This window comes from Patagioenas fasciata, chromosome 3 (genome assembly GCF_037038585.1).
Source record: "Patagioenas fasciata isolate bPatFas1 chromosome 3, bPatFas1.hap1, whole genome shotgun sequence".
NCBI classification, from domain to species: domain Eukaryota; kingdom Metazoa; phylum Chordata; class Aves; order Columbiformes; family Columbidae; genus Patagioenas; species Patagioenas fasciata.
In genome coordinates, this window is record NC_092522.1 from 65,279,583 (window position 1) to 66,433,015 (window position 1,153,433).

The 1,153,433-nt window shown below is 39.1% G+C and overlaps 13 protein-coding genes across 62 annotated transcripts; 8 read left to right on the forward strand and 5 right to left on the reverse strand.

The window, feature by feature from the left end:
- Positions 1-13,962: 13,962 nt before the first annotated feature.
- On the forward strand, positions 13,963-37,362 carry IL20RA (interleukin 20 receptor subunit alpha). 3 transcript variants are annotated; one of them, XM_065835074.2, is made up of 7 exons: positions 13,963-14,106; positions 27,243-27,372; positions 29,248-29,426; positions 30,105-30,280; positions 31,230-31,374; positions 31,931-32,070; positions 34,192-37,362. In XM_065835074.2, exons 1-7 carry the CDS (start codon positions 14,010-14,012, stop codon positions 35,128-35,130), a joined length of 1,806 nt encoding a protein of 601 aa, XP_065691146.2. In that variant the 5' UTR covers positions 13,963-14,009; the 3' UTR covers positions 35,131-37,362. The 3 variants fall into 3 exon arrangements, with proteins under 3 accessions (XP_065691146.2, XP_065691147.2, XP_071662600.1); XM_065835075.2 differs by having other exon boundaries at positions 32,009-32,070; XM_071806499.1 differs by having other exon boundaries at positions 13,996-14,106; positions 27,243-27,358.
- A 29,420-nt stretch (positions 37,363-66,782) lies between these two features.
- Positions 66,783-71,778, reverse strand: SLC35D3 (solute carrier family 35 member D3). Its single transcript, XM_065835919.2, has 2 exons — positions 71,295-71,778; positions 66,783-70,149 (listed from the first exon to the last, which is right to left on the reverse strand). Exons 1-2 carry the CDS (start codon positions 71,728-71,730, stop codon positions 69,320-69,322), a joined length of 1,266 nt encoding a protein of 421 aa, XP_065691991.2. The 5' UTR covers positions 71,731-71,778; the 3' UTR covers positions 66,783-69,319.
- A 4,972-nt stretch (positions 71,779-76,750) lies between these two features.
- On the reverse strand, positions 76,751-123,727 carry PEX7 (peroxisomal biogenesis factor 7). Of its 5 annotated transcripts, none has more exons than XR_010651189.2 (11): positions 123,547-123,725; positions 122,132-122,189; positions 120,486-120,636; positions 117,050-117,127; positions 116,618-116,726; positions 106,596-106,702; positions 106,088-106,201; positions 103,222-103,277; positions 92,321-92,420; positions 87,083-87,230; positions 76,751-79,047 (listed from the first exon to the last, which is right to left on the reverse strand). XR_010651189.2 is itself a non-coding variant. In XM_071806508.1 (10 exons), exons 1-9 carry the CDS (start codon positions 123,677-123,679, stop codon positions 103,223-103,225), a joined length of 915 nt encoding a protein of 304 aa, XP_071662609.1. In that variant the 5' UTR covers positions 123,680-123,727; the 3' UTR covers positions 76,751-79,047; position 103,222. The 5 variants fall into 5 exon arrangements, 3 of the variants coding, with proteins under 3 accessions (XP_071662609.1, XP_065691635.2, XP_065691636.1); XR_011738371.1 differs by lacking the exon at positions 87,083-87,230 and adding an exon at positions 103,415-103,524 and having other exon boundaries at positions 79,021-79,047; positions 123,547-123,727; XM_071806508.1 differs by lacking the exons at positions 87,083-87,230; positions 92,321-92,420 and adding an exon at positions 103,415-103,524 and having other exon boundaries at positions 123,547-123,727.
- Positions 123,728-129,899: 6,172 nt separating this feature from the next.
- On the forward strand, positions 129,900-240,892 carry MAP3K5 (mitogen-activated protein kinase kinase kinase 5). Its single transcript, XM_065834522.2, is given in 32 exon segments — positions 129,900-129,978; positions 129,981-130,165; positions 130,167-130,911; positions 163,213-163,352; positions 166,112-166,135; positions 175,582-175,775; positions 176,044-176,212; positions 177,195-177,301; positions 180,816-180,986; positions 185,412-185,524; positions 191,670-191,829; positions 194,308-194,458; positions 197,433-197,540; positions 206,729-206,778; positions 210,591-210,686; positions 211,421-211,502; positions 213,432-213,565; positions 218,932-219,059; positions 219,857-219,993; positions 220,634-220,739; positions 221,712-221,869; positions 222,351-222,528; positions 223,322-223,342; positions 224,443-224,620; positions 224,721-224,889; positions 227,822-228,007; positions 231,642-231,747; positions 234,194-234,437; positions 237,234-237,346; positions 238,236-238,348; positions 239,226-239,302; positions 240,160-240,892. Coding segments are annotated over 32 exon segments (4,668 nt in total). The 5' UTR covers positions 129,900-129,914; the 3' UTR covers positions 240,221-240,892.
- A 2,719-nt stretch (positions 240,893-243,611) lies between these two features.
- MAP7 (microtubule associated protein 7) lies at positions 243,612-362,578 on the forward strand. 8 transcript variants are annotated; one of them, XM_071806503.1, is made up of 19 exons: positions 243,612-243,757; positions 309,430-309,498; positions 314,841-314,918; positions 326,526-326,689; positions 327,469-327,580; positions 328,503-328,589; positions 331,010-331,120; positions 336,506-336,619; positions 340,082-340,230; positions 342,603-342,718; positions 343,130-343,410; positions 346,829-347,012; positions 349,531-349,726; positions 351,246-351,347; positions 351,636-351,686; positions 351,778-351,835; positions 352,945-353,083; positions 359,862-360,088; positions 360,769-362,578. In XM_071806503.1, exons 1-19 carry the CDS (start codon positions 243,712-243,714, stop codon positions 360,777-360,779), a joined length of 2,295 nt encoding a protein of 764 aa, XP_071662604.1. In that variant the 5' UTR covers positions 243,612-243,711; the 3' UTR covers positions 360,780-362,578. The 8 variants fall into 8 exon arrangements, with proteins under 8 accessions (XP_071662604.1, XP_071662608.1, XP_071662602.1 ...); XM_071806501.1 differs by lacking the exon at positions 243,612-243,757 and adding an exon at positions 257,914-258,441 and having other exon boundaries at positions 346,832-347,012; XM_071806500.1 differs by lacking the exon at positions 243,612-243,757 and adding an exon at positions 257,917-258,441.
- A 1,607-nt stretch (positions 362,579-364,185) lies between these two features.
- Positions 364,186-395,581, reverse strand: LOC136100150 (uncharacterized). 2 transcript variants are annotated; one of them, XM_065834991.2, is made up of 14 exons: positions 390,156-395,581; positions 386,911-387,030; positions 385,845-385,964; positions 384,644-384,763; positions 379,576-379,698; positions 378,473-378,555; positions 377,111-377,236; positions 376,219-376,264; positions 374,950-375,080; positions 370,697-370,825; positions 369,265-369,379; positions 368,234-368,368; positions 366,883-367,008; positions 364,186-365,660 (listed from the first exon to the last, which is right to left on the reverse strand). In XM_065834991.2, the coding sequence occupies exons 1-14, from the start codon at positions 390,379-390,381 to the stop codon at positions 365,539-365,541; spliced, it is 1,722 nt and encodes a 573-aa protein (XP_065691063.2). In that variant the 5' UTR covers positions 390,382-395,581; the 3' UTR covers positions 364,186-365,538. The 2 variants fall into 2 exon arrangements, with proteins under 2 accessions (XP_065691063.2, XP_065691062.2); XM_065834990.2 differs by having other exon boundaries at positions 374,950-375,083.
- A 90-nt stretch (positions 395,582-395,671) lies between these two features.
- Positions 395,672-422,138, forward strand: BCLAF1 (BCL2 associated transcription factor 1). Of its 15 annotated transcripts, none has more exons than XM_071806509.1 (15): positions 396,170-396,314; positions 401,885-402,079; positions 403,105-403,178; positions 404,286-404,373; positions 405,220-405,343; positions 406,200-407,105; positions 408,571-409,242; positions 409,359-409,528; positions 412,260-412,365; positions 413,297-413,381; positions 414,090-414,265; positions 415,418-415,598; positions 419,139-419,285; positions 421,414-421,623; positions 421,768-422,138. In XM_071806509.1, exons 5-15 carry the CDS (start codon positions 405,240-405,242, stop codon positions 421,771-421,773), a joined length of 2,763 nt encoding a protein of 920 aa, XP_071662610.1. In that variant the 5' UTR covers positions 396,170-396,314; positions 401,885-402,079; positions 403,105-403,178; positions 404,286-404,373; positions 405,220-405,239; the 3' UTR covers positions 421,774-422,138. The 15 variants fall into 15 exon arrangements, with proteins under 15 accessions (XP_065689298.1, XP_065689302.1, XP_065689293.1 ...); XM_065833223.2 differs by lacking the exon at positions 396,170-396,314 and adding an exon at positions 396,931-397,548; XM_065833226.2 differs by lacking the exons at positions 396,170-396,314; positions 401,885-402,079 and adding an exon at positions 395,672-395,858.
- Positions 422,139-425,912: 3,774 nt separating this feature from the next.
- Positions 425,913-449,102, forward strand: MTFR2 (mitochondrial fission regulator 2). 5 transcript variants are annotated; one of them, XR_010651202.2, is made up of 9 exons: positions 425,913-426,206; positions 426,820-426,951; positions 427,519-427,623; positions 427,855-427,979; positions 429,927-430,144; positions 431,281-431,581; positions 433,388-433,571; positions 435,255-435,382; positions 435,618-436,594. XR_010651202.2 is itself a non-coding variant. In XM_071806516.1 (9 exons), exons 1-8 carry the CDS (start codon positions 426,144-426,146, stop codon positions 435,714-435,716), a joined length of 1,227 nt encoding a protein of 408 aa, XP_071662617.1. In that variant the 5' UTR covers positions 425,914-426,143; the 3' UTR covers positions 435,717-435,751; positions 449,010-449,102. The 5 variants fall into 5 exon arrangements, 4 of the variants coding, with proteins under 4 accessions (XP_071662617.1, XP_071662616.1, XP_065691827.1 ...); XM_071806516.1 differs by lacking the exon at positions 435,255-435,382 and adding an exon at positions 449,010-449,102 and having other exon boundaries at positions 425,914-426,206; positions 435,618-435,751; XM_071806515.1 differs by lacking the exon at positions 435,255-435,382 and adding an exon at positions 445,728-445,756 and having other exon boundaries at positions 425,914-426,206; positions 435,618-435,751.
- On the reverse strand, positions 444,661-674,721 carry PDE7B (phosphodiesterase 7B). Of its 4 annotated transcripts, XM_071806514.1 has the most exons (15): positions 674,628-674,721; positions 673,137-673,186; positions 635,625-635,716; positions 568,253-568,313; positions 484,105-484,188; positions 470,218-470,369; positions 468,903-468,966; positions 467,205-467,300; positions 465,401-465,501; positions 463,823-463,954; positions 457,488-457,579; positions 456,328-456,472; positions 454,252-454,348; positions 450,111-450,191; positions 444,661-449,552 (listed from the first exon to the last, which is right to left on the reverse strand). In XM_071806514.1, exons 4-15 carry the CDS (start codon positions 568,257-568,259, stop codon positions 449,335-449,337), a joined length of 1,269 nt encoding a protein of 422 aa, XP_071662615.1. In that variant the 5' UTR covers positions 568,260-568,313; positions 635,625-635,716; positions 673,137-673,186; positions 674,628-674,721; the 3' UTR covers positions 444,661-449,334. The 4 variants fall into 4 exon arrangements, with proteins under 4 accessions (XP_071662615.1, XP_065689933.1, XP_071662614.1 ...); XM_065833861.2 differs by lacking the exons at positions 635,625-635,716; positions 673,137-673,186; positions 674,628-674,721 and adding exons at positions 628,461-628,575; positions 628,709-628,831; XM_071806513.1 differs by lacking the exons at positions 635,625-635,716; positions 673,137-673,186; positions 674,628-674,721 and adding an exon at positions 628,461-628,831.
- Positions 674,722-785,054: 110,333 nt separating this feature from the next.
- On the forward strand, positions 785,055-876,881 carry AHI1 (Abelson helper integration site 1). Of its 6 annotated transcripts, none has more exons than XM_071806520.1 (26): positions 785,055-785,293; positions 790,823-790,894; positions 791,729-791,850; positions 798,651-799,258; positions 799,820-799,977; positions 801,083-801,296; positions 801,998-802,190; positions 802,854-802,949; positions 804,478-804,663; positions 806,528-806,680; positions 808,809-808,941; positions 809,916-810,039; positions 812,482-812,711; positions 814,132-814,235; positions 814,847-814,965; positions 817,982-818,112; positions 819,449-819,589; positions 821,526-821,728; positions 829,128-829,245; positions 852,789-852,847; positions 856,144-856,179; positions 857,233-857,298; positions 859,454-859,616; positions 861,114-861,211; positions 871,197-871,276; positions 875,680-876,881. In XM_071806520.1, exons 2-26 carry the CDS (start codon positions 790,885-790,887, stop codon positions 875,909-875,911), a joined length of 3,777 nt encoding a protein of 1,258 aa, XP_071662621.1. In that variant the 5' UTR covers positions 785,055-785,293; positions 790,823-790,884; the 3' UTR covers positions 875,912-876,881. The 6 variants fall into 6 exon arrangements, with proteins under 6 accessions (XP_071662621.1, XP_065691657.2, XP_065691658.2 ...); XM_065835585.2 differs by having other exon boundaries at positions 785,056-785,293; positions 861,111-861,211; positions 875,680-876,880; XM_071806518.1 differs by lacking the exon at positions 785,055-785,293 and adding an exon at positions 785,308-785,443 and having other exon boundaries at positions 861,111-861,211; positions 875,680-876,880.
- A 26,945-nt stretch (positions 876,882-903,826) lies between these two features.
- Positions 903,827-932,768, reverse strand: MYB (MYB proto-oncogene, transcription factor). Of its 9 annotated transcripts, none has more exons than XM_065835736.2 (16): positions 932,523-932,768; positions 928,523-928,640; positions 926,875-926,946; positions 926,117-926,209; positions 925,497-925,717; positions 923,725-923,959; positions 922,821-922,901; positions 922,318-922,422; positions 920,738-920,995; positions 919,327-919,692; positions 917,595-917,737; positions 917,080-917,194; positions 916,868-916,993; positions 916,078-916,188; positions 915,330-915,437; positions 903,827-905,292 (listed from the first exon to the last, which is right to left on the reverse strand). In XM_065835736.2, the coding sequence occupies exons 1-16, from the start codon at positions 932,543-932,545 to the stop codon at positions 905,176-905,178; spliced, it is 2,292 nt and encodes a 763-aa protein (XP_065691808.2). In that variant the 5' UTR covers positions 932,546-932,768; the 3' UTR covers positions 903,827-905,175. The 9 variants fall into 9 exon arrangements, with proteins under 9 accessions (XP_065691808.2, XP_065691805.1, XP_065691804.2 ...); XM_065835733.2 differs by lacking the exon at positions 932,523-932,768 and adding an exon at positions 932,093-932,514 and having other exon boundaries at positions 919,327-919,482; XM_065835732.2 differs by lacking the exon at positions 932,523-932,768 and adding an exon at positions 932,093-932,215.
- A 46,505-nt stretch (positions 932,769-979,273) lies between these two features.
- Positions 979,274-1,040,932, forward strand: HBS1L (HBS1 like translational GTPase). 2 transcript variants are annotated; one of them, XM_065833912.2, is made up of 18 exons: positions 979,285-979,436; positions 982,821-982,886; positions 984,871-985,008; positions 987,329-987,523; positions 1,014,564-1,014,672; positions 1,022,291-1,022,547; positions 1,023,020-1,023,185; positions 1,025,440-1,025,557; positions 1,028,179-1,028,325; positions 1,028,999-1,029,073; positions 1,029,827-1,029,944; positions 1,030,131-1,030,199; positions 1,033,516-1,033,620; positions 1,035,609-1,035,699; positions 1,037,269-1,037,377; positions 1,037,994-1,038,094; positions 1,039,062-1,039,206; positions 1,040,257-1,040,932. In XM_065833912.2, exons 1-18 carry the CDS (start codon positions 979,394-979,396, stop codon positions 1,040,266-1,040,268), a joined length of 2,064 nt encoding a protein of 687 aa, XP_065689984.1. In that variant the 5' UTR covers positions 979,285-979,393; the 3' UTR covers positions 1,040,269-1,040,932. The 2 variants fall into 2 exon arrangements, with proteins under 2 accessions (XP_065689985.2, XP_065689984.1); XM_065833913.2 differs by lacking the exons at positions 1,014,564-1,014,672; positions 1,022,291-1,022,547; positions 1,023,020-1,023,185; ... (9 more) ...; positions 1,039,062-1,039,206; positions 1,040,257-1,040,932 and adding an exon at positions 988,185-992,887 and having other exon boundaries at positions 979,274-979,436.
- Positions 1,040,933-1,041,895: 963 nt separating this feature from the next.
- Positions 1,041,896-1,052,629, forward strand: ALDH8A1 (aldehyde dehydrogenase 8 family member A1). Its single transcript, XM_065834407.2, has 7 exons — positions 1,041,896-1,042,151; positions 1,046,062-1,046,209; positions 1,046,563-1,046,718; positions 1,048,109-1,048,258; positions 1,048,894-1,049,150; positions 1,049,983-1,050,144; positions 1,051,582-1,052,629. The coding sequence occupies exons 1-7, from the start codon at positions 1,042,014-1,042,016 to the stop codon at positions 1,052,032-1,052,034; spliced, it is 1,464 nt and encodes a 487-aa protein (XP_065690479.1). The 5' UTR covers positions 1,041,896-1,042,013; the 3' UTR covers positions 1,052,035-1,052,629.
- Positions 1,052,630-1,153,433: the final 100,804 nt, after the last annotated feature.

Below are 1,153,433 nucleotides of genomic sequence, written 5' to 3' on the forward strand. Positions count from 1 at the left end.
TTAAAAAGAGAAACCTGTACCTAATATATGCCCGGAGATTTTATACAGAGTTCTGTGAACACATACACAATTCAGACAGCCAAGTAGCTGACTAGACACTTGATCATTTCTGAAGCAGGTAGTCTCAGCAGTCCAGTCAGGCTCCAGTTTTGGTCCTTCTGTAAATTCCCCACCTTGCCATGTGATTTGCTGGAAGAGGTGTCACCATCGCTGGGAACAAGTATATGTCTGTTCTCAGTTCCTTTGAAATCAGCCTGTCACTCTGACCTCTTGTACTATTGCTGCTTGCTGGTAAGATGCAGTAAGAAAGGAGGAAGTACAAAATATCCCAGCAATGAGACCTCCATGAGATTGTGAATGTGAGGTGTAAGTCATCTTAGACTGACATGCTTGCTACCTTTATCATTACTTGAGAAAACATCACAGCATCAACCACGCAGAAAGCTGCTCAGGTATTTTTTTGTGTTTTAGCATGGTCCCACCGGTATAATGCAATGGGACTATAATTTCCCTCTGTAGGCAGATGGCAAGATGACACAGAAAGCATTGTTGCAATCAGTGTGGGGTGTCACTAAGACATGAATTAAAGATTCTGGACCATAAAGTCTAGAATTTTATTGGATGAACTACATTACAGACATGCTTTCAATCTGGCCTCACCAAAATTACCAGAAATTAAGATCATGCTTAGCTGATGGGTATTTTTGGGGTTGATCTGATTATGTGTCACCAATCTAGCTTTGCCTATGTTTAGCTGATTTCTCTTTTGAGAAGCCCCGTCAAGCTGAGTTCTCTGACATATGTTTTCAAGTGTTGAAACACATTCTTATGAGGTAAATTCACATCAAATGGAGTTGATGTTGTACCACTGAGCCGTCTCTTTCAGACCAAACATTACACTGAGGACTTGAAGTTTCATTTAATTTTAACAGGGCTCCGCTAAAAATATACAAGTTGGCAGGATGTAGTTACCTAAATTAGGGCAGAAAATACATTTTAGGTACTGAGCACATCACACCTGGCCTCCAGTTGCCAGTGCAAAAGAGACTTCAGGTCTCCCTATAGCACATAAGTCTCCCTATACCTGTTCTTGCAGATGTCTTGGATACCCAAGGACATGGTAAACTAAGTATCTAATATTATCAGCTACCAAAGTGATGCATATTAATACTTCTGTCCTCTTAGGTGGTCATGTATTTCTCTCCTGCAAGTTCTTAGCTGAGGTACTGTGAATTGCACATGTGAAACACACATCCTTGTTCAAATAAACTGCAGTCAACAGGAGTGCAGGTTCTCCATCAGTGTTTAAATGTTCACCCTTACACTGACTTCAGATTACCTAGTTTGGATGCTGTTAGCAGGGTAGTAATGAAAATGCTCAAAAAAGCTAACCACATGGGTATTGCAGTGCATGCAGAGCTCTGTATTCCCATAGTCACGTTGCTTTAGGTATCTCAGATACCTCAGATATAGGTCTATATGCCATCACAAGATAGCATAACCCTGGTCACAGTGGGTGCATAGCTCTGGTTGTGCAGTGTGGAGTAAGCCACTGCACTGTGTCATGTCCCAGACTATGCTTCTCAGGCCTGTGTCCTTCACACTGCTGTCCCACTGTGACTGCAGTGCCACCAGGCCTCGCAGACAACCCCTTCTCGTGACTTCAGGCCAGGAAAACTCTCCCCTTCCCTGCACAAACCACCCCTCCTATGTATGTATGTTTGTATGCTTGCTCAAAGCAGCCATGGTAGGCCAGTGCAAAATCCATGATACCAGACTTAAAAGGTTAATGATCTATCCATTATGCTAAATCCCATGCAGCAGCACTAATTCTTCCTATTCAGTCATCCTTTTCCCAAGAGCTCAGGACAATACAAGAGACATGGAAGGCTAGCTGATTTATTGCTTTCATGCAAAAGGTCAGACTAAGGAAGACCAGCCACCAGAGTCTGTTGCCCTATAAGCTTAGTATCTGCCAAGCCATTGGTTAGCTTGTCTTCAAAATATCCTTTAACACAGAGAAGCTGCTATAAAAATAACACTTGGAGACTTTCAGTAACTTGTACTTCACTTATCTGCTTTTCCCCGAAGCAAATGAGAAATTAGATTTTATTACATTCCAGCATCACATATTAACTCTGAAATGAAAGCTAAGACTTTCTCATTGACAATATCAGCTACGCACACATCATATCTTCATGAGGGTGGAATTGATAAAGGTTATCACAGAAGATAACTCTACAGTAAGAGTGTAGCCAAGGTTTCTGTTACTGAGTCAGAATACTCAATGTGAACAGAAAAAAATAGTAACTATTTTTTCTTTGAAATGAACAGGAATATCTCTCACTTTTCAGCTCAAAACTAGAATTTAGAACACATACATCTGCATACACACACCAGTACAAAAATGTGCTCTTATATATGGCATTTTTGTCTATGTATGCATGTGACGTAGATATGTATTTATTATATATGGGCATATATATTCTCTGCAAGCTGAAAGACACAAAAGACCCTAAGCCACCACTTCTGAGCTTCTCTCTGTAGGAGAGTTACCTTCTGACAGCAAGATAAATGAAGGGGCAGCTGTGTTCATTCTCTAGCGCTCATGCTTGTTTAGTACCCTGATTAATGATGAGTGCTATACTTAGCCTAATTTATCTCTTGCAAGCCTTTAAATGCTGTTCAGAACCCAATGTAAAGTTTATGTGCAGATGCACCCACACAATAAAACGATTCCGTGTTGAAAATGGCTTTAGTTTAATTTCAAAGTGAGTCCTCAAGGACATCGCTGCTAGGGATGCAGAATCTCAGTCTGCCTTGTCTTCAGGCTCACATTACAGGTTCATTGCCAGTCCTCAAGAGTTACAACACTGCAGTAAAAAAGCCACAGTAGAAATGGTGAGAAAAGGGGTGATATTCAGGTGCTACTTAGGTAATTTTTTGAGTTCATTTGGACATTTCAGAAAGAGAGGGAAAGAAGCAGGAGTACTGTCAGAGAAAAAACCTTACATAGAAGCCCAACCTGACAATACGTATCTGTCTGAGCAAGATAAGAGATTCTAACCTTTGCTCTAAGACTCTTGCCTGAGAAAGTGATTCCATCCCATAAAAAAAGTCCACGTGGAGGAAATGTCACGGCAGGAGCCTTCTAAAGAAGAAGCAAATGATGGAGTCGCACTGTGTCCTTAATAAATGTTTTAAACAACATTTTCACTTTTAGCTAAATAAATATTTTGTGAGGTGAAAGTAATTGGTAAAATGGCATGATGGGGGATCATCAGGAGAAGTCTCAACAGCTCTCTATGGACTGGACCTTGCCATTGAGATAGAGCCGTGTGAGTGAACTCCACATGAACTGAGCACTGAACAGCTGCAGAAGCTTAGAAATCACCTGTGGTGGCAGAGTGGGTAACAGTAAAAATCACTTTGTTACAAAGTCAAATGCACACATTAGGGCAGATGTGAACTCAACAACAGCATTCACTGGCTTTCAGCAAGTCCAGCAGAAACCAGGAATAACTCTCAAACTGGTGTGTCAGCTCTTAAGAGCAGCAGGTTTATTGCTCACAAACCGTAGGACTCTCTAAGTGGAAAAGCAAAAATGAAATAAACAAATGAAAGGATATTTCTTCACATAATAACAGCAAAGAAGAGAAGCCAACTTAGACCACAAATCCATTCTTTACATTTAGGTAATTCTTTCTTTTTGGTGAGATTAATGTTGCCACCTGTTTGGCAGGACACTACTGAAACCCACAAAAGGCTTGCAAATCCTCATCAACTGGCTAACTGGACACCAGTTTTGAGACTGATCTTACTCAGAGTTGCAACTTCAACTTTTATCACCTATTTTGCTTAGTATTTCATATTAAATTTAAGTTGATGCTTTTTGAGTACAACTTCCTTAAAGAACACCGCTCTAGAGCGATGAATACAGATATTATTCTATTATTTTTTTAATTAGAGCTGGTATAGCAAACATAAACATAGTTTATCTTGGAAGTCTTTAAGTTTTATGTAGTAAATGTAATTTCAGCACTTATTTTTCTAAAGCTAAAATGCTCTCCTGTGTTTTGTATCACATTGATGTTGATAAATGTAATTCAGAAGTTGCAGTTTCCTGCAGAGTGAATTGTCGACATTTTAAAAGTCAGATTTAATGGAATTTACACTGACTTAAGTACTCCTGTTACCAAGCATTTGTGTGATCATATCAATTTCTTTACCGTTGTATGGAGATAAAGTAGCAACAGTGCTTGTTTCCTGCAGAAGTCAACAGTCTGAATTACAGCTAGTGCCTTCAAAAATACACCATTACGGCATCTTCATAGGATTTTTTTTTTCTTTCAATTTCCAACAGCAACCCAATACTTGTAAAAACTGGATCTCGAGGGTTAGCAGTCTGATACTGGAGTTAAGCAAAGAAGATAGAACGAGCAAGCTATGGGATTTGCTTATTTTCTGAATACCTATAATGGAGCAAAAATTCTGTTTAGGTTATTGCTGTTACTACTATAAACGCAAACTCATCTTCTGGCCTCTGAGAAACAAGGTTGTGATTCATATGCCTAATTTCTAATTGGTAGAGTCTTCAAATTCTTGCAGTGTTAAACTTCTCCATGTGCATATATTCACTGTGTTTCTGCTTCTGTGAGCCTTAAAATCACATTTCCATGCATTTCAAAGGACTTGCATGCATCATAGCAACAATTATTGCACACAGTGCCAGTAGAATACAGACTATTAGTTAATCTATTAATTTATTCTAATTCCCTTTCTGTCCACAGTAAGATGCCTATGATCTTTCCCAATACCTTTGCAAATTAGCAGCTGCCTTCAAGAAGTAGGGTGTCATATCCTGTTCCTAAGAAACATGGTCATGGGTGTGACTGTCCTGAGACACTCATCTGTGGGCTTCACAAGGGATTTCACCAGATGAAAGATAGCAAATCACTTTTACAGTGAAGAAAAATAATCATGAAAGAAAAATCCAATAAAGTATTTTATTAAAACTCTAGGACAATTAACACTCATCTAGGTACTTTAAATGTGCTACCCTCCATTGCCTTCAGACACAGCAAATGCAGGCAGTAATTTGAGAAAGTCTACACTGCAGGAGAGGTGGCCATCAGGGTACTTGGCTTCGCATTACTCTTAAGAGAAATCAGCAAACACCATGTTGTTTCCTGGGTTTTTTTTTAGATCTTCCAGATGATGTTGAGACACCTCAGAGTCTCCTCGGTTCCTTTTTGCTGCAGCAATGCAGGAAAGTCTCCTCCTGGTAACCCTGTTCCAGCCAAGGACAATACTCCAACATCGTTGGTAATATTTCCTTTTTAGTGCTCTCTTCATAAATGAGCTACTCCAGTTTCCTCTGCAGATGTTCATTAGCACTTACTTCCAACTACAGCTGTCCATGGGTGAGCCAGTCCTCCCACTTGGTGACCGAGGAACAGTGTAGACTCAGGAAAACAAGTCAGTCTGACTCATACAGGATGGTAAGACCTTCGAAGCTGTTCAGTTGAGTCCTTGCCTTTGCTGACTTGTGACACCCAGGCACATGTATCTTACTGAAAACTACTGGGAATGTGTGCTTGGGAGGAACTCATGCAACAAAATGTGTTCATACCAAACCTGCGAGGCTGGACCATGCCAAGGCAGGAGGCTGGATCAAATTCTTTCAACCAACACTTCCGACTCTGTGATACTTAGTGGTGAGTTCAATTAAACATGGAAATGGTGGTAATAACTGCCTTTGCCACCTGACCCTGGAAGGACGGCAACCACGAAGACATGGGGGAACTTAAATTCCTCTACCCAGGAAGGAATGTCTGTGCAACATGTGTATGTTTCAGTGGTCAATGCTTTGTCAACTATCACCCCAGAGAGTCTGGCTGCACCATACCCACAGTGCAGAGCCTCCCTGGAGATGTGCAGCTCACATCTAACCCTGAGGGAGGCCAGATTCAGTGCATGTGTGGGGCAGAGGGGATGGAGGGAACTGGGGGAAGCCCACCCTCCTGAACTGCTCTCTGTGGTACAGAAGCCCTCAACATTGCAGTGTCAGGAATATTCTGCCTCTGCTAAGTCTCAGGAACCTTCAAGCTTTTACCACAAATCAGCAAATACCACTGACTCAAGTAAATCGCTGTGCAACAGCCAGCCATGGCAGCTCCTATATCACACAGCATCCAGCTGCTCTTTAATGCCAACAACCTCATTTCAGGTGTGTGTTGCATCTCAAAGCAGCTGATGGGAATTACCTTGTCATATCAGCCATGCATGCTCCTGCTCTACTAGAATCACTTTTCCTAATGTTTAGGACAAAACTCTGCCTTCAGGCATCTCTCTAGTGCTCTTCTGCCTTAACAAAACTCTGCTACAGTGACACTGCTCCCCCTTACATACTTGCCATCTTCCCTTCAATACAAGGGAAGCCATTCATTATTTATATGGAACTAAGCCTTCTTCATTCATTTGAATAACTGTTTCAACTGTCTCTTATAATTTATTAAGCATTTGCAATGTTTTTCTTTTTCTTTTTCTTTGTTATATTATCCTAACACATCAGTATCACTTTGAATAGGATGGTTTCCACTCTGTTCCTAGGGGGAGGTAACAGAGCGACATAACGTCTATGTTGATTATGTTATGGTGAAACCTTTAAACACATGTTTTTTTATTCATAGCTTCTTGATTATGCCCATATTTTTGCAGATGTAATTCTTAGATGGCAGTGCTGCCTGGGCTAACCAGGCCAAGTAACTGAGCCTTGCTCTGAAAGATGATGCTTGCAGCAAGCACACTTGCAGTACAATTCTAGATGTGCCTTGCCTACTTGTGTGATGGCCATTCAATCTACACATACACAGTAAATCCTGCTCTGCATGTGGTGGCTCCAATCTTATTGCACACTTGATTAAGAGTCCTGGCAATGCAAATTATTCAGGTTCAGGCTCCTCTGATTCTTAAGACATGTCTGACTCTGGGCACTTACATGTGGCTTTCTAGCTGCCTGAGCAAGGACACTAATCACAACAAAGTCTTCCAAAGTGAATTGGAGGCCTCTTTTTCAGGAAGACACCTAGAATTGATGGTGTTGTGGAAACATAAACACTTTAACAGGTGACTGAAAATCAGGCTTTTCAAACCTCAGGCATGTTAGCCATCCAAATACGGTGATGTCCCAAACAGCCTTAAAAAACCCACAGCTGCTTAAAAATAATTTGTGAACTTAGGCTAAGCCCACAAACACATTTGTCTGACCTAAGCGCAGCTGAGATTGCATCATTCTTCTGATCTCAGGTCAGGAATGATGCATATAGCAGCAGGGGACACAGCTGAGACACCTGTCTGCAGTTTCTAGGCCAAGTGCCACAATATGAAGGACAAGTTATACTCTGAGGTTTGAGGCAGGAATACATTTCCCTCCTATTTCAGGTCTTTCCTAGGCTCATTTCTGTTCTACAAGACTGTATCTCAAGGTTATAAATGTTTCTGATAAACAAGAATTCTGGTTTGCAGGACAGGTATGCTTCTTAGCATACCATGAGCCTGGCCTTCTGGAGGTTCATGAGGGATTATTTGGGAGGCACGCAGGATTTCTCTTGCTATGTCTCACTGCACCACTTAATTATCTGACAAATTCATAAAGAGAAGGAGATGAAAGAAATTAAATAGTTTAATGAGCTCAGTGAGACCTACACATACAAATGATTCACTGAATCATTATTTTCCTCTCCTAACTCCTCCCCAAGAGACAGCAGAGTGATGTACAATTCATGGTCAATCCATTCAGGCAGTGCTTGATCACACTTGGGTGCAACCTTCTGACATTCTGCGCGTTGTTTTCTGAGGCCAGGAGAAACTTAGTCTCTTCAGGAAGGATCTCAGTTGCTTTCTTCTCGAAGGAGGTATTAATTGATTTCCACCAGGAGAGGAACTTAACTCAGAGGCACACTTCATATTGCACACCATTGGGCACAAACATTTCTCAGAGCAATTTGTGCTCCAGTGACTGTCCTGGGTCAAAGTCTACCAGAGATAGTCCTGATATTATTATTACTTCTCTGTCTAGGTTAGATTTTTCCACTTCAGTGAATTCACTTTGAATTTGGTTTTACAAAACAGAGGAGTGCTTTTGGCTGTGGTCAGTATTTGGGTGTGCTGTTTGGACTATGCAAATCAGGAGTTGTACATACGTTGTTCAAAACAGCCCTGCAGCTGTAACTTTGGAGAGTGGAAGAATGATTTTCACTTCCCTTATTAAAATGTTTTAACTTTACAGGTTTGGTAATACCAGTAGAAGGAGTCAAATCAAGACCACATGCCATATCTTCCTACATGTAACACCTGATGTAATATGGTGGTGAATCATAATTAGTATTCTCAGTTGAATTAGAGACAGGGAACAACTCTGTAAGGGTATCAACAAGTATAGTTACTGGAAGGCTTACCGTGCTTTCCTGCTCTGTTAGTCCTTATTGAAAAGCAGTTTACTTTTATAGGGATTATTGACAGAAAGGTAGATTCAGTTGTCTGAGGCATTTTGCTGGGAGAAGACCACTTACTTTGGAATTTCCTCGTTAAAAAATCCAGAGCAGAGTGTGTGTATAGCTATCTCTGCACTGACCTGCAACAGTCAAGAGAGTTTCCTGGGGAGGACTTGCTTCAATTCAGCCATGATGTGGAGGAGATGATGGTCAGCTGCAGGTGGGACCATCCCATCTGGCACAGGTAGCACTGTCATTCTGGCTGCTGTGGAAGCGGGGAGGGGTGGACAAGAAGGTATATCTCCATTTCCACCTTTGTCACTTAAGGGAGACTATATGCAAAGCATTCACACACACTCTGGATCTTGGATGTTAGAGCTTTTTCCTTGGTCAAGTTTGTATTTTTTTTAGCAACAGCTTGGAAGAGGCAAGAGGCAAAACATTAACAGTTTAATGATCCTCAGGGTTTAAAATATTTACTAATCTCATTCACCTGAGCCTGTGATTTAGAGAGTGCTCTGTACAGCTGTATTTCTAATTACAGCTCTGTATATGAAAGATTTTTGATTGATGCTGGTTTGTTTTACTCATGAGCTTAAAAATACTTGATCAGTCACTCAATCTACTCAGAGCAAGGGAGGATGTAACAAGTAATTTTTAAGGTGTTTCAATTCACTGAGCAACAGCAGCACTTTCTGAGATGTTTCTTTCTCCAAAGTTCTGGAGAAGACTACTTAAATGGGATCTGTTGATCTCTTACCCAAGTGCTTAGTGAAATATAAACAGTTCATGCACTTGATCCTGTGACCAAAAATAACTGTGCTGTCTTGCATACCTTGGAAGTAATGAACTTTTATACAAACCTTTTATAGTAAATGACAAAAATATGTTAGGAAACAAGATTATGAAGTATCTCTTTCACAAGAGGTACTTAATGGGGGAAGATGAATAACCGTTGTTACACTGAAACCAGTAGCATGAGGAATAACCTATAAACTCTGTTTGGAGTCATCACTCAAAACTCCCTCCAGTAACACTCAGAAAAAAATTTTTTTGCCCTCCCCAGCTTTCTCTTTGAAAGCTCGGGCAAATTCACAAATCAAGGAAGGAAAAAAATGCTATTGAACTTATTGTTGCCTAAGTATATATTCCTTTCATTGTCAAATATGACTGAATTTCACAATCAGAAAGGAAGAATCATAAATGCATGAGTTCTGTTTCTATTTTCCTTCAGATACTTTCTTCTTATGATTTTTTTTAAAGAGCATGATGGAGGGCAGAAAAGCTAGCAGTCAGGTAGTCTTCTCATTGACAGGGACAGTATCAGAGGCACTTATCAGCAAAGCAATAAAAACCAGGGCCTGGCAAAAGATACACTTGGCCATTTGTCTTCTGTTGAGCTGAAGGGGAAGACCATTTCCTCTCGATTACACCAGAAAAGCCTGGCTGGCAGAATAGAAATTTACAGCACAGTACTGATGAGTATGCAAAGGAGGTTGCAAACATAAACCAAAAGCATCTCAATCTAACCCTTAATCAATTACTGGCATTCAGGACATACAAGACACACAGGTCTGTTGCTATAAGGAGTACAAAACACAAACGATGTGTTTTTCAGTTCTATGTATAGATTTCAAAACATCAGTCTGATAGTATCTTTTCACACACTCTAAGTCACACTTAGGAAAACTAAGCTGCTACTGTCCTATTGAATTAATGCAAAGGCAAAAATTTCCTGAAATGTTTTCTGAGTAACAGTGTAAGTTTGTCTTTTCCATGTATAATGTAAAAATTGGCCAGGACAACCTTGCTGCTTGTTTAATTACAGCCATTTAAATATTTCCATAGAAAGATCAGTTTTGCAAAGCTGTATTGAATTGCAGCCACTTCTCTGAACTTTCCATTTCCCTCCTAACAATCACATTTTCCTTTGTGTTTACATTCCACAATGTCTGATGTTATCTGCATCAAAATTAGTTTTTTATTTACACTCCTGAGTTAAACTGTTTACAGAGTAAAGTGTAGGCTGCCATTTGCTGAGGCAATTGCTCTGTTTATTGGTGGGAGTAAAATTATCTAAGAAGGTTTTGTCTTCACTGTTCAGCAGGCACAGATTTAGGAGGAATGCGTCGGCAGCTTCATGTTCTAAACTAAAACCAAATTCTATTTTGTCCAAACAGGTTTTTATATTGCTTATGGACAATAAACATGATCTGTAGTAATATACGTGCAGCCCATCTACCTCGCTTTTTGTCCATCAACACACACAATAATAGTTATCACCCAAATGTAGTCAATATGTCACCATCATCTGACATGAACGCAAAACCAGACTCTGCAAGCCTCACTCAGGCAGACCTCCTATGGAAGCCAACAGCAACTTAGGCTGAGAAAAGAATATAGGATTACAGATAGTGTTGAAGCTGGAAGTTGTGTGCATTCATACATACAGGCATACATATGCACCATTACATAAAATAAACATATTTTGTAGAAACATCAGTCATATCAGAATGAGAGGGAGATTGCTGAAAAGCACAACTATGACTTGATTTTGGTTGCATCTCTCATGATCAAGGAAAGAGGGAGAAAGAAAAGGACACTTGCAGTCCCAGACTGATGGCATTGAAGCTGATTGACACCCTCAACCCTGTCATGTTCAGCATCTCCTCCCTCCTGCTGGGCTCTGGGGGTTAAGAAAGCTCAGGTTTAAGAAGCAAAGAAACACCCCAAGCCTGCCAGAAAGTTCCTTGGAGAAGTAAGCTGCTCCTTAACACCCATCACACAGCATCTTATCAGCAAAGATTAAAATCTCTTTCCCAGGTTTGTTTGACAAAGGCAGGAGCTAATCCAAGCATCATCTCATAGCCCCAATAACTAAAAAGGAGTATAAATCAACATATCAAGGACTGGATTTTTTTGGCAAAATTAACTGGTACATAGCCCTAAATGGACTTCTGACTTTTTCTGTTGTGTAAATAACTTCATGTCTTGAACTATTCTTTTTTAACAATGAACAAATTATTCGACCAACTCAGTCACTTTGGGTAGAAGCTAATTTTGCTCTTAGCCACCCTCTTCTACAATTGATATGGAGTAAATCCACAGAATTTAAGGTCTAATCCAAATTTGCTGTGACGTAAATGTAAGAGACACTGTCCTGCTAAAATTAGTTAGATTCTCCTATCAAAAAGTTGTTACATATATCCTTTATCTTAGAAAAAAAAGTTGAGTTGCAGAAGAAAAAGAGCAAATTACAGTGAAAACAAAGCTCCACTGCCATGGGTGATAGAGGCAGCCAGAGGTGACAGCAGAGTATAGGCAGTGCCAAACTCTGGCAGGGAGCAAAGATACATGATTTGGTCGGTTTTGTATTTTTGTCTTTTTCCCTTTAAAACAAAAAAGAGAGAGAGACACTGGAACTGAGGGGTTAATTTCACTCCTTGTAACACCGATAGACTTCAACCATGTGTGACAAGGTTTCCACTCTAGAAGCCAGGCTGGCCTTTCTCAGGCTTTAAGCGAAGTCAGCTGGGACATTTCCAACAACAAGGGTAGAGGAACAAAAAAACACCAGAAGGCCTCTGTCCCCCACTTCTGCTTAAAATGTCAGTGATGTTTATCTACAAGTGATCAAGAAGCTTCAACAGAACGTGGAAAAAATTCTGGTTAGAAAAAACTGTGTGACCTTTCATCAAAGCAGCTTTTTGGTCTTTGTGAAAAGTCCGGCCAAATTCATTGGGACACATTGTCCATTTGAGCACCTGAACTTGCTATAGGTCTTTTCATTGCTGCCTGTATACTTAAGTCCAAGAGCAAGCAGGTTTACTTGCCTTGTGACCATGGCTTTGAACTTTGAGAAGCTATGTTTTGTCTGTGAAGACAGAACTGAGGCTAGAAACCTCACTTTTCTCACCACACACCTGCAGAGTAGGCCTTGTATCTGGACAAGGCCACCAAGTGCCCCGTTTTTAACACAGTTGGCAGTACGTGTAAAACTGCAGGAGCTGCAGGGAGGAGGCATGGAGCAACAGAGACAGCTAATTGGTACAGAAACTGGTGTGGAACACGTGGAAATGGTGACTGGGGAGAGTGGTCCATCAGGAGCTTCACTATAGTAACAGGCATCATACATTTACCATATGCAGTTTTTAGTTTCTAACCTTCTGCAAATTAGAATTAGACAAACAAACAAGACATTAATTTCCAGATGCAGTCTCTCATTTTATTAGTCAACACAACCCATGCTATCACTTCAAAGCAGATTGATACATAGCAGTTGAGTGTCAGCTCTTGTTTGCTTGATCTTTCTTTTATACAGAAAAGCCTAAGAGGAGAATGCCAGGGACATAAACACCAATGAAACACAAACAGCAATGAAACACTGAGAAACCAAAAACTGGCAAAAAGGTGTCAAGACAGATAAGACAGAAGGGAATAAAAGAACTGGGAGGACAACGAATCAGGTCAGTTGGCAGGAAAAGTGCTGGCAGGGGTCCATCTGAGGGAAGGAGATGCGCCCATGTCACAGCACTTTCAACCGCTAGAGCCTCCCCAAGTATTCAGTCTATAGCACCCCACAAGCGCAGCATGCTCCCTTTAAGGTTCCCTCAGCTCCTTCTTCTCTCACTGACAGTTGCACTGAGCAGCTGCACATAAAGACAGCGAAAGCTCTGTTCACAGCATAAAATGTGTTATTTCTCACAATCCCAGAGATGCTGAGGTGAGAACGTACTTCTGCAGACCTTCTGGTCCCACCAGGGTCAGATGGAGCAGGGCAGTCAGCTCTGTGATCGGTTGGATTTTGAGTATCTCCAAGGATGAAGACTCCATAGCCTCTTCCCATGTTCAAACACATCAATGCAAAGTAATGGGAAAAAATCAGACATCATTGGTTTGAACTGGAACACAAGAGGTTCCACTTAAATTTGAGAAGAAACTGCTTCTCAATAAGGGTAACAGAGCACTGGAACAGGCTGGCCAGGGGAGTTGTGGAGTCTCCTACTCTGGAGACATTCAAAACCCACCTGGACACCTTCCTGTGTAGCCTCATCTAAGTATTCCTGCTCTGGCAGGGAGATTGGACTAGATGACCTTTTGAGGTCCCTTCCAGTCCCTAACGTTCTGTGATTCTATGATTCTGTGGACACCCAAAGATGTAGCATATTGACCGCCAGCTTCCTCTGGAAAAACAAAAAAAAAAAAAAAAAAGGATATAAAGGGGAGTTACTCATCAGTGAAAGCACTGAGGGGTGCAGCGGAAGACGTCCCTCGCCTTGAAGAAGGCACCACTTGCACAAGCGGGACGCGCAGCCCGACGCGCAGCCCCCCGCCTGCCTCCCGCCTGCCTCCGCGGGAGCACCCTCACTCCCGCCCCCGCGCAACGCAGCGCTGCCCGCCCGGCTCCTCCTCTCCTGCCCTGCCCGCCCCGCCCGCCGGCGCTCGGCTCCTTCCACCTGCGCGGCGGCGGCGCTGGGCAGCCGAGGCGCCCCCGGGCCGGGAGATGTGAGCCCTATGAACGCCGGCCGGCCGCGGCGGGGGGCGGCCTGGCTGCTGGTCCTGCCGCTGATCCTGCTGCCGATCCTGCTGCCGTCCCCCGCGGCGCACGCAGGTAGGTGGCGGCGCTGCTCCGTCCCACCACCCGCCCTAGGCCCGCGGGGGGATGCACATCACTCCCCGGGCTGGGGGTGGGAGCTGGGATCCCCCGCGCCGCGAGTCCCCGGGGCCGTCTCCGCGCTCGGTTATCCTGGCACGCCGGCCCCGCTGTGCCGCTCCGTGCCGCCCCGCTCCCTCTGCTTGCGGGCGGCCCAGGAGGCGGCTTCGGCCAAGGCTGGGGCGCTGCGTTGCCGTTCGTGTGAGACAGCGGTGCCTTTATTTAATACTCGTGTTTCTGACCTCAGATACTTCACTGGAAGAAGAGGACTGGTATTTCCACAATGTTGCTTCACCTTTTTCTTTTCTCCGTAGTTATGCTGGGATTAGGTTTTACAAGCTGTATGCTAATTTACTTTCAGCTGTAAATTGATTGCATACTGTTGAGATAGTCCTTGTAATATGCATCGGGTTAACTCCCCATATATCTTTGGTGTTTGTAACTTCCTTTGTGTTTGCCAGTGACAAAACCCAGCAGTCCTACCTGAGCAGTGAAGAGCCAGATTAAAACAAAAGGCAGAATGGCTTTTTGGTAGAGAAATTCAGCTCGTGCGGGTGTCCTGAGTGACTCTGCTTCCCTTCTCCCATCTGGAGACTAGAGCACTCCTTCGGTGACAGCCACCCATCCAAACACAAGGAGACAGAGGGAATAGCAAAGGTTACAGCTGACGTGGGCTGTGGGGACAGCTCTAACAACAGTCTTTGGCATGAGTAATGATGCTATTGAGTAGGAATGAGCTTGTAAACTAGCTGTTGAATGTGTGTGCATGGTGGTTCCCCTGCTACTGTTAAAAGCATCAGGCACTATTTCTTTTTCTATATTCCTCGAGTATAAAACTGGGCAAGGCATTGCGGAGATAATCAGGTCTTCTGAAAAACCGATTCTGTGCTATTGTTCTCTGCTGCAAGCGTTGCCTCCAAAACTAAATACCTAAGGATAGACTGCTCCCATTTAAATCCACACCAAAACTTACAGATCCTGTGAGAGCTGGATGGCAGTAAGCATTGTTCTTCATAACCTGAATGCTCTTGAGCAGTGCGAAGTACTGTGTCTCCCTTAACTCTTCTGGCAAACTGCTCCATTATGCATCAGTGATTTTTAGTGGCTTTCAGAGATACCAAGGCCAGCTTCTTTTTAGGTAACTGACCACATTGTTTTCATTTTATTCAAGTCATCAATGCAAGTGTTTTGGAAAATCTGTATAACTGGCATTGAGTTACCCTTAAAACAAAACTTTAAAATTTGATTAATACTGATTTTGCTTCCAAAGAAGGTTTGGAAAAATATCAAGGGAGTTATGTTGTTTTTGACTAGTGGTTTTAGCTGGATGTGATTTCAGGGTTTTTTTGACAGAAATACCCACATGGAAGGGAGAGCTGACCCTTTCACTAAAGGCTTAGAGCTTCCATTTTCACCTCTTCAGTGTTAGACAGTAAAGGTTGTTTTAATTTAGCCTATCAGTATTTTGCTAATAAGGGAAAAAAAAAAAAAAAAAAGAGAGATGCAGAAGTGTTATAGCAAGTCCTGCTCTTTCTCCAAAGTGAAATGATAGGTAAAGGAGTCTCTTTCGGGTGCTTTCTTTCAAGAGAAGCAGCATGGGTGCCAGCTGCAAGCAGATGCGGTCCTATAAATACTGCAGTTGTCCTGGGTGCTTGATTTTGTGCTGAAGTAGGAACAGACTGCACAGGAGCCCAAGTGCCATGGAAAGCAGTTCTACAGCAGGACTTCGTTCTCGAACTCTTGCATCTTACGGGATCTGTCCCATTCAGTTCTCTTATGGAGTTCTTTTCTGAACTCTGAATTTACAGTTGAACCTTTGGAAAACACCTATTGTTTTCACTGTGGTGTGTTAGTAGTACAATCTTATTCTTACAGGCTATCTAAGCATTACCTGGTTTTGCACAGGACAAATTTTTACTCGACATAGCACTTGAGGGGGATTTTTGTAAACCGGTATTCCACTCACTGTACTCTAAAACAAATGAAAAATCATGGAAAATGCGAGATGGAAAAGAAAATGGGGAAAATGGAAAATTCATTGTTTAATTGACAGGGTCAAGGAATGTAGCATGCTGTTCTTCGCCACATAAGCGTAGTAATTTTTTGCACGCAACTCATAAGAATAGGAAGGAACACCCTGAATTTTGGAAGCAGTAGAATCTTTATCTATTAGTTTACCAAGCCCCATCTTAAATCCTTCTCCATACTCCTAGAGGAGATTTCCGTAATGTCATATTCTGAAATTAGAGCAACCTTTAAATTTTTAGCTCATAGACTCCCATCTCCGTCCTGTAGATCTACACAGAAAAATTTAAAAAACAAACAAACAAAAAAAAGGCAACAACAAAAAAACAAACACCAAAAAAAACCAACCCAGATACTACAATATATACTTATTATGAGGAGGGGAAAATGAGCCTGAATGCTGTACTGCAAAAATAAAAGCCTTTTGATATATTGAAGGTGTACTTAATATTTTTGTTCAGATAAGGCATATGATTTTGAAGCAAATCTCTCAATTATTTCACTAACTGTGCTTTTGTCTGTATTGTGATGCACTCTTGGAACTGGATTTCTTCTCAAGTATGTGCTCCATCAGCATATCTAATACAAGTAGAGCTAGTCCAATGTTAAAAAAACAGTAATGTGCGTAGTATAGACAAAGTTTTCTCAATACCAACGTTTTCATGTAACAGATCTGTTCATGTTGGGTTTTATTATTCAGTAATGTAGACATAGCCTTAGGTCCCACTGGAGTTGGTATGTGGCTGTACCAACTATGTATTTTTATGATGGGACTTTGAAATCTTCCCCTTTTAATGTTTCCTAGCAGTTGCATGAGTTTCTTGGTCTGCATTGACACATCTGATTTATTTTACTTGTCTTTCATCTTCCACTTTATCATATTTTTTTACTAATAAATAGATCTACACTCTGAGAAGCAGCTTCAGGCATCCCTTTAAGCAAATGTCAACATGTTTTCTTTCACAGTTACTAGAGTGCTGAAAGGTGCAAAACATCCCTTTTGCTCAAGATGTTGCCCTGGGAAATACAGAATAAATGGATAAAAGGGGTCATGGATTTGCAGTTATGCTATTGAGATGGAGTTCAGGGACCACATTGATGCCCAGACATATTTTATCATGTTAAAGCCATCCAGAAGGCAGGCAAGATTCCAGTGCTAATAATCTACATCCTTTCCTTCTTGCATACCCACAGTTAATCCTTGAGAAGGCTCCCTGATGTCAGTACACATGCAGCACTTTAAAAACTTTAAGTCCTGTGTGGATGCTTATCCTGGATTTGAGAGAAGAGTTTGAGAGACTGGCATTTGCAATTCACTCCCCCCAAAATACAGAACAGCAGAAGCAACTTGGTTCAGCTTATTGTGATAGAAACAAAGCCTGAACAACCACTTCTATTTCTCCATGAATAGTCTTTGAGCACCAGTCATAATTCGTGAAGAACAGAAGTGAAACGCTTAGCTCCAAGTTTAACAGTGCTGAGATTTTTAGATATTGACACAAGATGATTTAAGGTACATTTTGGATCTGAAAAGAGGCTGATCTGTTAACACAGACAGTAAATATTAGGTAAAGTATTAAATAACATACTGAAACATGAGGTTATTTCATACATAAGGCCTGCACACATAATAAATAGGCTAATTGCCCTGTGGATATACTCTGTAATGTCCACGTCCTGGAGAAGTTAATAAATTGCACTTGAAGTTGTGGCTGTATGTTACCCAAACACAGTAAGAACTCACAGAAAATTGTCTTCTTTGATTAGCTTAATGATTCAAAGAAAAAAAATGTTCATGCAAAGGTAGAGAAACGGGGAAAGATATGGTAAAATACAATAATTTTTGAACCCTCAGAAACCTTGATTATTTTGTGCATGTAGTATTTTGTGTTACCCAGTATACGTCTATATACTCAATAGGATTGAACTGCATTTGTGGTGGTGATAATTTGTGTGTTTACTGGAGGGGGCATTAAGCTTCAGTAATAAGAGTGGAAGTATAGGGGAGGGCTGATCTTGTGTTTTTATGTGTTATTTCCTGTCTCTCTCCCAGCATGAAGGAGAGAAGAATAAATTCAACAGTAGTAAATAAAAAGGGATGTTGGCATAAGGAGAAATACGGTATATGAAGGAGGAGTGTCATGTTCATATAATCAAAAGCCTCACCCTTTTCATCTCCACCTTCCAATTTCATGTCAGGCTGCTTTGGACGATGCTGTGATCTGTGTCCTGATGTTTGGCATTGCTTGTGATTTCCATGACGTAACAGATTCTTATTGCTTGTTAATTAGGAATGGAAATGGTTGAGGGAGGTAGTTCATTCTGTAGAGGAACTTCAAACACTACTGGGATTTGTGATTAAACTCTCAAACTCAGATGTGCTTTGCAGTTCGCCATGTGAACATCCAGATTCATCATTCTAACTGTTGACCTTATCCTTCTGTGACTGTTGTTCTCTAGTGGCCTTTATAGTCTTAATTCCAAGAGAAGCAAGTGGTTAGGATTACTCAAGTCATTTGTGCATGTGTGGTTCCAGTTTATGTTTGTTTTTATAGTTGTGGCTTGTACAGATTGATTTCTGCTGGTTGATTTCTCTCCAAGTGTTGGCTATCTACAACTACAGGATTAATACCTAAGAGAGAGAAAAATCACTCTTTATGAACCAAACAAGAACTCCCATATTTTAAGCTTAGCTTTGTAAGGGCCTAAATTCTGGAAGCCAGGCCCATCTCTAGGCAAAAATGAGGTTTCATTAGAGAGCTGAGTTTAAAAGATACACAGATCTGTTTGTGCTTTATACTTGGCGTACCAGCAACTTGCAGGTTTTTATCCACTGTTCCTCCTATCTTGAAAAAAGTACAGTAGGAAATGGAAACAAGTTTTAGGACAGGAGGTATGGGATAGTTTATATATGAAGGGATTAAATAAACTATATCTCTTTCTCATGGAAAACAGATTATTTTTGCTGTCTGTCTGGCTACTGCCAGAGTATTTTAAGGTCAATAAAGGAACAGGAGGAATACTGGAGTTCCTTCTTCTCTTCTTTATACCCTAGCACTTTGATTTAAATTTCACCTGATAGCTCAGCTATTTTTCAACCTTCTATTTTCCACTCCGATTTCTGCAATGGGAACAGGAATGTGTCCAATGGGAAGCAAGAGAAGAAGAATGTTACTTCAGGAAGTGCAAGGATGCTCTATGCTGACACCAAGGTTTATGTGTTTGAGCTTGATCACATTCTGTGCACAAAAACACACACAAGTGGGTTTTACAGCTCTTAGATGAAAGGGGTTAATTTATTTCATACTGGTTTCTTAAAGGCTAGGGGAAGCACTTGAGCCAGTGTTAATTGTTGCATTTACTTTGCATAAGACTTCAATTCTCTTGGCTTTCCTTGTCTTTTCCAAAAATACATCAATATCCTGCTCTTGTGGGGCTGTGTAGTCAAAATAGTGAAGTACAGGAAGCTCAGAAGCACTTAAAACTGCCAGAGACACATGTAATTGCTGACAGGGCTTTCCCCCACTTTAAGAAGGTAGTAGACAGATGCAGGAATAGACCTGTTCAGCTCTTTGAGTATAAATCAACTTGCAACAGCTCAAACATGACCATGAGCTGCCTTCTTCATCAGCCCAGGTCAGGTTCCTGAGCTCATCACAGTGTGCTGGCTGTTCCCTGAAAGGTCTGTGACACCACACTGTCCTTTGCATCCAGCTGTGTATGTTACACATAACACCACTTACATTTAACACCATTTCTGAGGCAATCTTTCAGAACTTATGTGTAAAATATGTAGATGATTATGCTGAATAACTTCCTCTGTACAGCAAAATCACTTTGAATCTATAGATGAGTAAATGAGCATGAAAATCATGACTAGTGGTTTTAACAAAAAATGCTTGTTGAGTACAGGAAAGACAGTAAAAATAGTACTACACCTATAATTAGATATTGACTTGTTCATATCTGAAATTACTGTGGGACACTCTGAGCAGTCATATAGTGCCTCAAAATATACCAGCCTGCACCTGACAGGAGACCAACAGAAATGTACCCCAGGAAACCTTCATCTCTTGTGAGTTCTCTACAGGTAGTTGCTTCCCAAAGGCACTTATGTCCTTCATCATCTGTGGGGAGAAGTGTAAATGTGGGACACAAGAGGGAAAAAATAATTCTGTGAGTACTTTGAGTAGCACAGATACCCAATGGGCTCCTTCACATCTGCTGGGGTATCACTGGCCCGTCTCCAGCACCATGAAAGAGATCAAACCTAGAGCCATGCTGGCTGTTCCACAGGGTGAACCTGAAATTGCCTCTCACTGTTTGCAAGTACTGGCGGGGGACTGGAGATGGGCTGTTAATGGTTGTTCAGACAGGGGTGACTGTGTGACCCCATCAGAGTGATTGCCTGTAAGGGATGAGGTATTCCAAGTTTGCTGGGGGTGCTGGTCCTTCCTCTCAGATCTTGGATGCAGAAGGTGGTGTTTGATTTACATCTTTTCAGGATTGCCTTTCCCCCAGAAATGAAGACAAGTACTCATCCTCCGTTGACACCACACTCAATCTTCTGTTAAAGGGGAAATTCAGATTCGGAAGAGGGGTTTTCACTAATTAAATTAATTTGGACTCCAACAAAAGCAAAATCCCTTCTCTAGGTAAGCCATCAGTAGGTCAGAGAGCAAACAGCAACACCTTTTAGGCAATAAATATAGTGCTGTCAGTTCTAACTGGACTGTTGTTGCCTAATAGATATTAACCAGCACTAAACGGTGAAAGCCAAAATTAATTTTTTTCTCAGTTTATGTGTGGAAAAAAAATAGATATTTCATGTAAAGATGGATTAAGTGTGTTCCAAAATGTGGTGTATCAGAATTTGTATGATAACTGTCACACAGCGTATTTTTTACAATATTTCAAGTAGAAAGCTTACTTAACCTTTAGGTATTTTGAAAAACAAGTTTAAAATGTCAGAGGTGTTCTAATTAAGTTTTCATTTTTTCTTGACTGTTGGGTTATGATTGATCTAAACAGCAATAAATTGGTAATGCTAAACACGTTCTAAGGAGAAAAGAAAATCCTCAAAATTAAATGCTGGACAGTCGGGCTATTTTTAATACTTTATATAACTTCAAAACTTCTATTTTAAAAAGCAGTTATTGTCTCACGAAATTCTGTCAACAGTGGGCTTTGAAAATTAATTTGGTTCTTTTTGACAGAAAATGTTTTTGCATTCTAAACTTAACAAAGCCACATTAAATTTAATAATTTAAAAAAAAAAAAAAAAAAAAAAAAAACACTAAAACACAAAACTCTTCTGATGGGTTATGACTCCAAAAGCCTTGAAGGGGTTGTAAGTCATTTTAGAGAAGCACATCTTGAATTTCACTCACCTTGTTTCAGGCCAGTATTGATCACTCAGCATTAATAAAAAATATACCTACAATAACTTTCTCCTGTTGGAGTGTATCAAGGAGAGGATTTTGTAGCAGGGTGTGGTTATGTAGTACAAGCTCTGCTCTTGCACTTGCAAACCTTCAACACATTGGAAGAAAACTCAGTTTATTTTGTTTCTGTCATTCAAGTTAGCAAAAAGGAATGGACGTTAGCTGCCACAGCCATCTCCTAGCAAGTCTTCAATGAACTGGGAAGATTTTCTCGTCCTTTCTGAAGTTGGGTCTTTATGAACTGAGTCTAAAATGTTCTCTGTAGGGGTGTTTCTATAAGTTAGGACATGGTTTGGATGGATTAATGCAAGACTTCACACGGAGGGGGAGAGCATGTCAGGGCAAGCCACAGCTTCAGTTCCTTTTCTGCATCCCTCCCATTCTTCAAGCCATATTTCTACCCATGCTTTTTCCCCAGATGACCTCCAGGGGTTCCCCTCTTTCCAATAGTAGCCTGCTTATTTCTTCACAAACAAACCTCACATGCCCCAGTCTCATCCTTCTCTCACATTTCCCCAGCGCTTCTCTCACGCTTTTCTGTCTCCTCCACTGCCTGGTTTAAATTGAGTCATACGACTCTGTGCCAGTCCATTACTTTCTCTCCCCTGTGCCCCTTCTGAAGTGATGGGTTCCAGTTCTGGGAGGGCAAGAGTACACTTTGTGGTTTGCTCTCAAGCTCTGCTATGACTAGAACAGGAAATAACCTCTGTGCTCCTCCCCACATTCCCACCAGCGCTGCTTGAGTCACAGGGTTTCGCTAACCCGGCTTCGTACCCAGCGGTCTCAGAACTCCAGCAACCCACCAGGAGAAAGGCAGCTCAGGTGTAATGACTCCTCCTCCTCGTTATCCAGCCCATTGAGTTCTAGTCTAAAAGAATCAGCACAGAGAAAAATTTCAAGCCCACTCAGTTTTTAAAAAGTTAACTCATTTATTACAGTTGTTGCTAAGATGACTAGTAGCAGGTAATGACATTTACCAATGCGTATTCCTGGCTTTGCTGGGTTTCCCTTCCTCTCTGTAACTTCTGATCTCCAATTTTGGCTCGGTTCCCCTGTTTACTGCTTGGTGTAGTCCCTCACATTCCTGTATGGCAGTGCCAGCTTGCTTCAGGCTGCAGATGTGCCACAAAAGGCAGGCCCAACCCTCTGCTAGCAAGCACCACTGAACACGATACTCAGTAGACATTTGTTCTGACTACGACTATTTTTATGTTACGCTTAGACATGTGTTTGAGGGAATAGTTTTTTACTGAGAACAAGGTAACCATTGAAACAGATGAGCTAGAGGAGGAAAAGAGAGCTAAAATTCCTTTAAAAAGTAGGAGCAGCAACACAGAACAAGCAAGCAAGATTTTGCCCGACTTTGGTGGAAGTCACTCAAAGCTGAACAGAAAGGCTAAAGAAAGGGCAGTGGCTTACAGCACTGCCAGAATCAAATGTTTGGTGTCCTACATTGCTCCCAAATTGCTTGATGCTTCACTGGTGGGTCTAAGCTCCCAGTGGGAAAAGGTGAAGTGGGGAGTCAGCCTGTTTGAGAGGCTGCCCTCTCACCAAGGTGTGTGAATGTGGGTTAGATCCATGGCCTTGAAGTGGCACCTGCAAATGGTGAGGCACAGGGAGTGCCTGCAGCATTGCCTGTAGATTCGGTGCACAGCACAAAGGAGCTGCTTCCATCAGAGGTGCTCCCAAGGGCTGCTTTCAAGTAAGAAAATACAACAATAATTGAAGCCAAAGTCTCTGTCAGAAAAGGAGTTCCTTGCTTAAATTCTGAGAAGATTGTAGGACAGGAGTCCTTGGCTTTTACTGCTGTGGCTATGGGGAAAAGTTGTGTTGCAGTAAGGATCACCTTAATGCTTTCCACACCACTCGCTGTGTTAAATTATAAGAGAAACCCTGTGACCTTCTCTGTTGTTTTATTGTATTGGATAATTTGGTGCTTGCAACCTTGTAGCCATGCCACAGTAAAATCCAGCAGATGATTGCTCTTCTTGAGAGCAGTACAAAAGGAGTCATTTCTGTACCAAAAGGTCACCTTTCAGTGGGTTCTCTGCCTTCTTCCTACCCCAGAACTTTAGCCAATATACAGGAAAAAAACAAAAATCTATGGTTTTATATATTTACGTATTTTCATGCTTTGCAGCTGCTAGGTCATGCAACTCAAATGAAAAGTTAACAAATCCATAGCAAGAGGGCACAGGTAGTTGCAGCTGTGTTTGTTCTGCAGTATTGACATTAAACACAGCTCTTTGTCATTGGCATAGGCAGTGGTGCCTCCTAGCAGATAAAAAATAGATACGCTGCACAAATAGTTGTAACATGGAAATTATGTGTGTTTATATTTGTATTTGTGTGTGTGTATTTATGTGGGTAGAGAGAGAGAGAGAGATAGATAGATAGGGCTATAACTAAAACAAAGCTTTGAACAGTACTGACTTGAGCAAGGCACATACCTGGCAGGGAGCCCTACATGATTAAAACTGGCCAGGCTTTTAAACCCAGCAGACACTTTCACAAAGAGAAAATGAGGCACCTGCCGTGCCATCTTTTACTCCTGTGAATAATCTCACTGACGTCAGTGGGGTTTTTGGCTCACGCGTGAAGGTGTTTTCAGGCTAAGTCACATCTATTTTCAAGAGTCTGGCAACAGCTTAGTCTAAGCTCAGAACTGGGCTCTTCCTTGTGGTGCTGAAGTTTGCAAGCCTGTATTATTCCTTTCTTTCCAGTCCAGGTGTGCAGAGTCATGAAGATTTAAAGAATGATATTACTCAAGGTTTGATTTACAGCATTTCCAAAGACAGTAATAACAGCTTTAGGTTTTTCCATGCAATAAATAAATAAAGTGACTTAGTTATACTGGGAAGTGATGACAGCCACTGCAGACTATCGATGAGACAGACTAAACCTAGCAAAACAACATGTATGACTGATTTCTGTTCTCACGTAGGCCAGAACAAACTGAAAATACTCCATGTGACACCCATGCCATTAATCCCTGTTAAAAGAAATAAAATCAGAATATAACTGAATGTGTTGTGTTTTAAGACAAGATACTGAAATAAGCAGCTGATGCACATATTTGAGTCCTCTTCTGACTGGTAACCATGGAATATCCAAACTCTATGTATGATGTGTTTTCTACGTGTGCCTCCTGATACTATTGAGCATCAAATAAACATGAAGGAGTTTATTCTTAACTCTTCCTGAAGAAATAGAGGGGTATGGCAGTTTTATTCATGCTTTACACATGCAGAACTGAAGAATAAAACACTTGCATGATTTGTTGTAAGGGCAAACAGAAGCCTTTACTAGCAAGACCAGAAATAGAAACCAAATCTCTGCTTTTACAGCAAATGGAAAGTTAACAGTCTCAGTCCCTCTGCCTACCAAATCACACAGAGCAGGGGACAGGTGGGAATGCACCGGCAGTGTTGTACTGCTTTAGATTTTGTAAAGATACACGCTGTGGGTTCTGCATGCTGAGATTGGCTCAACTGCTACAGTCAGTGTTTCTGTTTTGAAACTTCACTTACCACAGCAAAAACCACACTGCAAGGAGGGAAATTTAAAAAAAAAAAAAAAAAATCAACAAAAAGCACCTTTACATGCTACTAATTTAAAAATATTTTAATGTGATAGACGAATGCACGACTCTTGCTACTTCAAAATGTGCTCGAGGAATATAGATGTTTTTATGTGAGGATGGACAAATGTCAAAAGGTACAGGCAAACAAAAACTATCTACAAAAACAGTGGAAGTGATTTCCCTTGCCTGTGATGAGCTGGCTGCCTCCAGACAGTTCAATTTGGTGACTATAGATTAGCCATATAAACAATACACATTTCAAAAATGTTAAAGAATAAGGGTGTGAAAAGTGAGCTGTTAGGGAAGTTTTTAGCTGTCCTGTACCTGATTCAGCAGTACCCCTGCCAAATTTATTACTACACAGTGTGAAGCCAGATTTGTCGGATAGTATAAGAAAACATATCAAAATGGGGCTGGAAGTGATCTTAAGAGATCACCCAGCTTGTCCCCCTGCCCCTAGGCAGAATCAACTAAATTAGTGTCATTTCTGGCAGATGTTTCTCTAATCTGCCCTTCAAAACACTTGGCAGACCTCCCAGCTGACCCATTCTCATATGTTGCTCCTCTTCCCATTAAGGGGTTACTCCCAGTGCTCCTCTTTTTGCAGAAACTGAACTCCCTTCTTTTTCCTCTTAGTTCAGGGTGGACATGTAGGATAGATTATCCTTCTCATGTGAATACTTAGAGTGTTTCCTGCCACTCCTTCCCAGACAAGGTGCATCTCTGCAAAGTTTAATTGCTGAGGAAGCAAAGATGAAAGCTGGTGGGCTTGACCACCATCTCCACTGGAGGTAGAGAGATGCACCTGGCTTTTACTGTCAACTAGGAGTCAGCAAGTTAATGGTGGAAAATGGTTGTGACTTTTGCTTAGAAAAGCAACTGTATGTTACATATACAGGAGGACGAATACTATTACTCTAGTAATAAAGAAATATGCTACAAAAACCCTTTAAGGTCTGCTTTAGAAGTAACAAAGGTCAAGGACCTTTTAGAGAGGTTCCTTCTGTTTGTGTTAATATGTGTTATTTCCCCCTTTGTCTCTTTTTCTTATCTTAAGAACTAGAATTTCATCCCTGGAGGAAGAGCGTAAAGGGTTTTGAAAAGTCCTGAAAAACCACAGATTCACTTTTTCTCTTCCCCATTATGCTCCTGTGGCCACTCTCAAGGAGAAGCTCCTTCCCAGGAGCTGCAGCTTCAGGTTGCTCCCATGGGCGCAGGTCTCATGGCAGGAGGTGCTGGCACTGAGTCACAACTTGGAGCTTGGGATGCTACCCCTGGGCCCACAGGCCTCCACTTCACAAGTAATTTAGCAAAGTGAGCATCTCCATTTGATTTATGAGATGAGGAATGTGTGTTAGGAAGAAATGAAATTGGGTTCTGAAGAGCCCCAGGCTTGCTGGTTTGTTCGTTTTGAAAGCTGGTGCAATGAACAGCAATTTAGATGAGGGTCCTAACAGTAGATGTTCACTTTTAACTTTCTGGAGAATCACCATGGATGGTCAAATGACACTGGGGCTATTGTGATTAACCAGTCTGATCCTCCAGTGGGAAGTCACACGTCTGTTGGTAAAGCTGTGTTTGCAGTAGACTCTGTGTGTCTTTTAAAAATACCTGGTTTGATTTTTAAAAGTCCACTCAGCTACCACAAGAATTCTACTGAAGCATCAAGGATATTTTTACAATTTCCAATGTTAAATTGTTCTGATACTCAAATGCTTTTATGACATTCATGCCTTTTCTAGGCCGAACTTTTCCAGCTTTAGCTTCCAGTCCCTGAATATGTCCATGCCAATGCCTGTCATAAATGGCAAAGCTATTTTTGCTAGAGAAAAAACCCATAGAGATGGACTGCACTGGCTAGGGACACTTTCAAAAGAGACTGAATTTCCATGTCTAACAACTTTGTGCTTTCAATTATAAGAAAGGTAGTATATAGAATTGTATGCCTTACTCAAAAATATGTACCTGTTTTGTTTAAAGTGGAAGCATATGTATTAGCAGATTCTTAGTGTATATTGTTCCTTTCTCATTTTCTTTCTCAGGAGAGTTGTATTGTTCTTTGCCTAACCCTAGGAATGTCCATTTTGAATCTATAAACATGAAAAATGTCCTTCACTGGTCAGCACCAGAAGGCACAGGAGATGGAGTACTCTACAAGGTGAAGTATGCAGTGTAAGTTGGTTTGTCTATTTTAACCCCGCTGACTTTTATTTTGGCAATTAAAATAATAATTAAAAAAATCACAATCAAGATAGGGCTGCTGAAAAGTAAAGAAAGGAGAATTAAAATGTGCATCAGATTTAAGCAATATAGTTTTCAACTTTTACTTCTGGTACTGCTTACTTCAGATTCGGTTTAAAAAAAATTATAAGGATAATTTCTTCCTATTAAAGAAGTGTAGAATGCAACATGGAAGCTTTCAGGGGCATTCCTGAGAAATGAGACAGCAGGACTGTGCTGTGGATTGACATCTATACAAATTAGTCTTCTGTACACGTTTAAATGGATCTGGAGATGTAGTATTTAATAGAATATTAACACCACCCAGTGTTTTGTTGGTCTTTTCTAACAGACGCAAGTCCCACAGTTTTCTTCTGTTCCCTCAAGTCTCTCTAGTCTAGGAGAAAATCCACTGAATTTAAGAAGTATTGTAGAAAACCGAGTAATGTGATTAGAATCAGGCCTTTCTGTTTTCAAGGTTTGCACCCTTGCAGGATATCAAGGAATCTGAGCAAGGACCAGAATCCATTTCCCTTATTCCCACTGAGAGAGCACTGGGTCATTCTGCAGGACAGTGATAGAAGTTTAGCTTATAAACAGGCGTAGCACTGGAGTAATGGATGACATAATGCTCCCAGTTTTTACCTCTAATATGGACAATTCCCTCAGTCTAGTAATGTTTTCATGGCACTAAAACAACTTTAGACCTCCAGGAGTTCCCTGTAACACGTACTGGCTACTAAAAAAAGGAAGGAACTGTTTCTACAGTCAGAGACTGCAACCTCTTTTGTCCAGATCTTGCTTGCTGTACTAACAGAGGAATGACACCATCCACCTCCTAGAAAAGGGAAGTGTGCTCAGTAATTATGGAATGAACAGTAATTGTATAGAAGGTAAAATGCTTAGGAAGCACAAGCTGTGCTGACTCTGCAGGGTCAGTTGGCCCACAGAAGAGTCTGTAGTCACAGGTACGGCCACCCCTCACACTGAAGATGAAAATACTCATATGTGCTCCTGTCTACCTAGGAGAGCAAGGTCTTCAGCTCGGTGGAAAATGCTGGTGAGCAATACTCTCCTCCAGTCACACAGAAGCTGCCACATGCCCTCACTAATTAGCAGCCAAAGGGGAATTATTTTCAGCATAATGTGCATTTGAGGAGCAGGAGCTTCTCAGCAAATCCAGGCAGGAATTTTCCAAGGAAACTTTGATTTCTTCTACTAATGTGTAAGAGTTGGTCAGTACTGAGACATTGTTGGTGACATGTATATGACCCTCTTTCAGCTAGGAGGGCTTTGAAGTTCATTGTGTTCCAATGGAGTCTTTCTTTTAAACAAGGAAAAGAAGTAACAGCCAGCAATGAGTAGTCTCCTGTCCACTCACCTTGGAGACCCTGAACATTATCTGTCTCCCTGCACCAAGATGAGCAACTGACTATTCTGACAGAACTCTTTGTCTCTAACGAAATAGTCATCCTGTCTTTGTTATTCTGTGTTTAGAGTTTAAACTGAAGCTGTGGAGGCTGGAGTTGAGAGATCTCTGGTCTATGTAAGCAAAACTCAACTTAGATTGATATCAGTAACATCCCAGTTAGTTCCATATGACCTCTTCTGGATAGAGCCTACTCTGATTTATTTTTCATTAAAAACTTGTGGAAATACATTATTTTATCTCAGCTGAAGTTGGGAATACCTTGAAATTGCAGATTCCTGCAAAACAAGTAAACTGTTTTATCAGCCGTAATACCAATTTTTGTGCTATATTATCACGTTACTAATATCATGGCAATAGCATTTTAACAGCTCCTTTCTCTTTCTTTTTCAAAATAGATATGGTGTTGGCAAATGGATTAGAAAGCCAGAATGCAGGAATATCAACAGAACATGGTGTGACCTCTCCAGTGAGACATCTGACTATGAAGAACAATACTACGCGAGCGTGAAAGCCTTTCTAAATGGGATGTGCTCCGACTGGATGGAGACCACAAGATTCAACCCTCTTACAGACAGTAAGGAAAGCAAATCACACAGCCAGATGTTCGATGGCCTCGATTAATACTATCTGCTCAGATTTCATGCACATAATATTTTATTTTTAACATGAGGTTATATAGAGCAATTAGATTTTTTTTTTGCAGTTGTTTCACATTTATGCTTTTGGCAGAAGTAGTTGAAATAATCATTATACAATTTGGATGTGTGTTATATATACGGATACTCTTTTATGCTATGGTAAAGCTTTACTCAAGGCAAATAGAAGTTGTGGCACATCCACAGTATAAAGAACTCTGATATTGAAAAGGCTCTATTGAAGCAAGCAGTAATCATACTCTGGAACACAATATCTCTTATCTGTGCCAGATAACCTGAGAACATACTGGTAATTTAGCTTGTTTTAGCAAATTGAGTTTCAAGGTTGTTTATCCTGTAAAGTCAAAGGAATTTCTAGGAAAAATTCCAAATCTGTGTCCACCTTCTTACACTGTAAAATTAGTTATCTTATAAAACGTTAGTTAGTTATCTGATTGAACAATTGATTTACATTGGTAGAAAATTATTTTAAGTCCTACTTAGACCCCCCCAAAACATAACAAAAATTTAATATCATCCATTTTAATAAACTGTATGGCCAAATCATTGTGCCTCTGCTGCATTTGACTGCTTTTTGTACATGTTCATTTTTCCAGCCAAAATTGGTCCACCCACACTAAGTGTATCTTCCACTGAGAAATCTATTTCAATCATTCTGACTGCTCCTGAGAAATGGAAGGGAAGTCCTGAGGGAGAATCCATCTCTCTGCTTCAAGTGTATCCTGGCCTGCAATACAACGTGTCTGTCTTCAACAAAAAAACAAAGAAGCGGGTAAGCTTTGATGAGTCTGAAGAACTGCACTAGTTATATCTGTCCTCTCTGCTCACTGAAATGTGATTTGTCCATAGCGGCATGGATCGAAACAGAATTCATAGACTAATAGGAACTGTAGGATCATTCAGGTTGGAGGGAAGCTCAGGAGGTCTCTACTTCGAAGTCCTGTTCAAAGCAGGATCAGCTCTGAGCTCAGACCAGGTCACTCAGAGTTTGTCCAGTTGTATCCTGAAAACCTTCAAGGATAGAGCCTGCACAACCTGTTCCATTGCCTGATTTTCCTCTTAGGAAAAAACTTGTTTCTTTATATCCAATCTCAACCTCTCTTTTTGAACTTAGGTCAGCTGTCTCTCATCCTCCCATTATCCAGCACTGTGAAGAGTCTGGTTTCATCTTCTTGATGATCTCCCTGGGTCATCCTGGAGGCTTTTATTAGGTCCCCCTGAAGCCAGGCCTTCTTCCCCAAGTGGAACAAACTCCAGGTCCTCATCCTTCCCTCTCAGGGCAAGTGCTCCAGCCCCAGCCATCGGGTGATCTTCAACTAAACTCACTCCAGTTTGTCAGTATTTTCTGTTCTTTAATAGAACATCCCAATTTGAAAGATTTTGTGGAAATGTACCTTGTGCCTTTTATTGGCATAGGCGTCAGGACAGGGTGGGAGTGACACTTTTGCTCCATTGCAACATCAGCATGAGAATGTGGACTAGTGCTAGTACACAGTCCTACTTCATATAAATCATGAAATTGTTCAGTAGTGGTAGAAGAATGATAAAATATTCAAAGAGGACTTAAGATAATTGTATCTGGAAGAAAAGGGTGCAGTTGGCAGTTCTTAAAGTATCATTATTCTTTCCAGAAAATTTGTGTGCTTGTAACATGTTTTGTATATACCTTCCCATAAGTGAGGAGTTAAAGGGGAAAAAAGTTCCTTTTTTTTGTCTTCCAGTGGTTCTTCTCCATCAGCAACAACACCTTGGTTGTGCCTTGGTTAGAGCCTGAAACAGCTTATTGTGTCAGTGCACAGATATATGTTACCACACCACTTCTGCGCAGTGGGTTCTCTGAAGAATATTGCATTGCTACTTTGAAAGGTATGTGTAAGCTGGCAAATTACAAAAGGAAGATCCAAGTTACAAAAAATCATGGTGACTGAGTTTGTAATTTCTTAATGTATCCATTCTGAGAGTGAAAAACTAGCACTGTTTCTCCCCTCTCTGTGCATCTGTACTGATGAAAAAAATCTTTGCCTTTAATAACGTAGCTGGGGTCTGCTGACTGGAAGGTACGACAGTACCTGAGAATAAAAGGATCTATATTCTTTGAGTCTTAGTGAGTGAAGAATATTTTTTCTCCTTGAATGAGGTCTGAGAGCAGCAGAGCTGCATCAATTTCATGGGTCAGAAGTCAGAAACAGGAGAACCTGAGGGAGGGACTGTTACTTATTGTTTAGAATTTAATTTATAATTTAGGTAGTAATAAAGAATTATCCTGTAGCTCAAATGTAATTTTTAAAAAATTTCTACATATTCTCTGTTTATCTAAAACATTTATATCTCATATCCAAAAAACAATGTGGTGAATGCACATGACTACCTGAATACATTAAAAAGTTGCTCAGTACAATGAAAACTTTTGTTTTGTTAACAGATAAAACAGCAGATGAGACTGTAACAATCATATTTGGATATGTTCTGCCTATCATGCTTGCCGTCCTTTTTATTTCAGTGACATGCTATTGTGTGCACAGGTATATTCACATCAGCAAACAGGAACATCCAACAAATCTGGTAAGTGTTCTCTGTTGCAGTAGGTCACTGCCAACCTTGGCACTCACAGGACAGCTATGCATTTTCCAGGGCTCTGAGTTGACTGGGAGGAAACCATAGCTAGTTACAAATAAAAGCTCTAGTTGCCACTCAGATCAAGGGAAAAAATCACATTGGGGGTTATTAAATGCAAAAAAAAAAAAAAAAAAGTAATAACTCATGTTAGCAACTGTGTCTAAAAAGATGCCCAGATCTGAAAAGATGACCAGCGCTAACGAGGATCAGAACAGAGCTGTTGGTTTGGGAAGAGTCATTGCCATAAGCAAGGTTTGAGGTGCACTGAGGCAAATTCTGTTAGGAAGTCAGCACTCCCTAAACTGACCTAAGAAGAAGCAAAATAGAGATTCAGTGAATTAATTGGCTGAAATCAGAAACAAGAAGAGAAGATAATTAAGCAGTGCAGAAACTCCATTATGTTTTCTGGGACTATTACCGGGTATTACCACATCTTACCATTTAATTGTTATTGTGAAGGGTTTAGCACACACGCATCATACGGATAATTTAATCAGATTTCAAGAATACTTTACAATAATGCACCATTTTGTAACAACCCAAAACGTACCAAAAAGCACATTTTATTATTTATACAATCCGAATACACTTTCTGTGTAAAAGTGTTCGCAAGTTTCTTAGAGCTGCAAATTTTTCTACTTTTTAGGAAAAAAACAAACAAACAAACAAACCACAAAAAAAACACCACCAAAGTCTAAGAAACGCTGGGTTTCCAGCTCATGAGCCCAGCAGAGCTTTCTCACAATTACCTCTAAACAAGTTGCTCAAGCATAAACATGCAATTACAAAAATGAATTAACACTTAGATGTTAATGCAATCTGCATGACACCATAGGATGGGAGATATAAGTGAGCTGGTTTCAACATGCTGCTCTTTCTGAAGGAATCTAGAGCAGCACAGAGGTGACAGGAGAAATGTTCACAAAGGTACTGTGGGTTCAGAAGGAGCAGAGCAGCTCCTGCTGTAGTCTGTTCAGATGTGCAAGGAGTCACCTGCACCTGATGAGGCACCAGCTTTATCACAGCATCCAAGAATGTAAAGTGAAAAATTGCCACTTGATACCAGACTAAAGTCCAACTCCAGGAGGTTCTTTCTCTCCAATAAATGTATAGTTTGTATGTTGGGTTTGTTGGGTTTTTTTAATGACCACCTTGAAGCTTCAATTTTCTTTCTCTACCTCTGGATTCAGTTGATGTTAAGGTAACAAATTACTATAGACCTGGTATTTTAATGATGCTCTCTGGCTTTTCCAACCTACAAACTGTTCACTGTGGGTCAGGTGGAGGTGGAATAAGCAGTTTGTTTTGACCTGGGGGACCTTTCAGACTACCTGGTGCATGGATTAGTGCTCTTATTCTTGCATTCGAGCTTGAAAGCACTGAAGTGCAGATTCTGGTCATTGTTTTTCCATTGCACTTTCCTTTAGTGACTGCTCATACAATATTTATTCCTGTTAGAAATATTACTCATTTCAGAAAGATTCCTATTGTTTAACTAGATGATTTATCACAGAGTCACAAAAGCAGCCTGTGACAGACTGCACAATGCAGGCTCCATACACTGCACCTTCTGTATAGCTTCCTCTCTGAAAGGAACCCTGATATTATTAAATTCTCTGTAAGCTATGCCTTAACATGGTACCTGACTCTGTGCTTGTGGGATGTGGTTTTGAGTGTACTTCCTCATCACTGCCTAAAAGAAGTGGAATAGACGCCGTAATCTGTGACCCGATGACAACTTGAATATTTTCTCCAGAGTCACTTGAGTTTGTACTGCTGGAAACAAAACCTGAATTTAACAATATTTTTCTAACCATTACTTTGACAAGGGGAAGATGAGAAAATGGATATTGGAGCTGGTCACTTCGGATAGAATTAAAAAAATCAAAACAATCAAACATATTAACACTCCTGTAGGTTTATATGATGAACTTACTACTTCTCTAAATTGAAATAACCTCCTATTAAGGTCTAGTCCAGCCTTCTATTTAAAAATATGACAGCATAAGAAGCACCAAGATGGTATTTTTATCATACTTCACTCAAAATATTTTTTTTTCTTTCCAGGTGTGGCACTACACTGACACATGCAAGGAAAAGGTTTTCATACCATGTGAAAAAATAGTGATCAACCTTATCACTGTTAACATGGATGAGTACAAACCATCTCAGGAATGCAATCCTTTATCAGAAAGGAAAAGTCCCCAGTATTACACTGTTTATAATGGCACTGAAGGAAAGGATTTGCCTTCAAAAGAAGTGCTAGAAACAAAACACTTGCTTGACATTTTACCTGAAGAGAATTCACGTGAAAAGGATATTTTATCAGAAGGGGACCAAAATGGGAAGCAGCCATCTTATAGCCAGCCTGGAACAAAGAATACTTTGAGACAGAAAAATGCAGAGGCTGTAGAATATGAACATCATGTAAGAGCTGAAGACTTCAGTCCTGATCAGAAACTAGAAGACCTCGGTTTGAAAGAGAGCTCCTCTCCCCCCAGGGGACTTCTAGATGAGCCACAGATTGTTTTGGGGGACTTGATTAATATGAAAACAGGACAGCCATATTGTCCCCAACTAGAGTTGCGGGCAACAGACTCTTGTATGGGACAGGAAACAGAGGAACCTAGTTGGAAGGTGGTTGATGCAGCAGATGAATTGCTGGATGAGACCCAAATCAACTTGGTGGACTTGGATACCGAAAAATTGGGGCAGACATCCTATCCTCAGCTGCAAAAAACAGAGCAGGGCCTCATGGACAAAGAGGGTGGACAGACGATATTAGTAGACTGGGATCCTCACACTGGAAGACTGTATATTCCTACCTTGTCCAGTGTTGAAAATCAGGCGTGTGAAGGAGTATTCAAGTGTGATGATCGTGACAAAGAGGGAATTTTGTCCAGACTGTATGAGAAAGAAGTATCTGATGAATCATCAGAGGACCAAGAAATGTATCTCCTACAATTCAAGGAACAATGGGAACTGCATGTAGAAATGGGAGACTGAACGGTAGTTTTCTAGAATGTTCTAAAATGCAAAATCTTGTTTCCTTTGCCGAAGAGAGTGATGGACTCAGTAAAGCAAACACATCTTAATGTATTGAAGCTTTCAGAACCATTTCAGTTGCACAACTTATTAATGATGTGTTATTTATAACAGTTTTTAGGCATGATATAAGTGATTTCATCTCCCATCAGAAACCCCTCAGGTTATGAGATTATCTACTTTTAAAAAATATATATATATTTTTACAAAGGATGCTGTTAGGGTTTTCTCATTGTAATTTCTACCAAAACAAATGATCAGCATTGATAAGGTTGATAAGGTTGATCGGCTATGTTTAGCAAATAAAAAGCAAAAATACAACATTTTGATGAGCTATTTTGACACAATGCAGTCCTTTATAGGTCTTACTCCTGCTTCATGTAATGGTTTGAGCTGACTTTTGTGGAAGTTAAGGGCATGCCAGTATATATTGTTTCCGTTTTATAAACATTCTTCTACTTAATGAAGTTCTTATGTATTTCTCTTGAAAGTCTCGTGTGAGGTGCCGGGTACTGGCCACACTATGTTGCACAGACACTCAACCAGCAGCACTTCTTTTAGCAGATGTGCCTACAGGCTCGACAGACGTAAGGGAGAAGCAAACAAGCATTAGTTGCATTTTGAACTGGGGGAAAAGGTGACACAGGGATTTGGTGAAACGCCTATAATCTTCCTGGACAGACTGTGTCTCATTCAGCCTTAGACACTCACAGTACAGCCTCTGTGTGACTCACGTCCTGCAAGTGACTTCAGTGGCAGGCTGACGTGACTTGCTCACATGGAGACATCTGCCCCAGACACACCACTGCTTCTTCAGACATGTCTCACTTGCCACGGCAGGTACCCAGAAAGTGTACCTGTGGGCTTTCTCCTATTACCGGATGTTCTGACTGGGACTTCCAATGCAAGTTTGCTTTTTCTCCATGTAATGTGATATTTATTTAGGATAGTAAAATTACAGGATATTCTAGAAATTATTTACTAGGGCAGATGATATTTTTCTTTTCAGAGTGTATCATCTGCCACTTTTGTTCATAATGGAACTTCTTTTTCAACACACACAAAAAATAACAGTAATTATTTGTTTTGTTTTGAAGAAGAGAAAAAAAAAGAAGAGAAAATAATTTTCTATGGTGCTTAAAACTTGTAGCCTCCAAGCTAGGTACACGGTTAGGTATATTTTTGAAGGAAGGCATTTACCAATATCTTTTCTCTCAGGTAATGTTTTTGTTGCATGATGTTGCATGACATTGGCATTTTCTGCAACTATTCATTCTCTGGAATATTTCAATTGTAGTCATAGACTTTAAAACTAGGAATGACAGTAAAATATTTCATGCTGATGACTCCTTACCTGATGTAAGAAAATGTCCTGAACTGCTTTTATAATGAAGATATAGATAATGCAGCAATGTTATACCTAAATACTTATATCAATGCGTTTGTGCATTGGGAGATTCACAGGGGAGGATTATAGCTCAGTGTCAAAGAAGAAAATAGTTGATGTGAAAGGGTCAAAATTTCTTGAACTACCAGCCTCATTTAAGCCATCCAATATCTTTCCCAATATTTCCGGAAGATTTCTTAACTAAGCTCTTTGTGCATAATCTCCTAATTATTGTGATGTGAGGGCTCTGACTCCTAGGTAGGAAACAATTATTTACTTTTTTCTGTAGTCTGTTGAATTTTATCCAGTCAGTGCCACCCTAAGACTAATAACTTGTGTTTAGTGTATATTTTCCATACGGAAGGATGAGGATGCTCCAGTTACTTCAATAGTTTGGTGCAGCTGCCAATCAACCTTCCTCAAAGAAGAAGGTATCCCTTATTTTTTGTTTCTATTTCCCCTGGCCTTAATTGCTGGTGTCTGCTGCTTCTTTTTGTATTAGATAAAGACACTTTGCCCCAGCAGTTACTACATTAAAGTCACTGCTGATTAAAATTGGAAAACTTGGTAACTAAACCATAGAATGTCATTTCATTCAGTTTGTTAGTTGTTGTAGTCTCCTTTCTCTGCATCTTATCCCCCCTTTTTTTAACTTTTCAGTTACAGTTAAGTTGTATACCATTTCTTTCCTCTCTGGTACTTGAAAAGGCATCACCTTTCTAGTTAAAATTACTTGTGATCAGGGCACAAGATACTGAGATTCTTGCAATCTCAGATGCACTTTCATGATAAATCTGTGCATTGGAATAGTGGTTAATTTTTTTTTTTTTTTTTACCAAAATATTTGTAATAGAAGTTTGAAGTACTTTCAATGTCTAATCCTTTTGGTCTGAATTTACATTAAATTCGGAACTGGTACTAGATTATGCAAACAGTCCTTCTTCAAATTTATAAGATATACTTTCAAAATGTTCTCAGGATAAGCACAGGGAAAAAAAAAAAAAGGCAAGGGGAAAAACTGAGTAAATGAAGCTAAGAACTTTGTTTTATATGCAAAATAATTTTTCAGGTTAGCTAGTCAAGTTCTGGAATTGATGAGGCAGAAAAAAGTGGTGCCAGTTTCAATCAATATAAAACCACTAAATTGTTGATGGTGTTTTTAATATCCTCAGAGTTACTCAGATTTGCCTTAAAATAAATATTCTAATTATGTCGAACAAGTGAGACATGTTACCTTCAGCAAGCCAAACAATCAGCAAGGAGCAAAATACTTCCATATAAGATTGTTGTTCTACCTGCAAGATTTCAGACTAGAGGCACTATTAATTACAAAGAAAATCCAAACAATAAGAGAACTGGCATGTTCCTGGTCTTTGTTAGACTTCATTAAACTTTAGTTAACCACATTTAATAGACTTAATGCAGCCAAAACCAAGGGAATATATCCAGCGGCAAAGACTACAAACCGTATTCAAACACAAAGCTACCTGTAGCCTTGAAATCCATGATTTTGAAAATTGTGTGGGATATTAATAGAACCAGGTAGCGGTATATTGAAGACATATGGCTGGATATTTATTTACTAAAATGGCAATGAAAATATAATTTCCTCTGTGTCTGCAGGGCTGATGTCACCATTACTGGAAAAATAGCATCCAGATTACAAAATAAGCCAAGCCATGACGAGAGAAGGCAAATACTACTATAAAAGGCTAAGGTAATGCTCTTTTGAGCTTGAAAAACAGGAAGCTTAGCTATCAAAATGAGATCTAATGGTGATGAAACTGGTAGCTAGGTGGGGGCACACACAGTTTTTGGAAAGGAACTATAATTTCTAAGTGTGGTTTTGCTGCCTACAACTTAGAGAGAATGACAGAGTTCTTGAAGGAGAGACGGAAAGAGGCAGCTGAGTGCAGGATACCTGTGGTCTGACTTACAGTGGCCCTGGAAAAACTATTGTACAATGAGAATGAGCAGATGGAAAAGTCCAAATACAGCAGGCAAAAATGCAACACAAGCTGTGTGCCTGGCACGGTAAGGACTGCAGCCAGAATGCCTGCTCAGTGAATGAGGTTAACCAGGTAAGGAATACGTGATGACTGCCTAATACATGATGCAGGATAACCTGTAACACAAAGCACAGGGAAATTATCAAATCATTTAAAGGAAGACTAGATTATACAGCCATTAGATGCAAGCAGCTGGATTCCCTGGACTTCATGGGGCTCTCTGATCACCTCACCAGAGGACCACTAAAGGAGCATGGGTGGCTGGAGAAGGCTGGGATGAGGATGTTCTCTGCAAAAGTGGGATCAGAAAGAGTTCTTGGAGGGGCCCACTGTGGGTAGAGGGTAAGCGGGTGCATTTTGGAGGTGTCAGCAGTACATTAGCACCTGTGATGGTCCAGTAACTTGCAACACACTGGTAGTACAGTCGTTAGAAGGAGAGGTGGGCTCTGGAAAGAATAGCTAACACTGCTAATTGGATAGCACAGATTTTCCTATGGATATCAAGGTATGTCCAGCAAAAACTCTGAAAAACGTTCTCAGGGGCTGGAAAATGCACAATATGAAAACATCCTGATCAAGGAAATATTTCAGATTACACTATTAATAAATGACTGCACAGAAACATGCTCAGTTTCTACTGATTTCAAATTAAATTTTAAATTAACCTTATGCTTTAGCACTTCCCTAAAGAGAAATGAATTTCTGAATTTGAAACTGACAAGATCTATCAAAGTTTCTCAAAAGAGAAAAGTTATGACTTCCATAAGGTCTAACCTGCAAATACAGGCTTAACCAGATTAAATGACTGGAATGTAAAGCAAGCAAAACTTAAAACAGAATGGCAGCATGGTTCAAATATTTTAAAACAAGGATAACTGACTGTTTACAAAGGGCTGTGAAAATGTTCCGGTGTCTGTAGGTCTTTCAAACAGTAATGCTAACAGATGGGTGACATTTCTTGCCCAGAATATGCTGAATGGTATAATGATGCTCAGATGCTGTCAAGTCGTAAAATTGATTCATTATTTTTCCCCCCTTAAATAAGAAATGTTGGCTCATCTCTACAGTGAAGTTAAAAAACTGTTATTCCAAGCACCATGTTTTTTAACAATTACAGCTTCTATGGCTGACATGATTTATTCTTGCAAAGTCAAAAGATTTAAAAGCCATCATCTCCCATTGCCCATTCAAACTACCAATGTTCTCCATAAAAGGAAGATGTAGTAAGTCAAGATTTTTTGCTTTGTTTTTGCATATAGGTTTCAAGCTTCATCAGCCCAGGATCACATAACAGTAAGTGTAAGAAGTCATTTTCATGTTTAGTGTCACCTAGAAACCACAAAGATTTTTGGTAATTTGTACCAGCAGTAACACTAAGCTGGTCTCCTTAATTTCTCACTGTCTTTTCCCCTTCTGGTACTAAAAAAAAAAAAAAAGGAGAATAAAAAGTACAGACTTCTGTTTTCTAAAACCTCCAGAATCGATTTAGCTGAGACAGATTTTCCTGGACTAAGAAGTTAGATTTTAAGAAGAGGACTTGCTCCTTAGCACCACATAGCTGTGAAAACCCTCACTCGCTGAGAGAAGCCACATTCCAGTAGCGCTGCTTCAGCTTTCAGCTTTTGCATCCATTCTGCTGGGTGGACAATATCCTGAATTACAGCAATCGTTTTCAATCACACTGTTCCTGCTCTGGATGCACGTTGCTGGCCACTGCTCTTTACAACACTGTAAGGTTTCTGCAGGCTGAAAAACCTGCAGAAAGGGAACAGCCCTATTTCTGTATCACTTGCAAGATAGCCTCCTACATCTCACTAGTTACCTTACTAGTTACCTTGTCATAGTTACAAGGAGTTATTCATCCAAGTAGAAAGCTCGCACTGCTCCTCATCTCTGACAGCAGTTTCAGTAAATGCTGCCTACAAGCATCCAAAGTTGCTGTAGTGACTCCCGTTGTGCCAAACCCCATTCTCATCCCACAGTAACTTGCCGAGGTACTGGCTTTAGCAGCAGCAGCCTGTGCTGTAAATGTGCATCATCAGCTCTGCCTTCTAAAACCTGGCACTAACAAACATCATCTCCCAGCTGTCCAAAGTAAGTCAGCATGCTGCCAGCAGCGTTGCCCAGCATCAGGGCAGAAAATTGCTTTGGGTTTAAAAATTCTCAATGATCATGTCACTGGAAGCTGGGAGAAGAGGAAAATGTTTAGCAGGGAACTCTAAAAAATACCTGAACTCTTTCAGTGTTACAGAAAGAGACCCAAAGGTTTAAGTATTTATGATCATTATGTATTAGGAAAGTTAGTACTTCAATACATCATTTGTGTATTTTAATTTTGACCTTGTTTTTTATTTCTGTTCATATTTCAGGCCCTCCAAGCATGTTACAGTTATTAAATACAAAGAAAGAGCAGTTAGTTACTATCCCAGTTTTACAGACAGGGAAGCTGATACGTGGAAAGGCTAAAATGGCTTGAAAACTATCATAAAGTAAGTGTGGGGTGTAGGGTGGAAGAGAACAATCACACATCTCCCTCTCCCCTTGCCAAGCATTAACCACCAAGGTCACAGTTCCTCTCACCAATATGTCACCATAGTGCAGGTTACTCTGATTTGCTGGATGTATAAAGCTAAACACATACACAGTTTGGTTTGAATTAAATGAAAATTTACTATGTGAACTCACTGTGGAGTCCAGAAATGACCAACAAAATGATCTAAGATCTGGCAAACCCGACCTCCAAAGCAAAGTCAGCCAAACTGATCCAGGAGTGCTGCTCTCTAGGCAAGACACAGTCAGAATCCATGCCATGCATCCACCTTAGTGTGGCATTGATCTCTGGTGTGCTGAGAGGGGTGAGCTCCCCACTGCCTCATTAATGCTGACATTAATGGCATTTTGCTGGATGTAGTCTGTATGCTTGTCTATTTCGTAACACTGCTTTCTTCCAAGAAGGACAGTAGACCAGTGAAGTAGATAGCCTTGGATGAGGGGGCAGGCCTTTACAATTTAAAAAAATGAAGGAGAGAAATGCCAGTCAGGGGTGATTTAAATACAGTTGACCTTGCCAGGCAGCAGGATAAGAATCAAATTAACTGCTCCTGTTTTCTATCAGTGAGCGTTGCCATCCGATGCTACTCTATAACAAGCTACATCAACCTGAACAGCAAAGCAAAATTGCACTCATCAGTCAAGCTATCAGTGGGACTGCTTGTACACCTCTCCTTTGCTCTTGGCCTTAGATGAGGCTTGGGTTGAGGGAAGTGGTAGTACTCTTGCAAACCCCTTGTCTGTGCTGAGCTGTGGTCCTCTCCACTAGTGTTCAGGTTTCTGTCATGCCCCTCACTACCTGTAACAGCTTCCAGCCTTCTGCTCTTTTGAGCCCTGAATAACCATTTCATACTTAGCCCAGTGCTCCTCCTGAATGAGCTCTGCTGTGCAAGCTCTCAAGAGATAAAACCTTTTTCACCAGTACTCTAATTGTTGGAAAATGTTGGGGGGATTAATGTATTTATAAGTTGGCTTAGTTATTCTCGGTACAAAATGAACAGTTAGAATATTCCTGTACATCTATTTCTCATCCTGGCTCCAGGAAAACTATGTTTCTTAGACTGCCGGAGCAGGAACACCTAGATGAGGTTACACAGAAATGTGTCCAGGTGGGTTTTGAATGTTCGGCAGGGGGATTGGACTAGATGATCTTTTGAGGTCCCTTCCCATCCCTAACATTCTGTGATTCTGTGATTCATTACATCTACAAAAAGATCCTCAGTACTCAGCTTGTGCAATGCAACGTAGACACTGTATACTGTTCTCCCACTGGATTTAAAAATACATCATGCTCTATTTGTCTCCCACTAAAATGACTTACACAAACACCCCAAAATAATTGTCCTTCTAGACTGAATGTGCCTGTGTTCTCCCGTGTGGTCAGAAAGACATTTTACTCTTTAATCAGTTACCACACTTTATATGCATCCTAACAGAAAGCAAAACTTTGTTTTTACAATTAAATAGGTCCTAAGGATAGATCTTAAAAACTCCTGAGGTGACCTTTTCCCTGTTGTGCAAGATTGCATAACTCACAGACTGATGGGATCAGATGTTTGCTATTTACCTAGCTCCATAAAGACATGATACAAATTTTAGTAAACTTTACAGAGTTTTCATGGTAAATTATAAATTTTTTTCACCACCACCCCCTCTATATTTAGCTGTTGGAGAACATGGGTAACAGTCTGTTCTGCTGTTCAATGCTATTCGCTTTCATCCTCCCACATCCTGTTTTCCTGGGCCTCACATTTTTAAGCTGTAGCCAAGAAGCAGCCTGAGAGTAGGACAGCAGTTTTCAGTCAGAAAGGGATAGTCAGCAATTGTTCAGGGATAATGAGCAAAATTAATTTCAGACAGTGCAGTTGGTTGCGGTAAAGATGGTGCGTGTTGCCAAAGAGCAGAGGGAAATAGTAAAAGCTGTTGTTTTCTGTTCTGCAGAATCAGGAATTTAATCATGATGGAGAGGAGCAGAGAAGCCCTGTGCCTGCCCCACGGCAATGACAGGAGAATTCTACCCTCTTTTTGGCAGGAACTTGTTGCCATCTGGAAACAGGAGTGCCTACATCCCAGTGCTGACCTACTGGGATTCTCAATAGGCAGTAATGCAAGCATTTGACAAAAGGCTCCCAATTAATTATAGCTACAAGTTTAGCCTCTGCCTCAAGTTTCTGTAAGGATTACAGGCACAGGCACTTCTAGGGAACAATAGGAGTAGTGATGGGAAATCTGACTTCTGCTTCTTTCTCTCATCTCCTGCTTGCGAAGAGACTTTATTCCAGTTGCCGAGGAAGGGCCTGCAGCAATGTCACCTGCTACAATGTCACCTCCAGCAGTGCCACCCGCTCCGCTGAGCCTCTGGAACCAGCAATGAGCTGGTCTGTATCCTGTTCTCCTACCAAGGAAGCAGAGGTTTGTCAGCAAACTGATCCCTTGGTTTTCAAAATACGAATGTGAGCACAAACCTAAAAATCCCAAACATCTTTGAACATGCCCTCCAAATGATCTGCTGTGTTCATCATTTGATGGGTAGTCCACTATACCTTTGGCATACCTTAAGCCACTAGGTTAAACGTTGGTTTACTTGCATTTGTGTCCTTCCTGTGTTTGCAACATCCTTAACTTCTCTTTGCCATCACAAATAGTTCATCGCAATCTTTTGGGACAATTGTACTTCTAGTCTATCAAAAGCACGGGTGTCAGAACTACCCGGCCTCCTGGCTCTTGTCAAAACAGTCCTGGATCTCTGTAAACACATTCCAGTCCAACACACCAGGTGCGGTGAGGCAATCATCTTTTGCCCAATTAGTAAACATGATTTGCATGGCAAAGAGAAAAGACTCTTGCTTCCATTATGTCAATTAATAATTTCTCATAAACAGATCTCTCAGGAGGGACCAGTTCTACCTCATTTACACCAATATCTTTAATAGAAACCTTTCCGTAATCAACAAAAGTTTGATCTAAGCCTGCTTCTAAAGAGAAATCAAAAGCTTTTATTTTTGAAAATGCAGGGTAGGATTGTGGAGTTAAAAAATACTCCTGTTTTCCAAGATTCTATCAACACTATTAACAAAAAGAAGCTGACCCAAGATTAAGTGACACAGAGCAGCCAACCCACAACCTCCCTCTAGAGCAGAATGGCTGGGTGACATCACAGTTGGCCTTAGGTCTGAATATTATATGTTCTATTTTTCCTATTCTTCTGGCAGCGGAACATCATTACAGCAGCCTATGTTTCACCTTGTTGTTTGTGCCATGCTAAATTCCCTCAAGTCTGTCAAGGTTAACACCAGTTTTCTCTTCCTACTTAACCCCAAAGGAAATGTCAGCAAAATTGTGACATTTTAGTGCTTCTCTGAGATTCAGTGTGCATCCTGGCCAAGCGAGTGATCAGAACATTAAGAAGCTATTGCCAAATTGCCAACTTCCTTCTTCACACCACCTGAAAAAGGAAAGAGAGAGATCCTTTGCTTCTGCCAGGGCTGAAGAGTCTGAAAAGCATCATGGTCAGCACCTGAGATCCTCAGTGATTACATTGGGTACTGGACACTCCTGACACTGGAGCATTTGGAAGAGAAAACTCCACCTTCTCCCATGAAAGGGGGCTCAGTCCTATGTGTAATGGCAGATGCAATTAAGACAGAAAATGGGAACCAAAGATTTTGTTCTGGAGGCCTGGAACACTCTCTAACATGGGCTAATTTCCTGACAATTCTGTGACATTCAGGAATGCAGAATCACCCATTGCTAGGTGTCTTCTTAATACCTGTGATTGTTTTGAAGTCCACCCTGTAAAAGCAACACCATCCCACCTATAATCTGTAGTTTCTGCAGTGATCAGGTCATGTTACTACTGACTCCCTTAAAAATGAGTGGTTTAAGTGCCCAACAGAGATGAAACATGTGTCTTCAAGGCTCCTGACTGATCCAAAGCCAAATATGCCAGTAAATGGCAATAATAAAAAAACATAATGTGGATGGACCAGTTGTGGCTTGTTTTCCCTAGCTTTTTACTGTTATGTTTTTCATTAGTAAGAAGGCAGATCTGTTCCTCGTAACTTCATTAGCATTTATCAGAAAGCTATCTGTCATAGTGAGGCCATCAGCGTTCCCGGGAATTATATATAAAGACCAAAACAAGGAACCTCATTGAGACTAGGTTTGTAAATTTTCTTATCTTCTAACTTCTGGTAACTGTGACATGGGGCAGATGGCTAGATTTCTTTCAGTCTGATTCGATTACTACTTGTTTTTGTCTCTTCTGCAAGGGACTACATGAGACTCCACACTGAGTTAGCTGCGAAGGACCTCGTCCTAACAGTCTCACCATGGTAATCTACTCCACAATCCAGTTCCCTCTCCAGTGCTCCTAGTGAAGAAACATAAAAAGACAGTGTAGATGGTTGAAATTCAGTTAAACTAAGCATCTAAACTAGGTAGTTTGAATTTTATCTCTAGGAAACAGAAATCTCATAGCAGCAAGCATGGTAGAAATACCAACATGGACATGTAGCTTCAGTTGGGGATGGAAAACTGTTAGCAGTTCAGGTCCAAGACAGAGATTTAGCATTTAATGCTCAGACTTGCAACCTACTTCACTAGGACTTCAGGAAAACCAAATTGTCTCTTCCTGTTTTACATTTCTGTCTCTATAATTCTGTGTTTACTATTTAGAAAGCTCGTCAAACCTCTCTCAACTTTGGTCTGCTTGTGCAGTACATGCAGGGACTTAGCTTCTGCCTCGGGCAGTTTTCATTCAGCTGAAGCAGAACTGAAGGAAACAGAAGCATTTTGGCTTCCAAAATACATTGCAACTCCTTGTAATACCAGGGAATGCAGGGGAAATCCTTTGATTCATTCTCTAAACCATGAAAAGTGCTTGACAGAAATGTGTCATGTTACTGAATGGGGAAGCCAAGGCAGCACCTGAGAGCCTGGCTAAAGGCCTGTGAATGCCCCAAGGTGAGATGTCCTACCTTCGCAAATCCTTGCCCTCATTTTCCCAGAGGGAGGGATGGTGTCTATGTCCTTTGTATGTTAAAGAAACCAAAGCTGCTTCATTCTTCCCAGGCAGTGGGAAGCCCTCCCAGAGAAGTTGCCCATCAAATGAAAACCTCTGCACAAATGGAATAGGAAATTAAAATAACCACATGGATAGATTAAATGGATAGACTAAATCAACTGCAGTTCTTTTGACATTTTTAAGCTATTGCCAGCAGTGCAGGAGGACGTAGAGAGCCAGACACCCATCAGTCACAGAGTTTCAAGGAGAACACATGACTGGGAATTTGGTGCCACTGACATGCTGAACCCCACTGTTCACCCCCTTTTTTTCTCAGCTACTTCGTCCCTGTGTTGTCTAGGTTGTAAGAGCTTTGGAGCACAGTTCAGACCCATCTCATCTTGTGCACCTCCAGCCTAATTGCTGGGGGTCATTGTGAAACAGAGAAGGCCTTGACAGTGTTTAGCAAGAACTAAAACATCCCTGTGTTATCAACATTGATTTGGTCACAAATGCAAAACACAGGACCATACCAGCTGCTATGAAGAAAATTAACTCCATCCCAGCCAAAACCAGTACAGACCTGCTAGAAACTCTTCCAGGGAAAAACACCGAACAACACAGCTCAAAGCATGATTGCAGATCCAGGACAAACATCTCACCTTCTTGACCTACACCCTCTCTTCAGGACTAGCTAACGCAGCATCTTGCTATAACAGTACAGTTAATGGTCCTAATCACCAAACAGTTGTGCAACTGTATCTCTGAAATGCATTTTTCTTTGTATAAGGTGTATAAATTCAAAACTAGCAGGACTACATGTGCACTTCCAGATCAGCTAACACCAAGAGACTGAAAGAAGAGCTTCTCTGCACACAGGTTTTTATACTTTTCTTTATTCTGCTACTCAGTCTACAAGGACTCAGCCACAAACCTTGATCACTGTGTAAAGGTAAATCACGTCACCTGGGACTTCTTAAAGAGGTCTTTTTATGAGGAAGTTTGGTAAGTGTGACACAGCACATAGAGAGGTACAAATCAAGGGTCTGGAAAGTTTCAGGACTTGGTCACTGCCGTATTAGCAGTTTTATAGGAAAGTCTGAAAACCTCTGAAGAACAAATCTGATGTATGCCTGGACTCAAACATCTTCAAGACCTGGCATACGCAACCACACAGATTACCTGCAAAACTGTTTCCCTCTCCTTTTTGGTCCCTAGGTGAGAAACTGCCTCCAGGTTTGTCAGCACCTTCCCCACACACAGACATTCAAGGGAAGATTTAAACCAGCACAACTGGTAGCTGGACTTACCTGTCTAAACACACAAGTAAATAAATGGTCCTTGTGATGCACACCCCTGCAAGCCAGACTGTTGACAAGCTTTTAGGTGGGGCAACAGCTTTTTCCATTGCAGTACTTTGTGTGACCCAGTTATTTTGAAGTGGGTTAGCACACTGAAACCCATGGAGCTACTGGAGCCCATTTGTCCCCTCTGCACCTCAGCTGTGGCATTAGAAATGCCTCTCAGGTGGCTCCTGCGGTGCTGCAATTGTAGAGCTCCTGCAGATTGTGGGGAAACAATCAGGGTTTTCCTTTGTGTTATTTTTTAAAAAGACATCTACAAAGCTTTGTGTAGATGAGGTTCTTAGGGACATGGTTTTGTGACAGGTTAACAGCTGGAGTCGATAATCTTTAGTGTCTCTTCCAACCTACATGATTCTATGATTCTGTTCTTTGATTCAATGTATTTTTTGCTTAAGTACTTTTTGCCTATTTGAACAACATTATCCTTGATCAAATTTTGGAAAGTTATGGTGATATTTAGCATTTACCCCGAATTCATTTATATTTAGCTTGCTTAGGATGCCCAAGCAGAGACATCCCCAGCCTCCAGTGTCTGTCTGAAATTTTTGCCATGAACATTTTTGCTTCAAGACAGTCTTTAACTTTGAACTTAAACCGGTAACTTTCCTTATTCCATTACATTTTTAAGACACAAGGCTTTTGAAAAAGACCATTCCACCCAGAAACACGGGTTTCCTCGCCTCCCCCGGAGCACATCCCTCCATCACCCCTCAGAGACCGGCTACCGGCGTGCGGCACACCCGGCCCCGCCCCGCCTGGCCCCGCCCCGCCTGGCCCCGCCCCCGAGGCCGCGCGGCGGGGCCCGGCCGTCCCTGGTGCCACCTGGCGGCGGCGGTGAGACCGGTACCTGCCCTTCCGTACACATGGAGTGGGGGGGCGGGGAACAAAACAAAACAAAAAGGACCCACATTTTCTTCCCCCAGCTCCTCAGATGTGTGTTTCTTGTGTATTTTTTTTTGGAACTTCAGCACTTTAAAAGTTCTTAAAGACATGCGGGAAAGAAACGCACCTGCAGCGTGTGCACTGGGTGAATTGCAGGACTCGCCACATCCTGCAGTTGCTTTATTCTCCTGAAGTTCTGCTAGTGTCAGTGTCCCCATCTGTATCCAGCAAGGACGTCAGAGGAATGATTTCCCATGACGCAAACACAACTGTCTTTGAGGTGAAATACAGCCATTACCTTACATACTGAACTACACCTGGTTCAGTAAAGAAAGGTAACTACTAGGGCAGGATGGAATGCACCCCTCTTACCAGGTAGGTTCTAGCAATTACCTGACCTGGTTTGGAGCGAATCCTCTGGGGTTAAGTTTCCTTAAATTCTGGAACTCGCTCTAAAGACTATCTGTTCTCTTTAGCTTGGAGGAGACTGAGGGGTGACCTCATTAATGCTTATAAATATGTAAAGGGTGAGTGTCACGAGCATGGAGCCAGGCTCTTCTCAGTGACAACCAGTGATAGGACAAGGGGCAATGGGTACAAACTGGAACACAGGATGTTCCACTAAAATATGAGAAGAAACTTCTTCTCAGTGAGGGTAACAGAGCACTGGAACAGGCTGCCCAGGGGGGTTGTGGAGTCTCCTACTCTGGAGACATTCAAAACCCACCTGAACACATTCCTGTGTAACCTCATCTAGATGTTCCTGCTTCGGCAGGGGGATTGCACTAGATGATCTTTCAAGGTCCCTTCCAATCCCTAACATTCTGTGATTGTGTGATTCACCTTAGAGAAACACACATTGCTTAGATCTCCTGCTAATCTGGTGAAAGCAGCTCAAATATCTGCTCAGAAAGTAGACAGGTCAACCTAGCTCTGCTGTGTATCCTCCAAGCAAAATATAGTCTGCACTTGGCAGATATTCTAATTGCACAAGTGTGCCTACGTTTGAAATAGCCTCATGGGGGTTATTTTTTCATTTTATTATTCTCAGAGAGGAATTTGTGACAAATGCCCTCACATCAGCAGGATTTTGGAAAAGGAAGTAGATTGAATGCAGCTTTTACCAGCCACCATCTCTGCCCTACATCACACACAACAATCATCAACATCCTGGCTGAAGAACACACAGAAAGCCAACTCACAGAAAATAACACATATTGAAGCTCTTTTTATTTGTCTGTCTAGAAGCTGCCCACCAGGTTCTTCTCTGTTTTGAGGTTGTTGCTGGCTTCCTATTTCTGGATAGCAGAAATGTAGTCTGAGATTTTTTGTAATTCCATATGCAGTGAGTGCTCACTATTTCCTCTTTTTTTTTTTTTTTTTTTTTTTTGGATTTGTATTTCTCAGTTTCCTGACAAACAGAGCAAAGCAAGATCCAGTGAAGATCTTAAATGCAGGAACCTGCCCTAGAGTGTTCTACAAACCCTGATTTGGTGCCCAGATTTGCTATTTTAGGAACAATGACAGTTAGGGGTCTCAGTGTGCCAGAGCAATCAGTGTTCAAGGCAGAGATCCCATCTTAAGTCACCAAGCCAAGTCATCAAACAGGAATGTGCAAGGGGAAATCCCATGCCTTTGTGGGATGTCGTCACCTTGTGCTAAGTGTAAAGAAAGGAAGCTCCTACACTCAGTATCCTGAGCTGTGAAATAATATTATGCCTCCTGAAAATAGGTATTAAAAGCAAGAAGGGCTCAGTTTCATCTTAAGCAAGATCACCAGGTGGGAATGGTCTCACCAGTATATTTGAAAGGTTGGATCATTCACCCAGGAACTGGGTCACAGAATTTAATGTCTTCCTCTGCCCAAGGAGGAATCCAAATCCATGCCAATTGGAATGTCCCACATGCTGGGAACTTTTGAGTCTATATAGCAATTCAAGGAGGAAGACTTTCCATCTCTCTTGAAGAACACAAGAGGAAGCAACTGCGTAATTTCTTCTTAGCAGTGAGAAGTAATCTTTTCTTGTCTCTGCTCTCAGTACTGGTTATTTATTTTATTCATAAATGTAAATGCCAGCTACAGTGGAAAGAATGGTGCCTCCTGTGGATGCTCTGTAGAACAGAGCAGGCAGCACATGATTTGCAAGGAAACCAGACTTGTCACTATGTATTGAGGCATTCTCAGAACAGGAAAACTGAGAAAACGCTTAGGGAGATTAAGGAACAAAAAAAAATTATTTCTGGATCCCAGCCAGGCTGAGACATAATTGAAGTATATGTCCTGTCAAGACTCAGGCATTGCCAAACCTTAACCTATCATTTTCACTATTTCAGTACCTCAGTTCCACACACACCATACCTCCAGCCATTGAAAAATATTTTCAACATTTTTTTTTTTCTTTCAACAAAATAATAGGAACCATAGAAGACAAAGACATTCCACAGAAAAAGTTGTCTCAGGGAAGAGAAGTATTCATAGCAACCATGTGAGAAAAACCACCATACTATTACAGTTTGAGAAAGCAGAAGGGCTTGAACCAAGCACATAAATCTGGGGATAATCCAAAGATAGTAGCAAACCTTTATTTCAGCTGTTACCACTGAAGATGATGTAGAACATGATGAGTAGGAGGACATAGCCAAAAGGGTTCAGGGGAATGGATATGCTAAGCTATAAATTGCTATCCATGATTTGGAAAGAGAGAATGCAATCACAGAGAGAAAAAATAGACTAAAAATGAGAACAAAGTTTCTCATTATTGGAGAGTTAAAGCTCTGGAAAGGCCTTTCAATAGCAGAAAGTGCCCAAACCTGGCTTTTTTTAAGAGCTTCATAAATTAGCGAAAGTGATTATATTAAAGACTGGACCAAAATGGCCCTAGATATCCTTAGCAATTATAGGTTCATGTTTATGGACCAGGGAACAGAGACTCAGCAAAGTCTCTGAGAGGCTAATCACCATCACCCTTCTGTGTGATCAAAAAAGCTGTTAGGGTAGAATCAGATTTCAGCCAGATCAAATAATAGTGCAGACAAAGCCAAATTTTTGTTCCAATTCTTCGAATTTTACATTACATATGGGTGAAGTTCCCATTCTTGGCTGTGGTCTATAATTAATATGTTCCATTCAAATTCTGGACCATCTCCTTGTGTCCTTCATGATCGCATGTAGGCACGAGTCCCTGAAATGAGCGGGAACATTTTGTTACCATCGTACTCAAAAATGGATGCTGCCAGCTATCCTCCATGTCCTGCCACCATGAGGAGACTGTGATACCAGAGCAGGAGGCTGTGAAGCCAAGAAAGCAGTAACACCTCACATGCAGTGATGGGAAGGTTGCCCCTTCTACAAGGAGTGCTTCCCCCTTTTGCTAGAGCACAAAAGTGCCTTCAAGGCCTGGAAACAGTGTTCACATTGCACTCGTGCTTGGGCATGTAGCCACAGTACAGACTTCTTGGTTTCTGGGCTGGTGCATCAGGAAAAAAAAAAGCAAATACTGGTCCTTGCATAATTTTCCCTATGGAGTTTCTAGAAAATGTGGGCTCTGTTTCTGGAAGGACAAGTGTGCTGGAAGATAAAGCTGATACTGCCCAGGTTCCCTGGAACACTTTTAGATCACTGTAAACAACCTGATCTTTCTCCGAATCAATGGCTCAAGATTCACAAATTTTTAGAAGTTATGAACACCATAGGTAGAATGAGGATGTGGACCTAGTAGCAATTCTGTAGAGATAATAATATCAGTAATTCATATTTTGCTTTGAGTTTACTTTCTTTTTAAAATCTAGCCAAATAAAAGCAGCCCATTTTTTTCAGAGAAACCAAAATAATCAAGAGATCTGTCAAGACTTCTCAACTGGTTTTCTCTTTGAAGATAAATAGCGTGCTTTTATGTTCATACACAGAATCTTCTGCTGTGTAACTTCAGCCCATTGGAGACACTGGCAGTCTCTGAAAAAACAACCAAAGGGGTAGGAGACCAGCTTTAATCATTTGTAGATAATACACTGTGCAATATAGAAAGACTGGGGAGAATAATTCTACATAGGAAGTCAAAAGTACTGTATTCCTTACAATTACCCATCTTCAAAGGAAGGAAAGGCTTGATGGCATAAAAAAATAATAGTGGTACTGTAGTTATACCATATTTGCTGCATCCTGTGTAAATTAGTTTCATTCAAGTATGAGCTGTGTTGGTGTCCTTCTATTTTACATTATGCCTCTGAATGTTTTTCTGTAGTGCCTTTTGAGAAGAACTTGAGGTTTTAGACAAATTGAATATTGTTCTCTTTCATGTAGATCATCCGGATCCAGTCAAAGACAGTTTTTTATAGCCCTTCTAAAATTTCATTTTATTTTTAGAGTGAAGAACTTTTTTTCGTTTGTCGGAGCCAATTCTTTTGCAGAGACACATTGTTTGAGAAATCGCAAGTGACTTCACATAAACACTGAGGAAGGATCAGAGACTGGAAAAGCTGCAGAAGCTGCAGAAAATCTGAGGCTGGAGCATAGCACTAACGTGATGAAATGTATTAGAGCAAATATCAGATTAGGTGGAAGAGCTACTTGCTGTTCAACATATTTCAAGCCTTTGCTACACCTGTTACTTTGTGAAGTGATGAGGGGAGCCAGGAGCTGCATTTGCTGCACAACATGGTAATGACAGCACGATTTGAAGAAAATAATTTGCTTTGCTCAGCTGTGACAGAGCAATGCTGCCTCTACTGCTCTCCTGGGCACAGGGCAACCACCTCCTGCCTCTCACAAAATGTACCCCCTCCCATGAGGGCTCTAGCTCCAGATTTCAAACTCCCAAACCCTCCAGTTCTAAAGACAGGGAAATAGTAGGGTAAAGCCTGAGCCCACTGAGGCTTTTTCCCTCTCTCATGGACAGCCCCAGACAGATGACTGCATAGGGAGTCTCTGGGGAAAACAAATGTTTTTCCCCATTCTTTTACAACTTTATGACAGTCGGTACCCCATCACTCTCCATTTACAGCATATGGCGGTAACATCCATTTTCACTTGCTTCCGGAGGTTATGTTGTTCCCTTCGGTAGAAGCAGTTGTCTGTGATAAGGACAGCAGGTACACTGTCACAAATGTCTGGGTAGCTATTGCTATAGCATGCTCTCTGTTATTAGGCATAGTATAATAGATAGAGCCTGAGTCGGGCAGCCCAGAAGCGGTGCGGCTCTATTCACATGGTGCTACACCCATGTAAATCAGTCCAAGTAATCCCACCTTGTCACAGAGAGCTACCTCAGATGTCTCTGCACCTGAGGCAATCCCTACTTTAGGTAATCTTCCCAGGCACAATAGGAGTAATTGAGATTAACTCACTAACACTAATCCCCAGAGCAGGGCAACCCAGGAGTGTCACAACCCATTTTACAGAGGAGGAACAAGAACTTCAAAGCTGAGCAGAAGGCTTTGAGAACTGCAGTGCCCAGTTTCGAGTGCTCCATGTTGCCTGGTGGAGTCTTCTGCCCCAGCAGGCCTGTGGGTGGCTCAGGGCAGGGGTGGGTGCCAAAATGTGGGAGTTAGAGACTCCTGCCAGCCTGCACATGCCAACATAGGTAATGCTAAACAGGACAGTGCATTTGAAGATCACAGTTGACACGGTATTTCAGTTCTTCCATTTACCTGGTGCCCATGGTAATTTGTCCCTAGCTTGAAGTCTGCCATTTGGTAATTTTTGAATAGCTAATGAGGACTAACCTGTGTCCTGGAGCTGCTCGCTCTTCGTTATGTTACCACAGAAATATCATCTCCAAAACCTAGTGAGCAGAGACCCTCCAAACCACAAGGGATTCATAGTATAGAAGTATAGCATAGACTAATACTAGTGAAACACATTAACCATCTTTTGTGACAGTAGGAAATTCAGCAGGAATTTTTCAAATAACCATTCATTACTGGTCTGTTTGGTCCTATTGAAGTCATCTGTGAAACTCTATTAACCAAACAAGAAGCATGTACTAAAAGCTGTTTATCACTCACACTCCATTTATCTTCTAAAATAAGTGATGCTTATACATGCCCAAGTCTATGTGGTCAGTAACTCAACAGGCAGGAGTATTTCTCTGAAGCAGCAGTGTTAAAAAAAAAAAAAAAAAACCACAAAACAAAATTTAGCCTGTCTTACGTAGGTTTACAGTCAGAGGTAGAATTTTTTTCTTCTACCAAAGAGTGAAAAGTGTTGTCAAAGGTAGCAGCAATAATTTCTACCTGCAATATATATACTCAGCTCACTGCTACAGAACACCAGACAGTAGGATCCCAAGTGACAGCTCAGCTGAGCTTTTCACTGCAAACAATACCCTGTGGGCTCAGAGGACTTCTCTGTGTAGAGGAAAAGAGCATGTGGGCAGCTGCTCTACAGAAGGACTCACTGCACCTTCTTTATCTCACTTCTACACCTGTGAGCTGTCTTCGTTAGTTCATCTTCCCTGCCTCAGACACAAGCTATTGTGAATTGTTAAGCATTATTGCATAATGTGTTTTACTAATAAGAGGTTAACCACAGATGGAAACCCATATTAGATGAGGCAATGCTATCTATCTGCCTTGACAGGTTTGTGAACTGTGAGCAATTTTATTATGCACTTGATGCAGTTTTATCTTCTAGTAGCACATACAATTGCAGTGGATCACTCAACATTTTATTTTGATTGCAGAGTCTTTGGGCAGAGACTATTTCTTGTACAAGCAGAGTCTGACACAATAGGGACTTGATTTTGTCTGTGACATCCAGGTACTTCTGGGATTCAAATTCTAAATATTATCAGTCCACAAGACCAAATTATTCCTGAGTCCTTCCACTGCTTAAAGTTGGTATAAGCCATTTGGTGTTGTGTCAATTGCTTTACAAAATTGAGCCTTTGTGCATTCACTGCAAAAGCACAAGGGCAAAAAAAAAAGCTACGTGGCCAAGGAGAAACACACACACACACATATATGTCCAGGTGTTTACAGAAATACTCCTCAGCTGCTGCCTGTCTCCTAAGTCCATATTCGTTTAATTTTCTGCCACTGGCCAAATGCAAAACCACTTCCAAAACCACCAACCACCTACAACACTTTGGTCCTACTACCAGTTTCCACCTCTATATCCAACCATTGCCAGTAAGACCGAGACCAAGTCCTCCCATCACTTCATTCTTTGGTGAGCACTGTAGTTGAGTATCTCATTTGGGCAAACATGGAGAGAGAAGGAACTGAACCAGCTGAGATCCTTGGCTTCAGGAAAGGACCAGAACGAAAGAGTCCCAGTGGGAACAGGTACCTACTCAGCTGCTGAAGCAACCTACAGTCCTGCACCAAAAGAGCATGTGTTATGTTCTTAGATGGGCTCTGGTCTCCCTGCTGCAGCAGTTAGAAAATTACCATGGTGACTGTTTCAGCTCTCTTGGAGGGACGGGACACAACTGCTGAGCTCTGAATTGGCTGGTACAGAGGATACAGGGTTCAGCTCCTGAGACCAAGCCTTAGGTTGACTGCTCCCCACCCTGATTTTTACAGCCCTCTTGGCTACATCTAGCCCAGGAAAGCTATGGGTCCCCAGTTCACAAGCACAACATAGAACTGTGTCAATAGTGATCAAAACTTGCATTTTACTACTCCCATCCATCATCTCATCTACTCAGCATATATACACACCTTTTCCCCCAGGAGGGGCTGGTCATTTTAATGTTAGGCCGGAGAGCTCCACAGAAGGAAGAGCAATTAAAATCAGGTTTTGCCATCTGTGACCATATATCTTTGTACTACTGTTTGTTTTGTGCCTTTGGAAACTACAGCCCTGCATACATTCAACTTTTAGTGCTTTAATGGGTCTTCCAGCCATGTGAATCAAATTGTCATTGAATCCAGTCATTTCAAATTAGATCAAGTGTTAGTCTTCAAATTAAAATGTTAAATATAAAAATCAATGGAAGCATTTTACTATTGCACTCTTGGGATTGTTTAAGAGATGCAGTTACAGATTTCAGACAGCCATGGTTGACTGCAGAGACCAGGAGTATCTTTCAATCTAGAGCCATGCCTCTGCTGACCTTCTGCACACACACGGCGGTTGCTCATCTGGGTGACATACTCCTGGGCTGGGCACACACACAGAGAGCATAATTTTGAAGCCTGACCATTCATCTGCAGCCCATGGCACATACACATTTTCTGCTTCTGGGTCAGCAAACAGGCCTCACCAGCGGGGAGATTTCTGAAAACAAAGTACTTGTAGATTGGTACCAGGATGGGTGTGCCTTACTGGAGACCAAACCATCCTTGAATCATCAAGTGTAGGCTCGTCACTAGGGAAAACCAGAGCAGAAGGACAATTAAGGAAGTTTTTATTTTCTACAGCCTTAAACCTGGCTAGACCAAGGTTTTTCTCTGTTGACTTCAGGCCTTCATAAGTCTGAGCATCAGAATATTGGAGGTGTCTGGCTCGGGGCTGTACTGTAATTAAAAGCTCATGTGTGTAAAATTTACTATAGGATTTTGCTGTTTTGAAGCTGCCCTCTTCTGTCACACATGAGATCTAGCTACATCCATCATGCAAATCATGATCATAAGCAACTTTTGAGTATTCTTTGTGCTACAATGTACCCTGAAGCCCTAGCACATCTCCTCCATTCTGGAATGCAAAGAACTGGTGCCTGCAATGGATGTGGGAGCAGAAAACAAATGGTGGATACAACAAAGGAAAGCGTATAAGATTGTTACCTCCTACAGCTGCAAGCCACTGCTCAGTGTTGCACAACAAGCCATCAGCCCAATTCCAGTTAAGTGTTTCATAGACATGATGAATGGCAGTAGTAAAATGGAAGTCTTGATCACTATTGACACAGTTCTATCTTATGCTTGTGAACTGGGGACTGTCTAGCACTTCCTTGAGGGGCATGGAGCAGGTACCTCATTCACGTACAGGGTATTGTATTAGGAGCACAGTGTAAATGAGCACTGCCCATCATAATTATAAATGTTATGTGTCTATTTGTTATTACTATGGTGTTCAATTGCAGAGGAGTATTCCAGCCAGGCATTCACTCAAATGCAGTCAGTGCTGGTGAACTTTTTCACCAGAATTCTATGGCCTCTGAGAGGGTCTTTCTTTACTTCTAATGATGCTGAGTCGCTATTTTGGCACCACAGAGGATAAAAACCAAGCCAGAGTGTGCTACAAAGAAATTAGCAGCAGGTAAGCACAGTTGTTAAAGTAAGGATCAGGGGCAGAAGGGAGGAAGTAATTTGCTGAAGTGCGGGTTTTCTAAGACCTTTGAAGATGGAGAATACTTTGAAGAAAACTTTGCAGGTTTTCTTCCTAGAGAAGATGTTTGAGGCCCATACTGGGTCAAACCAAAGGTCCACCTTCCCTGGTGTCCTATCCTCAGTAGCACCATAAGCAGGTGTTTGGGATGAGAACAGGAGGCTGTGCATGATACATCTTCTGAATACTCTCCCAGACTCAACATATTCCCTTCTTAAAGGATTTCCTGATCTATGTGTGATTTTCTATATTTGTGAACCTACTGCGGAGTTCTTTTCCATATACCTATGTCATAAAGTTTTAGCTTCAACCACATCCTTTAGCACCAAGTACCACCAGTCTACTGCCTTCTGTGTGAATGGCATTTCTATCTGTTTTAAACCCAGAGCTACAGCACAGTCCCCACATTATATCAGCTAAATTTACTTGAAAAAAAAAGCCACAATGAAAATTATAGTTATACCTGAGGGCAATGAGACCCAAAGAAAACTCAGAGCCAAATGTGGACAAGGTCAGTCTGCCCTTGATTGCACCAAATAGTCATATAACATGGACACAATCACTCTGCACCATTTGCAGTGTAGATATGTCCAGAATGGCCAATGGTGCAAGACAGGCCCAAGACTTGACAGTGTGAAATGCAGAACAGTAAAAAATAGAAGAATCTATCTTTTAGCTAAACTAAAGATTAATCATTTCAGATCTTCAACTGACAGTCATTTTAATTTGAGATGCTCCTACTTAACGCAAATGAATTCCAGTTAATGTCAATATAAATGCTCTGCCTTTAGGCTGTTAGCTTTCCCATGTCCCATTCTTTACTTTGAAGGTATCAAACCACCAAACCAAAATCAATTCAACCAGTTCTGTACCACTGGACTTTCTTAGCAGGGATCAGACAAGTTAAAAAAACAGCCCTTGAAGTCAGTCCATGGATTGTAATTCATGATTTAGTGTTTTTAGCCCCTTTTTATTTCAGACAGAATTAACAGCTATGTGCAGTCACCCGAGAGACCATTTATAACTGAAGCAAATGCTATTGTACAAAACCATGCTACCCATGGTCTTCAGAGCTCGCTGGTTGCTAATACAGAACTGCCTTACTGATACAAGGTCCAATAGGAATAATGGATTTCAGTAATTCCTGTAAACACAAACATTTCTAGAATTACAGAAATGTAACCAACATCTTCCACCTGCCAATGCAGAACAGCTCTGAATCCTTTTACCCCTGTGAGTTTTATTTGGTGTTGATCACTATATAGGAGTGGTAACAGAGAGAATGGTTATTAATAAATGTGTAGTTAGACTGCGTGTTACGTAATGTGGAAAGATGAGCAGTTCGGGCTTGGTTGCAACTCAGGACCTAATGCTCACGTTGCTTCTACCACTATCTAACACTACCCAGGAATTCACAGGGTATATCTAGCACCATGGAGATACATCAGAATGTCTAGGCATAGCTGCAGTACAAATAGGGAAGCTAATTTTAGTGCATAAGCAATTCCTTATCTTAGTAAATATTTAATAAAAATAAATTAAGAAATTGTGGCTTTTTTTAAGTTACAGTTTTTCTCTCCCCACCAAACAGTGAAGGTTTTGTTCCCCCAACCTCATACACTGTTTATTCAGGACCTGCTACAAGGAAGCCTGTGACTAGAGATGGGGAGCCTGTCAGTGGGCAATTAGAAGGAGGAGAAGGGCAGTTACCTCTGCCATTGATGGAGGAAGTTTTTAGCCTCCATTTTGTGCATCAGACACCCCTGCCCCTGAATTTTGTCAAATATAGCAGATTCACAACTTGTAGACTGCATTTGAACTCAAGAGGTAGGCATCTCCCAGCACAGAGTTTGTAGCCAGCCAGGCACAGGGAGTTAATGACAAAATGACAGCAAACTGTGTAGCACCAAGAGAAAACATAGTAAAAAGGTCTCTATTTAAGATCACTAAATGCAGGGAGACAGTGATTCCCACAAGACACTGCTCCACAACATGGGAAATTGCAACAAGGCAAAAATCCTGAGCAACACCCCAGCAGCCCCTCAGGACTTTTTTTCACTTCTCTCTGCTACCACAGCAAAGAACTCTGCAGCTTTATGTGCATCGTTTCTTGACCGGGAGAGTTACTTACAGCTCATGGGGGACCTATTTGTCCTGAACCAACTTCTTCCCAATCAATTTCACTGGCATTATGGGGCTGTGTCAATGTAGCGGAAGAGAACAGGCTCTTTACTTTTTTTTTTTTTTTTTTTGAAGCACATTGATCTCACCAAATCTACAAAATTAACCCACAGTACAAATCAATGAATGAAATCCCCAAATACTCATGCCTCCTCTTGCAAAAGCCAGTGACAGAACAATTTCAGAGGGACTGCAATTCTGTTTAGAGTTGAAAAGAGCTCAGCAATGAAAGACCTGGCTATAGTCCTAGCTTAATGGACTTTATGTAAACGTACATGCCAGCCGTGGAACACAGCAGCTCCTGTCACAACTGGTGTAAGAAAAATGCCACGTTTGGTGGATCATCTAACCTTTATCTCACATATCAGACAGACTAAAAGTGAATAGAACAGTTCACCCAAACCTTCGGTAATCTCTAAGAATGCAATTTAGCAGAATCAAAGATGATTAAATTAGCCTGAAGGCTGTGGTGTTCCCTCCCGCCCCTCCCCTCCACCCCCCACCCCTCTAAATCCACACTTCTGACTTCTTTTTTTTTTTTTTTTTTTTTTTTCCTGGCAATACTGCAACACAAATGTCAGTTTAGACATTGTCACAAAAATATACGGGTGGGGAGAGATTTGTCCCTGAAAGCAAGAGGGCAGCAAACAGGACCACTGACCTGAAATGGTTGTGAAGTTTAACATTTTGGCTGGATACACAAAGGCATCCTTGAACAGAAAGAGGCAGCAAGTGCATTTATTTCCACCCTCCCAGGCCCCTGCGTGCCATGGATGGGGGCTGCTCCAGCCAGCTGTAGGCTCCTAAAAGTGCTGGGTTGTGCTGGGATGCTGATAGCTCAGAGCCAGGTAGCTCCTGTTGAGGCACCCCATGAGCTCCCTGCACCCGCATTTGGATCAGACAGTGACGCTGGATTTAAAATAATCCAAATTATCTACGTCTGTCTCATTAGTACTCAAATGTTTACTCGTTATTCTGACTGATAATGCAGAGCAACAGCAATATAAGTCTTTGGAAATGTGTCTGTGGGACCCTAGGTTTTTTCTTGGCTTTCCTTCTTTTTTGATAGCTTATAATACTCTTATATTGTTACTCAAGCTTAGCATTTTAGTTAAAATGAGAGCTGTTTTCCACGTGAATCTGCAAAACTGATCTTGTGTATCTCTGCTGGCACTGACACACGAGTCAGACTTCATGTGCCCTAGTGCTGGAACTGCACTTACCTAAATTAGATATCCCATTGCAGCAGAGTGCACCAAAAGCAGGGGCTTATCAGTGCCACCTGCACCCTGGGAATCAGCTGGCTATTCCTTATCTTGCAGGAGATTGAGTTTGTGGCATTTTTTATTCTAAGGTTCAGTTGCAAAGATGCCAAATTTGTTTGTCAAGTCAGCTAAAGGATAATGCTAAATCCCTGACGTTCTCAAGTGGGTTTCAAGGTTTGCTGTAGCAAAGCCGCTTTACGGAGCTAATTCTTTATTACAGTCCTTACCTTTACATCTTCGTTCTCCTAGCCACTTTGAAGGCAATGAAAATAAGGCAGCCACCAACCTAATCCATTCCATATACTGAATTATTTTGCAAGCTCAGACAGTACTGTATTGCCTGCAGGAAGGTCCTTCTTAAAGAAATCTTTTCTTCTGGAAAAACTATTAGCAGATTTGCATTTTTCCTTTCAGAAATATAGAGGGAGCTGTGACTGGGGAAAAAAATAGTAATAAAGGAACCATTTCTGCTCTGGTAATAGCTTGCCTGGATTGCATAGGTAAAATTTATACCGTTCCCCTCCTTTGCTGTGATGCCACTGAGCAGCCAAGCTGACCTGTTACCCTGCATGGGGAAGAATCTGGGAGAGCTGCCACCTGCCAGCTCCCTCTGGGGTGTTTCAGGAAAGGGGCAAAGCTCTGACCCCACAAGAGAACACTCACCCATGCAACATTAGTGGCAAGAGCTGCCCCCCAAAGTCTCTGCAGTTACAGTTGTGCTCGTTCGAGGGTGCCGGCACAGCCCCAGTGGCTGGTGGCCCTGTCTAGATGGCACAGCTGTGTCAGCCCCTCAGTGGCACACAGTGAGTTGGCAAAATCCCCCTTTCTCCTGTGGGAAGTGCTTTTACCGTCGGTTCTCCTGACATAGCTATGTCAGTAGATAGATTTTGGGGGAGAGGGTGTTTCTTTAACTTCGCACTGCTGGAACTGTAAGCATTAGCTGCTCAAGCACAGATGTCTGCTTGGTGAGGTAGAGAAGTAATCCCAAAACTCACTTCTCTCCTCCAGTTGGGGAGGTGAAACATCAGACACTACTGAGCCCCTAATGTAGTAAAATGCTTTCATTTAGGTTCACATCCTACTGACTGAGGGCTACCTCAAGGCACAAATTAAACATATGTGTCGATGTTTTTAGGTACAAAGGCTGGAACAACTAAATAAGAGCATCCGTGACAGCAACCAGAAAGGCGTTGCAGTGACTGCTCTATATTGCCACCCAGGAATCTGCATTCACACAGCAGCCCAAGTCCTCAAAGGTCACCCATTTACATGTCAGCATGCTGGATCTATACAATGCACCAAGAGGAGACCCACCAAGAAATAATCTCCAGTTTCAACCCGTGCTTTAAATGCAGGGATGCAGTGAAGCCTCCATGGCTCTGAAAGCCTTGCTCACTGTTCTTGTTCATGAGTACGAATCAGTATACATCAGTAATGAAGCTCAATCACTGAACAGTGTGTCCTTGTCTTTGTCCAGGAGAGTGGGATCTAATGCTTTTTGTCTGCTGGCTGCTGCTTTGATTTCCCTGAATAGGACTCAGAGGGTGCATGCCAGATCCAGGACCACATTGTGTTGTACCTGGCCAGCCAGGACAGGCAGAGGTGAAGTTTGCAGGAAGGGAATAAAAAAAGAGAATAAAAAAAGAATCGTGCCAAATCAAGACCAAAATTTCCAAGTTCTGAGGAAAGGCATTGAAGTAGGTAAAGCTGGGGAGAGTCTAAAGCTTGGATATAAATAACCCATAGTCCTCCTGCAAAATCTTCTGTCAAAAAGCCTGTTCCAGCTGTCATTTTCGTCTTAAAGGAAAACATCTGAAAGGAAAATGCGATAAACCAGAGGGAACAAATTTCTTGTGATAAATACACATGAAACCAAGACTGCTCTTTGGTAGCTAGCTATCACTTAGTATCTTTCCTGAATTGTAGCATTGAATACTTGGAGCAGCTGATTCTATAAAAGATCTTTATGAGTGTACAAGTATATTCAGTCACTGTTAAGTTGATGCTCCGAATGGGAAAAAAAACCCAAAACTGTGCTGGTTGTGTTAGGTGACAGAGCTGGATAAAGCATGATTAGCCCTGGTTTGATCAAACTACTGCAACATTCACATGGTTCAGGAGAGTTCAGTAGCCAGAAGGCATCACAGAATACAACCAGATATTACAGACCATTCTGCTCATGCTTAACTGTTATTAATAAATAATAATAATCATAATCATAATAATAAGTAATAATAATTACACATGCCCCCAAACAAAAACAAAAACAACTCAGTTGAGCAACTTTGAAAGCTCAATCCTGTCTCGGGCCTTGAAATGTGTTGCTGGCTTGGCAGTGATGATTCTTTGGAGAAGAGATCTTCACAAAGACCTGCACCTCAAGTTTCCTAAATAAAGCAATTTCTTCCATGATGCCAGGCAAACGCATCCCAGTCTCTTTTGGTTTAGAAAACTTTGTAAATCCCAGGGCCAAAATTGTGCGACTGTGCACTGTCAGTTTTGGTGTGTTGTGTGTGCATCAGTCTTTTGGTGTTAAATGAATATTCAGACCCAGGGGCCTGTCAGTCACTACGTTTGAGGAAATGCAATCTTTTTCCTGTAGAAGTGTGATAAGGACATACTTAGCTGCTTTTTGTATGTTTGTGGTAATGTGTGTTGATGAATCTTTTCTGTGCCACTAAATGTTCACTCACTCAAGATGCTGCGTTGACAGAGGAACCTCTCTCCCCTTCAGAGCCCGGGTTGACTAGTGATGTGATAAGGAAAAGGAAAAAAAACATATTTTACATTTTAACCAAGCGTACATGGTTTGGAATTGAACAGACCATAATTACAGATTTGCAGAGATACTCTGAAGATCAAAAATTCACTTAAGCCAATTCAAGATGCAAGGAGTTAATGGTGATATACACAGCACCCTGTAGCCATTTTTATTTATTGATGATACTCAATATTTACAGCAGCTGGTAAACCTGACTGGCTTACTATCATGATCAGTTTCAGTTCATTATTCTCTCTCATTTGACCTGCTCCAGTGTCAGGTAAGAATCAGGCTATGACCTTAGGAGTTATCACTCTTTTTCAGAGAAATCCTGAATTGTGTTAAAGAATTGTTGAAATCTGTCTTGTTTTGTCAGGAACAAAATCAATAGCACCTAATAAAAAATAAATGGTGTAATTTAGAGAACAAAACTGGCATTGTTTTTATTTGATAAAGGACAAACTTATCAATAAAATTAATGTGTCCAGAGCAGAATTCCGTACATCTGTCCAGTAAGAAAAAAAATCACAGGGCCACAAAGAGCAGATCCATCCATCTTCCTCCCATCTGGTCGTTTGTTCTGCCCTCTCCTTCATGTGTGTCACTCTTCCAGGGCCCCAAATTCAAGTGCATTCACTGCAGATTCACTGCACTGTTTAGCCCTGTGTTTCTGATGCTGTCACTGCTTCTTTCCCTGTAAGAACAGTGACAAACTAAAATTTGGTGGAGGGTCTGGCTTCCATCTCCTCAGGGATGTAGGTATAGGAGAGGGATATGAACTGAAATATTTTGTTCTGCAAACTCTCACATTTTCTCCAGCTGTCCTGATCTGTAACTCTCATATTTTCCACATCCATCCAATCCCAATGGCATGTACCTCTTCAAGCAGTGTTTTCATGTTCTCTGCTCTTATACCGCTCTTACACAGTCAGCTCTTATACAGTCTCTCTCCTATTCAAATACAATGCTCAGCGTTAAAGTGTGACTGGCTTTCCTAGTCTCCATGTATAATAAAAATGAGCCTGGTTCAACAGCAATAATGATAGCAACTCCTTTCCAGGTTTATGGCTTTATTAGTCAAAATTCCCTTACTGCAAAGAAATCTCCTTCTGGTTTTACACGTATAATGAATATCCACACCAGTGTGCATGAGCAGGAGATTTCGGCACTGACTACTTGGCAGCGTGAGGGCTTTCACTCCTGCGTCCATGCTGCACACAGCCCAGCTCTGCAGGATGCTGGTACCCAGCCCTGGCCCAGCTCCACAAGAAGCTGGTACGCAGCCACAGCTGAGCTATGTAGGGAGCTGGGAAGCAGGGAGCTGGTGCAGAAACATGCACAAAGGTAGCAAGGAGCAATCTGGACATACAAGATCCCGCTGGTCCACCCCCTCCTAGAAAAAAGAAAAATTAAAACAATAAGGCAGAAGCCTCTATGGCAAGTCCTCTGCCATTGGCAGACATTTTCAGGCTGGACACAGGAAACAAGATTTGGGATATACAGCAGGAATAAAAGAAGAGAAAGGAGGGCATGTGCACACTCATCAGTTCCCAACAGGCACGAGGTTTGAAGTGAAAAGCTTCCTGCTGACCTCCAACAAGCTACTGAAGCATGAATATAGCAGCTAATAGAGAGGCAGAGTTGATTGCCTGCCCTGCCCTTAAAGGTTTAATGTTAAAAAGTAAAACAAACAAACAACAAAACACAGAAGAAACCTCAAAGCAGTACGTGAAATTATACCAGGCACAGACAGAGTGGACAAGGAGACAGGAATCGGTGGTGTTAGACCCTAACCACGACAAGCAGCAAAATATTCAGCTGTTAATTTAGAGCCTGGAGCTGAAGGGCTTGCACCTTTTTGCCTACTGAAGCGTTTGCCTGCAGCAAACAGACATAATCGAATTACAGAAGGCTGTTAAGCACTGGCAATAAACTATCCCTGGACATACACAGGGCTGTGGAGTGTTGCTTAATAAACTGTAAAATTTCTCTCGCTCTCACCTGTTCCTTTTTGTAGGTTGCTGTTCATTTTCCTTCTGGAAGCAATGGTAAATGCAGGATCAGTTTGACAGTGATATATGCACATTTTTTACTTATCTTTAGAAATTTTAACTGCCCCTGCCTCCAAATAACCTGACCTCTCTTAAATTTATTTGAGAAAACAATATACTATAGAAAAGACAGCCAGGTTGGCTTTCATTTTCCTGTTGCAGGTGTATTTGTGTGCGTGCGTGTGAATATGTGTATGTATACAGTAGTGCTAGAGCAGGTGTTACTCGATGATGTGTTGACACTAAAATTAATGTTTATTCTCAAAGCAGTCATTATGCATCAGGTTCATTCATTATTCTGGAACAAGTACAGTTTCTTTCTGTAAACGGTCCTTCAGGCACGTTTGTGTGGAGCTCTAAGATGAATTCTGCAATAATCACCAGCCCGTGTCTGGCACAACCCAGATTCAGCCACAGGCACACTACATACCTTTTATCCAAGGCAAACAGGTAAAAATTAATGCTTAAGTCAACTCCTAGGGTTGCTACGTGAAATAGCTGGGAATACAAACACTTAACATTGTAAAATAAAATCAAAATTAAGTCCTTTAATAATGCAATGATTTTATAAAATATTATTAACACGCATCATCTTATTTTTATTTATTCTAAAGTTACAGCAGTTATACTAGTGACACTATATCGCCTTAAATATGTAATCGAAGAAATCACTGCTAAGAACCACAGAAACTTCAGACCATACAGAGGACTCAGCCACTTCAGATTCTTGTGTTCCTTTGTCTGCCCTCAGTCCCTCTGTCCACGATAGTATTTATAGTGTGCGGTCACATGTTGAGGAAACTTGGATGGTAAAAAGGCACAAGAATAACTATAAATGAACGAAAAATGAGCACCCCGGAGTGGCAACAATAAGAAAACCAGAAGGCTTTTGGAAAGCAGCGCAATTTTATTCCCACCTCTCATTCTGCAGTCTTCCGCTGATGTTATAAAAATACCTCAGTACGAGGCAGTATTTTTATTTTATTGTGTGACAGTCTCTGTTACTGAAAAAGTGGTTTGCATTTGCCAATGCCCATTTTAGTTCAGGGAATTTACAGGTATAAACAGAATACAATATAATCACATTTCAACTACACATGCAAACGTACAACAGTCAAAACTCTTCAAATTTCTGCAAGTTTCTAATAATACTTCAACAACAGCAAGCAGCAAAACATTTAACTCTCCCAGGGAAAAGTCCTGCAACAGGATTGCAGGGGAGAGCTTTCTAAAGCAGGTGCCAAACATGGAGCGTGCACTACGGGATCTAAGGCTCACATCCAGGTGGTAGAAAGATCCACATTTGTTGTGGACAGAAAACACTGAGCACAGTGAGGACAGATCAGAAGTGTGGGCTTCTCTTCAGCCATCTGTACAATTACAATACAGTTCAATATCATAATGAGTTCAGCAATACAGCAATTGTAAGTCATAGGCACAAACTTCTTCACTCACTCTGGGATGCACTTGAAAAATTAATCAAACCCCTATTGTATTAGCCTATAAACAATAAATAGTGTTTTTACTGAAAAAGATACCATATGGAGCCTGAAGAAAAAGTAAACATAATTTGGCATACAGCCAGTATCTCTCGACTCTTAAACACAAGCTATACATAAGGTGTGATGTACAGGTCTCCATGCCCCATCTCTCAGCTCCGCAGTTACAGGCTTTTAGCCTGAATGTCTTTATAGTCATCTCTTTCAAAATTCGTGGGTGATGCCAGGTCGCTCAACTTCTGCACTCACTCAAAAGCCAGACTGTTGCACCCCATGTTTCTGCCTGCATTTATTGACAAGAATCTAAAGCTCCCCCAGAGATCAGTTTTGCAAATATTCCCTGCTGGGTAAATGGCTCATTTCGAATTTCAGCGCTGAACACGCTGTGAGGCTTAATGCTGCCTGCTTGGCTGGAGAAGGCATTGGGCTAGGCACTGCTTAAGCAGGGTTGTGGGAATAAATGATTTTCAGTTCAGTGGCTTAATAAATAATAACAACAACAATAACAACTACAACAAACTTGGTTCATTTTTTCAAGAGATAATAACAACTTATTTCAGCCTGTGGTGAAGATGGACAGGACAGGGCACCCTTTTGGGATGAAGACGACTCAGAGTCAAATCTCCTCTCTGCTTGGTTCTGAGCAAAGGTTCCACCAAAGGACTCTGCCTCCCAAAAGGGTAACCCCAGTCTAAGAAATACTCAGATGCTTATTTCCCCAGTGCGTGTGGTACAAAATACTGGCATGTTCAGCAGAGGCCCTGCCAGAGCACACCACAGCTCCTGCCCACCCGCCTGCACTTTCTTCCACTGGACACCACAGCCCAAGGACAGCGCAGGCTGATACACACAAAGCCACATCCCAACATGCAGTCAGGATACAGTAAAACTGTCCTGCGAAAGCAATTCTGGGAACCCCAGCAGAGGTACTGCCCCCAGTTCTCCTATCAGCCTGTACTTCTGAGAGAGGAAGATGGAGAGGACACTCAGGTTCCAGGCCAGGCTCTGATTCACCCGAGTTTAGGGTACGAGGGGATAGCACAAGGCACACTGCACTGTCTCCCTATGTTTTTATAGCCCTCCAGATCAAATTGATACATCAACATCTCCAATTAATTTTATTGGGTCAAAATAATGTTTCCAATATTACATGTAGTTAAAGGTCATAAAAGAACACCCTTCCTTTGCTGACCACAGCTTCTCAAAAGTTCAGATCAGGTTCTGCTCTCACGTACACCATCTCAAGACAAAAATATTTCTATTGAAGACACAAACCACTCAATGTAAACCAGGTCCAAGGCCCAGCTTGGCAACAGAATCAGGGAGAGTTTCAATTCTTTAGTTAAGAGGGTTATTTTACACTAATATAATTGAAGTGACACAACCTCTAGCTCTGTTGCAGTTGCATTGACACAGAGGAGCACACAAAAGTACAGCTAATAGGAGCTTATATATTGAAGAAATATATTTATATTGAGTACTTCTAATTGGATGGATACAGATACGGAAGCACACTGACAGAGCCTCCGAACACTGTTAAAATCACAAGGCTCCAGATGCAAGCTAAGCTACAGTCCACCGCTGTGTCACTGGCACTGCCAACTAACTTAATGGTACTGGTATTCCCCATGGCCCAGGCTGCTGGGCAAGTGCCCTGTCACTTGCCGTTACCCAGCTCTCTCTATATCCACAGCAGAGGACTCAGCATCTCTACCTGTGGCGGGTCTAAGCTGATGTACTGAAAGCAGCTGAAAGCAAGCCCAAAGCATGAGTGAACTCTGACCTTCCACTTTTTGACAATGAGGTAAAGTTATCCTACATGATTTGGATTTGTTGGCATTGATGTGGAAATGTATGCTCTGGCCTTCCTCCTGTACAGAGAACCAGGTGTCTGTCCTCAAGTAACAGGTTTTCAAACCTGCTTTTTAAGGGTTTGGTACCTCTTCATTTTCTATCAAATAATCCTTCTTTATATAATTAGCACCCCTCACCAACCTCCATACTCCAAGATAGGCATCCTTCAGTGAGCTCCTGTTCACTTCTTGTGTGCTGGTGCCTTTTCCACAGGTCACTGATCCCTTGGTAGGTTTCTCAAAGCCGTCCTTCTCTTCCTCTCTGCTCCGGCTGTCCCCCATGACTGATCCTTCCACTGCTGCTTCCTCAGCCCCTTTCTCCTGGGAAACTGTCTCCATTGCAAACAGTGCTTGGTCCCCAGCCTGCCTCTTCCCCTCCTCTTCTCTAGTGTCTTTCTCCAGGTCCTCATAATTGCTCTGCTGTCTCGTCTCAATGTACTTGGCCACGCAGTAAATGATAGACCCCAAGGTGTTGACCACAACACCGGCTATAAATAACTTTGTGGGCTCCACATCATTGAATGCCACCATGCCCACTGTTATGGTTGCTATGCTCTTCACCACCCCTACGAAGCTGGTGGTCACAGCTGAGTTAATGTAAGTGCAGTGAAGGGTGGTAAAGTTCATGGCGCAGCTAATCAGGACACACGCGATAAAGATGCATACCATGGCAGGGTCCTTCCAGCCCGGGAATGACCAGACGTTGATGGAATCCATGCTGGCAAAGGAGCAGATGATGAGAAAAGGGGTGGCTGAAACAGCGATGGCGTACTGAGCTGTCAGGGGTCCATATTCACTATCTATACTGGTCTTCTGAATGAGCACCAGGTAGGCAGCGTGTATCAGCACAGCCAGCACGCCCGTCACATAGCCCATAGCATCCCCAGTCAGGTCACCAGCTCCTGTGAGGAAAGTCACAGAAAGAAACAAGCATGGCTTTTGCACATGAGGCAGAAAGAGAGCAGTGCTTTGGGCTAGGGGGATATATATGAAATACGCACCAGTGCCCCTTCCATAACTCCTAAGATTTGTCGTGTTTTTCCCAAGGCTAGACAAATTTAACCTCCCAACAGATAGATATTTTTTTTGTGCATGTGCACTGCAAACCTATTGAACGTCATCCACCCTCCCCCTGAATCCTGCAGCCAAAATCAGATTGCATTCTCCCTTTTGTGAAGACACTATGGGAAATTTGCAGGTGAAATCGCACATACACACAGCAATGCTGGGCATCCTTTTGCCAGTGTGTGCACAGATCAGCTCTGGCTGGTCAGACTGCCTGCCCTCCAGCTCCCTGGCCCTCCTTCTGCCTTCCTGTTCACGCCAGCAAGGCCAAGCTGTGTGGGGCTCTCACAGTGTGCCCCCAGGGAGATTAAGCTACTTGTCACGTGTGTGTGCCCTGTTCCTAGGGGCAATCCCTAACCCAAGAGTGTTGCCAGGCCATGCATAGCCAGCTTTGCCTCCCATGCCACCTACACATCAGTTGGAAATCAACACAAGAAGGCCCCTGGTCCCACAAGGTTGCAACTGACCACAAGGGTTGCACCTACTCTTGTAAGACTGCACTTAAAACCCACAGCGCTGCAGTTGCCCCCAGAAGACTACATCTGCCTCTGTAAGGTTGCACCCACCCCCTGTAAGACCATATCTCCCTCTATAGGGTTGCACCTTCACTAACAGGATTGCAGTAAGGTTGCACCTACTCCCATAGTTTTACACCGAACCCCTAAAGGGCTGCACGGACCCCCAAAAGGATGCACCTATCTCCATAAGATTGCACTGAGCCCTGTAAGATTGTTTCTGTCACAGCGCAAGGTTGCACCTGCCCCCGTAAGGCTGCGTCTACCACAGCGGGGTAGACGCTGCTCACCCAGGGTTGCACGGCCCCCATATCGTCGCACCTCCGTCCCGTCCCGAAGCGCAACCAGCGCGGCGGCGGCTGCTGGTGCCGAGGCGGCGCTGCCGTCGGGGGGCCCCGCAGCCGCCCGCCCACCCCGTCCCGTCCCGCCGCGTCTCGTCCCGCCGGCGCGGTGGCTTTCGCACTCACCGGCCAGCGCCGCGCCGCAAGTGGTGATGAGGACGGCGACAAGGACGCCGGGCGAGGGCATGCCGTCGCGGAGCACCAGGGCGCCGGTGAGGAGGGTGACGAGGGGCAAGCAGCGCTTGAAGACGACGTACATGGGGAGGCTGAGGCCGCGCAGCGACCAGAGGGTGAGGGTGGACTGCAGCGTGGCCAGGGCGGCCACGGCGGCGAAGGGGCGCGCCAGGCGGAGCCCGAAGGGCGGCAGCGCTGCCAACCCCCGCCGCCGCAGCGCCTCCAGCCCCAGCGCCGCGGCCGCGCTGCTCAGGCACTGCAGTAGTGTCAGGAAGGCGAAGTGGTAGCGGGCCAGCAGGAACTTCAGGAGGATGTTCAGCGAGCCCGAGCACAGCCCGTGCGCCACCGCCACCGCGACGCCCCGCGCCCGGCCCCGCCACCGGCCCATCCTCCCCGCGCACGGCCCCGCCGCCGGGGCCCGCGGCACTGCCGCCCGCCCGGCCACCCGCCGCGGCGGCGGCGGGGGGAGACGAGGACGGGCGGAGGCAGGGGGCGGGCGGAGGGAGGACGCGCTCCCAGCAGGGCGGCCGCTGTCCCCAACGTGTTCCCCCCGCGCCGCCCCCGACGTGTCCCCCCTCCTCCCCGCACCCCCGCCCCTCCTGTCCCCTCCCCGCCGCCGCCCCCGGTGTGGCCCCCCGCCATCTCCAATGTGTCTCCGCAGCCGCTTTCGGTGTCCCCCAGCTTCGCCCTGCGGTATCCCCCGGGGCACGCCCTGGCTCAGCGGGGATGGGAAGGCCCCCCCCGCCGGCCGCAAACCCTCCCAAGCCCGTCCGAGCGCAGGAGGGGCGGGCGGTGGCAGCGCGCACGGCTGCGCTCTCAGCCGGGGATATGAGCGCGGGGCGCCCACAACATCGCGGTGGAGCGCGACCGACCCTAAAATAACGTGAGAGACCGGTAGGAGACCCCACGTCTGCCAGAACTGGGAGGTCAGTGCGAGCCGCGCCCCCACGCGTGCTTGAGCAGGGCAGCACCGCTTTTCGCTCCCCAGAAGCGCACGTCCACCCAGGAAAGAGCACCCATCGAGCCTACCGGCACATCCCGCCTGCAGTCCCCCGCTGCAGCTTCCTCGCTTTGGGGTCCCGGCCGCACCCGGTCGCTCTCCGGCTGGCCAAAGGGAGCCACTTCTCGGGCGGCGAACGGCGAAGAAACGCGAGCCGCTGCTAAGGAAGCAGGGAGAAACTGTTTCTATCAGGGAGACTTTTCCTTGAAAAGTCACTGAAAATTGCTAACCACACAGAGCCTTCGAAAGTGATGTTTTAAAGCCTGGTAACGTTTAAATAAACTAATCCCTTGTCTCGTCTTGCCAGATTAAGGTTTTAACAGGAGACCGCAATAGATCACCTCGACTCTACAGAAAAGCAAAAGCAGTTTTCTCGGACATCCAGTCCTCTACCAGTCTCCTGCAATGACAGGCAACATCAGGGAATTAAAACTATACTTGTTTTACAAACTGCCTTATAATCTTGAGCCTTCTTTTAACATCATATGCGTTAGTTCTCTCTTATTAGCAGTAAGACTGCCTTTCACCCATCAATATGAGATTAGCAAAGTTAGTCTTTATTTTAAAGCCTCCCCCTCCACAAGAATGGTATTAGAAAGAACCAGCCTGGGGGAAAATGGCACACTTGACACCCAAAGCTTGTTTTTGAAAGACTTACCATATTAATAAAAAGAGTGGACCACATCCTGACAAGGTTTGCCAGTTCTGTTGGGCTTGCACAGAATTTAGCACAAGCACAGCATTGTATTTCAGCAGTAGCAAAAAGGCACAACTGTTTTCTGCAAGATTTCTGTGGAAAAATGTTACATTTCAGTATTAGTTCAATTCATAGACCTCACTAGACACACCCAGCTGGAAACTCTTGCATAGCTTGGCTTTCGGGTGAGACCTGCAGCAATCACAGAAAAGGGCTGTTGATGCCAACAGCTCTCCACAACAGTAGAGCAGGCGTTAGGACTGCCAGGCAAGTAAGCGTGCATGGAATGACCATGCTAGAATGAAGGAGTGGCAGGAAAAACACGCTGGAAACTGCAGTGTTGGGCTCTTCATCCAAACCAAGAGGAGCTGTGTGTGCCCAGGCTTACTGCTGGGTGCAGTAAGGGGCTCTTGGTGGCCACAGGGATCAGTTAAACCAAAGAGGATGCGTTATAAATTTCATGGGTTACAACTAGCAGTAGAGCTGGTACAGGCAGAGAAAGGAGGCAGGACAAAGTTTATAAAAAGAAGTGGGATGTACACATGAAGGCATGAGTGTTCGAAGATGGGAATTGGTAATGAGGGAAAGGCAACCAAAGGTACTGTTGAAACTAAACAACAGAGGTAAACCACAAGAGAAATAATATTCTCGAAGTAAAAACTAAAGGAACTTATTTTTTTCAGCCTTTGGCATAAACAGCTGTATGGAGACAGAAGTGGTTTGGAAATCTAACCTGCAGTCTGCTTCCAGAAGCTGGGGCTGAGTACGAGTCCACCTTGCACTTCAGTGCCATGAGCCTGCTTGTGTGGGGGCCAGCAGCCACTGCTGGCTCTGCCTGTGCTTGGTGCAGACATAGCAGTGCTGTCTTCTACTTTTTGACGTATTCGTGGATAAATATTCTTTCTCACCAGAGGCTGTCTCCAGCTTGCCTGCCTTTTATTTTTCAGTCTTCCATTTACTCATATTTTGTCAAGCTGCTGTTCTCACTCGCTCTTTCTTGCCTGGTGTTTTCTCACCTTCCTTTCCCCATTCCTATCACAAAGCCTGACATCAATGCAAGGACAAGACTAACATTGTAAGGACCACTGTAATACTCAGCCAACTCAAAACTGCAGCCTCTCTTTTCATCCTTCACCTCCATCTTTATAGAACCTATGGGATGATTCTCCTGATATCTGTCATTTAAAACTGGTTTTTTCCCTTTTGAGTTTAGGTCTTCCCTAATTATAAAACAGTTTATTTTCCATTTTGTTCTCTCTCTGGTTCTTACCAAAGTAGTCATATTTTCATCTTATTTTTACATGCAAATCTTTAGTTTTAATATTTGAATACTTACATTTCTATTGATTAAAAACTCCACTGATTGAAATTTTAAAACACTGAAAAAAACAAACAAACAAAAGAAAACAAAGAAACTCACAACCACCAGGACTGTGTCTATGTCTCCTTTTAAAAGGTGAAAGTAATACCTGTCTGAATTTCTCAGGTTACCTCAGTCATAAAAGCCATGGATTCAATCAAGATACTTGGATGTTTATTCTTTGCTAACTCAGGGTGATAAGAAAGCATGCACTGAAACCCAGAAGTTTTCAGGGAAAATGACACATCAGTTGTGGTCACCTCCCTGGTGTTATGGGACACTCCACCTTGGGGGCTTTCATCCACTTCAGCAGCTGCACTGCAGCATAAAATGTAAACTCACAGCTAAGTGGCCTGAAATATTAGGCATATGAAGGTTGAAACTCTCATTTAAACTTACTGGAGATGAAGTCTGGCTTCAAAACCCACTGAAGAACCATGCCAATGCATTTATACCAGCCTCCATTTGGACTCATCTCAAGCCCACACAGAACACCATTTAAAGGAATGTGTGCATCACCGGGACAGTGTTTGTATGTGGGAGAAAAAAAATCCCCTTCTGACAAATAGGTGCAGATGGAAAAAAAATCTAATTCTGCTTTCTGGAAATACTGTAGTAACTGTGACTCCACCTAAGCATAAGCTTTGGAAGAGACAATTTTGTTCCCACACCAGTGAAATTATCACTGAGGAAGTGAGTCCCTGACATTGTAGAGGACCAGGCTACAACTCTGCACTGGGGGCTGAATGGTTCCCTGATTGAAACAGAAAAGGATGAACAGAAGGATAAACATTTGAATAGACTATTTCAGTTGGAAGGGACCTACAATGATCATCCAGTCCCACTGCCTGACCAATTCAGGCATGACCAGAAGTTACAGCATGTTATTAAGAGCATTGTTCAAATGCCTCTTAAACACTGACAGGCTTGGGGCATTGACCACATCTCTAGGAAGCCTGTTCCAGTGTTTGACCACCCTCTCAGTAAATAAATGCTTCCTAATGTCCAGTGCAGCTTTGAGCCATTCCCACCCACCCTGTCACTGGATTCTGGGGAGATAACTCCCCTCTCAGCCTCCTTTTCTCCAAACTAGACAAGCCCAAAGTCCTTAACCAGTCCCCACAGACATGACTTCCAGCCCTGTCACCAGCTTTGTTGCCCTCCTCTGGAAGGACCTTCACATCCTTCTTAAACTGTGGTGCCCAGAACTGCACACAGATGAGGTCACACCAGTGCTGAAGTGGAGGAACTCCAGCGTCCATGTCCCAAGTCCATAGGCCATCTCTCTGAACTCACCCATGTTGCAAGGCCAGCTTCTCTTGCAACATCTCTCATGGTGTTCCTGATTTTAGTCTAGCCTATACACAGCAAGGAGGGGGAGGGGGGGTGAAAGTGCTGACCCTTCCCAAACCACCTGTTTCTCAACATGGATTCAGGCCACAGTCAGCACTAGTCTTCCACTGCCTGTCCACACTCAGAAGGGATGAGTTCTCCTGCACTTCACTGGGAAGGAATTGAATAAAGCAACCGAGAGAGAGACATAATTTGAGCGAACGCTGCAGTGATGGTACTTCCCTTACACCAGCTGTTGTGTTCATAGACAGCAGTGGGTCCTGAGTCCATAAGCTGACTCTGTTACAAAACTGTGACCTAGTAGTGGGGCACAGATCATAGTAATCCAAAACTTTGTGGTTCTGTAGAACAATGAAATTATGATGATGTCTCACCTCTAATCCTTTGATGCAAATTATGCTGAGTTCTGCCTTTCATCTAGGTACAGCAAATTGGTGCCAATTTCCTTAGGGCATCATTTTTAAAAATGGTTTATTGGATGAAAATGGTAAAGATAGATATATATAATGTTTAATGGACAGTTTGCTTTAATTAGGGTCTAATGCAACCATAAGGTATACAGGGAAAGTGTTCTGCAGAGTTGTATCCATTCCCCATCAAATGACGCTGAGCACATCCACAACTGAGCAGTACTGAAAGGCTTAGTACACCCATGCCTACACAGCAAAATTTGAGACCAGCATTGTACTTGGCTAGAAGAAAGAGTTCACTTCATCACTGGCACGTAGTCTGCACAACCACACAAAAAGAATAATTTAAAATAGCTTTCCTTTATCAATATGCAGACCTGACATGACATACAGCTAGGCGAAATTGCATGTAAGTATGGTCTCTAAAAGCAGAGAGGAAAAATGCAACTGTCATCCATCATCCACATAAGACACAGACCATGAGTACAATACACTCTACTTACAAAATACTCTCAGTATCTTTCACTGCCTTTACTTTTTGATCAACGTTTCTTAATCGGGGAAGTGAATAAAAGAGTGTAGCCAAGACACTGTGTGCAATTAATTTAATAGCACTGTAGAACAGCAAATCCACTCCTTTAGAACATGATGAATCAATATGTTTCTTGAACCAAGGAGAAACCTATGGGCTCCCATAAAACTAAATCTTCCACAGGAGCAAGTTTAAAAGTAGAACACATTACATTTTTAAGACTGTTGTTGTTAAAAGTCTGTCTCAACAAACAAACAAAAAAAATCACAAGTTAGTACTGTGGTCATAAAATAAAATGTAGTTCTTTAAAACAATTACAGCAAACATTCCCTGAGAATTAAGAATCAGCAACAACTATTGCCGGATTGTTTTTTTCTGTTACAATGCAGAAATGTTACAGCACATTCTCTCCATTCAAAGATCACAAAGGAAGATTAAAGGCCAGAGTTTTTATTTACTATGTGCATCTCGTAGATGCGCTCATTTTTCAAGAGAATTAAAGCCAGACACAGCAATCCTCAGCACTGAAGCTAACCAGGACATAATGGGAGAACAGGCAGTTAAGAAAAGGTTTAATTCATGTGTTGAGTATACGTGGTCAGAATTCCTTCTTTTTTTTTCCAGTGTGAGGTTTTCTAAATGTGCCCTTCCAACTGATAGGCTATGGCAGCATTTTGGAACATACCCTTTCCTTCCCCCCAGAAATACATACATAAAGTACATACCCACCACCAAAATGTTCCACTCCCTCAGACAAGTAACTTGTAGTCTAAGCAGAAAAGGGAGATAAAGCAGAAGAGTGGAGTAACTATTAAAGTTGAAATAATCAATTTTAACGCCTGAAATTAGATGTTATGGCTTATGGTATTGCTGAAAGCTGTATGCAGAAAATCTACTTTTGGTTATCAATTCAGCTCAAGAAAATGGCTTTCTGGGGTCAGTTTGCACCGACCCAGAAAACTATACGATCCTATCAGAATCCAAATTCTCATGTTGTAGAAGCGGGTTTCTTTCTATCTTGCCCTAACACCAAATTGATATATGTGTATCTCCCTGTGGCTACCCACTAGTTCCCTGGCTCTTTCTCAAAGATAGCACAATCATTCTTTCCTTGAAATCTGCAGATCTTAGCTCTGCTGAATTCTCTCTTTCATTTCTTCAAAGCATCCAGCAGATCTGGCAATGTCTGCTATTGCTTGATATATGAGTGGTGCAACCCAGAAGGGTACGGCATTCATTAACAGGAGACAATGAAAACCTGACCAAGGATCTGCAAAGACCTGATCTGCAAAGAGCCACAGGCATGTTGGGCATATTCTTTTAAGTATAATACCTTGGCCATACTGGATCTGCTATGTTTATGTCACACAGCTAACCTGCATGTTCAACTCGTCCAGACATCAGCTCTCACTTTGGCCAGACTGTCAGAGGTCCAGAAACACTGAATATACGGCAACGTTCCTCTTCTATCTCTTAGAAAAATTTTCTAAGTGAAAACAGAAGACAAGTCTAATAGAAGAGGTGGTTGTTCTATCTCTAAATCTTGAAGATAGTGATCCAATTAGTGTTGTATATGTTTCATTTTTTCCTAAGGGTCTTCTCTATCATCAGAGTATCTTTCTGCATGACTTCATCAACTGTTTTACTCAAGGAGATACAACAGAAAAATGCGTGAAAATAATCTTTATCATATTTGTGAAGTGGCAATTAAAAAGGTCAAACGAATCAGCTGGCAATAAACTATGACATTTACTGTCTATCAAGAGTATTCATCATATTGCACAAGAAATTAATGCAACATGAGTCACAGCAAAACATATAAATATTAATGCATCCAAGTGATACAGACCTCAGTTGACATTATAGTACTTTACAGTGAAAAGCCACTTGTTTCTTTTCTACAGTGACATTATCTCCAAATACACAACCAGTTACTTTTATTCTTCACAAGGACCAAGAAGATTCAGGCCTCTGCTCTCATATTTACCAGATGGATCACAAAATTGTATTGGTAATTTTACTCTAAAGACACCAGCTCATATCTGCTACAGCCACTCTTTGGCCATTCGGCAGCTGTTGAATGTTTTGCTGGCTCAAGTACTACCTGTCCAGCAAACCCAGCCCTAATATCTCCACATTGTTAAAGTGCACAACACTCCATTCAAGAGAGTTTTACTTAAAAAAAGACACTAAGATTAGTGACACAGTTGACACTTCAGTGCAAGTCTGGGTGTGGGGGAAGAGAGAAAGGTTCCTGGTCTGTCAGATCTTCTTCACTTTTTCTCTAGACAGGAACTGCCAGACATGACGGAGTATAAATCTTGATTAGTTCATCCCAAGCACAATCCACCACCTACAAAGCAAACAAAATCTGTTTAGATGCCTCATAAGGGTCATTTTTATAAAAAACAGAAGGAACTTAGAAGAAATTAATGCATGTTGTAGAGTTAATGCTCGTTGGTACTCTGATTTACAATGCCTCAAAATTATGTAATAATGCAGTTGGTTTTGTTTTACAAAACTTTGTCATAATTTTGCTGAGATACATGAAAATTAACCATCTCCTATTTTTCATACTCCCTGTGAGGAAAGCAGGGAAAACTCTGTTTCAACTGATTGTTCCAAATAGGCTAAAGAATGTAACTGAGAATGAACCGACGGACACACAAAAGTCCAGATCTTGTGGTGTTTCTTCTCTTTGCAGAGTCTCAGGACCCTTTTACCATGATATCTAAACACTTCATGACCAAATCTGAACAACTTTCTTACACTTGCAGGTATAGCAAGTTGTTACAGATGTTTTCCTAATGGAGAGCTGAAGAATGGGAAAACAAAGAAGCTGACAAATATGACGCAGGAAGTTTCTTGAAGAATTAATCCAGAACTTCAGTCTCACACTAATAAGCAGTGATACCAGTCTTTTGTTGTGAAAAGAGGTGTCTGTTTGCTGAGCACTGAGAACTGGAGGTGGTGCTGTTGCTTCAAGCACTACCTACATACCACTAGCCTGATGAGAAGTGATGCCCTTGTGCCCCTGTCACCTTATAACCCACAGCGAATGATTCTAATAGAACTGAAACTTTTCCAAGTTACAAGTCCCAAGATCTTGAACCTAAAATCACAAAACCAGAAGGTTAACCTAATTCTATACCATTAAAAGGTTTTAATAACAAGATTCCACAGAAGAATGCTAGAGAATGCTTTAGGTTTGAAAATTACTCGATAATGCACTTTACAGTCTGTAACAAAGTGAAAGGGTTAACCACACTGTCCATTACTCACATAGATGAACTGTAATATATATTCACAAAATATAGTGGGAGAGAAGAACTAAGTCAAAGTGAAGAAGAGTAGAGCTAAAGAGAAAAAGCTGATGAGCCCCACAAATATATGCCAGAAAATCTGACTGAATCTGTCTTGCATTATCTCTACAATGTCCTTTCCAGTTGGGATCACAAAGGATACAGTATTGGATCCTCTGCACAAGCAGCTTCCTTCTGCTGCAGACTGCAATTCCTGTTCTCTTCTAGAGCCAGAATGAACAGCTGCACACTAAAAATTTGGAAATCCAACTTCAATATTTTATTTCAGACTATAATTAGCCCATTTTGTGTTTACTATACCGCACTATTATTCATCTTTATTGCTTCCTTAGCTGGTTCTACTTAGTTATTTGGAGTGCTTGCCATATACATCTAAATGGATAAAAAAAATCTCTTGACAACGTCTCTGTCTATTCATACCACATAATAGAGCTTTGTGTATTATAATGTTCTGCTGCATTGCAGTCCCTCAAATCATACCAAAAAGAAAATTTGAGTTCTCCACTAAATGTCATGTAGAAACTGGCAATCACATAAAACACAGGTTTGGGTTTTTTTAATATTCTACACAGCTCTGGATCAATATCTGTATTTCTATAGGCAACAATTCCTACTTTCATAAAGAAACAGAGATAACATTTGGAAAATATCCCATGGGAATTCCCACCTGTTATCAATGTAATTAGCATCCTTGAGGTAGCCTCTGAACAAATACAGTTACAGAACCATTTAATCTAGCAACACTAAAAATAAACAGGGGATATTAAAAGGAAGTTTGAAAAGGATCACTTGTGGTAATTTGCCCAACTCATTGACTTAATGATAGCACATGAAAGATGAAAACATAACCAGCAAACAAAAGGAAAACAAAAGCTACTGCAAATAACAGCGTATCAAGTTCTCTTGTGCAGCAGGAAGTCTATAATGGAATACTGATAACAGAAACCTTGATGAAAATACACATGCAAAGAACAGCAAACAGATATGTATGGGAAACTGGGACACTGCAGCATGGAACAGCATTACAAAATGTAACAGCATTTCCATTTCTCCATAATTCTTTCTCCAAAATACAGCCAAGACTGTAAGAGAAAGGGGACAAGTGTAAGCTAACAGTGTGACAGCCGGCATTGACTAATGGACAGCTGCTCCATGCCCCTTTGCAGTATCTCATAGATTATTGCTGACTCAAACACAAATTACTAAAATGAACCCCAGGATAAGGAGAAGTGCCTGTTCATGCAGCTACTGCTTCAGTTTCCAAAACGTCTCCTCCTTTTATTTTGCCTTTTTCTTATGACCCACCTTATACAATGCTCTGATGACCATTGCCTGCCTTTCCCCAGAAGAGTGGAACATAGGATATTGAATGTAAGTGCTTTAAAAGTATTTAAAAATGTCAGTTCTCATGTGACACATGAACATTTTTAATACATGCTTTAAAGCACTTTAGTCAACTTTTTAATAAAATAAATACTACTTATTTTAAATATTAAAATAGCAGCAGAAATTCCATTGGGATGAGTGCTGATCCAGCACACCACAGTAAATAAACACGGCATTTAAAAAGTTCCTAGAGTTTATATTTTCATCAATGAGATGATGTAACTAACAGCAGAGAAAATCCTTCTGCAATAGCATGAAAAAGAAAGGAGAATTTAAAACAGACTCACACATTATTTATATACATGATAGAAGTCCTTGCCATTAGGAACACCAAGGTATGAAGGTTTATCTTTCTGTGAAAATGTCACCTGTCCTTGGGACAAATTTTACTCTCAGATTGAAACAAATCTCACTGATTTCAGTATTTAGCGGGTGGATGATCTACATTTTTGTTTGTTTGTTTTTAAGCTGACATGCAAACAAAGTAGAAGACAGTTTACTGCAACTGCAAAGAACTGTATAAATTACAATATCCTCATACTATTGAATATTTTGTACGCTCATATGCCATGCAATTTGCATTATCATTTATGAATACTAAATTGGTCTTGTGACTATGGAATAAAAATCTACTATAGTAAATTTTAACTATCATAAATTTCAGGGAAAAGCAGAATAACTAGAGCTTAATTGTAAACCAATAATATTCTACCTTACACTGACTAGTAAATTATATCAAGAAATAATGCAAATAGAAAAAGCATTCTAAACCTGGCAATTTTAACTAAAGCTATATAGGACAAAGGCAGTCTAACAAAATGACATTTACTCCTTGTCTCTAATGCTTTTATTTCAGTAGCAAAGTTGCGGTACCAGTATATATGTGAGGGGTACTGCACTATTACTACTGCAGAATAATCACCATGCCAGGTCATCTGCCAGTAGAGATTTAAGCAAGTCTATATGAAGCACATACAGTGATCTACATTTTATTTCCCTTCAAGTAAAGCCAAAAAGCAAGCAAACAGAAAACTGAAGAGATCGGAGGAAGCTGATTGCTTGATTAGAAAATCATAGTTTAACTCAAATGAAACAGCTATCCTGTATTTTATCGAAGTGCTTATCCTTTTCCCAGAGTATAACAATGTTTCCCACCAGCTGATTTAATATTGACAACCATTCATTTATCAAAGCCATTTCTTCACTAACCGATTTGCCCCTCTGACAGGCCCTCTGTTCCTTATTCATCACAATCATCCTCCTCTGCAATAGACTTAGACCTTTTCCAGCACCCGAGGCCAATCCATTCAGGCGACTGCAATTACCTGAATGACATTCTGCCTCTTTACTGTTCAGAAGTAAGAAAACAAGAGAAATCTCCCAAGTTAGTAGCTAGCTTTTTTTCAATATTTGAAGGCATAATAAATCCCCAAGCCCTAACTAAGATTAAATAAATTCAAAAGAACAACTAAAAACTTTGAGTTCAGTAACACCTTTATGAAGGGTTTTAATAAAAGAAATTACAGCAATTCTAGATTAGTATTTTTGGAAGCATCTTGCTGCCATTCGGCTTCCAGAGTGCTTATAATCAATTATAGGATAATAAACAAAAGTGAGACTGACTCATTTCTCTTCTCAGCTTTTCTCCATCCCACCCTGTTTTCAAATCAAACTTGTAAGATCTGTATTTTTTTTCCTGTAGAAGAGACAGCAGAAGAAGTATTCAGTTCTCTGCTTTCATTAATGCTGTGTTTCCTTTCCTCTTTTAGTTTCTTATCTTCTGTGTCTTTTCATACAGAATTTAATCGTCTATTTATATCATTATTACAGATTTTTGAAGAGTCCTGAGCATCCTTTGTAAACATGTGGGATGGAGATTAAGCAGAGATAAAGCAAGCTTCTAAGTTTGCTATTCATCAAATTACTTTTGTGGGTGATCACTGAAACAGGTTGATTCAGTGCATAATGGATCACATATGAATTTAAATGCATTCAATACCTATTTTGTCCTAGAAAATCCAAACCACTAGTGCAGCCTTTTGTTTGGTCAACAGTTGCTGGGGTGAACTGCACATGATGTTTACCTTTACCCTAGGGTGAAAGTGATGGAAGTTTGTAAATTAAAACCTTTTCAGTGTTCACTAACCCTGATCATTTTTTAATTTACTTTTGAGAAAACACATATTGAATTAATTATTATTTCCAGTAAAGACAGAACTAAAAAAACCCTGGACCAGAAGTTCTTTTAAAGATCTAGGTTCAAAATACAGTCACACCATGTATTTCTAGATGCAAGTCTCCTGAGCGTGCATTTCCTCAGTAAAACGTAAAGGAAACTGAGATGAGTTGCATGTTAGAGAGAAATCCTTGGAATCTCCACAGAATTTGTAGCAGTTCCTCCGTACTCTACAGACAAGGGGAAAGACATTCCCTGTTCCTTCAAGAACTGTTTTTAATCAGTGAAGTCCATCATAAGTTCTGTAGAAGATACACTGCAACTGCAAAATGCCCTTCTGTGGTGATACTGACCTTGGTGACCCCAAATGCAGCCAATTTACATACAATGAAACTGTGTTTCCTAATGACCCATCCAATCCTCAAACTCAGAGTTAAGCTAAGCTTCTTCCTTTGGGGATATAGTCAAAGGTAATTGTAAGACAAACCATGTTTTCAGCAACAGCTGCAAAATCCCATCATCTTCCATTGAGGTTTCACTAGTGCAATTCCCTGGGACTTCTCGAACAGATTTATTGATCATGCAGAAAAGAAACAAAATCTGATTGTGCTGAATGAAAGATGAGGCTCACAGAAGTAGAAAGCATTTGTAAGGCACTGATCAAATACAATGCACAAGCAACACAATTATTGAGAAACTGCTGCCTCCTATCTCTTCCCAGTACTTCAGAATCAAAAATCAAAGTGCATTTTCCTTTCCATACACTGACACTGCAGCTTTTACAGAACTGTGATGCCTGACAGCAACCTTTCCAAGCATCTTAAGATGAGACTTCTGCTGACAGTGACAAAGAGTGACAATTACTCATGAATGGCTAGCTCTGACTTATGCAGTGAAAATTTAATTTTAACGATTTGGAAAAAAACATACAATAAGCACCAATAAGAAATATCACCTCCCTTTCCCAACCCAACTCTGTAAAGTAGTTCAAATTGATTCAACATTTACAGCTGGTTATATTTGATATTTTCATGCAAAAATCCACTCTGAAATTAAGTAAAAGAACAGATGCTATAGGATCTTTTAATCTCAAAGGATCAATAACTGCATAACTTTAGTAGCATCCTGGAGAAGGACCATAAGGAGAAGATTAAAGTAAAGATAGTGATATAATTATAGCAGTGTGATAGCCACAACAGCTGGGTGGAAGATATCAGTTCACTGGCAATTAAGTGTAAAAGATAAGAGCAAGCGATCGCAAGAAAAAAAGCAGAGAAAGTCTCTGTTTTTCTGTACATTTCCACAAGATGTAACTCCACTTTTAAATGAAACAGTCAATATTTCTGGGCCTGTCTGAGCACAATTAATCTAAATGAACAGTAAAATACAGAGCAAAACAGCCTCACTAAAGACATCTTCTGCATTTATATTTGGCTGTGCTGGTAAAGCCAACTCCAGCAGCCCCTCTCCTGCCCGTTCTGCTTGCTGTGGTGGCACAGCTAATGCAGCACATCACACAAGCTGCACAAAGAAAACAGGCAGCAGAACAAACCTGTACACCAAAACTTGACAGATGATCAAACATTTCCCCATAAAACCATAAGAATGTAGGATTAGATTTCAGTTACCTTCAGAGGATACAGCTCAAGTGTATATAGTTTGGCTATGACCTCCCTCCAACTAAGAAGAAATTACAGCTTTTAAAATCTTAGTGATACTGATGCTATAAAATAGTCATTATATCATCAGTAGAGCACTGCTTCATGCAACCAACAGGCCAATGCTACAAAGTAGGCATCTCTGCTGAGTTCTAACTGCCTCTGACCGGGTAGAAGGAAGGAGCAGGCTGTGGTACAGCACAACATGCTGGTGATACCCTGCAGCTTTAGGGAGAAGCTGGATCACAAGGACAGTGTAACACAGAGCACAAGCCCAGTTTCTTGGGTACTGCACTGGTATTATCACTGTCTTGCTATTATTTAGTATCATGTGTGTGTATTGCCATAACGCCCATCACCATCTCCAAATGCAAAACAGAAGAATTGTGTCCAGGTCCTTTCTTGCATCAACACATCCTAGATCTCCAGGTGCTTGGAAGAATTAAGAGAAGTCAAATTTATGTTATCTACTCCGGGGGGATATTTACACAAAGTGGTACAGCCACACAGAGGGCTAAGAGGAAACACATTTGCCTCTCAAACCATGTTGACACAAACCGTTATGCAGATGGCTGGCTGCCCATTTGCGGTATAATTACCACCCAAACACATACAACCAGAGGAAAAGAAAATAATGAGTGATCACTATTTGTGTTGTACAGAAGTTATTCTGAAACCCAGACTTTAGCACACATTCTGATAACAGATGAGTTTGGACTAGAGAACAAACATTTGGCTAATCCTCGTTTGGTGTAGAACAATTTTAATTTCTAAAGGGACTACCTCAGTATTGTATATTGTTGAGTTCTGTTCTGATTTGGCACGTCTCTGATGTTGAATGCGCCCTTCAAGTATAAAGTGTTCTAAGCCACTACACCACTTGATAACATTTCAACTGAAAATCACATATCCTTGCAATTTAGGAATGTCATTGTTCATAGTGTAAAAGTACAGAGAAATAGCGGGAATAGGAGAGGAATCTTTCTAAATACTTAATCCCGTTGTCAGCAGCAAGACAGAAAGCCTGGCTCAATGGAAAGCATTAATTTATACTTTCCACTGGCTGCTTTGCAGAATTCAGAATAGACATAAAGTGCAGGCTGAGAAAGGTTTTCAGACAGAATTCAGAGCTTGTTTTTCTTACATTTGTGTTAAGCAATATACAGCTTTATAACTACAACAGAAAGGGTTAAAGTACTTTTTGTTCATGTTTTAAAGAAATCTACGGTACACATGTATTTTCTGTTTTTTATATACCTATTAAAATAATTTCAAAATCAAGACAAGAAGTACTGACTGTTCACAGTATCTGTACTTTTTATCTGTGTCATTGATGGATTGCCTAAAAGACATTTAAAATTAACTCATGACTGCTGTATCACATTCAAACCACATCAGGAGAAAAAGGCTGCTTTTAAAAGCTGCACAAATAACGCCAAAAGAAGTTAGGCTCATGCTTACGTGCTATAGGTAAGCACAGCAAAATCCCAGTAGGAGCTAGGGTTAAAGGAGTATTATATTTTAATCTGGCAGAACATTCACAGATCACATACAGGGAAAGGAGAGAAATAAGAAATCTGGTGAGCTACAGAGTACAATTCCAATACATGGCCTAGCATTATCAGCCCCTAGCGAGGAGTAGTATATAGATGATTATAATTTTCATATTCTCTCTGTATGTACTAGATAGTTGTAGGATATATATATAAAGGAGCAAGGTTTAATTGTTTTCCTTATCCCAAACTTTGGAAAGGACTACCATGTCTGGTTTAAAAAACCGCATACTCTTAATACTGCTGACAAGGTACATGGATTTGTTCAGTTCTTAATACCGCACACCCTTACCGATTTAATAGATTTTTGGTGCTCAGGGTCTTGTCACTGTTCTTGTGCCTGGTGAAGCTGCTTTGGCTGAAAGTTGGAAGTATTTTCTCCTAGACAACCTGCCTTGCAAGTTCTCACATCAGCACTTGCAGTTCAACAGAGAAATATCCTGAATAACATGAGAACCATTTCTGTTAATGCTTTGCACTGTAAAATGCACATTTTTCTATGCACCTGAAAGTTTGTTAGTTGCCTGAAATGGCTATGAACCTGACCACCAATATTATGGTGGAAAAAAACCCAAGCCAAACAGCAGTGATTTTATTAAAATGCAAAGCTTTCAACAAACAGTTTATGTAGAGTCAGATAGCCCCAAACAGATATCAGAATCTTAATTAAGGACAGAGGAGTTTTCTGTTTCATCTAGCTAATACTTACCTTGACAACTGGGACCCATTCCTTATGACCAGATCTCTCTCCCACAGGTTGCCTCCCCTTAGGAGGACACTGTACAAGAACCAGCCTGCCTGCACGTACCCACTCTCTGCCTGTGCATTCTGTTCAAAGCTCGATCGGTTCCACAGGAATGTCTTGTAATTCCTCCATCAGATACTTAATCACAGTATCTGTTTTGAACACTTTTTCAAAAGTACAGACTGTTTTTTTCATTACATGTAAAATATACTTCAAAAATGCTGAAGTTCATTCGGCACAGCCAAGGAAAACACCTTCTGGCTAGACAACAAAAATATAATTAAGAACGAAAGCAAAGGTTACTGACCAGAATGGTACTTAATTTGACTAGAAATTAATAGCTTGTCCATTATGAATAAAATACCCTGTATCCATGGAGGAGAGATGCAGTTCAAATCTCAAGTCATAACTCCTTATAAAGCACAGAGTGAAAATCACAAATCATATTAAGTTGGTGCAAAAGGAATTGCAGTTTTTGCATTTTTTTAAATTTGCTGTTTGATACTGGAATACATTCTTATAATAAATAAATGTGGTTATGTTATACATCATTTTAATGCACTTTTCTCATCTTCTTTTTTTTGTTACTGACTTATTACTTGCTGTTTATTTTATATTTATTTTAGACTATGGAAATTATGTTAGATAAAAAGCAAATCTGAGCAATTTTCTTATTCAAGTTCAAAATGGTTCGTAAAGCAGCAGAGACAACTCGCAACATCAATCACATATTTGGCCCAGGAACTGCTAATGAACATACAGAGCAGTGGTGGTTCCAGAAGTTGCGCAGAAACGAGGCTTGAAGATAGGGAGCGTAGTGGTCGCCCATCCAAAGTTGACAACGACCAATACAGAGCAATCATCAAAGCTGATCCTCTTAAAACTACACCAGAAGTTGCCAAAGAACCCAATGTTGACCATTGTACAGTCGTTCAGCATTTGAAGCAAATTGGAAAGGTGAAAAAGCTCGATATGTGGGCGCCTCCTGAGGTCACTGAAAATTTAAAAAATATCACCCTTTTGAAGTGTCATCTTCTCCACTTCTATGCAAGAACAATGAACTGTTTCTTGATTGGATTGTGACATGCAACAAGAAGTGGTTTTTATACAACTGGTGATGACCAGCTCAGTGGTTGGACTGAGAAGAACGTGCAAAGCACTTCCCAGAGCCAAACCTGCACCAAAAAAAGGTCATGGTCACTGTTTGGTGGTCTGCTGCCAGTCTGATCTGCTACAGCTTTCTGAATCCCAGCAAGACCATGACATCTGAGAAGGATGCTCAGCAAATCGATGACATGCACTGAAAACTGCACCGCCGGCAGCCAGCATTGGTCAAAAAAAGGGAACACTTCTTCTCCACGACAACGCCCAACCACACGTCATACAACCAATGCTTCAAAAGTTGAATCATTTGGGCTACGAAGTTTTGCTTCCTCGGCCACATTCACCTGACCTCTTGCCAACCAACCGCCAGCTCAAGTATCTCAAAAACTTTTTGCAGCAAAAATGCTTCCACAACCAGCAGGATACAGAAAATGCTTTCCAAGAGTTCACTGAATCTTGAAGCCTGGATTTTTATGCTACAGGAATAAACAAACTTATTTCTCATTGTCAAAAAAATGGCAAATGATTGTAATGGTTCCTGTTTTGATTAATAAAGATGTGTTTGAGCCTAGTTATAAATCAAAATTCATGGTCCAAAATTGCAGTTACTTTTGTATCAACCTAATACAAATGCACAAAGAACAACAATGAATGAGGCTCATTATCAGGTCTTGATAAAGAGCGGACAAAAAGGCAACCTACATATTCGGAACAAAAGCACAAAACTGAAGCAAATAATCTTTGTTGGATAGATGTAGAAGCCAGGGAAAGGCTGCAAGTGCTCATACTGGAAGCAACTATTCTGTGTTATTTCTTTATCTTCTAGTTATAGTTTAATTCTATCACATGTTTTTAAACTTATTTTAAAAACCAGAATGTTTACAGTTTGCATTGCTGTGATATCCAACCCTCACAATACATTAAATCAACTCAACAGGAAAAAACATAGGTATATTAAAGCTGTTGTAGATACCAAACTTCTGTCTGGAAGGCCCATTGACATGCAGTGTATATGGATATGTATCCCAGATTTAAGGTAGCAGCAACTCCAAGTTTGACAGATAAATCACACAAAAATAAGTCATATCTAGCCATATAGTCAGAAACATCATCCACTGACACCCATTCTGTAGCACACAGAGCTCTTTGCAACAGGTTTATAATCAAGATGTAATCACATCCTCAATATGAAATGAAGAAAAATCTTCTCACCCCATTCAGATCCATGGCAAAACCCTCACCACCTTCATAGTAAGCTGAAGTGGGCTCAGAACATGCACTGATGTAGCACTGTAAGGCACTGCTGTACTACACTACGCATGCTGCTCCCTCTGGACCAAATTTAGCCAGAATCATATCTATGCACCCACTTGGGATGAAGTTTAATTCCCAGTGACTGGCCTTTAAACTGTTCTTGTCCTGCCATGGTGAAAACTAACCTGAAACTTGAGAATTCTTTTCAGCTTTACAAATTCCATGTGGTTCACAGCATGGCCTCGTGAACAGTTACCGCAGAACCTCTGAGGCAACAGAATTAAGGGAACAAGCGACCGGCAGGAAACTCAAGTTAGCATTTGGCAAGAATAGTTCCACATGCATTAAGCTAAGCATTTTGCCAAACTTACAACTTTCTCCTGTGTCCTTTTATCAGTGCAAGAAATATGATGGTTTTACTTGACTTGTCCAATTAAAATTTCACTGTAAAGGTTACAAGTAATTTTTTATCTGGGGTAAAAAATTAATTTCACTGAAGTACAAAGGAATCTAGATGCAAATAATATCTGTGGCACATTAAATAATATATTAGTTACAGTTAACTCAGTGACAGTAATTTCTGTGTGAAAACCATACGTTTTCATGTTTTAAAGCAAATAATTAGCTTTAGTTTTTCCTGCCTTTCTTGTCTGAAAACACAGTTTATACTACAAACAACAATCATCTGTTTACAAAACAGAAACAACTGTAGCAACAGAAGCAGAGGAGGATCCTACCACAACCAGTAAATAAACAAGTGCCCTTGATAAAATGGGTTCCACCCTTTCACATCAATAGCTGAGGGTTTTAGAATTCTGACTACATATTAAGCCTCTTAGAATGATCATGGAATGGTTTTGGTTGGGAGGGACCTTAAAGATAATCTAGTTCCAAGCCCCCTGCCATGGGCAGGGACACCTTCCACGAGAGCAGGTTGCTCAAAGCCCCATTCAGTCTGGCCTTGAACACTGCCAGGGATGGGGCATCCACAGCTTCTCTGGGCAGCCTGTTCCAGTGTCTCACCATCCTCACGGCAAAGAATTTCTTCCTTATATCTAACCTAAATCTACCCTCTTTCAGTTTAAAGTCATTACCCCTTGTCCTATCGCAACAGGCCCTTGTAAAAAGTCCATCTCCAGCTTTCTTGTAGCCCTCTTTAGGTCCTAGAAGGCTGCTATAAGGTCTCCTTGGAGCCTTCTCTTCTCCAGGTTGAACAACCTTAATTCTCTCAGCCTGTCTTCAGAGGAGAGGTGCTCCAGCCCTCTGATCATCTTCATGACCCTTCTCTGTACTCACCCCAACAGGTCCATGTCCTTCTTATGTCAGGGGCCCTATAGCTGGACACAGTACTCCAGGTAAGGTCTCATGAGAGCAGAGCAGAAGGGGAGAGTCACCTCCCTTGACCTGCTGGTCCCATGTTTTTTGATGCAGCCCAGGACACAATTGGCTTTTGGGGCAGTCAGTGCAAATTGGCAGACCATGTTGAGCTTCTCATCAACCAACATCCCCAAGTCCTTCTCCTCAGGGCTGCTCTCAATCCATTCTCTGCCCAGCCTATATTTGTGCTTGGGATTGTCCCGAGCCATGTGCAGGACCTTGCATTTGGCCTTGCTGAACTTCATGAGGTTCACATGGTCCTACCACTCAAGCCTGTCAAGGTCCCTCTGGATGGCATCTCTTCCATCCAGCATGTCAACCGCACCACACAGCTTGGTGTTGTCAGCAAACATGCTGAGGGCGCACTCTACTCCCACTGTCCATGTCACTGACAAAGATGTTAAACAGCATCAGTTCCAATACTGAACCCTGAGAAATGCCACTCGTCACTGGTCTTCGCTTGGACATCAAGCCATTGACTGCAACTCTTTGAATGCGACCATCCAGCCAATTCCTTATCCACCAAGTGGTCCATTTGTCGAATCCATGTCTCTCCAGTTTAGAGACAAGGACGTTGTGCAGGACAGTGTCAAATGCTTTGCCGAAGTCTACTCGTACTCTTTTAGTACTCCAAATATTATGACAAACCAGGTCTAGGTATCACCTGTGACACTACCAATGCTTAACTTGACACTCTAAGTAGAAGGAAGAATGAATGCTCTGTATCTCAGCTTGGCATTCTAGGCCCTTCTCTATTACTCTTCCTTCTGAAACAAAACTATCTCATTTTCCCTGAGCTCACTGTGGCTTTCAGCTATTTGATTTTGCAGTTCTGTCTGTCCTGCCCTCCTCCCCTGCCCAATGCAAGTAACTGCTTTATAAATAAAAACGGATCTGAAGTGAGGTTTATTTAATAAGCATTCAGCTAGATCCACTTCCAGAAGCTTTCTGCAGTCTGGTGGCTCTTATTCAGCATCTGAGTCCTGCAGTCCAGTCATGACCACACTGGCTATAATAGGCAAGTGAAAAGTAATTCATGCCAGCTCTCACCTGGCCACGGTTGTGAAGACTTAAATCCAGTCCACATGTAAATTCAGTATGATGCTCGACTGTTTCCATCAAAGGGTTAGGCTTGGAAAAGTCCCAGAATCTATAGAGAGAGGGAGGGAGGGAAGAAGGGGGAGAGAGAGGGGAGAAAAAAAAAAAAAAAAAAAAAAAAAAATCAAACAAACCACAATTAAAGTAATTGAAAGGCCATTTCAAAAATATAATGCAAGATATTGACAAATCTGTTGCTGCCAGGGTATTTAAAAAAGCAAACTCATCCACTTAGGAAACATAACAAATCGTATCATATTCCTGCAAAGCCATCTGCTGATTTGCATAAGTTAAACCCCACTGGGCAAAACCAGCTTTGTCTCCTGTTGCAGAAACTGAGATCAAAGTTGGCACCGAAGAGCAGCCGTTGGGACATTATTAGAACAGAATGAAACAGAGGATAGAATACTCTTGTTATATTTTTTGATGACTGGGGAATATTACCCCTGAAAAAGATTAGCACAATTTAGGAGTTTTATCAGTTCTTGTTATTGTTCACTATGGGGTCTTTCTTTATTGAAAATTACACATTCATTTAGAGATACTTGTTGTTCCCAGTCTCAAGTTTGAGACTATGTTCCTGTAAAACAGAATTTAATATTATAATTTAATAATAAATTTGTACTACAAAAATCAGTTGCATTATACAGTTAATTCCACTAATTCATATTTCAAAAAAAATTTTTTCTTTCCAGGCTTTGTTGCTATAAACACTTAGAAAACAGATTTCTGAAGCTTCTACTTCTCCCAGCTACTCCCGTTAGGTGCAATGTCCATCAAGGCAGTTAACAGCATGGACAGGAGAAGTATAAAAGATGGGATGAAATACAGGTACAAGAAATCTCAGCCATGAAAGAAAAGATTCAGGAATAGGACTTTCAGACAGAATCATAAAATGTCCTGAGTTGGAAGGAACCCACAAGGAACATTGAGTCCAACTCCTGTCCCTGCATATGACAGCTCCACAGTTCACACCATGTGTCTGAAGGTCTTGTCCAGTCTCTTCTTGAACACTGTCAGGCTTGGGGCTGTGACACCTCCCTGGGGAGCCTGTTCCAGTGCTCCACCACCCTCTGAGGGAAGAACTTTTTCCTAATGTCCAACCTAAACCTCCCCTGGCACATCTTCCTGACATTCTCTTGGGTTCTGTCATTGGTCACTAAAGAGCAGAGTTCAGCGTCTGCTGCTCCTCCTCCTCCCCCGGTGAGTAATGCGATGAAGTCTCCTCTCAGTCTCCTCCAGGCTGAATGAACCAAGTGACTTTAGATGCTCCTCATGCAGTGTCCCCTCCAAACCCTTCACCAACTTTGTAGCCCTCTTCTGGACACTAATAATAACATACTGATAAGATGGCACAACAGAAAGATTTGGTTTCCGTTTTTTGGGTTGTGTATACTGCTTAGAAAAGCCCATAGGCTGCAAAGCACAGCACATTTTACGGGCTGCCAGCTGTAATCCAATTTTCTACAGCTCAAATTTTCTCACAGTGGTCACTCATATGCTTTATTTCTTCTGTAACAACCTCGGAGCCTTGCTCCTACTGGGAAAAGTGACAATACTTCATAAAAACAGTTCATTATCAGAATAACTACACTGAAAGCACTGTATATTCAAACCAGTTCAGGTAAAATAGCAAACACTGGAGCCAGCAGGATCAGTTTGCTTAATGTGTAGATGTTATGTCCTTCATCAATGAGCAGAGTGTTATCAGTATAATGGCTATGCCACAGCAACAACCCTCTTCACTTTTTCCTAGTATCCAAGATCTAAGATAACTTATTTTGCAGGAGAGAAGGGCAAAAGGCCATCTCAGCATTTTCATCCTCCCACATTTGTTCATAAGAAGGTAAGGAAACAAATCTTGTTTCTAAGTTACAGCGATAGCCTTCCTTACCACATTAGCTCTCTACTAAATCCTGAAAGACAGAAGCTCATAACTGAAAACTAAGACTAAAGAAGACAACTTCAGATCTACAAGAACAGAAACTTAGAAAAGATGTTCCAATCAATTTTAAAAATAGGGCATTTTGCTGTTTGTTGTATGGAGTCACATTTGCAAAAATTCAGCAGCAGTGTACAGTTCAAGAATACTGCAACATAATTCAAGTTCCACAAACTGTCTGGGACCTTCATTTTTTGATATATAAATAATTACTAGTGAAAGTCAACAAAATGTACAGTCTCAGGACTGGGAACCATTGATCATAAGTTAACGATGGCACTCATAACAATTCCACAGTCCACACTACCTACAGCTCAGCTTCCAAGACTAGCACGGTGACAATATTTTGCTCTGAGTGAACTGCTGCTGCATTCCGAAGACTAAAAGCATAGTGCAGGTTTTCCAAGCCAACTTTTACCCCAGCAGGATGGCTGTACAACAAAATAAAAATCACATTCACAGCACAAACAAGTGTGCTTGCACTATTTTAGCTATGGTTGTATCTATGCAGTTGGCAGCATGAACTTCAACAGTGGGCCAGACAATCACATGTTTTTAGGGTCCAACACAGGTACAGTCAGAAATGTGCCGCTTCATCAGAACTGACATTTTAAACCATATTATGTAAATTAAAACTAGCACACACAAATGCAGTCACATCTGCACTGGCCCTGCAACCTATATGAGTGCATTTTCTTAAACCTTTTTTTCACTGAAACTGCTGAAAGTATACCTTTTCCCTCATTTCTTGATAGTTTCTTATTTGTTTTACAGATTCTTCACATGCAATTCATAAGCTGCACATACATTGCAAATTGACTGCTTACTCTAAACAAGCCATGATGTTAAAAGGAAAAGCCTGTCATCCTATGGATTTTGTCCCACCCATGGCAATATCACATATATCTGTCTTACCACATACATCTCCTGTGTTCCCCTACCAAAACACTTTTATCAACTCCAATATAGTTTCTCCTATCTTGTCCTCCTCCCCACTCTGCCCTTACTGCCTGCCTCTGCACCTTCACCACTGGTTGGGCAGAAGAAAGCAGCCAGTATCATTTCAGGTTCCAGTCTCTGTACAAGTCAGCACAATGCACGTGCTATGGCAGCCTGCTCCTGCAGGCTGAGGAGCTTGCTGATTAGCAGCCAGATTAGACAGGTGGTGAATTCATGCTACATCTTTTAGCTTCCTTAAGGCAATACTTTGGATTTCCCTCTCTTATATGCTCACGAGTTCCCATTAAATTTGTACAAGCCTAGTAAATTTAGGCTACAACTTCTGTGTTAAATCTAATTAAGTTTTCAATAGGTTCTAAAGTTGCTTCAGGGAATTATTCAGGGAAAATGCACAGTTGGAAGCTCAAAGAACACAACTCCTCAAGCCCATTTCCTTCTAGGGAACAAAAACAACAAAAAGATAAATATGTGTGCATGAAAGCTTTACTACTACTCTTAGGTTTCAAATAGAAGATGTCTTCATACGTTGTCTTTTTAGGTGGGTGTGAATCAGCTATTTAGAGGCTGCTTTCCATAAAAGCCCACTCAATGACTAATTCCACCATGCACATCAGGCAAAGGTCACAGTAGCATATGGATGTATATAACCAAGAAGTTTTTAAGAGCAACCCAGAACTCAGTTTACTACACACGTATCATGTAATTCATCTTTCTGCTCCCATTCTCTAAGCCCTGTGCAAAGATAGCTACCTGCAAAAGTTCTTTCTGCAAACTGGAAAAACTTCTGTCTGAGCAGAACTTTGTGTCAAGCTACTTTTGGATACAGGCCAATAAGGGCAATGTTGTTACTTCAGGCATTAACTGGGGACATCTAACTATTTCCACAATAATATCCTTAAGAGATTATTTCATTACAGTTCCAGTAAAGTATCAACATCATGAATCAGCTCAGGTATAGAAGAAAGCCTTTATTTGAAATATTATCTTCCATAAGCAACAAAGAGGAAGAATTGCTTAGAGCCAAATCAAATGGAAGAGGATCCAAAAAAGTAATCCTGAAATAGGTTTTAGTTTTGAGTTTGCTCCAGTAGCATAGTTCCTCTTTAAGGACCTAACTTACAAGCTTTATTTCAAAGTAATTCTTGCTGAAATGCTAACTTTAGTTTACTTCTCACGAACTGTATGGGAAAACAAAGCACACCACTTACACTTTTATAACCCTACTCTAGTAGAACTGCACACACACCACTGTTTTTCCTTATTAAATATGTGAGTTGATGACGATAAAATATCATACAAACATCTCACCTATGAGGTAAAATGGCAGATTGCGAGTTACATTTGTTCCAGTTCTTCTGCCAGAATGTAACAGAGTAATGTTTAAAAACAAGTAGTGATTAGTTTTCATAATATCTCTTCTGCTTTTGAAGATCTTTACATTTGCAAAATTTATTAGTAACTTTAATACTTTCCTCCAAACAATGATTTGAGAATCATCATGGGCTTAAAGCCAACCTGAGAACATATTTCTACCACTATTCTGTTGAGGTATGAGCCAAAGATCCCAGCACAGAAACACAGTGTCCTGAAAAATAGGGCATGTTCACAAAATGAAGATACTTTTTGCCACCAGAAAGTTCAATCTGATCTAAAAAATGCACGTAAGAAGCTCCATTTAGGCAAGCACAAGACTTCTCTAGTACTTTTAGCTTAAAACAAGGTGCAGCCAAATAGGCAGCATCATGTGCTACTCCCTTCTTGAAAGATGAAGACATGAGCATGTACATGGTTGGTGTACAAGAGTAACAACTTCATTGCTGCTGATACACTGAAATTTAAGCAGAATTATGAGACTGAATTTATCCAGTTGACTCTTTGTTTCCTCATTTCTCCCCAAACATGAATTAACTAAAAAGAGGATGCAAACCCCTAACTTGGAGACATATATGGTCTCATAAGAGTTTCTAAATGTTCCCTATCTCTTAGTACCAGAATTCTAGACTGGAGCTTCAGTTCACTTCGACACATGCCCCACTCTTCATCAAGCACTGGGAAAGGTCAGTTGGCTAAAAATGATAAGTCAGATGGCTGAGAAATACAGAACTGGTTGACAAGAACACATAGATAATAATGTAGGTATATATGATCTCTCTCAATAGTTCTGTTTTCTCATCTGCCCACAAAAAAACCCCTAATTTTGCCTTTCAGACACACAAAATACATTTTTTAAACGGAGATTTAAATGTATTTGTATGACAAACTGAGAAATAGACAGCTTCACAACCAAAAAGTAAAAAGTGTTATGTAGAAGAAAAAAATATGTACTTTCCATAAGAAAAACTATTCAGATGTTGCCACAGTTCAAGTATAAATACTTGAAAGTTTTAATTACAAATATTTAACACTTACACAGACCTGTTTCTTAAGATAACTAAAAAAGAAAAAAACAAATATCCCTTTGCTCTATTGTTAAACAATATTATAGTGCTATTCATTGCACCAGAAAATTTCCTTTCATAGATAAAAAATACGAATCAGTTTATGAGGTTGGATCATTTGATGAGTAGCTCATGTGACCAACACTTCCCTAGTTTTAAGAGAAAATCCATCTCATAATACTTATTTTAAAAAAAAAAAAATCTAGCACATGCAGGCAGGAAAATACCAGTGACTTTAAAAAGCACAAGAACCTGGGCATTCATTTATACGTCAAAATATTTACTGAAATTGTAATTCTTGTTTTAATCCAAAAAGTAAACATGTAAGAGAACAGATATGCTTCACACTGGTGTATGAGTGAATCTGACTAACTATACAGTTGCAATGAAGTTAAACAGTAAGTGAAAAGTACAGTCACTTTTTAATTTTGTTAAGTTTCATCAGATGTAATGCCCAAAGCTCTGACTACGACTAGAAACTGCTATCAAGGACTTTTTATAATGACACAGGAGCTATCATCAACCCAGACATTCAAACTAACAGGTTCTTCTATTGCAGAGTTTTCAGTCTCACACTGGAAACCACCAGTGACAAGCATTTTGATCAGTAGGAAGACATTTTCCATTTGGGGGTGGAGGGGAAAAAAATAAAACAGCAAATGAGCGTACACCCATCTTTTCACCTTGAAGAAAAAGAAACAAAAAAAGACAACAAGGATGATTAAATGAAATGAAAGCTTGTTTCTTTTATGAGCAGCATTATTCCAGAAGTTCTCAAGACTTCTTTGTGACCCAAGTTACTGAACTTGTACACAGTGATGCAGAGCTGGAGATATTCGTTTACCTTAAAACATCTTGCAGAGATTATGTCCAATACAGTAAACCTTTCAACAAAAAACAGCTTTTTGCCTCAGAGGCAAGCCTCTGTGCATTTATTTCCAGATCTGGCCTGATACCAGCTTAATGAAGTTCTATAATTTATCAGATCTTCTGTTTAGATTTTGGTGAGCACTGTCATGCCTAATGCACCAAGATTTTATTTTTTTATATACTGAAGAGAGTCCAAAAATATAAAACAGTGATTCCAGTAAGAGATGACACTGTCCTTCTTTCAAACTGAATTTTGATAGAGATAAGGTTTAAGAACATTCATGCTGACCTAAAAAAGTCCTGGAAACTTGACAGTACTTTGTGCATTTCCTGGCATTTTAATGATTCGTTTGTGTTAAAACTCCTCTTTAATTGACTTACATTTTTCCAGAACTATTCTGAAAACGAAGGAAATCACATAGGAAAGATTTGTCTCAAGGAAGTATTTATAAGATAGGTTAAATCCAAATCATTATACTCAAGTATGAAAAAGCTCAAGTTCCAATCTACCACCTCTTTTTCTTAGCCCCCAGTATCAAGTTGGCATGTGAATCAGCTTTCTTTTCAGTAGCTTAACTATATAGCACACACATGGAGCCATCATAATATTTTCAAAAGATGAAGCTAAACATTGTTAACTTTGCTTTCGAGCTATTAGTTTTTGCTTTTTGACAGTCAGTTGTGATTAGATGCCAAATTAGCTGTGTTACCTGAAACAAACTAAAACCCTGCAGTTTGGGTATCTTATCCACTATTTGCATTTGTTTGGTTAAACTACAAAGCTTCAGTAACACTTAAGATTACAAAGCTTAAACAGTAAGCTATGCTGTATCCAGTTTATCTACTATATGTTAATGCTTACAGACAATTCTGAGCTTCAAATAGAAATGTTAAAAAAAAGAACAAAATGTTCTATGAATTACTGTCAAATGTGGTTAAAAAGTCACAGGTCTTGTGTAGATTCAGCAAGATCTGAAATTAATACCATGTACTGGAATCCCTACTTCTCTTCCACTTTTGTATATTTGTCATGTATTTTGTTCTTAAATGGAAATGTGTGCATACAGTCATGTCTACACGCACACACGTATGCATACACGTGTGTGCAGGCATGTCAGCATGTGTGCATGTATGTGCATGTAGAGTGTATGGTGCATCCAGTCATACTCTGAACATTCCTAAGTGAATTCTACTTCTGACTGTGAGCTACATTCCTTCCTGTAAATGACAGTACAGCATATGTAGTAGAAGTACAACACAGTCACAGTATTATATTCTTTAAAAGAGATGTTCCCAAAGTGTTGTGGTAACAAGCTTCCCCAATTATACAGAATATTTTGCCTGTGTCACCTTTTCCAATTACTTTCATCCAGTTTTCTCTGTTGCCTGTTCACTCATACCAAACACAGTAACTAACAGTTTTAGAAAACTGCTAGAAATCTGTATTTCATCTCTTCAACCCCACCCTTTGTCCCTGGTCCCAACAAGTAATTGTTTGGACACAAAAAATTATGTCCAGAGTGGTACTTTGTGAAAAGGTTGCATTTACAGACACCCTGGTATATGAGCTAGGAGCTCTCCTCATCTTTGCTGACAGTTTCCACACACGAAAATGTCAGAGCTGAAATTACACTAGATTTTGGTACTGTGTAAAGCACATTAGTGCCAAACCTGAAGGATATATAGTTGGTGTCAAAAGTTGTGAGCATGACAACAAAATCAAGTCACTTCAATGCATCAGCATGATGATTATTAGTCTTATTGCTCAGACAAGACTACTGGAATAAACCAATTACCACTTTTTATTTTAGACTAAAAAGTTTTTCGAGAAACGATATGCTGCCAACCAGCTGGCACTGCATCAGTAAAGGATGTTAAGATCCCATAAATAAGCTTCCTCAGACCACTGTGCTGTATTCTGTGAGAAGTGCATTTTAAATATAAATATAACTAAGTGCTTCATGTAGACAGAATGCTGGTACAGCAGTCTAGAAAGTTATATACATATGGACATCTCAGCACTTACACTGTCAGACTCCTGGCACCAACCACAGAACAGTGGATATCACTGGCAAGGCACCACTCCTTTATACAGTAAGTAAAAGAATAACAATTAACATAAACTTAGGTTCTCAAGCACTTAAGTCCTTTACTGAAATAATGACATGCCTCTGGGAGACTGGACTATTATGCAAGTTTACCATCCAGTTCTAATCTACAAGAGAAAGGCACAAGTTCTGAAAGGATCAAGCCCATGCAGGGACTGAAAATTTAAGGGGTGACTGGACTGCTGAACTTCCAGTTTTACCATTATCACCACCTCAGCCCCCTAGCCTCTCTTTTCTGATGAGCCTTTATCCATTGCAGCACGACAGTCTTGTGACTGGTCCCACCACTTCTTTGTAATCCCCAAGAGGCCACAGCTCTGCCGCTACACATGGACTTCTAAATTCCCCATTTGTCTCCTCTGCTGTCTATAGGTGTCAGGCTGCTTTTGCAGAGAAAGTGCAAAAGCCTCTGGGATTATGCTGTTCCCCACACTCTTCTCCTGATCCTCACATTTTCACCACTCTTCAGGTTATGGTCACTCTGCCCTGATATCTGCAGTTTAAAAAACTCCTCACTGAGTTAGCGAGCCTGTTGGCAAAGATGCTCTTGCCCTACTTTGTCAGATGGATCCTATGCTTGCCTCGCAGTACACAAATGCTTCAAGGAGGTTTTAAGAGACCAAGCCCTCCTTGTGACACAAGCTGTGAAGCCAAGTGTTGACTTGTTGGAGATGTCTTTTCCTCCCTGAACCTTTCTCCTTCACTGACAAGATCAAGGAAAACATCACCTGGGCTCCCAATCCCATGTAGCCACTATTGATATATTTGTGGTCACCTCTTACAGTGACATGAGAACCCATATAGGCAAGTGGGAAAAGGCAGTGTTTTGAATCTGGACAAATCCTAGCAGTCTCTCCACAGCCTCCCAAACCTCAACCGAATGGACCTTCTATGACAACAAGCTGGGCTGGCAGGCAGATGCTTCAAGAGGGAATGCAACAGGAGGTAGTCTCCAGTGAGGATGCACATTTCTGTTTTGGTGCAGACACTTGATTCAGGCTCAGCTGGCTTTGATACCTCCCCAGACTGAGCTTGTTCTTGCTCACCCATTTCCCATTTCCAGAGCTCTAAATCTGTTCCCTAGCTCCAGCTTGTGTTGCTAGAAGTCAGAAGTCTCCAGTCTTCCCCATCATGGGAATCTTCATCCTTATCCTCTACTTCTTGAGGCATAGTCTCTAGCTATCCCTCCTTCCTTGCATTGTGGGATTTGAGCTCTCACCTCTGAAGGATACCTGGGAAGACTCTGTCAACCTTGCATTCACTATCTGTGATGATACGGTACCTCAAACAGAGCGCATCTCCTGCGGGTAAGGTCACCATCACCTCCAGCCCCAGGAAGAGGAACCAGGCACTCCCTGCAGCCTAGGACCTGGAAGGTAACATCCTCTCTAGTGCTCCTGAGGTTGAGGACTCACATGTCCCAAGGACAACTGCTCCAGCAACTGTCTCCCCGTGGAATGTTACCACTGTCACTGTACAGTCTCAAGCAGTCCTACAGTATCCATAGCAGAGCTTCAGAGCCCCTTTGCATCCCTGCATGTTTCTGTTTGCTGCACTCTGAGAGCTGCAACTAAGAGGCTGGATGAAAACAGAGTATTTCAGTTGTAACACTCTTCCAGTAATATTTCTGAAAAGGTAAAAAATTCCTAAAATGCTTAACACACTAACTTCATGACGCAACTTTGTATGAAGTTATGGCACAAACCTATACAGATTTATGGTTGAGAAACACGTATAGGCACTGGGAGTTAGCAATGTTTCCCTTAGGAAACAGAAACTTTCTGTGTCTGGTGTCAGACCACTTCGGACACAGCCAGAAGTGACATAAATTGGGACGATTCAGGTGAGTGGGATAACTTTGCAGTCACTTGTAGTAGCTACTATATCCATGTTATAAAATTAAAATGCAGATCAAAGAACGTGACTGAAATAACCAGGAATGTACTTTGTGTGGATTAACTTCTGACACTCTGTATCTTAGAGAAGTCCTAACACAAGTCAAACTTTCTTAGCATTTTTAATCAGCTTTAAATCAGCTGTATTATAAAATCCTCAGTAGTATCAGACATATTGGGCAGTAAGGGGAACCTGCAGAAGTAATATCTAAATAACTTCAGCATACAGACTGTGGAACAATATTAAAGCTTCCTCAGATACTGACAGGACAAAAGCTTTTATTCATGAAAAACGTAGATAAAAATAAGTCACAGAAACATATGAAGTCACCCACCTACATTCAAGAGGTTACTACTTATTTATCAGACTCTATCACAGCTGGACACATCTATGTTAAGTGGAATGATGTGAAAAGGATTACAGAAAACATCTGTCAGAGCAGAAATAACTCAGAAGAGTGACTGACCTAGCCTTTAAGTGAAGAACCCATACTTTTTTAACATTGCTTAAGAAGAGAGAAAATATCTGATAGCAACATCAACTGCATGTCAGTATGTCCACTCTAGAACTATTTTCTATTGCAAGTCACATGAAAATAGATTATCTTTCTATTTTGATTCAATTAAAAAAATACTGTACCTCACAGTAAAATCATAGGAGCAAGAGGCCAATAAGGTTGCATGGAATGGTGAGAACTGCAAGAAAACAAAACAGAACAACTTTAAAAGTAAAAATCCTATGAACATATATAGACTTACTATAAGTAGAAAGTTACCAAAGTTCAAATATTTAAACCGTCTTGGCAAATACCACATCATGTACTCTCACATACCTCTCCTTTGCATATGTATGGATATACAGCCTCCCCACTGTCTGCTTAAAGTCACTTTGTGAACTGATCTCAGAGGCTGGTGCAAATAAAGTTCTGCTGCTGGTCAACTCCTAATAATAATTTCAAGGCATTGTAAGAAAACAGAGAGCATGATAGGCCAAAATTGGAAATTTCAATGAGATGGTGTAAGAACATAAAAAATAACCCACCTGTTCAGGCCAACAGTCTTTGAACCCAGTAGTCTATGTTAACATGGCATCTTCCGTATTTCAGTTTGTACCAATCTCCCTTGTGCTCTCACTAGATATCCCTGAGAAGAGTCAGGCTTTGCATTCTCTGTTTCCCCCCAGTCATTCATACACAGTGATAAGACCTTTCCTAAGCCTTGTTTTCTCCACACTAACCAAATCCCAACTGTCTCAGCCTCTTCTGGTGTTAGTAACAGAATCAGTTTTACAAAATGCTCCTGAAAGGATGAATCAGTTTTGTAAACTGTCCCTGAAAGGATGTTCAAGCATATCGTGTTTTATCTAGTAAGGGATTCGAGTATAATCTTATCTTATCAACCTAGCTTTTATCTTAGCCCAAATATGCCTAGAATGAGAAGAAGTATATACATTATCTCTAGAAATTGAACAAGTCAGCAGTTATGCAACTATAGAGTAGTACGCATGTGCAGCACCCAAAGGTGAAAAGGACAGAAGCGATGAAGACTACTTACTTCATCCTGAAGACCCCCTGAAAGACCACCAGAGGACACTGCGCATGATCAAAATAATTCCAGGATGTTGCAATCAATGTTGCAATCAATGCTGAGTAACTGTTATATATCTTAATGAATATATGAATACGTATGTGAATGGACTGTATAAATACTGTGTCACTTAAACCGACCGGCAGAGCCAGCTTTGGATGCGAACCCCTGGTTTCCCAGCGCTGAAATAAAAGCACTGCATATAACTACGCCCGTGGTTATGTGTCCTGATTGCTAACACTGATAGGACAGAGACACCAGTCTCTTAATTTTCTTTGCGCCCCTTTGCTGTATTTACTCCAGTATGTCCATGTCTCCCTTCTACTGGCAAGCCCAGAACTAGATCCAGTATTCCACATGTGGTCTCACTGGTACAGGGAGGAGCAGGGAAGGATCATTCCCCTCAATCTGGTAGCAATACTCTTCCTAATGTAGCCCAGGATGATAGAAAGTAGAGAAATTAGAGGTGTTATCTATGTTTAGCTCTTCTAATACCTGTTTATTGACCAGCTGCTATCCAGAACCTGATGACACTGCCTGTCTATGTCACCTTTTGTGCATGGTGCTAATTCAAGAAGTCTGCTATCCAAATGTGTAAAATCAACACTTCTATTTGTTTGTAAATCCATCTTCTATTATTTTCATCAAGTGTTCTTAAGTTCTATTATCACAGGTTAAGGTGAACAACGATTCTGCATTCCGTTTCTTCATTTTATCATGAAGACAATGTGCTATGAATCCCTTAGCGGCAAAGTTGTTTTTAAAATATCTCACTAACTGTCAGAGAGTAAGAATATGACAGTTTGTATCGATTGATACTGTACTGATGCATCTTAATGGCTGTCAAATTGGAGTTGCAAAATTATCTAGTTTTAAAAAAAAAAAAAAAAAAAAAAAAAAAGCAAAAACCACAATCTCAAGCACCACTGCTGTATGTTCTTCTGATATGAAGAACATTTCATGGAGCCAGATTACAGCATGGTCATGCAGGAATTAAACTAGAAAAAATAAGACCAGACAGCCACCACCAGTAGGGACAGCAGGCAAGAGCAGCTGAGATAAGGAAGCGCAGGAGATTCTGAGGCTGTCTGGCCACAAACAGGATTTGTGATATGGAACCACTCCCTGAGTTGCACCCTTTTCTGACAAATTAAAACCTAAGTGTAGTAACTTTTAAAGTTGTTAGAAACAGATCAAAAATTCCAAGAGCATGTAAAGTAAAATACTGACTAGGATTAATTTTTTTCTGCCAGCTCAGACTTCCTAGAAAATATTAATAAACATACCTGTTCCTGAAAGGCTTCAAAAGGAGCAGGTATTCTTTCACTAATATATAAAAATAATAAGTGCTAATATGAAAAAAATGTCATCATGCATCTAGAACGTGGTGCATCCTACTGGTGGGTAATCTAGTAGTACACAGATCCAGTATAGTCATCTGTAGCCTTTTACACATAAAGTTTCTAAATCTCTTTGTGATTATGTATTTTTGCATATACAAAGAAAATGTTAATACATTCAATGAGTTCTATAACTTGCCTTATGTGAATACCAATCCTTTGTATAGAAAGTAAAAGGCACAGCAGCATTTAAAAAATGGATAAGGGAAGGTATTTTCTCTATCTAAAACTTCCCATATAACTTAGCTGAGGTAAACCTAACCCTCTTTCAAGCTCTTGAACACTCATGGAAATATATTGACTCTGAAGATGTCATTTACTGTGAAATTCCAACAATCTGCTAAATACCAAAATGTTTCACAGTGCTAAACTGAAAGTTTCCAAGAACAGTCACCGTAGCATCTAAAATATTCAACAATTGTTTTTTTCCTAGTTATTAGACAATATAAAATATTACTACTTTCAAAAAAGATGCATAACAATTCAGTGGTGGTCAAAGGCAAATAAAATAGAACTTACTTTTACTCTTCTGATAGCATAGGTATGACCAAGTAAGACAAATACTGGTTGCCGGACATTCCGCAAGTCCCAGCCTTTCAAGCTACAGTCAACTGCACCAGTTACCAGCAAGTTCTGATAATTTGATAAAACAAACATCAAGACAATTAAATTGCAAAGATGTATATGTTGGCTACAAAAGTTAGATAAATCAAACAATAGAGATGAATAACTATCAATGAGGTCTCCAGTGTGTAAATTAAATAGAGAAATACAAACTGTTTCTCCACTATGGACTATTCTATTCACTATACATAAGTATAAGCAAAACTTCTGATCTACTTGGGCCTTCTATCTGTTAGAACAATGCCCTTCTGAAGATGTAGTAGCGAATGAGAGCAAAGCAACTAGACATTTTTTTATAAAGAGAAGATGCATTAAGGTTGCAGTAAAAACAAAACAAAACAAAGCAAAACACTATTTAATGAGTGCTTCAATTAGGAAAACTGTTGGATGAATAGGTTTATACCTCATCATATTTGCACCAGTCACAGCTCAAGATCTCAGCCTGGTGGGCCGGTATCACAAGTTTAACTCCTGGGGCTTTCACATCCCAAACTCGTAAAGTTTGGTCACCTGAAATAAAAAGACATTAATTCAAAATTGTTGAATCACTTATGCGATACAGTTAATCCACTAGTACTTAGTAGACAGTGGTGTATTAGCTGCATGAAACACAAACCATTATATGAGGGCACTCATGCCGAATAAAGCAGGGACATTACAGACACGGGTCAGATTGATGCACAAAAGGAATCAACTTAGAATTGCTCTTTCATTAGAAAAAAACCCTTCATTTTATTACTAACATTTTCATTATTTTTTAACTCTGATGTGATTAAAAGGAGATGGGGTAAAATACTTAAATAACATTTAATTAAAGTAGGAGCTTAGGGTCCATTTGGAAACGGATTTAGAAGACCAGAATCATGAAAAAATGTTTTCTGCAAGCCAGGTGAGAAAAAGTACCTAGATATATGCTTCTGGCATGCAGAAAAGTGAACAGTATTTAAAATGCAACTTATCTCCTGATTCTTTCAATGAAAGGAAAATACAAGATGCATTACCTGTAGCCACTATGTGCAAAACCTGCAGAGGCATTCTCATTTATTGGGATATTAGAAAAAAATAATTCTGCTGTAACTGTTCCACATATTAAAAGCGATGTCTGCTTTAACCTTGGAGCACAAACACACACTCGGAGCTCTTCAGAAAGCCATGAAGGGGATCCCCCTTTACTTAATAGCTGTGAATCACCCGAGCCTCTCTCTTCACCTCCAGCCACAAATTGTCTGCTACTGTTAAAGATATTTGGCATTTGTTGCATACCCTTCTTACAAACTCAGTTCTGAATAACTTACAAAGACATGGAAAACTGCATCAACTGACAAGACCACCACGCTGCTTAATTTTTTTAATCATGATTCTCTCATTAACCCTGAATACTTAGTTTTGTATCAGCAAACATGGATTCTCCAGCTCATTTGTTTACAGGGAGAATGATTATGCCTGTGTTCATTCAACTGCATCCAAACACCCATGATTTCTACAGAAAGAACGTATCAATACTACCTTGCTACTGAACAAATTACTAATGTTTCTTTACCAGAAACACTTCTGGAAATACCCAAATTGGCTGTCATCAATAATTATGATTTTTGTGCTGTTTAGATACAAGCATTTTGATGGTTTTAGTGCCCAGTTGGTCACTGGCCTTAAAACATACAGCTGCGCACACAAAATAATAGCTCTTTTCAAAAACCTGTCTATAGTTCAAACAAAACCATCCCTAGAGACATAAAACCAACATTCCTGAAACTACTGGGCCACACAGACTTCGCAAAAAGACAGGAAACATTTGGGAATTTTGAGTACAAAAGTGAAGCTAAAGAGAGCTCGGTTCCATTACTTGCCACAAGACTGGCCTCGTGGCTGTGGTACCACAGAGATGGCGGGAGGCTTTGCTCTCATGGCTGGTTGCTTTTCCCTGGGACTCCATAATTATGAGAGACCCCATACTCTCCGTGGCTAAAATCCCACCCTGTGAGGTGGGAACGACACATCATTTCTCACGGTTTTCACTCCCCTCACCTATTTTAACACTGTCAAGAACAAGACTGCTGCTCAGTGTATGCACAGCACTCCTGCTAATGACACCTCGCAGGCAGCTGAAGCCCCAGACATCTCTCCAGAGCTTCTAAAAACAGGGAAACATATGGAGAGGAGGAAACATGACCAGCAGGGTCTTGGCAAAAAAATAAAGGTAGTAATGCCCATCCACCCACCATTAGCCTTGCTAATCTGCTTGCCTGCAGAAGACAGATTTCAGTTTGAGTCTTTAAGTCTTTCAGAGATACTATAATGGGCTTCTTAAAAAGCTTTTCTTTTAATTTCATCAGATAACATAGAATTGAAAGGGAAACACATAATTCACTACAGACAGGATCATTTTTTCCCAAGCAAATAAATATAGAAATCCAGGTGAACTAGAATGAACTGCGAGAGATGGGGCACAGTAGCATTATGAGGGCCAAAAACATTTGGTAGAGCTACTCAGCCAATAACAATTTTGACACTAAATATACAATAGCCTCAATTATTTATTTTTTAATAGAAAATGCTGATGCACAAGAAAGATAATTATTTTCCTTTTTTTTTTTATTTCTTTGAAAATGCTAGACTTAGCTGTTGTTAATTCTGGCTGGCACCATTTGTGAAACGTTTTTAATGGAGTAACACAACATGCAAGTGAACCTTTCTGTGAATACACAGATTGAATTAAAGCCAAAGGTAAATCCATTTTTTCCATTTAGGCTCTAAGTGGAAGAATTAGATTAATTAACTAAAAAAAACCCCCCAAAACAAAACAAAAACAAAACAAACCAATCAACCAAAAAAAAAAACAAACAAAAAAACTGACAGTGCCATCCTGACCCCTTACACATCCTAAAAAACTTTTTTTTTACCTTAAACATCTTTGCATGACCTCACAATGCATATATGTATATATTTTTTTAACATTTCATTTAGAAAAGATTGCTGTTAAAAATTTTGGAATTTCCACAATTCCATTATTCCTTCAAATCCGCATTACAAAGGATGTATTTCTCCCATAAGGTAAGACAGAAGTAGGATAATAATAATAATAGAAAGAATAAATAAAGCACACCTAGTATAATCATATTCACCACCAGCCACTTCCAGTTGGTATCCCAAAGTAAGCAACCACTAAAGTTGCCAACATTTCCCCACAAAATATTTCTATTTTTGTAAGAAGCAATTTCTCTATGGCAACAGATTTTTGCTGCTCTGTTAGATAATTATGATTTCAGATTAGTTTGTATATTGTATTTTGCTTTCTTTCATTTTAATGAATATTTGTGAAATCTTGGACGAATCAATAGAACTACACAATACATACTCATCTATTCAAAATTTTTGAAAGAGATGCTGATCTACAAGTACATCACCCCCACACATGGGATAAAGACTGCTAATGTGAATGACAATGCACAATAGTGAAAAGACACAGTTTAAGATATAAATTTCATGTAGGTTTTATACTGACTTTTTACTCACAGATGTATTTTACTCAAATGCATAAATCATGATCTCCTAAATTCTGTAACAACAACCAGCTAAGCGATCATTGCCAGACAGAGCAGAGGTACAACGTTAACTATAAAAAGCAACTAGGTATTTGGGAGATCAATAAGAACCCAAGAAACCTGAAACACTATCTGAAGGCAAAAAGGATTCTAACCAGCATAGATACTATGTTTCTCAAGAACCAAAGTTTAAAGTTTTACTTAAAAAAATGAACCTGATTCTTTTTTTTAAGTTCTAAAGCATGAGATCTGATCTTCTGACAATGTCCTCTCATCAAGAGGAAAACCAAAACCCAATCTTTAATTTATTGTAGGAAAATAATTCAGCATAAAAGACACAAGCACTGGCATATATGGTGTAACATCAAAGAAATCTCATTTAAAGTAAGTACTTGAAATGCCACTGAATGATTACAAGTTAACATTAATTGCTTACTTGTATGTATTTTTTAAATACTAAATCAGACTAAATTAGCCAGAATCAAACAGAAAATTCTGTGGGAGATTAAAGAACAGAACCCAAATCTCATGTTTCTCAAAACCAATCTTTTTAGGTGTGTTAAAATGATCAGGCTGTCCATTTCTATCATAGATAGTATAAGCAAACCTAGAACAGGATTAATAAAGCTCATGAGATCCCACACAGTGTCAGAAATAGTGACACAAACAGCAGCTTTATTTAAATCATCCAACAGAACTCTACTGAATACACAAAATATGTAGCACAACCTAGATATCAAGTAAATATAATTACCCGTGGAAACGTTTTATACTTTCCAACCAGTAATTTCTCAGTCTGATACAAAATGCTGTAAAGCTAAAAATCAAAAGAGCTTTTCATTATTTCAGAGAAGACCTCAACAGTCTTTTTCTGAAAAGAGTAATTAAAAAAAAAAAAAAAAAATCAGTGAAAACTTTTATTTCAATGTTTTCCAATATGATTAAACATAAATCTTGGGACAAATTTTATATTTCAAAATTGACCTAACTTGTGACTTAGTATTAAACCATTCTTCAGCAAATGGCAGTATTGGCTAGGTACCTATCTCTAACTCAAATGACCCAAAACATAGTAATTCACTGCAAAAGAAGTGCTACCCTTTTTTTTCAACATTGAAACATTATTTTACAAGATTCTAATATAAAATACCATAACCTGAAAGTCCTTTATATTCTAGCATGTCCTGCGTACAACACTTTGCTATGGTTAGCACGTACTATAAATTGAAGGCCAAACTAATTTCCTGAGAAATATTTCAGCTTGCACATTAGAGGCTGATTTAGTAAAGCTTACTGAGCACAAGACTCAGATGAATTTAATACTGTGCTGGTATGTCTTGAAGCAATGGATTGCAAATGAAAACAACCACCTTACTCCACCACACAGATTAGACACAAGAAAGCAAGCAATAAATTTTATTTGAATAGCTTCTAGCACAAACAGCAAACATAAACTGCAACAAAAGACAGTAACTCCAGAATCAGTTTGCACTCTAGATGCTCAGTTTGTACATCAAGGTACCATGCAGTAGATAGAAGCTTCTTATTCTTTAATCTATCGAGGATTTGGATTCCAAAAATGACCAAGTTTTGCAAAGCTTTGAACCTTGTTCATGATGGCATTTTTTCTAGTACATTCAACAAGCAAATAACTAGGAAAGAACTCATAATAAGCAAAGAGTGGACCCACACCAAACTAATGCAATATAAGCCTCCAGTAAAGTGTTTTCGATCTCAAGACAAACCACTGTCATAGCAGAACAGAAGATAATTTCCTTCAGTTTTTTAGGAACCTGAACAAACACAGGTATCTTGAGCAGCTGCGCTCAAGGCTATCGGTTTCCAGTTAATTCAGCAACCACCCTCTTAGTAGATGTACACCTTTCCCAACTCATTTCATGCAAAAGAATTTGTTAATTTCTAATTTTCTTTCACAATTTGGATCCCAAACACAGGAAGGCATGCCAAGACTACATGCCAGCCTTATTTATGAAACCACAGCTTGATAACCTGTTACCTACACACATTTGTCACTAAGAGACCAGTAGGTAAAAAGACAAACTTTTAAAAAGGCAACTCACTATGTCAGGGCTGGCAATAAAACAGAATAAACAATGTTTTTTTAATTTTAACCTTAATGTCTAGCTATGAATGCAAGGGCTTATGAAGTGCAGAGGCTGGATTTACAAGTTCATTTGTAAACTAGCAAAGCTACAGTTCCACAATGCTTTTGTCAACACAAGTTTACCAGAAATGATCATACTGTCTTGTGGTATGAGAAAACTTTTTGCCTGGGGCTCTCAGTCTGAAAAATAAGTCTTAGAGCAAAGAGTACCATTAATCTATCTAAATGCCAATGAATACAGCCATTATCTTGCAGATTTAAGAAACACCTTCACAGAATCACAGAATTGGCTAGGTTGGAAAAGACCTCAGAGATCATCAAGTCCAACCCTTGGTCCAACTTCAGCCCATTTACTAGATCATGGCACTAAGAGCCATGTCCAATCTCAGTTTAAAAACCTCCAGGGACGGTGAGTCCACCACCTCCCTGGGCAGGCCATTCCAATGCCTGATCACTCTCTCCGTAAAGAACTTCTCCCTAATATCCAGCCTAAACTTCCCCTGGCAGAGTTTAAGCCCATGTCCCCTTGTCCTATTGCTAACTGCCTTCTTCCATTATTCATGATTTGCTTAAGATGTTATGAAAAATATGTATCTGCTGTGATCAGTAAACTTGAGGAATTTAGCAATGATTTAAAAATGAATGCAGCATTAAAACTGAGGTCCCATTAGCTAAAATAAAAGCTAGCACTTATTCTAAATCTGGGCTTTCTTTAATCGAAAACAATCATATTTTCATTTGCCAGTGTCATATCTGTATCAAAGGATACACCAGTTATGCAGATGAGGGTACAATGGTACTCATTAATTACTTCCCACTGTTAAATTTAAAGGGTAATAAAACCAGTTGATACTATAAACTATGCTTTCTTTATAAACCACAGGACCAAACAAGGCCTATTGCTCTGCAGTTACAGAGAATCATTTAGCAGAAGTGATTTATGTTTGACTATACACTAATGTCTGCATCTGGTACTTTATGTGCTTCTCACCAATTTGCTCTCTGTTTTATTTAAAAAAAAAGAGACCTTCTGGGCAAATGACACAATGACTCATTAAACCCTTTTAGCCGTGAAGATGCTGTTAAACATTTGTGGCACTTCTTTAACGACATTTTCCACATCACTGTTTTTTCAGTGTGAGGCAGACATTTACCAGGGCTCTGGTTTTGTGCTGCACATACACCTGAACATTCTGCTTATCTTATCAGCTCAGAAATTGCTACTGACATCACAACAGCAGTTATTTACATATACAGAATTAACAGTTTGTTCTGTTGCTATTAACTCCCAATTTCAAAAAAAAAAAAAAAAGTAATTTACTTGCTTTTTGAGAGTACAAATGATTGGACATGAAGACAACTGCATTGTAAAGTACCTCATGCATCGCTGTAAATGCTAAATGCCAGTGTATCACGTGCTGAATAAAAGCTACTTTAACTGAAGCTTCAGACATATTTGTCTTCTATAATTCAATGACATTTTATTGTACACTGTAAACATAGTTTTCTTGTATGTATTCAGATCAGAGACTTAATGAAGCAAAATAATGAAGCAAATTCTTTTTCAATTGCTTTATATTACAGTCTTAGGTTTCTCATTTTTTCACTCATAATTGTGAAAAGGTCATATTCCAAACCCAAAGATTTAACCTTATTAGCTTCAAGCAAAAGTTGTCTAGGTACATAACAGTCCTTCTGAGCAGCTATTTTACTGTGGCTGGCAGCTGCGTTTGGTTTTCTGTTTTCAGTGCTCACAAATTAGTTATGCGGAAATTAAGCTTCTGCTGGCATCAATGTAGATTCAAATGAAGGCAGAAAAAGGGCAGGGGTGAGGCATGCAAAAGATTCCGAAACCTCCTTTCCTCTTGTTTTCTTTCTTTTTTTGTTTTTTTAAAGTGCATTGCCTTACTTAAATTTAGTCAAATCGGAAGCATTTCAAGACCAACATTTTTTCCAAATAATGGTTAACAACACACCTAACTTACTTTACTAATACCTGCAAAACTGAAGATGCTGCAACATGAAAGTTCATTACTGGTCTGCAGTGTTAAGACTTTATGGTATTAAGATGTAAGTCCGTGTTTGTGAGTAGGTAAGTGTGAGGGAGGATGAGAGAAAGGGGACAAAGAGGGTCAGGAAAAAGAAAGAATACACACATGCTACAATCCTAAAGCAGCACAGTCTCCATCAAAAGGGGAAAGTTTCAATACCCTTCAACAAGCCATTCTTTTAAAAAGTTAAAAAAAAACAAACAAGGGAGCTGAAAGGAGGTACAAAAAGTTTCCCTCCAGGCACATTTTCAGATATTACTTTTCAGATGACACAAAGCTGCAAAAGGAGACCACAAAGCTTCAGGTCAAACCTTGCAGCCAGTGTATCAAAGAAGGGAACAGCTGTAAATTTGACACAGTACTATCACACTGAGATTGCAATTTTTCTCCAGCTCCAACTTTAGTTCAATAGAAGATCAGTCACTAGTGAAATTAAGCTGACTCATAATTTCCTGTCATCCTTATAAAATGTATTGATTGTAGCAAGTTTCAAATGAGGAAGTCTAGCCTCCTGAACAGTTCCACTCGACTTTCATCACATATCTTGACTGACAGAGCAGAATGCCATTAAACAGCGAAGATAAACTGATGCGCCTTTCTTACAATAATAGCATTTATACCCACAGCTAGAGGGTCATGAGTACTTCTCCTACCTACAGTCCTGCTGACCAAAGAAAAACTCCCAATATGCATTTTCTGTAGTGAAGTAATCTTATCAAATCACTGGAAAATTCCAACATAAACTAAAACCAAAAGCAAATTAAAATTAAAAGCAAACAAAAAAACGTTTTCTACATCAACATGTCATGATTTCTATGCAAGATCTTTGGTTTGAAGTTATTTCATTTAGAAGCACACCAGATGTTTTATTTTGGAAACTGTAAGAAAGTTCACCATCATTTTGAGGACTTCATTTTCTCTTACCTAATAATTTTACACCTACCATTACACTATAAGATTTTAATTTCACACCTGAGTAGTACTTATGGAAGAAAGATACTGTGTCTTTTGTGTGTTGTTTTTCTGATAAAATACTATGGAGTCATTGATCAGTGAAAACTGACTGCAGTTAGCTTCTGGCTCCAGCAGTGTATGTTAGTGCCTTTCAAGAGTCAAAGCAAAATTCACAAAATAATAGGAACTCTTCAGTGTTTTAGTCAAAACTTGCAACAGCTGCACTCACTGAGCTACTCAAAGAACAGACCGACTGTATGTAGCTGAACTCAATTTAAGTACTACCACACACAGCATCTAACAATCAGCGTTTCCCAAAATTGTTCAAGTGGCAATATGTAAGAAGAGAGTTTGGCTTCATAGCCTAGAGAATCAAATTTGAAATAACTAGCTGGATCAGTAAAGCCTTGTTGTTAATCTAGAATGTCAGCAATTTTGTATGAGTAAGACTACTGTGGAAGGGAGGCTTCTGAGGACTTCAAAGAGACCATAACATTGCCTTGAACTTGCAAAAAACCACTAAGCACTGTTTTCCCCACTTACCTTTGGCCAAATGGCATTTTGTAGTATATAGCTGCATTTCAGTAGAACTGTTCATACAGCATACAGGGCTCAGCCCTGTAAGTTTCTGCGCATCCTATTAGACAGGTACCTCACTAAGCATTACCTCAATGAATCTTCAAATAAGTTGAAAATATCTGTGCACCAGCATCTGGCTTCCAAGCACTACTATGTCAGAACAAATACATGTAACTTGTTAGTCATTCTAGTTCAGCTCTGCAAGCAGAGTCAGATGGAAACAGCCAGACTGAAATTTTATGAAAGCCATGTATGCTTTTTCAAACTTTTCAGGGAACAGGGAAGACCAGCATTGGTGCGCACTCGCTGTCTCTCTTTAACTTCACTAACAGGAAAACACATTTACACTTGCTTACCTTTTTGATATGAGTTAAACAATTTCTATTTAAATCAGTATAAAGTCAAACTGACTTGAAATCAGAGAAATTTAAGCCTTTGTAGTTAATCTACCAATATTTGTCCACACGCAGTGTCTTACTGCCCCTCTGTTTCCCAAGCAAACTCTGGCTCACAGCACCCCTTACCCAGTTGTTCAGCAGTCAGGCTCCAGGTCTCACCCCAGAGCTCTCCTTGTGCCTGTGGGGCAGGAGCAGTGTTGGGAAAGCACTGCCACCTCACCATACCATCTCTTTGCCTCTAGGTACACCCAACTCAATCATTATTGTATTGACCAGCAAGATTCTTAGCACTGGCCAAAGTAGAAAAGTAAAATTGATGATTACCTTTCCCATAGAAGAAGGCACAGAGATCTCCAGCAGTACCTAGAACAGTTCAATGGAAGCTGGCTATGTTTCTCACAGAACTAACAGTCTACTGACACCGGAGATAATTTGCATAAAAATGTAAGCCAGAACACAAAATAAAGCACATAACATGATTCAGTGGTCAATAACATGAGTGAGATGAATGGAAGCGAGCTACATAAAACAACAGAAAAAATTGCCACAAGTTCGCTGAAGTGACTGCTAGAAAACTGCTGATCCCTGTTTAAATGTCCAAAAGGATGATTTACAGATCGTACCAACCTACGAATCCAGCTGCAGCAATACATTTATCTGTCCTTCATCCATTTTTATATATGACACACACTACCACCTGCTGGACAAAGTGCTGAACTAATCCAGTAACTTAAAAGGGTTTTTTGTTGTGACTACCCCTTTACCAGCATGTTTACCTGAGGCAGATGCAAAACAACCTGGGATATGTGGAGACCATATAGTGCTGTAAATGACCCCTTCGTGGCCTTTAAAAGTGCATAATGACTTCCCCACAGCTGGATCCCACTGAATAAAGTAAAAAGAAAACTGTTCAGGTACACATTCAATAAGAAAGGAAAGGGTTTCACACATAAAAGAGCTTTATACATACAGAAAGGACTAAATGAACTTCTTTTTGCCATATATCAAAAAAACTGATATACATATATCAGTTATGTATATATAAACTGATATCAACAAAGGGATAAAGCAACATCTCAGTTAAAACAGAATTTCAGCCTCAGTATAAAAATAAAGAGGAAAAGTGAATCAATGCTGCTTCTTAACACAAAGAACTATCAGATCCAAAACAAAGTACATTTATCACCTTCAACAGAAAATCAACATACCAGCTTGGCTGTTTGATCCCATGAACCAGATACCACTAGTTGCTCGCCTCTAGTTTGGCTCCAGTCAACACTATATGCCTACAAATGATATAACAGTCTAGTTTAGAAAGAGAATTAGAATACAAGTTTGAGACTCTAGTTAAGCAAATCTTCACAAAATAGAGTTGGATTTGCAGATCGTATAATAATCAGCTGAAAAAACATGCCAGTCAAGCACCAAAAAGCTGCCAACAATGCCATTTACCTGAAGAAAAATTAAATTTAACATCTCAGTCTGGCATTGAAGTCATATACAGGCTTAGAAAAGTATCCAAAAAGAGCAAAGATGAGCCCAAACAGAGGAGAAAGAAACAGAAGTTGTAACAAAATCCACATAGACCCACCATCACTAGAAGTTTCTGCCACTGCAAAAAGCCATAATTCAGTCTGATTTCTTATCTCTGATCCAATTTCCTTCAAATATCTACAGATATCTACATTTGCTAAAAATGTAAATGCCATCTCTCTTCAGAACTGACTATGGAGTTGACTTTGAGGTTTTAGCTGACTAACAATAAATCCTTTTTAATGATATCTAAACTTTTTAATGATATCTAATTCTCATAAGAAATACATGCCATAAAATACTCTTGATTTTCATCTTTTCCAGGTTCTATGACATTCTTTTCTTACCATTCATATCCTCAAACAAGTAAAATAAAATTAAAAACTCGATTTCCCTCATGACTAATCATTTCAGCTATTAAGAAATTGCATTTCACTGTGTAGTTGAAGAAAGCTCCCTCTTCTCTGATAGTCTAATTCTAATGTTGGTCCCCACCGTGACAGAGGATACCTTAACTCCACCCTTCCCTAGAGTTAGGTTATGGTTGGAGTTGACGATCCTGAGGGTCTCTTCCAACTGAAGTGATTCTATGTTTCTACGATTCAATCTTCAAATGTAGCATATCTCTACCTACATGGATGGTGCATTCTATTCTATCCAGTTTTATGTCACATCAAAATGGCTCAATAAGCTGCAGTGGGACATGAACAATTTCAGTGCTAAGGTGGATAAATATTAGCTGAAGACATCCCAGGTCTCCAAAGTGGCTCCCAAGCTTCTGAGAAACATTTGCCTCTGTGTGATGGTCTGTGTTCAACCCTTAAGTTGCTGCTGTTTGGAAGCGCTCCTTAAACATATCACTACCTAGAGTGCCTCTTCCACACAACAGCCCTATGAAGTTAGCTTAGTTGAAGTGTTTGGCTCTCAAATTCATGTTCAAAATTTTCCTGAAATAAATACGTCTCTGAGAAACAAGCACCTGTATCGCACAATTTATCCAGCCCCACATCTTTGGGCTGTATCAGATCTCTTGGACTGATAAGGTAAAGCGCACTCATGGCTCACAGCTCACTCCCAAGCTAGCACGTCAGCCCACTGAAGCCGTGTTGTGACGTGAGATGAGGACTGCCCAGCACTCTGCAGCTGCATCAGAGGCAACGGGACCTGGGAAAATTCTCCTTCGGGCAAGAATTACAAACAGAACAGACAGCAGGCTCAGAAACATGATTATAAACAGCAAGTGCTATTTTCCACTTGGCACGTGACAGATCCAGGTAATGGGAAGAGAATGATGAGAAGGTATCAAGGACCAAGTATGGTTCAATTTTATTCTTCCTTCCTTCTCATACTACCATCCAACATAAATCTACAGACACTTCAACAGAAGCTGTGTCAAGCAACTGGGAAAGACTAATAACATCGCATAAACCTTAGTTGTTAATCTTTTAGTGTTTTATTTTCAACCACAAAACATATTAATACTAGTTTATGCCTAAACAGCAGCAAGAAATGCCTCAGGCAAGATGAACAGATGATGAAAAAAGATGTAAAAACATTAAAATAGTTCAAAATAAATGTTCAGGCTCACTTTATGAGACAAATTTAATTCAAGCATTCTATTGTCTCACATTCCTGTGAGACTTCATCAAGAACAAAGTAAATTAGACTAATTTATTAATGAGATTCAGCAGTTGGTTAGTGTTGGAATAAAACTCATTGTCCTTTGACAATAAAGATGGCCTTTAAAATTAAAAATGCACTTTTTTTTGGAGGAGGAACAATAATCTCATTTAGAAAACAAGAAAAAGATCCCTGTCAATCTTGCATTAGAAATATTAAAAAATGCAGTGACAAAATTGTCATTAGGAATGTCAGACAGGGATTAAGGATTAGGAAGTCAGTCAATCATTTTAAAGAGCACTGTCTGCCAACATCTACCACAAACCATTAGGTATATTCCCTCTGAGATCTATTCTCTTAATGCACATTTATAAAGAATCAATAGAAATCTTTTGTATCTCACAATAAGCACTCAATCCATGTTTCCTATACTGTCTTTCTAACTCACGGTTGAATGCATCCACCTGCGAAACTAGGACTTGGATACAGTAATGTTTACTTCACTAGCAACAGATGGTGTAGCAGAACCAAAATAAACTTATGGACAGAATTTCCATGAGAAAATGAGAAACAACAACAACAACAAGGTATTCTTTGCCTACATTTTTCTAATAGTACCACCAGCCTTTGAACACTGTAGTAAAATCCTGATCACAAATACAGACTCACGTCTCAAAATTCTTTATTGATGCAGTATCTGCATTAAACTAAAGTAGCAAAATCACAAAGAAATAGGGTACCGAATACAGTCATGGAACTGCAGTCACTCAGCTTTTAGCTTTATGCTACATATCTGAAAAAATCTTAAGGTCTTTGTGAAGATAAATATACTAAAGCATAAATGTCCTTAAAATATGCAAATACATTTATGAACATTAATATAATATTTTTCATTATCCATATTGCACTACATAAAGAAACTGAGATGTTAAGAAAATAAAATGCAATGGTATCAAACCAAGGCTAAAAAAGATACATGTTGTCCCAATATTTTACTACTTTTATTTGAGTAGGATCTCTCAGATTCTAAAACAGAAAAAGATAAGCAGTTCCCAGGTACAACAAAAGTCCTAAGGATCCGCATATGTGTATCACTCTATACGCCCAAGGATAACACTGTATTATACATCAGCTGTCTGACTTAGATCTACCTAATAATGCTCTCTGAAAAAAATCACAGAATGACTACAGTACTTTCACAGAACAGAGTGATTACTTAGCCTATAAGAAATCACAGACACTATTTCCAAACATATTAGATTTACGTAATTAAGTGATACCTAATACAGTGTAGGAATGTACATACGAATATGTACAACAGGTAATTCACTTTATATTCAAAATAATGTTAAATTATAAATTTAAACCATGGGCACAAACAGATAAAAAATAGACAGCAAAAGCTACTTTTGATTATAAGCCCACAAATAAATCTTTTAATAATTCAAACATTAATATGTCCATTAAATTCTTCAAGTTTGCCTGATTTACCTCCTGAGTGTGCTCTTTATAGACTTGTAGTGGACCTTTGGTTTTAGCTGTATCCCAGATTTGCAGAGATCCATCTCCACTGGAAGTGATCAACACATGTTCATTGTTCTCACTCCAGGTCACATCAAACAGGCCATCATTCCAGTCAAAACTAAATCAGAACAATAAAGATATTCGTCTGTGAGAAAACAAGACATAAAAGTCTGAACTAGCTACACGCAAAGACAGTATTTCATTAAATCACCCTTTTTACCATTCTAAACAGCATTTTTATGTGTTTGAGTTTCCAGTAAATCTCCTTACAAGTTACTTACTTGTTATAATATCAGCTTTTACAACTGTATGTCAGAATAGGTTGATTAAGCTAAAGGATAAATGAGCCAAGCACCTTCCACATACAGAAAATGAAATCTGATTTCAGTCTTAACCTTGCCAAACAAACAGAGACAGAGGTACCGCATGTACCAGTCTGATCTACCAGTTCTCCAAGATGTTGCTACAGAGGTACAACTGTGACAACTATGCTAAACAAAGAAATAAAACTGTGTGTTGAGAGAGCTCTATCCAATTTGCAACACCATTAAGAAGCTGAGTCATAACGAAAAACCAACAGAAAGATAGTCATGAACATACTAAAGATCACTACACTCCCTTAAAAGGGCTTTCAACACACCAACAATTCATTATATGGGATCTGATACCATATATTAGTTGCTCTGCAACAACTATCAATGACTGTGCTGTTATCTGCTGGTAAATAAGAATTTATTTGCCACCTTTTCACCGAAGGCTCAGCTAAGCTAAAACTAAACTAAACTTCATGGCACCCTGCAGTAATGACAAAGGAAAGGTAGGCACACAGAACGTTTTGATTTAGAAAATGACACAGCTTATGGCTCAGGAAGTTACAGGATTTTGCACCACAAATTAAGTGGTGTTACTAGAAATACGGAAATGAATAGTACTAAACCAGAGCATTTAGCAGAACTAGCAGTGCTGAACAGCTTCAAACAGTCTAGCTTTATAATTATGAAATAAAAACAGTCTCCCTGAATATGACTATTTGTTAAACATTTCTATTTCTGGCTTCTTAATCTAAACAACTACTGTTTAAAAGCTTTCTTAAAAAACAAAAAATTTAGGTCAATGATGGTCAATTATTAAACCCCCTCCTTACTAACCTTTTTGCTCCCACTTGGAATATAAATCAAAATCCTCTCAAACCCTTAAAATACTGGATCTCTGAAGAAGGAGCTCCATGACTTTATGGGGCTTCCTGCTCTATTTTCAGTACAAGTCAATCATAAGTGCATAAGTTTATGTGGCAACACACTGCTCCTAAAAAGGTAAAACTTCTCATTTCATGCTAGGGCAGAGAGGGGTTTTTTTTTCATTTACATTGTCAGTTTTCTATAAAATGGTTTACACTACAGAAAGGGCACAATCCAGATTACCTCCTATAAACTTACTTCCTGTAAACCTATCATTTGTAAGTAAACTCAAATACAAGCATTCAGCAGATACCATAGCATAGAAACAATAGTTTTTTTCACTAACAATAAACCAAAATATTTGGGTTGTGTCTTGTTCTCACAGATATGTAATTAGTTTTTCTCTTGCAAAGATAAAACACAAACCTATGTTACCTTCTGAGCAGAACAATCCCAGCTTCATTTTGTTCCAGCACTGCCAGAGTTCCACAACCTAAACCAATAAACAAAACCAAAACATCACAACTAGTTCCCTCGAGCCAAAAGAAACTACTATGGTTCTGAGGCAGCTTCAGTGCGCAAATATAATCTGAACTTTGAGAAGCCAATTAGCTGCATAAATAAACACCTTACTGTCTCACGTTCTCTAAAACTGTAATTAATTTACAGAAGATCGGTTGTTTTGCTCTCTTTCTCTCTTGGTTGTTTTTGTTTGTTTGGTTTTGTTTTTGTTTGTTTGTTTTTCACTTCTTTTTGGTTTTGTTTTGTTACTCCAATATATTTATAGGTGAGATTAGAAAAGAAACAACTTGTTTATAATGCATAAAAGTGTGGTTTCCCCTGGGCCTTATGTTACAGACCAGCATGGGGCTCCTTTTTATCTTTTGCTAACACAGCAGACATAGCGCCTTTTTTTCCCTCTGAAACTAGTAATACAAACACAGCTCACCAGATGTAAAACAAATACTTAAGTTCTGAGAAAACACACATGGATAACTGCTCTTCCATAAAACCATTTCAGCTGGAAGAGACCCTCAGGATCATCAAGCCCAATCATAACCTAACTAACTCCAGCACTAAACCATGTCCCTAAGAAACTCATCTAAATGCCTTTTAAACACCTCCAGGGATAGTGACTCCACCACTTCCATGGACAACCTGTTCCAATGCCTGACAACCCTTTCCATGAAGAATTATGTCCTAATATCAAATCTGAACCTGCCCTGGCACAACTTGAGGCCATTTCCTCTTGTCCTATCACTTGCTACTTGGGAGAAGAGACCAACACCCTCCATACTACAACCTCCTTTCAGGTAGCTGTAGACAGCGATAAGCCTCCTTTTCTCCAGGCTAAACAGCCCCGGTTCCCATCAGACTTGTGCTCCAGACCCCTCACCAGTTTCCCACATAACTGGGCTTTCGTCAAAGTAATTCCACATTGAGAAACTTTATTTAAACTGAATGCTTTCAGTAGCAACGCTCCCTCTGTTAATGAAGAAGGCCCCAACGCTGAGACAGTTCTGCCTCTACCGTGGTTAATGTCTTAAGGTGAAAAGATCAGCACACGTTTCATTCACGCTGTGTATGCCTCCACCACTACGTTGACTCTCGACCCTATAAAATTAACACTCCTCTGACAGGGCCTGGGGCGGTCGAGTGGAGGCCCCGGGCTCGGCAGCTGCTCCGGCACACACCCCCGTCCGGCCACGAGGAACAGGCGCTGTACAAAGCAAAACTGTCGCAGCGAAAAGGGAAATCCCCGGACGGTTTTACAGACACCGACTGCCGCTCCAGACACTCGCATCTCTACCCACCCCCTCCGCCCCCCGCCGCGGAGGCCCCGCCCGCACCTGCGATGCCGTAGTACTGTGAGGCAGCGCAGGCCACGCGCCCTGGCCAGTAGGGCGAGAACTCCACCGCGTAGCCGTGCAGCCCGGGCAGCCGCAGGACACCGGCACCGGCACCGCCGCCCGCCGTGCCCATGGCCGCAGCCCGGGCCCCAGCCCAGGCGCGGAGAAGCCGCCGCGTCCCCGCCGCGCGCACGGCCCCGCCGGAAGCGCCCCGCCCGGTGGGCGGTGCTGAAGCTGCGGCGCTGCCGCCATCTTTGGTGATGGCAGGGGCGGCACGGTACGCTGTCGGCTGTGCGGGCTGCGCCGGCGGGCGCGGCTGGAGAAGGTGTCGCTGCTGCTTCCGAGGGTCCCTGGGCTCCAGGGGAAGTGCTGCTAGAGCTGAGGGGTTAGCCCGCTCGGCCTCGCTGTGTCAGACGCCTCCAGCGGCTGCCGGGTCCCGCTCTGACCGACTGTGCCTGAGGCCTCTGTGGCTTATCCCTGCGGCGCCGCCGTGTCCTCTGACCTCTTCATAGCAAAGCCGTAAGCTTAGGGGGGCCTGCTGAGAAATATATTACTCGCTACTGTCAGGCTTTTATACGTAGCCCAGTGTGATTTGTAACTAAAGGTCATCTGGGCCAAACCAGGCCTCTGACCACTTGCTGCCTGTTTCTCATGATAAACAATTCTGCAAAATAACCTTCGGGTGAAAAGGAGATGACTCCAAACTTGAAAGTCAGTCTGTTATTTTATATGCCATTTAACTTGTATATCAGCTCATCCTCTGTGCACCAGTTTGAATACATTAGGTGTTTCAATCGTATATGTATGTTACCTGTCACTTTTCTTTCTAAAAAGGCCTTCTAAGCTATTTCATTTTCTAATTTCTTCAATAGATCTGCATATTTTATAATTCCTTTTGTTTTTTTTTTTTTTTTTGTGATGCAATTATGCTTTATGGAAGTCTTTTAATGAACAAACTCATTTTCTTACACCTGTGACAACTTCTGTGTAAGTCAGTGGGAATTTTGCCTTTGAAAGGAAGTGGGGGTTGAGGCTTAGAAAATATTTCAGTAGAGCTGCAACTGCAGCTTTTGTTATATTTTAGCCTGTGTGTATTATACAGGACTATAACATCCAGATTCAGAGATTATTCCAGTTGGACACAGTCTGCCTTAATGAGCTATAATGACCCATCTATGTATGAAGAGACAAAAGCGGAAAAGTATTATTTTACGTGTTAGGAAAGTACAGCAGAGGGAAATTAGATTATTTAATCAAGGTTACCTCATGGAGCTTGGAGTATAGTTATGTACCCTTGCCACTCAGCCTTTTATTTAAAATTAAACCTTGACTACAAAAATCTATTGTAAAGCCATACAAATGCCTAATTGCTTAAACTGTCACTCAGATGCAGATCACTGAACCACGTAGTTCTACTAACGCCTTGATCTCATGGTAAAAGTAAAAAGAAATATATTTATCAAACAGCCTCCAGGATTTTAGAATAAAATCAATCCCAAATCAGTGCAAGTGAAACTCAGTTTGATTTATCCTTTGGATTATCACAGCAGCTCCCAAAGCCTCATAACTGGCAATTTATAGACTTAATTTATTGACAGACATCATATAAGATTTTTTTAACCCTGGAGCAAAGGAATACCTTGCTGAATTGGCTGTTCCAGGCCACATTCCACCAATTTTAGCCTCTGTGGAATCTGTGTAAATCATTGTGTCTTCTCAAAATGCAAGTTACACCGCAATTTTCTGAGCAAATGTTTTTTTAAATAGTTGCCCTTTGTGGCTGGAATGTCAATAACAACACTTGAAAAGATACACAGTGGCTGCAGTGGTGCAGTGAGTAAATTTGGACACAGCCCTTTGTGAGGTAGTGTTTGGCATAAAGTTCTTGAGCTTCATGGTGTAAAGTTCAGTTACACTATAAACAATTTATCCTGGATATATCCAAGTACTGGAAAGGTTTCGTCAAGTGCATTTTCAAATCTAGTTGATCTATTGTAATGAGTGAAATTCTGCAAACAGCTTATACAAAGAGGAAGCAGTTCTTATCAGTGGCCCAGCTTTTTTTTTAAAAGACAGATTAAAAGAATTTTGTAGACATAAAGATCAAGAAGTGGATAAAAGGTTACAAGGAAGTCCTGAGAGAAGGACTAGTTCACAAAACTTGTTTTGTTTTTTGGTTTTTTATCCACGTTAAAGCTTTTAAGTTCAGGTTTTGAAGATACTTAGAAGTTGGAAGCAAAATAATACAGCGAGTGAAGGTATTTGCGCTGAAGAGTTCAAGGCAGAATAACAACTAAAGAAATGAAAGCTATTTGAAAAGCAAAGAGACATGGGCAAAATAAAAAAAAAAGATACCTGACCCAGACATGACTGTATTTCCTCCTCAGCTCCTGCGCAGCTGAGTAAATTCAAGAAACGTGAAGGACCAGCAATCACAGTAGCATTTTATAGGCAGCTCTTGAAACCGAATGGTGCACCGGGCAGCTCTTTCCACGGGCGGACACCGGCTAGCCGTGTCCCGCGGGCGGCGGTAGGTGGCACCAATCTTCCACGGAAAGCCCTTCAGGGAAAAAAATCCCCCAACTGCACCGAGGTTGTTTTTTTCCAACATCATTTCAATGAATAAAAAACCAAAACCAAACGAACAGCCAACAAACCCCACAAAAACACAAACAAACACCACCAAAACAAAAACAACAACAAAACCCACAAACAAAACCAGAATGTTGTTTAGTATGTAACTTTTGGCTATATTGCTGTTGCAGTCATTTTTCTGAGCTCAGCTCACGATCTTACCCCCCGTTAGCATTAGAACAGGTAGCTGAGATGCTTACAGCAGTATCTCTGCATCTGGTTCACCTTCTTTTCAGCCCACTGAGCTCTGTTCTGTTACAAACATGTTTCTCATTTCCTCAGCATGCTGGCTGACAGCTAACTTAGGTGTGAACTGTGCCGGTAAACATCACTGCTGTATATACCAATCCTGAAAAAAAAACTTTCTGGTCAGCAGAAACAGTTATCAGGACGGCTTCAGTCCAAGTATTTAAAGAAGATATGAAAAAAAGTTTTTCTACCAGAGAAAACAGATTGTGACCTATTCCCTCCCATGCAAGTACAGGCAGCTTAAAATACTGCAGATACTCAGGGACCACAGTAAACATTTTTTCTGTCTTGTACTTATTGAGCCATTCATTAAGCTTCATGCTATCAAGGTTTTCTTCTACAGCAGTGAATGTCTGTTGACTTACAGAAACATAGAGATGTTCCCAGCTGAAATTCCTGCACAGTTATACAGCTGTATGAGTTGAGCTTTAAGAAAAGCATTTAGTGTCCCAAGGTTCCTGATAAGATAGCAAAACTGGCTACACTGAAAATAGACAAATGAAAGTAACCCAGGGGGTTGCAGGCATGAACGCAAAAGGAGAAGGCTCCTCATACGGGGGAATGAAGATTGTGGAAGATGGAAGGAAGACAAAGTTAGCACAGAGACTTTCCTGGAAGTTTAAAAGAACAAAAGAAGCAAGAGGAAGGGTTGGAGCAGAGCAGAGTGAGAGTTGTGGGGGAAAAGAGTGTGAAGGAAGAACACTGCACATTCTTCACCATCCTCCAGGGACAGTCCTGACTGATGAAATATCCATCCCCAATAATGTATCCACATCGCTCCATTGGTTTTTGCTGACTGCCATTTATGTGCACCATGCTGTCATTTGGTAAGTGGATTCCTCATTACATGATCAGCTGCATCCCTACACAATGGCCACTGGTCTCTATTTACCTACCCCTTTGTTCTTAAATATTGCTTTCAATGTTCCGTGTAATCATAGATTTACCTTATCTTAAAGACTGGCAGCTGTCTACCTCATCAGAAAATATTGCCCTCTCTCGATTGAACACAAGGCTACTTCTGATTGTCTACAGTGATGTATTTACTTTAACTTTTTAGGACAGTTTTTAGAAACAAGTTTTTTATTTCAGTTTAATAATTTCTCCTGCTTGTGAGAGTTCTGGTCTAAAGCTTACAGAAATTGCATTAGTTTATGTGCTTTCAATACCTTATTCGTATTTTTGTATCTGAAAATTTAATTACCTTTTTTTTTCTTTTTCACCCATAATTGAAGCATACTGGGCTTTAGTCCTGCAAACTTCTTTGTCCTGCTTATCAATAAAGTGGTTATGGTACATCACCAATCTCTCATTCCTGTATGTTATCCTGTAGTTAAATAAGAGGCCCTTTAAGTATGGATGAAATTTAGCATCCATTTTAAACCAAATATTTGTAATGATGTATTTTAGTCCATTCTATCAATTTCACCAGCACTATGGTAAACAAAATGCAAAATGCAGATTAGTCTGGAATCATTTTTCTGCCTCTACTGAACAATGATGGCCATAATACATGAAAAATATGATTTGGACAGAGTTACATTTAATATACATGTTTTAAATTTAATCTCTATAAATCAGGATACATTGGAACTGCCTTTTTTTGGTCTTGCATCTTGTTTACACTAGTTTGAGTGGCTAAATCAAGCCTGTGGCATCTGTCATATGCTGTTTGTCACTTATCAAAAATTGCATTTATATTCGCAATTAATAAAGTTGGCAAATTCTTGGATGTTAAAACTACAACGATGGCTAAACGTAGAGGGCAATGATGTATAGCTGTAAAAACGTATAATGAAGAGAGGGTCATTATTTAAACAAATTTACAGCTAACTGCTTGTTAGAAGTTTTTGTTGTTAAAAAAACCCAGCCAGAACAGGGTGATACTGAATCGTGATTATATGCAAACCATCTGGTGCTAAAGATGTTATTGTACAGCACTTGAGAAACAAGTGAACAAGGTAAGCATACTTCTGATAAAAAATGGGGTGTTACTGTGGTTTAAAAAAAATCCGTGAAATTATGATGTCCTAATCAAATATTGGGACACAAGAGCTCCTGAATGTCTGATCACTCACTTCAAAGAGTTAACAGATTAAAATACATGTTTTCAGTTTTAAAAATGTGAGTAATTTTTGTTTGTTATTCCAGATTCAACAGCATTTCGATTTTTTTTTTTTTTCTGGTTTAGGGCCCAACCTCATTCCCAGCCAAATCAACAGAAAAACTAACTTGAATTTGGAATAGATGCAGTGTTAATAGTGAACAAGCCCTACAAGACAGTAATGCTAAGTGGAATAGCATGCTGCTTCCGTCTCCTTTCAGTTGGAGACTTCCTTTTGCACTTGACAAACACGGGCTGTTCTCGAGAACAACACAGACATATTGTTCTTGCTTCCTGTAAGGTGATGTAACTGCAATGCTGAATGGATTAACACCAATTCTACATTTTGTGGAAAACGACATTATTTAGAAAAACACTGATTGCCATTCAGACAAGAAACAATAACTTACTGTATTGGGCAGATTAGCAAATATTAACTTTTCCCTGTAAATCAGTCTTTAGTTTGCTTGTCATCTTCCCACCCCGTTTACCCATTTCTTATCAGCAGAAGCAAATGCCAGTCATATCTCGTCGAAAAAGGGGACTGCTCAACACAAAAGCAAACAGAGCTACTGAAGGCACTGCAGTGACTAATTTTTCTAATGATTCCAGAATTGATCCTCTGTCTACAGAAGCCATGGAAAACAATGATACAAGAGCAGCCTTTGTGCCCAACAAATTGATTCATCTTAAGATCGATTTTAGCAGTATGGTCCTATTGATATGTCATATAAACATAACTGTAAATACGTACTTTCCCCCCCTCCTTTTCTCCTCTATTTAATAGAAACATACTATTTTAAAAAATCCAGTTTCACAGTATTTCTGTTCAAAAACAAACTGCACAAATCTCAACCTCATTTCCTTTTCAAATCCATTTTGAATTCCCTAGTGATTCCTGCTTCCCCTACAAATAATCTGAAAGTTTGGGATTTTCACCCTTCATGTTATGTATGATTTCACGTTAGGTTATGTATTATTTCACATTAAAGGACCTTTCCCTCAACTGGGCAGCCTATCATACAGAGTTAGCACGACTTTGGGGTATATGCTAGTTATTCCAACTAGTTTCCTTTGCCACGAATAAGTATTTTCTTAATTATCAAGCATTTGCGTGTTCTCTACAGGTAAATTACAGGTGAATGTAAGAAATTACATATTTAATCAACATACAGGGGCAGTTTTACAGTTTCCGGGCACAGCACTTGGAAAGCATGAGGCCGATGCTGCTGAAGTCAGCCACAAACCCTTCAGTGAAGTTGAAGCCGTTTGGGAACACAGAGAGAGGTTTAAACAGGAATTATAATAGAGGACAAGGATTAATGGATATTAAATCCTGCCACTGCTCTCAACTCAGTGCAGACGCCCAAAGCACTTACTCATGCAGTCCCCGTGGGGACGCGGCGTGGCTCACCCACCCCGAGAGCCCACACTCGGGACACGCAGCACCGGAGTGGGGGACGGGTGGTTGTTTCTGAGGCGGGGCTGGAGGGAGGTGCCCGGCGCTGGGGCCGCCCCAGCCCGCGCCGCCAGTGGCCTCGCAGCTGTCGCTCGGCTAAAGCGGGGGCGCCGGAGAGCGATCCGACAAGTGGTTTCTCCCCGCGGCCGAGTGATTCCGCCTGGGGAGCGGAGCCAGCCGCAGGAAGAGCGAGGTGCCAGGGACCAGCAGGAGAAGGAAGCCGAGCTGCCGGGGGTCGGCTCAGCGGGCAGTCCCTGCAGGTGCGGGGGAGAAGGGAGCGGCGCGCCATGGTGCCGGCGGCAGACACTGAAGGAGGCTGTTGTGCTCGTCTCCCCGCCTCCGGCAGCCTTCGCTAGCGCCCGAGGGGGAGCCCCTCGCTTCAGCCCGGCCGCTTCTCCCTTGCAGCAGCTCAGCGGGACCGTTCCGGGGCAGGCGGCGCAGCATGGCATCCGCCTAACCCTGGCCAGCGCAGCAGAGCCAGGGACGCGCCGCGGCGGCTGCTCCTCCGCCGGGATGAGTGACAGCAGCGAGGGGATGATCAGCTTGCCGGTGCCCAGCTCTCCCGGCGGCGGCCCCCCCTTCGAGGAGGTGCTCGGCAGGAGGGCGCAAGGGGCCGAAGGTAGCGCCCGCAGCCTCCTGCCCGACTTGGCCGCGCCGCCGACCGGTACCCTCTGGGCTGAGGACGGCGCTGCCGCCACTGGCCTGGGCATCGCGGCGCGGGCCAAGGGTGGCGGCAGGCGGACAGCGGTCACCTACGTGATCAACGAGGCGAGCCAGGGGCCGCTGCTGGCGGCGGAGAGCGGCGCCCTGCAGAGCCTGCGGGAGGCGTGCGAGGTGGTGGGAGCCGCGCTGGAGACCCTGCACTTCGGCAAGCTGGACTTCGGCGAGACGGCGGTGCTGGACCGCTTCTACAACGCAGGTGAGAGCGACATACCGGGGCTAGATCGCCGCCGCGGGAGCGGCTCGGCCCGGGCTCGCCCTCACCTCCCTGTCCCGGCCCGCTCTGGGTTCACCGCGGGGCGGCGGGAGCAGGCGCGGATCCCCCCGCCCCGCTGCGGGATCAGCTCCGGCCGCAGAGCCCTCCGGGGGCCGAGCCCCGGGGTGCCCCTGCTGCCTCCGGGCTTCAGTGACACCCTTCGGGCAGCCGCGGCGGTTACCTAGAGAGGGAAAAGTGCGTCCAAGCCTGTTTTTGTGCCCCCTGCTGAAGTGTGTTGTAGAAGAAACTTCCTGTCATCAGGCGTGTGAATCGGCGCTTGTGATTTGTACCTGTGTGTTAAACGTGATCTGGCTGTTTTCTCCCAGCCTCCCAACAAAGTGGAGGGATGCAAGTTTTTACTGATGTGCTGCGCTCTGGCTGGAACGGGCAGGAGCTGCGAGGCCCCGGGAGCTTTGAAAGCAGATTTGGCACCAGCTCTGTAGCTTGACAATTTCTTTGTGCTGACACAGTATCTGGAACGCTACGTGTGTTTGTGCTTGGAAGTTAGTGCTTCTGATATTGGTTGCATAAAACATGATGGATGGGCTTGAACAAAGAGTCACGCGTGCTGATCCGGTTAGTTGGCATGACTGCCTTGAGCTGCATCCTCTCACCCCAGTTTGCCAGCTTTCCCAGCAATGAGATTGTAACACCCTTGTTTGAAGGTGTAGTGACCCGAGGTTGTAATGTATGATTGACCTGGCCCCATTTTTAAAAGTAATAACACAAAACTGCCTCTTGTCTTTTTTATTTTATTGACAGATGTATGATGTGAATGTAGAATGAGAAAGTCTACTTACTAGATTTGTGAAGACTTCACACAGCTAAAGTTATAATACTGAATTATTATCGTTTTGCTTTAAAAAAATCAGAAGCAGGAAATTGACCTACAATTTTCAGCTTATAGTGTGGCATGGTTTTTGTCTATGTGAAATACATGAAAAAAAAGTTTTGGCTGATATTGTAGTTTTGTTTTCTCTTGGGGAGAGGCGAAGAAAGAAAAAACCCCAATCTGCTGGAACTGTAGCCAGTTTACAGAAAAGATCCTTCAGCACGGACATGTGTATGCATGTCATGTCTTTGAAACCGCAAGTTTTTTTCTCAGGGACTACTGCTTTCAGTTCAGTGAGGTGGGTTATTCTAAAATGTGCAGTCATAGCTTATTCCTTGTGCCTCTTGCAGAGCTGTGGTGTTAGAAGAGTCAGAGGAGCTATCCTCACAGGTGGAGATAGGAAGGCCATAGAGCTTCATTATAGATTCTGTACTTTCCATATACAGAGAGACTTCAGATTGCGAACACCCCAACATCTTTCCAGGACAGGTGAAACCTAAGAGTCTGTTTTGATTTGGTTGTAGAAGCTGTTGTGTAGTGAGGCTCATGGAGCTGAATTGTCCACAATGTTTTTGACTCTTACGTTGGTTAATTTTTAGCTTCTGAGCTGTGCAATAGGTGGGTCTGGGTAGTTCACGGAGGCTTTTCTTGTAATGGGAGACTTGACTTGAAGTGGGCCCCATTTAATTTTGGCAGTAGGCATCTGGCATATAGTGCTACATAACTGCACACTTATGTAATATAATTTATTTTTTTGTTCAGTAGCTTTTGAACAAACTGCGTAAATGTGAAAGCATTACTTTTTTTTTTTTTTTCCCCAGTACTGTTTGGCTGTGGGAATTCATTCAAAGTGTTGCAAAACAGGCAAAACACTTTGCCATTCAGCTTTAGCAGCAGAGCCCATAAACATGTAAAGAACCAGGAGAGAAATATCCAGCTCCTGGACTGAGGAGAGCAGGACATAGAAGTTTGTGACTGCTCCACATATACTCTGTGCTGTCTAAGCTGACGTGTCATAAACCAGCTGTGATCCCAAAGCTATTTCGTGCTGCTGACTCAAAGGCTGGACTTAGGTCTGGAAAGATCTGAGTTTTCCTACTTGTTTCTTTATTCCTGTTGCATTTTATACACACTCTGTGTATATTTTTAATAACTAGTTCTACAGGAATTTTAAGCTGGTGAAAAAAAATGTTTCCCAGGTTAGGAACAGAACAGCATTAAAAAGTAGAAACTGAAGGGTGGAAATGGGGATGGGGAGCAGTGTAGGGAACAGAATGAAAACAATCATGGAGGGTGTAACTATAGCACAGATTTTCTTTTTAACTGCTTTAACACAGTGGTGTGGAGGAGCATTTGTAGGTCACTTGAACTCTTTCCCACTTCTCCTTGTCCTCTCTTTTGCTGTGTGCTTTCAGTGATCAAAGATGGTATTAGTAATATTGATAAAGAATGTCTGCACACTACATTATTTAAATAATATAGTATATTAATGTAGTACAGCATGACCGAATGTCAAATAAGAATTTAGCAGTAAAAGTACTTTCAAATTAAGAAATGGTTAATTTGTCTTATTCAAGGTATCAAGTCTTACTGGACTAAGTGTAAAGGGCAACTAAGTTACAAGGAGTGATGTAATTTCATGAAGGTTTGGAACATCAAGCTTATAACTGTGTTTGAATGAAATAAACCAATAAACATCTTATGCCTGTAAATCAACTGCAATTGGGGAGGGGGAGAAGAGCTATAGTATAAGGTATCTGTCTCTCATCAAGCCTTCCCTTTTTAATATCTTGTTTCTGCTTTGTATGACATAGTCTGGACTCTTGGTGATCTCTGATGTAGGTTCACTCTGTGCCTTTCACTGCTTCAAAGAGAGCCATCAAGGAGTATTAAATAGATTCTAATCTCAGATGTAAATACTCATCATCCGCTCTAAATGTAGATTAGCCTACTAATAATCTTCTCCCAGCTTCAGTCAACTGATGGTCCTTAAATGCTGAGACATAATTAGAAATGCGTATGATTAGTGAGTAGGTCTCAGCTATGTGTAATTGAACCGTTCATGCTTCAAATATCAAGAATGAACCTATTTTAACATTTCTGCTTGCGTGGTTTAAATTCTGCTTGATTTCAGCAAAAGAACATGCTTATTGAGGAAACAGGTGACAAATTAGCCCTAGAAATTGGTGAAAAAGAGTCTGGCAAAAATAGAGATTTCAAAATTTATCACATATCTTCCACTTAAATAATAGATAGGTGAGGAGAGGAAATCTAGTCTAATTTCTTGCAAAACTTGATGTATCTGGGTTTGATCAGTTGTCTCAAGATCTTTTCTCCCCCCTCATGAAAAGGGTATTTGGAGTTTGGTGTTGTTTGTGGGTTTTTTTGTTTGCTTTTGCAGTTGTATTAGGTGACCTGCAATTCACCTGCAGCAGCTTAAATTCAGCTAAATTTTTACACAGTTCAGGAATATTTAAAGTGTCAGGCAATTAGACATCCCAAAACATAGCAGGGAAACCTTTCTACGATGCAGTAGATAGTCATGGTGTTTCCAAAGTTGTTATAACCATTGATATTTGTAATTAAATGATATTTTCTCTGCATTGTAATGACCAGATCTGCATATGCTCTTGATTTTTTTTTTTTTTTTTTTTTTTTTTTTTTTTTTTATTGCTCAGTTCCTTTTGAAACTGAGCCATGAATGAGTTTAGAGTACATAAGAGTTTGTTTGGCTTGGGTAAGCATTAATTTTTTTTTCAGCAATTGAAATTAAGGTGATTTGCTTTCTGTGCAGATCTTTACACAGTCATTTTATATTGCACATACACATTGAGAACTAGCTGAGCAGAGTAGTTTAGAAAACAAAATGGGAAAAGCACCATCAAAGGAAAAAAGTAGCATGAATCAGTAACCTGGGTTGGCTCTTCATGGGAGAGAGGTGCTCTAAGTTCTTCACACTGGCTTTGAAGGATTAGGCAGGGTTTTGCTGATGAAATAAATGTCTCACCTGATTGAAATCTGTAAATTACTTTTAAATTGTTTTTATTTTAAAGGAGAGGGTAAGTTGGGGTGAGCAGTTGATTAGCAAGACAAGTGGTGTACAAGTGTCAAAACAAGGATAATAAAGGGAGGGGTTTGGAATGGCTTTTAGAGTACACTACTGTAAAGAGAAAAGCTGTGCTCTTTCTTCTTGAAGAGGTTAGCAATCTTGTATCATGAAGGAAATACACCATAAGGAGAGAGAGAAACTATCAGAAATTTGCCTTATTCTGGAGTACCTTGCATCCTCTTTTAGAGAAACTTGCGTTGACTTACAGTGCATGGATAGAGGGATCATTTGTTTAATATTTTCAGATGTGTGTTCCTTGTGCTTGTCTGCCTTGCAAGATTAAGCTACAGACCATCCTTACCTTGTGAATATGTGTTGTGGGTTTTTTTTGTTTTGTTCTTTTTTTTGTTTGTTTGTTTGTTTTGTAAGAAGTCATCAGAAGCACAGTATCAAACATTTTGACTTTTGCGTGGTCTCAGAGCAACTGATGGAAAATCAGATCACACAGTCAGTGACTGAGAAGGATCTGGGTTTTCTAATCTGTACTGTCACTTGTTTTAGGATGATTCTCAGGCTAAACAGCTTGACTGATGTGCTTGTCATACAAATATCTCCTTGTAACTTTAAGGTTGTCTTTCATTGGGGAGTTTCCTTTTCTTCAGCTTCTTCTGCTCAAGCTTCATGAATCAATGGCCCTTATAATAATATTTTGTACTAACACTGTTGTGGGGGGCTATTGAGGTAATTCCCTGGAACAGCAACGGTTGAGTAAAATAGAGTTAAACAAATAACAGATAATAAAATAGATTTAGTCTCTTACCTTTGTTTCTGCAATTCAGCATAATTGTTTTTAGAATTCATGTAGGCTTGGGGTAGAAATTGTTATAGTCAGCTTACTGGGCTTAGAAACATATTGTGCAATGTGTTTGGAGAGAATCTTGGCACACAAAGTGACAAAGTCTTCAGAGAGCCAGTACAGCCACTTCTGTGAAAGTGAACTTTGCTTGGAAGATGATCTACACCTAAATTTTTCTGCAGACTTTACAGAACATTTCTAGATTGTGCACTTATAGACATTTACAGGCACACAAATGCAATAAAGCAGTACCAGGGCTCAACTGCGTTCTTGCAGTTTCTTCCCATTTTTCTCTAAATAATCTAAATTCTGTGATGCTATTTTCTTTTTTAAGTGATTTATGCCTTTATATAAGTTTCCTGTAAGTTCTGTGATTGACACACTAATGCAGACTCGGCTCTTAAACCCAGAAGAGGTGATGTTCTTTTCGGAACTGATGTTTTTGATTCTAGCAGTTGGCGTAAATGTTTTCCATGTCAAAAAGCGACGTGCTACTTATCATATTAGCTGTTTGTAGGAGCAGAAACCCGCCACCAGGGAGATAGTGACTGCAGGCTTTTTTCCACATTGTTTCTCAGAATGATTAGGGGTTTGTTGTTTTTTGTTTTTTTTTTTTTCCCTTTTTTTTTTTTTTCCCTGTAGTTCCTGATTATTATTTTTTCATTTCACTAAGCTTTTTGTCAGACTCTTAAATTACTGCACATACTTAATGTGATTATGCAGCACCTGCATCCATCACTTACTTTACTTTTTTGACAACCACACCCTCCCATTCCTCAGGGTGCTGCTGAATCACTACTACTGTTTCTATAGCATCATGACTGGAGAATCCCCGTTCTACATAGCAGAAGACATTATCCTGATGCATTATTCTTGCCCAATTTCAGGGTCAAGGGTAACTACCACTGGCAGTGGAACTCATGTTGAAAGAATCTTGCATTTCAGCAGCACTATGTTGCAAGTGATGAGTTGGAGCAAGAAATGCTGAGTAATTTAATAATGCAGATGGTGTGCAGAATGGAGCTGATGATTATAGGCATACTCTCAAGATATACATGTCAGGGATGTGAGGTATTATAATATGACTACAGAATCTTTGTGTCTTGTGTCTGAATGCCTATATTGTAACACTTAGGTGGGGTGGGTTATATAGCTTCTTTTGACTCTGGATATTGATTTTCGACTCTATTAAAAGGCAGTGTTAGAAACCTAAAACAAATGCATGGCACATCTTCAACATAAAAGACTATTTCATTCCGAAGCACCTGAATGTAATCTACAACAGAAATTACTATAATGAGTTCGAAAAAACAAACAAACAAACAAAACCAAAAAAACCAAAAAAACCCCACAGCCTGTCCTGATAGAAAGTTTCTTTTGTCTGTTCATAGTTAGTGCTGGTGGAGGACTTCTGAATTTATGAGAAAATTATGGGATTTGAAATAATATATTTATAAATACTTGAATTGCTGGACCAACTGTAAATTTTATAACCAGATTCAAATATTGGTACTGTATGCATAATTTCCATCAGACTCCCTTGTCAATAGGTGCTTAAAAGACCAGTATTCCATCAGTTTCTGTATGAAGTAGGAGGAGCACAGCAGATGCATGGAGGGAATGTATAGAGTGGATGTGTGTGGCTGTGACACCTGGGTTCTGTTTCAAACTTTGTCACTGAACTATCATAGCAATTGTAGCCCTGGTGTGCAGCAAGAGCTTCCTTGGGCCTCTTCCCTAACCACAACACTTGTAGAGCATCTAGCATGGGTGGGGCCCTGGGCACAGAAGCCCTGATGCCAGCATGCATTTCCAGCCATTTCTATAATGTAAATAATATTAAGAGTATGCTCTTGCAGTACTCGTTTACTAAATCTCACAGTGATTATCAGTGAGACACCTGGATAGATGGTCCACATCCAGGCTTTTGTTGGATTATTGGAAGTTACAGGCTTTTGAAATGCTACCTTGTATGTTAAGTGCATCAGAGTGTTAGAGCTAGTTTTCAAATACTATGTGCTGCATAATATTTCAAGTGGTGGGGGAGAAATGCAGGTTGTGAAATTATTAGGGTCCCTTAAAATACAGTTAAAGATATAAAACTCATTGTGAGGCATCTTTATGAGCAGACATCATGAAAGTATATTCCCCAGAGGAGAGAAGACTGACTGGACCTAGATAAATACTTTTTGAGAATAATGCAGAAGAAAGTCTGTGACTGGATTTTCTGCAGTTTGCATTTCTGTAGCTCTGAACAGGATGTGTCATACAGAAATGACTACTGAATTTACCACAGCCATGTTAAGAATTTTACTTCTCTTTTCAATCACTTTATGCAGTAAAGCAGCACAATACAAGAAGCTGTATATGTAGCAAAGCTGAAAGGATCAAGTGAAGAATAGAAAAGGCCCCATCAGTAAATTTTCCTGGTTTGATCTTAAATAAAATTAAGCAAGTGAAAGTGTCAGTTTTAGGGCAGTTAATTTTCTCTTGTCTCTGAATGGAGCTGAGTTTTAAGTGTATTCAGTAGTGCTGGTCATTTAAATCTTCCTTTTTTCCCCCAGCGCTTTGGAACAACAGTTGCTATTTAGCACTGCTGTATTTGCATGCATAGGGAATCTGCAGGTTGTTCTTGCAAGTTATACACGCATCAATGAAAAAAACATTGTGGCTTAACAATGGTAGGGATTTTGCACATTCGTAGTTAATAAAATGGAAGTTATTGCTGGGATTCTCATCTTTCATCATAGACTCCCTGCTTTAGATTGTCCCTGAATGTCCCCTGTGGTCTCCTACTGCCTATGTTGTATGGCTTCTTGGGAGCTTTATATTCAGTGATACAGACACAGAAGTACAGTATTTGTTAGAATGAGACAGACACACGAAGCCATCAGTGAAGTCGTCCTGTACAGCAGAATGTGTGTGTGACAGATGATAGCAGAATCTGTTTTGACAATTGGGGAATTTCCTGGTAATCACTGATGGGTAGATCTCTGTAAGAAGTTTGTAATTATTTGTATTCCAAGAGAAAATGAACCTCAGGCTGAGCTTGACACACAAGTACAGGCTGCCGCTTTTTAGTGTATGTTACTTTTTTCCCTCTGAGACCAAATTTATTCCTTAATTGGAGCAGATATACTTCTTTCAGTTTTGAAGAGCTGCTGATCATCTAAGGACAGTGTGCGAGAGCTGAATTCTCTAAGTCATGTCTGCCTTTATTCATAACCTTTGGGATGCATTTAGATGTGCCATGGGGCTTAAAGATTTCCCACAGACTGACTCATTTGAAGTCAGTGGGAATCGACAGCCTTTCAAATCCCACAAGAAATGCATGTTTTGATTTAGGAACTAGATACCCTTGTAAAAACTTGGCTCTGCATTTCTCCCTTACTGTAATGAAATAAATGAGTTGCTCTGGGACTTGTCTGCTGATGGCATCAGTGGATGTCTCTTGCAGAGAGTGTGCTTGGGGTGAGTAAGCAGCTGGTGCTTTCAGTGATGAAGACACATTTTCAGTGACATCTTCACAGAAGAGTTGTCCGCAGATCTTGTGGAGAGCTATATCTAATCTTGCCCCAATGCCTGTCTGATACAGGTATAGTGCTGCTTTCAGTACAATTTTTCTGGCTTACTAGGGACTGTAAACTGAAACTTGCAGTCTGTGAAGTGTGAAGATGCAGGGTAAATAATTCTCAAGAGTTGAAAGTCCTCCAGCACTTTTCTGTGGATCTATAGGCTTCCAACAGAAGTGTGTTCTGCAATGTGCGAGAGTGCGCAAGTTTGTTGTCTGACAGCAGCACAAAAAGTAAAGAAGGAAGACTCCGTGATGTACCAAAAGGAAAGGAACACTTGTACTGCTGTAGGTATTCACTTATGGTTCTGACCTGGGGCCCCTCGTGCTTGGGATAAATTTATCCAGTTATGTTGACACAGTAGCAAAGTGCTTCATTTAACTCCACCATAGAGGCACACCCATAAAATTAAAAGCTTCTACTTCCATTGCTCCACCTTTGATACGATTTTTATAGATACACACACTTTTAAAAGCATGACAGTACTGTTTTCACTCCTCTAGTGAAATATGTCTGAGAGGAAGTATGCTAGATGTACACCATAATTTTGTGTTTTATTGGTTTATTACTGCCTCTCAATGCAGTATCTAAGATAAGGTTCCTGGAGGACAGCTGAGAAACCTTATGGGTGATTCATATGCAAGTGGATTGCCTTCGATCTGGCTGTGTGTGTGTGTGCCACTGGTTCTGCTTCCACATGCTGGCAATAATGTGGCATGCTGGTGAAAGCCAGGTTTTTGGTTGCGTGCTGCATCCTGTCTGTGCTTGCTCCTTGCAGCTTGTGCCATCAGTGGAAGTGCCATGTGGTGTCTGTGGAGAAGGGCAGAAGCTATTTGTCTCCCAAATGTAACCTCGTCTTCCAGATCATGGTTGGAAATGATAAATTTTTGCCAGGCCGTTGGTGTGAAGGGGAATCCTTCCACATCTCCTTGGGAGCGGAATTTGGTCAAATCAGAACATAATCAGTGTGCCTGGGTTAAGTGCAATTGCAAAAGCCTCAGTGACACTGTACCAATCACTTTCACTAGAAAAGAAGTGTTTGTTACCTGTGTAAATAAACTGAAGTCCTGTTTGTTTATGTTCTCCGTTTCCTTTAGGTCAGTTTCAATTTTTGTTTTCTTCAGAGCAGAACTCCACTGGTGGTACTTACAATAACAAATATAATTCTATGATACTTGGAGTCCTTTAACGTGGAGTCTCTTATGAGGGTTTTTAGTGACCTTTCAAATCACACACACTGCTGTGCAGAAACTATTTTGTTCGCCTGTGATGATGGAACTTTTTTCAAGAGGTTAAGATCCCTGTTCAATTCATTCAATACTTTGTATATTATTTACAAGACTGGGAAGCCCTTTACCTTCCACAGCTGTTTGAGTGTATGTTACTTAGGAGAAGAACAGAACTTCTTAAAGATTTGTTTATTTTTTTATTTTGAGACTGGGTAACTCAAAACCTTGGTGGTTCTCATTTCATTTATTTCTCCTGGAGTTTTTTATTCCTCTTATGTCTTTAAGGGTTGTCACTGGACTTTGGAATTTTCCTGATTTTTATTAACCAGGAGTAACAAATCTAGGTATAGTCGATGTTGTGCATAGGAAGTGTAGGACAGACTGCAGGGCACACCAGAAAAAAATGGCACTTCCAAAATATCCTGTACTGTTACAGCATTGCTGTACAAAGCAAGATTATTTTTTTGAGAGGATGCTCGCTCTGATCTAGGGGTAGGAGAGGACTGGCTTTTTATTTCTTCTTCTGCTTGCTCGCACAGATGAATGGCAGCACATGAGTACCCTGACTAACTAAAGCCATAGAAGGCCATCTCTGGTGGTGAAGTCTGAACTTCACGTGGCATTGCGGAGTCCAGGTCTGTAGCTGGAGAAAATGTCCTTCCTCGGCCTCTCGGTATGAGGGAGGAAGCCCACTGGTCTGGACTAGGGGTGGATGGTGTACACTGGGTTCTGGACAAGCCTTCTCCAAGGCTGGATCTGATATGGGCAGCACTGTCGAGGGTTGAGACCTGTGAGGTGAGGCAGCCCAGCCCAGCAGTTTTAGCAACCTTTTTCTGGACTGGTCTTGGGATGTATGGCAGAACTCTCTATTTGCCCCAGGGTTTTCAAGTTTCTCAGGGGCTGGATTTAGCTGCCACTCAAAGAACTTGTATTGAAGCTTTGCTTGGATGCACTTATTTCTTTAGGGCTTAATAACAACAGAAGTTTGTGGAGGTCATTAAATGTGAAGCAATTTTAACATGGTTTGAATACCTCAACACACTTGGGTATACTTCACAATTTTGAGGAAAATGGAGGAAGTTTTAGAAGTATGCATTCTAAAAGTGTTCCACAAAAGAAGCAAGGAAATAAGGATTCTTGCCAGTAATTCTATTACCAGAACCCATGATCTCTCTTTTCCAGCTGATGCAAGAAGGCCAAAATGCAATAAAAGCACTAGGAAAATGGACTAATCTAAAGCAAGAGTTTCTAGCACAAACCTTGCCAGATGGGTGTGTAACTGGAAGACTTCCAGTCCTTTTTGTTGCTTAACTGCTTGTGTTTTGGTCTGTTTTCTGCAGTGTCCCAGAAGCTGTTTCGAATGATCTGTGTGTTGACAACCTGGTATTTTGTCCATGTTTCTTCTCTGTTTGAGTACTTTAATAGTAGATCCAATCGAAAAATTTCCTGGTAGTCAGACTTCCCAAGCCTTGGTGGATTTCAGTTTATGCTGTGTCTGGTTGCGAGCTGGCAGGTGCTTGTCTTCAGGCTTTAATTCAGTTCATAAGAAATTATTTATTCTTTATCTATTATGAATTGAAGCTATTGATTTAGAGCTACTGCCGTAGTAATTTCTAGCTGTACTTTGCAATAGAACTGTCTCAGACTAAAAGGCATAGCTGACATGGCATATTTTCAAATAATCTTGAATGCTGATAAATAAATAAAAATAAGGTGACAGTCACTGCAGTATGCATATCAATATCAGGAAAGAGAACTATCCTTCTGCTAAGAGTATACTGCTTCCTCCCTCTATCTGCATTGCTAAGTGGGTAAAGAAGATAGTAAAATCCATTTTTGTACGCACTTACTCTCAATAAGTAGGACTGCTGGAAGAATTGAGTGTATTGTATCCCTTTGAGGTGCTGTCCCATGGCAGCTTAAGTGGATGAAAAACTGGACTAACACACTTCTCCCTGGTGCTGCTTTCAGCGTTCAGAGAGTTACATGATGAGGTAGGTCAGGGAGCTGACCTGATTGCTAACTCATCCCTTCATTGCTTTCAGGTTAGCTTTCTGTTGAATAAGTTCTCTGAGCTGAGCATGAATTCCTGAGATCAGACTCAAAGCAGGACTGCAGCAACCTGTGTTGAAATTGCCCGAAGGTGTGGTTTCATGTTATTCCTGATCCTGTCTCATTGCGAGCTGCCTCATTTCCTTTCCTCTTCCGGGAAGGGTGGCTAAGGAGTAGATTTTATGTTAGCTGTGCCAGATGTTTGTGCTCTTAGACTGATGTTTTTTAGAAACTTTCATCTCATCAACTGGAAAGTTGGAAGATTCTGCCACTCAAACTGAAATTTGGGACTGCATCTCTGCTATCAAATGAGAATACGCATGATTGCCAAAGCTTGGCTGTCTGTGCTGTTGTTGTTACTTCCGGCAGAACTTAGAGGGTTCATAAGAAAGATTGGGGTGAACATTTTAACAGGTCTTGTTGTGATAGAACAAGAGATAATGGTTTTAAACTCAGAGAGGGGAGATTTAGACTAGGTGTAACAAAGAAATTTTTTACAGTGAGGCCAATAAAACATAGGCACAGGTTGCCATGAGAGGTGGTAGATGCCCCATCCCTGGAGACATTCAAGGCCAGGCTGGATGGGGCTCTGAGGAACTTGATCTAGTTGAAGATGTCCCTGCTCATGGCAGGGGTTGGGGGGTGGGGGCCCTTTAAAGGTCCCTTCCAACACAAACTATTATTCTATGCTTTTGGCCTGGGCCGACTAATACAGCCTTGGTAGCATTCTCAGTGGCCAGACTTAAGGCAGCAATCTGAGGCTAGGTCAATTTATGATAGATGTAAGCCATTCCATGCTACTTGGTCCTCATGCAGAAGTGGGTTTTGAAGCGTGTTTAATCAATCAGCATTGCTTTGCTGGTTTCCTAGTTTGTGTAACAAGTTTGCTCCTTTGAAGAGACTTAACGAATGAGGATATGTAGAGTTGCAGTGCCGTATCTGTTCAGGGAGGTGGGCTAAAGATACTGTGCCTGTGGATGTGCCAGTCTAGCAGCTTTCTTGGCTTCCAAATTCATAGTCTTTCCTGAAGCACTTAAATTGAAGGAAGGGCAGTGGGTAACTGTTGCAAGTCTTAGGCCTCAGTAGTCCTCAAGCAAATAATCTGCTGAATGTGCTGTCTGTTGAAAAGGAATCTTTCCAAAAAGCACGTTATAGAATTAGGTTGCAAATAGAGCATTTGTGTGTCTCTTCCAGCGTGGATCGTCAGTTCCTTTGTATCTGCATGTAACGTGTAAAAAGTCATGACTGAATATGGTGCAGAAATTTTATTTTATGTTTTAATGCATTTGGGCTTTCAGTCCTACTCTAAGACATAAATGAGAGCACCTCTTAGTTCCTGTTTTGATAAATGTGTTTTCCAGTAATTAATTTCAGTATAATAAAAGTGCTTTGCGTTAGTGCAGTTACACTGAAAAGCCTTCGGTGTGGAAAATGAAGAAGATTGATTATGAAAAAAACTAATGAAGTTTCAGGTCCTTAATTTGGACTCAAGCTGTTGTAAATGATTTGTTCAATGCTGGCAAAATTGGTTTCTAAGTTTTGTGGTTTAGAGTGCTGGCCTCTCTATCTGGCTATTTCTGGACAAATCTCAGTATTCCATAAAGTGAAAGAGTAATTACTCTGCTCAAAGTGAATGTGGGAGTAGGTGGTAGTTGCTGTCACTTCTTTTTTTTACAGTGTCTGTAATATTTCTAAATCCTAAATGAGTCTCTTTTCTACTCTTCAGGAGCCGAAGAAGAGGCTGCAGTATGAGAATTCAAGTGTTAATACTGTACAAATACAAACTGAGATGCATTTTGTACCAGCTGTGCCAATTATTTAGTTTGTGTAAAGCTGAATATCTATTTTGCTGGCAATTATTTGGAGACTCACATCTGTGTAGCTTTCCTATTCACATCAGTAATTGTTGTAGGAAAAAATAATTCTATTTTTAGTATAAATGACTATTATATCTCCACTTCATCAGTTCAGCTTGAATGGAGCTTGAAGCCTACATTGAATCTTGCACTTAGATCTTGCATGCTGAGATATTTTAGTTAATTGGTACCAGGCCACTCAGAATACTAATTGAATTCCAGAAATTATTTGGAATGAAAACATTTCAACCCGTACACAGAATACAGAAGGAAAAGAAATATAAGATTAAATAAATAACCTGTTAAATATTCAAATGGTCGTTCCTACCATTTGGCTCTACTTATCTATGCCAGTCATCAAACTTTCTCTTGGACCACTGATTTAGCCAGTTGGAATTAATGTGAATTCATAATAGTATCATTTCCTTGGTTCAATTGTGGTGGGTTTTTGCTGTCTGCTGTGATTCAATAAATCTAGGTGATAGATGAGTTTGTAGTCTGTTTTCTCAAAATGTTTGACCATGCTTCTATACTTTTGGTCCTTATTCTCACTCAAATATGATGCTATGCAAGACACTTAAAATGCATAACATTATTTGTAGCTATGGTGCTAGTTCTATTTCAAAAACTGCTACTAGAACAATATTTTTTTCTAAACATGGAATTCAACACTGCCAGGCTTACTGAATGTCCATGCATAAACACTTCAGAATCAAATTCAGCACTTGCAGTGCTTCAGGTGCTCTGTCTCAAAGTTGCTTCTAGCAGCTACAAGGCTGGCCATTTCTGGTTGTGGGTCATATTTCAAGTTATGGATTTCTTCTATAGATCCTTTATGGAGGGAATGCATAGCAAGCTCATCACTTTAAGGACAGTGAAACCAGAGCAGTAGAGTATAAGGTGACTTGCCTGAGATTTGGCAGTGGGCTGTAGCAAGAGCTGAGGAGAGAACTTGTGTTTCCAGAGTTTGTGAGCTGCTGGCTATATCAGGTGTGCTGCTCATGTGATTATTGGTGATTTAAATATGGCTCATTTCTGTTAAGATGACAGGAACACCTATGATCCTTAAAATCAGAAGAAAAGTTTTAAAAACTCTGACAGAATGGTTGGATATTAGATTGTACTGCAGTAATTCTACGTCAGTGTTGTGGAAAATAAAAGCGGCTTTTGGTACTGGAATCATGTGCAAAGATGATTTGCCTCTGGAAGTAAAGTTCGAGCATTTATGTATTCATAGAGAGAGTGAAAAAAGCAACACTAAGTCAAGGCTGTTCTTTTTGCATAAAGCTGAATTGAATGGGAATGAAATCATAACTATTGTAGGGCACCTGGAGTTACCATTGACAAAGACAAATGCGGATCTGCTTATCAGACCCGTTTAATCTCATTTTGCAGCAATTAGCAGCCATCATGTCAAGCGTTAAGAATTTAACTGGGATGAGTCATATCCGTTTTCTGTGGTGGAGGCAACAGTGCAGTTCCTTGTGAGACTGGGCAGGTGGTGTGGTGGGGTCAGCACTAGTAATTTTAGGTGTATAGTATAGTATTTTCTTGTGTATAGTATAGTATTTTCTTATGTATAGTAATTTCTTGCGTTCACACACAGTTATTTTGGTAGAGCAAGTAGTATGAAGTTTTGTCCTCCTCAATATGAATAAGGCATTTATCTCCTCCTCTTCCCCCTTACTGATACTCTCGCTCTTGAACCTTGACAGGCTTGAAACATGAGGGGTATGTGATCTGTGCTCTGCTTGGGTAAACCAAAACCATATCTCAAATTCTGAAATTAAGTTCAAACTCGATCTATGTAAAAGGGAGATGAACTTAGGCTGAACCAGGCAGCCTGCATGAATCTGTGTCTGTTTGAACTTAAAGATATTCTGCTTCTAATTAAGCTGCTGTGCCATCAGTTCCAAACACCCAGTGATTGTGCATGGTGTGCCTAAAGAAGCTGGATCAGAATCACAACTTACAGGAAGAACTAGGATACTTCAGCTTTGAGTAGGTCTTCTAAATTAATTTAAACTTTCTAAGCCTAACATTCTCAAAATTTCAGGTTTTCCAGTTTTCTTAGGTGAAGGTTACATTTTATCCAAAACTGTTGTGATTATTGTGCTCAGGAACCAGCAAGAGATGATGTTTACAAAAGGGCAGCCATTCAAAACTTTATTGTAGCTAGCAAGAATACTTGCACTGTAATCGAACTTGTACATCTGCAACTGTGTACAAGACTGCAACTTTGCTTCTTTTGCTGGAGATAAACTCGTCCTTGTTAGCTTCTAACAAGGCTCTTTCAGTTTTTAAAAGGATTCGAGGCTTTTGTGTCACAGGGCAAGATTACTCAAGCCTATGCTGTGGAGCGCTTTGCAAAGCGAACTGCTGATTCCAGCTAGTTCTTTTTGTGAGTAGTTGTGATACAAGTAATAGAGCCATGTGCCGCATTAGTGACATTTGTAAGGTTCTGATGGAGGGTTGGTTTTATAATTTCTGAATAGTCCAAACTATAGTTTGATCTTTAGATATGAGCTTTTATTTTCTGTGTGAAGCAGATACTTTCGTGCAGTAGTTTTGGTGGAGCCCAGAGGTTTTTTTCAAATTAAGTTTAATCAGTTCTGCAGTGTTTACTCTGCACTTTCTCTGTGTTGACTGAAGTAAATTGATTTGTGCGGCTGAGTGCAGCTGGTGGTGCAAAGGATTCAGAATTTTTTTACCTGCTAAATTGCAGGGAGGGCTGCACGCAAAACTCGTGCTCGTGATTTACAGGTTGATAAGGTCTGACTCAACCCTGGGAGGATTGTTCTACCTGTTTTCAAGTCGTGTTTGACTTGTGAGGCCTTAGTACTAGTGTTAAGTGGTCACTTAACTGTGAATCTGTACCTTGCCTTTGAAATAAAGTGTTGGTGGTTTCTCTTTAACTTTTTTTCTTTTTAAAAGAGCAACCTGGAAATGGATAAAGTATGTGAGTTATGGGAGCAGGTATGTCTGTCTGTTTTTCCAAGGACTTATTTGAAATGGGACATAAGTAGGCTTTGTAAGGTGCGGATGACTAGGAAAAAAATAGAAATAAACTTTTGAATTCAAACAGTGACTATTGAGGACATTGCATGTAGACAATAAATCATATGTATTAGACGTGGTGAATTTAATGTTGTGCCTGTAGAGAAAGAATATGCTTTACTCCCTGGAAACCTGTGAGGAATGAAGCAATTGATAAACTAGTGTTTTATGGGTTTGTTGTGGTTCACTAGTCAGATTTTAAAAGCAAATAAATAGACAGAGACAGGAAAGGGCTAAATGCTGTTGACCATGCTTATTTTCTAATCACTTAGGATGCTTAACAGAGGTTAGAACTGTTGCTACTAAATTTCTGACAACCTCACAGGAGCAATAAATAAAAATACCAGGAGTTACTAGTAAATAAAAAAAAAAAAAAACCACAACCCACAAACTAGAAAAGTCGCTTGGTGTATAAATCTGCGATTTGTCATCTTTATTAATGCATGCATCTCTGCTCATCTCTTTTAAAAAATGGATTTGTAGCTTGGTAGAAGACAGTGGAAAACAGGATTAGCAGATGCATTCATGGAATCCCTGGGAAAGTAATGGAACAGCTTATCCTTGGTGCCATCTCAAGGCACATCAGGGATAAGAGGGTCATTAGGGGCAGTCAGCATGGCTTTACCAAGGGTAAGTCATGCTTGACCAACCTCATAGCCTTTTATGAGAATGTAACAAGGTGGATGGATGATGGCAGAGTGGTGGATGTGGTCTACCTTGACTTCAGTAAAGCCTTTGACACAGTCCCTCACAGCATCCTCACAGCTAAATTGAGGAGGTGTGGTCTCGACAATAGAGTAGTGAGGTGGGTTGCAAACTGGCTTAAAGAGAGAAGCCAGAGAGTGGTGGTCAATGGTGCGGAGTCCAGTTGGAGGCCAGTATCTAGTGGAGTGCCTCAGGGGTCAGTACTGGGGCCAATATTATTCAATATATTCATTAATGATTTAGACGAGGGAATTGAGTGTACTATCAGCAAGTTTGCTGATGACACTAAGCTGGGAGGAGTGGCTGACACGCCAGAAGGCTGTGCCGCCATCCAGCGGGACCTGGACAGGCTGGAGAGTTGGGCGGGGGATAATCTGATGGAATTTAACAAGGGAAAGTGTAGAGTCCTGCATCTGGGCAGGAACAATCCCAAGTTCCAGTATAGGTTGGGGCATGACCTATTAGAGAGCAGTGTAGGGGAAAGGGACCTGGGGGTCCTGGTGGACAACAGGATGACCATGAGCCAGCACTGTGCCCTTGTGGCCAGGAAGGCTAATGGCATCCTTGGGTGTATTACAAGGGGGGTGGTCAGTAGATCGAGAGAGGTCCTCCTTCCCCTCTACTCTGCCCTGGTGAGACCCCATCTGGAATATTGTGTCCAGTTCTGGGCCCCTCAGTTCAAGAAGGACAGGGAACTGCTGGAGAGGGTCCAGCGTAGGGCAACAAAGATGATTAAGGGAGTGGAGCATCTCCCTTATGAAGAAAGGCTGAGGGAGCTGGGGCTCTTTAGTTTGGAGAAGAGGAGACTGAGGGGTGACCTTATTAATGTTTATAAATATATAAAGGGTGAGTGCCACGAGGATGGAGTCAGGCTCTTCTCAGTGGCAAACAATGATAGGACAAGGGGCAATGGGATCAAGCTGGAACACAAGAGGTTCCACTTAAATTTGAGAAAGAACTTCTTCTCAGTGAGGGTAACAGAGCACTGGAACAGGCTACCCAGGGAGGTTGTGGAGTCTCCTTCCCTGGAGAGATTCAAAGCCCGCCTGGACACATTCCTGTGCGACCTCACCTAGGCGTTCCTGCTCCAGCAGGGGGATTGGACTAGATGATCTTTTGAGGTCCCTTCCAATCCCAAACATACTGTGATACTGTGATACTGTGAATTGGTTCCATGCAGACGGAGACTGAATCAATATGGTCTCTTCAGAAGGAAAACAAAGGGAAAGGTGATATAATTTAAAGTCAGGAATGGGAAGGAAAGAATGATTAAGGAACAATTACTTATTTTTAAATTTTGGCTGCTTAACTCTTATCTGCTAACAACTTCAAAGGAAGCATTTTTCCATGCAAGGACATAGTTAAATAGTCTTCTAAAGGATGAAAATTCATGGGGGGTGGGTTTACTGAGACACCTGTTATGTATAGTGGACACATTAAATTACTTGGGAGCTTTTCAGCGTGTTGAATTTCCCAAAGCTTTAAGGATGTACCAGGCAGCTCTGCAGTTGCTGTTTGTTTTCCCTAATAACTGCTGTTGGCAGTGGCAGAGATAAGATGCTGGACTAGATGGTCTTTTTGATCTGACTTAATGCAACTACCCTTGAGACCAAACTGACAGAGTTCATTGACAGATGTAAATTTTCTGACTAATTTGCTAGACAAATGAAATTGTAAATGTTTTCCAGAAGTAGATGCAAATGATGATGAAGGCTGACCTATTTAATGCCAGGTGAGGGCAAATAACCAGCTAATACAACCTGATTCACAGAAGCACATTGTTTTATGCTGGGTGCGGAACTAGCATCTGAAGTAACAGGAAAACTGGTGTAAGTGTAGTGCCAGTTTGGCTCTGGGATATGTTTTCTGTGCACGGTTGTTCTGCCGCCTGGCTGACCTTAGCTTCATCACAGCAGAGCTCCAGGAGCTCTCCTGTCAGGATGTTTTTCTCTGATAATAGCTCTGTGTCTTTGATTTGTGGGTCACTTTCAGAGTGAAGCCAGGGAATTCGGTGTTTAAGCGCATGTTTTTTTGAAGCATGAATTCCATAAACCTACAATTGAGACTTGTAGACCAGAATCAGGAGGATGGGGCTAGGATCCACTGAGGAGTGTATCTGATAGGACCTCCCCAGGATGTGCTGTGACCTTGTAGGTGCTTGAGGCAACCTGGGTTCTGGTGAAATGAAGCACATTTTAACTTGATTTCCTTTTGGTGACTAGGCTCTGTAATGGTGTGAATATCCCTAGGGATGCTTTAGCACATGCACTTTCCACAGTCCGGTTTTTCACAACTGTGTTTTTGTGGTTAGTGGTGCCTCTAGATATGTTGGAGTTGGATAAAAGCACTGAAAAAGGGTTTCTGATGTAGCTGTTGTTAGTAAAGGATATGAACTACTCATGGCTCTTTAAATGGCAATAGATCTCTGGATGTTTTGTCCCAGGAAAATTTTCTGCCATTTGGAAGGGAGTTGTTTGTTTTTAAAAGTTCTTATCAGTAACTTAATGCCTTTCTCCTTCAGTAACTGCCTTTGACTTAAGTGGAAGAAAGTTTGGTTAATATGGAGTGTTTCTGAAGGCAGCATACTTCGTTACAGGTCCTAGAGTGTAGCTGTCTGGTAACTCAGACGCATGAGGAATGTGTTGTGGAAGGTGCTTCTAGGAACTTCTTTTGGTTGGGGTGTGTGAAGGGGGTATTATGCAACCCTTAATTTGTGCAAAACCACTGACAGTACATCAGAGATATGTAGAACGTGCTGGAGTATAAGGAGCACTTTCTATAGGACATCCTGTTTTACTGTGGTGCAGTTTGTAATTTGTTTCAGCACAGAAAGCAGTGTGGTTGAGCATGGTCTGAGCAAATTTTGTCTTTTCATTTCACAGAAATTTTAAAGGGGGGTTCTCTACCTTTTTTAATCCATCCGATCTGGAGAAGAGCATTTTTTTCCTAAAGAATAAATGAAAGGAGGTCTCAGACTGCTGGAAGTGTTTGTTGTTTGCTTCTTTACTGTAAATATAAATTTATAGATTTCATGAAAGCTCCTCATATATAGTAGAATGTACTAGCTCAGACCTGTGTAGACAGACTGTTTGGAATACCTGCAATGTATATGTTGGTGTAAAAGCATTCCTGTTTTATTTAAGCATCATTCAATGGTTATGGATGCATTTTAAACATGAAGAAAACTGACGAAAGTTAGTGTGCTAATTCTGTGCAGTCAGAAGCAGCAGTGCAGTATGGATTTGTTAAATGAGAGTAATGTGACTTGCAAATACAAACAAGGTAATGCAAATCCTAGAAGAATGTCGGGTTGGTGGGGAGTCCATGGAGTAGCTAATTGACCTTGAACTCCGGGGTTGGATCAGGTATTTATGCCCACAACCCACTATGAGGAATCCAATCTGGTATGGGAAATCTCCAGGAGCAAGGCATCTTCCACCTCCCCGAAACCCTGCATGGACAGAGTTGCTTCTAAGGATAGAACAGATTGAGAAAAAACAGTCTAAATCTCCTTTACTTTGGACGAGGATGTATTTGAACAGAAGTTTAAAAAACCCTTCGATGTTATTCTATGTTTTAATTTATTTTTTTATTTAGTCCTATTGTTCTTTTAATGTCCACAAACACAGGGGGGAAGATTTATTATGCTTCTGCTTGGCAGCAGCTTTTTATGCAATGGAGAGTTAGTGTATGATATGTCCAGCAATACTTTTTTTTCTCATAGTTGAAATAACTCTAGCTGTCTTCAATAATTCCTCCTTAATCATGTGTAAGTGGGTTTTTTTGCAGTAGCCTACAATGCTGGCTCATTTGTTCTGTGGGTGCTGGTAAGTGCAAAAAATGTGTGGAGGGCTTGTTTTTGATTTTTCTTTTTCTTTCCTGTATGCTGCCTAGACAGTTTTGCATTTTATTTCAGCATTCCCAAGCATAGGACATAATAAATAAAGCATAGGGGATAATAAATACATTTACGGAATGTTGTCAGTCTCAGTTCAGAACAAGATCCCCTCCTGTCCTTGAGGGTGCTTTCCAAAGGGGTGCCATGGACAAATTCTAGCTCTATTGACATACGAGTCAGGAATGCCAGTATGACTTTACACAGTTTGCTGCAGTTTGACAGCAAATCATGGGTGAATACTCTCATGTTATAACAAAAAATTGTGTGGTTTTTATAGAACTTGGAGCTCATATTAATATTCAAGAGCAAACTGCAAGAAGTAGGAGTGAGCCGTTTAAATTCCTCAGTCCTGGATCCAGCCTTAAGTTTAAGCAACACAGCATGTTGCCAGCTGAATAGTTATGATCAGGTACTTTAGATGAGACTTCTCAAATGAGTTTTTTAACAGAATATGAAATCTTAGAATTACTTTGCAGCAGAGCAACTAGGAATATACTTGTTTCTGGATCAAGCCTAATGAGTAAAGATTTGTGCACTTCTTAAAATATAATTGTGTTTTCTATCAGAAACATGACATGTGAAACTCTTAAGCTCTTGGGCATTTAGTTTTCTCAGTGTCTTTCTGTTCTTGGGAAAACATTGGACACAGCAGTGAAAATACAGCAATGCGTAGACTTTCATGGAGAAGAACCAGAGATGGTAGATGTATTTTGTACCTTTTGGTTATGGTAAGACTTGGGGACTAAAATTCTCGGATACTGTATTACTTATGAGAGGTATTTTCTTCTTAGAATAGAAATATTTTCTTGGCTAGGTGAAGGCATCTAACCAATGTGTTTGTTTACACCTCTTAGAATACTTGTGCTTCAAAATTTTCAAAAGCCTGGAAAGATTCCTATTTTGTCTAGGCATTCCAGCTGCTGTTCATCATATGCTTGAAATAATGTGTATTTATTTTTCAGTGAGTGCTTGCTGTTCATGAATCTCCAATGTTTAAACCATTTTTGGTATCACGGGATTGGGAGATGTTAACTCCCATGACTTGAAAATAATGTCATAAGAAATAATTCAACATCTTCAGATTAGAAACAATTCAGTGTGGTTTTTTTTTTTTTTTTAGCAGTTTAATGGGCATGGCTCTGGTCTTTTTCAGAAGGTTCTATGCACTCTGCCTTAGCCTTTTGTTTGGCTTGATGCAGATCACCTTTCTACTCAAACCTATGTAAAAATGAGCAAACTTCTTAACAAGAGATTGAATGGAGTAACTAAAAAGAGGAAGAGCTTTCAGATAGCTTGAAGACATCTTATGAAACATTGCTTCCAGAAAATGCATGCTACTTATTAAAAGAAGTTTTAAAGTAACACACAGAAGGTGGCATTGCCAAGAGGATGAAGGAATGGAGAGCTTTTGTCCAGATGAAGAAACAAGTTATAAAAACTCCATGAACTATGTCAAAATAAATGTACGCCTTAGTAAGGCAGCTTCCAGAAGAGTTTGAGCAATACTTACTGAAGACTGACTACAAAAAAAGCATTCACAAATGCTTCACCAACAGGGAACTAGGTAGGGATCCTGTGCAGTCAAGATGGAAAAGGAGGACTTGAAGATGCAGCTTTCCTGCCAAGATCTTAAGAAAGATTTTTTTCAAAGGGATATGGCTGAAGACCTGCCTCAGATTGAAATTGCCAGTACAAGAGGTTTTAAAATGAACCGTAACAACTCACAGGAACTATGTGATGATGGCTCAAAAGTTGTCAAGGAGCTCTGACTGAGATGAGCTGTTAATCATGGCATGTGACTTCTGACTTTAGTTGATGTTGGTGGCATGGCGAGATGGCAATGTAATACTAATAGGACAAACAGCCTGAAAATATAAATAATGCATTGCATAGACACATGGATAAAATCTGACAGTAGGGAAGAGCTGACATGGCTTTTTTGTAGAGGGAAATCACCCTTTGTTTTGTGAGCCTGTACTTAAGGGTGATCCATTTAAGACAGTGTATTGGGATGTCAAAAAGCTTTTGATGGGACACCGTACTGAAGACTCTGTAGAGACAAAATTACTAGAGGTTACATCTTTACTCCCTCAGATGAACGAGTTCTTAAAAGAACAGAACAGAAGATTGGTTTTGTAATGAAGCAAAGTTGCCAATGGAAAAATGTGCTGGTGAAAGGATTGCTCTGTATTTTCTTTTTGAATTGGGCTTTTCAGACAATTCATGGATCTGGAAACTTCCTGCTGGTGAACAGTGTGATGGCAATGTTTGCTGATGTGCAGGCTAATCAAAATTATAAATAACGGGCTGTAAAGAATTGCAGAAACTCATATGGTACCAGGTAAATGGGCAGATAAAGGATAGCTGAAGTTCAGTGATAGTGAATGCAAAGTAACATATGAAGAAAAGCAGCTCTAATTAACCACACAATATGAACTGCTAATTTAGTTGTTACTATTCAGGCTTCTAGTTAGCTCAAGAGTTTTCTGGAAATATCTCTGGATTGTTGATTGAGAAAGGTCAGTCTTTATTTGCTCCATTCTTTAGTGTCTGCAACACTGATTGCTGGCTTCTGGTGGAGAGGAGATACTGAGCTAAACAGATGTTTGATCTGATCCCAGTAGCTGCTGTGATTAAACCCAGAGCTGGTTTTTGAAGCTTGGAGGTGGATCTGACATTTTTGTCACAGAGAGCTGCTCAAAAAAACCCAAATATATAACCATGTTACAAACAAAAATGGGCAGATTGTATTTGAATAAAAATTAGAATACTTCTTAAATGAGAAATCTTCAGGTCAGTAAGGAAGAAATAAACAGAAATAAAATGAACTTTTGATCAGCTTTCCTCCTGCCCATCGTATTCTTGAGGTGGATTGTTGTTTCTTGCCTTGATTTTAATGAACTCTGCACCTTTGGAGCTGTGGCAAACTCTCTACAGTTCCTTTAGATTTCAGGGCATCTTCCCATCACCTCCGAGGCCTGGATCTTTGCTTTTTGTAAGACTCTCTTCTCTGAGCTCTACTTTTGGCACACCTGTGGTCCCACAAGTACTTTCTCCTTGGGTAGTTAATATAAACCAAAACAGTCACACAGATACCACCACATCGATAATTTGTTTGGGGTGTTTTATCTGCTTAAGTTCTTGTCTAGGCCAAAGGAGTTCTTGGTCTTCATTGGAAAAAAAAAAAAAAAGAATCTGCAGTGATGTAGATCCTCTGGACAAAACTTCTAAATGTAGAAGAACTGAGTTACTACAGTTTGCCTTGTTTTCATTGACTTCTGCTGTTGTGTTTGCAGGTTGGTTGAACATTTGGTACAGGTCATAACACTTACTAGCCCTGCAATGTGCTCAAGCCTTCAGCTGAGCCTCATTAATTACCTCTTTGAGCTCAGAATATTTCTTCTGATTGCAAAGTTTGGAGTTGAGAGAGTATTTAGTATTTGGTGTTCCTGGCACAAAGGAGTCTGTTTCACTGGGGCTGATACAGATGCAGTGAGCCTGAATGCACTGAGGTTATTTTAAAATAAATGGCTCTTTGTTTGCTTGTCATTTTTTATTCTTTCCTAATCCAGAGTTCCTCCCACATGCATCAAGCTGACACTGGGTTTTTTTCAGTTGTTGGGGGTTGGAATCATGTGATAACATCACAGTGCTTTGTCTTGGGCCAACAGCGTGGATTTTTTGAATCTCAAGCTTTCTTCTCTTTTTTTCCTCCCCATCAGCAGAAAGCCTTTCTATATTGTCCCAGATGTCTTCAGATCATTAATACAGTAGTTTAGATTTTGCCATGTAGTTTGCTGTGTTAATTCCTACACGCTCCTCTTTCATGCTTATCATCTACATATTTTCTTCCCCCTCTCATTCCTTTCTTACCATCTGTATGAGCTTTCTTTGTGTTACCACTTACTTGCCAGCTTCTGCTGTTTTATTTCAGTCAGTACCCTCTGCTTTGCTCCCATCAGCCTTGGACTACAGAAGTGAGAGGTTCTTTTCCCTTCATATCCTTGAAGTGCCGTGCAGTCAACAAGCCCAGGGTTTCACTCAGAGACTCTTGGTTTAGAATACGGTGGTTGTAAACAAACCAGTCAGTTGTTTTTTCCACCTTGTCTGGGTGGTTCTGCTTGGTGAAGTCTTGCACTTGTGTTTATGAGAATGATCTGAGCCAATTAGCTACAAAAGTTGGCAAGAATCTATTCATATGGGTTTTTTGAAGACGCACCTTGCTGCATTGTGGGAGAGGGCAAGTTTTGCATTGCTCCATTGTGACAGCAGAGTGAACTCTACAGATCAGAATATCTCCAGAATATCAGAATATGCCCCAGAATACCATGATTTATGGGTTATAAACTTCCTTGTGATTTCTGGTTTAAATGCATACAGGCACAGCTTTTATTTGCTGTTGTGCCACGTTATCATCCCTTTAGCTTAAACAGTTCTTATTTCTTACCTTATCTATCAAGAAATCAGCAACTATCAATATTTTAAAAAGATGAAAGGTTGCTTTTTAAGTGAATAGCTAAGTTATTGAGCAGATTCCCACAGATCTAAATTAAGTCACATGTAGAACCTGTTCATGTGTGTATAGATGCTTAATTTGTATCTGTAATGAGGTGGACTGGGGTGTGTGTGTTCGCTTGTTTGTTAATTTATTTTCCGTGTTATGCCTCAAGGAACTCTTCTTCCTGTGATGTTATATTTGGGGTTCCTGAACAAGTGGATGTTGCATCCATGTCTGCACAGAGGATACCATTTCTTTACTCACTGGAACAATATGTGATTCTGTCTTAAGCAGAAGCAGGGAGGTATTCAGCTGCATCCCTGCAGATATTGTGGTGTCTGGTGCTTTCTTTGTGTAGGACCTAGTGACCATGTGGTGGAAAGTGATATCATCTGACTGATCCTGTGCACTTAACCCTGCCTAAGCCAGCAGATAGCATGGTTAATACCCACTGAGACAACTGAGTAAGTCTAGGTCTGATACAAACACGTTGGGGAGGGCCAAGAGCACCTCTAACACTAACAACTAGCCGTTCAAAGGGTTCATCTGGAATCATACCTTTTGCTTATGAGTTTAGGTGTAGAAGCTCACTTGGAAATTAAAGAACAGTTTGGCACAATTTTAGCTATTCAGGGAGCAGTGAGCTCAATACTGACGTGGGTGCAGTATGGCACTGTTGTATTTAAAGGTAACTTGTTGATTTTTTGGGTATTAGGTACTCTAATTATTTATATCTCTACTTTGTGCCACACAGCATCCAGAAAGGGGTACCCACCAGACTGCTGGGCTTGTGTAGCATCTGCTGGGAAAGTGTGCTCAGAAATTTCCCTTTGAGTAGATTGCAGGACTGGCCCTGGTTTGTACTTCAGTGATGCAGTAGCTCTGCTTCCATTTCATAAAAATGAGGCTGCTTGAGCCAAGATTACTATAAGGATACTGAGCCACAATGCTTTACGCTAGATAAGAACTAGCATATGTCTGTTACATGTCTCTGTCTTAGTGCACTTGAGCATGCTTTGTACATCAGTTGGAGCATCTGTGAATATTGTGCTTTTCCTCTAATATATGGCATATTTAACTGGCCTGTACAGTCATTACATGCTTTACCTTACACAAATCCAAGCCTCAGGCACCTTTATAAGGTTCTTTTTCTGGCTAGCTTCTCCCACCAGACCAGCTCAGCTGGATGGGCTTCCTGGGAGGTCCAACCATTCACCTGTGTTTAGATGTGCTCATCCCAGTGGCTCCCATCAGGAAATATCCAATTCCAGTGATGCTGACAAGTCAGTGATGCTGTGGTTTGCACAACTGAACCAGAAATACCAACCTGTACTGACATGGTGCTGGGATTTCCAAACCACATTTCTTACCTCATGCAGGCAGTCTCTGGATGAAGAGAAAGATATCGGTGCCAAACACAGAGAGCCATGAAGAAGGTGAAGTAGATAAGGATGTTGCTTGCTTGGTTCTGAAAGCATACCCAATAGTACGTGTCATCATGACTTGTCAAAACCACTGTTATGATGCTGAATGGAGAGCTGCTACTGCAGTATGAAAAACGTTTAGTGTTCAGACTTATGTTGAATAAATTTTGTCACAAGCCCTCTTCTTTCTGTATCTTTGTCAGAAGAATATCTTACTTTGTCTTTTAATCCCCAAGTGGAAAAGAATCCTAAATTTTGGACTGTCTCAGATGTTGCTGTTATCAGCTTCCCTTTTGCCCTGATAATTTGTGGAACAATGAATGTAAGGCAATGGCCATGTGTTTCATACCAATTAATTAGATTATAGTAGTAAACATAAACATTCATTAGCTTTATAGTTGCTCTCTTTGCATTCATCATTTTTCCTGGCAGCACTGTAGTAAGCAAGTAGTGTCAAAAAATAGGGTGTATGTGTGTGATATCTCAGAGTATTTGTTCAAACATTCTTTGCCCTGTCATATTTTAAACAATGAATACGTGATGAACTTTGACCATTGCATTTAATTTATTGCCTTCTTGGTGACTAAAGGCATTGTCAATAACCAAGAGCAAAGGGCATTAAATCCACTAACGGACACTTGCCTCTCTTGACCATATTATTGTGAATAATCTTAAGTTTTTACTAATTAACCTTTCCTAAAAAAATCAGAGATTTTTATATGTTAAATTCTCGCTCTTTGTAGAGATAGCTTAGAAAGAGCTAACCGGATTTACGCTGCAGGTAATAATTATTGCTAACATAATTGTAATATATGTCAGGCTTCACAGATGTGTCCTTTTCCACTGCTTCTCAGGAAAGAAGGGTCAAGTCAGCTGTCTCCAATCCCATCACGTGAATCTGGTTTCCTGGGATAATAAGAAGCCAATTCCCAGTGTAGTGGTATTTTGTTCTCTTGAGTGTGTAACGGTGTGTTTCAAACTCTTGCTGATACAGATGTTAGTTAACCTGATAACATAGAGGTTGACTGCTCTGTGTTTGTCGCTATGTCAGCAGCTTAGTGTGGGATTGTCCAAGCTAGTCTGTAGGTGTAGGCAGCTTCATTACGGGTGGATTGGCTGCAGTCGGCAGACAGGTAGAGCTTGGAGTGCTTTGCTCAACTGCCTGCTGCTGCATTTGTGGTTTTTCTCTTGCCAAGGCCAGAGCTAAGCTCTAATCTCACGCTTAGGTTACACTACTGTCACATCCTTGTAGGCATGCCAATTGTTTAAGGAGGTGGGAGAGAAGGTTATGGCTAGGCATACTCTATTGTTTGTAAAGTAGCAAGACACCATTTACTGTAAGATCTATTATGAGACTTTTACCCATAATGTGAAAGATGGCTAGCAAAGACGATACTAACCCTGGTTTCTTTAAATAAGATTAGTGATCTGTAACCAGGTCTGCTGTCAGGAGGTAGAGAAAGGGGAATTTAATCTTGTGCCTAAGACCAGAATAAGGGATAAAATGTATTCTTTCGTGCAACCTGTGGGGTTGCAAGACTTGCAGTTCTTGCCTTACCTGTCTCTTGCTCGTGTTCTATGCAGTCAACCTCCATCCTCACCCTGCTCATTGGGCTGCTGGAGCCTGAACAGACTTTCTTTGCCGCAATACAGAAGATGTAAAAGAGCATTTGGAGTGAATTGTCAATCCATGGTCTTCAGAGTGCTTCATCTTGAGGGTTTAGGTGTTGATAGGACTCTACTCTGATTCATATTCTTGGTTAGTTATTGTTTTACTTACCTTGAAAGCAAAATTGCCAATATTTTAAGTGGGTTTTATTCGGTGTAACTGCAGAGATAGTTCTTCCACCTTTATTGAAATACCATTTTGCCACTTGTGAATTTGTATTTTTCCAGTGAAGGGAAAGTGTATCTTTCATTGCAGCAGCCTGTTAGATTAATTTCATCTGGGGGAAATGAGAGTGAGAGCCTGATAAATGGGATTCTGACGGTTTATGTACTGAAGACTGAGCAGTTCTTTTGGGCTTGGCTAAATCCTGGCTTTTCTGAGCTAGTGAATTTTTATGAATGTATAATTGAGTTAGATTTGTCTTGGAAGCCATCAGTCTTACTCAGCTTTGCTAAACTTGTAATCATATTTATGTAACTGAATATAGTATTTAGCCCTTTATAGTGTGCTTGACAGTACATTTCAGGTGCTTTATAGGAATCATTACCACAATTTTTTTAATTTTTTTTTTTTTTTTTAATGAGCTTCCACTTGGTGCTTTGTATTTGGCTTCTGACCGGTGCTCCATACACTGATCCCTCCTTAGGTCATAGGAGTTTCTCTCCCGATGTTGTGAAAGAAGCCAGTCGGAAATGGGTCTGTCAGAAGAGTTGGTTTAGGGTGTACGTTGTTTCGGTTTTATTTATTGGATAGCCACTTGATCCCAAAAGTGCACATATTTTTTGTGGCTTGTTGGAATTGCAGGTAAGAATTGGGCTGTTCCCCTCAAACTGTGATACCAGACCTGAGGGCTAACTTGGACTTCAGAAATCTGGTCTCTCTGTCATGAATGACAACTTCATCTTAAAATACCTAACTGCTAGAGCAAGAAGGAAAACTTTGAAGTTGAACCTATTCTAAGGAAGATACTGTGTTATCAAATGAGATTATCCAGACCTGGATTTCACAGAGGTCTTTATATATAAAGGAAAGAGATCCTCTTAGTTACATAAGAAATATATGTATCACAACAGAGTTTATACCAGTATCTTAGTGTAATTTTTTTACAAATGTTTCCTTATTCTTGTGGTACTTCCCTCCTCTGTTGAAGTAACTTGAGGCTTTTGATATGTGTGTGGGTTTTTTAACTTTTTAATTGCTGTGGTAAGGATAGAACAAGACCCAAGAACATTTCTTGCAGTGCGGCCCACGATCAGATTTGTTCTCGCAATTGTGTTAAACAGTTTTGGCCAGCTGATTTTGACAGTGGTGAGTGTATATATATATATGCACACATATATACATGTACATCTTTTAAGAGTAGTTGTTCTTCATGGTTCTGAGAACTTGCCATTTTAATATAAGATATCTCAAGTATTTTCTGTATTCTGAGTTTGATCAGACTCTATCACTTTTTTTTCCTTTTTTAAGTAGTATTTCTCTTTTAACCTTAGTTTTGCATCCCTGGTGAGAGCACGTTATCTTGCAAGGTTTGAGAATTAGTCATGGCAAGTTGTGCAAATCTTCTTCCTGCTCCATGTGACAGAAATGTACTGTAGACTTACAGTTGCTCAAGATCAGACATATATGAATAACAGTAGTTAAAAATAGAGCTTGTATTTTGGCAATGTCCTAAAAAAAAAAAAAAACCAAAAAACAAACCAAAAAAAGCAGCACCCCCCACACACAAAAAAAAACCCAAGCCCTAATCTCATCTGAGCAAAATATAGTAGCAATATTGTTATTTTTGTTTGGCTTTTGTGGTGTCTCAGTTTCCTAAAATTAAAGAAAGTCAGTGTCTGTATGGTCATAGCAATGCACTACCTTTTTCAGTTCAATAAAATATATCTGATGAAATGCATACTTCAAATATTTGATATGAAATCGGGCTGAGGGAGATTCTTAAAATAGAAGCTATGAAACTTTTAGAAAACATAATTCAATATTTGACTTTTGAGGGAAAAAAATCCTTTTTTATTACTGTGTTACTCACCTTTTATACTGTTTCTTGAAGAACCTAAGCTTGCATATGCACATGCTGTCTATTCATGCCCTGTGTGTATCTATCCTTTCTTCAGCTTTTTAATAATTTCTAAGCCTGTAGGCCAGTTGCAGTAACGTACAGCTAAAGAGTAGATGCCTCAAAGATGTTACTTTTCAACAAGTTGGAGAGACATCATTGCTGCCTTCCCAGTTGACAGCATGACCACAAGGCTTATCTTTTATTGAATAGCTTCATAACAGTTTTGATGGTCTAAGGAAATAGACAAGGCAAAAGTTGTGGTTAGAGGTAGAAGCGCTTATTAAATCCATTAGGGTAGAGAAACTTGATGGTACATAAAGCTTTTTGCCTGCTGAGCGTGTCTTGCTACCTATCCTTTCTGTCATAAAAGCATCTGCAGGGAGGGGAAAGCAGGGAGACACACTGGAAACCAGGCTGCTTTTTTGTTTTGCTCTTCACAGAACTGCATTTCTCTGAATTCTGTTTTACTTTTTCCTGAAAGAAAAGGAACAAAAAATTTAATTGGTTTTAGAGACAGAAGAGTGTTTGCAGGAGAGGTGGAGTTGAGTCAATTTTTTTGTTTTGTTCTCTTGATCCCACAAGCCTTTTGCAGTAGAAATATGCTGCCTGTTATAATAACCTTAAGTACTTTTGCTGACACTTTGCAGTTGCCTCTTGTTTTACTTTGGTGTGAATCTGGGCAAGTGAAACAAATGTTTTAAGATAAATTATAGGCTACATTCCTTGTTCTGTAAGCATTTGTGAATGTGTTTAGTTTTAGTCATGCAAGTAAAAGTTGTGATGAACACAATTCTCTGCACAACAAAGTTCTTACTGATATGGGGGTTTCTGTGGCTTTACATATTCATTCCCTCTTTCCTTCTATTCTGCTGTACCTTGTCCTTTTCTCTCTCCCTCTCTAGTCTTCCTATATGAATCAAAATAGATCTGGATGGTAATTTATATTGCAAGTTTACAGCTGTTTTCTTCCAAAATTTTCATACAGAATGTGTACAGTATGTTCTGCAGTGATGTAAATGTATTGCATGAAATTTTATTGCAACTTGCACAGAGGGTGAAAATACACATTCAGTCAAATTTTTTTCTTTTTTTTTTTTTTTTCTGCAAGGTCATCAATCATCATGTGTAAATTAAGCAGAGATTTTATTCTCCAAGGCACCAAATTAACTTTTTGCCGTTTCTTGCTTAGTGATGTTTTTACCTGAGGAAGTCAAGGTCTCACTTGAAAAAAAAAAAAAAAAGAGAAAAAGTTAGGGGGAGGAAGGAAAAAAGAAAGAGGAAAAAAAACCCAACCACCACCACATCCTGCTGACTATATTCAAAATTCAAACATAACAGCTAAAATGGGGAAATCCCTCTAGATCACTTATTTCCTACTTAAAATCGGGTCGTCTTATCAAAGCAAATTGTGTGAAGAGGCATGGTGTAGAAGTATTTGGCTGCCAGAAACATGTGGCATTGACAATTTATCATTTCTTTCTGCAGATATCGCTGTTGTAGAGATGAGTGATGCCTTCCGTCAGCCTTCCCTGTTCTACCACCTGGGAGTCAGGGAGAGCTTCAGCATGGCCAACAACATCATCCTCTACTGTGATACCAATGCAGAGTCTCTGCAGTCACTGAAGGTAGCTTTGAATGGAAAAATGGGGTGTTTGGTTGTGTGGGGGAAGAAGTCACAGTTGGTCCAGCTCTTGAAATGGGTTGTCTGTTTGCGTAGGAAACACAGATGCCACTGGTGTTTCACAAAAGAAAAGCAAAAGTGTTCTGAGGCCTGGGAAACATAGCCACAGTGAGATGCTGCAAAACTCAAGTTTCTTTTCTCTCAAGAGAAAGATTTAGATTATTTTATCACAGTCTGTAAATACCTAAGTGTTAAATAGCTCTTTCTGGAAACAGAAGTTTGACAAATTTCAGATAAGAAATGAAATACGTGGCTTTGTCATTTTTGAGAGTTACTGGTATTTGGGGTAAATTGTTATAGTAGTAACAAGTGGATGAGAATAGTATTGTGTAGGGGGCAGCAGAATAAGTTTTAGTCCCTGTGTAAAGCAGCAGTTCTCTGGCTAAACCTGATGGGGCCCCAGATGGTCTCTGTTATGCCTTGCTGAGTTACAGCTGTAGCAGAGCTGATAAAAACAAAACTTATACCTCCTCCTCAGGGTCACAGTTCACAGTATGGGAGTTTGGTTTAAGGCAAGATGATGGTTGAAGATAACCTATGGGGCTGTGAATTGTGTCAGCCAAGGAGTTGATACTTGCTTCCTCTTGCTAACTCTGCTGAAGGTTTAACTTCCCTGCGGATGGGGGAGGGCAGACAATGTGGATGGCAGTCTTTTCAGTTACTTCCCCTCCCTCAGGTTCATGGGCTCCGATCAGGACGTGTTTTATGCTATTGCACTTCCATTCTAGGCGTTGCTGAAAAGAAGCATTTTAGTAAGCAGCTTGGTGAATCAGACTGCAGTCTGGGAGCTGCTACCTCTCATGAAGTGCTTGCTTCCAATGCTGCTGGCTAGTGAGTGTAGGATATTTGGTTTTGAGTCTGTCCCATTATTTGCAGCTCGGCCCTCTTTTGGAAGGAGCATACCTTGATGAACTCAGTTTCTTCCCTTAGGATTTTTTTCAACAAACTGGAGTGGTTGCAGTCCAGTTATTTCCTTTCTTTTTGCAACACAGAGTATATAGAAGAAAGCCCTAAAAATAAAACTGCAAATGACAAAGTACCTCTGTGTGGATTGAATTCAATTATGCAAGTACAATGACCTACAGTATAAGCAGAGCAGAATTTCATTGTGCTGGTTAAGGAGCCAGATATCCAGCTCCCACTGGCTATAGTTTGGAGTAAGGCACCAAGCTTCCTTGGACACGTGGGAGAACTTTTTACCAGTTTAGGAGGTGGACTTTGCAGGATTCCCACTGATGTCAGTGAAAGCCCAGTTCTGCACAGGGAGACTTGGATGTCCCAGTTACTGCCAGTGCAGTACTCACCAAAAACCTCTCTTTGGTTTTCTTTAGCTTTGAGCTGGGCCCATGTTTCTGCTTTAGGTTGTTTGCAGACAAGTTGTCAGAGTGACTGCCTGAAAAAAGTAGTTGTGGGCATGCCTGAGCATCTTTTGAGGCCGTGTTTGTTCCTGTATTTGTTAGAGTCAGCAGATAGAGTAGAAGCAACGCAAGAGCGTGTGTGCAGTTTTAGTCTTGTGTAGAAGGTGATGAGTTCAAAGTCTGGAAACGATCATGGAAATGCACAAAACACGAAGCTGTAGAACATGATTTAACTGGGGTACCAAGCAATATAGGTGAACTTTTGCTGGTGGAATATTCTTCTGTGTGAACATTCAGGCCCGATTGGACAGGGCTCACAGCAAACTGATCTAGTGAGAGATGTCCCTGCCCATGCTGGGGAGTTTGAGTAGGTAACCTTTAAAGGTCCCTTCCACTCCAAACCATCCTATGGTTCTATATATGTACATGTATAGGTTTGTCTATTTGTGCATACAAATATATTTATATCCCACACTTAGAAAGCTAGCAAGAGTCTTATTTGAAACATGCCCCCTCAACAGGGGCAAGAGCAGTTTTATGGAAGCCTGACTTGGGCAATGTGGAAAATATGAGGTGACTTGGGTTGATACTCTGTTTTTCATGCTGTGGTATAGGTGAAGCTGTTCAGCAGTCCCAGTAGCAGAGGTGTAGCATAGCTGTTTGATAAATCTGGCAGGATTATTGGTTGCTGGGATCAAAATTTGCTGACAAATCTCCCTGAAAGTGAGTTTGCTGTCCAAAAGTGGTTCGCACTCAGCCTGTACCACCCAGATTAGTGTGCAAGAACCAGCTCTCTCTGTCCGTGTGTGCCCTGGCTTCTTCTCTGCAAATTTACATTTAAAATAAGAAGCTAAATTCTTTGCATTAGATACTAGAGCAATGTGAATTTCAGTCAGGTTTGGAATATTTTAAAACCTCATAGAGATACTGCATTTACTATTCTCCACAGTTTTTTTCTGCTGGCAGCAAAATGTTACTATATTTAACTTTTCAAATATGAGTAGATGTGTATTAATAGTCAGTTTTTGGACAGCATAACTTTTAGAACGTTTACATAGGGAAGAATATGTACGTGTATATACATGTATGTGTATAAACACGCGCACACTGCAAATGTTCGTCTCCATATATAGGATGTACATATTTACTTGGTTCCATAGTTGTTTTGTCTCTCCTGGGACAGTACTTGATTTATATTGATTTGACAGGCATAGGAAACATCTAACAACTAGCCTTTCCTGTCCTGTGTCTGTAGACATGAACATTAGCAAGTCATACTGATAAGCTATCTTTCTTAGTAGTTGTTTAATGATACATTTTTTTCTTTTTTTTTTTTTTATTCCAGGAAATTATTTGCCAGAAGAATAATGTAAGTATGATTTCTCTGTGCCAGTTGAATTCTAGGCATTGCAAATTTCTGTTCTGTTTAATGTTGTTTATCTTATGTTTTCCACTTGAATCATTTCACACTGTCATGCCATATTTTATGGAGTTACATGGAGAATTCTGGAAATCTTAGCAGCAAATCTGTGTATATCACTTTGTTGCTAGATACCAGGCTTGCTTCTTACCTTACCTCCATCTATCAGTGATATTTTCCTGCTGCCTTTACATATCTGCCATATTTTTTTCACATGCCGTTTAAATCTGTCATCTTTTTTTCTGTTGCCTTTTTCTGTACAGTGTTCTTCAGTGTTTTTAAGAAATACTCTATTGAAAAGGAGAGTTATTTGGAAACTGGTGCTTGTTTTAGAAACCCATGAATACACCTATGAAAATATATATATTTATAAAGAGACCATGTGTGTGTGTATTTCTGGAAGTTGAGTCCTGAAGCCTGTTAGTCCAAGTGGAGTGCAGATCCCAGCAGTCTGTCAGTGACTGTCAGTCATTTAACTGCAGGTTTCTGTAGCTCGGGTTCCCTTTGGTTTCTGAGGTTGGCCTTGTGAATCCGCTTTTTCCCTACCACATTCAAGGGGGGCAGACCTGTGACGGTGAGAACACTACTGTCTCACTGTGGTTAGTTCTGGAGCAGCGGGGCCAGTCCTGTCAGAATATATTATCTGGCACGTTGAGTTGTTCTTGGCTTTGCTTTCGAGACTTACTGGTAGCCGTATATGCTAAAATATAATTTTATAGCGGTTAGTCAGTGGTGTGCAGGTATGTTGAGGTGCTATTTGTATGCCATACAATTCCATATATTTGAATAAACTTTTTTAAGAGGCATATGAAGCATTTAATTTTGGAAATTGGTCAGGTTTTATTTCCCACAGTGTTGAAACTGCCATAAAAACTGCATTATTCCTGGATTAACTAGTGCCTTCTGCCAGTATGAAACACCATTTGAAAAGGATGCAGTTAGAAACTCTATCAGCTATAGTAGATAAAGGTGACTTAAACACCAGTGCAGGCATTGTTCCTAATGCTACATTTTAAGTTATGTTTTTTTTTAATTAAAAAAAGAGGCAAAGAGGGTTCCATAAAGAGTTTCTGTATAGCTCTTAACCATAAACTGCTTTTCAGAGACCCTCAGAATGCTGTGAGTGATGTTAGACTAAAAATCTATCACCTTTCTGTAATGAAAGTAGGGTAAATGATCAGTTACGGTTTTACGAACAGTAAGAGAGAACAGTAAGGCCTTTCTTGTAAATGCATTCTGTATTTTTGTTCTGGTGGCCCTGGATCTAGGGAAAATGGTGAGTGACTGATCTAGTGTCCCTGGAAGGACAGGGCTAATACCTCCATTAGCAGGAAACCAGCAGGTGACAACTTGTATGGTAGAATAAAGGGGAGATGTTATCTTGTCCTATTTTTAAATGACAGTCTCTGAAGCTCAAGGAGAGGTAGGGTAACTTTGCTGTCATCTGTTTGAGACAGGATTGTTCTGTTTTCCATTTAAATTTGGATAGGTGGCTGTGAAACTGTCATTTATCACTTTTAGAAATGTTTCAACGTGTGCCACAAAACAAATGTGTTCCTTGAGAGTCTCGGATGTTTCCAAGCACACCCACATAACATCTTTTCTGGGAGGAAGTATTTTCCCAGGGACTGGAATAGGGAAGTCAGTAAAACTGGCCTAGAAACTGCCACAGATTTTTTTCTTCTTATTTTTTTTGTCGTGTTGTGACCCAAACTGCCAGGAAGGAGACTTTTTGTAATGTTAGTGCATACCTAAGTATTCCTACTTCATGAAAATCATGTTACTTTGTAAATCATATGACTTTTGGATAAACTGGTAGGACAGAGGTACTGTTCTTGAGAGGCTGTGACTCTGATGGCCACCCTTACCAAAAATAGCCAAACAAATGATTATGTGAGGTTGCAAATATGAAAAAATGGAGTTCATATATAAATAAACCAGGAGTTTAGTCCTGCTGTTCTCTAACATGTTTTTTAATAGCATGCAGAAATCGGCTGTAACAGGACAATGGTATCCTTGGCACCAGGGGATTAAAAAGGCTGTAAAACAAGTGCGTGTGTGTGTATCTATCTATCTATCTATCTATCTATATATATATCTGTCTAACTGGAGCACCTTGTGTTTTCTTTGCCTGAACCTTGTATTCCTAAAACTGGTGGGGAGAAAAAGAAAATCCATTACCAACTGTTATTTGTTCTGACTGGATTTTTGTACTTCCTATCAATAGTCGATATGATGTTGCATAGCTAGGATAAACTGCCTGGACCCTAACAGGGCAGAGCAGTATAAGATAACATAGGCTCATTTCCTGTTGTATGTGGTTTTATAGCTATTTAGTTGGACCTTTTCCAAATGTTGCAATAACACCGAAAACATGTAATACATTTTTACAGGGAGTGATACTTCAACAAGAGGCAGTTTGATATTTGAAAGCTCAAGTTTAGTTTTTGCTGTTATATGATTTTTGAGGTCAACCAAGCAGCAGAGGCATTCTAGAAATTACTAGTAAAGAGTTTCAGTCACAAGGAGATGTTGGTATAAAGGTTACAGTGCATGGCTGTACTTTGCTTGTTTTAGTTCACCAGTTTTTATTTCATCCTACTTCTCCCTAGTTTGAATCTTATCAACTTTGGAGAAAAGCTGAAGGTCAGGTTCAAAATAGCCAGTTGTGCGGGGTTTTTTTGTCTTGTGTTTTTGGTGTCATGGTTTGTTTTTAATTTCACTTCTTGCTGAATCTGAGGAACTTTAATGTGCATGCATTATATATATGATTTGTAAACAGCTGCAGTAATTAACACCTTGAAACAGTGCTCACTATTCAGTTCAGGCTGCTTGCTTGCCCCAGGTCCGAGCTACTCAGGGGGTCAGATCCTGGTAGGGCTGTTGGTCTGGTTGGAAGGATCATCCAGGGGCAACAGGGACTGTTCTGCTGGGCAGCTGACTCACAGACAACAGAGATTAAGCAACAGGGTTAACGTTATATGGCTGAGGACTCTTTTTAGTGTTTTGCTTTTCTGACACTTGGGGGGACCAGAGATGGTAACTTTTGCTGGTTTTCCCCAGCCCTTCCTTACGACCTCCTGTTTGGGGTGTAGCCTGGCATTTGGTGCAGCACTCTTTCAGGTATCTGCAAGCTTGGAGCCTCTGTATAGGTACTACTAGATGACTGTAGATCCTACAAGATGTTTTCAGCTATTGGTCTCTTTCGCTGTGGAAACAGGGGTAAACATTTTTAATACTCCTCACCCAGCTGATGGATTCACTGGAACAGGCTACCCAGGGGCATTGTGGAGTCTCCTACTCTGCAGACATTCAAAACCCACCTGGACACCTTCCTGTGTAACCTCATCTAGGTGTTCCTGCTCCGGCAGGGGGCTTGGACTAGGTGATCTTTCAAGGTCCCTTCCAATCCCTAACATTCTGTGATTCTGTATGTAAAAATGCTACAAAGTAAACTTCAGTAAATATTTTGTTGATAATGACAGCTGTGGTATTTCTTGTTATTTATGATACATCACTATCTCTTGCTTATTCTTTCATTTTTTGAATTCTTTGACTTAAATATTTGGCACATACTTTCACTGGAAAAAGTTCGAACATTTTTTTTTTTCCTGTGTGAATATGATGAAAGGTCCATATAGAGTGTATACTGATCTGTAACAAGCATTCAGGATGTGGCATGGCTGCAACAGAATGTTATTGCTGAGCATACAAAGAAAGAATGTATTACTGAAGAAAATGTGAAGTATTTTAAAGAGTAGACTCAGTTTCTGTGCTTCAGTTCATTTGAGGTATGAGGCTTACTTGTGTTCCTTTTCAAATCAGTATAAAGGCTGTCATTCATGTGAGTGGGATTTGAAGTAAACACAAAACATCAAAACATCAGCACATGTTGATTTACTGTCTATTTGAGGGATGGAGGAAATAGATTTAATAACGTGGTTTAGGACTTTGTCATCTGCTACATGCAACACCATGTGCAGTCAAAGAATTATGTTTAAGAAAAATCTCATCATAAGAATTTAAATAAAAGGAAATATTTCTCAGAAGAACTATTGGGAGAAATGTAAAAAAAGCTGATCTTAATTAGAGGAGAGTCATCAGGAAGAACAGTTCCTACTGTGAGATTTACTGGTTATTTTTATTACCTCACCTGATTTTATTTCTTTAAAAAAACCCAAAAGTTACATTGGTGGATGCTGACTTGAAGCTCAGGCAAGTAGGTGGCATTCTGTCAGGTTCTCCCATCCATGTTTTGCGTGTCGCTTCATGTCTTTGAATGCAGCTTTCTTCTGTTTGTGGATACTGACAGTTAAATAATTCCAACTGAGCAGTGTTAGTAAAGAGCTTTAGGGAACTGAGAGGGTTGCACACCTTTGCTTAGGATTTTGCAGATTTTTCTCCCCGCTTTTGAAGCAAAATTCAAGATCTTAGAATTAATTGGGCAGAACTCAAATGTTCATTTGTGTAGCACCATGTCTTCTTTATTGTACAACTTTCTGAGAAAAATCTTCTGTACTATGTCAGATGTATTTGTGGGAGAGAGAATAGTGTTTACCTTATTGCATAATGTTGTTTCTAATAAGATGACGTCTCCAAACTGAATTTCCAGAAGGCAACCACTTTCAAAAGTGACAGCTGTGTGTTAGAGAGGGGTATTGAAAGAGTTTTTATATGCTTTTTGTGATCATTAAAATATAACTATGTGCTATGTATTTTTATTATTTCAAATACAAGTAGGTGCTATATTTTATTTTCATATGCTGAGAAAGGATATCAAACAAGGAGGATATCAAACTTAATGTTCCAGTGACCAATAGGTCTAGCTAGTAGCAGCATAGTCTTAAATTCTCTGACTGTAGAGGCATTAAGACAATCTTGTGGTTGTATTTAAATGGAAAATACGCACACTCTGGAATTTTTAAATTTTGCACAGTAAGTTAGAAAGGGAGATTAGTAAAATATAAACCAATTAAAACATTTGCAAAACTGAACTACAGATTTTTATCACTTTGTGGTAAGCACTTAATGCCTGTGTAGCTGTTTCCAGCCGGTATTTCTGCCTTCTGATTTGTCTGACTGATTTGATGAAATGGGCTGCAACACAGATAATCTTTCAGAACATGGCCTGATGTCACCAGATACTGAGTGTGCTGGCCCAAAACCTTCAAAGATACATACATTCATATCTCCTTGATATAACTAGTTCAACTGATCTGAGAGCTCAGGCCAAGTTTACCTTATCTAATGTCCTGAGTTCTTGTACATTAGGCTGAACCATAGTAACAATCTGCGTGCACACTCATGACCTGTCCCGGCCCCTGGTGTGCTCAGTAATGCCTTTGAGCTTTCATCTCAGGTGACCTGCAATCACATTGGAACTTTCATTAGTGTAATTTGAACTTTGAACCTTAAATAATGAGGGCTTTATAAAGAAAGAGGGCTGGAGAACGAAACAAATAGCACACTGGTGTTGTGTTCGGTGTTGAAACCCCGGAGGGGTGGGGCGGGGGGCGCTGGTGTAGTAATAGTTGGGGTTTGTTTGTTTTTTAAAGGGTATAGATGTAACTGAGAATATTGCAATTGGGTTTAAGGTGTTACTCCTTCAAAAATTGCCCATTTTTCTTGAATGGCTTGATTCTGTTAGACTGTACATGGTGCAACGAGTCAGAGGAGAGAAAAACAATGATTTTTGTCTTGGGTGCTCAACAAACTTAGAATATAGAGTGAAGTTAATTAGGGTTAGGAAAGAATATCAGAGTTTGAGAGATCACAGTTGGGATGGAGTGTTACAGAGCGGATTTTAATAGGATAAGCGGAATGTTTTTAAACATCGAAGTGGAATAATGTGCAGTAAGTCGAAATGTAATGTATGAGCAGATAGGAACTGTGTGGCTGTAAAACCACCTGATCCCAGTTAATGTAACTTTAGATTTTGATGAAGAAAGGTGAGAAAGGAAGTGGCTGAGACAGGTTGCATTGTCTGGGAATGAGGAAAGAAGCAAGTCCATGTGCTCTGCTTCAGGGCAGAAGGTGTAGAGCTGTGTGGCACTGGAGCAGCTTCTCAGCTGCTGCCCCCAAGCCTGGTCCCCTCTGGCTCCCATCCCACTCATTGCCCAAATGCACTTCAGGGTTGGGCTCTTTGTAGTTAGAATTTGTGATGGTGACAAAGTATGTTTCTCCATAGCGAAAGACTGTAGATTTTGTTATACAAGAGCAGGCTTGCCGTCACTGTTCTCTATCTTCAGCTACCGCCTTCAGTAAATAATATGTAACTTTTGAGTCCTTTTTTTTTTTTCATTTTGTCAATAGAGTTCTTGCTTGTCTGCCTTTGTCTGATTCAGCTGTAAAATATCTAATGTACTCTTTAGCTAGGAAAGAGAAATTGAGGTCAATGTTTCTTATTTTTCTTTACTGCATGTGGGATTTTTCTATTTTTTTAAGCTTATGTCCTAAGGAAATGAAACTTAAGAGCTTGTACTGCTTTTTCGTCCTCCACCCTCTTTCTGTATCTGCCTGTTTTGTCTGTCTCATGAATTTCAGCCAAATTTGAGAGGTTTGGAGATACAGAGCTCCCCATAAAACATAACTGTCTAGGTGAAGCTAACAACCAAACTAATGACCTGGCTGAGTGAAAGGCCACTGTGTTCCCACGCTGTTTGCTGCTGAGCATCCAGGTGATGTGGTACCTTGAGACAACTCTCTGAGAATCCTGGGGGCCTTCTGAACAACAATAAATTCATTTTCTTTTCTTCCCATGGGCCTCTTCCAGAGCACTGGAACAGGCTGCCCAGAGAGGTTGTTGAGTGCCATTTGGAGACATTCAAAACCCACCTGGACACATTCCTGTGTGAACTGCTCTGGTGAACCTGTTTTAGCAGGTGGGTTGGAATAGATGATCTCCAGAGGTCCCTTCCAACCCCAACCATTCTGCGATTCTGTAGTGATTTCTCCCATCTTTCACTGTCAAGTTCTTCCTTTTCCACTGCTTCCAAAGTCTACTGGGTCTCTGTGTGTTCTATAACAGTCTATAGCTATAATATAACCAGCTTTTTTCTCTCCTCAAGTAGCAGGAGGAATGAAGGCAAACTAATTTTTGTTGGCTCTCTTGTTCCAATAAAATAGATATCTGCTTCCTACAAAGGATGCACGGGGGGGGATTAGTTTAAAGGAGCTCTTGCTCAGCAATGGAGTCAGGCACTTGGCCTCTGCAGGAAGAGTAGTTTTCCTGCTGGTAGGATTATTTCTGAAGACTCCAGTACTACCTCTGTAGGTGGCCTGACTATTATGCCAGGATAAACTTTGGGTTCTGTGGATTTCAAAAGCTGGAAACATCCTTTTTTTAGAGTTCATTTTTAATTAAGACCTGAGCTTTGGAAACAGTGTGCCAGAGGTCTGAGAAGGCCTTCCTGCAAGCAGTCTTCAATTCTATTTTTAAGGCACTGAATAAACATTGGAAAGTAAAATGCCTGCCCCAGGATATCTGTAGCTACTTCACCCTTTCTCTTGGCTCTGACTTCTCAAACTTTTCCTTTATTTAGAAAAAGGAAAATCAGGGAATAGTCTGGCTATGCTTAATAGTGACTCCTGTGCTAGTCACTGTCCACCCTGTGGGCTGAAACCAGTTCCAGCAAATTAGTCATTTCCTTTCTGCTTTTGACTGTGGGGCTTATTAGGTTTTAACAGGATCAAAGTTTCATCCATTCACACTTGAGTGTGTGATCACCCTGCATGTTAGCATATTCTTGATCAGAAGTGTTCACTCAGTTCTCCATTGTAAAGGTGAGCAGTTTGGGATCTAGCATCACACTTCTTAACTTCTTGTTAAAAATATTGTCATACACTTCCCAGTTCTCAAGTTTCCTTTGAAATTGCTACACTGATGCACAGAAAAAAAATTGTCCTAGCTATTCAGCTAGTTCACAGTTGTTGAGGAACGAAAACTAAATTCATCCTTGTTCAAGTCTGTGCATGCAATAATCTCCAACCAGGTTCTGGGTTAGCTGAGCTCAGTGGACCTCATGTAAATGCCAGCATCAATTACTTTTAAATTTTGTAGGGTTTCTCTATAACCCTCAGAACTGGGGGTGGGATTGCCTTTGTAGCATGGTTGTGTAGTTTCATAAAACAATAGGTGTAATAAAAAATGTATTTCCTGTACTCTTTGTAGTCAACCTCTGATCTGTACACAAACGTGTTTACTGATACATCTGTACACATAGATTTATACAGACTAGAGTACCTCAATGCTTCCATGTTTTTAAAATCTAATAATGCATGTTAAAATGCATGTTTTAAGCACATGGCTGGTATTGTGCATTTGAAAACTATTCAGTCACTGCTCTCTCAGTGCTCAACAGAGGACTCTGAAGTGATGTCCTCATTGCTCTCCAGAAGTCAATACAGCAGAAGCAGCTGACCAGAGAGTGATTAACCTTGGAAGTAATTTAGGGGTACCAAAATGGTGGGTCTCAATAATTGCTTCCTTAAGACTTTTCTTGCCAGGCTGCTGGCCACTTTGTAGTGGAATCTGAGCTTTGAGAGCCAAATGGCAGAACTCCTCCTGATTCTGATGGTATGCTGTCTCATAGTTAAGACTCTTGAGAACCACAAATATTCTGTAAGTTTTCTGTGTATGTAAATCTGTACTAGCAGGCACCGGACATCTTGCCTCCCTCTTTCCTGGAAGATAAACTTAAATGATTATTTTTGCAAAGTATCTGTGATACATTGATATACAGAAATCAATACAGTTTGGTAATGCTGAATATATATACACACACATAAATGAATATTCTGAAATACATCTAGCTTTAAGTCTGACTGGCCAGGAAGGTTTGCTACATAGCAGGGAATTTGTCTTTGTTATGTTGAACTGTTTGAGTCATTTTGCAGTTCATATGAGGATTAGTTTTCTCTACAGTTTTGCTGTTGTGAGGCAACTAGCTTGTGTTACTGTTTTCAACATCTGTGAACCTAACTATACTAAATTGCAGAGTACTTGGGCTTTTCTGAACATCAGTCACCTTGAAAAGAGTGTACAGCAGCTTCACTTGAGTCCACCTGCAGTGTCAGGGTGCCAAGGGTGTGCCCTCAGAATTGTTTTGCTGTTGAGCCGATGACTATTTTAAGGTCAACGTGGTGCTTCTAAGAAGACTCCTCTTACAGGAAGCAGTTCAGAAATCTGAAAGAATACGTTTCAGGTGTATATGACACTTCAGATGAAAATTGAGTTTATGTAATCCTAGGCTTCATAGGTAAATGGTGGTCTTGCTGAAGTAAGCAGCAGATCTTCCTTTAACAAGTGAACTTCTGCAGGCAGTATGTGAAGTTGTTTCATGCTTAAGCTTTTCAAAGCATAACTGTCCTACATATTGCACTGTGTTTCTCTACAGATGTGCACTGGTAACTACACGTTTGTTCCTTACATGATAACTCCACATAACAAGGTGTACTGTTGTGACAGCAGTTTTATGAAGGGACTAACAGAGCTGATGCAGCCCAGTTTTGAGTCACTGCTTGGACCTATATGCTTACCTCTGGTGGATCGATTTATTCAGCTCTTGAAGGTGGCACAGGCCAGTTCAAGGTGAGTTGTCTTTTTGGATCTCTGTGTAAAATTCATACGTTCCTGCTGGTGATATAAATATCAGATTCTTGTGTCAGGGTGATATGATGTTTTGCCTTCTGCTGAGACAAATGGATAATGAATAATTTAGCTTGACCAAATCTTCTCTCCATTGACACTGCTCTCTCAATAAATGTTCCACTTATATATTGTGGGAGAGCTGCAGGGCCAGAAAAACAAATGCAAGGGAGCTGTCCCCAGTTGCTGATGTGAAGTTGTTGCTCTCCAGCCAGTATTTCCGGGAATCCATTCTGAACGACATCAGGAAAGCCCGAACCCTCTACACAGGCAAAGAGCTTGCGGCCGAGCTGGCGAGGATCCGACAGCGAGTAGATAATGTTGAAGTCTTGTCTGCTGACATTGTAATAAACTTGCTGCTGTCCTACAGAGACATCCAGGTATGAATCCTCTGCTCAAAGATCATCTAAAATGTAGAAAATTGAATTGCATTCTTGGTGAAATTCTTAGTGCATCTTGCACAGATTTACTAACAGACTATATGGAGAATACATGCTAGTAAAATTATTTTATTGTATCTTCGCTGATGCTTTTTACTTTACTTTGTAGTTACACTGTTTGTAGTTTGCCTTTATGTAGCAGAAAAGTGTTGTGTACTTTTCAGGTGCTGTTATAAAATAACATATAACTCTTCTCCATCTCAGCATTACTATGTGATGAACAGCCTGTAGTATGTCCTGCTTAAAGACTATGGTAGCGTTCTGCTATTGATATGTATACACATTCTTATTATGTGTGAGCCTTGTCACCATGGTTGTGATATTTCTCATGGCAGCAAAACATATTTATATGCATTTTGGCTTCTCTGAGTGGTGCTAGTGCTTGCTTACTTTGTTCTACGTAGCTTCAACTGTTGCTCCTTAAACATTTTGAAGATATTTTCTGTGTGTTTTTTGCTTGTGTTTGTGTGTTGTTTTTTGTTTGTTTTTAATAGGTCAGCAACTAAGCCACTTTAAAAACTGTGGCATTGAAAGATTCTTTCATTTTGTTTTTGTAGCTCATGCCTACTTCGAAGTTTTGGGAGGCCTTAATACAGATGTAACTAACATTTTAATGTCTGTCCAGTATGAACTCTGATATGTGTTTAGCCCCTGAAGCTAACTTTAGTCATTAAATATATGTACTAAAATTTCCACAGGTTTACACTGAAGCAGTACAGGAGACAAAACTGTATTTCCAGATTAAATACTGTGCATGTTCATGTTTCTGATGAGTACCAGGCCATTTACTGTTGGAACTGAAATCTGTTAAACTTAAAATACTTCTTGGTGTGAAATACTAGGTGCTTAGTTCAAAGATAAGTTTATATAGGCATACCTCAGTACAGCCACCTAAAACTTCATTATTCCCTTCTTTTGGAAGGATTATGATTCCATTGTGAAACTGGTGAAAACTTTAGAAAAACTACCTACTTTTGACTTGGCTTCCCACCACCACGTGAGGTTTCATTATGCATTTGCACTGAACAGGTAAGAATCCACCCTTCCTTCTGCTGTTGAACAGTAAATCATAACTGAAAACTTCACACAGAGTTGGTGACCATGGATGAAGTTCCCTGCTGGAGTCTTCATACGCAGGTCTAGGACTTTTAGTGATGCAGTGTTGGGGACTCTGAGCTTCATGATCAATTTAAGCTTTCTTTAACTTCCACACTGTCAAATTCCATTCTTCTTCCTTTAAGCAAGAGTGTTTGGTTTGTCTTTTCATAGGTCTGCATCATTTTTTCATTTCAGTACCTCATTTGGAGGTACAAAGACCTAGCACTATTTTACCTTTGTAAATTACAGTTTCAATATTGCTGTTTGGGTGGCAGTGCTGCAGCATTTGTGCTAACTGAAGACATCCTCATTCAAGCCTGAGTTCTGACACTGTAAGGAGACAAGAGGAGAATGTTCATCAAATGTCAGTCAGTAGACTTTATTATATTAATAAATATATTTTCATGTTCTCTGATAACATGTACAAAATGTGGCACATGCAGCAACACACACTAATTTATTGGGTTAAATGAGAGCCAAGCCCAGATTTTTTTTTTTTTTCCTGGAATACTGGCAATTGGGCAAGGCATTAAAAGGTGAGTTTTCTCAGAGGAAATGGCAGAGGTTTTCTGTTCCCTTGCTGTTATCACAATGACTGTTTTTCTATTGACGTTAGAGGAGTAGACCATGTGTCAGCAGGTGTTAAAACTCTCAAATATAGAAAATGTCTACAGAACTTTCTGTTTCTCTCATGGATTTGGATACTGTAATTCAGGTTCACAGAGGAGGCAGAAACTGCATATCATGTCAAATTGATGTAAAAAATATGTCACAAGTAATTAATTGAAAAATAACCATCTGTTTTTTAAAACAAATAAACCAAACAAAAAATCAAAATGAGCTATCTGCCATTGTTTTGCCTGAATAATGTCCAGGTCCTTTCTTGCTCTTTTGTGCCGGATAGATGAAGGTATAAATACAGTGCTCTTTTTGTTCCTGTTTTGCATATGTGGACCTTTGCAAATGTAATAATCTAGCATGTATCTGCCACTTCTACACAGCCTTCACTAAAGTCACTAGGTGTATCTTGGAGTTTTAACAAGTTATTTAGACCCCAAGGTCACCGTTTTCTAAAACAAAGTTGCCTTTAAAAACAGGACTTGCCTAGTTCACTGGGGCACTAGGAAAAAACTTGCAAAACCACAGTATAAACTTTTCAGGTAGATTCTTACACTATGTTGGTTCTGTTGGGACTTCCTGTAGACTGAAAGACCTGTTTTTTTTATAGATATGGCTGTAAGATGTAACCTTTGAGGATACTGGTATACCAGTACCTCCAAAGGAGTTCAGATCAGATTTTCCGCTCCCTCCCTTCTCAAGAGTGTGAATGTAACTGAAATCTGTGACAGCCATGAAAATGTTCATGCTTTGGCATATGCCAAGAAGGCATTACTTGGGCTAACTGTAGCTTTCACCTTTTGGGGAATATAGAGGATGTTTCCTGAGTTGAGATAGGTCTGGAAAACTCTGTGCAGCTGAATGTTTGCTGTGGAAGAGGCTGTCCTGCTGCTTCTAATCCAGGTCACTAGTGTGGAAGGATAGAGCAGCTCAATTAGTCAGGATTAGTCTGACCTAGATTGAGTGTGTGAGGACATTGCTGATAGAAGGAAGGAAAAGTAGGGACCTCTGTCTCTGGAGATCAGCAAAGTGTAAAAGACTCATATTACAAAACATTGCTGTGTCTTACTGGTTTTGTTGTCATTAAGTTCAGCTAGCTGTTGGTTTGATCTGGATTAGTGACAGTCAATACAAGATGTGGAAGAATTACCCACCTGAAACTCCATTCTGAAAATCGCCCTTCTGTAATGCAAGTCCACTCTAAAAAGTTAAGATGATGCAGACTTCCCATTGTTGCTTTATTTGAGTGGTCAATATGAGAAGAGAAAACAAAAGGCAGCAAACCTTCAACAACTGGGATCAGTTGGCGCGGGAACCAAAATAGCACAGGTCTGAAGGACTCTGTTGTTTGATCTACCAGAAACACTGGATTTCTCTCCCTGGGACTGGGAGCACTTGTCCATCTTAAATAAGTACCCCAGCCTTGCTGTGCCATTGTAGAAGTTTTGGGGGAGCCTACTGCAGCTCTGTAGGCTGAGTTGATTTTTCTGAATGTGTTAAAATTTGATTGGTCTGAAGGTTGGCAAGAGAGGGCACTTAGTTTCGTTTATCTTTCTCATTAGGCTGAGACATCAATAGAGGTTGGCCCAGACTTGCAGAGCCTTTTTTTTTTCCCTCAGGAAAGCAGTTTATACTGTCTGCTCACACAACTACCTTTGCTCTGTTTTCTTAACTATTTTTTGTTTTGATGCAAGTGCTTGTTCTTCCTCTGTTACTTGCTCTGCTTGATGTAAACCTTCTCTTCCACATCACTTCCTTCTGGAGCTGCATACATGATCTCAGAGCTCACAAGCTCGGGTATCTCTTAGAGTACACAGACTCTGATCTCAAAGGTTTGACATTGATACTGTCTGTGCAGATGCATCAAAACTTTGATATGTTCTTTTAGAGAGAAGAAAAAAAGTCCACTACTAAACCTCTGATCAAGTAGTATCTGTTTTAAGGTGGCTGTGGCTTTTGATGTGTTGTTTTTCTTTCTGAGGTAGCCTTCTCTTGCAAGCTTCTTCAGTGCAAAGCTTGCAAGACAGATAAAACCCCCACTTTTATGTATTCCCCCCCATTTCAAGTTGTAGCCACTCAAATATTACAAGCAATTTTTCCAAAAGGAGATATTACTTTCCCCAAACCACTGAAGAGTAGATTTTTTTCTGAAAAAGGAGTCATTTGCTTGTTCAGTACACAAATAAGTAAAAAATCCTAATCTCTTGATACTGAATGATGTATGTATCCAAAGTGTGAGTCACCAGGAAGTGTCTAATGCTTGCAGTTATGTGGTTTATTTGTCTGAAGTACTTCTGTTAATACTACCTTATTGGCTTCACATCTTAATCTTCCGTATCATGGGAATTCAGTCTGGTTTGTGCTTTTTATTTCTTTTTGCTTCACATTTGAAATGTGTATATATAAAAAAAACCCCACAAACACAAAATGGAATCTTTATTTCCTTTAACAAATGAATTACTGTGAAAGAAATATTACATATGAAACCTAGGTTCATATATTTTCATTGTGCCAGAAAGTAATACATGATCTTTCTAAAAATTACTCTTGAGACTCTTATTGCTGTTGTCAGTGCTTTGCTCTGGCTGAGGCTTCCTGAGAGAGGGAGGAAAACAACAGAACATGTTTGGGGGCTTTCATAAAGGTGTCCCATGATATTAAGAAGAGAGAGAAAAAGGAAGTAAGTTGGGGAAAATTCTACGTATAATGTAGTCCATTGTGTACATTCTACATGGATGAAGTCAATCGTATATATCCAAACATGGTCATCTTGTTAACTTTATTGTTGTTGGTTTTTATTTTAACAAGAATTTTTTTTTTTTAATAGGCGAAATCTGCCTGGAGACAGACAGAAAGCTCTAGAAATTATGATTCCTCTAGTAGAACAGGAAGACCAAGTAGCTTCAGATATGTACTGCCTGGTTGGTCGAATTTACAAGGACATGTTTTTGGAATCTGGGTTCTTAGATACAGAAAGCAGGGACAAAGGGACATTCTGGTGAGTACTGTTTTCTGTGACCTCTGTCCTTTTGTTAGCTTTGGGAAAATACTCCTTGAAGAAGATGATATTTCAACTGGTTTTTGTTCCAAATTTTTGGTTTTCCCAAGGGATCCGCTGAATCTTCTAATATTCACGTATTTGTTAAGAATGAGAGATTTATGTTCTTCACAAATCTGGATCTGCAAAGTTCTTGAAGTGCCTCAGATTTGAAAGTTTAGGTAGCTCTCAGCAGTTTTTCTCCTCTATATTATTCTTACTATACCTTACAATAGGATTCTTAGGAATCTAGGCCAAACAATAATCAGTGTGTATTACTGATATATCTCTAATCTGGTAGATATTAGGTAGCTAGGCTTAAAGGTGCTGAGATTTAACTCTGCACTGATGTTTAGGATGTACCATTCTATCTCTTATTTGGCTTCCATGCTCACAAGCAATATCAGTGTTCCAAACTTATAATGGCAGAAGTTTTATCACCCCATCACCATATAATACATGCACATTACAGTGGACTGCAATACTGTTGATAGTTGAAGAAGCACACAATAGTCTAGACAAATTCTTATCTTAAAACATGATACTTGCCTCTATAATTCTATTGCTTTTGAAATGCACTAAAACACTCTTATGTGGAATAGCTTAAAAAAATAGTTTTTGTCTCTTCTGGCTTTTAATTTCCAAAAGCAATGTACTTGAAATGAAGGCACTGGACACCATCCTAGACTTCTGTCAGGATTATCTGCTGTTCTCCGTTATGACTCAGATGAGGGTACAGACAATCTCTGTTTATGTATCCTGCACATCAAATCCTAGTTCTGGTCTTGTGCTCATCAGCTGCCTGTTGAAGTAATTGCTTAGAATAGAAAGCTTTCTTCTCTCTTCTTCATTTATCACTTGTTTTCAGTAAACTTAAGATTAGAACTCTTTCGTAAAAAGTATGGTCACTTACCATTTATGGCCTCAGAATCCAAGTGCAGTTCGTAATTGTTGGTCATGCTTTACAGTTTTGCAATGCTTACTGGATTTTTTAGAAGATGTTGAAATAAGAGGAATGTAGCATATTGTCATGGTTCAGCCTTCATAATTTTGGATTAAAGAAAAATTTTGTTTCCTCTAAGGCAAGACCCATAACAAACTTTCAAGATGATGTTTTAAAAAAAGTCATGAACTTAAAAATTTAATGGTTTTCTTTTTATATGTCTTGAGTACAAATACTAGGCATTATCACAGGCTAAATAGAATAAATAGAAATTACTTTTGCTGTTGCTTTTTACTTATTCATAGTTCCTTACAAACAGATAAACTTTGAGATTTTCAAAGTGAGTTGAACTAAGAATGATATGTTTAATAGTGGTGGTTACTTCTAGGACATGTTTAACACACGAGATTCATTGTAGCAATCTGGATATTCATACCTTTGAATGGGGGGAAGTGATTGCAGTCAGACAGACTAGCTTGGGAGGGGACAGCAGCTGACAGCTCATGCAGGGGGGTGGGATGCTGACCAGCCACCCCAAGATCATCCCAGAAGTCTCTGGCAAGTGACACTCCATACAGGTTGCTTCGTGCTCCTGCTGCCCTAGAACAGGGTCGTCTCTGTTGACTCAAGCTGGAGTTCAGCTGGATGCTGTACCGCATGGGATGGTTGCTTTTGTTTTGTGCTTGATGCTGGATATTGATTTGAATTCTAGTGTTAGTCGTACAGCAGGGTTGACGTGGCTGAAGAGCTGAGTCATAACTCAGTGAAAGGCTCTTGGGAAGGGGCAGACCTACCCTAGTGCTGCTGCAGGCCACCTTGGGCGAAGGTGTATGCAGGTACTTTGATCTATTCCCTCTGTTTCCCCCTCATAAAGGAAGGGGGAAGGAAATAGGCAGTCAATATGCTTTCCTGACAATTAGAAAGCAGAATAAAATACATCATTTCATATAAATGAGATAAGAAATGAAAGATTAATTATTAACTGTCACTTTCTTGTTGCATACTGGCAGTGTAAATCAGACTTACACAAGCCATCAAACCTTTATTCAAATATTTTTACTGCTACCTCCCTAATTCAGTGTGTTCACTGCAACATTTTCTCAAATGTCAGCTTTCGATTTCTTGATGGCATTTATAATTGCGTCAGCTAAACCAGCCTCTATAGGCAGACTTTTAAACTTTTGTGCCTTTCTGTAGTATTGTGTGGGTTCCTCCAAGTCCTATTTGGGGCATGACAATGTACAGCAATTGTACCGGTTGAGTTCAAATTGATTCAATCAGTAAAAGTGTCTTGTGAGTTGCTTGGGAAGCCAAGCAATTTAATTTATTCAAAATTAATTATTATAGGGAATTTTTTGCTGTAAATTTTTGCTGTAGGAGTTACGGAGATGTAAGGCTGTTTCCCCAATTACTTCTGCAAGCAGTAACTGTTTTGCAAACTTATGCTCATCTCCACCTCCTTTGCCTGTATGATTAACATTGTTTACAGCACAAATGTGCCTGCCTGTTGATTCGCATGAGAGACACTTATTTTAGTCTTTAAATTTTGAAGTTTTCTATGTATCTGTCCAAGGACTAGAGAAATTTTGATAGTCATGCCAGAAACCGGGCATTTTTGGGCAAATTAAAAAAAGTGAAAATACAGAGTCTCCTATATTGGAACAAACATGCTTATCTTCATGGGTTTTTTATTTCCCCTGTTGGTCTTTTATCTCTCCTTTTCCTGATACTGCATGAGGGTTACACCATGAATTTCTCTAGGGGAAAAAATAAGAGACTACAGCTCCCAGCATCATGATGTCTCCAAACAGATTTACGCTGGCTGAGAGGTCTCTTCTAGCTATATATAGAATAGCTATAGAATATAGCTTAGAATCAGTGAGGGTGTTGTCCTATTTGGTTGGTGGCATTTTATGGGGTTTCGATTTTTTTTTTTTTTTTTTTTTTCTTTGTGAGTGGTTTGTTTGGTTTTTTTTTTTTTTTTTTTTAAGTGAGCAAAAAATGTTTTTCAGGTATTTTCCTGTTTTGTTGTAACTCACAGTAGAAGAGGAAAGGCAGACAATGGAAGAAAACAAGAAAATGAGGCTGCTTTGCTCATGTTTTTTTGTTGTTTTTCTTTTTGTTTGTTTGGGGTTTTTTGTTTTTGTTTTTGTTTTTTTTTTTTCTGTTAGAGAACTAGACTCTAGTCTAATGAGGCAGGCAACTGGACTATAGAAAGAGTACGTATGTAACAGACCTAAGAGGAGCCTGTCTTGCAGATATAGAAAGTAGAGCTTATGTTAAAGAATACAAAGTCCTGAATAATTAGAGCAGGGAAAACAATGAAGAAAATTAGAAGAATTTTTAAAACAGCCATATTTTTGGCCTGCTAGGATTAAAAGGCCTTAGCTTTACTTACACATCAAAGCGTGGTTTGGAATCCAAATGCTTAGTTTTTGCATAGATGATTTTTCTTTCCCTCCTTGTGTATTAATCTCACAACCTGCTGCACTTTAAGATAATCCACTTGTTTGTATTTTTCCCATTCTTTTGAAAGTAATTTAAAACTCGGTTGCTTTTCCTGTACCTGAGTTGTGTTGACTGAATCTCTTGTGCTCCTTAACTCACAGAGTCTTGTTTGTGTCTTCCAGAGGCATGTGTGTATGTGTGTATACATGTGTGCAACCAAGCATGTTCTTATTCCATAGAGTAAGTTTAAAGTGCTGTAGATCTGCTGTTGCTGTTGTCACCACCAACAAGCATCAGGATAGTGTGTGCTCTGTTTGTGTGGAGCTCCTCAGCTTCTTCTAAGATAAGATTTAGGCTAGGTCAATACTGTGGCTGTTCCTCTTGCTTGCTTAGTTCCTCTTGAGGAGAATAAAATCTTGTATAGTCCTTTTTATGTGTGTATAGACTTATAAGAAAATGTCAATGAGACAGCCAGTAGGGAATAAAATTTTAGGTAGCTGAAATTGTAGCTAAATGCAAAGTATGTTCTTGTATCACTTGCTTTTCTGCTTATGCATTTTGAAATGCTTGTATGTCACTGTAGCAGATCCACAAGTGAATCTAAGATTTCAAGTCAGTGAAAATTAATGTATTTAAGAGTACATTAGTGAGCTTATTAATAGCTATAACTGTAAAACACGTCTCTTACAAGCTTGTGATGGTGGTGTTTTGTTTGTGGTTTTTTTTCATCTAATAAGATACTATAACTTTGCTGGAATGGATAAGTAGGGTCTGTGCTTGTTGTGTGGGGGGAAAGGAAATGGGAGGAGGATGTATAAACAACGGACCTCTAAAAATAACCACTAAGCATGTGTGGAAAACAGTAAAATATTTTTCCTTCCATGGATTCTTGCTGTGTAAACAGAAGATAAGCACTTAAAGTACCTAAAAGTATAATTATGTGCCTATTAGATCGCATTATTTAGAAAGTAAACTTGTACACTTATTTTTTCTAGGTTCAAGAAGGCGTTTGAGTCGGAGCCAACTTTACAGTCAGGAATTAATTATGCAGTACTCCTCCTGGCAGCTGGACATTGCTTTGATACTTCTTTTGAACTGCGGAAAGTTGGTAATTATAGCTTGCAAATTCACAGGGAAATCACATTCTAGTTAAAGTGTGACACCACCTGCTATCACAGTAAAATCTGATGGTTGCATACGAGTGCTTTGATAGCAAGCATGTGAATATTTAAGATGGTCTCCTCTCCCACCACTGATCCCACCTGATTGCAGATGAGTGCTGTCATGAAGACCTGGTTCCAGTTTCAAGGTCTTAACTGGTTACCAGAGCTTAGTGAAAGCCAACAGCCCTTCTTTGCAATGGCATCATTTGTATGAAACAGGAACACCTGAAGGCGGAATCCAGTTCCAGCTAGCATTCCTTATAACAAATAAACCAACCCCCTTGTAGAACTGTAGGAAATATGGACAGGAAGTCCATCCTAACAGTGGGGAAAATGCGCTTGACTTGAGCTTGGGATTGGCTGAGAGAAGAATGTTTCAGCTGCTGTCTTTGACATTTTTTGAATGTTGTATTCATAGAATCATTGAATCACAGAATGGTTTGGGCTGGAAGGGACCTTTAAAGATTGTGTAGGCCAACCCCCCTGCTTTGAGCAGGGACATCTTCAACTAGATCAGGTTGCTCAACCTGGACGTGAACACTTCCAATTATGGGGCATTCACAACTTCTCTGGGCAACCCAGTCCAGTATATCACCACCCTACCTGTAAAAACTGTACTTTTAAGAAGGAAGAACTAAGGGATCCATTTTGTTCATGATTTTGCTGGATTTGAGGAGAATGCTAAACCAAGATTAGTCACTAGTACTTTCAGGGAATGTATGGGAGAAAGGACTGAATTTTGTAATATGTGCTAACATATCGTTTGCAATTGGCATTCTTCTCCATTAATTCATATGTTTCTTGACTCATTGTACAGTGTTTTTATCCTTCTGTTTGCTGAGGAGGTTGTCAAATGAGAAAGAAACCATGTTCTTCACACCACAGCATGTATCTGTAACCAGCCGCTGCTCTAGTTTAGAAATTAGATGTGCACTGTATGTCTTGAAGTAATTTTCTAGATAGAGACGTTTCTTGAGTGTGAAGCTCAGAGTGAGATGGTTACTTTCACATGGATAAAGGAAATGGAATTGAAATTGTCTGGTATGAATGAAAGTGTTCGTTTGGATGTGATAGGCTGCTTAAAGTTGTCCCAACTACTGTATTTGCCCTTCTGTGAGTGGATGAGATTTTGTTTTTTGGGTTGTATAGAAGACCTTCCTCTCCTACACTGAAATTGAAGTTCTTGTGCCGTTGTAGGAGGTAAAAATGTCTTGCTTACTACTTAGCTGGCCTAATTTTAAAGTTTAGCAAACCTGGGCTATGTTTATTGTGTGGTTTAATTTGAGTCCTTGTGTTTTAAAGAAACTCCTGAATTGCACACCGGCTACAGCCAACTAGATTTGGATGAATCAATTGTACTGCTGAAATCTGGGTGTTATTTGTAGGGATCAGGTGTCTGGTATCATCTTGAGTCAGTCTAGTGTTGGTTTTCCCTATTGTTTGTATGGAGAAGGTTAAAGAAATTAAGGTGCCTTATTATTTAAGGTTCCATCCATGGCTGATGAATGATTTAGTGGAGAAATATCCAGCAGCTGTTTGGTGGGAAGTTTCTTTTGTGAGCTGTTGGTGTGCCTCCCTCTTATGTAAACGTTTACCTGGTGTCTGCTGAAAACCTTTGATATAGCAGCCCCTCCTGTTATATGTTAGTGTTTATCTTCCTTATTTTGTTATCGAAATATTGTCAAAATATTGCCTCAGACTGACTTAGGTACTTTGAAACAAGTTTTCAAATAGATAAATAATATGGACTCTGTGTGTCATTGGCCCTTGGTTTCTTGTTGACAACACTGTAGTCACTGCAGATACTATGAGGTTTCTCGTCCAGCTTGGGTTGTGCGAGATTCTGAGGATAGCTTAACATTTTCTTTGTCTTGTGCTAATGTTAGTGTTTTAAACAAAACTAAGTAAAACCACAGAGATTGTATGGGAAAAAGTTTTGATTTTTCTTCTGTCTCAAGAATCTCTTACGTGTGTGTCATTCTTTTGATGTCACCTCTTTTTTAGATCTGTATATATGAGACTATTTGTTAGCAGTAGTTAGATTTGCCTGGCAGTGCTTTCGGCGTTATCTGTAGCACATAGAAATTAGAGGAAGTCTGGCTTCTGGTGGGAGATGAGGAGAGAGACCAGAGCCAGCTGGTCAAATTCAGTCCAGGTTTTATGGAAATAATATTGGTAGATTGGGAAAGGCTAAGGAAGGATATGGTCCGTAACAGCACTTCAGAGGGTCAATGAGGCTTGAATAAAAAGATGCATATCTGATTACATTGGCAAAAATGTAATAACTCAAGTAAAACTGATAAGTTCAGTATCCAAGAGAATTTTTACCAACCTGTATCGGATCAGAAAATTTACCTTGCAAAATTTTCTACCTCTACTTGTCAGACAATAGTTCACAACTACATGCTCATATGAAGCATTGATGAAAATCCTTCTATTTTTCTGAATAGCATTGCTTTCTTAACTCTACAAAAATTGGAGAACTTTGAGACCAAAACAAAAATACAGTGCTTTGCATTGACAGTAGTGTTCTCTGCAGGCTGTGCAACTTTGACACACAAACCATCCTATAATATGAATTGTTCTATCAATATTTGAGCAAGGAAAACAGTTCATTTATAAAGCCTTCATGGTAATATTTAACTGGTAACGTCTACTTACTGTATTTTGGCTTATTTTTGTCACAAGCTGTGAGTATATTCTTTGCATTATAAAAACAGTGGCTTTTCTGGCATTAATGGTTCCTCTATTTTGGCTTATTTTTAAGGCAAAATATTTTTGATAAAATATACTGGAATTCACCTGCTCTTTTTTTTTTTTTTTTCTCCCCTGTGAATGCCAAATTTGTCATGGAAGGAGAGAATGTCTTGTGTTTACCTGGATTTTCTTATACTCTCAAAACTTTTAAAGATGGTGAAATTAAAATAAACTAGAGAAGAGAAATTATTTAAGGACACCACAAACTCAGGGTGAAATTCATGAAGGTATTCACTTTGCATGTTTGCACAGAAAGGTTTTTTTCTTCCCTCACCCCCTGAAAAAGACCAAAACCCACTGGAAAACAAAATAAAACAAAAATATCCACCTCTGTAAATTAGAGTTACAGTCTTTAGAACCTGTGGCTAATGTCTCCACACTACAAGTACGTTTTTCCAACTTGCCTTTCAGGGATAAGTAAGTTGTAGATGAGCTTTGTAGAGGAAGGTCAGCAAACTAGGATGACTTATAGCACTGGGTACCTCATCTTTCTTAGAAAAAAAATTGGCGAGAGGCTGTTATTGTTACTGTAGGGTCCCGGGGGAGATTATTTTTTTTCTGTTTACAGTGTTATGTGGGTAGTGTGTAGGCTTTGGTTTCTAGAACCCAACTGAAGTTGAACACATTTAACATAAATTTCCTCTTCCTATCCTACATGGACAAGAATAGGTGTACATCCTCAAGTGGTCTCTTGGCAATGTACTTGTATCTAGCACCCTGGCTTAAAGCCCTGCAGAGCTGAAATTTTAGGTTGGTGCAAAAGTAATTGCAGTTTCATACTGTGAATTTTGAATCATTATAACTAGACTCAAACACATCTTTATTAACTAAAATAGGAACCGTTACAATCAACAGAGTTTTACCAATGAGAGATAAGTTTTGTTATTCTTGTAGCGTAAAAATCCCTGCTTTGGGATTCAACGAACTCTTGGAAAGCATTTTCTGCATCCTGCTGGTTCTGAAAGCATTTTCCCTGCAAAAAGTTGTCAAGATACTTGAAGTGGCGGTTGGTTGGTGAGAGGTCAGGTGAATGTGGCGGATGCGTCAAAGCTTCACAGCCCATTTTGTTCCACTTTTGAAGTGGGGGTTGTGCAATGTGCAATCAGGCATTGTCATGGAGAAGAATTAGGCTTTTTCTGTTGATGGATGCCGCTACAGGTGTTGTGGTTTTTGGTGTATCCCATTGATTTGCTGAGCATACTTCTCAGGTGTCATGGTTTCACGGGAATTCAGAAAGCTGTAGTGGATCACACCAGCAACAGATCATCAAATAGTGATCGTGACCTTTGTTTGGTGCAAGTTTGGCTCTGGGATTTGCTTTGGAGGTTCTTCTCAGTACAGCTGCTGAGCTGGTCATCACTGGTTGTCGTATAAAATCCACTTTTTGTTGCACGTCGCAATCTGATCAAGAAATGGTTCATTGTTGTTGCATAGAAGAAAAGATGGCACTTCAAAAAGCCAATTGTTTTAGTTTCTGGTCAGCTCATGAGGCGCCTGCCTATCAAGCTTTTTCACCTTTCCAATTTGCTTCAAATGCCAAATGACTGTAGAATGGTCAACATGGAGTTCTTTGGCAACCTCTGGTATAGTTTTAAGAGGATCAGCTTTGCTGATTGCTCTCCATTGGTCATTGTCGACTTTGGATGGCTGGCCACAGTGCTACTCACCTTCAAGGCTCTTGTCTCTTTTGCAAAACTTCTGGAACCACCACTGCACTTTACGTTCATTAGCAGTTCCTGGGTCAAATGTGTGGTTGATGTTGCGAGTTGTCTCTGCTGCTTTATGACCCATTTTGAACTCGAAAAAGAAAATCACTCATATTGGCTTTTTGTCCGACATAATTTCCATAGTCTAAAATAAATATAAACAGCAAGTAATAAGTCAGTAGCAAAAAAAAGTGCATTAAAATGATGTATAACATAACCGCATTTATTTATTATAAGAATGTATTCCAGTATCAAACAGCAAATTCCAAAAATACAAAAACTGCTATTACTTTTGCACCAACCTAATACATAGAGATGGTCACTACACTATGTTGTGGAATTATGGAGGTGATGTACATTACATCATGTCTCAGGTAGATCTGAGATATTTTGTGAAATCTATTGCATTTTTTTCTCTTCAGGAATAACTGAACAAACTTCTTTCACAAGAACTGAACAAATAATGTTTTTATATGATTTAAGTGTTTTGTTCTCTATGTTACTCAAGCCTGACAGTTTCTTGTTAGCAAGAGAACACAAAGTGTGCAATATAGATGTGAGAGAGGCTATAGACCACTTGAATACAATTTATCATTTTAAAAACAATTGTCTGTTAACATAATGTGAACAACATGAGAAAACAAGATGAATTCTATAGACTGAAATGTAGCTAATGTAAAGATATCCGTTTTGATAAGAGTTATTGCTGCTTTTCAGTCTGCTACATGCATAAGGAAAGTTAAGGAAAAAATGAAGATCAACAGTTACATTGAAATTCTTGTGAATACTCAGCCCTAACATCAAGGACAACCGAAGATGATGTGGGAGGGAAACTGTCATAGTGGAGTAGTGTAGGGAAAAGTGAATGAAAGGCTCTGGTGGTGAAGAGGCTAGTCTTGTAAGCTGCAGATTGTCTTATTTGAGGGGGATAGTATAGCCTATCTCACGTTAGTTCGTATTAGCTGCTACATATTCATAGCTAAAAATCATCCTGAAGGCCACAGGGAAACTTGTAGTTCTCGGAAAACTTAGCAAGTCAAAATAAAACCTGAGGCTCTCCATAATCTTGAGTTGCTGAGGGACTTATGAATATTAATAGATGTCTTTCATTGGGGTAGGACTTGCGGCAATTAAAAGAACATCACTGCTGGAAGAAGCCCAGTGGATCATCTGTTCCTTCTGCATGGGACCTTGTCTATAAAGGTAAGTTTGGGGCTTGGGGCTTGTAAGTCAAAAAAACAAAGCAGAAAAAAACATAATAGGTGCCTCATTCAGCATCTGTTAAGTTTTTACAGCTGTGTTGTGTAGCCTAAGGCCCCAATTTACCTTTACAGATGAGGTCCATGCAAGAACATAGGTAGTATGACTGTGGCCTTGTCCTGACAGTGATGTCTGAAAGTTCCTTTCTTGAGAAATCCCTTAGGAAGAGGGGGAGGGGAAAAAAATCTCTGCTACTGCTTAGGGTGTTTGGAAGGCATATCACATTAACTGGTAAGTATGATTTTGGTCTTACTTCATTGAAATGGAGAGGCTACAGTAATTTAAGCAATAGATTTCAAGTCAGGGAAATTGTTATTTTAAAACTGCATTGATACATTCCTATGACCTGTTATTCTTTTTACTACAGGAGTAAAGATCAGCAGCCTGCTTGGTAAAAAGGGGAGCCTGGAGAAACTGCAGAGCTATTGGGAAGTGGGATCTTTCTTGGGGGCCAGTATGTTGGCTAATGACCACATAAGAGTGATCCAGGCTTCAGAAAAGCTGTTTAAGCTAAAGGCACCAGCATGGTAAGGTGATAAATGAGATCACATATATTACTACGTATTAAAACATTGGACCCCTTCAGCTTTCACTTTCAGCATTGTATTTAACTGAAAGGAGATTGTTTGTTTTGTTGTTTTGGGTCTTTTTAACAGATTTTGCTGTTTGTATTGTTTCACTGAACTTTTACTCAGACAAGGAATTCTTTTCCCCTTTTCCCCTTATTTGGGAATTCATTTGATATGGGTCTTTAGTTTGATACTTGAGCAGGGCAGATTCACCATTAGCTCCAGGCTCTTCTGAGGGCAAGGTGGAAAGGAGGGGTTGTTTTTGGGCACTGTCCTTCAGTGATTACATTGCTGAAGAGAAGTGGTAGTGGCATTAGCCTGGAGAAAAGGAGGCTGAGGGGAGACCTTATCGCTCTGAAAGGAGGTTGTAGCGTGGAGGGTGTTGGTCTCTTCTCCCAAGTAGCAAGTGATAGGACAAGAGGAAATGGCCTCAAGTTGCACCAGGGGAGGTTTAGATTGGCTATTACAATAGGAAGAAAATATTCACAAAAAGGGTTGTCAGGCGTTGGAACAGGCTGCCCAGGGAAGTGGTGGAGTCACCATCCTTGGTGGTGCTTAAAAGATGCATAGATTAAGTTCTTAGAGACATGGTTTAGAGGTGGTCTTGGCAGTGTTAGGTTAATGATTGGACTTTATGATCTTAAAGGTCTTTACCAACCAAGGTGATTCTATGTGGGTATAACCATAACTGTCTGAAAGTTTTTGGGAATGCAGACAGCTTGGCTAGAGAGGCATGGATGTAACTTGGAATGCTATGGTAGTTATTGCACATACCAGCTGTTTTAGGAACTTGAACATGAATGGGCTTAGTGGTGCAAGTTGAATTTCATTATGATTGAGAAGAATGTACATTAAAGTCCAGTTACCAGAAAGGTTGTAAATATAGGGTTAAAGGCAGCCCTGTAGACTCAACACCTGTTATGCAAAGACTGGGAGATGTGGACTCTGACAGTGGCCTCCCAACACCTGTTCTGCTTTGGATATAGCCAGCAAGTAACCCACTTGTCAAGGGCTGGGATCCTGTTAGCTGGGGAGAATGAAGATTTCTTTCTGACTGAAAAAGTTGTCACTCTGCCAACTGAGAGAGTCACAGTCTATGTATTTTTGTCCTTTTATAAAGGCTAGAAAGGGTCTCAAAAAGCTGATCAGAGGAGAATGTATGTATGTATGTATATGTGCTAATATATGGAAATGCTCAACTTCTATATTGATGTAAGATAGGAAACTGTCAAAATTAAGAACTTCAGTTTTCTTACCAAATATTTTATAACTGCTGTTTACAGGGTATTTATCTACAAGGTTTTCCATTTTTACTATGTGCGTGTTTTACAGAGAAGCTGGATAGCACTCTCTGGAAGTCTACTTATGGAGTTTTCAGGAGTTTATGAATGCCTGGTTCTCAGGATTTTATGTACTGGTGCATTTGGGATTTAAGTCTGTGGACTTTGAAAATAGAGCACACTCATTTGTGCTTTGGGAAGGATTTCTCCAGTGAGCAAGTTCTTCCTAGTCTGTTACCTGCTGTTCAGCAGAGCCCGCTTGATGCCAAACAGGATAGATACAGTACCTTAAGCCAGATATCCCCATGGTCTAAGAAGGATGTTTGGAAAATGCACAGCTATGGAACTGTTCCCAAAAGGCTCTGAGTGTACATTATACCTTCTTGTCATAAGCCTGGAAATAAAGTTTCCATGAATAGTCGTAATAGCACAATAAAGTGATAGCTGTGATAAGTCCTCTTTAAGAATGTGTTACATATCTCATTACTGTGGTTTTCATGAAATTTGTGTAAGATTATTTTTGACTTTTTTTTGATGTCAACAGAAAGCACTGTTATGAGGAGCTCCATAAATCAGCACCAGAAAGAACAGCAGAGAGGGATGAGCTGCATTTAGGGGAGACATTCAGCACCACTGTTGTCCTTTTCCTGGCAATGCCAACAGGCTGCTTAGCGTAGCTGTTATCGTATTTGTAGGGTAATCAATTGCAGAACTGTTATGTTTTAGAAATCTCTGTATCTGCATTGGCAATTGTTTAACAACGGAGAAGGCAGAACAGTGTAGAAAGCTAAACTAGTGGACTTTTCACCTGGGTTTTTGAGGTTGGTCACTACTGAAACAAGGTTGATGTAGGCTCAGTTTGGTCCAGAGGTAGAGGATTTAGCTATTTCATGAAGCTTTCATGGTTTAGGATAGGAGACAATATATGGGAGCAGGAATATATTCAGAAAGGAGTGTCGCAGAATTCATTTGTATTTCAGATAACTAATATAGCAGTTCTAAATGGGGAATTGCTACTAAAAGCAATCCTAGAGAACCAAATTTTACCTGCTGCTGTTGTGTTGCAACGGTGAATTCTTCCATTGTGATTAAAGATAGAGACGTTATTTTCAAGCTGTATTAAATTTACTGGTTTTGTGTGCTTGGATGATCACAGGTACCTGAAGTCTATTGTAGAGACTATTTTGATATATCAGCATTTTAAGAAGCTGACTCCAGAACACACGGCCAAACAGGAACTTGTGGATTTCTGGATGGACTTCCTTGTTGAAGCCACAAAGACAGATGTGTCTGTAGTTCGATTCCCAGTAAGTGATTGGTTTTTTTGGTGGTGTTTTGTTTTGTTTAATAAATGGTGGCATCAAGGAAATAAGCATGAAACATTGCTTGTTTTTAGGTTGCCAGACAATAAACTGCTTGTCCAGAGAGGAGTTTATTGGGCCTGCATATTAGATTGGTTTTAAATGATTGCATGTGGCTACAATGGGATTGCACAGCGTGTTCCATATGAAAGTAATGATGAAAAAAGTCAAGATAGAACTCTGCTATTTAGTGTTTGCTACTGATAGGTATCCTTGTAAAGCGAACATTTGCAGTATATTCCAGGTGGCACTGTATTAACTACATTGTGTTTTGAAGAAAAGATATTGAATTTAGTCTCTTGCTAGCTCAGCAGACTTTGCATATTCTACTGCCAATCAAGCCTGCACTCTGTTAGAGGGTAAAAATCAGCCTAAGCAGTCAGAAATCTGTTGTTCTAGCTACTAGACAGTATATTTCAACAACATTGCACTATAAGTATGTACACACTTCTGATTTCTTCCACAAATACTGTGCTGATTTTTTTTTGAGATATTCTGGTGTTGCACAATGTCCTAAAAGTATACTGAAAAAAGATCTTTGTTCCCTGTACATATTAGCTGTATATATGGAACATATATATGTGTGTACAGGAAATAATGTCTGGGGTATTCCTTTTATTCCTTTTAGCTGACCACTAGCAAATACAGCTACTTTTTTTTTTTCTTTTCTTAAATAGAAGTTGTCATTGCCTCCCAGATCCATGAAGTGCATACTGGTTGTTTGGTACAGTTCTTTTGGTTTCCATGTGTAGATGGGTTAATAATCCATAAGGAAGATTCTAGTGTTGAACAGCAACAGCTTGAGGCAGTAAAGTAAAAGTAACATGAGCCTCTCTAGGGTGTCTGGTTCCCCTTCTCCAAGGACAAGAGGTGTAAAGTTCTGCAGGGAAGCAAAAAATATTTTGAATGCTCTGGGGTTTTTTTATAAAAGACAAGGCCATATTATTTTCAGTGGGTTGGTTGTTGTTGGTTTTTTGTTTGTTTGGGTTGTTTTTGGTTTTTTTTGTTCTTGATGAAATGGTGCAATAAGATCCTTCAAATGGGCTCTAAGTTATAAAATTGTCCAAGTCAAATGGTTTGGATTTTTATTGATGAGACTGATTAAAAGTGATCATTGTGATAACATGAGCCAAAAGTTTGACTGTGTTGTATAGGAAACTACTATGTTGTTGCATAGAGACATACATGATCTCTCATACTACAAAAATTCTATTTGTGCATATTCAGAAGGAAAATCATACCCTGGAACAAGTCCACAAAATGAAACATAGTAACTTTGTTTATCCTCCCTTCTCTCAGATTCTTGCAAATAATTTATCCTAAAAGAAATTTCTTGCAGATTTCCTGGTTTTGAATTGTTCTTGGAGCTTGAGCTTAAGGACTTCACTGTCCATCGGCACTTGCTTGGCTGTCAGTTGCTCTCTTACGTGGTAGCATCAGTGTCATCTTTCTCTTTTTGGCATTAGAGGAAGAAATGACACAATGTGTGAATAACTTGCCATAGGCTGAAGACCCCAATTTGTGAAGTGGTCTAAACCAGATTTTAGACATTTTAAGTGTCTGGAGATGCCAACTGACACATTGAAATCCCACTGGTCATAATCTACAGGGTTAAATGGCTAGGTACTTTTCAGAACTTGGCTTTGCACTTTTTCCAGGGTATCTGTGTGTTTGTTGGCTCTGTAGGAGGTGACGTGGCTTAGATTTGACTCTAAGCCTGTGACTCTTTCAAAGACTGTCTGCTTAGGTGTTTATGTAATATTTAAAATACATGTACACCAAGTTGCCCCAGTCAGTCATAATTTCCTACAGCAATTCTTTGAACTCCAAAAATTTTCAAATGAGATGTTCTGTATCTTGGAGATTTTGGAGGTGGTATATGATTGGAATTTTTATTAGGACAGGGAAGTGCAAAAAAAGTGAGATTATCAGCTTGTTTACCATCTATAACTTAGTCCCATTTTATAAACATCAACTCATCTCTGAGAGTCAGAAATCTTCCTATCCATTCTGCAGTGGAAGAGAGTAGCTTTTTCTCAAATTAATAAGAGTACTTGACGTTCTGAAGAATGAGAATACCTTCAACACAGACAATATAGATTTGGTGGTTTAGATATCAGATCTTAACCACTGAAAATGTAAAATAAATAAGTATGATCAGAAACAACATTTTTTCAAATAGGCAAACTTTGACTTTTTTCTTTAGAGCATTTCTTTTTCTTTAAATCATTTCTGGAAGCTTTAAAAATGTTCTGCCAGAACAACTTCAAGATTTTAAAGTGTCTGGGTGGCTGGCTTCATTTGCTAAGTGCTTGTGTTAGACTAATCTTGCTGCATTGCATCTTATCTCCTTTACATGATGTTGCTTTGTTTAGTCTCACTTATTCCAGGAAATTTTCAAGAATCTTCAGCTGTCAGCCTCTTGCAGTGGTGTGCTTGTTCCTTTTGAGCAAATAATTTTATCTGGTGGCTACAGTTCACAGTGGTCTAAGTCAAAAGCAGTTCAGTCTAGCTCTAGGTTGATGTGTTTTTCTGATTTACCCAAATGCGCTTCTACCAAAAGATGATAGAGCTATACCATGAATCATGTCCACATGGGAGAAGGATGTTCTTGATTGGCATTGCAAGAGAATGAATTGTGACAGAAATATTTGAAAATATGATAGTTGTCAGAGAAATAATTTGGAAAATTATGAGTGACAGAATAGCCTTACATAAAAAGCTAAATGAAAATTTGCTTTTTTTTTAATCTTAACTTTCTGTGAGCTATGCTAAACTAGCCCAGTACCTACAATTTTACCTTGCATTCTGTTTATGCTGTTTTTTTTTCTGTTATAGTATGACTACAGAAATAGTTTAACGCATTTAATACTTTTTGAAGTTCTACATATTTTGTACTAACCTTTTTCTTCTCTACAAGGTTTTGATATTAGAACCAACAAAAATCTATCAGCCCTCATATCTCTCCATCAACAGTGAAGCTGAGGAGAAGACTGTATCTATCTGGCACGTGCTTCCTGATGACAAGGTATGCCATGATGTTGTCTGTAGTAACTTTTTTCACAATTTAAAAGTATGCATGGTACAGAAGGCATATAACATGTAGACACTTGCATCTAATGATAGATTCTGCAAAGGAGAAGTGTTTTAGTAATGCACAGGAAGATGCTGTGGACATATGTTGCCATGCTTTCTTTTTTTTTTTTAATAGAAAAAAAAATGCAATTTTAAGTTTGTCCTGTTGTTCAATTATTTTTGTCTCCATTTTTTTAAAATAACTTGCATCTTCTTTCAGACTGTTTTAAACCAGTGTAGAACATACAAGAAGTCTGTTGCTTAAGACTTTTAAAGTAATTTACCACGTACTGTCATCATACAAATAATGTGGCATGAAGTTACTTATACAAACAGAATTATCTTCTTCCTGTACTTGCAGTATTGCTTGTCAGCTGTGGTAAATACTCCTTTAATATTAAGTAATAGAGGTTGGTGTCTTAAAATAAGAGCAGAATCAATGAAAAGTCAAAGCAGCATTTGGGAGAAGAATAGGTAGATTCTCAGGAGGTCTAGAGACTGGAAAAGCTGGGGGATCCATATGTCAAGATGTGAGATAGCCAGACCTCTTTGGAAAGGAGCTTAGAAAATCTGGAGATGCAAGGGGAGACGAAAACCTGGAATGTCTATTGCATTCTGGGATGCTTGAGAAACAAATTCTTAGTAAGAGGACAGGTGTCACGGAGGCACCCCGAGGCTAATTTAAGGGACAACAGGGTCCAAAACAACTTTTATTAAACCGGTGAGAAACAGGGTTTTAGCACTCCAAAAGTGACTTAAATATAGGTTCGGGTATCAGTTGAGGAAAATTATTAAGGGGCAGCAACTAATACAACAGGCGATCCACAGAGTGCGTGCACGTGGCTTCACCCAAAACAATGCCGGAACCGCCCCCGAGTCCCAGAGGAGTACACACTTGCCTGAACACAGTGCGGGATTATTCTTAAAGAGATATAGGTAAAGCGTACGCTCGCGATTCCGCGAGGGTAAATTTATAATACACTTGCAATTCTGCGAGGGTTAATTTACTTACACGTGCGAATGTGCACGGAATACTACACGTGCTTATGTGGAAGCACGGGAGGAAAATACACTCGTGATTCTGCGAGGATGAATGTATAATATACTTGCAATTGTGTGAGGAAATAAAGTTACACTCGCGATTGTGCGAGGAAATAATTTAAAGTATGCGTGCAAATGTGCACGGAATATAAAGTTACACTCGCGATTGTGCGAGGAAATAATTTTATACGTGCTTGTATTAAGCACGGGAAGTTACACGTGCATATGTGCACGGAAAGGATAAATATACTCGCAATCCTGCGAGGGGTTTTACTCACACACGTGGCGGCAAGGCAAGCGGGGTCTCCATCCCGGGGAGGGGGGTCTCGGCGGCAGCATCTTGCTCGTAGCTCCGAGAGACCGGGGACAATGGGCTCAGTCTTGACGAGAGTCCCGTTTTTATACTGGCTGATCAGACCTGACTGTAGGCAATCTAGAAGCTTCTCTGCACCCCCACACCGTGTGTGGGGTGCCCCTGAAGCCTCCAAACATCCCCCACATTGGTCACAGGTGCCCAGCGGCTCACTGGCGCCTGGGCAATCCCTTCTCCTAATGGCCCTGGCCAGGGTGCTCTGGGCCAAACAAAAGAAGCTGTTAGCTTCAAGTAGCAGAGAGAGGGAGATGTGCCTACTCCCTCCATACTTAAGGAGGCGGGGGGGTGAGAGGGGGGTTTGCATTCTGCCACAACAGGGAAGAAGGTATCGCAGAACCTCAGAGGAGGATGGGAGCATGGAAACGTGGGGGGAGTTTATGAAGAGTGAATGGAGGCTGAGTCAGCTGGAGGCACAATGCTGGAGATGGTGCAGTTTGTAAGAACTAGCACTGTTTGTTCCTCCCTGGCAGCATTTTGTTTGCCTGCGGTATAGGACAGTGAAGATCTATTTTTCAGGTAATCCACCCCTCAACCTTCATACTTGTAGTCTGTTAAAGGAACAACATTTTTGCATGCAGAATAAGTGTGGCCATACTGGTTAGAATTTTTCTTGTGCATTCATGAGAAAATGTAAATGGGCAGTGGCTGAAATAGCATATTTAGAGCACAAGCTGAAATGTTTGCCTAGACCAATGAATTTCTGTTTATTTGTGGTTTATTCTGACAGATGTTTTTCCAAATAGGCTCAGCATCAGAGAATAATATAAAAAATAAATTTATGCAATTCTTGAACAAGGTTGATGTAGGCTCACAATCTGGCTGTAGTCAGGAATATGCATTCTCCAAAAACCTACAACGCCCAAGAAGGTCTGTGTCTCCTTTTTATTAGTAGGTGGAGACATTGCTGCAATTTTGTTGATCACATCCGTTGGGATCTGACGACTGCCATCTTGCCATTTTATTCCTAAAAACTGGATCTCTTGTGCAGGTCCCTTGACCTTGCTTCGTTTTATGGCAAAACCAGCATCCGAAAGAATCTGAATTATTCTCTCACCTTTCTCGAAGACTTCTTTTGCTGTGTCGCTCCATACGATGATGTCATCAATATAGTGCAAGTGTTCTGGAGCTTTACCTTGCTCCAGCGTGGTCTGGATCAGTCCATGGCAGATGGTAGGACTGTGTTTCCGCCCTTGGGGCAAGCGATTCCACATGTACTGGATGCCCCTCCAGGTGAAAGCAAACTGCGGCCTGCACTCTGCTGCTACAGGAATAGAGAAAAATCCATTAGCAATGTCAGTTGTAGCATACCACTTGGCTGCCTTTGACTCCAGTTCAAATTGCAGTTCTAGCATATCAGGCACAGCAGCACTCAGCAGTGGTGTAACTTCATTCAGGCCACGATAGTCTACAGTTAGTCTCCACTCGTCACTAGACTTACGCACTGGCCAGACTGGGCTGTTAAAAGGTGAGCAAGTCTTACTGATCACACCCTGGCTTTCCAATTGATGAATCAGCTTCTGGATAGGAATCAAAGAGTCTCAATTGGTGTGATATTGCCGGCGATGCACCATCGTGGTAGCAATTGGCACCTGCTGATCGTCAACCATCAGCAGTCCTACAACAGAAGGATCATCTGAAAGACCAGGCAAATCAGACAGCTGTTCAATTTTCTCAGTGTCTACAGCTGCTACACCAAATGCCCACCTATACCCTTTTGGGTCCTTAAAATACCCTCTCCTGAAGTAGTCTATGCCAAGGATGCACGGAGCATCTGGACCAGTCACAGTGGGATGCTTTTGCCAGTTTTTTCCAGTTAGGCTCATTTCAGCCTCTACAACAGTCAGTTCCTGGGATCCCCCAGTCACTCCAACAATATTGATGGATTGCGTTCCTTTATAATTAGAAGGAATTATTGTGCACTGAGCACCAGTGTCCACTAAAGCTTTGTACTCCTGCGGGTGTGTTGTACCAGGCCATCGTATTTGTACAGTCCAATAAACTCTGTTATCCCTTTCCTCCACCTGGTTGGAGGCAGGGCACCTCTAATTCCTGTTTTGCACAGTCTCTGGGTGTGAATTAGAGGTTCCTTCAAGAGCATCAGAATCTCTTCTGCTCCTTTTGTAAACTGGAGCAGCCACCTTCCTAGGAGTTTTTCTTTTTATCTCACGTACTCGTTCCTGAAGTTCTGAGGTAGGTCTTCCATGCCACTTATTCATGTTTTCTCCCTGCTCATGTAGGAAGAACCACAGTGAACCTCTTTTTGTGGGCTGCCCCTGTCCTCTCTCTTGAGCTTGGAAACGCCTTCTCCTAATAGCCGAAACATACGTTCGTACAGGTCGTGAATGGTACGAGCCTTCTCTGAGCTCTTTGATTTCTTGCAGCAGCTTTTCAAACCGGTCATCAGATTTTTCACACAGTTTCTCCACAGCAGAGACACAAGCCCGTAGAGAAACAGCAAGGCTGTCCTCAAAGTTCCGGAGCTGCTCAATCACTTCATTAATTTCTTGTACACCTCTAGCTGACCAAACCATTCCTGCCGATGACTTAGCATATGCAGGTGGTGTACTTTGTACAAATCTGCGCCACATAGATTGTGTACAATTGATTCTGTCTGGGTCTGTCCCCTCTTGGTTGTCTGATCCAAAATAGATGATCTCTCGCACAGCTAGTTCTCTCAGGAACTGGATACCTCTCTCCATAGTATTCCATTTCCCTAACTTGGATATACAATCTTCCTTGTAGGGAAATCTTACTTTCATAGCTGCCAGGAGTCGCGTCCAGAGAGTAGTAGCATTAGACTCTCTTGAAATTCCCCTATCAATGGTGGAATCTTTTGACAGAGATGCCAGCTGCCTGGCTTCACCACCTTCTAATTCAATTGTTTCTGCCCCATTGTCCCAGCACCGGAGCAGCCAGGTTAAAATATTCTCGCCTTCACGACGACTAAAGTCTTTTTGTAGATCTCTCAGCTCACCTGGAGAAAAGGACCGAGTGGTGGTCACTTCATCTCCTCCCTGTCCTGATGATGCATCTTGGGTTCATGTTGGCCCTGTGCCATCACCTGCTGCCTGAGTAGTCTTTCTAGTGACTTTCTTACAACCGGCAACTGATGCTGATATGGGTTGACCATCATCTGATTCATTTCCAGAGTCTGAATGACTGTCACAGTGATTGCTGTGGTTACAGCAGCAACAGTGCCCAGTGTGTGAAGATGGGGGGGCTGCCTTGTTAGCCTTTGAGGCTGGAGAAGTAACGTTATCTGCAGCGACCTTGGCAGAGGAGCTCTGCGGAGGAGCTGTAGCTTCAGCCTGTGAAGCTGTGGTTGGGGGGGCAGTGGCTGCAGCAGCAGCTTTGGCTGTTTTGCCTTTTCTCGAGCGGCTAGGAGTGCTTTTTGCTAAAGCTTCCGAAGGCGCACCACAAATCTCAGGACTAAAAAGAGACACAAACCTCCTATTGAACCTCATTTCTCTTAACAGTAACACAAACTGACACACATTCAGCAAACCAGATAACACCATCACAGTTCTATCAAAGCTCCAAGGATATTCAGAGTTCTCTAAAACATTTGCAGACTGTCCTAGCGAAAAAACAAAAGTATGGTTAGTCAGCCTTTCTAAAGATTTGCTTGACCAGTTAGCAAATACAGAGCCATTCTGCTCTTTAATCTCTCCCGGAGGCTTTTCAAGGTAAAGCAAAATCGAGTAGAAATTCATTAACGGCTGCAATATAATGAAATAAACCAGTGCCAAACCACACAATATCATCATGACCGCTGTCCAGTTTCTTGTTGTTATATAACAAATACTTCGACTCAGAAAGAAACACCAACACGGATATGGGATCAGTGAGCACAATGTAGAAAATAACTGATACAAACAGACACGCAAGTCTCACAACTCTAAGAGTTGGCACAGTGCCAAGAAAATTGAAAGGTACATCAGAGCAGTAGAAAAGCCAAAAATCTCCAAATTTACCCCTTTCTCTGGCCCCACGTTGGGCGCAAATTATCTGTCGAGGGTTAAGATTGCGGGGTGACAATCAAACCCTGGCAGATGTATTGTTAACCTCCTCTCCCCCCCACTTCCCCCTTTAGCCCCTCCCTCTCCCCCCTTCCCACTCAGGACAGGCGATCGGGAGGGAAAGAAGGACAGAGAGAAGAGAGTTGGAAAAGTTAAAGATGTTTTACTAATGCTACTAATAAGAATAGAGAAAATAATACAAAATATACAAAACCAATCTTGAAAGTCTCAGCAACTGCAGAGCCAGCACCCAAAGTCCTGGATTAGACTCTGCAGCCAACCGGAGCTGGATTCAGTCTGTCACTAGGCCTCAGTTCGCAGGGACGACCAGCAAGGTCCTCTCCTAATGTCGACCATAAGCAGAAGGGAAGGAAAAAGGGACGAAATCCTCGTGATCTCCCACTTTTATATGACGTATTCACGTGAGTGGCGTGTTATACACCGTTGGTCAGTCTCTCGGTCACCGGTTTCTCGTTGCCCCTCTCGCGAGATGTTCATCCGTGCTTATCAATAAGTTTGCATTCCATTGCTAGGTTTACCAAAACATGTGTCTGGTTCTCCAGGAAAATGCAGCTAATATGAAGGCTTTAGCTGACAAGCAAAATTCACTAAAAGAGAAACTTGTTTTTTAAGAAAACCAGAACAAAAACCAAAATTTGTCAGTACTACGAAGTAGACCTTGCTATTGTAAAATCTGTTCTGAAAGTATTGTTATATTCAGAATTTATTCTATTTAGAAACTACTTGTACGTGCTTTTTTTTGTTTTGTAGGCATTTTTGTGTGTGTTTGTAGTTCACCCCCTAAATGATACTTTCCAGTCTGTTAAGTGGCTTGTGTATATTATAAGAAGGAACATAGGACTAGAAGGAATTTTCTGGACTATTGAGTCCTGTTCACCTCTGTCACAGACATTCTTGCAATATAATCATTTGCATAAAGTGATCAGGCTCTGTCTGAATACTAGTCAGTATTAAATACTGTTATCTATTAGTGCACAGCAAAGAGGAAGAGTCTTGCTTTGATCCTTACTAGTCTGAAAACAGGCATTTTAGGGGTTGATTAACAAGCAGAGATCATGTATCCTGACTACAAGGACAGGCTAGACAGCTGGGTTTGGAAACTGCTTCAACTATCCAGTTTCGGTCTACCAACCGTAGGTCTGTCGGAGGTTTACCAGCTCAGACTTCAGATTTCAGTTCATTTTGGCTCATAAATTAATTATTCTACTTGTTTTCCAAAATTCAATCAGTGCTCTAAGAATAAGAATGAGAGTTATGAAGTGTATGAACTTAGTTTCATGCACAAATAATATGAATTTCCATTTAAAGTCCTAACTGGAACTCAGTTGGAACCTGCAACAAGCAGATTTGTAATAAATTGGCAAATGACAGTCAATACCAGGAAAAAGTTGGCCTCTTCCTTTTCTGTGGCTTTTTTAGCAGTACATCTTAATATTTATGCCTTCAATAATACCAAGTTTAGCATAAACAAATGCCTATAAAAATCAGGTAGTATTATGTTTTGTAGAATGCATGTTACTTTTGCCTTGCAGTTCCCTGATTTTTGCAGCCCTTTCCGCATGGGGTTACAGGAATGCAACAGTGTTGTTTGCAAGTTTGAAATAGAACAGCCTGTCTCTGTTTCATGTTGGCTTCTGGACCCGTTTTGAGTTTTCTTTTGGGTGATTGGTGGTTTGTGGTTTTTTTTGCATAACCAAAGAACAGATGCTGAATTTGGATAGCATGCCTGATATGTTTACTCCAATGTATTCAAAACTTGGCAAGATCCTGAGGGACGTAACTGTTATATTATTTCGTTGTCAGAGAACATCATGTGGTATATAAAAGATGTATGAATCTGTAAGAGATTAGTTCCACATAGGTGACAGGTAAAACCCAAAATACTTAGGCTTCTTGTTGTGCTGCTTGAGTATTTCTGCCTGTCAGGACATATATTTTAACTTACTTATATTTTATATTATTCCCAATAGTGGGAATTGGAGAAGTACCAATAGCTAAGCTCTGAAGAAAGTTTTCAAGCATGGAGAATTGGAAAGTGGCAGAATTTGTATATGGAGGGAGGCGTAAAAGACAGTGCAGATACACCTTCCTTATTAGCAGAGGGATTGAGTTGGGGATATTTCTTCATGCAAGAGAGCCAGGCAACTCTAGTTTCACATACACTTCACACTAGCGTTAGTTGGTACCTCCAAGATGCAATCCCACATTGTCTTAATATCAGGCTGTTCTCCTGTCCATGTTTCCCAGTGGAGAAACCCTTCCCCCCATTTAGCTTTGAATAGATACTGGAGTTACTGCTTTTTTGTTCACAATTATAAGAGTGTGAAGCTTGTGCTTCAAGAGAGATGTTTACTTGTATTTTTGGTATGTTGTGTTAGGCATTTTGTATTAGCATCACAGTCTTTCCTGTGATTTGAACAGGAAGGAAAGAATTATGGAGGAGGAGAAAATTGATGTAAGAAGCCTTAAAGCAAGCTGTTTTAGCTGGGAGAATAATTTCCTCTGTTATTTGCTGCACATTGTGCAACTATCTTGGCAGTGTATCCATTCTGACTTCTGTGTATTTCACTATTCATTAAATGTTTTATAAGCTGCACATTTTCATGTCTTTTGGAGTACATTTGATTATGGTTGTATTTGACACTATGCCCTTATGCTATAAATTACGTCTCAGCAAGAACTGTGCCTTTTACTTGCACAGGTCACTAAAATGCCAAATAAAATTCAGCTCTAGAAAGCAGAGTTTCTTCAAATATGTTGCTCATTGTGGTGGGATCCCAAGGTTGCCAGGACTTTGGGGTGGCGTAGTTCCACCTTCTCCTGTAAGAATGTTTTTGTGAGAAGATACAAAAGACTTCTGTTTCCTATAGTGAAGTTTTATTATGATAGAATATAAACATAGAGTAATATGACTGTCTAGAGAGAGAACTCAGTTCTGCTGAATGTGACATGTAAATTTTAAAGATCTGAAAATAAGTGAGGTCTGGCCCTTTGTGTTTTCATAGAGCAGCTTATTTCTTTCTTTCCAGCAGGTCTTGGGGGTTTCAGTACTTTCTTAACTGCTGTCATCTGGATTCTGAGGATAATAATCTCCTTTCTGTCTCTTTGGACACTTGGCCTTCAGATTTGCTTCTTCCCTGGGCAATTCCTCTTACTTTCCAAGAATTTCCTGCTTTGCTCTCCAGAGTCAGACTTCCTGCTCAGAGCTCTCTCTGCTTGGTCTTCCCACACACCAGGGCACTAAGTGTGCAGAGCAGCCTCATGTTATTTTCAGAGGTGGAATTTTCTCCCCCCACTTTCCAGTGGGTCATGTATGACCCCCAAGTTCAGGACCCAGACCAGGCTCTACTGGCAGCCCTTCTAATCTGCTGTTTTGTGTGCTTTCTAAATAGCATATCATGTTTGCGGAGTAAGTAGTGAAGAAACAAACAACAGAAAACTTCAGTCTAGAGCTTCTGTTGCTTTGGGGTGAAAAAAAAAAAAAAGAAAAAAAAAAAACAGAACAAAACACAAACAACTCACAGCACCATTGAAAAAAAACCCAAACCTGTTAAAAGGTGATAGGCTGTTTATAATTCAAGTTTTTCTCTTTTCATCTCTTGAATTTCAGACTAGAAGATATGCTTGTTGGTGCTTTGTTCATAAAAAGGAATGTTTTATTTATTTATTTTCTTCTCTGTGTTGCAGAAAGGTATCCATGAATGGAACTTCAGTGCTGCTTCTATTAGGGGAGTAAGGTAAGACTTTTTGTTTTCGTTTTTTGAAATGAGAAGAGTAATTGAATAAGTATAGTATTAAGCTGATGCTGTGGACCTTGGTAGAGTAACAGGCACAGAACTGGAGCATAGTATTGCAGGTACTTTCACGAGTGTCCTGCTCTACATGAAGCCCCAGGAGTCTTATTCCTGATTCAGAAGAGACCACTTGCATTATGTAGAAGCTTGCAAATATAGCTCATTAATTTAAAGAACTAATATTTTCAAAAAGTTGGTAGTCACTTTATGCTCATTGAGATTGAATTAAAATAACTGCCAAAGTGTTGTGCCATTTTACCTGAATTCTGTCTCAGTCAGGAGCTGCTTGGTGCACAGAAGTAATATGTGGATGCAGAGCAGGAGGATATGAGGAACTGGAAGGATTGGGGTGTCTTGCAGTATCCTAATTGCTTACCTGTTGTAGGGTTTTGACGTGAGTGCGTATGTTTGGGTTTAACTTTGCTTCTGTCTGTTCATGTGTAGAGCAGCGAAACTGTTTTAGAGAAGGCCTATAAGGAGAGGAGTCTGTCAATGCAAGGTGGTGGATAGACCACGAAGTGAAGGGTTGAAGATTGTTTGAGAGAACAGAAAAGGGAGTCAACAGAAGAAGAAGAAGAACGGGGGGGAACAGCCACAGAACCCACAACAACAACAAAACACTACAAAAACAAAAAACATACAAAAATCCCAAACCTCCCAAAGATTATTCATGGTGGAATAGATACACATGGATTAATAAATCGTAGGATCATAGGTCATGTGCAAGACTGAGTTGACTCAATTAGAAGAGAAGATGTTATATCACAGTATCACACAGTATCACAGTATGTTTGGGATTGGAAGGGACCTCAAAAGATCATCTAGTCCAATCCCCCTGCTGGAGCAGGAACGCCTAGGTGAGGTCGCACAGGAATGTGTCCAGGCGGGCTTTGAATGTCTCCAGGGAAGGAGACTCCACAACCTCCCTGGGCAGCCTGTTCCAGTGCTCTGTTACCCTCACTGAGAAGAAGTTCTTTCTCAAATTTAAGTGGAACCTCTTGTGTTCCAGCTTGATCCCATTGCCCCTTGTCCTATCATTGTCTGCCACTGAGAAGAGCCTGACTCCATCCTCGTGGCACTCACCCTTTATATATTTATAAACATTAATAAGGTCACCCCTCAGTCTCCTCTTCTCCAGACTAAAGAGCCCCAGCTTCCTCAGCCTTTCTTCATAAGGGAGATGCTCCACTCCCTTAATCATCTTTGTTGCCCTACGCTGGACCCTCTCCAGCAGTTCCCTGTCCTTCTTGAACTGAGGGGCCCAGAACTGGACACAATATTCCAGATGGGGTCTCACCAGGGCGGAGTAGAGGGGAAGGAGGACCTCTCTCGATCTACTGACCACCCCCCTTGTAATACACCCAAGGATGCCATTAGCCTTCCTGGCCACAAGGGCACAGTGCTGGCTCATGGTCATCCTGTTGTCCACCAGGACCCCCAGGTCCCTTTCCCCTATATGTTGAAGGCCATCTTTCTTTAGCATGCTTTCCCCTTTGGGATGGGACTTTGCCATCTACTTGTTTGATTTCAGCAAAATGTTTTTTGTCTATGAAGGAGACTTCTCCTAGGGAGATTTCTTTACTGGGGTGAGGGTTGTGTGCATATTGTCAGTAGAGAACAACTGAATTTGAGTTAGTGGGTCTGCTCTGCTAGCCTGGGTTGAGCAGAGCATGCATCCTTTTTGGCAGGGTACAGCCTTGCAATTTGTCTTCTGATAGTAAGAAAATAGTGTTCTGCCACTGCTGTGACCCCTTCATGTCAGTTTTTCATCTTGGTCTCTTCTTTTTTCCTAGGATTTATCTGTACTTTGGCATCCTGCAACTTTTCACTTTGGTGTTTGCTTTTAGTGTAATTTAGAGGGGGGGAGGAAAAAAAAAAGGCCAGGAATCTTACGTTTTTTTGGTAGTCTTTGCCCTGTTCTAATAATAACTGTTCCATACACAAAGCTGTTGCTATGTCTGCAGTACATTTTTGCACAGATGGATGATTCTTTTTCTTTCCAAGAAGTAACTTAAAAAAACCAAACTATCAATAGGCATAGCCGTTCAGTCCTGTGGGATCCAGCTTATTTTAGGCAAAAATTGGAATGATGTGCTTAGTTCAGTCTGTTTTGGGTTTTGGTTACAGTATGTTTTTATGTGCTTCTAAAAAATGAAGAAGTATTTATTTATTGTCCTTTTTTTCTCTTCCTTCCCCTATCACTTATTAATGTACAAGGCAAGTCCTTGTACCTCTTGGAGGCTTTTTCAGTAGCGGACTCCATAAATATTTACTGCATCACATAGGGAGGCAGCAGGTCTGAGGAAATGGCAAATGTTTTTGGTAAATACTTCAAGGAGGTGACTGAGGGGTCACTACTTCTGTGTGCTGCGTATCAGCCAGTGTAATCGGTGTCTTATTTCATGAGTAAGAGTTCGACTCTCAAGAACTGCAAAGGGACTTGGCAAGTAGATGGAGTTCTCTGAGCAACACAGTGCTAAGTCTCACTCTGTGTGCAGGCAGTCATGGTAATTTGGTTTAACTTAATGAACTCATTGATTAGTGGTTTGTGTGTTCATGTAAATAACTCTGGTTTTGTCATATACCCTCTTGACCTGTTAAACAGAAATGTTTAATATTGAATCAGCTCAAAAAGTAGGGTTAATCTTTAAGGGCTTCGTCAGAGCTTTTAGAACATGGCTGCTACTCCAAGGTACTTTGCATCTTAGATTATCTAGATAAGTCCTTAGTGCTCTGCAGAGCTGACATCATATGAGCAAGAAGAGAACATCTTATTTTTTTCCAATTTAAAAATAAAAAATAAAGTAGCAGACTGAAGTTGCTAGACTACAAGTTTGCTTTTTCTCAGTGTTTGGGACAAGCCCTGCATTGTGAAATAACTGCTCCTTGTGTTATTTCTGCGGGAGAGTGCCTCAGAGGTCATGCTGATGAATGTGGTGTTAGAAACGGTGAAAAAGTTGGAGTCAGATCTGCATCCAGTTTTCTTGGTAGCTTAAGAATTGACAATAAGAATGTTCATCTTCCATTTGAAGTTCTTGGAGCTTGGAATCTCATCAGACTGCTTAATTATGACAGTGAGAGGTGTCTGTACTGCTACATATCTAGAAAACAGACAAAAGTTCCACAAAGCTGCTTTTTTGTCATTGCTGCCAGTGCTCAACTGTTTTATCTGCTGCTTTATCTGGAAGTGTTAGAAAGCAGCAGTTAACAGCATTTGTAGTATTTCTCCTGGACTAAGGGGAGTTCTGGACACACGGGAGCTGGGCACAAGGCTGTCTTAGCTTGAAAATGTTTTTCCAACATACTATCAATGTACCAGTTCACGAGGAGCAAATCAGAAATTTTTGTGTTTAGGATTGACCTGCAGTTGATTTCTAAAGCGGGAAGAACTCATGATTTGAGTTCAAAGTCCGGCTTTCTGATGTCATCCTGAAAGGATGTTTCATATTGGCTGCGGGAGTAGAAATTAAGGGCCTTACCTAAGTGCACTGGAGACAAAAAATCTGATTAACTTCTTTGCTTTTATTCTTTCTTGGACAATGTGTGGACTAGAGGGCAAGCCAGATGATAGGAAACAGCAGAATGTGAACTTTGGAGGCTACAAGAGTGTAATTTTACAGTAAGGAAAAACTATGTTTACTTAGGTTTAATCTGATGCTTTCCCTTATTAAATAGGCTGATCTGTATGGTCTGACAGCCGATAAAAGTCCAAATGCATCTTTCCTATAACATGTTCCTCTTGGCTGTTCTTTCAGCATTTCGAAGTTTGAAGAACGGTGCTGTTTCCTCTATGTGCTGCACAACTCGGATGACTTTCAAATCTATTTCTGCACAGAACTTCATTGCAGAAGGTGTGTCACTGTTGTTATTTCAGACAAAAAACAAGACTTGTTATGGGGTAGATGGTGTCTGCATACACAGCAGGGATTGACTGTTTCAGAACTATGGTGGAAGCTGATTGGAGCACCCTCTGTGATCACCATCTTTCATGAGAAAGCTTAGTTCTGCCATACCCTGGACATCTATGAGGTTTGAAGAGTCAAAGTGCAGGCTCGGATAAACATGAGAAACAAATACGATGACATTTTTGTTTTTACACACTCTGGGATTATTTTTCTCATAGTCATATTAAGGCTTACTACAAATGTTTGTTGCCCCGAATCTGACAAAGCATCCTAAATTTTAAATGGGAACATTTGGGGTAACAACAAGACCTGGTTAAGGTTTTTTTTTCACTGTAACTGAAGTCTTATTTATTATTATGATAAAGCATACTTAATTTCCTTTACATTAACATCATGTTTACATATGTAAGGTTGTACCAGTATCCCTAGAGGAAACTTGGCAAGGGTTTGTTGCACAAAATTAGGGCTGGCTCAGCTTCTCTAAGCTGTATCTTTGCTCCATAAGCTTGAGGGATGTGGTCTTGAATTGATCCAGAAGGCACTCTTGGAGGAAACTTCATGTCTTTTTGTGCTAAAAAAGGCTGCAACTTTGTTCATTCATTACTTTAGTGAGAAGCATTCTCTTTGTCCTTACAATTTCAAGTGTGCTTTTGCCTTTCCCCCCTACCCGCTTTTAACAGGTTTTTTGACATGGTGAACAGTATCACTGAAGAAATAGGGAAGACTACAGAGGAAGGAGAATGTGATGGAGACTCTCTAGAGGTATTTTTACTTCTTTATCTTTTGTTCTTCCCCAGCATACCAAGAATTTGGGGCTTCTAGCATAGCATTTCACTGAATGGAATAAATTACTCTTTGGAAGAAGTTAAACAAATTATTGTTTACAAAATTTTATTTACTGTTTATAAATTAATGCTTATTTTTAATGATCCTCATGTAGTTTTTATAGCAGCATAGCTGTATTCTCTTATTTCAGTTAGCATACTCACATGAGAAGGTACTTTAGAATTCTCAAGTCATCACAGAACGACTCTTGTAACAGTTACTTCAGAGTGTAATCACAGCCTGGCAGCATTAGCATCTCTTCAGATTTTAAAGACTATATGTTGTCTGTTTCATGCATCACTGGAATCATGTACACTGACATTATTGGCAGGTCATCTGCATAAGAAGTTAAGATGTGACTGTGGTAGGGGAAGGCTTGTCCTTGCTGGTTACCATCTGTAGGCGAGCAGGGCAATGAACAGCAAACTCACATTGAATGATGTTGGTGCTGCTGGGGGTCTGTGTATACCCTTGTATCACTAACTCATGCTGAAGCTTAGGATGCCCTTCTGCTGCTGCCACCCCTCTTAGTCTGTTTATAGCTTGCCAATGCATACCAGTACCCGCTGTTCTTACCTTGGGTTTCTGTCTGAGCATACACATAATTGAGAAGTGAGTACAGGGCCATTGGGTGCAATGCAGTTCTTGGGGTGTTCAGGCTTTCTTTTAGGTGACAGGGAACAGCATAGAATATCAAAAGCTGTGTAGTCACATGAAAATTTGGTGTCCCAAAGCTCCAGAGACATCCGGAACTAGCTGAGAGAGTCAGGCAGGATAATGAATACAGACAGTCCTCTGTCCCAGTTTTGATGTTAGCATTTTATAATACATCTGAAATTGGAGATGGGACAAAGAGAAACCACTAGAGTAACTTGTGGGATAGAAAAATAGCCCATAATGAGAACCTCAGGGTGTCTAATTTGTTTATTTTAGCAAAAAGAAAAGCAGTGGGTAACTTTGTTACAGTGGGTAAGTATTTTTACATGGAAAATTACTATGTGCTAATGGTCTCTTTAGTCTATTGAAGAAAAACATAATGAAATACAGTGACACCACAGAAATTTGAATTACGAGGCATGACTTTACCATGAGGGTAATTAATTGTTGAAACAAAGTACTAAAAGTAGTAGTGGATTCTCTCTTCTATTAAAAAGATAGTGGTCTTTATTTGGAAGGAAAGAAAAAATTCTTTATCTAGGCATAAGCTACTGGGCTTAGCGTGGGAGTGAGCGTGTGAAATTACATGTCTGTGTTACACAAGAGGACAGATCAGATAATCTGTCTAATGACCATTCACTGACTGGCTTTAAACTCTTTGAAATTCAAATTCAGCTGAAACTGCACTTAATACACTGCAATCCTGACTAACCTCTGTTGGCACGCTCTGCTGGCTGACCTGGCACTGACCAAATTGAGGTTGTGCTGTTTTTGGAAGATATGGTCAGGTCAGGAGAACATCTGGAGCAAATGAAGTGCATCCTGCCTTGCCTGCCGTCTGTGTGGGAGCTGGAGTTCGCTGGGTGCAGAGTGCCCTCTGTCATCTTCTCTTGTCTCTACAGCAGCTGCCAGCAAATGGCAGATGCTGTTGAGGAAGACAGACGATTGTATAGTAACTGCATGGAACAGCATAGCTTTATGTGTTTACCTGCAATGGATACCTTAGAAGCCAGTGCTTCCTGTACAGCCAGTAGAGAAATGTAGGCATCTCTGAACAGTATCCAAATTGTCTTCTTGAAGTGTTTTTCTTTCTCTCTCCATGATCTGCAGAAAGCAACTAGCACCCTAGGTGCCTTGGTTCTGAGCACAGTGTCAAATGGAATAAATCTTATCCCTCTGTTTCATTTCACGTTGTTGTTTGCTTTGCAGTATGATTATGAATATGATGAAAATGGTGAGCGAGTTGTTCTGGGGAAAGGAACTTACGGCATTGTATATGCAGGACGAGATCTGAGCAATCAAGTCAGAATTGCTATTAAAGAAATTCCAGAGAGAGACAGCAGGTATAGTAACTATGGCTGATTCCAGATTTTGTGCATTACATAATTTCATCAGTAATGTGATCAACCAGTTTGCTGACTGGGGAGTACTACTTCTACAAAGCTACCCATACATTACCTGTCTGTGGTATATAATAGTGTTTCCTACTATGATTAGACGTTTCCAAGTTGCAGTATAAATTATAATCACAACTGAGACTTTAGATGTTTACTGGTTTTGGTACTAGTATGTAATAATATTTTTTTTTCTTTGCAAAATAAATATTGCTGAATTACAAAAATCTCACTCGAATACCTAGTGATCAGCCCTGTCTGCTTAGACAAGTCTTTCTAAAAGAATTATTGAAATTCATGATTTGTGGTGTCCTTTAAAACCATGAACTGCTGATAAAGGCATTTTCCTTTCCTGTTTGTGCATCATTTATTATGAAGCCCTTTAATATTAGAACAAATCATGTGGAATTTTATTTTTATCGCCATTTTTTTTAAAGCAGAGTCTCTTCATATGTATTGCTCTCACTCGCTTATAAAGGCTGCCTTGTAAAGAGCAGACACTTGATGTCCTTTGTACTTGTATATCTGGAGGCTTGCAGTATATCCTCTTTTGAATACCTAGCTTTCCACAGATACTATGATAAAAGTGACAGCAAGTATAAAGATAAGGTTTTTTTCAAATGAAACTGACTGTATTAAACTGTCAAGTTATTCTTAAATTTTATATTAGCCTTTGATTTTTGTAGTCAAGTGTTGTACAAGCTGCTCCTTAACAAGTAACTTGAGGGCCTGGATCTTTAAGGTACCTCTCAGACAGACTGTGAAATATTGTCAAAGACTGTAACTCAGGCTCATGTTCAGGAAAATTTTAAAAAGCAGGAAGTAGTCATTACCATGGTTGGTAACAGAAAGATAAATCCCTTCTTGCCCAATGGCTAAACAAATAATTTTTAAGAAGGAAGATGTGATGAAGACGGAACACTTCTTGGGTAGTAGGAAGAGTTGCATACTAAATGCATGTAGGTAAAATACTGAGTGTACCAACTGGTGAATTTTTGCCCATCATTTCAATCGGGAATGGAATCCATATTTCCAGGTTTCTTGTCTGCTTTTACCGATTTGGCTTTTTTTGTTTACTACTATGATCTAAGGGATAGGTTGTCCTTCAGCATGATTTTTCATATTTTGGCATACTGCATTTCCTCCGCAGGATGAAATAACTGTATCTTTGTTTGTGCAGTGTTCAATCTACAGCTAATATCAGGAAGGAATCTGGTTTTACCCGTCCTTGCAAAGCAGTCATCTTAAAGAGAGTGCTAGTATTCAAAACAGATACAGGAGGCTGTTCTAACCCACCACAATGGCTGTTATTCTGCTCACTTAAATCTAGAATGGATGTCCCTGGGGTAAAACTGCTGTTTGTGGAAAAGAACCATTGTTCTCTACAACCTATCCCGTATCAAATACTGTTATTTAAATTGTATTGGAGCCTAGATGTTGACAGGACACTGTACGATAAGTCTTTTAAAGTTTTCTTTGTGTGATTTCCAGGCTGGAAGGTCAGTAATGCCACCATGCGTCTCAGTTCAATTTCTTTTTCATGGGTCTCTCTTGTGGACCTTCCTTTGGTTGTTCTGTCCTCACTTAGTTGTTCTTTTCATTGATGTTTAAAAATGAATCCTACTAGATCTTTTTGAATTAATGTACATATTGGCTGTTCAATATGGATACATGTGTGGTCTAATAATTTTTCCATACTCATATTTTAAAGATACTAGAACATAGATGATGGAAAAGGGAATCCTTGCCATCCTCTGTATTGTTACTGTAAATTCAACTTCAAGATGTGTTATAATGAGTCCATACTTTCTGAGAAGTTACGTAAAACAACATCTTGGCTCAAAAGCAGAGTTGCAAGTTTTGTATATGCCAAGAAGTTTGTTTGTAGCAACTGTGGTTAATAGAAAGATAGCCTGAATAGAGCATTAAATACTTTAAAAGGAGGAGGGGAACAAACCACAGATTTTTCTTCTCCAATAAACATTTTAAAAGAATTTTCAATAGAAAAGGTTTCAGGTTCAATGTATAGACCATACTGGAAAAGAGATCATTAAGAAGCTCTCAGTCTTTCATGTGGACTTTCAAAAATATTTACAGGCTTCCAGGACAAATTTCAAGTATTAAAGTTGTCACGGAGGCACCCCGAGGCTAATTTAAGGGACAACAGGGTCCAAAACAACTTTTATTAAACCAGTGAGAAACAGGGTTTTAGCACTCCAAAAGTGACTTAAATATAGGTTCGGTTATCAGTTGAGGAAAATTATTAAGGGGCAGCAACTAGTACAACAGGCAGTCCACAGAGTGCATGCACATGGCTTCACCCAAAACAATGCCGGAACCACCCCCGAGTCCCAGAGGACTACACACTTGCCTGAACACGGTGCGGGATTATTCTTAAAGAGATATAGGTAAAGCGTACGCTTGCGATTCCGCGAGGGTAAATTTATAATACACTCGCAATTCTGCAAGGGTTAATTTACTTGTACGTGCGAATGTGCAAGGAATACTACACGTGCTTGTGTGGAAGCACGGGAGGAAAATATGTGCAAATGTGCACGGAATAAAGTTACACTCGCGATTGTGCGAGGAAATAATTTTATACGTGCTTGTATTAAGCACGGGAAGTTACACGTGCATATGTGCACGGAAAGGATAAATATACTCGCAATCCTGCGAGGGGTTTTACTCACACACGTGGTGGCAAGGCAAGCGGGGTCTCCATCCCGGGGAGGGGGGTCTCGGCGGCAGCATCTTCAGCTCGCTGCTCCGAGAGACCGGTGACAATGGGCCCAGTCTCGACGAGAGAGTCCCGTTTTTATACTGGCTGATCAGACCTGACTGTAGGCATTCTAGAAACTTCTCTGCACCCCCACACCGTGTGTGGGGTGCCCCTGAAGCCTCCAAACATCCCCCACACTGGTCACAGGTGCCCAGCGGCTCACTGGCGCCTGGGCAATCCCTTCTCCTAATGGCCCTGGCCAGGGTGCTCTGGGCCAAACAAAAGAAGCTGTTAGCCTCAAGTAGCAGAGAGAGGGAGATGTGCCTACTCCCTCCATACTGAAGGGGGACGGGGGGGAGAGAGGGGGGTTTGCATTCTGCCACAAAAGTTTATTATTTTATTTCTGATTATTTATAACCTGATCTTTTAGTACTTTGAAAGAAATCTATAGAAAGAAAAGGGTTAGTCTCTGAAGTTAATTCTTACCACTTCCAAAGTAGAAATTACCATATTTTGGATTTGTAAGAATTAAGTAAGTTCTGAGTCAGAAATGCAATGATGCAATGGCTAGAAATGCAATGATTTCTGTACAAAAAGCAGTGAGGGTTTTTTTTTTTATACGGCTGTATGTTAAATATAAAATACTGAATAATTTACTTAATTGTCAGAAAATGTTAGATTATGGAGACATTCTGAAAGAGAAGGAAACATGCCTGCAGTGCTGTTGCCCTCAAGTGCATTTCCAGTACTACAAAATAGTACCATTGGCCATATCAACTTTCAAGTTGAAGTAAAATCATGTTAGATAGGTAATAAGATTTAGCTTTCTAGGATTTAGAGGTTTTTCTTCTTTATACCATTTAAAATCTTCTAATGACTAAGTTCTAAAATAACAAATGCTTCATCCCACTGGAGAATATTCTTACGGCTTTATTTGCTAAATTATTTTAGTTGCTCAAGATGCAATTAACTGTGCAGAGGGAAGAATCATAATGGCCTTGCTGTTGCTGCTCTGAATGAATATCCCATTAGTAGAATTCAGGAATATAATATCTGATTTTCATTTCTGAATGACTAACAGTGTAGTCAGAATCTTTAAAGTCATGTGTGGAGAGGCAAGCAGAAACTCAAACGAGTTTTTAGTAAATAGACTTGGAGCTGCATGTTCACACTTTCTGTTAACCAAATACTTTGCTTTCCTTGTTTTCTGCAACAGTTGTTTCCCGGAGGGACTTTCAGATGGCCACTTTTTCTCTTCACTCTGTTTTTGTTTTTGTTTTGTTTGTTTGTTGTTTGTTTTTTAAAACTCAGCCTCCACTTCTAACTTGATAATGTTGATAGGGTGAGGTGATAACTACCTACCCCAAAAGGGAGGGCAGCTCACAGTTTTCCCAAAAAAACTTCCATTGCATTTGTGCTTTGATTGTATTCCTGGCACTGGCACCCCACTGGGTCCAGGGACAGCAAACTCCTGGATCCAAGGCAGCAGGAAGCTATCCCCATAAGCCACAATAAATAAAAGTTTTTTGCTAGTTCATTAGGGGATGAGAATGTACCAGTGTCGGTGTGAAGTCTGTGCTGAGAGTAACCTGGTGAAGGTGTCAGTAAAACTATTCCTTTTGGTGGCAAGTAGCTGCAAGGTTGAGTTTGCAGTTACATTCAGTTCTCCCTCAGTATAAGCATCTGAACGTGTCTTCTGCTTGCTCAAGACTCAGCAGTTCCTTCTCTCATCTGGACTGATAGAAGAAGGTATGTGTCCTTCATCTGTGTCAACTACCCAGGAAGTCTGACTGCAGATGTTAGTGCTTTAGTGAAAACTCCAGCAGACTTTTGGCGCATTGTCTACGTTTTGCCAGACAATATGCAAACCTGGGAGCTGACCTGCTCCTAGCTCACCCCTGGTTAGAAGAGCGGTGTTTGGGCTGGCTCAGAGAGCTCATCAGCTGCTGAGCTCTGGTAGTGTTCCACAATAGAGAAGGATCTGGACTCCAGAAACCTTCTTGGCAAAAAGACAGCTGAAAAGTTTGTCTCTGAAAAATATTTTACCTTGGACTAAATTACATTTGCAATTGTTTTGATCAATTCTTCTGAATATCTCCCTGTGAAATCATTCTTGGTTTCTTACTCTGATAGATAACTGCTCTTGCTTTCAAATAAAACTCCTACTTTAATTAAAATCTATATGGTGATTTGTTTTCAGTATTGATTTAAATTCCAGAGTAACTTTCAGATTTACTACTTCACTTTGGCACTTTGGCTCTAGTCTGAAGCCAACTGCTTGCCCAACTCTATTTTCTTTGAGTTAGGCTGGAGAGGAGTTACTTCCACAGCCTTTGTTTTACTCAGTCCGTCTATGTACACTTAAAACATTTTGTGTATATGAATATACAGTATTATATATATTTTATACATCTTGTGACCACCACATACTGAAAAAAAAAATAATCGTAACAGCTGTTGCTAAATGCATCTAACATGGTCATTTTCAGTGTAAATGTGTTTCATGGGACCTAAAGTAGAACTTCAGCTACTGCAGTAAACACAAGACTTCCTTCCCAAAGGTCAGTATTGAATACACTGCTGCTTTTCTTTCCAGGTACTCCCAGCCTCTGCATGAAGAAATAGCTTTGCATAAGCATCTCAAACATAAGAACATTGTCCAGTATTTAGGCTCTCTTAGTGAGAATGGCTTCATTAAGATATTCATGGAACAGGTGCCAGGAGGTAAGTTGTAGGGGAGACTGGTGTGGTGGTTGGTTGGTTTCACGATTTTTAATGTTTTAAAAGTATAAAAACTTGTAGTACTGCAACCAGATATATTTCATACAAATGTAATATTCTTTAATATCTCTTTCCTGAATTAATGGGGAAAACTGTGTCTTCAAAGTGCTTTGAGTCCTCTAATTCAGTATTTAGATAGGATGTGCTACAGATCGTTGCTGTGGCAGGTGGGCTCCTTTTAGCTACAGGTGAGATGACCTGTGGTTATATCCTACTGGAAAGGCTGTAGCAAGTCTCAGATGGCTGAGCCTTCCCTGGGTACCTGACACAGGGAATGGAGAGTGATGATTGTTGCTTCTGTTTGAGACCAAAGAACTTGCAGCAACCAGATACAACAAAAATCCCACTTCTCAAGAAATGGTGGATTTGGTGTACGTACAAAGACATGCATGTGCACATCCATCCCTTTTCATTCTTTTACAGTATTCCTCTGGGGCAACTACTCTCCAGGCATAGGAGAGATGTGAGCACATTGTTTCAGTGGGTTCTGATGTGCCTCCTTGAGGAAACACATGCTGCTCTGCTGCAGCTGAGGCCAGTGGAGATACTGAGACTCTTTTTAATTACTCAGGCCAGTTATGATGCAAGTAAGCATTGTCCCGGAGTGGCCTTTGGTTATAGTAGAGGTGCCAACACTTGGTTTGGGATTGATGTTTATTACTTTTTTTTTTTTGCTTTGGGGGAGAAGGCAGGATTTAACTTGACTTTTACTCTCACATTTTTGCTTTCCAAAATTATAGGCAGCCTTTCTGCTCTTCTACGATCAAAATGGGGACCATTAAAAAATAATGAGCAGACAATTGGCTTTTACACCAAGCAGATTCTTGAAGGGTTAAAATACCTCCATGATAATCAAATAGTGCATCGAGACATAAAGGTAAGAATTTGCAGGGACTTTTAAGTCTGATAGTGTTATGTAACTGCATAACCGTTTATTTGTCCTGTAATTTAAAAGCTTTTTTTCTGAAAGTTCTTCATTGTCACATACCATCTCTGTGGTTCTGAAGTGTGGGTTAGTAAGTGAACTGTTGTGGATTTGAGCTTGCACCAACAAAATACATTGTTTTTATTTTAGAAGAACTGATGTGTAGCTACTTAAGATGTGATAAAATGGATATTTTTATTTCTGTTTTCAATTATGTGGTCAAACTTTCATAAAGCTTATTAAAAGTGGAGATGATTGTGGATGAGATATTAACAGCTTCTTTTCCAAAGAGATAGCAGATGAAAAGGCTTCCTTTAAAAAACAAAACAAAACAACCACATAAAATTGTTTTCCCTCTCTTAGTATTTGTCAACTGAATTTCTGTAGTAGGGGAAGTTCACTTTGAGATGAAGTTTCTGATGATGGGATTATATAAGGCAGGAACACTATTGATTCCTCTTTCATCTCCCCTCTTAAGAGCCTTAGGAGGTAATTGTTACTAACAAGTGCATTATAGAAACAGGCTATTCAAAAAGTCTTAGATGAAGAGTCAGCAATGAAAAATAATTGCTCTGAATGTTCTGTTCCTCAGGGTGATAACGTGCTTATCAACACGTACAGTGGAGTGTTAAAGATTTCAGACTTTGGAACTTCAAAGAGACTTGCAGGAATCAACCCATGTACTGAAACTTTCACTGGTATGTGCCCAAAGGAGGCTCTTCCCTCACTCAGACTGTGCTTGTAGGGTCAGAATCCACAGCTGCTGAACTTTCATTGACTTCAAAGAGATATAAAAGGTTTCTGCAGGAATAACTCTTTGTATATCTGATCTTAAGCTATAAACTGTTGGAAGAGAATGCTGTTTTAGGAGTTCCACTTGAGACGTGAAAGTCCTTTACAACAGAAGAGCTGTTTCTTGCCTGCAGTGTATTTGAGTCTGATTTGAGTCTTTCTCTTCTGTGTGCATGTTTCTTTTCATCTTGCTGATAGAAGACTAATGTTTTTCTCTCCTGACTGACTTGGACATCCTAGCTTCCAGCTCCAGAATTGCTGATCTACTGACCCTGTCATTAACTTGATCCTCATTCTGCTTGGTAATTTGGTTTGGATGTTAAATCATATAGTTGCACTGCATTAAATAATTATGCAAAATGAGAAGTGACTATTATTTTAAATCCATCCTCTGCTCTTCCATTTCTGCTCTAAATGGAACAGAATGCAGAATGATGTGTCAAGTTAATTCCCTTACTTGAGAAAAAATGTTCATATTACCTGCAGATTTCAATTCAGATTCTGGGTTTCACATCCTTTTTCTCTCTGGATGCAATTCAAAGTGATCTTCCTTATTTTAGTCTTAATGTATAACACAGTAAGTGAAAATTGTGTCTGATCCAAAGCTCATTGTGAAGCATCTTAATAATTGTCATTGACTTAGAAAAGTGATATCATTGGATCAGTAAATCATATCAGATGCTTTTAGCACAAGTAATATTTTGAATAATATTTTGAGTTTTATGTAGGATGGATATGGAAATTTTTGAATAATAAAGAGTATTCTGTTTAACTCCCCCGATACTGCTGACTCCTCATTGATTTTTGTTCCTCTTGTCCTTTAGCTGTCTGTTTGTGTCATTACTGCACCTAAGTAAACATAAGTATGTTTTAAACAGGTACCCTTCAGTATATGGCGCCAGAAATCATAGACAAAGGGCCACGCGGCTATGGGAAGGCTGCGGACATCTGGTCCTTGGGATGCACAATCATTGAGATGGCCACAGGGAAGCCCCCGTTTTATGAACTGGGCGAACCACAAGCAGCTATGTTTAAGGTCAGGCATATTCCTTGTGCAGCTCAGACCAGTATTTGTTAACACAGGAAATCATATGACTGTTTTGGAGAAACTAGAGTTAGAGATTGTAGGAAAAGCAGATAAAGGAAATGCTTGGTTAGTGAAGATGCTGAGAAGAATGAGCTGATTCACTGAGTGGGAGTGCTGTGGAGTTTTGAAGAGAGTAATGGAGCAACAGCAGCTATTCAGCAGCCCGGGTGATTAAAACAAAAAAAAACTGAGAAAAGAAGCAGTTTTCTGCTTTGCAGGAGCCTCTACTTGCAATTTTTTTCTTTTTAAATGTGATTATTCAGTTTATAATAGGGTTTTTTTCTTTTAATTAGTAAACTAGTTACAAAAAGATAGTATCAAAACTAGAGAGCAATATACCACTTTTACTATCGAAACACTTTTTGGATGCTATCTAATGTTTGGGGAAAAAAGCAATGTATGCCATTGTTTCTCCCTTTTTTTGCCACAGGTGGGAATGTTTAAAATACACCCGGAGATTCCTGAATCCATGTCTGCAGAAGCGAAGGCTTTCATACTGCGTTGCTTTGAACCAGATCCTGATAAACGAGCTTTTGCTCATGAGTTACTTATAGACGAATTCTTGAAGGTTTCGAGCAAAAAAAGAAAGTCTCCATCAAAACTGTCAGGTAAGCATTGCTAAATTCAATCTTGATTTTTTTTTTTTTCCTTCTGATGGTACTGTTTCCTGAAACTGGAGACATAACCTTGAAAATGAACACAGCAGATCCCCATGCCCGATGAATATTCAGTTGTAACCTTCTGTTCTAGCAACTTGCTGCAGAAACACTGCAGAACTCTGTTCTGTTGTCACAGTGGTGATTTATATAAATATTTCTAATAAGGTCTCTAGAAGTCTATTTATGGTTTTGTGTGGCTTTTGTGTTTGTTTTTCAGTTGCGTATGTTTTCATTTGAAGAATGTTTGCATAGAGTACATTGTGTGAAAGGATAGAACATGCTATTGAGCCTCAGGGGGATTTTCTGCAAGAGGAAAATAATTTCGTCCCATCATAAATATGCATGCACTGCATTATTTTTGTTTCACGTACTCATTTCCTGTAGTGTCGTAAATTACGTAAAGTAATAAAGAAGTTTAGAGAGTATTAATGACATAGTCTGTGTCTGTGTATATATACATATGAAAATATCTTCTGTATATTTTTAGCATGATACCTAAAAGAAAAATACTAGGTAACGAAGATGATGTTGGATGAGTGCTTTTAACTCGATTTCCACCCACCAGATTCAAATTAACTTTAAATGATAATAAATTACGCTTTTAGAGGTTGTAGTCAAGAGAGTCCAGGTAGTCCATAATAATGGGAAGAGAGCTATCCTGTAGACTATGCTTATTTTCTTAGTTTATTTCTGCACATTCAACTTTCTTTTTTTTCTTTTTTTCTTTGTTTTTCTCCCACAGTTCTTTCAGCTAACACAAATGGTGAGTTTTAACATTTTCTCTATGAAAACATAACCATGTAGATGCAATGGTTATCACTTATTCTGGTGTAATTTGTCACGCTAAAATGGTGCAAAGAGAAGTGGTCACAATTATCAAAAATAAGTGACCTTTCTCTGTTAGGAACTTCTAATTAATTGTGTAAATTTAAAATACCATTTGTAATCCTACCAGACTATGACTTAATTGTCCAGGCAGGTGGGTAATACAGGCCTGAAGGGCTGCCCTGTTGTTACAGGGCCTTTTAGTGGAAATCTGAACAGGAAACCAAATGGCTGGTTTATAGTAGCAATAGATCAAAGGTTTGTGGAGGCAGATAACGCAGAATTTTAGTAGGTTAAATTCTATAACTTAAAAAAGTATAATGCATTTGAGACCCCTTTTCAGGCCTGGCTATGGGAGAGTCAGCTCTTTCAGAAAATTAACTGGGGGGTGGAAACAAGCGAACACATAGCAACTCGCCATGAAGTTAACTATCAGAGTACATTTTGAAATGTGCACATGTGAAATAGGTAGGAATAGTTTCTTGCAACATTAATGTGTGCTCTGGATTTAAAATTGGAAGTTCTGACTTAATGTGCATGTTTATATTTGGTCAAAGACTATGAGCTAATTAAACTTATACAAAATAATCTGATTTAAAATGTATCTTATGTGTGTTATAGTATGTGTACTTATGTGTTGTATAAAATATATTTTTTTTTTTATGTAGACATAAAATTAAGATTTTTCAAAGGTGCTTGGATGACTTACCCTGTAGAAATATTTTGCTACTTCTGAAAGTGTATACTGGTGGTATGAGATGTGCATTCACTCCAGTGGTGAATTTTTCTGAGTGAACTTGCAAAGATCCCAGCGTTTGCCTGTCTTGGGAAGCTTATGAATATAAACATAACTGAAAGATAACACTGTTCCAGGAGAATAAGCTTTAGGAAGTTTTTTGTCAATTTTGTTTTTAATATTTTGCATTGGTGTAGGAGAAGATATAGAGTCTTTGTTTCCTCTGAAAAGAATAAGCTTTTCGCTTCAGAACTGTGATGGCACCATTAAGTTCTAATTTCTGAATATTCCTATATGAATAGAGTATCTTCGGAGTATATCCTTGCCTGTTCCTGTTCTGGTGGAAGATACAAGTAGCAGCAGTGAATATGGTTCGGTCTCACCTGATACGGAATTAAAAATTGATCCATTCTCTTTCAAAACAAGAGCCAAATCCTGTGGAGAAAAAGATGGGAAAGGAATTCGGTCCCTTTTTCTAAGGTAAAGAGCTATGTGGCATTTATGTTACACGGTAGATTAGGAATATGTCCATTGGGGTGGTTTTCATAAAGTTTCTTTTCACTGAGTGTCTTTCATTCAGCATCCCAGATGAAAATTTTGAGGATCACAGTGCACCTCCTTCACCAGAAGAGAAAGATTCTGGGTTTTTCATGCTGAAGAAGGATAGCGAAAGGAGAGCCACCCTTCACAGGATACTAACTGAAGACCAAGAGCAGGTGGTGAGGAACTTGATGGAAGCTTTGGCTCAGGTAAGGTAATTTCAAAAGGCAGCAAAAATATTATGGAATTTGAAGACTTATCTGCAATTACATGGAACTTCTGAAATTACACGTAGTAAAGCAATTAAAAAATAAAGTTCAATTAAACTAGAAAACATACACCATGTAAGCTTTCAGTTTGTTTTATGTGGGCTATGAAAAGTAGGCTTTACACTGATTTATGCTGCATTACATATGCCTTTTGTGTTGTTTGTAAGTATTATATGTATACGTGCGTGTTAGTGTTGGCCAAACAACAGAAAAACATGGTTTCATGGTATTATATTTCGCCTGTGTGGGGGGTTTTTGTTGTTTTTGTTTGTTTTTTAAATGGGACTGAGGCTGTTGCTTCAACTCATGTAAGACAGATCATCCCCAGGAGGTAATTACCTTGCCCCCCCTTTTAGTAGAGTTCTGTCTTCTGGCTTGACAGAGGGAGGTTTAGGTCTTTTGGCCTGCTTTGGCCTTATGTTAGGTTATTGTGTAGAAAAAATGGGTCTGACTGGTAAACCATTGCCTTCTAGTCAACAACATAACAGGGAAAAGAGGGGGCTAGTGAGAAAATAAGTTGCAGCTATTCCTTACAGCGGTTGGGAGCACATATGGAGGGGAGGGAAGATGGACTAAGAGTGGGAGCTACAGCAAACAACAAAATAATTGCAGAATGACCTTTTGCCACTCCTTCATGGGGTGATTCATGGTGATGTGTTGGTTCAGAATGACAGATCATGACCACACTGCTAAATGTTGCAACACCGTAATTGGATGACATGAGTTTTTGTTATTGTTTGTGATGTGTTAGTAGTTAATTGACTCACTTCATTCTCAAGGTTAAGTATTGCTGCTCTAAAACATATTTGTATAAAATGTGACAACTCATCTTCTAAAGATAGTGCTGTTTAGGAAATGAAGCAAACCAATATGATTCTTCTGCATGTATGACAGTTAATGAAATTGGAAATTGCTCCCATACCAATAAAAAGAGCTTCTAACTCCTGGTGGCATTGGGGGGGAACCCACAGTTGTCCTGGTGACTATAGTCCTGGTAACTATAGAAAGTGTTAAAATAGAAGGCAATAAGAGATGCCTGTGATCTGTGCTTTGCTAGAGTGTTGCTATAACAGATGCAGTTGTTAGCATGTGGATGAAAGGAATAATCAGTGATTCCAAGAGGCTGAAACTCAATCACAAGATCCAGAGAGGATGCTTGGTGTTTCCTGCCTTCCTCAGCTGTGGCTGGAACAGCCCAAGGTGGGAGCACGGAGTTGTAGAGCTGAAGAGTTCAAAGCATCTGCACTTCCAGAGGATGCAGAACTCTGACTCCCAAACACCACTTTTTCCCCTTGAGAGACGGACCCTGGTCAAAGAGTAGGAAGCCTACTCAAACCATAAGTAAGTGGTGGTAACTGCAGCTAAGGGGAAGTTGAGTTGGTTTCATATGTCCTGCTTAAATGCAAGAAGTTACCAATAGATGGAAGCCTGATTTGCTTGTTAAGCCTCATCAGGATTTAGACTTTGATAGTACTTTTCCCTTCACAAAAGCTTTTAGTAAGAATGATTTCTACTAGGTCATCGGGTGTGGCAGCTAGGGGAGGAGAATGACCCTCCCAGAATAGCTCACTGTTCTATATTAGAGAGCCATACTGGTTTCCCTGTTCCCAGCACACCTTGTTAGACTTGGATCTTCTGGTCTATGGCTACAGTCTGGTGTGTGTCCACCTATCTGCCCTAATGGCTTTTTAATTTACACAAAAAAAAGAGATCAGCTACTGCAGGACAGAATGTGGCATCCACTTCAGCATAGCAAATCATCAGGTGAATTCTCCAAATCAAAGTGGATCAGAGGCTAGGATCCTTTATGTCAGAAATGGATTCTTTAGTCTATGGGCTGTTTGACTGCTCTAGAGCTGCTTTTCTTTTTTTTTAGTTTCTTTCTCTCTCATGTAATCAAATTGTTTTGCTTCATCCTGATAAGAATTAATCAACTGTAGTTAAAACCTCAACATTTTGGCAAACAGAGTTCTTGATGTCTGGCCAATCACGGCATGGAACGGGCAAATACAGCAGAACCAAGCACCATATATCCTCCTGTTACAGAAATCAATGTCAGATATGTTTAGTCTATATAAATAATTACTTCCTTCAGAATAAGCGCATAATATTTCATGTTGAACAACTAGTATGGTTTTCTATCTCTGGCTTAATTTTTCAAGATTTGGAGTTAAAATTTGTATTCAGTTGGCTTAAATTTAGAAAGTAAATACAGCCCTCTGCTTCCTAATTACTTACACTGGTTATTCTGATGAATGCTTTTGAGCTTTTTGTTACTTTGGTAGCTCATTGAAAAACACCAACAATTTTAAAAACAGATACTTAGGTATTGTAATAGGAAGGTGAGAGACAAGCAGACCTGCTTTAAGAATAGCTACGTCTGGAAATTCCATATCAAGGAAAATTATGTGGGAAAGAACCAGTGTCTTGCTGAGCCTTTTGTGGAACTTTGGCTAATCCGTTCTTTTAAATGCTACTGTCGGGCTGTGCATGTTGTCTCTCAGAGGCATTGCAAAGTACACATTTGCAACTAGAAGTAGTTTGTAGTATTTGGTGTGTGTTATATTTATTAATATCCTTTCACTCCTGTAAAATGAGACACACAGACTATAGTGTGCATGCATATTTCAGTAACTGAGGTAAAACCAAGTTGGCTACTTACTGGTCAAGTCATCTGCATTAACAGGGAGCTGTGCTGCTGTAGTTATGCTGCTACCATTACCTGGCCTGCAGCTGCACACCTTTCCCTTAACAGCAGCAGCGGAGTTTCTGAAAATCTATTTTGCTGGCTGATGTTATTGACTGGAGTCCCTCTGGGTGTACATTTCAAAAGGTGGCTATCAAAACTTTATTTTCCTCTCTCTTCTACCAGGGAGCCGAAGAACCCAAGCTAAAATGGGAACATATCACAACGCTGGTTTCCAGCCTCAGAGAGTTTGTGCGGTCCACTGATCGCAAAATCATCGCAAACACTCTTTCGAAATTGAAACTGGAGCTCGACTTTGACAGCCATGGTATCAGTCAAGTGCAGCTCGTGCTGTTTGGTTTTCAAGATGCTGTAAGTCATTTTTACTAAGAACTTTGTGCACAAAACTGCCAGGAAAAAAAAAAAAAAAAGCTTGAAGCCAGAAGCAACTTTAACTTTCATCCAGAGTTACTGAAACAATAATATTTGAGGGCTATAATAACAAAACTCAGCCCACAGCCATTACTTGGTTGGGTTGCCAAGTGATCCTTTGGCAGGACACAGACCCTGAACACAACTGTTGAGATTTTGCTGATTAAAGATCTAGAAGATTCAGCATGGTTGTGTAAACATTATGTCATAATACTAAAGCAGGAAAGCCTTTTTAAAAGCCCTTTTAAACCCTGGTTTTGGAGAGTTTTCTGGTAAATAAGACCAGCACTGAATGTCAGGCTTATCCTACATAAATGCAGATCTCTTGAATTTGACCTCCCTTGTAAACTAATGTATTAAACCACTCTATGCGGCCAATAGTCTACCTTATAATATTGTATTGAGTTCTCATTCTAGTATTTTTGGTTAGCAGCAGATTTCTACAAAACTAGACATTTTCATTTCAATTTGTAATAAGCAGGATAAGAAGGAAGAAAACCAGGTTACTTTTCTGTTAATAATCAATGCAAAATTTATTATTTCCTACAGTGAGCAACCAAACACACACATTATATATACCCTTTAAGTAGCTAGTTTACTGAAACCATTAAGCCTATTTGCTTGTGAAGTAACATTTAAATACATTAAGAAGAAAAACAAAAACATTTTCTTAAGATGAATAACCAGCATGGGAGGGTGCAGCTGTGTTGGACATCACTTGTCCAGACTGAAGTAATAAAAATGAAATGGCAATCCAGGTAGGCATTTGAGGTGGCTGATTCTATTAACATTTAAGCCTGAGGCACTCTGACAAGTACAAGAGCTGTCAGAAGGATTACATACCATGTAAACTGTTTTTGTCGACCACACTGACAAGAATTAGATGCTGTTTACAAAAAAAACCTGTCTGAAATGAATCTGTAAAAGAGAGGCTCCCACAAATGAAATTTTCTCTTTGAGTCTTCACTTTGAGTACATTTCAGCTCTCCATTCTGTTTAGCCTCATATTACTACCGTTTTGACACCTGAAAGAAAAAAAAAAATTCAAGGACAAGAAAAAAATTGAGGCCAGAGGAAGTATAATCATCTGGATTGATTTTCTGATAGAACTGTTGCTGGACATCAGTTGTTCAGTGATAATTGCCTGAGTCATGTTCTTTTCTATAATTTTTTTATCCTCTTCTGTTAACTTCATCATTATAAGTTTCTGAGTTTTAACTGACAAATTTATCTTCCATTACTATCTATTATTTAACTAAGATAACACACAGAAAGTTCAAAGAAAAACTTTGCTTTATATGTGCCCACTGTTAATTTTTATTTTTGACATACGTTAGATTTCTGTAATAGAAAACTGAAATCCAGATCAGTATCAAAACCTCAGATTCTGCAGAGACTGGGATATTGCTCAAAGTGAGGAAAAGTAGTTGCCTTGTTCTCAGGACTCAATAAGGTAATCTCAAGTAACAAGGTTTAATAATCACAATATCCTCATCGGAGCAGCCAAGAAAAAGTAGTTTTGTGCTGTAATCCAAATAGCTAAATCACATCACGGTTCATTGTTTTGTTTTTGACAAAGTTACGTCGTGCTTCTTCAGTACTTGGATAGGCTGAACTTAGCTAAATGCATGTCAATGTGTTGGTAATAGGAGTCAGTACGGGAAGGTGTGAGGTGCTTGCAAAAGGGAGCTGTGCTGCCTGGGAGGGCTATGGGCAAGTCTTGGGGGACTTTGTGCAGCTGTTGCCAGCTGCCAGGACCAAGGCAGGCTCCTGGGGCTGCTGGTAGCTCCCCAAGTCCAAGCCTGGTGTCCAAGTGCCATCTCGTGGCCATTGGCAACACAACTGAGGAGACACAGCTACCGTGGTGGGTTTGCCCTGGCTGGCAGGTATGAGAAAGCCCCTTACCCAGTCACTTGTTCATTCCCTCCCAAAAGGATGGGGGGAGAACTGGAAAGGCAAAAAAAGTGAGGAAACTTGTGGGACCAGATAAAGACTGTTTAGTAAGTGAAGGGAAAACTAACCAAACCAACCAACACAAAAGCCCACAACAAACAAAAACAAAAAAATAAAAACAAAAAATGCACAAGTGATGCAAAAGCAGTCAGCCACCACCAGTAGGCTAATGCCCAGCCAGTCCCTGAGCAACAGCTTCTTTGGTAAAACTACCCACCTACTTTTATTGCTGAACTTCAGTCTGTTCAGGTCAGCTGTCCTGGCTGTGTCCCCTTCCAGCCTTGAGTCCACCCACAGCCTACTCACTGGTGGGGCAGGGTAAGAAACAGAGAAGACAGTGAGGCTGTGTAAGCTCTGCTCAGCAATAGCTAAAACAACATGGGTGTGTTATCAAGGCTGTTTTAGTCACCAGTCTGAAAAATGGCACTGTGTGAGCTGCTGGGAAGAAAATTAACTCCATCCCAGCCAAACCATGTGCCTACATAAATTACTGCATTACTGAATACTGTTGCTTTGGGGCAGTTAAGAAATGTTATTAATCATATTATCATAACTCTTGCACATCTTCTGAATGCATTATTTGTATAACTTCAGTCATTTTTTACAGAGAAGTTATAAAAATATGAGAGTTAAGCTAATTCCTTTTTTTGGAAGACTTGAGTAAAATTATCTTCTAGCCACATTTTTTTTTTTTTCAGTAAGCAGTAGTATAGTTGCTACTTTTTTTCTTTGTAAGACTTTGAGTAACTTCATAACTTTCTAAATAGTTACATTTTTATCTTCCTGCAACTTCTGAAGTTCTACTCCTACAGAGTCTGTTGCTTTGGATTGCTGCTGTGCCTGGAAAACAGCACCAAGTCTGTTTTGTGCTATTGCCACTTCCTGTAGCTCAGTGTTGTTGCTTCTCTGTCATTTGGGAATTGGAAAACTGTTTTCCCAAAGTAGAAACATTCTTGCAAGTGACATGGAGAATCCATAGAGGCACCTGGGAGTAAAAAATAAGTGGTTTGAAAGCAGGACTGCAGGGAATGCGGAGCAACCCAGTGTAAAAAACGATCTTACTGTACAAAGTAAAAAGCAGAAGGAAAGAGAATGACAGCATACAGCTGAAGTCCCCTGACTATTTAAACTAACATTAATTATTTTCTGAATCAAGGGGTAGCATTACATTAGTTATTTGATATTTCCTACAATTGTACTTTAAAATAGATAAGTACTGCTCAGAGCAAGCACTGAAAATGATGCCAAAAAATAACAAGAATAATTAGTTAAAGTTGCAACCCTTTCATAATATGGTCCTTGGTATTTGTCTTGCCTGCATTCCTTATAAGTTTCTCTCCACACCCATGAAGGTTAAATAAACTTCAGTATTGCAGTTATCAGTATTCACTTATCATAGGTACTAGTACTTGATAAAAAATACAAAATACTGCATGACTTGTAATAAAATAGTGGCAGTTTGCAATATTTTTATTTTTCTTCTTTTAATGACAACATGAAGTAGTTTTAATTGCCTGATTTGATACAGCATCTGTAAGTTCGAACACTTTATATAATGCTGACATATATTATAGTTTTAAGTTGGGGGATATAATATCTGAACTGAATTTTTTGTTGCTAGGTCAATAAAGTTCTCCGAAATCATAACATCAAGCCACATTGGATGTTTGCGTTGGACAGCATAATCCGAAAAGCTGTGCAGACTGCTATTACTATTCTGGTCCCAGGTGAGTCACTTCTTAATACTCAGCAAATATTTATTAGCTGTTCTCTTTAAACATGCTTTAGAGCTGTCATTATGATGCATCACTTAAGATTTTGAAACCAGCAGTGGCCTTTTTCCTGTTCACTGTCAGTTTTGCAACTCAGAAACTGATCAGTGTATCATCCAAGTTATTTTGGAAAGCATTTTTCCAAGGTGTGTCATCTAAACCATTCTGCAACGCAGTAAGCTGTAGTAGGCTACGGTGCTCTGGGGCCTAATTTTTTTGAGGTGTACAGTGCTTCCCCTTGAAATCGAAAGGACCGACTGCTTGCCAGCATGTGCTTGATTTTTGGAATGTGTTTGACAAAGTGCAGATTAATGATGTGCATTTTGGAGCACTCAAAAGTCTCTTGGCTCCTGGTCAGAAGCTGTCTGAAGGAAGGGAAAAAGAAAATATTTTTTGTTTAAATGCAGTTCGAATATTGTATTGTCAATGTTGTTTAAGTTGAATGCATGGCTTAGCTGAGAGAAGGAGTCTATGTGGAAGAATCTGTAGCCCATTCTGTTATTACTGTATTTCCAGAGTTAGGTTTTCTGCTGCTTCTTAACTTATTACCTTGTGGTTTGACTGTTCCCTGCACTGGAATTAGTGATGGAGTTTTCAAATACATGATTTAATGCATTAGGTCTGAAGTCAGAATACTTATGTTGCTGTTTTCTGCATCAGGTTAAGTCTTAAACTATCAACAAGGGGATATGAAAATTCCAACAGATGTTACATCTCTTTCTGTTCTCCTTGGTATTTTCCATATCCCCAGCACAACCAACAAGGCATAAATTGGGTGTTTGTTTTACTTTTGAGTTGTAAGGAAAATCTGTCTTTCAATTAGAATGCCAAACACCTTTAACAGGCATGTACTTTATTGCTATATAATAGGAGCGGTGTAGAATTCTTCCTTAATAGGCTGTTCTTCCCCATACAGCTCAGTATCAGCATTAATTGTACATGATCAAACTTAAACAGAAGCCTCTGTGCCCACATAGCTTTTGGGCACTGATCATCTACCTCTTCTCTAATTGTCTTGCCCTACTTCTGATTGCATCCCCTTGCCTGTGTCTGGCTTTTTTCGTTTTTTTTTTTCCTCTCTCTTTTAAAAAAGATGTGAAGATTTATCTCTGACCTTAACACTTCTGTAAGTTACAGAATGTTTAGGTGTGCTAAGAAGCATATGTTGTATGGTTATACTGCCTGGTGGTGAACAGTGGCAAAATGAACTTCTATTCTTATTAGTGTGATGCAGAAGTTCAAAGCAAATTCAGACATTTGCTTGGCAATATTTGAGTAACTGCTATTATAATAAAACTCCCTTCTTTGAGGAAGCACAGCTCTGCTGATCTTAGTTTGTTCAGTCCTGAAGAAGGCACATAGGATTGAAATGGAGACAAAATGGGTTGAGGAATGAATGTCCTTTTTCTAAAGAGGAAAAATGTACTCGTTCTTCAGCAGAAAGGACAAAAGTTTACAAAACCAAGTGTGATTCAGAAAATAAAGAGAGCATGTTTTGGTGAAGACGCTAAAGGGGGGGAATGCTCAGCAGTAAGAAGCCACAACTGAAGGAAGGAAGGAAGATTTGTATTAAATAGTTAGAATTAACAAACAGATGTTTCTGCAATAATAGGTTGTGTAGGAGTGTAGGATCTTGTGTACATGTCTTGCATACCTGCTAAGCTCTGGTAGGTAGTTTGAACAGGGAATAACAGAAACCAGAGTACACATACAACTTTGTGTGTGCTGTTCTGTGAATGTACTTCATTACAAAATAAACTGTGTTCTCTCTGCTAAGTAGAAGGGAAATGTGCTACTTTTAATTGTCAAGAGAGGGGTCTGTTTGTTGTTTCCTCTGTATCTTTGAATACAATTTTTAGATACACATGATATTATTATAATGAGAGAATGCCAAATGTACCAGAGTAGCAACAACACAAATAGCTGAATATAAGAGAAATAATGGTTATTTGTTTAATAAAATGTTTCAGGTCAGACACGTTAGAAATTACAAACCACTGAGAATGGAATAAAGCATAAGGAAATTACATATGTTGCACATAGTACTTCAGCACAATTTGACATGAAATGCGAGCCAAATCTAGTATCCTATTCAGATTTTTGTTTTACAGAGCTTTTGAACATCTGTTAGGCTGAATAATAACCGACATAAACTAAGATGCTGTTATGGTCTGAGTGGTCTTAAACGCCTAGGAGATACACATTCCTGTGCGACCTCACCTAGGCCTTCCTGCTCCAGCAGGGGGATTGAACTAGATGATCTCTCGAGGTCCCTTTCGATCCCAAACATCATGTTGTAGGTTGATCTGTAAATAGTCATGTAGATCACTTTTGTTTTAATGTTCAACACTTTTAATGTTTGGATTTTTTTCTTTTGCTTATATTTTAATGTTACTGATAGAATTGAGGCCACATTTTAGTCTTGCGTCTGAAAGTGATACTGCAGATCAAGACGACATAGAGGTTGAAGAAGATCAAGATGAACAGCCTCAGACTCAAACTATCCAACAGCCTTGCATTGTCATGGAGGATGCAGTAGCTACCTCAGGTGTAAGCACACTCAGCTCTACGGTGTCCCATGATTCCCAGGCTGCTCACAGGTCACTGAGCGTCCAGCTGGGCAGGCTAAAATTAGAGACAAACAGGTAAGTCTGAACACCAGGAGACACTAGCCTACTTGTGTCAGTATGTATTGGTTTGCTTTTAATATATATGTGCTAGAATACTAGACAGTATAAAAATGCCATAGTACTGCAAGTTATTAAATTATGGTCATTGTTCAGCTTTGATCGATCACTTACATTGGTTTTATTCATTTCAGAACAAGAGTGATGCAACTTAAGGTCAGCCTTGATTTCAGGTGCCCTTTCAAGGAAGATCTGAAAGAAATGAGCTTGCTGCCAAGCTCCTGTTTTTTCTCTCCTTCGTATGCTGTGTGTGGCTGATGAATGGTGTTATGTTTTGTTTCCATTAAGGCAGAACTTGCTGTTCTTTTCTATAGTTATTCTTGGAGAATGAACTCAAGCTAGTCAACAGCCACACGTGAACTCGACAGGGAGACTGCTTCAGACTCGTTTTGTGGACAGAATTCACTGCAGCAGTTTCTGTGCTTACCAGCAAGCGATAGCTTTTTATTAAATAATTTTTTTTCATCAGAGAAAGATGGGGAAAAACTGATGTTTTCTTTAAAAGGAGAAATAAGCCAGGAATTTGGATATTGGATTTTTTCATTAATATATGTATTCTACTTTAAACCTGAGAAGCAATTCTTTTGGTTTTTTTTTTTGTTGTTGTTGTTGTTTAAGAAATATCAGAGATGAATTTGTTTCCATTATTTTATCAAAATAATTTTCTACAAATTTTTGTTTTCATTAAAATATACCAGATAGTCTGCTTAAAGTAGGTACACTTATCTTTGACTGCATCTGATTTGACACTGGATTTCCTGCTGACCTCAGTAAATTTTGAATATGACCTTGATAGAAGGACAATATTTCTTCAATAAGACAGATCTTATGCTTCTAGAACATTTGTTGTAGTTATTGTTCCAATTTAAATTAAAATGTTATATTGTACTTTATTTTTAAATGTGTCCAAGAATTTTGCCATGGTTAATTAGACTGTACTGTTCTTACATTACAATTCGTTTTTTTGCTTGTGATGACCACTGAGAAATATGTTGATGGCCTTATTGATATACTTAAATACATAAATAATTTAGATTGTTTCACTTTATTTCCCGAATTTATGATGGGGAGTAGCATCAGAAATTATAAACTTGTAGAGATACTCTTTTCTAGCACTTTGCTTTTTGTAAATTTCTCAAATGAGAAGCCTTTTGCCAAATAATCACATCCTGTCATTCATGAAAAAAATTGAGGTAAATAATATGGGCGGTTGTTAAAGTATTAATTAAAGGTTTATTGGCTTAAGCAGCAAGAAGTTATCAAGAGAAAATAGTAGATTTTGTTGTTGTTGGCCTGAAGGCCTTTTTCAACCAGAATGGATAGAGGAGGAATAAATTAACTGAAAGGTGACTGCACACCTGTCTGGACAGAATGTGGATCTCTGGTGAGATGAAGCTGTGGGTTTACATGGAGGCACAAAGCCACTCTGCTCATGTACAGGGTGGATTTGTTTCCATTATTCTTAATAATTGTTACTCAGGTGTGGAAGCATTCAGTGCAGCCACGCTGCTGGTAGGCCTGCATGCAAAAGCAGGGCTAGATGTTTTTGCAAAGCAATCATCTGAGATGCAGTTTACTTCTGTGCAAAGACGGGTAAGGTGCCATTATGGCACATTCTCTAGTTGAATTCCAGAATGTCTCTAGCTTTCAGTGTCCCAGAAAAAAGTTGCAGTGCTCAATTGGTATAAATAAATAAAATTGTGGAAAAAAAGAAAATGTAAGGGAAGGAAACAATCATACTACAAAGGAACAGTTAGCACATGGATGGTTCTTAGGCTGACAAAGGCTTCAAGGAAGGGATGAAGGTGCTGCAGTTCTTCAAAGGCTGAACTTTCTAAGTCAGTGATAGGTTTATGCGTGTGTTCTCTCTGACCAGTTTCTCTGACCAAGTTCCTGAATACATATTGTTCATGAGTCCTCATTTTTACTGAAGCTCTTTTTTGAAATAAAAAATTGCAGCAGTTTCACATACTGATTTTCCATTGTATTCTGGTTGTTTTCCTTTGATCGGTTTGAAAAGTGCTGACACTGAATCTCTCTGGGTTTCTGTCTGGGTTTGTGTTATAAATGAAGGTCAAATATGGGTTCCAATTTGTTTCTGCGTGACATTCTCAAAAATAATTGCGTAGGAGAGGACACAAGGTATTTTGCCTCCTCTTTTCTAACTCTTTATATAACACAGAAGGGTAAGCACAAAGTGTGCCGAGTATGTAAGGAAGGGGCAGCCCTTGTGTGGATGAGAACATATTTTCCCTATTTAGGAAATGCAACCATAAGTTTTCACCACATTTTCATTACAGCTTCACCCTTGTCATACCTTTGAAAATGTCTGCCGGGGAGCTATGAACTGGCATTTTTCCTTAAAAAGGATTGTGTCATAAAGTTTAGCCCTTGGTTTATGAAACACTTCAATACTTCCTCTTCTTAGTTACAGTTTTGTTTAAAACAGAATGCTGGCTGCAGAAATTTCACTGAGATTTTGTACCATACCACCTGTTTAGTGGGTGGATGTGTATCGGGAGCCTGGCATGTTTGGGGCTTGTTTTTTTCAGAGCTGTAGCTTTAGGAACCAGTGAATGTTTGTCTTAATTTAGGTCATAATAAATCTATAGTGAGAGGATTTTCCTATCGAAGCTGAAGAACTCTGTCCTTGCTTCTGTCAAGGTTTCCAGTTTAAGTGTAGCAAGATCTTTGCTTTCCTGTAAATTTGAAATGACTTAAGGAAATGTGTGCTTCCTTCCTGATACTTCACAGGTTATTGGAGGAGTTGGTTCAAAAGGAGAGAGAATTTCAAGTCCTCTTACATCAAGCTATAGAAGAAAAAGATCAAGAAATCAGAAGCCTACGGCTTAGGTCACAGCCAATAGGTAAGTGAGAAGAGTTTTCAAAAAAGTTTCACACTGGCTACAGATTAAGACAGTGGCAGCTAAACTTCTTTTTATTGAGCCAGTCTCGGTGAAGAAAGTTTATTAAGCTGTTCCTGGTAGGGTTTGCCTTGAAGTAAGAATGCATGTTGTGGAAACAAATTTCTGAATTTGTTAATCACAGTATGAGGAATGGTATGATTTAAATATTTTGGCTTGTGTTTATATGGAAGAGTATGAGGCTTATATCCTACAGAATAAATATTATTTCTAAAGAGGATAATCTAGTATGTTTAGGTATGTGTTCTTTGAATTACAGACTGTTCCAATTGTTACAGTGAAAGTTCAAGAGGATCTAATCAGTGAGATGTAAATACAACTTCAAGTTTACCAAGGGAAACTGAGTTTGATATGCATCTGCCCCGAAGAAGGTGGAAATGCTAATGCAGTTTGTTTCTATGTAATGTGCTTCAAAGAAGCATCGCTTTCCAAAAGCAGCTGATCCTCAGTCTAAGGCATTGCCTGCGTGCCAGTTGTATGAGTTACTGTGAACAGTTTAGTTAAATTGACGCAACAACCTCAATGGAGAAGCAGTTAATCTCACATTGATGTGCATTGTACTAGTAAAATCATTTTCCAAAAAAGACAGAAAATGTACCTGTATCAATGTTCACACTACTGTATTCCTAATCTGCTAGTGTAATTGGTGTATTAACTGTCTATAAACTGTAAATAAGTCTGTGCTTTGGGATTCTCATTTATCTCTATTTATGGGGACACCCATATGCTAAGCTTAAAGGGAAAGCTCACTGAAGAAAGTACTCCAGCAGTCTAAAATGCCCAGAGGTTGCTTTGGGATCACAAAACCTTTTCTCAAAAATGCTTGTTCTAGATATTCCTGGATTGTCTGTCTGTCATCGTCATTCCACTGGTACAGGGACCGGAGACCCTGATCTCATAAACTGGCTGAGTGTTCAAGGAGCTGATGAGGCCACAATAAACAAGGTAGCAAAGATTCTGTTCATGCTGTGACACAGCTCCAGTGCTGGTTTGTGATTCAATGCAAAAAGTTACAAAACCTTTTAAATTACTTCAGCACATTTTGAGAGACTAATTTGTTTTCAGAGGATAGGAAAAAGCTGTGAATATGAAGGCGTTAATAAAAATGCAGTCTTACTAATAATTCCTATATCTGCTGAGGAATAAGGGAATAAGATGTCCTGGTAAACAGACAGCGTTGCTTTGGTTCATAATTTTTCAGTGTCATTACACATTGCAACAGTTCCTGCTGATCATGCCCTGGATACAGGGTACATGTTCACCCTTGGCTAACTGTGTTGAAGTGAGATCTCCTGCAGTAGGTGGGTCACCTCTGCAGCAAATTATATAATCTTAGAAGTGGTGTGCATCTCAGAATTTCAGCTGACTTGGGAAAACCTGCATGTACTTATCACTCCTACAGATCAGATCAAAGGTTACTTGAAATTCAAGTACATCAAATTTAGATGCCGTTTTTGAAAAGGTATCTCATCACTTGTTTTTATTTTCCTCTGGGTGAAATGTGGCATTAATTATGCTCTAATTCGTGTTCATTAAAGTCTGTAACTGTGAGGTATCAGTGATAACAACAGAAATGCCAGTTGACAGAAGTTTTGAGTAGCTGTAAAAGCATTACACCTTTAAAGTTGTGCCTTGTATGCCAGTGTGGAATATACGATATAAAAGAAATAATGTGGATTAATTTGTTACACCTACCACATTTTGGCTCAATTTTAGGTTTATTCTAAACTTAAACTTGTATTTTTAAGAGCAGATGGTACGTAAAACTTGGGAAGTACGATTATGTTGCTAACAAAATGTTCATTTAAACTTCTTTTTGTAGTTCTTGGCTGAAGACTATACATTAATGGATGTTCTCTGCTATGTTACACGAGATGATCTGAAATGTTTGAGGCTGAGGTAACACTTCACAGCTAAATTAAGTGCTGAACCAGGAATGTGTTTTATTACAAGACCAAATAACTGATACTAAGACTCTGTTTATTGGATTGTGCTGTATTAATTTAAAATAAGTAACACTGTCCAGTATGTCTTTGTATATGGATGCATTCCTGATAAACAGGTCATACTGTTTAAATTTTAAAACAAGCTTTTCTATTCAAGGAAAACAAAGAGAAAATGTTAAAGTAAAGCTTCTACTTTACAGTTGGAGACACTGGATATTCCATTAGAGCCTTGCTTTTATTTAAAAAGGTAGAGATAAGATACAGAAAATTTTGCTATTGTCATTATCAAACTTCAGAAATACTACTCATAGACTGCAACTAACACTAGATTTCATCTAATCATGCTGTGTATGTGGGTCACAGCTGAACCAAGCTTAAGTAAAAACAGTAGAAGTTAAGAAACACTGTGTGTGTGTCTAGTCGGTTTAAAAATAAATACCTAAATAAGAATTCTAAATAAGTATGGTAGGTGGTAAGATCTTTTTTTCATAATTGGCATTTTTCATAACGTTGGAAGTCTGCTGTGGGTTATGCAGGTCCTTTGGACCAGAGGTCTGAATTCCAGAAAGCAGGCATCCGAGAAGTGGAAAGATTGCCCTGTACTGTAATCAGAAAAGGACTCTGTTCTCTATTTGAGTATTGCATGTTGAATTTCACCTTTGATCAGCCTTCCCACTGAATTTCATTGGTCAAAAGCAGAGCAATAAAATCAGAAGACAGCTAAATTGCAATGTTTTTAGGCTAGAGACTGTCTTTGTACCTGAGCATCTTTCTGATTTTTTTTTTTTTTCTTTTTTTTTTTCTTTACAGAGGAGGAATGCTCTGCACGCTCTGGAAGGCCATCACTGACTTTAGAGAGAAACACACCTGACACTGAAATTTTTCTTCACTTCTCTGCAGAGGGGAAAAGATTTCCTTTCAGCACGGAGCAGGTGTGCTGTCAAAAGGACTGTTGCACTTTAATCCAGTATTTGTTTACCGATGTTAAAAACACTGCAGTTTCCTGACTGCTTTTACTCCTATAATCCATAAGGAATCTGTAAACAACCTGCAACATTATTTTACTCTTAAATATTTTTACATTTTTCAAAAATTAAAAAAAAAACCACAACACCAGAACCCATTAAACTCATAAAATATTGTAGTTAAAATAACCAGATGTTAATTCCATAAAAAACTGATGTAAGATTTCATGTGACTGTGTATCACTGGAACAAAACCAAAATGTGACAACAACTTCTGAAGTTTCTTTTTCTTTGTAGTGTAACTCAATACTCTGTAGTAGACCTTCATAATTTCAATCATAATTAGATATTTTTCTTTTAGTGTGCAAGACCTAAAGGTAATTGCTTTTACCTCCTACCCTACATAGTTTAATATTGTTTATTTTTTGGTAATTTAAGTTCTATGGTGCATTTGTTTTAGAGTTGTTTATGTACTACTGAACTGTACCAGTTGCATACACCTGAACCACAGTAATGTTAGCTTGTTCTAAAGCTATCTCTGAAATACACAGTTGAAAATAAAAAGAACCTAAGACTTACCTTTTCCTATATTTTTGGACTTGTAAAATAATCAAGGTGTACAACTGGAAAATATTGGAATAAAAAAAAAAATAATGCTGAATATCAAGGGACCTTTCTGACATATGTTACTGTGCTTTGAGTTTGATAATAGCATTGAATATTTTCTTGGTGTTCCTGTTCAGTCTAATTCCTGAACTGACAATCCAGGGCTAAACAAAATTCTTCTCTGGGTGCTCAACTTGAGAAATGAGTGTCCTGCCTCCACACACTGAACTGTTGTTTTCTTCTGCTTTTGTTTATGCAATATGTCTTTTCTCACATATAATGAGAAAAGATGGTGGATGTTCCACTCTCACTGGCACTCCAGCATTCTAGCACTGGGTATCATCAGATTCTTATGGGGTAGCTGTAAAAAATTCCACTGTGAGTAAGACTTGCCTGGACAAGATGTTGCTTCTTTCTTCATAAGCTGTGGTAATCCATGAACAGCTTATGCCCTGAATTTTTCAGGTCTAGCAAGTATTTTCGAAGAAAATTAAATATTTTTTTCTAAACATAGACATGTTGTCCTAACATGTATGTAGTAATTTTTGCTGACTAAAACCAAACAATTCTGTATAAAAAAGATAGGCTAAACAAAGAACAGAGGATAAAATAGATTTTTTTTTATTATTATTATTATTATTACTCTGAAGATGGTTCCACTGATATTTGAGCTAGAGAGAGGTTCAACTCATTCCAAAGACACAACTACATTTCAGGAGAAACATAGCAGCAGAAATTGTTGAACAGTAGCTATTACAGCACAAACCAGTACAATTTTAAGGTAGTCTTAAGCACTGGAGAAAACAGTAGTAGAGTTTGACTTGTGAAACCTGAAGCAACTGAAAATCTCTACCCCTGAAAAAATGACCCTAGGACAATGACCTCCCCTGATTTGATTTTTTTTGTGTGAAACATGATCCTGTATCAGTCCATGGCTACAGTTTGAAAACCTCCGATTTCATGCAGCGTGAATAGACCAGAATGTAATTGCGTTGCTTTCTTTGTGTGTTGATGCTTTGAAAACATGCAGTGTGTTCTCTATTAGCTGTGACTCAGGGTGCTCAGTAATTCCAACTATGTGTAACAGAAGGGAGTGTGATTGAGGAATCATTTTAATGTCTCTGTGAGACCGAGCCTGGAACCAGCTGGGAATTAATTCCTGTAGTTCATGGCTAGCCGGTTCTGTGTTCCCTGCTGTAAGACTAGATATAGTCTGATATGTGCCCAGGCTGGGCCATGTATGCTTTTGCTACTTTGGAGAGCATGAACTTGTCTGAATGTGGCCTCAACAGTACAGCTTATCCATCTGTGCACAAAAGCTTATGTAATATCCTTGCTTCGAGCTACTTTGTATAGATGGTGCCAGGCGCATTACTTTTTGTATTCTTGGACGGAATGTGAAGAAACATTTTGAGACAGTGCATTTTACAGGTCAGACTCAGCCTGGCTCCCTGAATATGCTGCACCCCAAGTGAGGGATTTGAGATTATGTTGTAAGGACATGTTATGTTTTAGTGCAGGATTTTACCAAGGGCAACCTTTTGGCTATAGAACTTTCCGTTTCCTTTGAATTTGGGTAGTTTCTTGCTCCTTGACTAGTGCTGTTGTAATCCAGAGCTCAGCCTGACTGGGAGACACCTTTTCCACCTCTGTTAAGACAGCCAGGCACAACACAGAGTGAAAGCTTGACCAAGGCAGTGCTGCTTTTGGAGTGTCTTGCACCTTTCAGCATAGAGCCTAGGCTGTTCTTGTAGCATGCACACACTCTCCTACCCACAAAACACCCAAGGCACAGCTCCTTCTGTTTTAGAGCATAGATGGCTCCAGGTGCAACAAAACATTTGTCCCCCCCTTCCCCTGGAAAAAGGTCTTGTGCCCTGAATTTAACTGTTTGCAAAAGGAGGATGTTCTGCACAGGGGTGGAAGTTTGCTGTGTCCAGTACACCAGCCTAAGGGAGCTGCACCTCTCCATCTGCTTGCCTACAGGTGTGACACAGGTGCATACCACAAGTTACCAATTCATTCACCCTGTTTTAGCTGTAGTTTTGCTGACTGGTACTATGTGCAAGCAGATGCAAAATGAAATTGTGTTTTAATCCAGATCTAGAACACTTTTAAGAGAGAAATACTCCTATGGTCTCCAGAAAGTAGCTTAGGGTAAGTTTAGGCAAACTCATGAGAAAGGTAACAAGACCATGTACCTTTACAGAAAGGACTGATACTTTGACAGAGCCATTTTTTGGAAGCAAGGCTTTGCAAGGCAGCTGGCAGTTTAAAAGCATATGCCCTAAAAACGACGCTACAGCGCTACCGTTCTCTCCCAAAGGATGCAGCACAGCTGCCGGGGCTTATTAGGTGGCCGCCGCACCTCCCACCTGCTGTCGGGACACTGGCGGGGAATTTAATCATCCCCAAAAACTTGTTTCTCTCCCTGCTGGTACCTAATGAGCTGTGCAGATGCGGCGGGAGTAACTCTGAGGGGCAAAAAAACCCACCAAGAACACCTGGGGCCATAGCTGCCGAGGGGGCCAGCTGTGCGGGCATGTTGCCCACCGCCCGCCCCCTCCCTGCCGCTTTAAAACCGCCGCGGGGGGGGGTGGGGGCTCCCTCCTGTGGGGGGTGGCTCCCACCACGCCCACGGGCGATGTGAGCGCTGGTCCCGCCCTCACCTGCTCCCAGGCAGATCCCGCTGCTGCCGGCGGGGGAGGAGGGGGAGGGGGGGACGTGGCGCTCTCACCTGCCCGGAGCCGCGGATCCGCGGGGCGGAGCAGCCGCTCGGCGAGGAGGAGACATGGCGGAGGCCGCGGGCAGAAGCGGCGGGTGCCGGCGCCCCGCAGGTGAGTTGTTGCCGGCGCTCGGGCTGCTGCGGGAGAACGGCGCGGTTCGGTTCGGTGGCTGCGGGTCGCCCTGCGTATCCGGCCGGCTATGGGCGGCCGTGAGGGGAGGGAGCGCAGCGGGGCCCGGCGGCGGCCTCCTCCCGCAACAGGTGCGGGGCCGCCCCGCGGCTGCCCGTGCCTGCAGCGCGCCGGGCTGTGATGGTGCTTTCCTTCCTTCCCCCGGGGGTCTCCTATCGCGAACCGCCGCCTGCAGACTTGGCCCCGAGTCGGCCGTAGGGGCAGCCCCACGAAGGGACGCTGCGGCCCGGCCCGGGCGGCGGGCAGAGCCGTGCCGTGTCTGTGGGGGCGGTGCGTCCGGCCCGCGCCCCGCAGTCACGGCGAGACTCCCCGGCCCTGCAGAGGGATGTTGGCGGGTGTGCGTTGTCGTGCTCGGGGCACCGTTTGTTGTTCTGATCTCTGCAGCGTTTGGGGCTCGGTGCGCTGCGCGGTGCCTTCACCGCGACGGAGATAACGCGGGGGTGCGGAGCCGCGCGGGGGAGGCCCGGGCTGGCCGGTACCGAAGGGGCCAGCGGAGGCGGCCGCCGGGCCGCGATGCAAGAGCCCGAGGTGTGCGGGGCAGCGGGACTTGAGGTCGCTGCGAGTTGCAGTTGGGGCGAGTGCCTGCAGCATCCAGCTAACGGGGCCGACGTGAGCCCCTGCCAGGGAGAAGGGATGTCTCGGTGGGGTTCAGGTACCTGGTGACGGAGGCGGCTCTCGAAGCGAGGTCCGGGCCTGCGCCCCGCAGGAGGGCAGTGTGCGGGAGCCCGGGGTTTTGGCGTTCCCTTAAAAGCGTGTAAGCAATGGGCTTCTATAAGCGAATCACTATGGGGAAGGCAGGGAGGTGACTTTACATCTCCTCTAGGGAGGGATGTACACTGCAAGTGCATTTTGAAACCCTTTTATTTTGTCCTAAGGGCGAGGAGGGTGTAGGGAGGAGATTTTTGGCTTACGCAAGCAGATCGACCGCTGTATCACTGTTGTAGGCACAGATGCTGTTTGCTTTTGCAGGCGGTGGAGGGGTTGCCTTTCTGGTATGTTCACCGGGAATGCTGCTTTCTGGACTATGAGGTCTGACTAGTTTTCAGTCTTCTCCTTTTTTTTCCTCTTTTTTTCTTTTTTCTTTCTACAGTACAATTCCACTTACCCTTCGCCAGTCCTTCACTTCTTTAACATGCATCCAAGTTTATCTCTAAATCAGAGTGAGGTTTTTCATCAAAACAACATATGAATAGGCCATATGGCTGTTGGGTGATTAACTGTGTTTCCACAGTATAATATTTTTAATACATATTTTATATAATGTGGGCATGCAGTCACAAGCAGCAACTGTGGGCAGACCAATCCAAATGTTGTCCTTTTTTATTAAAGTTAGAAGCATAGTATTTTTGTTCAGAAATCGTTTTTTACAAATCACTTCCAGCCATCGCTCTGAATTTCAGCTGCAGAAAGGATGTGTGTTTGTTATCTTACATGTTTTAGAGTTTGCAGCCACACTGACTTCATTGTCCACAGTAATAACTGGTTGTCACATTTGACAAACTCTTTCCAAGTTTTCTCTTACCTTGTTGATGTGCTCTCTTTTTTTTAGCGTTTTTAATCACTGAGAAACTGGAGATGAGCTGCAAGATGACATGTATTTTACATATGTAGTGGTTTTGAAAGGACTTCCTTGCTAAAGATGTATTCTGAGTTTGCATTGTTGTTTCATTTCATCTGATTGTGTTGAGCTTTTACTCGTTAGGACATATTTGTAGACATGAGGTGGATCTCCTGACATGAATTGTTGAGTATTTTGAGTTTAAAAGGGTTTGTGTTGTCAAAGTTCATTCAAAACTTCCTCATGTGTGAAATGCCATAGTTAAACAACTTCTGCGAAGCTGTTTGTTTTCTGTTGAGGTTCTTTCAGGTCTCGAAGTTATCACAGGGACTGCTTTCCAGGCTGTTCACAAACAGGAACACCCTTGTAGCATGTCAGGGAGCTGCTCTGTGACTGTCTGATCTGTCCGTGAGTGAGCAGATGCATGTGCCCAGCGAGGGCTGTGCGGATGGCTCCGGCTGCGGGCTGCTCTGCAAGCCCAATGCACGTGTCTGGATCCAGCTCCTCAGGAAGGTCAACCTCCTGTCCTGGTTTGGTGAAATTACCTACTGGTTGACTTACTGCTGCTGTTTAAAAAACCAAAACAGATAGCTGAATAGCTCTGCTGGTGTTGTGGTATGTGTTTGGTATCTTTTTTTCCCTCCTGTGGCTAGATACATGGATTTTCAGAGCTGATGCTGGATAAAGCTTTAACAGCACTGTGAGAACCTTGTACAAGTGTTATTGTTAGGCAGGCGGTCTGCTGCACTTAACTAACTCTCTTCAGGTGAATGCCTTTAATTATCCCGGTGAGGGTTTTTTACTCTACCATTCATAAATGCACAGATGGCAAAATGAGTACAGTGCTAAGGGGGTACTCTAACTTATGCCAGTTAATATTTTAAATCATAACTATTTGATCATCTCACAGTGCTCAAAAGCTTTTCAGTGATTCCCGAGATGAGGGGCCCTCTTGTGGGGAATGCCAAGCAGAGAAGCTTCTAAGGCACCTTGTTTGATGGCTATCCCCCCACAAACACGGGAATGCCTCTCCGGTGTGCGCTCTGAGCCACCTCGGCCTGCTCTCTGTGCGGTTAACAACTTGCTCGGGTGCTGGGAGACCAGAGAGAGCAACGTGCTGGGGTCGGTGCAAGAAAACTATAAAGTAATGATTTTTTTTTTTTTCCATACTCTTCTAAATAGCGTTTTCTTTTAAGTGAGTTTAATATTCTGGTTCTTTTTGCAGCAAAGCAAGCCTACACTTTGATGTCAGTGCTAATTGGCCTGTTAAAGACGAACACTGAGATGTTGTCCCTGTAGCAGCTAGTGGGACTTTTCAACTATCACTTGTTTATCCTGGTATTTTCTCCATCTGAGAATAAAGCAAAGCTAGTTTTAGCCTATTGCGTTATCGATTTTTTTTTTTTTTTTTAACAAATAGATGCGATTTGGTGAAAAACCCGATGATACGGAAGGAACACCGTAAGCGGCAGCTGAAAGCGCTGCCCGGCTCGCCACGGCTCCTTCCCGGCGGTGCTGGTGTTTTTGATGGGGAGGGCGGGAAAGGGGCGGGGGGGGTTGCCGCGCGGTCGATTCGCCAGCGGGCGCCGCCGTCGCCGCGCAGCCTGAGCGCGGCCACCGGTGCGGAGAACGGGCCGGGAGGTACCGGCGCCCCGGCAGCTGCTCCGCGCTGCTACTTCAACCTCGGCTGTCGGAGAGCGGGGCGTCATGAGGTAACGGTGACGGGAAGCGGCGAGTTCCGCTGCCGTGAATGGTGTGCGCTCACAAACGGCTGAAAGTGTTGGAAGTCTGTATGTTGTTAGGGTACTGTCATTTCCATCCGTAATTATTCAAACGTTAGCCCTATTGAGAGTATTTCCTATCTTTTAATATGTAAATTGAATTGAGGGTCTGTAATTCTTCTGTTGCCACCCCTCTCTCATTGAAACCTGTTAAAACTTCGAACCTTCGTACCAAACCTTACAGTTACCTAATTGCTTTTACGTTATCAATTTCCTGAATTGGTACTTTAGCTCTGAAGGCAGAGACTCTGATTTATCAGTAGCTTGTAGAATGAAAATGCTACAACTAAATATAAATTTGAAAGTGTGAATGAGAGTGTTGATACCCTTACAGAAGCCATCCCCCAGCTTTAAGAAGCTGCTAAATTGCTGTCTCTTGGTGTCTTTCATTGGTCAAGTAATGTTTGTACAAGGATTACACACTGTAAAAATTGGAACAAGCCATTTTATATGCATATTGTGTAATGTGAGTCAGGCTGTTTTTCTCCACCCACCTACTCCCAACACTGGTAGTGTTTAAAAAAAGAAAAAAAAAAAAAAGTGGGAAGGAAAAATAATCTAGTGAACACAAAACTAACAACAATTAAATCACATAAAAATAAAAATAAATACAAACAGAAAACCCCAAACGAAACACTGCAACAAAAACACTTCCTGAGTTCATGAAAAATCAGGCCTGTTAAATGCTGCTGGTTCATGTGCTGCTTCCTCTGCAGGAAAAGTGCTTCTATTAATCTAGCTGAAATAGTATCTATTGTCTTTTTACTTGGGCTCAATATTGAAAATGTATGTTCTTTCATATGTGCTATTTCAGACTGTAAAAATTGTAAATTTACAATAACCTGAGATAGTTACCATTTTATTTGTATTATGGCTGGTTTGTTACTATCATAGATAGACAAGTTTAATACTTTACAGCTGAAAATTATTTGTGGTATTAAATATGATCACTGTAATAATTGCCTCAATTATGTAAACAGTGTGCAATTTTGCAACAATGTATCACCTTTTCCACTTGAAAAAATGTGCCTAAGTCTGGACCCACAGTACAAGCCACAGGGTGCTGCTAATGTTGTGGTAACTTGCCGTTGTACAATCACCTTTCCCCCTGGAAGAGGACACCCCTGTATGTGACTTAGGTTAGATGCAGTGGCCTGCTAGGAACTGTGGCAGAATAGGCTACAGGTGTATATACATGCTTAAGGTGAAAAATACTATGAGAAGATGGTGCATTTGTTAAACTGGCTCAGTATTAATTCTGTGACTGTTCCTCAGTATTAATTCTGGAGTCCTGGCATATTTGCTTTCATTAAAATCAGTCTTTGCTTTAATTAAGTAGAAGGTGTATTTATATACTTTGTGGCCTTGGAGAAAAATCTTTAATGTATGTATCCTAGGAGATCTGTCAGAGTTCAAGGAAAATGACCCTAAATTGTCTATGAAGATGACATACAGGGGATAGGTTGCCACACTATTCAGATAGATGGCATTAATAACCCTGACTCCTGTTGACTTCGAGCTTCTTCAGAGATGTAAGTGATGACATGAGTTATGTTCCAGAATGATAGTGACTGTGAGACTTGTCCTGGGATAGAGTTAATTTTCTTCCTAGAAACTGGTATAGTGCTGTGTTTTGGATTTAGTGTTAAAAGAAAGTTGATAATAAACTGATTTTTTCGGTTGTTGCCAAACAATGTTTATACTAGGTCAAGAACTCTCCAACGAGATGGCTGGGGACACACAAGAAGCTGGGAGAGGACACAGCAAGGGCAGCTGGCCCAAACTGGCCAAAGGGATATTCCATATCGTATGTCATGCTCAGCATATATTTGCGGGGAAGAAAAAGGAATGGGGAATGTTTGGAGTGATGGTGTTTGTCTTCCCAAGTAACTGTTACACGTGATGGAGCCCAGCTTGCCCGGAGGTGGCTGAACACCTGCCTGCCCATGGGAAGTAGTGAATGAATCCCTCGTTTTGCTTGCTTGTGTGCATGGATTTTGCTTTACCTGTCAAACTGCCTTTATCTCAGCCCATGAGTTTTCTCACTTTTACTCTTCTGATTCTTTCCCCCACCCCACTGGGGGAAGAGTGAGTGAGTGGTTGTGTGGTGCTTAGTTGCTGGCTGGAGTTAAACCACGACAGACTAGTATATGGAGGGAAGAAATTAAGTACTGATGTCTCAAAGTATTTCTTGTGTCTGTGTTTGATACTATAAAGTGTTTTTCCTCAAAGTTAATGGAATCCAAAAGTCCAGACTTCTTGGTCACCTTCTAAGAAATGCATTGGGAAGTAAGATGTCAGGAGAGCACTGATAATGAATGCAGCACAAAGTATTTCACAGGATTACATTCATTGGATACTGTCACTAGTACAACAGAGAAAATTTTAATTTGGTCTTAGTATATTGCCTTTGCTTTGAAGTATATTCATGTTTCTATGAAAAAGCTTAGTGCCTTTTTTCTGAAGTACAGTTAAATCTACCAAAAAGCTTAATATGTATGTAAGTGCTCTTAATTTTGAGAGCATTACAAGTGCTTCGTTCTCTTGACATGTATACAAACTAGGTATTTCAAAAATAAGCTCTTTTTACAGGCAGAAACAGTGACAACACTGCCTAGGCTGTTAATTAGTAGGGTAATTAGCACCCTTCAGCTGAATTGCTCTGTTTCCTTCTGCCCTGTGAAGTCCCCATTTCTTGCTGTCTTTCCTTTTTTAACTGAGCATTGGATGAAGTTGCATGGCATGTTCTAGAGGACCTGATCAAATATTGTTGTTATATATAAATAAAAAATGTTGGCTAAGAATGATCTAATATGTTTTTATTCATCATGGTACATATTGTGCAATTTTTATTAGTCATATTATGCAAATCTATTTAATTTAAAACAAGTAACAAGACTTGTTCATGTACGTCTTGTATTTGATTGTTTGATTGGTGTGTATGTGTTCAAAGTGTTTGCAGATGATGAGACTCTTACCTCCATATTCACGTGTCTTTTACTCTGATGAGTGAGTCTGAGTCAGAACAGGGCAGGGCTTCCAGCCTTCTCCTTGATTTTCCTGTGTGTGGGAATTCAAACAAGTTCGGTTTAAATTGACAGAAGGGAAAATAGTTAAAGCTTACCTTCTGTCTAATCACTCTGAGGAGCTCTTAACATCTGTTGGACCAGTGTGTGGTACTGCGCATGTCAGGGACAGCTGAAACTGAGAGGAGGTCACAGTATCACAGTCACAGTATCACAGTATGTTTGGGACTGGGAGGGACCTCAAAAGGTCATCTAGTCCAATCCCCCTGCTGGAGCAGGAACGCCTAGGTGAGGTCACACAGGAACATGTCCAGGTGGGTTTTGAATGTCTCCAGGGAAGGAGACTCCACAACCTCCCTGGACAGCCTGTTCCAGTGCTCAAAGTGTTGTCTAGAATATGCACTCTTTGCAGCACATATATGATGGGGCCCATAAGCAGATGGGCAAACTAAAGGCACCAGTGTAGTCAGGATGGCTGATAGGAAAATAAAGACCTGAGGTCTGTTTTTTGTTTCCAGACCTAGCTTATTTGAAATTCATTGTCTCTTAGGGAGCTAGGGATAATAATTCTGAATTCAATATATTGGAAAGGGAGATACTGAGATATGAAACCAGAATAAAGATGTTTGTTCAGACTTCAGGAGAGAAAAGAGCTGAACCTACCTTTCGAAGTTTGCTTTCTGAAGAACCTTAATAATCCACTATTGCTCCCCTCTGTTTCCCCACCACATATTTAAGTGGATGTTTGCTTAGAAAGACTGCACAGTTCTGTTCTTTCTTGAATTGAAACACCTAATTTGATGGAGGAATGAAGAATAAGTTCAAGAAACTACCATGGTTTTATGGCCTTGACTTTTAGAAGTGAGTTGCCTAATTGCTTATTTAAAGCTATTTAGAGTGCATCTATACTCTTGACAGCAGGATTCTCGTAAGTCAAAAAGATGAAAGTTTCCCTTCCTATTCTCTAGCATTTTATATTCAATCTTACTGATTAATTCAAGGGGCCTTTTCCTTCCAAGAAGGTGGAAAGAATAAATTAATTCTTATATGTTTATGAACTGAATACTGAAGTCGCTTAAAAAAATTGATGTACTGCTGTAAAAATAACCTGCCAGTCCTTTATGATTATGTATATAAAAGTGAGGCCTTAGAGATGTCTTTGAAGACTTAGGAACCTCTGTAAAGGTGAGGTTATTTTGTCCTTTTTTGATAAAAAGAGGTGGAAGCAGGAGAGAATATAAGACCAGCAGTGGAAACAAAATCAGGTGTGTGAGTTTTCAGATCGTGGTTGGCTTTGTGGAAGCAAGTATTTTTTTTGTGGGTGTAAGTGGCTATTTCCAACTTCATGCTTCTCTCTCCTTTTTTTTACTAGGGAGGAAGAGAAGTCTTGTCTGCCTTTTAAAGGCTATTTCACTCTGTCCTAGATTCCAGTCTTTTGATGCTGAGTAAATATCCTCTCTCATGAAGTGGAAAAAAAAAAAGGCCCTGCCTGCTTTCTTGGTTCTTTTGACCTGATTGAAAGCTTAGGGAAATGGAAAGTAAATGCAAAGAGATGAGTCTCCTGAAGGGAATTACTGAGAGATTTGGCTTGGAGTTCAGTTAGTATCCATACATTCCAGTATTATTCTGTGAGGAGTAGGGAGCTGGACTTGATGCTTATTGGTCCCTTGCAACTTGAGATATTCTATGGTGTAGTGCTGTCTATATTATGCGTTTTTAAATGAGTTCTTAAAAGAAAAAGCTCTTGACATAGATGATTAATGTTGAAAATTCTGTACGAAATATGATTGAGTGCTTTGATAGGTAGGTACACTGAAATTTTTTGATGTACTGTTTTCACAGAACAGGATGGGAGCTTTTAACAATACCTCGATTTTCCTGATCTTTCTTCCCAAGAAACATATGGAACCCAGTTCCCAATGGAATGTTATTGTTTCATGCTGGGAAAATGTCTCTAAATGCAAAATGTCATATCCTTTCTTAATGCTGCAATATAAGAAGGATACTTACCTTGACCCAAACCTCTCAGTACTAAGAAAATCAGAAATAACTTAATGAAATATTGGCAATCTGGAAAGGAGCATATGTTAAAATAATATATTGACTTAATCTAATTCTTAATATAAAACACACTTAAATTGAGAGGAAGCTTTCATGTTAAAAGGCCTTAGAGCAGCATCCAGGAGAAGAATTATAACAGTGTTTATTTTGCTTTACAAATACTGTGACACATTGTTGCAGATGAGTGGAATACACTTCACTTAAAAGAGAGAAGCAGCAATATGTTTTATTGTGGTAAAATAATAATTTGACACAGTTCAATGAATTTGATGGAATTTAACAAAGTTAAGTGGTTTGACAAGGTTCAACAAGTTTGATGGCAAGGTTCACCTTATTAATTACTGCATGGAGGAAATATACAGAAGAATATTAAGTTAGCTTTGAGTCAGAACGTTTCACGTGGAGACCTGAGATGCAAAGGGCAGGGAAAACTCACCCCTTGAGTTATGTTTCATTAGTATCAGTTCAGCATGCAATCAAGAGTTACCAAGGCAAACTCAAAGACACTATGCTATGGGGTTATACACAATACCGGTCACTTGCTAAAGATCTGCTGTTGGTAAAAGGAGAGGGTCTTTCTGTCCCGAGGAGCAGCCTTGAGAGGTGTCCTAGCTCAAGGGGAGATCATGGCAGTGCAGCTGCACTGCTGAGCAGGGAGAGCTCCAAGACTCAATTAGGCTGTCATGTTTATGGAACGAAGTCATAGTCAAATCATATGTGGCAGGAAAGGTGTGCATGAGACTCTTTGTACCCACAATTTTCTTTGTTCCCTGATAAGTGAGTCTTGGAAAATTCACCCACTATTCATACATCTCTTGTGTGATTGGTGTTCCAAGCTCATAAGCAGTGGTGCCCACTCTGCACCTTTGTGGGTGAGCTGGAGGAGTTTGTGGCCTGGCTACAGCTCAGGCCTTTGCCTCCTCTGGAGCCTGTACCAAACCACCGCTGGTCTGGTCAAAGGGTTGAGTGTACTTGTCACACCCAGACATGTCTCAGGTTTGTGACTTTTTTTGGTAGCTGGGATGTTTGATCGTTGGGTTTTTGTGGGTGTTTTTTTTTTTTTTTTAGTTTGTGGGGTTTTCTTTGTGGTGGTTGTGTGTGTGTTTGTTTTTTTGAGGGGTGGGAGTGGTATTCTACAAGGAAATTATCTTCTGCTGTTAGCAGCTTTGCATAAAACTGAAGAACTGAATAAGGAAAGGATTGTGGCTAATGCTTTTAAAGTGCTAGAGCATGTGTGTGACTTCTCTGTTCAGCTTGTGGTTTTCACAATCCAAACTTCTCTTTGTTTCAGTAGTTCAGTAGTTGCTGGGTAGCTCTCATAACAGTAATGTCATCTAAAATATTTTAAAAAAGAAAAGTATTTTATAAGAATCCATGATTTCTTTCAGAAGGTTTTTTTTTTTTTTCCTGAATGTTTTATTTCATCTTATAACTGGCGAAACTGAGGCTAGAGCTTGTAACTTGCCTCAGGCTTCAGAGGGCTTAAATGTCAGAAGTAAAGCAGTAGTGAGCAGGCTGTCCTGGCTTTTGAAACTGGCTTGATGCATCAGTGCCTGGAACTTCTTTTTTTTTTTTTTTTTTTAATCCCTCTGTCTGGCAGTGGAAAGGAAGGGGAGCTTGAAGGCAGGAGATTAACTGGTTGTCTAATCAATGGATGATCATACCTGGATTTCACAATAATGGCAGAGAGTACATGTTTGTGTGTGTTAAAACTGAGAGCTTATTAGACCTGGAAGTGTTGAAGGGTTGGGTGCCATTTTTTTTCTTTCTGGTGTGTTTTTCTGGGGGAGGGATCAGAGGGGAGGCTTCCCCATCAAACCCTGACTTCTTGGTTGCTTGCTCCTTAGGTATAACACTCTTTTAAACCAGTATTTTAACTGCTCTTATCCTAAGAAAATAGCAGGAGAAAGACATGGAATTCCTATAAAATGTAGCTTGATGAACATACAATGGGTGTCTTATGCAGTGGGATGAAAAAATCTGCATATTGTGATTCAGCAATGTCTTACAATTGTTTCTGTTTGCAGGGCTTTTCATAGGCATTTTGTCTATTAATTTCTTTTGCCCCTTCTGTAATAGTATATGACCATGCATTCAGTTGGCTTGATTTTCTGTAATGTAATCAGATGTGCCAAATGATACAAGATGGTTTGCAGTTAGTGATATATCAAGTGCTTTTTTTCTTGAAAACATACCCAGTCCCAGTTATCACAACCTGCAAGCTCTTGTGAAAGATACAAATTGTCTTGTCTTCACAAGGTTTTTCATTTCTGTTAGTTAGCTAACTTGTGTTGAATGCTGTCTTTTGCCTTCCCTCCCCCTATGAAAGAGCAAAAAGGTTCACCTCAGTAAGTTCAGACTGGCAGTGTGTTTCACAAGGCAGTGGCTGCAGAACATGAACTTATCATGAACAACTCATTATACTCTAAATTACAGTAATGAGCTTCCTGTAGTGTTTGGATAGTTTACAGGGACTGAAACAGCCCTGTGAATGAAAGAAGATAGCAAATCTAGAGTTCAGCCATTGAAAATTATCAGGTTACCCATAGCAGACTGCACGTAGGTGTCATGGTGACTGGCTTCAACCTGCTTTTTCTTTCATAGGTAGAGATATCAAACTTTAATACCTGATGTTAAAGCAGAAACATCAATTAGCACATTGTTATAAATATTTACATTTCCCAGATCACAATATAATTATCCTAAGAGCCTTTGTTCTAGCTGCTGCTTCAGACTGTTGCATATCAGGTAATGTATTGCGCAGGTAATTATACCTGTAGAAGACAGTGGGTGGAAGTGGGTGTGTTTAAGTGTAGTGGTTTGACTGATGAGTTTGAAAGTGTTGCAGAAAGGAAAACCCAAAAATTATCCAGTGCCCTCAAGATACACAGTTGCGCTCATTCCATCTCTTGAGAGAGTCTCACTGCATCAGTAAGAGCCCAGCTGTGATTTTACTGGTATACTGTATGACTAATGGTTAGAGGGGGAAAAAGACTAATAGAGGCTGTGTAAGCAAATGGTGATCTTTTTAAAATAATTTAACAGCCTTGCTACTAAAATTATCCACCACTTCATTCCCTCAAGGAAATGTTGCTTTCATCCCAGTTTTTATATAGATGCTCCCACGTAGCTGAGACAAGGCTGAAATAGCAAAGCTTTCCTGCTAGGAATACCTCAGGAATTTCTTTTTCTGCCCTAAACCAATGAATGGTTTATGCAGCATTGGTATCTTTTAATGCATGCTTAACAGTGTTATTAGGAAGGCTTTTTTACAAATAACCAAGTACCTGAAGTTATGTGGTATCTGCCATTGTAATAGGTGTCTTTTATTTGTAATACATAGCAGGTGGCTATGCTGTCATTTTATTAGGCATTTGGAAACATGTTTTTGGCTGGCATAGTTTTTAACCACAGGGGCCTTGAAATAAAATCAGGCTGCACAAGCTGAATGTGCTGTTGATCTTTTCCTCCGTCAGAGTTCACGTCTGAATTAGCAAGTCATCAGGAAGAAATACATACCAATGTCTCAGTTGCCTGTTTGTCATAGCCCAAATCCATCTTCAGAAGTCCCTGAAGTATCAAACTTAGTCATTGCTATGTTTTGTATTCAGAGCAAGTCACTGTTATGGGTGCAGGGGATCCTGCAGGGATCAAGGAAGGCATTCTCAATCCTGTGGCTGTTCTCCATGACTCCTCATATAATAGGAAAATGGAGATGCTGAAATAGTTATGATACCTGTAAGCTTGAAAGTGCCTCTGGTCTGGTGGTTTTTTGTGTATTAAATAGTTCTTATATGTGTAAAATGCCTATTTAAGTAGTTTAGCAACTAAAGGTGATTGATTGAACAGAATGTTTGAAAGTGACAGGAATCCTTAGTGACTTAAAACAGTGAAAGGGAGTGGACTGATAGTTAACTAAGTTGACATGTAAGTGTTGTTTTCTGTTACTTTTGTTCTGTTGGCAAGTCTTCGGCATATGTGAAAAGTACTCATGGTACTAACTACTGTCCTCTTTTTGTTGCTGTGTACTGTCATGTAGTATTTGTGGTAGGTACTAAGTGTATAGGATTTGAGGAATGGAGCTGTTTTTCTTATAGGACAAAGTAGTAGCTTTTATAAACCACAGGAGGCAAACTGTTGAGCTAAAGAATGGTTTCTGTTACAGGTTTTGTTTTTTCTGTGTTGTGGTTGTGTTGTTTTTTTTTTTTTTTTTCTTTCTCCACACCCTTTAGTACAAAGTGTCTTTAACTGTAGACAGATGTCATCATGTATAGTTTCCGTGTATGCCCAGAAAGTCCAGGGTGTAGCCAAGCAGCAGGATGTAGCCAGGAGGAGTTACCTTGTGAATGCAGGCTGTGGGCTTTATTCGGAACTGCTGCTCTCCTGCTGAATACTTCTGTTTTGGTTGAGTGCTTTCTGCCCATGCTGGAGAAGGAAGAATGGTCCAGCTGGGCCTTCAGGTGGTGCTGTGTTTTTCTCCATCCACTGGGCTCCTGGCTGATTAGCCTGAGGTGTGTGAGAATAGAGTTGTCCTGCCAGCTGAGCATGATCCAGGATTCCTCTGTAAAGAGCATCCCAGACCATTGTGATACATATAATGTGTTGACTGTCATAAACTCTGACCCTTCTTCTTGAGTATTGTTACCCATGCTGTTGAGATGATCATATATGTCTGTATAATTTTGCATTTTCAATATGAGGCACCTCCAGATTTGTCAACTAACGTATGTGCCATCTTGTGGCAGCTGATCACATTACATCGAGTTTCTCTTAAATCTGACGGGAAAATCCTGTAGTTTTAACATCACAGATGTTCTAGCTTGCAGTTTTTCTTCAGCAGCATTTTGAAATGGTGATCGCACATTGATTTAGAGAGCTAGAAGTGGATGAAAATTAAGATCTCGCGGGTAAAACATCCAGCATGTTGCATAGTGGTTTCTGGAGCTGTGAAGGATGGAACATGCAGATTGCAAATCCTATAAGCAAATGCTCTGTCACAAACAGCTAAAGAAAATCCAGAAAGCCAGCATATGAAGGGAATCCAACTAATTAAAGCCACCCAGGTTATTTGTATTCTGTTCATTTTGCAAAGCGAATGTTAATGGTTGGTGCTGTAAAACTGATGGTGCAGTACAGAATATTCACTCCGAAAGACCTTTTGTTGTCTTATGTGTCTGTACAAGCTAGAAATCCTGATTTTTGAGTTTTCACATGCGGAAAAGAATGTCCCAACACCTGCCTGTAATTGTGGGTGTATGCATTCCTAATGCAAAAGGTATGCACTGCATAGGAAGGTTAAGGGGTGGGGGGGTGAGGGACACCCAACACATGCATATATGGAAGAAGACTCATCCTCATTATTTTGGTTTAGATTAAGCTAAAATTTCTAACCACAAATAAATAGAGCAGCTGGCAAAAGGCGGGTTTGTGCCTGCAGCCTTCCAGGCTTCTTTTCGCTCAGTGCTCATCTGCTTGTGCAAGCAGAGCCCCATCCTCCCGCCGCCCTGCCAGGAGGAAGGCGCAGCCCTGGCTGCCGAGGTGCTCCCAGCTCCCCGCAAGCGTGCGGGAGTGCCGCGTTCCCAAGCCTGGCCTGCTGCAGCTGAGGAGACAACGCTCATAAGACCCTCTTTGATTAGGATGTGTCAGTGTTGTCAGGGTAACTGTTAACGGCGGCGTATCATATTTTCCTTCTCTTGTGTTACGTGCTGAATATTTTAGTGTGCTGTAGCTGGAAGAGAGCTGCGGGGGAAAAGGTGCTGCAGCAAGGAACCCGAAGCTGTGGGCTGGGATCTGATTGAACAGGTTAAGACAGCGACGAGCACCATCCAAACCAATGTGCCTTTAATTAGGGCTTTTCTTGAAGGTGGGGAAAGACTGCAAACCTTTTGCTGCCGACTGGATATTAGTATTTGTCAGCTGTTTGCATACTGATTATCCATAGAGGATCTATTACAGGTGCCCAAATGAACAGCCGGTGTTGCAGCTAGCAGCTAAGCAAGGGCTGCAGTTTCTTACTTTTTCTTTTTTAATAAGCAACAGACAACTGCAACATGCCTGGTGCAGTTAATGCCCTCCGACAAGAGAGACTGAAGAAAAGTGCCAGGCCAAATCCTCTGGGTTTATTCACCATTAACGAAGAGGATGAGCAGCAAAAGAATGGCAATTCCAAAATACTGAAAGGTATGTTGTGGTTCTGCAGGGCAATCAGGGCTGTGTGTGGAATACACTGCACAGGAGGTACATGTTATTAGCTCTTCTGTGTGCCTTAGAGAGTCTGTAAGTGACTGGTGCAGTTTGGCAGTGCATATTGGCACCCACAAATGCACTGTGCATGGATTGTTATGCAATAATCTGTTCTGGAGATGAAGAAAAAAATACTTTTCAGTTATTAACCACATTTTTTTTCTGGTAGGGATAAGAGTCCTGCATCAGAAATACGTATCAGTGAATTTATGTGTGTTGTCTTTGATTTCTGTGCACTGTCTGGATAAATACCTACAAAAAAAGGTGATTCTGGGCTTGGAGAATACAGAATGCAATACCAGCCTGTTACAGAAGACAGCTTTTCCAAAGACAGTGTAAAATTAGTGATACTTCTATTTGTGTGCATAAGGGGCAGCACGCTTTTCGGAGAGTGTAGAAAAATAGTGCTCAAATATGTTGACTTTGAGAAGTCTAACAAAAAACCCCAGCCAACCAACAAACCTAACAAATTGTAACTGCTAAAGAAAATTATTTATGGTATTTAAAGTAGGTGAGTGCTGGTGGTGGAGGGATGCTGATGGCCATTGTTTTATAAGAGGTCTGTCAAGCAAGTGTAGCCACTGTCTGTCTTATATAATGTAACTAATGTTTTCCACATGGATCCTAGTGTTTAAATCCTGTTGGTGTGGCAGGGATCTTGCACCTTACAACTGAGACTAGAATTTTAAGTTTGATCATTATATTTTTTTATTCTTGGTGTTTTTTTTGTGATCAGTTGATTCAATTTGTATGAGCACTCCTTTTTCTGGTCTTCAGGGTGAGGGAGGGTGGGGGGTTTGTTTGTTTGTTTACAACACAAATGGTAGTTTGTAGCCTCAAGACAGTGTTTCAAATTTCAGAGGTTACCATTCTACCACGTAACAGGAGAGGCTAGCAAGCATTTAAATAGCAAATTTATAGTATGTATATTTATTAGAGCTGAATAATTTACAGCTAACTGGTTATTTTCTTTTTCTTGAAGGAAAGAAGCTGGTAGCTGTTACAAACAAACTCAGAGCTTAAGATTTTTTTTTTTAGTTTGCAGCTTGTACTTTTAAACTCAGAATAGTAAAGAGCCTGACAGATTTGAGCGTTGTGATAAAATATACATTGGTAGTCACTGTGAACGTGCCTAATGTATTAGGGTATTGTGGACATAGTTACCTGCTCTTCCGTATATTTGAAGCTGCCCATATAAAATTGAGATAGAAACTCTAGTGTGAGGTTGAGTTTTTAATGTTTTAAGAAGCATGTTACTTTATCACCCACTGGTTAACTTCCAGAGTCAACAGCCCACAGAGCTAAGAATCAATAATTTTCCTGGTTTTGTTCAGTGGCACTGATCGTTTCCCAGGGTAAAAGTTCTTGTTGACTTAGCTAGTGTTTCCTACTTGCAGCAATTATACAGATGTGCTTATCCTTTGTTTCTGTTGTTATAACTGAGATTCCATTTTTTGATTATTCATTTTTCCTCTTCTTGCTGTGAAATGTAGGTAGACAAATGTGCCAGGAGCACAGGCAGCAAACTAACAAGCGCATATGGTTTTAATAAGATAAAACTTTGGTGGCTTACCTTGAGTGCTTTGAGTGACAAATAATATGGGAGGCTGTACAAAATATTTTGGAAGTATACTGATTTGTTTTTCTTTTACTAAATACTTGAAATGGCTCATACTGTCTCTAGAACACCGATTAGACACTGATACATGTAGTTATTTACCCTTCTGTACATTTGAATGCATTATCAGGGGTTGGATGGGTTAGAACTGGAATGTCTGGTGATGGAGAATGCATGTACTCAGGGCGGTGGTCTCCCTTCCCTACGTGGTAACAAACTGAGGTCAGTCCAGTCCAGCTCTGAGCAGAAACATAAGGTGTGTGATTGGACCCATGTGCAGCTTCCTTGAGTCTTTAAAGTCTGTTGCTACTTTACAGTGTTTGCTTTGTCTTAGTTCTTTACCTGTCCTGTTTGCTCAGCAAGCTCCTGCAGATGCTGAGATGTTTCTTTTTTCTTTTTCCCACTCTAGCACATACTGAGTCAGTGTAATCTTCATGAGAAGCAGGCTACACGTCTTCATCTGCATATCCTATAATCATGCTGGACCTGTCCTTGGTACAGCTCTACCAAGAGGCCTTTGATGGGTCTCATACTCCAAAGTAATAAAGCAGCTTGTTCTTCTATTAAGGATATTTGGATATCATCACAAGTTGTAAAATACTAATTTTGGTAGTTGAGGTTGTCTTGGACCACTAAGACTTGATTAGAGTTTGTTTGAGAGTGTTTTTTGTCATCTGGGAAACAAATAGTTGTGTGGATCATAAAGTATTATCATTTGTGAGATTTTCTGTGAACTGATTTTGATCTCAGCATTTCTTGTTTGTGTCTGTATTTTCATCTGAGAAGTCTGGTAGACAATGAGTTTATTCCTCCAATGTAAACAAATAATGAAATTAAAATATTTGTCAACGATTTTATTTTTTTAAATCTGGAGATGATGAAAGCCCTCTGATGTTTGTAGCCATGTGCTCCTGATACTTCCTTTTCTTTGACGGGAATTGTACTCACTGCTTTTTCACCAAGTATTTTAACTTCCTTTCCTCCTCTTGTCTTTGAGATAAGGCCTGCATTTTTGTTACATGCCTGTGTTGCAGCCACTATTGCAGGGTCTTGAGGTCCAGCTGTTGTGTGGTAGAACGGTGCCAATAAAAAATCACTTTGAATTGCTTCTTGCTTTTGTTAGCAGCCTCTGTTCTCCTCTCTTGTTATACAATAATTTCAATACGTACTGCACTCTTCAATTACAATATGTATGAGTTTGCAGAACCTTATTTTGCACTGGAATTGTTTTCACTTTCAGTCACAAGCAGTTCTGCAACTATATCCACAGAGAAACCAGACAAAACAGGCTCAAAACCACACACTCAACAGCTTCAGTGTTCCCATAAAGCTTCTGTTGTAAAACAAATATTGTTTCTGTGACTGAAGATAGTGTGTGAATGTCATTCTTTATGTAAATTGCAAAGATGTGTCCAGGTAGATTAGTGTTTAATTACAGGTGTCCATCCTGTGTGTGTGAACATTGGCCTCAACCATTTTTTACATTCAGGCACGAGCAATTCAATTCACTTTAGTATTTCCCTGCTCTGATACATTGATTTTTGTGCACCTTGGATGTGGTCTTAACTCTCAGTCAATTTTACTAAATTTGTAAGTGATGCCTCCTCTCCTTCCTCTTGGGGGAGAGGGGGATACCTTCTCAGACTGTTAATTTTAGAGACACAACATTATCATCATTTGAAGAGCACAGAAAAGTTATGCTAATATTTCTGGATTATAAATTTGGATAATTAATAACTGAAATAGCTACCATATGAGACTTACGGCAAACAAATGAAAACAAACCTCAACTAACCTAACAAAAGAATCCTTCACCTGCCTACTTCATTAAAACTTACCAAGGGAATATAACTAATCTGCTGAGTGATTATTGCTGCTAATACTAAGTTAGACATATGTGCTTTACGTCTCTGAACAGTAGCACTGATTCTTCGTCATCTTGAAAACAGAAAGGCTTTTTTCAGTCCTTTGGTGCATGGCAGCAATGTTTGTGATTACCAGATTTTGTTGCTGTTGTGTGGAGGTAATGTTTTTGTGTAATGCTTATTTCAGATGTAAGGTTTGTTCATCCAGAGAGATGAGAGAGATTTTTCTAATATGACTGTTTGTGTACTTAATCTCAGTGTTCTGAATGTATTGGGGAAAATCAGATTGGCTAACTTTTAATTCAGTTGTTATTTTGTTGCTGTGTGTCTGTACTCAAACACAGACTTAAGATACTGGAAAGAAAAAGGAATTTGTCATCTTCAACGGCATTAAACTGATAGTCCTGGAAACTGAAACTGTATACCTACAAAACAGGTACTGCATGGGGTGTGGAAGAGTAATCTTATCCCACACTGCGGAGTCTGTGCCTCAGGCTGAATCCAGAATGACAGCTTGGTCTCTGGCCTCCACCACACTGCAAGCCAACAAAGCTGCCTGGGATGGTGGCTCTTCCACTGGGTCAGTAGAATGACCTCCAGTTTGTTTTGGGCAGAACACTGAGCAACTGTTAAAGGCTGGTGAACTGGCTTATCAAAATCAAGTACTGGAGGTTTTCTTGGCAGTTGTTAGCATTATCTTGCCCATCTGCATTTGAGGCAAAGTTAAGAGAAAGAGTGGGTGGAAGGAAGGAAGGGTACCAAGTCTCGTTACAATGCTTGTTGCATAAAAGGGCAGGGCTGAGAACCTGGACAGTGTGGTTTCTTATCCTGCACCTTCCAGTGAGTGCTGCTATGTTTCTTTATACTTCCTCTGTCTTTCTGCTAGCCAAGGCCAAAAGAAGAAGGGTCTAAAAGTATCTGTGATTTTTCTGGATGTTTATTTTAAAAGGGGTCTCCAAGTATCTGGGATGTGCATTCTTAAAAAAACAAACAAAAAACAACAACAACAAAACCCTGTATTAATTACCTAATTTATAGCTGTTGGAGGTGCAGAAGGAAGTTGTGGCTTTTTTTTTTTTTTTTCAGGAAGCTACTACAAACCTATCTCCTTTGTAGGATTTCACAGTTCATAGCTGTAGGTGCTGGGTAGCACAAAACAACTTATTTTTAACAAAGACAAAGAGATCCTAACATGAAGTAATTTATTTGCAATGAAGCAAAGAGAAGTGCTGGAAGTCTTGAGGATAGCAGGGAATATGTCTGCAGACCAGTGGAGCAAATCTGATTTGCTCAGTCTCTCTGGCTTTCAGAGTGAAAGTCCCAGGTCTGAGGACTTGGCTTGTGTTGTAACACAGTCTGTTCATCAAAGTGTCTGTTGGGATTACTGAGAGTTTATCTATGCTGCCTAAGAATCATCTTACACTTCTAGCTCATCTCCATAAGAAGAGGCTTCCACTGCTGATTCTAGAGGGTTGTGTTCACGTATTTTGTTAGCTGTTTTTGTGGGAGGAAACAGCTTGTGATCTATTCATGTGCTCAGGGAGCATACTTGAATTGAGTGTGTGGATGGCAAAAGCCCAAAAAAATACAACTAAGTCTTTAAGATATTTGTTAAAAGGAATTCAGGTTAACTTGACATGTGAACTGAGGATAATCCTAACTAGGGAAAAGATTGAATTTTGCAAAGTAACTTTTGTAAGCAAACAAGGTCGTTTCAACGAAGATATAAACGATAACAGAGTATTCATCAGAGCTGTCCATGTGAAAACAGGGTGTGGTATTTGGTTACTGTACTTGCAAGAGAGAATGCTTGTCAATGTTGCAAAAAAAGTAGAGCTTAATTTAGACAGTTCTTAAGAAAGCTCCATATAATAAGAAATGGCACTCATGACAGGTTGATAGCAAGCAGTGGAGTTTCTTCCTTACTCACTGTTACCACTGTAAAAGTAGTGGCTTTAAAAACCTTGAATTGGCTATGCAATTCCAACTGTGTGGAAAATACATACAGAAGCAATGTAGGTTTATGGTAGATTCTTATGGGAGAGAGAGAAACATGTAGCACAGTAGGTCTGTCCAAGGATCTTGACATTCTCTGAGGTCTTGTGTTTTTTTCGCTGAAAATATAAAAAGAATACTCTGTCAAGGTGTTTATACAGTAATGTGCCATTGGAATAAGATGACAGCAAGAAGAAAGGGAGTTCCGTGCCCTATCTGTACCATACTATGCATGCCTGGGTAGTATTTTGCAGTGGATAAATGAGGCTGGAGCTAAGCACGTATTTTTAAAAGAAATACATTGCAGTTAGATCCCCTGATGTTTTTGTGATTGTGATGTTGTTGAGAGTCTTGGCACTCTTGCTGCTGTTTGCAAGCTTGCTCAGAAACTGCTGCATCCATTCGCTCCTTCCAAGTTACCTTTATATCCAGGTACCTAGAAGTCTGGCTTTATTTTTAAGAGAAAACCTTTTGCTTGTCAAACCAAACACCAGAGAAATTTATGAGCATTGGCTTAGAGTGTTGCTTCTGACCATGAGCAAGCAATGATGGAACTCTGCTCTTTACTGGGCTTGATGAATCAGTGGGAGTACGTAATTTTTCTTCCTGCACAAACTCACATGTGTACATTCTTTGCTTACTCAGCGGCCCACAGAGTCCTTTATGTATATGTATATATATATATATATTTCTTTCCTGCTTATTTAAATTCAATCTGTACAGCTGGAGAACTTTTTTTTCTGGTATTGGAGAATTAGAAGTTCTAAGTGGAAGCATTTCAAGAGAGTGTTGTTTTATTGTGAGAAGCCTCTTCAGAAGTGATTTGTGTTTTTTAAGCCGTGTTAAGGAATTATTTAACCTAGTCTACTCAGCCTCAGGCCACACCAGTAATGTGGCAGGAGAACAAATGCCACAATGATTGATGCAATTTGCAGTATTTTAATGAACTGCCTTCACTCACTGAAGGTGTATCTCATGGTGTGCTATTTTTGCAGTGAGCACTACTTGAAACTCATGAGTTTCACCTGCGTTGAGTTGAAGCAGGGTATGAGCAGATACTAATGTCTGTAGGTCAGATTTTGTGTAAGGAAGATGAGGGAGGCTATGGGTGATCTTTAACAAGCAAATAGAAATGCAAATGAAACATCAGAAATTAAATTAGGGAGTACTCTAAAACTCAGGCTTTCGTATCTTGTTGCTTGAGACAACATATTTTTCTCTTTCAGAGGAGAGGAATCACTTTTACCAAATTCTACACAAAAGTCCCATCTCATTGATTTATAGGTTTGGCTATGACAACCATTGGATATCCAAATTGTCCTCAAACCCATCTTAGTGATCTGAATGCATAGATACAGTATAACTGCTTAGTCAAGGTAGGAATGACTAGGGATAGCATGGAGATTATTCAAATTTTCTTTTTATACTAGCAGTTTCAGAGGCGAAGCACTGGAATGCAAGCTTTGCTTTCTCCTCTCAGTGACTGACTCGCTGATAATGGCCAGAATAAACAAAGTTCCAGTAGGCAGGTCATAGCAGCTTAACCTGAATGCAGGGTTCTCCAGAAAGTAGAATTTGTGTCCCTGTACTAAAAGGAGAGAAGGGGTTTGGGTCAGGCTGTGCTGGTGGAAAGCTGAACTGCTGTGTCAGTACTGACACAGGTGTAGCTGCTGTTTGTGTGTGTGCTGGGGATATGTTGAGTTGTTTTGAACCAGAATAAAACCTTCTGTAGCTTCAATGGGATGATGGTACAAGATTCTCTCTCTCTCTGATTGTCTGTCAGATTAAAAGTACATTGAAGTTTTTGTTCACTTTTATTAGTGCTGGGCAAATAGATTACCTTCTAGTTGTTTCAGATTTGTTGAAACCCAGTTTTGCCCTTTAGCTCTGTAGAGGCAACACAGTTTTTCTCAGGGATTAGCTATGCTTCTGTAGATTTGAGTTCATGTCTAATTTCTAGAGTTTAACTGTGCAGGTGTCGACAAGTGGAAACTGGGTTTGGAATCAAGATTTTGAGCAAATCAAGCACAGGTATAATATCTGCTGAGACTGGTGGGAAGTAGTAGAGAATCCAAACCATAGAAATCTTTCAGTTGATGTCCTTAACTTAAGAATAAAAATTTAATTAGCTGAAGCATTTTTCCTTTTCTGGTAATAGTGTCTATACAGCTGCCTTCAGGGAAAGCAGGAGTTTCCCCGGTAGAAGTTATATTAATAGTTGTGGATTTACAATTGGTCCTTAATCTCAGTAAGTGGTTTCCAACACTGTGTGTTGGAGGCCAGATTTACAATCAGCTTGCAAGAGGAGGTGACAAGTCAGTTTTCTTAGGAGTTGAGAGTTACCCCAAAACCTCAACAACCCAGGGGAAATACTCAAGGTACTGGAAGTCCCAGAAGGACTCGATGTATTGAATTTGTAGTTTGGTTGCTGGCTGTCTGGTCTTCAGTCTTTCTCTTGTTTAATACCACTTTAGTCTTCTCTTGTTTAATACCACTGCCCTCTGAATCTCCAGTCATGCCTGCTAATTGGCCTAGTCCTTCACATGGATCTTGTGTTGTTTTGGTTTTTTCACAGTCAACTTTCTTCTGGGTCTTCCTTTCACATCTGAAGCAGATATGGGAACAACTGTTCTTCCGCAATCCGGCATGCCAGGTAAAGCTGCTCACACATATCTTCTGTGATCTGCAGCTGATTTTTTTTGGTTAGCATTGGGAGGTTGCGGAACAAAGCTGGTGCCGTTGCACACCTCTGCAGCCAGGAAATATTTGGCTGGTGGAGTTTTGTCTCAGAAGAACCTTGCTGCAACCTAGTGCCATAGCCACCTCCTATTGCATGGTGTGCCATGCTCTAAGTGTGCTCTCTTTCCTTACCAGGAGCCATGATGCCTGCTGAAGCATCTGAGGATAGTGGATGACACATAAAATATGAAGGAGAATTTTTATTGTCTATGTGCTGGGAGACAATGAGGAAGACGAGTGAGGAAGTAACATGTACTTCCAAAAATAACACTTCTGCAGACTGCCTGAATTCTAATTTAATTGATGGGAATGTGATTGTAGTGCTAATGTCTTGGGCAGAGACAGTCTGACTAGTTGAAAATGCAGTGAAAGATCCTGGACCTAAAAATCTTAGAACCACACTGTTAAGTGTGCTGAAGAGGCTTGGTTTTTCCATTCTTGAGTTCCAGATCTTTTTCAGCACAGGCAAGTTTTATCATAGAAGTGCTGACAGAACTTATTTCACACTGTTGTATTTTAGTGTACAAAGCTATCTTGTTTCTCAATTCTGCTTCAGAGGGCTTTTCAGAAAGCTGTTTTGGAAATGCAGGTTTATCCAGTTACGCGCCCTTGACATGAGAACTCATCCTTTCACACAGCCAATTCTAGCTTTTTTTTTTTTTTTTTCCCCTTTTTCAAAGTCAGTTTCCGCATTGGCTGCGTGCTGACTAATGCGCTGATGAAAATGCCAATACTAAGTTTTGGCTTGTATGCCGAGACGCCATGAATGACATCAGCTGTGTCTGAGCTGTTTTTGAAGACAGAGGTGTGATGTCAGTGGAGTTTTCACTTGTTTATACTTCGGAGTGGTGTGGTGGCAGTATAGTGGAAAACAAACTGCTGAACCATCTTGCCTGTTATTCCTTCTTAATTGTAACAGCTATTTCAATAAGGAATGTGCACCCCCATCTTGGACATGGAGTCCACACAAACTCTAGACAATGCTACTTTCACATTTTGTATGTATTCCCTTTCACTAGAGAAGCCAAAACATGTCTACATCACTCTCTTATTCCCTGCAGCAAAGGAAGAAAAAGTAGTTTGTGTTTTAAAAAGCAAATAAACAAAACCCCAACTCCAAAACAAACCTCCATCTAACTATGTTAAACTTCCGTGTTTAGTTGCAGAATGAACTGCAAAATGAGAGGGTAAAGGGGTAAAGAAAAAGCAGATGGCAGTCACCATCTGTAAACCAGAAAAGGACAGCAACAACCAGCTGCTGAGTGAGGTATTGGCAATAAAACTAGGCTGCAGACCAGGCAGCTTGTGCTTGTCATTGTGCCTGGGATATCAGCATTTTGGTATGTTCTTACACTTCCAATCTGTCTTTTCTGAAATATTCCATAATGTATTTATTTACTTTTGTGCCAGAATTTTTCATCACCAGGTTATTCTTGAGTTTAATAAACACAACTGTCAGCTAGTTTGTGTTCAGTGTTAGCCTCCCTGTGGGTTACCTGGATTGCTGCTGTAAACCACATCTCAGATGCTCAGTGTCACTGAAGATCATACGCAGAGTAGCTTGGCTTTTCACTGCATTATGTTTAACATAAATCTTTCTAGCCAATAACTGATGCAGAGCATAGGAAAGCAGGCTAGTGAAGACTGTGATGCTCACACCTTTGTGTTGCTTATGGATGCCTTCTTTTTCTGTTACATTTTTGTTTAATCACCATCCTTACAGATTTCACTTGTTTGTGGCATCAGTGTGATGAGTAACATTTCAAGGTTGAAATATTTAGGGTGACAGTAAGAAGGTTTATCTTCCTCTCTTGAGAAATGAAGACAGCATCTCCATGATTATAATGTGTTGGAGTTCTGAATAGACTCTTGACCTCAGGGTTTTCTGAGGTGATTTATGCTTATCTTAGCTCAGCAAACAGGCCCTGCTATTGCCTGGCTGTGAAGGAGCTCAGTGTATCTTGCTGCTACTAGAAGTTCCCTTTAACACTTGGTGAAGATTTAGCTTAAATTTTGAGGAAGTCCTGTTCTCTGGTTTTTATATTCCAGGCTTCATTATGGAGTTTTCTTAAACTTGTTCTAGGATTTATTTTCAAAAAGATGCGGATAATTGCCAGTAGCAAGTTATTATCACTAATTTAGTCCCAGATGGTGAGACTGTAGCTTTTTTGCCATAAATCAAGGCAAGAAAGTTATGTTGATGAAATGTGGAAGTCTGCAGGACAGTTTTTAGTGGAGTTGTTGGAGGTGTTTTCAGATGTTTTTGACCTCTTTTGTTTGTGGTTAGTGTATGGGTTTTTTGTTGTTTGTGGTGGGGTTTTTTGTTTGTTTGGGTTTTTGTGTGTGTTTATTTTGTGGGTTTTGTTTATTTGTGGTGTGTTTTTTTTTTTTTTTTTTTTTTTTTTTTTTTTAAGAGCAGGGGAAGCAACTATATGGCCTTGTAAGCTTGACCCTAATAAGCTACCAAAAGCTTCAAGAAGGGGATCTGTTTAAGTGGGAGAGGTTCCCCTCATCTTTTTGTTGCTGTTCATTCTTGCTTGCCCTTGTTGTTGCTCCCAGGAGTCTGATCTGACACATTCCATCCAGTGAGGCACATAAGCAGGTACCTGTTCTCAAAACCATGTAAGCTAACATAGCTTTAGAAAGAAACAAACTAGGGAGTAACTTGATCAGAAGGTTTACTTTTGTATTTGATGTTGATGACATCTGCTTTATCAGTCCTTAAAGAGACAAGATATTTCTTATAGTGATGCTGTAGAATAGTTAAAGTGGGTTGGCAGAGTTACTACATACTAATAAATGGGGTGTTTTGTGGAGTAAGCAGGATGCGACAGCTGTAATTCAATGTCAAACTTTGAATTTTTCTTTTTGGTTACAAAACCTTTTGTAATGTGTGCCTGTGTGTGGGTCCATTTACTTATTTTTTTAAACCCTTTGTCCTTCCCCATTCTCAACCAATTCTCTGCCACAGAATATCCAGCCTCACCTGCTCACTTTCATGGATTGAAGCAGTGCAAATATACAATGACATAGGAGGCTGGGAGTGAGTGAGTGTCATGAAAGTCAAGAGAAGATGTAACAACGTAAACACAGAGGCATGTTCTTCACTTGAGGAAGGCTTGATTTTTATTTTTAAAGCAACTGTCTTAATTGGTTTTTACAATCACCAGTCTATTGATTAACAGTCCTTCTGAGACCTGTGTTGCAAAGACTGCCTTTTCACATGAAAATTCTAGTGACTTAGAGAATAACTGGTGATAAATATCATGTCTAGTCACATTTACAGGAACAGTCTCTGCTTCTTTCTCTGGGGAGAGGAAACTTGTTTTTGCAGGACATCCTGACAATAGTTAGTATAACGAGAAGTATCCCGTCTGACTCAAATATTGCAGGCTGTGTGGGGATTATTGAATATACTCTGTAGAAAAATAGCCAGCCAGTGAGGCTGTGATTACTTGTGACTGAGCAACAGTGCACATAGTTCCCACTCTCTGCACAGCATTTTCTTCCTTTCTGTTGTCCCAGCTTCCTTCATTGACCTTTTGCTTGAATGTTCTTTAAATGAAAACTGCATTAATTATATACTGCAAAAGGGTTTCATATGTAGTATAATATATACGTGTTTGTGATATATGTGTATATTTATCAGAAAATGATTTTTTACAAAATGAGAACAAAATGTTTTTCCTGTAAGCCTTTTGGAAAGACTATGCTAGCTGCATGTGTTAAAAGATGTGAAATCACTGTTTTAATATGCTTAAGCTTTCACTCTGTTGTGCTCTTGGATCTTTAAATGGGAAAATCCAATGAGATCTGGCTTTCCCATTATATAACACACTGCCGTGCAATTCTAAGTGCTGAAGCCACCTTCCAAATACCCTTATTTTGTGCTGTTGTAAAATTGTGCAATGCTGGATTATGTTTTATGCTTGGCTTTTTAAAGGGGGAAAAATAACATGAGCAGAATAAGAAGGGTGTTGGTGTTCAGAATGCCTTCAAAATTAATTGAGACTTTCTGCTGAAAGAAAAGTTAATTTGTGTTGGATACAACTCACGGCTGAGGAAGTGGAGCATTGAGGCTTATATTAATTGGCAGTGAGGCCTTTTCTGCTGTTTCCCCTGTGCTGTACTCTCCATGGCCTGGCAGGAAAGGGCTGGCATGAGCTGTAGCTGGTCAGAACTGCTCAGGTACTGATGCTTGCAAAGTTGGGCTGCTTTGATGGGCTGCTTGCATGGCGTGTTGGTAGTGATCCACTGAGCTCTGCCTTTCACGTGCCAGTAGAACCAAAAGTTGTGTCTGCTGAGGTGCTGCTGGTCAAGCAGGTGGTGGAGGAGGTTGCTGCCAGGTTGATTTGCTGAGCAGGTCTGCTGCCACTGCCCTGGATTGCCTGTTCATGGATTTGATGAGACATAGATACATTGGTTGTTACAGTCTTTTAGACAGATTGAATTTCATTTGGTAAACATTGCAGATGCAGTCCTGCCAAGTTTGCCTAGGAAATCACAAATACCTGATCAAAATTTTGAAAGTATTTCCATGCCCTGTTCCACCCAACTAAGGCATCATAATATTATAGTGTGGTTTGTGATTTTGGTGAAGTATACGGGCTAAAGTCACTTCGTCAGTGGTGTTTGTGTAAATGTTCCCACTGTCTGTGGGTACCTTTGGGGAGAAATCTTAATATCAGCTGATCTCCAAAGCTTTCTGCGTGCAAGGATTGCTACTGTACCAGTGCTCCTAAGTCCAAGCCTCTGTAGCAAAGTAGTAAGCAGTGCTGTGGTAAACTGCTTAGCCTGAAAGCAGGGTGAAAGTTGACTTTTTTTGACATGGAGAAGCCTTACTTCCAGCATCTGCCCTTATGCAAGCAGGGTACTGTGGCTCACTCATGTACTATAATAGAGGTGTATTGCAAGGTATCATTGAAAAATATTCCAGTACTTGAAGTCTGATTATGTGAGAAAGAAAATAGATAAGTATTGCTAAGGCATTCCCCGACTCCTAGGTAAACAAAGTAGGAACACTTATTGATGATGTTTCTCTTCTTTTTAAAGGGCTATTGTTTCTAAACAACTGGTGTGGGAAGAGGTTACACTATAGATTTCATCACAAGCTTTGGCAGAATGAAACACAAAGATTGCAGACATTGATTCTGGATTCTGTTCTTGCTCTGTTAAGTCAAGTACTTCCCTTCTAAGAGCATGGGAAAAACCCCAATAGACTGTTGCCTGCGGTAGTTAATACTACAAATAGCCAAACACTGAATTTTGTAGTCTGCTGTCACAGCTGGAAAGATGTCCCGTGGTATCAGTTGAAGCCCACCAATTACAGAACTGAGGTATTTCAGGCTATGAGCACTGAAAAGCTAGACTTCACGTGTGTTCCTTTCCCATAGTCTTTAGAACCTCTTCCAAAGTCTTTTAATGAAGTCTTCTCTGAATAGGAGTTTAAACTAAGAATTAAAAAAGTGTATGAGGAAAAAACTAGGCTTACTGACCTTAAAGTATTTAAAATATTTCATGAGGTAGTTGTAACTGGATAGTTTGATCTTTTCAGAGCTGCAAATGTTTTGCACAACTGTAATCCTGTCTTATGTAGTTGTAACTCATGAGTAGTGCATATCTCCTAAGAAGAGGTGCTGTGTGTGGGTAATGTTAAAGTATATTGGGCAAGAAGATGCAAGATAAGACTTGTGCAAAACTATTTAAAAGGCTGGGCCAACATTGTCCCTGTTGTAACTCCTTTGAAGTGAATTAAATTGAAAACGTAATGAATCTGACCTCCTGTTTTCAGGCTTAGAGCACTTATCTTTTTCTCTTGGTAATGGATTGAAAGCACTTACCGTCCTGTTCTGGATCTCTCTGGCTTTACTGAATTGAACTGCATTTTGCAGGAAAACAATAAGTGGTCTAATTCTTGCTTGAAAGAAAGAACTGTACAGTATCCATTTCAAAGAAAGAGACAGCTTCCAAGGACAGGTATAGTTGTATAGTACCTGAAACTGCCTTGAAGAAATTGGTGCAAATTTCTCATCGGTCTTTAAATCCTAGATCTGTTTATCTTCTGAAGTAATGATGGGTCTATACATCCTGCTATCACATTTAGTTAAATCTCAAAATAATGGAACTATAAGAAGCTTTATAATTTTGCACTGGAGTAATTACTTTTTTAAAAAAATCTTTTATTGGAAAGTGGGTCATTATTATGTTCTTGCTGAAAGGGAGTTTGGAGCAGGGTGCTTGTACAATGGCATGAATCATCCCTCCCCTCAGCCAGGAATGAGCGACATGGGCAGGACTGTGGGCAGTGCTGCTCCTGCACAGCCTCGTATTGCTTGTGTGGAAAAACAAAGGGCTTCAGTCCTGAAGCACGCAGCCTGCTACTTGTCATAGGATTTAATGGAGAAATAACTCGAGTGTCAGACACAGGGAAGACAGGCGTTATGAAGGAGTTATTTCTACTTTATTTGTATTTTTTAATTTCTGAAGTCTTGCTTTTTCACACTTGCTGTTTCTTTGCTGAAATCTATGCTTACCCAGGCTTCCTAGAAGATTGCAGAGTCTGTTTACTTGGTATAGTGTCTATTTGTGTGCTACTAGCTCTTCTGACTGATGCTTTGAGTTTGCCTAAGATCAAAGCTGCATGTATGAGAACTGAAAAGACACCATACTGGACTAGGTACAGATTCCTTTGTTCTTATCCTATTGGCAGTAAATGGCTAGATAGTTTTAAGCCACACTATCAATTTGCTGCACTGCTTAAGCTGTGGAGACCTGGGACTGGATTTGACTCTACTGCATTTGTTTTTTTGCAAACAATGCATCATGAGCCAGAGAGAGAGATGGAAGTGTTAAAATGGTGGATTTGGAATGTCATCTGGTGTGTACAAAGTCAGCACTTTCAAACACAAAAGCTAGAAGTGACTGTACTGATGCAGTTCGCCTCTGCCTTAGAGACAGCATCACAAAAAAGTGGTACACTCAGTTCTTTCATGTGTAGTCTCCGAAGTCTGAGTTACTTAATAGTGAACCAGATCCAAAAGTTATTGGCTAGTTTTGGAGACTTGGGAGGCTTTTTGTGTGTGTCTTTGGTGTTTTGTGTGTGTCTTTGGTGTTATACTTGTGCAAATCAGGCTGCTGCTTTAAGACTAAGCTTTGACTGCAGCTTACTGACTGCCTGAAATAACACTTTGAGGAGCAATGAGGCTACCTACTCTTGCTACTAAATCAAATACTAAACTGCTACATGTCCGTTCAGCCTCTATTCACTGTTCTAGTAATTGCTTTGTTCGATAGTGTGGCTCTGTGTTCTAAATCTTCACAAATTCCTCATTTAAGAGCTGCTTCCTCAAAGAGTTGCCAAACGTACAGCTTAGCTAAATGCAGAATAGGTCATTCCTTCCACAGCGTTTTGTTCGGTAGGAGGAAGGGGAATAACTTGGAGGAAATTTGCACCAGCAGGCAAGCTGCAGCTCCTGACACTTCTCACAGAAAAGATGTGTAGGTGTGTAGTTACATCTAGAAACATATGTGCTTACAATGAAAGTGAACGGATAGTGTTTCAAAAGGGTGTGTGTACACCATGGGTAGAGTAGCTATGTGTATAACATCTTGTGACATTACATTAAAGTGTTATTTTGCAAAATGTATGTATTTCCTAAGGAAAATGGCCTAGCCTCTGAACTGTTAGCTGAAGTTTCCATGTCTTCGCAGTAATAACATCCTAGTGAAACCAACTTTAGCTGCTGTAGCCTGCATTTGTGGGAGCTCCAAAATGATGGTAGTAAATATTTTTTCTAACACTACTTAACTGCAAATTGTGGCACTTCAAGCTTTTGGATTCTGCTTCTGATTTCATTCTTATTAATGAAGCTTATGTAAACTGTTTGCTTAATGCTAACTTCTTGTAACTGAAACTTGCCTAGTTTTGCTCAACAGTGGAAGTCATGACTTTCCTGACAACCTCCTACTGAAGAGTTTATCTGACATTGCTTAGGTATATAAATGTGTGGAATAACTCTCAAGTTCTCTCCTCCTCTAGCACACTGGGTAGGAGAGAAACAAATCTCAGACTTGAGTGAATTCCCTCCTATCCATATTATTAATCAAAAGAGTGGATTTTTTTTTAATATGGATTCTGTGGATATAGAATTGCATAACACTTTACAGTAGAAATGCTTAAAACCAAACTTACACCTTAAGGCTCATAACAGTATGGCTGAAGGAAGTTACTTTGCTAAAACTGTGTAATCAAATGTGTAATTCTGGGTTAATAACAATGATTATGGATCACATTTTTGGGCACAGAGGGCTTTCTTCAGCACGTAATGAATTTCTCGGACTACCTGAGTCATGTCCAGGCCTTGTTCCTGGCAAATGGTTCATGAGGACTCAAAGATATGTTGTTCCTGTTCCTGGAATGGGAACTGCAGAGCACTTCTGGTATCCATCAGCTGCCAGCCAATTCCCTGGATGTTCTCTTCTTTTGGCTACACTTCTGCCTTACACAAGTTGTTCCAGGACAGCCATGGAAATGCTTAAACTTTCAACAAGGGCAGAAGGGATCTTTACATTGTTCTTCTTGGTCTTAAGCCATCGCACTCAGCTGTTTTTAGCAAATGCTCTTTGGAGTTTGGGGAGTGTTTATAACATGAGACATCTGCTCTCAGAGTATCAATGCTATTATTTAATTGTTCTCTTTGGTGTTTATATACTAGCTTGCTCTCACCCCATGTATGCAGTTGAGGGCCTGTGTAATACAGGGAAAGACAACTTTTATCAAAGCATTAAAACAAAAGAAAATAAGCTATTAAGATTCACAAAACCTCTTTTTTATTTTCTTTTTTTTTTTTTTTAAGAAATGAAGAAGACTGTTTTCTTAGGGAATTGGATAAAGGAAGGACAGAACTCACAGTGGGCCAGGAGAAAAGCCAACAGTACAGTCAAGGAGACCTGTCCACTTATTCTCATGCAACAGTGAATTTTGACTTCTACAGGAAAAAAAAATAGGTAGTGTTATTACTTCTATGGGTGGGTGAGAGGAAAGGAAATGACTACTTGCTCAGCTTTTCAGGAGCTTTTTCTGTTAATATACTAAAATAAGTTAATGAGGACATTGTATCTACAGTGGAAGCATATGTCTTATCAGGAGAGTTTTCAGTCCCATGTGGTTGCCTCCTGGTTACCAAAACAGAAGCAATGAAAAATATAAATATATTTTGATATGTAAGAAATGCAAAAAAGAAAGCAAACAAACAAATAACTCTGTACATGTATGATAAGTAATTGATGGGCTACTTTATTATGGAGGCATTTATAGACACAAAGGAAAGACTGACACTTCTATTTGCAGTTAATTCTGCAGGATTATACAGTTCACACAAATGTGAGCATTATAGATTTAGAGGGTGGGGGACCAACTTCCTAAATACTAAGCTAGATATAGTAGCTATATATATGTATATATCAGTGTCTTCTGATTTAGTACTTGTAGACTGCAATATGAAAATTTCACTTGAACCGTTTCCTCCATTTACAATGTTTTTAAGAAACTGTAGATCATTTTACACACCTTGCAAAGAAGACAGAGTGAAAGTCTTTGTTAAGACTTGGAAAAACTGTTGTAGACTCTTTATTATTTAAATGTAGGGTTTAATTCTTTGGTCAATATAATGAAAGACACAATGAAGCAGAAGTAGACTAGGGAATATAACTGATGATGAAATCTCCCCCAAAACTGTTTTTCTGCTGCTGTTTGACAGCACTGACTGAATTACACTCTTTTCAGGCAATTCTAAGATTATTACATACCAACCTACGTAAGTTTTCTTCCTCAGGATAGGCTGCAGAGTATATCCTTGAATTTTCAGGGATTCTTTTGGTTTTCTGGCACTTGCATTTTCCCCTGAGCCTTCTCCCTCTTTGTGAAGACAGGTTAGAGCAGAAACAGCTTGCTTTTTTCACATGTGATCCCCTAGGCGTACAATAGCCTTGTCAGAAATGCAGAATGACAGGAACATCAAGTCTTGCCTGCCACTTGAATGATTTCTTTCTTTCCTGTTCAATGCTTTCTGTGCTGAACCTTCATAGAAATAGGTCTAGGAAGTTAAGCATCAAGCTATAACAGCAGCTTGCTCACTAAATACTGTGCTGTTGTTGTGTTATTAATTTTATGAAGACTTGGATGTGAGCTGATGTTTACACTTTGAAGGCTGATGACTGAACCTGTGGGTCTCCAAGACTGTCTTAGCTAACATGAAGTCTCCATCCCTCTGCTTTCCATTGCATTGATCTCAGGGTAAAAAAACCAAAAAAACCAAACCAAAACCAACAAAATACGTAATCTTCAGTGAGAAGAACAACCTGGTAGCATGTGTGGGTTTTTTTTAAATGCTGGGTGGTTCACAGGCATTGTAGCAAGGCCCACCTGCAGAGTCAGGCTAGTGAGGGGTACAAGGCATGGGTGGATATTGCTCTTGTGTTTTTCTACTGCTCATCTGGCTCAAGGTGAAGCCTTGCCTGCCAGTGTAGGGCAATCCTCTGCTAATCTGGGGAAATCCATTTTGTCTGTCAGTTGATATAGGCAACGATCTCTTCACTCAGACTGAGCTTTCTTCCTCAGAGGTGACTTGGAGGATAGCATTAGAAAGACAGGGCACTGTCCTCTCCACTGCAGAGCTTAAAATGTGTTAGCTCTGGTCACGCTCAGTATTTTACTGAGAAAAACATACACTTGTCATTAGAGTGGATCAAAAATCTGTTGAAAGTAAATGCCTGAAGTTTATGACTCTCGGATGTCACTAGCTTGTTAGTTCATTAAACACCTTACATTACTGCCACTTTATCATGACTGTGTGTTTGTTATTGTAGTGCTGTAACACTCAACTCCTATAATTCAAGATGCTGCCTTCTGACATGCAGGATGGAGTGTTGGAATAGTGGGGAAAGATAAATTGTGAATGAACCTGAAATTTGATGAGGGATTTGAGGGGTTCTGTCTGGCATGCTGAGCCACAATCAATCTTCAATCCCTCTGAACACTTAGCACACTGATCTTCACTTCTTTAACTTTTCCAGGTTATAGTATTTTACCTGATCTAGAGAAAACATAACTGGTAGCTTTTACTAATCTCTGCAGAAAGAGTAGGAAGAAACCACATTTGAAATATACTTGAGAAATCAAATAGGGGAAACATCTATCAAAGTTTGGTACCGTACTCTTGTAAAGTCAACTCTGTATAATGTTTCATGGTTAAACAAACAAACAAAAACCACACACACAGAAAAAAAATTCACAACTTTTTCTTTGCATGACCTTTTCATTGAAAACCTGTACCAAGCATTTTAATACACCCTTTTCCTGTTAGTTTTTGTGCATATACACATGTATATTCCAGCTTTGCATAGAAACAGCTTTCAGATGACTCTCACTTTTAAACTCAGCTAAATCATGTTTATTAAAAATTAACTTCAAGAGTAGAAATTCATCATCCTCTCTGTCTTCAGCCCTGGCCTATTGTGAAGGTTAGCGCCAAACCCTTTCTTGCAGCAGGGCTGCTCAATCTTCATGGCCCAAATGTATCTAGGGCATTCTGCAGCAGCTCTAGTACACTGGCTATTTTTGGCAATGTAGCTTTTGTCTGGCAGTAACGGAGAAGGATGGCATATGCTCAGTGTATACATGCTGGGCTTGTGACTGATTTAAGGGTGAATGGTGTGGTTTATTTTTTTAAAAAAAGTGTATCTATATATATATATATATATATTTAAAAAAAAAGCTCTGTATAATGTTACAGCCCATAAAAATTTAAAATGCTTGACTGTGCATGAGTTTTCATTTTCCTTTTTTATGTAATTGTATGCTCAGTGAACTGTGCATCAGAAAGTGAATTAGCAAGTTAATTTACCCTACATGTCAGTGACAGAATAGCTTTTACCTCCTGAGGCCGTGTGATCTGAACTTGAATGTGAATGCATCGGAATACACAAACACTGCTTTTTATTTTTAGAAGCATTGTAGCAGGGGGGTGGTTTAACCTGTTCTCTCCTTAGGTTATTAATTCTGTTTTACGGTCAGTGTCAATGGGGATGTTTTGAACATGTTCTGAATGAGCTTGGTTTTGTTTTTGTTTGTGTGTTTTCTACACTCCATGTGCTGTACCTCAAGGGGGCCACTTGCAGAGCAAGTTACCTGCTCATCATCTGAACAAGGATGATATAATTAATTAATGATAATTAATCTTTAGTATTCATAATCAAAGATAATTAATGCTTACACTCTGTTTTGAGTTTGTAACTCAAGCTATGCAGTGTTGGCAATCCACCTCCCTAATATTCCATAAAACCTACTTGCTTCAGGCTCACAGCTTCACAGGAAGAGCTCTAGAGCTGTAGTTATTGTTTTCACCATGGAGTAGCCAGGTCCCCAGCAAAAATTTGGGCCCACTTGTACCAGTTGTGTGGCTGGAGGAGAATGCTTGGATTAGAACCAATAATTTGAATACATGAGATACTAAAAAGCTGAAAATGTAAAAGTTTCCATCTAAAGATACAGATCCAAGTTGTGAGAGGCAAGTGGGGGTTATTGTTCCTGGGGTTACCATTGCTACAGTTGTCTGGGAAGGCTCTGGCAGGATCAGATGCTTAGTCCCAGGCTCCCTAAACATATCACAAGACTGTTTATGTGTCAGCCCAGGTCTGACAATGGTGACAGGACAGAGCTTTGACTTCTGTGAGCCTTTTTAAGGTCATGTGGATTGACCAGCATGCAGAGTGGGTGAGAGATGCCCTTGTGCCACATGAGTAGGGTAGTAATTATGGCTTAACAAATGATGATTGCAGAACCAGAGTGTTTACAAGCTGTTGGTATCAAAATGGGAGGTCTAACAATGACAAGATCCTGTTGGTGTGACAAATCCGATTTTAATTCTTTTGTTTCAGAGGAGAACTGTGTTTGGTCATATTACATAGTTGTGTATTATATCTTATGATGCCAAGTAAAATGTGATATAGAAAACATGACACTGTAGCACAGGTATATCTTGAAGTCTGGATTGAATGCACTATTAGCATTTTTTTGAGGATGATACAGTTGCTGTTAAGCTGCTAGGAAGTGATTTGCTATAGTATTGGACAAAGTGTTGACATTAGTGACTGTGCTTCCTGAAAAGGCTCATTTGTCATCAAGCCAATAGAAACACATCAAGAATTGTCTGATGTCCAAGAAATGCTAAAATGCTGCATAGTATATCTAATACGAAAATCTTGGAAATACCTAAGAAAACAACCTGCTTATGTGCATGTGCAAAAAAATCCTTCACCAAAACCAAGGTTCCATCTCAATTTAGTGTTGTCTTGGAATGGATATCGGTTTTTTTCAGTAGTGCTGTAACTGATCTTTGCACTAAGCTGTTTGAAAGGAGGGGAAGAGTATTTTAAACTATTGAAGGGTTGTCCAAGACAAACATGGAGACCCTACTGTCCTACTTCTCTGTTTTATTTGGAGGCAGGTTGGAGCTGCCTGCCCAAGGTCTCCCTCCTGGGCAGAGTGTTTTGCAATAGGAAGTGGGGCAGTGTGGTAGAACAGCTGCCAGCACCAATAACCGGTGCCTTGAGCTGCTTAACAGCGGCTAAGCCCAAATCTATTGACGCAGAGCATGGGGAAGTGCTCGGCAGACTTCTCCCCCCTCCCTATCCTTGCATATAATCTCATGATGCTGGGGATGTGACAAACTCCATTTTGATCAGATGTTGGGCCAGAAATGGTGAGAGCGGTGTCAGATTTCACCTCAGAAGGATACTTTGATGGCATGAGTTTTTGACACCGTCTGAAGCTGCACCTTTTGCTCCTATGACGCCTCCTCCTTCCTGCTCCTGGTTTGCATAATTGCTGGCCTGCATTTTTTAAATGTAGGATGGGAGACTGAAGTCATGCATATGGGGTGATGTGGATCATGCTACGGATTCACAGTATACCTCTGCAGTGCAAATGAATGTACAGCACTGAATATAATGGATGAAATAGGTAAGCACCTCGCTCCTCGTATTTCAAGAAATAACCCTCTTAAATGGCTTCGCAATTAAAATTTGTAAGTGGAAAACACTATCTCTAGTCATGTACTGTTCTTTACCCTTTGTAATTTCATTTTCTAATGAATTGTAAGGAGTCTAACATGATACAAGGTCTTGCAGAAGAATAATCTGTGCGAACATTGATATTTTGATTTTAAGATACATTATCAAATGGAAGGTTTTATCTTTTTTCAATATCTGCTATTAATAACTAAATAACTAACTACTGATTGTTTTCCAAAACACCAGATTTCTTATTTAAGTTGACTTTTAGGTTGTAAGTAGCTATACTCTTGATATGTAGTGTAGTTACGTACTTGCTCGCAACATCATTCGATCTAATTATTTTTAACTACAAATTTGCAAGACTGGCAGAAACTAAGGATGGTAATACACAGAACAGGAATGGGCCTGTTTGTCTGTAATTAAATCTTTTACATAAGCTAAGGACTGCAGTTGTTAAAACAGCTACTGCTTTTGGGATTGGGATGTCATGTTGTAGCAACTTTGGCATCAGAATGCTTCCTTTTCTTCATCTGCCCCTGACCAGACACCTGGAGAAGTGTTCTATGGCATGGAAGTTCTGTGTGAGGAGTTACTCCTTGAACGGAGAATTAGTAAAGCTTTTTGTAACTCTTAATCTCTTTAGTTATTCGAGTTTGTACATGCAGAGCATGAAAACAAGAATATTATTTTATGTTTTCCTTTTTATCTCCATTTAGTTTATTTTCTGGTGACTAAACCAAGAAAAAAATTTTAAAAAATTATTTCTAATTAAGATGTTTTTTGCTGCCTTATTTTGTCATTCCTTGTGTCTGTTTTCCTCTTTAGTGGTTGCATGCTGTGTTTGCTCTGTAAACTTTGGGTTATACTGTGTGGTGTCCTTTTTGTTTGCTATGAACTATCTCTGAAGTAATACATGAATTGTTTTTTTCCTTTGCTATAAATGCTAGTTAACATGCCCGGAACTAGCCTGATTTTGAATAGTAGCTTGGTGCTATTGTGCTTTCTGTGTGCAACCTGACCTTTATTTCCCTTTATGGTGTTGGCAGCTCACAGTCCCTGTGCAGAGATTTGACTTTTCTCCATATTTTGTATCCCCAGTACAAGCTGCAGAATTTTTTTCTTTTTCTTGGGCAATTACCTTCTGGCATGTCAGGCTCTAGAGCTAATGTGGAGCGGTGGAAGCCAGCATATACTCTTCAAACTGAGGGTCAGCGTCTCCAGGTGTTGCCTGATGTTATGGTGCCTGCCCTGGCACATGGCAGTGATTGACAGGTGTTTGTCCATCACACAGCCCAATTCCAGGGGGCGCAGCCCCAGCACATGTTGCATGTGCACTGCACTCATTGCACAATTAGAGGTCCTAGTACATGTTGCCTGATTTGAGGTATGCAACTTTTATTTGCTTAAATCATGGCTGTCATACTGGGGTTGTTCTGAAAGTGGATTGAGCTATAAAACTTCTTTAGTCTCCAGATCATGTTGTGAAGTCAGGACAATGAATTATCTGGGGTTTTTCGAATGTGTTAGTTAAGTGGGGCAAGTGAAGCTTAGTGTTTCTGGAAATAAAGCATTGCTGGCACTATCAAACGACTTACTAGCATACATGCACACATAACTATTTTCCCTGATGGTTGCAAGAATTGGTTTTTTTTTTGCTTTTTTTTTTTTGCTTTTTTTTTTTGCTTTTTTTTTTTTTTTTTTATTACTGAGCTTAGATTGCGGACTTCTCTTCTTGAGAGTGGAAGACTTAAGGAATGGGGAAGGAAGGGGATGCTGAGCTCTGAAGTAATTGTGAAGAAAACAAGCAGTGGAAGTAAACTGGGACCACCTATCTCACTTTAATTTCAAACATAATTTAGAACTTCAGATGTGAAAGGCTGTTGCTTTAATCTGTTGTATCATTGCCAAAATCTTTGGAGATTGAATTCATCTGAATTATTAATATGGGCTGCAAAAGCAGTGGAATTCTGCAGCTATCATATAATGTTGCAAAGTAGAAACCGAAGTATGATGTAATAAGAACAACATTATTGGAGGATGTGAACACACCATTTTATTGTAAAGCCTTGATTGAATGAATTGACAAAAAATTAGGCAAACTCTTAGGCTGTTGTAGTTTATGTTGATATTAGTTTAATAGTTTTTTAATAAACATAGTGATAGAATTCCCAAATTAAACAGGAAGTTCCTATATTTTGGGACCGATTTATCATAAAAGAAAAATATACAGCTGGTATCAAAATCTTTACTATTTATGAGGAAAATACTACAAAGTGAGGTTTTTAGGCTTCTCTTGCTTTATTCAGTGCAGTCATGTATTTGTAAGCAGTGTTACAAAATCAAAGCTGCTACAGTTTTTAAAACATGTGCAGTGACCAACATTTGTTAGTGAGAAACAAAAGCAGAGGCCATGGGTGTGTAAAATGATGCAAGGGGCGGGGCAGGAGACTTGGAGTTGCTTTTGCATATAGGAATGTGCAATGTATGTGAATGTATCTCACAGGTACTTGTCTCCCTGCTCCCCTGGCCTAGTTGCAAAGCAGATCTGTATTAACAGAAAGATGCCAACTGGAGGTGCCATTCCTGTGAAACAGAAGGTTTGGTTCTTTGTCATGGCTTTTGAAAACTTGGCGTCCTGTAACAAAGTCTAACTTTGCTTGTGTCCTTACTTGTTGTGGTTAGGGAGGTGTGGGATTACTGGGATAAGAAACCCATTGTACATTCCCATTTGATCAAATAGGTTGTCGAGCTATTTGGAAAGAAAATGCTTCTTTTGGGCTCTTTCTTTTGCCTACAAAAAAGAGTACAGATTTCTTGGTCAAAAAGAAAAAAATAATCCATAGATCAGAATATAAACAGAGTAGTGACTGAATTGCTGCTTGTTCTGCCTATGGCAATAGGATGGAAGCAATTTTTTTTCATGTACGTAGTGCAAGTCCCAGAAACTGAATCTGTTTCACGTACCTGAAGCAAAAGAACCAAAATTACTTTGTAGGTGTTTTTTTTCTAAGCAGTAGAAGATTTGAAATAGTCATGTTGCCCAGCAACAAAACATCTTAGACATTTATTCACCTGCATGAAAGGAGTGTGCAGCTTGTTGTTTGAAACTGTGCCATAAAATAAGTAAATGAAGCAAAATGAGACTTGCAGAGTTGATAACAGATGTTCTTTGGAAAACTTCAGCATTAAGCTGTCAAAAAAAACCCCAAACGTGGTATTTTAAATTGTACCATTTTAGGGATTATAATTGTGCTATTAAATGAAAGCCTGAGGGTAGCTGAGAGTTAGTGACTATATGTGCTTCCTTTAGTAATGAAAAACAAATGTGGACATGTTAATAAATAGTTGCTATTTGTACTTTTTCTTTCACAACGTTGTTTTGTTTTTTGTTTTTTTAACATATCAGAGGACATCAACAGGCACAGCAGATTTAAAGGGTCGTGCTGCTTCAACTTTCAAGTCTAGGTGATATTTTTAACACGAGGTAGCTGAAAAAGTATTTGAAAAAACTCTCTGCTATTTTTAATGTGCCTAGTACTTTAAAAAAAATCCATATAATCCTCTTGAAACAGATGGTTACAGTGAGTTAAAATCCCATGCTAGGATTTGGGCTTTTACCTGGTGCTGAAACCAATGTCATGACACAGGGATGCATCACTGAAATAGGAGGTGAAAACCTGTTTCAGAGCTGTGGCTGGTGCTTTTGGTGTGTTTTTTGGAGGGGGTGGACAGGGGGTGTGTTTTGTTTGTTTTAAAAAAAAAAAAAAGCTGCAGAGAATTGTGGAGTCCATCCAGATGTTGTCTGTTAGCTTTATTTCTTTTGATTTATGCGTTGTATCATATATTTTTCCAGACTTTACTGGAAGCTGGTGATGGCTAACTGTTCCCAAACTTTTCTTCTGTGAAGGAGGAAAGACAGGAAGTTAAATTCTTTAACTTCAAATCTTGTAAATATTTGAGCTGCCTAGCAGAATTCAAACTGAAGCTTTTCTTGTAACTGGGGACTGAGATGAGAAGACCAATGTTGGTATTAGTCCTAACAAGCACTAAAGCATGCTTGGTGTGTTTGGTTTGTTTGGTTTTTTGTTTTGTTGTGTGTTTTTTGTTTGTTTGTTTGTTTTGTGGTTTTTTTGTTTGTTCTGTTTAGCAGGACAGCTGTCTTTTTAATGTATATAACTACAATAGTGTCTCTAGAGATGGTGACAAAGCATTGGTGTTCTCGTTCAGAACTGGAAATAATTTAATATAGCTGTTGATTAATGGAAGAAAGGCATACTATTTCAGTGTGCTTGTTTCCTGCACTACTTATTAAAGGTAAAAGAACTAGAGAGAGTGCAGAGGAGGGCAATGAAGCTGTTGAGGGGCCTGGAGCACAAGTCTGATGAGGAGCAGCTGAGGCAACTGGGGCTGCTTATCCTGGAGAAAAGGAGGCTGAGGGGAGACCTTATCGCTGTCTACAGCTACCTGAAAGGAGGTTGTAGCATGGAGGGGGTTGGTCTCTTCTCCGAAGTAGCAAGTGATAGGACAAGAGGAAATGACCTTAAGTTGCACCAGGGAAAGTTTAGCTTGGATATTAGGAAAAAATTCTTCATAGGAAGCATTGTCAGGCATTGGAACAGGCTGCCCAGGGAAGTGTTGGAGTCACCGTCTCTGGAGGGCTTTAAACGGGCATTTAGACAAGGTTTTTAGGGACATGGTTTAGTGTTAGAGTTAGGTTATGGTTGCACTTGATGATCCTAAGGATTTCTTCCAACTGAAATGATTCTGTGATTCTTTGAAGTGAGTGAAAGGTGTTGGCTCATGTTTTAAGTTTTTACAGTTAAGTTATTCAGCAGCTAAAATTTATCCCTGGTCAATTCCAGCAGTTAACCAGAGATTAATTTGAGGCAGAAAGAAATCAGTCTTTCTTCAGGTTAACATGTCATTTGCATGAAAATGTATTTGAACTTAGCAAACACGAAAACCTGTTCTGACTGTTCTATCTGTTTATAAAATGTCCTTTTCAAGGGAATATATTCTGTTCAGCAGTGGCAGGAAGAGTGCAGCCCAAGTGTAGCCTCAGTGGGTGCTGCTCAGCTATGGCGAGGATGCACATTCGCCATTGTTGTCCTCTGCTGTCCGTTCTCTGCAGGAGTACTCAAGCACTTGTGCCTGCCCTCTCACTCAGTTTTGTTATCAACTTCAGCACTCAAAGGGCTGAAATTATGTAAGTATTGACAGATACAAAAATCTCAAGTAGTTTGCTAGGAGGTAAAGAAAGGACAAAATTTTAACGTGGTCTCTTGAGATGCATTCTAAACTTTCTTATGCTCCTCTAGTTATTATAACTCAGTGTAAGTCCTTCCTAGCAAGTTGAAGGACAAAAATGTGTACTGGAATATGGAAGATTTTCAAGAGATGTCAGAGAGATTCTTTGCTGAAAGCTGAAGGAGTCCTTGAGGCTGGTAGCTCACGGTATCTGGTTTTTCTAAGGCTCTTACTGCAAAGCCTACTTTAGTGTTCTTAGTTTACTGCTTTAATACCTGCAAATAGCATGTGGAAAAGACAGCAAGCATATAAATAACTCGTTTATTGATGACACATGAAAATCTGGCATCTTTTCAGTGAGACCATATGCATGTGAACATATGTCTTAGTATTCTGAGAGTGTTTCTGCTTCCCAATAAAACTTAGGATAACTCTGGGAAATTCTTAAGAGGGCATGTAGGAGGGAAGAGCTCATCTTGAAGATGCAGTCACTCAAAAAGTTGAGTTTCTCTGGACTTCAATGACAGGTTGCTGTTAGGCTTGTTGGCACATGCTAGATTTAATCTTCAAAGGGCTGGTGATGTGACAGTCAGATTTTTCACTGCACTCTATTCACTTTACTGAGAGAGCTTTTCAGCTTGGTGACATGCCCTGGTTCTCAATTTCTTAATGCTTCATCTAGACTACTGCACCGAACTGCAGAGCAAGCGAAGAGTGTGTTAAGCAGGATATTGGGACAGGAGTAGGAGGTTTGAATGTCCTGAACAAGAAGTATTGCTGCTGGGTTTGCCAGATGAGTAGTTCAGAAACTATGTTATTGTGAAATAACTTGGTACTCTCACAGCCACAGATTATCTGTATGCTTTTAGCTGAGAAAAGTGCTGTGTATTTGTGCTGAAGTGTGCTATTGTTTTCTGCCATAATAAATATAACATCTCTGCTGCTTTAATCTATACTTGAACACAGACAGAGGAGGGCCACTGGTAGTCTTATGAGGACAGACTTGGAGGGGGCAACTTTGTCTAATTAAATCATAAGGAAGTGTTTTCATCAGCTGTACAAAATGCAAATGTAATTCTTAATCCTGAATGCATACATGGAAGCAAAGATGGTATCCCATAGAACTGCAGCAGACCAAAAGTGCTATACATAAACATGACCTGTAAACAAGGCTGTGGCTCTCCCAAGTGGTTAATGAGTCTTAGACCCTTTCTGTATTTTCTGTTGCTTTCACATAGCGGCTAAGTGAGACCTGGTCCCAAAGCCTTGCAGACAATGTTAGCAAGCTCATATTGCTTAACCAAGCTGTGCACTCAGACTCCCAGGAGTTGCAACCTTGTGCATGATGTAGAGCCCTCCATGTGCTAATGTGACCTTGATGAGTTTGTCAGCCTCAAGTGAGTGGTACACCCATGATTTATTATACCTGTTTACCTGTCCTGGAAGAAAAACCAACACATTTTACCCATTCTGTCTAGTCATGGTGAAATATGTGTATTTGCAATAAAGTAAACATCTCTAAAATAAAAACAAGATGGGGAAGTAGAGGTTGTGCTTATTGGGATCTTTCCTTGCTGCTTCAACCTTGCAGCTGGCTGATACAACAGACACAGACCCTCTCAAGTCTGGTGTGATATGGTGTGTGTTCGCATCAATGTCCGCTCTTTTTTTGTGAAAGACTGCCACTCCTCTTCTGGGCATGGAGAAGGATGTGGAAAGGCTGAGGACAGGAAACAGCACAAAGAAATTTGACCCTCTCTTTTCCCTTTCCTGAGCCTGACCTCTGCTTTCTAATTGTTTTTCTCTGAGAAAGACTTTCCCTCACCATGCAGTGACTGGGCCCAGGGCTCCACATACTCATGCACAGGGATTGCATGATTTCCTTTCCCTTCTCCACCTCTCTTGATTAACATTTACGTTGCTTAACCTACACAGCTGTACCTGCCTACATGCCTTCTCTTGTTACAACCTCTGAAATAAATTATTTAAGAATTTGATAATTATATGGCTTGAAAAAGTCATTCATATAAGCATCTTGCTAGATTCAAAGCTCTCTTACTTGCTCTCTAGTTAGTTTGTGGAAAGACAGAATATGATATTCTGATGGCAAAACTGGGAATGGATTCAGTGCTAGGTTTTGGGACTTTGGGGACTGTCAGAGATTGGAGTTGAAACCTCTTCACAGTAAATTTTCCTATACCTTGTGGAAACAAGGAAGATCGCTTTTGAGTAGGAGAATGAAATATTTATTTTTTGTTGGTCAAAATTTTAAAATCTTCTGATTTACCTGTGTGATGCCTTACTCTGTTCTGACTGGTTTAGTCTTCAGCTAGTCCACAATCAGCATAACATGAAGTGCTTCTGGAAAGCATACACTGCAGGTTTGCCTACACAAATACTAAACAAAAACAGTAGTAATGTACAAAATCATGTCATAGAAAGTATTGAAATAATATTTCTAAAATATAGTCTTAGATTAAGCCACTTTGAGATGGTGGCTGCTGTTTGTTACATCTCTGGCCTCATACCCAGCAGTGTATTAACATCTGTGGCAGTTAATAAAAGATGACACAGTTGGAGAGCTCTTCCTCACAAACAAAACTTTAAAGGCAAGTACACTGTTGCAGATGGTTTTATGATGACTAGGAAAAAACAAACCACAAACAGATAAACCTCAAAAAACACAAAAAACCCCAAACCAAAACAAACAACAACAAAACACAAAGAACAACCACCAAAATGAGCAAACAACCCCAACCACGGATGAGAGAACTGCCAACTATTATGTAAATGTTGAGAAATCCTTGGAAATCTGCACTAAGATGTCTACATTTTTAATATGCCATTAAGTGCTTAGCCTTGCAGAGGGAGGCCCTCATGAGGCTTTTTTTTCCATTTTTGGAGTTCAGTGACTGTTTCTCAGCTGGTCCATTTAAGCCTCAGCGCATGTAGCGAAAAGAATTCTTTCTTGGTTTGTGTGTGGTTCATTGAACAAGGTGGCTGCTTAAAAACAGGAGTGTTTAGTATGATACGTCATGTCACCCTTTGCTTTTACCCTAACTGACCTTTCAGCTCTGCAGAAGAGAACATGTACAGTGATTAATCAGCCCACACTTATTACTTCAGGTCACTTTTGTGGCTTAGACAAAAGGAGGGAGAGGAATATAAACGCAAATATTTTCAACCATTTGCTTTTAAGAGTAGGATGGAGCATGACAACCTGGTCTGTGTGCTGTGTTACAGTGAGTTTTGGTGGTGTGCTACCTTTTGGTGGTGTTGAATTAAAATGCAGTCAGTTGCTTGGCCACCTCCTAGCAGGAACAGCCAGAGCCACTTCTGTAGGGGAAGGGGCTGTCATATGCTGATACTAGAATCAGGGGCATCCTGAAGCAGGAGGTAGAATGGAATATCTTGGGCACTTCTTTGTATCCAGAATATTTTGTAGTAGGAATTGTTACTAGTTAATGATCTGTGGAATGCAGTGAGCTTCAGGTCTCATCAGGCATGGAAGGTATCTGTTAAAAACAGTACACAATACTTTGGAAAGTAGTTTTATGAGTAAATGTGAGCAATGTACACGTTGCATTATAGTTGACTGTTTGTCCAGCGTTTCAAATGTTTAGAAAACAGATCTCATAATACTTGTTTTAAAAGGTTTTTTGGGGGTAAAATGGTAACTGGTCCTATAGTAGCACTTAGACACTAGTGAATTTGGGACATATTCAAGACTTTCTGGATGACATTATTGAAATCAAAGAGGCATTTTGTTCCTATTCAACTACTGTCGTTGCTTCCGATTTGTAAATAGCCCAGAGGAGGCTATAGCTGTTATCTGTTCTGTCTGTCCCTGTGACTTACCTTACTTTCCAGTTTAGTTAAACAGAATAAGAGTCTGCTCTGGAGCAGTTATGGATTCACCAGTCAGGTCAGATCCAGTTCTGATGAAGAGTCTGAATGTGCTTGAGTTTATGCACAATGGTCTCTTGGCTTCAAGAAGGGCCACAGATCTAAGCTTATATCCAGGAGGAAGTGCTTGCAGGGTAGAAACTTTGATTTCTGCTACTATGCAGAGAAATTTTTAACATCTGCAAATATATAAGCTATTTAGATTCCTACTGAATATGTCCTATAGGCTGACACACAGCACTCTGTGATGTGTGGTCTACTTGATGTACAGTGTCCTTCTCCCGGGTTGCTTACAGTCTCTTAGTTATTACAGTATCTAATCCCAGATGAAATGTTGAGAAAGAAGAACAGTTTCCAAAGCCTGTCATAGTGTTCATTAGCACATGACCAGGTGACTCACTAGCATGTCTTTAAGAGATTTGCTTGGAACATCCATGGAAGATTATGTCCTAGCTCAGATCTGAGAGCATCACAGGCAAGTTCATGTCATCTAAATATAACATTAATTCTTCCAAGAGGAAGATCATGTAAATGCCTAGAATGTGTTTTATTTTTGCAATTTTACTGGAGTTATCTTCTCAAATAATCACATTCACTTGTATGGCTAACTCCACATACTACCTGAATTTCTTCCCAACAGGTAATTGACAAGTGCTCTGCCCTCCTCACTAGAACTTTTGTTCTTGTGAGGTGGGATGATATTGTTTTGCCCTTAAAAATACATTACTTTATTCCAGTACACACAGAGGACAACTATGGGGAGAAGAATGAAGTGATGCACATCCTGAAAGTGGAAACAAATTGCGTAAGTTTAGCAAAGTCTAATTACATAGGTCTAGTCTTCTCCTAAAATTAAAATAATCTTATTAATTAACATGATTAGCCAGGCAAAAAGTTGGACTGCCCTAATTCTTATTATTTCACATTATTTGTCAACAGAAACCAGGGAGACCTTTTTTCCTCAAAATTAACTCCCAACTCAGGATCAAATCTCACTGGTTTGTGAGACTGTTCACCTGATCAAAATAAATTCAAATATAGAGAAAATAAAATTTTTATATACTGTGAAAATCTGTTTTCTCCCTAAAATCTCAAATTAATTAAATATTATTTATAGCCATTTCCTTATCTATATATAGCAATAGCAGAAGGTTTAACTGGTAAAGCTAAATTTAGACTGCTTTTAATTTGCAGAAGGTTAGGAGGAGGTGACAGCTAGGATGACTGTGATTTTAATTACTGTTAATTACACATCGTTTGAAAATGCATGGGTTTGTTGTTTTTTTTTTTTTTATTGCTAGTGACTTTTGGAACTTTAAAAATGCATGGCCTGGCAATAAGTGGTGGGGCTTGTCATCTGAAGAGCCCCGAGGGGTGTTTCAGGCCTAAATTCACTGGGTGAAAAGAGGAAAAATAGGGTGGCTAGGTAAAGAAAAGAGGGGTTGTGCTCTAGGTGAAGGAATGGCCTGAATGATTGGAGCTTTGCCTTGGGCGGGTGACAAGCCAATCTTGTGGGTAAGGGACACAGGCAATGCTGTAGTCTGTGTCTGCTGCAGACCTCCTGATTAACAAGGGGGACCTGATGCTGCTGCCTGTAGGTGGCTGGAGAGAACCTCACAGTCACAGGCTGCAGTACTCATGGATGTCTCTTAACCACTTCTCTGGCTGGGCAACGCAACCAGGTGTTGAAAACCAGGAGATGAGTTGAATGCATTCCAGAACAATTCTTGATGCAGGCGATTGGTGAACTGACATGTGGACATGCTCTGCTGGACCTGCTTCTCACACACAAGAGCTTGTGAATGGTGTAAAGGTTGAGGGCACCTTTAAACTGCTGTCTTACAAACTTTGGTTTTGCAGAGTGTTTGTCTCTAGTTGCATCAGCTTCTGGCTCTGATGTTCTATTAAAAGCAAGATAAATGCTTGTTGGAAGTAAAAAGTGCTGACAAGTTTGTTTTGGTGGTTGATTTTTTGAATTGCAAAGCTGGCAGTAGGTAAGCACTAATGAAAGTAAGTCAGCTGGCACTCCTGTTTCTGGAACTAATGTTTTAAAGTGTCTCAGACAGAAACGGAGTGCCTCTTGTTATTGTGTCCTCTATTGCACAGCTGTGATATGAATCCTAATTGTTCAGATCATGGATAGTGGTGTTCTGGAGTTGCCTGTCTGTGCTGATCAAGGGGCAAGGAGCAAGGTGATCTCCGTTACACAGCAGGATGCCGTGTGACTGTTTTAAAGTGATTGACTTTGAAACATCCATTGTGTGAATGAAGACAAACCAGTAAGGTGGATGTGGATTATGTTATTTTAGTCACATTCTGTAGAACTTTACTCTTTTTGTAGCCTGGACCCTCACTGCCCAGTCAGCTATTGACTGCCCAGACCCATGGAAAACATTGTGTTCTTATAGATGAAAGGGATGAGATGTGAACTTACCAAGAAGGGCTGTTCTGAGATAAAGTGGCAATATATGATGTCTGCTCTGAAATATATATATATTTTATATATATATATATATATATATTTTTTTTTTTTTACTCACAGCGTAAGTGTCTAAGTCTGCTTGGATAGTGCAACAGGTATGCATATAGTAATGCCAATTTGATTGAAAGACAAGCAGGTACAGGATATGAGCAACTACAACCCAATTGCCCTCTGGATTAACAGGAAGACAGCAACTGTGTAAGAAGATTTATGGAGCATGGTTGTGAAGAACTAATGCTCTGTTCTCAAATGAAACTCTGCATAGCAAATTATTCTAGGCTTGGTTCACTGTGCAAGACTGGCAGAATGATGGAAAGTACTAAAACACTGGTCTGGAGCTGACTGCAACTGGTGAAACTCCATTAATTACAAAAGCTTTGTCTGAGATGCTAATTGGGAGTCTGCTAGTGTTTGATCTCAGTGAGTCATTTTGAGTCTGTATTATAGTCCTTTGTGATGAAAAATACTTCTATGAAGGACTGAAACAGGCTTGATGAGTCTCTGTCTCCCTGTGGAATGTCAATTAAAAGGGCAAGGTTCAAAGAATAAGCTTGTACGTAAGACCATTTGCCCCCTTAAAAATAATTTCCACCAGTGCAATACAGAGAGTCCAGGAAGGAGTTACTATCTGGCCTGATGTCAGCAGTAGTTGATCTACATGGTCCCAAGTTTTGTGTAAGCAAACCTGGTGTCTGCCTCCCAGATAAGCAAAACCTTTATAGCATTTAGTCAAGCCAGGAAACTGTCCGTTTGGGGATACAGAAGGTGGTTTGTCAGAACCATTGCATTGTTGGTATGGAGCCAGTTCCGTTCAGTGGCTGCACACAAGAAAACTTAATGGCTCTGGCAACTGGCTTCTCAACTGCTGTCTCCATGAGCAAAGGGAAGAGCTAGAGGACAGTGCTTTGAGGGATTTGCCAGAAGGTGAAGCAATCTTGAGCATTTTTCTATCCCCACCTCCCCTCTTGAGGGCAAAGAGGGGAAGCCCAGTCACTCTGTCTGAAGTTACTGGATCTTTGGCTACCAAGCACTTGTTGCCTGGGCTCCCAAGAAATATGACTTAAGCATGGTGAATGATGTATTGCTATGTGGAGTCAGATACTATGACTTAAGCATTATGTTGCTTATCTTTTTTTCCCCCCTCCTTTTTTTTTCCCCCCCAATGTTTATGTAATGTATATATTTTTTATGTCATGCCAATTTTTTTTCTGTGCAGAAGTGGAATATTTAATGCACATTACAGAGCAACAGATTGGTTTTAAACTCTTGCGGTGACATAGTTAAGTCACCTGCAACAAACACTCTTATTTGACAGTCAGAGTTTTCTCTGGTTTTGTTGACCAAACAAAAGTATTGACACCAAAAACATGTTCTATAAAAAGCTCTAGAGATATACATGGTAAACTAGAGTTTAATCTAGCAATCCTTGTAAAAGATCTAATCTTTAAAGGCAGGGCCCCAATTAATGTGTAAAATATTGCCAACACGTTCTCGTTGTTTCTGGGGGCAAATTCAAACAACCTTCATGAAATTAAATGTTTAGTTCTGCTATCACAGAGAGTGGTATTATTTCATTTTTGTCCATACCAGTCTGTCATGAATAAGCTGCTGCTATGAAGTATGTGGCTTAAAGGTCTGAATTCTTTGTTTTTCTTCATCTACAATAAAGAGGAAGCCACTGTGAATTAAAGAAGTGTGATTCCATGAAGCATTTCAGTGATGTTGTTGTAAACCCAAGATGTTTTGCATAACGAAATAACCCCAAGTGAGAATTTTATACTTCTCATGCTCGATTTGAATTTTACAAGGCAGATGACAAATAATTAAGATTACATAACATTTCCCATTAGAAGAACCTTGTTTCAGTCTCTTAATAACTTTGCTAGATTTAAATGGTTTGCTCTCTGTTTCTCTTTTGCCAGGTTCTCTCCCTCCCTTTTTACTGTATTCATCTTCAGCAAATGGACTAATTGCTGAACAATGAGACATGGGAAAGTAATGGGGACTTTTATTTCTTGAAAAAAATTTTAATAGCAACCTCATAGGGATGGCTTAAGGCCACCATGCTTTAGAGGAAAGGTCTGAAACTGGGAACAGTATGAATTTGGTTTTAGAGCTACACCTTCTCCTGTCCCTGTGAAAAGCCATCCAAACTGGCCACATAAAAAGCCACAGTTCATGCCTGATATGGATGCATTCAGCATTTCAGTGCTATATTTCTGTTCAGGTTTTTTGGCTGAACTAAGGCAGCAGCTTTTCCTTTCAGATGCTTCTGGCTCATCAGTGTTTGCGTGATTCACCATCCCCATGAAAAGAGTGACCATGTTCATCCCTGGAGCTCCTGGGCCTGAGTGGGACTTTCTTTCCACAGCTGCTTCCAGCCTCTGTCAGCTGTTTTGGCACCAGGCGCACCCACTGAGCATGGAGGCCTCTTCTGCTCCAGTGCTGCCCTGGTACCTGCTGCTGGTATGCAGAAGTGATCTGATGCCAACAAGAAGATGTGGGAAGGAGGAGGTGTTTGGGTTGGAACAAGACTAGCCAGAAAACTACAAGGGTGAAAAATAGAACAGCAGGAGAAGAGACCTCCAGAGTGGCAGGTTCAGGAACAAGAAAAGGAGGTTGAGACAACGCCTGAGGAGGTGTGGAGGGGGGTATGTAAGATCGGTAAAGGAGCTAAGGATGCTGTTTGATAGGGAAAGGGGAGCAGGAATGCGCTAGTGGAAAGTATTGGCAAAAACATTGTTTTCTCTATCTAATGGCAGGGTGGGAAGTTTGCCAAATCAATTTCTGCTGCCTCAAAGAATACAGCAGGATTTCCTGAACTCGTTTGATAATTGGGGAGGTGGGTGGGAGTGGTGGTGGTATGTAAAGCTACCTTTCCAAATGTTATGTTTTTAATTTTAGATGACTGATATATGTCAGTACTTAATCAATCTGGACAGGCTGGACAGTTGGCGGGGTGGGGGGGGGAGGGGGGCAGAAATTTAATGCAATATAACAAGAGCAAGTGTAGAATCTTGCATCTGGGCAGGAACAGCCCCAGGCTCCAGTATAAGTTGGGGAACAACCTGTTGGAGAGCAGTGTAGGAGCGTAGGGGAAAGAGACCTGGGGGTCCTGGTGGACAGCAGGATGACCATGAGCCAGCACGGTGCTCTTGTGGCCAAGAAGGCCAATGGTGTCCTGGGGTGTATTAGAAGGGGGGTGGTTAGAAAATTAGATCTGAAGAACAATAAGTTTAACACTTATCCTATTTTTTTTTTCCTGTCTGTTAGGCACAATCCAACCAGCACCATGGTGGGTTTCCCCCATGTAACTAAGTCACCAAATACAATTACAATAATACTTTTTTAAACACCCCTTTTGATTTGGTGGATAGACAGACTATGTAGGTAGATTGGACTAAAAACAATGGGATGAGGTAAGGTAAGGTTTTGGTTGCTTCTGTTAAGAAAGTAGACTGAGAAATGCCAGTTTGATTTATTTTCTCTAGCAACCCATTCTTACATATGTTATTTCTCTAGGAGACTTAATTTTCAGGGGTTGTTAAAACCTGAATATGGCTGTATCCTCTTACATTGGTTTTGAAATCATGGAACATGCTTAAAATAAAGCTAGTTAGTCAGAAACAAAAGGTTTCCCTGAAGACTGGAGGAGGAAAAAAGGGAAATTTATGTCTCTTAAGGCCAAAAGCTGCAAATTCTGATGGTCACCAAGACAGTTAACAAGCATGTGTTTGGAAAGCCTGTGACACCAAATGCTTAAGGAACTAAAAGAAAACTAGCACAGACTTGAAATGACTTATGCTTTTATGATGTTTAAAGAGCTGTCAGAGTTTTGGACGTAAGGCAAACATTTGAGCTGCCAATAGAGTAGTCCACATCTTAGAGAAATCAGATGCCCATAGAGATTCTTCAGAGACACAAGATTTGCCTTTTTAAAAAGCTTTTGCACATGGAAGGGAGGGGGCAACATATAAAGATAAGCCGCTCTTTTCAGTGGTGTTACGCTAAGCCTCATATCTCTAAAAGAACCTGAGGAAAAAATATACTTTGTTTTTGCTAGCATACCTGAAGTGATGAATTATTCTTATAACATGAAGGCCAAAGAGCTCTAGTAACCATTTGATGTGTTCCTGGTAAAGAGACTTTAAAAGTATATGTTAGTGTTATTTAAAGATTGTATGTGAGTACCTTCCTGTTCAAATATATAACTGCCTTTTTAAACACATATTCATTTATATAGTTTTTCCAAAGACTTGGAGCTCAGAAATAATTAAGGTTGTTTATGCAGCCTAAGTTCTGCACAGGCAGTATTGTAATTATCTATTAGTCTGCTGCCCTTATGCCAAGCAATACCTTACTCTTCAGGAAATCCTATTTCCTGGCAGCTGGATATCAGTAAAGATCGCAATAAAGATTACAGTAAAGAACTGGTCTCTGGATTGAAAACAGAATTTTCCAGTTTAATATGATGTTCACTTTGAAAGACAAGTTTTTTCCAGTAAGTGATATCATGAGAATTTAATTGAGCTTTTGGCTGATAGTAGTTATGTTTGTCTTGTGCTTCCTTAAACAAGACAGTGTAGTCCTGGCACAGTTTTTATTTTTGACAGTGATTGAAGTGATGAAGAATAAGTCATGCAACAGAAATAGATTATCTTAAGTTAGTGTTTCAGCTTTGTTCCTTGCCCAGCAATAGTAGGAAACATTCCTTTTTGCTTTGCTGTTTTTGAATGTATGCATTTTGCATCACATTAAATGCTTGTTTTATTTAACTTACAGTAGTAGGGTATATCTTTATATAAAAGAAAAGGAGAAGAATTAGAAAATGGAGTGTTGTACTTGCTTTAAGTAGTTACAGAATCCCTTTCAGCAAGGTAGAGGCAGGCTAGCAGAAAACTGCCTGTTTACCTCAGGCAAGTGTACTCATGATTAGAGTAATGGCTTGGATGTGGGTATCCAGGAATTTAACTGCTAAATAATAGCATGCAGACTTTGTAGCTTTAACTGATTCAGAAATAATTGTCTGCACAGGGTAGGTTACATAAAGAAAGTGTGGCTTCTGTGAATATTCCTGCTGTCTTTAGTTGAGAGGTGGTTGTTGCTATAGCGACTGGCAGGCATTATTCATGTGTTATTTTCCTAAGGCTGGAAGGAGAACTCTGAACATCTCTGCAAAAATCTGTAGAGTTTTGGCCAGGAAACTCTGCAGTGGTCAGTGATCTGCATTGCTTGTATTGGTGCCATGATTTGTCAGTGGTCTGTAATTTACCTCTCTTGGGAAGAGCAATCCCAGCAGATGTCCCAGGCACAAATCTAAGTAGAGTAATGTGGTGTTGTGTGAAGATAATTAGATACCAGGAGCAGTGTAGCTACCTCAATGCACTGCTGAAGTTGATTTTTCAGCCAATATAAGCTCCTGTATTGAAGTCCAGTGTTGACAATGCTCTTATTTCAGTACCTGAATTAGCTTGGGGTGCTGAGTCAGGAGATGAAACCCACACGGCAATGAACTTTTTCTTCAGCAAACAAGGTCATGGTAATTCGTTATTTAAGAAGCTGCATTTTGCAGATATCTCTGCAGCTTCTATAGGCAATTATAGTCAATTATACCCCATGCTCCTTTGCATGCAGCACTAAATGCCTTAGGCTGTTAGCATTAAATACTACCACTACTTCTTTCCCCACATACTTTCTTCTTGCATTTTGAACATCCTTATTTTTACTGATTCCTTGGTAAAAGTTTTGATAAGATCTCACCAAATGCAGTTGTTAGAGCCTGTGAAGAGCAGTTTATTTGGGAGTAAAACTTTTAATCTCATGTCACTTGTCAGTTTTTGCAAATGTATTTCTGTTGTTGCTGATTGCAAAATGAAAATAACCACTAAATCCATAGGCTAGGTGGAAATTATACTGTTTCTCTTGTGAGGGACTTCATTCTCACACAAATGATGTAATTCAACAGTTTCTGTTGCAACACAATTTTCTTCATAGAGGCAAAAGTATGAGACTGAAGATGATTTAAAGGCATTATGGGATGAAGGCCAGGAATCCACTTAGTTCAGCGGATACAGTGACTCTGCATTTAAAGTAATTGAAAGCAGAGGAGAGGAAATCTTGGATAACGGAAATATCTGAAGCTTTACAGTAGGTGTCTTTTAACGGGGTGGCAAGTGTAGGGAATTGTCCTTCATGTGGCAGGCTAGTAACTTGGCATCCAGTGAGAGCTGTTGTACTGCTTGTAGAAGATCTGTGGAAAAACAATTGGTTGGAGGTACCCAGAAGGTCAGGGGGCTGGTGAATGTGTTCTAAAAGTAATGCAGTTGGGAGAGTTGTGGTGTTGGACGTCTCCCTTGTGTAGTTGTGTAAGGTGACAACGCAGAGTAACCTGACTAGACAGAAGGTTTGAAAAGGAATAGTCCTATTTTTGAAGTAACTTTTTTTCTGCTTGCTGAGTTCGTATCACTTCATTTTTGTAGTGTTTTATGCCTTTTTAAAACACTTGCAGCCCTTTGTGTGTGTGTGAAAATGCTGGAAGCACCCTAATATTTAGAATATGCCTGCAGTTACACACACAGCAGAGGGAGATCATTAAAGCAGAAAAATAAACTGTTAAAGTCTATCTCTACTGCATCATGTCCAGAAAGCAAGTACCTATCTGAGTTTGCTCCCTATAGAAAGAAGCAGTTCCAAACCCTCACTTTGCTTCCATGACCTAAACCTCGCCTGTCAAGAGCAAAACTCAGTAGACTGAGATGTCAGTGAGAAAACATGTTTGTTCTCACACAGGCCATATTCAACCTGCACCTGTATGTGGTATGTGTATGTGGGCATGTCCCCATATGGCAACAGGATCACTTTGTTACTGTAGAAGGGGATTAATTACTGAGAGACAGAAATATAGTTGTGCCTTGCTTTTGAACGGTCACTATGTTGCCATGGCAGAAGTTATCCACCATTACAGACCTGTATCTTACACGTGAAGTCCCTGGGATGGGCCTTGATGCACGTGTTGTTGAGTCTTGTTGGACTAGTGCAACCTGAACAAATCTGGGAAGAGTCGGAGGCACGGATATGCCTGAGCTAAGTAGGGATGTGATGGCTTTGTATGTCAGTGGGCTGGCAAGAAGAAAGCACTGTGTTGGTCTGGGAGCTTGTGGGAGTCTCCTAGATTAATTAGTAGATATTGTTCATTTTGTGACATTCATGTTAAAAATACATATTGCATCAAAATAACATTTTATTTTACTTTTTGGGGGAGAAATCATTACCTTCTCTTATTGCAAATCTGAGACCAAAGAGACTGCATTTTTTAAAAAAATGTTTACATCTCAAAATTGCTTCATAGAGTGATGTATAGCAATATATCCATTTTCCCCTTCTTTCTATCCCTGTATTCACTTTACTGCAGTTGCTATCTGTGTTCTTGTAGAATGCAAAGGCTGCAATGTGCTTTGATCATCATGCCCTCTGAACAAGGATATCAAATAATGAATACTCAAGTTGCTCTCCCCAGCTCAAGCAATATGACCTTGGGATCAGTGTGATATTGAAAGCATCTTGGTCTGTGCCTAATTCTCCAGTTCTCAGTGGTAGGTGTAAGCTTCATCGTGACTTGGAAATGCTCACAGGAGTTACCTCATAGTTTGGAACAAGCTCTCTAGTTGAAGTCCAGAAAAGTGTTTTCATCTAGAAAAATGTACAGGTGGTCCATTTCATAATCTCTGAGGTGACCTTCTGTGTACAAGTATTACCACAATACACTGACACAGATCCTGTATGTGAGGATCTGTCTGACATGGTAGTAGCAGATGCTGCCTGCAGCAGTCAGAAATTGGAGGAGGAGAGGCAGCTGGAACTCTTGCACCTTGGCTGAAAGTGTTTTGTCCTTGAGCAACAGGGTCACAAATAAATCACTGCAGGTTGTATATTGCCCAGTCCTGGTGTTGGAAGAGCTCATGACCTAAGACAGACCGCACAGCAGAAAATGCTGGTGTCTGGAACTGAGGTTGTCCTGCTTGTGCTCAGGTGGTGACATTTCAGCTTTTATTTCGGTGATGTGTAATTGAAAAGCTTCCATTGCTGTGTCTCATCTGTATCTGACTGAGCTTGCCTGCTTGGTTAGCTGCAGAACCAGCTTCACAGCACAGGCTTTTCCAGTAGATAACAGGGACCTTTTTTTTCCAGTGGTCCTTTTATGTTAATATTGTTTTATATTGCAGTAAGATGATGTGATATATTTATGCAAAGGAAATAATGCGAGTGTTAGCTTTTTGTAAATACTACTACAGTTATTGTGTTTCTTTTATCATATTTAAGAGACTCTGAGCAGCACAAGGGCTCTCCCTACAAAGGCGCTCAGTTTGGTATGTTCTCCTACATTATTTAAGATTTTTAGGATGCAATGCTTTTTAAATCCAATACAGTCAGCTAAAAGTAATCTTTTATAAATGTGCATCTCGCAATAGAATAGTTAAACAATTTTAATCTTTAAAAATGTGTCACTTTCCCTGTAGTTGCTTGCATCATCCAGCTTCATATCTGTGGATTGTTTCCAAAGAAATCTATTTATGCTTCTGGTTTTAGTGTTTTACAACTTAGTGCTGAATTAGCTGTGACAAATTTAAATAATCTGTTTATCTTCCTAGTCTACAATATGATGAAAACAATGATAACTCTTATACTATTTGATGAGTAGTAAACACTAATGCTGAGTTTTCATTTCTACATAGCTCAGTCTTGACGCCAGAGGTTAAGAACATTAGTAACAATGCTTCATATAGCAACTCTGATAGTAGACTTCCATGATAAGTGACTGAGCAAAAAGAACTGGGATAGGCACTGCAGCTTGGTGTCTTTTAATTTATTAATGTTTGCAAACCAGACCTTGAGTTCTACCATGTTGGAAGTATGTAAAGATGTACTTCTGCTTTGAGCTTCTAAGAATTGTAAATATTTAAATGCAAAATTAATTCATTAGTTATTTAAATATGGCATGAACCTTGCTTTACTGTTTCAGTGAGTAGAAATGACATACAGCTATTCTGTCACTCCTCTGAGTCAAACCTCTTAACTTGCAAATTTACTCTGGAAGCACTGTTGTTTAGACTTTAAAAGAACAGGCATTTTCCATTTGCTTACGATGGAAATTTCAGAAGTTTTTATCTGAAATTGTGAAGAGTTGTATTGCCTGTACTAAAAACAGCAAACTGCTTTACACTAGATCCCTCAGCAGTTCCTTTGACCTGCTTCCCTTAACAAGAGAATCTAAGTGTTGACATCTAACCAAAATTAGCAATATCTCTATATTCTTTCAAAACAGGAGTCTAGATCAACAGAATGGTTGGGGATGGAAGGGAGATTATCTAGTCCAACCCACCTGTTAAAGCAAGTACAACTGCTTAGATCTTAGCTTCAAAATCACTGGAGTACATTAGATCTAAGCCTTTTAGAGAATTCACACATGTCACAGTTCTTACTGCCTCACTGCTGTAGTAATGGGCAGAACCTTGTAAAATTTTGTTTTAAATAATTTTGTCAGTGTTGCTAATTAGAACACTTTGTTACAAAAGGATTTTGGTTGGAACTCTAATTGTATAACCATAAGTACTCTGCTAGCAGTTTTCCAAAGCATTTAACTTAAGAAGCCTGAGGATGTTGATTTGGATGTGTTTCTATTTTTCTTCTGAAGTGATAGCTCTGTTAGGGAAATCTTTCTAGTGTCTATGAACTATCTGCACCAGGGCTTTTAAGAGGGCTTGGGTTTTTTTGGCTTTTGACAGTGAGTGTACAGGATATAGACTTTCCATTGTGATGCTTTGGTTCTGTTCCTATCTGTATGCTCTTCCCAAACGATTAACCTGAAAGCCAGTACACTATCAGTGTCTTGATTTTCCCCCTTTGCTGAAATGCTCATGTCTGCTGCAAAATGCTCGTTAATGTTGTGCAGGCTTCCTGTCCTATAGGAGTCCTCTGATTCTCTCCTTGTACTTTCTGCAACCTGTTGCTCAGTCCTACAGTCCTGCCATCCCCAGATATTTTCCTTGCTTTCCCATCTCATTGTGCTAAAAAAATCTTGTTTTCTGAGTTCATCCCTGGCACTGCTCTGAGCCTTTCAGCTGTGAACTCCTCATTGAACTGATCTCTGAACCTTCCTGGGGACACCAGAAAGCTATTAGTCCATAGTGACTGAGAGTAGGTGCTATTTTGCTCCTGTCCTCAAGCAACTGCTCAGGGTTCACCTGCTGTCTACCAGGACAGCATGTCCACTGCGCAGGAAGGGCTCTGCAGCAAGATTTTTAAATTCTGAAGTTTGCTTCAGAACAGGGTGTGAATAGGAGCTCACTGCTGGTAGGCTACTTACTGTTTGGAGGCCAGCAGCAACCCACAAGCTACCATTTATTACATCCTGTAGGGAAGGGAAGTTCTAAGTTGTTGTAGAGGAGAAGAAAAGGAGATGTTTTATATTAATAAAGTGCTTGATGTGTAGTTCCTGAGTTCCTGTGCAGCTCAAGTGTCAGAGTAAATGTCTCAAACATAGCTGTTCTGAGTAGTGTGTACACATGGATTTCAGTAGTGAGAAAAGGAGATAGTCTGGGTTTATGTTCAACCTTTGCATTTGCATCTCTACTTGATCCATCTCCATGTCATTCAGAAGGGCTGTACTGTGTGTGTTAGCTGAAAGTAAGAATTTTCTTGCGATCTTGTTTTGAAGGACTTGACTTTGACAACTGTTGTGTATTTAGAGTGCATGACAGCTTGCAAAAGCAAAGCTAGCACTGGTTGAAGTGTAAGTTGGGTACACTCAAAGCACTATTTTATAATAATCTTATGAAAAAGCTCATTAGGTCCTTGAGAATGTTGGGGCTCCAGAGTGTGTTTACACAGTGAGTGAATGAAGGATAGCAAGGAGGAACCTTGATTCAGTGTTCAGCTCAGACTCAGCTGGAAGAAGCAGCAGCATAAGCCAGTTGGTCTGTCCAAGGTCAGTTCAACTTCCAGTATGGTGCAGCAGTACCAGAAAACATTATCTCTAGCTATGCTGGAACAGATTGCCAGGCCACTTCTCCCCAACCTCTACTTGAGGTGTAGTTTCACAGTTGTTTTTGACAAGTGGATTTTGTGAAAACTATCATCATTAACAAGTATGCATGTAATGGGTTTTTGTGTATATTTTTAAAGACTTATTGCCTTCCACATTTCTGAAGAGGAGATCATAACTTTGTCCTGACTTAATCTGAAGATTTTAATATTAGACATCCAGCTGCTTGGTTTTTACCTCTTTATTAGCTGAGCTGCATGCATCTTGATAAATTTTGGGCAGCCATAGGACTTTCAGACCTATTTGTCTCTGGAGACATCACTGTCCTTTGTTCCCAGGCTTCCAATTTTAAAACACAAGTAAAAGATAAGTCTGAAGTGCAAGTATGGAGTGAATGTGGTACTTAACTCTAGAGCAATAAGTGGCACTAAAGTATTAATATAATACATTGTCTAAGTATATATATGGACACTATTGGTAACACAAAGAGTAAGAAATGCTAAATACTTGCAAGATACTTTGTACTGTAAACATTGAGAGTAGATTTTTCCGTGTGTACATATTACCAAAGTCTTATTCATAAGCTATGAATGTAAAAAAAAGGCAGAAGTCAGGAGCAATGGGAAAGCTTTTATTCGTGTTAAACTTTGTTTTCCCTGTATCCAGCCCCTGAATTGTGGCTTCTCTGAATTTGTTAGCAGCATAAACTCTCCAGTTTTGCCATCAGAGAGAATTTCACATACAAACTTACTCTTTAGTCTTAAAGGTCAGTGCTGTTGCTTTAGAATAGAACAATCAGTCACTGAATACTCAGACTCTTATTCCAAGTCAGGTACTTAGGATTTTGGTCTTAATGTGGTTCTGGATTTAAACTGATAAACTTTGTCAGCTCTGACCTGGGTCTGCACTTTTAACATACTCCACCCAGCACAGTCATATCTCTGATTTGATTGATATGCTACCCAGCAGCTGTTCCTAGTGGCTAGAGTAGCCCCACTTCTTCATTCTTGCTTATACAGACCTGGGAAGCTCTGTTATCTGCTTAATGTTGAATACTTCAAACTATGTATTTTTACATTGTGCATATCAGGTGTAGGATACTGTATAAAATACACATGTGGACTAAAGTTGTTCTGGTTTTGGAGCAATATTTGTAGGGAAGTAATTGGAAGCAGCGGAATTAGATTCCTTAGCATGTAACAGTTCTCAGTTAATTCTGTTGTAAATTTCCCAGGTCATACATACTCACAACACTTTTTGACTGAGGCACTAGTTCATTCAAGTTCTCACTTACAATGCCTTCTCTGTCTCCCAACAGGCACCTCCTGTCACTCTTTGACAGTTCCATCTAGCTGAAGGATTAGCTGACAAGTGGCACAGACAGAATAGCTAGTTGTTTTTTTTTTCCCCCCCTTTAGTCCCTTCTCTTCTAGCTATTTTTTTGTTGTTGTTGTTGTTCTCCTAGCTTTTAGTACTTCTGTCTCACTCGTGGAATTAGACCAAGAAACTGGAAGACAGTATTTCCTTTTTACTGCTAAGTGCACCATTTACCTAGAGGCGTATCTGAACTGTCAGGCACATGTAGCTGCTTGCACATGTTCCTTGGGCTTACCTGTGCCTGTGGTCTCATTCAGAGCTGTGCATCCCTTGTACAGTTCCCCTCTTCAGATTTTTGCTTGGATGCTGTTCTGGGGAGGCTGCTGTGCACATTCTGACCCTGACACAGGTCCAAGCATCATCTTCTGCATCTGTTGAAGATTCCACTTCTCGAAGTGGAGACTTGATAGCACAGCTGCCTGTGTCCTGTGGTTGATGTCCTCCCTCAATGGAACAGAGTTTTATCAGCATCTTTCCAGGTCTCCAGCCTTGCTGTGAGAGCTCTGGTTTGCCATTCACCTCACTGGGGATAGCCAGTTCATGTTGTGCAAACAGGCACTTGACTTGCCACTGTCTGAAAGCAAACAATTGTAATCTGCACAGCTCTTGAGTTTTTTAAAAAACCTGTCAAAATGCCGGTGTGATGCTTCCCAGTTCAGTGTTCCCTTGGCACTGGGTGGTTTTTCCAGAGTCTGGGTGAATGTGCTTCCTGCTTTCCAGGGCACCCTCCCAGGGGCTCCACTTCTTAGTCAGGCTTTTCCCTTTAGAGGTGCTGTCTTGCCTTCGTGTCTCAGGCCACTCTCCATTGACCAGAGCTTATCTCGCAGGTAAAGATGCCCTAAAAGCTCATGGTTTTCCTCTTTTTTTCCAGTGTTCGCTGTTGAGACTTTTCCTCAGCTTTGCATCTTTTAAGAAAGAATTTCTCTTTGCATGTGTTTTGCTTTCCTCTGCTAGTAATTCCTATTTCTGCTCACACAGACCTTCTCTGCAGAAGCTGGTTTCTTCAAGAGGAACACCTTAGAAAAATTGCGTTTAATAACCTTGCAGTCTGTCATAGAACAGCTTTTTTAAAATACTTCCTGCTGTTATACCACAATAATAGAATGTTGCATTGATGTGTTTACAAAGAAAACAAGGCTTTTATTCTGCCAGTGCTTCAGTCAGCTGGTGATTTCTGTGCAGTCCCTGAAATCCATGTGCTGGATAGGTAGGTAAAGTCTCATATTTTTAAGCCCTTGTAGGCACTGCTTAAACAAAGCTTTTCATCTGAGTTTCTTACCTGAAAGTGTTATCCAAGAAGATAGATGTTAGATAACATCTCACCTGGGGAGGAAGGTCAAAGAGAAGAGTTTAATAACTGACCAGAACATCCTGGTTTGGAGAGTTCATTTGTGGATGGCTGTTGGAAGACCATTCATTGAAACTGGTTCTTGCAAAGAGAGGGGACAAAGTGGTGCAGCTCTGCAGCCTTTCTCATCAGTAGAAACTTGAGGTGGAATGTCTGCCCATATGATTTCCTCTTCAGCTGGGATGAATGGGTAGTGTGGTTCCTGTGTGACTCTGGACAAATTGCTTAGTGTGTTGTTTCAACATCAAAACTCTGTAAGGAAAATTTAAAAAGAATTTTAAAAAAAATGGAAAATCAGAAGAATAGCATATCAGGAAATACCTAATGGGGTGGAATAAAAGACATAGCCAGACTCCTCTTTGTGGCACACAGTGACAAAACAGTAGGTGATGGGCACAAAACTGAAATACAGGAAATACTGTTCAGACATACAGGAAACTTGTCTGCTGTGAAGAGTGGTCAAAGACTGGCACAGGTTACTCAGAGTGGTTGTGCAGTTTCTGTGCTTAGAGACATTCAAAACCCAACTGGGTATGGCCTGCTCAAGGCCAACCCCATGTTGAACAGAAGGGATGGACTAGATGATCTCCGGGTCCCTTCCAGGCTCAGCAACTTGGATTCTGTGGTTGTTTTCCCTAATATAGCTACACTATTAGCCAGGCTGTCCTCAGCTTTTTAAGTTTCCAGAATGCTTCACAGAAGAATGTCGTCTTATTTCTAACACTTCTTTGTGCAACTTTTATTTCCTCCATATAAAGATGGTGGTTCAAGATAAGTAGAAGAGCGAGTATAAGCTGGTTAAATGATGTTTCTCCTGACATGTGTTAAGATACTGAGTCTTGCTGGAACCAGCGTTGTCAATATTTCGGTTTGGACTTTAGATGTTTAGTTGTTTGCCTGGTTAATCCGTTTGTATCTTAGAGCAAGAGGTATTCTATGTGGGAGCACACCTACACTAGTTACTAAATACTTGTGCCAATTCTTATTTGATATCCAGCATCGTTAAAATTTATGGTTGTGCCATCTGCTCTTGTCTTTATCACTTGTCACATGAGTGGTCATATGAGTGTGTACTCAAACTGTTACAAAATACTCCAAGGAAATGTCAGAGAAAAGGAAACAAGGCAAAAAAAAAATTACTCTGTGTACCTGGACTCTGTTACAAGTGTATTATCTGCATGGCATTTAAACCATTGTTTTGAAGTTGGAGTATTACATGATCCCATGGTGTAATGCTTGAAGAAAATAATGTGCGTGCACTGTATTGAGATGCAAAGAAACTTGTGCTGAAGCTATTAGAACATCAGTGCTAATGCTCCAAAACAATATGGTCACTATTTTCGAAGTTCCCTCTTTTATATGATGCCCTAGGCCAGGCTGATGGGAATCATGATGTAGGTTCTCCATGCATTACAGTGAGACTTTGTCTGAAAATGTTCTAAAGGGTTCCCTCGTCACCCAATTTAGGATAGTAAGATAGAGAGAGTTTACATATACTTACTCTGGCGAATAAAATACTTTTTTCTAGGCTTAGTACTATCCATTTGGAACACTGAGAGGAAAATATAGGTTTTGATAAAAACCTTACAAAGCTTGGAGGTGCAAGTGGTCAATGTTGCTCAGCTTATCTTGCCAAAAATCCCTCATCTGCCTATAGGTCAAACTAATTCTTTGCATGAGGCCTTTAAAGTGGCAAAATTCTAAAATCTTTTGTTGGGCTACTTTTAAAGTGTGACAACTCTTTTTGTGATTTGGAATTAATATTTGTTAGGTTCAACAGTAACTTCTATTGATCACAAAAGATTTAAGACAGTTGGCAGGGAAAGGAGTGTCTTTTTTTTGACTTAAAATGTCACACCTGATTTTTTTTTTTTTTTAACACTGCTCTCAGTAAGACATTGCTCTGGAACACTATTTGATCAATCCTATTTTTGTTTCCCTTACCTGCCTGTCCCCTGCAAAAAGGGTACAGTAAATGTCACATAGGTTCCTCCTGCAACCTTTTATCCTTTATGTTCGTCCTGAAACATGCCTGTGGAAGGAGGTAAAGGGGAAAGAGACTCTTGTCAGGCCATGAAGGGGAATGAACTCAGAGGCACTACACTATGGCCTGTGTGTATATTGTTGAGGCTGACAAGTATGGGAAATTGCTTGGAGTCTTCTGAAAAAAAAAAAAAATCTTCAAATTATATTTCCTAAAGTTGATCCAATACAGTAATGCCTGTTTAGCTCCTGAAGCTTGAATAATCATTTTTTCAATTTTAATTTGTGTTGATACTTTAATTTAAAATATATATATGTATCCCCCCCAACTTTGTTGATATAACTTTCTTCTTATCTTTGCTTGCAAATACTTTCAAGCTTCTTTGTGGAAGAGTTCTTTGCATTGTTACAGTCTGTTGTATTCTGGACTCCAACGCTCCTATAGTGGAGCTGCTGGACATGAACATGAGTTGTAAGCTGAGAAAATTATAGCATCTGATTTCCTGACTTGGCTTTTAATTATAAATAGGTTTTGAGCCAAGGGTATGGTTATAATTTGAAGTATAATAATGAATCTTTGGGGTTTACTTTATAAAGGTTTTCAAAAGGGCATTCAGAGCACCAAAACAATCTCTTTTTAGACTGACAGGGCCTCATCAAAAGCCTATTGAAAACAGTGGGAATACATCCTCTCTTAGATTTCATTCAGGTCATAAATTCAGTTCTGCATAATGGAGTGTGTAAGCAATTTGTAAAGAGTTTATGAAGCTTTTACCAGTATCTTGTACCATATCTTTAGAAATCTAGGATCTGGAAGTCACCTGTTCTCCATTACATCCAAACATTGCAACATGTTTGAATTTTTGCCTCTTCAAAATCACTCTGCTGTTTCATTCTGTTATTCCCACTAGTTTGCTTGTATCAGTGTGATTAATCCAGCTTCCTCCAAGGGAAATTAAATTTTGAGACTTCGAAGACTGCTGTTCTTTGGAAGTAGTGGTTTCCAAAGTACCATTGAGAATGAAGAGGAGAAATTATCTGCACATGTAGCATGAGCATAGCTTCAGTGTTTTCTATGTAATCTTCAGGGTTTTTCCTGTGCAAATTGATGTAGAATGTTATTAAAGTGGTATATCAGAACAGTCTGGTTTAAGAGAGAATTTGGTGATGTTTAAGTTGTGTTATAATAGAGTGGTTCAACTGTTCAGTAATATGGTTAATTAATCTCTTCACTTTTGTTCCTTATTTTAGGAGCTGAAGGTTCTAAAATACAAGACAAGAAAGTCATTTCAGGACAAAGTAACACCGGAACTAAGCCAGGTACACCACTCCACATGTGTCGTGTTATTAGGTCATTTGCCTCAATGGTGTATGGAGAACAGCTGTCATCTTAGGAACTTTTAACATGTTCACTCTTATCCCTATCTTACTGTTTCAGCCAAAACTGGCATCAGTGACTGTATTTAGTTAGGCTGAAATCCCTGATTGTTTGCAAAGAAGCAAAACTGAAAATCTATTTTGGTACAGCTTAGGAATGAGGGTTTAGACGTGAGACAAGGCAACAGAAGCCACTATACTTGTGTGTATGCTTGCATGAGTATTATCTGCTGTAAGCAAAGATTTACAGCTTTTTATAAATGTGCTTCTGTGCAGACATTTCTTCACTTACCGCAAAGCATCCTTATTCTGTAATATGCTCTGTGCGGTGGGCAGAAGTTTGTCATTACTTCACTATACCTGATTGGTACATTGTGGGGACGTTGTGGGTACATTTAATTCCATGTTCACTTACACAGTTGAAAACATATGAACTAAAACGCTCAATGTAGTCCTTGATGCCACGAGTCTGTTGCACTTGCATGCTTAGACCAAAATCCAGAAGAACACTTAAATATCTAAATTCTGCCTGTATAGCAATTCAGGTAGACCCAAGCTTAAAATATGCAATTAATAATGATCTTTATAGATGCCTGAGGAAACAGAGGTGCTTATGGTGCTGAGGACTAGACACACTGTAAGCACGTTGTTTCAGCTCCTTGGCAGCCTGGCAACTCAGTGGCTGTTTTGTACTGACAGACTCCTCTGTGTCCCCAAATTGGGTACTTTTGGCCTGTGTCCCTAGAGGGAAGCAATCCAGTGCTGTCTGCATTCAGATCCCACCTCACATACTCTGCCAGGCAGTGCTGGGTCCAGCACAAAGCACAGCATTCATGGCTGCTCTCAGTCAGGCAATGGGAAAAAGAGAAGAGAACTTGGATAAGACTACCTACTTCTGTGGCAAGACCAGAACTTTTGGTGTTGGACAGTGTTCAATATCCACCCTATCCTCCAGTGGTTCAATTCCAGTTTACATTTCTCAGGAGGGTGTCCTAGCTGTTCCTATGTTCCATTCATCTATGCTGATGTGAATAAAGGAATGCAAAATTCCTGGGGCTGGAGAGAGGGAGGACAGAGGCATGTGTGCAGGGTTTAGCTCTGCACTGAACTGGGGAGAATCCACATTGAAGAGAGAGTTCCTGACTGAGATCTGGTGGTTTGATTTTTTTTTTTTTTTTTTTTTTTTTTTTGTGGGGGGGGATGTTTTTTGAGGGGTGTGGTGGTGGCTTGTGGGTGGGTGGTTGTTTTTTGTTTGTGGTTGGTTTGGTTTGGTTTGTTTTTTTAGACTGCATATGAATTTTGTGTCAAACAGTATTTTGGTTAAAAAACAAACAGTTTGCAGCAGGAGTGACAGCTGTCACTATAGACAGTGTCATTATTGGCTGCAAGGTGTCTACAGGCTGAACAAGTATTTGGAGTTCACAACAACTCTGAATGTGTGCATAGCAGCCCAAAGGGAAGAGACTTTGAGATCCAGGCAATGCATTTTTTCAAGTAATGCTGTGGCTTACATTTCTTTTTCCCTGCAGCCACCCCTGTGAACTAACATAGGAGCTGGCTGTTGTGTTCCACTTGATATCTCTTTTAGTTTCTTTAGTACAAGAAATTAGCACCCTGGGAGTCACGGGCAGAAAGGAAGGAGCCATTTGTGAGAAGAGATGGAGAGAATTATGGATGGAAATAAAAAATAGTAGTAGTCTGACTTTTGAAGTCACATTGAGTGCAGCTGTGATAGTAACCTAAGCCACAAGTATGACCATTGCTAAATTAGCAAAATTACAGCCTAATTTCTACAAATGTCAATTGTGCTTCAGAGTTCAGCGAGTATTAATTATATAGAAGATTTGAAAAGCTTGTATTTTCCATTTGTTAATGTAATTAGGGACCAAAAATGACTGACCTTTCAGTGCTGAATATCTGCAAAATACCATTCATGGCTTCTAAGCTCTTTTAAATGAGAAGTAAATTCTTAAAATTAATTTCCAACTAACCATAAGTGCTGTAAGTTAATGAAAAACTGTTTTCATATGTAGTTTAGAGGCTTAATTTCCAGTAAAAGGTACAAAATTAATTTCCCTTTTATATAGAGCTATGGCTTATTCCGTCTTCAAACATCCCTCTCAGGCATAATATTAAGCTGAGCATGAGTTCATGTGCATTGCATCATAACCAGCCAACTTTTACAGCAGCATGTGGGTCTTCTTGGAGTGTTCTCTGTAAGGCTTTGCATATGCCCAGTTATCAATTATTTCTGTAAGAACTGAGGAATAATTGCAGGATTTGTTGCAAATTACATGTTTCCCATCTCCTTGTGCAGCAACTCAAAGCTATTGCCTGATGACAAATGCGAGCAAAAGAAGAGTACAAAGTACCTTGTGTGTTTGTCCTGGTATTCCTACTGAATAAGAAATGCCAGTCCCCCAGGGACGTGCCTGGCGAGTTGTTAACGAGCAGAGCCATGAGAAATAAAATGGGGAGCAGACCTAGTGAACTTTCTTGTTCTGCCACAATTTGAAGCTAGTGAAGCTGTGTACCGGGGGTGTCAGCAAATCAGCTGGATTCAAAATGCAGTTGCTGGAGGTTGGGCTTGTAGCCAAAGTATGAAGGATCATTTATCAAGGCTTAGAAAACACATTTTAATTAACTGTGTAAGATTTGCACCAGTAATATATGCTCCAGCTTCTAGCAGAGCAATGGCAATGCTGGTCTGCTACACGGGTGTTATCCCCATCTCTCTGCCAATATTGATTTAGTTCTTTGTGCTCAGGAATGTATGCAAAATAGCTTGTTACTGAAGACATACTTACATACTCCATAGCTTGCGCATTAATGTGAATTCTTTTGGTTTGTTCTAACATCCCTGGGTGTTGGGAGAGAGGCTCTGTGTGTGAATACTATCAGGTGTGTGATATAGAAAAAATAATTGGATATCTTCAAAAAGCATGACAGAGGGCAGCTTTAAATATTTATTTTATTCCTTCTATTGCTTACCATTAGGAACTCTTAAGGGAGACCTGTTTCCCTGTCCATGTAAACCTCATGACTCTTTGAAGAATTGCTGCTTCTCCCTGACAGGAAAATATCTACTCTGAAGTAAAGATTAAAAAAAAAGTAAAAGGAAGGAGAATAGTACATTCTGAAAGAACGGGATTTTGTTATTCCCCAGTATCTCCTCATTCTCTGTCAGCTTGATGTTATGTTGACTTTGCTGACAGCCCTTGAAGGGAATTCTTGTTTTTGAGGGGAATTCATATTGGGTGTGCATTATTCCACTAGCACTAATTACTCATGCTACAGAAATTCATGTTTTGTGAATCTCCGTGCCAGCCACGAGAGAGAAGGAATATTACTACTGTTTTGATCTGTTTCTGCCTGCTGAAGAGACTGCATGCAATCAGCACATTTCTTAACTTCAGCCAGATGTTTATCTACACCAGACATCAGACAAATCTGTGCAATGCGTGGCCAGGTATAGTCTCATACATGGCAGCACTGTGTGCTATTCAACCAACATTAAAAGTTTGATCTGTACCTAGGTGATGGGTTAATTATCTTCATCTTTGCTGGTGACTTGTTTACTTGTTGCACCTTTCATTGGGACTATCATGTTTGAACATTCTTCCTACCAGCTATGCAATGAGTTTTCTCCTTGCAATTCTTACTTGGCATCGCTGTTGATGCTATTAATTGGGACTGTAGTCTCTGACCATTGTTGAGATGATAGTTTTTCACTGATGAGAGTTCAAGAATGTTAATAATTAAACTGAAGCTACTTGTCAGTGAACTCTTTCATCCAAGAAATCTTGTCATCCTGCTACAGAAACTTTTGTTAGAGTATGAAATGTGCATTACTGATTTTTTTTGTCTAATGCAAATAACTATTCAAAAATCTGTCTAGCACATCCTCACTTCAGGGATTTATTTTTGCATATATCTTTAACCTCATTTTTATGACCCGTTGTATTCTTTTGCTAGTAACTTTTTTCATAGGTATGCAGTCTATGCACTGAGAGGCTGACTTTATGTGTTTTTACAAATTGTTTACTCTTGTATTTGCACTGAATAGTGAAAAGGATCTGTTGTCTTAATTTTATGTGCACTTCCATGGTGACAGTATTCTTGGTAGTTCTTTATCTTAAAATACTTAAAACCCAAGTTCCCCTCAATACTAAAATAAATCAGACTATTTCTTTATACTCAGAAATCTTTTTTTTTAAATTTTTCTGTGGGTCTTCTTGTTTGCTTGTGTTTTCATTCAAAGCGGGCTTTTTCAGTGCTAATGAAAAAGCACAAGATGAACAGCTTTTCAGGTTTAAGAGAACAGGCAAAGGATGAATAGGAAATTAGTTTTGGCAGCATGCTGAGATGAATTGGTAACTTGGATTTTGTTCCCTTTTTGTCTGAACCAGGTCCACTGCTAAGGCTGGAAGTAGGGTGCTGCTAGCTGTTGAGCATTTTGCTGTTATCCAGAAAACTCACTGAGCAACTGATGCTTTTCCAACCAAGTCCAATTTTTATAGTCAAGCCTGGGCTCTGACACAAATTTTCGTATTATTCTTAGTCTTATTACTGTGATCCAAGTGGCCAGGTGAAGATATTTTTTAAATATATCATGTAGCTAAGTTTCAATTTACAAGGATAGTGGAGGAAATTATCACCGTACTTACTTTACTGGAATTATACCAGTCCATGCCTGTGATAAACTGTCTTAACATGTTCACCAGAGCTTTTAACACACACGCACACCCCCATATATATGTATCTATATCTGTGGAGATCAATTTCATGTTGTCTTCAGATGGTCAGCCAGAACTGCTACAGTGCTTTGATCCAAACTATTTTTCTTGAGTGGTGAGCTCAGTCAACCTTGTGAAATATGGCTTATTGACTTTTTTGAGGCAATACTGGTAGGAAGAAGACACTGCATTATAATAGAAGTTTCTGTGGATGCATTTTGGAGAGATGTTACGGAATAACAGACAGTATTTTGTCAGAATGCCCTCAAGTGAGCGAGTTGTTATAGGCTTGGAAACAAAAGAGAACTTCTTCCTGGGTAGGAATTCAGAGTTACAGCTTAATCCATTCTTTGGGAGTGTTTTACGTCTTTATAATTAGAATACATTCATATTATCTATTTTTTCATAAGATGGATTTCCAAAAATGCAAGCTACTTTGGAAGTAGAATAACTGGAGTTTTTTAATGGTCATTCTTCTAAAAGCTTGTTTATAGTACTATTTGATTTTATGCTATATGTCTAATATTTTCCTCCTCACTTCATTTGCAGACCATCCAACAATACTAAAAGTTGATGACAGGCAACGCCTTGCTAGAGAACGGAGAGAAGAACGAGAAAAACAGCTAGGTAAGGCTTACTCTGGATTCGGTGTTTTGGTTTTTTGTTTGTTTGGGTTTTTTTTTTGTTGTTGTTTTTTGTTTCGTTTTTGCTTTGTTTTTGTTTTCTTTTTTGTTTGTTTGTGGATTTTTGTTTTGTGTTTTGTTTTGTTTTTTGTGGGTGGGGGATGTTTGTCTTTTGTTGTTGTCAATGGATTTTTTGTTTTCTGGATTTTTTTATTTTGGGGTTGGGGATTTTTTTTTGTTTGGGGTCTTTTGTGTGTTTTTTGTTGTTTTTTGTTTGTTTGGGTTTTGTTTGTTTTTTAATGAACTATCATCTGCATATAGTGTTTTTCCCAGCGCATGTCTGGTGATTAATCATTCGTATAACTGTCATTTACCTATTACTTTACTTTCGTGAATATGAATGAAAAATAGGTTGATTTCTGAAATCATGCAAGGAAGCTTCACTGATGTAAATAGAATTTCAAGTTGTAGAGTTCTTTCTACCAATTAAGGTTAGACTTCTTAATATGCTGAATGCATCCTTTATTGTCATAAAATAGAATTGCAAAATACGTTGCCAATGCATGGTTTGAATTTTTCTACATAAGCTTGTATTTTTTTCAGGTTAAACCTTTAGTAGACATCAAGTAGATGTACTCAATATCTTACAAAATGTAACCTGTGCACGAGCATGCATAACACTATTCAAATGAATTGTGGAGTTTACTTAACAAGCAGCTGGTGATGGGTGATGAGGTGGTAGGAAACTTATAGAATATGTGAAGACAAATTGATGGCTTTCTGAAAACTACTTATATGCCTGATTTCCACAACAACCTATGACAATCGGGAGGTAGGGGAGCACAAGTATTTCCTATTATTTTTTGCACATTCACCCCAATTTCTTTGGATGCTGCATTGTTCTTATGGCTTGAGAAACAGAAGTTATTTCCATTTTCTATCTTCTGTAAGTTTATAGAACTATATCATAACTCCAGCCAGTGTTACACTGCTTTTTCTTACCTGGAGAACAGTGATTTATTGCCACTTATGTCTTAATGGCATTAATTTCCCTTCTTCTTTACAGCACCTTGTAACATGGTACTAGCCATGCATGAATCACTGGTGTTGTTTTGGAGCGGCAAAAGAAAGCTTTGGTTTTGGGTTGCTGAGGGGGATAACATGACAGGATGTTTGCCAATCCCTAAACCGCTGCTCTTGGAGTTGAGGCTGATGGTATGCATAGGCTTAGTTTCTTCAGGTTCCAGAGGATACTAGCAAGTTTTAATTAATTTTTCATAGATTACACTTTCATGTCTTGAATTTATTTTTTCAGGTTCAATCCTTGTGTAGTAACAATGCTTTACTCAAGTGTAGAGAGAGCTGCTTTTCTTTAGCTTTCCTGAACTCTGATTTTTCTACCTATTGATAAATGACTATCTCTTACTGGAAGGATATGACTTCTGTTGAGAAATGTCATTTTGTGTGATATATTTTAAAAGCAACATTAAATTGTAGGATTTTTTTTTAAGTTGACATGGAATCCTTCATTCCTGAATGGGAGAGTTCTGCATGCCCCCTGATGTATGAGTGTATTTTGTGTTGCACGAAGAATTAGTTTCAACTAACAAGAGCATTGGAAGTCATGTTGTACTTTCATCTGTATATTTGTCTTCTAACATTATGATTTAGGAGCTGTTACTCTTGAGATTTGTGTTCCAGTACAGCAAAGAAATTATTTTTACAATGACGTGCAAGCTTTATATTTTGTTTTTAGTGCAGAGTCTAGATAATCAGTCACTCATGTCATGTGAATCATAGCAAAGAAGTGCCTAAGCTGTCTATCTTAAACATCAAGTTGTGTAATGTCGTTACATAAATGTGTTTTGCTGAAAATTAGAGTTGGATTTTGTTAATACTGGGACATCAGCCATGAGACTAAAGCAACTAAAGGAAGGATATTTTTTAAATAGAATTAAGTTTGATTTAAGCTTAATTCCTCTTTTGATTCAGAGGATCTGTCAAGTTTAGTAAAGGCTTCTTTTTAAGCAGAAGTTGAGAATTTCTGTCATATCCTAAGTGAAATTATTCTCTGCTGCCAAAAAAATACAATGTTCAGCCCTGTAAGTGTAGAGCTTGTAGCAATCAGTAACCATTTTGTTTTGTACTTCCAGTAGCTTGAACTGCAGGAGGTCGTGTTATCTGTCTTTTCATGAAGATTAAGTTGTTTGACCCTTTTGAGATTATGTGGAGTACCAGTCTAATAATGATTATGTTTCTTTATTGGGCAATGTTCTGATGTTACAGGAGGATTGATTTGAGAACTGGTTTTGGCCCCTTTTGTTTACTCTCAAGCTTTTCTGTTTGTTTTTGTTTTTTCAGGTTCTGCTGTGCTGTGATAAATGTAGCTTTCACTGGTAGAATAGTTCAGTACGTGACTTGCTTTCACCCAGCAGTAGTATTTTAGCAGTCTTATTTTACTTACTATACTTGGGTCTCTACCTCTTCTCTTTTTAAGTTAGGGTTTAGAGAATATAAAAGATGAGTGCTATCTTTTTCCTCTGGATACATACAGCAGTTGTGTGGCAGGACTGTCAGTATCTGCTGTTTCCTTAGGATCATGTTATGCTACCTAATGGAAAAGAGTAAAAAGGCTTCTACAGAAATTCCCCTTTTACCTTAGTATATTCATGTCTAATTTTGGAACTCTTTTAGGAAACGTAGAAGGCACACAGGGACACATATGCTATTTTGGCTAATCAGCCCACAAAGAAGGAAGGATTGTTTAGTTCCTTCACTGTAGGAAAGGCATTGCTTTTGAAATGCCATCTGAATACTCCTGAAAGATAAAATTATTTGGCTTTTTTTCTTTGCAACACATATTTTTCATGACTAATAAGTTGTATGGATTTGGCTTTATTCTGTTCTTAGACGCACCCTTTCACGTGGGCAGAAATAAAGGAATTGTTTAGCAGCCGTGCTTCAGGACTTTTTATTCCCCTTACCATTTGGTAATTTTGATATGCACATTGAGACCTCTAAAGGATTATTAGGGTAATCTTTACCCTTTGATTCTATAAATAATACTTCCAATGTGTCACTTGCTCTTTAGTAATCACATTTGCGTTTTGTACTGGTTTTGGTAGCACTCTCTCCCACAGTGCCAGTGCACGAAGTTAACATCTGTCCGTTTAAAATACAAATATTGGATTTCTCTGTGTGAGACCAACCCTCGTGGGTTGTACAAGACTGGAATCCCAAGTGAGGCAGTGGTAGGTGAGGGTGACAGCTGTCAAAGGGGGCTGTTCTTCCAGGAGTGAAGGGAGCTGTCACACTTCGCCTGGCTCCAGCCCCGCACTGTGATTCCTTCTCTGCATGTGTCAGGCTGACTGCTCGCATTTGGCACCGGAGGCTGTGTGAGACACACATGTCAGAACTGAGTTGTTTGTGAAGGCAAGCATGATAGATGGCCTGGTCAAACTGGAAAAGTTCAATACAAGTTTCTGCTCTTTCAGTAGAGGGGCTTCACCTTTACCTCTGACATATTTGTTGTATGTGTACTGGCAAATTAAACAGCACTGAAGAGCATTCCCTGGTGCTGAAACTCAATTGTTCTTGCTATTAAACTGTTATGATGGATCCTGGTAGGGTTTTGACTCCAGCCCCTAGTTATCCCCTTGCTGATTCCCAGGCGAGGTTTGAGAATTGGCAGGAGAAGTTGATGGGCTTTTACTCATGTTGTTTGAGTACTATTGACACTTCTGGAGGGTAGAAGGTTAGTAGTACAGGTGAAAGTTTTTCTGTGCCAGTTGGTCTCTGGGCACATTCTATTTCTTAGCATAGAGCTGGTTCTCTATAATTGGAAAGAAAAATCAAAATGTGTTTTTCAACAGGAAATGTTACTGAGATTTTAAAATGGGTTTCATTCTGATGACCTTAAGTAGTGACCTAGAAAAGAGGAAGAGTTGGGTTGGGAATTCCTGTTTTTACTTTGTAGTATCTCAGTCCCTGGTTCTTGAGAAAACCATTTTAAATCTTCCATCTATTCATGTTTTACCTATGTGAATCCTGCATATGAAGACTGACCTTTTTCTATCAGTTATGATCCTGACAAGGACACAGGGCTCATTCAGTTTCTGGCATTGGGAACCTGCAATACTTACAATGCATAAGCATCAAAATAATATTTTAAAAGAACACATTTGAAAGTGATCATTGTCAAAATATCACTTTAATAAAAATTATTTTTCTTTTTCTGTCAGTGAATTTCTTCTGGTTTTTTATCTTCTCTGGCAGTTGGGGACAGAACTTTATCCAACATTTCCACAGTCAGAAGCCCCACAGAAACTGAGAATCAGTGGGCCTGGAATATGAATCATTCTGGGATATCCTCAGAAAACTTAAGTGTCAGAAGGGTTTGTAAGACAAGAAAACTATTTTTAAGGAAGGTTAGTTTAAAAATTTCTGGGCTGAATGTCCCTCAGAGCATGGCTATTGGGAAAAGGATGGCTTAGGCAATCTAATGTTAACTTCAGCTTTAATTACAGCTCCAAAGTTCACCTTTTAGTTTATTTAGTCAGCCATTTCTGTGGCCTAATGGAACATTCCCATTTTTAGGTACAGTTAAAGCATCACTGATCCATTTTTCTGCTAATGCAGCAAGGAGGCTATCACAGTCTCAGGCAGTGCGGAGCTGGCACAGTGAGGAAAGGTGAAATGGCGGTCAGAGGAGAAAGCGATTGCTGAGGTCATTGCTGTGAAGTCAGAAAATATAAAGGCTGGAAAGATTGACAGAAGCTATAGGATCTTTACTCAGGTGAGCTGTCTGTCCAAGGTGGATGCAAAAGGCAGACCAAGAAAATGCAGCGTAAGACTCATCTGCCTTCATATAGATAGTAAATCAGAAGTGAAAGAACTAATGTGAACAGACAGCAGAAGGGACCGGAGAAGAGCTGGGGGGACTTCCCTTGCTTCACATGGATAAACAGAAAATAGAAGCTTTGACACTTACTGTATGCTCCCACTTCCCTCACAGCCTTAATGCCCCTGCAAAGAATTGTTCTCTGTGTGCGTGATTGGGTAAAGAAACTATGAAATTATTTCCACAAAGGAAATGTGCGTGGTTTGCAGTTAACATCTATGTTAAATTAGTTAATTCTAGTGTAAAGTGATTGGTTTAAAGTCTTATGCATCTCTTAATATTGGAATGTTTCTCGATTGACCTTGGTTTTTTTTGATCTGTTATTCACTTCAGAGGTGCCGGAAATACAGCCTTAATTATGTTGCTTTGTAATGTAATCCAGTATTACTAGTTTACAAACAAGCAGAAGGTATTAACAGCATATCCAGGGCTCAATTTCTAAATCTTGTTTTTATGCTCTAATTTTGTGTCATTGTATCACGTGGCTGTGTTCAAGTTTATAGATTGTACTAAGTAATGAGACAACAAGGATCAGGTTGTGACTTTTCTTTGTATTTTCCAGTTTTAACGTAAATATTCCTATGTTATTTCAGCTTTCAACACGCAGGTACTAATTGAACAACAACCAAGCTTTCTTTGAATGATTCTTGCATGTTGTCACAACAGTGTGTGCTATTACAAGGGTATCGTGATGTTGTTACGGCTCGGTGCTAAGTAAAAGCCTTTTTGTTGGACTGTACCCATGCTGGAGTGCAGCATTGGCTCAATACTCAGCATAGATCTTAGCACAGCTTCTGGATGAGCCGTCATATAAGTGGGTTTTTTCTCCTTCCACATCCTGCAAGTTGACCACTCTTCCAAGTTGACCAGATCTTTTAGTGGTGTCTTTGGTTTGCTGCAGGCTCATGTGCTGATTTCTTCTATCAGCAATGCATTTGATGTATGTGTCTCTATGAAACATAGCTTGCTGTGCTTCTAGAAGCACACCTGTGTATTCAGAATAGGGCTTAATATTCTTATTTTTTACCTTACAGTTAGGCTTTTTTAACCCTTAAGTAAACTTCAGATTTTACACTAGAATACCTTTTGTTAATTTCTGTCTGGGGTAGCAGGGAAAAAAGTTTCTGAAAATTCATAACTAGGGTCATGAGAATGAAATGAAAAGATTATTTTAACCTTGTTTGTTTGGTGGTTTTTTTTGTGTGTGTGTGTATTTTTTTTTTTTTTTCCCAGAAGACATCATCGTATGTCTAAGGACACTAACTTATGTCACTGTATATACCTACCTTGTAGATGTCAAAAACCTGAGCCCTTATGTTCATGCAAGAATATCAGTAGTTCATACAGGAAGCAGTGAAAACAAAGCAGATATTCTTCATTGATTATCTAATGAAAGAAAATGTAGTAATTAATACTTTACCCCTCCCCTAACATTTAAAGGGTAGAATATATTATTTCCCTATCTCTAGAAAAAGTTAAATTCATGAAAATAGGTATTACGCAGATACATTGTAAATCATGCCTTTATATACTAGTGAAATACTTGATCTATGTATTAATAGCTTCCTCATGTGAACAGATAGGTATATATTTTCTGCCACCTTTTGGTTGTAACTTAAAGGTGGTGGAAAGAGGTAACTTTTGTATGTTTGAAAACAGATCTATTTTTAAAAATAATTTATTCCAGCCTAACACATCCATTTGCCTAGGTTAATTCATCACTAATGTATGTTTCTGTTAGAGGTTTAGCATTCTGATTGTCTTCCCAGCAGTGAGAGGGTATGTGAAAGTTAACTCTTACATACCGAAACATAAAAATGTTTTCAGTTCAAGTACACTATTTTCATTGTTTTTCTAAACAACATGACAGGCTGAAGCCTATGGCAATCATCACAAAAAATGCCCTAGGAAGACCTAGCCATTTACGTTAATGACAGAAAGAACAAACAGCCTCCATGTCTTTTATAGGCAGATTAATATTCAAGAGACATCAGTTAAGAAAGTTGTTGGGGTTCTGTTCTTTGCTTTTTGTAAAAATTTCTCATATCCTTCAGGAAGTGCTTTATTTTCGGTAGAGAACCAAAGAGCTTTTTGATGCTGGATTGCTGTTGTAAGCAGATTCTGGGCACAAAAGATCCAGAACATCTAAGGATCTGCAGATGACTTTTTTGTCTCACAGCAGCATCTTGTCTTGCTATGATCATTAGTGACTGTACGTAAGTGACTATTGAGTAAAAGGCAACATGCTGCAGTAAGATAGACTTTTGAGATACCTACTGAGGTCCTTAAGTGCTCCTAGCTTTTTCAAAGAGAAAGGATGTTTCAAAACTTCTGCAAAACAGTTTGACCGTTTTGAACAACTACATTGTTTAGGTTACTTAGTGTGTTGAGGGTCCAGGTAACAGGGCATGTACACTGTTAGTTTTTTTTAATTCTTCTGTATAGCACTGTGGTGACAGAATGCTGTATGAACCTAGAGCATTTCCTATGTGAAGGTGGGTCTAACTTAGATTGCTAACATATGATGTTGCATAAGGGAACAATTTAATTCTACTCTTTAATGTCTAGCAAGGGAAGCAAAAGCTTATAACAAAGATCAAGTTGTGCAGATATGCATGCAATAAATGAAATGCACTCCCGATTTCCTTCTAAGAAATATATGGGGGATAGTTCTCATTTTTTTTCCAAGATCTTTTTCTGTGATATTTACAGATAGACAAATAATCAAGACTTGAAAGTAAAACTAATTGTTGTAATTTGTGCATGTTCTAATAATAAGCTCATAAAATCATATAACTTTTTAAATTTAAAGTATTACAACTCTGCTACTCTAAGTATCTGTGTGATGCTGTCTGCAGAACTGAAACAAACACTCTAAACATTTCTGTATCAGAAATGTAATGTAGCAGTAGACTCGAATAGGAAACTATTTTGAAGATGGAAACTGGTAGGAAAAGGAAGTAATTATACAGAAAGAACAGAAGGAGAGAGTAATACCATATCCTCCGGGAATGTCATTTAACAGTTATTTAATATTACTGCAGTCTAGCACTAATGAACATTTGAGGAAAAAGAGGAAGATAAAAACCTAGTGTTGAAATGGGAAAAAAATTATTAAAAGTTTTTGTTGTTCACAGTGAATTATTAGTTAAGATCTGTTCAGGCCTGTAAACTCAGACCCTGAATGTCTCTCACCTTACTATTATGTCCTCATGAGTAATAAGCATGATTTCCCAGCCTTGCTGTGCCTTTTGTGAAAATTCTGTCTTCAGACAGGTATTCACTATATAGTAATTGGTTCTATTGATGGAGGAGAAAGGACTAATTTTTGGAGAAAATATATCCTAAGCTAAGAGTATGACTCGTCAGAGAAACAGGAATGTGTGATATTGCTCAAAACAGAACTGCAGAGATCTTTGAAGATGAGACAAAAACTTTCAAATTTGATTTATGCAGAATTAAGTGATGACTGAGAGCTTGGAGCAGAGGCTTTCATAAATCTTTGCAATAAAGAGAAGCCATATTCTGTAACCCTCCTTTTAAGTGTAGCATGTGCCTAAATTAATCTGGAGTCATAGTTTAGTGTCATCGAGGTGAAATCAGCTTCTCAGCATGTATTGCATTGATCTGTGAAATTCAACAAACTATTGAGCCCTGTATTGCTTCAGGAGAGCTCAGGCAGGCTCTGCTGCATCACCCAGCATCCCCTTTCTGCCCCGTGACTTCCTCTGTTTTCAGAAGCCCCTATACCTCCTTGACACCATATCTGTTCCCCCACCTGCCCAGGCTGACCAATCTCCACTAGGATCAGCTGCGGCTGAGAGTGTGGGAAGAAAAAAGACATGGAAGCAACCTGATTTTAACCAGATTGTTCTCTTTGCCCACCTGATCTCTTGATCTCGTGAGCAGCATTGTTAGAATGGGAAGGAGTACAACCTCAGGCTTTAGAGGAGGTCAGATGCCGCTCCTCTTGGTGTTAGCCAGAGCTTTGGTTGAAATCATCATGAAAGTCACCAAAATGGGTAAAAGTTAATACAATTTTTAAATGTGTGTGTTTTGAATAGGGAGATCTGAAGTGATCCTATCCTGTAATAAAAAGTGCTAACTTTTTCTGAAATTTTCATCTGAGATTCAGGTGAAAGGAGGAGTAAACATGAAATATTTGCAGTGCAGAATTCAAATATTAGTGATACTCTTTATTCTTTTTCTCCTTAAGTGTAAGCACTTCAGAAATGTATTTTGCTGGTTTTTAGATGGTATTAAAGATAATAAGTCATTGGGGGTTTTTTGGTTGTGTTTTGTTTAAGTAGTTGTTTGAAATTAACTGCGTTTCTGCTTTTAGAGAATATTATCAGCATTTGCTGAAGAAAACAAGAGAAATACACATTGAGCAAGTGTGAAGAACAGCACGGTCCACTGATTTGGCTGACCGTAGTTGGGCTGACCCTATTTTGCAAGCTGACTGTGCGGAAGCTAATAGGAAGAGCAAGGTTTTGCAAAAATCACTACATTTCTGGTGACAGGCTGACAGTGGTTCTGCCCAAGGTGCTGTTTAGCAAAGCTGGACTGTTGAGCAGAAGGCAAAGACTAAAAGAGAGAATGGTACCTCAGAGGTGACATGTCTTACACTTCAGTTGTTCAGAATGTAACCCAAATTGTTAGAAAACGTGAGCTCAGAGTGAGCCCTTTACTCAGTCTTCTCTGGACCTGGGCAATAGAAAGACAGCACCATGAGGGGTCAGGTAGTCCCAGGAGAAGGGCAGACCATAGTGAGAGTTATCTCTCTGTCCATCTATTCTCCTGGTGAGCTATTGGCTCCCAAGAAGGGGCAGCAGATGTACGTTCCTGCTTTACAAATTAGTCTTGCATTTGGGATATATTTTGTTTTGTAAGGTAGAAGGAGGAGACTTTGCAGTTTTCAACTGGCCTTGAGCTGCTTTTTTCTGCTGTGTTCTGCTATTTTCTGCCTTACTCTACAAGTTCTTCAAGTTATTTAACTAGTTTAGCATAGAAAAGTATTTCTATAAATGTTCTGGTTGCTCTTGCATTAGTATTTCACATTTATAGGTGTCACTTCTCACAACTATTGTTAGTAATTATCTAAGTGACTGCAGTGTTCCTTGTTTTTATAATTATTCTAGCTATGATTGTTAAATTTTCTGCGAACATCTTGCTGAACTTGCACCCGTGTTGCCAGGAAGTTGTCTTATGGTTACTTGTAGCTGCTGAAAAAAATATCTCTCTGGGAGTTTGCACAGCAAAGCTAAACTGCTGTTTGCATTTCCTAGCAAATTATTTGACATCTGAAATGGCAGAAAGCTCTTTTCTTAAGGGAGATGCTTGACATATGAACTGATCTACTTAGGACAGATTTTTCATGAGAGTGCATATGCAAATACGTAAGATTTAGAGTGCAATTTAAGGGAACAGAGGATTTGTTTGGGTTAGGCAGGCAAGTGCAGAAGAGCAGTTTGGTGAAGATGAGTCCTAGTGTTATAAAAAGTGATTGCAATGTCTGCTCTGAACACTTAGAAGCATTGTTTTTTTGTTGTTTGTTTGTTTTAGTACGTACTTGTGTCTACACAAATCTCTGTTAATTGAAGGCTGGAGCTGCTGTTCTAGAGTATGTGATTATAACAATAAGCTCTTCCCCCCGCTCCTTCCTTCTCTGTCTCCCTAGATTTAATTTTAAAAATACTGTCTCAGACGTACGTAGAGAGCTTCCTTATATTGCTGGCTTTGGAAACTGGAAGTTTTTATGATGCTTTGCTGTCCTGGTTCCCTGGTGCTGCTGTGTTATCAATGAGCTCCTTCTGTGTATGGTTTTCTAATGTGGCTCTTGGTGATGTTTGTCTCGTGACTTTCATGTGCCTCTCTTCCTGCAGTTTCATCTGCCAGTTCACAAAGATTCAGAGGTATCAAATGTCTGGGATATTTAAAAAGCAAAGAACAGGATTTTTTAGAGCATGAATTTCTGGGACCTGAAACTTTCAAGGTAGCAGTGAGGACAGGTCCAGAGTATCACATGGAAATGGTTTCATGTTGACTACAGTTGTTCCAGACAGTACCTTCATAAAAATTCAGACCCTGATCGGGAGCAAAATTTGTCTCATTTAGTGCTTCTTGATTTGCTTTTATTAGCTCTTCTGAAACATGTTGTTCACAGCTCTGCAGCAGTGGAGTTATATGACAGATTAAAGTTCACCTTTAGATTGAATTCTTTGGTGGGTAACTTGTTTTCTTCTCATCAGTCATTGGTATGGCTTACAGTCCAGGTGCTAGAATTGTCATTCCAGAAACCTATCGTAAGAGGTCAATATTGATCAGTAAAGTTATAAAGTGGTGATAGTTTTATCTTTCTTTTTACAGTAGGAGCTTACAGGGAATTACCACGGTTTGTCCAACAGATGTGTATTCACATACGTCTGACTTAAGTATTTAGGTATTTTAAACTACCAAAAAATCCTTTCTTCCACATAGAAACTATACGCTCAAATAATTATTTCTGGTGGTGATTCATAGTATGTTGAGATGAAATGTATGTGTGACTAGGGTATACAACGTTTTAACATGTGAGGAGAGATTAGGATATATGTATGTCTTAAGAAAATGAGTTCAAAAGTTTTCCCATTTAGCTTCGTTACTGAAATTGTATTAAAGTTTTCATCACATGTAGCATGTTAATACTTTCATTTCTGATTTTTCTCACAGCTGCAAGAGAATCCATCTGGTTAGAAAGAGAAGAGAGAGCCCGGCAACATTATGAAAAACACCTAGAGGAACGCAGAAAGAAGCTAGAAGAGCAGAGATTAAAGGAAGAGAGAAGACGAGCTGCTGTAGAAGAAAAGCGAAGGCAAAGAATAGAAGAAGATAAGGTAAGAATAAATGTCATAAACGCTCTTCAGCTTGCTTTTACTATAAGACATGGTACTATTAAACTTTTTAAGCGTTGATGGAAAGAATGCAACGTAAGCCATGATCAGTATGAGAAAGCATGCAAAAAAAAAAAAAAAAGAATTTTTAAGCCTTACTTGCAGAAATGCTGCTTCTTAAAGTGCCCTTTAGGGGCAGTTAAGATGAGCATGTCTGGGTTACAGTGTACGGCACTGCACAAACTCATGCAGAAAAATACAGAATGTGTTGACGTTTTATGGTTATCTGTCAATTCTTAGCCGTTCACTATAAGGGTAGCTAAATACTAGTTGACCTAACAAAATCTTTAAGACAGTGAGTGTGTAATGAAATATGCTCCTGGCTGATTTATATAATTTAAGCTGGGAACTATGTGCAGTGTGATCCTATTGAAGTCAGCTCATCCTTGTGGTTTTTTTTATTTCCCGTCTCTCCCACTGTTCTAGTATTTAGTAGGTGAGAGATATAAGGTGGGAAGTAACCTTGGGTGTGTTGCTGTAGTGGTTGCCACTGTGTTTCTCTGCAGTTCTGCAGGTCTCAATTACAGTTAATATTTTAATGTATTTATGGTTTAATTACTGCTTAGTCCTGTTCTAGTGTGTGTCTTAGTAGGTAGTACATAAGCTTGAAAACAACTCCAAGTTGCCTGCTAGATTTCTTTAATGGAAGGTAGCAGGGTTTGATGAGAAGATTAAGTTAAACACCCAATAATATCCAAATGTGTTATCCTGTCATACTTAAGGAACGCCATGAAGCTGTTGTACGTCGCACAATTGAAAGAAGCCAGAAGCCAAAACAAAAGCAAAACAGGTGGTCCTGGGGAGGAGCACTGCATAACCGCATTAATAACACAGGTAAAGAGGGAGGCCTGGTCTGCTGGCCGGTTTCCCTGCCCTGCCAGTTAACTGGAATTTGCTTTGCTTCTGTTAGAAGGAAAGATGATTAATTGTATGTTGGGTTAAATTCTTTGTTCTTGATCTTATTATTGCTAGCAATACCATGTTTCTGACACTCTTGCGTAGCAAAGAAAAAAGATAACAAGGAGAAATCTAAACGAAAGTTAAAACTTGTTTCTGGAGTTGAGTAATTCTGTAACTCTGTTTCACTACAGCTTCGCCCTTCTGCTTCACTGTTCTGTATGTATGTGCGTGTGCTTCTGCTATGTCAATCTTGTCATATGAGCTACTATGTGCAAATGCTAAATATCACGGCTTGAAAAATAAATCTGGTGGAAAGGACCAAATACTGAGATTAAAGCAAACACGAAGAGAGAACATTGTTCTTTGTAATAAGCTACCTGTATCTTGCACAGATATTTTGGGAGATAGAATTACAGTTCTTCCCCTAGAAAAACTTAAAGATGAGCAAATTAAATTTAAGTGAATTTTAACTATATCCTTCCCCTTCACCACCACCCCACCCCCCCCAGTTATCTTCTCTAACTTAATCTGCCAATCATTAATGTCTATATGCTCTGTTAAATATTACTCAAACCCAAAAAAGAGAGCTTGTCTTTTATTTCTTTAACCAGAAAGCGATACTTGGAATTTTTCTCTTCTTACTCTAATGTATACATTTCAATGTGTCCATTGGGGAGGGTGGGGGGAAGAGCTGAGAAAAGAATCCTCTGAAATCTTTGTCATATAGAAGTTCAATAAACAGTTGTTTTCGTTTTGCTTTTCATAAAAGGTTACTTTTTTTGCTTAACTCTCTATAACTTATTTGATTTTTATTTTCTTTACTGTGAAAAATCATTGTCTTGCATTCTATTCCTAGGTTATTTTTTTGAATCATCATTCACCTTTCTCGATTTAGCAGGCCTGGAGCACCACTTCAGAGCTCTGGGTGGTGCTAGAAAACCTGGTACATAATTGCTGTGGTTTGTTGATTCCTTTAGCCATAGCTAGTTCTCAGGAAATGAGCTCATCAATAACTAAACTACCCTCATGTAGTTGCAATGCATGCTTAACATCATGCTGGTAGATTAGAACTGTTCTTCGTACCAGATTTTTTCATTGTTACTTATTTTTACTATTGGCAATTACTACTCGCTGACTCTAAAGACTGGGCACAATTCACTGAAATGAAGTGTAATATTGTGTCTACTGGAATTCAAGGAGACCCAATTTAAATATTTTGGCCTTATCTAAAATCATTTTAGATACTACACATGTGCAGAGTTTACATTTATTTTGTGCATGAATAGAGGCATATAACCAGCTGCATTGGCTGATGTGTTGCTTGTAGATATTTCAAAATTTTTTTAAATTATTGTAATTTTTTTTAGAACAAAGAAACCAATGATTTTATAGGGCAAATGAAATTCATTGCCTCTTCTACATTGATAGTGTTCATATTGCCAACACTTACACACAAATCCTCATGCTGAATTTCATTCACTTTATTAAAGTTCATGGACACAAGAGTAGCGTTTGCATGTGGCATGCCAAATTCAAGAGGTGACTTTTTTATATTGTCATTTGTCATTGTCAGAAAGCTGTTTTATGTAGTACATCCCTTATGCCAAATATAGAAACTTTTTGGCTCTACTGATATACTATACAAATATAAAGAGATCAAAATCTCCATTCCCACAAATATTGTTCTGACAAAGATCTGTGGCACGTGAAGCCCAAGTATTGTCTCCAGCATCATTTCATACACAGCACTCTTCAATATACCCCATAGATAAATTTGGGATAATCTTGCCAACCTACAGAGTTCTTGTTCTTAGCCATAATGTTCAGATTTGTCCTTTCAAAACCCCTGAGTTTTATCCCCCTTCCAGGGCCCAGTTTACTGGTTTTACAAACTCAGAGTCATTCTAACACTAGATGAAGTGGACAAATAATCACATGGGGTGGGGGAGAATCTTTCTTCTCCCCAACCAGTTGCAGTGAGTCCTATATAGTTTGTAGATCTGGGGAGAGTTGAGGTATTTCTATGAAATACTTCGTATGCAATGAGTATACCTTAATCCACTAGGTCAGAACAGGTACATACAATGTTGATATACTTGTCATAAACAAACAATTGCAGATAATATTTCAGCAACATCCTCCTTAATGTTGTCACTGTCCTGAGTTTGTATTTGCTTCCAAAACAGTATGTAGGCATATTTTTGCACACACAGAATATGAATCAGCAGAGCATTTAGGCATATGCTCAAGCCTTGTTGCATTTCAACATGGTTGAATGCTCTGCTGAGTAGTACTGAGGTTCAGCACATGCTAAAATGTGGGCAAAAGCAGAAATGACTCTTCCAGCACTTGCCAAATGTCAAATTTCCAAATGGAAACTTGCAATACAGGCCATGTAGTTGATACATGTAGCATTTTTCTGAGATAACTGGATGTAGGAGACCTGTTCAGCTCATTCCTCCTCTTCTGCCATTGCTAGCAACCTCCACGTGACACAAGCATGCGCACAAAGTGTGTGCAAGAAATAACCATCCCATTCTCAGTGGGGTGCAGATGCTGACTCTGCAGCAGATGTGCAGGCAAATGATGTCATACTGCTCTAAAATATACAGAACCTAAAAGCAAAATAAAACCCTTTAGTGTTATATACCAAGCATGTGCATTATTGAGTAGTGTCTAGTCTTCCACAGAGACTTGTCTTTATCTGCTCAGCTGTGTGCTGGTTTGGATTGACTAATTACAGCTTCATTCACAGCAGGTAGAAAATGATTCTGGGGTGGGAAGTTTAGCACTTATATGTAACTACTGGATTTTTAACTAAATCTTTTAATTCCTTTTGTGCTTAGCCTTGCTTCCCTTGTGTACTAGTCTTCCCTTAATTTTTCAGCATTGTGTTGTCACGATACTGACCTGCCCAGTAACAGTGCCCTGTCAGATGTCACCTTTCATTCAGGAGCAAAGGGCTTTTTTATTAATAACTTCACATTTCCCAGCATATCAGTCCTTCTCTGAAGCTTTCTGTTCTAAGTCATGAGCAAGGTTTTTCTGAGAATATTGAAAGGAATAAGGGAATATCATCTTGTCTACCAATATTCTCTTGAGATCCTCTACTAAGTCCTTGGATTGCAACCTGATTTAATGATAATCAATGAACAGAATATTTTAGACATTTGAAACCTAAATGGTGTTGTGCCCAGTCTTTGAGTCACCTGTACAATGTCTGCTGAGAAGTGCATTCTATTTTGAAAGTTCTTATGGTAGAGCAGGAGTGACTTAGTCATGTTTTCCTCCTTCCACTAGTGAGCTAGGAACTTGCACTACTGCATGCGGGCTGTCAATTAGCATTATTTCCATTTGTTTTAGATCCAGACAGGAGGTCTGTTTCAACAATGAACCTTTCGAAACATGTTGATCCAGTCATTAACAAGCGGCTCTCCTCCTCATCTGCAACATTACTAAATTCTCCAGACAGAGGTACAGTTTCAAAGGAAAAAAAAAAAAAGCAAGAAAGAATGTTCGATAGTGATGTATTACTTTGCACATAAAGCAAAGCAAGCTTCTGAAGTCATTTTCTGTACTTCATCTAAGTGGGAGTGAAAAGACTTCAAATGTGAAAAGTAAATAGCTGAACATTTTTTCCTGTGAGAATAAATATTTCCTGGTTATTTTTATAACAAGAGAACTTACCTAAACAATCTCACTTCAAAAATGATAAAAGTAGTGCTTCTGTCAGGTTTTTAGTAAAAGAGGTACAACTATTGAAAGAACACATCGCTCCACAGTGCATGCAATCATGTGAGACCTTTTATTTGCATTAGGTCATTTCGTCGTTATTTTGTTTTCCTTTCTTCTTTGGTAGTAGTTCTTGAATATCTAAGAACATGTTGCATGACGCTTTCAAGTAGTTATTTTATTAACATTTCTCATTATTTTTGTTGAAAAGATACAGATTTTTTTATGATCTGTTTATTGACTTTTTGTGTCCAGTTACTTTCCAAAGATTATTTTATTTCAGTGTGTGTTTTTGATGTTTACAACTCTGCACAAATGATGCATCAAGCTTTAAAAAATTAATGTAGCTGAATTGCTGCCTCTGTTCTGAGGATTTATGAGATTGAAGCATGGAGCTTAAAGGACTTTTATAGAAGAATGTCTCTTGTATAACTTGTGCAAAGAGCTTTTCAGAAAAGTCCTCAGGGAGGGATTTTAGTCCTCTATTGAGAATGAAATGTTCTGTCCTATTTCAATCCAGATAAATGCATGTTTTCAAAACCAGTTTTTAGAATGGAACTTTGGTTGTTGCAAGACTGTTAGATTTCATTATTTTTGTGTCTTAACTAAGTGTTGTGTTTTATATGCATGCTCGTATGTGCATATCTTGTTGATTCGATGAGCCATGTTAATCCTAGTGGGCTAACCTAGTTGTAGAGTCTGATAACTTGTGAAAAATACATTACATTAGGAAATAATTTACTCCAAAACTTCAATATTTTTTTCATTCTAAATGTTGAAATCCAGTCAGTTTTTTACTAGCTTTTCAGATGTAATTTTTTTTTTTTCCTAGATGGTTGCTGTTGTTTGTCAGGGGATGCTTCTCTGAGCAAGGATCTTGGGGAACCAGAAGGGGAAACAGCAGCAGGCATTAAATATGAAGGATAGTCTCTTATGGACTGTAACTCATTGTGTGATAGTTTTTGCTACCAATTTCAAGTTCAGAAGTTAGACTGAATAGTAGGCAGTCTGGTGGTGGGGAAAGAGAAGGAATATGGAAGTGATGGCCATATGTCATTAAAACAGCACAGAACCATTCAGAAGTCTCTTATGTCTTTTTCAAACTCCAAGACAGAAAGCAAATCCAAACACTCTAAATGCCTTCTTTCTTGCACAAAGCCATATATCTAAATCTAGCTGGGCATGTCTGGAGAAGTACCACTTGTTTCCCCAGTGGCCTCAACAACTTAAGGCAAATGCTTAAAGGAAGGGTCAAACTGTCTGCTCCCAATTTCACCTTCCAGAAGGCACCCAGTCACACGGTGACTGTCATTCATGTTCCTACCTGCAAAACAGCAAGCTGGAGATGAGGATGATAAGCTTACCCTAAGTGCCTTACAGCTGTCATCAAGTACGTCTTCTGTTAAGCAGCACCTTTTTTACCACTTCAAGGACAAGTTGGGGTTTTTTTTTTGGCCCAGCAAAAGACAAAAACTTTCATTAACTAATTGCCTAAAAGGTTTGTTAATTTGTTTTCAAGTATATTATTGCTATATAGCTCTTTATCACAATTTTACAATTGGGCAGCTATAATAGGCTTCTCATTATGCTTTTATGTGATTGGTACAGAGTAGTTGAAATGGTAACAAAATATGAACACGCATATTCAAGTGGAGAAAGCTACTGTAAATGTTGGTAATTGTGCTCTGTAAGGAAAGCTTAGCAGGTAGATAATAACTTTAGATTAGGTGTAAGTTACCCAGTTTTGAAAGTAAAACTTGCACCATAGTTGTGTTCCTCTTACTCTCTGCAGGGCTTTTCTTTTCAAACAGGTGATGGTCTTGATCACTAAATTACCTTTGCCACCTTTTAGTATTGTTTCCTATTGAAAATCAAAGCATAGAGTAGCTTTTCCCCCGTCTACTTCTCACCACATTTGTGGCTCTGTATAAGCAAACACCAGTGTTATCAGTGGGAGTCTCCTTGGTGGTGCTCATCAGGAGACCTGTTAAACCCCTGTTTCCCATCTGTTCTTAGAACTAATCAGATGCTGTTGTTTGCTTACTTACAATTTATTCTGTGGCTGCTAAGACAACTTTCCAGTGTTCAGTTGGTATATCCTGAAGACAAATAGAGATGATTGTATTTAATTTACTGTTGCCAGCTCCCTAGGACTTGGTGTGTTTTTCAGTTAGAAGTTAGGGTATAAAGGTTGTCTTTAATTTGTTTAAACTCACCTGCTTGTAGCTGGAGGGTAGAGATACTTGCACAAGCAACCTTATCACAAATATGCTTCTTGTGTGGAAACAAGGAACAAACAGCCCTTAGAGTGACAGCCTAACTCAGCATGAGAACAATAGATGTCATTTCCCCTTGTCTGTCAAATGGTTTAAAGGACTAAATCTTGAAAACATCACTCTAGGACATAAAAAACAAAAAGTGCAAGGAAAAAAATCTACCTCATTGTTTTAAAGTTCATCTTGTTTTGTGATGCTCTTTGTTTTTTATTTAGTTTGCTTCAGTGTGAATTGGACACCAAATTTAAGTTGTTCAAAGCATTTAGGTGTTTCTACTCTTGTACTTGCAACTCATTGGTCAAAAGTTTATTTGACTGTTCTAGGTTAATGATGATGCTAATGACTTTGTATTGTAAGTGTCAAATATGGTACTTTCAGGGAGCTGTACATTTTGAAAATTCAGTATGTGATGACCTTGATCCACAAAGCTGAGATGTATTTAAATGAGTTCTGATATAAAGCCTCTTTTAGAGATTTAAGAAGACTTCACTCCAGCCTCCTGGCAAAAATTATTTTGGCACCTCTGAATCAGGCCTATTGTTTATATGGGGAAGAAAGTTTTCGTTGGTTTTTCTTAGCTCGCTGCTAGTGCGTATCAGCTGGGTTGCTCCCAAATGCTGCCTTGATGCTGTTAGCTGTGGACACACAGTTGTTTCCAGTGGGTGATGTGGATATAAGCTTCCCTGTGTTAGAGGTAAAGATAAGAGCATTAAAACATACTCGCCTTTAGGGCAAGTAACATGGGATAGGTAAGACATGGAAATTTAGTATTGTGGGTCATCAGTCTCTTAGCTGTGTCCTCTTGAGACTACTTCATCTCTGGGGCCTCATCTCTAAGGTCTGTGTCTGGCCGCTGTGGGCCGTATTACATAGTGACATTTACTTGTCAGGTGCCTGCATCTGTACAGATGAGTTCCAGGGAACTGATTGTATGTGTAGTACTGATTTATTGGCCTACAATTTCAGGGCTCGCTTTCTGTGGTATGGGTGCAATTTTGTGCAACACTCTTGTTCTTCTAAGAAGTTGTATGATCTTTGTCTTAACCTACAGTAGAAGAGTTTCTCCAGACTCAGCCATGCTTGTGCCTATGAGCCTGACCTAGTAAAGCCTGATACCACAAAAAAGAATTTGTTGTCTTCTAAGAGTAGCTTTGAACATTAATCACACTGAGCATGATGCCTGGAGAAGAAAGGAAGCAAAGATTTTACAATTATTGCATCCAGTTTAATGGTAGCTCTGTGCTTTTTCTTCATTGTTAAATTACAAGCTTAATGATAACGTGTGTGCTATAATGGAGGTCTCTGTAGGGTATTTTGTGTCTCTGTATAATCTGTACCAACACAGAATGGAACTATTAATCACAGGGAGCTCTGGCAGTAGTACATTGTGTAAGGACACTTACCCAGAGAGCCTGCTGGGTTTGAGAATCCTGTATTTCTATAGAAATGCCCCTTATTGAGTTAGCAGAATTTAGGAGAGCAATTTGAGAAGTGAAAAACAGCATTGAGGACAGATTAGGCGATTATATTTTCATAGGGTGAGATGGAAATTGGCCTTTCTTTTCATGGGGCTCAGCATGGAGTAGATTAAAGACAGATTCAGAGTTTATGGCTATTAAAAATGATGGATCTCTACCTTTAAAAATGCAAATTAATCTTAAGTTTATTACAACCTGTCACTTCAGTGAATGTTTTAGAGACAGAGCCCTGTAAATTCCAGATGCAGTTTTGTTGCTGTAGACACCAAGCTAAGGCTAATGAATGCTGAGATGTGAGAAGACCTGAATTCACTTGTAACATCAAGATTATTGCTGTGGTCTAAGATTTTTATAATGAACTACTGTGGGAACTAGTTGAATGTTTTGGTTTGTGATGCTCATTATAATACAATATGTTGCATCAGAATATAAAAGAAAAGTCTACTTTGATATAAAATATAACTTAAAGCTCTTTTTTGGTTTTACTTCACCATGATCAATGTTTAAACAGTATTTAAAAAAAATTTCACAAGGCAAAAGGAATAGATTGACAAGCTAAATTTTTTATTAGGCAATACTGGGAAAAGCAAGGCAAGGGAGTGATTGCAGCCAGGTCAATGTGTAGTACGTTTTCAAAACAGGCTAGCAGTGCAAAAAGTTGGCTCTTTTACTGTTGTAAGTTGAAAATTATCATTAGCAATTTTTTTAACAAAGAATTAATGATCAAATATACTTACTGTATTTTGTGGCTTCATGTATCACTGAGATGACTGTAGCTGCTGAGCTTGGTATCTGCAGTCGAGGCACTTGTAACCTTTTGTGATGTTTTTACAAAACCTCTTTCTTTGACTCAATTCTCTGTAAGAAACCGTTTTTGTTTGTTTGTTTGTTTGTTTGTTTTCCTAGCTAGGCTGGCAGACCATGGAAGGTGTTTTAGTAATTCATCTTTCTTGTAACTAGAAGACTAAATACCTTATGTGTGGAAAGAACTTGGGACCTGAACATATCTGTCGAAGTCTATACGTAGGAGTGGCAACTGCTCTCCTAGTGCAGAAGTTATCATATCATTCCTAATAGGGAATGTGGCATATGTGCAAAGTATCAATATTTATTTGGTAAAAATTTTCTGTTATGCCACAGACAGTAACATAAATTAAATGTTGGATATGTGCATTCCTGTAGGAATTCTTCTACTGAAATTGAGTCAGAATAAAATGCGAAACACTGAATGATTGTATGCTTTTGATCTCTGAAGGACAGTGTCAAGATTTTCCTGGTATGTAGTAGTGAGGAGATAATACTAATGCTTCTGCAACATGTAGTTATTTGTGAAGTGTTTGAACTAACATCTTGCTTGTATGGTGCATGTTCAGCTCGCCGCCTACAGCTCAGTCCATGGGAGAGCAGCATCGTTAGCAGGCTTCTGACGCCCACTCACTCATTCCTGGCCCGAAGTAAAAGCACAGCTGCATTGTCTGGAGATGCAGGTAAACCTGTGAGAACAGAGGCTTTATGTCTCAGCCACTTGTTTTTCCAGATTCCCTGTGGGATGCTGTAAAGTTATTGATCTAATTATGAGTGTACAGTAGCATCCCAGAATGAGCTTGTATGTCAATGATTGTGTTGTGTGACAGCATGAAAGCTTGTTTGTACACTTGTTCGCTGTGCCTCTTTCTCCTACCACCTTTCTTAATTTCTGTTGCCTCGTCATCAATGCAATAAATCAATACAGCACACACAGGGCAACAATGCCACGCTGTCTGTGGCTGTTTAAGGAAATGCCCACAATGCTGTAAAGAGCTGATTCAGCACACCCAATGCTTAGGCTGTCAGCTGCTTCCTGCAAAAAACAGTTTCACTCCATACCAGAGCAATTCCCACACTGGAACACATTAGACTTGCAGAGAGATAAGCGCCGGTTGCAGTGGATCTAATAGCACATGAAGTTAAATGTGCAGGTTTAATGAGGTTACAGTAATTATAAAATTCTCTGATGTACTCCCAAGGGGAAAACTGCTGTGCAGAAATGTGAAAATATTGCTAGGTGGTAACTTAAAGCCCAGGCAAAACTGTATTCCAAAGACTACTAGGCCATACTTCCTTATAGCGTGCTTTAGGCAGGTGACAGCTGCCTCTTCTTTTATAGTAATTTTTTTATGATCATGCATGTGGGACTTTACCATTACAATAGTATGTTGCTGTACATGCTGAATGTTTAAGTCTAGGCAGGTCTTTCCTGTCTGATATGGACAGGATTTTTATTCTAATTAAAGGATGTAGAACCTAAGAAGGAATAGAGATCTGCTAAGATTACTTTTAAAGAAGCTTTCACTTAAGAACTCTTATAACTAATTAGGCTGCTGTATATTTCCACAAGTGTACTGGTGTAGGAGCACAAATGTGGCTGATATTTTGCAAACAGTGAATTAACAAGTATAAAATTCCTTTTCACTATCGCAAACAAAGCTTGTAAAATGAATACTTAATATTATCTAGCCAGCAGGTTATTGGAAATTCAACTCTTCATTGCGGAATAGTTCAGAAAGCAGTGACTTAATTTTGTGACCGGTTACTGGAGCAAGCATGAAGGTTGTTTTTTTTTACTGCTATTGCTAATGTTGTGCAATAAGTTCTAAACTGAGTAGAATATTAAGAAAGATTGCAAATAGCAGGAATGATTCATTTGTTGGTTGTCAGTCTGAGGTAATTCCCCTGAAGTGCCTTCTCTGTGCCAACTGAAACTGTACCACCCAGAAGAATGATCCAACTGCTCATTGTTTTACAGGTTTTATTCTTTGAGAGCAATAACTGCAGTCCCTTCATGCAGGGCACTTCCTGGAGATTAATGATCAGGCAGTGGTAATGGCCCACAGCTGTGCTCTGAGCATTCAGCTCATCCAAACCTGTCATTATGGCCTGGAAAATTACCCTGCCCTCTGGCTGTAAAGACAAATTACAATGCAAAAAATCAAAATTGATATGGATTCATGTCCTCAAATTTTAAGTGAGCTATTAGGGACATCCAGCATAAGAGTATGTCTGGATCTTTTTCTAAAAAAACTTTCCAAAACCAAAATGTTTTTTAAATTACTAAAAGCTCCTCTGAATAGATGTAATCCTGTTGATACAGGAGCCACCGAGAGTGCTTCCTAAAGCATTGTTTGGCAACATCTCAAATGGAAATGAACTGCTTCTCTTTTAATACTTATGATGTCATCCTTGGTGATAACCAGATAATTGGTGTGCAGCAAGACAATTGATTCACAGAGGGTGGGAACCACATGAATTATAAGCTGTTTAAAACATATGTTGTGCCACTTCCTCCTGTCTGGTTTAGATATGCTTAACAACAAAAAACCACAACAAACAAACAAAACAAATCATGACAAAAAAGGTCCCGTTTTCTTGTTTCTTGATTCTTTTTTTTAATTTTTTTTTAAGTCAGTCATCTTATAATAACTCATTAAGCTTACACCCCGATAAATGATAAGGCAAACATGAGTGCCCTTGCTGTAACACTTACATGAGACTCTCCTTGTTCCTAATATTAATCTCTCAGTGCAGGAGAATTTGCAGTGTTAATACTGTTAAGTCTATGAGCTCTTCCTGTAGCAGCAGCTGTACTGTTCTAAGACTGGAATAATTAACTATATGTAGAACTGTGTTCTCTCAAGTGTGCTCAGAGGGGGATCTACAGGCAAGAAATGTTGGGATTTTTTTACCAAGGAAACTGAGGATGTAATTCTCTTTTCCTTAAAAAAAACCCAAAAAACAAAAAACCAAAAACAACAAAACCAAAACAAACAAAATAAACAAAAAGCCCCACAAACAAACAAACAAAACAAAAAGGGGAATAGGGAAGATACCATGTAGAAGCTCTACTTTTCCTTCAAGTAACATGCTGAAAAATAATTACGCTAAGACTATGTTAAATGACCAGGAAACACAAACACGAGCAGACAAATAAAACTCTGCAATAATAACATTGTTTTCCCCAGTCTCCTCCTTCAGTTAAATCAAGAGAAAGTCCAAGAGTACTTTGCTGCAAGAAGTACCTCGTGATAGATTTTAGTGTGTTACAATTCTCTTTGAATATGTGATCACAACATCATATGCCTGATAACCTGCCATTGGCAGGAAATCTTTTGGTAATCATCTTTGTCCTTGTGCAAATCGAGCCATCCTGACTACTTGTACAAATATTAATTTCCAAGCTGATTTGTTGTTGTGAGTCTACTTTCCGAAATGGGTAAAATAGTTTGCTGCTGAGAAAGTATTCAAGTCAGATGTCATTCTGGTGTTATCAAGAAATAGTGAAAGTTCTTAAATGGATGGGCTTCAAATATTCCTAAAAGAGGAATTTTTTAAAAAAAACACATCACATGCTAAAAATTGTAGACAGCAATTTCATTTCTCTCCTAGATGAAACTGTTTTGTGTTGTTAATGTGTTTTGATCTTTGTGTATGTCTCTTTTCGTTTTCCTCTGCTTCCAAGACCAATTAACAGACATTCTGATTTTACTTTGTTTTCTATTCTGAATGTGATTGAAACTCATGTCAATGCATATACTAAGCTAGTCAGTCAGACCAGTCATTGTGTCCACTGCTTTTCCAGAACCACCAGTTGTATAAAAACTTAGCAGAAAAACTGTTACTTTTTACTACCCGGTTATGTGGCATACTTAATTTATTTAAAAGAAATTATTAGTTTACAAAATGGAAAAGTACACAAGTGCCTATTGAAATTGTATCATTGCTATATGTGTGGACAAACTAAAGTATCAAATGATGGTTCTGACTTGAGAATTAGTCATTCCTCTGTGTATTAATACCTTCTTTCTTTTCTGTCTTTCTCTGTTGTTTCTGTTCCTGCTGGCTTTCCTCTGTCTATTCTCCAATGCTGCTCTGTAATTAAAATTAATAAATAACAAAACCAACCAACACCGTAGTTATCCCCATTTGTCCCCGTTCAGCATCTTGCAGCCCCATCAGTCCTCTGTCCTACAAGGCCATGAGCTGTAGGAATCCAGGAGACCGAGCAAAACTTTATGCCTCTACTGATGCTGTTGGACGCAGGAGAACAACGCATCTTGCAGGGGTAAGCGCGCCGGTTGTACATAAGCTACTGCCTCGTGCCCTGACCACCTGCTTGCATTGCTTGTTAGGCCAGGAGTAGTTGCAAGGATACTTAAGTCTGATCCTCCCCTCTGTGCTGTCCCCACCCTCTCCATTTTGTTTCGTAGTTGGCTGAATTTTAACTGAAGTATCACTACGTGGTCACAGGGGCTGCTTATTCACCAAGGAATGCACACGGCAAAACACCCATGTTTACAGAGTGGCTGCCTTGTCTTCTCGTGAGGCACAGAGGGAGTCACAGTGTGTGCCTAAGAGACCAGGCTAGTAAACTTTTCCTCATAGAGAAGGAAAAGGCTGGTTTAGGAACATGGTTTTGTAAGTGAAGCTTTCCACGGATGCCCTGTTCGTTCTGAATGATTTGGTAGCAGTTCTGTGACTGACCTGAGCTTTCAGGGAAAATCAGAACAGTACGAGACAGGCAGACTAAATTTGTGTTGGCTGTGTTCCAGTCCACAATAGGATGCAGTCAGCTTCAGCTCAGATACAATTTGCTGGACCTGAGCAGTTATGTTTTTCCGTGTACTCTACAGCCTGAGTTTGTTTAGAGGGCAAATGAAGTAATCTCTGCAAATGGTTGTGTGAGAGGGACTTGTGTTTTCATTTGGCATGATGGGCAAAATATCAAGAGGCAGTGCTGCTATCGACATTCTTGTTAGAAGCAGTGTTAATGAAAGTCATATGAATTATAGCCACTACTTAATCTTTCAGGCAGATGGTAGTATATTGAACTTTAAGTTAAGGCTCAGCATTGGGATGTATCTGTAGAGAAATCTCATAGTATGCGCATAGTGTATTGCGATCTCCAGGTCTATCAGTTTAGCATCTCTTGGGTTTTCTCATTGTGAGTGTTTTTGTCTTTGGTTTTGTTTTTAATTAAAAAGAAGAAAAGTTGCTACATTTTGGTTGAAGAGACAGTGTAAATATGTTTATACAAGATGACTGAGTTAAGAGCTGTTTCTGGTAGCCTGTGTGGTGTGGAGTATCTTACTTTTTCTGTCAACTTTTATAAGAATTCAGTGTTTTACTTATATTAAGCTAAAAATTCTGATGCTCTGTTTTTGAGACAAATGAAATAGATCCAACATAGAGAGTTCTTACTAGTAAGCCAAAGTTCTTTTTTATTGCAATGTGTTTATTCTGGCTGTGTATGCTTTGATAACTCAGATGATTGTCATCGTATTAATCAGTAAATATCTGCTAAGTTATACTGCCAAAGAGTAGGCTAATTATTCTTGAGTAATGATTTCAGGATCGAGACCACCTATTGCTAATATTATGGTTTTGGGAGTTTAAAAATAATTAATTTTAACCTTAATGGCCCCAAAGAGCCTGTTGGATTTATGAAGATAAACAAAGGGTTTATGTGCTCATGAAGTTATTTTCAGTTTTTGTTTTTCAGTTGTTAACTTGGTTTTCAGGTCAGGAGATGAGCATTGCAGAGCTCTGGGCTGGCAAGGCTCTAAAGCAGCGTGGAACAGGCGCTGCAGGCGTTTGTGCTTAAGCCCCAGCCCAGTGGGTGAGTAGCAGCCCCTCTGCATTGTGCTCACTTAGTGGCAGCTCAGTGACCCCTCCAGTGTTCCTGTTCTTCAGACTCCCAGAGTCTGAGCTCATTATTCCAAAGACCTTAAGTATTTCATCTTCGATTTTCACCTACGTGGAGGAAGCATATATTTTCTAAGTTCTGATACATCCCTAAAACCTTTAAACTACAGCTAAAACAGAAATATTTTAAAAACTAAAATCCAGAGAAGAGAAATAAAGAAGGAAAAAGAGGAAATTGCTACCATGTATTAAGAATCAATGGCAAAAAAGCACGTGCTTTGGAATCACCCAAGAAAGAAAGGATAGCTGTTGTACCACATCTGAGGGCATCCGAGGTGTGCACATCTAAGCTTGAAAGCAGAAAGCTTGTGCTGTATAGGGACTATGACTAGGTGTGAGCTTATGGGAGTGTGTGTGTGGCAGGAAGAGTGTTTTGCTCTTTCTTCAAATGTAATCCAGGGTTTATGGGGAGTAGCAGAAGGTACAATATGGTAATTAGCGAAGATCAAACCTTAGAAGGTCATTTTTTCCCATGTGAAAATAAGCCTCTGCAAATTAGCCCGTTACATCTTAAGAGAGTAAAAAAGCATGATTAAGGAGGATTCTTGTTATAAAATGGATATTTACTGACAAAGATGGTGGCAGATTACAGGAGCACTTGTTAAACAGGCTGTAGAAATGGCAGACTCAGCACAGCTTTTTCTCAGCCACATCCTTAACTGAGCTTGCTTTGCTTTCTTTAGCCGTGCGAACTCTGGCTTGACTTTTGTCTTTTTGTTTGCTGAACTATAGACTGACAAAAAGGAAAAGGAGAGAGACCGTTTGTCATCCAGCTTCTCAGCCAACTTTAAAGGAGGTCACTTTTCTTCCAACCCCAAAGCTAGATCACCAGCTCCCTCTCCAGTTTGGTAAGACAAGTACATGCTTAACTGGGGGTTGAGCTGTAGGCAGCTCTGAATATTCTATTAATTAAATGTGAAACAGTGCAAACTTATTTGGTGATGTAGATGTTTTCTCTCTGCAATAACGGAAAGATAGTCTTGCTTTTAGAAAAATGTAACTGCTGCTTTGAGGAAGGGGGGAGGAGGATGAGGATACCTGGTTTCTTCCCTCTTGCCTTGGCTCAGTTCTCACACATCTGGAGAGTTGCAAAGAGAAGCTTTTTGCATGGAATCTAATTGGTTGCTCTAAAAGTTCTGCTTGCTAGCAGAGAAAGAGACATGGTTTTAAATTTTTAGCTATTATAGTTGTAGGAGTGATATGTAGGTGGTGTACAGCACAGTGTGTCTGATTGTGATTGTCACTCTTTGGTTACACAGGCACGCATCCAAGTCTTTGCCTTTTTTGCCTGGCACACCCAGGCAGATAACTTCCCCACCTGGTTCTTCCAAAGCTCCGTCTGCTCAGGCACGTCCTCCTTCCCCTGGCAACATTCGGCCAGTCAAAAAAGAGGCCAAACCAGAGGGTGAGAAGAACAGACCAGAAAAGGAGGCTGAAAAGGCCAATGAGGAGAGGACAGAAGAGAGTAAACGAACTTCAGCAGGTGCCGGACAATCTGAAAGTCAGGAAGAGCTCACTGTCCAGGCAGAGCTTGCTCAAGGTAAGGAGAGACCCTCCTTTAGGTTAAGGAATGTCTGAAGGTCTCTTATGTTCTTCCCTCCCTTTCTCTGAAACAATATATCTTTTGGTAGTTTTCTATCAAATGGTGGTCTAAATTCTTCAGAACATTCCTGCAGGTGTACGTTCATTATGACGAAAGTGTAAACGGATTGAAGCCCTCCTGTTTTTAACAGTCAAAACAACATCCAGACCTGCCTCACACAGTGTGGCTTCACAGCCCTATTGTCTGCCCTTTTGGACAGGGATTTTGTCCCTTGCATCACAACATGGCTGCTTTTTGAATTGTTGAAGTAGAATAATCATCATCTGAAGACTTATGGTACAGGAAGCCATTGCATAAGCTAGTGTGAGCAGTGAGAATATCTGGCTCTGCTAGACACTCAGTACAGTTATGCTGACACCACTACCAGTTTATCTATAATATTGCAAGAGTACCACATAATGGGAGAGATTAGCAGGAAAAAGTGAAATGCAGAGGAGAACTAAGGAGAAGAGTAAAGAGGAGTAGGAGAATTTTTCAGGGAAAATGAGTTAAAAAAACAAAACCAAACCAAAACACAAAGAACAAAACAAAAATAAAACACAAAACAAGCCAACCAACCCCAAAAAAACCCAAATAAACAAACAAAAAATCCCCACCAACAAACAAAAAACCCTACACCAAACCATACCAACTCTGAAAAGCAGAAAAGGATGTGCACACAAAATAATTATCATGAAGTGTAGGACAGACAAAAGGTAAATCTGAAAATGAAGAATGTAGGTTCATTCTAGCAGACATTTGAGTCAGTTGTAAATATGGCATAAACTGCCTTGCTGATGGGATAGAATGACCATTGTGGCCACTGGGATTCCCAGCATGGATTACTTAGGATTCTGAATTTAAAATTCAGAGATTCCCCTGTGATTGTCCTTCAGAAAATAGTTTTAAATATTAATAATCCTGCATTTAACTGCAAGACATGTAGTTTAGCGTTGTTCTTCTGCAAGACAACCTGATGTGAATTGATTTATTTTGTTCTGATAAGTTATATTACAGTAGTTCCCGTCTGCTACCCAGGCTAGAGATGTACAATAATGAATGGATGCATCTGTTGGCTGTGGGCAGGTAAAGAAGATAAGAGATAATTGCTATGTTAGCATGAGTTTTCAGTGCTTTTCTGATAACCTTTTGCCTGCTTTCTTTTAAGGAAAAAGCTTCCTTTTAAAAGGGTTTCAGGGATACTGCTGAGATAACTTTGCAAATGTTTACAAGTTGTAGTTCACCAGTACAAGGTGCAGACCAGCAAAACGTGGTCATGTTTGTTTGACAGTTTAGCTCAGGAGGAAGAGAGGTTCAACCTCATTGCAGATTCAGTCAATATTGGAGTTTGTGACAAGGTCACTTAGTATGGAGACAGGTTATGTGTGATAAAGATGCAAAAGCGAAGTATTTTGTATTCGTAGCAAAGAAACAAGTAGTAGAGTAGGGCAAAAGGGAAGGATACTGTAGTCAAAACGGTGAGCAGCACTTCAAACTGGATGTCTTTTACTGAAGCCAGAGGAAATGATCCCTGGGACCAGAGACTGAGACTTCGCACTAAACATTTTACATGTGAGGTTAGAGGACAGGCTGTGTATGCTGATGAAGGCCCAAAGTGCCAAAGCTTAGCCACTGCTTGAATGCAAGAATCTAGAGAGGGACAAGTGCAGCATTTGGGGCTACACGCACATTGCTAATTCTCCTAGGTCTGCATTGCAGAGTAACGTAGTTGATTTCTGCCAGTAACCTCTCCAGCTCCGCTACCCACTGGCTGTGTGGTCACAGGAGCCAGGAGATCAGCAGGTAGTGATCACTGATGGAGGTTTTCAAGCTTGTGCAGGCAAATCTCACATGACTTTACTAATACCAGTGCAGTTTTAAAGGTATTTTGGGTGTGCCTGTGCAAGCTGTTGTCATCTTTTCTGACAGTGGGGCAGGTGTGCGTTCAACAGGCTACTTGTTACTCTGCCAGGTTCAGCACCTGAGGCAAGAAGTGAGCCCCAAGCAGTACAAAGCTCTAGTTGCTTCAGGAGTGACAGCCCTGCCTTGATCCATGTTAGTAAATTACAAAGGGCTAAGGTGCAGGAATGCTGTAATTTATACTGTTTAACTATTACAGAGGTTCTCTCGTATGTTTCTGATCCAGGCTGTTACTGCAGCCCCACATTTTCTTACTTTCTGTCCCCAAGGCCACTAAGAGTGTAGCTCTAAAGGGCTCCCAAGCTTTACAGTGATTAAATTACTTACCTTTTTATGTTTGACCATTCCAGAGTTTTTTGAGCTCTTGGAGGTTAGCCCAGGCCTGGACTGTCCCCTTGGGGTGGACTGAATACCTGTTTTGTAATGTGAGAGTAAAGTGTTCTGGCTGAGCCTGAACTATGCCCATTCAGCCTAGGGTGAGACAACAGGACCTGGCACTCTTTAAATTACTGGTGTACATGTATCATTTGAATTCAAGGTGAAAGCCCTTAGGCAGCTGTAGAAAGACCTGCATAGTTTTTCCTTTATAGAAGAAGAGAGCAGAGAGGTCAGGAGATGTGGGTGTTCAGCGCAGAGAAAGCAGCTGAATTTGTATTTGTATACACAAGGCGTAGGAGGGTGAATCAGGGAGGAAACCCCTCTTGGAAGTTGTTAGTGAGGTGTGGAAAATGCTGTAACATCCCAGAGGTTGGTTAGAAACGTAAATTTAAAATTACCTCCTGGATGTTTCTGATGGCTTATTTTAAATGTGTCTTCCCAAATTGGAATCTGGTTCCATTGGCATTTCAAAGTCTTCCCTATCCACGTTTGTCTCTGTTACCAAATATGATTACCTTGGGAATGCTGCTTTCACTTAACTTGTTTGTTGGTGATGGTCCCTGGCCTCTAGAGAACAAGCACAGTTGAGGTGCTCTGTACCTGTGCTAGAGAGTGCGAGGCAAACTTACAGAAATGTGAACTACTGTTTTACTTGAGAAAAACCTGCAACAAGTTCTCTACCAGGTGGCCAAATCTGGCCCTGAATAAAGAACTTACCTGAAGACACTATGAAGATCTGAACGTAAGTCATAGTTCACCAGTAGTGGCAAGGCTGGTTAAGAGGTTGTGTTCTGGTCCCATGAGTTGCCTCAGGTTGGAGTAACTGCAAAATTTATGATGGTTTGGGTTGGCTTAACTTTTCAGCTGCGGCTGCTTTCATGTATCCTGTAAAAATGAAATTCCCTTAAGGAACATGAACCTATAGCATCTAGAAATGTGTTCTTCTTCTGAATCATTGATAAAACTATGCAAGCTTGAATATATTTTATAGAGTATTTGAAACTATTTTCTATTCCTTGTAAGAGAGTGTCATCTTGGCTACTGTGTCTGTACAAATTACTTTTCCCATCTGTTTCAGCAGCCAGCCCATCCCTGCCTCCTGCTCCTCCAGCTATTTCCTCACCCCCAGTCCCCCCAAAGACCTCTGCAGGTACAACTGACCCCGAAGAAGCAACGAGGCTGCTGACTGAGAAGAGGCGCCTTGCCCGTGAGCAGCGGGAGCGGGAGGAGCAAGAAAGGAGGGAGAGAGAAGAGCTTGAAAGGTGATTCTAGACCTCTGGAGTGGAAAAGAGATGTTTTCAGCAGCCTCCTAGCAGCCTATTGTGTGTATTCTGTTGTTTTATTGTGGTATGTAAATCATAGTATTGAAGTGCAGGAGGCACAAATTCCTCCCCAAAACCAAATTGTCCTGTTGGGGTTTTTCGTAGGTACAACTTATGCCTAAACAGATCTGTAATGTTAAAACTTATCTTAATAATGCTTTGAAAACAGGATGAGAAAGGAGATACTTGCTGTAGTGATTCTTTGTTTCCTCAGAGATTTCCAAAGCTATACTTGTTTATTCCAGCTAGGGAACTACGCACGGCTGTTTTCAACTTTGTGATTGGGACAATGTTGCTTACTTGAAATTGTAAGATCTCTACCATGGGTGCTGTGTAGCTCTCCAACAGCTGTTACTTAAAACTCTTTTTCTCATTTAAAATCAAGATCCCCAACAGTTTTGGCGAGTAATTGATGTTGCACCTCACTTTTCTAGTAGAATACTATCTGGATGCTTACAACTGTGGCAGTAACATGAGTTGAACCCCTTCTCAGAGGGATGCCATGCCTCTGGAATTTGTTGGAGTTTTTTAACATCATCACTGAACACAGGAACAAGGCAGAGCCAGTTAGAATAGCCTGGCTTGCCACAAGGCTCACAGCATGGCCCCTCTCAAAAGGAGTTTTGAAGAAAACAAGCTGCTGTGGCATAGGAGTAATATAGAGAATAAATACTAAGGCTGAAAGATGGAAAACAAAAGGTAAAGAATAATCAGTTTTCACAGTGAAAGGAGTTTTCAGCTTCTGTTCAGTGCCTTCATAAATGAACTTGAAAGGAGTTGTGGTCAGTGAGGTAATGCTGGTCTTTAGTGAGATAAAGAAGTTGTGAAGAGCTTCAGATGAACCTTATGTTGCTGAGACACAAAATGGAAGTTGAGTTTCAATACTGCTATGCATAAAGGAATGCGTATAAGGAGATAGTCCTAACTTAACTCTGGGCCAATTATTTCTGAGGGAAGAGATCTTGTTTGGAGTTATGTACATGGAAGTATCAGGTGAGCCATGGTCGACAAAAATAAATGAACTGGTATGAGTTGCTAGAAAAGGAGAACAAAACGAAACCTTAATTCTGAACTATCTGAGGTGAATCCATATCTTCAATGCTAAGTTTTATCTTTTTGAGATAGTAAAACTAGCAAAATAAGTTCAGACAGACATCAAGGAAAATCACAAGTATAGAGCAGCTCCCATATGAACACCTACCAAACAGGTGAGGATTCATCAGCTGAGAAGACCATCTGCTCTCTACTTCTGAGTGGGGATATTATAAGCTACAAAGTTCTAATAATTTGGGCAATATCAAAGGTGAAAGGGAAAAGTTGTTTACTCCCATAATACAATGATGAGGGGCCATTAAGTGAGGTTGGGAGGTAGCATTCAAAAATCAGCAGAATTTTTTTTTTCAGATTCAGCAGCCATTGACACAGGATAAAATGGGTGCCGAAGTATATACTCTTTCAAAAGATGATTAAATGAAATTCCAGAAAGAAGTTGTCGAGGGTTAAGATTGCGGGGGTGACAATCAAACCCTGGCAGATGTATTGTTAACCTCCTCTCCTCCCCACTTCCCCCTTTTGCCCCTCCCTCTCCCCCCTTCCCACTCAGGACAGGCGATCTGGAGGGAAAGAAGGACAGAGAGAAGAGAGTTGGAAAAATTAAAGATGTTTTACTAATGCTACTAATAAGAATAGAGAAAATAATACAAAATATACAAAACCAATCTTGAAAGTCTCAGCAACTGCAGAGCCAGCACCCAAAGTCCTGGATTAGACTCTGTAGCCAACCGGAGCTGGATTCAGCCTCTCACTAGGCCTCAGTTCGCAGGGACAACCAGGTCCTCTCCTAATGTTGGCCATAAGCAGAAGGGAAAAGGAAAAAGGCAAAAGGGACGAGATCCTCGTGATCTCCCACTTTTATATGAAGTATTCACGTGAATGGCATGTTATACACCGTTGGTCAGTCTCTCGGTCACCGGTTTCTCGTTGCCCCTCTCGCGAGATGTCCATCCGTGCTTATCAATAAGTTTGCATTCCATTGCTAGGTTTACCAAAACATGTGTCTGGTTCTCCAGGAAAATGCAGCTAATATGAAGGCTTTAGCTGACAGGCAAATTCACTAAAAGAGAAACTTGTTTTTTAACAAAACCAGGACAGAAGTATTTGTCAAGATGTATTAAAGTCAATTATATTGTTTCTGATTCAGAAAGTACACAAGTCGTAGATCAGTGGAAGCCAGAGAAGTATTGGTATTGCCTTGCAAAGTTTTTGTGTTCCGTGGGGCTTTGCCTTTGTGCTCTGTTGGAAGCAAAACAGACAACTTATGAATGAGGCAGCAGTGCAGCCTCCATGCAGCTGCTCTGCAGTGCTGGTGTCATGGGTCAGGAGTCTGGTGGTTTGGTTTTTTTCCCTCCCCCGCCTTTTTTTGTGTGTAATATTTCCTATGTTTGTTTCATGATTGCAGGCAAAAGAAGGAAGAGCTATCACAGCGGATAGCTGAAGAAAGAGCTCGCCGAGAGGAGGAAGAAGCTCGCAGACAGGAAGCAGAGAAAAAACGAAAGGATGCAGAGGAGGAGCGGGAGAAGGAAGAACGGCTGCGCCGACAGGCAGAAGAGAGAGAACAGAAGGAGAAAGAAGAGATGGAGCGCATTCAGAAACAAGTATGGTCATCTCCCAGGATTTCTGTGCCAGTCTGGTGGGCAGCAAAGTGTATTAAAGAACATCTCCTGTGCAGCACCTAGATAAGGGGGATATCTAAAATTCAAGTGCTACAGATAAAGTGAATAGGTTTGGGGTAGTGTTCATTCCATAGAGTGGTTCAAAGAGTAAAGATATTTCTTCTTGACAAAGACATGTCGCACAGAGTTGTTTTGTCGTTTTTCCCTGTGGAATTCAATTATTTAGAACAAATCTTTTCCTTCTCTTCATAAATTGTGATGAAAAAAATCAATAGAGTTGTATTGGGGCTTTTGGATGACTAGTGTTATAGCAGAGAACTCTTTGTCCTCACAGTCATAGAAAGTCTAGATGCCAAGGTGACAAACTACTTAGAGTGTTGGAGACATAGCACTGAGTTCTAATCTTATGTCCAGTATTGCTTTTATGTGTGGCTAGTGGGAAGGTGTCGGTTTTGATCGCTTTAATCACGCCAAGGAGAAGCTTTACATGATGCAGTCCTCCTGAAATTGGAGTAGCTACTCGAAAGATATAACAGTAAATACATCAAAATACAATTTTTTCATGTACTCCCATTTTTGCTGGGCATAGTGTTGGTTTACTGACTTCAGGAGAGGCTGTGGTAAGCATTTTGGATAGGATTCATCTTGCACGTACTCTTTTTACATGCACTTTCTCGCCTGCAAAATTCAGCACTGCAGTCTGCCTCATAGACATTTTTTTTCTTCTGGTATGTAATTAAATGTATGCTGCTGAAAATAAATGCTTAAAGGATTGTGTTAGTGAAAATAGCTTGGAAACTGCATTGTTCTTTTTCAGAAGATGTATGCTGCTTTCTTTGAAATGCTAAGCTGAGGTACATCACCAGTTTAGCACTTGGAGATAACAAATGGCCAAGTATTTTTTGGAAGCTACAGTTGTAACAAATAAGTTGTTATAGTATTTCTATCACATAACATTGTGACTGTCAGGGAGCAAGGCCTCTCTACAGTATATTCCAGAGAAGCTTTACATTTAATTTAAAAAAAAAAAACAGGAATGGAAAGCTTGTGCAAATGTACCTGTGGCTGTTTGTCCTTGGTCTCATTAAGTGATAATTCTAGCCAAAGAAACCATTCTACTGCTTTTGTTTGACTCTGTAAAGCATCCACCACTCAAAACATGAACCTCTTTAATACTTTCCTGGCTGTTGTTTTAATGGTGAAGGTTAGGAGATGTATTCCTTATTTGTCATCTGGTGCACTTTCAGGGACACGTCCAAGAACAGGTACAGAAACAAATATGATGTCCCTTGTTTAGTTATACATCTCTTAATGCTATATAAAAGATGGAGAATAATGAAAAAAATGTGCAGTTCAGTCTGAAAAGGTTGTTGGTGACGTGTAAGCCTCAAAACTGTCTTTTCAGGATGTTGTAGGTATGCACAGTTAAGCAGATATCAGTGTAAATCTGTCCTGAAGTAGTAAATTCTTTCTCATTTGTCTTTTTTTACCATTTACTCAGAAAGAAGAGGAAGCTCGCCTACGTGAAGAGGCAGAGCGGGTTCGATTAGAACGTGAAAAGCATTTCCAAAGAGAAGAGCAAGAGCGCTTGGAAAGGAAGAAGGTAACTCAGTACATGCAGAGAAACTATAATTGGTTTTGCCTTAGCAGTTTTCTTCCACCTCAACTGTAGAAAGTTGCCCATGATACAAATGTGCCCTCAGAAAAGCTGCAGTCCGCATCTTTGTAGCCTGATCTGAAAGTGAAGGGAATGTTGCCAACAATTGTAAATAATTCATCTTTTTGCAATAAACAGATGCAACTGATAAATGTCAAGCAGTTGTGGTTTGGGAGAGATGTATTTAAACTAACACCAACAAACATTATTCTACCCGTTTACATTTCATTGTAGAGGCTTGAGGAGATCATGAAGAGAACTAGGCGTGTAGAAGCTGTAGATAAGGTCAGTGCTGCTTCTTAACATGTGTAAATATTGGGCATGTTTCACTTCTTCAGTGCCATTTTTAATTTACAAAACTGTGCTTCCTTTGTAGAAACCAAATGACCAGCAAAACGGACATATATCAAAGACAAATATTCCTGGAGAAGCAGGTATTGTGTTTAACTGTGCTCTGAGCAAAACAGGTGAATAAACATCTACGAAGCACAATGATTTGAGATACAGTTCAGAAACTTGGCACACTAATTGCAGTAACAAAACCCATGAGAGTATAACTGAAGTCTTAGCAAACATTATTTATTCAGCCTTTCTGTACAGGTAGTTAGCCATTACTAAATGACTCAGCTGTTTTGGTGGCTTAGTCACATTGGTGTTTAAGGAGAGGGAGTTGCTTACCCAGTTTATTTATAAAGTGAAAATAAACAAATACTTTTCTGATTCTGATCACAAAAGAAACTGATTCTGTAGTTTCTTTTACGCAGTATTACAGACGTGGTTGTTGCAGACTCGTTCCCCTTTCTTAAAGGGCTGTTTCATCTTGGTCATGAAAACAAACTGTTCATTATACAAACATCTCCCTGTGATTTCTGTCTTCCACACCTGCTGCCTTATTCACTTGGTCTTAATTTCTATTCCTTTCAAAACTCAGCTCCTGCAAAAGCTGAGAGTCTCCCTGTCACACCCACACTTTCAGTCTTCCCTTCTGTTCCCTCTTATCTTTTTTTTTTTCCCCCTTCAGTTCATTTTAGGTAAAGTTTTATATAAGATTTTCATACTTGCTATGAAGGAAGCAAAAGAAAATGTAGCTCATATTCAACAATCACTGAGTATGAATTAGAAGTATTTAAAGACACAGAAGTCAAGCTATCAAGTGGCTTACCCTATTGTAGTGTCACATATTAAATGACATTAATCTTTATTTCTCTTTTGTGTTTGAGTAACACAGAGGACAAATAACAGCACTGGCTGTCTGTATTGCCTTTTTTTTTTTTAATGTTTGAAGTGAATGCTATAATTAGCACTTCCAGGAAACCTTTTGTCACATATTTCACTATGCATGTTTGGAACTTACTTGTTTACATATTGTCTTAGGTGGAAAAAAAAAGTTTGGGAACTTTTTTTTGGGGAGGTGGGAACTCTATTTTTTTTTTTAAAGCTGTAGCTTACCTTGACTGTGCTGTCTTTTGTAGGAAATGTTGTATCCTAATCTGCAGGTAGATGATGTTGCTTGGTTTTATGAACACCTGTTTCTTCTCTCTAGTCATAACCAGTCCTGCATCTCCCTTGGAACCTGCAGTTGCACCTCAGCTTCAGCACACAGCGCAATCTTCGCACAATGGGAAACCCGTCACCTGCACACGCGTGATTGTTTCACATCAACCCACCGTAAATGTGGACAGGTAAGAACACTGATAAGTATTGGAGGGTATTTGGAGTATGAGGGTTACTAGAGTAACAGATTATTTTCAGATCTGTGTATTCATTGACTAAATAAGAGACAGCTGTTCAATCTGCTATGTTTCCTGTTTATCTTTTCTGGTGTACAGAAAAGAACGTTTATCATCTTTCTCTTAGCAGTAACCTGTTTTTACTAACTGATAGGAAGGAATTTTGTGAAAATACAGCACATTCTTTATAGTGTTTGGTACAATGTGGTGTTTGCTAGCAATTATTATTATTACATAAATCGAAATCTAAGGGCAAACTTCTTCAGTTCCTTTCCATGAATTAACCTTCATAAAAACCACTCTAGATTTGCAGTGCAAGTTTTCTTGATTGGAATAATAAATACTATGCTTTCAGCCCAGATGTTTCAGTTTCTGAACTACTTGAAGCATTAGCAAGTTTTGCTTATGAAGCAGAAGTCCCTCATGTGAGATACAGAACTACTCATTTTGACTTTGCATTTAAAAAAACCAAACAACTTTGTCCCCTATAAGGAGAATTTGGAGAGGAAAATATTTAACATGAGGAGCCCTCTGTAGCCATGAAGCAAGTCACTCAGACTTTGAGAAACCGTTGAAATGCTTGAAACCCTGGTTTTGAATTGAGTGAAATCTGTTACATAAGCATGAGCTGTCAGTTATTTCAATTTCAGCAATGCAGAAAGCCGAATAATCCCTCAGTCCTTTCATGTTTTATGCAGGAAGTGCCAGAATATGCATGGCATCACAGAGCCTGTGATGGGGTGGTATGCTTCAGGGTGTGATTGGCACTAATTGAAGGAGGAATTTGCCCCCTCTCAGTCCCTCCATATGCCTGGGGGATCTTAGCCTGCAGTCATGCTGACATGGATGGTCCTGCTGGGATAAGTTCTGTCAGTGACACTGAGCTGCATTGGATGAGCTGCACAGAGCTGCCTCATAATTGTCTCAGGCAGCTATTAAATGTTAATCACTCCCAGCCTTATATGCACCTTGATGTTCATAATATTAGATGTGCCATGCTAACGAATGCTGTCCTGTAGCACTATAACCCATGTGAAAGGAACCTCAGAGTGGCCGACGTGAAGAATGAACACAAATGAGACTGAAGAACAGCGACTAAAGTAGGCTATGTGTATAAGGGGAAACTCGTGCACCAAGTCAGGGTGTGGAGGTTTTAAAAACATATCTACACTGACTGGGAAAGCAAAGGCTGGAGTGCTTCGTAGCACCACAGTGGCAGCTGAGCTCAAAACTGCTGTAGGGAATATAAAGTGGCATGGATTTTATGACATGATAAAAGCAGCAGGTATACCACCACTGGTACTGCATCTCATGTGCTGTGGTTTTCTGGCATCTAGATGTACCTGATATTGTAGCACACACACAACAGCAACAGGTGGAGATGGTCTCCTGTGTGACAACCTCACTCCAGCCCCAAGGAAGATTTAGCTTTTGTCTGGAAGAGACTTGAGCATTTTTTAATGGCAAGATAGCTCAGATTTTTGACCAGAACTCAAAAAGGGCTTTGCCTTGGGGACTTGTGGCAGGTGCGTGTGTGGTCAAGAGGAGAGGGTGAAGGAAAGGAGTTGTCCTCAGGACTAGAGCAACAGCCGGTCTTGTTCTCCTCTTATGTTGTAGGAAGTGTGGGAAGTTTCACTGGGTCCAGGCCAGAAGAAGTGTAAGTGTCAGTGTGTCTGTTCTGTACAACACTGGATCTGGCCTGAATGTGTGTCTTTGAACAGGACTGGTGGTTGGTGTTCAGCCACCAAACCCCAGGTACCTCTGCTGGGGGTCAGAATGCCTGTATTTGGGGGTCACTCCCCACACACTGCAAATGTTCTGTCCCTTGCAGCAGCAGTGTTGAAAGAAGGTGCCCTGGAAGAGGCCACTAGAGGTCTGTGTGAAGATCAGGAGTGCTCTTCTGGAGGGGGTAGTAAGAAGTTGCCCAGCTGCTGACCGTGCTGGGCAACTTCCACATCATGTCATCTATCCTGTGTCAGCTCTGTGGCTGTGATTCAGTTGGAAATAGCATGTTTACTTCCACTGCCATGAATGCAATGCAACTGACAAAAAATGAAATAATTCTGGTGGAGTTAAAGCAATTGATTTAAATACTTCACCATTCTCTGTTGCTGCTTTTGATCAGCAATGCAGATATCATTGTACTGGACTTCATTAGCTTTCTAAGACAATTAATCTTCATAAACACTACAGAAAATTCTGTGATCTGCATTACTTACTGTATATCTATTGTTAACAATTATTAGTTTTATTGATAAATAATAAGTTGCAGATGATAGATTCTTGCTGTTATCTATCCCACCTAACAGTTTGTCAACATTTTTATTGGTATTACTCCTCCTATGTTTTAAACAAATGAAGAATAATCACTTTTCTTTAGGCTTAAAGCTTAATCACTTTGCATTGTGAAATTAAAAAGCAGATATACGTGCTTGTGAATTGAGCTGCTTTACCATGTTAGTGCCGAAGGTTCTCAAATAGATATTACATGAATTCTCAATCGATAAAACCAATTTCTCTTTTCTTAGTTATCTGAGTTAAAATGATGTTGCTGGAACATGAACATGATTTTTGTGGTTCATAGTTTTCAGTGGTGCTGCAAGGGTTCTGATTTTGCCACCTGTGCTTCCTCTGAGTATCTTCTTCTCAAGCATATTTAGTTACACAATTTAATGCTCAAATGCTAATGAAGCATAGGGAATTATTGGGGTGGGGAAAGTGAGCTTACGTCTGACCAAAGTCTGTGAGGAGAAGACTCACAATTGAACTTAAATGAAGACATTTCTCATCTGGGTGCAGTGCGATGGAAAAGGCAACACTAAATACATTTTTAAATGGAGCATACCATGGAAATTTTCCAGTTAGTAATGTATCAGAATGATACATTATCAGAATGATCAGAATTACCAAGAAAACTTGGTGGTTCATGGAGGCTACAATATTACTAGTGGCATGTTAACTTCCAGCTAGATTCTGGGCTTGGATTTAAAAAACCAAAAAGTTGTTTGAAAATAAGATATAATGTTTAAGTATTTTCAAACTTTTTGTAAATTTTAAAAGATTCCAACACGATGTTTTCCAGATTCTTATTTTTTCTTGCTTTACTGAATGGTAGAATCCTGGAAGAAACACAGTGATAGGAGTTGGAGCCGGATAACCAACACAGCTGCCTAATCCATCTCCCACTTGCAGATTTTTGCTTCTTGTCTTTCTAATTCTTTGCCCAAGTTAGATCTTGTCTGCTACTTCTCAGAAAGTTATTTCAGTATAGTGGTTCATGTTGACAATATTTTCCTTATAGCTATTATAATGTAATTCCTTTTTCTCTGCCAGTTTTTAGAAATATAGAGTTAGACAAGGTGATTGCATCAATATCTTGTCCTGGAAAAGAATGTTATTTGGTTCACATTCTTGTGTAGTGTTCACTGCTCAGTCTGTGGGACAGCCCACTTCAAATTTTCTTTAGTGCTGCCTTCCCTTCCTTAGGCCTCCTCATTCCTGGCTGATTTCAGTGGTATTGTCTCAGTGGATTAAAAATGAACACTTCTTTATTTAAATAATCCAAAAGTCTGAGGTTCATTTTGCTGTTAATATCTATCTTTAAAATCATGTCAATAAATAAAGCGATTGACATTATCTTCCATATCAGGAAAAGCAGGCACAGAAGTATTTTGGCACTTTCCAAAGGCTTCCAAATCAGTATCTTTTTTTCTTATTTGCCGTTGATTTCAGATGCGTGATCAGAAAGACAGACATAAAATTTCTGGTCTTTTTTCTTTACTCTTTTCAAATTATTTACATACAGATTATGTCCACACAGAGTTTTGGCTAAAATTATCTACATGAGAAATAAATTTCAGTAGTGTTTAACTTTTTGGCTGTTGCAGTTCCTTAAATTAGCTGCTCTTTTCTCAGCTTCCTCTAGTCTGTCTTGTGAATATTAATGCGTTGCATTCAAAATGTGAAGCTGCACAGATACTAGGTTTTTTAGTTGCTTCAGATGCTTGCAAGACTGTTACATTTGAAAATGCACTCAGAGTAGCTTTGACTTTTTTGTTTTAATTCCATAGCTGTCTTGCTACAAGCACACTTATGGAATATGTTAGAATGCCAAAATTATCCTTGTCTTAGAATCAGACTTGCAATATTGTACACCTGAAAGGGATATCTCTAGTGTGCTGGATGCTGAGGCATTGCTAAAACACTAAGAACAGCTGTATCAGGTCAAAAATCCATTACTTTGTTGTGTGGTTTGCTTTAATGGCCTGTAGCAGTCACAGGGAGAGATTGTAAAGGGGAAAAAAAGGGAAGTACCAGGAGATCTGCTGGTCACTGAAGGGTTACTGAGCACTGTGGTCCAAACGCAACTACAGGCTCCAGTAGTCCCTAAGCTGCTAATTACCAGAAGCTGGAGGCTATACCAATCTCCTAGGAATTTGTCTAATCTTTTGAGTTTATGGCCTCTAAGATGCCCACTAGAAATAATTCCACAGTCCTGTTTTTCCTTTTGTTTCTTCCAAAGTTATTCCCCTAGTAATCTGGTAGAGCAAATAGCGCATAATATAGATTTTATAGCATAAAATACAGAAGATTCATAGTCATGATTTCCTCTTTTGTATCCCCTTTCTGATTTTATTGACTCCCCTGTCTCAAAGACATCTTTCAAGTCAGTGAAATCTGGTCTAAGTATGTAATACTGGCAGTGCAGTGACAAATAAATGTGAAGAACTGTTTCTCTGTGAAGTTAGCTGATCAATAGATAGAAACATTAACATCTGTTTGCAGAAGCAAGAGGCTGCTTCATTCTACCAATGCTTGTTGAAGTGCTATGCTGTCTAATTTGTATGAATGAGCAGTTGCTCTCTTGCCCCCCTTTTTCTTACCCCATCCATCAAAGTTGCTGTGTTATTGTAGCTCTGGTAAGGTTATTGGTAATAGATGGGAATGAAATAAGTAATAGGATACCTTATGGTGATAAATAACCTAGTAACTGTACATGATAAAGCAGGTTTTATTAGTCCTAAAGCATTTCACAGATTCTGCTCCTCAGCTTACAGATGTGGATCTCTGGCACAAAAGGGTGATGTGACTTGTGACCTCTCCAAGTCAGATGTCAGGGTTTCTGTGTCTGCTTGCAAACTCAGTGCAGTCAAACATACTTTTCACTTTGAAATTTGTTCAATGTATCCACAGATGAGAAAAAGGTGAGCGCTCTTCTGAAAAAGAACTGGTGATGGTTTGAAAAATGAGGCAGGCTGATAGGAAAGCCAGCATGTTGTGCTCACAGAAAATGAGGGCTTTGGATAAAGCGTTGCCACTTTCAAAAGAGCAATAATTATTTTCTGTCTCTTGGAGAGTACTCTAAAATAGTTCTGTAATCATTTGTGATGAGCTGCACACCCAAAGAAGCCAGCAAATGAAAATAACTTATATGTCAATTACAAGCAGGTTGTATTTTTGTTGGTGTGGGTTTTGGTGGGTTGGTTGGTTGGTTTTTTGTTTGTTTTTAAGACTAGCAAACATATTGTCAGGAGAAAATTAGGCTGTGAAACAAAGTCACCTGCTTAGAAATGAAACAAGGAAAGTGATAGCCTAGTTTCAATCTAGAAAATTGCATCTGAGCCTTTGTGGCTGAGGCATTTCCAAACAACCTGAACAGGGAGTTCTGAATAGTGAACAGGTACCCAACATTGTCAGGATCTAACTATTGAGGGCCTTAAGAAGCACCTGTGAAAGATCACATGATTTTTGAGTGTCAGTTGAGAACTTGCTCTTTCTTGAGGATCTTGTGGTCCCATTATTGGTCATGCTGTTCACTAAAGAGGCACTTTAGTTTCTCTCCTCTGGCGAGACGGCATTTGCTGTCTGCAAAGGCAGCAGGATTTGACAATACAGCACCTAATACAAGGGTTGAGAGGGGAGGGACAAGACTGTGAGACATGATCATGTGTTTTTGGGAGAGTCTGTGTAACCAGAGGATGTTTGTGCTGGTACCCTCCTGACTGGGGGAGACAGACAAGAGTTTGCTCATAGGGTGTCTCTATCAAGTGGAAGATAAAGAAAGCAAGTGTAGATTGACATGGGGGATGCTGGGAGGTGTTTCTTTTGCCTTGGGCATGATAAGCAGGAGGAGTGCAGAGTGGGGTAGTGCCTTGGAAATACACCCTAAGAACTTGTAGGGGAGGAGGGACTGAAAGAATTGTGCTAGTAAGGGAGCTCTTTCTCTGGCTGAGGGGCAGGTAGAAGAGGCTGCTCCAAAACTGGAGGCAGGCGGCGATCCAAAGAACAAAAATGACAATGATATTATTTAAGAGCAATTGCATTGATTTGCAATAAGAGTATGGCAAAGGTTATGAAAGCTGAAAAAGATGTTAGAGGCTGTAAACTGTGTTAAGTGGGTGGCTCGAGACAGTAGTGGTGGTGCTGCAGGGTTTGATTATTGCTTCCCAGGGCAGTTGCTTCTCAGCAGCACAGTGTCCATAAAGCTCTTTGTAGTTCTGGGTATCGTGCAACCACGTGTAACAACTATGCTGTGTTTGAGGGAAGGCCTATTTAGTACTTGGCTGCAAAAACAGTTTTTCTGCTGTGGTAGAAGCATAGTTTTGTTTTTACTGGCTGAAAGGATGCTCTAGATTAATGCAGACTTGTCAGTTTGTAATATTGTTTCGAGTGGGACTACGATTCTCTTCTACATGAAGCATATGAGGAAATACCTACTGTTCTCTTTCAGCAATCAAAATCCAGAGAAAAATGCCAATGAAAATGGAATGTCTATGCAGAATGATAACTTTGAAGAGATCATAAACCTGCCTGTTGGTTCGAAACCATCCCGGCTGGATGCCATGAACAATGATGGAAGCAATAGTCCCGAAATTCCTTTGAATCCAATTCTAGCCTTTGAAGATAAGGGGACTCTTTTGCCTCAGGTAGACAGTGTTCAGACACATCAAACAGCAGGTAGGTCTGCCTTGGTTCATTAATGTTTGTATTGTAATTGACAGAGGACCTAGAGCTCTTAATTGATACAAGTTAATTAATTTAAGCATTTTTAAACCTCACATAATATTGGGGAAGGAGTATATCTCTTTGTAAAGCCATGCATGCCAAGTGCATACAGGTGCTGTGCAAATTATGGTGAGGTCTTATCCTTTTTTTGAGGCGGGTTCTTGGTTATGCTGCACTTTCTGCCATTCGCAGTTGTTTGAAAACGTTTGCCATGTGCTTTCAAACAGAATCAGTAACAGTGACAACTGCTGTTCTGAGCTTATGGTCAGCAATCATCATCCGCTTCTGCAAGTGTAACGTCTCATACGCACATGTAGAAGGGGAGCTGGTACCTACTTTCTCTGTAAAATTTGGGATGTACTTCCCACGCCGAGTTCTTGCTGACATGAATACTGAGGGCTAGTTTGCAGCACACTAGATATTTCTGAATTACATCACAACTTTTAAAGGGTGTTAAGTAAGCAAATACTAATTTAGCAAGCTAAATTTGGCTATCATTTTCTTTTCTTTTTCTGTGGCTCAAAAATGTAAGGCAAATCATCTTACAGTAAAATAATTGCACAAATGCATTGCATTTTGAAGTAAGCGTTGCCACTCTGCTGACCTGTCATTTTTGATACATTCTGTTGTAGAAGTGATCTGATTGTTTCTCTGAAGAACCAAAGGTGATTATGAGCATCTCTGCAGTCAGTGGAATTTCTTCCATGCTATGAAGGAGTGTTTTATTTTTTTCTCTCCAGTTTTTTAAAGATTTCTTGAGTATCTTTTTTGGAAGGACTTTAGTAAAACCAGCAGAAGAAATGATGGGAATAGATTTGGATCACCTTTCTAATAGCTTTCATCACTAGAAAAATCATGCTTCACGTGCATTACTTAATATGGCTTTTTCCAACGAGCTTTTCTGTTAGTAAATGGATATTCCTGCATTCCTTAAGACACAGGACACTGGAATCTGAAAACAATGGGCTGATTTGGGTGGTGGGACTGATTCTTTTTTTTAAAAAGGTTGGTGTTGGTTTGAATGGCATAATTGTAAAGTTGGCAAAGAATCTTTTACACTTCGTGGTTCTAATACTTGAAAATAAATACCTCATTGCTCTACAAGTAGAGTTAATGGGGTGTTTTATTTAAACCTGTTGGTTTAACTATTATTGCAGAGAACTCTAATTATGGGGGCAAAGTATAGGCTTCTGTATCAGGTTCTTGTAAATGTAATTCCTACAGGGACATTCTGTAAATTGAGATGTCACTATGATCTTCTCGCATTTTCTCTAAAAACACAAGGCAGGTTTTAAAATGTGATGATTTGAAAGGATTATTTTTTCATGGACAAGAGGAAAACCTATCGTTCTCCTAGATTATGTATTTATTAATTTTGTTCAGTGCAGAAATGAATTGTTTCATTGAATAAATTAGAAAAATGTGGTAAAATGATACTGCAAACTTGATTTTTTCTTTTAGTTACATCCATGTTCGCTATACTATAAAAGATGTGTACGCATATGCGCACACATGTGCACACACACACACAAGGAAATACCTTGTTCGGAGTCCTGTAAATTGCTGCTGTTCCCAATGATGGAAGATTTTCCTTTGCCTTATCGGACTACTGAAGACTCTGTGAAACCCGAAATATTTGATTTTTGGATGATGAAGTAGGTTGGTTCGGGAATTTTTTGGTTTTGCTCGTTTCAGAGCAAATGGAAAATGGTCACTGTTTGTGCTTTTCATGTAGTGTGTGATTTTTATGAAGTAGTACAGCTTGAGTGATAAGAAAAGCAATGGAGGTTGCTTTCTCTTTGATGCTGATTTCTACTGTCATTGTTCCATCCCTTGCCTTTGGTTGCTATTGGGCAGAACTGTAAATTCTTGAACCTTTTTGTACTTTGATAAACAATGCTGTTGCAGGTAGAGCTCACTTGGTATTTGAGTTCAAAGCACCAAGCAGGGCTTGATGCATTGCTCACTGAAATCTCGGCTAGTGGAAATGGAGGTTGGTGCTACCGGAGAATGTACCATGAAGATTCCTGCGCTTGCCTTTGACAAGCACCAAGCTGGGCCTGTAGGAGGCTGTGCAGAAAGCCTGTGCCAGTGGAAGAAATCCTTTGAGACAAAAACTGAACAATTTTTGAAGAAATTGCTTTCTGCCACTGCCAAGTGTTCATCTTATTCAGGAGATGGGATAAAATCAACAGAAATGCAACAGAAAAGAGACTTCATCTGCCAGAATATATATGGAAGGGAAAAAACATCCATTCAGTCAGAATGCTTTCCATAGTAGCTTGTGACACAGTGAAATGAATTGGGTTCCTTTCTTGCTTTCTTTAGTTTTCCGCCTACATAGCCACAATATTTTGAAGTGTCTAAAATATGTAGTTTTTCTTTAAACCTATATATAGCATGTAAGTACCAAATAAAACTTGTTTGAAATATTTACTTTTATTTATATTTTCCCTTTCTTGCGTAGTTGAAGCAGATGTTTATCTGTGATGGAAAGATTCTTCCTGCTACTCCTGGTCTGCTTAAAACTTTTCTTCAAGTTTCCTTTAATCTCTTTATTTAGAATCAGTACAGGCTTACTTATGGCTAGAAACAGAGCGAAGAAATAGCCTGTAAGGTTTAGCTTCACTTTTAAATCTGAGGATTCACTTAGGCTCAGGTTCATATTATGTTGATCTTGATCCATATAGGCTCAGGTATAAATTTTGCTGATCTGTTTCTTGTGAGACTTCAGAATGTTTGCTTCCATGTTTGCAGTACAGAGATGAAGAGCCTGCTTTGTTTCTCATGTGTGTGCCTGTTTTTTGGTTTTGTTTTTTTAACAGGATTGCAGTAAAAAAAAATAAAAAATAAAAAAATATATATATATATAAAATAGTATTCATTCCAGGTTTGCTTCATCTGAGAAAATTTTCTCCTTTTCAAGAACCTGACATACAAGCTAAAAGCTAGGGATTTGGGAGTGGAATTAGGTGTATGAATCAAAAGAACCTTAGAAAAATGAAAAGTGACAGAAATTAAGTCTTGGTTTAAGGTCCTTAATTTAAATGCAGGGAAAAATACTTTGAATGTTGTTTGTGATTAAAAAAAAATGGTATCAAATGAAGGTCAGCTCCTCTGCCTGCTATTGCAACTGGTTTTGTTGTTTGCGTTATCAGAGGCAACACTTAACTGCACAGCCAGGTAGAAGGAGCAACTCTACAGCGACCGGCGGCTGTTCTGAGGGCTGGGAGCAGTGACCTTGCACAGCAGCTCAGCTGGGCTTGGGAAAGACTTGGCTCCTTGCTCACATCTTAACAGTGCAACAGGAATGCTTGGGAGGTGACACTCAGGGAGTTTAGTTCAGCAGATCACAGCTACTGGGTTGTTCATTTGCTTTGCCTGTTAAACATGTCTTTTGTCTCCTCGGTCCTCATGAAGAATGCTTTATTTTTTTCCTTCTTGCTAAGACCTTGAAGTAATGTTTGTAATTAAATGCCTAAGAAAAACAGGCAGATTCTAATGTCGTTGCTTAATATTGCACTGATTTTTCTTTTTGGAAAATAGCCTAAAGGCACCCAAGGAGGTGGCCTGAAGTTTGAGATTTTTCTGGTTTTATTCCTAGCTGTGTGATTCAGCTCTTTGTAGTCCTCTGTTTTAATACACTCAACTGCCCATGGGTGAGCACATGGGTCTTTGACATGCGATCCCAAAAGAAAATTCCCATCACACATCAATATTGAAAATATCATACCGCTTTATCTGGTTTCTGTCTGCCCTGTTCTTCAGGTATTTTTACTGTTCTGCAGAGAGGATTTTGAGTGTGGCTTTTGCATATGTGTTTGTTTTTGTTGTTGTTTTTGGGGTTTTTTTTTGTTTGCTTTTTTGGTGTGTTTGTTGTTGTTGTTTGGGTTTTTTGTTTGGTTGGTTTTTTAACACTACTATTGGAGAGAACTTTCAGTTACTAAACACATCATTAACAGAAATGCCTTGCCTAGGCACCAAAACTAAGCTTAGATTTTGGGCACTGTAAAATGTACTGTTGAGCTCTTAGTTGACAGAACGATGGGTTTTTTTTTTAATTATTATTTTTAATCTCACTTTTATGCCATGTTTGTAGGTAGTAGCAGCTCTAGAGCTCTACTTGCTTGTAAGAGTTATACCATGGTCAGAAACACCTCAGAAGACAGGAAACTCTTCTGAAATGTTTTCATAAGAAACTTTGCTGTCTGTGAGCAGATGTTCACCAGAAGAGTGGCTCCAAAATGTCAGCGTTCCAGCAGGATTCTTGTATTTAAAAACAAGTGTATTGACCAACATTGGAATTAAATAACTAATAGATTATCATTAGATAACTGTTCTCTTACAAATTAAAACCTACATTATAAAACTAGTGCTCCATAATTTCAAGGCTCTATGCTACTTTTTTTTTTTCCTGAAAAATACTATTTTGATTGGCTGAAAGGTCTGTGAGATTCTTACCCTCTGGAGAAGAGAGGTGAGATTGCTCAGTATCCTGTATATATGTAAGAAATTTATTTGAATTTAAGCATACTACTACTACTTTTGTTCTTTAACTCCTTTTAAAATGATGCATCAATATAAAAATGTAAGATCAATTCCTAATTTTGCAAGATTTCTTTGCTTTTTCCCTCTTGTAAGTACCTTTGGAAATACTTTGTCATCTGCAGAACACAGATTCCTATATTCAGACAACTGCCACCCAAACCTTTTGCAGTGTCTGCTATATTCTAAATGTGCTCTCTGCAGCATTTACCTACCTCAATGTGCCTTTGCTTTTCTACTGGAAAGGAGTGCCTACAGAGTATCAAGGGTCAGCCTCAATTGCTCCATTTTTGTTTCTTACGAATTTCTTAGAATTTCTTTCAGCTGTCCCTCAGCAGTTATTTCCTGTAGTAACCTGTTTGCAACTTTTATACTGTATGTTAATTCAGTTATTTTCTAAAGTCAAGTCCCTGGAGTGTGCTCCGAAATAAGGGACACGGAACAGAAACAAAATAGAGATGAATGCGGAGTAACTTGCGTACTTGGGAGATGCCTCTTCAGCAGAATCAGCCTATTTTGGGAGTAAAACCTCAGGAATACAGCACTTGCTTTTTGGAGGGGGCAATGAGGAAACCCAAAACAAAGCACAGATGATTACCCAAGCGTAACAGGTGTTTTCCAAGCCACTGGAAGGAATGTAGCTGTAGTCCTCAAGCATACGTAAGCAGCCAGCCAAAGCGTTTAAGGGATTGTCTTTTGACCTGCTCTGATTCTTGTTATCAGAACATCTCTTCTATGTGATGAAACTGCAAATAGCAGGAAAACTTTAACTACAGGAACCAATGAAAAGACTTGTCTTCTCTGAAAGTTCAAGCTCTTGGATCTGGTAAATTTTCATATGCCATCTGGCTTATATATTAACTGTCTTCATGGTAATTAGCTGCCCTGAGGAGCTCTTGAGTTTCTTCTGTTTGCTGACGGACTTGCTCAAGGAGTTTGGCCATTTGGCTTTTTCTGAATGCGAAGGCAAATTCTGGATCTGAAGAGAAAAATAAGTGTTAGGCAACCTGCTGCTTTTCCTTGTGTTCTAATGCAGATGCTTAGAATGCTTATATTTCAGGTTAGATGTAGTTGATGGGTCTTATTACAGTGTGAAGTATAGCGAAAGTAAAACAATATTCTTCTACCACACAAAGCAGATACAAATTCAGTTTTCATCCCTGTGGCCATTAGAGATGGCTTGCTGCAAAGTTCTCCTGATCCAGATGTCTAAAGCTCACTTGCCAAATTCAGCCTTATGCAACAAATGCATATCATGATGTAGCAGGGTCTTGACTCTGGCTCTGCATATGTGAAGATACATGCTATATACATTTATTACCATATTATAACTCTCATCTGTATGCAACTTCTACCCAAAACCGTGGAGAGGATAAAAAAGAGGGGAAAAAACCCCCAAGGAACAAAATTTAAAGTATGAAAAAGATGTGAGAATTGCTAACTTTAATAGCTAATAATGCAATTTGCTTGTTTGCTTCCTTTATGAAAATAAACTAGATTCATATTTGAAAAGTTTTTGGGTTGCATCTAGTGTCAAACATTCTTATATCAGATAAAAACATCTGTACCTGTAGTCCTGTTTCCCTGCTAATCAGAAAGCCTTTATAGAATCATAAAATCATTTTGGTTGGAACAGACCCTCAGGATCATTGAGTTCAACCATAACCTAATCAACTCTAGCACTAAACCATGTCCCTAAGAACCTCGTTTAAATGCCTTTTAAACATCTCCAGGGATGGTGATTCCACCACTTCCCTGGGCAGCCTGTTCCACTGCCTCACAACCATTTTCGTGAAGAATTTTTTCCTAATATGCAATTTAAACCTCACCTGGCACATTTTGAGGCCATTTCCTCTTGTCCTATCACTTGTTACTTGGGAGAAGAGACCAACACCCTCCATGCTACAACCTCCTTTCAGGTAGCTGTAGACAGCAATAAGGTCTCCCCTCAGCCTCCTTTTCTCCAGGTTAAACAGCCCCAGTTCCCCCATCTGCTCCTCGTAAGACTTGTGCTCCAAGGAAACAAACTCACTCCCTGCCTTTATCATAAGATACTCTTAGTTACTTAAAAACAGGTAAGAGCTATCCTTGAGATTATTCTGTTTGCTTAACTGAGTGGCGCTGGTCATTTCTGTTACAAATTTTGACAGGAGCAGGCAGCAACTGAGCTCTGAGGGGCTTGCCCAGCAGTAAGGAGGTACCTGCTTGCAGTCTGCAGAAAGTGGCGATGCCCAGCTGCTGAAAGCGGATCTCTTGGTGGACAAGAAAATTCTTGAGGTAGGCCTGAATCTCCCCGATGTGATGCTTCAGCAAAAGCACCATTTTTTCTGCATAAATGGGAGAACCAGAGGGGATCAGTAGGAGCCTTTAAAACACTGAAAACTGATTCTTGTAAAACATAAAGATCATTAATGACTCATCTACCTTCAGCTACAACCAACGTTACTGCAAAGAATGGCAAAGGACTTCCACATGCTACAGCCTCTAACAGCATTGCTGATACCTGAGGTAAACAAAAGGCTGGGTGGGTGTGGTGCTGGGAAGCTGGTCTTTGTGTGAGGGGCACGTCAACTTACGGACTGGTCCACTTGTCATGCAAACCCACCCGTGAAGCCGTTAGGCTGTTGTGCTCTGTTCACCACTTGAGACTCTGCAAATCCTCGATGGTAGAATTGAAACGGTTTTGTGGTTTCTCTAATAAGAGACTAATTTTAGACTTAAGTTTCTCTCACATCTGAGGATTAAAATCTTAACCACGCTTTTTTAGAGAATGTGGCAAGAATTATCTGAACTGGTTTTTTTGCCAGTCTTAAAGGCCCTCAGCTGCATGGGACAATGATATTAGGTATAGAGTAATTTGTTTTCTGAAGACAAAAATAATGCTTTTTTCATTCTCTCTCACTGAAACTTAAAAAAATAGGCTATGTTCTTAAAAGCCGCTTCACTTCTGCTAATCTAGTCTCAAATTACAACAGCAGCATTTGGTTCAGTAAGATGCTTTCCTTTTGTTGGTCAGGGAGCAGAGATGACTTAAAATTTTGGAACACAACCATTCACTTGTCATTGTCTCTACCAACCTCTGCTCCTATTTGTGGGGAATGCCATCACCTTGAATATACTGAGGAGGAGGCTCAAACAGAAAGATGCAACAATGCCTCTTGTCTGAAATATGTTCTCATCTTTCCCTTGGTAAGGAGTATTTTATGCTCTCTCACCTTCCTACTTAAGTTGTTTTTAAGGACCTCCAAATTGGCTTCAGACCAGCACTGCAGAATGGTGTGGTGCTTGAAGAAGGCAACAAACACCTGAATCAGGTTTTTATCTGGTCCTTTTTTATCCCTGGGTTTCCTCATGTGGTCAGCGCTGTTTTATGTGTATTTCAAGGATGGCTGTAGGTGCTTTTTACGTTAATAAAATTGTAGAGACCAGGTGAAGGATGCTGGAGGAATGTTAAAGGTTGTTTGGCAGTTAACTTCTTTGGGAAAAGGCTTATTTCGCTCCAGATAGCCATAAATATATTTGAAAGCACAGTTAATGCTGTGTGACAGTTACCATGACCTATCACGTGCTGGATGATGGAGGCAGCTTGAAAGGATGTCTCAGTATGTTTCAGCTGGCCAGCCAGTCTCACCAAGCACTTTGTCAAGGGTTCATCTATCCACTGGACCATGTGTAACATGGCTCCCTCTGGAAGACAGATAAGAGAGTGGTCAGTAAACAGAAACTCCAGCGTCAAAGAAATAAAGGTGAGAGGTCTGCCATAAACCATACTGCCTAAATAGGAAATCCATGAAGCCACCGGAGAAGCAAAATAAGTGCTGAACTTGCACAATATGTTTAGGTTGTAAAACAGGGTCATGTCCTGAGGTTATGCTCTCAGTAAGGCAGGGCTGTGGATTTGATTCACAGAAAGGCTAGTGGATTTTTATTTTGTTGGTTTCATGTTCTGAAAGAAAGAACCACTTTATGTACGATATCTACTCTTGCCTAGTGGGCTTAGTCTGTCCAGCAGTTCCTGGGCACCTCTTTCAAAATTAAATGTGACATGTCACCAGTTGCATGGCAGTTACACCACATAAAAGAGATGACATGTTTGACAGACAATGTCCAATGCTGGAGCAGGCTGAGAAAATTGATATTGATCTTTTCTGCCATGGGGAGTGCTCTACATTCCACGGGTGCTAATCTGGAATCTCATAAAATCTATGTGCAAAAAACTTAGAGCCACTTTGTATTTTACTTTTTTTCTCATATTAGTTTCTGCTATTGTGAAATGAATTCAGTTGGAGAAACTGGGCGGTGTTACAAATAAAAAGAGGGAATACAGCAGTCAAGTTCAGCACAAAGAATTTTGAGTAAAAAATTGTAAGCAGTTCAACAGAGAAAAGTGCAAACTACAGAGCCCATGTGTCTTGCCAGGGAGTCGGATCTTTCTCTTCTTAAAGCTCATGGCAAAACTCCCAGTGAATTTAAAGGAAAAGACTTGGGCTGTACGTCCATCTGTGCTTCATCTCCTATTAGGATTAATGAGCGATACGCACGCTTCTCAGATTAAGCCATTTCTGGTGGGGTTGCTTCCCTACCTTGCTTTGCTAGCTTAGCAAGGCAAGATGTCACATAATGAAGAGAGTCTTCTTCAGTGTCAGTAGAAAGCATAGTCTGGAGGAGACCTTCAACACATGTGCTTTCGATGATTCTCTGCAACAAGAAAGAGATTCATGTTTAGCACTTCCATTGTGGTTTTTGTGGTGTCCAAGGACCTCAGAAGTACTGAATAACTCTTAGCAAAGGCTAAAACATCAGTGATGGAAATGTCTCCTCCCAAATCTACCACAGCCAGGTGAAAAACACCTTGGATTGTTCAGAGATCACCGTATTTTAGGCATTTCTCAGGGCTTGCTCTGCCTGTGGGATGTTATCATGATCACAGATCACTCTGAGCTCAAAGAATTTCCTGACCTATTGCTGCTGTACCAGGTTGTATGTCAGTATTAAGCTGTCATTTGCTCGAGTCTTGCTGCAGAGGTGAATAAGTTGGGTGCTCCAGGGCAAAACATTAGGAAATGTGGAAGTTTTTCAGTTTTTATGTGCCTCCAAGGCTTTGAAAACTTTCTGGTGTTGAAATGCTCTGATCTGCAGAAATATGAGATGACCTCTGACTAGCAAAGGTGGGTTCTGTTTCTGGAGAGAAATGGTATGAATTAAACATTTCTATGTATCTCTTAGGTTGAATCTGCTATGCTAAAAGTGGTGTTGGATAGCTTGTCTCTGTACTGTGATATGTATTTTAGAAAGTGAGCAGAAAATAGATAGGAGATTCTGTGTGTGCTGGCCAGGATTAAAAGCACATGAGACCAAGGAATGAGTCCTGAGTCACCTGGAGGTGACTGGTTACCGGTGAAGTTGAATCACAAAGTCATCAGCTCTCTAGGAGGTCCTAATAACACGTCTCCATGAGGGAGCTCAGGTGTCAGTCAACAAAAAGGAATATCTTTTCTGTGTGCTCATTTTACATTGCAGTTTTTTACTTGCTGCTTAGTGGTTGAAGCTGGATTCCAGACTGCTGCCTTCCCAGCTCCCACACTGTTTGTGTCCTCTTGTTCCAAGGACTCTGATGTATTTTACGGATGGTTCCTTAGAATTGACCCTGGAAACCTGGCACTCCCACTCATGTCTGTGGGTTCACTTGTGCAGTGACAGCTAAATACATTGCACGGCACATTATAAAGCTTTATGAAGGTGAACCACCTCCCTTCATAGGAAAAATTAGACATTTATTTTTATTAGCATTTCTGTATTGTATTGGAAAAATAAAAGTAAACCCCCTTTTCATTATGGAGCATCATGTCCTTTTCTTCATACATACAATTTTGTGTAGAGTATCCTTGGTGTATGTTTCATTTAAAACAAACAAACAAACAACAAACCCATACATTTCTGTGGGAAATGCTGATTTGACATAAACATAACTGCAACCTCCCAGGTCTAGTTCAGTGAAAAATATTGGGTACCTACCTCTGTGGTTTTGGAAAGGCTCAGGTTTTTGATGATGCAAGCGGCATGGGCAACTATCACAGGGTCTGTTTTATGCAGTGACAGTAACATCCCCAGGCTCTGCAGTAGCTCAGCACACGCCAGAGTGTCCTGAGAAGAACAACCGCTATCTCAATTACATCATTAGATCCAATACAGGCAACACAATGCAACTTTGAAGCAAATTATATATAGACAGATCTTAGCTCTGAAAGGAGCAGTTCTGAGCTCATTTAAACCGACAGTGTAGGGGCTGGGTCTATACAGTCTACTGACTGGCACTGATCTATAGAGCACTTGCTATGGAAAGCTGGAGTCTTTAGGGTCCAGTAATTTGCACTGAATGCTTCTCAGAGGTTGTTGGTAGGCAGGGGAAGGACGTGTGATCCTGACTGGAAGGAACAGTGGTCAGGATAGGTGTGAAGGGCAAAAGTACGTGGTGAAGTAGAAGCAGCAGCGTGACCTTACCTTACCTACAATAGTGGACTGTCTAGATCAGTTTGTGATCAGGCACCACTTCAGTAACATGTTCTGAAGAGCATCTTCTGAGTTCATACATACGTTTCTCTGCCGACAGATAATCTCTTTGAATGTAGTCTTCCTTCAGTTACCACTAATATTACTTGAATCAGATGTTCTGAGTTTGGATTACTGCCCTGGTAGTTTATTCAATAACAGGATGCATTAAGGGGGCGCTGCTGTTTATAAGAGAAACCTGATCTCAGCAGCCTTTGGGTTAGGTCCACAGTAAAAAGCAAAAGATTTCCTCTTGGAAGCATTTTTTTCTTTCAGTCTCTTTCCCTTAGGAATCTGAGGTCTTTATGCAGTTCATATATTTGTTAAAAATCAACTATATTATTTGTCAACAATCACCTATATTATTTGTCCTACTTAGAAACTGAGGCACATTAGCAAGAGTGTGCAATATAAAACAAATCATTGGTCCTATCTAAATTGAGGAAAATCTCATTCTGAAACTGTGAATTCTGTGAAATGTCAGGATCACTGAAACAGCATTGAAAGACAGATGTCTTTAAAAATTAGTTTAACTTACATGTTTCTTTTATTTAGCTTAATTTGAAAAAATGCATCTTATTTTCCTTTAACATCAGCTGACATCTTCACTTACGTTCATTTACAGAACTGTCACAACCAGCATTCCCAAAATAAAACATGCAAATAGATGGAAAGGGCAGTGCTATACCTAAATTCAGGGCATTTAAAGAATCCTATGTGCAAATATGGCTATAAATTTTCTCTATTTTTATTCTTCCTTCTTTTCAAAGGCAGAAAGAAATATTTTAGATAACCCAATTAAATTACCACGATGACTGTGTTCCGTGATTTTGGACCAATTGTCCTCTTTTCTATGTAATCCCATCAACTACGTATGGTACACTTATTTGATTTGCTACAGCCTGAGAGAAGGAAGTTGTCTACAGACTATAAATGAACTTTCTAATATATAATGACTTCCCTGCCAACTTCTTCTATTTGTTTAGGACCTATGTTTGCAAGTGACACTACTTTAAATTTTGATGAACCTCTTTTCTGGCTGGCAAATGGCTGGGATCCAGATTTTGTTTTCTGGCTCAATCTTCCACAGTGCAAGAGAATCATGATAAAACCAAGTAAAAATGGATTGGGTGGTTCAGATGGATATTGATCTAACTTCTCCCAAGATTATTAAAGAAAAAAAAAAAGGGGAAAGTATTCCAGCAGCAACTGTGCTTACAACTGCAATGCTGCTCTTGCACCCCTTATCCAGGGATTTCTTGCCAAGGTAAATATTATCCCCTTTGCCAGGTTGCAAGATGGGAAGGCAAGATTATTTTGTACCTGGAGTAGGAAAATCAGGGGCATCATCTGGATTAGACAGGCCCTGCCACCCTGACTTTGCTCAAAGGAATATGATTTTAAAAGCTGTTTTCTCAAAAACGCGTGACTCTTTCTTTAGTGTTTCAAGGCTGGGCTGTCCTTGGGAGAACTGAATAAAAGTCCTGCTGCAAGAGGGAAGTTTTCCAGCACTTGCTTGGGAATTGTTGTCAACAGCCTGGCCAGGAGATTGCAAAAAAGGGGTTAAGCAGAGAGAGGAGCTCCTGTGAAACATTCCTAGGGATTTGCTTCATGGTAACGAAAGGGCAGATGAATTCTGCCCTATTGTATCCTGGGTAGTATTTGTAATAATTCAAGCATCACTTGACTTGCTTGTAAAGGTTAGCTTTGTTCGGTGGTTTGTTTTCTAACAGCTGTTCCCATGGAGAAGTCCCTCTTTCACTCACTAAGAATTCAGCCTGGGTTAGAGAAAGAAATCTTGAAAAGGTTTGAAAAACAGGCCAGAAGAGGCATGGAGGTGGGGAGGCAGGATATGAGTAAGAAGAGGTCAGGCTCTTCTCAGAGTGCCTGGGGCTCCCTTGCACAAAGCAGCAACATTCAGCAATCAGGGACAGCCGTGTTTGCTCACTAAAACAAATTTTGAGATGTAGATACTTCTCACTGGAGAAAAATCCTTGAGGGGGATGCTTTGCTTTCCAGCCTCCTGCTGCTCACCCTTTTCCCCCATGAAGGATGGGCTGTTTCACTGTTGGGGTAACAAGTGCTTTTGGCTGTTCCCACTGACGCTGCGACATGCCCTTTGTAGCTGGGAGTTTGAAGCGCTGGTAAAGGCTGGATTCAGGATCAGGAAAGAAAGGAGCTGTGGGCACTTTCTTCTGGGAGAACAAAAAGTGTAAATGGTGTTTGGGAGCAAGAAAAGCAAATACGAGTGAGGACAATGTTTCAGCATAATGCCTCATATTGAGTAATGTTTTTACTTTGCAAGTAGCCTCCAACTAACTTAATGTATTTCAGTTGTAAGTTTGTTAAGAGCAAATTGTGTTTTGATTGCATAACGCAGTTTGACAAGCAATGAAGATGCTTTGTGCTAATGCAGCCAGCACAAACCCTGTGAAGCCACAGTGCCTGTGAAGAGCTCTGTATTCTAGTTGCTGATTCCCAGGGGTTGAGCTTACCCATTTTTTCCATCCCCTCCTGAAGTCACAGGAGGTGCAATTTGGTTCATACTGCGCTGTGTACATGCAACTGAGATGTAGGGCACCAGACCTGTAATTCTCCAAGGATGTTTGAAATCAGACTGAGTGTATTTCAACCACAAGAAGCACCTAAGCCCAGCTATGGTTACTCAAACTGTCTGTCACTGCTGCTTAAAGCAATGTGGCAGGAAAGGTTCTCACATTTTTTTACTTTACCCAAAACTCTCTCTTAAAAGGTTGTTAGCCTAAGACACCTATCAAAAAAGACTTTCATATCCATATTCCTAACAATGTCTTTAATTACTGTAATGGAAAAGCACAGTTAAAAATAATAATTTGTCAGTTTTGCTATTTTATGTGGAATGTTGAAAGTACAGCAGAAGTGTCTGTTTTGTTTATTTGCTAGAGTTTATTTCTAGTTAGACTTCTTAATGTGTTTGCATAGTGTTGCGCTGTTAATGGTAGTGTTTATCCTGAATCTGGGCAAAAGAACCATTCTATAACTAAGACACAGGAAAGTCCTTGTGAATTAGCTAAAGACAGATAAGATTTCAAATTGCATTAACCCCCCTTCCTGTCTTGATCCTAATTCACAAGATGTCATATTTATGCAAATGTGCTTTTGAATAACTGTTCATATAGGGAAAGAACATATTTTCGCACTTTATTTTGCACTGATGCACTTTAAATGCACACTCAAATTTAGTTTCTCTGCTTTTCAATGTGTGGGGAAGCTCTGTAGCCAAGGAATAACCCTCAGCTGTCTCCATGGCTGCAGTCTCTCATGGTGCCAAACCTGTGTCCTGCACCTTGAATACCCACCTAGAGATGCACAGCCTGGTAATGGAGGGGACCATAGGGAGTTGCAGAGACTGGGGGGCAGTGTTTACTCATCCAAAGAATCTGACACCCATCTTCCCCTCTACCCTCCCCTTGATCCTGTTATAGGTAACCTGATTAACTTTGGGATCCTTTGGATCCCACTCACCACAACAGAAAGGCTCCTTGGGCAGTTAGTGATGGTGCAGATGCAGCAGACAAAACCCCACCACTTCAGTGGGAGATAGAAGGGTTGGGAAGCCCCTCAGAGTCTATCAGTCAGTCACAAAATGTGTTTCGTTTGCAGTTTTGCCATCATAACAAAACTCAGATGGTGGACAGAGCTACTCTTTCACCATGGTCTTGAGAAATGACCTCCCCTACCTGGTGGTGCGGGTGCTGGGACAGTATCCAGAGCAGGGCGATGGAAGCACGACGCACGTCCTCGTTGCCGGATACCAGGAGAGAGCACAGCTTGGGCAGGACATCCTCAGCAATCATCTCGGCCTGGATGTCTGCTGGTTTGGGAAAATGACCGTGGTCAGGGAGTTTCAGGGTACCACAAGGTGGCATTTGGGTCCTTACTCCTAAACATTTGACTATGCCTCAGTGCTGAAATTAGAGGGGACTTCCTCCTCTCTGTGGGATGGGACAATGCTGGATGTTTGGTTATAAAAAGAAACACTCACTTGTTCTGGGTCCTTTTTCCAAAGGATTAATATTGGCTTGAGAGCAGAATGTAGCTCTGTGTACTCCTCAGTTTGTGTCTGAACCTCAGTGAGAAGAAATGAAGGAAATTTTCTGAGTCCTTTACTGGCATAAGGCCTGGTAGGAAGATGCAGCTTCTGCTGGACAGACAGTAAGACCTCCCCAAGCACCACCTATCTCACAGAGTCATCGTTAGCTGGGGAGAGGTCAGCCATCCTGGCTGAATCTGTATATCCCGTTTGTCCCCGCAACTTCAGCAAGTGCTTTTGGACACTACAGGCAACGCCAGAGCAGCCAGCAGATGGAGTGATAGTCCCAAAAGGCCAAGCAGACCAGGGGTTTTCAACCATGCCAAGGAGCAGCACAGCAGTTCCTTCACTTCCAGCTCCACTGTAACTGTGATTGCTTGAAAATGAAGCATCTCTGTGTTTTCTAAATGAACAACTCTACCCTGGACCCTGGGGCTCTAGTGTTGAGTGTGCCAGTCCTCTGCTTTCATCTCCCAAGTATGCTGTAGGAACTGATCTTGGGCATTAATAGGATATGATTTTTTTTAAGAGGATGACAAACACTTGGGAGAAAATTATATTTAATGACAGACAGATTCATGCCTTGGGAGAAGGCAGGTCCCTATTCAAGCAGCAATTTCAGGAGACATTCTGTCCTAAGCAAGTTTAATGCCCAGGAAAACATGGAAGGGAAAAAAAGAGACAGTTGCAAAGGCTCTGTGCATGAGACCTCTGCTTTTTCTCTCACTTTTTCCAGGTACTTCCCTATGCTACCTGGGAGGTCTGAGACTGGTTTAGTTAGTAAACTGCACCTCCCTCTTCCCTTGTTATCTCTTTGCTTTTACTATGCAAGATTCCCAGCCCACTGTGCTCACTCTGAAAGACAGAGAGAGAAAGAAAAAGAAACAGTGTTGTTTATCTCCAATATATTGCTTACCACTGGTAGCCAAATTTCTTAGGCAAACACATGCCTGGCTTGAGACCTGCTTGTGTCAAAAAGGGAGGGGGCAGGGGGGTGCAAACGGGAAAGAGAGGGGAAAAAAAAAAGAGTGGTTTCAGTAATGCATGTTCTTGCCTATTGTACACACAATAAATGTGACAACACTAGCAAGCTATTACATTATCTTCAGAGAACAAATTTTGGGATTTTTTTTTTCCCAAAGTTTAGATTTTTTTTTTTCAAGCTCCTCTACTATTGGTCATCCTGTTGTTGATGAGGAAGAGCCAATGGGGTTCAGATGCTGATTTATTTTGGGCATGTCAGATAAGTTATAGGAAAATGAAGGGGAGTGAATTTGTCTAATTTGCCTTTTTACACCTCCCTTCTACACAGAATTTAAGATTCCATCCTTTAAATCCCAAACTGTGGCTTACTGAAGTTTCTTCAGTGTGGCTCCTAACAAACCAAAATTTTCAAGATGTTATTCTTTGAAGCCATATAGTCAAGGTTATGGATATCAAAAAGAAAAAAAATAGCATAATAGATGCTTCAGATAGTTTCTGTCACAGACACAATGATCAAAGATAGTTGAGGGCCTGGATAGGGCACTTCACACATGTAGTTTGAAGTTTAAAAAATATAGGCCAGTCTAGTATAAAGGAGGTGTCTGAGGCTGTGGAACTACTTCAATGACTTCCTCTTTCGCTGTACATTGACCTTGTAGAACCTATGTTTCTTATAGTATACGTCTTTTTTTGTGGGAAACATGCTCCATAGGCACCTGTACAGTAGATGAGCAGAACTGTGCAAGATTGAATCTGGAAGCCCAGTTTTATAGCTCTACTCTGATGCTAAGTTTTTACACAAAGATAAAAAGCTACAGCTTTACCTTGCCCACAGAAGAGGATAGGAGAGAGATGAGTGTCCGCAGCAGGAATCTGTTGCCAGGTCTCAGCATTGCTTCATGGTGCTGAGCGTTGGCTGCCATGTTGCTTAGGGCAGCACAGCTGTAATACTGCAGAGAACCAAGAAAAAAGTAGAGAGGTCACAGCGGTGACATGCTGAAGAAAATAACATGGAGAAATGCTCAGATTTAGAGCTGATGGAAATAAAGTGCTTTTTCGTCTTAAGAGTGTTTTATTGTGTAGATGTGATAATAGCATGAGTGGGCTTCCTCCAAGCATGGCGATGTAATCTGTTGTAGCTCCAACTGCAGCCAGGCTGTGGCACTGCTCTGTACAAACCCAATGGGACCCTGCATATTTGGGAAGGTGCTGTGTTGCTGCAACAACACTGCTGTTGGCACTCAAGTGAGCTCATCTACATCTGCTGTATTATATGTTTACAGTGATTTACTCAAGCTGGATGTAGTCATTGCCCTAGCATGCCAAGAGCTCATTTTCAAATGACTTAAACATTAATGCTAGAGAGAATTATATATATGAGTATGGGTTACTAGGGAGGTACAATTAGAAGAAACAGGTTGCACTGCAGAGAGGGAAATTTTAAGATGAATCTCACGGAAAGCTCATGGTGCTGAAGCAGTTTGCAGAAAGCAATTCCAGAGGCTCCATCACTTCAGGCATTTAAAAGAGAACTGAGCAGAGGTAACAGCAACAATGGAGGAAACTGCCCTGTACTACTTAGAGGATCAAGTGAATGAACTAGTGGATTTTAAGGTTTACAATACTGATTCATTGTTTTTCATTAGCAGACTTTTGAACCAAGACCAGCTCTCTGTTAAGTGTGCAGAATCACAAACAGGTGTCCATGGTAGGCATAAAATAGGAAGACTCCCCAGACATTTACAATAATAAGAAAAAAAAATAATCTTTGCAAGCTATGCCTTCTCAGAACACTTAGTAAAAGTGCTAAGAGTGGAAGATCAAAGTTAGGATTAAAAAAACCGAACTGAACACACAAAAACACACAACACCCACACAAAAAACACATAGTAAGAGCCCTATCTACAACTTCTCTGATCTGAAAGACAACCGCATAACAACTGTGTTATCGTGCTGGCAGATGCACTTCTGCATCATGAACTTTCTTCTGTGGAGCTAGACAAATGGAGTGTTCTGAATATACATTACCTGACTGAGCTGAGTTTTACCAAGATGGTCTCACATTTCCTCCTTTCTCTAGAGGAACCTTCCCTCCTCTCCACCTTTACGTTTCTGCATGCTGTGGTTTACGCTCTCCTTGCAGCCACACTATTACTGTTTAAAAATCTGATTTGTCTGAACTGTACCTGCACTTCTGAGTCAGGAGATTCCAGCAGCAAGGCAAGAACTGGTAGAGCTCCTTCCTTGCATAAGACCTGTTGTATTTTCTCTGCCATCAAACATAAACAAAAAGTGCTGTTAGTGTAACATTTCCCTTCCCCCTCTCTCCTCTGGAGGCACTATTTAAAAGTGATACGCACAGTCCTTGAATTCTAGAGAGTGGTGATGTTGTCCAAATATTCGCTCAGCAGTGTGATTGTAGAGTATATATAATTCAGAGCTTGTGCAATGTAGCAGTATGCGGACATTCTAGGAAAATGACTAGCAGGCTGTTTGATCAATTGAGTCCTTGCTGGTTTTATGCTAAAGACTGTTATGAGCATCTGAATTGCTAGAGCAGCTGAAAAACCTCAGGTGGCATATTCACTGTGATTTCTGTGTTAAAAAAAATCAAATTATTTTTAAAATTCTGAATAATAACAAAAGTGTAATAGCCAACTGTAGAAGTTCTTGCATATTGTTCCCTTCCACCATATAAAGATAAGAGACATTACTCATGGCTGTATTGTTTAGCTGTGTAGAATAATAGTATCATCTAGATAGGTGAGATTTAATGCTGCCTTGTTTAAGAGTTACTGTATGGTAGTCTGCAAGTTACTGCAAAAACTGTTGGCATATATCCCAGCAGCCTTTAACGTCTGGTCCATAATAGTTATATTTTGCATGTTCCCACATCAAGTTAGGGATACAAGTCAAATGTTCCTAGAGCTTGACAAGCTTCTGAGATTGCTTCATAGTACCACCAAATGTGCTGCTGCCTCTTTAGACCAAGTTATCTATTTTTTTTTCCTGTTTCTTTGACTGATGATTTAAGTGCTTGTACATTAGCCCGTTGGGGTTGAAAAGTCAAGCCTTTCTTCTTTGGTACTAGGCAAAAATGGTTTGTATTAACTAGAGAGAGGCCAAACTTTAATCATGAGCCTATGGTATCAACATGAACATCATAGACAAAGGAAACAATTTGTTGCTCAGATATACCCCTGTTCTTGCCTTAACCCTTTTGAATTATTTTTCTAACACTGAGAAATTTCTTTCAGCCATTTTAGATAAACCATTAGTCAGAAAGTACCTGATTGTGTGAGGTTGAGAATAGCACCAACTGCATTTTGTTGGACTCTAGGATCATAGGAATTGGCAAGAGACAGTAGGGGTGTAACTCCTCGAGCAGCGCAAATAGCCTCTCGGTTGGACTCTGGAGAAAAGAACCAAAGAAAGATTATGTTGTCATATTACTGTGAGCCAGAAGCAGGACATGTAGCAGGACTAGATTTCTTTGGTGTTTGCTTCTCTGTTTCTTTGTTATATATATCCAAATTTCTCTGCATGCTCAAAGGAACCTCTTAGAAATCCTAAGAGTTCAATGGGAAAGAAACTCACTCATGTCTTCTGGATTGGGCACAGATCACAGCTGGTTCAATGCTTTTGTTTTGTGACTGGGATGATCAAAACAAACGGACTGTAACATCCCTTAAACAGGTAGCAAGGTGTTGTACTTGTCTTGTAACCCTGGAATGTCTGATCAAGCTATTCACAGTGTGCCAACCAAAAACTACATGATTAACTGCAGGAAGACTGCATTTATTTAGTGGGGTGTACTGAGGGCCAACTTCCCTCTTTGAATGCGCTTGTCCTTTGACAGCCACAAACAATGCAGAGGTTCTACAAACAGAATTTGACTCATCCACTGGAATTTGAAAAGATACATCTTCTCTGAAGTGGTGATGCTTCCTTGTACAGCAGTGTGTGAAGTTGTCCTGTTGTATTCAACATCCTAGAGTACAAGAAGAATTGAAAAAAAGATCTGCAGAGTCCCTTAGACTCTTGTATGAAAAACTGGGGAAAAAAAAAAAACACTGTAATACTTAAATAATGCTATAAAATTAACTATATACTATAAAATACTATCTAACATATTTATAAAATGTGTGTATTACATATGATAAACTTACACTGTGCTATAAAATATAACACAATTTAGATTAAAAAAACAAAATCTGCTTTTACTTCTGCTGCTCTTGTTTTAGACTTACTGAAGGTAGCCTCAGTTGTGGTGTATAGAAAAGAATCCTTCCTTTATGCTCTTCCTTACTCCTCTACTGTGAGATCATAAAAACATTTTCAACAAATAACCTGCTGCCACACTGAGACAGCTGTCTATGGTTCTCGCCTCTTTACTGTCTTATTTATATCTATACATTATCTGTATTTGTATCTGTAAGCGTTCTGGTTTCATAATTTTGAAAAAAAAAAAAAAGGTGTTGACAGTAGTGTTCTTTGAAGTTGATGAGATTTAAATGAGAATTAGACCAATTAAGAATTCTCTTCATATCATAGTATTCTGCAGATTATTTTATAAAAGGAAAAAGCAAAATCCATAGTCTACATCTTCCACTGTTCATATGAGCCAAACTGCCACTGAAGACCACAGGAGTTTTACCTGAGTATTGCTTCATGTATGTATGTTTCTGGACAGTTTAAACAATGGCCAGTCTCTGCAGGTTTGCTGGGAGAAACGTGAAGCAGAAGCAAGCAAGAAATGTGAAGGTATTTGGATGAGATCAACTCTTCACGTGCCAACTAACTTACTTAGAGAGTTAAGAAAACAAAGCCACTATTTCTATACCTGGAGCCTATCTATACTAGGGAGCTGACATACACAGATAATCCAGGATATCTATTCAAGTGTAGCTCAGCCACTATCAGGTTAATATTCCAGGACAAGGCCCTTTCTGCCCTTAGATGGATATTTTATACTCAAGAAAATACCTTTTATTCCAGAAAAGCACACTCTAATTTTTGAGCAAATGATTGTTCTGGGAAGAGTCGTGTATTTAAAAATAGATTTTCCATGTGGGAAGCTATTATTCTGGTGAAATTTTCTGGCCAATTTTGTGGACAAGCCTTTCTCTGATCTAATCTGCCTATATATTGTTCTTTTGTTTCTCTAAGCAGAAGCAGAAATTCTTTTGTGCAGATGCAACTGATAGAAACCAGTCTGGTGTGATGGAAACTCTAATTAGTTGAGTAAAGAAGAGAGGTAAAAAGATTGAGTATTCAGATATTGCTGCTTCCTTCATTCTTTCACACAACACACTTCATGAATGTTGTTTAAGAACCTCACATTTGCTTAAAAACTTTCAGACAAAACTTGGGCAAAATATGACAGAATAGGAGCCGTTGGGTGCTTCAAAGGTTTTCCTTCCTTAAAGAAAGATAACTGGCTTGATTTGGAAAGGCTTCACATTTGCAACAGCTCGAAGAATTTTTCTGCCTGAGGGCTCAGAGGTGGCGGTCAACACTGGAAGTCTACAGTGGCAGGATGAGCTCCTGCAGCCTGCTTTGGTGGGGGATGGCACGTGGAGACCCAGGCACCCCATTCTGCCTGGGAAGGACTGGAGCGTTCACTCTCATCATGGAGGAGTGGAAAGACAACGATAGGTACCCACATGATGGAAACCTCTGTGATGAAAATATTTTTTTTTTTTTTTTTCATTTTCCCTTGGGTCACTCACTAGCTGACAAGTTCTCCCTTTGTTAGTGCCTGTTAGTGTGGGTTTGCTGGATTTAATTTACATAAGCCATTTTCCCTTATCCTCTCCATTCTCATTCTAGTTTTGGTCAGATAATGCAGCTGAACACTACCTGTTTTGTCAACTTATGTCAGAATGGATGGAGATATCTATCTCACCAAGATATGTAATTGTACTATCATCTCCATAAGTGATGGCGCAGGCTAGGTTATACTTCTCTCCTGTGCCACCTGTTTATCTAAGTAATGCAGTCCATCCACTGATGTCACCACAACCGCTGATGCCCTTACAGTGCTTTTAGAAGGGAACCTTGTATTCAGACACTACTCTTAAGTGGGGAAATCAATAACATCTGTTCAAGCTGGGTTTGAATAACTCATGCTGAAACATGCATTTATGAATTCTTTTTTTCCACTCTGCCATTTGTGTGCTTGAAAATCCTCCTGTCAGTACAACTTCAAACATGCTCTGCATTCAGTGCATCCTCCCTGTTTAGTTTAATGCAGGTGTTCAGGTCTCCCTAAGCCCTTGTTGTGAACATTTAGCTCTGTTCCTACGTTCTCTGAGAAGAGTTCTTATCCCAGAACTCATTACTTTCATCCACAGATTGAAAACCTGCAGATAATTGCAACTGTGCACATGTCCTCTTGCTGTGTGGACAAATGTTAGTATTGGAACAAACTGACCTTCAAATTCTTTTCCTCTGAACGGGTTTGTTTGCTCTTTTTATTTTTGGCTACCTATTGCGGTGGCTAAGTATGAGACAACCCAGCTTACAGTCACACTGCTAAACAGCTTCACTCTGTATGCGGTCTTGCATGCTTATGCAGCAGAATTAAGACATTTTACCATTCTTGGATTTGGAATTTTAGTCACCTTAAAGCTATCTAAAGGATCTTTCTAATTTGATTGTGCTTCTATATTTATCTTTTTAAAATTACTCTGAAGAATGAATGGCTTACTTAAAGGACATGGTTGAACAGAGTATTTTTTAAGATATCAGAGTCTGCAAGTTAAAATTAAAGTAAATGCTAGAGAATTGCCACTTGATTTAGTCTCGTTGCGGTAGCTAAATATAGTCTGAAAAAGAAATAAATGGATCTAGTCCATCTAAATGCTATTTCAACTGGGACAGAGATCCTCAAAACTGATCCGTATCCCAGACAGCAACCCAGCCTATGCACCTACCTCTATGTGCAGCAGATGCCCTCCTATCTAGCTTGAAAGCTCCTTGAGGGCTTAATTTGAACTGCTTGTGCTCAGCACTACAGTGACAGTTAGGGTGGCATTAGATGGCCACCCTCAACAGAGAATGAAGGTACACTGGATCTGGAGTGGCTGAGGGTCTGACATACTCTGGGCTAAAGACAGAGTCATTTAGGAGGGCCAGAGCACCTTCAGGACTAAAGAACATCCTTAGGTTCCCAAAGAAGCCATGTTGTCTGTGGGCTGCTTAAATCAGGTGAAACAATATCCCTCTGTACATCTTCAGGCGCATAACTCCACTGACCATACGTACAGAAAGCCCTCCTAGTGCCAAGTACCTAAAAATTTAGTGATGCCACATTAATGCATAGTTAAGCAAGAGAAGATGGTGCTAAATGCAAGTAGTGCACGGTGAATAAGGAACTGACTGGCAGCAGGTTTTGCTGAATGGGAATGACCATCTGAAAGGAGGCAACAATTGGAATTCCACAGGGACTGGTCTGTTGGTTTTGAACTAGAAGTTAATACAAAGGTGTGAGCGCAGTATTGTCAGTGTGGTGGAGAACTGGAATAATTTACAAATCACAGATGAGTTAGAAGACTGAAGCAACAGGAACAGAATTAAACCTTACAGCACAAAATGCAGGGACATGTGCTTAGAAACTTTTGTTGCAGATCCTTAATCAAATGGTCTCCGTTGGAAATAGCAGCAGAGGTGAAAGATGGATGACAACATCACCACGATGCAATCACAAAAAAAGCACGTGTTATCATTAGATGTACCACAAAAGCCACAATAAAAGATACAGGTGATTGTGTCTGCACATTCCTGGCAACCTCCCTTTCAGAAGAGATTAAGTCAAACTGGAACTCCCATAGCATTTATGTACATCTTGGGACTGTAACAATGCCTGAGGTCTGTGGTATCACAACAGCAGATGCAATTGCTGTGTTCTATTTCTGGAACATATCATTTACAGCCAGAAGGGCTGTGAAGATGAGCAGAGAGTCTTGCTTACAAGAGGAGTCCTAAATGGGCTTGGCTTTCTCAGCCTAGTAAAATGAAGGACCCTGATCAACATAGACATTAGAGAGGAAGAACTCCTGAAGCAAAAACCAATGTAGGCATTAATTAAGATAAGCTGGTCATGAATATATTTACATTGTAAATCAGAAGAAAGCTTGTAATCATAAGTGAATGAATGTCAGAAACACTGAGAAAAAGACCTTACTTAGCTGGAATCTCAAGTGGTTGAATTTATGATGTAGGAATACCACAATTTGCTGCTGCGTCTTATGACTCTTATGCCAATTGCAAATAAGTTGTTTCACCTTGAAATATGATGTTGAGAGCTGAATGAATCCACTGCAGAGGACAAAGGGAAAGAATAGCACACTCACCTGAAACAGCCAAAATCATGGTGCAGGCACAGGAGTTACACTGGACAGTGGGATCCTCTGACTCAAGCAGATCCAGAACTGGCTCAAGTAAACCCATTTGAACAACTAATTCCTTGTCGACTGTTGACACATTCAAGAGAAAATGGACAAACAGAATAGTAAGCAGTTAATGCCTTTGTGAAAAGAATATACCTTCTTTTGACTGCTTTGGGGGTCTATATTATGATTAGGCAAAACAGACCTAAGATGGTCTGAAATGCACTCACAGTCCCTAGCTTGGTTTGCTTGTTTCCTCTTCAGACTCAGGAAAGAGCTGAAGAGATGTTCACAGGTTCTAGTTCAGAAGGTCCCAAATATTTCTGCTAGCAAGTCTGTTTTCAAACCTAAGGTCTCCAAAATGAGTGAAGTGTAACTGCAGCTTTCCAATAGGTTCACAATTTACTCAGCCCCCACTCTTTTTCTTCTGTAATCTACCTTTTCAATACTTTTTTACTTATAAATTGTGACATATTATTTGCAGTAAGAAAGATCCTTAAAGAAAAAAAAAATAGCTAGACTGACTGTCTTCTGCTGTTATTGGATAGCGTGATGGAATACCTGTCGTGGTTCAGGTGCCAGGGAGTGCAGTAGCAGATGCAACAAGGACACTGGTGATGAGGTGTAGGGTGTTCATGCCCTGTCTATCAGCACAAACTTTATTGGGAGTTTTTATCTGCAGCTCCTAGATCCTATCTCAACTACATTTGCCCTATTAGCTACACAATAAAGTGAATTCTATGAAACTTTTTTTTTTTTTTTTTAATCTGAAAGCAATATAAGACCAAGTTTCAGTTAATAAATAACAAGGGAATGAGCACTGTCCCAGAGTTTATTTCTATAGCTGTATCTGTTGCTTGAAAGGGTAAGTGATGGGCTCTCAATCCAAGACTGAAAATAGTATAGCTGTTCTCACACCAGTCTGGGAATAGTTTATCAGCTTTTGCACACAGATCTAAGATCTCTTGGACATGATATTACATATCTGGAGGGATCTGATATATCTTGGTGCCACCAGAATCTATGTGTCTTGCAGACAGAAGCAGGCTCATACCTGTCCCACCAGGAAGACAAAAAACAGAATTTGGATTTGTGTAGGTGTGCCATCCTTCTGTCTGAAAAGATACTTTTTCACCTGAACAGAGATGTGTAGTTAATTACTCACTATTTCCTTCCAGCAAGATATTGACAAGGGACAAAGAAGACATCTGTTGCACCTCCAGGTCAGCAGACCGTAGTAAGGCGTAGAAGGATTCCAGATGCTCCACAGGCAGGGGGATGTTCACTGCAGGAATGAGAGAAAACACTCAGGAGTCTCATGGTTCATAGCAGTCACATTTTTCTCGTTGGTCTTAAGCCCCAGGTGCTACCACACATAGGCTGAGTGGTGTTCCACTTCATTTAAATACCATTGCTACCAGCAAAATAGGGCAAGTCTCCTGAAAAGGTTTTGAATGATCAACTACTTCAAAAACATCATGGGAAGGGAAGCAATATGCCTCACTACCAAACAAGTCATTCCACCTCATAGCAGGTCGCCATGTTGTGGTTATCTGCACCTTTCATCCAGCAAAAAATACATGGGATAAAGCTATCGAGCCAAGTGCCAGAATATTCTCCTTGAAGTAAATTAAAAACAATCAAATAAATAAATCATATCCTGCTTTTTGCTGGTATTTCTACCTTTTTGTGGGACTCAAACTCTTGCTGAAATCTTATTTGACATATCTAGGCTGACTTCAAACCATTTACAAATTACCTCAGGAGCCAAGTGCTCCCACAGAATAACTGGAACAAAGGAGAATATTTCATTCATAAACTTCCACTACAATCTGGCCTCTAGAGCTTCGTCCCCTTCCAAAAAACTATATCATATAAAAACCTTAAATGATCACTATATCCATTTCCTTCCACCATATTTTGACTGTGTTGCTCTCAGGAATTTCAGTACAGACTGATTCTAACCACTTTGGCTTCTGCTGAGTTTTACACAAGTATTACAATTACATAAATGACAGTCTTTTACAATCATAAGATGTTGCTTCATTGCAAAACCCAGAAAGACTGTCCACGCGGCAATGACAGCATTTCCATTTCCCTTAGCAAACAACACAGCACGAAAGAAAAAAAAAAAAAAAAAAGAACTTTGCTTAATGAACCAAAGGGAGTTTCACAGTTGGAAACACATTTATAATTACGTGAAAATTTTCTAAGGTACTGAGGTAACTTACTGTGCTGACTCATATGCAAGTAATAGAGGGCAGCAGACTGCTGTAAACCCGGGTTTTCTGAAAATGCTAAGGTCCTCAAGGCTTCCAGAGAGTCCTTTCCAAGTGGTGACATTTCAAAACCTACAATGTACAATGACAGCACAATTACAGAGTTCACAAAAATAAATTAAAATTTACAGCCAACCGAACACATACAAATTTTTGTATTGCAAGAACTCCATAGAGACATCCTTATTCATGTTTCTATGAGCAGAAGCAATAAATGAACCTGGAATAACTTGTCCTTGGCAATGCCTCTTGTGAAGCTCATGAAGCTAGTGTTTGGAAGTAAGGTAAATTATAACCCTTAGACACTTTTATGCTATCCAGTATAAATGCAAGTGTTCCTGTTCTCAATAAAAATCTTTATCTTTTCCTGAATCATAGAACATATTTGTAAAAAAAAAATATAGTGAACACAATATTTGTAGCTATAAGCTATAGGAAGAATATATATTTTTTAATTTACTACATTTTACGTTCACCGCGTTTCCTATCCTGGGTATTACACTACAGGATTTCAGGGAATAGCAACATGGATTGCAAACTGGATTGCCTCAGGCTCAAATTTCTAACATGAATCTACCTGTTCTTGAGTATGATAGCTCCCCTATGAATAAACCAGATGTTCAGCAACAGCCATCAAGAATACAGCAACAGCAATCAAGCATGACCTCTGTAAGTCACTATGTAATGCGTAGAATGGAGCAGCAGAAAAGGAGAAAAAAAGGGCATTGAACCAATGCTCAATAGTATAAACAGTTGAAAAGGAAATGTAGTATAAATTGACTGGTGGGGCACACAATTATAAGATATATTTTCAGACAACAGATTAAAGGAGTGTGTTAGAGATTGAAATATCTCTATGATCAAGATCTGCCTACTTTTACCTTCCCTGGGATAAAGAGATGTGAGGGGTGTGAGCTTTCATGCCTCAGTGCAGAACTCGGTCGATACTCCAAGCCATTAGAAGCTGCTGACATGTCAACAGCAACCAACTCGCACCTTCGGGATTAGGTAAGTGGGCTTCACAGAACTGCTTCATATAAAGATCAATTTTGTTTAGTAATTAACAATAAACACAAGAGGAAGGACTAGCCATCATGTGCAAGGTTTTGGAGAAAAAAATATATCTCTTAATGTGGTTTAATTCTCTTCCTCAAACAGTGACTATCCAAATCTCCCACACATCTGTGCGTTTTTGTTTGGAAGAGTGATGAAGCAGAAACCACTCAAAATCTTCACCTGCTTCTATCAAGCATTTGCTGCCCTAGCTGACAGCTGAGTATAAAGGTCAGCAATGAAGTCTCTCCTTGCACCCAAACTGCGCAAATGTTAGCTCCTTGCTTATTATCATTTGCCCGAAACTGAGGATGAACTCGGTCCATCTCAGAATAAAATACACAGGTGAGCACTAAAGCAACATGTATGTGTCTTGGTTCTCTTTGTGAGGCTTCCCTGCTTCTATCTGTCTTGGCAGCAGGATTTGGCCACTTAGAGAATTAACCTTGATTCTTCTTCCTGGGTGCTGTGTATCTCCTATAATAGACATTAGGACCCCCTTGAGAGCACACATTGCCATCTGTGCGCTGCTGTCACAAAAGCTCTAAGCTTCCTGCTGCTGTAGCCCAGCTCCTGAGGACCCAAGACAGACCAGCTTTTTGAAGACTTGTTTCAGAGAGGAAAGGATTTCACAAGAAAGCATACACATAGACTCTTCAGGAAACACTAGTGAGTGCTGCAAAGGGCCATTCCGGCCTCATCATTTTTTTTAGACCACCCCTTCATTGCACTTCAGCCATCAACTGAGCTGGGGTACTGCTAAGACTGTCTCTTATATAATCAGGAGCATGCTAACTTTTGGAAGGAAAAGTTTAGCCCTGGTTGATCCTCACTGTAGATCAAGACAAAAAGTCTGGTCCTATTCTGGATACAGACTTCAGGATTTAGCCAGTGCTTAAGGTGCAACAACTAGTGAACCGTATCAGCAGCACGGGACCCCCCACGTTTGTGGGGTAATTACACCATCTAATACCAGCTGAAGCTAATTCACGCATGTTCCCAACAACCAGCGTCAGAGCAATTATTCCAAAGGTTGTTCCATGACAGATCAAACAGTGTTAATTGTGTCACACCAAGGAAAAGTATCTCCCCTGGTCCCACTCACAAGATGGTTTTATGTCCACAAAAAGGCAAATAAAGCAAGAGTATTTTGTGTTCCACACCCTTCACACAAATGAAAGTAAAGGGCTATGCAATTTTTGTGTAGTAGCTTCAGCCCAGGGTTGTTAAACTTATAAGCTTATAAGCAATATACCCAGTTAGCTGTCAGGCAAAGCAAAACCAAACAAGCAATGGCCCGGCCTCTACCTAAGCTTAAGACAAAGAATGTTTTTTAGGTAAGACAACTGACAAAACACACTAGTCCAAGACGGTATTTTGTTACTGCAAGAGTGAAATTAAAATGTTGTCCTATTGATATTGTTGTATCCTAGGACACAACAGAGAGGATATCACAGGTAGATAAACAAGGGAATTAGGCAGGCAGCCTGTAAAGCAGAAGAGATACATGAGAGTTATGGATCTACTTTGATTCAAGCAGAATCCCATGATTGTGTTCAAGCCTTGTATCTAAAACGTTTGCACAAAAGCACTTTGGAAGACCAGTCGCCTGGAATCTGAGGAAGTCCCGGGAGCCCAATGGTGCTTTTCCCGGGGTGACTTTGACCTCCCCCATGCAGAGCACAGACACCCTCAGTGCAAGCCCAGGTGTTCTGCAGCAGCCAACACAGATGGGCACAACTCGGACAGGACCAAGCTGCGAGTTTCCTGCTCACAGCTCGGCACTCAAGAAGCATCCAGTGCTGGTACAGCCTATTTCCAACTTTGTGACCTCAGTGACCAGCTTCAAAAAATTAACTTCAATCATTAGAACTCACTTTTATGAAACATATTTACACGAGTTATTTATTAACAGTAGTGGCAGAGCAAGAACATGACTATTTCTACCTAGATCCAACTGGTCTGCCACTTCAGCCCTTGGTGTCCTGTACACAAAGAAAATGCTCTGTAGCTCTGGCCTTTCCTACATCACCACCAAGGTGCTCCATACTGTGGCAGAGCAGTTCAACCAGCAATCTGTTTTCAACACACAAAATGAACCTCCTTGTTCTCTCACATTGCTTTAGAAAATCAAGCCTTCTTACCTGTTTCAATATGCTGCAGAAACTCCTCAGCTGTAACTCTCTCATGAGGCTGCAGGATGGGCTTGTAAAGCTGTCTGGCTTTAGAGCTGTTTTGTTTCAAGCAAGAGCATTTGCTTATCAGAGTCAAGCATTCCTTGACGCTGCGCACCAAGTCAGAGGACATTCTCTGAACAAACGCCACGAAGTCCCGCAGCAGCTGCATGCATCGTCCACACAGTTGACCCATTCTTGTTCCAACAGCAGCACAAAGCAAGAGAAAAAAGAAGCAGATGGAAATCAAAGTTTCTTCTCAACCTGTCCACTTTTTGCCCTAACTTGCTGCCTCACTGTTTGCCCTGTCTTACAAGATGTTAACACTACATAATCCGCAGCTGCTGTAAAGTAGACAAGCTGCCGTGTCCAAAAAGCTACAGTGCACAGCAAGGCTGGTTTCTGCAAATCTCCTAGAGTTTACAAAATATTATTTAAAAAGCTGTACTGGAGCCACACTCCAGCCCCCTTCCTTTGATTGAAGAAAAATAAAATTATAACCTAAACACATTTCGTGGAGAACAGAGTTTAACTTCTGGAGCATCCACCAAAGCCTTCATGAGGCTAGAAAAGCTCTGGGATAGTGGAACATGCAACCTCTGTTTTTGTAAGGCAGCTTTCCACACGAAAGGTAAGCACCACCTTGTCTGCATGTGTACAAGCTGCAGCTGCCAATGGGAGAGGAAGATCCAAAAAAAAAAAGGAGCATGAGAACAGGTTTTTCCAGCTTTTGCTGAAGCACAGACCAGAACAAAGGCCCTGTTGGATAAACAGCTCATAATTCAGTCAACTGAGACTTTGCAAATCAGCAAGATTAGAAAACCGAAAAAAAAACCAGAGTGGCCAAATGAATTTAGAACTATGCTTTCATCCTGTCAACCAAATCCTGCAGAGTGGGCTGGATAAGGTAGCCAATGGGAAGATGCATAAATCATCTGCTGTTTTCATGCAGAAAAAGGTAGAAGAAGGAAAAAGACCAGTTCTCCTGTTGTTCCATCCTTTTGCACCTTTCTGGTGCAGGTTCTCATCCTTGGTTGAACAGTTTTACAAATAACCTTGGTCTAATTAATGTAGCATGAAGTGATATTTGTAATATTCTTGAGGTTTCCAGCAAAATCTACTCTGATTCAAGATTGCCTTTGTTAGGGAACCAGTAAGTACTGGTCTGCTGAGTGTTGATCACTTTTAGTAACTTGTCTTTATCCATGGAGTTGATGGATTTATTCTAACTATTGCATTTGATACATTTGTTGGTACGTTTTAGCCTGTCTCTGAACAGATCTTCACTTTCTAAATAAATCATGTTTGAAAATCAACCCTTTGTTCTGCACCCATCTCCAAACACTGATGAACAGGCTCACCCAAATTTAATTGGTCTGTCCAGCTACTGCTATTTTTTCTCTTACCTTACACTCAATGTAATTTTCCTAAACAGAAATACCACCTAGCACAGATGAACCCATCTACACCCATAAACCAAAAGGTATGAGACCTCTATTACACAATGCAATCCACTACAAGGAATCAAGACTTTGATTTTTCTGGCTACTTAACTGATCAGCTCTGCAAGCCCACTGAGCTCTGATCTCTGTCTGGCTTCTGATACTATCAAAAGCAAGGCTAATATTCTTACTTTCTCACCATGTCTTCTGGATCCTTTCAGTAGGGATCTTCTAAACTACAGGGAACTCATGTGATTACCAGGTCCTGCTTCTAGCACTACTTGCTCTTCAGCTTTTACTCATGATCTTTCACCCTTCAGCTTCCATTCTAAACGCAGGGAGGTAGCAGATCCCTGGGAATCCATTGAATGTGTCTTCCATCTCTGGATATGTCTTCCACATATTCTTACTAAGCATTTCAAAATATATTACAAGCATTAAAACAGCTTTCTAGTGTATCTGTAAGGAAGATATTCCCCAAATGGTTTAAAAACAAGTTTCAGAGGTGCTGAGCTCTTGTAACTCCATTTGAAATCAATGGAGTTAGAGAAATGCGCCACACCTGAAGATCAGGCTATGATTTGCTTGAAGGCATAAAACTCAGGTGTCCCAATACCCAGTTTGATGACTCAGTCAGGAAATTGTTCTACTTTGATTTGAAACCACTACTTGAAAGCCAGTGCAGAAGGCTGGTTTGTGGATCTTCAAACCTTCTCTGAGTTTACAGTAGCTGCTGCAACCGTAAACCCAATGTTTTTATTAGTTTCATGACTGAGATGTTTCCCTATCTGACTGAACAAAATGCCAGCTCGACACTGCAGAAAGGTAAAAAAACCAATAGTACTATAATAGCGTTAAACCATTTTGCTTTTATTCTTTTAAAGAATGTATTCCAAATAGTAGAAGCCCCATACCCCACATCCTGATGTTTTTTTTCCCAAAGGAAAAAAAAGTTTATTTGTAAAGTGTTAAAAAAGCCTCTCCATTTCCATTCAATTGTGTGCAAAAGAGGCTTCCAAGTAGTAACCTTAGTGTACAAAGACTATTTGGAATTATGTATAAGATGCATTTGTAAGTTTAAATCTATTTTCCAAATAATAGATAAATGTTGTAACTAAGTGGCATTTTCAACAGAGAGCTTCCACTGGTCCAGCTTTTTATCTGACATGTAGCTCCTCTGCAAAGGACAGAAAATATTGCTTTTGGGCACAGTCCTTTAGCATCTGACACTCACAGCGGGTTTGTTTTGCGTTGAATGAAGAACAGGAAATCTAAAAATATATTTATTCACCACTAAATTAATCTGCCATTTCACTCATGCAGCATGCTATAGCTTGAACCACTTATTGTAATAGAAATTCCCTTATCTAGTTTGCAATGGTGCATAACTTTTGACTGCTCAAAGGCTGAATGGCACTGGAGGGATGTTCACAAATATTCTTTATACTCCTCTTTCATACACGACCCTGGGCCTTTTCATTCTAACAGGCCCCAAAACCCACAGGCTCTGACATGAATATTGGAAAAAATGGGTCAACTGCTTTATTTGAACTATGGTAGCAAATGCTTCCTTCTTAGAGGAGGAAAATGATAGCTCCAGGTTCTGGATTTCAGAAATGTTATCGCTGTGATATTTACGATGGAAAAGGATTTTTAGGGAGTGTAGGAGAGAGGCAGGGTTTAAGAACATACTGAGTCTTATTTGACTTGTGGGCCAGTCAAGTAAGAAAATAGATACTTACAGGAATGCTTAAAAAACACTAAATTGAAAAATACATTACTCAAGAATCCAAAACTTTAAAAAATACAAAAACTTTAAATTTGCATTATTTGAATCTATCCCATGTAATTTTTTGTCACCTTTGCATTATTTCTTTCATTCTCATTTCTCACTCTTCTGTTCAGGAGCGAGGAAAACATTGTACAGTTTAGAAAGCTGTAAGATGACGGTTGCACATTACTGTTTGGTTAGCAACAGATTTGATCTAAAAGGTGATGTTTCCCCTAATACATTGCAGCTCTTTATTGTCCTCATACCTATAGTTAAGGCTTCCTTGCTTGTACTAATTCAGTTCAACTGCTCTTTCAACTGGATCTATGAAGTTTTGTGGCTTCAAAATAACAACGAAAAGCAATCAACAAACCAAAGGCCTTAAGTTCTTAAACTGGATCTACCCTAGACAGAATAGTAAAATAAAATAATGCATTAAAAAAAACATGTTTGAGGAAGCAGTGAGTTCTAAACTTTGAGTCTCAGGTGACTTATATTACTACTGAGCTCTTTTAGGTATACATAGATCTTCTAAATACATGTATGTATATATGTATGTGTGCGTATAGTCACCACGAAGATTTCAGGAGGACTTCAGGCTTAACAGAAACAGATTAGGGTCATTTAAGAAGAGATGAAGCCAGATGTGATTTGATAGGTCCAGATTTGTGAAAAACTGCCAGGGGTTACTTCGTTGCACAGCCAGGCAGGGCTCTGTTTGCATTCCCCACAATTTCTGTCGATTATAAATGAAGTTGCTCTCACTGCATCAAATGCCTTGGCTGAGGTACTTGCTCATCCTCACTCAGAGGGAGAGTGCCATCTACTGAACCATCCCCTTTGCACAGCTCCCTTGAGCTTTGTCCCACTCATGGATTGACAAAATCTATCCCAGGGGGCTGTAAAATTGAACAAGGTTTTAACAGGAAGAGAAGCTGCTTTAGGTGTGAATCTCTATTGCAAAGTGAAACCTGCAAGTAAAAGACCAGACCAAAGGTGGTAACACCTGACTTTACAAGCGTACGCTCCAGTTTCATGAAGAGATTAAAAACAGCCTCAGTTTTTTGATGTGTTTCAGGCACAGGTGCAAGTCATGATGCTTTTGCTAACAAGGGGCTGCACTGAAGAACCAAATAGCGACTTCTTGATAAAACAAGGAGTGAAAAAAATCTTGAAACAATTTGAAGTATCTGTAATTAGACAAATATATTTGAAATAATTTAAATACATCTGCAAAATATTTCACATTATAGTGGGTTTTTGTGTGTTTTTTTTTTTTCCTGTGCCCATAGTATGTATCCTTAAATACAATGGAGAACTGAAAGAGCAGAAGTGAACTCTCTCTGACCTAATAAGATATATCTGACATATCTCAGAAAACAGAGCTCCATCACTGAAGGGAAACAACATGAGCATCCCACAGGCCTTCAGGATCGTTAACCAATATACGTGTGTGTGTGGAGGGAGGAGGGTTGTGTGAAGCCGAATCCCACAACAGTTCTGAAAACCTTACTGGCCCTAGCAAGGCAGTTTCTTCCCACAAGTACATTATCAAGCAGTCTCCACATTAATAGTGTCTTATTGTTGGTTACAGCAAAAGCTGTAGCACACATGCTGCACTTGAGATTCAGGTTAGTCACCGCTACCCCTGCAAAAGGGAGAGATCTTAAAACAAGGAGAGAGGGAATGTGTGTCTCCCCATGCCAGGCTGTTCATCAAGTAAATGGTCAGAACTAAAATCTTTCACTGTGTGTGTTTCAGCACCAGCAACTCACAGGTTGCTGCCTCCATAGAATGCTGTGTTTAAAGTACTTGGTAGCCAAGATAAATAGATCTAAGCAGTGCATTACTTTTCCTATGCGAGAAACAGCAAGCCAAAGTTTGGGGATTGTGTCTGCTGTCTGTCTTCCGTGCCTTTTCTCTCCATCAGTTGTTTTGGCTGTCTCTCAGTCATTGTCCCCTGAATTTAAAAACTGTGAAAATTGTGCATATGCATCTTTTGATGCACTCGTTTAATTTATAGGTTTTCCCCTTGCCTCAGAAATAATCTGTATTAGCCTTAAAAAAAAAAAAAAAAAATCAACTGCGTAAGATTTGAGGAGTGTAAATTTGATCATCTACTCAGCTGCCACCCATCTTTGTGCACCAGTCGCTACTCTTCACCCTCAGCCCTTTGCCGCACTTTTTTTGGTGCTACAGAACCGCCCCCCCCCCCCCACGGCTGTTCCCTCGGGCACCCTTTTCCTAAGCTCTGTGCCGCTGTATCGCCCCCAGTCCCCAGGCGCACATCTGCCGCAGAAGGAGCTGCAGTAAAGCACCGCTGCTGCGCGGCCGCCTGCCCGCTGCCCGGGAGCGGCGGCTGCAAATGCCGCTTGATGGTGACGCGCTGCGTGGGCCCCGCTTTACAAACAAGCCCCTTCAAGCAGCTCTTGTGGATGGATGCGCATCCGCCCCCAACAGGTAACGAAGCAGCGGTTGGGCCGGGGGAGGGAGCAGGCCCGTCGGGTCACTGCTCAGGGAAGGAAAAGGTGACAGCTTTTAGTGGCGGCGGTACGAGGGGACATAAACGCTGCAGCCGGCGGGCTACGGAGCCGCTGCCGTGGGGCAGGGTTAGGGGACGTGTGACCAGGCCACGCCACTCCCCCAGGCCCAGGGGCGGCCTGCGGTCGGTCACCAACCGCCATCTTCCTTGCGGACCGCTACCCAAAACCAAGATGGCGCTCGGGCGGTGAGCGGAGCCGGTGTTCCCCCGCCCACGGCGGAAGTGACGTATCTACGGCGGCAGCCGCCCCCCGCTCTCTATGGTAGTTTTTTTTCTTTTTCTAGTTGGGCCTCACGTCTCTTCTCCCGGCCAGACGGGAAATGGCCGCCTAGCCGCGATAAGGGAGCGGGGTCGCCGGGAGTTCCGCCCGCCAGGTGAGGAAGAGGCGGAGGTGAAGGGGCCGCGGGGATGTTTTGCGGGACGGTGGTGTGCGTAGCCACGGCCGAGCCGGCCCCGTGGCGAGGGGAAGATGGCGGGAGGGGGCTGAGGGGGAGCAGCCCTTCCCCCCCCCGCTACCCGCTTCCCGCGGCGCTCGCGCCTCCCGTACCGTCTGCCTCGCCTCCCCTCCCCCCGCGGCCGCGCGGTGCCCGCGCGCCGCGCCGTCCCGCCCTCCCCCGCCGCGTGACCTGAGCGCTGCGCAGCCATTATCCTCCGCGCCCCCTCCCCGCGTCAGCCCCACAGCGACGGGCCCCGCCGATCCCCCGGGAGGGCCCGGGCAGCCCGCGTCCCGCTGGCCGCCGTCACCGCCCTGACGCGGGCAGCCGCCGCTTTCTGCGGGAGTCGGGCCGAGCCGGCGTCGCTCCTCCCTGGGCCTGGACGGCGCCCTGGAGAGCGGAGGTAGAGAAGGAAGGGGCGGTGGAAGGCGGCCCTGGAGCTGCCTTGTGCTGGTTCGCCGCTCCTGGGAGCCCGTTGCGCCGTGGGGCGGGGAGGGGGGGGGGGGGAGGGGCACGGGGGGCGTGGAACGGGCGGCCTCCCCCCACGTTGGGCCTGCACCCCAGCCGACCTGGGTTTGCAACCTCTCCACCCGCCTTGTTGGGGCCAGGCCTCAGGGGATCGCCGAGCGGCGCCGCTGACAGGAGTGTGAAATCTGCCCGTTATCCTTGCGGGTGTGACTCCGGGGAGGGAAACGGTGCTGGGATGAAAGAATGCTTCCCGGTATTGGATCAGCCTTTGCGCTCGTTAGAGGAACTTCCCTTCGGGCATGACTGCGGTTCAGGCGCTTGTGACTTAAACACTCTGCTCCTGCTTGTCTTCCTGCGCCTTGACTGCCCTGTAGAGAAATACCTACAAAAGCCGGTGGGGTGCTGGAGTGGGTTTTATGCCCCTTGCTGAAAAGAGGTTATTATATTCCTGGTGCTGATCATACCTTGGTATACAACCTTTGTGGGATCTTGTCCTTCCTCATTTGCTTTGTAAACCCCCTACTCTTTACCTTTAATTTTCGTATGAAAATTAGATTGTTGTTTGTGTGTCATGGTAATCCTTTACTAAGTCAGTACAGCTTGTCCCTTGTTTTTCTCTGAGATCAAAGTTTTACCTTAACGATGGCAGTTAAATTTTACTACAGAAAGACCTGAGGGCATGCAAAACAAAGGAGGTTTTGACACTGTAAGTAGCACTGCTTTATTATAAATATATAAAACCATCCCTTTGAATAGTTGTTGTCAGTGTGGGAATGATTGGCTAAACAGTGTGGGATTCCAGGAAAATGCTGTCTAGCTGTTGTTTTTCTCCTCCTTCCAGCTGTTGTTTTTCTCCTCCTTCCAGCTGTTGTCTTTCTCCTCCTTCCTCCTCTTTCTCCTCTCTGATAATCACGTTGCTTTAGATAAAAGCAGGGAAAATAAGGGGTAAAGGTGCTCTGAGGTGCACTCCAAGCATGCAGCTTCTTGTGGCAGGGGTGGTAGGAATTGCTTCCTCCTACTTGTCCCTTTTGATGTGGAGTGACAGGCTGTGCTGAATGGCAGGAAGAGGCTTAATGTGTTACATATATCGTTACTTGGGGCCTGACTGCCTCTTCTTGGAGCACTAGTTCCATGGCTTGAACAAGGCTTTAGTGAGCCTGACTCCAAGGAACAGTTCCTTGGGTGGAGGCTGTGGCTGAGGCCTTGGGGAAGGGTGAGGTGCGGGAAGAATGTACCACAGGGAAGGGTCTGTTGCCACTGGGGACTGAGAAAACTTTGAGTGATCGTAGGAATTTAAAAAGGGTCAGCAGGGAGCTCATGTTTGCAGCTAGGGTGCAGGTATTAGGATGGATTTGATTTGGGCTGGTTGTCAGGGAGAGATGGTGTTATAGGGGTTTGAAGAATGCAAGAAAATGTTTGGAGTTTGTTTACAAGTAGTGGTGACAGGTGAAAGAAGCTATAAAAGTAAGCCTTTTGGTTACAGCTGTATTCAGTTTATTTGTGCAACAGCTTCTCCCAAAGATATTCTGAAAAAGTGCGTTGCTGTCTTGTTCATTTTGCTGGCACTGGCCTCCATACGGCCTTGTGGTAAATGGGGTGTGGGGGGGGTGGTGTGGCTAAGCCAACTTTGTCTTTTCATCCAGAGTAGTTTTATTCTGGATTAGGTCACTGGTCCAGCTCGTCAAGCATCTATATGAATATCAGTCTTGGAATGAATGAGGGAGGGAAAATAGCCTTTTCTGCAGCAGTATGCTCATAGCTTATTGCAAAGAGATTGTGCAAACCATTGTTTGTGTATGAAAACACAGTGTTTAAAACACTAACCAAAATGCAAAAGAAGTGGCTATTCCTTTTTGTGTGTTGAAAAAATTCTTAGAAAGATTCACTTTCCTTTCTGTTTTCTTTTTTTTGTTGTTTGGTTTTTTTTTCAGTTAGAGGAGAAACATGCTTTTGTTTGCCAATAGTATTACATAAAAGAACATCTGTCAATCATATGATAGTTTTGCAGAGCTGATTTTTTTTGTTTGGTGCTAGGATGCTCTTTTTCTTATTTTGCAAATATTTTATATTGTTTAATATAAAGAAATGAATTAATGTATGTTTTACTGTTCCAGCTGACTTTTCATGCTGTAATTCTTATATGTGTCTGTTTTGTCTTTGTAACTGTGTATATATAGTATCAAGACACCATTATATAGCAAGAATGTATAATGGGGGAAAATATGCTTCCAAGCTCTAATTTGTACATTCCAAGTTAGTTTGGGTAAATTTGCTATGGTATTTTAGTATTTGTAGGATTCTAGTCATTGATGATCTGAGTGATAGGAGATTACAGTCACACATGAAATGCATTCTGTTCTTATTTGTGATGTGCTGCTGTTAAGCTTGTGGCCATTTAAAAAAAAAGTGGGGGGATGTAAAGAATGGATAAGAAAGCATGGCAGATGTACAAGAACTGAATAGACGCCTTACACTACTGTCTCAGTAAGACAATTTCTTTAATTTTGCGTAGGTATTATGAGAGAATACTACAAATTCTGTGGGATTTGTTGAAGACTGTCCTATCCCCTTTTGTTTTGTCCTGGTTGTATAATCCTAATTTATTTTGAAGCCTGAATCTCTGAATGAAAATGCATATTGTCAGCGGCTTGTGAACTACTTTAACAAGATTTTGACTTAAATCTTCCTGGCATCTTTCAAGTAATGCTTAAGCAAGAGAAGTGTAGACTACTAAATAACTGTAACTGAAGGATAGATAAAATAATGAAGCTAAGAGGAAGCAGTGTTTTGCTAGTGTAAGTGGGAATACCTGTCTTAAAATGCCTTCAAAAACTTGAAAAATGGCTCAACAGATATATTGCATATTCAGTCTGTGTACTCTGAGAAAATTTAAACTTCAGTGATGGAGTAAAAACTCTTAAAAGTAATATGTAAAAAGAACTGGAAGCAGTTTTCTTTGTCCATTTTTCTTTTAAACACAGCAACATTTATATCCTTGTTATTTTGTTGCTTGCTGTGGGATTGACCTGATTGTGATATGTATCTTCTTTTTGCTTGATGGTCACACTTGCTGACTGAGACTGATTTAAGACACCCGAGATCCTGCTGTTACGTGGTTAAGAAACTTTAGAAACTTTAATTCACTCTCTTTGGTCATGAATGTGACTCTAGTATCTGAGAGGTAGTGGACTATCAGTTTTTTTTAAATGCCCAGGTTTCTGTGTTAAAGTTGTCTGGGGTGGGTATTTTTGTTCTTTTTGTCTGTGTGTGGGTTTTCGTGTTTCATTTTGTTTGTGTGGGTTTTTGGTGTTGGGTGGTGTGTGGTTGTTTGTGGTGTTTTGGTGTGTGGGTTTTTTTTTTTTTTTTCCCTTTCTTTCCACTAGCTGCTTGCAAGTACGGTTAAAAAGCTTAACTTCCAAATTTGCTGCTGCTGCTGGCTTTGCCAAGCTGGTTTCAGGAAAGCTTTAAAATTGCAGTGCTGCCAAAAGAAGCAGTCCTGTCTGGCTGCAATTGCAACTCGTCTGTGTTGGCCCAAATGTTTGTGGGGTTGTGTTATGAATGACAGCAGAAAAAGTAATTTGTATTGAAGCTAATCCACGTGGTCCATGCATTTGGTGATCTCATTCACTATATGACTGCAGAAATACTTGTGCTGCGGTAAGGAAGGATTCATGAGGAATGTAAGGAAATGAGAGATGGGCTGTTACTTTAAACTAGTGTTGCCAGTTTATTCTGGTTTAAAGCACAGTGGAGCTGTAGCAGCTTCATTTGTAATATCCAGATTTTCTCACACAGTGAAATGGTTGAGAGCCAAGCATCTCTTTTCCTATGTTTAGGGCAGAAAGCAAGGACAAAAGAAGCTTAAATTGCAAAAAGTGTGTGGATTATAGCCGAGGTGTTTCAAGCATAGGCCACGTTCATAGTAGTCATGGTCCTCTCTTAAAAATGCTTGGTGTTAGTGATGACATCTTGTACCACATCCTTAATACGCACCTTTGGCAGACTCTGTGTCTCTTCTGAAACTAGTCCAGAGATAAACTTCATGCACTGAAGTAAGAGAGGCAACTAGTCTCTTGATTTAGTGATTTATGTTCTTGTATAGCAACATATGATTCTTAGCACCTCTTTTTCATTGCCTTTTACTACTGTGCCCTTACTTGACACGGTGTAGCCACTACAGACTGACAAGGAACACTCTACAGGAAGAGGCTGTGGGTGATTTTATTTGATACCGTGAAACAATATTTTGTAGCTGTGATACTTTCAGAGGAACGTGTATGTTTTCTGCAGAAGTGTGAAGCATGTAGATGCTTACTGTTACAAAGGAGGAGTTTTCCTACTCATCTCTTTATCTACCACTATTCCTCTCTAAATTAGCTTTAACAGAGGTTAGTAAAAATTTAGGTTCTTGCATATTTTGGGAATATTTACACAGACAAACCTTTATTCAAAAAACAGCTATGTAGTCTTTTCAGTTCTGTTCCTAAGTATGAGCATTGTTTGGAAAAGGGGGTTTTGTGTCAAGCTTTTACTTGTTACAATTAAATAGAAACAAAAGCTGAAAATAATTGAGGAGTCTTTATTCAATATTTAAGGTTTTATATTTCAAACTCTTTTTATTTTAAAGTGTGAGATCCACGTTCTTTTTTAAAAAAAGTAGGAGAGTATCAAATATGTATTTTAGCTGCCGGAATTGGACATGGTATATCCAACGGCTGTTTAAAAAAGTAAAGAAGTGTGGTTACTTCTCACCTTTGCCAGTTGCTAGAAAAGATTCCTGAAACTGCAGAACTGACTGTCAGAGTTTGAGCTATAGTGATTTAAGATCCTGTCTTCTGCATAGAGGTTTTAAAGGTGAAGCAATTATCTTGTTCTATATCCCAAAGATCTAAAGACTTGGCTAACTTAGGATTTTGGATTTCAGCTGACACCAAGAGGTTGTTTTTAAAAGTCGGAAGTAGAGTTGATTTAAGTATTGATTAAAAATCTTGGAGTGAACTTCAACCATGTAGCTGAAGTTTGTATCACTTTTTCTGTACTAGGCTTCTGAATACCTTGATTAACCTTTGCTAGCCAATACCATCTCGCCTGTTGTCTAGACAAGATCTGAAGTGGTCCAGTACGCTACCCTGCTCCTTCAGAGGCTCATGCTTGCTGCTGCTGAGAAGTAAAAACTTAATCTTATTAAGCATATATTTTGTAGAAACTGGAAACCTCTTGGTCACTAGTAGTGAGTGGTAAGTGGACTTTTGAAAGCAGTATTTCTTTTAGATGAAGAAAACATTGAAAACGCCTGTGAACAACTATGAAAGTGTCATTTAGGAGCAGTGAATGTCTTACAGCTTTGGCTTTAATGAACAAATTGTTGAGATGCAGAATTTCTGGGAGATCCTTTCTGTCTCTATTGAATTAGGACAAAATTCTGAGTTGCTTGAGTGAAATTGGAAAGTTTGCTTAATGTTGAACCAGACTACAGATGTATAAGCAGTTTTAAGGTTTTGAGGTAATTAAAAGCTGAAACCAGTGTCAATTTTGTACTTTTGAGACTCGTTTAATTATTACGATTATGTTTTGTTTCTGTATACCTGTGAAAGAGCTTATTTTTGAAGGAGGAGATGTTGGTTATTTAGTTAAACTCATGTATGTATGCAATTTAAACAAGAAGATATAAGAGAGTAATGCTTGTATAAATATTGCAAAGAAACCTGTTGTCTTAAGCCCTCATGCCTAATTTTTTTTTTTCAATGAAGGTAGCACCAGTTAAGTGCAAAGCTGTATATTAAAGTTCAGACTGCTCTAAGAGTTTGCCACTGTCCTTTTTGCTTCCTCGTCCTGACTCTGTGCCGTTCTTTACTCCATAATCCAGCTCTGGCAATTGTTTGGCCCTTTGTTAAGCCAGTTTGATAACCTGACCATATGGATGTGATTCCTGGGTATTGAGAGCCTGCTCACTGAAAGACCCGAAGGGTGTCAGGGCTGTTGTGAAGGCGAGGATAGTGCGTTATACAGCCCTGTAAGCAAGGCTAAAGGAGGAATGAGCGTGTATGGAAGGGGAGCAGGGTTTGCCCCTTGGCAGTGGCTGGCTCTTGAGCTGCTCCAGTCCTAACATGCAGCTTCGCTGAGTCCAGCAGGAAATTTGGCGTTCCTTATGTGTTGTCTTTTCATGATAAACAAGTTAATTTTTGAACCCATTTAAACAAAGGTATTACCTGCCCTTTAGTGAGAGTTGATACCTTTGACAGTTTCTTTTTCTGTTCTATAGGGATCAGCATTGCTGAAAGCAGAAATAGAGAGTTTTGAAATAATTGCTTTGTTGGAACCAACTAACCGTTTGAGGTAAGATTAACTTAATTCTATTTTTAAATGTTTTGATCAAACCCAACCATTTAAAATGAGAATTGATTGTGTTTTCCTAAATTTTGTGTGTGCAATAAGAAACTAAAATATATAAATCTTTTTTAAATTAGTATCTCTGGTGAAGGTCAACTGTTGTACAGTATATACATACTTGTTGCACATAGAATGCAAATGTATAAATGTTTTTGAATACAGGGAAAATAAAACAGAGTTCCTGTAAAGCTGAAATTGGGTTGTATTATAAACTTACTGTGCACCTAAAGTTTGGTCTGAAAATTACTTGTGATAGCAAAAAACAGAGGTCTTTTTTATATCACTCTTGGAAAATTGGTATGCCTCATGTCTTACAACAGTTTAAAACCTCTAAATTTATGTTGCCTGTGAGTACATGGACCTAAGAGATTATAAGCCATTTTCTGTGAGTTTAATTGAACATTATGAATTAGAAACCATCTTCTGAGTATAGGTTATGTAAATTTGCTTTTTAATGGAAGGAGCCAATAAAAAACCAGCATTCAACATATTCTTCTCCAAGGTATATAATTTTTATTCTTATTTAAATGGAAAGCTAGTTTAGGTTAAGATCATTTATTTGCTGGGTTAGTTTTAGATGAGGTTACAATCTCTTTGGAGCTGTGTGAACTGTTGTGCTTCTGTGGTGGGGAAAGTTATATGGGGCATGAGGGACCAGTTGAGAGGGGAAACTTTGGTCTGCTTTTACTTTTTTGTTTGCTTTGATGTATCTAGAATCTCTGAAATTTTCTCAGCTTGAAGCTCCAGTACTGTTTATTTGTCCTTACATAATTGAAATATCACCCAGGTAACAAGAAAAATTATATAAAGTACCTTGTGACAGAGAGTGCTTGTTGTGTTGAGTTGTATTTTCAATACAATAATTTTAGGCTTTTACACTTTCTTGCAGTACAAAAGCTAAATGTTTGTGTTTTCCATTTTTGTTTTAATTATTATTAAACAATGTTGATTATAGAGATTGAGCATACAAAGGCCTGAAAACATGTAGTTACTTGTTCACAGTTCATATTCAGGTTGTCTAATGTGACCCTTTTTTTTTTTTTTTTTTTAAAGCTGAGCATTTTCAAAAGAACATGGTAATGGGTCAAAGTTTTTATTAATTAAACTGGGGATTTTTAGCCAATGATCTGAAAAGAAAAAGGTGTGTATTTTTTATGGTTAGTACTTATTAATTCTAAATATTTATTATGACTGTACATAAGAGGAAATAGTTATGAGTTTATTTTCTCTCAGGACTCACTGCTTTATAATCAATTGTAGTTCTGTAGCTTAATTTGAGCTGAAAAATGTTGAATTATGTTGCAAGCCATATTAATTAAGAAGTTGTTAAAGTCTTTAAGTTGGCTGTGCATTTTACATGTAGTTTAAAAAGCAAAGCTAACCTAAAAAGATGCAGAGTGGGCATATTGACCAGTGCAAAATTTGGTCAGAGTGATTTAGTACATGTGGTTAAGAGAAATAATACCCCTGGCCGAAACCAACAACTGCTGGACAAAACTCCTCAGGGCTTTTTCTTTGCTTATGCAAAAAAAACATTGTAGGGGACTATAAAGTCCTTCCACAGAAGGATTGGTGCATTGAAAATGCCAGGCAACTATAAACCACGCGAATACCAAGAACTTTGTTTAAAATATATTGAAATGTGTAATTGTCCAGACTCACATTATTTCTTGCCTTAATTTGCAGACTTTTTTTTTTGTTGTTGCTTCAGCTCTCCTACAGGACCAGTTTGAAATTAAATGTGGAGAACCTGTTATACTTTCAGATAAACTGCGTGTACTGTAGCTACATTAAATTCTTTAAAATGTGGTTGGGCTTTTAATATACTAATCTTCCAAGTTATTTTGTTTAGGAAATGCTATACTTCTTTCTAGTATTCTCTCTTTAACATACAAAAATTTTGTTCATTTGTAATTTACATAGACTCTAAATAGTCACTTAACTTTTTTTTTTTTCTCTCCCCTTGCTACTTTTCCTTTTTGGGAAGGAGTATATCTACTGGGAAAAATGGGTCGATCTAACTCTAGATCACATTCTTCAAGATCGAAGTCCAGATCTCATTCCAGCTCTAGGTCAAGATCCAGGTCCCATTCTAGAAAAAAGAGATACAGGTAAATTGATATCTTACTGCATGAAAACTTGGTTTAGTATATTAGTTTTTGTCTGGAAATAATTTTTCACTTACACGATCCTCTAGTGAAAGTGGGCCTGGGATCTTATTTCATTTTAGGCAGTATGTAAATTCTGCTTTGGGTGTAATTTATGTTACTTTGATTGTTTAATACTTGACTGGTTTTTTGTTTTCCTTTATCTCAAGATAATTTTAGAATGCTAATGGTTCTTAGTGATTTGTGGCTTGATTCTTCCCTCTCCCTTCATGTGATGTTTTCTTTGTCTAGTCTCTTTCCCTGTGATTTGTTCTGTATTTTTCATGCAGCTTTTCAGATCTGGAGTAACTTAAGGCTTCAGCAGATAAGCTTTGCTGTGTCTTGTCTTTTCAGTTGCCTCTGGCCTTTTCCTCAGCTTTCTTACTAGTGGACATTACCATCTCCCTTGAAAGAAGTGGCTGAATTGAATGTTTACTGCCTTTTCAGCTGCCGTCCACAGGCTGGCATGTTAAACCGGGGGTCATGTAACTTCATGTTCCAGGCTGTGAACTGTGGTGGCAGAGGAACTGAATGCTATGCTCCAGAATGATGATAATCCTTAATAAAATGGCAGGGTAGGCCGCTGAGGCTGGTAATGTCTTAATCATGTGATGCTGAAGTCTAAGTTTCACTGTCGTTAGGAGTATAGACATGTTTATTATAAACCTTTGAGACAGAAATAATATAGATTTTAGAAGTTACTTTAAGACTGTTAGTCAGCTTCCTTTACTATTCTGACTGCATTTGTGAAATCAAGCATTTAGTGTCAAAGCATTTTGTTTTTTATTGTAAAATATTAATGTTTGCTTTTTAATTTTAGTTCTAGGTCTCGGTCAAGAACATATTCACGATCTCGCAGCAGGGATCGTGTTTATTCTAGAGATTATCGCAGAGATTACAGAAATAATAGAGGAATGAGACGTCCCTATGGTTACAGAGGAAGAGGTAGAGGGTATTATCAAGGAGGAGGTGGTAGATACCATCGTGGAGGTTATAGGCCTGTCTGGAACCGAAGACACTCCCGAAGTCCTAGGCGTGGCCGTTCACGTTCCAGAAGTCCAAAACGAAGGTCTGTGTCTTCCCAGAGGTCCCGGAGCAGATCTCGTCGATCTTACAGATCTTCCAGGTCCCCGAGGTCCTCTTCATCTCGTTCTTCATCCCCATACAGCAAATCACCTGTCTCTTCCAAAAGACGTGCGTCTCTGGAAAAGCAGGCAAAGAAAACTGAAGGGGCTCCTTTGCAAGATAGCCCTTTGAAAAATAAATCACAAGATGAACAGAAAGATACATTTGAACATGACCCATCAGAGCCTCTTGATGATTTTAACAAGTCAGCAGCAGCTTCTGGCGACATTTGGCCTGGCCTTTCAGCATATGATAACAGTCCAAGGTCACCCCATAGTCCCTCTATTGCCTCCCCACCTAGTCAGAGTTCATCTTGCTCTGATGCCCCTTTGCTTGGCACAGCCCACTCAGCAAAAGACACACCTCAACATTCCCATTCCATTCAGCATAGTCCTGAGAGGTCTGGCTCTGGTTCTCTTGGAAATGGTTCTAGCCGTTATAGCCCTTCTCAGAATAGCCCATTGCATCACGTCCCTTCAAGGAGAAGCCCTGCGAAGACAATCCCATCACAGAGTGCTCCCCGGGAGGAGGCTCGAGTGCGGTCATTTTATCCTGAAGGTGGTGAACAGGAAGCTGCAAAAGGTGGAAAGTTTATGAAAAGGTAAGAATTAAATTATAAGCCTAATGTTGCCTTTAAAATTCTGAGTTTTGACAAGATCATCACTGTGCCTTGGGAAATGCCATATAGAATACTATGGAGTTAATATTACTAATTTTAGTCTTATTGGAATTGAGTTTGAAACATGCCTTTTCCTCCTAAAATATATCAAGGCCTTTGCTGTTGGATAGTGGAGATAGGGTCATGTATCCTTGACGAAAAAGTGTTTTGTGCTTTTCCTTTACAGTATACTTTGTTGTATGCCATTTACTGTTGAGAAAACTCTTAATTGGAGTAGTGCGTCAGACTTCATTGATAGTGAATTCTGTTCTAGTAGTTTAAGATCTTAATGCTTTTTGTAGTTTGAAGTGCAAATCTTCTGGAAGTCTAAAAATGCAGATGTTCTGCAATGATTTCTTTGTTAACACAAACAGCATCCGTTGCTAATTGTGTGGTGCAATATGACACCTTTGATGCCTTGACTTGCATTACTTATGAAAGAGGGTAGGTCTTAGTATTATTGGACCATAATTCTGTTGATGCAAAGGACAATATTTGAAGTTGAATACGTGTTTTCCAATTAACTTAAAATTCTTAAATTTGCTCTTAAAATGTTTGATATAGTAGTATTTTTTAGAAGTCATAAAGATCTTAATAACATTCAACTGTTTCTTTCTAATGTGACTTGTACTTCAGTGAATTTCTTACAAAATGAATTCTTGAGCAAAGCTTCACTGTGCTATGTAGGTTTTATTGTAGACTTTTAATTTGTCCAGTCAGTGATTCATTGTGAAAAAAATACTACTTAGAAGGTCAAAAATACAACTTCTCTGGATTAGGTGTATTGGAGTTGGTGAATGTATCAGGAGCTATATGAAAATAAGCACATAGATAAGGCAGTGGTTGAAATAATTAATTGGTGTGTTTCTGTGTTTAGGAGAGCTGCTTTCTAAAGGTTCCTTGCTTGTAAACAATATAGTGAATTTATTAAGCCTGTGTCAGATTTTAGGATTCTCTTAGAAATGTGCAAGATCATGAAAACCATTTACTTTTTTTTTTATGGTACTCCTTTAACTTTTTAACTAAAAGTAGTACAACAATGAATTACAGTCTGGATTATCAAATTTTGTGTGAATTTGATGGAAAAAATGACTGGTGTAAGAGAATGTAAAACTGGGTACCGGTTAAGAAAGAACAAACAAAAGACCCGCTAGCTTTTTTTATACACTCAAGCAGAGAATTTCTAGTTGTTCTACAGAAAGGCATTATATTCTTCAGTTGCCTCCAGTGGTACTTCACAAACAGTAGGCTTTGTATGAATGGTGTGTGAAGCATTGCATGCTGAAGTTTAATTGCTCAGGGGACTGTGTTTTCTTCTTCTTGATATGGGATTGACAGAAAAGAGGGATGCAGGTGAACTGGAATGAATGCAATCCAGAGTTACCAGTCTCTTCTTTGCTATCCACAGGTACACAGATGAAGAGTCTAGAGTATACCTGCTTGATAGGGGTAATACCAGGGAGAAGGAGGCCCAGAAGGAGAGAGGATCAGAAAAAGGGAGGACAGAGGGAGAAAGGGAATGGGAGGAACAGGAAACTTTAGATTTTTTTGTTGATAAAGAGACTGGGAAGGAAAAGTTTAATGACTCTGAAGGGGAGGACACAGAGGAGACAGAGGATTACAGACAGTTCAGGAAGTCTGTCCTGGCAGATCAGGGTAAAAATTTTCCTACTGCATCTCACCGGAATACTGAGGAGGAAGGAGCCAAATACAAATCTAAAATATCAGTCAAGGGCAATAGAGAGAGCGATGGATTTAGAGATGAGAAAAGTTATAAGTTTAAAGAGACTGGCTATGTAGTGGAAAGGCCTAGTACAACAAAAGATAAGCACAAGGAAGAAGACAAGAGTTCTGAGAAACAAATGATGAAGAAAGAAAGTCAGTCACCTGAGCAGGTAAAGTCTGAAAAGCTCAAAGAACTCTTTGATTACAGTCCCCCTCTACACAAGAATCTGGATGCGAGAGAAAAATCCACCTTCAGAGAGGAGAGCCCACTTAGGATCAAAATGATAGCCAGTGACTCCCATCGTCCTGAAGTTAAACTCAAAATGGCACCAGTACCTCTTGATGATTCCAATAGGTAAATTATTACACTTTACAGTGGTTCTCCAGCTGCCTGCAGTGTCATTCATCTTTATTTAAACTAGTGGTTTCTTTTTGTGTGTCTTTTTTTTTTTGTTATTGATGCATTTTTAGACCTGCTTCCTTGACTAAAGACAGGCTGCTTGCTAGCACACTTGTCCATTCCGTCAAGAAGGAGCAAGAGTTCCGATCCATCTTTGACCACATAAAGTTGCCACAGGCCAGCAAAAGCACGTCAGAGTCTTTTATTCAGCACATTGTGTCCTTGGTTCATCATGTCAAAGGTATGTATTCAGTTTATTGTACCGAATACACATCTGACGATTTCTTTTAAGCCTGTTTGCTATCTCTAGTATGTTAAGATTTCAACCCTACTCTAATGTTGATTTATTTAGTCATGCTTTCTTCCTTTTGAGGTACACAACACAGAAAAAGAATTAGAAAAATAATAGCCACAGAAGCTAGTGTCAAAAACCCCCAAGCAATGTCGAGCATAATAGCAGTTACACTGTGTTTCTGGATAAAATTTTGAGTCTAAGTAGCATATCAAGTTTGAATTTTTGTAGTGCAGTTTAAAACATACTACTTCAGTCAATCTTATTTAGTTTTATTTTAATGACACTAACATACAATTTTATATTAAGTGGCGCAGTATGGGTTGACAGGTGTCTTTTGCTCTGTAAATACAATGACATTTGTTTTGGAGCATCCCAGAACTCATTTCCAGGTTCTTATTAGAAGAAATTTGTGTGTGTGTGTCAAAATAATAAGATTTAAGAAGAATTGCACTTAAAATTATAGTAAAATACACTGTGATATTTCATTATTCCCCTTTGGCAGTATTGTAGTGCTGGAGCCAGGAATTTCACTTACAAGAACTTGGCAGTAGATAAATAAGCCTCTATTAAGTTAATTATAGACTTAATTATTTTCTGATTTAAATGTAGTAGCTGTGGCTTAATATAAACACCTCCAAGCCCCCAAAAAACCTGCCTCCCTTACCGCCCGCCAAAAAAAACCCACCAAAAACCAAACCCATACTATTAAAGTAGATGTATTTTATTTCGGTCACATATCCTGTCAAAGTTTTCTCGTGGAAAAATAGATAATTCCTTAAAATTCAGTGAGGATATCTGGAGAGTTCTTTAAATGTGTGGGTTTTTTTGTTTTGTTTTGTTTTTTCTTCCCATAGCATTTATTTTATTTCACTGGGTTGTTGTCTTGTTCTTATGTACTGAGATAATGTGAAAGAATTTGCTTGTGAAAATAATTTTGCCATATCATCATACAAAGTGGGAATGTGGAAATGTTAATTAGGTGACCAGTTTTAGTGTATCTATCTGTAAGCATTGTTTTTTAAGATGCTTTAGGTTCTAAAATTGGAAGGATTTGAGTACTGGAAGTATGTGCAAAGATTCCCTTAAAAATCCCATTTTTTAACAAAGTTCATATTACTAAGGCCAAATGACTTCTTGTGTTTTGAATTACTTATGAAGAAAGTAATAGTCAACAATAATAGATTATGATAATGTATTAGATAAAAAAAAAATTCTTAGTAGGGTACCTGTTCAGCATATAATGATTTTTGTTGTGAAAGTATCTGTTTTATTGATATGTAAAGAGATTTAAGGCTCTATCCAATGAGAGCTTGTGTAAGTTTTTGCTTGTGTGGTGCATATGCAGGCTGTAGGTGAAATAATATTCCTGAAACTCTCTGTTTTTCTCTAAACTTTTGTATGTTAAACAAATACCTGGTAAATGTAACAGCTTAACAGCCTGTCTGGTCAAGTTATTAGAATATGTACAGTTATGGTTGTTTTTGTAGGCAGAACCTCTCTTTAAGTTGTCTGTGATCAGAATTTAGTAACTCTTTTGACAAATTGAAGTTATGTTCATTATTGGTGTGATGCGACCAGTCTGAACAGCTCTTTATTAATGCAGAGCTGAAAATGCCCAGTGATGTTTTCTTTTTCATTATAACTAGGTCCTGGAATGTGTTTTGAAATGGCAAAATCCATGTTACAAAAGTAAAATAGCTGTTGAAAGATACAGATGCCAAACAGGCACAGTTGAACCTTCTGTCTTCCTGGCAAAAATGGCATAAAAACAGAGTTTCTAGATCAAATTCCTGTGTTTGATGGAATTGTGATTGAGGCACTACCCTTGTAGTGGCCGTTTCAAGTTTTAATGGTTGGTTATGAGACAAATACTGGATGCCGGGCGGTAAGTTGATACAGATGTATGTTGACCTGTTAAGCAGATAGCTTGCTTCATATGTAACATTTCATAGCTCATGACTTTATGTATTTCTATATTACATTTAAACACATTTGTTGAGCTGGTTTAAAAACTGAATTTTGCTGTTGCTAATTTAACTACCTCTGAAGGAAAGAGAAAATTTGTCAGAGAAATTGTCAAGTTTGCCAAGATGCCAGATGCTTAAATGAGTTTATTTATATATAAGTGTGTTAATTGTCTTGGATTGTTTATCATCACAACTTCAAATCAAGAAATTATATTATTTTAAGAAATTACTTGTTAGGTCAGTCATGTAGTTATTGAAGCATACATTACTTAAGTGTTTTCACTGAATTAAATTTTAAGTTAAAAATGTGATGAATAGTAAAATTTACTTATTGCAAGTATTCATGACTCAAAGTAACTTCATTTTCTCGTATGGGCAAAGTATAAAATAACTGTTGAGAAATGGCTTCTTTCTAATGCATTAGATGAAAATGTCATTGAAAATGAGCAAGTCCGATCAGTAAATGATGCTTGAATTAGATATAATACAGTCATGGCATAGTTATAAGTAGACTTGCAGTGATGCTGTGCACTGTTAATTTGTTTGGGTTTCAGCATGTGTAAATATAGGGAAAACACCACATTTGCTTGTCCTGATAGATTTATTGAAAATATTATGGTTTTGCCTGCTACTTGCCGTTCTGTCGAGAGTAAAATACCTGTCAGTTGAATTAAACTAATGAATCAGTGTTTTTCTATTGTAACCAACAGAGCAATACTTCAAGTCAGCTGGAATGACCCTAAATGAGAGATTCACTGCATATCAAAAAGCTACTGAAGAACACTGCACCCGGCAAAAGAGCCCAGAAATACATAGGTACATGTTAACTGCATAGGTAGATGCTTTGTGTTTCAAATAAATGCTTGCTTATATTTCTTCTGAGAACCCCAAATATTTTTTCAGTGTGTACGGAATTATTTGTCAGTTTCTTGTGTAAACACAAAATACCAGAAAGCCCCACCAACACAGTCTTTTGTCAAAGAGAACTTGGGTATCTGAGCTAAGTCTGACTTCATCTATGGCTTTCTAGCAGATGTCTTCTCTACCTCTGGATCTCATTTGGGATATATTTACTGTCCTCACATGCAGTGCTCAGATATTGAGGGGCATATGTCTTGAAGATGAAAAGAAGCCCTATACATGCATCTTTATTCTTCAGTGTGTAATGTTCCATCTCATATTACTGTAGTTTTTGTGTGTTAAATTACGGCATTTTTTTATTTAAACCTTAGAGCCTGAAAGATAAGAAGGTAGGCATGCAGGTGTAGTTTCTGATCATATGCTATAGTTTTATGGTGCTCTGTGCTGCATTTGTGTTGCATGTGAGGATATATTATCTCTGTTTCCAGTATCCAACTTTATAAGTTTTCTCAACTGTTAAATATTGGCTTTACAGCAAACTGTCGTGGTGTTGATGACTTCTTGGGGGGATGGATTTTCAACTGGCTACATATGCTGATCTTTTGAAATAACTCATTAAACATTTTTTATGTCTTCAAAGCTGCACTTAAAATGTGAAAATGCAAACTGCCTATTTTCTGTATTTGCATTTTTAGCATACTTGACACAGAACACAACCGAGGTTTTTAATTTTTAGTCTGCTTCTGTATTCTCATGTTGGGGCTTTACGTACAAAAGTTCGTTCTGCTGCAAAAATGCCTTGTTTCTCAGTTTGCTGTTGAAATGTCTGAGGCCGTTAACAGTCACATACATGTGTGGCAAGACACCACTTTTATTTTACATCTAGGAGGATTGACATCTCTCCAAGTACTCTGAGGAAGCACACCCGTTTAGCAGGTGAAGAGAGAGTCTTTAAAGAAGAAAGTCAAAAAGTAGGTTCTAAGTAAACATCCTGGCTCTACTTCTGAACTTAATTTATTGTGTTTCCCTTTAAATCTGAACTTCAACTTTGTGTATAAAAATACGAAGATAATGAGTATGTATTGTATCTGGAGTACTTGCATTTAGAATATTTTTTTTTCTATTGAGTAAAACATGTTACCAGGAAAACAGTTTCCGTAGCATGATTTTTCTGTATTGATAAAGTGGCATGTAAGGTCAAGTGTTCTCCCACCTCACCTTTGTTCTTGGACATCTCTTGACCGGTTTTGTGGCTCTAAGCTACCCAAGTATAAAGAATAGAAGGAGATAAAAAAATGTACTGAGGTGGTCAGTTAGTGGTATGATTGAATTGTAAAGGTGCTTATGCTCTGTTAAAGAGAATTCACCAGAAGAAATGAATACTTAAACATACTCCCAAACCATGTATTATGGTCTGTCTGCATCAAAAAATAGATATCCTGTTGGCTTAATGGGAACACTTCTTTGAAGATGAAATTGCTTTGCAGTTTTCTTAGATCCAGCCATTGCACATAAAGGGTGTTCACTTCAAGTCCATTTGTGTGTTGAAGAGTTTGTTGAAAAATAGATAAATACATCTCACTTTTTTGAAAACTGATGCACAGTTTGTCTTTTCATTCAGATTCTCTTCTAGAGGTTTTATTTCAAAATTTTGTTCCAAAATATATATTTGTTTACAGGGAGATAAAAAATTAAAGTGTGATTCTACTGATCTTCGTCATGACATTGACCGACGTAGAAAAGAGCGAAGTAAGGAGCGAGGAGACTCAAAGGGTTCCAGGGAATCCAGTGGGTCAAGAAAACGGGAGAAAACTCCAAAAGATTACAAGGATTACAAATCTTACAAAGACGACAGGTAAATATTTGAAGTCCCTATATAGGTTTTTAGCTTCTAATTAGCCTTTTGTAATTGTAAGCTTAATTGCTTTCAATTTTCAATGTATAATGGAACATTTAAATTTAAACAATTAAAATTATTTGTTTTACAGCAAATATGTATTATCTGTCTTTTACACGGCTTATGGTGGATGAGGACAAAAACTTTGGAATAGCAAGCTAACACTGAAAAAAAAAATGACAAATTAATCTGTCCTATTATCCAGGCTACATCAGGAGGTTGGACTTCAATGCAGTACATTTCTATAAACAGTTTGTGTAAGAACTTTGGTTCGTTATGCTTGATTCCGCACTTTTTCAACTCGTAACACCCAGAGTATGAGAATCTTACTGATACTTAGGTTTTAACATGGGTGAGAAGGGGAATTTTTGGTTTTGTCTAAAGCTAGTGGGCTGTTTTAAAGAAAAAAATGTTAGCATATCTCAGTGGATACTGTGTAGCAGTGGTAAGAGTTACTTCAGGTATGACCTTCCTTTGAATAGGATATTAAAAATCTTGTAAATTGGGTCAGATTAGTACCACTGTGGGGTTACTAAAAGTCTTGCTGTAGGATATTTTTTCCCCTGCTTTGTACTTGGATATACAATGAATTTTTACTTACACTTCCTGTTTCCCATTCACTTTCTGACTTTGGTATCCGTGATATCTTCCCCTGCCTAATTCCATACAGCCATCTATGTAGGGAAGCCCACACTAAATCTTCTTAGTAGTGTGCAAACTGAACTATGTAAAGTTACTGTAAAACTTTGCCTTGAGGATTTTCTTCTGTTCAATTTCTGTTTTTCTGCCTCAGAAAAAGGGCAGAGCTTAAAAGTAACAGAATCTCTTCAGGGCATCAAACCTAGAAAAACTGTATTTGCAGTTTGCAGACTGCTGCTTTCCAGGTCGCTAGCAATAATATACTTTTAAAATGTGCATTTAAATGTGTAAGAGGCGTCTGGAAAGCGGAACTATACTTCAAATGTAACAGCTGAAATACATAACAAATATGTGACTTTATAACCAGAAGGGGGATGGTTTTACATAAAATATAGACACCTTATAGTATAGCATGTTATGGACTATCTATTACTTTTAAAATAGCACAGAGCGTGTATTTTTATTTTTCAGTAAACAAAAAAGAGATCAAGACCGTACCCGGTCCTCCCCATCTTCCTCTCCATCTTCTTCCTCATCGAGTTCTCGAGAAGAAAAAGATAGCAAGAAAGAAAGAGATGAAGAGTTCAAAACCCACCATGAACAGAAAGAATACTCTGGTTTTACAGGAGTCAACAGGCCAAGAGGCACCTTTGTAAGTTGCTCTCTTACTCTTCCCCCCAAATTACAAACACTTGACTAACAGCATTACATATATAAGTGTTGCAGCGATTAATGTTAGGCTAGACTTCTTTCATAGCAGTGGTTCTTGAGTTCTTTTATGTGATGTACCAAACCTGAAAAGTTGTTTGTTTGTTTGTTTGTTTGTTTTTTCCTGGCACTGACCAATAGTGGTTAACTGCTGTATAAATATGCATTAGTATACACAGTAGAGACCCTGGTGTAAGGATGGGAAGAATTATTTCTTGCTTATTCCTTGTTCTTTTGTAATTTTGTTGTTTCCTGACAGGACCTGAAAATTTACTTTTCTGCAAAAAATTGAATCTTGTGATCTGTTGGTTAGCTCCCCGCACCCTGTTTTTCCATGCCATTTTCAGTTCAGTTTTGCCTTCCTTTGTGTGTGATGCCTGCAACTTGTTAAATAGAGACACATAATTAAAAATATACCTCAAACTTGAAATGGCTGTACGGAGGAGATAGTATACTTGGTTTTTAGTGTTTCTTTAATTTAATTGGGAAATGTAGAAGCATTAGTAAAGACTAGAAATCAATAAAGGAGGCCTTGAAAAGATAAGGAGCACTTACAAACAAACAAAAAACAACACCAAAAACAAACTAAACAAAACTAACCAACCAAACAACAACAAAATCCCAAAACAAAATGCCCAGAAGTAGAAAGTTCAATGTTTGGATGGGGAAAAGCATCAGACTTACATATTGGGTAGGAGTAATTTCATACTTTAACAGTAATTTCTTCATGTAGCCTGTAATTAAGACTAAATAATGCTCAAATGCATTGTCTGGTATAAATGTACACTGAATTGTTTGTAGTAGGGTAAAAGAGCTACACACAAGGGTGTCTGAAATGCATGTGGGATGTACAACACTTGAATTAAGGCTTGAATCTTCCATCAAAAACACTATAGTTACTTAGAAGAAAATTCAAAGTTCAAAATTTGTAACAGTAAAAATGCATTATTCCCTCCCTCCTTGTTATTTTTTTTTATATAATTATATTAAAGGACAGCTATGTGACTTGAATGTATAAATGCTTGGATGGTATAGGCATCAAACACGATAATATGAGCACAGTTTCTAGCTGTATAAGCTAGTGGCACTGAGTAAACAAAAATATCCCCCATCCCCAAGAGAAATGGTTGAAGTAAACTTGTAATTGGTAGAAGCCTTACTGCTTTATAAAACCAGATTGTACATGTTGTGAAAGAGATGCTACTTAACATCAAATTGGATGTGTAGTAGATGCGAATTGGAAATTTAGTAGACTTCTACTAATTTAACTATTGGTGACTGCCAGTTCTACCTGTGCAATATTATCTGGTTAATGTTTCCTAATGATATAGGTGGTCACACCCAGACTTACTGAACAAAGTGTGTCTGAACCGGAGAATCTAAATAGGCCACTGTTGACTCAGATCTTCTCTTTAGGGATACAGCTTGGATAGTATTGAAACGTACAGGCTGGCTAGTGTAGGAATGTCCTTGTAATTCAGGCTAATAGTGTCTGTGTTCCAGTAAATACTGCTTTAATTTTGAAGTAAATGTTTTGGTTGTGAATTGTTCCAGGAGCAGGAAGACTTGAGACGCTGAGAGAGCATAGCTTGCCAAATATAGGGGCTTTAATGAAAGCTAAGCTGTTTCATGTTAAATTGGCAATGATTTTTCACTAATGCTGATAGACTATGCTTAATTCTAGGCTTCTTGTACAAAAACATCATGAATAGTTTTGAAGTAAGAACACAGAAATAAGGTTAAGAAGGATCTTTTAATGATACTGTCATTAATATCCAGCTCCTAAAGAATCCTCTGTGTAACAGTTCTGTGTAAAAGGTGTTTTCTTTTTCTATAGAAAATGTACTCTGTCCTTTTTGTGATGGTCTTTGCAGTAAGTAAGCCTGTAAAGATAACACGCTTCTGTATTTCTTTACCTGAAAGATGAGCTGATGGGTAAAGGAGTATTAATACAATGGTGAGGAAAGCTCTAGATATTTTTCTTAAAGGGACTCTAATAATAGGACCTAATGCCAGGAAATGCTGATCTTGTGTTGTGTGGTGGGTATTATTTTCTATTTTTTCTATTTTTTTTCCCTCTTTATTTTCTTTTTTTTTCCCCTCTTTATTTTCTTTTTTTTTCTTTTTTTTTTTTCTTTTCTTTTTGTGGTTGGTTTTCTTGTTTTGTTGATTTTTGGGTTTTTCCAACCCTGTCATGATTTTGTCTCTATATACTTTCCCTTCCCACTCTGTGATGCTGCTTGTTGTGCCTTAACTTTGTAGAAGTTTTAAAGCTAGTGGAAGTAAAGCATATAGTATTTCCTGTCTTGTACAGGTTTTTTCAGTTGATATTCTGACACTTTCTATGTGATTCTCCAAGTATTTTTTTTTCTTCCCTCCTTTGCCTACAGTAGGGTAGGTCTTATGAGCCTTTCATGGATTGTTTTTCAGTCTGATTTCAGAGTGTGTTTAAAACTGTCCAGCATAAATTCTACATTAGAAATATTGATGTTTTGTGGAAGCCAGTGTACATAATACTCCTCTTTCCAGTTAGTTAATTATATCTTACTCTGGTCTAGGTTTATGAAACATACTTATTTTTAACAAATTAATTTCTGGCCATACTTTTGTACAGTTGCTGTGTCTTTAAGTACACTGTTTATGGAAATGGTGTTCTTCAGTAACTGCATGTTTTAGCAGTCTATCTTCCCAACCTAACCTTTCTTCTCCCCTTGAATGTAGGATATAAACTCTTGTTTAATGTTTTCTACAAGCTAAAATCTTACATGCTGAGGGAACTATGTATTATACTTAGTATATTCCAAGTTAAATATTTTCTTTATTGCTGGGAGAATTTATCGCCTAACATTTTAAAATCCTGTTAATTCATGATAAAGAATATTTAAGACATTACTTTTCACTTCAAGTATTGCTACTTTGTACAGTACATATGGTTGATTTTTCTGAATAAAGAATTTGCTCACCTGAAATTTACTTTGGCCTAAAATACATTTCTAAATCTCAGTGGAAAATGTTTGAGTCACACAAAGTAGATATACTTACTTGAAAATGGCATTGTTTGTATGTATTCTAGGATAATTTTCTTGTAACTGGTATGACTGACTCCATAAATGACCTTTTCCTGCTGACAGTTTTCTCCCTATTTCCGTTCAGTTTTTTTGGTTTTGTCTGTGAACAGCTTCAGAAACTTCTTCTGACCTGCTGTTGCAACACGCTGGTGTAGCAGCAGTCAAAGGACATTTTTTTGGTGGTTGTGGGTGAATTTATGACAAGAACTCAAATATGTTTCAGTTAAGTTTAATAGAATCATTATTTCAAAGTGAATGCTTGAATATATTACTTAAAGTAATATGTAAATTTGAAAATGGTTTTACACTTCCAGATGCTGTAATTAAGCACAGAAAGAGCATTTTCAGTAGTAGAGAACTTGAACTCTTCTTTGTGGCTTTATGTAAATGAATTAAATGACATTTTGGTTAATCAGTTTCGAATTAGGGGCAGAGGAAGAGCCAGAGGAGTCTTTGCTGGAACAAATACTGGTCCCAGCAACTCAAATACTACTTTTCAGAAGAGACCGAAGGAAGAGGAGTGGGATCCTGAATATACCCCAAAAAGCAAGAAATACTTCTTGGTGGGTGTGGAGAACTCAATGTCTTATGCATGCTTTTGTTTTTTCAAGCTTTCTACAAGTGTGGAAGTAGCATGCATGTATAGGCAGGGACTTGAGTTATGCAGACATGGGAATTTCACGGTGGTTGTAGTGTCTGGTTCTGCTTTGCTTGTATCTTTCCGCAGCAGCCTGGCAATAACTGGGGCCTGACGGAATTAATATCCAGAATTTTCATCAGTGAGTGTGAAAGAAGGCAGACTCAGACTAAAGTTAGTAAAAACAAATTTTAAACCAAAAAGGCTTGTACTGTGTTTTCCTGGATTTGTCTCTGTATGGCATTAAAGCTTTGTCTTAGCTTTGTCTGGAAGTCTGCAAAAGTGGAAGACCAGGAAAAGCTGACAGTATTTGTGGATGTACGTAGGCTGACTCTGGTATTAGCAGTCCTTCTGTTCTTAGTTGAGTAGTGTGACAGTCATAAGAAAATCAGCTTCGTTTTCACGGAATCACAAAGTGTTAGGGATTAGAAGGGACCTCAAGAGATCATCTAGTCCAATCCTCCTGCTGGAGCAGGAACACTTACATGAGACTATACAAGAATGTATCCAGGCAGGTTTTGAATGTCTCCAGAGTAGGAGACTCCACAGCCCCCCTGGGCAGCCTGTTCCAGTGCTCTGTTACCCTCACTGAGAAGAAGTTTCTTCTCAAATTTAAGTGGAACCTCTTATGTTCCAATTTGAACCTATTACCCCTTGTCCTACCGTTGGTTGTCACCGAGAAGAGCCTGGCTCCATCCTCGTGACACTCACCCTTTATTTATTTGTAAACATTAACAAGGTCACCCCTCAGTCTCCTCCAAGCTAGAGAAACCCAGCTCGCTCAGCCTTTCCTCATAAGGGAGATGCTCCACTCCCTTAATCATCTTTATTGCCCTGTGCTGGACTCTCCAGCAGTTCCCCATCCTTCTTGAACTGAGGGGCCCAGAACTGATGCATTAACACCTGTGTTTACAAAAGGAGGAGTGTGGATGTCATGTAGTGTACTGAATACGTAGCCTCTGTTTCATTTGATTGCCTTAATAATGCAGACTGAGGATATTGTTTCACAATTGAAAAATGTTAAGTAGTGAAGACTAGACCTTCTCCTGTAGCTTTGTTGTTTGTCACAAATATGTTAGCAGGTAGTGTAAGAGATATTGCAGTCCCAATTGAGATATTTACAGAAGGAGTTTTCCCCACACATATATGAACTTTTCTGATCTGTAAACATAGAGACGTGATAATCTATTAATTAAGAAATTCTGTGATAGCTAGAACAAATAATTATAGCTACTAAACTTCTTCCTCATCTCCAAAAATGTTTTTAAATTTTAAAAAAGCACCCTTTAACTTATAATACATAATTGTTAATAAACTGCTCTATATAGGTGTATGTGTTTAATAGTTCAGATTTCTTTCCAAATCACAAGTAAAAAAAGTGGGTGTTGAAGCAGGTATACCTTATAAATAGAAACTTTTTTTGTATTAAATAATTACATTATTCATGCAGTGAACTGTCAGAAGACTTATCAGATTGTGTAAGGCTATATTTGGTAGCAAGATAGCAAACTTTTAACTTATTAAGCAGGGAAACTCAGTTGTTGTTTGTTAATGTCAGATTTAAACAGTTTACACTTCATTTGCCCCATTGCTCAGGTGAAGCAGTTTCTGAAAACTGCCATCAGTTATCTTTCCTTAAGTATAAAGATCTCTTATCTCTGCATTGAAGTAAAAATTAAAAAACCACCACAACCTAGCACATTGCTAGAGCTTCTTCGTTTAAAATCGCAGACTTCTATTTTTCATCAAAACCAGTGAGTGATTCTTTCTTCTGACTGAAGATGAGTGACAGTAACTGATTAGTTACTCATATCAATTAAGCAGACGCACAGCTAATAAGGGCTCTTAAAACAGTGTATTGTTGTGGTTTTAGTTATAGGATCATGAATTGTATACTTCACAATATATAGATTATGATCTGAACGGGTAAAAGTTCTGCTAAGTTTTTGTTTGTTTGTTTCTATGTATAGTATAAATATGACACAGAGTACTAACATTGAAGAGATGCATTTAAGAGATGTTCTAACTTTGTTCTTTGTCTGGTATTATTGTAGCATGATGACAGAGATGATGGTGTGGATTATTGGGCCAAAAGAGGAAGAGGCCGCGGTACTTTCCAGCGTGGCAGAGGGCGTTTTAACTTCAAGAAGTCAGGTAGCAGTCCGAAGTGGACACATGACAAGTATCAAGGGGATGGGATTGTGGAAGATGAAGAAGAAACGATGGAAAATAATGAAGAAAAGGACAGACGCAAAGAGGAAAAGGTAAACAGTTTAGTGAATTGCAGATTAGACAGTGTATTTTGCAGTATCTCAAGTAATTGTGTGGGTGTGTGGGGGGATCACTTAAAGGTTTTGGAGTTTGGTTATTAACAGTTTACAACAAGACTGTTTTCTTTCTCTCCCCAGGAATAACCCTGGAAGAAAGTTGTAGCTGAAAGAGCAGCTCTTGCACCACCCACACAACATTTTTAATATGTTTTTTTGTTGTCAAATGAATGTAAGCATTTTACTTAAATTTTACTGTTGGAAAGTAGTTTAGAGGGATCGTTTTTGTTTTAAGCCTTTAGAAAAAATCTTGATATAGTAAACTATGTTAATGATCGTACAGGTAGAAAGTAAAATATTTGTAACAACTTTTAAGAAATTTTACTGTTTGTTATATGCATTGTAATTCTGCTTTGTCCAAATATATGGTCAAGTACAACTCTAAAAGTTTTGATTCTCCCCTATGTCTGTGTTTTATTCTGAAGTAAACTTACAGCTCTGCACACCTGAAATCTTGGAGCAGCATTTTTTTATAAACTGATTACTACTTCTATGTTACCATTTTATAGGAACTGTATTTAAGGGTATTTATCCAGTCACAGTGTAAGTACAAACAGTTGTGCAAAATGCTGATTATACGTTAGTGCACGAGAATCACGTTTACATAGTGTGTCAGTGATACACCTGGATTCTTATTCCACCCTGCTAGAGAGTGCAGCAAGAATTTAATCTTTGAGAGTTAAATTGTCATTCTTCTTTAGTAGCCTAAGAAATACATCTGTATATAAATATTGAAGTGAGTTTCAAGTGTATTATTTCCCTTCTGGAATGTGATTTTTATAAATGTATTTAAGTCATTGCTGCTGGAAACAGATCTGAAAACTGGAATTCTCTCCCCTATCTCTGTAGTTAGTACAGGTCTACCTGCAAGTAGCTTGATCCTGTGGCTTCTCTCTAGAACAGATCAGTCCTGTATATATGGATACCTTGTGATTTGCTTTGTCATTAAAAGACGCTTCTCTTGTCAAGGGTAACTTAGTATGATTTGTAAGGTTTTATAAACCTGGAGTTCTAGCTCGCTGCAAGAGAAGTGTATCATCCATAAAGTGTGAAATACAAGTGGCATTTTCAGGGCCGCTAGCAATTATAGTTTCAACTTTCTGTTGATAGCTTAATCAGCCATAGAACATTCTAGTTAAGAAATTGGTGGCAGTAGTAGTCTAGCTTCCTTTTTATAAATTTTTGGCCTCTTTAATTTCCTTATGTGGACTTGTCAGATGTAAATGTTAAGTTAGCAAAAGGTGTGAGAAATGGCATGGATTTCTAAGTAGTTGTGATTCTAGTATTTTTGTAGCCGAATTGCATAAGTTCACTTTTTTTAACAAAAACAACAAACACACAAACTTATTTTAGGGATAGGTACACTTTTAACCTACAAAATGTTAAGGATGACAGTAACAGAATTACCAGAACAAAGAGATTCTGATACAAGACCACTCAGACTGCTATAAATATGGTAAATCTTATATGGAGTTAAAAGTGTGGTTGTTCTTAGTTTGTCCCTTGGAGTGGCATACTGGAAATATATGCCCTCTTACTGTCTTTACTGTTAGGCAGTAGTTAACCATCTGCCCTATCCAAATTAAAAACTAAACACTAGAAGGCAGAACAATGTAGTACTGTCACTAGTCCTAACTGTAGTTGAGGAAGTTGTATTTTAAATTGCACTAGTCTGCTAGCACCTGTGTAGAGAGGGAAATAGTAATAGTACTTGCCCTGCTCTAGTAGTTACTAAAGGGTCATTACCACTTTATGTTTTAGGGAGTTTAGGCAAACTTATACTGCTGTTGCAAGATCTGCACTTACATGTGCGGTACATCATTTAATAGCTGTTTGGAATGTAGAACTGATGATTCCTTGTACTTTGAGCAAAGCTGACCCAGGGTTTGTGTATATTAATTCAGAATAAGCAAGAAAAGGAACAAAACAAACTTGGCAGCAGCATCAAAATCTGTCCTAATGAAGTGAAATTTGACATCATTCTGAAACTAACAAATAAACCAAGATGTACTCTAACTATCATAACCTTAGAACAGATAATCTGTATCATCTAGGTCAAGTTGAAAGTGGATTGTTGTGGTCTGTGTGTCATAAGGCAAGATAATTCCTACATGATGAGGCAAATTTAAGTTATCTGCTTCAGTTGCCTGTCTAACAACATCTGGTAGGGATTGCTTTGCTAGTGGCATTTGATCCTACAGACCTATCTACCTACCTATCTATCCTAACTACTTGTCTGTAGGTTAAGTCACAGAAATCCTTTTTTCGGTGCAGCTTATTAAAAATGTCATTTGTTGATTACAGAACACATGGTGACAGCCATAAATAAGTGAATAAAGAAAATGTCTAATAATTTCTTGAAAGCTTTGAAATTAGTGTTACTGGGAACAGTGCAATTTTGTCTTTGAAAGAATGTGTAGATACGAGTAGATAACACTAACTGCATAGCTGGAGGAAAAAGATCTCGTTTCTTCTGAGTAGAAGCACATACTTTGTTACCTGCTGGCTTTTTTGAAGTTTTCAGAGTTTCTTAAGCAAAACAGCAGAAGTGTTGAGAAGATAAAAATCAAATAGCCTCTAGTGTGAGCAAGTACAGTGTCCAAAGCCAAATTTATTGTGAAGTTAGCTCATTTTGGTCAGATGCTACCAAGTAATGTCTGTGTTTTGAGGATACTTTGTATACTGAAACTGTACACCTATCTTGCTTTTTAGTTTTCTGGATTCACTAGTTAGAAGTTTACTACATAAGCAACTGTCACGGAGGCACCCTAAGGTTAGTTTAAGGGACAACAGGGTCCAAAACAACTTTTATTCAACTGGTGAGAAACAGGGTTTTAGCACTCCAAAAGTGACTTAAATACAGGTTCAGATATCAGTTGAGGAAAATTACTAAGGGACAGCAACTAATACAACAGGCAGTCCACAGAATGCATGCACATGGCTTCACCCAAAACAATGCCGGAGCCGCCTCTAAGTCCGGGAGGAGTATGCACTTGCCTGAACACGGTGTGGGATTATTTTAAAGGGATACACGTACTCTTACTGAGTACGGGAAATGCACACTTGCGATTCTGCAAGGGTAAATTCATAATACACTCGCAATCCTGCGAGGGTTAGTACACGTGCAAATGTGCATGGGAAGTACATACACTCACAATCCTGCGAGGGTTAATTTTACATGTGCTTGTATTAAGCACAGAAAGTACGCGTGCAAATGTGCACGGAGTTACACGTGCTTATGTGGAAGCACCGGAGGAAAGTACACTTGCGATTATGCGAGGATTAATTTTACACGTGCTCATATTGAGCATGGAACGTGTGCATGGAAAGTAAATACATTCGCAATCCTGCGATGGGAAATTTTACTCACACCCGTGGCAGCAAGGCAAGCGGAGTCTCTATCCTGGGGAGGGGGCTCTTGGCAGCAGCATCTCGCTAGAGCTCTAAGAGACCCGCAATAATGGGTGGAGTCTCGACGAGAGTCCCGTTTTTTACTGGCTGATCAGATCTGACTGCAGGCATTCCAAAAGCTTCTCTGCACCCCCACACTGGCTGTGGGGTGCCCCTGAAGCCTCCAACCATCCCCCACACTGGCTGCGGGCTCCCAGCAGCTCCTCCTCACTCCCTTCTCCTAATGGCCCTGGCCAGGGTGCTCTGGGACCAAACAAAAGAAGCTGTTAGCCTCAAACAGCAGAGAGAGCTGGAGATGTGCCTACTCCTTCCATGATGGAGGAGGGAGGGGGAAGAAGCGGGGGTTTGCATCCTGCTACAGCAACTTAAAACACATCGTTTAAGTTTAGCTCTTTGACTCATCATGAATTCGGTCATGTCCTGCTGCCCCACCAAGTTCTCTCTGTTACTGTGTATGACTTCAGCTGTGGCATGCACTGAAGTTTCATTTTCCCGGGGGTAGAATTGCCTCGGTGCGATATCGCCCATCTCAGCACACCCCAGCCACGCTCACTGGAAGCCACTCGACAGGCAGTGTGTGTCACGAAGAGCTGCTGGCTCTGGCCCAGATCGGGCTGCCATCACCACCCGGGCACGTCCCTCAGGCGGCGGGCGGTTGGCCTCCCCGTAGCACCGGCCTGGCGTGTGGTTGGCATTCAAACGTGCCCCCCTCCCGACACCCCCCGCGAGCACCGCCCACCCTCACCCTCTCATTGGCTCTGCGCTGAGCACGGCTGCTTCCTATTGGCCTGATTTCCTTTCTGTCCAACCCCTGCTCCTGGTTGGTGCTATCAGCCCGGACGGGCTGTGGGGCGCCTTTTGCCCCCGTCGGCCGCGGCCTGAAAAGTGGAGGCGTGTGGGCTCTCCGTTGTCCGCTGGCGGCTCCCACGGAAGAGGGAGAGCGCCGGCTGCTTCTGGTGAGGCCAGAGTGCCGCTGCCGGGCGCCCTGTCCCTGCCTGCGGGGTGCGGCCACTTCTCCCTTCCGCCCTGCAGTGGGCGCGGAGGCCATGGCGCTGGTGCTGGATCTCCTCAGGCGGGTGCTGGAGTACTTCGGCTGGCCGCCCGACCAGGTGAGGCTCTGAGGCAGGGCTGGGGCTGGGGCTGGGGGGGCTGGAGAGCCGCTAGTGCGGGGCGGCCGATCCGCAGCCGCTGTGGGTTGGGGGAGGAGCGGGCGCCGCCTTGGGGCCGCCACGGCCGGGTGGGCTGCGCTCCGCGGGCACTGTGGGGTCTGTCGTTGAGGGAAAACTTCGCGGGTGTAATGAAGCACGCTGCCCGTATGTGGGGTTTCGCCGGATCAGTGTTCTGATACCGCTGTTCAAGGAGTTCTTTTTCATCTGAACGGGAAAAAGAAAAAAAATCAGTAACTTTAGCTGTTAACATTTTGCTGTTTTAAATGAAAGACTGTGTAAAGATCACCAAGTAGCAGCTAATCCCGTGTTTTCAGAGGCCTGGGAAACGTATTGTGTGGGAAACGAGAGAGGTGAACTGCGGCAGGGCTGGGGCTGATTTGACAGCGGGAGTTGATGGGCAGCTCTGCACTGATGAGTGTCAGTAGCTGAGGCTTGTCATCAGGAAATCCTTAGTTTATTTATGTGAAACTACTGCAGCATCTCTAAGAGTTTGGCGGAGTTATCCCGATTATTTTCTTGTTTCGTTGTTGGGGATTCTCGTTTGTTTTGACAGGCTGTATTTTTGGAAAGTCGCTTATTCGGCAGGAGCATCAGTCATACAATCAGAACGTGCCTTCCTTCACCAATTGTGTCAAGAAGGCATTTCCAGCAGTTGTATGCAGTCGTAAGGAAGTGTCAAGTCAAGGTACATTAAACTTATTAAATGTCTTGGCTAATTTTTTTTTCCTTGAGACTTATATAGATGCAAATGGTTACTCAAATGTGCACTTTTGTCTATAGCTTGGAATATGACTTTCTACATGCTGTGGCTGCTACATTCTTTGTGCCACTCACCTAGGCGTTCCTGCTCCAGCAGGGGGATTGGACTAGATGATCTTTTGAGGTCCCTTCCAATCCCAAACATACTGTGATACTGTGATATACTGGGTACAGGCTGCATATCTATCTATCTATCTATCTACCTACCTACCTACCTACCTACCTACCTACCTACCTATCTACCTATCTACCTATCTATCCATCCACACAGGCTGTAACTTGGCAGTGTTTTGGAAAAAGTCTGTTAAAACCAGTGTAGGCCTCTTTGGACTTTCAGCTTGAGGCGTACATTGAAAAGTTAAATTGAAAAGTTGTATTAACCTAACTGCATTGTATTTTATAGCATGTAACATTGAATTGCTTAATAACTTTGATTATAAGAATGGAGGGCCTTGATTTTCCTTCTCAGTTTAAAAGGTATTCTGATTTTCAGGTCACATCTTTTTACCAAAAGAAGGAATATGGATCTACTCGAAGTGTTGTCCGTAGAGTTGGGACAATTCTTTCCTTAAAGCCCTCCCCAAGACCTTATTTTCAAGTAAGTGATTTATTGTTATATTTCAGCCATTTAAGTTTTCTATAGTTGCTTAATTTAGCGATAGCTTTCCTGTTCTTTTTAGTTTGTGTAACTCTTGTGTTGTGTCCCTTGTGCTCACTGTTATCAACTTGCTTACAGCACTGTTTAAAAATTCCTGTTGCTGAGGCAGAACTTGTAGTATGTGCTGGATCTGGTTTCTCTTAATACTTTTTTCCCCTTGTTTGTTTTTAGCTTGTTCAAGACCCGAGTCCATTGAGTTATCATGAACGAAGTAGAGTTCCAGCTCCTGTAGCCCCATCACTTGCTGATGTCCTGTGGGTGGCAAATGATGAGGGACAAGCATATGCTAGACTTAGGTAAGTAAAAGTAGACTATACGCATAAAAAGGAGTAATAAAAGTAACCAATGTCTTCCCTTCTTTTTATTTTTTTTTCTTAGCCCTTTCAGGGAGATGCAGGTCCTGCTTACCTTAAAATTCTTACTGTGTAAAGTATTCTTATGTGAAAGATTTCTGAAATTTACTCCTCTGTTTTCTCTTCTTAATAACACATCAGATGCATTACTAGTATTTTAATTTGTTTTCACTCGCAAAGTAATTTATGAGAGATGGAGTTTAAGAGAAACTTGTGTATTGCAACATACAATAAGGTTATTCTTATCATTTTAGTTTACAAGCATTTTGACAAATGTTATAAAGGGGAGAACAGGAAAAATTACTTAAATATCTCCTTTTGACTTTGATTACTGCAGTGCTATGTGTGTAAACCTTGTTGGTTGCTTTGATGCAAAGAAAAGCATAATTTCTTTATTATATAAACTATATTCAAGGTAAATTTTTAAAATTCTTTCTAGCTTTTGTGGAGGAAAATATCATTACAATTTTAAAATATTACAAGTATTGTGAAATGACAAATTTTCCAGGAATTTGCAGACACAAGTAGCATACAAGTCTTTTCATTTTTTTCCCCCTCACTAGAGAAAAAGTAGAAAGTTGCCTTAGTGTTCCGCTAAAGGATGTGTTCAAAAGCAGAGGATGAGTCAGCCAGAACCAAGATTAACATTTGGACGGTTGTATTGTCTTGTACTACATCTGTATCACACAGTGTAATTCGACTTCATATTTGCATATGCTTGTGATCTTTGCGGTGCTTGCTGGTAATGAAACTACAGGAAACTGATGAAATCACACACTTTTTATTCAGGAAGTTTTTATAAAGTCATTTTTCATCTTATTATTCCTGAGATGTTACTCTTGAATTATGGGGGGGGAGAATATTGTTAAAAGGAGCTGTGCCCCGTTGTGTCTTCCTTGTGCTGTTCTTCAGCTGGTTCACAGATCCATGAAAGTTAGTTCTTTCATTGTTTTGTTTTTTTTTTTTTTTTTTTTACTTCCTCTTCTTCCTCTCCTGACTCTGTGGGATGTTTGTTGAGAAGGAGTATTCTAACTGATATCTTTTCCTTCTGAGCCAGCATGCAGGGATTTTGGCATATTGGAAAGCCATGCTGCAGGTCTGATTTGAAGTAAAAGGATGATTAATATAAGGGAAACAGTCTGGCTTTGTTTCAATCGAAAAACTAAGTGCATCTTGAAAAAATAAAGTAAATTTAGTTTCTTTCTTTATTTTACAAGAAAATACTGATAGTTTGAGTCTATACTCACTCCATATTTTGAGGTTATTTCTTTAGGCACAGACTTTAAACAATTTCTAAAATTAAAACTTGAGGCTCCTAGCACAATTTTCTAATGCAGTCTGTGTTCATATGTAGCTTACAGAAGATGAGTTTATTATTTTGTAAGTGCGTATTAAAATTCATTATTATTCTCCAATACATTTTCTGAAAGATTGCAACTTTGTTTCTGCTTGCAGTGTTCACCTTTTAGAGTTTGATAAATGGCTAAAGCGTGTGAAGCCAAATTAAGAGGTCATTATTATTTGACTCTCCCTGCCTTTCCTATCTAATGTTTCCGGTAGGAGGGTGGTCTTCCCCTTATGGTTTCAGTCTAATAGCTATTGAATAACAGCTCAGTCTTATATTGTGACTTTACAATGTATATTCTATCCCTGAGTAGATTATCTGACTATTTTTATGATGCCTTTTCAAAGACCTGCATCATACCTGAGCAGAGGGAGACTTAAAAACTATTTTAAAGGTTATGAGTTGTTAAAAGCGTAGTGTTTTCTTAAATAGTTTGCAAACTTATGTCTTGCTCAATGATGATAACCTCAAAACTTACTGTCTGCTCAAGCAAGTTTCCATTGGTGGCTGAGCCTTTTGAAACTGTATCTTCTGTTGTTTTCTAGGACTGAATTATGGAGAAAAGAAAAAAGTACAGCTTATTTTGACCTACCTCCATCTGTAGGTGCAATAAAAAGTGTTCCAAAAAACATTACACAAAAGGACAGCCTTGTTGATCAAGTAGCCCTTCAGAAGATTTCTGCACTTGAAGATGAGCTGACCTTTCTTCGCACGCAGATTGCTGCGATCGTTTCAGCACAGACATTGGGAAGCGTTCCCTCACGTAAGCCCTTCTGGTTTGAAGCAGACCAGTGTTCCTTTTTTTGCTTTAGAGTGCTTGCTCACAGCTTGCTGTGTCTGATGTCAATAGAGAACATCTCTTAATTTCTCTAAATGAAGTTACACCAACAAAATTTAAAGGATATGGTATTTTGTATCTCTTTTTGGTGTTTAGCAGTGCAGCCCTCCACTTTTTTTTATGGCCTGTATGCCAATTTTAAATGTAGCTCATCCTAACTATCTTTATACTCATTTCCATGTTTGTGAAGAAGCTTAGTAACAACCCTGTCCATAGATTACCAATTACTACTTTAAAAGGTTACAGACTATTAATTATATATTTTGGGGGTTTGTACTGTTTCTGACAAATTGTTAAAATATTAGATAAAAAAAGTATCCTAGTATTCCAAGGAAGTCAGGTTTTAACAAAAACAAATACTGCAATAGTTATGTCTAACAGCCACTAGAGAGAGTATCAAAGATTGAAGTTCATATGCCTTGTGATTATTATTATTAATTTTTTTTTTTTTTAATTCCTCACTCCAGAAAAGAAGGTTGAGGTCTTGATTGTCTTACTTGCGCTGTGATTGTTGAAACATTTGAACTGGCATGAGTTAGTTACATTTGTGTGCGTTGTGCCAAGTGAACTTAAACAGTGCAGGCACCTCTGTGCTTCATTTAGGTGTTCTGTTGGCTCTTTTGTCTGTTCTCCATTGTGCTCAGTGTTGCAGTCTGCTTTTATGTGTTTTGTGGTTATCTTTGCTTCACGCGAGGTATTCTAACATTCAGACCACTGAGAATGGACTATGTAGTAGGAGGCTGCTTTGCTGTTGCAGTGCTGCTTTGCTCATTTATATAGTGCTTAGACTGAAGGCAAATGCAGAAAATCAGGGCAGCAAAAGACACCTCAGATCCATTATTTCATGTGTTCTTAATCTGTGACTTTGAAATAAATTATGTTGTTTGCTTTAAATATAATTCTTCTGTGTTACAATGTGTGAGGTGTGTGAGAAAGTGCCTTAAGAGGGCCATCATGTTGTGACTTACAACTGAGTCATCCTCGGTGTTGCTTAATATTGTTAATTGAAGGTACATTTACTAAAAATAAAATCACTATTTTTCTTTTATCATTGCATCCAGAAGTCTTTAAAACATTCAGCACTCCAGATGGATTTTACCCAGTGCCAGCCATGACTTCTACGCCATTGTCTGTGTCTCACAATCAGTTTGTAATCCCCTCACCTCCTCCGCTTCCTTCTGGTGCACCATCTGGTGTTGGTGCTAGTAATTCGGCAATTGAACTTATAAAACAACGTCGCGCTACAAGAAACAGTGGTTCAACTGCAGCCGATAGTGCTGATCCCCAGAGGACAACGACTGTTCCTAGTATGATGGATGTTTTGAAAGACCTAAACAAAGTTCAGCTGAGAGCTACTGAGAGGTGGGTTGAATTAAATGTGTGTCTGAATGAGCCAAGCCTGTGTAAGCATCGCAGCGCTTAAGAAGCACCAGAGAACACCAGTGTGAATCTTCATTTAATGGGCAGCTACTGCTGACAAACTTAAGTTGGCAACTTGTAAGTTCACAGCTTGAAATATAGATACTTGTGACATGGCTTTTAGATGCATTTAAAAGACACTGAATATCACAGCATTTAAAACTAGTCTGCTGCGTTAGTATGCAAATCTCAGGTTGGTGTGGATAAGTGTCTGTGTTGCTGTCTGGAGGTCACTTGCAAAGTTGCCTACACAGTCACAGGAAATTGATCTGAACAAATAAATTTTTGCCTTCACTGTGAAAGGACAAATCCTTGGGCAAACATTGGAAAACCACTGTTAATGTACCCAAAGTATTCTGGTTCTGGCATCAAAGTGTAAAAATACATGTAGTATCTTTTATTGAAAATGTCTTGTAAATTTGTATTTCAATAGTGAAGCTGGATTACAAATATTTTTAATGGTCTATCATTTTGAGGGTAAGCACAGTTGGCATGTTACAGAACTGCATTACTGAAGACTGCAGTACTTCTTAGGGTCAGTGTTGCTCTGCTGTGCTAGGTGTAATAGAGGTTGTCAGATGTCTTTTCTGAACTTCTGTTCTCAGAAACTGTGAGGCTGGAGATCCCAGTTTTGAACACCTGAGCACCAGCTTATGCATTGGGCAAGTGCTCTAACAGCTTGATTTTTATAGGAAGAGTGAAATCAGTCTTCTTAAGTTTCACATCAAATGATCTCTGCCGTAACTGCCAGACTTTGAGCTCGGTGCTGTCTGTAGGTGTTAATAGGTACAATAATTTTTTTGGCACCTTACTAGCAGAAGTGTGAATATCTCTTGATTTATTTATTTAAGCTATCTCGGTGGTTAGGAAGCCTTTCTTATGACTAGTTTTCTTGGACTAGTCACTAATTTGCACATTTGTTAGGCTTTGGGTTGAAGGTCCTGTTTTGATTTTGCATCTCTTTGCTATCTTTTGATTTTTTTAAATTTGAAAATAACAGGTTTTTTCTAAATTAAAATGCAAACTCTACTTTTTAATTCTTGCCCATAAAATTGTCAGATTTGGATGCTCAGGTGCTTATTTGGAGGGAAAAAAATATCTTCGAAACCTTTGTGCCAAATCTGATGACTCTTTTTTTTTTTTTTTTTTTTTTTTTTTGGTAATGGAACTTGAACTCAAGTGTGGTTTATCAATGGGGTTTTATGGTCACCTGGCTACATATTTGACTTAAACAAAGTGGTTGTTTTCTTTAAATGTAATTGCTCTGAGGAATTGTCTAAGATTGTTCTTTCTTGTGAGACCATAGAAAGGCACTCTGTTCTGAACTTAAAATTAATTAAGTTTAAATCAAATTATGTTCACAATGCTTATGAAAAATTTTAGTGGGAGATTCCCACTAACATACCTTAATATAACTTACAAGTGAGACCTGCTATGAGAACTGCACATCTTGCTTTTTTTCCTCAGTGATTTGTATTACTTTAATTTTGTGTTAATTTACTGCCATTTCTCTTTATGGAGCAGCATCAAGTTATATTTTCAAGCTCAGAATCTGGCTGTCAAGTTGTTCGGTATACTTGTGTTAGTCCTGTTTGGTGAATTTCTGTAAAGTAACATTAGCAGCATTGTTTGTGTAATCAAGGATTTATAGGATAGGGTGTATACAGAAGTTGTGTTTCTGGATTTTTAGATCACTCAGCACAGGATTGTGGTCAAGAGACAATTTTCTTCTTTTTTTTTTCTTCATAGGTCACCCGGAGGTACTCCTCTTTCTAGACCCAAAAAGAGGCAAAGTTCAGGTTGGGATCCAGTTGCTGTACTAACTCTTGCACTAAAGCAGAAATTTGCACATAGAGATGATGGTGATGATTCCCTGGACAAAGAAAATCAATCTTTTGAAAGCTCCCCATTTTCTAGTCCAGAGATCCCACTGGTATGTTTTTATATAAGAATGTGTTCTTATGTTCTTGAAGTGACTGCTGCTTCCATTGTATCAAGGGTTTTGATTGCGGGGTGACAATAAAACTGTGGCAGATGTATTGTTAACCCCCCTGTTCCTTCCTCCTTCCCCTTTCGGCCTCTCCCTCTCCCCCCTGCCCACTAAGGACAGGTGATTGGGAGGGAAAGAAGGACAGAGAGAAGAGAGCTGGAAAAACTAAAAATGTTTTACTAATGCTACTAATAAGAATAGAAAAAATAATACAAAATATACAAAACTAATCTTGAAAGTCCCAGCAACTGCAGAGCCGGTACTCAAAGTCCTGGATTGGACTCTGCAGCCAACCGGAACTGGATTCAGTCTCTCACTAGGCCTCAGTTCGCAGGGACGACCAGCAAGGTCCTCTCCTAATGTCGGCCATAAGCAAAAAGGAAAAAAAAGGGATGAGATCCTTGTGATCTCCCACTTTTATATGAAGTATTCATGTGAATGGGATATTATACTTCGTTGGTCAGTTTCTTGGTCACCTGCTTCTTGTTGCCCGTCTCGGGAGAGCTGTATCTATTCATTATCAATAACTTTGCATTCCATTGCTATGTTTACCAAAAACATGTATCTGGTTCTCCAGGAAAATGCAGCTAATATGAAGGCTTTAGCTGACAGGCAAATTCACTAAAAGAGAAACTTTTTTTTTAACAAAACCAGGACGCATTGATAGTTGCATGTTTGTTTTGAGAGTCTGCATCTTTTCTGCAATATTTTTAGGCCATCAATGTAGGTAGTTGCTTTTTTCAAGGATTAGTCAAGGCAGAGAACCTCAAAGATTAATTATTTTGGGTGGATTTAAACTGGTAAATACACTTCTAAAGTTTTTCCTCTTGGAGCATCTAGAAGAGTGACGTTCAGAATTCAGCTCATCGTTAATTGAACTATGGACATTTGCTTTGATGGTAACTGGCAAGTATCCACACATAGAAACTGTGCCTAGTTAGGAATACTATCTACTTATTGACTAATTAATTTTACAAATAAAGATGCTAGGGTGGTACAGAGAGGTCTGAGCAACACATGCTATGGGTTCAGAAATTAAAATGAAATCATTTGCTTTAATATTTTTCTTTGAGGTAGCATTATTTCCATAGTTTGCATCTTTCCGCAGAATGAGGTGTGATTCTGAACACTGTTGCAAAGCCTATGAAAAATACAGGTTTTGTTATGAACAAGAAAAGCGCAGCAGAAAAAACCATTGGGCTGAGGTGATCCTGAGTGCTAGTTTTTGTGGAGCAGCCTGTACAAACTACTTCAACTTAGAGTCCAACAGTACTGTTGGTTATTTGTTAGAGACTTCCACAAACCTCAGAACTGCTTAGCGGGGATAGATAGAAATAGGTGGCAGTAATTAAAACTGTGTCTCTATGTTTAGCAATTCTATCTTTGTATCTTACGAGTGAGAGAAAGATTTGGACTCAGTCTTTCGTTAGCATAATGGAGGAAAATAATAATGTGAAGCATATCATGGAGAACCAGACATTCTTTGAAGGCTGCTTACATGTGTGGCTAGCTGCCTGGCTGGAAATTTAAGGAAAATTAAGGCGTATGTTTCTATTTGCAGTTATAATTATTATTGTTATTATTTTTTTAATTTCAGCTGCCACAAGTATTTCTTTTATTTTGCAGACTGTACTGAGTCAACATCTCTGGTAATAAATTTCCCTGTGGACTTTTTTTTCCCAAAGGAGAACTTAGAACTTGTTAAAAACAACCAGGCTTGTATTTTGGATGCTGCAGACCATTGTATTGCACAGGTGATATACCTGATTCTATAATGCATATGAAGTTAGGTCCTGGAACAGTTTATTATCAAGTTTCTGATTGTTTACCCTTGAGTGTTTTGAAGAATATATGTACTTAAGGCAATTGCACAGACTTACTATTTTATTTTTCCTAAGTGCAACAACTCTTCCAAACTGTCTATTTTAAATACCTTCTCATTCATTTGTCATGGATATAATCTTGTTTAATTCCATCCCTGCTGCCCAGGTTGGACGTTGCAGTCTGAAGCCAAATGCAAAATCGAGCCTTATAAGAACTGATGAAGTTAATCAGCTATCAACGTGGAAAGTGAGAGCTCATATTTAACTGATGGAGACTTCTGATGAAATTTCATAGCGTGTGTAAGTGGCAGGTCCACTTTGAAATTCCTGTGAGGTGCTGTAATATTTCTAGGACGTGTCTTTTCCATGCTGTTGAAGTTTGGATTGCAGAGTTTCTAAAATTGCCTCTCCCTTCTCCTTTGTTTGGGGCCTTGTTATTGTAGAACTGCTTCTCTCCCATGGCAGGTCCTGTTTTCAGCTTTTGAGTTGGCCATGAAATTCCTTTGGGCCTGTCTGGTTCAACAACAAATCTCCATCTAACAGAAACCCCTCCACAGTTTCCCAGCAGCCAAACTTGTGAATGTGATGCACACAGCCAAAACTAGGTTTTTATTGCTATGGTGCAGTGTGTTTGAAACCTGGGAGATGCAGGCAATAAGTGTATATGTGTGAAAGAAAAATAATTATTGGTGTAGCAGCTGAGGTGTGCACTCTGTTTGCAGGTCAGTGTAAAAAATGAAGAAGTGCAAACTTTTTTTGGTGTGTTATATATAACTGACTGTATGTAATTAATGGCAGCTAATACTGTTTCATTAGAATGGTATAGTTCCCTCAGTTTTCTTTGTAGTTTACTGATGCAACTCCATATTCCATGTGCAAACAGTATTCTAACTTATTTTGGGTCAGTAGATAGAAGTCTATGTTTGTGAAAATTGGTCATGCCCTAAGGAAACTGCAGGCTGTCTGTTAAATGCTGATAATATTGATGAGTTCTGTTCTGAGATAAAAAAGACCTTGTAGAGATCTCTTAGTGAATAGTTTGAATTCCATATGTGTATAAACCTGAACTCCCACCGTGGGTTCTCCACATGAAGTCTGTTTAGTTCACAAGAGTTTATGAAATAAAGTTTTCTTTATATCATAGCTGTGTGTGGTAGTGGGGTTTTGTCTTCTTTTGTATCTCAAGAGTTGACGAACTTAAATAGATTGTTTTATCTAAAATGAATTAAAATAGAGCTTAGATTTTTTTTCCTGCCAGAGTCTCTTATTTTCAAATTTATTTCACTCTCTTGCTTACAGTAGCTGCCTTCACTTAATCTTTTGTCTAATGATCCTGATATATAAAACCCAAATCTGATCAATTAGCCTGTATATCCTGTGTGTCTTCTATTTCCCTGCCCACGTGCACAAAGCAGACTGGCAGCTGGATTCCTTCTTGCTGCTGAGACTTATTTGCACAGTTGTAAGAAATTACTGTGCAAATCCCATACTTCTGTTTTAGTTTTTAAAGTTATCTTTTGACTAAAAGTGCAGCTTAAGTGACTTGCTATTTTATACTTCTAAAATGTAATCTAGATTTTTTTTTTTTTTCTGAATTCAGGAATTATTGAACTCTGACATTCTCCCATTCCTCTCTCAGTCCATAACATTTTGACCTTCTCTTTCTTTCGACTTTCAAAATACACATTTGCTGCATTCTCTACCTTAATTTGACAACTGCTGTGACATCCGTGTAGAACAGCCAGCATCGCCCTCTCCTTAGCAGCGTTACCCCTTCTGCCAAAGCTCCGCCTGCCTTGTCTTCTGCTCTGGTTGCTCACGCAGGAGGGCAGCAGAGAGCAACACTGAAGGAGGCCCATGCGGTGCCTGCACAAGGGGCATGAGGGCAGGTGAGTCCTGGTGAGCGTGAAGCCTCTGATTTGGGTCCCTTTTGCTCGATGTTTGCAGGGTGGTGAGTTATCTCCTGTGTTACATTGGCTTTCGTAGGTCCAGGGCATCCTGGGGTTTGTGGTCCTTCTGTTGTGACTGACAAACATGAAGGGAGAATTCTTGCTGTGAGAGGCTGAATTAATCTGCAAAGCTCTGATTTTGCTGCAAAAGCGCTACGACTGATTGCTTTATGTGACCAGCAGTTTATGCTCTTCAGGAAGAACTATTGTTTTGGATTCGTATGTGTTTTCTGTTCTCTTCAGACTTCATCATTTTGCAAGTTTGGCCTGCAGGAGTGTTTTGCAGTGGGAATTTTGAATTTGAAAGTGTCATTTTCATTTGGGAGGGAATTATCTCAAAAATTTCTTAGTACATCTTAAGCCAAGGACCTAGTGTCAGATGTCAGAAACATTTGCAAATTTCAGTAAGCTTTGTGACCCTTCAGGTTGTTGGGTACAGTCTGATTTTTGTGTCAAAGTCTGATCTGGATGTAGTAATGTAGTGTACATAGCTGATCTGCTTCCTTAGAGAAAAGAATAACTTATGGTCCATGTGATTTTTATTTTTTTTCCCAACTATGTAGCACCTACACTTGTTACAAGAAGAGATTCTTCTTTTTTATGTGGTTCCAGATGTAAATTAGGTTAGGTATTGACCCCTGGTATACCCTGAGAAGTCTGTGAGTGGCACCTGGTAACATCTGACAGTTTTCAATACCAAGAAGTGGCAAAACTTAGACAATGATGTTTACTAATGAAAGGGTTATCAACCATTGCAGAGATTTTTCTCGTTCAGAACTAATGGAAACATGGCTTTGTCATCTTATTTTCTTCGGCTAAAACATTTGTATCAACAGCTTGGAAGCAACTTAGGTTATCCCTGCCTTGTTTACCTTCAAGTAACCTTGTTTACATGTAGTCCCTGACTGAATTGCTCAATGACAATACTGTTTTACCTAGCTATAATTTAGCGATTTAGCTGAGAAACATTTTTGATTGTACTGGACTTTAGTTTCCACAGTATTCTTTTTTTAGAGAATTAGTTCTGATAGCTAATTATAATAATCAAAAGGCCTTTATTTTGATATTCGTTATTTTCCCCAGTAATCCTGTCAGCAGGATCTCTCCTGCAATGGAGGGTTTTTTGTTTTGTTTTGAAAACAACGTGGTGCTTTTGTTCCAGCTATGTTTCTAGTCCTCTTTACATTTTAATTTCTGCTTATATTTTCATTCAGGCTATTTGCCTGGAAGGCTAAAGGAGGCTTTAAAAGAAGATTATTTCTTTATATGAGCAGAAAAAACAGGAGTCTAAATTCCCCCTTTAGGTAACAGAGAGGTAGCAGCCCAGTGTGCAGTAGTGGAGTTGGCACTGGTTATGGTAAACCTCTTATCAGCAAAAAATGTCTTAGAATCAAATATATCTGAAAATTTTGAAAAGAACTGATGTGAATAGGTGATACATTCTGCAGATGAACTGCATGTATTTAACCACAAGAGAGCAGTGTTATACCAAATCTATGTTGCTAGTCTTAAGTTTAAAAGTAATGTTTGGTCAGTAATAAGTCTTAAGAGCAAAATTTTAATACCTTCATAGTTTTCTCTTTTTGGTGGTATTCACTAAATTGTAGAAGTATATGCTTCTAACTTACGAGCATTATGGTGAACTATATTTATGCGTGTTTGGATTAGTAAAAAGTCAACACCTGGTTTATTCTCTTATTCACAAAATAAATCTGCTACTTCATTTTCTAGGAAAACAGACAGAAGAATTTATGTGGTGAGTTAGAAAAGAGCTTCATCTGGCAGTAGTCTTTCCCTGAAGAAATATTCTCTCATATCCCATGTAAAATGGCTATTGGAGAAAATTTCTGTTTGTGTTACAACACGCACCTTGACCTGTGGAGACCTTGTACATTCAAGATTTTTCTTCTTGCCATCTGTGCTTCCTCTTGAGTACTCTGCATTTTACTTAAAAGGGAAAGTTAAACCAGGTTGTTTGTTCCTGCTTTTTTTTTTAATACTTACGCCATAACACAGCAGCTGGATTTGCTGGGAGGCAGTTGCCACTGAGCAGCAGCTGCTGGGACAAGGGAAGAGCAGGAAGAAATTCGAAGTAATCTTCATGTTATTGTTGCCTTAGACTTGCTTGACGTGTTGTCACCTTATAGTTTATAGCCTGTATTTGTTGTGGGTTTTGATAGTGAGAGCTGTAGGAATATGTGTTAAAAGTTCCAAAATAGCAGTATGAATCAGTGAGGTTGGTGGTGTGTTCTACTACTGAAGTGAGCGTTTTTTTGTCCCTTAGAATACTGGGGGATTTTGTATGCCTATTCTATAGTTTCTTATTGAATTTTGTCTTACTGGTATTTTAGTCATCTTTTTCCATTACATATTTTCTAGTAGGTGTATTGCTTGACTTATATACCATGTTTGACTGTCATCTACTGGGGTGGGCTTGATAAGCCGGGCTGTTTTTGTTATGCCCTTTCCTTGCCCTTGAGGAAGTGTTTCTGAATAGAGGTCAAGCTCAACGTTCTTGTTTTCAATTTTGTTAAGTTAGGAGCTGCCTCACCAGCATGAGCAGTGGGAAAGTAATCTGAAAGTCGGGATTTTGTGATAGTGAAAATAGCTGGTTTGAAGTTGTACTTTGAATTGACTCAGGTTAAATGTGAGTGTTATCAACAACCCTTGTTCCTTATCTGCCCATTTAACCACTCAAATGTTTTTCATCTGGTCGTGTTTGCTTCTTACGTCTTCTATTCCTCTCATATGTGCTGTCTGCATGTAAGTGAATTTATATTAAGATTTTACTACTTATGTTTCTGCAGGGTCTTTTTTTCCCCCACAGCTTCAAGTAAATCTTCAGCCACTTCTCTAGTGGTAGAGTCATTGTCTTTTTTTTTTTTTTCTTTAAGATTTGAAGAGAATCCTTTGTATTTATTATGTTGGAACAATGAGGCTGCTGGTGAGACTGATCTCTACCAAATAATCTACTTTATAACCTAGTTTGTCTCTGATATCATAATTTTTGATGTTGATTAGGATTTTGAGGCCACAAAGAAAATAAGGAGATATTAACATATGGTAAACTGAATGAACAGAATTCAGGGGATCCTGCTTTGTGCTTTGTAAGCTATTGTGCTGTTGCTAGGAGAAGAGCATGTTAACAGTTTTCTAAGCCAGTAGTTGCCTGGGGAACCCACAGAAACTTGTGCTATTTCTACACATCTGTACAATCTCACAGACAATCTTCTTCTTCCCTGTGCTCCCATTTTCTTCTCTTTCTAGCACAATAAAAGCCATGGATATAGGAAGTTGCATCTTGATGACAGGACCAAGTTGACCCCAATACAAGTAGAGGATCATGAACATCACACCTTGTAATGTTCACTGGCACTTTAATTTGGAAGTTGTTGCCCTTCTTTTGCTTAAACAAGAATAAAAGTCTCATGAATTGCATAGATTTTAGAAAAATCGAAAAGTATTTACTTCAAAAAAAGCAGGATCACTAATTGCTACCAAGGTAATTCTCTAATGGAGGAATAAGTTAAACTCTGCTCACTAGGAACAAAAGCTTTAAACTGCGGATGGTTAAGCAATTTGAATTTGCAAATTCTGAAGAAGCTGGTTAAATCTAGCCTTCTTTCTTCACTTTGAGTAATTGTCAGAGTAATACAGAAAAAAATATTTTGCGCCATCCAAATTTTCTTTCTAAGAGAAGTGGGGTAAACCAGGTGAAAATAAGTCAATTAGCATGTATCAATTCTAGGCAAAAAAAATCTGAATGATGAGATCCTATTGGAAATTTGGAAATACTTAGATAACAGGAGTGATCTCATGTGACTTTATTGGAAAATAGATCTTTTTAATAAGCTTTGACAAAAATGGCTGTAATGGAATAGTGGAAATTAAAATATAGCATTCACATTATCCACAAAGTATATGTTAAATGGATGTAGAACTGATTAACTGGCAGGTAATAGTAATCACTGAAAGGAACTATTTCTACTAGGGTTATAGGGAATGGTTCTAGGCTAATGCAGTTTCATATTTTTAGTAATGAAATAGGTGATAAAATTTATGGATAATTAAAAACAGAAATTATATTGTGAGACATAACAAAGATGGGAATGATGGTGCAAAGCCATGATGGTAATGCCAGAGTACATTAGGTCTTCAGAAAATAAGTAGATTCTAGTATAGTCAGTTGGAAAACTGTGGAGGAGTTTTGTTCAGAAAATGTGTTTGCAGTTCCCTGGTTTGTCTGTGAATGCATGAAGAGAAAAAAAAAAGGTACTAAAAGCCTCTTCTCTGACAGGGAAAAACATAATACTAACCAGTAACAGGAGGTTAAAACTAGAATGACTTCAATGAGTGCATTTCAGTGATGAGCATGACATGCACAGTGGGGACCTGATCTATAACTAGGGTGCTCCAAAGTGTAACCACAGTGCAAATAAACAAATTCCGCTCTTATCTAGCATTTCATGTACGATCTGACTGTTGAGCTGTAATAGTCAGAATGCCAGATCATTTTGTTAGTGGTTTATATTTCAAAGCCTGCAAACATGTAGGCTGAAGTAGTGGGACTGTTCAGAAGAAAAAGAAGGCTGTTGGTAACATGAGGTTATATTATGATGTGTTTCAGTCTTGTGCAGATGGAGGATTTGGCAAAAGACAGATGAAGTCCAGACACTTTTCCTACAACCCTTCCTAAGCAAACATGAATAGTAATATTTTTAACTCTGAATCCTTAAAACTGAGAAAATTAAATGTATACAGGAATCTCCTAAAAGAAAAAAAAAAAAAAATCATTGTTTTGAACTGTGCTTAACAAAAAGTGTGACAGGAATTGAAGCTGATCTGAGCCCTCAGGAAAACGTTTCTCCTGAAGTCGAAAGACAGGTTTTATTGCAATAAAACCTCTGTAATTTTAACAAGGGAGAACTCGGAAATGACCAAGGAAGATAGAAAAGAAAAAAAAGGGGAGGGGGAGTGGGTAGGGTGTGCCCCTGTATGCAAGTCCTTGCTTCCACTTAACTCAGTACCTTTTGGAGTTGCAGTGAAGTCTCTTTGGCCCCCTTCATGTCTTCTTTTAAGTTTTGCTGTGTGGTTAAATGTTAATGTATTCTTGTGGCAGCGATTTCCATGTGCATTGCTTGACTTTATTTTACTTTTGTTTTGATTAGGGGAAAAAAGAAGCTCTCAATCTGCCCAAATGTTCAAGTTTTAATAGGCGGCACTAATGAAGCTACAGAGTCGTTTTTTCTTCCATCTCTACTTTCTGGAGGCATTTTGTGATTCCAATTGCTTTTTGCCACCCTTCTTTGCACTTCCCACTCATGTACTTGCACTTTCTAGAGAGGGGTGATTAGTATGAAAATGGTGATGTAGGATTTATTTCTGGGCGGTAGGAGAGGTGGAAATAATAGTATAACTCTTCTTTATCCCTGTTTGTATGAATTCTAATACTCCATTTTAGTTGCAGCTTTGGCACTCAGGCCCCCTTCCTAATCTATGAATAGTACAATATACTTAGAGCCCTCTAAGGTATAATACTCAACTCTTCTCTCTAAAGTATATTACCATAAATTTGTCTGACATGAAATTCATTTGCTGTTGTGATATTCCCTTCCTCATGTGTTTAGGTCTGCATGGCCCTGTGTAAGACACCCGAGGTGGCTATTATGAAGTGGGGCTGCTGGTAACAAAATGCAGTTGTCATGGATGTAGCTGTTGCATGGTGCTTAGTAAAACTCTGCCTGAGACCCAAACTAGCCCAGGATATCCAGATGATCCATTGGTTTTAGTGGCAGAGCCAATTTAAGCCCTTCTCTATCCTGTGGTTCATTTTCTGTCTGTCCCTAAATAGCTGTTTGAGACTGTACTGTACACAGCACCACTTAAAGACTGAGAGGTGTAGGAGTGGGAACACTATAAGCCTGCCTTGTTGCTAAAACCAGCATGTTTTTTAACTACACCCATGTTAGCTCAGAGAGGATTGGACTTTATTGGACATTGGAGAGACCCTGCCTTCCTCACCTTTAGGGAAATGGAGTGTCTGTCACCTAAATGTTTGTCACATGTATACTGTATTGCTTCTTTTCTTAATGAGTAGCTACATTGTCAAGATTCTCTGCCTGATTTTAAACCACAACTTAGTCTTTGGCCAGGACAAAAAAATTGCCATATTATTATTTTTTTTCTTTTGCTGTTCAGTGATTTCGTTTCAACTTATTATTTGTTTTGACTGACTAAACATTAGCACCCATACATACACTGCCTGTGCAGAGTAGGGAGATGTATTGATCTTGCTGTATGTGAAAATAACACTGCTAAATCCATTGTGGAAAATTGTGAGTGATTTTCCAATGTTGACTATGTAAAACTTCTCTTGGAGAAATCATCACATCTCCATCCATATATAGGACCTATACAGGTCTCTCAGGGGCTTCATTCTAGAATCCATTCTGCAATTCAGCTTGTGTGTGGGGAACACATTAAAACACGTTTTATTATGATTCTGAAGGATGTTTTTTTGTGTTAAGAAAGTAAACTTGACATGTTGGCTATATAACATTGAAACAATATATTTCCAGCTCCTATATGAAGTTCAACTGTAGTGTTTGCACTGCACAAACTACATGAATGTTGGTACTGAAGACTCTGAGGTACAAGTAAGTTCGGGCTTTAGAAATGTGTCAAAGTCAAGAAGAGTCATCTCTGCAGTGACAAACATCCATCAGTGATGACAAGTATTTCTCACTTAGAAATACTTATCAGTCTAGAATGTCAATACTTCCCATATTTTCAATTAAATGTCACAAACCTTTGTCATATTGCACATATCATAACATGGTCTGCAACTGAGAAATGAGAAAGTGGAGATTAGAACTGACCAATAATATTAAGGAGAAGTAGTTACTGGAACTCAAACAATAGTAAAAGACAACTCCCTCTTCTTTAAATACTTACATAGAGAAACATTTTCCCTGGAGTATGAAAATCCTGCTACTACATGCTTAGGAGAAATATAGGGAAAGACTTTCCTTGCTGGTAACTCCATTTATATTCCTACAGCAAGGCTAGAAGTAAATTTAGATAAAAGTTCGTCTCGGAAACAGTGCCCTAGGAAAGTGAATATTTTGTTGGTTGGAAGGAGAGGCAGTGGGAGGATGGATGCAGCAGGACTTTTGCTGCCTTGTCAAAGCAGAATGTGTTCTGCAAACTAAGGATATGCTTTCAATGAACTCGCTCTACAACAGAACTTTGGACACTTCATTTTTAATTTTTTTAAATTTTTTTATTAGTTGTCATTCTTTGACATGATGAATACTTACAGCAGTATGTTAAAAAAGATACAGTTAAGTCTCTTGGCATTACTGCATAGCAGTCACAGCATTTTCACACAACCTAGTGCTTCCTTTCAGAATGATGCATATGGCATATATACGCACATATGGGGGCTGATTCTTGGTCCCAGTGAAGTTGGTGGGACCAGTGTTTGGCCCATAGAGTTGTATAAGATATATGAATATGTATATATAAAATGCTTTACAATAAACATGACATATACAATCTTGAATTCAAAGATAAGCAGAATATATTTTACATCCAAGTCAAACTTATGCTCTGCACTTAAAGTTTATGTACCTAAAATATTTAATGGATTATAGAAACAAACAATAGAATAGTAATTTGCACCAATCAAAGTAATTTGCATACATATTCATGGCATGAGCTTGCCTTGGGTTTTTGTTTGTGTTTTCAGGTGGCTTTTTTTGGATCTTAATTAAAATTTAAGTATTGATTTTTTTTTTTTTTTTTGTGGGCCATGAGAGGGGATGGTGGCAGTGGCATCAGAAGGCAAATGGGAGTACATTATGGACGACTCAGCTGAGTGACTTAAAATAGAAGGCTATGAATCATGGCTGGTACCCTGACTGATACCTGAAAATAACATTATAACTACTTGAGTGTTTCTCCTTTCCCAGGAGAGTCCATTTGGAAGGGCTGGTATGTGTTCTGTTTTCTTGGAAACTTTTAATAGGAATTTCAACCACAGATTGGAAAAGCTGGTGAGATAGCTATGCAGTGTGAAAAACAGGATTATCTCATTTACTGTGGTAGCAGCCTTCTTACTGACCATTCAGGAGACTTTGATTTTCTTAATGAAAACCAAGAGTTTATACACAAATAAGTGACCCATATGGTAGATTAGGTTAGATACAACTGCTGATCATGTGGGGTTTCTTTTCCTCCATAGACTCAATTTCAGCTACTCCTCTCTCTCTGTTCCTGTTTTTCAAAGGTACACGTTTTCATTAGTCCCTTTTTCCCTCTTGCAGCTGGTGGCTGGAACATTGACCCTTAAAAACCCGAAGGTAAGTGAAATCTTAAGGAAAATGCATATGTATGCATTATTTTAACCAGCTTGGAAGTTTCACTTATCACCACTTCCTTTTATTATTATTGTTATTATTTACATAGAACTTGCCTCTTTGATGGCATGAAATCTGCATTTAAAGAAACTAGGGTTTAGTCAAACGAATTGTATTTGTGGGGCATAAAAGCATTTAAACTCCCGCTTTTAGCAGCTTTCTGCTGCTTTCCTTGTATTAAAACCGTCAATTTAAAAACTTGTTTTTGCTGCACTGGCATAATAAGGAAAAATCATTTACAATGGCTTTCTGTAAAGTGGCTAACACGTCTGACATGACAGAAATCTGTATTATCTCCGTAGATGTTTTTCTGTGCATCTAGTATTCTGTTGGCATCCTGAGGAGAAGCCCCAGTGCAGAAATGTTCTCCAAACAAGACAATACTAAATATGTATCTCAACTGCATTTACTGAGCAGTGGTGTTGTTGGGTTGGCTGTATTGGGTGTAGTTTGGCTTCTTCTATGGGAAATTAAAGGGTAGCATTTTGCATTACAGACCCCAACGTTTGCCTAGAGCACCTGAGGCAAACCAGCCCCAACCTGAACTTGTGCAAAGGGTTTGGCTTCTGGGTACAGAAGCATTTGTGGAGCCACCTTGAGCCTATATCAAGCATTGTTTTATTAAACAAGGTGATTGAAGTCTAGCAGGTATGTTCAGTGCAACAAAAAACCCCACAACCTGTTCATTTTAAGAGCAGCTTTTCACAGCTGGGAAGTTCTAACTTGGTAAGAGCAAACTTGTAATGGACTCTGTACTCTCTGGTTACAGAACAGGTCTTGGTTCTCTTGTAGCTGTAACAGAACTTGACTTGTGCCTAAGCTCTCCTGTTGGACCTGTTTTCTGGAAGCTTCTCAGAAACAGCTCAACAATGTGTCTGTCAAGAGCCTTTAATGCTGCTAGACAGAGAGTTTATCTATCTAAACTTTGGAACATAAAAAAAAGTCTTTGAACTAGATGGAAAATGGCTTCCATTTCGTAGTTTAAAAACAAAACAAGGGAAATTATATCCTTTTGTATGCACTTAAGTGCTTCTAAGCAGCACATTACATTGCTTGTGTAGTGTCCTAATAATTGTCCTAAATCTGTCAGAAGGAAAGATAGACCTAAAAAGCAGCTAAGTGGTGATGCTCCCACCTCCACCATTGGGTGGTTAAAAAGAGATTTACAGTCTGTAGTTAGAAATAATTTTATTCTACTACAACTCTCTCTCTTTGCTTGTTATGGTACTGCCACTGTGCGAGTCTTATATAGAAGAGGAAGAAGAATGTTTTTTGCTGCTTATAGCTTACGAAATACTAGAGAAGAAAACCACCATTCTCGGGATGCTTTATGTTCTCACAGTGATTTCCACCTTCCTACTTCACTGGGTTTCAGTCTTTTTCTCTGAGGATACATGTCCAAGGAATTAGTAGAGTAACACACCCTTTACTAAATCTTATGCTTTTTATTTTCCTTTAAACATATTAGTCACCATATGAACATGAACACTTTAGCTAATCGAGTCAATATTCCCTGTAACTGAGAAAAATTCTCTATCTCCCCTTGTGCCTTTATGAGTAAATATTCTCTTTCTCAAACACCAACTTAAACAGCTCTTTCTTTGTTGGCCTCTCCAAGGTATTCACATCCAAACATGATTATATGGCCATATCTGCTAGTTCTTTTGGAAAACAGCTATACCAATTTGATGTACTGGGGGTTTACAACAACATTATACTTTACCTCAATGCAATTAATTTTTCTAGGGACAGAGGAGACGGGGACAGTCACATTGGTGCAATAGAGTAGTGTCTGAGAATACAATCTCATTGAAATGATGGGAACTTAAGTGAAGTTTTATAAAGACTATCCAAACTGAGGTTTTTTTTATGGCATAGATGAGGCCAGGTATCTTTCACAAACATGAGACCACAGAAAATTCCTCAGCTGCTATGAAAAGAGGATTTTTCCTAATAGCTTGACTACAACCCATTTTTTTTTTCCTTCATTGAGTGAGACATCTAAAAGTCAATTGAAGTATTTTTTTTCTCATGAAAAGAAAAATACAAATGTGTTTTGATCCTGGCTAAGGAGGGGATGTGGGGGAAAAAATCAGCTACACTGCAACATCACTCAACAAAACAATTGGACTCCAGAACTATTAGAATGCCGAGCTTTGTAGATCACTAAACTATTTAATAAAAATTCACACACTTGAGTAAATGGTAATCAGGTTGAACTGTCAAATTATGTGGTGTTGCTGTGGGTTTGGTTTGGTTTTGAACTTAACTTAAAACTTCAGGTTCTGTGAACCATTTGCCTAGACTGAATGTGCAAGGTGCCATGGATTAACAACACGGACCCACATGGAATGTGCTTGAAGTTTTCAAGAAGTTATCCTGTCAGACTTGACTTAATTCCTTAATGACCTTTGAAACACCTTGGATAGCGGAAAGGCAGTTCAGAATCATATTTTGTGACTGTATGATTTTGGCAGCTATCAGAAGATGAAGGATGCTAGAAGTTAAGGCTTTTATCCACAAACAATGGTGTATATTAATAAACTCTATACCATATTTACAAATGCTTTCTCTTGTATTAAAACTAACAGTATTCTGTTCACAGTGCCAATGTTTTTACAGGTAGCAATCCCACAGTACTCCAGTATTTTGGCATGGGAATCAGTAGCGCTTTGTATTTACAGAAAATGTACACAAATGAATATAAACATGTTACTTGAAACAGTACTCAAAAGATAGATCTGTTCGTGTTTCAAAGGTTTAGACTGTACAACACCTTCCCTTTCATTTGCGAGGGAATACTGTTCCTTGCAATGAGAAGATACCCATCTTTTATCCAAAGTGGCATAAAAATGATTACCAAAATGCGCCTTGTTACACTGGAGTTGTGTATACAGAGAGTAACTTCAGTCCAGGGTTTATAGATCTGTTGTTTAGTGCACAGAATACAAAAGTTAAAAACGTTTTTGTTTTAGTTACTAAAATAACCAGACTCTCTCTGCCCTCTGTGAGCGCTGTCTCACTCAGCCACTGTCCTCTGGATGCTGAAGATGCTGGTGGTTTAATGTGTAGCCCAGCTGCCCGCCTGGAAAGCGTATGGCGCTCTGGGCTGATACGCGTATGTCACAGTATGACTCGTGGTAAATGACTATATAACCAAGAGTGCCTCTCTCTCCCCTGTTCTCTCAGGAATCTCCCCTGCTTCCTGGCAGCCAAAACCGGCCCAGCTTCAGTACTGCTGGCTGGGACTCTGCGTCCAGGCAGTTCAGGACCAGAAGTGACAAATGGCGTCAGGCATGCGCAGAACAAAGAGAGGGGAGAGGAGCATGAAGCAGATCCAGAAAGGAACCCAGCAGACCCGTGAGCTTCTTCACGAGGACCCTTACAGCTTCTGCTTTGCCATTTCCCCCCTTTTCACAGTCTTGACAACAGGCTCCTCGCTCCCCGGGATTTTGTTTGCTGCTGTGAACGAGACAGAGATAGCAGTGCTATAAGGAAAAGTGCAAAGCTGCCACTAAGGAGTCTCTTCTTCATTATAAGTCTGTTCTTGGCTGCCAGTCATTTGACCTGAGTGGTCATTGCTCCTACTACTGCTGTGTTGCTTGTGGAGCAAACTCCTCCACTTGGCCTTGTTCCTCCTGAGATGGTTTAGCATATTTTCAGATAGAGGAGTATCGCCTGTAAACTGAGCCCACCTCTCAAAGAGCGGCTCTACGATGTACGTCATGAACCCTGCGGAAACACACAAACGACAGCAGGTGAGGAACAAATTCATTCCAGGAGTGCATTGCTGCATTCTCTCAAGGCACGCTGGGGCAATTTGAGTGGCAAAAGCCCTGATGAGAAATACCAGCAATGCCTCAAGCAGCCATCAACCCCTTTTGAAATGCACAGCTTTTCACTAGTATACATGACAAGATGTGGCTCTGTCTGTATGCCTAACAGTAAAACCTGTAAGAGACAGCATCCTTCTCTGATGAGATTTCAGACTAGAAAGTAACTGGTGTGTAATCACATGTGTTAGCTGCAATTTTTCTCCACAGATACGAAAATGACCCCTTTTTTCTCTATGCAATGACTCCTTTGTCTTTCTATTGAATGTATGGCTTGGATGGTTTTCTTTTTGAACATTTAAATTTAGAATGTGAATGGTGACTCTTACGGTCCCTACCATTCTTACTATTAAAACAACTAGAATGGCAGAGGCGGGGGGGGGGAGGAAAAGTTTCTCTTTGCGTTTGTGCCATACTGGGATAAACATGGTGAGAACAGAATGAAACTTATACTTACCAATCTGTATGCTTGGTATTGTATCCTTCTGTTGATTACAAAGGGGGCTTATTTCCAGTTCAAATTTTTGTTCCAGGTCACCTGAAAAAAAAAATTTAAAAAAAATAAAATAAAAAAAGAAAAAAAAAATTTGCTGCCACTTAATTCTTCTCTCCATACCTATGCCAGACCCTTACAGTGACTGCAGCTATGTGGATGTGAGCAGTTGGACTCTTGCACCAATGACGACCATGTTAAATGTCTAAATACCTTCATTTTTTGAACTCTTTCTTTCAGGTATCAGGGACACTGATATACAAAGAAAAATCCAAGGAAAGGTGACTTTGGAATGTATATTAAATCTGAGCACTTCCATGTTCTGAGGACCTTAATTTTTAAAATAGCTTCTCTCACATGAAAGACTTTTAAGACATTCTAGTTCATCTACTCACTGTTCAAATGTTTTCCATGAGAAAACTGCAGAATATACATTTTAGCAGAAATGGATCATCTATCTCCATTAGCACTGTAGTGTGAGTTGCTCTTGTCTGCTTGTGGAAATTGCTGTTAAAGGGCAGTGTGATGGAACCTGGCAAGTTGGTAGATGTGTCTGCACTAAAAAACTAACAAAGGCCAGGGCGTGGGCTTGGGCAACACAGGTTCATGTGTCAAGAACTATGGAGTTCAAGTTGTAAATGTGGAAAAAGGCGGAAATTAAGTTTGTCTTCTCATTGTGGTGTAGCTGGGTATTAGGGCTATGCCGGTGCTTCTGCGCTGAAGTTAAATCACTAACTTCCTGAGTGGTCTGGGAAGTCCCCAGAATCATCTGCACAGGAAAGACAAGACAGCAGACAGACTTGAAACAAAGAGATTGACCAAACTCCTGGTCATCACAGCACCATATTTCAGTAAGTGGAACAAGAGGTCTGCAGGTGCAAATCTGGCATGGCCCTGAAGGCTCCTACAGGCATTTCCTGCTGTGACTGGCCCTGGCATCTGTTTCAAATTGTTGAAGAACAGCCTGAGTGGAGGATCTGCTCACTCCAGATGCCACCTCAGACTGATCCTGCTGCAGAATTGACTAAATTTGGCATCAAGATGATGCTTACGAACAGTCAGTGGAAACAATTGATGCAGAAATGGTCATGCAAGACAGTCTTCTGTACACAGGTAAGACAGTTAGGAGATGGTTTTATGTAGTTGAAGAACATCAAAAGCAATGATCATGCATATGTTGGAGTTGTCACAGAGGGCCACAGGCCAGCTGGATATAAGAATTCAGCAGAAAACCAGGTCAGGAAGTCTCATCCAGACAGCAGCGCCCTGTCCTGCTGGAGAGATTGCGTGTCCCCGTGCAATCAGTGTGACGGTGGTGGTTTTCTTTTTGTTTTGTTTGTTTTTTAAACAAAACCATTCTGTGAGTGCAATGCATTCATCCTTGTGATTTTTCTCCTTCTCCGAGGCACTGCCAGGGTACAGTCTTGGTCACTACATGAGGTGCAGGCCCTTTCCTGTCTATGGTACTGGAGGGAAGGGAGACAAGCTGTGTGCACGCCAAGCTGCACACTTGCCCTCAGGCAATAAAACTTCATACATTTGATTTGCTAATAAGGATGCAGTGAGGGGCGGTTAAAAGAAACATTCCCATAAGAAAGACTGACCTGCTAGATCAGAGAAAATGTTGTATTCAAACCAAAAAGAAACATTTTGCTTTAAATCCTCTGCTTTTGTTTAAAAGCTTTTTTTTCCCCTGCTAATAGACAGTTTTGACTTAAATGCTACTGTGTCACTCAGGCTCTGTAGCCCTATATAAAATACTCTGTGCATTTTTAAGCTTTGCTTTTCTTCTATCTGCAGCTTGCAATTGCTTCTTAAATGCAAGTGAGGGGAATATTTTCAGTTTTAATTAGATATTAGAAAATACCAGGGAATTATTTCTAGCTTCACAAACAACCAAAGGGAACAATTCAGCAAAGCTGAGACAAAATAACAGTTTACTATGTGTTCAAATGTGTGATTTGTCTATTCTCTTCTTCCCCTCTATCCCTTCATAAAATCTTTGATCAAAAAACGAATGTCTGTCTCCAGTGATGTCCTCTCTACAGGTATCCCTAATGGAAAATGGTTGACCTTCCTGGCTTGAAATGTATCAGCACGTTCCTAATCTTTGACAAGTCATCTAAATCACAAAAAATAAGATTTTCCTTTGCACAGTATGAACTTAAATGATGGTCAATTTTCATGTTTCAAGTTGTTATAAAAGTAACTGCATGAATTAGTTGCTGAGAACCCACATGCTGGGGAAAACCTTCTAAGCAATTCTAAAATGTCTCCAGAGAAACTGATCATTAATGTCGCTTAAACATTAGCTATTTTCTTGAAACTCATTTCTTGCCAGTTCCAGTTTCATGTAAACAAATCAAGTTGTATTATTTACCCTGTATTCCTATTTGACTTTTAAAACGCACATCTGAGAACAAGTTGAAGTTTTTTCTAGGAAAGCTTCGTGTTAGGAGCTGCAGGTACGCCCTGAAATGTACCTGAGTTGTATATTTTATTTGCTAATAAATGTAGTGTAGTTGCACCAGGTGACTGGAAGATCTGAGTTTATTAAAATTGCATTAGAAACACGTGGTACAAACCTTCTTAAACATTGTATGCGGTACAGGAGGAATATTAAAATAATATCAGAATTAGTGCCATGTTTATTGGCCTCATGTATAGTAAAAAAATTAAAGCATAAAAGCTATGGTTTTCAAATGCTAACCTTAGTAACGAAAAATACGTTCATGCCTCAGAACCATATGCAAGGAAGTAGAGAGGTCTGTAATAACATTCTTAAGTGGTATCTAAATACATGGCAGCTAATATCATTTTTTCTGTCAGTCACTTACCAGGACTATACAGCCATCGGTGACAGTCAGACCAGTGTCTGTATATTCTCCCACATGAAATCCTCTTTTCCTCCCTGTTATGCTTCTAACTGGTCTCATACGCTCCAGTATCCCCTTTCAGAAGTATGTTTTAGATGTTATATTAATAATTCTTGAGTCTTGGGGAAAAACCTTATAAGAGCTGAGAGCACTGTCTTTCACAGCATAGTCCCTCAATACACTAAAGGCGAGGTATCACTCAATTGAGGCCCCATCATCATGTGTTGAATACTGATTCTGCCTTGACTATACATCTAACCTAAACCTGCATCTGACAAGTTGGTTATGTTGCTTCAAAACCATCAAAAACATTTCACCAGCCTAAGCTGACAGTGGGTGGGAATTAACCTGCTGACATATTTGTCCTCATTTGTTAATGCTATGGACTAACTGTACTAGGTACCAGCTCGAATGTGGCTTAATTTTGTAGTGCAGAATTTTAAATGGATTGAGAGCTTCATTGTGTGCTCTTCCAGTGTTTATACTACTTGCCTTCGGCTCTTGGGATGCTCCGAACAAAGAATGTAGCAGTGATTAAACTCTGCTGCACCCTGTGTTGTAGCACAGCACGACCTTGCCTATGCAGATAGAGCCAAATGGTGTAATTACTGTGTTTAAAAAAACCCTGCCTGACTGCACTCTCTGCAGGGGTTTGAAAACATTTGCAATAAGTCCTAAGCTGAGCTTTGGATTGCCTACTTTGGCCCTTTCAACAGCATTAGAAGAGCTTGGCGTGCTGAGAACTGCATTTGAACCCTTTCTCTGCATTTGTAGGCAGAAGAATGTGTCATATTTGGGAAACAGCGAGGGTAAGACTCCCATCAGAGTTGTTGTGGGAGTGTGAAAAGTGAGATAAAACACAGTGGAGGGTGGTAGGATTTTGGTGCAGTGAAGAGCTGGCACTGTTCCAGCTCAGAATTGCTAATGGTGACTGGAGGGTTCTCATAGAAGAATCCAGCCGTGGGCTCTCCAGTCTAATTCAAGCGCTGAGGCACAGCAGAACCCTCCCTCCTGCCAGATGCTGCTACAGGAGCAGCGAGGGCAAAAAAAACCACTTGCCGCTCTTCTATCCCTTCCTTTTCAAATGAGGCAGAGCATCTCTTCAACAGCTTGTTTTTGAGGGACATTTCAAGGCAAAGTGTGCAGGCTGAACGCTACCTCTGTCTCACTACACAAAAAGCCTGGAAAGCCAAGGTGAAAGGGGACAGGCTGCGCATGTTGGGACTGACCTTGTCGGTAAAACTCCTCGCAGACCCGCTCACTCCACTGTTTGCTCAGGTCCCAGAGCCGGCAAGGGTTGCAAATGTCAGCACACTTGAGTGCAATCTGAAGAAGAAAAGCAGCAGTGAGAAAAGAAATTACTGTCTAGCAGTGCTTCTTCAGCAATGAATCTGCAGGCCTCACCAGCAATGTTGGGATGGGTGAAGATCACGTTTTAGAGAGCCAGCCTCACCCAAATATGCCTTTTGAGGAAAGAACATTCATTTAAGCTGCAAACAAAACTTTCATTCAGCCCTCCGCGTTACCGTAGTGAGAACAAGAGGAGGGCCAAATTCCAAGGCTGCAAAGTCTTTTGGATACTCCTTGCAAGCAATAAGCCAACAAAAGCCTCAGGCTGGCTCCTGCTGACTGCCTGGCTCAGCATCCATGGCTGATGACAAGGAAGAGCCAAACTGGTGTAGGACTATTTGGGCATAATTTCTCTGTTGTCTCAGTGAGTGACCTCGCATCTCACTTCAGCTACACTTCATCTTAATGTCTGCAGATTTCTGTTTACAAAGCTAAGCACAGGGCTCTCTACATTGCCCTGGCTTGGTTTCACTTAGTTAACTAGTACTTTTAAGTGTTTTGCAGGGGAATGAGTACAGGAGGGCAAGAGGTTTTTAAAATCAAGTCACTGCTTCAGAAAAGTAAATGATGTAGTGGCCTATCTGCCTTACTGCCTTGGAACAAGGTATCATGTGCCTCGTTTCTTCGCAGACTGAACAGAGTCAGTTAGCCTGACACGGGTCAGAAATCATTCTGGCACCCGGGAGGAAAACAGAAATATTTCCTGTATAAAGTCAGACTGATGAACTGGAGGAGGGAAGTCTCCAAGTCACTTTTCTCTCTGGATTAAATTGATTAGTCTTAATGTTACTGTCTATTACAAGGACTTTTCAAACATTCTTTAACTTACCAAGATTTCTTGATTTTTTTTCTCTTCTTCCACAGCTAATCCACCAGGTAAGTAAATCTCACTATGTCTGTGCCCTAGCTCCTATCTTTAAGAAACCACATAATAAACTTTTTGCCATAGTTGAAATCTGTAATTCCTGTGCTTTTGGCATTTGCACAACTTTCTTGCCTGATCTGTCCAGAAATGTGATAAACCCATTACCCTGCCCTGCATGGTCCATGCAGGAATCTGACAGAAGACTGTGTTTGATGGAGGGCAGCCGCACAGGTTACTACATTTCTCATGCTATTGGAGGGGGAAGAATTAACAGAACAGCACTTCTTTCCTTGCAACTTCCACCTTTCCCATAACCTCGACAAAGTGATAACATGAAGATGTTTGTTTTATTAATGATTACAATTACTTAAACTCCGTTATGTATTTAAGAGCAAAACAGATGTCATTTCTCCAGAGAAGCATGTATATATTGAGCTACGTTAATCACAATAAAGCTTTAATAGGTAGAGGTTTATTCTGAAGAGCCTGTTAACGACTGCAGCTTAGGTGGAAGAACCAGTTTGAATCTATTTGGCTTTAAAATAAAGCACGGTTTCTTCCTCAGCTGGGCAGATCCAACAAAGAAGCACCTGCTGCCATGGCAACAGCTGTCTCCACAGAGGCAGTTTCTGAACATCCATCACAGGAATGGGACTCGGGCACCCAATGTCAGGCTGTCTTGGAAAGAACACTGACAAGGGCACTATCCCGCATGGTGCGGGAAATAACACGGGTGAAGTGACATTTGCCAGAAGAGAAAATGTAATTGAAGCATCACCTGGCAAGACAAGCAGTGGTCTGGAAATAAAATAATTAATAGCTTATCTTCATTTCTCAGCATTTGAGACTTGCCTGTATCTGTTGCATTCACAGCTTTTTAACTCAAGGAAATTACATAAGGAAATACTGGAGGCACCTTATGCTTGCCTGACATGCCAGGCGGCTGAAGGGAAGTGTTTATGGTGATAGGTAAGGAGGCGCTGATGTCCAGACACGCTATCATATGCTATTCTAACATATGCTAGGAAATACTGTGACTTTTTGAAAAATGAATAAAAACCAGACATGGAAAAATATTTTTTCGAGTTACCTGAAGCATAAAATGTCTGTCTTGTGCATCCTCCAGCCTCAAATCCTGATTGTCAAGGTGAGATTTCAGACGGATCAGAAACTCATTCTGTCTGTTGATGTCTGTTGCCAAGATCAGGGAGCCCAACTGCTGCTCTATGTCTTGTCTGCAATTAAGGAAAATAAACCCCTTCAATCATGGAACTGTAGAACATTAATAGCTCAAAACAACCTGCTACAGATCATAGCTAGCACAAAGCTTCCTCTGGCTTTATGGATCCAGTCTGGTCTGTTTGGTCAGTCTCTGCTGGGGTTTGCAGGGTACAACTGTTCTACCTGCCTAAATGGGTTCAGGAGGAACAGAAAATGTAGAAGAAAAATGCTTGTTGGCATAGATGCTCTGAAAGCTTCTGAAAAGTGCTAGAAAGGTAAAAAACTCCCAAAACAACAGCACTGATGCATCTAGAAAAATGCTCACATCTTACTTCAGCTGCTCTGAGCTGGGTGCTGAATTGAACAACTTTAAAGTTGCATTTGAAGTTGTAAAGGACTGAAGTTATTTGAAGCTTAGTACTTCCAGGTAACTTGCTTATATTCTTTATAAGGTCACCTGTAACTAAAACTTAGTATTGCAGACTGTTCATTTGCTCAACCTCTACTCCTTGATGGAAGTAAGACTGCACAAAACCATCAGGTAAAAAGGCAGCATCAACTTTGCCAAGGTGCTCCTGTTGCTGGTTTTTTTTTTCTTTACCCAAAAAGACAGTGAAGACTAAACCACACCTTCTCAGTCAGGTGTGGAAGACTCAAGCATTCGCCATGCTACTCCACCAACTCCTTCATTTTTCTGTTTCATGCTTTTTAATCACTAAATCTGTCCATATTTGGTTGGTGCTATGTAAAATGAAAAATGCCAGCAATGGATCCGAAAAGGTCCATTCCTGCTGGGACTCCCAATGATCCTGGTGCTGACAGCGGCCATTCCTGTGCTGCAGAAGTAGCAAAGTCTTAGAAAATACTTCCGCTGTGTAACTTTGTCTGGTCATTTCATACAGGCACCAAGAGAGGGCAGGAAGGTCAGCCTACTCTGAAGCCTGGGCCTCTTTCTCAGCATCATTTTATGAGGAGTGAAGGAACCCATGGCCTAGTTTGAGCAATGCATTTCCTCCAGCAGACACTTACGTCACCTCCTTGGGCAGATGGGCGAGGAGCCGTGACTCTCGAAGCATGCCTATCGTAGATCGCCAGTGATGATTTTCTAGCACTGAAACATTCTAGGGAGAAATAAAAGGAATAAATTCAAGGATTAGGCAGGCATCCAGTGTACAGATACAGATTTGCCATATTAAATGATGCTTAGAGCTGGCTGGAAGTGCTGCAAAATGAGCTTGAAATGTGTGCTTTCTAGCCACCTTTTGGATCTGAGGAATTGGGTCTGGATTTCTAGAGTTAAGGACCTTGTGCTTCTAAGTTTCCCAGCTAAGGTCAGCCCTAGAGTCCTGTTGTTCTACAGTTTGAGTCCTGCTGTGAACAGAGGAGCTAATCTCATCTGAGTGGGAGGTAGCTTGCATTCTAACAGATTTATTAACAAATGAATTAAAGCTTGAGTGCAAAATCATATTTTTACCTCCTACTGATCTCAGATTGACTTCTCAGCTTCTACAGTTTAAATGCAGAGCTGACAAGAAAAAGAAAACTAAACTGCCAAATTTCCATTGGAGTTGGGGAACTGGAAGCTGCCTGCAGCTGCTTGGTGAAAGCGAAGGAGTATCAGTGTCACGGAGCATCTGCAGGCTTCAGCAACTTAGTCTGCAAAAAATTTTGAGTCCTTTTGGTTTGTTTGCTTTCAACTAAGTGGAAGCAAAGTTAGGTCAGAAAAAATTTCTGGGAAACAGCAATCCAGCTTTATAGGTTGTCTGTGAACTCCAACAAATTGCGTACCTTGTGTCCAGTGACTTCATAATACTATCTTAACACACAATGCATTTGCCCATCATCACTCTTTTAGTTCACAGACTACTTTCTACCACTGAACAACTCAGAAATCTCACTTGTTCGGAAACCTCCAACACAGTTCTTGTAGTTCACAAAAGCCTCTGCTTGCTGCAGAGAAGCAGCCCAGCAGAGCAGCCCTCCAGAGAATGGCACAGTCCTCAGTTATCCACAACAACGTGCACAATCTGAATGAGACAACTGTCACGTAGCCATAGGGACACTCCGAGCTCGGAGTTCTTGCATTTGACCCCTGTTTTGGGCAGTTTATAGCTTTTGCCATAAATGAGCATTGGATTAAAAAAAGCCCCAAACGCAATTAAGCAGCAGAGCAGAGCAAGGACTCTACCCCATTGCTGCCAACTGAGAAACTAGAGTCAGAGTCCCTCCCCCCGGCTACTGTTGACCTTTGGCTCCCTCTGCACAGCCCCACAGCTCAAGGTGCAGCTGCAACAGTGCTGCCTTTCCTGCTGGATGTCAGGCACACTTCTCCAAAAGGGGCTGAACAGTATTTTCTCCGTAAGGCTTCCTTATCCTCCTTTGTAATCCTGTCATATCTAATGAACGGAAACACTAAACATTGCCAGTAACCAAAATCCAATTTGCATTTTGATCATCTTGTCAGTATTTTTCTTGAAATTTTGTGCTGAAAGTAAGTGCAAAGGTGGGAGTGCAAATTTGATTGATTTCCCGTTACAGTATCTTCTGCAGTATGTTCTGTTGCTTTTGAATTCACACAATTGCTGATAATTGTGTGAATTGCTGTTGTTGTTTTTTGTTGTGTTTTTTTTTTTTTCCCCCTCCCTTTTCCCTTCCCTCTAATAGAAATCACTGATACTTGGAGAAAAAACAAACCAAACCAAAACCAACCTCAAAACTTTCCAACTGTGCAAAGACTAAGTCCTTTTTCTTGGAAGAGTTGACAGACTTAGAACTCAGGATCAGCTATGCAATCTCAAAAGTACTTGAGACAGCAATTCTCTTCATGAGCCAACTTAAATACCCCCCTTCTCCTTTTGCCTAAATACCTCAGGATGGACTTTTGCAGCTCTGCACTCTGACCAAGAAAAATAAGGGAATGTAATAGGACATAGTTTTTTTTTTTCCCTTTTTTCACCTCCTTCATCTCAGATCTGAATCCTGGTCCCAATAGCCACCCCAAGTCCACAGGCTGCCATCTTCCTATCCTAAGGTAAATTACACAAATCCTGCCTGACTGTCACCTTTGGCTTTTGGCAATGCTCACACCCATTTAAGACGGTGCCTGTGTGCACAGTCCCTGCAGCCCTGCTCTGTTCTTAGGGACATAGTTTAGAGGTGGACTTGGAAGTGCTAGGTTAATGGTTGGACTTGATCTTAAAGGTCTTTTCCAAACAAAATGATTCTGTGACTGCACTCTTGAAACATCCTGACCGAGGAGATCCCCCCCGGAGCACTCCGTGCCCCCACATCCCTTCTGGCATGGCAGCATTACTTGCTGGGATGAGCTGCTTCAGCAGCACCTTCTTCAACCGGGGAATTACACTCCATGGCTGCAGTTGCTCTTTGGCCACAGTGAAGGCCAGACAGAACAGGGCTGAGCGTGTAGGTATCCACGAACTTTCTTGCATCCAACTAATAGTTACTCAAAGGAAAAAACAAACTCAGGTATCGATCCCAGAGTAATTCCACTTCCGTAAGTTTCTGCTCTTTGCCTGCTGCTATAAGGAGAACTTAAACCAAAGCTGCTGCACGGTCTGGTTTCCCATACCCAGAGTACACGGAGGAGGGAAAAGGTCAGGTTAACAAGCGACAAGTGAGCATGAGGTCATATGACTTGCCTGTTAAATTCAAGCAGCCAGAACCCCTGAAGCTGCTGCCAACAATTAGTAGAGTAAGCTATTCCACTTCGGAACACTCTACTCCCTTATTAAGACTAATTGCCACGAGCTATCTGATTGCCTGGACTGGTGGGGAAGAGTCCATGTGCTGGCTTGCAGGCTGGGCTTCTCAGCTCTGATATCCAGACTGCTTCCTATAACTTTTATTTTTTAAACCTGCGTAGCACAGGTTTGTTTTAAAGGCTGCATGCTGGGAGGCCTCCGTCAAATCTACTGCCTAAAATTAGCGGATTGCTCTGACACAGACTCCAGCTCTGTGAGGAAATAAAAGTATTTTTTTGCTTAGACTATCAGAAAATCTCCAATCTGGGACTTCCCCTGAGCCACTTAAACCACTCACTTGACATATGCATTTGGACAAAAATAAAAACTTGAAGAGAGGAAGACTTGCTATTGATTAGGTGCAGAGAAAACTTCAATTTTAATTTAGTATAGAAGGCGATCTAAATTTCTTTCAACCTGGTAGTCTACTTTTAGTCATCAAGCAGTTGGTTTAACTACACAATATTAAATACCTGAAAATAATACTTTAATTAGAAAGTGTGCACAGTAGAGCTGCCCAAAACATATTTTTCTAATTCTACTTTATATACATCTATATTAAAGTTGGAAAGTATTCTTTCATAGGTTTTTGAAACTTGTGCTATAGATGTTATATGTGATCATTCCAGACTTCTAAACTGTTACCCTTCGTTTAAGAGCCAGACAAAGACAGATCTCAAGTCTCTATTACTGAAGTTATAAAATAACATTTTATTTATATCAACGCTATTTGTTTTCTTAGGAAATTCAGAATTCATTCTCAGTAAAATCCAGTTTCTTTTTTTTTTTTTTAAAAAAAAAGGCATTATGACTTTTTCTGGTGTTAGTTTTGATGTGGTCTTTTGGATAACTACAAGTTAAGATTGTACCAATCTGAGCAACCTTGAAACATACGGCGCTTTCAGTCAAAAGAAGCAGAAATAAAGTTGGATAAGTCAAATGTGTCAACCAGAATTTGAGTTAATTGTGACTTTTAAGACTACAGAGACCTAATGATTATCTAGCAAGAATGAAACTTTTGTTTTTACTTTTACTGGCCAATGGAAGTTAGAAGCGAAGTCTGCATCATCCCACAAGGAATGCTGTTGTGCTCCTCCTCACAGGAGACTAAGTGACTGTCAAGTCCCTACTGTCACCTTGTCCTTGTAATGCCAGAGACTGGAATGAGGCACTTTTACTTTTGGAGAAGATTATGGTGCCTCAAGTGTAGTAGACTCTTGCGGAAATTACACTATACATTAAAAAAAATTCTTTGCATCATAAAATATGGATTTAATTTGAAAATAAATATCAAAAGTTCTGAACTCCTTGGTGATGACATTTGATCTTCCTGAAACATGATTCTCCTCATATATGCCCTTCTGAAGCTGTCAAACACTTTCCATCTCCGTCAAATACTGAATGACCTTGTTTGGAAAACGCTTTCTTTCCAGATAATTCATATGTAAAGTTCTAATTTCAATTTCCAAACAATCAAGAGCAAAGAGATGACATAAACAGATAACCCTTAGTCTCAGTTACGTCTGTCTCAGTGACAGCTGACTGCCAGCTATGTTAAAAGTTACTTGCATTTGATAATTTTTCTGATAAGGCCCAACAGTTCTGTGGCTCTGCTACTGAAAAACCAAAAACCCCAGAACTTTTTCGTTTCAGTTTCCAGCGCTAAACTTGAGAAAAATATTTTATTTTTTTAAAGACTACTTACTGAATCTAAATTTTTGACTAAAATGTTTTCAGCAAAACGTTTTTCCAGCATTGTTATTTTTATTGGCATTCATGTACTGTATACTACTAAAATCTTTGAAAACAATCTGGGATCAATTTCAGATAAAATAATGTAAGTCAAACTTGCCAGTGAATGTCTCTAAACAAGACACTTAAAAATCACATTTGCTGTTGAAAGATTGCATTTTCTGTATTGCCACTGCCTTTTCTAACCAACATTTGAAAGTATATTCAAGCCCAGTTATATGAGCAGAAAACCACCTCTATGAGATACTAATATTTTATTTTAGCTAGATTTCTTTCAGATTAGCCTGAATTTTCAAACTAATGATATATTACTGTTTCCCACTATTAATTTGAGAAGGAGTTGTTTATACCTTTTCACAGGACCAGGGTTTTTGTGGAATGACTCTACCCACTCCACTTCAAAGGATCCTTACCATAACCTCCCTTAAGTCCGCTGGCTTTTCTCCATCCCCACTCAGTTGGCCTGACATTTAGAAAAGACTGGAGCAAAAAGCACCAGACATGTATGAGTATGACTTAATAAGCTGCATCAGCTTGTGATGAGGCCACTCACAAAGTTCCAAGTGTCTGAGCATCACTGTGCCCCATCCCCGTATCTCAGGGCAGGACAGCGGCACCCTTACACAATCCACTTCTTGCGGGAAAAACCCAAATGTTGCTTGAGTAAGGGAAAACAAGAGAGAATCTCTTTTCAAGCAGTAAGCACATCACTGCAAGTCCTCCATTTGCTAAGTATGTGTAGGAAGGTACATAGCTATCAGTGAGTCTTCAGTCAGATTAATTTTTAATTTGGGATATTCTGTGTCTGACACCTTCCTACAAAAGCTGAAGTTGACTCTCCCAAAGGCTAGAAATCAATACCATCTCCATTTACTAGCCGTGAGTTATGGTTAGTGCAACCAAAATGATTTACGGCATTGCTCTGGTGTGTATGTCTAAGTATAATGTAAAGAATAGAGAAGCGCATACATAATAGTGTATACAAGCATGCAAAAATTATACACGTGGAAGAGTTGTAGATAAAATCCAGAGCTACAGTGAGTGGGACAGACCAAAACCACAAATACATTCAAAAAAGACCACAAAAATCAGGGCAGGATGGGCTCATTGATCGTTACTGAACAAGAGGGTTTGCAATTTTGTTTCAGAAAGTCTTCTATAATGCTACTGCTTGCCAGAGATGGGAGGATGTGCACCAGGTGAAGGACAACTCTATACTTATCCCAAGCTTATGTTTCACTCTGCGATCTTTTACTGGCTGCTCTTAGAAACAGGATACTGGTCTAGACACCCTATGGCGTGACCTACAGTGGCTGTTTTTAAGTTATTTCTTTATATCTCTAAGCACATTTGTGTAAATATCTACAACTTTTTCTTTGTTTTCCTCTATTTTATGGTTTGTTTTTTTTTTTAATTGCAGTATTCATTAAGTATTTAATTTTACTAGAGCCACATGAAGCAAAAGTTTATTTTAATGCAATGTCAATTTAGAACATGCCTGCTGCTTACTTGCTCACTGAAGGAAGATGAAGTACAAACTGTCTCGCTGTGATTTTAAATCTCCTACCCAGAGTTCCTTACCCCAGATGATCTACAGCAGAAATAACCCAGACGATTATTTTGGCTTAAATGTCCTCAACAAAATCTGACATTTTCACTGTCTTTCTTGTGTATCAGCTTTACTGTAAGAAGAGACACCCAGTGAGCAGCTTAGCTGAAACTGTCCAGACTCTAAAGTGCAGGTTAATTTGATCAATATCCCCCCATCACCAGATTTTGGCACTAAAGTTCACTGCAAATTGCTCTCCTTGACACCATTTTACATATTATCAACTTGATGAGCAGTTTTACCTGGTACAGGCTGGCAAGGTGGTGTTTAGTTTTGATCAGAAAGGGCTGGTTGACCCCTGGGTGATCCACATCATGAGCCGCAGCAGCTAGCAGTCCAAGCATGACGTCCGACGGGGTGAGGAAGTTGGCAAGCTAAATCACACATGTTAATCACAACAAGAACAGGAACAGTAAGCACTTTTTTTAATTTTGGCAAATAAAAAAAACCAGCTGACATCACAGCACCAATCAGTTTTGTAGGCATTGCTACACAAACACCAAATACAAAATAAATTTGTGAGCAACATTTTTAAGATGACTATTGAACAAACATCTATAAAGATATCACACTATATACTCATATTTTATTATAGTTTGTATTTCTTCTCTCTTTATCACTCATGACAATATAAGGATTGTTGTTCTAAATGTGCTTGAGCTTACTCTAAAATATTCAGCTTAAAAAAGCAAATAAGTGTACTAGCAGGTTGGCATACATGAGAAGAGTTCTGCCTCACACAATATTTAGTAATATCAGCAATATATCAGGATTCATTTTTCTAGCACAGCACTGTGCTGTAAAATGCAGTTTATGAAATTTTGAAATTTCAAACTTGGTTGTTAGATATCTCCCTTCAAATATAGGTATTTTATTAGGGAACATAAATTACTTTTCTTACTTCAAACATGCAAATTTGAAAACCTGCCCAGATTATTTTCTTCTATACAGCTTATCAGAAATAAATTTTGTTATCATTGGGAAAAAAAAAAAAAACCAACAACTGAAAGTCTTTGCGTTTTCTGTTTCTGAAAGTGAGGTAGTTATTACCAGCCTGATAGTCTGTACAGGTCTACAAGCTGAAAGAAGCATCCTGAGATGAGAAATGAAGAGCAGTATGGTACAGATTCAGATGCTGGCTGTCCTCTGCACTTCAGGAGGTGGAAATACAGGAAAGCCGGGGCCTGCTCCTGTCCTCACTCACCATTACTATATTCTGGTCTAAGAATATGCTAATTCCAGCAGAACTGCCTTTTTGTTTAAGCCAGGCCAGGAAAGATTAGTTATATTCTTATGCTGTGGCTCAGTATTATAGGATGACAGTGCCTTCCAGCAACCCATACAGCAACATCTCACTCTCTGATTGCAAGGGATGGCTGCAGCGCTCAAGGAGCTGCCCCTCACTCATGCAGGGGAAATCTTTGCAACAGACCCAGTCGATGGGACCATTTCCCCCTTTACTGGTGTTGCAGTGCCCAGTTTGGTCTTCTGAAGTATTAATGAGAGGGACTTATGCCCTGAAGGGACGGAGGCACAGGCATGCACTGCCTTCTCCTGGCTTCGCCGAGAGGACTGCAGCTGTTGGCAGATGGCTGGTACACATGGTCACGGTAACACTTGCCAATGCTCACAGGACAGCACTTTGATGTGTCACCCGTGTGCTGAGAGAGCTTGTGTGAAGTGTCTGTACTTGATTCTGCCACTGCCTTGTTGTTGACTTCAAGTACGCTATCATTTTCTGCTACCTATTTTTTTTTTTTTTTCAAACCTGAGAAAAAAGATGATCTGAAGGAAACATCAATGTGAAGGGTTGTCATTACCTTGGGCTCCCTCAGATAGCAGTGCATAGCTTGTGTGACATCAGCAGCGTGGACAGCATTGTGGTATGGGTTTTGGCTATGGTAGTCTTCTTGAACCATAACTGGGAACCAAAACAGAAAACAAAGATCCTTTTGTCTCTGAATGCCATGGCCACAAGTGGGAGCTGGATTTAAAATACAATTTGAGGTTTTACAGTCAGCTACCTAAGGAGTTTCTTCAAATACCTGTAGCTTACTTAGACTGGTACTCTTATTGGGATACCTTTAGAGAAAAAAATGCATGAAAGGATTTGTGAGTCCCAAAGGGATATACTGGGTCTAGTTCATAAATCAACCCTTTCTTGCCTTAGTGAAGGCTCTCATTCAGAAGTAAAATAAATAAGGAAAAGAGGCAAATTTATCCGCAACAGAGTATAATTATTTACGCTGCTGTCATAGGGGAGTAATATGTCATTAAGGCAGTACCACCTATTTTGCAGTAGCAGGGGGTGAGGCCCTGATATCCTGGCATCATTTGTTATTTGAGTGACTAGCAATGGTCAAAGACATCCATAAGTCCTCCAGACAGAGAATCAGAAGATAAAGCATTGAGATACTCAAGAGCAAAAATCTTCTGTGATAATTTTAGTCGCGTCTATGTGTCCATTTTAAAATACCAGTCCCCCTTCTTTTAGTGTGCGGTACTGGAACTGGTCCAGCTGGAAGACTGAGCAACAACCTTTTAATGCTCAGTTTTCACTTGCACACAAAACCATTGAGGTGTGTGCTTCACACTCATCTGCTCCTTGCAGCAGTGCCTGCACTGTTAGGTGGGCTCAGGGCAACACCATGCGAACACTGGAAGCTGCACATGATCTTGCCCAAAGCACTCTCCTAGACGTTATCAAATTAATCAAACAGAAAAGTAACGGGAAAAACACTCACGCCACTCGTCTCCAGCATGGGTAACACCAAAGAAAGCCCCAGCCTTCAGGTTGTTTCCAGCTCCACTAGTGTTTGACGTTACAGTGGGTAATCCTTAAACACTGAATACCATGAGCTCTAATTATCTGAGGGTCCACTTCGTGGCAGCCACAGGAGTCAGAAATGGCAGGGAGATTTCATCTCTCTTCACACCAGAGGAATGCTTTCCAAAAGCGCGAATTATGCAGTCTTAAAGAAGAGACCCTGACTCTGAAACTCCATCTGACAGCCTAACAAACCAGCATTCAGCTGCACTCAAAACATGATGCAAAAAGTAATTGATTTTGGCCAATTTCTTCTTTTGGTTCACTGACAGCATGGGGCTAATATTCCTGCTGGCAGTAACAGCAGCAGGGGCTTTCATCAACACTATTCAGTGCAGACAGCTTGATATAATTTGTTAAATTTTGCACATAAGCTTGTAACTGCCCTGGGTCTCAGCGGTCTATTAGTCACTAAAATAATGACGCTGTACCACAACTGTATTGTGTACGAATAGGTTCTGCAATGTCTGTCTGTCTGTCTGTGTGGACCTATTTGGGCTGCCACATCTCTGCATGGCACACTTTTTATTTTTTTTCTTTAAATCACCAGTGCAATTGTGATACTGGGATGTTTCAGCCCGATGAGGAGCCTTCTGAAGTCCCTCCATTGGCTTAACAGGTATTGAATCGAGTACCTAAGTGCCTGTACATTGTGTGCTAATACGTATCACAGAAATGGTTTACTGAAATATTTGCAACAACATCACGATTTTACACAGGTACGCAGACCAAGCCACTGCCTTTTTTGGTGCTCTACTTAAGCTGTATTTAAAGATGGCTTTGAGGTGAGCACTTACCTAAAAACCTGTGTAACGTAACCATATCTAACTGGAAATGGTGAATAAGTCCATGCACGTTGAAGAGGTGACAAAGCAGTGTTACAAGACTGTTTCCTAAAAGCAGAAAGGAACAACTCTTAGATTCCACAATATGTATAGTTAGAAACCAAACAAGGCTAAAAATCTGGTAGTTTCCTAGCTATTAGTCAGCTCCTACCATATGAGCTTAGGTGGTACTCGTATACTCAGAAGTAGCTTATATAAATTACTCCCATATACAGTCAAGACTTGATGGTATGCCATTCTTGTGTCCAGATGCGACAAAGTCATATTCGCTATGTCAACATGACCTAAAGGGCAAATTGACATGGATTCAACTGGAAATATCTTGATACGTTTATTTGAGAATCACTTCATCTTCATAATCCATGTCTACCTTCAGAAATGATAGGAGAATGGCTTTTCTGCCATTTCAGCTTGCTATAGTGTACTAATTAATTAATTATTGAGAAATCAACAGTTTGTAATTAAATTTTTTATCTTGCACATGGCTGTATAAACATGTAATTAACCCATACACCTAGCTCAGCTACAATTGCATCTCACAACGATGACAGAGTCAGGAAAAGAAGAATTGCAGCATTTACAGTTTCAACTCCACTTAATGTGAATTCGATACTGGCAACACTGGCAAAATTGAGCCTACCTAGTATTATAAGATCAAATATACATACACACAGTGATTTAATAAGTTTGCACTGCGTAATTCATCAGTGATGTTCCCAGAAAAGTAGAAAAAAAACCAAACCCAAAACGAACCAACCCATACAACCTACAAACAATGTCTGAAGGGAGACTTTTCTGATCTAATGTAATTCAGGAAAGAAAATGAATATATGTACAGAGAGGACATGGAAACTTATTTGTCCTTGGCTACAGAGCAAGGGTGCAGAAAGGTAATTTAGAAGAATTACGCTTTTGCTCCCCTTGCCATTTGCAGTCCTTTCCACTCTTCGCTGCCAGTCATTCAGCTGAATTAACCTCTAAACCAACCTTTTTCTACACCTTCTGCCCCAGCCAAACCTAATTAGATTGGAGGTGAGGAATGAGGAATTTCTTATTCCTAAAAGCAACACAGAAAGGATAAAGCTGCGATCATGACCCTCCTCAGCAGTTCAGATCAAGAGGTACTGCCTAGACACTGGCATGTGTGTGGTGTTACAGACAAAAAGTTTCACAGATTTTTACTATCTTAATGACTTGTCCTTTTTTTTTACTGCTGAACAGAAACAAGGGTATCTTTGCTTAAAAAAACTCCTCATCTTGACAGAAATTGACTCATTACGGAAGTCTGGATTTAGTGACCTATGGATCTAATAAGGAATGTTTAAAGTACCTTGGAATTTCCCAGATAAAAGAAATTGAAACACCTCAGTGAAACTAATAAGTACATCACAATAAAAAAGCAAAAGGTGACCATGACAAATGTATGAGATCAGATTAATAAAAAAACACGACTCAACATTGTATAGTTGGGAACATTCTGTGGAAAGACTGGAAATGTTCAAGGATATGATTCTAAGAGGAGTTAATTGTGTCCCATTTATATTCTGTAATCTTAACTGGAAAAGTTTAGCAATAAATTAATTAGGGATTTTTAGGTTAGTCATATATGAGACATCATTAAAAAAAACCCCTTTCTGTTTAATTACTTACCATTTGTCAAGCGGTCAAACAAGAATATGTCAAAATCCCACATTCCCACCTTAGATAGCATATGCTAGAAAGAAACAAATATAGAAAGGCAAATGACTGGTATGGCAAACTGTACAACAGATGTAAATTATTATTCCACATTAACCAATCATGGGATCGGTTGCTGCAGCTTTAAAGTTTTGTTTGGGAAAGCAATAGAGAGGTCTTTGAAGTACCAGACATCAGGAACCAAGTTTAGCTATACTGAATAAAATATCACTTGCACTTTTAACTGATAAGATTTTAACCTTGGCATTAAAAATACCTTCAAATGGAACTCAAAACATGGAATAGCATAAAACAACACATTACGAAATTATTCCCTTTTACTGCACAAGTTTTTTGATTGTTCTTTCATGTCCCCAAATCAATTCAGTCCAAATTCCCTTAGGTTTTTATTACAATAAAGCACAGTCATAGTTCTCACGGTGAATATGGATTACAGTTTGCTAAACAAACCAATACAGAGGAATAGCTTATAAACTTAGATACAGTGCTTCCGTGAAGGCCGCTCAGCCATGTGGAAGAATCCATCCTCACCTCCATACACAGTGTTTTTACATCAGTCCAGCCAAGAGACCGAGCCTGGACTAACTGTTTGACCTACAATGGCACATGTGCGAAAGAAATCTGTGTTCACTTTTAGTCTCTATTCAAACAAGTTCTGGATTCTTATTTACTTTCTAACACCTAGCACAAAATCTTCTCTTGCAGAGAGTAAAAAGGGCATATAATCCAAACACCAGTAGTTGTGCAAGTTCTGGTAGAAAATATAATTCAAAGCAAGTATAAGAGATGTAAAATAAGAGAATTATATTTTTATTTTCATGAGGTTCCTCGCAGTGAATGCTCCCTGTTTCCCAGCCTTTGCCATTACGGAGAGCTATTGTGGATTGCCTAAGAGCTGCTCCATAGCAGCTGAGAGACAGCTGTCTTTTTTCAAGCGGATGAAGTAAATCCTGTATCGAGGCTGCATTTAGTTAAATCAGTAGCTCAGCCAGGGATCCTTCATCCTTTAATAAATCCAGATTATAATTTCAGTGACAGAATCTAAAAAATGATGAATAGATTTAGACATTTTTGTTTTGCTTTGAGACTAAGCCTTTAAAGCTATAACCATAAAAGAGGAATGGGCAGTCTGTCTGCTGTGAGGCGGGCAAGTAACGTGGGTCATATAAGCCATGCAGCCATCCACTCCTTTATCTGAACACTCAAAGAAAACTGACACTCTCTGAAACATCATTAAAAGAAATGGAGATCTGGAGACACATCTTACCCTTGCTTGCCCAAGGTAGTCCTCATCCAGTAGGTACAGAGAGGCTTGTGGTACAATTCCACGCAGCAACCGGGACGCATGGAAATATCTCTGGAAACTTAACAGTCTCTTCACCTTTTTCTTGGTGCCAATTTCCCCTGAGAGTGTAGTATCTGTGAAAAGCAATCAGTACAGAAACCATGAAACCCAAGATGAAGGATGACAGTCTCAATTATTTCATAAGAGAAAGAGCAAAAGCTTTAAAATAGTGATACAAAAATCCTAAAGCTCATGTTTCCTGCCAGTCCCCATGAACGAGCGGTAGCCAAATCCCTATACTTCAGGATAATATATTTGTTTATTTCAGAAAGGAAATATGTTCCAGTAATCACAGCACTAACACAGGACTTGGGAGATCTGAGTTCAGTACACTGCCTGCCACAGGCTTTAATGTGATCCAGGCTAAGCCACTAGGTGGGTGATATATCACCTAACTGTCTATAGGGAGCCTAAATTATGAGGGTTAGGTATGGGAAAGCTGCTCTTCCTCTTCTATGTCCCTGTTCTCTGCTTATACAACTGAAAATAGCATTACCTTGCTTCCTCACAGGGGTGTCACTGGAATATATTAAAACTCCATGGCACTAGCACAAAAGGTGATGTTGGATATAAAACCAAAAGTGACACCAAGAGAGACCTCAAAATACAGTTTGAAAGCAGAACGTATGACTCACTTTTGTAAAATATGAGAAAGGAGAAAAAGAAGTAACGATAGGTTAATAATCCTATTGTATTGTATACCGTCATTCCTGTATAGTAAGGCAAATTAGAAACGAAGAAAATACTTCAGTTGTACTATTAGGAAAGCAAGTATATTCAGTCAATGCACGCATTTCTGGTTACAGAACAGGATATGTTCTTTTCACTCAGTACCAGGATAATTCTAATTCCCTAATGCCATATTAGAAGATTTTCATATAGGTCTAAAGGTGACACAAAAGCCTAGGCAGCTTTTATACAGCAATTAAATCAGTAATTAAGTAATTAAATTAGATTATTGTTAGTAAGAATAATATGCAGGTTTCTTAAAACTGAAAATGACTTAGTTAATTTCATCTGAACTTTTAATAGAACCTCATGTACAGTTGTGATGTTTTCATTTTGCAGTCCGGTGCAATTTATGGAAAAAGGGAGGGCGGAAATTGGACAGTTGTCATAAGGCAGTAAGACTGAACACAGTTTTCTCTGTAAAAGGAACCTTGTATGAAACTGAAAATTAAGTACTTCTTCTAGAGAACAGTTATTAGACAAGAAACTGCAGAACAATTCACTGGATTTCAGGTTTAAATAAAAGGAAAAATGTCCATGGACTGAAGATGAATCTCTCTATTCTGCTATTTCTTTTTACGCAAAATTCTGAATGTTTGCTTTGCTGTGAAATTAAAATATGACTTTGTATACTGTTTTTACGAGTCATTATGTTTTTTTTGGATCATAGATTGTTCAGTATTTGATTTCTCCAACAGCAGATGTGTAAGCACCTTCTGCACCAAGCTTCTTCCTTAAGTAATCCAACAGCTATTGAGGGACACAAAGTCAGTAACAACAACAACTGTACTTATATAGAGAGTATCAATAACTAACATATTTTCTTACACCTGTAAGTCTCAAGCTTCTCGTGGGCAGTTCAAAGACTCCACTGAGTTTTATTAAAAGTACAAAATAATTTTATTGCAACTTGACAAGCCATGTGTTTTCAAGAACGCAAACAGTAACAATGTCATTACTGTACCAGCCTGAAGGTTAAGTTTTCATTTATGATGTGCCAGCACCTGCTGTAATTCTCTCACACATTTTAAAAGCTGGAACAATTTCATGGTCTGTCGAAAGAGTGACTAACGTAGGTGCTAACAGTTACCCAGTGACAGCGACATGTAGAGGAACTGGTAGACTTGTTTTCACATTTATTTTAATTTATTTAGTGCTGCTAAGAAGTGGCTGGCATTCAGGTTAATTCCTGGATAACAAAACATTCCTAAAATGAACTCACTTTTTAAACTCGTGTCAACTTTTTCTTGACTTCCCAACTTTCCTAATTCCAGCTTTGCCCCCAAACTGTCATTGCTTTCAGGTAACAAGTTTAAAATTTAAAGTATGGAGTAGTTGCTCCAACCCATTTTTATCTAAGTTAATATCTGTTTTTTTAGTTCAAGACAAATGACTGAAATTACCACCTACTCTCTTCTAAGCTGTCTTTAAAATGCACACGTAGAGTTGCTGTGGATGATCTGAAGGTGAAGCTTTGGCTCGCCTCCCAACAAGCAGCTGTACGTTGGATTATGAAGAACTGGTTATTTTATCCTTTGGATTACCAGATTATTTCAGTAGCACAAATAATACTTACCAAACCCCCAAAGCACCAGGATGAAATAAATGATTTCTTATTGTCAAACAAATTTTCTGAATTGAACTATCAAACTTGCTGCCGCTCCTTTGTCACATTGCTCCATAGGGTTGTCACAGGTCTCAAGTGAGATTTAATCACTGGCATACAGCACCTTTGAAGCATGACTTGCTGCTTCAGATGAGCATTGTATTACAATACATCATGCAAAAAAAAGATCACCCACAATAACGTGTTGCCCATTCATATGGGAAGAAGTTCATAATACCGATAAAGAACAGTAGGAAGTGTATTTTCAAATCTGGACTCTTGATGGAAGAGCCCGAATCCCACACTGCAGGCTATCCACACAGATATCGTGTTAAAATCACATTCTTTGGGTCATTTTAGTAATAATTGATTTGTCTATGAATTACAAGACTTGTCAGATGATTGGTATGACCCTTAACAAGTTACTTTGCCATCCACTAAAATGTACCTCATTATGATGTTGTCTTGCATAAAACTGGACTCTGCCCCTCTCTGAGCAAAACACACTCCAAAGTATTATAATCTCATCAGCATTTTCTCCTTCCCTTCCCAAGACCAATGTAAAACAAAAAGGAAAAGCACAACAACATGAAGTTGAGAGAAAAAGGACCATTAAAAAAAGAAGAGCAAAAAGTGAAGCAGCTGAGAGTGAATGCTCAAATTCTGTCCTCAGCTCAGCAGTTGCACTTGAATCTCCCAGCAGCAAAGAACCATTCCTCACATATGGGATCCACCAGCTGACACAAAAACAAGATGAAGTTTTAAGGTGAAATTAAGTGTTTATGTGAATGACTTACAGTAATACACTAAACACACCAATTCTTTATGGACAACTATAAATTTCAATTTAAATTGTAAATATGGAATTTTGATGATGACAACGGATGCAAGTCATATAATGACTTTGAAACATAAAGAGTTATTGACAGTTATTTCTAATTAAGTTAAACTGAATTACAAGTAAATGAATAAAAAATATTGCTGCAGATATCACTGAACTCCAATCCTGGAGCTACGGGTGCTAAAACATATGGTATACTGTTTAGTTAAAGAATGCAAGCTCCAAGGCTCACATTGGAAGGATGTAGTAATCGAGTGCGATTTTGAAATGAACGTGAAAGACAAACAAGAATGTCTTTTGTTTATAACCATAAAGCTTCCCCTGAGAACTGCCTCTATCTTTAATCATGGTGGCAACTTCTGAATGTTTTGTTTACCTAAAAAAGCCATAATCTGTAGCTCTCAAAAGACACACATTCTCATATCTTATAGAGTTACTGCCTAGCACAGTCGTTGAAGAACCCCTTCTTTGTATACTGAACAAAGTTATTGTATGAATTCCCTACACATACAGATTAACAGAAGCATCCATATAAGCATCATCACAAAGCTTAATTTCTACCTTTAAAAACACACGTGGCCAGAGCTCACACTGTGTCTCCTGTCATATTTCAGCAGGCAGCAGAACTGGTTGCATTTCACTGTGTAACTTGGCAGACACCTCACATATACACACTGTCAGACCATGGATGATGTCTGGACACTGCACGTGGCCCTCAAGAGGTTAACAGACTACACGAATCAGTGGCTGCCTTCTCTCTCCTAACAAGGTTCCTCCAGTCACACAGATCTGCTCGTCCTAACATGATCTACGGCTCACTACAGCCCAACCTCTGTTATTTCAGAGAAAGAGGTTTCCTGCACTAGGAACTGCTACCAGTTTTCTTTCAGATTTCTTTCATGGTGCTGCGCTAGCATGTGCCCACAGGCAGCATGAATATAAAAATGATGGAGGTTATGTTAACAATGGTTGAGTTAACATCCAGAAACGATCACATAAATCAAATTTTGACAAGGACATACTTAACTCTGCACGAGACATTCATTACGCTGTTATTGTTCTTTCAAAATAAACAAACTTGGTAACGCATTCAAATAAAGCCTGTGAGTTTTCCTTCACAGTATTGCCTTTTTTTATTTTATTGCACCTCAGTGTACAATAAAAACAGGTCAGCCGGCAGCATGAGTGGATAACAACAGGTTTATTAATTTTCAACAGCCAACAGATTCAGAAGCAGAAAATGTTTTCCTACTTCTTTCCAAAAGGATGCAAAATAAATCAGGTCCTCAAGCACCTGCCTTTGAGTCATGCGGTTTATAGTACACTTTTCCCTCTTCTAAAGATGCAAAGACATTTTGTACTCAGCCACTGCTCTATACAACTGCATGCCCAAAAAGATGGGCAGGATTGGTGGAAAAGTGCTGGAATATCTGAAAGATAAGGTGAGAGGATCAGACCTGCAATTTACTGTCCAGACAATTTGCAAACTGCTAGGATGCTGGGAAACTGTCTCTGGTCCTATACATTACAGAGGCAATTTCCTGTCCCGGTTCCTGGTTTGATAGCTGATTATAATGCTTTTATTTGAGAGTCCAAGAAACATGTAATTGACTGCTGACAAATAATTGGTGTTTGTCTATTTTTTTTTGCGTGTCAAATCATGCCAGGCATTTAGACCACCTTTACTGAAGTCTTGTTTGGCATACTCATTGCGTAACTTGGTTGCTAATATCTTCCTACATTATGGATTTATCACATTATCCCAAAGGCAACAGCAGTATGAGCAGGGATTGCTGAACTGGTATAATTAATCTAAAAATGAATTCCAAACTTACCATTTTCAAGTTTTGGAGAAGGCACTGGCAAACTAGAAGAGATAACCTCTTCTCTCTGTAAAATTTAGGCTTTCCTGTTACCTTGCACTTTGCAGTTCAAAAATTCTTTGGAAAGAAAGTGTTGCAGTTTTGAAGAAAGTCCTGAGAAAATGCACAAAGTACCAGAAATCTATGTAAAGGAGTTTTTGCCTGAAAGCTTTCAGTCTAGGGTAGAAGGACCAAGAAGCTCACATGAATATCCCAGCTGTACTTCTCAGTTGTCTGTGGCTGGTGTGAGGAGCTGATGAACAGGTTGGATTCAAAAATAGTGAGATTGTGGCAATATCAATTTTATCATCTGAATATATGTTCGTCACCACAACTAAGACAATGGAAATGATAAACACCTTGAACTATATAAAATGTACAGCTAAACTAGCATTGCACTCAAATCTTGTAAATGTGGAAATCTTCATGAGGCTTCAAACTATATGGGAATCCAAATATTTTTGAATGGGTAAACATTTTTTTTTCAAGTAAGAAGAGGTTGTGAGAAAGAGTGGGACTCTGAACACACCAGGAAAAGCAGAAAATTAGAAGTAAACCAAAAGATCTTTAAAATTTCCCAATTTGAGTCAAGATCCATTCTTTAATCACCTGCACAAGTGCACAAAATCAATGCAGAGCCTTGTTTACACAAGAGGTCCTCCTATGCTTGTTCAGTTAATGTAGTTAATGAAATTTGGGAGGTTCTGGGACACCAATTTTCTAGGTCACCTTGCTGTGTGTTTTCCTCCTCATTACACTTGAGGTGGTGGTGGCTTGTAACACCTCAGTTTCCAAATCATAAAGTTCCTGCACAATTGTTTGCATGTTGAAGAACGCTAGTCATGCAGCCTCCCCTCCCTCCCAAAAGATACTCCTTTTGATACCATTTGAAAGAGACTACAAAACTTAAGAATTATGCAGATTGTCCCACTAAAATACCAAATTATCCCATTACACCAAGTTCTGGAGGCTGTGCTGCCATCCAGCGGGACCTGGACAGGCTGGAGAGTTGGGCGGGGAATAACCTGATGAAATTTAACAAGGGAAAGTGTAGAGTCCTGCATCTGGGCAGGAACAACCCTGGATTCCAGTATAGGTTGGGAAATTACATATTAGAGAGCAGTGTAGGGCAAAGGGACCTGGGGGTCCTGGTGGACAACAGGATGACCATGAGCCAGCACTGTGCCCTTGTGGCCAGGAAGGCCAATGGCATCCTGGGGTGTATTACAAGGGGGGTGGTCAGTAGATCGACAGAGGCCCTCCTTCCCCTCTACTCTGCCCTGGTGAGACCCCATCTGGAATATTGTGTCCAGTTCTGGGCCCCTCAGTTCAAGAAGGACAGGGAACTGCTGGAGAGGGTCCAGTGTAGGGCAACAAAGATGATTAAGGGAGTGGAGCATCTCCCTTATGAAGAAAGGCTGAGGGAGCTGGGGCTCTTTAGTTTGGAGAAGAGGAGACTGAGGGGTGACCTTATTAATGTTTATAAATATATATAGGGTGAGTGCCATGAGGATGGAGCCAGGCTCTTCTCAGTGGCAAACAATGATAGGACAAGGAGCAATGGGATCAAGCTGGAACACAAGAGGTTCCACTTAAATTTGAGAAAAAACTTCTTCTCATTGAGGGTGACAGAGCACTGGAACAGGCTGCCCAGGGAGGTTGTGGAGTCTCCTACTCTGCAGACATTCAAAACCCGCCTGGACACCTTCTTGTGTAACCTCATCTAAGTGTTCCTCCTCCAGCAGGGGGATTGGACTAGATGATCTTTCGAGGTCCCTTCCAATCCCGAACATACTGGGATACTGTGAAACTACGGTTAGCCTTAATAACAGGAAGAAGAATAGATTAAATCCAAAATTAAGTTGAATTTAGATGTGTTTCTCTTCTCTGCAGCCTTTATTTGGCTCATCAATCATTTTTATGCAAACACACACCTTGGCATCTTTTATTAAGCCTCCTACAAGTTCTTAGGAAACAGCATATTGTGTTCTGTTTCACCACAAAGTCGTTATCCTTTCAACATGAACCTTCACTTTGCCACTTCAATCTTCACACAGTAGCAGAGTCAGGACCATTTTTTCCTAAAACTGCAAATGTTCTATAGCTGATTATAGTTTCTCTGACAGGAAACGGTACATCCCCTCCTCCTTCACTCCCCTTGAGAAAAAACAACATAACCTGTAATAACAGTAAACCCAACTTCCATTTATCATCTTAATGATCCCTTCTCCTTGTTCTTTCTTTTCCTCTGTTCATTTGGAAAGTATCCTCAGTGTTATCTTCAGTCCACCCTTTCCCTTTTCTAATCATGGAAAAGAAGGTGGGGTGGCTGAATGGGTCACGCATCGTTTGGAAAGTTTTAAAGGGATATTCTGAATCCAAAATCAGTGTTAAAAAATAAATTATGAACCTGTACAATCACTAAGACTTTGTGTGTGAAGCACATCTAGTTTTTGTTTGCTCTGCTTGCTCTCATGAGTTCTCCTTAAGTATTCATAAGCCAAACTGCTGCATTTTATTAGCATATGAGGGCACATGCATCAATCAGTTTTACATCCTGGTTTTCATTTTCTAGAAATGTAGCGTAAAAACTAAACAAGGAGCATGAATGGTAGGAAGTATAATATACTTTTCAATCAACCTTGTTATTAAATTTTGCAGATAACAACTCTTAAAAACGCAAGCAACACTCCAAACAACAAAAAAATGTCTGTTATTTGATGAAAAGGGCAACAAGACTGACTTCCAATAACAGGAAGAATTTTTGAATACAGTGACATGTTACTGTAAAACAGAAAAAAATGTTGTGCTGAAACATTATTAAGAGAATCCCAATTCTTCTTCCTTGAATGGAAAACTGAAAGCAAGGTCATAGGCTGACTTCAATTCTGGAAATGGTCTTCCCATTCAAACCTGACACAAGCTAACCAGCTTAAGAAGCCCACGTGCCTTTGGGTTGTTGATAAGTATCTTTTGGATGTGTTTATCCCTGAGGAACTAAGGGAGGTATCCTGCAGAAATGATGTAGACCTCATAAGATCTCTAGCTTTCTAATTTAATAACCATCTGGAACTCTGGACTCATCTCCATGGGCTAGGTTGGGATCCGAGTAATCCAATCAGCCTTGAAACTTCCTCACAAGACTTTTCGTGTCCTAAATTAACCTTGGTCAGAAATATCTAAAACGGCATCTCTCACTCCCACTTATTTTTCTAGCCAAAGGCAACAAAACAAGACAGTTAACCAAACTCTTTTTAACCTCACTCATATGGGTTCAGGTTACTCGATGGTTCAGTTCGGGGTTGGTGACTGTGGTTAAGTTTTATTTTCCCTGGAGACTGGCAGTACCTGAAAGCCCTGGAGCTGTTCAAAATCCAAAACCAAAAATGAATGTAAATTTTGCAAATCAACCCTTCTGTAGACAGGCAAAAACCACAGATTCAAACGTCCACAGATTCTGGTTCTTTGAGATGGAGACTTTTTCATGAGTTCATATCTTCCCTTACTTACCCTGACTACACTTTTCATTTCTGTAGTACCCAATTCATCCCATGCCTGCAAAGCATCACTTTATTTGCAAACAGACTGAAAGGCAGATGATCTTGCTTGATTCAAATGAGACAGCAAATAAAGGACAGAGACTGAATGCTACGTAATGTAACTCTTTATCACCATCTGGTACTAAGAGGAAATCATCTATACTAACTTCATTTTCTAAGCTAAGTTTAAAGTAGGCAGGCTTTTTTTTTTTTTTTTTTGATTAATCATCTGCCTACATACTAGTAGCAAGATTCTAGGTAATACACAGTTGTACCTTTGGAGTTCCTACAGATATGTTTTGACCTTTTACATATTCTCAGATCCCACTCTATGTTTCTGTTGTGCAAGGTGTAAGAGAACACTTGCTCTCTTCGGGTAACATTGTTTTGGTACAGAGATTTCACTTTGCAGGTTACATACTACATCCTTCCCCTTTCCTTGTTATCTCTCCTAGATCTACATATATACAGAAGTGAACTCTACCAGACACTGGAACACTACGGATGGCTTACTGAAAACAAGTGGGTGTAAAATAACAGAAGCTTTGGCATGACTGATACTGTGACAAAACCAAAATGCCCCTAATTAAGGATTTTTTGGGAAAAGTTAAGAATGCAAGCAGAAACAATTTTAATTACATTACTCCATGACAGGCATATTTAGAAATAACCAAATAGAGGCTAACATTTTTGTCATTAGCAAGCAAAATCTCAACCCAAAGAAAAGCTTAGCATGAACAGGATGGGAACTAGAGAATCACTGTTTAAGTCTTAAGAATCTCCTTGTCTTCTGACTTAAAGCTTGACAAGCAAGTTTGTAAATAAAAACTTACTCATCTCAGATGTAAACTGTGTTACTCTGTTATGCTACTTAATTTTACCTGGCAATCAAACATAGTATCTAATATAAACAGAGCAGGGTGAGGTTGTCTTGGTTATCTTGGCATGCTCACCCACAATTCTAGATTTATCACAAGGAATTCCCTCAAACTTTTGGTTGGTGCAATGAAGTACCACCACAGTCACCAGCACAACTCATCACGGGATAATGAAATCTATTTTAATCAATGCATATTAGTCAATGGAGGAATCTTGTTCAATGACTCACTCAGCAGCTTTGTCAATCAGAGAACTAAATTATTGCTGCTTTACCCTATGACCCTTTATTTCTCATATCCAGGCTATGCTTTGCTAAACAGAAAAGAGATCAAGTTAACTGTCACGGCAGAAGATTCAAATTCTGAGTTATTAAACTGCACTTATTCAGTTTAACTCCTTTTCTGTCCTGTGAACAGAAAAGGGTTCATTTAATTAAAAGAAATGTAAAAGTGCAAATAAACTGCCATCATTAATTTCAGCCTGCATTAGGTTCAGTTACAAGCTAGAGCTACTGAGATCAGAGAAACTTCACTCTTCACTAAAATTTGTGAGGCTTGGTTTGGAATCATCCAATACACCATTTATACATTGTATTCAGCTGCCTGATGGCACCTAATACTTGCCTATTCCATCCCATTACTCCTTCTGGCAAGTAAGTTTCTAAGGCTAAGTCTTTTTTAATTCTGCTGTTGCCATTTTAAGAAGTGCCTTATTTGCATGAAGAGAAAACCCTCTCCCCATTTCCATGTAAACCTATGGGGCTGTGCAAAACGTATATCTTTTAGTTTAGGAGTTTGTAAAACCTGAATATTTGTTCATTAGCACTCTAGTGAACATGGAGCCTCAGGTCACCGTGTGCAGCTTATTTTTTTCTGGGGTGTATCTGTGGCCACCAGGAGCAAGTGGTTGCCTTGCCTTATTTTGGGGGGATGGTTGGCTTGCCTCCTGGGGGTCTTCACACCGGGCTAAGAAGCATCGGCTGCCACAGATTCTCTGGGGAGAGGAGCCACTACGTAGCTCCCCAAAGCTTCTGGCTTGAAACCATCAACACAAACGAGCATCTGGTTGGTCATGCAGGTCTCCGTGAGTTGCAAGGACTGAGTCAGGATCGTGGGGCAAACATACGCTCCTCACAATGCAGAACCGAGGAATTCTTGGTGACACAGGGATATATTACATTCACTTTTGTATTTCGGAATCATCTTAAGAGTCCCCAAACCCATCAGTGCAAGTATGCTTCAAGGACAGCTTGCAAGTAGGCAGGGAAAAGACAGGAAGATGCTAAAGCCTTGCACCTCCTCCAGACATGATCCTGCAAAATCCTCATGGCTCTGATAGCCTGGCAAGGTCAAATAGCACTCACTAAATTTCTATATATTGCAGAGAGGCACTGGAGGAATGTGTAGATGGCATCACAGACGTCAGCTCAAACAGCAAGAAGCCAACATTAATGCAGTTGGCTTTGATTAGGGCAACACAAGATCCCATTTTCAGAGCGCAGAAAGTTTTCCTATCCAAAAAGACTTCACGGTGTCTTAAGTTACACAGCGACTTTACTGCAGGACTCCAGAATAAAAAACCCAAAAGATACGGTCTACTGGGTGTTAACCCTTAAGACCCATATTAGGGAAAAATCCACTAGTTTGACTGAATCTGTAAGTATGTTACATTTAAGTAACCTTTAGTCTAACATTAAACAGCAATGCCCTGATTTTTATTTTAAATGTCAGTTTTCAAAATGAATGTCAAGTCTGTTCAAGAAAGAACTTCAGTGTTTTCCTCTACTTTAAAACAACGGTGGTACTGTTATTTGGAATAATATTTCAGATGGTAGGGGGAACAATCGCTATTTAAGCTCAGTTTGACTGAATTAGTGAGAAACTGGTTTAATGTTCTTCTTTATAATTTCTGAGGATATTTACCATAAAATTTTCTCTGCCTCATCCCTCCTTTACTGCAACAGCTTTCAGTATACAGCGGCTGCCTGTCAGTTACTGCCCCCAAACAAATATAATGCGGTGCTGAAATTTTACTGCAAATATGAAATAGGCACTTTTCAAAAAAAGTTTGCAGTAGTGATGTTTCTGTATGTTCCTTTTTGATAGGATGTGCAGTACCATGGTTTTTGCTGCTTACATGGTATGCAGAGCAGAAAGGGATTTGACAGATAAATGTATATGAACAAATAATACAAAAACCTGTTTATTCCCTGGCAGAACACGTCTGCATGCTCTGACACCAAGCATTGTCATTTACCTTGAGTTCACTTGGGGAGCCAGGCCCAGTGCACAAAACTAGTACTCAAGTGTCTAGAAATCTCACTTAATTTGCACTGAAAAAAATTAAGCCAACACCACTCGCTAGGCAAAAAGCAGTAAATAAAAAAAACAACTGAAAACAATGGGAAATCCAAAATCAGGATCACTGCTTTTCTTACACAGAGATCATGACTAGCCCGAGCGACTTCTTTCAGATTACAGAAAAGCAGTAAAATGAAAGAATAAGTCAGAAGTCCCTGAGACAGAGAAAACAGGAATATAAAACCCCAGGTGCCCCACAGCTCCGTGGGACCAGAGGCACATGCAGAAAGAAGCATTGCTTTTAAACAGGGCAGTTTCAGGACAGGGGCTGTGCTGAGTGCCCTGCTGCTTGTGTGACCAAAGGCTGAGCATTGATAAGCACGTCTCCTGCCATGGATCTCTCCCTCGTGAGCTTACAGGCAGTACCTGAGGGATGGCAAGATTCATCTACAAGGGACAAAAGTGAAAGCCCTATTGCCAGAAAAAAAAGAGCTGAAAAGCTTTTGGTTTTATTAACCAGGGAGAGGAAAGAGTATACGATGAGACTTTTAAAGAATGTATATGTATTCAAAACAAAAAGGAAGTAATTAATTTAGTCACACTTGAATGTGAATATATATTAACTTCTGCTTCACTAATGAAGTGCTTTATTTTCTTTCAGTTTTTATAAGGGCATCAACAGTAGTATTTCCAGCTAGCCTAAATTAGATTTTTCTTCACAGTCTTCATTGATAAGCCAGGACTAAATGATCATCTGAGCTCTGCTCAACCATTACATTATTCCCTCTTTGTCCTGGGAAAATTGCTAGACCAATTTTACTCCTTGTGTCTTTCTACCTTAGCCATAGCAAGCACCAATTGACTTAGGACCTAGAAAATACCTTTTATCAGCAAGACTGAAAGCAAGCACTTTGCCAGGCAGCAGTAACTTTGCCAGCTTGTGCGAATGCATCCCATCAGAGCTCAAGTCCTCCCCTTCCTATCAGCCCCTCTTTTCTCTTGCCTCAAAGACGGACTCACCCTTTGCAGCTGGGCTTCTTCTCTCCTCCCTGCCACCCACTTCCCCTCCCCTTCCCCAGGCACTTGGGCAAGCACTTACAAAAAGGGGACGTAGAACTTTAGTTTGGTAATTGCTTTTTAACGAAAAGCATAAACGCTAGAAGCTTAAAAGTGTCATCACTAAACAAACAGTCAGAGTTTCAGTCTGTTTTGATGAAGACAGTCAATGACTTTTTTTTTTTTCCAAAGGTTACATGGAGTGGTGCGTGCAGCACACAAGGACACATCAAGATCTGACCACATCTGAACATGAGTTAAGACAGCTACAGGGCCCAAATCTAAGAGATCTGTGGTTATTTTGTTTTGTTTTTTTTGCACACTGGCTAATGGGGCTGCATCAGCATAGAGAATCCATCAGGTGGAAGGAAAAAACCAAACACACACAAACAGCCAACAACCCAGGATCTTGATTTTCTTTTTTCTTTTAGTTTTGCCCTCCTTTATTTACAACAGTGGCAAAAAAACTTCAATCAAAATGAGGTTAAGATTATTTTTAACAGATGTTCACTGCTGGCCTGACCCAAAATCCATTGACGTCAATGAGAAGACTCCATGGGGCTTTGGATTGGGTTCTAATTGATGGAAAAATTAATGTTATTGTAAACCACTGGTCAGTGCTGTCACATGCTTTCCTTCTGTGCCAATTCTATATGACCGGATAACAGACTCACATAAATCTGTTCCAACTGTTGGCTAAGAGGCTAAAGGACAGAGAGGTTTATCTTTTTAATTCTGAAGCACCCCCTACCCCCCCCAGCACACCCCAGGGCACTACTGTAGTTACTTGACAGACTCAGCATTATGGACAGTATTCATACAATCAAAACATTTCACAGTCAAACACTTTGTGGGAATAATAGGATTATTAATGCTGACTGTATGAAGACAGCTGAACTTCAGATACGTATGAGATACTTTGGTTCACAGACTTTCAAGACTGATTTTTGTTTCTTCTTTTTTTTCAAAACAGACTTGAAGGAAGGGTTGTACTTACTGTTAAGAAGACGGAAGTCTATAAATGGGTAGGAGCCACGGCGCTCGGAGAGAACCCCTGTCTGACCTCTCACCCGTGCATCTCCTGCAAAACACAAAATCCCCAGAGATGTTAGAAGGGGCAGCTGCCTTTCTCTGCTTTTAGATCTAGATCTATTTTCTATCCAAAGTGATGACGTTGAGCTCCTCCAATGGGAAAAATAAGGTCCAAAAAAATCATCTCCAATGACATCCCTGGGTAATTGGGTACAGAGGTTCAGCTGATCCTCTTATCCCAACAAAGGCACAAAAACTCCTCATGTTTATCCTATTGATCAGCTTCTTGCCCAGTAAGTAGACTCTCACTGCTTCAGGAGCGGTGTAGAAGTGTTCTGCCCAGACAAGACCAGTTGGATTCTGACTGTGACAGCACCACACACAAAGGTCTCAGCCTTGGACTAGGCTCACAGTCCGACTGACCTCCAAAGCCGTGGGACTGGTCTCTAAATCATGAGTTGATGAAATAAATCTCCAAACAAAATATGAAGAGGTTTTTGAGGTTTTTAAGGTTTTGTTTGTTTGATTGATTGCTTTTGTTTCACTTTCTGCTCTTTGAGCGCTCTGGAAAATGTCAGCCTTCTCAAACACCAAAGCTGCTTCATATAAGTGAAACCTAATCTTCTCAGACAAGCATTACTTCAGAGTTTTAGGATATATATTTAAATACCATAAAGTGACAATACCTTACTTAGTATCTCTATGTAATTCACATTGATTAGCACCTGACTTGCCACACAATATTGACAAAACAGGCAAAACTCACTTAAGGAGAAAAAACGCTACCCTGGATGAGTAAGAGTTACAAAACCTCACTCCAAGTAGATTGGAAGTAGTGGGCAGCAGATGTCATTTTTAAATTTCCATAACCTTAAATATCTTTTTCTGTGATATAGTAGTTTCTTTATAGGCAAATACCAAGACCAAAATATTAAAAATTCTTAAATAAGATGAAGTATGAAGAGGTTCAGGTCAGAGTACTCTAGTTCTTCACAATACCAGTTCCTCCTCTAGAAAAACACAGGCCATGGTGTTGAAAGCATCCTCACTGCACTTCCTTGGACAGCTCACACTGTAGGCCTCTCAAACTTTACAATAAAATTATGAATTATTAGTTAGTCTGAATTGTGCTTCCTCTGGGATACAAATATAGCATCTGACTAATCTAAACAAAAAAAAATTAAGAATTTGGCTGCTAGCGCTAGCTTCCACTGCTTGTGTTTAAAAACAAAAAAAAAAAGCTTGCAGCATAAAAAAAGGACTTTGTTAGATACTCTTACTTTTCTTCTATCTAATGTTCACTTAAAATGTGCTTACAATTATGTTTAAGGGAATAAAGCCAAGTAGAAGTGTTAAGTTAAATATTGGAGGTGAAAAAAATATTCCGTGCCCTCTAGGGATCCTTAGAGGTATGAAAGGCACAGGAGCACACACTCAAATTAAGATTATTTCAAACACAGTCACTTCTGATTACAAATATAAATCTATTTTCTCTCCCCCTTACTTTCGCTTTGCTTTTTTTGCTTCCAGAGAAAGAGCACATGTTCCCTGTACTCAGCTCCCGCTTGCCAATCGCTGCCTCTAAGGAACCAGTCCAAAACAACTCAAGCTGTTGTTGACCCCACTTACCCTTCCTGACAGCAGGGGCAGGAGGTGCAAACCTCTGCCTGCTCTTCAGCTGTTGCACTTCAAAGGTATCATCATAGCATGGGGCTACCTTCATCAGTAGCTTAAAATCACATGCAACTTGTAGCAACGGAGGCATATAAACCTATTTCCCTGTGATCCTTCTGTGAAAGGGCAGAAGGGTGGAACAAATAGCTGGAGAGGTTGTAAAACACCAAAGAGCAAGATTCATCAGCACCCGTGAGTCAGAGCTTGTCAGGCAGCACCTGGGCTTAAAAGCATTGCACAGGTGGACCCATCAGATTGGCTGACTTGTGTAGAAAGAGTAAGAATGGCAAGCATATGGTACACATTATGTAAAGCCAGAAAAATCAGACAGGCTTGAGCCTGTCACTAAGACAAGCAGCAGCAAATTAAGAACGGGTGTAAATTCGGAGCATGCCTTGGTTGAGGCTTTTGTTTTTCTGTATGTACCAACAAATTAAGAGGAAACTGCAAATAATCCCCTGAATTAACACACTGGTAAACATGTCACTTGTGACTAAATCAACAGATACTTTGAAAAAAAAAAAAAAAGAGAAATTCAAACTCCAAAAATCTGAAAAAAACCCAAGACATATGATACTGTACACTGAGAAAGACCGATTTTCTTTCTGGACATGAAATAATAAATCTATCAGATCAAGAGAAGTACCATAGTACTAGAGAATAACAAAATTATACACAGTTACACATTGAAAAAGTTGCCTAATTCTTATCATAATAGTATGACCCCAAATTTTGAGGAAGTGAACACTACAGGTAGTTAGAAAACTGGAACACAGAATAAAACACAGTGTGGGCTTACCAAAAGTAGACCATACAAGATAAAACTTGATAATTAATTACCTTGAATAAAACAGGGAACTGTTAGAAAAGAGGAAAAAAATCGATACTGTAGTGCAATTCAACCATATGGACTTTGTTAAACATACAACAGAAGGCAAGAGATGAGTACAAAAACTGAGTTGGCAAAAACTGAAAGTCAGATGATAACACGGTGCACTGAAATGAAACTTGTGCTTGGGAACAATTATGCATGATCTTTAGAAGATTCACATTGGGAATAGTCTTAAATTTTTTTATTGATGATCTTAACAAAGCATTAGGAGAGTGCTAGTGAGACTTGGTGATAACACAAAGCTGGGAGATACCAGGTATATGCAGCTACAGCTATTTTGGATAAAGTTCACTGCTGCTGTTATGCTCTCCGCTGCAACTGCTCTATGGCCCAGCTACCTGCAGCTCCCACTTTCATTTCACTGGTAGTCCAGCTTCCTCTCATGGTGCTCCTGGTATCTCCTACAGAACTGAAGACTAGCCAACTCAGACAAGTATGTACACTATTCAGGGAAGGTAATTTCAGTAAAGAGATGGAAAGTAAGGGAGGTATTGATGGCATTAGCCAAAGTACTTGATATAAGTACATCTGAAATGCTGTATCTAGAAAGCTGAATTCCTCCTGGAAAAGTGGAGAGAAGGACCTCTAGGAAGATGATCAGCGCATTGAAGAGCCATTTCACAAAAGGAAAATCACCCTGCAGTAATGCTCACCATCGATAAGCAGCAGAATGGGGAAAGAACCACTTAGGTGATCAGAAGAATATCATTCTGAAGGAGGACATGAAAACAAAGCAGGCCATAATGGCATGGGCTTTATATATGCTGAAAGATAACCTGAAACAGTTAATGACTATGCATGACGATTGATAAACTTGCTACCAGCTCTATGTTCTTCAAATTAAGAAAATGTGAATGAGTTTTACTTAACCAGCAAAGCTGAGGACCTGAAGTCATGGAAAATTACCGATGATTCTGATGGGCTATTTGTGTCATTTTACACTTTTTACAGATAATAAAAGTTTGGGCTGTCTCTAGCACTATAGAAATCTATATGCAGAATAAATCTGCATCCCTGATGACTTAGTAAAAGACACTAAAATCTTTATATTCAAGGATTATTAACTTTACCCTCAGGGAAGGCAAGTTTCTGATGAGTCAATGATGTTATCAAGTAGCTCTACCTCCTGAATCTGCTATTTCAAAATACTTAGCCAGGTTCCACCTAGTCTCTTTCTACATCATTAGAGAAAGATTAGTTAGGAAGTGGTGGTGGGCTAAATCAACCACACCTGCTTTGCCCCCTTTTTTCTTGGCTCACTTATTTGGAAAACATTTATATTATTCCCTATTACTTTTAATTACCTCCAAGTACACTCAACAGAGATACTAAAAATATGGATTGTGCCAGATGTACACCACATGACTTTTAATTTCTGAGAGGCAAGGGCCATTCATGGCAACACACCAACCTCTCTTTTTTGCTTTGGCAGAGGACTTTGAGGGTGACTTTCATCAGGCCACGAGACCTTTACATCTCTTTGCTCTCCACCTTAAAATCCAGCTAAACAATTGTTCTGACAACTTATGCAATCAGCAGTTTTAGATAAATAATCCTTTTCAGAGCAAAAGGAAGGATTCTGTGGAAACAGGGCAGGAAATTTTGACAGCTCATTGTGTTCCCAAGTGAAATAAACAGGGTGAAGGGAAACGGCAAGGGTACAGGTTCTCCCTGGCTGCTTTGGGCTGAAGATGCGAGGCTGGAACATTTGCAGCCGCAAACATGAAGGGCTGCATCCTTGCTTGAGCCAAGTCACCACAAGAGCTTCCAGATGGGACATCACCCAGGAGTTGCTGTCCTCTTGAATTTTTTAAAACAGACAAGAAAACAAACAAAACAAATGAAAGCAAGACAAACTAGGTAACAGGAGCCTGTGCAGCGCATGCTGTGACTGAGACACATGACTGCTTATAGCCATGAGAAACACCAATGATCTGGATGAGGGTATCGAGTGTACTCTCAATAAGTTTGCAGGTTACACCAAGTTAGGTGGGAGTGTTGATCTCCAGAATGGTAGGAAGGCTCTACAGAGGGATCTGGACTGGCTGGATCAATGGGCTGAGGCCAGTTGTATGAGGTTCAACAGGACCTGGGGATGTTGGCTGGCAGCCAGCTGAACACGAGCCAGCAGTGTGCCCAGGTGGCCAAGAAGTCCAACAGCATCCTGGCTTGTACCAGAGACAGTATGGCCAGCAGGACCAGGGAAATGATCATCCCCTGTACTCCGCACTGGTGAGGCCCCACCTCGAATACTGTGTTCAGTTTTGGACCCCTCACTACAAGAAAGACGTTGAGGTGCTGGAGAGAGTTCAGAAGCGGAACAACACTGGTGAAGGGTCTGGAGCACAGGTCTTATGATAAGTGATGAGCAGCTAAGGGAAATGGGGCTCTTTAGCCTGGAGAAAAGGAGGCCGAGGGGAGACCTTACCCCTCTCTACAACTACCTGAAAGGAGCTTGTAGCATGGAGGGTGTTGGCCTCTTCTAAGTAACAAGTGATAGGATAAGAGGAAATTACCTCAAGCTGCACCGGGGTTGGTTTAGATCGGATAGCAGGAAAAATTTCTTTACCGAAAGCGCTGCAAAACACTGGAACAGACTGCCCAGGGAAGTGGTGGAGTCACCATCCCTGGAAGTGTTTAAAGGATGTGTAGATGTGATGTTTAGGGACATGACTGAGCGGTGGACTTGGCAGTGCTAGATTAATGATTTGACTTGATGATCTTAAAGGTCTTTTCCACACCACACAATTCTACGATTCTACAAAAACTGGATATGGGGAAAGAACTGTGGTACTACTGCAGCCATAACATCAGCGTAATTTCAAGGTGGGCAGAAAGGTTAAGAAAAAAATGAGGCAGCTCTTAGCTGCCTGACACATCTGGAGGAAAGAGCCGTTTGCACGCAGGAAAAGAGCTTCTCCGAGACTTGCCTGAAGTGACGTAGGATTAAATTTCACTAAGCAAGCACAACAAATTAGGAGAGAAAACAGGGCCATTGCTGTGGCAAAACAACAGAGCAGCTTCATGCAGCAGAAGTTAGGAGCAGCCGCTAAATTATTGATTTTATTTAGTACACAGCTCCGTGTGGTAAGTCAGGAATACCACAGCAAATTCACAAGAGGTTCCAAGTATTTATTCTAGTTAAGCTTTTCTACAATTTTCATCCAAATATATCTTAAGATGAGTACTTTCCGTAGAAAACTGAGTGGCACTTATAAGGCCTCTCGTGGAGTCCATAAAGCCCCTGTCTCCTCCACTATTTTGGTTATGAAAAGGTTTGAAATTTCTGAGATGAAGGAAGATGAGTTGTTGATGTTTTAAGCATCAGTCTGGTTTTGGTGGAAAGCTTTCTAAAAGAGAGAAGTGTTACTGTGTAAAAGTACAACCTGGGATGAAAGGCTAGTTTAAAAACAAGTAGAAGAATTACTGGAATTATTTTAAAAGACATTTAATGCTTGTCCATAGTGATTTGTACTTGTTTGGATTCCTTTCATTTTGTTGTCTTAGTGTTATAAAGATTACTGTTGTAAATTCTTATCTGCAGAGAGTATTTTATGCAGATTTCCTCCTGTGCATAAGATTTTCAGTGAAGATTTCCCCTGAACAGACATGTCAAGACTGACATCAGAGGTACAGAGGCCGGACAAGTCTCCTTTCCAGCAGAGGTAACTGGGGAAGCCACCTCACTTCATCCATCTGTAAACACTGAATTTTTAAACATGTAAATATTCAAAAATGTAGCATTTTGTGTACCATACAATGCATGGTTCTACTATTTCTGGTAAGAGTCCTAATGAGCGCCTAAGTAGCGACTTCATCCAGTGTGTTCTGCAGTTTCATTTCAGAATGCTCTGAAATGGAAGGTAACTATTACTACTTCCGTTTAACAAAAACAGGATAAAAAGATGGTGCACAGAAAATCTCTTAATTTTCCCTGCACTGATTCTAACCCACGAATGAGTTAGGGTTATTTATTTATTTATTTGTTTGTTTATTTTTACCAGTCAACTACTTGAATTTCAGCTATTCAAAATTCTGTCTCCAAATCAGCAACAGTTGCAGATGAAACATTTCACTCATCCTCTGTGTTTTTACAAAACTATATTGTGGAATGAATGGTGGATCTTACGCTCAGTATAAACTAATGACACTGACTGTACCTGTAAGCTGTAATTTCTGCCCTCCTTTACTGACCATAATCCATACAAATGCTGTATCTTAATCTCTTACACAACATTATCACCACTGCTTGTGCTAATCAGTAAAATGCAAGAAACTGAAGCTGACTGGTTCATAGAAGTCTCAACACTAAAAGTCTCCTGATGAGATCACTTTTGCAGTGATGCACAGCCTATCTGGATACACAGCCAGAGGAATACCCAGGATTCATGAGCATGCCTCTAACAGCTGGTCCATTCTGACAAATGAGCACCTAGAGTAAAGGTAAATTAATATTTAACAGACACTCTTGAAATCCTCCCTTAGACAATATCGGATCACACCAGTAACTCTGGAGAAAAGATTTTGAACTGAAATAACTTGAGGCAAAGCTATTGCAACATGCAGACTATGGAAAAAGTGCTTACAGACAACGGAAATCCAAGAGGATGAGAAAACTGCCATAGAGAACCAGGTAACAGCAGTCATCAGAAATTCAGATACTGAAGCAGTACCCATATTACCATCTTCAGAGATGTGTTTGTTCTTGCATGAGCAAACACAGAGCCTGCAAAACTAAGTAGATATTCAACTAAAGAAATAGAGTCGATTACGATAGAAAATTCCTAATGTGCTAAAGAAGGCAGTTTCCCAAAACGTTAATACATTATATTGCACTAGAAATGCTTCCAGGTATTTCTGCATTTGATAATGGGCTACAAATTATTGCCTTAAGGTCAGATGCATTTCATGTAACCATAGGTGTAAGTCAGTAGAGAGGAGTATGTTCCTCCACCCAGTGACTAACACTTAAAGAGACTGAATTGCCTTTCAGAGTTGCATGTTTTTCACTTTGAGTGCACTTCGAGTCTAAGACACCTCTGTTCCTAAATTAGGTGCTATGGTTATGAGCACAGCATACTGCAGGAAGAATCTGAGACCCATGAGAATCGTATTCAGACAGCTAAGACCACACCAAACCTCTTATCTCTAAGTATGCTTTTCACTGTGATTATCCCTGTGACTATTACTATTTATTTTGTAATAAATATAATAGACTCATACACCTTCAGTTTACACCAGTGTGGGCGCACCCTCAAAGCACGTACTGTCTATGCTTGTATCATGTAGTATTATCCCACAGCTCAGTTAAACAAAAATCAACACTTGTTATGCAAAAGTAATTGGACTACTGTTCTCTATTAAAAGAAATAACTAGCTCCTTGATACTACTGTGTGATACTTACTTAACTATCTGCATTTTCTAGACAAAAACACAAAAGTTTACATAAAACACTAAACCACAGGACACAAAGAGAGAAAGGGAACATAAGAACACAGATAAATTACACAGATTGGTTACTCATATAGGAACTTCTCATTATGGAGACATGAGAAATTCAGACCTAATAGTTTGTCAGCACAAATTTTGAAAAATTCAGCCAATGGCTTTCATATGCAGAAGAAACAATAGATAAACATCGGTATCTAGCAGCAAATAGAGAGTTACTGAACTAAAAGAAGGAGACAGATCTTGGAAGAAAGAATGCAATGAGAAAGCACCGAGATTTGTACAAATATAGCACTGTAAGTGCAGAAGACAGAAATCATATGTCACCACCTCCATACCTGAAAGGATCACTTTAGATAACTGTCTTGACTTTGGTAAATATTTTGCTTGAACTATACTCTAATGAGCCAGCATCTGCTATCTAGGGAGCTGAACTCACTAGTAAAAGATGAAAATGAAAGCCTGGAAGAACAGGCAGAAGGAGGAGACTCAATTCTGCATTTTTTTGAGTGACCCATTTATAATTCCCATTATTGCCTGCAGCTTGTAGTACTCACAAGCAGTAGCATACAACTCATGGCATCTTGAGAGTCCCACTGCTGCTGTGGTCCTGAATGGCGGCACTTTGGCTGACCTGAGGCTTATAAGACTGCTGCTCCAAGGAGGTTCAGGGTAGTAAAAGAGGTCCCAGGGAACTTTGCTGGATCAGGAAACCAGACTTGCACTGCACAGGATCCTCAGAGTGAACTGGATGTTGCATTTATAGTGCTAGTCCTAAGAACCACCTGTCCGTATTTTGAAGTTTTTATATTGCATTATTGCTGGGGCTTTAGTATTCCCATCTCAAAATGTCGATCACTGACTTTCCAGGGAAAGAGCATATTAATATAGACAGAGCACTGAACTATCTTGATGATTCTTCTCTTCCTATAGTGTTAGATAGCTTGTAAATTACTCTGCATTAGAGGATAGGAGCTATTTTAACAGGAACAGGTTTTTGCATCATCATAATTGATATAGCTCTAGAAACCTGTTGGGAAGTGGCAAAACTTACTGTTTTTCTCACATTGAAATTGAATCTAAAATAACACCCTAAAAACTAAAGGATACATCCTGAAATGTTAAATAGATGTAATAAAAGTAATATCAGCAGCTACAGCATGTTCTCAGCAACAGGTATTGCATTACCATGGCAACTTGGAAGATAATATCTTACTGTCATGCTACTCTCATCCCTCTCCCAAATAAATTATGGCATAAAACCCCCACATTCTTAGTTATTTAAATTGTACTTTTTGGATTCTAGTCTTCTGCTAGACTCCCAGCTACTAAAATAACCATGTATTTAATAACAAACTTCTAAGACGTTTATGCTTCCAGTTCCATATACACAACTCTCAAAATGTTAAGTAGTTAATTATAATGAGTCTCATTTTGTATAAAAGCACAAAGAATATGTATTTTGTCCAATGCAAATGTCAAAAAGAGGCAGAGAGTTCAGATCTCTATGTGTAGAGCATTAGGTCAAACTGCTCCTATTGCCAGCGCCCAAAAGATATTATTTTCTTCACTCACAATTACACCTGGACTCTAAGTTATCCAAATCATAAATACTGTTTTCTTAACTGTAATAACATTCTAGATACAGCTGTTCTTTTGGAGACCACTTTGAATGTGCCTGTGTATTGCAACTTCAAACTGAATTCTCTAAAACATCTCCATCTGATTCTATTACTTGGATTTCTGATTGGAGCATTATCAACATTTCAAATGTTTCCACTGCGAAAACACAATCAGATCCCTTGAGTCTGCCAAGGAGGGTTTTGCAGTTGAAGAACAGATTCTTTTTCTGCTGACACTTGAGGTAATTCTTGAGCATTTTTTCAACCAAGTTTGCTTTACTGTTCTGCATTCTCATTTCTCATCTACCTATAATAACTGTATTGATCTTTCTAATTATTATTTTTTTTTTTAATTCTACAATTTCCTCAAGAACTATTGTTTGTGAGTATATGCATTTTATGAGTTGCACTGATGAGTTACCTGAGCTACAAGGCATCATTCTCATTTTCTGCTAAGGTACTATTACGTAGACAAGCAGAAACTACTCTCCACTATGTAGACAGCAGATACTACACTCTGCGTGTAGTTAACATAGCCATTGATCAAAATTTTATGTATTGTATATACTTATTTAAAGCAACAATTGATATGGCAAATAGAAAAATGCTGGTAATTCCTAAGTGGAATAGAATAAATGGAGCTTGCTTTGGGAAATGTTCAATAATTCAAGATTAACATTTTTATTTCTGAGAGAGGACTCTTGGAACTAAAACGTGGGATGACAGTTATAAGCCCTGAGCTCATTTCCTGGATTCCTATGGAACAAATAGTTTCCTTTCCATGCCTCAGTCTTCCACTTCTGTGGTTTGTTTGTCCTGCGTAGACAGTGAGTTCTCTACTGCAGGGCCCCAGTGGTACAACAGCATCTTGTACCTGCAGTCCCGGCCATGTTTTCTACATCTCTGTAACACAAACTCTAATGATCTCTGCTTTTCATACTAACAACAGTTAGGTTAGACAACAGTCGAAGAAAATTAATACAGAGGGTTTTGCTCATACTGTCAAACCAAAATTTGCTGTCAACTCTTAATAGGACCCTTGAGAAAACATCCCTCTATTTCCACAGCTTTGCCCAAGAGATTTCTACATGTTCCCTCTCCAATGAAACTCAAAAAGCTATGTGTTCAAAATTACAAGTAGTAATACAGCAACTGCCATTTCACAACCCATCGCATACTTTGGAAATGCTTAACATCAACCAAAACATGTTAACTGTCTGTTAACAGTATTTACACAAAGGTACTTTCGCATGTGGAAGAGCCAAACAGGAGAAGTGCAAGGCCTTTGGGATTTTCTCCCTCTCCATTTTGTACTAGAACCCCATGGCTGCCGTTCAGCTCATACAAGAGGAGATTCAGCCCGTCTCCTCATCTCTTAACACTTTTGTCTAAAGATCCTTTACGGTACATCTGTAAAATTGAGATAAAATAGTCTCAGTCTTATGCATTAAACACAGGATAATCCTTCCTCATCAGTGTCTGCACCTTCTTCACCTCTTTTCCAACTCCCCTCTGCACTATACATATATATATATACATATATATTCCAAATATATATTCCAAAATGGGGTGTGACCCCTCTTCCTCCCCGTCTCTTTGACTCACAGAATCACAGAATACTACGGATTGGAAGGGACCTCAAAAGATCATCTAGTCCAATCCCCCTGCCGGAGCAGGAACACTTAGATGAGGTTACACAAGAAGGTGTCCAGGTGGGTTTTGAATGTCTCCAGAGTAGGAGACTCCACAACCCCCCTGGGCAGCCTGTTCCAGTGTTCTGTCACCCTCACTGCGAAGAAGTTTCTTCTCATATTTAAGTGGAACCTCTTGTGTTCCAGTTTGAACCCATTACCCCTTGTCCTACTGCTGGTTGTCACTGAGAAGAGCCTGGCTCCATCCTCGTGACACTCACCCTTTATTTATTTGTAAACATTAATAAGGTCACCCCTCAGTTTCCTCTTCTCCAAGCTAAAGAGACCCAGCTCCCTCAGCCTTTCCTCATAAGGGAGATGCTCCACTCCCTTAATCATCTTTGTTGCCCTGTGCTGGACTCTCTCCAGCAGTTCCCTGTCCTTCTTGAACTGAGGGGCCCAGAACTGGACACAATATTCCAGATATGGTCTCACCAGGGCAGAGTAGAGGGGAAGGAGAACCTCTCTCAACCTACTATCCAGCCCCCTTCTAATACACCCCAGGATGCCATTGGCCTTCCTGGCCACAAGGGCACAGTGCTGGCTCATGGTCATCCTGCTGTCCACCAGGACCCCCAGGTCCCTTTCCCCTACACTGCTCTCTAACAGGTCATTCCCCAACTTATACAGGAACCTGAGGTTGTTCCTACCCAGATGCAAGACTCTATACTTTCCCTTGTTATATTTCATTAATTTTTTCCCCGCTCAACTCTCCAGCCTGTCCAGCCTGCTAAGCCAGCCTCCCCTCTACTCACTGCCTCCTCCTGAGGCTGGAGTCCTGCACAGTTTTCTAGCAGGAATCCCAGCAGTGTTGGCCACCAACTCCTCCTGATGGGGCTGCCCAAGGAGTCCTCATGGCTGGGAGAGAGCAAGGAAATGGGGAAGGAGGAGAAGGAAGTGCTGAGTGTTGGCTCAGCAGCACAAGAAGGTGCGTCACTACCTGAAGCTTTGTTCTGATTAAGAGCTTTATCTACACAAAAGACTGCAGGAACAAATGTTCGAGATTAATGATTTGACTTTTGTTTGTACAACACATATTGCATTTTTTTTTTAATTCAAAAGCAGTATCTATAGCCAATAGCTGGAAACCTTCTTTCTTATTGGTTTTCAATTTGGTTTAGTTGCTCTGTGGAACATATAAATACCTCCATAAGTCAGTGAAGTATTGAACGATAGGCAGGAGAACTTTGTCCAAAACAAGCACTGGTAAACTTAGCATTATTTGCTTATTTGAGTATTTCCTGAGCTTGCACACATTTTATCATGCAATATTTCTTCATCAGAAAATGTTATTTTGATAAAAACCCCTTTTTCTTATGTCTTTCTGTCTAGGAAAATAAAAAAAAAAGATGGCATATATAGATAATGTAACTATGTGGAGTGGAACCTTTGTCATTTTGATGCTAGACACAGGAATTAAGCTACGTATAATAGAAGCTGAGCTTGCCTGTTCCACCTCTTGGAAAACGTTGTTTGTTTTTTTTTTCAGTTTTTACAATGCATTTTTCAAATGATTGGATCTTAGAGACCAAAAAAAAAAAAAAGACATAACACTAAATCCAGAACCCTAACAGGCCTAGAATTTAGCAAATACATGCCCTCTTGCACTTAAACAGATCACTGATATGGAACATCTTTGCTATGTACTATGCATTTAGAATTTAAAACTTCAGAAAAGGGTGAAAAAAGAGAAAGCTCTGGATCAGCCTTGTGTTACTCAAACACAAGCCTATGCTCTGTGCCCCATTCACTGTTATGGTTCGGTTGCACTAAATATTTACTGTCGAAAGAGCAATTAAATAGCAGTTTACCTTCTTTATTTGTTGCACATTCTTAAGAGAGGTGAACATGAGCTGGCTCAAAGAAAAATAATTAGCTACATAGTTCTGTAATTGCAAAACAGTTGATAAACAAATCTAATTAGGTGTTTGCCATTGGCAAAGACTGTTGTTTTCCTAGAACCCAGTTTCGTGTTTCCCCGACTGCGATGCCAAGCAGCAGCAGGAGCAGCTGGCGCTCGGGCTTCTTCCCCGGCAGATGTACTGGCAACCCTGGCTTCTCTCAGCCCATCAAATGTGCAAGCTGTTGCCAGGCAGCCTCTGCCCAATTTGTTCTGGTGAACATGGGTTTCTATCCCAGCTCTTTATTGCAGAAACTGCAAAACCTTAATATCTGAAAGGAAGAGCAACTACTAAGATATGCAGAGAGGATTTAATAGAGCTCACTGTAACCAGAGCCCCTTTCAATGTCGCTTTACATCACCATCTTCTTTCCTCATCCCATAATTACATACACCTAGTCTTGATTTCACTTGGACACTGAAGTTCTCAATGGCAATGTCACGTAAGGGATCTGCACCAAACACCACCCTTTGGGAGGAAAGGCCAGGTTTACCTGAACAGAAGGGATCCCCGTCTTGCCCTGGAAACAGAAACGCATCATGCTTGGCCCCTCACTGAGGAGGATGGACAGAGTAGGGGAGGGAAAATATTTTTCTACTTTTTCCTACTCTGTACGTCCTTCCACAAGAGGGAAAAAAAATCTGTTTTTCAGAGAGTGAACTACTCACTGCTTTGTTTAATAATCTTCCAAAACCACCATGAATGGACAGAAACATGAACCAACATTGTCAAAATCATACTACTAATTAATCTGCTAACTGACCTAACCCAGAAGTTTACATTCATGAACTGCAATGTTGGAGCAACATTTGGAAGCCAGGTCTGCAATTTGAGCCCACCGCTGGTGTAAAGTTTACCAAAGCTTTATCTATTGTGTCAGTGCCAAGAAGGCTGCGGGAGGTGAGCCCAGGCACCTCGCGCCCAGAGGAGCCGACCAGGCAGCTTTCCCAGGCTGCTGGTGGTCCAGAGTGTGACCCATCGCCGCATCCCAATCCTTACAGAGGCCAAGAGACCCCGTAAGACTTTACCATTTAGTGTCATCCAATTACCTCATCATTTAAGAAGTGTCACTAGTAAACATATTTAATTGTTATCACAACATTACTTTTTATTTGAAGTTAACTAAAACCCCTGTGAGCTTTGTCACTATTTCTTTTGAAATATAGAAAAACAACAAAACCAACCCGGCAAGAAAAATATTGTGAATATTTCAAAGGATTTTACAGGAGAAATGCCAATTTATCTCACTGACAGAGTACGCTGCAACACTGCCTTTCTTCACTACTAGGGCTGAAAACAGAAGCTGAGGTTTTTGCCTTCTGTGTTTTAACACGTTCTTAGGGAATTCAAATAATTGCTAAAATCTTTCAGAAAGAGGAGGAAACTGCAATCTAAAACCTCTAATACGCACACAAAGAGATTTTTTTGAGTGGAGGCAAAGAATATCAGTGATGTTTTTATAAATTCCAAAGGGACAATAAACTGTACCAACAATAATTTAATTTTGTCTCAAAATCTACCTTTCAACTACAGCTTAGCAACCCAAGAGTTCTGTCTTAGTCATTGAACGGATCCTTTTCTGAGCAATCCAGGTCCTCAGGCTCCTCCTCAAATAGTTTTTTAAAGGAGAAAGAGCAAGAAAGCACTTCATTATTTGCTCTTCACAAACCCTTGTAAATTCCAATAGAGAATAACTCTGGCAAACACTTTTTTGGCATGTGCATGTGAAGGCTTATAAAAAGTATTTCTCGACTCATCATATTCTTGTGCAATTCATACTAAGCAGAGATGTTTTTCTTCTCGGGTTTTTCTGTTTTGAGAATTGCAAAACATAACACAGAAAACACAGCAAGATTATTGTCTTTTTCTTCAAAACAGATCAGCTTGAATAAACAACGAGCAAATCTTAAAGCAACGTCCAGCAAACGTGTTTTTCCTAGACCCTACCTTAATAGCACATTCAGTAGCTAATAGTTACCAAAGAAAAATCAAGAACTGTACAAAAAAAAATCTTGATTGATAAAGCTCTTCCCACAAATGATACATAACGCGATTTTTCTGCAAATTAGATCTTGAATTTATTACAGAAAAGCAATTCAGAAACTCTTTGCTAGAAAACTCACAAGAACCTTTTCTCCTCAAATATTTGGCTAGGTTTCATCAAACCTGTGAAACACCTTAACACTTGAAAATTTTGAAAAATTCAAATTTTCATTTGGCTCTACACTGAAGAGGAAGTCCATGAAGATCTGTAAGAATCTGCTCATCAGTATCACACTACTGAAGAATGTAATAAAATTCTGTCTGTAGTTGTAAAACTGACTATGTTTTGGAGCAGGCTCTAAAACTGGATGTGTATTACTAGGAAAAACACTGCAGTCTATTGAGTTCCCACACACGTGTAACAAGTTAGCATACACTGTATTCATGTATATTCAAACACAGCTCCTGTATCAAGCACATGGAGAACAACATTGATTACCAGCAGACAGAAGCATATCTAAAATGCTAATGAAAGATGTATATTCCAGTTCACCTTAAAGTAAGCTTCCTGTTTTATTCCTTCCCAAAACCTATTGGCTGAGTACTTATCTCTCCAGAACACAACAGGATCCAACCGAGCACAAAGAGATTGTTGTAGAGAAAAATAAATCACTTCTTCCAGCACCATCTTATTTGTCTGGCAAGCATACTGCAGCTGTGAGCTCATACTTCAGGTTTGTTGCTTCAGTATGAGATGTTCCTGTTCTCTCTTGTTTTATCAAATAAAGCTCAGCAAATATTTTATTTTTTCCTAGATCTAGGAAAAACAGTTTCTCCTAGATCTCAGGTATCAAGTATTGGTGCATTCAGTTCTTGTGTTGGCTCCTGTGGGTTGCTCTGAGATCTGCTGGCCCATCTCCAGGTGCCGCAGCAACCTTGGATGCAGATGGTTGCTGGGCAGAGAGATCTCACAGGCACAAGGACCCATGGAAGTGGCTACAAGTGGTTTCTCCCCACAAGGGGGTTGAACAGCCTGTCCCGCTTTTTCATCTGAAAAGACAAATCTCATTTTCTCGAACTGACTTTCCATGTGTATATGAAAGGGGAAAATAATTCCAACTCTATCGAAACAGGAATGGCGTTCTGGAGGTGGCCCAGTTACCACCCTGTTGTTTCATCTTCTCTGCGACCTCATCTTCCTGTCTCAATAACAAATATCATCACTGAGGCTCCTGCAAAAGTAAATGTGTTGGTCTGGGGCAGTGTTGGGAGTAACAAGAAGAAAAGGACAGGTTGCTCTGGGCCTTCCACTGAAAAAGTAGCCCAGATGATGCTCTCCCCGATCCCTGGGGCAGAGGCAGCAGTCACTGTTCCCAAATCTTACTTTTTTCAGAAACTGAGCAGCTACATCTTCATTCAGATGCTGCAGAGTCTGAAGATGCTGCAGGAACCACCAGGGCCAGTGAAAAACAACAGTTGTTGCAGGGGGTGAGGGGTGGAAACAATCTCAGGCAGAGTCACAGAATCCCAGAATCAACTGGGTTGGAAAAGACCTCAGAGATCATCAAGTCCAACCCTTGGTCCAACTTCAGTCCATTTACTAGATCATGGCACTAAGTGCCATGTCCAATCTCAGTTTAAAAACCTCCAGGGACGGTGAGTCCACCACCTCCCTGGGCAGGCCATTCCAATGCCTGACCACTCTCTCTGTAAAGAATTTCTTTCTAATATCCAGCCTAAATTTCCCCTGGCAGAGTTTAAGCCCATGCTCCCTTGTCCTACTGCTACCTGCCTGGGAGAAGAGGTCAATCCCCACCTGGCTATAACTTCCCTTCAGGTAGTTATAGTGACGAGATCACCTCTTAGCCTCTTCTCTAGACTAAACAATCCCAGCTCCCTCTCCCCATAGGTCTTGTGTTCAAGTCCTATCATAGTTATAAAGACATGCTATTCTGTTTGCATATTACTGAGGAGTCTTGACATTTCAGAGCTCATTTTCACTGAGCTGGAAATTACAACTTGAAAAAATCACATGTATTCAAGATCTTGATTCACAGTCACAGAACTCTGCCTCCTGAAAACAAACAGTGATGCCCAGCACTCCTAGGGCAGCCATGTAAGGCTGCAAGGACAATACAACAGAGACCAATATACTTAAAAAAAAAATCCAAAATTCACTTATATATTTTTTTCCCAGTCATGTAAAACCTGGAGTGGAACAGACAGAAATTGCAAGAATTTGAGGTTAATATTTTGGTTGCTAAAATGGAAAATATGTAATCGTTAGTAAGAAGTAAGCCTTGCATCCATTCTCAACATAATAACACATACGAAGGAAAAATACTATGTTATACACTAATATATATTGGAATTCAGTAGATTCTGGATACAGAAAGTTTGTCCTTCAGATCTGGGTCCCCTCCCTTTTTTTTTTTTTTTTTTTAAATCAGTCTAATCTGGTGAGATACATGATGGAGAAACTGAACTATGTTTTAGCAAGCTGCAGGTTTTGGTAGGGTAGGAAGTTACTGCTTTCAGTAATATCCTGCCGAGCAGCTGTAAAAGGTGTGATATCACATTTTCTTTCTCTACAAAATAAGCTTCTCAGAGAAAAGCCCAGGTAGGTAAACCAGAATAGTACAGAGGGTGTTGAGTTCCTTCCACATCTACAAAGTACTGAAAAATAATGCACCTCTGCCAACTACTTACCATCATCAGAAAGTGAATGATCATAAAGGGAAATATCAGCCACAGACTACAAATGTTTTCTTTACAATACGTTTAAGGGGATGAGTTGAGGGAGAGGAGAGGAAACCAAAGAGAACTATTCTACATCTTTCCTCACTGTTTAGTTCAAACTCCTTTCCTTGATTTTTTTCCTCCAAGATTTTGCTTGTTAAGTCTTATCATATTTTCTGTTGAAATAAAATAGATTTTAGCTCTCTTGAAATTCTATGCCATCTAACCAATTGTGGAGTACATAGTATTATGAGAATTTTTCTATAAATATTAGCATTAAATATAGTAAAAATAAACACACTGAAAAAACTCCTCCTACTCCATAGGGTATCTTCAAATATCTCAAGAAGGTTTCACAGCCTGCTCCTTGCAGGGCAATATACTCTCTGAATAAAACAGCCACACACATCTGATAGAATCTGAGAAGAAATTCTTTAATAATCTTAATTCTCTAATCTTAACAAAAGTATGAAATAGGACAGGTGATAGAAATATATTTATTTTACTGAAAGCAATTCTGTACATTTGAGAAAGCTTCATCTCTACCCATTCTTCAATGGATTTTATAATTTTATACAGTATAATAAACTTCCAATAAGATCTTCTGTTTTTCTGTCACATTAGTATGAATTCTTACCCTACTTAATGAATTTGAGGGTCTTTTCTCCTCCCAGTGTAATTTTTTCAAAACAGATGACATTTAACATTTCAGATTTATCATAATTAATTTTATACTCAAAGAGTGCCAATGGCATGTGTTTTAAGAAGAAAAGTGGGTTTGTATAAACAGCCCTACATCATATGCCTGGCAAGCTACCCGCTTCATCTGTGAGCAACCCTTTAGTTTGGAAGTTCCTGCCTAATTGCTACAGACAGATGTTCTCCTGCTGTAGCTGTAAACATCACAGAGGCTCCTGTGATGTTAATTAACCAGCTTAAAGATGTTCCTTTCCTTAATTCAAAAGTCTAAGACCCCTTAAACACAGCAGAAATGCAAGGTCTCACCTTACCTCCAAAGCCACGTCTTCCTAAATGCAGTGTTTCAAAACATCCCTGCTAGCTGCACAGTGGCTTTTTCTTTGTCAGGAGATCCCCTCATAACTTACCTCCTACTATTCTGCATTTTATAGCTCACAGTAGAATTATTATTATCTGAAATTTGTTCCCCTACCATGAATCCATATTGCTCTAGATATACATACCTAACATGTTACTAATCTGTCAATACTAGTGAGAACTAGTCAATTTGCATGAGTGACATACATACAGATGACAAGCAGCCTCTTCTTTTCTTTAATGGCATTATAAATACCTTTGCTTTCTTCCAGGAGGAAAAGTTTCTCCCCCTTAGAAGCACTGATTAAACAAAGCTTGTAATGAGTTCGCTAACTTTTCTGTATGCTGCTTTGGGTAGCTATCGGTCATCTCTATTGATCAAGGGCTAGACTTGTAATGCACCTACTGCCTTTCCCCTCCAACACAGACTGCTCAGGAAATACTTCCCCCAATATTTGGGGGAGAAGGGAATGCACAAAGCAGCAGTTCTCATGTTTTCAGATATCTCCTTCAGACCACTCTATAAATGCATGCCTTATAATGGCACAATAATATGTCTGTCTGCTTCATATAAAAAAGGGCTTTTCATCCCTTTAGCAGTTACTGAAATAATTTTTATTGGCTGGTATTTTCCACTAAGCCTCTACTCTTTTATTTCTCTTTGTCTTCAGGACATAAATACCCTCATAAACATAAATCTGTACAATGCTTTTACAAACCTGTTGAATATCACCAAATGTAGTAGGAAGTTCATTGATGAAAACTGCCTTTATTTCTTTGACATAAGAGTGAATCACCACCCAGGTCACTTTTCGAGTCTCTTTAATAAGGCCTCATCTTCTTTTACCTCTAAGTTTTCACCTTAAAATGTACCACAGTAAGGCCCAGTCAGTTCCTACCTTTGTTAGCCGTTCAGTTGTACCTCCCACCCACCTAATCCTTTCCTCTTCTTTTCCCTTCTTTCACTAATGTGGAAATTCAGCCTCACTTGGTGACAAAGCTGTTTAAACTCTCCTCACCCAAGCAGTGGTCTCCTTTTCAGATGGTTTTCGGCAACTGCGCTGAGAAACCACCACTGTACTATGCTTGCCAGAGGCTACTTTTCATTAAAGTAGCCTGGGACAGTTCCTGAAATACTCTTTTACCTGCCCACACAATTTGGAAGAGTCTAGCTCTCTCCTGAATTCTCCTTCAAGAAGAGGTTGCCCAGTGAGGCTGTGCAGTTTCCATCCTCAGAAGTTCCTAAGACCTGGCTGGGTAAAGTCTTGAGCAACTGGGTCTGAACTCATAGCTGAGCCTGCCTGGAGCAGCAAGTTGGACTGGAAACCTGCTGAAGTCCCTTCCACCTGTGTGGTTCTGGGCATTTTAACTCAACTTGTTTGAGTAGAGGATGGCAGAGTTGCAAGGCAGCTCTGTGTGGTTCTTCACCGCTGCATCTGTTTCTGCTTCTGGAAAGGAAAAAATATCTTGCTTTAAACATTTAACAAGATCTTCCTGCTCCACTTTGGTAGACTTTTAAGTTACTACTTTCTTTCATGAATCTGTATATCCACCATATTCTCTGAAAGTTCTGCTCACAATGTTTATTCACATTCTCCAGGTCATTGACCCCACTAATCATTCTTTCTACATCACATTTAATCCCACCAAATCTCATTTCCACTGAAGATTTTGAGTTCATTTCTGAGATTAACCTATTGAGACTCTCTCTGGTAGCAATGTCAATTTATTTTTCATCTTTGCTTTGGCAGGAAGCAGAACAACATCTTGAACCCTACAAACCTCGCCTGCTGCAAGTTAATGTTTGCCCCCTTCCCTGCCGCCCCGCAAATTTCTTTTGGGGAAGCTGCTTTTCAAACTGTCCCCTCCTCCTGGCATCATCCCACACACAGAGCCAGCCCAGGATGGTCAGGAAGCCGCAGGCAGGCCAGGCAGGCGCAGCACTGTGTACCATCTGTGGCAGTGGAGGCCTGGGTCCAGGTAGCCATTTGCAACCTGTCATAGCTTTTTTCCTCTTCAAAAAATTCAACAGCCTTCTTCTCTTTCCCTACCATTCTTTTTTTTTTTTTTTTTTTTTTTTTTGTTCCTTGTAAATTCTGCCTTCAGACAGTACCAAAAAATGCCACTTTAATATTGACCCAGCTGCATCAGGAATGGAACAGGCTAGAAATCCTGCAAGAAATCTTGCTGAAGTGTTAACCTCTGCTCAGAGCCATTAAGCAGTTAGGCTGCCAAATTCCTGATGGGAGTATGGTTGTTATTAAAAGACTGTCTTCTCATCTACAAGACCTTACTTGAAGTTCTATAATTGTTAGTTTTGGGGACACATATCCCACCACAGTTTAGCCTCACGTTCTCTGAGCCAACAAATGGATATTTTTGTCTCCATGAGGCATTAGGTCTTCAAGAAAATGCATGTGGGTGGGTGGTGGTGTCCCAAGTTTCAGGCCCTGTTGCTCTTTAATACTACAGATTTTATTTATGTTTTGAATTTGTAGTAGCTTTCCCACAGCCTCTCGCATGTGCTCATTGAACTGCTGAGCCACATGCAAAATCTTGCTATCTAGGATGCATGTATCTTGTTTCCTAGGTATTTCTCACCTAGAGGTGTCTAAGAGCAACTAATCACCAGTGGGACAAAGTTTTGAGCAACAGTTTCCCTAACCAACACAACTACTGGAATCCACTATATATATTTACAGAAATAATTCAAATCTTGTGAAAAAAGTTCCTTCTACTCATCTCAATTGCAGGACACTGAATCAGTAATTTGTAATTAGAGCTACTCAGCTAGACAGATTTATGTCAGTAATTTCTAAGACTTTGAAAAAGAAAACATTCTCAGGTTCCACTTGGGCATTTGGCATCTTTCAGACAACACGCCATCATAAGACATTACACCACGCTTTGACCTGTGAAGTTTCTCATGCATGAAGTGATTTTTAGAATGCAACTGCTTCAGAGCACATCATCTTTTTTTAAACTCCCACAGTTAAAAATACATGCTTTAAAACCCTGAAATAGATAATATGTGTGATGTATCCAATAACAAGACTATAAAGACGAGCACACTAATCTCATCATAGGCTTGAAGTCAAAGACAATTCAAGGTAGCAGCTGGAGAGAACAGTACTGAACTGACGTGTGTTTTACCAGCTTGGCCAAGTCATCTCTACCCTTCTATATACTGTCCAAAAGTTCCTGCCCCTCAACTGCCTCCAGTGTCTTATTGCTGCAAATATCTGTGTGGCAGCCATGATGAAAACTGACTCACCTGAAAAGGAACAAAAGCAGTTAGGTACAAATTTGGTTCTCCCAGCCACATCGGCTCCCCAATTACCCCTCGGCATCAGCACAGCAGTGAGAACTGGTGAAGTGAACATCGCCACTGGAAACATTTACATAGCAATTCAGCCCAGGAGTAAAACTCAAGTACTCTGTCCTTTTGTTTGTTAAACCACAGGATAGATCTCACACATGAATTATTCTAATGGCAAACTATTAATTCATGGCAATGATTCAGGAGTTCTCTAAAGGCTATACTGGGAAAGCAACAAGTGGCAAAGCTGGCCATGAATTCAATCAGACTGGTGTAGCATTTAAGCAGCCGTGTGCCTGAACGACCCTCAAACAGGAAGAAAAGCAGAGCACACACACAAAAAAATTACATGCATGGACATATTTTTAAGATTTTTAAGATGTGGTGTCTCCCACAACAGTGAATTGATGAGCTAGTCAATTGTTTCAGCAAAAAATTTTAATCATGGGAAACAAAGGTTTAAATATTGCAAATATTTCAGCAACATGCCCCTTTCCTGAAATTTTTGCTTACAGTGCAATTCTGAGATAAAAGACTTCAACAAAAAGATTGAAGACAGGAAAATAAACTGTCCTCTCACTCTTGTTTACACTTTTATTCACTGGGAAAACAGATGTTTGGCGATAAACTGAAGGAAAACACATATGCCCTGAGCCTGTTATATCTTCAAGAAACACTGAAGATTTTTTATGTGAGTAGTGATTAAGATCACAAAATATGCAGTTTTTTCAACTAGTATTAGGGGTTGCTTTCCTTTGCAAAGCCCTCTACAAATGGTCAGATGGATCCTCGCCAGTGCAAAATGCAGGAAGAACACCAGCCTTTTCCAATTAATGCAAACAAGACATGAATGTAATCTAGGCTCAGTTCATTCTCATGTAGCTGTTAAAAATAAGATCTATTTCACAGATGGGAAATGGATACTGGAAACTGAAACTGACTTCTGAGAATTCAAGGTTTTTAAACCACCCAGTCCAAACTCCTTCAAATTGCACATCGCTCATCCTTTATCCAACTATTAATTAAAAGATTTAGTTCAAGCTAAGATGCTTTGGTCTCCAAGAGACATCTGCACTTCAGGACAAAGGCAGAGAACAGGGTGGCTCCCTGATTTTTTGTACCCATCATCCCTACAACTGGCAGATGTGTGATGTGCCCAGATGATTGCAACAGATGAACAAATGAAAACCATCATGATCCCCAAATGTGACTTGTTTTCAAGTAAATTAATGTTGAAATTGAAGAAGATCCTGTATTTATACTCAGGTCACTAAATGATCCTACAACATAGCTCTGACTTTCCACAACACAAAAGGTCACTATAACATACAGAGCAAGGTGCAGGGCTGGACCCCTGTTTTGGGATTCTCCTAATACAGTCCAATGGAGGGTCGGTTCCTGGTTCTGGGCTCTGGTCCACAAATGGGCAGAGTTAAGTGCCATGTCCTAGTGTCACTTTCTTTTTCCACTTCGATGCAATAAAAGGTGAGTCTAATTGCAAGTGCAACTGAAGCCTTCCATCTATCGGGTCAATGCACACTGCCCTACAGCAATTTTTCACAATCTGTAAGGTAGAGGCAGGAGATAAGTGTCATTAACTAAAAACCACTCATAACTAAGGGAAGTGCTGATATGGAGAAGTGAAAAATCAGATGAAAATTTACAGAATAGCCAGAAGCAAATGGCATGATGTCCTTGAAGCAAAAGACTATTCAAACAGCATCTATTCCATCTTCATAAGCTATGGATAATTATCTCTCACCAGAGTTTTGAACCTCAAACTACTAAATTTCATTAAACCTTCTCAGACCTTAGTATTAATAACATTGTAGAAACAGGATGTCTTTCCTCTATGGCAGGTATTAGTCCTGAGGAGGTCACATTCCTAAGTAGAATAGAAGTCACTTTGAAAAAGAACTTACACATTTCCTGAAGCAAGACAACAGACAGCAGTCATTGTATACAGCACATATCTCAAATGGCTGCAATGTACCCAGTAACAGGTTACCAAACAACTGCGCAAAATTAAAATGGTAACATACACAACGTGCCCCAGATATGTAGCAGGCAAACACCGAGTACAGATGGTTGCTCTGAAAGATGTAAATGCCAAAAAACATCCCACTGCCTAGAACATGATGTTCTTGAGTGTGTCACGGCTAGTGTGACATCTTTAAAAATATCTCACTTGTTAGGTACAAAAGATGATATGTAATTACTTCTTCACAGCTCTACAGCAGGTCCAACGTCCTTCCTTCTTTGTGTGAAAAATCTATTACAGTCGACTCTGAGCCTCCATAATTGTTTTCCATTAGTAATGATTTACATGATATTACAGATGTCACTGAATGTCAAGGTAATTTCCGTGTTTTCTTTCTTTGAATCCTTTTAGAAATTGTAACATGTAAACATGTTCTAACAGAGGAGAATGGTAAAGAGAAAAGAAAAACACTAAAGGATATGAGACAGTAATTTTGAAATATCTTGTCATTACAGAATTGACATTAATCAGTTCTAGCTATGGAGACAGTATTTCTTTTTGCACCCAAGGAAACATCGTGAGGAGTGAAGAATTCATTCGTCTTATCTGACAAAGGCACCAGGACAGGGTGGGACAATCTGTCACTCCACTTGGAAAGTCAGCAATGTGATGTTTTTAATTCATGCAGCTTCAGTGCCTCTCAAAAAACTCGAAGTTCATTTTCATAAAATGCACTTCTAAGGATTACATGCCAAAAGTCGCTTCAAGTTCTGTAAGACTGAAAACTGTCAGAAAGAGAATAGGCCATGAGTTGCCTCCAATCTCCAGTGGAAAGCCTGGAGAAGCAGCAGGCACTGGAAATGTGGGCTGTCTCACACACCCGTCATGCTGTCAGAGGAGAGGGGAATGCTGCTCCATGACACAGTAAGCTGGCAGAGCAGCACAGAGCTACAATGTCCTGGCTGCACACATGCCTGTAAAACACCAGACCAAAATAAAGATGTAGCCTAAGTGTCCTATCATACAAGGAGCTCTTCTAGATTACATAGCGTAGATCTAAACTTGGTGGGTACAAGAACCCAGGGTGTAGGTACAGCTTCTAGGCAGGCATGACTGATGCAGTTGATTATGGTATTGTTTGCAACAGATTTTTTCAGACTGCCTTCTCAAAGCCTGGAGGTCCAAGTTATTTCCTGCATTTCTTATTGACAAGTGTAGTCAGAGACAGCACTTTCTTCTAATCAGGAAGATTAAGATTCTGAAAGAAATACATATGACAGTGCTTTATAATGCCATTTAGATATGGAAACTGAACAGTTTGGAAAAACCATGAAAGGTAATGAGGATGTACTGGCTGACACAACTGGACCACTGCTTTTCAAATTGTTTCTAAAGCAAATGTAGACCCTGGCTGATTTTTTTACTATGGGTAGCTCTTTAATTTACACTTACCAAAGATTATTCAGAAACTACTTGTGAAAGTATAAGCGAACTTAAAAAGGAGTAAGATCCGTTGGAAATCTGCCCAGGGCAGATTTGGTTTCATTTTGAGTAATCCATCTTTCTTCCAAACACAAGTCCCATTGATTATCACTATGGGGGAAATCTGCTTTCCTTTGAAAAGTAATTAAGAATAAGTTGGTTTGCGTTCACTTTGCTGTAGCCAAGCCTCCGCAACATAAAGCAACTGCTACCTTTCACATAGTGGGTGAACTTCTCAGGGGGATCAGTAGGGAGTTTTGAGGGCTCTACTGGTCCAGAAGATGACGCTGTCTGTTATTCCTGAGGATCGCGCTGTGGATGAGGACAGAATCATTCAGAGGGAGCTAAAATGGAACAGCTGCAGCCACCACTAGCCATGCTGTGACTGAGCAGAGCAATTCACTCCTAACAGCTTCATGCCATCCATAACCACCTATCAAGAGTAGCACATCCCACTTGAACAAAACAAAACAAAACAAAACAAAAAAGACCAAAACAAACAAGCAAAAAAAGTCAAGTAGTAAGTTTTCAAATAAAATTAAAGAAATAGTTCTTGGAGGCTTCAGACCACATAAAACACTAAGTTTGTCTCTAACAACCGAAGTATAATAAGTGGTGAACATCCTGCAATATTGTTCTGGGCTGAGGGAGATCAAGAGGAAAGCAGAAGGCTAGAACTGTTTTAAACTGTAATTCATTACAGATTTAAACAAACCCCACACAACTCCCCAACCCACACACACAAAAACCCTAACTAGAAACCTCCAACAACTATAAACCTCCTTAACACTTTCACCCAGAGATGGACAATACCATTTATGCACTATTAGGAAACTGTCCAAGATCAAGGTCAACATTTATACACCTGAAGTATTTAGTATTTATTACTTAGACACATCAAAACCATGGTTTAATTGTTAAAAATTACTTCATGAGAAGTTAAGTGATAGACACACACAACTGAGGTGAGAGGAAATTTTCTTCTGTTCTTTCTTTTACTTTTTCCTAGTCTTAATTTTAACATCGCACCAAAGGAAGGAGAGTTGCACAGGTCAAGAGATAAGAGCATTGGCCAAATAGCAAATTTCCAGATCCTGAGAACTTTCTAAAAAATTATTTTGGCCAAAATCCTTAAAAAAAAAACTTCATAAGTTTCCAGGCAGAAGTGGGGCAAGCCACTTAAGGCTCATCCAGGCAAAGTAATTGTGTAGTGTGTTGGGTATCACTGCATGCTGGGTCCTGCTGGACCTGCTGGACCCCTGGGATCCAGGCAGGATAAGGATGAAGCAGGGTGAAGGACCATTCCCTTTCCCTGCAAGTGCCATGGAAAGCAGTTGGTGTAAACATCAAGGGTTCTATTTTCTTGCCCTCTGCCTGGTTCATTTATGCTTTTGGAGCTTCAGGTCAGGCCATGGATGTTGTGTCTTCGGGCATGAGAGGGTCCTGGCTGCTCTTACTCTGGCAATGTAAGAATCTAGGCAGCTTTGGGAAGGCCTTAGAAACTAAGATGTAGGTTTCTCTTGTTCTTCTGACCCATATCTCATACTGCTACTGAGGTTAGAGTCCCCAAGGATCCATCCCAGCTTCCCAACAAAATCTCTGGGAAGGTAAATTTGGGTAACAGAGAAAGCCCCACTCACAGCCCCTAAATACCTCTGAGCTCTCCCAGCCCATTTTTCCACATACTCAACTGGTTCTCCCAGTGCTTCCACCCCTCTGCATGGCCTGGCAAGTCCCACCAGACTTTCTCAGGGTTTTTTTTGTCCTGATTTTTTTTTACTTGTTCCAAAATACTGAGCTCTGCTGCCATCACAGGTAATGACAGAGCACGTATTCCTGTGTCTTTGTTCCTGGAATGGCCAAATCCACTTTTGGGTTCTCCATCAAGAAACCATGAGTTGGCTCTAGATCAAACCATCAGAAACTAACCTCACTGGAGTGTGACAGAACCTAAAGGCTGAGAGAAACTTGTTTCCCTACTTCAAATACTTAAATATAGGCATTTGCATGCGAGCTACTTGTCTCAGCTCCCATTACAGTCAAAGCCACGAGAGTTGGTGGAGCCCAGAGAAGTATTCAGTTGACTAGATTTCCACTGGCTACACCAGGAACTTACATACATTACTTCAATACCTTCAGGCATCTTCACTTGGAGCTGAATCACTGACCCCTAGTGATGAAAAACAAAATTATCTAGGACTACAACTCCAGGACAAGCTGTATAGAAAGGAGATAACCTGTGTTAAATGCTGGGCTAATTTAGAATAATGTGTAAAATTCTATTAGATTCCCATTTTTTTGTGGAACGGATGCAATGAAATATTTTCAAATGTTATCTGACACAAAATTAATTGGATTTAAAGGCTCTTAGTTCAACAGTACCAAGAGAAAAATAAAGACATCTAAATAGGTTTTCAGCAGAAACTTATTTTCTGGATATTATCCAAGAACACTTTAGCTTTCACTGTGGTTTCTCCTTGTAAATTCATACTTTCCCAGTCTTAACTCAGAAAAACTGTAACATAATAAAACATTTGCTTTTCATAGCAAGCTATGTTTAAACTTAACTAATTTAACTAAACTCCTGGCAAACAACTAATCGCAGTACACAACTATGCTTTGTGTAAGTCAAAACTCAGAAACAAGTCATGACCACAGTAATTATATAATTGTGGTCAAATTCATTGAGCTACGTAGTATGGTGCCCATATCTGCATATTTACTAACTTATAGCTTAGAATTGTAAAATCACAGAATTTGTAAGTTGGAGGGGACTCACAAGGATCATCGAGTCCAACTCCTGTCTCTGCATATGACAACCCCACAGTTCACACCACATGTCTGAGGACGTTGTCCAGTCTCTCCCTGAACAGTGTCAGGCTTGGGGCCGTGACACCCTCCTGGGGAGCCTGTTCCAGTGCTCCACCACCCTCTGGGTGAAGAACCTTTTCCTAATGTCCAACCTAAACCTCCCCTGGCACATCTTCCTGACATTGGTCACTAAAGAGAAGAGTTCAGCACCTGTCCTTCCTCCACCCCTTGTGAGGAAGCTGTAGACCATGATGAGGTCGCCTCTTGAGTCTCCTCCAGGCTGAATAAACCAAGTGACTTTAGCCGCTTCTCATACGGCTTCCCCTCCAAACCCTTCATCAACTTCGCAGTCCTCTTCTGGACACTCTCTAGCAGCTTTGTATCTTTTTTCTACTGTGGATGCCATGTGGGAAACTGCACACAGCGCTCCAGGTGAGGCTGCACCAGTGCAGAGCAGAGTGGGACAATCACCCCCCTCACCCAGCTGGCAATGCTGTACTTGCTGCACCCAGGACACGGGTGGCCCTCTTGGCTGCCAGGGCACACTGTTGGTTCTTGTTCAACTTGCCGTCGACCAGAACCCCCAGATACCTCTCTGCAGAGCTGCTTTCCAGCATCTCATCCCCCAGTCTGTATGTTCAGCCAGGGTTGCTGTGTCTCAAGTGCAAAATCTGGCACTCGTCCTTATTGAACTTCATGTCATTGGTGATTGCCCAGTTCTCCAATTTGTCCAGATCCCTCTGCAGGGCCTCTCTGCCTTCGAGAGTGTCGACAGCTCCTCCCAGTTTTATGTCACGGGCAAACTTAGTAAGTAATCCCTCAAGTCCTAAGTCTAAGTAATTTATAAAGATATTAAAGAGTGCTGGCCCTAAAATGGATCCCTGCAGAACCCCTCTAGTGACTAGTGACCAGCCCAACACAACCCCATTTACTAGAACCCTCTGAGCCTGGCCTGTCAACCAATTGCTCACCCACTGTATTGTGTGTTTACCCAGCTATACAGGGTAAACAGGAGAATACTGTGACAGTATAAAAGGTTTAACCGAAATCCAAAAATACCACATCAACAGGCTTCCTTTGGTCAACTAGGTGGGTAACCTTGTCATAGAACGAAATTAAGTTTGTCAAACAAGACTTTCCCCTCATGAACCTGCACTGGCTAGGACCAATGACTGCATTGTCATTCAGACATTTTTCAGTAACTCCCAGAAGAATCTTCTCCATGATTTTGCCAAGCACAGAAGTGAGGCTGACAGACCTGTAGTTGCCAGGGTTATCTCTGTTGCCCTTCTTGTAGACTGGGACAACGTTTGCCAGCTTCCAGTAATCTGGGACCTTTCCAGATTTTCAAGAGTGTTGAAAAATCATGGAGGGAGGTCTCGCTAGGATGTCATCCAGCTCTTTAAGCACCCTTGGATGAATCCCATCAGGCCGCATCGACTTGTATGGATCTAGCTGGAGTAGCAAATCCTGTACAAGTTCTGCATTGACTGGGAGTTTATCATTCTCGCAGTCATGGTTTTCTAGCTCAGGGTTATGGGGGCCCCCAAGTCCATCATCGGTGTCGAAGACCAAGGCGAAGAAAGCATTAAACATCTCGGCTTTGTCTATGTCCCTGTTAATAAGGTGACCATGCTCATCAAGTAATGGGCCAATGTTATTTCTAGTTTGCCTTTTGCCATTAATATATTTTAAAAAGCCTTTTTATTGTCCTTCACAGTTCTGGCCAGTTTCAATTCTAATTGAACTTTGACAGCATGAAATTAATTCCTCCCTACAATGGCAAGCAGCATCTCTGTAGTCCTCCCATGTTGCCTGACCTTGCGTCCACTGACCATGTAGTTTATTTTTTCACTGTATTTCAAGAAGAAGATCCCTGTTCAACCAAGCTGGCTTTTTGCCTCACCTGCTAGATTTTCTGCATTTTGGAACTGCCTGGTCTTGTGCTTTTAGTAGGTGGTATTTAAAAATCAACCAACACAGATGGACACCGACACCTTCAAATCTTCTTCCCAGGGAATCTTACTAAGTAGTCCTCTGAACAGCCTAAAGCCTGCTCTCCTCATATCTAGTGCTAAGGTCTTGCTGGCAGTTTTCCTCCCATTAGGAAAGATGTTGAATCTGACGCTTCATGGTCGCTGTGGCCAAGGGAGCCACCAGTCACCACTTCTCTCACGAGACCCTCTCTGCTAATAAGAATCAAATCTAGGAAGGCACCTTTCCTTACCACAGTTCATTAAGTACCATCTTATACATTCTTGAGTAGCAGCATGTGAGATGTTTTCAGGCTGCACAAAGCCATTGCAAGACATTGCATCCTTTGTCGGTTTGCCCAAATCTATACATCTTTGCTCTCTGAACTAGTGAACACTAATTTAAAGGCTCCTGTTGTCTTTCCAAATTCAGTTCCACAATGTAAAAATTACCACTCTTGTGAATACTCCTACTTCACTGCACTGGAACAGCAGATATATGCAACAAGAGAAATTGAGGATTTTCAACAATAAGGTAGTAAAAAAAGCATCTTCTAAATGTGTGTGTGGGGAAAATGCAATTTGAGTCAATATGACAGTTTACAGCTAACTGAAGAATGCTATGATTGCCTAGATGATATTCAGTGCATTTTCATATATAGATGAAGTTCTACTTACTTAATGCAATCAGTGCTAGAAGGAACAGCTTTCATTGCTGGAGATACAGTTGTGCATTAATTTCTTGCCCTTAGGTGGGGTAGGCTAACAGAAAGGCAACATTTTTGATCTCAGTAAAGAGTCACAAAGAAAGCTAAATCACATTTTGGCTGGATTTGAAATACTGAGGGAATAGTCCATCTCACAGTATTTTTTTCAGTTCCCACTAGATTTCAGGTAAAGAACTTTAATGGACTATGATAAAATTAAACCTACCTTCTTCAGGTCAGGTGTAAAATTACTTTAAGACATTTCTGTATGAGCACACAGATTAACACCTATGGCTATCACTATTCCACATGTCTAATGTAGACTGCTAAGGCAGACCATCTATTTTGGTGCAAATGCAGTCAAGGATCATGAAAACAAGCCTTGTATGATTCACAGTCTTAATGGCCTCAAAATAATACTGAGATAAGTCTTCTTTTCAGGTTTTTGTGTAAGCATTCTTTTCAGCCAGTGTGGGCCAAACCGAGAAACTGTAGGGGAAATAAGTCAAGCACTAGGAAAACAAAACACAAAACAAAACAGCAAAGTGAAGAAAACTTTCTTGCAGGTCTCAGAAGGCACTGTTCTCAGTATGTGGTTTATCTGTCCTTTTGGGTCCCCTCCTGCTATTTCTAAGAAGTGGGTCTAAAATAAACACAAAACCAGAATATATTTGAGCCATGGGCACGCCTGCGACAGGAAACTGCATTTCAATAAAAAATTTTGCAAAAGCACATCTTGTGACAGCAAACAATTACATTCCTCTGCTTTTCTAGATTTTTCTGAAATTTTATGACAGAAATGGCAGTTTTTGAAAAGTGCTGATGTACTGACTTGTTATCGCCAGTTAATTACATTCACTAGCATCTCTGCTATTTGTAATTCTAAACAGATAAATTTCTATGGAACTACTAAGTGAACGAGCCAAAGTACTTTCACTCATGAGTATTTTTATTATGTACTTCATTCTTCATAGTGCCATATCCAAATGAGGGAAAATAAGACAGACCTGTAAGGAAGGAAAGCTTGAGTTGTTACGTGACTATTTTCTGTGATTCTAACCTTTACACTCACAAGAACTGTATGGAGAGGATGATGAGTTTCTCATCACTGCTGCAAAGAGAGATGGGTACGTGCTGTGCTCTGCTGGGGAGACTTTTTTACTCTTCCTGCTCTTGTTTTCAATCTAAAGCAAACTCTATGCTTAGTAGATACCTATGACCAGTTATTTTCTGAACTTTGTGGCTCAGTGACAAAATCTCCCATTAGAAGTAGGATTTTTTCTCTCATCAGGATGCTTTTCCATCTCTGACCTCCTACATTTCCTTTGTTCATCTGCCTGTCTTTTCAAGAGAGATGTATAAAGTTAAAAACATACAGCACTGGACACTCCTTTCTGCAATCTATTTAGTGCTGCCAGCCACTTCACACCAACTCCACACCCCAGCATCAGCAGTATGGTGGAGCCCATGAGGAAGCACATGAGAGGGTAGAGAGCTTCTCCCACCTAATAAGTTGTGTAAATGTGAGTTTACTGAGCAGGTGACAAAGTTTTTGACAGCTCAGGAATGATTAAAATCTCCAAGAATCTGGAATGTAACTCTGTTTAAGCCTACAGAAAAAGGTGGATAAATAAAGCACATTCACGTTTACCCTTTAGCGAGAGTTTTGCTCTCTTCATGATTTCAGTTTTTGTAATCTTCCTGTCAAAAGCTGTTTATTTCATACACAGGCACTGCTGCGCAAAGCCCTGCTAATCTTCCCTTGCCGCCTCCTCCTGTGCTTCAAATATAACAAAAGGTAATTTTCTTTCCTTATTTTTGTGTAATTGATTAACGTGAAGGACGTGTACTTTTCATTTAAAGGTTTCTTTACACAAGCCTGAAACACCATGTCTTAGATATAAGCATTAGATATTTATTGGATATAAACAAAAGTACTGTCAAACCTGACACACAAAACAAAAAATTCTCCTTTCCCTGCCACCTCTCTCTGTTCCAAGCTACACTATTATTTGCTGTACTGAGCTTCCGACCATAAGAGACCGTTCTCATCAGTAAATAGAGTGTAAGTTTCCAACTCTATTAGCATCCAGCACATCTGTTTGCCTAAAAGCTTTCCTTTCTGTGTATTTCATTAAACACAAGATCATGTAGTGAGGTGAAGCAGATTTGGAAATATCATGTTAATGCATTCAGGCTGGGTACGTCACCCAGAGCATGATGAGAGGTTATAACTGCACTTTCGGAATTTCAGGACAGAAATAAGAGTTAATTGGGTAAGGCTGACTATCTCATGCACCCAGCCACTCTTTGATGATGCTCTGAAACTGGCTTTCTCCAGCTTTTCCTTTGTAAGAGCTGCTGCCCACATCCACTCATGACCAGTTGCTGAACACTTAGGAAACAAGCAAAATCAGCTTGCTTGGACTGACATTTTGAAAATTCAAAGCCATGAAAAGGAATCACAGCTCAGAGTGATCCAATGGTTAGAAAGGACAGAAGCAGAGAGTGCAGCCTAAACCTTGTATGTGCCAGTTCTGGTTCAATCCCATTCTACCCTAAAAACATCTGCAGGCCCAAATCCAGTAAAGCTCTAGATCTGCAGGAGGGACAGGCCTGAAATGCATATGAACTCACCAGCCAAAGAACATAATAAGTATGAATTTTGACTAAGCCAGTGTTTTCTCTAATTTAAAAAAAAATAGTAATAATTAATCCTGCCCCAGCCTCTGTAGTATAAGTCAGATTTACAACAGGGTGTTATAACTGAGGATTTGGACCCTGGGCTCTTAAATTTCTTAACTTTTTCATTTGCCATCTGTGTATAAGTATCACTCACTCCTGCTCTCAACAACTTACTGTTGTGTTCAGTGACAAAATACATAACCTTGAAAAGCCTCACCAAGCCTGAATTTCAAAAGCATTTCATAATTGTTTACCTCTTGGCCTGAACAGTAGTACTGTATGTACAAGGCCTCCTTGAACTTGTGTAACTCGAAACTGCTTAGAAACTTTTCCTCAAATGATTCTGATTTCTTCAGGAAAAAAGCAAACAATAATTAGAACATATTCAAACAAAGAATTTTTGTTAGAGCTTTTTGTTAAAAATAAAAAAATTCTTTTTCTTTTACCCTAGAAAAGCAGTTTTCATTCCTACTTATTTCAAAGGAATGCCTGCAATTTTGCGGTATTATGCAAACCCCAATTAGCAGTCCACAAGGTGTTTTGAAAAACAGTGCCTAATGTGTTACAGAGACATTTAGTGGCCAACTTCCAACAGCCTGAAAAAACGCCTTTTTTGAAAGAAAGTTTGGAAATTAAGTCACTTCAATTTTACTGGGAAATGCTGATAGAAATAATTCTTCCAACAGTTCATAAAACGTTTTGGTTTTTTTTTTTTGAGAAGGAGGTTGTTTTTGTTTTCTTTTTTTTTGTTTTTATTAGTTGTTGGTTTATGTTCTCTTACAGGAACAGAGCGGTATATTTGTGGCAGTTGAGCAATTTGGTTTCCTTCAGTCTTTCCTTAAAATCCAGTTCTACAACTACTTACTGCTGAGCAAAGTGGTTAGTTTAACAGATTGTAGTTGTTATTTGTGAACAGTTCCAAACACATCCATTGATTACATTTGTTTATTTATATTTTCTCTTCAGTTTTCTGGAGCATCATAACTGGGGGGGTAGAGGGGGCTAACCTGTACAGTACCTAGCATCCTACAGCAGGGGTGTCTAGCCTGCACAACAGGGTAACCTCCGTGACTGGGTTTCATAATAGTATGAACAGGAAAGGATGGGGAGCACTGTTTATTTTGAGAGTTATCCTGAGCTACCAGACTACCATTGAACAGAACTCCCTGCCTGACATAGCTCACCAGCATTTCAGAAGCAAGATCCCGCAGATTTAAAATACCCAAAGCAGGACCCACATACACAAGTGAGAGTGAAGTTACTGCTCATTCGCAGTGCTGAGGTTTTATTCCTCCCTTCCTCACCAGAACTGCGGAAATGTTTTATGGACACAGAAGTCAGAAGGAAGCTAAAGAGTACAGAGGAGGACATTATACGCATGTGTATTTCAAACACTCGTGACTATACTATGCCGTGTATTTTATATTCCTTAATTCTCTTCCCTGCACAGGAAAAAACCCTCATCCTGTTGTTAGTAATCCTTTACAAATGATCACACCCTAGCCAACTCCAATAAGCACGTTTTATTGCTCAATTAGTTCTTTGTTTCTATCATGCCTAGGAACAGAAGCTAGATCTTCAAAAGTTTAAATACTTCTTTTTTGGCTGAAGTTCCACACACACTGTTTCTAAGACTCCTGTCCTTTCTCACTGACACATAAAAGTTCCGGGTCTCTCCTTTTTCCAGTTTCTAATCATGCCTCAGCTCCTCATGAAACTCCAAGAGGCCTTGGCAGGCTACCATTCATTTGTTAGCACAAAGTGGGGCAGAGTGGGCCTGACTGGACGCATGGACAGAAGGGAGAAAGATTTATTGAAGTCACAATTGAAAGATTTTAATTATTATCAGGATAAACATGAAGGGAACAAGTATCTTATTCTATGAAAAAATTATTTAACATGTATCTCTAGAAACATCATAAATATCAGATCAGCAGTCTAGAGATATTGTGACTAAGTATTTGATGAGCTGAATTAGACATATGAACTTGTGGTGATGAGTACCACTTAAATTCCTGTAACAGCACATCAAAACTCATTTTTGTGTTGGTTTACCTGAGAAGGTGGCTTCGCCAGCCAGCTGCCATTTTACTTTTCCTTGGTTTAAAATTTGCAAAAGGAAAATAAATATTTAAATAAATGAAAGCTATAAAATAGTAAATTAAATGTTTTTGAAGAAGGATCAGAGCTTCAGCTGAGCGATTTTTTTCAACGCTGACTTGACTTTATGATTTACTGGGCCTCGAGCAGCCAAAATGGGGCCAGATGGTGAGAAACTTTCCTTTCTGGTTCACTTGGCAGTCTGGGAAATTGGGAAGGGTTGAGCCGGTTACAAAATATAGGGCCAAATCTCTTCTGTTGCAACCACCATACTGGTAGCTGGTCTTACTACAACGCCAAGGCTTTCAAAAACACAAAGTCTTCCAGGCAGTCACCAACCTCCAAGTATAAAGCTGTCTTTTAAGGGAAGAAGAAGATTAAGTGATGTTACTCTGTGTATTCGTTTATGAAGTAACTACCACGCTGCTGAAGGTACCACCTCTAGCTGTGTCATGTTAGAGGAGCATACAAGCTCTCCGAGCCTGACTAATCAACAGTGGGGCAGTAACTTGAACCTGCTGCCGTGCTTTCCAAAGTTATCATCCATCTGTACCCACATGCTGCAGGTTGTTTTCAGAGGTGAACTACATAGGACACTATGAGACAAAGACTGTTTTCACCCCACTTGTAGGCATAATACTGGAGATCAGCACCGATGGCAAAGTAAATCCAGAATGACGAGAGGGTTTGGCGCACATCTTACCTGTTAACTAACACGAAGGCTCTCTCAGTTCATCCAGTTTCAAGGCTAGAAGCTCAAAGACAAGATTATAAACTTTTTTTTTTTTTTGTTGAATTACAGAAGTAAGAAAGGCTGCCACTCTCAGCTTAAATAAAGTGCATTTAGGGCTTGGGCTCTATTTCAAGTTCTTATGAGCTCCTGGAAAGGTGCCAGAGCAGCCAGAGCTCTCTTTCCTAAAGTTGCTTAACTCCGCTGCACAGAGGTCTGCATCTGTATGGAAAGAAGTCCGCTCCTTTTAATTCCACGTTTGTGGCCCTGCTTAACTCCATACAAGTACATTCTTGATGTGCTGAGCAGCCCAAGCCAGAGACGCAGGTCTGTTTTCAATCTCCACATCTTCCTGCAACCCAGGAAACATAACCCCCTGCCACACAGCAAGAAGGCACCACCAGACCACCACTGATCCCATGCACAGCTCACCTGTGACACAGCAACACTGAGCAACCTCTGAGTGCTTCATGCATAATTCATGCTTCCTTAAAGTGGCTTCTGTGTGTATTTTGATGGCTGACACTCCAAGCTCATTTCTGATCTGTTGCACACTGGAATCTAAGAGTTCTAAATGCTAGCTGACTTCCCCCAGAAGGCATTAAGTTACACACAGAATCTTTGTTCTCCACCCCCCCATAAAAAAAAACACAACCCTAGCACCTTTCCTGTAAACCAGTTCATGCCTTCAGTAGCTAAAAAGGAAACAGAAAAGTCAGTTCCCATCCCCCACCCTGCATCTTATAACAGACTCATACAGAAAAACCATGGCAGTGGTCACCCATCCTCCTTCTGCCTCTCCTAGGTATCTTTTCAAGCAGTGGAGACAGCTCTTTGAAAGCCATCTCTTGTGGAAACAGTTTGCAGATTGCATTTTCAGAGCCTGTCACTGGTGATTTAGGATAATCACAATCTGCGGCTCCCCAGCTTGACTTCTTGCCTCTCTCAGATGGTCATGCTTTCAGGTGTGGCTTTTCCCTCAAAGCAAGCAGGAAGATACACCACTTGAGGCACAAGAACAGGAGCTGGCAGGCAGCTTCGTTTTTTTTTTTTTCTCCATTATTTTCCCCATGTTTCTTAATTTGTGGAAATGTCCTGTAAACAGAGACAGCAAAATTAAATATTTGCCCTGCTCTTCCCTGGTTTCATTGTAACCTCTGTGTTTGCAGATTTTATGTTTGATAACAGAGAGAAGTAACAGAGAAAAGCATTTTAATTCTTCCATCTCCTTTTCTCCTCCAAAAAACAAGTACTCATGTAGAATGCCATCTAGTTTATGCATTGTTGCCTCCCATACACAGGCCACTTTCTTCCAATGCCTGTTTCTTTACGTTTGTCTAATGCAGCACAGACACTGCATTCACCCATATCAAGCCTTAAAGAAGGCATTTTCTTACTTCATCCTGAGGGATGACAGCCTGCAGTGGAGGTGATATACATCCTTGCTTTCAAAGAAGTTTTTGACTTATACAGCACTCAAGTAAAATGGGATACTTGTATTTGTGATGTCCTATAGCACTACATAAGTAATGTCTAAGAAGCCATTCTTTTCTAATTTCAAGGCTGCTTATTTTTGCTTTCTCTCTTATTTTTCTTTCTGGTCCAGCTCAATTGCTGTTTTACCCTTTTAAAAGACTTCAAAACAGTTATCCAACTGTTCTGATCTCCCATGGATTAGTTAAATTGCCCCCCGCTTCCCCCTGCAAACCATCTGTCTGGTGTTCATATTTTTACATGCTTTTCTTTTTACAATCATGCTGCTTCATATTATTCGATCTCTGCTCCTTCCACTTCTGCCTCTGTGTGTGGCTCAGACGGTCCTGTGTTATTTTATCAGCCTCCAACTGTAAGAGCAACGTGGGACAGACACAAAGTTTTGCCTTTTTATTTCCTACTTGTGTTTGCTCATGAGAGGCTGAGGCCCTTCTCTTGAGAAAAAGATGTTTCTGGGAACAGGAATGGGAATTCTGAGTAACAGTATTAAAGCCAAACATGCTTCTACTGGTACAACTGTACCAGTTTACCTGGGAAAGCTGCTGACTCCCACAAACAATATGGTTTTGGTGGTTGCAGTGTTTGAGATCCAGAAAATTAGGTCTCAGTACCTACTCTCTCCTGCTGGAGAAAGGTGAAAGAGAAGCTCCTCCAAGGCAAGGAACATATACCTCCTGGCTGAGACACATCATTTAAGTAGTAGCTGCTTGGTAGCATGCGTACCTTTGCATGCTGACAATCGTCCCAGTAGCTTCATCTACCATAACTAAAAGAACCTGAGCTAGGTACTTGTGAGGCATTTTGCAAGCCATTCACACAGTGACAGTGAAAGCTGTATTTGTAATGGAGATTAACTGTGTGCAGACACCAACAGGATACAGTCTCCTCTACCATGTGCTCTCCTCTGATCAAGGAGCAGTAAATAAAATTTTGCCTGTAAGAAGGAGGAAGGGGGGGAACAGGGGATGAGAGAATATAAATCTTGTGCTGAATGAAGCATCAGCGAGAATCTGCTGCACAGAGAGGTGGAGGTTGCAGGAGGGGAGGATGAAAAAGCTATCTAAAATAGAGAAGAGGCAAATAAGACTGCAGGTGTGGGAGCCAGTGAAGTTGAAGGTAGCCAGTTAAACTGAAGACAGAGATGTGCATTGCAACAGAAGACAATTAATTTGTTGTGAGGTAGTCAGCCTGGTCATAGTCATGTGAAAAGATGCTCAAAGGCACAGAGTCTGAGAAGTATGCCAGGATAGACTTTGCAGTAGCAAAGGAGAACAAGCAGCTGTTATGAGAAAAGGAGGGCTTGATAGTGATGGTGAAAAATAATTCCTGTATCAAACTGGTGCTCTGCCTTTCTAACATGGAGGAGAACTGGACCAGGAGACTGGATCTTCTAGCTGTCTTACATTTTCTCACCCTCATCTCTCCATCTGATCTAAAGTCAGCATGAAAATTGAAATAACTAAGTCTAGATGTGAGAACAGGAAAAAAAATTTTAAAAGTTAGGCAGATGACCAGAAAAACACAGATTTTCAACTGTGATCTAAGCTTCAGTAGCTCTGCCTCTACTTTGTAATGTTGCTCTTAGCTCATACTGTTAACAAGGTCACATGCAAAACACTTCTCTGTCTGTATGACAAGACAACTAAGTATAGAGCACTTTCCCCTTCTAGTCATTTGATCCTGTTCAAAACATATAATCTCCCAGGTCTCCAGTCTGTGCAAAGCCAGACATCAGCACATTTTTGGCTACAGGGCACCTACAAAAAGATTAGTGACAGTCTTGTGAGGCTTGTATTGCAGATTCTGTCAAGGGGCCAACATTTAAATAAGGTACCTTGCATTTTCATTATGAGAATTCCAGCCCATTATTAGCAAAGTTAGTTTAACTTTTAGTCTGTTTTGCCAGCTACTAAGTACATATTTAATGATGTGCATTGCTAGCAATGGGGGAAGGGAGGATCTATTTTATTGCTGTTCCACTGGGAAATTAAATGAGCTTGCAGAGTCTGCTTAGTTAGAGGTTATAACTTTATTCTGAATTCCATCTCTCTAATGTAATAATTATTTAATAGCCATGCACCTTCAGTAGATTATCACATTTTACAGATCCCATCTTACAACTCCGAAAACACTGCATTCTGTAGGTAGCTTAAGCATTTATCTGACATTAATCAGGTAGCTTCTTAGACAATTAAAGTCAGACTTCTATCGTAATGAACCAGAACTACAGACATAATTATTAATGAAGATCTGAGCATCCAGGTCCTTCCAAGGATCTGTCAAATCTTGTCAAAGATCATACATTTCTCATGAGTACACCAAGTGGGTAAGCCATGCAGACCACCCAGAGAACACACCTCATTCCAATTAAGACAGGAAAATCCTTTCCTCCTGATTGTCTTCTTTCATCCCCAGGCAAAATAGGGTCTTTAAGCACAATTCTCTCTTAAGCTCCTTAGTATTTGCTACAACTTCACCTTGCATGCAGTATGTTACCTGTGCTAGCCAGTGAAGTCCTACGACCCATTTCACTTCTACTGTGGGTAAGTTAACTGGCATTGAGGAAGAAACAGAAGATACCATACTGAAACCTTCTGATTACTCACTAAGCTGAACTAGTGTAGTAACAGCTCCTCTACCTTCATGCCTGCTGCATGTCTTCAGCATGAGCAACCATGCTGCTGTAACTTGAGTTAATGCCCCTGCTATTTTCTACACTTTGTGATGTGTGAAGCTAGAAAAGCTGGTAGTTCACAATTCACAAGATGCTCCTTTAAAAAAAAAAAAAAAAGGAAAGGTCTCCAAGAGTCAATGCACAACTGCATCAAGCCCAGCTTATCTGTGTCACTGTGCCCTTGGTCCACAGCTGCAATTATGGTTTCCAGTAAGAGGGCAGGACTACTTGACAGAAAGAAGGTGGGGAGAAAGCTGTGCCAGCACTGATTGTTGCCTTATTCACAACTGACAAGGACAGAATTTGGGATTAAACGTGAGACATGCTACTGCACTGAAAAGCACTAAAGAAATTCCTCTTCTTCCAACTCCTACCCTTTGCTAGTCTCCTGTAAGTGCCCACTGTTCCTTGCTGCTCTGCTTGCTTCAGAGCTTTCAGCTTCCTGACTCCAAGCAGGATGTTCAAACTGATCTTGCCTGGAACCGTTCACTGACACCGTCTCACCTAAAAGCCTCGCTCCTCTGCCATTTTAGGGCTGTAGTCCTCAGCTGTGCAGTAAATTCTTCTCTGCTTAGTCTCTTTTCCAGTAGTCACAGAAAGCAACACACCTCTTTTACACACACTGAGCTGCAGTTCAAGAAAGGCCCTGAGCTGTTGCCAATACTCATTTATTGAGTTAGCTTTAGTTCCCAAATGAGAATATGAAATGTATGCTCACTACTGCTTCCAGGAAGAAGAGAAAGCAAGTGTAATAGCTGTGCATGTATGAAGTTCAGAATCTCTCACACATGGTTTTCTGTTTCTCTGAATGTTTTTGAACATCATCTGAATCGTTAATCTGCAAGCAGAATTCTTGCCCTCCACCCCCTTCTTTTAATGAGACAAACCTCCATGCAAAACTCAAGCTACATCAAATCACTCTCTTTGACGTTTCACAGGAGCCCAGTCTCTCTCACCCCTTTATTCTCCCAGTTCCATTTGGAATTAGAAATGCAATTGCTGAAAGGCAGCTGTTCCTGCAGTATAGCCACTCAGGCTGGAAGCAGGAAATAAGAAACCTTCCATGAAAGCCTATAATTACTAGATTTCCAGCTTAAGCTTTGCACACATGAACTGTTTGGAAGATGTTCGGATAAGCAAAGTTTGGAACGCACAGCTATTTGGATAAGCACCTGGGTGCTTCACTGAACCAGGTCTCCTGATAATCAAGATATATGCATAGATAACCCCCCAAGGACTAACTGCTGCTAACCTTAACTAAGGGAAAGCTTGTTCAGAGAAGCACTTCTTATTAGACAAGGAAGGACTCAGCCAGCGGCTATTAAAACAGGCTAGTGGACTGTGTACTTAAGGTGTTTTCTGCACCTGTCAAAGTTTTGATGGCTTAAGAAATGTTCTGTGCCTACATATTCCAATTGTTCTGTACGATTTTTAATTGAGTATTTACCTGGCACATCCGTGCAACACAGTATTTTTTTACTATTTTGGAACATAGTTCAACCAAACTGAAAACTAATTCCTTCTACATAGATGAGCCTTCTTCAGAATTTAACTTTAAAGAGCAATGTTCTAACACTACTGTGTAGAACCTAGTTTAGAATTATTCTGGTTGATCTGTAATTGCTGCAGCTGAAAACAAAACATTCAATCTCAAGGTGGTGCTTAAGCAATGGGGAGTGAAGCAAGGCCTGCCAGAGCACAGGGCGTTCTGAAAACCCTCCAGGATACCGCTTCATTTCTAACTGCACCTGCACAGAGCATCTGGTAAGCAGGCCTTAGAGTTAATACTTCATCCTTATCTTAGGTCAGGGATAGGAGGAGAACACTGAGATAACAATATTTGAAGGGCATTACCTCCACACAAGCTGGAGATGGCTACAGAGGAAAGGATTTCGTACTCTCCCAAGGGAAGCAGAGCTCTACACGCTTGCCTTTCAGAAGGGATCAGAGCTGGGGAAAACTTTACATCAATTTCTCCAGGAGAGTATGTATAAAGAGACACTGAAGAGCACACCTTCCACAGGGTTTCACCTAGAAGTACCACTTAACATCCCAGTTTAGAAAAAGCCCACTCATCTCCATGGAAGGACTCTCCCTGGCTTCAGTGCAATGTGAACCAGGTCCTCGGCCTTGCAGACTGGGGAGAGCTTCCACAGGACAGCACTCACGAGGACTGCCAGCAACCTCTGCTCTCTGATTTAAAAAATCTCGTTTTCTGAGAGGATTTTGGAGGATAACTGAATTTCAGGATATTCTGATCAAAGAGCCATGGAAGGGTTTTGCCCCTTTATTGCTACTGTAATAAGGGGCAGATCTGACAGCCATACTCTCAACGATGAGCCTGCTAAACCCTTGTTGGCCCTTCCTCTTTGTACATACCTTAGACCACACTATGCTCAGCTCTGCAGCATCAGGAACTTTCACAGGATGATACCTCTTCCTAGCAGGTGACAGGTTAAGGCAACAAACCTTCATCATCTTATGTGATTTGAGGAGGGGAGAGGGAAAAGCATAGCTGGCGGTCCACAGAAGAGCTGAAAGAATGCTTCATCCAGAAGGTTAGTAAGAAGGATTTATTCCTTCTCTCATACAGAATTTGCTTGTTTGTAGCCATAGCAGTGACAGAAGAAATTTTAGGTCACAAGCTGAGGAAAAAATGAAGAGCTGAGACATTTTTGTCTTGTGCTTGCGAGTCTACACCAAGAACCAGCCAAGTTCTTAAAAGTTACCGTAATTTATCCCACAATTAGGCAGGCTAAAATGCTCTTTTTGATCAAGGTTAGGATGTCTTAGAAAAAGTTTTTAGCAAATGTCAAAGCATGTTTAAAGCTGGAAGTCTCAATGGGACTTCTTTTCAGTATTTGCACTTTTTAGGCCAGACCAAGGGACAACATAAGGACTAGTGTGATTTACAGCATCATGGCCAGAACCGGATGCATACTTTTCTGTGAAAAAAAAGCCTGAGGTCAATTGAGCTTTCTCAGTCACCCTAAAGAAGCTGACACTGGGGAGCTCCTGCAGTATGACTCGGATTCACACAAGTTTTCCCATGCGTAAAGATGCCCCTTGGAAATGCGCCGGCAGTTAAACATCATGTGAGCAATCATAAGTAACATGGTTTAGTATATTCTGAATGCAGAGCTCTGGGGAGGGGGTCAGAATAGATCACAGTGGAGAAAATGGTGACAGAGGCACCCTTTTCCTCATGTTGCTTGGAAAGCCAAACTCACACTTCATAAAGCAGGACTACAGAAAGCTGTCTGGGATGCATGTCTCCAAGCAAACAGTTTTAAGAAGTATGATAGACCACAAGCTGTAAGTTTGTTATGAACGAGTTCTGAAATAGCAAACAAGTTACATACAATGCTCTACTCCTACTTTAGAAGCATTAGAAGTTAGATGCCTCCCACAGTGCTTTTTTAAACGTTTCTCTCACAGCATATAAGCAATACAGAAAATTATCACCACTGGGCAGGCATGGCTAATATCACTACTGCTTTCTATTGGTAGCTGTTTATCAGTTTAATTCTTCACAGAGTACAAAGAACTTAAAAGTCAATCTACCAGAGATAAAAGAAAACTACTAGCTTTAACCTTAATGAAACCAACAAGCATTAAAAAAAAAAAAAAAGCAAAAAAGCCCATTTGTATTATAGTTCAGTAGCTTTTCCTTTAGAAACATTATTTTTATATATAAAGTCACATCTTTGGCTCCTGGTATTTAGAAGAGCTCCACTGAAATCAACAGATCTTGCCACCATTTTACAGCTCACTGGAATTTGCTCTATTTGTGTTTACAGTTTTTAGCAGACTGCTGATTTGTGTCTGAGTCGACATATCAATAAAACCTCTGTCACTTTCCTAGCACACCAGCAACATTCTCTTCTGCCTGCTGGCTAACACGCAACCTGGGCAAGTACATTTTATCTACTAACTTCATCCTGAAGTCTTAACTCCATATTGTAATATTTTCTCTCTGTTGTGGCTGTACATAGTTGAACAGCTGCTGGAAGACCTTCTCCAAGTGTTTCTGCAAACAATTTTTGTTTTCTGACATTCACAATAAAGCAAACAAAAATTGTGCCAGCAAGGCTGAACTGAAAAACCATTCATAAATTGTTGAGATTTTCAGATTATTTCTTCTCTAATGTTTATCCCCAGTTTACCTCCTATTTCCAAATATCCCAAATCCCTAACAAATCCACAACAGAAAATTTACATATGAATGAAATACGAGAGAGTGGTTAAACACTTAAGGGTAGATTTGAGTGGAAATTTTAAACCTCAAAATAAACAGAGAGTTTGGTTGACAAGCACATCAGCTCATTTTGACATGTTCAAAACCAGAGACTTTTAATATTGGTTCAACTTCTCATTCTAAACTACATTTTTAAAATACTTGTAAAGAGGTGCTAAAAAAGGAACAGAATTCAAAGAGCGACCATGATTTAATGTCTCAAAATTATTTTTTTTGATCTTTGAAGCCAATTGCCTAATTAGTAAAGTATTTCAGAAAAAAAAACCTCCAAATCACATGTATTACTAACCTGTGTTCAGTCAGTAAACTGGAGAGTTATGTTTGAACAGCATTACCTACAGATGTGGTCTGAATTCTAAGTCTTTTATCACTTGATCTGCACACACAGACTATAGAAGTGGTACTGCATGCAATCTAATTTCACTGCTCTTAATCAGACCATCCCACAATTTCACTGATTTAACCAGCTCTTCACAAGAATATAGAAGGGCATATTTCCTGTTCTCAGGGGCTGGAGTTTCAACACAACAGTCAGAGAGCAATCACGGTTGCCACAGGTAGCCTTGATCCTATGAAATTCACATTCTTTGTCCCTACTAACTGTAATGGATTTAACAAGTCTCAACATAAACAAAAAACAAACAAACAAACAAACAAACCACACCACAACAACAAAAAAAAAAGAAAACAAAAAAAGAAAACCTAACTTTGGAAAAGATATAGCAAGGTGTCCCTCTGCCTGCTGTGCATCTCTCAGTAGGATACAAATGAAGATGGTTTCAATCTAAGGAATAACACAAGAGACTGGCCAGATGATAAGACAATGCCATTTGATAGATCCTGTGTTTTATTTATTGCTGGGATCTCCATCTGTGGCACTCAACATCAACTACACAAAATAGGAGCTTTCCACACTGTCAGCCAAATCCCAATTTGGTTCTTAATAGATTCAGATTTTAAGCATTTTATGATTATTAACTATTGCAGTGGGACTACAAACGTGTGCATGACTTCCAAGACTTCACAACTAAATAAGATTCAGCAAGTACATACTGGAACAGGTTGCACAGAGAAGCTGTGCATGCCCCATCATTAGAAGTGTTTGAGGTCAGGCTGGATAGGGCTTTGAGTAACCTGGCAGGGAAGGTGTCCCTGCCTATGGTAGGGGGTTTGGACTAGATGATCTTTAAGTTATCTATAAGTAATTACAGGAAGGGGAAGCATGAAGTTTATTTTAACATGCACAGCAAAGCTACTGCACAACATGATCAAATTTGTTCATTGCAAAATAAAAATGAAGTAGAAGCCATGTTTCCTTGGATATCATGGAAGAACTGAGTCTTTGGGATGTCTTGTGAATAACTTTAAGGAACATCTTCAAGGAGCCACCTAGGAAGCACACAGATGACTTAACTCTTACCTCTCCAACAGGTATATAATGAGGTTGCTCAGCACACAGCTATAAGGTTTGAAAGAGCAAGATCAGTTTGGATGATGGCAAGAAGTTTGAATAAATTACTGAGTTGGAAAGGAGACAGTTGATTGAAGAGGAGAAGTAAACATGCACACCAATAATTGGGGGAAATTTTCCCAGCAGCAAACTGTAATAGGAGTGATGTGTGGTACTGCTTGTTTTTCCTCTTCATGGCAAAGGGACTCATCAGTCAATAATGAGCATGATGCATGCATGAATCAGAACCTACATTTCTGAGAAAACATCTACAGACAGAAAGAGATAGGTGGAAAAAAACATTCAGAGTTATTTCAAAAAACCCACAGAGATCACTGTCTCAAAGGACCTTGATAATCCTATGTACCACTGCACCTTCTCTCAAAAGTCTTGAGTGTCTGCACATGTGCAAGACTCAAACAGTACAGAAAGTCTCGCTGGAGTTATCTGGGATGATCACTGTAAATTTATGAGGTTGCTAAAGCTCATAAGAAGACTCTTGGAGGCAGACCTATACCTGTTCCCTGATCAGGTTTGTTTGATCTGCAAAACTGCTGCTGAACTCTGGGAGAGGGTGATAAGGAAGTTAGGGTCATAAAGAGAACGCAGTTCCCTCCTAGAGATCAACATGGTTTCAGTTATTTGGATAATTCAATTATTTGGATAATTCAATTGTAACAATACCAACACATGCTGATATTTTATTTGAGTAAAAAGCATTGGCTTGCAAATGATCTATTTGAAACACTGTAAGGAATTACATTGAATTATACCCATTTCCCACCCAATGCTTTTCAAATGAATTATGTTCCATTATCACACTTTTTTACTATCACATGGCCAGCTTGAGTATGTGAAATGGCTTCTGGCACAGCCAGAGGGAGTCTTCACCAAACTACAGTTTTGTGCTGATTTGGTCAGGAATTGAAACAGGGAAAAAAGAGTTACTAAGCAACAGCAGGCCAGGAGCAGGAAAAAGGTCTGCAGCCTTAATTGATACTAACTTTAAAAAGCAGTGCAGCAGTAAGAGAGGGCTCAAGATGTGAATTTTGCTGCTTTGGAAGGAAAACAAAACCACAAGAAACCCCAGGCAGGCAGTCTCTATGAGATCTGGATTCTTTGTCCATACCAACTATTTGCTGCATGTTTTGCAGAGACATAGAGTAGCTTATTCTCAGTACTGAACAAGAAGATCCAGATATAACTCTTTTATTTGAGAACCCAGAACACATAGCTTTGCTCTGTGGCAACTCTCTACTCCTACCTCAGAAAAGAGGAATGCGGTATGAATTACAGCTCTATGGGTCCCCAAGACATTGCCATCCACAGAACTGACATCATGTCCAGATATAGCTCTCCTTCCCCTTCACTACCTATGGTTAAGATAGTTATTCCTTTCTAGAAAGCCAGTCCAAGTGGAGTGCAATCACTCAGGCTAGTATAAGAGAATTTGCTTAGCTAAATCTCTATTAACATGATCAAGTGAGGCAGAAATCCTGGCAGTTTCCTTCCAGAATCCATATCTATTTCCTCCTCTTCTACTGTAAGCAAAGTAGTTTCATGAGGATGTGGTAACAGAACACGAGTTATCACATGAACACTTACAAATTTAAATGAAAAAGTCCTTGATGTGGAAAGTGCTGTGAACTCTACTACTGAACAATCAACCTTTATTTGCCTAGCTAGCAGTACCTTCAGCTGAAGTTATTTGCTTTAGCTTCACCTGAAGAAAACCTGATTTCCTATTGAAGCACTGCCTTTTTGTAAGATATAAGTTATACAGTTGTTTGTTTATTTTATAGGAGCCAAACACATGCAAAACACCATACAAACATGATGCTGAGTACCTCATACTACTGATTAACTATTATCTTTTCTTCCCATTTCTGCATTCTTTGATTTTGCACTTAAGTATACTAGATTTCAGCATTTACTGGTTTTCCCACATACTCCAATGTACTTAAAGTGACTAAAATGAAACCGCAAGAGGTAAAACTACTAAGATGACTGTTGCTGAGGAGGAAAAACCAGCAACCCAGGTCTGGTTCATTCAAACTGTCTGATGATTAGTATTTAAAGTGTTGAGAGTTAGAGTCATCTTCTGCTCTGATCTGTATTGCTGCAAGTCAACTGAGCTTATGAAATAGGATCTGGCACCATGAAGAGGACTGTCCCTTCACAGGATACAAGTAATAGCCACTTGAGTAAATGCAAGTTACTCATATCCTGCCGGTGGACTAATCTGTCTCTGTACATTCATGCACATTTTTAGTTGCCTCCAGGAATCTGAAGGCGAATCTCATTTGTTGCCTAATGAAACTAATTTCACCAGATATAACACAAGCATACTGAAAAACCACTATTACTCATACATGAGGTGTAACCAATGCAGCATTTCTTAACTTCTGTTTGATTAGAGTCCATCTCTGAACACTCACCACCACATAAACCTCAGTCTCCCTGGTTGGCTATGGTACATTCCCAGATGATTTGCTTTAAGTCTTAAGGAGCAATTTGACCTCCCCTTTCTTCATCCACAACACTCTTACTTGTTATTCCTTTAAACTGAAGTGACTGCCAAAGAGTGGGGTGGCAGGTTGTACATTTTCCTTGGAGCCTGAGAACTTACCTTCCCTTTTTCAAAACAGAAGTGAACCATGCATTGCTTAGCTTAACTGTAAATGTCTGAAATGATGGACATACAATGATCAACCAGTCAACCTTGGCAGGCATCTAAAAGTGATACATAGATACATACTTACAATTCAAGTTTATATATACAGTTACATACATACACACACATACACTTTGAAATACCTCCAACGAGGTTATGCTACATATTAAATTACAGGCCTTGATAAAGTGTACAGCAAAGTAAGATGAAGGCATAATATTTGAAGACTGAATGCACTGGAAGAGTTTAGTGACCAGGCTGCAGAGATGAGATAATCCGGAGTTCTGAAGGAACAAGCCACACAGTTTCAGTAAGTCTACTAAGTCGTGGTATAATGATGACAAGTGAATAAAAAAAATCATCTGACAGTGAGACAATCATAGGCCTATGAGCCTGACTTCAACAGAAGACAAGAGCTTTTGAAGGACACAGGATGTTGCCTCCAACAAAAGGCAAGAGGTTTTGAACCATAGGCAATGTGGAGCACAGGATAAGATGCAGTATCAACTCATCAATAGAAAGAAGTACCACGCTAACATGACAATTCATTTTGACAAAATGAAAATGCAAGAAGTCTAATCTGGACTTCAATAAAGCACTTGATATGGTGCCATATGGCTCCACAAATGTTAGTGAGGTAGGAAAAAACCCGACATGCAAAATTTATGCAGTTAATAAAATGCATGTGAACTTCAGCCAGTAATATATGATGTTCCAAGAGAAAGTAGTGGGATGAGGCAGTGTTACTCCAAGAATGGTTCTCCACTTTTTAATGCTGGGAGCTAACAACACACAAGTCGTAAGGGTGCCGGCTCCGCTTTGCAGACGGGAGGCACGGGAAGATCATGTGAAATGAGCCAAGGACGCTCAAAGATGAAGGTGAAGTTTGCCGGCATAAGAGGAGAGGCCTTTCTGAAAAGCCACAGCGGAAACAAGCGGGGAAGCCCTCGGCGCTGTGGAGGACACAGCCAGCCCGCTCCTGCAGCTGCCGAGCAGCCCGGCGGTCCCGGGGCGCCCCGCGGCCGCCCCCCCTCACCTTGACCGCGGGGCCGCCGCTGCGGCGCTTTGTGGGGGCCGGGGAGAGGCTCCCCCGCGCCGGCACCAAGCCCGGCTGCCCTGGTTGAGGTCAGCCTGAACGCCGCGGAGCTACTTGCTCTAGTTTTTAGCCAAGCTTTTATCACCCCGCTTATAAAAGCACGCAACAGATTGCAGGGGAGAGCGCCATCAGCAAACGGATCTGGATTCCAGATCCGACACAAACTCCGCGTGTGTGTGTACGCGGGGGGAGAGAGTGAGCGCTGCCAAGCCCACGTTTTTAAGCCCGGACGCCCGTGGGGCAGCGCTCCCCAGCCCCACACCCTTCAAACCCGCCCCGCTCCGGCGGCAGCAGCCCCAGACCCCAGCGGCTCTGCAGCGCGACGGGACGGGCCACCCCCGGCCCCCAGCCGCGTTTGCTCCCCGGCTCCCCCGAGCAACGGGGCAGGGTAAACCTACCTGCCGAACCGCCCAGGGCATCCTCGCTCTCCAAAACCCCTCTGTGCTTCGCCCCGCGGAGCTCCCCCTTGGATTTCCAAACGAGCTTTACCATCTTGATCATCTCGGGCAAGTCCCAGGCCAGGGTCCCCTGCTGATAACCGGGCAGGCTGCCCATGGGAAAGGGCATCGGCTCTTCCCCCGTCCTCCTCCGCCTGCCCGGCTCTGCCGCGGGGAAGAAGCGCTCCAGCACCGGCATCCTGACCCGCGCCCCCCGCCGGGGAGCCGCAGCCACCCCCCGGCCCGAGCAGCCGCGATGGGCATCCAGAGCGGGGCGGGGGCACCCGGCCGCCCACCGCCGCCGCCCCACGCAGGAGGCGCGCCCCGCCGCCGCCTGGGCTCGGCCCCGCTCCGCGGGCGGGGAAGGAAGGAGCGCCGGGCACCGGCCGCCGCGCTCACCGGCCGCTCGCCTGCCCTCTGCGCGCCCTCAGCCCGCCGCCAGGCGCCGGCAGCCGGGGCGAAAGGGCTGGCGGGCAGGCGCGGAGCCGCCGCTCATGCCGGCGCGGCGCAGCGCCGAGCCCCGGGGGCGGGGGTGGGGGCTCGGGCCGCTGCTGCCGGCGGCGGCGGCGCGGCACGAGGTCTGGCGCAGCCCGGCAGCGGGGCTGGGCGGGCAGGGCCACCCCTCACGCCCTTCTGTTCACTAAGGAGGAGGGCAGGGTGGAGGTGGTTTGACTTTATCTCCGCCGTGATGCCATGGGGGAGCCCCTACTCCCCACGCCTTCGCCTTGCCGGGCTGGCTACGGAGCCGGTGGGGGGTTTGGTCTCTTAGTCAAACCCCGCGGTAACCTCGGCTGCCTTTCGGCCGGGATTCACGTCCCGTCCCTCGCTGCGAGTGCTGGGAGAGGGGCACGGGTCCGCTGGCGGCGTGCAGTGTGCCCCGCCTGCTCCGCTTTCGGACGCTAGCTGAGGCTTAAGTACCCGAAAGGAGCATGCAGAAGGGCAGCGAATGTGCTGGGGTTTGACGGGCCCGGGAGGAACGAGTTGCTGAGATCACGGATTTGGGGAGGGTGCGAGGTCTGTGCTGCGTCCTCATCGCTTTGGCTGCAAAGCTCCACCTGAATGGGTTCACGCTAGGACACTGTCTGATGGCAGCGATCACTCACAGACTCCAACGAGAAGACAATTATTCCTCGCTAATCTTTAAAAACAAGGCAAAGCCGCCCGGGCGAGTGCTCTGTCTCATACAGAAATGAGGTGGCGTGCCGGGGCTCTGCAGCCGCCAGCAGCGCTCGGGGCCTGGCGAGCGCTTCCCTGAGCACGTTCAGCGCTGCCCTTGGTCAGGCACTGCAGCAGCACCCGTCCCTTCCCTGGGATCCCTGACCAGGAGAGGCCTTGCGCTTTTCAGAACTTTTGGTTTGCCTTTTTACAATATATCCTTTTTAGCCTGTTGTTGGTACTGGTCTTGTCCTTTAGCCCTTAGTTCACAGAGTGTACAGCAGAGGGATGGGGGTGGTTTCTTGCACCAGCACTTAGTTTACAGTAAAATCGCAGAAGACAACTTTAGTGGGAATTATAATATTTCTCAGCAGGTATAATTAATACGTTTGTCTTCTTCAGGTTACACTCAATATTCTACCTTCTCTCCAGATGCAAAAATAAACTGGCGAACAGACAGAATCTTCCTTCCCAGAGTAAGAGAATACAAGAGAATGGAGTGGAAGTTAACACCCTTACATGTAGGAAAGCAAGGTGCACAAGCCTTTCCTCCTCATGCCAACTTCAGCAGGAGAAGCATGCTGTTTCCCCTGTTCTAGGATCCTCTGCCATGTTTTAGTGTTCCCACCTCAGACAACTCTAATGCTTTTCAAAAAGTAGCCATATTTTGACTATAGGCTGAGTGCCATACTGTTAGCATACTGTACTTTCAGGTCGCTGTCTCAAAAATTGTGAAATGCTTCCAAAGTATTATACTATTGTTGTTGTACTCTTATTTTGCAGAGTGCTTAGGATCAGGATATCCTGACTCTTGGAACAAAGGGGTTAAGAACAAAGAAAACAAATACATGATGTTCAGTACAGTAGCACAAGCATTAACACATTCATACAACGTATGGTTGTAATTTTGTGGAAAGGTAAAATTTACGGGTTTTAAGTGCATATGGCTTCTTGTAATGCTTAAGGTTTCTCATATTAGTTCATGTTGTGCAATTACTTTTTAAAGCCATGTTGCTCCTGTTAGAGAGGGATAAACTAGGCAACTGAAGTCCAAAAGACTTAGAAGGCTACTTACCTGCTGGGTGAGTTAAACCTTACACCCTAACTACTTCATTTTGGTTTTGAGCTACAAGGAGTTGCTGTAATTTTTTTTTTTTTTTTTTTTCAGTTATTATTTTTCCTCTTTGTTTACCTCTGCACTTCCTGTTCCCCACTGGGACAAAAAGCAGAAGTGCCAGAGACCTGTGAAAGGAAGGCTATCCCTTGTTGTGTTTCCAGCTTCACTGGGTTCAAAAAGTACCAGGTATTTTGGAAGAGAATGTGCTCACGGATGCCCAGCCCAAATTTAGATTAATATCTGAGCATATAGGTCTTTAAACAAACTTAACCACCAGCCCTCTGGGTAGCATCTATGGCAATCTTTTGAGTTTTCAAAATCTACACTACCTTTTTATATCATTAAAACCATGAAAAGTTTTGTGCCAACTGTAGCTGGGTCACTTGGATGTGTACCTGCCTTGTGAATGGGATCAGGCAGTCAGAATCAAAGCATTAATTCTTGTATTTGTTTTCACTCACAGTTCTACAGGTATGAAGCAGGAGATCAGTCAAAAAACAAACTGAAACTGTGATCTGTTGTTGTTACAGTTTTAGTGTTTCAAGAACCTATGTAATAAACCTGACAGTATTTTTTTTTTTTTCTGGGAAAATTAATGTCAAATGAAAGCAACTGCTCTAGATAGCCTGGAGGTGCTAAACTTGTGCTTCACAGTTGTTCTACAATTCAGTGGTTACTTTTCCTTAATTAATCCAAGATTTTGCTATTAATGATTGACTTTCCTTTTTTCATTTTTTGTTATAAGAATGGAGCCAGATAAGAGCTGCTCACAGGAAAGCCTGGAAAATATATATTTGATAACATCACTCTCAGAGACTTTTCAGAGGCAAAATGCTCAGATTTTGCAAGTTCTCTGTTTCTCTGACTTCAGTTGTGTTGTGATGATTTTACCCAACTTAAGGATGTGACCTCAACATAATGCTTTTCATTGCCCTTGAGAAAATCTGTCAGAATTAAAACATAACATACTCCTGCACCGCAATATACCCAGCCATTTGTGACTGTGTTTTAAACAGTCCTTGAGCAAGCTTGGCTCACCTAAAGATTCTCTTTTGCATTCTCACTGCCAGTCAGACTTGAAGGAAAACTTTCAGTAGAGATAGATGGCTTTATTGCTACTAACTGCACTTCTCTCCAACTCCAAGTCAAAGAAGCTTAAGTGATTACAAGAGAAATATAAATGTATTAGCTCTGGCCCTCGTTCATCCTGAGAAGCAATGCCAACAAAAAGGCGAATGGGATCAGATCTGAAAACCTGACAAGGCAGTGTGTCTTTTCACAGGTAGACATGAGAACTGGAAAAGACTTGAGGAAAATACTGTGGTGGGAGAAAAGGCAAGGAGTGAGCTGACAGATTAATAGCTGGTGTTTCATAATTGGTGTCTCTTAAAAAGTTTTACTTGTTTGCTTATTCACTCCAAAGTTATGTACTCAGAGCGGCAGCAGCAGAATTGCATGCCAGATGGTAGAGGAAGTGCCTCGTGTATCTTTCCAGTCTACTGAAGCCTGCAGGGCCGTTGTTAACCCACTGCTCTGGTTTTCATTGCAAGTCCCTTTCTTCCCCCTTTTTTTTCCCCTTCCTTCAAAGAAAAAGGAGGGAGGGGGAAAGAGAGAGAGACAAAAAGAAAAGCCATGGTTTAAACTGGCAATAGCACCATCCTTTTGGCTTTGAGCTATCCTGTCCTGTGCCAAATATACTGTCTCCAGCAGCTCTCCCACAACAAATCAGTCCAGACATACAAAAGCTGTAAAACAAGAATGGTGAAGAAAGATCCTTGATTCTCCCACTCTGTCCCCACCAGCCTTTTCCTTTTGCTTCCCTCCCCAAGCTTCATTCCCCAGCAATGACCTCCTGCTTGCCAGTACTGTAAGTGATATTGGGACCTCCAGCCTGCAACTTTGCTGACAACTTCCTTGGAGTACAGGCGTCTTTGCCTTTTTGTATTAACAGAAGATTGTAAAGGAGTAGTTATATTCTATTATTCATATTACTTCTATCTGATAGCCAATGTTTGTAAAAATGGCACATAAATTAGTAGAGTGGCAGATTCATTACTGTTGGTAACTTCGTCTATTCTTTCAGCTACCCCACACCACTGGGCCGTGTCACAGCCTACTAAGAGTACATCCCAAATAGATATCTGAAAAGATTTGATGTTGTCTCTTTATACAGCATATTATTTAAAAAGCTGGAAAAAGACTACCAAATTTTTCAAAAGTGATTAGCAAACATTAGGTACTCCAAATGTAAAGAACACCGTAAAAGACTATCAGATATGGATTTTTAGAAAGTGTAAAGCACTTGTCTTGAGATGGCACTTACTAGTGGAATCATCTTAAATCAGTAATCACTTATGAAAAGTGTGCCTTTGCCTCTGTCCTAGAGGCCACAGGGTCATGCAGAGACAATAGGCTCAGCCATTGCCTAGGAACAGAACCAAGTGATGACACCATCCCTGGCATCAAGCCTTAGAAGGCTTCAGGGGTGTGATGTGAGTTTAAGATAAAAGAGAAGACTGAGAATGCTGGGGCACTGTCATTACACATAAAGTAAAAAAGCAAAGATGTTGCATATTTGCAGGGCAGCCTACAGAGAAAACAAGAATGTGAGTAACTTTTAGATGGGACAAGGGAACAAAGTGCCTACGAAGCTTTGACAATATGGCAAAAGAAATATAAGCAGGCAGAGTCATGCAGAGCTTGCAAGAATTTTTCTAATGACCTCCTGGAAAGTTTGTTTCATTGCTTTAAAAATCTTAGCATAATTTTCATATTCTTTGCCCAACATTTGTATAATTTCAGATGTCTATTATTTAAAACTTTATTCTTACTAGTAAGAACAATTACGCTTAGTTATCTCTATTGTTGTCATTACTTTATGAAATATGAATAATTTTGTATTTATTGGGGGATAGTTACTTTGTCTTTGCTCTAGACTGGACATACAAAGTTCTATAAACTCTATCTCAGAACTTTTTCCAAGCTCTGACATTAATATTTTTACTATGAATTATCAACAATTTACTAGCATTTTATTTGGTGCATACTCAAAGTACACAGTAGGAGATTTTTCTATCTGTTACGATCTCATTGGCAAGAGTGGCAAAATAAATTTCTAAGGGAATGGTAGGATGCACTATTGGTTATTGCCTGAGCTGCACACAGCCCTTCTCCCTGAGAGCCTCACCTCCTGGGATATGTTGAAGATGGGCAGTGGTGTTCTGTGGGTTCACAGTAATCTTTTGGTTGCTGTCATCAATCAGACTCCTTGGAAAAAGGTTCTGGAAACGGAGGAGTGAGGATTGCTTGAGCTCTAGAGGGCAAGGAGCCAATTTCTTTTTGATTCTTAGCACATGTGAGATAGCACATTTTTATGATTAACAATTTGTACTACTAACTAAGAAAAAATGTTTGTGGTAAAGGAATAAACAGAAGTCCATAACTAATTTGAAACAGTGGGGTTGTGTAATTTTTCCATTGCCTGCTTTGGAATATTAGAAGTTCAGCATATTGAGCATAATGCTTAAAGTCTCCCACAGTATACAGTGAAACTCTATGTGGCTTTAAAGGAAATAACAGATAATAGACTCATCTCACCTTAATGAACCATAATAAGAAAATAAAACTGATAAGCAGAAGGAACAGTAAGAAGGGAATTGCCAGCATTGTAGTTAACTGTGTTGTACAATGTATCTGATGGACTCTGTTAGTTTATCCCTTCCTTCAGTTCTTTTGTGTAAGTGAGATTTACCTGAGCCAAGGTAAGGTCAAGAGATTTAAGAAAAACTCATTACCATCCCAAAAGAAGATGTTATGCAGTGATTGTTGCAGCAGTTTGCAACAGATGCCTAATAATGATCTAGGGTAATGGAGCGGGAGGTTAAGAATACTTCATCTAATTGAAAATTTAGGTAGAAATCAGGTAGGCAGAAAATAATAACCTATTATACAAGACAGTGGAAATGCTAGTCATCATCTTGACATAATAACCCTATAACAAGAATAACTGCAGCATCTTGCAGGATTCCATTTTGTGAATAAGTAAAAAAAGAGTTAGTAGAAAAAAGGACTAACAAGATGAGAGACACATTTCCCTTAAATGCAGAACTCATATTAAGTAATTGAATAGTCTCAATGAATTCAAAAGGATTACTGCCATCTTTAAAGATGAGCATGTGCATACATACTTCATCAGTTGGGACCTAAGTATCTAAAAATTATGGCAGCGGTTTGAAAGATGAGAGATGTGCCACATTTGAAATCTTTCTTCTTTCACCTGTTACCCTAATGAGATGGTGTGAGTGGCTGTATAGCCTACAGTATCCTTGCCCCTTATGGTATATAGAAAAGAGATGCAACTATAATTTAGTCTTTTCCTGTCTTTTGAAATTACACAAATAAAGTGAGTAGCCAAAAAAATCTTCATTAAGTGATATCTAGTTCAATCTGTTGTCAAATAAATCATAGTACAGTAGTAATAAATGGGACATAAATATAATGATAAATACAGGGCAATAATAGGGCTTGCTCTTTCACTTGTAAATCAGATATCTCAAGATCTGATAACCTAGTTTTTCCTTTTAGATTTCAAAATGGAGAGGGAATAATATGTGACTAGGAAAATAAGCACTATTTAAAATAAAATTAATACATATTTCTTAACTTCTAAAACTTGTTAGATATTTGATGACTGCACATACTAATATTGCAGAATATCTACTTGTTAGTCTTCAGTTTTTGTCTTTTTGACTAATGATTAATGGTGAATTTATCTCTGTGCATATTTAGACCCTATAAGGAGCGTTAGGATGGCATAGGTTAGCGATAGACCTTGTGCAGACCTCTCCCAAATTTATTCCTATTTGCAATGCGAGAGTAAAGTAATACAACTGAATTGGATTTTGCCCAATGCCGTGTACATTCTGATTGTGGACTCATTACTAGCGGTGACCAAATAAGCTTGATCGTTTGGTCAGGTTGAATACCTAGGCCACTAAATTATAGCTGAAGAAATTCAAATGATTCAGATGTGTATTTTGGATGGAATATCTGTGTGCTCTAATACCATTTCTACACATATGCGCATGCTGTGTCCGCACATCAGCTTTCTGATGATGTATGTACCCCAAAGCTGAGGTTATTTGCACTCTCACAGAAGTGCTATGGCTTCATTTCCCCACTTTGCATCTTGCATGACAGCAGCGAGTGCAGTTTGCTGTGAGGATGCACAGGAGATACAGCTGGGAAGTCGTGGGAAAGGTCTAACAAAGATGCACAAACATTCTAGTGATAAACTAAGCTCCCTCTGACCTAGTTTCTCATGACTGCAAAATCAGGCCATATTTACTGTAATCAAGCTCTTTGCATTTCTTACAAATGTGTTCGTGTAAATGTAGCTCCAATGGGATCAGCAGCTTTGGAGCTCTGCTGTCACCCTGTGCTGGCATTTTATTACCATGCCATTGATAACCACGCAAACACATGTTGGTTCTTTTCTTCACTGCAGCTTCCACTCAAAATGTAGTCTTGCTGTTGATGTTGCAGAAAGAGACAGACTCTGAGTACATAGCTTAGGGGGAAGAGGTACCTGTAACTGGTTAAAGGCATCCACTAGATCTGCAGATGGAGAGAAGGCTTTCTGGAAAAACTGTTTCTCTCAGATGTGTTTGGGCAGGCTGCTCTCAGCAATGCAGTTCCAGCTGCAGTACGCTTTCCAAGATATCCTGACCATATGTAATACCATAAATGTTTTCCAGTGTTTCCTGAGATATCTTTTCTGATTTTTTTTTTTTTCAATTCAGGCAATCACACATTATTTTGCAGGGCTCTACACTGCTCTTATGATAGCAGTATTCATTTAGATGCCTAGTAATTGTAAGATACATTATTTTTAAAAGTCCATAATTTGTCAAAAGCTTAGTAAAAGAGGAAAACATTGAGGTTGTTATGGTCATGTAAATAGTGTACTGTATACAGATTTTTTCCCAGACAGTAGCCACTCAATGAAGTGTGAGCTTTGGTCGTGGTATTGACATCCATAAACATCTCTTTCCATCAGTAGCAATTTGGTATCAGAAGTTTTCAGGTGAGATAGTACAACATTTCTGTCTCCCTTTCACTATCTGTTCAATACTTTCCAACTCAGGGACTATATTTGCCAGTGCTTGATGTGTTTTTCTGAGGTCTGCAATATCATATGTCAAACAAATTACAAGACATCGCTGGTTACTTATTCTCACAATTTTAAGACATTTGGGTTACTCTCCTTAGTTTGCCTTCTGCTGAGAGAGGTCCTGTAAAAACAACAACAAAAAACTCCTTTTCAGCCACCTTTGGGTGGGATGAGAGAGATAACTGAACAGAAAAGTGATTGCTCCCACAAACATTTTCTGCCACCCACAGCTGCAGTCTGAAGATACTTAATTCAGAAACCAAGCTGAGATCCTTAGAATGACAGGTGCCATCTTCTGTCTATAAGCATGGGCTCAGCAAAGTGTGATCCTTTCTTTGAAGTCTGCAAAGGATGGATCACGCTTAGTCCCTGTTAGCTGAGGAAAGAAAACTGAGGTGATGAAGGGAGCACTGAACTGTCAGGGGCAACTGTGCTCCCCAGTTCTGCATTCAATTTCCATAGAGCCTAGTTCATGATCTTGAGTGTTTTGAAAAGTGGAGATGTTACGGAGTGTTTGTTGCTGTGTCCTAAAATCAGAGTTAAAAAAAAGTCTAATAATGGTCTAAGTCCATCTTCTTGAAAATGTTGGTTTGTTTTTAATGGAATATTATGCATATACTAAATAAGTAAAATGGTTTCTGTTATTTTTATCAAGAACTTCTTATGCCCTTCAATGAAATTTCTTACATAGTTTTTGCTCTTATTTTTTTAAGTATAATATCAATGTCCAAGCAATACCAGATGAAACTGGTTTCAGCCACCATTAACTTTGGCTTTTCAGAAAGGGAAAGAAATCCTTTAGTGTTTCCAGCTTCAGCAGAAACATTGGCACAGGAAACAATTTCATGGGGCTAGCATGCAAGGAAGTGATGTAACTTTTACCAGATTTTGTGACTGTGTGGAAAAAAAATCAAACATCAGTTGTCCTGTCACGCTATTAAACCACTAGTCTCCTACACTGATGAATTAGAAAATGAACTGCACCTCCTTTGCTGACATTTTCCATCTACATCAGCTTTTTTGTTTTTTTAACAGCTAAATCTCAGATTTCCAACTATGCCATCATATGTGCTTCTATAAACCCAATAGGAAATACTTATTTAAGTCTCATTTTTTCATGAACATAAACTTCCTTTTTTAGTCACAGCATAAACAGAAGTCCATGTTCATCTAGGCCTCCCTGCTGGAGTTTTTTCTTTTAAAAAGCAGAGCTCCTTAGTTCAGAATACAATTGCTAACATAATTAAAATAATGTTAACAGCAGCAAGTTGGAAAGCAGAATTTGTTTTATAAAAATGTCAAACTTTGTTTTTATTAAAAATTAGAATTTACAACCAAATGTCCATCAGGCAGAATTTAAAAATTTGCAGTAAATTACTACTGAGAAAACATTTTTTTTCCTTTCGTTGCAGTGAGTAGTCTGTTGAGATAACTTCAAAACATTGCATTAGAATAACAGATCCTATAACCTGATATTTGAATAACATTTAACCTGGTATTTGAATAACATTTGAATAAACATGTTAGAATATTAAGGTCTAAATAAATTAACAAAACAATAGTGAAGGAAAAAGGTCAGAATGTAATTCTGGTTGTTTTCTTAAAATGAGAAAATAGAAGCAAATTTCGCTCGTGAAAATACGTTAATAAAGATATTTGTTTAGAAAAAAAATAGAACTCCGCCTTTTCAGAGGCAAAATTACTCCACTAAAAACATTTCAGCTTTGCTGTAGCTATCTTATCGACCATTTTTTATCTGAAAGTGTGTGAAAGCAAGAGCAAGCACTGGACAGAGTGAGGATGCATTGGAGTAAAGAGCTCAATAGCTTGCAAGTGCTTTGTATGTGCCACAGACAAAGGAAGACCTGAGAGCATCTCTGTAGCACTCAGATATCTTTGTACCAACCATGGTAAAAAACCAGCCTTGGCAGCTGTGCAGTTAGTGCCCTTTCCTGTGGCTGAGATCAATGAAACGTGATGTACCGTGGTAAGAGCAACAGGCAGAAATTTCCCTGCTGAATCAATGATAAACTACAGAGACATAAGCAGGAGAGAATGAATGGTAAAAGAGAAGTATATACATTCAGTAATCGATAGCTGTTCACTACAGTTAATTACTTTTATTTTATAAAAAAGGTAACAAAAGGAGAAGACATTTAAAGCAGGTGATAATTGGTCTAGATAAGATAAAAAATACTAACTTTGTAGATTGTGTATTTAAATATTAAAGGTCAATAGAAGTATTATTTAATATGTGCATCAATTTTAGGTTATTTTTCTCACTTACATGAAGCATAAAGCCAAATATAACTTTCCTAATTGTCTTTTTTCCCCCCTTTATTAATAAATGCCAATATACCTCACTGTGCATGTGGGAGTACAAATAATTTTGGATTAGATCAATTTGGTAACATATGTCTGTGTGGTTGGAGCCTTGTTTTACTAGATGTTATACAGACATGTCCTAATTATCATTCAAAGGTCAATGTAAGAAACAAGGAGACTTTTACAATGCTGACTTTAGATACCCAGCTTAGTCACTAACTTAAGTAGGAATGAGACAGTCACCAAGGGTACAATTCAAAGTACCCAAATTAGCCTTCTACTCTGAGTCACTGTATCACAGAGCCTATGTCTTCGCTTCGACTCAAAGAGGAGCCATGGGAAAACAGCTAGATAATTTAACCAGCCAAGATTTTGCTGATATTTGGGCAGACTGCTTGCACCCTAAATTACAATAATGGACAGTGGAGTAGCATTTGGCACAGACCAAACACCCTAAATTGTAACAATTGCTGTTTAACAATTGTTTAGTAGAATCCATCACGTCTTTGGCAGAAATCCAAACAACCAGACTTTTATTCTTTTTGTTTGGAGGTTCAAAATGTTCTATTGCTTTCTAAATAAATAAATATTGGAGTCAGCTGTGTGCCTCAGCTTCTGCTGAGATCAGAAGTGGAAGGATGAGAACAGTGCAGAAAGTGCTACCCTTTAGTTGTTTCCAGGGGGAAGAATCTCATGAGAAAATTCTGATCTTTGGTTTTCTGTCTGAATTCCCAGATGCTAAGATAAATTGAAACAAACATTCAGAATTTTAAATGTATTTTTTTAATAAAGTGGTATCACCAAGTCTTTTGCCTGTTATTTGCTTAAACATATTAAGCACTATTGCTTGAAAAGTATAGATTTTGTAAATTCAGGCTTTGAAGCTCAAGAAAATAGCAATAGTAGTGGCTGTAGGAAAATTCATAAGTTAAGAGAATATCCAAACCAGTCTTATTTTCAGCAGTTTTGACATTATATATTCTTATTTATGGAGTTTTACTCTATTAATGGCATTCACTTCCCACTCCCCCAGCCCCCACCGCCCCTGTTTTTTTACAGTCGTTATGGAAAAAAAAAAAGAAAATGAACTGTGCTTTTGTAGTGGTCTTACATCTCTACAGATGTCAGCTCAATAGCATAAAAAAGATGTCACATACGGCACATAATCTTAAAAAGTAACGTACTTCTTTTCTGAGCAGATATTAATTCAGCTCCCTGGACTATCACATTGCCTGTGCAATACTAGCAAAATTAATCACTTTGGCCATATCTAAGCTGCCTAAACTGAGGAGTTCCTCCTAGTTCCGGGGTTGGCAATGTGAGATAACTCAGGGCTGGGATGAGGTCTGGAGCCTACTCATCCTTTCTTTCTTGCCCTCTGATTTCTCTGGGAAGAATTTCAGTGATGTAAGGTGCAAAAGCACCAAGCTGCACAGGATAATGTTGTTTGATTAGGAAACCAGAGCTAAGTGGCTTTTAGTGCCTTATACCCCCACACTGTATAGCTGTAACTATTTTCTTATGGCTAATATGATAAATAGTGTTACCTTTCCTCAAAGGCAGAAAACAAACATAAATGTTACAAATAAAGAGCCTTTGGCATACTGCAGTAACAGAGGCCTTATACCTCATCTTAGATACTTACACGTATCTACCTCAAACATAGTTATTCTGTACTATCAAGATTTATATCTATCTGGTCACCCTCAAGGTTCAGGTGCAATTGGCAAGACTGTACAAATAACAAATACCGGTTGAAATGTAACACTGTTAGCCAGGTTCAGAAACGGTGTTTTTTTCAGGGAGTTGAGTAGGAGTTTGTCACTTTGCAATGCCTGTGAGTCATGCGCAGTAGCATGGGCAGCCCAGCATGACCTTGCAAAGTGCTGTCTCCCCAGATAACCTTCAGGCCTCAGTGTCTCAGTTTGCAGGACAGCTGAGCAGCCTTCCCCTGGGCCAGGTGTGCACAGGGATGGAGTACTTGCAACCACCCCTGGAGTCCTCAGCAGGTGCAATGTTCAAGAGGTGTTAGGTAAGTCTAGCTATCTTATTGTCCAGTCCACTTATTATTGACAAAAAAGTGTCTTGCCTCTGTAGTTGCTTTTATTCTGAAGAAGTATTGAAAATATTTTTTTTCCATCCACATTTGAACATGTTTTTATCTTTTATTATGTAGTCTTGCCAATTACATCTGGGCTGTTAGGTGAGGGGACAGTTGCAAACTGGTAATAGCTATAAGCTCTGCTGTTCACCAATGGCTGAAGTGTGAACATTACTGAAAAGGATTGGATATAAGTGCTATTTGCATCTATGTAACTGGAATATATTATGAGGGAAAATTTAAAATAATGTTGTGGCCAAAGCAATATTTTCATCAGAAAAGTGTGATGAGAATCAATTCTGGTCACAAAAGCAGAACGAGGACCAATTCTAAGAATCATCTTTCATAGCCACAAGGAACAAAGTCTCAGTTACTTATCCCCTATAATGTTTGGGACAAGTCATTTCCCTTAATTTAACACAGAGAAGAGTCGTTACCAAATTCATCTTTTATTTCAGCCCCATTGTGACCGAATGGTCACAGCTGTCAGCCAGAGCCCACACTTGCAACCTGGCCCATGTTGGGTCAAGCCGTGGACCCAGCTGGAAGCTGAGATGCTCTGGAAGTGAGATGTGCTCAGAAATTGCCTTGCCTGGCCTATCGCCAGCTCTTCGTGCTGCAGCACCGAAATCAGCTGCAACAGATGCCCACCTCTCCACCTACATACCGAAAAGTACTGTTGGTGTTGAGGCAAGTCAGTTTGCTCTGCATCCTAAGTGAAGGGATGTGCCTCTCTGAGAGGAGCTAGTGCTTAAATGCTTTTCAGTGTGAGCTAAACTGTATGAAGAGCTGTGAAATAACGAGATAAGGAGACAGAAATTTCTGTGTGGGATTTTTCTGCTCCAGCCATGTGTGGCCTTGAGCGAGAAGGAGATCTTCCTATCCCATTCTGAAGTAACAGCGTCTTGTTCCTGAGCAGAACTGATGCGCAGTAATAGAATTTGAAAAGTTGTCATTATGGATAGCTGTAAGCAATTTCCATGCATTTCTTTCACATACGCTATTTTCCATGTTACAGAAGATACTTTTTCATTTTGTTAAATTTTGCCAAGAATTTCCATAAAACTCTTCCAATTGTGCTACACTTAAAAGTATTTAAATGTATTAATTTATTTTTCATTATGAATCAGGATGTTTTAAAACTTAGAAGCAACAGGCTTCTAAGAGGACTGCTGATTTGGGTGTCCTGATTCCAGACAATCCAGTTAGAAGAAACCAAAATGAATTGACTTTTAGGAACTAAAGAAAAAATATAATCTGACTAAGAAGGTTATCTTTTTAATATGTTGCATGTTGGTATCATAAAATCATAGCCTGAGGTTCTAAGTTATGCTGGAAAAGATATAACAGCAAAGTAAAAGGTATCATCATTCCTTAAAGAGCCAAATTTCCTTTTTAAAATATGTTGTATCATGTTTCTTGGCTGGACTAATTCTTTCTATGTCACGGAACATTCTCTGCATTCACGAAGCATGTCCAATTTAGTGATTTTTCTCTATTATACCATATAGAATGCCTTTTATTTACACAATGTAGTACTTTGCATTTGCTTAGTACTGCACAATGAGCATTGTATGTTTTCTAGAAAACATCCACTCCCACTGATGCTTGTACGTATGGAGTAGGTATGTGTGCAAACATAAAAGACAAGGTGAACATAGCCACTGCCACACATGCACATGTGGGTCATAGAGAATTAAAACCATAAATATCAGGCAATATGCAAGTCCCTCTTTATGTCTCTGGCTGAATTACTTGTGACCATTTAAAAAAATAAAGATTGGACACCAGTCGCAATTAAGTGTTTTAAAATTCCTGTAATTATTCTATAATCAGAAGTAGCTGGTTTTAACATAGCTCCTCAGTAGAAGGGCGTGAGAAGGTTTGAGCAGACAAGCGAAAAGTGTCTTGGATGTCTGATTCTTCATCCATGTGAGCACTCTCAAAGTCTTAACTGCTCTCTCTTATTCTAATTCCTCCTCATGGAGGAGGAAACTCCTGAGCTAGTCATTCTCAGGTCCTTTCTGGTTAACCAACAGAAACAGTTAATTTGATTCATGTGAGGTATTTACATTACTATACTATGAGCTGGAAAGAGCTCTCAAAATGCCTGTGTCTGTTGACTGTCAGGAAACCTTAGAGATAAACATTTTATTGTGAACATATAAAGGTACAAAAGAGATAAGGAGAAAGCATAGTGCTCCCCCCGGTGATGCTATGTGCTGTTTGTTAAGAGAATTTACCACTCTCAGTATTGTGCAATATAAATTCCTTGCTTAGAGCTGAGATCCCTCATATATACTCTTCAACCACTTCCTCCAGTGCCTTTCTGCCTGCCTTCTTTCCTTTTCCTAGATGAAATGCCTTCTTAAGCAGGAGTTTAGTGGAGTAAGAGAAAATAGTAAAAGGACTCAGAACTAGGATATTTTTTATTCTGAAGTTCCATAATTTATTGTGTAAATTTAATATATTGGATCTAGGCATGAAAAAATATGCATGAAAATATCTTGGATCTATGCATAAAACATGACTAAACAAGCCTAGGATCTATATGAGTCTTGATATTTTGGCTCAGTACCAGTCTCTTACAAACTTTTTCCCACTTCTCTTAGCAAAAACAATCTACAGCTTCAGCCAGGGTTATCTGTTTCCATGTGCAGCTTATGACGGGAAAAGAGCTTACAAGCGTTAACAGATATTCCGTAATGATAAGACAATGAAATTAAATACCTCCAAAGAACTCCAGTAGAATTTTTTTCTCTATATAATCCTAAGGAATTACATCAAATCCCATTTAGATAGCCCAAGTTTCAGGGGACAGTTAATGACAGAAACAGTAATTACAGGAAAGGCTACCTCAAAGAGCCCGAGTTCCACATCAGTAACGAACTGTTACTGATGGATCAAGAAGATAAGGCCACCTTTACGGAAAAACGGGAAAGGGTCTAAAAACAGATATTCCTGTTAACAATGGGAAAATATCTGGAGAAAAGCCAAATCCTTATTATTTGTGCAGCCTTTAGGGAGGAAAGTATTGTAATGTATGGTTTCCATACTATGAATATAGAAAATTAAATGAGCAACCAAGAAGCTGTTCAATCAAAAATCTATCTTGAAAGGTAGCATATAGCATTTACGTGAAGGTTTTTTAATGCTTATGTGATTGGTTTGGGGATGTGTATAATAAGAAACACAGAAGTGTGCCTTAGCATATGAAAGAGCAATTGAACACAGAAGGGAGTCTGACTTCCTATCACATGGTTGAGCAAGGCACTGAAGGAGGTGTATCAATTTTCTGGTGCCAAGAGATATGAGGGAGAATGCTGCTGGGATCTGCAGCTGACCCAAGCCAGAGAAATTACTTTGTTTGGTATAACTTTGTGAGCTTTCATGTGCTTGATTCCCTGGGGGCAGGAGCTAAAACATGTTGTGATGTGATAGTCCTCGACTTCCTGGAAGCAGGAGGTAGCCCACCAGATGACTGATTGCCTCAGCACACTGAGGTGGCCGAGCCAGCCAGTTCCTAGAATCTCCTGGGTCAGTCAATGGGCGATGTGATAAAAACTCCCATTACAGTTCCAATGTGACAATTAGGACTTTTGGGATGCAGCTGTAACACAATTTCAGCAGAGGGACAGCTGATCAGCCAAAGAGTGGAAGCAGGGATGGGAGGTAAGTGAGGACAGGAGGTAAATGAGGGCAGAAGCAGCAGAATGGCTAGGTCTTGTGAGGTTTCCCATCATTTGGGCAGCCCGGTGTTAGCTGAGAGTGGCAAATTCAGGCACGGTTAATGATGGACCCCCCTTGTACATCAGCTGGAATTTTTATTGCACTTGTAGGGTGAAACAGGCCAATGTGTAGGCAGAGCTAGATGGCAATAGCAGGTATTCACTACAGTTGCTCTCTGCTGGCTAGAGCTAGAACTAGACCTCCACATCTGCTGGGGGATGTACATGTTCCTCACTTTTGTCAACTGGTAACTTCCTGGACTTCTGAATTAGGGGAGTCTAAGCTTTACCCTACCATAGCAATGAAATTCCAAGAGCACAGGTCTGTAATTTAACAATAATCATGAAACCAGTAAGCCACAGCTTTGTTTAAGTAAGACCTGGTTAAGTCACATCTCTTAAAAGTAAATGAATAGGAAAGATTAAAGTGGATTCAGTAGTGAATGATTATCTTTGACCACTTATTATCAACTAGATGGCCTTATGCCTTTAAATCTGGGATAATTATGGTTTTCTCCAACAATATTCAATTACATGACAAATAACCTTGGCGTCTAAGGCAGAAACCTCTGATATGCGTCACTTCTTACCTCAAGAAGACTGTTTTATCAGAGTTATCAGTGCTGGCTGCTGAAAAATCAGCCTGCTATTGTTACATTTCCATTCAAAGCACGCTGTCTTCCAAAACATCCGAGCAGACCTGACAGACTGATGGCTGGGAGTACTTTGACATACTCTACCAGAGGGAACTCCTGGGGGGAATAAACCAACTGCATTCATTGCACTTCCTCCTTTATAGCGTGTGATAATATAGCTGGGGAATGCAGGGCCAGTCTCTCCCATGAGAGACCAAGCAGCAAATACATACAGGAAATATTCAGTACATATTTCTGATTTGCACTGATTTCATTCCAGGTTCTTGTTAATGCAAAGTACAAAACCAGAAATGTCTTGCACTGGGAGAAAAATGTCTTTTATATAATGAGATCAATCACTCGCAAACGCAGTGAAGTATTACATTTCTGATTAGCCTTAGATCCCATAAGCAATAAAGACTGAAAATTGTTATTAGAACAACAGGTGTTATAATTAAAATTCTTCCTAAGAATAGAAGGTAAGATGAATGAAGTTTGTACAGTAACATCTTGTACTGTCTTACAGTCTCTATAATAGAGAAAAACGAGTCATGAATTTCATTATAGAACTGTTCAGGATATTCTTTAATAGAAACAGCTATTTGATATATGATGTGTTTAGCAACTTAGCTATATAATGTGCTAATTATCTGGGGATTTGCATATAATATATTTAAATATGGTTTACATTTTTAGTTATTGCTTTTAAGACATCTATAATCATAGAAAGAAAAACTGTCTTCCCAACCCTCTGCCAGAAAAAGAGAAGCTTTTGACTCATGGCTAATAAAACTTTTATTAATAATTAAAGAATGTTGTTGATTAGAAGCAGCCTTCAACTGCTATGCATGCATCTTACAGATGAGACCTATCAGTCTCTGATTCTTACTGAATGTGAGAACATGGCATAGGTCATCAAGATGTTAAGGACTAGATCCAAAAAATGTTCCTGAATCAGGATTTAGGAATTTCAAATAGGATTTTGTGCTTAAATCCAAGGGTAAGACCCTGAAAACGCCCACATAGCTGTTGTTTGACATTGAAAATGCTTCAACAGTGTGCCTGGTGTGAACGTCTGGCTTTGCTTGCTTGTTTGCTTTTTAACCTTAAAACCCAATCAATGACTGAAAGATCTGAGTGTGAGCATGCTCAAAAGCACCTCAGGTTGGGGCAGAGCTCAGAAGCCACTGCTACTTTAATGTTTCCATCCTATTTGCATCCAGATATGAAGGACTCATCTCCTGAAGTCCCCTTGTGTGCATGCCAGGCAGCGTGCTCAGCACACAGCAGGTACAGGGTGCAGCTCATTGCAAACTCTAGTGGTGACCGTTAGAAAACAGGACCAGGACAAAAATAAAAGCCTTATCCTTATATAAAAAATAAAACTGCACATGGAATTTATATAGCAGTTTAGCATTTACATGGGTTATCCAGCAAATGGGTGGGGGACAGGTTAAATTTCATTGTCTGCTGAGGGGAATGCTTCTTCCACAGCTTATAGCTCCCAGCAAAACGCCTTGCCTGAAGCGTTAGGTGTGCTGAGCAGGAACAGCCTGTCTACGCAGAAAAGAATTCAAGGTTTGTTGTGTATGTGTCTGCAAGAGTGAAATGACTTTGTAATGTAATGGTTATGACAATCACCTAGGATGAGAGAGAACAAGGGTCTTGGCTATGCTTCACAGTCTGCTCTTGGATTTTGTTACACGACTTTCGTGGGGACTCCTGGTTTAGAGGCTGCAGCGTAGGAAAGCTTTTTCAGTAGTCTGGGATTTCAATTAGAGTAGATTATGCTGTAATTTTAAAATGTAATTTATTTTTGGCTTTTAAGACAGTCTTTTTTTCATTTAAGATTTTTTTTTTTTTTTTAAATTTAAGCTAGGTTTACAGTAGCTCTCTGTGGTTTGACAGTTGGTCAGGTACTTGTGAGCCAAATCAAATGCAGGAGCAAGAGTCCTCAAGTGAACAGGGACTGTTTGTCATTAGTTTGTCCATATTCTCTTTCTAATTGGCTGATAAGTTTTATCCAGATGCTTTCAAAGCCCCACTGGAACTGAAGTGACAGTTTTAATACTTAAAAAACTATAGAAGACAGAACCTGCCATTTCCATTTCCAGTCTTGCTGCTTTATTTAGTGGATACATATTTGAGTTCCCCCTTTGAATTGACATTTGCACTTCTCAGGCACTCTTGAGACTCAGACACAAATTGCTGTGATATTTTGCCTGGAGAAATTACAAACAACTTGCTGCAAAGCCTTGCGTTACACACCAGCCAACACTTCAGGGTAGCTTTATGAAGACAGGGAAAATGAAGACAAAAAACTTTTCTACCAGGACAGATGCACTCATTTTGGTGGCTTGGCTTTGGGAAAGGAGATTAAAACCAGCTTGTCATTGTTACAGTTGAAGAGTGACTGGTGAGTGTGCACCAGCACTCATGGGAGAAATCAGCCTGGACCATGGAGGTGTCGCACTGGCCGACCTGGGATGAGTAAAACCCTTCTTCATTCTCATCCCTTGCCAGATTAAATCCAATTTAGAGGAATGTGTTGCTACATGTTGAACCAACAATTAAAGGGAATACAAGACCAATGTGCTTATTTTACAACTGAAGAAGTAGTTTTTTAGAGTACTGAAATAACAGCTCTTATGAAAGAGATGCCACAGGATCACCAGTGAGCAGAGGGCATTAAGAGCAGAGTTTTGGATCTTGTCAAGGAGGCAGCTCCTCCATCACCAGGACACTCTCACAAGCTACACAATAGCACTGATCTATAGTTGACATAGGTACTTTCTACATCAGCTCTATCACTCCCATTATGTCATCCATGTCCTTATGTTAACCCAACTCCATCTTGCTTTATGTCAGATAAGGTACTACCACAAAGCAGGGTCACCACATTTGCATAGAGATCTTCCTTATTAGCCCTAAATTAATTGGCTTGGTCAAGAATCATGGTGGAAATCTGGACTTCTGGCTACAAAATCTTTTTTTCAGAAAGTTTCTGAATTCCACAAGGATTACCTCTACTTGTCAGAGCAATTTAGTGCTCATTTTCTCCCACAAACAAAATTTCAGTTTCCATCTGGAAATACTGGATTCAGAGATGCTGTAGGAATTCCTCAGGTGAGCCTTAGTGTGTCTGTCTCATTATCTCATTTTCCTCTGTGACTGAGGTTGCTCAGCCAAGCTGAGCCTGCTCTGAGGTGTCACCAGGGACTCCGGTCATATGCTGGAGTAGCTCAGTGAGAGACGGTGTGATGCACATCCCACATAAGAGACTGAAGTGTACAGACCTTCAACGGCTATGCCTGTAAAATGCAACAGCAGCTATTCCGAATCTGAAGTTTGTTACTGACCAAAGGTTTTCCACTAAAAATTATTGGATTTGGGTCTCAAGTTTTCATCTTTTACTGAAATGTAATTACAGGATCTAATTTGAAGAAGACTATTTTGTCAAATATTTCTGAAGAAACTCTTCCTCCAGCCAGCTTAGATGCGAACTTGTCAAAGGCAGGCAAGTTTTTGAGTAGAAGACAAGCAGGCATAGCCACAGGAGAAATAAAGACAGGAGCTGAATGATGGGCCCTGCTTATGTGAACCTGTACTTCTGGCGTACTTCCTACTGAGGGAGTTAAAGGTGTCCACACCGAGAGATCCTGCAGCACATCTTGTTCCTCTTGAGGCAGTTTCAGCAAGAATATAAAAACCAGATGGACAGATGTGCTAGTAGCTTCATGATTCCTGCAGACGATCTTTCCATGTCGAGGAGGAAGTTTTCTGGCAGGACAGTGGTAGAGGGATTTATGCTGTTCTCTGTTTTGCAGAGGAAGGGCTTGAGGCTGCACAGCTGCCAGCCTAAAACCTTTCTAGATTTACTACTGGAAATTCACTTAAAATTAAACATCAGCAACACCCGCCTCCAACAAAGTAAGAACAAAAAATGTCAAGTAGGAAATGTTCAGGGTGAAGAGAAAATCGTAGTGCTTCTGATTAAAATCAAAATCAAACTCTCTCCCATCCCATCCTAGGATTTCAGAAAGCTTTCCAGCACACATCTGCCTCCAGTTCCCTCTTTGTTTATTCAGTCATCAATTATCAAGAGACTTTTTGTTTTGTCTCAATGAGCTGCACAATTTGAAATGACTGTGGTATCTAAGACGGTTCTGCCTAAACCAAACACAGATTCCTTCATTGCACAGAGAATCTGGCTTGGGTTGAAATAAAGATATCCTGAACCAACGGATTTTTTTTCTCTAAGCTGTTCTGAGGGTTATTATAATGTCATTTTTCTCGGTGAAACAAATAATACGCAGACTTCAAAAGCCCTCAGTGTTGTTCTCAAACAACAGAAAATGAATGAGATTAGACATCGTGATTTATGATTATTCAATTTTTTTCTTTTTAAGATAATGGAAACATACTAATAGTTAAAGTCACATGAACTTTTGACTCCTAAAATACTATGGCATGCACTTGCCTAAAAAACCCTTTAGGACAAATGTAATATGACAGCTATTGCACTTGTGCCTTGGAAGTGGTAGCTCCCTGGACTTATTATTACCTCTGATTAAACCAGTGGATTAATGCCTGTTGTTAATGCTCTCTGCTGATAGCAAGAAATTACAATGGAGCATCTGCCATTCATCTTCCCTTTCCAGCAGAGCTCTGTCAGTGACTGCTATTGTTGCTACATCATGTAGCTACTAACTGAGGACTAGAATAATTTATGCTACCCCTTAGCTTACTTTCACATCTTCACAACTCCTTCCATCGGAGCAGTCTTGTGGTGGTTTTAATTGAATGTTCACAGAATGGCTGGGTGTATTGGCAACTCTATTTGACATTTTCAAAGCATAGCAAAATAATACCACTTTAACAATTATGTGTTGCATGGCAGATACTGACCTGAGTCTGTAAATCTAAAATGCCAGAAACCAATAGGTAAAGCAATCAGGTTCCATTAGAAAAATTTTGCAAGACAGAGCTGAAGGAGGTAAAATTTCTGTCTTTTTCTTAGACAAGCAGTGACTTGTCTCTTGACAAATGCCTGTCTCAATGATCAAAGTGCCAGGGCACATTCTGGGACTTGACAAAGTGCCCAGACATGTATCTTAACTATAAACTTGTCTTTCTACTTTGGTATAAACCTGAAATACAGCTATGGAGTGAAAATTCACAAGCTTGTTTTAAAGATAATGTTCAAGATTTCATATAGTGTTTAGTAACAAAAACAACATAAGACAAAAATACTTGTATCTATATGGGCTGTCTTTACACACTCTTATCTGACCAACTGAAATACACTGAAAATAAGCATTTCTTCTTCTGTCAGCATGGTAATATGTTTCTTGTTATGATAATGCTATACAGTTTTGATATCAGTTTCTTACACTATTTTCAGATGTAGAAGTCAATTCTAGGCCACTAGTCCTTTCTTGCTTCTAAGAAACATCTACTAATAAAGAGTATGATGCCAATATTTCTGTGTTCCTTTCGTTAGCACTCTCTTATAAAACAAAAAGATATTACAATATTAATTTATTAATTTATGCCTTGTATAAACATGAATAAAATGTGAGTATCTTATAATTTTATGTCAATAAACAAATCTCTGGCATATTATTAATTTTACTGAATTAAATATTAAATTAAATTTGCCCTGTGTTAGTCTATAAACTCAGTCTGAAACCCTGACCTAGTGTTAAAAGGCATTTTACCTTAAGTTTCAAAAAGGACAGTATTTCACATTGTGCTTAATCACATTTGCCAGTTCTCATAAACTTGTTCTCATATTAGAGTATAACACCTGATAGAGTTTTAGTTTGCGTGCACAAATGGATGGCACATGTACTGGAAGTAGGCAAACAATATCCAGGAAAACACACGCTTACAACTTGTCATAAATTACAACTTATTTAAATCCTACGCATCCTCAGTTAAACCTTAGCTGAACTAACTGGTGCTGAAGGCAAGGTGTGGGGACAGAAATCTGCACAGATGAGCAGCTGTTGGGTTGAAGTCACAAGTGGTGTTGACTCTCTGGCAAGGTTCACAGAAGCAGGTAGCACAAGAGGACCAGATTGGTAGTGTTAAAGAGCCACTGCTGAGGATGCAATACCTGCACCGTATATGCTTTGGAGGATTTGGTTTGGACTAGTTATAATCTGTTTCCATCAACTAAATGTCTACTAGGAGATAGAATGCACTGGAGGTGCTCCCAGAGTACATGGATTTCTCTGTTTCATGTGAAAGCAGCCCAGCTTGTCTGTTCTGAGACTGCTTCATAATGCAAACCAAAGTTTGCAGTAACTTGGGACAGTGTCTAAAAACATACTCCTGACCTGAACTAAAACAGTAAGGTAGATGTACTCTTTACAAAGAGAAGCTATACAGTACCCTCTTTAAAAAAATCTACCATGGAATGAAATGTGTACTTAAAATGATATGAAAATCAAACCCATATTTCACATATTAATGGCTGAATTTAGTCTTTGCATCCAAACATTCCATGATGCAGTCAGATTTTCTACCTATGGGACAATGTGACTATCAGGCCAATTGGGACCCCTTAAGCATCTGGAAAATCTTTTCTCATGCATTCTATTTACTTCGTTCAACTAAAATTCAGGAGCTATTCAGATGTCAGAAAAGGTCCTGCAGTATGTCTCAGGGTGAGAGAAAAATTAAGACTTCACAAAGGCAAGGAGGAAAATAATTCAATTAATAAAAACAATTTGCTATCTCAGTACTAGAAATATGTTGAAAACTTAGAAATTTCTCTTATATTAAAAACCAATAAATTATCTTACAGATTAGTTTAATTAGCCTGATTTTCTATTATCACACATACCTCAAAGCTTAGAGCTTTAAACACTATAAAAACAATGTCCGTGCTCTAGGAGTAAGATTAATCTCCTTCAACTGCTCACATCCACACTTCAGCTTCCTTAGCTGTGAAGAGGGGAAAAACAGCCACTCTCTGAGCAGGGTTCCTTGGACAAGTTTTAGATGTCTATTTTGCAATGAGCTAAGTCTGAAGGAAATACCTCTTTCTCATTCTTTTCAACTACAAAATAGAAGATTAGATGATGGCCGTAGACTTAAAAAAAACCCCAGAGTTGTCTACAGACGTTGTCAGATGAATCACAGCACAAATATCATCAGCATTATTTCATCTGCAGAGTGAGATGAATTCCCTATAAGGGAAATCCAGTAGGAGCAGTCTCCGAACTTTTCTGTAAGAAATACACTAGTCTCTTGACATGGCTATTCGAGATTCAGAAATTCCATTTCTTGTTGCTAAATCAAGTTCCTATAATTTACTACCAATATTCGTAGTCACACTCCGTGATTTCATAAGCCCAGAGCCTCAAGTATTTGGATCAGGTCAAGGCTTGAGCATGCACAGTGTAAGACACTGTGACCGACCCTGACACGGGAACATATTTCAGCCTACACATTTTTTGGCTTCAATGAAAATATGTAAATACATACTTAAGTAGTTTGATGATCAAGGCATCATCTAAGAGATCAACTTAATGTTTTAAGAAGTATGAGATGTACAAGAAAACAACAGATTATCATTAAAAATGATAATTTCTAAAAAAAAAAAAATAGAAAAAGGAAGCTGAAGCCAATAAGGAAAGCTAGCTACCTAGCAAGGCCAAAGAATAGCAAGTGTTTGATTTTGTGGGTTTTTCTTTTATATACTAAAGGTGAAATAGTATACAAATAGTATACACACAGCTCTCAGCAAGAATGGTAAAATTATTAACTACATTTCAGAACAGCATTTTTTTGTTTGTTTCAGAATACTACGAGACACCCGTTAGAACACAAGGCAGAAAAAAGTATAAGAAAATGCATTCTTACACTGAGAAGTTTATGAACATTTACAGGCAGAAACTGAGTGCTCAAAAGTGCAGGAACTCCATGGCTTTCTCAGATATAAATCATTCTTACTAAGGGTAACTACACAGTAATCTACAGCAAATTGCAGAGACTGTGAAATTGCAAGGTCTCACCAAGTAATAGTTAAAGAAATAAAGATTAGTTGCTAGAGATGAGCTCAAATGACAAATACAAATTTGAACCATTTAAATCTAAGTCTGGAAGTTTTATATCCGCAGATTTTATTACGCTGTCATGAAGGGATGGCCAGCTGTAAAACTGTGGATAAGTGTTTTCTTTTCCAATTTGGTCCCATTAATAGATCTAATAATTGCTCCTTACCCCTTCTTCTCATTTTCAGAGAGAGTGTTGTTACACCAGCATGGTTAGTCACAGCAATTTGCTGTACAGCAAGTACTTTGGGTGAACACAATCCCACTCATAACAGTCTGGACAAAGAAGATGGGAAATTACATGAATTTAGTCCACGTTTAGGCACGAGGTTAAGCACGAGGAAAAATCAAACTGTGAGGCAGTAGACTGAATAGGCATTTGAAATCTTTTTTCCAACAGGGGATCAGTAATAACTCATGTGACAAATACCATGAAATAAGATACGAGATCATCTTCAGTAAATCAATCAAGCAACTGTTTCTCTGCTTTATCTAAGTGCCTAGCTAAAAAAAAAAAAAAAAAAGTCTGGGAAACAAAATTCAGGATTCTCCTTATCTTACATGTGTGTGCTCCCCCAGATGAAGTGCAAGCCAAAGGCCTACTTGCAATCCTCCTGGAGCCATACCCAGGATTTTTCCCTGTGCAGGGTCAATAGGTGGAACAGAGAGTGCCTAACCCCAACCTGTGTTGTCTTCAGTTTTGTAGGTAAGAAAAAGGGTTTGGTGGCTTTTAGTTACTTAAGGGCAATGAAAGTGCAGAATTCAAAGTTTAAACTTTCACTAGATGATTACATAAATGGGCAGCAGCATGCAATCCGTCTGCAGCATGCTTTGGATGAAAAGGGGGGGTACTTCTTGTCTTCCACTGCACTAAGTTTGATAGTATTAGTAGCTATGCTTTGAGTGCAGCTGCTGGATAGGACCTACAAACCTGTGTTTTTTTCTAAATGTGATATATATGGTGAGATTCTCAGCCAAGCCAAAAAGCTTTTTTGATAGAAAGAGAAACTGAAGAGTCAGGGGTTTGGGGCATTTTTAGTTGCGGGACTGGGGCTTTTCAGTCATGTCTCAACTGTATTTCAGCTGGATCCCATGGTCCCAATGAATGGATTTTGTACATGTGGGCAACAGAGCAACTCTCCCTTCTAGAGAAAGTCATCATGGTGTGTTTACATCATATAGATGATGTTAAATTCTCATTATTGTGTTATCTTCAAGTTCCCTGACAGCTCCATTTCTGTCCTGTACTAGGCTTAGACATAGGATAAAACTATATATGGTTCAAGTTAATGTTACGCAATAGAAAAACAAAACAAAACGTAACAAAACTAGAAATTACATTTAGAAAAGTGTTTTGTATGCCTACTCAAAATGCCAAGGCCAGTTTTTGTCTCATTCAGCACCCTTTTGAAAAGTAGAATACTGCAAGACAAGTGTTTTCAGCCTGACCTGATTTACAGGACAGAACAGGATAAACAGGTGGTCACTGTCACTCAGCCACCAGGCTATACAATTACCTAAAATAGTAATTAAATCAAAATTACTGGAATAATAAGATGGTATTAGAGAACTGCTCTTTAAAATATACTAAGGGCATCAGAATTTTCAGTTTATTTTATCTTATTATAGTCTGTTAACCAAATTAGTAAAATAGTCATGAAACTAGAAGATGAATTTGATATTAACGTTCTTTATGGTTTTGGGCACAAATCTCATCATAGTAAAGACAAAGAGTTCCTACTTGTTTAGCATGAAATCAGAACGCAGTGATGAAGTGGCACAATGACAGCATCTGCACACTGTAAACTCCTTGACAAAGGAGTCTCTGTTGTGGCCTCATGCCCACCAGTGTGCCACTTTCTGTCTCCAAGCTACACTCAACTGTAGGCAACCTGGCATTTTGACTGAGGCCTTCCAGGTAAAGCATGGGGCAAGGCACCAAGGCTTTAGCCCTCTCCATACCACCATGGTGAAAAAATCATGAGTGTTCTTGGAAAAAACATGTGAGATTTAGAAAGTATTGCATTTCAGGAAAAGGCAGTCAACAGTGGGAGAAGGTCTTAGGTGACATGAAGGAGCAATAAGCCTATATTTTGATGGTGGTAAGGTCAAAGAGATACTGCTTTGTTAAAATGAGTTTACAAGCATAGCTGCAATGTCAGGAGTTAAGTCTTATTTTTAAATTGTGTTAATATACTAGAATGATATTTTAGAAAAAAAAAAAAAGAAAAAAAAAAGGAAAAAGTATTAGAAGTTATTTGAAAACCTCTACCTTTTGTCTGCTCAGTTGGGTAGAACTACCATTCCAGAAATCTTATCTACATCATACTGTTCTCATCAGAATAAATTGTTTGTAGACTTTCATTGGCAGTTATAGTATAAAATATAAGTGAAAAGCTTACATCACGAACTTAGATGTTTAAATTTTAACTTATCTGCATTACAAATATTGGTGAAAAGGAGACATAGTGTTTATCTTTCTGTATGCATTCACATCATTGCTTTATAGTGGAAAAAACCCTGCTCCCTTGATCCTGTGTTGCAAGCTAGTCATGGAATAGAAGACTGTCTTTTTGTAGCAGATATCCTAAGCCTCCCCCTTCCTACCGCTATAAAGTTCTGAGTAATCCTGACAGGCAGCATAGCGATGAGTGTAGATTTCTTGCTAGTCACTGTAGATTTTAGGCCTTTTCCCTATAAACATATTCCTTAACTTTACAAAGATTAATTCATGTGCTTACTTTCATGTCATTTGCATACATAGAATCCTTAGTCGGCATAAGGTCAAGTGCACATGTAAGTCTTTGAGTGACCAAGATATAAATAGTCTATATATTTGGCTATTTTGAACACCATTCCTCATGCATGCCTATCAGTTTCACTAGAAGTTTTACGTATGCAAGAGATATAGGGTCACATTTCAAATGATGTCAGTGAGTGCTCCAGAAAGCTTTTGACAAGCTGCCTCATTTCTTTCTCTCTCTCCACTTCAGCGAAAATTGACATATCTAACCGTTCCTCAATATCTGTTTTTCCCACTGAGTTATCCAGTTGTTTACCTGACTAGGTTTCTCAAAGTACATTTACATAGATTTCTCCAAGTACACTTCCATAGATTTTTTTTTCTCCAGTGAAGGTGAGTTCAATGGTTATGCAAGGCAGAGGCCAGCCAGCCACAGCCTTGCCAGTACCCCCCAGTCCTGGCTTTCAACACAGTTGTTATTCCAGTATTGTCTGCCTCTCGTAAGCTGCAGCTGCCAACTGTGTTCAAATGTGTGGTGGTTTTCTACTGTGGGCAAAGAGCCACCAAGACTGAAGCTGGATCCATGAAACTTGTTTCATGGCTAAATGCCGATTCCTTTGACCATAACGCTCTATAGGTAATAAAAGGTGGAATTATGCCACAAAGCAGCTTTCTTGGGGGGAGAGAGGTAGGCACCTCTCTGTGCTGGAATATGAAAAAAGTTTGTTGCCCCAAAGCAACAAAGTTATGTCCTAGTAGTCTGGGGAAGAAAAAGAAGATGCCATCCCCCACCTTTGTTTTTGGATTGTTTTTTTCTTGGATGAATTTTAAATGGCTATTCGTGAGGAAACTACTTTTATTCCAAACAAGGATTCATCTGTCTGCTTCTGCAAGGATTAAACCTACACCAAAAGGGAAACAAACCTCACCCACATTATTCCTGTCTGTGTGGAATTTACAATAATGAAAACACCTCAGCTACTTGCCATGGGGTGTCTGGAAGGCTTGTGTTTTCATCTCATTAACTAGCTCCTTAAGGAAAGCTATTCACATTTCCCCTGGAAAAATCTCTGCAGACAGCAGAGCTGGCCAGCAAGACATGTGACCTCTTCAAAATCTACCCAGCATTTCAGTAAGGAGGAAAGACCTTATATGGTGGTGGAAGACTGGTTACTAGAGTACCGAACTAGGTAATTTGCTTTTATCATCCATTCCCCTTACCCCACTATCATCAGTAAGGTTGAACAGACTAGAAATGATGGGATTATTTAATTTTGTATGTGTTATGATTGCAGCTGCCTACTTTCTATGTAACTGTGTCTATTCTGTATAAACTGTATTTATTTATGCACTGAAGTTTATCTTCTAGTTGGCAGACCTTGATCCTTTTGTACTAATCCTAGAGCCTGATATGGGAACATTATTCTTTCTGGGATAAATTAATAAAAGTCAGCATTCTTGCATGTAGAGGTTACTGAGTTAGCTTTAGATGGGCCAGTTAGGAGATAAGAACCGGTTACCTTTGGACTCATCCAAGCTAGTATGCAATTCTTTCCAGCAGAGCTAATTAGCTTAGCCATCCAACTAGCAATTTTCACAGCAAACTAACCCAATTATCTATGCATGATATAACACTGTGTCATGTCTGAGCCCAGAATATGTCTGTCTGCATATGGGAAAAATTAACCACAGGTTGTGCCATTGAAAATAGCAGTAGATGCTCTAGGGAGAGGGATAGTTCCATTCTGCCCGTATAATATGGATATCTGGACTAATAACTACCTAGTGAGTACCTTGCTATCTGCTCAGGTTTTGTGTCAGCTATCATTTTTTTAACTCAAAATCATTGTAAGTAAAGGGCATGAGGAGCCCAGGGTTCTGACTTCCAGAATGTAGCATAAAGTGAAAGCTTTTTGACACTGATTTCAGCATTATCGAGCAATTTTGTTGCGGTTGAGTGCCCTCACTAACTTGATAACGGTGCCAATTTAAGCAGAACAGTGCAGCACTGGAAATGCTGATGAGCTACCAGTAGCTGCAGAGGCACTCAGAGATTCAAGGGAAACCTCTGACAACACGCTTTTATTGACAGTGTGGTATCTGTATGACCTGCATCATTATAGTACTTCATCTTCTCATTGTACTTATAAATTTATTCTTGTTGTTCCTAAGAAGTGAGGAAGCACTTCTCCCATTTTTCAAATGCCAATGGATGTGCAGGGATTTTTAAAACCTTATCCAATGCCAGGCTCAAGAAATCTGCAATAGATTTAGGATTGGAACACTGGTCTTCAAAATGCTAAGGTGAGCCAGTGACCAACTTTCTTCTGTGACTGTTGCAAAAGTTTTATTGCTTTAACTAGTATCACATTACAGAAGTGTAAAGAAACAAACACAATACAAAGCATAAGAACTTGCGTACATATAATTACACTGATACTAAGCAAATCTTGGGCAGCGCACATAGTTATTATCTACTACATCCTTAGGAAGCACTGCTAAGTGACCATTTCATTTAGTTGTTCAAGTTATTCTTCACACTGGGATTATACATATTCATCACTCCAATGATGAAAGACAAGGCATTAAACTGATTTTCTTGCTCTTAACCTCAGGTTGAGTGATAATCTAGTCAGTCCATTGAAAAGTTACCTATTGTCACTATAGCTGCTGTTAACGTTTAGGCATCCTGTTTTCTACCAAGAAGATAGGAAAAGAAAAAGATTTTCACTGCAAAGTTCTCTTCCTCGACCTTAATTAGAGAAAGGACTTCATCCACATAATCCATGTTACCTCAAGGGACATGGGCTCACAGTAGCAAATGTAGCACTAGTCCTAAAAACCTTTAAATCTGAAGCTAACCTGGAACCAGTAGTGTAACCCAGACATAGACCTTTTCCGACAAAACCGTTACCCTTTTGGAGTATTGCTCGATAATGTACAGTTCCAAGTACGGACTGGTCGTGCATCAAAGATCCCTGAAGAAATACAGTCAATACTCCATGCTCCTGTGTTTCTTTTCTAAGTAATTATCCTCTTGGAGTTGCCTGGACTTGCCCTCCAGATTTCTGTCAGCACTATGTCACTGTTATAGTAAATGACAGCATGGCTGTTTTCAGCATATTTCAAAGACCACACAGTCAAGAAAGATGTCCTTCTCTGAAGATACATTGTGCTTTGTCCACTAGTTACACCCACAGACGTTATGATGTCAGTTTTGCATTGATCGGTGACAAACTTTGTGTTTCGTTCTCTTGGAAATTCAATTCCCTTGTAAAATCTGAAACTGGACACTACATGATGCATTCAGCACAAAGTCTTAGACCTTTTAGGTTGTGCAATTTCTGGCTCCTGCTCTTTTGCAGAGAGTCCAGTATGAAAGGAGAGGTTGAGAATTGACACCCTCTGGCTCTATAGCGCTAGCAAAATCACACGCAGTTCTGTGATAAATCAAGGCAGTGGAGTTTGTCTCCAGTAGCTGCCCTCAGAGCGACTGTACAATGCTATTTTCTACTTCTCATACCACTTACAGAGCCAGTTGGGGATATCTACTTGTGCTTAGAATAATCTCAACTCTGTACATGATTTGAGATAGCTTGGGGTGAAATGTAATATCCTATATTATATATGACAGTAGAGCCCTTAATTTGTTAGAGACACTGAGGAATAATAATAGCAGGTGGAATATTTTTAAATACTCTGAGACATGGTCACACCTTTGGCATGTCCCATTGGAATAATTTTTACAGTCCCAGCAGTTTTCTTACAGAGCACAGCCTATGTTCTCATTCTTGCACATGCACATACTACAAGATATAGCTAAGAATATTGGTAATGGAAACAAGATCTTTTTCTCCTCACTGCTTCTGAAGAATCATTTACATTAAGGATGATACTAAACTCCCAATTTTGGACTTACTTGTTATAAAATGCCAAACCAAATGATGAACCAATCCATGCAGAAGACTAATCTTCAGGTCATTTTTTTGTTCATCCCTCTCCCATCACCCTCCTTTTGTCCCCTAATGGATAATAATGTTTGCACGGGTATAACTTCCTTAGAACTTGAGTATTACAAACTCAGTGGTATTTAAGCTGTAGATTATAACTGACATGATAAAGGATCACAAGTGTATCTTTTCTGTCAGCTGTTTCCATTAAGAACCTCTAACCATGGATCATTGATGTAACAGATCATTATGGCCCATTGTGTCAGTTCATCTGTTAGGATCTGTGCGCTATAAGCATGACAGATTTCCTCTGCAGCAATTATAGTCTATTGTGACAATAAGATTTAATGAATATAAACAACTAACCACATAATCTGTTATTACGGAACATAGCTATGCACCCAGATGGGAACTGAGTTCCTAGACGTTGCCAGTTGGAGTTTTTAAAATGGTGACTATTTCTGTCTTCATGTTATTAGATACAATGCTCTAATTCACAGCATACATTTATCTCAACCCTGGCGGGTGAAAAGTCTTCAGAATTTAAAGCCTAATCCTGCCAGTGTTCAGTGATTTAATTTTTTTCTGAGTCAACATTATCTTTTAGGTTTTTGGACACTTACTCCATGTCTTTCATCGTGATACTAGTGGTGCTGTTAATGTTTCAGTACTGGCACCATAGATGAAACAAGTAAATACAATGAAATTGGTCACAGAAATTAATGAAACATAGCAGAACATTCCTGTATTGTTTCCCAAGTACAGACAGTTCTACGTAATATTGTTTTTTACCAATGATGGGCAAAGTGCTAAACCAGTGCAAATCTGTAAAATCACAGTGACTGAAATTTTGCTGATTGATGCAGCTGAAGGTCTGACCTAGAAGCTTTTGATACATATTTGTGAAATTAATACTCTATTTCAAAGTACAGGTTTACAGCTTTTGAATATGAATGCTGGACTTGAGTACATCAGAGGTTACAGTTACAGTACAGCTGTATTTTCATCTGTGCAGATGGGCGCTACAGGGATACATACATATATATATATACACACACTCTGTTTCAATAACTGAAAATTCACCATAAAGAATGTATTAATGAGGAATGCATTTGGATGAGCTATGTAAATGCCATTGTGAATCATCATGGCCATTATCATGTCCTTTTTGAGAAGAAATCCACAATTAAACATACTTCCACAGATTTATTGTGTCAAAGGGGGAAAAGTTTCTTGCCCTTACCTAGCATGCGAACACATTTGGCATTCTGGTCAGGGCTATCAAATGAGATTTCTCCGCACCTCTGAAAAAAAAAAAAGATATATTTAGTTAAAGATACTGCGATAGTATCCCTGTCCTTGTCCTCAGATACCTTTGTTAATGTTTTGGAATGGGAGATGTTAAAACACACATTGTAAAAATGTCACAATCAAAAGATTTTCAAGTAGCGAAAGTTTGAGGAAGAATGGATATTACTAATGTACAAAGATGGGTCAACACTGTATCTTCACCAAGAAAAATTAAAGATAACACTTATCACCTTTGTATCTATGGCTTAAGCTGCTGCTTGATCCGTGTTATTATTTGTTAGCATCAGACCCATGAAAAATAATATTCACACATACAGATAAGGAAGATGGGCCATGAAGATTTAAGTTGGACATTAGGAAAAGGTTCTTCCCCCAGAGGGTGGTGGAGCACTGGAGCAGGCTCCCCAGGCAGGTGTCACGGCCCCAAGCCTGACAGTGTTCAAGAAGAGACTGGACAATGCCCTCAGACACATGGTGTGAACTGTGGGGTTGTCATGGGCAGGGACAGGAGTTGGAGTCGATGATCCTTGTGGGTCCCTTCCAGCTCAGGACGTTCTGTGATTCTATGATTATATGATTACCAGGGATGTTGTTCTGTCCCTATACAACCCCAGAGAAGGAACACCATTAGAGTTAGGATCAGAGTACAGAAGTGTTGGGTTGTTTTCAAAGATAAGACATAATTTTTGAGTCCTTTATGCAGACAGGCATGTTGGTTTAGTTGCCAGGAGAAACATAATTGATGTGGCTCATGGGTCTGATCCAGCTCCGATTAAAGTCAGTAAGTGCGCAGATCCCACTCACTTCAGTAGTGGTTGCTTCAGGTGCTACAAAAAAGGTTCAATTTTGTATCACTACACTCAGACCTCATGACAGGAGCTTAAAGATAGCCTCGTATTTTATAGGTAAAAGTGGTCTGTACTTCCTTATCTACATATTTATGGTTTTGGTATCTATGACCAAATGGGAATAAAAGCACAGTGGTTCAAGTTTGGAAAAATCACTGAGCGCTCTGCATTTACCTTCCTCTTCCTTTCTCCCTCTTTCTTGGGCCGTTTCCCCTCTTTAGCACCTATGGCTTTCTCTCTATGTAAGATGAAGTGGTTAGTACTTAATTTTTTTTTTTTTTTTTTTTTTTTTGGTGATAGAAGTCACATTTGTAGCAAATATTGAAACCTATAAAGAATCAGGTAAATAAAAAACCTCAGAGCTTCAAAGAAGATGAAACACAGCAACAGTTTCATAAATGAACAACACATTTGGAACTCACTATTTTTAAAAAAAGCCTTCACCTCCCTCACACCAAATAAACACAAACAAACAAGCAAAAGCCCATCTCCCACTCAGAGTCTTTAAATATATCAGTACATCTAAAAAGAGCGAACAGACGCTTGTATTAACCTTCCTAGGTGGGAAGCAAATAATACTGAAAGATTGCAAAAGAAAAACAACACCTAGTATTTCAAAGTTAATCTTACAAATGCTCTCATACCACCTCCCTTTCAGGAGACAAAGAAACTTGCTACAGGAAGAATGTTAAGATATGGGCATTCTTTTCACAGAAATCTGCCAGCTTCTTCTTCATGACCATAAGTATACTTAGGCAAACACAGATGAAAGAAAGCATGTCAAAATTCACTGCCCACTTCACCCCTGAATTTTTGCTGCTCTTTGAAAATCTATAGTCATTTTTTATTTAGTCTCTCAGAGGTATTGTATGTTCCAGACATATTTATATAAACATCACATTTCAAGCTGGCAAGTGATGTCTTACAATATCTAACAATACTCACCAGTCCTAGTGCTATGAGATTTGCTAATGTTCCCCAGAATCCATCAACATCCCACAGGATCCATTAGGATGATGGATTAACTTTGAAAATTTTGCAAGTAAGATTCAGATAACTGTATTCAAGTTCATAGCATTATCTGGTTTCACTTAACCCCTGCAACCCACCGAACTGGCTGCAAATCATGCTACAACAGTCAGCCTAGAAGATTCTTCACTACTACCAGTGCATCTGGAAATACCAGGAGACAAAGCTTCTGCAGCAATTTAATTTCTGATGCCAGTAAGAGCTCTTAGGTGCACATCAATGCTCAGAGCATCTGAAAAAGACTTAGTTGGATCCTGGATGTGTAAAGTGGTACAGAAGTGCAGCAGGGACTCATTTTTGCTTATCCAATAAATAGAGTTGTTTTGGGCATTTTCGCTGTCAGCAAATGTTTTCCATGAAGAAGAAGTAAGGAATGAGTTCAGGATTTAATCTTTAGGATTAAACTGAGATTTTGCCACCACTGCTATGAATTCCTGCCAGAGATGGATAACCTCCCGTCCTTTTCTCAGCCTGTCTTACTTCCTTTTCTGTTTTGGGTTTGTTCTGCCTGCTTGGATATCAGGGCTGATACTGAGACGTGAGGTTAAGAGTCTCTTTGATCCCAATCAATTTCCTAACTAGAAGAGAAGAGAAGAGAGGAGAAAACAGAAGAGAAGAACCCTGGATGTATCTGCTGCACGTATGCAGATCTATTGCACATGTGTAGATCACAATATATGTCTGTTGGGGAAGCTGAGAGAGAAATATGACATCTCTTTTAAAGACTGGCTGCAGAGCCTCTAGAAACTGCTGCTTCTAAGCAGCACTGGCTGTATTCATAGGAGTCAGGTCTGGAAGAATGTATCCGTTTTCTGTTCCCATTTCAGAGAAGCAAGAGTCTAAATGGTGAGCTGTAAAGACCAAATATGTTATCCAGTTAGGAAGAGCAATGACCTGAAACAGGAGAGTTGCCTCCGAACGTAATTTCTTGAAATCTATGATGAGGTTGGATTCTCAGTGCTGATCTATATTTGAAGCTCATTGAAGTTCCAAGGTTTCACTCTAAAAATCTGATAAATCTTATTCTTGGATCTAAATGATCCCTGAGTTTGGGATATTTTAAATCTCAGTTTGGGCTTTGTGGTTAGGACAAATACAGTACTACTAGATTGCCTCTGCCATATGTAGTCCAACATCCTGGATGTTGGGTTGGTGAGTTTACAGGGGCAGCCTGGCTGAAAATAATGCCACAGGCTTTCGCTTCCTCTGAAGTGAAAGAAGATTTGCTGTTTAAAAATCTTTAAACACTGCCATGTTCAGAAGTGGTCAGATTTAAGGAACAAGTGGGTAAATACAAGAAAAAATCACCCCTCCAAATCTTCGTTATACCTTCATATCTCTTGAATCACTGAATTCTGGACTAGACTGTGTGATTTCTTCTCTTTCTTGAGAAGAAGAAAGTATAGTTGCTTTCAGTTAATAATATTTTCAGTAATATGTATGCCTTTCCACTTAGGATTGTAGCCTGCAATTCATTATGCATGTGAGAAAGTGTTTGTATTTATATAAGAAAATAAATTAATATATTATCTGTTCTCAACTCCCTTTTTTTGAGATTGGGTGCGTGCCAGGATGTTAAGTCTGTTGCACAAGCTGAAAAGTAGTGAACTAGAATGGGATTCACCAGTCCCCCATGGAAAAAGAAACTGAATCACAGAGCAGCTGAAGTGTAGCTTTAGGAAAAAAAAAAAAAAAAAAAAGAAGAGTTGCTGTTAGAGAATGAGGACGAAAGGACATGATATTCAGAAGAAATGTGACATGAAGCCAGGTCCTTTAATAAGTAAACTGGACAGCTTGAAGCCATCCTGGTTGGCTATGATGCCCCAGAACCACCTGTTGGAAAAGACAAATACCGTATTACACAGGCACCATCCTCCATAGCAAAAGACTCTGCTGAAGGAGGGTGTTCTCAGGCAAGATGACCTCTTTGCAAGATACCATGAGGAGTACACAGGAGAATAAGAAGTCTCCTGCAAGGAGCCCTTTACCAAAACAATGTAAGCAAAACTGCAGAAAAGCAGGACACAACTGGCAAAAATAAAAAAGGTCATGCAGAGAGTGGATGGAAAATCTTCTCTAGTCAGTTGTACTAATGCAGTAATGCATCTCATATTACTTCTCCAGTATTACATGATCATTCATAGGTTGGGTTTCCATTTCCAGCATGCCTGGGCTCACACCACCTGCATTTAAGGATTTGAGATATGTAGCAATAAACAGGGTGTATATACACCAGACAGAATATGCCCTTAGTGTTTTTCTTTTTGTTGTGCAGATAACCTCATCTATGGAAAAAAAGTTTTTGAAGTCATTCTATTCAATGTTTATCTGTATGGTAAATTAAAACATTACACATTCTAAGAAGAGAAATACAAATCAATTGAAATAAATAGGGCAAAATTCGTACCTATGACTAAATTCAGCAAGTAATGGTCTGAAAGTTTGTCATGAGAATTGCAGTAAGTGGCACAGTAATTTTCTGCTTATTAAATGCATATAATTAACATTTAACAATTTTAATAATTTCAGAGTGTATAGTGTTTAAAATATAATAAGAGTTTTTCTGGCATGAAATTTGAACATGTACAATTTTAACCTTTTAAGCTGCAGACAACCAAGTTTAAAAGCCAGCTTAGTCAGTCAAAAAGTTATTGGAGTAGGAACCATATTTGTTGTCGTCTTTACTTTGTTCTCATCTGCACATCCTGAGTATGGTGTTCAACACATATGTCTCTTCCAACGTTGCAATAATCAACGAGGTACTAGATGTACATGATCAGTCAAACATGACAATAAAGTTTGGATAATATTGTTTTTGCAGGAGGTGACAGGGATTATTATACCTCCAAATAGAGGAGATGTGTTAATTGCACACTGGTTGCATGCCAAATACTTTTTAAGGATCCATCTGTTTTCATTCTTTAAAATAAACTTATGTTAATATGTTTTGCTCTTACCAATAGAAATAAGTAGAAATAAGTGCATTCTACATAAAAACGCTGTTTGGTAAAAGGGTTTTTTCTATCCTTTCCCGCCACCCTCCCCAGAGTACCACATATAATTTCTCATTCCTTTAGAAATCAGAGTTAAAAGATATACTTGTAGACACAACCAGTTACAATAATTTAAGGCAGAGCAAACAGCTTCTATGCTTCTATGAAAAAACAGATCTCAGAGGCAAAAAAATGCTACTGTTATTAATATTTCTCTTTTCCTATTATGTTCCTTTCTACATCACCTTTAAAAAGGACTTGAATGAAGTCCTGTAGTATGTAAAAGCATAACTGTAGTTGCCTAAGGATTTATAGATGCGAAGTTTGTTGGTGTGAAAAGCAACACTACTTCATAAGTTTTAGCAATCTTTTATAAAAACAACTGGCCACTCATAACTCATATAAATAGCTGAAAATTAAGGGCAACATTTCACAAGGAGTCAGACCACATGCTCTTTGTCTTCAGGCTACATGGAAGGAGATTTAAGGTAGAGTTATCTCAAATGCTGATGAAATACCAGAGTGTAGGAACTGTAAGATTTCCAACGCCTTGTTACACTTGTGGTATTTCCAGTTCTGTCTCTCCTCTCTGACATGGACAAAAGAAAGTACAGGAACTACCAGAGCAGTCTGACATATGTAATCTGTCCTGCCTGCAGACTTTTCACAAGCACCACCCCAAATTGAAAGCCTTGTAATATTATCTGTTAGTGATTAAATCAGTGTTTATGTAAAACAAGGAAGTTCCCTACCAGTACTCTGCATAATCTTGAGATGCACTGAAATGTCAGATACTTCTGCTTTTTGCTGAATCTATACCCATGGCCTTTGTTGGCATATAGCTAAGGAATTAAGCCATTGTTTTCATTTGTTTAGAGACAAAAGCTTATTTTCTCTGTAGCACATGTTATTTAAAATTTAACAGGCCCACGTTTGACCAATTTTCTCTAGAGCAAATGACTGCAAAAAGCTCACCTTAGTCATGTAACCTTGAATTGCCAACTTTGAATTCTTCAAGAACTTTACTTAGACTTTATTACATGAAAATACGTTTTAAATGAATGCAACTTGAGAATCGCATGTATAAACATTCTTAATGGTAGAAAAGACCACTAGAATCTTTCAGATAATGAAATTACCCAAGATCTATAAAAGTGCCTTTGTCCCCAGGCCTTATTAAGAGTTCATGTAATGATTCTAGATAAAATCTTACACTTACCTGAAAATTTAGACCTGCCTTTGGTAAGGTGTGTGTTCCACTAAATTGGGCTGCAAAAAAGTACACTTATCTTGAACTGGTATGTATTATGTTTATGTCCACCCATTTATAAATATGGTGTAATCACAGCATCCTGACAATTGCCTTTAAAATACTATTAGCAGCCAGAATGCTACATTTGCTGCTCTTCAAATTGCTACTATTACATTGCAACTATACCACATTTTGTGAGCAAAGTTTCCAGCTTCCCTATTTAGTATCAGAATTGAGGCATACTTAAACTGAAAATTCAGGTTCTATTAACATCTGGATGATTTTCTGCAGAGTAGAATAGCTATGTCTGGGAAGACTTGCTTTGAGAGTTCCTCCCTTGCCAAGCTTTCCCAGTGAAAGAGGTTTCTCTTCCCTCCAGGAAGTTAAAACATGTTGCTCAAATAACCTTTCAACACTGTCAGTGTCAATCTCCAGTCAAACCTTGGCGATTCTTTTCATTATGGAATTTACCATGCTGTGGCTCCTCAGCTAGTCTGAACAGAAGACTCAGCAAAATAGGTAATTACAACTAAATTGAACAATAATTCCCATCCAACCATTGTTGCCGATAGTCAGCAACTTGTTTGTGGGCTGAATAACCTGAGGTGAACCTTTAGGCAATTCGTTTTCTCACAAACCTGTGATTTACTATGGTTAAGAGTGGTTTGAAATGGATTGATGTTGCTGGAAAATGGACACAGCAGCTTAACTGCTTTGTTTACTTCTAGAATTAAGGAAAAAAAAAAGTTTAACAGTGTGTGACTTCATTAGGGAGGCTCCAGTAGCCTTGGCCCCCTTGAGAATCTGTCAGTGTTTCAATATGGCATCCCTACTTTTAAGTGTTTATAACAGGGGCACTGGGAGCCAAGTCTAGAATTACTAAGTAATAAAAATGCTGGGTTTTAATAAGCAATAAGTCACAGTTGAATGCACTGACAGGCAAGGCACGACTTGTAGGCATGTTCTGAGGGGGTGCCATCATCCTACAAATGTTAAAGAGCAGACTAATTTTTTTCTCTCATGGGATAAATCTGTATTACAGTTCATTTGCTAGTTTACATTTTAAAGAATGTAAAACATCTGTAGATTACGTAGTGAATCCTTCCACCACAAAACCAGTTCTAAGTGGGAGGGAAGATGGGAGGAAAATATCAATACTAGGGAAAAGGCAAATTTGTTGTCTTGGTTTATTGTTGCTCTGATGTGAAACATCAAAGTTCTCTGCATTTAAACATTTTCTGGACCGCATAATTGTCTTTCCTCCTTTCAGTTACAGAGTGGGGCTGTTCTTCTAGCTGCTTTCCATGGTTACTGCCATTTTAACTTTCACTTCCCATTGAAATATCTAATGGAAGGAAAACATGGGATTAATTTGTGAAAATTTAGATCTCAACTTCAACCACATGTTTTTCTCACATATGTCCCACTGATCTACTGGATCAAAGGAAGGGTCAAAGCCTCAGAAGTACCAACTGACACATCACTCTTTCCAAGAAGCAAATCAAAGGCCTGTGGGAGAACAAATCTGCTGAAACATCTCCTTAGGCTGTTCGGAACAACATGGGGTGAATTTTGGCACCTACTTTTTTGTGTGTGCCCACTGCATACCGTATGCTTTGCATACAAAAGCACAGCCTCAGGAAGGACAAGAAGACAAAGCTCCTGTCAGCCAACACAGGCATCAGGTTCCTTCTGTCTAAGACTGTCTCCCTGATCACTTTCTGAGCAGTACCAAGCACCAGTGGCTACCTGCTTCTCAAGAGCTGGATGTTCTTTGTTCCCTGAAACATCAGCACGCAGCAAGTCAGTCCTGTTTCATCCTTTCTGGGACTTCATTTTTAAGGAATGGGAGTTGGTGAGAACAACCCATGCCAAAAGCATACCAACAGCTACGTAATGCGTTCACAAGTCCACTGCTTTCACTCACCTTCTGGCATAGACACAGATTTAGGTAACAGAACAAGCACTGGACCAACAAACCAGGGAGGAGTTAGAAGTCATCAAACACACCTCAAAAACATACTTGTGGAAGGTCTGGTCAGGCAGACAGCTTCAGCAGAAGTGAAAACAAAGCACTTAGAGGTGAAAGGCAGGAAACTACTTCTCCATTGTTCCTCATTTGTGCACCACACACTGCTTGAATCTGAAGGTGGTAGGTTCCCATGGTCCAATGACTGCAAAATTTGTCATCTCCTTAAAAATGAGCTTTTCCCTTTCTCTTTTCTCACTTTCTCTCCTTGCTCTTTCCCTAAGATAACTTTGTTTTTCACTCTGAAAATAAAACGTTGTAGGAACAAAATCCTTTCTATAACACTGTTGTCACACCATGCCCTAAGGGAACCTGGGCCCAGCTGCTGTGCAAAGAGGACACAACCAAGGCCTCAGGCCTTGTTTTCTTTAGCTGGTTGGATGATTTCAATGTGTCACAACATGAAGACCTCACTTCGGACTGTATCTCCTGAGCTTACCACCAATTGCTTATTGTTTTACTCCCAAATTTGATTCTGGTTATCCTTCCCAAACATTTTGGGCTCTCCTGCTGTGTACTTACTTTTAAACTCTTTTGCCACAATAAGCAATCCTAATATATAAGCACTATCTTCAGCTGTTCTGTACCAATGGTCTGATACAAAATTTTGTGGGCATCTGTCCAGCATGGTACCAAACATGTACTATAAAAATGGGCTTCTTTAGTGGTATTTTAGCCAGTTAACACATGCTTCTACAGTCATAACTATCAATTAGAAGTGCTCTTATACTAGTGCAGTTTGGAAAAAGAAAAAAAACAAACAAACAAACAAAAAACTAAATAACCTTAGCACTGCAAAAATGACTTTCAAAATTTCAAGTACAGCCAGCATACATCACGTTTCTACATGCAGAACATATGGAGCTAAAAGTCAGCAAGTGTTGTTTTGGAAAGAAAAAAAAATGATTTCAAAAATTGTCATGTTAAACGTTGGGGAAGAGCATCTTTTGCATTAGAAGAGTCATTGATACTGACATACTTTTTATACAACTTTCAAAGTGGGATCAATAACATATCTGGAATCATACAAATACCATTATTTTCAGGAAATATTATTGCTACTGCAATATTCACTATGAATATACTTCAGCTACAGGAAAATCCATGTTTTTTGAACATATTAGTTACAGTTTCCAAAGTCACAGTCTTTTGGAGCAATGCTAAAAGGACTAATTTTCTCCTTGAAAATAATTCCCAGAAGCATAGAGTTTCCTTTAGAGGTGTGTGATGGAGTTTGTGGTTTGTTTGTTTGTTTTTTAAATGTGTGTAAGCATCAGTTCAAAACAGTTGTATTGTTGACAAGTGCTGCACAAAGCTGCTCTTTTCTCTCACTTCTTAACAGATTCTGGTTATAATCTCTTAGCTAAGACTACAGCTATGCCTGTCCTTGAGATAGTAAAATAAAAGGACAAAGCTTCTGCAAATGTTTCTTTTACTTTTGAGAAAACTCATAGGAGTTTACACAAGGAATTAATTGCCCGGGTAGCTTCCTTCTTCTCTTGCAGGCCCAAGGCCTTATCAAGTGATGTGAATCTTGATTCCCCATACAAAAATTATGAAACCTCTCATTCTAAAGAGGCTTGTTTTAGACTGCAGAAACAACTGAAATAAAGAACAGCAAAAAAAACCTCCATGGAAACAAAATGCCCTGTAGGTCTGTACTCAGAGGCTTCCTGAGCTGCCAACCAACAGTCTAGAGAAAATTAAGCCATCATAGTTTCATAGCTACCTACGACTGTCATAATCTTATTTTGAGAACAGGTGTTCAAATAAGGCTGGAATGATATTATAGAATTCACTTCTATGTGTAATCCAAATAAGATCCTGAGCATATCAGAAGGTAAAAGACCTCTTAAGGTACCCTACTGCAAAAAATTTACCTGCCACACTTCAGTTTCTTAATAAGTTTTCATCACTAAGGAACATGAAAGTATTTTAGACTTAATTATGAAGAGCTATATTTTTGCACAATAAAAAACATCATGAACTTCACACATTAGATAACTACAACATTCAGCAAAGCACATTATATAAAGATAACTTTTAGTAAAAAGCAGAGTAAAAATTAATTTCATAGAATGCCTCTGTACTAAACCAGCATTCTTCGTAGTAGAAACCAGAAAAAAGGAAATAGTTACTATCCTTTCAGGCATTGCTAATAAGAGACAACACCTACTATTTATGGGAGCTAAATTAAGGTTAGAAAAGGATTTGGTTGAATGTGGTTCCCTCACTTCATCTGGATTTACTTTCTGAATATAAATTCTCTTGAACAGACAGTCCTCCTGTTGTAGGTAGTAAACTGCAAGTATTCTGCAAAAATGGCAATGCCATGTTTCTTGTTACTCCCTATTCATCTAGATGCTGCTTTTCTGGGGGAAAACTGAAAACGGTTCTTCATCTGTAGAAGAAAAAAATGTTAACCTGTTAACCTTTTGTTCCCATGGAGATAATATTACATTGCCTTTTGGCCTGGTTGTGCTCACATCTTCCACTCTTAGCTGCCAGAGTCAATACGGAGAACATACTACTGGTACAACTTCTGTCACATATCCCCTACCCATCTGTACAAAACCAGACAACGCCTTTGATTTTTAGTGTTAACCAATTTGATTCTGACTAACATGGATGGCATCATTTCTATTCAGTGTCTATTACCAACCTTACCACCATACGTCTGAATTTGTTGCAGCAGACGTATTAAGTAATGTGACTAATATCTGCCATATATAGTTTGTTCTTTATCTGGTTCCCCGGGGGAAAAATGGATGTACAACATAGCATTTTCTTTTCAAAAGACTTCATTTTTGGACGTGTTTGTTTTTGTCTTGTGCTATTGAAGTGTGACTGTTATTATGTTATTATGTTAAAGATTGAATTGCAAAACAACTCATAAGATCTGTTGTTTTTCATTTTTTTTCTTGAATTCCCAATTTTTACAAGATAGGCTTCAAGAAAAATCATTCTCCCTGTATATTTTCAGACAACTGCCAAGATACTGAATGTCTTACCTAGTTATTTCTTTAAATTAAGTCTCCATTTTGGTTTTATAAAACTCCCAAAAAATAAACATCTACATCATATTTAAAACTATGGTGGACTCTTTTGAATCTCACTTGAGGAAATTTCTAGAGATTGATATAGACCACTTGATTACAGAGAAAGCCTGCCTGTCCAACTCTTCATTAATTAAAGTTAGAAGGATTTAGTCAGCTCTAAGCATAAACACCTGCTGTACATTTGGACCCTAAAATCAGTGTTAATCCTGAATGTTAGAGGTGACATTTGCACGACAGAAGAAATGCTCTCCCAGCAGCCACACAATGGCCAACAAATGGCCAGCAGTTAAGCAGAAATGATGAAATTGCGAATGGTCTCACCGGGACATGTGGAATATACAGAATATTTAGTTAGAGAGGGAGGCCAGAATGGACTGTTTAACAACTCTAGATTCATTGCATTTTTGTGAAGGAATTAAAAAGATGTTTTTAATACTGTTTTGTTCATAGTTATTAGGACTAATTGACCACTTGGGAAGAGTACAAGGTGAATAGCACAATACAGCTGTCAGGCTGTACAAACAGCTAAACACTAAAGGAAAACATGCCATTTTCTTCACAGTAAACAGAACGCCTTTTCTGAAGCTATGGGTAGATCCTGTTATTTCCTTTTCCCTTTAAAGAAATGATAAAACAGTAGGGAAAAGAATATTTTTTGTTTTCCTATTTTTATTTTGTTGTATACCTTTATACATAACACATAATACTTACAATGGAGTATAAAATACAGTTATAAATTTTTGGGGGTAAAGATTGCTGACTGAGTTATACTTTGTGGGAAGCAGTGATATGTTTAGAAGTTGTGCAATGTAATGATCGAGAGAAAGGAGCAGAAGCATTTTCCTTGTCAGAATCTGAAAGCACCTGTTATTATAAATTCTCCTTTAAAAAATTAATACATTATTATGGTGTCTGTAGTGTTTACATGTGGCACTTGCCATTCCTCACAAATGAGTCATGGTTACCCATATATTGCAATATACCTGACCCACATGACTGATAAAACTGCACAAGTGGTCCATGCCCATCATTTTACTAAGAAAGAACAATGAAGTTTTTTTACAGCAGCAATTAGAAACTTTGTTTAAGCTTATTTTCCTAGCATTTACAAAAGTTATTTTGAAACATAATTTACATAATACATAAATTATGAAGTTATATCTAATTATCTTGGCTGACTTTATTTTAAAACCAAAAGATATTATTCGTTTTATGCCACACGATCCTAATTAATAAGCCAGGTGAAAATGCTGCTCAGTGCAAACAAGTTTTTCAGTGGAAATGTGCTTGTGCAATTAAAAGAGATTTTGAAGTACCTCCTGTTCGTATGAAAGCATGTGAAGTTTGACTTTGGATTTAATCTCTTGTTGCTCAGACATCTGTATCATGGATGCAGACGCATTTCTATTATTTGAATGCTGTCAGTGCAATGCTGACATACTGACTGAAGCAGCTGCAGCAAAACTCATGCTGAGACAAACACAATGTAACGAGTTTTTAACAGGTGTCTGCACGTGGAAAATGTTTGATGTCTCTGTGCTTTCGTTTAGTTTGTTTCATTTTAGTTCTTCACATTTTTATGTTAATTATTTTTTACAATATTGTTTAACATTACCCTTGAGGCAGGTTATGTTTTACAGTTAGATACTGTACAGATGGGAAATGGAGGAAAGGACTGATTACACAAACTTACTAAAGGTTGCCAACTCACTGAAAGAGCAGGGAGTAGCATTCCAGTTGCTTCTAATTCTGTGTACTATTTTTTACATTAACAGTATGACTACGTTTATCTTGTTGAGTAATGGATGAGTAAATACAGGAAATAATAGTGCAGACTGATGAGCACTCTCACCTCATACAGTCAGCCGAGCAACTTAGGCCAGAAAAATCAGCTTTCAGGAGAAATATTCTGAAAACAAGTGTCACATTAGGTCAGAAACACTATCAAGATTTCTGAAAGGCACCTCAGTGCCTCAGTTATTAAATCAGCCCTGTGCTGGTTGACCATTTGATTTTTCCCTATGTACTTGTATGTAGTAAATCCAGTACATACAGGTAACGCACTTGTGAGCATTTGAGAGGTTCTGCTTTTCTTTGATCTGCAAAGGAAGTAAAGACCCTGGCTGGTACAGCAGTGATTCTTTAGCTAAAGCTGGTCACCTCCACCCCTGCTTCTCCCTCCCCATCTGGAAGCCACTGGATGAATCCCTGGAGTATCAGTGAGCATCACACATTGACAGCAACAGGAACTGTGAGGACACATCTAAAGGAGAGCATGAGCATTGCCAGCTCTGCATATTAGATGGTCTGTTCTGTATTTGGTATTGACACATTCATCTGGCGTTAAGCTAATTGGATTTGTAAAAAAAATGTGAATGAGGATAGAGATTAAAACTGTCTTCTCAAGACTTCCCTTCAAGGGGAAACATAGAAGGGTTTGTCCAAATGAAATGCTTATTTTGGAATAATCAGACTTTGAAAAATATCATAAAACAGAGACCAAAGAACTTCTGATTTTGAAACAATCACCAAACAAAACGTCCTTAAATGAAAAAAATATCTAAGTAAGATTAATCTTCCCATCTGGGTGTACAGTAATCCAAGAGAGGGATAACAAAGTTATTGTGTGGGTTTTTCAATGTTTTTCTTGTGTTCAGTGTGGTATTTCACAACTGACTGGGGCCTCCTTCCTCAGTACATTGGGAAACATTGATTGCAGTATTAAATTCTATAAATGAAAAAAACCCAACAGTTTGCCAGAAATCTAACTCCTGTAATGTTAGAAGTTGGGTCTTTGAGTAGCTCGGTTTCCAGCCATTGTTAAATTATCTACAAATGACAGACAACCATCTTAGACCACTGGAAATCATGCTCCAGCTGAACTAAGGGGTCTACTGACATTGGGCTAGTGCCATTTAGAAATTCCAGCCTTCACATACAATAATTGCCCCAGGGACTGATGCAGACAACACTCAGCCTCCCCCATGAGCAGATAAATCATGTGGCAGCCATTAACCCAGATCCTAAGCATGACTCAACCCAGTCTTTCTGAAGGGCAGAAAGGGCAACTTTCCTTTCTATACCTAACACCTAAGCCACCATCATGGAAAAAAACTACTGTCTTCCTTTTTTTTTTTTTTTTTACCACGTTTGAGTTAAATAACAGGTCCTGTTCATCACTGAATATCAAAAATTGAAGCCATCACACATCCATGGCTTTCTGGACATAACTGTGATAATGTAACCCTTCATACAAGGCTGTGTGTTCACCTCTACTAGACTAGACTGTAGCTGTTTAGCTACAACTGAACTGCTATGGTGGTGTTCACTAACAACAGCATCTTTAAATAAGACATAGGCCAGCCTGGTCTGTATTTTGAAGTATACTGGTGTTGCCACAGTTATATTTCATGATGAGAGAAAGCTCTGTCTTAAGTCCACCTCCCTTCTCAACATGGAGATTTGACATTGCTTGACTGCACATTTATTTTTATCTGGAGACTATATGGAAGAGATTAAAAAAGCCTATTGTAGTAACACAGAAGCCTGGAAAAAGATTAAAAATGTGTCTTTCCCATGGAAAGGATGTTAATCCAGTATCAAAAAGTGTTTAGGCTGTGATATCTTTGGAAGCTTACGGATGTCACCTTACAATGGTGTGATAACTATGAAGGGTCGGACTGGAACCAAACAAAGCTGAAATTCAATGTCATCCTGCTTATCCTTTAAAACATTATATCACACTAAAGCAGGGAATTTCAAAACAGTAAATCGCTATAATCCCAATGGGAAATCAAGGATGGAGAATTTCCTGTCCTTTGATATTCAAAATCGGAAATGTTGATGTTTTCTTTCAACTTACTTTTATTGGTTTTGCATAATACTTGAAACAATACATAAAATAAATATTTTATGATTTTGTTCCTGAACATTTTCACAAAACAAACACAAAATATCACAACCTTGTCTACTCTGTTGACCTTCGCCACAAGTGTCCGGGACATGAGTGTCTCTGCCCACCAGACAGCTACATAAAGGATTAATATGGTATTTTTAAAGGGAAAATCAGGAGTGTGCAAGGACTGCTTGAGAATCCATAAGAAGAGATAGTGTGGGAAGTACACTGTTATGACGTTCTCCAACAACCTTCATCAAAAATGCAGAACACAGTGAAACCCCAAAGCTTCTTTTATAAAGAAGAACAGTTATTTTAAAGTTCTCAGCCCTCTAGACCAGGCACAGTGCAGTAGTCATAAAAAGTATATCTCTCAGGCTTTTTCTAACCATCTCTGAAAATTTTGTCTAACCATAGTTTTGAATCCTGGCAACGTGTATGTTACATCTGACATTTGGTGGACCTGATATCTGTCACTTAGTAAAAAGAAATGAACTATCTTACCTCACCTCTCGCAGAGAAAACTAACAAAGAACACCAATAGCCTTCATACCAAAACACTGATACTTTCAAAGTCTGCCAGAAACACTCTTTATCCCACGCAACATCACATCAAAGCAGCTTTACTCCCACAGCAAACCTTCAAAGAAACACTTCCCATTGACCTGTCCGCATCAATGAACTGTGCTTCCAGAACACTTAAATTACCAGATATGTTCACTTTCTTCCAAATCAGAGAGGATTAACGTATTTTCAAACCTCATTATACATCATTCAAAATGAAGTGAAAATATTTTGCCCAGTACACAGGATGTACACGAACAGATGCAAATTCACACATGAACACATGAATAAGCTACAGCCTCAGTTCTTCAGTTTATAATGTATAGTCGTCCTTCAGAAGAGCAAAACAAGTGATTGATAGCACCAGCTCTGCAGTACAGAAGAACTGGAGAACAGTGGAAAGGATTTAGAATAAGTATAAGGACCTGAAACAGGAAATTTAATCATCACATATTTGAAAAGTACTTTCAAATCTCTCATAATCACGAATAATTAATACTTTGCTATATGGTACTTTTACATCAGTTTTTAGGAGTTGATTAGTGCTTTCATCAGAGAAAAATGTTGTCTGGAAAACCATTCTTCACACAGATTTTAGTAAAACATCATTATTTTCTGAACTTTCCAGTTTGGACATAAAGGCTTTGTCTATACTAGCAAATTAAAAATGTCAGGGACTGCTCTTTAAGGCCAACTGGCACAGAACAGTTCACATCCATCACATTAAATTCTGTTAGTCTCCAAAACTGCCATCAAAATGCTACTGGATCCCTGGCCAGTGTGAACTCCTCTAATCATAGTAGGAATTCTTTCGAAAAGTCCCAGTCAGCCCTGGCCAAAAATGCACCCAGTTATTGCTAACGATTTAATGATATAGTTGACAAATCCCAGGACTTTTTCTAGCACTACTTTATTTATTAGTATGTGTATAGCCAAAAATGGGGTTTATGCCACCCAGCTGTAGGCGTCTGCAGCTGAGTAGTTGTTACAGTCTTGGTTTAATAGTCAGTGGTGGTTTTGTTTGTAGCAGATACTTCAGGGGTCCATTTAGGGATGAAATGGAGTACCCTATGAGTGTCTGTTTCTCTCTGCAGATTAAAAGCAGCCCACAGCAACAAACTGAGATCAAGCCCACCTGAAGATTATATTGCTGTGAATCAAATCAAACCACATGGATTAGCACAGTCCTTACAACTACTAAAATAAAGAATTAATAAGAAATGCTTGAAACTGTCTGAAATACCGTGAGACTGCTTCTCCCTCTAACCCTGGCAAGAAAGCCAAGTTCTGAGCTTCCCTTTCCCTGTTTGCAGTGTGAGGTTTGTGTGTTTAATTACCTCACAGAGATGCTGTGAGGCCCACCTACATAATGTTTGCAAAGTAATGTTTGTAGAGTGCTGTATGGTACATGAAAAGTAGGAAGGCAAGCCAGGCACTGAGCTGGAGACAGAACGGGGGGCTGAGCTCTGGATTTCTAGATTTTTGTTCACTCCTCTGCCAGCTTTTGCACCATGGCTGCAGACATTTAGGTAGCTCAGCCTTACAATTAATTAATTGTTTTCTTGGTATAAACAGTATCGAGAGCTCCTGTATAAGATTATTGTTTACAGATAGCTTACGAGTCGCTGCTGTTTTCTACTGCATTTTACCTCCTGGCATAGCTGCTGCATTTGTACACATAGAGTGGCATGGTTTTTCCAGTCAGTGCTGATTCTGGATGGTTTTAGCTCCCAAGGAAAAGGCTTAGGAAATGTGTGTGAAAACAGCACTATTAAGGGAAATAATACCTATCTGACTTGTAACGATCCTTACTGGTGATTTCTATAGTGATATTTATGCACATGTGCAGAGGAATTCACTGTGGGTTCGCAGCACTTGGGGAAAGCCAGAGCATCTAGCATGAATGGTGGCTGTTTAAGCAGGGCACAATATTGCTACTGTTACAGACAGCTGTGAGGAAGTCTTAGAGGGGCATCATGGTCCACTGACCGCACACTTCTGTCTGACAGCTTTGAAAGAGGCTAGCAAGAAAAATCTATGCCTATTAAGCAGTGGCAAACCCTGCTCCTCCCTGGGGAACAGTGAGAGCTGGAAGACAAAAAGTTCAGTTGCCTTAACCATTTCCTCCAGAAAGCAAAAATATCCTATAATTTAAAGCTCTGCTTTAGCTTCTCTATGTTGACTCAAATACATTAAAAGACTTGGAACTGCAGAAACCTGGTCTCTGGCTTGTCAATCCTGAGACTCAAAGCAGGCAGACATGCAGCTGTAATCTCTGTGTATGTCCCATTTAGGCCACTTGGCTCAATGAGTCTCAGAACAATCTAGCCTATTCCTGGCATTTGAGCACTTGCAAAATTCAATCAGCACAGGAATGTAAGACTGGTCCAAATCCAATCTGAAAGTGTGAAATCCAGAAGGTGTGAGCTTTCCTCCCTCATGTCATTAGTAGTCAAGCTAGGCAGCCTTCTCTGTTCTTTCTTGTTACATTATGCTGTTACAATACAACTTCTGTGCTTTAAAAGCAGTAAGCATGGCCGGGTGACCCTCCAGGAGATGGCTGTCTCCTGTTGTTTAACTGTACCATTTCCATTGGCAGAGACTCAGGAAAGCTAAAGTCATTTTAGCCAAGTTTCAAGGTGGAAATCAGTGCAGAATTACACTCAGGGTTACAGCAAGAGCCAAGAGGGAGAAGCCTCCCTTCACTGCCAAGTTCTTCAAAGGAGAAGGATCTATGACTCCTTTGAGAGTTTAGGATGGTGCCAGCTGTTGATGGTAGGTAATATGGCACAAAAGAGAGGCTAAATTCACACTGGATGTAACAGCCCTGAATCAACAGCATTGCGCTAATATGAATTTAGTTCAACTCTCTATGAATAGTGTCTATAGAAGTTGATGTAAACTCTAGAAAGCATTTCAATTACCTAGCTCACTTTCTCCTTATCTGTTCTTAGGTTATTGTGTTAACCATCTCACCCATCGTGTACATCCTGCTTCTACCCTGAGAAACCATCAAGGCTGCTTGAATAATCATTATTTTTACTGGCTATAGATATGATAGTTTTTAAAGTTAAAATGGTGGTCTGTTTGTAAAAACTTTTATGTAATCATGGAAATCTGAAAAGGTTATCTATGTTATTATTTCACATTTACAGTTAGAATTAACTGTCCATAATGAAGGCATAGATATGAATGTGAAAGAATGAACTGTCCATTTTGAAGACATAGATATTAATGTTATAGAATGAACATGATATGAGAGGAAAGCATAAAGAATATAAAGATGAAGTATTTGTTAAAAGTTTGAAAGTATGAAAAAATAGCTTGCTCCTATAAAACATAAAGTCTAAAAAAATAAAAGACACACTGAATTTCTATTTTCAAAACTGAATTTTGTTTTAAGAATAAGAAAATATTATGAAGCATACATTTAGCATAAAGGAAACCTTAATGTGTACAGCATTAAAAAAGTAGTAAAACTTTTACTATCATGTTATAAAAGACAATTTCAGAAATAGAGCTGCACTTAAATAGATGTTTGCTTGTTGATGGCTTTTTAATTTTGGGAAATTTAAATTACTGATACAGAAATCTCAGTATTCTTAGTTTGTATGGAACAAAGTGAATTTTATCTGCATGGGTCAGAAATAGTATATCATGGTGATGTCTCGCTGCTACTGAAAATACAATAGCAGGGAAAGGTTAATTGCCCCCAGCTGCTGTCCTTTGGTGTATATTCTCTATAAGCATATTCTTGTAACAGTTGCTCACAAACACACAAAAAAATCACCATATCCACAGAGAAAGATGCAGTTACTTTGCAGATAATGCTGCGTGCCAGTCTTTGCCCCTACCTTTCGCTTTCTTTGAACTTCAATAGTTCCAGAAATAGTATGGATTGGTTAGAGAGGGGGATGAGTTAATGGGCTGTGAATGCACATATTGACAACATATTGCTAAAAAGATAAGGAAGTTTCTCTTTTGAATTCTTACTTCATAGGTACAATTTTCACTGTTGGAGAGTGCAGCCAATGTTCTCCATTAATCACTGTTTAGTGGAAGGAAGTGCCTGACATCTCAGGCCGAATGAAGACTGAAGGTTTGCTCTTCAAGGGTGGCATGGTGTCTGGAGACTTCAGCAGTGGCAGGAAAGCTGGTGGAAGTGTCATGAGTATTCCAGGCAGTAGCTTTGTACATCTCAGAGTTGAGGACATTGCACAAACAAGGCCACCGTTTAAGCTCTGGCATTTCACCAGTGAAGTGTAAAAGCAGCCTTCATGCATAGCCAGGAAGACACTTTCTATTAATATCCTACAGCTTCCAGTTGGAGGCAAATCCAAGATGTTTCTTTGAATGCTTTTCCTTTAGAAAGGGAAGACTGATCTAACAGCCAGCATGAGTTTTGCAACCCAACCTGTAAACATGAGGATAGTGTCAAGCTGAAATCCTTAATGATATGAAATTTTGACACTATTTTAAGGAGGAAAAGGAAATGATAAAGAAGAATAGTCTCATTCCTACAAAATGTGGCATATATAGATTCTGACAAACAGGGCTGAACCTCCCAAACCTTCCTAGATGAGAAGATAACCACTGGAAAGGCCAGCTCCACTGAAAAGATATAGGAGAATGACTGGACATCATATCAGTGGGGAAATAGCCTGAGTATTGTAGAGCAGGAAAATTGTGTGGCAGGAGGAACAGACATGAAACCATACAGCAAACTTATGGTATCAGTAAGGAAGAACACTGAAAAATTCTTCCTGCAGTTTTACAGCCAGGTACTCTACAAGTGCAGTAAAGGAGAGCCCTCTTCTCTCAGTTCAAACAAGAAATCTTGGAGAGAAAATGGTGAAGGGAAATGCAGGTAGTGAATCTAGATTTTTGGTTTCATTATTGATCAGACGCAAGAGTTCTTGAAGTGTGTATCAACCTCTGGACAAGGTCAGAAATACATGAGATGGGAGCTGAGGTAGTGGTATAAAGCTTCACAGCTCTTGAAACTCACTCCAAGGAAGTATTCTTTTATGAGTGAAATATGCTGACAAGACTAAATCATCATTCTTATCTTTGGATAAGTAGAAGCTGGGTCCAAAGCTTTGGGAAATATCGTGAACGCTCAAGAAAATGAATGGCAGAACCTGATACTGAGAGAGGTCCCAATTCCCACATAGATCCTTCCAGTATGAAATCTTGATTTAAACATGGAGGTTCATGACTGAATTTTGCAAATTATTTAAGGAGTGAATCCTGATAGCATTTTGAACTTGAGAAAAAAATACATGTACCATTCCAAGCTGATCACAGAGCTCCAGTTTTCATTTTTATTTGTGAAGTGTTAGTGGATAAGGCCTAAAGGAAAAGCAAAATGCTGTCAACTCACACACTTTTCTGCAAAGTAATTTTGGGAGGAAACAAAATAAAAACATGAGGAACATTCTGTTATTAATCATATCTTTAAGAGAGATGGAGAGTGCCTGGGATGAGTGGTGACCCTAACCTAGGTTAATAACCCTCAGCATTAGGAAGCAAAAGGTATGGCACAGAAAATGAAGAAAAATAGAATGTAAGAATTTGAGAGTAAGACAAAATTAATAAAAATTTTCCTATTCCCAGTGTGCCAGAGGACATTCAGCTGATGTTGGAAGGTCAGAGTCCTAGTTAAGTGTTGCTGCACTAGTCAGTATTTTAGAAGTGAGGTGAAGATTTGAAGGTTTCCCCTCATGTTTTACCTCCTGCTTGTGGGATATCACAGTGGTATTGATACTGCTGTCTTGTTGCTCTGATCATCTATGTCTTGTCAAAAAAACCTTGTTTTGCCTGGAAAAAGAGGTGTTGAATGAGTCAGAAGATGCACCAACAGAACAAAACAGGCCTTTTTCATTCTGTCAGAGCCTGAGAAGCTCATGGACTTCTTCAGTATGAAGTTTCAGGGATAAAGCTGCTATTTGGGAGCAAAGTATTACTTAAAGCCATTATAAACAGAGCACTTCCAAGGAATGCTCATCTTCCTCTATAAATAGTATGGAAATCACTGGTGGTGAAACAATTACACATAATGTACCACTTGAAACCTATCCAAGAGGCATTAACAGCAAATAATTCTTTGAAAGAAGGATCACTCAGCACCTGTAAGGTGGAAAAAATGCCTTGGTAGAAGGCTCTGAAGACAGGTAGGGAATTCTGAGATGTTCCGTGAAGTTCTGACTTGAAAAGAGATTAGTAATGCAGATCAGGACTCACTAAAATACCAGACATTGTTCTGATTTCTGTACTGCCAGGCAGTAGAGGTAATAATCTCTCATGGCTGCATCCAAAGCGTCAAAGGTTGTTGAGCTGGACAAGAAAATAATGAGGTGAAAAATCTCTGGCTAACAGTATTTTGTTAGATATATCCATACATGAATAAGCACTTGAAGAAAGACTGGGGAAAGAACTAAAAAAATAAATTTGAAAATACTGTAGGTAGTAATTAGAACATAGTTAAGTCTGAATAAGGAAATCACAGTAAGTTTAGCTGAAAATATGTGGAAAATATTTTAATGCAGTAACTTAATTTGAAAAACTTATTCACAATTTATAAAACTGTTTTGTAGGGTTCAAGTATAAAAGAAATATTTTAGACATTGCTCCATAATGCTTTCGCAATCATTGAGATAGAATATTTCAGCTGCAAAGATTTTATTTTTTGGTGTTTCTTAATTTTTCCATAACAGACCTTAGAAAAGAATCTTTGGAAGTAAACATTTTATTTTGAAAATGTCCAGAATTTTCCCCCAAACATTCTAATTTTTTAACGGTTGCTTCTGGGTTGTAGTACCTAAGTTATTATCTTCTTGCTTAGATGCAATTTGCTATTATATCAGCACACCTCTGATTTAAAAGGTCAGTTAAATTTACCTTAGAAATTTAACATGCAGAAGAGGCAAATAAGGTCCTTAAACTTCATACTAATTTATCTATTAATTTAATAGTTTTTAAAAAATATATTGCTGTTATTTTGTGTAATGTTATATGTTCATGCTTGTTCAGGGTTGTATTTCTTCTCCTGTTTTCCCCCAGTGTTGTAGTCTTTTCCCAGCTCTCTCTGAATGGTTTCCCTTCAGTCTCCTCTGGTGTATAGTCTGCTATACTTCAGCCTAATACTGTCATCCTCCAATATTTCCTTAATATGTTTTTCTTGTATCTCCACTATGTGAGTCTCCTCTTTATCTTTTACCAACTTGGATATAAATCAACATAAATTGCCCTAGAAACTCATGTCTTGTCATTTACACTTTGAAGAAATTGCAGTAAACCACAATTTACAGAAGGTGCCAAGGCAGAACAGCTGAAATTAAGATATTTGAATATGCCAACGTCAGACCCCTTGTTCCATAATTTTTTGACAGCAACTTCTCCTCTCTGCTTAAAGGTGCTCTTCTGGGCATACTTAACATTGCTAAGCGGCTTACCTCTGTCCAAGGGTATGCTGAAAAAAGCACATCAACCTGACATGAACTTGGATCTTCCTCAAAAAAGAAGAGATTTCTAGATCTGCACATGGAAGAGAAGAAGTTATCTGAACATGGAAGGGGAGGAGAATTTATCTGCTGAGTCAGCTTTGAACAGAGGTATTCCTGAGAGATGACAGTGGTGACAAAGTATTAAACTTGCTGAAAGTAACCTTTTAGAGCTTGTTCACAAACCTGCTGTGATTTAATAAGTGGTCTTACTGGACTAGATAGAATAATTTCCAGAAAAGCCCTGCCTTTCTCATGTGGGAATATCTCACTTGAGAACTACAACCTTAAGTCCTTAAGGCCCATTCCAGTTCTTAAATGAAATATTCCCACATGTGCCCTGAAAGGTCTGTGCCTTGGGCATATCTAAATATACCTATGTACCTTCTCCAAAACCGATGTGGCTGCCTAGTGTGTCACAAAAGGGGATGAAAATATGTGGGTATCCCTCTTTTACTGCAGTTGATGGCCAGCTAAGGGTATCAAAGTCAGTTGAACCACTGAAGTGGATTGATTGTGGAGTACGGAGTCAGAGACTGGCTTCCAACTGGAAGAGAGCAAATGTGCAACGTTCAGCACTTAGGGCACCAGGAAAGGAAAGGTTGGTGTTGAGATTCCCAAATCTGCTCTGTATTTTGCATTAAATAGCTGTTGATGAATAAATACAAGCAGTTCAGAAAGCAAAGACCACAGATCCTTTGGCCCTTCCTTTCCTGACACAACTATCCAAACCATAAAGGAAGAGAACTATTCTCACTTGCACTTCTAGCTTTGGTTCACTCTATCTTTGATGGCAATGGGCAAAGAGGAACAACTTCAAGAGGTCATATGGAGCATATCCAAACTGCAAACAGCATCTGGTCTGGTGGCTGCGACAGTAGGAGATGTCAGTCTGTCACACACCAAATCACTGCTCTTAGCAGTAGGCCCTTAGCACTATATCATATAGCATTGATTGCAATATTGAAGCAATGTTGTTGTAATATTTTTCACTGTTCATAGAAAAATATGGTTATTCAGTTTCTCAACTGAGGCAGGATCAACTAACAAGTGGATGTACCATGCATCCTGGACAGAGGTATATGTCCATGAGCTTAGGAAAAGGGTGCTGTTCAAGACAGACATTTTTGTTACATATTCTATTTTCTATCTGGAAGTGCTGTTGTCTCAGTTTATGTACTTGGCTCGGCTTATGTAAACCTCAAAATAACTATTTGAAGAGAATCAGCCCTTTTTACTAACATATTGAAATGCTTTCAGATATTTTTCTGCTAGACATCCATGCTGTGGGAAGATTCAAATGCAAAATTGTTGTATAGGAAAAAGAGGAGGCAGAAATAGTCATTAGAGCTATGGGCAGCACAGGCATTTTGACAATTACCTAGCAACTTTTAAGCAGCCACATTTGGGGAAATGATTTAAGGAAGAGTTCAGTGGGGCAGATAGATGCATAATTTAGAGAGAAATAAACAAGAGGTCACTAGAATATAAAAGCCCTGAATGTTTGTTTATTAATAGTAGGAAAGCACAGTTGCACAATACATGGACACTCAGTTCCTATAAGCAGCACAATCCACATGAAATAAATTTTGAAAAAAACAACTGTAGATTAATGGCCAGAGTTGATATTTTGAAGTATTCAGCAGCTGATCCTGCTCGTCAAATCAACCCTGTTATTCTCTGGAAAGATGCTGTAAGGAATTCTCTTCAATAAAACTAACATGTTATTCCTAAAACATTATTTTACTTGCATTTCCCATACTGCATATGTGTTACTGGGTAAAGCATGTGAGAATATGTTTGCATGACAGATGCTCCATGAAATAAAGCTGTACCCTGTACTGTACTTTTGTTTGCTGCTAACAGCATCTTGGAAGTTGGGAGATATGCCAGTAACCATGAGGCAGTTATGTTGGAATAAACCACAAAGACTTTGCAAGCTTCTGCTATGTAATTTTTCTGCAATTGTAGTTAACAATTTCATTCCCGTAGTAATGTTTGCTCATTCTTACAGCTGACCTGATTTATTGATGAAAAGAAAAGAACACAAATAAGTAACAGTTCAGTGAAAGTTGTGGAGTTCCAGGCAAGATATGGGGAAGGAACAAGCTGCATTTGGTCACCAGTGAGATTTCACAAAAAAACAAGACCTAGCTAGGACCAGTGCTTCCCTCTCAGCACTTGTTCTTTTCTCTATGAAAATCACTGGAGGTTTAAAAATTATTTCTCAGTTGGATGCAACCTTATGTTGTGCTCATTTCATCCATTGTTCAGCATCAAAGCCTAAACAATAGAAAAGTAGTTTCACGAGGCCCTTTATGATAATGTTTTTTAGAAAATCTCTTGTCCTGTGGCTACTGGCACCACAGATTTGTTTATTAGAACATAAAGTTCAACAGAAATCCCACATCTTGTCAGGCTCTTGCTGATGGAAATTTCTTACCATGGCTTTCTGGGATGGTTTCAAACAACATGCATGGTTTTCTTAGCAAATGGCAGTGAAAGAGATGCTCATCTCAAGGACACGTATTCTTGAATATGTTAATCTTTTCTACTTACTAATAAGTAGATAAAGGCTTTATTTTTCCCTACAGAAATACCAGTTGTTCACGTGTAATGTGTTTATATGTGTCCATAAAGAACCCATCCAGGTAGAAGTGAACATATTGCAGAGGACAAGGAAGAAGCAATTTAATTTGCTTCATTATAAAGGGATTTTAAATAGAGCGAAGAAAGACAGGGGAAGAAACAGATGTTTAGAATTAGATTCAACTTATTGAAGTTGTACACAATAAGAACAAAGCAGGTCAAGAACTGAGAGGCAATCTTGGAAGAGCAAGAACATGTAGGCTGTACATTCTCTTTTAAGCATTGACTTGGAACCTATCCCTAAAATGTAAGCAAAATAGCTGGAAAAAAACATTTGGTAATTTTTTGCATATAAATTTTGTGGCTATTTTGCACAGATGACAAAAGTTGTTACCTTTAGCTGGACTCATTACAGGTCCCAGACCTGCTAGAAGATCATATAGATTCCATTTAGCCCAGAATTTTTGTTTCTTCTATAAAAGCTGAGATAAAGTATATGATAAATCTTTGCTAAAATAATGTCAAAGAGTATGTAATGCCATTAAAGACTGTATAATACATATCCATGATGGAGACAACCTTAAACCTTATTATTTTTTAAGTAAATGTAATTGCTTTCAAGATTGTCAAGTTTGCCATTGCCACCAAGTTTGAAGCTTTGCCTTTATGACTTAAAGGTTTCTTAATTTCATTTAAAAATATCTAATGACACAGGGAAGTTAAACCTATGGTAGCAGGAAGAATGTAAAAAAATATCTATATGGAAGTATGAATGTGTATTTTGCTTCTGGATTCAGTTGATGGCAATGTTAATTGGAGCTGTGCTGCCACAACTATTTAGATATAATCAGAACACATAAGAGCAAAGGCAGTACAGCATATACGTCTAAGTCTAAGAGGAGGAGGCTCTGCTAGTTATCAATTGTGTCCTCATGACTATACGTTTGGAATAAAACTTATTTCTCCCAGAAATGTTCTCAGTCTTTATCAATTATTGATATTCAAACACTACAAATCTTAAATGAAAGATACTTTGCAGATTTAAAAAAGCCTTATTTGCTTTGTCGTCAGGGGCTTCTGGTCACTGATGGTTTACTGCAACAGTATGTAGAAGAAATGCACACCATATTGGGTCAACGAAAAAGATACTACACATGCTGCGATTAAACAAGTCACTAGCCTCTAGATTTAAATATACCAGTTTTAAATCTTATGGCTATGCTTTTTTTGTTGTTGTTGTTGTTCAGGCTCTTATGTACTATTGCTACTGCCTGGACTATTTTACAATGAGATTTTTATGACCAGGAATCAAACCTCTATCCACGTATTATGATGTAGTCAATATTTATTTTGTTGCATGTGAGTTTATGCCTGCTACCATATACCTGTCTTTTACTTACAGATGAAGCAAAATACAGATAAAGACATTTGGTCTCAATCCCGATTCTATTTTTCATCTGTACCGAAGCACAAATGGACATCAAGATTCAAAATCAAAATGAAACCACACACACACACACACACGAAGCGTGGCACAGTGGTTAACTTTCATTGAAATCACACATGGATTTCTGAAAATATTTTAGCCTGCATTTTAGTTTTTACTGTTGATCTCATGATATTTTAATTTGCCAGGAACAATTTTTCCTTGAGAGATAGACTCTTTACAAAGAAGGAATTATTTTGGTGAATCCCAAGCCATTCACCCATGTCCTCCAAAGTGCACCTCAGTGAGGTATTTGTTATCATCTGCTAAAATAAACTGATCTCCTCAGCTGTGGTGGTGTCATCACCAATTTCCAAACTAGGTTTTACACTGCAGTATGAGGCCCATGACACCACTCCAGAACCCTCCAAAGTATGCTTAGGCTGTATATTTCACTGCCTTGTTTATACCTTGTAAGAACAAATTGCACTATAGGTGTAACAGCTTCAGGTCATGATCACACTAGTTATTAGTCAAGGTTATAAGATAAACAATTAATTTACTTTATCACAGTGAAGGCAAAGCACTTGTGTTATCTTTAAACAAGCTACACCAGATAAAATAACGCGCACTGTATATCTGATACTTGTGTTCTATCTCTAGCAGAGTCTCCAGATTCCTTCTTGCAGGATCTCACCCATCTAGGAGAACCAGAGATTTCCTTATCTGGCTGGCCACATTGCCAGAGAGATGCACTATAAAAGAAATCATCAGGATATTGCATAGCATGTGGCTATGAACTTAACTACCACAACACACCTTATCTGCTACAGCTTCTCTTTAAAATAGCTGTCCTAATCTTGACTTGTGGTCCTCTGATTATACCTTCCCCATTGTCCCTAATAAAACTCTCATTGGTGTAGATGAATGCATTGAAAACTGGCAATTAAATTTAAAGAAAACCCTATTAATTCCACTAAAAAGAACAGTGATACCTGACAACCCAGTCTTCAGAACATCTCCCTGAATATTCAGTATTTAAACATATCAAGATTTTATCCACCCGACATTCACACACTAATCCATTCTCCAACATTATGCCTCAACAGAAAAAAATTGTATCATTTACACACATTTTAAATATGAATAGACATATACCATACAGTTTTACAATTTTCTAAACTCAGATAATCTCAAAAGGCTATAGAACCCAAAAGTAAAATAAAAAGAGCGTACTTGTAAGTGGGTTATTTTGTCTATCAGTATCAGGTAAGCCCATTACTTGTTATAGTTTCAGTTTTGGTAAAAGAATAAATTTTTATTCTACACCTTGTCATGAAGATCTGTGATAGCTAAAATACGACAGAGGAAGAAAGGTGATCTAGAGGAGGAAGTTCTGTCCGCACTGTATTTTCAGAAGACTTTTGCTAGGAAGTGGTTTTCAATAACCTTATAAAAAGGACTGTTTCCAGTCTTGCCTTACAAAGAGCTACTCCCACAGATGGCTGTCCTTCATGTTTTCTAATTCTATTGTTCTCTTATTGTCACAAGAACACTTTTGGTTTGTTATAAATTTGTCAATGTTGCTTTGAGCTCTAAAATTTTCTGTAGCAAATATTTGCAGATGAAAGTATACAGCCTGCCAGAAAAATTATTCAACATTTCAACACATCCACTTCCCACCTAAACGTAGTACAGCTTGGGCATACCCCATCTAGTTCCAAGCAGAAGCAATTGTAACATACAATTTCAAATCTGATCTGTCATTTTTTCTTGGCTACGAACATTGACATAGGCTATTTTCTTCTTCTGATAGCAGAAATAGTATGCCAGAGAGCTGATGTTTCCATCTTAAAGAAAGGGCATGGGGAGGGCTTGGTACTTACATTTCATATGTGGGAACAGATTGTTTACTGTAAAGTGGAATCTTAATAGAAAAAAAAAAAATTAGAAACTTATTAAAAGGTACACAGACAGATTAAATGAAAACTTGTAAATCTTCATGCAAAAAGAACTCTGTCTGTGCAGAAGACAACTACTAAATATAAAATTCTGGTAAGAATTTCTTTTAGGCATCTTAATAAGCAATGGTCAAAATATAGCAGAAGTCCTCAAGTAGCATAACTGGTATGGTAAAAAAAAATGAACTCTGCAGTTAATTTTGAAATGCCTAAATTGAGAAATAGTAAAAACCTCTTTATTTTCCATTTAACATTAGAGGGTTTGCCAGAAGATGTGCTCCACTATATTTTCCATTTTAAATATCTGATGCAATAGACTTCCTTTCTTTGTGAAGAACGTTCTGACAAAGGATTGGTGGTAACAAAAATATGTGTATATATGTAGGTATTTCTGATGTTAACATTTTTCAGACAAGTAAGACTGCCTATTTTTCTCACTATTCCACCACTGATGTGTTAGATGGAAGTAGGTCTGTGCAAAAAATTTTTTAGAGGAGAAGTATCCAAAAGTATGTGCCTGCCCACTATGACGATGACAGTAAAATCTCGTTTGGGCATACCAACATAATGCTGCTGAGTATAGCTACTTACCAGAGGCATAAAGTGATGCTTATTCTGTTCATCTAACAACATTTACTTTATGTGATGGAACCACAATGACGAAAGCAGTTCTTAGCAGCATGTCCCTGCTGAATCCCTACGTCAGGGGACACTGGTTCCCTGCAGAAACCTACTGTGGGCAGCAGCTGAGAAAAGTAGGGTAAAAACAGGAACAAGTGCTCTGCAGTCAAAAGGCCTGTCAGGGAAACAGAATTCCAAGGAAGGGAGTAGTAGATGCTGTTACCAGATATTCAAGGGCAGGTTAGATAGGCATGAGAGAAAATCATCCAGACTGCAACAGGCCAAGTGATTTGAAGTCTTTCTTGTATTTATTTGCTTTGTAAGAGTTCATGTGTAAATAATTATGCCTGCAAACATCTATAGATGAAGAACTTTCTCTAATTACAAGCACTGGAAGTAAGCAGTACTGAGCAGTAGAAAAGTCAATGCAAGTGAGCATTAGAAAGCTCCAAGTGAGCAGTAGAAAAGTCAATGCAAAATATATTCTATAAAATACAATAGGGGAAAAAATGAAAAGAAGAAACAATTGGAGCTCTTGTGCAAAACAGCATATTCTTTGGTGTCACTATTCCTTTGTTAATTGGGAAAATAGCAAAATGACCCAACTTAACTTCAGTCCAGAAAAGGGTGGAAACACAATGCAGCTGACAGCTATCCAGTCAGGCCTATAAACAAAGAAATCTAATTTTCAGGATCACATTTGCATAGCATATTCAAGGACGCATTTGCCCATATCTATATTACACATGCACACCATATTTTGTATAGATACACAACATTCCATTGTTAGATTGAATATGACAATATATGGTAAATATATAAAGTAATACAAAAAATGTACAGAATTCTTTAAGAAATAAAGTTGAGGAAAAAAGAAAAACAAAATCAATGTTGCTCTTTAGTTTAATATGTAAATAATTGTGATTTCTGTAATCTCTGAGATTTTTTGGATATTACAGAATTTTTTTCAGAAAGTGTCACACTCAGGTTTGATAATTAAACAACTGTAACAAAGTGGGCCTGATTTCTATTTTGGATCTTTGACTTTCTGGTTCTGCTCCAGTAGCACAAAGTGTTACAATTGGTTTCATCACTTTATAAATCTGCTGAACTGTTAAAAAATCAAAATGATTAAATAAAATCCAATATTTCCAAGTTAATTTATAAACAGAATAACAAGCTGTGTTAGCAAACTAACATCCAGAGCTTTTCAGACTATTAACTTTTCCATCTGTTCTGCCAATAAATTATAAAGAAAGATGACTTAAATATGTTAAAATTATTCCTTGAAATTATTTTTTAATAAAATAATTTCATATCAAGATGTGTTTTGCATTTTTTGATCTATCACTTATTTTGTTACATGTTACGTATCAAGAAAAGACTAAATTTTTTTCTCAATGAACCAAAAATAATTTTAAGAAGTGCAATTGGTATTTCTTTCACAAATTTAAATGAACAGAAAAAATATTTTTCCTGCCTCCTTCCGAATAGAACTGTGCACATGAGACCATTATTTCAATAATTTTTCGTATTTTATCGCACTTTGCTTTTTTGTCCTGCCTTTTCCAAATAGCAAAGTGTCAAAGGGAAGAGACTAGGAAAAAGACATAAAGTCTTGAAAATGTAAAAACATCTTTACAGGGTTTTGTTTGTTTGTGGTTTTGTTTGCTTATTTGTTTTGGTGGTTGTTTTGTTTTGTTTTGTTTCATTTTTTTCAAAGCAGAAGATTTTTTTTTTTTGCTAGAATGAGTCTTGTACAAAAAGCATCATTGACCAAAGTCGTGATTTTGAAAGAAATATTGGAAAACATCAGCCACCCTTCATAACTTCTCATTAAATTTATCTCCTTTTCTTATTTTGAAAAATATAGCTGTACTTCATTTTGCATATATACTTTATTTAGCTGGTCTCTTCTTTGTAAATCTGGTGACCAAAGAGTTAATGAGTTTTTGGAAAGCATGGAGGTAGGCTGTGCTGGGGTGCACTGACCAGCTCAGAACTGCTCTAAGCAGCTGTGGCTCCATGGAGCTCCAAGGAATTGCAACCACTTACACTAGATCTAAATATATCTGCATCTGAAGAGTTCTTATTAACTAAAATAATCAGGTTTCAAACAAAGGTGGCAGTTTGCTGTGATTTCTGTGTCTGGACAGTTCAGTTACAGCATTCCCCAAGATTTCCTTGAGAAGAGCCAAAACTAGCTTGGTCCCCACCTGTGACAGAAAATGGTTTAGATTTTGGTTTTCTGATGAAGCAGAAAATAAACAAACAAACAAAATCCAACAACAGCAACAACAAAACCCAAACAAAACAAGAAACAGTCAAAGAAAACTGACCTTTTCCAGTAAAATCTTTCATCAAAATGTGAACAGTTGTGTTGTGTGAAAATGATATATTTCTATTCCAAGTTTCTTCAGCAATCTGTTTTTTTATTATGTAAATTAACTATTTAGCTATAGAAATAAATATGAACATGTAGAACATTTAGTGACTATAGCATGTTGTTATATGAAGTCCTGCAAACTAGCAGCTAATCACTTAGTCTGCCTCTTGATTAAGCATTGACTTCATTATGTGTGGGCCACAGACAGGATCCTTTGTCTTTTTCTGCTTCTGTCCACTCTGTTAATGTAGACCACACACAACACACACACACAAGAAGAAAGAAAAAAAGGTGTTTTTTTAAAAAGAATTTGGCTTTTGTTAAAAAAAAAAAGAAGAAGAAAAAAGGAAAATTCTTGAAATAATGCCACATAGGTAAAGTGGCAATCCAAGCAGATACGTAAATAGCCATAGGATATTATCATATTCTTCTGGGCTGCCTCTACAAAAACTAAACTAGGAAAGGCTTTAGGAAAGGAGAGGAAGAGCTGTTCCCAACACATTACCTCAGACACTGGGTTTAGCTAAGGGCAGAACACGATGGTACTAGGATAGCTCTGGACAGGAGTTTAGGACAAAGCTAAAAGGGCAGGCTTGTTTTGGGGTCTCTGAAGTTTACAATTGCCCTGCATGACAGTTTATCCCTGTCTATGTCTGTGTCTGAAGGTACAGCAGTATCTGAATCAGATTCTGTTCACAGTTAACAAAAATATAACCAAACTGGATCACATTAGAGATCCCTCTGCTTTGTAGCTTATTTTAACAATGACCAGCAACAGATACTGGGGTAAAGACCATAAGAAACAGAGAACAGGGAGAATAAATCTCCCCTGGTAAGCAGATGTTCTGTTTCTGAAATTCAGCAATACTGGGATTTCCTGAGCAGGTTGCAGCTGGGTCATCTTGTTTAGCAGCATTTAATAGATCTATTCAGCATGAATTTGCCTTGTTTCTCTTTGAACTCGTTTGTACTTTTGGCCTCCTCAACATTCTGTGGAAATGAGTTCCACGATTTAATTACACTTTGAGTGAAAAAGAACTTCCCCCTTTTGCTTAACTCTGCTGCCTGACGCATTCATTCTGTGTTCCCTAATTCCTGTATTATGAAAAATAGTGGATTTTCATACCTTTTGAAACTTCTAGATCTCTGTTGAATCCTTCCCTTTCCTGCTTTTCACTCACATCTTCTCTCCATCACTTTTTCTGAACTGGACTCCAAATCCATTTATGCAGTAATGGTCAACAAACCCAACGACAAGAGAGAAGGTAGGCTGCCTTCTGATTGGACTGGCTACCTGAACTTGTCATGGCAAGAAGGAATATGTCCAGGATGGATCTGTTACTTAAAACACTTTTCTCTGAGATGCTAGAATGCCAATGTCCATCACCATTTCTCTCCACAAGGGAGGGTTCATATAGAAGGGGTTTCACTTTTCAGTACCAAAGTGCAGTTTGGTCATTGGAAATCACTTTCTTTTTACTCTACAGCTTGAGTGGGAACTGAACATTACCTTTCCCTCTCTTTCTTTAACATGTTACCAATTTTTAAGGTAGGAAACACAACCCCTAAAAAACAAGGCCAAATTACATCCTTGGTTATACTTTAATAATATCTTCCAATGTCCACAAAGTGACAAACTCCTAGTCAGTGCCTAATTTGGTGTCTGGAGGAAGGGACATCTCTTCCCTTTTTATTCTGGGGAAGTCTTCCTGATAAGTCACTGTTTTAGCTTTGACTGTCTGGAATTACCATGGCAGTCCACTTATACAGGCTTGAGATGATTTTCTGTAAGGAATTTTCTCTGGATTTACATGAAATTTCTGGCATCAGCTATACAAGTACACCATAAAATCAGTTTATTTACAGAACTTTCACCCCTCCTGTCAACACACAGCTGCAATAGAACAGAAGACAGACAAATACAGCCTATTTATGAGTCTCTTGAGTGAAATGCATTAATCGCTAAGTCTGATATGAAAAGGTACAACCAACCTCTTAAGCACTTTCTCTGCTGCAGTCCATGTTTCACTTACATTGCTGGTATCTCTGAAACACATGTTCTAAGGAAAAAAGGTGAGACTGTCAGCAAGTACAAATCTTGAAGTAATTTCTGGTTGCACAAAAAACTGGGCTGAGTAATTATCAACTGTTTCTGCCATCAACTTCAAAGAAAACTATAGTAAAGTTGATATGGTTGTGGAAACTAAATGTTTTCCTGGAACTAATCTTAATACTACTCAGAATTGAGAGACAGGCTGCCATAAGCCAAGCTTTAGGAACTTTCTGTTGTGATACTAAACATGGAGAAATCTGGAAGAGCAGCAGATGAGACTCCCCACCTTCTGCTTCAAACACAAAACATCAGCATATTACACTCTGGAATACATGGAGCTCAAATCTCACTGATGTAGAATGCAGAAAATAAAGAGAAATAATAAAATACTGAGATCACGAACCAAAATTTAGTGTGAAGTTTCTTCACAAATTTAGTTTCTTCACAAGGAAGTGAATACCGAAGAAACATGAACAAGAATTAGTGTGAAGGGGAAGTGCTGCCAATCAAATGGAAGGGGCCATGTCAAAAGCTTAATCACAGTATATGTTGAAATTGGTTGAATTTGAGAATACCAGTCTAACAGAGATTAAAACCCCAATGCAGTAGCAAGAATATGTACTGACTGTAACAAAGCAGATAAGGTTGGTATTTGACACAAAAAAAAGGAAACAGGTAGGTGGGTAAATTTGAGGCTGCTGCAGAATCATCATAAATTCTACATGAAAGGAAGTAAAAGAGGAGGTAGTTCTTAGAAGAGAATTGGAAAAGAGGAATCAGAAAAGAGGAACTCCCTGCATTGCTCAGAAAATCTGATTGGCAGTTACCTGTAACCACTGGAAAGTAGATGATGAATCAGAGAAGAAACACAACAAACCTAAGGCAACCTGTAGTGCAGCCATAGAAATGCTGGCCTTGAAAACAACAGGACAGAGATGAACAAGAGGGAAAGGCAACTTTGCAAATAAATTTAAAACATAGTGGAAATCAATCATACAATTATCATAAACTATGCTGCTAAACATATACCCAGAATTTAATTTCTCTGTTGCTAAGTAATTCAACTAGAGTACCTCAAGAATATTTAGGAAAACATTTATCTTTTAACTTTCTTGTTATTTTTGACCTTTTTTTTGTCTTTTGTCATCACAAGAATTTAGCTTATACCCCACCAACATCACTTTAGCTTCACTCAGCTATGCTTCAGTCAACTAGTTCTCATGAAGACCTTAAGCACTAGGCTAGAAAATTAATGTGTGAACTTCATAAGTAGACAAAATAGAAATACAGTGCTGGTTATCACTCACACTTTGAACTTCAGACCACCTTCTAAAATACCCCTCTTAAAGATCCCAGCACATGCTGAAAAAGGAAGGAAGATGGACCTTGAATAACTTAATGTCCCTCACAGAAGAAAAAAATCCCCCTATGACTCTCTGAAGTTGTTTTGACAAGAGAAACATTCCTTCTCCAATAGAGAAACTGGTCATAATCAAAGACATCAAGAGCATCTGTCAGATCAGTTGAGGAAATGAGGCTCAGTTTTCATCATTGCTAGAAGATTATCTGCTAATGCAATCAATCCCATTTCAGTTCCAAGTACGAGTACAAAACTTCTGCATGCTGCAAGAGGTTGATATTTCAGTTATCTGTTTGCTTGCTATCATTTTTGCTACATCATTCAATGACAAATCATTTCTAAATGCAAAGCTACATTGAACAAAGAAGTTCTTCAAAACCTTAATGCTACTTTATTTCTTAATGCTACTTTATTTCCTGTCACGTTAGTTCAATCTTAAAGTAAGCAAGGATCATACTATATTTTAATTCTTTCTAATTTGAAATGGCTGAGTGATTTTCTTATAGTTACAGTCTGACTGTGCTGTTGAAAATGTGAATTAGGATCTCAGCAGATGAATAAAGAAAAGCATGGTAATTATATAGGGGGGTTTTGAGGTTTTGACCTTTTTTTTTTTTTTTTTTTTTTTTTGTGAGGAGAGAATTGTATTTGTGATATGATGTTGTGAAGACATCCAAGCTTTTAGCCGAAAAAAGTTGAGTAACTATTAATGGCGAAAAATTGCTGAGTACCTACTAATGCACATGCAGCTGAGGTCACCATGAAGGGCAGAACAGATGCTCTTTGAGTAGAAACACTCCTGCATGGTTAATGGCAGTCAAATTCAGCATGGCTAAGGCTGAGTTGGCAGAAGAGAATTTCTGTCAGCTCTAGCAAGTGTTGTAGTCTAAGATGTTATGAAACAAAACAAATTCTCCAATGCCTCTTCCAACTAAGAATGCAGTGATATTTAACACAGATCCTTTTCAGGGGAATTTGTTTCCAGTTCTGTGGTTGATTTACAATGGAAAAGATGCCTCTGTCCTCAGTCGAACAATGAATAATGCATGTGTTCCCAGATTATTCCACCTTGTTCTGTGAGGAGGAACTTGTTTCTACAGAGCTACAATATGTCTACCTCATTACTAAGTCTCTGTGTCATTTAGAGTTGTGGTTAAACCACAGTACCTGACTTTCCATTCCTGTGTCCAAGTACCCTGTCTCTTTACCCTGTCACAAACAGTGGAGGTCACAACATTTCCCTTCAACAGACAACAGCAAAGTACCTTTAATGTATATTTAAGCCTGCCAGTCACATTGATTGACTTAGTAGGCTGCCAGAGGCATTAACGTGTACCTTTAAAAATATGTACATTTCATTCTGTTTGTTCAATCTATGGTGGGACAAGTATCACTGCACATGAATCATTTATACTTGCCAGGATCCTGCAAATCAATAGTAACCTTCTCTGATCTGCTGCTTTGAACTGGATGAGTTCATAAAGCTATACTCACCCTAAATACACAACAGACATTGTTCAGAGGCTACTTAAAACAGTCACAGAGCATTAATAAAATCAAGAAGAAAATGTTTCCCCTGATATCTGAAGAATTGTTGCCTGTCACTCATTTAAAAGGTTTCTTTGCTTCTTCAGATATTTCATACTGGAGGAGCTTTAGGGAGCACCCTACTAGCGTTGAAACTCTTTTAATAAAATGTTATTAGCAGAATTCTCGTATAAGCACTGCAGGCTGCACTACTTTGTCCCATTGCTACAACAAAAATTTGTAAAGAAAAGCCCTGTCAAATTTGAGGAAAAGAACAATTTATTTAGTTGAAATGAAAGCACAGTAGTCTGTGAGAGATGATTCTGCACTGGATTTGTAAGTACACTACAATGATGAGTACCATACCTAAAAAGAGTGAAAAGTCCATCCTCTAGAGTCATTACATGCTTAGACAGCAGCAATGGATGAACTAATTAAATAAAACTGAATTAGACTTGAGCCATTCTTGGAAAAATACTTGGCTAATGACTTTAATGAGAAAATGTCAACATACATTTACAAAGTATTTCCAGCTTAAAAAATCAGGTAGTTAGAAAATCCTATTCCCTTGAGAAATTTCTAGACCAGTTCTTCATATTGCAAAGACAGCAAACAATATTCTACACTTCCGAGTTCATAACAAAGCTTAGCTACAAGTATTTTCAGATTCTGCTTTTTTTTGTGTGTGTACATTTTTTATAAATGATAATATAAAAGAATTAATACTCTGTCATAGCATCCAATTCTGATTATGCCATCTCTTTTCTAATTAATGGATATAATTAGGCAACATAGGAAGAAGATAAACTTATGAAGATAATCATGTAGACTCAACATTTTCGGTAAAACTCTACCTGAATTTGCTGGAATGGTTCTTTTTTCATGTCTTCCATTTGCAACATGCATGACCAAATTATGGGAGCTGAATTATCTTTACCATTTAAAACTAAACAGTACACACTTTCTCTACAGTAAGATCTGAGATTCTAATTTGTTCCCACACATTAAAGGAAAAAATATGTATTGTGTGCAAACACTGTGTGTGTATGTATGTGTGGGAGGTATTTTGCAATGTAGATGCAGCTGTTACTTCGTGAGCTGAAGCTCGTAAAACTAGAATTATGAGCTGAAGATGTCCACTTTTAGGTTCCCCTTGTGGAACTACAAGCCCCCCTTACATTTTTGATCCTGCTATCAACAAATAGGTGATTTCCATGCAAGATGAGTAGCTATTCTATTGGCTGTCTTGGAAACCTAGATACTGCTGTCTTGCTGAATCACTGTCATAACAGATAGAAACACTGTTTCTTAAGTTTGGTGGTGTTTTGTTTTGTTTTGTTTTTCTTCTCTTTAAAAATGCAGGAATCTGTCCTCCTTTCTCTGTTAAAAAACCCACAAAGACTATACTACCAAGCATTTAAAAAAGAAAAAAACTATCATTTTACTCCAGTTAAAACAAAAAATACACACCTCCCCCCACCCCACTCTCCTGTGAACCTGTATTCTGAGAAAAATCTAACTTTACAACCTCCTGTCTTTTTTACACTGGACCTCTAATTTATCAGGTAAGTGATGGTGCTGAGCATTAACTATCATTGGGTCCCTGCTGCTCCCACAGCACTCCTATGTTACACTTCCTAATTTAGTGACATATTGTTAGTTTGTTTCATAAAGATGCAAATAGGCACCAATGGGGATTTAAAGATGAGATAGATATACAGTAGTTTTAGAAATGTTGGTTATAAGTTGGTTATAAATTCACATTCATTACTTTCTCAGGGCCCAAAATCAGCTGATGTGCCCTCATTTAAGAAATCTAAACATTTTCTTCTAGGGTAGAAATCAACATAGATTTCTTTTTTTTTTAACATATAAATTTTTACATAATACAAGTAATTTCAAATATAAGTGCCAAGCATTTAAAATTGGGAAAAGCAGACTAGACAATGCTCAGCTTTAGTGAACATGATTATTTGCCATCTATGAAGATTATGCCTCTTGAACCTTAGCTGATTCAGTTTGATTCAGATTTTACAAAATACGTTAAACTACTGATTAGCTGATCTGTTTACCGTTGAATCTAACCTGTCTCAGGAAGCTACAGGTCTGGTTAGGTGAGTGATAACTGACTACTCACATAGCTAAGAAATGGGAGAAGAAGTAGAACAACAGTTTCACAATAAAAACCAGGAAGACAAAGGATTTTTGCCCAGCAAACAAAATATGATGGTAACAATACTGAAAAACAAATTGAAATATCAGAAAAAATATGAAAGAATGTTTTAATAAAATCCAAAAATAGGCTAAATTATTAAATATTATAACTATTAAGAGCACGAAGGACATGGAAACATTGACAGCTGACATGTATTGATTGCCGTGTAGAAGTATTTGTTATACAGAACAAGAATCCACAATACTAGCTCATATTTAATGTGTCTGGGTATATATCAGGATACACAGCCCTGCTGTTAGCATTGAGTAGCTAGCAAATGTATATAAAATGTGCACATTCTCAAAGAACTCTCAAGCACACAGAAACAGAGAAATACAGGAGTCTGATAAAAAAAAAAAGCTAAAAAGTGAGACTATGAACCCCCACAAGACAAAGTTCTTGTTCCTATTGAAGGCAAGGCATATAAACATAGATGCAAAACTTCAGACACTGCCAAGCACTTATGGCATAGTAGTAGAGATCCTTCTTTACTTTTGAAAGTCTTACTGCCACTAAACACTGATATTATTTAAACGTGCTTGAAGGAAGAATGTACAAAAAGTTGGTGAGACCTTATGGGCCCAAACAACAGGTAAAGGGCTGATTGTTTTTGCATGGGCACTCTACGCTTCTTTATGGAAATATATAAATGTTACATGGCAAACATCAGTGTTAATGCAGCCACAAGCGGCAAATAAAATTGATGTGTCTAGCATAAAGTGTTAGTATTAGGTTGTGCAAGTACAGTAAATGATAGCATTTACATGTCATTAACAAATGACAACTATTAGTAAGAAGAAATATAAATACTGAATAGGTACTTTTTCCCTACCAGGAATCTGTGAGAATTAGTCAGACAACAGTTGTAATTCAAAGTTTACTGAAACTGAAGAGAGATTTCCCTTGTATTTTAATGGACTTTGGATCGACTTTTAAATTACAAATAACATTGCAGCTGGGAATAAGAACTTTACTCTAAAGAGATAATAACAGTTCATAGAATAAGGCAATAAAAATTAATAACTTGAAAATTACGAAATGCATTTTCTTATTATGGAATTATTTTGTCTATTTTGTAACATTACTGTATTCTTCTTTTGTCTTGAGCAAAAAAAGGAGACACTGCTATACTGTATATTCATCACAGCAGATTTCCCTGTGTCAATGAACTAATCAGGAGCCAAATAAGAGTTTATAAGCATAGTATAATCTTAGATTCCTCAAGATGACAAACACAGTCATGCAAGGACCACAAATATGATATGTAGAACTTAAAAGCCATTTACAGCTTAGTATTAAAGGTCTGACTCATTAAGAACTAGTAAGTTTATCAATGTTAGTGTCAAGTCTGACATCAAATATTCACTGAATTATCTTTTCTCAACCTAGTATGGCTACAGGCCTACTGTTACTGTTATTACAACAACTGATATTTACTCCAGAAAAATGAAGAATAAAAATTTCTATCATACACATGTATTGAGATGCTTGATCAACACATTTCGAATATTTTGATCTTGTCAAACTGAAAACCACTTCTCATCAGCATCCAGCTAAGCTGTAGAGTGTTTCAGAAAACACCATTTGCATGGAACCTTGTGCAAACAACACAGCCTTGTGACTTATGAATTGTTTTGTAACTAGAATATGCAGTCACAGTTGGAAGGTTCAAGTATTCTGTTGCTAAAAACACACTGTAAAAACTTCGACAGAAAATACAAGAAAACCATGTAACTTTATAACAAAATCTCAGTTGTTGCTGATATTAATCTGATGAGGTTTCAATGTGTGTCTGTGTTAAATTAAAATTTCAGTAGACTATATAAATAAAGTCAACATATGAATTGAAACATACTCATTCACTTCCAATATATTGAATGCTGAACCAATTTTAGTTGCTAAACAGAAAAGAAACATGTTCCCAGCTTCTGACTGGCTGCATCCTCTAACAGTGTTATGAGCAAAAAATACTTCAGTTCAACACTTAACCAAAGATAATTATTGCCAGCAGGTGGCTAAGAATTGGCAAATGTAATTAATTTATATCTTGTAATGAAGTTTAGGAAGTAAGTTCAGCAGTCAGTTCATCACCTAGATGTGTGATTTCCTTCAGATGTTTCATGTAGATACATTTTTAGTGTATAGTTACCAAAAAAGTCTATGTCACAACACATAAGTGTCAGAATGTCCCCGATTGACAGTTTCCATGGACCTATTTGTAGTTCTGCATCCAGATTCTCAATTTCTTATGTTGGTAATAAGTTTCTTGGCTGACTAGTTACAGTGAAGTCAAAAGAAGAGGTTCCTAACAATGGGAATTTGGACAGTATAGCAATCAGCTTAGAGAAGAGAAACTGCCTAAATAGATAAATAATTTTTACTTGAGAACAGAACAAATCCCACTCAGATACACTGAGATAATAGACATAGAGCTCCATGTTACCAGAGTGTAAAATAATCTTGTTCAAAGATTCCTTGCCCTTTCTTGATCAAGTTAAATCACATGTACTAATCAAAAAGGGCAGATTGGGACATGTCAGAAGATTTAATAAGTTCTGCAGAGTTTTGGTTCCTATTGTGCTAGTTCCTTGTGGTTATTGTGATATTCTGGCTCTGGCTGGTCCACAGGAGATTTATTACCCAGTTCATTACATTAATTTGATACACTTTAATTAAAATATTAATTAAAGATAACTGTAACAAGGGACCTGGAATGTGTTGTGTGAGATCAGTTTCACAGAATGACGTGTTGCTTCTCATCTTCAAATGTAGACTTTTAAGCAGGGCTGCCACACAAAAGCAGGCTTTCCACTTTATCTGTTGATGGAGACAACATACTGGGTTTTCCAGGTTTATTCCTAAACTGAGAATTATTTGGACTTTTTGCCTTGTAGTAACCTTCAATTTTTATTGGTTAAGAGTCCTTACAGTTTTTGGGCTTGTAAATATCTGAATTCTAAGTTATGATTCATTGTTAGTTATATTAAAAAAAATTGCAGCAGTAGGCCATTAGAGCAGAGCACATGCAGCCGATGCTTCTCTATCTCTCTTTCATATAACCCTGTTCCTCTAATACAAGCTATTAATCAATGGGTTCAGAAATATTCTCCCTTGTGAATAAATCTAGCAAACATAGGCAGCAAACATGCTTGAAAAAATAAGAAGTTGTAAAGGTAAATGATGTGCAAATTACAATGTGGCTTCCCTTTGGATTTAACTGCCTTTGGAAGAGATACAAGTAGCAATGCCCGGGCATGTGCACATACATACACACCGATAAACAAAATCAGGCCTTCAAATTACCCGTAGTAGAAATTATTTGGAACATCATAAGAAATGGAGCTCCTACTCATCTTCTAAAAGCATAAACACTGAATGAAAGCATGTTAGTTTTGAAACATTTACTATCGTGTTTCTTCTGAACTCTAATAGTATGCTAATGGATGTGCCAGAAAAATATCAAAGCACAGACACCCTAGAATGCCCACTGGCCGAAGGGTACCTTATTGAATGAGAATTAATGGATAAGATGCACTGAAACAGAATTTGATTTCACTAATAAAAACAGCAACACAGAATATCCTCAACATATTCTGAAATATAATGGAAACAATGTTTAAATCATTTGCATTGTTTTGCTAAGGAACTAAATATATTAATTTCTACATTTCCTTGAAATAATTTGTCAGCCTGGACCTCCCTGTTACAGAAAACTTGTTAATAGATGGATGTTCCTCCTGTCCTCTTTCTAAATTATACTATTGGCATTTACATTTACAGTGTGTGCCTGCCGGCAGCCCTATCACATCTGTAGGGCTTGGTACTCTACTGATTTTATGTGTCCTATCTGCTGCTCAGAGTTACAGAATGGTTGAGGTTGGAAAGGACCTCTGGAGATCACCTGGTCCATAGTCTGTCTCAGTCTTCCTAATAACCTTCATCTCCTACTGCTACACAGTGATAAGATCTTTGCTGAGCCTTCTCTTCTCCAGGCTGAACAGTCCCCACTCTCTCAGTCTCTCCCTGCATGACAGATCCTCCAACTCCTTATTCGTCTTTGTGGTGCTTCACTGGACTCACTCCAGTAACTCCTTGTCTGTCTTATACTGGAGAGCCCAGAACTGGATGCAGTGGTCTAGATGTGGCTTCATAATATTGATTTTAATAAACTGTTAATCTCTAATGATATCAGTAGAAGTTGTCATTAATGACTGTGTCTTAAGAAGGCCTATCAAGCTTTTGTTAAATCAAATCAAGACTGATCCAAAGGTGGGCTCAGGACTCAATCTATCTCGGCGAGCATACACCAAACAGTGTAACTTCTAATAAAGGTACAGTTTGAATTTCTCAAAAAGATCAATAATTTCAGTCATATTTTTACTATGAAGTAAATAGAAAGGATAACATCTAAATCACCAATAAAAATGTGATATCTGAAAAAGTTCAGCACTTCATTAGCTCATTTTAACATACAAAAATTGATATAACAACTTATGCAACAGTTTACCAATGCAAATATCAACTCTTGTTCTCATACAATCACATTGCTTCTCCTCTTTCATTTGCTGCACTTCACTGTTTTTTCAAATTAAATAACCAAACAAATGTCTTTTTCTGTTTGTGGGGCACCTTGGTTACACAGCAGCTAGCACAATGGAGATGGCAGAGGGAAATAGGCATAACTATAATGCAAGTAATAAACAGAAAGTAAAAACATAGGAAAAATATTTACTGAAAACAAATATTCCCTTGTATTTCATGCAAGTCTGTTTTTAGTTTTGTATTTTAAAGGTAAGCCAGACTTTGTTATATTATTAAACAGTTTAGGGATCATATTTGACAAAATTTGGTGTAAAAAAACACCCACATTTTGTCACAATAGAAAGGTTCACTGGTTTACAAAAGTGTTGATCAGATTATTTCTACTTGATTTTTATTGATCATTATAGGAATAGAATCAGTTTATCTGACAAATACTTCTATATGTCAGAACTAAGCTGTCCAGTAGAGAAATAATGTTGCATTAAGAGAAGCAATAGCAGATGAGAAAAACATCAAATCAGATGTCTGATTGCCAGGAACAGGAAATTCTGACTTGTTAATATAAAGATATAAATTATCTATTTGTATGTTGATGCTGATGCTGATGTTGAGACTTTGAAATAGATAGCTCTTGTAGCAAGCTGCTGATAACTATTGTGTGGCCACCTGACATTGGTATTTGAATTAAGAGAAAGTGTTCCTGAATAGCTATGGGAAACTAATTTGACATGATTTTGATGTATACAGAAAACCAAAGATAAAAGGGTATAATGGAGACATCTGATTTTGTGTATTCTTTTTATTCTGTACTTGAAAATCAGCACTTTAGGCTTTCTACATGTTGTATTAGAAAAAGAATGCCATAGATCAGTGATATTTTTCTTGTAGTGTTCAACCTATTCCTAGTGACACTCATAAAGTTTTGCTCAGTTCATTACTGTAAAAATTCACATTTGCATTCTAAATTATCTTTCTGTTCTAAATAACAAATCAATTTATAAAATTTAATAAGAAGATCTCTGAGTGGGTCTGGAAGGCTAGCCTAGTTAATCATGGTATTGACCTGGATGTATATATTTTAAGTTACAGTATTTTTATATTAATGTACTTCCTCTAAATCTTTACTTCTTATGGATAGTTTCATACAATCTTTAGAAAACTTTATATTTTAGGGAACAAACTGATACCCAGCTCTTGTATTGAAATGAAAGGAGCATAAATTTTTCTTTACTTAAAATAGAGAAAATTAATATTGTGATCTGTGGTGTTATACATATTGGTATTAAGGATCAATATTGAAGGATCAAGTACAAGTCAAAGTCTACTGAGTTTGTCCTAAGAAGAATCACCAATACATTCTGAATTAATGGCACCACTTCAGTTTCTCTGTATTCACCCCTGGCATTTGATTTATTGATTCCTTTCTCCACCCTCATTTTAGTGAACGTTGATCTCTGAGTTTACTCAGGAATCAATGTTCTTCAGCTGAGTATCCTAACTCACTAGTTCCTGCCACACCAGGAAAAAACAACCAACCAACCAACCAAAAACCCAAACAACTTTTGAACAATATTAAGTAGACACTGCTAAAAAAGAGCAGTGATATACCTTGGTATATTAGATGATCCCCATCACCCATGAGCAGGACAGCCCCCAGGGATAGCCAGCAAGGGCTAACAGAGGTCACCAATGGCACCACTTGGCGTGCTTGGTGACTTGTGACCTACACCGTGAGGCACAGCCAGGCAGACTTCTCACCAAGTAATGGTCCGAAGGCAGGCAAATCAGGGAGCACTCTTGATCCACAAACAGCCTTCAGAAGTCTGTGAAAGACATAGCTAAATGGATCTGCAGACTAAACTTCCAGCAGGGAGAAGTACAAAATTGTGGAAACTGAGTATACTTCTTCTTTTTTTCTTTTATGTTCTTTTTTTTTTTTTTTTTTTTTTTTTTTTTTTTTTTTAACAAACAGAAATACACATATATTTATTCTGTATATGTGTTGCTACTTGATAGGATATCTGTGTTTACAAAGAATGACAAGTTTGGCTGCGCAAAAAAAGCTGCTGCTTGTCTACTTTTGGAACAGTCAGTGAGAGTAACTTCCAGGCTGAAATCAGTCTCTTAACATATTAGAATAGCAAAGGCCTGGAAAAGTCTGAGAATACAAACATCTGAATTTTATTGCACATTGGGTTTGTTTCCTAGCAGTTAAACTACTTCATAGCATTTAAACTATTTTGTGTCAAACTGTATCTTTTATCAAGGGTGATATTACAAAACTAACACACAGGTAATATTTCAACATGGCTGGTATGAGTGGAGCTACAAGGACATAGAAAATAAAGAATGAGACAGACTGCAAAGCCTAGAGGCCTCATGCATTGTTTGTTGTCAAACACTAATAGTCTAGTTTGATGTTTCTGAGAGTGATGTAAAACACAGGGTAACCTTTGCCCATTCCTTACTCTGGAATTCCAGTGTACCAAATGCCACCGAGGCAGAGCAGCTTCCCTGGGATGGCTGCCAGCACTGTGAGTACAGCTTGCTGAAAATAACTTGGTGCCAAGAAGATGCAAAGGGCAATTACTTAAAGGGAAAGATGCCATCAGAGGATTTAGCACAAGCAGAAAAAGACTACAGCAACTGCGAGAGAGGAATATATGTATTTCAAGTGACAGCTAAGTGACAATTGCAAAGCAACCACTGCAGTTTCTAGAATTTGTTTCATGAGTTACAATAATTTCAGATGCCTGTAGGCAAATTTATTTTAATTTCATACTGATTTCTTCAGAATGATTAAGAAGCTGGAGTCTAGACAGGAGTGTAGCCTTATTTGCTGATGTGCTTGTGACAAAAAGATTAGATAATTTTACCAAAGTCATTTATTTATGAACAAGTGTTTGTTCGGACGATACGGTGAAGGCTGCATAACTGCATGTTATATCAGAATAAAAGATAGCGAGGGAAGGTATTAAGAATGAGGCAGATCCCAGGAAGACTTGAATGGATAGGTGTTTTGGTGCTTCAAAATAAAATGCAGTAGAGATTAGTTGCCAGAATATTAACATAAAAATTATGTAAAACACATAAGCCAGCAAGGCAACATTGATAAAAGAGGAGAGCAGGATTTTTCTTGTAATCAGACTCAGCTACAAACTGAATACAAAAACTGGAAACAATACTACTTTCTTTATGTAACATACATGGAAGATTACTGCAAAGCCAAGCAGACTTCTCTTTGCACATATAAGAAAGGAATTTGGAGTATATCTACCAAGTTTTCTGTACTGTGCAGTTTTTCAGGACCCCTTGACAGGTTAAACATCCAGTCACAGATCTGATCTTTCATCCTGTGAGTTTCTGTTAGATCCTATTTTTTTTTCCACATCTGTATTTAATAAGTCACAAACAATTCATAATTCAAAATTTGTATGCTGTTATAAAATTTAGACGGTATACAAATATTTGAAATCCACAGATATATTGTCATTTTTTTAAACAACTATTGAATAAATATTTTAGATAATTTCTGTAACGCTTATAATAATTGAGTAATCAATTGCTGGTACTCTAAACTGGTATTGTCAAGACCTGCAGAGACACTGGAATTTGCTCAATATTCAGATGCTCCTACATGTAAAAACATTCACATGATTAAATACATCATTAGAGATCCAAAACACTGAGAGTATTTCAAATCACCATTCTATGTATGACAAACAATGTGTGGTCATATTGTTGTTGTGGACTACATTATTTGCAGGCACTGCCATAATGATTTTTGTTTCACATATTAAGTGAAACTGCCATAATATATTATCAATGAATGTGTGAATGGTCCACATATTTATACATAATTAGATGGCACAGGATGAACCAGTGAGGTTAATAAATGTTCTGGAGTAAATAAATAATGGTCCTCATTGCTTCTTGTTTCTAAAAGTCAGATCTTTAAGTTACCAGCACTCTTCTCAGATCTTTTTCTATTTTACTCCACATCCTCAAGGCTGAATACTTTCCAGTACTGCATAAACTAGGACTATCTGTTCTATATGATTTGTTATCTCAATTCTTCCCTTTCAAATACTTGATGATTTCTTTGAAAAACTGCAAGAAACATGTCTTGCACTTGGAAAGGGAAGTGTTGAGAAATATGATAATCCTCAGTTTGCTCATTTTGAAATTTCACATAGATGTCTGCTATACAAACAATCTTTATCCTGATGTTGAAGGCAGCATTTATATCACCTGAACTGCATGGTCAACCATCATAAAGAAATCTGCAAAAAGCTAGACCCAAGCCTCAAGTATCATGATGTTGAATAGATTAAATATTTCTATGGGCAGTCAGTGTAGAAATACTGGAGACTGAAAGATCAAGACTTGATGGAAAGAAGGAGAAACAGTGATGAAATAGATTTAACATCAGCAATTTTATAGTCAGTATTAGATGGGTGAAGGTGCACTGTTACAGATGTTTAAGATAGGAAGATAGAGTGCAACATTCTTCTGTTGTTCTCTGTACCCACCCGTTCCCAGTTCTTCCTCCTCCACCATTTCATTCCCTGCCCAAGCCCTGCCCACACCACGGAAAGCAGAGCCAGAGCTTTCAGGTGAGAGATGACAAATTCTCTGAGGGAAATTCTGGTTGGAGTAATGTAGCCTTGAATGTAGCCAGTGATGCTGAAGAAAGGTGCATGGTTAGCAGAGCTATGGGATTGGACAACTGAGCAGTCTCTGCTGGGGGTGTCTCTAGGGAACATAGCTGCAGGGTATGTAAGGGTTCCACCCTGCCTACTGAAATGAGTCTGTGCTTTGGGTTCAGCTGGAGGCAGATACAGTTTGCAGTTGGCGTGCATATAGTAGGTGAACTGAACCCTTAATTTTTATCATTTAAAAAAAAGAAAAAAATCAAATAGATGCTTGAAGTCATTCCATCCTCAGTTCAGGAAGAACTCTATATCCCTAGGATACCGAGCAATTGCCCACAACAGATTATTTATTTTATGAAATGGCAAATGTCCATAGTAGAAGACTCTGTCAACATAAACTACTTACACAAATGTTTGGCTGTTCTGCAGTCAAATAACTAGGTTCATATACAGAGAAGACCTAAATACATTTAAACACTAAACAATTTCTGAGTAAATAAAAGAGAATCTCTGAGTTAGAAAATCTGGAGTGACAAAAGCTTGAATCTCCAACTCTTAAAAGATATTGAAGCACAGATGGAGAACCCATTTCCAAAAAGTAGTCTTTAACACATTAGTGTTTCCTGAGTTTCAATCTCTGGGCAATAGAAATGTCTTACTTAAATGAGTCGCACTGATCTGACTAATGTTACATACAATATTTTCATACTCTGCTAGTACTGTAACACACTTTGCAGTGTAGAGTAATAGCCTTAAATAATCTCTTAATACAATTTTTCCAAGGTTAGCATTTCATTTGGTATGAGTCTCAACATGTGATCAAGTTCCTATTTGGGATTCAAAGTCTCTGAGACCATCTCTGCTTGCCTTTCTCCCTTACAGTCTGTTATCAATCCTAATCAGAAATGTTTCTGAAGTTCCGTGATAGCTGAGGATATCTCTTTCCATTATGCCTGCCTACTGTCTCCCTCAAGATGATGCATTGACTTCCTGTAAGGATCTGCTCAGAGTTCAGTAGTTGTAATGGTCCACAATCAGAAAACAAAATATTATCTTTCTTTGATATTTAAAAATTATCTAGATATAAAGTTTTTTATCCCTAAATGTAGTAATGTTTTCTGATCTTCGTTTTTCTACTCTCTCTTAAAAAAAAAAAAAAAGAAAAAAAATATTAAAGAAAAAAGTGCAGTTTTTAGAAGCAGGAAGCAGCTGCTGTGAATGTAATATAAAATATGGACAGAAGAGGAAATACTGCATTACGCAAAAGCTCAAGAGTTTAAGGAAAAAGAAAAAACATATGTTAATGAGTTAGAGAAAATTATTTTATATTTCTGAACAGTGATGGATGTAAACTGCTTGCCGCAGCATGCATCCTCCATTTCTTCTACAAAGTAGAGGGTTACCTGAATATAACTCTGCCTCTCCTAGAGAAGTACAAATAGCATTAATTTTGCTTGTAATGTTAATATTATAGTAAAATTACAATCAGTTTTAGCTATTCTAGTTTTACAATGTCCAACCCATTAAAACTCTGGCCTACCATAGCATGGCTGGAGTGATGTATTTCACATTTTGATTTTAAAACATTCGGAGGATCTCACACATACAGCAAAACCAATAGGAACATCAGGTGGTCCAGAAAGGCACAGGTTGCAAAATGAACTCCCCCGAACATTTTAAAGTGGAAAATTTTGCAAATACTGGGTTTAGTCCTGAAAAGAATCTTAATTTAAAGGAAAAGTGTTGGAGAGACCAAGTCAAACTAAAATTTCATTGCTATGCCTCTATTTGTAAAAATAATAATCGTAAAGCCTCTCTTTAAAAAAACCCAACATTTTCATCGGCATGTTCAGAAACAATCTCTAAATTATAGTTTTTGTTAATGAATCCTTTTATATTAGACTCTTCTAGAACAGTGAATGTCATTGCAAGCATGAAGCATGAAAAATGTCTTATCATTTTTTATACCGTACATGATAATGCCACAACTCTAGGTTGACTCGATTTCATATCTGCCTGGGCTCAGACCAAGGCCATTCTCTTTTACATGATTGACTTTCCAATGCGTTCCTCTCCCAGCCCAGGGGAACTGCAGGAACACTGCCTGATGTTCATGGGTAAGATGCAGAGGAACACTAATGAGTAAACCACCTGTATGCTCTGCAGTATTTGACTCTGAAAGGCAGTGAGGGCAGCCTAAGGGACCAGCTGAAACTACACCACCACTGGTGATTTTGGTAGAAACAGCTAGTGGTGGACTGAGTCTTCACAAAAGCTTTCCTGATGTCCTTGTCACTGAAATCTACAGGTATCCTATATCTCAGAACCACCCTATCATGGTCTACTGTGAAAATTATTTGTTGCCACCACAGACAAATCGGTAGTGTGTCAAATGTAAGGGTAGAATATGTTGAATCTCATCTCTCAACAGGAACCACAAGAGCAACTGTGTTGATAGTGTTATTCATGTTTTGACTTTTAAATGTAAATTAGCTAAAACAATTTTTTCTCTCTGCTGCACTCAAGTGGCACTTCTCTGTAGAATTCAGTGGTATTGCAGTTCAGATCCCAGTTTGCCACAGAGGCTGACTTACAATAGTGATTTTATAAATTAATTATCGTCTTGTACATTCACAATATGGACAAGAACTCTCTAGTTTGTTCAAAGGCATTAGATTTGCTTGTGTTGAATTTAATAAAGTGTAAAACAGTTTAGGTAATGAAGAAGTTGTTAACATCAGGTTGTGACTAATTTTGTGTCTGCTACTAGGAGAAACAGTATTAGTTCCTGTGCCAGAACCTATAAATCAGTGTGGTGAAAAGGTAGGTTTTAGACAAGTGTTCTCAGGAGAAAATGAGGGTAATGGAGAGTCAAAAAGAAGAAATGCCCCATTAATACAAGCCTTCAAAAGAATGTCTCTAGAAATGTATAAAGTAACTCAGAGGCTTTTGAAGTTCTCCTGAAATCAGAGCTGTAGAAGGTCAGCAGATGACAATTACAAGGTGGCTACATAGCACTGAGATGTCGCTGCAAATTGTTTTCTATGTTTTAAACAGCTTGGCCTTTTGATACTATTTTAGAGTATGGTTTGTTTATTTGCAGTCTAATTTTCATCAGCTATCATAAAAAGTTGCAATGCCAAACACAGATTGACTTTAAATGCTTTTTGCTTTAATCCTTTATGAAATGTGAAATAGTTTTTACTAATACTTAGAAAAGAAGATAATTCAGCTCACGCTTGTTCACATTAGTAGTAAACATAATCATGTAAAAAAGAATTAGTCAAGTGATGCTTTGCAGATTTCTAAACTAAACAGTGAACACCAATTTAAAATTCTAATGTAGCAAGGTGTTACTACAGTCACTTATTAGGTGGTCCAGATGAATGTGAGGCTGCCTCTCAAGAGGCTTTCTGACCAGCTGCCATGTTTAAATATTATAGTCCTTCCCTTCTCATACTATTGGATTTAAAATAATGTCTCCTCTCCTATGGTGTTCAAGCAAAAAAAGCAATTAATTTTTTTTAATTTTTTTTATTTTTTTTTTAAAGCAATAAGAAAAAGCCCAAAACAAAGTGAATCCCACACTCCTTTACTCAGCTAGAGAAGCCCTAAAGAGCTAAATTTGAGGGAAGGAGGAGAAAAAGATGAATACATTTGTGATGCATGCGTAGGACTCTTTTTAAAGTAAGTGTGTTTCACGGATGAAAAACTGTAAGCACAACCAGGAAATCTTAAAGCAAAGAAATAATATCTTCAGCACTATATAGTTATGACATATCTAAAGCATAGAGTGCTGTTATTTTTTTCACTTATGAAACAGAAGTAGTACTAGGTTTATTGTGAGGATGAGAAGGTCATTGCTGAAAGACTTGGAAATTCAAGGCTTCAGTGACCTTTGGGCTTTCCATTCAGGCACTATAAAATAAAAAGATCTAAGCAGATTTTTCAAAATTGTCACTGGTTTGGAACAAGATTTTCAGTCACATCTGCCCACTAGTAGGCACCCAAAGAAAGCCTTTCAGTCCTCACAAGCAAGGTGGGAATTCTGTGGTAGTGAACAGATTTTTTTTTCACCCCAAAAAAATATCTGGGTTTAAAATCAAGATATAAATATATAATCTTAAAGTCGAGAATTAATTGGAACAAAAGCCAATCAGGAGGAGGTGCCAATTTGGAGAAAAAGCCCATTAGAAAGGTTTCTTGGGTTCAGGACAAAACTCCTGGAGTTGCAGGTGAAGATCTGCCTGAAGCAGCCTTCACATGTCACTTCAGCAGTGGAGAAGCTCTGTTTTCAGGCTGGAGCTCAGTGTGGGGCAGCGAGCTCCATCTGCAAGGCCTCATGAAGACAGTTTTCCACTCTTGGGGGACACTGAAGTAGTAGTAATTCCTAGCAAAGCCAACACAAGCAGAGAAAGAACTCACATGGCTTTTTTCTCCCCTACCCTCTCAAGAACACTAACCACAGGCTGTTGGCTACTTCTGCCTGAGGTAGAATGTGACAACATCTCCCAGGCAAGCTGTCATGCACACCAATTTTTCAAATGTGGTCATCTCATTTAGAGATTACAGTGGTTTCAAGCTTTTTTGAAAGCCTGACCAATTCTATAGGCTCTGATGATAATATATAGCATGAACTTCATTCAACAACTTCATGTTGGAATTGTTTTTTTGTTACCATACTATTACAGAGGTTCTATTTTGGTAGTAGATATTATTATTACAGTTATAGTTTCATGGTTCAAAGAGACAGAATGTTACAGCCTTACTACAGGAAAAATATCCTGGAATACAGTGCAGTACATGTTGGTCCCTAAACAAAATTACTATTTCCCTGTTATTCTTCAGCTTTTAAAATTATTACTTACCTGGCTGTGTCATTGAAGCAGATCATGGTCTATACTGAAAAAACACACGAGATCAGCCCCCTCTGTATTACAAATACACTTTTGCAGGTGCTAACACAGAAGATAAAAATTAACTGTGAGGTTGTGATTTCAAATAATATCTGGGTTTTTTTGTCTTTTTTGTTTGTTTGTTTGTTTTTTTGTTTTCTGTGAGAAAAGGAAGGAGAGAAGGGAGGTTTAGAAGGAGATGGAAGGGAAAGAATGAATCACAGCTTCTGGGGAGCCATCAAAAGCAGCCTGATGGTGCTGCAACCCTGAGAAAGTTGTGGAAAGCTGCTATGAAAGGCATACGGCAAAAGGCTAATGAGCCTAAAATTTGATCTAGCTGGTAAAAAGGAGTGATTATAAGACCTGAAAGCTCAGTGGATCTGATCTTTCACAGATACAAATTGATGGAGTCCTATCATTCTCAGTGGAACTGTATCATTTTATGTTCTCATACACCAATTTGAGTCTTCTTTTTGTCTTCCAGTCTTTCTGCTTTTTAAAGCAGTGCTACAAAATCAAAGTAACTGTGCACTTGAGGAATTTGCTTGGTGAAGAAATATATTCCAGTTGTATCTTTCTAGCTGACACTTATAGTTAGTTCAAGAAAACGAAGGTTTTTTTTTAATAACAGAATTTTAGAATTTGGAAAATATACTTTCAGCATAGCAGTTTTCTCTCTACAGTGTATTATTTTCCACTTTAGTAATGTAAGGGCATTTTCAATGTACAGAGGGTTTTTGAATAGTAGTGTTCTCAGATCTGCTAAAGCAGAAAGCAACTCACTGTCCTCCCAAGCCCTGAATAGGCAAATCTCCCTCTTCTCCTTTGCTGATACATGCAAGTTCTCCTTTATTAATCAGGACTAATTATTGTTTCCTGGCTGTCTTACAGTCTTCTAATGACCATATTGATTAAACTGGTGATACACTGCCTAATTAAATTTATGATGGCCATTCTGATGCCACTTGAACACTGTTATTAATAGACACTTAGATATTATGGCAGTGTGAAAAAGAGAAATGCCTATGCATAAGTAATAAAGAGCCAAGACATTTCCCAACATTTGAAAGAGAAAGGGGTAGTAGCCTGTTTCAACATGGTTGTCAGTTAACACAAGGCCAGAAATGTGCTTTATCTATGAAGATGTCATGCATCTGCTTTCATCTCTCTCTAGGTGTCTCTGTGAGGTCTTCTCCTCCTTCCCAGGAGCCTGGCATAGCAAGTCCTCACTCTGTCTAACCTCCTCAGAGGCTTAAGGCCAAGTATAAGTGGTAAGTTGAGGGTAAGGTGTTACCTGTACTTAGTGTGCTTCAGTGTGCAGCTCCATACATAAGTGAAGTTGACAGCACTGCTACACCCTTAGTTTCTTGTGGAAACAGGTGCTCTTCTACAGAAACATTAAGTGAATACTGTCCTCTGCGGCCATCTGAGCAGAGGTTGCAATTCTCATTCTGCACCAGGATCACGTACATAAAGGGGAAAATAGCTGAATGGTTGGGAAAGTATTAAGGCATTTCATGTGAATAAGTCTTTGTTTGTAAAGCACAACAACCACCTACAAATTGTCATCCCTCTTTCCAAGGGATGAGGCTTTGCACACTCAGGGTAGCTCTACCACCCCATATTAGAACAAGCCCCAGAACTCAGCCAGTCCTCACAGGCACTTTAGGAAGTGTTCTATGGGACAAAGTTTGGGAAGGGGGAAAGAAAGGGAATAAGAACAGACACTTTCAGAAGGAAAAAAAGGGCTTTTTTCTGAAGGGAACAGAAGTGATTATACAGTAGCTCAATATCATCCTCCAGGAGTTCTCTAGTTGAAGCTGAGGTTTCTTAATTTCACTTTTACAGATGTATATTTCTCTGAGCTATCTCTGAGTTGCTGCATATTCAAAACATGTCTACCTCCCACTTTATTCTTGGAAAAGTAATGACTGTCCTTTCTAAAACATCTTTCCTACATCCAGGTGGGTTAGTATCATACACTCTGCTACGAACCACCATGCAGAAAATTGTATACAGGTCCTGACAGCTGTTGCCTCACGAGTGTGTTTTTCTGTCTCTGTGACAATTAGCCAAACTTAGTTTGACAGAAGGTTCTGTGCTCTGCTTTTCAAAACCTTACACTGCCAGTGCTAAAACACGCCATAGTGAGATATTACTTGGTGAGTTTTCTCATACCAGGAATTTTTGTGGGTAACTAGTATAAACCTACCAGCTAAATAAATAAAAAAAACCCTACCTCTGCAACTATCTTCTTCTAAATATTTGTTTCTTATTTTTAAAATAACCTACTCAAAGAAAAATAAATCTTGCTGGTTTTGTCTCCATGCAGTTCTTCTTTAGCTAAACTATAACAAATTTGTCTGTTTTTGACTGGGAGAATCCTAACTACTCATCTCCACCTATTAGGACTGAGAGATCATCAGCTATGTTTATCCATCCAGGCAACCTGGATGTCTTATTTGGCTGGATAGTAAGTCAGCAGAAGGATATAATGTACCACCATGAGACTATATGGCTTAAATAAGTAGCTAAACTGAGTTCTCATCCATCCTCACATCTCCCACTGGGAGGAAGAACGGAATAAGAAAATCAAACTCAATAAGGTCCTTTCATTAGTTTAATTTCTATAGTTCAACACTGTTTACATAATAAATTTTTCACTACGAACAGAACAAGTGAAAAATGTGTATCAAAATTACAGCATTGATGAAATGCAGATACCACACCATTAAACGTGTGCAAAAGAAATGCTTAAATATTTACTGTTGGATTTTTTTTGAGAATTGTCCCTGTCCCCAAATTTTCACTTAGAATTTCGCCACTGAAGTCTGGCTTCTCAAACTGTTCTCTCTTCCATGTCATCTGGGTCTGATTTGTTAATATTCTACTTTAAAACTGGAGCCTTTAAAACAGATAGCTACTACTAGCCCAGATCCGAACACTATAAACCCTAGCAATATATGTCCGGAATCCCACAGTCTGTTGCAGGAAAACAAAAATGACAAATTCAGAGGTTCAAATATTGTTTTCTAATGCAATTTTCTTGGAATGCTAGTTCAGTAAGAATAATAGTAAAAATAAGATTTTAAAGTTTTAAGGAAGATACAGAAGAATTATTTTTGCTAAAAAATCTTTCAGAAGTTGATTTTGCATTTTAAATTTCTATACATTTAAAAAATTGTCTTAAATACAACAAATACATTTAATCTCTCTAATAATCACACTAAGCTAATCCTTCAGACCTGACAAATACTAACTACTATCAGATGACGCATTTTTTGATTTTCGCTCATTTACTGTGAAATCACAGGAAAAGGTTACCAACCACCCTCATCTGATTGCGTATGTGATGTCCAGCTTTGTGGCACAGCTTTTCAGCTACTGTTGATCATCTTTAGATGCCTAAAAAGATGCACCGTGTGTTGACCGAGAAAGAATAAGCATTGGAACTTTTGAACTGCTTTAGACACTTGGGCTACGTGTCTATGTGTCCCGGTGCCCACAAGATATAAACTCTAAATAAAATCGGTTCCACATCCTGAAGATTGTGATAGAAAAGTGCAATTTTCACACTAGATGTAAAGCCAACGTTTCACTGAAAGTGTAAAATACTGGTGTCTCTGCAAGGGTAAGTTTGTTTTCTGGCTGAGGAACAAGAAAAATGAATGCTGTAATTCCAATTTAGAGAATCCCATCTTCCACCCAATATGGATGCGGGAGCAGAAATACTGAGCCATCATTTCACTACAAAACACTAAATTTTGTTCTGGCAGCTGGTAGGACCCCAGCTGTCCCTTTCACTTTCAACCTGTGACAAACACATGGAGCGCTGTAATAATTTCAAGCACAAAAATGAAGAAAAGACGAACAGTAACGACTTGCTAAGAATGCTCATTTACATGGGATGTCTTCCCGGCTGCCCCAAATGACTTGTTTTTCTGTTAGCCCAACTGCATCAAGAGCTTTTGGCCATGTATCTAGCTTGATCATAGGATAGATTAAGTCCTGAATATTTCTTATGATTAAATAAAGAGGCGAGCGGTTTTAGTCTATTGACAATAATGGTTTGGTTAGTAGCTGGCATTTCTGCTTCATATAGCTCCTATAAAGCAAATCAAAAGTACAAAAGAAGGTGTCTTTTTTTTTTTCCCTATGAGACTGAAAAATTACAAGAAAGCCACATATATGTCATAAAATATCAATTTTCAGACTGTTTCTCATTAAAAAATGCTTTAACTATTGGTAGAAGAACCAGGGGTGAGTGAAAAGGAGTTACATATGATTGAATGTCTCAATTGCACTTCATAATTGCAATGAAGACAGTGGAAAATCAGCCTGCTTCAATGACCTACCTAGAGGTAAGGGCAGGCAAAGGGTTGGGTTTCAGAAGGAAAAAAGTACATAAACAGGGAGGAAGTGGAGGAAACAGCTGTTGGCATAATGGTATATATATATACATAGTAGTTTACAGAATTAAACATCTCTCATTTAAAAAAAGTGATCTGCAGTACACTGAATCAGATTCAGCAGAATATGCCTTACTCTGCTGGAATCACTAGAACTTCTCTGGTTCCAGCTCCTGTCCATGCTACAGAAATAAACTCAGAATGAGGAGCCATTCTTATCCCATGAAACTTCTGCAATACAGACTTTTTTTTTTTTGGGACAATATAACTGCAAATGTCAGAAAGCTTTTCATCCACTGCAGAGAAGCCAACCTTAAATTGTATTTTTTGTTTCGCTGAATTGAGAATGTTCAGAGAAAGCACTGCAGCTTAGCCTGCCTTACTAAAGTAGAAAAACAGTGCCATTTCCTCAGCTGAAGTCCCCTTAACATATTTACTGTATCACCAGCAGTAGTTGCTACAAAACACAGATGCAGCAAAATGTATATTACAGAGCTTAAAAACTAAGCGTGTCTAAAAAAGTTTATCAAAATAAGGGAATAATTTAATTCTAGGAAATTTTTATAAACAAATGTCTCAGAGATTGTCTTTTGGAAACTTCTTTATCTTCATGTAGTTACAGGGTTGTTCCTTACAGAACAGGCTATAGACTGTAGACTGAGTCTTCTCTTTAGTCAAATTTGCTAACTAATTGTTAACAAATACTATATCTACCTTTCTAAACTTGGGGCTACAGAAACAGTGCTTTAGTTTTTTGAAATCAGCTGGCAGTTTATATAGTGAGACTTTGGGGAGGGTTGGGGAGGACAGAATGGCTTGAAGATTACAGAATAACAGTTCAACTAACAAAGCTTGACTTTGGGTTGTTGGATGACATGAAAAAAAAAATATCCTCAAGTGTCTCCAAAGAGGTGGAGCACTAAAGAGTTTGTCTGTGACAAGCTGCTTTGTTTCTGCAGTCATCAGTGAAGATACAGCAGAGGAAATGGAGGAGCTGCAGTTATGCGTTTGCAATACACAAAGTCCTTGTTTTCCCACTAGGCACTGCAGAATAGCAATTGTCCATTCACAGCACATATCACATCCTCTGCATTTCAGAGCTAATATTTTTGCAGTCCTTAAGCTAGCACGGTTCAGCCTCGTGTAGTTAATTTTTGTAACCCTTTGAGGTGCAGTGCATGAGGTAAGTGTGCTCATGTTCTGTTCCTTGTTGTATTAATTACTTTTTCAGATATATTTTTTAAAGTTAAACTGAAATATTTTCCAATTGCAGAGGTTTTATATCTACAGCAATGTCTCAAACAGAAACATAAAAAGTCTCATTTCACAAATTGGGAAAATATGAAGATTGCTAGTCATTGAGCATATGTGTATATTAATCCAATTAACAATAGAAATCAGCTGTGTTGGCTGAAATGATTTTAAGACCACTCATACACGCACACATGAGCTCTGACAAGTGGCTCCTCCTGTTACATTTTAGAATCACACTTCTGAAAACACTTAGTTTTATGCTAGCTGTTGCTTTCATTTCCTGCAGCACACACTGTCCGCTGTAATGCTGCAATATTCATTCAAGACAGATGACTAGTTGAAATATGAATTGAACCTATAAGCCATCAAACAGACGTCAGGCTACACTGTTTCAACTTCCATGCAAATTTCCACTCTTCTCTGTTTAAGTAGCAAAAGCTATCTGAAAACTGGTGTTGATACAAGACAATCAGTTCCCTCCCTTCCCACTGAGGATCTGCTTATAAGTCAAAGCGCAGGCTGCTTCTTAATTTTGAACTTCTGAACCCAAAGCAAGTAAAGCAATCTTAGCATGGAGGAAAACAATCTTATGTGGTACGTGTACTCCTAAAAATGAGGCTGATGCTCTTTTTTGCTTGACCTGTTTATTTCCAACTCTCTCTGCTCTAACTCTCAGACAAACTCACAGTCCCCTCAGGATAAGAATGAGTTTCTGCTTGCTTCTCCCTTCATCTAAGCCAGCCAAGTCCCAGGTCTCCCCTCCTGCCACAGAGCACTAGGAAAACATATAGAAAATGCAATCACACTTTCCTCAGCGGGGTCAGAAAGGACTACAATAACAGATTCTTTCTGCAATCTTATTTTGCCATCAAATGGTTAAATCAACACAAGTGAAAATTTTAATCTAGTTTCAATAAAGAGAAAAAGGGAGGAAATTCAAAAACCGGTTGCTGTAGTAACAATCACCAGTAAAAATCTTTTCCACTAAATAATAGTATTATCTCCCGCTCCCCTTCAGAATTTTAGTTCCCCTTCAAAAATAATCATGCTGCCTCTTTTAGGTTTGCTGTACATACCTCAACCATTAAACAAGACATTTAACCATAGTGGCAGTTCTGTGACCTTTGAATGCCGTGAAATCTCTAAGCGGTGCAGCTTGTTCATGAAGACTTGTACTGCAGAATCCAGTAACTGCATCCAGGATTAGGAACAGAATTAAGTAACAACAGCAAGCAAAATATATATTAAAAAAAAAAAAAAAAGAAAAAAATGAAAAAGGAAAATAAAACCTTCCCAAGTCCCCCAACCCAGCCAATAAAACCACCTTAAGAAGCAAAACGACTCGGGAAGAGTGTGCACTTTTCTGTCAGTGTCAGGCTGGGGTAGAGCAGCGTTGCTGCAGTCTGCCTGCCTGTGCTGAGAGCCCAGGCTGGGCTGGGAGGTGCTGTCACCGCCACCGGCGCGGGAGAGCAGACCAACAAACCAATCCCTGGCCGCACTGGCAGCTCGGTGGAGTGAAGCCTTCGCTGTTTTCATTTCAGGAGTGACGTCAAAGGGTTTAGTTTTTCCTCTGCATGTGCTATTAATTTTAAGCAACTACTATGGGAAGAATGTGGCAGTGATTTAGGCAGGCTCCCCTACTCGAAAGAAACCAGAGTTGTAATTTATTTGTCCTGAGTTTCGCCTAGAAATATTTTTTAATGAGAGGTACTGGAAAGATCAAAAATACTTTCACAAAAAGAGGAAAGTCTATAAATATGTTTGTATAAATATACCAAAGATGTTGCCAGTGAGAGCTGTTATCTGTATGGGCTGTGTTACAAAAATCAGACCTGATTCTGTCCCTGCCCTGAAGTAAATCAGGAACTGCTTCTCTAAATTCAGCAGTGTCACACCAGTGTAAACCTGGTGAAAGAGATAAGACTTAGGTTACAGTACATATCCCTTTATCAGCCAGCACTAGCTAGATTGCAAATTAGCCAACTTCTTTCATTACTGTGTCAGAGTCACCGACACAGTCACCCTTAAGGTCTGCTGCTCTGAGCAAACACCCTTTCGTCCCACCAGCAGATCGCAGCCCAGCTGTGCTCACCTATGAGCTCTGCTGTGGAACACCACACAGGGCTTTATTTCATACAAAAGTCCATGTCAAAAGGCAAGAAGCAACGGTAAAGCCAGGGTTCTCGTGTCACTGTGTCTTTGTCAACAGAGAAGCTATGCAGCTGAGACTTCAGAAAACAAGTAACATATGTCAAGGTCAATTAACATGGGCAACAGAGGCCACAACAGCACAAGATAGGAGGTCAGTTGACAACAATAACTGTTTAGTTGTCTTAATCATTTTAATTTTATTAATTTGCTCTTCTAGGGGTTCCTTATTGGTTTATGAGGCACAGTTCATTTCTTAAAAGTCTCAACAGTCTAACATATAATTTTAAAACACATATTAGTGCTTTTGAAAATGGATACACTGACAGCTCTTGAGAAAGGAATTTCTCAATGATTCACAGAAGAGGTACAAAAATAATAAAAGTATTGGGATCTTCTGCATGACCACCAACTGATGCTACCAAAAATATTAATCGTGAGGCCCAAATATTTAATGATTTTTTTCTCACTGAGAAGCCTGACTGTTCTATCACTGGTAATGTAATCAGCTTCAGCAACAAATGCAGAGGGTTATGGTGCTGTAAATGCTGGAATAACATATTAAAAATTATTAAATAAGTTAGAGATTTACAAAATCAATTAGAGCTCATTAAGTTCATCTGGCTGTACTTAGAGAAGTGTATGAAGTGACCTGGAATGCATAAATAGGAATATTATTTGTAGTACACAGGAAATCGTCATGTTAATCTTCACTCAGCATTGGTGAGGGCGCAGTTGAGTATGCATTTTGGGAATTTCATTTCAGGGACCAGTTTTGGAATGTCAGTTGAGAACAGTACAGGTTCCAGTGAGACTGATCTGGAGCCTGTGAAGAAATGCTGAGACTGACACTGTTTAGTCCAAAACCAGAGAGTTGATAAGAATTATTAACTATATAAAGCATGCATTTATCTAAAAAAAAAAAAAAAAAAGAATACCAGAGTTTATGCTTTGGCCTGGAGATATTATCTGGCCTTTAATATCTTTTACAGCCTTTATGACAACATAGTTGCATCTGAGCTGGTAATAAGTCTCAAACTGTGTTTGGGAAGTGAGTGGGGCAATGCCCAAACTCTGTGAAGGCCCGTTCTAGGAATGTGACACTGTAGATAATCCACGTCCACCATTTGGGCGTGTGTTCTGGCTCTCTTTATTTTATCAGTATAGATTTAGGCAATTTGCACAGAATAAGAGAGTAAATTTTTCTCCATGCTAGTTGTGGTTAGAACAAATAAATTAGAACAGAGGAAAGTTGTTTGACATAGGAAAAACTAAAGGTAGGAGAGTGAAGCACTGAATAGATAGGCTGTGATAATCCGCAGTGTCCTATTACTGGCTATTTTTAAAAGCATGGTTAGGCAACCCTCATACGTGAGCAGTTTTGATAGATGTGATCCTCCTTTGGAGTATAGACCTAACAGTAAGGCATTTCTGAATGTCTATTCTGGTTGCATTTTTTCCACTTTCTGCATTTTAGCATCAATCTTATTAATAATATCACACCGTGTTTCATGAATTAGGTACATTCAAGTTCTTCACAGTCTTACATAGGTATTGTCTTTTCCTAAAAAACCTAGAGGTTAGTTCAGACTCTAGGAATCATGTTGCCCTCTGACAATAAGTGGTCACTGTGGTTTTTGAGATGTAAATATTTCTTGGGTGAAAAGATTGAGAGGCCTAGAAGCACTGATGATTGTAGTTTCTACTTAGAGCTAATTTTAAATGAGTGCATGTGTGTAAGGATGTGCACAGTGCTACAAGGAAGACCTTGATTTCCTCAGCATAACCATGTGTTTCCATGACAGGATGGGATGGACTGCTGAGAAGAGATGGGCTCCATTTCAGAAAGGAAAGAAAAGGAAAGGAAAGGAGAAAGGAAAGGAGGAAGGAAGGAAGGAAGGAAGGAAGGAAGGAAGGAAGGAAGGAAGGAAGGAAGGAAGGAAGGAAGGAAGGAAGGAAGGAAGGAAGGAAGGAAGGAAGGAAGAAAAAGAAAAAGAAAAAGAAAAAGAAAAAGAAAAAGAAAAAGAAAAAGAAAAAGAAAAAGAAAAAGAAAAAGAAAAAGAAAAAGAAAAAGAAAAAGAAAAAGAAAAAGAAAAAGAAAAAGATAAAGAAAAAGAAAAAGAGAAAAAGAAAAAAGAAAAAGAAAAAAGAAAAAGAAAAAAAGAAAAAGAAAAAAGAAAAAGAAAAAGAAAAAAGAAAAAGAAAAAAGAAAATTAAAAGAAAAAGAAAAAGAAAGACTTCAGCATTTCCTATTCTGATCAGATATGCACAAAAATATCCTGTCAGGCTGGTGACATGTGTGTCCAAATAAACATGACCTCAGTGGCCTAGACAAAAATACTGAAAAAAATGAAAACTGTATGATTCTTTTAAAAATGTCACTGGAAGAAGAAGAGAAAGCAAACCAATTTATGTTCAGCCTAGATGTCTCGATGTAGAAATGTAGAAAAAATAATAGAAAGAGCTGGAAAACTTAGTGCAAGATCAAAATGACAACTTAATTGACATAAGAGAAACTTGGTAGGGTACAGTCATGTGAATATGTGACTGGAATACTAATATCAAAGAGTATAGCTTGTTCAGAAACAGCAGGAGGAAAAAAGGTGAAGGAGATTATGCCACGTATCTAACTCAGTGGTTCAGAATACAGCAGGAAACACAAACTGAAAGTCTGAATGATAATACAGAGAAAAAAAATATAGGCATGGTTGGCGGATCTGCTGCAGATCCAGACAGATCAAGTGGATAAGTCTTTTTGTTAGCAATTAGCACGATTGTCTGAAGCACAGAACTTGGCCACAATGGGAGAATTTAATCATACACCTCCTGGAAAAACTGCTGAGTTGGACTCAGACACCTTGGTTCATTCATTCATCAGAATAACTTCAGAGTACATTTGGGAATCCCTCAAATTTATGAGCCTGTCTTTTTGAGCAGTCCTGTTTGACTAAGTAATTTATTTGACTTCCTTTTATAGTTCTGGCTCAGCACTGGAGGCACTTTAATATTTGTATTTAGGTATTCTCCCTTGTCAGCATAGGTGGCACACCAAGACGTGCTATCTTCTACTGTGGGATGGCATTCCTCTTCTCAAATCTTCAACTCTTTCATTGTGGTCATTGGAAAGGAACTTGGATATTAGAGAGAATGCTTAATCTGCCTCACCCAAACCACAGTCCTTATACCCAGACATACTTCCTGAAATCTAAAAAAGAAATTAATCCAAATGCCAGTAAAAATTGTGTTTGCACGTGACAGAATGGAAAGCACTGTGCACAGAGAGCCAAAAAGATGTGTCCTTCCTAAGGTACCTTCCACTTTCTTCCCTCCTCTTTATTTCTGCCCTGGCCATCATTAGGAAGGGCTCCAGCTTGGGACCACATATTGCTCTTCATATTGTTGTTAATGACATCTGAAGCAGTGCAGTAGTTTCAGAATGTGGGAAAAGATGCATCTGTTGTAAGCTGCTGCCACTGCTGAATGGGTTCATGTCTGACTCTTCCTTTCCACATCCCTCAGCTCCCCCCAAAATTGCTCTGAAATGCAAGGTTGTACATGTTACAGTAATTCCCAGATATATTGCTTCTTTTCCTTAGGGCATGAAGACTTAAGTCTGCAGATGCTGAAGACTGTGATGAAACTTATACTTTGCTAGGTCTGTTGCAGCTTTCTTCATCAAGAGAAAAAGGTGAAGAACTAGTGCAGAGGCACAGTCTTCTGCAGTCATGAAGAGAAAGGAAGGAGAGGTGGATATCCACAGTCAAAAAAACATAGTGTGAAGGAAGTGAACACTTGTCTCACCCCAGGTTGACAGATACAGTACTCCTGAAGGTGAGTTTATATGCTACACTGGATATATTGCTGTTGGGAAACTTTGTAATGCAGATTTCTCGAGGCTGAATCATGTGAAATGGCTGAATAGTGACTAGATGTGGGTGTTCTCTCCCTGCTTATTTACAAATTAATGCCCTCAGTTAGCTTTTTAATCTTGTTACAGAGGCAATGAATGGCTGGAAACACCCCTGCCTGTGGAACAGACTCCGTTATGGTTCTCTTCTTCACCTGGAATCTGTGCAACATTTTCAGTGTATTACAGACAGCCTATGTGAACTGTCAGAAGATGTTGTTGGCTGGTGACTAGCTGAGCTCCAGGGCTTCTGCAATGACCGAAGGCCAGGATGCATAGGGCAGTATGACTCAGACAAGCACGAAGATAGGTAAGGGCATGGTATTGTTCACAGCAACCTCATCCCAAAAGGACACAGATTGCTGATATGACTGTAGACCTCATTTATCTGAGCCAAAAAGCTGGTGTGTTGATGCATGGTTTAGACTTCTGGGCTTGACTTCGTCTGACAAAGTGTTGTCATAACAAGATGACACTGCTCCCGAGAAAGGTGTCTGCAACAAGAGGACACCCTCCAGCTCCCGCAAACTTGTCCATGCATCATTCTATCTGGCTTTCTAGCCTTAACCTACCTATTGTCAGACACCTTTCCCAACACAATCTAGAAATCCAACTCTTTCTGGCAAGTAACTTCCCTCTAATTGTCCCCTGAGCCCTATCAGAGTTTCCAATTTCTCTTGCATTCAACATCTGCTCTAATTTGAAATTCTGAGTTAAGGAAAAAAAAAAAAAAGTCTTTCTGCATATTACTTTTTTTCTTGTAGCTTTCTCTCTCCCTGGACAGTACAAAGCCAGGGACATATGCAAAGGAGAAAGGTTCTTCTCTTACAGCTTTTGTTGTGACTCAAGTACAGCTCAGGAGCCTCAGTTTGGAAGTGGCAGTGAACAACAGTTGTGATCTGAGCCAGGTGTAATAGTGGGTTCCTTGGAAATTTGGGCTGGCCTTAGACATTTTCCTGGCAAGGCATTTGGGCAGAGGGTCAGCACTGTAGATGTGTGAACAGCATCCTATTTCACAGGGCAGAAAGGGAAAACTAGATGTACAGAGCTTTAGGTACCCATGCATAGGTACCCTCAAAATTTAGGCAGGTTGTGTACTGAAGGAAGAAGGCAATTTACATGGTAGGATAGGTAACAAGTGGCACAGAAGTCTCTAAGTAACAATAGCTTAATGAGGTATGACTATGTATATATTACTGGTAATAATTTTTCTATCAAGGCCAGGGAGAGAACACCTAGATAGAAGGCTACTTGTGTGGTTTATACATATTTAATATGTCACATTACTGCTCTATAAAATTTATATTAGCCAGTATATTAAAATCTATAGGAAAGAAGTAAACTTCCAGAACTTTAACTTGGTTTGGTTTAACCTAAGAACATTTGGAATTACATAACGTTATTATATTTTTAGAAAACCTCTGTACTTACTTCTATATTCTTATTCATAGATTTTAGTGACAGGAAGGATCCCTAATAATAATGATATTTTTCTATCATAAGAAATATTTTTTATTCTATGGGTTAGGTAGTTCATAAACAGCATTGGATAAGCTCAAAAAGCATCATATAGGGTGATGAAAAGCATCAGGAAGTGAGTTTCAAATGCTCATTAGCTCGGGGCGCTGATCTAGAATATAGTGCGGAACTTGATATTCAGCAAACATGACCCCTAAATTAAATAAAGAATAACTGCATACATGAGTATTATGAACTAATTTAGGGTCCAGCTATAGTATTTGCTTGTTTGTTTGGTTGGTTTGTTTGTTTTGTTTTGTTTTGTTTGTTTGTTTTACAGCATTTACATGAGTTTCAAAGGGTGTCAGTGGGATTGAGAGTGCAAAGGACCACAGCATGGCTTTGCTCTAAGAGTCAGGTTTCCTGGCCAGTAGTGCAAAGAACAGTGGAAAATCCCCCAAAGTCAGAGCAGAGCCATATCGGCAGAAGTGTAGTTTATGCTGCTGCTGCAAATGTTGTATATAGACACAAAGGACTTCACTATCTGGAACAAAGAAGCTGACATGCAGTTCCCAGACGTGGAAAAAGAAGGGTGAGAAAACATCATTGTGAATGACTCATATTTGTTTTAGTGATCAGAACATATGCAAAAACATTTGTTTGCTTCCTAGTATGACATTTGATTTCAAACCCAGGAAAATTCAGAATAGAAAGGTGAAAAGTTTACCTGGCAGATGACAAACTTTCTTTTGCTTTGGCCAGTGCTCAGTACTTTTGTCTTCACTCTGATCACTCATAGGCGGGTGGCTCAACTTCCCTCTAAAATCCAAACATGTTCAAAGAAAATTTTCAGCCTTAAAAAGAAGCAAGGTCAGCAAATCCAAAACATTATCTTTTTAATACTGTTGCTAATACCTCTCCAAATTCATCCAGCCCTAATTTGAGCAAGTCACTTTTTTGTTCATCTGCTACTTTCAGACAGTGAATTTTTAAATGGGGTTCCTGCTATTTAAGACAGTTGAAAAAAGAAGAGAGAAACCAAAAGCAATGTTTTACTATGCCACAAAGGAAGTTGAAACAAAAGAAAAACAAACCACATGCAATTCTGCACTGGAGGGTTAAAAGCAGTGTCAGAAAGGTTAGTACACCCACCAGTGAAACTGTAAAAGCAAAAAAGTATTGCAAGAAAAAAACCTCACACCTGTTTTGTTCAATTGAATATCTTATATTCTATAGACAATGAGTAAGAAGGGATAGGAAAAATAATTATGTAGTATTTTTCAATTCAAAATATCTTTTTGAATATTCAGAAATTTGTACTGCATCAGTGTTTTACACAGAAAAGCATGCAGGGAAATGTTTTATTGAAAAATTCTGAGGAAAACATTATACAATTCCTAGATTTTAATTTCAACATACATAAACAACAAGGAGCTTCATTCTTGCTTTCTCTCTGTTCTTTTTTCTTGACTTCTATGAAATTTTAGGTGCAGAAGGACTTGATTGTTCTTTAAGAAAATCTTTGAGCAAAAGTTGGAATTAGATTGTAGACTTGATTTTGTAGAATAAAGCACATTTCAATGTGTTTTAACAGTTTTACCACTTAGGTATTTTGCTCTTTTTTCAGAATTTGACTTTTTTTTTCTCATTTACATTTTGGTATCCATGAAATACGCATTTCCTGAAGTGAAAGTGAGGCAAATATTTTTGGAAGAATATTATTTAACCTATGAAAGGGAATTTTAGCTATTGCATGAAGCTAATAATGTTTTATTTTCTTATCCTGTTGAAGTGAGATGTGGTAGTGTGAGCCAGCAGATACAGGCCTTTTAGATTAAAAGTACATTGAGATGGGCAAACGAAAACTGGTAAAAATAATTTGGTTTTACTCATCAGCTAGTACTTGCACACAAATGATGTATAGCTCTCAGTATTATAGCTGTCTGCCTATTTTCTTCCTCTCACCTCTTGCTCCACAGTGTTCATCACCCCTACATTTTGGGATTCCCATAGAGTCTGCAAACATTAAATGGGCTCTCTTTGAATGACCTGTGTACACCACAGAATTGTACTTTTTTCATTATATGTTTTGTCTTTAATATACAGAGCTGATCAAAAATAATTCCTCCATGTTATGTGCTTATTGGGAAAAGGGAAAGAAGAGTAAGCGTACAGTGTAAAGCACCAGTGCCATGGCCAGTGCCCCTGCCCAGCACTGTGACTATACAGACTAAGTAGAAATACTAACTCACCAAAGCCTTCAAGCATTTCATTATTTTGTTTTGTTGCTTGAAATTAGCCAGTGTAGTGGTAAAAGTAGTCTAGTCAGAGGAAGGAGAAAAACACTGCAAAGCCAAGAAAAAGGGATGAATTCTCTTACAAACATACAAGAGTCATAAATTCTCAGCAGATCTAAGATCTTAATGTTAATCTCTTCCAGACCACAAGTGTTGAGTCTAAATTTTTCACCTTTTTTTTTTTTTTTTTACCTATCTTGTTTAAATTATCTCGGTGTTATGCTGTCTGAAATTCAAGCCAAAACATAATTTTTTTTCCACAGAAGAGGAAGGGCATTGTTTGGGTCATAAAATTCCATTTCCTTACCATCTAACACAAAAACATCACTAATTATTCTATCGTCACGTGCATGTAAAGCAAACTGCAAAATTAAAGTGTATGTAGTAATGTGCAATCAATAGCATTCATGCAGTAATAGACTGGTTGCTTTAAAAGAATAATGACTTACAGTGGTTTTCTATGCAATTTGAACCTTTAAAGAAACCATAATAATACAGTTTTTGAATAAGGAAGTTGATACTGGTTTGAATTCATTCAAATACTAAAGATGCGAATGCTAGGTGAAGTAGGTAAGAATCATGAAAACAGTCAAAATGTATTAAGATACATAATGGATACAATCTTTGTTTGAAGTCAATGGGAGTTCACCATTCACTTTAGTGGATTATACCTGCTATACTTCATGATGATATTCTATGGAGAATATATTCGGTGTTGACAGTGTGGTGATACTTCAGTCATGCTAATCTTCACATTTTCTTCACATAGATTCAGAATCTTGATAAAGAGGCAAAATAGTTATGTAAAACAGGAAATATGTGTATGCACTTATGAAGGCAGATCCATTAAGGACATATACAGGTTGCTTTGATGTTGTGCATCTGCAATTTTGTAAATTACAGAATACAGTCACATTTTGAGACAACTTGCCTTGGCAACATTGACAGAGGACAAACCATTGATTTTCTGTCAGCTGCCTTCCTCCTTTTTTAATCCTCTAATTCCAAGCATCTCTGATCCACATCTTCTCAGATCTTAACAAAGACCATAGCTTCCCTCTGGTTTTGTAGGCAATAGATGAAGTGATTCCCTTAGCTCCTCAGCACACCCATCACCTGGAGGCTGCCTACTTTACACTGATGTGCTTTTAGAGGCTGCTTCATGTACACTTCTGTTGCTTTTGATGTGACAACAGTGACCTCCAGGAGAAGCATCTCCTCCAGCAATCTGACCTCATCTATTTGATGCTTCAGTACATTATGTTGATTTAAAACCTAGGATATATAAGAACCTAGGTTACTGGAAATTATGGGGGACTGCATATAATATTGCATATAAAAATACTACTTTAGCGTGTCAGTGCTCTTTTGTAGGCACAGATTAGCTCACTTAATGCTTAGATTTCATTTATGTTTAATGCCACCTAATTTATACATATATTCCAGACTTACAACCACATGTAAATGATGATTTGAAAAGTAGGTTCCTTTCCTATAAAATGCTATAAAACTTAGGATCAATATTTTTCATGTTGAAGTGTTATCGGTGGATAATTCTTGTGGGATATTGAAAAAGTAATCTCCAATAATTTAAAGGCATTATATAGCATTAGATGTAAGAGATAACAAGTATACTTTCTTCAGGACTATATGCAGTGCTTTATGCATTCAGTAGGAACATCTGATGATACAAATGTGGTCCCAAATAAGAGAGAATAACAACTACAACAGTAACACACCGATCTAACTATATGAATATTTCTGTTAACTAGCATCAGAGGCATTTTTTAGCACAGCAATAATCATAAAGTTGTTGTGGCATCCAGCCACTGAACTACATTAAAGATAGGACATAGCTACCCAGGGTCCCTAGATTTTGGAGCAAAGGACTCTCTTTTAGAGTGATTTTAGGCTGAATTTTAGTGGCAACAACAGCACCTCAATTAATGCACCCTGTTACTGCATCTGACCCACACTCCTCCTGGACACACACTTTTATTTTATGAGCAGAACTCTTTCCATGTGACTTCAGCAGATCCAACCCACCAAACAGATGCCTGGCGTGTCTCCTTTGCACTCTTAACATATGCAATCCCCTTCCTGGATGCTTACAATGCCGAGGTATGTACAGTGTAGCTCTCTTTGATTTTCCATCTGTCATGGTCCTTCTGTTTGAATTTCATTTTCAGAGTCATTAGGTTTGCTAAACACATGGAAATATGTTTTTTCTGACTATTATCCAGGAGTAACTATTAGGAGTCACAGTCAAATCAATCTAGGGGATTGAAGCTATCTCCTGAAGGTCAATAAATACATATTAAAATAGTAGTTAAATAAAGACTATTGAAAGTAATTTCTTTTCTAAGCAATCATCAGGTATGGCTACGTATCCTGTGCTGCTGCAGTTTGATTCACATCTGAAACTCCAGGTTATTGTGTAGCGAAAACACAGAATCACAATGCTAGGAATTGCAGCTGTCATGCTTAAAAACCCCCAGCAACTCACACTGAAGTGCAATTGCCCTTTACCTAAGATATTTTTCTAAGTGATATTTTTCTGTGATGACTAAGATCACTCAGTACTGCAAAACAAACTAACCTCTAATAAGGGCAAACCTGACATAAATGGAAACTACCGAAGAAATAAAATAAGCAAAAAAGAGAGAAAATTTTTACCAACAACAAGCATTAAGGAGAAGCAACACATTTTTATATGGTCCTAAATCTTTCCAGTGTGCTTAACTTTAAATCCTAAAGGCAAATATCTCACCCATGAGATACATAAACAGGCTAAACATGACCCAGATTAAGGGCAAAAGCAAGCATGTGGCTTGCACTGACACATAGAAGGAGATGAGCTCAACGATGCTCAGAGATTAACTCAGCTACATAAACAGTACCAGGAGAGATTTGATAGCCGATGCCCTGCTAAAACAGCGCAGCATCACAAGGCACTCTCACACACGGACACATTCATTTCTCTGATCAGGATTGCAAAATATACTTTGATCTAATCAAACTGGCTGATCTCTTAACATGAAAGGTGATTTTTACTTCTGAAGTCCCAATTCAGACTTCACTATCTACACACAAAATCCTCTCTGGACTGCAGCTCTGTATACTTACAGCCACATATATCCACGTATTTCTTGGTCAAAATGTCAGCATCTACCATTATAAAATCCAAGTGATCATTACGTGTTCCAAAGAGAGGAAAATATGTTAGGCATGGATGAAAGTACCTGTTTCTTTTTACATTGGTTAGTCATCCTGTGGAAACATTGTTTTGTGAAAGTCTCCTTGTTTAGTTTTCGGTCGGATACACTATTCTGTTCCTGGAATTTCAAGGTCAGAGGAGAGTAGGATAATTTCTTACAAAGTTAGCACATGTTGAAAGAGCATTAGTTCAAAATTAAACTTCCTTTAAAAATATTTGACATTGACTGAAGGAGCAGTTCTTCAAAACAAGATACTGTTACACCTTGTATGACAAGGTCTCTTTAACTGCACCTTCTCTTTTCATTGCTGTCTTGCTTAGATTAATTTGTAATTACCAGATAAACATTGATAGAAGCAACAAGAAATTACAATTATTATTTGAACTAGTATTAAGGAACAGAACTAAATGAAACACTGACATCGGAGAAGACAGCTGAAGATTGGGTTGGTATAAAAAAATAGGAATTCCGACCAGGGCCTTATGTTTCAGTCACAACATGAACCAAAGCCAGACAGTTTGTGTTTATTATTTGTTGGGACTCAAAAGTGATGAGAAAGATTTTCCACTGTGATCGGGTGCAGACGCACTAGAAATCTCCTGAGAAAGCATCTTCTGCCCAAACATGAAAAACCCAAGAGACTTGCCTCACTGAACTTGGATACAGGATTATAAATAATGAGTATGTGTCCAAGAAACAATGCTGCATGTGATTAATCTCTAGCCCCTCTAAAGAGCTATAGGAGCAAAAGAGCCTCTCCAAAGTTTGCCACCCTCCCTGTTTCAGAAGTTGTGCTCATGCATTGTACTTGAATGTTTTCATTTCATTGCATACAGTGAATCTCTTTTATAGGTGCTATTCTGGGAAAATTAAAGTGTCTTTGCTTATTGTAGTAAATGGACAAAGGAGAGAATGAATAAGAGCAATCAGTAGGCAGAGGAGTGTGGTGGATTCAGCCTAGGACTTGAATTTGTCTGTTACACGACTGCAGGAAGATCTCACCTTGTTAGTCCACCATGCCGCTCTTCTCCTACTCCTACCAGATGTATCTGTTCATACCACTGCTTTGTTCTTTTTATTAAGATGCTGTGGTGCTTTCCCAGGCTTCCCAATAATTGTAGAATAACAGGTGGGACACCTTCCAAACCCTCTGGGGCCTGCGGATCACGTTTGCCTGTACCGCTTTGTAATTGCCTTTCCACCTTCCCTCCTCCACAGTAAATAAATTTGGGCGGAAAGGAATTCTATGACAAACAGCAAAGTACAGTGGGAAGAAGTAGACAGTCATGTCTCCCTGGTTTCTGTATAGATCTGAAATTAGAGCTGTCCTCTGCTATCTGAAAGACAAATACCTCCTGGAGGTCTCTCAAGAACCAGAGGCAAGGTTTTCAAATCATCAATATGCCAAGCATGGTGCTTCTTGTCTCCTTCTCCAACAGAGACATAATGTTTTCTGTTTCTCCCCAATTCCCAGTCTCAAGAAAAGAGGAATTAATAAGTTTCCACAGTTTGGAAAGGGAATGCTGTGATGTGTGCGAGGCCATGGCAGCACAGACCAATTCAGACTACCCACACAGTTTTTGCCCATGTTTTGCACAGTTGCTGAATGAGCCAGCTGAGACATGGGAATCACATATATGCTTACAGGTAGACAAGACCTATATGCAACACCCAAAGTGGGACTTTATGACTTACTGTGGCAAGTCATAGAGCCACTTAGATCTTTGAATGGCACCATATGGCTTCTTATGGACCGAGTGGCTGTTTTTCTGAATGATGGCACTAGCTGTGGCTCAGCAGGAGCTGCTGTCTTCCAGAGAGGCAGGATTCGGCTGGGGAATTAGTGGCTCCTTTGGAGTTCTTGCAGAGAATACATCCACATTGCTGTAGACAACTGCTTTCCAGAAAGAATCACTGAATCTAGCAATAACTATGCTCGGTGTGTACTAATAATGGTGAAAGGCTGGAACAGAGTTTATTTTTTTCTATGATGTCCTAAAATACTGAAAAATAGTTTTAAAACAAAAATATGTGCCATTAGCACTATCAACAACATGAAACTGTTTACTGTCTCAGAAAGAATGTCACATATTTTACTTGTGTTTGCTCAGCACCTATCACGGTAAAATTCTCGTCTATGACTCACAGAACAGCAGCAAGAAGCAGACATTTCTTCTTGAGCTTCCCTACTGCATTCTCTTATTGCACTATGAACTTCGTGAGATGATGAGGTTTTCTTCAACATTTACTAGTTAGAAAGAATTTCAAAGTGTGATAGGCATGCACATTTGACACTTTATTAATTCTTTTACCATTTAACGTTTTACTGAATATATCTATTAAGTAAAGCAAAGGTGCTCATGCATTTAAGTGGCTGCAAAGCACAGGGAAATTCTTTATGCGTTGGCTCAACGAAAGTGTGAACTACTTTGATGGTAAGACACAGTTCACTTTGGCTTATGGGCTCAGTTCAGTTGAGTCACTTCCATCAGGTGAACCATACTTTTATTCAGGACCACTGGAGAAAGCTACTGATTTATTAGGAGATGTGTAAAAACATTACTAGGGAAGAGAGGAAGAGTTTAAGCTTTTGCCAGCGTAACACATGCTTTATAAAATCTGAAACTCACTGAAGTGGCTATTTCTCTGGAAAAATAAAGCAGGATGATGATAATTACCAAAGACACTCATTATAGTAATCAAGAGTGGTAGAGGTCATGCAAATGAACATCGTCAGAGAACAGGATATGAGCCACTCTGACTTCTCTGGAGAGAGGACAGGGAAAGAGATGGCAGAAAAATGTTAGAGGGGAGTAAAAGGAAGGAAACTTGAGAGAGAGTGAAAAGAAGGCCAGTCCATATTATTTATGTCAAAATTGTCTTAAATAAGAGCAGCCAGGAAGGTATTTCAGACTTTTTCCATTCCAATGGTACTTATATAATTTATGTATGAAGTTTGTAAAGAATCTTACTATAATTTGGTTTTAGAAAAACCACAAATCATTGAAATATAGAATTGTTTAGGTTGGAAAGGACCTCTAAGATCATCGAGTCCAACCATTAGCCTAGCACTGCCAAGTCCACCACTAAACGATGTCCCTAAGCACCACATCTGCACATCTTTTAAATATGTCTAGGGATGGTGTTCTGGTTTTGGCTGGGATAGAGTTAATTTTTCTTCCTGGTAGCTGGTATAGTGCTGTGGTTTGGAATTAGCACAAGAATAATGTTAATACACTGATGTTTTAGTTGTTGCTATGTAGTCAAGGACTTTTCAGCCTATCATCTTGTGCCAGGTGCACAAGAAGTTCAGAGAGGGCACAGCCTAGACAGCTGACCCAAACTAGCCAAAGGGATGTTCAATACTGTATGATGTCATGTTCAGTATATGTTTTGAGGGAATAAGAAGGAATGGAGGGATGTTCAGAGTTACAGCATTTGTTTTCCTAAGTCACTGTTAGGTGTGGTGGAGCCCTGCTTGCCTAGACATGGCTGAACACCTGCCTCCTGATGGGAAGCAGTAAATAAATTCCTTTTTTTTTGCTTTGCTCATGTGTGTGGCTTTTACTTTACCTATTAAACTGTCTTTACCTCAAGCCACAAGTTTTCTCACTTTTACTCTTCTGATTCTTTCCCCCATCCCATTAGGGAAGGTGAGCAAGCAGCTGTGTGGTGCTTAGTTGCTGGTTGGGGTTAAACCACGACAGATGGTGATTCAACCACTTCCCTGATTAGCCTGTTCTAATAACTGACAAACCTTTCTGTGAAGAAATTTTTCCTAATATTCAGTTTGAACCTTCCCTGGTGCAACTTGAGCCCATTTCTTTTCATCCTATCACTTGTTACTTGGAAGAAGAGACCAACACCCTCCATGCTACAACCTCCTTTCAGGTAGTTGTAGACAGCTGTAAGGTCTCCCCTCAGACTCCTTTTCTCCAGGCTGAACAGCCCCAGCTCCCTCACCTGCTCCTCATCAGACTTGTGCTCCAGGCCCCTCGCCAGCTTCATTGCCCTTCTTTGGACATGCTCCAGCACCTCAATGTCTTTCTTGTAGGGAAGGACCCAAAACTGAACACAGTATTCAAGGTGCAGCATCACCAGTGCTGAGTACAGTGGCACAATCACTTCTCTAGTCCTGCTGGCCACATTATTTTAGACACAGCCAGGATGCTGTTGGACTTCTTGGCCACCTGCGCGCACAAGAGATCAAACACATAGGACTTAGTCATGAGCAAGATGGCAGAATGGGAAATAGATGGAAACAAAGAAACTGAATAGGTCTGATTTTGTCACTACAAATCCCTTTGAATAGATATGCACACTACATCTCAGTCCTTCCAGGAACTTTGCAGTTAGAGGAGTCTTTCTTGACATGCTCCAACAAAACCTTACTCAGTTCTCCCCCTAGGCTCAAAGTGAATCATTTTCCTTTCTGACTCTCCAAAACAGCCCTGAAGATCTCCCTCCTTCTGTAGCTCCTCAACAGTTTCTGAGCAGCAGAGCATAGCAGAAGCTCAATACAGAGCCGAGCCAAATGCATCAAGGTTCTCCTCAACTCACCCACTGCTACATCCAGCTGGAAATTTCCAGAGAGGCTGAGGGATGCCTCTGTCTATAAATTTCTATCAGAAGTAGATACATATTTTGATACATCCTGAAAACAGTGTTCATTATATTAACATACAACAACGATTTGCTGCTGGCATATGTATTCAAGAAACTTCCTTGAAGTTTTCTTCATGCAATTCTGTTTCCTTCCCTGAGCTGTAAGACCAAAATCAGAGGTGTGAGGGCAACGTCATGATTTACCAGGCAATTTCTCAAACACGAAGTCACAAGCATGATTTTTACTTTGCTTATTCAATTCAGTTTTTCAATTCAGTGTCACAAAAATAAGGAGTGTTTGGTTTTTTTCTTTGTTTGTTTGTTTTTTAAATTTTATTTTAGTTTTAGTTTTCCAGGTAGGTTTTTGTTAGATGACATTTCTTCAGGTTGAATTCTATACTGTAAATGAGGCTTAAACAACAGTTATTTTCTTTAATGTTATTCTATAAAGACTTGATTGATTGATCCTGTCTTCCTCTTAGCTAAGTGACAAGTGGAAGAGATCAGTGACATCCTTTATAAAGAGCCAAAGGCTGTTATGCTAACCACAGTTTAGATGTAAAGCTAAAGCCATTGAAATTACAGGCAGAAGTTAGACCAAGAGTACTTATAGGTACTTATAGTACTTATAGTACTTATATGATAGGACTTATCATAATGTCCTAATAATCCCTCAATGCAAGAATGTCTCAGGGAACTATTGCCTCAGAAATAGAGAAAGTATGCACGGAGATAGAAATGACTATGTTCTTACTGTCTACAGTGGGAGCACTAAGATCTCAGGTAGAGGTACGTTCGTGTTGGTTTTCTTGTCATAATGTTGATTCCTTTTATCTGTGTACACCCAGCAAATAATTTGTAGATTATCTCTACCATTCTGCATACCAGTGCTTAGTGCATGGCTTAACATGTGCTCCTTTTTCCTTGTAACTCATCAACAGACCGTTCTTGGAGAAAAGCTTATGAAAAAAACCAGTATATGAATTCAGCTCTGAATATTGTTCCATTCTAAATCAGCTGAGAAAAGCTACTACTGTGCAATTGATCAGTTATGTATAATTACAAGATTGAATATTTCACATGAATTCTGCTTTACCTATCCATAAGCACACATTAAAATGATGCTAAAACATCTACAGAAATCCATGTTCCAGCACTCTTTTTCAATTGATTCTCAATGTATATGATTCCCCCTTAAACATCAAAAGTTTATTATTTGTTAGTATTGTTTTCCACAACAGGAAGCCTCTGATCTGCTGTAATTTGACAAGGCAGAAATACGTGTCGTCACTTAGCAAGCTGAACAGCAATTGACTTTCATGATCGTCTGCCAATCTTTGGGCGTTAACAGGAAGCCAACATAATTTCTTTTGATGTAATCTCTGTATAGTAAATGGGGCACATGTGAAAATTTGATGGGCTTCATTAAAGCTTGTGGAGCAAGAGAAAAAGAAAAGATGGTGCAGTGTAATGGAGCATAGCCTTGGGACATTGAATTCTGTGACAGTAGAGAGTTGCCAGGGGAAACTGCAAGATACAGATTCCAAACGTGTTTTGTAAGGGAAGAAACACAGATAGTGGAACGGTGTCCTTTCTCTCTCCCTTTTCTATGTCTGACTGCAGTACACGCACAGAACTCATACTGAGCGTTCATCTTATGCCTTCTGTACTTGAAAGACTGTTCAGTTTTAAATCAAGTGTTGATGAATGCTTAGCAGAAGTTTCTTATTACCAAGATAGTGCATGGTTTGCCTGACAGCAGCTTGATTTTCAAATGTAATGCACCCAACTTCATAGGTGCCATGACTCACACTCAGCATCCTCTAGACAGAGCAAGGAGTACAGTCAACAAACTTTCCTTCCTTTTTTTTTTTTTTTACTATTAAAAAAAAAAAAATAAACCAACCCACCACTATCTGATTAGAGCAGCTGTTTTTCTCCAAGAAATGCAATCAAATTTCTGAGCTGGATTTGCTAACAAATATAGAATCTAACCTCCATCTTTTACCATGTACTACACTAAAGGTAGGGTTTTCAAGCTAACTAGAAACAAATCTGTTTTCCCTGTGCTTTGCAGCCAAATCAAGTACCTTTCTGAACAAAAGAACATATGTCTAAGTAGATCGATCAGCAAACTCAGATAATAACCACAGCTCTTCTTTCTGTCCCTTATGACATATCTGACTAGCCGTAGTAATTGCACATGTTCAAAACAAACTCCTCCCTTGCACAGGTGAGTAAAACAGAGAGAATAGGGCAATCTTTCCATGACTGGTGTAAACCTTATATCTGGGTCAGCCAACATGGCAGTTAGTGATATTATCTGAGCATGAAACCTGCTTTCTGTGAGCATCTTGAGTAGTCATTTTCAAGAAAGCAGCAATGAAGCAGGAAGCCCATAGCTGAGAATTTAAATCACTTTCTTTTTTTTTTTTTTCAAATGAAGCAGCAGAAAACTTGCTGCCTTTGCATATAACAATATTTCTGAACAAAATACCATACATATCATACACTGGGCAGGGTACACAGGCATTGCCTAAGTGCTGGCCAATAGTTAATACATGTAACTAAGCTGAAAATTAAGTTAAGCCTCTGGAAGAAAAAAAAAAAAAAAAAGAAAAAAAAAAGGAAAATCCCACCCACTCTCCTCAAGGCGAAGTGGATGAATCCTTCCATTTATATCTAATGTGCTGTCTGGCCCAACATACACCAATCACCCCTGGATTGCCAAAACCAAGTCTATAGTTTTTTATACAAGTGATTTTAATTTCGAGTTGCATTTGTGAATGTCCTCACAGCACCAGAGGAATCCTTCCTTATAATTAACAACTCAGAACATAACTTGTAGAATACAGCTGCAAAACTTGTGATTTTATCCTGTCTCTGAGTAAAATCATGAGGCAAGATTTTTCCCTTTCTTAATTTCACTGTATAAACCGTTTAGTCAGCCTGCAATTCGTCAGGTTATGGCATCTGATGATGAGACATGCTCTTATGCAGAAATTAGATTTAACAGATGATGAACTGAGCTGATCATTAAAATGAGAAATAATTAATCCATTTTCATTAAGTCAGCAAACTTCCTACTGAAAAACAACTAACTTTCAACTTTGATATAGACAGAAAGCCAGTCCAGCTAGGAAGTCATGGGTGTTTATAGATCATCCCTACATTTGAGGTGCTCTGTGGTGTTCTGACTACCATGGTCCGGTTTTACATCCCTGTTTTAAAAGACATCTATGCTGTTTTCCCCAATGGACATAATATCTAGCTTTTCAATAACACTTTTATTCCAAACTATTCAGAGATGCTTCTATCTAAATACTATCTTACTGTCTCTGTGTTTTACAGACTGGGAAAGAGGCATAGTGCTACAATGATTTATCCAAAACAGTGAATAAGGTGAGCCATACAGATGAGCGTTCCATCCAGGAAATTTGTTAACAGCACACAGGCACAAAGCTATACATTTCACAAACAACAAAAAAGAAATCAGAAATCAATCTATGTATGAAATACTGATACAAAACCAAACCACCATTATTAAATAAATAAACAAACAAAACAAAATAAACAAATCCCCTCCCCCCAAAAAAACCCCACTCCAAACGAAAAAAACCCACCACAACAGACTAACACATATGAAAAAGAACAGAATGCCTAAAACAAGACATACTCCTAAATACGCTATGAATGCTTAGTTAAATTGGAATCTGGGGAAAAACTAATTCAAATAAAGTAAAAAGAAATTTATCAGCTTTCAGCCATTTCACCACTAGCACTGGAAAATGAATAGAATACAAATTATTTGTAGTGACTGAAGTAGCATATTTGTTCAAACCTCTCTGATTTACTCAGATACTCTGAGAACATATTTAATCTCTTGGATTGTCTTATTACTGTGTATTATGCAGAGGCTTTCAGCCTTTAACTGAAATAAAAGATTCACCGATTGAAAAGAATTCAGAATAGTTCTACAAGAATTATTTCAGGTCTGGAAGTTATGGCTCAAAAAGCCCTGTCTTCCCTATATCAGCTAGCTGGGTTAAGATGCAATTTGCTCTTGATTGGTAGGTACCTTCGCAGAAGAGACATTTCTGAAAGTAAATGCCTGAACTGTTTGAGAGAAAATTAAATTTAGTGGTTATTTGGATTCAGCTTCCAATCCAGATGTGGAATAAGTAATTAGCTAGGTACATATGAGGTTCTCTATCATTTGCAGTCTTCAAATATATATTAAACAGTTTTCTCAAAGAAATAGCACAGGTCAGACAGAAGTGACAGAGGAGTGCTATTTCAGCTTCTGTTGCCCTGTTGTGTAGCAGTTCTTAGTAGATCATGAGCATGGTGCTAAGATGTACATTTATGATGGAAAAACCATCTTTACCTTCAACATGTAAAGATACCGGTTTCAGATTAAGGCCCCTGGGCTACTAGCATGCTTGTAGTTTGAGCTACGTCAGCAGAAAACTTGTGGCTGAGAGGATCAAGACATGATGATTTTAAGGTGGGTTTAATAGCAAGAGTTAAGAGAGTCTATTCCATTGCTGTGTATCATGATCATCTTTGAGAATTTCCCCTTTAGCTCTCTACCAGTTTCACTTGGGAAGACCTCTTTAACTGCCAAAGTGACCTTTGATCATATATTGGCCTCTATAGGACACGGTACAGACACTAAACTGTAACTTCAGGAAAAAAAATTATTTCCCTCTTTAGAGTTAAAAATCTGAAATGTCTCCAGTAACATGTTTTTCTGAACAAATGGAGCCTCTGTCTCTATAGGCAAAACTGAAGAGTAAGGAACTAGGTTTGTACCTATTTTGAAATGGATAAGATTGGAGTCAACTTCATATTGCAGGGTTAACATCTACTAGCCTTGCATCATTTAAAACTTCTTTAGGTGGAACTTAATGCTCTCTGGGAGAACATCAGTGATGCTCCTCCTCATGACTTTCCAAATCTCTCAAATTCTTACAAATACACTGACACACTGTCTGGATATATTTCAGAATATACATACTTTCCGTGCCACAGATTACTAGAATTTTAGACGGAGGAAAACTGTGGCTCTTTTTCTTACACATGACTGACTTAAGTGGAGCTCACTGGGCAATGCCAGTGACCTCAAACACAGATGACCCATCCTTATTCATCAGAAAAGCAACAATGGAGAAGTTCCAGGGAAGAGGAACTAGTTAGGCTTTGTTCTTAAAAAAAATCCCTATCAGGCCTGTCCATTCTCCGCTCCCCCCGCCCCCACCCCCCCCCAAAAAAAAAAGACCAAAACCAAACCACAAAACAAAACAAAAAATAAAGTAAAAGGAAGAGGTCTTGGCTTCCTGTTAGCTTTTTTGGTTATGAAGCTTGTTAGTGGCCCTATACTGGCCCCTAGGCATGCTGTGACACAAGGTCAGACAAGATGCAATCTGGCTGGTCACTGATTAGTAGAGGTCCAGCTCTGAATAGTGTTCAGTTTGCACAAAAAAGATAATCTTGGGCACTTAGAATGTCCATCAATGATTTAGCTTGTAAATTAAGGTCTTTTTCAGCCAGCTATAGTTTTCTGAAGAGGCTGAAACATCAAGACCTGTGGTAACTGTTCTCTGTACCACCAGAAATATTTTTTTTTTCCCAATGTTTTATAAATGGGCATATGTCCCAACAAAATTCCTCATGTTGATAGTGCAAAAAACCTTAGCATGTGTTAATGTATGGCATGCAGACAACAGTTTTATAAATATTCAAGCAGCTTTATGTGAACATGGTATTCATTGAAAAGACCACATACCTGTATATTTTTGAGTGACTGCATCATGTTCAGCTGTGAGATGATCATGAGAGAGTTAATGCTGCAGGGCTTCTATATGGCAGACTATCCAATGCAAATGGAAAACTTATTAAAGAAGATTACAGAACAAACTATTAAAGTTTATTTTGTCGAATCACAAGACCCAGGTGGTACTACTCACGAGTTTTAAAGAAACTCAAGAAACAGCTGAAAGTAATTGTGATATGTAACCTACTGCTTAGAAGGGCTTTGTGTTAGGGGTGCCTTGGGGAAAGTTTACAAAATGCTAATTTTATGTGTGTCTTAGGTAAATCACTAGACATTATTTTAAAGAAGTATGTAACTTGGCACTTCAAATAATATGATATATATGTTACTGGGTATTGTCTTTGGTTTTTGTTTTCTTAACAAAAAAGATTTTGTCTGGGCAAGATGTACACGGCTGCTCAAGTGATGGAAAACTTTCATGTCTCCTAACATCTACAAACCCACTGTGTAACTTGGCCAGCATTTCCCCTGCATCAGTCGACAGGCTGCTTTATGCTATATTTCAAAATACTAATTTAGATGGATGGCCCTTTGGTGTAATGTAGAACAGCTGTTCTTAGTTAAAAAAAAAAAAAAGGTTTCTTACATCTACTTTTTGCGTATTAAATGAAACCATTAAATGAAATCATCTTAAATTAAACAATTTCTTTTCTTTATGAATTTCAGTATACTATCAAATATCTATAAATCACAATATAGGCAGAACAGTACTCTTAATTCTGACTTCAACCTAGGTGCTTTCTATGAATGGAGTACAAATAGATTATGTAGCACAGAAACTGAGAATAATCTGTTATTCTGCGGACTAGTAGGAATATAAAACTGTTTATAGAAAAGGACACACAAGGAATTATTGGACAACTTTATATGGTTTAACACAGTTTAGATTATATTAATCTGATACTTTGCCACAAACAATTTTTTAACAAAAACTTCTGTAGGCTAATTTTCATATTATGATTTTGTGTAGCAGTAAGTTACTACTTGTGCAGTATAAAGTCACTACTTACCTTGCTAAATTCTTTGTTTTGAATATTTCTATTCAGATATTAACATTCCAGACGTGCAGTCTCATAGGAGAAATAATAAGGCTACTTTCTGACTGCATAATACCATTTCTCCCTCTAAATCATCCCCCTGTACTTCCATTACATCGTAATGCTAGATTCAGTTATTTCTCAGAGGAAAGTAAAATTCTTTAATTATTTTTTAATAACTTTAAAATAACTTTTAATAGATTTTAATAACTGTGTAAGTTCCAGAAACTTTCAGTCATCAAGTGCTTGATAACACTTTATCAACTGACAAAGCCACCTTATCCTTTTTTACTGCTTACTAACAAAAGGGTTTTTTTCTATTATTTACTACTGTAAACAAACTGTGATTGATAAAGGATATAATATTTTGGTGATACATATTATGTTAACTGTTTTGAAAGATATCCTAGTTCTAATATGCTGTTCTATGCCACATATGTCACTTCAACCACACATTCAGGTTTCAACAAATTTATGGGCTATATGCTTATCTTTAAAAAAGATTTGCACCAAAAAAAGTATTTATTTTTTCCAATCTGACTGCCTAACCACCCACACTGCTTAAGACCACAAACTCTTAGTAAAAGTACAGTACTACCCTATTTTTAAAGCATTTTCCCCTGCTTTGTATTAGCTTGAAATTTATTCTGACAAATATTTCAGAATAATTCTAGCTAGATTCAACCACCACATCTTCAATATGAAGTTCATGATACTTTTTTATAGGTCAATTTCTATAGTTAATGATTTCCAACACAACCAGTAGGGGTATCACAGAAGTGTGGGGTTTTTTGTTTCTGTTCAGCCTGTCAGCTACATATAAATATTGTCAACAGTGTTAACTTATTCTGATGGAGAAACAAACTGTTTTCTGAACTGAAAATTGACCTTGCTTACTTAAGAGCAGCGCAAGCAATACTAAGACAAGCTTATGAGCTGAGCAAATATATTTGATTACATTTGAACATTCCTCCATTGCCTGTCTACCAGATAAAATCTCAACACACGTAACTTGGCTGGGCATCCAAACTCTGCATGAGCGCTGATTTGCTTCCTGGAGGAGAGGTAAGGATTTAGTGTTCCTGTTGTTCTGATTTGTCAGATTGGATCGCTCTTCAGCTCTTCCTGCACTGTAGCTGAGAATGATGACTTTTGGATTAGTTGCTAAACTGTAATATATAGAATTCAAGTGCCTAAGGTGGCTGGTTAACAATGTGCAGATGATCTCTTGGCACCTATGACTACATTCCTATATCAGAAAAATGTATAGGTAGCTTTCAAATAATTTCATGTTTGTTTTGGGTTTGGTTTTGGTTTTTATTGACAGACTTCTCTCAACTTACAGTGTTTTCCCAGTACCCCATGTAAGGGATAAGGAAGGTCACTTGGCAAAGGAGAGAATTATTATCTATACAAGCCTGTTTGTTATTCTCTATTGTCTCAGCTTTTACTAATAAAGTTTGTACCTCTTCGGTGTTCAAATAAAATACTTGCAGTGTGATCCAAGTATATCCAACATAACTAATTTATAGAATATGCAGAGAGATTAAAAAAGAAACCATGGTCTGAGGTGTGAACAGCCCCATTCATTGCAAGACGGTTAACTCATGTAAATAGTATTTTAAAATAACTTCACTCTTAACTATTTTGTTACAGCAAGTATGTAAGAACAGATGGGAAGCACAATATGAAGACTTATGCAATGTGTTCTGAGAACTGTTCACTTGAGAGAGGCTTTTAACAACACACAGTAGAAGGAGAATTTTTATTTTGTTTTTAAAGTTCTGTTAAAAAGTAATACCCAGCTTTTGAAGTGTTGGCTGTTGCTTGTGTCTTGTCTGTTTTCCATAGAAAGCCAGAGCAGACTGGGCACAAGTTACTTGCGTCACCTTCTCAGGAGCTTGGGCAATCAGAGTGTCACTTGCCATGGGAGATGCTCTGCCTGCTCCTGGCTCTGCAAAGGGAACTCTGTGCCTTTCCAGCTCCTGTGTCACCTGAACGGAGCCTGACAATACTGCACCAACTACCCCTTTCTACCCCCTGCGGTAAGGGTTGTGATAGACATGGCTTTGCAAAGCCCTTGTATAAATAACAGGGGATTGCCCAGCAATCTGGGACCTGGAACCGGCTCAGCCAGACCAAGAGAAGAGGGAGACTGTCACTGTCCTGATACCTTAATTCTTTGCCTCAGATTCTTTTTCTGTTCAATACCCTTCAGAGCCAAATCAAGCCTCAGTGCAGATGAAAGTAGAACAACTATATCTTCACTGTCCTGGGAGAAATATAGGATTACTTCCATTAGTTATATGCTAAGTGACATGTCAATATATTCGAGGCTATAGGTGTGCACTAAAGGCAAACTGTAAATTTTGCAGCCCCTTCTATTTAAGCAATTCATAACAAAGGAATGTATTTCACCTCTTTGTATTTGAACTTTTCTATCCTTCATGAATTTGGGCCTTTCTGACTAGGGAGATGTATTATAAAGTCTTTAAGTTGCAACTCTTCAAATAACATCTGATGATCTGTGACGAGTGTTATATTCTTGTTCTGAATAAATCAGCAATGTAATTATTAACATTAGGGTTGTTACTTATTTCTAATACTAATATATCGATGGGCCTCAAATTCTCTAGTGTGACTCCTACATCAGATCTTAGTTTTATTTGTGGCATTTCCTCAGGTCTTGTTTGCATAATGACAAACTTCTGTAACAATTAGAATATGAATGTTAATCACCCTGCTTTCTATATACATAAAGTTGACATTTTTTTCCTGAAAAAAACAATGAAACAAACCCAAAACAAGAAAAACAACAACGACAAACTCTAACCTTTAAAAATTATCTGTAATTTGGTTTCTACACGAAATAGAAACTGTTTTTACATAAGTAGTGGCACATGGACGTTCACTCCTATATGATGTTTACAGATCAGCCACATACATGTCATAACAGGACCACAGGCAATCCTTGCACCTTTACCGTGGTTTTGGTGGCTTCTTTCACATTTGTCCCAGCAATTGTTACTGGCTGTTACTTTAGAAGCTAACATTCTCTTGGGTAACACAAGCTAGCTACCTGAGTAGGGTGATAAAGATCCCTGTAGCCAAAATAAACCAAAGAGTGAGTTAAAGCAAGGTTCTGGCTTGACTGAATGGTAAGGGATGAAACAGGTAAATCTAACCCAATGGTACCAACTGCAGATAGAAGAAAAAGAAAATACATATTGTGATACGTAGAGTTACTGCAACTGCCAAGCAGTAATGCCAGAACAATTTTATTGCTTCGCAAACTCAAGCTTATTGCAAAGTCAGGCACCATGCAAAGCGTGGCATAGATCTGGCATGATTTACCTTTGGCTTCACCACCATCATGGGCTAAATAGCAGTATTTGCTGTGTTCAGTTCTGTGCAAGGTGTAAATCTTTTTGAATATTATGCTATTATAGGCACATCTCATTGTGGAATACAGAAACAGCTGTACTGATGCACTAGCACACAAACGTCTTAAAACTTTATGTATGTATTTCCTACTATCTCTTGTGACTTCTGTTACTGATAAAAGACAGTTACAGCCTTTTGCTTCCACCAAAACAGGATGATTTGCAAACTTTCCAAGATCAAATTTGTTCTTGCCTAATTTGTACTCCTAGGAATTGCCTTCTGGAGTTTCTTCTTTTTATGTTGCGTTTTCAGAAAATAATAGCACTTCAATAAGTTGAACCCACTGACAGTAAAAGACCACTATGAGGAGGGTTTTCTGCCTCAGCCTCATCTCTTCAACTTATTTAATCATATCTCCTTAAAACCATATTATATATTCATCAGCCTCTAATACTTTTGCAGGAAAGTTCACAAGGATTAAGAGACAAGGCCATTTTCAGGTATTTTCTGTAAATGTATTTAACTGGTGTCGTAAGCAGTAACTATGGCATCTCCTTTCTCAGGGATGAGCAAAATTAGGACTGTACCAAACTATTTAGCAGCACTCCTTGCATGTATTAACTAAAATACAGTAATTTCTTTTTCATTCCTTACACAGATCTGTATGGTTTTAGATGTATATTTTGGACACATGTGACTTATATCTGACTGGAAGGGTGCCTGATGTACTGTTATATAATCAAAAGCAGAAACTCCAGGCTCCATATCTGTGGTGATTTTTACATTAGGTCCTTTTCCACTTTAAATTCATGCATGGTTTTTGAATCAGGCTTTTTGTTTTTTAAATTTGTGTATGAAAAAGATCGGGTTTACAACTGCATTTTAGCACACACCTATTAGTTTGAATGCATTGAACATGTGAAACATTAATTTTGTATCATCCTCACTTCTTAGCAGGAAGTGCTATTCTACATCAGGTCTCGTGTTTCACAGAAACTTAAATGTACACAGTCAACGGCATTACCTTTGTAAGCTAAACTTAACAACCCATTAAAACATGTAATTTTACAAGTCCTATTGCCCAGATACTCTCTTTATAATTTTAGATAATTTATAAATTTTATGTAATTTTATATAAATGACTATAATTTATATAAGCCTATTTTAATTGAGCTTTTCCCTTGTTTTTCCCAGGATTTATGTTAGTCTGCCAGACCCATCATATCCTGAATTACTTATTTTGCTCCTTTAAATGCTGCTTCATTTTTATTCCTGCCTTGTCGGGGTTCTGTGGCATTCTAAGACAATTCCTACACACTCTTTGTGGTACCTGCAAAGACCTCTTGCAGTCTGTGACCAACCTTTCCTGCTTCTTCTCTGCTCTATCAGGACACTAACAGATACAGCTGGGAATTACTTGCAACAACAGTAATGAAAAAGTTGGGCACTTCCATCAGCAGTTTGAAGTGATGTAAAAGGTTCAGGCTCCCTTCTCCACTGGAGAAAGTGATGTTCTTTTCCTTAACGCTTCTTTTTCCTCTGCTGCCATTCATAGTTGCTCCTATAAGCACAGGAGTGAGTCACTGCCCCTGTCTCTACCACTGTATTCTATCACTGAAAACAAAGGTTGCTCTAGATATTCTAGGAACTGGGTATCGGTCCACACATCCAAATATTTAGTAAACACTTCAGAGAAGGAAACACAGCAGCTGCTGTTCTTGGAAATCAGAAGGTACTATGAAAGTGACATTTTTTCAGTGTAACATGCAAATCTTTTTTTTTGTTTGTTTGGTTGTTTGGTTGGTTTTTTTTTTTTTTTTTTTTGGTCTCTGAAGTAAAACTAGGCAGAAAAAAATGGATGTACTGGATAACTTTGTTGTTTATTCTCTCTCTTCAGACTTATTCACACAGTGTCATTAATAATCACAGTACTTCATAGACAGAGACAAGATTAATCTAATGGTCCACTCCTACGAATAGTTCATGTTAGATAGACTCTTGAGCCATATTGACCAAACTGTCCCTTTTTGAAGGGGCTCAGATCCTGGAAAGTCCTATTAGCTCTGAGGACTGACTGTCAGAATATGTGTGAATCATGTACTATGAGGAGATGCTTAATAAAATGAATAATAAAAAATAAATTACCTCAAACATTGGAGGAAGAGACTGCAGTACATTTTGGTTGCAGTAGTAATTTATTGTGTCTGGAGAAGCACAGATTCTATTACAGAAATTTTTGCAATGTTATTTTGATGTTTGAATTCATGCTACTCCCTTCTGCCTATAATGATTCCATTTTTTTGTACTTTTGGTGAATGTAGCTTGCTTGTCTGTAATGATCTACCTTGTGTTTAAGTAGTTATTTGGTGAATACAATTCTGGCCTCAACTAAGTGGCCAAAGAACACATAGCAAGGATTTTACCTTCATTGTAAGTGAAAATTATAGGGATACATTTCCAAAACTGTTAAAAAGGCAGTATGACAAAAAACTGCAAGTGTCGGTTTGCAGTGGAAATGCCAGCAGGCTACACAATTACCAAGTGCCACTATGTTTACAACATATACCACACAAAGTGTGACAGTAATTATTAGGAGTGCATATGGAACCACAGAATGCCCATAAAATTGGTTTATGAACTGTGAAAGCTAGGCTTTGTAAATAAAGTCTCGTTAACGAAGTGCCAAAAGGTGACAGGACTATATTGTCAAATATGTGAAATCCTGATTAGTTTTGACACAACACCAGGTTAAATGAGCAGATAATGGCAGAATCTATACTGCAGAACTGCAGAAGTGAACTTGAATGTTGGAAATATACACAATGGTTGCCTTTTTTCCTGTTATACGTATTATGAAAATTCAATTCCCTTTGCTATTTGAATTCTTTACATGAGTGTAAAGGCTGGATCAGGAATACACATATACCAATTAATTTAAACTTTGCTGGTTAATAATCTATTTAGATTGAGGTTTTCACAATGGAGCAAGTCTTGAAACAAGGCAACACTGTTATTAATAATAAACTTCGACTAGTCAGGCCGTTATTATTTAGAGTGTCACGCTCACATAGTTACTCTTCAAACTCACTATGTTTCTGCTTTTGTGAAAACATACTTCACATTTTTTTATGTCACTGTTTGTCTCTGTTGTTGTAATTAATGTCAAGATTGCTTTAATTTGCAAAGACCGAGGTTTACTTGGTAATCTATGGGATCCTGCTTGAAGTGGAGTAATGTATCTTCTGATCAAATTGGCAAGATTGAGACCAACACTAAATCACAGATTTATGCTTTCATTACAAGATCAAGTAGTAAATAAGATTTCTTTCAAGATGCCACGTAATCAGGTTGTAGAGGAAGACACTTTCAGCAGGTACAAGAAAGGATTAGACACATTCATGGACAACAAGACTGCAAACGATCTTAGGAAGAGGCACAGTTCTGCTCTCTGACATCCCTAATACAACAACTGAGGGTAATGGTGGAGTAAAAGGGGAGTGGATGAATGACTGAAAGTGGCCAGGCTTGGATGTTCTCCCTAAGCTGCATTCCCTACTGCCATTAGAGTATTAGGATAGATGGATCATTGATCTGACCAGGTACGGCAATTGTTATGTTCTTATAACATGAAATGTAACTGTCGAGAACAGTAACGAACAGCACATTAGAAATCAAAATAGAAATAAACAAGTACAGTATAACTTGAGATTTCTGTGCTATGATTTATCTTAAGTGAACAGATGATCTAGATTAGTTGACGGATAATGTGAAACCGGTCTTATTAATAATCTCCAGCTTGACTTCACATGCTAGGTACTGGGGTCAAGGATATAACAAAGTATCTGAATCCAGTGCTTCCATAGATAGAAGTATTGAGGATCTTATTTTCCAATAAGTTCAGTAGTATTAATACTCACTATTCCTTTAAAATAATCAGGTATGCAAAGTCAAATGATCTCACACACTGGGCAACTTAAGCACTGCTTCATTTTAATTATCTGAATAACTCCACACTTTCATTCATTTCATTGTATTTAAAGTTGTTAATATTCCACTCATTAATTTTGCTTTAAGTATAGTTCTGGATACTTCAATAAGCAGAGCGGTGAGGATTAGCAAAAGAAGATTTGAAGAGTTGTTATTATTTATGAACTTGGAAGATTTTTATAATGAAAGACTGAATGAACTAGATACAGATCCAAGTTCTGTTCTCCATTATACTGTTGTAAATCCAGAACAATTCTACTAATGTCATTGGGCTCTGGGGTGAGAAAGACAGAAAAGCATGTGATTCAGTGCAAAAACCTAAAAGAAGACTTAGGTTAACACAGGATATAACTGGACAAAGTCACTGAATGTTTTTTGTTCTAGACAATGAGCAAATACTTTTCTCTCCTTCCAAGTTTGCTCTAATACAAAAATGCTAGTCAAATTACATGTCCATCCAACAAATTTCCAAACAAGAAAATGTGTGCATGTGCCTACAGCCCATTTCCACCGTTTGGAAAGAAATTATATAGCTTTTACATGCAAAGGATTATTATAAATGCCAATCTCTCCCTGAAAATTCATGGCACACATAACAGGATGAGAAGGAAAGCTGTGCAGTACCTGATGCATCTCTTCAGTCCGATCAGTCTTCACGACAGTTGCATGTGTCAGGTTAGCCTGCTCTTGGGTGAGAATTTAGACTACACCTAACACTACTGAAGTTATCCTGGATTTATATTGCTGCAATCAAAAGCTTTCTAGACTTAGTGTAAACTATGAAGTCTGCTATGATAAGAACTTAGAAACTACAGGCAAAGACATCAAAGAGATATAGGACTTAGGGCAGACAATAAGACTGAGTGCTAACTCTTTGGAAGCATTGTTTAATAAAAGACATAGAAGGGCATAGAGACCATCAACAAGAAGAATTGTTCAGAGTTAAAGGAGAGAACGAGGCTTACCTTTAAAGAAAGACAAGCGTCTGCTGAACATCATGATAAACCTCTTTTCTTTTACTCTGGCTTTCATATATACATTAAAGAAAAGTGTACTGGACAAAGCACTAAAATCCATGAGTATTAAGGGAATTCTGTGGTGAAAATGGGAATAAACTGGGTTACCTAATAAAACACCAAAAGTTTAAATGATGTGGCTTCACAATTTATAGCAAATGGTGTTTGCCACATTTAATCCATCAGAACTTTTCCAGTCACTTTCTTTGTCCTTAATTAGTCTATTAGTAACCTAATAAGAGGCATAGGTCAAAGCCCTCAAAAGCAGAAGTACTCTTCTTAGACTCCATCATTAAAATGATTTCTTGCCACATATCTTCCCCAATGAAAAGTACTTATACCATCACTATTGCTAACAGTTCAGACAGGTGGAAAAGACTATCCAGACTTCCAGGTTTGACCTGGATAGTGTAAGCTTCAAGGTTTTTTCAGGTGCCTGGGGCAAAATGCAAGCTATATCATTGAAAACTTGTTACACCTGACTCACAGCTTGTGCAGCCAAACTGCACAGGCAAGATGCTTTGCTCTGAATGTCACAGTGGCTCCCAAGGCACTTTTGGCTGGAACCAGTAAGGGAATATTTTCAAGCTCCCAGTGTCATTTCTCCACCACAGATTTGGCAGGAGCCAAGCTTGCTGTGGTGAGGTCTACAGAGCTGGAGAGAAAAGAATTAGTGCTACCCTTGTTTTGATCTAATCTGATCTGGTAGATCTGCCTCACGTTAACTTGAGAAGATTCTAATTTCACGCACTTGTCAGTCTATTTCTATCAAACTGATTTTAGACAGTGAGTAAGCCTTGCTGCAGTACTTTTCATCCATTCAAGATGCTTTGCAGATGAAATATTGTCAGTAGCTTCACCTCATGTCTGTAACATGATTTTAAATAATTATTTTAACATTTAATTTGCATATTTTAATAAGCAATGACTAATTAACTTGTAACAGCAGAGATTTTCCAAACGCTTCCCTAACACTTCTTGTTTAAGAATATTTGTGGGCTGTTTAGACCTTCCTTGCTTATCTGTTATTATATTACAGTAGTAATGAGTTAACTTCTTGTTTATTTGACTATAGTAAAAGTTATTCTGAAGCCAAATCACGTAAGGACTTTTTTAGTTATCTTGTCTTTTCCCAAGCTTCTTACAGAAGTGATGTCTTCTTGACCTATTGTCAAGTCAACACATTAAGTATATTGCAATCTTAGATGTGAGAATTTACTGTTGTATTATCAAATTAGACATTAGGGACAGATATGACAGTGAGTTGAGGAGCTAAAACGCTGTTTTACTCATCTGCAGTCATACAGTCATAGAATCATAGAACAGCTTGAGTTGGAAGGGACACTGAGTTTAACTCACTGCTCCTTGCAGGACTACCTAAAACTAAAACATATTATTAGGAGTGTCATCCAGAGGAGCAAGTCATTAAAAAACACCTTAGGTGTTAAGGATTTCAGGTAAAAATCTGATTGATCAAAAAAACCCCAGGCATCTCTCTGCATAGATTTCACGAATAGCTGAGTTTGCTGACCATGCTCAGAACATGCCTCCATCTAGCACTGAATTCAGGTTAAAATGTGTGATGACTGTGAAAGCTAGGCTTTGTAAATAAAGTCTCATTAATGAAGCGCCAAAAGGTGACAGGACTGTATTGTCAAATACGTCAAGGATACTAAGGATACTTTCACATACTAGAGGAGGGACAAGAATCCAAGATTCAATCCTTGCCAGCTGTGTGCTGAGACTGTAGGACTGGTCTCAGGCTTCAGCATTGGTGGCTTCCCTGCCAGCCTCATCACTTTTGTAACTCGGCTGCACCACAGTGAAATTCGAAAGGAGCAGCAAGCTACCCCATAGCCTGGGGTACCACATGATGCAAACGGAAAGAACTGTCAGCATTTACAGTATTCAAAAGGACTGAATTTGACTCCAAAGCAGAACTTGAAATCCTACTTTTCAATATGAGCCACTTTTCGGTCCTTGGCCTTGCACTGTGGGTAGGAAAGCTCTGGTGTTTTGATTTAGTTTAAATGTTAGTTAAGGCCTATCCTCATAGTAATTCATCTTATATTTCTCGGAAAAAGGTCCTCACTTTGGTATATGATTTTATAGTGGAAAAGTGAACCTTTTAAAGTGAAAAAAGAAGAGAGTTTTTTTCTAGCTCTGATAACTACCGCTTACCTGTGCTAATCCTGTATCTGCAATAACATATAACAAAACAGCTGAGCATTCCTTACAGGTTTTTGATGGGGTGTTGAAAGGCAGTCTCAGGTTATATCTTTCTTTACAATGAGATTTTGTTATTGTTGTTAATAAAAGCTACTTAAGCAAGCAAACAAGCTTACAAATCCACAGCTCCAATCCTATGTATTATTAACAACTGAAATTTTTGGAAATGTAAGGATTCTTCACATGCTCTTAACTTTCATTGAAAGTAAAAATATTACAGCTAATGTCATTGCCCTATACTATCAAACCATAAAAATCCAGTGAATCATGATGCCAATAAATTGGTAGAATGGTACAAAAACCTCTAGTAAATAGCCTGACCTCAGTGAAATCAGTGAAAGTTTTACCATTCAATGTGACAAGGTTTTACTGAAGCAGAATATTTTGTTGTTATTTATTTAGTATTAATTATTTATTTATAGTGTAGTGATATTCAGAGGCTTGGTAGTTTATTCATAGAAGAGTTGTGAGTCCTGAAACTAATTCAAAAGTTTACACAAATGAACACTGGTTGCATTTTGTCTTGTTATTCATTATTTATTAAAAATTTCCTGTAGCAATGTCATGTATCAACTCAGAGGACAAAAACAATAATGTGACTCAGTGAGTGATACCATATTTTATGTAAGTGAGCACAAAAAAAGCTATTGAAAAGCTGAAGTTTGTTTGCATAAATTATTTGGTGAATAATTATGACTAACAACAACATTAAAACAAAATCTGGATCATTGCAGAAGATGACAAAGAAAAAAAGCAGCCAAGAACAAGACAAATTAGCCCATGGAGAGCACTGTAATATGACAGCTGAGCTGCCACTTGGTCTTCAAGCTATGTCACATCAAGCTAGCGTGGGGACTTCTCCAAGTTGCTGCTGTCTTGTCTAAATAAACAATTTACAATAAATGATTCAAATAATTCTAAATCTCAAAACACAACAGTTTACTGATAGATGCTGACTCCAGTGGTGTCCAAATGTCTGTCCCTCCTTACTATGCCCTTTAACCTATTTTTTTAATAAACACGTTTAATCATTCTAATAACATAGAGACAAACAATGTTTTACAAATGTTTGAAAACACAGAAAAAGAAAAACTGAAACAAGAATGTGTGAGTTACTTTTTCTCAGTGGTACTCTTGTTTGAAACATGCAAGGAAATATCAGGTTTAATTTGCTGCTAGAAATTTCATAATGTTTTTCATTCTGCCCAGGTTTCTCTGTGGTTGAAGGGTGGTAGTACAAACTAGCTTGAGAAGGAAGGACCACAGTTTCGAGCTGTGTGATGTCATGCTGGGTTTTCTACATGGAATTGCTGTTCAACCAAATCAAATACTGTCTAATAAATCCAAATACATTTGAAATATTCAGCCTAATTTCCATATTATTGGAAAGAAACACTACCATTTGCCTCTTCTGACTGAACTTCATTTAAAAGAGCAAGGAACCTTTGCAGAAAATGAAGGCTTCTGTTGGGTGCTACAGAGAACACCACCCCGCTCAATTTCTGCCACTGGATATCACTGGATATTTGACAGAAAGCAAATGCAGAAAGTAGAAATCTTTATTTTAATATTTAGAACCATAGGAAGGAGAGATAGAAACTAAACTCTGTGGAACATGAAGCCAGAAAATACTAGACTTGTGCATGACTTCCCTTTTCCCTTCATGGAACATAAGCTTAATGTAGACTGAGGTCACGACAAAAATGTCAAAGGCTACATCTTCTGTTGGGTGTCTGCTTTCACTTGAGAAGACCTCTTTGCCAGGAAAAAATGCTGACAATTTGATCTGCTTTGGGATCCACTGAAGACTACTTGTCCAGGTTTTTCCCTGAATTCCCATTATGGATGACCAATTTACACAACAAAAGTGGTGATTTATTTTGGAGCTTCAATCTTTAGTGGTTTTGTTTTGGTTTGGTTTGGTTTTTTGTTTGTTCATTATGTCTGTTTGTTTGTTTTACTACAATAAAACAAGCAAGGTTTTGAATGAGAAAGTTTCATGCATTCCTGAGAAAAAATGGAGCTTTTCCCTTAAAGTACTCTAACTGGTGCAATGTTTGACTCACTCTGTTTGGGATTCAGTTATGTTAAGTGAACTTGCTAATCTACTACAAAACATATTTAAAAAACTCAGCAAGTAGCCTGGCTCTACAATGCTTCTGTTCCCTTATAATGAAATTGTAAAAGTATTTCTCTATCTAGCAGGGGCTTCATAAAAATCAACACATCAAAGACTGAGGATAATGTAAATTACAGTAGAGATAAAACAGACAACAGCTTGGATGAAAAGTAGAGGAGAAAAAAGCTATTTCTGTGATAGTGCCAAAGGGCCCGAGTGAATTCCATTCAGAAGTAGGTTGAACTTAATTTCCTTGTTTTAAAAGGCTCACTGAGAATTTATGTAGATTTCAGTGCTTGTTGTCAATAGTTTCAAGTGGTCATGTCCTCCCAAACTGCAAGAAAGTTTTAGTCATGCAAACATCTTTATTTTCACAATCTAAAACATAGTCCATACCATCATATACATAATATTTTAAGAGGACAAAAAGATTCATATGTACTTTAGGATTTTGTAAAAGTAAACTTTTGAAAAATTTCAAATGATTATAAAATATTAATAAGATTTTCCCCCATCCCAAATGCTAGTGAGGGTCTGTATACATTATAGAAATATATTTATATAATGTAATAAAATGGAGTAAAAAACCTTAATCCAAATGCAATGAAAATTACAGATTTTTCTATGGCAAGTTTGTTCAGCTGCTGTCAATAAAGTCATTATTTAACTATTTTCTAGATGGAGACAGTTTATCTTATGAAAAGGTTTTATTTTGTTTTTTAAAGGACATAGTTCAACTTTGGCTTGGCTTTTGCAGTGGAGTACAGCAAATCCTTTTTCTACAAACAAAATGTTCTAATTTACTGCCCTTGATAAGATCCTCAGGCTTGCTTAAATTGTTCAAAGTGTTAGAGGTGTAAACTATGCCAAAAACTATACTAGAATAAATATTGCATGTATTTTCAATTTGCGGGTGAATGTAATGCAAAACAATTTTGTTTGTTAGGCACATTGCAAGCAGGCTCTGTGCAGGCTTCCCACACACATCGCTACCAAAATACTTCAGTCCTGACACTTAACACTGTATGATATTCCACTCTTGAATTACTGTATGAGCAGCAACTGCCAACTTGGTCTGCAAGTTCTGGAACATTTGAACCTTATAGACCTGATGACTTGCTTTTTTTTGGTTTATTTTCCTTAGTACCATAATTTTAAACACAAATGCTATGAATATCTTCTCACCGTGAAGGATTTCTACTGCATACTTCACTTCGCCTCCTAGAAAGCCAATTTTCCTCAACTTACTTCCATTTAAACTCATGATCCACCTTCTTTCTAAAAGAAGCTACTGGATTTTTTCTCCAACTTCTATTGATATAACAACCTTGTGTTTACTTGGAGTGTGAATATGCAAATCGGTCTTCAGCCTTTTTCTACAGTTTCTTAGAGCATGAGAAAATGGTTAACTGTCTGAGCAAGTTGACTCACTTGACTATTAGAAAAGATACACTCTCTACTTTGAAAATGGGAATGGCCCAAAAAGTGTCTCAGATGAACAAAAAATATTCTTCCTCCTGCAGTACTGGAAGGTAAAAGCGGGAGGTTGTGGGGAGAGGAAGGAGAGCATGCCTTGTTTTATGCATTAACTTAAATTTATATTGGCTCATTCTGTATTACACACTAGACATTTTCCAGTTTTGTTCCATAGTGGTCAGATGAAGAAATCTTGGAGGATGGAGAAAACAGGCAAAGTGAGGATAAGCTGCTTTGGAAAGACACTGAAGACCAATAAACACTTCCTTCATTTTATTCAACCTTGACTCTGTCATTTGTACTATGAGAGCTCAGCATCGCGTGTGGCTTTGGAGCATTTGTCATAGCAAGCAAACAAATTTGTACATTCCTAACAAGACAAAGTGTTTTCCAGTCCATATTTCATTCAGAATCACATAAGAATCTCACTGTCAAAAAAGACTTGTAATAAAGATAGCTATGACTATAGTCTATCCACATGTATTTCAGAGAGAAACTTAAAAAAAAAGATCACCATTAGTGCATATATGTAGAAATACTGTTTTGTTTATTTGTTTTGGAAATGTAATCTATACACCTGTAGGACTGGAGAAAATCGTTGAATTTATTGTGTCTGAAAGTCTACCTACCACCTATCCACCAGTAAAATGAAAAATAAAGAAAAGCTCAACCAGCTGAAGCACTTCAGATAATCCTAATTTTATTCAACAACCAAAGTATTTTGTATGAGCCTAGGATCCTTTATATTTAACTGGGAGTCAAATCAAGCTCACTAGGGATTAAGGGTGTTCTCAGAAACAAATCCTGCTGCAAGGTACCACATGCATGCTGACTTTTGGATTGGCATTCAATTAAAATTTAAGTACATGATCCTCTTTAAGATGTAACAGTTATAGAACACATCCATTTAGTTCATCTGCTATATGTGTAGCTTTTCCTCCCTTCTTTGGCCGGTCTCACTATGAGAACCTCTCTGCTTTCTAGCCTTATGCCTCTCCAAGGGCTGGAATAGTGTGGTTGTCATGCAGCTTAAGGTTAGATCACAGCACACGTCCACTACACTTAACCAGCATGCCTATTGGGTTCTGCTCTTTCCATCTGGTTTTGGGAGGCATGAAAAGGGTGAACATGTCAGTTTGACAGTCTAATTGTTCAACGTTGCCCAAATATGGTTCATTTCTAAAACTAAGCCCAAAGTATTTACAGAAAGACAATAAAGTAATAGCATGCTGGTTTTGTTCCATCTACAAACACCCTGCTTAAACTTATTTGTTGGATTTCTCTGAGCAGTTCCTCTGCTCTGTTTCATTTTCAGGTTTTACCTTTGTTTGTTCAAACCAGTTTATCAGGCTCACTAAGACACTGAGCCCAACCTTTTCAGCCCAACAGTTATGTTATTAACAGTGCACATATGTTTGCTGAGATGTGACTGATCTTGAATACATTATCCTTCCTCATTTTTAAGTTTAACTAGAAGATTTTATTTGCAAAATAAACACTTCATTAATCCAGTCAAGTTTGCTGCTTTGTTCAGGGCCTCAACTCAGACCTACTCTTTTTTACTCTGTCTTGCCCTCTATCCTTAATAATGGTCCTTCTCATCTTTCAATCCCTTTGTTAACTGATGCCAGTCTTCAGTTTGATTATATTTGGTCACTGTTTCAGTGGACATACTTCAGGGTAAGAAATTCTTGTATGTGGATGCACTCAGGTAGATATTTGGCCACCAGCATCATTCACCCCTGCTGCCTTTTCAGAGCAGCAAGGGAAATTAAGTAAAATGGCAGAGATTCTTCTCCCTTTCTTGGCCACTCCTGTACTCATTACAGGTCTGTGGAATTTCATCTTTACCCTCCCTCATTCTTGTCCCTTCTTCAACTACAAATACTGATAGTAGATGCAGAAAAATTGTGCCACTCGCATATTCACCACAACTACATACATTAAATGAGAGTTCAGTCATCCACAGAAAATCATTCTGATGCACCTTGTTAAAGTCACCAAAGGGAAGCAGCAGACATCTTAGCTGAGCAGACAGTACTGCCTTAAATGGCAATCAGAAAATGAAGAGTGGACTGGAAGAATATTGGTTATGTGGCAATTTAGGAGACAGGAGAACTGATGTACTCTTCATGTTGACACAGTTCAACAATCTTTTCTACACAGTGTGACAGCCATTCTAATCCTCTGTGAGAGCCTGACAGGCTTACCACATAAAAAACCTGCAAAAAGATTCTGTGTGAAATAACCTTCTGCTACCGAGTTGCTGTTTTGGGGGTGCATCATACCCAGCCATCCTTCCATAGGAATATGTGATCATATTCAAAGACAATAACTCACCAAATGGAATAGAACAAAGCATTCCTGTGCCAATTCCCATGTTAGGCCATCAAGATACAGTAGTGCTCATATAGGTATGAAAGAAATTAGAAGTGCCATTAAAGAGTAAGAATTTTTTTCATTCACCACTCAGGAAAAAGAGCTTTCACAGAGGAAAAAAAAAAAGCTTTTCTGTGGTGATCTGATTATATACAGCAAGAAAATCCTACCTGTTCTTGGGATGGAGTGAAAAAGCAATGTAATTCAACTGTAGACAATAAATGAACAGGAGAAAAAGAGTTGAAAAAAGAAGTGATACACTACAGGAATTCCATTGTATTAGTATGCATTTTGATTTAGGACAACTGATGAGACATAATTCAGTTGCAACAAGATTTAGTATGTAAATCCCTCATGGCAGGGATCATTGTTTTTTGTTGTTTTGTTGGTTTTGTTTGTTTGTTTGTCTTTCTTGTTTCTTGTTCTTTGGTTTTGGTTTGTTTTTGTTTGCATTCACACAGACTCCAACACCCACTGCAGTTTCTGGGCACTAGTATAATACAAATATTATTATTGCTAATACTACTTCTACTGTAGTAAATGCTATAAAAAACCTTTATATTAAACAGAAAACTGCTAGAAATCTTCTGTAAAGAAAACTAAAATTTTAAAATGTCTGTAAATCCATTGAGATACACTGAGATTACATCACTTGGCAGTTTATGGTTCCTTTCTCCTTTGGACCATTGCTGAATTAAGCTTATAAGTGAGATAAAGTGGCTAAGATTTGATCCTGGTAACATGGGAGCTGAAATGTTTCTTTTTTTTTTTTACAAAAAGAGGTTAAATGATGGTCAGTAGAGATCTGTTCAGCCCAGGCTAGCATGCTACACCCAGCACAGATGGTATAGCCATCTCACAATTCCTGGTGTAATTCTGATATCTGGTGCAATTCTGGTATCTTACCCTTAGCCTTACATGCAACCTTTATTCCCTTCCCTCTCCGTATTTCCTTGCCAGCTTCCAATTTGATTGCTAGCTTGGGTTTTTCTTTTGTCCTTCTTGCACACAGCATTCTGCTGAAAGCTTCTGTGCACCTTTTTGGATGCAGAAAACTGTAACGTTCCACACACTGCATTGCAGTTGTGATTGAGAAATAGTCTGTAAAATACAGTGGGCCTCCCAGAAGATCTGAGACATTATTATAAATGTATCTAATGTTAACATCCTATCATAATGTTTATTTAGAAATTATATATGACATTAAAGAGTGGAATTATTGCTCCCCACAAGGACTGTATTCTCCTCCTTTATTTGAAGAGGTTCGCTATTTTTGTATTTAATTTCCATTTGATTTTCATTGAAACAGCTAGCAGCTTATTCCTTGGCGACCACTTTCTAACTGAAGAAATTGTTGTGTAACAATACGCTTTATGACTGAAAGGCAAAGCTTGTCTTCAATCTGAGCCCAAGTGAGAGGGATGTCCACCTTAGGATGGTTCTCTGCTTTTTCCTGGCAAATCCATCCTGTGAACCATCACTATATGTGATGTAGCAGAGCTCACAAAAAATCTTCTTGGTAACAACTACTCTGAAGTATAACTCTAAAGGGGTCTGAAGAGTAAAGCTCAGGCCATTACAACGGATCAAGAGGTGGATAAAGATACATAATGTAATTAATAGAATGTCATGCTCTCAGATTTTCTCCAAGCCATGGGCTACAATGCCAGGAACCACCAAAGCAATCACCTCACTTAACTGTGTTGCCAACAGATGAGATTTTCACATTTCCTCATAATTGTTTTTCTAAAATATGGATATCATCCTAACAACTGAGCTACCCATTATACGTTATTTTTAAATGGATTTTCTTAATTGTTTTTCAGTAATTTAAAATGAAGGAGCCACAGCACACAAAGGAACAGCACTAGACAGGTATCTTGCTGGAAGGAGAAGGACAGGAGAAGGGAAGTGAGAAGGAGAAGGAAGGAGAGGGAGGAAAGGAGGGAAGAAAAAAAATTCCCTCTCTTCGTTTCTGTCTCTACCCACCCCCGCTGAAGTGAGGGTGATGTAATACTTCTTTTTTTTTTTCTTTTTTTCAAAAGGTTTGCAATAGATTTTAGCTTCCAAAAACACGCATACCAGCTATACAGGGGACAGTGTTATCATAACAACAGAATTCATGACATGATCTTCTTTCTATATTGTCTATTTGAAAAACTAGCTGTGCCAAGAACTAGTTTATTATGTGAAGAAAGTGCTCACTTTATTTTCTGGCTAGACACAATTTATCGTTTTCCTATGGGTGATGACAGTTCTCCTCTCTCTTACAGCTGACAAACAGCTATTTGATGCTGTTAGAAAAAAAAATCATCTTTAAGATAAGTAAAGAAAATGTAAGCCTGATTTAGAAACTCCTTTAGAAGGTGAAGGGCAAAAAGATGTCTGTTTACAGTCTAGTGGGGGACAACAAATCCAGGTTAAATGGAGAGTATTTCAACATTCACCTGTTTCTTATTTATGTCAATAATTTCAGATGTGTCTTTGTACATGTCTGTTATGAAAAGCTTTCTGAAAACAAAGAATAGTTTGGGCTTTGGTCTCTTAAGGCTAATAGTCCCTGCCTGTAAGAAGAAGGCAATTATAGTTACATATGTCATTGCAGTATTTTATGTTAATTTGATATGGTACATTTTACATTCATTTGATATTTATACATATGTGCATCTATGTAAAAGCCTCTAGGGAAGACTAAGTATTACATTTCATGTTCTATATTGTGTTTCATATTCTTTAACAGTACGTTCCTTCTTATTAGGTGATGAGCTGTTCTTGAAAACGCCTTGAAAAATCAGGATACAGTTACTGAGGGACTGTGTTAAGGGTAATTCAGTTATGATTCAAATTCAGAAAACCTTTTAATATCCTATATCTGTCCAAAACTGAGAACTATCCATGAGTTAAGATCACTACAGAAAAAGGAAAGGTGAGCCTTTGGACTACAAAAGGTTATTTGTTTTGTGTTAGCTTTATAAAAAATGCTTCATAAGTGAAGTGCCAGGATGTTTTGTAATTAACAGATGAAGCAGAATTCTTGGACTTAGTGCATTTGGTATGAAGGTTGATGAAGGATTCACAAATAAATTGGCAATACTTTGCAGAAGATATACCAAGCATTCTTCATCAGGAATAATGTACTTATTGAATTCTGTAGCTTCCTCCTTGAAGGAGAGGTGGTGGTGACAGCACCTCAGTAAATGCTGACAAATCTGCCTTTAACAGTTGTTTTCGTTTTGAAAAATTACAGTGTGATTGGAATAACAGCAGTGCAGCTACAACAGTCTTCTCCTGCTTTGTATTCGGATTGTGAAGCCAACATTCGACACTGATTTGAAACAGATTTCCCAGAATACTTGGAAATCTTGCCAGGTGTTTATCATCTTGACCACACCCAGTACCGTCAATCAGAAAAAATAAATTGTATTTGATCTTTTGATTATTCTCCTCTTGAAGAAGGATTCTGGTCTGGGTGGCTTGACACTCCCTTTTCTGGCAATTGTTTCTTGGGCCATATTCTGCAGTTGTGTGCTATGTAAAAACACAGTATACATCAATGAAGCAAAATCAAAACACCTGGGATCTGAGCAAATCAAAAGGGTGGTGATTAAGATTGTACAAGCAAACAAATAAAGCAGGTATATGTATTTTTTCCAGAAAATATTTGCTCCTATAATTTAATGTGTATATAAAACCCCCATTCATACTCTCTACCACATGCAACTGGAGCTGTAAATCCTGTGGGAAAATCTTTTGCATGGATTCTGGCATAAAAATGAAAAAAAAAAGCCCCTCCCCCCACCATCTTTTCCCCTATCTTGGCCACAAAGTTGTTATATAAATAGAAGATGACACCTATAGCCAAACAAAAATACAGTAAAACACTGTACCCAGATAATAAAGACCTCAGGATTTTTTATTTATTTATTTATTTTTTTTTTCAATCAGGAATGATGCTTTGGGCAATATTTGAACATCCAGAAACTGAGAAGAAAACTTGTCCAAACACTTGTTCTTAGTTATTCTACCATTTACCATTCTGAAATTATTATTCTAACCAAGAGGACAGGAAAAACCTCTTCCTTACTTTGCATCCTGATTTATATCTAAACTCTAAAGAGAGACTCTGAACTCTCCTCCCTTTCCCTACACCATCTGTGCTCATTTCTCAGCCTCTTAAACCCTAACTTTAGTAATACAGTATTCAGTCTGGATTTTTAACACTTTCTTTGTCATAAACTCTCCAGATTTAAGTGTTTGGGCAGAAATTTTTCCTGCTGAGTGTCGCCTCTTGGCTGAGTGTTCAAGTCATGAAGTTGTGTGGGGAACCAAATGGTCTATTATTTCCTGTATTTAAAACTTCTTACAACAGTCATGTTCAGAATTTTTTTTTACCTCCATGCTTTGAAATGGAGATGGTAGATTAATTCTCTCAGTGATTTTTTGTTCCTAAAGGAGGACCACTTAAGCTGGACAAGCTGTAGAATTCTGAAAAATTGCATTTCACGTATGTTTAAAATAGACAGAGCTCTTTAGCTTAATTTTCTAAAACTTCTGCCTGAGTTGATCATACTCAAAGCAACACAGAATTTTCCTGAATTTCTGCAGACTGTTGTAAGACCAGGCTTTAGGACTGAGATCAAGGAAAACAGCTCTCACCTTAGACTGCTCCCCTTGCCACAGCCCAGGCAGGTTGGAAGAAAAATTAACTGTTTTGAAGGAGAAAAAAAAACTTAATCACATGATCCTATAGTTAAAGACTTAGTGTAAATCATACACAGAAATAAGCTAGCTTATGGGCAATATCTACTTCAGTGTTCTTCGTTAGTTTTGAGCCTCTTTTCTGAAGTTTTATTTTCTTCTGACATTTTTGGAGTAGATATTATTGATCAGATTTAATTCTTCAGTTGTCTTCCAGGAATATTCTTACTAGTTTCAGTGCAGAAGCATTATGGAGTAAGGCCGTCTTCTGTTGATCAGTGAATCATTCATATATATGAGCAACTTAAAGATTTAAGTGCATATCACCTCAAACCATCTACAAGTTATTTCTCAGCACAGAAAGCCAGGTTACATATGAAATCTTTTCTGTGACTCTGTACACCCCTAGAGGCAATGGATGATGATCTGTGGCTAAGTCAAGACCTAGAAGGCACTGATACTAGTTTGTCTCACCCTTTTATTTCCCACTGTAACCCCAGTGGTAGGCTCTGTATTCACCATTGTTTGCTCTTAGCAAACAAAGAAAGTTTGCTCTTAGCATTATTGCCCTACAAAATGACATAATCTATTTATGTTCTACCCTTATAGGAAAGTATCAGTATAGTGTTACGCTATACCATGAACTCTAATAAACACTCAAAATACTTGAAGTTTTCATGGGGCTTATCTCTTTAATGTGAAACAAATCCAGGGTCTCACATCAAGACAATTAGTAAGCTGAACTTTTGGTCCTGTTTAGAGTCACAGCTCTGTTCAGATGTATTATGCATATTTTTTTGAAACCAGCTTCTTCAGTTTCAACTACAAACACCAAGTAACAATTTCTCAGTATTTTATAAAAACACAGTTTCATGCACACATAAAGAAGGGCTGCAGATACACATTTTTTTCAATCACAAATGCAGGCAGCAAAATTTGTCAAAAATCAGTTCAAATGTGTTTTAATGAGAAGTGATTGAAGCATGGGTTTCCAACTGCAGCTCTTTTAGGAACATGAACTGTAGCATACTTTCACAAAACATGCATTTAAAAAAATAAATAATAAAAAAATCCAGCCCTATGCTTAAAAAATCTTCAGTAAAATACATTTTCAATTCAGTTATCAACATTTGGTAACAAAATACATGATGAGAGCACATCAGAAAAACACTGGATATAGGCAGATATTGAGTTAACTATTTATCCTGATTAATTATAAAATTGTTAGTGTCATCTGTGTTTATTTTTACAACCTTGTTTTAACACAGAGGAAAAGAGAGTGAGAAGGATGAACAGGATAAAAGACAGCTTTCTACTAAATTCAGCATTTAATGCTAATAAATACGCCATATTAATGCCACAATAAAAAAACTAGCATGCAGTGCTTTCCCATGCAAAAAGCAGCAGACCAGCTTTCCATGGCTATTGCTCTTTTCCTCTCACACCCACCTCATCTACCAACTGGTTCTATCTTGAAGGAGAGACCTTAAATTCCTGTAAGCAGCCTGCGAGGCACATGCAGTAGCAGCAGCATACTGACATTTGCTAAGCACCAGCGTCCCTCAAGTGACTGGGAGCGAAGCCATTGACGTCACTAAACAATAGGCAAAATATTTCCTCCTCCTCCGTAGTCCTGAACTGTAAACACCCAGCCTGCACACAGCAGGCTGAACATTTGGAGAGAGGCGGAGAAGGAGGATGTGAAAAACTCTCAAGTGATGCTGCTGAAAACAAGCAGCTGTTCCTGCATAACCAGTCTCTCCTTATTCCTTCCATTTTGCTGTGGAGATTGCTGGTGTCCCCTTAGTGTAGGTCACATGGTACACAAGTTAAAGCTAGAATAGACTATAAATAAAACTGCATCTGCTGAACTCACAAGGATTTTTTGGAAATAAAATGTCTTAATATTCATCACAAGGAAACAGCACTCTCCCTTTTTCTGTCTCCATTATGGATAGCTACAGTATTGTAACAGCCATCCATGTATTTTGGGCAAGGTCTGGAGGACTGAATGTAAGAGAATATCTATCTCGGTCGCCCTCCCTCCGTGCACATGCATTATTGCAAACCAAAGAGAAAAAAATCAGAATTATAAGTGTGACATCACATAGATCAGTATAAGCTCTAGATTCACTGTAAAGACTAGTTTAACTCCTTAAATTGTAGTGTTATGCTTACAGCATAGACAGAAAACAAAAAGGCAGAGTTAATCCTGAAAATGGAAACCTAACCACAGCTTGTGACTGTATCTTAAAAATACTGATACATGAATTCGTTAGGATGTATCAGTTGTTGAACAGAATATTTTACACTGGCATGGACAGTAAAACAGTGCTGGCAAATAGTAAATGCAGGGAACCTTATTCAGTTCTTTCTTCTGCAGCCTCTTGTGAGCAGCTGCAGTCCTACAAGTCATAAATCCTCCCTGTTTCCAGAGCATCCCTGGGAAGATCCCTGGAGCAAAGTAGGAGGAGGCCACTAGAAACAGGGTGTAGTGCAGGGACAAAATGCTGTACCTCTAAAAAAATCTGAAGGAAATCACTGAATTAGAGAGCCCTGAAAGCTGCTGTAAACTGCCTCAGGGAATAGACTGGATTGTTTGGTCCACCAGTGTAAGCTAGAGAAATTAATCTCACTTGGTGTCCTCAGCCTTGGATTTGAAATCCAGCATTGAAAGAAATCCTAAGAAAGAGTTCCATAAAGCAATAAATTTTGTTTTTAAAGGCTTGTCTGAAAACATCAGCTTGCTGTACCTGAAGAGAACCTTGGAATGACAAAGAAAATACCTGATTGCTAATTGAATAGTCGCCTTCACGGAAGTGAAAGTGATCCAGGTAACCATAATTTCTATCTTTTTCTTGCTTCATTTAGTTTTTGCTCACTTTGTACATAGAAGGTGTTGAATAAGCCCCCATACATCAAATTTCTTATCTAAACAAAGACCAAGGAATCACCCCCATTACCACCTTCTGCAGAGGGCAACATGTAAGAACCAGGAAGAGAAACCTTTTTTTCCTGTCCAATGCTGCTCTCTGTTGAGTGAAGCTGTAGGTGTCACATCACATTTGCAGCATCTATTGATTTATAATTTCAAAGTGCTGAACAAACAACTCATTTTTTCCAAACAGACCACAACTAATTACTCATTATCCGCCATTTAATCCACAAGAAAAGTAGATGGGCAAATAACCTAGTTTGCTGTACAACTAATCTACTAGGTCACTATTGACTAACGATGTTGCTTCATGTTCAGCTGCTCTACCCGTGCTGAATTAGCAATACTGCTGGAAGCATCCAACTGAAGAATGAACCTCATCACCTCTTCAGCAGGTGCAGCAACAGCAAACACAATTTATTACACTTCGGTAGCCTGACACCCATAGTGCACAAGTTTTGTCCTGCTATTTGAGGCGCTGATGCTGAACATCTGCACCCTGCTTGTGCTTTCTCCACAGTAAACAACATCTGAAATGCAGTGTCTCATCTTCCCAAAGAAAGGGCACGGTGCAAAGTAACACTGCTGGATTGTTTTCCCTTTCTTCTTTCTTCATCATTTTTGTCTTTGCATGGACTGTTATGTCGTCAAATTCCTCCTTTCTGCTGATCTACATGGCAAAATCAAACTCTGGAGAAAAAAAAAAAAACAGATTAAGTGAATAAATGGCTGCTTAGCATGACCAGTCTGACAAGAATGTGTAAAACTAGCATAAAATGCTGTATTTCTGATCTGATCAAATCTCACCCTTGCTTATACATAAACAACTACCCGCAATGCAAAGCGGTGTGCTGTCTTCATTCATATACATCTTGTTAGAGACTGGGAAAGTCTTGTGCTGCTTTGGGAAGCCAAATATGCTGAGGTAAGTTTGGAAACCTGTGCTTTCCTGGACGCGCACAGTGAGAGAACAAGTGCCAAAGCCAAGGCAAAATTGCAATTGGAGCCCTGAGTATAGACGGTGCTGCAAAGCCGAGAAGATCTCAGATTTTGGTGTATGCCCTAGTCATATCCTGGTCTCTGAGCAGTATGATAGTGAGGTGTTCAGCAACTGCCTTTAGCACTATTGTATTCTACAGGAGGAAAACTCAGACATCTGGGTTTGAATAGAACCAAGACCCTACGACAACCTGTAAAAATATTTGCCACTCAGTCTAATATCTATCTTGGCATCTTCTTTGAGTACTGCTATTGCTGTGAGCCAAACACAAACTAAGAGAGAGCTACATACTCTTTGGGGAACAGCCTAAAAGAACAGCCTGAAACGTTAAGTACATTTACTTCATTTATAGTAATGCATTTTAAGCATACCTTTAGGCAAACATTTGTGTATTTAAGTTTTACTAGTACAAATATTCACAGAAAATACATCTTCTCTTGGTTGCTTGCCCACACAGATATGAGTACCATTTGTTACATTCTTAGTCTTGTTAACTTCCAAGATTTTCCACCTTTTCCCTTTCACACAGCTAAAAACATCTATTTCTCAGTAAATCTTGTGTATAACAGGCACAAACATTTCAAGTTATTCCCAAGCATATATGTTGAAGGAATAAGGGATGGGAGAAGAAAAGCAAAGGAAAGCAAATGAAGACTTCCCTCATTGAAGGAAATATGCTTTTTGCATTTTGATAATACAGAGTGTGTATAGCTGATTGGACTCTGCACAAATTCACCTCCAGGTGAAGCCTGAGGAAAGAAAATAGGGTGAAAGTATTGGAAAAGTGTGCACTGTAATGAAATGTGCTACAATTTTAACTTCAGTGAATTTGCACAAAATTAAAATATAATGGACATTATATTTCTTCCAGTTCCCACCTGAGCTAAAATATTAGAAAGTTTAGTATATTGAAAAGAATATAAACAGCATTTTCCCTTCTGTTAATCAGACAACATGAAAAAATAAAGGTAAAGCTAAACCACACATGTATAATTCAAAACATAGGCAGATTCTTTAGCTTATGCACAGTGTCAGAAAATACTTCGGTAAATAGCATCACTGTGCTTCGAGGAAACAATGGCAGAGCCATTCCATGACTAAATATTCAGAGGTTAACATATCTTTACACAAAAATCTGTAGAATTTTTTTCTATGCATCTTGTTTTAGGATCTCTCATGTCATAGGAGTGTCAATCATATTGAATGAAAACTTCTCTTCCTAAACTGAGTCTTTCTGTAGTCATGAGAGGGCAGTTCATGAAAAAACAGGTTTCTACCTCTCAAAAAGTTCTTGGCATACATAGGTTAATGAAGTAAGCACCCTTACTAGGATTTAGAAATCTAAACTTGAGACTCAGTGAATTTTGGTGAGTATGGTACCAGACGTCTAGACTGAAATGCAGTATGTGAAGCAGGTATTTCTAGTTAAAGTAATTGAAGACAAAGTAATCCTTTTCACACTACAGAGTTTTAACATGGAAATCAAAGCGTTCTCTGTATAGCTTCTTGAACTTCTCTGGATGTGACCTTGAATTCATATTGCTGTTAACATACAAGAATTTGATGATTGGGCAGTATTTCCAGTCCTTACATAACAGCTAGATATTTATTCCCAGCATGAGTACCTATGTTGTAACCATAAAGCAGACACAAGGGGTAGAAAAACCTTACATACCATCACTCATGATGAACATTATATCAAGAATGAAAAAAAACAGAGATAGAATTATATTATATACTTCTTAGCTGTGGGGTTATTAAATATTACTGATATATTTACCTCAAAACTTAGTGCCTCGGTTCAGAAAAACCTCAAGAGCTGTAAAATCAAAGCCATGTGATTTCTACTACTTACAATAATTGAACCCAGGGAAGATATTGGGGGAAGCATTTTGGTGCTGCTGGCCCATTTTTTAAGAAGGTCCAATGGTAACATGAATGGACAAGTACCTAATACAAGGTATTCAGAAAACCTTAGTGAACTGTAGAGGAAAAGTTGCATTCAGACTTTCAGTGAAGACCTCAGTTAACTTTTATCAAGTAGATACTGAAGTGCAGAAACTTGACTGTACTTCTGTTGAAGTCAGTACAGCTTTGACAGGTTAAGGAAATTAAGCACAGGTAGGTCTATTGTTCTCGTTCTGACTAATTGCATGTTTCAAAGTAGATATTAATTAAAGAACACCTAATTGAAGTAAAGAACTTCAGTGGGAAGAGGATTAGTTCCTACAAAACTGTCATTATTCACTGCTCTGCACATAAGCAAAGCTTCTTTTCTGGCTCTGTGTCCAATGCAGTAGGTCAGAGAAGATAAACTTTTATAGTGAACACAGTGAGTTCAGCTCAGTGAAGCTTACAATATGGCTACAGTGTTTACCTTGTACCAGAATAAACTGGTGTAACTATTTTTTTCTGAATTATCTGTCGGAGACCTACCAAGCAAACCTCATAGGAATCTTTGTAGCCTGGAAATATTTGTTATTTTTAAAATTTTCCTAATATGTAGCAAAAATAAATAAAATTAAACTAATGTAAAACCCAAGGAATTCCATGTTGTACACAAATCAAACACTGAATAAGGCTAAGATGCTGACATGCAAGGTCATAGCAGCTGTGCTAAGACTTGGCTTACCTCCAAGGTTGCCCTGACATTCCTCATGTTATTTATAATTCTGGAAGTTAAGAGCAGATTTATTTACTTAATAGTAGACTAAATCTATTGCTCCAGAGCTACCTTAGTAGAAAGGCCAATATACATCAAAGGCTGATGTTAAAGCAAACCAAAATAGACTGAAAACTCAACAAGAGTTTTGAGATGTACCGGTAAAGAAAAACATACTTCTTTTGGCTAGATACTCACTGTAGATTTAGATGAAGAACATGATTTCATCCAACATTTTTGTGGTTAATTTGCAGCCAGGATGTTTATATAGAGTAGAATTGGAAATTTGATTCCTTGTTGACTGGTTATATTTCAAATCAGAAATTAATTTCATGAGCTGAGCTCAGAACCTGGCTTTTATGCAGCCAGTATTTTTTATTCACATCTAGAACTCACTTAGTATCTCTCTCTTGTCCCTGATTATTCTTTGTCATCCATCTCTTTCACATAAATACAAAAGAAATAGAAAAAAGGTTATAAAATACTGTGGAACTATAAACTCTATTCCCACACTTTAAAAAAAGTGCAAAAACAACCATGTAAAGTGATGAAAAATAGTTTGATATTGGTTAATTCTAGAGGAAATTATAGTATGAAATGACACCATAGCATATTCATAAAGCAGTCTTTGGAGTTATTCTATTTTAGGAGTGGACCAGCACTGTGTATCACCCTAAACTAGCAACTGATTCATCTGATCAGTAATGAGGATGTGGAATACAGTTATTTTTCTGTATGATGCTGATCTAGGGAATAAAGCAGGAAATCCGATCTCATGCTAAAATATCTTTTAACTTCAGATTACAGGTTCTCATTTTTTGCTGCCCCTCCTCATTTTCCAGTTTTTTATTGTTGTTCATTTGTTTGTTTGTTTTTCAAGATGACTGTGGTATGTAGAAGATTTTACTGCACAAATAACCTGGATTAAATTTAGTCATTAAAAACAGTTTGAGAAAGGCAGATTCTGGTTTTAGTGGATGGACATTAAATCAGATACCTGCATCTGGAAGAAAGATCAGAAAATGAGGATTCAATCCATTACTTATTTTCTTTTTAAACTTTCCCATCAAATACTGATATTTGGGGCACTGCTTTACCTGAATGCTTCTCCCAGCTGAAGTTAAAATTTTGTTGGTTTTTTGCTTCAAATGAAGGTAGCTATAAGAAGGAGCAGTTTCAATTAACAGATTTCTAGAGGATGCTCTAAGACAAGAGAAGCTCAGCCTGCATGAGAGTAAGAAGCATGTTCACGTAGCATTTGCCTCTGTCTTTAGGCATATACCACCAAAGCTGCTAGGATTCAGAGGTCAAGCATCAAATTCTCAGAGTGGATATTCAACATGAAAATCCAATGAAAAAAGATAATTCATAGCTATCAAAAAAGGCTTTGAGTCTTGCTTATTCACAACCATGCAATTGCAGTCTGTAGCCATGTGATTTCCAACCTGCTAGAGGGTCTTACAATTTTGAGAGCATTTTCAGCTTTGCAAAGGTCAAAAGTCTGAACTGAACATCATATCTCACAATAAGTATTTAAAGACACAACTCCTTTATGTGTCTGCATAGTTTTTTGTGTTAGAAACAATACTGTGGCAAATATCTTCATGGGCTCTGTTCTTTTGACAGAAAATACTAATCTAGTCAAGAGAAAAAATATTTATCAAAAAAGATTCACCTTAAACTGGGTCCTGTAAAAATGAGATTTTTTGTGATTAAGGCTTTCAGAATATTTTTTTTTCTAGTTCAGAAATTCGTTTTGTTAATTCTTAGGCACTAGAGTGTTTTCCTTAATGGCATACCATTGTTAACCAAAAGGTCTCATCTGTATTTCTCAAAATAAAGTCAAAGAAAAATCACACTGTGCCTGAAGGGCAGTGCAAATTATATCTCTTGCTTATCATCTATTTAACTTCAGTTTTTTCAATGAATATTTTAATTTTCTCTCCTAAATTACATTCAAATACAGTTTTATATATGTACATCTACCATTCCACTGCCCTCTGCTGGAAAGAAAATATCCTATAGCCTATTTATGAAAAGTTAGGCAGTGTCGTTGAGTAGAGGCTGGTGTTTCTGGACTCAAAAATCGGTTGTTCCTCCCCCTGGTAAAGCCTGCAAGCAGTTGCCTGGTACATATTGTATGTATCCACAGGCAGATACGTTATCTGTCTCCAGCACAAATAAAGATTCCATTCAAAAAAGTAAAAATACCAAGTTAAGAAGACATGAAGATGGCACAGTTAAGTATCCAAAAGTCAGGAAATGCTGGAAGTAAAGTTTAACGTGGAAATGTGTCTCTAATTTCATGTGCATATGCATTTACAGTGCAGATTTTAATTATACAGAGGAAAACGTAACTCTCTTTTCTTCATGGTTTTGAGATGCTCTCAAATTCAGGTACTTTTCATTAAGGTTAGTCATAGGTAGGGATTTGTCTAAACCTATTCCCTATGGTAAGCTCCCCAAAACAATTTCAGCTGCTTTTCTGCTTTTTGTTATTGAAACCAGACCATATATAAACAGAACATGCAAACTAAATTAATTCATAAACAAACTCAACACACAAAGTCAATTTGAATTGTTTGAATACTCTGATCTTCAATTAATAAATTATTTGTAGAATAATACATCTAGCCATCATTTACTACCAAGCCAAATAGCTGGTATTTTGCATAACCAAAAGACAATTAAATCAGGACCTACCTCACTCACTAACCACATAACTGCCTGAAGCGAATGAAGGATGAGTTAAAATCACTCATACAAACACAAAACACTAAATGAAAATGAGTAGATCTCTCCAATGCACTATCATTGTTAAAAAATAATCAATAAGGCAATGCTGATTAAATATTTGTCTCACTGCATTTCAAAAGTTCTCTATGTTTTTCACTGGTGCAGCTTCTCACTGGAAACTAGATTTCTTTCAGGTCAAGAAGGGCATTGGTACATAAAAAAAGACTGGCAAAAGAGACTGGGAAGCAAACAGCATACAGAAGGGAAAGTCTTCCTATAATTCTTCTGGTTTTGATTTAGCTTGCAATGAAAGACCTGGGAACCACTTCTGAATTCATTCTAAAAAAGAGAGAATGAGAATCAAAGAGTTTACTTGTTTCATCAGAGATATTCTCACTAATTAATATTTATTTACAGGTTAAGAATAAAAAATTGTATGTGTGCTGCTAGCTTCAAGGTAGTTCATATCCTATAAGCGACACAGCTATAAAATATATTTGTAAAATCATTTATGTTTATTTCATGTACAGTTTTGCTATAAGACAACTGAAGTCAGCCACAAGAAATATTTTGTTTAAAATCATACCCAGCATACAATCCAGTCATTCAAGTTTTCATCAGAAACCAGTATTGTTGTTCACTTGCAGCTGCTTTTTGTCAGACTAAATTTTTTTTTACAGAGTATTACAGTAACATGAGTAAACTCCTCCTGGCAGGAGTTTGTTGCAGATTGGAGAAGCCCTGCTCCTATATTACCTGGAGGCAGCACAATGTTCAGCAAGTCCCTTGGATCCAAGTGTATGTGGTGGGAAAATCTAATTAAATGGACTTTTTTTTTCTGAGGCCAGTGGTTTTGCATTGCTTTGGAGCAGAAATGCTAATAAAGCAGTGATAGACCCAGCTGTGTTTTGCTGCTGAGGAGTCAGAGTACAGAGAGTACAAACACAACATCCTCCCAGACCTCGGACAGGGAGACGCGTGTAACCTGGCGTTACCAGCACAGTCGGGCAGTGTTAACTTCTCCACTTGAAGGCTTCAAAAACACAGATGTTTAAGGTTTGTTCTTACAATTTAAACCTATGAAGGAAAACAAAACCATCCTGACTTCCTTTGCTGAGGGAAATTTGTGATTTGGGTATGTCTGTTTGACACGTGCTTACTTGCTCTTCCAGGTCCCAGAGTGTTCCAGTAAATAAGCCACAAAGCTATTCCCCACTTGTCCAGGCAGGAAAATCTCCCCATACAAAAACATATTTTTCTTTCCCTTCAGCTGAACCTTTGCCCATCTTCACATAGTGGGCCTCACTTTAATAGAGGGATTATTCCATGTGTATTTAAATGCATAGGAAGTAGGAAATTGTCTGAAGAACACAGTGATCCCATGGCTGTATTGCTTTTCCCACCAGCCTATTTTGAAGACTAAGGCAGGATCCTGGGGTTTGCAGCTGAAAGCCACCCAACCTAAGAGACTGGTCACCCTTGCATTCCCTCTCTTGGTTCTCAGCACAGTGCAGAAGAATCAAGAAGCATGTAAATGTTTTGACTAACAAAATATTTGAATGTTAACGCACAAAATGTTGCCTTAGATAGTGATTTCTTCATCAATTTGGTGACATTAGGGAATGCAGTGAAGTGCAGTGACAACTGATGAAATGGAATAATCTCAGTTTTTACCCTAAATTAAGTTACTGTTATGTGTGTGTACAGAACTAGCATGAAAATTAAGTTTAAGAACAAGAAAACAAACAAACAAAACCTCAAGCTAACTAGAAGAGACTGGTGAATAAATTATTTAAAAGGAGATTTTAATTTCTAGAACCAATTTAAATCTTCAATGGCTAAAGCCGGGCACAGTAGTATAAGGTAACCATTAGTTTTACAATAGCACCTCACAAACACTCAGAATCACAGAATGTTAGGGATTGGGAGGGACGTGAAAAGATCATCTAGTCTAATAATCCCGCTGGAGCAGGAACACCTAGATGAGGTTACACAGGAATGTGTTCAGGCAGGTTTTGACTGTCTCCAGAGAAGGAGACTCCACAACGTCCCTGGGCAGCCTGTTCCAGTCTTCTGTCACCCTCACTGAGAAGAGATTTCTTCTCAAATTTAAGTGGAACCTCCTGTGTTCCAGTTTGTATCCATTTCCCCTTGTCCTATCATTGGTTGTCACCAAGAGGAGCCTGGCTCCATCCTCGTGACACTCACCCTTTACATATTTATAAACATTAATGATGTCACCCCTCAGTCTCCTCCACCCTAAATAGACCCAGCTCCCTCAGCCTTTCCTCATAAGGGAGATGCTCCACTCCCTTAATCATCTTTGTTGCTCTGCACTGGACTCTCTCCAGCAGTTCCCTGTCCTTCTTGAACTGAGGGGCCCAGAAACGGACACAATATTCCAGATGCAGTCTCACCAGGGTAGAGTAGAGGGGGAGAAGAACCTCTCTCGACCTACTAACCAACCCTCTTCTAATACACCCCAGGATGCCATTTGGCTTCTTGGCTTCAAGGGCACAGGGCTGGCTCACGGTCATCCTGCTGTCCACCAGGATCCCCAGGTCCCTTTCCCCTACGCTGCTCTGCACTGACAGGTGTAATGATAAATAAGGTATCTCATATTTCTGTCTTACAATATGAGAAAAATACATTAATTTCTAGAAGCTTTGGGAAATACATGGGATTATTATTGTATACATTCTTGCATCCTTATGTAAGGTATTAAAAGGAGTTATGTTAAAGAAATGAGTTTCAGTATTAAAATACTTTGTTCTACAGTAGTGAGGCATGAGATGGGGAAGAGGAAGGGAATAAATTGCTCAGTCTTCTGTCATGAAAATTTTCTTTTTCTCAGAAGCACCTGTTGGTTCATTGTTTATGTATTTCAATGAACTACAGCTTTTATGAGACTGCCTGAAAAAGAAAAATCTTCCTCACCGGTAGCTTTTAAGGGAAGTACTGAATCCTCAACCAAAAATCTTCCAGTTGACTTGAAAGCTTGTACATGCAGCAGAACATCAGGCTGGTGAGCTCTTTGCAGTCTGTGTTGCTAAGGAGACCACGAGCTGATTTTGGAGAGCAGTGTAAGTACATTTATATAACAAGGAGTTGCAGGTTTCAGTGCCACAAGTTTACCGATTTCTCCAGTAACATGTACTGGGTATATTTGAGAGGGTTGTTTTTTTCTCTTCAAAATGTATCTGGGAGAATAAATGGAGAAATATTTGAGACAACTTTAAGGACATTTTCCACTTATTTATATTTATTTATTCTTGCTCTCATGTTATGTAGGTAATCAATAGTATTGGAGGAGTCAACAGATACCGAAGATAAGAACAGACTTAATCTAAGACAGGCCCATACAAAATACTGCCTGGAGGTTGTACGCTGCTCCAGACTCATTTGTATGGCCAGCTAACAGCTGCCAGACAGCAGCCAGCTGTCTGGTGAAGATTCGTAGCTCTGACCCATGAACACGCCTCCTCCCTTGCCAAGCAACTAAACAGAGTTAGGGCTGAGTGGGATAGAATAGCTGCAACCTGGTGTTGACCAGCTGAACTTGCCTATCATTAATTTGCAGGTGTGTTGGATGACAAGGTGTGTTCAGTATAAAACGATTTTTCTAAAACGATTCCCTCTTGTCCTAGTTGAGTTTTATCCAGCTTTTTCCATTTCAGCTGTCCATTTTGACACAGTATTGAAAAGGCTATACTGCTCACTCAGGTAGAGTTTAGCAGGTTATATTATTTATCTTCCTGTTCCATAAAACCCCCCTTCCATATTAATAGCTACTATCTTATTTAATAATTTCAACACCATGTAATAAGAGAACAATACTGAAACATAGATTTTTCTTTTTCGTTTGGCATTTCACATGGAAATATACAGATATGTTGGTATACTGGGAAACATATTTGTGTATTGGGAAGCTATGTCCTTTTACTGTCAATGTTATGTCATCAGTTTTGTAGTTAAATCAAGAACTTTGCTAAAGTACTTTTTGATGGGAAGTTAATTTGGAGAAATGAGTTTTGCATTTAATTCCAAAAATTACTGGCACTGTGGCACTGTAAAGCTGCAGCTCTAGGAGATTTTTGAGCACTTACTTCACTTCGGAAAACACTAGCAGTTATATTAATATATCCACTACAGAAATAAGTGTGAACAGTTCAATTTATCCACTTCTTATTTACAGAGATACATAAGACTGCCTAAATATGGGAGACAAAAAATTCATACAAATGGCTACTAAGGTTAAAACTAATAACGACTGTTGACCACAGTTTCCTGCTTCCCATATTATTGGAAAAAAACAGACATTAATTCCTGCTTCCTAAAAATTGCATTGATTTAAAGGGGAAGGAGACAGTCTGGCAGCCCCTGACTCAGGTAGGGATAAGAGAATTGCTCATCTACATGCTGTCCCACCCCAGGATGACCTCAGGACAGCATAGTCCTTGAAGAAGTTGTGACCAGAACTCTAGAGGCCTTCCTAACTGAAGTCAGCGATGGAGAAGTGTTGCACTGTGGCTTTTGAAGTAATTTGAGCTCCAGAAGACTGTGCTTGAAGAGGTGTGTCTCCATGCTGATAATGTCACACTAGGCCATAATCTAGTCTGTCACCTGGTATGATAGCCTACATCCTTTGTGTCTTTGAAACAAAATGGCCTAAAGGATGTTTGAACTCTGTGGACTTCACATGATAGGATATAATTTTTGACTGTTCTTCCAGAGGTCTAAACTTGCAGAATGATTCACAGAGACTAAGGGATTTGCTCTCTTGATAGTTCTGTGATCAAGGAGTTGGCCACATCAGAAAACAGGTTGAGCCCAACCCATATAAAATAAAATCATACGACTCATAGCACCATACGGAAGATCAGTAGTGCTGCAGAGAATCTAAATGTAAGGGCTTTTATTTGATACTAAGCTCTGCCCCTTGTAAAAGATGAGAAGAATGTATTTAGATATGAGAGCAGGTGTTCTGTATGCTGAAAGACACAAACCAATCTCTCCCAGAATGATTGAAATACCAGTGGACAAAACTCAACTTCTATATAATGTAATAAAGTCTTCTTCTAATCAAGCTGATACCAAAATTTTCCTTACTTTAGAGTACTTAGCTCCTATAGTGTTGTGGTTACAAATGACAGACTGTGTATTGGATATATCCCATGTATATTTCCTGCTATGCTACAGAGGTTGCATGGGTGACAACCAAGAAGAAAGTTGTATGTTTACCTCACTCTAGCTCCTGTACTCTGAGTCAGATTGAAATTTCTGGGAAGGGGAAGGAAATGGGGAATTGCTCCTTTCCTCATGGGCAAGCTCAGCTCTGCAGAACTTTTCAAATGCAGTGTGGAAAAGGCAGTGAGAGAAACAGTATGCAGCACGAGTACAGATTCCTGAGACAACCAAACTGCTTGTTTTCAGCGTGGTGGTGACTCAAACCTGAGCTCTGGAGAAAACAGAAGAGAACCATTCCTAAGAATGCAGAGAAGACTTCAGTATTTATTTCAATCCACAAAGTCATTGTCTACTGCTAGCTTGGGTAGGACTTGAAGAAAAAACACCCAACCTGCAAAAAACATTGGTTGGGATTGATTTTTTTCATGCTTCGCACATCCAGTAGGTCCAATGTTCCCTACTTCCTCCTTTATTTTCTTCAACTGCTTTGTGCTAATGTCACAAGTAACATTAGCGTATGAAGGCTTTTCGTAGCTTATGTAAGAGAAAGTGTGAAAGGAAGATAGCACAGTGGTTCTGCTTCAAGATTTTGGCAAATTCAGCATGGAGACAGCAGAGAGACATAAGTACGAAGTAACCCCAGGCTGGAAGTGCAGGACCCAGATATCCACTGTGTTCTGCTAATGCATTTGTTATTAATCTGGTCTTCACCTGACAAGGATTATAGGATTAGAGGGACAGGAAACGATGACACTAAGTAGTTCAAAGGGCAGCTGCATCAAACATCAGGTATCACAGACTCTGCTGAAGACTGCCTATCATCCAAAGTCTTGAAATCTGTAATTCTTCCAACTAACTCAGCTGTGCTCAAAGTTGTTTCGGTCATATTCAGTGTCACACATAACAATATTGTAGTGACTTACTTGACCTTGGAAAGAGTTCTTGAAAATAGAATATCTTCCACTAGAATTTCTAGGTTGCCCAATATTTAGTATTTGAATGTGATCAAACCATTAGATTTACAAGCATTCCATTCTGATGGACCATTAGCCTTCATTTTTAAAGATGCCAGATTTACGTTCATTTCCATGGGGAAAGAAGTAAAAGAGAAAAAGATGATTACTTTTTATTAGCCCTTTTTAGTCTCATCAACTACTCTTTTTTTTTTTTCCTCTTTTGTTGCAATCAGGCCATAGACAAAACTACTAAATTAAAGATTTTCAGCATGATAGGACGATTTGCTGAATTTAAAATAACCAGTATGTGACAACCAAAAGAACAAAGTTAGACAATAGGTCTGCATTATCAAGTATGTTAAAAAATCCTGTGCAACAGACATTAATGAACATGTGCAACACTCTCATAGATTTCTGAAGTAGCCTATGAGGAAAGAGATTTGATCCCTGCTCTTCCATTTGACCTTTAGTTTGATGGTCATAGGAATCAGGTCACTTGTGGTCTCAGTCAAACAAAACGTTTCATCCTAATAAGAGTAGAGGAACAAATCCTAATCAGACTAATGTCTTCACAGCTATTTGTTCCACCATACAATTTAAGAAGAGATTAAAATTAATGATTCAGCTGATTTGCATTCCTGATGACAAGTGTTCTTAGGAAGTGTGGTAGTGAGAGTTCTGAAGGAAAACAATTAAAGAACAAGACCAGAAGTAGTTCCTGGGGCATTTTTCAGAAGATTAACTACTTCATCTTTCACCGATATTGTCTGATTCTAAATTTTGCTTTTGTTTTCCAAAACCATGATATTTAACAGAATATTTTTTAGAATTAAAGAAGATTCGGAGTGAAGTTTCAACAGCATTCAAGTAATTTTAAAAACTATCATGTTAATAATCTGAGGTTTGTCTACAGCTATAAATGATCTTTCTGCCACTAAAGCCTAATACTTGCTCATAACACTTTCAAACTAGTCCTTATATCCTGGCAGAAGACATATCTCAGCTTCTAGCAGGAAGGAAAGCTGTCACTTGCACAGTTTTACTGGATTAGTTACTCTCCAGAGAAGCTGCTTTCTTCAAATCTCCTTTATCCAGATTCAGTCTTTCCACTAGACTAGCTTAAAAGCAAAAACAAAAGTTTAATCAAAGAAAACTAAAGCTTTAGTTCTTGATTTCCAGACTGGAAAAGTTACAAATGTGAAGGAAACCAACAAAATATAATTACCAGTTATACCTGTCAGTATTATACCTTGTGCTTCGAGGAATTATGTCAAACATTTCTACTGAAGGAAGAGCTTCAGCTCGTACCACTCAATGCCCATTTATGTTACCGCTTATCATGTGGATTAGTATTAGGTAGAAGGTCTGAACAGTTCCCATATTGCTGGAGTTTATCGAAGACTTCTGTGATTTATTTTCTCCCTTTACTCAGAACAGAATCTTGCTCCTCTTTCTTTTCTCTGGCATTGTAGGAATATAGCGTAGGAACATAGCTTCTGGATCTACACAATAATGACTGTGTTGACTCTGCTCCTCCCACCCTGTCTTTCAGAAGAAGCTATAACAGGTGTTTTAAATTCAGATAATTGATGCATATATGAAGTGCGTGTGATCGCCCACAGTGTTAATGCATATGGATAAGTAATGAAGGTGAAAGAAAAGTTATTTCCAATGACTCCAGCTCTTCTGCATTCTTCTTCTGCACTCTGTCCAAGCCTCTCCTGCAGGAGCTCCTGTGGTCAAACGGAATGGGTCTCTAATCTACCTGGCAAACCAAAGAAGAGGAAATACATGTGCCCTCCCAGCACTGTGATGGCAAAAAAGTATGTGCTGCTTTAATAAAACAGATTATCCCTCACAACAGCTGTCTTCTCTTATATTCTTGTTTCATCGTATGTACAACAACACTGCTGCACATGCACTGTAGATGTTGCAACTGCAGGTGATGTTATATTTCTTGCTCAAACTCTGGTGGTGCATATCTCTATCTCCTATAGAGAAAAACTACTTTGGTAGCTTTAACTATTCCTAACATATTATCCATCTGGGCAATCTCTTCATGGAGGTGGCTATTGCCATTCAATTTCCTACTTGTTGAAACACAGAAATATTAGAAAATACCGAAGTGGACTTGTTATATGATTGAACCAAACTAGTACTTGAGAATCCTGGCTTTACTTAGCCTTGCTGGTGACTATTAGGGACCACAGGTCTCAATGTTTCCAACCTAACACAGTGAAGGGGCAGAGTAATTTCAGTGTCGGACCTAGGGTCATCAGTCTCCTCTACATTGACAATAAAGACAGATTTGTAGTCAGTATGAGTGCCAAAACCTTTTTGACTGTTTGAAAGCCTCTTGACTGCTTGGATTCAAAAAGAATCCACTGTCTAGACAAGAAATACTGATGCAGGTACAATTTGCACTCTGCTTGTGCCCAGGAATTAAAAGAACAGCAACTTTATTATCTGTTCAAAATCGAACCATAGGTGTCTATGGCAAAAATATAGTTGCTGAAACATGGACAGGCTACAAAACTACCTGCAGCAAATGGCAAGGTCATGATAGAAATATGAAGGCTAAATATTAGTTACCTGGAATGGAAATTCCAAGGTAATATGGGGAGAAAGGGCATAAAAGTTACTGTGTGCTCAGAGCTGAGTGCAACCTTCATATTGTTTTACAGAGTTGAAGAAATGAGTATGAAGCAGAACAAAACAAAGTAACTCTCCCCTAAAAGCTGTGAATAAAATAATATACAAACAGTTTTGTTTGAGCAAAAATGTTTCATTTCACTGGTTAAGTGTTCTGATTCAGCTGAGTAGCTGAGATGATGTAGAACACAGTGGCATCTGGAAGATGAAGGTGTATCTAAGGCAAAACAGAGTCTGGCTTAAGCACCTGCAACATGAAAACACATAATAATGTGAATATACATGTAGATGACACTCAAAAGAGAAGTATTTTACTTTGCATGTCTCAGCTGAGCTGGTTTATGGAAAATTTCCCATTTGACTGACAAAATATGTCCATCTAAGCCTAACTTTCAGCACGACTTAGACTTTTAAGTGTTAATGTCTGTCCTAAAAATAACACTTATGGAAGAGTCTTAGTAACTATTTCTTAATGCAAATGTTGTTGGCTATAGTCTTGCTCCAATATGATTTAAACCTTTGTTAATTCAGACCTCCAGCAGAAATTGCTTCCCACTCAGTAGACATCACCACACAACTAAATCCATTCTTCTTTTGAAAATTCAAAGCAAAGAGAAGGTTGAGGACAGCCCACAATACTGATCAAAACCCACAAATTAAGTAACTGAATGAGAAAAGGAGGAGGCATTTGGCAAAATTTTTCTTTCACAATAACCCACACAAAACTTGATTTCATTTTTGCACCAAACATTCAGAGGTTTTAAAATCTAGGTTACTCAAAACTAGGAATAAGTGTTGAAACAAGTGTGTTCCATCATTCTGGGGCAGTAATTCTGGGCCAATATTTAATACAACCAATGCTCAAAGGCAAAGCTGGAAGATGTCAAAGTTCCAGATAAGAGATGAAAGAGTAAACCTCTTTTATTTAGAGGTTTTCATTGCAATTGTCCTTCACTGCATCTAAAACATAATTTTCTTTGATCGCTTACATTTGAAGCCCAGAAATTAGTTAAAAATATATATATAAATAAATAAACCAGATTGACTGCACCCAAATACTGGAAATTCTGCAGATGTGCAAGTCTAGCATGCCTGGGAAGTCAAACAATAAATCCAGAGTGTACGTGCAAGTGTCTTACTTGTATATAGGTGCTTGTATTTGTGTGTTTGCCTGTGAAATCTGGATGCTGTTCAGTGTAGGATGTTGGACTGGATGACCTGTCATTGTCCTTTCCAGCTTTATGTTGACATGGTTCTATGATTCTGGAATGACCATGGCAGACAGTTTTACTTTAGACTGTTTACAAGCATTCAGCTATAATTAAATGCTACCATTGTATGCATGGATATTTGAAAATGTTTAAATAAAAACCTGTGATTGTATCTTAGGAAAATCATGTGTAGAACAAACTGGACCACACCATGTTTTTCTGGCAAATGTGTGATGTCATATCATTTCAGTGTGAGGCTATGCAGTAACAAATCTTATTTAGTTATTTGACAACACAGTAAAAGTCTTTTCTGTTTCAGCAGTGTCTTGGAAATTACTCTCTTTGCATGTGCCACATCACATTGCTGATCAAAACAATTTATCTTGTGTCTATCACTGGAACTTTCTCATAAAGTTGCTGCTCTTCTTTGCTCTGTTGCTTGTGACCTACTTGGTCAGGTAGAGCTGAGCTGAAGGTTGATGTTCTTTTAAAACTTAGTATTTCATAGGCTTCACTTGTAACATATTTTGTGTATCTCAAGAACAGTAGAATCTTATGAGGATTTTTTTTTCTGTTTGGTAAATTTATCACAAGCAAGATGCTTCATGCAAAGATGAGAATCCCAGAAGAAGAAAAAGAAAATGGTCGTTCCTTTTCAGAAATATTTTCAAGTTTTCGTGTTTTATTTTTAGCAGTATTTATGCAAAACCACGCAAAATGAAATCAGAAAATTTCAGTTTTATCTAAAAGAAATGAGTTAATTTTTTTTTTTTTTTTTTACAATTTTCATTCAGAGGAAATTCTGAATTTTTATTACTTCATTCTGGTTTGCAACAGAAAATACTGAACTTGTGAAAATCTGGTTTGTTCCCAATTCACGTAAAGCTCTGATTTTTCCTGCATAATACATACATTTATCTTTAAAATTTCAATAACAGATTGTAGTCTAAGTATTTAATTTATTAATTCTCCCAGCAGCAAATCAGTCTTTTCTACCACATGCAAAATTCTACCAACCTTTTTTTTTTGCCTAAGAAATCTTCCCAGTATTTTTTTAAGTTATATAGAAAATCTATTATTCTTACAAACTCCACTTTTCACTGTTCTCTTATCTTTAATTGCAAAAGCTAATATAACAGTCATGAAGAACTCACATATGTAGCAACGAAGTCAGACCTAAGAGATGAGTGGGTGGGCTAACTAAATATTCAAAATAAGAAGAGTTTGTTGTGAAGAAGATGTAAAAGTGTTGTGAAGAAGAGGTAAAAGTGCTTGCAGTGTACAATATATGGGTGTTGAAATGTGAAAAAGGGTATGTACGTTACTGCTTGCTTTGATTTTCTCTTCCCTCTAAGGGGGTGGGGGGAATTTTCTCTTCTTCTCTTTTCTCCCCTCAAAACACAGACACATTCTATACCAAAGAACTTGAAAGTGATTTGTAAGTGTTGCTATTAGCACTGTCTATTTGAACTGCACACTCATTAGCTTTTACTCATCAGCAACACAACCATGTATACCCATTCTTCTGGATCCTTTAAAATATGAGGCTTTGCAGAGCCAGATGTGTAGGTACATCTACAGAAGAGTATCCTCATATTACAGTTGGATTTACCCAAAATGTAATCAGTAACTCTGGACAAAACTTACACCAGTGCGCTTAATCAGAGCTCTTCCTTTGCAATTTGGCAATAAAATAACAAATTACTAAAACTCAAATTTGTGGAGTAAATCGGAAGTAAGTATGCTCAGCAAGACAGCCTACAGGAGAACTCAGAGTTGATTCAGGTAGGAGGCTGGCCAAAAGAAAGGGATTAGCACTTTGAACAATCATGGCAATTGGCAACTCATACTCAATTTTGTTCTACGTGCCTGTGAAATTTGGCATAATGACATGTAAGCACAGGCCGAAAAATATAGGTACTACAGTAAATCAAAGAATAAACATTTAAAATTACTGAATCATTCTGCAACAAACTACAACTGAAAGTAGTTGAATAGCTCTCTTGATGTCTTCAAATCATATCTGACTGTATGGCTTATGCATGAAATCAAGCAATATAACCTCATGGCACCAGCTGCTTTAAAAATTTGTTAAATGCAAGTCAGGAGTAAAAGATACCTATGGGCTACATTTTATCAGAAGGTAGTAATCACTGTGCTGGCTGCTGTAATTGTGGCAACAGGAAAAACAGTTTTGTCCAGAGCCTGGAAAATGCTTTCATGCTTTGTGAGAGTCTTTTCATAAGCTACTGATGATGTGCCAAACCTAAATTCAACTACTTATAAAAATCTATACACTTCTCCATCGTCCTAACAAAATTAATTACAGACATGTGTCTCTTTGCTTTGGAATGGTATCCTCTTTGTCCTGGACTTAACACTGGTTTTTAGGTGTGATTATCCATTCACTTGAAATCAATGATAGCTGCACAAAGACAGTCAAAGGGAAAGTGATGGCTATGGAAATGTGCATTAATATCAAATACCAGGAGACACAAGAAGTCCAGAAAAATATCCTCTTGAGTATATTGTTATTGATGACTCCATCTCTCCATCAGTCAAAACGGCTGTGATGCTGACACCAAAGTCCACACCGAGTGATGAAGGGAAGGCAAAGGAAAGTGTGATCATCAGTTTGCTTCCAGCTCTAATGAGTGAGCTCATTAGTGGGAGTGACCATTGCCTTCTACTACAGCTTGTCTAGTGCAGACTCTGAATGGACTGGCAAAATAATACCATCAGATAGCATCAGTTTTGTATACTGCTGCCGTTCTTGAGTTTAATAACCAAAATAAGGAAAAGTTTTCATGGTTTAGAGAGAGTCAAAATAATGAAGGATGTACCATGCATTGCTGAGACCACACAAGCACAGACAGAACAGCTGGCAAAATAAAGGAGGTGGGCTGAGAGGGTACAGCTCTTCTGTCTAAGGAAATAAGCGTGTGCATTTAATTGGAGAAACACAAAGATTTCACAGGATCAACTATCAAACCTACCCAATCCAAATCTCTTCTTCCTGACCTTTCATTTGCTGATTTACTTCCATAGGTAACCAGAAACAGAGTCCTCATCTGCACCTGCAGGTTTTCCCCATAAGCATTCCTGGTCAGAAAGGAATGAGGCTTGGCAGCAAAATGTGGCACCATGTTTCCAAGTGTCCCATTGCAGCAGATCACCTCAGGGAATTCAGCTAAATAACTAGATTTAAGGGCTCTCTCAGGCTAAATCACACAGCTGGAAAATAACGACAAGTTTAGATGAGAATTGTGATTAACAGCATCCTGGTGTCATTCGGCACTGCCCTTGCCACATTCTCATTGCACTTACAGTGATTTATAGAATGTGTGTCTTTATGATTACACAGTAAGCTATAAAACACTTTTGTTGCAGCTGTTTTTCTATTTTGATAATGCATCAAATTTTTTTGAAGTCTCAGATAAGTATATTTGAACTGCTTTTTTCTGCCCCCCTTTCTTTTCTGCCAAAACTAACGTCAGTTTGTTTCAGATAGCGATGAAGGATGGTAAAAAAACGCAGAAGAGTGTGCTTGTGAAGTCGGAGTGGCTACCTCGCAGCATAGGCAATGCACACAAAGCAGCCAGGTGGTGTTCCAGTGAGACAGAAACTCTTTTTATTGATATTTCCTTTCCAGCTCAGAGAAGTCTGCCTGAGCTGGATTAAAAAGAAAAAAAAAAATAAATGAGGAAAGTGAAGGGAGCTAGGTAGCTTGGCAAATACTGAAAAGAACGTGTGCATGCACATACTGTTTGTGCACGTGTGTGAGCAGGCACGTGCATGCAAGTACATGGGTGGATGTCTTTTTTTCCATCACACTGTGAAAGTGGACTGAAAGGGCACTGCCCACGCTCCCCTCCCAGGACTTGACCCAGTGGCAATGGCCTCACATTCCTCAGCTAAGAAGTGAGTCTGTTTGCTTGAGCTGAACCAGATGAAAGCAGCACGACCAGGCTCTTGCTTTGCCTCGGGCCCTTGCTTTTGAAGGAACCAACCCCACTGTTTCTCTTTGGGACTTATTCCTGGTTTGAGAAGACTTGGCTACAAGGAAAACCTTCCACTAAGTAAGAAGAGAACATGTATTTTTCATTTGCAGCTTCTTTTACTTTAAATTTAGCAATAGTTTGAATTTTATGCGTGAAAATTGCAGTTAAATCCCCCAAACCAAATCAATGCTTTCATAAACTGGAACACATTTTGTGTAAGACAGATTCTTACAATTTCATTAATAAGTAAGAACACGTTTTATCTCTGCTGTCGGTCTAGTATTTCAGTAGCTGGGGCATTAGAGAGTGTCATTAGGAGTGTATTCCTGGTGGTATCACTGACCAGCTGCTTGGGCAAGTCCTTTCACTTCATTGTGCATCCACCTTCAAAGGAGTACACGTTTCTGTCCAAAGCTATATTGTGGATTGGGCAGAATGGGCACCTTTTCTTCCATCTACATATTGTACTGTGTTCAGCATGGTTATAGTTTTAAAGTGTCAATATTTTTCTACTAAATTATGGTCTCATTTCTCTGAAGAGGCTACCACTGAAATACTGAACATACTAATATATTTCTTGATATAATCACCCTCTCATGAAGAAGCCCATTTAGTGGAAGCCTCATGTCAGGTCTCATGCACGAGGTATGAGACTGTCACAACAGCTTCCTATGTATGCTCTTCCAACCAGATCTATACGTTAACATAATGCTGTGCAGTTCTGAAGCATCTCTGAAGTGTTCTGACTCACATCTGCTAGAAACAGTTGGCCAAGCAACCTGTTAACCAGATGCATCTGGTATTTCAGGTCACAGCAGGAAGAAGCCAAGGGACAGTACTGCATCAGAGAGATGCGCAGCTCTTCCCTGATTGCTTGTTTTGGTACATTCATTACACGACATAATGGTACCCCGGTGCACTTTGTATGTTTTGCAACACAGAGACGCCAACACACATGGTACGAAGAGATAGTTGTGGGAGATACAGAGCTCTCCACATACAGAACAGTGTACCACCACGGTATTTAAATATTTTTTGGTATATATTTTTCTTATAAGAGCTGGTTCTAAAAACATTTTAAAAACCCCATAACACAACTTTATGCTTCCCAAGATGGAAAGATTCACTGGAACATCTCTGTTTTTCACATGTATACACACCAATGAAGTTTTTTATCTAACCTGTATTTTATTTATCACAATTTCAGTTTATTATAAAGTTTAATCCTTCTGCTTCTGAGAGCAGCTGGTTTTTGGTTTTGTTTTGTTTTTTTTGTGAGTGTGTGTTTCTTTTTTTTTTTTCATTGGAAGAAATTAAGGCTGAGTCAAATGGTTTCAGTGGCTTTTTGTTCTTTTCTAGTGTTGTCTGGAAGCAATTTTCTCAAGCTTTGTAATTTATTTGTCATCTTCCTCAAAATCCCCACACAAGAAAGAATGAAAACCTTTCTTTGGAATTAAAAACAAACAGAAGAAACCTTGACATTTGATTTTTATACATATCTTTCATATCCTGAGTGTAATAAATAGATGTTTTCAGCACTGATGGCTGGGACCTTGAGGAAAAGAAGTCATGATTGAAGTCAGGTCTTCTGGAGAAGATAGTTAGTGTCTCCAGGGATTCACTCACCTAATGAAATACAAGCAACCACACGGTTTTGTGTTGTAAAATCTAACAGATAAAAGGAGAATATGTGTTCCAATCTTTAACCTGATCTTTAGAGGTTGCTACTATACTCCAATACCAACAAAACAACTCCACAGGAAAAATAAAATCTGATAACATTGTCTTCTCTTACAAATGCCATTTTCTTCTGGTTTTCTTTTTTTTCATGATCTGGGAAGAGGTTAATGGTCTCCTGAGCACACAAGAAAATTAAATATTGGTAACATCACACCAAACAAGAGACGGAAAAAAATGGATTCAAAGCTGAAGGTACCTAAAAGAAAAAAAATCCTTATCTCTGGTTGTTTCTTCTCTTACATTTTTACTCATTTATTCTTCTAATTTCTTGATCCAGCTCAAATACTTCCACCAAGCAGAACTGTGCCAGAACGAGAGAGGCAATAAAACAGTTTCTGAAACATGTAGGTTCTAAATCATTCTTGCAAAATAATCTGTGTCTTCAACTGCATCTGGAAATTTGCAGAGCCTTTTGTGAGAATTCAGTTTGGCCTGTATGCTGCCAGAACACAGTGCTCAAGTGTCAGGTGTCACATTCTGTACCAGCTATGGTTTCTGGATTGATTTAAAGTTCAATCCCTCGTAATACATGCAAACCATGTAATCTCAAAATGGAAAAAGCCCTGGTCTGTGTTTAAAGCAGACCAAAGCTATTTACAAACCAAGAATGGGCAATAGCTTTCCTCAGCAATACCAGAATGTGATTATTTTACAGCAGCCTGGAATCAACACTACAGTATTTGGTAAACATGAGTTATGAAAAATAGAAACACTCAATAAGAAGAACAGGTATAATCTCTACATATATCCAGCTACCTCCTATAGCTCACCAACCCTATCTCAGGTCTACTGGACTGAATGCTAGTCAATTAGCTGATATCTATGCATGATTTCTTATCAAGGACAAACATAATCACTCTCAAATATTAGAAACAAATAGTGACATTAAACTAATTCCTCACTATCTTAAATTCAGTTCCAGACAAATCCTAGATAAAACAATAATCATGGTCTTCATCCAGTTCATTACTTCCTACTGTCTTTCTCACCAAAAACATAAAAAACCAAGCTGAATAGTTCTCCCTTAAAACCATATGCCTTCTCAAATTTTCCTCCATTACCCAAGCATGGATATACTTGTCTCTCACTAAAAAGCCATTTTTATAACTGAAACTCAGGTCGAATTATAATGTTGAATTTACATATCTGACAATATAAAAACCTATGAATCTTTTGCTGTTCCATGTCATATAATCCTTTCAATGAAGGAATCAAAAAGTGGCTAAGATGCCTACTTACACTACTCTGACTGGAATCCTCGAGACTCATACCTTTGGTGGCTAGAAATATTATTCTAATCTCCTACCTAATTATATTTATGACAAGTTTAAGAATCATTCTTTTTCTGGTATAAATGCATCTCCTCAGTGCATTTACAGAAAACAACTGTTATTTCTTCTCAGGTTTCGCTTTGCTAGGGCAAACAAACCAAGCTCTTTTTCTCATTTAGTATAACAGCCTTTCTCTTCCCTTAATTGCTACTTCAGGCCTCCTTTAGATCTGTGATTCTGTGATTTCCTTTCAACAAATGCACCTAAAAAATAAGCAAGTAGAACTGCATAAAATTTTCTAGATGAGGGCTTTCATGAGCTACCTGATCTTTTCTACAAAATACATCTCTAGGTACATCTTGGGAACGTGTTTGTTTTTCCTTCATAGCCACAGCAAGTAAGGGACTTGTGGTCGTTTTCCAATTAACTAACCTATGCTAATTTTTTCCTCTCCTTTCTTATTACCAAATGTTGAATATCCATCTTACAGAGGACATTTTCATTGTTAACAAGATTGTTACTTTGTACTGCTAAATTTAATTCAATTTAAAATTATTTCTTCCTCAGTGGTTCCTCAAAAATCAGAGTTGAGTGACTTGACAGCAAAGATAGTGTTAGAAACATGATTCAGGATTTAAATCTTGGTGTTTCTTGTACTTATAGTAACTTTGTATTTTTCAGATATTTATGCTTTTTAATCACTTGGGCTGAACAAGAATATTCTTCATGAAGTCGGATATGAGAGGGTATAGTGCTCTCATTTGTCTAGATCCTACATGAAAATGTGGAAATACCCACACTTTTTTCCTGCCCTTCTACTCCCATCTAAATATGTGTATAACCCAAAATTCATGGAAGTCAAATGGCTTTAAGTAATAAAGTAGTTGGTAACTGAGAATTACTGCAATTGGATTTCCTAGGACATTGTTCTCTAATGAGTTCCTTTGGACTGTGAGATCTGCAAAGAATGATGGTCAGCATGTTGGTATATCTTACTCAGAACACTGATTTAACTGAATTCAGAACACTGAATTAAAGTCTGGAGAAAAGGACCATTTTAATGTCCCTGGTTTTATATTTTTGTCTTCCTTTTTCTTTTTTTTTTTCTTTTCCTTATTTTTTTTTCTTTCTTACTTTTATGTTTACTAGATATTGCAGAAAGGCTTTTGTTAATACCATTGAGCATGAAATATATAGCACAAACCACACTGTATGTGGAGTTTACATCAACGTCTTGCACTGGTGACTCTGACAGTATTTTCTGTAAGTGAAGGTATTCTTTTTCTGAACTGAAAATCACGTCTGCTTACAATTCATGATTCATTGGTGTTATGCTGCGAAATATTCATGCTAAATACAGATTGCTATCAAATTTTTCATCTATTTTCTGAGAGATTTATGTTATTTTGACAGGTTTTTTTCTATTGTTTAGAAGAAGGGACAGAAGAAAACAGTGGTTAAATGTAGAAGCCTCTACTTCACTATAGGCCATTTAATGTTACAGCAGACTACGTAGATGTCTGTCCATGCTTACTATGCCACCTGTGGATATAAAAAAATATAAATTTTTTTTCCGTACAAGCCAGTGTGCATGTTAGAACTTCCTCATGGGAATTAGGATAATGTTGAACATATAGGAAGTTTCTTCTCTCTTGCTTATGTTTCTAGTAAATGTAAACTATGTCTAATTTACAAGAGGGCCACTTATTCCTGTGCCACCAACAGAAGACATCTCATGCTTATTCATTTTGCATATGTGACAAATCAAGATTCTGCAATATCACAATTTGAGGTCTCTAGAAAGTATTTGTTGCCTCTACCATGGTTTCTTACATCTTAGATAAATCATTATATATGCTTTTCTTATGTTTTGGTGGTTTGGTTTTTTTTGGTGGTTTGTTGTTATTGTTGTTGCTGTTTGTTTGTTTATTTGTTTAAGTTTTGTTTTTTGTAGTTTTTTGTTTGGTTGGGGTTTTTTTGGTAGAATCTGGGGAACTGCATGAGAGTCTTTAATGAAATTCCAGGAAATACTAAGAACATTTCAAATTCATTGCATTTTCTTGTGAAAAAATTTGAATAGTAGTAAGATGATATATTATCTCCCTAGCAAGGTTTTTAGTTGTACATAAATGTGCATTTTGTTTGTTACTTTTAAGGGCACATTCCTAGTCTTGTGGATAAATTGTAAAATACTTACCTATCTGTATAAAAATTTCTCTTTTTGTAGATAGAGGAAATTTTTTACAAAGCAACTTAAATCAATGTTGTTCACATTAATTTCAGCATTTCCAGCACTTTTGCCTACACAGCAAGAACTTTCCAGAGGTATGAATTTGGGACGGTTGAATCTCCATGTAAATAAGAAATTTTAACCTGTATTTTACCCTTGCTCTACTGAATCTGTTCCAGTTTGCTATTTACTTGTATATTTAGTTCAAGCAATCTCGTAATGGAAAATAGCTATATCTGTGTGCCCATTTAGCTTCTACAACCTGTTGCTTTACTTTCCTTGATAAATCATTGTTTCATTTGTGATGTTGGCTCATACCCCAGTGTCAAGTTTAAAATTAATGACTCTTTGTTGGTTTTATTTAACTTCACATACTACATTTTTTATTCGAAACTTACCACAGCTCCTTTAGAAAATAGAAATCAGTCAGTTATATCTAGCTAAAATTTAATCTATTAATTGTAGTGTATTATATATTTGAAATCTATTTTTCTGTCTCATCATTAGGGTTTAGACACTATTCTTTTTCCATATGCTTCCCCCATAGGTTAATTAACAGTTGAGATAAAAGAGAGGAGGAAAGACAACTCAACTTTTAGTGCTTTGCAAGAAGAAGTGGCAAGGAAGATCAGGCTCCTACTCTCAGCTGGATTATCGCTTCAAAGTACGTGACTCAAATGAGGAGAGAAAGCAAGCAGTAAGGAACAAGGAAGCAAGAAAGCTTGCAGTAATAGCATGGCTATTTTGAAAAAGAAGCACACCCATTTTGCATCCAGAGAAGAAATCACTTATGAGCAATCGTAAGTAATTTCTTCGTATAATTTGTTTATTCAAAAAATGTTTCCTCATACACAAACTGTCAGGAAATACACAGAAACTTCGGCTAACAATCTGCCATTCTTCAAACAAGAAGTAATTGTGTTTGATTTTGTTCCTCTTTGGCACTCTTTCTAATCTGCTCCAGACCTGCTTCAAACCCTGAGATTTAAACCTGACAAATACTTTAGCTTCAGGCTCTCCATGGGAGAAGAGAAACAATTTTTTTTTTTTTTTAAGTCAGTCATCTTTTGTTTCATTTCTCTGTCAGGGGTTTAATCATGAGATAAAGCAAAAAATCTTCTACTGAGACAGAGTTCTTACTGTTATGAACATTCATATATTTATTAATGACTTCAAACTTGAATTCTAGCAAGGTTGAACACTGTAAGGTTCAAACATTCTAGAGCAAAGATTATGTGCAAATACAGTGGTCAAAAATCAAAAGGCAAGTGCTTAAATATGTAATTATTTTTTCACATATAATATGTTGGTTTTATCTGCAAATACCTAAACTTGAGTCATTTTTCTGTGGTATAAAGTTTGTGTAAGGAGAAAATTCAAAACACCATCTATATTTTATCACATTCCATAAGAAAAAAAAATGAAGTGTTAAAGTAACACAGCTCTCTGAAATCAGATCATAGTAGGAGGTCTTAAGCTTTTAGCAGCTTTCTAGCCTGCAAGACGCTGTGCCAGAAATTCTAGATCTAGGTCTGCTATGACCGGGAATTTAATTATATAACTGTAGCAAAAGCATTTCTCACTCAATCAGCTAACCTTCTCACTCTAAGCTGCTTCTGCAGTAAACAAGATAACATCACATATCACTGATACAAAAGTGTTCTGGTTTTGATAGTGGCCTTTCTCATAATGACTTAAGGAATGTATTAATTCTGAGCCATTTCAGAAGTTAAATTCTCTTCCAGGAGTCTACATTGTAGTATATTGTCTTCAGAAATTTTTTTTTTTTAAGTTTCAGAAATCTTTCATAATGGAACCTTGTTAAAATGCACACCAAGTTACAAGATAAACAATGTAACAGAATCTTTCCTCTAGATTATTTTCAATAATGATTATGTGCCAGGAAGCCATATAGTTTACTATATAGTACTGACAATGAAGTTACGTCTTCCCACCAAATACAGAGTGTTTCAAAAAGACGGACCCAATTTGAAATCACTATATCTCTGCAACCATAAACTCCCCATGAATGAAACTCTTACCACTTGGGAACATAGAGCATTTAGGGTTAGTAAAGGTTACTAAACCTTGATAATTCATTAAACCTTTTTAAAATTTTTGTGTAATTATAACATGTTGCCATCTTGAAATATACTGCTTTGAAATTGGGTCCATCATTTTGAAACACCCTGTACAATGAACTCTGTTGACAAAGAATGAAAGTATAGAAATGGTCAACAGGGAGAGAAAAAATAAAACTAATTTGGATTAGTCACACACAGACTTCCTCTGGAAAAATTATTCTGAATTTTTAAGGATTTTTTAAAAAATCAGTCTCTCCAACATCCTGGAATTATGCCATTGTATCAGAATCTAACATCTCTGTCTTTGTCTCCAGCATTTTTTATTTGTGCATCTCAAATGTTAAGATAACTATCGATAGTTTGATTTTTCTGTTTTAAAGGTGCAGAAACTGAGGCACAGAACAAATAAACCTTCTCCCCAGGTTCACAAGACTCAGTGCCAACGGTGGATATACAGTCTGTTTTCCAGAAACAGATTCTACGATTCAGAACCCTGCCTTGTTACCAAAGGCTGTACATTGATAAGGTTTGTTCAACATTATTTGAAATATCTAGATATATTACGTAAGTATTGTAGCGGTAGCTCTAAAATGAATGGGAAAAAACTTTCTTCTCTAACAGAGGCATGGCTTTTGACCAGAAACATTGGAATGACAAAAAGCCTACAAGGATTAAAAATATAAACAAACTGAGGACAGAAGCGGAAACCTGACGATAAGGAGAAACAAAGGAATTGCTGCAAGACTAACAACATAACAAGATGGAAAGAAAAACGGCCATTAAATTACTTTTAAGTTCCGTAAACTTTGAATCCACACCTCCCTTCAGACTCTTCTCAGGCAAGACTGTGTAGGAGACAAACTCCTGTTAAAAAATTGTCACCACCCTAGCTTGTAAGAATCCTCATCTAGAAAGCCACATATTTAATTGCCATGGTAGAGTAACAAAACTGTGGCAGAGGAGTGAAGGCTGTGAAGAAAGGAGTGAAGAAACTGCAGTTATAGACATTTTGGGCAAAGGAAAACTACCAAGATTATAGAAACTATTGAAGAAAAGCAATCAGTAAATTTTGGCATAAGTTAACTGCACGCTTCTCTCTTGGTTGTGTCATGTGCTATAAGGATGCAGGTTCCATTTATTCATCTTTAGAACAGGCAGAATTGCCCTTTGGAAGAGCTCCTTGCTAACCACTGATTGTGAGAGGAACCTAGCTTGGACTAGGTGGGTATCATTCAGATATTTCTCATAAAGTGAGATTATTCTCAACGTCACTACTCACTAAAGCTAAGAGAGTTTCCTCCTGATTACAGAGTAAGCTTTCAAGAAGAGAGAACAAAAGTCACAAAAGAACTGTAAATCCCATCCAAACTTAATGTGTAGTACCGCCCCACACCCTGCTTTTGTAAATATATTCAAACATGCTTATTTTAGACATGACAAAATTATGTAGACTTCAAAATTCAACCTCTGTCCTCATTGGCACCAGATCACCACCCTTTAACCCTACTCAAAAATATATTTTTTAACTTCAGAATTTTATGTAGAACTTTATTTCCTTTCTTAGCATCTTTGTATCTATAAAAGCTACGAAAATTCAACTCATGCATAAAGCAAAATAATATATAACTTGACTGTTATAACTGCCCGTCTCTTTACATTCTATGGCACAAAGGAATCTAGTGTATTCCTATGATGATGAAGAATCTAAATTGAACTTCATCTCAGCCTCCTTGTATTTAGAAAAGCTACAGAAAATTTCAACTTATACATAAGCAATCTATAAAGCAATTAAGGAAAAACATTTAGTGGTTAAAATAAAATGTGATAATGATGATGTGTCATGATATAATTTTACTGTTATAATTTCCCATGTCTTCACATTCTATGTCACAGGAATCTAGTAGATTCTCTCATGTGTTGGTATTTATATTTCTGCTTCTGTTTGATACCTATACCTCTGCTCATGTGTTGGTACCTATAGAGTTGGCAAAGCAAAATCTGTTACCCCACAGTTCATCGGTTCCTGTGGTCTTCCTGAGTCAATATCTCTCATATGCTTGTTACAAGCGTCATTCAATCACTTTGTTTATTGATTCATTAGCTTTAATTGGTGCAGTGAGTTCTATATCAGTTTCACAAAGAATTTTACCCTGTTCAGTATGCTTGGCACTCATTATGTTATGTTTTCTTTATTCTACTGAAAATGATACGTTTTGGTAAATTTATTCAGTGTATTATGTCAACTCAGTTGTATGTTTAATTTATTTCTTTGTGAGTTATATCGTTCTTGGAACACGTCACACAAAAGCTCAGTATTTTCCCATTTATTGCTAGTATAACTCACAATATGTTATGCATCCTACAGCATTGTTAATCTGTAGCTTGCCACTTTCTCTACTGTGAATGCATTTTTTCATCTTTCCATCTAAAAGGAAAATAGCCTTTTGATGAGCAGATCATTGTGCATTTTGTAAACAGTTGTGAAATCTAAATTAAAAGCTATTTTTTTTTTTTTAAAGAAGCAATTCATTAATGCAGCTCTAGTGCCAACACTGCTTTCTTTTATGTTATATTTACCAAATAAAATAAGTAGATGACTGGGATAGTAAGACAAAAGTACTTGTAAACGTGTAGAATTCAGGAGACCAAAGGGGTACTGTCATCCTGAGGTGAGCCAGACATTCCATCAAGAGTGTTCAACAGTTGGAAGTCTTAAACACCTCTTAGGTTTGTTTATCATACAGAATACCTTCCTTGCAAAAATCTCAAAGATACTACTTTAATATCTACTGCCTTTGTCCTGAAATAGCCATGCTTCCTGTATCAGTATTGAAGAGTGCCTTCAGGGAGGAAGATTAGCAGATTAACCAGTAATCTTGATTCTCCTCAGGCTGTTCAGATTTCAGGACTGCTGCCTAAACAAGGAAGATACTCTTTCTAGACAGTAGCAGTTACAGAAACAAGGTAAATAATGATCCTATGTGTAAGTTCACACAGAGGTTATTACTGCTGAAAAGCAGATTTGTGGTAATTGTGTGGAGAGTTACCTTTTTGCTTAAGTACAGTGTTCATGCCAAATACAATAGGAATTTTCTTTTTTTTTTGATATGTAGACTGACACTAACAAAGCACCAATTAATTGTGACAACCAAACAGGTCAAGTTACTTATGAATTTAGCCAGAATGGATGACCTTATTGATAGGCACCTGATTTTAAGTTTTGATTTTATTTTCATTTTGTCATCTAAGCCATTCAAGTTCGTTTTCTTTTCCTTACTGTGTCAGCTTGGATTTATTTTTCAAATTTGAAAAAAAAGACGAAAAATTTAGCTCTTTTTTTTTTCCCAGTATGGTTCAAGAACTATAACTTTTACTCTCTTACTAAACTCTTGCAAATATTTCACTGATGAATTCTAGTGTCTCCAAAGTTCAGAATACAAACATAAAATTTGGCAGAAGCATCTTCCAGAAGCCAAGTAGTTGTATGTTGCTTCCACCATCAAAACTATCCAAACTGTAATTCAGTCAAATCTTCTAGGCAGAAATTGCTCAGTAAAACATTTATTTCCTACAAGTGTGCCGACTTCAGGAAGAAGAAAAAAGCCTGTACAGAGATGAGAAAAAAGCAGGAAAAGGACAACGGCTGAAAATCATGAGATAGTAAGGGAAAGTAGTGACAAAGGGTAGAGCAAACACATACAAAAAGCCTCCAAGTCATCTGAATGCATTACCTGCAGACCATGCAATGAACTCGAGCATTCATGAATCACAATGCTCTTCAGGAATGTGATATAGTGATGCATATCCATGTATGTTTGCTTTAGCCTGTTAACTTGCCTCTCTCTCTCTCTCTCTCACCCTCTCTTCCTCACTCTACTACCTCCAGTCCTCTGAACTCCAGCTGTCTTTTAGTGCCATTTTACAGGTTTGGTTTTTTTGTTTTTTTGTTTTTTTTTTTTTAAATATGGTAGCTAGTTACCTGTAATACACACATATAAAATGGAAATTTAAAAATTTCAGGAAGACATGATATCCATCTGATTTCACAGCTGTAACAACTTTGTAGGGCTGATACAGTGCACATATGCACTCACTGCACATATTAACACACACATGCATGCACACACATACACACGCCTACATATGACTATTTCAAACACTGCGGGTCTGTACGCACATTTGGACTCTCACATTATATTAATGTTTTTCTAATATAGATCACAAAGTATTGCACTTGCAGGCTAGATGGCTTTTGTTTTTTTCTGTGGGTACGAATATAACAGTTTATTGCCATTACCATATAGTACTAGCACATGAGTTGTCCTGTGGGACTTAAAGGGATTTGTGCCCTTAATAAGCTGTACAAAGCATCTCCTTTGTATTTACTGCTAAGGGAAAGAATACAAAATAAATGAGTGGTATAAGAAGAAAAAGCACATGTAACAAATGAACACTACTGTGGAAAAGTGAATTCTGCCCTTATTTCTGTCTCAGATTTCCCACTATAGCGTTTTCAGCAAGTTAGTTAAGCTATTTTCATAATATCCTTCAGTAAAATAAATTAACTTGCTATGGCACCTCATGCCATCAGAGCTACATTGCTTTGGGTACCCACGCCAGTTCAGAGCTGCTGCTATTCAGCCCTGACTTCCCCATAATGTGTGCCCATGGGAGACAATCTGTATTTCAGAAGGGGACCCCATTCTCACAAACTTGATCCTACTAGTTCTTAACTTTTGGGATTCTGGCTAGAAATTTTGACACTCTTTTCACCTTGATCAAAAAAACCTGAAGTTTTCTAGAAGTGTTCTTCTGTGAAACACCAAGGTGCAGCAGGGGCCAGGGCTGCCTTGGGGATGGGAGGGAGCAGCTGAGCACAGTAAGATGGCCAGAAGCTACGGGGCCTCACCAGACCTACAGTGCCTGAGAGAGAGACATGGGCTGGCTTCAGCTGGGACTGCTGCTCATCAGGTCAGTTCATGGTGGTGGGACAGGTTCAAAGTTAATCTGGATGGTCTGTTCCACTGGTCAGTACCAGGTCTGGTGAGTATAGCCTGTGTAGGACACAGTTCTGGGATCACTGAGTAGGTCAATAAGTGATAAGACAGGTTCAAGGCCAGGCCATAGGTCAGGGATCAGACTGACAGGGTCCATGGCTGAGCTAGAGACTGGTCCTACAACACAGCAGCATTAGGACTGAAGGGCCAGGGGTTACCTGATATGGGGCTCCTGGGACAATGGGCAGGAATGGGGTGGAGTCTGGAACACAAGAGGTTCCACTTAAATTTGAGAAGAAACTTCTTCTCAGTGAGGGTGACAGAGCACTGGAACAGGCTGCCCAGGGGCGTTGTGGAGTCTCCTTCTCTGGAGACATTCAAAACCCACCTGCACACCTTCCTGTGTAACCTCATCTAGGTGTTCCTGCTCTGGCAGGGGGATTGGACTAGATGATCTTTTGAGGCCCCTTCCAATCCCTAACATTCTGTGATTCTGTGAGTCCTCCATGCAACTTGCCAGCAAGACCCCTTAACATATTCAGCAAGGGTCCTGACATGAAGTTCATGAAAACAAAGCTTATACATTAAAAAAAAAAAAAAAAAAAAGGCAGCAGAAGATCTATATTTATCATTTTTTTACGAGAGATACTGCAGCAATTGCTGGTTAAATGGATGTGCAGTCTGAAAACATGTGCAGAAGCATGTGCAGGCCTGGCTTGTGTTGCCCACGAGGTTTTGATATTGTTGGCTTGTTTAAAAGAGTGCCCTTGAGGAAGCACAACATGTCCCGCACAGCTGTAGTCCAATCCGATGGGATAAACTAGGGAATGCATATTGCCAAAGTACTTTATGAAAGTCAGTCCCTCTTGTATTTGGGTTTCTAAGAAAAGGAGAGTGAGAATATATTTTTGGTTTTATTAAGGTTAGCAATTAATGATGACACCCACAGACTGACAGTGATGGCAAGAGTCCAGTGCAGTGAGCCCTCCCACCTCAGAGCACCTATTGGATTCAGGGTCACATACTTTGGGTTTGTGGAATTTCTGTCATGCCTTGAGCAGGGTTTACAAAGGCAAAGCTTCGCTTGTTGTATTAGCTCATGACAAATGAAAACTACCTCCTCCAAAAAAGCACTCAGACGATCATTACAAAAACTAAGTCTAACTTTATTATTTCACTAAATTCAGATCAGATAGAACTAAAACACATACCATTGAAAGCTGCCTGCCTAATCCAGACTCTTCTTCTGGAGACCTTATTCAGGATTAACGTTCTCACTCTAGAGAAAAGCTACCAGCTCTCCTGGGTCCGGTAGGAACCGAAGAGTCACATCTGCGAAAATTAACAAGCCAAAGGCAGTCAGCATCTTTTTGCAAGTTTTTGTGATTGCCTAAAACAACATCTCACATTATAGCAGGGATATACACATTTTGTCCAAAGAATTATCAACATCTACTACCACCTTTACCTTCCAAATATTTGGGTAACACTCTATAGTCTTTACAAAAATTTAGAAACCATAGATTTCGGCCAGGGTTGTGATAAGGACACTAACAATGAAACAACCTACTGAAATAAATACCAAATACTCACATGAAATTTAGAGTTGAATTGTATCATCAAATGTTTGAGAAAAGCAAGTGAGGAAAGCAGAGTGTATTTTGGTTATCCTGTGAGGAGAGAAAGAAGTAATATTCAAATTATTCAAAATGTATTATTCCCTTGGATTTAATTTCAAGGCTAACAGTCTGGCCAATTTATTCTACCTGAAATCTTTAAGGAACTATTTTTAATGTAATTTATAGCTCTATTCAAACAAATGGCATTTTTGACAAAACAAGTATTTTTGCCTGGGATCATATTGCATGCACCAACTTTTCACAGGGTTTACCCAAGCAATCAGTGCTCAGAACAAACAGGAAATTTCACTGAGAACATTTCAAATGATGCCACGTACCGTCTAGCAGCTGCTGTATTAGTAATGCCATAAAATAAATACCAACATCTTTTATAGTGATCTTCTTTCATGGATCTAAAAGCATTCTGTAATGAAAGACAAGCACTGGCTGTCAAATTTGCCCCCAGCTCTTGTGCATATACACTTTAGTGGTGGCTTATCTTGTCATTGCAGGAGACAGAGCAAACAGCAGGTGGAGGGAGACAGCACTGCAAGCAACCAGGCTCTCGAATTCTGCTTAGCAATTTCAGGCATCAATATGAACTGAATGCTTGAGCCACCCTCACCCAGCTTGACTATCAGAGTACTGACTGGGAAAAGCATGTGAACTGTAAAGCTTGTCTGTTTTACTCAGCTATCCAAGGAAACTACATGTCTTTCCCTATTAGCTTGGCCTCTCACGTATCCCTATACCATCATGGCTACTGCAATGCGAATACCACCCCAGCTTTCATTCCAGTGATGAAGAACACTAACTTCATCTCTTGAGTTTTGCTAATGTGAAAACCTGATGGGGTGGATGTCAGTAATTTCAAACTGGTCACCACTGAAGATAGCAACAGCAGCAAGTATTAGCAATCTAGTCTGATGATCAGACCTTCCCCTCAGTTTTAGGGCAACCACAATAATCTGATTAAATCTTAATCTTCATTCCATTTAAATATTTATCTTCACAATATGTCAACGTTTCTTTTTTAAACACACCAGTTTGTTTGTCATTTATTCACCTGATAAATCTTTATCCCTCTTCCTTGGAAGTTATTCTCACGAACTTCTTTTACAGCAGAAAGCCATGACATAGAGGGTGTTCCTCCTATTCAATCACGACATCTCCTGTGCAGTGCGTTCCTGGATTTGTTTCCTTAGACTGATTACGACTAGTCTCAGCTGTACCCTGTCCCCTTAGTGGAGAAGGCCTCTTAATCACCACTTTCATCTTTCACTGCAGGCAGCTCTCCCTTTTCCATTTTCTTTCCCATCCCTCTGGTTTATCTTTCCTGAAGGTTATAGCACTCTTCAGAGATTCAGTCAGACAGTGGTAATGAAGACTGGTCTTAGGAAATTAGGTCAGATATCTGTAACTTTCAGGATTAGCATCACAGATGCCATCCTGTGAGCTTATGCATAGGTACATGGCAGCTGATGATCTGCAAATCAGTATTGGGTTTCTTGACATTAATATTCTCTTCTTGTTCCCTGGTGTCCCAAGAATGGAGGTCCACATATAGTCCTTCTCTGAACCCCATGCCCTTGAGCAACTTGATAACCAGGGAGGTGGATAAGCAGCACATCCCCAGCAGCTTCCTTGAGTTTCTGGAGGGTGACGGCTGGTGACTGCCTGTGAAGGCTCAGACTCATTCTGAAACTGCCCTGAATTCAGAGGCTTGATCACAGGATATGATCACCGACATGACACACTCGGGGAAGAACTTGCCAAAAGGTTATGTGGTGAGTCCCTTTATGGAAGAAATGTTGCATAGAAAAACTTCACAAATGAGATGTACAAAGCCAATTCAGGGGTAGAATACATCCAGCTCAGGGACCTGGCCGCCTTTTCTGTACTTATCTTTTTAAACTGTGAGGTATGAAGACATGGCTACTGTCAAACCCAGTTAGCAGAACAATCCACCCTCTGAATGCCTGCAACAATCTTTTCTGTTCATCTAACCACTTTCACATCCTTTTAAAAGTCTTTTCTTACTTCCCTCAGATGCCCCTGTCAATGTACTTATGTTCCCACAGCACTTTCATTAAACCTGCTGTTGTCCCAGTTCAGTGTATCCTAACAGCTAATCTATTTCTAGTTTCTCTGAGTAAATAATTTTTTCTGTTGTGTCTGCCTCTTGGCTTATTCCCTACCTGGATAACAAGAAAGTTAAGTACTGAATAAATGGAAGCCCTGTGGCTTTTATAACGATGAATGAGTGTTTGCTCTTGTTCCTAAATGAATCTCACTTTCAATTTGTGTGCACGGCTGTACTGGGTCTATAAACTATAAGGAATGGCTCCTCAGGTGTCTAGGCTGTGAATTATGAATTTTCCATGTAAGAACAACTGAAACATGAACAGAGATAACAAAGTGCACTACATGTATACAGCACATATACAAGAGAGGTAACTTAAATAGCTGTGCCATAAATATTCTTCTGTGCCGAAGTCCAGATATATTAGAAATAGCACGGTCACCAGGACTAGGGAAGTGATCTTCCCCCTGTACTCAGCACTGGTGAGGCTGCAGCTTGGATACTGTGTTCAGTTTTGTGCCCCAGTCTACAAGACATTGAGGTACTGGAGTGTATCCAAATAAGGGCAACAAAGCTGGTGAGGGGTCTGGAGCACAAGTCTGATGAGGAGCAGTTGAGGGAACTGGAGCTGTTTAGCCCAGAGAAAAGGAAGCTCAGAGGAGACCATATCACTGTCTACAACTACCTGAAAGGAGGTTGTAGCATGGAGGGTGTTGATCTCTTCTTCCAAGTAACAAGTGACAGGATGAGAGGAAATGGCCTCAAGTTGCGCCAGCGAAGGTTTAGATTGGATATTAGGAAAAAAATTCCTCACCAAAAGGGTTGTCAGGCACTGGAACAGGCTGCCCAAGGAAGTGGTTGAGCCACCATCCCTGGAGGTATTAGAAAGACATGTAGATGTGATTAGGGACATGATTTGGAGGTGGACTTGGCAATGCCAGGTTAATGGTTGGACTTGACGATCTTAAAGGTCTTTTCCAACCTGTACAATTTTATGAATCTATATAAGGAATGTAGTTGTTTGGTGGTGGGGGTGTCAAGGGTAAGGAGTAAGACAAAGAAATATAAATCTGTGAGACTTAGGATTTGGTTCCAGATACACTTTTTCTGATAATAAAGCCATATTTAGAGGCTATCTACTGCTGCTATGCCGGTCTGTTTGTTTCTTCCTTTGCATAGCAATTCATAACTACTGAAATAGTACTGATACATAACTTATTTTTGTGTCAATACATAAATTGCATCATGGAAATGGTCAGAGTAAACAAAAACCAGCTTCAAACACTTGATCCCTTCTGCCATTCTTAGCTGAGTAGACCTTGCTTTGCTGCTTACCTTAGGAGAGATTAACTTGTTGGCCAAGTTTTCCAGTTCCTGTCCACCAGGTCAGTTCCATCACCTGATGCTAGACTGAAGAGACAGAACCTCGGGTGATGACCAGACTCTACTGCTTCTCTGCCTCTGCTAAACTCCTTTGGCACTATTTTTACCAGTACTGTCTTCACTAAAAGGAATGGAAGGAAGAAGCTTTCACAGAATCACAGAATCTAACAGAATCTAAACATCCTAACTCTACAGGCTTAGTAGCAATCCAGTGCTGCACAAATGATTCAGATGAAGCTGGCAAAATCAAAAAGAAAAACACTGTGCTAGTAACGCACATCCGGCCAGTGGCATGATGTGTCAGCAGCATAAATGAAAAGTACAAAGGACAGAGGTTTGTTAAATTAAGCAATCCTTAAACTACATGAACCATGTATCCAGTTTGGCTAACCACAAAGAAACAAGGGCCTATTCTGAGAAAAAGCAGGAAAGATGCTCAGCATGTACTCAGCAAACAAATATTTTCCTAGTATATACAAACTGATAAATTTGCTTTTCCTTTCAATTATAAAAAGAATTCCTACTGACATCATGTATGTTTATATCAAGCACAGATTAAACTAATTTTGTGCATTGGCTATATCAAATATTACTTACTTTTACGGACACCACATTATTAAAGAACTCTGAAAGTAACCTTACTCTCTAATTATTTGTTTTAGTTCTTATCTAGTGTGCTTGTTATTATTTGTGAAAAAAAAAACTTCAAATGAAGAAAATCAGACTGCACTTTCTTCCTTCCTCTCCTTCCTCCAGATGAAAAATAAAATACTGAATTACGCAGATGAAGGCTTTAGCCAACAATTTCAACATCATTAAAACAACAGTCACCATAGTTAGCATGTCTGTGAAGTGTGCTATCCAAAATACCAAGGATGGAACAAAGAATCAGCATTTTCCTCCTTAGATTGTCAGATTTTGAATCCCTCAAACAACTGGTAGCCACGTGCCTTCAAAAGGACTACATGAAAAACAGAATATTTGTCAAAAGGATAACGGTTTCAGACTCTATAGACCATAAGAAGGGCACCATGAAGCATCTTGATCTCTTGCTATCTTTGAGGTATTTGTGCTGGGACTAGACCTCTTTAGTGCCCTGGAGGTCAAACCAGCTTATTTCCCAAATTATATACTAATACAAACACTCTTGAGAAAAAAAAAAAAATAATTGAACAAAACAAATTATGGGAAATGTTGGTCCTATTGAAAACACTGGGAAAAAAAATGTCCAGTGATTCCAATTAGATTTTAGTTCTCTTACTACGTATTTGCCTAGCATTTAGCTCACCCTAAATTCACTTCCCTCCTTCTACTGCCCGTTTTACTGCTGATCTTGTTGATTCTCTTTTAAATTATATAAAAATATAAAGCAGTGTAGAGCTGGAATACATAGCTAGCTGGTTAACCTAAACTTCGCTTCCCAATTGTGGTGTGGGGAATGGAATATGAATGAAATAATTACTCAAAACATGCAATCAGCCTGGGATTCATGCCATGAAGTATCATTTAGGTCAAGAGTCAGGCAGAACTCAAAAAAATTCTTGGACTTGTGTAGATAGTAGCATCCAAAACAAGCATTTCTGAAAGCCCACAGGAGTTTGTGGAGAGAGTTAGGCTTCAAGGCAGATATCAACATCTAAGTAACATGGGTTAAGAGGAATATTTCTGTGGCCAATTGATTCTGTAACATTTTCTGAAGCAGCTGACAGAGGTCCCTGTCAGAGACAGCATGCTGAACTACCAGCTATTGGCACGATCGTATATGCCACTCTCAGATTTCTTGCTGCAAAGGGAAGATCCATTTTCAAATGTCCCAAAATCCAAAGTAAACATTTCTGGTGGTATTGAAGCTAGAAAAAAGTATTTCTAAAGGCCTACGTGATGAATGCTAGCATTTCTCCTTGCAATTCGACTGTTATCTTTGTTTTCCCCTGCTATATTACATGAAAAAAAATCCTAAAATACATGAGATTTTTGCCATGTAAACAATTTCCCTCCCACCAGAGGAATGTTACATGATGACAGGGTATGTGAAATGGTTGTAATGGTCACATGATGAGATTGTGAGGCACTGTATGCAGTAGGGCTACAGAATCACAGAATCACATAATGTTAGGGATTGGAAGGGACCTTGAAAGATCATCTAGTCCAGTCCCCCCACTGGAGCAGGAACACTTAGATGAGGTTACACAGGAAGGCGTCCAGGTGTGTTTTGAATGTCTCCAGAGAAGGAGACTCCACAACCTTCCTGGGCAGCCTGTTCCAGTGTTCTGTCACCCTCACTGTGAAGAAGTTTTTTCTCATATTTAAGTGGAACCTCCTGTGTTCCAGTTTGTACCCATTGCCTCTTGTCTTATCATTGGTTGTCACTGAGAAGAGCCTGGCTCCATCCTCGTGACACTCACCCTTTACACATTTATAAACATTAATGATGTCACCCCTCAGTCTCCTCCAAGCTAAAGAGACCCAGCTCCCTCAGCCTTTCCTCATAAGGAAGATGCTCCACTCCCTTCATCATCTTTGTTGCTCTGCACTGGACTCTCTCCAGCAGTTCCCTGTCCTTCTTGAACTGAGGGGCCCAGAACTGGACACAATATTCCAGGTGTGGTCTCACCAGGGCAGAGTAGAGGGGGAGGAGAACCTCTCTTGGCCTACTAACCAACCCTCTTCTAATACACCCCGGGATGCCATTTGGCTTCTTGGCCACAAGGGCACAGGGCTGGCTCATGGTCATCCTGCTGTCCACCAGGACCCCCAGGTCCCTTTCTTCTACACTGCTCTCCAACAGGTCATCCCCCAACTTATACTGGTACTTGGAGTTGTTCTTGCCCAGATGCAAGACTCTACGCTTGCCCTTGTTATATTTAATTCAATTTTTCCCTGCTCAACTCTCCAGCCTGTCCAGGTCTCGCTGGACGGCAGCACAGCCTTCTGGCGTGTCAGCTTGGTGTCATCAGCAAACTTGCTGATAGTACACTCTATTCGCTCATCCAAATCATTGAATAATACTGGTCCCAGTATCGACCCTTGAGGGACTCCACTAGGTACAGGCCTCCATCTAGACTCTATCCCACTGACCACAACTCTTTGGCTTCTTTCCTTCAGCCAGTTCCCAGTCCACCTCTCTACCCAATCATCAGTCCACAGTTCCTCAGTTTAGCTGTGAGGATGCTGTGGGAGATTGTGTCAAGTGCTTTACTGAAATCAAGATAGACCACATCCATTGCTTTGCCATCGTCTATCCACCTGGTTATGTTCTCATACAAGGCTATGAGGTTGATTAAGATTGAATGAACTCAAATGTTTTTGGGATCACCTGTGATGGAATATTGGTAGAAAACAAAACCGCAACCATTGGGCAAATAGGACCCTCCCAACCACCTGATACCATGAGGTCCTAAAGCTTTGGTATACAAAGTATACAAACTGTTGTTACTAACACTGATTTAGCTGATATTTAAACTGGCTTTAAATGGTCTAAGAATGGCATAATTTGGGCGGTATGCTCATTTTTCTGCAGTTCTGGCAAATTCTCTTGGGATGGAAATAAATTCTGCACTGATGTCAGAAATCTTTTCCTCTATTCACACACTTCAGGGACCATTTCTGTCCAACACTTTGTGGGAAGAGGTGACATAGGAAACGTCAATACTGAGCCACAGCAGCTGATTTTTCAACACTTTATTGAAGTGGCAAACAATGTTCCTTCAGAGTTAAGAAAATCTTTTATTTGGGTCACTTTTGTTTGTTTTCCTAACAAAGGAAATGGACTAGTGTTTGAACTTCAGTATCTTTGTTTCACTTCTCAAAAAAAGTAATGTAACCATGATATATGTACAGATGGCCGTTGTACAGGGAAAAAACCACAAATGACAAAAACAAACAAAAATTAATCCTGTGCAGTGCTTCTGAGATACCAATTATGCTAGCTAAGGCAAATTAAAAAATGGTATAGATCCTGTCTTAAGGAAATTGAGCCAATGTGAACATCCTGGGAACTCTGAAGGAGCAGTTCATTTACACCTGGATACTTTGGTTTAATTGAAATAGCACATGCTGGGGTTCTATGAGCAAATGACCATTTTCTATACCCATGAATTTCTGAAAAAAACCCCACAAAAGTAATAAAATCTGGCACAACAAAAATACTGTAATTTTATTTCAAAAGGAAGATCAAATTCTGCTCTCACTACACTGGTATAGCTTCCTGTCTACCAAAGTAACTTAGACAAAACCTGGTTTTGTTGTAGTTGTTTTGTTTGTGGTGGTTTTGTTGTTGTTTGTTTTGCTTTGTGGTGTTTGTTTGTTTGTTTGTTTTGTTTTCTTGGTAATAATTAATAATGGTTTTGTTTATTCTCTCTCTCGCTCTCTCTCTTTTTTTTTTCCTTTTAACTTCGGAATGAAAAATGATCCTTTCAGTATTTTTGGAAATATTTTGGAAAGAACCATTCAAAAGGTGCTCAAAGTCTGAGAGATCTCAAGTTATGCAATATCTGTAGAACTGTGACATTTCACATGGGCAACACTGAGTTAAAACTCAGCAGTTTTAACTCAGCACTGACCAGTTTCACTGATCTTACTGGAATTTAACCCTTCATGCCGTATGTCAGACCAAGGATTGTCTGAAAACCCCACCTGCACAGATAGGAATCTGTTCAAGGTCAACATCAGTAGCAATAAGATCTCTTCTTATTAATGAACTTGAATGACAACCGGCACTTTTGACTGCTCTGCCTATGCCTTCTACTTTATCATTATGGTCAACTTAACTACCCAACTAAGCATTTGAACAGTAAAAGTTCAGTTCACCGTTTACTTCCAAGACCCATATGGATCATATGGGTCATCAAAGCATACAAATAGCGCTGGGCTTCTTAAAGAGAACTAGAAGACCAAAGTGCAGGCTCTGTTCTGTCACCTATATTTAATCACCATTAAATGTCATAGAGTTGCTGCCTAGGTTACTGTATCTGTAGACAACTTGGAAGGAAAATTAATGCATCTGATTAACATCTTAGGAACTGTAAAATAATGGTTTTAATACATACTTGAAAGCCAAAGCTAATAATAAAAACTATTTAGATTGCCTAACACCTCCCATTTAATGGTCCATTTTCAGGTACTTGCAGCATCGCCAAGCTTCAATCATTTGGGATAAAATTTTCCATCTTAGGTGTCTCTGTTGGATCAGTTTTGATGTTTTTGTTTGTTTGTTTTGGGAATATTACAGAAAAAATGGCTCATCTGCTTTCAAGGACAAGGTTATGGAAAAAATAAATGTTGTCCATACGAACTAACTCCAATGACCTTAAACCGAGTGTTTCAACTTTCAGATTAAAACCTGGCATGGAGGGAGGGAGGAAAAAATAGAGGGAGGGAGTTGTAAGCACACTTCGTATCAAAGATGTGCTTTTTGTCATCCCTCTGAAGTCTGACTCTAGTTGATTAAATTTCATACTGTTGGGGGAGGATGGGGAAGGAAGTTCACACATGTTCAATAGATTAAGATTTTAACAGTTTCATTCCCCAAAGATGTCATCCCCAAGGAACTGAACACGATGTTCCCATGACTTGTGCTCTGAGTGCTGAGTCTGAGAACGTAAACTGAGGTCAGCAAACACTTCTTTGGGTCTCCCAGTGATACCTCTGATTTAGGGAGCTAAAAGTAGTGGGGAAAAGAACCTGGGGAGAGGGAAGGGAGTAAATTGTGATGGGTGTAAACCATGGAATAGTACTGAGTGGGATGGAAATAGATGAGATAGATCAGATATGAAAACAGGGTACAGAGGGGAAGGATAAGGATCATCAGTGTAATCGTAACTGATGAAGTAAAGACAGGCTTGGACAAAGAGCTTGGGAGATCTGAGATAAGACTGCCATCTTAAATTTTAACATTTCATAGTCTCATCTCATTGTTTTCATTTTTTAATATAACATTGTTGTATATAATTGCTTGTAGAGATTAGACAATACTACATGTAGCTCTGTTTCACTCTCCTTCATCCTAAACCTCAATTTTTCTGCTGAAGCAAATGTTGATAATAAAATATGAACAGGTTCCAGTTCACTTCTAAAAGAAACTTCTCTTTCTGAGGAACTACAAGAAATGTTACTTTGTAAACAGATGTCCATATACTCAGAACAAGAGAAAGTGCTGTGAATAATGTAAATTACTTTTAAACCAGAAAACTTCAGGTTTAAAGAATGGAAACACTTCAGTGCTTTGTAAGCTATTTCAGGTCAAGAAGCATAGGGCAGCACAATTCAAACAACATTAGGTTCAGACAGTGACATCACCAAGGAATACCCTATATCTCAGCAAAAAGCAACTGCATGTCCTCAATTTAAGAATCTCCACGGCTGTTTGGTTCTCAGTTACCACAGAGAAGTCCGTGCCAAAACTCATTGAAGTGTTCATACTGGCACCAGCTCTGAGGACAGAGGTTTCTATCAGGCAACCCAGTTTCAATCATCCCTTCTGTTCTCAGAGACATCTTTACATGCTATCTTTCTAATTGTTTCTCTTTTCTGATATCAGAAATAGAGACTATTGCAGCTAGAATCTGTATTTTCCCCCACTTCTTTTGTCTTGTATTATTAAATACTGCAGTGGAAAACCCCCCAGGGTCACATAACTTTCTCCCCAACCTCATCTTCTCCCAAATTCTCTCCTGTTACTACTGCCAGTGTCCTAGCAGATGAATTGCTGCTATGTTGAAAGCAGAAACATTGAAGAAAAAGTATCAGGCATACTGAAACAAAATATTTTCTGCTGGAACTAGATTATCGTGTCTCGAGTAGAGCTGGTAAAACTATATTTTATCTTCTACAGGCAATTCTGATGAAACTTGTGGCAGAATTTCAAATATCTAAAATTTTCAAATGAAAACCAGATTTATTTCAATTTCAAAATAATATTTAATGGAACCTGAAGTTTGCATGTCTCATTCCTTCATTTTTCTCTATGGAATGGACCCAGACATGAGATTTGGACCAGGCAATTACTCCACTATATTTTGCAGTGACACCTCCTGGAGAGGTCACTTTAATCAGGTACTAAAAAAAAAAAAAAAAAAAAAAAAAAAAAAATTCTGTGCAAGTAAAAGTACTCTAATAACCTGATTCATTGAATTGTGTTTGTTTGTTTGTTTGTTTTCAAACAGGAATTTATTTCTTCCCAACATGTATCACATAAGACAAGTGTAAGATAAGGAAAAGTAAATAATCCTGCTTTTCAGTATTTTTGAACTGAAACTCAGCAACATTTGAAGAAAATATAAAAGTGGTGAATAACTATGAACTAGTTAACACAATCTTCTGACCACTCTCTTCACTCCTTGCTATGTCTGCAAAACCATGGTTAGCATAAATCAGACACATCATGCCTGGTACCAGTGCTGGCTACCAAAGTCAATGCCTGTACAAGTGCCATTTGCAAAACGGGATAGTGTCCAGAGGTGACTGGAGATGGCATCTGGTGCAGTGGCACCAGATAAAATTAACATTATCTTAAGATAAACTGCTTGTTATGGAAAAGTAATGGCTATGATAGGGTTTACATAATCTAGATTTTAAGAGACTTAGAGCAGTGGTTTTGTTTGTGATATGGTTTATTTATGAGAGAGTAAGAACACTAGGCCTCTAAAATTTCTAGTTTCAAAACTTTTCATAGTACCAACTCAGCTGTTTCTTTTTTTTCTGGGAAAAGGGAAAAAAAGGTCTCTAATACAGCCATCAGATAACTTGACATTGGTAGCATATTCTGCATGCATTATTGACCGTACTGCTGAGAAGAATAACAGTGAAGCCAAAGATAATAGTGAAAAATTATCTTCAAATCCAAAAAGGAATGATAAAGCTAATGAAACAAACAAGCCAACCAAACCCCTGGCATTTAAAAGGAGTGAACTGAAGTTAACAGGAAATTCAGACCATTGAAGCAGATGACCTACCTGAAGACTGCCAAAAATTAGTCTACTTCTTCTGATCTTTCATAATGTGTAATCAAAGATGTAAGCCAGAAAAAGTCTTCACATTTATGTTTTTCAGAAGTCCGGATATTGACATTGGTGCCAGTTTCTCCTAAATTCTGTAGTGGAGTATCAGCAAAGTCCACAAAATTAAGGCTAACAAAGAAAACACAAACTAAACAATGGAAAGACTTTTATCATTTGCACTACAGATTACAGTTTATAACCTCAACTCTTTATGAAAACTTGCATTAAAAGCTCTTGCTCTCAATGTAGTGTTTGGTGTTTGTGGTGGTGTGGTTGTTTTGGTTTTGTTTTGTTGTTTGTTTGGTTTTGGTTTTTTGTTTATTTGGTCAGATTGGCCTATGTTGGTGACGACTAACTCCCGTTGGAAATTGTTTATATAAAAAATAATGTTTTCATATCATTTAAATGGGCAGGTGTTCCAAGGCTAGCAAACTCATAAAAAATGAAAGCACCTTTGTGCATGCCCCACAGTCAGAGAGAGAATCACTGCACAACTGATAACTGTGGCATGTTCTTACAATACAGTAGTGGTATGGATGTGGTCACATGGATCTGGCTTGATATGGTTCTTTTCTAAGCTACCTGGACTATCTGAAAAGCTGTCTTCTGACAATATAAGGTGTCTGAGGAAGCATTTAAACAGTAGGAATGGCTCTTTGTGAATGCACCACCTGCAGGTTAGTTTAAACAGATCTGCTGTTTCTATACTCCTTACAGAGAGACATTCGATGTTCCTACACTTTCTGGGTCAAAGTCTTGCATCCTGCAAGCCAGCACAGTATAAATTAATTTTACAATATTATGATGATTTACATTAGCCTAAAGCCAGTCAGTAAATAAAGAAAAAGAGACAGATTTAAGATGCAGGAAACAGGTTTCAAGCAGTGTCTGGAGGCACTGTATATAATTCAGGGAAGAATCATTCAGAAGAGGAAGCTTTAAGGCTTTCAACTAGTCTGGCACTTTTCATATGCACTAAGTTATCTTAAACAGTCAGTAAGAACTGTTTTTTCTGAAGTGATATGTGACTAATACAACCCTGATCCATCTAAATCCAGAAACGTATCATAAGATACATTTAAGAAAGAAAGTGGAAACAAGAATTAAGAATCTCAAAACCTTTAATCCCTCTAATCCTCTTTGTTTTGGGGCTCTGGGTGTGGTTTTAGTCATAACATTAATTATACGCAGGAATGGTGATTGCTTTCCAGCAGGACGACAAAAAGCTTTGCTCTTGGAGGCCACCAAATTCTGTCTCACTTGGTACATCTGCTTTTACTGGCCACCCTGCTCTCCGTGCCACCCCCAGCACCAGGAAGCAGATGGGACTTTCTTCCATCCAGTCCCTGAGCAGGAAACGTTTGATTCTTTGACAGCCGCAAACAGACAGCCAGGAGCTGTGGTGGAAGAACACAACAGGAACCGACAGGCTCTCAGATACCACATTGACTTCCGACTGGTGGGCCATCAAGATTGCATTGCACTCTCCCATCCTACCCAAAACCAAGCATTCTTGAAAAATTAGAGATGCTGACCTCAGGTAGAAATGCTGGAAATGGGACTAATTAATCTGGAAATCAATTATGAGAAAAATCACTCACTCATATTATCCAGATACCAGCTATGCCAAGACCATAATTGTTCTTCACTACATTCTTCCTGTCCCTTTGTTCTACAGTATTTTTTGATGCAAGTACATACTGTATTTTCATTGTGTGGCTATCCCTACTTATACGCAAAATTTCATTTTGTTGTCTGGCACATCAATAGAGGGGAGGGGTTGCTCATTAAGGCACAAAATAAACTGAGGCTCATTAATGTACACATCCATAATGCATTCAAATTCAGAATGACCTACCGTGAGTAATTTAATATGGAATATTTCTGGAGTTTAACATTAAAATGCCTTATTCTGAGTTTCCATCTTTCTTGCAATTAATTCTAAGCAGATCTATAAATAAAAACACAACTCTCCCATAATATTAATACTAACATAAAATAAACATAGTCACAGAATAGTTCACAGAATAGCTGAGCTTGGAAGGCACCTCTAGAGACCATGTAGTACAACCCCCCTACTCAAAGCAAGGACAACTACAGCAGGTTGCTCAAAGGCATGTCCAGATGGGTTAATCCTACAAATCACAGGCTAAGTATTGTCATCTGGGGATTTCTTTGCTGAGATTTTATGTTGTCGAAAAGAGCTTCTGATCTTGCTAGCACAGAAAGCAAAATTAGTTGCTTATTGAGTCAATTAAGAATTAGAAAACATTTCTTTTTGTATTCTAAATTTCCTTCCCTTTGCTCTGTGCGGATAGAAAAGCTCCACCTGGTCCAGGTACTTAATCTATTTATTCATGCATTTATTTGCTAGTACACATTCTCAGTTTTGTTTTCTAAATTCCCAGGCCCTGCATTGCATATTACAAATGAGATAACAGTCCTTCAGCAGCATCCAGCTTAGCCAGCTATTCATCAGGGTGGTTGGAAGTCTGAGCACCATATGGAGATCCTGCTGAAATTCTGGTTTAAAACTTGACTGACTTTTCCACTTCTGACTCTGCTAATGTCTTTGACATTTACACTGTCTGCCTTCTTCACACTTGTGAGGCATTCTGCTTTAGTTTTATCCCTTATGACTGTTGGTAAGATCCCATGCAATCTGTTTTGCCTCTAAGTAGCTGGTCTCTGGTTTTGTGTTGACCAAGAAACAAGCCTCTGTCCATTCTTCCCTAGTATGGATAGCTATATTTTGTGTATATAATGAAGCAGACTTTGTAAAGGAAGCATTTAATTTTCTCTACAGCATCACTGGAAGCAATTCTGGTACCCTGAGCCTAGCATGTGATTTTAGCTCCCTGGATCTCACCATGTATCTTCTAGGAAGACTCTGATTATTTTGTGCCTGTGCATGATTTCTTCTGCATTTCTAGACTATTGATTTACAGTTCTGTTTTCTAGGCCTTGGTGTCAACATAGATTTTATGATGATTTCTTCAGCCTGAAAAGTGTTCTCAGAACATTAAAATCAGCTATGCTGTACCACGATCTTCTCTCTTTGGATGTGCCTTTTAATTGCTGAAAAATAAATCTCCACAGACATAACTAACAGCAGGGACTCATCAGTATAATGTAAGCCACAGAAGAAATATAAAAATGGGCTTTAGAGCAGTGGTTTTTTTTCTTAATTTAAAAAAATACCCTGAATCAACTTACTGACCAGGTAAGAACTTAAATTTAATATACTAGGAAATAGGTAGTCTCTATTTAGCCATATTACAACTATTTATGTCTTTCCATGTTGCTAAAATATTCCCAACAGAGTTGACAGCTCTTACCAAAAACAGAACAATCAGGGATTAGTGTCAATTAATTCCTTGGCATTTGGCAAAAATTAAATCATATGACTACTGAGGAGGCAAGTAGTTATATTTGACATTCAGTTCTATCATTGTATGAAGCACTCAGAAGCTATTCCAGTTTTCAAAAATACATTTACACGTATTCTTAAAGTGACATATTAAAAAAAATATATGCCCTGGAGTGCTGACAAGAAGTAACTATTCATTTTATGTGAATTATTGTTTATCTCCTTCTAAATCCCAGACAAATATCTGAAATATTTCAAGCTGTCCAGTATGAGAAAGGTAAATAATGAGAAATGAATTCATCTATTCATATTCCAACTTCCTTTTCTATTATATAACCACAGCTATTTGCCAAAGAAATGTCTAAACAGTGCATGAAATTACCTCTGTGACTACTTTAAAAGAGTGGGTAAAAGATTTTAACGCTGTCCAGCAGTATAGCAATTCATGTTATTTCATGTTTGACTTGCATTAACTATGATGGCATTTCTGTAATGTGGATTCACACCTAGTAATAACTACCTTGAAGAAAGGTGTTAAATTTAATTGCATAATATCACTAATTTTCAGTATTATTTAGAATAAATCTTAGAGAGCTGACGATAGACAGCAGTAGGCAGGATTACCAGTATGCATGTAAAATCAGTGATAGTGACTGGATCAGATTCTGGCAAGTCGAGATGAAAAGATTTTCTCAATGTGGTCACAGAAAGCAATCAATTAGTTCAAAGATATTCCATCAAATGACAATGATAAAGATTACATCTATGATATTTTTCTCTAAATCTAACATGATAGTAGAATATTAGGAGTACTTCAAATATCTCTGCTGCAGGTACCTAGATTAAAAGGCACACTAGCCACCTCTTAGAAGTTCAGCATTGAGCTGAGTTCTTAATTTCTGATGTTGCAAGATTCAGTCGCATCTGGAGAAACAGAGGCTTTCTCATGAAACATAAATTGAAACTTCAACAGTCATTTGCTGTCCACATTTTAAAGGCAGATGTGCTTGAAAGAAATAGGATGTTAATAGGACAGTGAGGATGACAGAACACTGGAACAGGCTGCCTAGGGAGGTTGTGGAGTCTCCTTCTCTGGAGACATTCAAAACCCTCCTGGACACCTTCTTGTGCAACCTCATCTGGGTGTTCCTGCTCCAGCAGGGGGATTGGACTGGATGATCTTTCGAGGTCTCTTCCAATCCCTAACATTCTGTGGTTCTGGGATTAAGAAGCTACCTGATTTTCAGTGAAAATTCTTCAAAAAACTGCTGTGTGTTAGTTCTGTCTCAAATACTAAGGCAAGTGTCCAAATTTACATCCTAATCAGAGTGACAGTTGCTATCATCATGCAAACCATAAAATTTTAGTTTACCAATCATTTGGTCACTGATGAGTTGAGGAAAAGCAACATTAAGTTGTGCAGGGGATAATTTTAGGAAGGGAGAGCTATGCAAGACTTTAAATGGCCTATGGTTTCACAACCCCATGTTCCTAAGGAAGAACGCAAAATTTAGAGGAAAATTGTTTGGCTCTGGTTACATTCTTTGCTGACTGTTATGGGACTTTGTGCTGCTTGGTGCTGTGTGGTGTAAGGTTAAGAAAATTATCAATTTCCTGAAAGAACAGGGGTCATCATTACTTATAATTTTCTTGTTTAGGTGAGAATCACTTCTGTTACCACTGACAAGACAATTTGATGGTTGATTATGAACAATTTATATTCCATTATATTCTAATGAAAGCACACATAACATTAGGAGATTGAAAAATAGTCTTCACATCACTTAACTGTCTTTTAGTATTCACTATAATTAAGATTTAATTTTACATTCATTAGTTCAGAATGCTGCACAGTTATAGTGGTTCCCTATTTCTTTTTCTTCAGTGAAGATACTTTATATGATGATTTTGTGATTTAAGCGACACTATGACACTAGGTCTGAAACATTTCCATTTTAATTAATTATTCTATTTTACCAATAATTCACAGCAAAATTAAGCATTCTGGAATTGCATCTTGTTTGTCTGTTATAGAAACACCATGCAGTCAAGTATATTTACAAAAAAAAAGCCAAATCCTCTTGAATGATTTAATTAGCTACTGTTTCCTCATTCACAGGTCAGTATCATCCCTGGTAAAACCATTTTAAAATCAGCTAAAAATGAACACACAAATTATATTTTAAAATTAATTTAGTTCATATATGTGTATAAAAATAGTATTTTCTTCTCTGTTCTCTTCCTCAGCTTCTACCTACTCATTTCTCTGATGCAGTTACCATCTATGTTCATTGTTTAAAATGTTTATCAGGAAGTAGGCATCATGAAGAATGAAAAATGTAATCAATATTTTTGAAATAAAATGTTATGTTATTCCTATACGTTGACAAATTTAATGCTAATTTTAAAAGCAACCATTCAACATAATCTAGAAGTTATGCAACATTTAGGGCATAATGTAGATGTTATCCTATATTGAATATGGCAGAGAGGGTTAGAGAAAAGCATTGAGCTGAACCATTGATTGTAACTCTAGCTGAAGTACTACTGGCAGATATAACTAAGACCAATTAAGTATTTCCAATCAAAATTCATTCTGTTCACCATTTATAACTCTCTGAAAAATTCAGTTCTTGAGCTGAGATTATCCATTCATGATTTCTCCTTGTAGGACAAAGTATACTTCAAAGTTTGAGAACAAAAGGTTCATCTTTTTCTCTTCTCATAGACAAGCAGCTAGTTACATAAAAAAGTAATAAGCTCCATGGCTGAAGACTGAAAACTTCAACTTGGCATACAGGTGTACCTTTGAATAGCCAAGAGAACACTTTTTCCACTTCACCCGGCTGCAAGTTTTTGAAAATTGATGTGAGATTTCATGACAAATATTACAACAATAATCATATTCCTAATGAATTTGGGACACTATTTTGAAGAAGAAAAAAGACAAATTGTTCGTTGTGTACATTCTCGTATGCATATTCACAAGAAGAATAAATTAGCCATATGATCAAAAGTATATTAATAATTTCTCTAATGTGATAAAAGTTTCATCACAAGCTTCAGTTCAGATAGAAATTACTCTCTCTTTTTCAGAAATCAACATTCCTTACAATAAGGTATAATCTCACTGGAGAGCCCTTCTCTGAGATTTTGCAAATGTTTTTTATTTCATTTCAGTCCAGTCAGTCTTTGGATGCTACAGAAAGAGATCCCCGCTCTCTGTTGTTGAATATTTACTGATAAGAAATAATAATGAAACATACAATACTGGATATGCTACTTTACTTTTGCTTTTAGGCACAGACTAATACCACATGATATTTAGTTCTGTGATCATGCATCCAATCCTACACAACGCTCGTCAGTCTATGGAGACAGGCAGCCAGATCAGCAAGGTTTCCTTTCAGGGGTTCCTGACTGCAGACTGTGAAACTTCATAGAACAGAGACATAGACAAACCGTGTATGTGTGTAGGGACACAGGCAAGAAAAAACGTAGCCAAACAGGAGGGTTGCAGAGGTACAGCAGGTGACATAAGCAATGGTGCACAAAACAAATTAGAGCTTTCTACAAACCCCTTTGTCTACCTTGGTATATCTGACTCCTTAAAATTTTGGAAACATTAAATGATATCATACTAGTTGCTGTTGACATCTTAATTTCGGCATTTTGTGTTTGGGTATTAACTATGACTTCATAAAGTTTTTTTCAGGACCTTTTTTTCTGTGTTTAGTTGTGCACCAAAAAATAGAGAAGATACCAAAATGTTTACAAGTTGCATTATAAAACAGCCTCCTATCTGCTTCTTGCCACACAAACACCACATTTAAGGAAACATGAAACAATAAGGCTGAAAAAAAGACTCATGAAGTGGATCAGCAATTTGGTCCAAATAATAACTATGCATCTGAATGTAAAACCGTGGGTTGTTTCTAATAAATGCTGCGTATATTCAGAAGAAAAAACAGACTAAAGGTTTCGGAACTACTGCCTTAGTGTCCACCTACTAATTATAGAGACTGCTGCCTTCTTCCTATGTTAACATCTAGGCAGTGTGAAAAAAAAAACACCAGCCAAACAACTGGAAATATCGAAAGTGGGACAGCTGCAAATAACAGAAGTGGGACATGACTGGTTTTTGTTTAATTCACAGCACTTACATCCAACCTGAACTTGCAAGTGGAAAAGCTTGCAGGTTACTGTGAGCCTCTTCATTCTGCATAAGGTCACTAAATTAAAAACATGTCTTATGTTTTGCTTTTACACTCTTCACTCTGAAGTTAAAGCCTCAGCCTCAGACAGTTCTCAAATCAGATAAAAGCCAAAGTTTCAATATTACTGATCTCATGATCAGCTATGAATTCTGCCACTAGAGCATATGATTTGTGTGCATCTTACCTAGCCAACTGATAGGGTTGGAAGTCTATAATTACAGGAGACTGGAACATATTTAACTAATTTTGCAGGGTTTAGACCTATGAAAACATCTTCAAAGTTTCCATCACATAAAATGTCATTTATACATATTGATTAGCATAGAAGTACAAAGAAAATCATATAACATAATAGATAGTAATAGGTCTCTTAAATCTCCTCTTTTTATATTGTGTGATGAACATACAGCCTGAAATGAAAGTATAAACTAATGATTTTCCTGTAACTGATTTTTAATGAACAGGGCAGCATTTTTGATCTAGTCTTTGACATTCTTTATAATGAGTTTTTCTGAGCATTGGCCAAATTACCTATCATCAGTGGTTATTAAAATAAAACACCAATTTCTTTAATTGCTGCAAATTGCAGTGTTGCATGCATAACTGTTGTGAATTACTCATCGTCCCAGTCTTGTCCCGCTTCTGTGAACAATCCTAATGACATCTATGGGAGGCCAGTTAACAGAGAGAAAAATCTGTTTAACAGGAGCTTAATTTAACACACTTTAGCAATTTCCAGTGTTCCATACTAGGTATGGCTGTCAAAATGAGGCACTCCATCCAACCTTTATTTTAAAGTAATTTTGTGAATAGCAATAACTTCACTATTTTGGAAGGTGTCCTATTCATTCCAGTATTATTTTTGTAAGTAGTAAACAATAAACATACCTCCATCTGTTAGGCTTTCTGGTCTTGCATCCTGAATGCCTTGAAGTGAACTCCTTGGGGAAGTCAAGATGACCTTTCAAGGTAGTGCATTTGAGGATCAGGTGTAATTCTTCTGCAGGCCAATTAAGATTATTTATATAAAAACACAGCTGCCTTGATAAAGGAAGCCATGTAGTTTTGTCAGACCACAACATTTAGCAGCATGCTTGAGATCTCTCATCCTGTTGCTTCAACCCTATCACCCCAGGAAAGGAAAAGAAAACAAATATAAAAGAATGGAACTCAACATCAGCAAAATAAACAAATACCTTTATGTAGCAAAGCTCTTAACACAGCTGCCAAGTGACATAGAAGTAAAACCTTCCATTCTTGCACTGGAAAGAGAGGTAAAAATACTCTCTGAACTATCTTTATAGAAGTTGAATAGCCTTTGAGCCAGGAGAGGAATTTTGTGGTTCTTTGTTTTCTATAACCAGTTTAATCACCTCTTGGCTGTGAGAACATGCAAGTCTTTTGAAGACTGATTCTCTCAAAAAGTATTCTTGCATCAATATACCACTGAAACACCTGTTAAAGTGTTTTCCTCTTCAAGACAGCATATGCTTAAGTGTTACCCAGAGAAAGTTTTACTAAACTGAAGCCTAAAATAAGTATAATTGCTTCCTACATAAAATCTATATATGTATATGAACTCCACTGGCATTCCAGAGAGAAAAAATCCTTATATCAGGCATTAACTTAATACTGCCATATAGAAACTGTCAGCATCCAAAGGCCTGGGGTTTTTTATTCATAGTAGCATTTTTTCACTGTCAATACACTATGACCAATAATGAAACATTAAAATTACTACTTAATAGGTGTTTTGTTATTTTAGACACCAAAATATCGCTTAACATTGTCCCTTGATTATTCTTTTTAAACCACTTGAAACATGCTCAGTTCACAATCTATCAGGATCTACTCCAAAAGTCCAAGTTTAAAGCTAATGATTAAAAGGCTAGTTACAGTCAGAAGTTGCAGTCATTTTCTGTTAAGCCAGCAGCTACATGTTTGGAATACCCTAGTAGCACCAATCTATATGTTGATAATGAACAGCAATTTACCTCTAGCAATGTCACCTATAAAACTGGAAAGCAGTATTTTGGAATTAATGTAATGGAAGGGGAGGTAGAAAGTCAGAAGATTAACAGTTTTATATAAAAGTATTTTCTATTTAAATATGAATATATTTATGCTGATATCATAGTCAATGTTTAAACACAAACACAGCTCAAAATCATCCCGGGTAAAGTTCTAAAAAGTAATTTCTCTTCCATTTCTTGAAGCCACATCAGGACCACATACGACCTGTACTCCACAGTACTGTGGTAGAGACCTTCCCAAAAGAGGGCATTCTAGCATGATGACATACCTATGTATATTAATGGCAAATCAAATTTAAGAAGACCACAGGAGCAACGTTAATCATGAACAGAAGAACACGGAAGAATATAGAAATTGTGCAAAAACTACAATAGTCACTCTGAGAGAAATTATTAGTGTAATAAATATTCAGGAAAAACAAATAACCATGCATGAGAACAATAGGGTCTAACATACCTGCAGGAAAGCAGCTAAAAATTACCAAGATGTTTTTGAAGGACTCAATCCCCAGGTATTGTGTATCTCAAACTGAATAAACTGACTGACTCACAACAATCATGGGCCTTCAATACTATTTTCTAAGTAAATGACCTTACAAACTACGTATATAATAGGAGTAGTTGATGAATATAATAGGATTTAATGAATATAATAGGATTAATTAAGCACATGAAAAAAAGCTTCCTCTCTAGAGTAACAAGTCTCTAAAATGGCTTGTCATCCAGTGAAGAAAGGCAAAGCCCAAATAGTGTAAATAAAAGTACTAAAGAGATGTGACTATCACATGCCCACAACTGAAGAGTATTACAGGTATGGTAAAAATAATGTTTTCCAATGTCACAGACAAGTACTGTAAAATACTAGTAGATGAGGAAATCATTCTTTATCTCATTTCAGTTGACAGATAAAGATTCTAGAAATTTACAGTGAAATAAAAACACTCTTATTGCTGTTAACTGTGATTGCTAATTTAGTGACATTAGTGTCAACTAGTGTGGCTACTTGTTTCTGACAGTAAGACACATCCTTAACAGGATTTTCAGGGTTACAATCTACTTTCTGGTATAGGAAACCAAAGATCTCATTTCTGTCATTAAGAGGCAAGGAAATGAACCTCAAAAAAAAAAAAAAAAAAGGAACACGGGGTATGGTACTTGCAATCCCCTCACAGAGGGCAGCAAACAAAAGGCAAAGCCAATCCAGCATAGGTACAGACCTACAGGCACCAATTAATTGAGAGGCTATCAGAATTTGTAAATTCCCAGGGTCTTTTAGATTAAAAACAAACAAACAAACAAAAGCAAACAAACAAAGTACAATGGTGTTTACATATGTTAAAAGCTTAAGCCTTATGCTCAAGAAAAAAGAGATCGTTAGCGATTCATGATTACTGAGAGCCACACACCAGAACTCTGGGACTTCTGGTCTTATTACAAAGATGCAGTTTAGACAAGTCACTGACATGCACAGCTGAATTTTAAGCTAAGTTAACACGATCCTTAACTCGTTTGGAAGCATCAGCAAAGTTAGTTACAAGTCCATTTTAACAGCCAAACTGGGAAGAATCCAAAAACAGTTAGATACTGACAGAAATGGATAGCTGCATAGCCTCTGTTGAAATGGTCAGAAGATAGTGGAGATAGTCCTTTCAAGAATTCTGGAATTATGAAGATGAGATAAGTATATGCACTGCCAGGAGCAAAAAGCTTCAAGACCCAGAGCATTGAGAACGAAATTATCTCCAAAGCAGAAGCCTGTAGCCAGAATACAAATAAGTGATAAACTGCCCCAAAATCAAAACTGAGACCTGCAAGTAGGTGAACAACTGTTATATATGTGCAGACATATATCTAGCTACAAAGAGAGTGCAAATTTGTTGCATTTTTTACAAGTCATTCAGTAAGGTAGGGATGGACTTCTCACCAAAGCTAAATGATTTCATGGCAGAAGACCATTCACACTTGCAGATGCTATCCAAGGCATAAAATACTGCTGTAGTCTGCATTATAGCAAAAACGATGAAATATTTCAATAAAAACCAACATCATCTGATTTCAGAGGATAGAATCTTAGAGATAAGATGTTTTCTATTCACTATCTTGCCACATGGCAAGTCACTATTGTCCCCAGATAAATTGGTTATTTGGCTGGCAGTGACTGATTTGGGCCTTTACAGTATCCAACAAGGATGTCTGATGGAACACTACCCTTCGTGACTATATTGTAGCCATCCAAATGGGGATGCATGTTATGACATGGCACTGGAATGTGATGCTCATGTCTTGGATATTTCAGATGAGGATAAGCATGAAATGGAGTGTAGGAGAGACTGTAATTGAGAGGGATTTGTCAATACTGAACTACTATGTCACCGAGCTATCAGCAGCACGTTTGGAGTGCAACATGTGATGTTAGCAAAGCGCATGATGCCTGTCTAGAACAAACAAGATTCAGTGAGACTGAGTCCACTGACAACACCCTCTAAAACCTCCAGCCATTACCTGAATCTCAGAGGGCCCAACCATGCAGTTATAAGAGCACATCTCCTATCAGATAGTGTCCAGCTTGGTCTTCCCCTCCAAAGGGGCAGGTTAGTGCTTCATGTCTCCTGCTCTACCTCTAGCTCTTCCTGGCACTCATTAATCATGTGTTACAATATAGTTCTTCACAACACTAGCAGACACAGGATTTTCATTCATATGGTGACAGAACTAAAAGAAGCAGATTTGTTGATTCTCTCAATGAGAAGTACCCAGAAATAGGTTTGAAATTGATTTGGAAAGAGGCAATACACTATGTGTGAGTCTCTGCAAAGAGAAGAGTAGCATCAAGCAGTACTGTTGTTTGAATTAATTTGTCTGCTTTAGCTTCTAGATAAAAAGGGATCTAGGAAAACAATCATGAGGAGCTGTACTAAAACAGACTAAGAAAAATGTGAAAAGGGTATCTCAGCAGCAAACATGCAAAGAAGTAGGCTTAATGGAAGACTAAGTATCAAGAGACTACATGACATATCTTAAAGAACTATCACATTAATGGGGTTGTCATCTGTAGGGAGTCACAAATGGCTAAGAAGAGACTCAGAAGACATGGAAAATCTCATTTTGAAGACTATGATATGAAGAAGTTGGTTAGAAATCCTGGCCCTTCACTTCTCCACACACCCTTCAAGATCAAGTATTCCCCATGAGCCCCTCAAAACACAAACACATGTTGTTAGAGAACTGTGTTTTAATTGAAATATCTGCTTTAGAAGCACAGTAAAACATGTAAAGAGTCAGGAAGATTTTTTCCTATTTTTCCTATTTCCTATTAGCCTGTAAATGTGGCAAAAAGATGGATTAAGCATCCTCTGCTACAGATAACACATGGATTCCCCTTCATTTCACTAGAGCTTTGTGGTCCTATATGAACCTCTATGGATAGAACTTGGATAAACACATCTCACAAGATCAAGATTCTGTAAGACTGCAAGCTAAAGAAAATAGATAATTGTTCGGGTTTTTTTCTTCAGACTCTTGCTTACCTGAAAGAGGCAGCCTTTTAAAAGACGACACATATGAAATGAAAATGATAGGAAGGACTGATACTAGAGCAACAATGCCACTCCTCAAACTACTAATTCACTCATTAGGTACAACTTTATAAAAGGCTATAATTACTGCATCAAGAAATTTAAAGCCCTCAGTGTTCCTAGCAATTTGTGATGAACAGAATAGACAGCATTCACTGAACTCTTTCACAATGAATTGTTTAAGTTTGAGATGTCCAGTGGAACTAACAAGTTAGAAAAGTGAGAAAGGTTAAGGGAGATGCCGAAAAAAAGTGTCACAAAAACCTAGTGTTATAAAACTTCTATTACCATAAAGTATCATAACAGAGAGTCTGAAAAAGAAATTCACATTATAGAAAAAGTTGTGTAGCTTTTTAAAAATAAAAGCTGTATATTTCTATGTTTTTATTCTTATTTTGTTTGCTGTAATCTATTCTTCACTACAAAGCTATGCGTGTGGCACATTACAAAGATAATATTCCAAAGAGACACAGAAGTTCTGCATCATCCCAGCAGAACGCTCAAATACAGCAGTATTTGTAGATATTTAATCATAGATAGCAGTGAGTAACCTTATTCAAAAGTTTATGTTATTCTGATGTTAGCTTTCAGAGTTGTGAATTAGTACCACTGTGCCAGACGTTGCCCAAGAAATAAAGGAAGGCATGATTTTTGGCCTACTATAATAAGTCTCAATAGAGGCAGCTGCTTGATATAAGACTAAAGATGCCCCTACAGAGACTCTGGTATAGTACTTGAAAAAGATTAACTGATAAGATATCATCAATCACTACAAAGATTTCTGGACTGTGTGGCAAACTACATACCAGAGTTTTACAAAGAAAAAAAATATTCAGAACTTAACATGCCTAAAGGATATATCATTTCAGTTTAAAGAATTATCATTTCACTGGCCAACAGAGGAAAAGGTTTTAGTCTCTTCAAAAATGATCCAGCCTGGTCTAGCAGCTATTGGTTTGTTATAAAAATAGATATACAATTAAAGCGTACAGCAAAACACTACTTATACCTCCTGATAACTGCTAAAATCAATTATTGTATGCTAAAAACCTATTGTTATTTCTATTTCTGCTCTAATCATATGCAGTATTAAAAATTGCTTAAATTACTCCACAAATTAAAATGTTTCTGCAACTTTGCCTTATTAGCAGATTAGAAGAGCGAGCTGACACAGAGAGGTCATGGGTAATTCAACATGTTTCAGTATGTTTCAGACCTATATATTTTCTTCACAGTTCTACAGAAAACAAGCATCTCCTAGTGTACAAGAAAAAGTAAGTACCAGAGAAGAAATTTCCACATAGGAGTAATTATGTGTGCTACAACTGCATAATTTTTCTTTCTAGAATATAAGAAAGCATTCACAGACCAAAAATGCAAAGAATTGCTGAAAAGTTTCTAGGATCCTATCTAAATAGTTGAGACACTGAGATGTGGTCTGATCAGCTGTATTGTCCTTGGACACCTGTAAATGATAATCCCGTTCAGTCCATTGTTAACCTATAAAGCACTTTAATCAACCTTCCTGAGAAACACCACACCAGGAGGACTTTGCTGAAAAGTCAATAGCACAGGGTGACCTTAAAATAGGAGATTATCAGCTGCTGACCAGATCAATCAACTGGTAACCAGCCCAGCACCTGTTAGGGTTTTTTTATGATCCACTGGCCACATATGTGTTTCTATTAACCCTGCCTTCTTCCCTGCTGTCTCCTGGGGATGATATCACACAATACTCAACACTATTTTTCTCCAGCAGGAAGGGCATTTGATGGTCAATACACTCTGATTTAAAGCAAGGGAAGATTTCCTGATACTGCCAGATGAAGTGTTTGGCTAATCTTCAGGATATGTTTCAGACAATGGGTATTTCCCCATCAAAAGTAACACAAATGTCAATACCATAAAACTGTAAAAGTGACAGCCACATGGAATACAAACAAAATCCAGCTTTTAAAAGATAATCTGTAGCCTGGACACTACTCTAGTGCAGTAGAAATCTAATTATGTGGACCGACTAATCAGTATTAATGCTTGAAGTTCCTTACATAAGGCCAGGCACCCTTACCATATATTTTTAAAAAAATAAAATTATTATTTAAATTATGATTTCAATTAGCATTTAGTCTACCATTCTATCAGCCAGTAACCATAGCCTTAGAATTCAGAGCTTAGATGTGATAGCTCAGTGCAAAGGAGTTTTGATCAAAGTCCAGGCAACCGAAAGAGAGGTGTCAGATGCATTTCAGTTTAGAAGTGGAAACACAGTAAAATTATTATGCTACGTAAATTCTGCTCTGTGATACAGCAACTGCAAAAGGATTTAAAATGTATCTCTACCATGTGATAGAGCCCTGTCAGGGCTCATGCTAAACTGAGCTCGATCATCCACATGACACAGAACTAGGCAGAGCTAAGGTCCTGAAACAATCTGGTAGTGGTAAATTACGTTCCAGAAATAGTGCATTCGTGAGAAAGCAAAGGCATCTCTGTGCTATGCTCCACTGTGCTGTACAGACCTACTCCTAAATCTGACAAGCCCTCAGAAATAAGTTGTCTTACTTCTGTTCTCAATATCCAGTGCAGCTGAAATTCAACTGCTACAAAAGTCAAAGTCACATTCATCTTTAGAAGGACCTATTTGAGGCCTTTGCCCCCAGGATTATTTATCGTTAATTTACAAATCAAAATGCTCTTTATTGACAAAAGAATCTCTGAATCCCACACCACAAATTCAGAAATAAGTTTTGCAGCTACTCCTAGAATTGAATAGATCAAAGCTCAGTTAGGTAAACCTGAAGATGACAGTAATAAGTAAATTGCCAACTTGAAGACAATGAATTTGGAAAGTCCGTCTGATAATGAGAGTACATTCAAGCATTTCCATTTATCTTGATTACTATATTATACTACAGAGTAAAGGATGGTCTCTGAGGTTGACAGAAGCTAAGTAATTTAAACTTTTTTGGGCAAAAGTGTTTGAAATATTAATATATCAGAAGCGCTAGAAGTTAATGTTAACGTTAACGGGGCATAGATTTTAGGCAGCAATTATTTAAGTAAAGAAAAATGTTGCCCTCAAAGCGAAAGCATGATTGTTAAGTGAACCTTTTAAGTTATGGTAATCTATTATTTACTATGGAAGGGATGAAGTCATGTGCTGCTGTTGTATGCAGCTGCTATTGATAAAACAAAACACATTTTCTGTGTTACTTAGCAAGCCAACCATCACACTCCATATCAATAACATTCCTGCTTCATCCTCAGATGTAATATAAACCTTGATGTTGGAATAACAGGGAGGACCATGGCAAACTGGGAAAAAGCCTGTGCCTATAGATGGCCACTTCTTGCTTGTGAACAGACTACAAAAAACAACAATAAAAGCTAAGAAATAAATATCAGTATTAGTCACTACTTGCAGACAGTTACTTAAAAGTAGGAGAAAGTCCAAGGTGATCTCTTAATTACAAACAACATCATGGATGTAAATAATAAGCTCCATTATAACTCTGGACACTTCCCACAGCTTGTAAATATTGTTTTCCCCTCAGGGAGCAAACTAAAGAGTGATTTTGTTATACCCCAGGAAATATAGGAATATACACAAATCTAAAAATATAAGTATAAAGTGGGTTTATAGGAAAAGGAGACGCTTCCTTATTCTAGGGTGGACCTTGGTCCTGTGAGTAATACGAACAAAATAAAGGCAAGTGAAGAAGGTACTAGCTTCAAATTCATGTTGCTTTCCTAACACCTTTCTTACCAGTATGTAAACTCATATTTATTTTGTCCATTCGCAGTAAAACCAAATCACTGTCATCTGTGTTAGCTGGCTGGGTAGCGTATACTATTAGTGAACTGACTAACAATAATTGAGGTACCCACTGACCTGAAACTAAACTGGCTGAGTTTGGCCTGTGTCTTTTCAAATGTTACACTGGACTGCACACTAGCAGTATTAGACAATTATTCATTTTAGCTACTTTATTACACCTCACATGCATTACTAAACTGTTACTGAAGTCACTTGACTCAGTTCTAAAATGATCAGCTTCCAGATTTAAAGTTTCAAAAGGACCAGACTTGTCTCCAGTTGTCAGAGATTTTAGCATTTCTTTGTAAATCTCATTTTTGCTTGGGCTTTGAGCCTTCCTTTCAGAGCATCACTGCTGATCTTCAACCACATATCATTGCTGGAGGGTAGACAACAATAAAATGGATCAATGGCTGTTGTTACTGACTGGTGTAACAGTGGTCTTACAGTCTCACATGTTGTGGAAACACAGGTGTACGTAGAACAAAACATATATGAAAATCACAAAGCTTTACCACTCACGACATTAGACACCTGCAGCACCCATTCAGGAAGAGGCTTTCAATGACTCGTACTCTGCTCACAGGACACTGACTTTTGTTACAGTAATGGAGATTGATATAAGATAGGGAAGAGTGAGATAAAGCTCCTACAGCTGATGCACATCAGGTCTTCCTTCCATCATAGTTTTAAGAGATGTCATAGTCTTAAGAGATGCTACTGTCAGCTCCAGCTAATATAACTATTTAAATAACGAGGCACTTTTTTGTCCACTCCAGATGTACAAAGCTCTGTGTTCTCTACAGTAGGAACATATATCATAGATATTATTGTTAGAGATCCAAAAAACAAAATACTGGGTTAAAACTTGGTCTGTATTAATTAATTAAATACATGCTAAGCTCAGACATGGTATTATTTCCTAACAAAGTGTATTCATTATAAAAAAATTGAGGTTACCAAATACAATCAAAGCATTTCTTTGTAAAACCATTTAAAGAAAATAACAAGCTAAAAAAGCAAGGCCAAAATCATTTACACATTTCCTCGGAGACTACTCATTAAAATGCCCGTTTGTTGCTTAAATGTTATACTGATGAGTGTTTAGGAGAAACCCCACATCTAAAAACCCCTTTACTTGTTAATTCTTTCCACTTAAAAAGCTATTTGATGTTGTATGACTTAAAGCACTTTTAGGAAAAAGGCTATGTTCAGCTTGGTTTTACATTAGCATGGGCCTAGATGCTAGAAGCACTGAGAGTTCCTGGGTAACACAAAGGTTTATTGCTTCAGAGATTCAAATTCTGTTCTTTTCTCTTTCACAAACTTCTTTTGAGATGCTGAAACTCAATTATTAACCTTTCAAGCTTTCCACATAGTTTCATTTCTTGAACAATTACATGTTCATTATGTGTAAAAAAATACGTAACAATTAAACAGAACGTTTGTTCTCAGGACTCCTCCACTTCTAAGTTCAAATTCTGATTCTGTTAATTGTCATGTACTCTTCTTTTGGTATTAACTTTAATGGGACTTCAGCTGAGGGATTTTTTCATGTTTCTCACTATTGGCTGACTTCAGCCTTCAGAATACATAAAAGTCCTTTTGAAACCAACAGTTTACCAAAGTACGACATTTACCAGGAATGGTAGAAACCTATGTTTTGGAGATGTAAGATCAAGGACTAGTTCTTGCCCTAGTATTTGTACAACATCATTACAGAGACATTAATTCTCTCTACAACCATTCCTACTACATACTAATTACAGTTTAAATCCCATTATAAGAGTGAATAAAATGAATACTATTGTAAAGATGAGTTTAATCTTGACTTAAGGCATCAATTTATCTATTAAATACTCAGAATACTGGAAAATTTTCAGAAGGGCTTATGAAGAAGGTGATATTTCAAGGACAGGCACAGCAGGAGTTCTAAGAATTTAAAGACAGCTGAGAACAGTTCTAGACCCAACTTTCTATCAGTTAGTGAATGAGAAGGAAAAAAAATTGATCTGGTACATTTCATTGCTGATTTATGTTACCTTCTTTCTGTATCAACACATCCCTTAAATCAATTCATACTGTTTTCCTAGTATAGTATTTTTTAACCTGAGATCTAAAGGTGCTGGAAAAATTTGGACCTGTTACTCAAAACCAACAATGTTTTGCAAGAATGCCATCTTTAGCATTGCAAGAAACCCTGCAATGTAAGGGTAAATAAGCCCTAACTATAACTATAGTTAGATAGGATACAGAGGTTCAGTAATTTCAGATCAAAAGTTACTCTAAAAATCAATATTAATTGAAAGCAAAAATGACTCTCACACAGAAAAATATGCATAATATTTTTATCAACTGATCTATTATGTGAAAAATAAACAAACTGTATCCAAAGATTTGATGTCTATTTTCTCAAGGTATGCTTTTATACAATAGGGGACAGACGTTCCCATGTTTTTGTATAATTTAGTTTACTAATTTAGATCTCAGTTTACTATTCAGATGTTTAATGCTGTAATTGTGCTATATTTAACAACTGACCATTAAAAGAAAGGAAACGATGTAGTGTATTTCAACACTAGGTTGTTAACAAGTAGGTTTAACAAAGAAGTTTTAACAAACAGGTTTGAAGATGATGAGGTGTTTATGACTTTGTATGTGACTACACTGGGACAGATAAAAGTAATTAGAAATACATTCTGGTTTACACAGTATAAATCATGGTTTAAAAAATTGAAAGCAAATTGGTTAAAACATGACAGCAAAAGCAAAAAAGTCCTGGGCAGTGAAAAAGAAGAGGGTTCTATTTCGTGGTATCTCCCAAGTTTTATTGATTATAATTTTTTATGGTTTTTTTACTTGGAATCTGCCAAACATTCAAAGTAATCTATTTTCTAATAAGGCAGCCTACAACTAAATGTCCAAGACTTCAGTTGATGAAACACAGAGGAATCATAGCTCACGATTAATTTTGCTGATCATGGGAAATACTTTTCAGGAGGAGGGGAGAACTGATACTATCCAAGCCTCTTTGCCCATACTCAGTTATTCATCTTCCACCTACCCATTCTCTTCCTGTAGTGCTTCTCCGCAAGAGGATTGAGGAACATATTTAGGATTCTTGCTGAAATTCCCCAACAGACCCAACCTCAGATTCTCCAAAACAAACAAGCCAACCTCTTGGAATCACTTCTAAAACAGTTTTCAAAAGTTCATTACGTAAGTTGTCATCTATCTCACATTACTCGAACCCCGTGATATAAATGTCAGCATGCTGATGAATAGGTCACGTCCAACCCCTTCCCTCATCATATGGTTGTGCAAGAAGGGCCTGACACAATCATGCACTGTAAAGGTTTCTGCTACAGCTGAAGCAACTAGAAGACCAACTTGTGTACTCTATTTATAGTGTTTCTAATTACATGTGTATTAAGTAGCACTGGCACTTAGGCTGTGCTTTAGAATAACTTCCTTTTCCACTGACGGTGTTTTTTTCCAAGCTGGCTCCAATTATCTCAAGGAGCTGGGCCTGACATACTAAAATGCCACTCACACATACGCTTAGGACAGACTTGGGATGGTAATGTCATTCTGCCTAGAGACTAGCAAATTTAGAAGAGATTTTGAGATACCAGTTCAGGTAACCTAGAGAAGTCATGATTATATGCAATGTTAATTCGATGCGATTGCCTTTCTTCTTCTCCTTTTTCCTAGCTGTTCTACTGTAGTGCTTTGCTCTCTTTTACTACTGCTGCTAGTAGGCCTTCAGTCTTTCAAAATACAATTTTGACATTCACTTATACGATTCCATTCAGACTCAACGTCACAAAATTCTGTGGATCATTATAGCTTTTGTTCTTTCAAACACCTTCTTACAGAATAATATGAAAAGTTTTTGACACACCCATTACAATCCAGAATAAGTTTTGGTAAGAGATCAAGGGAACAAAGGCAGGTTCAAATGATGGCAGCAGGAGATTTTAAAAAAAATCACCTTGGTAGAAGTCATAGTTACAAAGCCTGATATACCACTTTTTATTTAAATGTATTATCAGAAATTATGTACCAGAGTAAACCAGTAATTGTGCAAAGTGCACTGAATTCTTTCATGTTGCGTTCTTATTATATCTATTGGCCAAAATGGGATTGTAAAATCCCACTTGATTGATTGATAATTCAAGATTTAATCCCCTGAATCCACTACTCTTTCCTACATGCCACTGTTGTCGCCATGTTACCGCTTCCACAAAGAAATAATGAAGACCTAATTTTGTTTTGAAAAAATAGGGATGGAAAGAAAAGAAAGCACAGAAGAAAGGTGCAGCCTTCCTTTTCACAGTCCACAACAGCAAAAATAATTTCATTCATATTTATCTATTTGGTAACTGTGAGTTTAAACATTACAGTGACCTTATTTGAACAGAGGGTTCCTTTTGTAGCACTGAAGTGGAAAACCATGTATTTAAGTTTTGAACCCTAAGGAAGAGTTTCAGTGTTTTCTTAAGGAAACACTTTTTGATGGCATCATCCTTCATGCTGTTTCATTATTTCAGATAGAATTGCTCCCACTGCACAACAGACTCATCAGCATCTGGCAAAGTTATTTTCCTATTTTTGTGGAAACAGGCCAAGACGTGCAATAACAGCTAGTAACTCTGTAGTTATGAAGTAACCATTTCCTGGAAATTTAGAAGTTTAAAATTATTTTTAAGTAAATGTCTAAAAAGCCATGTAGAAACCAGGGTTCATTGCCTTACTTCTTTAAAAGAAAATATAAGAAATGTGTGTGCTGAAGGAAAGGCATTATGCAGCATATTATTATTTAGTAGATACAGAGCTATACTGCCTATTCACCATTGCTTTGCTGGTCCATATGGCTACGTCTAAACTGCAATTCAAGTAAAGGTCTGGGTCTGTGGCCATTTACAGGCCTGCCTTGCACACTCTGTAGTATGAAATGCTGAGCAAAATTGGGGTTATTTCAGGGAACATCAGGCTGATGCGGCCCCTTCATGACAATACTGCCTCTCTGGATTTCAGCTGTACTGCAGAGATGTCACATCATCATAGGGTCCCTCCTTGAAAGGCCATAAGGTCCTCTGCTGCAGGGGGCAAAAGGAACCATTGGGCAACCTGAAACAAGGCTGCTCCTGGGGTTCCACGCATACCTGTAGCTGAATGGGCAGGGTGAGCACACATACTTGCTCACCACCATAATATCACAGATATATATATATATATATATATATATATATATGTATAGTTTATGTAAGTGTGAACTGTACACAAGATGTCATAAGCAGATGCAACAAAAAGGGAAAGTGGGAAAATGTTTTTACTTCTCAGTCATTATTGTCAACCAAAAGCTAACGAGAGACATGGGAACAGGAACCAGATCTCCTACATCCCTGCCCCACACCAGACTCCATCCTCTCTACTCTTTTTTTTTCATCTTGTTGTGGATGGATTTGTTGATTTAGAAATATCTTCGGCACTATCACAGAACAAGCTGAGGCTGACTACACTGAAGTGTTTTGTTTGAACTCTAGACCTTACTCTGGTACACCTTCCTTTTATTGTATAACTGTCTCCTCACATACCAAAAAAATAATGAAAACGTATACTAACCATTTTAGTTAGCTTACAAGGCTCATGATGACTTTGACAACTGATGTATGTTTGATAACTATATGGAAGTCATTTCTTAATGTTTTGGTCAACATTTCTCTACATTTCATTCCAGGAAATCCTTCTATTCAATCCCAGTCTCCAAAGATGGATGAGCTGGGTGTGGGTACAGCTTGCTGACCTTACCAAGGTTTTGCTTATGCTACAGACTGACAATCTGGGAGAAAACTCTTCTAGAAATACTAAAAATATCACTCATCCTGCGCTTTTAGCTTCACCAGTGACCTGATGTTCGTGTTTCTCTCTCTGCATCAGTATTCTTCTGTCTTATCCTCTCTCTATATATGCACATAAATGGACAAACACCACTACCCACACTTTGAGCATTCCCTCATCTCATCTTCCCTTCTGCCTTCACCACTCCTTTATTTTACTCCAGGAATCATACTTGACTTCACTGCTCAGGTACTAATATTAGTACCTACCTGCCCCTGTCTCCTATGAAGGCCAGGTCTCTCTGTCTTTGAGTGTCCACACAAGAGGAGGTATGAAGAGCTGTGAGGGCATAAAAAACAAACCATTGCACACTGCATAGATTTTAAGGGTAGCTGATGCAGTCTAGACAAATATTGCAATCTTCCTCACCAGTGCCAGCCCTACATTCAGATGAAAGAATACTGGGGGATCATTTCAGGGGATCATAGTGAGATTTTTTTTCTCATAAAGCTCATGGTAAGGAACACTAGAAATGTAAGAATAATCTATCTGTACACACAGTCTAGTGTATATAATGCTGAATAACATACTCTCCGGGCTAGAATTCTTGATCAGGGGTGAGAAAACTTTAAGACAAAATCAGATCTTGTAAAAACTTTCACCTTGAATTTAACACGGACAGTGTTTTACAAATTTCAAGCCAGAAAAAGGAAGTTATATGGTTTGGTTTGCTGGTTTCTTTTCATTCACCTGCACTTACAGTTCTAACCAGGAACAGAAAACAAGGCATTATATAGAATCAGAAAGAATAACAGAAAAGAAGGAGTTTTCATTTTCCCACAGTTTATGGCATATTTTTTTCATCACATAGGGTCCCCATTTCTCTCCAACTTACAGAAATAACTCATTTACGAACGTTCACCATGTGATTGGTGGGAACCTGGAGTACAGGGAGTTATGCTTCCATTTAAAAAGCAGATACCTTTTTTTGGACTCTGTATCGAGGGCTCAGTGCTCTGCTGACACAGCAAAACAAATGAACTACTAACTAACTTCTTGCCTGCTCTGCACTGGCTATAAGTAGCATCCAAGGTTCATTTCTATGTAACTCTTAGAGCTGTTTAAGAAATGCTGTTGTTTTCTTTGATAAAAATTTTTGTAACTCAGAAATATTAAATGTCCTTTGTGTTGCTGGATACTTGCCAGATACAAAATCTTTAATCTTGCTGCAAATTTCATGTAGTTATGTTCTTGAGAGGAATTACAAACAATAAGATTCATACTTAACTGAGGGCAAGCAAAGAGAAATTTCTGCAAAGGCAGATATTTACAAGTTTCATTTCCATCAAAAAGCTTTGAATAAAGGAATGGTAATCTGAGGGTTCAGCAAGAAGAAGACGTGTGTCATGTGGTGATCAATGACGGTTTGTCCTTGCATATGGCCTACCTGATGCATCTTCTTTCTACATCCTAATTAAGAGACTTCACTAAAATAGATTATATTTTGGAGTTTAAAGAAGATACCAAATTCAAGGTTCCTGAGGTTAGAACTAGAAGTCTACAAAGGTTTATCAGGTAATCAGCAATATATTAAGTGTTTTAGAGCAGCTGGATTCACATGAGAAAGCTTATGGAAAAGTACAAAGTTTGGTTAGATACTTTATGACTTCATGTGGCTTAAACCTGTTGAAAATTCCCCCTCTAAAAACCTCACATTCCTGCAGCATTGCAACAAATTAAACCACCTTAAGATCTTTAAGAGTGGAAGTACTGTTCAGCAGTGCACTCATGATATGTTGGTATAACAATTTAACCTAGAGCACGTGTATTCTACCTAATAAATTTGAAGTGATGAAGTAAAATCAATGCAATGTAGAGACCTAGTTCTGCAGGAACGTACAGACATCCTTGATTTCAAACACTGACTTAACATGTGTGCACAGACCTAAGGATTTTCCTAAGTCCTTGTGGTATTCCACCCTAAATGGAAAGAACAGAAGTGGAACAGAACAGACCGAAGAAAAAAAAGCAAAGCAGCAAGTCAAAATGGTTTTGTGGGCCAGATGCAACAGGCAACTTATGTCCCTAGTGCTCACCTAAGATTTAAATGGTGATTATGTATTTAAAAATGATTCTCAAATCCAGACACATTCTCCACTCCTCATGCTTTCCATTAGAGTCCTCTGTGTTCTCCTGAGGATGATCAGAATTTTCCAAGTCTCAATGATCTGGACAATTCAATATCTGGATTGGTTCCAGGAGAGAGAAGACATCTATTTCTGCTAAAATATGAAGGGTCACCAGTCTAATATGTATTCTGAAATTATTCATAACACACATCCAGAGCACTGGGGTCCCTACAAATGTGGTAGCAAAGCTGCTTTCTACTCAAAGAGGGGACCTGGAGAGGAACTCCTGCCCATGCTCTCTACATGATACCCTATAAGCTAGGACACTCACCATATTGCCTTCTATTCAGGACCACGCTAACTAACACCTGAAACTGCTCTAGTATTTTACTAAATAGTTATTCCACATAAAACACAAGAGTGATGCTCAGAACAGACATCACAGAACAAGAGGTTTTGCTCCTAGAGAAATGTGGTAAGCAGCAAACTACAGAAGATTCCTGATTCCTCATATATTTTTTTTTCCTGTCTCAGTGATTCTTGATTTTTTTCTGCATACTTTCAATACATGCAATGAAAAGTATTCTCCTTTACTCTTCTCTAGTCTCTGATGGGGAGTTTATTACAGGTGGTGAAAGCTGTCAGTATAAAAGCCTTTAAGCAGAGAAAATCACTGACCAAAACCTTGTACTTCCTGTATAAATGCTCTAAGTAGTAGCACAAGCAATGGGCACCACCAGCTGTGCCCTGGCTAGATGTTAAAAGAATGAGCCCTGTCCAAGTGCTTTTTAAAGCAAGAGCTGTGGTCTAAGTTTTGCATCCCCCACAGAATAAATAGACCCTTTTTAAAGCCCAGTGCAGATTACCTCTGAGTTCCAGAAAGGGGAAATATTCAGAAAGGGCATCTACCATCAGCAGCTCCTTTCCTAGTTTTCCTACCTGTACGGGGAAATAGAGGAAGATTTGGTGAAGATGTTAGTTAAGTGTAAGTACACTGAAGTGACTTACACCTGTCTGTAGAAAAAGCACATACATCACACTAATTGTTTTACTGACCTTGTGTGCTTGATGAGTACAGCCTCTGTGTTAGATAACATAGGCCTGTGAGAAACTCTAGGCAACTTATCACTGTCTGAAATTCCTGTTTTGTTGTGAGAAAGAGCAGGAGGCTGAGCCCGCCTGAAGCCTTGAAATATGGGTGAGCTCAGCAGGCCCAATGATCTCCCAGCAGGGCTGAATTTACCAGTGCCTGCATCCCCGCCTCTGTCACCTGTACCTGGGAGCTCAGGTGTGGCTTCGGAGATCCCCCAGTAGAGAGGCAACTAAAATAAAACTTGCTCTTTCCAATGCATTCGTGGCCTCTGGCTCTTCTTGTGACGTGCCTGCGTATGTGTACACACTACCCCTTTGGTTAGCCTTAGGCAGCTGCCTGTTGATTTTAGGTAGCTGCATTCTCAAAGTACCTCAAGTTTTTAATCTCATTTTGACACACTCCATTCCCAGAAACACTGCAGAAGTAACTTCTATGTTAATTCAGTGTTCTGAATTCATCAAAAGAAATGGACTGAAAAAAGATCAGGTAACAGACAGATCTAACCCAGGCTAGTGCAGATTCTATATTCACCAGAGAAGCAGCTTAATGCAAGGTTGGGATCACCTCCAGATGGTGGAGTACCTTCAGCTTCTCTAGATGCACTAGTCATTTCCCGTAAACTCACTTATCACATTGACTTAGCTTCCTGAAGCCAAAGAAGTTTTACTATTGAGCCAACCAAGAGTAGCTTTGCTCAGCATGGCAAACTTTTGCTGCTTGACAACTGAATTGTGATTAGAAAATGTTTCACACAAATTTGAAAATCTTCCCACTACCGGTGGAAGCAGAAAAAAATTTCCAAGTTCATAAAACTAGTGAAAAATAAATAGAATTTTGAGGGCACATATATGTCACTTAGCTTTTCTTTAGGAAAAAATCTTGAGTGGTGTTTCTAAAATTTCTCAAATTCACCGTAGCGGTAACAGTTTGTTTCTGTTACTGATTTATTCACAGGAAATGGCTTTACAACATAGCAACACACCACAGATAGGATAATTAGGTACTGTGTTCTGGGTACTCACAGTAGGTTTTCCTCTAATATACCAAAAGAGGAATATTTTAAACAAAACATTTGAGAAGCCTTCTACATCTCTTAACATCCGGAATAATAAACAGTCTTGCTACCTTTGCATAATCTGCAACTCCCCAGTATCTGCAGGAAATCCACAAGAAAAACCTCATTTACGCACATATTCACCACAGCAAAATCATGTGGTCAGCAAGGTGAAAATAACAGCCGAAGACTGATGCAGCTGGAATACATTTGAAATATAAAAAGACAAAACCACCCACTTCTCAGCATTACTTTTTACATATACAAAGTTATATTTTATTGTATCATAAATGTAAGTAAAATCTAAACACACAAAGATATCATTAAAATACACAGGTGTAAAACAATTCAAAAATTACAAATATTTTCAAGTGAAATTTTGAAATGGTTAAAATGTGTATGTACTGGAAGAACACAACCACACACTTAGTCACTCTACTTCATTATCATCCTCTACATCAACAGAAATCTTCTGTGCTGGTTCTAACTTGTCTACTTTGAAATCACCTGAAATTGAAGTTTGACCTTTTCAGTTTAAAAATCTACATATATATCAGTTTATATCCATAATTGCACATCTTCTAAAATAAATCACTAGATAGCTTTCAGGAAAACCAATGACACCCTATTTTAATTTGATGCATATCTCATTAAGGGATATTTTTAGATAAGTATGTTTTGTCCTACAAGGAAATGTTACATTATGATTAATTTGTTGAGTGCCACTGAATAATACCTCTTTCTTTACAATGTAAAATACATCAGAGCTTTATAGCAGACAGCTTTACATAAAGCCTGTAGATAACTTAAAAAAATGGTACATTAGTCCTTAATTCTGAACACAAATACATCACAAGACTAGGGAAGGGTGAATCACTGCTGTTCAAACACAAGACAAACATGAGTTTTTTCTGGGGTTTGAAAAAGTTACACCAGGGGTGTCAAAGTCATTTTCACTGGTGCCACATCAGCCTCGCCGTTGCCTTCAAAGGGCCAAATGTAATTTTAGGACTGTATAAATGTAGGAGTAGTTACATTTATAGTGTCCTAAAATTACATTGAGTCCTTTTGAAGGCAACCGCGAGGCTGATGTGTCCCCCAGTGAAAATGAGTTTGACACCCCTGGGTTACACTAAATTTGCTTGTTTGTTTTCTTTCAGTTTTATGCACTGTGGCACTTCCTAGATTCAGACAGAAGTTCCAATTTCATACAGTGCAAGGAGAAAAGCTCTTCCTCTGCTACTGTATTTCTGGTCTGATGAGAAACAGGAAATATCAGCAGTCTCACCAGAGCGCCTGATCTCTGAAGACCTCCTGCTCAAATGGGGACAAATCCATTTGAGCCTGAAAACCTCCTGAAATTGGCCAATTTCAAAGTGGGACACAAAAAAATGCTAGCAGAAGTCAGTAGCTTCATCCCTTGAAAATGCACATAAATAAGAAGTGAAACAATACTGTTTGACATGGCTACAAGAAGCATTAACTACTGATAAATATCAAACGGAAACCTCTTCAACTCTATGTACAGATCTCTACATGTAAAACATGCTTTAACAAACAGATAAAAGTAAACATTTTGAAACAGTGGGTCATGTCTTTACTTTGTAATAGCTTAAAGGGTGCATAGTCACCTTGGCTGATAAGAAGAATCCTTCAAGTTTTATCATGAAGAACACAAAATCTCAACCACTCTGAACCGCAGTTTTTAAATCCTTGAGTAAACATTTTAAAACTCAAAAGGTATTTAATTTTGATTAACACCGAAAAAATACCTAAGCAGAGCGGCTATACTGGTGCCAAAAGTAATGCTGACAACAGTCAACAGCAGATGCTTAGAGTATAAAACAGACAGACTGATCTTTCCTCTAGGAAGGATTTTGGCAATCTGCTAAGGAACCTTCTGAGACAGAAAGCATATTTGAGCCATTATGTTTACTAACAATATTAATCTATCCTACATAAATTTTTAAATTTTGAAAAAAATCATATTTTTGGTGTACTTGGGGCAATTAATCCAGCAACTCAACTATGCATTGTGTGAAAAAGTGCTTCCTTTGTTTTGCTTTTACAGTTCCTGTGTTACAAAGTGCACGATCATTTATTACTTGATTCCTTTCTTGCCTTCTCCATGATTTTATTATGCTTCTGCCTCTCAGCCCACCTCTGGTCTTTTACCACAATAAAGGGGTCTCTCTTCATCTCTTAACTCCCTCTGTTCCATACTCCTGACTACCATTTTTGTACTTTATATCCTAATATTTACTTTCTGGAATGAGGAAACCAGAACTGCACTTAATTTTCAAGATGTGAGCATATCCTGGATTTATTTAGTGGTGAAATGACTCTGTTTATTTCGCTCTCTGTTCCTTTCCTCATTCTTTTTATGTTTTTGACTGATAATATAACAGTTGATGTTTTCAGAGGTCTGTCCAAGGAGTCCAAGATGTCTTTCTTTAAAAGTAACAGCTCATTTAAAGTCCATGGCCTCGCCGATATAATGAAGGTTTTTTCTCATCCCCTTTTACATTATCAATATTGACTTGGACATCATGTTTTTACCCACTTCCTAAGGGTTACAAAGTCCTTTGGCAACCAGCTCCAGTTTTGGCCAACCTGAACAACTTCTGATTATTGGAAAAATTCTTCATAACCTCGTTCCACCATTTTTTCCAGTCTCTTTATGAATAGCTGAACATATTTCCCAGCACATACCTTCCTGAGACTCCAACAGACTCCTCTCACCACCATGAAAACTTACTAATCTTTTAACCAGTAATTTATCCTTGAAACAATATTTTTTCTTTTCTCCTGCAAAAGTTTTGCCTCTTCACACACCATTGTGAAGGACCTGGTGAAAAGTTTTTAGAAATTCAAATATGCTTGACTCACTAGGCCATCCTCATCCACATGCTGTTGACTCTAAGAACCACAACACATGAGTGAAAGTGGCTTCCCTCTGCAAAAGCCATGTTAAATTTTCATCTATGTATTTGGCTATTAGATTTATTCATTATTATAGTTTAGAAAGATTTTGCTGGTAATGGAGTCAGACTTATAGTCCGTAGGTTGCCAGAGCATGGCAACAGTGACTGCTACAAGAGGTATGTTACACACATTTCTTAGTTCACTTTTTTCATAGCTGAGCTCTTTTAAAACTCCAGGGTGGCTATGGTAATGTGCTTATTCTTATTCAGCATTCTACAAAACAATATGTTAAAATACAGTGACAGATTGGCATAAAAAAATAATGAAATAATATATCTTGCAGGTTTTCTATGTAATCCCCTACTATTCTACAGAATTTCATGTTCCCATAGCTTCTTGACTGTTTCTAAGACTGTAAAATATGAACATGACATCCCTCAGAAAAGCAGTCAGGCTGGGTCTTAAAATAACTACGTATCTTTAAGAAGACTAAGCTGAGCTTGAATCACTAACTAAAGAAGCTACACAGGCTGTGGGGAACTGCAGTGAAGCAGCAAGAACAGGCAAAAGCTTCTGTCCTGTCCACATCCCACTGAAAGAACCACTAAGGGTAGACAATTAATTAACAGAGTTTTAAAAGCAGCTCCTTAAAATTCTTGAGAGCTTTGTCATTATGGCTAATATGCAAGCAATTTGATACAAAGCTTTTTCATCCATAAAGAGATTTTGGAGGAGGAACACAGAACACAGGAACTGATATACCAGATCACAGAAGGTGGTCGGACTAGGAGCTGTGATTACTACCCTGTTTGCAATAGTGCTCAGTATAGCTACTACAGATTCAGCATTGAAGATTATAGCAAAGTGCAAAAATTATGTCTCTTCTTAACTTTCTAAATTTCATCAAGGTTTCTTGGTTGGTTGGTTGGGTTTTGTTTTTCAAATTGTCATTTTATTCTGTCTTGAACCCTCATTATTTCTAGACTCTTCTGCCTTGTGAAAATCCATTTCACATAATAAATTTCAATTCTGTGATTTTCAATCTATTCTAAAGGTACTACCTTAAAATGTCATTTGCATATCATGAGGCTTGTATCATGAGAGAAGACATACAAACATATAACTACCTCACCATTTTTATCTAAAATGTCTTAAATATAATGAGTTTGCATGCTAAACTCCATTCAATCATTATGTATTTCATATAATTTTAATTTCACTCTACTCAGAGTTTTTTAGATCTAGTCAGAAGGAGATATGTCAATAGAGCAGAAATGTTGTTCTACAGTAACTTGTATTCCCGAGAAATGCCAATGAGTATAGATTAGTATAGATTACACAAAAGACTCTAAACACTGCTCACTCAAAGTTTTAGGTCCACAGTTTCAGATTTAGAAAGATATGGGATCTGGATGATGATTTTCAGATCACATTTCTCGAACATTCACCTTTCCATTTCCACATAGAACTTTTCCCCTTCTATCTTCCCACTGGTCCAGTTCCTCCATTTCTCTCTTGTTCATGTTCACATTTGACATTGTTTTCACTTCACAAGTGTGTATTCAGATTTTTACAATGTACTTTTTTTCTATTGCTTTATAAATGTTCTAGACAAAAATACAACTGTAAAGACCTTTTCATAACACTGTTACAGTCTGCCATTTTAACAGCATCATCTGTCAATAATGTCTCTGGTGCAAGAGAGCAGCAGCACATATAGCAGCCTGTAACAAGCCCTGTCAGACGTTCCTGATAAGGTTCTTTCGGCTGGAGACTATTCAGACTGTATTTAGACCTATTCATGTTAGGTCTGCATAGCCATTTTTCTCCTGGCCCCTGTAGGCTGTAGAGCTGCAGGCAGGCTTCCCCTGACTGCTCTAGAGTATTTCCTGTAAATAGTTTTTCTATATGTCCCCCAGGCCAGTTTTCCTAGGTCTCCCAGACAAGGGTTGACTGCAAACCCATCCTCCCTTCACCCTCTGGGGACTCTGGTGTTACAATTCATCCTTCAAGAACACGTGAGGTTGAGGCATTATCTGCATGCATCTCCTTGTTGTAGATGATTTTTTAAATAAATTTGGGGCATTCTTTCAGGTGAGGTCATAGGACTCCCAGGAGACAAGATATCCAGTCCAAACTCATCCTGAATTCTGCCATGGGCTTCTCCTGTGAGTCATGGGATCTACCTTCCATGCAGTATGCTCTTATTTTTCTTGGTTGGATCCACAATGAGTCCCTACCATAATTTAAATATTAATATATCTGGTTTTCTGCCTTTCCTACGATTCCTGCCCAAGACCTTCATTGAGTAAGTTGACACAAGGTGTGAGAGGCTTCTGCAATTATGGCCTTAATTGTGACACACTTTGCAGCCTGTCCACCTTCTACTGACAAGGCTGTTTGCAGGTGATCTATTGGTTGTACCAGTTAACACAGGGAGGTATGTTACAGCATCCTGTACCTCCACTGAATTTAGAATTGCATTTGGAGGTCTGCTGTCTTTAATGGCTATACATGCTGTGTGAATGAAAACTGCCAAAAGGCAGTGCAGATAAAACCTTTTAGCTTCCCCTCCACACACTTACTGGAGCTTGCCAACAGTGTGGTTTTTAAGACTCAGCATTAGGCTGTCACTTCTTTGTCTTCCTCTCTGGGAGATTTCCACATTCAAACCACCATCCTCAGTAAAGCTGTTGGAGAAGACGCTTCACAAAGGATGTGGCTATCTCACTGTTCTAAGTCAGGACAACTCAAGCTTTTTGATCACGGCAGACAAAACTGAACATAGAGGAGGCAGAACAACCACCCCAGGCAGCATATCCCACCCCATCGCCACTCTGTTAATCCACTAGCAACACAACCTCACCTTGCAGCTGCGAAGAGTGCAGATAGGCACCATGCAGAACAGGGCTGAGCACACACAGTGCAGGGCTACCGGCATGCATTAGTGTGGATTTTGCTTGAGCTGCTCAGCGAGAACCTCATCTATGAGAACTGCTCTGCTGCTGTTATTACCACTCAAAAGTAACACAGTTTCAGAGTTCAACAGCAACTGCAGCCCAAGAAGATGAGAATCCCACTCAGTCTTTTATTTAAGGACACAATTTGGCCACCCCTCTTAGTTTATCTCTGCAGACATCAACTTCAGTTTGACCATGCTTATACCCAGCCAGAGTTTCAGTGTCCTCCCACCTGCATCTGAGGGATCAAAGCCTGATGATCCTGCACTGCCTGCATCTGACATGAGCCTGACAGCATCTGGCTGACTCCATACAGATGGAAATGTTCCTTCACACAGTGATTCACAAACAATAGTTCCCCAAATTGCAACAGCACTTCTTACGACAGATAAAATGTAAAAGCCAGGTCTCAAAGCAACAAGCCACTGAGGCTAATGTTATTTATTATTTATACAGTATATATATGGTACTATACTGTGTATTATTAATACAGCAATGCACTGAGCAGTAGGCAGAATATGTGCATAGGGAAAAAAAACCAAAAAAACCAACAAAACCAACCAAACAAAAAACCAACCAAACAAAACAAACCCAAACCAAAACAAAACCAAAAAACCCAAACAAACTATGATCTGGAACTTAAATACATAATCTTTAAATCAGAATTTAAATTCCAGGAACCTTTTCCTAAAAACGAACAGAGCTGAGCACAGCAGCCCTAAGTTTTAGGTTTTTTGTTTGTTTTTAAATTGATAATAAAACAGTAAAAGTAGGATGGCAAAGAAAATAATGCTAGAGTCTCACTCTATAGAGCCTCTCAACACTCCATGCTTCCCTCTAAAAATACCTATTTATCATCATCTTCTATACTACACTGAGATCAATGGATGATAATTACAGAAGACTAGAAAAATGCAGGCAATATTATCTGTAATTTATTTGGTGGATAAAAGATAATCAGAAAAAAGGCATATGAACTGCAGTTTCCTTATCTTTTATATAATCAACCCACTTTCTGTCAGAAGGCTAAATTTGTGGAAAGCACATTACAATAAATTTGCAAAAGTTTGTAACTGCAAGAACAGCTAGCATTTTCTAACCAACCTTGGGGACTCTGCAGTAAATTATAATATCCAGTAGATGACATCTCTCTATTAATAGATACAAAAAATGTCCTGCTCTTCCTACCATGTGTATGCCACATATGGAAGTAATTTCCTGTTACGGTATTAACCATACTATGAAAAAAAAGACATTTGCTTCCAGGAGGCCTGACCGACATCTACTCTTGTATTTTCCGACAGTCGTGGATGCATGATATGAAAGCTCCGAGGAACAGAGTTTTTATATCCCCTTCATTATCTCTTTAATAGGAACAGATCTGTAGCCTGATGAGAAGTATTAGCATGGTCATATATGCATTTCACTAGCAGGAGACAAATGCTGTTTTCCACTGCAATTGTCAATATTTATATTCTTTTTTGTTCATGAATATTAGTTACTTAATATACATACAATCTTTAAGATTTGTAAATGCAATTGTTCTAGTTTGTAAACAAAAGTTAATCAATTAATCTGAGGTTATTTAAAGCAGGGTGTCCATCAGAAAGAGACTCTGGAGTCTTGATATATCTCATGCTGCCACAACTTTATATACAGTCAGCCTTTAGGATCAGGTTGCATCTGTTTTGCTTGTGACATACTCTTTAAAAGAAACCAAAACCTGGAGATTAATAAAAAAAAGTAAAAGTTCAGAATATTATGCTTTCAGATATAAACATGCAGAAGAAAATACATAGCTTTCCAGCAGGGAGCTTTCTTAGTACAAGACATAAACTGGTTGAAAACAGTGTTACAACCACATTTGATAATTATTTATTTATACAGAAGAAGGTGCTTGAAATGAACTACGTTATAAAAACGCACAGTAGAATAAACTGTAAGTATTCTGAGAAAAGAGAGAAGGTGGATAGTTCTGGCCAAGTCTCTACCTGTCAAGTGCGTGGTTTGCAAACACTATGGCTGCAGCAGGCAACAGCCTCACTGCAGATGCAATTACACGGACACATCTGGACCGGGGCTGGAAGATCTGAATTGCCTGGAAGGAGGAGGAAAACTGGACAGGTCACCACGTGGAACAAAGCACCTCTGCTTCTCCAAGCTGTGTTCACACTTAGCTCTACCCACTGCAATATGTAGCTGCAGTAAATACACCAGGAAAACATGCCCAGTATAAATCTGGATAATATGGAGTTTGTGCTTAGAAAGAGTGTGAACTAAATAGTAACAATAAAGTAGTACACAGGACCTTAAGAAGGTACAGTTTGGAAAGAAGGAACCAGAGAGAGATTTCTAACTGCTAAGAAAGTGCGTATATGCATTTAATCACCTAACAGTAAAGAGATGAAGAAAAACTTTCAGGACTTCAGTAAAGCACTATGGTATCTCCTGTGAGTATTCTTAGATTATTAGATGGCATATAAATAGGAAAGGAGGTCATCGGGGTGATGTTAAAAATCAACAAACATGCTAAATCTAGGACACACAGTCTGTCTACAAAACTAATTACAAGCAGGCTGTATCACATTCTCTCTCATAAACTTGCACATTACAGAGGCAAATTTAGGTTAATTGTGAATTTGGAGAGAAATGTAAAAGCATTTCAGTTGCTCAGAAATGTTTTCCTTCATAAAAGAAAAAAAAAAAAAAGAATAAGAAGAAGAAGAAGGAAAAAAGAGAAGTATCTCTGGAAGTTCATTGCTAGCTTAGTTTCTGGTTTGTGTCAACTTGTTTATATCAGCTGCTGATTTGCGTCACTGGCTTGGCTTTGTGGTTGTATCTGGGGCCTGATGGACACCCTGGTGCATTAAGAAATTCACCACAACAGCACAGCATGTTAAGATCAGATAGCACAACCTAATGTTGTTTTCTTAAGAACACACAACCCTATTGAAAAATTACTGGAGACAGCTAAGAGAGGCAGACTATCAGTTTGATGCAAACCATGTTTAAATTCAGATAATGAGGAAAAAAGTGCATGCCAAATATTTTTAAGGGTAAAAAAACCTCGTAAATATATTTTTAAATGGTTTCTATTTCTAGGAATCAAGATAACTAACAACTCTTCACTTCCTCTAAGTTTTTAGTACAAGTGTCTTGAACCACTGCATATTCACTGTGCTGTGCACGAATTTTTTTTTTACTTTGAGATGTACAACTTTACTTTAGCTGTGGCTTTAATGAGCTCTTTGGAAAACAAAAACCCAAATCCCGAATATTTAAGCTTGAACATCTGATCTGGTCATTTGGAACACTGAGCACAACACAACTTATATGTTCTGCTTAAAACACATGCATTTTATGATATTTTCACAGTATATAGGGTGCCCATACAGAAGTCAACATTACATTTTAAGCTCTGTGCCCCATATGCAACACATGTTCACATGTAGAACTGCCTAATAAAATGCCTATCTAACTGACCACTTCATAAATGAGTAAAAGGTAGCTCATGATGCCTTCTTGCTATACCAGATGTATGTAGCTGAAAATGCCAAGCAAAGACTGCCACAATTCCAAGGGCAGGTTTAAAAAAAGGTAATAACTTTTCACTTCAGCTGATGTTCTGGCTTCATATTTTCTGTCCAGGCTTCTGCAATCAAGCCTTACAATTCTTTCTAGTTAGTGACAGTTCATAGAAGGTCTAGTGAATAAACAAAGAGAATGCACGTCTATGATCTTAACAGAGATATTTCAGAAGAGAAAATAAAATTTTCTCAAAACCATGTTTGCTTTTGCAGACTTGCTTTAGGAAATAGTGAAAGTAGTTCCAGGGGCCTCAAAATATTCCATGAAGATATTCCTGAAATAAAACATGGTTTTTCTGTTTAAAAATTACAAATTTGATCAAATTTTTGTTAACATATTTGTGGCAGAATGCAAACCCCACTCTCCTCCCCCACCTCCTTCAGTATGGAGGAGTAGGCACATCTCCCTCTCTCTGCTACTTGAAGCTAACAGCTTCTTTTGTTTGGCCCAGAGCACCCTGGCCAGGGCCATTAGGAGAAGGGATTGCTAAGACGCCAGTGAGCTGCTGGGCACCTGTGACCAATGTGGAGGATGTTTGGAGGCTTCAGGGGCGCCCCACACATGGTGTGGGGGTGCAGAGAAGCTTCTAGAATGCCTACAGTCAGGTCTGATCAGCCAGTATAAAAACGGGACTCCCTCGTTGAGACTGGGCCCATTGTCCCCGGTCTCTCGGAGCTGCGAGGTGAAGATGCTGCCGCCGAGAGCCCCCCTCCCCGGGATGGAGACCCCGCTTGCCTTGCCGCCACCGGTGTGAGTAAAACCCCTCGCAGGATTGCGAGTATATTTATCCTTTCCGTGCACATATGCACGTGTAACTTCCCGTGCTTAATACAAGCACATATACAATTATTTCCTCGCACAATCTCGAGTGTAACTTTATTTCCTCGCACAATTGCGAGTGTATTATAAATTTATCCTCGCACAATCGCGAGTGTATTTTCCTCCTGTGCTTCCACATAAGCACGTGTAGTATTCCGTGCACATTCGCACGTGTAAGTAAATTAACCCTCGCAGAATTGCGAGTGTATTATAAATTTACCCTCGCGGAATCGCGAGCGTACGCTTTACCTGTATCTCTTTAAGAATAATCCCGCACCATGTTCAGGCAAGTGTGTACTCCTCTGGGACTCGGGGGTGGTTCCGGCATTGTTTTGGGTGAAGCCACGTGCATGCACTCTGTGGACCGCCTGTTGTACTAGTTGCTGCCCCTTAATAATTTTCCTCAACTGATACCCGAACCTATATTTAAGTCACTTTTGGAGTGCTAAAACCCTGTTTCTCACCGGTTTAATAAAAGTTGTTTTGGACCCTGTTGTCCCTTAAATTAGCCTCGGGGTGCCTCCGTGACAATATTAAAATGCCTTTAAAGAGAAACATTACAGTTGAAATATTTTAATCAATCTGTTTTACTTCTCTTTTTATTTCTGAGAATTTCAAAATAGTTGGCTGTTGCCCAACCTGAAATGAAGTCAGGTTTTGATATCTCAAATTCCTGAGTAAAGTAGAATGATTATCCCCTAGGTTGTTCTGATAATATACCGTATTTTAGATGGATGAGCTGAATTTCTAGAAATGAAATAATGAACCCAGGAAGGCACACCAAAGGAAAAAAAATCCCATTTCTAGACAATAGGTCCAGAAATAACCCAGGAAAAAGTATGCCCCTGTCTGTATAGTCTAGAGCTGGTTTTCAGCAGTATGGGGTTCCTTCCAGCAGGACATGGTAACAGTTTATGTGAAGCTTCTTTTTCTTGTCCTGGTCCTCATGAGGAGAAACAGATAAAGTGCTGTTCGCTGCACAGCAAATGGAAGCGAATGTCACAAGAAATGCTATAGCAGCTTTACACTTCCCAAAAGATTCTACAATGTGGGACTAACTCCTTTAGTAGTGAGTATGATTTCGCGGGGCAGGTTGTGCAGTATTGTCCCTCTGAATTCAAAAACACTGACTTCCATATCTGTCCAAACACACAATGCTCATTGTTATCCTAAGGATTTTCCCTATTTTACCCCTCTCCTATGTGTTAATATTAACACAAAGCACCACGTGGCATCCTGACTGATGACCTACATTCACAACTTTGGATGGGCATCGAGAGGTTCAAGAGGAGCTGGAAGTTGTGGTGTCAAATAAAAACATCACTTGGCAGCTTGGTTGCTGTGTTCTGTTTGACCTGCATTTTGAAGTAAAGAGCAGATTTTGTTCAGGGTTGTTATAAGAGACAATTTTCATTGCGTGGTGGTTCTGTTTTTTCTTTTTTTTTTTTTTTTAAATCAGTAATCACTGTTAAAGCACTGTTAAGAGAAACAAAAGAGTTTTGATTTCATTCAACATTTCCACATTGCTGTCTAGATCAGAGCTCCTCAGCTCTGGAACTGGGAGCTTCCAAAAACATTGGGAAGTGTTAACACAGCTGGTGGAGTCCACCACAGCAGCTGGAAGAGGCACACTGAGGATCTGGTGAGTAGGAGTGAGCCAGTAAACTGAGCTGGAGCAGCAATGTGGTTTCAGGACTGTGGCACAGACCTTGGGCTTTAAGGTCTTCTGGTCCTGCCAGTTTCAGTGCAGGAGGGAAGGACCCAGCTACAAAGGAACAATGAGGAGTAGTTTGCCCATAGCTTGGAGCGTGAAGGTTGTACTGAGGATACCAGCCCAACTCCAGTATGGGGAGGATGGGAAGAAGAACACAGAAGGCATGAGTAGTGGTCTCCAGTGGCAGCCTCACTGGATCTGTGTACCAAAAGAGGCACCACCCCATCCATGTGGGAGCTACTTCCCTGGGGGATTCCTCTGCTCTCCAGCACTACAGTAAGTCAGGAGTTTTGTCTTCCCCATGTTCTCAGGTCTCTTTTGCTCCTTGTTCAGCCATCCCAGAGAGTTTTACCAGTTCCCAAGTTCCGTCCTTTCAGGCCTCCTTAAAAATAGCAGAAGAGCCCTGAAGTATGCCATTATGAGGGTCAGAGAAACTTGGAAAAGAGAGTTTGCAAAAATATTTACTATGTGAACTCCCTTCTGCCTGTCTTCATAGGAACTGAACGAAGTGACCACGGAGGAAACTTGAAACCAAAGCTTCTAACTGAACCCACAATTAAATAGAAAATCAACATGCCCTGAAATGACAACTGAAAAGCTATGTCAAAAGCACAAGTCTTCACTGTCTTCATAGCTTTACAGTCATTTTTTTCAATTTGTTTAAGTATGTACTAATTGGATAAGAAACACAGGAAGATGACTCTCTGGTGCTTTGCTGACAGCTTGAACTACTTCTGCTTAGTTCAGAGGTTTGACTGCTTATTGTCAATTCTGACCATTAGTCACTTACTTTGATGTAGCAAAGTTGGAAAACAAGAAGTTCAGTTAGTCCTTTGGACTAACAATCCTCTTTAGCTGAGATCATAAGAATACGCAATTTTGGCTGTAATACTTACATTTTATTTCTTCAGTCATTTCAGTACTGTGAGATAATTATATTATTGTAGGAAGAAGCATTTTTTTTTAAAGAGACACATAACCACTTTTGAAATAAGCAACTGTGAACTGAAAAGTGTACATAACGTTGTTCAAATATTTTCACTTAGTTTTTCCACACTCCTACTTAATTTTATGTAACTGACATGATAAGAATGACACCATGGGTGAAGCAGAGTTAGTACAGTTAGATAAAGTGACAGACATGGTATTAAATTGCAACTATTATTTTTTAAAAATCCCATGCTTAGTTCTAGATTTATATACCAATAAAAAGACACATATGTTCCCAAGGTCATGAATTTTTTCCTCAATGCTATTCATAAAGTGTAGAAACAACCTGACCTTCCCAGCATGCTGCACCAGCTGGCCTAAAAGGAGGAGATACATCCCATGCCCACTGTGCTTCTAGAAAACCTCCAAATAATCCAAGAGAGAGGGGTAAAAAGGTGGTTGTGAATGTACATATAGACAAAATATTAATATCTTAATGAAGAACTGCAGATGGCCATATTTCTCCCATGCGTACTTGTTGATAAGTATTTTCACACAGTGTGACTCTGAAAGACAGGTAAAAAAATAGCATTGACCTCAAGAATTATCCTGGACTTCAAAGATGAATAGACTGTCTTCTGAAGACAAAAGGTTGGAAAGGATTCATGTAAAGCAAATGATGCTCAGGTGGCTCTGCAAACCTCAGGGATGGGGACATTTGCAGAGAGGTCAGTGACAGTCACTTGAAGCCTAAGGGAAGAGGTCTTGATGGTTACCGGTGTACTACAGTACAATTAACTTTTCAATGTTGATATATTTATATATATCCCATTTTTCTGCCACTACTGTGATGAGAAGAAATACTTTTTAAACTTCTTGGCCTATCAACATAAAAAGTTGAAAGCTTGCCTACAAACAAAGTTATAGAGGGAAAGCTTGGTCATGACAGGCTGTAGCTTAGAAAACAATTACATATTAGTCTGTTATTCATTTTCTGGCTCAAGCAAAATTGAAGACAACCTCAGAAAGAAACTCAGAATGGGTCTGAACTGCACCTTTTCCCTGAAAAACGTGGGGTCTTGTGAAGAAATCTTCATCAATAGATGAAAAAAGGACAACTAACTGCCATCACAGCAATGTCTCTCCCTTCATACTGAAGCTTCATGGTTTCACATAGGGCCTGTCCAAAGGTTGAAGCTAAGAGACACTTTCAAACACCACTTCAAATAGCAGGACCTGTACTGCAGTATTCAATGAAGTTCGAAGTGTTGAGGAGGACAGCCTTTGACAACAGCAAAACCACAACTTAGTGAAAATTGTGCAGCTGCATCCTGAAAAACAATGCCAGATGATAAAGCACGTTATGCCAGATATGGCAAAAAGGGACAAGTCTTTCAATTACATAATTACACCAATGCCAACAAGAAGAATCAAGAATATCAGACTGATGCCAGTGCCAATCAGAGTGTGCACTGCCAATCCTGACTTCTTTGGTGATGTTTCTGTAATGCAAATCATGATCGATCCAGCAAGAGTATTTCAGGCTCAGGAAGTACAGTCTCTGTGGAACTTTGCTCTACCATGACAGAGAAAATTAAAGCAATGAGGAGAAAGTAGTTCTTGGCCCAAGGAAAATCACTGCTTGGCACCAGGGCAACCTACTCTGATGATACCTGACAGCCCCTTCTGTGGTTGTAGGCATGTGGATTGTCCATGAGAAGGAACAGTAGATATTGTTCAGAAAAGACCCCTGAGGCTAAACACTAGAAGGAGAATCAGACAATTTCAAAGGGAACTAACAAAACTTTCACCAAAAGCAAAGAATGACACAATTAAATGGTCAGATTTAAAAGTCTGAGGAGAGTAGAAGATAAGGAGCATTTGCTCCCTCATTCCAATAAGTGGAAAGTGGGGAAGAGCTTGTAGACATGCCTTATCAAACAAAAGTTCTCCCATGGCAAATGTTTGGCCATATGTACAGGGACAGTGTGACTGTAGATGAGAAAGTAAGAATACGAAGGAAAATATGGTTTTGCTAAACAGCCTACCAAAGACCTGGGTTACTTCAGGGATGTTTGTCCAAAATGTCATGTTTTTAAACTGTTGTAAATCAAAGAGAATCAAGTTTCACGAGAAATATGTAAACAGGTTGGTATGACACTCACTGCATGAATGGATAACTCATTTTAAGATAGAGTCAAAAGTTGTAATGCAGTTATTGCTCAACTTACATGTTTAACTGGTGCCAGTATCACAGAATAAAAACACAGTTTAAATATTACAACATCCAGCTACTGGCTGGGTGACCACTTCAGGTCAAAGATTCAGTCTGCTTTCTCTCTGTGGTTTAACAGAACAGAGGTTTGAGGCTCAGAACAGAATTCTTTTCCTCAGTCTGACAAGTGACCTTCAACAAATCAGTTCAGTGTGCCACAATTTGCCTACAACACAATACTTGTGTTTCGTAGCAAAGTACTTTCAAAGCAATTGATCAAGTGTTCAAGTGCCATTACTTGCATACGTTTATTTGAATGCACCACTTGACATGTTAATATTATTAAGCCTATTATTGTTATGTAAACACATACATGTTTTCACCTAATTTCTTAATTTAATGAGTACATTCATGTAAGTTACCACAGTTGTCTTTCTGGTAATTTTTTGAAACTCATGGATGACTCAGATGCTCTACCCCGTCACTATTTTTTAAGCAATCTGTATTTCTCAATTTAATTTTCATTTAAGCTAGTTTCCCTCACACAGAGGGAAGGAGTCTAACAGAGAAATAATGGTGCAGCTAGAACAGGCCATACTAAGCCTTCCACCCATCACTCTTACATCCCCAGTAGAAGAGTAGCAGATCTGGTAAATTGGAAGAGACATGCACTTTTCACCTATTGCCGTGCCAAGACTCCAGGCTGAATCTGAACAGCTAATACCTTCACATCTTGTTCTGTTAACTCTGCAACAAGAAGTTCAGAGAAAGCTGAGGCACCAACATGTAAATACTCAGGTGTTCATCAGTGAGTTTACTGGCTCATTATTTTTGAAATTTATTGGATCATAGGACATTCATTTTATTACATGATAAATCAGCCTGGAGTAGACCTCAGGAGATTCCTACTACAACCTCCTGCTGAAAGCAGGGTCATCTCTGAGGTCAGACAAGGCTTCTCAGGACTTTATCTACTCAAGCTATGGAGAACACAGAGCCCTGCTGGCAAAATTGTTCTGGTGGTTGATTGCCCTCATGGTAAAAAAGCTTCTCCTTACATTCAATACAAATGGCTCTTCCTTCAGCTTATACCTGCTGTCTTTTGTCCTCCACCATGCAGCACTTAGAAAGAGCCTGGCTTCATTTTGTTGATAAACTCTTCATTGTTAGGGAAAGGCTGCTGTTAGGTCTTCTCAAAACCCACTGAAGAAGCCCAGTTCCTTTAGGCCACCTTTGCAAGGCAAGTGCTCCAGCCTCCTGACCATCTTGGTTGTCCTTTGCTGAACTTGCTCCAGTTTATCAATATCTTTCTTAAAATGGAGTGGTTTGAAACTGGACACAGCCTTCCAAATGTTGTCTCATGAGTAGGGATCTCATGAGTACAGAGCAAAGGTGGACAGTTCTTTCTTTTGATTCTGTTAGCTTCTGATTCAGGAAGCTGTTGATTTTCTTCACTGCCAGGGTATGCTGCTGGCTGATCAGCTTGCTGCCTGCCAAGACTCCCAAGCCCTTTTTTTCAGATCCCTTTCAACATGTCTGTGTAGAAGTTCCTAATGTCCAAAGTGGGTCTTATGCTTATAAAATACAAATTCCTGTCAATGACATCAGCTGTGCAACCAGGTGTTGACCCATGGAATTTGTGTCTTCCTCCCCAGGCCTTTTCTCTGCACTGGCAGGACTCAAGAGAACACCACCTGGGCCTCCAAGCCTTTGACCCTCATTCCCAAAGCCATCCAGTCACTCGATATACTCAGGGTGTCCTCATCCTCCCCAGCTGTATTAATGCTGCCAATATAACTAAGCAGCAAGAGAAACAGCACAAGGGCCAGACAAGCCTTGCCAGTTTCTTTGCAACATGCTGGATCTGAGTTCGCAGCAAGCAACAGACCCCCCTAGCACCAAGTCAGACTAGCAAATTGGGCCTTCTGTACCCCCAGAGGGGAGTACCTCCACTACTATCACTCGTGACTTCCCCTTGGTGCTAACCCATTGCTTTTCAGGTGGCTCTGCTGCTTCCCCAGCGATGGCTTTCTCTCTCTTGCCTGCTACCAGTACACTGAACCAGTTCCACAACTGCAGATCTGCCAGTCCTCCTCTTGCCAAGAGCCACAAGCTTCCTGCCCTTCCCATCTGCCCCACAACTGACCATGCTCTCTGGCTGCCCCCTCTCTGTGCAGTTACAGGTTCAGGCTATTGCCTCCACAGGATCTCTACGAAGATGCTGTCAACCTCTTTTTTATGTTCCCTGATGTTGTGCAGTTTTCCCTCTTGATCCATAGCTCCATGTCTTGGCAAACTATCTCATCATCTAGCACACACCTTCTTCAGGCAAGAACACTGTTTTCTCCTGCTCCAGCCTTTGGGAGAGGCACCAGGGTACTCTCTGCAACCTGAGATCTGGAGACCTTCATCCTCCCACCAGAACTGTGACTTCAGTAGAGGCCTCTGCTGTGCCGGGGGTAGTTGCTCCATTCGGTGCTGGGAAATGTGCCCTGTGGTGCAATACTTGTGTTGATGAGTCCTACATGGCCTTCATCAGATTTCTGGCCCACGTGCCTTTCTGAAAAAACTGCTGCTTCTGAGAACTGTATTCTGGGACCTGTGCTAACATGACCTGAATGGGTACCTCACCCTGCCTAATCAGGATTTATCAGCCTTTCCCAGCAGTAGAGGCTGGATCTGAGGATGGCAGAAAAAAACCTCCCAGCAGATTCAGAAGCAAAGCCCAGAACTGCTCAGCAGTGAGTACTGGCAGAGAACAGGAGCCTGAGGAGCACCACAGCTCCTCACTCCCATGAATTGCCACTCTGAGTGCCGAGTTCCTCTTTGCAGTTCCTAGTCACTGTGTTCCCTAAGGGACACTGCTACTCCAGGATTAGGCTGGCTCCACTGCAAGGTCAGTTCTCAAGAGGCTCGAAGCCTTTTTGAACACCTCTTGACACCAGTTCAGTGGGTTTGTGAACTCAGTCCCACTGCCTGCACTACCCTCAGAGCAGCTAGAAGCCTGGCACAGGCAATGGCCACTCCAGGATAAGACTGTCTCCTCACCCCCATCGGTTGTGTCCCTCCTTGCAAGACTACAAACCTAGCAAGGAGCAGTGGTCACTTATGGAGGCCATCACCATTCACCCATGTCACCTCCACCGCAACTGGAAACCCATCACAAGCATCTTCTGCACTTTGCCAAGGTCCCCTCCCCAAAAGTCTCCTCTCACGAGACCACCTGAATGCCCTCTGAGGGGGGGCTCATGTAGCCCATGACTGTGGCTGTCACCACACACTCTTGCCACCAGTACTGCCCTCATAACATCTGAAAGCCAGTGGAATTCCCGGAGAAATCATTACTGGATTTTTAAGACAGATGGATATTGCTTTTAAAGAGACCACATGGTTTTGTTTGCATTTAGGCATTTCATTCTTAAATTCCTCAGACCTCTCAGGTGGAGAGTATACGGGTACAGATATTGCTCATCTTTAATAATTATTTCATTCTAGTACCTAATTTTTGATACTTCATTCACTGACAAATGCTTCATCTTACTTAAATTAAAAGTTGACAGAAAGTCCCTTTAAATGTAACTTTTCCTTTCTCTGGACATAAAAAAATCTCAAACACCCAAACAAGAAACTATGTTATAAAGGCAGATAAGTTACACATATAAGGTCATGCCATGTCCTTCAATATGTACATACTGCTCCCACTGAAGTAGAAAGGTTGTATGCACACTGAAGGATAGGCTTTAGGTTAAAAGACTGATATCCTGGTTAGACTAAGACAGATATTGTCAGAAGTGATAGGGTAAAAACGCAACAAAATATTTTCCTTGTATCTTTTTACAGTGTCCATGTAATTCTCTGGGCAGAAGGGTCAAAACAGAATAAAACTCAACATTTCAAAGCTCTACATCAGCTAATAAAATAAAATAAATGCCAAAACGCATAAATTGTAACAAACTACTATGAGACGGAGAAAATATTGGTGAAAAAAATATTTCTAAGCCAGAATGCCAAATAGACTCTCACAGATGACAATGAGGAAAAAAATACTTTAAATATAAGAAAAATGTGCTTTAAAGTAGAATAATAAACTGAAACTTAGTAATAAAGCAAGTAAGAGCTAAGATTAACTAAAATATGAGATGTGAAAGGTTATGAAAAGACTCTGAAGCGGGAAGTCTTTAATGGGGCATGTGCAGATCTCATTGATAGAATTTGTCCATATCTACTGAAGACAATGTGGTTCATTGTATACAGTGGGATTTGTAAATAATGAGAAAAGGGCCACAAAAGCAAGGAACAATGATCAGCCCTCTGACTTCACTGGTAGTCATTTTCTTATCCAGTTTACATGGACTGAACATCTGTGTGATGAGACTGAACTCATTCTTTCCATACCTGCTCACAACAGGTAAAACTATTGCCACCACATCCTCTCAGGTTTCAGAATTAACTGAAGGATTTGCAGTAAAAGTACTTCCTTAAAACTGCAGGGTTCTCCCAGACAACAGAAGCAGTGATTATCCCCTATATACTTCTTGCCACTAAAGGATTAAAAACTTGGATTTAAACATCCAACTATTTTAAACATACCACTCTGACATATTGTGTCCAAAGCAAAGTACTTGGGGATTCTAGTGGGGTTTTAGCTCTGCACAAATGGGTACATTCTTGACATTTTGTCCCAACGTGGGTGAAAAACATTTCAAAATCTTGAAAATTTTCACACAACTGAAATTAGGTTTGCCAGCTTGCACTAGTTAACACAAAAGCCTTTTCAAAGGAAAATGCAACTATTTGATGTAAGTATGGATGAAAACACATATTTTAGAACACAAAGGGCTAAAATAAACTTAAGCTGTTGTTTTTAACAACACACAAATATTTCTGTAGTTGCAGGAAGTGAGCCCAAGAGTCCTGGACACTGTGTGCATGTACTGAGCTCAGAAGCACACTGGGATGCAGGGCTTGGAATTGCTCCTGCTTGCAGGTTCATTGCACCAGGGAAAGGAAGGAAGGAAAGAAAGGAAGGAAAAGAAAGAAAGGAAAGAGGTCTGCAAAGTCCCCTGACATTTACATCTCCAGTATCACTATGATGCAAAGGCAAAACCCACAGCTTACAAGAGGTTTCTCACAACCCAAGTGAGCAGGTAAAAAAAAAAAATCTTGTTTTCTTGTGGAAGTTGAGCTACTTGTTGAGTTTAGGGAAATCACTGGGGCAACGGTGCACACAGCTGTTGGAAATGTTTGTACTTACCAACAGTATCAGATCCTTTGGGCACTGTTAGTATGTCAGCACCACAGACCTCCTGTCTTCTGCAGCACACCTTCATCAAGCTAGCTCACACACTGACACAGGGCTGTGGCTCAGGAGAATGAGACAATGCCTTTGTCAGGACCCAGAAAGCCCTAATAGGACTCATTGGCCTTGAATGGCCTTACTTGGGGACTCCAGCCACCCTCTGCCCATCAGCCACCATCTGCCCATCAGCTTAGTACCTGCTTGTCAAATTTAAGAACGAAATTTTGCAGAAAAGCAACTTAGTAACTTATCATTATAATAAAATATGGAGTAAGTATTAACAGCATGCATCCTTCTTCTGCTTATGTTTATTTTAAATGAGCAGTAATTTTTGTTCAGTTAACAAAAATGTATTCCAGATAACCTATGGTGGTATGAGATTATTTTGCTTTGTTGGTAGCATTTGAAATGAGAGCTCTATTGTATTTTGGAAATGCCAAGATTTGGTCTAACTTTGCTTACCAAAATCAGTATACAGTTCCTTGAGAACAAGAAATCCCAAACACTACATGAAATTTCCTCTAAAAGTCAGATTTAGGACACTTTTTTTCCCAGTGAAACACAAGGCTGAAAAGCTACGCTTAGTGCTAGATCCCGTAAAGCCCGCAAAGCTGGGCAAGAGGCTGGAGCTGGCTGTAGTTAACTAACATGAATGTTATGCTCAGGATTCAAAGCAGCAGAGCTGTATGAGGTTGCTTTGCTGGTGCAACAGCTCTGCTGCTGCTGCTACTGCTGCCTGAGGGTAAGAGAAGAGGTGTAAGAGCCAGCAGTGGCAAGGGTGAGTGGGGCCAGCTTAGTATTGCATTGGAGTCATTTGGCAACAATTATACCTGGTTTGAATTAGGTTTAAAGTTGTGGTTTGGTGGAGTACAGTTTGGTGGAAGTTAGTTTTAAAGACAGGTTCTTCACAGTCTAGGGTGAGATCTGATGCTGGGAACGCTGGAAATGCTGAGTTGCTTACGAATACTTCTAGGGGAGAGTGGATCCCACAGTTTGGGTCAATTCTCATATTGGAGTTGAAGTTTAAACAGCATTGTGTACTGGGATCTCATTCCTGTCTTTTTGCGAGGTGGCATTTGCATTGGCAAGTCTTAATGGATCTTAGAGTATAAACAGTGCTTAATTCTGCGTGACCTACAGCAGGAGAAAACAGCTAATGCTGGGAGAAACAATGGCTTATGATAGCACAACTATGGACTGCTTGGCTAGTATTGAATCTAGGGAAAAATATTTAATTTTTTGCATAGGAGTCACAATTGACAGAAGTACTCAGATTGGCAGTGACAATAGTTACAAATCTTTCAGCTTAAACCTGTTACAAAACAATAGCTTTGCCATCACTGTCATAATCATCTTCTTTCTACCTGTACCCTAAAAAAACTGATTGGCTTCATGAAGTCAGTGTATTAACATCTGTAAGAGAATACAGAAGACACATTTTCTATGCTAGGGAACTCTGGGTGGTAAAATGCTATGATACATGTTACTTGTACATAGATTGTTTCATTTTTTTGCTCAGTTTGTCCAGATATTAACATCTATTAGTAATCTATTTGTTCTTCTAGTATCTATCACTGCATTAAAAAACAGGTGCTTGATGGAGACAGACAATGGGCTTCTCCCCATTTTTGCAATTCCAGAAAATCTGACTGTACTCACTGTATGAGGATATTTCAGAGGACAGACAATACAACATCTGTGATGTGCATCTGTGAAAATATATTTTGTGACTTAGTGAGAGAGGCTTTTAAGTCTCTAGCATTTTTCCCATTTTCTTTTAATCAAAATCTGAGAGTTGGTCTTTGTCTTTCAGTCAATAGGACTACAAAGTTGTCCAAATGTGAAGAACATGGAAACAAATACATCACTAGTGCATCTTAGGAGACACAGAACCTGTTTATGAAGTTTTTGAAAAAATTAAACAACAGATGAACTTTCACCTGCTTAGTTTGCTATCCAGGATGTATTGTGGAACTCAGAGATATAAGCAGCTGAATAGTTATATGACAGGTAATTAGACAGCAATAATAATATTGTCAACTAATAAGTACTATGCCCACAAGTGTCTCAGACACAGAAATCTACTGAAATACTTTAAAAGAGGTGATCTCTTAACATTTAAACAGGCACACGACTTCATTACATGAGCATGGTAATAGTCCTTTGTGTTTAAATTTGTTGCAAATTGATAGCTCAGAAATCATTTTTACTAAAATAGAACACCAGAAAATTAATGGTTTTTTTCCCTGTTTAAGTAACCAAGGCCTCAAATGCGGAATATGTTTTTCTCTTTAGCAATCCACCACATATTAACTTGAATATCTAGTTATATACCAAAACCATTAATAGTGAATTTATTAAAGTGTGCCAAGAGTCACAATATAAACCAAGAATTTCAGCATGAAGTTACAACTTCCTTGAATAAAACTATACAAAGTACCCAACAGAGATTGCAAATTTCAAATATTAGTTGTATTATAGTCAACTACTGTGGTGTGAAATAATTAAGTCTACAGTTAAAAATCCTCAGCAGTTTCTCATAAGTCATGATCTTGCATGTAACCTCTAAAAAAAAAAAAAAAGTACAAGGTGACAAAAGTGATATGATGAATTTGATGAGTAATTGCAGCAGGCAGGATGGTATTGGATTGATTCATCACTGCTTGTTAGACTTCAGTATCACTTAAGACATTGTTCCACTTCATAATGACTTCTGCACACTGTGAATATGACTGTAAGCTGAAAATATTTGATCTGAGTGTTAAGTATGCAATGCTTTCCTCAAGTTGCTAAGTTTCCTTAGATTGCCCCAGGAAAACAAAACAAAACAAAAAAACCAAACCAAACCAAAAAACACCACCAAGCCAAACCCCAGAAAAAACAAAATGAGAAACCCACACAGAAAATCTGCCAGCTATCATTACCTTGTAAAATGTCTACTAGCTTCTCTCTAGAGTATTTTCTCTATTTTTTCTTTTTCTCAACAGTATAGTATAGAAGTCCATCATAAAACAGTTAAAAATTAAAAACAAAGTTTCACTTAAACTTTTATTCAACATTTCTGTCTAGTGTATTTGGAAAGTATTAAGTGGAATTTAATATGATAATCCTGAGAATACAGGACACAAATTTATTCAGGAACTTGCTAAACTGATCAATGCACTTTTGTTCAGAAAATAATAATGTAGCACTCCAGGAGAACAAAAGCTGGAACATATGAAGCAATGTTTGAAATTTATAAAAAGGTGGTAATCTTTTTGGTTTGATTGCCATGCATGGAAGGTGGAAATAGTTGTGTTTTTTAAACTAAAAGGCATTGTATTTTTAATTATTGCTCATAAGGAACTCTAGGTACAAAAGAGAAGTGATGTTGTATTCTTAACTTAGACTAGTGCTTATTCCTTTTGACAAGGATCATTATTTAAAGATTTCTAGCTTCCATTCAGAGTATAAAATTCCAATAGAATCCATTGCACATCATGCATTTCAGTCCTGGATAGAGCTGTACAAAGTTGTCATGAAGTCAAAATAAAACTCTGCCTCATTCCCTTGAGAAAAGGAACATGCAGAAGATCTAACATGTAGATCACAACAAAGCTCTACAAACAGTAAATTTAAGCGTATCTTATTCAGCTTCTGTTCAAAACTGTAGCAGTTTTAAACAAAATCCACACAAGAAATACTGGCTTTGCATTCTCCTTGCCCAAAAGGAAATTTGTTACCTTTATGATTTAATATTTTTGTGATCATATGTCAGTTTACATCCCTGTGTTTGCATTACATGCCAAATCTGAAAGGTGAGGCTTCTGCAAAACAACCAAAAGAGCCAAAGTTCGAAAACTTCTGTGTGATCCCCATGTGCAGAGGGACAGTGAGCTACCAGTGAAATGTTCTCTTCCTACTCTGAAGAATATCTTAGCTAGGCAGATGTTACAAGGGTTCGGGTGAAAACTCCCTTAATCTCCCCAGCATCAGGACCAGATGAAAATTATTCTTCCTTCTGTTAAATCCATTCTTAGATATTTTGGTTCCTTGGGGTGGTCCTGAGGTTCTCATAAGCAATTTTCAAGGACTAATAACCCCCACTTTGCCAATTTCTAGACCTTTCCTAGCCTCAGGGAAATCTAAATGAATACCCTGATTTCTCCCTTTGGAAAGTAACCACTCCTTCCCTGTTTGCCAAAGAAAGACTTTGTTCTCCAGTTCTTACAATGCCATCCTTCTCAAGGAAAAGTGAGCATATTCTTTCTACCAAGTAAGCTATCTCAAGCTCTTTTGTATGTTATCCAGATACATAAGTGGTCTTTAACTTGATGATTTCACCATATCATTCTTTTCACTGACAACCTTTTTGAAAGCTTATGGACAGTAGAAGTAGCACAATATCACAAAAGATATTTTTTTTTTAATAAAGAACAGGTACTGTGTTCTGACTTTTGGGATCTGTCCCTTGATTAGTGGGGTTTTTTTCTTCAGTTCCCTTGTCCCTTAAGAATGTATGTGCGTAATAGTTCATTAAGCTGGGAGCTTTGTGCAGAGTATGAACAGGATGGTCTAAGGCAATCCCCGAGTATCAGACCCTCTCTCCCTAGAGACAGAATTTTATTCATACTCACTAAGAGGTTTCATACCCCAAATCTGGCACCCAAGCTGCCAGACAGTGATCAAACAATTTTGGATCACTTGAGAAGTCCTGAAGAATCTGGTGGGAACATCTCAACCTCTATAATGGCATGATGTTCCAAGAGGAGTCAGGACATGCTAATGATGTTCCCACCCACAGCGGGGAATGGAACATCTACTATTTGCCACTGTGAAATCAGATGTAGGACCAGAAAAGCTATAGAAGAAAACTAAAACCAAGTTTATTTCAATACATTGCGAAGATCACATTAAAAAGAACAGATTACTATGTTTGGAACAAAATACAACAAAGAGAAATGACAAAAATACACAGAGTGTCCTTCGGATGCTCTGTTTGGAATGTCTGTGCTCTGCCTAGTTGGCAAAAAGAAGACTAGAAACTAATGGAAAATTTTTGCAGTGGTTACAAGTGTGACCCAGTTATTGCAAAAGCTGCAACCTCAGGCACAGCCTTCCTGAGTAAGAACTACTATTTGGAGTAGAAGTAAGGAAACCCCAAGTGTAAATGCACCCTTGCATATTTCCTGTCATCTTTAATCTTGGTAGATAACAAATTTCAATTTCTGTCCTAATGAAATGTAGTTTGTTGCCTAAAAAGCAGCCTGTTGCTGGATAGTTCTAGAGAGATTTAATATTTCTTTTATCAACACAGAAACACACTATTATACTGGCTTCTCTATGGAAACTGAGCATTACTGAAGTAATTTTTTAGAACTTGTGCACACCAGCTCACTTCACTACATTATCTTTCTGTAATGCATACATTTGAGGACTAGTTATTATGTAATATTTGCATGGTAATTGAGAATACATTTTTCTGTCTGCTCTTTGTAACAACTACATGTGGTCATGAATGAGAAAAATTGAGGTAACAGGATGCTTGCATTATGTGCATCTGAATCACAGCTAGTGTTACTTGAAACAAGACACCACAGCAAAGAAAATTTCAACTTCTGCTACAAGAGTTCACAATTCTGTATATGTCAAACACCTGGGTCCCAAACCAAACTTGTTCCCAAGTTCATTCTGCTCTTTTCTGTCTTGCCTCTATTTTCTCTAAACTATCAACTTAGAAACATAGAATCATAGAATAACTTTGGTTGGAAGAGGCTCCTGAGATATTACAGCTTCTCCAACTCATACACCAAGAGGAAAAAGAAGGATGAAGGAAATTATTCTACGGGTCACAGATCAAGAAAAAAAAAGCAGAACTCCCTCAAGCAGCTCTACTTCCTACGTCTTCCTTTTCGGCTTTGAGACGAATCCAGACTCCTGATGTTGTAAGCAGAAAGCAGGGCTTGTCTCCTGGGGCAGCGCTACCACCACCACCTGGCTAGCGCCTAAGGATGCTCCTTCACACAGCTTGAGAAACAGTGGAATGGGAACCACAACTTTGGCTGAAACCCACTGATACATGGAAGCACTGACTGCTGGTGGTGCAGGCAACAGCAGGTTAACCCGTGATTCCTCTCTGGCCTCGGACCAGTGTGAGGTTTGTATAATCAAGCACAAAGCCTACAAAATGCCTGACTAAATGTAAGAATATTAGCAATGAAACCACTCTGACATGAGGGCACAAGACATCAATGTCATGGTCATCCAAGCTGTCTTGCACCATAGCTGAGTAAAGGATGTAAAAAAGCACATGAAAAATGGAAATAAAGTCTTTCAATTGAAAAGAGATTAATATGTAAAGATACAACAAAAGGAAAGTTTAAAAGAACAAGGTATCTTTCAGTGAACAAAAAGCCGTGTTTCTTATACATTTTTACATCTCTGTCACTTAAAAAAAAAAAAAAAGGCAGTGCATTTACTCTAAAAGTCTGACGTTTTTGTATCAGAGAGAGAAACTTAAGTCTGAAGCAAGCAAATGCAGTCAGGTGCAAACTGCTTGAGAGATGATGAAGTTCCACAGCATGTATGGGTCACTGAAACAACAGTACATACTGGGGGATGATTTAATCATCTTCTACAGCTGAGAAACACTGAGATATCTTGAGTATGCACCAATCACTTTCTTTAAAGTGCAAAGAGGACTACGCAATTGAAGTGTCTTATTTTTAGTCATTTAGGGATGACAGGTAACTCACTAAAGAGATATTAAATTCAATACATTTTTCTATTGTTATGTAAGTGATCTGACATTTTCCTTTTCAGGGTGCCTCTAAAAGAGATGAAGACAACTTTCTTGCTCCACAAATAGGGCTTTGTGTAGTTGCAGTGCAGTGGCCATAAGAAGGTGAAGTATGCCTTTGGAGTTTTTTCCAGCAATTCTTATCAGACTGTCTATAAAATAGTAAAAATGAAAATAGTGTTCAACTACCTTTAAAATACTACAGCAGACTTTTTTTGTGTAAGTACATATTTTCTCAGTTTTAAATTACAATTAACAAGTCTACAATTGTGATTCGGCTATATACAAAAATAGATGCTTTTTAAGTGAATATATAAAATACCAACTTTGTAAAATAAGCAAGAAAGTCTCCCTGTTGACTTGAACCAGCAGAAATTGATCTGAATTATTACTTCCCTCTACCAGGGATCTTGTGTTGCTGAAGCATATGAAAAGAATTTGCTAATCAGCAACACACAATTATCATTTACCAGTATGTGACTTCATATTGGAGGCTGCAATTAAAGTGTTTGTTTATATTCTGTGAAAGATGGACTTCTCCCATCAAAACCAGAATTGCACATTAACATAAATTTGGAGTAAAATTATCAAAACAGGTATACTTGGTAGTGCCAAAAATTAAACAAAACAGAAAATCTGAAGAATTCTTCTTTGGTAGATTACTCCTAAATTTCATAATATTGAAGAACTGAAAGAACCATTAAATCATCTAATCAACCTATAAATGTAGGAGGCCATTAGATTTTTATCCAGGTGCCCATACACAAATCTTAAAGACTTCAGTGAAATGTTTCCATTCTCAGAAAATGGAACTGTATGAGCTGTATGTCCCAAGCAAAGACTAGGGTTTGGCTCTCAGCAGTGACAGATGCTGGCTACGCCAAAACAAATGATGTCAACAAGCAGACCATACTGGTAACTGCTGAAGGAAGCAAAAGTTTGCAGAAGTTCTGCCAACCCAAGCCAGAGGAAAAAAACCTCTTCGCTGGTTCGAAAGATAACAATTAGTATGAGCCTAGTAATTACCTCAGCTTGGTAAGTACCTCAGCACAGGCACTTATGTCATCTCAGCTTTCTAATAAATGGAATTAGTCATATATTGTAATTCTTCTACAATTCTGTTTTTGTGATCCTTCTTTAGACCATCTCTAGAAACTTCCATACCTGGCCAAGGGCAGTTATAAAAGAATAAGGGAAGGATTAAACATATTGGATGGAAATTACATAACAATTAGCTTAGCAGTAGTTCCTATTAAAAATCATGGAATGAATAATCAAACTCCTACATGACCGAAGTAACATCACAGTTGTGATGAAAATAAACTGTGTCAGATCATAGAGCTTCATTCTGTGAGAGCTTTATGTAAAAGGAAGAGACAAAGGATGTCCTCCATCTACCTTTTGTAGTTTTTGACACTGTCTCACACAACACTTGCATAAACACTCTATAGCTAACTAGTCTAGAGGAAATAAGCATACAGATGGTATAAACTATCTAGGAGCTATCATCATTTCACAATCAATAGGGAAAGCTGTTATCAATGTGATGCTTGCAGGAGTCTGCCCTGGGTCTGATACTATTTGACACATTAGTTATTGAACTGGCTGGGATAATAAAGAGGAAGCTTTTTAAACTGGCAGTTACACCAGTCTGTGAGGAACTGCAAGCATTTTGGACAGGAGGGCTATAATTCAACATGATCTCAACAAATGGGAAGTAAATCTGAAAAAGGAGACTGCAATTCAGCCAGGACACGTGCAAGACTTACACACAGGGCAATAAGCATGCACACAAGTTGGGGAATGTTTAGCTGGCAACTCCGCCAAAAAAAGGGATCTGAAACTGCAGGGTTCACAAACTCATGAGTAAATAACATTAATACTGTTGGGAAAAAGCACACATGACTGTCATCCAGATGACTGGTAAAGCCGTTATTTTACCTTTCTCAACATGAAGGCCTTACCTGCAATACCTGCAATCAGGCACATTTTAAAAGATCTGGGCCAATTCCATAGTCTACCAAAGGCATGGCTGAAGGTCTCTAAAACACAATCTATGAGGAAAGTGAAAGCACAGAGATTGTTTAGGCTGGAGAGAAGACAGAGGGGAAAAATAACTCTTCAAATTCTGAAGAATGCTCTTCTTGACAGATGCAAAGAGGAAGGCAATAATCTACTCTTTTTGCAGTAAGAGACTCCTCTTAGGCCTAAATGGCAGCAAAAGGGACATTACTAGTGAGATGTGATTGTCTCACTCTACTGGGTGCATGTCAGGCTGCACCTGCAGTACTGTGTACAGTTTTGGTCTCCACATTTCAAGATGTGGTCAGCTTGACGAGGGTCCAAAGAAGGGCCACAAAGATGATCAAGGGGCAGGAAAACCTGCCCCATGAGAAATGACTGAAGGAGTTAGGTCTTTTCTCCCTGAAGAAAACGTGGCTCGGGGGGACCTCATCACAGTATTCTAGTACTTAAAGGGTGGCTACAAAGAAGATAGAGGTTCTCTCTTCACAAGGAGCCAAAAGGGGAAGACAAGGTGCAAAGGGTACAGGTTGCATTAGGAGAGTTTTCAACTTTATATATCAAGAAAGAAATTCTGAAAATAATCAGTCACTGGAACAGCCTCCCCAGGGACAGAGTAGAGTTCACTGGAGTTTTTCAGCACGCAACTGGGCAGGATGCTAGACAAGCTCATAGAGACTCCCTTTCACATCAAATTTGGACCGGATGAGGTCTTTTCCAACATGGGTTGTTCTATGAATTTCCTAAGAGCAGGGATAACAAAACATCAGGGCACAGCCAGTGAAGAAGTTCTGGAAATTTCAGCTCTAGAAGACTTTTAAGAACAGTCTGTGACAATATGGGTATAGTTTAACTTGCCTTAAAAAGGACAAAGACACTTCAAGTCACTTGAGAGTCCTGTACTCCATGATTCTAGGGCAAATATGGCAAACAGACATTTCTCTTCACAGCTTATTTGATTAGCATCAGTTGCTCTGACTGCTAAAAGTGGTAAGTAGAATTAATTCCATGAGCTAGCCTGACATAGGTGGGCTCTATCAGGTCATAGAAAAATTTAAATTGAGGCAGTACAAACAAAAGGCAAGAGCTATGCAATCAAAATTACACAGTAATGCAAAGTACACTATGCAGAGTACACTAAAAAGCACAGTGAGAAATTATTCAATACCCATTCACTAGTAACTGTTACATAGGAGTGAGGATTCAAGTATTCTCCAGCTTTATCCAACAACAGAGAGAAGAAGCGGGCTGCACTGCGGAAATGGAAAAACAAAACCATTTAGACAAGAGATGGTGATTCAATAAGCAATATAAGAAAGCTTCAAAGAGCTGGGGTAATACAAAAAATGTTAATCATACAAGGATCTGCAGACCTGAGTCAGGGAAATAATCAAGAAACCAGAGACATGTACAAGTAGAATAGCTGAACCAAGAAGTATAATGCTGAAATGGAGAATTATTGACAATTACTGTATCTGATAGGCAGACCCTGACCACATAAGATTTTGGGAAAAGACTGCTAATTATATAATGACCGTGGGCAAGGAAAAGTTTACAAAATTATAAAAACACCTGGCAAGAAATCTTGCCCATCAAAATACCAAAGAGATGGGAGTAGTAAAAGTATCTAGCATTTCAGGAGTAAATCAATCAACATTGATACTGCTATTTTCCAATACGTTGGTGTTATGCAGAGGTTTTCCAATTGACTGATCTATGTACATTTGTTTAACATCTTTGCCCTGATGTGGTCAGGTTGCTTAAGTCCTTGTTTTACAAGGTTTTTTTGCAGTGGCAGGAAACCAGCAGCAAAACACATGGCTATTAAGTTCTACATCCTGAAGTTCTGTTCTATTGCAGCAACAAGAGTAGCTGCCTCTAGATTACCCAGTGTAACAGAAAGCGGATATAGAAAGATCATATGCAGCAGCTTTACCAGGCAAGAAAAAAAAAAAAAAAAAAGGTACAGAACGAAAAAGGAGGCAACATCATGCCAAGTAAAAATTTTGACTGCATTCCAAGAGTAGTCAGAGAAAGCCTGAGAGAAAACCAGAGTGTAGAAGAAAAAGAGGGGGGATCAAGGACAATTTCTAGATTTCCAGTCTCAGAAACAAATTTGAAGACCTGAGATAATAATTATATATTGAAATCAGAAACTGGGAAGAGAAAAACTGTTTGCCAATAACTTCTTTGTAAATGAAGTCAAGCCTGTACGCAGGAGGTAACAGAATCAAGACAGATGTATGAAAGTGTAGAATGATAAAATGTACATGGAGACAATGGCTGAAATAGATACTAATTATGTATTGTGACAGGGTAAAGACAGATAAAAAGCTTGCCAAGAGAGGATTCTTACAGAACGCTAGAGATGGGGACAGAAGGTTGTAGAGCTACCCAACACTAAAAAAATGAACAGGTAGAAAAGTATCTTCAGTCAGTTCCTGGTGTCTTGCTCAACAGAACAGGCAGAAACGGGAAAACAGACACTTAGATCTTGTCCACGTTGAGTATCTCAATTGCAAGATTTTTTTTTTTTTAAAACTACATAAATCTTTACAACTAATTTGTGTTCTTGCTTTGCTTGTTTCTTAAGGATAAAAAAGTGTTCTGCTCATTCTGCTCTCGATCATCAAACCATTTCGGTGTTTAATTAGTCATTTTCTTCACCAAGTTTCATTTTGAGTTCACTTTACTCAGAAATTAATCTGAAATGTCAACTTACACTGACTTCTAAAACTTCTTTATAAACCTCATATGTGACTTTACCGTAACAGTGTGTTTAAGTAAGACAAAGCTTAAGCTATTTTTCCTGGGCAGATACCAAAATCTGACTGTACTACAGTACTAGCATACCAACCTAATAAAGGCAGAATTACCTAAAAAGTCAGTACCCATCACTGTTGAAATAAACTACATGTTACGTTGAACGCAGATAAAACTGAGATTCATTTTATTTGGTCCCAGACTCTTCCACAGCAAAGTGAAACCAAGTCAAAACGTATCCCATCTTTCTTGGAGTTTGAAAAATTTTAAAAGTCACTGCAAGATATCTCACTTTTGACTACGATTGAGACACACTCAAGCCCAAGCTGCTCTCTACAAAAACCAGCTCTTTCATATGCATTGGCAAAGTGTGGCACAGTCAACTGGGATCACCTTGAGTCCACCCTGAAAGGTAGACTCTTGTATTTGAATACAAGTCCAATGTGTCATTACTCCTTTGCTAATCACAAAAGGGATAAAAATTTTTAATGGTTTTGATTTAAAAAAGTGCATAAAACAGGTTTTTTTTTGCAAAACTGCTATGAAGGCAAACAAATCACCTTGTTTCACCTACCTCTCAGTAAGACTCTACAGCAGAATGATTAGAAACAAATAACACAAATGTGCTACAGCATATTTGCAATGGAACTCTTAAAGTATTTCCCAAGTTAAAACATGGGAACTCTTTTGCTGGCAAGAATAGTGATTCTTACTCAAGAAACCACTGGAAGCAAGGAAAGAGATGAACCTTAATAAAATACTGAAGGATAAAATATCCCAGTCAGTTAAGCAATAATGATTAAAAAGATGGGTTTGAAAAGAGAGTTATGAGAATCTACCAAAGGACTATGAACTAAAACCTCCCACCTGACCTGCTAAAAAGCTTTGAAAAGACAAGACACCAGAAGAAACAAATCAACAATTACATTTTGAAACAAATAAAAATGTACATTCTAATAATAAATTAATAATCATAGCCAAGCTCTCATGATTATTCTTTATTAAAGCATATTGTATAGCTGATCAGTACAAAAGAAAACAATATAATTAATATGGATGCAAAGATGTACTAACTATACAAGGAGAACAATGGTATTCTGAAAAGTTAAAAAGCAATAATGCTGCACTTAGTTGGAGGCAAATTCCAGCTCCAATATCCATGTTTCAGGAATACTTCAGAAATATTGGACTTAATGACGTGCTGCTACACTGCCATCCTGTGGCAAGGTACTTGCAGCTGTCTGTGAACTTAAAACAACTTTCCTGATGACAACCTGCTTTCAAAAAGACAACATTCTTGTTCTGAAGACATGAAAATACCAGTACAGATTTAGTCAAACCTTAGGAGATGTTGCTGAAAAAAACCACTAACACTTCTGAAATCACAATCAAAGTTTTGCTTCAGAGGGGTCATTACCTCACTGCCTGGAAAGACAATTTGAACCTACAGCTTCTCCAACCTGTTTTTCTGGCAGTTAAACAAAATGAGTTTAGCTTATTCTTTTCCTCATGTTATAAAAAATATAACACATTGTTATAAATAATCTAGTATGTTGAACATATTGGTACATAACCTGAGATATGAGGGAGCGCTGATGTGATCCTCCTATTAATATCAGCCCATGTAAAATGAAAAAAAAAAAAACTCACAAAAACAATTCTAAATCTTACATTTCCTGTTAATATCAGATCCTAGGATTGTGCTGCTTCATACTTCCAGCCTTACTCCAACTCTCTGCATTAATATGACAACTAAGGCTTGAGTTTCTTTAAAACACTCAGCATCCTATGCTAGAAACATCTTCAAATTAAAAAAAAAAAGTCCATTTCTTTAGATGTTTTGCTCGATTTTAATACAATAACCTTTTGCTCTGGGCCTACAAGTAAAGACTAGCAAACTATGAAATAACTCTTCTGCATTATAGAGTTTTAGTTTTGGGAAGACTGTCACCCACAATAAAGCGATAAACAGAAGAAAAAAATTCCATGGCAATAATTGTTTCTCTACTCAGTCTCAACACTTCAATTTAAGACAATAACTATGGCTCAACAGAGTCAATGAGGATAACGGACAATTTTAAACACATGCAAAAGTTCTCTTCTGAGAAAGGACTAAGTACATTATGTGCTAATGTACCCCCCTGAACTACAGGCACTAACTTTAGGAATAGGGGGTGTGCCAAGGATTGAACTAACATGGAAATCTTCTAATCTCAAAACAGTTCTCTGAGAAAAGGCCACAGAAATGTATGGACATTTATATTGCCAACATCTGCATATTCAGGGAACACTAGATTTCCAAAATAGTTGGACCTTATAAATCGCTTCCAAAGCACTAGAAATTTGGCATGCAAGACAGAACAAGGTCAGGATACACAGCATCTTGCACAATTGGTTTCTAAGTTTATTCAAGAAGTTGGTGATTGACTCTGAAATACTTTTTGAGATATTTCCTTTTCTTGTCATTAAAACTCTTCTGTGCTGCCCCATAAATTACTCAAGCTGCAACATATATCAAACAATCAGACTGTTTACTCAGAATAACGAATAACAGAAACTGAATTATATTTGACTATCAAGAGAAAGTAACCCACTGATCATTAAAACAAGTTCTGGAAAAAATATCACTGAATCTTTAGAGCTAAGTTGCCCAATTATCTATGTCCTGTTCCTATTTTATACACTCAAGTGACACCTAGAGGTTGTCCCTTGTCTGCGACGGATTTTACCATTTTGTTGAAAGTTAGGCTGTTGTCCCTTAAACTAAGCTCGGGGTCCCTCCAAGACACCCCATTCATCCAAAACCTGCATTCATTTCTTGAGCCTTCTACTGTTTGAAGGAACTTTGACATTCACATTTTTTTATTAAACGTGGAAGAAAAGCACAAATAGTTCCTCCATGTTGTTATGCCTACAGAAATAATCCCCACTGCTTAAATGAGCTACTAAATCAGACAGGAAACAAGTTTCTGGAGCATCTGCATAGCTCCAGGTCATCCTTTTGTGCTGCCATTTGCAAAAAGCTGATATCTATTTCCAACATTTAATGGACACTCTCCGACTCCCACCAATGCCACTGCCCAGACTTCATGCCTCTGCAAGCAACTTTGTTAGTCTGAGCGCAACAAAGCTGTACTACACTTCTGCATTTTTAAGTGGATGTTCCCTGAAGGCATCCTCTGTTTCTTAAGTTTTTCACAGTCTTTTTTCTAAATTCCAGTTTCGTATTTTTCAGGTTTTTTGTAACCAGTTCATTATCCATGAGAGGAAAGCAATCCTACAGACCTGGAATACAGGAGGTACTGCTGAGCTAATTACCGAGATTTTTCAGTTCAGTAAAGCACGTTGCACACTAGCAACGCGCACCGCTTTTGCATGGGGCAGCCTCTCCCATTTCCGAACTGCAGTCGCGTAGGGGCAGCGGCAGGCCGTGGGTACCGCCGGCCCCTTTCTGCGCCACTAACCCCCCTCTGGAGGGACGGTCGCTCCGAGGAGGTTTTTCTTTTGGCTCCTGTCCCGCCGAGCTCCGCCAGACATCACCTGCCCGCATGCTGTGGCGGGCCTGGCGGCGCGCAGCGTTGCCGCGCCCCCGGGCCCCCCTCACGCAACCCCTCAAGGGAGAGCGGCACCGCCGCCGAGCGGCGCCACCAGGCCCGTGGAGGCACGGCAGGAGGGCCCGCGCAAGCGGCGCGGGACGGTCGCAGCCGCCTTCTTTCCTCCTGTCGCCAGGCCCAGCCCCGATCCCGCCGCCTCAGGCGCCAGGGCGGAAAAGTGCCGCCGCCCAGCCTCGCCAGAGCGGAACACAAGGGCGCGGAGCGCCATTTCGCGCATGCGCACACCGACTGCCTGGCCCAGCACGCCTCCCTCGTCTCGACGGCCAGTGCTCCTACTGCGCAGGCACGCTCCCTCACGCCTCACAGCCCCCACCACACACCCCTGCAGCCCGCGGCTTTCCGGCGGGAAAATACACGAGGGTGCGCTGGCTAAACCGCCCCGGCATGAAGCGCTGCCCTTGCGGGTCCTTCGTTCCGACCCCTCCTCCCCCCGCTCTCCTGCGCGCATGCGCTACGTGCGCTGTTTCCTTGGCAGCTGCGATTGTTTTCGGCAAAACCACCTGCGCTGAGCTGTGGAGGGGGAGCGAGGCGTGAGGGAGAGACCACTGTCGGGGGGAGGCAGGACACCCGCTGGCTGCCCGCGGCGCCACCACGGAAGCGGACGGGCCTGACGTGAGTGATGCCCCCGCGCTGCTGAGGCGCGGCGGGCGTGGAGTGGGGCCGCATCGGGCAGGGCCCGCGTCGCGGGCAGGGAGGCCGCCTGCAGCTAAGGTCCCGCCGGGCTCTGCCGCCGCTCGTCCTATTGCGGGGCTCCAAAGGCGGGTACGCTGAGGCACGCCTCCCTGCCGCTGTTCCCTCCCCTGCCTCCCCTTTCCAGTTTGTCGGCGCTCCCCTCTCCCGCCGCTGGCGGGGGACTTGGCAACTGTTACCGAGCGCGCTGTGGTGCGGCCGTTGGCGCTGGCGGCGCGAGGCGGCCGGGGAGCGGAGCGGGCCGGGCCGGGGCGGCCGGCGGCGTTTTCTGTCCTGCCCGGGATACGCGGGGAGCAGCGGGAGCTGAGACCCGCGCCTGTCGTGGTTGCTCAGGGTAACCTGGGGGGCTGCACTAGGGGCGAGCGGAACCGGCGGCCTGGAGCCCAGCGGGGCTGCCGGCTGCTGGTCTTGGTGCAGCGCGGGGGCGTGAGGCAGTGCCGCGTGCAGCCGTTATCCCTTGATTAGTATTTTTTTTTTTTTAATTTTTCCTCTCTCGGCGCAAGCTCTGTACTTTACTCAGTTGACACTGCAAGGTCCGTTTGTGCCCCGTAGCACATGAAGATCGAGTGCTTCTCCATGTGTGGCAGGTGAAGCCCCAAAGCAGTGATGGCTCTCTCGCGTGCGGCATGTGCTTCTGCACGTTAATGCAGTTAGTCCCACTGCTTAGTCCAGATATGGGATGTGCTGGCAATGTTCCTTTGTATCTTTGTTGTTTACCGTTATTCCTCTACACACAGCAAATAGCCCCTTTAGAAATAAAAACACTTAGGGTGGTCTCTTGATGAGAACCCGTTTTCATAATTATGACCTAATCACAGAATCACAGCATGTTAGGGATTGGAAGGGACCGTGAAAGATCATCTGCTCCAGTCCCCCTGCTGGAGCAGGAACACCTAGATGAGGTTACACAGGAAGGTGTCCGGGCGGGTTTTGAATGTCTGCAGAGTAGGAGACACCACAACCCCCCTGGGCAGCCTGTTCCGGTGTTCTGTCACCCTCACCGAGAAGAAGTTTCTTTTCATATTGAAGTGGAACCTCCTGTGTACCCATTTGTACCCATTTTGCCTCTTGTCCTACCATTGTTTGTCACTGAGAAGAGCCTGGCTCCTTGCTCATGACACTCACTCTTTACATATTTATAAACATTAATGAGGTCACCCCTCAGTCTCCTCCAAGCTAAAGAGACCCAGTTCCCTCAGCCTTTCCTTATAAGGGAGATGCTCCACTCCCTTAATCATCTCTGTTGCCCTGCACTGGACTCTCCAGCAGTTCCCTGTCCTTGTTGAACTGAGGGGCCCAGAATGACACTATATTCCAGATGTGGTCTCACCAGGGCAGAGTAGAGGGGGAGTAGAACCACTCTTGACCTAAGATAAGGCAGAGACTTGAAATGTAGTAAATGAAGTCAGCTGTATTTCCTTATACAGAACTGATGTCCGTAGTTTTGCTCTCAGGACAGACAGAAACTGTTTTCAACCTTCTGACCAATGAAAGGTGCCCAATCTGGGGAAAAAAAAAAAAAAAAGGCAGTTACTCTGAAGCTAAACTTTGTGATGTTACTATTAGAACATGGAGGTGAATAGCACCAGCTTTTTAAACATCCTTTTAAATTAATGTAAACACAAGATTTTTACAGGCAACTCTAAACTGGTAGAAATCTACTGTACTTTTACTAGTGTTTATTTGACATGCAAGTACATAGGTATTTATATGGTAATAACAAGGCTGCCAGTTTTTTGGACTTTAATACTTAATTTTAATGAATAAAACTGACTTTTTTTTTTTTTTATGTCACATTTATCATTAGTCCAGAGGAACAGATTCAGCTTAGTGTTATTTTACTGTATAATTCTGAGTTACAGATCTCAAAGTAGTGATACATACAGATAGTTGAATTGGAAACTTACTAGTAAACCCCAGGATTTCCCACTATGATTGATCTCATCTAAAAGATGAGACGTAAACAAAGCCCAATGTTCTACTTGTTTTCAGCTGCTGAAGATTGCATTCACTTTTTGTGATTAAAAAAAAAAATGAATGAGGGATTTAGTGCATGAAAATCCTGACATGTGCAATTTTATTTTGTCAACTAATTTTTCTAAATCGTCTTAATTAAATAGGAAATGTGTTGCTTCTCATTGTGTAGTATAGCTTCTGTATGTTCTGCTACATTATAGGGTAGGTTGGTTTTTGTGTGTGGTTGTTGTTTGTTTTTTTTAATTTAGTGATCAGTAAAAGGTATTTTTTGTTACTAGTGGGCTTTGTGGCATTTTTTTGCATAAAAAATTCCTATATTATGGATGCAGAATGTTGCAACTTAATGAGCATTAATGTGAAAAGAGAATTTAATGTAGTGTAGAATCGTATTTATAAATACAGATGGAATAGTAGAGAAAAGCAGATTAGATTATTTTCAGGAAAGTATGTGGTAATTCTTGGAAGTTTGGATTTCGTGTTTTGCTTTCCTAATTATCTCTGATGGCTGGAATGTGCCACTGTTCCAGGTATGTATTTTTGTCGTTGCTGGATTATCCTGTATTAACTGAAATGGAAGAGATCAAATCTGATCATGCAAAAATGAATTTTATGAGATTAATGTTAATGATAATTGGGTTTATTCAAGTTGGGGCACCGTGGTTGCTGAACTTTGATACGTGATTAAATCTCTCCTATTTTAAGGTGAGATTACACTGAGTAAACAGCCTTGTTCTTACCCTTGTTGATTAATGATCTGTATTTAGACCAGTCTAATAGTTGCTTTAATACACCATGTCAAAGGTCATGTAGTTCTAAATTGGAAATTTGTGTAAAATAACAGCACTATCATTAGGGGACTTCATCTCTTAGATTTCTTGCCACAAGAGGATATACTTGTACTGAATAAATAGAAGTGAATAGAAAATAATGTGCTGACTGGTGAATTGAGCAAATGCACGCGTTTTTATGAAGAGTGCTGGTAGACATAAGGTGAGCCTAGACTTTGCAAAGATATTTGTTCCATTGTAAGCAAAAGTATCTGCAAAATTAATTTACTTATATTTCTTTTTGTGATGTGATTTATTTAACCTTTGACCATAAAATTATTTCCATACTTGGAACAGGTATGCACTTATTTTGCTGTTGTTTTGTTCTATATTGTCTCTCAGATTTTTGTTTTAAATTTAAGAGCAATTCAACATTTTGTTTGTTATTTGTAATTAGTTGTTCTGAGGGGTGGTTGAAATCACTCAACTAGTCATGAGACTTTCCTGTGTTCTTGCAATACTTAGTGAATAAATATAATTATAGAATTTGTTATAGTTTATAACTGTATTTAGTTTTCTACTCTCAAATTCTAAGTATTTTCTAGACAATTGTGATTTGACTACTTGAAAAGCAGCATTTAATAACTGTAGTACTTTTTAAACACCTTTTGGTATAACCAAGTATAAATTGCAAAAGCAGGTTTATTTTTCAGTATTATTTTCTGGTTTTATATCTTGTAAGAAGCGTTATTTTTAACTGTTACTGTTGTAGTAGGGACAGCAAAGCTTTGCTTTATGAGTCACAATGTGTTTTAGAGAAAATATTGCTGCTTTGTCAGTGACATGATGAAGGACATTACAGAAAAAAAGCATTTTTTTTTTCCTATGAAGTTTCCCCTGGTCATCCTTGCTCATTTCAAACATCCTTACCTTGTTGGATACTTAACATAAATACTTTGCTTAAAACATGAAATAAACTAAGGACACCTGGCACAACTGGCAACTGACTAATCAGCACTTCTATAATCTCCAACCAACCCTAACATTTTGCCTTTTTTTTTTCTCTCTCTTTCTCTTCTCTCTCTCAATTGGGTTTGGTTTGGCTTGCCAGCTAACCGAATTACTGTAAGTAACAAATATGAAGTGACCTGAAAGTATGTAGCCTGTTGGGAACAGGGAAAGAACAAGTAACACTATCAAAGAAAGGTGAGAGGGATCTGAGACTATGGTAGTGCAGGTGCTTGGGGATCTAAGTGTAGCCTCAGCTCTTTTCTATGCTGGTAAGATACGTATGCCCAGGAGTGATTTTTAGTGTTGAGGCCAAGTGGTAGGTTTGGCCCACTTTGATGCTATTAGACTGTCGTAGCCTCAAAGCAGAGCAGCTGCATGCAAACTACATATTAATAATAAACCATACTAATTCCTAAACCATACCCAGGAATTGCTCGGGTGAGTGTTAGGTGATTTGGACCAAAATGATGCTGAGACCAATGCAACCATATAGCCTGTCAGTATTTAATGCTATGTCTTAATTTGTTAGGATAGATGTAGTCTGAGTGTCCAGTGAATGTGAGTGAGTGGTGTCTGACAGAAGGTGTTATCTGTGGAGAATCTGGAGCTATCATCTGTGGGCTATCGTGGAGATAGGTACGGTAGTTTATTACATGAAAGGCTAAGGGAACAGAACGCATTCATAAAAAGCTGCATTTCATTAGTTCCACTGTTTACAAAACAGCTTTTTTATTAGAGTTTTTTGTAAAACATTCTTAATTTTCTTGATGAAAAGATAAAGCTGTGTGATATTTTTATTTGCCTTCAAGCTTTGTTTGCACTGCATTTGTAGGCTTTGCTCTACAACCAGGAGGGCATAACATGTTTTCTTTAGAGAAATGAGTTTCATGTAATTTCTTGTCTGCTTTATGTAAAGTACAAATGCTTTATGTAAATATAAATATTGAGAGATTTGTAATTAAGTTAAATTTGCTGGCAGATTATTAACTTTGCATTGAAAGCTATCAGCTGGCTACAATATGACTTCCTTGATAAAATCACAGAATTATAGAATCGTTTCAGTTGGAAGAGACCCTCAGGATCATTGAGTACAACCATAACCTAACTCTGGCACTAAACCATGTCCCTAAGAACCTCGTCTAAATGCCTTTTAAACACCTCCAGGGATGGTGACTCCACCAGTTCCCTGGGCAGACTGTTCCAATGCCTGACAACGCTTTCCGTAAATAATTTTTTCCTAATATCCAATCTAAACCTTCCCTGGCACAACATGAGGCCATGTCCTCTTGTCCTGTTACTTGCTACGTGGGATGATGCTGTCAGGATAGGAACCTGATTAGAAAGGCTTCAATATAAAGGGTTTTGTGGGTCATTATTATTTAAATAAACTGTAGGGCTTTTTAGAAGACTGGAGGGCTACAGTACTTGAAGTATTTGGCTGTTGCCCAGACATACAGTTAATTAAACTGCAGTAGTGCAGGTTTTTATTTTCTTTCAAGTAACAAGTATCAGATGCTGAGAATCCTGAGCTGAGATTTGATGGCAGTGAACTTCTGATTTAGCCAAATAGTCTAGAAATAAATATTTCCCTAAAATAACTATACTCATCCTTGATAATAACTAGCATGCATTCAGTTGTTAGCTTAAAACCTGCAGACCAGCTACGTTAATGAAAGTTGTTAATTACTTTAAATAGAATGGTGAATTCTGAGGAAGAAGCAGCTGGTTTGTTGAGCCACTTCTAACTGAGGGCTGAAAATGCCAGCAGGTAAGAATACTTTGTGTTTGATTTCCCATACAGATTTTATAGTCAGAACTAGATGTAAATGGTACGAGCTACTTCTGTCTATACACTTTTAACGCTGTATTGGCTTCACTTTGAGTCCATGTTTATAGCTGATTTTCGACGTGTGAATTTTTTAATTTTTTGTATTTTAAATTTGGGGGCTTTTGAAAAATTGTGATTACGATGACAAATATGCTGTCACTGAGAGTTCAACAGACTTTTTCTGTGGTGTGCCAGATTGCATTTGTAGTTCTTTAGCTACAAATTAAGCATTACCTCAGGGAGGCTAGAACAACTACTGCTTCAAGTGTTGAAATCCTGCTGAGGGCAGTATCGTGATTCACAGAAAGGCAGGGGCATGCTCTTGCCTCTTACAGATCTGTCTCATGGTTCCAGACCCAGTGAGAACCCAGAGCTACTGCTTCTCCTGGAGACAGTGTGTCACCTCTATTATCAGTGTGCTGCTGTTCATAAACAGTGAGGACGGTAATCTGTCCTCTGCTTGGGCCAGCCAAAGTGTTCTGCTGATCCTGATGGGTGTGCTCTTTAAAATGTGCTTTCTTCAGAAAACAGAGTAGATGGTGCCAACTTCAGCAGCAAGTAATGGCCTGGTGTGTTTGTACAATGTTACTGAGTTATCCTTGTGTGGCTTATGTTGTCAGTTGAAATTCCAAACTGAATAGTAACTGAGTTTCTTGGTAAACTTTCCCTGATAAAATAATTCTTGTCCTTTGCAATTTTAAAGGATGATTATGCACTTTTTTAGCAAAGGTGATTATTGAGCTAGTGAATCATACTCTAGATTTCTTTTTGCAGTTGAAAGTGAGGCAAAGGCAAAAACCAGAGTCCGCTTTGAGGAAATCTTCAGACGTCATGCTGGCCTAACAGACACAAAGAAATCAAAGAAAAAGAAGTTCCACTCTCAAGAGAATATTGTGGTGAGTTTGAACATGTGCAAGCTTTGGTTGGTTGCCTTCCTTGATGGAAAAAAACATCAGGAAAATGTATTGTAGAAAGGAGATGTAAGCATTAAAAAAAAAGTATAATGTATATTTCTGCACATATCCTTTGTTTTTGATGTGGCTTGAATTTGTTGTTTGTGTACCAGCAATGCATCCTTGTAATTTGGAGGTATACCAAAATTATGTAGAATATAATACTTGCAAAAGAAAGTAGCACTTGCAGGTTCTTTTTTTTTTTTTCCATTCACATTTTCAGAAAAGTTTTAATATTTTAAAATTCATTATTGACTTTAGTGGGAGTTTGAGTGACAGAATAGTAGAATTATGGCTGCACAAGTATTTAATTTTGAGAGTACTACCTCTGTGTAATAAAGATACATCTGTGTAATACATCTGTGAATTGAGAACTGCTGAGAATTTATAATAATATTAGAGATAATAATTTTGGCCTTAGCTTGTGACTTGCAGATTAGGAATGATTCTGTCACCCAGATATTGTTAGATGACATTTTTGTTTGTGGCATATCTCATGAAGAGATCCTCAGAGATTCCCCTGAGCTATAACTTCGTATTGTAGCTTTTTTCCTGAGGAGAAGGATATATGTTTATAAGTCCCATTTATACTGATTATTCACTTATAATGTTTGGAATTTCAAAAGAAAGCAATTTGCTTAATGGACAAATGTTCCATTTTTTTTTAACTTTCTTCCTGTTAGGTTTTACATTTTCAGTCTTTTTTCTTACAATTTCATCCATACCAGATACTGGAAATGAATGTTCATTCTTTAATACTAATTTAAGACAAAGGAGTGGCATTTTATGTAGTATCAGAATTTTACTTGTATTTATTAAATATAAGTATATTTGGAATAGTTATATTACACTTAGTATTGCTATGCTGAAACATAATTTTGTCTTTAGATCGACAATTTGAAATTTATGTTTGTGTCTTTTTTTTTTTCTTTCCCTTCCTTGAATTGCTTAGTTAATAGTCTGTACAAAGAATAAACGTGATGTCTAAAATACAGCATAGAGAGTTAGAGGATGTTTGTTTTCTTTTGTTGTTTGTTTTTGGTTTTTTTTGTTTGGTTGGTTGGTTTGGTTTTTTTTTTTGTTTTTGTTGTCATATGTAAATACAAGACTAGATTCTACCTTGGTTAGGTTTACTTTTTGATGAAATATGAGTTTTTAAAACTGTACTTTGTAAGTATAAGTATTTTGAACACATAATTGTATGTTCGTATGAACTACATATGAGTCATGAATATTTTAAGCTTATTTTGGTTTTAAAATTTATTTCCATTCCAGAAGTCTCTGATGTAAACCACTAGTGTTTTGGAGTTACCTAGAAACACTTAAAATCACAGTGAACTGAATCCAAAGACAGTGGCATACACAGAAATTAAGTAGCATTTTTAGGATCAGTGTGGAAGCCTAACTCTGTGGTTTTGTTGGAGCAATAGATTTTTATCAATCAAAGCACTAAAAAAATAAGAACTTGAGGATAAGGTGTATTGAAACCTAATATTGACCATTTTGAATATTTCCTTAAAGTGTGGCAAAGCTGCAAGAGCTCAGGTTGGTATTTTCCATGCTGGTTGCATTCAAGTAGGAATTTCTGTAAAAGCTTCAGCAAATAGCCAGTTATTTCTTCGTAAGAAATGAAAGTGTGTGGGAGGGGAAGAGGTGGTAGATTGAGGAGGGCGGCTGGTTTTGTTCCAGTTTTCTTCACTTTGTATAATTTAACTGTACAGAGTTTCACATATCTTGAAATAATGTGAAATTTGTCAGTGATGTTGTCTTTGTGTCATGCATTTGCCCTGGATGTTCTCCCAGGTTTGATCAGAAACAGATCATGTTTGAGGGCACATTTCCACTGGAAATGTTCCACTCTGCTTCTTTCTTGTGTCTTTACTGAATCTAGTCTTTCTTAGTTTAATAAAAGCTTTTCCATCATAGTCCACTGTTTCTTTGAAACCTGAGTTCTGCAGCTGCAGGAGGTTGCTGTGTTTTTAAATGACAGAAGGAGATGCCTGTCCACTTGGAGAAAAGGGAAGCTGCCTAAGTGGGGAAAGGCTGATGATGGCACTAGGGCAGGATGAGTTTGAAGTCACACCTGACCGGAATGAGGGGCTTGCAATGGAGATGGAGATATATGTCAGCTATGGCCAATGAAAGGTCTGCTTTGTTGTTCAATAGCCGCAGGTGCAGTGGGTATGAGGCCTGTAGGCATGGCTATAAAAAGCAAGCAATTGGAACACAGTGAATTTGCTAACACTCACTATTTGTTGTTGTTGGTTTTTATCAGTTGTGCCTCCTATTATAAGTTGTTAGAATAATGCAAGTCTCAGACCTGGCGATGTCTAGATTATTTTGCCCATGTAGGTTGATCTGTCTAAAGTCAGCATGAAAATGATTGAGTTTGTTAGGTTCAATCTAAATTTCATGGTAGAAAAGAAGATGTGTAACTAAGAAAACGTGAGTGGAAAAGCAAGGAACCTTTTTAGAGCCAAGAATTTCTTCCCTAGACTGTAGTCTGACCAGCTTGTGATATTGGGATGGGCACGTGTTGGTAACTAAGGTTTTGTGTTCAAGGTAGGACTGCAACAGATTTATCAATTTGAGGCTTTTTACTTCCTACTTCACTGAGTCTGTTCCTTCTATTTCTTCATAAGGCCCTGGAAGATAGGTTGGAGTCTGTGGTTTCGTGAGGGTGCAGGTAATAGGAATCTCTCTTCAGGCTTCAAAATTCTTGTATTCTTTTGGGTAAGATGGATGTCTTACAGTTTTTTTCTGACTAATTCAGTACTTCAGCTTGTGTTGTAGATGTAAAACACAACCTGTGGATCTTTTAGGTTGTAGAATTTTCCCAGGCTCTTTTTCATAGCCTGTTTTTTTCCCATAAGCTGACAGGCACTGAATAATTGTTGAGATTTCCACTGTTTTTTAGCCCTTTGTTTCTTACATTTAAAATAGCAGAACTGCTAATAGTTGATTATATACTTGACCTACACATTTTCTCAATGTTTTCTGTTAAAATTTGGCGAAACTTCTCCAAACCCATCCTATCTGTTAATTAAGTTCTTCTGGGTTTGCATCTACATTTTGCAGTTTTATATGACCAACGGTGGTAAAATTGGTTCCCTGATGCTTTAACATTTTCTTAAATGTCCCACTCAACTAGCCACCATCACAAGTACGTTCATTACCAATTCAGTTGTAAGTAAATGGTCTTTTACAGCCAGTATGTATCAACTCTTCAGTAGGCTGGCAATGTGCATTCCTTGTTTTTCAAGGTGTGTCTGTAGTATGGGAAGAAACTCAGGTGCCTCTGTAAAGCTGGTTATCTGAGTTGCCAGATACCCTGAGCAAAATCACTCGATGTGTTTCCAGGTTCCAGTCATGCATATTTGAGAAGCCTTTTTCAAAAGGTGTAAGATGATGAGGCGTTGTCCCTGCTGTCAGCTCTGGAACACAAATGGCAAGTGATGTGCCCTGGGGTTGACCTCCTGTGGTATGAGCGTTGTGTTAGCCCACTTGCGTACATCTTGGCTGGTGCCCATCTCTTGCTCCTGTCAAGCCAGTAATGCAAGTGGGTCTGTTCTTAGGGAAGTTCTTCCTCTGCCTTGGTGTCACAATGTGGCAGCAGAGCTATTCTGGAAAAAAGCTGCCTCAGTTGTTCGGTGCTTTAAGCTGAGGAGGTCAGGTTCAGGTCAGTAACCCTCTGGAGTTGCTCCAGGGACAGGCCTATCCTCTGAGCTGCTTTTCCAGCCTAACTGCTTTTTCTACCTGAGTTCAAGTGTGTTTATATAGAGATGATTGCCCTTAGTTGATCTCTCTCAGTCCTGCATTTCAGACAGAGAATCTATACTGGTATCCCTGCCTCTGCCTGAGAACTAATCTGATGGCTTTTATGAACCTCTTGGCTTTTACTTTATCTTTTCTGCCTGTTTAATGACACCATGTAACTACGACATGTGGAAAAAGTGGCTTGAATTAAGATCATACAGGCTATATATCTGAGGAATTTGTGTTTGAACTGCTGAAGGAGCTTTATGCTGCCTGCAGTATCTACTAATGTTCTTGGAATTTGCTGTAGTTTGAGATTGTGGAGTTTTTTTGTTTTGAGGATGTTCTGTATTTTTTTTTTCTTCCGAGTAAATTTGCTATAGTTAAGTGACTGTGTGCTGCTAATATTCATGGCACGTATTTACGGATGTATGTTTTTGTATGTAGGCATAATAAGTAGCAAGTTCTAGTAAATATTTCAAGTACGTTTTTGCAACAGCTAGGTTTCTTTTAGGAAATGATTCTTCAATATCAGGGTTATTTTAGGAACTCTTGAACAAGTGAAAGATGAGGGCCTTTTGTTCAGGATTTCTCAAATTATTCTACTTCTTGGGCTTAATGGATTAATGTCCTATCAAAGGCAAAAATCAGTATGACCTTAGCTATTGGTTACTGTCAGTTCTTAATTGCAAGTGTGTTTTAACCTCCATTCATTATACTCTGCAGTTAAACCTGTTCACAGAAATGCAGGTAAGGAAGTGGACAATACATTAGAAAGCATTATTATTATTATTAGTTTATACAAAGCTTGTTGCTCTATTTTTTAATTCTACTTACTCTGTTCTGTAATTCAAGTTATTTATATGAATTCTTCCACATTCTCTTAAAACACTGACTTATGAAAAAAGAGGATATCTATTTAAGCAAGTAAAAGATGAAGGTACAAAGACAGGTTTCTTCATGATTTGATTTTGAGATAAACTATTTTGAGGCATAGAATGCTAAAAATAAAGATATCTACTGAAAAAATACATGAATGGTTTCAGATTTCTCTGATGTATTAGATAAGTATACTTGCATGAAATTCTAGATGCTTTCTTTTTAAACTCATACATTATTAGGACAGTGTTATTGAATATGTAGTATTAGTAAGTCAGTGCATTTGAAGCTTTGTCTCTAGTTTCAGACATCAGCTTTTATTTTTGTGTTAAACTTTGTGTATTCTTCTTGTCACACTGCTTTTATTGGACAATTTTCTTGTACAAATAATAAAATATCTTGATTCCCCCCCTCCTCCCCCTCTTTTTTCTAGTCATGGAGTATTATTCTTGCAGATGGGCATTTTTAAGTCAGGATCCATCCTCCAAAGCATGCTTGCCATTGCAACTTCATTCTCTGATTTTAGTTCTAATGGGCTTGTACATTTGAGGCAAACATGATTCTGTAACTGGGAGAAGCGTCCCAGCTAGAAGGGATGATATCTGTATTTATCGAGGGAGGAAGATGGTCTCGGCAAAATAAAGGTTGTGTGCAGATACTTATATTTTCTCCAACTTATTTTTATTTGCTTTCTTTGTGTTTTAACATACTTTCTAATGTTTCATGTGAAGACTCCAGAAGGTTGTATGTGAGACAACAGAGTAAATGAACCTCAGAGACTTTATAGAAGTTCCATTACACAATCACAGAATGTTAGGGATTGAAAGGGACCTTGAAAGATCATCAAGTCCAGTCTCCTTGCTGGAGCAGGAACACCTAGATGAGGTTACACAGGAAGGCGTCCAGGCAGGTTTTGAATGTCTCCAGAGTAGGAGACTCCACAACCTCCCTGGGCAGCCTATTCCAGTGTTCCGTTACCCTTACTGAGAAGAAGTTTCTTCTCAAATTTAAGTGGAACCTCTTGTGCTCCAGTTTGAACCCATTGTCCCTTGTCCTGCTGTTGGTTGTCACTGAGAAGAGCCTGGCTCCATCCTCGTGACACTCACCCTTTATATATTTGTAAACATTCATGATGCCACCCCTCAGTCTCCTCTAAGCTAAAGGAACAGAGATCTGTGTGTTGAGCTTGTTACAGAATTAGGCCTTAGTTACTTGCAGTGTTGTTTGGAGTTATGATAGAATCATAGAATGGTTTGGGTTGGAAGGGACCTTCAAAGGTCATCTAGTCCAATCCCCTGCGATGAGCAGGGACATCTTCAACTAGATCAGGCTGCTCAGAGCCCTGTCCAGCCTGGCCTTGAATGTTTCCAGGGATGGGGCATTGTAACTTTTAGTAACCAGGAAGAGAAACCTGAAAGAGGGAGGGAAGTTTACAATATGTTTTCTAAAACCACCAAAAATTGGCAGAAGGAGTGCACAGACAAAAGCATTAGCGGAAATTTATCTTAGCTGTTTTTACTAGACTGGTCTTTAGATCAGCTCTTGTCATTCCATGTGTTGGGGTTTGTTTGTTTGTTTGTTTGTTTTTTCAATTTTCTGTTAAAAAAAAAGTCTTAATGGACATCTGTTTTTCAGTTTTAGCACTTTTTAATATAATTTAATTGTCAAATTTGGCAAGCAACTTTCAGTAAAAAAGACTGCAAACAACTGAGACTGAAGCCTGTCTGTAACTTGCATTTTAAATGGATGAAAATATTCAATTTTGTGCTGCATGTAATCTTCAAGTCTTCCGTAGTCTACAGCAATTGGCATCTGCTTATGGAGTAGCTTTGCTGTTTTCTTTTTTTTACCAGACATACATAAAGTAATTTAAGAAATACTGAAACAAAATTGGAGATAGTGGCCAAACACAAAGTGGTTTGAGTTTTTTTTTCATTGTGAATGTTCTGTTGCCTTTCAGTCTGTCACTTCTTAATTTTAAACAAGAAAATAACTAGATCTTTGATTTATTTTGTGTGATGTTGCTGAAGAAATAACATAAAGTGCTATGTGTATGCTTAGAACGTAATTTTTAGTACAAGTATGTTTTATGTTTTTTTCATTTATAGCTTGACACCTTTAGAAGTAATATTGATCTAGCTAAAGAAAGTGTGAATGATGAAGCCATTATAAACAACACATATAATCCTGAAGAAGAGAGTCCCCGATTTACAAAAAATAAAGCGAGAGAGAAAGCCTCAATTACAGAAAAAATAAACAATGATATTGTTAGTGGAGAGGAGAACAAGCAACCAAAGTCTAACAAGAAGAAAAAGCAATCATTTTTACAAGAACAATTTAATGAGGAGGAAAATTTACATGAGGCTAAATTGGAGAGTTTTCAGAAAAAAATTAATGATTTTCCAAAGAAGAAAACAAAAACTAAATCAGAAACAGATGTACTTCATCAAGGTGACAGAAAGATGAAAAATTCCTTGATTGAAGTGAGAAATGTGACTGAATTAGAAGAGGAAGAAGAGCTAATTCGAGCCTATCAGTTGCATGTGGCTGAGGATGAGGCAAATGCAATTAAAAAGAGAATAAGAACAAAACTCAAAGAACAGATGTCTGAATTTACTTCCAGTGTTCAAAGCCATGAAGTTGTATTGAACAATGAAGTGGGCAAAAAGAAGAAAAAGAAGAAAGAAATACCAGTTTTAAATGAAGCTGAAACAAGGTACCATGATAAACATACTGTGTGTCTGTGAATCTTAATCAAAATGTTTCATTTTCTTTTAAGATATGTAGAAGCTTCCTGATAAACTGTTCATATTTTCTAAGTGGTGAACTGGATGACTCTGTTATGAAAAAATGTTATTAAATACTTTTTTCAAAATGCTGTCACAATTAATATTTAACTCACAGATTCTGTTTAACTTTTTTAAAAAAAATATCCTGTTACTATCAGATTTTTATTTTCTGTGGAACTTAATTAAGATAATTTTGTGCATGTTATATTAGTGATGACTGATGGACACAATCCAGCAGAACAGTATTAGCTTAGCCCTATTCATATGAATGGTTATTCAATTAGCTGGAAATTAGGGGTAAAAGAAGGGGAGAGAAATAATAAAGGCAAGACACTAATGCTGGAGGGGTGTGTTGCATTTTCTAGATGCACAGATGATGAACTGCAGAACTAAAGAGGAACTTTCGAGTGGATTAATAATGGTGATGAGCAATTGCATCCATATATGCAGTAGAATGCAATTGCTGATGGTAATCCATTACCTTGCAGTGCAATGTCCCTTTCTGAGCTGCAGCATCATCCAGCAGAGGGTGGCAATGAAAATCAGTCATTGGAAAGAGTATTTACATCAGAAGGACAGAAACTGGAGGAAAGTGTGGAAAAACGGAAACCTAAAGCAAAGAAGGTTAAAAAGAAAACCAGAAAAGGTCTGCCAACAAAATGTTAGAATTGCATGCTGCTTTGATGCCTTATCCAAGTTTGTTTTGGTTTGGTTTCATTTGTTTTTTTTGTGCTGCTATACTAAGGTTTGTCCACAGTAGTAACACAGAAATTATTGAGCTGAAGTAACTTACGTTTTAGTTACTTAATGCTATTTTTGTTCTTCCAATTCTGACACTTATTTGTAAGGAAGTTAATTTGATGTATCAATCTACAGGGTGTTTCAAAAGGCGTAATTGTGTTGTAGTGGAAGTTTGGTCCACCTTTTGAAACACCCTGTAAAATCTTGAGAATTCGTTTACTGTAAATAGTTTTAGAATTGAGTAATAGTTTAAAAGTGGGTTTTTTTAAAGCACAATATAACAATATTATATATACCACCTTTACAGTGTATTACTTAGATACATGTTATAATTATCTTTTTTACAATTTTATAATTTTTATTTATTTTATGCTATCAATGAAGTATCGTCGCTGTTTTAGCCTCATGCTGAATTCAAACATAAGGAATAGTTTTTCATGCAATGCATAGTCAAAGCAGATAATTATTTGGAGGCCAAAATAAGAAATTAATTTAAAAATGGAGGTCACACAAATTGCAGAAGAGTATGTCTTTTGATATCAAATATGGTGGTCTCACTGTAACTTGTAAAGTTCTGAAAACAATGTTCAGTAAATTCAGGGAAAATGCATATGGAGAAAGCATCAGTTTCTTCTTATCTTGTTTTTTACGTTTTCCTTAAAAAAACAACCAAACAAAAGCTACTATAGGCTGTAGTCCGCATGAGGATATTGAACTGTAATGAATTTTATGCCATTGTGGCACAGAAGGACCTATGTCAATCAAGAACAACTCTGATTTTAAATAAAAATATTTGTTAAGATGAATAGGTTATATTGATATATATCTATATATATGTTCATGCATGTTTGAAATGCTTCAAATTTTATTATTTTAACCTATTACTTACACAACACATTAAGTATTCTTACTTTACTATTGATTACTAATAAAATACTGAGCATTTTTACTGCTTTAAATTGTCACTAGTGGAACATAGTAACCTCTGTTTACTTTATTCCCATCTCCAGAAGAAAACACAGAAGTTGCTGCAGAAAATGATAAGGAAATGAAGAATTCGGAAATTTTCACTCAGTCTAAGTTTGGTTTTGAGGATGATCTTGTGTTGGGAGTTTATATCCATCGGTCTGATCGACTTAAAACTGATCTCCTGGTATCTCATCCCATGGTTAAAATCCATGTTGTTGACCAGATAACTGGCTTATATGTCAAGAAGGATCATAGGTGACTTTTGCTAAATTGTTTCTTTTCTCAGTGATTACAATAAACACATAGATTCTTCCCTAGAAAATTAAATCTGAAAATGAAAATAATGCTGAATTTTAAGCTTGTGAGGTCACTCATCAGTACATCTATCATAATGCATGTATACACCTATAGTAAACTATGGTGGTATTTTGCTTTTCTTTTTGGCACTTCTAAACACTTTGCACTGCTGTATTGTTTTGAGGTCACCATATTTACAGCACAGTTCATTCTGTATTCTTTGCAGAGAGAAAACTTCCTAACTCTCAAAAATATGTAAAAGCCAAGATTAGAATAAGTAAGCACAACTCTTGCAGCATAAATAGCATCTGCCTTTTTTATTTAAAAAAAAAAAAAAAACCCCAAAAAACAAAAAAAAAAAAAAAAAAACAAAAAAAAAAAAAAAAAAAAAACAAAAAAACAAAAAAACAAACCTTTTAAAATCCAAAAATGAAGTTTAGGTTTTCATATTTCTAGTCACTTCAGTTAATTGTTTCCACTGTCATTATACATAATTTTCCTGAAAACCAAATGTTAAGTGTTTCATCAGTAGACTCTACCATGACCATTATTATACCTTGATTGTTAGGATTTGCTTTCAGTAATTGAAAATACTGTTTTGTTTGAGGTGTATTTTTTTTAAGGTACTATAACAATTGTAACCATTTGGAAATTTTCAGTGAGAGGAAAGTTTCGTCTTATTATGAGCAAGAACAAATAGAGCACATTCTTCCTATTATGACACAACCATATGACTTCAGACTGTCTAAATCAACAGTTCCAGAGTGGGAGGAGCAAGTCATATTTAATGAGCGCTTTAGTTATTTTATTGAAAATACTGAAGAAAGCCCTCGGGTAATCCTGTTTTTTGAGGTAAGGTTAAATATTTTGCATAAAATATATTCATGTTATGAATTTCTGTTTGTTTCTTCAACCTTATATATTTGACTGATTCATGTGTTTTATTTCAGTTATATTTGGTTAATTGCCTAGCCTTAAGATACAGAATTAAGTGGAGATAACAAAAAGTGGTATTGGTGATTGCTAGTACTAATAAACATTTTTATATCAAAAATCCTGTGTTTTGATAACAGTAAGGAGGACAAAGCTTTCTTGTTAAATCAACTATCAAACTTCTGGGAAAGACTGATAAGACCATTGCAGATCAGGAAAGATTGTACCATGTATAAAGAATATCACTTGCTTTTCCACATTCTTGAAATCTGGAAATAAGTACCAGAAACTCAAAGATTGTCTTTCCCTGCTTGTAGCAACACTTCTTTTTGCTTGTACCAGTGAGCAAACTATTACATTGTTTTCCATTAACATTTTAGACATCTGCTTCTCACATTCTTCACAAAGTAATTATGTTTGTTTAAAGAAAAAATTGTAAGATACGCATTTAACATGATTTTGAGCTTAAGTATTTCAATATCTGTGAAGAGAGATTCTGTAGTATTAACTTAGCAAATCACATCTAGCGTATTTTCTCATATTCCATTAGAAATGTATTTATATTCCTACCAATACTTTCAGATCCTTGATTTTCTAAGTATGGATGAAGTGAAAGCCAACTCTGATGTACGGGTTCAGGAACGTGGTTTCCGAAAAATCTGTTGGGCATTTCTAAAGGTATTGTAAATATTAAAATGAAGAAACAAAATTTAAAAATCTTTTTATTTGGTTATTTTAAAACCCCTAATTCTGAAAAGTAGGAAAACATTTTTTACTGTTTTCAGGCAACAGATATGGAAAAAGCAAATCCTTGCTTGCTTGACTATTCTCTCCTTTCCCTCTTCCTTTGCCTCATAAAATTCACAGTAACATACTTGCATTAAAGAACACGTGGTTTTTGTGAAGGTATACAATGTGTAAGAACTTCTTTTGTTCATAGTTATGAAAGGAGATTTTCTTTGAGGGTTTTATATGTTCATTATATTGTTTCTGCAAAGAAAATGAAAAATCCACTAATTTCTGTACCTCAGCTCTTCTGTATTCTAGTGGCATTTTCAGTCTTTGAAAAGACCTCCAGCCTAATCATTACATGCCTGTCATTTTTAGTTGCAGAGTTTGAAATGCTTCACCAATGAGATACAGGTAATTTAGCCAGCATGTTGTGTGCCTTTTTACCCTTTAAGGAGAGACTTGAATGTGCCAATTTGGCCTTTGAGAGCTGACAAGGTATTACATGTTTTAATTTGCCTGAGCATTGTTCATATACACCTACCGCTGTGGATATTACATCTTGACAGCCATCAATTTGTCCACAACATGAGAAATACAGGAGAGAATAATGGACTGCAAGTTTGGGGGAAGGGAGAGGGACCTTCATACGATTCCATACTAAGTTTCTTTTCAGCTCTTCCCAAGATTAACCTACAGGAATGGGAGGTCTGGTATCCCATGTCTAGTGTATAACTGGTGTGAGCTGTGCATCCAGGCATTCAGCACAGCCTACTCTTGAACAAAGGAAGGGTGACTTTTCAGCTCATAAATGCAAATAAAATTGTGACCTGTTCTTCATTCCTACTGCATCTGTCTGCATTATCCTTTCGTCTGTATCAGTCAAAGTAGAAATGTCCAAATAAACAGTGGTAAATGTTAATGGCAGTAGGTACACACAGAATGAAAAATAGAAGCACTAATTTCTACCTTGTTCTTTAGCTCAATAGAAAGAACTTTGTTTCACCCTGAAATTGAAAAGGTTGTTGCTTTGCTGTATCTTCTGAGTCAAAGCCTTACCAACACCCTTTGCTGCAGCGTTTAAAGGGGGCAGATTTGGAAGAGGACTGACAGTCCTTCAAGATTTGGGTGAATCCAGCAAGAAGAAGAAGTAGTAGTAGTAGTAATAATAATAATAATAATTTTTTAAAAGGTGGTACTGCAGAGGTCTTCCCGCATACAGGATATTACTGTTGTGTTTATGAAACATGATTCAAAACTAAGCTGTCATCCAAGCTTTAATCTTAGTGATTAAATCCTGGGGGTGTTTATTACATGCTTACTTCATTACCACTTCTAGGGATAGTATGTTTACCCAATGGGAAATGTACTTCAGAGTTTATGCTGTAGTTTTTAAAGATACTAGAAAACATCAATGATTTTTATTACTTTTGTGTTAACATAAGATATTTTGTCTTGTTTTTAATCACACTTCCAGCTTGTAGGTGCAAATGGAGTTCTAAATGTTGATGGAAAACTCCGTCTACAGTTATATTACCCACCTCCACGGACCAAGTCACATTCAAATGCTGTTGAAATTTATGACTGGTGGGCAAAATGTCCTAGAAATCGTTACCCATCAACTTTATATGTAACTGTAAGAGGCATAAAACTACCAGATCATGTAAGTTTGATATATAAATATATGTACAAATATACAGACTTTTCTTTAAGAACTAGTAACTAGCTAAACTGTGTGTGTTTGTATGCGTGTATATAAAAGCTATACTTATATGCAGTATATGAAATAACTAGTATATAACTAGTTACAATAAAGAACTTTGCATCTTAAGATATGTGTTCCAAACTCAGCCCGTAATATCTGTGAAAAATAGGTGTACTTTCCCATATTCAACTGCATATTTTGCCACTGTGAGTCAGAAAATTTTATTGAATATTGATATTCCTTCTCATTGGGAGAAATGCCATTTTAAGTCATGGAGCTCATGCAGGTGTATAAATTCTGTAAGTGAGAGAAGATGGAAGTCACTTAACTCTGATTCCCTGCACCCTCAGGCTATGACGACCTGTATTTTTTTCTCAGATGAAAACTTTTAAAGCCAGGCTTACAGTGGTAGGTGCTGAGACGTGCATTCAAGATAAATACAGTTTTTATTGTTCTACAATATGAGTACAATATTGTTCCACTACATAGCTTTCCGTATGTATTTACAATCATCATAAGTCTTCTGATCACTGTTGGTACGATCAAGGGTGATCTGTGGAAGCCTGGTGAGATGTGGTCTAAAAGCTAATCGGTGGGATTATTTCATATGTTTTTGGGACATTTTTAAAAATCTGTATACTAGAATGACATCTGCAGAGGAATGACATCTCTTGCTCAGGCAGCTGCTAAGGTGGTTAGGAATTCTGCATGCTTTGCTTGAGTGTCTGTTCTTCATCTTTCTGGAAGTGTTCCAAGCCCATCTTCTCCATGGTTTGAATGTTTTTGTGGCATCTGTCTCTACTTTACAGGCCTCTATGAAGCTCAAGTAATGTGATGAATTTGTGTAGGCTTTCAGAGCTATGCTTGACTTGGATCCATTAGCTACTGATATTATTTCATTCAAGTTCTGATAAATACCAGATTTATCAAGGCTGAGATTGAACTCCTGATACGAGCCATGGCATGATACAGTTTTCTGTGCATGTACTTCTGCTTCTCTTTAAGATGTGTTACAGATCCTGCCTAGTTGTCTTCTGCAGAAGGGCCCACATCTCCCATACCTCCTGCTTGAACTGGTAGTTATGCAAATGGATGTCTCAGATAAAACAGGGCATCTTGCGTGGAAGTAGACATCTACGTGTGAGCAACTGATATAAGCTCTTAAATGGTTTCTACTTGCATAGTAGTTGTCCAACTTCCATTTTTTTATTTGGAGGAACCTAGAGAGTTAATGACCCTGAAGTGGATACCTGGTGACTGTCAGCCTGGAAGAAAACAGAAGTTTGGAAATTATATGTGCTTTACCTACAATCACAAATGTGATCAGTCCTCCTTTTTTCTTTGCAACTCTTGAACATAGTTTATTCAATACACAACACTGATAATGTATTTTGGTATTATGAATGGGTTTCATTGCTGAAGCGGTATCTTGATTTGAAGATGGTAGGTTTATGTCACTGAAACATGCTGAAATGAATTTTTTTTTTTTAGTGCAACACTTTTACCAGGTAGTAGAGTGATACTCATTTTCAGTGACCTGGATAGTTAATAAGAATAGAAAAGTATTGATTATTTGAAGAATCTTTCATACCATCCAAATGACACAACTTTGGAAGCTCAGCTTATTTTCTGTCTCGCTGGTAAATTTAAAAGCAATTTTTGCTAGTCAGTTTTCTTGTTTTAAACTTTTTCTGATCTCTTTATTTTTCAGATGTAAAAATGCAAAGCCTTTGAAGTTGAAAGTGCTTTTTGATCTCTATAAATATTGATTTTGATTTTAAAAGTATTTTTTTCCTGATGCTTAGTTTTGTTTTTCCTTAAGGTTACTCCTTCTTTCCGCTCCATGATAGCTGTTCAGCAGGAACGAAGTAGTGCAACACTGGGTGAGCTCGAGAGAGAAGAATCTAAAAAATCTTGTGAACTTCTTCCAGAGGAGAAAAAGGAGCCATTTAAATGGACAAGATTGCCTGGACAGGTGAAGTATTTTATAATAAGTATTAGGAAGCAAATCATTCATTAGAGCAAATTTAAAAAAAAATATTACACTAAATACAAAACATAATGAAATCTAAGAAGTAGTAGAAGATGCTTAGTGTCTTACCAAATATGGTTGATTTAGCCATTTTTTCCCAGAACAGTCAGGTAATTTATCTCCGAAATTCTCCAGGAATTTGAAAAAGTTAGGGCTATTCAGCTAGTGGAAGTAAGATAGGAAACAAACATGTTCTCAGATTTATCTTGATTGGAAATATGTTTTTTTTGCTGTTGTTTTGTGTTTTGTTTGTTTTTATTTTCCTTAGTTAAAGTTGTTTTTACTATATAACAGAATTGAAGGAACTTTTTCATTTAAGAACCTTATTAAGAAGGTTCATGCTGACTTCATCCTAACTCCTAGATCCCTGTAGCTAATGGAAATTAACAATCATAAAAAGGGAATATTTTTGCAAGTATATCTAGAATGTCCATGCAATGATTTCATATTTTTCTGTAGAATGGCATTAGCATGAGTTCATGGTTCAATAAAAATTTAAGTAACATAAGATTTGTTAACAAAGAATGTTGCTTTTTATTTTTATTACATACTGTAGTCTTTGTACTGATACATTCAAAAAGAACACTTAAATATAGATGGACTTATTTTATGTCCCAGTAATTTTTGCTAATAATAATTAAACAGTAAAGAACATATGAATCTGGTTTTTTACAATCCTGCCATTTTTGGTATGTTAATGTTAGTTACTTTTCAGAAAGTTGCCATTCTGGAAATAAGTGTGTAGTCAAAACCAAGAGGAATATGATCTTAAGAATATTTGCATGCCATCATACAAATAAAATTTGGCAGCTCATTTATTCTTGGACTAGTCCATGTACATATTGAAGAGCTTTAGTAGCAACAGTGATGTATTTTGTGATGTGCTGTTTTGTGAAAAAGTTTCAGTGAGGTTAGCATGATGTGGCATGTCTGTTGGCCAAAGAATATTAAACCAGATATGCTTGTTTGAAAATTAATGATTGCTCAAAATTATTATTTCCTTTTTATACATTCAAATATTGTTTTACCTTTCAAGCTGAATTATATTTTTAAAGAATCACAATATATTTGTATCTGTCTCTATCAATATAGATAGATAATGTTATTTTCCAAAATGTTCTATAGAATTTTGAATTATTTTATATATGAATTAAGTATGAAATTAGTTTTATATGTGAATTGTAGCTACTTGACCTGTGAATAAAATAAGTTTGTTTTGAGTTGAATTATTGATTCAACATTGTAATGTTTTATTTCAGGGAGGTTAAAAAGTGTAAGAAGGCTTAATTGCATATATAGTTTCTAACAAGGTGTCTTTAACTGTATTCTGAACAGTCTTTATTCAGTTATTTCACAAGTAAATCTATATACTTTTAAATGCATATGAATCTGTTCATACTCATTTTTTGTTCATAAAGGTAAATCAGCTTTAGGTTAAATAATCAAATAACTACCTGGATATTTTAATTCCCCTTAAACTTGGAATTTAGTTCTGGAGAAAAAGCCCTTGGGTGAAAAAGAAGAAATACTTTTGGAGAAGGAGGGGACTATAATACCTGTGCAATTTTTTGGAATATCTCCAGTTATGTTTAAAAAAATCAGGCCTTTGAAACACAGGGGAGGAATGCTTAAGGTGATTTGGTAGACCAAATGTTTGAGTACCTGCAGTTAGACTTCTAAGTTCACACTGCAATCATTAAGGTACTAAAAGTTGTACTTAAACTCCTTAAACAAGCTTGACTTGCAGTCCAGCTCTACAGCTTATATTATTGATGGAAGTCATGATTAAACACTTCTTAAGATTAAAGAAATTATTTCAGTTTTAAATTTTCTTCAGGTTTTGAAACTTTCTAGTTGCCTGTAGTAATGAAACATAAAATACACAAACTAGATGTGGCCTAAGTCATGCAGCAGGAATGTCTGTTTATAAGCCTGAATTTTTATTTTAAATTCCCTTAAGATGTTAATAGCTTTTTAAAATTTATGCATGACAAGAACTAAGGATTTGGTTTAAGCACTGGGTAGTTAATATTCATAACTGTGTAATCCCAATTTTTCCCTGAAAAGCTAGGCTTGCCGCATACCCAACAAGCATCTGTTTTCACTGCGAGGTGGAGATCTGGGCTGTTTCTGTATTCGTTTCTCTCATGATGGGAAAACACTGGCAGCAGCATGTGCAGGAAGGAACGACTATCCCATTGTTTGTAAGTTTAAAATATGTTTCAGGTTTTTTTCTTCTGACTCATATGGTTTGCAGTTAAAGGGCAAAAGATGTATTTATAAATTGTGGTTTATTAGAGGGTTTGTTTTGTAACTGTGTTTTGTAAATTGTTCTGTGCGTTAAAGAGCATTGAGGAAGATGGTATTTCTGTGTTAATAGGGCTGGAACTGGCTTGTCATACATGGTAATGTATAAAGAATTTAGTAGTATGAAATCACTGTATTTCTCCGCAGAGGTCTAATGGAAATACTAAATCAGTTTGCAGAAGGAACATATTTTCTAATAATAAGGTTTTAAGTCAAATAACTTTTCTAGCCTCCTAACCTGTCCTGAAAGTTAGATACCTTGAATACTGCCAAGTCCAGACAGACTACTGGAGGCAGCTGTCTTTCACGGTCCAGTTCAGCTGGAACTACAAATATTCCCTATTATGCAGAGCTGGGGCTGCTTCTTCACAGTAGGCTCAACTGCATAGTTCTTAAGCCCTGCATAAGAATTTTGAGGTTTAGAGAGAACAGTATTTTAAGTGTACACAAAATAGATATTTAAATGCAAGGAACAGTAAGTGTGGATTTCCTTATTACAGAGTCCCAGAAAATGATCTCTGTGTTAATCTACTTCAAAGATTGGTCAGATAGCTGTCAAAATTAAAAAAAAAAAAAAAAAAAAAAAAAAGTTCTAACCTAGTTATCATAATTTAAAGCAAGTAGGCTGTTTCTTAAGGGTTAAGATATCTGTGACATCCACGAACCACTAGATGGAAGTATATGCTTGCTGTCCATGCAGATTTAGCAGTGGTTTTATCTTGTTCTCTGAAACTGGGAAGATAAAGAAAATGAGTTGGCTTACACTAGCAGAAACTCAGCCTAAGATTAGACTAAACTTTGCACTAATAGTTGCATCTAGTTGATTATAAATACTTACAAATTTTTTATTTTTCTATTTAAACGTCACTAGTGTATGAAATTCCTTCTGGACAGTTCCTGAGAAAGTTTTATGGTCACCTTAATATAGTATATGATCTTTGTTGGTCAAGAGACAATCAATACCTTCTTACTGCATCATCTGATGGCACTGTCAGGTCAGTATGATGATGATGTTCTAGCAGATAGCATCAGAAGCACGAAAGAAAGCGGTCCAATTTCATGTTTTACTACAAACAGTGCTATAATTTTTTTATTAAAGATTTGATTGCAGTGTGACTTACTATATAATATTGTAAAAATTGTGATGGAGCTAATCGCTTATTCCATATTTTCTATATTGGCTTCTTACATGTGTATTTGAGACCAAGACTTTTCCAAAAACTATAGTGTCTAAATCTATAGTGCAGCAAAAGCCCAAAAGGCTTTCTATTTCAAGAAGTCACAGAGACAGTTGGAATATTCTGTCCTTGGAGAAATTGCCTTATTATGAATGTAGTATTAAATTTGTGAATTTGAACATAAGGCAGAAAATTGAAAATTTAAGGTTCAAATTATGTGTATAAATTGGCCACATTGCACGTAGATGTGTAATTTTTTTAGTTTTTGGAAACTAAATAATTCAACTTAAATTGTCGTAAATGAAATTTAGTAATATTATTTCCAAGACCAAATGTGTACACGTTTTCCCCTACAACTAAAAAGTGTACTTCAGCACAATGTTAAAATACTGCTCTGTTCAAGGTTTACAAGCGAAACCCTCAAAACTGTAGAAAAACATGAAAATGTGACTGTGACACTGCACAATTTTATTATAAGCAACTTCATAGGTTTTCATAAAGCTTTTTTTTTTTGTTAGCTCTTCAGATCCCTATCTGTTGTTTCTGTTATGCAACCCAGTAGTGCTACAGGCACTTGCATAATTAAAATGCCAGAAGTATTGTTACATGATATATTGTATGTGTGGAACTGTTTTACTTTTTTTTTCTTCCTGCTTGTATGTAGGTATAAAAAAAGTATTTTGAGAGCTTAGCCTATGTGATTATTTTTTTATTTGGAAGCAGATTAAATAAGATTTTTTTTAATAGATAAGTAGAAGTAATTTCACTAATTTATGTTAGCTATAAGAAGGCCCAGCTGTTCCTCAGTTCTTGAGTTTGTGGCAGCAAGCTGAAACTGTAGTGGCCTGCCTCCTTTTCTGTGTACTATGTGTAGTAACTGCAGGAGTTGTAAGTTCCTGTATTTATTATCCCTTGCCTTAAGCTCCTTAAAAAGTCTCGGTTTATGCAAGGAATTTCTTATTTTCCCCTTTCATATTGGGAGCATTTTGCCATTGAAACATGGTAGAATCGGAGGATGAGAACCAAAAGGCAACCCATTGTTTTAAAGATGCGATCGGCTGATTACCTGAATTGTCTCTCAGACTGAGTTCTAAGGCAACATGAAGAGAAATTATGTGAATCCTTCTATATATATATATGTATATTTTTATACGTTACTCTTGAGTCTTCCCAAGCTTTAGTCCCACATTATTTGTAAGCAATAAAGTAACTTTCATGTGGTTAGAGCAAAACAATTATAAAATTATGAGAGGTAGACTCCTTGTGACCTGTGCACATTAAGTTGCAAGTTAGTTGCTGTACTCTAAGGCAAGGAAGGCAAGGGTGTCAAAGTCTTTTTCTTTTTTTTTTTTCTTTTTTCAACTACTCCTACATTTTATACAGTCCTAAAATTACAGCCCTTTGAAGGCAACCACAAGGTTGATGTGGCCCCTGGTGAAAATGAGTTTGACATCCCTGTTCTAAGGGATTGCAACTTTGTAATGAACTCATCTAAGAGTAAGCTTAGAATTCTTCAGCAGCCACCAGAATTAGCCATCCCACCTGGAAAGGTGGCATTCAAACAACTAAATTCCATATTGTAACTGAGCACTCTCTGAACTGTGCTACCCACCTGTATTTCATGATCCAGGTACTATTTCCTTCTTTATGGACTCGATAATAAAATGTATAGCATCAAACAAAGAACACTTACTAAGAAAAATATGATCTTACAGCTATGGGTGGTGAAGGATAGGAAATAGATGAATAGTAAGAACTGAAATTATGTGAAGAAAGCATCCTTGAGATCACAATCACTGTGTGGTAGGTAATTGCTCTTCTAAAACTTTCTGGGGCTTTATTTATTTATTTAAATGATCCTTTGTGGGTTTTCTGTTCTACCTTTTTTTTAAGAAAGTGATACCCCAGAAGGTCTTAAGAATTTGTTTATAACTCCTGAAAGACAGAAACCGATCAATTCCATGGAATTCATTAAATGTATTTTAAAATGTGCAAAATATCCACTAAATGAGTAAGTAGTCATGGATTTACTTTGAAGGAAGAGTACTATGTAAAGTAGTAAATGCATCTTAATTCTTTTTAGAAAGTACCATTATTAAAGTGTTAAATACAGGTGGAATAAATTGGTAGCATAAACAGGTAGTGTTAAGATTTGCAAGCATTTGCCTCCAGAACCCACTGGCATAAAATATTGCATCAGTTATACCTGTGTATGTGATTGCTTTACACGGTAGATATCCTAACATCCTTTCATTTTAGAATGTGGAAAATAGAAATGCAGGCAGCATCTGCAGTGAGAGTTTTCCCTCATCCTTCATTTGTTTATACCGCGAAGTACCACCCAATTGCTGACTCGTTGGTTGTGACAGGATGTTATGACTCAGTGATTAGAATCTGGAATGCAAATGTGAAAGAAATCCATGGGCAACTGCTACAGGAGCTTGATGGTCACAAAAGTTTCATCAACACACTTTGTTTTGATGCAGAAGGTATGTACTTAGAATTACCTTTTCAAATAGTCCTCTGTTCAGTTGAAGACCAACTTGAGTGTTACTAGTTTGCTCCCTTTCATAGAAGCAATGGGAAATGCTATGATAGAATAGTTGTAGCTGTGTTTGCAGTGAATGTTAGTATGATGCCTTGTTTGGATGAACACAAAGGGACACATAGTCCTTGGTATAAATTGAGAATAATCAGAAAAGCTAAGTGTAGAAAGGGCAGGCAAACAAGTGTGTGGTGATCAGGGAATGATGACTGGGCAAATTTTGGTCACATTTTAGTTTTCATTCTCCCTATAACTAGCCGTTATTAGCTAGCTAATATTTTGCACATATTGCGACAAAAATTAGCAGAACATAAAGCCCAGATGCTGCTGTTCAGAAGAGACAAATGCATTAAGATGCAGATGGAAAGCCTAGTGGTTAGTGTAGAGAGGTAAGCTGGAAATAAGGCAGGTTTGGCTAGAATTCTTTGAGGTGGGAAAATAATGTATTAATTGGAAACCAGAAGCAGGAAATCTGAAACAAACTTCTAGAGAACTCCCAGAACAGAACTTAAGAACAGGAGATTGCATGCTCAGAGCTCAGAACAGTAGCAAAACCAGCTCCACCATGTTGTCATTCGAAGTTGTCAACCCATTACAAAGATAAAGAAAACAAGGTAGCAGTAGTTAGATTGTGAGAATTTTAATGCTAGACTGAAGTAACGGGAAGGTGATGAACTTTTCAACATTGACAGAGCATATGAAAAACTGGAAGAAAAGGACAGAGATTTGACCATTGTGAGTTATGGTAGCTGATAGATTAACAGCTGAGAGTGAGAGATGTACTGAGATGTACTAGTGGAAGGTAGGAAGAGTTAAAGATGGGTGAATAAAATATTTGGAAGTGTTCGACTTTTCCTGGGATTAGTGGCATCATTAGTAATTAGGTGGTTCATTTTTGGAGGTACTCACTGGAGTAGGTACTACGAAGAGGTAAGAGTTGCATTTTTATAAAGAATAAGTATTTGTGCTTAATTTAAGAACTGTTGGAAAACAGTATTTGTTCCTTGTTGAAGGTGCTCTCAGAGAATGTATAGGTAGGTAAGCATTAGGCTTTTATGTGAAACTCATTGAGCTATAAATGCTCATTTTTTGCAGGTTCTAGAATATGAGTAAAAATGGAAAAAAAATATTCAGCACCCCAGTATCTGACTTTTGTGCTGAATCCAAATTTATGGTATCAACTTATGTCATGCAGTATGAGCAAGATGTATTTGCAATGAGTATATCGTAGCAAAAGAGAGGAAAGAATTGGTGTTCACCTATTTACAAAAATAAGAGAAAAAAGTTGCTTCTTGTTCATACATCCTTTTTTGTATTTGTTCTTTTGTGTGGTATTCTTCTGCTTATAAGATATTATTTCACAGGGCTCCACATGTTCTCAGGGGATAGTTCAGGACTGATAATAGTTTGGGATACATCTGTCCAAGGAAGTTCTCAACACCTGTTTCAACACTGGAGGATTAATAAGGTACACAGGTTTCTTAAACTAGCATTGTAATTTCTATGTGAACTGTTCCAAATCTAGTAATTTGATTTTAATTCATTTTTTTTTTTAATATATCAACTTTTGTTTAGCTGAAAAGGTATATTTTCTTTAAATAACAGATCAAAAGAGCTGATAGAAAATACTGTAATTCACTGACTTAAAATTTTTGAATTGTTTTGCAGCTTCATTTTTTTGGTATATAAAACATGAAAATACTTGAGGTTTAATAGCATTTTATTAACAGATAAATGTTAATGCATTAGTTTTGTTCTCTAGAGACAACAATAAGATAGACCACAGGCTTTACAAATCACCTTTGTTCATACCTCAGAGGCCTAGTGTTCACTCAGCATTTCTGTCATCAACTGTGTTTCAGAAGTTCAGACTCACAGTAGAATCTGCCCTGTGGTTGTGAAAACTTGATTGCCTAGGATGTAATGCCTTAATATAGGAACATACTTTTCCCTTAATAACATAGAATGAAGTGGGTAAAAAAAGAGTAATGCAAGAGAAAAATGAATAATAATACATAAAAACAGGAGTTTTAAAATACAAAGTTATATTTTTTTACTTTGTTTTCTTTCTTTTTGTAGGAAATAAAAGAAAATGATATTAACGGAATACCAATAAATCATTTGGAGGTGCATCCAAATGGAAGGCGTTTATTAATCCATGCCAAAGACAGTAACCTCAGAATCATGGATCTCAGAATGTAAGTAGATTTTTTTTGGTGCCAGGTGTGTGTTTCCTTTTTGTTTTAAAATTTACTTGGGGAAATAATGTTCTATAAAACTATCAAATGTATAGTTGTGGAGAAGAAAGATGTCCTAATAATCAAGGATAGCAATATTAGAGTTAGGAAATGGTTTCGAAACCCTGCTATATTGCAGACCTTTTGTGTGATATTGAGTAAGTCTTTTAGAATATCCAAAATTCACTAGAATACTTGGGAGCTTAAGGTGGCATGAAGGAGAAAGATGCTTATCCCCTAAATATTGCATTCACTTTTAAAAATGCAATCTGGACTTGAAAATAGCTTTGAACCTGTAACATTCCTTTGTGTGTTACTTTCTTGTCATTAAAACCTCAGAAGTATTTTGATGATAAAATGGAATGAAGATTGTCATCATAAACACTGAAATATGGAATAATGTACCTATTATGGTATATTAAGCTGGCAGTGAGATGTTTATAACTTAGTTTTTGATGATTTTCTCATTTTTAATAGTTGTGAACATGATTCTTTAATAATAAACTACAACAAAAAATAAGGGGATCACAGAATCACTTGAGTCATTGAGGCTGAAGAGAGTCCAGTCCAACCCCAATAATCAAAACAGGACAGCATGTTACTCAGGACTTTGTCCAGTTGGGTTTTGAAAATCTCAAAGGATGGAGAGTCTACAGCTTCTGTGAGCAACGTGTTCAAAAGTTGATTCACTCTCAAAGTAAAAAGTTTTTTTCTTAATTTTAGACAGATTTTCTTATATTTCAATTTGTGCCCATTCCCTCTTGTCCTTTCACTGGGTGAAACTGAAGAGAGTCTTATTCCTATGAGTTTCGTTAAGATGCACCTGAACATTCTCTTCTAGAAAGGCACGTCTAAATGATTTTTCCTTAATTTCATGGGTTCCTTTTCTTACCTTGCCATGCAGAAAATCAAAGGTCCCTGGTGTTCTACATGAAATTACCTGGGAGAAATACCTTTATGCTCTCATAGTATGAGAAACTACTACATATTTTGTACATATATATATATATACATATATATATATATACACGCTCTCAGGAAGTCTAATTTTAAATAATAAATTGGGTTGGCTATTTGAACTGAAGACTTTCTAGTTTTCTAGTGCGCTCTTCATCTTTTACTGTAAATGATAAATTATAATGACTGTGCTAGAAAACTAAACTCTCCAGTCAATTGAAGCATGAAATTGATGGATTGACAGAGGAAACCTGTAGTGAAGCATATAGTGACTTTCCATCACTACCATTCCTAAAAAGTGCAGAGTTTTAGTTTAAGAGAGAAAAATGGGCATGCATAATAATGTCTAAGAAAGGGTTAATATGGTGTGTGGTTTCACATTTATTAAGCCAGTTTATCCATAGGACACACCATCTCCTCCTATCTCCTACACCTTTGGCCATGTATTCCTAGCATTTCCTTTTTATCAGCTATAGAGATCTTTCAATGCAGGGTAAGTCAGATCAGTGAACGGATCCAACTAAAATCAACCTACAAATACAAATGATTAATTTTCTTTTTAATCAGCTATTTGATCTAACTCATCTGATAGCTGCCCAAACACTAAAGAAATGAGGGAGAGCCTGGGAAAATAAGGGTGGGGGGTACAGCAGCATGGACTACTGCTTTGAGTGCAGCCCACAGTTACACGGGCTTAAGCCTATCAATAAACCACAGGGTCAGATACCCTGCAGTGATAATTTTGCACGTCAGCATTAGCTGTTCATTCCTTCCATGAGAAAAGAGGGGGTGGAGGTCACAGATCAACACAATTCACTTTGACTGACAGCTAGTTGTTCTTAACTTTCCCCTTTCAACTTGCTTTTTTGATCTTTTTGGATAATGCTGTTGTCCTGTCACTCAGGTATGTGATCAGGGATTTGGGTTTGGTTCAGAGCTCTCCTTAGGGTTTCATATACAGGTCAGTTTTACATCTTGAAGAGCTCTTCCACATGACATCTCAGAGATACTATCTTTCTTATTCACACAACTAAAACTTTTATTTGCGCTAATATGGCCTTGCACTGTAATCACTAAAGCCAAGTAGAATTGCATGTAAGGTATATTTATTCAGAATGTTTTTAAAAATAGTTTTTCTGTCATATTAACTGCATTGTACTTCTCCCAGCATAATTCCATTGTTTCTGCAGTAACACATTTTTAAAATTACTGTATTTGAGAGCTGTCGTGGCCTATTGCCATTCTTCTAGCCCTAAATTCTGCATCATAGTATTACTGCTGTATTAGTCTCCATTTTGAACTTTCATATCTCTTTCTAAGCTGTACCTCATGTTTGAGATAGCCACTTGCAAGCTGGCTTTTGCTTCTTTGAATCCTGCTGCAGGTTCTCTATTACTTGATGCCTACAAACTGTTAGGCAGTAGTTTATTAGTAGGCCATTATTACTATTCTGACCAGTGAAGTTTCATTGAAAAAATAATCAGTAGCACAATAATATTAAAAATGTTAATGTTAACGGTAAATCAACATTGGTGTCTGAATTTATTGATTCTGCTGCTGATTTTCTGGCCAAAGAGACATTTGTCTGGAGAGCTAAAGGGAGCTGGATAAATTTAAGCACTACTGGAATGTAATCAAGCTCAGGAAGTGTATTGAAAAACTTTGTCAGAGCTTGGAGCAACAGTGCCAATTTCTTTTTTCTTTTTTTTTTTTTTCAAAGCCCAGGATCAAGAAAACATAAATTACTACATCTATATCCATTCTCTAGATCTGAATATTTCAATTTTCTACTGAAAGGCAAAGATGTACACTTGCATTTGTAATTTCAGGTGCATCATGAAAGCCAGGGAAAAGAAAGGGTAAAAACTGCACTCTGCAAAAGGTGAATGTTTGCATATCTGTTTGGGATGTAAGGTGTAGTGATTTTTCTGAGAAACAGAGAGGGGGACTGACACAAAAATTTCAAAGGTTGCTGTTCTGAAAGTATCTGCTACATTTGTAACCTATTCTTTATCTTTAGCTTGGCTACAAAGAAATACGTAGGTGCCACGAATTACAGAGAAAAGATTCACAGCACCTTAACGCCGTGTGGTACTTTCCTATTTTCTGGAAGTGAAGATGGAAAGGCTTATGTTTGGAATCCAGAAACAGGTAACTGATATTACGGTGTTAAGCCAGCTTGTCAAGACTGAGGGGGAAATGCTTTTGTAAACTATATTGAAACACTTTTGATATGGAATGAAACTTCAGTAAGATATTCTTATAATAAATCCTGAAACCTTAGCTCCATCTTTTAAATAGCTATTATTAATCTGTAAGATTTAATTCTTTAGAGGAAATTAATAGGCAGAGGTAGCATTTGTAATAACCTGCAGGAATAGAGCACCATAAGTTCAGCATTTTCTGTACTGCAATTCTTCACATGTGGATGAGGGTCTTAAAATGGAATGCACAAAAATGTTTTCAGTCAGATCTGTTGTTTTGTGATCAGAGCCTCTGAATATTTTTGGACTTTGGAATATAAGGTTTCTTTGTGAATTATTCCCAATACCAAGTAGTTTCAAAGCAGCTGTCAAAAAAACCCACAAACAAACAAAAAACCCCAAACCAAACCAACAAACATAAAAAACTCCAAACCCAACAAAAACCAACCAACAAACCAACCAAACATGGAAAAGTGTTAAGCAAATATAAGATAAAGTTTGTCATCTTCATTGTACAGTACGGTAACAGGGACAAAAATAACAGCAGAATGCAGCAGAATACACTTTTTGGTTTTGGTGACATTATGTTCTCCATCAAATTATGATGTAAATAATGTCTGAAAAGGAAAATGTGAATATTTTTAAACAGGCAGCTAACCAACAGTTCTGTTTTGAGTTTCTTTCCATGTTTCCACCTGTATTAGCTTACATCTTTGCCACTACATAATTTTTCTGAAAACTTGAAACAAGAATAAAAGGAAGGAGAAATGTTACTTTTAAATAGTAGTATGTTTTAATTGGACTTTGGCTCTTGCTTACACACTGCACTTGCATTCATAATGCCATCAGCTGAAGAGCTGATTTTATTTATTTTTTAATAATTTTGTGCTTACCCTTCACTCCTGTTGTTAGTATTATATAATTGAAATCCAGAACTGAAACAGCTATCTCTGGCAAAATGCAAGCACAAACAAATACTGTGGAACGCCACCATTCCAGAACTTGCTAATCAGAACAAGAGAACTCAGCTGACCTCATGTATTCTCTGGGATTTCCTGCAGCTGTTGCAACAGCACTAACTTTTCTGACTTATTCTATAACTTAAAAGCATGGAATATTTTTTGTCTTATGCCAAATATTACTTTTCAATAAGGAAATTGATTGAAAAATATTTATTTACAGTGACAGTCGCTGCACTGTAGTAATACAATATTTAACCAATTGTAATTTTGCTGTATCAAATATATTTCTATGGTATTAATGAATGTATTTCACTTCTGTAGGGGATCAGGTGGCCATATATTCTGAACTGTCCTTCACATCTGCACTTCGTGATGTTGCCTTTCATCCACATGAACACATGGTGTCATTTTGTGCCTTTGGACAAAACCAGCCAATACTTGTATACATTTATGATTATAAAGGTACAGTACGGATTTTCTTAATACATACCTCTAAATAATTTATATTTATAGATTATTTGTTAGTATTTATACTTCTTTTAAGGGAAAAAGAAAGCAGTCATTTGATGATAATACACATCTTTATCTGGGAGATACCAAAACCCAACTGGACATGACCCTGAGCAACCTGCTCTAGGTGACCCTGCTTTGAGCAGAGTCTTTGGCCTCACCAATCACCAAAGGACCCTTGCAACCTCGAGTTTAAGTGTGCGATTGTATGTCATCCTGTGTGATTCTTACAGCACTTTATCATGCATAGACAGTGTCATATAAATATTAAAAGCCATTTTTTCAGTAGCAAGTTGGATTGTAGAGTCAGAAAATATTACTGTTCTGAAAATTAATGAATAGCTTAATAGAAATCTCATTATTTTGTGCTGACTATATTATGAAATAGTATTAAGGAGCTATATAGAAATTAATTGAGAGAGAATAATTGTTTTAATAAACAGGTGTTAGGTCTGTAGTATGATTATGGGAGATATACGTTTATTCCCCATGTTATACTAAAGAGAATATAGTGATAAATGCCAACTTTGCATTTTTAATCTACAAAATACAATTTTGGCTGTCTTTTGCAGGCTTTTCTGATGTTGTGTTTTTGTGGTTAGCTTCAGCAGTGCCATCATTTCACTTAAAGACAAAGTTTCAGGTGTCATGTTGGATCTAGACAGTAGATAATATGAATTATATATATCTGTAACAGATTTTTGTTTGAATTACATTTGCAGTGAATATAGATTTATAAAGCTAATCCTGTCTTCAGACATTTGCTTTTTAAATAACATGTACTAACGAGGGTACTCATATCAAATTTCACAGTTTAGGTTATTTATTTGTTGAACTTGTTGACTTTTACAGGAAAATAAAGTGGAATGACTTCACAATCAATATTCAGTGCTAAACTTCAACTTCTCATTCTGGAGAGCAATGGAAATTTTTTTCACTATTCAGCAGCTAATAGGGGAGTTTAAATAAATGTGTGTGTATTTGGACATCACACAGATAGGACACTGGTAGTTATTTGTATCATCTGTGTGCTTAACTAAGTCACTGGTAATGATAGCATTTTGCATAGGTTGTTGTCTTTTCTACATGGTGTGTTACTGACTTTTTGTTCCTTTTTTGGTTGAACGCCCCCACTTTGCTTTCAGAAGATAGTCTTACTGCCGTAGTGCTGAAAGAGTTAATCATATAGTAATACTAATTTTAGTCACTGACACAGTTTTTAAGACCCCAACAGTACATATTTTACATACACTCACAGTTTTAGGAATACCCTGGACAAAACTTTCATGAAGAATTCCTTTAGCCTTTGTTTGCTTGAGACCACAGTACAAAAAATTGCAAATGTCAAACATTTTTTTAAGTGACAGCACAACTTTAATCAAAAGTATCCTATTCGAGAGCAGGCTACCTCCTAAGAATGCCTCCTGTACCTGTATATATGTCTAGTAACTTCTGAAATTTTACTTGAACTAGGCTGGAAAAAATGTGAAATATACCTAGTATTAATAAAATAGCTGACTTGAACTCAGTGCAAGCTATATAACTTTCTTTGCCTTTGGAAACATTCCTTTCTCTTCCCCCTCACCCTCCTAATATTTCTGTATGGAGGACACTACTTTTTGTAAGAAATACAAAAATACCAGTTCTGTGTGAGAGGTTACCAAGCACAGGTAACAGAAGGGAGAGGTGATCAGTAAGAGTTAGGGGGAAGTGGGGTAGTTTGGGGAAAATTTCATGGCATTTTCAAGTTTTCCCTGTAGCACTATTAGTACAGATTCTGATGGTGTTTCACTGAAGACATGTGTGATGAAATGACAGTGACCAATTACTTTTTCTCCATGGCAAAGTGAGGCTTCACCTGACACATTAATATTGGTTATTTCTACAGTTGCACAACAGGAAGCTGAACTCGTAAAAGATCTCAGTTCATCACTTACCACAGCTGTACCAAGAGGACCACAGTTCTGTAGTAGTTTTTCTGAAATTCCTATGCAACAAAGTGCACTGATGTCTCCAGCAGATCAGTTTATCAGCATTGCGAGAGCATCAATGAGAATGCAGAAGGTGAAACAAAAACTTGATTCTGTTATGGTAAGTCAAATTTAATTATTTTCTAGAAGTATATGGTCTCCGCAGCCGAAGTTCATATTCTGGGGCTGGTATGTGTAACAAAAGGTATATATGTAGCCTTGGGATTTGTTCCTCAGAAATTAGTATATCTCTCACTAATATTAATGCACCTATAAGTAGCTCTTTAGAAGAGATTAATCACATAAAATCACATATTTATGACAAAGGATGTTTTCTGTCAATGCTCATTGCCGTTCATATGATCTACTCCATAGATCATTATGGCTGAGCTTTTTTTTTTTTTCCTTCTTCTCTATTCATCTTTAGAATTGTTTGTGGCATAAAGGGCAGGGGAGGGCTACAGGGCTTACCTGTATGGGAGATCATCATGGGCTGCCCTGTGCTGGGCACAGCCATTTCCAGCAAGTTCCACAGAGAACAATATTGAGCAAGTACAAAATTGAAATTGGAACCAAACCTGAAGAACATATAGATCCTCTGTGAAAACATATCTAAGAAATGTTGGTAGCTACTAGGGACAAGAGACACCAGGGCAGAGGAGGAAAGCCAAAGGAAAACATGTCAGAAGGCACAATACAGGAGGATACAGGAGGGATGTGATGAGGCACAAAAGAAGACACAAAGAGGCACAAAGGTGATTCAGAAGACAGTGATGCACAAATGGAGGTACACGGAGAGAAAATGGAGCAGGCCTGAAGGGAGGGACAGGAGGAGATGTCTGAGAACACGCTGAAGAAAACACAGGAGGAAGTATACCTCTGAAAGGACTGAAACCCGTAAGGAACCCACGCTGGACAGGTGCAATCCCTGAGGGGATTTTGGCTGATGAAGACATGCACTAAAGCAGTTGAAAGGGTTAAGAAACAAAGAGAAGCAAAAAGAGCTCCACACTAATCTCTCTGTCCTGCACTGCCCATCACCTTACCAAAGGGACTGAGTGTAACAATGGCAAAAGCAAGGAGACTGGGAACTAAGAAGGAGGAGAGAGAGAAGTCTGAAGCAAAGTTGAGACATAATCTGGGTCTTCTGACCCTGGGGGTTTCCAAACAGTACAGTATGGTGGTTGAAAGAACCCATCCAGTCTGATGTCTGTCACAGACAGTGATGATTATAAAAAACTGAGAGTGTTACCTTGTAGGACTTTATGAACCACTGAGAAATTTGGAAGAGATTTCTTTTCATTAAAAAGACTCTTGATATTTGTCTTTTTAGTGATCCAACATGAGAGTCAGGATACGGTGATGCCTCCTTTGCAAGCAGAGATAGGGTCGTTTCTTGCATGTGGGTACAGTATTGCCTGCTTGCATTATCAGAGATTCTGGACAGCCTCAGACTACAATATATCAGCACTAAAACTTAAAATTTCTAGTAATTTGTAATTGGGAATTACAGTTTAGGATGCACACAACTCCATTTTTTCATGTGAAAAAATGGTGCAGATATGTAGGTGCAGGCTTTGTTGGAGGACTTGTTATAATGCATACTCTCATAAATGCTTTGCTAAAGTGTTTGTCAAAGTAAGCCTCATAGAAGTTGTTACTCAACCACATATGTGAGAATGTGCTAATATGTCTGAGTACAGAGAAGTGAAAAATGGAGAAAGGAGTCTTTATTAAGCCACACACAGGGTGGCAGGCTGCCCTGTGATAGGTTCAGAATATGACATTCCAAATGAGAAGGCAGGTGTTATCTTGTATGTATTCATCTGACGGGAAAAAATAAAAGAGAACTGGAAACTACGTAGGCTTGTAATTGGTCTTTGGGTCAGGTTTGCATGTCAATGCCTTGTCACAGACATGTAGAGATTGCCATGTTGGCACGAGCATGTTGGCAGCATACCTTGTAGACAGTAAACCTGACCTGAGGTCATGCCTGTGGCCGTATTTTATGAGACAAAAGTGCTGGAACCTCTGAACAGCAGATCTGCCAACATGGGGTCTCTGGGTTCAGTGTGTGTGAACTTAACAATGGTAATTAATGGATATAAAATTAACTCACAAATGCAAAGTTTTGAGGTCTACGAATTAGATATATGGTTTGAAAACGTAATAAGAATACATTAAAACTTGATTTAAGGTAGACAGAGGATATTCTGATGTTGTATGAGCTTGGATTTTTGTGTTGTGGCCAGTGTTTCCTTATCAGGTCACTTTAGAACCAATGTTTTTTCTTTTTTACTTTTTTTTTTTTTTTTCTTCTTTGCCACCTAAACAGAAACCTCAGTGAATGATAGAGGAAGTTTCTTTTCTTCTCCTCTGCAACATTACCATTCTTGATAGCCCAGAAAATATGTAATTAGGACCAAGAGTAGACTACTGGGCTAAAGCTTTAGCAGCAAAAGCTCAGACATTTTGTTGCAAAAGGTAAATATTAATTTCTCTATAAACCAGAATGCAGAATTGGCTACTTTACTGGGCAATTAGAGTATAGTGAACCTTGGCAGCGATTATCTCTGCCTCAAGGAACTAATGCTAATGTTCTGTTTCTATTCACGAAAGTTTTTGATAGGAAAACACTTAACCTGTCTCTACTCACTGAAAGAACTCATCAGTGCTTTTCATTCACTGTTACTGTTTATTTATTTAAAACTTCTCTTCCATTCAGCAATTAGAATACCTGTTTATAACTTTGCCTAACAGGAGGGTGATATATGTAGATTATGTGATTATGCAGATGTAGGGAGAAGGGCTTCTTTTACAGGTATAACATCCTAGCTCTGAAATTGTGATTTTTAGATGTCAAAATTTTCATGCTGTTATTTGAAGAAGAAACCTTTGTAGTGCTTAAGGATAGCATCTATATGTACTCTGTCATACTAGTCCTGGAGTCAATTATATGTTGGCTGCTTCATTGCTTAATATGTGAATACTTCTAAATTAATTAAAAGGCTTTTCCAGTCTTTACTTTGGAATGTATTTCTGAAAAATGTTACTAAAAGGCTATCAAAGTGGTCATCAAAATTCTGAGAGGGTTTTAAGTCCAGTATTAGACAAGTAGAATGTAAAAGTATTTTTTCCCATATACAGAACTACTTAAAACTGCTTGAAATCTTTTTGTCCTGTGAGTGTATTAACTAATATGCCAGAATTCTTTAAGGGAGCAGGAACTGTGGGAGAATCCAGCAGCTTATACATTGAATTGCATCAAATGTACTCAACTTCCATCATTAAGCTGTATGACTATAAAGTATGTTCATATATGATGTTTGGTATAGTATACATCCAATACTATACTCTCTAGTCCTTCCAGATGGTCTCCTTTCAAAATATATCTTGTTGTGTGAAAACAGAATAGAATTTAAAGCCACTGCTTTTCCAAAAAAAAAAAAAAAAAAAAAAAAGTATCCAGCCTTTTTGGTGATCGCATAGACAATACTATCTAAACTATGAAGTGGAAGAAGCTGGAACCTTCTTTTGTCTTCAACAAAGACCTAACAGCAGAACTGAATGCCAGAGCAGTGTGTATTTGTTATGCTATCATTGTCAGTCTTGTAGGAATCTGTCCTCCAGGTAATCTTGGTTTTGGCAGATTCTGAAATACAATTCTTGGCTTCTGGGTTTTAGTGCAGCTCTGGAAGAAAAGAATTCTCTATTAACTTACTACAACTTCTACCTGAAGATGAAACCCAGAGGGTCATTATATATAAAACGCTGAAGACTCTTGTTAAAACATTGCCAATTCTTTGAACATTTATGGCCAACAACAAGGTGATGCTGCAATGTCTCTGCAGGCTGGAATAGCTTTTTTACTTGATCATGTCTGCAATACAAAATTTTATCTATGGACTGTCAAGCCTTTGCTTGAGCCCTTCTAATACTAAACTTGATTGAAACTTACATTGCAAATTTAAAAGCTGTAGTACTGTACTCCTATACTCCTACTTTAAGCATTATTGCCAATGTATTTTCTTCCACTGAGGAAAATAGCAGTATTTATGTATTGGTTTTATTTCTAATTCAGTTGTCAACTTTTACATTCTTAGGAATCATGGTGTAATAACCTTTTTAAACTGTCTTTAGAAACAGTGTCCTAAAGACTGAAGCTTCAAAAGGGAAACCTAAAACTAAAAAAAATAAGAGGTAGGATAGAGCTGGCCAACTCGATTTGACTTGCAAGTATGTATGGAAATGTCAATTATATTGGTTACAAAGGTCATAAAGTTGCATTCTCAGGAAAAAAGATAAATTGTTATTGTCAGCTTGTCAAGCCTTGCAGTATTCTGGTTTTTGTCTCATGCGATTCGCTTTTAATGTGAAAACTAGTTCCACTGAAATTGTGTATTTGCAAAATTTGCATAGAGCTACCCTAACACGCAAAAAAATGCAAATCAGCTTTATTTAAACTTGAGGGAAAATATGTAGGTGCCCTTTTTCATTATAAAGACTACATGAATGTTACAACTCAATTTTACTGAATTCAGGATAATAGTAAACTTAGTCTTTGATAAAGCTGTGGTTTGTGCATGAAGCAAGCAGAGCCTGTTGTGAAAAATAAGTAGATTGATGGCTGGCTATCTTAGCCAACTTTACTCGTTGTTGTAAAGGTATTAAGCAATGTCTTCCCACAGCATGCATTTCAAAAAAACCTGATTGCTTCACTCTGTTCTATAGGTAGTCTTATGTATGTCTGTGTAGGAAAGTTAATTATTCTTCATAGGACAATGTAGTTTGCCTGGAAACAGTTCTGCTGAATCATTAGTCCACATTTATTAGCTGAGTGGTTCCTTCTTCTGCTACAATGTTGTGGGTTTTTTTATCTCTTTAGGTGTTTTAGAGATTTAAATAATCCTCAAGAGCTAGTGGCAGAAAAGTCATAAACCCACTGACTTTTGCGTTTACTTTGAATGGGCCGTCTTTCATACCTCACCTGTGCTGAGTTTCATTGCCATTAAGGGCAGAAATCAATCCCTCCTCTAAGACTGCTTAAATTTAAAACTTTCTTTTTAGTATCTCTTTTATAAAAATGTTTTTTATCTTGGACTTGAAGAGGAAGGAGAAGTTGTTAGATAGAACTTATTTTGGATTTTTAAAAGGCTGATTTTTAAAAATCTTCAGGAGTGTATTGTCAGTCTTCTAATGTATGTGTTGATTGCATATGATTTCAAAGTATGCTATTTGATATTTATAATGAGAGTATTTGGGTAATAGAGCAGGAAAGTAAAGAACTGAATTAAATGCTGTACAGAAATAATTTACATATAGAGTTCCATATCTCTTCTATAATTCATTAAAGTACTACAATCAGTGCAAGTTTCTCCTGATATTTCCCCCCCCAGGATGAACCACAATATGTCTTTTAAGTGCTAGTTTTGAGTGGTTTGCTCTGCTGTGTTTAGTTTGATTTCCAAAGGCTGATCCATCCAACCTGTCCTAATTCCCTGGTAGTATCTGAAAACAGATTTTTGAAAGAGAAGTTCAGAAAGTTTCATATCAATACTTGGCTGGAAAACATACCTTTGTATTGCTGGTGGTGTAGTGTGCACTCATCAGGAAACTAATACAGGGGGAGATCTTCCCAGTTGTGTTACTGCAGAAAAAGGAGAAAAGGAGATTGAACACTGGGAAGCTGAGCTCAACATGTTTGCAGAACAGCTTGTTTTTCTGTGCTCATGTAAACACATGAGCTAATGGCTTTCCGCAGTATTTGTGTGTGTTGGAGAAAACTTTATATTGATAAAACTTACTTGTGTATGTAAATGTAAGAAAAGCAGATTGTTTTCACTGTTGCTCAGAAAAACAGACCTGTTCATTCTGTGTGTATTTCAGAACCACTATTTGCTAACATTCTGTTAAATTTATGCACTGCAGTAAAATCTAGTTGGTTTAATGCTTTTCTATCACATTCAGTGGTTGATATGATTTTCTATCTCGCTCTTCTTTCTGGTCAGTTTTGGAGTACAGTCTTTACAATTGCGTGCAGTTGCTGAGGGAGTGCTTAACCAGTAAAAGACAATTTTTATTATAAACTTATTTCAATAGAATGAAATCTGTATTGCTACAGAAAAACCAGATACATTAAGATGAAGGTCTGGTATAGCAATACAGAGATGACAGCAGATATCCTCTATGGCCCAGTCAGGTTATTCAACACACATTTTTAGTGCTGTATTGCCTGCATCCCAGTATACCTGCCAATGCCCAAATATTCTTCATTAGTGCAAGCTGTTCAACTATTTGTTAGTAATTAAATGACAGAAATGGTAGTGTTATAATTTATATCACTTCTGGAAATAAACCACTGATTCACTTTGTTTTTACTGCCTCCTTTCTTTAAACTGAATATACAAGGTAGCAGTTATTAATAGAAAACTTACAAACTGTCATTGTTCTGTTTTGAACCATGACTAAAGTTTAAAGGTCTGATGTAGAGTTTACAGAGGCCAAAGGGAGTGATCCAGGATGTGGGCTTTTAGTTGGATTCAGTGACCATATTCATTTATTCTATATCGTGAAATAGGCTTGACTTTTGAGAGGGTCAATAATTATGGGGATTTAATGTAAATAACTCTCAAAAATTTTAGCATATGAATCTATTTTGTTGAAGAAAGTTACAAATGTTTTATTTAAGGCCTATTTTCCTTCCTCTTTGGCTGTATCATCAAGTCAGCCAGTGAAAATATGTTTAACAAACAGTAACGTTCTCAATTGGCTCACATTAAAAACTTAAGATTCTTAAAATATATATTTTAATATAGGTAGTATTGAATATTGTGTAGATAATGAGTAAAGTTTGGGAGAGGTTTTTGCTTTGTGATAGCTGCATGTATGTGAAGAAACTCTGTAACAAACCAAATTTTAACTACATTATCTTTGTTTCTATGCAAATTAGGACTGCAGATATTTTTTTGTGTAGTTTAGCTAAAGCAAGTGCCTGGTGTTTTAGTCTAAGTATGCCTTATTGATGTGCAGAAATGGGTTTCTTGTTCGGACTGGTTTACTTTTTTTTTTGTTTCCCCCCCTTCTCATTCTAATATTGAGTAATCTTTGTATATGTAGTTTGAGTACTCAAAAATGGGAACTTATTTTCCATTTATAAGTTTATAACTATATATAAATGTCTTTTTTTTTTTTTTAATACATGATGATGCAATGAAATACCAGTTGATACAGTTCTGTTGTTTGCACTGCTTGAGAGTTTTTGTCCACATGTAAACATGCAATTCATTTTATTCGGTGTGTCAATAATTTTTCCAAGTCTGTTATCTCCAAATATTCTAAAAAAAACCACATACAAAAGAACTCCATCATTGAAATTGTTATTTATCATTGATTGGATCTTATTTTTTTTCCTGGAATTTGATACTTATTTACAATAAGTAAATATTTCTCTTCTAGCTGTTGCATCAGTAAGTAACCCAGGAAATTACACTTCACTTTCTGATTTGTCTTTCCTATTACAGGCGAGCTCAAATCTCTCGCTTCCTGCACCATCATCGCTGCTGCCACACTCCAAGCTAAGTCTTACAGGCACTCTGAGCACTCCACTAAATCCTCTGTATTCTTTCACTACTAAAAGTGGTAAGTTTCTTTCTTAATTTCTTCACTCTCTGTAGGTAATAACTTCCATAAGGATTTTTTCCTGCCTTTTTAAGTTTTGCTGTGCAACTCTTTCAGAGGGTGTTCTGGTTGTTAAATGTGGTATTGTTCATATCATTCAGTGTGATACAGTACAATACTGATATATATTCCCCCATCATACATTTTCTCTTTAAGTTATATACTTATGGCTGGACTTCATGATCTTAAGAGTCTCTTCCAACCAAAATGATTCTATGATTTATTAGTGCTGTAAGTTCCTAGAACAGTATGAAATTGGACAGGTATACTCTTTGCTGGGTAAAAAACTGGCTGTATGGCCAGGCTCAGAGAGCTGTTGTGAATGGAGTTAAATACAGTTGGTGGTTGGTCACAAGTGGTGTTTTCCAGTGCTCAGTATTGAGGCCAGTCCTCTTTAATCTTTTTTATCAGTGATCTGGATGAAGGGATTGAGTACATACTCAGTAAGTTTGCAGGTGACAGCAAGTCGGAGTGTTGATCTGCTTAAGGATAGGAAGGCGCTACAGAGGGTTATGGACCACCTGGATTGATGGGCCAGGGCCAATTGTATGAGGTTCAACCAAGCCAAGTGCCAGGTCTTGCACTTGGGTCACAACAACTCCAGGCAACGCTACAGGCTTGGGGAAGAGTGGCTGGAAAGCTGCCCAGAGGAAAAGGACCGAGGGCTGTTGGTCAGCAGCCAGCTGAACATGAGGCAGCAGTGTGCCCAAATGGCCAAAAAGGCCAGCAGCATCCTGGCTTGTATCAGGAATAGTGTGGCCAGCAGGACCAGGGTAGTGATTGTCCCACTGTACTCAGCACTGGTGAGGCCCCACCTTTAATACCATGTTCAGTGTTGGACCACTCACTACCAGAAAAACACTGAGGTGTTGGAGAGAGTGCAAAGGAAGACAATGAAGCTGGTGAGTGGTCTGGAGAAGAACTCTTATGAGGAGCAGTTGAGGGAACTGGGGCTGTTTAGCCTGGAGAAAAGGAGGCTGAGGGGAGACCTTATCACTCTCTGCAACTACCTGAAAGGAGGTTGTAGCATGGAGGGTGTTGGTCTCTTCTCCCAGATAACAAGTGATAGGATAAGACGAAATGGACTCAAGTTGCACCAGGGGAGGTTTAGATTGGATATTAGGAAACATCTCTTTGTGGAAAGGGTTGTCAGGCATTGGAACAGGCTGCCCAGGAAAGTGGTGGAGTCAGAATCTCTGGAGGTGTTTAAAAGACACATAGATGTGGTGTGTAGAGGGGGCATAGTTTAGTGATACTTGGCAGTGTTAGGTTAATGGTTGGGCTTGATAATCTTAAAGGTTTTTTCCAACCACAACTATTCTATGATATTAAGAAGAAGGTAAGCAATGAAATGATACATTTTTGTGATACTTACTTTGCTAAAAATATGTTGCATTGCTAATCACAATATTTAATAATAAAATTGATAATTTCACAGCTTTTTCTTTTTTTTTTTTTTTGGGTACCTGTAAAATAAGAAAGAAAATTGGAACCTTAGTTTTGAAGTGGTTTTGTTTTCTGTCTTTGAGAAGAGTAAAAATAAGTCCAGAGGAGGGTGGAATATATGTTGGAACTAAAAACAGGGAACAGAGATTTAAAATGAAGATAATAAAGATAGGAATAGTCTTTATAATTATATAGAATTATCTCCTAAAGGCAGACAATTTTCTTCACAAATCAAGTTATGATTACTTTTTCTGAGCAGCAGTGGAAAAATTCCTTAGCATTAATTAAAAGATTGACCACTAGTCTCAGAATTGCTCTTAGTTACTAATTCACAATTCAGATGACCATACACCAATTAACTTCTGCATTTCCATTTTCCACCTTAACAAAAGAGCTCAGAGCCATGACAATATTAATCTGTCACACAACAGATGCTTATTGTTTCCATAGTGTGTAAATCTTACAGAAACAGCAGAATATATTTGCTGTCTTACATATTGTGGATATTTAAAATAAGTGGACTAACCCTTTAAAGAACATGAATACATACTGTAAGGTTTTTTTTTAAAGGCTATAATTAATAGTGCTCAAACAAGCACATTTTGTTGCCTTGAGTTTTACTTCATGCGGAAGCACAGATAAGTATGTTGATGGAGATTTCTTGAATAATATGAACAAACATAAAATATGTTGTAGCTGTTCATGTGTGCTCCCAATGTAGCTGTGTCCAAACGTGACTAATACTTGAAGGCAATCCACAGGTAGGCGATATTATTTATGCAAGGGAAGCACAGTAGAAAAGAGATACATTTTAATGATCTTTCAACAGTCAATGAAAGCAATGAAGAAAATTAAGAACTTTAGGGGAAAAAGACTATAAAAATACTGGTGGACCACAACTGAAATAGGTTTGCCTGTAAGAAAATATTTTAGAATCCTAAATTACATTTGTCATTTTGAGGGCCTCCAGATTGTTCTGCTGTGATAGAGTGAGAAAGATTTACTCAGTTATTTCAACTTTACCCATTGCTTTTAAAGTGTCAAGGTAGGTACTCGTCTTCATAGCTCCTAACTGCCAGTTTAGTTTTACTTTTGAGTAATAGAAAATCTGTACTTAAACAGATCTATTGGTTTATGGATTGTGCTGGAAGCACAAAACCTTTCTTTTCTGTGTTGGTTCATATACACAATATATATGCTTTTCTGTACTTATGTTATTGGGATATTGCATTGTTAGCAACTGTCTGTAATACAGATATCCTTCATTTTTGTCCAGCAGATGGTTACATATTCTTGAAGGTTATGTTGTTAGTTATTCAGTCTTCTCAATTTCACACTTTCCTGTCACATTTTGCTGTGTATTTAATGCTTCTTAAAGCAAAATGCAAAATTCCCATTACAGTAAAGTCCCTACAGGCAGCATGTGTAAAGCTCTGTTAGCAATCTTTTTAACTATGTAACTGGTGTATGTGTGTGCTGTATTAACTCGATAAGGTTGTAGATGATGTCTTGTGATATGGACAGTGTAGTATGCTGGATACATGTAGCACTTTCTCCTTTTAACAAGATGATTTAATTATCTAGGTAGAAACTGTGGAAAAATGGCTTGTCCCTATTTGTAATTTATGGGCAGTAGCTATCTGCAGTAATACTGCAGATCTTTCCAAACTTTTGGATCTTTTTGTATCCAGATATGTTTGCAGAAATAGTTCTAAGTAATTTTGTAATACTTAAGAAAAAAAAGTAATATTCACTACTATGCATTTTAAACATGCCTGTTGATTTTAGCAGATGAGTTCTGTATACTCACAAACATAACAAGTTTTGACTTTTCTTCAAGTACATACTTTCACATGTGCATAGGCTTTCATGAAGCCCCAGTCCATATTCTGCTATTTACCTTCCTCACTTCCCTCAAGATCACTTATCTCGTGGTCACTAAGGCAGGGCTGCCTTTGTCTTCAACCAGTCCTGCCTTATTCATTATTAGCATACTCAGGGGTGCAGCCCCATTAGTCAGCCTGTCCAGCATCTGTATCAAAAAGTTGTCCCCAGTGCATTCCAGAAGTCTGAATGGCTTGTAGCCTGTGTTTTTGTCTCTCTAGCAAATATTGAGGTGGATAAAAACCTCCATGAGCATCAGGTTCTGTGATGGTGAGACTTTTCACTCTGTTTAAAGAAGGCTTTATCCACTTCCTCTTCTTGATCAGGCAGACTGTAGCAGGTGCCCCCCACAATGCCCACCATATTTTTGACATCTCTTCCAATTCTGACCCATAGGCTCTTGAAGAACTTGTCACCTGCTCCATAGCTCTATGCATTTGAGCCTCTTCTCCCTTCACTACAGCACTCTCCATTCTTGTCTTCTCTATCAGTCCTTCCTAAAGAGCCTTGTGTCCACAGGCTCTCACAACACTCCAATCAAAGAGTAAGAAACATACACATATAAATATTTCATTTGAAGGAAAAAATCATGAAACAGTGAAGATGCCTTTCAATGCCATTTATCATTCTAATATAGCCCCTTCCCTCAGCAACACTATTTTGTGAAAACTAACTTGAGTTACTTGGAAACCACTTGAGTTCATATGTCCTTGAATTTTCATAGTGTGATAGCAAAGATGCTTCTTATTTCAGTCTTCCCTTTGTTCTATAAGGTTTTAGAGTCTTCACTGAGCACCTCTTTTTGATTATTTAATTAATTTTTTAAAAAGCTGCACTGTTATCTTTATGAAGTGACTCCACATAGAGTTAAACAATATGCTGGAGATTGGTTTTCTGCATGCTCAGCTGCTGTAACTTCTAATTGTAAACTAATATCAGATCCTTCCGTGTCTCCTTAAAGATTTTGCTCAGTTTTGGGTTTTTTTGTCTGTGATCTTGAGTTTTACATGTGATGCTTAGATATCCTAACTTTGTTCTAAATCAAATAATTTGTTGTTTAATCATCAAATAGAAAGCTTTAGTGCCTTTCACAAGCACGGAATGTTCTTTATGTGAAATGAGTAAAGTCAATATCACGGTATCATTGTCATGGGGAAGACACCTCTGGAAACCATGTAGCCCAACCCTCCTGCTCAAAGCAGGTTCACCTAGAGCAGGGTGCTCAGGACCACGTCCAGTTGGGTTTTGAGTATCTGGAAGGGTGGAGGCTCCACAACATCTCTGGACAGTGCATCACAATATTTGACCATTTTCACAGTAAAGGTTTTTTTTTCTTATGTTTAAACGATATTTTGTATATTTCAGTCTCCATTGGTGCGTGAGATTATTCCTCCTGAATACAGGACTTTTCATGTCCCTTTGGTTGAACTTTGTGAGGTTCTTGGTGACCCATTTCTGCAGCCTGTCAAGATCCCTCTGAATGGCAGCACATCCCTCCAGTGTATCAGCCACTACTCCCAGTTTTTCATCATCTGCAAGCTTGCTGAGGGTGCACTCAGTCCCATCATCCAGGTTATTAATGGAGATGTTAAACAGTATGGACCCCAGTGTTGACCCCTGAAGTGCACCACTAGTGACTGGTCTCCAGTTAGATTCCATGCCAATGGTTACAAACCTTCGATCCCTGCATCTCAGCCAGTTTTCAGTCTGCTGCGCTGCCTGCCTCCACAGTCCATACTCCATCAGGTTGTCTATGAGAATGTTTTGGGAGGCAGTGTTGAAAATCTTGCTAAATTCAAGGTTAACAACGTCTACTGCTTTTCCATGAATGCTATAGAATGCTGTGTGAGAGAGACATTTGAAGTTTTGTCAAGAGTATGGTTAGGATTACTAGGAAAAAGTAATGAGTTTTGATAAATAGTAATTAACAAAGTAGGTACCACAAAGCAGATACAAGAACATGGTGAACTTATTTCTTACACTTTAAGTACAAGATGCATCATTAGCAAGATTTCTTAAAATTTAACAAAATTAAATTTAAGAAAATGTATTGTCTACCTTCTTCTCACAAAGATTGTGTCAAGTTTGAGAGAAAGGCACAGAATTTAGGTTTTTTTACTGTTCAACCTGATAAGCTGTCAGTCAGAATTTTTCATTGAGCATGTTACTCATGCTGCCAAATCAGGGTTTTTTTATGTCTGCCTCAGTAAAGCTGCATTTCTGCAGAGAACTATTTCAGTCATTTGGAAAGTTTGCTAGATATGTGTCTTTAGAGGAAGTCAACTACTTTGAGTTTTACCTTTGTAATTTGGATTCAAGAAGTCTTACAGCTGGCCCTATTTTTCACTCTCCTCAAATTTTGCCATGTTGTATATATAACAGATTATTCTTACTTGGTTACTGTACTAAGTGTACTAAGCACACTTTAGGGAATCTGTCCATTAAAAAGTAGGTGCTGTTTAAGCTTGCTGAACTTTTTCTTTTTTTTTTTTTTTTGTAATAAGAAAGTTTGTCTATGACCTGCCTTTGATAGTCAGAATTGAGGATTTACCTTCCTTGTGCTGTATAGCTCTGCTTGTGCTTATATTTCAGTACTAGTTTTTTCATACCCATTCTGCAGTGCTATTCTGCAGCACTGCACTGTAGCATCATTCAGGACCTTGTCTTAGACATTCCTAGCTTTTCCTTGTTGTGTTCTCATCTTCGTACTTTCTTCCAGGATAACCCATTTCCTAGTTGTTATTTTTTAAACAAGTAAGGAAGTAGCAAAAGTTCCAGCTTTCAGTTACCCATTCCCTGAGACACTGAAATCCACTCTGGTTTTTTTTGCCTTCCCTCCTTAAGATTGTGAACATCTTTGGACAGTGAAATCACCTTTTTAGACTCTCAGACACTGTTTTGCAGATCCGTGGCATTCCATGAAAGGAACGGCCTGCTTTTTTAGGCTCTGTTCAACAGTGACTCTTCAGTAATCCCACTGTGTTCAGGGCATGTTTTCTAAAATAAGTTTTAGGTTTCAAGTAATTGTAATTAGCAGTGACCCTAATTGTTAACTATGTGGGAGATTGAAGCTCGGCTGTAAATACTGCACAGATCTTTCCACTAAAATTTTGACTTCAATAAAACCAGTTATTAAACTTGCTTTTGAAAATTAATTACGTATGTGCTAGAAACGTGATGGTTCTTGTATCTTTAAAAAAATCTCAAAAACAAAACACACTACGCTTTGGCAGGGTTGAGAACAATTAGAAATTTTCTCTCCATTAACACAACTGACAGTCAAAGGTGTTTTCCACCTATCTGTCTAAAGGGAAAGCTTCAAAGCACTTTTTCCTTGCTCTCTGAAGATATTAACAAAACTGATTTTACATTTAAGTCCTCTGTTATATTTGATAGCTATTTAAAACTTCTTTTTTTCAGTCTTAAGCAAACAGTGAAATAGGTTACTACGTCAAAGATATGAAAAATATTTATATATCTGCTAAATGCTCTTAAAATACTATTTTGATTCTTGGTTTTTTTTTAGAAGCTGAAAAAGGAGGCATCAAGCAGCAAAATTCACATTTTTGTAGAGAATACTGCAGAAACACTGTCAAAAGTTACACCTTCATATGTACATGGGTATCACTGACAAATTTTTTTTTCAGTATTTCATACTTTCTCCCCAACTGTCTAGTATCTGTCTTCAGTAATACCACAGTCCAGGAGGACTTTAATGTTTTTATCTGTTTGTCTGGGGGGGGTGGTATTTGTCTTGCTTCTGACATAATTTTGTGCCACTCGAGAAAGAATGTGTGTAGAAGTAGTTCAATGTGGCCTTTTCATCTCTTACTAAGAAACTGTTAGGGGAGGAAAAACTCATGCAAACTACCATTGAAAATGTATCACATGAAAAATGGAATTACATTTTCCTATTAGAATAGGTTAGTTTTCAAATTTGAGAATAAACAGTAACCATATATCCTGAAGAGATATTTAAAAAGTTGGCAAAGTCTTTATTAATTCAAAATTGCATGTTTGTGTACTACATAGTCCAAGTGTAACGTGAAATACATTTGTAGCGTATCTCTGGCCATGTTTGGATACAGATTGGTGGCATTTTCAAAGAGGACTGAGAATATGGATTGACAGGCAGAAGATGACTAAGAGAAAGCAAGCGATACAACCAGCAGCACTGCCGGCTTTCCCATGCTGCTGTGCTGAAGTTAGATAATGCTGACCTTGGGGGACCATTTTTGTTTAGTGGGAGTGCCAGTAGGAGCGCCAGTTGTAGAAATCTGTTTACTGGGATCCAATCCATGCAGACAAATTGAATTGCACACAGATCGCTGAATATGTACGTTTTTCCGTTTTTTTTTTTGTTTTTTTTTGTTTTGTTTTTTTTTTAATCCTAACATATGACTGTGAATACTGTATTTTATCAGATTTTAAAGTGGGAGTGAAATCTCTTCCTATTCATTTTTTTAAAGACAAATAGCTTTGTGTGTCAAAGACTTCTTGTGGAGAATATAAACGTAAGAACAGAACTCTGGATTTTGTGTTGAAAGGATCTGGGTATTTGAAGATTCCATCCCCTGTTCAACTGTAATGTGTGTTGCCTCATTAGCTCACCCAACAGCTTCATTTAGATTTGCTGTGATGGGGAAAGCAATTAAGCCTGCAGGGCTGCACAGATCAGAGCTATGGAAATGGTGTAGCAATTTGCCATAATATCTAAGTCGTTTTGAGATACTTCTTTTTAGCCCCACATCTTAAAACTGGAGCAGGAGCATATTGTGGTGAAGAGTACCAAATACACACCTAAATGTGGTCCAGTACCCAGGCCATTAGTTGAAAGTAGAGTGTAATGCAAGCTGCTCGGAGGAATAGGTGATGACGAAAGCTAATTTTCATTACTTTTAGATAAGAAAATGCATACAAAAGGGAAGTAGGAATGCTTAATAATCTTACAAAGACGGTCTCTCATTATCATTGGTATCAGTGACTCTACTGGGCTTTTTTCTGTGATATTAAGAAAATAATGAAGTGACATTGAGGCCTGTGCAAAAGGCTTTTAGTATTTTTTTTTTCCCCTGGTGGTCCAATATGTTTATCTTTCCCTATTTATCCTTACTACTACAGAGGGAGAAATGCAAGTTTCCTGTTCACTACAGGATGGTCTTAATGGCCTCAATGTGATCAGACAGTCCAGTGGGCCAAATATCTTTGATTAATAGTCTACCACTAGTTGTCTTTAAGTCTTAAACTGTATAGAAACACAGAACACTATTAGTATGTCCTGTAGAGGTGCTGCCAAAATAGAAAGTGGTCTAAGAATACATGAGGAGTAATGTTTGCAGAATGGTTAGCTTCCTGCAAGTTAAAGTCTGCTCGTAGTAGATTGTCATGTGTTTGAAAAGGGCGAATGTGCATTAAGATGAAAGAAATGTATGCCCAGTACTTGCCTCTCACTTCTCAGTTATGTTTTTGTGTTTTAATACAATTTGCTGTTTTCCTGCTATGTGATGTATTTGAAGAATTGATCCTTCCTGTCACATTTTTCAGAAATTTAAGCTTTTAAAAACTTCCAAGAGAATTCTTCTAACAATTTTATGGGCGTGGAATTTTTTTGAAATGTGGCCTTTTCATTTAATTCTAATAGGACAGTTTTCCAAAAGAATGGAGAATTTTGCCTGTAGTTTTCTTTTGCATTCCTAAATGTAGACATATGAATTGCTTTTTGTCATTATAACAAGTCTCTAATTGCAGCTTTGAAGGATTCTCACATTTTGCTGTTACTTGTAGAACTCAATTGCTTCTATTACAACTCTTTGATTGGATCAGTTTTCCTTCTTTTGGAAACTGAATTACTTAAACATCCCCACTCATTGCAGTTTGGATAACAAAAGCACTTGAAAACTTTTATGAGAAAGTACAGAAAAATAGCACTTTTAAAATGGACAAATTTGGCTTATTTTAGTCCCTAGTTTTTGAGTATGTTATACTGTGGGGTTTTTTTTCCTATTAACCAAAGATAATAACTTTACATTCATTACAAGGCTTTATTTTAACTATAAAGCACTGCATAATCACACAGAAATTATTATAACAGATTAAGTTTTAGATCCAATTACGAGATTTTTGTCCTTACTTTCAGAAGAGGGAAAGGGAACGGAGTAAAGTACCAGCTAAACAAAACAGATCAGATCTTCAGCAAGTGTGAACTGACTTAACTGCACTAAAATTAGGTAAAACTATTTTTACTAAAGCAGAAGAACATTAGGTCTAAAATGCTTTTTATAGATGTCTGTGTGCTGATTTGATTTGGAACTCCCCTGGGGAAAATGATCATTCATTTTAAGATATTTGTATCTTTCACTTTTACTTAGGGGAAAAGTATGAGAGAGAAGGAAGAAAGAAAATAAAACTTTTAATATTAGTAGTATTAGTATTTGCTCATAGCAGAATGGGAGAACTGAAAAATTCAACTTAAAATATTTTTCTCACAGTTTTCTTTTAGAACAATAGAAACATCCATCACGAGATTTTTTTTTTTTTTTTCACGCCTATCTGGTTCTTTTATATGCTATTTTGCTATAACATTTACATTTTGAAGAAACTGTGTCTCAGTTTCCTCAGTGAAGATAGTTTATGAAGGCTTAGTTGTCACCTGCAGCCAACATTTGCATGTACTTCCCTGACTTTATTCTTTCTGCTCCATCACTAGAGCTATCTCTGGGATGTTCCACCTTGCAGCTGACTTTGGCAGTAAATAAAAGTTGAGAGTATCAGGACACAGCCGTGCCCTCACTGTAGCTCACAGGCAGCTCAGGCGATTCTGCAGGGGAAAGAACTTCCTTAGAGCTCTGTGCCCTACTGTGCCATCAGCATCTGTTGCCAATGTCAAAATTTTGGCTCAAGGCACAAATACAGGACCTTCTTTTAAGGTAGAAGACCTGAGTGTTTATTTATAAAATCAGTAGTAAAAATTATTTTTTAATTTGAAAACAAAAAGTGCATAAATAGATTCATCTAACCACAAAAATGTTCCAACAATATAGTAAATACATGGAGACAAAACCATTAACATTAATGACAATCTAGTTCTTCTGTTTTAAAAGGTTGGTTATCCAGCTTCCTCTATCTGATTGATAAGATGTTATAAATGTCAGAAGAGTTTGCATTTTCTAGTTAAACTTGCTAGAATTGTTTATACTGAGATCAAAGATACATATGTTCCTTTATTATATGTCCTTTTTCATGTTTCTTCTAGGCAAGTTAATTAAAATATTTCACTAAAAATTACACTAAATGCAGAACACAGGAACAGCAATCTTTGAAGATTCCAAAAACTTTATCAAAAGAACACCATTTATATTTACGTGAAATCGGTGTATGGTAGGGTAATTACTGCTGTGCCTTCAGGCTAAAGGAAGTACTCTCGGCCAAATTATACAAGGGTGTGGATTAAATGAAGCATTACTCTGTTTGGCAGGAGTGGATATAGATTGCAAAATCAGGGTGTGACGTAGTACTGTGGAAAGACTCTGCCAAAAGTGATTTGGCCTGAGTGTGCCCTTACTTTCTCAATTATGTGGATCCTAAAACAACCAAGTCTAATTAATTTCTAAGTAGAGAGGTCCTGTTAACTGTTTTCAGTCTGAGCTTGTCTTTACTTTCAAATGGAGCTTGTCTGTAATTTTAGAGCAGTTGAGCTACAAGGCAGCAAATGTTGACAACATGCTGCTTAAATGCAATTCTAGCTGGTTTCAGAGGTGGAAACAGTTCTGCCCATGGGCTGTGCAGTCAAATATCAATTCACTGTCCAGCAGAAAGTTCAGGTCGACAAGGGTGGTGCCTGTACAGCAATAAGCGTGAGTGAATAAAATGAGGAAGTTGCTCCCTCCTTATACTGCTCCGATACTTCTGTTCCTGTCATTTCCAGAGGAGCTGGGAGGGCTGTGCTGAAGACCCAGTAGCAGCCATGGTGCACAGGAGGGAGGCATCTTCCTCTCCCAAGAGGAGACACAGGTCCTTTGACTTTATTCCTGGTTTTGACAAGTGAGCAAAACCAGGGTACCATAAAAAAAAAAAAGTCTGTACTTCTAAGATAAATCATCCACCCTCTTTTGGCATACATACATACTTTTTCAACTATATTAAAATGCCTTTGCTAATTTTGTAGATAGATTTTTTAATCTGTGTGAATTAACTAAACTTTCATGGATTTATATGCAACTCTTGTTACTGCTGAAGAACCAAGTTCAGTAAGAGCAAGCTTCCCTCACATGATTCATTCTACTAATACACCACCTTTTAAGTTGATTTTTGATCCATATTATGCACCACCATAGTCTGTGGTACCAGTGTAGCTTGATACTGATCGTGTTGGTCCTGTAGAAACTAATGGTAGAGGATGGTGGCTTGGGAAAGGATTAAGCAAGCAGAAGGCACATACAGAGAAATGGAGGTCTCAACTTACAGGTTGCTATTGTCACACAGCCTAGTGACTCGGTGTTATTTACAGAGCTGGCCTCAATCACACGCAGAATTACAGAATGGTTGGGGTTGGAAAGGACCTCTGGAGATCATCTAGACCAACCCACCTGCTAAAGCAGGTTCACCAGAGCAGATCACAAAGGAATGTGTCCAGGTGGGTTTTGAATGTCTCCAGAGAAGCAGACTCCACAACCTCTCTGTGCAGCCTGTTCCAGGGCTCTGTTACCCTGAAAGTAAAGTTGTTTCTCCTCCTATTCAGAGCAGAGGGGGAGGATAACCTCCCTTGGCCTGCTGGTCACATTCTTCCACATGCACCCCAGGACACCATTGGCCTTCTCGGCTGCAAGGACTCCCAGGACTTGAGCCCATCCTGCAGCAGTTGTGGCTCAATCACCCATCCCCAAGGGGATTTTCTTTATGGATCTGTATCAAGAGCAGCTCCAAACAGCCCTTAATGGAGCAAAATTGAGCTCTTCCACATGCCTCTGACCTATCCCACCTCTAGTGTGTGTTGATGTGCTGCTTTGATCCAGATGAAATAAGAGATTCACTGGAGCCTGCCTCCTCACTATTAGCTTGCTTTCTTGTTCACTGAAGGTTGTAAGCAACAGTACTCATTGCTCGTCAGCTTCAAATGAGATGGTAGAGTTGCCTTAAAACTCTACTACTGGAAAACTGCATTTGGGTGGTTTCTGCGACCTTATGGCATGCTCCAGTGAAGGAACAGATTACAGAGGTTCCATCCTCATTTTTTCCCCTCACCATTAGGGCTCAGTTTCTTCAGTTTTTACTTCCTCAGTGAGAGAAAAAAGATCTGAATGACACAAGAAAATTCTAAAAAAACTCTTTAGTCTTTCCTGCTCACTTGACCCCAGGCTTTGCTCTGGTATGCTGGGCAGTCCTTCTGCAGAAGATTCTTACTCAGATGGTATAACCAATAGTATTTGAAACTCTGTATCTCATCTGAAGATTGATTCCAGCATATCACATCCCCATATACTTATAGATATCACATCCTCTTTTTCTATCCTGTCAATATCTTCTATTTTGAATAGAGGGTTGCTGTCTCCACTTCAGCTGTCCACTCTAGCTTCTGGTGCCTCATCAGTTGTTTTTTTTCCAGATGTTGAATGGTGTTGCAGTGACATATGTTGATAAAAGTCTTTCTAGAATCCATTCAGGGCCTGACTGGTCAAAGGAAGCAGACTGTGGTGGCTAATATGATAAAGACTAACATATAAAAAAATTGGAGCTTAATTAATAATGTACAAAGAGCATCTATTGGTGTGATAAATTGCCTAGTAGCCAAAAATGATTTGAGAATTCTTTCACCAAACTTCTGTTTGTCACTATCCACTAGTAAAGCATAAACGATTTCCCTAGCTTTTTTTTTTTTTCCTAGCAAGGACTGTAACTGCTAAGATTCACTTCGTAAGTATAGCATTTTCTATTAGTATTTTCTACTATTTTCTATTATAGTATTTTCTACTATTTTCAGGTGAAGATCATAAATAGGCTCTGCTTTCCTACTCCATACACCCTTGAAGTTTCATTTATGGATAACCATATTTAAAGAGACTTCACCTCTCTATTAAAAAAGGATGGGCTTACCCTTGAAGTTTTTTTAAGCCGTCTCAATTCAGAGGTATCAGTGATATCAGTGAGGTCTGTGAACTCCCCTATTGGTTCAGGAGAATATGTTGTAACAGAGCTCTTGATAACTTCTGTGTGGTGCACATTGCTAGTTCAGGAACTTCTCTCTTATAAACCAGGTACAAGCTAAAACTTAGTAGATATTTACCTCCTTTAAGGACTCAGAGTCACACTCTTGGAGTTTTTCATTTTAGAAGTATATTCAGAACTTGTGTTTTGAATTATATATTATTAATTAGTGGTAACTTTTCACCTTTTCTGTCCAGCAGTTCAACTTAACAGTATGTTCAGCCCAATTATATTTGCTTCAGATTTCGATACTTTTGTATAAAAAGCAGAACCAACAGGAGAAGAAAGATAATTGTGCTACTGCTATTGGGAAAATCTGGAGTGCAGTGCCCACCTAATAGCATCTATAATATACCACATCATGCATACCTTGATAACAGTAATTTATTGAAAAGTTTTATTCCATGTGCTAAAGAGCATAAAGGGCATTTCCATCTTTTTTGGTCTATTCGCACGTGTGAAGGATCTTCAGCAATTGAATTTCTGGTTTGAATTAAAAATCTTCCTGTAAACCAGCTTTGCTTACGGAAACAAATAATTTTCAGGGTAAGTTCTAGGAATCCTGCAAAGAGAACAAGATGTGTCCAGGGTTGTCTGTATTACCAGTTCATGAGTTAATAATTTTGACCATGCAAATGTGCAAAAACCATTTAGGAAGACTGAAAAAGTGTGTGCTTTCATGTGAACAAGGCTAGTAAGGAGTGCGCTTTGAGAGTTCTAAATTTATGGAGTGTTTCTAGACAGTTTTCTGTGTTTCGTAAAGTTGTTTGGTCCTTCTGAAGAAACAAATGTTTGTGTAGCAGTCCATTTTAAATGCGAGTATCTTTCACAATGCATGCTGTATAAAAATCGGTGACTTTCATAATAAGCTATGGAGAAGAATTTCCTGTCCTTGAATATTCAGACCTCAGTAATGCCCTTTCTCGTACTAATGAGCATGAAAACTTTGCAGTTGCTGCTTTCATGTGGATTTTGGATTATTCGACATGTACTATGGGCATAGTCAGTAGTGGTTTTAGCTGCTGCTGTTAGTTAAACCAGAGAGGATGGGTGATGTAATTAAGCTTATATGTTAAAAAATAGCAGTTTTTATCAGTTTGGCCATGCCTGTGTGATGTTATGAAAAAAGCTCTTGTTGTATTATGTACTGAATCAAATTGTATTTCATGGTACTATAGAAAATACTTAGTCAAATAGTATTTCTGTATTCATTCTGAATTTAATTTGCATTAATATTTTTGTTTGCATCTTTAGACTTGTTGTGCAAATATTCTTGTTTGTTAAATTCCTGTACAAATAAGATACTGTCATGGTTTAACCCCAGCCAGTAACTAAGCACCATGCAACCAGAGAGAATTGGAAGAGTAAAAGTGAAAAAAATTGTGACTTGAGATAAAGACAGTTTCACAGGTAAAGCGAAAGCCGCACACACAAGCAAAGCAAAACGAGGGATTCATTGACCACTTCCGATTGGCAGGCAGGTGTTCAGCATCTCCAGGCAAGCCAGGCTCCATCACGTGTAGTGGTTACTTGGGAAGACAAACACCATCATTCCAAACATCCCACGTTTAATAAAATATTAATTGTATGGCAATGTCATGGAATTTTCTGGTAAAATTTTCTCAGAACTAGTATTCAGTACTGGCTGAAACTGATAATTAAATTTAAAAAGTAGGCTGGGTACAAACTAGTGGCTATTTTGGTCATGATAAAGACATGAAATATGAAGCTGACATATTTTTTTCAATATAGTAAATACGATGCTACTGATACTATTTTTCCTTCAATGCAAATGTTAAGAAAATGCTACATATGTGCTTCAAGGAGTTACAAGATACTTTTTTTTTTGGTCAAGATTTGATTTGAAATTGTGAAGTTGCTGAGTAATATAGAAACTCAATAGTTCATGCAGTAACTAGCTATTTTTTTCTTAGCTGAAAACACTTTGCATTGCAAAAATGTTAATGGCTGATTTTGAAAAGTGTGGTATTGTAAGGATATTTTCTTATTTACAGCTTTCCATTTATAAAGCAACAGGGTAGTTTGGTTTAAGTCACTGTGGGTAACTAGCATTGCTTAATGTGGGAGGAACTATGCAAAGAAAATTACTTTGTTTTCCTTCCTTGCATAAGTCTCATTCTTTGTCTTTTATCCCTAGTCAAATATGTTTTTTAAAGATGTGACTAGACCTCCTGAGGTTAGTAGATACTTTATTTTGAGTTACAGAATTAAATTATTTAATTGTATTACACAGAAATTAACTGTATTAATAAATAGAATTTAACTGTTTTACATATTTTTAGGAAGCAGATAAGCATGAATCCTGCTTAAGAGTTCCATTTCGTCTAATCCAGAGAGGATAAGTTAATGCAGAAGCAAAAATATTACAAACCCAAAAGCAAAGGTTGTTGCATCAGTATTGGGTATCCACAGCTCTTTCAATTTTTCGATAGGGCAACACCACAAAGTTTGTTGAACATAATACAAAATAAGTTCATTTTCAAATTCAGTTTCATTTGTTCGCTTTTAAGTAGTCCTGGTGAGCTTAGCAAAACTAAGAATGACTTTCTCAGGGTATCTGCTGCACTAGAAGAATAACTTATTAATACAAAGTATGTGTCATAGTCTGTATTTTCCTTACATCTGTTTTTATCTGCTGTGTCGAACTTGTAAATAATATTGCCAATCTGATTTCAGAATTCTGATGATATCTGTGCAAGCTTAGTGATGTTTGCTGTAGAGTGACTTTGTGTTCTCTGAATTGTAGAAAGAATCAACTGGATACTATAACCCTGTCTCATTTTCAGTTGTATCTAATGCCATTATGATGTAACGTTAAAGGTTGTCATAAATTAGCACGTTCCTGATTAGCATGAATTCAATAAATGTTCTTTACTTCAAAAGAATGCTCGGGACACGTGCTACTACTTGCATTGTTTATATGCGCTTCTGTAGAAACTTAACATTTGCAAGAAAAACGTAAGATGATGATTTGATAAGATTACTCAGAAATAATTAGGTGGGTGTGTACGCTGCTAAATGTATTTGATTTTAATCTCTAATTAAAAAGTTGGATTTTTTTAATTGTTTTTGTGATGCAATAGTTTTTATTGCACTATACCTTTTGTAAACGGGCCGAATTCTGCCTGTTCATAGTGCCTAAGTACAGGATAAATGCACTGGTATGAAACAGTGTTCTCCTCAAACCAGTGGCAGGCTATTTCCATAGGTCCTCCTGGAGGACTCTTCTAAGATTCAGAGCAAATACGTTTGTGCCCTTGTACACCTTGAACCAAAAATCAAATTGAAGGCTTACTCTGAATAAATATCTCTGTGCATTCTGTTGACCGATGGTTGATATAACTATGTTGTGGGACATGGCACTGCCAGAAGCATGGCGGTTTTTTTGTGATGGTGCCATCTCATTCTGAGGTCTCTTATGTGAGAATTGGAATTAGTTGATGTTACAGTGAAAGTATCTTCTACAGGTGTGAACTTAAGCCTTGCACCAGTGTTCACTTAGCTTTGCTGTAAAGGGTGTACGTGATCATTTGGGCTGGGGAATCAGGGAGAACCAGATGCAGTAGCTAGAGGTAACTGCACCAGTCCTTGGATAAGGAAGTTCTTGTGATTAAGCACACGTAGACCAGTTGTTCTTCTAACACCTGGAGCTGGGGTGCTGGAAAACCACATGCCAGTGTGCAAGAAGCTGCAGCAATATGTGTGGAACTGCGTGGTATGGAATTCTGTAACTCCCTAGAGTTACTTTTCTAGATAACTGGTTTTAGTATCAGCATTTAGTAAACAGTTGGTTTAAAAGGTAGAAATTGCGCACTTTTTAATAAAAAATTTGTCCTTCTGTGCAGATTTTTCTGTATAGTATAGTATTTTGAACAGCAACCACAGCCTGATGAGTTGACATAAGTCCCCAAGTTTTTTTAATTCTGTTTATTTGCAAGATTTCATTGTATTAATGGGGATGTGGAAGGGAAACAAAAAGTAGTTATGCTTTTCCACCTATCAACACAGCTCAGTTTTGGCTTAATTGAGAGGAAAGGGGGAAAGGGGGTGGGAATGAGAGTGTTTTGAGTGCTTTTGTAATTGCTATCTAGATTGATCTTTCCAATAAATGGAGGAGTGACATCAGGCAGCAGTAGAGCTAAGGCTTCTCTCCCTCTCATTTCTTTCTGTGATATACAGCATGAAAACAGCTCTCATGTCCAACTGGTAAAATAAATTAACAAAAGTTTCTCTTTATAACTTAGAAAAGGTAGGACAATAAACAGAGAGGGATTTTATTTGTCCTAGAAATTTTGTGGTTTGGTTTTAAGTGCATAGGTTAGGTTAACAGATTGGAACCCCGCTTAGAAAACAAAAAAGACATTGATGAGACAGTTGAGTCTTTCCCAGATGCTCTGATAAAAGAAAAAAAAAAAAGTGAGGAAAAGACAAGGAGTGGGTTAGTAACAGCATGGGCTCACCTGATGTTGAGTAGGCTTTTATCAGTGCAGAATACACTGCAACAATCTTATGGGTGTTTGTAGAAATCCTTTGCATTGCGTAGTGATGCCATCATGGCACTTTTGTATATAAACTTAAACATAGCATGTGAGAACCATCCATTTTGAGAATATACATTTTAAGTGGCTTGCAAGATGCAGGGTCTCAAGAGAATTAACCATTTCCTTTGGCATTGTATTAGTTACAAAAATAATGGTATTTTTGAAAGAATGCTAAAAATGCTCTGTTCCATGTCTCACTTTGAACTTCTTTTGAATGTTGTTTCCTTGCCCTACCTTCAACCAAATGTGTTCCAAAGTAGTTTTAGAAACTATGGTACAAATTAAATGTGAGACAGTTTTTGACTCACTTAGGTCCTATCCATTCTCTTGTTCAATTTAGAATACATTCAAAATCATAGGTGCTAGACTAAGTTATGTAGAGGAGAATTTGAAGTGTGTTTTCACCAACAGCACTGGATATTAGTAAAACATCTGTTTTGCTGGTAAAACAAAAAGGCAGGTATGTGTTAGTGGGTGTGTCCATTCCTTTAATTTTGTGAACTGTATCTGAAAAAGTTTGTGGTGGGTTTTGAAAGTATTTGTGATCCTGTGTTTAAGTAAAGGAAAGCAGGTTCTTATCCAATATATAAACAATCTCTTTATTTAATGAATTCTGTTTGATCTATTAGAGAATAATTGTTGAGAGGATAAAGCCTTTGAGGGAAGATTAATATATATTTAGATCATTACAAAATTATCTTCTTTCTCTTACACTATTCATAGCTTGAAAAATAAAATTACAGAAAGAATTCAACAATACTGCTCTGAAAGCTTTTTGTTAAAAAAAAACCCTCGAAACTTTCCTTTGAAGCCCAAAGTATTTATTATACTGCATGCTAAAACATCTTTTGGTCACAAAGGTCATACTTTTGAATAGGTGACTGTGCTGAAAACATAACTCTGTTTGCTGGAAACAGTTTTAAAGCCACAGAAATTGAGTAGGAAAAGGACTGAACCTGATATACACATATTCTTCTCATATCAGCGTTGACTTTTTTTTCTCAGTGCGTGTTGTTTATTTGGGTGGGTTTTAACTATGCCATGTTGCAAGAGGCCACAATACAAATTGTAAGATGGTCTGCAGTAAATACCATTTCCTAGAGGCACAGTTTATTTTCATGTCTTTCCAGATTTGTTTGTGGGTTTTTTTAGACACTAATAATTAGTATAAACTCAAAGTAAAACTCAATTTAAAATAGAATAATGTGGACTGGAATAAGTAAGTAAGTGGCTTTTTTGTGTTTGCTATGTTTGTTTGTTTTTTGGGTTTTTTTTGTTGTTGTTGATTGGTTTGCTTTTGGTTTGGTTTTGGTTTTTTATGTTTTCGTTTGGTTTTTGTTTTGTTTTGTTTTTTTTTCTCTGTGTGCTTTAGAGGGGCTCATCACAGAAACATCTGAATATTAATTTTTTTTCAATTTTCTTATTTGTTTTTTTGTTGATGTTCTGTGATTTTCTGAGGATTTTCCAGTATAAACTTTCAGATTATTTCATTAACTGTAAAGTCCATGAGACTGGAATTCTTAGAGAATCAAACATCTTAGAGAAACAAAGAACTTTATTAATTAACAGAATGAATTTCTCAAGAGCATTCCACAAAGGGAGAAAATCATTCTTTTTAGGAAGTTAATTAAAACATAAATTCTGTAATAAGTGTTCACTGAGCCTCTATTAATAGAATTGTCACACAAACATTTAATATTAGGTGATTGTAGGCACTCCAGTATGATAATAGTGGAATTATGTGACTCCCTAGAATGACTTTTTTCCCTGTTCTGGCTCTTTTGCTATTAATTTAAAACAAATATAATAGCTAAAGATGCTGTTACTTAATAGGAAATGTTCCTGATTATTACAAGTGCTATTGGGGCGTTGTTGCCATTCTCATACAAATTTCTGTATAAGTCTAATCTGTTTGGAAGTGAACTCATCTGCTTCCTGTGTATTTCAGCCCAACTATGTAGGATTTGATCAATTCACATTAGTGTGCCTAACAGAGGATAGTTTTTCAGGGAAAGCATGCAATAAAACTGGGACTTGGTAGTACAGACATGCGTTTTGGACAGGAGGACAACCACTTCATTTCTGTCTTCTTTTCTCTTTAGTTGCAATTACGCTGGCAGAGAATATATTGCCGGAAGTGACTCAGGGGAATGAAGGATAGACTTTGAGTTCATTGTTCAAATGGTTCAGGAAACTAATAGAGTTTCAGGCTCCCTCTCAAGGCAGACAACTACACTGATTTTCAGAAGATACCACTTCTTGGCAGGCATTTACCTAAATCAACACATACTTGGACTCACAAAACAATCATAGCAAGAGGATAATGTGGGCCAAAAAGGAGAGTTGTCCTGCTGTTAAATTGGGTCCATGTGAAAATTCTGATCGTTTGCAAAGAAGCAATAAAATCTCTCAGTTTGAGACATCACATTTAGACATTCACAGTAGGTTCTTCTCGAAACAACTTATTCTTTTAATGTGAAATTCCATATAAAGGAGACTACCAAAGAATCAATGCAGAGTAACATGGATACAGTAGTTCAAATGTTCATGCTTTCATAGGGAAGATAAGCTTCTCATGACATACAGAGTTTTGAAGATGAAGACAGCAAATGCTCTTATGAAAGAAGATCGTTGAAGAGTTCAAGTAGACCCTCTGAATCAGTAAAAAATGCTTCTCCTTTACTGATTCTGAAAGATCCTTGAGATAAGACAGTCTAGATTAACCTAGGCATTGCGGGTTTTTTTCACGTTTGACCTTACAAGGGATTTAATGACCTTTATATAAGCTCAGGCTAATTGAGAGTGCCAACAGGTTATGCTGTCCTGTAAGCTTCATTTTTTGGATGAAGTGGAAATGTCCTTCTGCAATCCTGACCTTGGTTTCAATACCTCACTATAACAGTTGGAAAGTTTGTACGGCCTGGATCAGAGATAACCAAAGCAAGCACTGCTGAGGCTGTTAGTCACACCTACTTGGTGTCATTTATATGCTTCATCAAGCATGAAACCATGTCAAGCCAGTAGCTGTATAAAATTGCTTTAAAAATCTGCTGCATCGTTTGAGAAAGAAGGGATGGATATATCCTTTCATGCTGAATGGACCTTGTTTTGTGAATGAGGAAGATTTGAACAGTTTTTTTTTTTAATTTTTTTTTAGTGTGCTTGATAACAGAAAGCAACTAATGGATAACACTACTGTTATAGTTTGGTCTAACCCATAGGCATGATCAACATGAACAAATAGCTTTGGTTCTGTGGCAAGTAGAATATTTGGACCCGAGTGTGCTGTGGTCTTTTTAGTGTTTACACCTCAAGCAAAGTTGTAAGAATGTCCTGGTTGTTTTGGAAGAAGGCTCTAATCACAGAAATCACGAAGTCACAAACCAGTGTCAGCTGCTGGAATTCAGTACAGCACTCCCTGTATCTGTGAGTGACACATCTGCCTTTTTCCTGTACTTGTAGCAGAACAGGTCTGCACTGTCCTTTATTAAGGCTTCTTTGGGGATATCAGTCTAACCATAAAGTTTTCATCTGACAAGCAGCTGAATATAGAGACTGCAGTGGGGCGTAAACTGTGTGCATAAACACACAGTCCAGAAGTACTCAGAGTTAATCTTTTCCTTAGGAGAACAAGGAAGCCAATGATATTACTGATAAAGGTAGAGGTGATTTTTTTTTTTTAATTAAAGTTTGAAGATTTTTCCAAACAAGTGATTGTTTTAACCATGTAATTTGTACAGCTTTTATCTTAAAATGGGTGTGTGTGAACTGGCACAACACTGCAATGCTCAAATTGAAAATGCTGTAGTAGTATACTTAGCTGTATAAAGAAAATTTTTTAAAATCATGTTATTGGTCTTGAGTTTGGCTTTTTTTTAATTCAGAGTTGATATGACATTTGTATGCATTAATGTATCCATATGTAGTATCATATCTGTAGCAGCTCATTTTATGATGGTATGAGTAATTAGATAACATTAATAGGAATAATATCCACATGGACTTTTAGTATTAGTACTGAACAAATGTTTTAGCAAATACCTTATTTTAATAAAAGGTAAACTACAGGTCTACCATCTTTGAGTATGGGTTGAATTCGGGAAATGGTTTCTAGTCTCATCTCTTTCCTCTTCTGAAATAGATGGGAAAAGTAATAAGAATCAAAGTAAGCCTTTCAAAATGAAGTATTTCAGAATTTATGCAAGCTTTTTTGAAATTATCAAGATCACAAAAGTTTTGATTTGCACACAAAATTGAGAAATCAATTATTGCACTTCTTGAAGATTTCTCACAAACATAAAATTATTCACATGCACTTTTACATGAGCATGGTTTAAGTGTGATTGTTTGAGCTTGCTCTTTTACTTATATTTATGAATATCTAAATATCTTAGTGATTAAACATTTATGAGTAAATCTCCTGTGAAAGTCTAAACCACTAAGCTTTAGAAGGTATACTGTAGGTGGAATTGTGCAAGCTTCCTTGTGGAGCTGTGCCAGTACATGGGGATCTGAATCTGAATAGTCCTCTTTATTCAGATACTGGACTCCTCAAGAGTAGGCTTTTGGAGTGGCAAATGAAAATGAGTTTTCAGAACTTATTTCCTTTTGAAAACAAAACTTATATCAAATCTAGTGTCTCACAGAGAAAATCCAGTGAGCTTAACTTGGTGTTGTCTGGCATCTCTAGACTTAAGAAGCCGTTCTTCAACGAAGCAGGAGCGTTTTTCACTGTCGTGTTCAACAGTTTTCAGATTTTTGAATCTTTTCTTGTTTAAGATGTTTTCTTAAGTGTACAGCTGAGGAGACCAGTAACAAAAAGATAAATCCATAGATGATGAAAGGATTTTCCCAAGCTTAGTAGTTAACATAATAGTTTGAAAAGAAAAGAATTTACAAGTACTTGTTCAAATGCACTATGTAGAGAGTGAATAAAATAAACAGCAAGATGTGTTGTGATAGGAACTCAGATGATCAAAGGGAACTACTGAATAGGCATAGTTATTCTTTCAGATAAAATAAGGAAGTAATTCCTTTGAGAGTTTTTGTGATCATGTCTGTTGGAAAACTTTGTATGCATTACTCAGAAATTCAATGAAGAGAAAAGCAATACAGCCTAGATAATAGTGTCAGCTTTGAGCACGAGGTGGCATGTGGACATAGCTCGAGCTATTTCTCCAAATCATTTGAATGGAAATATTGGATTAGTTAACCTTGTGTCAGGTCTGTTAGTTAAATAAACCCTCCAACTGTTCCTGACTGAAGGATGCTTAGTTGTGACTGAAAGATGCTGCTGCTTTTCATTAGAATTTTGTCAAACATATCCTGCTAACATAATGATTTTAAAATAAAATGGTTTATTCGATGGAAAAGGATAACAAGCAGAAAATTCACAGCCTTTTCTTTTCACAGGGTGTTTCAGCCCAGTAGGAAATCCTCTTAGCCGAACACTATTGGGTAGACTAGAGACGGTAAGGAATTCTGTCTTTGCATTTTTTTTTTTTTAAATTGATGTTTAAATATAAAATGTCATTATTCACAAGTTCTCATTGTAGAGAGAGTTTCTTTTAATCCTGTCTTTATTCACAAAAGAGGCATCTTCAAATGAAGTATAAATTGTTCAATCAGTATTTTAATGTTCTCCATCACAGCAAGCTCTATAAATATTTACAGGATCAATTGTTTTGAAAAACACCGAATATCAGCTATCTGAAGGTTGGGGTTTTTTTCCTGTTTATAAATGCAGTAATATATATGTTGTAAGTGCAGGTAAAGTGAGTAATTTATATAAAGAAAGCAGCGTATTTACAAATAACAAAATAGTTGAAGAGGTTTTGAATAATTTCAGGAGCGGGTGTATTTCACATGCTTCTGAATTGATCTTTATTCCCTTTTTCTTTTTTTTTTTTTTTTAATCCATGTAAGCTTTGCTGCAGCAGCTGTGTTTGCATTTGTATTTTCTGTTTGTACATTGCAGGTTTCAATAAAATGCAGCCTGGCACAGTTTTGGTTTTTTCCTCTAGGCAGATTATAGATTCCCATGCTCATTAAATATTGAAGAACTGTAATCAAATAAGGATTGTAGTCATCTGAAGCCTGAGGAAGTAACTTTACAGTGTCTACAGACAGTTTAATTAAGATGAAAGAAGACTACATTATTCTTAGCAATTAATACTTTTAGAATCATTTTAATTTAGCTGTTTATCCTCTGTTTCCCATAGACTAAATTTGTACAGTTATGTGTCCTGAGCTGTGAGTGTGTTGACAATTAATTGGACCAGAGAACAAGAACAGAAATACGACATTGCTAACAATATTCAATTATTTTATGTTACATCTCAGCTTATTTAGTGTTTCATTTAAAACTTCAGTTACTGGGGTAAATAGATTGCATGACATTCTTGGGGAACAAGAGCATAAAGTAAATTTCTAACCCTTGGGTTTATAAGGAAAAATGAAAACAATGGAGTGACTATAAAAGCTCAGATTGATGCTGTGAAATTTTTAAATGTTTTAAATATTATCTCACTTTTAAGCCAGTCATGGTTATTTTGAGCACTCTAAGTTAATTTCTTATTTTGTCTCCTTCAAACAAAAAAAGGTGATGATCTCAGTTGCAAACTAAGGCACAGATTCACTGAGCAGACGAGAGAAGTTTTGACACTCATTCCCTGTGTTTTACTGGAGGCTTTGCACAAGAAACAGCCACAGTTTTATTTCCCTCTGGCAGAAAGCAGGTATAGGGAGGTGGTGTGGAGAGAAGCAGTGGCATTGGGCAGCATCCCAGAAATAGATGTTTGTCCTTCTTTGCGTCAATCTGTCATTCTAATGGGAAAAGAAGGGAGGGTGGCTTTGGCCCTGGATGCACACATGTTGGGGTTCACCTCGGCATGTGTAGCGTCTACCTAAAATCAATCTTAGAAAATCTTATTTTCCAAGTGTAGTTATTAAGAGTTAATGACTAATTGGAAGTGACACTTAATCTGCATGTTTATTCTGTTACAATGAAAAATGTGTTTGCATATAAGGAAGAAGCGTATAAAAACAGCAGTAGACTTTACATTTTTCCATTTTTTTTTCTTTAATTTTTGATATTGTGGTATGTGAAATGTATTTTTTCAGTAGTAGAAATTAAATGCTGAAATTTTTATGGAAAAGGCAGTAATAACATATCCCTTGTTCTTACACACTGCTGCTTCTCCTAAGGGAAAAGAATGCTATCTAATGCCCAGATCCTTTAGGCTGTTATAAATCTGCATGAATAAGAGTAAAAACTCCATTAACACTCCATTAATCACTGAAACTGCTCAATTAGAAAGAAGCCATAAAGTTTTTAGTTACTGCTGATATCAGGAATTGGTGACACTTCATACATACAGCACCTTATTTATCAGTTCACTCTTACCTGCAGTGCTCTCTTCTTTGTTAGCATCTTAAAACATTCTTTGTTTGCTCTTGTGGTAGAAATATCAAGGCTGTCTAAGTGGGTTAGCTGTGGATAGCCAGTGTCTAGAACTCTGCATCAACTGCTGGACCTATTTCTCTTTGTCTGAGAATGTTCCCTATGGTGAAAGCTCCTAGCAGCTTTGTTCAACCAGAATCAGTGTGACACGGCACACTTTTCCAGCAAGCGTTTCCCTCCTGTTTCTCACAGATGGGCTGCCTCCCTAAAAGACCAACTTCTTACAACACAACTATAGCCCCAAGTCTGTTCCAACACAAGAAAAAGATTAACTAGTTACCATTAAAAAAAGGAGACATGAATATTGTATTAAGAATGATGTATTCATACGCTTCAAGATGCTTATCACTTTTTTGGAATCCTGAAAATGTGGCTTAATCTTGTGACATAACATAAAAAAAATGATGTGTCTAAACTGAAAGGCCGGTAGTTTTTGCCGGGTGTTACCTGCAGGACACCGGGCAGTTTGCACTACTCAAGAAATGGCATGGGACCCCAGGGGCAGCTCTGCTGCCTTGTAGTAGCTGCACTTGTGGTAGGTGGGCAGCCCTGGTGGTTCCTCTGTCCTGCCAGAGATCTGGTGTGTGCGCAGCCTTGGGTGTACTCGGAATATCTCTTTAAGAGGAAACTCTTTGGATTGTGCAGCATCTGAGAACATTCAACATAGTCTTAGCATGATTCATGGATTTTAGCTTGTTATTTCCAAACCGCTCACCTTCTTCAAGCTCTTCTTACGTTGAGTGTTTGAGAGCACATAAATACTTTATTAAAAAGAGAGAGAGACAGATTGAGACAAAATAATGGAGCAACATGAGTCCTTGAACTAGATATCTAAATAATACGGCTAATAATTCTGGTGAATCATTTTTGAGCAACAGGAGGCACTCCCATCCCACAGGCTAAGCACATTGCCTGCACAGCTCTCTTAACCTTGAGAATAGAAAATGAGAATTAGCTGAAACCTGTGAGGCTGTGCTAACTACCAGTAGACCACTGAACAAGCCACGCACCCTGAACTGCTACTCCACCAGTCTTTGTTCAAAATTTGTTTATCAAATCAGGCAGTTACTTTTTTATTCCCTCCCTCTGTGTATGTACATAATTACTCAGAACTTTTTAGGTGGTAGGCTTAGATATTGTAGTAGATGATAAGAACTGAGTGCAACTGTTCTCTTTCATGCTGTATTCATCTCTATATACTACGTGTGTCTCTAACTACTTTGGCAAAGCCAAAACAATCTGGGGGGACAGGATGGAACCTCTGTGTTCAGGACAGTCAGTGATTTTTTTTTTTTTCTCATACAGGATAAGCCTAACCAAGTTAGGGAAACAACGTTAAGGGTAAGAATCTCTGTTCTAGAGAATGCCATTCATTCTGCTGAGGATTGCAGTAATGATACTCCTTGGATCACCCTAATAAAAAAACCCTAGAAAATAAAAGGAGCAATACATTTTAAATATGTGTTCTAAAAAAGCAAAAGGAAGGAAAGAAGTTTATGTGAAAGGTAGTTAAAGGAGATGCTGTAAAATACAAAAAAGGTGACGTATGTTGTCTAGAAATTCTCAAATTTAAATTTTGTTTATAATGTGGTACGATCTATTATGAGTGGAAATGTTGTTTGCCTCACAAAGCTCGCATTTGATTCTTGTATTTTAATTCCTGTGTGATATTTCTATTCTGCATTGTAGTTCGTACCCTTTGATGCACACAAAATCTAGGGGAAATTGGTTTCCCCTCTGTGAAAACAGGCCATTGAAAAAAATTAAGTAACACCAGCAAAGGACTTCCATCTTCCCCTTTGTTCTAATTTGTTGCTGCTGTGCTAATTTTCATATTTTTTTCTGTTTTAAATCTTCTTTCAACCAAAGCATTCTTTTGTTTGAGAAAAATCAAATTTTGTAGGTACAGGCACATTGTAATTATTGCATTATATACCTGCTAGTCCTTTGACTTTGTTGGAAGTCTGAAGAACAGATAGAACAATTAGAATTAAATGGAAAGTATCGGTCATTAAGACCAACATGAAATTCTCCATTAGATGCAAGTGGCATCTTCTGTCTAATGGCTCAGAAGTAAACTTCACTTCAACAGCTTCTTCAGCATCTACTGTAGTGTTTGCAATGCAAACCAGCTTAAGACTGCTTAGTCATCAATCCTCTGTCTTCCCCCATGTTGTCTTTAGTGTAATGTACATACTTGAAAAACTTAATATCTCTTTGCCTACATAGCCAGTGTTACCCAGCGTTGCTTAACATCACTTCTGCTTTTTATTTTTTAAAAAAGTATTTTATTACAGATGATTCTTACTGTTTTACAGTAGACATGAAAATACTCAAAATTACAGTTTATCGAAGTACTTTGTGTTAAGGTTTTAAAATAATTTATTTTTTTAGACTGATGACTGCCTGACTGCACTGGGAGCGAAAGGAGGAAGCAGTTTTCCAGTCGGGCAAGAGACAGTAAGTATTACATAATGTTTTGCAGTATCTTGTATACCTGTTACACTGTATCTGTGCTTTTGAAAGCACGTTATATTTTAGCATGATCCTAAGGATTTTTTTTTTGCTACGCTAGATTTTGGAATTCTTGCAAACATGTTCATAACCACCATAACCATGTTACACCTCGTTTTATATCACTCTTGAAAAATCTTTTTTTAGAATTTAGAGAAATAGAGGTTTTTTTTTTTCCTTGAACTTGGACCCAGACAGAATTTAACTCATGTCTGAATGTCTCACCAGAAGAAACTCCATTGCTTTTGGCGTAATTGTGAGTGGTTTACATTCTTCTTTGGTCCCGAGGTGCATTTGTATTCCAGGACACATTGGTATTTCAATTTTTTAATTTTTGAGAGACAGACACTGGAACTTACTTGATTGGTTTGAATTGTTTGTTGACTGTTTCTATGTTACTAAATTTTTGAAATTTTTTCCAAAACCCAAGACATTTACTCTAGATCTGTCTTACAAAAGACATTGCCTTTCATTGTTTTTCATGCTGCCAAGCAATTAGTTACATTCCTTTCTTTTTTTTTTTTTTTTTTTTTTTTTTTTTCCCCATAGTGCTATCCCTTAGGAAACCATTGCCACGTAACTGAAGTGGGTACTGCTAGAACACCCCTTACTGGCCATGATCATGCAAGCTTCCCCTTCTCTACTGTTTATCTATGGTGCTCTTTAGTTTTAGTTGATTCTATTCTATTCTGAAGTTCATACTTCTGTAGTGTCAGCATCATCTGTAATTACTGTACTAGCTTTCCTAATGCGGAGAGGAGAGTTATGATAAAGGTTGATACTTTAGGTTTACTGAATGCATATTTATATAAATTTTCTGTCTATACCACATAGAATTTGCAATGGTAGACTCATTTCTATTTTTTCACATTCATAGCTGATTTAATCTGTTTAATTGATGACATGGCAGTATGAAAATACAAGCTACATTGGCTATATTTTTACATGCATAACTCGTAGGTTATCTTACTCAAAATAGAAATACAAATATAAAAAGCACTGTGCAGTTCAGCAGTTTTGGGATTTAAAGGCATGCATGAGTAATAAAAAAAGTGTTTTCTCCAAATCCCTAACTTCATAGTAACTTTGCTCTCTCCTTTAGTCTCCTATAACGTCATATCACTTCTATTATACCGTGTTTCTGACCTCTTTACTTTCAATATTGCAGAGGGATCTGAGGTGAAGATTATATGGAGGGAAAGAGTGTTCTTTGTGTAAAATAGGTCATAATTTTGCCTTTCACTTAAGAGGGAAATGAGCAGTTCCCTTATTCTTTCAGTTCACTTGTTTTCTTTTTGGTCTTTTCTGTTCTGAGTTAATCAGGACAGATTTTTGTTCACAGGGCATGTGAAAAAGGTAAAAAATTATACTTGATATTTTCATATTCAGGGTAGAAATCAGGCTTCATGTAGTGTATTCTGTGTAGTATATGTGTTGCTGACCACTATTAGTATTTTTTTCTAGAAAAGTATAGATGCACTGTATTTCACAGCAAAATATTTATTATATTAAATGGAATATAAACGTATTTTTGGCTGATATTTATAAAACTGTATATGCAAATCCTTATTTCTAAAAAAAAAAAAAAAAACAAAACCAAAAACAACAAAAACAAACAAAAAAACCCAACAGTGAATGATCAAAGCAAAACTTTGCAGTGACATTTTTGAACTAAATTTTTCCTTCGGTAAAACTGTCATACTGTTGAAGTATTTATTCAAACACATATGCTTCATGAGCACACACAGAATGGGATCTAAAGGTGGTGTAACAATTCTGAGAAAGAGAATGTATGAAGTGGCTTTTTTTTCCTTTTGCTTCACAAGTAAATTGCTTATAAAACTAACAGCTGCTGTTTTGAAGCTAATCTTAGAGAATTGAATGTTCTTAACCATTTCTACAATCCCACAGTCCTTTATCTTGCCTCTCCTGCTGCTTTCCCACCACCCCTGATCCCATTAGCAAAACTTGAGACGGCCTCAGCTTTTACCAAAGTGCAGCTTTGGTTTCAGCTGCTTTTCTGCAAGAGGAAGTGAATGTTGCGCTTTTTTCTCTGTGGCATGGTTGTGATAAAGCTGTGGTGCTCTTATCTCTCTTTTAGGTAGTGGCTCTTTATGACTACACAGCGCATCGATCAGATGAGCTAACCATCCATCGCAGTGACATTATCCAAGTGTTATACAAAGATAATGATAACTGGTGGTTTGGCAGCCTAGCAAATGGACAGCAAGGTTATTTTCCAGCTAATTATGTGGCTGGTGAAAGTAAGTTTACTGCTGTCTTCCTGGTATACCGGTGTGGGTTTAACTGATGGACCAAGATTTTACCATGCTGTTCTGCTTATTGCTCTGAAGATATGAATTTATGTAGCACACAGATGGCATAATGATGAGTTATTGTGATGCAGAAATTATGAATTTAGCTAACCACGTAGCAAGCTGACATACCTGAGTTAGGAAGGTGTTGGCATTTAGTTAAACATTCTAGCTTATATAGTCCTGGCTTAAATATAAGTAAACTGGATTGATTCCTCATCTCTTCTTGCATATAGCCACCTCGTTCATGCCGTACCTTGACAGTGTTTTAAGACACATTAAAGCATTTCACAGATAGATCTCTGTGAGATCTAACCAGTTACTTTTGTAAAAATGCTTGAATTTCCCTATACTCTAACGGGCAACGCTAGTTCCCAAATAAGTGGATTTCAGTATGAAGTTTTAAAAGAACAGTAATGGTTTAATCTCGTATCTGGGCATTGAATTTGCTACCAGGTCCTTGTTATTAAAGCAATTTTGCTTAAACTAATATAGACAAACCTAAATTAATCTGAACAAATAATATAGGAAGCATCCTCCTGACTCAACTGATGTAAAGATGCTCAGGGTCCTGACAGTTGTTAGTATTCAGCTTATGGACATAGTATGTGGTCGCATGCTACAAGAAATTCATTTGCCTTCCTAAACTATCAAACTATCAGTTATACGGGTGTTTAGAAATCTTTTAACCCAGTGTTTCTCAAGATGTTTTCCCCCATTTTCTAGTTCCTCCCTCTGTCTTTCAAGCGAAGCCTAGTATTTATGCCTGTTTCCTAGAAATACTTGGACATAACACTGTGCTAACCTGATGATGGTCATTAAAGTCAGCTTAACTACTGCACAGCCTATTTGTACTCCCCTTGCACATCCTGTGCATTTTCCCCTTTATTTCTTCCTTGCAAAATAAGCCAGAGAGCAGTCTGCAGGAAGAGTTTCCCGTCATGGCCTGTTGTTCTTAAAAAAAAAAAAAAAAAAATTAAAAAATGGGGGGGATGTTGTACAACTGTGAGGGGGAAAAAAAAAAAAAACACAAAAAACAGCAAAACCAAAAAACCCAACATGCTGGTATATAATTCGTTATTTGAGTTAATGACCCTCTTATTAATTAATCAAAAGAAACGCATATGATACATATGTTGAGTATCAGCTGTATTGGTGTTAGTATGGACTTTGTTCTTAGTTATGTATATGTTTGATTGTTTTTCTTTTATATAATTACCTATATAAATTACATTTAAATGTAAGCTTACTGATACAAATAAAAGTAAATGGGCAAATTTTGATAAATTCTCACAGAGAGTTTGGTTTCTAACATTTTTCACCCCTTTCAGTTCACATCCTGTTGTTGGCTAGATAGTAATGTCATAGTTGTTCGCAAAAAATAGATACTTTCATAATTCTTTTGTGGCTCTCACAATGGTGAATGATTAATCCTGTTTTCAGAAGAATGTGAAGAACAACCTTCAGGATTAGTACCAGATTCTGCTCCTCTCCTACCTGAAGGACCAAGAGAAGCAGAAGAAGGTTCTTCAACACTACATAAGGTAATAATTTGAGAAGGAAGGATTCTGTAACTCATGGTGGAGTATGTCCTTTGTGGACCAGGTAGACTGTATTAATTTTCAATTCTTTTTAGAAAAATTTCTTATGTGTAGACCTCATTCTAGGCAAGCAGGTAGATTTTCAGCAGATGTCCAACATTTGTCTCACGTGGAACCAGCTGTTCTAACATGTGCCAATTAAATATTCTGCCTAATCTTGCATCATTGCAATGAGTGGCAAATCTCCTTTTGACTTCAAGGTTGACAGAAGTCTCTCTCACGGACACCTGATGTAAATAGTGGTTGAAAAAACAACATGGATTTGCCAAAATCTGACATTCTTTCCATCACTTGACTGTCATTCTTGGAATATGCACTGCCCACAGATTCTTCACAATTTTCACCATGAAAGTTCACTATCTGCCTGCTTGGGAAAAAGCTGTAATGCTTTTCTCTCGAGAGTTTTTTGGTCTGTTGTAATAGTATCCTAACTAAAGGTATACAGTGTGATCATAAAGCCTTATTACCAGACTAGGACGTGCTGCATCTAAACTTGCTTACTTGTCAATGGATGTTTCTGTTTAAAAGCTGCTGATGGTTCTCTGATGTGAATGACTGTTGCTATCCTTTAAATTGCTCAGGAGGATGGACTACAGAGACTTCAGAGTTTGGAGGAGCAAAGGATAGAAAGGCCTTTGTCTTGACTATAATATCTCTCCATTCTCACAGTACGCTTATATTTGGTTGCAAATGTATATGGCATTGTGCTGTTGTTTACATATCACATAGTATATCATATGCAGAAGCACTCCTGTGATTTTAGTTAGCAGTCAGAACACAGTATGTACAGAAGACCAAAGAAACAGCAGCCAGTTTTTAGTCAAAGGAAAAAACCAGGGGTTTGATTTTCCCCCCCGCCACCCCCCGCCTCAGTTTTTAGAGACTCTCACTTCTCCAGACAAACAGAGATTAGAAACTTTGTGTAGCTTATGTTCTCCTTCTGTGAAGTACGACTGATGATTGTCTTGAAATACGGGATACTTTTCAAGCAAAAAAGTAATAGAAATTAGTTCAATAACTCTTAGAATTTCAGATCTTTTTTTATTCCAAAATGTCTGTATCCTTCTTAAGTGTGCTTTCCACAGCTATTCGTTTAGTCAAATGGTAGTAACATAACTGTTTTAAAAATGACTTTTGTTCAGATTTCTTTCAAATGACTTGACTTTTCCATATACTTTTCTAGAATTGAATCTTTGAATCTAATATTTTGTGTCTGATTTGCAAGACTCAAAATGTATGCTGTTTCCTAATTATGATTTTTTTTTCTTTTTTCAGATTATTTATCTAGTCATTGCATAATATATATATTGCAATGTTCAAGGTTAAAACACTCAAAGCTACTTCTGTTAATGTTTTTGTTTAGTTTTTGTTTTGAATAAGTGAATACAGATAGGTAGCATTAAATAAATAATTGAGTACAGATTACTCACTTGGCAGTCTTGTTGAAGCCAGCTGTCTTGTTGAAGCCAACCGCTATAAATTGAATTACTAAGTGTTTTGTTTCTAACTATACTTTAAAAACAGAATTAATCACTATACGTAGCAGTAATAATTAATCTGAAATACTTTCTACATCTTCATAGCTGAGAAACTCATAGCCACACCATTGTCCAAGAACGAGAAGGGTACATAACTTCCAGGCAGACTGGGACATATATAGGAAAAATTACAACATTACTGGAAAGCATGTCTGCATTACTGGAGGAAAGGAAAGTATCCCAGAGGGAATATGTTGCTGTATTCACTCAGTTTTACTTATACCCAGACCAGAAAAGGAAGAAGTGCCGAGATACTTATTGTCGTTATAGACTTGGTCATTTTTATCCATATATTTTTTTTTTCTGTGTTAATCTAGAAGGAATCCAGTTGATTTACTAGATCAAAATACTTCTATGTGCCCTGACTAATGTTACTAACATTATAACCAGTATTTATTATTCAGCTTTGTGAGAAGCAGCATTTGATCAGTTTTGACCGCTTATCCTTTCTGAAGTGTCTATGGTTGACATATTTTTTCTAACTATAATTTTTGTATTACTAGTAGCACTTTTTAGTAACATAGTTTTAGTAATATTTCATCAAAATATTCTTTACTTTTATTCTACTGGTATTTTGAATTAAATTGACTACATATTTAATAATTTTGTAGTAGTCTATGTAGTACATACCAATATTCAAAAGACATAATGTGTACAGAAACAGCCCAAATCCAAGCAAATACGTTGCTTTCTATCTTGCACAACATCCAGGGGGACTACAAAAGCATAAAGAGTTCAGAGAAAAGTAATAAAACATTTACAAGTCCTGGAAAAAACGGTATAAGAAGCTATACTTACAAAATTAAACTAGCAAAGAATGACCAGTGAAGGGAGTGTATAGAATAGTACATGATGTAGGGAGATGAATTGGATGCACTGTTTTTTCTTCTTATTTATTTTTTTTTCTTTCCCTTCTGATGTTAAACAAGATGAGGGAACATTAAGCTGGAATGGAACACATCCAATACTGGTAGAAGGAAATTTATACTTATGCCATGCTTAGTTATCCTAGTGAACCAAACTGTTACAAGACGCTATTAAACTTATACACTCAGAGATTTTTTTTTTAATAGCACATTTTAGGCTGAGGTAATGGCTGAGATTCTCAAAGCACCTAAATGACTGGAAAGTAAAAACATGAATGTTTTTTTTTTTCCCTAATTTCTAGTTGCATAAACACTGTATAAATCACCAAGAAGATCATAAGTTGAATCAAATGATGAATCAAATCTCTGTGTAAGACTTGCAATTCCTTGAAGTGTGATGTTGTACAAAAACTGCAGAGTGCTGCATAGAAGAAAAAAAAATGACATTCAGCCATTTGTCATAATGAAGGGAAGTTCTACAGCACTTTGGCTTTGGGCAATGCCAGACACTTCTGAGACAAAATTGCTAAGACGACCACTGAGGGGGCTGATCGGTTATGGCAGTTCCTGTGTTGCAGCAGTGACACAGCAACTTCTCTACCTATTCCATTCATTTTTTTCAGTATTAGAGCTGATGAAAGCAAATGCCAATTTATTTTACATGGGAAATATGAAAAATCATTATTTTATAATGCCCTTGGATTTTTTTTTTTGCTTTGACAGAAAATGACTTATTAAAAAAAAATCCAAAAATATTTGTTGAATAATTAATTAAGTTGTTGCTTAAGTTGATGCCACAAACAGGAAAATATAACTGAATTTTTTGGTTGTGTTTGTCTTTTGACCACAAGCATGTTTTCCCAAATATGTAGTTATATCCAGGTTTGCTGCATCATCTGTTCTTTCTTGGTTTTGTGGGGGAAATACTTAAATATTTAGCACTGTTAAAACTACAAAAACACCAGTTAATATGAAAATCATAATAGCAGCTACTTGTGAGATTTTGCTACCATATCAGACTAAATAGGCCACTTAAAATGTAGAATACTACTATTATTTTCATTATTGAGAACACCAGATAGTCTAATTAGAAAGTTTTCCAACTGCAGATGTTATATATCTGCATATGTAGCTAGTCATCAGGATTTTCTGGTGATAAAATGGACACATTAACATTAGAAGAGGGTGTAATATTCAAGATCCGATATTGATCTTTGCAAATAATACAAAAAAGTTGTACTTCAAAGAACCTGCTTTCAAAATTCTTTCTCCCATCAGCTTTGCATTCATAACATAATAATTTTATGCAAACCTTGTTTTCCTGCCTTAAGAGTTACTTAACTCCTGAGCCACAAAATTAAGTCATAATCATCTTTAATTACAACATACATGTAAACGGCCAATAGAAATTTCATGGAGTGAAGTTCTCACTGCACTGATGAAGAATCCCAAGAAATAGAGATGGACTGGTCAACTGGCTGCTCCAGGAAATGTGCTGTTTTCAGGTTCCTTAAGCTGAAGGCAGAAAAGACAGGAATTCAGATAGGATTCTGTTAGAGACCAGAATTTGGGTTTTGCAAAATTTTGGCAAATCAGAGACATTTCAAAGTCAGTAGTGTCTGTTGTGTTATTTGTTTTTTGGCCAGAAACATTCTATAGTCTGTAAAATCTTCTAAATATGTTTTATTATTTAAGACGGCCTACCACTCACTATATAAAATTCATCTAATTGGATTGGATTCAGAACATTAAGTACTCAATTCTACACTTTGTGGGAACTAGTGAGAAGTAGTGACAGACAAAAACAATACAATATTTAAAATGTCCATTAAAAGAGTAAGAAAATATTCTTTCTAGTATATTTATCTTTGAAAAATGACATGAAGATGTAAAATAATGGTCATAAGCATGAAAAGAACTACATTATTATTGCATAATTTGGATAATCTGCACGGAGATCATCAAAACTTGATTCTGTGTATATTTAAACAAGGTTTGGGTTTATCACTCTTGACATACATAATTAATGTTCTCGCTCTTCTTCTCTTAGAATAGGCTGTTGTCAGACTTTCGGAGTACTTATTCTAGTGTGTCTGAAACTAACCTGCCAAGCAATTGATACTTTTTCCCTGGGCTTGAGCTCTTTCGACGTTAGTGTTTTTGTGGGTTCAACATTTATTTATTAAATCTAAAAATTTAAAACCCATGGAAAACTTACTCAAAAATATTTCCAAAAATACTGACTAGAAATGTCTCTATTAGTTTCATCAACTTTCATTTTCTGGTTTGTGCTGTTTCTATTATCTCCTTAAATGGTGCCTTTTTCAGTTTACTGGAGAATAGCTCAGTGAGTGAGTAGGCATTATAAAGTAGACATCTTTGCAAATCCTACTTTTGAAATAGTAATTGCTCTGTTCTTGAATAAATCCTTCTTCTGAAGGCAATTTTACCATAGTATCATCTATGAAGAATACACCATTTTCCTTAAATGTTACCCAACATTAACATATTTCACCTTTTTTAGTTCTGTAGTTTCCTGGTTTTAGATATTCTGTTTTCCCTTCAAAATGCAGTTCAAGTTTAATTACTCTCTTAAGCATGTGTGGTGCTGTTTTATTTGTAAGCTGGCAGCTCTTTCTTTTTCAACTCCAAAACCACCTCTGTGGTTCCTAATGTGTTCTGTCTCAAAAAATGTTGGCACCTGTGTCTATAGTATTATTTGAGTCACTGAAAGAAAAAGTATCTGGTTTATAAGCAAATAAATATCTATTGGGAAAAAAGATTAAGTGACATCCATAGGCATTTGCTGTGAGCAATTAGTCTGTTTAAAGATACGAAGAATCGGGCTGAGCCCTGAACTGGTGTAGCAGAACCAAAAACGCTATTGAGGGACATCTAGATTAAGATAGCTCTCAGAAGCAAGTTAACTTCTCTGTCCCCATTGTCTTCTCCTTGGGTCCTCATAGCCTCTTTCTGAACCAGATTGAACTATTTTTATGCAAATTTTAATGCAGAGGTGTAACCACACATAACTTCCCACAGGCGAAGACTTCAAGACTGAAAACAGCTGTTGTAAACCATAGTGCTTCAGTCTGAAGTACCTTGTCTGCACTGCTCCTCTTTCTTTTGCTGCCCCTCAAATAGTCATCTAGTTGATTTGATTTCTGAGACTCTGTATTTGTTAGTGTTGAGCCATGACTAAGGTTGTCACCCACCAGGTTTCCTGCCAGTCTCCCCTATCCCTGAACAGGCCCAGGATTTTGCAGTTCCAGACTAGACAAGGTGAAGTCCTCTCTGCCTGTGGCTTTGGCATTCATTATGGAGAAAATAGTGAGTGTTGGCTTAGTCCTAAACAGTACAGTGGTTTAGCTGTTTTTTCAATGGGAAAGACAAAAATTCATGCCAGTGTCTCTGTTGTGTACAGAGCCATGATTCTGCTACATTCTCACAGCTAATACTGATAGACATAAGGGTTACAATATGGTAAATCTGATTTAGATAGGTTTGTTCTTTAAACTTAAATGCAATAGAGGGGAAAAGAGCAATTATACATTAATGTAATTTTAAATAAGAAGGTCACAGTGAAAGAAATATATGCAATTCCACTAGCAAAGCTCCCTGCTAGTTATTCATTTAATGGGGAAATGTGTGGAGGGGTACAGAATAGCATGAAAGACAGTGATGTGTGGGGTGTGGTATCAGCATTTCTTTCAAACTTGCCTCATTAGAACAGTTTTGACAGGAGACATCAGCATGATTCTGGGGAGTTAAGTACATTGCTAGACATCTTTTATCCATGGACTGTGTAGTAGAAAACAAAATACAAATGCGTAATCCTGAGTTTAACTTCCTAAGGGCTGGTCTGAAAAGACATGGAGACATGTTTGTTCTTGCCATCTGTGATCCAACAGATCTTTAATTAAATCAAGTTCTGTAGAAACAGTTTCTGTGGGAGAGCTCCCTGTGCAGAGTAGATTATAGAACAAATGAATTTACTTTCATGGCTTGAGTCACATATATAGTTTGCCTGAACACTCCGTTCTGTCCATCTACCCTAGTCTATTGGAGTACCTCTGCAAACCATCAGTCTTAGAAACATCCCTGCACAGCCTAGGGGAAAGCACTACCAAAGATGTAGATTTGGGATTTGACTTTGGCCCTGTATTTCCCACAGACACCCTTTCCTTCAGGTTTTGCTTTTAAGTGTGTTCTGATAGGTATGATTGTTTCCACAAGTTGCACAGGAATTATTTAGTGCTTGGCTCACTACTGTGGATGCTATAGCACGGGTCAGGAACTGAAATGCTTTTGTGTATTTGGCCTTTAATTGTTTTGCCTTGGTTGCTTCTTATCTGGCAACACTGAGACAATATTAAGTATCTGAAAATTGAGACCAAATGAACTATAAAGCAAGCAAGACTTTTTTTTTTATTTTTTGATTTTTTTTTTTTTTACTTTTATGATAGTAAACAAAGCAAAAGAAACTTCAGATAATCTAAGCTTCTGCAGTTGATATGAACTGATGTTCTCCTCTCCTTTTGGTGGGCTATATCTTTCAAAGGGTAGATAACTAGAATATGGCAACAAAATTGAATATGCCACCATTAGTGGCACTATACAAAGGAGCTCATATTTTGTACTGTGTTCAGGTGAACACAACTATTCCAAGATAGTCTCTAATTGTGTGCTTTTCTTTCCTTGGTACTCGTACTGAAATGCTGTGCTTGAATATATGAAAGCCTATGTGATAAGTAATTTTTTTAATACAGATCATAAGAACCTTCAGTTAGGCAGCATAATTTAGTGAATTCTTTAATCTTCCAACTGTAAAACCAGGATAATTTCATGTGTTTTGCTATCTGTAGGGATTCAAAAACTTAGTCTGTTTTTTGTAAGACAATTCAGTTTTTGGTAGTGGCACTTAAAGGAATTCTACCAAACTGTGCTTGGGAAAAGTCCATATTTGACTATTGTATTCGTGCAATGTCAAGATTCTGTTACATTTACTCAAAAAGGAGAGTAAAAAAAAAAACCCTAATTTAACATCATTCACATAGGATTTTCAGAAAAAGATTTTGTTTTGACTGCGAGCAAATTCATGATTGTGTATGTCAGGGAACCACAATGCTGAATGCTGAAGGAAGTATTAATTACTTAGAGTCATTCCCTTTACAACACACCCTTGTATTTTCATCTCAGTGGCATTATATTTCCTTCTTTTGTGTTTACTTTTACCCTTGACATAGTCTCAAGTTTATTACTGTATTAACAAGTATTTTGTCTTCACTATGAAGTAGATTATTTTTTCTTCCTAGCCCTGCCAATACTACATTAGTATATTCTAATAGACTGACTTTTGTCTAAACTAATCCAGCAATCTGTGTTATTTCAGCAGACAAATTCTAATGACCAATGTTTGAACATGGTTGTTTTGGGCAGTATGTTTGGATGAATTCAGTAAATCAATGACAGTTTGATTCTGTTTCTGTTAAGACAGCAGAAGAATGATATTCAACAAATAAAATAATACTAGGGAGCGAGATGCAGACAAAAATGTTCAAATTCCATTCCACTACTAATACTGACTAAATGTTTTCTAATTAATCCCATTTAGACATAAAGAATAATAATTAAACTGTTCGAGACCTAAAACTCAGTTTTGGGAGGAACAGGTTCTGGTTCCAATATGGTCTTCATTTGTGAGTGTGCCAAGAAAATTTCCATCTGTGCTTCACTTTACCCTAAATTAAAACTGGACAATAGTACTTGACAGGGGAATGTTAATTTTAATTCATTTGGGCTTTGAAATCTGAGATCCATAAGTTTAGTGTCTGGAAGCAAAGTGTTTTAATTCCATTTTTAAATACTGAAACTAATGCTTAAGTGATAAAAAGAGCTGCTGTGAAGCAACCCTCTGTTTTCTCTATATAAGGGAAATATGGAGGAAGCGTTGGCACACCTTGCCTGTGAGGTCACACAAAATACAATGAACAATTGGCAGACTAGAGGGTCAAGAACTGTAATGTTTTTATTCTCTGTTGCTTCCAGAAAGCCCTTGTTGACTTTGTGGTTACAATTTTAGATGCTGTATTGTTGTTAGGCACACCAGAGTTGTTGAATGATAGATACTCCCTTCCTAATACTGCATGTTTTTAACTGGGATTTTAGAACCAGTAATGTCAGTAACTAGCTGTTTATGGAGCTATTCAGGCTGATAGCAGAACATTAAGTGTCTTATTTACAAACAGATGAGTACCTCTGTGCTTGGCAGAACTATGTGGGCTGATCTTTTTAATACCAAGGATATTTCAGAAATTCAGAAACAATGTAGTAGGTTTTAATTTAGGCTGGCTGTGAATCCTAAGTGCAACCAACAGTCTTAAAAGAGTCATAAATGGGGGCCAAGTTTGGAGGGTTGAGTTAGTTTCAAGCCCATTCTTCTGCCCCAAAAAAAAATGTAACTTTTTGGAAAGTACCAGATCTAATCTCTCCCTCCTTTCTCTGGCCTAGGGCTCCAGTATCCTGAAATATACTTTTTCTCCAGCTTTTCAAGGTCTTCATAGGAACCAGCCCCCAATCTCACAACATCTGCCAGGATATAACTTCTCTTTTTCTTTCATGCATGCCGTAACAAACAGACACAGAACATAGCTTTCCCATCAACCTGACCTATAGATCCACAACAGCTTTTCACTGACAGCATTGCAATACCAGGTCTGAACCTAAAGTGTGCTGCCCTCCTTTCCACAGCTTTTCTCCTTGGTTGTGGTGCTCTGGAGGCCTGAGGTTCCTTGCTGGATGTGTAGTGTATACCTGGTTCCAGAAGAGCAGATTTTGAGTGAGACATAAGGCCTATCAGTTATATTGGCTTCCAGGTATTTGTGAACAGGTAGAGAAAATAATCTGTCCCTGAAAACAGTAAACTCAGGAAGGACACTCACATTTCCTTACAGGAATTCTTGCAGTAAGTATGGAGACTTGTTAGAAGAGGTTTGTTTATACAGAGTGAGTTGCATAGATACCCACTAATTACATTGGAAATTAAGGAACTTAAACTCTTCCAGGTTTGGTTGATTTCTTTTACCCCTGAATTATAAAGTAACCTGGAGTGATTTGAACTGGTTTTGCAGGGTTAAAAAATAGACAAGTTTCTCTTGTTAAAAGTATGCAATAAGATGGCTTTTTAGCATTCTCTCTTTACTCATGCGCTAGCTGAAATAACCTAATTCTTTACAGACTGTGTATTTTAAGCTTACTTCAAGCAGATTCATAACCTCTTGTTTCTACGCATACCTGAAAACTGTTTTTTATTTGCAAGTAGCCTTTTTTTTTTTTAAAGCAGGGTACTGTTTCCCTGTTTGTAACCGCATTGGAGTTAACATTTTATGGCTGATAGACATTCTTTTTCAAACGAGGTATATTCTCTCCTTATTCAGGAAACTGGTGGGTTTTCTATGTACATGTGTTGGCCCCTTTGTCTGTCTTCGTTTTACCTTCCTGCTTTTTTTTTTTTTTCTTTTACAGATGTCACCAATCATCAGTAAGTCAGGGGACCTAAAATTTAGCTCAGAGTGTGACACAGACAGAGACTCACCTGCAACACAGTAAGCAAGAAATACTTACAACTTGAAGTGTTATTTCTGCAACGGCTGTTAGAAAACTGTGAGAAATATTGGGAGATTTATGGTTTTTTAGCAAGCAAAACAAGAAGTTTGCTTTAGGATAATCATTCAAAAAGTGCTTCACACCTAAAATGTGAAGGAAATAACAGTTTATGCATATGTGTGTGTGTACATATATACACACTCTCTCCCTCCAAAAAAGCAAGGACTATAATGTGCATGAGAATCAAAACTCAGGGGTTTGGGATTGCCCTGTGGCATCTGTTAATTATGTATTAAGCTTTATTGCTACAAATTTCAAAGTGTTTTTGCACCTTCTAAAAATAATTAATATAAATTGCAAAAGGTTGTCACATACTAGGAAGATGCAAGCCAGCATCTTTGATTGTAACACTTGCATTTTTTAAAAATTGTGTTTGTTCTGTGAAAGCTGTAAGCAGATAAGGTCTCAACATTTTGAACATCTCAACATTTTCCACAATATCTTCAGCTATTGCAACCATTTATACTTCAAAAAATACATCTGAAAATACTTCCTTTGTTTGCCATTACAGGTGTTTGTCATCTAAGCAAAGTTATTTCACTCATTGTTTTTCAGATCAGTTCCTTCCCTGTATAAGTAATCTGTGAATATACAGTGTGGATACAGAAACTTATCTAATTTTAACTTATCTTTAAATCTTAATTTTCTGTCTCCAGCCATGTCTAGATTTTAAAATAAAATGTGAGTGGAAAGTTTAACCCTCTTGTATGGTGAGATAACTACACACTGACAGAATTCAGTGTTGAATTTTGACCATAACTATTCTGATAGGATGTACATTAAGGAAGGAAATGCCTTAAAAGCACAGTTACTGCGACGGTTGATACTGTCTGTTAGAAACCAGTATGAAAAATTTGGTATGACTGAACTCCATTAGTAGAACTTCGGGAAACAATTATTTTGAGTGACCTTGCCAGGATGTCCACTGGAGAGTGTGGGTCCACTGATTTAAAACATGGAATCACAGATTATCTAATCAAATTCAAGAATTTTGAGTCTTAACAAATGAGAAATACTCTTTTTAATGGAAACTAAGGCTGAACTGAGACGAGGTCACATTGAAGCGAATCTGAAAGTATGTACTTTGCAAGTTCTTCCATGAACTAAAACATAATGAACATCCTTGTCTCTGAACTGGAGAGACATGGGTTGGATAGATGGACCACTCGGTCGATATGCAATTGGCTGGATGGTCACATGCAAAGAGTTGTGATCAACGGTGTGATGTCCAAGTGAAGCCCAGTAGATGAGTGACGTTCCTCAGGGGTCAGTGTTGGAACTAGTGCTGTTTAACATCTTTGTTGGTGACATGGACAATGGGACTGAGTGCACCCTCAGCAAGTTTGCTGACAACACCAAGCTGTGTGGTGCTGTCAATATGCTGGATGGAAGAGGTGCCATCCAGAGGGACCTTGACAGGCTGGAGAGGTGAGACTGTGTAAACCTCATGAAGTTCAGGAAGGCCAAGTGCACGGTCCTGCACATGGGTCAGGGTAATCCCAAGCACAAATACAGGCTGGGCAGAGAATGGATTGAGAGCAGCCCTGAGGAGAAGGACTTGGGGCTGTTAGTTGATGAGAAGCTCGACATGACCCGACAATGTGCACTTGCAGCCCAGAAAGTGAACCATATCCTGGGCTGCATCAAAAGAAGCGTGACCAGCAGGTCAAGGGAGGTGATTCACTCCCTCTACTCCACTCTGGTGAGACCCCATCTGGAGTGCTGTGTTCAACTCTGGGGCACCCAGCATAAGAAGGACATGGGACTGCTGGAGCGGGTCCAGAGGAGAGCCATGAAGATGATCAGAGGGCTGGAGCACCTCTCCTCTGAAGACAGGCTGAGAGAGTTGGAGTTGTTCAGCTTGGAGAAGAGAAGGCTCCAGGGAGACCCTATAGCAGCCTTCCAGGACCTAAAGGAGGTTCCAAGAAAGCTGGAGACGGACTTTTTATAAGGGCATGTAGAACAAGGGGTAAGGGCTTTAAACTGAAAGGGGGTAGATTTAGATTAAATATGAGGAAGAAATTCTTCACCGTGAGGGTAGTGAGACACTGGAACAGGCTGCCCAGAGAAACTGTGGATGCCCCATCCCTGGGAGTGTTCAGGGTCAGTTTGGATGGGGCTTTGAGCAACCTGGTCTAATGGAAGGAGTCCCTGCCCATGGCAAGGGAGGTGGAACTAGATGATATTATCTATATAGTACAGATTAGATAATAAACCATCTCAGAAATGCAACTGCATATTTTTCATGAAAGCTCCCACTTCTTTGTATCTGAGATCATGACCTGCAGGGCCTGTGGCAGAACCATAGTTTTCTTGTTCACTGCAGTTGTTGTGTCTTGAAATGACCTTAATAATGACATGCCTTTAAGTGTTGTGATCTTAACTGGAAAAGTTTTCTATTTTAGCATCTAAAAGCAATACCAAGATGACTTCAGGTCCAGTCCAACCTGTACTTAAATAGTTAATCCACCTAAAACATTTGTTATCTTCCCATTTTCTGTGAAAGTACATTTATTATCCTTGTCACGTGCTAATATATGATAGGAATTATACAGTAAATAAACTTCATAAAAATCGAGTGAGATGTGATTGCCAAGTACATACTTTCACTATGGAGAAGTGAGACTGTTAGCACCTGTGCAACTCGCTACACCTTTCTTTGAGCCTCCAAATGAATGTTTGCTCTTTTGCCTATTAGAACATAAATGTCTGTCTTTCAGAAATTGTGAATGGAAAATATGGTTTTGCAATAGGAAAACACATTTTATCCAAGGTGTTAGTAGATTTTATCTTAGCCAAGTAGTTAACCTATCTTCTGCAGTCTGTAGAATAAATAGAGAAACGTCCACAAAATAGATGCTGATTGAAGTAAGGTTTTTAAGTATCTCAAAGATTTGATACATCATCACATCTGATTTTCAAATAATAAAAATATAAAAATTAATTCTCTAAATTGAATAGCTTTATACTAAAATCTGTATAGTAGCCTCACCTTTTGAATATTTATGGTTAGATACTGTTTGTCAGTACAGATGTTATCTCCTAAGATATGTTCCCGTTGTACAGTTTTGTTGAACTACACTAGGTAGTGCTCTCTGCATAAATTTACAAGTGATTGTGCATCAGACCCAGCTGAACACTCAGTGTAGTAGATTGTTACTTATATTACTGATTAATTGTGATTTTGTACCCTGGTTTCCTCATGCAGCAGTACTTCTCAAATTGCTCCAGGAATTCTAACACAGAGGGTCTTTACCCCCAACATGTTTTCCTTCAGGATGTTCCAGTATTAGAGCTGCAGCAATTCACATGTTCATGAATGCACAATTTAGCTTAAAAAATTTTGGAGCTGTAGGCAGATATCAGTCCATTAGCACAGCTGGCATGTAAACATTTTCATCTATAAAATATGATTACGTTAGGACAATATCACAAACAACAGTGCTCTTGCAGCACCTTCTTTGGGGAAACTGCATACATCTCATTAGATTCCTTAGTCTTGATTCATCCACTTGCTAATGTGTTTCAGCAACATTCAACATAACAGTTCTGGTTGCAAACCAAGACCTCTTTTTACTAGGCACAATACAAATTTTGAACAAAGACAGTACCTGCCTTTGAAAGGCTACAGTCAAAGTATTACTACGTATTCATAGTGAAATTAAGTTACAATTTCTGTCAAGAGTGGGAATTCATGGTAGAGGTGATGTAACATCTGCATAATCCCTTGGATCATCTGTAAGTAATTCCCTGCTAAAGGCACAAACTGGGAAAGATACAAAAGCTTGACTGATGCTTTTGGCATTGTGTAAAGTCTGATAAGCATGAATAGACGTTGAAGTGATTTCTGATTCTATAAATCTGCCATAGTTCAGGTAAATTCAAATGGAAAAACTAATCTTAGGCACTTTGCCTTCCTGTCTTGTTCTTTTTGAATAAATAAACCAGGAATCTCTCTTTTAATTGCAAACATTTTGGTGTTTAAGCTTAGGAAAGAAAAAAAACGTGCAATGGCTTCTATGAGAGGAAGAGACTGGTAATTTGTATTTTCTAATTACATCTGTTGATTAAGACTAGCTGATTTTTAACATCATAAGCAATTTTTTCAAAGCAATGCTATGATACATTGAAAAGTAGACTAGTATAGTGGCCTCATATTTTGTCTCCATGTTTTTTCAGTCTTTGTTCTGCTGTGGATAGTAGTTTTTGTAGCTGTTTCAGCATTGTACTCAAGGGGGACAGGCAGACAATTGCTCTAATCCATCAGCTGTACATGGAAAAAGCTCTAAATTTGAGCTAACTTTGTGTTTCTTTTACTCTTTTTATATCCACCTTCCTCCAGAGGTGCAAAGAAAAAGAAGAAAAGCATACAGAAGAATGAGATAGAAAATCAGCACAACTTAGTGGGTCTCGATACTCCTGTATCATCAATTACAGCTAATGGTGTTGAAAACGAACCTACAGCCCATGGGGTGGAATTTAAGAAGAAGAAGAAGGCGGCAGTGAGAGTCTCAAACTTAAGCACAAATGGAAAGACAAATATTGCCTTTGAGCCTGAATGCTATGATGTATAGTCACAATTTAATTCTAAATACTCGTGTGATGTTCAGTATGCACGTTGAAGGCTAGAACTATGATCTTACTACGAGGATTAACAAGAAACAAAGAGGTTAAAATGCTTAAATATGCAAAAAAGTTGCCAGTTGTGAGTTACTAGTGATTTAAACTTGTTTTAGAAGACTTTTGCCCAGGATTCCATGAAATCAACAGAACTTGAATGTTCAGCTCCTCACTGGACTGCTAAAATCTGAAATCAGCTTTCATATTTCATGAGAACCCCACTGACAAATACAATGTTCACCGATTTAATGTCTGAATACACCTTAACTTGGGCTAAACAGGTGTTTTCGAAGACTGTAGATCAATCCATTGGGATCAAAGAATCAAGTGAAAAAAGTGTGATCTAGACCAAAACACGCCCAACCACTACATACGTTATTTAATTAGCATTTTAAAATGTGTTGTGAGTAAAATAGAGGAGTGTTAAGACTGATAAAATTCCAAAGGAATGCTGACATTACAGTATACCTGAAAACACAAGCTTTTGAAAATATTTTCTTGACATTAAATGTTCACCTAGATTGCACTTTGCAGCTCTGAAGTGAGTTGTTGAGTAACTACCTATGCAACTACACTGTCTTCAGTGGGACTTCTCATGCTTACCAACATAAATAAGTGCTGCGAATTCCAAGCAGTTATATTTTTCAAATGAGATTTTCTGCGCATAATAAAGGTTTTGTCAGAGTCCCTGGCTGCTTTGGCAGCGGTCTTGCGAAATATACTTTCTTTTGTCTGAATTAAATATTTCATATCCAGCTGTGCTGTTTGTTTTACTTGTAGTCCTTATGCACTTGTGTTATTAATCTATTTTATACATAAGTATTATGTTGTGAACTTTAACTAATGACTTCACTAATTAATCTACAGTGCTAAATAATTTATGTTTTATATTAAAGGAGACACTTTCTATTAGTTAGTGTTGGTATTTTTTTCTGGCTGATGATGTCCGGTTTATTTTTACTCTGCTAGGAAATTCTTCCTCCTCCCCCTGTGAAGCAATAAATAACATAAAATTAGAAAGCCCTTATTTAGTAGACAGGGCACTTGATTCCATTAAAAAAAGAAGTGAGAATAACAATGTTGAGCACTGATGTGTGAAATGCACCCAGATGCAGAGAACTAGTTGCTATATATTGTAGTATCTTTCCTGCACGTTTTAAAACCAGAAAAATCTGTAAACTTGTTTCTTTCGAGTGAAACATGGCAACAAATACTCTTTGGCCACACTGGTGATTGTTCTTTGCTAGCAGTTCTAGCTTTGCTTTGTCTAGAGTATCTGTGGAGTTCTCCCGTAGGTGGGACGTTTGCATTCTGTAAAGTTACAAATGTCTCTTTCGCCTGTAAGAGGTGGTGTGAAATTATCTTGGTCCTCCTGCTGCCTCTCATGAAAGAGAAAAATATCAACATCGTAACATTTTTCAAAATGTCCTGAATGACATTTAAAACAAGGGCAGAGCGTGACATCAGGCTTCATGTCAGGGAGAGCTGAGCAGTAGCCAAGATCTGGGAGCTCATTGGAAAGCATTGTGAAATGTTAATTTGGCATTGTGGACACTGAAGACAGAAATAACACTTCAGATAAACAGCAGAGAGAGATGGTGGTTCTAATCAAAGGCACAGCACCTCCTTTCATGCTTGCGAACTAGGGCTCCAATTATGTTCACTGCTCTGAAGCTGAATAGAGCCGCTTTGCCACACTTTCCAAATTGAGAGGAGAGGCAGCAGTAGTGTCTTCCAAGGCACAGTTCCAAATAACAATGAAGCAGAAGGAATCAGATAAGAGCCAAACATGAAAATGCAGGGAGTTGAAAATAAACTTTTCATAATGTTTTCTTGTAATTGCCGTAGCTTTTGGTTTGTTTTTACATTTTTTTCCTCCCTACCACATGGTTGGTTAGAGGCTTCTATTCCTTTGTACCATGTCACTGTGGTACTAGAGTTTTCTGCATTCACTTAACAGAAAATGAACAAAAAGATCTAAACTTAAAAAAGAAGCGTATGTGATCTTTCAGTATTAAAACTAGAACCTTAAGTCTAAAATCTTTAACAAATTATCAACATGGCATAATGGCAAAGACACTTTTTATCTTTTGTTCAGAAATATGGCTGATAGACATTCATTTTAAGAAAAACTGCTTTTCTCTTCAATGTTAGTAGATTCTTCAGACGTTGCTGTTGGAATTTTAAACTTACATGGAAGGATAAAACTTTTAAACAGCTTGAATTAGAGTAACTTTAAAAAAATAAGTTTTAAAATTAAACTTAAAATAATGCTGCTTGTTTCTGTGTTAATGCAGCCCACATATTTCTGAAAATCCCTTTTAAATGATTGTTGTTTGTATTTACTGAAAATTGTCCAACTATTTAAAGCACTTAAATTCCAGTGGAAGAAAATGATTCTGGAAAGGATTCGGGTTGCCTGCTGAAAATTTTCTCTCTCCTAACACGAGTGCTCTGCAAAATTAGTCCCTGAGCCATGAATTAAAATACAAGAGTTATAAAAGTCTATTCAAGAAGTTTTTAAAGGGTGATACAAGTTCATTGGTGGAACAAAGTAGATAAAACCTTGTTTAAAAAAGGATAAATATATTTATAACTGCCTAGTGATAACAGTATAGTAGGTCTTTCATTGTTCTGGTGTTTTTAGGTATTTGTGTGTATGGTTGCAACATAGAGTTCCTATTACATTTTTATGATGTGTCAGAGACATCAAGAACAGTGCGTAAATCGACAAAATAGAAAAGAATGGATGGCACATTTTTCCTGTGTTTCCCAATAGCCATCAGATTGCATTTAGTTTTTTCCTTAAAATAGTTTGAGGAACAGACATCATCAAATACAATAAGAGTATTTGTAGCATCACTTAATTCAGAAGGCAGTAGGGGATGGATCACAGTCAAACACGGGCTAATGAGAACACAGAGGAACATGACAACTGAAAGTCTCTGTTGACTAGTGAACTAAATCTGCCGGCTGGACCCAATTGTCTGGTGGAGAATTGAATGTCAGGATCATTTAGGGTTAACAATGGCCCATTACAAGCAAAAGCAGACAGCTATGAAAAATAGACGACATGGTAGCCATTCTGCAGAGACCGTGGATACAAACTTGATAATGAGGCACTTCATTCACTACATCCTTCTGCTCTAATTACTAAGGTGAATAGGAAATACTTCATTTAAGGCGGGAACAGACTAGAGCAAAAACACTTGTTTGGTAAACACAAAGAGTGGTGGGGTTTTTTAATGATGCTTTTCTAGCACATATGACATTAGTATGTACGCAGTGCAACCTATTTTATGGATGTGGAAACCGGGAGGGGATAGGCGTATTTTCTGAGTAGTGAAGGAAGACTGGCAAGATTCATGTACAAGTTTGTACTGTGGGGTTTTTCCCTTAGCATTCTGTCCAGTGACTGTCCAGAATGTTTTGGACAAATTAATTTATGGAGGTACACCTGCACTTCTAAAAGTATATTATGTTAGTTCAAGGAGTTTTATTGCTTGAAGTGTAAAATATGTGCATTAGGAACAAAACTGCTGCATGTAAGGAATAGAAACAAGGGGAGGTCTGAGAGAGGGAAATAAGCAACTTGAGAAGAAAACTACTGTCTAGGAGAGATGTGCAAGGATGTGGCAATTAGAAATTGGAACTGAAGAAGAAGGAACAGAAGATAGACAGAAGGCGTGTTATAGCAGAGCTTTGGTGGCTTCAGTCATGTTTTTTAGACTTCAGAAATTAAGATATTTAACCACTTCACTTTTTTATACTTTTAAGTTTTGTACCATTTACAGGAACTTTTTTTGAGTGAACTCTTAGAGCTCGTGAGGAATATTCTCCTGTGTCTCTCCACTAACTCCTAACTCAGCACTGTCCTAACTCAGCTGCAGCCCAGAAAGGTTCATATCGTCAATGGCTTGCAGTGCTGGTAGGATAGATGAAGCTTTAGTTCCCTAATTTCTGGCACAGGTCTTCAGAGGGCACCTTTACAGTGGTTTTCTGTTGCAATATGCACCTCTGCCTTGATTCAGTCCAGTCCAGCCTCTTCATCTGGCACCAAACACCTGGAGTAGAGATGAGAATTTCACACCAAGCATCTAGCTGCGGTTTTGAACATTAAGTATTGTGTGATCCTTTTCTTGTGTGCAGATCTGTTCTACTCACGGTGGTTTTGGCGAGAGTTTTGTCCTTTGTTCAGTCTGTCTATGCCAGTTGCTTGCTGCCTTCCCCTTCAGAAGCATCTGTTTTCCAGCAGTGGCGTGTATACCAAGAGTCCCGGTCCACCCAGCTGCTGAAAGCACCAGCAGTCAGCAAAGGTTAGGCTTTCAGTAGCAACGCCATGGCTGTAGTTTTTACATTAGTGTACGCTAACTCTGAAGACTGGAAAAATGTTTTCTAGCTTGCACTCATAAATGAAAATGATAGCTCTGCATTTCATCTAAAACTCCAGCCACCTGATTTTTTGTGAGGACTGTGTCAGACCAAATGAATTCGCTCTATGTTTGGCTGTGGCAAGCAAGTTTACAAGCCTCATCTAATGCTCAGATGCAAATACTCGGTAAAAACTGCAGATGCCACTTTTAGCGGAAAAATGTTTCCACACCGGTAAAGCAATATCAGTAAAATCTATGCTCTGAGCAGACAACAAATTTTTGTTGCACTCATATCGCCTGCACAGGCAAGGAGTATAATAAACTAGTGTGTAGCAGCTGTAAATTTTCTGAGGATTTATCTAACCACAAATACATCGAAATGGGGAAATAGGGCTATATTAAACTGTGCAAGATGCTGCTGGAACTCAGCCATTTCTGCAACATCCTGTAATTAATTTATTATGACATGTCTGGCAAACTGAAACACCCAATACACTTGCGACAGACTGTTGTGATATAGCTGTTTGAAAACTCCAGTCAAGTAAAATGCAGGTATAGCTGGAACAGGGAAAAAGGGAAAAACAACAACAACAAAAAGACAGAGAGCCCAGTATTACCATTATTTCTCTGAATCTATGAATTTTTCCCAGACTCACATTCACCAACATCATGCAGTGTCCATGGCAAAGTCAATGCAGGCAGAGGTACTGGCTGGAAAGAAAATTGCTGCAGAATCTGTTGGCTTAGATCCTACTCTTCTGGGAGTCAGAAGGAGAGTTAATGAAGTTCCACGGACATGTTCAACTGAGGAACCTCTTTTCACACATTTTGTGAGTCAGTGCAGGCCCCCAGCCGTGTGTCTTGGTGATGAAATTAATAAGTGGAGCTGAGACACTTAGTGCCAGTTTAACTTTCTTCTTGATCAGTCCATATTTTTGTTTTTCTGCCCGTGTTAAAGACACTTGGTTTTGTTTAACAGTAGTGAGAGAGTCCCAATCAAATTGTCTGTGAGTTTTAAAGGGAATTAATACAAATTTCTTGCAAAACAATTTTTTAGCATCTCTTACTCTTTAGTTCTTACAAAGGTGACTAGAACAGGTCCTCCCTGCATTCAACTGCTTAACCTAAATTCATTGCCTCGGCTCTCAGTTAAAATGTAGAAATACCGAGTTTCATCTTCTTCTGGGCATAGCTTCCATCTCGAATACTCTGCTATTAATCCAGAGCTAAATATAGCAAATTTGACACTGGACAACTGTATAATTTGAAGAAAAATCCTCTTTCTCCCCTCCAAAATTTTGATAAGTAGGATAGGTTGGTTTGCTTCCTTTCTTGCACTGCATCTTTTAACGTGTACAATTAAGCCTTTGCGTATCCATTGCTGGAGGTGAGTGGTGCAGAGTAAATGCAAGTAGTTATCATATCATCACCAAGTGTTACTCACTTGGCAGTGGTTTTTTATTATGGACTGTAATTGTCTCCTTAGTTCCACTTTGACATTTTTATTTTGCCCTTGCATCATCAGCCATTTTTTTCAGTGTATGTCATCAGGGTTTTTACACCTTTGTAAAGACACTGTATAAAGCAACTTCATTTTATGTTCGGCATTAATTTTGGCGCTTAATGGGGTTATACAGTCATGGGTATAGTAGTGACATCAGGCCCAGGCTCATTAAAATAAATGTCATCTAAAGCCAAGCTCTAGCAGCCTGCATAAGCCTATAATAAGCTTATATGGGGGTGGTTAATCCCCACTGTGATTTAGTATAATGTCATAATGAGAAAGTGGCATCAGGGAAAGGGCAGAAGGGGCAATAAATGTGCTCCGCAGTGTGGCCGAGGGCTCCTACCATCCCTCCTGCTTCACCAGCAGCATGACCGGAGCTGATCAGGTGTGAGTTACAACTGAGGGTGGCTGAAAGTGACTTTTCTGTTAACCAAGGTAGAACACTACAGCAGAATAAATACCTTAGGATGGATTTCGTCAGTAATGCAGCATGGACCTGTGCAGGTGACTAGAATGTGTGGGGCAACACATGGCCTTCTGCTGGCCTGCTGCCCAATGAAGGGTATGGCCTTGCAGGTCCTCTTCACCCAAGGAAACGTCCTGGAGTCAGGACTCCTGATTTAGACCCTGAAGGTCCTAATTTGTTGCCTAAATCCAAGTGCTTGGATGTGACCCAGGTGGGCTGCCCCAGGGGCAGGTCAGTAGGTAGCAGAACACGCTCACACCTCAGAGGAGGAGCACCCAGCCAGCACAGGGAAGGAGGCTGGAAGCTCTAGACAATGCTATTTTCCACATGCTTGGTTGAAGCAGTGGCTACACCTGCTTTTTTCTTGCTGTTCTTTCAGTCAGGATTAGGTTTTTTTCTTTGAAAGTGGAAGAAACCCCAATGGCAGCCCTTTGAGTTCAGCATCTCTGGCATTTTGCCCTTTAAACTCTTTGAAAACAAAATGGTATAGGTTTTCAAGTCATGTATGGAAACCTGGACATGTGGGTCTTGCTGGGACTTGAGGCAGCGCTTTTGACATCAAGTTCATAGGTCAAGGGCTACAGACTTGGCTGCCTCCAGTTAAGGTCACTAAGTAGCCTGAATTCATAGGGAAAAAAGATCACAGAATCACAGAATGTTAGGAATTAGAAGGGACCTCAAAAGATCATCTAGTCCAATCCCCTGTCGGAGCAGGAACACTTAGATGAGGTTACACAGGAAGGCGTCCAGGCGGGTTTTGAATGTCTCCAGAGTAGGAGACTCCACACCCCGCCCTGGGCAGCCTGTTCCAGTGCTCTGTTGCCCTCACTGAGAAGAAGTTTCTTCCCAGGTTCTGTTTGTTGGTCAGGTTCTGTGTGGAAGGACAGAGACCCTTGTAGACATGGTCTAAGGTAAAATTTCCTGGTTGGTTTGTACTATCGTCTAGCAACAGCTTGATTCAGTTTGCTGCATCAGGAGGGCTAATATTTTTGACAAAACTTGTCATTCACTGGTATTTTTTCATGCCAACAAAACAGAAGGCAATACAGGACTAGTAATGCTGACAGTCAGGTCATACCCCTACCAACAAAGATTTCTCCTGAGCCACAAAACACTAGGAGAAAGCTGTAAGACTCAAATCCCTTTCAACCTCAATGTACTGACCAGGTCTGCCGCCAAAGAGGATAAACCTAATGTTTACCTCAGGTTGCCTATTCGAAGAACGAGTTTTGTATGGAGAGGAAAGTGTGACTAGTTTAGCACATTGGGGTTGACACACCGGTCAAACACTGACAAGCGTTGGTCTTTTTGTAGGCTGAGATCGCTTCACTGAATCATTTGAACTCCACCAGTTTCCCACGCTCAGAGCAGCGCTGTAACATCTGTGAATGTTTTGAGGTATATATTTTTTTTTTTTTCTGGTTTTGTTCCTATTTTTTTTAATGTGTGGTAATACCTATTGGAAACTTATCTGTGTATCATTGAAGAAACCTGTTCCTAATTCATTTGAGCTGTTGGTATCTTTTTCTGGAACACTGCCATCTTTTCCTAGAGCTGGAATCAGCAAAGTTTAGATACCTGGTTTTTAGGACCTGACAATGGATCACCACAGCTTCCAAATTTGAAGGTGCATGTATTTGTGCCTGAAACTGTAGCTGAACAGTGGTTAACCTGACTTGCAGACTTCCTTTACAGCTTGGAGTTTCTTGGCATGACTACATCTTGCAGGGTCAGGTTGAATCCTGTGAGCTGAGTAGGAGTTTAATGAGAAAGAAAAAGAGAAAAAGAGACTTTGCTTGTCATTTGGAAAATCACTGGAGAAGCTCAAGCACTGGTAACCTCGTCTCTGCATGGGGCAGCAGCATGGAAAACAGGCCCTGCCATACACAGATTTGTAAACCATGGCAAATGTCACACGAGATTAAGGACTCTTGGAAGGACACGCAATTTGTGGTGCCAGCCCTGTTCTCCCTCTCAGCTGCCCTCCGTTCCCCCCTGACCTCCAGCTTCCTCTATAAAACTGAAATGGAGAGATGGGATGGGTGGCAGCGTGCCAGATGCCCGGCCATCAAACATCGCTTATCTCTCTGACGGACACCCTACCATCCATCCCTGCCATGACTCACTTCTCCATGCACTCGTGCCTCCTGTAACTCAAAGAACTTATTCACTCCTGGACGAATTTGTGCAAATATTGATATAGCTGCCTGGTTTTGCACCGGCCCTTTTGAAGGTTGACTCTTTTGTTTAGGTTGGTTGGCTGGTTATTTGCCACTACTATCACTGTAACTTTCTTTTACTAGAAAGGTGTGAGTAAAACTGTTTTTTGCTGCTTCTGTCCTAGGGTGCTAAAGTGTCTGCTCTGGGATAAAAAGCATTTGGAAATGCTTTGGGAAATTAAGTTTAAAACTCTGATCTGGAATCTTAGGACTGCCTGAAAACCAAGAAAGCGATTTGTCGAAAGAGGTTGAAATTATTATTTGTTTCCATTTAGTTGGGTTTAATTTACAGCTGATTTTGTGACTTTTAACTGAAATCAGATTAATTAACTTTAATCTGAAACTATTGTCTAAATACTCCATGACCTAATTCATTAGCCTGTTGTGTTTTATCAATATTTGCTAAAAAATATAAGCCGTGAATTTACAATAATTTTGAAAAAAATATAAATTACATTGTCACAGGAAATGTTGACAATGTTGACGGTTTTTCACAACAAACTTCTGTGGTCATTTAAATACCAATTTTCAGGAAGATCTTTGTATGAAAAACACTGATGTTGAATACTCTAATGAATTTGCTTTTTTGGCAGTATAGCTGGTCTAGGTGAATAAGGCTGCATAATGTGTGACATATTTTTATTTCAGTAAGACTTTTGATGCTGTATGATATTTTCTATAAACAAAGGAGGGAAATACAGCCTATATGAAACTATCATGAGGAGCTGATGCATAACTAATTTAAAAAGAAAAACTGTATTAAAAAAATAATAATAAAAGTTACCCAAGTTTAGTTATCCTACAAGGGAGATATTGCAAGTGAGGTCCCTGAGATTGGTTCTCTGACACTTCTATTCACTGTTTCCTTTAATGAGTTGGCCGATGTATTAGTATTTATGAAACTTGTATGTGACACCAGGAGTTTGCAGCCTCTTTGCAGGATGTGATCGGAATTAAAAATTATTTTTGAAAATGGGAGTCATGGTGGAAATCAGTAAAATAGCAGCCAGTACAATTTGTGCTAAGTAGAGAAAGAAGCAACCAAAGGCAAAAATACAAAATGCCTTTTCAGTTTTATTGCAGAAAAATGTTAAAGGTGATAGGTTCAAATGCAGACTAAATGAATCAACAACACATTATGTCTGTTTGAAAAAAATGTCATCTGAGAGTTGACATAAGCAGGGATGAAATTTGTAAGATCAAAAGATTATTATTTCTTTCCAAGTTGTGCTGGTGAAGCTTCCGCAGGAATACTTTGCACTAGTTTTGGGCACCATGTACTAAAGCCTGCAGGCAAACTGAAGAGGGTCCGAGGAACAGCAGTAGGGGTGACAAGAAACCTATGAGAGATGTTCAAGCAACTGGATTTGTTAGAGCAGAAAGGAGATAAGGGATGAGAGACACAATGGCAGTACTTAGCCGTGTGTAGGGTTTTACAGAAAGCAAGAGGTGAGACAGCCCTGTTTGGTATGAACTATGTTCATATGATTTCATTACGAAGCGTGTATACTTGTTTTTGTCTCTCTTGTGGACAAGCTCAGTTTTATCTGACAGCAGTATGACAGAGCAAAAGGAAGTATTTCTGGGGCCATGTAAGTTAGATGGTCATGTATTTTCTTTCTCTGTGTTATATGTACTATTATTAGTTGCCTTTTTCATCCTCTAAAATAGCATCTGTAAGATGGACTAGATCAGCGTTGGTGCTTAACAACTGTTCTTTGAGAAAAAAAATTGACAGTGAAAGAAGTGTTTTATTCATTATCTCCCTGTAATAAATCTCTAACTTGAGCAAAAATCCTGACCCTGAATCTTTCTCCAGAACTCATGAGCCTGTGGCTATTCAGTTTTAATGGTGCTCTTCTGATGATTTATGGCATGGCCTTGGGTAAACTGAACCTCCACCTCAATTTCTCTGTCTTCACTGGAGATACTAATATTTCTCCTGCGGACAGCCTGAAAGCTAATCTGTGTAAGACTGCCCTGATAATGTGCAGTCCTCAAGCCCTAGTCTAGCAGAACCTTTAAAGTTCAGCTGTCACGTATCTATATGTCTCAGTAAGTGGTCAGCAAACAATCCATATTTATGATGGGACTAAGTTTTGAGTTGTTTTTTTTTTTTTTTAATGTATTTTTGTAAACTCATGTTTTCCAGTCTTCTGGCTTAGGTAGGCAGTTTTGATTAACTTTTTGGGCTCGCAGTATCAGACATGAGACTGAAGGATGACTTTGTTTGTAAGGGTGGATTATTCAGATGTGGTTGAAGAGTATAACTTATTACAACACACTCTCCCCTGGCAGCTATAATAGGCTGTAGAGCAAGACCCACTGGAGCTCCAAAACTCTGGGATGGGAGTCTAGCCAGAAAAACTCGAAGCCTTGAAGTATGTTCCATGGCAAGGAAAAAAGAGCTTACTTTTTTCCCTCAGGTTTCTTGCATTCATAAGTGATAATTACCATCAAAACAGAAAGAGAAGATAAATGCTGGATAAGCTGGCAAGGAAAGGACCCAAGTTGCCGTCCTCCACAGGCAGGAATGCCTGCCTGGCATATTGGATGGTGTGCTGATTTGATAACAAAACAGAAATGTGTTAAGCAGTAGTTGAGGAGACCATGCTTATTTTACAGTGCATGAGATGATAATGCCATATCAAGAGATCAGGGGGTCATACTGCAATTCCAGTGTTCATCTCAATTGTAAGCACACCCTCATTAAGGAGTGGAAGTATCTTTCGACTGAAACAGGACTAATAAAAGCTGTAGCCACTCAGGCTTTTGAAAAATATGCAGCCCAATACTGTGATAAGAGAGGAGAGTTTTCCTGGTGGGTCCTGACCTATGTACCTTCCGTTCATTAATTCACTGAGCAATATGTCTAAACTAAAATAAATGCCACTGTCTGATTGGAAATGTCTTATTGTTGAAGAACTTGGTCTTTTTTCATGTCCATTTTTCTTCTTTTGTGATCTTGGTGAACGGTTTGTTATGATCTCACTTTTTCTCAATGCAGGAATCTTTCTCCACAACTCAGAACTAATACAATTTCTGTTCAGGCAATAATGTAGTCAGTGAATGTAACCATTTGGTGCAGAGGAAGGAAATAGTGAGGAATTAACTACATCATATTTTGGTTGGGTTATTTTCCACACCCATTCCCACATCCCTTTGAAAGCACCAAGTCTACTTGAAGTAGTAGTCTGAGAATCCCTTTTTGCCTGCAAGTAGAAGGTATTTAGTTTTTAGTATTTAGTTTTATGCTACACAGATAATATATATACTATATATATATATATACACAGATAATATAAATAATATAATATATGCTACACATATAATCTATGGATTATATGGCATATAAATTGAATAATCCCACCAACCATTAAAATAATTTGGATTTTGGTGGCAAACAGTGGAAGCTGGACATTTCTTCTGAATGAGCTGCTGATGTACAACTGAATGCACTCGATCAACACATTTTATTGTCCACAGTGCGATGCACACTTGGCCCTAAGAAGGCTCCTTCCTCTACTGTGTGCTCCTAAGTGCTGGAGCAGCTTTGGGGATAATTTCCACCTTACACTCTTTACACAGGCTGAGGCCCTGTTAACTTTAAAATGTGGAAGTCCTGCAGGCATAAATATCTATAGGTTTCATTGCTGGGCAAGTCCCGCTGGTCAGTGCGAGCTGCTGGGCTTAACTGCTCTGGAATACCCTAAAAAGGTCTCTGATTCACCTCTAGGAGAGTTTTATCAGTGGCTCTGGTGGCAGCTGGATTTTAGAGGGTCAAGATAGGAAAGAGGAGCACAAACTGTCTGGACCTGTGTGGCGCTGGCCCCCTGTCCAGCTTTCTGCATGCTCAGCATTTCCCGGCTGCCCCCAAGGTGCTGCTCTAAGGTGCCGCCCATGGGAAAGTGCTGCAGAGGGAAAGTGCAACTTCAGACTCTGGCTTCTCAGTTGCTGGTACCTCGTGTAGGTCATGTTGACAGCACCTATTGTTCTGAAGCATTTGAAGGGCATCCAAGTTTTGGCATCATTAGATTATTGCCATGGTGCTTGGGCTGCAGATCCTGTACAATAAAGGAGTTTTACTTTATGTTCAATCACTATGAGCTGTTATCTGTGGCTTTCATCTAGTCTCCATTAATGAAAGAACAAATCATTCCAGGGACTAAATACATGTTTGACCATTCAAATATATGCAAAGTGATATGATTTATGAATGGGAGGGAGTAGTTTTGCAAGCCTAGAATTCCATTTGCCGTGGAATTGCAATTGAACACTGTGAATCCAGTTAAAGCCTGAAATATTAGACTGAAGAGATCTTTACAGCCAGAGAACTGGTTTTGTCATACTACATTAACAAGTTGTATTGCCTTTCAGCTGAAGGTTCCTAATGACTGATATTTCTAAATCTTATTCCATTTCGTCAGAGGATGATTGTTTATTAACACTATTAACACTGCTATAAAGAGATAAAATAACAGACTATTCTCCATGTGTTTTGCTGATTTAAAAAGAAGGATTTGGCTTGTGCTACCATAAGGAAGACAGGTAAGACTTTGAGAAAGCATCATGTTAAGAACAGAGAGGCCTGAAGGAACTGGGCATCTCCACCACTGAAGACATTCAAGAAGAGGTTAAACAAATCTGTTGCAGGTATGTGTCTTAGGCTTTATGCTGCCTGAAAGCAAAAGGAAATTATGACCTCTTGAGATGCCTTCCAACTGTATTTTCTCTTTTTATAGCCACTAATTGTCCAAGGCTTGCTGTTGAGATGTCTTGGCAAGGGAAATGTTTTCCCTTTCACCGAGTCTGTGCATGGCATCCTTCAAAGCAAAGGATACGGAAGGCACAACTGGCACAGCCTTGCAAGCCTAACTGCAGCACAGCCAATGATTGCCAAAGCATTGCATCACGTCCCAGTGTTCCAACAGCTCCAGCCCCATGGCAGGCTTCCACCTCTTGGGTCTGGAGGCATTGCTTTCCTTGACACTGCTCCCAAGCAGCGGAGTGGGTGGTTTCACTGAGGGCCAGGAATGCAACTGCAGCTCAGGAATCCCCATCTCCAGGCTGGTGATGTCTTCTGAACTGTCTTGTTTGAAGTGAATCAGGTAGGGCTGAACAGCTCTGACATCAGAGTTGAACTCCTGCCGTACCAGCGCGACAGAGCACTTCCCCCTCTTGCAGCCTACTTTGTCCTTTTCATCCCAGACCTATGCATTACTCAGTGTTTACAAAAACTGCCTTATTTACAGCTACTGAGGCTCTGGCAGATCTGAGTTTCGTTTTGTCACAACCAGAGAGCAGCCACAAAGTGTCCTTTCAAACTCTTCACCCTGGAAACTGAGGCACTGAAATCATGGACGCAGAAAGCTTGGCAGAAAAACAGAGCAAGGCAGTGAGCATCTCCTTTATTTTTAATTTGTACTTCTGTCTCTCTTCCTAACCTAGTCATACCAAAGAATGGGGATGTAAACAAGCCCAGATGTTGACTGCCTGTTTGGTCTTTCTGTCCTGCCATTACTTGGCTTTTGGTGGTAGATAGGAAACTGTCAATATATTACTTTTTATGGCAAATCAGAGGTGTTGGCAGGTCTAATTCAAGTTGCTATGGAAAAACTGATGGTGGCGGAAAAAAACAACCTTGACCAAATATACTTTCCACAAGGGAAGAAACTGCCAGCAAAGTTAGACATGTGCTCATCATGTGACTGGAGAAGGAAAAAGAGACCAGTGTGGTTTGAGAGGACCATGTTGAGGTATCAGGTGACTGTGGCAAGAGTTAAGGACCTTTCCCCTCTTTGGCTGTGGTGGGCCTGACCCTGGAGGGCTGGAGGGATTTGGAACAGCTCTGCCATCACCGGTGGGTGGTTTCCATGGAAGCTGTCAGAGAACTAAATATACCCTGGTTAATGACAGCCATTTAGCTAGAGAGGGTGTCAAAATGAGGGAAATGTTTGAAACACACAAATAATAACAATGAACATTTTCATTGTATAAATAGTAGGAATGAGATGAAAATGAGAAGCAAAACTTAGACTACATGTAAATGGAAAAATCCTAAGATTGGGATTGTGAGATCGTTTCCCCAGGGGAATAATGGAAGCCTGTAGTTCAGGACTTGAACAACCAGACAGAGGGAACAGTCCTGCATTTTGCATGCACCATTTGGATTTCCCCCAGCTTCTTTAAGGAAAAAAGTTAGAAGTCATAAGGCTTCTTGGCCACCACTTCTCCTTGAGGATCCAAAGGAATGTTTCATGTTGACGGCTCAGGCGAACTGCAGCTTTGGGAATTCTTATCTATCCTCAAATTCTTATCTTTAATTTCAGTTGTTTATATTTCCTGACTTCCTGTCTACAGTGCTTATCCAAGTTTATTGTTCAGTTTTACTATTCCTTGTTTAACAACTGCTCTTTTACACTCAGGAGTTGGCGGTGCTTCAGCAGTAGGTGATTTCTCTGTTTATCTTTACCACCTCATTCAGGTGTTAGAAATAACACACTAACCTTGGAACAGTCTCAGTGATCCCAAGATGCAAAATGTCCTCATACTTTTGCTGTTTGTTTTTTACTTTTGCAGCAACCTTTTTATTTGTGGCACAGTTCGGGACTAGTCATGATTATTTCATTTCTCTATTTGTGTAATTTTAAGTTTGGGTGGCAGGTTGGTGGGGGTTTTTTGTTTGTTTGGTTTTTGTTTTTGTTTTTTTTTAATCTGGTCTATCCTAGGCAAAAAAGGGTTAATTAGTCTCAGTAAAACATTGACAGTCACTAGGGACTGCTGTGACTGAGATGAAAAACAAGACTGCACCTGTATGTTGGCAATTTCAGATAGATTCTGGTCAAGTATTTTCCTCTAGCGCTTTGTTCTGCCAGCTGCCTCTGTGCTTTGGATGCAGGTGGGAGGATGGACTTTGCCATCTATAAAAAAATATAATGGTGAAGACCAACTTCTGCCTCACCTCCCTGGGGATCAAAGTTATTGCATTGCCACGTAACATGGCAGAACACAAAACATGCAACAGGCTGTGGGTGCCTATAACATCACGTGGAGATTTCGACTCGAAAGAAATAGCTTGAGATTCTCCCCTCCCTTACTTCTTCTTTCTTTCTTTCTTTCTTTTCTTTTCTTTCTTTCTTTCTTTCTTTCTTTCTTTCTTTCTTTCTTTCTTTCTCTCTTTCTCTCTTTCTCTCTTTCTCTCTTTCTCTCTTTCTCTCTTTCTCTCTTTCTCTCTTTCTCTCTTTCTCTCTTTCTCTCTTTCTCTCTTTCTCTCTTTCTCTCCTCTCTTTCTTCTCTTTCTCTCTTTCTCTCTTTCTCTCTTTCTCTCTTTCTCTCTCTCTTTCTCTCTTTCTCTCTTTCTTTCCTTCTTTACTTCTTTACTTCTTTCCTTCCTTCTTTCCTTCTTTCCTTCTTTCCTTCCTTCTTTCCTTCTTTCCTTCCTTCTTTCCTTCTTTCTTTCTTTCCTTCTTTCTTTCCTTCTTTCTTTCCTTCCTTCCTTCTTTCCTTCCTTCTTTCCTTCCTTCTTTCCTTCCTTCTTTCCTTCTTTCCTTCTTTCCTTCCTTCTTTCCTTCCTTCTTTCCTTCCTTCCTTCCTTCTTTCCTTCCTTCCTTCCTTCTTTCCTTCTTTCCTTCTTTCACAATGAATGTGTGGAAGGAATCCCAAACTGAGCAATCGTATGCAGAAGAGACAAGCCACCACTGTATAACACATGCCATGCAATATCATTAGTGCAGTTCCTTGACAGCAGAGCTGTTGTAGCTCTTCCAATAACCCAATGCAAGGCAAAGGATTGCTTGGGAGCACAAGCTGTATGGCTTAACATGTGTTCATAAAAAAGTTCTTTCAGAGTCCTTATCAACTTAATGCCATAATGTGCTAGCATACGATGAAAATAAATAGTCCCACCTGCCCGGGAAGGTACCTTCATTGCCCATCATGGAGCAGCAGATAGCACATTTACTCTTTCAAGATCTCTTCTCATGACAATACAATACTATTAAATAAACCTCGTAACAGCAAATTCTGCTTGACACAATGGGAACTTTCTGGGATTGTGTTACACTGTGTCATACAATAAGGCTCTCCTTGGCATCTTTGACTGCTGTTGTGATAGAAATAAACAGTTGTTTAATAGCAGTATTCAGAAGTGAGATATTTAAATGTCAGTGGAACATAAAACTTGTGGGATGGCAGTCTCTATGAAAGGACCTTTAGCAATGGGAAAAAAACCCAAAATATCCAACAGAAAAGGTGAAGAGCTCAACACTCTTTGTGTGGGCTTTGAAAATACTGTCAGAGGCAAAAGACATTTGATTTTTTTACCTCTTTTTTTTTTTTTTTTACAATGAAATGAACAGATGCCTAATTTAGATTATTTTCTCAGATTCTTGTTTTACATCACTGCTCTACAAACCCACGCCTTCAAAGTGCCATAAAAGAGGAAAAAAATACAGAAGTTGCTAAATGGAGATCAGCCAGTTACGGTAGCTGAAAATAACCTCCACGCATATTGCAATGAGGTATGTTGGGGCTTTGGAAGAGATAGCTGAGTTGGATTTGGGGTTTTTTCAATTTTATTTTGAGCTGCCTATGGCCGTCTTGAAGCAGTGTATGTTTATGTGCAAAACATGGGTAGCTGGCTATGAAATGACGTTTGATATTAAGAAAGCTGAACAAAATCTTACATCAGGACGCTCTATACCCTCAAAAGAACGGCTTTCCCTCTTCTCCACCACTGCCAAAAATACTTTGCTGGCTTGCAAATAGGTCTCTACAGCATCAGGTACCACCTTCTGCTGTGTAAGGTGAAATAGGATAATAGTTAGTCCAAGGATCCTACCTGTTTTAGTATATATACTATGCAAGACTTTGTGTTCTTACTATTCTGTGCTATTTTGGCTTTCTGAAGTGTATTGTTAAGACCACATTTAGGTTTGTGTAGGAAGGTCTTGTCGTGACTCATTTTGCACCAGTTGTTTCATATGTAGTCATGGGACACCACTTTGTCCCGTGTGTGTCATGTAATTAATGAATGCTCTTGTAGCTGTGATTGCTTAAGGCTGCAAGTGAAATTCTGTTGCTGCTATGGAGAAAAATCAAAGTCTGTTATATTTTTGCCTTAGTTCAACCATTGGTCTAGTAAGCTGTTTTAGGTTGTCTAATAAAAGTGTTGCTCTCCCTACAAACCTTGTCTTACTCTGTCATAAATGAGTCACTTTTCATTATAGCTGATGAGAACTTGCACGTTGCATGGTGCTTGAATGAAGTTTCTATCCACATTCTGAAGTTTTGTATTATGTTTGGCAGAGTATTGACACATTAAGTAAATGACTCATTATTTCTCTTTGTTTTGGAGAGTTGCATGAAACAGTTACAATGCGGTTCTTATGTCTCATTTTGCATCCAGATGTATTAGTAATAGGTAATTATTGTCTTACAAGCAGGTTGATTTTAACGTAATGTTTACAGTCTGTACATTTTACCATAGGTGCTGTAAGTAAATATGCAATTTTATGTTGTTGTGAACTCGTATTTGACATAATCTCAAATTGTTTTCCAAATGCACACACACACACACGTAGTTACGTGTGGTGTAGTCTATGTAATACAGTGGATCTGAAACCTGCAACACTCTGTCAGTAAATAGTGAGGAAAGAGAACGCTGATCACTTATACAAATGTTTTTTTTCCTCAAATGGACTGAACCTGAAAGGCAAGTGTGATTTTCTGAAGAGCACTTCCTTTTTAGATGTGCGGAGTCTGGATGGGCCAATTTACTTAAATGCTATGGTGTTTAGCTGTTAGCCTTTCACTTGGTAAAGCTGCATTTAGCCTGTATTGAATGGGCCTTTATGTGAGGGCATGCTGGGAAGAACACCCAATGGTGTGTGTTTTGTAGTGGGAATGCAGAAATGTTCTTGATAGACAGATGTTGTCAGACATGTTTGATGGTGTGCAGGGGTTTGGTACTCAGCTTACTGAGCATGTTAATGGGTTCCCTAGTTCATGCCTCTGTGTTCCATGTGTTTTGGTCTTTCCTGTGAAATATTAAGAATTTTTCTAGAGATAAATCGCAGGAGTACTGGTGTCATCCTTGCCATACTGAAAAATGTCCATTCAATCCTATGCAAGACTTTTTGTATGAAACATCTAGTTAACTTATTGCAATAAAACTGTGTGCAGTAATAGCTAAATATGTTGGAGTGTATGAGTAGCACAATGCTGATTTCCAGAAGTAAAAATTTCATAATGACACTGATAAAGGGACTGCCGTAGTTCTTGAGATACCTAAATTAAGATCAAATTAAGGTGTTGTAATATTTTCCCTGCCAAAGGTTGATTTTGACTGTCAGAAGACAGTACTGCACAATCATTGCATTTTTTTTCTTTCTATAGTATTCACCTCTGAGGTTTTCCTTGGTGTGGGAAATGTATGTGAGTCTAAGCGATATGAAGCTGTATTTTCTTTCAGTCCCAAAGTATAGGGGTTTCTGAAGTATTGTGCTGAAACAGCACAGACATTTCTGAAGAAGTTTCACAGATCTCCTCCCTGTCTTTCTTTTATCTACAGTTCTCTTGTAATGCTATTGAACTATTCCATTAGCCTTAATATGTTCAGATATGAGTATGAGGAAAGAATGCTGATCCTCATGATGAACTAAGTGCCTAAAATATAAATAGCAGTGTGGTTACTGGAGCTTTGCCTATATTAATATGCTTGTTCTCTTTACCTATGCTTATACTCAGAAGGATGTTCTGCATATCTGTTCATTAAAGGCATTTGCATATTTTCAATTACTTTACTTGAATGTAAAGTGTTGGTGTAAAATGTTGCCCATCTTTTGAATAATCAAAGCAAATTATCATTTAAAGTATAAATTAAAAGATCTTTAAAGCTTGGGAGTACAGTACTTCAAAGTTAGGGGAGTCAGAATTGAGGTTCTCCATGCAATTAATTCACCCTCCTCTTACTCCCCACTTTTCTGTGTATGCATTATAATGCTAATCTTAATTACACACATTTACGTGTGTGCATACACTAACACACACATTTACATCTGGCTCCCAGCCAGTAGTTCTCATTGCGTCCAACTTGCCTTTACACTCGCCTTGCTCGGCAACCCTCCACGTTCATGTGGGGTAACCTCCTTCTTCCCACGATGGATCAGTGAGGGGCAGTGGGACTCTCTCAGGGAGGGTGGCAGCTGAGCTCAGACCCTGTGTGACACTGCACTGGCCCCGGCAGCGAGGACCAAGGTCACCGATGGCCAGCTGCAGTCCCTAAGCCCCAAATGGGTGGTGTGTCCTGCTCAGGGGGAGCAAGGAGTGGAGCTGAGCCCAAACCAGACTGAGCTTCCGGTGCTCCTGTGCCAAATGGGATGCTTAGAGAGCACGACTTGGTCAAATCTATATGGCTTTTCATAGGAATAAGAGTCACACTTGACATTCCTGCATAAAATTTCAAGTCCATCATCTGCAGAATGGCAGCAGGAGAGTTTCTTAATTGGAAGTAATGTAAAAATATTTTAACTAGGTATCATGATTTAAAAATAAATAACAGTGGGGAGCCTAAATGGATTTTTAATCACAGGCATATGCAATGCAAAACAAAAAGTCAGTTAAAGTTCACGGACTCATGCTAGCAGCTATGCTAACTAGGCCTACCAGGGCAAGGAGAAACTAGTTTTCCTCAACCTCATTCTCAGAAAGGGCTGAACCGTTTGTGCTACGACTTCTTTTTTCTTCGATATTTCTCTTTCTTTGTTTTCCAATCTAGAGTGTGTGCTCTAGTCATTCGCCTACCTGTGGTTAGTATTATTCAAAGAAGACACACTCTAACTGAAACTTTGAGTTCCCTGCAGCTAATCCAGTACCACCTTGCTTGTCTGGGGATCCTGAAAATACTTAAAATAAACATGTTTTTCTAGGTGGACAAGGCTACCATTCTAAAACAAATGAGAACGAGAAAAAGAAACCTTAGCTAAGAAGAGTCTAGGTTTTCATCAGAACTTTGCATATGGTCTACAACCCTGAAATGTGTTGATAATTTAAGTAAATATTTTTCTACTGAAGAGCATTTGCCAGGTACATTTTTGGCTGAACATCAGCAATTTTGCGGCAGCGGATGATTGTGCAAGGCACCTATGAAGATGAAAACAGTAGTGGTCCACTCTTCCCTGTGTGTAGAAGGAACATATGGCTGAAGTGTCATGTCTGGGGTACAAGTTCTGATCTTTTTTTTTCAAATCTTAGCAGTAACTCGCACAAGCCTAAAATAAACAAGGGTCAGATTATCTGTGTTTCGTAATATTCTTAATAGCTAATAAGTAATCTGTGTGTGCTTTTTCACACAACCTTGATGAACAATTCTGAGAAATAAAGCTGTGGGATAAATTTCATCAGTCCCAGTGAAAATGCAACAGTTGTGCAGCCCTGAAAACTGTAGATTTGCAGATACCTGAACCACGATGGGAAGCCAAACATTCACAGGGTATCCTGGAACCCATGATTTTCCTCCTGAAGAAGATGGGATGGCTGTGACACAAGCTGACCAAGCATGTTGTCTGATCAGCATGGACAGCTGTGGCTTTAAACAATGACAGTCATTGTTAGGTCAATTTTGAAGTAGGTCCTTAAAGTTAATGTGATTATGCAAATGTTGCCCTAACTACCGTGGCTGTCTTATATCCTTCACAAATGACTGCATTGTCACTTTTCATTACGTGCACACAGTCCTGGCGGCTTGGTGGTATCATTGTATCTCTCGGAAATGGACCATGTAAAGGCCATTCACTGTTGGCACTGCATTGTGCTTTTCCCTGAACAGACCAACCTTGACCCACAAATGAGGGTGGTAGGGATTTTCAGGCTGAAACCTGCGTGTGTTATTCACATGATTACTCCCATTGACTTGGCTGGAAACTCTTGCATGAGGCATGGAAGAATTAGGTTAAAACATGGATGTGAAATCAAGTCCAGTCCACTCTAAACTGTAGTGTATCTGGACAAACCTCTGACGTCTTAATTTGTACGATAAATGGCTTTGTGTGAAATCACTTGCACCACACATTTAAACACCAATCCATTGTTCACTGGGGAAAAGAAAATGCCTCAGACAACTTCAGTGTGTGTTTTTCTCCCTGGTGTCTTTATTATTAGTAGTAGTAATTTCATTTTAATCATGAAATACTCTTACAGATATCTGTGATCAAAAATGAGGAAGCTGAGAGATCTCAGGATCCATGTGTTCTGGAAGGTGGCAGATTTCAAACGACTCATCAGTTGGAGGACATGACTGATTTCAGACTCTTGGTTGTATTGCTTTCAATGAAAACCAGTGACTTGCAGTTTCAGTTCTCATCACAGAAGATGTTCTCACAGCAACCTCTTGTTTGGATCGTTTTCTCTTTTTCTGAGTGTGGAGTCTGATGTTTGTCTGAATTCTCTCCTTCACAATTTCTGTTTTGGTGGCCAAAAGTCTCCATGACTCAAGCACACAATACACAGTCTGTGATAGATTCAGATTGCTGGCTGAAATTTGGGCCTCCTCAGTAACATATCCTTCCTTTAATTTTAATAGCATAAGTAAGTGTGTATATAGAGACATGCAAGTGTATATATAGAGACATACATGGATATATTTGCATGCACTTATTTAATATTAGTAAATGTAAAGGAAAATCACCACCTCCCGGGGAAGACAATGCTTCTCATTTGCTGACTTGTAGTATCTCTCTGATGAATTAGAACTTCCTCTGGAGATTCAAGGTCTTGGAAACTGCAAATGCAGCACACTGTGTTGCTTGGTTGTGTTATTCTACATGCAATTTCTCATAACATTCTCATCACTGTAACATCTGAATGTTACTCCAGAAGTAGGGTGACCTTTGCCAGCCCATGTGAAGAGCCAATAGAAATCTGGTAAGTCCAAACCTACCCTTGGAGAAGTTGATCTCTCTTTCTTCCACAAAGCCTGGCTCTACTTGAAAGTTTAAATTAGGGTATGAAAACGCACTTTGTCATAGCAAGGCTGAAGCTGTAGCACCCTCAGCATCAGCTTCAAGAGAGTACAGGAGCATGTTTGGGACATTGAGCCTTCTGGACAACTTCCTGTGCTCTAGACAAATGCAGGTTTCTGTTACTGGAAATCCTTTGAAAAAAAGTCGGTTATGGGTGATAAAGAGGAAGGAAGAAGAGCTTGTACCACTCTAACAGTTAGGAAAGTATCATTTAAATTTTCACATTCAATCTACTCAAATTGTCATATAAAAACCTAGTTGCTCCATTGATCAGCTGCCAGAGAGGATACTAACAGATATTTTTTTGGATGTCAGACGGACAGTATAACAAACCTCAAAAGTGACATCTTAATAATGGCCCATGGCAAAGTCACAGGGCAGGTGTGTGTTGGGTTGACTCCTCTCTTGTGGCAGTGGGGCTTTTTTGTGAGACCCAAACAGCAGCTTTGCTAACGGGATGCAATGCAAGTCTTGGCTAGGAAGTGATGTGTCTTAAAGCGGTGATGGAGGGGTGACTATCACATCAGCTCTGTAGCTTATCACTGTATGAACTGCGTTTATATTTGTTATGGGTTTTCTGTTAGAGGATGTGGCCACAAATCAGAGGTTGGCAAGGAAAGGATTACTCTAACCTCTCTGATTAGAGAAAGCTAAGGGTGCGCCTGAGCTGGCACTAGCTCGAGAGACCTTGCCATGAGTTGCCTCTCCTGGGATGCCACCACAGGACCTTTATGGAGAATCAGGAGAACTTGTCCCTGACCTGGCCAGGTGGGAATCTGCTCAGAGGATGCCAAAGCTGAGCATAATGTGCCCCATCCTGCCTGCTCCTGGTGGGCAAATCACCCCCAGCAAAAGGCTTTTGTGCACAGATGGAGCCTGACTAGAGGATGGTACTTGAGATATAATCCAAGTTTGCTTTTTAGTGAAGCAGATTGCTGAACCTGGACTTAAGAGGAGCACCATCATGAGTGCACGGGGCCCTTCTGCTGACTGAGAGTGGCAGACGCCCATCAGCCCTGAGCAGGAAAATGATCCTCACAAAGTGTGGGCTTAAGCATGCTGAGGTCATGGAACCCACTGACTTTTTTCAATCAATTTTCAGCAGGGTTTAGGCCAGACCCCATGAAGGGTGTGTGCACTGGTGAAACGGAGCTGAGCAGCCAGAAGCAGCTATGGGGACAGAGCAGGACTGGGCAGGAGGATGAGCAGAGCTGAAAAGCTAAGTATTGTCTTTATTAGTTCACTGAAAGATATTTTAGGCCTTTGACTGCAGCAAACTGCGGCTGCTTCTCTGCTTTATTCTTAGGTGCAGCGAGACTTGGCTTGGGCAGGTAGGAGCCAAAGCCCCGTGCAGCTTTCCATTTCCCTGGCAGCAGCGCAGGTTAGCAGCACCTTTATCTGCACAGGAAGGCTCAGCCGGCACCTCCGAGGTCTCTGCTTTGAGCCGGTAGGAACACAGATACCGAAAACCCATCGCTTAAATAGTCATGGCCTCCCTTCCCCTTCAGATAAACCCTGTGCTGATGTACACTGATGAGAGAGTTCATGAAGCACTGGAGGCAGCGGGGAGTGATAGGCGCGGGCAGGAAAGCACACCTGCAGGCACCCTTTTAAGAGTCTCCGGGTGCTGACTTTATCGGGAGGGCCACAGCTGGGCCGGCAGGAACAGGGAGGTGCAGAGGTAGTCTCTATGGTTAGTCTAGAAACCTGTTTGGGGAGAGCTTCCTGAAACTTTCTTCTCCGCTGCTTGCGAGAGCTTCTCTGGCAGATGTGTGTGCAGAGCGCATCTTGGAGCTGTAGCCATGAGCTACTTGATTTAATCAAGTAGTAAAAGTTGTTCCCCCATGAAATGAAATTTCCTCAGGTGTAAGTCAAACAAGCTTGTAAATGTGGATGTATGCTGAGAAGCAGGGACTCATTTAAAAAAATCAGTAATTATTCTGATACTCAAATGGATTGGAAAAATGCCTTGTAGAAATGTCATGTATCAAGAGGCATTGTGAAAAAAAAAAACCAACAAAACCACCTGATAACAAACAGTTTATGGAAAAATAATGGCAGAGTTGATACATTTTACAGCCCTTAACAATGAGCTGTATAACCAGTGCCAGCTTGCAAACATGGCCGAAGGCAGAATTTGGACCTCTATGGTCTATTTTCACTATCTTACCTGTATCAGTCACTGAGAGCAAAAAAAGTCACAAACAAGTTTATGGTGGTACCAGAGTCTTCAGTGAAAACTGCTGAGACATTGAAGTCAAGTTAAAAAAATAAAAGGCAGACAAAGCGAACAAGTGCATTTGGCCAGGAAACACAACTTCTGTTTGAATTATGGCATTACCCCATTAGCCTGTGATTGGAAGTTGTGGCCAGTGTCTTTCCTTGGCCACTGAGGCAAAATACCGTCATTGCTCCTGAGCAACATCTGGGCTGAATCCACCCATGCTAGTGAACAAGGAAGCAAGCAAGATGCAGATCAATGCCTCAAAATCATTCTTTCCTGAACTGTTTTTTAACATGCTGTTTTCCATTTTTGTGTGTTTTTTTTAAAAATACATTTCTAGGAACAGGGGCTTTCTCTGTCCTTTGCCATTGCCCCTGTCTCAGGGCTGAGGTAGAAATACAATTGCATATGGCAGGGGTAAGAGGAGGTGATAATTATAATGCTTCAATCACAACCCTACAGAAACACCCTTTGTTTATGTGCCTGTCTCTGTGGGTTTGAGGGAGGGCTGGTGGCCATCGACTTAGCTGGCCTGGATGAGAATCAAGATCACAAATACTAACAAAAAAATCTTTTCTTCTGGCTCTTTTGAAGGATCACTCTGTGCTACAGAATGTTCAATGCTGCGCTTTGTGCTCTACCCTTAGCAGACTTGTCCTTTTGGCTCGTAACTACAACGTGTGGCTCTTTATTCAAGCTGTAAAGATTTTTTCCCAAACCAGTCCAAGCCCTGGCACTTTTTCAGTTTAGGCTTATAGCTGTCACACAGGTCACACTTGTGGCAGCTGAACCCCTGGGACTCTCTACAGAGAGAGCTGAAGAATTGCGGGGTCTAGCTGGGAAACACCTCATGCTCTGGTATTTTCCTTTATTTTTGTCCTGGCTCTTTTGCGTCTTCATTTTTAATTAGTGGCACATGCTGAAATGATAATTTAAATTCTTTTCAGAAATCAAAAGAATTCCCACTGACAACATTATTAAGCTATAATTACAGTGAAGAAAAAGGTTAATAGGAATTTGAGCCAAATATCTACTCTCCATTAAATGAGAACTTGACTGAACCTGTTTCCCCTTCATTTTGGTAGGTTATTCCAGGTTTTTGTGGGTCCGGGAAGGCTATACACCTGTGCAAAAAGCCACTGCAAGGCCAAATAGCCATTGGTGAGACCATTTACGTGGGACCTGTCTTGGATAGGTCTCACTTGACCGATGCTCAAGATGGAATTTAACAGGCAGGTAGGACTTCTGTTAGACCTCTGAATGTGTATTTCAGGCAGTAAGCAGAGCACGGTAACGTGGGGATATCTATGTGAGAAACACGTGTAGGACGTGGCACTTTATTGCAAAGGAAACTTGGCGAGTATTGGTGGGGGAAAAATTATCGGCTTCCTGGGCTACGGCATTCAAACAAAGCCTCTTCCATTGCTCGTGCTGAGCACCACATGCATGCAGAAACATATGCAAATCAGCCTTAAGCTACTGAGTGTTTTGCATTTTCAATGAAGTAAGAAAGGGGGAAAAAAAACCATTTTCCTCTGTATTAGCTCGAAGTGTTCCCATGAACAAGACAACTATTGCAATCGTTTTCCGTGTTAAAAAGGTTTTTTAAAGCAATTGAAGGTGTAGGGGAAAAAAAAACAACTAATCTTTACGCTGGGCAACTGTAGGGTGATCCTTCGTGTCCCGGCACTGCTCCGCACCGGGCACTAGATAGTCATCTGTTTAAACTCAGCCACACTTGGTGCAGTTACACCTGGAGCCCTACAGGGCAAGAGCTTTTCTTCGAAGACCTGTTGTAAGCTTGGTGGGTTTTTTCCTTTTTTTTTTTCTTTTTTCTCTTTTAAGCTGTAACACGTTGCTTAAGCTGTGGCATGCCTCAAAGGCAGACCTTTCCCTCTTCCCAAGTTGCACACCATTAAGTCCCGCAGTCCTCCCTCACATCTTGCACAAGTGTTTTTACCACCCGAGCCCGCAACCTTTGCACAGGCCAGCGCTCCTGCAGAGTTCCCCATCTCCATAATCCATATCCAGCACTGGGGTCCTGCCTGCGGTAACCACCGCAAAATTGCTGTCTCTCCCCCAGCCTGCCAGCTTTTGATGAGAGCTCGAACCGCATGTGCGGGCAGATGGGAAACACAGGCAAAACCTGGAAGGGGCTGCTGGAAGCACTGTTCCTTTCTGGTGCTGAAAGCCAGGAGCACACGGGAAAGCACCTTGCAGAGGATGACAAAGGCCGTTTTGCTCCTCTTTTTCTGTGCACTGTGTGGCCTGCAGGCCAGCATGTGGCTTGGGCTGGGAAGACTGGGCAGGCTAGTGGGGAAGGAGCAAAAAGGACTGGAAGGCACCTTCGGGATGGACACACCTGCAAAGAGGAATCTGAAATCTGCTCTCAAGAGTATCAGTCTGACTTCGGAGCACTTGTAGCAAAACTTAAATTTCAGCAATTTGTTTTCAAACTACTGAATAAAATGCAACTTTTTTCATGGCAGGTTCTGTTTTCATTTTTGTTTGGCAATTGCTTTTACTCTCTAGCTTTCCTGGGGCTGAACATCCTCAGCACTTACGCTGCATGAGGCTCCGCAGGTTTGCCCAATTATTAGCTGTGCAGTGTAACACACCAGGGTTTCAAAGTATATGCTCACCTCTGGTTTCTTAAAACAAGCGTGAAAAAAATCTGCTGTACAATATAGGAGCTCCAGACTCTTTTGCTCTTATTCAGTTGGTTCCTGATCTGATGGTCTTAGGTGAAGTATTTTGGGAGAAGAGCAGTTTTGCAGAAAAGGTGCAGAAAACCTCTCAGCGGTTGAAGCTGACCTGGACTTTGGTGTCACTAGGGATGTGCCTCAAGCCTACGACATGCTAAACGCTCACTGCTTTGTGCTGTGCTCCTTCTACTTCCTTAACAATCAATGAGAACTAAGGATGCCGAGGCTACCTATGGTGTGCAAAACTCTATTCCTTACTCATCTAAGACTGCTGGAAAATACCTTCTTGTCTTGATTGTTGCCTGTAACAACATCGCCAAAACAATGAAGACAAACAAGATTAGGAGACCATGCGAGTATAAGTATAAAAGAACACACTTTATTTATCTACAAGGCAGTACATTGTCATATAAAAAATTAAGTGCAGATGAAGCTGCACTAAATGGTATTAAGGCAGCAAAGTCAAAGGCTGTTATAAAAAACAAAACAAACAATAAAAAAAATAAAATAAAATCAGTGTTTTGCCATATCGATGAAGATTTGGTATGGCAGTACAAAGAATCATATATTTCTAAGAACCTGATTCGGTACACAAGATCCAAGTTAGGGAACAACTAGCTAGACATGGAACAAAACAGACAACATGAACAAGACAGTGTTCTCCCAAACATGTGAAGGTGCAATTCATGCTGTTGCAAACCAATGAGAAATAAAACAACACATCCAGACAAAAAAAAAATCTCCCAGGAACAGTGTTCAAAAATATTGCTCATAAAAAAGGGGAAAAAATATAAACGATGTAAAAAAACAATCAAAATAAAAGGGTCTGAAATGCTAGTGCATAGTCAATTTGCTAACATCAACATTTGTTTTCTTTCCATATAAAGCTCTACTGCTTCTTTTACACTAGCAGCATGTCTACACGCTAAGGTCTGTAGCAGCAAAACACAGTATTCATTTGGCATTTACAAAATTAAATTACTGAATAAAAATATAATTTTTCTCATAAATCTATGTTTCATACAGTAATATTTTTAAAGCAAGCTAATTACTCCCCCCAAACAGAAACACACAATGTATCATGATCTAGAACCATAATAGAATGAAAGAGTATTTCAAGAGGCATAGATGTCTGAGCATTCACAATCTTGATCAGTCCTCCCCCTTTGCACAGACTAGAGTTTGTAGTAATGCTTTTCACTTCAGTATTTTACACCAATGCATTTTGTTCAGTGATTTAAAATTTATCTGTTTGAGTACCTGCTCTTTTATTATTATTTAAAAAAACATAAAAAATGAAACAAACAAAACCCCACCCCTGGATAGCACATCACTGAAAAAAACAATACTGGTGTATTAGGTCTGCTTGATCTCAAAAAGTACAAAAAAAAATTACCTTTATTATAAGTCTGCACTTAAGATCATTGATTACTGATTCAATCTTAATACCTAATAATTTAGGCAAGTATCATTTATTAAAAAAAAAAACAAAAACAAAAAAACCAAACCTCTCAAGTTGGGTGAAATCCAACAAGAATATATATGCTGAGTGACTAAATGCACTTTGTGCTGCTCCCAACTGTTGTACCACAACAAAGATAGGCTCTTCTCCCATTCATGAAAAGTTTTCATGCAGAGGAACAGGAATGTCCCAGCGGAGGTGAAGTGTTCTCAAAACCATAATGCTTCTCTGTCCGTCGACCCTTTCACATCACCAGAGTCCGGGTGGGGAAGGAGGCCATGTACTTGCGTGCCTGATCTGTCAGGGCCATCTGGTCCTCGATCTTCCCACAGGATGCAGACTCCCAGGTGTTGTTCAGATGCTAAATTAGAAGCAGGCAGAAAGATTTGGGGTGAACAACACATGATTTTTTTGCAGCCCCAACAGAAGCCAGGCTCACTTGCCATTCATTAAGTGTTGCATGAACATGCAGTAGGATGTTGTTCAATCTCCAAAGAAACTGAAATCTCAACACAACAAAATAAAAAAACATCACCCCCACTTCTGAGTCAGTGACTGGAGGGGGCGGGTAGAGCAGAAGACCCACAGAGAGGCACACTGCAAGAACCAGGACCAAAACCCCCCCACTCCTCTCTCAAACAGTGTCTTCTCTACGAGACAATATCTATAGACTTGCTTTTAATCCTTCCTTCCCATTAAAGGTCTGAAAAGATAATTCACTTGCAGGTGGACTTTACAGTCAACAGGCCACAGCCAGGCTAAAGCCCACAGTTAATAATGCTCAGTACTCACACACAAATTCCCACCAAACCTCCATTCTAGAGATAGAGCTGCTCTGCCCCTGTGTTCCCTAAATGAACCTGATGACCTCGACAGCCTGACCGCAGCTAACATGAAGTCCCGTGCTCAAAGCTGCTTTCACCTGCGCACAGCGACGGGCACATGCCCATGAGCAGAGCTCCTCCGGCAGCGGGAAAGAGAGGGTGTGCGGGGGAGTGACTCTCAGCAGAAACAGCATTTTAATTATCATGTAAGCCATTTCACTTCTTGTGGTATTTATGGAGGTTACAGACACCATTTAGTATAATGTTAAAGTGAGATAAACATATCTGCAGAGGGCTGTGCGCACAGTATTTACTTACTCACTACACATGTGAGATGTTTCTCATTGCCTTGAGCTATAAACAGTAATGAAATTTCAAAGCTCCTGGAATTTACAAGTATACACACACATTTATACACATCTTTTTTTCTGTTGAACTCCTTCACTTAGTCTGCTTTTCCACATCAAGATACTCCCTAAGCCCTAAATAAAAACTCTATTATTATATGGAGCTAGTTGTATGAATAACCTGCATTCAAACAATGTGCTCAATGGAGAACTGACTGCCAACAGTGGGATTCCAGTACTGTTGAAGACTGGTAACATTTACACCCAAGATACACTAACAAGGACAAGTTAGGAGAAACCCTTCTCTATCTTCTTCTGTTTTCAGCAAGGATCATATTTGTAGTTCAAGATCTACGTTGCTCAACCAGATGACCAGAGCCTTCTCAATGTTTAGGATACTGGGTGAAGCATAATTAGTGGACTGCAAGCCACCTGCTAAGAGCAGAACTGTCCTGGCATGCCCATGGCTCTTTATGCTGCTTCTTCTACTTGCTAACTATGTAAAAGGATCCTTAATTTTTTCTCTGGCCTAACTGTTTAGAGCAGAGCTGTCAAACTCATTTTCACCGGGGGCTACATCAGCCTCACAGTTGCCTTCAAAGGGCTGAATGTAATTTTAGGACTGTAGGAGTAGTTACATTTATACAGTCCTGAAATTACATCTGGCCCTTTGAAGGCAACTGTGAGGCTGATGTGGCCTCTGGTGAAAATGAGTTTAGCACCCCTGGTTTAGAGAATACTCTTCTGACTGTAAACAGTGTTATCTGAGACATATGTTTAGCAAGAGACTGGACAACATATGAAATACAGATAATTTCTCGTAACACGCCCTAATCAGGGCACTGGTATTATACAAACACAAGGACTGAGGTTCTCTTCCTTGTGGGGCTTACAGCCTAAAAACAAAAACAACGAACAAGTAAGTAGCGTGGCCAAGATGAGGGAAAGCATGTTAGTTCTCTGTGAACTACCGCTGGGCTTCCCTAGACACGGCTTTTCCATTCCTTCTTCCCTCTCCTCTCCAAGTTTCAAATATTGTCTCTGCTCCTGACACCTTTTTGCAGGCAAAGCTCCTGCTGAGCTTCAGTGAGAGCTCCCCATGTGAAGGAGAACCAGATCAGGCCTCAAATCATTAAGCTTCTGCAGTTTTTTGTGGGAAAGCACATCTGTGAAGCGAACAAACATGCCACACACCTCCTTCTCGAGTGGTTCAACCTGGTCTGGTTGTATACTTTGTGCTGTGGCTCAGCCTAGGGCACACGCCACAGCCAAAAAGCAGGTGTGACATACTTTCTGCATGCCACAGACATTCATGTGACACGCCACAGCTTCTTTTATGTTTTGATTAAACAGCTTCCAGGGTAACTTTTTCAAAGGCACTTACATCAGCTGGGAACCTACAGCCTCCTGTTGATCTTCAGTGGGATGGACTCAGACACCTGTGAGTATTTTACTTGATTGTTTTGCAGGTATTTGCACCAGGGACCAAATTAATGCCTGGTACAATGCTGTTGGTTTTACTGAGAAGTCAGATTTGGTCTTTACATCTCAAAAGCAGTTGGTAGTTCCAGAATATCCATCATTTCAAAGGAAAAAAAATATGTGCCCAACTAGTATTTCCCTGTGATCCCCCAAAGCTTCAATACACTGGTCTTGAAATGAGAGATCAGCAGTCCCTTAAGTAACTGAAAACACATATGGAAAAGTCCATCTGTCACAGTGTGTCAGTTTTTAAAAAACAGCAGTAACTTCAGGCAAGGAGTGTCCTGATTTCATAAATTAGGCTTAATTGTTAGTATCTACACTGAGCTCTTTGTATTAACAGCCATGTGCTTAGAAAAGAGGAAAAAAAATAACAAATCTGTATCCTGATATCTCCAACATCTCAGCAGGCTGCTACATGTCACTCATTCCACTGAAAGCCTGGTCTTGGTTTAAGTCGATGTCAGCGCAGCAGCAGCCGCTGGGGCAGGCAGCAACCCCCTGCCCTCCTGCTGCTGTCGGCTGCTCGGGAGCCACAGACCAGCAGCGGGAAGCAGGCAGGGCCAGCGGCAGGAGGACTGTCTACAGCCCTGACTTGAGCCTGCTTGGAATCTACTCCAAGAAGTTTTGACCCCTGTATGGTTTTCCCAGAAGTACATGATGCTATTTTGTTCTTCCTAGGACAATTTATAAGAAGAGACTAACTTTGTAGTCTCACTGATGGTGGTGAGAACTTTGCTCCAGTAAAGAATGTAGAATCAGACCCAAAGTAGCATACTTACTGAAGGAGTATATTTACTAAGACAGTTTTCAGTTCTATCCCAGGGAACTCAGGTAACATTTTAAAGTGGATATTTTTAATAAACGTTTTCTGTCTGAAGCCTTGGCTGTCAGCAGCCAACCCCAAACAAAGCACAATGCCTTTGCCTTGCCAGCCCCGCAGTGCCAGAGGCACGTGTGGAAGTCATCCCAGTGACAGAAGTTTTACTTCCCTGCTTGGCAGAGAGCGATGGGTCCCCTGACCCCAGCAGAACTCCGTGCCGGCTCTGGGCACACAGAGCTATAACAGCACTTAGTAAAAAGGGAAAAAGCACACCACCTCTTTCCAAGCCAGCACCACAGCCAGTGTTGAGAGGGCTCCGTTATGGGAAAGTGGCAGCACCCAGCAGAAAGGAGCACTTAGCAAACATCTCAGAAGAGAAGAGACCTGGGCTGAAAGCTAGAGGCATTGCAGGAAAACAGCACAGAAACCCAAATCAGACCGTTCCTCTTGCAGAACACTCCTTGCAGCTCCTCTATCACATTTAAAGGTCCAACTCTGCAAGTCAATGGATGGAAACACAAAAGCTTTGTAATTAGAAGCCAAAAGGCCTGACCCAAAGCCCACTGACATTGATAAGCATGTTTTCATTGATTCATCCCACTTAAATTCAGCTGCATTAAGAGCGAGGTGTTCATTTTGGCATCTAAATCCCTAGCCAGTGGGGACAGAAAGGGATTTTCACAGTACAATTGGTTCCACATATATATTTTATTGCCTCAAAGAGTGTGAGACTACTCTTAGTTTTGCTGTCAATTAAAATAACGTAAGCCTTTTCAGCCAGCACTTCCAGCTGTATTTTTCTCTTCTACACACAGCATTTTTCTCTCTTTAAGTTAAAACAGGAGACAAGGGGGACAAGAAGGTATACTGCTATGAGTTCCCACAGGATAAAATTACAGACCCATGGTACAATTCCAGCTATGTCATTCTCCCTGGCTCATTTTTTAACCTCAGTAATCCTACCAGCACATCCTTCTGCTGGCAGCAAAACTACCTCATTTATCCTGTAACATGCTTTCAGCTGCCCTCAGGCAGATGCAAACTGTAAACAAACTGTCAAAGTTGTTAACTGGGATATCCAGTTAAAGCACTTTAAATAAAAACTTGGACCATCTAGAGAAAACAAACCAGAGCAAGGATAGAAAAGACTGTGGAAAGGTGCATTTCTAACACAACTAGTCCTTCTGCACTCAGAACCTGGACTGCCTCTTCATGTGCTGTCTGCACAGCTCAAGAAAGCTCTCGCATTACGACACCTTGTGTGTTAGGAGTGGATGCCAAAACCAAACACTGCTGCAGTCTTGCAGTACTGAGCTTCCAAACTGATGGAAGTGTAGTAGAAATCCTCAGGCAAAGAACTGTGTTTAGAAGACAGACTTTAAATCTCCGCTACACTGGCAGGTATCTTCAGCAATTCCAGCTAAGTTACTGGTGTTACGTACAGTCCTATTGATTTATTTAAGATGTGCTGGTATTTAAAACAAAGAAAAAAAAAAACAAACCAAAAATGTTTAAAATATTTAGAAGGCTCAGACTCTTAGAAGGTATCTGCCTCTGTTGCCTTCCTGCAAAAAGTTGGGTTTCTTGCCAGTTTTCCCTTAGATTACACGGTGTGGATTCACAGCACATGCCACCAAAAAGAAGGTTTGCAACAGAAATGCAGTACTCCTTCTGTAACAGAACAATCAACACACTAAACAAAGCAATTTCCTAGCAGAATACGATGCATATAATGTACAATGGTTTGGCTTTCTCTTCTATAAGGATGCAGAATCAAGAGAAGCCCTTTTACTTATCAAGACCAGAAAATAAACACTAATTAAAAAATCAAGTGATCATAACTGAATCCTATTTCATTTGTTATGGCAGAGCGTTATTACTGCCCAGGCTGCTATTTCTTCTCTGGGGCATGGGATGGCCTTCTCCTAAACTCTAGGGCTTCCTAAGTTGCTCAGACATACAGCTTGCTAAATACGAGTGTAAGGTGATCCAACTTTGCAGCTTTTACTATAAGCCTGACACAAGTGCTAGAAAGAGTTATTTGATGGCGCTTATAAAAGCTTAACCCTAAAGACATTACTTGGACAAAATTCCTGTTTGAGATGTATGAGCTTTCCAAGTAGCATTAATGGGGGAGATACAGAAATGGGCTAAGCATCTGCAATTCACATTAGGATATTCAGTCCCTTTCTAACTTTTTGTTCTTAAGTACTTATTTTATTCCCAGATCAGAACACATTGCTGCAAATGGCTGACAGTCAAGCTGTCACTTTTCTTCTTTTTGAGAGATCATCACCTGCTTGGGGCAGCTGTAACTCCTGATCCATTCACAACCTAAATTCTGCTGCCCTGGGAGGAAAACAAGCAACGACTGACCTGTAATTTCCAACCCCCATGTGCTTCCCTCAGTTGTGCCAAGCACATCAGCCACTGGCGAGAGAAGGGACAACACAAGTGGAGAAACCTGCAGGGCAACCTGCCCTTGTCATGCAAATCTTCAACCTCCCAAGGGCTTGAACACAGCATGCTGTCCCCTCTCCCAGAGTATGAGATTTTGAGATCTTCTTGCCCCAAAAGAGCCATGGAGAAAAAACAGAGACAGTCTGCTGCTGTAGGGGAGCATGCTGCCTCGCCTGTACATTTTGTCTGACAACTGGCTGCAAATGAGATTCCACATTTCACTTTTTAAATGGAGAAAATTAAGGTTAATGACAGCTTGCACACTTGAAAAGGTTAACCAAGTAACGGTTTTAAAATCCTTTAAACTTACTCTTTAAAGAAAATGGTTACATAAACCACTGAAAGTCAGGAAATTCGAGCTGAAATGTGTCAGTCTGTGGTTAAAAAATGGAAAGTGACAGGAGCTCGGCGTTGAAGAACATTCTCTTTAGCTTGCAGGGCTTCTACCTTGTGTTGTTTCCTTTGTTACTAGGAGAAGAAGATATCAAAGCAGTGCTATTTCTTAAAAGGTTCCATTTCATGGCGTCTTTTGATAGCCTGCAGGGTTAGGTGGATGGCCTATGATGTAGCCTACTTTTCTGTTAAAATTTCTGCATGTGGATAGTTTGTATTATGTATTGCTACTGAACATAATGTGAAATAAAACATAACTTTTACATAGGAAGGCCCAGAAACAGAGTTTTTTACATAACCTCTTAGAAGACACTAGTCAAGCAAATGCTCAGTATAGATCATCAGTTTATCTCAATAAGGGCTTTGTACGTTATGCCAGACTCTTAACCCTTGGAGAAGTTTCTAGAGAGGCCAAAATCTCCCTGCCATGCAACTGAGTATTGCTTGAGTGACAAAAACATAGGGCGCAAAAATCTAGGTTGTAACTAACTCCACCAATATAAAGCAGAAGTACTGGGGATCCATGCAATGGAGTGCAAGAGTAATTCCACCCCAAGGCAACATGTGGGTTTGCTGAGACATCTCCTATTCCTGCCAGGAGAGAATACCCAATGCACAACCACAAGATTTGCCATGCAGGACAAAATAGCTGGCTGAACCTTCACACTTTATCAGAAAGATCCTACACACAGCTGACTTCAAATCCAATGTTTTACAGAGATTTAACTAGGGGATCAGATCAGGACGAGGCCCAAACTCTTCTTGGGTCTAAGGAGGCTTTTTCTCCCATTGCTCTAGTGCAACACTGGTACCACCACATTCCCAGTGCACTTATATGCAGCTGCTTGACCTCACATGCCAAATGATGCAACATGCTGTTCCTCCTAAGGGATGGTGAATCATATAATGCTATCTCATATGGTCATCAACTATTGGTTAATAAGTTGCATATGATCAGTTGTGTACCCAAAATGCAGTAAAAAATATCCTTAGAGATTGCTTAGAACATTAGTTACTCTTGGCTTCTTTGGAATTCAACAGCAAAACAATAAGTAATCAGGCATTTTGGTGAGTTTATTGCTAGGTAAGTATCTTTTTCTTTATGTAAATGCAGTAAAAGTTATTAAAGCAGTGAAAAATATTGTGGGCTGGTAAACATACTACCTCCCTCTTATGTAAGTTCAAATTTAAAAGAAAACGGAATTTTAAGAACAAAGCATATTAAAAAAAAAAGTTTAGTGCTCTTTTTCTTTATCTCTTCCCTTTCCATACACACATCCTAAGCTGCAGAGAGTACTATAATTCTTACTTGGACTGAAGTCAATGAGAATTTGCATAAGTTAGAAGAGTTGGATCAGGCCCAAAATATTAACAGCAACAATGTAAACATATGCAGACACAATTAAATCTCACCTAGATGCATTGGCTGGTGTTTCATGTCTACCCACATGCGATCAATGGATATAGTCCAGCGTTTGCGTGTGCATCTCTGGGTGTGCACATGTATGTGGGCAATATACCAAATTATAAACTAGAAAGCATAAGAATATAGTAACAGTAATATAGTAGTAGTTGTGTAAAAAATGCTACCCGTCAAAATCAAGTGCGAACACTAACATTTTCAATTGCTTTGCACCCTTTAGAAGTGCTGTGTCCTCATCACAGACGTCCAGCTCCACCAGGAGGGAGGGGAAGAGGCGTTAGGGCAGAGCAGCAGTTTCTGGCACAAAAGAGAGCCAGTCCACGTGTCCTTTCTGAGCTGCACAGGGCCAAAGTCCTCTCTCGCATGAGCCCAGGCAGCCTGACCAGGGGTAAAGCAGATTCCCCCCTTTAGCCATGACACTAAATCCAATTCAGAGAGTACAGAAATCATCAGACAATTCTGCATTGTTACAAAAGGTCTGTATTTCATTTGGAAAAAGCTGTCTATGACACTATCACAGACACCTCTGCCCTCCTTCTTCATTTAGGGTCACATTTCAGCTGAAACAGTCAATGCTGCTTTATCAGCAGAGAGAATAATTTTACCTTCATACTGGTTCACCAAGAAGCTGCATATTAAACATTCGTTTTGGGGCTTTTTGCAACTGCTTTTTCTTTCATTTTGACATGTTTTAAACACTGAGATGAGCTGGTAAGTAATTTTTAACTCAGTTCCTACTCAAGAAAAAGTCCTCTTTATCCAAACAATGAGAATACCTGGCTTTTAACATGCAAAATTAAAGGCTTTTCCTAAGGACTGAAGAATGGGATCCAGTATGGCCCACAAATTGACTCATGTAAACTTCCTGAACAATATCAGCGTGAGTGAGAAGGTTAAACAAGCCCTTTCATTTACAGCAGCTTGTAAAGAAATTATTTTTAGACAGCAGGAAACATAACATTGTTGCGCCAAAGATCAAAAGATCCTGCTTTACAGGCACCTCAGATGCTCCGTTTTTATTACAGGCAGAGTTCAGGCACCTATCACTAACAGGACAACCCACAACATACTCTCTTTAGCTACCTGAAAATGTTGTCCTAAACCTACAGAGGAGCCCAGAGCTTGGCCAGGAGACACGGCCAGGTGTCAGTGTGCTGGAAAGGCAGCGGGGCTGAGCTCCTAGGACCAGCAGCCTCCTCCCATGTGCCAGCCAGGGAGCTCCACCAATTCCCTGCAAAGCTGGAGCCCTGGGCTCCTTCACCACGAGACAGTCCAAATTCAGTCCTCAAATAACTGCCTTAACCCAGGGGCGCTGGGGAGAGTGGGGATCTTCAAACCTTTCTTTTAGCCATCTATCGTGGTGCAGCTGAGAAACACAGTTTGTGAGAAAAGAGAAAATAAGCAACAGGGAAAGTGAGTCTTTGGCCCCTACGGACACCCCCATGCAGAGGGGGGGCGCAGTCCCTGCTCTCCAAAGCTGCTTTTCATCAAGTGATTCTGCAGCGCAAAATACAAACGTACTCCATGGCAAACTGTGCCAAATGAGGATGTGTGAAATTTTAATATCTCACTTTATAATGCCCACCTAAAGATGCTTAATCAAAACCAGGTCTTGTTCATTCCTTCCTACTGCAAATAACTCCTAATGTAAGTTCTGGAAATAGGGAGGAAAGAAAGGATTAGCCATGTGGACTATATGTCTGAAAGTCAGGAGCTATGGAGTTATAATTTCCTTTCTGACAGTGACTCACCCTGGGGATTGATACACTTTCCCTCAATTTGCCCATGTGGAGAAGAGATATAAAATGACTTATTCATCTTCCTCGAAAATACGGACTGTGGTGGAAGGATAATTGATCATTATCTACACTGCATTTTGTTCTCTGAATGCCTTGCTGTGGGCCTGATCTAAAGTCCACAGGATCTGACAAAGAGGCTGCTAATGACTTTGGTGAGCTTTGGATCAGCTATATTTGGATCAGCTATATTTTTAAGTATAGAAAAATTATATGTTTGTTAAAAACTAGAAAAAGCATAAATAGGTAAAACACAGCCTAACATCTGACTTACATTGCAACAATCGCACATTTAATTCAGTTCAGAAATCCCAAGATGTACAACTCCTGTAAGGGTTATGAGGTCCCTTCAGACCACACCACAACCACATATCTGGTGCAATCTCAGCCTGTGCTCCAGAAAGGATGTCCTGATGTTTGGCTGGACAGGCAATAGTGGCTGCATCTGTGCTGGGCAGCCAGGGAGTGTCAGGCTGTGTCCTCTCGCCTCAAGGCCAGTGACAGCTTCTGGCCACCACCATGCCACTCAACTCTCCTGCTCTCCAGAACAGCAGAGCCACCTACAAGAAGTCTATCGGGAAAAGCCTCTGACCCACATTAACTCTCCATCCTATCAGTTTAACAGTGGAGCCAGCTGAGTTACAATGACCCATGCATGGTGCTTTGCCCTGTTTAGCTTCCTGGCACAGCTGTAGCCACTGTGTCCTCACACTCCACAGGTAAAGTGAGATCCTCAACCACATTCATCTGAATGTTTCATTCTTCCGTATTCAAAACTTAAAATCAGTTTGTGAGAAAGCAATATATATATATTTATATACAAAGGATATTTTTATCAAGGAATAGTTACCTGCAGAGGACTAGCTAGTGGCCTGTTCCTAGGTACTGCAAATGTTTTGTGAAAGCTACCATCCTCTTCAGACACAGGCATCTTTAAAATGGAGCTGGTAAGAAGATTCTGAACAGGAAAAGAACAAAACAAAACCAAACCCAACAGTTTTCAGTTACTCAAGAGAATAACCTGAATTCAAACGTACTAAAAGCAAACTCAGCCTGACTGCAGAGAGTGCAACACTGGGCATGTCACAGACAGAGTGCTCAGCCTGAGAGCAGACCTAAACCTGGGGTTCCTGGGACTTGGCTTTGTAGGAACATTGTCACATGCAAAGGTTTTTCATCCAGTGAAATTCCCAAGTGCAAGAATAACAATGACACTGAACAGTGCCAGCAAAACAAAGGGAACCATGCTCATGCAAGGTCTCCTTTGCACAAAACAAAACAGACTCTTTCTTGTACCAGTTTTAACTCTGTGACCTAGTCATTTCTATACACAGGTGCAGACAGTCTCCAAGCACAAGCTCTTTACAAAGACTGTGGGCTGCACAATGACTGCAGCTTCTGCTGCTTCTATAGGCATTACAGTGATTTTAATTAGGAGCAGGATTGCTTCTTACACTTAAAAAAGGAAAATTATATGGAAATAATGAACAATACCTACTTGTGAGGGGTCAGACAAAATATTTTCTCTCTTACATTTATGACCTGAACAGCAATGTAAAACAGAAAAACCATTTGGTGGTGTGAAAACTTGCACTTACAGGCACTTCTTCCATCGTGGACGTATGTGTAAAGAGCTGAGTGTTCAGGTTTTCTCCTTCCCAGTGATTTGAGCAAAAAAAATTTCCAGCTTTATCTGTTGGAGACTCCACCTGAAAGCAGGAAATCACGATGATAAAAACCAGTACCTAACTGACCAAAAGCAGATTTATCTGTCAGTTGCTTAATAAATTGAAATATTCTTCACAGCTGTGCATAATGCATGTTTACAGTACGGTCTTTTGCAGAACCCTTGCTCTTTGCAGAAGAAACAAGTTCAAGGTTCTCAAAAAAATCTACACCCAATAAAACTTGGAATACTTGCATTCAGCACTCTGTCAGTATTCAGGTGTTTAATCCCCTAGAAAGGACTGAGAATATATGTATTTTTAGAACTTTAGTGACAAAGTAACATAATGCAATGTCCTCAAATGTTCAGGTTTCTAAATCACTCCATGGAGCTTGGTCTCTGTGGGGTTCTTCTATAGTCTTCACCAATATTAGAAAGATTCAATCCAAATTCCTGTCTAATTTTTTTTCTTTTTAAGTTTCAAATGAAAACTGCATTAGAACAGCCCAAGCAAACCCCTGCTGAAAACAGCAAAAAGACTTCTATGGAAATCACTGGGAGATGAATTAGGCATACCTAGTATACTGTAAAGAACCAACACTAGGATCTTGGGGCTCACATGAAAGAAAAACAGACACAGCTATTTAACAGAAAAGGTATTTGTATAAGTTTCTCAGCAAAGAGTACTGAATTAAATTGCCTCAGGTAAGTTTGAGATTTACCTCTTGTTTGATTTTCTTCAGCAAAGGGGGTCCACTTTCATGTAGCCCAGCCACTATTGCAGATTCCTCCGACTCCTGCTTGATAACATCCTGCAGATCTTCTACAAGATGAGTCGGAGTTTGAGGCTGAAAGGAAGAAACGTTACATCCAAGTCCCAGAACATCCCTCGGCACTAATATCAAAGCAACTTTTATCATTGTTTCCTTCTTACCAGCATCTTCAAAGGACCATATTTGATTTCCTGAGCTGCAAGTGCGTTTTTGAATGGTGTGGGTGTTCTTGGGGAGCTCTCTAATATCGACCTCTTGATTGCTGGAGTTCTGAAACTTTAAAAAGAGGGAGAAAAACTTCAAAGGAACAGGCTTGGAAATATTACCTCTTTACTGAAATACATGCATACAGTCTATGGCTGCTGAAAGACTCACACAAATATTTTCGTGCAGTCCTATAATCCATTTTGCTCTCCTGGCAGAACTTTTATTTAACTGTGATAAAGTGGAATGGCTTCATTTAAAAACCTGGTGAGTCTATATGCATGACTGTTCTGTATTAATAACCTACCTCCACAATTATAAAGTGGAAGTTTTACTCCAAACTAAGCAAAATCTGAATGTGTTAGCAAACACCTCTGCAGGAAGCACGCAGTGACCCAGGACTCCAGTTGCATGCAAGTCTGAAGAAATGAACCCTCATGAATCCGACAAGACAACATAATAACAGACTTACACGTGGTTTTCCTTCTGAGCTTTGAAAGTCTGGTCCCTGTGGAACGGCATGGTAACAGCCATCTTATGGCCACACACCGGCGTGGAAGTTAGTGCAGGGTTGTCCAGGTTCAAGTTTTCGTGACTGGATGAGGTGTTTAAGAACTGCAGGTAAAGAAAGGGAATATCAACAGGAGCATCCAGATTACAAGGCTGACTTCTTAAGTTGACATTATCGAACAAAACAAAAATAAATTATTTCCTTCTGATTGACATAAGTGATCCTCCTGACCCTACAGTGCGGATAGGTGTATGTGGGGTACCTGACTACGTGGCAAGACAATACCCAGTGGTTTGGCTGGAGCACTCAGGAAGCCAAAAGGAGCATTTCTAGAGAGGAAAATTATAAAGTGATATTCTGTCTCAATGAGAAACACTCTTTGCCAATTTAAGAGCTAAAACTTAAAAGCCAGATTTGGATTTTCTGCAAATAAATTTTAATTAATATTAAAAGCAGTGTGGCCAAAGAAAACTGGGTGAAAATGAATAAGGGGTGTTTCAGGAATAAACCCATAGGAAATGGGGCTAAACTCAAAAATATTTATATGGGGAATCTAGGTGCTTTTAAGGCAGTAAATAAAGTGTTTGTCACAGGAAAATAAATTTCTTATCATCTCTCTCAAAACAAAATGCTCTGTTTTCACAGTGTAAAATGAAAACTGCCACCTGTGAAGGGTGCGTGGAGTGTTTTGGAATGGAAACAGCTGACTGAAAAGGAGGTGGCAGTATTAGTTTGGAGAAAATTGCTTTTTTGTTTGCACTATTCCTACCAAGTAACCTAGAATATTGTTTCCATTTCTAGTGTCAACAAATCTTTAAGCGCAGTGGTATGTTTTATTCACCACATTCCCTTCTAGACTCAAATTGCATGGGACTAAAATACACTTTATAAAAATATGCCATGTAAGAAAATTTAGATTTCACAGGATAAATTATATTTATGATTAAAACCCCAAATCTAATGGGAGATCATACATGCGATCTTTTACTATACTTCATGAAATAGTCTTTCTCTTACTTCAAGGACTAAAGCCAAATCAAGGAAAAACAACACAAACAGACAAACAAAAAAAAAAACCAAAACACTTTTAAATAGTGCTACAGCTGTGAAACAAAGCAACCATCAACAGGAAATTGGAAGTGCACACCAGGCCATTTTAACAGGTCATTTTCCTCCTCATTCCTATTCCGCTCCACACCACATGGCCCAGGTTGAGGATGGCGAGCCGTGATTTGAATTTTCTGGTTGTTGTCAGTTTGTCTCACAACCTGAATGCTATTTAAATGCAGTTTGGGGTTTTCTAGGTCAATGAATCATACTGTAAGTGGACAGAGATGGAAAGTATTACAAATGATCAGAAATGTTAAACTCTAGTAGTTGAAGGAGTTAACAGCAAGAGCAAAGCAAGCAATCATATTCCCCTGCAAAAATGATTCCCCTACAAACAAACGAACCAAACAACCAAACAACCCAAGCCCCACAGATGTATTTAAAATAAAGGAATCGACAGTTAGCTTGCTGATAATCTAAACCCAGCAGGAAAAACTAAGAGCAGTGAGAAGATTCAAATATGGAGCGAAATCAACAAGCACAACGGTAATTAGTCATTTGTTCCAAAGGATTAGTTTCTAAATTGTTAAGGCTGGGGTGACTTTTGAGAATTAGTAACATCTGTGCAGAAGTCTTGATCTACCTGCGAGGGAGAGAAGGGCAGGCTTTTGACAGGGGAGCGCTTAGGAGGAGTTGAGCTGCTGACGTCAGCTAGGACCAAGGTGCTATCGTGGCCACTGGCTAAGGGGCTGGAGTGCCCTCTCCTTTTGCGAAGAAGGACCCATGGAGCCGTGCTGCCCTGTGAGGCAGATAAGGACTTTGGTGAGCCAGGAGAAGCCTGACTCGACATGATTTCACTCAAGTTTGTGATGGGCTGTCCTTGAGGGCTACAAGCACTGGCCCCTCTTTGCCGAAGCTGCGTGACTTTGCCTGAGGGAGCTTTGCTAGCCGAAGTGTCTGTGTCTTCAAAGAATTCAAAATGGCTGAGATCACCCCGTGATGAAGGATCCTGAAACAATGTGGGAGGCACGGAGCTATAAGACAGTGTATGGTGCCACCTCATGAAAATACAGTGCTAGGATATGCCCGTAAACAACAACAGTCTTTCCCAGTTCAGTTCAGCTTGACCCTGTTTATTTGAGTAGTAACACTGAATGCTTATTTATGTTTTCAATATTTACCGTGATCACATCGAACTGTCTAACATCTTAGCAGTGTTGCTGGCAACTGAGTCCCTGAAGAAACAATGAGTCAGATGACGTCCTTACTATCTACTTGCCCAGTTTTCTGCTTGGTATGAAGATAGTGCCTTTTGCTAGCAAAAAATGCGTGTCTTGGGCTCTAAACCAAGACTGGTCTCCCCCTAACCCACATGTCTGCTCTGGACATGCTGAATGCGACGTGACACTGTGTGAAGCAGACACCTCTGCTGCTGAAGGAGGGTGCCATCAGCAAGCGTATTTCAACCTGCCACTTCTGTTACACATGGTATCTCAGAGATGTCAGTGACAAAAGGCCCATGTCAATGTCAATCAGCTACCTGGCATTTAAAATGCATGTTTCCAGTTCCTCACATATGCTAGGGCAAGCTCCTTAAACTTCGAGAAGCAGCTACTGAAGCTGCAACAAAACCTTTTTGAAAATTATGCAGATATGTGAACAGCCACACATAAACCTATGGTATGTGTCACTTCAAATATAAATAAGTATCATTTCATTGTTTAAAATCTTTCATGGTGTCTCTGATTTTATTTTAAGGAGACAATATTGAGAGATTGTTTCAAGCTCCTATCATGAAGATTGCTAAAAATCACACTCCCATACCAAGATGCAGCAGGAAAGGGATACACCCACAAAAAGCATATGCATCCACACTTGAAGGCTTAATTTATAAGCAGCCACATTTCGTTATGTCAGAAGCTAAGCTTCAGATCTTGTAGCAACTAAAAGTTACTCGGAAAAAAAAAAAAGAAACACATTTAGGATTCTCCCAGTTCCTCTCCCCTTACTCCTTGACCACACACAAATCCACCTGAGGTAGCAAGTCTACTTACGGAGTCTATTAACTGGAGTGTTTCTGCAAATTCTAAGAGATTCTTAACATTATCCAGGATGTTGCTCTGGTGAACAATCATGCACCGTGCAGGGGATGCACTTTCCTCAGGTAAGGAACCGTGATCCACCGGTGGAGATGGAGTACAGTGCTGATGTTCCCCCAAACAGGAAACAGGTGCATTGTCACCACTGGTCCTGGTACTGTCAGCAATCGTGGTGCTGTGCCAGCTGGGGTAGTTTGATGTGTGGTTCTGTGTCTAAAGGAAGAAGACAAAAAAAAAAAAAAAAAGGAAAGAAAAGAAAAGAAAAGTGGAGGGAAAAAAGGCAGAAGGAACTTAGCAATGAAATTGCACAAAGTGTCAGATACCACTGGAGGAAAGATAAAAGTAGTTGCATCATCATCTAAAAGCTTATGCCTACGAAATAATTGTCAAGATGTTTCCTTTCATCAGTGCAAGATCTCATTTTTAAGTAATATCGGCGTTGTACTTGTTATCCCAAAGTTACCTCATAATTTACTTCCAGGATTATGAGCATTTATCATTACTAACACATTATCAATTCATATTGTGTTACTCCAAAAGCTCAAGAAGTATCTGCAAGCCATTTTCTGTGAGAAGCAAGAAATGGCAGGATTTCCCTACTGAGCATTCAGCACTGTAGAAGGCTAAAGGGTTTAAGAGTTAGAGTTGCTTTTGTTTGCTTATCTCCTTTTCTTCTTCTATCCCTGTCTAATACTACAGCTTACACCAATGCAATGAAGAGGCTGTCAAATCAATGTGGTTAGGAAAGCAGAAGAACAAATTAACAGAAGTTTCTTTCCAGTGTGATCATGCAACAGAAGAAATTGCAAAACATTAACTAAAGTTAAAAAGTGGCCAAACTAACGTATCATGCATGCAGTTGTTTTACTATTAATTTAAATATTACCCAAAAAAAGACTCTGCTGGCTATCACCTGTCTTCAAAAATGAATTGAGGATTCATGGCTTTGGTGATGGTGTTAAAGAATTACGTAAGGGTTTTCACACATTAACATCCAATGGCATATACAGCGAAGTGTGATAGCCAGCATTTGCTCCACACATGCAGTTATGAAGAATCTAACATTATTTGGAGAAGTAAAACAAACTGTCAAACATGCACCAAGTCTGAAGCTTACAAAGTATATAAAACACAGCTGAAGGAAAGAATACAACAGAGGAGAAAAATCTAATGTACAGGCACTACATTTTCATCACATGAACCATTGCACACTTTCAGAAATGCAGATCCCATTGGTTTAAGAAGTGGGATTTTTCCTTTTTGTACAATCATCATATTTCCAATATTACATCACATTACAGAGTCCAGCCCTGCTCCCACTTTGCAAAGTACAATACCTGCAAATTGTTTGCTTTTTCCAATAAAAGAATTTATGAAGCAAATACAGATCACATATGTGCTATGTTTCATCCTTTCAAAACGGAAATATAGAGCCTTGATTAGTATCGAAGGCAGAAGGGGAGTAAAAAGTTAAAAAGACAAGCACTGGGGTAATGCTGCTATCCCTCCGTCCAAGCACACAGTGACAATCTTACTGGTAATGCCTGCTGCCCTTTCAGTTCATTCTCAGTCGACATTAGTAGCAACTCTAATTCCTTTATTCGTTTTTCTTTCTCAGGGTCTTCATCATTATAGTGTCTCTGAAATTAAGAGTTAAGGGAAAAGAAAAGATAAAGGTCTGATAGGATGTAGCAACTAACACGCTCATGGCTTGCCATCCTGTGGTTGTAACAGCCAGATTAGACTCAAAGATGAAACAAACGCCAATTGTGTTTTCCACTACCAAAGTCGCTGCTGCATTTCAGTATAGACATTTGAAATGGAGAGTGAAAGCCACCACGCCAGATGTCAACTACTGTGTTTTAAATCCACTTCAGAAAAAGCAATTATTAGCCATGTTAGAACTCCCCCACCTTCCCCGTTTTCTCTCTTCACCACACTTATTACACTAAAATGTTTTCTTAATATACAATATCTCCATTTTGACTTATCAAATGTTTAACAAATTGGCTCTTGAAATGAGGTTCAAGTTATCTACCTGAATAGCTGCAGCAGCTGGCTGAGGAACATTGACAATATTTACATGCAGTGCTACTGGATATGGGATCTGACCATGGACCTAGGCCAAAAAACAAAAGACACTAAAAGTTATTACTTCTATCATACGGTCTGCCTACATTATGAATTCATGTTAAACATACTTTGGTTTTAGGTACTTAATATTTATAATACAGGGAGATGAAATATAAAAAAAAACCCCACCCAACGTTTACAAGAAAAGTGTACAGTTTTTTAAGAAAATGACAGTAAGCACTATAAAGGAAGAAAGAAAATTCATATATGAAATATCTAAACTTCCTGAATGAGAAAAGATGAATAATTTATAGATGTTTTTGTAAGATTTTTCTAAATTGAAGTAAAAATACAAAAGATGCAATTTATTATCATCTAAAACTCTACAATGTAACAGTCTGAAGCAGCAGCCTGTTTCATTATTAATCACTAATAGAAAAAGAATCATATTAAAAACAATACTTGTTTACTTGGTTCCAACAGGTGACCCCCAAACAGAATATTACTGAAGGGAACGTGGGAGATTTTGACATAGAACACAGAATTAACCAGTTTCAACTGATTTTCAAGAAATGTAATATTCATCACCATAAGAAACAGTCCTGGAAGCATACAAGCTTACAAGACATTAAGAACACCGAATCCGATTCCACCACCTCAGTGCTGGCAATCAATTTGAAATGTACTTATTTTCGTCCCTGAGTGAAGCCAAAGTCAAAGAATTCCTTGCCTGACATCAAGCACACACAAGTCCGCCAAGTCTGGGAAAAAACACTTCATGCTTCCTGCAACCAGCTATGGCTAAATTGCACCCACCTGTTTAACAAATCAAAACAACCCCCCCCACACACACATTTTCAGGCGCTTACGTTTTGTGGCTCAGAGATGTGGTAGTAGGGGTAGTCACTGCTCAGCGGGGGCTGGCCAGCTACTGGCAGCTGTGCAGAAGGTGGGTTGTGAGCAAAAGCCATCAAGTGGTTGTTCTTCTGAAAGCCGGTGGCTGCTGAGGAGTGACAGGCTTTGGAGGACTCCTGCAGGTAGCCCTCCTGCTCAACCTTTCTGCGCATAGTGGAATTCCAATGGTTCTTGATGGCATTATCAGTTCTACAACAGAAATACATACATTTGATGAGTGTTAAAAACGAGCTTTCCAGTTCAGATAGATTAATGGGCAGGAAACTGCTGTTGGTATTTCTGTTTAAACCTCAAGCTGTTCTCTGACCTTTCTCCTGCTCCCACCTTTACAAATGCTACTCTCAACTTCTCAGGAGAGATGCTCAGTACAAAAGGTAGGGAAAAAGACACAGGGGCTACGGTTGTTTATGTACTTTTTAAAGCAATTTCTAAGCCTTAGGTCCTCAAACTCTAAGAAATTATTAACTTAAGCTTCACCTCATTCCGGTGAGGTGAGGTGACAACAAAGGCTAACCCCTTTGAGGTTACCCTAAAGGGCTGCCAACATCATCTTCCTAAGTCTTAGTATTGCAATGGAATTTTATTTTATCTTACTGATGGAAAGACAGACTGCAGAGAACAGCTGTGAAAAGACCAACCTTCAAGCAATTTTCCAACTGGCCACCTAGACAGTGACAACATCAAGCTATACACACAAATTCAGTAAACAAAGCTGTTGTGATTTTTTCATAGCAGCAGAAAAACTGAGATTCAAACTCTCACATAAACGAGTTAGAAAAAGCAAGCTTATCAAGTCTGTGAGACTTCAAGAGTACACTTGGAAAAAAGCTCCTCTATTTGAAAAACATTGCCACACAGTATCATTGAAAGCTGCATCTGTGGTGTGTGAAAGCTACAGAAAAACTTTCCAAGGGTTAATTCCTTTCTTGTTTTCCTCTAGAAGGTGAAAGCAGTCTAGTGAATGCCTGCTTAAAAGGGTATCATCATCTTAGGCATTATATTTAGATCTTGAAGAAGCTTCACCAAACAGCAGGAATAAAAATGGGAAGGTAAACCTCCCCCTTGCTTACGTTGTATGTTTGGCTATACTTTATGTTGAATCACTTTTACTACAGGGCAAGTAAGACACTGAATATCTGAAATTATATGCAAGCTGTGCATATGTTTTCAGTGAGACAGGTATTTCCAGGACCAGATTTCGAGGAAGTCAGTTTCTCCTATTTTATACATGGATTTTTAACAGGTCAAAACCATCTGGATGATTCAGGAGCAATTACAAATGTTCAAGCAGCCTTCTTTTAAATCACCTTGAATAAACACACTGGATTTCACGTTGAAAGCATACTCTTACTTGAACGTAAATTATGATCCACTTGTAGAGCCTGATCCTTCACTGTTCAACCAATTCAAATTTTGACAGTTACTGCAGGCACAAATAAAATTGCTCAGACATTTAGGACACTGTTTCTGGCTTGCTCTAGTTACTGGGATTTTTAACTTACGGTAAATACTAAAAGCATGTAAAAATAGCATACTGTTCCATGTACTGATCAAATAGCACAGTTCCACACTGAGAAAAATGCACATCGATGTCATTGGCTTTCCAGGTTTTGAGTCCAAGATTTTTTTATTTATAATGTGCAGCCCAAGGCAACTGAAACAGGCTGCTCAGACCTGCAGCTTTTTCCTTGTTTCCTATTTAAGAGCTAAAGGTATATGTCATTACCGTCCAGGCAGCAACTTTGCAATTTCTGCCCATCTGTTTCCCAGCCTCTTGTGTGCCTGGTAAATAATTCTATCTTCCTCTTCTGTCCAGGAGGTTTTCTTCACTTCTGGATTCAAATGGTTGTGCCACCTCTCCCTGCACTGTTTTCCAATCCTTCCCTTCAAATGCTTAGCAATGACAGACCAGCGCTTTGGACCATATTTCTGCACGAGTTCTATTACCTTCAAAGAAGGACACAAAAACTGCCTGTATTTAACAATGCATAATGAATCAATGATATATATATTTTTTTTTCCTGTGGTGGAGCAATATTTTCAACAACATTTCTCAAAATTGCCATGGTAAACCCAACACACACTTAAGGTTCCCCAATTCCCACTTATACTTTTAACCAAGAGGAAAAATCTAGGAATAGTTAAAGTATTTCTAGGCTACATATAATTCTACATTTCAATGCTGTAAAGCACGATTAAGTAGTTTGTATAGAAAGCACTACGCAACTACTAAGCATTGTCTCTGGCCATATTAGTATTAAGACCACCAAAGTCTCTAGGAGTTTTGCCCAAACACATGAAATCTGCTAGTAAGGCATTAATCAGATGGAAAAGAAAATTGATTACCCTTTGATCCTCCTCTTTAGTCCACGGACCTTTGATAAGTTCTGGGTTTAGTACCTTCTGCCATCGGTGCTGGCACTGAACATCTGTCCGATTCTAGTGAAATGCAAAATGTGCAAAGTAGATCATTCCTTAGACAAGATGAATGTAGAATGAGAATGCTCCTATGTAGGCACCCTTGTTCCCAACGTATTTCATTGATAATTACTATTACTAAACAACACGGAGTGATACAATAGTAGGTCTGAGAAGAAGGTGCTCAACTCTCAATTTGCTCACAGAACCAGATAAGATTTCCATCATTTCTGCAGTGAGGACTGTATCACCAAAACTACACAAACTGAATCTTCACCTTCTGCAGAACAGCTGTCATACTTTTACATGCAGTATTTCTACAACAGACAAAGTGTTCACAAAGTAATTATGTTCTAAAGCATACTTACAATTCACCAAAGCTAATTTTGCTCTGTGATTAGACATTTTGTTCCAGTGTTGCATTGACCACTTACTGTGCAACACCCTGCCACCCTCCCCATTTTCGCTTGCTTGATTTTTTCCAGCCTTTTCTGAGAAATGAAAGGAAAATTGAAAGTAAGGGTTTCCACAATATTCTAACTAGATTTCTGAGGTCTTAATCCGTGGAGGTTTTATATCTCCTGCAAAAATGTAACTATAAAGCAACCACTCCTCTTTCCCTTACTTAGAAACCTCCGATAAAGGGTTGTCACTAGAACTGGAAACAGAAACCAATATCCACCTACAGGAAGGAAATTGGCAATGACTTTCCAGTCTTCCGTGCCATTCTGCTCCACAAGCTTCTTCAGCTTCTCATCCTGAATCATTAAAAGAAACAGACATCATTAATATCACAATCTCTTATAATGCAAATGAAATATAAATTTTTTAAAAGTTGTGTCCTTCTAGCTTTTTATGCACGTATTTCTGCTTCCTGAGTGCAAGTGGAGGTGATCTGTAGTCTTCTCATACTTTTAATTGTCTAAATGAGTCTTTTCTACTCTTGTAGATTTTGGTAGGTTCTTTACTGTGCTGCAGGAAAAACAACTTGACCTCTTTGCTGTTGACTCACATTATACATTCCCATTTTACTGCTCAAAGCAATGTAACTGTTATTCTTGCACTGGATTTACAGAAGGGCATGGACACTTAGATGGCAGGCATCAGAATAACATCAAAATTCAGGAACACTCTGGCACCCAGCTGTCTGGGACCTCTGAAAATCACAGTATTAAGTTTTATATGTCTTGCAAGTAATGGGTGTTCCAGCAATTTGCTCATTGCTTATCCATGTACAATGAATGCACAATAAAACTAATGGCTCCTTTTTTGCTCTTGATCACTATGAGGGAATTTTGCATACTTGCAACAGCAAAAAAATTGGTCCAGTATTTTTAAAGATAAGGCCAGAAATACAGAACCTAAAGACAAAAAAAAACTAATCTCATGTACTGGGAAAGATCAAGATAGCATGAGATGAGTGAGAACTGCCCCCAGAGATAAGAGAAGAGGAACAACCCTCCCCTTCCCTGATCAGTGCCTACCAGTACGCTCCCAGTTCATGTGGAAGAAAAGTGGCCATTGGCCATCCCTTCCTCCCAGGCCACATCACGACATCCACGATTTAAAAAAAAAATTAAAAATGCTTGCAAGAGGTGACCTGCAATTGTTTATATATCAACAAACATTGTTAGAGAGGAGAAAGTCAAAACATAACTTAAGAACTGTATTAATGTATTTCATAATAAACTCAAACCAGTTAAATGGCCAGAGGATAGCCACCTGGCAACAGAGTTTGATACCACAATTTATTCAGAAAGTCAGCGCAAGGTTACTGTGGCTAAAACGCATCCTGACCTTCAAATACAAAATACATCTTCAATGCTCAATTTTGGTACTGTTGGATTTATTTCTTCCAGCTTTCAACTTATTTCCACTCAGAATCATAGTGCTGTAATTAAAGTGCAAATTTCAAATGGCACAAAACGACTGCAGCAGTTTCTGCCACAGTTGTTTGCTGCTGTGGGACACTGAACACATGCCAGTTCTTGCATAGCAACTGTTTTCAAACAAAAAGAGGCAGCAGTAACAATCAAGCACTGCTGCAGGTAACTCTTAATCTGTTTCTCCAACAGGGATTACACAGAGACTCACATACCTGTAACACAGACCTTGGTGGATATTAAAAAATGTGTTTATATATTTATTTAAAAGAGAAGAACAACCCAAAAAGTTAAATAAAACACTGAATGTAGCTCATGGGTTGAAACTGTCTTCATTCATGTACGCGGGACTGGTGTTGAAGTTAGTTTGCAGATAAGCAACTCAGATAAGAATGTGATCCATGCTCTCTCCATCTTTTTACAGGCAGGATATGAATGAACTTGAATTTACCTCTTCACGGGTCCATCTGGTTTTTCCTAAGTGACGTTTTCCGGTCTTGGGAAGCAGACCATCATAATCATGATCATACATCTCAACATCTTCTTCGTCATCATCACTACTGTATATACTGCAGAAGGAAACACAGTGAAACACAGAGAGGAACATGAGGACTTGAGCTACTTAATTACAAAGCACAAAAAAACCCACTACAATCCTTACAAAGGTTACATAGATAAAAGTTTTAAAACTTGCACAACAAGATTTTGTTCTGCATTCTGTTGTTCTAGTGTTCTGAACTGGTTCTGCTGTTTTTGGTATCCACAGATACAAGCAAAGGGCTGGCAACCTTCGTATTACTGTGCATGTTTAGACCTGCTCTTACTGTTGGATCAGTGGTGAATTACACATTTGGCAAACTTTCAACCAATGAAGGTTTCAAATTAAAATACAATGTTTGGGACAATGAAGAGAACTAGAGGCTGTGTCCATTACACAAGCACATGTTCAAAATCTTTAACTCGTGCCATACATTCCGAAAAATATTAGCATTTTTGAGTGTTTAATAGAATAGGATAGTTGTATCATTCCCAAGTAAAACAGACTATGTATAAATACAAAAAGTTTACCAATAATAACTTTGTTTGAGAATATGGTTGTGGACCCTATATGTGAAGGTAAAAGTTTCTGTAATTAAGTAAAGCCAGTAAGTGATGGCATTAAAATGCAACAGGCTCTCATATAAAATGTACCTGCCGTTTATGGGTCTAGACAGACAAGGGTTGAGGACAAGTATACTCCATATCCTGCCACCAACAACTGAATGATTGAACCTTTTTATACTCTCAGTTTCTTTAACTTAAGACTTCATTACCTCTATTCCATTTCTACATACCTCATACTGTTTTTGAAATACTCTGCTTCTCACCTAGTTCATGACTAAGGGATTTCCCCAGAGGCTATCTACAGGCAAAAAGGACTCTATTACTTTTTTCACAAACAGCACTTGCCCCACTCAGTTAACGAAAATTTAAAAAGAGTTTTGCAACAAGAGCTGTCTTTCTGGTGGGCAATATTTTATTTCCAACTTTCAAGATATGAGCAGCAGTTCTGACACTTCAGCTTAGAGATGATAACCACAAGTGCTAGAAAGGAGACAATGCCATGCTGTGAGACTAAAAACTGTGATATATCTGATAGTATGATATGCTGTGATATGTTAAGGTATGACTAAGACATTAAAATAAAGTTATTTTGTAATAAAATTATCAGGCATTGTTCATCCCGTTAGTTTGTTTTCAGGTAATCACTTTTAAAATCAAGCTGCAGTGAAGCACAGAGGCTGTTAGTCAAGATGCAAACACCTCCAAAATGCAAGCTGTTAAACATATATTCTTTTAAAGTACACTGGGTTAATCACACCTTACATCTTCCACCCTGTTTTCTGGCCTGTGGCATGTGACATTAAAACTCTGCTACACGTAGGTATGAAGTTTTCCACAGTCTGCTGTGATGTGTGTGGCCTTCCCAGAGCCTCTGCCGGGTGGCCCCTGACTCACCCACCAAGCCCATCGCTACCACTCTCAACTCACCCCCACGGTGCTGTGGTCCTCCAGCCTGCCTGGCCCCATAGTTCACTCCCTACTCCCCGGCCCACGTAACCATTTGGGGGAAGTGCTGACTGCAGCTCCAACTCTGCACGCCAAGGCGAACCCCTCGTTGGCAGCTGGAGCCTCCCGGGCCTCAGCGGGGCAGCGCACTTGAGCAAAGCTCACACGCTCCAGCTGCAGCAAACACAGCTCTTTCCTCCACCACTGCTCAAAGGAGATTCACTTTTCTAAGTGACACAGAGACAGCTGTGTGACTGCCCATATGCCAAAGGAAGTTTTGTGGCTCAGTTTCCAAGTATCATTTTGAAAATGAGTTTCAGAGATTGTAAAAGCACCAGGTATGCATCCATCAGTGACGCTTCCTGCACTGCAATGTGTTTCAGACACAGCAGAGAAACACCGTTCTGCAGCTGCAGCAGAACATCAGTGGCAAACAGGTTAAAATCATTTTAGTGCGGTGCCAATAAGGTAACCGGTTTATCTAAATCACCGGGGCCTTGCCGGCACCGCAGCACTGAGCAAAAGCCGCTGTACTACCTGGGTTCCCCAGCAGGAGAAAAGGTCCCTGGGATTTCGGGACGCCCGGTAGCTGCTTCAGCCAACCGGGCCCTCAGCGCTGCTCTAAACTTTTTTTTTTTTATTATTCACCTCCGGCCGCAGCCCCGAAGCCTCCCCCCGAGCGGCACGGCGCAGTGCTCCGCCCGGCCGGGGAAGAAGGCTGGAGCCCCCCGCCTGCTGGCGCCGCTCCCCCGGCGTTCCCCCAGCAGCAGCGGCGGCGCTTTTTGTCCGGACAACCGACTTGTGCAACGATCCACGGGGAAAGAAAAAAAAATAAATAAAAAGGGAGAGGGAAAGAAAGAAAAGGAGGGGGCGGAAAGGAAATGACTCGCTGCTGCTACCGTGATTGAAGGAATTCGGACACCAGCCCCGCGGGGCAGAGCCCGCGCCCGCGGCAGAGCCCGCGCCAGCTCCCGCGGCAGAGCCCGCGCCCGCTCCCGCCGAGGCGGCCCCGCTGTCTCCGCTCCGCGCCCCGCAGGGCAGGCAGACACCGCGCCGTGCCACCCCTGCAGCCCGCGCCGCCGCGGCGGGGCTGCCGGCCAAGCCCGAGGCGGCGGAGCGCCGTGTCCCTGCGGGAGGCGCCCGCGAGGCAGGCGGCGGCTGTCCCTCTCTTTCGGGAGAGACGGGCCGGGTGATTCACCGCCAGCCCCAGCGACACCTCGGCTCTGACACTGAAAGTACAGCCCGGCGCTCGCCCAGCGGCCCGCTGCCGTAAGCCCTTCTTCCTTAAAAAAAGCACCCCGCGTCCCAAATCCCTCCGGACGGGGCCGACAGCCGGGCACGGAAAGGCAGGGCTGAGACCTTCTCCTCTGCCACGGCCAGCCAAAGGGGAGGGGAAGAGAGGAGGATGCCGTGCTGCAAAGAGAAAGAGAAAAAAGCCTCCACGTGTCTGACCCGCCGGCCGCGGCTAATTAGACAACAACCCTGCTCTGTGCGCCCGCCCGCCCGCCAGCGGCGGCACGGACGCAGCCACGCGGCGCTGCCCCCCCGTCCCGTCCCGACTCGTCCCGTCCCGACCCGTGCAGCCCAATGCTCCTGGGGCACCGCCGCCCCCGGCCTCTGGCGCGGCGCGGCGGGAGTGGCCCTCGCCCAGGAGAGCGGCAGGCAGGTGGGCACGGCTGACAGCTTCGGCCGAGCGCCCCGTCGGACCCGCAGCCCCAGCAGCTGCCTGCCCATGCCACCACGCTCCGGCATGTGACGAACGGCGTGTGCGGGAAAAAGGCAAGCCCCGCTGGGCGCAACTACCCCCGCAACAGAAAGCCGCTCTCCCCAGGGCAAAAGGGCCGCCACTGTAAGAATAAATTAAAAAAAAAAAAAAAAAAATACGAGGGAGCGAGCCCAGCCCCGTGCCCGCCGCCCACCTGCCGTCCCACCCCGCCGGGAATGAATGAATGAATGAGACTGGACGCACTACCTGCTGCCGCCGAGCCAACCTGACATTGTCCTGCCGTGCAGCTGCGGGGCGCGCAGCCCCGCCGGGCTCCGCGGTGGCCCCTGCGGGCTGCGAGCCCCGGCACCCCGCGGCCCCACCTCGGCGTCCGGCAGCCGTGGGGCGCGGGGCCCGGGCGCCCGCTCAGCGGCGGCTCTGCGGCGCGTCCCTCTGGGCTGCCGCTGCACCGGAGCCGCCGGGGAGGAGGGTGCTTCGCACTGCGCTTGGGGGTCGGGGGCGGAGTAGCCCAGGTGCGCGGAGGACAGGAGGCTGCCCGCCCGCGCACCGCCCCGTCCACCGGGAAAGCCCTTCTCCCACCGCTGCCTTCCCTTTCTCCCGCCTCGCGTCCCGTCTGACAGGCGCGGAGCGGAGTGCAGCGGGGCCGGCCGCCCCCCGTCCGCAGACAGCGGGTTACCTGTGCCGGGGTCTCCGGGCCATGCTCGCACCGGCCGCTGGGGGAGGAGGACGGGGGAGCCCGCGCCCGCCGCCGCGCCCTGCTGCCGGGCTGCGCCCAGGCGCTCCGCCGCCGCGCACGGGAGTGCCGAGGAGCCGCGGGAGGAGGAGGAGGAAACAGGTTGAGATTAAAGAGTAAACTCTGTAAACAGAGATGCCATCAAACAAAGGGCCCTTGGACACTCCCCCTCCCGCCAAATCTGGCGCCCCTGCAGTGCGCAGGCGCCTGGCGCCGCGCGGCGGGCCCGTGCCGCGGCGGCGGGGCGCGGGGCGGGCGGACAGGGGCAGCGCGCCCGACGGGGCCCTCCCGCCCCGCCCCGCCCCGCCCCGCCCCGCCCCGCCCCGCCCCGCCCCGCCCCGCCCCGCCCCGCCCCGCCCCGCCGCACAGGGCCCCCTCTCAGCACCAGCGCCGCAGCCCCTCGACGGCGCGCTCGGAGCCTCCATCCCGGCGGGGGAAGCTTTCAATGATGAAGCCGTCGGGGTCCGGGGGAGCGACTCCCCCCCTCCCCCCCCCGGGCTGTACACAGCGAGTGGGTCTCTCCCTAGGGCGGCGCGGGCACCCCCGGTGTATCGGCGACAACCCCCGGGCCACGTATGTGCCTCCCGCGGACGGGGGCTCGCCCCTGGCAGGTGCACCTGCTCCACTCCCTCCGTGGCGTGCGGGCTGCAGCAGCCCTCGGGGGGCGAGCAACCGCCGCAGGAAATACAAAATAAAAGCGACGCCGGGGGATCTGGGGGAACTCTTGCGGGGCCAGAGGGACTCCGGGGGTGACCGGAGTCTGGAGCTGCCCGGTGTTTGACTGCGGCTGCCGCGCCGCGGGGGATTTTTGCTATAGTTCCCCTTGCTGCTGCCAGGCGGTGGATGGTGCCTGCCGCCGCGGCGGGAGGGGCGGTGGGTGTCCGATGAGCTCCAGAGAACACGTTTTTTTGATACAGAAATGAGTCAGGATGTGAAAAATGGCGAAACATGCAAAGTTCCCAGGCTGCGCTGCCGTTTCAAAGATCGGGGCTGTGCAGCGGTTTCGGCGCACTCGCCTTTTCCTCAAAGGCCCGCGGCTCATCAATGAGCCGCCGACGGGGCGGGCCGGGCCGGGGCGGAGCCACGGGGCCGCTCCCGGGCCCGGGGCGCCGCTCCCGAAGGGCCGGGGCGGGCTCAGGGCCCGCTGTCCCTTGAGGCGGCGCGTCCCGCGGGGCCGGGGCCGTGCGTGGGGCACAGCGCAGCCCGCGGGCAGCTCCCGACGCCGCCTCGCCGGGTCCCTCATGTCCCTTAGGCTCCGTATGTCCTGTAACGGGATTCACCGACGCTCACAGCGCAGGGGTGGACAGCTAGCCGGGGCTGCCTCCCCGAGCTCTGCGGACGCAGCGCTTCTTGGGATCACACCTTGTCCCAAATTAGCCCGAGGGTTCACGTGCTTTTCCCACATCTTAGACAGGAGCTGCTGTCGCTCCCAGCCTCCACTTGCCTACCTGTAAAATGGGTCTGCTGCACCGTGCGACCAACACTGGTGCAGAGTGGAGGTGATTTCTTGGCCTTTTTTGCAAAGCGTTTCCCTGCTAGGAAGGGTGGGCTTTAATGCTAGTGGCAGTGGAGGAACTGGAGAAACAAAGACTAATTCAACTCTGTTCTACACCTATTCAATTTATAAAGTGCCTACTGTCATCAGGAGAGAACAAAGCTACTCTGATCCACCAGATTTTAGTGGCTTTTTTTTTTTTTTCCCCCCTGGTAAAGATTTATTTGGTGAATGAAGGAAATCAGAAGGTCAGAGAAAATTTGGGAAGATGCTTCAGTACTCACATTGTAGCTAGCCACTGTTGCCAGGTGTTGAAGATGTTTCATTTTATTCCTTCAGAAAGGAAAGCAACTGATGCAGAATCAAAGCTGATAGTAATCCACAAGAGTATAATTTTTTTGTGTGTGTATATAAAATGTTGCTTTTATTACTGATAAAGGGAATAATACTTCAGCACTGCTAGGATCGAATCCTGAATCTTTTACAGAAAGTTATTTAAAAATAAGACAGACTTGTGAACGCTGCTCTGCTCGTGAGTATTGCTTATGTACACATGAGACCTGAAGCTGGGCCCATAGTCAACGCAGCTTTAAGGCTATCACAGGATTCACTGGATCTGCTGTTAAGGGTAGGTACTACTTTGTGTCTGAAAAGGTACATTTCACTGAAACAGTGCGGTCATGTTGCCTACAGTTTACCAGAGAGGTACAAACAAAACTCTGCAAGGTTTTCTCTTCCTGCTTCTGTGGGAAACATTTTCTCCTGTTGATTTTTGCAAATATTTCAGTGTTAACTGAGACAAATCCAACATCCTCCCGATTTGGATGTAAATTTGCTGAATAAATGCAAAGAATGTCTATTATTGCTCTCAAGAGAACTGTTAATATGCACAATTTTCTTCTGAAGGTTTTGTGGAAGACATTTCTTCTCCAGTGATTCTGAATAAATACTTATTCTTTTCTTCCCAGACTGAACCACCCCCCCACACACATCTGGATTACCTCCACTCCAGGTTTAAAGATCACTCTTCCCCAAATCTGTGTATATAAACCCCACTAAAATCAGTAAAGTGTGCACATATACTCCAGTGCTGTTGCTTTTTTCCTAATGTTTAAAATTTAGGTAAAAATGAGCCACAACTCTACTATTTCATTTTCTTTACAAAGCATCTGTAGCCTCAGGCCATTTGGGGTGTGAGGGTTCTTTGTAATATATCCTTGCCAAAGCCACCCCCCCAAAAAAAAAAAAAAAAAATCACTTCTGTGTCTGAACTAAGAGATCATATGCCCTAGATGTGCAGTAGCAGACATCTTCTTGTATTACTCTTCCAACTTCATTAATTAGTGATGTCTCTGAGCCTATTTATAGTAATTGCATCAACTGAGAGAGTAATTGTAAACAGTGTAACTGCATGTTCTGTTGATCTTTTACCTACACAAATTATATAAGTAATTTAATAAAAAGTAATTTTTTATATATATATATATATATATATGGTAAATACACATTGAATTACTTGATTTCCTGCACCTCTACTACAAACACAAACCTCAAAATGGAGTTAAAAGTATGTGAAGAAAGTTTTAAGAATCCTAATTAAACATCAAACCCAAGATGTGCTGTCTTCCTCCTTAATGTTTTCCTGTTGCAATCTGCTGTTCAGCTGGTATAACTTGGGCTGAGCATTGCCAACATCAATTAACTAGGCATAACCAAAGAGACAAGGCATTTTAAAGGAAATTTAGCTAGTAGAAGAAGAGTAATAAGCCCAAACACCAGGATTTTCCAAATGAATAAGAGATAGCTGCATAAATTCTTTTCAGACTTCAGAAAATCCCAGCAGCAAACTCTACCTATGTGTTGTTCCTACTTTTGCTGAGTTTGTCACAGAATCTGCAAGGAATACTGTGAAATCAGTGTCTAACTGCTTAATGTGATCACACACAGGGTTTTTTTTCTATGACAGTGTTATAAATAGACTCCTTTCTTTCCTTCTGGTCTGAAGCCATCTTAGAATGCCAGACGCATTTTTATAAATGCATGTTAATATATACTTTTTGTTTACTTTCTGCATTTCTTTCAGCTTGTGCACTGAAAAAAAAAAAAAGCAACTTTCACTTTTTTAGTTTCACTTTTAGACTGAAGTTACTGTAAAGTTTCAAATGCAGTTGTGGTATTTTTATCATTGAAAATTGCATGGTTTTTGATATTTTGGGCAGAAATATTTTCAATAAATACTGTTAACACATTTGAAGCAAAGTAAAAATGTATGTTTTCCCTTAATGTAGGCTTCCTAACTTAAGTTTCTCGTAAAAGAAGATAAGAAGGTTGATTAAAAACTCTGGGGAGACAGGCAGGAGACTGGAGTTTAACTCTGCTTGTATCACATACCAAGTCACTCAGAGGCATGTATTTAGCCAGGTTCCTTTACCCATGGATATAAATTATGTCCAACAATGTGCATTAACGTTTTTGTTCTGGCAAAAGGTGTGTGTGAGCGCCAGCCTGGTGGCTGCACTGCTGGCTTCCTGAGGGGGACCTGCCTCAAAGGTAGCTGGATGTGTCACCACCCAGATTTGCATGTGCGCCAGGACTCTGAGAACAGCAAACACATAGGTGTGAGTGGCAACCACCTGCCCTGCTGGGAAGGGACATTGTGTGGACCCGGTTAGGGCCAAAATGGATAGCAAACTGGGGGCCAGCAGGACATGTGGCTACCTCCACACCATCATACCCACGTTTTCTTGCATCTGGGCTGAAAAGCCAGAGAAAGGGTAGTGAGCTGAGAGGAAACTGTTTCAGTAGCTGGAAACAAGATCCCCCCTGGGCTATGCACCCATGTGCTTAAAGAAAGAAGGAGGTGCTCTGCTGGCTCCTACTCCAGCTGTGTAGATGGCATAGCCTAGGTCTTCAGGTTTGCACATGTGGTTTCAGCACATGCCCTTCTAGAGCTTGCTAGACCACTGTTAGCTTGTAATTATACCAGAGCCCCTACACTGAACATCTGCAGTGTGTTCTGGTACAGAACTGGAATAAGACAGCGATGATTCAGGCTTACCAGCTGGCTGCATTATTTCTTTTTGTTTATTTTTAAAGTATAGTCTACCTTAGCCCAGGTCTGGTAGCAGTAAGAATCCAGTGATGAGGTTAGACTGAATCAATTGAAATTTTATATGAAAGGGCTTACCAACAGAATAAGAGATCTGTTTCCTTTCTGATGTTACATCTAGATTTTCCTGATGCCAAAGCCTTGGAAAATCCTATTGATTTAAAAAGTAAGGGAAAATCAAGAGGGACCTGTGCTGCTGCTGGGAAAAAAACTGTAGGTTATAGCTACATAATACAGAATGAAAGGAAGGAATATAACTTGGTGAAATTAGGATCCTGAGTGAGGGAGAAAAGGTAAACCTTACAGTCTTCAGCACAGGCTCTTTATTGTGGTAAACCCTCTTTGTTTGTATATGGCTTGGAAGGAGAGCAATGCCTGAGGCCTTCCAACTGCAAAAATAAAGTACTATAGGAACTGAACATATGTTGTACAATAGCTGTTATTTCATTTGTTCTGAAATGACACAGTATAGTAGGTGCAAAATGAGGCTTGGGGCAAGCGGCACCAGTTCCTTGGACACCAGCAGAACCACACGTCAAGTGAGGTACCCAAGCGTGGTGGGCTTGGTGATGCTCCAGGTGCGGTGCCCTCTGTGCCAACTAGCCCCTTTCCATGTACAAGCCTACATCATCACACAGACTGCTCTAATTTTTTTTTTTTTTTAAATCTTTTTAAAGCACAGTACTAACAATAAGATGCATTCATTGCATATGCAGATCAATCTTTTTAACCTGTATCAGGGCACTGCATTAAAAGCAAATGAAAATTAACAATATGGTGGGGTATTGACATTGTATGTTATCAGCGTACCTAGAGTAATAATACATCCTTTCCACCTATTCCCACCACACAGGAGACCGTGATTTCTTGACTTTATTTTATTGCTAGCATGTAGTATTTCAAAGGCAATCATGTTGTTTATTTATTTGTCTAAAACACAATGCGATAAAAATATTAGACAAATTTGATTAATAACAGAGGATAGGACAAATGAATGTAAACACGGGCAAATAAGTTTATTTTCTTAAGTGATTCATTTAAGCATACTAATATGTCAAGAAATAGCTATATGCCTTTCAAAATGATAAAGTAAACCCTATTCACAAAAGAAGTGATTTGCTCTATGTACTTGGTTTACCTAGAAGGGTGTGGTTACTATAATGTATGCCCGTCTGGCAAGCAGAGAGGCTTTTGTTCTGTAGCTGCTTTTAAAAGTGTCCTCTGACAGAGGTGCACCTTTGCACTGGTTTAACAGAGAATTCAGCCTGCTGCTTCTATTCCATTTTTGCTCTTGTAAAGGTAAAGCGACTTGGGTGATGTTTCTTGAGGTACTCTAGACATACCCAGCTGTGCCTGAAAGCTGAGCTTAATCTATAAACCGTAATAGTGTAGTTGAGGGTAAACACATGTAAGTGAGTCTAGCCACTTACTTGTGTGATGCAGAACATAGCAACGTCCCATAGACACCAACTGCTTATGTTTACCCATTTTTCACTGTCATGCCACGGAGGAGGCCTGGTTCCCCCTCACAGGAGTCTTTCTTCCCTGTTGTTCTATTGACTTGGTACATTGGAAGGAAATACATTTGATTGACACCGGTTTAAATAAAAGGGTGGCCAGACTCTCATCTTGTCAAGCCCATTGCCTATGAAATTCACCAATTTGTCCTTGTACAGGAAGATATGTAAAGGAGATGTGTCTCCTTCTGTGGTCCTAACTCACTGGTTGCAGCCTTTTCCTACAGGTTTCCTTTCATAGGTTAACCCATTATTAATCCCATCTCTTACCTTTGTCATGGAGACTTACACTTCACACATAAACCCCCTATTTCCCACTAAGTCCATTATAATCTGATTAAAATCAAATATTTTATATGCTTATAACACTCTCTCTCTCAAACCTTCTCCCAGCATTGGACTAACTGAATGCTGTGAAGTGGAATCAGTCCCTCCCTTCTTTTTTCATTTTCCTTCATGCTTACTGTAATGTTGTGGTAGCCTAAGATAGGCTAGATGATAAAGCCTTTCATTTCTCACTATAGTTGCTTTACATCCTCAGGCCTATGTCACTCCTTTCTGTATTAGTCAGTAGGAGGTGCCAAAAGATTGGCAAGAAAAGTTATTTTTTCAGGCCAAGACAGAATTAATCACCTTCATTTTATATCCAGATACCCTTGTTACCCACTGCTGTTCAAGAGCTAGTCAAATTATGTTTGCAGTAAGGCTGTGCATAAAAGTAACACCATGCTACTTCCTCTCTTTCTTGTGCCGATAAGTGCTGCCATTTAATTCAATTCAACTACTCCTACACCACACCATTAGTTTTGAAACAAGTTTGCTGGATCCTAACTAGAAGCAAGACAAAGTAGCTAAATAGGTGATTGCTATTGCTTAGACAACTTTGAACCAATCATTACGTTATTACTGAGTATTTGTGTCCAACAAACTTTTTGTATCCTATTTGAAAACATGTTCACCAAATGTTTTTTTAGCAATAACTCTTCAAATTGTGTGTAACATTGCATCTGCATTCATTTAGTTATACTGGTTTTCCAGTGTTGGAAATGCTCTGGGGACCTGCAAAAATATTTCCCGAGGTACCCCGGAAATGTGAATTTTCAACATTCAGACACCTGTGGTTTGAGAATTCAACCAGATAGGAAAAGGATAGTCAAAAGTACTGAAGAGGCTTACATGCAGCTTCCTGAGCAGAGAGCACCTACACGGTGGCTGGGAGCTTAGTTTTCTTTAGCAATTTGAAGCTGCATTGGGTTTATGTGGCAAGGTTAGCCTGAAAATTAGCGTTGGTGGCTAACTCTAAAAAGGAGTCGGTCCAGTGGACTGGTGACATAAGTGAGTAGGAAACCAGGTCTGCAGCCAGTGGCTTGCTGACAGTGCTGGGCTTTGGGAGCTCTGTCGTGTGGGAACTACAAAGATAAACAGTGAAAATGAAAACAGCTTGAAAAGACAGGTGTCAAAGTGGAATTTTCTGTGCTTTCCTTTACTTCTCCCTTTAGTGATGGCTGGTGAGTTATATAGAAAATGATACTTGGAAGACTCTTTCATACATTTCTTACTTACATACCCTGATTTTTTGCTGTGCACTCTCTCACATGTGTAAAAGTAGCCATTAACTTTTGCATTCACACTTCCAGTGCTTTCATTGCATTCATTACTAATGATTACATTTTCTGGACATGCTGGGTTTGTATCCCTATTCTTGAATGTTTTATTACTTCTGGTTTGTGCTTCCCATATGTTTCTGGGGAGAATTCCCTTCTTTCTTTTACTAGTCTTGTTTCTGCTTGCTCTTTTTGTGTGTGCCAATTAATAATGAAGGCTATGCCTGTGCTTCCCCTCCCTATGGCATAATGTGGTTTTCTCTGCCTCTCACTTTTTGTGAAAAGTAGGCCATCTACTGTTGCTTTCTAGTATGGATTACAGATCACCCTGCAAATGGCCATATTATGCATATAGGTTCAGACATGGAATTCACAAGTGCCTGTTCTGTTTGTAGGCACTTCTTATTTTGTGTGAATATTGTGATGCGAAAGTCTCCATACCAGAACGAATTTTTTTCCCCCTTCTTTTGAATACTAACCAATATATTTGGGTCATATGTTTGTCTGCCATAAACTTAGAGTTTTTTATTTTGTAAAATAGATATTGTTTAGTGTTCAGGTTTGTTAATCTGAAACTTTTCCCCAAATTGATGTTTTTCACAGTTACACATCAAGCACCTTCCCCTTTCCCATCCTCACTGAAGTTAGAGGGCAGGAGATGACCAGCTAATGATTTAGACAACAATTAGTGACAGTTTTTGTCAGTTTAGCACATCTTTGTTTTAGCGTGGTTGTTGGTTTGTTTTTCAGGGTTTTTTTTGCAGTGTGGTTATGAACAGAAAAGTGACTTTAAAAATTGAACCATGGTAGTACGCATATCTATTCTCCATATGTCTTCTGAGTCATATCTGGATAGTATACTGACGAAAACAAGCTCTAGTGTTGTCAGCACTGTAAAACACAAAGAGACATGAAAAGGGAGCTGGCCCATCATCTGCCTGTGGTACTGCCAGGACAGCAGTTGAGTTCTGATTCCTCAGTTATTTTTGGAGATGCTACAGAAACTGATTATCAAGGGTGCTTAACTTGTCAGAGATGAACTTGCAGTGGGGGCAATTGTTAGGACATCAGTTTGATGGGCATATTATTGCTACATTAGAATCAGCTGCAGCCAAATATAGATTTTCTGGTTTGTACATTCAGGTCAAAGTTGGATATTTTTTCCTTCCTGTGAAAACTGGCTGAGGGACTTGTCATGCAACATTATTACTGGAAAAAATTGCTTTTACTTAGTCACCTATTAGTCTTAAGTCTGTAATAAAATATTTACTACTTGGTTCATTAAAAATGAAGCATAAGTATAATAATTTTATTATACTCAGTTCATCTTTTGTTCACTTGCAATCATACATGATTTCTTGATGCTTTGCCTCTATGTTTTCACATGGAACTTTAATTTTTTTTATTCCAGTTTTAGGTAAATTGCAATTTTCAGGTCTATTCCCTTTCCTCAATTAGAAATACAGGTATGATCATAGTTCTTCTGAGGAGTGATTTTTTTTTTTTTAAATACACCTACTTTACTTAAACAAAATTACAGAACAATTCTATCTTGACTTTTTGGCTCTTTAAACTGATCACTAACAGAGAGGCAGCCTTGCACTGGGTGTGATTCCCATGCGAAAGAAAAGTAGGCAAAAGTAGCTTCAATAGCTCTGAAAATGATAAAATGAAGTGGATCCTTGCTGTTTAGTGGATAGAAATTGAAGACAAATAGAAGCAATTTGTTTTTCTTCAAAAACGCAATTAGGGAACAGGCTAAATTGCTAGGGGGTGCATATGAATAAGTAAAGCATCCATCTTTACCGATCTATCACTTGTCAGATGTTGTTTTAATTTGATGAGGAGGTTGATGTCTGCTTATACTCCCACTCTCTGCCCAAATGTAACTAGAGAGAGCAGGACTCAGCTCCTGGGGTGAGGTACCAGAAGTCAATAGTGGCAAAACACCAGCTAAGTGCCATTATGGAGCTGTGACAAATGACTTCTTGACAGACACGTAGGAGCTATGCAATCACACAGGAAGGGGCATTAAAATTAACCTCAGATGCCCTAAATCTCAATGTAATAAGTTAACACATACGCACAAATTCTTTCCTCTGAGGTGCCAGTGCCTTCTAGAGGTCAAGAATGAAGCTGAAGGCATTTACTCTGGGTTAGAAGAAATGTAATTCTGGAGGAGTTTGGACAGAACTGAGAAACATTTTGAATGTTTCTATACAAATTATGAAGTAGTCAATGACAATGTCTAAATGGTCCATCTCTAGTTTTCAGACTTAGCCAAATGAATGTCATGACCTGATTACAAGAGCTGCTCCTTCAGGCTGCTTTAAACATAAATTCTGTACTGGTTCATATTGCACTGCCATAAATCCCATACCGATTCGTACTGCACAAGTTCCTTTGACTATGCAACTGCAGGGGATAAAACCATTCAAATGAAGTTGAAATGTGTTAAAGCTATTTCCACACTAGCAGAGGTTGCTTCTGTTGCGAATCATTTGATTTTTTAACATCTCAGCTTTGTAAGAAATAGAGGCAACATCGTTTCTGTTTAAATGCTCTGGTTTTGGTACTCCTGATAATACTTCAGCATCTTTTGTAGAAAAGTACTCACATGATTTTGCTGAGAAAAAAATTCTTGTGATTTTGCAGACAGTGTTCACCTTTACTCTTCATCTAAATACTCATCTAAATCTAAATGGTTCAAAGACAGCTGGACATTGCCATAATATAGTCTGTACAACCTCTATCTTCTATAAATCGATAGTAAGATAGATAGATGCATGCATAGATAGTTTCTTCAAGCATCAGTCACTGAGATGGCAAGTACTTCTCTGCAAAGTCTATTTTATTTAGCTGACATAACAGGAGCTGATCTGTATGCAACTGTGCCAAGGAAGGATCATCTTGTCTGCACATTTCTTCAAGTCTCTGCCTTTGCTTGAGGATATTGAGGGCTGGTGATAATGCAGTAGAAATTATATCTTGCCAAAAAAGCTTTGAAACCTTGCCCTAGAAACCACGGTCTTTTTTTTTTTTTTTTTTCATAATAGTTCCTCTGGAATTCCCCAGTAAGAAAACATACTCTTAGCCTTCCCAATGACATTTTAGGTGTACTTGGCAACCACACAGTTCGTAAGTATTTTGGCTAATATTCTAGCCCAGCTGGCTATTTCTCTCTCTCTAGTGCATGAAGACTGATATCCACTCTTCTGGTCTTCCTCAGACAAAGCTGATATTATCAGAAAACCACGTTCTATTTTTTCTTTTTATGACATTGCTAAAGTGTCAGAATTCAGAGACTCCTCATATTTTTTATATGCTGCAGGCTGCTCTAGAAATAGTGTGGGCTTTTTCAGCTGTTTCTAAAAGCCTCAGGGCCATCCTGTCTTCTGTTTTCAGTTTCCTCTCCAGGTTTTAGGGATTACTATAAGTCTACAAAATAATTTTTTTTTTTTTTTTTTTTTTTTGCTTGTAGCTAGCGATTCAACACTGTTTGAAAAGGCAGGGCGTATTTTGTGACTATTTACTCTACTCTGTAAGGTTCTGGTCAGGCAACTGTAGTTTTATTGGGTTTGATTTTCCCAAAGAGCAATGGCTTGTAGAGTTCCCTTACCCTGTGGGGTTTGCGCTTTCTTCCACAGGATTAATAAATTGAGATTTTTGTTTCTGTAACTGGATGACAGGTCAGGATAGCCATTGTTATAAAGATTTTCCACTGGACAAGGTCATGCCTGGCTTTGGAGCAGTTTACCCCAATACTCTATTAGCAGAAATCTTGTGTAAGGAATGAGTCATAAAAGCTTCACATGGTTTTATATAAGAAAACAAAGAAAGAGGACTGGTTTACTCTTATGCGGAAAGTAGTAACACCAAGAATATTCTTTGTTTCACAAGAAACATTTTCAGGCGATTTGGTACACTACACAATATTTTTTTTCATATGGGTGTTGGAAAGGCCCTGTCATCAACCTGTATTCCTTTCCGATACAGATGAGTTGATTGCAGAGAATGACCTCAGGGTTACTGTAGGCAACAGTGAAACTCGCAAAAGATTCATTTGTAGAATAAGTGTCTTCCACTGGTCTCATTTCACAGGAGAGCAGCATGACACACACCAGCTACTTCCCTTTGACTGAGGAAGGTGTTCTCCACTTGCAGTTATCTCCTGCGCTCTCTTAATTAGTAATGGTGATGTAGGCCCTGATTCAGGGAAATACTTGTGCACTTACAAACCTTAAGGAAATGCTCAAACCTTCTTGACCTCCTTTTGATTAAGCACGTGTACTGAGTACAGATGTACAAAAGGCTCAGGCCTTCCTCAGTTAGCCTCTTGTGTCTGAATGGGGGGAATATTGCCAGTGCCAAAAGATTAATTTCAAAATTAAAGGCATTGGCCAAGTGGAGAACTCTCAAAATAAGCACTATTTGCACGAATAAAGCTATGACCAAGTCCATGTGAAATACCATATCTTAGGGGAACATAACTGCCTGCCTGATGCCTTTGGGAGAGCGATAACCTGAACACATTGCTGTCATACCAGGATTTTGTCACTTTGCTTTTGGTCGAGGCTTAGACCATGTTTCATCCTGCAGGATCAGTTACTGTGGCACTTAGGTCTCTCGGCCAGATCTTCCAGACCTTGTCAAGAAATGAGATTTGATGCTCTGCATCACTGCTGCAATGGAGTTGCCTCTCCAGCTTTTCATCCTTGCCTCACATGTCAAGAGACATTCTTCAGAACTTCCGCATCAGCTGTATTGGTATGACACTACAGCCCAACAGACCATTAACATACACCTTTCCTATACCCTGGGTCTCAACGAACAGCTGCTGTTTGTTGTCTCCTCTGAAAACTGCCTTTTCAAGTCCAGTTCTGCCACTGAGCTCCTGGGGACAACACTGGTTTATTTTAGTTTGGATTTGTAATGAAGATCATTGTATACTAGCCGTGATAATAGAGACACCAGGCCTGATTTAAAGCTTCTATGCTTACCGTGAAGTAGGAAATCCACTTCCCAGGGTTCATCTGACTTACTGCCATGAGTAATAGAGCTTGGGAAGAATGGCTCTGCATGCTCCCGGTGCCTTCTGTTCAGCACATGACTGAGAAATGACCCTTCCTCTGGCATCTCTTATACTTTGTATTTCTAGGACGTCAGTGCTCAAGATCAGTCTTTAAGTACTGCCTACTGCTTTGATTACATAGGCTTGCTATGCTTTTCTGTGTCCTTTCATTAGCTGGAAACACTTTTGTAATGTCTATCTCAAATACTTAGTTAAATGGTCAGCTTCTTATTTCTTCAGGTCATCTCAGTGATGTTCTTTCAAGTGTCAATGGTATATGACTAGAAAGCCACCCATCAATCCTTTTCAGAAATAACAAATATCACATTGTCTCAAATTTAGATATTCTTGTGAAGTTGCACCTTGGCAAATATTTTGCAGAGTCTCCCTTTGGCTGTATTACCATCTCACATAGCTTTACTTGGACATAAATTTATAGTTAAGTTTCCTGAGGCTTTCAGTGCTTCCACTTGCCACTCCTCCCTCCTCCACTCCCCATGCCTTGATTAGCAAAGCTGTGATTGGCAAACCAATGTTCTTTCTTTCCTACCCTACTGCAAACAGAGATCCTTCCCCTGCATTTAACTGTCCTTGTGCTAAAACTTGGTACCCACTTGTGAGAATTCCTTCTATTCTGGCTATTCTGTAACTTCGTCAGTGTTCCAGTGCTTTGGAGTGCTGAGACCAGATCTAGGTTTTTGTCTTTACCAAAATTAAAATTGTTTAGTTTGAAATCACAATAGAAAGCAAATTTGTAAAAATAGTGAAAATATGGTATAAATGCTATTATTTTTGCTCAGTCTGACTCGTATTAATTTAGATTAACTAGCTATTTGAGATAAAAATTTATATGAATCACACATGGTTTGAATTAATTTTACTGTATCAGTTTAACTAAAAATGCAATTTAAAAACTATGTAACTTTAAACATAGACAAACCTCATTGTTGATATATAAATAACACTATTTGAACTCATTTAAACTCCATAGTTACATACATTTTTCAATGTACTGAGTTAGTAAAACATACAAGCCAAAGTACTAGGAGAAGTTACCAGATACCTCTTAGAGATAAGAAGTGGATGACTTAAGTGTTTATTGATGAGCTGATTAATTCCTGTATTGAGGTCCGGGCATACAAACTGCAATTATAAAAGTGGATGAAGATACGTAACAACTCAGGGAAAGAAGGTAAAAAGAGTAAAATGGTGTAAGAAACAGCTTTTTAGATACTGATACAAAAAAATGTGTACATTTTTGTGTATGTATATATGTCAGTTTAGACAAAATTCAGACTCAGAAGCAACCCTGAATCTAGTTGCTAGTTCTTTAACAGGCTCCTTGCACACCTTCTGCCTGCTTCAGTTTGTAGCAGAGTTAAAAGGATTTTTCTAATCATCTAAATGAGAGTAGGACAAAGCCCAGAACACACAACACATGAAGCTCAGTTCTCATTGCGATGACTTCCAGAGCAATGGCCAGCAACAAATCACATTGGTACAACTTGCACAAGTGCTCGAGTGTGATCTTGGAGTTGCTGAGCTCACTTTTCAGACTAAGAGCTTAAGAGAAGAGGACTGCATGCTGTCAGGCGTCTCTTGCCTGACCCAAAGTATATCATCTAGCTTCAGCAGGTCCAGCTTGAGGACTGTTGCAAGTGGTAATAACATTTTCATTTCTTAGAGTACATTGCAAAAGTTAATCGATTAAAGTTTAAGGGAGTCACTGAAACAATCGTGATATAAATCAAATGGAAAGTTACTGAAGTAAAAATCTCTCTGAGAGATATCTTTCTTTTAGGACAGTTTCTCCTGCTCTACTTGTTTCTTTCCAAATAGTGAAGGTCAACAGTGGCAGAGACAGACATTAATTTTTCTGATCTCTACAGATTTTTATCACATATTATTTAAGCAATTTTATAAAAGGGGAGCAGAATTTATGGCTTTTTTTAAAGCCTTCCATATCTCTGGCCTGAGAAAGTTCAGCTTGGGCTTTTATATCAGATCTCTAAGGCATTTTCTTCCTGGAACACAATGCAACATGAAGGATAATGGTATCAGGGTCACCCAAGTGAAACATGATTCAATAAGGTGGGACTTCTTTCATTTGAATTATTCCAAAATTTTTTTTATTTAACCCTTAATCACCACAAATGCCTAAATTATTTAGGAGAAAAACTTGTTCATTTTTAATATTCTTGTCTTTCTGTTGAGGCTTGAGAGATCTCAAAAAACGTGGAGGACCTCTAACAAAGGAACATCTGATATATAAAATCAGCAAAGAAAACAAAGCAAGCAATAATTTGCATAAAATTAATATTCTTTTAAAACAACAGAGAGAAACATACCATCTCATATTTTTTTTTTATTCTTACAAAAGATACTGTACAGCAATGCTCAGAGCCTCCGTTAAAAATGATAATGGTAATAATATTAATGTGGGTCCTTATCTAAGACCTGCTGAAGTCAGTTAAAGGCCTTCCATTGATTGCAAGGGATATTAGATCAGGCCCTTTCAGAACATATTTTGGTCAGCTCTTGTCCAACCGTTATTTTATACAGAAGAAATTGGGTTTATCTGCCTTCTGCACTCCAGGCTTCTATCAGCAGAGTGACATCCAAATGAGTGATCCAAACACAAGAAAAGCCCAGGCTGTCCCAATGGTGAAGGACAGAGGGTGTGGTAGTTTTTAAAGAGTCTCAACACAATGACACATGGGAGCGAAAGACAGAATGAGGGAAAATAAATCACAGAGCAAAACTGGAAGGTAAAGAGGCAGAGAGGTATAAAAGCAGATCTTCAGTTTTTCTAAACCAAAAATAGTCCAGTCATGTTAAGACGTGAGCAGGTGGGAAAGTACAGCTTTGCAGCTTTCAAATTGTATAGTGTTTTTCAGCTGTAACACAAAAGAGAGTTTGAAAAAAGTGAGAAACGTGCCAGCAAGTCTTGGAGCAGGAAGGAAGCTATGCCAAATTACTGCTGATGTTCAATCTTTACAGGTGTGCTTTCTCCTTCACCTTGATGGGAAATCCCCTCATTTAATCTCATAAAATGTAGCAGGAAGATTGTAAGCAACTTCCTACCCAGTGTCCTTTTCTTCTGCTTTTCAAGCCACAGTGAGGGAACAGGAATTAAACCCCTGCAGGTTTCAGCAAATCGATGAAACGGTGTCAGTTTGCACAGCATCACTGACAAGGGGGTTCCGGAGGGATGCCGGTATCCCTGTGTAAGGAAGTGTTTAGCAAAGCAGGGTCCAGTCTAAGCTTGTCACTGTGGCTTTGTCTTCCTCTGAATACTTTCTCCCATACTTCTCAAGAAAGCTTGCTTTACTCTTTAAGTAAGAACCATGTTACACAGCGTTGCATTTAACTAGGGAAATGTTGACTGTAAGTGGAATGGGCATTTGTTTTATATTATTTTAGACTAAAGATGATTCACAGAGAAAAATACCTTTAAAACTGTATCTTTTCTCCATTATACAAACAGAACCAGATACTCATATCTCCAGTTGCACATTTTATTGTCCAAAGATCAAAATGACCCCAAAAAATGGAAAGAACGACACTAATGTATATCTTGCTTATGATCTGAATGATCAAATTCTTCCAAAATACTGGATTTTTTAAAATCAGAAAATACTATTTTGCTGTCGAAATGCAAATATTTTACAATATATTTAATGTTAAAATATTTTGAATCTTACTGGCAATGACAGCTTCTGTGTGTTATTTTAGTTTTCTTGTACCATTCCATTTATATTTCATTCTTTTTTTTTTTTTTTAGACCTTTACATTAGTGATAACGTGATGTCTGTTTTCTGTTTAACTTTAGGAAGAATTATAACTGTTTATATTGCCAAACTGACATAATGTAGTGGAAACATTCCAATATTTAGAGTTTTGATATAATTGTTTTGATGTTTCCCCAGAAACATTTTGGAATTTGTTTTACACAGCAAATGTCAATATTTTGACTCTTTGCCCCGAATTTGGAAATGCAATTTCTTCTTACCTGGCATTAAGATGAAAATCAGCACTATTTTCTTCTCAGTTTTCATGGTGTGCATATGAGATCAGACATTCATTCTTCTTGTCTCTTGTTTTCATCCCTTATAAGCCACTCATTCCCATCCTAATGCTACAGCCATAAAACCAACATTAGTTGTCTTCCCTGTGCGCTCACCCAACTGCCTGCCATTAGACTTCAGACAATTTTCCTCTCCTGTAGGAGCTCAGGCTGTTGGGAGACTGACAAAAAACCCTAGATTGTTGGGAAAAAACAGTGCCACATCTTACTCTATTCATTTTGATCAGATAGATCCTGTCTTCTTTTCATGATTTATTAGTATAAGGGACAGAATGGGAGATGAATAATTCAATGAGATCTTGTATTAATATTGCAAGCATATCACAAAAAAATGTACACATCATAACATTTGGTAGCAGTTCACATATACGTTGCTACTTGTGCACATGCAAGGAAAACATACAATGTGTTCCTCCAGCACTATGATTAGAAAATGTGAATTGTACAAGAGTTTATAGTAAACACAGAGAAAAATAGTGGATTAATTTAAACTCATTTTTCATTATTATTGTTTTTCACTATTTTTTTTACACCCAGTAAACAAAATATCACAAATGAAATATTTGACTAAAGTGAACTAAGCCAATTAAGACAAGCCTTGAGAAAAAATCTATTAACTTTGATTAATTTCCATCTCTTTAGATTTTTACTGTGATGAAAGATATAATTAAAGATTCTTCACCAAAGGTTGATCCAAAGCTGTGAAAGGTAATAGGTGCTATCACAGCTTAATTAAAACCAATAGCAAGGCTTCTCCATGAGGAGGAGTAAGATTTTGAGCGTGGTAACTTGCCTGAGTTTCTAAAATTTAAGCTTTATGTTAAAATTCCTGTTTATACAAGTACAACCTGTAAAAGGCAATGAACAGAAAATTGGTTGGAAATCTTGAACTGCTTGCTCAACTGAATAAAAAATATTTTCAGGTGAATGTACTGATTTTTGTAAACATTTTGCAAGAAATTACCAAAATGAGATATCATTTCCATTTTCATATTATATATATTGATGTACTAAATATACAGTGTTCTGTACTTAATATTTTAGCTTTTCCTTTCATAGCATTAGCCAAAACCTCAAGGTCTAATATAAATTTTGTGACTTAATCAAAACAGATATTCACAGCATATTTCAATCCGAAAAGAATAAATCTAATATTTCAATTTTCCTGCCTATATGGGATGAAACAAAGTGTTGGCATCTCAGTGTCTCACAAGGAGTGACGGTTCCAAGTTGCACATCAGTGACTCACCTTCTTTACTCATGAGCGTGGCTTGTCAGTCAGTTGTCTCACTGAAGTTGGCAGAAATTTTGCCATTGAATGAAGTAGGATGATAGCTAAGAACTTTATTTTCTTTTGAATAAATACATATCTTTTGTAGCTTTTCCTTTTACCTCATCACCTCCCTTCCTCTTGCATCTCCACAGCCATCTTTCATTTCATACTACTGTGGCCATACTTGATAGACCATTGTGGGCTCTGCACAGCTTCTTACGTGTCATGTGGATTTTTCTTTTGTAATCAAAGTGTCCTTTTTTTTGGTAAGAAATGTCTTATGGCAATGTCTTTCAAGGGCCCATCTCTCTGTGATCAAAATATGTTCCTGTTACATGAATTTAAGCTGATTCTGACCAGCCAGCAGGAAGAAGAAAAGAGGAAGGACGCTGGTGTGGTTATGGTGTTAGCCAGAGCCTCTGGGGATCAAGGTGCATTTTCCTGTTCTGCCACAAATGGCTGTGGTGGCCTCAGGCAAATTATTCTAAGTGCTATGCAGGTCCCTAAAGTGTTACTCAGGTAGCAAAATAATACTTTAAAAACCGCTTCCCTGAACCTACTGCTGGTCATGGCCTGAAATTCATCAGGTCCCTAAGCTTTTGTTTCTCTCTGCCCCTCTGAGTAATGCTTCAGTGTGGACACGACTGAACAGCTCAGAACTTGGCTCATGCCTGAGCTTGCCCAGACATAAAACCTTGGCAGTTCTCCACCTACCTCCCCACCAGGGACAGGGCTCACCTGTTGCCAGCCCAGGAGAGGGGACACTTGGTGTCTCCGCTGTAGATTACGGTGGCACCTTTGAAGAGGATCCCCCAATCATCCTGCCTGAGGACTGCACCGGTGGGATGTACTCTAGGTGGAAGTGAGCTGGGAGAGCAAGACAGGAGCACGCCTGGGGCCTTCCTGTGCTCCTTGGCTTCCAGTGCCTGTTTCTAGACTGCAGCTACTCACAGTTAAAACCTTCTGAAATGCTCAGCAGGGGGACATGTGGTCCTCAACATCAACCAAGTCATGCAGCGAATCTATGTCCATTGAGCTGCACTACTTGCTAATGTAGACACAGAGTAGGAATTACATGTGGACATGCTCAACTGTAGCCCTGTTGTACCTAACCTTTAATGGCTCTGTAGCTCAGGTCCCCACCCAGGAACAATGCTGTCAGTGCTCTTCTACCCACCCCATCTGTAGTTACTGGATTTTACCCTGTGGTTGTAAGTCAGGTATTGTGTTGCTTGAGTAAAGATGTCATGAAAAGAAAAAAATTCTCTCTTACAAAAATGTATGTTAGGTCAAATTCTGTGCTTAGTTAAATACATGTAATAACCAAGATCTTGGAATTTTCTTCCTTTACTTAAACTTTCATAAAAAGAATCAGGAAACCTGTTGATCTGTCCCAATTTCCTTTACTAAAAGGTAGGAAAATACTGTCCTCTTTTTTTTTTTTTTCCCAACAAGACAGCTGCGGATGGATGGGACCTCAATGATCTGTTTTCAGTGTCTTATGGGCTTTTACATTTCCCTGTTTTTTCTTAAGTGAACTCTTCTCCTCACCTGGTTTCTCACAGGTGTATTTATCTGATGAATAGTTTGACCTCCTTTCTCACCTCTGTTTGCACTCTGCCACTGTCGGGTGGTCAGTCTAACTTCTCCAAAACTGTCTTTTTGCCTATATTGTTAAAACCTTTTATTTTCATATCCTGACTCTCTTGGTGGTAACTTTGAAGAAAAATAAATGCAGCCTTTCTTTTACTAAGAAAAGGGATACATTTCTAGTTATGTTAATTAATCTTTTATAAGATCTTGAGGAAGACAAGGAGTTTTCAAATCCTGTTAGCCAGTGAGGGGGAGCTCAGTATTTTGACAGAACTGTTAATATATTAAAAAAAAAAAAAGTTAAGATGTTTTCAGTTCTTAAATCTCATGAAACAAATCTTTGAGAAAGATAAAAACTGTGGTAGAAGTCTGACATCAGAATACTTGAATGGCTGGTATCCAAGTGACACTGATTTTCCAGATTCGTTTTTAGCTCCAGAAAGTCCAAGAAAACTTAAAAAAAACAAGGTACACTTTCTAAATACCAGTCAAAATTATCATAGTAGGTTCCTTAGGCACTCCTTGACTAGCTGAGAAAGATTAAGGATTGTTTTTTCTTTGGTTTCAGGATTGTAGTACAGATCATGAATGAACAGGATTAAAACCAGTCTTTACTTACTTTTTTTTTTTCTTCTCCTTTTTAGAGAAGACAAGGTCTGTATACCAAGTATCTAGCCAGGTGCATAGAAAAGCAGTATATAGTTTCAATATGAAAATGACCACCTCTCTGCCTCAGAACCCTGTAACATACACATTATACTACACAATCTGGCATACATTGTGATTGCTGCTTCCAGAGACTCTCACTTTGTGTGAAAGTCACACAAACCGTGTTCTTCAGTCAGTTTTGGATAGAGCCCTTGGTTGCCTTTTCCGAATTGAGCACTGGAGCACTCAAAATCCTTGAACAAGTCACTTGGGGAAATATTTTCTGAAAAGTCCCCCACATTTTGTGTTCTTCTTTTTTTTAGATTGCCTAATTTAGACACCTGCTGGTAAGTGTTTAAAGCCAGACAACCGTAAACAGAGGCATGCAAAGTCAGTGGATACTTTTGAGCCCTTTCAGCATTACCTCTATACGGCTGATTAATTTCTGATGTGATTTGGGAGGCCCAGATGACTTACATTTAGGTTTGTATGTATAAAATTTCTTGATTTTTATTTTTTTTTTCAGAAAAGCTCATTAAGATCTTTGAACTGTGAGGACTAAAGGTAAGTCCTCAATCTACTTCTCTATCTATTTATGAAATATGGCCTGTTTTCATGAGGTTTTGCGTCTCTTGACCAAAGAAGAAAAATATGTGTATTTGTTAGCTTCCATAAGTTTAGGCACTTAGGACTGACCTGAACCACTTGCTTCAGACAGTTACTCGCAACAAGAAGTCTGGAATTGTAACTTAGTTAAAAAATACTAAATGGGATGAGAAGAAAGCACATTTCATGGTCACCTTTTTACTGCTAAGTTTATTTCTGTGGCAGGAAATTAAAAGCAAAATCAAGAAACAAGACATTGAAAACAGAGAAATCCACAAGAAAAAAAAAAAATCTGACTCATGAAAGGGATGCCCTTACTTTCCCTATTGGTAAAAATGAATCACTTTCGTGTGTGAGAAGTAAGTGAAAAAAAGATCAACTGCAAATATTGCTTTATTTTTCCTCCCTTTTATCCTGTTCTTGCACCTACAGGCTGTGGTTGCTATGAAAAACAAATTACATTTTCTGAAGTGATAGCCACAGAGGCAGAGTCCCCACAACACTCAGCAAGCTAACCTGGAAGTTAATCTAGGGTTCCCTTATTTTGTACAGTTGTCTAGGTTTTGAGCCAAATAGCATGAGACTAACTTTCATGATCCAGCTGAACTGCCCTTGTACTTCAAGCCAGTATTCTGCTGTTTGGGAACCTCTTGTGTTCAGCTAACGTATTGGGGTGGTGTTTTGGATGAGCCTGCTTTTGAGTCTTTGTACTTGCCATTTTAGTTCACTATGTTGTATCAAACCTTCTTGTGCCTTGGTGCCTGTGAATAAGCCTAGTCTTTGTGCAGTCTGTGACAGTAAAATAAGCAGATGGAGAACTAAAGTGGATTTGACTATGAAGTTAACGAAAAGAATAGGTATGATTCAGTGACTAAAAGAAATCCTGCCTCTAAGCTTAACTTGAGTGGCTGTTGGCCTATGATATAAAGGCTCAAGTATGTGATCTGTTCCAATGTTCAGTAAAAAACAAAAGCAAACCCAGCTCTATTGATTAATTTTTTATTTTTTTTTTAAATCGAAAATGCCATATAAACCAGAAATGTATATGTATTTTTCTTTTTGAAGAGATGGCTATAAAACTCAAAAATATTCCCAAATAAAATAGCACCAACTTGTTCATGTAATACAGACTGACATATTAACATTTGAATAGTTGGGACCAGATCCAGGACGTCTTATAAATGAGGCAAACTTACTTTTTGCAAGCAGAGCAATAGCCAGCTTTCCCTCACTGAGCATCTGGACTACTGTTTTTAAATTACCTGAGTGGAGATGTGGATCCATCCCCAAAAGACTATTGCCACTAAAGTAAAAACAAGTGTAATTGTCAGATTATTGTCCAATCTGTTCTTAAAATACTCTAGTCACTCTGCTAGGGATGCGAGTGTATTCTTCCAGAATATGTCCAAAAGACTTTATCAATCATCTGCATACCATTTATAACTGAAGTGATCTTTGAGTCAGATCCATAGATCCATTTATCAGCTTCACAACACAATGTGCCTCTTTGAAACTCCCCAGCACAAGTAATATCCTTCAACCTCTTACTTAACAGGAAAACCAGGATGGCTCTCAGGGTTTTCAAGAGAAGCAGAATATATCTACTATGCAATACAGATGTGAATAGGATGCTTTTAGGGGCCCATAGTATCAACACAGATAGGGAGGGCACTACTAGAACTTTCCCCAGCATGGAATATGGGGAAAAAAAAGGGAAAAGCCAATATTCCGGCTTTTTTCCTAGTCATCCAATATTGTTGTCTCTCACGCAGTTTGTGAGGCACTCCAGTTGTTGGTCCGCCACACTGCCAAGATCATTCCTCCTTTTGTCTTCGTAACGTTCTACTCCTGTGCAGCATTGTGCAGGCTTCTTCACTGATTTTCAGCGCACTAAATTTTGACCATTCTTCCCATTTAAAAAGATTAGTGTGAACCATGATCCTTTTCACCAAAGTATTTGTGGCTGCCCACAAATTTTTATAGTATGATTTCTACTGTACTGTGCAAGTCATCACGGAAACATCAAACATAACTGGATTCAAAAGACCCATGGCAGAACCACATTCACTTGAGATACTTTATTTGGTGGGCAATCACTGATGAGTACATCTGAAACCAACTTTTTCAGTCAACCTTATCTACCTGATGGTGACTATGTCAAGATTCTGCTTCCCTCTGAGTATGCCATGTGGACAATGACAAAGTTTTACTGCAGTTGAAATACGGTCTATCTTCTGCTTCTTCCTTCTGTGATACATCTATGACCTATCAAAGAAATAAATCAGTTTGTTTTGAAGAGAGCTGTTCTTGACACACCCTTATTGCCTCTTTTTATCGCTTTATTATCTTTAAGGCACTTGACATGCATCGTTTAGTAATTTGTTCCAGGACTTTTATAGGTTGATTAGTTTATGATGCTCGGCATCTTCACATCTTCCTTTCTCCCTCTTTAAAAGGCTTCTGTCCTTTTTCATTTTCTGAAGTCTCCTTTGTCCTCCCCAGGTTCCCACAGGTAATTACTAATTTTTGGGAAAGTATCTTGTTTAGTTCCAAAATCAACTAGTTTGGCTACTTCCAAGTGTTGCTAGTTTTATCTAGAGTAATTTTAATCTAGCTCTGCTGGCTAGAACATAACTCACTTATCTAAACATGTTCCTTAACCTGCTCTTTCTGTGATTTGTCTGGTACTCTTCTGTCCTTGTTATTGTCTTCCAAGTGGCTGACTGTAATTTGTCTTCTGTGTTTGTGTGTGTGCCAAGCCGTGCTTGATTTCCTCCTAAACTATGCAATGGATGTATATGTTGTTATCTTCTTCTTTCTAATACATTCATAGCTTTTTTTTTTTTTTGCCTTTTATGCCTCATGATAATTTAAATATGTTTTCCATCTGAGGTTTTCAGATTTTTCCCCACTTAATAATGCTTGGAAATAATGCTCATAAAATAATAATGCCTTGCAAGAGTGCTTGCTGTAGCAGTGGAAATCCTAACCAACCTTTTATTTCCAACAGGAAGTAAAAGTTTAAGTACTACTTAACTTGCAAAACAAAGTTTCAAAAGCAATGAGAATGAGAAACAGACTGCAATCATTGTTCTAAAAGAAAGTGACCTCTTCCTGTCACCCAAAGCTGAAAACCAATAGCCCTATGAACTAATTCAAATATATTAGACAAAATACTTCTATTTTTAGCCTTTGTCTTTTAATATAAGGAAATTATAGAAAATTTAGTGTCTGATGTTATTAGGAAAATAGTGTTAAGATTGCAATTTTTTTTTTCTATAGAAGATTTAATTGTAGGTTTGACATAGGAATATCATAGCTGTAGCGTGAGATGGGTTGTGCTGATCATGTAACTGACCTAAAATTTTGAAAAGTATCATATGTACTTCACAAATAGATTCTGTGAATACTTATTGTCCCTTGTGTGATCATGCACCTTTCTCTCTTCTGTTTAGAAGCCCAGGCTTTTCTAAAGAGGCTGTGTTTTCTTTTAAAAGCTGCTGTGATATGCCTTTGAGCATATTTCATTTGCTGTTTTGACTGGCTTGACTTCTCACTTCAACAATGCAGCTGAATTACAAGTCTTGCATTAATTTTAAATCATCCTTTTGATAACATTAATAATAAAGAAGTCAGTCTTATCAGGGGTGAGGATCAAGGAGGATTAAGAAACTGAAGCACATGGGATAGGTAGAGCATGAATCAGGTCTGCCAGATGGAAAATGAAAAGATGGAGAGGAGCAGGGGGTGGCTCATGAAGAAGAGGAGGATGAAATTGGGGAGCAGAGTGCTACTGTGAAACTTCAGGCTTTGTGGGAATTCACAAGCTACCAGACTTGCCTTCAAACATTCCAGCCTTTTCTTAGAAGCACTATGAGTATAGGCACTGCAGTTCTGTTACTGATTACAATACAGAAAGGTGGCTAATGTCCTTACAGTACTGCATGAGATTGGGAGCAGGTCACATGTGGCTGCTATGGTGAGATCATGTGAAACGAGTCTGTGCTGGGGTTTGAATTGCAAAGTACTGCAGGATGCCTTGAGTAAAAAGAAGAGGAGGTTCAGATGTGGGCTGCTTCATGACCTAGCTCCAAACCCTTTCCCATCCATTCCACGGGGCGGAGGTGGAACTGCTGAAGGAAAAGATGCTTCGCTTCCCACCTGTCACCATATCCTCCCCCAGGATCCCTCTGCCTGGTCTCTGGAGATACATACTTAGCTTCTTGCCCTTGGCCACATGCAGATTATTTTAAGTGTCCTGAAGGAGCAGGAGAATTGGCTGCAACAGATGAGTATCATAGAAGCCAGGCTGAAGACTAGCAACTGATTGCTGGATGTTGCTGTGGCCACATTAACTTGAAATAGAGAGAAAGTTACCAGCATATTGCTATTCATAAAGGAATTTTCAAAACACTGAAGGGCAATTGCTGCCTAATTCCAAGTGAACATCAATGAGGACTAGACACCTGACTCTTAGCTTCATGTCCCTTCTGAATCACTGCCAGGGTTGACAGAAAATTAAATTAGAGAAGAGGTAGACTGAGGAGTGTTGCTGGGGTGAGTAGGAATAAAAAAGGGAAGAACAGGAACAGCAAAATTTACCCACATCTTGGGCTTAAAGGAGTAGCATGTTGACAGAGTTTGGCTATCGGCAATAAGAGGTATGGGTGGCAGGAAAATATTTCTGCATGCATCTGTGGACAGAAGTGATTTTTTTAACCAAAAGAGTATTCCATGTAATTGCAAGTTTCATGTCCTAAAATCAGTTGTTTCTTCACTAGAGTGTTTGCAGTGTAGCTGGTCAATTTGTAGATATATATATATATAGCTATCCTTTGGAGTCCAAGGAGCTTTTTTCTGACTTCTAGTGACATGTTTAAAATAGCACACTAGCTGTTACTATAATACAGCTTTATCATGTGCACTATTTAAGTCTGCCAAAATAAATGGGAATGTAAAGGAAAGAGAGGGACGGTGGCTGACTGAGTAATGTTCAAACTGTCAAATTCTTTACGAACAAATTAGCTGATCCTAATCTAGTTGACACTGGGAAATCATCCAGGATTTTTTTTGGATATAAGATGACTTTTTATTGGAACTGAAACAACTGCTTCCTTGGCTCTGATTACATCCTTCCTCATCACAGAGTGCTTGGTATTGCTAGCAGAGAGAAGTCTTTTTACTTGTCTTACACATCCTGCCTGTGCATCAATACAAAGGGCTTGGGAAAGGGATAAGGAGAACCTCTTTGCTGAAGGCAGCCCAGAGGGGAAAGCCTGCTGTAGGCTGACATAGATGTGAGAGTGCTGAAGCACTGCTAAAAGGCTAAGCTAGAGCTGGGCCATTCCACCATACAACACCAGGCAGCATTTTGTTGTGCTCTTTCTGAAATGGAGTGTTTCCTTTCCTGTCTACTAGGAATAATTATGTGCTCATATTGTGTCTTCCTTGAAGCTGTTGGAATCAAACTCTTGACAACAAAGGCATAGAAGATAAGTTCTGATGTGAAAGACTTCTGTTGTTGAGATATGTGGATGAGCTGTCCCAGTTTTCAGTCATCCTGGGAAATCTCTCGGTGTGCATATGATGTGCTTAAAAGTGGCACTTGGGAGAGCTCTTCAGAAGTCAGTTCTTCAAGTTTTGTTCCAGTTCCAGCAGGCTGGTCCATCAGCTCAGCCTTCTGGTTGGAGAATGAACAATTTGTTACTTCAAATACCTTTGAGTTGTAGATTAAAAGTGAGGTTTGGCTACGTATCAGTTGATGGTTACTGGATGTTGGGGAACTCAAGGGCCAGAACCAGAGGGAAGAGAAAGAATCTCATGTCTTCTATTGAGAAACAAAGACAGAGAAAAAGGAAAACCCTCGAAAGGGGAAAATTAAGAGAGAGCAACCACATATTAGAGCTAATTGCCCGGACACTTTACAAAATTTGATTTCAGTGTGGGGGGAACTTAATTTGCTCTTAGCAAGAGGGTAGAATGCTTAATTCAACTTAACAAAACCACATTTTTTTGAAAGAGGAAACAAGACTGACAGAATTTTGGCATGTCAACAAAAGGCAAGAACACAAAAAGAAAGGGATTAGTGAAAATGAAGATCAAGAAAGGATCAAAAATATATTGGCTGGACTCCAGGAAACATTTGCTACATTTTATAAGCAACACTATTCTTCCCAAGTGTGTAGAACAGAGGAACTAGCTGATCTTTACCTAGAGCAATATTGGCCACCCTGCGTGCTAATGAACAGATGTCCCCATAGCAATCAGAAAAGCGTTGATATTCATACTGTAAATGAAATGGCATAAACTGCCAGCTCTACCTGCATTAAAAACAAATGGATAATTCAGTATGGACTTGAACAATTATATTGATCTATAAGTAAATGATAATGCCTAATACACTAAATATGACACAGTAAACTGATTTACATTTAGTAAAAGCTTTTCTTACCTTCTGCATCTGTTTCTTACAACATAAGGACTTGAGCCACTCCATCAAATGACCAGACAGCAGGCTTAAGAGAAGGAGAATATTTTTCCCACGTGATGCTTAAATACACTGTGGTAAACCAGGGCCATCGGATAGCAAGAAGGCCAGAATACAGTTGAATTAAGATCCATCAGATCAGCACAGGATGTAACCAGCAGCAGATTTCAGACTGAGAGACCCCTAACCTGCTGATTACTGATGGTTGGCAGATACCAACATTGCTCAGTACTTGGCCTTGTTCCTTGTGTCCTCCCTTTAGCATCTTTGCTGGTGGTCAACGCAAATGCTGAATACTGAGCTAGATCAGTCTTAGGCCTGATCCAGAATGAATATTCTTACAGTCAGTTCTTGCATTCCTATGACCTGATCATATTTCTGCCATATTTTTCTAACAAACAACTTAAGTAAAATTTATTCTCTGCTGCTATTCCCAGCTGAGACTTGGTAACTAAATATGTAAGCATATTGTTATGAAGTCAAACAGATTTGCTCAAAGGAAGCTCAGAGTGGTTCGGTTAGTAGTCAACCTCTTCTATACTGCACTGAAATGGATTAGGAGTGTTCACGTGGTCAGAGCAGAATTACTGAAAGAATTACCTGATTATTGGTGTTTCCCATCCAAAATTTTCGTATTAGCTATGTGTAATAAGATACAGGATTATCAGACTGGGGAAATTCTTCCTGCGGTCTAAACTAGGAATTGCATCATTTATTTTATTCAAATAATTTATCTGCAAAGCAGATTAAACTTGCACTACTTTCCAAAACTATTCAAAGTTATTCTAAAACTATAAAAAGTCAGTTTTGAAAACTGTTGCTTCTGCAAAATTTGGCTGCTTACCTTGAGACTGCTGGGACATTTTTTTTACCATTCAGATGGTTCAGATTTTTTTACATTTCAGAACAAATGAGGAAAGAAAAGTTTTCGGACAGAACACTGTGAGAACTGTCAAGAGGACTAGCAATTACAGAGCCAAGCCTTTTACTGCTAAACCCTGTCCTCATGGGCATGGCTGAATGTGCCAACTGACTTTGATTTTGCTAGATTCAAACAACCTATAACTGTCTCTGTCTGCTATGGAAAAACTTTTCTTTTTTTCAGTTTATATTATGTAATTTGGAAAGGGATTCATGCTTGACTGGGAGGAACGTTCTCATACCTGACAGTACGTCCACAGAGCTATTTTTATCTGTGCAATGATACTGGTTAGCAAGTGACTAAATATTCCTGCACAAGTAAGGTACAAGTCACTACTCAAACAGAGACCATGTTAGTAACCGAAAGATATAACCTGATGGCATTCCAGTGGTCTATGAGCATGAGCTCTATTCCCTTGGTCCACCATCAACACCGAAATTCCACATAAGTTACAGTCTGAGTTGGAGCAGCTAAGGTCTTGATGCTCCAGACTAGAAATGGCCTTCCAAGGTACATGGAGCAAGAAATGTAAGCAACCTTAACGTACTACAGTGCACTAATATGGCTGTCCTGAGGCTCGAAAAGAAGAGAGCTAAATTACAGGCTTTTGATATGAAAAGCTGCCCATGCCATTTGTTTGGGGGAAAAAAAAAAAAAAAAATATTTTGGAAACAACTAGAGATTGTTATCAGAGTGTTAAAAATGGCAGTGAATCATCAGAAGTCACTTGCAGTGACTCATACTGTGGTCAGAGTTCTCATATGTCAAGCAGGTAGTTTTTTCAGATAACACCTTCTGGTCTGTCTTTCTTTTCTTTTTTGATTTTCACTTATTCAGGATATTACTCTGTATTTAGCCTTCTACAGCAGTCCATACTACAAGTATATATAGCCCAGTCTGTCAGACTAGCTAATCATGCAACACTATGTTCTGTACCCCTTTCAGTTCAGCTGTTACAACCTTTGAATAGTCAAAACAAAGAGGGCTGAATTAACCTTTGGATTACAGTGTTTTGAGAGAGAAATCTATGTCTAGGTACCCAAGAAGTATTCTCTTGCTGATTGCTATAAGATGGGTTGTGTGGGCTTCTTTCCTTCCCAGGCTCTGAGAGCAGTTTCTCTGCCTCATGTCATCAGGACCTAAACCAACACCCCCTGAAGCCCACTCACGTTGGACTTTATTGAACTTTGGATCTGGACTCTGACGTAGCATGTAGCAGCAATATTGTTTGTTGACATTACCCCCTATAACACTGCCAGGATGATTTCAGCTGTCTGCTGGAGTGGTGCTAAAACTCTTCTAAGCAGAGGGATGCAGTTGTGCTCCAGATTTCCTTCTTAGCTCCTGCCTTATTAACCACTCGTGCAATGACAGTTCTTAGAGGTTCAACAGCAGCTAGGTGGGTAGGACTTAATTTTCATGTAATGCATGATTTAGTGTGGTACCATGCTACTTCCTTCAGGATATAAGCCTAAAACCACTCCACCCCATTTTCAATAACACCTCTTAATTATTTGGTATATTTTTTTTTTTTATTTTGACTGCGGTGAGTCTCTGGGGAAGAATCTTGCTGCTGATTTTAAAGAAGATTTTCCAGTTGGCTTGTTTTTTAATCTTCCTTTCTATATTGCACATGACATGCTTATCTTTGGAATTTTTCATTATTTTCAATATTAATGCAGAATTGTACCTAATAAATGTGATCTATCAATGCTATTCCTTATATTTGCAATCACATCTGGAAGATGTGAACATATACAATAAAGGAACCAGAGAGTTTCTCTGAACATTTATTTCTTTAGGAATTAAAACATATATTTAAAAAGCACCTTTTTTTTAAGTTGCTGCAGAGATTTTTAAATAAATTAATTGTTGGTTAATTTTAAGGTAATGACTTCATTTCAGAGTAATTAATTGCTGGTTTGTTGGTAGGGGGAGAAATGTTCTTCACCAGTACAATACAGTCTTTTGCATATAGGGCCTGATCCTTCATGCAGATTCAATTTAAAATCTATAAGACTAAGGCTGTAACGCAGTTTTTCCAATAGCTGCTTCCACACGTCCTCCTTCTGTTTTTGGAGTGAAATCCAAGGGTTTGCTGGAGGTGGAACAAGCACATCTTGAGGAGCAGCTCCTGTGGCACCACAGCATCTCTGCTGGGAGTAGGGGCTGATCTACAACAGTGACCAAACTGGCTCCCCACTGCCCCTGTCAATCCCAGTCTCATTTACAGACTGTTTTGCCCTTTTGCCAGGCTCAACAAGGTTTGCACAGAGTGGCAAATGGCTGGATTTGAGGGAGCAGTCATTTTGATTCTCCTCTTCTGGCATATTAGAATGAAGCTGTGGAGGCATGTATGAAACTGTGTGGTCTACGGATGTGTTATCTCTTTTCTGTTTTTTGACAGACTTCTGATCCCCTGCTGACTCATAAAAAAAAGAGCTGGCAGAGAAGCCACGGTCGACTGTGTGCCTCACTGGTGATAGCAATGAAAAAACAATGTCTTGGACTGAAAGGTTGTTTCAGCCTTTGTTTCAGAAGATACCTTTCATTATCAGTCTTTGCTAAGAAACATATATTCTTACAATTAATTATGTTCAGTTTTGGTCTTGTACTAATTTTGGGAGTGTTACTTTGGTAAATATATATATATACAATATATTAAAATACTTCTGGGACAGTTATTCTTTTTAAACAGGACTTGGGATTTTTGTCAGTAGTCTTAAGAAAATTGTTAACACTAATCAAAATGAAATGGTAATCAAATTTTCTGGGAGCCTACATTACAAGTGCTGTAATTGTACATTGCGTTTGTATATGCAAGTAAACATTTGAATGTTTGGAATTGATGCATAAACATATCAACATATTCCTTAGCTATTTTGTGCACATAATTAATTGCATTTAAAGATGCATTTGGGGTACTTCTTCATGCATATGCTTATTGAATAATCTGCTGAATGCTGAATATTTCTGATTGCAGAGAGGTTTTGTAGGTATAATTAATAGGTGGTTACTTAAGCAGAAGAATTGCTGGCTTCCTACACATTTTAATCCTTTGCCCCTTAACCATTTCCACCACAATTGCCCCTGCTCATCAATAATTCCCTCAACACTTCCAGTACAAAGGACATGTTGCTATTGTGGCTGACCTGGAGATGTTGATGTGCTTGGTGGTCAGCCAACATGTGCGGGTTCATTGACCAATAAGACAAATACTTTTTGTAACTGCTGAGGTCTCCTTCCTTTTGCTTGAACATGATGTTAACGTCACCAGTATTCCACCTAGGAGTTGAATTCCAAGAAACACTTAGGATCGTAATTACCACTGAGATGCTTGCCACACTTTGAAATTTCAATGAACTGGCCAGTGAAATGAGAAGTTATGGGGCAGGAGACATAAAAACGAAGAGATAGACAGACCTCTGGACAGATGATAGCACAATCAAATCATTTCCTTAGGAAATTAAGCTAAGAAATAAAGAGAAAATTTGCATTTGATTTACAGTATCTATTCCAACTTTTCAACAACTCTAGGACTGAGTTTGCCACAGACCCTGTAGCTGCCCTGGAACCTATGACCTGAAACCAAGTTTTCAGTGAAAAAGCAACAACTAAAACAACAAAGATGAAGTGTTGCATGGCCCTACTGTTGCAAACAAAACCTTCCAAATGCAGAGCAGTAAATGAAGTGTTTTTTTTCTACTTAGTCCTAGAGAAAGTCTGATGTAATAGAGCAGGGAAATCTTACAACCACATGAAGACATGGGCTATAAATACATTGTTCTCACATAGTGTTTCCTCTGGCCTAGTCTGAATGACCTATAATTCTCTTGGCTTGGGTTCTTTTTACCCTGAAAACAATTTTCAAAACTTTTGGTGCTTTTGTATCTCCTTGGCCTAACTTTAGTCTTGTTTCTTTCTTTCTGTTTTTTTTTCTTTTTTTTTTTCCTTGCTTCTAATATTCAGTGTCTCTTAGCACCTGTTGACTGTCTCATTTCCCACACTTTGTGTTATCATGTGATAATACCAGCTGAAGAGCTTCTTCTAAAACAACAACCACAAAGGCAGACTGTGGTTTTGAGAAAGGCACATCTTGCAGAGGGTGACATCCAACACTATCATGATGCCACCTGCACCTATGTTGGTAGCAGTCTCAAAAGTAACGTCAATCATGTCTGACTTTGTATAAGTGTCAGAGGTCCAGTGTAGGATCTTGAGAAGAAAATTAGGGGGCTTTCAAGCAGTTAGTTACTAGCTAGCAAAAGGAACACATTTTAACCACTGAAGTCGATTACATCCACTAAGGAAATTTGTGGCCCTAGCCATATCCTCATATGCCGTGACCCCTATTCCTTAACTCTTTCCCAAAAACTACAGCCCCAAACTCTGTACCACATTCCCATCCTGCCTTGGGATTCAAGTAGAAGCTGTATCCACAGAAGGTCTTATTGCTTGAAATTTCCTCTTCTTCAAGTTCTGTGAACACCTTCTTTCCCAGGGCGTTATTCCCTGCCTTCAGACATACTGAGTGAAGAAGAAAGTGACATCTCCTGCCTACCTGAGAAGCAAACTCACCACCATTATGACAGAATTATGATTGGGCAGCAACAGTCAAAAACTCCCTCCTTTCCCCTCAGCCAGACAGATAAAAATAGGATGGTATCAGCAGGTGTCTCTCAATGTTCAAGTGTAATCCCTCACCTTGAACGGCTGGGTCTTCTCACATGATTACTTTTTAACTGGAGGATATGATGCTTTTTGAAAGAAAGGTACTGCCAAAAAGACTCCCAAATGATGAGAAGCACTGACAGAACCCAAAAGCTGCTCAGATGATTAAATACAGATTTTGAATACTTTCTATCATCCTCAAATGAATGGCAACAATGGATGGTCCCCTCTGACCACCTGAATCTGTGGAGAAAATTCAATGCCATAAAAATCAACAATATGCTCAACTTCATACTGAAAGGTCACCTACATAAGAAATCTTGATTTTGCACCCTCACAGTCCAGAAATAATGTAGATTTTAAGACAGCTTCAGGAGACAGCTGTATAGAGTTGCAACTAGTTTGTCTCCGTCAGAATCAGTCATCTTCCTGCAAATGCTCAGGATTCTCAATTCTCAAATTGCTACTTTGTCGTGTTATTACATTTACCATGATCTCACAATCATGTGCACCAATGCCATTACTGTTCTCTCCCAAACTATCTTTATTTGGAGTAAAGCCAACCCACTGGCAGTCAGGATGGCCACCATTTATCCATTTTCTCAGCATGGGCAGTCAGCTTAGCCTGCTTTTAAGGATAGCTACCACATCACATATTTACTTGGGGGCACAAACAGGAAACAGAGTACAGAAGAACTGGGGTGCAGGTTGAAATTGTTAGACCACAGGTCTCAGAGATCCTGAGGCCCCCAGACTGTGGTAGGGTGTACTAGATAAGTCCATTTGACACCCAGTAGTCAAGACAAATAGAAAGGAGAAGTGAGGGGAGTATGTACACAGGGAGCATGGCATAAGTGAAAGAGAAGCAAACTGCAGATGGAAAAACCTAAGAGAATGACTGCAAGCTTAGATAAAGGTCACTGAGCTTTTCTTACACTTGCAAATAACACAGGGTCAGAGCCTCTACTCATGCACCCTCCTGCAGCTGCTGATACTTTTACAGTTTTAGCATTCTTCCCAGCGTGGCTCTGGCCCCCGCCAGCTAGTGCTACCTCCATGGAAAACATGTAGGCATTGCTCAGTAGACAGCATGTCTCATGAACCTTTCCCATTAGGAGGTATGGATAAATTGAGCCTCTTTGGGATGGAGTGGTGGGAGTTTTTGGACCTGGATTTAAGTCATGTCATATCTTTTGTCTTCTGGGCCAAAGCAGAGTCTCCAGTCTGTTTTACTTGGTAGTACAGATGTAGCCCAGAATACCTGTTGTCGAAAGGGAGACAGAACAGAGTGGTCAGAGGTTTTGGATGTAGGACTCAACGTGTTTTTTTTTTTTTTTTTTTTTTTTTTCTGGCTTTGAAGCATTTACTTGTGAGATCAGGATAGAACAATACATGTGAAAGTTATGCACCAATTCAAACAAGAACTGATTTGGATGGTTTATGTAGAAGGTCAGATTATGTGGTAACATTAGTCTTCATTTATAATCTGTAGTATGATCAGTATTCCTGGACAAGACGGAAAAGGAAGTTTGTCAGAAAGGAATAATAAACTTGCAGAGAAACCATGCACAGGTAAGTTTAACTAGCGAGAAGATAATGGCTGCCTCAAGGTTATCGGTAGTTCCATTATTACTGAATACGGGAGCTAAGTAGAAAATCAGAAGGAATCTCTGTGTGGGTCATAAATGAATGTGAAATACTGTCTTCCAGCTCTCACTGGTGTTACCAGGCAAAGTCTTGCAGTCTTCACTGGCTGTTGAATGAAACATAAAGAAGTGCAATATTTCTAGCTAAACAAATCACACATATTATTCTTGATAGATTACTTTTTGTCTTTTGCACACAGACCAGAGTTTTTGTTCATCTTTTTGTAAATGTTTTCTTGCTTTTGTGGAGATCACTGTTTCATTTTGCTATTTTTTGAAGGGAGCCACTTTCATTTTTCAGAATCAGGTGGGTTGTGAGAGCAGAGCTGGAAATACTGAAATCACCTCATTTTTATTTCTTAGTGGGAGGCCCACAGGGAAGAGCAAAAACAAGTTTTCTCAGTCCAGACAAGTTTAGCAAGATAATGTGAGGTGAGGGCTGAAACATATTCTCTGATCATCTGCAGGCCATGTATTTGATGAGCACAGAGCCCTTATTGTTGATGGCATACAAATCCCCCAGGAACTGTCACACTAAAATTGCATAACCAACCACTTGATGTTCAGTAGAACAAAATTGCACTAGTGAATGGGGACACTCCTTAAGAAATGTTGTTATGTGAATTCTCATGTACATGAATCAAACAGTGAAAAAAAAAGTGTCTTGTATATAGCCAATTTTTTTTGATTGATAGTGGCTTAGCTATACTCCTTTATCAGATGGGACTGTCATATGTCATGATTGCACTGTTAAGCCGATGGTTTTACACAGCTGCCTGCAGACCACCCATGTCTTTTGCCCACCTCACAGCCAGTCAGGCAGTTGAAGGCCAGTGTCTGACCCTTGCTTCTTCCCGTGATCCCGTCTGACTCACATGCCAGTGAGTCACGGCAACATTGTCTTTCTACCTCCAACCACCTCACCACTTGAAAGGCTGGTGTTGGCTTCACTTCCTGGCCTTCCTGGCTAAGTTTAGTTTGCGAGAGGCTGCTGTACTACAAACAGGTAAGATGGAGCTGGGGCTCACTGCAGTTGCTACGAGTGAAGCCAAGGTCACTGACAAACAGCAGGAAATCACCAGCCGAAGGCACAAACTCTGTTAATGTAAGAGCTCTGCAACATTTCAAAATGTACCTGTAGCTGTTTATACTCACAGAGGATGGATGGATGGATGGATGGATGGATGGATGTACAATGTGTTCCCCAGAATGAGCATGACAGTCCAGGTTCCCTTGCTGCTCCTGCCTTCCCACCCCCTGCAGAGGACCCCTAACTCCTACCAGCAGAAAGCCTAATAAGCTAATATCTGCACACTGACAACTGAGATCTACATTTTGAAGCACCTGCTCACTTTTGTACACTCGCCTGCTGAGCTGTGCTTATACAAGTCTCTGTACTTTGTTTTTAATTAGACATTTATCCCTCAAGTCAAGAAGGGAAATCATAAATAACTACGCATGTACTGCATAGAACTTGCAGAAATGATTGATTTTTAAGGAATGATTAAATCAGTTGGCTTTTAAAAGGCGATTATTTAGAGATTCTGAATCTTATTATTACAAATGTCCCTCTTCCTTGAAGATTCAGTCATGGGGGAAATGAATATAGAAGAACCCATTATTCCCTCCTTCCCTGGGGCTGCAATTATAATGTTAGACCAGATAGTACCTATTATCTACCCGCTTCCTGTTAGTTTTGGAATGTTCTTAAACAGGGTGAAAGTGCTTATTCAGGATGTGGAAATAGGAAGGTTTTATTTCACCTTTCTGAATATAAACTGTATATTGAGTGAGTATTTTACATGACAAGCTAAGTCCATTGAATTTTATGTGAGCCTTAGAATAATATCAAATAAATTTGGAAGAGACCTTGAGATAACAAGAATACATATCCTGTGGGGATCTGGAGGAGATGTTGCATTATCATTCTCAGCAAACGTTTTACACAATGCGGCAGTGCTTGCAAACGGCACTTTTTTCACTTTCTTACCCTCACAAAGTATTTTCTGTTCACACAGTTTAGTGTGTTCAGTCTGTATTAGGCTTGCACTAAAAATAATCACACTGCTTATACCTTGAACAGATTGTTTGAGCATTTTCATGGAATAAAATTTGTTACACTGAAGCAACAGATTCACTCATTCACCAGACAAAACTATTTAAACTATATTGAAAAATCTCTCTGTGTTTTACCATTTACTACTGATATAAAGGGCTGTAAGAGACAAGTTTAGCTTTCAGTCAGAGACAGGACAGCATAAAGACTAGCAATATGTATGAGTAAAATTCAATGTAGACCTAGTTTTAGAGATTTTGCCCTTTCTGACAGAAATATATGCAAGCATTTTGACTTCCTTCTATTATTATTTTCCTTTCTTCCTGTATGTATCTTTTTCAATTTTGACCTCAGTTCTCATTTGTTTGATTTTCCTTTGGCTATTTCCATATAAAAACATCCAAAAAAGATTTCAAGAGCTCATTTTGTGTCTTTGAGTAGTTAATAACCACGTGACTGATTAAGGCTTCTAACTTACATTGGTGAGTAACACAGTTTTCTACTATTTCACACATAGTCTTGGATTCTTCTCAGAATGTGTTCATAATGTAAGAGACAGGAAAATTGTTTTGATGTAAAAAAACAGGAAAATCAATTCCTCTGAGTCTATATCTGGACAGAATTTTCTTTAAAAAATATACTGCCTGAATCCAGTTTATGAATTGGAAGCTTTAAATCCTGCGAATTAAATGTGCAGCTAAATTAAAAGTGTCTGCAGATTCAGGAAATTATTCTCTTTTGAAGAAAGTAAGTTAATTTATTTTATGAACCTACAGAAGTCATATAACTCAGAAAAATGCAAAACTGCTGTAAGATTAAAATTGGACTTTCAGTACAATCTTTTAGTTGGTCACAAATATACATGTGTTTATATTCATATTTGAGATTCCACCGTTTTACCACTATTGCTGCTGTGTGATAGTCTGGGAGAAGAACAACGCAGTTCTCAGTAGAGTACAAATACAGAAAAAAACAAAGATGATGCTTTTTCCAAAGAATTTATAACCTCAGACAAGCATTTTTTTTTTTCTTTTTGAGGAGTAGCTACCTTTCAACATACAAGAAGATTTTTTTAAAAAATTCAAATCAATGGATCACAATGACTCTTTCCTCTTCTTTTTGATAGGTGATTATATTTTTTTTATATGCACTCAAAGATAACGTGTCAAGTCTCCTTCAAAAATACTGGAAAATGTCATGTCTTTATTCCAAGGTGAAAGAAGACTTGTACAAGCACATGGCATTTGCTAAGCCCCTGTATTTTTGTAAACTGGCAGGCTCCCTCAGCAGTCAGGGAAAAAAAGGCCGGTACCACACCCAAGCCTCTTTAAGGCCCTTTCCGCAGGCACAGTTCATTGTCTGAAACGCAAACTTTACCAAGCAGCACAGCACAATGTTATTTCCCCTGACTCAAGCTGCCCTCAAGGGCCTCTGCAACCAGAAGCCAACGGATGCAGTTGAGTCTCTTGGTCCTCGGCAGGACTCACTTGATGCCTTCCCTTTTGCTCAGATAATGGCTCAGGATGGGCCGGTTCCAGTGCTCCTCTCCCACCTTCTCAGGCTCAAAAGGGCAGCTTCCATTATTTACTTCCTCTTCTCTATGTTTCACTTTTTTTTTTTTTTTTTACTCAATCTTGTGTTTTCACAGATAACATCCATAGACATTTTCTCACTGCCTGAGAACATAGATAAGAAATTTCCTATACCTATTATTATCTTTTGTTGCTCAGATCATGGTTCCTCTAGCAGTAATAGGGTGTCTCTCTAAAACAATTTACTCCACTGGAACTCAATGTACAATTTCGCAGTTTTGTTCTAACAAAATCCTCTCCTTTATATGTTTTGTTGGTCTGGTTAATGTCAAATTGATGAAAGCCAATGCAATTATCTCTGTTGACTTCCATAAGGTTTGGACCAGGTCCCAAACTAATTTCTATAAAAAGATGACCAGAATTTTTTAGATGCAGAGTATTAGTAGAATTCTGCTGTACATTTCTTGAGAACAAAAAGTGGATTTCCACATTAGCACAGCTGAATGAAAACCAAGTAGGAATAATCAAAGAATTTTGTTTCTATTGCTAATAATGCTCTTACTCCAATAATTCTAAACTTTCTTTTAACAAAGTTAAGTGAACAATACAGAGTGCTGGCATTGCATCATAGCTGTAAATTCTGATCTCAAATTTATGAAATCCAGCAAAGCACTGTTCTCCCAGAATAAGGTTTCTGAATGGCAAGTAGATACTAACATTTATTGCTATGGGGTTAAATTCATTTCTGATTCAATTTCATTGAAGTCACTTTACGTGCCTTGCCAAATAAATGATACTGATTTAGTTCATCCACTCTTAATACTACTGAGTATCAATTATTAAACACTGAATAGAAGTCTGAACACTGAATATTAAGTCTTGAATATCCTAGTATCAACTTAAGTAATGTGGACAGACAGTGACTATTTCTATTAAAGACTTCAGACTCCAGGAAGAGTTTCTGGCAAATAAAAAAAGCTGTTCCACAAAGAGCAAAGGGGTGAAACCTGGATTATTCTGCACTGTATCTGTTGTCCCTCGACTACCTATCACAGCAGCAATCAGGGCTGTGACACTTCGTGACACCATCAGGACCATACTATGGCTAATGTGAAATTTTGCATACACACAGAACATGCAACAGTTCAATTTTAGAAGTTTCTTCTGTCTGAGGGAGCACTAATTTGAGCTCCTCTTTTGTATCTCACCACTGAATACATGAAGATTGAAGGAATACATGAAAACTGTTCTTCTATAAGCTTTGCTTCTCTAGAAGTGTGTGAAAACCCCACCCAGATTACTGACATTAAAGGAAAATGAACATAATTCTGTACTTCCATGAGTGTTGAGCAAAGAAAGACTTTGTTGCTTTAGGAATCCCATCCATTCAAAGATGATGTAGCTGTTATCGTAAGTCAGATGTGTTAGAGGTTGTCTGTGGAACAAATGGTGCAAGGTACACCTGATTCAGCATGAACTATTGTGGGAAATTATTTTATGCATAGCAGAAGGATAGAAAGAGCCATTTCTTTCCACTGTGTCAATGCATGATTTAAGAAAAATTATTTTAATGCTAACTGAATTTGGCTTATACTGCAACATTTTTGTATCTTTCAGGGAATTAATTGCATGGATACAAACGTAAAAAATACAAGGGCTTCAATGCAAAGACAAAAGCTGACCTCATCTCCAATCAGCAACAAAATCACATAAAGCAATTACAATTTTAAGCTTATTAAGCAAAATTTTATATAGTTAACTTTTCCTCAGAGATAGCTTAACAAGTAGAGATAATAATCTTCTCAGAAGGAAATACTTTGGTGGGAGCACAATGTTTAAACAGAACAGCTACATCAGTTATGATTTTGACACCACTATTAAAATTGACACATAAAGCTTAAACTATGTGTTTATAAACAGTGTGGATATGAAAACTGGGGAGATAAGTAACATATCTCCAGTTAAACTGAAATCCAGCCATCACCCATGAGGTAGCTGCTGCAGAACCATAAGACCAAAAGCTTACATGTTCTTTTTCATAATATATGGGAACTTCGGACTGATATTTTTTTTTAATTGGTGTTTCTCCTTTACGCTTTGTGGCTAATGTTTTCCTATTATCAAGGTCCTGCATATTTTCAGCACCCACCCAACTCTGTGGTATTACATGTATTTTTTAAAGGTCTGAGTGACAAGTACATTGATATAAGTGAATCATCATTTTGCAGGCACAAAACCTTATCAGATTGGTTTTCAAGTAGATTCATACATTTAAGACAGTGCATCTGCCATACAAGATTAGCTCATGGAAGATAGGACATTTGTTGTAATAGCGAGTGATAGAATTTTGTACTTCAAACATATGAAGCAAAATAGATAGTAAATGAGCATCTTATTAAGTAGTTCCTGGTTATCAGATAAATTAAACAAAACTGAACTAAAAGGACATAATTGTGCAAGACTAGGCCAAATTTCCACTCCCTGCTAGTGTCACTGCTTTATGCTGCAGGACTACATTTGACTCTAGGATACACAAGGTAGAACCAGATGACTAAGCAAGGAACGCAAAATAAAAGAACATCTGAAGTGCACTATTTCCTGTGATTGCAGGATAAATTAGCAATAGCTGCTATAGGATTCTTCAGTCTGCAGTACATGAGAATGAACTGAGAGGTAAAGAGGGACTTAAGAATTTCATATAGAATTACCCCTCTAAAGTGACAATTTTTGGGGAAAGAAAAAAGTACTTTAGTCAAAGTTCAAAGTATAGTATCAATCTGAATGAAGCCACATTTCTTATTCATCTAATGATGTCACACTTAATAATACCACATACCTCTTTTCAGCCTGACATAGCTTTACCGATTCAGTTCCGAGTCTCACATGCAAAGGAATGTGATTCATGAAAAATTCTGCAGGTAGCAGATTTCCAAGAGAGGTGAGTATGGAGGGTTTCCCTGACTCAGCGGCCATGCCATCCCTGTCACCAGGATGCCTGTGGTTTGACTCTTCTGCATCACACAAAAGTAACTGAACCTCAGGTTGCCTGCACACCACAGAGGGCTGTACAGCCTTGCGATGTGGAGGCACGGCAATGCTCCACCGCCATGGTGCGGGGTCAGCAGACTCTGCACAGCAGTATGGCCGTACTCAAAATCAGCCTAACAAACACCGTGTAGCTGAGAATTCTCTGTCAGGATAGCTCATGAGTTGCCCAGATCCCATGTATGAATGTTCACTGCAAATAAAATGGATACATATTAATTGAGGTTGCCACAACCTCAATTAATATGTGAATATCAAACAGTAATTCTTCTGGATGTCTTCTGGAACTTTGAATTTATTTTTCTGCTGAAAGCCTTTGTTGTGTTTTCCATGTGTTAGGAAATTTCCCACCCTACTCTAGGGCAGGGATTTGGTTTGTTGTTGTTCGTTTGGTTTTGTGGTGTTTTTTTTTTTTTTTTTTTTCTTTAAATCAGTAACCAGAAAGGCCAAAAAATGAGTCTCTGAGAGACTAGCATATGGAGTTTTCCTGATGCTTGACTGCATCCCTATGTTCAATAAATCTACCTTGCCACAGATGTATCGGTGAAGACACAGTTTATGGTAGTAGCCAGGTTCCATGATAAACTTGTGAAGTGCTTGCTAAATTGATGTGTACAACCATATACAACAGAATGCTGTCACTACATACACATGAGTCATTATATTGTGCTTTAGTGCAGAAACATGTACCACATTCAACCAAGTCATGACAGCCTTCTGTTTTGTCTTTTCCTTATGTTTGTAGCTTCCATTAATTTATCCTTTCAGTCATCTGTAACAACTAAAACTAGATTGAATCACTAAAATGAACATTTCCATACCTTGCAGAACTTGTATACTGATTTTAAGTATTCACTGTGATCATGTTTAAGTATTGTTGTCACCTACGCAAATACCTAAACTGTTTGAAACCTGATAAGTTTCTGGCCTTGATAATTTCTTCCGGCAGTGAATTTTACAGTCTAATTCTGTGTTGAATGAATATTGTTTACTTTTATCAGTTTAAAATTTGCCTTCTTTCAATCCAAACGAATTTCCTCTTTTATTATGAGGAAAACAACAATGGCTATTTATGAGCCATTCCCTAGTATTTTCTTCGGTCATGTCCCATTTTATACATCTCCTCTCTAAGGCAAATTCTTAATCCTTTTAATCTTTCTTCATGTGAGAAATTTTCCATTCCCCTGATGTTTCTCATCACTTATCTCACTTTGAATCAACAATATACTTCATAGACCAAAGTGAATGCCACTCTCTGTTGCAATCATATCTCACTTTTTTATTTGCATTCAGTGGTAAAAACAGTTGATGAGGGATTTCCAGTGAGTGCTTCACAGTGGCTACAGGCACCATGCTCTTGGCAACTGTGCTTGAACTTGAACTCATGCTCTCACAGCTGTATGGGTCGAGGTGGTTCCTCTCCTTGCAGAGACTGAATTTCCCTTTCTGGACTGATGTTTGAGTCACTGCAGATGAGAAGCAGTCTGAGAGCCAGCAGGCAGACAACAGGATGACAGGGCAGTTCAGTATTACACCCAGAGTGTTTCAGGAAGCACCCAGCTAAAGTCACTGATTTTATACCTTATTGTAAGTTTACATACTTATGAGGAACACAAATGGCCCATGTTAAACCATTCAAATAGGCAACTTTTCCAGATCAAGTTGCCATTACGTAACTATTAATCTAACTCAGCAAGAAGTTCTATAAGGTATTGACTAACATAAATCACTTACATGTGAAACTCATTGTTCTGCAGACTGATCCAGCCCCAAAGAAATAATAAATATATTTAACAAGCCCATTCATACTGTGAAAGAAAGGAGACACTTGCTATTTACCATATGTACAAAATGATCATTTATTAATACTCTTCACTTTCTGACTCCTAAATCAGCCTCTGATCTAGATGGTGTCATTTTAAACAAAACCAGACATGTATTATTGGCTGCAGTTCTTTTGATCTAGTCAGACCATTTATCAGCTGGAAAAGTGCTTAGTGACATTGATAACATCTATATTGTAAAACTTAACCCCCATACTGAATAGTGTGGTATAACATCTGGAATAATGCTGCTTTATTCCCTGACCATGTTGTGCTTAAGTTTGGTTTAAAAGGAAATAGAAATAGACTGTTTTTTAACTAAGAACTTTAAAATTACCAAAAAGCTTGAGTAACTCCACTTTAAGAAGAAATAACAGCATTCAAAAGACTTTCTGCTTAGCTAAAATACATTATTAAATATTTTACTAATTTATTAGTGCTGTTAAAAAATCATTAGTTATGCTGGGGCTGGGAGTGCCCAGGAGATTGCTTAAAAAACAAATTACCAGTGATGCTGTCACCTGGATTAAGACCAGTGGTCTTGGTTCACTTCTTAATGAACCCATCTTAAAGTAATATGTAATCTCAGTGGGCAGGAAGGAAATGAATGCTCATGGTGTTTACCAGCAGTGACCTGGTTAGTGATTCCTCAGTCAGAGCTGCTGGAGCCAGACTGATGAGGTTCTCGGATGTTATTTTAATTGCTGCTGAAGGAATAATGTGTAGTTATAGACTGATTTGCTGTTGGTTGAATACCTTTCATGAGTGTTGCATTCACTTACAAATACCACAAACTGAGGTATAGCTTCGGCTTGAGGACTAAAGCTTAGTATTTCTTGAGCATGTTTCCCTAAAACAATTATATGGGCGTCAGACTTAAGGGGAGGCAAGAGATGTTCACACTGTATTTATGAGTCTTCGAAGATACTGCTGTAATATGAAATTATTGTGCTTCTGTATGAAATTGTTGTTCTTTTGTTTGTTTGTTTGTTTTTGTTTCCACCACCCCCTGCCCAGGTCTTCATATAATATAATCTCCTACATTTCAAATGAAAAGAAATAGCAGCCTTCCAAGTTCACTGTTAAAGCCATAGAAAGACCACATAGTGTAACATCTACGCTGGGCTTAGATTGTCTTTATGTTTCACAACTATTTTTTTCTTAATACTAATTTTTAAATCTGGAAAACAATGCCACATTTGAGTATCAAGCAAATGAAATGTGGGTCACATCTGTGGAGGACACAGTCACTAAAAATCAAGAGTGGTAACATAATAAATCTGAACATAAAATTCAAACACGTAAAAATGATTATTTGGTAAGCAGCTGCTGATCCATGTAAACAACATGAATAGGAAGGATAAAAGAAACATCTGTGCAATAGCATGGCCAGGTATGGAATAAGAAATGCCACTACTTGGAAGAAAAAAAATGCTAAATTTACATGATTGAGATTTACTGGAGATTTTAACATTTGAAAAATAAGATCTAAGTAATTCTTGAACCTGAAAAGAGTGTTATTTCCCAGGCACAGCTGTGGGAGGCAGACCGGCAGGATGCTCTGAGGCCTGTAGTGCTATAGGCCCATGCTGGAATCAGGTTTGAATTCAGAAGGGTGTCACCCTGGCTGTGTAATATTAAATCAAAGTGATCAAAGTGTATGATAGCAATTTTTCACTTTTGCATCTTCGAGCCATATCAAGAGATTGGAACAGATAAGGATCAACACAACTTCTGTCAAACCTCTGCTGGAGGCATGTTGATGTGGGTCACTAAAGGTCAACAGGACATCAGCATTAATTAGAAATCCTTGTTTCCTATTCCATTTTAAGCTTGGCACCATATGGAAGACATTATACAGATCCAAAGTTTTTGCAGCTGCATGTGCTGTTCTGTACAAATTAGCTAGAAATATGTAAATAACATAAGGAAACAATCTGTACATTTGCATACAATTTGTATACAAACACAAACTTTGGCTTATGTTTGACACATCCTGCCTCTGGTGGTGACCAGGAAGGATGTGGAGTCACAGATAGTGACAGTTTCAGCATGTGGTCTGAGATGAGACAATAGTTAGGTGGCAGTTACAAAAGCAGAGTATGTGTGTTCGTAGGGATGTGTGGCTATGTGGTGGGATATCAGAAGACACACAGGTCATGCAGGTGGCTGGAAGAGGCTGGATTTCTGGAGTTGCCAAGACCAGATAAAAAGATGGTAAATAAACTACTAAAAGTCTTGAAGACGCAGACATCTGACTTGAGAAATGTTAATGGGATTGTCTGCCTAGCAGCTCCTGAGAATGGAGATGAATGCAGGTATCGGGGGAACAGCTGGACTGGGGGACGTAGAAGCAGCCGAGTCTGTCAGAGCTGGAGCTCAGCAGTGACCACTGGCAGGGCCTGTGAACAGGGATCTTTCTCCCACCTCCCTCTGCCCCTGAAGCTTCCAGACTTTTCTGCTTGCCCTTCTCTCTCTGACCCAACAAGAGGAGTAACTGTAGGGACGTTCCTTGATTACCTGATCCCTTGGAACTGCAACAGCACTTGCATGCTGAAAATACTTTTAGACCGGTGGCTGCAGTAATGTGCCAATAAATTCAAATCCAAACCTTCATGGAGCCTAATTCTTTGACATTTTGTTGCTTAACACTGCCAATAGCAACACTAATTAATAAAGTTTGCATTTACCTACAGCCAGCTCATTTAATCCTGGCCACTAGTGAGTCATTGGATTGTAATGGCTATAGGTCACCAACAAGCAAGGTCAATTCAAGCTGTTTCAGACACAGAATTGGAACAAAAAACCTGTAGTTAATTTCAAAGCCTTTTAAATTCTGCTCCTGTGGCGCTACACACATAGAAAAATAGTATTTTGAAAGTGTGTTTAAAAGAGCATACCCTTCTTTGAACTTATGCCAACCCAGAATACTATGTTGTCATCGATGATGTAATTGAATAATCTTTAATATGCTTGTTTACATATGTGCGCACACACTTGCTGTAGTTTATCACATTTTGAGATCCGAATAATGATGTAGCAATGAGTTAAACGTCAAATGCCAAAACTGCAGCCAACTGCAGGGTCAGACCCCTGGCAGCCTCTGCCGCGGGGTGGCCGGACACCGGCACTCAGTGTCAGCTTCAGCATGGCGCGGGCGGGGTTGGTTCCCCGTCGAGGAGCACAGCATGAGGCGAACAGCCGTTAACTCGGGCCGGGCCTGCCGTGCACTGTGTGGGCCTGAGCCCACCGCCACGGGAGGCTGCGAGCAGAGGCCTCCCAGAGCCGGCGCCGTAGCGGCTCTTCCCTCGCCGTCTCTGAGGAAGCCAAGGCCAGCGCGGCGCGGCGCGGCGCGGGCCCCACGGGCTCCCCAAGCCAGCCCAGGCGGCGCGAAATGAGCTCCCGCCGCTGACGTGGAGCCACCCCTCCACGCCGCGCCACTGGCCTACCAGGAAGCGGCAGCACGAGGCGTGAGGCGCCGCGCACGCGCGACAGCGCGGCCAGAGCGGAAGGGTGCGCGGCGCGCCTGCGCAGGGGAATTCCGCCAGGCCCGCTGGACACCAACATGGCGCCCTAGGTCCGCCGCACCAGCGCTACCGCGGGCAAGCGAGGCGGCCGCCGCCGCCATCATGTCCCGGCACAGGAACGTCCGAGGCTATAACTACGACGAAGGTAGTGGCAGGCAGGAACCGGCGGCAGAGCTGTGGGGGCCGCCCCGAGCAGCCACCCTGACCGCCGGTCCCTTCGCGCCCCCCCCCCTCGGTCCGCACCCTTTCCGCCTGCGAGTCCTCCAGCCCCGCGGCGCTGCGCGGCTGTGCCCGTGCTTTGGATGGTGTAGTGGGTGAGGGGGCGGCTGCTCCGCTCCCACCGCTGTTGAGAACCCCCGGCGCCCCGCGACCGTCAAGGGCGGTGGGAAGGGAGGAGCAGAGCAGCCACTCTGCTCCGTGGGGGTTGGACCAGGCTCCGTGCGAGGCCCCGCCCGTTTCACGCCCTCTCCGACGGCGGGTCGCGCGCACGTCGTGGCGCTGCCCGCTGGGCCGCCCCGCGTCGCCGCGGTCTCCCGGGAACTTTAGGCGGGTATAGCGCGGCTATGGCGCGCAGGGCGAGCCGGGCGAGCCGTGTCAGCGCTCGCCTGTGTTGCCCCAAGCTGCCCGCTTCTCAGTGGGGCGGGGGTGACTTGAAAACCAGCCGCACTGCAGTTGAACTTTGAACTTTCTTTAGTCTTGTAAAGCTTACAAGTTCGTGTTCCCACTATGTCTCTAGCCAATGTTGCTACTATTCACTAATAATATAGGTAAAGCAGTTCCTAACAGAAGAAATGCAGTTCTTGAAGATGGAGTTGAGTGTCTAAGGAAGAACCTGTTTTTTCACACACCTTTCTGTCATATTTTACTCAAGCTTGCATGGAACAAACAAGCTTTTGTGTTAGAACTCGGCCCATACCTGCAGTGCTGCAGCTTTCTTCATGACCTGTCCCATTAACTTACGCAAGCTGTAAATTGCACCCTTTTTTCTCAATGGTTTTGTTTACCTTGGCTTGTGCAGTGGAAAAATGGACGCGCTTCCAGTTGATATTGGTATTTTAAAGAACCCTTTGGTATAGGAGGAGCTATTTTATTGCTTCACTGTCAGAGTTGCAAGAAGTATTTCTGTCTGCCTCTAGTCTTTTGCCGTTGAGTGGACAGATACATAAATTGGAGTTTGCACTGTGATCTTGGGATTTTTGGAGAAGTAATGTAAATCGATGTGAGCCATAACATCTTTATGGCCTGCTTCACAGGTTTTACTAGTCCAAATGTACCTAACGTAGGCAAAATCTTAGATTGGATTGAGGGTTTTACTGCCTGGTTATTTTCTCCTGTAAAGATTTTCTTCCTCACAGATTGGTTGAAATGTGATTTCAACTGGAACCTTTGTCATCTGTGGAGTTGGGTGCCCAGTCTGTAGAATTCCTTTCAGTGCTTGTACACTCATTAGAATCTCTTAATGACATTGCCGAGATACACAGTAATTTGCTGTAGCCATATGAGGTGTAAGTTGCTAGTGCTATTTGAAACTTTACTGCATCTGCATTACACATCAGGTTTAATTAAAGTGTGTATAGGCATGTTCTTTATACTTATACCGTATACTGCTTTTGCAGTCACAATCGTTTCTGTCCCAAATGGAGTACACTTCTGTGTCTTTTATTTAATGTAATGTCATATGTCCCTTTTATGCCACTTGAAATTCTGTAATGCCCTGTCTGGCCCAGTTGTTTGTTTCCTTTCTGAAGTAAGTATTTGCAGTGTTTTTTGATCTCCTTTTCTAGGAGACCTTAGGTTCCGTGGCCTTTATTTGACTTTATTTGACCATATTCTATTTCTGCTTTCTCCTTTTTGCCGTATTGTGACCACAACTGAATGTGATATTCCAGCTGAGTATGTTGGTGATACAGCTGTTGTGGAGTGCTTCTCTTCTGTGGCTTCTACTCTGTTCTCTGTAATTTCTGTCATTTTTTTAGTGTTTATTCTTACGATCAGTGCAAGCTGAGCCATTTTCACTGAGGTGTTTCTTAGTCTAGAAATTAAACAGTACAGGAGATACAAATGATTCAAGTAATGCACACTGACAAGACTTACCTTGATTTCACTTACTACAATGAATGCTGACCATTCACAGAACTCATCCTTGACACTCTACAAGTATTGTCTAAACTACACAAAGTGTTCTTACCTTGAAAAAAATGTATAGCTCTTCTCTAGACTTTTTATAGGTTAATTAGTCCTAACATGGAACTAGGAGACTGTGTGTTCTTTTTGACATGATCAAAAAGTAGATAACAATGTGCTCTTTTTAAAGAAAAAAACAAAACAACCCTATAATATATTTTCTTTATCCCATGATACTTAATATCCAAAGTAGCTTCCTGGGTCTTTCACTAAACTTTTCATACACTTGTGGCAGCCCTTTTAGCTACTGCTCTTCCTTACCATTTTTCTTCTTCTTCTTTTTTTTTTTTTTTTTTTGATTTTGTTTTGTTTTTTAATTGCAGTAGATTATAGAGTGAAGTTTACTTTGATTTTTTTCTCATTACATGCTAAGAGATCAATGAACTTTTCTTGCCCCAAATTTCAAGCCAACATAGATGGATACAGTGTTTGCAATGTCCAGTTCTGTGGTCTGTAAGTTGATATCAGAATGCAGATTCTGGGTTTTTTTGGTGTTTGCTACCTTTTTCTCTTACTCTTCCTAAACAACAGAAAAAATACATGTAATTTGTGAAACTGCCAAGTCTGTGCAATAACACATTTAAGAATATTTCATTACTTTTCATGTATTTCAGTAGTAGTTAGTGAAAAATCACAAAAGTATTTTAAGATTTATATAATAGTGAGATTTCTTGGGGAGTGGGATACTTTGCTTTCTCTGTGCTTCCTGGTAACTGATTCCTGAGACCCTTTTTTTAATAGAGAAAGTGTATGGCTGTGTTTATGTAACTGTATAAGATTCTTTTTGGCTGAAATAATTTTGCATATACAAAGGGAATTGTCAATTGTGTCAGTTGTCAATTGCCTCGCTGAACTTGAGTGGAAAGGTAGATGGCTGTGAGAATAGAGCAGAGGAGGATGCTGAGAAGTAGGTAGGTGTGGAGTAGAAATGCTGATCCTGAGTTGCTGGAGTAGAGATTGTAACTGAAATGTCTGTGGTTAAGACTATTGAGATGTCAAGCATAAATATGAAGAGAACTACTGTGGGTGAAGATTTGTGGAACTGCAGAAAATTGGATTTGCACTGTGGGAGTAGCCTTCCAAAGGAGATGCTGAAGGAGGAAGTATGAAGCTTGGCAACTCTTGAAAATGTTCAGCTTCCTAATGGATAGAGTATTAAATGTTAAAATGCTATGATTATAACTTAGGATTTCTTACCTAGGTAAATAAACAGTACTTAACTGCACTTCTGGAATACTAGAGATGCATAATTTCTTAAAGCCTCATGTAAAAAAAAATACCCTTTGATTTATAAATTAAGTACTTAGAACTTATGCAGACTAATCTTCCTGTTTCTGCTTCGTAGATTTTGAAGATGATGATATGTATGGCCAATCAGTAGAAGATGATTATTGCATTTCTCCTTCAACAGGTTAGTTCAAATGGTTACACATAAACATTGTCCATTGATTTCTACTCTGATATTAATATTAATAATAATATAACTAATATTTATTTCTAGAATAAAATAATATTTAAAAGCTACTGAAACTTCAGAAAAGTGCCTAGTGGCCATATTCCTGTAAAGGTGTCTGTTAGATGGCATTAGTCATTGTTGTACTTTTGGAAGTCACATTAGACAACTGGGCACATCTTCAGTTCTACAAGTGTATTATCTTGGATGGTCAGAATGTACTTGCTAACGTAAAAATCTGATTTACGGGAATGTGTTGATAGTCTTGAAACATTTGGTATTTTTTAAAATTGTTAGTAAGGCTGGGCGTAACAGTTGTGATTCTGCACCTGGTAGTTGATGTATTTTACACAACTTTGAGTAAATGCAGGATAGGGAGTCTCATTGTAGGATGCATCACAGGTCCTCACTGACTTCTGTTCTCATGCAAGACCATGGGGACCTAATAAACGTTCCGGCATTTGTAATGTTGCGAAGTAGGTATAAAAATAGTGATGCTGTGTGCTCAGGTAAGATATAATTGGAGCGGCTCAACCCAGATGAATTCATCCCAAGCATAGAACCTTCAGGTTGTGTTCTCCAGTCAAACCTCTGGCAAGATCATCAGTTCACGGTCTCCCCGGATTTGGTGTCAGTGTTTCTAGAGCTGAGGAGGCCCTGAAAATAGTGTGGCTGATGTTGATGTGGAGCTGTGCTGCTGTAGGTAACAGGGCTGAATCCAAATCCATTGTGACTGTGATGTAGTCCATGACCTCTGGTCACAGGTACTTGAGTTAATTAGGTCTTTAAAAATCTGTTGCTCTGTCATCCTGTTGATTTTAGATAAGTGGATCTAGGTGTGTGTTTTTATTATTTGTAGTCACATTCCCTGAGTTAAATACAGATTGTCTTCCATTCAGTTTATAAATTTAGTTGCTGGAATTTTTCAGACCTTTCCTAAGAAATAAGGTCACCTTGTATTTTGTGATGAAAATGTGCACCGTGTTTAGTTTTTAATCAAGTAAAAACTTCTAAATTGGAAAACAAATTCTTGATTATGCACAGTAATTTTCCTAAGAATTACATAAGCTTCATTTGTAAAACAATCTGATATAGATTGTGTAGCAGTCTTTTAATAATTACTTCAGGTATGGTGATTGAATATTAAATAGTATGCATTTGGATAACAGTTGCCAAGGCTATACTGCTTCTGGATATGCTTATGGTTTCAGCATGTGTTTCAGAGCTGAGGAGAATATTACAGAATATAAACAAAGTTGTTTACATTATGCTTTGTATATTTCTGAGTGTACGTAATCACCAGGGCTCATGTTCTGCAAGAAGTTTTATCTATATATGCCTTAATGTGTTTCTAAATCAGAGTGGAATTATGCACTTATTTAAAGCCTTGTGTGAATATACATTTTAATTCATGAGCTGTATTTCTAGTGAAATTTGGAGAAGGATGTGTTCAACTCCATTAAATTTTTATCAATAGTTTGACAGTGCTATACTGTAAAAACAATGTTATTTTCATATATTTTTTTTTAACTTGTAACTGAGGTAAAAAAAAAATAAATTGTGGAGTAAGGTTCTGAAGATATTAAGCCATAGATGGTATTTCTGTATAGAAAATACTATTTTTCAAACCTGAAGTATTTTATGTGAATACTGAACTTTGCAGAATTATTGCATTACATGGATACAAGGATATTGCCCTGTCTGTGGTTTCACTGGGATGATGACTTCTTTATATTCTAGCATGAACTGCTGTATGCTCTGTACAGTCTTCAGGTAGTAGTAATTATACAATAGTGTCCCATCCCTGCCCTCGCTCCCACCCAAAACCACTGCAACAGGTCAGTGTCCTAACTTTTTTCAGTTTTAGATATATTTTGTTTTTAAAGGAGGAAAAATGATTTGACTTTTTTTTTTTTTTAATACTTTGTTTTTACCTAAACAGCGGCTCAATTTATCTACTCCAGACGAGACAAACCAGCAACATTTGCTGAGCCATTAGAAGAAGAATATAGTTATGAAGGTGCAGATGATACTGCTGATTATTTTACATCCAATCATCAGTTGACTGAAGTTGATAGAGGTAATTACAGAAAATAAGTAATTCTCAGAACAGTATCTTTTATGAATTAAGGATTTACTAAAATAGTGTTAAATTAGTGTTTGTTACTTGACTAACACCGCTCACAATTATGTAGTCTTGTAGAACAACACTTCATGAGCATAGCTTTGTGATGGTTCTTCAATCTCCTAACTACCTTTTGTGTACTACTTGTGACTTTGTTGCATACCTTGAAATATATTCTTAGTTTCTTATTAGAAATAAAGAGATTCGGTATGAAGTTCCAATGTAAGAACAGCTGTATGGGCTCAGGCAAAGCACTCATGTAGCTCAAGGTCTTGAGTCTGCAAATGAATGCTTACGGAAGAGTGTTAGAAGCAGGGTATTTGTAGAATGATCTTTTGCTTGTATTGCATTTCAAATTACGGCAATTAGTGGTATTTGAGAGGTTTTCGGTCACGCATTCGCTTTAGACAGTAACCAATATCTTTAGATACCTGTATCCTCTACAATCTTTTCCTGCCCTGTTTTGAATTCATTAGGTTTCAGTCTCCATTCAGTACTGCAGCCATGAATTCCATGTTACAAGCCAAGTTTTGAGCTGAGTGGTTGGGAAAAAATACTTGCTTTGTTTTGTAAACTTGCTGCCTGATAACTTAATGACATGCTTTGTGAAAAAGATTCACAAGTTTCTTACGTAAGTGTTAGTAGTTAACTTAGTTTCTAATGTTTTGGAAATAATCTGGGTTATTTTAAAAATGTTTATAAGATCAGAGTAAAGTATATTGGTGACTGAACAGACAATAAAATGCATGAATGAAATTTGGTATTTAAAAGAAACAAATTGCAGAAAATTCAGAAACAATAGCTAGAATAAAAGCAATCTAGATTCCATGTCAAGTAAATTGGTAGAAGCTATTCTAATGCACAGACATATAGGTAAACATGATACATTGGGGTGTAATATACATGTTTTTACAGCAGGAAATAAAACTGTAGAGGGCAATTTGAAAGAATCAGCCAGTATGTAGATACAGGTGATCTAGACAGTAGGGTACCCTGGCTTTTCAGAATGCTTTTGACAGACTTCATCAGTTAAGAATTGATATTGGAACAAGAAAGAAAGTAATATTGTGGACTAAAAAAAAGATGGGAAAGAAACCTAGAAATAATCATTTCTAGTCTGAAAATGGCAGTGGTCCCACAAGACTTGTTGTGTTTGGTATAGTGGGTGGTGTTGGCCATTAATACAAAATTATTGATTGCAGTCAATCTGGTTTATTGCAGGGGTTGGACTAGATGACGTTTGAAGGTCCCTTCCAACCTAAACTATTCTACGATTCTATTTTAAGAGTTTGTTAAGATTGTGTGTGTTGAGGGTTGAATAATAAAATGGCCAACCGGCACATTGTACAGGGCTCTGCCAGTACTTGTTTTGCAGAGCAAATGTCTGTTGAGGATGCTTGAGCTTTAGTAACCTTGGGAAATTGCAATTCTGTGGTGTTGAATTCCCTTAGCAAAGTTCTTTAAACATCACCATCTTTGAGCAGGTGTTCAAATAAAGAATCTGTACTTGTCCTCCTGTTCTTTGGTTCCTGTTTTCTAAAATCTGAACTGATGGGAATTGTGACATCAGGAAGATTTTCTTCTGTTCTCTTGTATTTTTATGTCCGATCACACAAGTTCCAGTGAGTGGCATCCTGGTGAACTTTCAGTCTCTTGTTGTGTGGCAAGTCAAGACTTAAGCAACCTGTCTTAGTCAGGGCTTACACGAGTTGCAGAAATATGCTCCAGAAAATTTTTTTTTTTTATCAGCCAAAAAATATATTACAGTTTTAGGAAAGGTAAATATTGAAGATAGTTTCAAACCTGGTGTCTTGGTCCAGAATTTTCAATTTTTAAGGCCTGAGGCTCCTGAAAATGCTGTTTTACTTGGGATGCTAATTATAGGATCTGTAAACGCTTAAAATATGGTGTTCAATGGGATTCTATGTTGATTTACAAAATTACTCTGGACTTTTAAGGTGATTATTTGTATTTCTTCTCTGCAGTGAAGACAGTTAATTTTACAACATCAAAGTACTTCAGTAGCGAGGCTTTATGGACTAATAATCAGTGGTATGTTCCTTACAGCAATATCTGAAATTGGTCAAATATTCTGTAGGGTTTAGAGGCAAAGTTTATCATGGCCATGAGTGAGATTGAAATTAATTTCTGAAGATTTTATCTCTTACTGTGATATTTTTCTCCTGTTTTTGTTAATCAGATGTATCGTGCTAGTGGTTAGGCCACTTAAGACTTTATTTTTGTGCAGCTTATAACAGTAATATGTCTCTTTTAGCCCGTCTTAATTCATGCCTTGATCAAATGAGAGAAGTTTTGGCAGAGTCTGTACCAGAGGAAACAATGGTGCAAGCAGTACTGGATAGTAAATTTGATGTACAGAAGGCTTTGGATCTTGTGCTTTCACAAGGCACTAAGCAAAATGTGAAGACCAAGAACGAGGATGCTGTGATTGTAGGAAAGACAACAAAAGGTATACTGCTATTTAATTGTTTATATTCAAGATGATTGATTTCTATGTACAGTTTAATTTTGGCTTTACAAGCTGTGAAGATGCTTGTCATTGCATTAGTTATTTATTAGAAAATGTAAAAAATTACTCTTCTATTTCCATATTCTAAAAACATTTTAAGAAAACAGTAGCTTTTCTTAAGCTAGAGGTCAAAATAAAGCCTTACTGTCAGCTTAAATTCAAGCTGCAACCATCTGCAGTTCACAGTAAATTTCTTATTTCTGATATGACTTAACTGAATGAAAACGTCCTAAAAGTTGGACATCTTTGAGTTTTATGCACATCTGTTATTTGTTTGGTGAACTGACATCTCCCATGCCCAATACTTCCCTTTTTTTGGTAGTGTATGTACAGTAACTTTTAAAAAATTATGCTTAAATCTTTGTAATCTTTACTGGCATTCTTTGCCGATTCTGAAAGTTTCTTAGGTATTTCAGTAGATACCTGTAATTTAGTTGTAAGATATTGCATATCTTGGAATAACACTTAGTAATTAAATGCCTTTTCATGTTTCTTCTTGATTTTTTTTTTTTGTTTGTTGCTGCTGTCAACTCTAAAAAAAAATGGAAATTTCATTGTGACTTCACTTCCATATGAAAATTACTGGCTACTGTAAGGTAAGGAGACTTACTTTGTTGTCCAGAAGTGTGTATTGATACAGACAGTTTCTCTTGTGCAGTAGAAAATGTTGCTGGGATCTCCAACAAACCTGGGTTTGGAAACTTGACAGGCAAAAGTGGTTCAGCTTGTTACTCTTTAAATAGAAATGACAAAATGTTCCTTAATGCTGAAAAATCCAATAGACCTTCATCTGAAAGGAAAGGATTGAAATCCTCTTCATTTGCTCTGTCATCTTCTTTCAGTGATGATTTGTGTAAAGGATCATTTTGTGAACTTGTGAGTAAACAGGCAGAGAATCAAATATCAGAAAATGCTAATGCAGTAAGTTTGATTCCTGACAGTGAAGATGTTTATTTTAGCATAGGAAGTAACCCATCTGGAAATGCTCCCTTTAAGAAATTGGAATGCAAGGAAGCACAGGACTTGAAATCCTTGCTGATGCAGAATGTGGTTTCTGATTCTCTGAGTCCTGAAGACAGCATTCCTCTTCTTTCCTCAAATACTTCTGACTGTAATAGTAATGCAAATTTTTGTGGTCCTCCATGTTTAACAAGTGCTTTAGGAAAATTGGCTCTTGATAAAGAAGTGAGTCACACTGTAAATAGAAAGAATGAACTTCTTGAAAAGTTTTCTTCGCTTGTGCAAAATAGAAGACAAGAAAGCCCCTCTTCAGACATGGCTGCTTTGCCAGTGTTAAGGTCTGCGAGTACATCATTGGCTGACTTACTTCAGGAGCACCAGGAAAGCAGTGCCAGCCACTGTTATTCTTTGGCTGATCTTTATACCAAATCAACAGCAAGTCTCACTGATATGAATTTGGGAACCTCACCATTGTCACAACTAGTAAGTCAGCCCCAAACTTCAGGTGGGATGCCAGAGTTAACAGGATCTTTGTCTTCTCTTGCCCTCTCTAAAGTTTCTCCACTAAAGGAGGTCGAGAATTTATCACTCTCGGATTTAATAGCAGAGACTATTGAAACAGACAAAACTCAACAAAAGATGGACTTCCCCCTGCTCAATGTAACTGAATTGAGCCCCCCTAAAAGAACCAACATTGATTTAAGTGTCCTTGTAAAAAGTGCAAATGTATCTGCAGAACAAAATGTGGTAGGACAGTCAAATATCTTAAGCCCTGAAACTAAACTTTTAAAAGAAAAACAAGGAAAATGTTCTGGTTTTGCCAAAACAAATAAAAAAAATAAAAGAGGGCTTACTCCTAAGAGGCAGGATTTGTCCCTTTCATGGATGAAGACACTTCGTGCAAGACCTTCAGCTTTTGCTTTAGCCTTGTGTCTCCATTATCCTCCAAAAGGCTGTAAGCGCCGCACACTTGGTATACATAAAGCTTTCCTATACAGTAGGCAAGTACAGGACATAAAACCCAAGGAAACTGGTCCTATAGTAGCCATAACACCATTTGATTTCAAATCAGCATCTCCTGATGATATTGTGAAAGCCAGCCAAAAAAAAGCTTTTACAAGAGAGTAGTAAGAAAAAAAAAAAAAATCAGTGTTTATATCTTGGTATATTTTAAAAAATAATTAATTATGTAGGACCTATTTATAATCCAGAATTGATTTTATTTTTTTAATTGATATATTACAGTTCTCACTGTTTAGTAAAAAATTTGTATGTGGACTTCTAAGCTGTTGCACTGAATATCTTTATTTTTGCCTAATTTTCACTGACAATTTAACATTTTTAACTTTTGCAAAGTCTTGAACTTTAGTATATGGATATTGCATGTACAAAATTCCATAAACACCATTAGACTTCTTGAGACATCTCTCTAGGTGTTGAAGATACAGTTCATGGGGAAGAACACTAAATTATTATTTTGTAAAGTAATTTAGTTTTGCTACATGGTGTATAGTTTGGGGAGTGGGAACCTCAGTTTATATTATGACTGTTTTATTAAATGTTCTTAGATTTCCTGATAAAGTATGTTATTAAACTGCCAGTTTTGTAATTGATATTTCCATTCAATGTCATCATTCTGTTTTTATACTGATTACAGTATTGCAACAGAAATATCTATTGTTTTTTAAAAGCCTCACTAACCTCAGGTTTTGACAGTTTTAATCATGGTAGGACATGTATAGTAGGACCAAATTTGCAGGGAAGCAAGCAATTAGAATTGTGTGCCCCCCCTCCAATCAACTGTCAAAATGTGGTATTCAGAATTTTAAACCAGCTATTTTGTGGGTATATACGTGTTGCATGTGTTTCATGAGAAATTTCACTAGGATTCTGTGGTTTATTCTCAAGTTTTTCAGAAAAGTATTGGAATAACAATTCTTTCAACTTTAGCATGAGAGTCTTTGCTCAATGGAAAAAAAGTCAGGCAAAGCAGAAGTATTTGTGTCTGCCTGTTGTCTGTTTTGAAGAAAGCTTCCTTTAGTAATGGAAATATGTTTTCCTCTTCTGTTTGTACCCATTACTGTTACTTTGAGTCTTTAGATGGAAGATCAGAATCAGGAGATTCTGGATGTATTTTTTTAGCTGATAATGACCGGATTCTGGTGCCCCTTTTAGTCAAATTAGTAACTGCGTGTATGTTTCAGCTTTCCTTTTAGTACGTGTAACTGCTTTTGAGGTATTTCCAGTGTCAAAGTCAGTATTTTAGATCCTGAACAGCAATAAGTGCAATAAACGTACTGCTGCAACTAGAAAAATGGTTGTTTATATACTGCCATACACTTACTCATGCTAAAATTGGCAGCTAGTATGGAACAGTAGATACAACTTTAATTTAGTTCTAATCTAATTTTTGTTGAGCATGTTGTGTCAAAAAGGAGACAAAAAACTTTAGGCTTATTCACGACTTCAGGTTGGACTACAATTTTGTTTTAAATAAATGTAAAACGTTCCAGTCCTCTCAGGTACAAATTTCATGTTGTATATATTTTGCTTGTTTGTCTAGTTGATGGTGTTGTCATTTCAGACTATGAGCAGTTTGACCTCTGACCTCTTGAATGAAATTGATGTTTCTTACCCTTACTAATAAAAGTTTTCTATAATGTCGGTGCTGAAGTGTTTATGTTCTAGTTAATGTGTTAATCTAGTCATGTCCATCTTTACTTGAGTGCCTTAAAACATTGGATCCTGTGTACATACTATGATCTGAGAAGTTCATGAGCAGAAGCATAATTGATTTATTTCTTCAGAAGAGTTCCTGTGGAAATCCAGCTGAAACTGATTGTATACTGGTTGTTTTATTAATTAGTCTCTTTGTCCAAAAAGCAGAATTTACTGCTATGAAATGCTTTTCAGCAATCAGTTTCTCTGTAGTTAGTCCAAATATTAACTTCCCACTGCTTTAAAGGCCAAGTTTATTTTTCCCACTGAGGAAAAATGTCCTGTTTGGAGAACATATAATTGAAGTTCAGTTTTTCCAAAATTGTGCGTATGCTTCTAGTAGAGAAAGTCCAATTTTTATAGGTAAAATATGAGTGCAAAGTTTGGTGTTGTCATGCTGTTGTCATGTTGTCATTTTGTTAGCTGGTTTTGCTTGCTTATGTTTGAAATACTCTTGAGGCTCTAATTAATGTAGGTAGAGATTTCTAGTACTTGCGTGTTTAGCTTCTTTTTTTTCCCATCTAAATCTCTTTTATTCTTGTTGAACTTCTCTTTGGTTTTGGTCTGTTTTCGCATTCCTGTGTCTGTTCTTCTTTTTATAAAACTTCTTAGTATTTTTAATAATTTTTGAGCTTGAACTGGACATAGACCTGACTGTATGTCCTATGGATTCCATTGGGAAGTATGTACAAGTAGTAAGTAGCAATGTGTAGTACCTGGAGCTCAGTTTTGCCATAGGCTTCATGCAGATTCAAGTCTGAATAAGTGACTGAAGCCAGAGAGCATCAGCATTATAAATTTATCAGAGATCTTACTGTGGGATTGATATGTTAGTAAACAACTTTAAATCTTGTTAGGTAGCTAGATTTTAATATATTAATACTTTTTAATTTGTGTTTGTGTTAGTATTGTTAGCGATCTTAAAGAAGCAATACATGCTGTTTGGTGTATAAGAAGTAGGTTTGCAGTCCTGAATCCTGAAGTGAACCTTGAATTAGTACAGAGCTGCAGGCTGAACACTGCGGAGGTGCCTCAGTGGTGGATAAACCTGAATTCCAGTTAATTTTCAGTAGAGATTATTTATTTCCATGCTCAGAAAATTTTGCAGCTTTGTTTTTATAAGGAAAAGGTAATGTGTTACATTTGCTTTTTAAATGAACAAGGTATTTTAATAATTTCTTTCATTAATCCTTAATTTCAATACTGAGAATTGGGTTTATGTCATTAGTGAGAGGTTTCATTGCCTTAGAATACTGCATGATATTATGGTACATGGCATTTTTGTATAAGAAATCTGTGTTTGGGCTTTGCTCTGAAGTGTTTCTGCTTAATGAATGTTAGAATTCTTGTTAACTAAATCTGTCTATTTTATGCTTAACAGTGAGCTTATTTTGCTGATGGATGTATAAAACTTCTTTCCCCCATTTTGCAGCTACTGTGTATCTTTGTCCAATACGGGTAATTGTGTTGTTTTGGAATTCACGTATTAACATTGCAAAGTACTTGTGTCTGTGTTTGCATATGGGCATAAAAAAGATAATGTTAAACTACGTAGACATACTAGTTTTGGTATTTGGACTGTATTCTCCTAAGGTATTTTGTACATTAAATTTTTTTTGTACATAATTTTTGTGTGGCTGCTGAATATTTTTAATATAAAATTGCCTTGTGGACATCACTTTGTGTACCTAAATAAATGCACATTCTTAAAGTACTGACTTAATTACAATTTATTGTTAACTTACCTGATAGTGTTGTGATTGAATATTCTATAATGATTGTGTCTATTGTGTAAAGAGGCTCCAGTTCTTGTCTAGGTTTGCATGGGCGTACTTCTTTCCATGGAAGATTCTTTTAGAGAAAGTAAGGCAAAAATTGACATGTACTCATGTGTCTTCAGATACCATGTTTAGGTTCCAGTTTGCTTTTGGTTAGAAATGGGTTTGTAAAGTGTTTTTAATCATTTTGCTAGCTTTTTAAAACCTTATTTGCATCTTAAAAAAGAAAGGATATCAGTGAAATAAGAGAAAAGCAACTTTGTAAAGTTAGTTCTCTAGCTCTTTGTTACAGTGGAAATTAGAGCTACAACATTCTTAACATGTCTCTAAATACCTGTTTCATTTTTCTCTTTTAGATTTCTTTTTTGTAGCTGAGTTCTCTGAACTTGTTTTGGGAAACCAGGGCAAATTGAAAATCTAAGTATGAGAAGGATAGGAAAATAACAACCCCCATTGGGATATCAAAAATGATTGATGCTTTGTACCCTTTGGGATGTGACTAAACGTAACTATATTTAGCTGGTTTTTAGTTACAACAGAAAACACTTTTGTTTTGAGAAAAGTATAGAATGTTAGGAATGTAAGCTTCAGATTGAAAAAAACCCAACATTGGATTATAACTTCATAAACCTGTTTTTTACTTTCTGTTCAGAAATAACTATATAAGCAATTTCTCATTGATTTGTTCAGACAATTCTCAGGATCTTAAGCTTCAGAAGCAGAAAGCTACTTGAATTTCTGGAACTGTTTTACATTTTGCATTTCAAAATCTTATTTTGAAGAGAGTAAGTGGTGCAGTGAGGTAGTCTTTGCGATTTTGTGTTTTACCCTATTTTCTCTAATCATGTCATTCAAATACATTTTTCAGTAACCTACATTTTCTGAAAATCTACATTTATGCAAAAAGTTAAAGAACAACTAGTACTACTGCAAAAATTAATAACTGTACAAAATATTTGTATAGATTGTGTATATTAAATGTATATAGTTTATGACTGTACCTTTATACAAAGGCAGTAGTTAGTTTAGGGCTATATACACAAGCATTCGCATCTCTTTCCTATCTTTCAAACAACTTTTCAAAGTTGTTAAAGCATTTTTGTATTAAATGTTGAAAATGAATTGTGGTTAGGAGAAAAAAAAAGGCAAAAATGTCATCACATTGTAATTCATGCAGTAAAAATAAACTTCTGAAGTGCTGAAAGTGGATACTGCTCTGTTTTTCAGATTCTTTGGAAATTGAGTTGAATTTTTATGGATAATTTACATACTTCGTTGGTTTGTGTGAAGTATAGACAGCTGATAAACTCTTAACTAGATTTTGTGTTCAACTCATTGTGTCCAAACTTCTGTTCAGATGATGAGGAAATGTCATTAGTCCAAATTATCTATACTGCTGAGTGCTGATGGTCATTTTGACCTCAGAGGATTTTCTGTGGGGAACTCAGAGAAATTTCTTTTGTGAAACTGCTCTGTTTACTCTGCATCAGAAAACAATGTGATGAAACAAGAGTCAAAGGCAATGGTGATGTATTTATTTATTTCTTGAAGCCAGCTCTCTTGGTCTTCCCAAATTGCTGTCCTAATGCAGTTCAATGGGAACGGGTCTCTGTTTTAGTATCACAGTGCCATACAGCTAGTTGTTTCTTTATGCAGACTGTTTGCTGAAGTATACATTTTTACTAAAAGTAAAAGCTAATTGTGGTTTGTGTTTTTGGGTGGCTGTGGAGATGAATGATTCTTATGAAATGGCTCATGGTTTTCTGGAGTCTGCGTTGCTGTGGAAGTGTTCATGTGGTTTGTGGACATGCTACATTTCATACTTAAAAACGGTCCATTAAAAAAAATTGTGACTTCTGATGCGTATCAGTGGTTTGTTGGTCAAGTAATTGATTTGGATGCTTAGTGTTGGTAGGATTACTTTAGAAAAGGACCTGTTGCCTTTCTGTAGAACTTTCTGGTAATAAAATGACCAGAAGATGACTAGAGCCTGTAAAGTGCTTCTAGACTGCAGAGATTAAAATGATACATTTTGAAAGAACTCCCGAACAATTTGTTAAGAAATACAGACTTAGGAAGACTAGAGTGAAAATTGTCTTACTCTTTGTAATGAGAATATGGGGATTTTAGAGGAGAGTTTCTTGTGGAGTATTTACTCATCACCGTGTCAATGTATGGAAGTAATAGCTGATGAAAATGGATATTATTTTAATATTTCATTTGACTATTTTGAGTCTCTTTGTTCATAAATCAAAGAATGGAATCTTAATATAAATTTCTGTTTAACTGGTGACATATGTGGCATTTTTCAGGTGTCCTTTGTTTCACCTCAGCAGTGGTATTAGTGACGTTCAGAGACTGCAATTTGAAATGCACTATTGTAGTAAGTTTGTGTTCACTATGGTGAAGAGAAACAAGAATTTTTGTTTCATGAAATTTAGCTGATTTTTATGGTTTCTCTTAGAAACCTTTAACAAAAGCTCAGATTTCTAAAAAATGTGTATGTAAAAATGGCACCCTCTTAGTCAAAAGGATCTGCATTCTGTGCATATTCATTTCATTTCTGCCTGCTTTTTCTAGGTAAACTGCATTTTCATTTCTTTTTGCTGGTGTTAGCATTGCAGAACAAACACAGATACTGGTGAGTGAGCTAGATTCTATTCCATTTTGGCACCATTAACGGAATTGTTAACCACTTTATGACACTAAGATTTTTGGTTTTAGTGATGTCTGAGCAAGAAGAAGGTCAGATGTCTGTAAATGTGCAGTCCTTGCAGGAAATTAAAGCTACTGTGAACTGAGCATTTTTAGTTTGATTGTTGTCAGGGTAGCAAGGAATCTAGTCTTTTAATGAAGTTGTTCTTATAGTTGTGCTGTCTTTATGGGGGCACGGGCTATTTTGTATTATGGTAATTCCTCAGGAATAGCACCAAGAACAGGGCCTTTATAGGAATATATGTATAAATATTTAATAAGCAACAAGCTTTGACTGGAGTCAGAATTGAAAGTAAGGCACAGGAAATTGATAAAGCCTTACTAATTATATGCCAGATGATCTAGGAATAGAGCGCAGGTCTCAAGCTTAAGTCTAATTTTCTAAATACTGGGCTATACTACTTTGCTTGCAGCTGTTTATAATAGAGAAGCAGGTATTTCTTCACTGGCATTTCATTTTGATTTATGATTTTTATTTATAATGCATGTATTCGGGTTTTGACTTATGTATTAAGGACAGTGTAGGCAGTTTCAAGAATACAAGCCACAAGTAAAATCAGCAGGTGCTTAGCTTGCATTTTGTTAATGTTGTTTATCTTTTAATTTTTTTTGAATTTGTTTTTGCCTCTCCTGTGTAGATATCTTCCTTCACTTTTGGTTTACGCCAGTAACAAACAAGCAAAAATCCATGAACATTACCACAGTGACTTAATATAATTAGTTTTTTGTTTTCACTCAGTTGAATACAGCAAGGTTTGGTTTTGGTTCAGAATGATGAGCATTTCTCAGTCCATGGGCAAATCCTTGTTTGTCTTCTGACTTTTTATGCTACAGATACACACTTTGATAGCAGCTGCTCCCTAGTGCAAAGTGTCAGAATGCAGATTATTGTGCTTTAACAGGGAACTTTTAGCACTTCTGTTTTGTGGTTAACGGTCAAGTGAAGTTGGGAGTCTTAAATGAAAACATAAAGAAACTGATACTTTGGATTTTATTTATAGGGAGAATTCCAAAGAAATCCTGCAGAAGCAAACATGCTGAAGTTTAATGGTGATGTACAGTGTATTATCATTAGCTTAGAGTCCCTCAGATTTTACTTCCATTTATCATACTATGCTTTGATTTTGCACATTAGAAAATCCATTATTTATCTGCAGGTAGCTCAGAAGAAATTTTTGTCCTCAACTTCAACTGGCTGTGCTAACTTTTCAGTATCATGACAGGTCTCAAATGCCTGCGATAGTGATGAGAGCCCATTGTACTTCATGACACTCGGATATGGCATGTGTTCAGCCTGGGACAAAGAGAATGTGTTCTTTACTGAATGGAAATGTTTGAAATCTGACATGACTGATGATATAGTTATATCTTAAATCATGGAAAGTATTTAGACTTTGAGACTTCCGTGTTTTGTATAAGAAAAATATATACACAGACTTCAAGAAGTTACTGAATCTTGACACTGAGGTGTTGTGTGGGTTTTAGAAAGGAAGTGGCTTATTTCAGGGAAAAATGTGTCACCAGCAATGAAAAGCTTTTCAAAATCCTTTGAGATACCTTTCTGAGCTTCTCCTCATACATACTGTACACCTACACTGGAAAAAATGACACTCCAGGCTTTTTTGGAGTGTTCTTTTATGGTCCTTTAACACTAGTTTGGTTTACTTTTTTCTCAGACAAAGTGTAAACCAATACAAAGTCAATAATTTTTGCAGTTGATTATGTCATGCGTGAAAGTTACGTGTTTTGCTTGCAAGCCAGAAGAGCTTAGATAAAACTAAAAATGATTGTGTCCTTTTTAGAATTCTGGTATTCCAGAAGAACCGGAGATGCTGGGGAGACGGTGGCTCCACTTGTTCTTACAGTGGCCCTCTATCTCAGTCCCTTCAGGTCGTAGTAAAGATCAACTGTTATTTGGTTTTCTCTGTGTCTTTAGAAGGTAAAATGAAGAATTTACTAAGTTGTCAGATGTGATTGCTGGAGTGCCAGGAATGTATGGTTAGATTCACGTGTTTGGTTATTTTTTTTAAATCCTGTTAAGTTTTAAGGATGAATGATTGCTACTGTAGCGCTGCTCTATATCAGTTTAAACATTTTAAGTCCTACCTGAAGTTTGCATTTGAGTACTCAAGTAATCAAGGCAAGGCTGTTGACAAGGCTGAGACAGTAGCATTTCCAGTTGTAAACTGATGTATTTCAGCTGTGGAAACTAGTAAGACATCTAAACAGAAATACAGGCATATCAAATCCAAAACTGGGGGAGCAGAAGAATCCATTTAAAATGTATTGGTTACTGATGAAAAGGAGCTTGAATGCTAATAGGAAACGTGTAAAAAATTCAGAAATTAAGTTAAAAGGTAAAAGTCAGGAAGGTGTGAAAATGCAAGCTTAAAACACAAAACCACTTTACTCTGTTTGTGCTACATGTCTTTTACTACAAACACTATTGTTCCTTCCCTGTAAAATTTGTGTTATCACTATCTACCTTATCTCTGTATTGTCTTCTGATTGCGTTTCTGCAGTATCGTATTGTATATGATTTAATATTGTTATAAAAGACATTAGTTGCATAGTCTAGTGTATTATTCCCCACATATACCAACAGAAATGCTACCCACCAACTACTTGTGTGCCTCTATTTGCGCCTGAACTAGTTTGTTCTTGGGTGACAAAGTATTATCCATTTGTCCTTATCTCAGCTTTTGTATTCTTCCATAAAACTAGCATTTCAGTCCTCAGAGTGGACAGTTACAAATGCTTAAAGTACCAGGTTCCCTCCTTCTGTTGTATTTGTGACACCTGAAATGGCCATTAAACTTAAAACTCATGATTTTAGTGTCAGAATCCCTGGTAGAAATTCATGCCAAAAACTTAGCAAACAGGTGACTTTAATATGGAAAATACCTGCATCTGCAGAAGCTGGGACACTCAGTCGGCAGAGATATGGAAGAGCTCTGACTGGTTGTTGCTTCAGTTTTTCTGTATTTTTACTGCATCTAAAAGCTCAGTCTAAATGCACATTGTATATCTCATTAATTCCAAATGGAGTTGAAGTTGTTTTGGGTACTCCTTGTTTGAGTCCTTGTTACTAGTTTTTGTGGTTTTAGAATCACATTTTCCTATTTTTAATGTTTTCCTCTTCCCTATTGCTGACCCGCATAAACAGGAAAACGAGTGACTTGTCAAGCAGGCAAGATGGTGAAATTGCATATACATAAAGAGCTCCTGAGCGCTTAAGTTGAAAAAAGGATGAAAAGTGCCACTTAGAGTTTTTAAGTAAATATTTTTCAGGCAAAAATGTGATTTGAATGTTATGTTTTAACACTATTTTTCTGATAACATATGTATACAAACAAGCCATTATAAGGTTGTGGATGCTGCCTGTGTGCTTGCAGATACTAATGTAAACATGAATTTTCTCACCATTCACTGCAGCCATGAAGAGGAAAATGTTAAGCAATGAACGTGAATCCATGCAAGTTCCTCTCTAAAGTCACTGTAGAGTGAAATAACTACTTCCGACTGATAAATGAGCTTTTCCTGGTTTCATCTGCATCTCAAAAGCCCGTAAAAGCTTATTTAAAACTACAGGTTGTATTTTAGTGTGTTCAGTTTTTCTTCTGAACTCAGATACACAGCTTTTTATAAATCAGTTTGTGTCTCTCAGTGATTTTAACAATGAGGAGTAGAGCCTCCAGTGCTATGTTCACATCACATCTATACATAGGTTCTTGTTTTCCAAATATAGGTCTCCTGTATTCAGACTATGGTGGTGTTCAGTCTCCATTTTTCTAGACTTAATTAAACAAGTTCATCTTAGATAACTCTGGAATTCAGATATATTTGGCTGGCGCCAGAGTAGTTCGTAGGAAAATGTGGAATAAAGAAATTTTCCAACTAATAATATACATAAAGAATGCGAGTGTAGATTAGTAATGCAGATAATGTAAAACAGGCTGCAATTAAAAAGTGAAAACTTAACTATGTAAGCAAATACATTACTTATGCAGAACAGATTATTTTTTTTAATGTATTTTATGCTTCTCAAATGTGTGCTGCTATGTATGTCGAGTGGCTTAATTCTACCTTGCTTACTTCAGTTCGGCCAGTACCTGCACTTCTCCTCACAACAGTTTCCATGATAAATACGATTAGAGCTTAATACTAGGATTTTTATACCAGTTAGCTACTGAAAGACCCACTGTCAGCTTTATCGTGTAATTAATGTTGGATTCACTAAATCCCTAATAATGTCCATTGCTGCTGGTCTGTCTTTCTGGTGTATAATCTGTTGTAGCTAAGCGGTATACAGTGGTGGGCCAGGAAAATTGCTTTTGTGGCTTTTCAGTTAGCTTAAGATTTTTCTCTAAAATTGTGGTAATAGGTGTGTGAACTTGTTTGCCTTTTTTTCTTTCTGTTAATACATTGGTTTTAATACTCTGGAAGTTCTGGACTGCAGATAAATTGAGTAGGCTCGATAAGTTTACTGCCTTGATGCAGCTTGAGTTTGTTTTGCAAGTTAGATTCAGAGATCTTCAACAGTTTCACACATGGGTTTCAAAGATTCTTTGTCTGTAAATGTGTTGCCACTGACGCATTTAAATAACAAAGAATGCTAAAGCTTTTCTTTCTCCATATTCTTTGTATTTTTAATAGCCATTTCTTCAACTGCATTTCTGCTTTTGCTCAAATGTACTCTATATGTGAACAGGGCAAGACAGCAGTGTGACAAACTAATTCTGTTTATTTAGGAAATGAGCAGAGTGCCTTCAATTAGTATTAAAGGAAGCCTGTCGATATGACAGAGAAGGCAAACACAAAATTTTACAGAAACAAACCAAAAGAAAATTGTGGCAGTAAATTATGGTAGTTTCAGACTGCTTTATCTAACAGCTTGCATGAAAACCGTGCTTTGAGAAAGTGGTCGTGCTCTGCTATGGATGTATTTGGCTATTATTTGTCTTTCGTTAAAGATGGATGCTGTTAAATAGGTTTGTCTGTGATCTATTGAACTTTCATCTATGTAGCACTGAGGACAAAAATGAGATTGTGCTCTTTTTTTCCAAATGGCAGGAGTTGGTCACGTTTAGGAGGATTACACAGTGAAAAAAAAAATGTCCTTAAACAACACAGGAGTATCTGGAAAGTCTACCAGCAACACCTGCTAGTGGTGGTGTAGCAAGCTATGTCAGGAAAGCTGAGCTTTGAATCCCTGTAGTAAGGTAGAATAAAATGCTGGTTTTCTAGAATAATTATGACCAATCAAGGTGTCTTCCAGTGGAGAGCAGTCATATGTGGAATAGCACCTCTTCATATGACCCATTGTTATGGATATAGTACCAAAGACTAATAGATAACAATATGACCAGACTTTAAGCCACATTTCCCTTTGTTTCTCTTCAAATGTTCCACCATGATTGGAAAATAACATCAAGGAGAGGAGTAAGACTTCAGATGATGATGGGAAGATGTTCCGATTTTACATGGTATCTCATATAGAAAATAGGGAGAGCACACTGTTAAATACCAGCACATTGTAAATGTAATCTTTAGTACTGAATTGATAGGTTATGAGCATATTTTAGAAACATCTTGTTTGATCGTGAACATACAGCCTTTGATTTCATCATGTAAGAAGACACTGAAAACAAAATTCAGCTAGAAGGAAGAAATCTGAAGAGTTTTCTCCTGGTGTTACCTTTTTAAAATTGATGTTGAATGTCAACAGAATACTTAAACCATAGAAATAATTTATAAATATCATCTCCTTTTAATTAGGCTGAGCTGGATAGAAGGAAAAAGTGCTAAAACTTTAAGTAGTGTTTCTGAAATTTCTGTGATCCTGCGGTTGATTTTTTTAAAAAACTGCTTAATATTTTCTAGTTGAGAAATAATGGAAAATTGAACTGATGGCACTACCCCTTAATCTGAAATCTTAGAAGAGTTAAGGAGAAGAGCAGGTACTTGATCAATAATAGTCTCTAAGTTGGAAGAAAAAAAGAAACACAGCACCTTCTTAATTATTTTGTTTTGTTTTGATAAGTGTATGTGTTTTGCTTCATTATTTTACATTTAGTCCTAGTAAAACAAGTTCTATAAAAGGTGTATGTTCACTCAGCAAATTTCCTTTGAACAGATTGTGTGAAATATTTAACTTTACCTCATTTACATGTGCAAAGGAGAACAATGCATTTTTAGTGCCTTTTGTTTACAACTTGTCCTTTCTTAACATTTATTCTTTCTGATATATTAAAAATGGTAAAAAACTGGACATGTGTTACACTTTTGTCTTCACATAATTGTTCAGGTGGCTTTAAAATGTACGTATTGAACTGTTTAAGATTCACAGCTTTTTAAAAATAAGCGCAGTTAATGTATCATTTAACCTTTTACAGGGTTATACATTTCCAGTAGCTGCTTAAGTTTTGGATATTAACAAACTGATTAGAATAGCAAAAAACGGGGATTTTCAAGTTACAGTACCTTTGAACTATGCTGCTTTGTAAAACCATGTAAAACATCATATCTCCTACTCTATCCTCCATCTCTTGATAGAACTCTTTTGTGGTTGGGGGCTTATCAGCTGCCAGGTCTGGAAGTTCTTGTATATTTAGAGCTCATTGGCTATCAGAGGTACCTTTTGCATCATTCCATCAGCTCTATTATTTGTTCATGTGATAAGACATCTTGTTGTTTTCTTTAAAAATTTTGTTTGCAATAGTTAGCTACTTATCTTAAGTAAAGGCATCCATGTGCAAAGCCACAAACACTTGTGCCGAAGAAAGGTTCCCATTGTCTTGGGGGCACACAGACAGATGCTGTTCTGTTCGACTGCCTTAAAAGGTGAGAACACCTATTATGTGTAACTTGCTAGTTCCTATTTCACTGCTTATTCTTGTTCCTTCAGAAACTTTTTTCCATCCAGAGTAAAAGACGTTGCTTATTTACTGAGCTGGAGGCCTTGTGTAGAACATAATTGATTCTGCAAAGCACACCAGCTTGTACAGTGTGTCTTGTGTTTTACTGGTTTCATCTTCATTGGAACCTGCCTTCCAGCATCATTCTTTCCGTTCTGGTGAATACTGTCAGCTTTTCCCTTGCCAGTTTCCTTGGTTTATTAAAATTGCTCGTGGTCAAAAAACACAAGCACCAAAAACATTGTGGCAATTTGGAAAACAACCTTATCTAATTTCTTTGGTCAAACTAATATATTTTAATAGTTTTTATTTGGGGATTTATAATAGCACAGTAGTTTTCATCGTATTACAGGGTGGGTTTTTTTGTCAGCAATGACTTTCTCTTTGTGTTTTTGTATGTAATTGTAATTTTGAATTCAGAGAGCTGCTGTACACTTTGGTACCTTGCTTGTTTTAAGAATAATTATGGTTCATATAGGAAAGGTTCTGTAACTTTGTACCTTAGTTTCTTTTTCTTCAGTAGGAATTTTCTATCTTAGCAGAAGCAGAGCAATGTCCTGAAGCAATTCTTGTTGAGTTCAAGTCTCTGCTATGATCACGGACTATAGAATTTAACCAGCGTTTAAGTATTTGTACCAAATATGTGAGATAGGTCTGCTTTGAGATCTGTATGTGAACAAATGCTGAACATCCCACACAAAGAAGGTTGTTTTGAAACTAAGGCTCATACCCAAAGCTAGTCTACAGTGAAAAAATTAGTAGTCTATAGTGAAATAATTTTTAATTGGAGATTTTTAGCTTGCTGAAGTGCAAAAAAAACTCCTGAAAAAACTGTCAAGAGTCTGAACACTTACTGTGCTGTGGATGACATATATCATCAGTTTCTGTTGGTTATACTAAGGCCTTTGTACCTATTGCAACTACTGCCTTGGGAAGATGTCTCCACCTCTGTTGAACCGGAGGTGGTGGACATGGCAAGGATGATCAATAAGTCAGTTTTGTCACAATGCAAAGTAAAAACACTTGAAATGTGAAGTGTTCCCTGTAACGTGCTTCCGTCTTTTCAGTCCTGTGTCTGTTGGCAATCCCGTACCACCATTCCTGCCATCTTTACCTTTGATGAAATGCTAATGCATACTGTCATTTCCTTTCATCTTCATTATAGGTAAAGCTTTCAAAATTGGAGTCTTTGGCTGACTTTTTGTAAAATATGTAAGTAGCATATGTCTATCTTTTGTCTTTTAAAGGAAAAAAACACTCACTAAAAGGGGACATTCCTGAGGATTTGCTATTTAAATAACATAACCTGGCAAGCAGAAATGCAAAAGTCAGTGTCAGTCAATGAGTCTGTCTTCCCTGTACTCATGAACAATTCCTGGTTTTTGCTATTAAATGCATTTGTGTTTCAGTTTACAGTAAGCGTGTGTGTGTGTGTGCATACATAGTGTTTTCAATAATTGCTGTACTGCTGGACTTTTTTTTTCTTTTAAACCATGCTCAACCTGTTGAACATTTTTGGTTCATTGAATCATGTCTTAGATAAGCCCCTCAACTGCTTTTTTCAATACTTGTTAAATTCTTGATATATGATTTGATTATTCTTTCGGTCCTCTGAAGCCACGCATCTTCCTCTTTGAAATGTGCCCTATGCTGTGACATTGCAATCTGCACTGCCGTCTCTGAAAGCCTGGAGAGCTATCAAGTACATGTATTTTTCTTATACAGAGCTGACTTTGTGGAGAAGTAAGTGAATGTATGGACAAATTGTGTCCACCTGGACACATTCCTGTGCGACCTCACCTAGGTGTTCCTGCTCCAGCAGGGGGATTGGACTAGATGATCTTTTGAGGTCCCTTCCAATCCCAAACACACTGTGATACTGTGAAATGAAAACCTGCAAAATTGACCGACTTTTTAGAAAAAAAGTTGATTAATTCTCCAACAGAAGCTTTCTGGCCCAGTCAGGGTTTAGTGTGGTTGTAATGTCACCATCAGAGTAGGAGAGTTAGGAATTCAGAGAAAATGAAATTAAATAAGTTTTTAGGTAATCTTACCTTAAACTTCTCACTACACTAAAAGTTTGCAAAATAAAATTTTCCAGGACTTACAAATGCTGAAAGTACTTGCAGCTTCAGTGTACTTAATTGCTTAGGCCTAGTAAATACATGTCTTCTTCTGTAACTTTAAAAGACCACCTCATTAAGTTTCTCCAGAAAGCTTGCAGTGGCTGTGGAAGAGTTGAACAGATATAAGATGATTTTACTTTTTTGTATAGTATCATTTTGCCAGTATGCTTTTCCTGTTCATTCATATAGAATTTTTATGTTTTTAAAAATTCTTGTTTAGAATAGAATGTTTAAACTTCTGTTTCACACTGAAGTAATTTTGGTGCATAAGTAGGAGTTGTGGATGAGGAAAAAAGCATTATTTTGTCAAATGCCTTGCACTCCTGCAATCAACAGGAATGTACTTGTATAGAAAATGTCAATGTGTAAAGGACCTGGTGTTATTTCTGAATTACCTGGATGATGTAGAGGGAAATAGCACCATCCTCTGGCATTATAGTATTAGCTAAGAATTAAACCTGAAATTGCTCTCTGTTATTTTTGGAAATTCAATATAATTGTAGTAGAATGTACATATTGTACTTTCAGTTTTACACACTCATTTTGGACCAGGGTTTTAACAGAAATTCTGGTAATTTGCATGGACTCTGTGTATTCTGTTTGATTAAGTGACTGGCTAAAGGGGATATCTTTTTAGGGTTATCCTGCCCACAGTGCTGACTCTGCTCTTTACATGACCATTTAAGGTAGGAAGTTGCACTTCAGAAATACCAGACCGAGGTTTTTCTAAATCTCAGTGACAGACAATTCACAGTCATTTAAGAAAAATTCGTTGAATTAGAAAACACCACCAACGACTTACAGTTGTGTATGTGTGGGAGAGTAAAGGTGCTGTTACAGAACAACTGAAGATGTCTAATAAATTATTTTTACAGCAGATCGTAGCTTCAGTTACGGATTGAGAAGGGGCATCATTGGCATTGCTAGAGTGCGAAGCAGTGTGCCTCCCACAAAACAGGTTTCAGTAGTTACAGGATGAGTTGTACTGAGTTATGATTATGTGAAGGACTGGATTTTAGTCCATTTAACTATAAGCAGTAGGCATGAGAAATACCGCAGGGACATTCTTTACAAAAACTTGACAGATGAGAAAGTCTCTGTTTTGATTGTTGTGAATTCCTATTGGACCTTTACGTGTTTACGTATCAGAAACATCAAAAGGAGGTGGCTGATGTTTGTGTAATCTCTAGAAGAAAACAGACACCCCCCCAGATTGCCTTTCTGCACCGCAGATCTCCGAACTTTTACATGGGAGGTGTTGGCTTAGTGAAACAGGAAATCTTGAGTGATTTAATCCAGTGACAGTGCCTATCCTTCCCCTAATATATTAACTGTGAATTTAAACCAGACCAATAATCCACGTTTCTGGAAAGACCATACCAATGGTCTACATATAGAGCTGAACGGTGTGTTCCTTTGTTGACCTGTGTTGCTTTAAGTGTAACTTCTTAGAGATTGATGCTGATTGGAAGGTCGTGTTAAGCATCCAGATATTGAGACATAAAAGTTTAATTTGCTAGAACACTGAATGCTCACAGATGTGGTAGAGCTCAGTAGAAAGTTTTATATAATAATACATATTAAACCATTCTCTGAGACATTAGGTTTCTGTGGGACATCAGATACTCTAATGTAAATGAATGCCATTCAATTGAATTATTACAATAATCACAGGGAAAAAATACCTCGAGTAGGTAAAATTAATTGTGTATTGCTTGAGTATTTGAATACTCAGATATGAATTTGAGTAAAGTTCCATGGAAAGGTGTTTATTTCTGGTAAGAAGAGCAAGAGAGTGCAGCTGTAGCTGACTGCCCTGTTCTGTATCATTTGGCATCAGTCGAGGAGGAAGTGTTGATGGCAGAAATTTTGGCCCAGTTTCAGGCAGGAAAGAAAATGTGTTATTGCCTTGTTATAACACATTCCACCTCATCCACTTCCACCTGATCTAATGTCAGTACCCATGTTCTTCTCATCCTCTAATTTATTTAGTCATGTTCAAATTTTTTTTGTTTAATTCCTGTTTGTGCCCTAAACACAATATTTCCTTATGTCATTCCAAATTTTTCATTGTAGTTCCATTTTTTCCACTTTATCATTCCGAACCCCTTATCTGGCCATTCTCGGTTTCCTACCTATTTTCCAGTCATTTGCCATGATTCTTTTCCACATTCCATTTTTTCCACCCATAGTCTGTGTTCATTTTCAGTTCTGATCCTCTTCTTCCTTTGTTCATGTTCAGCTCTGCATGTAACTTGCCACTGAATATGTGGCCTCTTTCTTTCTCCCTCTCCTTACATGCTGTTTTTTCCCCAAGTTAGGCTGTCAACTCATATTGTCATTTTTTTCTTAGACACTGTAGCTTCTCTGCTTTATTGATTTTCATTCTTGTAGTCTCTGGTCTGTCCTTGATAATCTGCTTGTCTTGCTACTTGCCAGTGCCAACTGTACTGTTGTTCGTTTCTCTTGCCCCCCACTTTTGTTTAGTTTTTATGATTATCTGAGGCAGCTTTATGCCTCCAGTTTACTGACGTGGTGGGCAACTGCAGAAACCGCAGGAGAGGTAGAGTTTGCTCTCAGGTGTCACAGCCGAGTCTATCCTGGTCAAAACTAGCAACAGCAACCACATATCAAATGTTCATGAAGTATTTTGGGTATTTAGTTGTTAACAGTTAAGCTATAAGAGCATGCGCATGCTGTTCTCTAAGGCCAAATTGAGTGGCTTTTCAGAAGGTGAAAAGATCACTTGAAAAATTTAATTTATACAAATATTAATTTCTTCACTTGCCATCTTTGAAAATAAACTGTTCTGTCTCATCTTTTCCAGTTTCCCTGTTCTCCCTGTCTGGAAGGAAAAAAAAAAAAATCAACCCCAGGCAGGTACCTCTCTTGAACAAATTATTTTTTGGGCTAAGGAGTTCTACTTGCTGACAATTTCAAGCATTGAAAGTAAAGCCTGAGCAATGAGAAGTGCCAGGTGACTCTAAGAAGCGAGGCTGCCAGCCCTTCTGTCTGTGCCCACTGTACATCCAGCTGTTGCAACTGCATGTAGTGAAGCAAAATGTTTCTGAAACTTCAGCCTTGGAGGAGCAAGTTGTGCTGTTTGTATGTTGTGGGCCATAGAGAACTGGCCCGTGCTGGAGATACTCGGAAAAATCACTCAATAGCCTGTTGTATCCCTCCTCCCTCCTGCTGTATCAAACCTTAAAAACAAAACAAGAAAATTCTTGTAGTCAGGTGCAAGCAGACATTTATATTTTCAGCATTTTTCAGTGAAAATGCCTACTCCCAGTTTCATGAAAAAAAAAAATCAAATTCACTGTCTGAAACTTTGAAGAGAAGGTAATAGGTTAAACAAGAAGATGAAGCTACCTGGAAAACCCCTGACTGTGGTTTCTATTAGGAAATAACCTTTCTTTTAAAAAGAAAAAGTTCAGTGTTCTTGTTTGGAGAATTGGTTTTAGTAGTATCTTTAGAATAGCTGTGTCTCAGCACTGGGAGGTGACTTAGCAAGTTGCCTTTTCTATTATTTTGGGCTGTTGCATTATTTTCAGAAGTGCTGTGGATGTTTGGTAGCATCCATTTGTACATTGCAGTTCATAATAGTATAATGTCATGCATTTTCCTAAAAGTGAGTGTTTTAAACTGATATAATTTAAATGCTAAAGTAACATTTTATTTTGAATTTTTTTTCACATGTAGCATTTTTATTAGAGCTAGGTGATGTTTCTGTGCTATCAGCAATGCTCCATGAAAGGCTGCTGATGTTTCTAGGGTCATAGAAGAGTGGGAGAGAATTTTCTGAATAATTTAATTTTTCCTTCCCCAATTATCCTATATTGCTTTATATATTTGCATTACAAAGGACTTCTGTATCCTGAACTTAGTTCTCGCATTGCAGCAGACTTTGTCACTTATCTCTTACATCCAAAGAAATTCAAATGATGGCCTATAGGGATAAGTGCATGACAAATTATATGCAGGCAGAATGTTTTAAAGGTTAGTGAACTGTGTGAAGTTAGGAAATCTGGGATGTTCTAAGTTCGGTAGTCATGTTACCTACTGGTAGGACATGGATATTACTCCCGGCAGTGTGATGTGTTGCTAATGCCAACACTCAGTACCACTGCCACTGAAGAGCTGGTGTGCTTTGTGGGAAACTTAAGTAAACTGTGCTGCAAGTTGCCGCTGTGTCCTACAACATTTTGTAGAATTTACCAGTGTCAAATAGCTCTGTTGAGTTAAAAAAATATGTATCTTCAGTAATGTATCTATTTAATTTGACGAATTTTTATATTTCATAGAATAGAAGGTCCTGAGTTGGAAGGGACCCACAAGGATCATAGAGTCCAACTCCTGTCCCTTATGTTATTTTCCCTGTGTGTTGCAAAAACTGAAGGGAGAAAAATACAATTCTACTGTTTTTAAGGCAAATTAGAAGTTTTAATTAAAAGGCTAGAAGCTCGTGAGGTTTATGGCATAAATAGAAGGATATAAACAGTTTGAAATTTGTCAGCTGGAATATGTTACAGTCAAAATTTTGAAATAACTGATTAGAATGATGGATGGATTTATTAGATGTTATATAAACCCACAAATGTGGGAAAACAGGTGAAACATACTTCTTAACATGGAATTTTATGTAGTCAGGCTGGCATCTCTCATCTAGTTGTCTCAGGTGTAGTCCGTATTTGGAGTATTTTCACAATTGTAGGACCTTAAAATTTGTTGTAGATCATAGCACAGCATATAGGAAGGGAAGTATTAACTTGATGGAGGCCTCAGTTATTAAATCTGCTTTTCAGACAGGTTTCTGGAATTTGTGGCTGTTGCTGTATAATTGGTAGACAAAGGTCTAAGTGTCTTGCTTGTGGTTATATAGAAAGTCTGTAGCAGAGTAAGGGATGCGAACCGTATGTTCTAGATCAGAAGGCATGGTGTTACATGTATATGTACTGATCTAGTGCTAGGAGGACCTGCTTTAGTAAACGTGTCTCTTATGTGTCTATAGCATCTAGGATCCCCAACCCTGTTCAAAACTGAGATAGTGTGCAGCCTCCTTCTTTAAGTGCTCATACCACTTTTGAAAATAGAAGAATCGATATAAACTAAGTAAAAATTTCAAAAGCATGGAAGTTACTTAAAGCTTTAAAGAGAAAGGAACTGCAATCTGGACACAGTTAATTAGCATGTAGTTTCCTTGGAGGTACATTCCTTTGCCAGTGCTATACACCACTAGTAGTTGTTTTGTGTGTGGATGTGGATTTATGTATATGGGATTGCCATCTGGAAGAGCAGAGAGTCAAGACATGCCTAACATATTGACCTTCTTCCTTCCTTGTTTTTCAAGCTGAATTCAGGCATATTAAAAATTCTGGTTCATCTTATCAGAAGCAGGCTTCTCTGTGCAGTGGTGTAGTTGAGCTTAAACTTTTGGTGCCTTTATACAATTTGATGAGGGGGAAACAGATTGGGAGGAGAAGCCTCTGCGTACAGGAACTGAAAATGGGGGCATTTTGTTTGTATTGTTGACAAGGTGTGGCCATCTGATTGAAGCCAGTGTGGATTTAAAGACCAAGAGCTAGTACACATTTCTCCAAATATGCCAGTATCCCTGCTTCACTTGGTATCAACGTGTCTTTCTTGAGATGGCGATTGCTTAACAGACTCCTGTTTGTTTTATGCTCCTCTAAACTACCTTGGAACAGAGTAGTCTGGCAATTAACTCTTCCAAACACTGAAACATAACTTGCAATCCTCCAACAGAATTAGAGAAAAGACCGATTTTAATCTTCCTGTTACTTTCAATGTAAGTATATAAGCCAACAAAAACTGAAAAAATAACTTCTCGAGCTTGTTATGTATGATAAAGAAGCCAAAATAATATTTTGATTTGTTTGTTTAAATCTTTTACAGGTACTCCTTACAAGCATTTTTACAAAGGGAACCCAAAATCTAATGAGTTGCTTACAGTAAAGGAACTTGGTTGACTGTATGCATACACTCTGCTCTTCCAGCTTGAACATCCACAGAGGCTGTTGCCATTTTTAAAGACTGTCCCTACGTTTCACTTGCTTCCTCCATATATATGTGTCAGTGTCCTGTGTATCAGTCAACACATACTTTATTGTGCTGTCAGATTTTTGGGTTGTACTTTTAATAGTTTCAAAGTTACAGTAGTATCATTAGTAGTACTTTTTGACTAAATCAAAAGGCTTTTAAGTCAGAAGACCAACTGGCAGTCATAGGAAAGGTAAGAGGAAAGAGAAGAATAATGAAGTCAAGTTCTCAGACCATGTCATAGTTGTAGCGGAGTAACATCAGTATGGGACTGTCAGTTCCCTGTAGAATTAGGCTTGTCTTAATGTAATACTGAGATTAGGTGCATCAGCGTATGTTTTATTTTGTAATACTGTTTGACTCGTAGCTACAGAATGTTTTAGTCTAGGTACTCTGATGTCAGTGCAGTCTAATTACCCAATATCTGTCTGAAAACTACTTTGCTTAAAATAGGCTAGAGATTTTGTTTTGTAAATATTCTGAATTGTGAGAACTATCATACTGACAAGCCTTTATATTTTTATAATTTATGAATGTATACTTTTGTTTTCATGGAAGGAAGACTTTTTAAAATTTTCCTAGTGTTAAGTTAGTGGATTGCCAGGATTTTTATGGAGTGTCCTCTTCAGTGAAATCTCTTGCTCTGCAGGTGGACACTGTTGGCCAATTGATGCACTTACTTGCGTGTGATCTACTCTTATTTTTGCTTTCTGCAATGCTAGAGTAACTGAAAACTATCAAGGAGGTATTGGCACTTCTTGAGGAGTTTATGAAAGATATATCTGTCTTTGTTATTATTTTATGTGTACTCTTGATTTAGGAAATGTATTGCCAACAGAATTACTTAGGTATGTGTTTAAGGATGTCCAAGTGGCAGTAGACATGAAGAAGTTTATGAAGCATTTCTTGGCAAAACCTAATATAGCTTCTATATCCTTTCCCTTTGGAGGTTAATCTTCCTCATAGCTGCTCTTGTCCTAATCAAGTTTGGATTACTGCTCCTACAATTTTCCAGGCTTGTAGTGCACTTCAGTTGCCATAGGATACCCAGCTTGTTGATTAAGCAAGTGTTTTAAGAATGGCGTGAGCATTATGCATTGACTTCCTTTTAGTTCCAAGGGGCAGTTTAAGGATTTGCATATGATCTGTTAAGTGCTGAATAGCTTTTGTTTTGCCCGCTAAAGCAGATAAGAATTTATCATGCAGTCTTCTTGGGTGCCCAATAGATTAGACAGTAAATTACATTCCTTTCCTGGCCTTGTGTCTTTTGTAATGAAGCCCATAATTACTAATCTTTAGTGATGCTTGCAGTGCACAAAAGGCAGACTCGGTCCTTACCTCACATGAGCTGCTTGATTTTCTGGTACTTGGTTATAAAAACATTAAAGTTAGAAAATTATATTTGATACTTCTGTCAGTAGTGTTACGAATAATTCTTGTGTTGTCTTTGCACCTATTTGAATGCCACCATTGCAGGACTATGTTCTATGGTTTGGTTTGTTTTTATATGATCCTGGTCTGTTTCTTCCCTCTGCCTGTGCCGAAATATTAGTGCTTTATAAAAACAAATATGGGAAAAACCCCACCCAAGCCATCAGTGCTGTCAGTTGACAATTACTTTATTTCCTCTTTCTCTTTGTAATTTTATTTTTGTATGTTCCTTAAACTTTTAGTGTTTCCTTATGTCTAGTTTTAAATTTCTATGTTTTCTGTGTCAAATACTTGATTCATTGAAAGTATTTTGTCTCCTTGTACATTTAACTTTGTATGAGTGTCAAACACCCCATAGTATTTGTACAGAGTGAAGCTTATGATTAGAGAAGATGTATTTTGTAAAACCTTTGACTTTTTATTTTGGATCATATGTAGCAAATATTGCTAATAGATCACAAGTTATTTTCAAGTTATATGATATGAATTGTTATCTTGGTTTCTTTCAACTCATCTCATTTCAATTTCATTGTGTTTTTTGTAATTATTAGTTCCCAGCAGCCAGATTTCAAACATGGTTGTTTTCTGAGAATTAACTGTAATTCAGCTTTCAAATGACATGTAAGGCATTAATGTTTAATTGACAGTTGGCAACAAAAGTAATTTTTACTGTAACTCAAGTGATTAACTTCTCATTAAAAAAATGCTGTAGGTGATCTCTGTAGGAGCTTGGAGATGAAACAAAATCTTTATGCTTAACTAGTAGTCCTTGTCCAGTGCTCTGAGAGTTTTATATTCTGAATCTTTACTATTTGTTTGTCAGTTACATAATTTGTGATTATTGTAAACCATTATTTGTGCTGTTGCCTTTATTTATCTTACTTTTTTCCTTAATTGCAGTGTACTTGGTATGCAACTGTTAATAATACACATACATACTGCTTCTTCCAGGGAGCTCTAGGTGGCATATAAATAAAATGAGTATCAGTAGATAAGACAAATGAGGGAGATGAAGCCCAAGTCATCAGTTAAATAAGAATGTCTGATCTGTAGTGTGATTGTTTGGTAAAAATTGCACAACAGCTTTTTTGGTATGCTGTCCATCATAGACATGTCTGTGGTATTCTGTTTCCTTACCTGTAATCTTCAGCCACTTTGACCTCAACTTTATATATTAACCTGCAAAGCAATATGATTTTGTGGTTTTAAAGGTATAGCCATCATATTCTATAATGCAATAAAGACTTAACCTAATGAGCAGGACTAAATTACTGGAAGAGTAGTGGCATTTTTCTAGTTTTCAGATACGTCTGTAGGTGAAGATTTCTTAAAACTTGCAACTTAATTCTGAATTCAGGTTATTGTTTAGCTTTCCTGTGTGTTTAACATCCTTTAGAACAGAAGGTACAGCCACTGCCACTCATGCTATGAAGCTGGAAGTCTTTCTCATTGAAGAGAAAAGGGATCCTAATGTAGTGAAGAGGGAATTCCAGAAAGAAACAAGCTAGTTTACTTCTTTTGCTTAGACTCTCCCTCCCCAGGCTAGACAGTATCTTTTTTTCCCCCAGCTTGACAAGAAACTAATAGCTGTGTCATGCTATTCGTTATGAAACTGTAGCTTCACGAAATTAAGAATGAACCTTACTGTAATTGTGTTTTCATTGAAATTATGGTAAAAATGGATACCTTTAAAGTAATTAATGCTACTCAACTCTGGTAATTGTTTCTAAATAACCTTTAAGTCAGCTTGCTTTTGGGTATTGCTTGACTTCTTTGGTTGAAGTCAGTACAAGACAACTGTTTCTATGTTTCAGGGAAGGCCTGGTAGCCACACATAGCTGTGCTGCCGCTAGATGTATTTTCTTTTACCTTATAATAGCCTAGAGGTTAAACGATGTTAAGGTGAAAGAAAAGCTCTAAATAAGAATTAACCTAATCAGATACTGAGCTGCTGCAGAGTGTTTCTTCATCCTACTATTGCATGAAGTGCTTCTGGCATTCAGCAGAACTGCTGCGAGTAAAGCTCTTCAGTGGTGTAGGCGTCACATGAATACTTGGAGATACAGATGAGATTTTCACAATAAATATTACTGTTTGCAAAGTATTTTGAGTAACTATATAATATATTTAAGTAAGACACTGAAGTGTGAGAAATCATCATCACAGACTGGTGATATCTTTGGGTTGAAGAGAAGTAATGTAACTTGTTAAACTTTATATTTAACACCTGTTAGTCACAACCTTAAGTTCAAACTTACTTTTTGTCTATTACTAGGAAAAACAAGGGATTTCCAGTCAGCCAGAGTGGAATCTGAAATTGTGCCAAAAGTTACCAAAATGACAGTGTCTGGAAAGAAACAATCTATGGGATTTGAAGTTCCATGGTAAGCCAAGCCCTTGTACATAAATGTACATCAGCAGCTCTTCTTTCAGACTGATGCACCTGTAGCAAGTTTTCTTCTTCATTTTTTTTCTATTTTTTACAGCAGTTTTAGTGTCACTCTTCAGAACTAACCATCTCAGCTTTTTGTTTGACTCAGAATCACTTTCAGAAGATGGTACCTCACGTTTTGAGTTTAACAAATCCTTTCACTATGAATAGAGCAGAGACATATCAGCTAGTCAGATTATTTAAACATCCGTTTCATAGAATACTGAACTTTCTTGGGGTTCGTTTATTTTAAATTTAGTTCTCTAAGTGGAATTATGAAATCAATAAATCTTAACTGTAATTGCTTGTTCTTCATAGGAAGTAATATATTTAAGAATAATTTATGGGGAAAACAATCACTTATGGCTAAACTTTGCCTTCGTCTGCAGGTTTTATTAACTTTAACAGGTGTCCAGGGTACAACTATTGCAGAGAAGAAATCGGTCCTCCTTAATGCATTAGCCAAATCAGAATGGCTGAGCAGTAATTCTGATTTTATCCCGACTTGGAACTGTTGGAGGGCTGTCTTGTGAGAGTGTGAAAACAGACATTTGGATCAGAGTCCACCTACAAGAGTAGCCAGCAGTGAATACTTAATATAAAGAAGATGCATGCATGTTGGGAATACAGTCTGTGAAATGTCATTCTGTGTAGTGTTCATTGTCTCCCTGCCTATTTTTTTTTAATTAGGCCATTTCTGTTAATAATGGTTAATGGATATTTCTTACTTGGATGTGCTTATTCTGTTTTCGAGCTCAATGTTACAATAGCCACCTAATCTGTGGCAAGAAATTTCATAGTTCATGCTCAGGAAAAAAATTCGTGAGTGTAAACAGTGCCGACATCCCAACCTCATCCTGTAGTGTCGGTAGTTCTGATCTGGAAAGCATTTTTGGGAGGGAGAGGGTGGCATAGCCTTTGTTTTACAGTATTTTGTGCGTGTTTGGTAACTGAGTGGAAAGTAAGCAGTTGAATCTGCTTAGTCTTAAGCACATTTAATATGTGTGAAGCTGCTAAATGTCATTGCTAAGAGACATCACTTTCATTCAGCTACTTAGATGCAATAAGGTCTGAATGAAAACCTGGACCTTTCAAAATCCTCTTTCTGTGCTGTTTGAGATTTGCAATATAATAAAAGAGAATGTATTTTTTTTCTCCTTGCCTTTACTAATGAGAGACTCTGGGTGTGACAAGTGGACTTGATAACAGAATTCCAGTCAACATCATAGCACATTTATTTCTGCTGTTTCTACTACTTACAAGTTGTAGTTTTTCACAGGGACTTTTGTGGATTCAGTTAATTTGAATACAAGTTTGTAAAAAGGCGGGAATCTTGAGTGAAAAAGATCTGCCAGCTGGTCCTGGTGATTGAAACTTTTAGCTGTAGTAATGACTATTTAAAATATTTCTTTATAAAAAAAGCAAATGAGGAATTTTGTATCTGATACTTATATAGCAGCTGCCACACCTTGTGTATGTGTGCCTGATCCATAGGGAAGGAGGAAATAAGAAGAATGCTTCCTCTTCTTCAGACTGGAGTAGTTCCTGGATAGCCTAGTGACGACTCAGTCTCTGAGGAAAGGCGGTTGGCTCTAATATGGTTCTCACCCACTCTGCTTCTCTTCAGGGACCCTGAAGTAGTTTTTATCGTGCTTGCATCTAGCTGAGTGACATACTTTTTTTTTTGTGACAGGAAAAATTAAGCCTCCAGAACCTGCTGGTAATACCTTTTAGATAAATCCTCAATATTGTGAAGATGTTTGTGAAATCGCCTCACTTATTTATTGGTACCGCTGAAATACTAATCAAGGACAAGCCTCTTCTGCTATAGAAATTGGATGCATTTTAGACATTTAGCTTTGAGTGAGTAGAATAAGTAAGAAGTGGAGCAATCTGTAAAAAGAGCGTGAGATTTGGAGCACAGTCAATCAATGAATATAGGAGACAGTACAATTTAAATTTTAAACTTATCTGCTTGTCCTAAGACCCCTGCTTTAAGGAATCTGTTGCACCTCCCTTGGTGCAACTCGAGGCCATTTCCTCTCATCATGTTGCTTGTTACCTGGGAAGAGAGACCAACCTCATTCTTTTCCACAGTCTCTGCATAAAGACTGTTCTAAATATATTGTGGTGTGCTCAAACACAAGCATTGTCTTGCAAACTTGTAATGACTTTGTACACCTCTGTTTCTAAACTGAAAATGTGAACCCCTCTCTCAACACCATGAGTATCAAGAGTTGTTTCTTTTCTTCTGCAGTTATCTGCTGAATTATTGACAGCATAAGGTTGAGTTGTCAGGGAACAGTATGAATTTGTGTTTATTAACACCTAAGAAAGGCTGGTTCTTTTGATTCTTTTCAGACACTTTTTAGGTTATTGTTGTATTGATAAATACACATTTCTGTGTACATAGTCTATATCACTGACCAAAAAGTACAGCATTATAAATTATTCATAGCAGTTTGCATTCTGAAACATCTGTAGCTGTGCCCCCTATTCTCTTCTCCACATATTTGTGTGATGTTGGTGCAAACACCATTAGAAGGTGTTATATAGTATGTCTGAACTAGTTTTTGTTGTCACCTTTTATGGGATCTTAAAGGTAATTCATGGGCCATGTTTTTAAAACCAGTGGTCTGTCACTAGCAAAAAAATCACCATTCTTTGGCTAGGTATTCAGTCTTTATGATTCAATCTTGTTATGTTATTTAAAATGGATTGATTATTAGAAACCAGAATTGCTTTAAGCATTGTTTGCACTTTTTTTCTGGATTTTCTTAGTGGGATTGTCTACAGAAAATGGAGTTTGCTCACTTCTGGTGAACTGTTTTTCTGATGCTCTAGCAAAACTGTTTACCAGGCTTTTTCTTCCTGTTAAGTCATGAAGGAAGCCAGAAGTTGTGAGCAAAAAAGCATGAATATTTTAACCAGCCTGAGCAATATTGTGTAATTAATAATTTTGAAAGGGGAAATAGATGTAGACATTCCTGTAATGACTGTAAGTACTCCGAAAGAGTCGGTTGTGTAAAAATAATTCACTAAGCGTCCAGATTAGAAGACTGAAAATAATGTTTAAAAGGTAAATTATGCAGAGTTAACCTTCAGCAGATAAGCTTTCAAGTTCTTCTTTGAATGCATGGGAGTGTGAACCTTTCGACAGTTGTGCGAGATTGTCTTCTAATATGTCTTATAAAAACATATGTTGTATTTCTTAATTTTCCCCATAAAAAGTGATGTAACCATAACATTTTTACTCAGTTTACTCTTATGGTCCTTGTTGACAAGACCACATAGGAAGTTTCTGACCTGACAGTTTTGATTTTGACTAAATGTTGGTCCTTGCCAGGCTTTTGTACATCTGCTGATTTCCTAACAAAAAGCTGTGGTAAGCTCTTTTGACATTTGTGCCTGAATTGCTGGCCATCAAGCTTTCTTGAGTACACGACCTCAGTGCACACACAAAGTGCTTAATGGTTCTGTCCTGTCAAAGAAATCAAGAGTTGCTTAATCAATGGCTCCACATTAGCAGGTAGCAGTGACATGGCAGATGGGCACAGATGTCTGCAAACCAAGACTACTCTTGGTAGTTCCGTCAAGTTCTCATGCAAAGATGCAAGCAGCTGGTTAGGAAGGTCTCTTCCTCCAAATATATTTTTTTCTTGATCTGGTGGTTCAACATAACTCAGACTAATTTGAAACTTTGCTACTCAAGGTGCTTGCTAGTGCAATTGACTTGTTTATACTCTCAACTGCCTGCACTAATGACATACTAGGTACGCTATCCTATATACTAGGTATACTATCCTATATGCTCTGTCTTCTGACAGAAATTGTTCAAAATCCCAGTGGAAAAGGCTTACTGATAAACATTTTTAGTGTCATTCATTTTTTTCCTTGACTGTTAGAGATGAAGCTTCTTAGTGTTTCGCTGAGCCGTTATCAAGCTTTCAATAAACAACTCATTTGGTTGTCATGAGGAATAACTAACTGTCGTGGTCTTTTTGCTGCATCTCTCTTCATGTACTTCCATGAGACTGGAACTGCATGTTTCATCTGCCCATCTTCCCTTTAGGTACCAAGCAATAACCTCACTCTCCCTTTCCCTGACATTGATCAGCAAAAAGCTGAATTATCTCATCAAGATGCTCTGTAAGTAGATCATGCACTCTATCCATTCTGATATTTCTCCTCTGAAATGGCAAGTCTTGGTTTATCATGGCACAGGTTGTTTTCAGGTTTCCAAAACATGGTTGTATCTGAAACCTGTAAAACTCTAACTGGAGCTGTGTACTGACTGTTCAAATATTGCACCCTTGAAAAAGTACCGAAGCCTAATGTTATGATGACTGGAGTGAAATGTTTTGCTCATAGTTTCATTTGTATTTTGTGCTTTTTCTTTGCACCACACAAAATAAAAGCTATTTGGGAGCCTTAAGCAATCGTAGTCACAATAAAGCTACTTAGAACTGAGAGAGCAGATATTTAATCTTGCAATAACTGTGATTCTTTCAGGTACTGTAATTATTTCAAATTCTACCACTCAGCATCCATCCTGGTTTTTTGAATCCTTACTGACATAGGCTTTGACCTGCAAGAAGATCTGAGCATCTGGGATTAGAAACAAAAAATCATTACCTACCTAAACAAAATAGAATTTAGAACCTTGCAAATAACGTGTCTTTCAAAATACATTTTTGTCTTTTAACAGGCTTGATGTGATAGTCTTCGAATATATTTTGGAAAGCTATAGAAAAACGCGAGAGTTATGTTTTTAGGTCTCATCACTTGCAGCTCCATCTAAATATCTTCCTGTAAAATTATTTTTTGTTTTTGAAAACTTGATTTGGGAAGAAATGGAGACATAGAAAAGGAGAGAAGACTATTGCCATCTGCAAAGGCTGCTTTGATATGACTTCTTATACAAATACTTCTCTCCAGAACTTCAAATACTAGAATTTCAAGGCAGAAAACTTGACACCCATGTGAAATACCATATTTGCATTACAGTGTGACCTTTGCCTGTTGGCACCAGTCATAGGAATTCAGTGTGAAAGTGCTAGGTGTTATGCCGACACTCAACTGAAGTTTGTCTGAAAAAGGAAAAAGATGGAAGAAACTTAATCTTGATGAAAGATGTCTAATGCATATTAATTATGAGTATGAGGCTCTCTTAATACATGATTCAGGGAAAAATGATCTGGTGTACTTTGTATCATTCAGATGATTTTAAATACATTATTAAAATATGTAGAAAGCTTTGTCACTGCAATTGTCTGCATAATTGCCTTCTATCAACTCACTTATTTTCAGTCAATTTTTATGAAGTAAAATGTGCCTGAAGAGACATTGCAGAAAATAATTGTGCTCTTCCAAAGTAGATTTTCAGCTTGAACTTCGTGTACTATTTAAGGAATTTTAAAAACACAGAGCCTTCTGTTTAGCCTCATAGAAATGGACTTAGCTTTTCCAGTAAAAGAAACCACAAATAACTATAGTGAATATTTTTCTGTGGTGTGTAATCACCTTTCTCTAAAGCAATGATGACCCACCAATTTTCAGAATTTAGAGAATCAAGTGTATCTTCTTATAAAGGGTGTTCAGCTTGTCAAGATATGATGTTATATACCGAGCTTGCCTAATGCTGTAGTTGGTGATACAGTGCAGCTGGTTTTGTAGTGTCAAATCTAAAATGTTACGATTGTTTGATCCAAGGCAGTAGTTTGATATACACTTGTTCTCCGTCAAATGGTTTGGAACATATTGATAATAGACTTGATACAGACTTGGCTGTCCATTTTGCAGAAGTGTGGGTACCACCTGTGCCCCTGCAACCAGTGTCACTGGCATAAATTAAGTTTTTTACTTAACTAGTTTGAGAAATATATGTTGGTATATTCAGCCTTGATGTAAGACCCTGGCCTTGGGTTGTGGAACTGTAGCCAAATGAAATGAGTGCTTACATTTCTGCTTTGGGGTCTCACAGTCAAGAGGAAAACCTGGCTTTGGGCCTTATGAAAAAGGTGTCAAAATCACTGTCTGCCGCAGTACTGATTACATAGATGGGTTCTGAAACGGCAGGGAAATAGGGAAACCTATAAAATGTCCCGTGTTGCTTAGTGCTATAAGGAGAAGCTAATTTTGTGTTCAGTCTGAATATTTCCTAGGGTTAATTTTTTAGATCATAACTCTTGAATTGCTTTGTTCAGTAGGCTTAACATGCTTGCACTGTATCATTTCCTGAGATATATGTAGTGGAAAGAGAGTAATACAATGCAAGTGCTCCTATGCCAACAGAAAATGAGAAGCAATGTCAAATAAAAGCAGAGGTGTCAAGATGTGGGATTCTGAAGTACCAAAATAAGTAGTTTTGTTTATAGAAGCTGAAAAGAGGAATAGTGGGAAGGTAAATGTGGTGCGTAAACAGAAAGTGGAGAGTGAAAAATTCACACTGCATGTGAAGACACTTGTGCGTGAGAGCCTGCACTAATCCTCTCCATAGAGAGCAAGCAGCAGTGTGGTGGTGCTACATGGGAAAGGATTTCCAGTTTTCCAGGAGAAGCAGCTGCTTCTCCTTGGATAACATTTTAGTGTTTCGTAGGTATTTTCAATATACTGTAGTGGTCAGTGGTTTATATTTTGAAGTTTGCTGTGATATAATGCTGTCACACCTGTAATAACTGCTTCTATTCCTGTCTTGCTGCTTATGTTAATGCCTCACCATGGAGCTCTGTCAGGCAGTAAGAAAGCTTCTGCTTTCCTGAAGATATTACTTAGCATTTGTTGTTAGTGGCCAACTTTGCTGTAACAGGTTAAAATCATACTATATATTCTCAGAAAGCTTCTGTGAATTAGGAAAAGATCCTCATTTACAAAGCCGAGAGAAAAAGAGTGAGAGAGTGTAAGAGAATGATATTTGCATTACTTAATATTAGGATTAGTTTGGTGAACTGTGGGAGAACAGGATGTCGGGGAGTTGGAGAATCCAAATCTCCTTGGTCCTAGATGCCTTGTTTTATGCATAAACAAATTCTCTCAGCATTGATAAATGTAACTTGTTTGTTATGGCTCTATGTAAGCATTACACCTTAAACTGCAGCTCAGATATGCTTAGTATTTACTCTTTATACTGTATTACTGTTCTCACAATAGAACGTTGCTGTGTTCAGCCGCAATACTTGTAGTATATGTAGAAGCTGTTGTAGGATTGATGCTTCAAAGTGGACTCGGCTTTTACTTCAGAGACAGCCAGCTCTCCGTAGTTGTTCTGCACAACTGTCTTTTCCCTCCCTGTTAAAAGAAGTGGCTGTGGGAAGCTTTTGTTTATCTGTTTCATGTATTTTACAAGACTATTTCTTATCTTGCTTTTGTACACAGTGCTTTTCAGACAAGATGTTCAGAACTGGTATCTGTGCAGTTTGTATCCAGCTGCTTATCGCTTCCACCTTAATGGGTTTATCACAAACTCTTTGTCTGGGGCTTACATGATAGCGAAGGGAAAACTCAGTTTCTCTCCTGTGTTTCTACAGCCTCTTTGTATTTTGCATTTCTTGTGTTTTCTTTTTTTTCCCTAGTGTGATTGCTGAAGAAAATGGCCATGCCAACACACTTCAGAAAGGACTGTTAACTGAAGACACCAGTGTAGCTTCTGGGGTACTTGAGGCAGTCTCAAAATCTGCTCTTTCACCTCAAGTAGTGCAGGTTTCAGAAGAGCAGAATACGGTGCCTACTCCAGTAAAAAAGTCAAGCAAGACAAAACCACAAATAGATGTGAAAGCAGAGTTGGAGAAGAGACAAGGAGGAAAACAGCTGCTTAATTTGGTGGTAATAGGTAATAGTGTTAAATCATATTTTTGACAAACATAGAGATTAAAAACTGTGTTGCTTGAATCTGGAATTGATAAGAGAAGCAAAACTCCTCTCTCCAGGGAAGGGAAATCTCACACTGTTTTCAGTCGCATCTGCTTGACCATTATTCTTTGGAGGGAGTACATTCAGATGTCCTTGACTAGGACAGGGAGGTTGTCTTAGCTTCTGTTTGACAGTATAGTGAAATGTACTTTGGTTTGGTTCCTTTCTTGTGGTGTGTTCTTTTTAGTATGAATTTGGAGGTGCTAGATGGCCATCATGCTGACTGTTTCAATAAACTATCTCTTTGTATCTCTTTCTGACAGGATTGTGAAATTCTATGGATTGCATAAGCATTATTAGTGCATGTGATTTTCATATGTATACTTCTTCTTGTGCTATACTTAAAATGTGTAAATTAATAAAATTGATGCAATACTTATTTCCCTACACAGGACATGTTGATGCAGGTAAAAGCACTTTAATGGGTCATCTGCTCTACCTTTTGGGAAATGTGAACAAAAGAACTATGCACAAATATGAACAGGAATCCAAGAAGGCTGGCAAAGCTTCGTTTGCCTATGCATGGGTCTTGGATGAAACTGGTGAAGAAAGAGAAAGGTAGAAATATCTTTTAATGAAAATTAACTTTTTTCCTTGAAAGAATGGAATTTGTTAGGAAATACCAATCCGCTAATAATGCTTTGGTAGAAATATTCCAAGTATTTAAAGATGTTTACTCAATACTTATTAGCAAATATTTTTCTTTGTCCATATGTACTCAAATGATCAAAATAAAAAATAATGTCCTTATTTGGTTATAAGAAAAGTGAATGAGAATTTGAGTATTTCTTCACATTTCTATGCTGTGTTGTGCAGACTAGGACTACAAAGCAGCATGCTTTTACTGGCTGAGTTGGTTAATTTAAAGCTCCCTTACTGGTTTATTGCTGCCTAATTTCTTTCAGTTTGGCTATCGCTTTATGGGAAGGCTCTAGGTTAAGTTTTTCTATGAAAATGTGTCAAGATTTATAGACCAAGCACTGAAATGTCAGTTCATCACATGTGACTTACATTTATTATAAAATCTGTAAATTAGTAAATTATATTTTTATTATTTATAAACTGCCCTTAATTTATTAACTTGAAATACAAAATTTAAAATTAAATTTTATCATATTGAAAATGTATGTAATGGGGAAGCAGTGAAGCTAATTAAAAAAATCTGTAAGAACTTTAAAGAACACTCTATGGGAAGCTAAAGACATGATATTCTGTGTTCACAAAACAATAAGAAAAGGCATTTTCTTATGTGTTTGTACTTTTGCAATCACTTATCACCCATGGTTTCATAGCATATAAGCTCTTCTGGTTGGAAAGACAACCTTCACAATGTAAACTGATCTGGAAGAACATGGTGTGAGGCATTGCCTGTCACATGTGTAACTTGTGGTTTTTAAAGGTGGATACACTTCTGCAGCATCCCTGTATGTAGCTAAACTTTCACCTATGGGAGTCCTTTCATTTCTGAAGTGCACATACAAACCTGGGCGGGGGGTGGTGGTGCAGGTATGGGAAAGAGGGGAACAATCCATCCAACACAATTTTAATAGTAGCCTTACATCAGTTAAGGCTGATGATATTGTAGTGGTGATACTGTTGTTATGACATTATAGTCTAAGGATGTAAAAGAGGAAAAGCTGATGGGGGAAAAAGTCTTTTTCTTAATCTCTGTAGATATAGCTGGGTGTAAAGCGGACAAACTTTGAAGATTATTTCTTTTCACAGATCTGTAATAGAATAGGTAAACACCATATTAAGTGTGTTATCAATACAAGCTTCCTTTGATAGGATGTAATTAACATGAGAAACTGAAAACAGAAACAAGTATTTATTGTCTGTGAAGAGTAAAATATTAACAGAAAGTAAAGTTTGCGGAAAAAGTGGTATTCCTTGGTCTATGATGTTTTTAGTATCCAAAAGTTGTGCATTTAGATACCAAACGTCTCTTCAGAAGGTGAATTCTAACTATTCAGGGAAAATTTTTTGAATTGGTACTTTTGATTTATTCTGTTTTCTCTTTACTCTAAGTTTTGTATTTTTAAAGGAAAACTTTCCAGAGCCATCTGTAAATGTTTGGGCTTCTAGGTTGTTTTTGTTTTATTTTTTTTTGGGAAGAGGGGCTTGGTCATTTGAAGTAACATGTTTTAAGCATCTGTGTTCCTTGAAAGTGCCTGTCTGTCCTTGTCGTCTGTAAATGGAGATGCAGGTGACTAACCCAGACATCTGCATGATTGATGTTTGCATTTGATCAGATGCATCCCATCCTGTGTGCTGTGCAGGACATGTGGTTGTTAGTGAGATGTGGAACTGAGTCAAAGCACTGCAAAAAACTCTGCAATCCCTCCTTGATAATCAGTGTTCTGTGTGTGGATCTTTGCAAATGTGTAACTGTATTCCTGTAGTCCCACAGTGTCTATTTTCCTGTTCTTTGCTATGTTTCTGTTATGCTATGATGCTCTTTTCTGAAAAGCTAAGTATTAAAATTAGAATTAGTAATTATTTAAATGTGCAGTAGAGTTTTCATGTTCTCACTGTGCTTGTTGGGTGACAGTCTATAGTCTGTAGGATTTAGTACTGTGAATTCTGAGTATTTGTGACTCAAGTTACTGAAAGGCAGCTTTAGAGGCCTGCTTTTCCAGCAAGCAGGTTTCTTTAGCAAGCAGGTTTCTTTAGATTTTTTTTTTTTTATTATGCAGGCTAAATCAAATGAAAGCTATAAAGTATATAATTTCATGATTGTGTTTTTAATAGCTTATTTTTTGTAGCTTTCCAAGCAGTTTTAATGGTGCTTTGCATGTATGCTTCGTTTAAGGGGAGTGACAATGGATGTGGGTATGACCAAATTCGAGACAAAGACTAAAGTAATTACACTGATGGATGCTCCAGGCCACAAAGACTTCATTCCAAATATGATCACAGGAGCTGCACAGGTAGAGATGGTCTAAAGCTGTTTTTCCAATAACATTATTATTTATAACTTAACTGGTTTTCTTCCTGCTTTAATATGAAATGCAATCATTCATGGTGCTAAAACATCTTTGACATTTTCATGAGTTTTCTAAACTGAAAAAAGAATGTGTTTAAAGACAGTTGCTATTCTTTTTTGGAGACTTTAACTTTGTGGGCGAGAGTTTTCTTAGGGAAGAATTTGAATACTAAGTTGCAGTTTGATAAAAACAGAGTTGAGCTTTTAAAGCTGTTTGAATGTGGGATATGACTACAAGGAGTTTTGTGGAAGTGATCTTGTTGGTAAAGATTTTGAGTGGTTTTCAGCTTGGAGAGGTCAAACAAAAAGCTTTCTTCTGTTTAACGATGTATTCTATATGGGATGATAAAACACACCGTAGGTAACGAAGTTTATGCAGAATGCATCTGTGCTGTCAATAGAACATTTGCAGAGATTATTTGTCACTTGCTTTAGGAACAGTAGGTAAAGTCAAAAGTATTGTGCAGTACCCATTGAATTCAGTATGGTACTTACCATTCTCATATTGGTTAGCTATTTAATTTATGGAAATAATAAATCAGAGGGGGGGAAGAATAACATGTTTACTTGACATAAAATGTGTGATTTTTTTTTTCCACTTAGAGGCACCCTTTTTTAAATAGTAGAGCTGATTCTCCAAAGTAGTGGTGTCATCAAAGATTTTTTTTTCCTAAGCTAAGCTACTGTGTAGAGCTTTTTGCTTTCGTGCATGTCATTGCAGTCTGAAATGTGAGTTTTATCTAAAAATCTCAGTAAGGATGAGTAGTGATAGTATGATTTTACAGATAAAAGAGAACTATATTATGGGAAGACTGGTTTGCCCCAAATTCTGCTCTAGCTCTGAAACAGAACCAGGGTAAGAATTCAGACTGTGCGACCCAGCAGTTAAGCTGCAGGCCAGTCAGAAGTTTGCAAACTGTGATTTAGCGCTTGTACAGTCATCTATATTATGGAGCATGTGTTGTAGGAAATTCAGGAGTTTAAAAATCTTTAAAATCTTTAGTTTCAGAACACTGAAAAGTGTTGACTCAGTCACACCATCTTCTTTACAACTTTAAATTAAATAGGTGTGCCGTTTTTGGGAAAAATAATACTGGCAGCAAGTGCTACGAGAAGAGTTGCAGATCCACCATCAGTTCAGCAGAAGATGGGGCTGGCCAAGGACACTTGGTGTATCTCTGTGTTCTCTCAGCTCTGAGGATGATGAGGGGCTGGTCTGTTCTGAAGCCTGTTAAGGAATCACAGAAACTTTGCAGCTTTCTGTTGTGTGTAGAGCAGGCTCAGCACCGAAGCAATGGGTAGAAGAAAGCACATGTGGAAGTGGCCCTGGTGCCTTTTTATTGTGGAGAATTCTGTTAGGAGGTGAATCCCCAACTGCCGTTATACAAAATGCAAATCAGCCTTATCAGGGCCAGGATCTGGCCTTTGATACATATGGTTAATTCACGTAAGTCCTGAGTTATGGTTTTTATAATTTAGAAAATACAGGATGTCCTTTTTTTTGAGGGAGAAGTTTACCGCAATGCACCTCTGAGACTGGCAGCTGTGGGGAAATTCATCCCTCATCCTTTTCCCGTTCTCACACTTGCACTGTCTCTGTATGAGCTGTGGGGATTTTGTGTCTTGGACAAGGTGAGGGGAATTCAGAGCCAGGATGTGTTCTGTCTTCCCACTCATGGCATCCTGAAGCATAAGCATGTAAGCAAAGGGAGAAAGTACTGCTTTTTCTCCTCTCTGTTTCCATTTTGTCCATCTCATCAGGCCTATGAAATTATCTTACACTTGCCTCTTGACAGCAGTACCTTTTATTGTTCACGTCTGGTGCTGTTACTTGGTGCATGGCGATGGCTTAACTGGCTGTTACTTTCCAAAGCAGGAAAAGTAGAAGAAATACAAGCAGTATTTAAGGCTAACAGCAAAATCTGTGGTTTTCCACTGTGCTTACATGTCTGATTCTTGTGCAGTTTTGTAGACTGTGTGATACTTATTTGCTCTTCATGCTGTGGCAGAGAGTTTGCCTAGTTAGTCTTTTCCTCCTGGTGATTTTTGGCATGCTTCAGTGTGTTGAGTAGACTGTGAAGCATCCACATCCAACACGCAGTTGACTGGTTGTCCCAGTTGTATAGTGAGGTGACTTATCTGTAACTTCTGCAGCTTCTCACTGTGAACGTGTCCAGACTGAGGCAGGAAGAACTGGATGTTATGGTCATACCCATTCTTAAGCTTCTAAGCTTCTGGAGCACAGACTGCTTTCGTTTAGCTGAGGTCTCTGCAGCACATCCAGAATCAGTAGTCTGAAGATGACACATTCCCAAAACCAAGAGTTGGCTTATGTTTAACAGAAGGTGGTGGTTTATGACATGAAATGCCATAATGCCATAATCCCTCATCAAAGTGGGCGTGACACAGATAGAACTGATCAGTTTCAATTACATTTGAAGCACATCAGGATGCCTCCTGTATAGAGTACATTTTGTGTGAAATGTTCCTGATTGGCGTATTTACCCAGATTATTTCCACCTTTTAACCACTTCTGATTTTTTTTTTTTTTTTTTTTTCATCTAGGCTGATGTGGCTATGTTGGTAGTGGATGCTAGCAGAGGGGAGTTTGAAGCAGGGTTTGAGACAGGTGGACAAACTCGAGAACATGGATTATTAGTTCGCTCTCTTGGAGTGACACAGCTAGCTGTTGCAGTCAATAAAATGGACCAGGTACATGCTTATTTTTTTCGTTTAATTGAAGGGCTTCCATCTAGGATTGTAGACCCTAATTTTAAGGATCAATATTGTGAAACTAATATTTAAAGTATTATTTCTTTCTTTAATTCTGAGCTCTGTCTCTTGTGTCTAGTCTTTACAATACATTTATTTATGAGTGTATTTTCAAAACACACAGAAGGACAAATTTGGTGCTAAAATGAGTAGGGGTCTCTCTTGTACTTGTGAAAACCTAACAGAGGGAGTTAACCCAGTGGCATCTGCAAGAGCATCTTGGTGATCATTCAGGTCAAGACCTAAACTTTACCTAAACATGTAAGGTATATTAAGTATTGCCACCTGTGTTTTAGGTTGTTACTGTGTTGTATATAATCTTGTAGAATCTGAATTTTGTGTGAATGTTAAGAAAAAAAAAAGGTGCTTTTCAATGACAAATCAAACTAAAGGGGCTTGCAAGTTAAGTGATGTCTTGTTTGCTATAAGTAAGTGTTAATGTGTATGCTTTTACATTTTCAACTACGAATCCGGCTGGGAATCTTAAATATTTTTAAATCCATTAGGTGCTGTGTGTGAAGTACACTTACAGGTACTACAGAGTTGATGACATGTGTTCGAGTCACAGTTAAAAATCTATGGTTTTATTATTGTAACCTGTTTTCCATTTTAGGTCAACTGGCAACAGGAAAGATTTCAGGAAATTACGAATAAGCTTGGCCAATTTCTTAAACAAGCTGGCTTTAAGGTAATTTAAATTTCTGAGGTCTTTGTTGGTTTGTTTGGGCGTTTGGGTAGGATGAGCTCTTCTGCTGTTACAGTCAGGTTATTTTGTGTCACTTTCCTGCTACTGCTATGTGCACATAATATAGCAGATTCCTTTTCTTACTGATCGGGTGTTCACTGAGCCATGGATAAGGTCAGTTAGTTCTCTAATACTCTTTCTGTCATCCTCTTTGTTTAGGTCTGTTGAATCTTTGGGGCAGTCACCTCGTTTGTTGCCTCTTGGTATTGTTGTCCATAAAGCAAGACAGACCAAGAATCTTCTGTCTTAATATTCAGCATTACATTAATTACAGTAGAGAGTTTTATACCAGAGCAGGTGTCATTGTGGATTGTGAACTCATAAGAACACTCTCCATTTGGCCTGGCTATGGCCCTCCTGAAATCCATATGCATGAACCAGCAATTTAAACCGAGGTTTTGCCTGTCAGATATGGAGCTGGATTTTGTTATATGATCTCAGTTTCACATAGTTATTAATGTTGCTATCATCATGTTTAAATATCCCCAGTTCTTTGTTGGCGCATTGTGATCAGGCAAGAGGCAAACAGAAGGGGAATGGATCCACTAATTAATCGTCCTTCTCCAGGGGATATACGAATCTGCCAACTGTTCTTTTCTAGCTTAGACATGTAATATTGAAAAAATGCACCTCTTGCTTCTGCTAGAAGATCCCATTGTTAATGAATGGTTAACTTCTGTTTGTTTTCCTAATTAGGAATCAGATGTGGCTTATATCCCAACGAGTGGCCTTGGGGGTGAAAATCTGGTCACAAGGTGTCAGTCAAGTGACCTCACACAGTGGTATAAAGGGAAGTGTTTGTTAGAGCAAATTGGTGAGTGCAGTTTTCCTCATTTAAAAACTAATATATCTTAGTCCTGTGTGTGTCAAACTTATATTTTGGGGAAATGTGGGACAAAGGCTTTGGAATGCAATATAGTTGATTTATCCCTAAGTGTGAAGTTGTTGATACAGTTACTGAATACAGAAATTCTAAGAGGTTTTATCAATTTATTTGCAGATTCTTTCAAGCCACCACAGAGATCAGTGGATAAACCATTTCGGTTGTGTGTTGCTGATGTTTTTAAAGGTTGGTTCTTTTTATGATATTTTCATCATCTTTTCATGGATATTCAACGCAAGTGTTGAAACATGATGTAAGAATAAGACTTAAAGTAGGAGCTTTATGTGTATCTGTAGTGTCAAACAGAAATAGTAAGTTCTCAAGCAGTGTTCTTCATCGAATTTTAGATAGTATTGGTGAAGGAGAAACACACTGGAAGAGAAATGGAGGAAGAAAATCTGCATGACCAGCTAACTGGCTGTGTAATGAGTTGATGGTTCTGTGGGACAGAATTTGGGATTTTCTCTTTCCCAAAGTGGTTCTTGTTGCCTAGATGAATGTTTCTCAAACTTTTTATGAGTGTGACTTAGGGCTCTTTTACCTTCCATTCCTAGATTTTAAAAAAGCGTGACCTGTTGCCTTTCTTTTCATTGTTGTAGCTGTAAATAATAATAAATCCCTTCTTTTTCATATAAAAATTTGGCAGACTGAAGTGGAAGGAAAGGATAATGGTGATGAGACTGTTTTAACCAGACGGGGATTTAATGAAAGGCAGTTAGCTATTCCCTAGCACTAACAGAGATATAGACAGCAAGCAACTATAACCAGTTCTTAATCCCATTGTCCAGAGAAAATAGACTGCTGTGAGCCCTTAAGGTTTTCATTGTAAACTTGATTTTTATTTTTTTTTTTCAGTTAAATGCTTTTAAATTTACAGGTAATTTAGAAGAAATAAGGTTTGTAGCACTCATCCCATTTGAAACATTCCGTAGATCCCTTGAGAAGTGTGGCAAACTAAATGACAGCGTGATTTGAAATATTGTGAATATTTGTAATCAAACGTGATTATTGAAATTCATATCTTAAAATAAGTATAGGCTGTTTATAGGAGAAATACAAACAAACCAGAGCAAAATACTGATTGCCATTGGAAAAAACAGTTTTGTCCAATTTTGATATGTATCTTTGAGAACGCAGTAGACACTACATGCCCTGGGGTAGCTGTCTTAAGGTGCTGAGGCTGTAATATTAAATATTGAAACCCTGCATGAGAATTTACATCAGTTTCATCATTTTTTATTTTTGTGAGCTGTGGGAAAGTGTGTTAGGATTATTGAGATCTTTCAAAATATTATCACAACTTTTTTGTTGCAATAATCATTTTTGTGTTGAGCTAAGTTTCACAAAATGAGCAATTTAGACTACATCTATTCTGGGGAAAAGTGATTTTTTGCTAAAATATGCAAAAATAATGACTTTGGAAGAGACTTAGTTTACATATACAGGGTTTATCACTAAATGTGGACTTTTAGGTGTTTTTAGGCATTTTTTTTTCCTCTACCTTGTAATCTCAAAACTTAATTAATATGGATGCCACCAGAGGAAGTGGCTGCAGGTAGGAGTACCTGAAGCAACAGTTGTTCTTGGCTCTGTCACAGTGCCTGTGCCAGCTCAGGAGGAGGTGTCCATAGAAGTGTGTAAAAAGTGAGAGTGCTGAGCGCGCTCTCACGTAGTTTGGAAAACCCCTTTCTTAATTAAGGTTACCCACACATATGATTCATCTACCTCAGCCTGATTTTAGCTGCTATCCTCCTGATATTCTCTGCAGGCAAACTATATCCTGATCTAAGAGGTCTCTGTGAATTCTTTCACTGCTGCATCAGTCCCCACTTACCATATTATAATACTGTCCAGGGTATGATTTGACCTGACTTTAGAAAAGCTGTGTGGCTTTAGAAAATCCTGAGGACAAAGAACATGTCCTGGCAGAACACAAGTACTACGATACACAGAAATCAGACCCTTTTTTATGCCCTGATTCTGTCCCCTACTCTCTGTTTTGTATTGGCATTGGTTTCATAGGGAGCTGAAGGAACTTGGCACTTTGCGGGAAGCTGTCAGGATGGGAGAGATGTCAAACACCACTCTGTTTTACCAAGCCAGAGCTGGTGATTATGTAATTTTTAAAAAAAAAAAAAAAAGGTTCATTATTGTGGTTGGGAACCTGCAACCAGTTCACATTTCTGGTTGCCTACAAGTGCTTGCAGAGGTTCTTTTGTGTACCACGTTGAGGTGGTATTTGTACCATGATTTGGGGATTCATTTTCTAGCAAGTATCTGCTTCTCCAGTTTTCTGTTCTTTTGACATACTATGCCATCTGTTAATTGTCTGCATTCATCTCATTTGCTGAAATAAATAGAGGAAAATCAGCTTGCAGGCATATTCCACTACTGTGGAGTCTCCTTCTCTGGAGACATTCAAAACCCACCTGGGCACATTCCTGTATGATCTGCTCTGGTGAACCTGCTTTAGCAGGTGGGTTGGACTAAGATGATCTCCAGAGGTCCCTTCCAACCCAAACCAGTCTGTGATTCATTAATATTTTTCCTGCTAAGTGGAAGCATTCATCAATAATGGTGGTGGATGCAAAAGAGCAAGTTGATTGTATGTGACCTCAAGATCAGAAGTCGACTTTCTCTTTTGAATTCAGCTTTAAATTAATCTTTTAATCTAATGTCACATACAAAATACTAAGGTGCTTGCTTATCACTGGATTCTAGTGTTCAGCAAAAGGTATATTTGTATTTGTATAGATAACCAAAAATGTCATTGTAGATTCACTTCAGAGGATTCTTTTTAAACACACCTGCAAACATGTGCTAAGGAGATGAAGCATTTTTTAAGGTGTATGTGCATAAATGTGGACATGTAGCGCATCTGTTGAAAATAACTGACATATCATTCAAATAATAAACAGTGTTAGGACATTGAAGAAGAAAAGCTCTGGTCTTTTATTCAGAAATATTTAAGTCATCCACAATTATAACTCCTCATATTAAATAGGACTGAATCAATCTTAGACTTTCCAGGAGTAAAAGTAATACACTGACAGAGCTTGTAGGATTCTGACTCAGTTAAACAGTAAATGGCATAGGAATTTGCACCTGTATGCATGAGAACTTTTATGAGATGTCTGGTATGTTTTCTTTTTTATCTGTAATTGTAGTGAGCAAGTGTTGAATTAAATAAAATTTCTAGAAATTAAGGTGCTTAATCTAATATTGAAAAATTAAAAAATATTTCTTCATATACCTACGTTTGTTTAAAGAAGGATATTTCTCCCTTGGTTCTGAAAAACATAAGATCTAGAGGTTTTGAATTTAATGTTTCATTTTCATTATGATGCACAGCTGCTAACTTGCAAGTACTGAACACTCTGCTGGGGGGGGAACTGTCTTCATTATATTAAAAACTTATCTATGCAATGCTGAAGATCTAACTTGTGATGGGAAATTGACCTTATTATGAAGTTTTTTGAAATTATTACTGTGTTTATTTCAGACCAAGGATCAGGATTTTGTGTGACTGGTAAAATAGAAGCAGGTTATATTCAAGTTGGAGAACGACTTCTGGCAATGCCTCCCAATGAAACTTGCACTGCAAAAGGTACAGTCTTCAGAAGTGTGTTTACTTTCAGGTCAATATTGGGCTAGAAGCAGTTACTGAAATGGTAACAGACTGTCAAACTGATACTAACTGTCAAACATAAAATGTGAAAGCATAAAACGAATTTCTTTAGATGTGACTGTGTGTCTGTATAAATATGTCTATGAAGAGTATGTGAAATCTTGCCTCTTTTTTTGCCTTTTTTTACTATATCAGATATTCCAAATGTTACAGCCTCATGACTTTTGACATTGCTTTACGAAGAACCTGTAAAAACATCTGAGTTCCAGCAATGTCTATAAAAACGTACAGTACAGAATTCATTACTATTCAGCTCTGCTGTGGAGTGTTACTGCTGTTGGGATGTGTGAGGATGTTGAACAGCCTTTAGAAATGAGTCTTATGAATTAGATCTGAAAAAGCTTGAGTATTAAGTCTCTCCTGTCTGATGTTCTTGAGATTTGTCACTGATCCTTTCACAATATAGGAACTGTCAGGATATAACTGTGCTGAGCAGTGACAAAAGAGAAGAAAATTGGATTTAAAATTCAATACATTTGATATCTGAAAAGAGGAATAGCTAGGCCAAGACATTAAATACTTGGCTGTTCAATTAAGGTGACTGGTTTGGTACTGCAGAGTTGTCTGTTTCATATGCAAGCAGAAAGATAAAATTATGATTTTCATACATTGACCAATGAATTAAAAAAAATCAACTCACAAAATAAATGTTTCCTGTATCTAACTGTTTAGCCTGAACTCAGTAATGTGCTGGTTCGACTGTCCCATTCTGTTCCAGAACCAGCCCATTCAGTGCTGATGAGGAAGCTCTTCAGTGTGCCAGTTTGTATGGGTTTATTCACATTGTTCGCATGCACAGGAATGTTACAATAATGTGGATGAATATGGGCGTCATATCACTGTAGTCACTCCTCTGCTTTGGGAGTGCAGGAAGTAGCATGGAAAAATATGTATTTTTTCAGAGTATCCCCAGTGGTACAAGTCTATGATTTTTCTTTTATACTGCCTCTCATATGGCTGAAATGTGGGTAAAGGTTGAGAGTATTATTTCTATTTAATGTAAAGAAGAGATAATTGATTTATCATACAGTATTTACAAAAGGTAGTGTGCACATCAGGATTCCACTTTTTCATTTAAAGAGGCTGAGTTTCACTTATTCTGTGAGAATGACACATACATGTGAAATAATTTTCAATACTGCTTCAAAAACTATGCTTAACGTGCTCGTAGTTGAAGGATGGTTTCTGGCATGTTTTTGACAAGTGGTTTTGGGAACAGATTTGTAAACCAATAAATACAATTTGTAGTGAAATAGAGCTAGATTGTACGAATGTATGCCGTATTTATAAAAAGTGGGGTTTTTTTTCCTTTCCTTCTTGATGTCTACCAGAAACCTCAGAATGTTAAGTCAGGAGCAATTAGTTTTGTCCTCACCCACCAGCCAGATTATCTTTTAAAGTGATTAAAATACATCACAATCAGAATAAAATTACTTTTAAAGATGCTTTCTAATAGACGCGATGTCGTGAACGAAAGGCATCGGTTACGCTTTTTTATGAAAGAGTCAGCAAACCCACTTAAGGTAAATGAAAGTTGACATAGTACCATTAAAGTATATGAAAGATGCGGTCTAGGGTGTGCATGTGCCTGAAAGGATGGGTGGAGATATCAGTACTACAGCGTTTTCAGGACTGCGTCATCTGCGCTTGTGTGACAAGTGCCAGGTCCTCTCTGCTGGCTTAAATAAAGCCATGTTATTGTGCAGGGTGGGGTGAGAGAAGTCCTCACCGAGGGGAAAAAAAGCTTCCTCAGTCTTCTCAGTTAAAAAGCTTTTACTCTCAACCCATTCATTCTGAAAATTGATGAGTAATGGTTGATGAAGCACAAATGGCCCAAACAGAGCTGTTTGTTTGTAGCTCAGAACCTAGGTACTTCACTGAGAGGTTCTGTTCTTACTCATTTCCAGGAATCACACTGCATGATGAACCAGTTGATTGGGCCGCAGCAGGAGATCATGTTAGTCTCACTTTGACCGGCATGGATATCATCAAAATCAAGTGAGCAAAACTGGGTTTCAGTCTAAGTAACGGTTTGTTTTTAATGAAAAGCTTTATAACTATTACACTTAACAATCAGCGGTTTACTTGAAGAATGATGTGGCTACCAGGATATTTAAAACCAAAATGATGCATATCACCTGGCGTGCATGTACAAACGTTGGAAACATCTGCTGCATGTGCAACGGCAGCCTCAGAACACAGCTAATCTTCATGCTTTGCCCTAGTGCTGACACTCGTGACTTCAGAGCCTTTTTCCTTAAGACTTGTACTTGGACATTTTAATAGATGAGTTAAGGAAATCCTTATCGCTAAATAAAAGATTTTTGAATCATAAATCATTCTAACAAAACGCATCCAAACAACTGCAGTTGTGTACCAGTAAGTAAATCTGGACAAATGGAATTGATAGAAACTGTTTATTTAACACAATTAGATGTTTGTAATGTTTTGGTAGATGTTTTGCTGACCCTTTTTTGGAGCGGTCTGATACATTCAGTGAGCTGCAGCACATCTCTGTGTGTATTTCAGTCTATAGGTTTCATGCTAAGCCTTAGCCTCAGGCTTTTAAATTAGAGTCAGTTGTTGCTCAGGCTAGAAAATTGGATTCATGCTTTGTTCAGCTTTTTCACGTTCCAGTTGGACTTCAGAGAGCAAACTTTCAAGCTACTGTTTGAAAAACTCCTTGCATTAATAGTTGTGCCAATTTATACTCTGCTTTTAAGAGAAAAGAACAGAATTTTCTGTATTGCCATTTCATAATGGGGTGTGATTCTCTGTGATAAACGGAGAGGGGAAAAAAAATTTGTTCTACTTGTTGCATGAAGGCTTGAGTCAATTTGTTACTTTGGTGTTATTCATCTTTTGGAGATATGTTAGATTTGTCAAGAAAATGTGCAAAGTTTGAAGTACTCTTGATTAAATCTGATTACATCTGATATATACGTTTAATCACGCAGTTCATTCTCTTCAGTCATGCTTTTTGGTGGGAATAATTTTCGTTCCATTTTGGATAGCTAATACTAGCCACTGTGAAAAAGCTGTGTCAAGTCTGCTTTATTGACTTGTAATGAGCTTTCTTGTGACTCCATGTGGGGTTTTTTGGAAGTGAATGCTGCTGAGAGCTTAAGTTTTGAAAGTCCTGATTGTGATGTTCTTTTATCCACAGAGTAGCTGAGTTACAGGCACCAGCACTGCGATTTTGGGCACCCAGCAGTACTTTATGCTATTGATCTGGAACAATTAATCTCTGAACGAAAGTCTAATTCTTCAAAATACCTACGCACAGGAAACAGTGACATTTTTAGAAACTGATTAGCAATGGACATTAATTGTTCACTGAACTAGACAGACCTTTTCATGCATACCCACAAAATACTGTAGACATGGTCTAGGAATTAATTTCATTATAGGTTTTAATATAGTGATCCTGTTTCCCCGCCCCCACATTATATTATGGTGGTGTTGTCTTTGCTTTGCTTGTCTTAAATGTTTGTCTTTTTCCAGTGCGGTGATTAACATTTATATGTCAAGATACATAACAGTGTCTATTATTCCCCTCTCTTGTAGTGTTGGCTGTGTATTTTGTGATCCTAAGGAGCCCATTAAAGTTTGCACTCGTTTCAGAGCTCGGATTCTCATCTTCAATATTGAGGTTCCAATCACTAAAGGATTCCCTGTAAGTCTTTGTGAAAGTTCTTGTGTTCATTATAGGTTGCTCAGGGCTTTTCCTCTACATGTCCAATCCCCTCAGTGTGAGAGATACTTAGTGTGCAGAAGTGGTTCTGTCCCTCCAGAGGAAAACAGATTCTTCTCTAGTTTGAAAAGGATATAAAGGACTATTGTGGCTGCTTGCGCATATTCATACTGGCTTTTAACATGTATCCGAGCTGTTTCAGAGGACATGAGTTCCACCATGGTCAAACTAGGCTGTCCTTTAGATAGCTCACGCTTTGTAGGAGTATAATGATGCATTTAGTTGTAAGATAACCTTTTAAAATAAATACAATATCAGTTCATGCTACAGAACTGCACTGACCTGGCAAAAGCAAAACACTTAAGAATGAAAAATGTATTTATGGTGAATTAATACATGACCTTTGTGTCATATCTGTAGAGATCACAGTTTAGGAACAAGGAACAGTTTCTGAATGTGAGGCAGAGACTCCTGTGAGAGAAGTTTTATAAACATTTGTTTAAAAAATCAGTCTTAAAAGAGGTCAATGTTTTCAAGTATTAACACACAGGATTTCTGATTACTGTAGAATGTTTAATAACTGAAAAAAATATTTTAGGTGCTGTTACACTATCAAACCGTAAGTGAACCTGCGACTATAAGAAGACTGTTGAGTGTCCTACACAAAAGCACTGGTGAAGTGACAAAGAAAAAACCTAAGTAAGTGTTTTGAATAGTTAATAATTACTCAAGAAATGGGCTGACTTTAGATTAACGTATGGTGTATCAAGTAGATTCTATTATAGAGCAGTAGTATAACAATCTGCTTTTATTGTTTAAGTTGGTTTGATGTGTAGATTTCAGAGTGTTTTACAAAGTGAAAAACTTCCTTCCCACTTGATAAATGCCGAGCACCTGAGAAGCAAAATGACTTGCCTAAGGTCACTTGCAGAATTGGGAGTGAATCCTAGATCATTGCACTTAAAGGATTTTTGCATATATATATATATATATATTTATATATACATTTTTATATATATATCATTTTTTTTTTTACATTATCTCTTTTCCTGTAGTAGCATGGGATCCTTGGTATAATTTTGGAGGTGGTTTACTGTCTAAAATAAACTCTTCTAGACAGTGCATCAGAGAAAAATAGATTTAGGGAGTCTTCCCATACAAGTTAAACTGTGGGAACATCACTTCAGTTATTTAAAGATGTGTTTGGGTAGAAATGTTGTTTGATACATCCAGCATTATCAGAATAATCCCTTTCCAGAATTGCATGGTTGAAACTCTTGCTGAAAGGTAATGGGAAGAAAAATCATTACTTCTGCAGAGCAGTGAATTGGTTCTTTAGGCGTTGGGTTTAAAATAAGACTTGTTTTCTACTAGGCATGAAAAAGACAGGGTTTAATGAGATAATTAACTTCAAAGCAATTTTCTAAATGTTACAGTGGATGCCCTTCTCTAGAAGTTTTTAAAGAAAACTCAGATGCCTTTTTAAAAGGTGTGCTGCAGGCAAATGAGTTTTCAGTCTGGTGGCTTGGCTTATACTTGAAATCAAGCTTGATCATTATACTTTTGTCTTTTTAAGTTGATTTTTTTTTTCCATGTGTTCACTGTTCTCTTTTTAATTTACACACTATCATATCTATAATAGAGTTTTCTGCTTATTTACGTGCAGGTTCTTGACTAAAGGGCAGAATGCTCTAATAGAACTACAAACTCAGAGACCTGTTGCTCTAGAGTTATATAAAGATTTTAAAGAGCTTGGGAGAATTATGTTACGCTACAGTGGTTCCACTATTGCTGCAGGAGTTGTCACAGAGGTATGGCATTTTTGTAATGGACTTTCTATACTGTAAAGGAATGGCATTAACTTCCAGGTAGCATTTAGTTTTTATGGTTAAGACCTTTTTTTACACACTTTGGCCTAAGAAATTAATTTATTCTGCTGAAAAAGAGGCAGTACTTCATGAAGAAGTAAGGAAAACTTGCCGTGTTCTGTTCATTTTATCAGGAGCAAAAATTACTCTGTTCAGAATTTTTTAATGTTGTGCATTTTTCCCCCTCTCTCAAATTAAAAAATAACCCTTCAGTGTTTTAACAGGCATCAGGCTTTCTGAAATCTATTTGCCTACATAAATATACTGGAAGTAGTTTGTAAATAAGAAGTGTTGGCCATTTTTACTGTGGCTAGTTTGGGTCCCAGATGTTTTTATGTTAGTATTAAAAAGAATTGTACATTTGATTCTCACTGATGCCTATAGACATTTCTGATTCTGTGCGAGAGGAAGCAAAGGCTGTGGGGCTGAATATAACGCTTTGCCTCTCATTAGGAGAAAAAAAAATACGTATGTTCCTCTATCTGTCACTTCAAAAAAACCTTGCTCTGAGTTTTGGATTATAATTTAAGTTCTACTTTTAGACCTGAGGGAGAGCAGTGTAGTCACATTAACCAAGTTCTACTACTGAGACTTAAAGCTGAGTCATTCAGTGTCAAAACTTGGAACTAGAGTGTAAAGAACTTCTGGCTTCTCCCTGTGTGTGTAGGAATGCTGTGCTAGCACTGTCAGAGGCTCTGGGCCTTGTGGATTTTTAATGCTCTTAACAATCTGTCTGGTCTTAAATAGGGTCCAGAATGAGGGCTTTAATCTTGCTCTTGTCTTTCACTAAATTTAACTTGAAGTGAATGTCGTCCTATTTAGATCTACGATGCCCAGTGTTTGTAGGATTGTTCTGGAGAATTTCAGAGCAAAAGGAATTATTTTTTCCACAGCAAACTATATCATATTGAAAAAAGCTGTGATTGTTTTACATTCAGTACTTCATTTTTCACAATAGGCTTGTGTTTTTTTGCCATTTGCATATATTTTTAGATTAAAGAATGACAATGGTGCCAGAACTTAGACTGTCCAACCAAAATGCAACCAGATACCTAAACTTCTGTTTACGAACCCAGTTACTTCAGTTGAAGGAACAAGTGCAATTAACTGGGGAGAAGAAGATGATGACAAAAGTTCAATTGTGTGAGACATCTGGGGAGCCCTTCATCAGCCTCTCCCACTGCAGAACAAGATGCCAACTGACAAGGAACTGCTAACGTTGCACTTCTCAAGCTCAAGAATCTCATGTGTTTCTCCATGTGGAATTTAGCCCTTAGGGAGCCTGATGGAAATATCTTAGGAAGTTGAATTAGAGAAAAAGATGTTGCATCATCATGAAACAAACTTCTTACTTCCAGACATAAATTGTTTACATATTTTCTTTGATTTGCTTTTTTGCTGCACATTACATCAGTAAAGTAATTTTATTGGTCTAATATATTTTTAGGTTTGAGTTGAATGCATATTCAGGGGAAAAAAAAGAAAAAAAGAAATAGTATTTACTTTGGCTTCAGGAGAATGGCATAGTATTATTCCAGGATCGTTTTCCCTGTCCCAAAATTTATTTAAAAAAAAGGAAGTTTTCTTTTGCTGTGTAGTGGAAGCTGTGCCAACATTGGCTAATTTTATTTTTTAAACTGTAAGAATAATAAAATAACTTTGAGCATTATTTTTGTCTACTTCATATTTTGTTATTTAAACACTTCTAAATTGTAATAAATCATTCTTTACTTTCCATAACTGAGAAGTTTCAGAGTAAACTTACGGGTTAGAATACGAAACTGGCATGTGACTTATCTTTCTGTGGAAACAATTTCAGTTTTTCTCACGTTACTCGGTGCAGCTACCGCACATACACATCTGTTTCATCCAGACAGTGCTCTTCTGAACAGAAGCTGGCAGTTTAATCTTGGGATGTCTGCTAAAGCCAGATTGTTGTGCTTACTCAAGCCTGGAACTCCTTCTTGCATCTCAGTAATGGAGCAGGTGAAACCACCTGATTGAAAAGAGGTTTTCTTCTGCCACCTCCAGCATAAACTCAGGACAGGCACACTTTACTACCAGTTTAGAGGATTTTTATTTAATAGAAGTGAGAGGACCTTGGGTATTCTAGGACCTGTATGCGAGTGTGGGTGGAGACAACTCTGCTGTGACCACAGTTAAGTGTCGGGAAGGGACTATTGTACAAGAAAAAGTGTTATGATGACAGAGCAGTAAACGTGAGCCGCAGACATGCCTGTCCAAGTGTCTTTTCTCTGTGTCTATTGATGGTGAGGAGCAGGTTCTTGGTGAGGTGTTTGGGTCTTGAATTATTTTGTGTGGTTGTTGCAAAATGTCTTTCTTCAGAATTGAGCTTGAAAAACTGGCAGAGGGAAAATTTCCCTGTCAAACCATTGTTTTCCTCCCCTTCTTCATTATTTTATTTCTAATAGACAGAGAAGAGCTGTTTTCTAACAGCTGCTCCTGCCTCCCTGCATCAGCTCCTGGGAGAGAACCAAATATCACAGAAACAGGTTCTGGATTTTTCTGGAGGGGTTGTTTGTTTGTTTGGTGGTTTTGGTTTTTTTCCCTTTTTTTTTTTTTTCTGCTGTTGTTGCCAGGGTTCATTCCCACTCATGAGCGAGTGGTGCGGGGAAAAGGGAGAGAGAGGGGGAGGAGTTCAAACTCGCTGTGCAAATACATACAGAACGGCCAATCTACGTTGATACCTTGTAGGAAAAAAAAATCCCAGATGAAGCAAGCGCCTAAGGATGGCTCAGTCAAAGGCTCTCTTGGTGCTGGAAAACTTTATAGCTGGGAAATTTGTTCCTTGTTCCTCCTACATAGACTCCTATAATCCATCCACTGGAGATGTCTATTGCAGGGTGCCAGACAGTGGCAAAGAAGAGGTGAGTACTATCCAAATGCACAAAGAAGTGAAAACATTAAATGCACATAACATTAATATTTTGGGTGGGAGAGACTGAAGGCAAGAGAATAGAAAAACACCAAGGACTTTAATGCTTAAATGAGTTAGTGCTTGACTGCATTGTAGCACTGTGTGATCTATTGCTGTGGCAGCAAATAGTGTTTTTTTACATTTTGCTGTTAGAAAGTTACAGGCTGGATCCCAGGCTGGTGTAAATCAAAACTTCAGCTACCATGGGAGATGTCTTGTACATAAGTTAACAATAATGGTCAGAATGGCAGTAAGTAGAAACAGTCTGGAAGAAAGAAAGAGGTTTATTGATCTGTAAATAAACTTAGAGGTACTGTGTAAAACTAAATGTGTTCTTCCTTAGTTTCTTGATGATTTGCAGTTGTCATTTAAAAGGATTTTTGGCTTACTGGCTCTTCCCTGAAGTATGGTAGAAAGGTTTCAGGCCTCTCTGGTTTTGATATTAGCAGCTGGATGTGAAGTGGAGGTGATGAAGTGGCTGCAATGAGTGTACAATAGCTTAAAATGTGGCCTGTCCTCTGCATCAACATAATGCTTCCTAGTGCTGTGCTCTCTAGTGCAATGAACATCTGGTACCTTATATGTGTTCAGATGTGGATGGGCAGTGTGACATTCATCTGTGGAGCTGCAGTTTCTTTGATGCTACTTTATAAGGTGTGTGTCTGACAATGAGTGTTTCAGATTTGCTGAGGTGAGAAATGACTGGAAAAACCTGAATAAAGTGAAGGGCTTGGAAAATGTTGACAAGCAGCACAGAGTGTTTTCATTTTCAAAGTGCTTTTTAAAACACACTGCTACTACGTGTAGCTGTTTCCTTCGCTTGCTTTTCAGTCCTGTTGACGTCTTTTCTCTTTGCCTCTCTCAGCAGAAACCTTTGCACTGTAATTTCAACTGAGTAAATATTTGCTAGATGCTGATGACCAGTGGTTAAAGTGTAACAGATTTGGTTTGCTAGAATACATCTGTGCAAGTTCATTTCAACCCTAATTATACCTGAAAAGGCTTCTCTTTGATGTGCAGGTGCAGATCTTCCTGTTCATTCATTTGCAAAATCATTAAAACCAGAGAGATGTGAGAATGCCAGTGCAGCCTAACAGAAGAAGGCTACCAGCCATTCTGGAGCTATAGTTCGAATATATGTTGAGAGCAATGGCTTTTTTTCTATCACCTTTCCAAGTTAGTGGTTGTGTGTGGTAGTGGGAACCCAGTTAAAACACCCATGAAGTCAACGAGTGCTTCTGTCTTTACACAGCTATAAAAGAAGACTGGGAGCTGCAGAGCTGGTATCTGCTGGAAACTGATGGAATAGGCTACAGGAGAAAGTGCAATCACATACTACTTAGAGGATATCTGGAGATTTCAGAATAAACATCTAGACTCAGGTTCAACAAAGAGCTCAGGATGCTGGTTTCTAGCAAGGCTCAAAGTCCTGTTGGATTTTTTTCCTGTTAATTTTAATAGAGGGTTAGAAGGCAAAACAGAGACAGACTGCAAATCTGTTGCTGACCCTGGAATTTAACATCAGGTCAGCTGAAGGGGCCATTTCAGCCAGTTTCTGCCAAAAACATTGAATGTTTTTCAGGGGTTAATTTGCCTCCTAGCTAGATGTCTTAAATTCCAGATAGCAGCACCAAAGCATGCTGAACAGGTGCCCTGTATCGCCAAAGGATGGGCTGGTGAGGGCTAATTAGTCCTGGCAAAGATCTGCTTATAAAAACCATTTCTCTCTAAAGAACCTTGATCCTGTGCATCATCCACTGGAAAAGCAAACATCATGTCCTGAGGAGAGTTTGGGGTATTTTGGTATCAACCTTTTACAATAGTTGTGGATTGAGTGTTCTTTCTCTGTGTCTGTCTTGTGCAGAAGAGGAAAGCAGAAGGAAGTGTTGCAGACACACGAGTTCACAGTTGAATTCTTATGTGCGTTTTCTTTATGGCTCGACTTTCTTTGCTGCTTTTTGCTAGTCAAACTAAGTACCTGTTTAACCTTTGTACGCTGTCTTACTTCTGTACAAATCTCTCTCCTTTTTTTCCTCTTACCTTTTTTAGATCAACCTACTGCCGCTTCTTGCCTTCCTTCGCTGATTTTTCTACTCTACTGTCTGTGAAAATGCGACATCTTCCTTCTTCTAAAACCCACAGTAGGGTTGAAAATGCAGATAACTTTAACTGCACACCAGCCCTCTCTTGATACAGGGGGCAGGAAAAGGCCACAGAGGAGAGGACAGACCAGAAGCAGCACCACAATGGCACCTAATGACAGGAGGGTAGAAGGACAAGTTAATCAGTAAGGGTGGAATAGTTTTGCAGAGGGTGACCCTTTTCAGAGTGGTGTGCCATCCCCCACAACTGGCTCAAGAAGATGCAGATCCCCCTTCCCAGGGCTGCTGTGGCCCTGCTCCAGCAGTTCGGCGGCTGACAGCCGCCTTCGGCACCTAGAGTTGAAGGAATCAAAGCTTGGCCAGTGATCCGTGTGACCTCGTGTGAACTGGAACTTTAGTGCCTTTCTTAGTAAAACATCAGTGGAGTCTCTGTAAGTTATTTTGTAATGTAATAGCAGCCGTCCTGATCTGAAGGAACAAATTTGGAACTCAGTTTTGTGGAATTGATGAGTCTTCAGCAGATTCATGGGAACCAGCAGTGTGGCAACACTAGGAAAGTTCAGAATTATCTGACTGATCTTGCATCAGCATCCTCCTAGTTATTGACTTGGGCAGATGTCCAAAAGCTGAAGAAATATAGGAGGAAAAATGTTGGGAAACAACTAAGACAGATTTGCATATATTAGACATTGGAGGCAATTAAGAAGTGATATTCAGGAAGAAAAAACTGGGAAATAGGGCAGTAAATTAAAATACAGAAGGATGTTAGTAAACATATTTAGAGTGCTAAACAACATTGAGAAGGAACGACTTATAAATCAATAGATGCAAGTAACATTCATGCAAGATCCCAGTGGAAATGTTTGATTGAAGACAGCGCTTTTTGGTGAATTTTAATCCTTTGAAGCCTAGTCTGCCTCAGAAAAGTGCTGGTATTCTGCCAATACTCAGAAAGGTCAGTCTGAAGGACCATGCGTTACTTACGTACATCTCAGGCAAAATACTGACAATACTGGTATGTATCTATATAAAATGCATATAATGAACTTTAATATCTGTAGAGCTCTGTAGGTATCTGATGAGAGAACTGAATAGACACCAAGAGTTTTAGGAAGAAGTTTTTTTATTTGTTTGTTTGTTTGTTTAAATATGAGAGCATTAACGAGTTTCTAGGTGTGATCAGGTAAGATTAAAAATCTTCTCTCTCTATTCTGTAAATATATTCTCAGGCCATGCTCGAACCAGCTGGGGGAAAGGCAAGAGGAAATCAAAGGCCAGCAGGGCATACAGTTTGCTCCTTCCTCAAGTCCTGACTTTCATAATTGCCTGGCGTGGCTGAAGTCCCATGTTGCGAGCACTGTCAATGTTTAGACTGAGGCTGAATTCGCTCTGGGAGACTGTTGTACTTTCACACATGAGAAACAAGATTCTGCATGGGTTCAGCCAGTGGCACTTGCTGGTACCAGTTGACCAGCCCAGCATTTCCTCCAGGCCTGGAGAGTTGCCCACAAGTTTCTGGAATGTAAAGAAAAGCAGTGAAATAGAGTATCAAGAAGAGAAACTGTCCTGAGTTATGGGATAGTGTCTTGCAATGAAAATGGAGGAGCTATCAATAGTTACAATTCTGAAGAGACAAGAGTATTCCCAACAATGTGATCTGGATTACTAGCCTCTCAAATACAAATTAATCTGCTGATTGTTTGATATTTTTTCTAAGGCCTTTCATTAATATTCACCATGCCTCTTTTGCTTTCTTAGGTGGAAGCTGCTGTCAAAGCTGCCAAAGCTGCCTTCCCAGTTTGGTCCTCAAAAAGCCCATTGGAAAGATCTCAGATCCTGAACAAATTAGCAGACCTGATTGAACATGACCTGGAAGCATTTGCACAAGCAGAGTCAAAGGATCAGGGTAAAACTTGGAACTGTTGATCTAAATATAGTGTGTCCGGCTGAATATTGAAATGGAAGATATGGTGCAAATTTTTAGCATGGTATGAGCTGTTGCTGCAAATTGGAGTCGATGTGCATGAACTTTGCAGAAGTTGCTGATTTGGGATTCCTGGGGCATTCTTGCTGTTCAGAATTGCTGATGTTGACTTGGAATGCAATACTACAGGGGGGCTGCTGTTCTCGACTATGGTTGCACTTGGGCATAGAGCAAAAGACATTACCTAAAAATACTTACAAATCAGCTTTCAGAGAGGAGTTTACCACACTGTTTCTGCCCATGATAACACAGCAGTGTTCTTGGTTTTGTTTCAGGAAAAACTATTACATTTGCTAGAACGGTGGACATCCCTCGGGCTGTGTACAACTTCCGATTCTTTGCCTCTTCCATTCTTCATCACACGACAGAGTGCACCGAGATGGCAACCATGGGCTGCGTGCATTACACCTCAAGGGCCCCTGTGGGAGTTGGTATGGTGCTTCAAAACTGCTGAAAAGCTTGGCAGAGTTTCTGCCTCAGCAGCGGCTCAACAAAGAAAGTGGATTTTCCAAAAGCATTCGTTGTCCATAGGTCATGTGCTGAACACAACTAGTTTGCCAAAGCACGAGCAACATTATGTAAAATCAGTTGTGCTACTGCATGGTAAAAAGAGTGTTTATCTGCCTTAAAAAATGTGTTTTAACCTGGCAGTTCTCACCCTCAAAATCTCTCTCATGTTTGTACGTGTGTGTCTGTGTGGGTAAGTAAACATCAGCGCTGTGGAGCAGTGAGGCATTGCAGGAGCACCCAGCTGCTGCTTCTGCAGGGAGAGCTGGATCCTCCTCACATTCTTCTTGGGAAAAAGCAGGAGTAGTTTGCAAGGAGACATTTCAGGCTGTGAGTGGAGTACCCACGGGTGGCTAAACTGCTTTTTGCTGGGGAATTGCTGAACACAGCCACTAGATGCTGCTGGTGCTCTGGAAATCAAGCAGCTGCACTGAGCTGATGATTAATGGTGTCATCATGATTCCATTATTAGGTGTTTTGTCTATATATATATGAATGTTGTACATTCACACTTGAATTATTTATGAACTAGAATTGGCTAACATAGAGGACTCATTTAAAAGTTTTTGTGAGCAGTGGAGAATATGAACGTTCCTGGTGAAATTACTCTCATAAGGAAAGGTCACTCACAGCCTCTGTTCTGCCAAAGAGCGAGCAATCCTGTGGCTTTTCTGAGCAGTCACACCTAACGATTACAGATGGTTTTTCACTATTTCTTATAAATATATAAGGTGAAAGTATTCCCAAAGGCAATTACTGAAAAAATTCTGATCATTCAGCAATTTGTGGAAGCAGCAGTTCGTACACTGATATTGCGGCACTCAGAAATTAGGCTAAAATTTCTCAAGAAAAATATGCACTGTATGTTATGCATGCTCTTTTTAATATTAAAATTGGGAAACGAAAAGCAAGAGTGATGTGAGCTCACACAGTGCCTTAACTTCTTGTTTGCTAACACAGATTATTACCACAGATCAGTTGACTGAGTGATTGTTATGGCTAACCTTGCATTAATGATCCTGAAAAACACTGAAAATCTCCCTGTGAATGTAAGACTCTGCCCTGAAGAATCAGCAAAACTTATTCAGAGAGTTTGGCTGATCACCTTAAGCATCATTTACACAAAACTTTTAAAGTTATCTGTCCATGAGAAATGTTTCTAGCTGTAAATTTGTTGTATGATTGGCTGGAGATAAAAGCCATAGCTAAACATCCTTCATAAACCTGAACTGGTGTACAACTGCTTGATGTTAGAGAAATGAGTTTTGTATCCCAACAGACTGAAATCCTGTCCTTTGCACTTTTGCTTTGTAGCTGGTTTAATCAGTCCTTGGAATTTACCACTATACTTGTTGACCTGGAAAATAGCTCCTGCCATTGCATGTGGAAATACTGTGGTTGCCAAGCCAAGTGAGATGACATCTGTCACAGCTTGGATGATGTGCAAACTCTTGGAGAAAGCAGGTAAGGGGCAGGAATGCGATGGAACTCCTTGTCTGTGCACGATTTTCATTGCAAACATCAGTGCTCAACAAATTTGGGAAAGACTGTTTGCTGCAGCTGAATGTTACACCAGAGAATGAAAAGCTCTCCATACTCATACTATCCTATCTCTCTATCCTATTTCATGTGTTTTTTCCACTATCTTCTCATGAAAATTCTTCTTGTGTCCCCTCCTTTTCCTCTCCTGCCCTCCCCTTAAGAATGTCCTGCACCCATGGTGGCAGCAGAGGAACCATGAGGGCATAAAGGAATGAGAATAAGCTCTTGGTGTTTGTGCTGTGGCTGTATTTGATGCACTGTTAAGAAAAACTTGGGAGGATCACTCCTTCTTCCCTGAATGACTGAAAACTGGGTCTCTCTGGTGACAGGTGTCAAGCAAGCTTGACTGATCAGTGGAATTGGTTTTATCTTTTAACCCATGACTCCCCAGACTTATTAAACATGATGTGTTTTAGTTCCCACATAAGTGAAGGGTCTAGCTTTGTCACCCATGAACTACTGGTAACTTTCTGACTTCAGGGACAAAACACAGTGAAGTGAAACCCACAAAGCAAGGGAAAAAGGGTATGACGACTGTGTGCCTTTCTTCCCCTCAGGGGTGCCCCACGGGGTGGTGAACATAGTGTTTGGAACAGGCCCCAAGGCAGGAGAAGCCCTCGTCTGCCATCCTGACGTGCTTCTGATCTCCTTCACGGGAAGTACGATGACGGCCCAGCGGATCATGGAGAAAAGTGCTCCACACTGCAAGCGGCTGTCACTGGAACTGGGAGGCAAAAACCCCGCCATCGTCTTTGATGATGCTGACTTGAGCCAATGTATCCCCACAACCCTGAGGTCCAGCTTTGCCAACCAGGTGCCTCCCATCTCTGTGGTGTGTAAAGCCTGTTTGCAGCAGGAGGTGTACATGTGTGTGAGAGCATGAGTGAGTCCATGCGTAAGTACATGCCTTTGGATCCAAATCCTACAATGTCAAGGTCTGTTCCAAGAGTCTGTGCTGTGAGCAAACCCTTAGTAGAAAAATACTAAAAAGGTTTCGTTATTCCACAACCAGCAAAACAAAATAATAAAGGGCTGTTCTTTGTTATCTTCTGATGGAGAGCACAAAGTGTCATTATCCCTATCAAAATAGATACATTGTTTATTCTCCCCAGGAAGCAGCTGCTTTAAATCCCAGCCTCTAAGTAAGTGGGAAGCTTGCTGACTTGCTGGAATTAGATTAGGAGACTTCCTGCAAAATTCTATCAAAGTTCCTATTCCCTTAGCAGCACCCTCAGGAGAGATCACCAAAGCCAGTGAACAGTACTAGGGCAAATGTTCAGAAAAATAGCTCGGTATCAGAAAGGGATTTTCGCTAAGTGAAGATAGATCATTCAGATTAGAATTCATGTTTCCTATGAACATTGTTAGAGAAGACATGTAATCAATGAGAAATCAAATTTGCTTGCATTAGTGGCTGTACAGTCCTGTTATTGTGGTTTTGTATTTTGTTTCTGTTTTCCTTTTTAATCTGGGAAAAATCCTACTTTGGTGAATGTAATTTGCTCTCTTGAGGATGTCGCAACACAAGTCTTATTGTGGGATGTGACTCCTAATACCTATCAATAGCACAATGAAGTATGAACTGTTATTGTTTCCTTTATTTTTTAATCTTTTTTTTTTTTTTTCTCCCCTCCCCTCCCTGGTAGGGTGAGATCTGTCTCTGCACCTCCAGGATCTTTGTTCAGAGGGGCATATACAGTGAGTTCTTGAAGAAGTTTGTGGCAGAGGCTAAGAAATGGAAGGTTGGGAACCCCTCAGATCCTACAGTCAACATGGGAGCACTAATAAGTAAAGAGCATCTAGAAAAGGTGATGTTACATGGAGTTTACATGATCTCATCTCATCTTTTAGAGGGCTATGAAAGATGATTTCAGAGGTGTATGGAAAGGACTGTGTCCTCTCCAAGATTAACTCTGAGGGATGATGATCCAAAGCCATTACAAGGTATCTTTTTGATAAGCTTCGTGTTGCTTGTGGTCTGGTATTATGTGATTTCTCTGGAAAAATCGGCTCCATGAGGAAAATAGTTTAAAATTACAAACAACATTTATTGCTGTTTGAGGTGAAATAATTCAAAATGGTTAATTCTAAATCCTGAATTTGTATTAACCAGTCTTAGAGTTCAGCAACATCTTCATGGATTTTAATATTGCACTTGCTAAGATCACTTATTTGCCTAATAAGGCAGTTAACAAGGTAAGTCTTTTATATCACTCTGGCAAATTCCGGGGAATATAAGCACACAGTTACTTAGGACTGCTTGCAGTAATTTGGAATTACATGTATGTGGAGGGCAGCTGAGATGTTGCACAGTTAAACAAAGTCTGCTTTAGTGGCTTATATGAAATGAATTTTTATGGTGTCAGAGTAGAGGAGAGCAGGTGCTCACATCCCAGAACTATCTGACGCAATCAGCATAAGCAAGAAGCAGACTGCAAACCACAGGGTGAGAGAGAAAGCCAGACCTTTGTCAGGTTTCCTGATGCCTCAGCAGGTTCTTCGGGCCTGTTCTGAAGCAGAGTGGTAGAATCACCCACTTCCCGAGGTCCTCAGTCTGCGGCACCACGGAGGACTTCCCGAGTCTAACCTATCAAGGTGGTTAAAAGATAAAGAAGCCTGATGGTATCTCTGTGGTGTTTTTATAGGGAAAGAAACCAGTCAATGATTTCAGAACAGCAGAAGCAGATTGATAGCATGTCCTGTGTGCTCAAGGTAGCATATGAGGGCAACAGCCATGGAAACAGCTTTAATTATTTATTGATGAGATTTTCTATAGCATTCATGGCTTCATCATCCTAGTGGCATGTAAACATTTAACAAGCCTGCCTGTGAGGTAGGAAAATATTACTGATCCCTTGAAGTAAATGAGTGAATTGTGGCATGGAACACATGGCAAACTGCCCAAGCTCCTGGAAGAAAGGAGGGAGGCTCTGGGGCCACTTGTGTTTTCACAGAGGCCCTACCCTTTTGAGAATACTTAGCGAGAAGGGCCAGTGTTGTTGTGTGCTAGCCTAGTAAGTGTTTGGAGGGGGAGAATAATTGTTTTACAGCAAGAAATACCCAACTTACTTTTACAGAAACATAACAAAATCTAGCGAATGACCCTCTGTTGTGAGGAGGGAAGTAAAAGCAGTGCGATCCAGATGGAGATATTCACGAGCTCCTGTTGATGTGCCCAGACTGGAGAGGTGAATCCTCAGGATTTGATGTCCTTTAGCAGTGATATTTTTCTGCTGTTTCCTCAGGTAAGGAACTATGTCAAGAAAGCCCAAGCTGAAGGAGCCAGAATACTCTGTGGAGAGGGAGTGGATTCCTTGACTCTCCCACCTGGCAACCAGAAAGGCTATTTCATGTTGCCCACAGTTATTGCCGAAGTCAAGGATGAATCTTGTTGCATGCAAGAAGAGATCTTCGGTCCTGTGACATGTGTAGTAGCATTTGATACAGAAGAAGAAGTGATTGAAAGAGCCAACAATGTGAAATATGGCTTGGCAGCCACTGTGTGGTCCAGCAATGTGGGACGTGTTCACAGGGTGGCACAAAGACTACAGTCTGGACTGGTGTGGACCAACTGCTGGCTTGTTAGAGATCTGAACTTGCCGTTTGGTGGGATGAAAGCCTCAGGCATAGGAAGGGAGGGAGCAAAGGATTCCTACGAGTTCTTCACTGAGGTCAAAACCATCACAATAAAGCACTGACATGTTAACACGAGTATATTAGGGTAAAACAAATGACAGCAGTTTCTGTTACTGTAAATGTCTTTCTGGATCACAGACTGCTATTTGGGCCATCTTTTTCTTGAACTTTGGCCAAGTAATATCAATGACAGCTAAAAATAGTCATCCCAAACACTAATGTCGAATTCAACCTTGCCTGTTAAATGAGAAAATCAGTGCTGATTCCACAATCAGCCCAGCCCAAGCCAGATGACTTGCTTATCAGATGGATCCTAAACCCTTTTTGAGTATTCCTGCCTCAAAAATCTGTCCCTCTAAGGCAGATCAGAGAAAGGATTATCTGTAACTGTACCTGTAATTGGTGAATTACCTTGAGGGACAATGTGGCAAGCACATTGTAAGGCTGGTATTGTGATGGGAATCAGCCCATTTCCACTCTCAGCTGTACCTTCCATGTACCAATCCATATTGCACTTCTCTGATGTCAGACAAGGACTAATACTGCAGAACACTAAATGCTGAAGTCAGTACCTTTAATCTGTTAAGTGATGTTAAACCATAGGGTCATGAAATACTCATGATACACAGAGACAATAAATGTTTTAGTTATAACCTGTTTCACGGTATGCAGCTGAATCATCCTACAACTTGTTCTCTGACTATGGGGTTGTCATATGCAGGGAGAGGAGTTGGACTCTGTGATCTTGTGGGCCCCTTCCAACTCAGGACATTCTATGATTCTATTTTGAAATTACAGCCTTTAGTCACTTTTATGCCTCAGCGATGGTATTTTTCACATCCCTGCCCAAAGATCTGGCTACGTCACTGATGGTGTCATTCTGCATTAGTAAAGATTGGAAGTGACTCCTAAGACAACTAACTGTTGGAAATGAATGTCACAAAAGTGTAAAACCACTACCAACTTTCCGTTATTCATTTAGAGCTTTTATTATTTTTTTTTTTTAATCAGGTATCTCACAAACTTGTTCACATTCCACAAAGAGAAATAAAGTTGGATACCTGTTTTGTGCCCCCCACTGCCCCACCTGAGAAGGTTTTGTTGCTATTGAATTTTTACAGCAGCCCTTCATGATTTGCTTTTCAGGTTTTGAGCTGAATTTCACAGTAAACAAAGCTGCACAGAGTTTTATAAATGCCTGTGTGTTGAGAAGAGCCAATGAGTCATTGGGATATTTTTTCAGGGCTGTTAGGGAAAGGCACATCTAAAACACAGAACAACTGATGAAAAATCATTACTGATGAATCGTGAAAGAATAGAGTAGCAAATTGTTCTGCTGCTCCTCTGCACACCAAAAAGAAAATACATGGAGAAATTTTGGGGTAATAGAAAAAGCCTTTTTTTAAATTTTGTTTTGTTTTTTTGTTTTGTTATAGTTTATAACATTTTAAGGGTGTGGAGCTATGATATGCAGGCCTGTAATACCTTATAAAACTGATGTAGACAGTCTAGAAGAGTCTCTAGGCCTTGAGTACTAGGCCTAATTCATACCTTTATTTCATATTTCTAAATAAGATGATAGGGGTTTTTTGGATAATGTACAGTATATTTTCCAGGGTCAACTTATTTTTTCTTTCCAGAGTTTGGCCAAGCTGATGCTGGGATTTACACTTTTGTTAGTAAAAATGTCAACAGGACACAGAAAGGCAGTCTTTTCTCTTTAAGTGCTTTTTTGGCAAGTGGAGTCACTGGAATAAAGAGTCTTTGCGAAAAGTGTGCCAGAGGCTGCTATTATCACAGAATCATGGAATCACAGAATTGACTGGGATGGAAAAGACCTCAGAGATCATCAAGTCCAACCCTTGGTCCAACTTCAGTGCATTTACTAGATCATGGCACTAAGTGCCATGTCCAATCTCAGTTTAAAAACCTCCAGGGACGGTGAGTCCACCACCTCCCTGGGCAGGCCATTCCAATGCCTGACCACTCTCTCTGTAAAGAATTTCTTTCTAATATCCAACCTAAATTTCCCCTGGCAGAGTTTAAGCCCTTGCCCCCTTGTCCTACTGCTAACTGCCTGGGAGAAGAGGCCAATCCCCACCTGTCTATAACTTCCCTTCAGGTAGTTATAGAGAGTGATGAGGTCACATCTAAGCCTCTTCTTCTCTAGACTAAACAACCCCAGCTCCCTCAGCCTCTCCCCATAGGTCTTGTGTTCAAGATCTATGGTCTTAGAGCAGGGGATGGAGCTCGTGCCCCCTCCCCTTTCAGAAGCATATGCTACGTGTGTCTTGAGTTGGCTGAAAAGCTGATTTTCTCTTTGAGGAGACTTTATGAAAATAGCTTGTACCCCAGAGCTGAGACCCGAGATTGTGATGAACTTTGAAATCTCTGGGTCCAACCCACTTGCAGGGCAGACCGAAAAGGTTGGCTGGGAACCTGGATAGCTTTTTGAATCGATGTATTCTGAAGAAGCACTAACATTGTTTTAAAACTCTACCTAGGTCTGTGTATGACCACGTGGTGGCAGCAGAACACTTGCGTTGGTTTTTTATTCCCCACTCATTTTGCCGGCAGGGGAAAGAATAGCTATATCTGTGCATGTTTCATTCTGCCAATTTATTTATTTATCTATCTATTTATTTATTTATTTGCAAATCCTGTATGGAAGAGCAAAAGAACCCCAAAGCTGTGAAATGCTTCATTAGTTTAGGGGAGCAGGCATTTTCGGCAACAGCAGATGGGATATTACACAATTAGTAGATTTGAATGGATTCCCTCCCCCATCTGGATCTGGTCGAGGTTCTTGTTTTAACAAGCTGAATTTTCTTTCAGGTGTTGATATTGGCTTGGTGTTAGATGTGATGGGAGATTTCTGTATATGTTTCATGTACAGGAAATAACGCCTTGTGTATCATTTATGTGTTTCTGGCCCAAGATATCCAATGTATTTGATAGAGAGGTGGAGCAGCAGGTGGAGAGGGGACAGAGCTCTGCAGGATCCCCAGATGAGGGGTATGGAGTTGGTGGCTCCATGTCCAGCATGGCTCTGAGGGTTTCTCAGAGGTGAGCTCCTGGGGTGCCCCATTCAGTCATCCCTGTGTCCAGCACCTCAGAGTGGGTAATAGAGGTCAGCTGGTGCTAACGATGTCTCCCTCTTCATTTTCCATCTGTAGTGGATTCCATCCTTCTCTAGTTAAAGTGCCCTTCAAGTGCCTTGCTTATTCTGCTATTCCTTGCCCCTTTTAGGTGAGTGGAGATTAATCTACATACATATATATGGGTGACTGGGCGGGTGTTGCCTGTTGAGGAGATTTCTTTTCTTGCCTGTAGTAATGGGTAGTTCTTGCATTTCCAATGCCCACCTCCAGGCTCAGGTCCTAGTTCACAAGAGAGCCACTGGTGCTGGCGGCTGTGAAGCAGGTGACGTGATAGAGGTCACCTGCTTATACTGGGGGTTGCCTGTGGGGACACTAAATTCTCATACCAAATGCTATGAACTTTCCCATATTTTCTTCATTCAGACTGATTTCTAGTATAGCAATGTGCGTGGATAACTGTCTGGCATCTTACAGATGTAGTAGTTTGAGGACTTTTTCCTGCAGACGATGAAGGTGCCTGTTGCAACTACTTTGTTTTTTGGATTTTCTGCTCTTGTTCCCAGTGCACAGTGAATACGATATCCTGGAGGACGAGGCAGGCTTATCCAAGGCATCAGGCTGACAGCTCTCACAGAGCTCTCTGGGCTGTGCAACCTGGAATTTTCCAACCCAGCAGCAAACGTTTTTATTTGTAGACTGCCCTGGCTTGTGCGTGAAATCACGTGGCCATTGTGAGGATTTGTTTAATTACTGTTACGTAAAGCCTAAAGAGCAAGTACAATTCTGTTTCACACAAGGAGATTATTTCACTGGTGTGAGAGGATTACATGGGTAGGTAGTAATGTATTTGCCATATTTCACGGCTCTCAACATAAGGTTATTTTTGTTCTATTTCAGATCTTTTCTTAGCATGTTTATATCTGTCTCCAGCTATTGTATAATGCTTGGAAGCAGCTTTGCTTAGGGAGACTCTGGGCATACTTTGGAGAGAAGACACAGCAGTTCTAAAGTTTATATTCAAATCAAGCTATGTCCCTGTTCCCATAGTGTTTGTAACTTAAGCGAAACAAGAAGTATTTGTAAAACTCCAAGGGATGAAAACAGACTTGATTTTTTTAGATCAAAGAAAATTTCATGCCTAACTTGAATGTGCAGAACTAGAATGTAAGCTAGGCTAGTTTTAAACCAATAGCTTTGAATTTTAAAACTTCAGAAAGCTATACCCTAAGATTCAGCTTCACGGGCAGAGTCAGATCTCTTATCCCTAAGACCTTCCTCTAACAACAACAACAGAAGATAAAAAAAGGGCAGTGGGATCCTGAGAGACCTGTGAGGACTTTCCTGTCAGGCTTGTCCTCCAGGCTGAGGTATAAGCTTTTGCTTAGCCTAGTAGGATGTTTGCTCAACACCTGTCTCATCTCTAGAAGGGATGCCACTTGAAGTGTCCAAGTACTTGACTTCAAGCTTCTTATTAAGCCTATGGATTTTCTTTGTGGTGAGGGAGTGAAAAATAAATATGGAATAAAAATTTTCCTAGGCTGCGGAAGACCTGAGTCCTACTCTTCACCCTAGTTAGTAGTTAAGTAGAAAGCTAAATGTAATGAATGGAGGAGACCCAGAACAGTTGCAGGAAATCCTGGTGACTGAGCCATTTTCTTCCTTGAATTCTGTTCCCCTTCTTTCCGAGCATTTTTTTTTTGCACCTGAAGGGTGATGCTTGCATGTACAGGGACTCAGTGCACTGGCTTTGTTGTTCTAAAATATATGAAATCCTTATTGTTAACGCTTGTACTCTAGATGAAGAGAGGTGTATAATGAGAAAAAAAAGGAAAGTCCTGCAGTATTATATCTGGGTAAACTAGATGCATTTTAATGCAACTGAAAGCTAGTTTATGCATCCAGAAACTAAATGTGTATGTTGTTGTCTTCTGAAAAGGATCAGTTGCAAAGGATTTGGAGGTCATGAGACAAAGCACAATCAGTATGAGAATATCAGCTCAGCCAAACCAGTCTAACAGAGTAGAACTCAGCATGAGCTCTGCTACATCATTGCAATTACCAGGGGAGCCAGCATGATCCCAGGGAGGATAAGCACAAGTGTGCTGGAAGTGCAAATAATCTTTACCTTTGTATGTAATTTTACTGTCATGTTGTGCCTTTATTTCTGATCTCTTTTGAAGAATGTGGAGGGAGGAAAATGATTCCCAATTTTGAAAAAAGTCCTTCTAGTGTGGAACTTAGACCTTGGATCATGTGTTACCACATCCGTTAGCTTCAGAAGCACCTGCTTTCCTAAGACAAGTGGTGTGTGTACTCTTGTGTGTGTTCAGATGCAGGGAACTAATTACAGGGTCAGTGATGAGTCCAAACGGGCAGATGCACACAACTAAGCTGATATTTCAAAGAGTAACTTTTGTCTTCTAAAATACAGGAGGTGGTGGAGCACACCAGATGTCCTCTCTGTTGAGTGATGAGTGAACCATGGCACAGCCTAGCTTATGATGTTTCCCTCTGGCATCTGGTGTGCTTAGTCATTTCCTAGAAAATGCAAATGCTCCCACAGAATAGAGCAGGACTGTCCTAAATGGGCTACAGCCTGTGGTTTAAAGCATGCTGTTTATGGAAAGAGGGAGATGTGGAGCCATGACCTATCAGGTGGGTCAGGCCAAGGTTTCTCACCTGGTTGTGACCACTCGGTCTTTGTCCTGGGATTTGGGAAGGTGTGCTGGACCTTGCAGCTCAGCTCAGGTGAGGGCAGAGGTGTCTACGGTCCAAGGAACCTGCTGGGATATGAGTAGCTAAGAGACAGATGCTAAACTGTGGTTGAGACTGAGGCAAGTTGCAGTACCCCTGCAACTTCACTGTAGGCATGTGGGGCCTTTGCACAGTTATGTGCAAGATGAAATAAGAACATTCCCTGTGTAAGAGTGGTATTGTGGAGTTCTCAGATATGACTATGATGAGGCCTATATAAGTCCCCAAAAGAGCAAAAGTCTTCTTTCAAAGTACTGCTAATGAGAGCTATCTCCTGGTTTCAGAGAAATGGAAGTAATTATAGACCATTTATCGTGGAGAATGTCAAGGACACACATTCATTCACAAGGTGCTAAACTTGTCTAATTAACTCTGGGCTCCTGAAATAATAATGAAAAGATTATGCTATGATTTTAGTAATTTAATTTTCTCCTCCTTTGGGAACAGTGCATATTAAAGTGAGGGTTTGCCCTCAGTTACAGAGAGATTTCTTGTTTTTCTTCAAGTTTGGCTGATCTAACACAGAAGTCAGGCAGAAGTAATATTTTCTGCAGCTGTAAAACAGCATTTTCAAAACTACATGTAAAAAACTCAAATCAACCAACCAACCAAAAAATCCCAAACAAAAACAAAAAAACCAAACAAACAAAAAGGGAAGATCTTCTAATCTTGCATTCTTTTTTTAAAAATTGATTTCTTCACACTTACTTGGCTTGAGTGAATCAACTGTGTTTAACTGCTGAAAATGCAAGCTTTTGTTCTCAGGAGGAATGCCAAAATCTTTGTTGGCAGAAATAGCAGAATGTCAGTCTGGGATTCTGTTTTGGATTCTTGTGCTAAAATATCCATGTTTTCACATGGATACTTGGTAGCTTAAAATAGATAATTTCAGTCCAGCTCAATGGCTGTGTTTCAGACACCTTTTTCCACGATGACACTGGAACCAGTTTTCCTTGTAGAGGACATTGAGTAGCTTTGATAAGATAGTCTTAGAAGCTTGATTAGGAAATAACCTCCTTCCTGTACTGTTTTTCTCCCAGAACTGCACTAAGCTTTTTGAGGATGGAAACAATACTTCTGTAGCTCATAATTATATTCCTATAGTTAATAATTTTTGGTCAGAGCTGTCAGTTTTGCCTCTTCAAACACACAGTGTGTAGGGTTTTTTTAGATCAAGTGTGTATTTGAACTTTGTGGCTTTGAGTCACATGGGATGGGGGTGAAAGCCAGCATCCTGCAACAGCCACGTGCACAGGAGTTTCTTGGCTATTCCAAGAGAAACTTGCTGTTACAGCGCTGTGAGGTTCTTCTAAATCAGCTGACCCCTGGAAGGAGCTTCAGGGTGCTTCCTCTGTTGGTGATATGTATTGCAACCTTTGCTTTGTGTTTAAAAAATAAATATGTGTATGTGCATAACTATTTAGATACGTGGTTTCCATAGTGTAGTGCTCCAGTAGGAAGGGCAAGCTGAGCTATTGATCCAAAGTGCTTCCAAAGAAAATCTCACTCTGTTCTGAGACCTTACCTTCCTGTTCAGTTTCTTTCCATGAGCAGCCTAAAATAAAAACCGTTTTTCAGATTCCTGAGCTCTTTATAGCGCAACCTGCCATTTATTTGTAGTGCTTAAAACCTCAGACTCATCTAAATAATGAAATTCCCTTATTTTAAGAACAAGGGTCCAGGGGAGGTCATTTTCCTCTCAGCTGATACATACCAATGTCTACTTTTGATCATCAGCTGATGGTTTGGTCCTGGTTTTGCTATCATCCTCACAGGACTCACTTTTCCTCCCAGGTCTCATCAATACCACTTTTCCCCAGTGGAATTAGAACATTGTTTACCAAAGCATCTTGTGCTTCTTTGCCTGAGAGATGTGACTTTTCACCACTGGGAGAGGAGTCATTCTTCCAGTCATTGTTCCTGAGGTTTGTCTGGGATATTGCAGTTTATGGAGATCAGTCATGAAGACAATAATGTTCAGTCCAAGGGCAAAATTCAGCAGGAGGTGCATTTCTGTCTGGTTTTTAAAATATGCTTAAACTTTCTTTCCTTCCTAATTAATATTTGAAAATGAGCTCACATGCACTCAGGTTCACTTGTTTTGCTCCTAGATACCATTTCTCACCGGTGTTAGTCAGTGATATGAATTATTTAATGGACATACGATGCTTCAGAAACCTAATTTTTAGTTGGGTTACTGTGTACTTGAACAGACACAAAAGAGACCACTTTTTGAGGAAGCTGTCAGAAATCTCCTGTATTTTAAACATCAAAACTGTCAGCCCTGAATGTTGAAGAAAATGTCATAGTGTTCTAGCAATATTTACTCTAATGTCCCATTCGAGTTGACTGTCAAAAATAGGTAGTGAAATCACATCTCTGACTGAGATACAGCTTGGAAATACCAGTATCTAAACAGTCCCTGAGGCTCCAAATAAAACTTTGATGAATAACCCTATGATTGGACAGTTTTTCTGGCATACATTTTCTGTGCAACATCAATCCGCTTTTTATGTTTCTATACCAGAAAAGATGGATTTGGGTTATCATCTCTTCTTAGCACTTCATTCAGAGGTCTTCCCATCTTCAAAGCAGTAAATGAACTTTAGCTAATTAAGCCTCTTGGCACATCTTACATCTGGAAGTGTGAAGCATTTTTCATTTTTCTGCTGAGGCAATTTATGGACAGAATATACTCTTATACCTGCAAGGTATTTCTTCAAAGGGAGTCAAGTGTGTTTTTTTCCTTGTGCAGTCGTATGCTGAAGGGCTTGAATAACCTTGCCAGAGAATTAAGTTGCTTCAGAGGGGGAAGGCAGAAGGTTCCTGGCTGAAATTTTTTTGCTTATTTCTTTCTTTGGTTTATATGATCTCCAAGCATTCTGGAAAACTCTTGCTACTGGGACTCAAGGAAAAAGATGTTGGCTGGTGTGTACTCTGGCTGCTGGTTATCTGGTGGGGATGAGCTGGAGCACAGCTGAGGTAGAAAAAATAAGAAAGAAAGCTTTCAGTATGCGTTACTGGGAAGTCAGATTAATTCTGTCTGGGTAGTTCTTATTTCACTGGAGTTGACTCTTCTAAGACCATTTATATACCTCTAAACCATAATGAAGCCTTATAGTAATGTTAGGTGGTATTTATAGCAGAAGAGAATTCGTAGATGTAAAGAAGCCAGAATGTGAGAACTACACTCAGGTAAAGCTCAGGAAAGAAAAAAAAAAATAAAAGAACTTTCACAGGTGTTGTTGACTTTCACCTTGAGAGCACTCAAATCATGTACCTGAACACAATAAAAAAGCAACTTCTGACTCTAATTCATTCGCAGGACAGGAAAATCACAAATCTACAGCAATATTCTGAGCAATACTAAATTTTCATTTACATTTCACTGCCATGAAGCAGTGCAGGAGATTAACATTTTTTGATTTAAAGAAACAGCCATGAAGGGCTGGACTTGTACTTTCTGGAGCTGCCATTGGGATGCTGTCAGATTTTGATCTCTCTTGAAAGAGCTCCGTTCCTTGAAGCTAAGTAAAACTTTTGTGATTAATTCATAACATTATTTCTTTCCAAGTGCAGACCACTTAGCTATTCTCTGAGTTAAATTTGAGAAAGGTGATCACTCAAAGCAGTGATTGTGCATGGACTAGGCCCTGCATGGTCAGAGGAGCAGGAATATTTGGCATATCGCATCAGGCTTTTGTTGTCTTAACTGGAAGTTGCCCAGGGTTTCACAAACCTCATGTTTTCTTTTTCTATTTTCTTTTTCTATGTGGCCCTGAACAATTTGCAATGCTTTGAATAGCTGCAGGGCAGCTGAATCTGCAGATCTCCACGCAAAACACTTGACATCTAAAACAGCAGGAATGGGAGTAACTCTTATTTCTCTGTAAGGGGGACTGGTCCATACTTTGTTAATGGAAAAGTGTGAATGGGGAAAGTTCTTTCTGTTGCTAGGGAGGGTGTTGAATGCAGCATTTTGTTTTTCCAACATAAATGGATGTCTCTCTGTTGCCAGGGGCAGCCCTGCTCTGGATGGGGGAGCTTGGTTGTGGAGCTCAGACCAGCCCCGCAGAACTGGGAGGACTCAACCTGTTCTCATCACTTTGCTTTGGATCATTGTGATAGGAAATTTCGCCAAGCACAGTTTAAATCTGAAGCCCCTGCTCTTAACTTTACACTTAGAGCTACAATTCTCCACTGCAGTGAGATGGGGGCAAATGTCAAGAGACAGTCATTAGACGGTGTGACCAAAGTATTGTTTAAAGGTGACTGTGTATCCCAGATCAGTGGCTGTCTCATTTTCCCTCTTTCCCTTCATGAACCCCCCAGAAGGTTAATACGGTTCATATTCTTAGATAGCAGTCATGCAGAGCCTCACTGCACCCTTTCCTCAGGATGTGTCCTGTGCAGTCTAATCTTTATAAAGACCACGTCCTGAGCTGAGAGGTTAGGGTCATATTGCCACACATGGAAAAGAGAAACCTTTCCCTACGCTTCTTGTAAACGTCAAGACTAAGTGATGAGCCCTGTGAAAAGGTGAGAGGAATCTCCCCACCCTATCCACAGACCTTTTGGCACCACATTGTGTGATGTGAAACATGCTCCACCTTGGGTGATAAAAGGAGTGCTGCTATTTCTGACTTATGGCACTGCTGGCTCCCTGCTGCAGGGTCATGGTGATAAAGGGGCTGCGAATTGCTCCTACAGAGTGGCCACAGCAACAGCTGCACTTTGTCCCTTGGTGGCACAGCAGAGCATGCCGTGTGGGGATGAGGAGTGGCTCCGGTTGGTAACAATATTCGTGACACATCCCCACCTATTCTGGAGAAGAAATATGGGCAAGGTCACACGCTCCTTCCTCGACAAACACCCTCATTACCTTGAAATTACAGTTTCCAAGCAGGCATTGCTTTTGCTCTGTGTAATTTAAAATGATGGCTTCGTGCTATTTTTAGGGTGGTGCTTTCCTTCTAGTGTAAAACGTTAACAGTGCGGTTATTTAGACTTGTTTCCTCCACCACCCATAATTCTGAGGAAACTGTAGGGAAGTTATGAAGAAATGCTGGTAGAGTCAACAGCCCAAGAGACCCAAATTTCCTCCTCCACAAATCAGACAATAACTTTTGCAGTAGGATCTCAGCTCTGCCTTACTAGGACTGAGAAGACCAAACTCACGCTTCGTGTTCACAGAAACTGCCAGTAAATGTGCCAGCAGCCATGTTAGTGCCAAGGGTTGCATCCAACTCATTCACTTGGCGCTGCTCATCAAAAGGCATCAGGCACCATCAGCTTTTCAACTGCAGCACTAACTTGATCCAGGCCTGAACCAACAGCCTAGCTAACAAAAGGTCCTGCATGTTATGGCTGGCTCTGAGGTACTTGGGAAGGTGCAACAAAAATGTTGTTGCTACCAGGGTGAGCAGGTGTGTGTACACGCTCACTCTACACACACACACACACACTCATCCTGCACAGTACGATTGCACTAGGGTCTTTGTAGTCTTCCTTCTGACAAGGGAATAGCTTAATCTCTAAAGTGGCAGGGCATCTTTTACTTGGTACAGCGGTTAACTGCTGAGATGTGTGTATATATACACATGTGCTCTACCTTAAATCTCATTATATGGAAATTCTCTGCAGTAGCCTGGACCTCATTTCCTGCTGCCTTTGCTCCTATTACAGGTCAGAGAGAGCAACTGAGCATGTGAATAAACTGAATTTTTTCCCCGCTTTCTTGAGGAGCTCCCTGAGAGCACAAGCCTGCCATACGAGCAGTCTTCTCTTGTAAGCCAGCTGGAAAGCGGCAAAAATTCCAGTTTCCTCCCTGTAAACCCATTGTATTTTTTTCTATTCTGTCCCTCTACACCTCCTATCACATTTGCGGTGATAGGGGTTTGATCTGCAGATGGTACATTTGGGCAGAGTTTCATTGGTTTACACTGGTTACCAGTTTGACCCCATTCCTTGGGGTAGTTCAGAAGGAATTCTACTAGGACAAAAGTACACCACAAAGTACACCACAGTCTGTTTTAATGCCCTCACACAGTCATTTTTGTCTGCAAGCACTTGTGAAGCTGAGTAGACTCATAGATCCAGATTCACTAAAGAATTTAGATGGATGAGGAAAGACTTCAGTGCTATTTAGGCAGTGACTTCTCACATTGCAATATCTCAAGCCTCTGCTTACTCACCATATAAACCTGCCATCCTCTCTGCATTTAGCATCAAAATGTTCCAGGTTTCTCCATCCTTTCACATGTGCCTCTAGAAGCACCACTACTTCTGCCTTATGCCAACCTCACTAGGAACTGTGTGAGAGGGTCCATGAAAGTCCCTGATACAGCTTTATTTTTCATACTTTCCCTAAACATAAATTGTGACAGAGTGGGAGAGCTAAGTACCCAAAACTATTGTTTTCTCGCTTGCAGGACAGCTTCTCCAGTTAATCTAGTGGAACGTAAAAGCAGTTTTAATAGAAACACCTGGAGCTGTTGGAGTAGGAACACAGAATGGCTCTTACTCAGAGCTGAGTGGTCACATTCACTTTCTCTGGCCTATTTATCCATGCCTGCCACTCTGGGTTTTGCTTTGCATCCAAGTATTTGGAGTTACTAGGCCTAGGTTGCATGGGGCTGTGAGTTGTCACATGGTGTCTTGAATGTTTATGAAATGTTAAAGCTGAGTGGAGAAAATGGTGTTATCGAGAGAAAGGAAGATCACACTTTTCCCATCGCTCTGTATCTGATTGCCTGCTCTCTCCTTCCTCTGCCCTGCCCACACTATAAATAGGGAGTTTGGAGGTGTTTCCTGCAGGCCAGCTGCAGTATCATTGCTGGAAAGTCTCAGTTACCAGTGAAGAACACAGGCTGGATCAAAAGTGATGAGTTACTGGTGACTGATCTCAGCTGATGGGGGGAAGAAATGACTCCTTGGTGAACTGAGCTAGTTCCCAAGAAAAGAATCCATCATGTTGGAAAAGAGATTAATGGAGTACATTCAACAGCTCTGTTGGCTGGTGGACAGCGGTTTGCACTGCAGCTACCGGATGAGGCGTTGTGTTGTGTCATCGTGTGATTATTTATATCTTCCGTTGACTAGCACATTTGTTTCCCCAAAGCAGAGAGGGTGTATGATTTGCTATTTTTTATTCTTTATTAAGTTCTAAATATAAACCAGCCCTGAAGGGTGTGTAGAGCTGCACTGCTGATTGATTTGGATGGGACGGGCGGAGGCAGAGGAACTCTCTCTGCCCACAGAGATCTTCTCACCTTCTCAGCGTTCACGAACTTCTGAGCCAAGCCATGAATTTCCCTGTCTGCCTGGTTGCTGTTTATTTGACGAACAGTTTGCTTTAGTCTGCAGAATTAAGACTATTTTATATCTTTTCTCTGGAGCACCACGAAGAATTTTAGCAATAAAATAATTTGCAGTGGGGGTTGTGTGTGTGTTTTCATATTTTTTTGCTACAGCAAGCATCTATTCTGACAGTTTAAGTTTCTGTGGCAGTACATGGCAAAGAAGAGTAATTTTATGGGGTACTTTAGTAGTGTTGAACTACAAAGTGAAATCTTCTTGAACCAAAGCTGTTCGTAGTTATAGAAAACTTATCTGACTGATCATTTATGTTAAGAAAGTTCTCTCAGTTCTCTCCCTCCTCATTTGATAAGGGACTCTTTCAGTCTTGTATGAAGTTACATTTCAGTCTTGTAGTCATTTATATTTTAGAAGTACAAAATGATTGGTTACATATGTATAAACCTAATGTTGTATAAATTAAAAAGAGAATGGATGAAACAATTCTGTTACTTCTGCAAAAACTGATTAATGTCAAAGTAAAAAGGAACATCAAGTTCTCGTGCTGGGTCCTGTATAGCTGTTTAAAAGTGTCAAAGGTGTATGGCTGGAGGGCATCCCTAGTTTTGAGCAGGAGACCCAGGGTTCATGACAAAAGTTTACTGAGGCTTTCCCATGTGCCCGTCAAAGATGATTTCCCAGCAAGTAATTCTCTAGTGTTCTTCAGGACAAGGAGGAGGTACTGGTTTCTACCTCAGAGCCTACTGTTCTTTATCACAGAGGTTTGTGTCCAGTGTTAAAAACAGGGAAAGACACTAAAAATGTTTTAAAGAGAGAAAAAAGAATTTAAAAGAAGTAGTTAACTGAAGCTCACCAACTTCTTCAAACAGATTTTGGTGCTGGTATTCAAAACTTTTGTTCTCAGCTTTTTACCATGGTATAATATTACTACCTGTTTCACCTTTGCCTCTGCAAGTTTGAAACAGCAAAAAGGACAAAACACTGAAAAACTAGCAGGAAAGTTGCTCTTGTGAGAGAGACTTGTCCCTAAGGTTTTAGATCTGTACTAGACCAGATCCAGATGTAATATACTTTCAAACATGAAGTCTTTATGAAATTTGTCTGAAATTAATGTGAACCTGTGGCTGTCGAAATGTTCAGGCAGCTATAGTGGCAGATTATAATTCTATTTTTTTTTTTTTTTTTTTGGTTGTTGTTTTTCTTTTGTTTGTGGTGCTGTTTGTTTGTTTGTGGTTTTGTTTGTTTGTTTGTTTTCCCCTCAGTTTTCACTGGCTGTGCTGAGACTTAAGCTAGTGTATTTTAAGTGGAAGAGCATGTGACATTTACAGTTGGTATAAGACCCAACTCTAATATTATTAATTAGACCATAGACATCAGGCTTTACAAAACACAGTTTGGCTGAAGTAAGGCAAGCTCAGTTACTGTGCGTGAAGAAGTCTGCCAGTATGAAAGAAGTATGTGGGGAAAAGCAAGAAATGCTTTATCAGCTGAAATCAGGAAAAATCTAAGTGATATGATTGATTTTATCATAAACTGTTTCTGACAAGTCAAAAAATAGCTAGCAGAGCCAAAAGAATTTTCCACCCATGCATTCCCATTTCAGAGCTAGCTTAGTTAAGCAGAGCTGAAGTGGCTTTTTGGATCTGCTGTGAGGTAGCACTTTTGAACACTGTTCAGTCTTTTTACTTATTTATTTTCTTTTATTAACAAGTGACCATTCTTTTACATGAAAACTATCTGAATAAATACAGATTCCTTTAGGAATATGCTATGGAAAGTACCTACGTTTTGTTTCAGCTGTACTCTTGGAGAATTAGTATATGCCTGTTGCTGTCAGAGGTATATTTGAATTGAATTTCAGGGATGTTGTCTGTGCTTTACTTTTGAAGCAGAGCATCAAAGCATGCTGAATCCCAAGTCACCCTTGGGACCTCAGTGTTTCTGTTGATGTTGTCTTTTGTGGCAGCCTGTATGCAGATAGCATATAAATCACACCTTTGTGGAAGGTGAAAGCAAGATGCTGGGTAGAAAAGATCCAAGAGTGACATCAAGGAAAGACATCTGACATTTTTGTCCCAGGCATGGTCACTGAAAGGGCAGAAGGGAAAGCTGGAAGCCACAAAAGCCCAACCGTGATCCATCTGATTTATGGGGACACTGTTGGGGAACCAAATTTTCCTGTTAAAATTCCAAAAGGGTGGTCTAGGGCCAGCCTTGAGAACATCTCCTAAAAGCAGGCAATTTAGCATGTCTAAGGTTTTTCAACACAGAAAACAGTTTCAGAAATTTGTAAGGACTTGCCTGTGACCTTCAGGCCAGACAGTAACTTCTCCCTTCTTATTCTTTCTTCATTGATATTTTGTATTTATTATTTCCCATGAATCTATCTTTTTTTCTTCTGCCTAGTTCATGGCTTTTCTCAGCTTTCACAGGATAAGGTGATACTGTATGTGTTCTTTGCTCTATATGATTCTGATAGAAATCAAATGTATATTGTGCACACACAATAAAACTATAGACCTATGGTCGTGGCTTGGATATCCCTTCTCACACCTGCTTTGATCGTGATTAGCATTTGCATAATAGATTCTATTAGGTGTTAATTTTTGAGGAGGTAAATGAAAAGATTTCCTTACCAAGGCAAAGATACACAAAATCCATGTAGACTGAATATCTGTTCTATACTGTCATCTTTGGGCTCATGTACAGGGAGTCAATGCCATGGCTATTATGCATTACTAACTGGTCTTTTAGAGCATGCTGTACTATTATTGTCTTGGTGCTGCTTATCAGTGCTAATAAACACTCACTGAGGTCTGTTGAGCCAACAGGAGGGAAATTAGATGCTAGTAAAACAATTTAATTCTGAAAGTTTGAATCTTCATTTAATAATCAAAATGCACTGCCTTTTACCACAAGTGCTGCGCTACTGATTGTTCCCATAGCAGCTATATTGCATTGGAAAAAAAAAAAAGTCTATATACTGACTTAATCACAGATTTATTTTTTAAACAAAATTCTGACTGACCTCAGATGACAACTTGCATGCTTAAATTTAAGTATTCGCTTAATTTTCTTAACAGAGTTGAGCAGCTCTTGGAGGTATTACTAAGCCTGAAGACAAAATCTTAAACTTAGCTGAGCAGAGGTGCCTCTTTAACAGTCTGTGGTGGCAATATACAATGGAAAACATAATGTGGCATTCAAAACTAATGCCCTGAATTTAATGTTTGCTTATTTCAGAATGGTATTATATTCAGAAACAATGGAAAATAAAGAGTTTGCTAGGGTAGAAATATAGGACACAGTTGCCAAATAATGTGAGAAATAGTGAAGCTATTGCACTACTCAAGCAAGAGCTTTACTGTAGTGTTTAGTGGAAGTTGTCCTTGCTTGGTATCCTCTCAGCTGTGCACATATGAATAGCTCCACCCATGATAAGCCAAGCTGCCCAGAGTCGAAGACGTTGACTGAAGTGACGAAAGTGGCCCAGATACCCTGCTGAATTAGCAGACATTGCCTCATGCTTCTAAATACCCATTTCCTAGCACATAGGCAACTCGTGTGGGCAAGTATTTTAAAGTGATTCATTCATGCCTTGAGCCTGGGCTTTTGAAATCCACAGCTTCAGGTTTGTCTCACTTAGTCTTGGCCTTCTCTTCATGCTGAGCTTGATAAACTGTCCTTTATTAGCTCCTGGCATGCATGTCTTGTTCCACTTAGTTTACTAACATTCAACATTTATCTTCAGAAGTGGGTTTAACAGGAAAATGTCTTTGTTACTTTTAGGATAAGAGTGTCCACACATGGAGAGTTAAATATAACCACCACTACATGTGATGCCCTGGGTATTCATGCAGCTAGGCAGAGTGTGCTTCCACTTCACCACTGAAAAGAGCTGATTTCTACCCAGTAGTAGATACCATTAGGCTGGTCCTTGTCAATAAATAAATTGCCTTAAACCCAGTGTTGTACTGACTACCTGGCCCTTCATGCTAAATGGAAGGGACATTTAAGTGCTCTTGTATGCAATGAAAGCTTCCTACAAACATACAGAGGGACAGTCCAGCTTTTTGGAAGGTGATAGGTAAGGGGGTTCCCCTGGGACAGGATGCCAATGCAGACATAAAGGTACCTGTTGGAGGGTACTGGTTGTGCCAGAAGCAGGCAGGCATCCTGGAAACAAAGTGAGAAAGCATGAGCTGATCCCATTCTCACTGGGCTGTTACAAATAAATAACAGATCTCCTAGCCATTTTCTGAATTCTATCACAAGTCCAATAAATAGGAATTAATTTCTAAAATTGTGGATGGAATATCTGCTATGATCTAATTTAATAATTTGGAGATATGCAAAGCATAATGAACTAATCATCCAGCAGACATCTGGGGTGAGAAAAATATGATCTTTGTGTTATAGGCAGGGGAAACTGGGGCATGGAGAAGATCAAAGATTTAGCTAGGCCCTTTGGTCCCATTTTTAATTAATACAGTTACCATGTACAAAATTAGACAGTTAAAAAAGGAAAGTTGTGTGGAACTGTTAGCTACAGAAGTTGGAGAAATTGGTTCATTAAGCAGAGCCATATAAAGAATGTGCTGATCTCCAAACCTTCCACCAGTGGATTTCAAATGTGGTGCAGGGTCATCAAATCAGCTTACTTTTCTCCTAACTAATATTATTTTCCACCCTGCTACACTACCCAGGTACCAAGGTAATGAGGTGATGATGATACTTTTATTGCTACAAAACCCAGTATAGAACGGAACAAGGAAACTAGTGTGGGTACAAAAGTGTCTTGAATTTGCCGTATGTTACCTTAAAATCCATTAGCTTAATGACCTTGAATGCTATCTTTTTGGGTTTTACAGCATAATTCCATTGCATTTAGCTTAGTACGTCCTGATTTACACTGGTATGTGTGGATTTGGACTGTACTTGTTATTTGTTTCTGTATTTGCAGTTGGAAGGAAGCTCATTTTTTCTAGGCTAGAATTTTAATATCAGAGACTCATAGAACAATAGGGCTTGAGGAAACTCATGAACTTGTCTAGGCTTTGCTTCTAGTTCAGACTAGAGTAGTTATACCTGTATTTTTATTAAATTTGTCCTTAAAAACCTCCAATGAGGAGAGTCCACAGCCCCTCAGGAACTGTGTTCCTATATTGTTACCTGCACAGCTAAAATGCTTTGTGCTAGCATTCTCCCAATTGCAAATGAAGGTCCTTACATTTTCCTCCCATCCATGATGGACAGGGAGATCTTATAATATCTTTCCTCTTTCCACTAGCTATATTATTTTACCCTGTACAAGTCGTCCTTGTATGTAATGATTTCTGGATCTGTCTTATTATTCACTGGATTTTTGTACTTACTTTGAGAATATGACACTCAATCCTGGCTATGGTATTCAAACAGGAGCTCAGCAGGATGGAACAGGGCAAAGAACTGCTTCCTGTGCATCATGGAATTTGAGAATTATGTGTTAGTGTTGAATGAAGATCAGCTTTGAAATATTACAGCCCTCAGAATCTGCTCCTCTACTGTTTGAGAAGCCTTTTCTCCATTCTCTTCAATAGACCTTCTTAGCCTCTGTGTGACTATGATATCATTGTGGCCCAATATGCAAACTCTAGTTTTCAGAGAAGTATTTCCAGTTGAAGGAAAAAATGTTAGCAATGGGAAAAGGTAGACACTGCATCAGTAAAGAAAAGCTAGCTCAAACACAAACGTGCACAAGTTCCTATTTGGTTCCGCATCAGGAATTTTACTTCTGCTAGCATATATTGCTAATTATCACTCAAAGAATATGGGAGAACAGTTACTGGTAATTCTTTCACAAATACGTTCCTTCTTCACCAGCACTTTCTTTACAGTGATGAGAAAATTCATGTCCCTGTGGGAGACCCCCTTCCTCTCCCCAGTACTGGGTTAATCCCAAAGTCCTCACACAGACAGTAAAAATGCATCAAGCTACCTGGGATATTGTCCCCAGGTACATCTGAGGAAAGGCAGTCCTTTTGTAAGAAATCCTTCCACCATCTACTTTGGTGCTGTATTAGAAAGTCTTAGAAATGCATGAGTTCAGCACTTTGGCTTTCAATATGAAACATGGTTATGAAAGTGATAACAAATGGTACTACTAGCATTATTGGATATTCTTAATGGCTTTAAAGGTAATAATTTGCTCAATGTTCAGTGTTTTAGTGCTTCTAATTAGTTTTTGTCTCTAAACATAAAAATAGTCCTGTTTGTGTGTGTGAATCATGAAATTGTTGACAAGATATTTGCTCTTCTAAACATAAATTTTCAGGTTTTTTTCAGTTGTCAGGAAATTCCTGTCACCCATTTTTGGTTTTATAGTGCTATTAGATAAGCCGTGATAGAGATGGTGCTATTTGGAATAGTGCATTCAGTACCACTAAACAAAAACCCCAAACAGTCCTGTACTGATCCTGATCACTTCCAAACCTTTTTCAGCCTCTGATTCCTGAGTGGCAGTGTTTCCCTTCACACACTGGTTGCATGCTGAGCACATCTTTGTCATGGGATGCGAACTGACAACTGACAGAACCAGTTGTCCTTGACATCTTCTGTTATTCGTGGCTGGAAACCCATAAGGAAGGTCAAGCTTGCTATTTCTTGAATTCCAAGTAGGTAGAAACACCCTGCTAAAGGTATGTACTTCACCTTAAGCTATTATTTTATAGATATTAGATGTATCTAATGTATCTGATTATCTATATATTATACCTACTAGGTAACCACTCCAAATTTGACAGTGGCACTACTCATGCCATCTGCTCTAGGTGAACCTGCTCTAGCAGGTGGGTTGGACTAGGTGATCTCCAGAGATTCCTTCCAGCATCAACCATTCTGTGATTCTGTGACTTACCATAGGAGGCACAACTGTCTGCCGACCTTCAAATTGACTTAGGACCTCGAGGTCCTGATTGCTATTTGGTTATCTTATACCTTTGGATGATTGTCTTTGAACAGGAAGGGACCAGAAGTCTAGGAACCAGTGTAAGAATTTGGACACTTCTCACTGAAAAGTTAATCTTTTCAACCCCAGATGACAGCCTGGAGGTGGCAGAGGTTGGGAAGCATGAAGGGAGGAAAGAGGTTACTCCTAACCACTTCCAGCTAGCTGTGCTGTTTCTGACACCGAGCTGTAGTGTTTCTTCAGGCTGGCTCACGGACCTGCTTGTAAGAGCATTGACGTGTCGCTGCCTCCTGGGAGCTGTTATTTAGCACAGCAGCAGCTAATTAAACCCTGGGAGGCAAAGTGCTGGTTAAGTGAACCTCAGCTACATCTGCCCAAGCTGTGCTGCCTGTCACATGGGCCTTGGGGACCCTTGATACTGGAGCATCATGATGTGCTGGCTTCCTGAAGATGGTGAGCAGATGTGCAGGCCCATTGGCCTGCCCAGAGCCAACCACCGAGGTGCCACCCTGTGTCCCCATCCCTGCAGAGGATGGTGGAGGTGGCGATGTCTTTCAACCCAAACCTCCTCAGCAGCTATTGCCTGCAATGGGGAAGCCTGTTTACACCTGCAACCTGTTAAGGGACCAGGCTACCTGTCAGACTCCCTCACCCAACCCGAAGTGTAATTTAGGCTATTTATTTATTTATTTATTTAAACCTGGAGGTGTAATTTGGTGGGTTTTTCTTTTTACCTCGTAGGAAGGAATCACTAGATGGCACTGTATCACCACAGAGCAAGCCACTTCCCTCTGTCTCTAGGATGAATACAAGACATTGCTACCTCTTTATTTCAGCTCTCTGCTTTCAGTCTTTACCGGGGGGGGGGGAAGGAAAAAAAAGAAAAAACTGGGTCTGTGTTAATAAAATGTGCTTTAGCACAGTTTCCCTCTCTAGCTCCGGGAGTGCTAGCCTTGAGTCATTTGCCCCTGGGACCTTCTGGTTAGAGTACTGTACATGACTTGATTTTTGTAACTTGTTCTTTTGGCCTGTTTCTCTCTACCTGCTATCGCCAATGCAACTGACTCAGAAGGCTCAGTGGAAAAAAGTGTGATTGTGTGTTTAGTTTAAGACTAAATTCCCTCAAATGTGAGTGATATTTGCAAATGGTGGTCTCCAGCTAGGCTTCTAAGTTCTTAAAACAAATCAAAATAATAATAACTGGATGTGCTTAGCTACATGCACATAAATGGCTAATTGAGAGCCATACACTGGCAGGTGAGTATAGACTTAATTGTTCGCTGAGCATAGTTGCAATAAATTACTGCTATTATGTGCTGCAAATATCCTTAATCAGAGGCTTGACCAAAATTACCTTCAGACATCAAGCTTGCAAACTTGGGCTGTTTCATGGCAACAGAATTAATTGCAATAATTTAACATTTCTATACCATAAATTCACAGTTTGGCAGAAAATGAGAATAAATTCATCAAAACAAAACAAGCAATAAACCAAACACATTAAAAATGCATAAAGTGTGTTTACTTTAGTCTGAAGCCCGAATGAAAAGATTTTGGTCATTTCCTGTCTGCTCAATGAACCTTAATATGCTTGCTTTCTTCAAGAAACGTTGCCAAGTAGTAGCACTTGGAAGGAGCGGGTGTTTGAGCTCTTCTTTGCAATCTCAGAGAATCAGTCTTATCTTTGAACTGTTCTCATTAGCAGCTGCTGTAGCTGCAGCACAGTTTCAAAGGGCAGAAATATAACTGTTGGGAGGGAAACCAACCTATTCACAAAATCTGTGAGAAATTGCACTGCACACAAAAATGTGATTCTTGGCTTAATGGTGCTTTAATCCATTTTTGTGTTGCAAGACAGTCAAGATTAAAAGTATTTGAGTTTTAGAAGTGAAAGTCTTAAAAGGAAAGGTGACACAGCTGTGTTCAGTTTCCTCTCTTTTCTATTAAAGAGGTTGGTTAGGCTAGAGCTTCAGCCCACTGATAATGTAGGATGATAGACTAGCTTTGCCAGGTAATTCATGTTTGCCAGCAGTCACTGGGCATAGATTTTCATAATTATTTTATTGTATTTCCCTTTTAAATTCACAAATAGATATTTATTTCTGTGAGATCTTGTTGCAATTGGAGGATGTGATACTTCTGCATGCTTTGGTCTCTCCATGGCAACTGTAAATGTGTCAGGCATGGGTGCAGTTTGGCACACAGCAGCTGCGGGAGTCTGTCACAGTGCCCTGTGTGAATCCCACCTGGAGCTCCCATGCATGGTGCTTCCTGGGGCAGTACAAGTACTGACACCAAGAGGTAATGTGGAAAAGCTTTCTTGGTGGTCACTAAACCTTGAGCATCCCCTGGATCTGCTATAGTTTTTATTAGAGGCTACGCATTCAAACAGCTGGTGTTGCACAGACCCATGCTTCAGGTCCATGTGGTTGTTGCAAGTACATTGTAGTGCTCTCTTATCCCAGTGCAGAGCTTGTGTCAAGTCATGTTCCAGACCCACGACCAAGAAAGCCTGGGCTAAGGCAGTCTGAGAAAAGTGCTCAGGGAAAGAAGAGGATGGTTGTGAGACTGTCATGTTGCATGCAAGAGGAGGAGGAGAGCTACAGGCACAATGAATACAGGCTCTGCTCACTTGCAAAGTAAACTCATTTTCAGGACACTGGGATACAGGGAGAACTCACTGATGGCAGTGACATGCAGCAGGAAGAAGGGGTGTCTGAGTACCTTGGTGCAAGGCTACCTTGGCATTAGGCAACCCCATTTGGATCGCACATGATATGGTATGTGAAGCGACTTACCTTCCATACGGATAACCAGTTACGTGCTCTGAAGTTAACATGATTCAGTGCTGCATCTAAATGGAGAAGGTGAAACAAGAATCAGAAATGACTCAACTTTGCAATACTGTGAGAGTAATTCTAGATTGATTGTTGAGGGAGAAAGCCCAGATGTGTTTAGCCATAAAATTATAGGAGTGCTATACAGATGAAATGGAAGCATGCAGTAGGGATTTGTAATAGGGACACTGAGGACAATTCATGAGGCCAAAATACAATTTACATTTCTGAACATCTGCCTGTGGAAACTGAGGTGAGGAACTCTGGTTACAGGATTTTTTCATTCCCACAGCAGTCTTGATCATTTGGTGGTTGGAATGGAGTCGTCTTTCTTCTCTGCTGATCTGTGACACGAGGTGTTGTATTTTCTGAGTAGTATCTCTCATGCAACAGGACCATAAAATGCCAAGAAATTCGTCTGAACAACTATTTCAATTGCTGGAGCAAGAAGCAGCCTTGTCATTATGCTCTCTCTGAATACTGATGTCTGCTAGGGAAACTGATGCCCAATCAATGGTGCACATTAATTGAATCTTGGTCAGATATACATCTGCTAGGAAGAAGAGACACTGATTATCACTTCGTTTAGGTACAAATGAGTTTCTATTCATCATTGGGGAAAAAAAAAAAAAACAAACAACAAAACAAAATGAAACAAAACAAAACACAGTACCCCCCCCAAAAAAAGCAGCAAACCAATGGCAATCACAGACCTTACAGAGCTATTAATGCACAATGTTTACCTGGAGATAGAATGTTTTTGTCTTTGTGGCCATGTTTACATAAGGAAGTAATTCTATGTGAACAAGGCAGATCAGTAGACTGGAGCAGATGAATCACCATCTGATATACAAAAATTGTTAATGGTTTGGGTATTTTACTCTGGACTAGATTTAACGTGTTCCCCTGATATACCCATCTCACACATTGTTTGAGGCTATCCAAAGGACAAGTCAGTGATTTAACCTTTTATTTTTGTTGTTATGGACTGTGGTGAGTTTGGTCCCTAGGTGGATGGAGGAGAACATTTGGACCAGTTTCCTCCTCAAAGAATCTAGTTTGAATGTCTTAAAACCACCTTTCAAACCCACCTGACAGGAGGTAGATTGGAACGCTCAGGATTTCACTGCAACATTGAACCAAAAAGGTAGTATGGGCACAATGTGGCAAACACAGCAAGAGCAGGTTTTTGGGGTCAGACACTTCTGGTGTCTAAGTGGAGATTGTTTTGTTCCCAAGTCATAAAAAACTCAGCAGGGAACTAGTTCCTTTGTCTGTAATATTGTCTAAATGGTCACTTAGCTCATCATGGCAGTTAATCTTTTCTTTCTAAAATGCATGTCATGACACAATCATTAGATCATTTGCCCTCAGGATGTTCTTCATACTGTTTTTCTAACCTGTTAGCACAAGCCACCTTTTTTTTGAGTCTCTAAACACATAGGTGAACTTTTCTCTATATATACTCTCTTGTTCTTCAACATCATGCAGTGATGAGTTTTTCTTTAATTTATGGATAGTTAATGACCATTAGTTCAAATGCATACATTCCCTTCAGGTGCCAAACCTGAGATACGAGGAAGCTACTTTTGGAGGAATGTGGAGCAGCACCAAAGGTATTCAGATCATTGAGGCTGTATTGCGTTAGCCCTTCTGAATATTATTGACTACTCTGAATTGAGCATCTTTGTTTTTTTTAAAAATGTAAATCTATAAATGAAGAAATGTCTCTTGATTTTATTCAGAAAATCTCACCATCACACAGTCTGTGGCTGTCTGAGTTAAGTTAAATTAACTTGTGTCATTGTTAGTGGCAGAAAAGGAGAAAATGGACAGCTGGTAAAGAGATTAGTGTTGTTATCTTCAGTTCAGGGTGGTTACCTTAGCCTAAGATCTTCCTGGATCACTCTCTTTCCACAAAAGCTATACATAGCTGAGAGTTGCCTTAAGATGGTAGGTACTTCACTATTTCCTTTAAACTCTCATGGCCTCTCTCAGTGTAGGATCAATCGGATCAATCAACCTGAACTTTTTATTTGTATTTTTTTTAATCAATATTTATCCTGCATATACTTAGTCTGGTCTCCATTATAATTTTGAGCATCTCAGAGGTGGCCCCTTTGCTGTAGTCCAGGGCAGCATGTGAAGAAGGGACCAGAAACTAGAATAGAGTGTCTGGGTTAGATAGATGTATGCTAAGTGGGAGCTCTTGGTTTGCTGATTTCTGTCCCTTGCTGTCACAGACCACCATGTCATAATTGTTTTCATAGACTGTTCAGTCTTTATCTTAAGACTAGCTAGATTTATTCTCCCGAATTTCTGCTATGTTATTTGAATTTTCCAAGACCTCACTGGTCTGCTGATTAGATAACTTCAGTTTTGCAGATTCAATTTATTCAAAGTCATTTGTTCTTTGGCAACACAATTCATGATTTGAAAATAAAATCTTAGCCTTTACTTTGATAGGCTAATATGAACAGAGTTCTCCTTGTCTCTATTAATGAAGATTTTCCATTCGCTTAACTAATTTAGTTGTCCTCTCCCTGTCCCTGAAATCCCTTTCTATTACTTACCCAGTTTCTCTAGTCTTCAGGAGCACTCAGTCTCTCTGTGATGATATTGTGGTTCTCTTCTCCATTAGAAGTGCTTCCCTGGTTTGTCAGTCATGTGTCCCAGCTTTGTCAGCCATGAACTTCATTACACTATTCTTACTTTTTGATATCAAGAGCAGTGATAAAAGTAGTAAGGAAAGATTTATTCAAAGGCCACGTGCCGAATTAGTAACTTTCCTCTGACCTAGCATGTCTCTTCTGTGCTGTCTGTTGGCACTCTCACATTCCTTATCAGTGCTATAATTCTCTTTTCCAGCCGGACCACTAGTCTCCTGGATAGTACTGTATCAAATAGTTTGGTAAATTAAATCCAGTGTACTCCCACAGAAATACAGAGTTTTTGAGGTGGGAAGGCACCTCTGAAGATTGTCTAGTCCAAACTCCAGCTCAGAGCAGGGTCACCTAGAGCAGCAGGGTGCTCAGGGGCATGTCCTGTTGGGTTTTTAATATCTCCAAAGAGGAAGACTCCACAAGCCCTCTGAGAAACTTCCTCCAGCATTGAAACACCCCCATGAAAAAAAGAGTTTCTTATGTTTAAATAGAATTTCCTGTGTTTCAGTTTGTGCTCTTTGCCTCTGGTCCTGTCACTGGACAACACTGAAAGCAGCCTGGCTCCTTCTTTACTGCCCCCATTAGGTATTTATACAAATTGATAAGATTCCTCTTAAACTAGACTTTGTGCTGCTTTTTGCCACCCTTAAGCATGATAACTTTTTTAGATAGAGAAAAATGATCAGGTTAGTCTAGTTTTATGTGTGCTAGCGAACTGCAAGTTGCACTTCATGCAGGTTTGGTTTCACCACTCTGTCTTTAAGAGGTTTCTGATCAGAAACATATTCCAAGACCTGTACCTTGATAAGACAAGCATTGTGAGGTTCATAGCTATGTTAGAGGAAGAAATCTGTACTCAGGGGTAGGAGGCTGCTGTTGTATCAGATCTGTGGAATATGGATCAGCTGATAATCTGTAGGGCCATTGTGGATTTTTTTTACTTTTGGCCAATATAATCAGCAATAATAAAATTTCAAGTAAAAATCTTTATTGAGCCTGCAAATTAGTTTTGGAATTGGGATTGCTTCTGAGAAGGAGAAGTGTAGTTTTCACTATAGAAGGAATCTGCGCTGTAGCATATATATAGTTGGAGTGCATGAGGATACAAAACCTTCCTCTGGCTTTTCTATGCTTGTTTCCATTCCACATAAAAGGCTGTGCAGTGGATATCAAACAAATGTAATATCTCTTGTCTTGAGGAAATCTAACATAAAAGCATCTGTAAGAAGGAAATGACATAAAATTGAGATAACAGAAGTAATGGAGATTTAGATGAGGAGAAATCAGCTCTCATTATGAGGTAATAAGATTCCTTATCTGTCTGTGTGTTAGAATAGAGTTAATCAATGAGATTTCTGTTGGTGAAGCTACATAATAGAATGAACATAATTTTTTTTGCCTTTGGAGATGGTGATTTCTATCCTTAGTGAGTGTATTGCTCATGTGTTTCCAAACATTATGCATATCACAAATAATACACATAAGGAATTCAGCAAAGCCAGCATGATGGATGTGAACATAAAGAAAATCAAAGTCCTTGCAGTTTAATGAATTATGTCTTGACCAAAAAAGAAAGCAGATGATCAGAACAACTGGGGATCAGAAAAGCAAACCTTCAGCAGTAGTTTGTGGCAATTACATTCCCTGAGATGCAGGAGTTACCAGCTAAATACATTGGACATACTGCAATACAGTCTTAAATACAATTTTCTGGCAGTGTTGTAAACTGTATTGGGAAAAGCTAACTACGGGGACAGAGTCTCTGATCCCGTAGATGCTTATGGATGAGTTTAACTTTAAGCATTGATTTCTACTGCAGTCAGGACTACGAGCTACCTGTTTAACTAGACCAAAATACATCTATGTATTTGTTGGATGGGGACCTAGCTTTTCTTCAGTGACGCCAAATCCTCATATTGTCCATTTTTTTTGTTTGTTTGTTGTTGTGTTTTTTTTTTTTTTAATTTTAGTTTTTATTTTCCCTTTTACTGCAAATGATAGCTTTGCATTTATAGACCTGAAAGCTACTCTGCAGTACTTGCTTGGCAGTGCGGTCTTGGTGTAAATGCATCATGTCAGTAAGCAACATACCTGAGAGGATGTATGAGACAGATACCCTGTTCTCTGAGCTGCTCTTGCTCCTGCAGGTCCCATGGGTGCAATTTAGGGTGTTGGTTTTCACAGTAAATGGGTTGGGAGTGGAGCCATGTTTCCAAAGCTGAGCCCTTCTCTTGATTCCTCTTACTATAAAAGGCAGAGGAGGGTGGGCAGGGAGTTGTCTGCCATAATCCCTTTGTTCTGAAATTCTCTTTCTACTCTGTTTGACCCAGGCTGAACTTGGTGGAAATTGGGTTTCCAGGCTTGGTTGTTTGAGAACTGCTACTCAAGGCAGCAGCAGCTGATAGATTTCAGGGCAGGTTGCATGTCCTTTCTTGCTTCCCAAGCCAGGACTCCACTCCCACGCATTTTCCCTTCCCAAACTTAAGCTCTTTGCTTCCTTCTACACACCCACCCTTCTTAAGCAACAGTTCACTCTCTGGCTCTTATTTCCTCCCCTTCCTTTCCTATCTGCCAAAATGAGGACTTCAGTCCCTCTCCCTTCTTGATTGCTCTTCTCCTTCCACCTCAGGGGTAAACATGATCTAGCTTTTCTTCCATCCTAATCCAATACTCTCTACTTCATTCCTGCAGTTTGCACTGTAATTAGAGGCATGGTTGTGCTGGATTCTAATTGTATCAACTCCTGATTGTCCTTTAGGAACCCTGACGGATTTATCCAGCAGCTCCTGTGGAAAATTCCATGCAGCCACTGTCGAGAACTGCTGCTGCCACCTTCCCCATTCGTCTGAAAGAGTATTCCATACCCTCATGTCATACAGACCATGGATCAGGAACCTCAGATCTTGACTTCTGTTATGTGAGACCACTAAGAAAACTGAAAGACTGGGTTTTTAAGTGTGACAGGTATATGTTGTGGAGTGTGTGCATATGCTAAGAAAGAATGTACACTTGGTTAGAGAGAAGGGTAGGAGGGTTTGTACATAGGTTTCAGGAATGTGGACTGGGCATCCACAGTACTTTAGTTTTGTCCCATATTTTCCGACATCATATGAATTTTACCCATGAAGCACCAACTTCTTAAAATTAGCTGTCTGGGAGAACAAAAAAAATTATCAGCAAAGCAAATTTAATCTTTTACAGGTGTATGAATCATAGGCTTGAAGTGATCATTTTCTGTCAGCACCAACCTTTATAATAGTTGCTCTCCAATTTTCAGAATACAGTAATACAGTTTTGGTTGTGGCTTTTTTTTTTTTGTTTGTTTGTTTGTTTGTTTGTTTTTTCCTTTCGGAAATATTAGAATAAGAATGGTGTTTCTAAAAGATACCAAGTAGCTGGCTCCAAATTTCAGTAGCAATTGTGCATCTAGCTTACTTCGATGGGTTTGAGAAAGTCAGCCCCATCAAAGAAAAATCCCCAAGAATCAAGTGTCTAGATGTTCAGTATAGTCTTATCCACATGTGAAAAACTAGACATGCTTTGTATTTAGGCTATGCTTAGTATGGGTCAATTAAACAATCAGTGGACATCTACATAAGCAGTTAATTGATTGTGAACTCCTTGTTGATTCTGCTGTGTTGTTATGCTCTTTACAACCATTGCCTGTGCCTACATGTAAAGTTTACTGCTAATGGGCTTCTAATGATGAGGAGGCATGCTTCTCTGATCATTTAGTCTTTTATAAACAAAGCAGTGTGTTATGCAGAAAACTGATTGAAGCCTGTGACCTGTTGTGGCATAAGATTCAATGCAAAAGCTCTCAGACGCACTAGTAAAGCGTGCCCAAATAGCAGGAAAACATGATTTTTTTCAGATCAATGTTTATAAAAGCCCCATTAGTATGTATTCACAGAACTATTCATAAAGAGGATGTGTCTGTGCCTGGAATGCTTATTTATAGCCATATTTTAGAGGCAAGCAGCATCCATTTTAGCAGCTTTGAAAGAAAGAAGGTTTGGGAGAGACTCTCTAAGAGCTCAGGTTGAGTAATCCAGGCACCTGGGGTCATGTACGAGGGGTTGACCTAGAAGCAAGTTACTTTAAGTTCACCTCCTCTCTGTTCCATTGTCCTCCTGAAAGATGGGAGACATGTCTCTTCCCACTCTTGGCTGTCCTTTTTCATCTTCATTAGAATTGTCTATTTAGACTGCAGCATCTTTGAGACAGAGAGGTTCAAGTCCAATCCACCAAGATTACCTAAGATCTTCAGAGGGGCAGGTCTTCTTTTCATCAGCTGTGTCTTTCTAGACTGAATGTAAAGGGAATCTAACTCAGATGACAGTAGATAACAGTCAATATTCAAGTTTGCTTGAGCTGCATAGTCACTGGCTATGTGTGGAGTATACCACAACTGGATTCTCCAGGGACATCTGTAACTCAAATGACCACTATGCCAAGAAGTGTCAGTGTTTTACCTCCTAGGATATAGGCTAGCTTTACTTTATTTCAGCCTAATTCTGATTAAAGGTCTTAGACAATATGAATGTGTTTATTCAAAAGCCATCTGGACATAATCTTAGGCAGCCGGCTCTAGCTGACCCTGCTTTAGCAGCAAGTTTGGACAAGATGAACTCCGGAGGTCCCATTCAACACCAACCATCCTGTGATTCTGTGAAATACAACAGAAAATTAGAGAAGAGCATGCAAAGGAGAAAAAGAAAAGGAAAACCTACACTAGTGTTGTAGGATAGCCAGAAGCAGTTGCTGCTTGCTCATGAAGATGTTTGCTTCAGTATGAATGTAAAAATCTTTGGGGTTTGCTCAGACTGAACTGTGCTTTAGCTCTGTGAAATGTAGTGAAGTGGCAAGGGGGATGAACACAGACCGTTTTGCCTTTGGTTGGAAAAGACGTGGGCAGCAGCTTGAGCCTTTAATCATTGAGTATATTGGTGCAGAAGTGAAATCCCTTCCTCTCAGCCATATGCTTGCCCTTTATCTATGCCCTTTGTGAGCCTGACACTGAAACTCAGAAAACATTATCTTACTCTTAGCAATACATGTTTTAACAGTAGCTGAAGGTGGAAATTGCTTTTTGCAATTTTAATCTGTTAGTGTAGTATAAAAATGGATGGTACCTAAATACCATCTCAGGCAATTTCTGCTCCTTTGGATTAGTCTACCCAGTTAACTTCCTTACTCACTTTTTATGCCTTGCAAATTACTTAGTGCTTACAGCCACCTCCCATTTTAGAAGTTTTTTGGCCAAGCTAAACACATTTAATGATTTTAATCTTTCTGCGTAAGTCAGTCTCTCATACTGTATACTCTGAGCTTATACCAGTTGGAGGAGGTGAAGAGAACTAATGTCATGGATTAACGTTCCCACCCCATGTGTGCTCATCTTGTTGCCAGATGGTCGAGAGAAGAGATTTTGAACATATTCCTGTATAAAAACAGTCCTGGTTGGTCAGGACAGGAATGCTTCTTATCTCATTTCAAAAACCTATACGACCCAGCAGTGAGGATAATCCAGGGCCTGGAACACCAGAATTTATGAGCAAATTCAGGAACGCCTGCATTTATGTTGCTGTTTCATCTTCAACCACCTTTTTCCTATTACTATTGGCAAACTGCTCAGGTCTGGTCCCTCAGAGATGCTTGAATTCAGGTTTCCTCCTCAGCACTACGAAACTTGACTTCATCATGATCACTCCAAGCACTGAGTTGAAAGTGCGGATTTCTCATGCTGTGTGCAGGGAGAGACAGCCACCTGCAGAGAAGCAACGATGAGTGAAATGCATAGGGAAGTTTAATGCACCATCTTGACAGGTCTCATCATAGCTGGATATTTATTTTATAGGATTCTTATCTGTCAACACTTTTTACTGAAGTGGTTTAATCACTCTAATGCAGGGGTGTGGTATTGAACCATATTAATGAGTAGCTGCTGATCTGCATTGAAAATATCCAGGATGGCTGAGAGAGGAACTCAGTTCTTTGCTTAATCGAGAGCAAAGACTTGTGGTCTTCCTTGTCCTGGGGAGATGCTGTAGCTATGGGTAATGTCTCCCTGTCCCTTTACTGGGAGGATATCCTGCTGCCTTTGGACTTTTGGTTGCTCAGGGCTTAGCTCTGATGTAATCTCCGGGAACTGACAGGGCAAGAATTGTGCCTTAGGAACATTCCCAGAGACCTGTGTCCCCGGTGGTTTGGTGAAAGCTTCAGTGAGCACCAGTGATAGCCAGGGCACATGTGGCATTACATCTCTGCCGAGCAGCAATCTCCAGGATTTCCCTGCTGTCTGTGCTGGGGGCACAACTTGGCAAAGGATGTGGGTGGGCGAGGGGCTGCTTCCCTGCATCAGCTCACCTGGCAGATGGGGATAGCAGTGCTTTGCTGCCTCTCAGGGGTGCCATGAGGATAAATACATTAAAAGATTGTGTGGTGCTTGATGGTGAGCAATGGCGACTACAGAAGAAGTTAAGGTCAATAAATTGTCAGCAGCACAACAAGAAGTCTCCCCCGGTTTAAGAATTGCAACATTAATGCCATCTTGACAATAGAGTCTACCTCTTTCTAACAGAAATGATCAAAATAATTTTTATTTTGCCGTTTTTGGGAAGGAAGTAATTCTGTCTGGCTAAAATTGCACTTCTTTTGAGTTTTGTTTGTTTATTTTGCTTATAATATAGCGAACTTGTTTTCAAATGCTGGGATCTTTTATTTCCCTCTTATTTTTTTGGAGGGGGGAGGCGGGGAGTGGAACAAAGATAAATTAGAGTTGACCAGTTTTTGAAAAACAATTTCAGTGTGGGTTTTTTCCACACTGATATTCCTTTATAATATGGGTGATTCTCTTGAAGCATTTGTTGTTTATTTGATGCCACCTGATAAATCAGTAGGAATCGGCTTAAGAGTTTTGGTTTGTGTCTTTAAGCTTCACATCTTAACAACTGATGTGAGGAGAACTGCTACAATCCTCAGACCTCAGACCAAGAGGCTGTGGTCACTCTGTTTTATACAATGATGCCGTTCTTAAGCAAATGACTTTTGTGTCATAATTGCACATGTAGGAAAGAGTAGTAACAGTTAAAATGTTTTCTTGATTTCAGAATGTTAACTTGTATTTCCTATTCTTCTCTTTCAGTTTTATATCAATATCTGAGATCAGGAATTAAAGTAATAATAAAAATAGCGCAAAGTGCATAGTTGGATAAAGTTGCCAATTTTTGATTAAGATAAAAAACTGGACTTCTCTTTTTCCCTGGTGTAATCTAAAAGCAATCGAGAATGCTGAAGCCCTCCTTGTTTTTCCCACTGCTCTCCCTTGTGACATTTATTTATTCTAATTCTCAGGGCCTCAAAGACGTGTGTTTGTTCTCTGTCACTCATTAGCATGTGTGGGATTGGAATCTGTGGGACTTCTCTGTTTAAAAACACAATGTTTTCTTCTTTGAAGATGTCAAGCTCACAGAAGTGTTGATTTATTTTAATAGCATATGTTGAAGTAGATGAATGATGAACATTACTCCTCTCTTTTCAGATGAAGGATCAATTACATACATGTCATTTATGTACTTTATGTTTGCTCTGTTTCATCTGTGGTGCCCAAGCACAGTATGTCTTTCATTTACTTGCTCTCTGCTGGTGGGGCAATAGGTAGTGTACTTTTCATGGCACAAGTCAAATTCAATTGAACTTCTTTGTTTTAACCCCAAGGTGATGTCCTCAAACACTTCTAATTCTTTCAACAGCATATCTAACAAGCAGAGCTTGTTTGCTTCAAGAGTGCATGGCACAACTGTGAGGTTGTGTTTTGCCCAGCATATTGCCCATCATATTCTAATTTCCATCTAAAGAAGCGGAGATTTTCTATTCAGATCTTTGTTATGAAGACACCACTGGTGTGAAGCAAAATGAGAAGTGTACTCAATTTTTGTCCTGCACTGTCTTGGGAAGTAGCTTGCTTCCAAGTAGAAAACTTCTTGCTTTATGTGTATTGTAGCATCTCTCTTATTTTTAGCAACATACTTGGTTCTGAAAACTGAAATACAAACCTGAAAAAAAGAAATGTAGTGTAAAATAAGTTGAACTGATAATCTAGTGCTACCTTTGTACAGGACTATATGAGGAAAATAGACAAAGAAGAAAAAATTGATAGGGAAGTGGTAGATGAGGTTCTCTCTTAGACCTGAAAATCAATGACAAGGAGCTTGAAAGCTTGAGAACTGTTGGGTGAGTTAGTGCTAGTTATGGCAAAATGCCCCAGAAGCTGAGATGCTGGAATCTTCTGTACTTTTAGATGTCCCAAAGAATAAGTGGTAGGATAAATTAATGATGAACTCCTGTTGTTCACTACAATTTGACCAAAATTTTTTGGTTTTGACCAGTCAACAGCTTAAAAGGAAACTCTCTTTTGCTGGAAAATTCCACAGAAATCATAAAAAGATCCATATTGAATTGTTGGTATGATAAGCTACGAACGCGTAACAGCCATTGCTCGAGTGTCTGAAAGGACTGAGAACATCTAGAAAAAGCTACATTAAACTCTGCTGTTCATTTGAAGCATGGTGTGAAGAATGCCAATATTGTTATTAAAGACTTGTTGACTCCATCAGATGCAGTCCTGTTGAATGATTCTGCCCAAATGTCTTCATAGTCCTTCCCGTTGCTTTCTGTTTGTTTTTAATTACACAGAATCCTACAGGAAGACAGAATTCTGGAGTTTAGTCCCTGAGTTCATTTGCTTCTCCATTTGATCGCTGGCTGAACTCCTAGTCTCCTGTGACATCGTTGTATTCTTCATTTCAACTGTCACCCACTGGGATCAGAGCATCTTTTCTTTGTCCTCTCTGGATCGGATGGGTGGAAGAGTGCTACTGTCCCCCTGCAGAGCCTGCATTCCAACTGAAGTTATGTCCTCTCTCATGGCTAGCTCTGGGGCCCCTGGAAATAAACACCAGCTGGGGTGCCAGTCACAGCAGTAGCCATAATGGCTGACGATTTGTAACCTGCTGATTAATAATGTCAGTGGCTAAACAAGTCTCATCTGTGTAAATATCCTTCACAATGTAGTGGGCTAGATGAGGAGAAACCCCAAAACAGGCAGGAACAATAAACCCTGAAAAGAATGTCCTGAAATTTAGGACAGTGGGGGTGGAAAGCCAACGAGGGATCCTCCAGAATAGGAATGAAAAGACAGGACATGTATTTTTCTTGCAAAGTTGAAAATAATTTCACGTGCATGAAAAAACTTTGACTTGCGTAGTGCTATATCTATGTATACTATCTATAAATAATATATAGATGGATGTAACAGAAGTTCACATTCAAATATTACAGATACTGTTAGTAGATTCTAACTGTTAGAAAGAAGGAGATTTGAAGGATTTAATGATCAGATTATTTCTTTCTAGTTTCTTCCTTTCCTGACCTTGTAGGAAGTAAGAAGTACAAGTGTAAAGAATATTAAAATGATGCACAGAGATATCAGCTATCTTTCCCATATTATCTTAATTTTCAAAATAAAACACCTGAGACTTGCAGAGTTCTGTAAGACATGCAAAGAAGCTCCCTAGCTCCTGCATAGCAAAGACCTGGAGCTGCCTAAAGAAATCTTCAGTAAGCTAGCTGTGTGAAAACCTCAGAGAACAATCCAATATCAGATAAATCAGGTTATTGCAGGTTTTTTTTTTTTTAATTATTTTTTTATTTCCTGGTGACTCCCCTTGGTGAATAAGAGATTGAGATACAAACATGAACTTGAACCCTGACTAGATTTATATCTTTTCAAGTAGCAGATGACCACAGCTTTGCCTCCTCTTGCCTGTGTACCTTGGACCCAAGCAATGTTGGGGGATGCTGAAGTTTAGACAGAAGACTGTTACTTCAGACCTGTAATACGATTTTCAGTTTTGTAACTCTGGAAAGAAAGAGATTTTAGGGTATCACAGATACCAAATTAACTTTCCAAGAGACAGATAACAAAGCAGCAGCTGTGTTACCACAATTACAGCATGACTGGTGACTTAGAAGTCACTGGTAAGAATGAAATGGGAGATTTTAAAACTCACCTCTTGAGTCATGCAGCATATGGTGCTCAGAAGAGCTTAAGAGGTTAAGAGCTATCCAAATAAAATATTCACTGTCCAGTAGCATTGGAGCTCATTACCCATGAATACGACAGGGTTTATAGTTAGGTCAAGGAGGCAAAGGAGATGAAATGTGCCTTCAGAAACAGAATTAATGTAATAGCATTCATTCATAGTGGTGTTCTCCAGGGCTCAGTATGGAGTCCAGTCTTTTTCAATGTGTTCATCAATGACCTGGATGAAGGGACAGAGTGCACCCTCAGCAAGTTTGCTGATGATACCAAACTGGGAAGAGTGGCTGCTACACCAGAAGGCTGTGCTGTCATTCAGCGAGGCCTGCACAGGCGGGAGAGTTGAGCAAAGAGGAACCTATTGAAGTTCAACAAAGACAAGTGTAGGTTTCCGCACCTAGGGACAAATAACCACAGGCACCAGTACAGGTTAGGGGTTGTCCTGCTGGAAAGCAGCATTGTGGAGAAGGACCTGGGAATTCTGGTGGACAAGAAGTTAATCATGAGCCAGCAATAGGCCCTTGTGGCCAAGAAGGCAAATGGTATCCTGGGGTGTGTTAGCAAGAGTGTTATCCTCCCCCTCAACTCTGCCCTGGTGAGGCCAAATGTGGAGTATTGTGTCCATTTCTGGGCTCGACAGTTCAAGAAAGACAAGGAACTACTGGAGAGAGTCCAGCAGCAGGCTACAAAGATTAGGGGATTGGAGCATCTTTCTTACAAAGACAGACTGAGAGAGCTGGGTCTATTCAGCCTGGAGAAGACTAAGAGGGGATCTTATCAATGCTTAAAACCATCTTTAGGGTGAGTGTCAAGAGGATGGGGCCAGAGTCTTTTCAGTGATGCCCAATGACAGAATGACAGGATGAGGGACAACGGACAAAGATTGAAACACAGTAAGTTCCATCTGAATATGAGGAGGAACTTCTCTGCTTTGAAGGTGACAAAGTACTGGAAGAGGCTACTCAGAGAGGTTGTAGATTCTCCTTGTCTGCAGATATTCAAAACCAGCTTGGATGTGTTCCTGTGCGATCTGCTGCGGGCGAACATGCTTTAGCAGGAGGCTTTACCTATAGGATCTCTAGAGATCCCTTCCAACTCAGATCATTCTGTGGTTCATCTCTTATAGATAGTACTGCTATTTAGGAAGTCCTAAAGTACATGATATCTTTGCCGATTAAATTTCCTGTGTAAGCAAAATGTTCATAAAATTACATAACTGCATTTTTCTTCCTACCTCCCTGCTGACAGCAGCCCTACAGGTTTCTGGAGCACTGAAAGCCTTGCTTTGCTTCCTGTTCTAGGTGGTCTAGTAGTGGAGAGAAAAAGAGTGGAGGGAGAGCAGGGAATCTGAGAGACAAAGACTGATGCTGCTGCAATAAATCCTTCATTAAGTCTGTGTAACTCAGATGTGCTTCCTGCCTTCCTCTAGCATCCCTTAACACATCTAGGGTCCTTGTGACATGATGCTTCCCACCTTAAGTCATTTTTGCAATCCTGACCCAACAAAGTGACTGAAGTAATTTCCCTTTTTAGCTCTGATGAACTGAGCTGGAAAACCAAGACCATAACTCCTGCTGTGCTCAAGCCTGCTAGACATCTCTACCCCTCTCCTGCTTATGCCACAGAGTCTCTTCCCATGGTGTGGGGCCCCTTTCCATAATGTAACTTTTTGTGGATGGTGATAAAGAGTGTCAAGTTGCGAGGCACAAATTTAGTCAGAGGATGTCAGACAGGCATCCTCTGCATTATTTTCTGCAAGCAGGTCGATAGAATGATTGTGATGAGGAGCATTTTGAGCATGTCCTCTAAGGGAGAAATTATAGGGGGTAATTTTGCTGCCTCTAGACTGACTTATATGGCTTTTGTGTCCTTTTGTGGTAGAATAGGCCCTTGTCCAGTGTTTTTAGTCAAATTAAAGAGTGAGTCAGGTCAAATAGAGTCTATTTCAAGGTTTCCATATTAATTCTTATGAGTCAAAGTAAAAATGAATGTAAGATTAATTGTTTTGCTTAAGTAGCACTGTCCAATCTGATTAATATGTATCCTTCTGCTGACCTCAAAATACGTTGTAAAACTTCTTCAAGATAAGAACCAAAAAATGTACCAAGACACTTCTGCTGTTCTTGTATTTGTTTACTGTACTTCTGCTCCAGTTTCCTTTGCTGCCAATGGCTTTTAAATACAAACGAGCAAACTGTAGGCCAGATTAAATTAAAGAAAAAAAAATTAAAGAAAATGGTGGCAGCTCAGAAATGGAATGTGCATGAAATCAAAGTTTTATTGTGTACAGTTTTGTAATACAGAGATTCCCTCTTAACAGATGAATCATTGTCCTGCTGTGTATAGAGACGTGGTGTCCTCCTGGCTAAACCACTTAAGAGATTCAGTGCACTTGGATAGGAGATCTTAAAACATCCTGTGTATGGTTTAAAAAGTCAAGCCCAAAAGCTGTTAGCACCAGGAAACATTCAATCTGGAAATTAAGAAAGGGAAAAGTCACGTGAGAAGAGGAGACATTTCTTAAAAACACTCTGAAAACACCTTTGGTTTTCATTAGTGTTCTCTTATCTGTTAACCATTATATTACATTTTTGAGTTGCTTGACATGAGGTGATGCAAATCTACTGCAGGACTCTGGGAGCAGGAAGGACTGACAAGCTCAGCACATGCTGGCTGTTCATTCTGAGTGTAAGGTAAAGACACAAACTGTGCTGCAAGCCTTTGCTCTGAGAATCAGGAAAAGCTGCTCTTTTGTCCCGTTCTGCCTATTCAGGAATCAGCAACAGCCCTATTTCAGATGATGCACGATGGAAGGGTCAATCTCTCTTCAGTCTAAGTCTTTCTCTGTAGTGTCATTTTTCTCATTTCTGGCAGTGATCAGCATTTTTGCTCAGTGTATGTGGGACATTTGCTGCAGACAATTTACACACATCAGGGGAAAGAAGGGAGTTGGCAGTGTTTTTTTATTCCCATAGGCTCTTTTTTTTCTGTTGTTTCTAATGAGTAGATGAAAAACAAAATTGGTGTTTGATTTCCTGATGAGTGCAAATATTTGTCCAAAATAACTTAAATTGTTTATTAAAGTGACTCCATTTGAATATTTTTTTTTAGGCACCATGTGAAAGCTCTAATTCTTCCATCATGGATATTTGTCATTGGCTCATGTGAATCTTTCAGTGAACCAAAGGATGGATTGTTCTGTTTTGCTTGCTTGAATTGTGAAATAAGAATATCCGTAACATGACAGGGCATGAAAGACCCTGAAATTAATTAAGACTCTACTTTAATGAATGACCTTTTCATTTAGCAGATTCTTTGTAAGCAACTGTGGTAAATCCACTTTCAGTAAATCCGAAGGATGGTTGACACATACATATGGGTGGATACTTCCAGACTAGAAATGATGATATATCATTCCAGACAGACCATTTTTCAGCAGATGAGTGTTCTAGCTATCGTATTTCAACTGGAAGAACTGCTCTGGTGTAGAGCAAATACAGTATGCACTGTGTTTAATCTTATTATCTGGACAGATGGGAACATTCTCAAGTTTGGGTACTCCAGGAATCATCCAAACAACATGGAACTTTATCCTTCACTGTAAAGCAGTCAGGTTTCTACCTGCTGAATTATTTGCTAAGAAGTTGGGCTGAAGGTATCTGAGCCAATGGATATTCCATGCTGAAGGTGGAAGAACTGACCAGGCATATACAAGTAAAACATGTGATAATGCTCCATGCTTCATTCAAAGCTGTGTATTTATTCAGATGAGGAATCCCTCTGGGCAAGTGTTGCATCTGACTGTCTTTCAAGTTTTAAGCCATAAAAAAATATAGCACCTACAATCCATACTGTAGAGAAAATTAAAGGGTTCTATATCCAAATGTGATTATGATGGAAGATGTTGTGATTATGCAGTTGTTGTAGAATATGAAAACTAAGTTTTTCCAAGACAGTTGTGCCAAAAAGTGCAGACCATTAGAAAGCAAGAGTTGTAAGGAAGTGCAGGCAATAAGTTGGGTCATTTCGCTTTACTGATCTTTTCAGGAAGTACAACAATTGAGGGTAAACATACTATTTCTTCCTTAAGGGTTTACTAACCCCCTTGAACTAGAATTTGATGTACATCTAGCCATCTAATTTCTCATAATGATGCAGACTTAGGTCACTTTTTTGCTTTCAGATGCATCTCCAAGAGTATCAGTGCCCATGTGCCAGTTTGCATGGGAATAGTTCAAGGTGACTGGCAGTCTCTGTGTTCTCCTGTTCACATCAGAGAATGCTGGAGTTGAGCCCTATAATCACAACCCCAAATAAACGTCTGGGATTCCTGATTGCCAACAGGTTCCTTGGAAAGTCCCGTACATCCAGTGCTAGTCTGGAGAAATGTTTTTGTGGGATATGTGGCAAGCACACTGTTAACGATATCTGTGCTCCTTGCCTGTGGTCACTTTTTATTGTTGAAAATACTAGTGTGTTTTTCAGTCCTTGGTGATTCCTTTGTGCTAGATTTTGTATTAACCTGCTGTTAGGCATCTAGTTCCAGCTACAGACACTGACTCATACCCGTAGAGACACCTCCTACTGCTCTGTCAGGCAATGGAATGTGAAAAAACTTAATGTCATCAATCAAAATGATTTCACAAATTCATTCCTAACTTTTGTTGGCCCTTCATTTTCACAGTTGAGAAAGTGAAATGCAAGCTCTGTAGCTCAGGGCTGAAAATTTGGACCAGATAAGAGATAGTGTTCCTTTACACTCAAGTATAAGGTTATAATTGCAACCAGATTACTGGTGTCACTACTTGTAAAAGTAAAATGTAAAATCCTTACATTTGTAAGCATAAACTCCATCTCTGCAGATCTTTTATCGTAATTAAATAGGTGTTTGAACGTTTCCAGGAAGAATGCATGAGAAGATGTGAACACAGCAGAAGACAGTTTCTCTTTTATTTTTTAAAAGATGCAGATTTTTCACCCTAGCATTTGCACAGCTCTTGCTGGACATAATAACAGATATACCTAATGTAGCTGTAGGTTTATCATGCACTGAAAGACACCAACCAGTATATTACATACATTAGACTGTTAGTGCATCAGTGACCCAGTTAGTGTGCAGTAAACAGATGCATACCCTCGAACCATGACCATCTCCGTAACTATGTTAAATCTATTTCTATATTGAATAACAAGTTATTATGATAGATAAGGGATAGAGAATACAGAATTCAGTCGAATTAGTATTTCAGGCACCATTTAGCTATTGTAACCAAGGGGTTAACCTGGAAATTACACACCAGAGTACACATGTTAAAGCAATTTATCAAATTTAGCAAGAGTGTCCATTCCAGTCTGACCATGATGTAGGTTGGCACTGAACTGAAGGTTATTGACCTGATCTGGTTTGCATCTGACAGTGTTGATTTTGAGAGCAAATGAGTTCTGGTGCCTATGAACTCATGGGGCTTCCAGTTTCCCAGCAGATAAGCCTTGACTGGCCTCCTCTTTCAGACTGGCTTGCACAAACACACCCCTAACAATTCCCACAGATCATGTAACTGGCATGAAATGGGCTGCTGGAAGTAGCCATTACCGAAATCTGGCACTGGTTACCTCTGATTGTGAAGGACACGATGAGAACCTACACGTGCATTAATTATGCACATGGCTGCTTCCACTCAGCCTAAGCAAGAGGAAGGCTCACGCAGCAGTATGACACAGGGTGTTAAAAGGCTGGGGCATGCATGTGACTCCCTCTGCCTTTAAATTTTAGATAGATAGATAAATTTTAGATGCTTAGATATTGCCAAGGAGTCTTTCTCCTTCAGCAGTGGCCTGTACTGATGCTAAAAGCCGTGTAAAGACATGTAGTCTGTAACCCCCTGTGTGGTACTTCCAGTTCTCCTCTGTCCACGTCTCTGGGACTTCTCAAGGAGGATGAAAACGTGGCTGCTTTCATAGCCACTGTTGATCCGTTGCATTCTGAGCAGAGCTGCACTGGACAGCTGAACTGCAACCATCTCAAAATACAGGATTTCTTCTTAGAAATAGAATCAACTGAGCTTTGGTTTTTCTATGACCATGACCTGCTTTGCACCTGATGTAATCAGGGTAACCTGATATATCCAAGGTAACATTGATTATCATTGAAAGGCAAACAATCCTGTTGAAAATCGTGTCTTATAATGTTGCAATAATCGGTGATGCTTTACTAGGGATCTCTATGGACTAGCTGCTTTGACTAAACTGAGAAGTGATCCTAGCCAAACCCAAAACTTTCTGAAGTGCTATCATTCTTCTTAGTCTATGCATATTTTTTCTGGATTGAAAACCTGTCTTCATAGCATTTCAGTTAAACTTTTACAAATATTCAGCTGATTTGATTTTTGAGGCTATTTCCAATACATTCAGAAAAAAATAGCCCATTTTAAAAACCAGTATTCTGAATTTTCTAAGGCTTCTAGTGCATCTTGAGCAATGGAAGTGAAAATATTCTGTGTAATAAGAGTTTTGAGACAAGCATATATGTGCAATGCTGCAAGATTGTTTGTTTGTTTTTCTAATTAGAGTTTGATTTCAGCCAGATGTCATTCACACTGGCTTCTTGCATGGGTTTTAAACTGGAAATAAATCTGCAGGAATAAATGGCATGCTCTTCTACTTCATTCGTTCTTGTGAAGAATGCACCTGATGACTATGGTGTCAGGCCCCTGTTCTTGCTGCACCAGTATTAGTAACAAGGGCAGGTAGGCAGATGAGCATCATCCTTTGGTTCCATACAGAAATAAAATCAAGCTCTCTCAAACATGTTCACCAAACTGAGCTGTGTCAAAATGTCAGTTTTCATCAAAATGTGAACTGTTTGGGAAGTGTTACATGTGTCTGTTCTCATGTGCTCTGCCTTCCTCTCTCCTTTACTTTTTTCCCTTCTCCACCCTTTTCCCTCCTTCCTGTCAAAACAGCAACAGTTTATGTTTTGCAATAGGGCAAGTTTTGTTTTTAGCGAAATTTATTATAGCAAAAAAATTTTTGGCTATCTCCAAATGTGTACTTTCCTATGCTACCTAGCATGGGGGTAAAAAGTACCTCTCCAACCCCACCCATAAGCTATTAATATAAGACAATATAAGACAATATATTCCTGTTAGTTAAAACATCCCTTTATTTTTCAGGCATACAAGCAGTGTCCTTTCCTCACCCTCTGTCCTCCCCACATAGCAAAACAAATCAAAGGCCAGCAGGACTAGAGTGTGTGAATTCCACAGCCTCCCTCCTCAGCCATGCACCCCCTTCCCTCCCGCAGGGAGGTGAGCACCATCCGCACATAACTTGAGACAGGAACAATATAACACAATCTGTTTTCAAATTTTCTGAATACTTCCCAACTTCCATTGCAGGCTGTTGTCTTCATGCTGTAAATTCATGCCAAGAACTCCCCAACAGCATTCTTCTCTGCCTTCCCAAATCACCCGGAGAGCAAACAAACCTTCCTTGAGTCATTGATTTCTGCAAGAAAGCATTTGTGCTTATGGCATATGAAGGAAGAACGGCTAGACTGCACATTTTACAGCTTGCAGCTCTCCAGTGAAAGCTATAAATAAGATCTTTGACAGCACAGAGCTGCCTTCTGCTCTAAACACGTATTTTGATCTGTGAACAGGACTTCTCCCTTCCCAGAGCTCCAGGGTACTGCTCTGCTGGGTAGGAAACAACTGCCTGGCAGTTTTCTATCCCCTCCAAGCCCGTAAGGCTCTGGGACATGTTGTGGCATCTATAATTGGTTTTGCTGCCTGAACAAAAAGCTTCTGATGTAATAAACACTGTGTATACAGTGCAGTTTCACAGGAAAATATGATCATCTGTATTTCATTGAGCTATACTGAACAGCTCAGTCTAGACAAGAATGTGTTAAATTACTACTGGAACAAGTTAGCAGACACTATATTTAATTTGGAGAGGATTTTTTTCCTACTATAAAAAATGTAAGATATCTACCACCTAATAATTAAGTTGGACCATAGAAATTTTCACTATTTATCATCAGAAATACTTAAAAGTGATCACTGTCTGTGCTAATACTTGTCTGTGAGGACCTATACTAGTGAAAGCAGCAGTTTGCCCTGCCCTACATGAGTGCGTTTGTGCCCAGCCATGACTGTATTTTGAGGAGACATAATCCTTGATTGCAACCATTTATTTCCTCACTACTCTAGCAATGTAGCACATCTGTATTTCTCTTATTTTGTTCCTCTGGGTCAAAGTCACCATCACTTTGTACTTTCGTAAAGTGTTATTGGACCAACTGTCCTACCATTTGGTGTTGATGTTTCAGCTCTGCTACTCTTCACAGAACTATTCCAATGCAGAAAATATGATTCAGTGATTAAAGCAAAGAAAGGAGGTAATAGACTGCAGTTCTCTTTCTCAATAGGGCAGCAGTAGCTGTCAAGTAAATTTGCAAACAACTTTTTATGTTCCCAGAGCCATGCTACAGAACAATACTCTGGACTGGGATGTAACTCATTCTGCAGGTGCTCAGCATCAGGCAAATAGTGAGTTTCCTTTCCATTCAAACAGGTTGTGTACCTGAAAGATTGTCTGATCTTCTGTCCCTAGCTATATCTCCTCATTTAAAATACATACTACTTCTTCTTACCAACTTACTCATATTTTTGTGCTAGTTCATAGTCAACATAAAGACATCAGTATACTTTCTGAGGTGTGAAAGGCTTGTATTACCCACAGGTCTGAAAACACATTGTCACAGCCTGATGCTTTAAGTCTGAAAAACTGCATGAATACATCCTAATTTTGGCATCCATATCCTGAGGCGCCCATGTTAAATGGTATCTAATAATTATGTGAGTTGGTCCAATGGCCTAATACAAATAGACTATCACAAAGCTTAATTTTTTCATCCTTACAAAATGCACCAAGGTACCTATAAATGGCTGTTATATGGATATGAAACACCATCCCTATTGCTGTGGAATAGTTGTTTTGCAAAATTGTCTTTTCCAAAATAAGATGGCTGAACTTTTCTTCATGTTTGTTTGTTTCACCCTGATAGAAACTGAAGAACAGTATTTCTATCTCCTTTACACTGAGCTTAGGGCAAAGGTTGACAGAGCCTGCATTTTGATCTGCATTGACAAGATTTAGTCTGAGCTGGGGATGCTCCTTCACCAGTGGTTCTGCTCTGCTGCAGCCCTGAGCAGTCTAAGTTCTGGCTTTTAGCACCATGACTGAAATTCCCAGTCACTGTTCATGGCACACTCTAATAAAGCCTATTTCTAATGCCCATTAGCAAGAATATTTTGCTGTCACTATCTGCAAACGCTTGTAAAGAGTGATAGAAAATGCTGTTAATTTACTTCAGGGGACTCTGAAGGCCACGAAGCAGGCAAGCAAGACAAGACATGGCAAGACAAGCAGAATATGTTTATGCTAAATTCTGGGATGTCACCAAGGACGGGTTCCAATCACTATCTGTGCACAACTTCACATGTACCTCAGGCTGTGGAGATCCACAGCATCAAGTATATTGAAGACATACTTCAGACCTGAGTTTGTTCATTTAGGCAACCCGGGGGGGATGAAAGAGAGGCAGGCTCAGGTCTCACCACAGGTGTCCCAGAAGCCACAGCAATCGTTTGCAGATGCAATTTACCTTCTCAGAGGCAAGGAATACTGTAATCTCTTACATGTTTGAACTCAGGTTAGGAGTGGTGGGTGCCTTGGCCTGGACAGGCTTGGGCCAGGCAAAGCCTCCAATGTAGGTAAAAATCTGAGAGTCAAGAGGAGCAGAAAGTTTGTGTCCACACCTGAATTTGCTCCCATCTCCACTTACCAGTGTGTGATGGTCTTTTAACAGCGTGCACTTTAGATTTCTCCCCCAGTATGAACTAATACAGAGCTGCGGACACTGTGGGCCATGCAGGCAATTCCTTTTGAGGCAATCTGCTGCTAAGCCTGCTCAATAGCTCTCCTGAGGGGTGTGAAGACTGTTTTTACAGCTGAATACGGTGCAATGATTGAACTGTGAGTCTTTCATCTTCGAGGTGGCTCCCTCCTGTAAGTTTTTGTCATGAAGAACAAGGCCAAATCTTCCAGATTTTGGTGTTACATATCTTAGAGTCTGCATAGAGCTTTTTTTTTTTTTAAAAAAATCTGCGTTATTGTAGAAACAGAGCTGTTACTTAGGTTTAATGAGCTAAAGTGAATATATTACAGTTTAGCAGCTGATTTGGAAAGCCCTTGTCACTAGTCCGATAATTTTAAAGCCCAGGAGTATGAAGAATCTTTGAAGAAACTGAGCATCTGTAACTGCCATGGACAATTTAATGCAGGAGATGAATTGGCTGTTCAGATGAATAGTTCCTGTATCACAGGAGAACTTGCTTCTCTGCTTCCTGCCTCCTTTGAGCAAACTGCCTGTGCAGAGCCGAGGCAGTCCTGTTGGGGAGCGATCAATACGCTGCCACATTCCATCTGTAATTCTGGAATTTACTTCTCCCACTCACGCCACGGTGGTTTCACAATGTGCTCTCTTGTGCTGTGGCAGGGACAGCCTCCTCAGGCCATGTTTTCCTTAGTCACATGGATTTGTCAGATCCAGTCTTTTTTCCTATTCAAATGAGCTTTTCAGTGTGTACTCAGCACTGGATAAGCACAAAGGCTCATGTAATAAGTCCAGATCACTCTTTAAGGAGACTTTTAATGTCTAATTTACTGCCTGTATTTTCTTTTTTTGAAACATACCTTACTTCCCTGTTAAGACTGAGCAGTACCATGACACCTGTTTTGACTAAAAAATGACAGTGTGGTCCTTCATCAGCAGTGAACAATACTTCATCTGAATGTTTATGCTGCAAAATTGAACTGACAAGGGCCTGTGCAGGGGTGGATAGATTGGGAAAACCTGTGGGACAGCTTGAGAAATTAGCAGGGCTTGCAGACCTGACAGATCTGGCCCTGTCAGACAGAGCCTGAGCTCCCATGGATGAGTAGAGCTCTACTAAATTCAGAGGCACTACAAACAACAGTTTATGAAATGTGAAGCGCTTTTCATTTTTAATATCCTGCTCTCTGGTGACCACCCTGACTAGACAAATTCCTTTTTCTGAGGGCGCATTTCCTAGCTGTTAAATGTCAAGTTATGCAGATTAAAAACCTGCCAGTAAGGCTTTAGTTTGCTTCCTGCATTGCTGTTGGTAGTTAATGAGCACTGGTATGTGGCTACATGGTCCTCTGGGGCTTAATCTCCCAATCATGTTAATAGCTGGTTATATCACAGAGGCCCACTGAGTGGGGACTATTCCCTGTTGAATAATTGTTCTCTCCTCTAAAACAGAGAATCTGTACGAGAAGAGGGGCATATTCTAACCCTGGTTTAATTCTTCAATAGAATTTTGAAATGACTATAACACAGCTTGTCTACTTTATTAGTGTCATATAGGGACAGGAGCTGGGTCCTGCGGGCTGCCAGACACATAACATTGCTCTGGACAGCTTTGTTCTCTACATCAGGGAGTCCTGTGAGCAATCATCTTGCTGCTGGTATTGTGACCCTTTACTGGTGAGACTGATCTCTCCAGTGTTGCAGTGTGGACCACAACACAGCCTGCTCAGTGTGCTGCCTGGGGAAACTTATTCAAAGTTAGTCTGGAGCCACTCGCTGCTATGCTTTGGTCTGTATTCTGGGCATGTGTTAAATACAGGAATAGCAGCTGAAAGAATCGAGGCAGAAGAGGGAACCCGAGGTGACGAGAAGACAATACTGGTCAGATACACTGTTTTTCACTGGTTTCAGTCAGTTTTCTTCACTTCTCCACTAAAATTCTGTTTGGAAAATAAACCCCTTGTTTTTCCTTCTCCCGCTGGGGTTGTGATTACAACTAAAAATGTACACATGCATGTGGCCCTCTTGAATCACATTTTCTGCATAGCTGTATTGAATTGGGATCTTCCAAACATGGCAAGCTCCTTTCAGATTTCTTTTTCCGTTCACTAATGTTTCCCATCAGCCTGCTACAAGCATTCAAAAAGTCAGTGTTTAATTAATGGAGAAAAATTCCAATGCCAAAGAGAATGCTGAGTTCCTGCAGGCCACAGGTTAAAAAGAGAAGGGGTTTGACTGCTAATTGAAATCTAACTGCGATTTTTCAGTATGCTGCTTCCCCCGTTTGTTCTCTCTTTGCTAATATTTAACAGGTCTTTATTGACTACAGTGGCAGATTTGTACTCTGAGAACAGAAGGTTACTTTCTTCTCCCCTAATCAGTGGCTGTATATATTTCATATATAAATTTATATATATATGTCTCATACATATTTCACAAATCAATGCTGGGAGAAATCATGTCCTGGCACAGTCGACTGTGAAAGCAAAACGGCATTAGTCATTTTCTAAATTATAAATGTCAGTATCTGAGTAAATTCTCCACTGAGAAATGTAGAAAGTCTTCATTACTGCTGCATCAACAGCCTGTCTGAATTTAGCGATGAACTCAGCTTCCCAAGCTGCATAAGTTCTCTTTGAGTCTGCAGTCAGGTCAGCCATCTCTCCCCTGCTAAAGTGGGAGCATCTCAACTCCCATCTGTGGCAAGACTCTTTCAGATTCAGCTGGCAGCTGCAGATCTCTTTTGGCTAGGGTTTTTCAGATCCGCATCCGTAGAGAGCACAGTAAGGTTCTATGTGTGCTTCTGCTTCCCTGTCTGAGTCCCACATGAGGCCGTTCCTCTCCGGGCTTTGGACTGCCTCTGCATTGAAAAGCTCATTTCCCAGATGTGCACACACCTCCGGATGTTTTTGCTGATTATCCAAGATTTTTAGTCAAATGGGGAGGATTTATGAAGCTGATATGAATTTGTCAATTTGTAAAACTTGCACACAGTTCACTTCTTATCAACCAACCCATTCCTATAAATAACCGTTAATTTGCAATTTCAACGTATTTCCCTGCTCCTTTTTCTTCTTCTGCTGCTGCCAGAGCTTCTTGCATCCATCTGAACTTTGGCAACGAAGTCCATTTCCACAATCCATGATACTCTTAGTCCTACAACATGTGAAAGTATGTCACGTACATGCCACGAAGGGTGGTAGACACTGCCAGTCTGGTCCTTAGTGCCTGACTGAATTTGTAACCCAATTCTACAGCACATTTACAATCACATCTGTGTCATTCTCTCTCTGAAAGATGTGCTGTTGCATGTAGGGTTGGAGGGCTGTGGGTGCAATTTCTTCAGCACAAGTTTGTACCACTACTTCTCCTGATTTTTGCAGAATTTTGTACAGCAGTGCTGGTAACTTTATCAAACAAATGTGAAATCTCACTGAAACAAGGGGTTAGGTTTATCTGGCAAAATTTGTTTTCCCTTTGCACTCAAATCCTGTTAGTCATAAACTTCTGCTCCAGCTTTGCCCTAACACTGCCTGAAGTTGATGTCACCTACGTTTAAATGGGTTATCTCACTTTTTGTTTTAATTTTAATACAACATTGACACACTTCTGAAATTTTCACCCAGAACTGAAAATTTATCAACAACTAACACCTCACATACATCTTTTGGGGCACCTTGGTATGAATGATCTTGTTTTACTCATCCAAGAATATTTATCTCCAGATAAAATTGTTTAACATTCTTGCTGCTGCATTGCAAATTGACTGGAACTGTTTCATCATTACCAGTCAACTTGTTCTTGACTTTTCTCAATGCTGGGAAATTAGGTCTTTGGAAATGAAAGAATAGATGCTATTGATTGTGACTTTCTCTGATTTTCTGTAATTCAGTCATCACTCTTGCTTATGAAGCAATGACAAGTCTTACAGGGGAAAACGAACCACTGACCCACATGAGGTACCTGGGAAATGGTTAATCTCTAGATTCAGTACTCATATCCATATCACTATAATAAGGTCAATAAAGGCTCTGTTCAGATTTTGTTAGAAAGATGCAATCTAAAGTTTTAGAAAAATATGCTCCAATTTCACTAATGGCTGTATGGTATCTTGAGATTACATTACCTATATGAAAAATCTTTCAATAGCATATTCTTTGAATCCTCAGATTAATTTCATTATAGACAGGAGTAATTTCTCCTTTGGACCAGTCTCAGCAGCCTTTAACAGGACTCTGCCAGGTCTGTGTACATCAGAGCATTGTTCGGCATTAATAACTCATGGTTTGAAATCCACCTGAGATGGTTCTGGGCTGTTTGTGCTTTAGAACACAACCACGACTATGAACAAACTGTAACATATGATACCACAGGAACTGATGTTTCCCAGCTGATATTCTTCAACTTTCATTTCACCACTCATGTCCCTGTGTATTTTTCCTTGACTCTTCCTCAGACTCCCTTATAGACAATCCCTCTGTTTTTCCCACTCCAGTCTCATTACTAGGTCAGCAGTGGGCACTGTAGAGTGGGCTAACGGTGCTCACCTCTGCCAGGAGTACTTACTGCCCAGGTCCATGTCAGTACCCTAAACTCCTGGGAGATACCACCCCCTCGCTTCTCAGCAGCCCAGGGCTGCAGGTGGGCTGCAGTGAGCAGCATGGACATTTAGCTCAAGGCATCAAATAACATCTGCAAGCAGGAATTTTAAAACATATTGGTGTTCATTCCTTAGCTATAACTAATAATGAATTCCTTCAAAAACTGTCTGTATCCTCTCTTTCATTGTTCTTTATTTCCGCTGCAAATAACTTGTAACAATAAAAACGAAGGGATGCCAAATTTGTGTGGCTCTTCAAAGCAAATTCTTTCCTTGAAATGAAGTTCATTTGAAAAGTCTGACTCTCCTCCCTAACATTCCTGCAGGCCAGATGGGCTAGTGCTGTCCTTCCATGTGAAGTTGTTCTTAGGGTACATTGTTCCTCTTTCCTCGTGAGCCTGAAAGAAAGGGATCAGAAACTTTATATCTCCCTCCTGTCTTGCAGAATTTTTCTCTGCTGTCTCCTCTGGGAGGAGTCCCTTGAGGCCATATGCATAATAATCCATCCACTGGTGTTGGCTAATATCTTATTCTCCTGAGATATTCTATAATTTCTGTATTTCCTTACAGTTCTGTCCTCAGGTTCCTCTGAGTTTTCTTTCTTTGCCACTAACAAGAGTTCATTATTTCTCCCTTAAACGCCACTGTATCCCATGGTGGGTTTTTGCATCTTTTAATTTCCCAGAAGGGATATTAGGGGTCTACAAGTAAAATGCTTTCCTTGCTTTTATCTGGGAGATTACAGAGGGGAATTGGATAAAAGCAGGGGCTGAATACTCAATGCTTTGCCATTGTCAGCAGCTGGGCACTTTTGGTAGAAAATAGTATTATCCTTATGCAGCAGTGTTTTAAAAACTTTTCTCAGGCACAAAAATGAAGGAATTGAATTCTTTGGACATTATTCTCTGCTGCCCTGAAGTTTCATTTCATTGCACTGGAGACAGAAAAAGGAAACAGAGTGAATGGATGCCCCAACTCCTATGTAGTATTCGACAAAGAGGGACAGTCCTTATCATAAACCCATTTACCCAACATTGTTCAGACTTCAACTGGGCTCTGGCTGTCCTAAAGTCCACCAGCAGAAGCTGCAGGGCTGTTGTGATTTGTGCAGGAGATCTAGCTTTGTCATCAATATGTAGAGTTTAAAAGTTTCTGTTAGTGTTTTGGTACTTGAACTTCTCATAAGCTTGAGTTGGTGTCCCTTGCCTGCCCTGATGAGAAAAACTTAATACTTTTGGAAGAGTGAGAAAAAACTGCATGTCAGGCCCTTCATTAACCTGGAGTGGAGTGGCCAGAAGAAGCGTAGCAGAAAGATATCCAGGCTCATCAAGGGTCTCATGAGGGACTGTGAACCTCTCTCAGTCCCCTGGCAGATTCAAGTGAAACTTGAAGTGAGCACTTTAAACTTCAAGCAATCACTGAGCTCCGCTTGAAAGGAGCTGAATGAAAACCAGCACCAGCAGCAGTGATGTGGGCAACTCCCTTGCAGTGGGCTTGGGCTGTTTGGCCAAAGCACCAGCTGCAGGGTGTGAGCTGGTACGGTGGTGTGGAGGACACAGCTGTCCATCAGCTGTGTGATGGACAGGCAGCTGTAGCTTGCCCAGTGAATAGGGCTGGTTTGGCCAGCTGTGCTGCTCAGATGTTGCATGGTAGGACTTGGGGATTCACACTGGCATCTCAGTTCCTCTGACCTTTTAAAAATCAATCATTGTGAACAACTTCCATGCTAATTATTTTTGAGAAGTTGCAGTGAGCCGCCTTATAGGACTGTTAGAGTGTGTTCACAATTAAGAAGGGCTGCATGAAGGATAAAGATACCTTTTTTTTTTTTCCCACAATACTGATTGAACTTTGATAAAACACATTTTTCCTTGTTTTTCTCGATGTATCCTTATGCTATGAGATGAATAAATAACACAGCGGGAAGTAAATGAGAATATTTCATTCTGATAACCATGCACATGCTTTAGTTTTCCCTGTCGATTTGTTTCACCATATTCCTTACTCTAAAATTAAAGTGTACAGTTACACATCTCTATGCTCCCCACAGTCCTTCTTTTTCAGCTGAAATTTTCTTGTCACATAAAGCTGATCTTCATTCTGCTTTTTGGAAATGCCTCTGGAAATGCAGAATTGTGGTAAGCAATCTAGAGGTGGTAGATGAAATAATGTTAAATGTCTGTCCCTACTTGTCTTAAGTCCCTATACTTGTATCTGTAGCTGGAAAAATTGGAGCTTAACCTCAGAATTTCACTGCCAGCCTTTTTACTTACTTTTACACTTTCTCCTATTAAATGTTATTGATTTCAGGTTGCATCTTATAATGACAATGATGCCAGAGGCTGAACTGAGTGACTGTGGGAACTATGTCTATGCTCCTGCTGGAAAAAGAACGTACTAGTAGCTTCCAGCTGGGGAGGGAAGGAAAAGCCAGACCAGCTTTGAAGATCCAAAAGAAGGAGAGTATTGCCATTTGAGTGAGTAGTATAAGACATAGTTTTAAGCTCCATGTCATTTTCATTTCATTTCTGCTTGTGTTAGGTGGGAAGACTTCTGCACCTAACACACATGTCAAGGAGTGTGGCTACCCTGCTCCTGCTACTCTTGTAAGGTCCTAGTGCACAGAGCACAATGTGGTGTCTTCAGCAGTGAAGTGGGACTAATGACTACAGGATTATGGCAAGGTTTCAGTCACTCATATTTGGAAAAAGTCTTTGATTATTTCTCAAGAAAAATAGTAACATAAAGCCATGTCTATAAAGCCATATATTATTAATAGCCTAAATATACACTCAACTTATAACCCAATTAATAAGCAAGTATTTTAACCTAACTACTCTATATTGCATGTTAGAGATTTAGATGCCTTACTGATAGTTTAACCAGGATTCCCCCAAAACAGCGTTCTGTGAGCACAGTTAATTGCATAAAAATTTAAAATTTGTAAAATCAGGTTTTGGGATTAAAAGGCAGCACTGTCAGTCATGTCTTTGAGGACTGCCTTATTTCTGTACATCTGACTTGAAAGATTTCTAAAGCTTCTTTTCTTACTTAACTTGACTGGTGAACTTAACAGTCATTCTGATTTTTTGTCTTATGCTTGATTTTCTAAACTACCAGACAGTTCCAGGAACTCAAGTTTTTTAAAACAATCTGCCTCTGTAATAGTAACTTCTAATAGGAAAGTGTGTAAAGCTTGTGGGTTTGAAGCAGAACTGGTTTTCTTCTCAGTACCTTCTCACAGTCAAATATTAAAAAATGAATCTGTGCAATTTCAGTTGTTCCTGTGCAATTAGAATTTCAACTAAAGGAAAAATGTGTCTGTAGTGCCTGCTCACAATTCAAGGACTCGCTTATGATCAGGTTAACTATTCTTATGCTTCTTAATCTCTTTCAAGGACGATCTTTGTGAACTGCACTGAAAGCTGGCATCTTTCTCTCTCCTGAGAGGAGGATCGAGACTCTGGCAGCCACCACCTGCCATCTGTCAGCCATAGGCACCACATTCCATACAACATTGCCAACAAAAACATACACATGCATAAACACATATATATGCACATATATAAGTGACATAGGATTCCATTTGTAAGGCTTCTTCTCTAAGACTGTTGCCCTTTGAAAGAAATTTAGTCACTCTTTCTTTGGTTGCAGGCATTTGAATTGGTGTGAACAGAACAGAGCGATGCTGTGGGTGGCATCGCTGTGCGAGCATCACTTTCCTGTCCCCATCCTGGCAGCATGCCTCTGACAGAGAAGTGAAGTGCTTAGTCAGGGTCTGAAGGGTACAATGCTCTGGAAGATCCCACAAGTCTGATATGGATGTAGATTCCTTTTCGCCACTGTTTGACATGAAATGGATAAGGCAGTGTGACAATATGACAAAAAAATAACTATACTAAATGGCATTTTCTTCTTGGAAGTGACCATCAGTTTTATTTATTTTCTCATTACAAAATAAATCTATTTTAAATTGTCTTCTTTTTTTACCGATGCAATATAAAGAGACAAGAGTATGTCTATAAGGCACCAGGTATTGGATATCATTGACTGATTCTCTGTCAGCAGTTTTGTGATGTAAATGTACAGTAATTTTGAAAAAGTGTCTCAGGATTACTATGAGAGAAAATGTGGTCAGAATAAAACAACTGTATCTAACTCTTTTAAAAAAGAATGATCAGTTCCTCCTCTTCTGTGAATCAGACACTGTAGGAGCGAACACCATATATCTCAGCCACCATGGATAACTGGGGCAGGGGTCATGGTGGAAGTGTTTCTTTTGCTGTGATATAGTTTTGTTAATTTAATTTGTATCCTTGGTCATAAAATAATTTTAAAGAAGGAATACACAGAAGCATGTTCAGGGAAATGAATTCTGTTAGAAGCCATCTTTAGAATTGTAGCTGTAATGTGAGAAACTGCTTCAGATCTTTCTAAAATTATTAGAAAACCTTATTCAGAAAGTGAGATGACTTTGGAAGTCAATATTGAATGACATTCAGCAAACAGACCAACAAAACCAATTCTCAGCAGAGTGTCTGAGGAGGTTCACCATAGCCAGAGGATGTTAATCTCCTCACTGTCTATGATCATGGGCAGAGACCATGTGAGTTGGAGGGGCTGAGTGTCCTGCTCCAAATTGTGCTTTGTACAAAGGGTTTGTCTCTGGAGGCAACAGGAGCCTGGAGAAGGAGCCCCAGTCATGGCCGAGGGCTGCACAGTTGTGAGCACCATAATCATACGTAACAATTACACTGACAGACGATCAGATTCTGGTGGCTAGGAATTTCCACTGATTAATTTGCTAGCATAGGTTTTAAAAAAATATTTTAAAAAATTCTGACTACTTAACTCAGATTTGCCAGACCGTAGTATTACTGAATTGTAAAAATTGGAGCTTGAGGAAAATTTTCTGTTTCTCCTGTGGAAATGCTTCATCCAGGAAACACAGCTGTGAAAAGCTAGAGCTTTAGGAGTAGTGGTATACTTCCAATAAAGAAATAGTACCACTTCTGTGCTAGTATAACAGGGACAAGAGAAAGAAATTGGAGATCTTTGAATCTGAATTGTGTTGTTTCTGGTCTTTTCTCATGTATTTGAAGAGAACCATTAGTGTAAAATGTTTAAGGTTTGACAACAACGAAAAATAACAGCAGTAGCTCAATGAATTTTACATTTGTAGAATTCTTCCGCAACTTGTAGCTGGTAAGTGGGGATAGTGCAAAAAAAGAAGCTCCGTCCAGCATGTTCAATTTTGTAATAAGACTTTAACATCTAGGTCTTCACAGCTTTTTCTACTGCATGAATTGGTTTTATTATACTTCTGTTAAACTCCTGGCCATCTTGGAGTCTAAGTACAATCTGCCTCCCTCTTTATTGTTGGCAGAAAATTGAGGGGTGGTCAGAGGGGGACATCATAAGGAAGTAAAAGCCTTTTCTCTTTTTGAGGTTGGTTCTTTGAAATTTTTTTCACTCTCTGTAATAAGGAAAAGACCAGGGTCGTTTAGCACTCAAATACAAAAACACCACTACAAGTCTGTTTGATTTGCAAGAGAACAGTTTAATATATTCCAAAACAATTACTTGTGAGGCCTACCACAGAGAAACAACAATATCTCTGTTACCTCATTGCTGGGGATTGCACTTGAAATAATAACCTCAAAATGAAAATCAGAAGCAGCCCAGAGACTGAGTTTCTCTTCACAGGGTGCGCTCAGGAGGTGGCTTTTAAATGCACAGGTACAGAAATGGTGCAGTTTATTGCACACCTTTGTTTTACTGGCTCGCTGAGAGAGTTGTTTCATAATGTATTTTTAGAGAATTTTTGTTGTCTGCATTATCAAAAGTTTGCTGCTTACACCAATATTATGCTATGAAATAAAGAGAGGAAGACATATATAATCCATAAAATTGTACTGGGCCTTAACAATGCAGTAGGAAATAATCCTATCAGGTAGAATGCCCAGCCTTATAGCCATACAGAGATGTAGTATATGCACAAGAAAATCAGCATCTGGATTCACATCTCTTCCCCTCTGATGTGACTCATGCTTGTGTTTGAAGGCACTCTGCAATAGTACTGGTTGACTGTGCCTTCCCCAAAGGCTGAAGATTGATCACCCTTAATGCAAAGGCTGAAGACTCAGAGCTGCAGAGTTTTTCTTACTCCAGATGATTTCATGAGAAGCTGGAGAGATATGACAGGTTCCAGGAAAAGATCCAGGCATTTTACAGTTATATATGCAATACAAGTATATTTTGTCAACTGAAGTAGCTTAGTGGGGTATGTCCAGTCCCCCTGCTGCACCACAGAAGGATGTGGAGGTCCAAGGGAAAGTGGTCACAACCATATCTGTTTAGCATAAAGGTAGAACGTGGCAGGAGAAAGCACATAGACCCAGCCTGGGAAGTCCTCATTAATCTCACACAGTATATATAGACTTCAGTCCTGGAAACCTTCCTCTGAGTTATATTATTTACTTTCATGCTCCTGATAAGTTATACTTAGACTATATCCTGACATGGCTTGTGTAAACATATTGCCTGTCATTCATTCATCAGTCTAGCTGACATGCCTAGCTGTAAACAAAAGAGAGGTACCCCCATTGTAACTTAGGTAAAACCAGCGGTAGCCAAGACTAATCTAAAGGACATATGGTGTAAAGTTTAATGCTGTTGTAGAAGACTTTGTTGTAGATGAGTTTTTAGGGAGGTTATCTACAGTCTTATGAGAACTGCTAGCAGTTGCGGTCAAAGCAGTTGTGAACTGGCACTCATTTCTGCCCCTAGGGATTAGGGAGTTCTCAAAGTTTTCAACATCTGATTCACATTTTGGTAAAACATCTCTTTTTGGGTACATCTCTTTTTACTTGTGGACCAAATATTTTTCTCTCATTATTGGGAAAACTGTCTCCTCATCTCTAACTGCTCTTTCATAATTTCCTGGTCTCTCTGAGGGCTGCCAGTATGGTGGGAGAAATGATGGTAAGGATGGTTATGGTGTTCTTCAGAGACAACAGAATATGCCCTCCTTAGTCAGGGAGGGCTATCAAATACAGGTGGTAAGACTCTATCTGCTATTTTATTCAGTGGGTTCATGTGCCTTGCATGAGCATATAGGGAGGCTCAACAAGATCCTCAGAGGACAAACGCTACAGAAATTACTAGTGTGTGCAATTAGAATCAAACGTGTCTAATACTGCCCTGTGCCTAGCAGATTGTGTAAGTACATGAAAGGCTTTTTGTCCATGCATAACTGTAGTCATTAGCAAAGGGATGGAAAATTATAGTAAGTAACATAATAATCTCAAATTCCAGAGGTGATTGCATATGACACTAGAGAAAGAGTGGATTATCCAGTATTTGTCTAGAAGAAAACAGACCACTGAGAAATCAGTTATCAGAGAAATGCAAGGAGAAACCTTTATGCAAAAACGGCTATAATGTTTCATGCAAACCTGAACAACAGTGGCCCTCCCAACCACGTTTCTCATGGCTACTGCTGGTTTCACATCTCCCTAAAGCTGGCTGTATTCAGAGGAACTGATGAATTTTCCCTTAGGCATACCTGTCTTCTTTCCTTCATTAATAACTCTTCCTTTTTCAAAGAAGAGAGCAGAAGCTGCTCTGATTTTTCCTTGCAATTAACACTCTTTCAAGAAAGCTGCTTTATAGCAGCTCAGATAGCAAGCTAGAAGAGGATGCCTCTGTACAGTGCTTATATAAAGTGCTTATATCAGTGTGGTTCTCTGTTAAGAACACAGACTCTCAAGGAGGATTGTAAGGAGGATCAGAGCAAAGAATGGTGGCAAAAATATTTCTTAACTGAACTCAATTTCTCAGGTCACTGTAATCATTGGTCTATCATTTATGAAAGGAAGAAATATACTTCCATACTATTTGCATAGACATTTGGCCGTCCTTTCTCCTAGTGTAGCAAAGTCATTTTGTGCCTCTCTCTCCTTTATTGAGGGGTGACAGCTGCTATATAGTCATCTAGACGCACTAAGCAGTCTCAGTGCTGGTATCAAGGAATGACAGTGCTGGCAGCAACTGCTGAGCATTAGGGTAAGAAGTAAAGCTGGCTCAGGATGAGTAGGTTGTGTTATATGAGTGGGTGTAACAGGACTCAAGCAAGGCAACATCTGGGGCTGGATTAAAGGAATATTAAAATTACTCAGCACAATTTAAACAAACAATTAAAAGCCAGACAACACTGAAATAAAAGAAGAAATTCCTCTGTGGAAAAATTAAGCTTTCATACCACTAGGCTGGTTGGTCTTCAACAACGTTGTTTAGTTCATCAGAGGAGATTTCCATCCAGGGTTATGCTACTTAGTCCTATTAGCTAGTTTAGGTGTCTGTTGGGATATGGGCAGGCAAGATAGCATGAAGCTATGTTTGCTCTTTGAGAAGCAAGGTTAGTGAGTGTAGTGGAGGCACACACTTGTTTTGATTCCGGGGGGTGGGTGATGTTCAAAAATGCTCTGCAAAACCTGCAATTAACTTTGTTATAGAAATTATTCCCTTTCACTATACACTTCAGTGGAAAGCTTGCTTCAACTTTAAACTTTCCTGTACCAAACTGTGAGCTCACACTTCAACTCATGGGTCAAAGTGGGTATTTTCCGTTTGTAATGTATGGACCAGCAGAAGTCAGAAGATGAATTTTAAGGTGAATGTTACATTAGCTACAGTATTTTTGCTTTTGTTAATAGAGAGGGCTACATCTTAGGAGGATGAACAATAGAATGAATCTCTTGGCTTGTTGCCAATCAGAACAGTAATATTTCATAATCTTTACACTATTTTGGGCAGTCAGTGACAGCACCAGATGTATGATATTGGTGAGTCAGATCTTGGGAAAGTAATTAATAATGTTAGCTGAACAATTCAAAACCTGGTGTTAAGAGATGCTCAAAAGACAACAGCACAACTCGACACAATAGAAGCTTAAAGAACTGCAATAGCCGTTGACAGATAAGCTCTACTCCAGGGGCTTCTTGAACATCTCTGTAACAAATGGTGGGACCAGTAACAAAGCTTTTAGGAAAGAAAATACTATGTTAGACAGATAACGTTGTCCAAGACTTTGGCTCAATTACAAGTACAGGATCATTGCAAATAATAGCCCGAGGTCAGATTCATTTTTTTCTTGATGTGTGTAGCTCAGGAAACTCAGCAATATGGAACTCAACAATTCTATTGATAGACTCAACTGAATATAACTTATGGTCAGTGTGAACTTGGTTCTTCTTCAATGCAACAAAACTCAGGTTATCAATCAATTAAGACAACCATGTATTTTCCCCTAAAACTACCCTTTAGCTGCTTCTCTTAAATATAATATGAATATCAGCTTTGTACTGTCAAAACAGAATTGTTGGGCTTATACATTCAGAAGTGAAGAAAGCAGACAACCCAGAAAAGCTCTTTGTAGAGGAGTGGCATCTTTCTCACGTCATAGGACCAAGAGCTGAATAAGCTGAAGTTCAACTTCAGGAGGGGTGTCTATAAACTACTGAGTCTGCTAAGAGGTGAGTCTTTAAAGTTGGTGGAATTAATCAACAAGGCTAGAGGATGCACTTATTGAGCTGACACTTCAACTGAGACAGATAATGCCAACTTCAACATGTATGTACAGCTTCTGTCAGAAACCTTCCCACTGCAGACACCCGAATCCAGATACCTGTGACGCCTTGGGAAATTCAGGTTCTGGCAACATCTCAAATTTGTATCTCTAGAGAACAGAAACAAGCCTCAGTATTCTAGAGCTTGTTATTTGAACGGTCTTTCGGTTAAATTGATCCTGGGCTAGTCTGTATACCCAGGAACAGAGCTAGGTATATGGAGCTGTATGCCCAGAACAGGGCTGAGACTGAGCACAGATAAAGAAAGGATTGACATAAGTCCTCAGATGAATGAAAGTGTGCAGAGGTTTCTGAATTAAAAAAAAAAAAAAAAAAAAAAAGGTCAACCAAAAAAAAAAAGTTATCCAGGCTGGAAGAAGGGATAAACACAGGGAATTAGGCAGGCTGGGGAGGCCATGCATGTGTGACTCAGCTGCTGTTACTGGAATTGAGCTATCAAGGTACCAAATGCCATCAGCAAGGAGAGGAAAAGAGGTTCCTGAAAAAATTTACTCAGTGACAACTTGCACAGGTTTTTTGTTGGCTGTGTTTTTTAATGTGCCCATTTGGTCTTTTAAAATTAGTCCTTCTCTTGCATTTAGAAGTTCAGCAAGGCTCTGAAGGCTGAAGCCCTGGCATCTGCAGCCTGTCACTACACCAAGCAGCTGTTGAGAGGTGGTGACATGTGAAGTATGCAATACAGAGGCTCACTCAAGGAGGGAACTGTGGTCTTCTAAGGAGAGATGGTCATCAAATTCAAGGTTGAGTTGGAAGGTTTGCTCAAGCTCTCTTTTCAGCTAACTTGCAGCTAATTCCCACCTTGAGTGCATAAGGCGACAGTCTGTATCACTCTAGGTGTTTATTTAGACGTTGTATGTACAGTTTTCATTAAGAAATGTGATACAGTTGCCTGGTTGGCAGAAAGCATTTGGGAAATATAAGGTTAATGTAAAAACAAAGACATTCCTTTGAACACTCTCCAGAAATAGTTAAGGAATTTACACAGTTCATTTCAGAGGTATTACCTTATACCTGCTGAGTTATGTGAAACAGGTGTAATAGGAAGGACATTTTAATGAACAGTAACTGCTGCTGAGGAAAACAATATTTGCTGTTAAGCTAACTTTGGTAGGTATGTTCTGAGTGCTTGGTGACAAGCCCTTGCAAGTATGTATAATAACTGCCAAAGGCATAACTTTTAGAAGGTGGTAATGTGTACTCAAAGGGTGCCATATTTCTTAATCTTTCTTGATTTTGTCATAGCTGTTCTTACATGCACATTAATATATTGAACTTACTGATAAGTACTATTTGTGGACAGAAACACACTAATCATAGCAATCAGTGGTCACAGCAGCTTAACACTATTACAGACCTTGAGGCAGTACCCTGAAAGAGGAACAACTGGAATAATTTGAGCACATAGGCTAAATTTGGTTTCATACTGGCTATAGGAAAAGAAGGAAACTGCAGAGATTTCAAATTAGAGGGTTCAGCAGAGGTAAGAGGGTATCAGTGTCAATGATGCTATGGCCCAGCAGAAGTTTGAAGGTGAGACTGTGAGACAGATTAACACAACAGCTCAACAAATTGGGGGCTGATGAGTTTCTAAAGGTCTTGTCATAATTAGAGCGAGCTGGCAACTTTCTGGCAAAGCACTTTAACCAAAACACATCATGTCTCTTAAACTGTAGTGTGTTGTTTAAAAGATCTTGGATTCAACAAACTTCCACAGCAACAGGGAAAATCTTTTAGTCTTCTTGTGTCTTCCTGGAGATGTGGGAGACAGGAAGGAGCCCTGTCCCTGGTGTGTGTGGTGGGACTTCTGAGGCAAGGAGCTGAGATCTCAAGCAGCAGGCGTCTTCCCTTCCACCGCTCTCACCTTTAAATTTCAGTATCAGAGGTCTGGCTGGTCTCTGGGCTGGTATGGTGGCCATTTGGCCACTGCCTGCAAGTCTGTAGCTCTGAGAGGCAGCCCTCAACTCCAGCGCCGGAAGCATCCACCAGTCTGACTGGGGAGGTCCAGCTGTGTTCAGAAACCCATACTCCATCCTTTAGGAGTTTACCTCAATGCAAGGATATTGTTTCTTTTGTAGGAGAAGCAAAGCAGTACTTTAATGAAGGATTTTGAAACAATGAGCATTTTATACATTTAATCAAAGATGTGAGTTTATCTAAAGCCTTTCCAATCCCACTCATGACAGCCCAGAATTTGTGCCAGTCACTTCTTTTTTTCAGGTAGTAAGGTAGGTGCCTTCTTTTAGATCATGTTCATATTTAGCAAGAGAAAGGGTGGGAAGGGATTTCCTTGTGTCTGATGGGGCTCACCCTTCACCATTGATGCCTTGGAAACAGTGCTTGACAAGGCTGATGCTTACTCTTAGGTAACGAGAGGACTTCTTGAGAGCACTGTCATGGGTTTCAGCTAGTCCAGATATTTTGCTGCATCCAAACCCCTTTCCTGGAGCTGTCTCTCTAGCCCTTATGCAGACCTTCCCTCACGCGTCCTGAGTGTGGGCTAAGACAGGGTTGGGTCCAAAGTCAATGGGAGCTTTTACATCGTCCCCTGTGGCCTCAAGAAGGGGCCCAAGGGTGGGTTTGATTATGTTTCTTTTTGCTCCACAGTCTCAAGAACAGAAACAACATCTGTTGAAGTGTGCATGAGACATCTGCATCCCACAGGAGAACTCTGGATGTTGCATGGATGGGAGAACTCTGTTGATAAAGTGGCAGGCTACAAGTTATAGGAACAGTCACAGGAGAACCATTCTAGAAACAACTCTTCCCCTGCCACCTCCTTCCTCAGACTGACATTTCTGCATTCTGAATATCCAGTGGTACCAATTAAATGCTTACAGATTATTAATTAATGAAGCAGCCTGTGAGGATTTATGCTGCAAGGCTCCCTGGGCACTAAAGCTGCTGTTCTTGATACTCTGGTTCCTCTGAGCTTTTTCTTTCAAAAAACACGTTCATTTTAGTGCTGAGAGTGGTTTAGCATTTGTTATGTAGTTCAATATAGCAGTGATGAATAAAAGAAAATATTTTAAGGAGTTGATTACAGTAGGATCAATACTGGTAGGAGCAAGGAAAAACCGGGGGAATCTGGTGTCAGGGAAGAGAGACCCCTCACATGTAGCAGCTGAGCTTTCCACAGGTTGCAGCCAAGTGCTGGTGCCTCACATGTGTGTGACCGCAAGATCAGCCAGCTTCCATGTGACTGAAGAGGAATGGTAAGCACGGCTTTCAGTGTGCCCTGATGTATACCTGCAAAGTAAATTTATACAGCTGTTATGTAGTCAAGTGGATTTCTTTTATGAAGTGCTTATGAGATGTGATTTAACAGCGCTGACATTGAAAACTAGCTTCTGTTCTTTCCCTTCTTTTACATAAGTGGGAGTTTTGTGGCAGGTAAGTTTTTGCAGGATACAGCTGTGTTTTTTTTTCAAAAGGTTGTTTCCTAGCCAGGTCTTGAGTGCTCTTGTCACGTAAGAGGCCCAAAGTCGTGGAAAGCCCATGCTACTTTGGAAGCTTGACATTTCCATATTTTCATCAATGGAACATAGGAAAATTTGGAAATCCTCTATGCAGAAAATATCCTATGTGTAGACATTGTCTGACTGCTCTTAGTCACCAGATGCCTTTATCTTCTGCTGCAGTCCTGTGAGAAATGCTGGAGTTAACAAGTTGCAGAGGAAGGAGCTGGTTCCACTGTACAGTCTAGACATGTAAGGGTCTGAATTTTGCTTCAAGGTCAAACCTTCAGAACCAGACTTTCTAGTAATTTAATCTTTATTTTAAAAAATCACTGCAGAAGAAATGCTGAAGAGATTTAAAATTGAATTTATAAATAAATTTACAGTCATTATCAGAAGTTTCCTTTACAGTTATATGTAGATATGGGATTCAATGTTACATTTGGCACTGAAAAGCTATCATCCTAGAATAACCATTTTATAAACTCTTACAGCAAAAACTTTGCAAAGGGACTGACAGAGGACACCCTACAGCTAGAGGACTGACAGAGGACATCAGGCGGTGCTGCCTGACAGTTGGCAGGACTTGGCCATGCTTGCGTGGTGAGACAGACTCACAGCATGGGGTGGGTGAGGTCTCCATTTATCTGGGGCAGGAGCAGGTCACCGCTCCTGCAGCCAGTTTAGGGCTTCTCCCAATAGAGGCAAAGCTCTTGCTTCTCCAAAGAGGAAGTGATGGGGCTGAGTTGAAGGTGTAGAAGGGGGATTTTAAAAAGGAGATGCACAGGGACATCCCTGAAGAACTGAACTTTACACATGTTGTTGTAGGGAAATGGAATGGGAGAGGGGGAGCATAGGTGATGACCCCCTTTACCTGACAGTAGAAGAAAAGCCTGATTTTTCCCAGGCCCTGGTATAAGGAAACTAGAATACAATTTATTGCCCTGATATTACAGTGTGTGGGACAACTACTTAAGCCTATGGATAGTCCTGAAGTTCACCCATACTACCCTGCCAGCACCTTGCAGTCATCGTTAGCAAATGCTACATTTATGTCTGACAAGGGAGTTTCTTTGTCAAGTCCTTTCCATCCTTCCCTCTTTGAAGGCTTTCAGTACAACAAACAAACAAACAAAATACATTGACACAGCTATGCAACTGCATTTTGTATTGTAGTTGCTGGAAAGAAGGCTGAAATCACTGCCTTATTTTGCACATGATATTAAAACAGTAGGTAGAAAATATTAGTCATTATTATCATGAAGCTGGTGTCTAATTATGACCCAGCAGCAAAAGGTTCCCAACTGATCATTTCAACAACTCAGAGTTGTCCTAGAAACTTATTTGGCATGGGCAAAGTTTGCTGTGTAAGTCTATTGACATGCAGACAGTGTGCACACTGACTGGGAAAAATGAAGTGGTGTCAAGAATTCTTTGGCTGTATTAACTCTAGGTATGTCCTTGCTGCCTTGGGATTTTGGTTTTAAATGCAATATTGTTTGAAAGTGCTTCGTTGTTTTCAATATAATATTCCAATAACAGGAAATGTATAGCATGCTGACAGCCTCTGGTTGTACTTTGAAAGAAGATTGCCAAAAATGCATTTTGTTTGTTGGCTTTGAACACATAATTCAAGGGATTTGAGTTTTATTCTTGAATCTTGAAGATTATCAGAAAAAACTTAAAAATGCACTGACTGATTTATTAGCAAATAAAATCAGCATGTTGCCAAATATCAAGGTTTTAGACATGTTTTCATATTGACTAACCCGGTGAAGACCACAGATGTACTGAAGGTCACAGTCAGTTCCAGCAGCTGATTTTATCTGGCCCTGACATGGAGCAAGTTCTTAATCGCTGCATTTTAAAGGCATGTCATTTTCTCTGCTAAAAATCATGTAATGTCCAGAGATAGAGGATTTGGGAGACTATCATTCAGGATACTGAGCTGGTTTGTATTGTGTTCTTTGTTGTAGGAACAAATTTGACACTATTTTATTTGATTCAGAGCTAGGGATCTTGCTTCAGAGATTGGGACGAAATCTTCTCAATAGCACTCTCCAAAGAGAAAATATTCTTATATTGAAAGTATAGCCATTTATTTTTACATGGACAATGTGAAACCTTTGTACAATAAAAGGAGAAATACATCACTGAAAGGCATTTTTATTACCTGCTGCTCCTCAACTGTTTGCATTTATGCGTATTCATTTTTACCACATTGAAATTATGAAAGAGCTTTGGACCGTGAGTTCTTCTGCTTCAGGAAGGCTCTATTTGTATTCTTCCAAATGATAACAGAAGTAAAGCACAGGTTAATTTGGATGCCATCCTGAGCTGTCTTCAATAAATATGGCTTATAGTTAGCATTGCATGCCCTGTTTAAAAAAAACACAGGGCATGGATGGTCCAATTAAATGCTCACCTCTTGAAGACTAAGATGATTATTCCGTCTTTCAGTTCTTGAGAAACCTCAAGAGAACTGTGTTCCTTGAGCTCTAAGTCGTGTCTTCATTTCTTCTGAGTCAGGAATGGTGTGAATGTGACTGGAAAAGACATTTTCTACTTATTTTGTCAATTCCATTAGGACTATTATCTCCCTAGAGCAGATCTTTGCTCAAATTAACCAAATACTTATGAAGCCCCAAAGGAATAATTTAAGACTGTATCATGGTCCAGTGGATTTTAAAATCTAGCTGAGAAAATTGGATCCTCTAAGCTTCATACTTGATTTTCTTCTTATCAAAATAGAAGAACCAAGTGGTTTGTCATCTTTCTGCAAAAGGTGTCCCATCCCTGTTCCACACAGCGCCCCCCCCCCCCCCGCAAAATTTCCTGCAAGGAGTGTAAAGAAAATTAAAAAACAAATGGATTAAGATTATTTTATACTTCAAAATCTGGATTAAATGGGCAAGTGTTGTTCTCTAATGTCTGCTTGTAAAGCCAGCAAACAGCCTGCTAGTACCAAGTGCAAGTCTGTAATGAGTAGAACAACTTCTCATCTGGTGTAAATCAGTACTGACCTGTTGAAGGAGACAAGCTCAGTAGTGCTGTATTTTTTGCGCTAAATGAAAATCTAGCCTACTGTTTCTCAGTGCATTTGAAGAGGGTTAAGGAATGATCAAGTAACCTTCAGGCCCACAAGTCTTTGAATGATCTTTCAAGGTCCCTTCCAATCCCTAGCATTCTGTGATTCTGTGATTCAACCTCCTCCTCTTGTTCCATCCTCTGGCTAACTCCTCAGTCCGTCCTTGTTTTAATTTCTGTTTCCTTTTAAGAGCATGCTAATCCTGCTGTTACTGCTGCCTTTCTACCTCTCTTGCTTTTTCCATTCTTTGGGTAAGCTCTTGGGAACACAGTACTTTTGTTAAGTTTTCCTCATACAACAAACTCCACAGTAGCCTTTGTTTATCAATTATTTGGTATTTATTTACCTAATATGATTTTGATCACAAGGAGTTTATTTAGCATTTGATGAGAGTTCTGCAGCTAATTACTAACACATGTTATAATTCATTGTCAGGCTCATGATCCTTTCAGTAAAACAATGCAGAAACAACCAATGGGACCCTGCTGAGACTGCTTTGTTTGGAAAAGCTGGAATTCAAAGACTTGAGAATAGGAACATACTTTCCAGCCAATTAAAATGGTAGACAAGATGCTGGCTCTCCTTGCATCAGGCTGTTAGGATGGGATGCTCTGCAGGTTGACTGTTCTAGGAAGAGGGAGGAGTGGCAAAGCACTGGGTTTTTGCTGCGCTATGCACTGCTGCCAGCTTTCAGTTTGGAAAAACCTTCTTGAAACTTTCTTTGGGTGAAAATTGTAGGACTGGTATTCGTTATTAACTGGACAGGGATGATGACTAGGATTGCTATTACTGTTATCCATAAGGTATTTTAGAGACAGTAGTGAAATTGTTACCTCAGAAACCTGGTAGCGTACACACAATTTTCAAAAAAACGCAGAACTAACACTAGCCTCTTGTACTCATCTGATGTGCTCTGCTGATTCCTGAGAACATCTGCTCTCTCTAACTTTAACTTGTTTGATCAGTCAGCAGTTTTCTAGGGGAAGAGCTATGGTTCATAGACAGACCTTTTAGGAAAGTGTATGTTCAAGAGGGAATGACAGTATGTCCAGAAAGGAATATTAGCAGAAATATGAACAGAGAAGGTAAAAAACACAGGACAAAAGTATTGGAAAAAGCTCACCAGAGTAGTTTGTTGAGATAAATGACAGGAAGAAGGAGACATAATAAAGGGAACAAAAAGCAAGGGACATGAGGAAGACCACGAAGACAAGGAAAAATAAATATGTAGTGAAGAGATGTCAGACAAAGGATCTAGAGAGATCATGGGAACACGACTATCAAGGACTCTTACACCTATAGGGTTTTAGTGTCAGTATGTGGAACACATTAAAGGTTTGAATCTGGAGACACCAGACGAAGAGGAGCTGGCAGTAGATTACTGGAGAATTTGGACATGTAGCTGCTTATGGGACCATTGTGCAGTATTGGTATGTGGGCAGTCATGGACTTTATTTTTAGAAACTTATGAAACAAAGAGTTGAGTCTCGCTTGGCATTTGCCAGCCTTACATGTACCTTGCTTTTTGAGCTGTTATTACAGTGTAGTTGGAAGCTTTGAGAATTTTTTGGTAATGCCATGGAAATGAGCACACCAAAAATGAACAGGAAATGCGCAACAAGAGCAAAGATTTAAATGTTCTTGTTTTTTCCTGTTACGCTGTTGTAGTTATGGCTGCTTGGCTCCTTCAGCTGAAAATAAGGAAAACAATGGCAAACATTTTCTGTTTAACAGTTGGATGCAAGTATAAGGCACATATTTCCTAAAAGACGCACACATTGACCTTGATGGCTCCTAACCATATTTGGACAAATAATCAAGGCTGCTCACTCGCCAGAAGCTCCGTCCATAGTTAAAGGAGACAGATTCAGACTTTACTTCAGGAGTGAGCTAGACAAAAACTGTTAGGACCCTTTAATTATAAGTCTAAGAGTAAGTTGAATAGGGATTTAGTAAGCTAATGAACTGTTGCCATCTATGCAGACATTAGTTTCTGGTGTTTATCACCATTCTTTCCTAAGGAAGGGTTTATGATAATTTGCAGTGCAAGTTTGAGCTTTCTTAAAAGCTGTCCCCATTTATTTCTCATTGACAGAGGCGAAAAGTGATAGATTTGGATTCCCTGTTCAGGTTCAGGCTTGGAATAACTATGGCACTCCACACCCAGGTAACTACCCTGAATTTCCTGAAGATTACTTTATTAGATTGTAGGCTTCACTGTCTTTGTAGTCCTGTCTAACAGCAACAGTTCTGTACAACTGTTGAACACAGTAGCCCATGATACACTGAACTTGGTTCTGCTTGCAGCCATTATGCTTTGATGTATGTTAACTACGGAAGTCATATCACGTGGTGGGAGAGCCTGACTCATGCTACTTCTTGGGGCAAGCATATCTGATGGGTGAAATTTAATGCTGGAAAATCTGGGGACTCTTTATCCCCAAGGATTTTGAAAATGCGGCTTGGCAAGACCCTGAGCAAGCTGACCCTTGCTTTGAGTGAGAGATTGGACCAGATGACCTCTAGCAGTTACCTCCAACACAAGATTTTCTATTATTTTATGATTTTAATAAAAAACTATGTGCTGAATAATGATAGTACCTTCCATATCTATTTCTGATTTTGAAACAAACCTGCATGGAAATAGTCAAAGCTTTTGATTAAAATTGATTTGATGGTATTTAGTCCAAATTCCTTAAGATAAAAATGTGAAAATGTGATTCCTCCTGCTATTTTTTTTTTTAAAGAAGCATCTCTAGTGAAAAAAGGAAGTTTGAAAGTTGAATTAACTTTTTTGTAGTTTGATTTAAAATAACATATTTTGATTTAAAACTAAACATTTTTGTAATTTTTTTTTACTTTCCTTTGAAGGAAATTTGAATAAATATTGCAGAATTTTCACTTATTTTGAAAAATTATTCTCAATTTAAAAAAATCTGCCTCTTTTTTTTTTTTTTTTTTTTTTTTAGCATCAGTCTTGCAGAACTTTTCCAGTAAATGCCTCCCTAAAGATAAGATTTCATGAACTTCCTGTTTCCAGGACCAGCAACCTGATGCGGGCTCTGAATAAGGCTGCAGATTGTGTTAACCATCAATGTTTTGATCCCCTCTGATATAAGAAACAAACAGGTGGTTTTCTTGGGAAATAAATCAGGGGAGTTCTGTGTGTCATAATAGATTATGTGGTAAATTTTTTATTGATTGCATCGTCTGCCTGAAAAGAGAAAAGTCTTTTAAGACCCTTTGTTGTGGGACTGCGTGCGCAGCCTTAATGCAGCACATTTGGCGGCAGCAGCTGTCAGAGCATCCTTACTGCACCATACCTGATAGCACACTGGGCAATTCAGTAGAGGTTACACAAACACACCTCCTGTCCCAAAGAGCTTGACATTAATGTGGTTCTGTTTGCTTTCTTCATGACCTCCACACTTAATTCAGGTGGAAATTCTCAGCGTTGAAGTCTGCTTCTTTCAATACTGTCCCTGGTGTATGCTTCCTGCCCACACTGCAGCCAGCAGTCACTGGATGTCTTTCCATGAGTCCGCATTTCTTAACGCTTAGGACATAGAGCGTTTCTGATAGTTGAGTCATAAAGAAGAAACTTTTGTCAGGTATCTAAAACAGACCTTTAATCAACATAGGGTGTGAGAGAGGTGTTTTTTGTTAATAATAGTTGATATTATTAGTCACTGAAGTAGCTGGAGGAACTTAGCTACTGTTATATAAATGGATTGCCAAAGCATTTACAAATTCCAAGTTTTGTGTTGAGTCATTTATACTTGATTGTAGAAACCTGTCAACCTGTTGTCTTGTCAGCACATCTGTGAGTGACGCCATGTAACTATTGTTGGTTTCCCATTTGACTGCTCACCACTGATCTGCATAAGTCAATAAAATAACCAAATAGATAGGCTTACCGCACAACTGGGCTAGTACCAAGTGAAATATCTGATGGAGTATGTTCACTCTTGGGTATGTTTTCTGTCTTGATTTGGGGGTGCTGACCTAAGGTCTGTTAAACCCAGCATGAATTAAAAACATCCAATAATTGATATACTCCTTTCTGAATTGCTCTTCTTGCAGCTCTGTTCACTGTCACACTATATCCTTTTTGAGAATTTAAAGCAGTTATACCAACCAACCAAACCAGAAGAAATCAGCCCTAGTGTTGTTTGATAGCCTGTGACATGGGCTGCTCTGCAGCTTTCTGCCACAGGAAGACACTTTGAGCTTATTTATTCTCCAAGCAGAGATGTAACAAACTGTCTGTATAACACCCTGAACATTTTGTCAACAATTTTTTTTCCTTCCCCTGTAAATAAGAATGTCTGAACAAAACAATAAACATGATAATTTGCAGAAGCTTGGGGCACTAAGATCAGATAGAGTTATTGCTTAGAAGCATATTTATATGAATTACAATCTAGCCTAGATAGCTTTTAGAGCAGAAAGGTGATTAGCAAGTTTACTATCTATAGCTTTTCCAGTTGCATGTGTGAAGTTACCAAGAAATGTGTACAAAAGGTTTTCAAAAGATGCTCATTGTTTTCCTCCTATTGACATAATTTTCTCAGCTTCTCATGAAGCGTGAGTCAATCTTTTATCTTTTGGAGGAAAAGGCCACTGGTGGGGACGCTAAGCTCGCTTACAGTTGTGATTCTGGTTGGAAATCACAGAATTTGTATATGGTGCCTTAATAACTGACCTCACTTTATTTTGGTAACACTAAAGCTTATCCTAGTCTAAAACTTATCCCTGCCTAAAGTAAAAAATTCTCAAGAATGCTGCCATGTGCAGCAACACCTTCGAGTCACCTGGACTGAATGTGTGAAATGGGAGTCCCAAATCAGATCTGCGCAACTTCTCAGTAAGTATCTTTCAAAATCTGTCCAGATCAATGGCTACCCTGCATTGCGTGGTGATGCTGTTATTTTCTTCAGGGTGGACCAGAACTAAAGGTTTCTCTATCCTCGTTCTCCATGTTCCATATTCTTTGGTTCTCTTCCTTCATTGTTTTGGGCCAGCTGTAGACTGTGAGGAGCTCAGAGCAGGGCAGATGTGAGTCTTGTGTAGGAACACCCGGATTTTGAAATCTGATCCCTTAAAGTGTTTATTGACCATTGCCTTCTTAATGACTGACAGTTCATACCAAATGCTAGTACATGAAACTGGATTATTGTAAATAGTAAATCTGGATGGTGACTCAATGGTAGAAAAACGTTAGAGTCTTGAAAGCTACTATCTGAGTAAAGTAGAGCTTAATCTATTTTGGAGAGCTTCCCCCAAAGTTGGTCAAGGCATGTGTGACCAGCATACTGGGGCTGAATGATAGTGGTTGTGTATTTTTCGCCTCCTTCATTCTTTCAAAGTTGTGACAAGTGAGTATGAAACACTACCAAATCAGATGTTGTCTTTCACTCACTGTGTGATGATGCCAATGAATTCCTGAGTTCTACAGAAATGAGTTATACCATTCTTTTGAAATAAGGCTTTACCTTTTTTGATGAAAAGGAGCATCCTGATAGCCTGGGAAATTGAAATATCTTAATTCACGTAATAAGCTCAAGAAAATCAACGGATGCTCAGCTCCTCCTCCCCATCCTGCCAGGGCTGCTCAGGACAGGGGCTACTTGCAAGGGACCTTGCAGGTTGTGCCTGCTCAGGAATGGGCTTCTGGATTCTCTTTTCTTCATGTTGCTTTTCAACAACACGACTGATTTGGTTTGTGGACTTGACTGCTGAGGGTGATGATTTATTTCACATGAACCATTGAACTCCCTTCTTCTGCAAACAACTTTGGATTGCTGCTGACCTCAAGCTGAATCAGTAACTGAGAACAAATTGTTCTGGTTCCCCTTCTCACCCTAGTACCCTTGCATTCCTCTGTCCTTTGTGTAATGTGAACCTAGGCATAGCAGCAAGTGCTTTTACAAATAATATTTGCACATCAAATGGCAGAGAAAACATGCCTGTCTATTCCTGTGCACAGCTGGGCTTTAAGGGAAAATGACAACCTGTTTAGTACACAGTGGCTCTAAGGTCACTGCATGTTGAAAATATAAATGCATGTGTTTAATATATGAAGCACGTTTGATAATACATCATTTAAATGTCATATGAATGTTATTTCAATATGAGAGCTCAAGGGATTTTAAATGGTTCCTTTCACAGGAACTTCTCATACGGTATTTCCTCTATCCAGAAAGGTTTATCTTCAGGGATTTTACAATATTTAAGGGACACTCATTTGATACTGAATATATGAGCCTTGTTTCTGTTTTAACATTAAAGCAGGATCCAGTGGAAAATTAACCAGAGTTTTTGAGTCTACTACACTGTGATCTCTCCATATAGAGGAACACTTTTTGGTTAGCTGAGCCCTGAAATCTGATACAGTAGTACATGGTGTAGGAACATACAGAGAATGGCAGAAAAATCCTGGATACATGGGAAAGAAATCAGCATGAGAAATGGGAGAATTGTGTGTTCACAGGTCTCTAACCCCTTCTTTGCTTCTGTCTACTAAGTCATCTCCTTGCTGTTGTACCTGCATTAAAAAACTACAATATACATGAAAGGAAAACAAAGCAAACAGTCTATGGGAGAAACACGACCATCTCCCTCTTAATGTGCTGTGCCTCCTCTCTCTGAAGGGCATCCACTCTTGACCTGAGGGGAGATGCTGATCAGCCACCTAAAAATAACTTGCTTCTGTTGCCTGCTCAGCATCTGGCAACTGTGAGGGGTAGCTGGAAAGCTTTTGTTAATATCTCTTCTATGTGTTTCCTGAGTATTTTTCCAAAGCAGCTTAGTTGTCTGTGATGAGCTCTCATTTCCTAATGCCAGTGACTGCAAGTGTGTGCCAGGGGATAACTGCAAAGCCATGTTACTTTGTCTGGTCACATCATCTGTGTCCACTCCCTGTAATTCCTTGAGAATGACTGATGCCAAATGATGTCACAGGAGCATTGCATGTTTCATAAGGCATGTCAAATGAAACACGCTGGGGGGACAGGCTACCCTTTCCTTTGAACAACTTTTTGCTTGTAGATGCAGAGTTTGAACAAAGCTAGGGTCAGAATAGGCATTTTTACAAAGCTCAGTAAAAGTCCAGTTGTAACAAAGCTAGGTGGACCCCTCTATTCTTCAGTTTAGCAACTCCGGATAATTTTCATAGGATCAGCGAATGTCCTGAGTTGGAAAGGACCCACAAGGATCGTCGAGTTGAACTCCCATCCCTGCATATGACAACCCCACAGTTCACACCATGTGTCTGACGGTGTTGTCCAGCCTCTTCTTGAACACTGTCAGACTTGGGGCCGTGACACCTCCCTGGGGAGCCTGTTCCAGTGCTCCGCCACCCTCTGGGGGAAGAACCTTTTCCTAATGTCCAACATAAACCTCCCCTGGCACATCTTCCTGACATTCCCTTGGGTTCTGTCCTTGGTCACTAAAGAGAAGAGTTTGGTGCCTGCCCTTCCTCCTCCCCTTGTGAGGAATCTGTAGACCATGATGAGGTCTCCTCTTAGTCTCCTCCAGACTGAACAAACCAAGTGACTTTAGCCGCTCCTTATATGGCTTACGCTCCAAACCCTTCACCAACTTCGCAGTCCTCTTCTGGACACTCTCTAGTAGCTTAATATCTATTTTATCCTGTGGCACCCAGAACTGCACACAGTGCTCCAGGTGAGGCCACACCAGTGCAGAGCAGAGCAGAGCAGGACAGCCACCCCCCTTGACTGGCTGGCAATGCTGTGCTTGATGCACACCAGGGCACGGGTGGCCCTCTGGGCTGCCAGGTGTACTGTTGGTTCCTGTTCAACTTGTCGCTGACCAGAACCCCCATATCCCTCTCTGCAGAGCTGTTTTCCAACATCTCATCCCCCAGTCTGTATGTTCAGCCGGGGTTGCCATGTCCCAGGTGCAAAATATGGCACTTGCCCTTGTTGGACTTCATGCAGTTGGTGATTGCCCAGTTCTCCAATTGGTCCAGATCTGTTTGCAGGACCTCTCTGCCCTCCAGAGTATCGACAGCTCCTCCCAATTTTGTGTCATTGACAAACTCACTAAGTAATTCCTCAAGTTCTGAGTCTAAGTCGCTTATAAAGCCATTAAAGAGTGCTGGCCCTAAAATGGATCCCTATGGAATCCCACTAGTGATTGGTCACCAGCCCAAGGTAACCCCATTTACTAGGGCCCTCTGAGTCTGGCCCATCAGTCAACTGCTCACCCATTGTATTGTGTGTTTACCCAGCTATATGCTGGACATCTTGTCCAGGAGGATACTGTGAGAGACAGTACTAAAGGCTTTACTGAAATCCAAAAAGATCACATCAACAGGCTTTCCTTGGTCAGCTAGGTGGGTAACCTTGTCATAGAACTAAATTAAGTTTGTTTAGCAAGGCTTTCCCCTCATGAACCTACACTGGCTAGGACCAATGGCTGCATTGTCATTCAGATGCTTTTCAAGAACTTCCAGAACAATCTTCTTCATGATTTTGCTGGGAACAGAAGTGAGGATGACAGGCCTGTAATTGCCAGGGTCACCCCTGTTGCCCTTCTTGTAGACTGGGACAATGTTTTTCAGCTTCCAGTCATCCAGGACCCTTCCAGATTCCCAGGAGAGTTGAAAAATCATGGAGAGAGGTCTCTCTATGATGTTGAAAATTGCTGGATGGATAAAAAGTACTGTGATCTCCTGGATCCCTGGTACAGTGTACAACTGACTCTGAAATAGTGGAAGTATGTCTACTTATGCTCCTAATACACCTAACACACCTGCATTTGATGAGCAGGTGTGATTTTGTCTGTGTTTCAGGCATTGAGGCAGGTCAGTGATTTCTCCTATGGGTCTCCAAAGCAACTGCTTTGAGAAAAAGCTTGTGGACAGAACTGTAATAACATAATTCTGGCAAGAGCTGAGACGCAAACAGCAAAGTCACATCTGTGCAGTCACTTTTGAATGTGAAATGTAATTAATTTTGCTCTTTTAAAATGAAGACATTTTGCGTACTGACTTCCCCTGAATCTGTGCTCAAAACCTGGAAAAGTAAAGGCTTAACAATATCCAAGACCTTTAGGAAAGGAGAGAGGAGGAAAAAAGAATTCAATGAAGATAAAGTCTGTTCTCAGAGGAGTCGTGATATCGCTGCTGGGAGGGCTCCTCTTTGAACCACAGTACTGGCTATTTAGGAAGAATGAAGACAGAAGTAGACAAGGGGGTCACTGTTGCACCTGGCCTTTCTTTTAGCTTATTTCTTGCTCTCCGACATGTCAAATCTTTGTGTTTGGAATACGGAGCTTGTTCATCCTGGTGGGAGAGTGAGATGACTGGGGAGGAATTTATCATCCTTTTAAAATACTCCATTTCCTGATAATGAAGACAGTGGCAAAGAAGTGGAACATTTTCCTACATGATTAAGCCACCATGACAGATTTCTTCCACAAACCTGAAAAATGAATGTTAACACTTGGATTTGATTGAGTCAAAACTTCACAAAATTTGAGGTGAAGGGAGAGGTTTGGCAGAAGAAACTGAAGAGTGGGTGAGGTCTTCATGAATCATATCAGTAACTTCTTTTTTTGTATAGATAAATCAGTATCAGATGCTGATAAACTGATAATTGACCTAATAATACTTTTATAAGATTTGCAATGTATCTCTTGCAATTCTCTCCCAATGACTTTTATTTTTCTAAGTTGAAATCTATCAAATATTCCCTACTCCTTCACTGGATGGATTCACTTCCCATTGTTGGACTCCAGTGCTGAACAACTTGCTTTGTTGGACACACTTTCTGCACAGGGAAAAAAACAGCTTGGCCAAGTCTCTGTAAGCTGAATACTGGGCAAGCAATGCATTAACTGCTGTTTGCATGAACCTTGCTTGCTTTGAAAGAGCGTTCTCCTCAGTGCTTTCTCCTAACTTCTAATAGAAGTTGCCCAACCTCAGAACTGGGTTTCAGATTTCTTTCAGTGCATAAGCAAAAGCTTTCTTCTACTGCCTATGAAATGACTTTTGAGCTGTACATGCTATTTTTCACCTCAGTTTCAAGATTTATGGACCTTAAAAGTTTTGTTTGTTTGTTTGTTTGAAGCTCTCTGCTTGCTTCAAACTACTTTGTTCAGCCTTATCTAGCATGGCTGGCACTCTTGAACTTCTCGCAGTCTGCACAGCAAACTGTACTGCATTTTTGGCACCAGTTCCAAGTGACCACAGCTGGGATCTGGTGAAGCTGAGCTCTTTTTGCTACCACTGTTTACACTGATACAAATCAAACTTTCAAAGTGTACCTTTTTAATTTTCCTGTGGTTTCAATACAGCCAAAATACCTCAGAATTAAGAGTGTGAATGACCTCTTTAGGGAGATGAGTGACTTTGTGAGCAGGTGTTTGGAGGTGCCTGGCTGCAAGAAGAGAGCATCTGTGCGATTTAGAGGGTCAAGAGGAAAAACGAATGTCTTCAGCTTCCTCTCTTGTTATCTTTTCTAGTTCTGCGTCGATCAGCACACTATAATCCCAAGGAACTGGGTGTGTTATATTCTGAACTAGGAAATAAGAAATTCAGGCAACCATTGATGTTCTTTCTTTTGTAACAGTGATAAGACTTTGGTAAGTCTATGTCAGTGTCAGTGGGTCCTCCATTTTAGACAGTGCTACTTTCCATGTTTTCAGTACAGCTATATGGCTTGCTAACTCTGTGAGATGGTAGTGTACCAGATGATAGTCAGAAAGAAAAAGACTTCACGACTCAAAGATGCAGTGAAAAATATAAGTATTTTATATGTGTGAAAATATATAAAAGACTAAAATATCAAATTAATAAAAGTAATAAATGTAATAAAAGTAATAAAAAGTAATAAAAATAAACGGCAGGTTCTGAAATAGCAAAGAATGATTGGGGAAACAACAGAGAAAAGAAAAAACTACATTCAAGAAAAAGGAGGATAAAGACCCTAAGTACCCAAGCAATAAAGAAATTCTGAAAATTAGGGAGCACATTACTAGCTGGAGATTTGGAAGAGAGGAAAAAAAAACCAACAAACCAGCATATTAAATATAACTCTATGTGCCTGTAAAGAAATAATTCCTCTGCACCCTGTGGAGAATTCTACAGTCCTTTACTATCTGAGAAGCATGATGGCAAACATCTATGTCAAATCTTTTAAAGCCAGTAGGTGTAGTTAACTTATACTAATCCAGCACAGAGAAGTTGGTTGAGGAGGTGTCTGGTGTACTTGAAACAGGCATCAGCGTGATCAGTGACTGTCTAGGTGCTTTTTCAGCACTGTGTGTGTTCTGATCTATATATTGGTGCAGGTTTGTATCAAAGCAATATTGTAGGCCAAACTCAAGGTAAATGAAAAATCCTACAAGTCGTTGAAAGTGAGGAACCCTAATAGATTTTTTTATTTTTTTTTATTTCCGAACAAGATATTGCCAAGACAGTCACAAAACTGAATCCAGTGCTTATTTTTAGCAACAGCCGAAGTTCAATACTGAGAAAACACAGACATAATACAGAGACCAGCAGACTGTTAAATTGAAAGGATGAGGCAGCTGACGGAGTGATCATGATCATGTGATAAGCAAGGCCATTCAGAGGTTTGCAAATGAAAACTTATAATCTAGGAACAAAGCAAGCTGGACACAACTCCAGCACATGGTCTTTGGATCTGGAGAGGTGCCTGTATAGACATTTCAGCATCAAACCCCTGCAGAGAGCAGCAACTAAGGCAGTGCTGGGCTGTACGAAACAGCAGGACCAGGAGGAAAGCTTCTCCCTTTGTAAGAGTGCTGCTGGGCTACGGCACCCAACCTTAGAGACTGTTTTGCAAGAGGAAGAATAAGAAACTGGAGACAAAACAGAAGAGACATGCAGGTGATTTGAAAGCTGAAGCAATATGCCCTGCAGGTGAAAACAGAAGAGTGTCTGGGAGATGATTTTATTAAAATGTGTCTTCATAGGAAGTGCATGCAACTATGAAAAGGCACAGGAAAGGAAAACAGCACAGTGAAGACTTAGCAGCTGATTCTCTACAAATCTGAAGGAGGAACAACTCATTAATGAAGTAGATAAACCTTCAGGACAAGCTAGGAAGTGGATTTGCTGCCCTTTAAATTCTTCAGATCAAAATCCACTGTCTTTCTACTGACATGTTCATGAGTTTATTAAGGGAGCAATTGGATGAAACTTAATGACGTGATGTACTAGAGCGAATGCCAAATAAACTAGCAGTCCCTTTAATCCTTAAACTTCATCAAAAGAGTATCTGGATTTTTCTCACTAGCTGGCAGCAGTGGAAGAGGAATGATTAAATCTAATAATGCATTTTTAGAAGTCTTAACTTATTATTTCATGCCACCTGAGATACTAATGTAACCAGTAACAGAAAATGGAGTCTTAGGGATCTGTGCTGCTTCTGGTTTCAGGTGTGATTTTTTATCATCTTATTTTCCATTGACTACACAAGTGGACTGGTAGAGCCAACTTTCCCTCCACATATTTTTGAAAGAGTTCACAATTCGTGAGAACTTTTCAAATTTTAGAAAGCTGATGTTGTTTATTCTGTATATTTGTATTCATTAGAGTAAAAAAATACTTTCCAAACCAGCAACTGACTAGTACTATATCTTATAATTTGTGGCCTCAAGTAGGAAAGCAATCAGCATGAACAATTCTAAGGCAGATTAGGTCAAATGTAACAGAACAATATTACTGGATATCACTATTTGGTACCTTACCTTTCATGAGTATAGAGAGCACTGCAATGATTGCTGGAATTGGTGATAACTAATAACTTCATCGATGAAATTTGGGGTTATTAATCTTATCAACAATGTAAGATGACAGGAAAGAAACCGAAAAGAAATTATACTTCTGCAGATAACTGTACCAAGGGGAGACTGAGATCTATTAACCAGTGCATCTGGGGTTGCTGTATGGTACATGTACCCTACTGTCTTATGGCTGTTTGGAGGAATGCAACAAAGGTTACATGCTTTAGGAGTGTTTCTTGGTGGATATACTCATAAGGAAAGTGGAAGAAACAGATTAATGATCTTAAACATGGACCTGAGCCTGAAAGTTTCCATATCTGTTTTCACTCAAAGTCTTTACTATAAAATGTAACCTATGCAAGACTTCCATTACTTGTTTTTATATATGTCTGTACATATACAGTGCACACAAACACCTGCAAATATAGATATGCATGCTCCAGCCAAAGAGGAAAATTCAATAAAAATGAAGTACCTGACAAACTGTACAAAATAAAGTTCATTTTCAGCCTGATGCTGGATTTATGTAGATAATTTCTTTAATGTGGAATTTACCTGCAGTATTGTGGGTGTACATAAGACCTATAACCAGTAAGGTGGGGTTTCCCTGCATTGTTTGGGGGAGTGTCTGTGTGGACAGATACGGAATGGTGGTCTGAAAGTTTGACAGTAGCAGTATAAAAACAAGTCTTTCAAAAATGTTAGGAATGTTTCTTGGTCTGATTCTGGTACATTCCATGCTACTGATTCAAAGAAATGCAAACAAGAACCCTTATCATGCAATTACATACCTAGGCAGAGTTAAATGGTTTCTGAGTTACTTGTGTGCTAAGACAGTGGAATTTGTAAAGGACTTTTTGAAGATAAATGTTGAAACAGTAAAATAAATTTACATATGTATGTCTGTTATATCTTATAAGGTGTGGTTCTATATACCATACACAGGCATTTCACAATTACATTCTATGGCAGAACTATGGTTTCTCTGTGAACTTTTTTTTTCATTTGGTTTTCTATACTAGAAATGTCAGGTTCTGCTTTATCTCTATCATCTTCAGCAGCTTTTGTAGAAAATCTGCTGGATAACATCTTTTGTATCCAAACTTTGTGGTACACTTTTCTTACCATTCTCAAGGACTGACAAAATGGGATTCAGAGATGGGCTCCCACTCAGTTAAGCCACATGTATTTTGCATGCACATGGTGTCTAAGTCAGGGACTTAGGTGGAATAGGGATGCAAGGTGTGTCTGCAAGCACTCCACAGCACTTCAAACAGATATACAGACCGCTTTCGTCTTGTGAATTTGGTTATTAACATCACTGTGACCATGCCAGCATATGCTGCATATATCTGCTGTGGACTATGGAGGGCCTGAAGCCAGTTTTGCCATAATTGTGCCAGTGGAATCCAAATCTGTGATTTTTATGGGTTTCATAAGTTTTAGTGTTTGCAGCAATATCAGTTTGAGACTGTGAAAGATCCACCTCCAAGACCTTCACAAATCTGTATGACCTTCTCAAACACTAAGAGGAAAGCAGAATCCATATTTATGTTTGAGAAGGTTTCCCAGTGAGGACTCTCCAGTCTTCCTGTTGGGTGCTACCGACAGCTTTGCGTAGATGGAGTGCTGCTATCTGGAGACCAAAGATACCCAAAGCTTTTAAACACATAACATACACTGTCTTCAGGTAGCTTTAGGCCTCTAGGTGTGTTTAAGGACACACTCCTGAGATGAAAGGACATTATTTGTAAAGATACTCAGGCACTGGTATCCTCAGTGTTGCAATGCTTAATTGACTAATTCCTCTGTTTTGTTTAAAAAATGACTTGTGGTTCAAACCCTGAGACTTCAAAAGAATGGGAGTGCTTAAATCACTGTTGGTCCAATTTCTGCTTGTTTATCCAATAACTTTCTGGTGGAAAAATGTAAAGAACTGTCATAGGTTCAAGGACTAAAACCTAAATTTCCTTCTTCTCAGATGAGTCTGGAAGAATACCAATTCCAGCTTCTTCCTTTGCTCTTTGTGCCTCAATGGATTTTTTTTTTTTCCTCATTGTTGCAGAACTTCTAGAGATTTGGAAAGAGTGTCCTCTCCGTACCAGGAGATACATGATTGCATTGTTAAGCACAAAAAAGGAACTAACCCTTCAAGACTGAATCATGCAGGTCTGAGCAGCCTGTGAAAGAACTAAGAGAGTAATTGTAAGACAACTGACTGCTGGTTAAATCACTGGTTACCATCTTGGCTGTTCTAAACTAAAAACTTCTTCAAACACATTTTACAGAGATGCAGAGAACATAGGAAGTTAGGATGTCTTTTAGCTGGTTGAGACACATATATGAAACATAGTCCAAATTTGGGTCCCGAGAGCTTTCAACATTGGTCAACAAGATAGATGAAGAAGAAGAGGAAGAGATGTGCAGCATTACTTGCCCAAATATGAAGCCAACAGGTCAGCGACAGAAAAAGAAAAAAAAATGTTTTATTTTCTTTGTTTCAGGTTTGTATGCTGATGAACATACTACATTTAAAATCAAACTGGATTGCTTTTTGATGATCTAATAAGTAACAGAGGTATGATGTTGAGTATTGTGAACTTCATATAACAACTACGTGTTATCACTCTATTAAAACAAGAACTGATTTGTCCTCAGTACAGCCCTTGGTGAATAGCTTCATGGTTGTATAAGAAGTGGTAAACTTGAAGCAAAGTAAGTGTAAGAAAAACAAAAGTCCAAAATTGCATAGAAACTTTTCCTGCCTCCTTTTCTATTGCTGTTGACAACAGATCACATACCATCTATCACCTGAGGCCTATCATGAAAGATTTTAAAAAACCCCAAAACCTCTGTTATTAATTTTTAAGATGAGAATGTCCATAGGAAAGGCAGTTTTATAGATGAAGACTAGACTGGATAAAATCACATGAAACATTATTCCATTTAGATTTTATTCTGTTCAGTCAGTCACATCATTCATCCCCTTTGAGACAGATGTATTTTGCGAGGGCTATTTTAGGTTTCAAAATCTATGCCTGGCCTTTATTCTGGCTTTTATATCCTGTCCTTTTCTCTCTGTGTGTCTAAGAGATTACTTTATTAATTTTAAAGAAAACATCCTTTAGGGATTAGACTAAACCATTTTTTTTGCAGCCACTGAGAGAGGGCATTTTAGATGGCATCCAGTGACATTCATAACACAGCTTTTGATGGTCTGAGTTCTCATCTATTCTGCTCCCCTGCAAGAACAATATTCTGACAAAAGTAGACCATACCTGTGTCACAAGATTGATGATGAAATAAAGAAACTGACTCCTTAAACCCTGAAACTTTGTGTAATATGGAAGGCTTTTGTATAAGCTCTAGAGAGAAAAAGAAATATTTTGCTGGTATATGTCTCATTTCTGTTAAGAGAGTTTGCCAGGATAGTTTGACTAGTAAATCTTCTCTAGGCTAGGCAAGGCTGGTAGGTTGGACCCTCTAGTCTTGTCTTGGCTTAAAGCACATAGAAAGTAATTAGGGTTGCAAAGCACTATTGCTACATTGATATGATGCTTTATCTCGAGAGGATTTTCTAACGGGCACTAGACTGATCTCATGTGCCAATACTGCTTCCAGTCTGCGTGTCTTTTCTGGCGGGGTATTTCGCTGCACTGGTGTTACGCTGTGGCAGTGACTTGGCTGGGCACTCGCGACCACTCACCACATCCATGTGATCCCCTTTTAGACTTGCATCGGTTTTTAGCTGATTTACTTCATTTCAAAGATCAACATTTCAGCAGCATAGTGTGTTCCCTGGCTTGGAAAATTGAAGTTTCAACCACTGAACAGCATGATTGGTCTCATTTTGCTTGAGATGACTTGCCATTAAAAACTTAACGGAAAGCACTTGGTTTCTCAGCAAAGATTGAATTCTCTTCTGGATGTGGGTGGGGAAATGGATTATATATTAATATAATGAAAAGGTGTTATGACAACTTGCATGCCAGCCTTATATCTGCTGTTGAATAGATCACAGGAACTCTTTGCTTTACTTAGCACAGCACAAACTGGTTTTCTGGCACATAAGGGCATATGAAGGGCTGTGTTGGGTGTAGTGGTTCCAGTTAGGGATGCACTGGAAAGATGGAAAGACAGACAGGTGAAAAACTAACTCACTCTGATTATAATTACTTCTGTTCATATGGAGATCATGTGTGGATTAAGAGACTATATAAAAATCAGTGTGTATGGAAGGAATAAATTGAAAAAATGATGGGAAAATAATGGGAGAACTGTTGCATGGAATTCAAGATTATTGTGCTGTTTATTTCAATGGGGTTACATTTTTATCCTTTGTATATGGGTTGCAGTTAGCCCCAGTGCCAAGATGTGTTCTCAGTTTTAAGGACCTAAGCTGTCCTACTGACATGGAGTATTTGTGCAGCTGAAGATGAGCCTGTTCCTAAGGCTTTACCAGACCACAGTTTTAATCCGTGACCTGTCCACAGAGGAATAACATGTTTTTCCAGCTTAGGAATTAGACCCTTAACCAGAAGATGGCTATCAGAGTTCTGCTTATTTTTATATACAATGGCATTATACTAGATTAGGTGTCTCCTGCCCCATTCTTGTGTCTAGTTTTGTTTGTTTCTTTTTTTTTTTTTTTTTTTGTTATTGTTGTTGTTTGTTTTGTTTTGTTTTGTTTTTCTTGTACTTTTCCAGCACAGCAGCTTGCTGCACCTTTAGTTGGGCAACTACAACTGTTTGTGAAGCTGCATGGGAAACTGCATTACTGAAATGACCCAGGAAAAATATAACATTCCAGAATGAGAGCATCTTTACATCTTGATTTGGCATTTTTCCCTGTGAAATAAACACATTAATTCCCATATAGCTCCTTAAAGGCACAGAGAAAACTACCAAAAAAAAAAAAAAATTTAAAAGCTTATTGCTGATAGAGCTCTGAGTACAACTCCTCAGAGACCACATCTATCCTACAGCAAAAAATATTTGTAATCATGCTCCAAAGATGACAGCTATAGTCTTGCCACTCTGAGCATGAGTTTGACCCATTTTTATTTTTATTTTTATTTTTATTTTTATTTCTATTTTTATTTTTATTTTTTTAACAGAGAGAAAGCTATTGTGCCCTTCGTTCTTCTAATTTAAGAGTAGCTCAACTTGTACCCTAGAGGGATGGGCTTTAATTCGGTTGACTCAAGTTTTCAATGGTTTTTCTGTCCTGCATTTCTTCTGTCTAAACATAGAAGGCGCTCTTACACCGCTGTCTGCAGCTGGGAAAAGCCATTCCTAGAGCTTAAACGTTGTTTGAACTGTTGGTTTTGACCAAGTAAAGCAGTAAGTGGTCCATACCCCAGGACATAAAGCAAAGCTGATAACAAATAAGCAAACACATTAATCTGTATTTATGCAAAGGTAAATACCTTTCTGCAAAGGTCAATAAAGTTATTTACATTTAGAGAAAGAAAAAGTCCATTGAGACATATCATGATAAAAAGCTGAGCAGCTATAAACCATGATGTCTTATCCATGCAGGATCTCTTCCATAGATTGCTCTGATACTTAGAGCTTCACACAAGTCTTTCTGAAAGGCAAAACCACCTTTCCTAAGCAGACCTCATAAGTGCAGGTGTTTCAGAATAGATTTTGCATTGTATGAAATCCTGCCCACAATCCAAATAAGTTATGTTTTGAACTGTCCAGATTGGCTACTTGCACTGGTTTGAATTGTCTGAAATTGCTTTGATAAGCACATGCACATGTATATGTATACGTATTCATGTACAAGTACATGTGCATATATAACTATATACATATGTATATATACACTGAAATATAACCCTTACACCCATCATGAGAACAGTAAAAAAATATAAATAGGTTTGGGCTAGTTTTAACTTGTGATAAACCTTAATTTGCTCTTAACTTATGTGATTTGGAAAAGCAGGTGATAAGGCACCTCCTGCTCTGCTTCCTGCTCTCCTGGGACACACCCTGAATATCTCCAGAGATCAGACAGTTTCATCAGTGAGATCCCTCCACTGGAAGATATAGCTGGGGGCTGAATACACGGAACCCTTTCTTGTTGAAGCAGAAAGACTTCTCTTTGATCTCTTATTCCTAGCTGTTCAAAAAGGAAGTTGCCATTCTGCTTTGTAGGCTTCACCTCTGGTTTCTCTCAGGGCTGGATGTGAAGGCAAGATCACATCTAGTATCCCATCCACATGGGTGAAAATCTGAACATTTGTAGGCTTGGCACAGAGAACTACTATAAACAGAAGAGTTATTTGTCACACTAGCAGGCTATATAATTGAACACCATCAAAATCTGGCAGGGAAGTAATGGAAAACATGTTAAATGTCATTCTGCTTTTCCATAGCTTGTCATTACGTCTTTTTCATCAGAGACATTAGACAAGTTTAGCATATTTTGGCATTACTCAATACTTGATTCATAATTACAGGGGCATGCTCAGGTATACTGATCTTTTTTGGTTTAATCTCATTTTCTAGGAAAATAAGAATCTAATGTACAGATTCAAATCTGGGAACATATCAAGTATATGCACCTCTTTGGACTATCCAATCTTTTTACATTTATTGGGAGTCTTTGAAAAGAAAGTGGTGCATGAGATAATTAGCAGTTGAACAAAAGTTTCAGAGTGAAGCTGCTTGTGAAATGAATACAGATCTATCTAAATGATGAGGGCAACGATACAGGAGAACAAACCAAGTGAGTCTACCACAGAAACCCGGTGTTGGGATTATGCCAATGAGAAACACCACAATGGACCTCTTGCATTGCTCTTCTAATAAGATATTGAAATAAATCAAAATGGACCTCACTCCTTAGGCATTTTCTTATACAGTGAATTTTTTCCATTGTCATAAAATGGGGAAACAATAAACATAGGTATTAATCTCTTGCGTTGTAGCAAAGCTATGGAGTACAACAAGAAGATAAACCCAAGCATACCTGGGAGAGGGGAGGGGCAGGGGGTGAGTGGCAGAAAAAGTTTTAAATATTGGGATCTAATTGTGTATTATCTAATGTTTTTAGATTTTTCAACTTCATCTTCCCAAAATATGGGATGAAAGCACACTTCTTTATAAAGCAAGAAACCCAAACAAATTAATGCTTGTACATATGACTCCAAGAGCTCGAGTTATCACAGAAAAAGCACAGCATCATGAGATTCATAACAGCATTTCCAAAGCTTGGTCACACAGGGTCATGTGAAGTTGTGATCTTGACACATTGATCAGTGGCTGTTGAGTGCAGAGGAAGCTGCCTGCATGTCATAATCATCAACATTTTATTGCAGTAAAGGTTTTTTAAAAGCTTCCAGTGGAATCTAAAGAAACATAATTATTAGATCACCTTCTTTCTAAGACTATGCATTTGTGCCATGTACTTAACTTCAACCTACATGCCAACAGTGTTTGGATGATATATTCATTTTGCTTAGTTGTCCCATAACAAATACTTGTAACTTGAGGTGTTGATTTTCCTCATGCATCACATTTTTTGACATTATTCTGAAGACCAGGAAGGAAATTTTTGAAAGGCACGAGTTGTAGTTAAGGAGCTCATTACCAATGCAAAACCTGTGAAAAGTAAGTGTGTAAGTGCCATTTTTGTTTTTGGAAACCTCTGGAGAGGTTGTAAACCACGCAGTAGTTTCTGGCAGAGGTCAGGCCAACGTAATTGGTTGTTGCTTTGTTGCACCCATCTCTCAGCGTATAGAGGGGTTTAAACAGTGTGTGTTCTTTAGGTACCTTTATGAACAGCAAAATGCAGCAGGATAATGCAGGAGCCGTTGTGAACACTGTTGCCAGTGTATGTTGTAAAACAGATTGTGTGAGCTTGTTGTGAAAGGAAACATTTCCACACTCCTGCTAGGCATAGGCTCTTGGACCCTGAGCTATAATCCAGTATTATGGAAGAGGGTGTGGGCCGTGGAGACAGATGCTACTGTCTTTCAGCAACCTCTGAAAAATGTTTTGAGTGTATTGATATTTCTCTGCTACTATGTGTTTGTAACCTGAAAGAGTGATATATGCAAGTGCTGCACTCCTATTCCTATGGTTTTCATAGAGCCCTTGAGTTTTAGCATCCATCAAGGGATCCTGGATTTGTCCATCTTCACCTGTCTGGTTTGAAGGGAAAAGAAGTGTCCACCAGTGCTGTTGGGATATAGACACATTTCTTTACTGGCTCCTTTACAGCAACTGATTCTGTACTCAACAGCGTATTTTCCTTTCTCCTGTGTTGTCTTGTGCCTGTTTGCATCACATGAAGTTTCTGACCTGTTTTCCTTGCTCCATCCTGCTGAATTCAACACCTGAAGAACAATTTCATTAATGACCTTGGACAAATCTAGACAAAGAAAATAAAAACGTGCATCCAGTTAAAAGTACCAAAGAAAGAGGAGAAAGGAAGAAGCATTTATTACTCCTTTCCAGCTCTGTCCACATCCCCTTGCTCAGAAATGTTCATTTGAGCCCTGTTTCTCATTTATAGTAAGCCCTCTTTGGGAGAATTTTTTCTGGGAACAGGATTTTTCCTTTCCCTGTTGCTTATGTGGACCTCTCAGAAGAGCTTAGATGAAGTAAGAATGGCATAAACAGAGCTGGTATTGAGCCCTTTGTGCACTCCCTGGGGGATGAAAAGGAGGGAATACTGAGCTCGGTCTTCTAAGTGATGCTTTCTCATCACAAACAATTTCCCTTTGGCAGTAAAGAGTGACAAAATTAGTTCTCCCCCCAAGGCAGTGGACAGGCGATAGGAAAGGGTGAAGCCTTGCCTAAAGAGAGCAATTGACCCTGCTTGGCTTCACTGTCACTGAGGCAGTGCACACCAGGCACACTCAGGTTTTTGTCCACACATTCAGTGGCTGGCAAGGACGCTGCCCACTGTGAGGCTTCACATGCCTGGGACTGAAGGGGCAGGAGAGCTTTTTCACTCTTCATCTGTGTGTCTGTTGATGCTCTTTGCAATGGATGGGACAATAAATAGGACCCAGCTGTGTTTTCATACAGGGGACAGCTGAAAAGGTTTGGGCCTCTCAGGAAGCAAAAGCTGAATTTTGTTGAGGCGAATGCTGCCTGCAGTGTGAGCGCAGAGGGTAGACGTTTGGCTCCAGACAGGCGGCACAGGTTAATGTCACTAAAACATCCTGAAGTGCTATAGGAAGTTCTGCTCAGCAGTCTGGAGGCAATGGCAGTCATCGCTGACCTATAAACAGGATGAGGGAGCAGCAGCAGCAAAGCGGAGAGACAGTCGCTGGCGCTACGTTGACAGGCAGACACATAAACAAACCAAGAGAGGAAGCTCTGTTTATAGCTGGAAAAGAAATCCCAAACTATAGGATGCAAATGATGGACATACATGTCTATAAATAGCTACAAAAGCATAATGTGACTTAAAAGATTTAGTTGTGCCACAAAGATTCCATCTCTATAGTTAGTATGGACTAAATGCACTTCTTATTTTTTATTTAAATGATGCTTATTTTTCACATATTTAGTATTACTTATTATGCTTTAACTGGGCTTTTTAAATACAAGAAATTTTGCATGAATCAAACAATACCATTGTGTTCTTTATAAAAATGAAGAGGTTAAAAGAAGTTGAGAGGCTGCCAGACTTTTCAAACAGCCACCTAAAAGACCCAGTTTGGTGTTTGGGTATGAAATTGTTTTATCGGATTAATAATACTTCGGAAGCCAAAGGGTGAGGAGAATATAAGCAATATTTTGTTAGGCTTTTGATTGTGTTCTCTGGGTTGGAGGATATTAAGCAGAAGGCTAGTGAGAGTGTCATTACCCAAATATTATTCTGCCAGACGAAATGTGGATGAGAAACAACCTGTGTGAAAACACTCCCAGGTGCAGGAAGAGATCTTCTTTCTACCTTTACATGTAAGTAGTTTGGGACCTTCACCTCCTGCTTTTGCTGGACTATCAGATAGAATTCCATGTGTTTTCTGGATTCAGTTCAGTGGGTTTTTGCATCAGTTATGGTAGTTAAGAAAATTGTGAATGAGACTATGTCAAGATACATTTATTACAAATTGTTTTTCTACTGAACTGGAAGTGGTGATATAATGCTGGCAAGGTACACATACCTAAAGCATTTGTGGATGTATTTGTTTCTTAGCGGAATTAGGTATGTGGTATAAAAGAAGAATTGTGTTTAAAAAAGCAGTCACTGGGAATAAGATGCCTACTGGCACTTTTTTACCAGGTAACAGTTCAGTGACCCTGAGGAATTTTGTCTAGCAGTCCTACTATGGGTTGCTATGCTTGTAGTTTTTCAATTTCCATTTTCATTCATAACACTCAAACTGTTTTCACAATGGCCTTTCTGGGTTTTCTAAAAAAAGCTAATGAGTATTATTACTTATACACACAACATAAAAATGTGTGTTTCGTACTTCAGATATTGCTTGTGGACATTAATACTTGATTTAAGGAACAAATACAATTAGCAGCTGTTTTGTGTTACCATAACCTGCTGCATCAGACTTCGTCTCACAAAGTAAACAAGAGGTAAAACTTTTCATGCCCTCAAATCACCTGGCCTAACGGATATTGCATAGCAATTTCAGTTTCATTTGGGGTAGCATTGTAATTTCCAACTTGACTGTCAGACTCATTTCTTTCACAGCAGGGCATTCTGTGATTTCTGCACTGTACAACTTCACAGCTGAGTTTCTTTACTGAAGTTCAGAAAAGAAAGTCAGAACCTCTGAAACAGCGTGGTTCTCTGGCTTACAAACATTCTCAACCTGTCGAATCTTTCTTTCCTGGCTGCAGGGTCAACCGAAGAAGAAGCAAGGCTTTCATTGATAGGATCTCTACAGGAGTTTAAACACCAAAAAGTAATGTTAACATACTTTCTTTACAACCCTCTTCTTTCTAACTACAGGACAGAGTTTTGCTCTGTCCTGGCAGAACCTTTGGAAGACAATTTGCCCAGAAGGCATGAACCTCCACAGCCTACCCACAGCTTGGTCTTCAGGACAAAGGCAAATGCCTTCTTTTCCTTCTCTGAAGGAAAATGAAAAATTGAACAAACAGTCATGGAGCAGTTTTGATTGGAAGGAACACAATTTCTCTTTTCCTGTCTGGGATAGCAAGAATGACATGATGCATAGAACAACGGCCTACAACAATACATATAACTCCTTCTAGCAACATAGCACTAGTGCTGATGGAAGTGGCTATTTCAGCTTTTATCATCTAGGGAGTTGTACTTTGAAAGGTACTTTTTCCTCACTGTTTTCAAAAGCATAAGCTATAAGAGCTCCATAAAAACGTGAGTATCATACCCAACTCCCCCTTCTGCACAGGTGTCAGAGGGACCTGTTTTTGTTGAGACCTCATACTTGCTTGACATCAAGAGGTTTAATCCAGTATTCCTGAAATTCAGGGACCACACAGAAACTGGGGAAAGTTCAGTTTCCCCAGGATGAACTCATCTTGGAAGGAATATACTTGTGATGATGATCACTGAGGACATCCTGCAATACCCATCCTACAATGAAGGAAAACTAATCAGAGCAGGCATTGAAACAAAAGCAAAACCTACTCTGGTCAAGGGAAGTGTTTTTGTTAACTGTCAACACAGCAATGAGAGTGATTGGTCATTGTTATTTGATTTTGACTTGTTTTGTTTTAAACTGTTTTTAACAATTGTCTTCACTGGTTTGTTCCAGTAGGGAGATTTCTGCTCTCCTTTCTGCTGACCAAAGTGTGATTTCATGTGTTAAAACCCACTGGCAGTTATGTGCTCAGCAATGCAGTCACTGCTGTGTAAGTCCATTCCCTTAGGTCAGAAGTGTTTACCTTTGGAAGACAATCTGCCCAGAAGGCATGAACCTCCACAGCCTACGCACAGTTTGGTCTTCAGGACAAAGGCAAATGCCTTCTTTTCATTCTCTGAAGGAAAATGAAAAATCGAACAAACAGTCATGGAGCAGTTTTGATTGGAAGTGCTATTTTCCTTACAGCATTTAAGGGATCAAGGCTTCGTCCAGGAAGTAGAAGACCACTGCCACAGGCACCAGTGTTCCCCACCGACCAAACACAGCTTGCAGAAGTGTTTATATGGCATATAAGAGTTTCAGGTGCAATTTCCAACTCTAACATCCCTCTGGTGCTTTCTGCATTTTATCTAGTATGTTAGTAATAGGCTAGTGGCATTTGGCTGGATCACGAGTCACATGTGACAAGTGATCTACGGGGAAGTTTATCAAAGACACAATTTGGTGTGTATTCCCCTGCTATGAAGTTCTTGAACTTTTTGAGATATTGCACCAAGTCCCTGCCTGCGACTTTTGTCATTTTTTGCCCCAGCTCTGTATTGACCAAGTTATTTTCTGAAGAGCTCGTCTGGTCATGGGGTCTCTGGGTGCTGAGCATCTCTGAATAGTTCTGGCACATTTCTCATTTCTAAGCTATCTGTTTGAACCAGGCTGTGTTCAGAGGGTTAGACTGACCACTGCTTTAAAACAATTTATGTTGCTCTGCTGTTAAAAAGGAACAATTCCTTTGCAATGCAGATGTAAACTGTGGCATTTGTAGCACACTTAGCACTTCTGTTAATTCCCTATTTGTCATTGCATTTGCATTTATTGCCTTCAGCTATCTTAGAAACCTAAAAATTTGAACAAATCCTCAAGAAAATTATTCGAAAATCTATTAAAAAATTTCTTTTCTGTTTTTCTCATTTGGAGGAGTTGGTTGTGACGTGCTGCTTTGCTCGGTGGATGCTCGCCTGGCTACAGTAGGTTAAAAGGAAATCAAGGGTGGTGCTGCTAACATTCCACCCTCAGCTCCCTATTCACCTCCCTTTTCATCCACCCTTGTATTTGAACTCAATCATTTTACCCGCCCACCTAGATTCCATGTGAAATTGTGCTAATGGAGATCTATCCCACAACACACAGAGACACTTGAGCTGTTTTTGCAATTTCCAAAGTTCTTGTTCAATTTCAAGTGCTTCCAACTTGTGAAAACCTGATTTGGGTCAACATCGGGATGCCATCCAGAATTCAAGGATCATGCCACATATAAGTAAAAGGCTGATTATGCATCAGATCTAAACTTTTTTGTGGTTCAGGGACATTAGATACTGGTATTTTGGTATAATTCTGTGTCTACCAGGAAGGAAAGGGCCAGAAAGGGAGCTGATAATGGTTTGAATGGAGTAGGACCTTGGGCACCCATGTCCTGTGTGCCCTGCTAGCTCTGCACACCCCTTAGCACTGACGAAGCATTAGCGATGCGCCTGGTACCAGAGAGAGGTCAGCCTCTTCAGGAATATTGGCTGTATTTTTATATCATGTCATCTCCTACCTGTATCTTGGTAGAACTAGAGCGATGCAGTATAACACCAGGTTTTACACACATTGTCTACATTTCCCTCTTCCAAAAGTCTTCCACTTTCCCTTCTCAGTTCAAGCTTCCCTTTCTTCTGTCTTCTCCCTTCAGTTTCACCCATTTTCCTTCAGGAGTTTTCAACTCTAGCTGGATTTAACATGCTGAATGTTTCCTGGTGCTGAGGTCTATAGCAGCCCTCACTTAAGCGTGCAGGAAAGGAGGTAGGCAGAGGGGATAGCATCACTCGTTATGTTCAGAGATCAGCACATGCCTCTGTGTGTGCAAGGGACAACATGGACTGAGCTCCTTTTCTTTCCTCTGCTTACCATTGCCTCATGTTTTATCTAATTCCTGGTGTTAGAGACTGTCCCAGCTCCTAGGCTGCAGGTTTATTCTCTCGCTGTTTCTCATCCAATAAATATTTAATTCATTTATGCAAAGTGGAATTACTTCAAGAACTGCCATTTAATGTCTGTTTAGAGTGTTCACTGAGGACATGCAATCTTTGGTATATTTTCAGACTGAGGAAAGACCCTAAGTCTAGGTAAGTGCCCCTCAGCTACTGGTAGAGTGGTTGTGCAAGGGGAAGGTCCTTGTGTGGTCACTTTCAAACATCTGCCTGTTGAGTTTCTGCATTACTACATTTCAGGGAGATAAAGGGTTGTTTAGACACAAGTAGTCTTGGGCTTGCTTGGTTTTAAACGTATCTATAGAATTTAACTGCTAGAGATGTAGGAAGCAGCTGGAAGAAGTACTGGGGACTTCACGTCTCCAAGCTCAGGGGACAGGATCTTGAGGAGACAAGACAACAGACAGGTCTTTTTGTAGATCCAGTGCATGGTGAAAGAAAAGTCACATGTCATCCTTTCACAGTTAACTTGGAAAACTGTCTCACTAACTATATACCCTCCTATAGCTGTTTCTGGGGCAGACGAATAGGAGAGAACAGAAATAATGGTAATTGCAACAACTGAATAAATTGTATTCTGACACAAGGTCTAGACTTCAGCTTTCATCCTGACTCTCTCCCTTGTTCACATGGCAGAGCCCCAACTGTAAGTGCTGAAATACAGCAGCAACCTGTCATACCTCAGCTCTTTCTGCAGAAATGCCAAATAATGTTTATTTTTCAAAAAACTCTTAGGTGCAAAAGCATTAGCTTAAGTGTGGTTCCTTAGTCTGACGCTGACACTTGGCCAGGTGTTTAATGCTTATAGCTTTAGGAGGGTGTTTCACTGTTGCAGGAAATATTTAAAAACCTGGCAAAAATGAAACCAAAGAATGTGATGTAAAAACAAAAAATGCAACCAAGCCCGTAATTTAGGGACTGTCAGACTGTTCTGTGAAGTTTCGGTGCAAATTTTATTCTACTTGTTAACAAAGCCATAGTTCAAAATATGCTTGCCATTTCTTTCTACCAAAGTGTGAAGTGTTCATTATTAAATTGGCTCACGCATCTTATGAACTTGGCATATCTCATTTTGAAAGAGCAAGCTTTCTTCAGAAACCCATTTTCCATTGCTTGCTGTCAATATAATGTTCCTAGCAAGTCTCTTGTGTCATGAAAACCTGCTCTTACAATGGATACTGAAACTATTATGATAAAATAAAAGTTGACTGGTTTTGATCAAAACTATTAAAGCTGAATTGAGGTGATTATTATCGTTGTTAGTCTCATTTTGAGATAGCTTTTTTGTCTCCTGACTCACCCAATGTGAAAGGCCTCTTAAAGTCTCTAGCAGGTGGCACTTTACAGCTTTGAACAGAAACAATATTTTATGTCTTCAGTGAGATGAGCATATGGATAAATATTGAAAAATCAATATATGGGCTTCCTTCCTTCCTTCCTTCCTTCCTTCCTTCCTTCCTTCCTTCCTTCCTTCCTTCCTCCCTTCCTCCCTTCCTCCCTTCCTCCCTTCCTCCCTTCCTCCCTTCCTCCCTCCCTTCCTCCCTCCCTTCCTCCCTTCCTCCCTCCCTCCCTCCCTCCCTCCCTCCCTTCCTCCCTTCCTCCCTCCCTTCCTCCCTTCCTCCCTTCCTCCCTTCCTCCCTTCCTCCCTTCCTCCCTTCCTCCCTCCCTTCCTTCCTCCCTTCCTCCCTTCCTCCCTCCCTCCCTCCCTCCCTCCCTCCCTTCCTCCCTTCCTCCCTCCCTTCCTCCCTTCCTCCCTTCCTCCCTTCCTCCCTTCCCCTTCCCCTTCCCCTTTCCCTTCCCCTTCCCCTTCCATTTCCCTTCCCCTTTCCCTTTCCCTTCCCTTTCCCTTCCCTTTCCTCCTCTCTCTCTTCATATCATTCTTTCTTCCTCTCTTCCTTTCTTTCTTCCTCTCTCTCTTTCTTTCTTCCTCTCTTTCTCTCTCTTTCTCTCCTTTTTCTTTCTTTTCCCTCCTTCCTTCTCTGCTTCCCTCTCCCTTTCCTTATCTCTTTCTCTTCTTTTTTATATATGTTTAGGAGAAACTTCCTGAAAGTTTCCTGACCACACAAATCACAGAGAGAATCCATTGGCTGCCTTTTCCCTGATTCACTGTGGTATGCAATACTCATCTCTCAGACTCTGTTGTACAGTCTCATGGAGGCCACGGTTAACTTTGGCAGGCATTGTATCAGTGATTCAGTCTGTCCTGGCCTCAAATCAGAGTAGAAACAGGAATGTCAGGCCCCTAAATTAGAAATGATAAAATGATGAAAATGGAGAAAGGGGTTAAAAATATTTATTCTGGGTAGGATTCAGAGAAGCCTCTGACCTTGGCCTCTCTGCTTACTGGAGAGGACACTGTCCTCAACTTGATTATGAGATAGAGCTGAAATGCAATGTAAAAATGATTCCAAATATCTGTTGCCAGGAAGCAGATGACATACTAAATTGCTCTGTAGATTGAGTGCTTAATTCAGCGATTTCCTGCTGCAGAAGTTGCCAGCATACAGCCATTTTGTCTTTTTTGGCAAAGCGGCTGCTTTTGGACGACTGTCTCCAGCAGTCTTTCCTATGCTTCCTGTTGTAGGAAGGCCTGTTTCCTGCCACGAGGTTCCTGATTAGGCTCTGCACTATTTTAATCTGCAAAATGCCTGTGTAGCAGGTTGCTTCTTTGCATTTGATACTGATTTGTGGGAAGTGAAGCCAGATCACAGTCTGGCCACAATAGAGCATCTGAATCCTTTGAGAAATCTAAAAAAAATCCTGTAGCTCAATTGAACAGAGCTGATGCTTAAAGTAGTATTCCGAGGTACAATGGAGATCCAAGTATTTATTTTTTTAGTGGAGTTTCACTCTGTCTGTTTATTTTGGGCCTATCAGCATTACACTGTCTTTTTGAATTATCTCCCAAGGTTAGTTTTCTTCCTTTAATGTTCATGGGATCTCCTGGTCAGATCCTTTGTACTTCTATAGAGTTAAAGATGTTTTCCATCTCCTACTTAGTATGTGGTAGACTTAGACTTTTGGCTCTGCTAGTAGTGGAGGTGGGAATACAGTCCTGACACAAACGGGAAGATTTTGCAGCCATAGGGCTTCTTTTCATTGGGGAGTGTGTGCTCGACGGCTGGTACTAAAAAGGAGTAAAATGCCTTTGATCCGTCCCCTATAGACACAAAAGTGAGTTCCTATTCTTGGTCTCAACAAACTATGATATAGTATTGCTCAGATCTCCAGATATTTCTACTGCACAGCTACAGAAAGCAAGAAAAAAAGATAAAGATTTGTCCTGACTGCTATTGGTAGCATGGACATGGAAGGGGACTTGTAAAAACGAAAATAATTTACTTTGGAATATTTTTTCATTCATCTGTTTTGTTAATACACTCTATTTCCCCAGTGTTGGAAAGTTTTCTACATGCCTGTCCACAGATACTCTGTTTCTGCAGATGACTACAGGATAAATGCCTTTGAATTCCCAAAGGCAGAGAGAAAACAGTTCAAGAGTCTCTTAATTTCTCTCTTTTTTTAAATTGTTATCAGTTAAATGCATGTATTAGCTCTTGCATACCTTTGTGACTTCAACTCACTTATATCAGGGAAGAATTAGGTTATGTTTCAGCAGTGTCTACTGCAGTCACAATCTGCAGGTTGTGTCAGGAACACACAGATACAGACACACAAAGTCAGTAGTTCATACTAACTGGCAAGCTGCAGCCCTGTGACATTGCTGCTCCCTCCACAAATCCAAGCCTGTTTCTGCTGCTACATCTGCAGCTGAGGGCAGTATGATCTGGGTGGTCAGTAGCAGACACGCTCAGCTTGTCTGTGAAAAATGCTGTCCTCGTAATGTAAATTAATTCCTCATACATTAGAGGATCTGAGGTTCCTTGCAGAAAGCACTAAAAATGGCATTCAGTAAACTACTCCAGGGAGTCACAAGGTAAACAGCAACCTCCTTTGCAGCATGTTGTAGCAATATAACTTATATGGAGAATACAGTAGGGCCTCTGCATTCATTTTGGGATTTGGAAAACCAGATCAAGAAGGGGTTTTAAGCTGTAAAGTCTCAGGTCAGCTGCAGAAGTCATCAGTCCTCTAATCAACATAAATTAGAAAAGGTTTCCTTAGTTTTTCTGCTCTTAAGTTCTGCTTTAATATCAACATTTCTGAGACAAAGAAAGCTGAGTATGAGATATCCTTTTTGCTAAGCTAATAGTCAATATTTGTTACTGACTGCTCACCAGAGTCCCACCTGCCTTCTAGCTGTATCACTCACTTCCCGAATCTCATCCCCTTGCAAGCCACACCATGATGGCTCGTCAGAAATGCTGTTAAGGTCTTTGTTCCTTCTGCCTCATCAGCTCAAATGGGACAGTGAGCCACAGGGCTAGGAAATATGGGCATTACTGTTGAGGGGGTGAGGTTGGCATGCAGTTTATGGTATGTGCTTGCTTGGGTGAGTTACCAGCGTGCTGTTACCGCACCATTCACCATGGATGTGTCACTGCAGCAGGAGCTGCCTCTTGTAGTCTAGTTGGTCCATCCTATACTGACTGAGGAATTTTTGGATGAGATTACTTGCATTACCATGGACATTTCTCTTTCAAACTGAGCAACCGTCAGGTGGTTCAGAGGAGATCAGCAAAATCATTGACAAATAAAGCCGACAGTACGAGACAAAACTGGGCGAAACTAAATGAGCAAAAGATTGAAGGGCCATGACTAGTTATCTGGCTTGGGAAAGTGGTATTATGAAGAGGATGATTATTCTTATTTGTCAGAGGAGAAAGAGGCAATAGGGTAAAATTGCTGAAATATCTTAGTGAAATTTTGAGAGGAAAAATACAGACTCCTTAGTCAGCTGAGCACTCTCGCTTGGAAGTTCAGTTCTATAGTAAGCACTAATCAATATTTTGTGTTTGCTACCTTTGTATACCTGTCTAATCTCTGTCAGTATCTTAGGCTTCCATTCCACCTCCTGTCCTATTCATCTCTATTAACGTCACCAGCATCCACCTGCACCTAAGTAAGCACGAGCTATAGCAACGGTGTGCTCTTAGAAGCAAACTACTTGGCTATGCAGCCAAGGCTGTCTCTGCAGAAAATGTTAATCAGAAATATTGTAGGAATCATGGATTTGATCCCCCAGTGCAGGAAAATGGATCAGTGGCTGCTCCCTAAGTGACCCATGACCAGACAGTCTGACAAGAGTTGTCTCTTCACGTAACATTTGACTTTTTGTCTGAGGATGCAGCTACATGACTTAGTAGTGGCAAGGTCAGTGTTAACAAAGACAGGGGCTCCCGATTTTTTTTTTCAAGGTGGGACTCAAAGTTTCTGCCTTTTCCTTCACATACCCTTCAGGACCACCACCCTTGGAATCTCCTGCAGGTCTTTGCCTCCCTCACATTGCATCCCAGGCATTACCTGCCTCTTCTTGTCCCCTGCATTTCCTGGAACTTCAGAGCTACCCTGTCCTTTGAACTTAATATTTTGCCACAACCCAGTCCTGTCCTCTCAAAGAACAGAACATGTGGTATGTGTCTTGCTTTTGACATTGACTAGCTTCACAGACAAAGCATGCCTCAGTTTGGTGTGAGGTTGCAGCACTGTGGCTACCTTGCAGTAATTGCCCTGGTAAAAACATGTGCCATAGGTATGAAATAGTTAATTCTGATTTCTCTTAGGAGGCAGGTAATGCACAGCTGTAGTTGTGCACAGGTTGGTGTTTTGGAACAGCAAAGAGGCAAAGGAATTGTGGTTGATGACTTATTTAACCATATCTGTAGTCTGGCTAATTCATATTTCTGTGTTACAGGTAGACATCTCTATTTCCACCAAAAAAAAAAAAGATCTTGTACAGAGCAGAGAGAGAGTAAACTGTTTTACTGTACTTCTGAGCAGTAATGACAATTTCATCTTCTCTGATTCAGAGAAAAGTAAGCCCTGTGCAACTCCAGAGAAGTCATTAGTATCTGAATTATGAGTTTTAATATTTGAATTATGATTTGAATATTTGACAGTGGTTTCTGGGTTGCATTTTATAACTTCCGTGCTGGAACAAAACAAGGAAAAAAATCCCAGTATATGTAACAAAATTAATAAAAATGAAAATCCTCCTACAAAAAAAAATGCTTAACAGTGGTTTAAAGTGTATGTGCCAAACCAGATAAAACTGAATTGTCAAGCATTGTCTTTTGATGAAAGCACAAGCTGCAAGGAGTGTCAATCAGTATTTTCTGCTGGCTGCGTTTGCAGACTTGATACCTGCCAATATCGCAAGCTCTGCTTACAGTTACCCTCTTATTCTTCCTCATTAACGTCACTAATCTCTACTTGAATTCCTTGCAGGCAGAAAGACAAAGTGCCAGTGTGTAGTAAGTGCAAAGAGTACCTGTCACCATGGCTAAGTGTTAACGTAAATCAACAGGGTTAATATGTAAGCTTATCAGATCACTTCAAATGTGAGTGAAGTCCTACCTACAAATACTACTGCAGATCAGCTTTTCTAATTCTTGCATATTGCCAAAACACAGAGGAAGCAAATACTTTTCCCACTTGATGTTGGGTTTATTTTTTCTTTTGTTAATGAAAGGTCAGGTGTGACCCACAGTCCTTTCTTTCTCCCTAGTCTGCAGAGGTTGAGGAGCTCTATGGGACAGACATTTATTTAGGAAGAGTGAAGAGGAATCATTTCCTGGCTTTTGATGGGCTTCCAAAGGACAGCCGAGCAACCTGGACTGTATGCAGGCGTGCTGGTACAACTCTCTTATAAGAGAGTTTATTTTTTGCACAGCCCACCAGGGTTTGAAAATTGGAACACTTGAGTTCTGAAAACTGACTTTAAGGGCATTGTATCACCCTTGATCACAGAGCGGTGTGCTTCCTGCTGACCTCAATGTACAACTTAGAGACCTGAAAGAAAATTTTGTTATGCATTTTATGTAATTATACATGTGTTAGAACCTCAGTTTCACTCATCCTTCAAGAAACAGAGCAAATTGTTACAACAGAGCAAATCACAGGTCCTTTTAATGCAGGTTTCTGTTCCTGGTGCCATGATTCACGGGAAGGAAACCCCATTATTAACACACCTGTTCAAACATCCAGGGCTGTAAAGCAGGGAGGGGAGAGAGAACCTGTGCTGGCTGCAGGCAGCACTGATGGTAGGGCAGCGATATTGGAGGGGCAGCTGCAGTATCTACAGAGGACTTCAGTGTTAATATGAGCTGCATCAAAGTGCTTGGTGTCCAGGACAGGTTGGGAGCTTAGTGACGTTCCTCACCTCTGGCTGGGGGATAAATGGGTTTGGGAAAGGTCATTTCCAAGTGGGTGAGGGTACCTGACAAGTCCAGCATTGCTGGCAACAAGATGTCTGGCAGGGATGATGGCCAGCAGAGAGCTAGGAGAAGAGACTGTCACACGGGTCACTGTCCTGTTGGATCTGGAGAGGGTGTAGTGACCTCTGGGGCTGTCTGGAGTTGAGAGCACTGGACATGAATGAAGCCTCAGTGTCTCAACCAGGCTGCGGTGTGGAAAAGCTCCAGCAGGACAGAAACAGGTCTAGGAAACACAGAACCTTGAGAACCTTACTGCCCAGTTCTCTAGTTGAGACATAAACAATGATTGGTGTAGACATGATTAAAAAGCAGTATTAAAAAAAATACTTCAGTATAAATCAGAAAATGAAATCTCAGTCCTTTTGTTTAAATTATTTTTCTTCTATGGTACTTTTTTATCACTGCTAGGTAGCTTATTGACACAGGGTTACTGGTTGAAACTGATATGAATTTAATCAAAGCAAAGCATGGTTTCAATGCATTTTAAACATTTGCTTTTTCTCTATCCCCTCTAGTCCCTGTAAAAAGTTACATAAAGTTTAGAAATCAATATAGTGAAAAGCACAGGAAGATGTTAAGTCCACTGTGATAAGACAAGATACCTTCCGCTAATGTTGAATGGTAGCTGAGTTTTTGAGAGATCAGGGGAGATTGCATAGTTATTCCTGTCATTAACATACTCTGACTTTCACTAGGCCTGTGAAAAAAGTAGGTGCCCAGCACCATTATTTTCCTGGTTAGAAGTAAATAAGAATAATGGTTCTAGTGAAAAAAGGAAGTTAGTCTCCAGTCAGTAAGTCTCAACAGAGCCCTTTTTCAGTTTGCCACAGTAACATTTGTCCTTCAGAGTTGCACAACTAGTGCTGAGACTTTGTGCTCTGGATCTTGTGTTGAAGAACCCATTCTCTTTTGCAGAACTTAGTGGTTCATATTTAAAAGAAAATTTAATTTGTTCTACCACTACAATAAGTCATTTTTGCAGACACATCAAGGAGCCAAAGTTATTTAAAGAGCTAAGAGAAATATTTATGGCAGGTCTAAAAATGAAGATACTTTGAGACTAGAAAATGAAAACAGTTCATTTAAGAATTTAGGGTGACATATCTTTTGTATTTTTCTTGTTGTA

Bases quoted from the DNA above. Each gene is read 5' to 3' on its own strand.
- PDE7B (XM_065833860.2), bottom strand. From the start codon at position 535,216: ATGCCGGTGCTGGAGCGCTTCTTCCCCGCGGCAGAGCCGGGCAGGCGG. The intron at 463,955-465,400 runs GTAATGACAACC...TGTGTGATTTAG, and splicing joins GCTATCTGAGGGAGCCCAAG to CTTGCCAACTTCCTCACCCC. The intron at 457,580-463,822 runs GTAAAACTGCTC...ATTTCTCCCTAG, and splicing joins ACCTTGCCAGCCTGTACCAG to AATGTTTCAGTGCTAGAAAA.
- BCLAF1 (XM_065833226.2), top strand. From the start codon at position 405,240: ATGGGTCGATCTAACTCTAGATCACATTCTTCAAGATCGAAGTCCAGA. The intron at 409,243-409,358 runs GTAAATTATTAC...ATGCATTTTTAG, and splicing joins CCTCTTGATGATTCCAATAG to ACCTGCTTCCTTGACTAAAG. The intron at 414,266-415,417 runs GTAAATATTTGA...TTTATTTTTCAG, and splicing joins AAATCTTACAAAGACGACAG to TAAACAAAAAAGAGATCAAG.
- IL20RA (XM_065835074.2), top strand. From the start codon at position 14,010: ATGAACGCCGGCCGGCCGCGGCGGGGGGCGGCCTGGCTGCTGGTCCTG. The intron at 14,107-27,242 runs GTAGGTGGCGGC...TTTCTTTCTCAG, and splicing joins GTCCCCCGCGGCGCACGCAG to GAGAGTTGTATTGTTCTTTG. The intron at 27,373-29,247 runs GTAAGTTGGTTT...TTTTCAAAATAG, and splicing joins TACAAGGTGAAGTATGCAGT to ATATGGTGTTGGCAAATGGA.
- MYB (XM_065835732.2), bottom strand. From the start codon at position 932,118: ATGTCAGGTTGGCTCGGCGGCAGCAG. The intron at 925,718-926,116 runs GTAATCAATTTT...CCTTCTTTGAAG, and splicing joins CTAAAGAGGAGGATCAAAGG to GTAATAGAACTCGTGCAGAA. The intron at 915,438-916,077 runs GTAAGTGCAAGT...TTTCCTGTTCAG, and splicing joins CCACGATGGAAGAAGTGCCT to AATCTTCTTACCAGCTCCAT.
- SLC35D3 (XM_065835919.2), bottom strand. From the start codon at position 71,730: ATGGGCCGGTGGCGGGGCCGGGCGCGGGGCGTCGCGGTGGCGGTGGCG. The intron at 70,150-71,294 runs GTGAGTGCGAAA...CTTTCCTCACAG, and splicing joins TTGCGGCGCGGCGCTGGCCG to GAGCTGGTGACCTGACTGGG.
- PEX7 (XM_065835563.2), bottom strand. From the start codon at position 123,679: ATGGGCACGGCGGGCGGCGGTGCCGGTGCCGGTGTCCTGCGGCTGCCC. The intron at 122,190-123,546 runs GTGCGGGCGGGG...TTATTGGTTTAG, and splicing joins ACAGTACTACGGCATCGCAG to GTTGTGGAACTCTGGCAGTG. The intron at 106,703-116,617 runs GTAAACATGCTG...TTTTTATTTCAG, and splicing joins TTGTTTTGCATCTGCCTCAG to GTGACCAAACTTTACGAGTT.
- HBS1L (XM_065833912.2), top strand. From the start codon at position 979,394: ATGTCCCGGCACAGGAACGTCCGAGGCTATAACTACGACGAAG. The intron at 987,524-1,014,563 runs GTATACTGCTAT...GTCTATTACTAG, and splicing joins TGTAGGAAAGACAACAAAAG to GAAAAACAAGGGATTTCCAG. The intron at 1,028,326-1,028,998 runs GTACATGCTTAT...TTTCCATTTTAG, and splicing joins CAGTCAATAAAATGGACCAG to GTCAACTGGCAACAGGAAAG.
- ALDH8A1 (XM_065834407.2), top strand. From the start codon at position 1,042,014: ATGGCTCAGTCAAAGGCTCTCTTGGTGCTGGAAAACTTTATAGCTGGG. The intron at 1,049,151-1,049,982 runs GTGCCTCCCATC...CCTCCCTGGTAG, and splicing joins GGTCCAGCTTTGCCAACCAG to GGTGAGATCTGTCTCTGCAC. The intron at 1,050,145-1,051,581 runs GTGATGTTACAT...CTGTTTCCTCAG, and splicing joins GTAAAGAGCATCTAGAAAAG to GTAAGGAACTATGTCAAGAA.
- AHI1 (XM_065835585.2), top strand. The intron at 799,259-799,819 runs GTACCATGATAA...ATTACCTTGCAG, and splicing joins TTAAATGAAGCTGAAACAAG to TGCAATGTCCCTTTCTGAGC. The intron at 857,299-859,453 runs GTAAGTATTACA...TCTCTCTTTTAG, and splicing joins TTCCAGTCGGGCAAGAGACA to GTAGTGGCTCTTTATGACTA.
- MTFR2 (XM_071806516.1), top strand. From the start codon at position 426,144: ATGGCGCTGGTGCTGGATCTCCTCAGGCGGGTGCTGGAGTACTTCGGC. The intron at 426,952-427,518 runs GTACATTAAACT...TCTGATTTTCAG, and splicing joins TAAGGAAGTGTCAAGTCAAG to GTCACATCTTTTTACCAAAA. The intron at 433,572-435,617 runs GTATGTTTTTAT...CCTGCTGCCCAG, and splicing joins CTAGTCCAGAGATCCCACTG to GTTGGACGTTGCAGTCTGAA.
- LOC136100150 (XM_065834990.2), bottom strand. From the start codon at position 390,381: ATGGGTCAACTGTGTGGACGATGCATGCAGCTGCTGCGGGACTTCGTG. The intron at 384,764-385,844 runs GTGAGTAATTAA...ATGTGTCAACAG, and splicing joins TATCTTGCTGGAAGGAAATA to TCGACAAGGAATTAGTTGTT. The intron at 368,369-369,264 runs GTAGGGAAGCAA...TCTGTCTTCCAG, and splicing joins TGCTAAGCTAGCAAAGCAAG to AGGGAGCCATGTTACACATG.
- MAP7 (XM_071806500.1), top strand. From the start codon at position 258,312: ATGCCTGGTGCAGTTAATGCCCTCCGACAAGAGAGACTGAAGAAAAGT. The intron at 314,919-326,525 runs GTAAGGCTTACT...TTTTTCTCACAG, and splicing joins AGAACGAGAAAAACAGCTAG to CTGCAAGAGAATCCATCTGG. The intron at 353,084-359,861 runs GTAAGAACACTG...GTTCTCTTTCAG, and splicing joins CCCACCGTAAATGTGGACAG to CAATCAAAATCCAGAGAAAA.